Raw genomic sequence first — 1153433 nt, 5'->3', positions numbered from 1 at the left:
CTGCATGCTGTGCAGCGTGGCCAAAAAAAAAAAAAAAAAATTAATTTTGTCAATATATGTAAAAGAATTACATAGCATCAAAGACATATCTAAAAAACAAAATACATGCAAGTGAGTCTAGCTTCTGTCCCTGTCTCACCCACTCTGTACCTTCCTCTCTCCTATACAAAACCCTTAAAACTTTTTGTGGTTTATTCTTCCACTGAAAAATAGAATTAAATCTGTATATATTTATATCTGTATATCTCTTCCTTTATTATAGAAATAGTAGAATATGATACACATTTTTCTGCACTTAAAAAAATCACTTTAGGGCTTTCCTGGTGGCACAGTGGTTAAGAATCCGCCTGCCAATGCAGGGGACACTGGTTCGAGCCCTGGTCCGGGAAGATCCCACGTGCCGCCGAGCAACTAAGCCCGTGTGCCACAACTACTGAGCCTGCATGCCACAACTACTGAAGCCTGCGGGCCTAGAGCCCACGCACCGCAACAAGAGAAGCCACCGAAATGAGAAGCCCACGCACCGCAACAAAGAGTAGCCCCTGCCGGCCGCAACTAGAGAAAGCCCGCATGCAGCAACAAAGACCCAATGCAGCCAAAAATAAATAAATAAAAAAATAAATTAATTAAAAAAAATCACTTTAATGATGTATCTTGGAAATTACTCCATAGTAGAAGATGGAGATATTCCTCATTCCTTATCACAGTTATATATTACTCTATCATAAGGATGCACATAATTTATTCAACCAGTCCCAGATTGTGGCATTTCAGTTGTTTTCTGTCTTAGCTATTATAATTAGTGGCCTTGTGCATATATCTCTTTTGTAGTTTTGCCAGTATATATTTGAAATAGATTCCAAGAAGTATGATTATTGGATCAAAGGGTAAATGAATATGTAATTTTGCTAAATATCTCCAAATTCTCTTCCGTGGGGGTTATACCATTTTGCATTCCTTCTAGCAATATGTAAAGGCGCTGTTTTTCCCAAAGCTTCACCAACAGAGTGTATTGCTGAACTTTTTGATTTTTGCTAATCTTTTGGATAGGTGAGAAATTATATCTCAGTATAGTTTTAATTTGCATTTCTGTTATTATCGCCCAACTTTTCAAGGAAAATAAAATGTATTGATAACATTTAAAATAATACATTTCATAATAAACCTGAATCCCCTTCTCTCTTGAAAAATTAATTTAGCCACGCTAAATCAACAGTTCCACCTGGCGTGACTGGTTGGAACTGAGTACCAGCTGTCCACCTTAGATGGGTGTGTTTTTTTCCAGTTTAATACAGACTCGACTTTACCTCTTCACTGGATTATAGTACCTGCCTTTCCCTGTCAACATTTGAATTTGTCAGCCCATTCCTTGACTTGGAAAGTAGGTGTATCAGTTATCTATTGCCACAAAAATGCCACGTCACAAGCATGACAATCACAAAACTGCAGTGGCCTATGACACTGAGCATTTATTGCTCTTGCATCAGGGGTGGTTGGCTAGGTGGCTCTGCTGATGTTAGCTGGGCTCACTCATATATCTGAGGGTTTGGTTAGTTATCAACTGATCTAGATTATTTTTGGCTATGTGGTTATAGAGCCATACAGAGAGTGTGATCCCATAAGTGTAAAACAGTGTGTGTATTGGATGCTGTGCTCTTTGTCCAACTGCTGCTCATGCATGAGCCCTCACTGCTAGGTTTATGGTGGTGGGGGGCTGTGTCCCCCTTAGACCCATACGTCCTATTGTTTCTCTGGACCCCTCTCATCCCCTGATGACCCATTCCCAGCACTCCAGTCTCAGGGGTCTGCTCAATGTCAGTAAGGAGTTTTGCTTCTAGCTGGCTGGGTCCTTTGGTTCTGTCAAAGATGGGAATGTACTCTGGTTCTGCATGAACCGTGCGGTGGGGCAGAAAATGGAAGTAGTAGTGTTGACCTTAATAGAAGAAGGCTGAGCTCCCCAGGGGAAGGGGGAATCCTGCCAGCAGACCACATCTGGACCCAAACTGCAACTCTTCCCTGGGTCTCCAGCCTGTCGGTGCCCCCTGCAGATTCTGGACTTTCCAAGCTGCCACAATTGCGTGAGCTAATTTCTTAAAGTAAAATCTCTCTCTCTCTCTGTACAAACACACACACACACACACACACACACACACACTCACACACACCACACACCCTGTTGGTTCTGTTTCTCTGCAGAACCCTGACTAATACAGAATGTTAGTGGGGAAAGGGCTTCAAACTGGGTTGTTGCTTGTTTCCTTCTAAGGTAACTTAAGAACAAATACACTTCACCACGGTGAGAATTCATTTCCTTCAGTTTTACATGAAAATATGACTAATCCCCACATAAACAAAATGCTGCCTTTATTTCTTGTCCATTATAACTCTATTCTTAGGATTCCATCCCTTCTCATTCTGAGTTGCACTATGGAGATTTCTGGAATTAACTGACTAAGAAGTGTCTTGGCTCCAGATAAGTGTCCTGTAACCCCTAGGTTTTTCTCCTGGTGGGTTGAATGGGGTGGTGAAAGGGTAGGACTAGGGTAAAAGAAGTCGCTTCACCCTGCCACAGACTTTTAGAGGGTCTTTGTAGTTATGCCCCCAAAAGATTTAGACCTTCCCTAAGCACTATTTATTTTCCGAAACTGTCCTGGGCTCTGAGGCAGGTTTGATTCAGGCCAAACCCAGTAAGAGGGATGGTGTGGACATAAGAATATTTGGGGCCATTTCGTCTCATTGAAACTCCCAGAATTTACACTCAAGTCTTTGAGTCTCAGAAGTGGGAGGCTCTGTGTGTCCTGGAAATTCTCAGTTTTGTGCAAATGGCACCACTGACACGCAGATCTGACTCAGATCCCTGAGAGCACGTGAGAAAGATCTCAGTAGCCAGACTGGGAAAAGGAGAGGAAGCGCGAGGGCATGGCCGGCACCCTAGACTCTGTGTGTTCACAGCGGCTGAGGCTGGGATGCCCCTCTACCTTTCATATTATTTTGCAAATATTGCAGGTGTGTTCGTGCTAAATATCCCTGGATTTGGCAGAAGCACCTGGGCATCACGGGGAGTTGGCAGCGGAGACGCGCTGAAGGTGCTTCGCAGTGGGGGCTGACCCCTCCAATGCTCGTAAATTCTGCATGCTGTGGGCGTAACAAAACACGCCACAAACACACGCTCGGAAAATCCTCTTATGAATCCCTTCCCATCTGTGCCTCTGCGGAGAACACGGGCGCCATCTGAAAAGTAGACAATCACAAGGTCTCCCAAACCCACAGTGGGATGAATGAGGGACTGATGGGCTTGACCTCCCACCAAAGTTGGATCTCAACCCCCAATTCCAACATTAAAAGCCCACTAGTGGGGGAAAGGGTGGAGGGGTGAATGGAGGAAGGAGAGAGAAGGGAGAGAAAAGTGAGAAAGCCAGTCACCCAGTGGACCTGCGGCTCTTCTCTGGGGAAAGAAACTGATGTGAGGACGGTGGGAATAATAGTCAGCCACCGCGGCATAGAGGTTTTTGAGCCAAATATACCTGGGTTCAAATCCAAGTCCTTGTGACCAGAGGCAAGTTATCCAAAGCCCTGAGCTTTAGCTTCCTTATGTGTACAAAGAGGGTAATAACACCTCAGAAAGTTGTTCGCAGGCTAAGATCATGAATGCGAAGATTATGGCACATAGTAGGTCTTCATGAATGCCAGTTGCAGCTTTTATTTTTATCACACACCTTATTGTGGCCCTGTGAGGAAGGCCTCTGGGCACCATCTCTACCTTCTGGGAGGGCCGTGGGGAAGCGAGACAGAAGAGAAAAGAGGTCCTGTGGCTGGTGAGTCAGTGGAGGGTGGGGCTGAGAGTTGAATTCTTGGCTCCTGGTCGAGGCTCAATCCAATTAAAAGGCCTGATTCTTTTTTTTCTTTTATAAATTTATGTATTTATTTTTGGCTGCATTGGGTCTTTGTTGCTGTGCACAGGCTTTCTCTAGTTGCGGCGGGCCGGGGCTACTCTTCGTTGCGGTGCGCGGGCTTCTCATTGCGGTGGCTTCTCTTGTTGCGGAGCCCGGGCTCTAGGTGCACAGGCTTCAGTAGCTGTGGTGCGTGGGCTCAGTAGTTGTGGCTCACGGGCTCTAGAGCACAGGCTCAGTACTTGTGGCACACAGGCTTAGTTGCTCCACAGTGGGATCTTCCTGGACCAGGGCTCGAACCCCTGCATTGGCAGGCAGATTCTTAACCACTGCGCCACCATCCAGGCCTGATTCTTTTCTTTGTTTTTTTTTTTTTTTTTTTTAGATTTTGAAAGTCCATCTGTCACTGTACTTTTTTTTTTTAACATCTTTATTGGAGTATAATTGCTTTACAATGGTGTGTTAGTTTCTGCTGTATAACAAAGTGAATCAGCTATATGTGTACATATATCCCCATATCTCCTCCCTCTTGTGTCTCCCTCCCACCCTCCCTATCCCACCCCTCTAGGTGGTCACAAAGCACCGAGCTGATCTCCCTGTGCTATGCGGCTGCTTCCCACTAGCTATCTGTTTTACATTTGGTAGTGTATATATGTCCATGCCACTCTCTCACTTCGTCCCAGCTTACCCTTCCCCCTCCCTATGTCCTCAAGTCCATTCTCTATGTCTGAGTCTTTATTCCTGTCCTGCCCCTAGGTTCTTCAGAACCCTTTTTTTTTAGATTCCATATATATGTGTTAGCATACGGTATTTGTTTTTCTCTTTCTGACTTACTTCACTCTGTATGACAGACTCTAGGTCCATCCACCTCACTACAAATAACTCAATTTTGTTTCTTTTTATGGCTGAGTAATATTCCATTGTATATATGTGCTACATCTTCTTTATCCACTCATCAGTTGATGGACACTTAGGTTGTTTCCGTGTCCTGGCTATTGTAAATAGTGCTGCAGTGAACATTGTGGTACGTGACTCTTTTTGAATTATGGTTTTCTCAGGGTACATCCAGGCCTGATTCTTGATAAGCCATTGCCTGAATGATTGGAGGAACCGGATCAGCCCTGGGGACAGGTGTGGGTTTTGTTCTCTGACCCTTGGCCACCTTGCCTGGGAGAGGCAGCTGAGCATGGGGAAGCCTGATTTATCTGACCTCTGCTTATCTAGGCTGTGGGTTTATCTGGACAGAGTCCTCAGCTGGCTGCCTGTGTTTCTCCCACACGCCCCTCAGGATAGGCACTGACTGACCCCTGAGATGCTGAGGCTCTGTTTAGAGCGACTTCTCTGGCCTCCTTAGAACACATTTCTCTTAGATTATTCAGGGGTGTGTGTGTGTGTGTGTGTGTGTGTGTGTGTGTGTGTGTGTGTGTGTGTGTCCTAATTCAGATTAATAGGAAGTCTGAAAGGTGAAAAAACTCCAAAAGGAAAATGAATCAAAGACAAATAATCACTTCACGAAGAGACCTCTCCCCCCACCACCCCACCCCGCCATGTCACCCTTCTTTTGATAAACGTGATGCTAACCCCAGCTGCTGCATCATGGTGAAATCTTGGCCTTTCCATACTATCCATGAAGGTTATATCAGGGTCATTTTCCCTCACAAGATGAAGTTATATGGAAGAACTGAGCTACCCAAAGTGAGGAAGCAGCATGGTGTACCGGCAAAGTCAGAGGATTTGGGTACAGTTGGCCTGAGTTTGTGTCCTGACCTGTGACTCTGGGTCTGTGTGACCTGGAGTAAATTACTTACCTGCTCTGAGCCTCATATGTGTAAATGATCTTGGTTTGCTTACTTTAAAAAAAAAAATCTTTTTATTTTTAAACAGCTTTATTGAGATATAATTTACATACCATAAAGTTCATCTATTTAAATTGTATATTTCAATGGTTTTAAGCATATTTAAGAGTTGTGCAACCATCTCATAATATAATTTTAGAACATTTTCACCATCCTCCAAAGAAAAGACTCATTAACAGTCACTCTTTATCCTTTTGACTCCACCCTCCCCCATCCCCTGGCTCTAGGCAACCACTGATCTATTTTCTATCTTTTTGTCTATTCTGGACATGTCATATAAATGGAATCATAGAATATGTGGTCTTTTTATTTAACATTATTTTATAATGTTTTCAGGTTTCATCCATGTTGTAGCATGTATCAGTACTTTATTCCTTATTATTGCTGGGTAATATTCCATTGTATGGATATACCACATTTTATTTATTCATTCATGAGTCGGTAGATGTTTAGGTTGCTTTTACTTTTCTTTACTTTTTTTTGAATTGCAGTATAGTTGATTTACAATATCGTGTTAGTTTCAGGTGTACAGCACAGTGATTCAGATATATATATATATGTATATATATACATGTTTTCAGATTCTTTTCCATTATAGGTTATTACAAGACACTGAATATACTTCTAAGTATTACTGGGCTATACAGTAATCCTTGTTGTTTATTTTTATACAGTAGTGTGTATCATTGGTTTGCTTACTTTTTGTATGTGCCTCACTTTTTTGTAATATTTGTGATCTGTTCGAAACTGGAATTGTGATAAGTTTAGAAGGTAAATAAGAACTGAACATCAAAATTTTAGGTGATTATTTATAATCGTGCCTTGGATTATATCCACCTCTGGATCATGTCAGGGTGTCAGGAAAAAGGCCAAAAATTCCCTGAGGTTTTATTATATTGGGCAAGATTGAGAAGAACTGAAGATTTTGAATAAGGACAGATAAACGAATGTCCCTCATTTCTGATGTCAAGAATCAGAGAATTGAAGGAATAAAGATCCTTAAAAAACGAAAAATAGAGTTATCATGTAATCCAGCAATCCCACTCCTGGGCATATATCTGGAGAAAACTGTAATTCAAAAAGATACATGCACCCCTATGTTCATAGCAGCACTATTCACAATAGCCAAGACATAGAAGCAACCTAAATGTCCATTGACAGAGGAATAGATAAAGAAGATGTGGTGTATATAAACAATGGAATACTACTCAGCCATAAAAAAGAATGAAATAATGCCATTTGCAGCAACATGGATGGACCTAGAGATTATCATACTAAGTGAAGTAAGTCAGAAAAAGAAAGACAAATACCAAATGATATCACTTATATGTGGAATCTAAAATATGACACAAATAAACTTATCTACAAAACAGAAACAGACTCACAGACACAGAGAACAGACTTGTGGTTGCCAAGGAGGAGGGGGGATGGGGGAAGGATGGATTGGGAGTTTGGGATTAGTAGATGCAAACTATTATATACAGAATGGATAAACAACAAGGTCCTACTGTATAGCACAGGGAACTATATTCAATATCTTATAATAAACCATAACAGAAAAGAATATGAAAAAGAATATATATATAACCGAATCACTTTGCTGTACACCAGAAACTAACACCACATTATAAAATCAACTATACTTCAATTAAAACAAAAAAAATCTCATGCCATGTGGAGCGTGCAGCATGGCAATAGCTCATTCTCAACAATCTTGCAAATACTGATTCTACCCAAACCTGCTCAGAAAGAGCAATGGTGGAGCCCACTGATGACCAGGTGCCTCGGATCGCTCTGCTTAGAGCTAGAGTTTCATCCAACAAGGCCATTGTCCCTGCACCAGAGATGTCCCAGGCTGTGAAGAGCCTGCTGTTTGAAAGTCCTCCACTGGGTGGTAGGATCGTGGAGGGACTGGGGGAGGTTCACAGCATTCCCTGTTGGATGGTGTCTCCCTACAACCCACTTCTGCTTTAAGAGCCTGGGGGATGGGCTTTTACTGGGAATGGGAGGGTGCTGGACATGAACTCTGATGAACTTTGGTTGATGTACTGGATGGTCAGGACCATGGGAACTCTGAGGTTAGCAAATACCAGTGACCCTGAAAGAGTCCCAGTCTCCCCACAGAGCTCAGTTTATATGATGAAGCTAAACGCAGCCAAGGGAGAAAGCAGAGGTTCTTGAATTCCACGTGGCTTGTTAAAGCCTTCCTCAAAAACGCTTCATTGTACTGTTGTGGGTGCAGGGCTTCTGACCCCAGAGGAGGTGCCCTAGTGCTCCCACCTATAGCTCCTTAACCCAGGGGCCTTTTTGGAACATCCGTCAAAAGGGGCACAAAATAAGTATCATAGAAGTACTCTGTAAACAATGCCCTTTAGGAAACTTCAAGCCGTTGTAACAATTATTGCCATTATGCTCTTCAATGGAGCGTTTTTTTCATCTCCGATGGAGTATTTAGAGAAACCTCCCCCAACAGTTGAATGCAAGTTCTTGTCCCTGTTCCAAGAAGAAAATTCTCCCAGGAATGTAGTTTATGGAATCTTTTCCTGATGATGCTGTTTTCCTCCAAGTGTTTATTGGTGAAGCTCTCCAGAGCAATATTATCCCCAAGACACCTTAATGTGGATAATATCCAACCTCTTATTCCCTTTAAAGAGGCAAACAATCTTGGTAGTTTGCTTGCTGGGGGTGGGGGGTGTATGTGATACTTTATCATCTTTACTTAGCTCTGTGAGGAGTTCAGAAAAAGATGCGATTTCTGTTTCTGGCAAAATGGAAGATTAGAAATTCTAAAACCCTTCTATTATGAAACAACTGAAAATGCTAGATAAAAATGCTTAAGGAGCATAATTTTAAATGCGTGCACGACCTTGTAAGAAAATGAAGGAAGTCCTCAGAGACCGGGGATGGAGTGGGGGTGGGAAGAAGGGCAGGAATGTGAGTGAGAGCTGACATCAGAGGCCCCTGCAGCCATAGATATGAGGCAGACAAGACATCAGGCCTGGGGAGAGTTAGAGAGAGTCTTCTCTCCACTCCATACAAAGCTATGATCCACAAAGCGCTACACATTTAGTAAAAAAGTAAACCAGGAGAAACCCTCCTTGCCAAGGAAAAATGCAAGGAAACACACCTGTCTCAGCGTGGTCTTGATTCTGAGGAAGAGGGGAAAATTATCTTCCGTGAACCTGTGGACCTGGGCTGGCCCTTGTGTGGGGTTGGTGCCTGAGTGCCAGTATTTGCAAGATTTGAAATAAACAAGCTGACAATTTTAATTTAACATGGGCCTAGGATGGTCAAGCCCCCCAGTACTTTAAAGAAGCAAGTGGAGATCCTCTCTAGACTCAAAGAATTCCCCCGATAGAATTCCAATGATTATGGGCTCACACACACTCACGGATTAGAAAACTTACAAAGAAACAAGGCAGCTTGAGAAAGTCAGTAGAAACAACTGTACAGGAAAAACTTCTGTTTCTCTGTACTATTAGTGCTGTCAGTACTTCACTTCTGGTCATCAAATGTGAGTTTTTCCCTTATACTTAGCAATTCTCTGACACCAACTGGCTGTCCTACAATTCAACTCAATTCTAACCTTATCTACGTGGAGATAGCATCAGATCCCACACGTGAATGGCTCAGTCCCATAAGACTGGCCCTACTTCAGATGCCAATCACAAGTCCAGGCTGTCACCTGTGCTTCTGACAGACTGACTGTAAATTGGAGGGTCCCACAACCCCCTCCTAGGTTTCAATAATTTGTTAGAGTGGCTCACAGAACTCAGGAAAACAGTTTACTTACTAGATCACTGGTTTATTATCAAAGGACACAACTCAGCAACAGGTAGATGAAAGGGATGTATAGGGCCAGGTATGTGGAAAAGGCCGTGGAACTTCTATGCCCTCTCCAGGTGTGCCACCCTCCCAGCACCTCTACATGTTCACCAACCCAGAAGCTCTCCTACTCCTTTGGTGAGGGTTTTCTATTGAGGCTTCATTACATAGGCATGATTGATTAAATCATGGCCATTGGCGATTCAACTCCTCTTCCCTCCCTGGAGGTTGGAGGTAAGGAGGGGAGGGGAGGGGGTATATCTGAAAGGGTCAACCTTTTGGTCACATGGTTGGTTCCTCTAGCAACCAGTCCCTTCCTCAGGGCTTTCTAAAAGTCATTTCATTAACATAAACTCAGGTGTGGTTGAAAGGGGCTTGATAAGGAACAAGAAAAGACACCTATAAGCTAGTTCTTATCACTGAGGAAATTCCAAGGGTTTTAGGAACTCTGTGCCAGGAAGGGATAAAGGCCAAATATATTTCTTATAAATCACAATATCATAACAACATACTTTAGAAAAAGATGCAGTAAAGCCTCAGAGATCAGAATTATCAGATATGGAATATAAAATAAATATTCCCACTGTTTTTAAAGAAATAAAAGAAGGAATTGAAAACATAACAAAAAGGAAGAGAGTGAAAGAATTGAAAAAGAAACAACTCGTACTTCTGGAAATGAAAAGCATAACAATGGAAATTAAAAACCAGTGGAAATTAATAATGAAAATTTGAAACCCAATGGAAGTGTTCAGTAGCTGATTCAGTACAGTGGAGGCAAGAACTAGTAAACTAGAAAAAAACAGGAAGACATCACAGAGACTGTGGTACGAGGAGAAGATGTACAGAGTGTAAAGTTATGCATATTCTAGCTTGGGTTCTAATTTGATTGGGAGAATGGGGAGGGGCAACGGTCAAAGAAATAACTGATGAAAACTTTCCAGGATAGATGAAAGACACCTATTTTCAGATTCAAGGAATCCCCTCAAATTCCTTCCCTGTAAATGGGGTCGTGACTCTTTACCTTGCTGAATTCTGGGTGTTAAATAAGATGAGAGATATGAAAATAGTGATTATACCATCATCAGACTATAAACATTTCAGCTCAATTCTGTTCATAGAACAATTATTGGACACATACAGTTGTAGCTACCACATATAACACTTGCTAAGTGAAGCGGCCTTGTAAGCGCGAAGTGTGGTCTTTGGACAAGCACTAGTGGCGTAAGCCAGGAGTTTGTAGGAGAGGCAGTATCTCAGGCCCCACTCCAGACCTGATGAATCTGAATCTGCATCTTAAGGAGACCACCAGATAATTCGTATGCACATTACCACGAGAGGAGCACTGATCTAAGCACATGAATTAATTTATTTAACCCTTGAAACAACTCTTTGATTCAAATCCTGACTCCAGAGCCATCACCCAGTCTTGGAGCCCTAATACCCGTTACAAGGGCTGGCCTGAGGTGTTGGCCCCGAATAAATACACATTTGGCTCCTTTTCCCATCTGGAAGTGGGGAGAGGCCCACCGAGGGCAATATCATATCTAGGGAGGGTCCACAGGGTTTAAGGGAAGTTGAACCCCAGAGTCCTGGGGCTTTCTCAAATTCAAATGAACAGTGGAACGGAGCAAGAGTCTGGAGTTCCTTACCCCAAAGCCCTGCAGCCACTTCTCATCTTGGTCCATTTACTCAGTTCTTACAGGGGAAGAATTAAAAGTAGAATTAAAAAAATCACGAAGGCTTGGTGACCCAGTCTTTCCTTTTGATGAGCAGGTGTGTTTATGTTTGTAAAAGTAGTCACGGGAACCCTGGATGGGGTACAGCCCAGAGAGCCCACAGCCTGGGAGAAGCTGATGTTATTTGTAAATTGCAGGATGGATTGCTCTGCCTGTGTTTCAGAAAGCTCTTGCTCCACTTCTGGGTGCCTCAGCATTCGCCCAGAGGGAATCATTAATCAGCCAGATCACCTTAATTAAAGCTCTCCAATATTTCATTGGAGATTAATATCTATTTGCAAAGAGCTGAATTTTCAACCGTTAGGTACGATGACTGTTAGGTGCAATGAGCTCAAACTCTGAGTCACAGACACTCTAAATTCCATCAGCACCTCTAGGGCAGAGCCATGCATGGGACGACTTTGAAGGTCTTATGGGGCACTTTATGTACATGGAATAATTGTTCCTACTCTCCACCATCACGACCACTAACATTCTACTACTATTACCAAACGATAGCAACTATTGTTACTACGCACCAGACACTGTGCAAAGTTCTTTTTGTGCATTATCTCATTTAATCTTCACAACCATCCAATGAGGTAAGACTTATTATCCCTATTTTGCAGATGAAACCGTTGAAAAAGGTTAAGCAACGTGCCCAGCAGCAGAGCTGGTGAATATCATAGCTAGGATTTGAATACAGTTTGAGCCCATGTCTTTAACCAAAATGCCAAGGTTTCATCATGTTTTCCTCATGTTTGGGACCCCATGACATTCCCATAAGGGTCTTTCCCAATCCTTGAATTGGTAAAGGGATTGTATCTGTTAGAATGCTTTCTGCAGCAAATACCTTAGTCCATGTCTCTATCTGGCTTAAGCCGTCAGGAAATATGACACCTCACACTCTTGGACAACAGTCCAGAGGAGGTGGGTATTAGAGAGGAAGGTAGGTGTCATCATGGTGGCTCTGGCACTGTGTCTCTGAAATAACTCTGGCTAGATCTTCCTCTGTGTGGGCTTCATCCTCAGATGGGCTTCCCTCATGGTGCTAGTGTGGTTGCAGCTGCTCCAGGCTTTGCTTCTGTACTCCAGAGGAGGAGAAGGGACTGGCTCCTCTTTAGACTGAGGAAGACTGTGATGTGTCCAGTCTCTTGTGTCCTCTCACCTCCTCTTTATGGGCTCAGCTGACCTTGAAGATGATAGGATCTGTCATGACCGTCCTGTCTCCAAACTGGGCCTGTCCCTTCACCCCAGCAGCACTGCCGTGGCTCACTACCCCCATCCTGTGTCCTAGTCTCTTGGGGCCTACCAGGCTACCAACCAGAGCTAACTAAGAATTGATAGCTGCCCTGGTACGTGCTATGCTACTGTGGGGGAAATGGATCTGTGAGCTGCTGTTCTGTCTTAACGTGGAAATTCTATGGTTTTAACTTGAAATGGAACCATGGGTGGATACTTGACACTGTGGCAGTGGGTGAATTATATTCAGAAGAAGATCCTTATGATGTTCCTCATTCCAAAACTGTTTCTGGATGGCTGAAACAAACTCAGTAGTCTTGTAGTAAGAACATTGGACTAGGAATCAAGTTAGCTGCTTTGTGGAAAACGGATTGAAGAGGGAGAGGCTGGAGCTCCGAGACCAGGCAGGAAGCTGTGCAGTAATTCAAGAAGCATTGAAGAGGAAGGGGAAGAGAAATGGACATATTTGGGTTTGATTTAGGAAATCAAATCAACAGGGCTTGGTGACCAACTGGATAGAGGGGTGACAGAGAGGGACCTGAGCGGGTCACCAGGTCTCTGGTTTGGGTGAGTGGCTGGAGCCAGAGAGACAGGGAAGGCAGGAGGAAGAACCAACTAAAGGATGCTGACCACGTAACAGGGGTCTAATAGATCCAGATGCCACTCAGGAAAACCTCCCAAGGATGGCTTTCATGAAAATCTGGATGTGAGGCTGGAGTGTCACTGTGGCTCAGAATCTCTGTGCTCCTCTCTGTGTCCTTGGTGAAGATGGCTTGGCAAACAGGACAAAGCAGAGGCTCACACGTGTGCCAAGTGGACGAATCCACAGATGCTGATAATTGGTATTCTGTCAACCAAGACAGGCAGCAGGAGGGCTTTTGTCTGTGTTTTGTGGCATTTGCTTGGGGTGACTCAGAGCGATTTGAATGTCTCCGCTGCTTGTCGATGTGGCTGCATGGTAATGCATTCCTTTGTCTCGTCCAAATATTAATAAAAAATATTTTGCGAAGAGCTGTGGGAGCCTTTCTGGAAGGTCTAAGGGCTTTGAGCAGGCTCTTGCTGAGGAAGAATTGACCTCTGTAGGGGAGGGAGCTGTATCTCTGTGTTGCACACCAAGTCCCTCAGCTGAGGATTTCAGAGCTGCTGACTGTGAAGGGAGAGGCCTCTCGTGGCTTTTGCAGAGGCGAGAGCATCTACTGAGATGCTTAGCTGCTGTACCGCGACTGGGAGCCAGCACCTCTGATTCTCACCCGAGCTGAGCCTGGAAAGATCAAATTACTGATACAGCCAGCTGAGGTGGAGCCGGGCTTAATCACAGGGAGCTTGGTTTCCTCCCATCTTCCAGGCCACTCACTACTTCTGACTTTGGACAAAGAGGTCCTGGGTGGAGAAGCAGAAAGCAGTGAAGAGTGTGTGGTGGTACAGGTGCCAGGCTAGGTGTGAGCTTTTGCTCATCTTTAATGTTCAAAATAGCCCCGTGAGGGAGACATTCTCATTCCACTTAGAAACGAGGAGCTGGAAACCAAGAGATGCTAAGACCTTGCCTAAGACCAGGCAGTGAGTCCAGAGTTGTGATCTCCCCGCTGTCTGACTTTAAAGCCTATGCTCCTTTCTCAATCAGATGCAAAGAAGAGAGGACAGAAGATCCACAGGGAACTAGGGTGGCACTGAGGATTCCTTGTGTAAAATGGATACAGCGCCTCGAAGTTCCACCCAATCCCCAGGGAATAAGCAAGATTCAAACTGCGGAACTAATGGAAACCATGAAAACTAATGACAGAGTCGGTCCAAAATAGTCTCAAAGGACTAACAAAAGGCCAAATCTAACAAGATGATACAGCACAAGTGTTATATATTAGATTCTTGAAAGTACTGTGGACTAGAGCTGCCCATGCATTGTATAGGTGCTTTGCACATATAATCTCATTTAATGAGCACTGCTACCCAATGAAGTAGGCACTGTTATCCCATTTTACAGACAAGAAAACAGGCGTAGAGAGGTTAAGTAATTGGTTAAAGTCACCCTGCTAAGTAAACGGTGGATCCCATGTGACCCAGGACCCAGGTAGTCTGATCTGAAAGCCCATCCCCTTGACCACCACAAACTGTTACCTTCCGATAGCAGCCAGCTCAAAACCTGCTTGGGTGGAACATTAGATGGGCTCCCATTACCATCAGGGAGGAAACAAGGATGCTCACCATTGCTGCTGTTACTTAACAACTTACAAAATACAGTAAATAGAGCAAAGGAATAAGCAGAAGTAAGGCTGAGCTAATCATTACTCACGGATGGTATTATTATCACCTATTTAAAAACAACCCCAAGAGATTAGACTAAAAAAATCATTTACAGTAATATAAGATTACAGTATGAGGGTCATATTTAAAAATAGCATAATCAATTATTTTTCTATGTCAGCAATAATCACTTATAGATTTTACTTTAAAAGTCCCATTCAAAATAGGAATACAAATATAAAGATCTTAGGGATAAACTCAACATGAAATACACAGAAAAAATATAGAAACAGACGACAAAAATTTTACTCAGAGACGTAAAGGAAAACATGAATAATTTAAGAGACATACCTACTCAAGAGTGGAAAGACCCAGTCATTATGGGTGTCAGTAATTCCCATATTAATCGCTGAGTTGCAATTCTGTTAACTCTATGTATGTTTTTAAAAAATCGACATAATACTTATCCATGGGATGACAATAATTCCCAAATTAATGGTGTTGTACATTTCTTTTAACTGTATATTATATATTAGTTTTGGCTGTGCCGTGTACCTTTTGGGATCTTAGTTCCCTGACCAGGGATTGAACCCAGGCCCATGGCAGTCAGAGTACCGAGTCTTAACCACTGGGCCACCAGGGAATTCCTTATATTTTTAATATAGGTCTTTTAAGAGGCGTACTACATGTTCTTGGTTAAAAACTGAAGTTGTACAAAAAGGTTTATAAAGGTGTATAAACTGTTTCTTCCTTCACCTTTCCCCCCCGAGCCCCACTCTTCAGAGATGACCCTTATCAACACGTTTAGCTATATCTTCTGAAAATTACCTCCATATTTTAAAGTAGAGACTGATCAATTTTGGACATTCATTGTTGACCTCCTGCTATGACAGATGGGGACTTAGTTCCCTTCCACTACGTCTCCGTCTCTCTCCAATGGCCCAATATATTAATATCATTCTTTACAATTTCTGTGGGTTAAATTTATCACTTTTGGAGATTTGCTTACACTCTTGTTTTTTTTTTTGGCTGTGCCGCACAGCCTGTGGGATCTCAGTTCCCCGACCAGGGATTGAACCCAGGCCCTCGGCAGTGAAAGCACTAAATCCTAATCACTAGGCCACCAGGGAACTCCCAAAACTCTGTTTCTTGTAAGGTCAATAATAGTGTCTTCTGCCTCCTACTTTGGTAAGATGAAGGTGTTAACATCCCTACAGATCTCCTACCCCTTTCCACTCCAGTCTCTGTACTTAAATGTCTACACTGTCAAGGCAGAGGATGTTCATATGTTGTATCCTTTTGTCCTGAGTCTTCTTGCTTGACTCTAGGTAAATTTCTAAAGTGGAAAATCATTCAACAGTGACAGCATTGTTGTGACTATGTAAACACTGTTCCTTGCAGAGCCAGCTAGTGTGCTGTGATCACGGCACCTTCCTTGAACAGGCTGGTTTTTATTGTTCCTGGAGTTAAAAAAGATCTTTCCATTTGTTTTTAAATTATTTGCCTCAGTCCGAATTCTGGACAGTATAAGATCTCTCAAATCTCGCCCCCAGACTCCAGCCTTCCGGCCTCTGTTCCTGTTTGAGCTGATTGCCCGTCTCTCCGACTTCTTCTCACCGTTTCTGCTGACTCCACTGTTTCATGGGGGCCATGTCTGCTCCCTTATTTGGTGGGGGTGGGGCTCACATCTTGGTGAATTCCTGAGAAAGAACAGATGGGAAGTAGATTTTCTCACTTCCACATAACTAAAAATGACTTGATTCTACTCTAATTCCTAATGGCTTTAACTCTCATTGATAATCATTGTCTGAATCACTTCATTCAGGGCTGCAAACTGGGAGATTTTTAAATGTGTTCACTCCTTCTACATCTTTTAGCTGGCGTTCTTCTGTGCAAAGAAGATTTAAAAAAAAAAATCATCAACTACGTGTAAACTGCTACTCCTAAAAAGCAGAGGATTGCTTAATTCTTCTAACAATTTTCAGTGTAAGGAGTTGGTGAAAGCATCACAGGTCAGGTTTTTTGTTGTTGTTGTTTTGTTTTGTTTTTGTCTTTAAATGTCAGTTGAATGTATCTGTGAAACAGAAAGCAAAGAACACCTGGCTACCCTTCCGCGGGGTTGATGCATAAGCAATCCACTGTGATTTCCAGATTTCTTCTTGTGTGAGAATCAGGACAGGGAGAATCCTGCACCAATGGATTCAAATCCCAAGCCTTTGCTTCAGGACAGGTAGAGAAAGAGGACAGATCTCAACTCCTGGAAAAGCTTCCTGGCCTCTCCTGTGGCATCACACAAAGAATACCTTCGGCACCAGCCTGACCCACCGTCATTCTGGCATTTGAAAATTTCATGCTCCAGGTGTTTTTAGAATAATTGCTGTGCCCAGCGAAGCTGTGTCCGTCTTAGCAAAGGTGGCCTCCTCCCGGAACTCCACCCCTGCCCCAAGCCCTGTCCTCACACGGGGGCTTGAGTTAAAGGAAAAAAGATCTCTAATGACTCTCCAGTCCTATATGGTTAATCTGCTGTGTTGCAGTGAATACCCCTGGGTTTGGAGTTCATTGGAGCTTTGCAGTAAAAGGAGAAAAGGAGGACATTTAAAATGTTTTCTAATCCTCCTGTCTCTTCAAGCAAAGATTGTAATTTCTGGTTCAAAGGAACTCTAGCATAGACAATCTGCCTTATTTTGTTTGTCCCAGGGGAAAAAATACAACTAACACCCGAAGTGGCCTCCTTTCCTGGTGTGTGTGCGTATATGTATACATTCACCTACCTCTCCTTGGCTGTAGATTTAACTCCTTTCTCCACACAGATGTGGGCCCTCTGCTGCTGTTCTGGACCCTGGGCTGGACCCGAGAGCTGTGGAGACCGGACAAAGCACGGTCACAACCCGGGGTGGACAGTTATTTCCACACTCTCCCCCGAGAGAGTTTCTGTAGGGAAAGCAAAATTGCTCACAAAGGGTCTCCTTATCAGGAAAACGACAGGGTGCAACTTGGCAGAAGTCCTGTGTTGCAGTGTCCCGCACAGCGTGGGCACCAAATAGGCAGTCAGTAGACATCGCCTCCCCACTCAGCCTGCCCCCCACAATGGCAACCCGAAAATCTCTAGATCTGCAGTTCTGTGCCTCCATATGTAAAATGGTGGGGATCAAGTGGAATGCTTCCTGGGGAAGCAGATGGCAACGCTCTGGACCCACAGGCAGGGATTTCAGCAGTGCTGCTCATAAATGGGAAGAACTTTGGGGAAGACTCTTCACCCAGAAGCCTATCTTGGGGAATTAGGCCACCAGAAAGGCCGAGCTTATTACTCCCATGGTTCCCATTGGCTTTGTCATTTTTTCCTTTCAAAATGAAACTATATTTATGCACTTTTTCCTAATACTTGAATAGTATAAAAAAATTCAAGCACTACAGAGATAGTCCAAGTCTTCCTATCCCATGGAGGGAACTATTGTTAATAGCTGGATATACAGTCGTTCAGACCTAAAAAATCAATATTATAGAAATGTGAATAACTTAAATTTTATTACATAGATGTAATCTCTGATTCTATTCTCTCTTGAAACATATGTATTTATGTTCTCCCCCAGGTCTGTGTAACCCTGTATCACCAACATCTTGTATCACCAGCACCTGTATCTTCCCAGGTCTGGCTATATTTACACGGAATTCTATTGTCTGGAATTCTGGACCTCCTTCTTCCTCCTGGCTGGTCTACAGACCTGACATCACACACCTGTGGACTCCTTGGGGTATTCTTGCTGACTTCTCATCCTAACATGTTCCCCAGGAAGGAGGGTTGGGGATGACTCAGTGTTTTAGCATGTTTTCCTCTCCATGAGTACCAACCATGGTGATACTCTGAGAGAGAGTGTACCCCAAAGCAAGAGGGTCCCAACAGCACCACGACCCTGACTTGTGTTTCGGGCCCCCCACTATTCATGAAATATTTCCTCTGCTGTTCTCTCCCAGAGAAGGTAAGTCTGCAAAGCTTTAAACCAGATCTCTGCTCTTCTGCTCTGGCCTCATTTTTTTTTTTTTCTTCCTCGTTTCACTTTTGATTGGAGTATAACTGAGATACAGGAAAGTGCACACATCTGATATTTACAATATCAAATGATATTGGACCCATCCGCATATCCACCGCCCAGGTCGAGATGCTGGACGTGGTAGCGTCCCGGTGCTTTCTCCTCGTGGCCTCCTTTTCCACTGCCCGCGTCTTAGAAGCTCTTCTGGCTGCCTGTGGAGCCAACAGTACCAGGACGAGCAAAGCTGGGCCACTGCATTTCCTACCCCAGAGGTCACTTCCTCACCATCCCCTCCCCCCAGGACCTTTTCCAAAGAAGTCACCACTCTGGAAGAACCAACCAGTTTCTGGGTTCTTCCCATCTCCTTTTTCCTGCATCCCCACTCCGGCCTGGACCCAGATCCAGACCAGACCTCCCAGCAGCAACCCCCTGCAGCTCCAACACAGTTCAGAAAGGGTTAAACGCAGGCGAGCAGCAGCTTCACGCAGTTAATCCGGGATTCTCGGCACCGATCTCCGTGCCTGTCATTTGCATTTCTCTCCTTTGTGCCAGCTTTTCTTCCTCCCCGTCCGTGGCCCGGGCGCCCGCATTTGCATACGGAGCCCGGCGCGGGCTGCAGGGATCCCGCTGCGCGCCAGCCTGCGCCATCTGCAGGCGCCATCAATTTTTCAGCACTTTTCTCATTTCTCATTACAGTCAGGCCCATGCGGCTCTCCACTCAACACTCTCCTCGGCCGTCCTGACGGCGAGCTGGCGAGACAGGGGCTGTCACATCCCTCCCCGACCCTTCCTTGCACGCCCTCTCTTGTTGAGGCTCTCGCCGTAATTAATCATAGTATTAATCCTGGCCAAGCCTGTCTTCCTGAATAATTATGTCAGCGCGCTTGGGTGCCTGAGCCCAAAAGAAATCTGACCAACTTCGAGCACTGGTCGGTACCCCTGCAACCAAGACTGCCACGACTCCCTGGGCTCCGTACTTACCCCGACGGCACAGACGTGCACGCACGGGCGTGCACGCACGTCGGCGTGCACGCACGTCGGCTTGCACGCACTTAACAGGCACAGGCTGTGCGCAAAGCCGGAGGCGCTGTGAGGAGCCGAATGATGGAGACCACAGGAGACAGCGTTTCTTTTCCAACAAGGAAGTGCTGTAGGAAAAAGTGGGGCGAGAGGATGGGCATATCCCAGGTCTCTGTCAGTCTCTGGGACAGGCCGCCAAGCGAGGGTCCTTGGCTTCCCACCGGAAAGAGTTCAAGAGCCAGTGGTAGTAAAGTGAAAACAGGTTTATGTAGAGAGAGACTCCACAGACAGAGTGTGGGCCGTCTCAGAAGGCGAGAGCGGCCCAGCCCCCGGGAGATACACACTCCATAGACAGCATTTGGACCTGCTCAAAAGGTGAGAGCGGCATTGAGTTGTGGTGGTGGCTAGTTTTCGTGGGCTGGGAAATTTCATAGGCTGATGAGTGGGAGGAATGTTCTAGCTATCTTGGAGTAGCAGCAGGGATTTCCAGGAGTTGGGGTACCACCCACTTTTTGGCCTTTTACTGGTGGCCTCAGAACTGTCATGGTGCCTGTGGGTGTGTCGTTTAGCATATGCTAATGTATTACAATGAGCGCAGAATGAGGCTCAGGGTCTACCGGAAGTCAAATCTTCTGCCGTCTTGGGCTTCCTAGGTTCTAACCAGTTTTTGTCAAATCCTGTTCTTAATGGTTGTGTCATTCTTTTAATGGTTGTGCCCTGCCCCCTTCCTTCCGGTCTCAGAAGCATGGCCACACCATGAAGTTATCTTTAGGTACCAAAGTGAGTGGTTGTCATAGTGATGTGTGCATTATTAAGAGAGTGTTGTTCATCCCGGCAGCTAATCTTATAATGAAGCTGGCTCATTATCAGGTTGAGGCAACGTTGGCTTTTCTCTCCTTTTTACTGTGGGCCTGGGGTCCAGTGGGATCCCCAGGTCCAGCTCCAAGCTGGATCACAGACTCCCAGCATGTGTCTTTTGTTTGGTTACCCCACCCTCCTTCCCTGGTCTTCTAGGGCACACATGCAGGAGGATGGGGCTGGGCAGGGCTCCTGGAGCCTTTGCCTAGGATTCATCCCATCACCAGTGCCTGCTTTAGTTTGTGAAGCACTTAAGAGCACCTGAGAACTATGTTGGCCCAGGCAGCTGGAGCCTGTGTGAATTAAAATTCCAGATTGGCCTGCAAACAATCGGTTCCTCTGCTTTTCTTCTGCACCTGTTTCTCTTGCCTACACAATCCCAGGAAACCAACCTAAAGGACCAAATAGTGCTTTTTGCCTCACCACCACCATTTAATGGGGACTTCTTTATTTCCCAGTGGTCACTGCAATTTTGTGAGTCTTCAAGATTCATTAGGCGTCCACCATTGCCTCAAGTTTGGGTGCCTGGTGACTCTTTCCCTTTATGACCAGTTGTCAGTTAATTTTAAATCATTTTGGAGATTGTTTGCCATTGCTTTCTTTGTCTCTGCTTTTTTTTTTTTTTTTTTTTTTAAGATTGTTACAAAGGTTTGTTGGGCTCCAGTTTAGATTTCAAATTTAGATTCATGCTTGTGAGTCTCAGCTTCCCCTTTCTTTTAAAATTATGGTGCTTCTAATTTTGCTTACCATTCAGGTTAGGGGAGCATCCTCTACAAAGGGAAAGGAGCAAGCAAACAAAGTAAGCTGCTGCCAAGTACGCTATCCAGTGAGATTGTTGTCATGGATCTGAGAGGTGAAATGGCTTGTACCTTACTTTCTTATTCAGTGTCGTGTCAGGGTGAGCAGAGATGCTGCCCTCCTCGGGACAGCCCTCGGTGATGCCCAGATGCCCTCAGCACTGCCTGTCTCCATTCCACCAGTTCCTCCAGAGCCTGCAGCAGCCTGCCCTGCAGCCCTACGACGGGCTAGCGTTTTGTGGTAGGTTTTCTCAGAGCACAGTCCTCTCATGTGAGAATCACTTGGGGACTGATTAGAGATGCAGATCCTAGAGTCCCCTGACCGATTGGAGCTACCATTTTTAACAGGTTACTCGAGTAAATATAATACACATAGATTATTTTTCATGAGCCTCTTTGTTTAATTTAATAGTGCGTTTCCTTTTTCTTCCCCCCTTTTAAAAGTAATATAGGGATATGGTGAAGCTGGTTCAATGAAAAGGAAAAATAATCCTTAGTCCCCAGGCTCCCTCCTCAGGGACTCCTACATTTTAAAGTTTTTTAATGTATCTTTCGAGAGATATTCTTTACATATATATTTATTAAAAACCCCTTTAAAATCCACAAATGGTGGTATCCTAAATACATTGTTCTGTCACTTGCTTTCTTCCCCATGCAATATATCTTGGCTGTGGTTTCATATCAACATATTGAGATCTTCCTCATTTTTAAAAATGGCAGTACAGTACATTTTGTATGGGATATAGCATGTTTTGTGGGTTTTGGTGATATTTCTTCCCAAAACCAGAGTTAGGAATGGTTCTTAAAGAAAGAGAGTTTGAGGGACTTAGCTGGTAGTCCAGTGGGTATGACTCTGTGCCCCCAATGCAGGAGGCCCGGGTTCGATCCCTGGTCGGGGAACTAGATCCCACATGCATGCCACAACTAAGAAGTCTGCATGCCACAACTAAAGATGTCCACATGCCGCAACTAAGAAATCCGCGTGTGGCAACTAAAGATCCCACGTGCCACAATGAAGATCCTGTGTGCTGCAACTGAGACCCGGCGCAGCCAAAATAAATAAATAAATAAATAAATAGTAGGGGGAAAAGAAAGGATATATATTCTAAAAGAAAAAAAAAAGGAAAAGAGAGTTTGAGCTGGTATTTAAAAGCAGCAGCCACAAACCACCCAGCTGGGCAGCAAGGTCAGGGCACTTGTGGAAACAGTAGACGAATGTTTCCTTTTAACCAGGGGATTCTACTTTCTAAGATAGTCAAAGGCTTGGGCCTCACAGTGATTCTGTGAGTGTCAGAAACCATTTCCATCAGGAACTGTGCCTCAGTTTCTCCTGAGAGCTGATGGAATGGTTGTCTGCTGGGTCTGGACACAAGCCTGGGGCAGCCATGCACTTGCTGGACCTGGAGGAGGGGAGGGACTGGTGGGTGTGGGGACAGGTGCCACACAAGCAGAAAGTACCGTTCCCAGCACTACGCCGCCCTCGGGGGAGGGGGACAGAAAAACAGGAGCGGAGGGAGGAGTGATGGTTCTGGGGCAGCTGCCGGTCACAACAGTCATTTTACAGAAAAGCTGACAGGAAGGAAAACCAGCGTCTCCAGAATTGTAGTCAGGCCTGAACTCGGAGTGTGAGCAGAAGGGCTGGACAGCCCCTTCTCATAGTGCAGAAGCCCTGACATCAGGAAATGATGACACCGGTCCAGAATGGTGGGGGACACAGGAAAGATCTGGAGGAAATGAAGGGTTCTCTTCCAATTACTTGGTGAAGAAATACTGGAATTCCATACTAGGACTGCATTATAGCATAGATTATTTTTAATTTGTCTCCTAAAGGGGGAAGGATGATATTAAAACAATAGAAACTAATGTTTATATTTTCAGTTCCCTTATTTTTACCACAGTGGTCCCCCTCCCCCCAAATCTTTCAAGGATCTAGGGGACGAACCTGAGATAATTGTTTCAGGAGACAAAAGTGACAAGCAGAAAGCAGAATGCAGCCTGCCAGTTTCTTCCTGACTTTGGGCTTCACAAACAGGGGCCCTCAGGGGATGGAGGGAACTCGGGCATAGACAGAATGCTCAGGGGACATAGTATGAGGGAGGGAAGAATGTTTGAGGGGAGAGGGCTTCTCCCAGGGTGGGGATAAAGGGAGCCAGAAGGAAAGTGATGAAAGCACAAGCTCTGATGGTCCTAGAGAGAAGTTCGCCAGCTCTGGTTTCTCCATGGAGCATCAGGGAAGCAGCCAAAGCCAACACAGGCAGATGAGGCCTGAGAGTGGGCTTCTATGTTCTTCCCTTGGTAGAGCCCTGGGGGTCTGGGAACAGCTATATGGAATGTTTTGAGAGCCTGATCAAGGGATTCTGTCACCCCATGTGGCCTGGCATAGAAATAGGAAAGAGAGCTGTGGGGCCTGAGGGACCAGAGGACAGGAACAAGGGACAACTCAGCAGCAGCTGTGCAGGCTGGTGACTGTGATGATGGGATGGGGATGCCTTAGCTGATACTTAAGGCAGCAGGTGACTGGCCCATTGGTTGTTCCATCCCAGTCCGTCCTTGCTATGCCTTGACCCTGTAGAAATTCCCAGGAGCTTGGACTTAAACCACGTTAGTGTAAGTTTCCCTGAGAGCAGAGCCTGAGACAAGGATTAATGTGCACGTAGTTTATTTGGGAGGAGATCCCAGGAAGCAGAAGTGAGGGGGTGGGAGGAGTGAGTCAGGAAAGGAGGAGAAGCCAATAAAGGGGGCAGTAGTGAACAAGTTACCCCTGCAGGACCTGGGGCTCAGTTTCTCTGGAGACCCCGGGAAGATTGGGTCTCAAAATTGTCTTCTTTGATGACATGGAGGCTGGGACGCCTCCCCACTCAGGCAGCAAAGCAGAGAGGCATGGTGGCTTGTGCTTGACTTAGGCGCTGGCAGTGTATGTGGACCTGTCACCCGCAACCGGGCTAAAACCAGATGACCGAGGGGACGTGGTGTGGAGCTTCCGGAGGGCCTGCTGTGCAACCCAGGAAGGACAGGGGCAAGCAGTTGCCTGAGTTTAAGTTACCATGGCCCTGGTGGAATGAAGTTGAAAGAGAAATTAAGTTGGGTAATAGAAAACCAAAGAAAATTATATCTGTTAAACGTGTGTTTGTAGACTGAGATTTTATATGTGCTTTATATAAAATAATAAAGTTAATGTCAGTTTCGTATAATGGAAAGAAAATAAATTTTAGAGCCAGATCAGCATTGGATTCGAATTCAGGTCCTATCACTTAGTTGCTGGGTGACTGTGGGTTAATTGTGTTTGTTTTTTTTTTTTTTGGCCTAGCAGCATATTGGATCCTAGTTCCCCAGCCACCTGACCGGGGACCAGGGGTCGAACCCATGCCCCCTCCAGTGGAAGTGCAGAGTCTTAACCCCTGGACCGCCAGGGAAGTCCCAGTTGTATTACCTTTCTAACCTTCATTCCTGCATGTGTCAAACCAGGAATGATGACACTTACCTTGAAGGTTGTTGGGGGATTAACAGTGATTCATGTGAAAGCTCCGATGATGGGTTTTCAATACATATCATTTCACTAAAGCTCAGTTTTACATGAAAACAGTTTACAGTTTTATATTTTACTAAAGCTCTGTTACCTGCTGTTGGTCCACTTATTCTCAACAGAATCTTCTCCTTGTTATTCAAAAAGTTCTTAGCAAAGCTATTCCTTCTGGGTACTGTTGTAAACAGATCTAAATGGGGTGAACCCTGATGTCATTGTCCTCGTGGCCCCGGAGTCTGGCAGAATTGTACCTGGGACTCAGGCCACTTGGACAGTGGCCGTCTTGCCCTTCTTTCTGCCCAAATATGACACACATTACACGTGGGCTTGATTTCCCAGCTGACCTTTGGGGATTAAGCATTTGGCTTTGGTATTTGTTTTTGGGTTGGAAGCAGTATAGCAGAGGAATTTCCTTCCTTTCTCCTTTCCAGCATTTCTCCCTACAAGTCAGTAAAACCTGAATGTTCTGTAGCTCATTGCTACAAGTGGTGAGAAATGCATCTGTATTAGCAAAAGCCAAATCAACTGCAGCTGGATAGAGCTTCGATCAAGGTGGGAAAAAAGGCAGTGAGGTGGCTGCACTGCCTGGTGTACAGCACTCATTAAAAACTGGCTGACTCAGTGGAAAGACTCCTGCAGGCAAAGTGTCTGCCATCCTCAGAAGGGCTTCTCTTGGAGTGCGTTGCAGCTTTCGTGCTGAAAGCAAGGTGTTCTAGGCATCTTGTCCCCCCCCCTCCCCCGTGGTGCCTAGCATGGTGGCCTTTGCTCCTGTGGATGGCACTCACTTTGGGCCCACCTAGATTGACATCACAGTATCTGGACACACTCAGAACTCTCAGTAGCCCCTCCTCACCCACAGTGGAAGCCTCAGGCTTGCCATGTAAAGTCCTGGAAGCTCAGTTCCAGAACCTGGCAAGGCATCACTTCCAAGTCCGCTTTTGAATTCACTTACTTTTGCCTGGTGTCCTCAGTTTCCATTCCAGCTGGAGTCAGCCTCCCTGCTCATTCCTCGGGTAGAATATAGATTTGTTTTTTCTGTTTTCTTTCCACCCCTGGATGCTTTCTTTTAGCTGGACTACCCAGGCTTTTTGCTTTGAGGGAGTTTATTTCACTCCGTGAATCACCATGTATATTAGTCAGTTTTTATTGCAATAATGCAGCATAACAAACAGCATACGTTTATTATTTTTGCTTATTGGTCTGTGGGACATTGAAGGTGGTTCTGCTTCACACTGTGGGTCTCCATGGGGCTCCTTCATCTGGTGCCAGAGGCTCTTGGGAGCATCCCCTCCTCATGGCAGGTGGCAGAGGCTCAAGAGGCCAAGTTTGATGAAGCAAGTGCATTTAAAGCCTCTGCTCACCTCACCTCCACTGATATTGCACTGAGCAGAGCATGCTTATATGGCCAAGACCCTTGTGAATGCGATGGAGATGTACATCCCCCTTGTCTAGTGGGGGGCACTGCAGAGTCACGTGGCAAAGGACGTGGATGCATAATGCTATTGTGGGGGTACTGAAGAGTTGGAAAGAGTAATCCAGTTTGCCACATTGTGCCAGGCCCCGTGCTCTGGGTGGCCCCTGGGCAGTCTGGTAGAGCCAAACATCTCCCTTCCAAGGAGATTCATTCCCCTTTGGTGGTGAGTTGTCTTTCTGTGAATTACCAAAAGATGCCCCTTGTGGGCAGATCAGTGATCAAAGGTGCTTCTTCCTTTAGGATGATACACCCCTAGTCTGGGTGCTTGGCTTGGCAAGTGGAGGATGGGCTGGAATTCAGCCCCCACTTGCTCCCTGGGGAGGCACCCTAGTGCCAGGTCAACCGGCAGGTCTGTATGCTGTGACCCTGGGCACACCCAGGGGGTGGCTCACAGGGCCTGAGAAAGCACTTTTTTTATTTTTTAACATCTTTATTGGAGTACAATTGCCTTATGATGGTGTGTTAGTTTCTGCTTTATAACAAAGTGAATCAGCTATAAGTATACATATATCCCCATGTCTCCTCCCTCTTGCGTCTCCCTCCCACCCCTCTAGGTGGTCACAAAGCACCGAGCTGATCTCCCTGTGCTATGCGGCTGCTTCCCACTAGCTATCTATTTTACATTTGATAGTGTATATATGTCCATGCCACTCTCTCACTTCGTCCCAGCTTATCCTTCCCCCTCCCCGTGTCCTCAAGTCCATTCTCTACGTCTGCGTCTTTATTCCTGTCCTGCCCCTAGATTCTTCAGAACCATTTTTTTTTTTTTAGATTCCATATATATGTGTTAGCATACGGTATTTGTTTTTCTCTTTCTGACTTACTTCACTCTGTATGACAGACTCTAGGTCCATCCACCTCACTACAAATAACTCAATTTCGTTTCTTTTTATGGCTGAGTAATACTCCATTGTACATATGTGCCACATCTTCCTTATCCATTCATCTGTCGATGGACACGTAGGTTGCTTCCATATCCTGGCTGTTGTAAATAGAGCTGCAATGAACATTGTGGTACATGACTCTTTTTGAGTTATGGTTTCTGAGAAAGCACTTCTGTCACAACTGAGTCCAAGCTATGCTGCGTGGTCTGGGGGTAGTTTTCTATAGTTGTCAATCTAGGCCAAAAAGCTTGTTTTTTTTCTTTTTTTGACCCTACCTTCAGAAAAGAAGTGAAGCCTTTTCCTTCCCAGAAATAGGCTTGCCAGCCAACCACATAGTCTAATGCCAATATAAAAGGAACAAGATGGTTACAAAACATTCATAATTGTAGAGTAGCCCATCTGTCTTTGAAGAAAGGCCTTCTTCTTCTTTCCCTGGGAATGACCACATAACCCACAATTACCCTCACATTCCAAAGTCAGAGGAAACGCCACACCTCTCTGGACAACGGTAATAACCAATTCTGACAATACAGTCTCCTGAGCGCCGTGGTCTACACTGACCCGTCCTGCAGTGCAAATGAAGTGGGTAGTGTCCCCCACCACTGTCCTCCAGGATTTGTGGTTGGCAGGTGTGTGAGCGTGCCACGCTCACCTTCATGCTTCCTAATTAACGGAAATACAACAAATTGATCAGAACTCCAGTTTGGAGGCAAGACCCAGGCTTTGGCAGATGGGGTTATTGGCTCTGCATCCTTTACCTTCCCTACATCCTCATCCTTGCCGTGGCCTCATCGTGGGTGGGGTGTAGTCTCCACCCCTTGACTTCGGGCTCTGCCGTGTGACTTCCTTGGGCCGGTGGTGTATTGGCAGAAATGAGTGGGTATCAGTTCTAAGCCCAGGCCTTGAGAGGTCTCAGATGTGTCTGATTTTTCTCTTATGCTCAGAGAAGACCTTCTGGCTATCTGCATCCCTCTTAATCTGGGCCCTGGAATGAACACATGTGGAGTAGATATGAGCCATACCTCAGAGAGGGCCAAGACAGGCTGTATCCAAAGTTTGAGGCAGCACCACTCAGCCAAGCCCAGCCTGGATCTGCCAACCTCCAGCTGACCTGGGGACCCACAGACTCGCAGATACATAAGTAAAAATGAGTGATTACTAAGACTGGAGGTGGTTTGCTATATAGCATTATTGCAGCAACAGTTAACAGATTCACTTGTTTTCTAATCAAGTGGCACAGTATATTGACCTTGGACATCACACAGGGCTGGGACACAGGAAGCACCCCAGCAGAAAGGCCACTCTCTTTCTGACTTGAGGGCTGGGATCTGCCTGAAGGAGAAAGTGTGTGACTCAATTAAGATACAATTAAGATCCTCCTCCATGGCCTCCCTTTTATCTACTGTCCTCATTATCCTGCTTCCTTTTCTTCTCACCGTGGGAATGGTGCTGCTATTGCATGCTGATGAGTTTGTCTGTGGCCCAACTTCTGAGCTAGAGATGTCTGGGTAATTAATTTGGATTTAAGCTCCTCTAGCCAGCACTTGATAGACCCACGACTGAGTGCATTGGAAGGCCTTGATTTCTCCTGGGCATTTTTTGGGTACTTAGAGGTCAAGAGTCATTTGATACCTGTCTATCTACAGTCAGTCTCAAAGTGAGTTCTGAAAAATGTATGAAAATGTACAGTTGTTTCAAGTGACTTAGCTTACTCCTGGGAACCTCCCCCACTCCCCTCACATGCTCTGAAGTGTTTTGCATTTCATCTTTAAAATTTGGTTACAGAGCAATTCTCCCTCATGAATGTATGAAAGATGTGCTGGGCGTGAGGCTTGACACAAGGCCCCCTATTGAAGGAAGGTGATGAGCAGGTAGACATAATGCTGTAACTCCAAAAGACAAGTGGGAAATGAGCCCAAGAAGTAATAGCCCAGTTTCACACATCATTTCTGGATGCACAATGTGCTTTCTGACTTTTCTTATTTCTTTGCCTTCTCTCTGCCCGTTTTGAATCTTCTCTAAGGCCTAGTCTTTCAGGATTTCATCAGGGTTAAATGAAACCACTCATGCTCTGAAATCCTGTAGTGCTTACTAAAGTGGCTTTCAAAATGTTTGATGTGTCCCACAGTAAAAAATAAATTTTGCATTAGTTCTTAACACACACACGTACACTTTTATATGAGTCTAGTTTAAAGTTTCTCTCTTTGTCTCAACCTGGGTTCCCCCAGGAGTAGGCCTCAAGATAAGGATTCATGTGCAAGTGGTTTATTTGGGAGCTGATGCCAGGATAGACCAGTAGGGGAGTGGGCAGGTGACCAGGGAAAGGAAGGAAGACGTCCGAGAGTGTATTATCAACAGGTGCTTAATCTCACTGGGGTGCCCTGGCGACAGTTTTTGTGGGAGCCACGCTTCACGTTGGCCCCCAGTGATCCTGGCCTCCTGGGTTCATGTCCTTGTATAATTCCCTCCCACACTGAACTATGCATGTGGCCTGTGTGTCCAGTAGAACACGGAAGAAAGAAATGATGCTGTCCACGGCAGGCGGCGTCTGAGATGGCCCCAGTTATCTCCACCTCCTGGTGTTCATGCCTCGTGTAATCCCCTTTCCTAGAGTAGGGCCATTTATAACCAATGAGAAGTGACTCAGTTCTAACCAAGAGAAAATAACAAAGGTGATGCATCTCACTTCCAATATTAGGTCACAAAAAGAGTCTGGCTTTTGCCTTGCTTGTGTTCTCTTGCTCTTTCCTTCACTGGCTCTGAGGACAAACCAGCCCCCGTGTTGTGAGCTACCCAATGGAGAGGGCCCCATACTGTCTCCAGCCAACAGCCCCTGAGGCCCTAAGGTCTGCCAACAGCCTCATAAGTGAGCCCGGAACGGGATCCTTCCCCAGTCGAGCCTTGAGATGACTGCAGCCCTGGCTGTAGCCTTGAGAGAGAGACTGAGTCAGAGGCACCAAGAGGCCGCCCACTAAGCTGTGCCCAGATTCCTAACCCATAGAAACTGTGAGTTAATCCTTTTTTTTAAGCTGCTAAGTCTTGGGGTAATTTGCTATGCAGCCATAGATAATTAATGCAGCATCTGACTTTAGAAGTGAGGTCATAAAAGACTTTGCTGTTTATACTTTGGTCTCTCTTGGATTACAGCCCTGGGGGAAGCCAGTCACAGATTGTGAGGACGCTCAAGAAGCCATACAGGCAAGTGTGTGGTGATGAGCTGAGGCCTCCTGCCGATAGCCAGATGAGCCAACTTAGAAGCAGGTCATTCAGCCCCAGTCAAGCCTTGGACTAATTGCAGCCCCAGCCGACATCTTGACTACAGTCTCATGAGTAACCTGGAGCCAGACCACCCAATCAAGCATCTTCTGAATTCCTGATCAACAAACATCGTGAGGTAATAAATATTTATTGTTGTCTCAAGCTGCTGTGTTTTGGGAGGAAATTCTTATGTAGTAGCAGATAACTAATATAGTGTAGGACAAGTGACTCAGTTATTCTACTCAAATGAGAGATACCCATCTGCCAGTGGATGAGGGCTGCTTTGAGGGCGTGTTAATTCACCTGCATGGATTTGTGGGCAGAGAGGGCTTTAGTGGCCAGAGAAAGCCTGCAGGCGAAGAGATGCAGGATCTGGCAGTTGGAAGTCAGGCCTGTGTGTACTCAAAGGCAGAGGTGAGGAGATATGAGTAGGGGGGTTCCCAGGGCCTGCTAACTCTCAAAGTCAATTTAAATCTCATCTCTATTACTTCCCTCCCCTCAGGCAAACTTGGAGCCCCTACTTCCTTTTCAGAGCCTGGTTCCTCCAGGATGTCCCTGGTAGAAGGAAGAGAAGTCAAGCATCTCTTCCCATAATTGACCCCTCTTGGGTGTGCCCTTTGATGGATGTTGGTGTTTCTTTTGCCAATGACTGGTTGTCGATGGCTCTCTGTGACACGAATCCAAAGGCGAGGCTTGCTTGTGAGGTGCATGTTTAGGTCCTTGAAGGGCCCTGTGGTCATTCCCTGATGGAGATTGACCTCTCCCACTCCCCACTCGGCTTTCACCTTGGAGTCTATCCCGCAGCCTCCTGCTGCCTGCCTTCCTATGCCTGGTGGGCAGCCCTGTTGAGTGGAGTACAGGAGAGACAAGTCCAGTCCAGTCTGTGATGTCAGCTTGACCTTTGGGGGACTTGCAGCATCGGTCTCACTAATCGGGCTGTTCCAGGTGCTCCTCTTCTGCCAGGTGCCTCCTCTCTAGGTGTGTCCCTGCTTAGGTGGGCACAGCACATCCCTGGGGGGTGAGGGGCCAGACTCCCCATCTTGCAGGAATCCCAGATCCTTACTGCTGACTCTTGATGCCTTCTCGCTTGGCTTTGAGGTGGGGTCGGGGGAGGAATCACACTCTCATACCCAGCACGGCCTTCCAGTTTGTGGCTGCGCCGCGGGTCCTAGCTTCTGTTTCTGGAGGGAAAGTCTTCCCCAACACCCAGTAATACACATAAAAGCCCCTTCTCAGTGCTGAGCAGTGGGTACTCCACAGATATTCATTTTCCTCCTTCTCAGTGTCAAGGACGGAACATGCACCAGTGTGGTTGGCCTGAGGACCTGGGTTTAATACAAAAACGGGGCTCACAGAGGGAGGGAAAGGAAAGAACGCGTGCGTTCCTGCTCCTAGTGCAGAGTCTCACGTGGAGTGGGTATTCATGGAGCTGATTCAGGAGCCTTTTCAACAGAAAGCAAGCATATAGAGAAACAGAGGCCCGGTGCCAGTCTCTGGTGCTTGTGGGGGACATGGGGTGGTGGCCTTGCTTGGTCTTCAGTGGCTGCCCCCATGAACCAGGGGCTTCCCCTTCCTGGGCACCAGGCAGCTGCCACCCTGCTTGCCTCTTTTCTGTGAAATGTGGCCAGACACAAGGCCCTCACCACGCGCCCTCCCTTCCGGAGGCTGCCCGGGCCCCCTCCCCTTCTCTTTCTTCCTTCCTTTCTTCTTTCATCCGTATATTTCTGTATCTACTACAAAGGTCAGAAAAACAAATCAATGAAAAGAAGGACCCAATAATCCTGAGACCTGGCTCGGGGATGGGAGGTGGGGAGGGAAGCCGCGCAATAAAATGAAAGAGAATTTAAAAATTCCCTGAACAAGGCATAGCATGGGGTCCCGATCAAAGGGCCAGGCAGCTTCAGCTTCATGTGTGCAGCAGCTGGATGCTCTGAGGCTGGGGGAGAGACGGCCCCCAGGCCTTGGCCCCCCTCCCCACCTCCTGCCCGACACACACAAGCACACACGTGCACACATGCACACACGCACGCACACTTCTCGGACCATCACCTGACTGCTAAGGAAGATCTGAGGATGGATATCTGGAGTCTGGGAGGCATATTGGAGAAGGCATTGGGAGCCCGCTTAAATCTGCATAGTGGTCCCATTTTCCAAGGCTGTCTCAAGATCCCATCCACACGAGAGGGGTCAAATGCCCTTTGAGGACCAGACAAGAGTATTAATAGTGACTGAGGAATGGGATGTTACAAGTCCCTCCTGGCTTTTTCTGAACTGACCTTGGAAAAAGGTGAGAAAATAAAAACCCATCAGTCTGCAAAGAGCTGAATCACCTTTTTAAAGCCCCTTCCTGTGAATAGCAGCTCTTCCACGAGCTTCTTCCTGATACCTACCACTCCCCTACCCCCAGCCCCGGGGCTTCATTGAGCATTTTCCCCTTGAAGCACCCACTGTACCCCAGTATTCTTCCACCGGAGAGTGGAGGCACCTGGGGTGCTTTATCATTCTTCATCATTAGTCTGTTCCATTCTATTCTAAGGGGACCAGTGGTAAAGCAGATCAGGGGCAGACTTGAGCCATCACCCCTTATTGGCAAGTGACCTTGGACAAGTGATGTAACCTCGGTTTCCTCTTCTGTAAATTGGGGATAATAAATGTAGTTCTTCTTTCGAACAGTGGCTCTTCGAATATTTCAGGGCAGGTTTTCTCCTCTAGGCTCAACAGGCTCTGCTATTTTCACAGTTCTTCAGCTATGTTATGTAACTTCCAAAAATCCAAAAATGTTTTGAGCAAGAACGGCATCATCAGAATAAGAATAGAGGCTCTGCCCTTTGGGGAACCTCACTCAGATGTCTATGTTCTGGCATGTTTGCTATCAGGTGACTCATTGTTTGATATGATGTTTATTGTACATCAGTGTAGAAGATATGAAGACTTCCCTGTGTACATAGGTAGAGAAGGCAACGTGTGTGTGTCTGTATTTGAGTACATGTGTGTGTGCATCTGTGTGTCTGTATGAGTGCATGTGATTATTTTCCTGCTTCTTTCCAAAGAGTTTTGAGGTGGTTTGGTGATGAAAACAGAATAGGAAATGAATCATTTAATAGTAAAATGGAATAAAGATAATGGAAAGGATGCAGAAGTAGGTACTTCAAGATTTCTGAGTTGAACAGATTAAACATGTGCAGGAAATTTGGCTGTTTCTTGGAAGTTAAGGCTCTACAACAGAGCCTTATGGTTACCTTGTTTGTTTGTTTGTTTTTGGCAAAAATGGTTTTATTTCCTGACTACTACTTTCTGCTTGCAGTAGGTCAGAGATATGGCAGCTGGATCCAGGGAGATGAGAAATTTAAGTAGGCTTAGGAGTTGGCAGCCAACAGCACATTGATTTTTGTCTTTTTTCACCTACTCTTCTTTGTCTTTCTCTTATTTATGTAACAAAAAAACCAAAAACAGAAACAAAAATCCGATGTTTGTAAGCCACTTTCCACATCATTCCACTAACAATTCTGTGTATGGCATAAACGTTATTCTTCCCATAAACTGAAGCCCCAGAGACTTATGCCCATTTTATGGACATACTACAATTTATTTAGCCATTCTCTTATTGATGGACATTTCAGCTGTTTCCACTTGGGACTTTTATAAATAGAGCTACTATGAACATTCTTGTACAGGTCTTATTGTGAATTTATGTTTTCATTTCTCTTGAGTAAATATCTAGGGGTGGAATCGCCAGGTCATGGAAGAGGTGAATGTTTCAGTTTCAGTAGAAAGCTAAACAGTCTTCCACAGTGATTTTACCAGTTTACACTCCTATGAGAGGTGTCCAAGAGTTCCAGTTGCTACATATCCTCACCAACCCCTGGTGTTGTCAGCCTTTGCTTGTAGCTATTCCAGTGAGTGTGTAGAGGTCTTGCACTGTGGTTTTGATTTTCCTTTCCTCGATGATTAGTGACTTTGAACACCTTTCCATGTGTGATCTGGCCATTGGAATATCTTCCTCAGTGCCCAAAGGAATGAGCTACTGCTATTCACAATAACAGACTAACTTCAAACACACTATGTTGAGTTAAAGAAGCCAGACAAAAAGGAGAACATACTGTATGATTTTGCATCCTGTAACTTTACTGAATTCAATTATTAGTTCTAAGTTTTTTGGTCTGGTTGTTAAGGTTTTCTCTATGTAGCATTATATTATCTGCAAACAGTGACAGTTTTACTTCTTCTTTTCCAGTTTGGATGCCTTTTATTTCCTTTTCTTGCCTAATTGCTGTGGTTAGGACTTCCAGTACTATGTTGAATAAGAGTGGTGGGAGTGGGCATCCTTGTCTTGTTCCTGAAATTAGAGGAAAAGCTTTCAGCTTTTCAACATTCAGTATGATGTTAGTTGTTGGTTTGTCATATATGGCCTTTATTATGTTGATGTATGTTTCTTCTATACCACTCTATTGAGAGTTTTTAATCATAAATGAACGTTGAATTTTGTCAGGTGCCTTTTCTGCATCTGTTGAGATGATCATATGATTTTTATCTTTCCTTTTGTTAATGTGGTGTATCACACTGATTGATTTGCAGAATATGAGCCATCCTTGCATCTCTGGAATAAATCCCCTTGATCATGGTGTATGATAAGAGGGGATAATTTTTATAATTTTGTAGAAAGTTATCCTTTAAGCCTACAGAAGCATTGTGGTGAACATTGGGTCATGAAAAGCTGTTCATGAGCAAAGCCTGCCTTGGTACTTGTTGAAATAGCAGTTTATGATCATTTTGGTGTAGAGACATCTCTTCCTAAAGATAGAAGCCCAACTTGGGAACATTTTTTGCTTGTTCATTCATTCCTGTTCCCCCTCTTCTTTCCTTCCATCCATCCATCCATCCATCCACCATCCATCCATCCACCCATCCATCCATCCATCCATCCATCCATCCATCCTCCATCCATCCAATATTTTCTGTGTACTTAGGCTGATGAATACTATGTTCAGGGCACTGTGCTAGCTTCTGGAGATGAATTGGTATTTTTTTCCTTTTAAGCTGGGGATGCAATGGCATTTTATTTGTATGCTCCCATCTCTGATTTCCCAGGACTTTGAAACATTTCTGGCCAGGGTGTGAAAAATATCTTTGCTTTCCTAGCTGGAGAGCATAGCTCTGCCTTTGGATATACACATGAGCTGAGGAAAGTTCCATAAGGCAGTGTTTTCTCAGCTTTACACTATAAGCTCCTTTCTGTCTGTGGTTAAGGAGTTTTGCCTGCTTGGGCTCATTTGTGCTGCTGCTTTGTCTGCTTTGGCACCAGAGGACTCCTGGAGGACCTGATGTAAAACATAGCCTTCCTCCCACCCCCACTAATTTAGACTTAATTAGAGAATAATCTTGCATTCTGAAATAGAAAAAAAAAGAAGGTGGGGTATCATAATAATCATAGTAATAATCTCTTACATTTGTATAGCTCTTTACCTATTCCAACCATTTTCACATTAATTTTCCCTGTCACCCACCAGTAGAAAGGTAAGTGATAGGTATTATCATTATCATTTTTTATTGTGGTAAAAGCCATATAACATGAGATATACCCTCTTCACAGAGTTTTAAGTATACAGTATAATATTGCTAACTATAGGTACAGTGTTGTACAGAAGGTCTCTAGAACTTTTTCACTCTATACACATTGAACAGCAATCCACTCTGTCCCTCTCCCCACAACCTTGTCAACCACCATTCTACTTCGTGTTTCTATAAGTTTGACTACTTTAGATACCTCATATAATTGGATTCATACAGTATTTGTCCTTCTGTGACTGGATTAGTTTTATCTAGCATAATATCCTCAAGGTGCATTCATGTTGTATCATATGACAAGATTTTCGTCCTTTTTTATGGTTGAATAAAGTTCCACTGTATGTATATACCACATTTTCTTTATCCATTCATCCACTGATGGACATTTAGGTTGTTTCCACCTTTTGGCAGTTGTGAATAGGGCTACAATGAACATAGGAGCACAAATATCTTTTTGAGATCCTGATTTCAATTCTCTTGGATAAATACATGGAAGTGGGATTGCTGGATCATATATGGTAGTTCTATTTCTGATTGTTTTGAGGAACTTCTGTAATACGGGTGGGGTGGGTGCAGGGTCGTTAACGCCTGGCTGTTAACACACGGCCCTTAGCAGTTCTGCTCTACCAGTGGTCAGCATTGCTGTGGCCCATTTGCCTGGACTGAGGAGCCTGAGAGCTGGCTGGGTCCTGGGCACCTGGCTCCCTCAGTGATGACGGCTGGGCAGGGTCTGGGGACCTGGCCCTGAGGGTACTGCCAGCTGAGATCTGCCTCCTCAGCTGGGCCTGGGCACTGGCGGGAGGACCCAGATTGGATGTTGGATGAGTGCTCCCGGGCAGGGTGACTGGCCTGTGTAGAGACCCTCTCCTTTTAGCCAGAGCCTGGACCTTGGAGGGTGAAAGTTGAGCCTTGGGACCTTGAACAAGTTAAATGAGAGGTAGTGATGTCGCTTTGCTTATGCATTTGTTAAGTGTTAAAAGCCGAAAGGAGGCATGGAGAAAGAATTCAATGCCTCCCCTTCCATTTCTTGTATAATTCTCAAGGCCATGACTTTTAAGAGTATTACACCTTCAGATAAAAAGTTACAGGACTTCCCTGGTAGCACAGTGGTTAAGAATCCACCTGCCAGTGCAGGGGGCAGGGGACACAGGTTCGAGCCCTGGTCCGGGAAGATCCCACATGCACGGAGCAACTAAGCCTGTGTGCCACAACTACTGAGCCTGTGAGCCACAGCTACTGAGTCCATGTGCCACAACTACTGAAGCCCGTGTGCCTAGAGCCTGTGCTCCACAAAAAGAGAAGCCACCGCAATGAGAAGCCCGCGCACTGCAACGAAGAGTAGCCCCCAACTCGCCGCAACTAGAGAAAGCCCACATGCAGCAACGAAGACCCAACGTAGCCATAAATGAATGAATGAATAAATAAATAAATGTTGCAGAACAGAGAATAATCTTTGTTTTTTGTTTTTTTAAAAATTTTATTTATTTATTTATTTATTTATGGCTGTGCTGGGTCTTCGTTTCTGTGCGAGGGCTTTCTCTGGTTGCGGCAAGTAGGGGCCACTCTTCATCGTGGTGCGCGGGCCTCTCACTATCGCAGCCTCTCTGGCTGCGGAGCACAGGCTCCAGACGCGCAGGCTCAGCAATTGTGGCTCACGGGCCCAGTCGCTCCGCGGCATGTGGGATCTTCCCAGACCAGGGCTCGAACCCGTGTCCTCTGCATTGGCAGGCAGATTCTCAACCACTGCGCCACCAGGGAAGCCCATAACCTTTGTTTTGATGGAGGTTTATAGGAACATTGTGACCTGACTGTGACCTGACCTGCGCGAACAGCTGCAAGAACAAAGGGTCCCACACTAAGAAGTTTCCAACAACCAACCATGCCCCTCCCTCACTTTTTCTATAAAAGGGCTTTGCTGAAAGGCTTCGGGGAGTTCGGGGTTCTTAATTCGTGAGCCACCCATCTCCTTGCATGCAATAAACCTTTCTCTGCTCTAGACTCTGACTTTTCAGTATTGTTTGGTCTCACTGTGCGTCGGGCACACGAACTTGCATTTGGTAACACTCCTATACTGTTTTCTATAGTGGTTGCACCATTTAGGAGGTAAATATTATTAATGCACACAGGAAATCCCATTGCAATTACCAGCTAGACACACTACCCCACTAACTTCTGACATTTATGGAGCCTCAACAGATAGAATTAGCCAGGCAGTCACAGAATTCTCTTGGGATGGGGACATTCCCATTAACTCTTAGCATCCTTGTTCACCAGCACTTCCAAACAGCTGGTCTGGGAGCTGGATATTTAGGGAGATAGTAGGTCGTTGGTGGCCCTCTTACCAACAGGAGGGAGAGAAGGAGTAAAAGGCCCAAAGAGATAAAGTGACTCAATTAATGCTTCTGGCTGGGTCCAGAATAGATGGTAGAGCCAAGAATAGAATTCTAGACGATCAGATGGTACACATTTGTCTAATAGCAACTGACCTCATGTTGCAATGTGAGATTCTTATTTCAAAATAAAGATTTCAGTCATTTCCTGTTAATCTTTTTATTATTTATCATGTAGCAATGGAGTTTGCAGAAATGAGATGATGTCATATGAGGACCAGGCTTGAAGAGAAATGGAGAAATGATTCCTGGCTTGGTATATGATTTTAATACCAGATTGGCCTGGAGTAGGTGTTATCAAAGGAGAGCCATGGCTGTAGATGGAAAGTGGGAGTGTGGGGGGCTACTGAGGATCTCCTGCTACTCAGACTGAGAGAGCACTTGGAGACCTGGGTGGGCTAGAGCTGACTGAGACAGCATAAAACTGGGTGGCGGTTGGATTTAAAAAGCAGGTTGATGTTCACTATAGCAGGAAAGGACCCTTGAATGGGGCAGTGCGGAAGACTGGAAACGTGGCTTGGAATAAAGGCTTGACTTGGAAGGTGAATTGACAAGCATCTGTCTAGAATGAAGGCAGATGTAGAGAAAACATTTGAAAGACTCTCAAGTCTTATGGCAGAGAGAATGAGACTCTATATTGAAGGCTCTAACACAATGCTTTGTGTGTAGTAGGCCTTCAACATATATTGGCTCCTCAAAAGATGTTGGGTAGTAAAAATCGAATGAATCCAAATAACCACAGGGCAATTCTAGGTGAACATTTGTATAATGAGTAGAGGGATCTTTGCAGTAAGGTGGCTAATGGCTTCTTCATTATAAAAAATTCTGGACACCCTGGTAGAAGTAGGGGTGTGGAGACCCAGAGTTCCTCTGCATGGCTATTTGTTATTTGATTTTCCCCTCAGTGAATTCATGAATCACCTTCTTGGAACTCCCTTGGTTTCATGTCACACAGGTTTAAAAAACACTAGATTAAATGATCTCTAAAGCCAATTCTAACTCTGAGTCAATGATTTGTATTATTAGCAAATTTCTTCATAAATTATCCTGTGTTTTATCTCTCCTTGGTTTGCTTTAGCACCTATGATTTAGCTGTATAGATACCTGTATAGGTTTGGATGTCAGGGATTGTGTAACGGCCGTTCCACGGCCTTTTCTTGCAGAAGACTGTCCTTGGTCAGCAACTTCAGCAAGAACTGTTCCCGGCAAGGCCTTGGTATAGATGTGAACCAATTGTTTTTTTCTCAGAGGTCTTTGAGGAGAACTATGGTATATGGCAAACATGGCCATGGTTACTCCCCGCCCCATATTTACAATGTGACTTTGCAATTCCTCTCATCATGTTGTGGAGTTTATTTCCTTATGCTCTGAGTCTGAGATGGCTCTGTAATGTAATTTGACCAATGGAATGTGGTGGCAGTGACATGGTGCCTGTTTTGAGCATGATCAGCCATCATGTGACAACTCAGGTTAGCAAGCTAGAGAATGGAGATCATGTTGAATAGAGACAAGCCCGCTTAGCTGATGCCGTCCTTGGTCATCTAGTTCCCAGCTGACCTGGCACCTGTCTGCAGAGGCATGAGTGAGTTGAGACCAGAAGAACCATCCATCTGAGCCCAGTTCAAATGGTCAAAACAAAGCATCATGAGCTAAATAAATTGTTGTCATTTTAAGTCACTACATTTTGGATGATTCATTAACATAGCAAAAGTTAACAGATAAAACCCGTAGAATGTACAAAGCCAAGAGTAAACCCTAACGTAAAATACGCACTTCGGGTGATTATGATTTGTATTGTAGGTTCACCAGTTGTAACAAACTCATCACTTTGGTCTATGCATGTGTGGGGGCGGGGAGTATATGGGAAATTGCTGTACCTTCCTCTCAGTTTTGCTGTAAATCTATAACTGCTCTAAAAGAAAAAGTCTTTTTTTTTTTTTTTAAGTTAACAGCTATAAAGAGTTGATTAAGGAAGTGACCAACAGAATCTCCAGAATTTTAGTGCAGTTGCCAAGGAGGCTCAGTATGACCCTTTATGGCAGAGAGAATGCTTTGTGCTCTGTAAACCATTTCATTTTCTTCCTGGCCATATAGGAATACTAAATCTCCCAGCCGCCTTCCAAATGTCACGTGAGCAGAAGTAATGAGTGTCATTTCTGAGCTGGAGTGATTGAGTGTTCAGTATACCTTACTCAGACTCTTTCTTTACTTCATTTGCCAGCTGGATGAAACCAGAGTGACATCAGAGACCATGATGGTAGAGCTTCGAGATGGAATCAGGCTGCTTTGAACAGGGTACCTCACCTGTATCCATCTTTGAGGTAAGTTATTTATGGTATTTGAAGCTACTGAGATTTGGAGTTGTTTGTTACAGCAGCTGGCATTGATTACCCTGACTAATACCTAGTTAGAGACAAGGCACAATTAATGCTTTAGGGCTCTGAGGGAGTTTATTTTCAAGAGATTCAATTTATTTATTATTTATTGTAAATACATTTAAAAATTAGATAATTCACATGCTTCAAAATTAAAAGGATATAATAAGATTTGGAACAAAAAAAAATCTCCTCATCTATCCTCTAGCCATTGAATCTTTTCTTTCAAGGCAATGTTAGATATTTCCTTTGTTTCCTTCAGAGATATTTTGTGCATGTGCAAATAAGTGAATATATATATTCCAAATGTACAATACATATATATACACATATATATATGTATTTTGCAAATGGTAGCATATTTTACATACTGTTGTTTCCTTACTTAAACAAAAATTAACACTAATGGAGAACTTTCCTTATAGTACATAAACAGCTTCTTTTTTCCCCCAACTGTGTACTATTATGTTGATGGACATATAATTAATTTAACCACCTCCAAGTTGGTTACCATTTAGCTTGTTTCCAAGCTAAATGCTGCAATGACCCCATCCTTACATATATGCCATTGCTCACAAAAATGTGAGTTTACGTTAAAGAAAAATGACCAGAATTGGAATGAAATAGCATTATGCATTTGTATTATTGAGGGAGGTTTCCAAGTTTCCTTTATAGAGATTTTACAATTTATGCTTCTATCAGCAGTATATGAAAGTGCCTATTTTTCTACACCCTCTCCAATACAATATGATAATCAGTGTTTTGATCTTTCATGAGCTGATAACTCCTCTATTAGGAGCACACTGTGAATCTTTCCATATGTTTGAGTTGTTGGTTTTCTTTTGGTGAACTGTCTTTGTCATTTGCCCATTTTTATATGCTATTGGGTTGTTGGTCTTTTTCCATTACTTTGAGTTGTTGAAATAGATGTGGTTCATGTTGAGAGGTAGAGGGAATCTGCCCTCAACGGAGCACATAACTCAGAGAGCTCAGCCAGGAAAGTAACCATTGCCAATACATCTGGTCATGAGGAGAACAAAGGAAACTCTATCTTTGTTCAAGGTCACATCCATAGGACCTACCATGAGGCCTGGCGCACAAGAAGTGCTTAATAAATATTTACTGAATTTCTTATTAGCAAATGAATGATTGCCAAATGCTGGAGCTTGGAGCTTTGGGTTTTCTTTTCTTTTCTTTTTTTTTTTTTTGTGATGCTGAATTCCTTCCAGAACTTGGTTTCTTTCTCTGCAAATGGTTCCACAGCAGGGTCTTGGGTGTTGGTAGTGTAGGCATTAAGTATTCTTCTGCTACATCAGCTGGAGGAGAATGCCAAAGGATGCTTAAGGAAGATCCAAAGATCCTCCCCACAATCCCAGGGCTCTGGGATTCCATGTAGAGCTAAATGGTGACATGTATGGTGTCTGAGATGTAGTCTCTCAATTCCCACTTGGTCCTTCATGTTACTGTAGCAGAATGGAGTGAGACGGGAGGTACAGGCAAACTTTATCCCCTGAGCCTGTTCTCCTGTGAACTCCAGTGCCTTTTCTCTCTTCCCCAACATCAAAACCACTTCTAGGAAAGGTTTTGCTGTTGGTAACCTTGGTTTGGGTTTCTCCAGCAGCTGACTCTGAGACAAGGATTCCTGTATAAGCTATTCATTTGGAAAGTGAAATGGGCAGAAGGGAAAGTGAGTCAAAGAAGGGGAGGAAGCCAATGTAGAGTGCATGGCACTCTAGCTACTGCTTCGGGCAACTGGCTCTTAACCCCATGGGAGAGGCTTGGGAAGCCACAGTAGACCCATGTCTCAGAGCTATCCCACCCAAAGGGTGAGAAAGCAGAGGTGTTTATACCCTAACTCCAACCAGTCATCACTTTTGACCTGCTGTGGAGTTTGCAAAGTAGCGGCAAAACAGGGGCAAGGCAAGGCCCTCTGGCAAAGAGATGCCAGCGTTGGCAGCAGAGAGACAGGCCAGTGGGTGTTCCAGGGGGCTGGGGTGAGGGGTGTGAGCAGGGCACTGAAATCTTTTGCTCCAGCCATTTCTCCTGTAGCCTTGTGTCCAATCTGACCCACCCCATTCCTCCAACCCGTTTTCCTCCCAACAGCCAGAGTGACCTTTCTAAAATGAAAATCTGATCCATTCACTTTCCTATACTTAAGATGAAGCACCAACCCTTTAGCAAGGCTCACAAGGTCCTGGGTGATCCAGCTCTCTAGGCTGGTGGCTCACAGCTGTCCCCTAGCCCTGCAGGTTTCAAACCGGATGCATCTGTGGCCCCCATTCACCCCTTGCCCACCCGCCCGGCAGTGCTCCCTGCTGCACTGGACTGTCTGGCACTCACCTCGTCAACTTGTGATTGTCTGCCCACCTTGTCTGGTCTCTGGGCTGCTCCAGCTGCTGTGAGCACTTCCAGGGCCAGGTAGGCCCATGTGGCTTCTGTATGCACAGCCCCAGGTGCCTGGTGTGCTACAGGCCCTCAAGTGCTACTGTAGAATGGATACACGAATTTAATTGATGGAAAGGAAAACATCAGGAGCAGGTAAGAGAAGGCTTTGAGGGAAAGGGAACAAATAGGTATTTGCTAAGCATCTACTGTTACCAAACCAAAGTTGGGTTCTCTTGCCTGCATGCAGTAAAGCCAATCTACTGACACCGGGTTGTGGTGAAGGAAAGTGCAGTGTTTATTGCAGGGCACCAAGCAAGGAGTCCAGGTAGCTAGTGTTCCAAAGACCCAAACTCCCTGCAGGCTTTCAGGGAAAGGTTTTTAAAGACAGGGTGAGGGAGGGGGATTGCAGTGTGTGTGATCAGATCGTGGATGTTCTCCTGATTGGTTAGTGGTGAGGTAATCAGGAGTCAACATCATCAACCTCTGGTTCCAACCGGTCTGGGGTCTATGTGCTTGTGGTCAGCATACAGTTAACTTCTTCCACCTGATGGGGATTTCAGTATCTGCAAAACAGCTCAAAGGACATGGCTCAGAATATTACCTATAGTCCTTGAAGAGGAACTAAAGGTCCTTGACTTTGTTTAATGCCTAAACTATTATTATTTTGTCTTGCTTGACTGTTTTCCTTTCTTTCTGCATGTTCTCACTTCTGATTAAATTCACTCTTTGGAACTCAGGGAAGACCTGGGAGGCTAAAGTTTTTCTACAGACAAGAGGCGGAGGACATAGGGAGGGGGTCTGTACCTGGAAGGTCCCAAAGGGAACAAGTAGGTATCTGCTAAGCACCTAGAAGGAACAGGGAGCTTTGCTATCACTGTGATTGTTTAATCCTCATGACGATCATTGTTTAATCCTCATGACGATCCTCTTAGTATTCCCACTAGAAAAACAAGAAAACTTAGGCAAAGAGGAGTTAAATGACTCTTCTGGAGTCATACAGATGGTGAGTCCTGTAGCCAGCTGCAAATGTTAATCTCATTGGTGTGAAAGCCCATGCACTTTTTTGAGACACCAGTTTACTTGTAATTATCCACTCTCTCTGTACACTGTAAGGCCAGTCCTATAGATGGGAATCTTTACTCCTCTCGGTCAGGATGCCTATCCCCTCTCTGGGGCACTAAGGCCACACTGGGATAAGGGCAGTGGAGGCACAATGAAACTTCGGCCTGCCCCTCCTCCTCACCTTGCCGTCTTCCCTGGAGTTGCTGGCAATGCTTGGAGCCTCTCATAGTTCTGAACATCAGCATTTCTGTTATCACACGTTATCAGTGGCAGGTGTCCCTGGGACAGAGTGCTTATTGGAATCTTCCAGAAACCACTTATCAAGTATCCCACACCAGAGAGGTCCCGGGTCTCCGGAAACAAGCCCCTTCCCATCAGCCTGAGATGGAATTAACCTCCCATAGGACCCTGTGCAGCCTTGATGAACCAATCACAATTGGTTCCACTTTGAGTTTCCATGGGCTTTATTTTATTTTTCCTCCAAATCTTGCAGCTGTTGCATTAGGCACCAGCTCCACAAGTTGCTTAGAAACTGCTTTGTGTCAGCGGGCTCATCCAGGTTCCCATGTGCAGGCAGAGTGATAAGCACCACTATTTTTTTAAAAATACAGACATATAATTAAGAAAAATGTTCTGATGTCTGCGAAGTCTGGCTGGCAATGAACAGCCAGTGAGAAAGGCCTCAAGGTGGAACAGCTGGGGATTTCAATGAGAAAATGAACAAATACCTCCATTCACTCCTCTCTCTGTAAACTTAGTGTCAGTGCCAATTTTAGGTGACTCACTTTTTTTTTTTCCTCAACTCTGTTCTTCTCTGGCTCTGCCCAGTCCTTCAGAACTAAAGATGTTACTTAAGGGGTAGATACTTCAACTCCATGTCTTACTATTCTGAACATGACAAAAGAAGAGAAAAGAATATGCAGATGGCAGTGGACATCTGTTATGCTTGTCAGCCCAGCCTCCATGTACCCTTCTTCTGCTAACAGCACTTTGATTTTGCTTTGGGATACCACTGCTCCCTTACTCAAGGCCACAAGGTTTGTGAGGGTGACTCCACCCAGCTGCAGGGAGCAGACACAAGACTCAGGCCTGGCCTGGGGGCATGGTTCAGGGCTGGCACATGACCCTGGAAGCATCAGTCCTGGGACTTGGTTGAAACTCTGGGCAAGGTGGTATTTTCTTTCTGCTGGAGTCACAAGCCTGGGAGGGTAGATACCTGGTTCTGCTGGTGGTCATCGTTGTTACCACATGGGGAAGACCCACTGAGAATGCCGCCAAAATAGAGGATGAAGTTAAGAGGTGGAGACCACATTGTCGGAGCCATTGGATCCGGCCTTTTCAGTGAAGTGAGTCCATAAATTTCTTCTCTCCTCCTTTGTTTTTGCTTTAGCCAGTTTGAATTGGGCTTTTGTCATTGGCAGCCAAAATAGTCCTGGAAAGTAATTGTGCCAGTCCCTTACTCCTTCCACCAAAGATCTGCTTCCCACCTTCCAAATAGAACCAGGACAGAGGACTTTGCCTTGTGGGGGTCCCATTAAGGTCTTGATACCTATTGGTGCAGGTATTTCTCCTCCACAGCGACAGTGGGTGAAGGGGAGTCGGGCGTGTGCTCAACAACCCAGAGCAGGGGAAAGAAGGCTTGGAACTCTCTCTGAAGTCAGTAGAAATGTGTATTACAGTGCTGGGATGTGGTGGCTGAAGAGAAACGCCACACACGGGCTCTTGACTCCAGGAACTTTGGTTTTGAGAAAGGGTGATGGATGCATGTGTAGGTGAAGCTAAAGGCACAGGCCCACAGGGTAAACCCTGCAGGGAGACATAGACAGTCAGGGTTGCAGGAGTTCTTGAAGGGTAGAGCGGCTGGTGGAGAGGCAAGTTTCTTAAAGCTGTTGGGTCAGGGGGTGAGAGTGGTCCGTAGAGGGGAAGGCAGAGGGACAGGGTCAGCAAAACTCTGACAGCCTCCATTTCTGGGTGAGAGGGTCCTCTTATGGTCCTCCAGTTCCCCCCCGTTTCACACTCCTTCCCTTTCTCTGTCCCCCAGAACTCTCACAGAGCAGGGGAGAGGTGGGAGGGTGTGGCCATGGGGAATCATCCTGTCCACTCCTCCATCCCTGGGAGTCCAGCACAGGATGAGTGGGCTTTGAATTACATCAGGGCGGAAGTAGGTTAGACCGAAGGAAGAACCAAGCAGGAATCCTAGAATGGCCCGCATCGGTTGCCAAGGCAACATGCTGACTCTTTCCCTGGAGGAATTTTAAAATAGGTCACACGTTCCTTTTTATGGGAGGTTGGGAGTCCTGCCAGGAGTGATGATGGGACGCTGCAAAGGACTCAGCATGAGAGGTCAAATTCTGTCAAATTACAGAGTTCATTTATAGAACTCTGTACAAAAGGACAACTCTCTGTTAGCGGCAGGGCTGCTCTCATGGGCGACCCGTTTGCACAGCCTGGGAAGGAGATGTGGCGGTCCAAGGGGCCTGTGTGGTTATGGTTTCTTGACATGCCCCCTCTAGGGGTTTAAGCCCCTGAGTGTCACCTGGGTGGATCCACCCTTCTTCACAGCAGATGTGGGTGCCCCTTCATGTCTTGCCTTCCAGTACTGGAGTGGAGTCCCCTGAAGCATCCCTCCTTACTGCCTCCTTAGAGCTTTGGACCAGGTTGGACTCTCTGATCTGCCTCGTACTACCCAGGAGATGCAGTCAGGCTACTCAACCTTTCGGAGCCTTGGTTCTTAATCCGTAAAAATAAGGGAGCAGGTCACCCACCATGGATGCACTGGGCAGAGGAGGAGATGAAACAGTGCCAAGAAATGGCCCAGCCCTCTATCTGTCACAGAGCAGACATGTGGACAGTATCAGCTTCCTTTTAAAGTTGTGTTTTCATCTCTTTTAGAGGGAATTACTGAGTTTAGGGCAGTCACGCCTCTTGAGAATCTGGTCCCAGCTTGGGTGTCCCTTAGGCAGAGATGCCTTCCCTGAAGCTGTACCTCATGCAGAGCTCACCTCATGCTCTCTCCTGGCCTCCTTTATTCTCCTTTCTAACTTGTACTTACTTGTTTATGATCATTTGATGAACGTCTGCCCCGCAGTAAGAATCGGAAGGCAGGGACCTTGTCTGCTATATTCTCTACTGTATTCCTAGTGCCTGGCATGTGGTAAAGGTTCAGTAAATGTTTGTTGAATGAACAAATGAGTGATCACAAACCCCGCTTGGTAGTTGCATATGTCTTTGCTTAATAAGACACAGGGGAAATGAAGACATCACTCTCTAATAAATGTAGTTTCTCTGGGAGGAAGAGTCTTTGCAAACATGAGCCCATGTGATGTATAGAAATAATTAAATGGGCCCTTGGTGGTGAAAAAGTGAGTAACTCCTAGAGTTGCATGGTCTGGTTAAATTTTACTTTTGTTTGCTCTGGTTTAATGCAGCAGCCTTTGCAATCTGCATCTGTTGCTTCCACCTGGTGAATTCCATGGACTAGATCACATCTATGTCACTTTAGGTTCTTGGCAGAGGTATTTCAGCTAAAAATCCATCCCTAATTGTTGCCCCTCAGATACCTGTCAGTGTGTTCTCTCTTCCTTCCTACAGGCTGTGGGTAGGGTTGTCCCCTGTGCCATCTTGCTTATGCTTCCTTGGGGCCGGGCACAGTAATAGCTGCCTCACAGCCTCAGTGCATGTGTGTGTGTGCACACAATTGTAGGCATATGTGAAGGCACTGGGCAGACAGGGCTAGGAGGGGGATCTCCTGGGGAACAAAGAAACCACTCCAGTGGAAATGAGGGCTGGAACTGGAGTCAGGTGGATCAAGAAGAATACACAAAATAGGTCTCTGAAGGGTCCTCTTGCCATAAAGTAGATGATAAACTAAACAGAAAAAGTCAGAGGGGAGCAAGGAAACATTGGTGAGAGAGTCAGAGATGGGGGATGGGAAAGACAGTGACTGATTTCTATCCTGCAATACATGGAGGCTCAGGATAAGTGGGGTCTCTAACTAGTTCCTGTGGCTCTCTTCATCATTCCAACTGGAGATAAGCTTCTTCATCTCTACAAACCACAAACCACATCAAAGTCTCCTTTATATTGGCAGGACTGACACAGGGGTTCCTGGGAAAGGTTTGTTGGGTGAATGACACCTAGTAACCCTCCCAGAATTCCTTCAGTGATGGAGAAAGAGATGGCACTGGAGATGGGTAACTGTCCACTCCCCCCTTCCATAGGAGGTGTTGAGTGGGAAAGAGGTTGCCCAGGTAAAGAGTATTTCCTAACTTGCCTTGTACTTGAGTGTAGTCATGTGACTTGTTCTCACCAATAGAATATGAGAAGTGATGTTTGTTGCTAGTGGACCATGTGTGCCCTCTCCACACTTGTTCCCCTTCTGCCAGTTGGATATATGTGATACCAAGGCCTGAGGGAATGAGGCAGGTGGAAAAGTTCCTACTGTCTGAATGACCATGAGGAGGGGAGCAACCTGCAGACTCGAGTACCCTTCTGGGTACCTGAGCAAGACAAACCTTTACCCGTCAGAATATTACATGTGTAGATCTCTTTATCACAGCAGCTTGGTCTACTCTGAATAATACAGAATACTCCCTGTCTGAGCCAGTGGAGTGGCAGGGCAGAGAAGATGGTCCCCAAATCTGTGTACATATATTCTGGCACACACTTGTTCATGATCAGACTCTGCAGCTGAATCTCCAAAGTCATCCAGATAATCTTTAGCTGGGTTCAAGATGATTATCCTTTTTGAATAAGTAATCCAGTCGCATGGTTCAAAAAGCAGAATGTTATGAAAAGATATATAGTGGTCACTGTCAACCTTGCCCTATCTATCCTATACTCTGTGCCTCCCCTAACACACCAGTGGGTCACCATTTTTATTAGCTTCTTGTGTATTCTTCTAGAGTTTATATAAATGTAAATTTTATCTATGTTTACATAAATAAATATATTTAATAGGTAAGTGTAAGCATATATACACAGATGTGCCTCATTTTATATTCTTTGTTTAACAATAAATCTTAGACACCTTTCCATATCAGTACATAGCAGTACACGGCTTCTTCATTTTTTTTCACAGTTATGCAGTATTCCATTAAAGGGCTTTACCATAATTAATTTAACCTGTACCTTCTTGAAGGATGCTTGAGTTGTTTCCACTCTTGTTGTTGCAGACAGTGCAGCAAAGAATAATCTTTCCATGAGTGCAGGAATATCAGGACACATTTCTAAAAGTAGGATTATTTGGTCAAGAGGTAAATGTATTTATTGATACAGTTTTCATGGATATCTGCTCCTGCCCTTTGAATCTGGTTTCAGGAGGGTCCAGGGCACATTCAGACTAGTGCTTGGTATTTCATTTCTCTAGAGGCTGCTGCCACCAGTCAAAGCATTCAGTTGAACAGAGAGCATGTGACCAGAGCTCAGTCTTGGTTGCAGTATCTTAGAACATTGCAAAGTAGGAGCTATGGTCTTTCCAGATTCCTCGAGTCTCTGCCAGCCAGAGGTGGAGTATCTGTGCTCTGTTCTCTTGTAACACGGTGCCCATGAAAGCTGTGAGATCTGAGTTGTCATTCCCCATAGGAATAGAGGCTCTCTGACTGCCGTGGGTTGGTGGTGACACTCAAGGGAGGTTATGATTATGACAGAGCTGCAGAAACTGTGTGGTTCAGAACTGGGGCTCTGAATCAGACCATTTGGGTTTGGATTTCTAGCTTCATCTTTTCTTAACTTTGTGACCTTGGGCAGGTGTTTAACCCCCTGGAAAGACCTTAGTTTTCTCAGTTATAAAGTGAAAGGTAATGACAGAGTTGTGAAGATTATAGAAGATAATGTAGGTAAAACGTTTAGCACAGTGAATGACACAAAGTACTCAAGGTAAATAAAAGTGTTAAATGATCTGTATGAGTCAGCAAGCATTATTTGTTCTTCTTTTCTTTTTTTTTCTTGACCACGCCGCGTGGCATGTGGCATCTTAGCTCTCTGACCAGGGATCGAACCCATGCCCCTTGCAGTGGAAGCGCAGAGTCTTAACCATTAGACTGCCAGGGAATTCCATATTTGTTCTTCTAATTGGCATTACCCCTGGCCTTGTAGCTCTCTTCATGCAAACTGTGGTTAAATGACGTTTATAGTATACCTGAAAGTTCCCAGTTTTTGTCACATTTACTCCTCTGATCAACTCTTCTTAATGACAGACTGATCTGGGACAGTACTGGTATATTGCAAGTGAAGGCTTTTGGTTCGAGAGTCATCAGCTCAGGCATGAAATAAACTCATAACCCAAAAGAATGATGAATTCCTAAATGCTCCCTCCCTCTTTTAAGCTGTTTTTCAATTTGGGCAAACCAAGTGACATTTATGCTGTGTCAGTGCAGTGCAGAGGAAAATTGAGAGCAAAACAGTTTCTAGCACACCTGCTGCTTTAGACAGATGGGCTTTATGGATTGGTGTCCACAGTGGATGATCTGGCTGCCGTTACATTCTGAGGCCACGTCATTTTCACAGAGTAGCTATAATGATTTAATTGAAGATCATCTTTTTTTCCCCCAATGAATATTTTTTAAACCATTAAAAAATTGAAGTATAGTTAATTTACAATGTTTTGTTAGTTTCAGGTGTACAGCAGGGTGATTCAGTTATACATATACGTGTGTGTGTGTTGTGTGTTGTGTGTGTATCTACACACACACAACACACACACACATATATATTCTTTTTCAGATTCTTTTCCATTATAGGTTATTACAAGATATTGAATATAGTTCCCTGTGCTGTACAGTAGGTCCTTGTTGTTTACCTGTTTTATATATAGTAGTGTGTATCTGTTAATCCCAAACACCTAATTTATCCCCCGCCACCCCTGCTGCTATTATCCCCGTTGGTAACCGTAAGTTTGTTTTCTATTTCTGTGAGTCTCTTTCTGTTTTGCAAATAATTTCATTTGTATCATTTTTTTTAGATTCCACATGTAAGTGATAATCGTAGGATATTTGTCTTTCTCTGACTTACTTCACTTAGTGTGATAATCTCTAGGTCCATCCATGTTGCTGCAAATGGCATTATTTCATTCTTTTTTATGGCTGAGTAATATTCCATTGTATATATACACCACATCTTCTTTATCCATTCATCTGTTGGTGGACATTTAGGTTGCTTCCATGTCTTGGTTATTGTAAGTAGTGCTGCTGTGAACATTGGGGGTGCATGTAGAAGATCATCTTTTTTATCCTGAGGATTTAACGGTGTGCTTGAAGGATAGAGGGTGCTCAATAAACATTTATTGAATGAGTAAATGAATGAATGAATGAGTAAGCCAATGGGGAAAGACCTTTGGTGAGTAAGAAATAGAATACAAGAGTAAATTCATGCTTTTGGAGAGTTTCAGTTTTCATAGTACTGTTGGCTCTACTTCATTGGTCATTATTTCCTCTGGCCAAGAGTTTTATTCAGTAACCGGTATGGAGTGAGTGCTTACTGTGTGAAGACCTAGTGCTAGGGGCTGGTGGGCCTACAGGGGTCATCAGTTCTCTGTGTCACTTATTAAATTTTAAGTTAGAGAATGTTTTTGCCTGGCAGGAATTGAGATGTCCCCAATTGTTTGACTCTGTAACGACTTTGCACCAGAATCCTTATGGACTTTAGAAAATGCATCTTTGAATATTTTCTGCCTGTTATGATTCAGGTATGAAATCGTCACCAAATAGAAATGAGAATGAAACACAGAAAGTCTGACCAATAATCCAGGCCTGAATCTGACCTCAAGCGTCCCACTGCTATGAGACATCCCACGTCATGGGAGAGGAGGGGACAGGCGGGGAGTCTGTGAACAAGCCTGGTGCTCCAAGGACTCCCCCAGTTCCAGTGGCATCTGCCCTGACCCTAAGCCCTAGCCCCACTTCCTGCTGTTACGTTGTCAACAGCTAAATGCAGCCCAGCTCAGTCCTTTTGAAGGCAGTGACCCACTCACCTTTGCAGAGAAGACATGAGTATGTTCTCAGCTTCCAACTGCTTTCTGCCCTTGGCCACCCAGCAGGACGTGGTAAATTGGATCTGAGCACATGTGTTGTAGTGTAACCTTCTGCAGCCATGGCCTGACGTGACCACCCTGCCTTCATTGTCCAAAACTGTGATGTTTTCTGTTTAAATGCTACTCGTAAGGATAAAACCTTGTTTATTTTTATTATGTATGTGTATATTCTTATTGTCCTTAGGCCAGGAAACATGTAAAACCAAATTTTTTGATTTGTAAAAATCCTGATTTAGTGTAAAGATGATTAAAGACCACCCCACTCCACTGCCTTGAGCAGTGGCCACTTTTTCATAACAGTTGGGAAAGGAACAGGTGGAAGGCTGTGGAGAATTCTCCCAACACTCACATGCAGGTGTCTCCACAGTACAGGGAAGTGAGCAGCTGTCTCTCACTGAGAATTGCCTGAGCCAGCCACCGTGCTGTGTAGTTTATCTATATAAACCTAGTTCTTACAACAGCCTTTTTATAGATGACGAGACCAAGGCTCAGAGACACCGACTCATCACAGGCCACCCAGTGGTGAACGATGAGGGGTTGTCGATTCCTTCATGGGGTCTATCATCCAAAACAGATACAGCAGACTGTGGGCCAGATCTGGCTTTGCTTGGTGTACAGTGTTTAAAAAAAATCCAAGTTAATTTTCTTCATTTAAAAGCCAGGAGAGCAGAGGGCAGACAGCAGAAGCAAGAAGAACTACAATCCTGCAGCCTGTGGAACAAAAACCACATTCACAGAAAGATAGACAAGATGAAAAGGCAGAGGGCTATGTACCAGATGAAGGAACAAGATAAAACCCCAGAAAACAACTAAATGAAGTGGAGATAGGCAACCTTCCAGAAAAAGAATTCAGAATAATGATAGTGAAGATGATCCAGGACCTTGGAAAAGAATGGAGGCAAAGATCGAGAAGATGTAAGAAATGGTTAAGAAAGACCTAGAAGAATTAAAGAACAAACAAACAGAGATGAACAGTAAAATAACTGAAATGAAAACTACACTGGAAGGAATCAATAGCAGAATAACTGAGGCAGAGGAATGGATAAGTGGCCTGGAAGACAGAATGGTGGAATTCACTGCTGAGGAACAGAATAAAGATAAAAGAATGAAAAGAAATGAAGACAGCCTAAGAGACCTCTGGGACAACATTAAACGCAACAACATTCGCATTATAGGGGTCCCAGAAGGAGAAGAGAGAGAGAAAGGACCAGAGAAAATATTTGAAGAGATTATAGTTGAAAACTTCCCTAACATGGGAAAAGAAATAGCCACCCAAGTCCAGGAAGCGCAGAGAGTCCCATACAGGATAAACCCAAGGAGAAACACGCCGAGATACATAGCAATGAAATTGGCAAAAATTAAAGACAAAGAAAAATTATTGAAAGCAGCAAGGGAAAAATGACGAATAACATCCAAGGGAACTCCCATAAGCTTAACAGCTGATTTCTCAGCAGAAACTCTACAACCCAGAAGGGAGTGCCATGATATACTTAAAGTAATGAAAAGGAAGAACCTACAACCAAGATTACTCTACCCGGCAAGGATCTCATTCAGATTCAATGGAGAAATCAAAAGCTTTAGAGACAAGCAAAAGCTAAGAGAATTCAGCACCACCAAACCAGCTCTACAACAAATGCTAAAGGAACTTCTCTAAGCGGGAAACACAAGAGAAGAAAAGGACCTACAAAAGCAAACCCCAAACAATTAAGAAAATGGTCATAGGAACATACATATCAATAATTACCTTAAACGTGAATGGATTAAATGCTCCAATCAAAAGACACAGGCTTTGTGACCACCTAGAGGAGTGGGATAGGAAAGGTGGGAGGGAAGGAGATGCAAGAGGGAAGAGATATGGGAACATATGTATATGTATAACTGATTCACTTTGTTATAAAGCAGAAACTAACACACCATTGTAAAGCAATTATACTCCAATAAAGATGTTTAAAAAAACAAAAAACAACAACAACAAAAAACTACAATGAGATATCATCTCACACCAGTCAGAATGACCATCATCAAAAAATCTCCAAACAATAAATGCTGGAGAGGGTAAAAAAAGAAAGACACAAGCTTGCTGAATGGATACAAAAACAAGACCCATATATATGCTGTCTACAAGAGACCCACTTCAGACCTAGGGACACATAGAGACTGAAAGTGAGGGGATGGAAAAAGATAGTCCATGCAAATGGAAATCAAAAGAAAGCTGGAGTAGCAATTCTCATATAAGACAAAATAGACTTTAAAACAAAGACTATTACAGGAGACAAAGAAGGACACTACATAATGATCAAGGGATCAATCCAAGAAGAAGATATAACAATTATAAATATATATGCACCCAACATAGGAGCACCTCAATACATAAGGCAACTGCTAACAGCTATAAAAGAGGAAATCGACAGCAACACAATAATAGTGGGGGATTTTAACACCTCACTTACACCAAAAGACAGATCATCCAAAATGAAAATAAATAAGGAAACAGAAGCTTTAAATGACAAAATAGACTAGATAGATTTAATTGATATTTATAGGACATTCCATCCCAAAACAGAAGATTACACTTTCTTCTCAAGTGCGCACGGAACATTCTCCAAGATAGATCACCTCTTGGGTCACAAATCAAGCCTCAGTAAATTTAGGAAAATTGAAATCATATCAAGCATCTTTTCTGACCAGAATGCTATGATACTAGAAATGAATTACAGGGAAAAAAATGTAAAAACACAAACACATGGAGGCTAAACAATACGTTACTAAATAACCAAGAGGTCACTGAGGAAATCAAAAAGGAAATCAAGGGGCTTCCCTGGTGGCGCAGTGGTTGAGAGTCTGCCTGCCAATGCAGGGGACACGGGTTCGAGCCCTGGCCTGGGAAGATCCCACATGCCACGGAGCAACTGGGCCCGTGAGCCACAATTACTGAGCCTGCGCGTCTGGAGCCTGTGCTCCGCAGCGAGAGAGGCTGCGATGGTGAGAGGCCCGTGCACCACGATGAAGAGTGGTCCCCGCTTGCCGCAGCTGGAGAAAGCCCTCGCACAGAGACGAGGACTCAACACAGTCATGAATAAATAAATAAATAAATAAATAAAAGAACGTGAATTTCTAAAAAAAAAAAAAAAAAGTTCTTAAAAAAAAAAAAAAAAAAAAAGGAAATCAAAAAATACCTAGAGACAAATGAGAATGGAAACATGATGATCCAAAACCTAAGGGATGCAGCAAAAGCAGTTCTAAGAGGGAAGTATATAGCTATACAAGCCTACCTCAAGAAACAAGAAAAATCTCAAGTAAACAATCTAACCTTACACTTAAAGGAACTAGAGAAAGAAGAACAAACAAAACCCAAAGCTAGCAGAAGGAAAGAAATCATAAAGATCAGAGCAGAAATAAATGAAATAGAAACAAAGAAGACAGTAGCAAAGATCAATAAAACTAAAAGCTGGTTCTTTGAGAAGATAAACAAAATTGATAAACCATTAGCCAGACTCATCAAGAAAAAGAGGGAGAGGACTCAAATCAATAAAATTAGACATGAAAAAGGAGAAGTTACAACAGACACTGCAGAAATACAAAGCATCCTAAGAGACTACTACAAGCAACTCTGTGCCAACAAAATGGACAACCTGGAAGAAATAGACAAATTCTTAGAAAGGTATAACCTTCCAAGACTGAACCAGGAAGAAACAGAAAATATGAACAGACCAATCACAAGTAATGAAATTGAAACTGTGATTAAAAATCTTCCAACAAACAAAAGTCCAGGACCAGATGGCTTCACAGGTGAATTCTATCAAACATTTAGAGAAGAGCTGATACCCATCCTTCTCAAACTCTTCCAAAAAACTGCAGAGGAAGGAACACTCCCAAACTCATTCTATGAGGCCACCATCACCCTGATACCAAAACCAGACAAAGATACTACAAAAAAAGAAAATTACAGAGCAATATCACTGATGAATATAGATGCAAAAATCCTTAATAAAATACTAGCAAACAGAATCCAACAACACATTAAAAGGATCATACACCGTGATCAAGTGGGATTTATCCCAGGGATGCAAGGATTCTTCAATATACGCAAATCAATCAATGTGATACACCATATTAACAAATTGATGAAGAAAAACCATATGATCATCTCAATAGATGCAGAAAAAGCTTTTCACAAAATTCAACACCCATTTATGATAAAAATCCTCCAGAAAGTAGGCATAGAGGGAACTTACCTCAACATAATAAAGGCCATAGACGACAAACCCACAGCAAACATCATTCTCAATGGTGAAAAACTGAAAGCATTTCCTCTAAGATCAGGAACAAGACAAGGATGTCCACTCTCACCACTATTATTCAACATAGTTTTGGAAGTCCTAGCCACAGCAATCAGAGAAGAAAAAGAAATAAAAGGAATACAAATTGAAGAAGAAGAAGTAAAAGTGTCACTGTTTGCAGATGCCATGATACTATACATAGAGAATCCTAAAGATGCCGTCAGAAAACTACTAGAGCTAATCAATGAATTTGGTAAAGTTGCAGGATACAAAATTAATGCACAGAAATCTCTTGCATTCCTATACACTAATGATGAACAATCTGAAAGAGAAATTAAGGAAACACTCCCATTTACCATAGCAACAAAAAGCATAAAATACCTAGGAATAAACCTACCTAAGGAGACAAAAGACCTGTATGCAGAAAACTATAAGACACTGATGAAAGAAATTAAAGATGATACCAACAGATGGAGAGATATACCATGTTCTTGGATTGGAAGAATCAATATTGTGAAAATGACTATACTACCCAAAGCAATCTACAGATTCAATGCAATCCTTATCAAATTACCAGTGGCGTTTTTTTACGGAACTAGAACAAAAAATCTTAAAATTTGTATGGAGACACAAAAGACCCTGAATAGCCAAAGCAGTCTTGAGGGGAAAAAACGGAGCTGGCAGAGTCAGACTCCCTGACTTCAGACTATACTACAAAGCTACAGTAATGAAGACAATATGGGACTGGCACAAAAACAGAAACATATATCAATGGAACAAGATAGAAAGCCCAGAGATAAACCCACACACCTATGGTCAACTAATCTATGACAAAGGAGGCAAGGATATACAATGGAGAAAAGACAGTCTCTTCAATAAGTGGTGCTGGGAAAACTGGACAGCTACATGTAAAAGAATGAAATTAGAGCACTCCCTAACACCATACACAAAAATAAACTCAAAATGGATTCGAGACCTAAATGTAAGACCAGACACTATAAAACTCTTAGATTAAAACATAGGAAGAACACTCTTTGACATAAATCACAGCAAGATCTTTTTTGATCCACCTAGAGTAATGGAAATAAAAACAAAAATAAACAAATGGGACCTAATGAAACTTAAAAGCTTTTGTACAGCACAGGAAACCATAAACAAGATGAAAAGACAACCCTCACAATAGGAGAAAATATTTGCAAATGAATCAACGGACAAAGGATTAATCTCCAAAATATATAAACAGCTCATGCAGCTCAATATTAAAGAAACAAACAACCCAATCCAAAAATGGGCAGAAGACCTAAATAGACATTTCTCCAAAGAAGACATACAGATGGCCAAGAAGCACGTGAAAAACTGCTCAACGTCACTAATTATTAGAGAAATGCAAATCAAAGCTACAATGAGGTATCACCTCACACCGGTTAGAATGGGCATTATCAGAAAATCTACAAACAACAAATGCTGGAGAGGGTGTGGAGAAAAGGGAACCCTCTTTCACTGTTGGTGGGAATGTAAATTGATACAGCCACTGTGGAGAACAGTATGGAGGTTCCTTAAAAAACTAAAAATAGAATTACCATAGGATCCAGCAATCCCACTACTGGGCATATACCCAGAGAAAACCATAATTCAAAAAGACACACGCACCCCAATGTTCATTGCAGCACTATTTACAATAGCCAGGTCATGGAAGCAACCTAAATGCCTATTGACAGACGAATGGATAAAGAAGTTGTGGTACATATATACAATGGAATATTATTCAGCCATAAAAAGGAACGAAATTGAGTCGTTTGTTGAGACGTGGATGGATCTAGAGACTGTCATACAGTGTGAAGCAAGTCAGAAAGAGAAAAAGAAATATCGTATATTAACGCATGTGTGTGGAACCTAGAAAAATGGTACAGATGAACCGGTTTGCAGGGCAGATGTTGAGACACAGATGTAGAGAACAAATGTATGGACAGCAAGGGGGGAAAGCCATGGGGGGGTGGGGATGGTGGTGTGTTGAATTGGGCGATTGGGATTGACATGTATACACTGATGTGTATAAAATTGATGACTAATATGAACCTGCTGTATAAAAAAATTAAAAAAAAAATAGCCAGGAGATTTCACATAAAAAGCTAGGTTTTGGACTTCTCTTGAAGAACATCTGGCCATGGTGAACTGCACACCTGTGTAGTAGAATTGGCTAAGTGTTGGCTGTTCTCCCGTTTGGGGGGAACCTTCCCTAGATCACCACAGGCCCCATCTGGCTCACTTTACTCATGTATATCCTCTGCCTGGCCCCTCAGCCATTAGAATTTGACCCTTGTTCTAGGTTTCTCTGTGAGTAATGGTAAGGTATGTGGTAAGCATGGTGGAAGGGAAGGTAGGGGTGTGGGGGATGAAGGGTGATGAGGCAGGAGACATATTATAGAATGTTCTGGAGCCAGCTCAACAATTCTAAGCTATGTTAAGCATTTTGAGTTTGGATAGCTTGGGGTCAAATGAAGGGGCTACCCTAGTTCATCTCTGAATTTCCATCTAGTTCTGAGCTTCTCTTTAGGTTTTGCCTCTGCTGTAAAACCATATACTTTCCTTGTTGTGAGTGGGTTTGTCATAATTCTCTAATTTCAAGTGCAAAAGAGAACAAAGTCAAGGACTTTATGAAGAAAGAAAGAATTTCACTTTCATCCAGCTTATTCAGTATCTTGGGGCCCCGTTGACTTACTGGGTCACATTAGAAAATGAATATCCTGCTTAGAATTTGCTGCTGTGATGGGAGTTTTAGATGCTCAGACCCTGGGACACTTGTGCACGTTTAGTGAATAGATGCACCTTAGGATTCTGCCAGACGTGTTTCTCCTGCCACATGGTGGCAAGAACTTTGTACAACACACTCTCTATCCTCTTCCTTTCTCACATACTCCTGATTCTGCCATCTTCTGCTTGCTATAAAAGAATCAACCCCTCTCTTGAACCTTATACCAAGCCAAAAGAGTACAGTTGTTGAGCACTTTGCTGAAAAGGAGGCCTTCTATATTTATTAGATATTAGGAAGGCCTTAGTAAAATTTTGATGTATGGTTGTATAGCACTTAATACAGTAGGGGCATATAGTGGTTGCTGAATTCATGAGCTTGCACATATTGGACATGTTTTTCAACTAAATCCCCTCAGTTATTTCAATGTGTGTTACTCTTACATCAGTTCTCCACTTCTGCTACTCATCCTGAAATGTCTGCTTGATTATTTGTCTTTTCCGCAGTCCAAGCATGGGTCTTCACCTTCATCCATGTTGATCTTTTTCTTGTTAGATTTACCAGATTTCCAGTTATTTGGCTACTGATTCTTTCACTTTATTCTTGCTGATCCCCTTACCTTCACATTCTCCACAGTTTTCCTCAGGATATCACCTCTGCCCTCATCCAAGACATTGGTACAGTTCTTAACCAGGAGTGAAGTTAAGAATCTTGGCAGGCAATCATATGACCTGTGCTGCTACTTCCTTTTTTTATTTTTAATTTATTTTTTATTGGAGTATAATTGCTTTACAATGTGTTAGTTTCTGCAGTACAATGAAGTGAAACAGCTCTATGTATACATACATTGCCTCTCTCTTGGTCCTCCCTCCCCACCCCCATCCCACCCATCTAGGTCATCACAGAGCACCAAGCTGAGCTCCCTGTGCAGTACAGCAGGTTCCCACTAGCTATCTGTTTTACACATGGTAGTGTACTTATGTTAAACCTAATCTCCCAATTCATCCCACCCTCCCCTTCTGCCCTGTGTCCACACATCCGTCCTCTACATCTGTGTTTCTGTTCCTGCCCTGCAAATAGGTTCATCTGTACCATTTTTCTAGATTCCACATATATGCATTAATATACGATATTGTTTTTCTCTTTCTGACTTACTTCACTCTGTATGACAGACTGTAGGTCCATCCACCTCACTACAAATGACCCAATTTCGTTCCTTTTTATGGCTGAGTAAAATTCCATTATGTATACGTACCACATCTTCTTTATTCATCCATCTGTCGATGGACATTTAGGTTGTTTCCATGTCCTTGCTATTGTAAATAGTGCTGCAGTGAACATTGGAGTACATGTGACTTTTTGAATTACGGTCTTCTCAGGGTATATGCCCAGTAGTGGGAGTGCTGGGTAATATGGTAGTTCTGTTTCTAGTTTTTTAAGGAACCTCCATACAGTTCTCCACAGTGGCTGTATCAGTTTACATTTCCACCAACAGTGCAAGAGAGTTCCCTTTTCTCCACACCCTCTCCAGCATTTATTGTTTGTAGGTTTTTTGATGATGGCCGTTCTGACCAGTGTGAGGTGATACGTCATTGAGGTTTTGATTTGCATTTCTCTAAATGTTGAGCAGCTTCTCATGTGCCTCTTGGCCATCTGTATGTCTTCTTTGGTGAAATGTCTATTTAGGTCTTCTGCCCATTTTTTGATTGGGTGGTTTGTTTTTTTGATATTGAGCTGCATGAGCTGTTTGTATATTTTGGAGATTAATCCTTTGTCTGTTGCTTTATTTGCAAATATTTTCTCCCATTCTGAGGGTTGTCTTTTTGTCTTGTTTATGGTTTCCTTTGCTGTGCAAAAGCTTTTAAGTTTCATTAGGTCCCATTTGCTTATTTTTGTTTTTATTTTCATTGCTCTAGGAGGTCAGTCATAAAAGACCTCGCCGTCATTTATTTCAAAGAGTGATTTTCCTGTGTTTTCCTCTAAGAGTTTTATAGTGTCTGGTCTTACATTTAGGTCTTTAATCCATTTTGAGTTTGTTTTTATGTATGGTGTTAGGGAGTGTTCTAATTTCATTCTTTTACATGTAGCTGTCCAGTTTTCCCAGCCTCTTATTGAAGAGGCTGCAGTTTCTCCATTGTATGTTCCTGCCTCCTTTGTTGTAAATTAGGTGCCCATATGTGTGTGGGTTTATCTCTGGGCTTTCTGTCCTGTACCATTGATCTATATTTCTGTTTTTGTGCCAGTACCATACTGTCTTGATTACTGTAGCTTTGTAGTAGAGTCTGAAGTTAGGGAGCCTGATTCCTGCAGCTCCATTTTTCTTTCTCAAGATTGCTTTGGCTATTCGGGGTCTTTTGTGTTTCCATACAAATTGTAAAATTTTTTGTTCTAATTCTGTGAAAAATGCCATTGGTAATTTGATAGGGATTGCATTGAATCTGTAGATTGCTTTGGGTAGTATAGTCATTTTCACAGTATTGATTCTTCCAATCCAGAAACATGGTATATCTTTCCACCTGTTTGTGTCATCTTTGATTTCTTTCATCAGTGTTTTCTGAGTACAGCTCTTTTGCCTCCTTAGGTAGGTTTATTCCTAGGTTTTTTATTCTTTTTGTTGCAATGGTAAATGGGAGTGTTTCCTTAATTTCTGTGTCTGATTTTTCGTTGTTAGTGTATAGGAATGTGAGAGATTTCTGTGCATTAATTTTGTATCCTGCAACCTTATCAAATTCATTGATTAGTTCTAGTAGTTTTCCAGTGGCATCTTTAGGAGTCTTTATATATAGTATCATGTCATCTGCAGACAGTGACAGCTTTACTTCTTCTTTTCCAATTTGGATTCCTTTTATTTCTTTTTCTTCTCTGATTGCTGTGGCTAAAATTTCCAAAACTATGTTGAATAATAATGGTGAGAGTGGGCAACCTTGTCTTGTTCCTGATCTTAGTGGAAATGGTTTCAGTTTTTCACCATTGAGGATGATGATGGCTGTGGGTTTGTCATATATGGCCTTTATTATGTTGAGGTAAGTTCCCTCTATGCCTACTTTCTGGAGGGTTTTTATCATAAATGGGTGTTGAATTTTGTCAAAAGCTTTTTCTGCATCTATTGAGATGATCATATGGTTTTTCTTCTTCAATTTGTTAATATGGTGTATCCCATTGATTGATTTGCATATATTGAAGAATCCTTGCATTCCTGGGATAAACCCCACTTGATCATAATGTATGGTCCTTTCAATGTGCTGTTGGATTCTGTTTGCTAGTATTTTGTTGAGGATTTTTGCATCTATGTTCATCAGTGATATTGGCCTGTAGTTTTCTTTCTTTGTGACATCTTTGTCTGGTTTTGGTATCAGAGTGAAGGTGGCCTCATAGAATGAGTTTGGGAGTGTTCCTCCCTCTGCCATCCTGAGATCCTTGCTGAGTAGAGTAATCTTGGTTGTAGGTTTTTCTCCATCACTTTAAGTATGTTCTGCCACTCCCTTCTGGCTTGCAGAGTTTCTGCTGAAAGATCAGCTGTTACCCTTACGGGGATTCCCTTGTATGTTATTTGTTGTTTTTCCCTTGATGCTTTTAATATTTTTTTCTTTGTATTTAATTTTTGATAGTTTGATTAATATGTGTCTTCACGTGTTTCTCCTTGGATTTATGCTGTGTGGGACTCTCTGTGCTTCCTGGACTTGATTAACTATTTCCTTTCCCATATTAGGGACGTTTTCAACTATAATCTCTTCAAATATTTTCTCAGACCCTTTCTTTTTCTCTTCTTCTTCTGGGACCCCTATAATTCGAATGTTGGTGCATTTAATGTTGTCCCAGAGGCCTGTGAGACTGTCCTCAATTCTTTTCATTCTTTTTTCTTTATTCTGCTCTGCAGTAGTTATTTCCATTATTTTATCTTCCAGGTCATTTATCTATTCTTCTGCCTCAGTTATTCTCCTATTGATCCCTTCTAGAGAATTTTTAATTTCATTTATTGTGTTGTCCATCACTGTTTGTTTGCTCTTTAGTTCTTCTAGGTCCTTGTTAAACGTTTCTTGTATTTTCTCCATTCTATTTCCAAGATTTTGGATCATCTTTACTATCGTTATTCTGAATTCTTTTTCAGGTAGACTGCCTATTTCCTCCTCATTTGTTAGGTCTGCTGGGTTTTTGCCTTGCCCCTTCATCTGCTGTGTATTTCTGTCTTCTCATTTTGTTTAACTTACTGTGTTTGGGGTCTCCTTTTCACAGGCTGCAGGTTCGTAGTTCCCGTTGTTTTTCGTGTCTGTCCCCAGTGGCTAAGATTGGTTCAGTGGGTTGTGTAGGCTTCCTGGTGGAGGGGACTAGTGCCTGTGTTCTGGTGGATGAGGCTGGATCTTGTCTTTCTGGTGGGCAGGTCCACGTCTGGTGATGTGTTTTGGGGTGTCTGTGGCCTTATTATGATTTTAGGCAGCCTCTGTGCTAATGCATGGGGTTGTGTTCCTGGCTTGCTAGTTTTTTGGCATAGGGTGTCCAGCACTGTAGCTTGCTGGTCGTTGAGTGGAGCTGGGTCTTGGCGTTGAGATGGAGATATCTGGGAGATTTTCGCCAGTTGATATTACGTGGAGATGAGAGGTCTCTTGTGGATCAGTGTCCTGAACTTGGCTCTCCAACCTCAGAGGCACAGCCCTGATGCCTGGCTGGAGCATCAGGAGCCTGTCATCCACACGGCCAGTGGTCTTCTTTCTTACTTGGATCAGAGTAGCTGAGCCAGGGCAATAAGGAAGTCCAGAGATGGCATGAACAGACTTGGCATTTGGGGATTGGCTGGTGTTCTCTGCTAGTGTTGGAGGGTCTCCTGCAGAGGTGGGCGGTGGCTGTGGCTCACCATGGGGACAAGGACACTGGCCGTGTTGCTGGATTCTGGTTGGTAGTATTTTGTTGAGGATTTTTGCGTCTGTGTTAATCAATGATATTGGCCTGTAATTTTCTTTTTTTGTGGTATCTTTGTCTGGTTTTGGTATCAAGGTGCTGGTGGCCTCGTAGAACAAGTTTGGGGGTGTTCCTCTCTCTGCAATTGTTTGGAAGAGTTTGAGAAGGCTAGGTGTTAGCTCTTCCCTAAATGTTTGATAGAATTTACCTGTGAAGGCATCTGGTCCTGGACTTCTGTTTATTGGAAGATTTTTAATTATGGTTTCAATTTCATTACTTGTGATTCATCTGTTTATATTTTCTAATTCTTCCTGGTTTAGTCTTGGAAAGTTGTACCTTTCCAAGAATTTGTCCGTTTCTTCCAGGTTGTCCATTTTATTGGCATAGAGTTGCTTGTAGTAATCTCTTATGATGCTTTGTATTTCTGCAATGTCAGTGGTTACTTGTCCTTTTCCATTTCTAATTTTATTGATTTGAGTCCTCTCCCTTTTTTTTCGTGGTACGTCTGGCTAAATGTGTATCAATTTTGTTTATCTTCTCAAAGAACCAGCTTTTAGTTCTGTTGATCTTTGCTGTTGTTTTCTTTGTTTCTATTTCATTTATTTCTGCTCTGATCTTTATGATTTCTTTCCTTCTACTAACTTTGGGTTTTCTTTGTTCTTCTTTTTCTAGTTGCTTTAGGTGTAAGGTTAGATTGTTTATTTGAGATTTTTCTTGTTTCTTGAGGTGAGATTGAATTACTATAAATTTCCTCTTAGAACTGCTTTTGCTGAATCCCATAGGTTTTTTTGTCATCGTGTTTTTGTTGTCCTTTGTTTCTAGGTATTTTTAAATTTCCTTTCAGTGATCTCTTGGTTATTTAGCAGGGCACTGTTAGCCTCCATGTGTTTGTGCTTTTTACAGTTTTTTTCCTGTAATCAATTTCTAATCTCATAGTGTTGTGTTCGGAAAAGATGCTTGATATGATTTCAATTTTCTTAAATTGTATGAGGCTTGATTTGTGACCTAAGATGTGATCCATCCTGGAGAGTGTTCCGTGGGCACTGGAGAAGAAAGTGTATTCTTCCGCTTTCGGGTGGAATGTCCTATAAATATCAATTAAATCTATCTGGTTTCTTGTGTCATTTAAAGCTTGTGTTTCCTTATTAATTTTCAGTCTGGATGATCTGTTCATTGGTGTAAGTGAGGTGTTAAAGTCCCCAACTATTATTGTGTTACTGTCGATTTCCCCTTTTATGGCTGTTAGCATTTGCCTTATATATTGAGGTGTGCTTCTATGTTGGGTGCATACATATTTATAATTCTTATGTTTTCTTATTGGATTGATCCCTTGATCATTATGTAGTGTCCTTCCTTATCTCAGTCTTTATTTTAAAGTCTATTTTATCTGATATGAGTTTTGCTACTCTAGCTTTCTTGTGATTTCTGTTTGCATGGAATATCTTTTTCCATCCCCTCACTTTCAGTCTGTATGTGTCCCTAGGTCTGAAGTGGGTCTCTTGTAGACAGCAATATATATGGGTCTTGGTTTTGTATCCATTCAGCCAGTCTGTGTCTTTTGGTTGGAGCCTTTAATCCATTCACATTTAAGGTAATTACCAATATGTATGTTCCTATTACCATTTTCGTAATTGTTTTGGGTTTGTTTTTGTGGGTCTTTTTCTTCTCTTATGTTTCCCACCTAGAGAAGTTCCTTTAACATTTGTTGTAAGGCTGGTTTGGTGGTGCTGAATTCTCTTAGCTTTTGCTTGTTTATAAAGCTTTTTATTTCTCTGTCGAATCTGAATGAGAGCCTTGCTTGGTAGAGTATTGTTGGTTGTAGGTTTTTCCCTTTCATTACTTAAAATATATCCTGCCACTCCCTTCTGGCTTGCAGAGTTTCTGCTGAAAAATAAGCTGATAACCTCATGGCGATTCCCTTGTATATTATTTGTTGCTTTTCCCTTGCTGCTTTTAATTTTTTTTCTTTGAATTTTATTTTTGTTAGTTTGATTAATATGTATCTTGGTGTGTTTATCCTAGGGTTTAACCTGTACAGGCCTCTCTGCGCTTCCTGGACTTGGGTGGCTATTTCCTTTCCCATGTTAAGGACGTTTTCAACTATAATCTCTTCAAGTATTTTCTCAGACCCTTTCTCTTTCTCTTCTTCTTCCAGGACCCCTATAATTTGAATGTTGGGTGCATTTAATGTTGTCCCAGAGGTCTCTGAGAGTGTCCTCAATTCTTTTCATTCTTTTTTCTTTATTCTGTTCCTTAGCAGTTATTTCCACCATTCTATCTTCCAGCTCATTTTTTCACTCCTCTGCCTCCGTTATTCTGGTGTTGTTTCCTTCTAGTGTATTTTTGATTTCACTTATTGTGTTGTTCATTACTGTTTGTTTGTTCTTTAGTTCTTCTAGGTCTTTGTTGAACATTTCTTGTATTTTCTTGGTCTGTGCCTCCATTCTGTTTCCAAGATTTTGGGTCATCTTTACTGCCATTACTCTGAATACTTTTTCAGGTAGGTTGCCTGTTTCCTCTTCATTTATTTGGTCTTGTAGGTTTTTACCTTGCTCCTTCATCCATAACATATTTTTTTGTCATCTCTCTCTCTTTTTTTTTTGATGGGTGGGGCTGTGTTCCTGTCTTATGGATTGTTTGGCCTGAGGCATCCAGCACTGGAGTTTGCAGGCAGTTGGGTAGAGCTGGGTCTTGGTGCTGAGATGAGGACCTCGGGGAGACCACACTCCTGTTAATGTTCCCTGGGGTCTGAGGTTGTCTGTTAGTCCAGTGGTTTGGACTCAGTGCTCACACCACAGGAGCTCAGGCCCGACCCCTGGCCTGGGAACCAAGAATCCGCAAGCCTCACCATATGGCAAAAGAGAAAAAAAAAGGAGCAGTACAATAACAGTGAATAAAAAATAAAATAAAATTAGAAAAATAAAAAAATTATTAGAAAAAATAAAAATATAAGTGAAACAACAACAACAAGGTAAAATAGAACCACAACAGAGAAAAAAAAGTTGGGGAGAACAAGCCAAAAGGGGCAGAATAATAATAAAGAGTAAAATAATATTAGAAAAATAAAGAATAAAATAATGTTAGAAAAATAAAACATTTATTAGAAAAATACAAATGTAAATGAAACAACAAGGTAAAACAGAAGCACAACCTTAAAAAAAAGAGGGGGGCTGGAAAAGGCCTTACCTGTGGGGGATGGAGCTTAGGCAGGGTTGGGGCTTAGGTGGGGGCGGGGTTTAGGGTGGGGGCAGGGCCTAGGCTCAGGACCCCTGCAGCTGGAAAAGGCAGCATGGCCTGAGGGGGCCTTGAAGTGTGGAGTTCGGAGTTCAGAGGTAAGGCCCTGGGTGGGGGTGCGGGGGTGGGGCTTAGGCACAGCACAGCTGGAGGGATCCTCAGAGGGAGGAGGATTAGGCCCAGGACCTCAGCAGGTTCCCCGGGGCCCAAGTGGGCAGGGCAAATGCTAGCGCCATTCCCTTCCAATCCTCCAATCTCCCGAGGGTCTCTCCCCATCCCTGTTAAATTCCCTCACCATGGGTTGGCCCCTCTGGGTGTGGGAACCTGTCCCCTCCCCCAGCCACCCCTCATGGTCACCAGTCCCGTCCCGCCTCCACTTCTCCTCCCCCCCTCCCCCCCCACAAACGTCCTACCTCGTCACTCAGGGGTACTTCCTTAGGTGTCTGTGGTTCCCCCACCAGTGCCTGGTAGGTGCCCTAGTTGTAAGGAGACACAAATTCCGCATCCTCTTAGTCCACCCTATCTTGGAGTTGTTGGTTAGCAAGGAATAGAAAACTGCTCAAACTAGATTATGAAAAGGAGGGTTTATTTTAAGCACTCTGGGAGATTTTATGCACTCTGATTTCTCTCTGCCATTTGGATCCTCATGGTTTCCACTCTCTGCTATGTTGACTGCTACAGTTGCCAGCCCTGCAGACTTGGAGTTCTTCCCATTCACTGAGGTTCACAGTGAGCATCATGGCAGCCCTCAGTGGGTTCCCTCAGACCCCAAGACCACTTGTCCTTCTAGCTCAGCTCTCTATGTTTATGTACCCTTGGGATTGACCTGGTTTGGTACAAGTATCTACATTTGTTTCAGCCATCTGTGAGCAAAGGCACAATCATATAGTTGGCTGCCTGTTCAAGATTGTGAGTGGGAGAGTTTCTCCATGTTGGGGTATAATAGAGAAGAAAATTATTGATTGCACGTATCTAGGTTTCCTCCAAAGGCCAAAAATGCCTCTGCAGTCAAAAGGGCATTCATGGGGTAGATTTTGGAGACATCAGCATTTCAAGGCCTCATAACCTTCTAGGTAGGCCTGCTATCTTGTTCCACAGAAGACAGAGCCTTGTTCATTCAGATGTCTGTTGGAAACCCACTTTTATTGGGAAGGCATTTGTTCAATACTGGAGAAAACCAACAATTTTCTATTGTCCCATTCTGATCTTAATTAGAATATTAATCAGCTATGCTCTGCACAATTTTGGCTAAAAAATCACCATGCAATATACTAAAATTCCTAGGAACAGAGCCAATTTAATTTGTATTAGATTTTTGCCCCAGGTTAGCATTAGGGACTTATTATTGCACTTCTCGTCCAGCTATTATTAATATAAATGAGCATATTGTGCAAATTAAAGTCATATTTCATTCAGGGAAAAATCTATCTGCTCAAGTCCTAGTGACTGTGTCTCTGTTCCTGAGGGAATTCAGTGCTTATGACACCTTTTATGGTAGATCTAGCAAGGATCTGCCTCTGGGACACTCAGCCACTTACCACTTCTGGAAGAACATAGTTTACTCACTTCTTCAAGGGCTGCACTGAAGACTTAGAGGAGGAACAGATGATGGCCATCACTGTGTCTTTGTTCAAGGAGCTTTCTTCAGCCACAATAATGTATGAAAAATATTATGATGGGAAAGTGCAGGAAGTGCCAGGGCTATTGTGGGCTGTCCCTGAAGGTCAAGCCCACAGATCATCCCCTTTTGGACCCCAAATATACAGAGGCCTCTGCCCTGCTCACCCTGTGTTGCACACATCCTCTTACTGTCCTCTCTTCCACTTACAGCTTCTGCCTGAGTCTCTGGTGATCTCCTGTCACCAGCACAAGTGCAGCCAAGGTCCCAGGCTCTACCAGGGAGTCTGAAGGGTCAAGTGCCTCATCATCCAGTCCATACATGGACTCTAAGGCCACATTAACCCCATCCATGAGCAAAACCCTGTGCCGGGTTTACTGGAGGGAGGGGCAATGTAACTCAACCCCTCCTGGCCTCAGTTTCCCCCATGTAAAATGAGAGGACATTGACTTAGTCTGGGCTCAAACACTACTTTGCCCTTCCAGCTGTGGCCCTTGGGCTAGCCCCTTCCTGGCTCTGAGCCTCACACTCTCACCCTGGGTTCTGAGAGGCAAGTGGGAAGATATAAACAAAAGAACACATAGAAGTTACATACAAAGAACCATGTGGAGGTGATTCTTCCAGAACTTTGATTCAAACTCCTTCTCCAGTCTCCATATTTTTGGCAGCACAATTTAGTGGTTCTGGACTATGGCTCTGGAGCCAGACAGCTGTGTTGAATCTCAGCTCTGCTAATCACTAGCAGTAGGAATAAGTTGCTTCCTGACCTGGGTACTGGTTTCACAGGTGTATTTAGTGTGTGAAAGCTCATGGAGCTGTGTGCTGAAGATGTGTACACTTTCTCCCATCTGTGTCACACCCTCAGAATGATGTCTTCTTTTAATTAGTGCCTGGAAATTAGCAGAATTCATGGGAAAACTCCAGACTTTCAAAGACTATGGAATTGGCAGTGTCCAAGCCAGATCTCCAAGGGGTAAACGGCTTCCCAGCTTGTCTGTATTATAGGTAGAATAAATAGAAAATCACACTAAGGTACAGATGTGATATGATGAGAGGAGAGAGGACAGGGCTGGCAATAGGAAGTTCCAGAGAAGGAGGTGGCATTTGGCAGCCATGTCTAGATCCTTGATGCCTAGCTTTCTGCACTTCTACTGGGTAATCCTGATGTCAGAGAACAAAGACCAAGTTTAAAAGGAGGCAACTTGGGACTTCCCTGGTGGCGCAGTTGTTAAGAATCCGCCTGCCAGTGCAGGGGACACGGATTCGATCCCTGGTCTGGGAAGATCCCACATGCTGCAGAGCAACTAAGCCCCTGCGCCACAGCTACTGAGCCTGCACTCTAGAGCCCACAAGCCACAACTACTGAGCCCGTGTGCCACAACTACTGAAGCCCGTGCACCCTAGAGCCCGCATGCCACAACTATTGAGCCCATATGCCACAACTACTGAAGCCCACACACTCTAGGGCCCGTGTGCCACAACTACTGAGCCCACGTGCTGCAACTACTGAAACCCGCACGCCTAGAGCCCATGCTCCGCAACAAGAGAAGCCACGACAATGAGAAGCCTGTGCACCGCAATGCAGGGTAGCTCCCGCTTGCCACAACTAGAGAAAGCCCGTGCACAGCAGTGAAGACCCAATGCAGCCAAAAATAAATTTAAAAAAAAAGAAGGTTCTGAAAAATGTAGGGAAGAGGTGGATCAGCCAGAGACTTCAGAACTTGAGGAACCACACAGTTGTTAGTTCCCTGGGTTTTCTTTTTGCCTCCTTATATCCCAGACTGGCTGCAACCCAGTCCAGCTGTCCAGAAGCTGGCAATCCAGAAATATCAATGGGTAAAGGCAAAAATAGGGCAAGAAAAAATTTCTGTCTTTAGCTAAAGTACCACGAAAGGTACAGCCTGGAAGGATAGAATTTTTTTTTTCTTTTGGCCGCATGCATGGCGTATGGGATCCCAGTTCCCTGACCAGGGATTGAACTGCAGCCCCTGTAGTAGAAATGCGGAGTCTTAACCACTGGACTGCCAGGGAAGTCCCTAGAAAAATGTTTTGATAATTATTACAGATTATCATCTCATTCAATTAAACTAAACATGGCTTTTCCTTATCCCCATCAACAGAGGCTGAGTGGGGAGCCTAGACCTCCACCCTCACCTGGTACTCTCACCACTCTTATTCAGCATAGTACTTGAAGGTCCTAGTCAGTGTAGTAAGGCAAGAAAAGGAAATAAAAGGGATATAGATTGAAAAGAATAAAAGTATTTGCAGATGACATGATGGCCTATATAGAAAATCCCCATAAATCTACAAAAATACTTCTAGAATACATGAGCTTAGTAAAGTTGCAGGATAAAACATCAACATAAAAAACTGAATTGTATCGCTATACACTAGCAATGAATGCATGGAAACTGAAATAATAAACATACCATTTATGATCACTTAAAAAAAAGAAATTTTTAGGTATAAATCCAACAGAACTTATACAGGAGTTGTATGTTGAAAACTACAACATATTAATGAAAGAAATTGAAGATCTAAATAAATGGAGAGATATACCATGTTCATAGATTGAAAGACTAAACATAGAAAATGTAATTTCTCCCCAAATTGATCTGTAATTCAACACAATTCCTCTTAAAATCCCAGCAAGATTTTTTTGTAGAAATAGACAAGTTTATTCTAAAATTTATGTAGAAAGGTAAAAGAATAAGAATAGCTAAAACAGTCTTTAAAAAAAGTGAGAGAAATCAATCCACCTGATTTTAAGACTTACTATATGGGTAAACTATAACATTTTTAGAAGAAAATATAGGAGAAAATATTTGGGACCTGTAGCTTGGTGAAAAGTTCTTAGACAAAATACCTAACATATGATTCATAAAAGAAAGAAATTGATAAATTGAACTTCACCAAAATTTAAACTTTTGCTCTGCAGAAGATCCTGTTAAGAGGATGAAAAGACAAGCTGTATACTTGGAGAAAAGTTTTGCAAACAATATATATGACAAAGGACATGAATCAAGGATATATAAAGAAGTCTCAACACCCAATGGTAAAAAATCACAATCCAATTAGAAAACGGGCAAAGGGCATGAAGAGATATTTCACTAAAAGGTATATACAGATGGCAAATAAGCATATGAAAAGATATTCAATATCACTAGCCACTAGGGAAATGCAAATTAAGACTACAGAGAGATATCACTATCTTATTTTTGAATAGCTAAAGTAAAAAACAGTGACTATACCAAACACTGGCAAGGATGCAGAGAAACTGGTTCTCTCATAAATTGCTGGTGGGAATTTAAAATGGCACAACCACAATGAATAAATGGTTTGGCAGTTTCTTACAAATGAAACATACACTTATAGAACAACCCAGCAACCATACTCCTGACTATTTACTTCAGAGAACTGAATCTTATGTCTGTACAAAAACCATAATGTGAATGTTCATAGCAGCTTTATTTGTAATAGCCCAAAAGAGGAAACAAAATATTTTTCAGTGGGTGAATGCCTAAACAAACTGGGGTACATCCATACCATTGGAATACTACCCATCAATAAAAAGGAACAAAAAATGATACAACTTGGATGGATCTCAAAGGCATTATGCTGAATGAAAAAAGCCAATCTCAAAAGGTCACATACTGCATGATTCCATTTATATAACATTCTTGAAATTATAAAATTATACATATGGAAAACAGATTAGTGGTTGCCAGGGGTTAGGGATGATGAATGGGAGGAGGTAGGTATGATCATGAAGGATTAGCAGGAGGGAGATTTTTGTGGTGACAGAGTAATTCTGTACTTTGATTGCAGTGGTGGTTACAAAAATTCATACATGTGATAAAATGGCATAGAACTACATACACATTTTGTACCAATGTCAGTTTCCTGGTTTTGATATTGTACTATAGTTATAAATGGCAAGTAACCATTAGGGGAAACTGGAAGGGTTTACAGGACCTCTCTATTTTTGCAACTTCCTGTGAATCTATAATTATTTCAAAATTAAACGTTAAAAGAATGATAAAAACCGAAAGAAGTAAAAAAACCTAAGTTTGCATTGATACTGTCAATTCAAATTTAGGATTATAGAGCAAACCTCACTGATCCGACATTTGTGTCTCTTTTTCCTCACACTGAGCAGCCTTATTCTCAGTGGCACCATCACAAGTGCACATTAAAACAAAAAACAAAAAACACATCCAACAAACTCTTGGATAATAATACCAACACTCTCATCAACAATGTGATTACTGAAAACAACTTAAGAATTTTGCAGTTTTGTCTTTAAGGCATATCTTTCTAGGGATGTACAGATTATTTATTTTAGAATCTCTTAGAGTACTTTCCCTTGGGACTAGGCTACCAAAGGCTATATACATCTATGTTCACTTGTTTAAGTTTGCTTTTGATTTTAGAGATTGCATTTTAAAAATTTAATTTCATTTTGTAATTATGTAAATTATTTGCATGGTTTCAAGTAAAATCCTCAAAACTGGATATATTCAGAGAAGCCTGAATTTTATCTTCTCTATTCCCCTCTGTCTGTAGGTAACCATTTAAAAAGTTGTATGGTTCATTCTTCTGTTTTAAAATATGTGTTTGCATACATATGCATATCTTATTTTGACAGATGTATAACACTCCACTATGTGGATATACCATACTTTATTCAGTCATTTTTCTACTGATAGGCATTTAAATTTTTTTCTAGTTTTCTAGTATTATAGATACCATTGCAGCAAATAGTCATATGAACATGTCATTTCTTATTTTTGCCATTGTGTCTTTGGGATAGATTTGTAGAAGTGGGACTGCTGAACCAAACCATAATTTTATAGATACACATATTAAACGCTAAAGTGGAATGCAGTATTTCAAATCTGTGAGGATGACCATGAGTTTTGACCTCTAGTTTCTTCCTCAGTGTAGTGGGATGCTCCACCATGGGGATGATCACTTCTGCCTGCCCTACCAGCTCCTGGATGGCCTTTGGGCAATGAGCTGAGTTAGGAATGCAGGTGGAGGTGCCCAGCAGGGTATCAAGTTACTGCTGGGACCTGCTCTCCTCTCCAGCCACCCCCCTCCTCAGAAGTTCTAGCACTTTTTATGCCAGCCATATCCATCTCTTTCTCTCTCTCTTTCTCTCTCTCTCTCGTCTTTTTGGCTGTGCCGTGTGGTGTGCAGGATCTTAGTTCCCTGACCAGGGATCGAACCCGCGCCCCCTGAAGTGGAAGTGTGCAGTCTTAACCGCTGGACCTCCAGGGAGTTCCCCATTATCCATCTCTTGATATAACAGGACTCTTGTGTGTTCCAGGCATCGTTCTCATTCAATCCATACATCCTAGGAAGAGAAGATTGTTAGGAAAGCTGAGAAAACTGAGATTCAAAAAAAGATAAGTCTCTCACTCAAAATGACATAACTAATAAGTGACGGAGCCAGTTTCAAATCTTGGTCAGTAGAATATTCTGGAAGACGATGAAGTAAAGGTGTTTCCCAGAACCTTTCTCCAGATATTATCCAAAATCAACAGGGAGAACAAGAAATAGGGAATTATAAAGCATTTGGAACTCTGAATCACACACCAAGTCAGAGAGAGGAGGGAAAAATGGTTCATGGCTTCACTAAGAGGATGAAGCTCAAAACTGAGTGGTTGCAAGGTATGTGTGAGCGTGTGTGTGAGTGTGCCTGTGAGTGTGCGTGTGAGTTTGAACACAGGCTCTACTTCTTGCTTTTGTCATGCAGTATATAGGAAAGGCTCAGATATGGAGAGCACAGGAGCTTTAAAATGCTGGGTGAGGGGAATTCTCTGGCTGTCCAGTGGTTAGGACTCCGCGCTTCCACTGCTGGGGGCCCGCAAGCGACTGTGGTTTCACCAGTGATTGTGGTTATGCCAAAAAAAAAAAAAAAAAAAATGCTGGGTGAGGTGGGGCACTGGAGACAGTAGTTATTTGAAAGTCGACGTAAGAAGCAGTTAGGTATTAGATTCTCATCCCATTTCTGCAGGAGACCTAAAATTTAATCTTTGGAGAAATTGAATCAGAGAGAGTAAGATGGGAAATACAGCTATATCTTGATTTGCCTTAACAGGAAATCAGTAGGTGATATTTAAAATTGGTGATATCTAAATCTAGAGATAACAGCAAATACTGTTATATCATTTGGAGACATAGCAGTAAAAAATCAACCAAGGTGTTAAAAATGATTGCTTAAACAAAAATAAATAAATGGTAAAATGGGAAATAGATGAAACAAGAATGGCCAAATGTCAATAATCATTGAAACTGTATGACAGGTACATGGAGATTGATCATGCTGTTCTCTCTACTTTTGTGTATGTTTGAAAATTTCTATAATTAAAAATTATAAAATCCAGGGCCATTTATTATTATTATTATTATTATTATTATTATTATTATTATTATTAAAGCACCATTTGACTTTTGAAGCTGTTTACCAGGAACACCCTGATGGCAGGGCAACAACAAACCTGGTTTGTTCACTCCCGAGTCTATGGTCTCAAGCAATTGAAGACCACAGCTTGAGGTCCTGGAGGGAGCCCTGGTATATGGGGCAAAAACGAGAGTTTGGGAAAGTTGTCCAACCTTCCTGGGCTTCAGACTCCTTATATGTAAAATGAGGAGTTTGAACCAACTCGGAAGTCTGTAATATTAGGATTAGGGAACAGACTGTGGGGATGGAATGGGACAAGGTGGGTGAGAGGGGAGTGTATTAAAATTTCTATGAGAAAATGAGGGTTAAAAAAAAAGTGAAGATTTTGTGCCCGCTGTCAGAGAATCTTAAATTAAGGGTTGCTTCCACTTTTCCTTATTTTCTTCTCCAATGCTTTGTAATCCTCTTCAGCCAATTTCTAAAATGCCTCTGTGCTCTGGGAGGATTATATTTCAATAGAAGCAACATTTTATTATATGGAGGAGCTTAGCAGGGACCAGTGAACACCACTGGTGACAGTGACTAATGAAAGAGCAGGGCCGACGGCGTGTGAATGGGGACGAGTGTTGTGTGGCTGCTCTTCTAGCCTTAGTTAAAACTAAGGATCCAATTTGGTCTGCTGAACAAACATATTTATGGAGGTTTATTGAACACAAAATTAATTTCGGAGACATTAATCTAAAGAGAACTCGACTGACAGCAACAGTGGTGGTGTTTAATGGGAGACAGAGTGAACAAATGAGCCAGGTCTGCCACAGCCCTTCCTTTTGTTGAGAAAATATGAGTATCCCCAGGGCTTTCGTAGACTCTAATCCCTTCTTTTGAACAATACAGCCTCCTAATAGACCAAGTGAGCAAAATAGAATTCTGAAATGCACAATCTAAGAGATAAATGTCCTGAAGTCGCATTGGCTTCAGGATGAGATGCCGTCTGCTGTGGGCACATCTTCTCTTCCTGCTTTTGTTTTCTTTGTATATATGTTTAGGTTGGGGTTTATTTTACATTAGACTGTAACCTGCCTTATCACAGTGTGGTACACAGACCAACACTAGCAGCATTCCCTGGGAGCTTGTTAGAAATGCAGACTCTCAGGCCCTGCCCCACACCTGCTGAATTTGAATCTACATTTTAACCAGATTCCAGGTGATCTGAAGCACATTAGAGTTTGAGAAGCTCTGTTTCATCAACTTCCCTCCTTTATGAGGGAAAAGTATGAGCAATCTAACCTTGGATAGTCTAGAAAACCAAGGACTATCTGAATTCCCCCCCCCTCCAAATTATAAAACTAAAGATCGATGCAGAAAATTTGAAACAAAACAAAACAGAGAAGTACAAAGGAAAAAACAGTCATATGTAATCTTGTGAATGTAACTACAATGAACGTTGTAGAGTGTTTCCCTCCTGCCTTTGTTCTATACGTTATGTGTCTTTTTAAATACAAAAGGTAATTCCTCATTCAGTCATTTAGTCATTCAGCAATCACTTATTGAGCACTTAGGAGGCACTGGGTGCTGAGGATACAATGATGAATAAGACTGTTAAGTTTCATGGGGAAACCAGTGTGTAACCATATGAGACTTAACCAGTACCTTACCATGGATGGGACCCTCGGGTCTCCCCTTGCCCAGTCACTGACTTCTTGTTCCCCTATGTCTCTCTGGAGCTAAGTCTCTGGAGACAGTGATGGTCTCTTCCAGATCTGCCCCCACTGGCTTTCCCCTCATCTAGACACTTCCCCTCTAATCCACCCTTCCTCAGGGTCTTGTTAATTATTAGATTAGCTGACATTTACTGAGTGCTTACAATGTGCTAGGCACTGTATTAAGCGCTTTGCATGTATCATCTCCTATCCTGGCAACAACCCTATCAGGTAGATAAATCATTCCCATTTTATAGTTCAGGGAATTGCCCAAGGTCACCCAGGTAGTAACTGGCAATGGAACCCCAGGGATAGCATTGATCTGATATACTGGTTCATGCTAGAGTGTTAATGGGTAATAACTAACATGTGTCTAATCTGTGCATTTAATAGGGAACTGCCGGAGAGCAGACAAGACACCTTAACCCAGAAGAATGAATCTCTGATCGTAACATCTTAGGAAGAGAGGAAGGGCAAGTGGGGTGGAGGGAGGTTAGAAAAGGGTCTTCTGTGTGTACTGTATTTCACGTCATTCAATTTCTTAGCAATCTTGTTGCTTTGTTTTGGCCAAACAGGAAAACAAACCAAAAAGAAATTCCAGTTGCTAACTCTAAAAGCTCTTTTAGAAATTCGACCTCCTTCAACATTGTCTATTTTAAATTCCTAGCCAGACAGTTTTTGACCCAGAAGCCTCCTACTCATCCTTCTTTTATTTTTAAAATTGAAGTAGAGTTGATTTATAGTGTTGTGTTAATTTCAGGTGTACAGCAAATTGATTCATATATATATATATATTCTTTCTCCTACTCATTCTTCAAGGCTCAACCTGGGGACTTCTTGCTCCTTGAAGTCTTTTGTGCATTACCTAGGCTGAGCTGCCTCTTCTGTCTTCCCACTACCTAGTTATAGGACTCTTGAGTATGTGACTGGTCTCTCTAAGCCTCAGTCCCCTCATCTGTCAGATGGGAATAATCCCAGGGTCTACATCATAGGACTGTGGTGGAAGGCTGCAGGAGATATGTTTAGCTGCATGACCAGCATATTGTAAATACTCAGTAATGGTATTTATTGTTTCTTTTCATAGTGCAGCTTTTAATCCTTTTATTTGCATGTCCATTCTTCCCCTTTTGACTGTTTTCTGGAGCACAAGGAGTGTGTCTTACTCATTTTTACATCTCAAGAAGCAAGGATAGACCCAAAATTGTTCAGTGAAAGTAGTAGTAGAAAAAAAAAATGAGTCAGTGCTCGTATAAGGCAGGAAATACAAGACAAGGATTTCATTTATGGTGACGTCTCATGCTCTGGGGCATAGAGGTAGAAGAAGACACTTAGAGTTGGTGGTTGGTGTGAGTAAATATTGGGTTGGCCGGAAAGTTTGTTGGGTTTTAAGTAGACACATTTTTCATTTTCACCAAGAACTTTATTGAACAATGTATTCCTTAACCGAACGAACTTTTTGGCCAACCCAATATTTTCCACGTTTCTAAAGCATTGATTTTAAAAAAAAATCCTGATTCAGAAAATCTCCGGTTATCTTGCCTCTCCCTTTGTATTTGTGGTGGTAGTGGATGGTTTGGTATATTCTTCAGTGTCAGGTTTTGTAGTTACAGGTTTACGGGGAACTTGTCATTGGTTTAGGGGAGATTTATGCTTATCAATGAATTGGAAAATACCTATAAAGTTAAAGGATCCAGTAGTAGCTGAAGAAAAAAGAAAAAAGGTTTTTTTTAGAAGAAAAAAACCTTTAGAGCAAATTGACAATATTGCGGTGAAAGAAAAAGAGAGAGAGAGAGTGTGTGTGTTTATACACACAAAAAGAGCCTTATACATCTCAAGTCATGTTTACATTGATTTAGGCATAGACTTATCTCAATTTCTACTGCAGACAAAGTGAGAGGACTCTGGTAGTTTGGGGCTTGAACCTGCTCCAAAAGGCTTTCTATTTGATACAAGGGATTTAGATTAGTTATAAACTAGGATCTTTTGAGATTGTCTTAAGTTGTTATCTGCTTCCCAGGTTATAGAGAAAGATCTAGGGGTCGCCTTTACCTGAGTTTATTTTTTTAAATATGAGTTACTTTGCTATAATAAAAATCCTGGTTAATGAATTTCTTGGGGAATTTTATGCAGATAAAATGTGAACAGAATATAGTAATTCCACAAATGTCTTAGGTTATTATTAGCGAAGGAAGACTGTGTTTCTCAAAGGACTAATAATGGCGTAGGACAGTGCTAGACCTCTTAAGATTAAATAATAGTAATACTTACTGTAATTGTAATGCTGAATTTCTCCTGGAGGCTCAATAATAATTCTCTCCCAGCTTCTGGTTGAACTCTGTGGCCTCCTCTGACTGACAGCAGAGCTTGGAATGGAGAACTCTCCTTCCAGATGGCCACTCTGATATAGCATCTGCAGCCTCCGAAGGTTGGGGTCATGCTCATTGCTCCAGCTTCCTGTTTAAGAAGGAAGTATTCTTGGCTTGCAGCTAGGCTGCATGCTTAAGCTTTGTTTCCTTTTAATTTGTTTTTCCTCTCAGTACAACATTATTTCCTTTGTTGGCTGCAACCCTGAATGACCAATGGGATGGATGTAAATTATGTTCAGAGTATGTTACCTGGGCCAGATTCACCATGGCCACCCCACTTTCAGTCAGTCTAACCAAGATCCCCCAGACTCCGCTATGAACGAAAAGGTACGTCAGGCAAGTGGCTGTACCCACAGTCAGCCTACCAGTGTCCTCTCTGGGATTTGGCTTCTGTTCTGTTCTAGTCTGAAGAGTAACGCCTTTATCCATTTATGTATCATCATTCATTCACGCATTCATTCAACAAACATTAAATACCTACCAAATGCCAGGCACCTTCACAGGTTTTAGGAATATGAATTAGTTTCTGTTTTCAGAGAATCCATAAGTAAACAAGGAGAAAGACCCTTAGAAACTAGTGTGACTGGTGCACTGTTAGGGGTGTGTACCTACGAGAAGGCTTGGTATAAGCTTTAAAGACTTCTTGGACGGTAACTAATCTACTCTAACTATTGCGTGGAGTCAATAACTCCGGATTTGTCCCGTTTGCTCAATGGCGACTCACTGGATGAGTGTGGGTAGGCAAAGAGGACAATTAGAAATATTTTCAGTTGAATACACCTGACATTCTCAGGCATAGAATGTGTGGTCAGAGATAGAATTTCAAAAGTGGTGCTTTTTGAAAATGGTGTGATATGGTGGTAGGACGTTTTATAGTGAGCAGAATTTGCGAACGTTTCAGGTATTTTATCTGCAATTATCTTGTGACTCTCGGGGCAGTGGTTAGGCAAAGACCTGTCTTTGTCCATGACATGCCAGCCTTACAGATGTGACTCACTGGGGTAAACTTTCAGAAGAGCTGTCCCAGTCCTCGACCTTGTGGGACTAGTGAGAGACTCGGATGGGAACAGGTCTCTAAGGTGGCTGAAGAAATGAGCTTTGGAACCTCCCTGACCTGGCTTTTATTCCCAGGTCTTTTACTTAACTTGGGCACATTTCTTAACTTTCTAAATTTCAGTTTTCTTTATTTGTAAAATAGAATAAAACCTGCCTCATAGATTTGTATTTGAAAATTAAATAAGGTGATGCAGTTTCGATTGGTTTCTCCAGTAGCAGACTCTGAGTTGAGGATTCATGTGAAATGATTTATTAGGGAGCAGACTTAGGAAAAAGATTGTTTTTATGTAAGAAGAAAGGCAGATATATATATTTATTTTCCTTAGTGCCTCACTGATTTGAAATTCCATCCTTTAAATATACAACCCTCTATTTTGTTTCCATTATCATTGTTTAATAACTATAGATTTATAGCACATTTAATATGACAGAATGAATCCTCATTAACTACTGTCATTTTTTGAATATTCTGGCTATTCTTACACAGTTCTTTTCCCGGATGAACTTTAGAATCATTTTTATCAAGTTTCTAGAAAAGTTACTGAGGAATTTTGATTGACAGTTCAATTTATAGATTTACAGAAGTGACATTTTTACATTTTTAATCTTCCTATCCGAGAACATAGCATCTCTCTCCATAATTCCTATGTTCTCTTAGATCCTTTAGTACAGTTTTATAGTTTTAATCTTATAGGTCATGTACCAGTTTGTGGAATTTATTCATATGTACCTTATATTAATGTGAGTGAAATCTGTTTTTACATTGTATTTTTTATTGAATTTTATTTTATTTTTATACAGCAGGTTCTTTTTTTTTTTTTAAACATCTTTATTGGAGTATAATTGCTTTGCAATGGTGTGTTAGTTTCTGCTTTATAACAAAGTGAATCAGGTATACATATACATAGCACAGGGAGATCAGTTCGGTGCTTAGTGACCACATAGAGGGGTGGGATAGGGAAGGTGGGAGGGAGACGCAAGAGGGAGGAGATATGAGGATATACAGCAGGTTCTTATTAGTTATCTATTTTATTCATATTAGTGTATATATGTCAATCCCAGTCTCCCAATGCATCCCACCAACCCCTGCCCCCGCTTTCCCCCCTTGGTGTCCATACATTTGTTCTCTACATGTGTGTCTCTATTTCTGCCTTGAAACCTGTTCATCTGTACCATTTTTCTAGATTCCACATATATGAGTTAATATACGATATTTGTTTTTCTCTTTCTGACTTACTTCACTCTGTATGACAGACTCTAGGTCCATCCACGTCTCTACAAATGACCCAATTTTGTTTCTTTTTATGGCTGAGTAATACTCCATTGTATATATGTACCACATCTTCTTTATCCGTTTGTCTGTTGATGGGCATTTAGGTTGCTTCCATGACCTGGCTATTGTAAATAGTGCTGCAATGAACATTGGGGTGCATGTGCCTTTTTGAATTATGGTTTTCTCAGGGTGTATGCCCAGTAGTGGGATTGCTGGGTCATATGGTAATTTTTAGTTTTTTAAGGAACCTCCATACTCTTCTCCATAGTGGCTGTATCAATTTACATTCCCACCAACAGTGCAGGAGGGTTCCCTTTTCTCCACAGCCTCTCCAGCATTTATTGTTTGTAGATTTTTTGATGATGCCCATTCTAACCGGTGTGAGGTGATACCTCATTGTAGTTTTGATTTGCATTTCTCTAATAATTAGTGATGTTGAGCAGCTTTTCATATGCCTCTTGGCCATCTGTATGTCTTCCTTAGAGAAATGTCTATTTAGGTCTTCTGCCCATTTTTTGATTGGGCTGCTTGTTTTTTTAATATTGAGCTGCATGAGCTGTTTGTATATTTTGGAGATTAATCCTTTGTCCGTTGATTCATTTGCAAATATTTTCTCCCATTCTGAGGGTTGTCTTTTCATCTTGTTTATGGTTTCCTGTGCTGTGCAAAAGCTTTTAAGTTTCATTATGTCCCATTTATCTATTTTTGTTTTTATTTCCATTACTCTAGGAAGTGGGTCAAAAAAGATCTTGCTGTCATTTATGTCAAAGTGTTCTTCCTATGTTTTCCGCTAAGAGTTTTATAGTGTCCGGTCTTGCATTTAGGTCTTTAATCCATTTTGAGTTTATTTTTGTGTATGGTGTTAGGAAGTGTTCTAATTTCATTCTTTTACATGTAGCTGTCCAGTTTTCCCAGCACCACTTACTGAAGAGACTGTCTTTTCTCCATTGTATATCCTTGCCTCCTTTGTCATAGATTAGTTGACCATAGGTGTGTGGGTTTATCTCTGGGCTTTCTATCTTGCTCTGTTGATCTGTATTTCTGTTTTTGTGCCAGTACCATATTGTCTTGATTACTGTAGCTTTGTAGTATAGACCGAAGTCAGGGAGTCTGATTCCTCCAGCTCCCTTTTTTCCCCCTCAGGATTGCTTTGGCTATTCGGGGTCTTTTGTGTCTCCATACAAATTTTAAGATTTTTTTGTTCTAGTTCTGTAAAAAATGCCATTGGTAATTTGATAGGGATTGCATTGAATCTGTAGATTGCTTTGGGAAGTATAGTCATTTTCACACTATTGATTCTTCCAATCCAAGGACATGGTATATCTCTTCATCTGTTTGTGTCATCTTTGATTTCTTTTATCAGTGTCTTATAGTTTTCTGAGTACAGGTCTTTTACCTCCTTAGGTAGGTTTATTCCTAGATATTTTATTATTTTTGTTGCAATGGTGAATGGAATTGTTTCCTTAATTTCTCTTTCTGATCTTTTGTTGCTAGTGTATAGGAATGCAAGAGATTTCTGTGTATTAAATTTGAATCCTGCAACTTTACTAAATTCATTAATTAGCTCTAGTAGTTATCTGGTGGCATCTTTAGCATTATCTATGTATAGTATCATGTCATCTGAAAACAGTGACAGTTTTACTTCTTTTCCAATTTGTATTCCTTTAATTTTTTTTTCTTTTCTGATTGCCATGGCTAGGGCTTCCAAAACTCTGTTGAATAATAGTGGAGAGAGTGGACATTCTTGCCTTGTTGCTGATCTTAGAAGAAATGCTTTCAGTTTTTCACCACTGAGAATGATGTTGGCTGTGGGTTTGTTGTATATGGCCTTTATTATGTTGAGGTAGGTTCCCTCTGTGCCCACTCTCTGGAGAGTTTTGATCATAAATGGGTGTTGAATTTTGTGAAAAGCTTTTTCTGCATCTATTGAGATGATCATATGGTTTTTCTTCATCAATTTGTTAATATGGTGTATCACGTTGGTTGATTTTCATATATTGAAGAATCCTTGCATCCCTGGGATAAATCCCACATGATCATGGTGTATGATCCTTTTAATGTGTTGTTGGATTCTGTTTGCTAGTATTTTGTTGAGGATTTTGCATCTATATTCATCAGTGATATTGGTCTGTAATTTTCTTATTTTGTGGTATCTTTGTCTGGTTTTGGTATCAGGGTGATGGTGGTCTCATAGAATGAGTTTGGAGTGTTCCTTCCTCTGTAATTATTTGGAAGAGTTTGAGAAGGATGGGCGTTAGCTCGTCTCTAAATGTTTGGTAGAATTCACCTGTGAAGCCATCTGGTCCTGGACTTTTGTTTGTTGGAAGATTTTTAATCACAGTTTCAATTTCATTACTTGTGATTGGTCTGTTCATATTTTCTGTTTTTTTCTGGTTCAGTCTTGGAAGGTTATACCTTTCTAAGAATTTGTCCATTTTTTCCAGGTTGTCCATTTCTTTCAGGTTGTCCATTTTATTGGCATAGAGTTGCTTGTAGTAGTGTCTTCTGATGCTTTGTATTTCTGTGGTGTCTGTTGTAACTTCTCCTTTTTCATTTCTAATTTTATTGATTTGAGTCCTCTCCCTCTTTTTCTTTATTTTTTTCTTCTTTTTAATTTTAATTTTTTCTTTTTTTAAAAAATATATTTATTTTTGGCTGCATTGGGTCTTTGTAGCTGCGTGCAGGCTTTTTCTAGCTGCAGTGAGCAGGAGCTACTCTTCATTGTGGTGCATGGGCTTCTCATTGCAGTGGCTTCTCTTGTTGCAGAGCACTGGCTCTAGGCATGCGGGCTTCAGTAGTTGTAGCATGCGGGCTCAATAGTTGTGGCGCACGGGCTTAGTTGGTCCACGGCATGTGGGATCATCCTGGACCAGGGCTCGAACCTCTGTCCCCTGCATTGGCAAGCGGATTCTTAACCACTGTGCCACGAGGGAATCCCCTACCCTCTTTTTCTCGATGAGTCTGGTGAAAAGTTTATCAATTTTGTTTATCTTCTCAAAGAACCAGCTTTTAGTTTTATTGATCTTTGCTGTTGTTTTCTTTCTATTTCATTTATTTCTGCTCTGGTCTTTTTTTTTTTAAAGGAATATTTTATTATAATTATCAAAGTAGTGTATACTCCTTGAAGAAAAATTTGTGTAAAATTATTTAATTTTGTTAATGTTTTGATGTATTTCTTCCCTGAGTTTTTAAATCTTTTTCCATATAAGGAAACCTAATTTTACTTCAGGACAGAAAAAAGTCCACAGAACTATGAAATCTACTTGTATCATAAATGTTATGTAAACATGATCTCTTTTCCACAGTAAGAAAATAGGCTTTTGAATATGATAGAGTACTATGAAACAGAATTGACTTTTTTGCCTACAAAATTTAAAATGTAAAGGATAGAATTTTAGATCATTGAATCTCATAAACTTTGCTTGTACTTTCAGTTCTATGGATTAAGAATACTGTAGTGAATGCAACTATTAGACACATTAAATTAAATATTATCTCATTTTCAAGACAGAAAAATAAAACTCCTTGCTCTAAAGATGGACTGTGGGAGTTATGGTAATTTAGCAATGTAAATGATCCAGTCATTGACAAATGCTTCAGATGTTGGTCATATTTCTAAATGCTGTATAGATATGTTGCTTCCCCCCAACTATGGAGAATGTAGAAACAAAGGCATTATAAGAAGAGCTGAGGGGCTTCCCTGGTGGCACAGTGGTTAAGAATCCACCTGCCAATGCAGGGGACACGGGTTTGAGCCCTGGTCCGGGAAGATCCCACATGCCGCGGAGCAACTAAGCCCGTGCGCCACAACTACTGAAGCCTGCACTCTAGAGCCCTCGAGCCACAACTACTGAAGCCTGTGAGCCTAGAGCCCGTGCTCTGCAACAAGAGAAGCCACTGCAAAGAGAAGCCTGCGCACCGCAGCTAGGAAAAGCCTGCGCGCAGCAACAAAGACCCAACGCAGCCAAAAATAAATAAATTAAAAAAAAAAAGAGCTGAGAATGAGTCATTTGTGTCTCCAAGTACCTTTGCTTCTATATCTCGTTTGTTGTATTTGTCATCTAGATGTGTATATAACACAATATAAATATGGATGAGGGTGTCAAAGAGAGTCTGTGGCCTAGAATGGGCTGGGAGGAAATTGACTGTATCTTTAGCTGCTTTATCTGATCCTTTATTTTCTCAAGAGTTCTCAATCTTTTTCATCCGCAGATCATTTTAATTCTACAGGAAAAATGTCAACAGTCCACCTACTTCTTGTGTATCACTTTTAAAAAAACGTATATGAACATTTTATCACTTTCAACATAGAAAAATAAAACTTCCTAAAAAAAAAAAACTTCCCTCTGTAAAGACAGCCTATGGGAATTATGTAATTTGGTCATTTAAATGACCCAGTTATTGGCGACTGCAAATGGCTATTACTATGCATACATACAAAATAATGCTGTATAAGTTTAAACAACTTTACCAAAAAGTCTATTGAATATTAAGCTATTAATTATAACACCTCAAAGTTTCTTATTGTTATTACACATTTCTACATGTTAACATGCTTTGTAATCCATGCCCTATTTTTGGTGCTCTTCTTTTTATTTATTTATTTTCTTTGTTTATTTTTTCTACCTAATTTGGCTTATAATGAGGCCAAAAAATGATACAATGGAGAGTTGACAGGAGAGTGAGGAAATGGGCACTCTTGCTCACGTGCAAGGTCACAAAGCTGGGAAGAGGGCAAAACAAAATCAAAGCCAAAGTCTTATCGGAGTCCCAAACAAAAAGATGGGTTCTCTCTCTACCAGTACTCACTGCTTCCTGGGCTTGGAATCCTGTCTCTTGAGTAGAACCAAGGATGATGTCATTCACCTTCAGATTGTAGGGGAATTAGTGAATGTAACCTCCATTGAGTGTCAATCTATGTCCTTCCTGGTGAACACACTGCTGTAGCCTCTTCTTATCCTCTGAAACTTCACAAAGTAGCTTGAATAAAGTGTTTTCAATGGGTGATAACTGGATTAGACCAATGTCATGTGGATCGTGCAGGGTCTGGCTCTGTGATCCAGTTGTTTTTATTCTCACTCCAACTGCTTGTCCAGCAGAGCCTTCTCCCTGCTCGGCACTTTTGTGGTCGCGCTGACTTTCTGAGGCTCAACTGGCATCACATGCAGATTCCCCAGGTCATGTGCATCTCTGATATTAACCTAAGCTCCAAGCTTCTTCTCTTCTCTCTTCGGTGGAGGCTTCCAAAGTCTTCCGCTCTGGTCTCTGTGATTTCTTTCCTTCTACTAACTTTGGGTTTTGTTTGTTCTTCTTTCTCTAGTTCCTTTAGGTGTAAGATTAGATTGTTTATTTGAGATGATTCTTGCTTCTTGAGGTAGGATTTTATTGGTATAAACTTCCCTCTTAGAACTGCTTTTGCTGAATCCCATAGGTTTTGGATCGTCATATTTTCATTGTCATTTGTCTCTCGGTATTTTTAGATTTCATCTTTGATTTCTTCAGTGATCTCTTCGTTATTTAGTAACGTATTGTTTAGCCTCCATGTGTTTGTGTTTTTTTACGGATTTTTTTCCCCTGTAATTTATTTCTAATCTCATAGAGTTGTGGTCGGAAAAGATGCTTTATATGATTTCAATTTTCTTAGATTTACTGAGGCTTGATTTGTGACCCAAGATGTGATCTATCCTGGAGAATGTTCCATGCACACTTGAGAAGAAAGTGTAATCTGCTGTTTTTGGATGGAATGTCCTATAAATATCAATTAAGTCTATCTGGTCTATTGTGTCATTTAAAGCTTCTGTTTCCTTATTTATTTTCATTTTGGATGATCTGTCCATTGGTGTAAGTGAGGTGTTAAAGTCCCCCATTATTATTGTGTTACTGTCGATTTCCTCTTTTATAGCTGTTAGCATTTGCCTTATGTATTGAGGTGCTCCTATGTTGGGTGCATATATATTTATAATTGTTACATCTTCTTCTTGGGTTGATCCCTTGATCATTATGTAGTGTCCTTCCTTATCTCTTGTAACAGTCTTTATTTTAAAGTCTATTTTATCTGATATGAGTATTGCTACTCCAGGTTTCTTTTGATTTCCATTTGCATGGAATATCTTTTTCCATCCCCTCACTTTCAGTCTGTATGTGTCCCTAGGTCTGAAGTGGGTCTCTTGTAGACAGTATATATATGGGTCTTGTTTTTGTAACCATTCAGCGAGCCTGTGTCTTTTGGTTGGAGCCTTTAATCCATTCACATTTAAGATAATTATCGATATGTATGTTCCTATGACCATTTTCTTAATTGTTTTGGGTTTGTTTTTGTAGGTCCATTTTTCTCTTGTGTTTCCCACTTAGAGAAGTTCCTTTAGCATTCACTGTAGAGCTGGTTTGGTGGTGCTGAATTCTCTTAGCTTTTGCTTGTCTGTAAAGCTTTTGATTTCTCCGTCGAATCTAAATGAGATCCTTGCCGGTTAGAGTAATTTGAGTTGTAGGTTCTTCCCTTTCATCGCTTTAAGTACATTGTGCCACTCCCTTCTGGCTTGTAGAGTTTCTGTTGAGAAATCAGCTGTAAACCTTATGGGAGTTCCCTTGTATGTTATTTGTCATTTTTCCTTTGTTGCCTTTAATAATTTTTCTTTGTCTTTAATTTTTGTCAGTTTGATTACTGTGTGTCTCGGTGTGTTTCCCTTTGGGTTTATCCTGCCTGGGACTCTATTCACTTCCTGGACTTGGGTGGCTATTTCTTTTCCCATGTTAGGGAAGTTTTCAACTATAATCTCTTCAAATATTTTCTTGCGTCCATTCTCTCTCTCTTCTCCCTCTGGGACCTCTATAATGCGAATGTTTGTGTGTTTGTGCATTTAATGTTGTCCCAGAGGTCCCTTAGGCTGACTTCATTTCCTTTCATTCTTTTTTCTTTATTCTGTTCTGCAGCAGTGAATTCCACCATTCTGTCTTCCAGGTCACTTATCCGTTCTTCTGCCTCAGTTTTTCTGCTGTTGATTCCTTCTAGTGTATTTTTTATTTCAGTTATTGTATTGTTCATCTCTGTTTGTTCTTTAATTCTTCTAGGTCTTTGTTAAACATTTCTTGCATCTTCTCGATCTTTGCCTCCATTCTTTTTCTGAGGTCCTGGATCATCTTCACTATCATTATTCTGAATTCTTTTTCTGGAAGGTTGCCTATCTCCACTTCATTTAGTTGTTTTTCTGGGGGTTTTATCTTGTTCCTTCATCTGGTACATAGTCCTCTGCCTTTTCATTTTGTCTGTCTTTCTGTGAATGTGGTTTTTTTTCCACAGGCTGCAGGATTGTAGTTCTTCTTGCTTCTGCTGTCTGCTCTCTGGTGGATGAGGCTATCTAAGAGGCTTTTGCAAGCTTCCTGATGGAAGGGACTGGTGGTGGGTAGAGCTGGGTGTTGCTTTGGTGGGCAGAGCTCAGTAAAACTTTAATCTGCTTGTCTGCTGATGGGTGGGTCTGAGTTCCCTCCCTGTTGGTTGGTTGGCGTGAGGCGACCCAGCACTGGAGCCTGCAGGCTCTTTGGTGGGCCTAACCGTGGACTCCGGGAGGGCTCATGCCAAGGAGTATTTCCCAGAACTTCTGCTGCTAGTGTCCTTGTCCCCATGGTGAGACACAGCCGCCCCCCCGCCTCTGCAGGAGACCCTCCAACACTAGGAGGTAGGTCTGGTTCAGTGTCCTATGGGGTCACTGCTCCTTCCCCTGGGTTGTGACGCACACACTACTTTGTGTGTGCCCTCCAAGAGTGGAGTCTCTGTTTCCCCCAGTCCTGTCAAAGTCCTGCAATCAAATCCCGCTAGCATTCAAAGTCTGATTCTCTGGGAATTCCTCTTCCCGTTGCTGGACCCCCAGGTTGGGAAGCCTGACGTGGGGCTCAGAACCTTCACTCCAGTGGGTGGACTTCTGTGGTATAATTGTTCTCCAGTTTGTCACGCACCCAACGGTTATGGGATTTGATTTTATTGTGATTGTGCCCCTCCTACCTTCTCATTGTGGGTTTTCCTTTGTCTTTGGATGTGGGGTATCTTTTTTGTGAGATCCATTGTCTTCCTTTCGATGATTGTTTAGCAGTTAGTTGTGATTCCGGTACTCTCGCAAGAGGGAGTGAGCGCATGTCTTTCTACTCTGCCTGCCATCTTGAACCTATATTGTATTTTCTAAGTGAATTTTTTTTTCTTGGTGTATAAGAAACCTACAGATTTTCTGCACTTATTTTGCAGTTGATCACTTTATTGAATTTGCTTATTATTTCCAATAGGTTTTCAGTTGATTTTCTTGTGTTTTTGAGGAATGCAATGACAATATACACGAATAGTGGGAAACATGCTTTCTCATTTAGAATATTAATGACCTTTATTTTACTTTTTTTTAAAAAAATTAATTAATTAATTTATCTTTGGCTGTGTTGGGTCTTCATTTCTGTGCGAGGGCTTTCTCTAGTTGCGGCAAATGGGGGCCACTCTTCATAGTGGTGCACGCGCCTCTCATTATCGCGGCCTCTCTTTCTGCGGAGCACAGGCTCCAGACGTGCAGGCTCAGTAGTTGTGGCTCACGGGCCCAGTTGCTCCGTGGCATGTGGGATCTTCCCGGACCAGGGCTCGAACCCGTGTCCCCTGCATCGGCAGGCAGATTCTCAACCACTGCGCCACCAGGGAAGCCCTATTTTACTTTTTAGTTATTTTATATTTAACATGTTTATTCTGTTTGAGACTTTAATCAGAATACTTGTTTCACCATTAAGCAGGATATGTTATTGGTTTTGTGTATGTATATATTATTAATTTTACTGAATTTCTAAAAACTCAGGGTGTTATGCTTTTTGGAAACCTCTCATGATCATCACATGATTTCCTCCTTTGATTCATTAATATGAAGAAATACAGTATTAGATTTCCTAATTTTGTACTGTGCTTACCTTCCTGGAATAAATCCCACTTGAATTAATTTCTAAAATATCCTGAGATTCTACTGCTATTATATTCAGACTTTTCATGTGTATTTATAAGTATTGGGGTGGTTTTTTAAAAAAAATTATCATGGACAAATTCTGGTATCAGTACTATGTCAGTGTCTGTAAAAGAATGAAGATATTTTCTTCCTTTCCTTATACTCTGATACGTCCTAAAGATCATATGAGGTTTGATTTTGAAATAACTCACCCCTGAAACAGTTTAAAACTGTCACTTTTTTGTGGAGTATTTCTTTCTGACAATTTCCCCAGTTTTGATCTGTGGGGATAGAAGGAAGTGAATTATTTTCAGCTTCTCTTATCAAAGGGAGTTGTCAATTAACACTTTATCCATTAACTGAACCTAGAACTGGCTTTTCTGGGAAGCGATTTCCTTTTCTTATATGAGGACACCCAGGGGCATCTACAGCTGTGTTAGCTGCCTCCTAGGTTTAGGGGATGGGAACTTAGGGTACCGACTTCAGGGCTTGGTCATCCCCCCCCAACCCCCCACCCCGGGACAAAACTTCATTGAAAAGAGGAAGCAAAGCAGGGAGAGGGCTGAGTGCGTAAATCCCACCCCAACTTTGCTCTCCCTGTCCCCTCCCCTAGGGACCTTGTCATTGGTTATATAAAATCTATATTAGCCCAAATGTTTTCACATGCCTCTTAAACATCTCCTAATGAAAATCTCACAGGCCCAATTCTTCCTGTCTCCTTGCCCTTCAAAGTCCTTTCCTTCTGTGTTCTTCATTCAGTTAATGGCACCTCCACCCACTCAGTTTCTCAAAGCAAGAACTTGAGCTTTGCCCTAGATTATTCCTTCTCCCTTACCTATCCCATTTGATACATTGACAATATCTCTCAAATTCATCTCTTTCTCTCTCATCATTGCTGCCTTACTCCAGGTCCTTAAATCTGGTCACTTCATTATTGCATTAGCCTTGCCATCCGTCTCTTACTCTAGTCTTATCCCCTGGTGTGCTCCCATTCATCAAATCTCTTTCTATACTTCTGGCAGAGTGATCTTTTAAAAAATGATTTTTATTTTTATCAAAGTACTATATACAGTTACAAATATCAAATACAAGTCTACACTTACTGGTCTGCATTTTTTTTTAATCAAAAAGCTTTGAATCAAAACCACAGTGAGATATCCCCTCACACCTGTTAGAATGGCTATTATAAAAAAGATAACTAACAAGTGTTGGTGAGGATGTTTCCCTGTCCACCTCCAAGGAGATTTTACCTCTGACCTGAACAAATTGGTTGAAATGTGTGTCCTCTTTAATGGCTCTGTGTAGCTTTCAAAATAAAGTCCAGGCTTCTTTAATGATCAACCCTGCCTGTACCTTTTCCCTCAAGGTCTGCACCCTTCCTTTGCTTTTCCATGATGTCCTTTGAATGCCTCTCTCAGTGCTTATCACATTGTACTGGTTCTACTCAATTGTCTCTGCATTTTTAGTGAGCTTCCTGCAGGCTAGGATTGACTTCTGTTTAACTTTTCATCCTGAAACATTATAGGAACTCAGTGTTTGTTGAATAAATGTAAACAAAGCTATAGTAACCTTTCTTTCTTAGCCTGGTCATCCCAAAGTATGGTTTGTTAAAGAACTGCTCCCAGTAGAATTCACTAAGGGAGGGGAAAGCAGGACAGGGAAGGGAGAGAAGTGAGTCAAGAATATAATTTTAGGCAAAATTAGCAGCCTCAGCCTAATCTTGTAGGGGAACTCTGGAGTGTAAATGATCCCTCAGAGTTTGTCCAAACTTGATGCAAGAGAGTTGGGTTTTCATAATCCAATGGGCTAAGGTCTGTTCTGGGATAAGGCGACCAACCACCCTAGTTGGTCCAGGACTATCCTGGTTTTAGCATTAAAAATCTCATGTCCCAGGAAATGCTTCAGCTGGGGCAAGGATAGTTGGCAACACTAACAGACACTTCCAGCTCTTTATGCTGAAGGAAAAGTGACTTCAGTTGCCCAAGGGAAGTCCTTGGAAGAAACAGTCACAGCCATTAGAGGCTGTGGTAGGCAGAATAACAACCCCCAAAGATGTCCACATCCTAATCCCCAGAGCCTGTGACTATTTTATCTTTGATGGCAAAAGGGACCTTGCAGATGTGATTAAATTAAGGCTCTTGAGCTGGAGAGATTATCTTGGATTACCCAGTGGGCCCAGTATAATCCCCAGTATCCTTATAAGTGGAAGAGGGAGACAGGAGAGTCAGAGGAGATGTGATGACAGAAGCTGAGATCAGAATGATGGCATTGCTGGCTTTGCAGATGGAGCCACAAGCCAAGGAATGCAGGCAGCCTCTAGAAGCTGGAAAAGGCAAGAAATGGATTCTCCTCTAGAGTTTCCCAAAGGAGTATAACCATGTGACACATTGATTTTCACCCCATGAAACCTATTTTGTACTTCTGACTTCCAGAACTGTAAGATAATAAGTACTTGATGTTTTAAACCACTATGTTTGAGGCAATTTGTTACAGAAGCAATAGGAAACTAATATAAAGACAAAGGTTTATTGAATGGGGGAAGGGCGTGCCCCAACGATATCTACTCCCTTTAAATCAGAAAACTAAATCAAAGAGCTAACATTTTAAATCAGCAGTTGACGAATCAGTTGTCTATCAGACTAGGGAAGTATGGCATAATGATTAAGCTATGGGATCTGAGGTTTGCTACCCACTGGTTGAATCTTGGCTTTGGACGCTTTTTAGCCCTATGACCTTGGCACGTTAACATAAGTCTGTCTGAACTTCAGTGCCTCATCTGTAAAATGGGGATAATAACAAAACCTAAGAACTTTTCTAAGGATTAAATTAAATGACTATGTGAAGTGCCTGATGCACAGTAAAATCGCAATGCAGATATCACTGGTAGCACAGGGGGATCCCATCTCCATTCAGCTGTTAAAGTCTAAAGACAGCGCAAGGTAAAAATCAAGCTTGGTGAATATGAGGGATTAAAATCACTTAACTTACCCAGAGGGTATAGTACCAGGGTTTGTGTTTATAATCTTATAAAGAGCATGTGCCTATGAGAGTTTACTTGTCACTACAATGGAAATTATATAATGCTGAGTCCAAGAGCAAAACACGTTACAGTATTTTGAATGATAATACTTAAAAGAGGGAGGGGGTTGTTGAATACTGTACAGCAGCCTCCTCTGTACGTCTAGTATTTTAACACTTTTTCAATCCATGGTTTATTTAATTTTTTGCTTTTTATTGGAGTATAGTTGCTTTACAATGTTGTGTTAGTTTCTGCTGTACAGCAAAATGAATCAGCTATACGTATACATATATTCCCCTCCTTTTTGGATTTCCTTCCCATTTAGGTCACCACAGAGCATTGAGTAGAGTTCCTTGTGATATCCAGTTGGTTCTCATTAGTTATCTATTTTATTTTTTATTTTTTAAATTAATTTTTATTGGAGTATAGTTGCTTTACAATGTTGTGTTAGCTTCTACTGCACAGCAAAATGAATCAGCCATACATATACATATATCCCCTCCATTTAGGACACTAGAGTATATTAAGTAGAGTTGCGTGTGCTGTATAGTATGTTCCCGTCAGTTCTCTATTTTATACATAGTATCAAATAGTGTATATATGTCAATCCCAATCTCCCAGTTCATCCACACCCCTTTCCCCCCTTGGTGTCCGTATGTTTGTTCTCTACATCTGTGTCTCTGTTTCTGCTTTACAAATAGGTTCATCTGTACCATTTTTCTAGATTCCACATATATGCATTAACATATATTTGTTTTTCTCTTTCTGACTTACTTCACTCTGTATGACAGTTTCTGGGTCCATCCACATCTCTGCAAATGGCGCAATTTCATTCCTTTTTATGGCTGAGTAATATTCCATTGTACATATACACCACATCTTTATCCATTCCTCTGTTGATGGACATTTAGGTCGCTTCCTTGTCCTGGCTATTGTAAATAGTGCTGCAGTGAACATTGGGGTTCATGTATATTTTGCAGTTATGGTTTTCTCTGAGTATATGCCCAGGAGTGGGATTGCTGGGTCATATGGTAGTTCTATTTATAGTTTTTTAAGGGACCTCCATACTGTATAGTGGCTGTTACCAATCTACATTCCCACTAACAGTGTAAGAGGGTTCCCTTTTCTCCACACCCTCTCCAGCATTTATTGTTTGTAGATTTTTTGATGATAGCCATTCTGACTGGTGTGAGGTAATACCTCATGGTAGTTTTGATTTGCATTTCTCTAATAATTAGTGATGTTGAGGATCTTTTCATGTGCCTCTTGGCTGTATGTCTTCTTAGGTGAAATGTCTATTTAGGTCTTCTGCCCATATTTCGATTGGGTTGTTTCTTTTTTTGATATTGAGCTGCATGAGCTGTTTGTATATTTTGGAGATTAATCCCTTGTCAGTTGCCTCATTTGCAAATATTTTCTCCCATTCTGAGGGTGGTCTTTTGTCTTGTATATGGTTTCCTTTGCTGTTCAAAAGCTTTTAAGTTTAATTAGGTCCCATTTGTTTACTTTTGTTTTTATTTTCATTACTCTAGGAGGTGGGTCAAAAAAGATCTCACTGCAATTTATGTCAAAGAGTGTTCTGCCTATGTTTTCCTCTAAGAGTTTTATAGTGTCTGGCCTTACATTTAGGTCTTTAATCCATTTGGAGTTTATTTTTATGAATGGTGATAGGGAGTGTCCTAATTTCATTCTTTTGCATGTAGCTGTCCAGTGTTCTCAGCATCACTTATGGAATAGACTGTCTTTTCTCCATTGTATATTCATGCCTCCTTTGTCATAGATTAGGTGACCATAGGTGTGTGGGTTTATCTCTGGGCTTTCTATCCTGTTCCATTGATCTATATTTCTGTTTTTGTGCCAGTACCATAGTGTCTTGATTACTGTAGCTTTGTAGTATAGTCTAAAGTCAGGGAGCCTGATTCCTCCAGCTCCTTTTTTCTTTCCCAAGATTGCTTTGACTATTCAGGGTCTTTTGTGTTTTCATACAAATTGTAAAATTTTCTGTTCTAATACTGTGAAAAATGCCATTGGTAATTTGATAGGGATTGCATTGAATCTGTAGATTGCTTTGGGTAGTATAGTCATTTTCAAAATATTGATTCTTCCAATCCAAGAACATGATATATCTCTCCACCTGTTTGTGTCATCTTTGCTTTCTTTCACCAGTATCTTATAGTTTTCTGAGTACAGGTCTTTTGCCTCCTCAGGTAGATTTATTCCTAGGTATTTTATTCTTTTTGTTGCAGCGGTAAATGAGATTGTTTCCTTAATTTCTCTTTCTGATTTTTCATTGTTAGTATAGGAATAAAAGAGATTTCTGTGCATTAATTTTGTATCCTGCAACTTTACCAAATTCATTGATGAGCTCTAGTAGTTTTCTGGTGGCATCTTTGGGATTTTCTATGTATAGTATTATGTCACCTGCAAACAGTAACATGGTTTGTTTATTTAAAGGATGGCTTTCACCTTCTTTCTTGCTCTCTTCCTGAGGTCTCTGTTAAACCCCATTATACTTGGGCCCGTCTTGTCTTCCCAAGGTTATCTGGGGGGTGTTTTCTCAGCCCTTTGATATGATAAGCAGCCATAATTGGGGAGAGTTTAATAAACAGCCATTAAGTTGCTATTAGATGTGTCAGGACTGGTATAACTAGTATTTTGTAATAATGAGTGAAGTTCAAATGTAACTATAAAGTCACTTAGTGTCTCAGATCAGCTTCAGCTCAATCTAGAAATGTGCCCTACAGACTCTTTCTGTTATCAAGGTGCCTGATATCCAGGTGGGTGGTTGCCTAGGTTTTTTGTTTTAATTTGTCTCCATTAGAGAACAATGGCTAAAAGTCATATCAGCTAATGTGGAGACTTGTAAAGAGCTCTTCAAGGAGGTCAAAGCCGTTGATTATAGGATGGGGGTAGGAACCATCCAGAAGTGGTATACTTGTGGTCTGCCCTGTCCTCCCTTTCTGCCCAGGACACATAATGCAAGGCTGTTAGATGTCCTAGCAGGGCTTTCTTCTACATTCCAGGGATGCCACTGGTTTGGGCTGAATCTCTTTTAAACGTGGTGCATTTTCTACTGGGTGAAAAGGTGGCAGAGAAGGGGCTGAAGCTGGGTGGGGGAGAGGAGGTGTTTGGTGGAATCATAGCCCAGGGGGCTGGCCTGGTGCTTGTTGAGGAGGGGAGTGGGTGTGGGAGAGCTTGCTTTGCTCTGAAGCTGCGCCAGCTCCTGGAAAGGCTGAAAACCCTCTCTGAGGAGGACCAGTTAAAACAACAACCAAAGACATCAGTCAAATCTTGTGGGGTGATTTTAAGGCCAAAGGGAAAATATCTAGATGGAAAAAGGAGGTGGGCAGCAGTAGAAACTCGGCCTGCCGCTCCTCTCCCAGAGCCTCGGTGTGCAGCCCTCTAGCCACCCTCTCCCCCCTCCATCCGGCTGCCCTGGAGCCTGGTGTACCCCCCCCGCCCGCTCCCCCCCTGCAGTCGCCTTGTTTGCCAGATGAACTGCCCTGTCTGTGCCTTGCCTTTGCCTTAGGTGGGGCCTTTCAGGGATAGAGCTGTGTTTGTCTCCACTGTGTGTTGAACTTGGCAGGTGCAGACACATCTCTGTCCAAGTCAAACCAACACCTTGCAGAAGAGAGGGCTGGGCCTGGAATCCACGGCTTGGGGCGGGCCCTGTGTCCAACCGTTGATGGTTGGAAACAAACATTCTCCTTCTCCATCTCCCATGCCAGCCTGCTGCTAGTAATGACTGTGAAGGGAAGAAACAGGCACTCAGGGCTGGAAGTCACAGGAGGAAACTGGATGGCTGTGGGAAGTAGGAAAAAGGGCAGCTTCCCGGCCAGTGGTTCTAGCAGCCCCGAGACTCAACTGTTGCTTTGGATGAACAAGTAGTTATTGGCCACACGGATACCACCTGGGTGAACACCTGAGTGTGCAGAGCCAGCTGGAGAACGAGCTCCTATTTCTCAAGAACCAGCTATCCTACCAGAAAGCTCTGGAAAGATGATGAGTACCTTCAGGAAATGCTTATCCCTTTTTCCTCACTTCCCCCAGCCCTCGTGGAATCTGTTGCTCCCACAGAGAGAGATTGCCCGCCACGGACCAGGAAGGGCATCCTGCAGATGAGAGGGGCAGAGAGACCTCCAGCCCCAGGTTCTCATTTGAAAATTGTTGCCAGGTGGTAAGATCCCTCCTCCATTTCACCAGTGTCAGTGACTCCTGGACAGTTCAGAGAAGATGTCTAGACGCCAGCTTCATCATATACTAGCTACGTGACTTGGGCAAATGACAACCTCTCTGTAAAGCACAGGGAACTATACTTAATATTTTGTAATAACTTATAAAGGAAAAGAATCTGAAAAAAAATATATGTAAAAAAGAGTTAAAATCTAAGTGTCCATCAATTGATGAATGGATAAAGAAGATGTGAGATATATATATATATATATGTATATATATATATATATATATATATATATATATATATATACACACACACACACACATACACACACACAATGGAATATTACTTAGTCATAGAAGAGAATGAAATCTTGCCATTTACAACAACACAGATGGATCTTGAGGGCATTATGTTGTGTGAAATAAGTTAGACAGAGAAAGACAAATACTGTATGATATCACTTATATGTGAAATCTTAAAAACAAACAAACAGATACAGAGAACAGATTGTTGGCTGCTGGAAGTGGGAGTGGTAGGCAAAATGGGGGAAGGGAGTCAAAAGGTACAATCTTCCAGTTATAAAATAAATAAATCCTGGGCATGTAATGTACAGCATGGTGACAATAGTTAATAATACTGTATTGCGTATTTGAAAGTTGCTGAGAGAGTAGATCTTAAAAGTTCTCATCACAAGAAAAAAATTTCTTTGTAACTCTGTGTGGGATGGATGTTAACTAACTAGATTTATTGTGGTGGTCGTTTTGTGATATATACAAATATTGAATCATCATGTTGTACACCTGAAACTCATGTATTTTATGTCAGTTTTACCTCAGAAAACCCAAGGAAGATAGATGGAAAAAATCAGAACTTTGTTAAATCTTTTAACATGTATTATATTGTTTAATATTTTTGATTGAGATATGTAACATCATAATAGTTTTAGTGCTCAGGGCTTCTTAAAGGTCTTAAGCAAGTCTTGTTTGCAGCAAGGAGTTGGGTAGCACTGCAGTCTGGCTCTGTTGAATGGGGCTCCTGGGGTCTGTTGCTTGACACATTTAAGAGCAGAAGTGAGCCTGGGGGCTGAGTATGTGTGAGAGAGAAAGAGGGCTGGTCCGAGGCCTCCTGCCCCTATTGACCCAGCCCCCCAACAGGGGATATAGAGCATTCACCTACCCAGCTGAGATCTGCAGCACTCTTAAGGGATTGGATTGTCCTGGAGCTCAAAGAAAAGTGTGCTCTGCCTCTTGGTCGGGGGTGGGATGGGGAAATCTGACAGGGACTGGCACTAACACAGTAGCCAAGGTGGCAGCTAATTTCTAGGACATTCAGAATAGTAGTATTTTTATTTTAATTTTTTTTTTAACATCTTTATTGGAGTATAATTGCTTTACAATGGTGTGTTAGTTTCTGCTTTATAACAAAGTGAATCACTTATACATATACATATGTTCCCATACCTCTTCCCTCTTGCGTCTCCCTCCCTCCCACCCTCCCTATCCCACCCCTCTAGGTGGTCACAGAGCACCGAGCTGATCTCCCTGTGCTATGCGACTGCTTCCCACTAGCTATCTATTTTACATTTAGTAGTGTATATATGTCCGTGCCACTCTCTCACCCTGTCACATCTTACCCTTCCCCCTCCCCATATCCCCAAGTCCATTCTCTAGTAGGTCTGTGTCTTTATTCCCGTCTTGCCATTAGGTTCTTCATGACCTTTTTTTTTTTTTTTTAGATTCCATATATATGTGTTAGCATACTGTATTTGTTTTTCTCTTTCTGACTTACTTCACTCTGTATGACAGACTCTAGGTCCATCCACCTCACTACAGATACCTCCATTTCGTTTCTTTTTATGGCTGAGTAATATTCCATTGTATATATGTGCCACATCTTCTTTATCCATTCATCCGATGATGGACACTTAGGTTGCTTCCATGTCCTGGCTATTGTAAATAGAGCTGCAATGAACATTTTGGTACATGACTCTTTTTGAATTATGGTTTTCTCAGGGTATATGCCCAGTAGTGGGATTGCTGGGTCGTATGGTAGTTCTATTTTTAGTTTTTTAAGGAACCTCCATACTGTTCTCCATAGTGACTGTATCAATTTACATTCCCACCAACAGTGCAAGAGTGTTCCCTTTTCTCCACACCCTCTCCAGCATTTATTGTTTCTAGATATTTTGATGATGGCCATTCTGACTGGTGTGAGATAATACCTCATTGTAGTTTTGATTTGCATTTCTCTAATTATTAATGATGTTGAGCATTCTTTCATGTGTCTGTTGGCCATCTGTATATCTTCTTTGGAGAAATGTCTATTTAGGTCTTCTGCCCATTTTTGGATTGGGTTGTTTATTTTTTTGTTATTGAGCTGCATGAGCTGCTTGTAAATCTTGGAGATTAATCCTTTGTCAGTTGCTTCATTTGCAAATATTTTCTCCCAAGAATGGTAGTATTTTTAGATGCAGTTGAGGAGTGAAGTTGACCTTGAGATGGTGGAGGAAAGGTTAACATTATTGGGGATGAGCTTAACAGTGAGTCAGCCAGCCACCGCGGTTCAGTGATGGCCTAGAGGGGAATCATTGAGAGCGTTGCACCCATTTTGAATGTTTTCTCCCTGACATACCTACTTGTGTAGGTGTCTTAACAGAGAGAAAGAGAAAGAGAGAGAAGGGGAGATAAAGCAGGACAGGGAGAGGGAGACTCATTTTCTTTTTAAGAGAAGATCAATAATTAAGGATCAATACTTTGTGCAGTGAACCTTTTGGTTACTGGTTTCTGGTTTGCAGCAATAGCTGCTACTTACTGAGGCTGTTTCCCGTGAGGAATGCAAGAAGCTGTCATGCCATGCCAGCTTGACTGGGCCTCCTGAGTGCCCTTGCACTGGGTGGCATTCAATAACTCATCACTCACAAAAGAGCTGCCAGACAGATGTAGGCAGACCTTTTTTTTTTTTGATGCATACTGCATCACATTACCTTGGACAACTGAGCTTGTCCTTAATTCGATAGCATGCCCACCCCTATGCCAGTGCTTTAAGGACAGCGTCTTTGTTCTAGTTTTTACCTATAAGCACTGGAGGCATTGACATAGAAATGTAGGAAGTAAGGTCCTGGAAAACCTGTTTTTCTGGAGGGTCTCTACAGTGAAAGTCAGCTGTGTGGCAGTCCAACTCTAGAACAGCACTGAAAACCCACAGAAGCAGGGAGTTGCTTGTCACTCGTCAGGCCCCAACATCTCCCTCCCTGCAGCCTAGAATCCTCACTGCCCTATCTCTAAGGGCTGGTAGCCAGTTGCTCTTAAATCTCTTCAAGGGATGGGGAGCTTACCACTGCAAAACCAACCCTGCCCCTCTTTTTTTAAAAAAGAGAGCCTCTCTCAATAAAAGTTTGCCTGCTTTGTCATTCTAACACCCTGTCAACTTTATAATCAAAAAATTATACTTGCCAGTGTTTTATTTCCTACTTCTTTGATCTAGAGGTGTTGAGTGTCTTTTTTCATATGCTTACAATGGATATTCATTCTGTTGTGATTTAATTCTACCTTTTCTTTGCTCATTTTTTCTATTGGTGTGATATTGTTTTTATTTATTTATTTTTTTAAATTGAAATGTAGTTGATTTACAATGTTGTGTTAGTTTCAGGGGTACAGCAAAGTGATTCATTTATACATATATACACACACATATATATATTCTTTTTCAGATTCTTTTCCATTATAGGTTATTATAAGATATTGAATATAGTTCCCTGTACTACATAGTAGGTCCTTGTTGGTTATCTATTTTATATCTAGTAGTATCTGTTAATCCCAAACTCCTAATTTATCCCTCCCCCGCTTCCCTTTTGGTAACCATAAGTTTGTTTTCTATGTCTGTGAGTCTCTTTCTGTTTTGTAAATAAGTTCATTTGTATAATTTTTTTAGATTCCACATATAAGTGATGTCTTATGGTATTTGTCTTTCTCTGTCTGACTTGCTTCCCTTAGTATATTCTCTGGGTCCATCCATGTTGCTGCAGATGGCATTATTTCATTCTTTTTTATGGCTGAGTAATATTCCATTGTATATATATATACCACATCTTCTTTATCCATTCATCTACTGATGGACATTTAGGTTGTTTCCATGTCTTGGCTATTTTAAGTAGTGCTGCTATGAATATTGGGGTACATGTATTAATGTCTTTTTGAATTAGAGTTTTCATCTTTTCTGGATATAGGCCCAAGAGTGGGATTGCTGGATGATACTGTTTTTGAAATTAACTTAAAAGAACTTTTTATGACTTAAAACAATAACCTTTATATTTTTCATACTTATTTTAATATTTCTTTCCTAATTAATAATTTGCCTTTTTGTTTTTGTTGGTTTTGATGGAAAGATATTTTTAATTTTATGGAGTTGTAATTTTCTCTCTGACATCTTTTATTGTGGGACTTCCCTGGTGGTGCAGTAGTTAAGAATCCACCTGCCAATTCAGGGGACTGGGGTTCGATCCCTGGTCTGGGAAGATCCCACATGCTGCGGAGCAACTAAGCCTGTGTACCACAACTACGGAGCCTGTGCTCTAGAGCCCACAAGCCACAACTACTGAGCCCGCGTGCCACAACTACTGAGCCTGCGTGCCACAACTACTGAAGCCTGTGCACCTAGAGCCCATGCTCCTCAACAAGAGAAGCCACCACAATGAGAAGCCCACGCACCACAACGAATAGTAGCCCCTGCTTGCCAAAACTAGAGAAAGCCTGCACACAGCAACGAAGACCCAACGCAGCCAAAAATAAAATAAAATAAAAAAATAAATAAATGAAATTTTTTACTGCTTTTATCCATAGAAACACCTCCATTCTGAAAAAAACTTAAATATCACTTACATTTTAATCTATATTTTTACATTCTTTAAAAAGTATTTAGCACATATTTAACACAGATGAATTTTTGTTTATTGTGAAGTCTGAATGAAATCTAACTTTTCTCCCCTTCAGAAATGGTCATTCTCCCCAATACCATTTGTTCAATAATCCGTCTCTTCTTCTTAGTTTATGATCCTTATAATCTGTGCATAGCTGTGAGTATGCACAGTTCGCAAGCACTCTAGATCCAGTTTTCTTGGAACAACTTTCATTATTATAAATTTCTTCTTAGTATCGAACTGAAATCTGTCACTCTTTCACTTTTTGAACCTTCTGTCCCTGTAGCCCCCAAATATGAGGGCCCCTATGGTGTCATTCTGTCAAAAATGTGTCGAGTAGCTCTGTGGAAGGATGGCTCACCATCAGAGCACCTTGCAGGGGAATATACTTTACCCTTGTTGTCTTCTTAGTGAGAGGAAGTCATCCTCTGTGTCACACTATAGCTGGTGAGAAAGCTTTCTTGGTACCTCTGAGGACAGCTTTCTCAAAAGTCTGGGTGTAAGGAGGATGGCCTCAACTGTCAAGGGAGAATCATTTTTCAAAATGAGTTGCTTTTTAAAGGTTTGAAAGCAAATCAGGCTTACCCACGGGGAGATGGACAGGTAGGTGGGGAAGAAGAAACAGATATTGGTTCTGAGTCGTCAAGGGCATCAGGATATACCGCTCCGGCAAAAAAATTATTTTGAGTTCAAGGCATTTGATTACCTGAAATCTTGTATCTACCTAAAAGCAGAACCTCCCCCACAAACTCAGTGGTCATCAATACCCTCCCCGGGAACAACTCTAAACTTCTCTTCTCAGAGGTGAGAACTTGGCACCACACTCAGGTAGACCTTGTCACAAAATTATCATATTCTTATCTGTTATTTTAAGGGTCCATTTATCTTTTAAAAAAGTCATTTGTTTTTCCATTAGTGCCCTTCTGCCCTCCTCATCTCCTATTGAGATGTTATATAAGGTGCAATTCTAACCATGAGTCACATTTTTTCCCTGTGAACTCCTGTGTACAGGCATGAATAAAAATCTGTCTTTTCTCTTGCTAATCTGTCTTTTGTCAGTTTAATTTGCACACCCCCAAGGACTGAACATAAGAGGGTAGAGGAAAGGTTTTCTTTCTCCCTGATAGTCGGTAATGTGGCAGGTGCTAGAATGAGAAACTACCCGGGCACTCCTGAGGACAGCTTGCCCATTTCCACCCTGGGGAAGAGACTAAGGGTGCAAATATGGACTAGAAGAGCTGTCACCTTGGTGCCTGAGCTTGTGACCCGCGGTGCTTGCCCAGGGACTGTCCTTGGGCACGAACATGCAAGGAATGGTGTGGGTCTAAGCTCCAGCAGCCACAGTCTGGCAGTGAGAAACAGTGGTTGTCACAGGATGCCCAGATTCCAGTTCCCTCAAGCAGCATTGGAGTAGGCTGCTTCCTTTGTGACTAAGTAACTCCCTGGGGTTTTTGGACAATACAGTTTGGATGGATGGGAAGCCTCAAGAGGGATATACTCAACCAACTGTTGATGAGGCTTCTGTGTACTCAAGTAGGTAATTAGAAAAAGTAAAGAGATTTGATGCATTTGTGGAGTGGCTCAAACCGGTTAAACCGTCAAGACAGGTCATACTAGATCAAACCAGTTAAACTAGATAGTTGCTGGCTATCCCTTCCAAATCTTGTCTTCAGACTAGATATTCCCATTTTTATAAAACCATCCTTAAAATAACTTCCCAACACCCTCATCACTCTTATTTTGTTCATTGCTAGTTTGCCAATATTGCCAATCAACTGTGGCATTTAGAATTTACCAGATAATCCAATTAAGTTATCAGATTGGTAATCACTCTTGTTCTGAATACATTTTCTGTTTGTCTCTCCAAATCTATTCTCCAACTTCACCAACCCGGTTTGAGCCTGGGAGGCAGCTCTATGGCTGGCATGGGTTGCATTGATGGGCTTCCTTGCTCTCTGGCTAGTGGAGGGCACCAGTGAGAGAGGATAGGAGGAGAGAGAGAGATCCTGGTTTTATTCCCCTGGTTCCCTCCTGCTCTGCCCTCTACTCTATGCAGCAGTTCTTTCAGGCATGTCTCTCCAACAACTCTTCCTCCTGGTTTTCTTCAGCTGACCCTGGAGATCTAGGGATGGCACCAGGTCCCACTATTGTACCACCCTTGTCCGTTTCCCTTAATCTTTCCCCCATGTTTGTAAATAGTTCTTTTATTAAATACTCCTTGGGACTTCCCTGGTGGTCCAGTGGTAAAGAATCTGCCTTACAATGCAGGGGACGTGGGTTTGATCCCTGGTCAGGGAACTAAGATCCCACATGCCACAGGACAACTAAGCCCTCATGCCTCAACTAGAGCCCGCACGCCACAGCTACAGAGCCCACGCGCTCTGGAGCCTGCACGCTACAACTAGAGAAGAGAAAACCTGTACGCCACAACTAGAGAGAAGCCCGCACACCACAACAAAGAGCCCGTGCGCTGCAACAAAAGACCCCGCGTGCCTCAACGAAGATCCTGTGTGCTGCAACTAAGGCCTGGCACAGCCAAAAATAAAAATAAATAATAAATCTTAAAAAAAAAAAAACTCCTTAATTACTTCATTTGACTTTGCCGTCTATTTCCTAGGAATATGTATCTCATGAAACATCCTAGGTATTTCTTTTGCACGTTATATTTGAAAATCATTGAGGCGTGTTGACGTGGCTTAAAGGAATTCCCACCGGTGTTTTACAGGACAGGAGCAATTACACATGTGTTATGAGAGATCCTTCTCTTGCTCCCTCACGAGGGGGCAGAGCCTTACACGTTATTGTCCCAGGATCGTTGTCTGGCTGGATGTCTACACAGCTATCAGTGAAAAGCTTCTAGTAGGCAGGTCCCTCCTAGAAACCAGAGGCTGGGCAAAGAGGAGGCTGGGACTTTGGTAAATCAAGGCTCGTGGCTTATAGGCATTAAAAGTCAAGCAGTCATGATAAAAGTGGCTCATTCGCATTGCTCTCTGCTGGGGCCTGTGCTGGGCAGTATCCCAGAGAGGAGGCTGGTGCCAGGGTCCCAGAGGTGGCCACTGAGCATGGAGGAGATAACCCAGGACACCCTGCCTTTTCAAGACATGAACTAGGAAAAGTCATCCTTGAGGTTGGGGAAAGGTGACACTTACTCACAGTTGCTTTCCCATCACTTGTTTTGTTTGATGTAAAATTCTTTTCACAGTAAACTTGGAACAACCAATACATTTTAAAAATATTTTAAGTATTTTACAAAATGCAAACTGGACCCACTTCTCTGACCCTCAGCCAATCCCAAGTAAAGGTCAAGGCTGATTTCCTAGTGTGTTTAGAGGAGAGCACTCAGAGGCAATGTGCCCCAGAGTCTCGGTTCCTTTATATGCTCATCTGTTTATTTCCTTAAACTTCTGACTGGATGCCTTTGTTAGATAAGCGAATGGTAACAGCCGAGGTTGTGTGAACATGATCTGTGTGATGCACACAAAAGAATGACTTATCCCGATATGGACCATTTTCATTATCCCAGAAAGTGCACTCACGCCTCCTTCCAGAAAATGCACCCTGCAGGGGTAACAGCTATTCTCACCTCATCACTGTAGATTAGTCTTGCCTTTTCTTGAACTTCATAACAATGGAACGATGTGAGATGTATGCTTTTATTTCTGACTTCTGCTCTACATTATGTCTGTGAGATTCTTCCACGTTGTTGTGTGTATTGGTAGTTTATTCATTTGTATTGCTGAGTGGTATTTTACCCAAAGAAATACCTCAGTGTTTTCTTTTTTCATTCTCCTGTTGATGGGCATTTGGGTAATATCTAGTGTTTGTTATGACAAAAGCAGCTATGCCTTTTTGGGGACATAGGCAGTCATTTCCCCAGGGTACATACCTAGGAGTGGAATTGCTGGTCCTTAGGGTAGGTGTATGTTGAACTTGGTTAGAAACCATCAGTTTCCCAAAGTGGTGTATTGTACCTACAGTAGCATCTTACAAATGTTCTTGTTCCTGGCCTGACAGATGGCAGGCCCACCTGGCAACCAGATAATGGTAGCCTGCAGAGGCTGTTTGTGTTCTTCGAACTGGATGCAGGTCAACAGAACCCCAGCTTGAACCAGCTTAAATCAAGAGTGGAGTCACTGGCTGGTGCAGTCCAGTGTGTGTCGGGGGTGGTACCTGCAGCCAGGGACCCTCCACCTCCTTTCTATCCCTCAATTCTGCTGCTGTCTGCCTGTGGTTGACTGTCTCCCAAACTGGCCTTCTCTGCAGGGCTGAGGTGTGGAAACTGACAGCCTGGGTCCCCTCCTGAGAGCTTTGCATGCATTTGGTCTTCCAATCCAAAGATTTAAAAAAATGCTGAAAATTAAAACTACGGCAAGAGGCCATTTTGAAACTCTCCAGATTGGCAATAATCTAAAATTTTGATGGTTCTCTATTGGCATGGTTGTGGGGAAATGGGCATTTCTGTGCATTAAAGGTGAGAGTGGAAAATTGGTGTAATTCCTGTAGAGGAGGATTGGCCCACATATAGCAAGACAAGCAACTTCAGTTCTAAGAATTTGTCATACGTATATTCCCAGACATGTAAAATGATATATGTACAAGGTTAGTCATCGCTGTGTTGTTTGAAAGAGCTAAGATAGGAAATAACCTAAATGTCCATTGAGAGAGCACTGATTAAAGCATGCTGCATATATTCAATAGCATACTCTGTAGCACAAGGATTAAAAAAATACAGGTGAGGAAGTACTTCCTATAGTGATATGGAAAGATCTCCACCAAGATACAATGTTAAGGGAAAAAATCCAGGAGCAGAAAATGTGTACTTTACGCTGCCATTTAAGTAACAAAAAAGGAGGGTGAGATGATAAATTTGTATTTGTTTATATTTGCACCCAAATTGCCTAGTTGTGGAGGAAAACTCTCTGCCTTATACCTTTCTAGACTTTTTGATTGTTGAACTATATAACTGTATTGCCTAGTTAGGGTATTAAATACTGTGATTTTTTTTAAAAGTTGAAAATTCGAGCCCTTGTTTGTCTTGGCCTAGTAATGTGCCTGTCTCTGGACCAGTCATTATGTCTAGGGTGAGGTACTATTTTTGGCAACCTTCACTAGAATGAGGTTGGAGGAATATTTCCCAGAAAAGGAGGGCTGTTCTGAGCAGATGTGAATAAAATGTTCATTCTAGCCAGAGCACAGGATCAGGTGAATCCCAGAGGCAAGGGCTGAAGTTACTTCCAGGGACTTTCTGGGCACTGAGGAGGCAGGTCTCTGGAGCCCCAGGTGAGGTCCTGTCCCAGCGCTGCTCAGCTAGCCCTCCAGACTCCCCCTCCCTCACCTGCCCAGCCCTCTGGAACTAAAGGGTCACTGTCAGGAGCTCCCTTTTGCTTGGGTGGGGGAGCTCTAAAGGGATATTTGAAGGTATAAGGAGTCTCCTGCTGCCGCCGACATCCTTATCCCCAAGTCCTTCTGTTTTATTGGTGTAACTAATCCTACTACGCCCCAACTACACACACCTAGCAACTTCTCTCTAATCCGTCCAATACAGCTTGGTGGGTCCTTGGCTTTATCCTCTACTTTCACACTGGGGACAACCTCGCCCTCTTCTCCACACTAAGTCTGTCGTAAGCAGAACGTGAGATGGGGTTTTTTGGCACACGTCTGATTGGGAGAGAGCTCTCAGGACAAAGGGAGGGAAGGAAGTAGGATGAGGCAGGGGAAGGGGCTAAAAAGGATGCAGTCTGGGTGGGTGTCCACTTCAGCGTGATCCCGCGGGGATCTCTGGAGAGTAAATTGCACCACAGAGGCAAGGGTGCCTGCATTTTGGACCCTTGCGTGAGTCTTTGACTGATGGCTTGTGGGGCGGGGTCATGCCTAACCTCCTGGCAAGATGGCTGCAGTTCAGTTGGCCAAGGGCAGTTTTGCAGAGAAGGGCCCGTGGGTATCACAGCAGCAAGGGGATGGGTGGGGATCTGGGCAGGGCAGCCACAGTGTCCAGTACTGATTTGGTTAGGTATCTTTAGGAGAGCACTCCTTTCTGAGCACTTCAAGATGATGTTTACTTAATTGCTATTTCTTCTATCCTCCCCTTATTTACCTCCCACGCACAGCAATGCAGTATTTCAAAGGGGATCACAAACATCAGTCATTTTGTCCGTAAATATATATATTTGTAAACATATATATGTGTTAGCATATATATCTTTTTTTTTTTTAGTGGAACATTTTATTTTATTTTATTTAGTTATTTATTTTTTAATAGCTCTTTATTGGAGTATAATTGCTTCACAATACTGTGTTAGTTTCTGTTGTACAACAAAGTGAGTCAGTCATATGCATACATATATCCCCATATCCCCTCCCTCTTGAGCCTCCCTCCCACCCTCCCTATCCCACCCCCGTAGGTCATCGCAAAGCACCGAGCCAGTCTCCCTGTGCTATGCTGCTGCTTCCCACCAGCCAACTATTTTACATTCAGTAGTGTATATATGTTGATGCTACTCTCACTTCGCCCCAGCTTTGCCCTCCCATCCCATTTCCTCAAGTCCATTTTCTGTGTCTACCTCTTTATTCCTGCCCTGCAACTAGGTTCATCAGTACCTTTTTTTTTTTTTTAGATTCCATATATATAGCATATATATCGTGAATATTTGAAGGTACTTTTCATAACCATAATAACACCTAATAAAACAATATTTCCTTAATATTATTTTATACCTACTCTGTGTTTAGATTCCCTGGATTGTCTCAGATATATCTTTTTAGAGTTATTTTGTTTAAAGCAGGATTCAGACAAGGACTACACATTGTATTTGGTTGACCATTCATGTCTAGCACCCTTCCCTCCACTTTCTTATGCCATTTATCTGTTGGAGAAATCAGGGCTTTGGGCCTGGAGAATTTCCACGTTCTGGCCTCAGCGTTGCATCTCCACTGTGCTGGTTATCATGTTCCCCCATCCTCTGTACTTTCTGTAAACTGGTAGCTGGGGGGCATTAGGAGTGCTCACTGCCTCTGAGTTATTGTTACGTATAGGTTTTTCCAATGGACAGTGGTAAGAAACGGACATTTTTTAGAAAGAGAAATCATGTGTTCATAATGTTATTTCCCGTTTAAATTTAAGGTTATATGCTTTATGACTAAATTTAAAAATTTTATAGTTGTCTTTTTTCTCATGTTGAAAATGATTAGTCCTAACAAGAATTACATAATTTCTTATTCTCTCTCTCTGTCCTTATCTATCCATCTATCCATTGATCGATTGATTGATAATAGATGTGTTTCTTTATGAATAGCTTATCAATATTATTTCAGCCCTGGCTGGAGGCCCATGGATGCGTCCTCCAGCCTGGCCCAATGCCTGACACACAGTGGACATTTAGCCAACACATTATAGCATCCCGGCCCTCATCTACAGACTGAGAGGTCTGGGCACTGGATTTGGGATCCTGACGCTATCCCTGACCGCATACATGGCCTGGAACAATCACCTAATGTCCCCGAGCTTCTGTCTGCACATCTGTAAAGTGGATACAGAGTCCTGCAAGATCAGATGAGACAGTGATGCAAGAGCCTTTTGTATAGGTAGGAAAGCACCTTGTGAACAAAGGCAGTAAAACCTAGGGGCCTGTGAAAAAGTTCAAAGGGGTACTGAGCATGGGTTGTTTTAAGGGAATCATTGTCTAGATCCTTAATTTCCATACACACATTTTTCTCGTTTGATTTGAATGAGAATACCTTTGAATTTACAAAATTTTTCTACCATTTTATTATTAAAGTCATACCCCTCACTTACCCCCAATCTGACTAAGATACATTGCTACAAGGTATGTAAATACATTTTGTGTTTAGAGGAAAGATGGTCTAAGAAACAGTATTTTGACCATGTTAGGATGTTCTGAATGCATGGCCTCCGTGGGAGGAGTCAAGATAACTTTGCTTCTTGAAGGACAGTCCAATGACAGCAAAGCAAAAAGATCATCAGCCAGAATCACTGAATTCTAAAGAAGAAAGAGCTCAGATTTTTAAAATGTATTTACATGTAAGCAGTACTTTCCAACTACACTCAGTACTAAACCCAGGTCAGGTCTTCAGCTGAAAGTAATAACACCATAGCACAGCCCAAGCATGTAGCTTAGTGACACCGATTCATTTAAATATAGCTGAAAGGCTTGCCAAGACATTCAGGATACATCAAATAAACCCACAGATAAAAAGTTTAGGCGACTTGTTTTGGATGCAGTGTATGCTGTTCAGTAAGGTAATTTAAAATCCTTTTTATGAAATCATGTCATGAAATAATCCAAAGATAGCTAATGCTCATTTTATTTTACCATATAAAATATTTAATCTTTTCTACCTCCTATTAACAAGAATAATATTATTCTAGCTTCTGGACTGATTAATTTTCAGCAGAATGTACCTTTTCTTTCATTAAATGCATATGAAAAGCTAGATCATATTTCAACTCATTAGAAGATGCCTTTCCAATTATATTTAACTTTCTATGTTTAAAAATTATCAAAATTTGTAATATATATATTTTTTGAAGTTTTGGTCCGTTTTGTGATAATTCAATCCAGAAGCAATTTTTTGAAACACAGAGAGCCTTACATTCACAAGAATAAAATGCATTTTTAATGTATTAAAATATATATTTAATGTATTTTTAATGTATGATAGGGCGGATGATCAATAAAAGATTCTCAAATTTAGAAAGTATGTTAAATTATGTTAAAGGTTTATGAAAGAAGTAGCAAAGAAATATGAATTCAAGGAGAAAAATGAAAGATGTAAAATTTCTCAACAGTGAAGAAGAGATTATTCACATATTTTAAATTGGGTGGTAGTGAGCATGAAGTGATCATGAGCCCAGATTCCCTTCAGTATTTTCAAAGACTGATAGTTTTATGTTTAAATGTCAATATTTACAGCAAAGAGAAAATGACGTCTCTTGTAATCACTAAACTTAGGATGAAAACTTTTACATGTGAACTTAAAAATATGCAATGGGGTACATAGTTTTTCAAAATTCTTTTTGAGATGTGCATGTAAGCAAAAAAGTGACGACCATGGAACTATGGGAAGGTCACTGCTGCAAAGACAGGAGGTGCTTTCTTCCCCTTCCTGGTTCTGCCCACTGCACCTCCCCAGTCCACGGCCAACTTGACTATGGGACTCTGCCTGAGCAGCCTTCAGCCAGCCTGCCCAGAAAATTGCTCTTTTCTCTTCAGCCAACAGCCTGTTGAAAATAATAGTAATAATAAACAACACATCAGTTAGCTATAGCTATAATCATATTTATGAAAAAACAACCAGAAAAACCTCAGTGGCATACATCAGTAAATATTTATTTCAGGTCACGAATCTATAGATTGGCTGGGCAGGTCTGCGGATCTTGCTCAAGCTCTGTTTGTATCAGCTGGGCTCACTCAAGCATCTACAGTCACTAGGGTGGCTTGTCTCTCCTCCACGTGATCTCTCATCTTCCAGCAGGTTAGTGTGGGCTTATTTTCATGGTATGTAGGCAAGGTTCTAAGAGGAAGAGGAAAGCATTCACTCAGCACTGGCACGCCATCACTTTCCCAGAATCTTACTGACTAAAGTAAATCACAAGCTAGCCCAGAGTCTAGGGGTGAGGAAGTAGTCTCCACCTCTTGAAGGGAGGGGCTGCAAAGTCACATGGCAAAGGGGCAAAGATATGAGAAGAGGCAGACAGAGAACTGGGGCTGTGTTTGCAAGGAACTTATTACAAATGACAGTAGCTATTATCACTTAGGTCCTTGTAATGAGCAGGACACTTGATTGGATGCTTAAACAGGTGAATGCATTTGTTCCTCAATAGGGTGGAGAATCTATCTTTATGTATCCTGTTCTTTTTTTTTCCTACCCTCCTTTTTTCTCACAGGTACACCGAAAACCACTCTTTATTTCCCTAATGAGGCAGAAACAAAGACTTAAGGAAGCTGTAGGCTACAGTAGCCAACAGAAAAGTTAGGATGGGTGTTTTAAAGCAAGTTTTTCTGTTCTCCCAAACCAAGTACGACTGGGGCTGGTGGGCGGGGGAAGAGAAGGCAGACTGGGGAGGAAGGTACGGAGGAACCGGAAATACTTGGAGTAAAGGGGGTGAGGAAGGCCCGCCTGTCTTTAGGATGAGGAATGGGGTGGAAGGGAGATGTACTTATTTCTCCCTGATGAACTCCCACTGACCTATGGCTGGAAGACAATCCGCCAGGACCCCTTGAAACACCCTCCTGAACACTGAGTGGGAAATATTAACTGTTTGCACGGGATGGGCTATAAAGGTAAACCTTGCACCTTGACTAACATAGAAGGAATGGAACCATGTGGTAATTTCCTTATGAGCCAGGGGAGCTGTGGACAGACTGTTTTGTTATCTGAGCACTTATTATGGGCCAGGCACTGCGCTAAGTGCTTTACCTATGTTGCCTCTTTTAAGTTCACAACACATCAGGGCAAGAATAATTTAGGTTGTAGGATGGCTACCCAGGCAGCACTGTAGGCTTTCTTTCTCCTTCACGTTTGAAGAGAGAGAGGAAGAGGGAAAGGGAGGAAGAGGGGGTACTTCTTCCTTGCCAACAAATAAAAATCTTTCCTTAATTCTGATTGGACCAACCTAGATCACATGCCCATGCCTTATCCAAAAACTGTACCAAGGGAATATCAAAGGCTCATTAGCTGAGGCCTGAGCTGTGAATCAATCACTGGTAGGGGAAGTGGGGGAAATTATAATTGCCTGAGACTAATCAGGGTTCACCTCTGGAGTGAGGCTCCATTTTTCAAACCTCATTGCCACTACTCAGTGGCTCAGCAGGTGCAATGGAACCTGGGGAGTCATCCACTATGTCTGCTACCTATGTGCTATTATTGCCCTCACACTGCAGAAGAAGAAGCGGAATTTTAGGGACGAGAAGGGGAGGGAGCTGAGGGGTAGTATTAAGAACTTTCCATAGCCAGCAGACAACTGGGCTACAGACGCAGCCCTTCCAGTGGATCATGGGGAGCCTGGGAACCTCACTTCCCAACTCTGGTCTTTCATCCCTCCTCTGCTTTTAGGTAGTTTATCTCCATGCTGCTTTCTGGTATGTTCTGTGATTGAGACTCTATGGCTTATTCAAGCTCACAAGGCCAGTAAGCAGAAGTGTCCTAAACCAGAATTTGGTCAAATGGCCACACCTAGCTCAAGGGAGGCTGGGAAATATAGTCTCTAGGTGGCTAAAATTTGGGACGATTTTGTTCCAAAAGGTTGAACGAATGTTCAGAAATGGCACTCTGACCCAGAGGGCTTGTAAATCTACCAGCTTTACTTTGAATAACATACACATTACAGCCCATCTGAACAGTTAAAATATTAACACATTTTATTTACTGGTTCATATACTTCTCACAAATGCAATCAATAATTTTATTATTCCTAGATACAACATGTAGAGGAATAATATTTTCAAATTTTGCTTGAAGTGTCTTCATTCTTACTAATTCATTTTAATCTACAGTCCTTCCTCAGCTAAAATTAGACAGTGAGGCTGAGGCTTACCTCCTCAGGAAGGGACTGAACTGGGGAGATAGAAATGAGCCAGTGCTCAGCTTTGGGTTTTGAAACAGACTTTTGAAGCTCATGGCAGAGGCAGTAACTTTGAGAGATAAGACTTTTTAAACTCCAGGCTGCTTGAATACCAGAGGCCCAAAGTTTATGCTCTGAACAATAGTTTCTGAAGGAGAGCATGATGATGAACTTGTTTTCCTACCCGAAAGGAAGTAAGATCTGTAGGAGGTGAGAGTCAGAGAGCTGGAGAGGGAGCAATATAGAAAAGTGCTGGGGTGGGCTTTGAGCAGGGATCTCCATCCTTTCCCCCACCCTGGGGCAGGTCCCTAGTCTGGGAGGGCTCTGGGGAGGGTTATCAGAAGGGTCGTGGGGCCAGGTCACCCAGTTTGCATCCCAATGACGCCATTCACTGCCTTCTGACTTGGGCAACTCCTCTCTGTGTCTGCATTCCCTTTTCTGTAAGACAGAGATAATAATAATATCTACTTCGTGTTGTTTTTGTTAGGATTCAGTGAATAGGAACATATAAAATTCTTAGAGCAGAGCCTGGTACATGATAAGCACCCAGTAAATCTTTTGTTATTATTCATATCTGAGAGGAGAGGGAGCTGTATAGAGTTTCATTTTGTCTCTAATTTTTAAAATCTCCAGTTATAGCATTTCTTCCACTTTTTTTCAGTTACATGTGATTCAGATGTTTTACACTTGAGAGGTTAAAATATTTTATGAAATAAGTATTCGAAGTGTGTAAAACTCTTTAATTACATAAATAGGTACCGAGGATGCAGAATTTTTTACAGACATTGAGTGTACTACATGAAATTCAAAATCTGTAAATCATGTTTGATGATATACCTTGTAGAAATTCTAGACTTAATTTCAAAAAACTTAAGTAATTAACATTTAAAGATGCATCCGATTCTTATAAGCAGTCTTGACATACCTATCATCTGCCACTAACAACATTTGCAAGTTGATAGGCATGGCGTCCATCCACCTATGGATACTTGCAGGTCCCTTATCTTGGGAGATTATGAAGAAACTATATCTCAATAAAATTTGGTGGAAACACACTTTAAGGGGAAGATTTCCACAGCACAGAAAGAACTAATCTAACCAACTCGAAAAGAATTGGCTTCAGGCTATCTTGAAATTGCAATTGCAATTGAGTCCAGGGTCCATTCGACTAGGAACAAGTTCGTTTTCTTAGTCATCATTCCTTTCCTCCATGCTACACATGCTCATGTGCACACACAAACATACATCCCACACCCCAGCAGGAAGCACAGCTTTCCCCCTAATCATCTGCTCAGGTTGCCATAGCAAACCTTGTAGCCAAGTTCTCAGCTGAACAAGTTTCACAAGACACCAGAATATTTTCCTGCACTGCTGTCACTGGAAGAGCAGAGCCTGAATTGGGCTAAACTGGCTCAGAGTGGCCTGCAGTGAAGGCAGTGGGAAGAGGCCCTGAAAAGACACCAAACCATTCTAGGTAGAGACGTAGCAGAGGAACACTGCCTGTGTATTTGGAGTGATTTACCAGGGAAGGGTCAGATTACACGTGGATCCCCTCTCTGGACACTCTGCAGGACTCAGGGTCCCAGGAGGTGCGGACGACTCTGTGCAGAGGTTCATCTGCTGGTACCCGAGTGCCTGCCTGCAAACCTACGCTCTCTTTCTACCTTTTGGCCAGCAGGGTTTGAGCTGGACAGAAAATTCCATCTTCTCCTTCTCAAAAAATCAAAACAAAAAATCCCTAAAAAAATTCATGGTCAAATGTAAACCAGTGTTTCTTAGTGTCATTTCTTTTCAAGGCCTATTTGCTGCTGGTTGCCTGCTGTTGATTTAAACCAATAGTCAGACCCTCAGTTCCCACCACAGTCAAGCTGTGAACAAGACCCCAAGTGTTGGGACTGGGCATGGGGTCTAGAACAAGGTAGAGACAAAGGAGTTCACCTGGGAGAGCATGCCTATTATAGCATCCTGATGCCAGAAATCTGTTTTTTTTTTTTTTAATTTTCCGTCTCTTTATTGATATTCTCATTTTGTGCATACATCATTTTCCTGGTTTCCCTTAGTTTTTTTTTTTTCTTTTTTTCTTTTTTGGCTGTGTTGGGTCTTTGTTGCTGCACGCAGGCTTTCTCTAGTTGTGGCGAGTGTGGCCTACTCTTCGTTGTGGTGCACGACTTCTCACTGTGGTAGCTTCTCTTGTTGTGGAGCATGGCTCTAGGTGTGTGGGCTTCAGTAGTTGTGGTGCACAGGCTCAGTAGTTGTGGCACGCGGGCCCTAGAGTGCGCGGGCTTCAGTAGTTGTGGTGTGCAGGCTCTAGGGTGCGTGGGCTTCAGTAGTTGCGGCTCGCGGGCTCTAGAGCGCAGGCTCAGTAGTTGTGGCACGCGGCCTTAGTTGCTCTGCGGCATGTGGGATCTTCCCGGACCAGGGATCGAACCCGTGTCCCCCTGCATTGGCAGGCAGATTCTTAACCACTGCGCCACGAGGGAAGTCCCAGAAATCTGTTTAAGGCCTGTTTAGGGACAGATAGTCAGCATCCTCTAAGAAGGTACAAGGTCGCATCATAAGGAAAACCCTTTAAGCTTCACAAAGTCCTTTCCCTCAACAGTATCTCATTGGAAACTTGTAACAAATTTGCAAGGATAAGGAAGATCTTCTTGTATCTGTCTAATGGAGAAACGGTATAGACGTTGTGATAAAGCCTAACTGATATTACAGGAAAATTTATAGCTTTTATCAGAAAACTAAAAAAGATGAAAAATAAGTGAACTAAGATTTCTATTCAAGAGGCTTGAAAAAAATAGCAAGATAAACCCAAAGATCTTAAGAAATAGGATTTAAATCTTGGCTCTGCTATTTATACTGGCTAAGAGACTTTGGGGTGAGTTAATTCACCTCCTTAAACTTCAGTGTCTTCAATTGTAAAATGGACATTATAATAAAAATATTTATCTTCCCAAGTTATTGTAAGGATCAAATAAGATACTATATGTAGGAGTGCTTTGTTAATGGTATAAAATATTATTATGAAGGTTTTTTTATTGACATAGGCGTGGTATGTACACATAATCCCATTTTTGTAAAAAGAAAACATAGCATAGATAGAGAAATCTGTACAGATGGCTACCAATATGTTAAAATTGATACCTATGTCAGTATGCTCAACTTTAAAAAAAATTATCACACCCCCTCCAAGCCTTTTTCCCCCATATTTTGCCCCCCAATGAAATTTTAATACCACAGATATAGTCTGTGTCTAGCTGGTTATGTATTGTATGACTATCTCTACTTTATATATGTAGAGAATAAGTTTTTCTCCCAATGAGGACCAACTTTTGATCCCTTAGGAGCCATACCGTCCCCACTGAGAATGCACAGTCTGTGAGTAGTAGAAATAGAGCAGTTGTCTCTTTATGCTTCTTTTGTATTTTCCTTTACTCCCCTCCCCCCATTTCTTGTTTTCCTCCTCCTTCTTTTCTTCTTCTTCCAATTAACATGCATTCCTTCTGTAATTTAACATAGCATAGTGATTTCAAAAAATAAATATGGATGATAAATGTACTGGATACTTTGAGACCTCTTCTTTATGTAGTAAAAGTCAATACAGGTTAAAGGGTCAGAGTATCCTGAAATCAAACTGCCTGAATTTGAATCCTCACACCGTCTCACATTTGTGTGACCCGGAGCGTGTTGCTTACCTTCTCGGAGCATGTTGCTTACCTTCTCGAAGCTTCAGCTTACTCATTTTCAAAACAGTGATACCTACAGTGTATCTCCCTAAAGTGGCTGATATTCAATCCTTATGCCAAGTCAGTGGGTGCTAACATATTTCCAAGGCAAAAATTGCATGTAGCTGGGACCTCCTAGATAAAATGCCTTCACCTACAGAAGCTGCTCTAACGATGAGAATTTTAGACCCCATAGAAAAAAAGGAGACTCTGTTGTACCCCTTCTGCATCAAACCATGTGGGTGTTTATTTGCCTACTGCTCTTCCATCCTTCCTCAGCCTTAATTAAAAACCTAATTTCTCTATTACCATAACAGTGAGTGGAACAACAACTGATTTGTCTCGCCAAATTAATTCTCCTTTTGGGAACCTGGGAGAACATTATTTATCAGAGCAGCAGACAGAGATTTAAAAATGGAAACATCTTTCCAATACATATGCCAAGTTCATAAAAGGATGGGACTAATATTTCAACGTTTGAAGGCATCTTAAAGGTTCATTCACTGCCGTGTCCCCAGCACCCAGGACAGTGCTGGCACATAGAAGACACTCAGTAATGGTTAAATGGGTGACTGGAATTAATATCACCAAGATCTCACTCTTCCTGAGTTCTAGCTGTTGCTTACACAAAGTATTTACAAGCAGTTGCAAGAATTTAATTTGTTTTGATATCCCATTAGAAGTTTCATGTATTTTCTCCTGTTGGCAATTAAGAAAGAACAGGTTTATCTTTTTATGCACAGTCAAAATGAACAAACTCCTCTACCATCATTTTATTTGCCAGTGGTGAAATATTTCCAAAGAATGAAAACATAAGATATTTGCAACGTAGGCTTTGAAGTTGCTCTTTTTCTCAGGAAATATGACTGTGTCACGGGATATAACAGTACCTTAGGTATAAACATGTATGAGATGGTGAACTCACTAAATATCTTAAATTTTAATGTAAATATTTTGATAGTTCAGAGGACTCCCTCATATATTCTTTTTATAATTTATTTTTTTTAAGAATCAAGAAAATTTACCCAACCTCAAAGTTGTGCCCAGAGGGAGAAAGGGTTAGAAATATCTTTTCCAGGATATTTTTAACATCTCACAATTTCATCTTCATTGCTCATTTTGCATATCCTAAGGTTTATTCCAAAGAATTATTGAATAGAAATGAAATAAAATTATATATTATCATTGAAGAAAAATTTGCAACATGGGAACCAGCACCTACCCAATTTCTATCATTAGCCAAAACCTCCAGAGGGGAAGGAAAGAGGGACAGGGGTGAGGGTAGGGGAGAGCTCCAGTGCCTCCTTTTCTGTGTGTCATCTCTGATGGGTAGGATTCAGTAATTCTTATATTTTTGTGACTAGATTTTTCTGAGCTGAAAATTGCTGCTCCCAACTATGTTTGGGCCTTTGCTTCAGGCACTCTTAGGGTGTGATTTAGTAACTATTTCCAATCCTAATGGGATAATTTAACACCCAGTCTCTTAAACCACATGGGCTGCAGCTCTGTGTTGAAGAACTGTAGACTTTCAGAGCTGGGAGGTAAACAAAAGCCAAATAAAAAACTCTCAAGAGATCCTCTAGTCCCGGTTATTAAACCTCTTTTTAAGCAGCAGAACTTATTCTAATGGAAGTTTATCTGGAAGCTCTCATGGTGTATGATCCTTTAATGTGTTGTTCGATTCTGTTTGCTACTATTTTGTTCAGGATTTTTGCATCTATGTTCATCAGTGATATTGGTCTATACTTTTCTTTTTTGGTGATATCTTTTCCTGGTTTTAGTATCAGGGTGATCATGGCTTCATAGAATGAATTTGGGAGTGTTTCTCCCCCTCCAATTTTTTGGAAGAGTTTGAGAAGGATCGGTATTAGCTCTTCTCTAAATGTTTGATAGAATTTGCCTGTGAAGCCATTTGGTCCTGGACTTTTGTTTGTTGGAAGATTTTTAATTACGGTTTCAATTTCAATATTTGTGATAGGTCTGTTTATATTTTCTAATTCTTCTTGCTTCAGTCTTGAAAAATTGTACCTTTCCAAGAATTTTTCCATTTCTTTGTGGTTGTACATTTTACTGGCATATAGTTGTTTGTAGTAGTGTCTTATAGTCCTTTCTATTTCTGCAGTGTCAGTTTTGATTTCTCCTTTTTCATTTCTAATTTTATTGATATGCATCCTCTCCCTTTTTTTCTTGATGAGTTTGGCTAAGGGTTTATCAATTTTGTTTATCTTCTCAAAGAACCAGGTTTTAGTTTTATTGATTTTTGCTATTGTTTTCCTCATTTCTATTTCATTTATTTCTGCTCTGATCTTTATGATTTCTTCTACTGACTTTGGGTTTTCTTTGTTCTTCTTTCTCTAGTTGTTTTAAGTGTAGGATTAGATAGTTTATTTGAGGTTTTTCTTGTTTCTTCCTTCTTTTTTTAACATCTTTATTGGAGCATAATTGCTTTACAATGGTGTGTTAGTTTCTGCTCTATCACAGAGTGAGTCAGCTATACGTATACATATATCCCCATATCCCCTCCCTCTTGCATCTCCCCTCCCACCCTCCCTATCCCACCCCTCTAGGTGGTCATATAGCACCGAGCTGATCTCCCTGTGTTATGCAGCTGCTTCCCACTAGCTATCTGTTTTACATGTGATAGTGTATATATGTCCATGGCACTCTCTCACTTCGTCCCAGCTTACCCTTCCCCCTCCCCATGTCCTCAAGTCCATTCTCTATGTCTGCATCTTTATTCCTGTCCTGACCCTAGGTTCGTCAGAACCTTTTTTTTTTTTTTTTTTTTTAGATTCCATATATATGTGTTAGCATACAGTATTTGTTTTTCTCTTTCTGACTTACTTCACTCTGCATGACAGACTCTAGGTCCATCCACCTCACTGCAAATAACTCAATTTTGTTTCTTCTTATGGCTGAGTAACATTCCATTGTATATATGTGCCACATCTTCTTTATCCATTCATCTGTCGATGGACACTTAGGTTGCTTCCATGTCCTGGCTATTGTAAATAGAGGTGCAATGAACATTGTGGTACATGAATCTTTTTGAATTATGGTTTTCTCCGGGTATATGCCCAGTAGTGGGATTGCTGGGTCGTATGTTAGTTCTATTTTTAGTTTTTTAAGGAACCTGCATACTGTTCTCCATAGTGGCTGTATCAATTTACATTGTCACCAACAGTGCAAGAGGCTTCCCTTTTCTCCACACCCTGTCCAGCATTTATTGTTTGTAGACTTTTTGATGATGGCCATTCTGACTGGTGTGAGGTGATACCTCATTGTAGTTTTGATTTGCATTTCTCTAATGATTAGTGATGTTGAGCATCCTTTCATGTGTTTGTTGGCAATCTGCATATCTTCTTTGGAGAAATGTCTGTTTAGGTCTTCTGCCCAATTTTGATTTGGGTTGTTTGTTTTTTTGATATTGGGATGCATGTGCTGCCTGTATATTTTGGAGGTTAATCCTTTGTCAGTTGCTTCATTTGCAAATACATTCTCCCATTCTGAGGGTTGTCTTTTGGTCTTGTTTATGGTTTCCTTTGCTGTGCAAAAGCTTTTAAGTTTCATTAGGCCCCATTTGTTTATTTTTGTTTTTATTTCCCTTTCTCTAGGAGGTGGGTCAAAAAGGATCTTGCTGTGATTTATGTCATAGAGTGTTCTGCCTATGTTTTCCTCTAAGAGTTTTATAGTGTCTGGCCTTATATTTAGGTCTTTAATCCAATTTGAGTTTATTTGTATGCATGGTGTTAGGGAGTGTTCTAATTTCATTCTTTTACATGTAGCTGTCCAGTTTTCCAAGCACCACTTATTAAACAGACTGTCTTTTCTCCATTACATATTCTTGCCTCCTTTATCAAAGATAAGGTGACCGTATGTGCGTAGGTTTATCTCTTGGCTTTTGATACTGTTCCATTGATCTATATTTCTGTTTTTGTGCCAGTACCATACTGTCTTGATTACTGTAGCTTTGTAGTGTAGTCTGAAGTTCAGGAACCTGATTCCTCCAGCTCCATTTTTCTTTCTCAAGATTGCTTTGGCTATTCGGGGTCTTTTGTGTTTCCATATAGATTGTGAAATTTTTTGTCCTCGTTCTGTGAAAAATGCCATTGGTAGTTTGATAGGGATTGCACTGAATCTGTGGATTGCTTTGGGTAGTATAGTCATTTTCACAATGTTGATTCTTCCAATCCAAGAACATGGTATGTCTCTCCGTCTGCTTGTATCATCTTTAATTTCTTGCATCAGTGTCTTATAGTTTTCTGCATACAGGTCTTTTGCATCCTTAGGTAGGTTTATTCCTAGGTATTTTATTCTTTTTGTTGCTGTGGTAAATGGGAGTGTTTCCTTAATTTCTCTTTCAGATTTTTCATCATTAGTGTATAGGAATGCAAGAGATTTCTGTGCATTAATTTTGTATCCTGCAACTTTACCAAATTCATTGATTATCTCTAGTGGTTTTCTGGTAGCATCTTTAGGATTCTCTATGTATAGTATCATGTCATCTGCAAACAGTGACAGTTTTACTTCTTCTTTTCCAATTTGGATTCCTTTTATTTCTTTTTCTTCTCTGATTGCTGTGGCTAAAACTTCCAAAACTATGTTGAGTAATAGTGGTGAGAGTGGGTAACCTTGTCTTGTTCCTGATCTTAGTGGAAATGGTTTCAGTTTTTCACCATTGAGGACAATGTTGGCTGTGGGTTTGTCATATATGGGCTTTATTATGTTAAGGTAAGTTCCCTCTGTGCCTACTTTCTGGAGGGTTTTTATCATAAATGGGTGTTGAATTTTGTCGAAAGCTTTCTCTGCATCTCTTGAGATGATCATATGGTTTTTCTCCTTCAATTTGTTAATATGGTGTGTCACATTGATTAATTTGCATATATTGAAGAATCCTTGCATTCCTGGGATAAACCCCCCTTGATTATGATGTATGATCCTTTTAATGTGTTGTTGGATTCTGTTTGCTAGTATTTTGTTCAGGATTTTTGCCTCTGTGTTCTTCAGTGATATTGGACTGTAGTTTTCTTTTTTGGCGACATCTTTGTCTGCTTTTGGTATCAGGGTGATGGTGGCCTTGTAGAATGAGTTTGGGAGTGTTCCTGCCTGTGCTATATTTTGGAAGAGTTTGAGAAGGATAAGTGTTAGCTCTTTTCTAAATGTTTGATAGAATTTGCCTATGAAGCCATCTGGTCCTGGGCTTTTGTTTGTTGGAAGATTTTTAATCACAGTTTCGATTTCAGTGCTTGTGATTGGTCTATTCATATTTTCTGTTTCTTCCTGGTTCAGTCTTGAAAGATTGTGCATTTCTAAGAATTTGTCCATTTCTTCCAGGTTGTCCATTTTATTGGCATGTCATTGCTTATAGTTATCGCCTATGCTCCTTTGTATTTCTGCAGTGTCAGTTGTTACTTCTTCTTTTTCATTTCTAATTCTATTAATTTGAGACTTTTCCCGTTTTTTCTTGATGAGTCTGGCTAATGGTTTATCAATTTTGTTTATCTTCTCAAAGAACCAGCTTTTAGTTTTATTGATCTTTGCAGTCGTTTCCTTCAATTCTTTTTCATTTATTTCTGATCTGATCTTTATGATATCTTTCTTTCTGCTAACTTTGGGGTTTTTTTTTTTATTGTTGTTCTTCTTTCTGTATTTGCTTTAGGTGTAAGGTTAGGTTGTTTATTTGAGATTTTTCTTGTTTCTTCAGGTGAGATTGAATTGCTATAAACTTCCCTCTTAGAACTGCTTTTGCTGTGTCCCATAGGTTTTGGGTTGTCGTGTTTTTGTTGTCATTTTATTCCATGTATTTTTAAAAATTTCTTCTTTGATTTCTTCAGTGATCTCTTGGTTATTTAGTAGCGCACTGTTTAAACTCCAAGTATTTGTGTTTTTTACAGTTTTTTTTCCCTGTAATTGATTTCCAATCTCATAATGTTGTGGTCAGAAAAGATGCTTGATACGATTTCAATTTTCTTAAATTTTCTGAGGCTTGATTTGTGACCCAAGATGTGGTCTCTCCTGGAAAATGTTCCATGTGCGTTTGAGAAGAAAGTGTATTCTGCCACTTTTGGAGAGAATGTTCTATAAATATCAATGAAATCTCTCTGGTCTATTGTGTCATTTAAAGCTCGTGTTTCCTTATTTATTTTCTGTTTGGATGATCTGTCCATTGGTGTAAGTGGGGTGTTAAAGTGCCCTACTATTATTGTGTTACTGTCAATTTCTCCTTTCATGGTTGTTAGCATTTGCCTTATATGTTGAGGTGCTCCTATGTTGGGTGCATAGACATTTATAATTGTTATATCTTCTTCTTGGATAGATTCCCTTGATCATTATGTAGTGTCTCTCCTTATCTCTTGTAACAGTCTTTATTTTAAATTCTATTTTATCTGATATGAGTATTGCTACTCCAGCTTTCTTTTGATTTCCATTTGCATGGAATATCTTTTTCCATCCCTTCACTTTCAGTCCCTAGGTCTGAAGTGGGTCTCTTGTAGACAGCATATATATGGGTCTTGTTTTTGTATCCATTCAGCCAGTCTGTGTCTTTTGGTTGGGGCATTTAATCCATTTACATTCAAGGTTATTATCAATATGTATGTTCCTATTACCATTTTCTTAATTGTTTTGGGTTTGTTTTTGTGGGTCTTTTACTTCTCTTGTGTTTCCCCCCTGAGAAGTTTCTTTAGCAGTTGTTGTAAAACTGGTTTGGTGGTGCTGAATTTTCTTAGCTTTTGCTTGTCTGAAAAGCTTTGGTTTCTCTGTCAAACCTGAATGAGTTCCTTGTTGCGTAGAGTAATCTTGGTTGTAGGTTGTTGTCTTTCATCACTTTAAGTATATCTTGCCACCCCCTCTGGCCTGCAGAGTTTCTGCTGAAAAATCAGCTGATAACCTTTTGGGGATTCCTTTGTATGTTATTTTTTGTTTTTCCCTTGCTGCTTTTAATATTTTCTCTTTGAATTTAATTTTTGTTAGTTTGATTAATATGCGTCTTGGTGTGTTTTTCCTAATGTTTGTCCTGTACAGAACTCTGTTCTTCCTGGACTTGGGTGACTATTTCTTTTCCCATGTTAGGGAAGTTTTCAACTATAATCTCTTCAAATATTTTCTCAGACCCTTTCTTTTTCTCTTCTTCTTCTGGGACCCCTATAATTCGAATGTTGGTGCATTTAGTGTTATCCTAGAGGTCTCTGAGATTGTCTTCAATTCTTTTCATTCTTTTTTTCTTTATTCTGCTCCCCGGCAGTTATTTCCACCATTTTGTCTTCCAGCTCATTTATTCATTCTTCTGCCTCAGTTATTCTGTTATTGATTCCTTCTAGTATATTTTTCTTTTCAGTTATTGTGTTGTTTGTCCTTTAGTTCTTCTAGATCTTTGTTAAACATTTCTTGTATTTTCTCAGTCTGTGTCTCCATTCTGTTGCTGAGATTCTGATCATCTTTACAATAATTACACTGAATTCTTTTTCATGTAGATTGCCTACTTCCTCTTCATTTATTTTGTGTTGTAGGTTTTTACCTTGCCCCTTCATCTGTGACATATTCTGTTGCCATCTCTTTTTTTTTTTTTTTAATGAGTGGGATTGTGTTCCTGTCTTACTGGTTCTTTGGCCTGAGCCTTCCAGCACTGGAGTTTGTAGGCTGTTGGGTAGAGCTGGGTCTTGGTGCTGTGATGTGGACCTCCGTGAGACCTCACTCCGATGAATATTCCCTGGGGTCTGAGGTTCTCTGTTAGTCCAGTGGTTCGGACTCGGAGCTCCCACCACAGGAGCTTAGGCCCAACCCCTGGCTCCTGAACCAAGATCCTGCCAGCTGCGTAGGGTGGCAAAAAAAAAAAAAAAGAACAATAACAAAGTAAAAAATAAAATTAGACTAGGAAACTAACAGATATGTTAGAAAAAATATAAAAATTAAAATATATATGAATCAACAACTGGAAGGTACATCAGTACCACAATAGTAAAAAAGAGGAGGAGGGAAAAGGAAAAAAGAAAAAGAAAGAAAAAAAAAAAGGGGAGGGGGAAGGCCTTGGTTGTGGAGGACGGGGCCTAAGCAAGGCTGAGGTTAGGGCAGTGGGCGGGGCCAATGCTCAGGACCCACGGGGCTGGAAAAGGGCCTGGGGGCTGTGGGGGGTGGGGCTTAGGCTCAAGAGCCAGAAGGGGCCCAGGCGTGTCCCCCACCCCTGCTCTCAGAGGGCAGGGGACCTCACCTGGGAGCCCAGCAGGCTTCCTGGGTGGAGTGGGTGGGGCAAACACTCTCCTCTTCTCTCCCGTTCCTCCCAGAGGGCCCCTTCCGCCTGCCTCTCCTGATCTCCCTGGCCTCCTTCCTATGCCTCCAGGACCCACCTGGCCTGGGGGTGGGCTTTGGGGGTGGGTACCGGCCTGGGAGCTCAGCAGGCTCCCCGTCCCGAGTGGGGAGGTCCACTCCTCTCTTGCTCTTCCCGGAGGGTCCCTCCCGGCTGCCTCTCCTGATCTCGCTGGCCTCAGGGGCGCTGATCCTGTCTGGCCTCCACTTCTCCTCCCTCCTCATTCCCACCATGTCCTACTGGTACACGTGGGGGTTCCTCGGGTCTCTTTGGGCGTCAGGGTACCCCGTCAGCGGCCGGCAGGCACCCTAGTTGTGGGGAGATGCTAACTCGGCGTCCTCCCACACCGCCATCTCGACCTGTACCACTTCTATTACTCATTTAAAGCAATGGGATGATTTATATTTTTGGATCTCTTTTGAGAAGTGTAGAATCCTTTCGCATCTCTCCCCAGGTCCTCAAACCTTCCATGCAAGGGTTACAATCTGTGTTTCACAGATGGGAGAAAGAAAGGCACAGAGAAAGGGAAGGATCAGACCAAGGGCATTGAATGAGGGCTAGTCTGGACCTAGAACACAGACCCTGTACTCCTGCCTGAGTATCCATGGGCACTTCGTGGTGCCTTCACTAACCTAAGCCTTGGGGAGGAAAACACTTCATCTGAAAAAGTTCCTGGAGAGTCTGAACAGCCAGTGCGGAGCAGCTGCCTGGTCCTGTTAAACTCCCAGAAGAGTGATTTTTCTAGTGCCCAAAGGGCATTTGTTTCTTACCCATTTCCACACAGCCTTTCACCTACTTGCATTTCCATGGAGCCTTGATAAGAGGTGAGGATAAAGCATGCTCCTAGGCAGCCCATCAATATTTTCCATGCTGCCCTGCAGGAGAAAGCGAGCTTTTAGGGGCCAGTTGTGGATCAGCCAGGAATCTTAACATGTCCTCCTATGCCTGGAAAATCACAGGGCTCCAACTGGTGGAATTGGAATTCTCTTGAAGCTTTGAGAGCTCCTCCCCCTCAATGCTCGTGTGGTCATGGACCCCCTCCATGGGCCAGTTAACATCCTCACCTGCACCTGCACTCTGGGAAGCCATTGCTGGTGGGCAGATGGGCCCACAGAGCATGAGAAGCTCAGTGCAAATTCATCCCCTAACAAGTATGTACCTTATTCATGAGGGTTTGGTAGCGTCCTCACTGAATAAGAAAGTAGATTGGGGTAGGGACACCTTCCCTCCTGTGAGATGAATCTGCTCAAGCCCCAGCCCAGGCCATAGTGTGTGCCTTCATTATTCTAACGAAAGCTTCTTGATCAGCTGCAAATCAGGGGCACTTCCACTGATTGGTCGACCTTGACTTTCGTTAAGGCTGAATGTAACGAATGGCCATGTGTGGAATGTCTTGGTGTTTCATAGGATTACTCACAAACCCACAGTCCGCAGACTTTATGTGTTTTATTTTGTATATGTTTCTGTGTACCCAGCCTCATTCCACAGTGGAACTGAGTTGACATACAACAGAAACAGATAAAATAAAATGGTAAAATATAGCTTAGAATTAAAATGCAGGTCTGGAGAAGTACAAACAGTCACTTCCTTTGCTTATTCCTTTCTTTTCCTATTTCATGGATCTCTAAAAGAGGCTTGCTTTCTATATATATATATTTTTAACCATCAGCTAATCAATATCGAAATAAATAGACAAGTAAAAAGGTCAACAAGACCCAGTAGTAAATCAGGATATGCAGGCTATGAGTCTCGCCACGTATGTGCTGGGATCGCAGCTCAGTCCTGGCTCTGAACCTTATAACATCCAAAGCCAAAAAGGGAAAGGGGTCAGTTATATATTCCTTATCAGCAGAGAGAACACAACATATCTGTTTCTCAGGAGAAGTAAAGGTTTCAGTATTTGACTGTAAGAAATGTCTTGGGTACAAGATTCCAGAGGGATTGTGTATGGCTGGGTGGACCGTAGCTTGCCAGAGCAGTTCTTTGGAGGCAAACGGGAAGTGAGGGCAAGATCAGCCTTTGGTGGCCTGGCTTCATTCAAAGATGTCAGAAGCCCTGAAGAAATCCTGGCTTGCTTCCATAAACGTCTCTTGTTCTGAAGGGCCCTGATTTAGGCAGCGGCTGGCAGTTGGAGGCTGTGCTCTCTGAGAAGGGCCTGGTGGGCAGAGAATGGAGTCACAGAAATGGAAAGAGGTTTCTGAACAAGGTGGCCACCAGCATGGGCTGCTGCGTCGTCATTTCCAAATGTAGAAATGCCTCTGGCACAAGAGAGGTGATTGGATCTCCAGAACCAACACAGAAACTGGGAGAAAACCCTGGGACAGTGAAGGCGGTAGGGTTCCAGGGTGGAGTAACAATGGCAGGGCCAGGGCTTTCCAGCTGCACGTTTTCTCTCCCACATTGCCTTGGGTGGATGGTTGCCCTCTGTGTTGGTCTTCCACAGGTCAGGATGCAGTCTTGCCAGAGGGAAGTCCCACAGTGCCATCAGGGCAGAGGATGGCAACATGTGTAGGTGGGCTGGCGATCTTCCTCCCCAGTCCCACCCTGAGGGGCACGCTTGCCTGGGGCTGAGCCCAGAGTGCTACCTAGGTGCTCTACCCCGGAGGAGTGTAGTGGGAGCTCTCCATCTCCAGGCAAGTGGACATGTCTGGCTGTCAGCTGACAATCCCAAGGAGGGGCGGGTGAGTGCTCTCAGGAAAAATTCTAAGACATCCGAGGAGTGCGTGTGCTATTAAGAAACCCAGCAAATGGAGCAACTTGTGTAGGAGGAGCAGAACTGATGGAACAAATAGATCAAGAATTTTAAATAAGCATAAGAAATACCCTCAGGGAGATCAGGAAGTAGGAATAAACATTTATGAAGAAAACTAATTAGAGGTAATAGGTATGAAAAGTAGAATTAAAATCGAGCACCCAGTGTATGGGTTGAAGAAACACCGAGGATTCAGCTGGAGAGTGATTGTTGAGAGGGATATTTGGGTCTTCCCTCTTCCAGAAGGTATCAGAAAGGTAAAGAGACGGAAAACAATATGGAGGCTAGAATTAGACGTGTCACCATTTTTTTCCCTGAAACTCTCACAAAGAGGGGGATGAGTAAATGGAGGGGAGAAAATAAATATATGAAGAACTAAAGACTGAAGATTTTATGAAATAATTAAGCCCTCTGATTTGATGGGTGCATGGAATGCCAGGCAGGATAGATTCACACACACACACTACAATGAATTATAATTCATTATAATTATAATTATTCCATCTGAATAAGACGGAACGTGCACCATTGCAGACACACACTGCACAGAGTCCTTTTCAGAAGGAGTTTCCAGGAGTGGGAACGAGATGTGTGGGCAGTAAGGGTGAACACATAACTGAGTCCAGTTAATTATCACCTAAGTGGGTAGCAACTTAAAGTGCGTATCCATCAGTTGCAGAACCAAAATGTCAGCCCCCCCCCCCCAGCTTAGCAGGGCGTTGGTGTGGGTGCAGAGCAAGGAGAGATCAGAGGGGGTGAGAGAACATCAGATGGGAGACATACATGTGGGCATGGATGTTCTGTTTTTTAGAACGCAGGAGTTCAGCCTTGGTCAGTGGCCACTCCCCACTCCCCAGTCCCTCACAGAGGCACCTGGGGCAGAGAAGGTTTCCTTTTTTTTAAATTGAAGTGCAGTTGATTTACAAGTTTATGTTAGTTTCTGCTGTACAGCAAAGTGATTCAGTTATATATACAAACATATATACATTCTTTTTCATATTCTTTTCCATTATGGCTTCTTACAGGATACTGAATATAGTTCCCTGTGCTATACAGTAGGATCTTGTTGCTTATCCATCCTATATATATATAATAGTTTGCATCTGCCAATCCCAAACTCCCACTCCATCCTTCCCCCACCCCTCTCCCCCTTGGCAACCACAAGTCTGTTCTCTATGTCTGTGAGTCTGTTTCTGTTTCGTAGATAAGTTCATTTGTGTCATATTTTAGACTCCACATATAAGTGATATCATATGGTGTTTGTCTTTCTCTTTCTGACTTACTTGACTTAGTATGATAATCTCTAGTTGCAGCCATGTTGCTGCAAATGGCATTATTTTGTTCTTTTTTATGGCTGAGTAGTATTCCATTGTATATATGTACCACATCATCTTTATCCATTCATCTGTTGATGGACATTTAGGTTGTTTCCATATCTTGGCTATTCTGAATAGTGCTGCTGTGAACATAGGGGTGCATGTATCTTTTCAAATTAGAGTCTTCTCGGGATATATGCCCAGGAGTGGGATTGCTGGATCATATGGCAACTCTATTTTTAATTTTTTAAGGAACCTCTATACTGTTCTCCATAGAGAGAACCAACATTCCCACCAACAGTGTAGGAGGGGTTCCTTTCAGAGAAGTTTTTCTCAAAAAATACCAACCAAAAGGACAAGCGTCCTTATCCTCCTCCTCAACGATAATAATCTCTGAATTTTTTTCTTTAAGTAAGAAAAACTCTGGGACGGATCCATTTCAGGACTTAGGGCTGGGAAGGTCTCTTTTCTGACAAAGTGGATTGAGTTGTTCCAGGTGAGAGCATGCCACCCCCTTGTGTCCTTGGCCTTACTTCTCAGGATGCCTTGGGCTAAGTTGTCTGGCCTGGCGTCATCCCTCACCCTGGCTTCATTTTTCTTTGTGGTTATTTTCTCTCTCCTCCCTCTCCATCCTTGTTCCCTCTCTGCCCCAGTCCTTCTCTTCTATTTATTACTGGACTTCATTTGTACAAGTTGATTTTTGACACTGCTTTTGAAGACTTTTTGCATGAGGCCAAGCTCTACTGGAGTCTACATCTGTCTGCAGGTGGTGAGGAGCTGGGCCGGGAGTACCCCCTGCCCTGGCCGTGCGAGCTTGGATTAGTTGGTTCTCTGCTCTGCTCTAGATTCCTTACCTGCAAAAGGGAGCACTAATGATCCCCATACTGGGACTTGCTGTGGAGAACTGAGATCATGCAAGGAAAGGGCTTGCACAGGGCCTGACACGCATGAAGTGCTCAATGAATGTTAGCGTTTTGGTCTATCTTTTTTCTGTCACGTATTTTATTTGTCCCTGGAATGACACAGGAGTCCTACAATTATGGCCATGTGTTATAGACTAGTGGCCACCTAACTGGCTTGCTATTGGACCTTTCTCTGAAAGATAGAAAGTGGTCTGGTCCATATTTTAGAGAAATGTGTGTGAGTGTGTATATGTATATACACACAAATACATGCATATACACATACATATATATGATATATATGTGTGTACATAGATAGATAGATGCAGAAAGAGATAGAGAGACAGAGACAGAGGGAGAGACAGAACTGTGAGCCCCATGATGGTTGTCTCTGGTTGATAGTTTGGCTTGGAGCCATCAATAGATTCAGTTTGCAGTTTGCATTGTTGCCATGCATGAGTCCCCAGACACTGCCTGGTTTTCCCAGCGTGACAATGGGTGCTTTGTGAGGGACCTCTCTCCAGCACCCCAGGCCTGCCCACTTTCACTAGCACAGTGCTAGCTTTAGGCCCCTTTCTCCTACTCCTCAAACATCCCTCTTATAATTCCATGAACAAGAAGGAGTTTGAGCTTGAAGATGGAACATGGAACAACCTGTTGTAATTTCTCCCTGGCTTCACAGGCTGTGGTCCTGTCCCCCCCCATGGTGGCCCCTCCCTCACTGCCTGCCTGCTGTGGACCTCCAAGCAGGAGCCCAGATCTGGCCCTGCTTCTTAGGCTCACATTCCCCACCATACATCCTCCCCCCACCCACCCCGTGGATCTCTGGGGGTGTGACAGCTGCCCCTGGGCTGCCCAAGTGTGAGTGCCCAGGCCCTTGGGAAAGGATCCCACAGAAGTAGGGCTGTAGAGGTGAGCACAGATGCAAGTTAAAAGGTGAGAGAGAAGTACGTAAGGCTTTGAAGGGAAAGGACTGCCCAGCAAATGCTTGCTCTCCACCTGCCAAGTGGAATTTGCTCAAACATATGAAGGCTGCAGTCAGCTGCACAGCAAGCTTCCTGGCCAGAAACTCCTGGAGAGTGGGGCCAGACTTGCCTCCAAATTGGCCCAGCATGGCTGCCACAGCTCTGCTTGAATGCGCCACGTTAGGTGTTTCAAAACCTAACGTTTGCCATCCTACACCGCTCCTCCTCCCATTCTCCCCAGCCCAGAAGATGCCTGTCAGCAGCTGGTGATTAACTCTCCCCTGGGCAGGGTTGCCGTGGAGCAGGGATCCAGCCCTTCTTGAGAGGAGACTGTAACCAGAATATTTGTTATGATTTTTGGGAAACCAAGCCTCATATTCCAACACCCAGAATGGTGCCTGGCAGGTAGCAGGATCTCAGTCACATTGGTTGAATGAAAGGGGAGGGATTTACAGAACGCTGGATGTCTCTTCCATCCCCAGCAAGTTTCTTCTATGTAGAGGTCTGACAGAATTAATGTTTGCGTGTCCCAGGCGTTGGTGGCTGTGGTTCTCCACTCCCCTAGCTCTATGAGGGGCTGCCATGGCTCACAGCAGTCCCCCTTCTCTGGAGAATTGCCTTCGGAGCCCACCTCGCCCAGGAGGTATGAACACCACATCCAAGGCAGCCCATGAAGACTGACTGACAAAGGGGTGCACAGCCCTTAATTGCTTTAGGGGGAGACTACGTAGTAGAATTTCTGCTCCAGAGCACACCCTCCGCCCCCCTGCCCCCCGGCACTGGGCTCAGGATAAACTTACGTGAGAGTAGAAAAGTTCAACCCCTCCCCTTCCTTGTCCTGCTTCCCTCTCTCCTGTGCACTGAATCCCTGTCTCAGGCTCTGCTTCCAGGGAAACTCACCTAAGACTCCTCCCAGAGACTCCACTCTCACTCTGAGCTCAGAACTGTTGAGTTTGGAAGGGACTTTAGAGATAAAACTCCTCTGTTTGGAAGACAAGGAAACCCAGGCTTAGGTTTGAGGAAGGACATCTGGCCAGGCTAGAAGGACAACCCACTCTGGCTGTTTAATTTGGCAGCTGCCTTGAGAGTGCAGTCCTGGAGGGCTCTCTCTGGCCGGTAAACCCATACACTGTGGTGCTTGGGGGAATCCCCTCACCCCCTGATCCGACCTCATCCCCCTTGTCCCCCAGGGTCACTGGGTCAGGGAATACCTGATACCAGTACCAAGACAGCTCAAGGGACTCTGTTCACAGGAAGGGGACACCATCCTTGTCATGCCTCTGCCTGGAGAAAGGCTGCTGCCTTTTCCTTCATAACTGTGAGGAAGAGGTCAGGCTCCTCCATCCTAGGAAACTCAAAGCTCAATTACTGTGTTAAACTAACTCTCTTCCCTGGTAAATGAAACAATGACCTTCTTCTTTCTCCACAGTCTCTTTCTCATCTTTATTGCAGTTTTCCCAAACTACCAAGTGTGCTTTTATTGTAAGTTCTTTCAGGTCCATTGTAGCAAGTAGGCAGGACACAAATGATAAGTACTTGGGCATTTAGCTTCCTGCTGAAGATCTCCAAAGCAGTTGGAATGACTAACTGCAAAGTAGAGTGGATGGAGGGAGTATCTTTTGACTTTTTACCTGAGGAAGCAAAGACATTCACAGCTCTGGATCCCTCCTGTTCCCCTCCTTATCCTTGGGCTCCTCCTGAAATATCTCTAAAAATCAGAAGCAGTTATTGCCTTTAGAGGGATTCCAGACCCAGATATGGGTGACTTTTGGCTTGCATTATTAAATCCATCCATCCACTTGGGTCAGATTAACCAAATACTCGCTAGGTCTCTGGGTGGGTGAAGCTCAGAGATTAGGAAAGCCCTGGGCTTCTGTACTGGCTAAACCTCCCTTACTGACCCTGGCTGATGGACACTCCTCCCAGCCCCAAGGTAATTAGGCTAGAGCACTGTATAAGAGGGTATTTGATTACATTGGGCTGCTTCCATCATGGAAGGGGCAGCCTTTTGTCCTTACTGGAATAGACTCTTACTCGGGATATGGTTTTGCCTTCCTTGCACTCATGTTTCTGCCAAAACTACCATCCGTGGACTTACAAAATGACTTATCTACCATCATGTTTCCCAGGCTGTGACTGAGCATGGTAACTGGGATCTAGTTGTCAGGCTGCAGGGCTTTTCTGGGCAAGGAATCAGGGAATTTTCAAGATAGGAGGGGGTCTTGGAAATCTTCCAGCTGGGGGCCGGCCCAGAGAGGGTGAGAGATTTGTTTGAGGTCACACAGCTGTGAGTACAAGAGCAGCTGGGCGTGGACAATTTTTGATGGCTCTGTATTTTAGTGCTCTTTCCATGTAACTCACGAAACTGTAAGCAGACCCAGAATCTTGGTACTGGGATTTTCTGGCACTTGGAGCAGGAACTCCCTTAGTGGACTGGCGTCCTCACTGGCTATTGCTGGACTGATCCTCACTGCACCAATATTATGAAATATGCTGATGAGGCTCACCTGAGACCAGGTGGCTCTTATCATCCCAAACCATTGGGATTAAGAGTGTGGAAGTGTGGGCTTGTCCATAAAAAATTGGGGAACTGTTTCTGACAAAAGATCTGACTGTTTGAAAGACAAAACCCATAGATGCCCACTCTATCAGAATCTGAGTCCCATGTGTTTCTTTACACCGGCTGCAGGAGCCATGAGCTTCCCTGGCACTGGAAAGGCCAAACTGCCCTTTGTAGTGCCCTGGAGAACCCCAGGCTTGCCTTTTATACACAAGTGCCCAGAAAGCTCAACCATCTGGCAGTGGTCACTGCCAGTCTGCCCAGGGAAAGGGCGGGAGGTGGCGAAACAATCAAGTCTCCTGTAATACATCATTTTACCCCAAATGGAAAGATTAAGCAGCTTATTATTTTAACTGCATAACCCATTAAAAGAAAATCCAAAAAAAAAAAGAAAGAAAATGCATATAGTCTTATGTCCTCCTTGATCGAGACTGAGTGCCTCATTAACGCTTGATACACCTGTCAAGGACGTGAAGGGAAGGCAGTGAGCCTGGCGCCTGGGGACCAGGGCCTGAAGGACCCCCACATCCCCTGGATGCCCACCCCAGGGAGCCTGAGGGCTTTGCAGGGCACTGCTTGGCACTCTGGGGGCAGCACTTGTCTGGGCAAAGGTCACATCCTGGGGGAAGGACCGGGCGGGGGCAACAAATGTAAATGTCCGTGCTTTCTTGGAGCTCTGCTCAGTTGGACCTTTCCATAGGCTGTGGTTGAGCATGGTACCTTGGATCTATTTGGCAGAGAATCAGGGAATCTTTGAGACAATTGGGGCCTTGGAAATCTTCCAGCTGGGGGTCCAGAGAGGGTGAGAGATTTGTTTGAAATCTCACAGCTGTGAGTGGGAGAGCAGCTGGGGCACTAACCCTATTTGGTACCACTGTGTTTTAGTGCTCTTTCCATCTAACTCAGGAGATGGTGATTTTACTGAGAGATGCACTGTTCCTGAAAGTGGTGTGGCCGGCCTCTGAGAGCCCCAGAACTCTGCTCCCATTCAGCCCTGTGGCTCCTTACAGCAAGTGCTTGTTACTCTCAATCTAAGGACTTTCTTTGGCTGCAGGGCCGTGCAAGACTGGTACACAGGGCACTAGGGAGTTAACCACCCCAGGACAGCCTTCAGCCAATGAGAGATGGGAATCAGTATATAAATATCTCATCTTCTCCCCCTTTGAACCAGCCATTTCTTCACTGTTATTCTCAGAGTGGTCCCAGAACTAGCAGCCTGGGCATCACCTGGGAACTTGATAGAAATGCAAATTCTCAGCCCCACCCACTTCAGACCTACTGAATCAGAAACTCTGAGGGTGGGCCCAGCTATCTGTTCTCATACGCCTTCCATGTGATTCTGATACATGCTCAAGTTTGAGAATCTGTTCTACTGAGTCTCTTATTAGAGTCCTTCCCCAAAGCCTTGGTTGCTCCAGGGGTAACCTGCTTATTACTGTGCTCTGCTCAGTCTCTCTTTGCGTCTCTGTCCACTCCCTTACTCCTCTACTGGTGCTTTCTGAGATCATCTCCCAAATAAACTACTTGCACTCAAATCCCTGTTCCCCTGCTTCCAGAGGGATCCAGTTAAGACAAAGGGCTGCAAACACCTCTGTGGTTTCTTTTCTCTTTCTTACAATCACAGTTGGTTCTGGAGACAACATGGGGTGATGCAAAGCCCTTAATAAGTCCCCTCCCACCTACCAACATGGAACCTGGCTATTCCTACCCAGGCACCAACTAGCACCAACATGCAGCCCCAGCGCTCTGAAAAATGTGTATGTCACCAAACCTCAGAAATTACTTCCTTTATAAAACAGCAACAAAGAGCTGCTCTTTTAACTTTTCAATTCTAATCCAGTGGAGGAGTAGACTCAACCATCACAAAATACTAACTGTAAGCGCCACATTGGCAGCCCTGCAGGCACTGCCCTTTCTTAAAATACAGCCTTGCTGGAATTTTCCCCTCCTGGTCCTTTGTGGGCAAGAATTAGTGATGGAACACTCTCCCATGTACCTGACAGCACGGTGGGCAGGAATGGAGCCTCTAAAAGGCCAGGATTTGAACAGCCAGCCTGGGGACATGGGTGGGGTCTCCTGAGGAGGAGGGTTTCTGCCGCAGAGCTGAGGTCCCGGGGACTCAGTGGGCCCGGTGGAAATAAGATGTTTATTGCCTTGATTTATTAAGTGCCAGGAGGGGTGTAGGTGCTTTCCTGTGGTATTGCTAATTGTCACAACAGCCTTGCACAGTGCCGATGACTCGCCCTGTGACGGTGAAAAGCCCACCATTTGCCACCCTCCCCCCGACCCCTGCCAGCTGTTTATGTGTATTACCTCTAATGTTGACCAATCTCATGGTCACCAACCTATGGTCTCACAGTGAGAACAAGGTGAAGCAGATATTAACCACATTGCTAATGGTTACTATAGAGCCAAGTGGATCTTTCTGTTTTCTCAAATCAATAATGACAAGGAACATATTTTAAAGGAAATAAACTAATACTAATGCTTCCAAATATGATCAGTGAAACACAATTCTAAGAAACTACATATTTTATAATCTTGGCTTTTTGTTAACAGCTTTATTGAGGTATATTTTACATATCATAAAACTCACCCACTTCAAGCATGCAATTCAATGCTTTTTAGGAAATTTACAGACTTGTGCAACTGTCACCATAAATCAGTTTTACGACATTTACATCCCCCAATAAGATCTCTTGTGCCAATTTACAGTTAATCTCCATTCCCACCCCGGCCCCAGGCAACAAGTAGTCTATTTTCTTTCTCTATAAATTTGAATCTTGGCTGTTTTAAGATGTAATATTTCTCAGCCCCTGTGCTCTCATTGGTCCAACTGGAGATTCGACAAGAGACAGCATGATCATGGGGCGATGGAAAAAGCATGGACCAGGAGCCACGTGAAGATCAGCTCAGCTGGGACATTCACCTGTTATGTGGGACGGGGCGGGTGAGTCCTTTTGGGGCTTAGTTTCTTCATTGATAAAGTTAGCATCACAGTATGCTTCACAAAGTTGCTGAGAGATAACTGATGTGAAAATACACTGTGAACTAGGTAGGTGGCATCATCCTGATTCATAGGTGAGGAAACCGAAGCTTAGCTAGAAAGTGGTGGGGCTGGAATCTATGTGCAGTCTTTCTGGTCCTGAAGCTCAGGTGTTTCTCAGTTCTCTGAGCTGCACAGAATAACGTAATTTTCCACTGAGCTTATATATCATTGACCTTGATTGCGAACCAAGATTCTGCTGCCTTGGGCCACCCTAGCAGCTTTCCCCAGCAGACCCAAAGGAGATGCACATAGCCAGCCAGCAAGAACCAGGAGTCTCTTCTAGGCACTCAGCTTTGCTGTCTGTGGCTTCTCTGAATGACCAGGTGTGCAGCTGTGGACCAGGTGTCTAGGTCAGCTCTCCTCCAGCATGTACTTTCCTGTCACTCAGTCCTTCCATCTCAAACTTATTCGATACACCTACTCTTCATCAAGGAAGGACACTCTCCGGGTCTGTTAGCCAGTCGCTCTGGACTCGCCTTCCCACAAGTGCAGGACCACTCCCATCAGAGGCGGTCTCAATTTCTCCAGCTCTGACCTTGGTGATCAGATTCTAAAGTCATCCTGCCATTAGTCATCTGCCAGAGCCAACCGACAGGCTCTGTCCTGAGCGCAAAGGAGCCACAGCTCCAGTACTACTCAGCTCAGCATGTTTGCCGAAATGATTAGCTTCAAAAAAGCAAAAAGCCCCAGGCCCAGGGCCTCCCTGAAATTCTGTATTTGCCTTGTCAGGTAGGAGGCACTGAGTAGAGAGCTAGAGTCTGCCCTTGATTCTACGATGAAGGCAGCGCAAGGCCTCGCGTGGGTCCCCTCCCCCACTCTGCCAGGCAGTCTACTCCTTTGCAAAATGAGTTTGGTTATGTCTGTCTTCTAAGTTATTTTCTACAGACTTCTCCTTCCACCTCCCCATCCCACACATACCATGTTCTGTTTTTATTCCCTTCATATATCTGGGTTTTATGTAAGATTTTATTCCAAAAAGAATTCCACTGCTGAAAAGAATGGAAAAACTCTGGGTTGGTTGCCTCCAGCTCTAACAAATAATTTAAGACTTTGTAAAAGATTTCTTTAAAAACCGAGCACCATCCCTATGATTGATGCAAAATAGCGCTTGGTCGACGAGCATTCTACAGCTTTTTAAATTTTATTTGGAGCAGCAGATAAAGTAACAAATACCACGGACATCTGTGCAGCACTCCTCAGCCTTCATGTTGGTTATTCTGTTGTGGTCCCAGCTGTCTCCTACATGTAGATCATTGAGGGGCGCTCAATAAGCAGAGGGTCTCAAGAGAGCCAGTGGAACGGGCTTAGCACAAAAAAGCAGGAGGTGCCTCAGTAAAGCTGCACTAACCTTTCAGTCAGGGACCCAACTCTTCATACACTTTCAGTCAAAGGTGTGTGTAGTGCCTCCTTACTGACTCTCCTGGGTGTGTGTGTGTGTGTGTGTGTGTGTGTGTGTGAGACACAAAGACAGGGCTTGGGAAGGAGGCAGAGAGAGAGAGTTAGTTACAGATAAAGGCACAGAGAAAGAAAAATATTCATAGAGAGATAAAATTAGATAGAAACAGACAGCCAGAGACAGACAGAAACCAAAGTGGGGAACAGGAAGACAGATGTAGATACAGGGGAGATAGAAAAATAGAAAGTCACAGAGAAACAGAAAGAGATGTGATCAGTTGAAATATTTGTTGACTACAGCTTAAGAGGGACTTGGCAGACTTAGGACACTTATTAACGGAACACATTAGTGGATCGTATTTAGGTGATTTGAATTAAGAAACTGTAAAAAAAAAATCAGACAATTGGAGAAACTGGAACACTAACTTGATGTTTGATAATATTAACTTGATGTTTGATCATTTTTGAGTGTGTTAATGGGATCATAGTTATGGTTTTTACAGAGTCCTTATCATTTAGAGACATCTTCTGAAATGTTTATGAGTGAAGTAATTCAGTGTCTGAGCCTGCTTCCAGATAATGTGGGGGGAGCAGTGGGAGGGGACTTCCAAGATTGTTGAAGATGGGTGATGGGCACACAAAGGTTCCGGAAATTATTCTGCTACTTTTGTGTCTGTTTGACTTTTTCCATAATATGACGTTAAAAAAATATTTGTTGAATGCTTGTCATGGGTCAAGCGTTGTGTGGGGAATGGGAGAAGGGGTGAATAAGACAGAGACAGAGAGAGACAGACGTGGAGATGGAGGGAAGGAGGGAAGGCAGAGGCAGACAAAAACCCAGATAGGCAAAGAAAAGAGAGAGAGAGGAAAGGGGTGAGTGCTCAAGGCCATGTGCATAAAACAGGCTTCATCCCAATGATGTTGGTAAGTTGACAAATGTCCCAGCGTTCCTCGGGCCCTCCCAGGCTTGGGTGAAAACTCAGATGATGTGGACAGTAATCACCCACCACCAGCCAATACAGGACTTCGGTTCCTGGCGAAGCCTCCCGTACAGGGTTCCTGGGAGCCCTCTGGGAGCTCAAGCCCAAGCCCACTTGGCCACCACATGGTGTCCCCGGCTCCACCATCTCTTTTTAAAATATATATTTTAAAAATTTATTTATTTTATTTATATTTATTTTTGGCTGCATTTGGTCTTTGTTGCTGCATGCGGGCTTTCTCTAGTTGTGGTGAGTGGGGGCTACTCTTGGTTGCAGTGTGCGGGCTTCTCATTGCGGTGGCTTCTCTTGTTGCAGAGCACGGGCTCTAGGCGCGCGGGCTTCAGTAGTTGTGGCTCGTGGGCTCTAGAGCGCAGGCTCAGTAGTTGTGGCGCACGGGCTTAGTTACTCCACGGCATGTGGGATCTTCCTGGACCAGGGCTTGAACCCGTGTCCCCTGCATTGGCAGGTGGATTCTTAACCATTGCGCCACCAGGGAAGTCCTCCCCTGCCTCTTTTGCTGCCCCTTGGCCTAGAGCGTTGCCTGTTTTGGGCCAGAACCAGGAAATATTTGCAATAACTTATTGCCTTTTTACTTTACCTCCTCACCTCCCCATCTTTGTTCGATAAAAAAAAACTAGCACCCAAACCCAGGCAAGATGGTTCTTTGGGACACTAGTACACGATCTTCTTGGTCTGCTGGCTTTCTAAATAAGGTTGCTATTCCTTGCCCCCAAAACTCTCTCGATTGATTGGCCTGTCGTGTGGCAAGCAGTATGAGCTTGGACCTGGGAGCATGGGCACCTCCATCCTTCCCTCTCACTGGGCACTGCAGCCTGTCCTGGGCACTGCCATGCCTACCGGATGTCACTGCCTCTGGCAGTTTGTGGTTCCACTCCACACCAGGAGCTGCCAGCCCGGCCAAAGAAAATGCTAGAGCCCTCCGCATGACAAAGTGCTCTGTGGAGGAGAGGAAGGCGTCTCTCCACTCTAGCTCACAGGAGGCGGAGGAGAGGCAGAGCTGGGCTGCTCTCTCTCCCCAGAGCCTCACATTCTTCACACCGCAGGCCTTCCCGTGTCCCCTGTTAGTGGTCTCTCCTCCGGGACAGACCTGAGTCCCCGGGGCCGGGGGGACAAATCCACACTGTGCTCAGCATCAACCCCCTTCGAACAACCAAGGCCAAGTGGACCGCCTGTCAGAAGGCCTCCTTCCTCCCAGGTTCTGTGGGCTCCAGAAGGCCTGCTCTGCCACTTCCCACCCCAGAATGTCTTGAGCTAGATGGAGACCGAGGTTGGCAGAAAGCAGATCCTCCCGCACAGGGTTATCAGGACGCAGAATTCCACGAGGGAACATATGCTGTCACGTTCCAGGGCATGGCTCCTCCTTAGCCCCAGCCTCTCCCTCGGAGTCTTCGTCTATTTAAATTCAAGGGGACACTGTGAGCCTGCTGTAAGTCCGTCCAGACTTACTGCTCTGAGTCCTAAGAGTGAGAGAGATGTATTTTCCAACCGAGGCAGAAACTTCCAGTGGTGAAGAAATGCTTTTTAAAGCCATCCTCCTAGCATGTGGATGTGTGCAAAGGGTACCTGGTGCAAAGGCATGTATTTCATCTTAGGTGTGGATGACTCCTCCTCTTCAAGGGGGGAGGGATGCTGGCCATGACTGAGTAGCATCTGCACGGCACCGGGTCCTGAGCCTTTCCCAAGCCCTACCCTTTCCTCTTACTTCCCACCAGGAAGACCTCTTCTCAGGAAAGCAGGCAGGTCTTCTGGCTGCACTTATCCCAGGGGAATTTGCATTCTAAATCTTCTCTGTGCTGTTGGATGGGGATTCGGGAGCAGGTTTAGGGCTGAGGCCAAGAAACCTGACTGAGGGGTAGATGGAAACCAACTAAAGGCTGATGGATTACCCTAAAAAAGTGGGAGGCAGAGAAGAAAAACTTAACCTAGCTGTTGCTTAGCTTTAGTGTCTATTGCACATCTACTCTATGCTAAGCATTATGCTAGGTGTTTTCACATCCTATGAGATGAATATTATTATTTTAATAGTAATAGTAATAACTACTATTATTATAATAGCAACTAGCCTTTATTGAGCATTTACTATGTACCAGATGTTGTGCTATGTGCTCTACATATACTGCCTCATTTAATTTTCACAGTAATCCAGTGAGGTAGGTCCTTTTGTTCCCCCCATCTTACCAATGTTAAAGAGCTTTGGGGAGAGTAGTGTGTCCCAAATCCTGCCTGTGTCGATGCTTTTTGTTCCAGCCCTTCTGACTTAAGTGTTGAAGTAGGGAATGCTTGGCAGTTGTGGCTCAAAGGCTTTGGATGTTGTGCCTGTATAACTTTGAGGAACCTGTTATGATGAGATTCTGATGCTACTCTTATTCTCTAAGGCAATGACTGAAACAGAAAAAGTTATAGGCAGCAGAAAGGCTTTCCCTATTGTAGGCAGAGCATGTCAGCCCTATTTGAGATGCTGGGAACCCCCCGAGACAAGTAAACGCCTTATCCCTCTCATCGCTTAACCCACTGGGATCCCATCACCCTGTTCAGCCAGATGGTTTTTGACAACCCCAAATGGGGCTTTATGTCACTCAGTTGTGTCAGCGTTAAGACGGGTGTTGCCACCATTAGCCTCAGGTGTGGAGCTGGCTTGTCGGAGGTAACCCCTTACACTGCCATTTCTTGCATCCCAGCTTTGAAAGTTAAGGTTTACCTTTATATTTCACTCCACCCTGAATTCAGTGCTAGTTCCACTGTCAGACCTCTCCTCTGTTGAAGAGATTTTCCAGATGCATGGACACGGCTTCTAGCCTAGCAATCCCTTCCAGCCCTAGAAGTCTGACTCCCTCATCTTCTGTCCTCGTTGCTCCCGTCAGATTAGCCAGGGAGAAGTACAGGGTGTTATTAGAGACTCTTAAGGTCTCCTAAAGCTTGGCTACTCGAAGTGTGTGAAGTGTGTTCCATGGACCAGCAATGGCAGCATCGCTTGTTCAACCTCCAGAACTTCAGGCCCTGCTCTCATCTGCTGAACTGGGACTTAGATTTTTTTTTTTTTTTTTAATATCTTTATTGGAGTATAATTGCTTTACAATGGTGTGTTAGTTTCTGCTTTATAACAAAGTGAATCAGTTATACATATACATATGTTCCCATATTTCTTCCCTCTTGCGTCTCCCTCCCTCCCACCCTCCCTATCCCACCCCTCTAGGTGGTCACAGGGACATAGATTTTTAACAAGATCCCGGGTGGTTCATAGGTATTAGAGTTTGAGAAGGACTGTGAAATCGGCAGTTCTCAAACGAGGCTGCACAGTGGAAGCACCTGGGGAGTTTTAGAAAATACCAGCTCCTGGTCCCACCTCCCAGAGAGTCTCACTTCCTTGGTCAGGGGGCAGCTTGGGTAAGGGGTTATTAAGAGACCCCCAGGTGATCTCCATGTGCAGCTGGGGCTGAGAATGCCTGGCTTAGAGAATTGGGTGACACCCTCTCCTCATTATGTTAATGGGAGGGAGAGGAGTGGCCCCCTTGCCGGAATTCTAGCGCCCAGGGCGCTGAAGCTGAACCCCTCCCAGGACTCTGACTCAAGGCCAGCCCCTCCTCCTTGCTACCGGCCAGGGAGGAGCAGAGACCCCTCTCTTTTGCCACAAACAAAGGGGGCCTCTTTGGCATCATTTCCTGGGAAGGTGGGAGGTGGGGAGCAGCTAGAGTGCTTCCCTTTGCATGTGCCCAGCTAGCCACAGTCCCTGGAGAGAAAGGAGGAGTTCCTGGCCAGTTCATGTGAAGGTCAAACACACTTGAGTGCCTTTCCTGCAGGATGGGAAAGCAATGAAACGAGTTTGTCTTGGGCTGCTGCCTCGCCTTGCTCGTATGGGAAAAACAGAAGTTCCAGTGGGAGGAGCGAGGGGAGTGGGTGTTGACGGGCCTCCTGGCATCTCCCCAGCTGGTGAACTGCAGCCCTGACTAGTGAATTGCAGGAGTGACAGGCAGTCACTCCCCCTGCGCCCTCCACCCAGGCCCTGCCTATTCCCTGCATCCCTGCCGGTCCGAGAATTCACTCACTGCAGAGGCCCTGAGTCTTGGTGGTTTCCTCTGCGCAGCTATTTTGGGAACAGGAACTCAGATGTTTGGGTGGAAGAGGAGTAGCCAAGGGCCTGGAGGCAGGCAGGCCGAGGGGAGGGCCAGCAGCTCAGCTGAAATGACCCCAGTGCCCAGAGCAGAGGCAGCCTCCACTGGCCTCCTCGGGCACACAGCCCTGGTCACGTGGCCACTGGGGCTGCTACTTGAAAGAGCCCCCATTGTCCACGCCTCACGTTTCAAAGAACCAGACTCAAGGACAGACTTTATTTATTTGTTTTAAAGCAAGAAGAGGCTATGGCCAACTGCATTTTCAGCTCTGGAAGGGGGGTCTGTATAGGCACACAAGCCAGACAGACTTCTCCAAGTTTGTTTTTCTGACACGTTGGAAACCACACGGTTCAGAGAAAATTCATCTCACATGCTGGGGCCTGCTTTCCCAGGACATGTCCAGTGACTGCTGTGTCAACACTGCCACATTCAGCAAGTCTCCCTCCCAAGGGGCTGGTGTGATTTGCCAAGGGAAAGACACAACCCAGCCCCTCGGGGGGATTGTGCCTGGTTCAAAGGAAGGGTGGACTTTCAATTGGACAAGTCGCTGACCCCACCAGAGGCCGCCGCTGCATCCTCCTTGGGTTCCCTGTTCCCAGACAGGGCTGCATTAGTGTGCACAGCTGCTGACCATCCTACTCTTACAGCACCTGGGGAGGGGATATGAGGAGGGAAGGGTGAGGCCGGAGGTTGAGGATGGTTCTCAGCTTCTCTGATTAACTGTGCTGGGAGGCACCTGGAATAGGAGGAAAGGGCTTTGGCAACTCAGTGACCTGATGTAAGTGCCCATGCTGGTACATAGTAGCTGTTTTTCTAACAATTCCTCCTTGCGGAGACTTTCCAAGAAGGGTGCTGAGAATGGTGCAGGCACTGACAACAGGGCGGGGCATCATAGCTGCTCACTGGATGCTGATATCTTTCACCAGTTTGTCCTTGCAGGCCTAGTAGGTAGATCCAACTGTCTCATCAGCCACAGTTCGAGGCCAAATGCTCTCACTTTGCTTTCAGGAGAAAAAGGACAGCCATGCCTTCAACCGCGAATGTTTTGGATAGGGAATTTCATGGTCAAAACAGCCCTCCGGGAGCAAGAACTACAGTCCAGCCTGTGGAACAAAAACCACATTCACAGAAAGATAGACAAGATGAAAAGGCAGAGGGCTTGTACCAGATGAAGGAACAAGATAAAACCCCAGAAAAACAACTAAATGAAGTGGAGATAGGCAACCTTCCAGAAAAAGAATTCAGAATAATGATAGTGAAGATGATCCAGGACCTCAGAAAAAGAATGGAGGCAAAGATCGAGAAGATGCAAGAAATGTTTAACAAAGATGTAGAAGAATTAAAGAACAAACAAACAGAGATGAACAATACAATAACTGAAATGAAAACTACACTAGAAGGAATCAATAGCAGAATAACTGAGGCAGAAGAACTGATAAGTGACTTGGAAGACAGAATGGTGGAATTCACTGCTGCTGAGCAGAATAAAGAAAAAAGAATGAAAAGAAATGAAGACAGCCAAAGAGACCTCTGGGACAACATTAAACACAACAACATTCGCATTATAGGGATCCCAGAAGGAGAAGAGAGAGAGGAAGGACCCGAGAAAATATCTGAAAAGATTACAGTTGAAAACTTCCCTAACATGGGAAAGGAAATAGCCACCCAAGTCCAGGAAGCACAGAGAGTCCCATACAGGATAAACCCAAAGAGAAACATGCCGAGACACACTGTAATCAAATTGGCAAAAATTAAAGACAAAGAAAAATTATTGAAATCAGCAAGGGGAAAACGACAGATAACATAAAAGGGAACTCCCATAAGGTTAACAGCTGATTTCTCAGGAAAAACCCTACAAGCCAGAAGGGAGTGGCATGATATAGTTAAAGTGATGAAAGGGAAGAACCTACAACCAAAATTACTCTAACTGGCAAGGATCTCATTCAGATTTGATGGAGAAATCAAAAGCTTTAGAGACAAGCAAAAGCTAAGAGAATTCAGCACCACCAAACCAGGTCTACAGTAAATGCTAAAGGAACTTCTCTAAGTAGGAAATGCAAGAGAAGAAAGGGACCTACAAAAACAAACCCAAAACAATTAAGAAAATGGTCATAGGAACATACATATCGATAATTACCTTAAACGTGAATGGATTAAATGCTCCAACCAAAAGACACAGGCTTGCTGAATGGATACAAAAACAAGACCCATATATATGCTGTCTACAAGAGACCCACTACAGACCTAGAGACACATACAGACTGAAAGTAAGGGGATGGAAAAAGATATTACATGCAAATGGAAATCAAAAGAAAGCTGGAGTAGCAATACTCATATCAGATAAAATAGACTTTAAAATAAAGAATGTTACAAGAGACAAGGCAGGACACTACATAATGATCAAGGGATCAATCCAAGAAGAAGATATAACAATTATAAATATATATGCACCCAACATAGGAGCCCCTCAATACATAAGGCAACTGCTAACAGCTATAAAAGAGGAAATCGACAGCAACACAGTAATAGTGGGGGACTTTAACACCTCACTTACACCAATGGACAGATCATCCAAAATGAAAATAAGGAAACAGAAGCTTTAAATGACACAATAGACCAGGTAGATTTAATTGATATTTATAGGACATTCCATCCCAGAACAGCAGATTACACTTTCTTCTCAAGTGCGCACAGAACATTCTCCAAGATAGATCACCTCTTGGGTCACAAATCAAGCCTCAGTAAATTTAAGAAAATTGAAATCATATCAAGCATCTTTTCTGACCACAACGCTATGAGATTAGAAATGAATTACAGGGAAAAAAACGTAAAAAACACAAACATGTGGAGGCTAAACAATACGTTACTAAATAACCAAGAGGTCACTGAAGAAATCAAAGAGGAAATCAAAAAATACCTAGAGACAAATGACAATGAAAACACGACGATCCAAAACCTATGGGATGCAGCAAAAGCAGTTCTAAGAGGGAAGTTTATAACTATACAAGCCTACCTCAAGAAACAAGAAAAATCTCAAATAAACAATCTAACCTTACACCTAAAGGAACTAGAGAAAGAAGGACAAACAAAACCCAAAGTTAGCAGAAAGAAAGAAATCATAAAGATCAGAGCAGAAATAAATGAAATAGAAACAAAGAAAACAGTAGCAAAGATCAATAAAACTAAAAGCTGATTCTTTGAGAAGATAAACAAAATTGATAAACCATTAGCCAGACTCATCAAGAAAAAGAGGGAGAGAACTCAAATTGATAAAATTAGAAATGAAAAAGGAGAAGTTACAACAGACACCGCAGAAACACAAAGCATCCTGAGAGACTACTACAGGCAACTCTATGCCAATTAAATGGACAACCTGGAAGAAATGGACAAATTCTTAGAAAGGTATAACCTTCCAAGACTGAACCAGGAAGAAATAGAAAATATGAACAGACCAATCACAAGCACTGAAATTGAAACTGTGATTAAAAATCTTCCAACAAACAAAAGTCCAGGACCAGATGGCTTCACAGGTGAATTCTATCAAACATTTAGAGAAGAGCTAACACCCATCCTTCTCAAACTCTTCCAAAAAATTGCAGAGAAAGGGACACTCCCAAACTCAATCTATGAAGCCAACATCACCCTGATACCAAAACCAGGCAAAGATACTACAAAAAAAGAAAATTACAGACCAATATCACTGATGAATATAGTTGCAAAAATCCTCAACAAAATACTAGCAAACAGAATCCAACAACACACTAAAAGGATCATACACCATGATCAAGTGGGATTTATCCCAGGGATGCAAGGATTCTTCAATATATGCAAATCAATCAATGTGATACACCATATTAACAAATTGAAAATGAAAAACCATATGATCATCTCAATAGATGCAGAAAAAGCTTTTGACAAAATTCAACACCCATTTATGATAAAAACTCTCCAGAAAGTGGGCATAGAGGGAACCTACCTCAACATAATAAAGGCCATAGATGGCAAACCCACAGCAAACTTCATTCTCAATGGTGAAAAACTGAAAGCATTTCCTCTAAGATCAGGAACAAGACAAGGATGTCCACTCTCACCATTATTATTCAACATAGTTTTGGAAGTCCTAGCCACGGCAATCAGAGAAGAAAAAGAAATAAAAGGAATACACATTGGAGAAGAAGAAGTAAAATTGTCACTGTTTGCAGATGCCATGATACTATACATAGAGAATCCTAAAGATGCCGTCAGAAAACTAGTAGAGCTAATCAATGAATTTGGTAAAGTTGCAGGATACAAAATTAATGCACAGAAATCTCTTGCATTCCTATACACTAATGATGAACAATCTGAAAGAGAAATTAAGGAAACACTCCCATTTACCATAGCAACAAAAAGAATAAAATACCTAGGAATAAACCTACCTAAGGAGACAAAAGACCTGTATGCAGAAAACTATAAGACACTGATGAAAGAAATTAAAGCTGATACTAACAGGTGGAGAGATATACCATGTTCTTGGATTGGAAGAATCAATATTGTGAAAATGACTATACTACCCAAAGCAATCTACAGATTCAATGCAATCCCTATCAAATTACCAATGGCGTTTTTTACTGAACTAGAACAAAAAATCTTAAAATTTGTGTGGAGACACAAAAGGCCCAGAATAGCCAAAGCAGTCTTGAGGGAAAAAAACAGAGCTGGCGGAATCAGACTCCGTGACTTCAGACTATACTACAAAGCTACAGTAATGAAGACAATATGGGACTGGCACAAAAACAGAAACATAGATCAATGGAACAAGATAGAAAGCCCAGAGATAAACCCATGCACCTATGGTCAACTAATCTATGACAAAGGAGGCAAAGATATACAATGGAGAAAAGACAGTCTCTTCAATAAGTGGTGCTGGGAAAACTGGACAGCTACATGTAAAAGAATGAAATTAGAACACTCCCTAGCACCATACACAAAAATAAACTCAAAATGGATTCGAGACCTAAATGTAAGACCAGACACTATAAAACTCTTAGAGGAAAACATAGGAAGAACACTCTTTGACATAAATCACAGAAAGATCTTTTTTGATCCACCTCCTAGAGTAATGGAAATAAAAACAAAAATAAACAAATGGGACCTAATGAAACTTCAAAGCTTTTGCACAGCAAGGACACTATAAACAAGACGAAAAGACAACCCTCAGAATGGGAGAAAATATTTGCAAATGAATCAATGGACAAAGGTTTAATCTCCAATATATATAAATAGCTCATGCAGCTCAATATTAAAAACAAACAACCCAATCCAAAAATGGGCAGAAGACTTAAATAGACATTTCTCCAAAGAAGACATACAAATGGCCAAGAAACACATGAAAAGATGCTCAACATCACTAATTATTAGAGAAATGCAAATCAAAACTACAATGAGGTATCACCTCACACCAGTTAGAATGGGCATCATCAGAAAATCTACAAAGAACAAATGCTGGAGAGGGTGTGGAGAAAAGGGAACCCTCTTGCACTGTTGGTGGGAATGTAAATTGATACAGCCACTATGGAGAACAGTATGAAAGTTCCTTAAAAAACTAAAAATAGAATTACCATATGACCCAGCAATCTCACTACTGAGCATATACCCAGAGAAAACCATAATTCAAAAAGACACATGCACCCCAATGTTCATTGCAGCACTATTTACAACAGCCAGGTCATGGAAGCAAGCTAAATTTCCATTGACAGATGAATGGATAAAGAAGTTGTGGTACATATATACAATGGAATATTACTCAGCCATATAAAGGAACGAAACTGGGTCATTTATAGAGATGTGGTTGGATCTGGAGACTGTCATACAGAGTGAAGTAAGTCAGAAAGAGAAAAACAAATATCGCATATTAACGCGTATATGTGGAACCTAGAAAAATGGTACAGATGAACCCGTTTGCAGGGCAGAAATTGAGACACAGATGTAGAGAACAAATGTATGGACACCAAGGGGGGAAAGCGGCAGGGAGGTGGGGGTGGTGGTGTGATGAGTTGGGCGATTGGGATTGACCTGTATACACTGATGTGTATAAAACTGATGACTAATAAGAACCTGCTGTATAAAAAGATAAATTTAAAAAAATTCAAAAATCCAAAAAAAAAAAAAAAAAAGTGGGAAAAAAAACCCAACAAACAGCCCTCCAGACACCAAGTACAGCAAGGGAGTTCCTTTTCTTTCCCTCCCTGGAATAAGTTCCAGTTCCCCTGGGCAGCAGGAAACTTCATCCATTTCATTGTAATGATTTCAGTCATTTCTAGGGTCAACTCAGGATCTACAATTTACAATTTGGTCCCACAATGACACGGTGGTATTTTGTGCGTCTCCTGGTTCTACTAAACTGCTGGGCTTTAGGAGCAGGCAGTGAGTGATGATCTGTGGTGGCCTGCTGTGGTTAGGAGGTAGCAGCCACCTCCTTCTCCCCTGCTTTGGGTGCTGCGTGGAGAGTGGGGTGGCTTCCCCATACAGGTGGACAGGATACTGACAGCCTTGCTGAGGCATGTTGCTCATGTAATTCATACTCTGAGTGTGGCCTGTGGGTGATCTGGTCTCCAAAAACTCCCTTAGAACCAAATCAGTCATGCCTCCCTTTGACCCTCAACACATAAATTGTGCCCCCTTTTGGTGTGTATCTCCGTGAATTACCTCGTTTACCTGGCAGCTTCCAAGGCAGCATGCTGGCTCTTTCCACGGGGGGATTTGGGACCGTGGGAGCCTCCCCACCACACCACGGCTGACGAAAGGGCTGCCTGCCTCCCTGCTCTCCTCTGTACCAGCTCCCTTACACCCTGCTGGCTCCAGCGAGGTACCTGGGTGAGAGTGCCACCTTGGGAAACCTCCAGAAGAGAAGCAGAAGGCCTTCCTCTTCTCTCTCAGCTCTCCCTAAACCTCATGAAGAACCCTCTTCTATTTCTCCTCTCTCTGAGGATGATGATGATGGTGATGGTCATGATGATGGTCATGATGATGATGATGATGTGTGTGTGGGCAGTGAAACATGTGGCTTCTCATTCTTGATCTTTAAACTCTGCCCTCCTCCAGTCAGGCAGAAGGAAAACCTGGTTTTTGCCCCCTGACACCCCTTTGGGGTCTGTCCAGTCTCAGTCTCAGAGCTGTGTTCTTGTTTGGAGGTCCTAGCAGGGGAGCACTGTTGCTCATATACCCTTGATTGGAAAAGGATTCTCTTCTTTCTGGGAAGGTTGTCCTCTTTGACCGAGCACACGGCTTCAGGAGGGAGGCACATGGAGCAGTGAGGGAGGAGGGGGACAGCCACCAGATCACCCCCACATCCTCTTTAGGGTCAGGGGTTCTATTCCCAGTGCTGGAGGCATCTGTGCCTCAATGGATGATTTTGATTTTAGTTACCGGTTGGTGGAGAGTCCCAACAAGAAGCCACAGGGCATCGAAAAAGGGCACTTTTTTTTTTAAAATTTTATTTATTTATTTATTTTTGGCTGTGTTGGGTCTTCATTTCTGTGCGAGGGCTTTCTCTAGTTGCGGCAAGCGGGGGCCACTCTTCACCGCGGTGCGCGGGCCTCTCACTGTTGCGGCCTCTCTTGTTGCAGAGCACAGGCTCCAGATGCGCAGGCTCAGTAGTTGTGGCTCACGGGCCCAGTTGCTCCGTGGCATGTGGGGTCTTCCCAGACCAGGGCTCAAACCCGTGTCCCCTGCACTGGCAGGCAGACTCCCAACCACTGCGCCACCAGGGAAGCCCCCAAAAAGGGCACATTTAATTAATATGTCACGTATCAACCAGCCACAGATATGTAATTTTTGAGTTAACTGGTTTCAGTTCTCCTCTCATGTTGTCCACTAGCCACCGGCAGTCATCTTATGGTGTGACTTTGGACACTTCGCTTCAGATCTCAGAGCCTCAGTTTTTCCAAGGCTGGATCATATCTAAGGCCCCTTCCAGCTCTAAACTTTTAACATGCTGTGTTTGGGATTCTGTGTGCTGAGCCCTGACATCCATGTGAAGTACAGTGAGTCCTCATCAGACTCCAATTTCTTTAGGAATGGAGGGGAGGTCTGTTATAGATTCAGTATAATCCACTGATAATCCAAAACCCCACGTTAGCCTTTTGTTTTGATCTCATGCATTAGAACTGCAAACAAGCTGCAAAATTGACCAATTTGAATTCTACCTGTCCCTTCCCCTTCTATCTTCTCAAAGACATTCTAATTTGATCTGTAATGTGGCCAAAGGGCAGACAGTAGAAGGGAGGAGAAGCCAGAGGCATGAAAAATCCCCAAACTGGATCATCCACCCCCTGGATAATGGGCAGTTGCCTGAACAGAATACTCGATGAGCACTCATTTACCCCCCAAGCCAGCCCCTGTCCCCACGCTGCAGTGGCTATAATCTCCATGGCAAAATGCATAAAACTGTCAAGCTCCTTAGACAAATTCTACCATTCCTAACTCAGTTCACAGCAGGCTAGATTTTTGAAATTGAGAAACTGGTTAATTGTCATTTGGAAGTAGCAGAATTTAAAATACCTTACCAAGGGAATTCCCTGGCAGTCTAGTGGTTAGGACTTTGTGCTTCCACTGCCGTGGGCCCAGGTTCGATCCCTGGTGGGGGAACTAAGATCCCGCAAGCTGCATGGTGTGGCAAAAAAAATAAAAATTAAAAAAGTAAAACCTTACCAAAATGCCAGTCTTGGGTGGGTGGGGGGCAAGGACTGTGTTTTCTGCAGTATAGACAAGAAAAAGCAACAGAAACTTGCATGAATTTTCACGTTTGCCTCCATAATTGTCAATGTCCTTGTATGAAGATCTCTTAACCTATGAAAGTACCTGACTTGTAGATATTGTTGAAGTCCTACATGACCTCCACTGGCTTCTCTCTACACCGTGATCTTTTTTTAGGAGGTGGGGGTACTGATGCTTGCTAACCATGATCTCTGTGCATCTCATTTTGCATCTTTGAGGAAGAAAATCTGATTGGTTCTTGACCAGCCAGTGGATAGGCTGTCTTTGGCTCAGATGACTGTATGTTTATTGCCTGCTCTACCCAGAGTCCCTGCCTAGAAGAGACTGCCCTATGTACCTTAAGACTCTAACCAAAGGTACCTGGACTAGGAGTGGACATCTGAGCCGGTTGGTGCTTGTAAAACTTTTGGGCTCTGTGGTAAGAGACTAGACCAGTCACGTGGCAAGGTCCTTCCCCACCGCGGACCCTGTGCCCTGCATGTGGACTGCATGAGTCTCTGAAGGTCCTTCAGGCTCCAGTGCTCTATGTCTTTGCTAAACCTAAAGACCTCTATGGTCTCTCAGAGCAAATCCCAGCAGGGATGAGGACTCACCGAGACACAGTGCCCGCCTCAGGGTGGTCTGGTAGCCAAGAGGCCCTAAGCCAAGATTGAGATGGTGGAGAGGGCTGGGGGTTTACAGGAATGCAGAAGGATCAGGGGCCACGACTGTGTCAATTGTGACCCTAGGAAGGGAGGGAAAACCAAAGACTAGGGCTAAAACAGGTGTCACTTAGTGTCCTGGCAGGGTTGGATATCTGGATGCTTCTGGCATATGGAGTTGGGTGGCCCCTGTCTCTATCCTCTGATTTTGCTTGGGGCTGGGGAACTTCCAGGGAAGAACACTCAGATCCTGCCCACAGTTGGAGTTAGGCTCCCACCAGATGCCCTTTACCTGCTGGTGTACCCAGCTCCTGCCTGCTGTGAGTGTTGGCTGCTAATGGCTCATAATTTTTTTTCCTTCTCCAGAGGATTGCCCTTGGCTGAACCTGAGGTTACACATTTCACCTAGACAGGCAGACCATGACTGACTGATATGGGGGTACAAAAGGCCAGCTGCTGGCTTTAAAGTGGGACCAAAGTTATGCTGCAATTCATCTTCCAGAACAACCCAGGGGATCAGGCTGAGGCTTGTCTCCAGTGGGGACGACACCCAAGCTTAGCTTCTTCCTTGCCCCATCCTGCTCCCTCCATTCCCCTTCTCCCAAGATCTTCCTTCAATAAATTGTGTGCCTTTGAATTTCTGTTTCAGGGTCTGCTTCTAGGGATACCTGCCTAAGTGACATTTTGCTGATTAGCACTTGCATCTTAGAAATTCTGTGGGCCCCACCTTTTTATATCTATTTCTTTCATGACTTTGGGATCTTTCATTCCAACAAGGAGGATCCAATATGGTGAATTTATTAAGACTCTTAAGGAATAATGGAACCGCTGCTCTACAGGGTAAATTCATATAGAGCAGAAAGGTTTTCTGGTGTTAGGAAGGTTTTAGTTTATTATCCACTGATAAAAATATGTACTTTAACAATTGAGTTAGAAAAAAACTCAATTGTTCCTTTGTTGTTTTCCTTTTAGCCCATCTCCTTTTCCTCTTCCTCCTCCTCTTTTTCCTCTTTCTCTCCTTCACGTTCACTATTACTTTCTTGCTCTGATACTCATCTCAAAAATTTCAGCTCCTTGAGTCATTACAGTGTATATATCTTCTCAGAGGAGCTCTGTATTCACTTCTCGTCCTTCAAACAATGATCTCAATCTCAGTCGTCTTAAGAAAGAAGCCCCTCCTCTTCCTGCTTCACCCCACCATGCTGCTGAAAAGGCACTTGCAATAATACTTCATCAAACACTTTCTAGACCGGTGGCAAATTTTTCTTTGTGAAATACTGGAGCAAGTCTTGGAGTATCTCCCAGAACAATAAGAGCTTATAAGATATCCAGTGAAATTATAATCGCTGGAGGCTGAGAAAAATAATAACTTATTTGGTGATTACATCATGTTTCTTTTTTTTTCACTATAGATTACTAGAGCCACAACTTTTCCATTTTTTTCCAGCACACTTAATTTGAGCTATCAAAGCTCCTTATATTCACCTTCTTATTCTTTCTTTCTTTCTGTCTTTGTAAGAAAAATATAAGAAAAGGGGAATTAAATTGAATCTTTTTATCTCATCTTATTATCAAGAATCTGTCCTACAAATTGAACATGAAATAATATCCAAAGGTGGCTTAAAGTTAGTAAGACTAGCAGGGTTCCTAGAGTCCAATTTTATCCTTTGATATAAATCTCAGGAGATTTTTTTAAAAGACAAAGCAAACTTGGAGAGCCAAATTCATCAGAGTCAATCATAAAAGATATGTAAGAAAATCTGGATAATGCAGAGGAGGGCCAGAACTCTTATTGTGTATCCAGCAGTTTGATAAAGTCATAGAGAGTGGATTGGCCCAAGTTGTCATCACTGGATTTAAGTTCTTGAATAACCAGCCCCATCTTTCCTTTCCAGGCTTATATCCCATTAATTTCTCTTGCTCTCACCTTTCCTCACATTCTTCCTTTTTCTCTCTCAGTGTATATGCACACATTTACACACACACACACACACACACACACACACACACACACACACACGTATACAATTCAGAGAACAGTCCTGCAGGATGTCCCTGGTAGTCCAGTAGTTAAGACTCCACACTTCCACTTCAGGGGGTGTGGGTTCGATCCCTGGTCAGGGAACTAAGATCCCACATGCTGTGCAGCCAAAAAAAAAAAAAAAGAGAACAGTCCTGAAAATTAAGACCATATGTGCATCATGAGTATTAAGATTCTGAGTCTGTCATTAACCTTGTTTATTTCAGGGATCAGCTGAAGTTCACCAAAATCCCCAAGATATTTTCCTAGTTGATGGTGAGGGCTAGAGGTGCCAGTTAAAATGTTAAAATACAGGATGCCCAGTTAAATTTTAATTTTTCAGATAAACAATGAATATTGGCACCTGCTTATACTAAAAAAATTTTGTTATTTATCTGAAATTCAACTTCACCTGGGCATCCTGTATTTTTATTTTGTTAAATCTTTCAACCCTAATGGAGGTGATAGATCAGTCAGGGTCTTGTCAGAAAAGAGATCACACGTTTAAATTGGGTAATTTGAAGAGAGTTTCAAAAAGAGATTATTCACAGAGGTGTGGACAGTTTCAGCAGAACACATAGACTGATAGGAGTTTGAAACAGCAGGGTTCAATTAGTGCTTCTAAAGGATTGAGGAGAGGGAGAGGTTTCAGAACCTCTGGCCCACTGGGGAGGGATGCAGATGGGAGAAATGACCTTTGGAGGAGCGGCTGAATCCAACTGGAGGCCTGGAGGTAAGAGCCTGTTGATGTGGCTCACAAAATCAGCTTCCTGGGTTGGTATGGACAGGCAGACTGGATAGAAAGGGTCAAGTGGAAAATATTCAGCACAGGGCATCTTGGTGACTCTGGGCATCCAGGTGATGTGGGCCTAGTGTAAAATAGGCTCCAGCACTCTGGAGTGGAAACACTTCACTGTCAAATGCCTACTTGGGAGGCTTCCTCTGCCCTGGGAGAGCCTCAGTGTGTGAGCTTAGGCAGATCAGCTATCAGCCCTAGTGAGAGACAAACACCCCCTCTGTGGGTCAGTTTTTTTTGGGGGGGGTGGGGAGGTTTACCTTTCTTTTCTTCTTCACAGCTGTGGGCTGAGAGACAGTTCAAGGAACCCTCCTGGCCTGTGTATTAGTCAGGGTTCTCCAGAGAAACAGAACCAACAGGATCTATATCTATATATCTATATCTGTATCTGTATCTATATATGATTGTTATATTTATATATATAACAATGTTCAGTGGCATTCTGAGTTTTGCACATGCATGCACGCATGTGTGTGTGTACAGAATTTCTTCTTGCTCAGGGGAAGTCAGTCTTTTGTTCTATTCAGACCTTCAACTGATTGGACGAGGCCCACCACATTATGGAGGGGAATCTGCTTTACTCAGTCAACCAATAAAAATGTTAATCTCATCCAAAAACACCTTCATAGAAACTTGCAGAATAATGTTTGACCAACTATCTGGGCACCATGGCCCAGCCAAGTTGACGCATAAGACCATCACAGACTGTTTTTAGTGTAGTTGTTGGCCAGAGACACAAAGATTGTCTGTCACCCTTCTGTGGTCCAACTCAGCTGCCAAGCCTGGGCTCTTCCTGTGTAGTTCTGGGGCCAAAGCAAGAGCAACCTTGCATTTCCCTCACCCTAGCCTCTTTCTTGTCTCTTTCCTAGGAACCTGCCAAAGATGCAGGCACAGGCTGGTGGCCAAAGATTGAGGGATTTAGAATCTTGGTCCTCTGACCCTCAATCTTTAGTAGCTTGGAGGCATTTGGAAAAAGAATCTACCACAATCAAGAAGCCATTTACCTGAAATGATTGTTATGAGTTACTTGATCATGGAAGATATTAGAAGCCAGTGTCATAGTGTGCTGGTGTATGATTTTTTTGTACGTGTTGGCAATATTGGGATTAATAACTGGCCATCAAGCCTAGGAGTTTTTTAAACTTTCATGTAGATAATTCCTGGAGGACCGCTTGTATAATAGCTAAACTAATATGATGAATGTCTTTTGGAGAAACCATGCTGCTTCTCAGGCAGATATGAACTGGTCCTGATACTAAAGGGTGATTCAAATTCCTTTGTATTAGAAGTAATATTCAGTTTACATTATGAACCAATTTCAGGTTTCACACAATTAACTGATCACCATGACAATGTTCAGTGGTATTCCGATTTTCCTAATAGGTATTTCTCCTCGTATATTGCTACATCAAAGGATTTCAGCATTGCATAGGTGGGAGTGAACATAAAAATTATGGTCTCATCCTTAGATAAAAGCTAGTGGTTGGGGCTACGTGTAATGGTCCAGTTGTCCCAGGAGTTACAGACTTTTTAATTGCTGAGATGAAAGCAGATGTTTACATTGTGTTCCTAGGGAGCCTAGGGACATGATTCTCATGTCTTGTGGCAAGAACTTCCTCCAGTCTTTCCATGGCTAATGATTTGTTTACCTCATGATTAGGTAGGATCAATTAATACCATTTCCAAAAGGTGGTACCACCCCTGAGTCCTAGATGGCAGGGTGTCCGTAAAGTATTGGAAAATCCCAAGGTCAACAAAATTCCAAATGAAGAACTCTAAGTGTAGTTGCTTGAGTTTAATTGTGTTTTTGCTGTAATATCATTAATAATCAGCTGTTAATAAGCTTAGCAAAGTCACATTTTACAAAAGTTTTAATTCCCCAACAAGATCAACAAGACATTTATTGACTTTCAGTGGAGATAATGCTTTAAGTATCTTGGTTAAATTGTATTTTCAGTCTCCATAGAGTCTTACCTTACCCAGAGGTCTGAGTGCTGGAATAATGCACGTGTTAACTAGTTCAAGGACATCTTGTTTGATTAAATGTTCAATCAATCTCTTATTCAAAGCAAGAACTCCATTTATAGATTTCAAGGGAATTGGTAAAATCGTTATCGAAGGCTCTAATCAGAAGATTTACATGTTAGATATGTGTTTTAGAAAGGTCTTTCTGACTGTTGTGTAGAAAAAGGTTTAGGGGGATAAAGATTAGCAGCAGGAGGACCATTTGGGGGTCTGCTGCAATCCTCCAGAGAATGGAAGGGTCTAAACTGGGCCAGTGATGGTAGGATTGGTGAGGAGCCAGGAGTCTAGCCTCACATGGTGGTACCTATGAGCCCAGTCTCACAGATCTCCAGTGACAGGGAACATAATTGACCAAGGGCCCTGCTGTCGTGCTCTGCAATCCAACATCATGCTTGTTTTGAAGCCGTGTTTCCCATGGACTGCTCTCCGCCAATCATTGAGGGTGGCAGTAATACAAATGCAGGAATATTCCCAGGAGACCGTGGACTCCTCTCATGGCTGGTTTTGGCTCCAGAACTCCCCAGTGGCTTTGTGGAAACTTCCTTACACTACACAGCAGTATAGGACACCTCCACCCAACCTTGCTTCCCTCTCTCTCACCTGGGGTCACACTGCATCGTGGTTTGATGACTCTTCCCGCCTTCCTGGCTTCCTCCATGTTTTCTCTCATAGACATTTCCCTTAATCAGAATCCTTGCATGTTTACACACACTTGGCATCTGCTTCTTGGAGAACCTAGACTAACACAGGAGACAATTTCAAAATTAAAAAAATTTTAAATATTTAAAAAATAGACTTGACAGAGGAACGAGGGAGAAGGATGAGTTTACGATGCCTCGTGGTCTTCTGACCAGCAAGAGAATGGATGGTGGAAGTATCAATATTTGCAGAGCTAGAGAGCCCAAGATGAGGAGTGGGTTTAGAGTTGAGATTTGCTTTATTTTGAAAAAAATTTTATGGGAGTATAGTTGATTTACAAGGTTGTGTTAGTTTCAGGTGTATAGCAAAGTGATTCAGTTATACATATACATATATTCATTCTTTTTCAGATTCCTTTCTCGTATAGGTTATCACAGAATATTGAGAAGAGTTCCCTGTGCTCTACAGTAGGCCCTTGTTGGTTATCTATCTTACATACAGTAGTGTGCATATATTAATCCCAAGCTCCTGATTTATCCACCCCGCCATGTTCCCCCTTTGGTAACTATAAGTTTGTTTTTGATATAAGTCTGTTTCTGTTTTGCAAATAAGTTCATTTTTAAAAAATGAGATTCCACATATGAGTGGTATCATAGGTATTTTTCTTTGTCTGTCTGACTTACTTCACTTAGTATGATCATCTCTAGGTCCATCCATATTGCTGCAAATGGCATTTTTTCATTCTTTTTTATGGCTGAGTCATATTCCGTTGTATACATGACCACTTCTTATTTATCCATTCTTCTGTCAATGGACATTTAGGTTGCTTCCTAAATGTCTTGGCTATTGTGAACAGTGCTGCAGTGAACATTGGGGTGCCTGTATCTTTTCGAATTATGGTTTTCTCCAGATATATGGAGGTTTGCTTTAAATCCCTATCGTCTCTCTGCTGACTGGGGAGCCCTGATGCCCAAATGACAGCTCTTTTCCTCCCCTTATGTCTAAAGTGTATCGAATGTTGCTGTTCCTGGCTTCTTCTTTTCCTGATATTTGAGGTTTGTAATGGTGCAGGGACCTCAGCTGCTGTCTTTTATTGATTAATTTCATTCTGCCCTTCAGCTGTGAGAATCTGCACACTCTTCCGACAACACAGTACTTCAGATCTCCATGCTATTGCTCCTCCTCTGTCCTCAGCCTGGAAAGATCACCCAGAATTCCTCACCTTCTGAAACATTTCTCTTCCTCTGGGAAGCAGCTGTGTGAGAGAACAGGAAACCCTGGGGTTTTAAGTCATGAGTCGTGTGCTTAAGCTCTAGCTCTGCTGTTAAGAGAGGCAGCTGTGGTGGAGAGGACAACATGGGTCAAATCCATGCTCTCCCACCTGCAAGCTATGTGACCTTGGACAAGTCACTTCACCTCACCGTGCCTCAGTGTCTTCTTTTGTAAAATGGTGATGGCAAGAATTTCCATCTCATAGGGTTATTGTGAGATTTGAAAAGTCAGTCTTGACGATGACTGGCACACAGTCTGGGTTCACTATCTGAGTGATTGCTAAGCCTGGATTTTTTTTAATCTGCCTGGCCCCTTAACTGCAAAGTGAGGGTGTTGGACTAGAGGACCCTCTCAGATTCTAAGGCCTAATTCACCTGCAAGGATTCTTCCCCGACACATTCTCCACTTCCACCCTGAGAGTCCATGGCTTCTCCCTAGGCATCCCACAGTATGCTGGGGCATCTCTATTTGGTTCTTGTGCTTGTTTTGCTGTGTGTTTTACTTGGTTGTGTACAAATCTACTCCACTGGATTGGAAGCTATTGGAGGGCAGGGAATATGCCACATTCTTCCTTAAAACCCAACAGTGAACAGCACGGTGCTTGGCAGGAACACAAAAATGTTTGTAATTAGTTACATTAATTAAAATTGGCTTCCGGAGAAGGATGGTGGCAAAACTGGCAATTATTATAATAATAGATATATGGATTGAATTCTCACTTGTACCAGTCACCATGGTTAAGTACTTTTTATACATTATCTCACCTAACTCTCCTATCAGCCCTAAAGATAGGCATTATTATTCCCATTTTGCAGTTGAGGAAAGAGGCTCACAGAGGTTTAGTAGCCCAGTAGTGAGTGGCAGAACTGGGGTGGAAACCCAGTTTGGTTGGCTTCCAAAGATACTACATTGCCAGAGTCTTTGAAGCTCATCATTCCTCAGACTCCCACAGGCTAATGTGCGTTTCAGTCCACTTCCACCTTTAGCGGCCCAAAAGCCACCATGTTGTCCCCTGCCTGCCAGTTGTACCCCTCCCCATCCATCCCCTGCAGTTGTGGTTGTCATTCCAGGCTGGCCTTCCCCAGCCGAATCCCATGCACTAGACCTCTCCATCCCCATCAGCTCGTTCTGCTGCCCCGGGACCTTACCAACTGGATGCATTAGTACCTCTGAAGTTGTCAGATACTCCAAAGGTTGTTTCTCCAGGACAGTGTTCTTGCTCGGGCTGTTGATGCCTTAAACCCAGCATGTGAGAACTTTGAGTCCAAGGCAGGTTAGGCTGGAGGGGAGATATATGGGAAAGAGCAGGGACTTTTGGTCCTTCCTGCAGCAGATCTCAGACACTGTTACTTAGACAGTAGGATCCATTTCTTATTAGGGAGAGGGCTGGAGGGGAGATATATGGGAAAGAGCAGGGACTTTTGGTCCCTCCTGCAGCAGATCTCAGACACTGTTACTTAGACAGTAGGATCCATTTCTTATTAGGGAGAGAGCTGGAGGTGAGGCGTGAAACTGTTTGTGTTAAGCTTACTCCTGGGGGGATCTCTTAATAGAATCATAAATCTGCGCAGTCCTCAGAGCTTCTCATTTCAGTGATCAGGCAACTGAAACCCAGTGAGATTAGTCACAATGACACATCCAAAGTGGCCGAGCCAGGGCCAGAAGGAAAGCATCACAAAGGGAGTCACATCGTCATTAGAGCTGGGCTCGCTCCCTCCCCTTCTTTCTCCTCACACCCACTTCCTTGTCACGTTTGCTAAGCAGGAGGCTAAATCACAGCCGTGGTTCTGAGAGGTCAGTTTCCAGGGTAGACAGGTGCTGAGTTTACCCAACCGCATGGTGAATCACTCTGGATGGAAGGTCACCTTAAGCTCATTCTCCTGTGGTCAGCTGCATGGGGCACGGCCTTTGTCAACAGCTGTGGGGAAGCCTGAACAATCCTGTCTCAAGATAAAACCCCTCTTATGAGTTTTAATTGTTTTAACCTACCTTTGAGGATCTCTCCATGCTGCAGCCATGACAACCCCGTGGGCTGGCGCGGGAGATGCAGAAGCCCTTTACCAGGACCATTTAACCCCAAGTTTGGGGAAAATGGACTTATTGGAGAAAATCAATCTCCAGGAAAGGGGCCATTTTTAAGGAAATTATAAATGACCAAAATTGACTCAAAAAGTAGAAAATCTATACAAACTAATAATTATGGAAAACTCTAAAAGTTATCCAAGAATTACCTGAAAGAAGACCACCAGTTCCTAGCAGGAACATGATTGAATAATTTTTTTAACTTTTAAGAAATGCACAATTCTTTTGTTATATAAATTATTGCAGAACTTAAAAATGTGAAAAGCTCCTCTGATTCATTTCACAAGGCAAGCATAACACTGATTGCCATTCAAAAAGGGAAATTATAGACCAGTCTCATTTATGAGCATAGATGGAAAATTCTTAATAAAAGGTTACAGCAACTGAAAAGTATAATGAAGGGAATATGTCAGGGGTTCTAGGAATGCAAGGATGCTTTGAAATCATATAAACAATAAATAGAATTCATCACTGGACCACAGAGCATTAATGGAATTTATATCTATTTCTGATGTTTGAATAAGAGGAAAATGATATTTACTACTGAGCTATTCCCAGTTTTTGTTCCCAAACTTTTTTTCTCCTCCCTTTTCTACCCTGTTCTGTGTCGTTCTGAGGCTGACTTCCACAGACTGTATCTACCGGGTCCTCTGTGTTTGGCTGTTGGATGTGGGCAGAAGCCTGGAAGAGAACGAGGAGTTGGATAATTATTCTCTGCATTCCACTGCACCCCCTGGAGTCTCAGCAGTGGTGGTGTTCCTCTGTGGCTGCAGTAATATTTTTCCCTGCCCTTGTCTCTTCAGGCCTAGAGGTGGTAATGCATTCTCATTGTTGCTAGGTCCTGGGCACTTCACTATCTTTTGTCAGTTCCCTCAACCCAGCCTATGCGTCTATACTTAGTATCCTCATTCAATTCTGTTTAGTTAAATTCTTTTCAGTGTGCCATCTGCTTCCTGCCAGGGTCTTGACTAATTTAGCATGATGAATAATATTTTTTATAAACCAATAAGCAACATCATATTTATTAGTGTAATTACATTTATTCGATAATGCAATAACAGGGAGGGAAACCCTTAATTTTCCTCTTAGACAATTTTTGGGTCAATGAGAAAATTGAAGTTGAAATTGCAGATGTTAGAAATTTGCAATAATAAAATATAGAGTTTCAAAATTAATGGAAAATGGCCAAAGCTGGTTTCACAGGGAAATAAAGCCATAAATATATGTATTAGAAACTACAAGTGAAAAATTAATAAAAAATGCATTCAGGAGGTTAGGAAAAACCATCAGGGGTAATAAATTGAGAGCAGGAATTAATAAATTACAAAGCAGAAAAAGAGGAATCAATAAATTAAAAATTTGATTGCCATTTCTTTGACAAAACCACTTATATTAGAAATAAATAAAATTAAAAATTAGAAAGGAGAATTAACAAGAGGTACAGAAGATATTAAAAGAAGTTTCAAGGAATGATTGGCAAACCTAGGTGCAAATTAGATTGAAACATGGATGAAGTGATTGTTTAGAAAATATAGAAATCACCAAAATTTACTCTAGAAGAGATAAGAATTCTGAACAGGCCAATAATCAGAGAAGAAATTGAAAATGCATCATCCCCTAATCACCAGGCCCAGATGGTTTCTCAGGTAAATAATTTCAAACATTCAAGGAACGGAGAAATCTGACACTGAAAACTGTCTCCAAGCCCAACAGCGTAAGATAGGAAGCCAAAAATAACACCAGCATTCAAATCAGACAGAGCACAGAGAAGACCTCCAAGCTCATTCATGAATATTGATGTAAAAATTGTAATAAAAATTAGTAACTAGAACTGAGCATTGTATTAACAAAATTATGAACCATGGCTCAGTGAGATCCAGTTTCAATAAAGCCAGGGATGATTCAATATTATGAAATCATCAATACAATTCACCCCAATCAAAGGAGAAAAACTGTATGTTCATATCAAGGATTCAAAAAAGTCATTTGAAAAAAATTCAATATCCATTCTTCATAAAATCTTGAGATAAAATAGAAATATATAGATACTCCTTGAAATGCTAAAGTTGTCTCTGCCCAAAAGTCAGTTTAATAGTGAAATACTTAATAGCAGTATTGTCATTAAAGCAAGTGACAAGATGTGCCTTCTGAATTGACTGTTGGGGTTTTCTGGAAATTTTAGCCTTTACAGATAAAGTGGTTTATAAGTAAGGGATTAAAATAATGGATGGATGGGGGAAAGCAACATTATAATTATTTCCTAATGCCATGATTATAAACCTTGAATAACCCAGAAAAAAATAACTGAATACCTAGGAGACAATAAGAAAATTCAGTAAGGTAGTTAGAAAATTAGTATATAAAGTCAACAGCCTTTCTATACACAAACAGTAAATGGAATATAAAAGAAAATGTCTTATTCATAAGAGCAACAAAGAAGATGGAATACATTAGGAATAAAAATTCTGCAGGACACTGGGGTTCAAATAGTCCAGTCTGATGCCCTCACATAGAGCATGACACAGGGAAGGAAAGACCTTTTCCTTCTCTCTTGTCCATGAATAATGAACCATCCTGGTTTGCTTGAGACTCTTCTGGTTTAGCAGGAAACCCCTCCCTAAGACATGCAATGTCCTGATTTTGGCAATGGATGTAAAGGTTGGAGGAAAAAATACAAAACCTATATGGCAACCCCCCAAATAGGGACTGAAACCAACACTAATGAGTGTCAAATTGATGTATATTCCATATTTGCTGTTGGTATTTTTCCTCCTAAATGCTCATGTTGGCAGCCATGATTTGCTGTTCATAGTGATGGAAAATTTATAGTTGCATCCCTCCAAGTGATGGGACTTTGTGCAATTTATGGGCATTGTAATTGTGAGTGTTAACAGTTTGTCTTTAATTTGTGGATTAACTCTTGGGCCTTTTATGGAGATAGTGCTAGTTTTATTTTAAACAGCTTTTTAGAGATATAATTCGCATACCATAAAATTGACCTGTTTGTGTACAATTCAGTGCTTTTTGGTATATTCATAGACTTGTGCATCCATTATCACAATCTAATTTTGGAACATTATCATCACCGTGAAAGAAAACCCTTATTCATTAGCAGTCATTTCCCCACCCCCAACCCGCAACGAACTCAGGCACCCTAGGCAACCACTAATCCACTTTCTGTCTCTATTGATTTGTCTCTTGTAGACATTTCATATAAATTGAATCATATAATATGTGGCCTTTTGTGATTGCCTTCTTTCACTTAGCATAATATTTTCAAAGTTCATCCATTTTCTAGCATTTATCAATACTTCATTCCTTTTTATACTGAATAACATACCACTGTATGGATATATCACATTTTTTTTAGTCACTCATTAGTTGATGGACATTTGGGTTGTTTCCACTTTTCAACTACTATTAGTAGTGCTGCTACTTGTGTACAAAATTTTGTGTGGACATAGGTTTTCATTTCTTTTGGGTGTGTACCTGAGAGTGGAGATTTTAGGGTTTTCTATATATAGTATCATGTCACCTGCAAATAGTGTCAGTTTTACTTCCTCCCTTCCAATTTGGATGCCTTTATTTATTTATTTATTTCTCATCTGATTGCTGTGGCTAGGACTTCTAACACTATGTTAAATATAAATGGTGAGAGTGGGCATCCTTGTCTTGTTCCCGATTTTAGAGGAAAAGCTTTCATTTTTTCACCATTGAGTATGATGTTAGCTGTGGGTTTGTCATAAATGGCCTTTATTATGTTGAAATGTTGCCTATATACCAACTTTTCTGAAAGTTTTTATTACGAATGGATGTTGAATTTTGTCAAAAGCTTTTTCTGCATCTATTGAGATGATCATGTGATATTTATCCTTCATTTTGTTAATGTGGTTTATCACATTGATTGCTTTGTGGATATTGACCCATCATTTTTTCCCCTTGATTGTCTATGAAATTGAGTGAAGCTTCATTTCTTGATTCAGAGGCTGCAATGAAAATGTTCTATGGGTGAACCAAAGGGGAAATTTTGATAACAGATGTATTGGCCCCTTATAGTGTAATGTGGATTCTGTCAGATCCTATCGACAGTCATACTTTCTACAGTGTATCAAGTGATGTATCTTATTGCAAAAAAGAACAATGACAACAACTTATAGGAATTAGTTTCCAGCTCTTCAAAAATGTGTGGTACAACCTCTGCTCCAAAGTTCCCCATGGGATCAGGCTGAAGCTGACTCAGCAGAGACCACATTTTTTTTTTTTAGTTCCTCCCCCTTCCCCATGCTGCTTCCCTTTCTTCGGAGAGTGTTCCTCAATAAATTAATGGTCAAGAATACCCAATTTCAGGCTCTGTTTCTAGGTATCCTGACCTCAGATAGGCCCAGAGAGAGATTTCATCAGAAGAGTAGGTGACGACTTGACCAAGAGTTGGGGGCATGTGTTGGTTTCCAGATCTGTCTTACTTGTCCCAACACAGTCATCCTGGCTGGGTCATGCTCTCAAGAAGTGGCCATGTTAATGAACCCAAGATCTGAAAGTTGAAAGACCAGGCCACTTCCACCGTGGAGTGCCCTTATCTGAACAAGACACTGAGGAGGGAGCATCCTTCCCACCCTCCAGGACCACTGTAACTTGGGCAGAGACCCAGGAATGCAGGCTTAGCAGGATTGGGATCTCTGCAGATTCCCTGGCTTCAGTAAGCAGTGATAATAAGCCTCAGGATTTGGGGAGAACAGTGGAGTTTGGGTGCAGAGCTACCCAGAATCAGTAGCCAAGCTGGGATCTTGTCCTGGTCACTGTTTTTAACAAGCAGTGGATGGGGCCCTGGGGCATCATCAAGAGTCGAGGAGGCAGTAATGAGAAGAAGCTGCAATAGTGTTGATGGCTGCACAGGAATAGCTGACTTCTTCTCACTTCATGGGGCCTGATGGAGCTTCTGCTTCATTGCTGAAGAGTGAGAATCACCAGGAATGAAGGAGGGACCCCTAAAAAATTTTGCGTATATTCATTCGAGAAATATTATAAAGCCGACTATGTGTCAGGCTGTGTTCTATATTAACTTGGGTCGTGTTCCCTGGAAACAGGCTTTGTAGCAGAAGTTCACCTTCAGGAGGTTAACTGGGAGTAGTCTCAGAAATAGCATTGGTAGGGGAGTTATGGAAGCAAGACTGGGCAGAGGGAGGTGAACCTGATGCAGTCACATCATAGGTCTCAGCCAGTTCCACAGGGAGCTCTGGAATGAAATGGCCCTTTGGAGTTGTTCCAAGTTGGGGCAAGGGGGCTGGGCCTTTATACCCTCAAACCCACAGGTCATTGATGTGGGCTACTTCTGTGGAGGAGATGTAACCTTGGAAGAGGCATTCCCCTTGGCTGAAGGCTATTCCTAGAGAAGGGCTAACCTGTGAGCCAGCATTCTGAGCAGACTGGGTAATGAGCACCTTGGTCCTGAACTTGTGGTCTGGGCAGCAGACCGTGTCACCCATTACATAGATCCCAGGGATGCAAGAGTGATCAAAAGAGACAAACCCCCACTTCATGGAAATGATATTCTAATGAGGAGACAGATCATAAATAAACAGGATGAACGTGGAAATTCTGTCACAGTGATCATCTCTGGTTGGGCAAGTTCATAGTGATTTTAATTTTTATTATTCTTGCTTATGTGTACTTCCTAAGCATTCAATAATGAGTATGTATTACTTGGATAATTAAAACATAAAAATTATTTTAAAAATCTTTTGGGAGAATGTATGGGTAAGAATAGTCAAGATTAATTTTGATTATGTAGACTCATTGAGGTAGACTTGACCTATCAGCTGTTTGACTGATAAGATGCAAGACTGGACAGGCAGAGTAATGGAGCCAAACAAAAACTGCAGGAAGGGACCATGCCTGATGTAACACTTCAGTCTGTGATGCAAATGACATCACAGCAGAATGTTTAAGGGCTCTGTCCTTGCTCATCCTCTCTGAAGCTCAGTTCCCAGATCTGCATAGTGTTGTGAAGTTTAAAGCAAGTGATGTCTGCTAATGTATGTAAAAGGACTTAGTACAATTCAGAGCAGATAACAAGTGCTAACAAATGGTAGTGGGGATGATTACCATTAATAAAATTACTAATAGTAATTCTCAGTGGATAAATATTTTATTTATTTATTTATTTTTTAAATTAATTAATTAATTAATTTATGGCTGTGTTGGGTCTTCGTTTCTGCGTGAGGGCTCTCTCCAGTTGTGGCAAGTGGGGGCCACTCTTCATCGCGGTGCGCGGGCCTCTCACTATCGCGGCCTCTCTTGTTGCGGAGCACAGGCTCCAGACGCGCAGGCTCAGTAATTGTGGCTCACGGGCCCAGTTGCTCCGTGGCATGTGGGATCTTCCCAGACCAGGGCTCGAACCCGTGTCCCCTGCATTGGCAGGCAGATTCTCAACGACTGCGCCACCAGGGAAGCCCGATAAATATTTTATGTAAAAAAGAAATTACATGTATTCCAGGTGAATTAAAGAATTACACGTAGGTGAGAGATTACTACAAGCAACTATATGCGAATAAAATTGACAACCTGGAAGAAATGGACAAATTCTTAGAAAAGCACAACCTTCCGAGACTGAACCAGGAAGAAATAGAAAATATAAACAGACCAATCACAAGCACTGAAATTGAAACTGTGTTTAAAAATCTTCCAACAAACAAAAGCCCAGGACCAGATGGCTTCACAGGCGAATGCTATCAAACATTTAGAGAAGACCTAACACCTATTCTCAAACTCTTCCAAAAAACTGCAGACAGAGGAACACTTCCAAACTCATTCTACGAGGCTACCATCACCCTGATACCAAAACCAGACAAAGATGTCACAAAAAAAGAAAACTATAGGCCAATATCACTGATGAACATAGATGCAAAAATCCTCAACAAAATACTAGCAAACAGAATCCAACAGCACATTAAAAGGATCATACACCATGATCAAGTGGGGTTTATCCCAGGAATGCAAGGATTCCTCAATATACGCAAATCAATCAATGTCATACACCATACTAACAAATTGAAGATGAAAAACCATATGATCATCTCAATAGATGCAGAAAAAGCTTTTGACAAAATTCAACACCCATTTATGATAAAAACCCTCCAGCAAGTAGGCATAGAGGGAATTACCGCAACATAATAAAGGCCATACATGACAAACCCACAGCCAACATCGTTCTCAATGGTGAAAAACTGAAACCATTTCCACTAAGATCAGGAACAAGACAAGGTTGCTTACTCTCACCACTATTATTCAACATAGTTTTGGAAGTTTTAGCCACAGCAATCAGAGAAGGAAAAGAAATAAAAGGAATACAAATTGGAAAAGAAGAAGTAAAGCTGTCACTGTTTGCAGATGACATGATACTATACATAGAGAATCCTAAAGATGCTACCAGAAAACTTCTAGAACTAATCAGTGAATTTGGTAAAGTAGCAGGATACAAAATTAATGCACAGAAATCTCTTGCATTCCCATACACTAACAATGAAAAATCTGAAAGAGAAATTAAGGAAACACTCCCATTTACCATTGCAACAAAAAGAATAAAATATCTAGGAATAAACCTACCTGTGGAGGCAAAAGACTTGTATGCAGAACACTATAAGACATTGATGAAAGAAATTAAAGATGATACAAACAGATGGAGAGATATACAGTGTTCTTGGATTGGAAGAATTAACATTGTGAAAATGACTCTACTACCCAAAGCAATCTACAGATTCAGTGCAATCCCTATCAAACTACCAATGGCATTTTTCACAGAACTAGAACAAAAAATTTCACAATTCGTATGGAAACACAAAAGACCCCGAATAGCCAAAGCAATCTTGAGAACGAAAAATGGAGCTGGAGGAATCAGGCTCCTGGACTTCAGACTACACTACAAAGCTACAGTAATCAAGACAGTATGGAACTGGCACAAAAACACAAATATAGATCAATGGAACAGGATAGAAAGCCCAGAGATATACCCACGCACATATGGTCACCTTATTTTTGATAAAGGAGGGAAGAATATACAATGGAGAAAAGACAGTTTCTTCAATAAGTGGTACTGGGAAAACTGGACAGCTACATGTAAAAGAATGAAATTAGAACACTCCATAGCACCATACACAAAAATAAAGTCAAAATGGATTAAAGACCTAAATGTAAGGCCAGACAGACACTATAAAACTCTTAGAGGAAAACATAGGCAGAACACTCAATGACATAAATCACAGCAAGATCCTTTTTGACTCACCTTCTAGAGAAATGGAAATAAAAACAAAAATAAACAAATGGGACCTAATCAAACTTAAAAGCTTTTGCACAGCAAAGGGAACTATAAACAAGACGAAAAGACAACCCTCAGAATGGGAGAAAATATTTGCAAATGAAGAAACTGTCAAAGGATTAACCTCCAAAATTTACAAGCAGCTCATGCGGCTCAATATCAAAAAAACAAACAACCCAATCCAAAAATGAGCAGAAGACTTAAATAGACATTTCTCCAAAGAAGATATACAGATTGCCAACAAACACATGAAAGGATGCTCAACATCACTAATCATTAGAGAAAAGTAAATTAAAACTACAATGAGGTATCACCTCACACCGGTCAGAATGGCCATCATCAAAAAATCTAGAAACAGTAAATGCTGGAGAGGGTGTGGAGAAAAGGGAACCCTCTTGCAGTGTTAGTGGGAATGTAAATTGATACAACCACTATGTAGAACAGTATGGAGGTTCCTTAAAAAACTAAAAATAGAACTACCATATGACCTAGCAATCCCACCACTGGGCATATACCCTGAGAAAACCATAATTCAAAAAGAGTCATGTACCACAGTGTTCATTGCAGCTCTGTTTACAATAGCCAGGACACGGAAGCAACCTAAGTGTCCATCAACAGATGAATGCATAAAAAAGGTGTGGCACATATATACAATGGAATATTACTCAGCCATAAAACGAAATGAAATTGAGTTATATGTAGTGCGGTGGGTAGACCTAGAGACTCTCACACAAAATGAAGTAAGTCAGAAGGAGAAAAACAAAATACCATATGCTAACACACATATATGGAATCTAAAAAAAAAAAAAAAAAAACGGTTCTGAAGAACCTAGGAGCAGGACAGGAATAAAGACGCAGACGTAGAGAATGGGCTTGAGGACACGGGGAGGGGGAAGGGTAAGATGGGACGAAGTGAGAGAGTGGCACGGACATATATACACTACCAAACGTAAAATAGATAGCTAGTGGGAAGCAGCCGCATAGCACAGGGAGATCAGCTCGGTGCTTTGTGTCCACCTAGAGGTGTGGGATAGGGAGGGTGGGAGGGAGACGCAAGAGGGAGGAGATATGGGGATATATGTATATGTATAGCTGACTCACTTTGTTATACAACAGAAACTAACACACCACTGTAAAGCAATTATACTCCAATAAAGATGGTAAAGAAAAAAAAAAAAAAAAAGAATTACATGTACGGACTTCCCTGGTGGCGCGGTGGTTAAGAATCCCCCTGCCAATGCAGAGGGCATGGGTTCGAGCCCTGGTCCAGGAAGATCCCCATGCAGCGGAGCAACTAAGCCCTTGTGCCACAACTACTGAGCCTGCACTCTAGAGCCCGCAAGCCACAACTACTGAAGACTGTGTGCCACTACTGAAGCCCTTGCGCCTAGAGCCTGTGCTCCACAACAAAGAGAAGCCACTGCGATGAGAAGCCCGCACACGGCAACGGAGAGTAGCCCCCGCTCGCCGCAACTAGAGGAAGCCCACGTGCAGCAGTGAAGACCCAACGCAGCCAAAAACTAAAAAAAAAAAAAAAAAAAAAAAAAGAGTTACATTTAAAAAACTAAAAACTATCACTACAATCCAAATGAGTTTAATAATTTTAGAAAACCCATACATTGAAAGATCAATGTCCCCAAATCAAAAATGCTAAAATTATAGCTTTCAATGCAGCTTAACCAAAAAATAAATGTTAAGAAATGGAATTTGGACATCGTAAGATGTCTCCTCATTAAGGCCAGATTTTTCCCTTGCAGAATCAATTTGCTTCCCTCCACTCTGATAGAAACAGGGCCTGTGCCTCTTGTTTGGAAATTCCTTCTAAATGTCTGCTTAGAATTCTGCAGTTGGAGCCTGCCATTTCCCTCCACCCCTGGCTCATACTTTATATCACCCAAAGCTCCCCTAATAGGAGCCATCTCCAGAGATATTATCTGACCTCCTCTACCCGAGATCTAATAACTCGGAGAGTTTTCAGATGTTTAAAGTGTCAGACACACCATTATCCAAGGAAATATTTTACCTAGCAATTTACTAAGTTTCACAAAACCATTTTCCCAAACACTGACAGTACTTTGTGAAGGATAAGGAAGATAAGTATAGAAAATTGCGGGGACGAACCAAACGTCCAGTGATTTCACAGATGGATTATTACCAGAGCCTCGTGAAATCTTGTTTATCTTGTTAAAGATAAATGAGTTAGAAATGGGCAAAATGGTTTTGATAAAATAAGTATATTTGGCATATGTTTACTCTGACCTTCAAAAGCACTCCGAGTATCTCAGATGTTTTAGTTTCCTGATTTTCACTAGTTCCTCATGAGTAAGCTAACATTAACACATTTTTTGTATATTACTCTTATCTTATTAATTTATTGTCATTCACTTTCAATTATGATATTTGTATATTATAGAGAGTTATGAAAATAGAGAAAAGTAAAAAGAGGGGAACATGTTATTGGACTCATGGAACACACACTACCATTATTAATGTTTTAGGGTATTTCTTTCCTCTTGTTTTCCAGGCATAGACACAGAGATACTGAAAAATAGGGATTATACTGTATGTAAAGGAGGCAATTCTCTTTTTAAAATATTCTTTATCTTAAAAATAGTCAACTTATTTCCTTAAATCATAATCCACTTAATTCCTTAAATCATGTTCAGAAACTTGATTTTTAGAGATTATTGAGCATACTCTATATTGAATTATTGTAATTTATCCAAGTAATTTTTTATTTTTGCACAATGTAGGTTGTTTTCAATTTTTCACGATTATAAGTACCTTCCTTGTAGGTATCTGTCAATAAATCTCTTTATTGTTGGACTTCTTATAATTTTCCCAAGATAAATTCCTAGAAAAGGAATTACTAGTCAGAAGGCATGAACATTTTTAAGGTTTTTCATAGGTTAATTTAATCTCTTTGCATCTCAGTTTCCATACTGTAACTTGGATAATAAACCAACCTCACATGGCTGTTGAGAGGATTAAGTGAGATAATTTATTGCAAGTTTTTAGCAAACTATGAGTAGTACACAGAGTTTACGATTATTCATCATTCCGTTCCATCCCATTCCAATCCCTGCCAGTTGGTTCCCAGGCAGGCTAATTAGCTGCATCCTATTGCAAGCTTGCCGAATACAAAGGCAGAGCATTAATAAATTCTTGGGTAGCTGGCGGCTGCTGGGACTTAAAGTTAGCATTTCATTCCCCTGGGAGGTCGCCAATGATTTTGTTCCATTTCCCTACCTGAGGTATTTTGCTACAGTGATTTGTATGGGCTGGAACAGAGCAGTCTGGGGAGTGGTCAAAAACTTGCCTGTTTTCTGACATCCCAAGACCAGTGATTTAATCCAGCTCTGAGAAGTCTGATCCCAAGGCTTTACTGCTCTGTAGAATCAAGAAGAGTAACTAATAAAGATTGTCTTATTTTTAAGGGAAAACTTAACTTCCTGAATATATTCCTAGAATACATATTTACACCCATAGACACACACATGCATGCACCACGTGCATCACGACCAAGATAAACATCCAGTTTGGTTTCAGGGCCAAGGCCAGCACAGCTAAGTTCACTCCCGGTGGCTGCTAAGTCTACACGGGGGAGATGAGGAAACAAAGCCAGTGGCCACTCGCAGAATCCCTCTAAAGGTTATCTTTGGGATCAGCGCTCTCTGACCATAAACTGTGTAAGGGATAATGGGTTTCAAGTCACAAACTGAAGCAAAATGGGAGAAAATTCAGGCCAGTTAAATAAAGCTGAAGGACCGGTGTGCTAAGGCACAGCAATGGCTCACAAGGACAATCTCATTTCGTCTTTAATTTGCATATGGTAAAGATTGATTTTCTACGGCTAATCCAGATTTATGACACATCAGGTGATATTTAAAGCACTCAATGGAGCATTTAATAGCCAAACATTTTTCCTGATTGGTACCCACTTGACCTGGTGACCCAGAGATGAATGCTGATCACCCTGCCCCCTCCTTCCAACGGCTGTAAATGGAATGGCTGCCAAGCAGGCAGCAGATAAACATGCAGGCTGTAGTCGGTGTGTCCAGCCATTTAGAAGTCTGGTGTTCTGGAAGGGTGGGCAGGGCTGTGGTCAGCGGGTGGGGGCTGGTGGTTTGTCTTTTTCAAAATGACACTTGTCAGGGATGTTATGGCTTTCACACCCCTAGCCTCATTTATGCAGAATATACTATACAGCATTCATAATATGCTCTCTTTCTTATACATAATCTCAACAATCTTGATAGATAGGGATTCTTAATCTCAATTGACAGATGACAAAGCTGAGTCTCAGAAAAGCTAGATAATTTCCCCAATCACCTAACTAGCAAGTGGCAGGGCCAGGATTGAAGCTCAGTTTGGGTGACCCCAAAGCTTAGAGTCTTTCCAGTTCAGCACTGCTCACCAAAGACTCATAAGTCACTGCCTTGGCTGGTGTCTGGATTCGAGCAGAAACTATCAGGCATGGGGAAGAGAGCAGCCAGACAGGCCAGAGGTCTCTGCATAAATCTGGGAGCCAGATATCAGGAAATTGTGAGCATGGCTTGCTTTTACTTATTTATTTATTTGTTTATTTTACCATCTTTATTGGAGTATAACTGCTTTACAATGGTGTGTTAGTTTCTGCTTTATAACAAAGTGAATCAGCTATACGTATACATAGATCCCCATATCCCCTCCCTCTTGCGTCTCCCCTCCCACCCTCCCTATCCCACCCCTCTAGGTGGACACAAAGCACCGAGCTGATCTCCCTGTGCTATCTCCCACTAGCTATCTATTTTACATTTGATAGTGTATATATGTCCATGCCACTCTCTCACTTCGTCCCAGCTTACCCTTCCCCCTCCCTGTGTCCTCAAGTCCATTCTCTACGTCTGAGTCTTTATTCCTGTCCTGCCCCTAGGTTCTTCAGAACCATTTTTTTTTTTTTTTTTTTTTTTTAGATTCCATATATATGTGTTAGCATACGGTATTGGTTTTTCTCTTTCTGACTTACTTCACTCTGTGTGACAGACTCTAGGTCCATCCACCTCACTACAAATAACTCAATTTCGTTTCTTTTTATGGCTAAGTAATACTCCATTGTATATATGTGCCACATCTTCTTTATCCATTCATCTGTTGATGGACACTTAGGTTGCTTCCATGTCTTGGCTATTGTAAATAGAGCTGCAATGAACATTGTGGTACATGACTCTTTTTGAGTTATGGTTTTCTCAGGGTATATGCCCAGTAGTGGGATTGCTGGGTCGTATGGTAGTTCTATTTTTAGTTTTTTGAGGAACCTCCATACTGTTCTCCGTAGTGGCTGTATCAATTTACATTCCCACCAACAGTGCAAGAGGGTTCCCTTTTCTCCACACCCTCTCCAGCATTTATTGTTTGTAGATTTTTTGATGATGCTCATTCTGACCGGTGTGAGGTGATACCTCACTGTAGTTTTGATTTGCATTTCTCTAATGATTAGTGATGTTGAGCATCCTTTCAGATCATGGCTTTTATTTTATTTATTATTTCTTCATAGCATCCATCCAGGGAGCTGTGGAGAGGGTAACACTGGTTGTAGAGCTTGTGTTAATCACCCAGCATGAATAGCTCTGTCATTCCATCATTTGTGAACCTATCACCAAAGGGGCTTCCCCAGGAATAAACTTACCCAACCCTTAGTTTTACATCAGCAAAGGTGCTTTCTTCCACCAGGATGGAATTGGACTCATTTTTTCTTCTGCTCATCTTTCAGAGGACACTATCCAGGCTGCTACCATTTGGCAGCTCAGCCAGGGCTGGACGATCTAACATGACTCACTCACATGTCGGGTTAATGGTTATTTATGGCTCTTGGCTGGGCCTCACTCACCACATTTTTTTCATCTTCTACCCAGCTAGCTTGAGCTTCTTCATTTAGTGTTCTCAGCGTTTCAAGAGGGTGAAAGCAGAAGCTGCAAGGCCACTTGAGGCCCACACTTAGAACTCCAGCATCATCACTTTTACTTCAGTCTGTGGTTCAAAGCAAGACATAAAGTGCCCAGATTCAAAGAGGTAGAGAAAAATACTCCATATCTTGATGGGGGAGCAAAGGGGCATGCAAACAGAAGTGGGAGAAATCTGTGGCCAGTTTTTACAGTCTCTCCCAGTGAGAAAATAATCCCACCTGGATAAGGGAGATGCTCTACTCCAGTGCTCTTCAAACTTCAGCATGTACGTGAGTCACCTGGGGAGCCTTTTACAATACAAATTCTGACTCACTGGGTCTGATGTGGGGGCCTGAGTGTCCGTATTTCTAACAAGATCTTAGGGGATGCTGATGTCCCTGGTCCATAGAATATGCTTGGAGCGGCCAACTTCTAATCAGTGATGTGGGTAGTGTTCACTCCCCTTTTCCTGCAAAGCTGGGCTATCACTGGCCTAGCTGGTAGTGTACTGGGTCTTCCAAGGGTAGAGAGCCCCTACCCTGTGCCTTTAGTTTGGGATATGCAGTCAGTGAATATGTGCATGGCCATGTCTGTATATCCCATGCATGGTTTTATGATCATGTTAGGAAAGATCATCAAGTGGTCATATTAAAATTTTCACTTTGTGAAAAATGCCATCAATCTCTTTGATAGGATTAAAAAAAGATTTTAAATAGTTTTATATTTCAAGTATTTTTAGAACGTATTGCTTACCAGATAGATGGTTTTCTGAGTCCAGAATGGGTAAAGCTTGTCTGATTGTATTCAGTTCCAATTTTCTTGCATAATAACTTCTTTCACGATAGGGGCTGTGCATAACACTGCCCCTGGCAGGGCCCCCAAGCTCAGGGACAGATGCTTGGGTAACAAAAACCTGGGTAAAGCCTGGGACTCTGGGCACTAGAAGTCCACACAGAGTATATGTTCTCTTTCCAACATCAACTAATGATGCAGTTTGTAATACAGTAAAATGAATGTTCTGAATGTTCTGAGTTTGTGCCAGTTTTCTGGCTGATATGAGAGCAAACAGGCATTGACAAATAAGCGTGGCCAATCATTCTATTTGTTCCTTTGTTTGTTTTTAATGTCACCAAGCCATTTTATTTTTGTCCTCACAAATGCTGGTTACTTAGGGGAAACTGAGGCAATGCATATAGCTCTTCTTTGGATAGTGTGGTGCTCCAAAATGAAGAAAAAGAAAAGAAACACAGGCATAGATGATAGGCCACATGTGTGCTTATCTTAAAGAAAGTCTTTTCAAAACAGAGAGTAGAAAGCACAATACATCACAGGTTCTGGGGATTAGGATATGGGCAGATTTGGGAGGGCCATCGTTTTGCATAGCACAGTGTCTATTCATTGCCCATTTAAAAATTGTTATTTGTCTTTTTTTTTTTTAAAAAAAAAAAGAAAGCACAATACAGTTAGAGAAGGAGGAGAAATGTTCTGGCTGTAAATTAATAGAATGTCAGTGTTCACAGCGACCTCAGAGAGCAATTAATTCAAGCCTGTCATTTTACAGATGGGAACACTGAGGCCCACACCTTTCAAACTTCTCCAAAGCTTGCTCCCGGTCACCCTAATTCGCTCTACAGACTCAAACAGAAAGTGGAGGCAATTTGACATTCTGAGGTTGCTGTCATGCTATTTGCCCTGGGTCTAAGATTTCTTGTCCCCTCGTTGGAAACTTCTCATCCTATATTTGAGATTTTCCAAATCATTCGTTCAGAATCATGAATCTGATAACAGCCCTGTTTTTCCCTTATGGCCTGTTCCATTCTATCCTGGAAATTTCTTATTTCACACTATAACATTTTTATTAAAGTCACCCTGACAAATGAGGGAAATAAAACCCTTCTGTGGGTGGTTTTCCATCAACCTCTGTCTGTCCTGTGCTTTATTAAAGATAGAAAGGACAATAAGAATCCAGTATCATAGCCAAACCACCCGCAGGCTTTCCAGAATTATACACAGAATCGGCCTCCTCTATAAGGGTCCGTTAGGGATTGCTGAAGGAGGTGGGGGAAGAAGTTCCATGTATGATGCTGGACACTTTGCATACACCAGCCTATTTAGTCACCATAACAACTTTCCTCTCTTTTCCTGAGGATAAAATGGAAGCTCAGAGAAGCTTAACTTCACTTGCCCAAGATTACACAATTAGTAAGTAGAAGTACCTGGCTTGGAACTCAGATCTCCAAACCCTTTGATCTTTGCTTCATACCAGTGGTTCTCAAATGCTTGTCCAGGTTTTGTTAGAGTCACTGTGGAGATTTTTAAACAGAAATTCTCAGGATACACCCTCTAGTATGATCTCATATATCTAGGTTGGGATCCAGAAATCTAGAAATCTGGGTTGGGATCTAGAAATATATGATTTCTATTTTATTTCTATTTCTATCTTTGTATCTGCATCTATTAGTTAACATTTGACACATAATAACTTGCCCCAAATTTAAAAGTTTAATACAAACTTTCATTTATTTGTTTGTTTATAAAATATTTATTTATTTATTTGGCTGTGCTGGGTCTTACTGGGGCATGCGGGATCTTCATTGCCGTGTGCGGGATCTTTGATGCGGCATGCAGGATCATTTTTAGTTGCAGCATGAGGGACCTTTGGTTGGGGAATATGGGCTCTTAGTTGCAGCATGTGGGATCTAGTTCCCTGACCAGGGATTGAACCCAGGCCCCCTGCGTTGGGAGCATGGAGTCTTAACCACTGGACCACCAGGGAAGTCTCCAAACTTTTATTTAGATCATGGTTCTTTTTAAAAATTTTTATTTATTTATTTATTTTATTTTATTTTATTGGAGTATAATTGATTTAGTGTTGTGTTAGTTTCAAGTGTACAGCAAAGTCATTCAGTTATGCACATATGTATATTTATTCTTTTTCAGATTCTTTACCCATATAGGTTATTATAGAATATTGAGTAGAGTTCCCTGTGCTATACAGTAGGTCCTTGTTGGTTATCTATTTTATATATAGTAGTGTGTGTATGTTAATCCCAATCTCCTAATTTATCTCCCCCCAGCTCCCCCCCCCGCCCCCGCACATTTCCCCTTTGGTAACCATAAGTTTGTTTTTAAAACCTGTGAGTCTGTTTCTGTTTTGCAGATAAGTTCATTTGTATCATTTTAAAAATTAGATTCCACATGTGAGTGATATCATATGATATTTGTCTTTCTCGGTCTGACTTACTTCACTTAGTATGATAATCTGTAGGTCCATCCATATTGCTGCAAATGGCATTATTTCATTCTTTTTTATGGCTGGGTAATATTCTATTGTATATATGTACCACATTTTCTTTATCCATTAATCCGTTGATGGACATTTAAGTTGCATCCTTCTCTTGGCTATTGTGAATAGTGCTGCAATGAATATTGGGGTGCACGTATCTTTCTGAATTATGGTTTTCTCCAGGTATATGCCCAGGAGTGGGATTGCTGGGTCATATTGTAGTTCTATTTTTAGTTTTTTAAGGAACCTCCCTACTGTTCTCCATAATGGTTGTACCAATTTACATTCCCACCAACAGTGTAGGAGTGTTCTCTTTTCTGCACACCCTCTCCAGGATTTATTGTTTGTAGATTTTTTGATGATGGCCATTTTGACCAATGTGAGTTGGTACGTCATTGTAGTTTTGATTTGCATTTCTCTAATAATTAGTGATGTTGAGCATTTTTTCATGTGTCTACTGGCCATCTGTATTCTTCTTTGGAGAAATGTCTATTTAGATCTTCCACCCATTTTTTGATTGAGTTGTTTGTTTTTTTGATATTGAGCTGCGTGAGCTGTTTGTATATTTTGGAAATTAATCCCTTGTTGGTCACTTCATTTGCAAATATTTTCTCCCATTCTGTGGGTTGTCTTTTCATTTTATTTGTGGTTTCCTTTGCTGTGCAAAATCTTTAGGTTTAACTAGGTTCCATTTGTTTATTTTTGTTTTTTTGTTTTCATTACTCTAGGAGACTGATCAAAAAAGATATTGCTGTGTTTATGTCAAAGAGTGTTCTGCCTATGTTTTCCTTTAAGAGTTTTATAGTGTCTGGCCTTACATTTAGGTCTTTGATCCATTTTGAGTTTAATTTTGTGTATGGTGTTAAAGAATGTTCTAATTTCATTCTTATACATGTAACTGTTCAGTAGCTTGTGATTCTGTGAGTGGGGAATTTGGACTGGCCTCAGCTAGGTGGTTCTTCTGCAGGTCTTGCTGGGCCTCTGTGGTCAGCTGCCGGGTTGACCAGGGGCTAGCTGCTCTAAGAGAGCCTCAGCTGGAACAGTTGGTACCTGCTCCACATGTTCTCTTATCCTCCAGCAGGCTAGCCTGGGCTTTTTTATATGACCGCACTGTCAAGAGTCCCAAGAGCAGCAAGAGAGGGCAAACCCCAATGCACAAGCACTTTTCAAGCTTTTATCACATTTGTGTCCCATTGTCTACTGTTCCGTTGGCCATTGCAAGTCAAGTGGCCAAAGCCGGAGACCAACGCAGAAGGTACTACACAAGGGCATGGATGCAAGGAGGACAATTATCTTGACCATTTTTGTAATCAGTCTATTTATAGATAGATAGCTAGAAAGAAAGAAAGAGATATTTACTGAACACACATGGAGTTAAAAGCTCAAGCGTCATTTAAAGGTATGAAAATATTTCTATGCTTCATTCAGCCCCCTCCATCATAATCCTGCTCTCCAGAGGTGACCACTTTTAGCTATTTGTTTTCACCTGGTAGTGTATAACTTTTTATTGTTATTCAACAATTTAAAAAATTATTATGGTTATATAGGTACACAGCTTACAAATTGTCCAACAAAATTTGTTACAAACAACAGAAGCCCCCTTCTCATTTTGCTCTCCTCAGAGTTAACTGCTTTAAATTCTTTTAGTGGATTCTTTTGGTAGTTACCTCTGTATACTAAGTTTTATATATAGATAGATAGATAGATATAGATATAATGTATATACAAACACATACACACACACACACTTCTCAGCTTTTTAGTATTTATCATCCTCCCTCTTCAGAAGATGCAGGTCCAGTCCTCTTTTATCTCACCTCTACCTTATCAAACCGCACACACTCTGCACCCCAACTCTTACCAATGGACCTTTCACAACTTTCTCTCCTATAAGCCTGGAATTCAGGTGCCCCAGGTCAGTTAAGAAAGTTAGTCCTCATCCATCTACTCTCCAATTTCCAAACATTATGCGGATTTGAGACAGAGAAAAAGTATATCCACGTGTTCAATCTACCATTTTGACCTGGAAGTCCTATAATATTTTCTCGTGATTTCTCAACTTTAAGAAATACCTATTGACTCTGTACCTTGAAAGGCAAGAATTTTAGCTCATCCGTAGTATCCTTTTCACCCTCTTCTATTTTCCTTTGGGTTGGTTATATTTTTATTTTTCTTTCTTTGTGTCAGATTCTAGGTAGTAGGAATACAGCAAATGGAAAAAACAAAGTCTCTGCACTCATAGAACTTACATTCTAGTGGGACAAACTGAATTTAAATGATATGTACATACATATGCATGTAATTTTTACAAATATAAAATCAATATGTGTAAAATTATGTATTATATATATAATTTATGAACTCATTCTTTTACTGCTCCTTATTATAACTGCATGTTCTTGTTTAATGGATGAGGTAGCCACTTAACTTTCTCGGGAGAGAAATTAGATTTCTTTAAAGTTCTCTTCTTCAGAAATTATTTCTGCTTTTCTGGGGCCACTGTTCTGTCTGTTCATATTGGCCCATCTTAGTTGTTCTGTTTGTGTGCTGCAGTAGCTGGTGAATCTTGGTTGTTCCATCTTATACATGAAAGAATAACTGTGGCAATTAATATGGATAAGTGGTTGGAGTTTTCCCTACCTTTTTGAAGTTCCATTTCCTTCATAGGCTGCCTGTAAGCTCTGTATAAGTAGACCAGATGGATCAACCAGAAGGCTTCATTTTAGGGGGCCCAGGGAGACCAGGTGATCACTCAGTGACCCTCAATATCAAGACAGAAAGAGTCAAGCCCAAAGGTGCAGCCCCTTCATCAGACATCCAATCATATTGTTCATTTATTTTGAATTCCTCTCCTAGGGGCAAATTCTGATGCTACATGTCCTAGGGGTAGGAGTCATTTCAATTTGTGGCCCTTTGCCACTCCCACTGTTTTTACCCACCAACCCAGCAACCAGCACTTTTCTCAAGCTCTTCTCTCTGTATCCTCTGAACTGTGATGCCCCTTTCCAATTCCACTCTGCCCTGAGATTCATCAGCGTCTCTGATTTCCCTCACCATTTTCACTCCTTTATTAATAATAGATCATCTTCTGACCACTTATTTATTGCCGTTTAGTAGTAAATATGTGAGGTCACTCTTACCTCTTGAACCAGCCAAAAAAAAATCTATATTTTATTTTATTTATTTATTTATATTGATTTATTTATTTGGCTGCGCTGGGTCTTAGTTGCGGCACGTGGGATCTTTAGTTGCGGCATACGAACTCTTATTTGTGGCATGTGGGATCTACTTCCCTGACCAGGGATCAAACCCGGGCCCACTGTTTTGGGGCATGGAGTCTTAGCCACTGGACCACCAGGGAAGTCCCTCTGTATTTTAAAAAATTCTCCAGTGAATGAAAAATACAGTCAGATTGGAGAATCACAACCTGTGAAACTCGCTGGTTCTCTGGGCATCAGGGAAACTTCTTTTTTTTTTACTGTTCAGAGAGGAGGTTTAACAATTCCATTTCCAAAGACAGTATTTCCCATCAGTTTTTAAAAGCTATTTACAAGAAGCATTATTCTACTAAAACTACTTTTAAATACATCAAGCACTTCTAAACATCTAGAAAGAATAGATATTTCATATAAGAACTTACTTGTCCACTATGTACACAGCACTGTTAAATAAAATTGCACACATGTAACAATGGTTACAATCTGAGGTATCTTCTAAATATGACCATTTTGGCCTGAACCATTTCCTCCCTCACTTCCTTCTCTCCGCCGCCATTCCAGTGGACAAGTACATGCATGTGTAATGCTTAGAGGTGGTTGAACAAATTCATATCCAAAAGTCATTTACAGAAGACAAGCTTTCCTATGAATTTCAGTAAAGTGGACAAAATGTGCTAATTTTACTAACTACTTTGTCATACACTGGCAACCCCTTTAACATCTAGAGACTAGATGTTGCAGAATTAGGACTCAGTTTGTCCATTATATGCACTATATACACAGCAAAACAAAATGAACATACAAAAAATGGTTTTGTATGAAAACGTCCAGGTATGAACACACTAGCATATTACCTTTTGCAGTTCTTTCCCTCCCTCCTCCAAACCACTGAAGAAGTACAGGCAATAGTATACTGTTCAGAGAGGTGCTTTAACATTTAACATTCCCAAAGACAGTACTTCCTATGAATTTTAGCAAAAAGATATTTACAAAGTGATATTTTACTACCTCTACATTTAACATACGTTGGGCACTTCTAAACATCTAGATGGACTAGATGTTTCAAATAAGGACTTAATTTGTCCACTATATACAGAGCAGTATTGAACGAACTGCACACATGTAACAGTTATAATCTGAAAGTGTCTTCAAAATACCAGCATTCTAGCCATTCTAAGACCAACCCCCTTCTCTCCCCGCCCCCCACCAACCCAGAGGGCTATAATGCTCAAATTTTCAGAAGACAATCTTTCCTAGAAATTTTAACACAAAATGCACAAAATGTATTATTTACTAACTCTATTTTTGTCATACACTGGCAACCTCTTTAACATCTAGAAAGACTAGGTGTTGTAAATTAGGACTCATTTGTCCATTATATACACTATATACACAGCAAAGTGAAACGAAATGCAGGAACATAAAAAAAGACAATGGTTAATCTTGCCTCACTATAAACACACTGGCACAGAGCTCTTTGCACTTCCTTCTCCTCCCCCCGACCTTGAACCAGTGCACAAACAAACACAGTGCATACTGTGTACTGTTCAAAAAGGTGGTTTGGCCCCCCTCCCCCCCAAAACAACATTTCATACGAATTTTAACAAAAAGATATTAACAAAATGTCTTTTTACTACCTCTGCTTTGAACATATATCAGGCACTTCAGAACATCTAGAAAGACTAGATATTTCAAAAAAGTACTTCTTGTCAACTACATATACAGTAGTAAGGAGTAAAATGCACACACAAAACAATGGTTCTAATATGGAAATGTCTTCTAACTGTGACCTGTCTGGCATAGAACCTTCTTTTCTTCCTCCTCAACGTCTGCCATTCTATGTCCTCTAACCCACTGGACAAACGTGGACCTCTGTGGCTCCTGATGTCGCCTCTAGGGGTGGTCAAACAACTCCATTTCGAAAAGTCATTTCCAGAAGACATTTCTTTTCTACGGTTTTTTTAAAGAAACAAATGGGCATTTACAAGACATGTGACTTTAACTCTATCATACGTCGGCAACCTCTTCACATCTAGAAGGCCTATGTGTAGCGAAAAGTTTTCTTTCGAAAGGTTGGGGGGAAAGTTGAGAGCAGCTTTTTCATATTATATACACAGGCCTTCTATAAACGGCCAGTAACTCTTCCCAAAGGGTGGCGGGCACTTCCTATTGGCCGCATGTGGTACGTTATTCTACCATTTCTACCGTCCGACATCGAGGTCTTGGTAGAACGACGACCAACCGCCCGATGACCCGCTAACGGTCCACCCTTCGTCGATCGGGGCTCCGCTCACCTTCCGGGCCTGTTTAGGCCTTAGTCCGTCGTTGTCCGGACGAGGTGAGGTCTCGTCCAACTGGGACAGAGCGGTCACCTCAGGTCCCGGCTCCGCGCGGGCTCCAAGGCCTAAGGGTGGCTGAGCTGGCGTCCACGTAGACCCCCCTTCCCGGGCCTTCGAGGTTCTAGCGGCACTCCGCGGCGTTCCAGTGGCCGCCATTCTTCTCACCCTGCCACGCCCGACGCCCACAGGCGCCACGTCCTCGGTGGCCTGCGGGAGGCTTCGCCAAACCCCTGCAGCGCGGGGTCAAGAGAGCCGGCGGTGGGCGGGATCTGGGCTCCGAGGGGCCGCCGCCATTAGGTCGCGGAGGTGGGGGTGGGGGTGAAGCTCGTTGCTGCTTCCAGGCTCGGGCCCTGCCAGTGGGCGGTGCGGCGAGGGCTCTGGGGCTCAGCAAGACACAGCCTGAGCCTGTCCCAGGGGCCCCCCAGTTCACCTGCCGACCGGAGGCCGGAGGGCCTGGAGGGCCCCAGGCTAGAAGGCCGCGATCCGCTTCTCACCGCGCTCTCTGCCGGAACTGCCATCAGGGAAACTTCTGTTAACCTTTCTTTCAGCCCTTTTAAAAAACTTTATCTTGGTGATAAAGGAAGCCACAGACCCAGCCATGGAGTGAGGCAATCGTAGTGTAGCTTTCAAAAAGTCACTGAACACCAGCTAACAGCTAGGTGTTGTGAGGATGTGAAAGGTCCCAAGCTGTGGTTCCTGACCTACAATTTGTGTACAGTCTAGTAAGGGGCATTCATATAATATGAGAGGGAAGAACAAAAGGCTGTAGAGATGCATTGGAGGGAGGCATCCCTTCTATCTGGCTTAACCATGGAAGGCACAGAGAAGGTAGTGTCTCGGCCGGGTTTCCCTAGGCCAGGATGTATCAGTTAGGAAACTTATGTTATGTGGAACAAAAAGCATGACTCAAGATAGCTTAAACAACAAGGGTAATTTATTGATTCGACTAACGGGAGTCCTGAGTTAGGGCAGCCCTCAAGGATGATGGACCTGGTGGCTCAGCATCTCATTAAGGCATTTCCTCCACTCCTCACATTGCCTTCCTTGGTGCTGCCTTTGTTCTAAAGCTGGTTGGTTGGATGGCTGACAGCCCCAGGTGGTGCCTTTGCTTCCCCTTTTGTGTCCAGTGGGAGAGAGAGTGCTTCTGTTCCAGCTTTTGCCCAAGCAAGAGACCTCCACCTCCATCAAGTGTATGGCTGAGATCACATGTCCACTCCTGGACCAATGACTGTGGTCAAAGAATATAGTGTCCTGGCTGGTCTGAGTCATCCAGGATCCACCCCTGGTGCTGGGAGGGGTGGGGTCCATTCCTGGAGTGGAAGGAAAACCAAACAAAACTTTGGGTTCTGATAGAAATTTCAGGGTGGAGAATGGGTTCTCGGGAGGCAATATCCACTGCAGCAGAAAATGCCATTTTAGACAAGATGTCAGTAGGAACAGAGGCCTGAGACTGAGAAGTATAGTCTTAGTTTGGGGACTGGCAGGTATTCAGTACGACAGCATAAAGGGAGGAGTAGAACCCTGTACCTGCCTTTACCTGGAGTATGACTTACCTCTAGGTCTTTGATCTTCTCTTCCACAAGGTAAAGAGTCCTCTTCATCGAGGTCTGTGTACCCCCATAAGTCCCTGGACAGACTTCAGGGGATCTGTAAGCCTCATGCTATTATGTTCAAAGATGGATATGTGTACACAGTTTGCTGGGGCAAGACACCTTAAATTTACTCAGATTTTTTAAGTGGCACATGATTCTGAACAGGTTAAAGCCATAGACTCAACTAAGGTCACTCATGACTGGGAACAGTACAGAAGGCTGGTAGCCTGTCCTCTTCTTCCTCTTCTTCCACTCTGATTTACCTGATCCCTGCCCACCTATATCCTAGACCCAGGTATATGTCTTTTCCATCCTACTTCTGTGAAGTTACATGGACTTGACCTTGTATGGACTCAATCATTCCATGTTAGCTCACTTTTTAAACCAATGAAAAAAAGGACAGCTGGTTAATAAATGGAATTGGGATGTCTAGCTAAACATTTTGAAAAGATAAGCCTCATAATTTCTACACAAAAATAGATGCCATATGGTGTAAGGGAATAAATATAAAAAATTTCACCAAGAATATACTGGAAGACGTTATACTTGAATAACGACATCATTTTAAAGTATGAAAGGAATTCCTTAACATCAGCTCAAGGGCAGTTATCTTAAAAGAAAATTATGTGAGGACTAAAACCTCTGAACATCAAAAAATAACATAAAAGATTAAAAGGCAAATAAACTAAGAAAAATGTATGAAACATGTGTGACCAAGGATTAATATAATTAATCTATAAAAAAATCCTTGTAAGTCAATAACAAAAGAGGAATTCTCCAAAAGACAAATGGGCTGCAGACATGAAGTTAGTTTACAAAAGTTGAATCACAAAGTGCTAATAAAAATGGAGAACACTTTCATTTTACTTACAACAGAAGTAGTAAAATGAAGACAGTGAGATTTTTCTTTAAACCATAACACTCAGTAAAGGAAAGCTATAAGGAAATGAACCCGAGTATACCTGCTGATGAGTTTAAATTAGCACCACATTTTTAGAGAGTGACTTGATAGTTTTTAGTTAGTAACAGAAGTCCTAAAACTGTGTGTTTTTTGATTTAGCAATTTTACTTTTGGAAAATTAGTCCAATAAAATAGTCACTCACATAAGCAAAGATGTGGGCCCAAGGATATTTATTACAATGCTCTTTTAATAGTGGAAATGGAAACATTTCACTGTTTAATAATAAGATATTGGTTCAAGAAATTATGGTCTGATCTTACAATGGAACGTTGTGGCTATTACAAATAATCTTGAAGAACTATATTTATAGACATGGAAATATGCCAACAATATAATAATAAGTGAAGAATGTGGGTTATGAAATAGAAAGTACCATGATCTTGCTCTTAAAATACGTATATAGGTACAGAGACACACAGAAAATGATTATCCAAGCAGCACTGTCCATTAGAAATATAATGCAAGCCCTGTAATTCTACATTTTCTAGAAGCCACGTTAAAGAAGGTAAGAAGAAATGAATATAACTGATAATATATTTTATTTAACCAACATATCCACAACACTATAATTTCAACATGTAATCAATATAAAAATTACTGAGAGATTTTCCATCCTTGCGTGCGTGTGTGTGTGTGTGTGTGTGTGTGTGTGTGTGAAATCTTTAAAATCTGATGTGTGTTTTCGTCTTAAACACATCTCAATTCGGTCTAGCCACATTTCAAGTGCTCAGTTGCCACATGGGCCTAGTGGTTGCCAGTTTGGACAGCACAGATCTGAATCATATTCACCAGATTTTAATAGCAGTTGGAGCAGTTGTGTCCCGTGTGTTCTTTCTGTGATTGTGCTTTCTGGAATAATCATATATTACTTTTTTTCATAGAAAAATATAACCAAATAAACTTTTCTATTTACTGAGAGGAGGGAATAAAAAAAATAGTTTTAATATGAGATCAGGCAGAAGCAGGAGAGAGAATCAAGCACACTGACCACGTACGCCCAGAGAACAGAACAGAATTTCTGAGCTCTTCATAGATAAACTCCTGGGACACCAACCTAGGAGGGTGCTTAGTTATTTTAAGGAACATTGGAATTTTGTTCAAGTAAAAATACAGAGTGAAAAAAATAGCTATCACCTGGGTTTTGGAAATCAGATAATACCTTTGTAGAGATATTCCAAGTAATTCTATGAAGATATGATGAGAAAAACATTTAAAGCTTTTCTTCATGTGGATATTAATCTTAAATGAAGAATGTTTAGGAGAATCCTGCAATATACTCTTCAGTTAAGCCAGATCGGTGGGTGGAAATGTTCCATAAAAATAGAATCGTTATTCAATCACAATTTAAATTATTTAAATGCCTTCACATCAAGTAGAATTCAAATGAATAGATAGAAATAACTTATTCTAGTCATTAGGACACATAAGTAACAGAGGTAGTGATATCCAAGCAAGAGGAGCCACATGAAGGAAAGGGTCAGCTGCAGAACTAACAGCATTCTTGTAAGTAAGCTTGTTTTACCAAATTTGAACCCACCAATTAATTTTACCTAACTCTCCTACTAAGTGTAAATTCCACGTCTTATTCGCTGGTGCTTCCTCCAGCCTAGCACAGGGCCTGGTACATGGTCAGTGTTTGATACTAATTTTATTAATAACACTATTTAATGAATCTCTATTATATGCCAGACCCTGTTCTGCTTGGGATACATCAGGGAAGAAACAAGAAAAAAATCCCTACCCTAATGGAACTTCCATGCTAGTGAGGGGAAAAGACAGTAAACAATAAACATATTAAATAAGTCAATTGTATAATATGGTATAGTGGGGAATACAACAGAAACAATAGAGGAGGGTACACACCCATGTTCATATCAGCACTAGTCACAGTAATCAAGAGGTAGAAACAACCTAAGTGTCCACTATGGAGGACTGGATAAACAAAATATGTTATATACGTACAATGGAATATTATTCAGCCTCAAAAGGGAAGGACATTCTGACACATGCTACAACATGGATAAACCTTGAGGACATTATGTTAAGTGAAATAAGGCAGTCACAAAATGACAAATACTGTATGATTCCACTCATAGGAGGTATCTAAAGTAGCCAAATTTGTAGAAACAGAAACAAAATTGTGGTTACCAGGGACGGGGGCAGGGGAGGAGGGAATGAGGAGTTGTTTAATGGGTTAAAGAGGTTCAGTTTTGCAAAGAAAAAGTTCTGGAGGTTGGATGCATTGGATATACTTAACACTACTGAATTGTACACTTAGAAATTGTTATAGTGGTAAACTTTATGTTCTGCATTTCAATAAAATAAAAGGGCAAATTACCAGTTAGTCATGGCACTATTGTGCGATTGATGTAAAATGACAGTCTTCAAGGCTGGCCTCCACTTTGTCAAAATATATTCCATAAAAGGATTTTTTTTTGGTCCCCGTAACACACTTTGCCAATTTCAGGCTAAGCAGTGATGGTAATTTATATTAAATACTCTACAAACCTTGCCAATAGATAATAGATATTCAACTCTTAACAAATGCCAACTGGAGTCATTCTGTCCAAAGATTGGCTCAGATTCCATTCCAAATCTTACAGAAAGTGAAATGCCACCCTGCGATTTCTAAAAGGCCCAGAGGTCATGTCCGAGGGTACACCTCTCCCATTAGAGCTCCTGCCTCTGCTGAACTAGTTCTGCTTTCTGCTCTACTTCTGACCCATGGCTGCTGTCCCCAGCCTGACTCAGTGAACCATCTTCAACACTCATCCACTTTAGACACTCACACAAGGCCTTTTCAGGTGTATTAGAACTTGCTGAAAGTTGGGAGAGACAGCAGGACAACACGGCAGTCAACACCGGCAACTGAAAAGTGAATACTGTAGTACCATGCTTCCCAATACCGTATTACCAAGCACCCTTGGGGGCTGCAGCAAACTCACTGTGGTGCTGTAGGAGATTTTAAACTTTCAGAAGAAACAAAGTGGTATTCAAAATCTGTTGGGCACTGCACAAGCTACTAGCTCAAAGTAGTTCCCTGTTTCAACAGTAGATTGTGCTACATTCCTTTCAATGATATCTTATCTTTGTGAATCTTGGATGTTCAGGGTTGCTGAGATAAAAAGCAAGTAACTTGTGAAAAATAACATGGAACAGGAAACGCTGCTAAGTTGTTTGCATATATTAAACTGTTTGGGCTTACTACTTAATTAATAAAATAATGGTTACGTATTTCTTTTGGCCCTTGGTGGGGGTGGGGAGGGGCACCATGAAAAGAATTATAGAGAGACTAAGGCCGCTGTGAACGAAGAACGTCTGGGAACTGCTGTTGTAGTAGAACACTGTCAAGAAATGTTGCTGGGCCATTTCTGCCATCATAAGTGCCGGCTCCTGGCCATGCTCTCTTCTGTGCTATGTCCCTATTTCTAGCTCCTGCCTGTTTCCAGCATGGATCTCTTCAGCCTTCTCTTTTGTTTCCTTGCCTCCTCCCAGACCATGTCCTCAGGGTATTCCCTTCCATCCTTCAGCAACCTGTCAAGGTTCTGTATTACCTACACAAAGACAATTTCCTTCCTAAAAGAAATTCTTCTCCCAGCAGATTAAAAAAATTTTTTTCCTCTTCTAGTATAAATTGTTGTGACGTGGGAGAAGAGATCTTGCACCGTGAGAGCACCAGGCACTCGGGAATAGGGAGATAGAAAGGGCGACTCAGAAGCAAGACTGGCGAGTAAAAAGAGAAAAAAGAATCTAAGAAAAGTTTGCCTACTTCAGTTTCACCCTGACCACAGGCCATGTCACCAAACACATTTAAATCTGCCTAGGGTCCAAACACAGAACATGCAACACAGATATAATCTCTTCCCTGTCTCTACAAACTTTAAATTTTGCCTAACCTCTAAAGGCAGGATTTTATATTGTCTTGCTGCTTTATTTCCTCCTGCAGTTAAATATACTGGTATAAGCTGTGGGAGCAAAACCTGGTAATTTCATCTAGTGGTTACATCTGTTTTCTCAGTTTCTCCAAAATTAGAAAATTTTCTTGACATCGTCTTTGGGCTTGAACATAAACACTAGCCATTTCTTTCCCTGCTTTATCCTCTGTTCCATTCTTATTTAAGAAGAATATTATACAACTTTGCCAACTTGTGGCGGGGAGGAGGTGGGGGGTAAAGAAAACCTAATCTTTTTTTTTTTTTTTTAAGAAATTCACTTTCTTTTATTTATTTATTTATGACTGTGTTGAGTCTTCGTTTCTGTGTGAGGGCTTTCTCTAGTTGCGGCAAGTGGGGACCACTCTTCATCGCGGTGCGCGGGCCTCTCACCATCGCGGCCTCTCTTGTTGCAGAGCACAGGCTCCAGACGCGCAGGCTCAGTAATTGTGGCTTACGGGCCCAGTTGCTCCGTGGCATGTGGGATCTTCCCAGACCAGGGCTCGAACCCGTGTCCCCTGCATTGGCAGGCAGATTCTCAACCACTGCGCCACCAGGGAAGCCCAAGAAAACCTAATCTTTTAGGAGAGCAGACTGACCCGGCATTGTGAAGGCTCTGCCTGTCTCATTTGCTCTGAAGTCTGATTAATGAAAATATCCGTGTTCTTTCCACCTCCGACTTGCTGCAGCAGTATCCTTTTCCATATCCATCACTGTCTAATGGCTTACAGGATCACAGACGCACAAAATCATTCCTTATTGTAGTAGAAATCTCTCCACCAAATGGTTTTTTTGTAGTAACTATGAAACATCACACGTCTTTAAAATGGCTTTCACATTCTGCTCTGCGCTGTAAGAACCACCTTTTCCCAGGATTCTTTGCATGAATTTGCATTAATACCCATGGCAAATAGGACCTCTGCACTGCTTACAACACTCTGAGAAGGTTGTTTACGTAGGCACAAGACATGGATGTAATGAGTGAGGAGGAACCTGGCATTCTTGGGGCTTCGGTTGGGAATGCCTGCTTGGAATTATTTCTTGTTCATCCATCTAAAGAACCCAAGATCTCCTGAAATTTTAGGTGTGGAGTGTATGTTTCATTTTCTGATATGTGCAGAGATCTTGATCTCATCTCAAGTAAGCATTTTAAAAAATGAATTTTGTTCCAGGCACTGGACTGCAGGCTTATTGTAGCTGGTCTCCAAATATGGTGGCCATCAAGTCCTTCCCATCCTGCAGGTGCATGTTGCTCCTCACTGGATGAGATGGGGCTTATCTCCCCTCCATTGAATCTGGCTGGCCCTTTGAGTTGCTTTGACCAACACAATGTAGTAGAAATGACACTGTGCCAGTTCTAGACCAACTTTTAGTAGGTCTGGCAGTTTTTGCTTCTTTCTCTTGGGAGCCAGCTGCCAAATAGGAAGTCCAACAGCTCTGAGACTACCATGTAGAAAGACAGCCCAAGTTCCCAAATGGTGAGGTGAGAGAGAGAGAGCGCTAGCTAGCTAGCTGCTGGATATCCTCACCTGTTCCAGCCACCATGGGGTGTGAGACATGGGCTTGAAGAAGCCATCTTGTATGTTTCAGCCCAATGGACACCGCATGGAACAGAAGAGCCGCCCAGCTGAGCCCGGCTTAGATTGCAGAATCGTGAGAAATCATAAACCCTTCTTTTAAGTCACTAAGTTTTGGGAAGGTGTGTTGTGTAGTAGCAGATAATGGAAACAGTGCCCAATAAAGTATTATTTCATTTAATCAATATAACAACCAACCCTGTGAGGTACGATGTGCTTCCTTCATTTCACAAATGAGGAGACTGAGGTTGCGAGAATTACGTAACCTGCCCCATGTCACACAGCTAGTACGTGGCTGAGCTGGCACAAGATCTCAGGCTTGCTTGATCCCAGAGTCTCATACTGAACCAAAATGCCTCTCCACGGAGAATGGAAACTCCCATGTACGTGGTATATGATAGGGGTGTTCTCTGTTCAAAGGAAATCTATTAAAATGCTTGGATTAACAGATGCTCATAGCTCCTGACTACCCCTTCCCTTCCTGCTTCCCTAAAAGAACCCCCCATGTCAGGCTTTTGATGAAGATGGATAGCGGCCATGTGAACCATGTCTGGGGGTGACAGCTGCTGACAGGGGCACAGAGGACAAGAGGACAGCTGGGGAAGGAGGTAGCATTTGTTGAATAGCTACCATGTGCTGCTTGCTGTACGTGACTGACTGATTTAATCCTCAGGCAATCTAATAAGGATGGCATAATGATCTCTGCTCTACAGATGAGAAAACTGAGATACAGAGAGGTTAAGGAACTTGCCCAAAGGAACCTGGAAGTAAATATCAAACATAGGATTTGACTGCAAGTCTGTCCACCTCCAAAGTCTGCAGTCTTTCTGATCCAATCAAAACTAAAGACCTGGACTTACACCATATGTACAACTTCAAGATTTTTCATGTTGGAGGTGAGGGTGTTTCTGGTTTTTATGATTTATTTTTCAATGTCCTACTTTTGTCAAAGGCAAAAGCCAACCCTGGGGGTGGGGGGTAAAAACAGAGGAAAAGCAGAGGCACGTTTCAAAGAAAGACAAGTGAGAACTAACTGAAATACAAACCTATTCAGGAAAGCCAAAAAACAAACAAATAAACAAAATAAATAAAGTAAAATAAACTGCCACAAAAACCAAACAAAACAAAACAGAAGAACCTCTTGGTTCTGCCTCCTGCGATAACCAGGTGTAGCAGGAGTGCTGAGCAGGGGCTGACACTGGGCAGCAGACAGATCCAGCAGCAAGCTCCGAGGCCTCGGGCTCACACGTTTCTCTCTACAAAACATCTTCAGCAGAGACGCCCATTGCTGTAGCGGGTTTCTAAGGAACTTTAAAATGCTTTGAGAAGTCAAAACCATCTCTAAAATTTGCCCTGTACACGTTACGGCCCCTCCAAGGTGCAGCTGCAAAAATTCTGGGGTCCCCCAGAGCATCCATCCATGGCCCTGTGGAGTCACCTAGAGTTTCTGTCTACTTAAAGGAAGGTTGTCACTGCATCCTGGGACTTAGTCTGTCTGCCTTTGTGAAGGTGTACACACACACACACACACTCACACACACACACACTCTCACACACACACACACACTCAGACACACACACACACACACACACACACACACACACACACACCTGACAGGGCTCACAGCATGCTGCCCCTATCAGCAAGCCAAGCACTGTCCACTGTTCTAGTTTCCTTTGGGTTTCCTGGTTACTTAGGAGTCAGCCTGGATAGCGCTTCTCTCCCTCTCCCTCTCCCTCTCCCTCTCCCTCTCCCTCTCCCTCTCCCTCTCCCTCTCCCTCTCCCTCTCTCTCTCTCTCTCTCTCTCTCTCTCTCTCTCTCTCTCTCGCTCGCTCGCTCGCTCGCTCGCTCGCTCTCTTAGAATACAGGCTGTGGTGACCACCTGAGTATTGTTTGTGTTCTGTGCAGTCTACCCTGTGTGTTCCTGCATTCCATTTCCTCCTGCATGCGATCCCAACACACAAGGGACTCAGGCATCTTTGGAATGCTCCCCCTTACTCAGACGCACAGCAGGTGTGGAGGCTCTGGAGATCTGCGCTGCCTCGGTGGGCTTGCCTTGGGAGGAAAAGCAAGAGCAGCCACCCAAGGGCTGTGTCTGGCCCTGGTCCTCAGCGTGCCCCTCTCTGGTCTCTGGTTTCCTCTCGTTACGACCAGGAGGCTGCAGCAGGGCTCCTAAGGAGCCCTCTGTCCTCTGACATGCTAAGACCAGAAAGTCTTTTTCCCATTAGCAGATTGCCACATTGGGGAGGACCTCTTCCCCTACAGCTCCTAAAGGCTCAGCCCTGCCATGTTCCTTTGGAGAGCTGTCCTCAGGGTCCTCCTGGGAGGAGCAATGCATGGGTGTGTCTGTGAGCTTATGTGGACTTTGTTCCCCGTACACAGGACTCTCTGGCTATTTACACATCAGTAGGTAAGCAGGCACACATGTGAGGCTGGCTTAGTAATTAGACACATGGCTGGTCCTCTCTTTTTTTTTTCCAAGTAATTGCAGCATCTGGTTTTCCCCAAGAATAATTCTCCTGCTAAAAAGTAGAGGAGAGGAAAAGACCTTATCAACCCACCCGTACATGTGCTGGTCGAGCTGCTAGAGAAGAGGCAAATTAAAAGTCTCACTTTGTAATTTTGTTTAAAGCAAAGCAGCAATAAGCACCCTGTTGCCACCCCTCTCCCCACCTCATAAATGCTTCTGGAAGCTTTGGACAACTGGAGCTTATGAGAAACTGACTGAAAATATTTTTGGAGCTATGAAGTCATCTGTCATACCACCAGGAGGATTGGATCTAGGGCTTCTGGCTCCATGACCATGTATAATACCGTATCTTGCTTGCTTCTCTGCACACTGAGCTGTAAGATCGTGTTTATTGTCCTCTCCACAGCTGCCTGAAAATGATCTATGAAACTGTCTGAAGAGGTTCTTTGGTCGTCACTGCAAAGCAAGGCTCAGGTTACGGCTGAGCAGGCAGACACACATTCTCAGGTTAAAAAAGATAATGAAGGGAAGAGAGAGGGCATGGGATCAGTCATCAGGAGAGTGACTTGAACAAGTCACACAATCTTTCTGAGCCTCAGTTTTCGTGTATGGAAAATGGGAACAGGATTATATATATATATATACACACACATACACATACATATATGTATATATACACACACACGCACACACACTTATATATTTATATATTTATATATTTATATATATATATATATATATATATATATATATATATATATTTTTTTTTTTTTTGCCTTGCCTGTCTCACAAAGTTATTTTTAGGGCTCAAATAAGGTAGACAAAAGCAATATGTGAGGTTTGAATTACTATAGAAATATGAGATGCTGTTATTTGGCCCAGTCATATTACAAGGAGAATTCTCAGGATAAACATGGAGAAGAGCCTGTCTTGACTGGGTCGGCTCAGAGTTACTCTTTTAAAGACCCTGGTCTTAATGATCTTTCCCAAGGTATAGGGTGATTTATTTTCTTCCTCTGTAAGGAGAGAAAGTGCATACCTAGGAAGGCTCATAAAATTCCTAGCCCTGGGTCTGTGAGAGGCAGAGCAGGGGCAGGAACATCTGGAAGCTCTGGCTGCTTTGGGATGGTCCCCAGATGGCAGTTTTGGTGGTTTTATCTCCACTAAGGAGGAAGACACTCATGTGCAAGTGTCTTATCTCATTCTCAAAGTCATTCTTCCTTTATGCCAGTATACAATAGGTATTTGTTGAATTATTTGATGAGACTCTAAACAGAGCAACACAAAATAAAATGCTATTGGGAAAAGAAGATAGTGACCAAGTTTTAGATAAAGACCAAGTGTAGGATGTTAGCTTTCTCCACCCAAACTGATGAATCTCATAAGGAGCTCATGCATCTTTGTAAGCAGAACTGCCTCAGATGAAAATATACACGAATCAAGGCACTTCAGAGTTGGAAGAGTCTTCAGGGTCCCATTTCATAGATAAGGAAAATAAGAGGAAGAGATTTGGCCAGAATGACCCAGAAGATGAAAGGTGGAGCTAAGACAAAAACCCAGGTTCTCTATAACCATTATATTGCCAGTAAACCCAGGACTATAACTTTTTCAAAAAGTGGCAAAAGTTCCATGCCCATATTTACAGTTCTTGATCCAGAACACCAAGCTATAGCTGATTTGCTGAGGCTCAGTCATAGCCTTTTATCCAACCAGATCCCAGGGTCTGGCAGGGCAGACTACTGAGACATCATAGGCAATGGAAATATATCACAAGGCTGGCAGGGACCTAGAAAGGCCCCGAAGAATGCAACATAGAGCCTGGATGGGAGGTAAAAGGACAGAATATCCAGGAAGAGGATGAATGAGTAGCAAGCTGTCTTGGCAGGAGGCTGAATGGGAGAAATATGGGAAGACAGAAGAGTGTCACAAAGGTGGCACAGGATGGGTAAAAATAAGAAAATTTCCGAGAGGCTAAGGCAGAGTGGGGGGAGAAAGAAAGCCAAAACCAAACTAGAAGTGGAGTGTAAAATATCAGATTGGTTCAAAACAAAACAAAACAAAACAAACAACAAAAAAAAACCCAAACCCAAAGGGATGCTCCTGGGACAAAGAATGGAGTATAAGGCCAGCACAAGTCTCATGTGGGTAGAACAGAACACCTGGCCTAGAACCCCATTAAATATCTTAGGATCCGGAAAGGACTGGTCTCAGAGTCTGGAGGTGGTAGTAAGTAGCTCCAGTCATGGAGTCTAGAAGACTGCAGGAGGTGAGAAGGCAAATGGGTCCCGTTCTTCTGTGTGTTGTACCCCAAACCTATTTCATCCAGAGAGTAAGGAAGTGAGGCAAAAGGCAGATGAGTTCATGCATAAAAGTTTCTAAAACGTTTGTGTCCAAAATACATTCCTTTTTAAAACTGAGAAATAGTGGCAAAAGATCTAAGGGCTGGGGCCCTTTTTTATTGACATTGCACAGATAGTCCTACAGTGGACAGCAAGGAAGGGAAGGCAGAGCTCTAGACACAGCCCTGGATGGCACTGGAGGAAAACCAAGCCACTAGGTCTCCTACTTCCAGTCCTCAGCGTATTTTTGGAAATACATGGTGTAGTCAAATGACCCATTCTCATAAAGATTTGAGCCTTGAAATCTTTGACTTTATTCACAGCTGGACTTGGGCCTAGGGTGACCATCGCTTAAGTGATTCCATGCCTCGGGGAGCCTAAGTTGGGGCTTTCATGTTCAAAGGAAAGGCAAGTCCATTGAAGACTTGGAATATGGACTTACTCTGATCTTCATAGTCTTCAGTTCTCACAGCTGAAGCAAGGCTGACTTTAAAAAGGTGACTGTGATATCTTCCTCTCTTCCCCCACCACCCATATTATCAACTGTTCAAGGACAGAGGAAGATGCGACATAGGATGGAGGAGCTGTGGCCGCACTGGCAGAGTTTAACTCTTGGGCTTTCATAGCTTTTCTTCTTGACAGGCAAACATCTCCTAAGACATACTTTCGTCATGAAAAGCAAACCATGTCAGCCGAAGCTTTCAACTGGACTCTGATGGTTAGACTTGAGATAAAAGAAAAAAGCTTTTGAAATTTGTATTCAGCCAGCATAGTCTGAAATTCACAATGTGCACAAATTCAGAGGAGGGTGCAAATTCTTTCCTTTTATTGAGAGAATAATGGTGTTATTAACCATTGTCCCAGCTCAAGACATCAAGATGGGCTGGTTTAGTTCAGCCCAAGAATAAGTTCTAACATTTGGAGGAGTCACATTGGACAAGAAGTATGTTTGCACCACTGATGAATGACATAATACTGCAGGGTAGGGAGATGGTGCAGACACAAACACAGTTAAGAAATTAATTAACAGTGCTCCTTGTTATTTTGTGATAAGACTATGCATGTCGGGTGGGTGCTAAGAAAATATAGTTGGTGCGGGGGCAGCCCAGGAGGTCCTGGGGAGGTGTAACTAGTACAGACTCTTGAAGTTCACTCCCAGGGGAAGGGGAGCAGTGCTTCCTGTGGCAGAAGATGTGACAGAAATATGAGAAGATTAAAGTCTAATTGAGCACTCACTGTGTGCTAAATGTTGTGCTAGGCACTTAGACATCCCATCTATGAACTAAGCAATGTTATTCCCTAGTTTACAGAAATGGAAACTAGTAGCTTAGAGAGATAAAGGACTGTTAGAGCTTGTATCCCCCAGCCCCGAAGGCCTGAGCTCTGGGCTAGAGTTGCCAACCAGAAGTGTTCACAGGACCTTGCCTTGCTCTGGAAAACAGCATTCACCTGCCAGCCTTTACCTGCCCAGATCAAAAACGCTGCTTTAACTTGGACAGAGAGTGAGAAGCTTCCTGTCAGGACCAAGCACCATGCCCTGTGGGAACAGCTGGCAAAACTGACCCAACTGGATTGGACTGGCAGATGCCTGCTTCCAGGCCCTTGAGGTGAACTCACCGTGCTGCTTCTCTCCATGCCTGGCTTGGCTCTGCAATGTTGAAAAGCTTGGGATTCAGCTCCTCTGCCTCCAGCGTAGCAGGCTTCTGTGCTCAACTCCTAAAGACCACACCTTTCCATAACCTCAAGAGTAACCTAGGGTATTTGCCTTAAGGGCTGCTCCTTCCCTCTTCCTGTATTGTCTTACAATTAAATGCAACACCTCTGTCCCCTCCCAACAAATGGGGCCTCTCACCTGTGGGCAGCAGTATATCCTGGGCCTTCTTGACCTGCTTATGGGACACTCTGGCTTGCTGCTGGGCACAAGTTGGGCTGATGGTAAAAGACACCAGTGAGTGTGATCAGGAACCACTGAAGCAGAGGAGGAAGGGATGGGGTTCAAAGTGGTGGGAAACAGAGTGGTGAGGGCAGGTGGGGTCAAACCACAGACAGTGTGAAAGGCCAGATGGGGGATTTAGATATTCAGCAGGAGGACTTTATCAAAGGTGTGATGGTATCAGTATTACATGATCAGGCTGGAAGGGGGAGAGATTGGAGGTGCGAGAATGATGAAGCAACTGACATAGCAACCCAAGATTGAGACCATGTGGGTCAGAACTAAGGTTTTTTTTGTTTTGTTTTGTTTTAAATTAATCCAGTTACCCTCTACTCCACCCAGCTCACACCAGTTTGTGTATTCCAACTAATTTTATTTAAACAGTGTGTCACCACACCTCTTGCATCCACAGCCAACAACTCCCAGATGAGGAGTAGCCTCCTTCCTTTGTCTCTGGAGGTAATTTGGTGTGATAGAAAGAATCTTTCAAGTGTAATTCTTTGCACTGCCGGAATCTGACTGCTGGTTTTTTTTTTAATTTTTAATTTTTTAATTGAAGTATAGTTGATTTACAATATCATATTAGTTTCAGGTGTACAGCACAGTGATTCAGATATATATATATTATATATATATATTCTTCAGATTCTCTTCGCTTATAGGTTATTACAAAATACTGAGCTGTGCTATACAGTAGGTCCTTGTTGGTTATCTCTTTTATATATAGTAGTTTGTGTATGTTAATCCCAAGATTCTAATTTGTCCCTCCCCCGACCTTTCCCCTTTGGTAACCATAAATTTGTTTTCTAAGTCTGTGAGTCTGTTTCTCTTTTGGAAATAATTTCACTTGTATCTTTTTTTTTCTTTAGATTCCACATATAAGTGATATCATATATTTATCTTTCTCTGTCTGACTTATTTCACTTAGTATGATAATCTCTAGGTCCATCCATGTTGTGGCAAATGGCATTATTTCATTCTTTTTTTATGGCTGAGGAGTATTCCACTGTGTATATATACACCATATCTTTTTTATCCATTCATGTGTTGATGGACATTTAGGTTGCTTCGATGCCTTGGCTATTGTAAATAGTGCTGCAATGAACATGGGGGTGCATGTATCTTTTCAAATTATGGTTTTCTCCAGATATATGCCCAAGAGTGGGATTGTAGGATCATATGGTAGTTCTATTTTTAGTTTTTTAAGGAACCTCCATACTGTTCTCCAAAGTGGCTATACTAATTTACATTCCCACCAGTAGTGTAGGAGGGTTCCCTTTTCTCCATGCCCTCTCCAGCATTTATTATTTGTAGACTTTTTGATGATGGCCATTCTGACTGGTGTGAGGTGATACCTCATTGTAGTTTTGATTTGTATTTCTCTAATAATTTTTTATTTTATCATCTTTATTGGCGTATAATTGCTTTACAATGGTGTGTTAGTTTCTGCTTTATAACAAAGTGAATCAGTTATACATATACATATGTCCCCATATCTCTTCCCTCTTGCATCTCCCTCCCTCCCACCCACCCTATCCCGCCCCTCTAGGTGGTCACATAGCACCGAGCTGATCTCCCTGTGCTATGCGGCTGCTTCCCACTAGCTATCTATTTTACGTTTGGTAGTGTATATATGTCCGTGCCACTCTCTCACTTCGTCCCAGCTTACCTTTCCCCCTCCCCGTATCCTCAAGTCCATTCTCTAGTAGGTCTGCATCTTTATTCCCGTCTTGCCCCTAGGTTCTTCTGACCATTTTTTTCTTCTTTTTTTTTTTTTTTTTAGATTCCATATGTATGTGTTAGCATACGGTATTTGTTTTTCTCTTTCTGACTTACTTCACTCTGTATGACAGTCTCTAGGTCCATCCACCTCACTACAAATAACTCAGTTTCATTCCTTTTGATGGCTGAGTAATATTGCATTGTATATATGTACCACATCTTCTTTATCCATTCATCTGTCAGTGGACACTTAGGTGGCTTCCATGTCCTGGCTATTGTAAATAGAGCTGCAATGAACATTTTGGTACATGACTCTTTTTGAATTATGGTTTTCTCAGGGTATATGCCCAGTAGTGGGATTGCTGGGTCGTATGGTAGTTCTATTTTTAGTTTTTTAAGGAAGCTCCATACTGTTCTCCATAGTGGCTGTATCAATTTACATTCCCACCAACAGTGCAAGAGGGTTCCCTTTTCTCCACACCCTCTCCAGCATTTATTGTTTCTAGATATTTTGATGATGGCCATTCTGACCGGTGTGAGATGATATCTCATTGTAGTTTTGATTTGCATTTCTCTAATGTTTAATGATGTTGAGCATTCTTTCATGTGTTTGTTGGCAATCTGTATATCTTCTTTGGAGAAATGTCTATTTAGGTCTTCTGCCCAGTTTTGGATTGGGTTGTTTGTTTTTTGGATATTGAGCCGCATGAGTTGCTTGTATGTTTTGGAGATTAATCCTTTATCTGTTGCTTCATTTGCAAATATTTTCTCCCGTTCTGAGGGTTGTCTTTTCGTCTTGTTTATGGTTTCCTTTGGTGTGCAAACGCTTTTAAGTTTGATTAGGTCCCATTTGTTTATTTTTGGTTTTATTTCCATTTCTCTAGGAGGTGGGTCAAAAAGGATCTTGCTGTGATTTATGTCATACAGAGTTCTGCCTATGTTTTCCTCTAAGAGTTTGATGGTATCTGGCCTTACATTTAGGTCTTTAAAACATTCTGAGTTTATTTTTGTATATGGTGTTAGGGAATGTTCTAATTTCATTCTTTTACATGTAGCTGTCCAGTTTTCCCAGCACCACTTATTGAAGAGACTGTCTTTTCTCCATTGTATATTTATGCCTCCTTTATCAAAGACAGGGTGACCATATGTGCATGGGTTTATCTGTGGGCTTTCTATCCTGTTCCATTGATCTATATTTGTGATTTTGTGCCAGTACCATACTGTCTTGATTACTGTAGCTTTGTAGTATAGTCTGAAGTCAGGGAGCCTGATTCCTCCAGCTCCATTTTTCTTTCTCAAGATTGCTTTGGCTATTCGGGGTCTTTTGTGTTTCCATACAAATTGTGAAATTTTTTGTTCTAGTTCTGTGGAAAATGCCAGTGGTAGTTTGATAGGGATTGCATTGAATCTGTAGATTGCTTTGGGTAGTAGAGTCATTTTCACAATGTTGATTCTTCCAATCCAAGAACATGGTATATCTCTCCATCTATTTGTATCATCTTTAAATTCTTTCATCAGTGTCTTATAATTTTCTGCATACAGGTCTTTTTGTCTCCTTAGGTAGGTTTGTTCCTAGATACTTTATTCTTTTTGTTGCAGTGGTAAATGGGAGTGTTTTCTTAATTTCTGTTTCAGATTTTTCATCATTAGTATATAGGAATGCAAGAGATTTCTGTGCATAATTTTGTATCCTGCTACTTTACCAAATTCATTGATTAGCTCTAGTAGTTTTCTGGTAGCATCTTTAGGATTCTCTATGTATAGTATCATGTCATCTGCAAACAGTGACAGCTTTACTTCTTCTTTTCCGATTTGGATTCCTTTTATTTCCTTTTCTTCTCTGATTGCTGTGGCTAAAACTTCCAAAACTATGTTGAATAATAGTGGTGAGAGTGGGCAACCTTGTCTTATTCCTGATCTTAGTGGAAGTGGTTTCAGTTTTTCACCATTGAGGACGATGTTGGCTGTGGGTTTGTCATATATGGGCTTTATTATGTTGAGAAAAGTTCCCTCTATGCCTACTTGCTGGAGGGTTTTTGTCATAAATGGGTGTTGAATTTTGAGAAAACTTTCTCTGCATCTATTGAGATGATCATATGGGTTTTCTCCTTCAATTTGTTAATATGGTGTTTCACGTTGATTGATTTGTGTATATTGAAGAATCCTTGCATTCCTGGGATAAACCCCACTTGATCATAGTGTATGATCCTTTTAATGTGCTGTTGGATTCTGTTTGCTAGTATTTTGTTGAGGATTTTTGCATCTACGTTCATCAGTGATATTGGCCTGTAGTTTTCTTTCTTTGTGACATCTTTGTCTGGTTTTGGTATCAGAGTGATGGTGGCCTCATAGAATGAGTTTGGGAGTGTTCCTCCCTCTGCTATATTTTGGAAGAGTTTGAGAAGGATAGGTGTTAGCTCTTCTCTAAATGTTTGATAGAATTCGCCTGTGAAGCCATCTGGTCTTGGGCTTTTGTTTGTTGGAAAATTTTTAATCACAGTTTCAATTTCAGTGCTTCTGACTGGTCTGTTCATATTTTCTATTTCTTCCTGGTTCAGTCTCGGACGATTGTGCATTTCTAAGAATTTGTCCATTTCTTCCAGGTTGTCCATTTTATTGGCATAGAGTTGCTTGTAGTAATCTCTCATGATCGTTTGTATTTCTGCAGTGTCAGTGGTTACTTCTCCTTTTTCATTTCTAATTCTATTGATTTGAGTCTTCTCCCTTTTTTTTCTTGGTAAGTCTGGCTAATGGTTTATCAATTTTGTTTATCTTCTCAAAGAACCAGCTTTTAGTTTTATTGATCTTTGCTATTGTTTCCTTCATTTCTTTTTCATTTATTTCTGATCTGATTTTTATGATTTCTTTCCTTCTGCTAACTTTGGGGGTTTTTTTGTTCTTCTTTCTCTAATTGCTTTAGGTGTAAGTTTAGATTGTTTATTTGTGATGTTTCTTGTTTCTTGATGTAGGATTGTATTGCTATAAACTTCCCTCTTAGAACTGCTTTTGCTGCATCCCATAGGTTTTGGGTCATTGTGTTTTCATTGTCATTTGTTACTAGGTATTTTTTGATTTCCTCTTTGATTTCTTCAGTGATCTCTTGGTTATTAAGTAGTGCGTTGTTTAGCCTCCATGTGTTTGTATTTCTTACAGATTTTTTCCTGTAATTGATATCTAGTCATAGCGTTGTGGTCGGAAAAGATACTTGATACGATTTCAATTTTCTTACATTTACCAAGGCTTGATTTGTGATCCAAGATATGATCTATCCTGGAGAATGTTCCATGAGCACTTGAGAAAAATGTATATTCTGTTGTTTTTGGATGGAATGTCCTATAAATATCAATTAAGTCCATTTTGTTTAATGTATCATTTAAAGCTTGTGTTTCCTTATTTATTTTCATTTTGGATGATCTGTCCATTGGTGAAAGCAGGGTGTTAAAGTCCCCTACTATGACTGTTATACTGTCGATTTCCCCTTTTATGGCTGTTAGTATTTGCCTTATGTATTGAGGAGCTCCTATGTTGGGTGCATAAATATTTACAATTGTTATAGCTTCTTCTTGGATTGATCCCTTGATCATTATATAGTGTCCTTCTTTGTCTCTTGTAATAGTCTTTGTTTTAAAGTCTATTTTGTCTGATATGAGAATTGCTACTCCAGCTTTCTTTTGATTTCCATTTGCATGGAATATCTTCTTCCATCCCCTCACTTTCAGTCTGTATGTATCCCTAGGTCTGAAGTGGGTCTCTTGTAGACAGCATATATACGGGTCTTGTTTTTGTATCCATTCAGCCAGTCTGTGTCTTTTGGTTGGAGCATTTAATCCATTTACATTCAAGGTAATTATCGATATGTATGTTCCTATTCCCATTTTCTTAAATGTTTTGGGTTTGTTATTGTAGGTCTTTTCCTTCTCTTGTGTTTCCTACCTAGAGAAGTTCCTTTAGCATTTGTTGTAAAGCTGGTCTGGTGGTGCTGAATTCTCTTAGGTTTTGCTTGTCTGTAAAGCTTTTAATTTCTCCATCAAATCTGAATGAGATCCTTGCTGGGTAGAGTAATCTTGGTTGTAGTTTTTTCTCCTTCATCACTTTAAATATGTCCTGCCACTCCCTTCTAGCTTGCAGAGCTTCTGCTGAAAGATCAGCTTTCAACCTTATGGGGATTCCCTTATGTGTTATTTGTTGTTTTTCCCTTGCTGCTTTTAATATTTTTTCTTTGTATTTAATTTTTTGATAGTTTGATTAATATGTGTCTTGGTGTGTTTCTCCTTGGATTTATGCTGTATGGGACTCTCTGTGCTTCCTGGACTTGATTAACTATTTCCTTTCCCATATTAGGGAAGTTTTCAACTATAATCTCTTCAAATATTTTCTCAGTCCCTTTCTTTTTCTCTTCTTCTTCTGGGACCCCTGTAATTCGAATGTTGGTGCATTTAATGTTGTCCCAGAGGTCTCTGAGACTGTCCTCGGTTCTTTTCATTCTTTTTTCTTTATTCTTCTCTGCAGTAGTTATTTCCACCATTTTATCTTCCAGGTCACTTATCTGTTCTTCTGCCTCAGTTATTCTGCTATTGATCCCTTCCAGAGAATTTTTAATTTCATTTATTGTGTTGTTCATCATTGTTTGTTTGCTCTTTAGTTCTTCCAGGTCCTTGTTAAACGTTTCTTGCATTTTGTCTATTCTATTTCCAAGATTTTGGATCATCTTTACTATCATTATTCTGAATTCTTTTTCAGGTAGGCTGCCTATTTCCTCTTCATTTGTTAGGTCTGGTGGGTTTTTGCCTTGCTCCTTCATCTGCTGTGTGTTTCTCTGTCTTCTCATTTTGCTTAACTTAGTGTGTTTGGGGTCTCCTTTTCACAGGCTGCAGGTTCGTAGTTCCCGTTGTTTTTTGTGTCTGTCCCCAGTGGCTAAGATTGGTTCAGTGGGTTGTGTAGGCTTCCTGGTGGAGGGGACTAGTGCCTGTGTTCTGGTGGATGAGGCTGGATCTTGTCTTTCTGGTGGGCAGGTCCACGTCTGGTGGTGTGTTTTGGGGTGTCTGTGGCCTTATTATGATTTTAGGCAGCCTCTCTGCTAATGGATGGGGCTGTGTTCCTGTCTTGCTAGTTGTTTGGCATAGGGTGTCCTGCACTGTAGCTTGCTGGTCGTTGAGTGGAGCTGGGTCTTGGCGTTGAGATGGAGATCTCTGGGAGATTTTCGCCATTTGATATTATGTGGAGCTGGGAGGTCTCTTGTGGACCAGTGTCCTGAACTTGTCTCTCCAACCTCAGAGGTACAGCCCTGATGCCTGGGTGGAGCACCAAGAGCCTGTCTTCCACACAGCTCAGAATAAAAGGGAGAAAAAAAGAAAGAAAGAAAGAAGAAGATAAAGTAAAATAAAATGAAGTAAAATAAAATAAAATTATTAAAATAAAAAATAAAAAGTATTTATTAAGAAAAAAAATTTTAAGTAATAAAAAACAAAAACAACTGACAGACAGAACCCTAGGACAAATGGTAAAAGCAAAGCTATACAAACAAAATCACAAACAGAAGCATGCACATACACACTCACAAAAAGAGAAAAGGGACAAAAATATATCATTGCTCCCAAAGTCCACCTCCTCAATTTGGGATGATTCGTTGTCTATTCAGGTATTCCACAGCTGTAGGGTACATCAAGTTGATTGTGGAGATTTAATCTGCTGCTCCTGAGGCTGCTGGGAGAAATTTCCCTTTCTCTTCTTTGTTTGCACAGCTCCCGGGGTTCAGCTTTGCATTTGGACCCGCCTCTGCGTGTAGGTCGCCTGAGGGCGTCTGTTCTTTGCTCAGACTGGACGGGGTTAAAGGAGCAGCTGATTCGGGGGCTGTGGCTCACTCAGGCCTGGGGGAGGAAGGAGTATGGATGCGGGGCGAGCTTGCGCGGCAGAGGTTGGCATGACGCACCAGCCTGAGGCACGCCATGCATTCTCCCAGGGAAGTTGTCCCTGGATCACGGGACCCTGGCAGTGGCGGGCTGCACAGGCTCCCGGGAGGGGAGGTGTGGAGAGTGACCTGTGCTTGCACACAGGCTTCTTGGTGGCTGTAGCAGCAGCCTTAGCGTCTCATGCCCATCTCTGGGGTCCGCGCTGATAGCCGTGGCTCGCGCCCGTCTCTGGAGCTCCTTTAAGCGGCGCTCTTAATCCCCTCTCCTCGCGCACCAGGAAACAAAGAGGCAGGAAAAAGTCTCTTGCCTCTTCGGCAGTTCCAGACCTTTTCCTGGACTCCCTCCCGGCTAGCTGTGGTGCACTAACCCCTTCAGGCTGTGTTCACGCCGCCAACCCCAGTCCTCTCCCTGCAATCCGACCGAAGCTGGAGCCTCAGCTCCCAGCCCCCGCCCGCACCAGCAGATGAGCAGACAAGCCTCTCGGGCTGGTGAGTGCTGGTCGGCACCGCTCCTCTGTGAGGGAATCTCTCCACTTTGCCCTCCGCACCCCTGTTGCTGCGCTCTCCTCCACGGCTCCGAAGCTTCCCCCTCTGCCACACGCAGTCTCCGCCCGCAAAGGGGCTTCCTAGTGTGTGGAGACCTTTCCTCCTTCACAGCTCCCTCCCACTGGTGCAGGTCCCATCCCTATTCTTTTGTCTCTGTTTTTTCTTTTTCTTTTTTGCCCTACCCAGGTGTGTGGGGAGTTTCTTGCCTTTTGGGAGGTCTGAGGTCTTCTGCTCGCGTTCAGTAGGTGTTCTGTAGGAGTTGTTGCACATGTAGATGTATTTCTGATGTATTTATGGGAAGGAAGGTGATCTCCTCATCTTACTCTTCCACCATCTTGAAGCTCCTCCTCCGGAAATGCACTACGATCGTCTGTATACTTCAAAGAACTGGACTCAGCACACTGTAGTCACGTGGCTGTAGGTAGGAGGCCTCAGTTCCTTGCCACATGGATCTCTCCTCAGGGCTGCTTTAGTGTCCTCATGACATGGCAGGTGACTTACCCCAGGATAAGTGATCCGGCCCGCGGTCCCAAGGACTGTGGCGGCTTCGGCTGGTGGGGCCCCTCCAGAGCCAGCAGCCTCAATGAGGTCGCCCTCCCCTCGGGCTCTGGGGCAGTTCAGTGACAGCGGAGGGAAGAGACTCTGAGCCAGGAGTTCCAGCTCTGTGGAAACGTGGGCTCCATTCTGGGCGCAGGGGCTGGGACTGCCTGTATTTCTCTAATAATTAGCAGTGATGAGCATCTTTTCATGTGCCTATTGACCATCTGTATGTCTTCTTTGGAGAAATGTCTGTTTAGATCTTCTGCCTATTTTTTGATTGGATCATTTGTTTTTTTGATATTGAGCTATATGAGCTGTTTATATATTTTGAAGATTAATCCCTTGTCAGTTGCATCATTTGTAAATATTTTTTCCCATTGTGTGGGTTGTCTTTTCATTTTGTTTATGGTTCCCTTTGCTGTGCAAGAGCTTTTAAGCTTAATTAGATCTCATTTGTTTATTTTTATTTTTATTTCCATTACTCTAGGAGGTGGATCCAAAATGATATTGCTGCAATTTATGTTAAAGAATGTCCTGCCTATGTTTTCCTCTAGGAGTTTTATAGTATCAGGTCTTACATTTAGGTCTTTAATCCATTTTTAAAGATCCATTTTAACCATAGGTGTGTGAATTTATTTCTGGGCTTTCTATCCTGTTTCATTGCTCTATATTTCTGTTTTTGTGCCAGCACCATACTGTTTTGATGACTATAGCTTTGTAGTATAGTCTAGAGCCAGGGAGCTTGCTTCCTCCAGCTCCATTTTTCTTTCTCAAGATTGCTTTGACTGTTTGGGGTCTTTTGTGTTTCCATACAGATTTTTAAAATTTTTTGTTGTAGTTCTGTGAAAAATGCCGTTGGTAATTTGACAGGGATTGCATTGAATCTGTAGATTGCCTTGACTAGTATAGTCATTTTGACAGTAGTGATTCTTCCAATCCAAGAACACAGTGTATCTTCCCATGTATTTGTGTAATCTTTAATTTCTTTCATCACGTCTTATAGTTTTTGGAGTACAGGTCTTTTGCCTCCTTAGGTAGGCTTATTCCTAAGTATTTTATTCTTTTCAATGCCATATTAAATGGGATTGTTTTCTTAATTTCTGTTGCTGATCTTTTGTTGTTAGAGAACTAAGATTTTTATACAAGGAGTGGAGAGACAGAGATGTAAGCAAAAATCTCAGGAATAACACACAGCACTTGACTTTTGACTCTGTAATAAGGAAAAGGGTTTTCTCACAGTAATACACTTTATTAAAACTTTTCACATCTTCAAAAAGGGACCATGCAGTGTAAAGTCACCTCCACCTTCAGGCAAGGCTTCACTCAAGTCATCCCAGACACAACTTTTTATTGCTAATATTCTCCCAACTCTCTGGAGGGTTTCAATGTCTCCCAGCCACTGATAGCAGATGTTCTTATATTCTCCCTGCACAATGGAAGCATGTTAACTTTCTCTTGGCTACGATGTGTCTGCAGGAGGACTGCGCATCACTTAGATAGGGTTTTGCAGGCCCCCACCACCAATCTTGGGCGACTTGTAGCCACTGGCTGGCTGATACAGAGTTACAAAACCCCAGTCCCCTTGCCGCCTGGTGGGGCCAATTCTGTGGTTCAATTCACATTCCAGATCAGGGATATGGAGGGTCAGACTAAAGTGGACTCCAGCTGAGACCACATCTCTGATTAGTTGTGCCCCACCCCCTTCTTCTTCCTTCACTCTTCTTTTCCTGAGAGCTTTCCCCCAATAAGTCACTTGTGCAAAAATCCCCATCTCAGGCCCTGCTTCTAGGGAATTAGAATTAAGACAGCTGGGATTCAAAAAGGGTTAATTCATAAGAACTGAATCCACACTATAGGTTGAAGCATGTACAATTTACTAAACATAAAACGTAACCATAACAGAACCCATGCTTGTTGAAATTCACTGAGATTTTGGAATCGTTTGTTACACAGCAATATCGCAATATAAACCTAGCTATTAAGGCAACCTCTCCAAGGTTTGGTTGTTTTCCACCTGTAAAATGGTAACAACAAGTACCTATTTCTTGCAGACCCTGGCTCCTTGGAGCTCCTGGATCCGTGGGTTTCAAAGGAAATAACTTCTCTAAAAATGCTATGCACAGTGCCTAGCACAATGCCTAATAGTAAGGGATTCATAAATGGTGGCTTTATTAGCATCAGTAACATTAATACAAGATTTACTCACTGGGTCCTTTTCAATGACTATGGTATACACACTCTGCAGTGAGTTCTACTTAATCTATGGCCATGGTTTTATAAAGTCAGATCCACATGACACCAAAATCAACTGGGCTCAGATGATAATTGCTCTCTGAGCTGACAACATTTTAACTTGAATTTCCTTTAGTATAGCAAGTGAAGACTGTGAATTGCAGGTGCTAAAATCCATTATCAAATCACTCGGTCTGAGATCTGTGGGCCAAGGGAATACACTACCACAATCCCTACACGTCATTAAAGAGCTGGTTTTCTCAAGAACATCAAGTGAGAAGAGTAAGTTAATGAGAGCAATAATAGGCTTCCAAATGAAAATTCAAGTTTTGAGAATTAGGTCATCCTAAATGGAACTCAGAAACCTGGACCTAAAAATAGACTAATTCCATGCAGGGTAAGAGATGAAGTTTTGGGGCCTGCATGAGGCGGAAAGTTAGAAGTGAGACCCTTGCATAAAGCCGGGATCCTCAGATATCCCACACTCACACAAATGATTTGATGGTCATTTTATGTGTCAGCTTGGCTGAGTCACAGTGCCCAGATATGCAGTCAAATATGATTCTGGATGTTTCTGTGAAGGTGTTTTTTCGATGAGAGCAACATTTAAATCAGTGGACATTGAGTAAAGCATAATATGAGTGGGCCTCATCCAATCAGTTGAAGACCTTAATTTAAGAACAAAGGTTGACCTCTAAGCAAGAAGGAATTCTGCCAGCAAATCACCTTTGGATTTGAACTGCAACTCTTCCCTTGGTCCCAGCCTGCCAGCCTACACTGCAGGTTCTGGGCTTGCCAAGCTTCCACAATCATGTGAAGCAACTCCTTAAAATAAATCTCTCTCTACATATATACACATCCTGTTGGTTCTGTTTCTCTGGAGAGCCCTAATACAAACAGTGAACTAGAGAAAGTCTACTTACCGTCAAAGGAAAGTGACCAACAAACTTAAATCTCTCTCAGCTCTCCTCTGAATGGAAAATATTCTCCTTGGGGAATTTGCATCCCCAGAGTTTCTGCATATGGGGTCCAGGTTCAAATTTATCCCAGGAGACTCCAAACCAAGAAATTAATAATAAGTGATCCTTGGTAGGAAACATCTCTGAGACATCTGGAAAGAAGCAAAACTAAAACCCTTTGGGAGAGATTTCTCCTACCCCAACTTAAGCCACACAGGACACCCACAGATGTAGCCCACCCAACCTGAACTCACAATTTCAAATTATAAAACAAATGTTCAAACAAAACTCCATGAGCCATGATTCCATGAGGAGAATCAACCAACAGCAGATTTGGACCCTTAAGAATTTCAGATAATAAAAGCATCAAATTCAGAATATAAAATAAATATGTTTAAAAGAATTAAATAGAGACAGTATAATATACAGGTTAACTCACTGAAAAGTTTGGGGCAAATTGTATAAAATCTCTGTGCCTGAGTTTCATTGTCTGTCAGTGAATCCCTGAAATCTGCATTTTCACCAGATCCCTAAGAGTTCTAATGCATATTCTGTCTTGAGACCCACTACCCTATTCATACTGGATCGGGAGCTTCATAGGACGTCAGATATTCTCCTGCCTTCAGGAGCGAGGGTCATCCTTTCCATTGCCTGCCCCACCCTCCTCTCACCATGTACACAGATAGGAACACTTTCCCCTGAGTAGAAGAAGGAAGAGACTCTCTGTGGTGCTTTTACTACATGCTTAATGCCACCAGGAAAGATGCCATTAGGTTTGATAGGAAACCTTGGTTACCAACCATCTCTGCTTGAGGATAAGCAAAGGAGGTGAGCCACTGAATCAAGGGCACAGGTGGCCTTAGACCCAAGTTACAGGAAGAGTAGCAGTTAATCACCACTGCTGCTTAGTACAGCAGGGACCTGACTAAATTATGTTACCGTAGTAACATAACAAGGTGCCAGGAGCTGCAAGAAGGGGACCAATTGAGGTACAAATCTGAGGACAATATGGCAAGAACAAAATGGTCATTACTGAAAGCCGCCCATGTAAGTCCTGACCCTTCAACAAAATATGGGGAGGAAGTGGAAGAGGGAACACCAAGGTGGTTCAGATTAGAAATAACCTGGTTATTTTTCCTAAGGAAGATGATGGGAAAAGTGTCCCCATATGTACAAAGTTCAAGTGTAGGTGGGCTCATTTGGCTGGGGAGGGGATGAGGAGTGTTTTCTGAGAAGGCGGGTCTGATGATGGACTCCCCAGGGATTGTAGCAGGAAAGTCAAATATGAGTTGGAGGAAGACGCAGGCAGCCACAAGAGAGGGGAGGGTCGGGGAACCAGGGAGGCAAAGACTTTCCCATAGCTTCAGTTAACACCTGTGTGGTGATATTGGAGCCTCATATCACTTGCAGGATGACCCAGAGGTGAACAAGAGACAGAATAATGAGGAAATCACACCCTGGGAAACAAAGCACAAAGGGGGTGAGCAGTTCATCTAGGGGCCAGGCTAAGGCACACACCCAAGGAAGTCAGGGAGTCCCTCCCCAAGTAGTGGGTGGTGTGTCTACCTAATGAAAGGAATTCTGTCCTGGGGACACTGGGAACACAAACAGATCACAGGCAGAAGAAAAGGTAGCAGGAACTGATTATTCCACCTGGTTTTACATGTTGACAACTATTTCTCCTCCCTTTCCTTTGTCCCATTAGTGGGACACAATCCACTCTGGGAGTGGAGGACACTTCCCACCTCCAGGATGGAAAGCACATATCTCAACACATGCTGGCAGAGTTTGAAGAACAAGCCCTCCCTGCCCTGAAGGAAAGGGGAACCAGTTTTTTGGTTGCTAAATGTTTGAGCTCTAGGTTTTGACGAGCCAACTTTCATTGTGGGAGAAAAGAAAACAGGGCTTTTGTATGGAAGAAACAAGAGTGTAAGTCGGAACCCAAAGGAAGACCGTGGGAATAGGAGCCACAAGCGGTCCTGGATGGGGTCTGGAAGCTCAAGATACGCCCTCTGAATACCGAGAGGAGAGGTGGGAGGGAGCTTAAGACCCCCAGTTTATGATGGTGGTTAGTGATGCCCTCTTTACTTTGGAGACATTACAGAATTAGTCCAACAATCCCCAGACACTAGTTTTATACCAAAAGAAGACACCTCATTAGCCATTCCAGGATATGAATGACATGGCCACGATACCAGGGCAGACAATCTGTTCTTTCATAGTAGGTCACTGACAATATCTGCTCTCAACCCAGGCTTGTCTAGAGGAGTGAATCCAGACAAATGACAGACATGAAATCCACTTGTAACTTTACCTCTTTAAAGGAAACAGCACAGCAAAATAGCATCGAATCCCATGAAACAACAATCACCCCAGTAGAGCCCATCAATACGCAGACCACCTTAGGCCTCTTGCACTTGCTGTTCCCTTTGTGGAGGTTGTATGGTTCACGCTCTTATTTCATTCCACTCTCTGCTGAAATCTCAGCTCCTCAAAGAGGCCTTACAGGGCCACCCTATCTGAAATAGCACTACCCTCAATTCTTTGTTGTTCTGGATATTTGTTTATTTTCTGTTTCTCCTTCTAGATTAGCTTCAAGAGGGCAGAGAATTTGTCTATTTTGTTCACTGCTGCATCCTCATTATCTAGTACAGTGCCTGGCACGTGGTATAGTCAATATTCGGTGAATGACTGGTCCATCAGGATAGAAAAATTTAGCCCCTCTGTAAATAATTCAGTTAAAACATACATGTATTTCAAAGGGGTTTATTTCAAGTCAGTAAGATATCATCCCAGGCCAGTATGACCCTCCGCGAGCTAAAGAAAACCAGATTTCCCACTAAACCAGACTTCTTTTAGAAAAGAAAAGTGGTCTGGGAGCCTGAATTACCTGTTGGATTACTCCATCAATTGATCTATCAGCCATTAGTTTCTCTTTGTGTAGTTGTCAGAGCTCAAGAACATCAATCAGCTGATGCCTGTCACTGTTCCACAGCAAGGAAATAGGGTTTGTCTTGGCAATTCTGTTCTTCCCTCCATTGTTTTCCTTCTCTAATTCAAATGTACTTTTATTTCCTTCTTTTAACTTAAATACAGGTATAATGTAAAATATGCTTAATGCAAAAGGGTATACAATACAGAGTAAATTTCTTCTTAACCTGGAAGACACTTGGTTTCCCTCATCAGAGACATCCATTGGCATCTCACTGTGGTTGCAGTTTTCATTACAATGAAATTAATCACCTTTTCATGTATTTTTGACCATTTGGACATCCTCTTCTCTAAATGACTTGCTCAAGTCCCTTGCCTGTTTTTTCATTGGGTTGTATGCTTTTTTCTTATTGATTTATAGTACTTTATATTCCAGATACAACCTCTGTCAGTTATATGTGTTCCAAATGGGTTTTCTCCCACTCTTGCATTTCCAGGTCCTTAAAGGTAATTTCATGCTCTTAAAGGTGATTTTTATGAACAAGTTCTTAATTTTGAGTCCTGTTTAGTAATCTTTTCCTGTAGGTCAGTGTTTTCTATGCCTTGTTTAACCCAAGAAATGTGAAAAGTTCACAAGAAAGGGGTGAGTGGAAGAGCCAGGGAGGCAAAGACTTTCCCACAACTTGATTTTGAGTTTGGAAACTTGAGTTTGAAGATAAGTGTACATCTGTGAAAGCGTCACCATAATCAATGCCACAAATGTAACCATCACCTCTAAAAGTTTCCTACTACTTTTTTTGTGATAAGAACATTTAACATAAGATCTACCATCTTAACAAATTTCTATTTCATTAATTACTATGTGTTTCTCTATTATTTCCTTCCTCCAAGATAATGAATATATTTTCCTATATTCTAAAGAATTTGTTGTTTTGCCTTTCACATTTAGGTTTAAATCCATCTAGAATTGATTTTTGTGTAGAGTATGAAGTAGGGATCCACTTCATTTTTTTTTTTCATATAGGTATCTCATTGTCCCAGCACCATTTACTGAAAAGTCTTTTTTCTAATCCTCTGCAGTGTCATCTTTGTCATAAATCAAGTATCTATACATATATGGGTTTTTCTTGGTTCTCTGTTCAGTATCATTGGTGTATTTATCTAGATTTTTACCTTAGTTATCTGTACCTCAATAATTAAACCTTTATAATAATTCTTGTCATCTGGTAAAGCAAATCATCCTGATTTATGTTTTTTTCTTCAAAAGTGTCTTGGTTATCCTTTGCTCTTTGCATTTTAATAGAAATTCTAGAAAGAACTTACTAATTTTCATGGAAGGAAAAACCACTCATATTTTGTTTGGAATATCAAATCAACAAAAATTGATGGCTTTTATGGACTTGAGTCTTCTAATCTATGAACACGGTATGCCTCTCCGATACATATGTATATATGTAGGCATATATATATGCCTCTCATATACATTATCTATTTATCCTATACATTACAGAATGGAAGGAAGAGCTGAAGAATGAGATTTCAAAGAGGATGGGAGCTAGGGCACACCAGGGGTCTGGGGAGCAGGAAGTAATGTAGTTCTTACATTATTCTGTTCAGAAGTTGAATTCCAAGGAGCAAGTATCTCATTTATATCAAGTGCCTGCCTGTCTCTTGGCCAGGAGCGGGTAGGGCAGACTGGCTTCTCAAAAGCAAATTCAGAGGCTTTTATCAAAAGATTTGGGAGTAGATGCTGGGCAGACAAAAATAACAGATGTCTACTACAGATACACAAAGAAAAATACAGCAGGAGGGACACAGGAGCATGGAAGCAGAAGAGAAAGAAAGAAAAGAGGAAAGAAATGAAACAGGAGAGGTAGGTGGTTTGGACCAGTGTGAGCCATTTGAAACGGTAGAATATGCCAAAAATCAAGAAAAATAACTGAAGGTTTTCCTCTGCGCAAGGACAGTGTATGACTTCTGTGAGTCTCCATGGGCCCCTTCCTCCATTAAAAAATATTAAAAATTATATTTTATGACAGTGCTGGTATAAAGGCAAATACAAGCTGAATTTTTATTATATCTTTTTAATGATTATGTTCATTCTTTTTTCTGATCGTAAAAGAAATTCAAATTAAAACATTTTCATGGGCCCCAGACAGTGGCCTAATACATGAGTCAGCCCTGCCTCTGCGTTTTTCTCACATTCTTCCACTCCTCCTCAAGATGCAGCTTGCATCGCATTTACCATTTCCACGCATGTTGACTGTGGCACCTGTGGCGCTTTGCCTGAGGGCGCTTCTGGCTTGCTGGAGCTGGCTCTGTCTGCGGGAGGAAAGGCTGGAGTTGCTGGGGATTGGACATCCTTATCCAGCAGCTATTAACCTATAAGTAATGGTGGTGTGTAAATACCCCAGCTCCTTACCCATCAGGCTGGAAACTCAGAGACACTAAGGGCCCAAGCAGGATTAAGCTCTAGTGTCCCAAAGTGGCTACTTATTTGAATATGGACCTTTTATTGGTTGCTTTTCTTCCCTATTTTAATTCTCCACTCTCTTACCGGAGTTTCCTGGCATGCGCTCCCAAATAAGCCATTCACACTCAATTTCTTGTCTCAGGGTCTGCTGATGGGAGTACCTGAATTGAGACACTGCTCTTCAGGGTACCTTGGATTTGGGGACAAAACTCACTAACATGCCAGCCGTGCCACCAAATGGAAAGGGTTGGTGCTTTCACTCTGTAGAGAGGGAAGGAACAAAGGCCCACCAATTATTTTCTTACAGAGTTGCGACCTACTTGAGGGGGGGGCCTTGGATATTTTCGTGGTTGACTGTAGTGAGAATATTATTCCAGAGGTTTTCTTGGTCATCAGACTTTCTTAGCCCAGGAATTTTCTCTTGTTTCAATTTCATATAAAACCTTTAGCATTGGCCAAAGAATGGTAGACCATTTAATTCAATCAAAGCCTGGTGAAATCTTTCTTCCTGGTGTTTGGCTGACTGAATCACTTAGTTTATATAAACCAGAAGCAGCAGGGCAAAGCACTTTGACAATATGAAGGGTTATGGAAAGGCTAATTCATATTAACCATCTGAGTTATGTTTTCATTTGCTTTAATGTGGTGCATTTGGCCACAGGGACAGGAGGCCTCATGACTGCCCCTCAGAATGAAATTTTACAGGAATGTGTGTTTTTGGAAAATCACTTTTCTGTAACACATCCAGAGTTCTTTTAAAGATGCTTTACCTTGCAAAACTTCAGTTGTAGAGCCATTATTTACATTATGAGCCAAGGCAGAGTACTTGGGAAACTTTGGAAGAGACGAATCTAGAAGAATCATACACATTTTCATGGCATATTCACTGATGGAACTTTGGAACAAAGGTGCTTTATTCTTTCTTTAAAATAGCTCTTATGGTTTTCCCCACATTTGATACATCTACCGTTTTCCTCTCCAGTGTCCCTAAGAAGTCAGATGACACACAGCATAATGATTAATAACATAAGCTTCAAACTCAGAAAGACCCAGGTTTGAATCCTGTGTCTATCACTTATATGTGACCTTGGACTAGTTACTTAACCTCTCTGTACCCCAGCTTCCTGATTTGAAGAGTGGAAATAATTATACCTACCCCATAGACCAATGAGCTTAGTGTTAGGATAAAAAATAATGCATGAAAGTGCTTAGCAGGTACTAAATACATTATGTACTAAATATTATTATCTTTTGTTTATTGTTTTTACCCAGTGTTTCCTTAACTTGAGTTCCTCTGCCCTTTTGATAACTCCTCTAGATCATTTACAATGTCCTCGGTGAGTACAAAGCTGCTTCCACTCAAGGCCAGGGTAGTCCTCTGTAGATGACCATCTGATGTAAGATCTGAAGGTACAAGATCTTGCCCACATGTAAATTTCTCCCAGTAGCCTGATTCCTTGCCCACCATGTCAGACACTCTTTGGGATGGCATGACTAGTGTGGGACTTGACCAGGTCAGAAGCTATGGTCTCTGAAAGGCCACTGAAAGGATGAAAACGGGTAGCCTAGCTGGGATTTGAAGTTTTGCCTCAACCTTCTCACCTTTGTGAAGGCAAGGTAATTAGGTGAGATAATAAGCAGAGGCCTGAAGTACTGAGAGGCAGGAAAAGTAAACTTCACTTGTGGGCAGGGACCCCCAAATACACAAAACAGGGCACATGAGGTGAAGACAAGGGTAGACCGTGTTCAGAGTGGTCCAAAGTCCAGCAGTGGGATGACCATTCCAGGTGACTGTGAACTTTGGCATCCTAAATAGTCAACCCAGATGACCCAGAAGCTAAAAGTAATAACCACATAAATAGTATCACACTCCATTGGTCATTTGTTGTATGGTTTGCAAAGCATGTTCATACCCATTACTCCCATACCTCATAGAGTGCTGATGGGAAGCTGTTCTCATGGTCACCAACATCCACGTCTGTTTCCTGGGCAGAAATGCCAAGGTAGAATGGGCATTTGGGAGTAAGAAAACCTGGGAGGGGGTCTCCACCCCAGCCATCCTACTTATTAGGTAACTGACAAGGGTCAGCCACACAGCCAACTGAATCTCAAAATATTTACCTGTAAAGCGAGGACATAATAATGTCTATCACAGAGCTGTTGGGAGAATCAGTTGAGGTAGGGTATGTGAGATGCTTCATAAACTTCATAGGGCTTTGTAAACAGTCTGTTATTTAAGTGATGGTGCTTAGTCCAGGGCCTTGCATGTATCAAGATCTTAATATTGAAGTTTCCCCAGAGACAATGAGACACAATAGTGTGAAATTCCAAAGCCAGATCCCTCATGTAAAAATTACAAAGAGACACAATAGTGTGAAATTCCAAAGCCAGATCCCTCATGTAAAAATTACAAAGAAGGGAATTCCCTGGTGGTCCAGTGGTTAGGACTCTGCGCTTTCACTGCCGAAGGCACGGTTTCAGTCCCTGGTCGGGGAACTAAGATCCCACAAGCCGTGAGGCGCGGTGAAAAGAAAAAAATTATAAAGAAAATTGTCAACAGTAAATGCTGGAGAGGGTGTGGAGAAAAGGGAACCCTCCTGCACTATTGGTGGGAATGTAAATTGATACAGCCACTATGGAGAACAGTATGGAGGTTCCTTAAAAAACTAAAATAAAACTACCATACGACCCAGCAATCCCACTACTGGGCATATACCCTGAGAAAACCATAATTCAAAAGGAGTCATGTACCACAATGTTCATTGCAGCTCTGTTTACAATAGCCAAGACATGGAAGCAACCTAAGTGTCCATCGACAGATGAATGGATGAAGAAGATGTGGCACATATATACAATGGAATATTACTCAGCCATAAAAAGAAACAAAATTGAGTTATTTGTAGTGAGGTGGATGGACCTAGAGTCTGTCATACAGAGTGAAGTAAGTCAGAAAGAGAAAAACAAATACCGTATGCTAACACATATATATGGAATCTAAAAAAAAAAAAAAAAATGGTTCTGAAGAACCTAGGGGCAGGACAGGAATAAAGACGCAGACATAGAGAATGGACTTGAGGACACGGGAAGGGGAAGGGTAAGCTGCGACGAAGTGGGAGAATGGCATGGACATATATACACTACCAAATGTAAAACAGATAGCTAGTGGGAAGCAGCCGCATAGCACAGGGAGATCAGCTCGGTGCTTTGTGACCACCTAGAGGTGTGGGATAGGGAGGGTGAGAGGGAGATGCAAGAGGGAGGAGATATAGAGATATATGTATATGTATATGTATAGCTGATTCACTTTTTTTATAAAGCAGAAACTAACACACCATTGTAAAGCAATTATAGTCCAATAAAGATGTTTTTTTTAAAAAAAAAGAAAGAAAATTGTCAAGAACTGGTTTCAAAACTCCTGAGTCCTGTCTCACCCACCACTCTACTATATTTTGTATAGAAAATACACAAAAATAGTAGAGAGTGAGGAGAGAGAATTTTGAAGGGGTGTGTGTGTTTATTTTTGGAGAAAGCCATTGCCATGACATGAGATGTCTCACTCCACTTAGGGGGGAGTGGTAGGAAGTGCTACTTTTGCCTCAGATTTAGTGGCGGGGTTTCCATGGGGCCACTCAGAACGCTGTGACATGCGTGGCCTGCATTGGGAAGTGTGGAAGGAAAGGTCAGTGTGTCACTGCACAGCTGACAAAGTGGTCCATGGCTGCAAGACTGAGGAGACAGAGTTGGGTGGAGGAGGGCTCTGCAGAAGAGAGAGAGTGGGGTTTGCTTGGGCTCCTCTCAAGAGAAACCCCAGGAGCTGAGGGGGAATGCTGGATCTCTAAGGGCTGTGGAAAGAGCCTCAGCTGACTCTTGGAAGAGAGAAACATCTGTTTGGAGGGAGGCAACTCCCAGTGAAGGGCTAGCAGGAAGCCTCCAAGGAGCCCACAAGAGCTCCCTGAGAAAAATGACCAGCTCCAAGCAACTGTCAGAGCAAGAGAAGACAGATCTGGTCCTCTTGACAATCAAGCAGGATTTCCTCTGCCCCCACTCCTCTCTTCTCCCACCGCTGACCATTAAACCAAGAGCATTAAACCAAGCACGAGGCCCTTCTGAGGGGGGAACCTTGTGTAACTGCACAGGGCACACAAGATGATGCTGGTGCTGGCCCTAAGGGATCTCTTCCGTTCGCAGGCACTCACAGAGGATGCTGGGATCTGGCTGCCATTCACAGAGGTCTTCCCTAGGCTGCACCTCTCAGAGTGGCCTGAACAAGTGTCAGCCAACAGCTTTCCTCTACCTCCTCCAGGTGGGAAACTGAGACGACTGGTGCCCCTGGGGGCAGGAGAGCCCCATGAACACAGGAAGGTCTCAGCCCAGCAGTGTGGCCACGGGTCCCAGGGCAAAAAGAATTCGTTGGCAAGATACAGCCTCCATAGAAGAGCCCAGGGATGGCTGGAATGTTCTCCTTCAGTCATGGGAACTGCAGCATGAATCTCAGCTCACAGCATGGGCTGCTGGGCATAAACTGTTTAGGATTTTGTGGGCTGGTGGTTAAAATCCTGGCCAGATTGTTTGGGGAGGCAGCCATATCGCCTATGGGTAGACGATCCTCCTGAGAGGCTGAAAAGAGCCAGTCTTTCCAAAACGTAAAAGAATTAGAAAAAACAAGGAGTGAGCACCTCAAGGGGCCTCCTGCAGTGTCCTCTCCCCTTTAACCGCGCCTCCCTATGTGGGTTGACTGACAAGAGTCAGCTCAAGGGAGATGGTGAGACTAAATAATGTCATTTTGGCCCCTAATCCCAACTACATCCCAGCAGCTCCCGAAGCAGAAGAAAGGCTCAGGTGGCTGGTGGCTGTGCTTCTCTCACCCACCCCTCCATCATCCTGGAAATATGGCCTTGGAGGCAGACAATCCCATTACAGCAAGGAAGACCTGCCTGGCCACCCTGTACCCAGTGGATGCATTTACCTGTCTAATGTCTGCGTTTCCCCCGTTAGTACGCTCCATGAGGGCATGGGCTGTGCCCATTGGGTTTCTCATGGTCCTGAGTGTACGAAACATGTCTCAACTGTTTGTTGAATAAATGGATGAATTTAAAGGAGACAGGTGAATAAAAAATATCGCAGAGAGCCTAAGTCCAGGATCCTTAAAAGGTCTGGCTATATCTCCACTTGTCTTAGGTTACCTTCCTGAGAAACAGAGCCTGAAAAGGTGATCGAGGGCGTGTGTCTTGAGAGTGTGCTGTCAGGGGAAGGGGAGGGGGGAAGCCAGATGGAGCAGAGGACAGAGCAAGGAGGATGGGGGCTCAGCTGGAGACGCTTTGGTCTGATCCCGAGGGAGCTCTGGAGCATGAAGTGCACCACAGACTTGTCTCACCCGGTGGTAAGGAGCCGGCCTTTTGTACCCCCATGCCAGTGGGTCATGGGCTGCCCACTGCCCCCTGATGGGGAGGTGTAACCTCCCAAGGGAATTCTTTGGCAGAGGAAACAGCTGTGATCCTTTAGCAGCCAACACTGAGAGCAGCTGAGAGACGGATGCACCAGCCAGTCTCCATCCTACCACCCCACGCTCACCCCGTCCTCCAGCAGGCATGCCTGGGCAGGTGGGTTCCAAGGTTTAAATTCTCAGAATATGAGAAAACTATGCTTTGGTCCGCTAGCCTAAGCCACATTCACAGCCTTAGGGGTATTGGTGCTTTCCCAGTGATCACAAAAGGGGTGCTTTGTTTTCCGTGTGGCTGCGAGTCCTTTTGAACACAGAGGACTCTGTCCAAGACCCTGGAGGGGAGACGCGGGGAGCTGGAGGTTTACCAGAACCTTACCCTCATTCCCTGTTAGATACTGCCCATGTGGAAAGCCAGAGGCGTGTGATACAGAGAAGACTCAAAGTGACTTAAAGGCTCGGCTGAGTGATGCCAGTAATGGACGTCAGCTCCCAGAGCCCCTGCTGAAACCCTCCTCTGACCTTGAACGGCACTCAGATTAAAATCCAAACTTCACGCAGCAAACCCTGCCTCATCTGCTCCCTGCCCACCTCTCCCATCTCATCTCCTCCCATTTTCCCTCTGTCATACTCCAGCAGCCCAGCGTCTCTTCTATTCCACAAACGGGCAAATCTCCTTGCTGCCGTGGGGTCTTGGTGCTTGCTCTTCCCTCCACCTGAAATGCTTTTCTTCCCCATCCTCTCCCTAGAGAGCCCAGTTTCGATCGCTGTCCAAGGCAGTCCACACCCGTAGCCTATCATCACCTGACCCATCACTCCCTGGCATTCCTCATCTTCATTCATTCTTTGTTGATTGCGTTCTCCCCTCCCCACCCCCTCTCCAAAATGCAAGCTCCATGAGAACAAAGATCTTGACTAACTTACCCAGGGCTCGCTCTAACTCCAGCAACTACATATAGGAAAGTCAGGGAAGGGAACTGTTTGAGAGCAAAGGAGGAATAATCATACATTATATTTGGTGGAAGTTGAGAAGTTCCAGCGAAATATGTGGATGGAAATGCCCAGGAGACAGCTGGAGAGGCCTGGCTAGACCCAGGGGAGAGTTTGAGCCTGGGATATATATTTCAAAGTCCTTCCCATAAAGCTAATAGCTAAAGTCCTGGGCGTGGCTGAGAAGACAGCTAAGAGCAGAGCCTTAGGCGACACCTCCATTCTGGAGATTTGTTTTATCGCTGCCTAGAATGTTCCTCCACCTGCCCTTAAGTATCCCTCTCTCAAAACTAAAGTTGCAGCTAAGGATTCCTTCCCTCTTTCCCCATGTTTATAGACCATGCCCTGTTGCAAACGCTGAACAGCCACTGCAGGCCCTCTGGAAGCAGCCCTCTCCTTCCTGGCAGCCGACAGGAGGCTCTCAGGCCAGGCTGGCCCCTTGGTGCTCTGCATATGGAAGTTCAATTACCATCAATGGGAGGCCCATCTGTGGGGTAGGGGCAGAATACACAATGGAGATTGGTGTACCAGATAGGAGCCCGGATCAAAGAGGAACCCAGAGTTTCTGAAGTCCTTTCATCCTTCCTGATGAAAGGTGATACATGAAGGCAAAATTATCATGATTATTTCATTGGGTTCCAGTTGGAGATGGGCTGTAGCTCACCAGCATGGGCAATAGCCAGCAGCCCGCACGGGTGTCTCTGTAATACATACAGACAGGCTGCACACAATCTAATGTGTGTGTGTCTGTGTGTGTGTGTGTTCATCAGTAATACCACCTAAACACTTTTTATGGTCAAGGAAGTCCTAAAGAGAATCACAGACTTGAATTCCTCGAGTCCTACAGATACAGACATACCATGAAATATACATATTTTATAAATGTGTATCAAAAAAGCCATAAAGTAGAGGGGTAAAGGAAACAGTAAGGACACTTGGATTTGTCAGCATCTCTCCAGAGAGAGCCCTGAGGATATACCATTCTTAGAATAAAGCTTTCATTTCACAGTGTTATCAGTGAGAAAATTAACAAGCTCACTTCGTCCTGTTCCATAATTCATTCTCTTTGTTTTAGATATTGAGCTTGAGCTGGTGACTTAAAACCATGAGAAATAGCTTTTAAATACAGATCTGGGCCTGGCAGTTTTGCCTGGCCAGTGATGGAATACCAACTTGTCCCATCATTAGCTGAGATGGACATCATGTCACTTTGTCATTCAAATTCTTTTTCGATTTAGCTCCACGTCCTTCACTGGTGCCAGCTGTGGCACTGCGGAGGATGTGGTTTCTGGGCTGAACATTCTTCCTGCCATCGCAGTGTTACTATTGTGGCTGGATTTAGAGGTCCTTAGCTTGAAGCCAGGACAAGACACAGCAGCGTATGTGAGTTGGGGAGGGGAGAGCTTTTTCAGGCCCTGTGTTTACCTGACCTTCCACACAGCTTTCCCTTCCTCTGGGAGAAGCTGACTGCTGTTTTTGGCAGCTCTGCTTGCCTGGGGAAAGTGGAAGGCCACAGGAAGGTGACAGCTGAGGTAGGGCTATAACAGCAGGTCCCCAGGGTGGGTCATTCACTGGGCTGACAATCCAATTGATGCTTGCTTGGTTTGGGGCCTTGCATTAATTTGGGTGCTGACATCCTGGTGACAGCAGCAGAGGGAAAGTGAGCCAGAGAGCAGGGATGGGAAACCTTGAAATGACTCCCCTAAATGATGGTTGACTTGTTTTATGGCATCACACCCCCAAGGCACAGGGATGCTGAGGTATCAAGTGGGTGCGCTGGGTACCTTTCTGTTTAGTCTATGGCAGCAATAGTATTGCATGGAGATAGCCTGGTGGTTTCATCATCACAGGGCTTTGTCCTGCTGGGTCTGGATATCCATTATTCTAGATTCCATTTTCCCTCCTTATTTTTTTTATTCCAGTAGAAATAGAGGGCTTTCTCCCCGCAGTCATGCAGGAGAGATACAATGCAGAGACGTTGCCTCTCAAAGGACATATCAGACTCTTGAAGAGAGTATAACAGGTTTAAGTGGGTCAGATGCCATGCCTCAACAGCTTCTCCTTGATCCTCTAATCTCACTTCTGAAGCTCAAGACCTAGCCAGGTTACCTGGGGCAGCAGCCCCATGGTACCAACAGGGCTTGTCTTCTGGAAGGTTGAATAATCCACCTGCTGTGCCATTCCACACTCAGCTTGAGCATCTGACCATGATTTATAAGTGTGAGCTATTGTTTTAAGATCAACCAAAGTCAGGCCAGGGAAATTCTGTCCTCTGGGAAGAGAGCCACAATGACCAGGCCACCACAAAACCCCATGAACACCAAGAACCCTCAAGATGAAAGAGTCACATCTAAGTGAGTTGGAGGGAGCAAAGACAAAGAACACTACAGTTCTTGGGCTAAGAAGTGTAGGAGTGAGTTTTACCTCCATTTCTAGCAACTGCTACACACACACACACACACACACACACACACACACACACACAGTCCCTTCCAAAAATGCCATGGCTTCAAAGAAGAGACAGCTGCCTCCCTAGCCCTTCATTCGTCACCTGCTTGCTGTCCTCGGACTGATAAGACAAATCCAGATCAAATTACCTGGCAGCTGGGAGAGCTATGAGATAAGGAAATGCAAACTCAGTAGGAGTTCAGAAGAGTAGCAAAGATGAAACTGTGTATTAAATTTTCTGGGAACTAAAACCTTGTTCCCTCTGCAAACCTAGGGAAGTCATCTCAAATCCCTCAGCACCAAATAGGGTTCTTTGGAGAAAAACAATGCCTTCAGCTTCTACTAGAGAAATTAAGAAAACAGAGCACTGAGAGACCAGTCCATTCCCACTGGGCCAGATGATCAGAGAATGAGCACAAAATGTAGAGATGAACATTATGAAGGAGGTGAGTGGCCAATGGCTAAAGAAGCCTTGAACAGCAGAAAGAACACTGGACTGAGCAAGAGACTTGGGTTCTTGTTTTAGCTCTCTCACTCTCTCTCTCTTTCTTTCTCTCCCCTCCTCCTTGAAAATGCACTCAAACCCATCAGGGATTTAGTATTTTTTGTAAAATGGTGGGGTGGAGATCTCTTCCAGCTGAGATCCCTCTCACTCAAAGATTTTTAAATTTCTTGTTACCGTAGTCTTCATAGGGTGTTCCATTTGATGGCTTACCCTTTTGACTAGGGCATTTTCTCAGCTAAACCTCAAGTTTTGGCTACAGAACACTCCAGAGGTGCTGTCAAGGATTTAACTTTTTTCATTCAAAACCACCAGTTTTGAAATTGAGTTATTTGTAGTGAGGTGGATGGACCTAGGATCTGTCATACAGAGTGAAGTAAGTCAGAGAAAAACAAATACTGTATGCTAACACATATATATGGAATCTAAAAAAAAAAAAAAAGGTTCTGAAGAACCTAGAGGCAGGACGAGAATAAAGACGCAGATGTAGAGAATGGACTTGAGGACATGGGGAGGGGGAAGGGGAAGCTGGGACGAAGTGAGAGAGTGGCATGGACTTACATACACTACCAAATGTGAAATAGATAGCTAGTGGGAAGCAGCCGCATAGCACAGGGAGATCAGCTCGGTGCTTTGTGACCACCTAGAGGGGTGGGATAGGGAGGGTGGGAGGAAGACGCAAGAAGGAGGGGATATGGGGATATATATAGCTGATTCACTTTGTTATACAGCAGCAACTAACACAACAATGTAAAGCAATTATACTCGACTAAAGATGTTAAAAACAAACAAACAAAGAAACCCTACCTGTTTTCTTTGGGATGTAGCATCCAGACATGAGCTCTCAAAATAGCAGTGACCTAAGGAAATTTTGAAGGGTGATGAAGATAGTGCTGTATCTTATTTGTGGTAGTGGTTACACAAGTCTCTGCAAGTGTTAGAAATCATAGAAGTATACCAAAAAAATGGTGAATTTTTTGGTATGTAAATTAAAAATATATAAAGGAAAAATTGTCAGTGATCCTCCAACATTAAATCAGGCTAAATTCCTAATGAGATGAGCTCTCCTCCTTTACCAAGAAGCCAAAAAAGAAGAGTGCAGGTGTGGTAGAGCGATCACATCTATGGCTCCAATACCTCACTCCTTCCTTCAGTCATGCACTTTGCCATGACCTCTGATGACCTCCCACTCTCTCTGCATCCAGCCATGTGACTTGCTTTATCCAATGGGATGTTAGTAGAGGTGACACAAGCAGATGCTTGACAGAGCACTTACACGTTTCCATTTGCATTTCTGCTTCTGCCTTTTGTCACCACCATGACAACATACCCAGGCTAAGCCTGCTTCGGTTCTGTGATGCTTCCAGCTCCTTCCTGAGTCAGCGCCCTCACATATGCTCTTCCTTCTGCCTGCATGATCTCTCTCCCACTCCTGCTCTGCATTCAGGGCACAGCTGAAATGCCACTCCTCCAGGGAGGTCTTCATGGATTTCCCATTCTGAAGTAGGTAACCCCACTTTTTCTTCCTCGTAGCATCATATTTTTATCTTCAAAACCATGATCATAATTGGTAATAACTTGTAATTATTTTTATTTGCCTCCTTACTGTCTGAAATCCCCACCAGACTATAAGGAACCAGTTCTGTATAGCGTGGCACAAGGCACACCGTAATTGTTTAATAACTATTTATTGAATAAGTGAATGAGGTTTGGAAACAAGGCAGGGGAAGAGCAAGACAGACCCTGGTTAGGGGAGTAGCCCTCCGGCCCCACGTGGGCACCCGGGATGCAGGATGTGTACCAGTAGCTCAACTGCTGTCACATTACAGCCACTGCCTTTATCTGACTCAAGGATGGGCCTGGGCCAAGTAGTTACGGTACGGCTCCAGAAGACAGGGGCACATCCTCCTATAAAACCTCAAAGGGCTAAAAATGTTAGGCTTTGAATGTTAAATCATTCATAAAGCATTACCTGAAGCCCTTCTTGTGCCCAACTCTACCTACCAGAATCTGGTTGCTTTCATCCTTCCTTGAACCCAGCTCTCTCGTCCCAGCATCTTACCATCCACACTCTAGGCAGCTGATGACTGTTAAGGGGAAGTTTCCAGCTAGAATGTTCATTGCTGGGGTCCTTCTTGCCTGGTTTCCACTCCAGCTTCCAGGCTCCTAGCCCTTGTCTCTGTCTGTGATTTTGGCCTCTCTCCTGTCTCTGGGACTTGTGCCCACACTAAGAAGCCTCACCTTGAACTTGGTCACTCCCTGAGGTCACCGTTGGCCTGGTCTCAGGGGTGAAACTGGCTGGAGCTGCCAGTGCGGCTCACCGAGGCTCTGAAGGCTTGTGCTGCGTTCTGGCCAATGCAGGTGATGCCCAGCGCTGCTCCTGCCAGACCATCCGTACCAATGGTTCTGGCCTAAACTGGCACCACTCTCCCTTCTGTCCCTTTCCTCTCGTGCGCCTCACAGTTCTGCCTTCCTTACCCTTCTTCGTTAAAAACAAAAAGAAAGTGAAAATCAATGGGAAACCTTAAGCTTCCTAGTATATAGGTCTGTTTTATACTTTTTATGCATTTACTTAGAGGTGGGAATGGCTTAGAAGCCTGGACCTTCCTCCCTGCATTGATCCTAAGCCCTGGGTCTCAAATACCCTTCAGGTTGGGTTTGAAAGAACTAGAAGACAAGAAGACAATCTGAGTAACTTAGACTTAATGAAATTGAAATAATTAAACATCGAGCATTGGCAAAGCCACATTTTGTGGTCAGAGGAAAATTGTTAGAGCCAGAGGGGCATTCGATAGTGGGAGACCTGAAGTGACTGCAGGGGAAAGAGCCTGGAGTTATCAGAATCCTTTTGGCCACCAGCAGCCTGGATGATGTCCTCGTCCTGCCTATCAGGAGCTCTCACCCTCTCACCCTGCCCACCTCTGCAGGGCTGAACTCAGGCACTTTGTAGGAAGACTTCAAAGACATTTTTGCAAAAAGCGATATCATAGAGCCCTTATATTTCAGGAGAAAAGAGCTCCTCTGGAATTGTCAACATTTCACACATCTATGCAGTCACACTTAGGTACCAAAATAACAGAGCAACAGAAATAGAATTGCTGAATTGTAACCGGGACAGAAAGTATACATACTTTAAATACTGGACATTGGACAACTTCTGTGTTTAACTCCTCGGCTTAGACACTAGGAAATAGTCAATCCAGTGTGGGTGTGTTGAGACTGATGTGAAAGGAGGGTCTTCATGTTGAGGAAGTGAGAGGAACATAAAATCAGGGCAAAAGAAGAAGAGGTCCCAGAGGAGTAGCCACTAGACCCCCAGGGGAGTGAAGTCTACATATATTTTGTAATTTGCCTACATGAATTTATGTATTTTAATTAGAGCATAATAGTGAACTTAACATGTGCATCTGAAATAGAACTTTAAAAAAAATCGAAGTAGAGTTGATTTACAGTGTTGTGTTAGTTGCGAGTGTACAGCAAAGTGATTCAGTTATACATATATATATATGTCTATTCTTTTTCGTAGTCTTTTCCATTATAGGTTATTACAAGATAGTGAATATAGTTCCCTGTGCTATACAGTAGGACCTTGTTGCTTATCTATTTTATATATTGTAGTGTGTATATGTTAATCCCAACCTCCTCATTTATCCCACCCCACCCCTCCTTTCCCCTTTGGTAACCATAAGTTTGTTTTCTATGTCTGTGAGTCTCTGTTTTGTAAATAAGTTCATTTGTATCATTTTTTTAGATTCTACATATAAGTGATATCATATGATATTTGTCTTTGTCTGGCTTACTTTACTTAGTATGATAATCTCTAGGTCCATCCATGTTGCTGCAAAGGGCATTATTTCATTCTTTTTTTATGGCTGAGTAATATTCTATTGTTTGTATGTACCACATCTTCTTTATCCATTCATATGTTGATGGACATTTAGGTTGCTTCCATATCTTGGCTATTGTAAATAGTGCTGCAGTGAACATTGGGGTGCATGTATCTTTTCAAATTATGGTTTTCTCTGGATATATGCTCAGGAGTGGGATTGTAGGATCATACGGTAGCTCTATTTTTAGTTTTTTAAGGAACCTCCATACTGTTCTCCAAAGCGACTATACCAATTTATGTTCCCACAAACAGTGTAGGAGGGTTCCTTTTTCTCCACACCTTCTCCAGCATTTATTATTTATAGACTTTTTGAAGATGGCAATTCTGACCAGTGTGAGGTGATACCTCATTGTAATTTTGATTTGCATTTCTCTAAAAATTAGAAATGTTGAGCATCTTTTTATGTGCTTATTGGCCATCTGTAAGTCTTCTTTGGAGAAATGTTTATTTAGATCTTCTGCCCATTTTTTTGATTGGGTTGTTTGTTTTTTTGTTATTGAGTTGTATGAGCTGTTTCTATATTTTGGAAATTAAGCCCTTGTTGGTAGCATTGTTTGCAAATATTAAGCAGAATTTTTTGAAGATGATGCTTTAGTGACTCCCAATTAGTGGTTCCAAGTGTACGAAGTTCAAGCACAGTGGATGGGCAGTTCAGTGAGGTACTTTGGAAGTGGATAGTGTCTTACGCCATTCTTTTTTTGTTTTTTAAGTAATTGATTTTAAAAAGATATTTATTTATTTATTTGACTGCACCGCGTCTTAGTTGCAGCACGTGGGATCTTCGTTGCCCCATGCGGGATCTTTTTAGTTGTGGCATACGGGATCTTTTCAGTTGTGGCATATGGGATCTTTTCAGTTGTGACATGTGGGATCTAGTTCCCTGACCAGGGATCGAACCCGGGCCCCCTGCATTGGTAGCGCAGAGTCTTAACCAGTGGACCACCAGGGAAGTCCCTATACCATTCTTGATACCATCTCAGGGAAGCAGCAGCTTTCCAGACTGCTCCCGGATAGGGCCGACTGCTCAGAATGCTGAATATCGCAAGTGGGATTAGTTCACTGAAAATGCTAACCCCCTGTTCCAGGGAATCTGACTTTCAGTCACAAGGGGTGCTAAGATCAGGGCCCCGTGCCAGGGGGAGAATGGCCTGAGTGCCAGGCATTCACCTGAAGGGCAAGGTCTCTGGAGGCCATTCCGTGGGGCAGGGTCAGAGTCCTGGCTCGGGTAAGGGTCTCCTGAGCCATGGCCTTGGCTGGGACTTGGGTGCCCCTTCCCCCCATCCTGCTTGTGCCTTCCCTCCCCCCTCTCTTAGTCACCAGGCATCTAGAAAAGCTCTCTCCTTGTTTTATCTGGCAGAACCTTGGGACAATCATTGGACTGGGTTCAACTGGCCAGGAAACCAAAGCCCACAGAAAAATGCCTCATGACTCCTGCCAACCCCCTGCTCCCTCCAGGCCCAGTGCCGGACAAACAGCCCTGCCAGCCTTTGGATTTGTGAGGGGAAGGACATTATGTATGTGGAAGCCACAGAATGGAAGTTGTGTACTTTTCGGGGCCTGCATCAGCCAGTGCGCTGCTGCTCCCATTATGTAGCTCATGAAAGGGTTTTCACCTCCTGGGCTGGAAGGGAGTTGGTCTGTCTGCAACAAAGGCGTTTGCCTCTGTGGCTTTTGAAAAAGAATGTGTGTGCTTGTCAAAACAGAACTTTCCTGCATACTTGGAAGAGGGGGCCTGTCTGCCTGCCAGAAAGGAGCGAGGCTCAGTCTGGTTAAAAAGGGAGAAAAATTCCACTGCGCAGGCCCATTAGCCACTGCCCAGCACAGCCTTCCTCTCTCACAAAGACAGCTGTTCACTGTTGCACAGCTGGCTTCCCCAGCAGTTTCCCACTGACTCCGTTTGCCTCGGTCTGGAAGCTGGAGGGCTGATAAAGCCATGAAGAGTGAGTGTTTTCCTGACCACTGAAAGGGAATAAAACTTTTCTCCATGGTGGATGGGAGCCTCCAGGCTTAGGGAATTGTGAGCACGGTGTCGGTACTCACAGCGTACTCTTGCGTTGCTTTTCCAATCATTTTTGTCTCCAGTGTGGGCTGCTGTTATCCCTGTGATAGTGGAAAAACTGAGACACAAAAATGACTTGCCCCAGGAGCTGGAGAAGGGCCCTGGAAACCTGCTCGTGGATTAATCAGCGGATTGTGACAACGTGGCCCTGCTCCAGAAGTTTGCTGTGGATTCAGCCTCCCAGTTAGGCACCAGAGCCAAGTTCAGGGCCCAAATCAGGGATGTCTCTGGGAGCACCAATTTCAGTACCAATAAACACCACCGATTTCTTCTGTAAAGGTGATCTAACTTGGGTGTGATTGGCAAGTATTCCCTTCCAGTGTCTGATAGCCCATTCCCTTGGGGGCTCCAGATTCCCAAGGGAGTCTTCATAAAACTCAAAATACATCCAGAAGAAGGATCCCAACTCCTCTATGAATGGATCAGGTTTCCATAAGACAGGTCTGCACAATAGACTGTTTGTGACTCCATGTGGATTCTGAGCCCCTGATTGTGAGATTCGCATCCATTTAATTTGAGAGGTTGGGTTAATTTTCCCTAACAAGTGAAAATTATCTCCCCAGTTCCTGGGTAGAAAGAAAGCAGGCAAGCAGAACTTGGGCTAATCTCACAATCGCCTCGTTCTCTGCAATTGCAGAAGCATTAGGCATTGAGATACCAGGGCCCTCGAATATCTGCCTGAATTTCTGGAGATGCGAATAAAAGTCTTAGCCGGATGGAGGACGTTTTTAAATTTTTATTTATTTATTTATGGCTGTGTTGGATCTTCGTTTCTGTGCGAGGGCTTTCTCTAGTTGTGGCGAGCGGGGGCCATTCTTCATCGTGGTGCGCGGGCCTCTCACTATCGCGGCTTCTCTTGTTGCGGAGCACAGGCTCCAGACGCACAGGCTCAGTAGTTGTGGCTCACGGGCCTAGTTGCTCCTCAGCATGTGGGATCTTCCCGGACCAGGGCTCGAACCTGTGTCCCCTGTGTTGGCGGGCAGATTCTCAACCACTGCGCCACCAGGGAAGCCCTGGAGGATGTTTTTGGATCTAGTTCCCAAAACTATAGTTGTGAGTTCTGGGACAATAATTAAGTATTATTGCAGCTAGGAATTCTTGTTAATCAATTTATGCAAACTTGCTTAAATGTAGCTGGGAATTTTTAACCAAGCATGCAGGCTTACAAGTTATTTATTAGTATCAATAACTTACATCTGTGGATGTAGTTGCTTTGTTTATAAGAACATGGCTGACTCCCTATAGCTCTGAGGATAACTGTGTAACACAAGCACCTGGTTCGATGCCATGTACTATTTCATTCCAAGCAGAACTTTGTCGTGGCTCCAGAGGTTAAAAATCAACAGCATGGCATAAGGATAAATGTGGATAGTAAATGAAACTTAAGGGCTTCCCTGGTGGAGCAGTGGTTAAGAATCCACCTGCCAATGCAGGGGACAGAGGTTCGAGCCCTGGTCCAGGAAGATCCCACATGCCGCGGAGCAACTAAGCCCGTGCGCCACAACTACTGAGCCTGCGCTCTAGAGCCTGCAAGCCACAACTACTGAACCCGTGAGCCACAACTACTGATCCCACGTGCCACAATTTCTGAAGCCCACACACCTAGAGCCTGTGCTCCACAACAAGAGAAGCCACCGCAATGAGAAGCACGCACACTGCAACAAAGAGTAGCCCCTGCTCGCCACAACTAGAGGAAGCCCGCGCACAGCAATGAAGACCTAACGCAGCCAAAAATAAATAAATTTATAAAAAAAGAAAAAAAAGAAAAGAAACTTAAGGACAAGTCTCCTATGTTGTACCTGCTGATCTCTAGGTGGTTCAGCTGCTGGGAGTACCCAGTGGTTTATCATGGTTCTAGGGCTAAATCTTAAAGTTAATGGTAAGAACCTACAAGTGGGACCAGATTGTGATTCAAGAAGAGTATATAAAGTTTAAGAAACTTTATGTATTTAATAAGGATGTAAGCTAAGAAGTTGCCATGGGAATTATGTCTCCTCATATAATGCAGTTGGAAGTATACAAGAACATTCCCTAAGGAATATTCTTGCCAGAAAGAATTAAACCTGGATTTAATCAAGCATCTGGACATAACTACCAGTTTATAGGAAACTCAGGAGATAGAGGAACTTGCTAAACAACATTACTGAAGAGGAAAGAAGCCCAATTAAAAAAAAAAACAAACCGGGAAATTCTATGGGACAAAGGACTGGATTTCTCCAGTATATAAATGACATTGAGAACATGAGAGAGGAGAAACTGTAATAGCTTCAAAGAAACTTAACAAACATATTTATGATCCAGCAATCCAGAAGAAGATACATGCACCTCAATGTTCATAACAGCACTATTTACAATAGCCAAGACATGGAAGCAACCTATATGTCCATCGACAGATGAATGGATAAAGAAGATGTGGTCCATATATACAATAGAATATTACTCAGCCATAAAAAAGAATGAAATAGTGCCATTTGCAGCAACATGGATGGACCTAGAGATGATCATACTAAGTGAAGTAAATCAGACAGAGAAAGACAAATATCACATGATATCACTTATGTGTGGAATCTAAAATATTATACAAATGAACTTATTTATAAACAGAAAGAAAGTGCTGCAAGAATTGCAGCTTTCCAGCAAGTGAATCGTGAAAGCTTGCTGCTGCCTTACTTTGTGATAAGGGGAGTGGGTGTTCAAAGCAGCAGAGTGAACACAAAGATTAAGGCAGATGGGCGCTGCTGGCTCGTGAGGCACTGGGCAAGCTGCTACTGAGGGTGGCCTAAAAGGCTGATCACTGCTGAAAGACAATCACAAGTCCAGAATCACTGCTGTCTCCACCCACACTCCTGTCCTACTTCTCAGCCTCCCTTCCACTCACCCTCAAACATATACTGAGCACCCAACACGGTGTTTCCTGGGGAAATAGAAGGAATAAGGCATATTCCCTGCTCTTAAGGGGCAGACACCCTAATACACAGAGAATGGGAGAGTTAGTTAAATAATGCAGACCCCTAAGCATCCTTGCCCACTTAAAGCCACTGATCTTCCAGAGCATATTAGTGGTAAATCATGGTGGCCACATGGAGATGTGAGGATGGGAGGGTCAGCAGTGTTCAGAGGGTCTGGGGGACACTGACCACAGCAGCTGCTTGGGAATGCCGGTCAGGCTGTTCCTCTCAGTGGCCCTTGTGAGCCTTAAGCCAGGATCAGAGCAACCAGACCAGGGTCCCTGGTCTGTGCTGCCTGGCACTCCAGTTTGGGTGGCTGCTCCAAGCCTGGGTGTGCATGAGCCGTAGCTCCTTGGCCGGAGGCTCGACCTTGCTGGACTTCAGCCTGCAGCCCTGGGACCGTGTAGTCCGGAACGGCCTCCAGCAGGCACGTGGCACTCGTGCCGGCAGCAGCCATGCCTCGTGATATTGCTCCGCTCCTGGTTGGCCGAGCGCCTTTGAAAGTGCATTCGCATTGGCTCCTGGGAATAACCATTTCAAACCTCTCAGCTCCATGCCTGCTGCTGCTCCCTTCCTGCCTCCTTTCCTGACACGGGCACAGACCAGGTAACCTCTGTCCTTCCCTTTGCTGCTCTTCCAAGAACTTGCGATCACTGGCAGCTCAGCTTCGTATTGTCTCTCCCACCCCTTCTCTGTAATCGTTTTATTTGAAGGGCTCTAAACAATTGTTTGGGCTAATTGCAAAGGATATTTGAATGAGGATAAGTCTCTGGTGAAAGAAAAGCCGTGGTTAGAGAATGTTTTGTTCGGAAACAATCTTGTTCCTATAAAGCATGTGCAGTTCCTCTACCTTCTTATCAGATAGCTCCAAATATAGGTCACACCTGTCAGATTGGTGACTTTCAAACTGGCCTCCCTGGCATCCCAGGTCTCTGCAGAGGCGCTTGAGGGGCCAACACTGGCCGTGGAAGAGGGTCAGATGGTAAGAGGACATTTGAGCTTGCAGGGTCCCACAGCCCACCTTCACCTAAAAGAACTCCCTTTCCTTCCGTTACGACTAAGACCAAAAAAATATTTTTTCCCTGTGTAAAAAAACAAAGCTCAATAGGTAAATATTCTAACTCATTGTTGATTTACATACAGCCTTTGCTAAAGAGCTTAAAAAATGATTCCCTAAGGTGTCTGAACGTGCCGCCTGCATTTTTGTTTAATCTGTTGGTTTTGTTAGCAAACCTTTCCTTCATAGCACTTATGAAGACAAACCAGCCCAGTCCTGTGTGATTTTATACGCATTTACAGAACTGGGGGACTTAAAAGTAATTACATTTTCTGTAGTCAATCTTTTTTCCCAAGTGGATGTTCATTATCACCGATCAGGCTACATTCCGTTATGGCATGCCCCTGTGGCTCACCGTGCCTGCCCGGATCCAGGATAGACGTTAAGAAGCCACCTGAACACAGCAGGGACTGTGGGGGAAACAGTCTCTCATTGGCATGAAACCTGACCCATTTCCTACTGGAAATCCAGGTTGATAAATCCAGGTGGCCTTCGACATGCCCTTCCTCGCTCCTCGTACTCCAATAATTCCCACAGCAAAAGGCCAAGCAACCTTTGATAGTGACAGGAAAAGTGGCCACACCATCGATCATGAAGGAAATCCCAGGGAAGCATTGAGAGCTGATCACTGCCTTCTTGTCACCATTTCCAATAAAAACGATGGCAAATTTACTGCCTCATAACCACAAAGTAACTTCACATTTCAGAGCGGATAGACAAATTGTGGTCGCCGCCATCTCTTTCTGTGGATTCTTTAAGACTTGAGGGGAATGTATTAAATGGAGAAGAGGACACAATTTAGGGGTGCAGAAATGACATTCTGACAACTGTGGTATTCCCAGTGAAGAATCAGACAGCCTTATCCCCTGGCCAACAGCTGGGGACAGTGTACTCTGTTTTATGTCAACAAATATTTAGGGAGCACCTACTCCAAGCAAATTCCTGCGCTGTCACTAAAGGAGCCACAGTGATAATGAAAGACATGGTCCTGTCCTCACAGAGCTTGCAGTCTAGTCACAGAGCACAGTCTATTCAACAAGTTATAAAATATAAAGCATAAGGTGTTAATGCCATGAAGAAAAATGACACATGCACTAGGGAAGTGCTGGGGATGGCACCCAACCCTGACGTCTAGACTAGAGGGTGTGAACCAACCACCATACCCCTACATTTGACTTGGGCCACACTGCTGGGACGCTGGTAATACTACAGTCCCTTCCATGTAAATGACAGCTGTGTAGGATGGAAGATATGGCTCAGTGGACACTGGAGGGACCCATACAGACCACCTAGATGGCGGTTTACTGGTTCCAGGAAGTGCAGACAAGATGAATGCCACTTACACAAAGGAAGAAAGGATGGTGGTCTGCTTGGCCTGATTTTGAGACTGAATAAACTCTTGATTCCAAAATATCATTCTGATTTGTCTTTTTGAAATAAAAGATTTGTCCTGTAAAAAATAATACCTTTGTAAGGGTTAGCATATTGGATTGATTATGGGCCAATGGAACATTAACATGCACAGATGTATGGAGCTGGCAGGTTTGCTAGGGAAAATGTGTCACTCAGCCATCCCTGCTCCTCCCCTTCGCGACCTCATCGTGAACCTTAGGTCCCTGATTTCTCCATTTTCTTGCGTAAATCATTCTTTCTCTTCATATTCTCCATCCAGCTAAGGATCAGATGCTGTATCCAGGGAAGTTTACTAAAAGTTACAGAGAGGTCTTTTTTTTTTTTTAATTTGCTCCAAATTGTTTTATTAGAAGTTTTATATAAAAAACAGAAGATACATATGTGTCACATTGTAGAATGCATTGAAAATGTGTATGTTGTAAATCAACTATACGCCAATAAAAATTTTTTAAAAAAAGCATGTGTATGGTTGTAGTTTCTCTACAAAATTAACCAGCCATGATGGAGTTAAGAGTTAGAGTAAATATACTCATATTTTTTGAATACTTCAAAGTACAAAAAGCAGTGTTAATTTTTTTTTTTAATTTATTTTATATTGGAATATAGTTGATTAACAATGTTGTGTTAGTTTCAGGTGTACAGCACAGTGATTCAGTTATACGTATACATGTATCTATTCTTTTTCAAATTCTTTTCCCATTTAGGTTATTACAGAATATTGAGCAGAGTTCCCTGTGCTATACAGTAGGTCCTTGTTGGTTATCTTTTTGAAATATAGCAGTGTGTACATGTCAATCCCAAATTCCCAATCTATCCTTCCCCCACCTTTCCTTCCTGGTAACCATAAGTTCATTCTCTAAGTCTGTGAGTAAAGCAGCGTTAATTTTTAAGCACAAAGAAAGCTTATAATAAAATAGACTTTAAAAATTACAAATAAAAATCTGTACATCCAGGGTATTCCCGAAACAGGAAACTAAGTTAGGCCTGTGGGAAGTGAAGTCTTTAGGAGTCAGGGATATCTTTTTTTTTTTTTTAATTTATTTTATTGAAGTATAGTTGATTTACAATGTTGTGTTAATTTCTGCTGTACAGCAAAGTGATTCAGTTATACATATATACATATATATATATATTCTTTTTCATATTCTTTTCCATTATGGCTTATTACAGGATATTGAATATAGTTCCCTGTGCTATACAGTAGGACCTTGTTGTTTATCCATTCCAGGTATAATAGTTTGTGTCTGCTAACCCCAAACTCCCAGTCTACCCCTCCCTCACCGCCCCCCCATAGGAGTCAGGAATATCTTATATCTCGCCTCTCTCCATATCTTAGGGACTGTGTTTTTCACCTGTTTCCTTCTACCCATCTTCTCCCTTCTCTCTCTGCAGATCTGCTTCTTTTACCAATGGGTTAACTTTCTCATGGGTTAACTTGGGACTCTAGCCCCAAGTCTATTGGGACTCCGAGTGCTCAGCAAAGGCCAACAATGTCCACCTCTCCATGTCTTTTGACCCAAATCCCCAAAGTAGAGGTTTTGGTGACTCTCCATGGGTTGATGGTGAGCCTGTAGTCAGGCCTCAGTTGGGTCAGGTGCCCACCGTGGCCTCCCACCAAGCAGGGAGGTAAGATCACATGATCCAGGGACTTCCCTGGTGGCGCAGTGGTTAAGAATCGCATGCCAATGCAGGGGACACGGTCCGGGAAGATCCCACATGCCGCGAGCAACTGAGACCGCGTGCCACAACTGCTGAGCCCACATGCTGCAACTACTGAAGCCCACGTGTCTAGAGCCTGAGCTCTGCAACAAGAGAAGCCACCGCAATGAGAAGCCCACACACTGCAACGAAGAGTAGCCCCCGCTCGCCGCAATTAGAGAAAGCCCATGTGCAGCAATGAAGACCCAACGCAGCCAAAAATAAATTAAAATTAAAAAAATTTTAAAATCCTTTAAAAAAAAAAGATCACATGACCCAGTTCATACAACAGCATATACTGACTATGTATTAGTCAGCTCAGTAACACATAAAAAAGTAACACAGACTAGGTGGCTTAAACATCAGAAATTTATTTTCTCTCAGCTTTGGAGGCTGGAAGTCCAAGCTCAAGGTGTCAGCAGGTTTGTTTCTTCTGAAGCCTCTCTCCTTGGCTTGCACTTGGCTGCCTTCTCACTGTGTTCTCACGTGGTTGTCCCTCTGTCTGTGTTGTCTGTGTTCCAGTCTCCTCTTCTTGCAAGAACACCAGTTACATTGGATTAGGGCTCACCCTGACGACCCCGTTTTAATTTAATTACTTCTTTAAAGGCCCCATCTCCAAATACAGTCACATTCTCCTTGCACTGGCTGCTAGGAAGAACTAAGGGAAATTTTGTTCTGTTTTGGTTTTTTTTTCCCTTCATTGCACAATTTCTTCACATCTTTGATGTCCTGTACTGTAGGTGTTTGTGTACACCACTGCAAATCTGGGGTTGTTTTTTTTTCCCTTTCTTTCTCTTTTGAATGAGAAACGTTGCTGCAGATTCGTCTGTACTCTCCAGCTTCAGCTGGCGGCTGTGATGCACTGATCTTTGCAGGCAACAGCATCCCAACCTCCTGAGCTTCTCTTGGTTTTTCTACCTTGGAGTTTCTCCAAGGCCACCAGGGCTTACTCATTCCACACAAGCACAGCCCAGAGGGTTAGGGGGGCGGCGGGTTGACATCCCCAGGAGAAACCTTTATTTAAAGGAGGATGGGAATTGGTACGAAAGTGTCCCAACCTCCTGTTGGTCAAGTGGACAGTTCTGAGGTGCATTCTACACAATTCCATAGAGGGCCCCCTGAAAGACTACTCCAGGTACCCACAAAACAACCAGTTTATATTTGCTTCAATCCCTCATCTTTTATTGGCTTATCTTCTTCCTCTTTTCTCAGCCTCCCCATTTCTTTCTACTTCCTGGAATCACCTTTCAAAAAAACTGTTAGCATGTAAGGCTTTGTTTCAGGCTCTGTTTTGGGGAGAACCCAAACCAAGAGAGAAATAAATAAATTACCCAAAAAAACCCTTTTTTTTCTCATCCCATTTTAGAAAATGTTAAATGAAACAGCATTATGCAAAAAAGAATGTAAATTCAATGTGTTTGGCTGTGACAATGGCATCGAGATTGTCCCAGCGGGTCCCCATGCCAGGCACAGGGATCATACTCTCTCAGCAGTGACGGGTGTGATGAGATTCTGGAGTGAGGCCAAATAGTCACAAGGGACAGTGGGACACATCACTGCCTGCTGGGTGAAGAACCAGACAAAAACCGCTGAGGGTTGGATCTCCTTCTCAACTGCAGGCCTGCAGACACATGTATATATACATGCCACGCCATTATACTAAGGAGAATTACATTAGAATAAATGGAAAACAAACAAATACGAAACTTGAAAGAAAATAAATTAGCTAATTATTTCCACATCTAGTCATTTTGTACAAATGTCTCGTACGATGTAACATTCTCCCTTCCTTTTCTATGAAGAAAATTTCCACAGCGTTTGTTCCCAAGGGTGTGATGTACTTCCTGTTGTGATTTGTGAGCTATTCACACCAACCTGATGGTTTGCTTCCAATTAAAACTTCCCTCTGCACCAGGCAGCAGCAATTACGCCCTGTAGGATGGGATGGGATGTGACGGCTAGCGGTGGGTGCCTCCTTGCTCTGAGACCATCCCGAACCCCCGGTCTCTGGTTTAGTCCTATGGACCCTTGAGCCTCAGAGAATTCAGTCAACACCCCGAGGCCTACTCACCCCAGCACGTTTGGTGCCATGAGGGCAAAGGCCCTGCTCCTCGGGCAGAAGCGCAGAAAGTGGCTGCTACCAGGAGTGGGTCCTGAGAAGGACCAAGGCCAGACCTCTGCAGGATGCATAGCCAGGGCAGCTTTCCACATGAACAGAACACAAATTAAACGTAGCCGACGGAGTTTGGCTCCACATGATCTCTTTACAAAAAACGAAGGGAAGTTGAGACTGAGGGAAAGAGGAAGGAGATGGTCCAGGAAGAACCGTGGGCCTCTTGCAAGGGGCGCTGTGAAGCAGGAAGGAGAGCTCTGCCAGCAGAGGCCTGGACTCTGTCCAGGCTCAGTGTCCTCACCTGTCACGGCAGGGTTTGTACCAGTTCCTCAAAGTCCTGGCCCACATCACAGGGCCTGGCCCACGGGAGACGCTCCAGGCTCTGACGCGTAGATTTAGCCAAATGCGGCGTCACCGGAGGGTCAGTGTTTTTTGACTGTGGCCCTGGCAGGAGGCGCAGAGGAGGAGTGGGTGATGCAGGGTTCATTAGGAGGGGCCCCCGCTGGCGGCTCTGCCTGGCAAGCTGCCCCTGGATTTCCCTGGGGACTGTCTGACTCAGCAGTCTCCTAGGGAAGCCTTGCCTCGGAGAGATACGAGCAAGGGTTGTAAAAATAGAGCCAAGGCTGTTCGCTGCAGTGAGTACGGAGGAATTGTTTCACTCCACCAAAGACAGGGCTTTCCATGCCTCCTACTGAGGCTCAGGCTTGTGTGGAATGAGAGGAAACCCCGCCTTTTTCCCACCTGTGGCTGGAGCCAGGTCCCATGAGGGTCCCTCGAACTGACTCTGAGTCACAGCCATTTGCCCGGCTGACATGGCAACACACCCCAAGGTGAGGTTCCGGAGGGAGGGAGGGGTCTTAACTCCAGGAAGGTCAAGGGTGGCAGGCTAAGGGCTGGAGAACCCCCAGCAGAAACACCTAGAGCAGCTTGAGGGCAGGGCAGGAGAGCAAGGAGGCTATTTAGGGGATGGGGCTTGATTCTGGGTAAGGAGGCACCATGTGGCTTGGGGTGAGCGGTCTCCCAGGGAAGGAAGAGACCCAGAGCTCTTGGGTCACTGCAAACAGGAAAGGGAGGTGTTGAAATCCAGGCAGCTACCATCAGTGGTCATGCCCTGTGACCTTGAGAAAGCTGGTCACCATTCTGAGCCCCTGAGATTTCTCCCAAAGTAAAGGGAATGGCGATGGGTCACACAACTACCAGGACCCCACTTGTACTCAGGAGGGCAGGTGCCTAGGAGACGTGCTGACTCCAGACAGACAGACAGACAGACAGACAGACAGACACACACACACACACACACACAAACACACACACACACACACACACACTCCCCAGCCAGCAGAGATCAACCACACAGCTCAGAGAGACAGCAGCGTGGGCAGAGATGGGACAGGACCACGGCAGGGCTGCACAGCCCAGCATGGAAGACCAGATCCTTGAAGATGTGAACCAGCCACTCTCAAACGCCTGCTTTAGTGGAAGGGGGTTGAAGCTTGAGTAATCGAAAACCCAAGTGGATAATCTAAAAACACCCAGCTATTTATATTGGAATTGTAAATTCAAATGCATACAATGTCTTTCTCTGTTCCTCTATCCCCATAAATTCCTCATTCATCCCAGCCCCTCCCCCTTCTACTGTTGGAAGCCACCAAAACTGCGTCATAAAGTATTCACATAATAGGATGGTCCTCATCGAATTCCAGAAAATATGATCATCTAGAATTGAGTTTACCTCTGCTGCAGACATAAACTGTAAAACTCATCCTTGATCCCACTTCAGACATTTATACCTGCCATTCCCTCTACCTGGGAAATTCTCCCCTCAGAGAGCCTTGTTCCTTCTCATTACTCAGGTCACTGCCCAAAATGTCACTTCCTCAGAGAAGCCTTTCCTGACTAGCCAATCTAATACAATCCCTCACCAGCCCCCCAAATCTGGTCACTTTCTATCCCTTTACTTTTCTTTGTTTTTTTCATATGAATTCTTTTTGTTTTTTATCTGTTTACTTGAATATGTCTATCTCCCCCCACTTAGAATGCAAGCTACAGATATATCATTTTATTCTAGACTTTTTTCCTTCTAGCTCATTCATTAATACACCCACTCACTGAACAAATATATATTGTGTTCCAGACCCTGTTTTGTTTATCTGAACAGACAAGGTCACATCCACAGTCCTTATCAAGACAAGTCTCTCTCGGTAGACTTAATCACTGCCATTTTGAGTATGTGACCTGCTGTGGGACATCACCCTTAAAATTTCTGAAAGCCCTTCTGTCTGGCTGAGTGGACTTACCAGGAATACCTTAATTCTTTCAGCATTTCATAACCACATCCTTGATTTGATCTTACCTTGAGGTCATGTATTAATTTGATCATCTTTTCCTCACTCAAGAGGCTAGAGAGTTTTAATTTTTCAAATTAAGTCTTTCCATATTCCCTCTAAAATTGGCTTGCAAACTGACCAGTTCTCTTTTGAGTCCATTTCTTTCTTGTGGTAACTTACCATGTATAGCTAGTAAGAGCCAGCTGACACTTTCAACATTCTGCCTGGAGATCCTGTTGGACGTGCCTAAAACTTCATTTTCTATCTTCCAAGTTAGCACAGGCATTGATCTGTTATTCTCCCCATGACAGGCACCCTACTGAGCCTTTTGCAGAGCATATTAATTTCCTTCGGATGCCGTAACAAATTACCACAAAACTGGTGGCTTAATACAACAGAATTTTATTCTCTCACAATTCAGGAGGCCAGAAGTCCAAAATCAAGTTGTTGGTGGGGCCACGCTCCCTCTGAAGGCTGTAGGGGAGGATCCTCCCTTGATTCTTCCAGTTTCTGATGGCTCTTGACGTTCCTTTGCTTGTGGCAGTGTAATTCCAATCTCTGCCTCTGTCTTCACACGGTCTTCTCTGACTCTCTGTATCCTGTCCTCTTCTCGTAAGACTATCAGTCATTGGATTTAGGGTCCACCTTAATCCAATATGTTTCATCTGCAAAGATGCTATTTCCAGATAAGGTTACATTCTGAGGTTCCCAGTGGACATGAATTTGGGAGGGACAGCGTTCAACCCTCTACCCATGAGGATTATTACATATCATTATTTCCCTTTCGTCACTAGGAAAGCTGAGATCCGGGTGCGGGGGGAGATATTACCTGCCCTTAGCTTTCAACCGCCCAGTGGCAGTGCTAGGTTGTGGACTCAGCTCGGTCTGATGCCATTGCATGCATTTTCTACTATGCCATTCTCCTTCTAGAAAACCAGTCTGCAAGCTCAAGTCTAGAAAGTTATGGTATCAATAGTCATCTACCCATTAGCCCCAGACCTGAGGCAAAAGATCAGAATGGGGCTGTGAGTTTGTTTTTCATTTCAGATATGATATTAGTTCTAAGAGGATGATGAACTCCTCAGTGTTTTGTAAATGGAAGCAGTCATGCCATGTACCGTAGTTCTGTCCAACCAGGTCAAAGCCATCCAACCATCACACAAAGGTGGGATGCCAGGGACTGCTGTCCTCGGGGGTCCCAGTTCTAACTGACCAGGTGACCTTAAGCAGGCTACTTTTCTGGGCCTCTGTAACAGAAGGCCTGAGCATTGGGAAAATGCCTTCACTGCTGGCGTTTTTCAAATGTATACAACACACTCGTATAGTTACAGGAAACTGTCCTTGCCCGTATGTGTTAATATTTGCTGAAGTGTGGGCAGGGTAGTACCAAGAATGTGCTTACCATTGACTTTTCACCCCCAAGTTAATAGTTAACATCTCCTTGTTTGACTCTGTTGCTTTTTAGCTTTGGTCAGAAAGAAAAATTTTGAAATACCAAATGGAACAGCTATAACTTTCTTTACTTTTACTTGGTACGGTTTATTTCTGTCAAGTTAGTTCAGGAGAGCTTTTCCAAAATATGCTATTTCCAAAATACAATATACCACTATGCTATTTGCCATTTAAATCTTGGAACAGGTGTTATGTGTTCAAAATAGAAGACTTTTCTTTATATACTTGTGGTGTTTTTAAAAGTTAGAGACCTCTTTTGAAGCAATCAAGGGAATCATTCTTTGTAGGTAGCTCAGTAAAGGTCTGTGGCAGTGCTGTGTGCTGGGAACACCATGAACTTTGGTGTCACATACACCTTGGTTTGTATTCATGTTCTGTGACCCACTGGTCGTGTAACCTTGGGCAGGTCACATAACCTCTGAATCTCAGTCTCACCTGTGTGCACCTCAAAATAGTCACTTTGTGAACTTATTGGGACTTTTAAAGGAACATTTACAAAAACCTGGCACATAGCAGGAGCTCAGTAAATGTTACCCTCCTGCCTCCTTTGATCAACTTTTTTGTTGGGTCAGGGTCTGCCATTTTGTAGGAGTTTGGGATTAACAGATATACACCACTGTATATAAAATAGGTTAAACAGCAAGGACCTGCTGCATAGCACAGGGACCTATATTCAATATCTTACGATAACATATAATGGAAAAGAATATGAAAAAGAATATATAGATGTATGTGCAACTGAATCACTTTGCTGCACCCTTGAAACGAACACAACATTGTAAATTAACGATACTTCAGTAAAAAAATTAAAATTAAAAAAAAAAGGTACACCATTTTGAAAATCTGGTTAGGACTTTAGTCCCTAAAATTAAATTCCCTTCTTTTCCAAGTCTACTAGTGAAATGGAAAAGGCCCATCTATTTTTCTCATTCTTATTAGGCCTCAGGGCAACATTCTGGAGAAAACCCAAGCCACACAGGATGTTTCTTCCCCACTCAGGAAAGTGTCTGCGTCTGAACCTCTAAGTTTGATCCAGCATCTGCCTCACCAATGGAGTTTACCTACTGTGCTCCTGAAACAAAAGGAACACAGTGAAACTGGCAGCAGGCTCACTGGATAAATCCTTGTTGGAACTGGAGGGCATTCTGTCGTGGAGGTAGCAAACGACCACAGCCTGCACTGGTGCCCAGCCCAGATAAAGTGTTTCCTGTTCAGTGCTGTGGGCACATCTCCTCTTGGCCCTGCACAGAAGTGACAGATGCCCATGGTCGTGCACCAGGGCTTGGTCTGCCAGGGGAGCTTGTTGAGAGGGGATTAGACTGTGGAGGGAAAGCCGTCGGGGGTGAGGCGCTGGGGATAAGGTCGCTGTGTGCAGAATCCCAGATGCTGCTGCTAGGGAAGAAGAATGGTCCAGATCACCTTGGCAGGCCTTTCCAGTCCCAATAGCAGACATGAAACAAGCCTTAGTGGGCTCTCCCACGTGCCAGCTTCTGTGCCTCCAGCTGGAGGAGTGACGAGAAACTAGAAACAGCTCCACCCAGAAGGTTCCTATTTAGTGCAGGAGACGGCCTGGTGACCATTCAGTGCAACAAGGTAGAGCAGAGGCCGCTCTTGTCCATGGAAGGAGGAATGCATGGTCAAGAGCAGGGCCTCTGGAGCCTGACAGCCTGGATTCAAATCCCGCCATCACCACTTCCCAGTTGTGTGACCTTGGGCAAGTTATCTGACCTCACAGAGCCTCAGTGACCCCGTCTGTAAAATGGGATGATAAGAGTACTTACCTCATGGAGTTGTTAGAAGATTAAAAGAGTATTTTTAAAGTGTTTGGCACATCATGTAAGCACTTTGGTGTAAAATTGCATATAATCTTCAGGGAATCCACTGTCATTATGGGCTGAGACAGAGACCACTTTTTCCAGTCTGAAAATCAAGGCACTGAACATATAAGCAGAGCTTTCACGATTTATAAGCATATATTTGTGAAAAGTCTTACAGAAGGTGGAAACATTAAAGCATGTTTGTATTTAACAGATCGCCTTTCACAGACAGAATCCAAGTGTTTGATGTTAGCACAGTGTCTGTTTTGCCACTGATTCCTTCTAGCAAAGGCTGACGGGGCCTCTTCCATCTTGGGGAGAGCTAGAAGCATCCCCAAGTCTTCAGCATACCTCCCTAGTTATAAGTAAGGCTCGTGTAAGAAAGAACTGTGTGTGGTGAATCTTGGGAACGAAACTGGAAGACTCAGTGGTACAGAGAGAGCCGCATGGGCGGAAACCAGTGCTTTCCCAGGCTGGCTCTCCCAGCTTCCGGGTTAGTCGGCTTCCTGTTCCTAATGTTCCCCTGCTTCCACTCTACCCGTCTCGAACCCCACAGCAGCATGGAACACGCCCTGAGCACGTATGTGTGTATGTATGAGAGCATGCACATATGCTTGTGGGCATGCGCGCACACACACACACACACGCGTGCCAGGGTTATCTTTCTCTGAGGAAATGACATTGCTTCTGACTAGATTTAACCAGTCCCCCACTGTGGCCCTGAGGTCTAGAAACCAAGCCGTATCTCCTACACACCACTGGTCCACTGCTTGCACGTTCTGACCTTGTCAGCATGTCCTTTTTTCCAGCCCAATACCCTCCTCCCTGACCAGGAGACAGAATTTCCCCGGGCTCCACAGGACACAGCCTGCAGTCACCCTCTGCCTCCATACTGGGAACCTGACCAAACCAGTTCTAACCATTGGGACCTCACCCGGGGTAGATGGCCAGGCAGCCCTGAGCACCTGTCCAGGTGAAGGGACATCACTCTGCCCCTCTGCAGAATAGCCTCTCCTTAATCCCCACATTCAACCATTTTCCTCCAAACTCATTTATAAACAGCACTTACCCCTCCAGGGAAGCATCCCATGGTGTGCAGTGATGGAGGTATGGACCTTGAGTCAAAGACTGTTCTAGCTGTGGACACCTTGGGGAGGTCCCATAAGCATCTGGGTCTTGATTTTTCCCTGCACGTGTTAAGTAACCTATAAAGTTGTATAGGAGGAAACACGGTAAATTTTTAGGGGAAACAGTCCTTCTTTGCCCTTTCTGTTCCTAGACCTCCTCTTTTTCCACCCTTGCCCGTCACACCACTTACTCTCTCCATATCAGAAACAATATCTTCATAAATCGTCAGTTCCTCTGGCCACGTATTTCTGGCTACTGATTCCACTGTGATAAACTTATTTGAGCAGTGAAAGATGGAGAGTATGTGAAAGATGGAGAATATGAGGACTATGAACTTCTCAAGAGCGGGACTGTGTGCTGACCGCCCCCCGTCCCTAGCCCAGTACCTGGTTGAGTGAATGAATGAGCAAATGAATGAATGGATGATGGGTTTGCTACTTAGTATGGGAAAGACGTCCCACGCCAACCAGACCGAAGACTCTGTCTGGTAATGTGACTGCAGAATCCCACAAAGATGAGCTCCATTGCAAAGACCGACAGAGGTGGTGCGACGCAGAAATGCCCCTGCTTCTGCCCTGCACATTCTGACCCTTGCTGCCTTCTCCCCGAGCCAGGACTCTTCCAGGGTCCCCCATTGTGGCAGCCAGATGCTCCAGTCAGACATGAGGGTTATCTTCACCCACCTACCCACCATCGTTGAGTCCTAGTGATCCTGAACACCAGAACTTCTCTCTCTCAACCGCTACCACTGTTTTTAGCCATAATCATTTCTTTCCTTGTTTACTATACAGTTCTAGACCTCCCAACCCCTCTCTGCATTTGTTCAGCCAGAGTAATCATTTTACAGTGAAAGCAGGTCATGCCAGTTCCTTGCTGAAAATTCTTCAGTGACTTCCCACTACACTTAGAACTCAAGATAAAGTTTTTTTTTAATTTTATTTATTTATTTATTTTTAATTTTTGGCTGCATTGGGTCTTCGTTGCTGCGTGCGGGCTTTCTTCTAGACGTGGCGAGCGGGGCTACTCTTCGTTGCATTGCGTGGGCTTCTCATTGCAGTGGCTTCTCTTGTTGCAGAGCACGGGCTCTAGGCACATGGGCTTCAGTAGTTGTGACACAGGGGCTTCAGTAGTTATGGCTTGTGGGCTCTAGAGTACAGGATTAGTAGTTGTGGCGTGCAGGCTTAGTTCCTCCGCGGCACGTGGGATCTTCCTGGACCAGGGCTTGAACCAGTGTCACCTGCACTGGCAGGCGGATTTTTAACCACTGTGCCACCAGGGAAGTCCTGAGATAAAATTTTGAGAATAAAATCAAAACTCCTTTGTACAGTGTCTAAGTAAGAGGAATGCTTAAGTGCTGTAATAAATGGAATAAAAATTATGTAATGGTTGAAACACAAAAGAAGGTTACTTCACAGTACCATACCAGTCCATGGTGAATGGCCCTAGTAAGCCAGCAGCTATCCCCCAGGATTTAGGGACCAAAGTGCCTTCTGTCTTGCACTCCAGCATCTTTGTCTCAAAGACATCTGCTTCTAGCTGGAAAGATGGGAAAGAGGGCATATGGAGAAGGTGGACCTGCTTCTTCAAAGTCTTGATCAAGAAATGACATGCATCATTTTGATTTGTAGTCGGATGGCCACATCTAAATGCAAGGGGCTTGGAAATCTAGTGGTGTCCTGACTGGACAGCCTTTTCCCAGGAACAAGTCTATACTCTGGAAGCATGATCTTTGATGGGAGCTGGCCATCTCTACAACATGGGGCACGCGGGGCCACAAATCCTCTGGTCTGCTTTTCCTACTACATTTGAGGCCACCAACATACCTCTCCGCTCAGTGGCTACTCTTTTCCTTTGTCACTGGATCCTACTCTCTAGCTCCCTCAAAGCACACCCACCATGACACCCTCCCTTCAATTTCTTGAGCACACCAACCTCTTCCTGCCTCAGGGTCTTCACACATCTTGATCTACTGCAGAGTTCTCCTCTTCCTTCTACTCCCACCCTTCTGATTTTGCTGGGCAAACTCTAACAGTTCCTTTCATTTCAACTTCAATATGTCTTCTTCAGAGAGGCATTCCTGACCTCCTCCACATACAAACTCATATCTGCCTATTATGGTGTCTCCTGGGGCCATATTCTTTTTCTTCCTAACACACATGTAGCTAAAACTTTCTTCGTGTGGAGCTTTGTTAATGCTTATTTTCTCTTGCTAGGCTCCCTGAGAGCAAGAATCTGTTAGAATTGTTCATCACTTGGGTTATGCTTTGGTTATATACACAGGACCGAGGTCAGCACCATAATTATTTGTTGAATGAATGGATGTATGAATGAGTGAATAAATGCCTTGTTTTCAGGATTGTGGAATTAAATTAATTAAGGTCAGAAGACAGGGTAATCTTGTATTTATTTAGCATTTATCATATGCCATCACTTAGCTAAAACCCTTACATTATCTAATTTCATCCTCAGACCAACTTTTCAAGGAAGTAACTTTGGCCACTTTCTCTACAATGAATCTGAAGTCCATGGTTCCTAAGCATTTTGCTGCAGTTCAAACAGCCAGAAAGTGGTGAAGGCTGAGTTCATGCCCACAGTACCAGCTCCTAAAGCCCAGGGATCACTAGGGTTTTAGAGGGAGTGTCCTGAAAGAAAATTTGACCAGCAGGAAGTTCAGATCAAGCAAACTGCTTTAGGACCAGAGGTCTTAGCTCACTCCCTCCCCTCTCAGCTAAATTTTCTTTCTTTCTGTGTAGGCAGGTGCTGTAGAATGAGGTTTTATCTTTTTTCTTCTCTTTATATTTAAATATGTGCTGGTCAAATTTAAGTATTTCTATATTGCCACCCACTTCACCCACATAAACTCTCCCATCCATGTCTTTCATGTTCCAGGAAGTACACATTCTAACAGGACCTTTTGCTATGAAGTGTGTCCATTCAGAAAAGCAAGTAATAGACAAGCACAGGCTTAGCCATTGAGGCCTGAGCGCTGGGAGGCCAAGCAACTCTGACTCTCTATCAGGATTTCCCTGGGGCCCGAGGGTCCATACACAAAAGAGGCGCTGGCTGAGGGGCAGAAAAATATTACCAAACCCCAAAAGGAAGAAAGAAGGACCTGTGGCATAAAAGCAGTATTTTAGTGTGAGTCATCCTGTGGGCAACTGCTGGTCAATGTTCTCCAGCAGTGAGTTGGTAGAGGTAGCTGTAGAGATTTAGAGTCTTCTCCTCCTTTTTTCTTTTAGTCAATTAAGAAGCTAGAATTAGGGGCTTTCAATGAAATGCCAGCCTCAAGAAGGCAAGGTATATTCCCTTAGAAGAGACAACTTAAAATCAGAGACCCAGTTGGATGCTTCTGTTGGTACCTAGCAACGCTCATTCAATTGCCTTCTACAGAGAATGCCTGAACACGTAGGCATGGAGACATAGGGGCATGTTTTGCACTCAAGAAGTTATACTTCTATGACTCTACCCCATATGCCAACCATAGTGGGATGTGGTAGATCTCAGACTTCATTCATTAGTCCGTGAATAGGTATTGAGTGCCCTGGGATGTGCCTAACATTTTTCTAGTGCTGGAATTTGATGCTCAGTTTTCCAGAAATCACACTGAATCGTCTGGATACAGTAGTTCTCTTAAGAATCTGTGACCCATACAGAAGAGAGGTGTATGGGACTCATGAGCTTGGCAATGGTACCCAAGCATACTTGATGTTACAGTGGGACGGAATACTTTCGATTGCCATGATCCAGAAAATCTGTATGCATAGGCCATAAGTCACATGTCTGATCACCCTCCTTGGCCAAATTCCCCTTACTTCCTCTCCCATAACCTGCCTGATGAGAAGTTTGAAAGGATGAAACAGCAAAGACACAGGTGTGCCCAGACCACAACTGGGCAAAGAGCCTGTAACAGGCCCTGAGAGTGATTTTTTACTGTGAAATATAGTTTACTCAACTACTAGATTAGATAGAGTCCAGAAAAGAAAAGGAAGGCACGCTCAAATGGAGTAACTGAGGTGAGTGTAAGGAAGGATGGTTTTTGAGGGTGTAGACAGGGTCAGGAAGCCAGCATGGACCGGTGAGGCACCGGAGGCTAGCAGCCGTGGGAGCCTTTGCCTTCCCGGTCCCGAGGTGGCGCAGGGAGGGGTGATGACCCGCACAGGAGCCGTGGCCTATGGAAAAGGACTGCAGCCCCTCATCCTCCTGCGCCTCCTACAGCGACAGCAGACAGAAAGCAGGGGTGACGGAGAGCCTCCCGTCAGGGTTGGTCTGCTGGGAAAGGCAATGGAGACTGCCCAGTATACTTGCTAACAAACTCCACCACCACGGACGACATGTGTGTTGCTTGATTGCTCGCAGTGCGCCAGGCTCTGTGCTGGGCGCCAGGAAATGCCTTCTCTCGTTTTATCCTCAGGTCAGACGGTTGACTCCCATGGGCTTCTCCTCACAGCTTGTGGATAAGGATCAGATCTTAAAACTCTTGGAGCTCCAGAAGCAAAGACAGTGTTATGTCCATGGGAGGTAGGAGTAAATATTGTGGTCCAGCTATTTGAAAAACACAGGAGCCTCGGAAAAGAATATGGGACGTGGGGGGACACTGTTAACCAAATAGCTCTCCCTGTGTCACCGGCAGGCACAACCCCTGGCCTGGAGTCCTGGATTCTGGGCTCCAGTTCTGCCCCTAACAAATTAGACAACCTTGAGTAAATTATTTCCCTGACTCTGTGAGTTTATGAGACCCCCATCTCCTTGCCCACCTAAAGGCACGCAGCAATTCAGTTCCCAGCAGTTCAGTTCTGTTGACAAAGGGTGGGTGAAATGAATTCGTGTCACTTCCCAGTTTGGAGTTTCCAAACTCATCACACTGTCACAAGAGCTAAATTAGTCAAAGTCCAAGTGAGCCATTAAATTAACACCCCATGAGCTTATGCTCCTCACTTGATTCATTAGACAGTTTACAATTTTAAACACCATTCTTGGGGAGGAAAGCTAAAGCAAGACTTGTCTAGAACTTTCTACATTACTTTCTGGGGTCACCTGACTGATTCACATACTCTGATGTTTTTTTTTTAAATTTTATTTATTTATTTATTTATGGCTGTGTTGGGTCTTCGTTTCTGTGTGAGGGCTTTCTCCAGTTGCGGCAAGCAGGGGCCACTCTTCATCGCGGTGTGCGTGCCTCTCACTGTCGCGGCCTCTCTTGTTGCGGAGCACAGGCTCCAGACGCGCAGGCTCAGTAGTTGTGGCTCACGGGCCCAGTTGCTCCGCGGCATGTGGGATCCTCCCAGACCAGGGCTTGAACCCGTGTCCCCTACATTGGCAGGCAGATTCTCAACCACTGCGCCACCAGGGAAGCCCTTTACCCTGATGTTTTCAACACATTGCTCCGTTCACTGACCCTGTTGTCAGGCTTAGTAATTTGTGGTGGAAGTAAAGGTGACTTTCTATAACTGGAATTCCATGCCTACATGGTATTAGAATTTGGTTACCCAGTTAGAATTAGGTTGCCCCTGGCACTGGATCTTTGAAACAGTAAAAGGCTGGAACTCAAATTCAGGGAAAGAGAGCTCACATGCTCCCGGGGGGCTGCCAGCCTTGTGATTCTCACAACTTGTGTTAAGTGACCAGAATCATATTCCTTCACCCAAAGGCTTGTTCTCATGGACAGTGCATGCAGTGGATACCGGGCTCCCCAGGTGATGATTCATGAGCTGGACGGGGAGTTAGGAGTCCAGAGCTCTGCTACTGACCTGCTGTTTATCTAGCACGTGGGATGGGAAAGTCACTCCTGGCTTAAAAACCTGTTAAGTGTGCAAACATCATATGATATCACTTATATATGGAATCTAAAAAAAAAAAAATGATACAAATGAACTTATTTACAAAACAGAAATAGATTCACAGACATAGAAAACAAACTATGGTTACCAAAGGCGATAGTGCAGGGGGCTGGGGGGTTGGGTGGGGAGATAAATTAGGAGTTTGGGATTAACAAAACAAAAACAAAAACAAAAACAAAAAAACCCGAAAAGCCTGTTAAGCGTTTCCCATTGTGCTTCGGTGGGAGCCTAGCATCCTATCTAGCTTAGCTGACCTTGCTCAGTGCCACCTTCCACTGCTTTGCTGTGCACTGGGCATCTGATCTTGGCCCTCAGAGCCCTCCCCTGCCCTGCTCAATGCCACAAGTACCCACCATGCAAACTATGCATCTTAGGATTTGTCCCCTCCTTGCTCTGCTTTGAGTCGTGTCTCTGCATCAGCTGCATCTTCTTCGTGGGTCCAGCTCACATCTGGGCTCTGGCAACACCTCCTCTACCTTTGCTCCTCCGGCCCCTGAGGGTGATAGCAGCTTCCCTCTGTTGATGGTCTCTGGGTGGCCTCAGTGTCTCCTGGGTGCCCTTTCAGCTTTTCTCCTCCCTCTAGTCCCTGCACAAAATTCCTGGCATGGGATCTAGCTTCCTGTCTGGACCCTTCTGATACACTGGCCTTCTTTTTGTTACTTAAATGGCCGTGCTACTTGCTCCTTCTGTTGTCCCCTGCAAAGATCCAAGTGCCCCTACACTTCTCATCAAGACATCCCTCCTTTCTCGAGCCTGGCCAGCCCAGAGCTGCTTCAGATTCCTGGAGAGGGGTTTCTTTCCAAATCAGGCAAGGCCCTGGAGCTTGAGCCCAAGGTTACATGGAGCCAACTCGCTTCTACCTTCCTGAATTCTGAAAAAGCCCAGAGGTACCAGCACTTGCATGAAAGGTCACTGCTCATTTTTATCAAACCACATTGCTCTGCACGGCTGGACTGAGGCCTTCAGTCAGGATTTCCTGTGTGGCAGATTTTCTCTCCTCTTGGATAACAGTGATACTTGCTGCAAGCGTCTAATAGAGCCTGAAATTACCCTGGCAAGTTGTTTACCCTTTTCCAGAGTGGCACTAGGCTCTGTGTGCTGTTTATCTAGCACTGTCACTTTGTTTTTATTAAGTTAGCCCTTGCACTTCCAAAGCGTGTGATAGGCTCTGTAAATACTTTATTAGCCTTCGTAATTAGTTGTTACATCTCACGCCGCCGCTGGGAAGTGGGTCAATGTGACAGTCCCCGTTTTACCACAAAGGTGGAAGAGAGCCACCCGGAGATGGGAAAGAGGACTTAAGTCTGGGGGCAGAGGGTGAAGCTCCTCCTTCCAATGAAAGGCAGGAACTTTGCTGGCTGGAGTTGATAGGGGTCTGATAGTCCAAATTGTGGACAATGAGAGTAACCCTCTATCACCTGCAAAGTGGGTCGTGATGCCTCTACAGGGTGTTGGGAATCGGGTGAGAAAATATAAGAAAAGCAGATGGTACACAGACAAGTCAGCACACAGTAGGCACTGATAACACCAATTCCCTTTGCTCCATCCTTTACTCTCTGCCCCCTTTCATTACTACCCCCAAGGAGGCTTGATTTATTCACCAGCAGAGTGGACTGCAGGAGGGGGATGGAGAAATAGCTTCAGTCTGTGATGCATGTGTTCTGAAAATGAGACCTGAAACTCTCTTATTGAAGAGGATTTATTTTCTTTGTGGTCAAGTAAATGCTAAGTTTTAAACATGCTTTCCAGGGTAAAAAAAAAAAAAAATTATATAGGGCTATTAAATTAACTTGTTGGTTGTGATATTTAAATCCTTTCTACATTACTTATTTTTAGGTCCTTGATATACCAAATAATGACAGAGTTGTAATAAGATCTACTATCACTGTGATTTTGTCAAGTTCTCCCTGTATTTCTAGGCATTTTTGTTCTATGTATTTTCAGTTTTCTTTTTAAATACTTCGTTTTTCTGAGTTAATAAACGAAACTTTCCTGATGTAAATAATTTTTATGTTTAAAATATTCATCATTATGTTGAATTTAATGTTATCTTAAATGTTCTAATTCAACCTAAAATCACAAATTTAAAACAAATATTTAATACACATTTTATTTTATTTTTGAGTTCCAATAAAACTTTATTTACAAAGACAGGTAGTGGGCTACATAGATAGATAGACAGATTAATAGGGATAGAGATATATACATGGATATATATAAATAGAAAATGTTAATACACATTTTAAATTTGCATTAAATTTGAGTTAAATTAGCCAAATTCTCATATTATGCATACCTAAAATGCCAAATATAAAATGATTCCCTAGTGGGAAGCAGCCGCATAGCACAGGGAGATCAGCTCAGTGCTTTGTGACCACCTAGAGGGGTGAGATAGGGAGGGTGGGAGGGAGATGCAAGAGGGAGGAGATACAGGGATAGATGTTTATGTATAGCTGATTCACTTTGTTATAAAGCAGAAACTAACACACCATTGTAAAGCAATTATACTCTAATAAAGGTGTTAAAAATAAATAAATAAATAAATAAAACCTGGCTAAGCACGGAAAAAATAAAATAAAATAAAATGATTCCCTCTTAACAAAACAAAATCAGTAGAATGATTTTTATTCTCTTAAGCCATTATATCCTTAATTCTTACTCTAACTGTGGTTTAAAGATTCTAAATCCTACTGTGGTTTAAAGATGCCTACCTATTAAAGAAGTTAAATTCTGCTCCAGGTAACCAAGGTTATTTCTTATTAGAGATTTTTGCCAGAACATGATACCTGGAGCCACAAAACCCAGAACAGTCCCTCTCTCTACCTGTCATATCGAGCCCCTCTTTAGTGGGTTGAGCCATATGAAATTGGCATGGTGTCAAAGATGTTCAGATATTCGTTCAACTTAATGAAGAGATTTATATCATGGGCTTCAAAACACAAAGAAGCAGCATCCTTACAGCTCTCGTTGCCTAATTATGTAAGAACCGTGTGACCTGGAGAATTAGGTAACAAGAGTAACATTTGAGTGAACTTGCACTGTCTCTATGAAGTCACTTTCAGGAGGTCATTGGACATTCATTTTCCCCTGACCCAGGGTCAGACAGTACCTTCTAACTTTGGTATACCCACATTTCTGTATTCTTTACTGGTACAATTAATGAAACAATAATAACCAATATGATAGCAGTGTGAGTAATGGGATCCAATAGACAATACGTTCTATCCCACTTACCTTCATATCCAGTTTTCAGTCTGGAGATATTTATCCTCTCCAGAGATTATTGCTTCAGTCTTCCCTGGCTGTCCATGCTTGACCATCAGCCTTCTAGGGAGGGCTGGGAGAGGAAGACTGTGGAGAGGTCCCCCTGCTTAGCACACACGCTTTCCCTTAATTCCCCTACCAACCTTGACTGTGTCTCGTGTCCTCTGCATTGAGTCTTTCTAAGTCAGCCTACCTAGGAGGAGGCAGATTGCCTCTGAGGGGGCTGTTCCCTGACACTGGCACGGAGGAAAGTATAGCTAATATGCAGACATCTTTAACCGGCCCCCCTGGTTCCAGCTCCCAGGACCTCCCTGCCCTTTGCTGTCCTTGGTGTTTCTGAGTCCAGATTCTGTAGAGTGAATTGGCTCTACCGTGCTTCACCCACATTTTGATTTCCAAACGTCTGTTGAATGCTTTCATCTGTTGCTGTTTCCTCTCCTGTTTCTTTGACCTCTTGGTGGGGGGGGTTTCCTTTTTAAAGTTCATGTACAATCATTTCAGTGGGGTCACAGGAGAGAGAAGTAGTGTGGTCAACTTAAACCGGATGTCCATCCATTTTGATTTCACCCTGTGCATTAAAAGAGTTCTTGCTCTCTGTTCTTTCTAATTCTCTCTTCAGATCTTTGATCTCATATGACTTTCTTTTCGTGTAGTTCTTCCACCATGAATTCTTCTTAGATAGGATACTGAAAGAGCTTCCCATGCCACACCGTAAATAAGTGAAAAGAACCTCATACCAATATTCATGCTGTCAACTTATTTGAATTACCCGCATGATGGAAAACATCCAGCCAGCGCCTGGGCCAAAAATCCAGGCTGGTCAACACCCCCTTCATCCAGGTCTCCCCTGCGATACTCAACAGCTGGTTCACACTAAACTCGCAGCTCCAGCCACGACACCTGTGTACGTCTGAAAATTCAGCTGCCTCGGCTAAGGCCTCCTCCCCAGTCTTCTCCTTTAAGGAGAAGCTCTTCCAGTCTTCTCCTTTAAGGCCTGGCTCAGACTGTACCCTCAGCAGCGAGCCCCCTTTCCGTTCCCCTTATTGGGATGAGTCTCTCGCCGGCCCTGCTCCCCTCACTGCACCCCACTTTATGAGTAGAGCTGCCTCCGCCGCCTTGCTGGACTCAGGAAGCACTGCCCACCCGATACACACACCCGCTAGCTAGCTGGTACCTCACAAAGCAGGGCTTGCTTCATAGTCTCGCTTTATCTCCCTCTGTTTCCCGTGCAGGTTTCTAGTACAGGTCTTGGCCCTTCTCTCCAGAGAACAATGGACATTCAGTCATCTGTCCGTGAAAGCTTCTCAGGAACGCTGCCTGGGCAGCCAGAGGGAAGGGTTGCCCCACCCAGTGGGTGACTCCAGCCTCCCACAGAGCCAGGGGCCCCCGGGTCTGAGCCACCAGCCTTGGATGGTCTGGAGGCCCACAGACTCATCTCATGGGCCTGTAAAAACCAGACTGGCTGGGGATCCTTAACCTGCTGGGTGGGTCCACAGTGCAGAGCTCACCTCCTACCCACCATCCTGCAGAAAGCATGAGAAAAGCAATGGCTGAAATGACACAGCAGAAAGAGAAGGGCCACACCAACCTTTGATTAATAAAAAGCTCAGTAGATAATCAATTCCAAAAAAATTATATAAACTACCCTGCCCCCCCTCCCACCAGGCCTCTCCCAAGAATATTGCAATAAATCTTTACATAGTATCTAAGAAATTTTTCCCAGTCCCTGGAAAAATCCCTACGTATAATTTCTTCTAATGCCAGGAGGATGGTTTCTGCAAAGATTGTAGGACTTGTTTCTCTCGGGGAGGGACTCTCACAAGAACTTTGTTGAGTCTGAGGGCTTTGGGGATGCCTGAGCTCTTGCTTCACGATTTAGATCCAGTAACCAATCCTTGAGGCAGGTATTATTATCCCCACTTTACAAATAAAGAACCCGAGACTCAGAGAAGTGAAGTGTCCCACCCAGAGTCACTGAGGATTGACGCTCAGAACCTGGGTCTCCACATCCCGGGCTCTTTCTACCATCCCAGGCTGCTTCCACGATGGGTGAACAGAAGAGGAAGGAGAGGCCAGAGACTCTAGCTTTGCCCCCGCCTACACTTCTCTGTGGTGGTTCTGAATTTCCAAAACACATGGACCATGACGTGCACCTCTAGGGCACTTCACCACTGCACTGATTTCTCATGTGTAGAGCACTGGATTAGAGGCGTTGTCAGACCTTGGACTGTCCTACTCAGGGAAGAAAATTGAAAGCCACTGCCCAGTGTGTGACATGGCTCTGGAGAATTTGTTTCAATCCTCAGCTTCAAAAATTAAAATCTTCTAATCTGAGACTTAGCTTTTGACCTCTAACAAGGAGAGTAAATAAGCAAACCCAGACAACACAATCACTGCACAGAGTCACGGAAGCCCAGTCTAGCATTTTAGCAATTAGGGGTACTTGTCCATAAGGCACTTAAAAATCCATTTAGACCGTCCAAGTCGGTTCAAGCTCTTTAATCTTGGATAAAGTAAACAAGACTGTTTTTAAGTTGGTTGGGGTTTTTATTTCTATTTTAAAGCAAGGATACTGGGAGAGAAAAAAATAAGACATTCAAGGCCAGACCTTTGGACCCCAGTAATGTATAACAGCTGCAGAGGCTGGTCAGACCTTTTGGTGATATTTTCAGTCTGCCAACGCCAGCTCACCCTTTCGTAGATTGAAAACAACACATCTCCTTGAAGTACACTTCTCTTTTCATTTGTGGCTTGGAACTTCCTAAGGGCAGGGCCCAAACATTATTCTGCACCCCACAAAGTGTAGCTCAGCCCATAGGGTCTCAGCAAATGCTTGCTCACAGGCTGACCGTTGGAAGCAGCAGGCTACGCTGTCACCATTCATCATTAGCAATGAACAGATCTCACCATAGCCCGCAGGCACCCCGCTCTCCAGCCAACCAGCTCACTTCCAGTTTTGAAAAGCTTCAAGCTACTCCGTGCCCCTTGTTTTGCACGCTTTGGTTCTCCACCTGGAGCACGCTGTCCGCCTCCTGCCCCCGCCCCATCTCTCTCAGCTGAAGGGGCACCTCAGAGGAGCTTTTCCTGATCTCCTTGGGACTTCCCTGGTTTATCTTTCTGCTACCAGTCTCTTGGCAGTGAGTTCTGGAAGGGCTACTACGTATTTCTCAGTGTTGATCTGTTTAATGTCTGTTTTCCCCACCAAACTCCATGGAGGCAGGGACAGCAAGTGCTTTATTCCCTGCTGTATCCCCAGTGCCCAGCACAAGGCCAGCCAGCCTGGGGACTGAGTGGAGGAGAATAACTTAGACATCAACAGCACCAGGTAAACAAATCTCAGCCCTTCTCCCTTCCAGTCAAAGGTCTCAAAGTATAACGTGCCCTTTAACCAACATGGCTCAGCCAACTGATTACTCAGCCAAGGCCACAGAACTCCCAGTTTAGAGGGTGTGGCTCGCAAGGGCCTAAGGAGAAACGCTGTGCACTTGTGGTCGGAACAAGGTGCACCTACAAGGGAATTCCTGAGAAGAGGAGGTGGAATGTGGCCAGAGGGTGGAAAGCCATGCCTACTGCCACTTGGAGAAGTTGTTCAACAGACCTGCAGTCACACCTTCACTCCTTTGAATTCCTGTTGGACTGCAAACATACCTGAGGAACGTTCCACCCAAAGGATGAGAAGTTGGGTGTATCTCTACTGGCTTTCATCCTCCACAGGTTGATGGTGGCTCCGGGGGTTTTACCTCCTCACACTGGGAGGCTGTGCTTGTATGAGGGCTCCCTGCTTCAGAGATGGCGCTGTGGCAGGGACACGGGAAGATCGGTCTTGCATTTGAGCTGGACGTCGTCATGTGAGCCCACACTGAGTTTCCATCAGAGCTGCGGCCAAATCATAGGTGGGCTGAGGGAGCGTGGCACAGGGTACCAAAAGCATCGGCTACCACCACATTGTCCCTCTGCATCTCCTGCTCTCCGCTGTGGCTGCAGGTACACTGCTCACCAGTGGGTCATCCAGAAGACTGATTAGTGAGTCTAGCCCAAAGGACACTGGCATGGAAGGTAGCTGCCTTTCTTAGGGCTCCCTAAGAAAGGGACCGCCCTCCTCCATCTTCCTTCTGACCGCGACCTTTGTCGTGTCCCCCCTCCTGCAGGGCACTCCCATGTGATGGAGAGGAGAGTCAAGCTCAACTGGCCCCAACGGTAGAAGACAGCTGCTGTGTAAGAGAGCATTTCGGGTGACCACCAAAGAAGGTGGCAGAAAATTCTCTGACCTTGCCTAGGATGTCTCCCCTGCGCCCCCCCCCCCACCTCACCTGGTTTGCTCATACCCGGCCCTGGGTCAGGACAATCCCCAGGCTGAGCTCAGTGCCCCTGTGCTACCCCGACTGGTGAACTTGTCACATGTGTCCCTGTGCATTCACTGGTCTATCCCCTGTGTGCACCAGGAGCTCGTTGAGCATCACACTGTGTCTCACTTCTACACCCAAGACATAGTGTCATGCTTGGGACACGCGGGTTCTCTGCGAACCCTTGTGGAGGCAAAGGAGAGAAAGAGGGAGGGAGGAGGGAAGTCCGTTGCTAAGAGATAAAATGATTCACTAGTATCCTAGTTGCCAAAGATAAGTCATCTGACCCATGTGGGGAATTCCCAGAACTAACCATTTAAAGCAATACTTGGCTGAAATCTGTTGCAAAATACAGCCCTGACTTAGGCACTTACTTTGGCCTTTATTATTTTTTTAAGAAAGAGATGCTCCAAGAGGCAGTGACTCAGACCTCCAGGTGACTTGGCTGTGGTTTCTTATGAGTCAGGCTTACCAGACAGTTGAGGACAGAGGTGAACAGGAAAGAGGCCGAGAAAAGCCAGAGAAGCAGAAAGAGTCAACACAGACGTCGAGGAGGCTTCCGGCAGCTCCCTCAGGCCAAAGGGCACACAGAGTGGGAACTCCAGACACTCACAGACAAGGGGTACAGCTGATACCAGTTCACCTATAGTCTCCCTTATCTCACCTTTGTCTCCTGAGCAGAGGTGTTTATACCTGAATCCCAGCACGTCAGTGATGATAGCAGATAATATGAAACTTGGAGAAACACCTGCTGCAGCCAAAAAAGAGCCTGGTTCTGATAATTCTGTTTAACATCTAGAAGAAAGAGAGTGAACATTTTAGGTGGATGTATAAAAGAAGCTAGAAAGAACTTGGAGGTGGTTGGGTATTGCGTAAAGGTCACTGAACACACAATGCTAAAATTGGGAGAAGAAAGCTCAACAAGGGAGATGAGGGCTCTTCCGGAGCTGGGAAGAGATCAGGACCAAAGATACAAGGATCCAGAAGCAGGGGAACCAGAAGACATCGCACACAAAGCTCCACGTGCTGCACTGGGTACTCAGCCCCTTGCCTTCCATTCCTCCTGGAGAGTGCTGGGTACCATGGGGCCTTTAAGAGGAATGGGGTCATAGCTCAGGGCCCGGTTCCCCCATGTTGGGCTGCCCCTACTTACACAGGATTGTTGTGGAGAAGAGGAGGTCCGGTGTGCTCTAAGGCCACTACAGAGGCAGTGTGAAGGCATGCTGGGGTCAGCAGGGCAGCTGGGGCTCTACCAAGATGCTGGGCCAGTCAGCACAAGTAAGAGAGCATAAGGATGGTGTGTCTCTCGGAGGCTGGGACACCTAGTCGGCCGCTGGTTTTACACAGGCAAATGCCAACAACTCTCAAATGTCTGTTTCCAGCCCAGACCTCACTGCCTAGCTCTAGACTCATTAGGTGACGTCACACACTTAGATATGTCATCAAAATCTCAAACTTAATTTATTTAGAATGGAACTTGTAACCCATCTCTCTCAAATTGGTTGCTCAAGCCAGACTCTGGGCATTGTCCCCCGGTTTCTCTCTCCTCCTCCCTCCCACATTGAGTCCATGACCGTGTCCTATTGCGCTCCCAAATCCATCCATTTTTTTCACCTCCAGGGCCATCTCCCTAGTCCTAGCCCCACCACCTCCCAGTCAAATCATCTACTTCCCACACATATATACTCTGCTATCACAGAGCAGCCAGAACGACGCTGACTCCCTCCATCCCTGCATATTTTGCTGCCCCGCCCAAAGAGAAACAAGTAGGAACGACCAGGATTGGACAGGCACACACTCTGATCAGTGGGGTGTTGCCTTTGGGATAAACCACTCCCACAGAAGCCCTCGTTGCTCTACCACCTCAAGAGTGACCCTGGAAAGCCAGGGGACGGGGAGAGGACTTGGGCTTCTGAATGAGACAGGTGTCCTTTAATTCGCAGCTTTGCCCCTCGCTGTCTGGGTGGCCTTGTGCAACCTACCCAACTCTCTTGAGTCTCTGGTGCCACTAAGAAAGGGGTCCTGGTATCAACTTCATGGGGATTCTGTGGGCATTAAATACAAATCACAGAAAGAAAGCCCTTCATTCAGGGGTCAGCCCATGGTAGATCCCCGTTGGTAGGCTTGGTATTTCTAACTTCCTGCCCACTGGGTTCTCAGGCCTGAGAGAGGAGACACTATAATTAGGCTGTTCTGCTGTGGAATTCCTCAGAGCCTCGTGCCTCTCTTTTTTTCCTTCCATTGTCTCTCCCTTCCTTTCCCACCCACGGTTTGAAGCTGACGGTTCTGTCTGCAGGAAGTGTGTTAAACGAGACAATGTTTGTGTTCTCGCCTCATCCCAGGGCTTTGCTGGCATTTCTTCTCTTCTGGTCCTTGGGGAACGTCGGAAATGCGGTCCGATGCGCCTGCGGACCGTGTTACCAGGCACAACTCACACAGTTGTTAGAAGAGAAATTTCATTTGCAGAAAGTAATATGAGTGATGTATTCACGCGGACATGGATTTTAGAGATGCCGGTCTGGGTCCACTTCCCAGCACTGTTATTGGCTGTGAGCCCTGACCACGCTACGTACTATCTTCAAGGGTCAGTGTCCTCGTCCATAAGACTTTCAGGATTCTGATTAGAATAATGAGAGATAGTGTTTCGAAACATCTGGACCAGATCAGTCCCATTGCAAGTGCTTGATAAATGAGCATCTAACATAGCACTTGGCATTGGAAACACATAGTGCACAGACCCAATCTAGCCCACTACCTGTTTTTATAAATAAAGTTTTATTGGGACACAGCCACACCCATGCGTTTACATGTTCTCTATTGGCTGCTTTCATGCTACAACAGCATATTCGAGTGGCTGCAGCTTCCTGTCAGTTCCTTTGTTTTCATCTAGAAGCTAGAGGGCTGCTGTGGACCCAGGACATGATAGCTATGATGGTTATGGGGTACCTCCAGCAGCTGCTTATTTAATGTATCAGTTGGGATTAAATTCAACTACATTTTTAAAATATTATAGTGGCTTAAACATGGTAGAAGCTGACTTATCTCTCATATAAAAGCCTGAAGATGGGCAATCCAGGGCTGTTCTTCCCTACAAAAGACTCAGTGACCTGGGCTCTCTCACCTTGCCACTTGCCCTAGAATGAGACCTTCCTTTTCACAGTCCAAGACGGTGGTTGAAGTTCCAGCCATCACATTCTCTTTCCAAATAGCTGGATAAAGAACAGGATAAAGAAAAAGGAGCAAAGTGTATGCAACAATTCTTTTTAAAGACAGTTCCCTGCAGCTGCCACCTGACACAACTGCTCTCGTTGTTCACATGGGCACACTTAGTTATAAGGGAGGCTGGGAAATGGAGCGTTAATCCAAGTGACTATATGCCCAGATGAAAACTGAGGGGTTCTATTTACTAAGGAAGATGGAGAGAACAGATATTGGGGGAAAACCACGGGGTGTACATCCCTTCGGATTGCTTTAGCTATAGATAGCCAAAACCCAGCCTTCAATGGTTTAAGCTACTAGGACTTTTATTCTTTAATTATCAAGAAATCCAGAGGTAGAGTGTCTAAGGTTTGCCTCAGGAGTTCCCCATGTCATGAAGCACCCATGCTTCCATGCTGCCTCTTCAGTGTGCTGGCTTTACTTCCCCGGGTGTGGTCTTCTGGTGGCAAGACGGCTGCTGCAACTTCAGGCATCAGATCCCCATACCCTGCCCCAAAGGTAGGAGTGAAGAGGTGGTGGAGAGGGCTTCCTTCATGTGCTGGATTTCTTATATTTCCCCAAAAGTTCCTAGAAGCTTCCCCTTCCATCTCCTTTGCCAGCCCTTGTTCTCATGACTACCTCTATACCAATCACCAGCAAAAGGAAATGGGATTGCCATGATTGGCTTACACGACCTGCTGCCTGAACAGAATTAGGACTCTGTTAACAAGGAAGAAAAAGGAAACGAGGTGTGAGTAGAAATGCACCAGAACGATCCACTATTATCTGCGAGGGGAGTGAAATATTAATTGTTTCCCCCCTGCCTCTAGGAACCTGATAATTCGATTCTTCCCAGATGAAAGGCAAGGAGTAAATTGAATTTGGATCATATTCTCAAGCTTCTTAGAGCTGCTATTTATTATCAGCATGTTTTGTATCATTACAAAATCTGGAATTAGAGGTAAAATCTGCTCCATAAATCTTTAGCTTTCAGCTTTCAGTTCAGGATGCTGCAAGGTGCTGCCTCCACAGGGCTCAGAGCTATTTTCAGGTGGATGTTCTGGACAGAAAAGCAGCTTCCTAAAAATAATTTTGCAGTGGCAATCCTACATCTCCTGGAAATGATGCACCTTATCTTGTTGATAGGGTCTGCAGTCTTAAGGCAGGGCCATCCACCCTGACCGGACTGCAGGAGATCCTGAGATTAAATTCCGCTGCACTGAAAATACTGCTCATCCTTTCAGCAGAGCCCAAACAGCACTTTGCAATGTTACCCATCAAGCAGGATAATTGAGAAGAGCAATGGGCAGATCACCTCTGGATTTGCAATGGAGAGCTGGAAGCTTAACATAATAGGCAAGTTGGCTCACTCAGATTTTATCCAGATCCTTCCCCCAGAGGAAAGAAAAAGGAAAGTGATGTTCCTTTATTAAGGTATAATTGACATGCAGTAAACTGCATGTATCAAAAATGCAGTCTGATGCATTTTGGTACATAGATACAGCAGTGAAACCATCCCACAGTCAAGATAATGAACATGTCCACCACCCTTGAAAGCTCCCTGCTGCCCCTCGTAACCTTTTCTCTCTCATCTCTCTACGCTCCCTCCCTGAGCAAGCTCTGATCTCTGTCACTGTAGATAAGGTTGCATTTTCTAGAGTTTTATATGAATGGAATGATATATATTCTTTTTTGTCTGGCTTCTTTCACTTAGCATAATTATTCTAGAATTTCTTCTTGTTGTATAAATCAATAGTCCATTCCTTTTTATTGCTGAATAGTATTCCAGTGTGTGGATATGCCACAACTTGTTTATCCATTTATCAATTAATAGACATTTGAATTATTTCCCATATTTGACTATTACAAATAAAGTACACATTCATGTACACGTTTTTGTATGAACATACAGTTCTTTTCTCTTGGGTGAATACCTAGAAATGGAATAGCCAAAATGTTTTCAAAAGTGGTTGGACCAATTAACATCCCAACAACAGTGTCTGTGAGTCCCATTTCCTTCACATCCTCAGCAACACTTTGCAGGGTAGATTTTTAAAATTTGATACATTTTAATAGATGTATAGTTTTATGTCATTGTGGTTTTCATTCAAATTTCCATAACAACTAATGATGTTGAGAATCCTCTGGTGTGCTCATTTGACATCTATATATCTTTTTTTGGTGAAGTGCCTGTTCAAATCTATTACCTACTTCCGAATCTTTTGCCCACTTTAAAAAATTGTCTCATTATTAAATTATGAGACTTCTTTATATATATGACATATAAGTTATCTATTAGAAATATATCTTGCAAATACTTTATACCAGTCTTTGGCTTGTATTTTTTTTTTTAATATTTATTTATTTACTTGGTTGCGCCGGGTCTTAGTTGTGGCTTGCCGGCTCCTTAGTTGCGGCACATGGGCTCCTTAGTTGTGGCATGTGAACTCTGAGTTGTGGCATGCATGTAGGATCTATTTCCCTGACCAGGGATCAAACCCGGGCCCCCTGCATTGGGAGCACAGAGTCTTAACCACTGCGCCACCAGGGAAGTCCCTGGCTTGTATTTTTATTCTTCCAACAGTGTCCTTCTAAGAGCAGAAGTTTTTGGTTTTTGTTTTTTTTAAATTTTTATCTATTTATTTATATTTTGGCTGCATTGGGTCTTCACTGCTGCGCACAGGCTTTCTCTAGTTGCAGTGAGCGGGGGCTACTCTTCATTGCGGCACACGGGCTTCTCATTGCGGTGGCTTCTCTTGTTGCGGAGCATGGGCTCTAGGCATGCGAGCTCAGTAGTTGTGGCTCACAGGCTCTAGAGTGCAGACTCAGTAGTTGTGGCGCGTGGGCTTAGTTGCTCTGCAGCATGTGGGATCTTCCTGGACCAGGGCTCGAACATGTGTCCCCTGCATTGACAGGCAGATTCTTAACCACTGCACCACCAGGGAAGTCCCTGAGCAGAAGTTTTTAATTTACATGATGTTAATTTTATTAAATTTTAGTTTTTGGTGTCATATCTGAAACATCTTTGTCTAACTCAAGGTCAAAAAGATGTTCTATGTTTTTTCTCCAACTTTAATATTTTTAGGTTTTTCATTTAGATCTATCATCCATTTTGAGTTCATATTTGTATATGGTACAAGGTATGGACTCAAGTTCATCATTTGTATGTGTGTGTGTGTTTTCCAATTGTTAAATACCCTTTATTGAAAAGACTAATCTTTCTCTATACTACCTGCACCTTTATTTTAAAAAAATCAGTGGTCCACATATGTATGGGTCAGTTTCTGGGCTCTCTCTCTCTTCTGTTCCATTGATCTCTTTGTCTAATTTGAGACCAATACCACATTATCTTGATAACTGTAGCTTTATTAAGTCTTGAAGTCTGGTAGTGTTAACCATCTAGTTTTGTTCTTTTCCAAGTTGTTTTAACTATTCTAGGTTCACTGCATTTCCAGAAGAATTTTAGAATCAGGATGTCGTTTTCTACAAAAAGCCTACTAGAATTTTAATAGAGATTGTTAAATCTGTAGATCAATCAAGGAATAATATTCATCTTGACAATGCAGAGTCTTCCAACCCATGAATAAAGTTTAGCTCTCCATTTATTTGGGTATTCTTTCATTTCTTTAGCAATGTTTTATAGTTTTCAACACACAGACCTTTTCACATCTTTTGTCAGAGTTGTCCCTAAGTATTTTATAATTTTTGGTGCTGTTGTACATGGCATTTTCACTTCAATTTCCAATTGTTTGTTGCTAGTAGATCGACTTACCGTTGATTTTTTATATTGTTATTATACCATGCAAATTTGTTAAATCCCTTTATTAGTTCAAGTAGATTTTTTGTACATTGTTTTGGGTAACCTATGTAGACGATCATGTCATTGTGAGTAAAGAACATTTTATTTATTTTTTCATTCCAATTTACATCCCTTTTATTCCTCTTTTTTTTGCCTTTTTACTTTGAGTAAGACCTCCAGTACAGTGTTGAATAAAAGTTGTGAGAGCAGATTTTCTTGCCTGCTCTTTTGAATCTCTGGATGCTCACTTTAGCTCCCATCTTACCTATCTTAACCTCTCCTCCTTAGCCATTGTCGATCTCCTGGTATTTGATTTGACTCTACCCATGATCTGTTATATTCACCCTAATTTCTTTTCTAGACAGAACTTGACTCTCTACTTATGATACTGTTCCCATACAGACTACATTCCACATATCTTTTGTGTTTTGCCAGCATCCCAGACCAGATGTTCCACAGAGGAGAAACCTGGTATAGGCAACGAGGGACTCCAACAGCTAAAAGTTTCCACAACCACTTTGCAGGTTTTCAGAAAGCTGGAGGGGGATAGTCTTTAACAGGTCCTCCGAGAGTAAGGTGTAAAGTGAGAGCACGCCCTGATGCGGGTGTTTGCAGTTCAACTCATTCATTCCCTGTGAGAGGATCTACCTGGGAAACAAGTCATGAGGTTGCTTCTGGCGGGAAGCCAGAGCAGAGGGAGGAAATTAGACAGTAGAAATAGCCAGAACCGCAGGAAGCCGGCACACCTGGCGTAGTTGGATTCCCCACAGGCAGACCCTGAGATGAGGATCTGATGAGGGAGTACGGGGTGCAGGACCCAGAAGGGCAGGAAGCTGAGCCGGGAGTGAGCTCGAGCAAGGTCCCGACCAAGGCAGTCTCAGCCTGGCCCCGCCGGGAGTGAGCTCAAGCAAGGTCCCGGCCAAGGCAGTCTCAGCCTGGCCCCGCCGGGAGCGCTGGGACGTAAGTTTTGTTCTGGAGTGGAAGGGACACCTCAGAAAAGGGAATGGGCTTGAACCCACCCGCACCCATTAGTCACTGGCTAAGGGCCACGGTGGAGAAGCAAACTCCCAGGAGCTCCCAGCCTTTCCTTCGGGCAGGCCTGGTGGTTGCAGCAGCCTGAAGGAGCCCTCCAGAAAAACGCTGCACGCGCTGGCTGTTGGCAGTGAAAACACAGGGCAGGCAGGGAGCACACGAGAGTGGTAGAAAGGGGTCTGAGGGCACGTGGACAGAGCACTGACGTGGTCCACATGCACTTATTTCAGTAGAGGGTACAGGTCCAAACTTACAGACGGCCTCCCGTGACCAAGCATAGCTGCCAGGGCTACCAGCTCCTCACCTGTGGCCCTTTACTCCACCACTCCTGGTATGGATGTTGTAATGGGAGCTTAGCGCCTGCGTCTGTTACATTCCAGCCCTCAGCTTCTGCTCTGGTCTGGCTTGTGTGCAAATCTCCATCAGAGTGCATTTACTGGTGTGACCTCACTGTCAGTGCATCAGAGTCAGACCCCCAAACCCGCGCCCCCAGAAGAACTCGAAAGGCCTTCCCTGTGTTGCTGCCATTGCCTCCTTAGGATCCTCTCTGCACCCGGAATTTGCTTGAAATATTTCAGCCTTTATCACCTTGGATGGAAAGCCAAGCTCCTTTACCCATTTCCACAAAGAGCCCACTGATGCCCAGGGCTCAGCGGGGGTTCAGCTGACCTAGCTGACCTTGTGGGGAATACAGGGAAGGCGCCACAGTGCAGAGCATGGCATCCGGCCACTTCCTTTTCTTCTCTCTCCACTTCCCTCTGGGGATCATGGGTAAGTCCTCTTTTGGGCCCTGCATGGCATATTCTGAGGCTTAAGCTTGTCCCTGGGCTCTCCACGCCACCCCAGTGGCCCATCAATATATTTCTTCCACATAAATATAATGCTCGTGCTAGGAGGAATTATGGGGAATAACAAGCTTCCTTCCACAAGCCTGCTTCTTAAATAGATTCCTTTTTCTTATTTGTGTGTCTTACCCTGGTAGATTCTTGCCCCGTCATCATTATGTATGAATGTCTTTATTTCCTTACTAATTTATTTTCATTTCTCTGTCATTGTTCTAGATATGTCTCTTATAAATCACTTATGTTTGGATCAACCTGGGACTCTTTGCTTTTATTTATTATCGTATTTGATATGAAGATGGACATAGTTGCTCTTATTTCTTTCATCTTAGTTTATGCAATCTGTTTGGGATTTTTATGCCTCCTTGCTTTTTTTTTATTCCTATCTTTGGCCAAATGTTTTGTGTACTTGTTCTTTTTACCCAAGCGATTTGAAAGTTGTTAATTCTGTTTTTAATGGGTTAGTGGTTACCCTTATATTTCAAAAAATAGTCGCTCCTATGTCCTTTTATCAGTGTCAGGAATGCTACAGGCCCTGCTGACCTTCTCCATGGAAAGTGAGAGACCTAGTACACTGGCCTATCTTTCCCACCTATGTCCACCTCCAACTTCCCAAGATTTTTTTGGTATAACCTTGGCTTTCAAATCGAAGCTAATGATATTGTTTAATTATCAATCTTTTTCTTTTCACAATTATTTTTATATTTGCCTTGTTTCCTTACAAAATTAAATACTGAATTAATTATATTTAATATTGTATTTAAATATTTTATTAATTATTTAGACAATAATTCAACTTTTTTTCTATTAAGCAAGCTTCTTTTTTTCTTTGCCATTATATCAGTAGTTTACTACAGGGCTTCCCTGGTGGCTCAGTGGTTAAGAATCCACCTGCGAATGCAGGGGATGCGGGTTCGAGCCCTGGTCCGGGAAGATCCCACATGCCGCGGAGCGGCTAAGCCTGTAAGCCACAACTACTGAAGCCCATGGGTAGAGCCCGTGCTCTGCAACAAGAGAAGCCACCGCAGTGAGAAGCCTGCACACTGCAACGAGGGGTGGCCCCCGCTCGCTGCAACTAGAGAAAAGCCCACAGGCAGCAACAAAGACCCAACGCAGCCAAAAATAAATCAATAAAATAAATAATTTTTTCTTAAAAACCACAGGAAAAAGAAAGAAAGTGGAGAATCACACTGAATGATTAAAAAAAATAGTTTATTACAAGATATTGAATATAGTTCCCTGTGCTCTACAGTAGGACCTTGTTGTTTATCTATTTTATATATACTGGTGTGTATCTGCTAATCCCAAACTCCTAATTTTATCTCTCTCCACCTGTAGTAACCGGAAGTTTCTTTTCTATGTCTGTGAGTCTATTTTTGTTTTGTAAATAAATTCATTTGTATAATTTTTTTAGATTCCACATGTAAGTGATGTCATATCACATTTGTCTTTGTCTGACTTACTTCACTTAGTATGATAATCTCTAGGTCCATCCATGTTGCTGCAAATGGCATTATTTGATTCTTTTCTATGGCTGAGTAATATTGCATTGTATATATATATAGCACATGTTTTAACTCTATCATTGCTCACCCCATTTCTTTCATATTTTATTTTCCTCATGCTTGAGTTCTTTTTTTTTTTTAACATCTTTATTGGAGTATAATTGCTTTACAATGGTGTGTTAGTTTCTGCTTTATAACAAAGTGAATCAGTTATACATATACATATGTTCCCATATCTCTTCCCTCTTGCGTCTCCCTCCCTCCCACCCTCCCTATCCCACCCCTCTAGGTGGTCACAAAACACTGAGCTGATCTCCCTGTGCTATGCGGCTGCTTCCCACTAGCTATCTATTTTACAGTTGGTAGTGTATATATGTCCATGCCACTCTTTCACTTTGTCACAGCTTACCCTTCCCCCTCCCCATATCCTCAAGTCCATTCTCTAGAATGCTCAACATCATTAATCATTAGAGAAATGCAAATCAAAACTACAATGAGATATCATCTCACACTGGTCAGAATGGACATCATCAAAAAATCTAGAAACAATAAATGCTGGAGAGGGTGTGGAGAAAAGGGAACACTCTTGCACTGTTGGTGGGAATGTAAACTGATACAGCCACTATGGAGAACAGTATGGAGGTTCCTTATAAAACTAAAAATAGAACTACCATACGACCCAGCAATCCCACTACTGGGCATATACCCTGAGAAAACCATGATTCAAAAAGAGTCATGTACCACAATGTTCATTGCAGCTCTATTTACAATAGCCAGGACATGGAAGCAACCTAAATGTCCATCATCGGATGAATGGATAAAGAAGATGTGGCACATATATACAATGGAATATTACTCAGCCATAAAAAGAAACGAAATTGAGATATTTGTAGTGAGGTGGATGGACCTAGAGTCTGTCATACAGAGTGAAGTAAGTCAGAAAGAGAAAAACAAATACCGTATGCTAACACATATATATGGAATCTAAGGGGAAAAAAAAAAAAAGGTTATAAAGACATGCTTGAGTTCCGTATTGTGATTTGTTTCCAAGATCACTGGACTACTTTTTGAGGAAACAGGATGAAGGAAAAGAAGTGAGTTACATCCTTCCGGAGACCTTGTCTGTCTGGGAATTCCTCCCCCATTTGCCTGGCCCCAGAATCGTTCAGTTGCTATCTGTAACATTGCTTCATTTGCTTCTGATCAAAAAAATGAAAAGAAGTGAATTGTCAACGTGATCATTTTGTTTTATCTACATGGTTACTTGTAAGATTTTTTTCTTTATTCTTAAATTTTTAAAAAATGTTCCAGGATATTTCTAAGTGTGTGTTCTTTCTTTATATTAATTTCTCTGATACTTGGTAAGCCCTTTTAATCTAAAGATTCTAGTCTTTCCAGTTCAGGAAAATAGCTGAATCAATTTTGCTTGACTCTTTTTGCTCACGATCTCAATCTTTTTACACTTACAGGAAATCTTTTTACCTTTCTGAGTAATCAGATAATTTATCAAACCATCTTTCAGAATCAATGAGTCTCTTGTCTGCCTTATCCACTGTGCTATTCATGCTGTCTGGAATGGTTTTCTAAATGAAAGAACTCATGTTTTTCATCAGAAAGCAATCTACCCTGATTTCAGATTTCCCCTTTTTCCACAGTGCAGTGTCCTCTTGACTCTTACTGAGAATACAAATTAGAGGGTTTTGTGTCCTGGGGATGCAGTTCCCAGGTTGTTTTCAAGGTTGCAACCTGCTGGAAGCCTGCCCGTCTTCAGCCCCTGCGGAAGGTCTGGGGGTGCTTGTGTCAAACATGGCTGCCACTGTGCCCAGGAGATGGGGACAACCAGCTGGGGAGAGACCCATGCAGTGGGACGGTTCACTGTGAACTGAAAGCTTCTCTTCACAACACCCAGCAACCCCAAGTTTTCTGGAGTCCTCTAGTCTTCTCTTAGGACCACTGGCAACCTTAGGCAACCTCATTTAATTAACCGTACTGATCACACACACGAGGGCGGGTGGTGCACACCACAGCCACTCGCTCCATGTGATGGGCACTGGTAGTCTGCTCAACCATTCATTCATTCATTCATTCATTCAATATTTATTGAGCACCTCTTTGTACCAAGTCTGGTTCTACACACTGAAAATATGATGGCAAAATTGGTTCTACACCCCCTCCCATAGTGCTTTTATTAGAGTGGGGAGATAGACAGTGTACAATAAATAGATGATACAGTATCAAGGAATTATAAGTGCTATGAAAAATAAATCCAGGGTAAAAGCCTAGAGAAAGCAAAAGTGCTATTTTAGTAAGGATGGTCTGGAAAGACCTTTCTTAGGTTTATTTGAGCAGCAACTGGAATAAAGTGAGGAAGTGAGCCCGGAGGATGTCTGGGGGAGGAGCGGTCCAGGTGGAGGGGAGAGCAAGTGGAAAGGCCCTGAGGTGGGAGAGCAGTGGGTCTTCCTAAGGGAAAACAAAGAGACCAGTTTGGCTGAGACTGCACCAGGGAACACAGGGACAAGCTGTGAAGGGCAGCATGCTACATGGTACTTGCTTTATTAGTCCCACGTGCATCTGGGCCATTCTTGGGCTTCTTATGAGAAGGCTACATCCTTCAAGATGCCAGGCATATCCCTTGGCCAATCAGGGACATGCGTTATAGCAAATAGCATCTCAGCAGCTCAGCCCCAGCACGTGGGGTTGGAATTACTCCTGCTGAGCCACAAGCGTGGTATCTGCTGTGATGAATCCTCTGGCCACCAAAGGGCCCCCCACCCCGTGTCAGCCTTTCACTCATAGCATCGTGTCGGGCCAGCCACCCACCCTCTGTTGTCCACACGCCTGGTGTTAAGCTTCAGCCTTCTTGGTCTGAGCCCTGCAACTGCTGAGGATCCGCTACACCCTTGCTCTGGAGAGCAACCACACGGTGCTGTGCACTGTGGCTTCAGCAGGGGGTAGTTGGCTTGGTTAGTGGATTCATCTCCCCATGGGCTCAGCCCTCTCCAGCTTAGAGCACCGCCTACTGCCCCTGCTATTTTGGACTCTCCTAAGGTCTACCGAAGTCTAGGTCACCCTGGCAAGCCTCTGCCCTAGAGTCCTGTCCTTCACCCCAGCCCTCATTCTTGCCATTCTTTCCTAGCCTCCTCTGCCTCCTGCAAGCCTGTGTGTCCCACTGCAAGCCAGCCTGAATTTTTACAACTGGGCACCTACCACCCTCACCCTGCTCTGCATTCAGGCTGGGAGATATAAGGGGATGAAACCACATCCAGATCTTTTATAAGCAAAGAAACTTGTAATTAAGGGGAAACACAAGGTAATTTTTTCAAAGGAGAGTTACTAGGATTGAGCAATCATGTGCCTCCCTCTGTTCCAGCAGACCCAGCCACTGAATGACATTTCTTAAAGGTCTGGGCCTTTCTGAAAGTTTTGGTTTATGTCATACAGAGGTCATACACACCTTGAAATTTTATAACTCCAATATTTGCTTGAGACTACTTTGACAAGAACTTGCATCCTTTCTCAAACTAAATAGATGGATAAATATCTATTGATTTATATCAAGATAGATTTATGTCAAGAAATTCTGCCTTTGCACTCATTTTGCAGAAATCTATATGGATTTCTCGTCAAAATCTTTTGACCAGTCATGCTAAACGTTAGAATCTTTTCCAAACCACCTGGCATATTATCAAATGAGCAACACCTAGATGAGTTTTAGGGTCAACATAGCACAAAAATTGTCATCTGTAGTAGTACAGAGTTTTCTCTTCTGTGTCATTTTTAAGGAGAAAACAAGGTATCTCTACAGCTTACAAATAAACTGATTTGCTGAGACAAGTTTCATTACTTGCCACCCACCTGCACCTATATAGGCACCTGTCAATCAGCACAATCTACGCTGTAAAGCCACACAGTTAATAGTATTAATTGATCATCCTGTAGGCTGCGTCTCAAAGAAGCTAAGTCCAATGTAATGTGAAACCAGCATGCCAGGTGGCTCAGGCACATCTCATCCGGCATGAACTAGTTGATCTCTCCTATGCCTTACAATCTGATATTGCCAGTAGTAACAACATAACGCACTTGCAGAGACTCAGAAGTGCCTTCAAGGGCTGTCTTGACTTTGTATCACCTTCCAGAAAGGATGGTCTTCATAATAAGTCCATTTGGCTTGAACTGATTCAACGATTGCTGTGTGTGGAAGAAAAAGATCTGAATCAAAGGATCCCCAGGTAGGCTGGAGACTTGTGTCTTGTGTTTGGAGCCAGCCCACCGTGGATTATGAAAACTTAATCTTTGATGTTACAAACAGCAGCTGCTTTGACCAGTTAACTTTAGAAGATGAATTGACCCAGGATGTTCTAAAATTCACAACATAAGCAGTAATTTCTCAAAACTTTTTCTTGGTAGCAGAAGGGGCACAAATTATTAATATCCAACTTAAACAGCAGTAGTTCACAGGCTACAGATTCCATGTGTGAAATTTAAATCTCTGAGCAGTGACTGATGGTGCTGGGAAAAGTGCACCTTCAGTAATCCCACAACTCCAGCTGTCCTAGTCTTATTTAAAGCAGGGACCGTGAGAAACCCTAACATAGCATGTGTTTTTGTCCCACTGATGGCAGTGTAAGCAAAGTGGAGATCCCAACAACAGCAGTAATTTACATTTCAGTGGCACAAGCCTGCACCTCATGCAAAAAATCTGTCCACACCCTGCTCCTCCAAACTGCAAAGGTCACACATATGCTCTTGAATAGTTGTCCCTTCCTCCTCTCTGGTCCCTTCATTGATGCTTACCGATCAGGAAGCCACTTAAAGGCGGTGCCACCACTGCCTTCCTTCCAGGAGGACCCCGTTGTCTTCGTTTGGTTTCCCCCAGACAAGGATTCAAGCAAAATCCGAAGTGCCCATTCATATCTCTTGTCCACTTTTCTGTAACAGCAACTATTTCTTATTGATGTGAAAAACACAGACACGGACACATATACACACACATACGTACTCCGGCTAATAATCCCTTTTGTATTAAATGCATTGCAAATATTTCTTCTGCCTGTAACTTTTGCCATCTAACTTTGTTTATGGTATTATTTTTATTGTTGTTCAGAAATTTTTTATTTTTATAAGGTGAAATTTCTTAATTTCCCACTGCTATGACTTTTTGGAGTCTGTTTCTTGCTTATGAAGGCCTTCACCCAAACACTGTTGGTTTTTTTTTTTTTTAATGAACTGTCCTGTGCCTTATTCTAATACCATTACATTTTGTTAAGTTTAAATTCTTAATCCTCTTCAATTATATTTGTGTGCGTGGTGTGGTGTAGGAGTACAATATTGTTTCTTTCCAACACCTTTATTGAATGGTCCAATCTTTTCGCCATTTTTCAGCAAATCCTATTACAGAAAGATTCAAATATGAGTAAGATTCAAATATGAGTATACACCACACACAGTGATTCCCTGAATGTAGAATACTTGCAAATTATTCTGAACATACAGTCCATATGTAAAGGCTAAATATATGAGTATGTAACTAACATTGTGTAATTACTTCTTCATCTATTTCCCACCTTATTCCAGAAAGACTTGTGCATAGGGTTGTGCATTAGAAGTGGCCAGTGGAATATACTAGCTGGGCTTAGTTTGCATCATCTCCAACCCCTCGACTGAGCTCTTGTGTGTGAGGCATTCTCGGAGGTCCTGCCCTGGGGGGACTTGAACCGGGCAGGCTCTCATTGCAGGAACTTTCTGCTTGGCTTCCTAGTGTATTCAGTAAGTGCGTGGAGCAGTCACAGAAAAAGAGCCAAAAATGTGTCCTTGGCTGTCATTGGGTGAAGCAAGTAGGGGAAGGGGGGGGCAGCAATTTCCTTTTCATTTTGCCCCGTGGGGCTTTAAGGGTAGGAAAAAGGCTTGGAGCATGTCACGCTGATCCAGGAGGTAGAAAAGAGAGCACACTGTGAGGCAGAGCCCCTGCTGGCTGAGGGTAAAGAACAGCCCAGGAATGCTTTTCCTGCCCTGGGCCAGCTGCACCTGCTATATTTGGGGTCAGTCTTCTGGAGGCAATGCCTCTGCAGGATTCACCCAGGGAATTCCTGGGAATTTCCACCCACTTCCTCTCCTCCAAATGGCAGCAAGTGGCTTTTCACTCTAAGGGCATTTGTGTTTGCATTTGGGTTTAGGATACATTGTTAACTTACCCAGGCTTCTCAGAGAATCCACAGCCACAGCCGTCGGCGTCTTTTTAGGAATGCAAGTGAAATTTCCTTGAATGTTCTATTTTGTGTATGTGTGTGTGCACGCGCTATTTTTTGTTTACTGTCGTTTTTAAAAAAATACCATGTTGAATGTTTGAGGGCAATGACTTCGGTACTAATTGCAGGCATATAAGAAAAGGAGAAATAGTCATGCAGACAGATGCACCTAATAGATGAGATGGACAGCTGTTTGGTGAGAGTGTGCCCTGCGGGGCTCAAAGGGGGAGGGAGGGAACATCTTCAAATTCACATTGGGAGGAGTAGGGGGTAGGTCAGGAAGGGGGCTCTGAGGAGGTGATCTGGTCATGGCTCTCACTTCCGTTGTCCCTGCCAGGGAGGACGCTCACCCTCTATTTCCTGCCCTAGCAAAGCCTTTCCTGTTAAATACCACCCTTCGTTGCAAGACTTGCAGGCAGACCTTATCTGCACTCTGCCGTAGTCCTTGGGACATCTGAGCCCGCCTCCAGAGCGCCCCTGCTCTCCAAGCCTGCAAGACAAAGAGAGGTGCTCTATAACAGCTGTGATCATGAGATGAAGGGGAACATCCCTGACCCCTCGCTTCGAGGACCCCTTTGGCAACAGTGGAGGGAGCTTGAGCTCTGAGGCAGACACCAACCAGGAGCTCAGCAGGAGGGTCAGTAATAACGGTTGGAAGGGAGGGGCCTGGGAGACTGCTATTCCATCACCACACGGGGTAGGGGCTCTGCATTAAAGATCACTCAGAGGGTTGATTGCAAAATGAACAATGGTAAATAAGTGTGCAGTCCAAATGCTGTGCCAGAAACTCTGTAAATTCCCTCAGTTCCCCCATGCATTATCATTCCCATTTTACAGATGATGAAACTGGGATGCAGAGAAGCTCAGGGGCTAGTCAGTTTTGAATTCAAACCCATGCCTTCTCCCCACAAGTTCCTCCCACTCTACTGCACGTGGGGATACAGGTTTATATTTCAAACCAGCGGTTCTCAGCCTTCCCTGCCTGTGTCGCCACATCGTCTGCATTCCAAGGCTCGCACATCAGTAACTTTCCAGATTTCACACAGGGATTCCTCACCAGAAAGGCAGAGAGGAGGCCATGTCCCCACCTCCACCCCTCTGCAGGGAGGCCCATCAGATTCAGAGGGGGCCGTGTGCCTGCTTCACACTCCCCAGAATTTCTAAACTACCCTCCAGGCCACTTGAGAAGCACTGATTCAATTAAGCTAATAGATACAGGGCAGGTGACTTAATTTCTGCCCACATAACGGCCATTTCCATTCCCAGGGACAATTTTGGATTAACACTTGACACTCCCCTCTGCAAGCTTTTATTCCTTGTTTCCTTTTAATGTGGGAATTTATCAAAGGACTACCTTTTCCATCTAGAACATTGACATCCAGGGCCAATGGAGGTACAGATAGTGGGGTAAGAGGAGACAGGGACTCTGGGGCTACCTGGGAACAGAGAGTGAAGAACTTAAAGACTGAAAAAGGTGTGAGTTGGGTTGGGGGCAGGCTCTGCCGCAGTGACAAGAGAACAGGAGGGCCCCACAGTAGATGATGATGGTGTCCCAGCCACATCCCCTCCGTCCACCCTGGAGGATTCCTGCAGCCAGCTAATGGCCACTTGCTGATGGCGTCCTGTGCCTCTTGGCCTGAGGGCATCCTCTGTCCATAGGCACGTGCTGAGTCCACATTCAGATCAGGCAGGAAGGACTGGGGAGTAAAAACCACCTCAGAAAATCTCTCAGCCAAGGAGGGATGGGAGCTAGTGAACAGAAACTTCAGTTTCCTCTGCCTTGGTGAGAAATTCTGAGGTATGTTCTACACTGGTTCCCAGAGGTCCCCGCAGGATTGAGTCTCACTCGCCCACAGAGGTGACATGCCATTAACACCCCCTGAATTGTCCTCTTTTCCTTCCCTGTATCACTTCCCCCTCCCACATAAGCCACCTGCACCCAGGTTTTTGTCTTGGGGTCTGTTCTGGCGAGACCCAAATGAAGACAGGCACCTGCGTCAACACTTTCAGCCCAAGCCCTTTCTCAGGCTTCCATTCCACGTACCAGGTGCCTCCAGGACACCTCATCCCATCCCCACCAGACGCCTCATCTTGCAGTAGGAACTAACTTCTCCTTCCTCTGCTGGGTCAACTAATGGCGTGGAAGTTCTTTTCTATGATATCACCTCCCCCTGGCCTCAGAGATTAATTCCAGTGACCCAATTTGGACAACGTGAAAGCTAGAATCGGGTCTTTTGCTCGTGTACTGGGGGAGAAAAATCTTTCCAGCCCCAAGAAATGCTGGTTGCCATTTGTGAGGGTGAAGACAGGTCCCGCTAAGAATGGTTGATGCTGTTGGGGCCCCCTTACCCCTTCACGGGCACCAGCCACTCGCCACTGCATCTCTGCCTATGGGCTTTCTCAAAAATCTCAGAAGGCTGCATTCCCTGAGTGCCAGGGAATTAACACTCCCTATGAGCAGCCCTCCACCGAAGGCTGGTGGAGTTGTTACCTTGCCCCTCGAGCAGGGTAGCACTGAAGTGTGTGTTCTACATGGTTTCCAGAGCTTCTCAGTGGGATCAAGCTCCAGGCACCCACAGTGAGAGCTGGCTTGATGCCGCCCCTTTTTCTGGCTGTCTTCCCTTCTCTGTGTCACTTCCCCACATCCCCACTTGTACTTCCTGCATTTCCCAAATGACATTCAAATCCCTGCCTTGGGGTCTGCTTTGGGAGAACCCAAATTAAAAGGTGACAACTCGGAGGAAAGAGATAAAATAACAGAAGGGGGGAAAACCTAGTCTTTGTCATCCTTTGAACTCTAGATCAAGCAGTGCCTGAGGCAATATGTTGCTTTTTATTTTTTTGCTTAAACAAATCTGATTTTGTGTGTGTGTCAGTTGGAGCACTGAGTCTGATAGATATATCTAAAGTCCTGCAACTGCCACTGAATATTCCAGATCCTTCACAAGGCGGTCCCAGCCTTAGGTTCTCCAGTGTTCTCTCCTCACCCTCCCCCATCTCCAGTCACAGACCAGACTGGGCTCCTTGCCGGTTGCTGAAACCCTTCACATCCTTTGGGAAGCTGAAGCCATCCCAGCCCCCCTGGTGCACGATCCCCTTCCCTGTTGGACCAAACACCACTCATCTCGCAGGGCTCTGTTCTGAAGCCTCCTTTGCTCCCTCCTGCCAGACTAAAGCCTCCTCCATTTTCTGGTAGGATATTATTCCTCCTTCATGGCCCTTTCCATGTTCGTCTCATGTTTGTAATAGGAAGAAAAAGATCTGCTCATTCAATTACCAACTGTCTTAGACGGGGTTTCTGGGATGCTGCTTTTCTTCTGTTTCTTGGTCTGGATGCTGGTTATTCACCTGTGTTCACTTTGTGAAAACTTATCAAACAGTAGGCTTCTAATGTGTACATTCTCTGCCTGTATGCCGTATGTCAACAGAAGAGTTTATTTAAAGGTAAAATATCACAAGTCTAAAGTCCTCCTGGCAAAGAGAAAGTCCTTTTTCTCCTGAGGACTATGGTACATTTCGTTGTACAACTTTGGGGTTAGGAGATGGGTGAATGACTCACCCTAAAAGAGAAAGAAAAGCATTGGAGCTTCCCTGAATGGAGAAGGGCTGGTGAGAAGAGACGGAGTGGGAGGGGGACAGCCTTACTCCCATAGTGCCACTGCTACTCGGCAGATCTCAGCTGTCAATGCATATCTAAGCTCGAAAAATGCAGGAGTGGATATTTTTCTGGACTGTGGTAAAGTGGTTTAGTTCCAGGTGTCTACTGACACGGTGAAATGTGGTTAGCACACTTGGCTCAGTAGCTGGCAGTAAAGAGCCCGGAGAGAGAGTGCACTCTAGATTTAGAGTCACTGGGAGGACATCAGTTATATGGGGCCAAGAAATTGGTGGTGAAGCACGTTCAGTTCCTATCACAGGGGCATGGACATAATATAGTTATCTCAGTGTGTCTTTTCTCCTTTATTGTTCTGTCAATTTCTTGAGGTTGAAGGCAGCAATTGGATGTATAGATCAGTGGATGGATGGATGGATGGATAGATGGACAGATGTGTTATCTTTGTAGCTGCCCTCTTTCCTCAGCTCTAAGCATGAAGAAGATACTCAATAAATTTCTTTTTGCATAAATTAATGGAAAATTGAAAAAGATGAGGGACTTGGGATTTCTTGGATAACCCAGAATTCTCCTACTGTAGAAACAGCCTAACAGTTTATAAAGAACACACATTTTCTAGTTGAAGAGCTAGGTTAAAATCTCAGTTTTAACACTTACCGCTAGTTATGCAACTTTGGATAAGTCACAACCTCTCTGAACTTTAGTTTCTTCACCTACAAAATAGGTGCCTGAGGAAAGAAGTACTTTTATAAATTGGAAAGTGCTTTTTTCAGATTTCTATGTTGGGAGGGTCGTTTTCCGGACCTTCATTCTAAGATGACATAACTCACCTGAATGGTGTAAATTCTCTGTCCCCAGATGCCTCTCCCACCTGTTTGTTGGCTCTGGCATCATCAAGAGTGTCGAAATGCAAATTGTCACTGATTTAAATTCACACAGAGGTGTGATTTGGGACAGTTTCATTCATTCAGAAAGAGCAACTTTTCTTTGGTGGGAGGACACTGGGAATTTCATTGGGGGTGGGGAGAGGATGCAAGAGAAGGGCTTTATTTCAAACCCGTCAAGAAAGGGAACTCATGCCTCCTTTGTTCTTTGTCACTGCTGCGTGCTATTGTCATTTGTGTTCCTATTTTGTTGAAGTGGGCAGATGTTACATGATCTTCGGAAAGGAATAAGCCAGGTGTGTCTTCTCAGAAGTAACGCCTACAGGAGGAACACCTGGGCCCCCTCCTCCAAGCCCTGCACAGGGCAGGGGGTGGGGGGCATGATGTTTGCCAGATGCACCCCCTCAGCATCCCTGCAGGGCTCTACCCAGTAGTGGGCCATTACAGTTATCCTGTAGATCAGGCCTTCTGGCTTGGCAATGGCTAAGAATTCCCTGGCAGTTTTATCAAAAGGCAGATTCTGGGGCTTCCCTGGTGGCGCAGTGGTTGAGAATCTGCCTGCCAATGCAGGGGACACGGGTTCGAGCCCTGGTCTGGGAAGATCCCACATGCCGTGGAGCAACTAGGCCCGTGAGCCACAACTACTGAGCCTGCGCGTCTGGAGCCTGTGCTCCACAACAAGAGACGCCACGACAGTGAGAGGCCCGCGCACCGCGATGAAGAGTGGCCCCCGCTTGCCGCAACTAGAGAAAGCCCTCACAGAAACGAAGACCCAACACAGCCAAAAATAAATAAATTTAAAAAAAAAAAAAAAAAAAAAAGGCAGATTCTGGTTCAGAGGGTTGTGGTGGGGCCTGAGACTCAGCATTTCTGAAAAGCTCCCCAGATAATGCTGACACTGCTGGGCCATGGCCTCTACTTTGCTTATCAAGGCTATAGATCCTTGTTGAATTAACAAATGAATACATGAATGAATAATAATTTATCATATCTCTATTGTGTACATCATCAGCCCCCAGCTGTTTCATCTACTAGGAGACTCTTACCTGTCTACCCCTCCCAGGAAATTGCAGCCTGTTACTTAGAGACGGCTGTCTGACCGGAAGCCAGGATCCGTCTTCAGCCACATGGTCCCGTCTCTGCTTTTGAGCAGCAGCTGCCTACCCCTCACTCTTCCCACCCCCAGCCTGTGCCCTGTAACTCACCAGGTAGCATTTGATGTGAAGATGAAAGGACCAGCACACCTGGGTGTCTGCCCCACTCTTCCAGCTCCACTTCCTCAACATCAATCACTCCAACCCTCTCATTGATCCAAATTAAAAGCTGGGCTACCCAGCTCTCTCTGCAACAAATTCTGGTTCACAGCTGACCCCAAGGCCAGCTCTGCTGCCCCAAGAAAAGGTGGTGGGGCCAGTCAAGTGGTCACTTCCCTCTGGGGACCAACTCAATGTCCAGCTGACTGTCATTTTCTTCCTAAGACCCCTGGTGCTGCATGGGGAGTGTCTGGGAATGGGAGCGGGGGGACCCTGTGCATCTTCAGGGCGTGCTTTGCAGCACACTGCCTGCCAGGTGGTCGGCCTCAGAGCAGCCTGCTGGTACATGTTCTGTTCCCAATCCCTGGTGACAGGATACATTACGTGTTGCGTAGTATCAGACATGAACTAAAGGCTTAGCCTCTTGTTTTCAAAGCTTCTCACTGCACAAGAGCCTTCTTCAGAAGGAACTGCTGAGGCCAAGAATACCTCCTCATGTCCAACATCAGCCAGATTTTCACCTTTTGAGTTCCTTCTGCCGCATCCCTCTGGGCATGGGGAGCGCTCTCTTGCTGGAGGACTTTGGTTCCCTCTGAACACGACTGATGATTCTTGAGGACATTTGGAAGTCAGCAATTCAACCCATATTTATTGAGCACCTAATAAGTCCCAAGGACAGCCATACTGCTGAGGATACAGTGGTCAAAAAAACACAGACGCCCCTGCTCTCCTAGAGCACACATTCTACTGGGCAAGGAGAGAAAACAAACAAGTCAATAAATAAATAAGATATTTAAGCTGGGGGGAGACATGATGTGACTTATGTTTTAAAGAACACACTGGCTGTTACATGCAGAAAGAATAGAGGGGGAGGGGCACAAAGACCAATGGGAAGGTCATTCACCAGAGAGCTGATGGGGGCCTGGACTAAGGGAAGTGGCTGGATTTAGAAATTTGGACAAAGAACCTCACCGAAACCTCCACTTGGTGGCAGCTTTATCACCCTACCCTCTACAGACTCCTGCAAAGATGCCTTAGTGCAGGAAGTTACCGGCCCTAGACCCTCACTCCCTAGAAGCTGGTAGCTTTTCCCAGCATCTTGACACTATGAGACTATCCCCCACCATCTGAGTGTAAAAAATCCAACCTCCGGCCACAATCCACCTTTCTCCTGACTTCTGCTATTCAAACCAGGAACAACCAATAAATAAGCATCAAAATGCTTTATTAGCACTAAATATTTTGTCTCAATCTTAAACTGCCTTGAAGTTTGTAGCTGAATGGGAATCTGCTATTTCCTAAAATGTATTCAGTCCAGTTTTTCCAGGTCTGGACCCTCAAGGTGAAGTTTCCGAGTGGAGAGCTGCTTGACTTGCTCTATTCCTTTATTGCGTCATGTGACTGAAACCAGTGTTTCCTGACAACATGTCATTTCTGTCCCTGCCCTTCATGACCACTGGGCTCAGCAATGCCACTGCTATTTACAGAGACCAAACCCTATTCCAAGTTTCCCTGGTGAGGCAGTCATTGTGAATGGTAGGAAAATAGTAAGGGGCGTGGACCTGTGACCATTTGTATTACTACGTTCCCTGATAGCTTTTTTTCTTGCTACTTCAGGATAAGGTCTGAAGGGTCAGGGGGATAACAGAAACTCTAAAGCAGAATCGCCACCCCCTCACAACGGGGAATGGAAGTGTTTAAAACCGTGGAAGCCTTATCTGAACTGGAGTTAAATCACTTGAATGTTGATAAAGGAATTAATGAGGAAGATGGGATTTCCTGGAACTCTTGACAATTTTCCTCTTTTTTATAGACTCTTAGTTTTGGAAGGAATGAACAAGCCTGATTCTCTCATTTCAAGGAAGAGGAAAGAGAAGCCCAGGGAGAGAAAGGAACTTGCGCAAAGTAAAACAAATTGGTGTCTGTCTCAGCCAAGTTTACTCCCCAACGCAGAACCTGGGACCTGGGCTTGCATGCCAGCTGCACAGTTTGGGAAATGATCCTAAGGAATAGGAGTGGGGCGCTGGGAAAAGGGAAGAAGAGAACACCAGCTTCTGTCCCTGCTGGTCAAGGGTTTCCCCGTGGGTTGCTCACTCCCTGTACTCATGGCTGTGGGCATCAGAGCGGCTGAGCGGATATCCCGGCTGACCCAGAGCAGGCAGGAGCGCCGTTGAGGAGGTGGTGAGGTGCTCCAGTGTTTCTCTACAACCCCTGACCCTCACTGAGCGATGGGGAAGCTGTGGCCACTGGCCCTGTGCACAGGGTGAAAGGCAGCTTTGACTATGGAATTCAAATGCACAAGCATTAATGCTTGTTGTGAAATATTGCCTCTCAAATAGGACTGCCAGAATTCCAGACTATGGAAAGATAAAGTACATATTCAACAATACACAGGAACATCAAAATGGACGATTTCAGCCATGACTCACTCAGTATCTCAGATGTCTGTCTCCTCACTGTTGTTCACTTGTTTGGGCACACTTCCCAAGGTTAACACTTCAGATACCAGGACGGAGCAATCCTTTCTCATTCTTTTCATTGATCACTCAGAGTAGGGGGCTGATAGCCCAAGTAAGGTACAGCAGAGTCCAACAGTCCTCCAACTTTTCTCAGCTCATAGCCGTCTTCATTGGCATGAAGGATCCCCTCTCACCTGTCACCTCAGAAGATCCAAACAGAATAAATGAGGATGAAACTTCCTTTGAGAACTCACAAGCCCTTTCCTCAAACATCTACATCGTTATAATGATTTCGTGAAGTTCTTAAGCACTCAGAATTCATCATCTTCAATTAATGGATGTGTAATAGGAATATCTGTAACCTTTTTAGGAATGGGTAGTGTCTTTTTATTTCACAGCTAATGGAGACTTCATTTTTGCCAACCAGAGGACACAGCTGACCTCATCCACTATTCTCATTTTTCACTTGTCTCCAGACCTAAAATAACAACAAATAGCTTAAGCCATTCCATCTTTTGCCAGTTTTGACCATGAGAAAGTTCTTTCTGTTACTGAACTAAACACCTTGACCTGATTCTACCTCTTGGGGCTACACAGAAAAACTCCAGTGCTCGTCCCGCATTGGTAGCCATTTTCATGTCTGAAGGCAATTGCCATATTCTCTGTTATCCTAGACTTACCTTCTTCTGACACAACAACCTACCAGGGTACCAGCCTATCCTTGAAAATCAATGCTACAATTGTTTCGAAGAAATAAAAGCCTTTTTTTTTTTCTTTTAAATAAACTTATGTATTTATTTTTGGTTGCGTTGGGTCTTCGTTGCTGCGTGCGGGCTTCCTCTAGTTGCAGCGAGCGGGGGCAACTCTTCATTGAGGTGTGCGGGCTTCTCACTGCAGTGGCTTCTCTTGTTGCGGAGCACGGGCTCTAGGCGCGCGGGCTTGAGTAGTCATGGCTCGCGGGCTCAGTAGCTGTGGCTCGCGGGCTCTAGAGCGCAGGCTCAGTAGTTGTGGCGCACGGGCTTAGTTGCTCCGCGGCATGTGGGATCTTCCCAGACCAGGGGTCGAACTTGTGTCTCCTGCACTGGCAGCCGGATTCTTAACCACTGCACCACCAGGGAATCTGAAATAGAAGGTTTAGTGGGGATGATCTTAAATATATCATAAACATGAGGTCTGAGAGGACTTCCTGCATCCTTATTCCACCTCCCCACTCCAATGCAAATGGAGACTTGGGATGTCATTATGATGACATTGTGTGGTTAGGTGTTGAGCAGCTGGTTTATGGTTCATGATACTTTACGGTACAGTTTTGAATAATGCAGTTAATCCTGAAATGTTATTAAAACTTCAGATTAGCTTCTGGGACAGTACAAGGTGACCTGGTTAGTTGTTGTAGCACAGAATCCTGAATGCAAAAAAAGAGGGCTTACTGCTGCCACCATGCAAGGGCTCTATATCAAACTCTCCTCTTTCTTTTAGGAGGTGTCAAATTTACTTATTTATGTATTGACCTGAGCCTTGCCCAGTTATAAGAAAACATTTTGCAGCAGCTTACATAAATATATACATGATTTCAAATAATGTCAGTGAGAAGTGTGGACAAAGGGAAAAATCAGAAGTACCAGTGGGTGGGTCAGTGCAATGAGACTGACCCGAAGGTCAGTGAGACCTTTGAGAACCCAAAGGTCTTGTGCAGTTGATAGGCCCTATGCAAGTTGCACAAATTTGGATCCAGATGTCTTGAGGTCAGGGGAAAGGGAATCATAGCCATTAAGGAATGTCACAGGCATCCCTGAAAAAAAAAAAGCCAAGGGATGAAAAACAAAACTACATATTGCTTGTATATGCATATTGTTTAAATATATACTATTTATTTAAAGTGTAAAGACATAAATACATGTGTGGAAATAATAACTACAAAATGAAAGAGGACAGTATCCTCTAGAGGAGAGAGAGTGACAATCAGGGATTTTCTTGTGGAAACTTCAACTATGTTAAGAATATCTTATTTCTTATGTTGAATTATGGGTATAGATGTTTGTTATGCTATTCTTTGTATTTTCCTATGAGTCTGAAATATTCCACAGTGTGTATTTTATTCTGACTGTTATGGAAGAAAGAATGGAGATAGTAAGATCACTGAGGGTATTAAAGTTGTCCAGGGGAAAGATTAAGGGAAAATTGGACTAAACCAAAGACAGTGTTGTTATAAAGGAAGTGGACAGATTTGAGCTATGAATTTGAGGTAAAGCCAACAAGACCCACCAGTGAATTGCATGTGGGGTATGAGGAAAAAAGAAGAATTGAAATTAACCAAGTTCTTGGCATCATAAATGCCTGGAGGGTAGTGACATATGGTACTATGGGGATGACATTGAGGGGATGGTTGGGGCTAGGATGGGGGAGGGTGTGGTCACCACCAGTTGTCTTTGGACATGTGAAGTTTGAGATGTCTAATAGACAAGCGTGTGGAGATGTTGAGTAGATGGTTGAATATATGAGTCTAAAATTCAGAGGAAAGATCAGGTCTGCTCATTAAAATTTGAGAGTCATCAACGCATACATTTTATTTACATACATAAGACTGGAGGAGACCACCAATAGATTATGGACAGAGAAGGATCAAAGAAAGAGCCTTGGTCATTCCAACATTTAGAGATCTGGAAAGAAACAGCAGCCAACTAAGGAGACTGAGAAAGTGTGGGCAGTAGGATAGGAAGAAAATAAGAAGAGCGTGTTATCTCAGAATCAGAAGAAGTCATGTGTCAGAGAAGAAGGGAGCAGTGGGTTGGATCAAATACCACTGAGAGGTTGGGTGAGGACAGAAAATTGGCCTTCAGCTTTGGCAAGATGTAGGTCAAAGGCAACCTTAGTACAAGCCCTGTCAGTGTGGATTGATGAGACTGAAATGTGGCTGGAGTGACTGAAGAGAAAATGGGAAGGAAGGAATCTGAAAGTTTGGTTTATACTCAAATATTTCAGTGAGTTTAGCTGTGACTGGGAACAGAGAAATGGGAAAGCTGAAAGGACATGCCAGATCAAGAGGGTTTTATCTGAGGAGGGAGATACTGAGGTATGTATGTATATGTGAGATGACCTAATTGAACGGGAGAAAGTGTCAATGCAGGACAGAAAGGGGATAATAGCAGTATGCAAATCCTTGAGTTTAGAGGGGATGGGATGCAGGGTAAAATGCAGGGCTTAGATAGGAAGGGACCCAAGTTTTTCATTATAACAGTGAGGTGCAAATACAGACAACATGGCAGACCAACAGGTGGAAGACAAAGTCATTCACATCTAATTAAAGTTTTTCTCTATGAAGTTGGAATTGAGGTCCTAGTTGAGATTAAGGGGTGAGGGGCTTTTGGAGGCTTGAGGAAAGAAGAGAAGAAGTAAAGCGTCTGTTTTTGAGGGTGGAAAAGTACATTTATTGGGGAAGAGTAGTAGGAGTGTCTGGAAGGGTTGCGTGCCCATATGAGATCTAAGGTCATAAATTTAAAGTGATTTAATGTAATTTTCTCCAGTAATATTAAGCTTCTTGGGCACAAACATAGAGTAAGCATAAAATTGGGTTTAACCAGGTTATTTTTCCAGGAGTAATTATGAAGGGAGAGAAGGACAAAGAGAGTTTACAAGGGATGGTCATACTGTGCTGTCCATGTAACTTAAAGTGGGTAGGGAGGGAATTAGGCAGTGAAGGATGGTGAAAAAAGATAAAGTCAAAGATTTAGAAGTTTCAGTAAAGTCAGATATTTTCTGCCATGAGAGAACCAGAACAATGAGATAGAAAGAAAGTTGATGATGATCAGATAGTTGGATATTTAAAATGGAGAATTCGGTCATGATTCATTTGTTATGGATGACAAATTCTAGACTAGAAAATGACCATGTGAGTTGGATGGCTGAGGTTCAATGACAAAGAAATCAACGAAACTCACAGCTATCTAAAAAGGTATCGACTACTTGATAAAAAGAATAAAAATTAAAATTAAAGTGCTAAATGATTTCAGCATGGGAGATTACTGCAGTGGGGTGGGAGGGAGAGGGCAGAGAGACTAGGGAAATAAAAATATGCCAAAGTTATGTTCTTATTTGGAGAGAGGACATAAACATTTATGAACTTTAAATATGGATAGAAAAATATGTTTAAATATTTTTATTTAAAAAGTAAAGGTAACTACTAGAAGATGAGAAATAGTATATAATTTCTCAAGTCTTTAAGATGGAAGAGGATCAAATAAAATGCAATCACTCCACTCAAAACTAGAATCAGGGGAAGAGAGAACACATAAGATGTTAAATATAAAACTAAAATAAGATGGCAGGAAAAAGTTTGAAATTGTATATTTCAAATTTGTATCATCTACATTTTTTTCTTGATCAGATTTGCCAGAGGTTTATCTTTTTGTTGATGTTTTCAAAGAACAAGTTTAAGGTTTATTGATTATTGTTTTTTTAAATAATGAATGATATTATACTCTTTATTGTAAATTCCATATAGCCCATTGATACTCACAGAATGCTTTCATTGATTTAAAAAAAATTTTTTTTAATTTATTTACTTGGCTGCGTCGTGTCTTAGTTGCAGCACGCGGGATCTTTGTTGCAGCACATGGGATCTTTCATTGCAGTGCGTGGGCTTCTCTAGTTGCAGCGTGTGGGCTTCTCTCTAGTTGTGGTGTGTAAGCTCCAGAGCACGTGGGCCCAGTAGTTGCGGCACATGGGCTCTGTAGTTGTGGCACACAGGCTTAGTTGCCCTACGGCATGTGGGATCTTAGTTCCCCGACCAGGGATCAAACCCGCGTCCCCTGCATTGGAAGGCGGACTTTTAACCACTGGACTACCAGGGAAGTCCCTTTATTGATTATTCTTTCTTTTGTTTTCTAGCCTTTAACTTCTTCTTTTATCTTTATTAAATTCCCTGACTTCTTTGGAACTATTTTGTAGAGCTGTTGTATAGTTTTCCTGGCAGTGTGCTTTGTCATTCTCACTACTGCCTTCACATCAAGTCTAGTTCCCCATGTGGCTGCAAGATGGTGACTAATGGCCTTTGGGACAATATGCTTCATTGTTCATACTCACCAGGAGAAAGTTAAAATACCTCTTTCTTTTTTTTTTTTTTTTTGGCTTTAAAATTTATTTATTTATTTTTAAAACTTTTTAATTGAAGTATAGTTGATTTACACTATTGTGTTAATTTCAGGTATACAGCACAGTGATTCGTTTATATATGTTATCTATCTATCTATCTATCCACCTTTTCAGATTATTTTCCCTTATAGGTTATTACAAAATATTGAGTATAGTTCCCTGTGCTATACAGTAGGTCCTTATTTGTTATCTATTTTATATATAGTATTATGTATATGTTAATCCCAACCTCCTAATTTATTCCTCATCCCTCCCCACCTTTCCGCTTTGGTAACCATAAGTTTATTTTTTGTGTCTGTGAGTCTATTTCTATTCTGTAAATAAGTTCATTTGCATCATTTTTTTAGATTCCACATATAAGTGATATCATATGGTATTTGTCTTTCTCTGTCTGGCTTACTTCACTCAGTATGATAATCTCTAGGTCCATCCATGTTGCTGAAAATGGCATTATTTCATTCCTTTTATGGCTGGGTAATAGTCCATTGTGGTATATATATATATGCATACATACATACATACATACCACATCTTCTTTATCCATTCATCTGTCAATGGACATTTAAGTTGCTTCCATGTCTTGGCTATTGTAAATAGTGCTGCAGTGAACATTGGGGTGCATGTATCTTTTCCAAGTATGGTTTCCTCCAGTTATATGCCCAGGAATGGGATTGCTGGATCATATGGTAGCTCTATTTTTAGTTTTTTAAAGGAACCTCCATACTGTTCTCCATAGTGGCTATACCAATTTATGTTCCCACCAATAGTGTAGGAGGTTTCCTTTTTCTCCACACCATCTCCAGCATTTATTATTTGTAGACTTTTTGATGATGGCCATTCTGACTGGTGAGAGGTGATACCTCATTGTAGTTTTGATTTGCATTTCTCTAATAATTAGTGAAGTTGAGCATGTTTTCATGTGTCTTTTGGCCATCTGTATGTCTTCTTTGGAGAAATGCCTATTTAGGTCTTCTGTCCTTTTTTTTTTTTTTTAATTGGGTTGTTTGTTTTTTTGGTAATGAATTATATAAGCTGTTTGTATATTTTGGAGATTAATCCCTTGTCAGTTGCATGATTTGAAAATATTTTCTCCCTTTCTGTAGTCTGTTTTTTCATTTTGTTTATGGTTTCCTTTGCTGTGCAAAAGCTTTTAAGTTTAGTTAGGTGCCATTTCTTTATTTTTGTTCTTGTTTCCATTGCTCTAGGAGACAGATCCAAAAAGATGTTGCTGTGGTTTATGTCAGAGTGTCCTGCCTATGTTTTCCTCTAGGAGTTTTATAGTATCTGGTCTTACATTTAGGTCTTTAATCCATTTTGAGTTTATTTTTGTGCATGGCATTAAGGAATGTTCTAGTTTCATTCTTTTACATGTAGCTGTCCAGTTGTCCTAGCACCACTTATTGAAGAGATTGTCTTTTCTCCATTGTATAGTCTTGCCTCCTTTGTTGTAGATTAACTGACCACAGGTGCATGAGTTTATTTCTGGGCTTTCTATCCTGTTCCATTGGTCTATATGCATGTTTTTGTGCCAGTACCATACTGTTTTGATGACTGTAGCTTCGTAGTGTAGTCCAAAGACAGGGCGCTTGATTCCTCTAGCTGCATTTTTCTTTCTCAAGATTGCTTTGGCTATTCGGGGTCTTTTGTGTTTCCATACAGATTAAAAACTTTTTTTGTTCTAGTTCTGTGAAAAATGCCATTAGTAATTTGATAGGGATTGCACTGAATCTAGATTGCCTTGGGTAGTATAGTCATTTTGACAGTAAAATACCTCTGTTTTAAATCTGATTGGACCAACTGGGACCACATGCCCTTCCCTGGACTAATAATAGATGCCAGGGGCTGCATGTACTGCTTGGGATGAATCAAGATTCCTGTATGGAGTTAGGGGTTAGGAAAACTTGAACAAAACCAGGGTTCTGTTGGGAAGGAGCAGGAAGGGAACTGAATGATGAATAAATAACCAGCATTATCTGCTACAGTGATTGTAGCTATGGCCATTCACAGACAAAGAAACTGAGCCTCAAAGGGATTAAGTAAATTACCCAAGATCACAGAACAGTTACGTGATAGACAGGGTCTGTGCCATTGCCCACACACCACCCTGCCAAGCAACACTGGATACATTTTGTCATTCAGTAGCACAGTGCCACTCAAGTGGTTATCACCTCATTTCTGATTAATATTAACATGATGATTAGCTAGTAAGGCAAAGTAGCAATGAACTTGCTCTGATCATCTTTCTGTGTAAGCAACTTCTGGTTATCTGTTATACAGAACACATTATGCTACTTTTCTCTCCCAACTTTTCCTTTTATGTTAAATATATGATTTTTATCCTCAGAAGGGGGATTATCTCAGAGCAGAACTGGCAAGGTTAAACACTATCTATAAAACACATTCAGCTATGCCATGAAATGAATTACATAATATATCAGCCATCTACCTGGCTTTCAAAACCCTGCAAATGCATTTCTGTTCAGTATGGGTATTTTATATTTTGCTTCCCTTCCCATGAAGGTAAAAATGACCTTGGTTCTTAGGAAGTGAAGATATATTGAACGGGTTAAGATCAACACAGTTCCATTTCATTTAGTCTCCACTAAAATTGCAAGGAGTGAAAATAGAGATTGAATTTATTTTACTATATATTGCCTCATTTGAACTTTAGTAAGGCATTAGCTTCTAAAGAAAACCCTCCCCCTTCCATAATCTCTTATTGATGGCATGTTAAGGAAATTGCCTTGACTTTATTGATTCTGAGCTGTGAGGTACAATGTACTCGGCAGCGTGTTAAACTGAGACAAGTGTGCTGGGCTGGCTACAGCTGGAGGGATGGAACTTGCTGACAGTGCGGCACTTTGGCCTACCCAGCACCCACAGCCATTCCCCCCAGAAGGCGAACTGATGGAATGTTGGCCCCGTCACAGCCTTCCCTCCACAGCCTTGCTTTAAAAGAGGGAGCCCTGCAAGTACAGGAGACTCATGACATGAAGAGGAAACAGAAGGACAAGACCCCCCCACCCCACCAGCTGAGGCCCTCCAAGTGTCCAGCTTCCTGGGGGGCAGGAAGCCCCTTCACATGTCTCCCCAGGTGGCCCAGAAGATGTGTGTCCTAGCCACGCTGCTTAACTTCTTGGAGCCTCACAGAGTTCAGTTGTAAAGTGGTTGCAGCAGGGTGAAAAAAGTTATTTTGGCTGGCACCAGCATCCGTTTTACATATTTGTTCAGGAAGCGTCTGTGATGGGCCACGCTAGGTAAGGAGGGAGATACCACCAGAAAACGGTCTGCATGGCAACAGTGAGGCAAGGTGGCAGCTAACAAACCGTGCACCAAGAAGGTATCAGAGGTGTGTGGGGATGGAAGAGAATCACGTGAGCCGACGGAGACGGGACCTGGAGATGGAAAGAGAAATGTGGTGGCTGGGCTGGTGAAGGCCGAGTTTTTAGGATCAGGAATATCCAGTATCATCTGATGTTGTTTGTAAGACAAAGCCATCTGCTGCTCGCAGACTTGGATAAAGTCTACCACTCACACGAAAAGTGGTTCAAGGAGGGAGGCCAGGCATGGGGAAGAAGATGAGTACAGAGCACGGAGGAAGTGGCCCTGGAAGGCAAGTGGGGATGAACACGGGAGTTCAGAAGTGACATAAGCACCTAGGCCCGGGGCATCACAGACATCTCAGTAAGGGGAGTGGCCTGGCACAGGAGGAAAAGCATGTCTGTTTAGATGTCAAAGGATAAACAGGTCAGCGGATATCTGGGCTACGCGGGAACATAACTCCATACTTTGCAGGGTTGAAGTGAGGCTTACATTTAATGACTGAATTTCCTGATTCTAACTCCCCCTCCCTGCTCTCCCACCTCTCATTCTTTTTGAAGATGGGTCCTACTGGGGGTAAGCATTATTCAAGAGCTGCCCAGAGCCAAGAGAGGCAAGATTAAGCTCCAAGGACACCTCATGATCACAGGAGTGAGTCTTCGATCGCTCTGTCCTGTTCCCCAGTCCTCACTCCTGTTCGTCTCCCTTGTACAAACTTCTTATCCATCTATTACACACCCCCGCATCCCCCGTCCCTCCGCCACCTGGCTCTTACTTTAGCCTCCCACCTAAAAATCCTCACTGAGCCTCCTGGTAGCACTCTCCATCTGCGGCAGCTCAACCTGGCCCCCAGGACCCACCTCCCCTCTTTTGCCCCTGCATCCTCTAGCAAGCTGGCCCCAGGAATCAGTCAGCAGCAACATGTACCCATCAGAAAAGCCCTACATTGTTACTATTCTGACTGATTCCCACTCAGTGCCATTGGGTCCTAAGGCCCCGGTGGGTACACAGCTCACCAGCTGCCTTCAGGGATGTATATTCAGAAATGAGAAGGTTTATCTTCAATTGAGGATGCCTTGGGCTGTCAAGTCACAGCTGGTCTAGAAAAGCTAAGTGTAGAATTGTGAGCATGCCCTCCCCTCCCACACACATGTACTCTAATCCCCCTCACTTCTCCATTTTCATTTTCATTCCCTCCCCAGAACCTACCCCTCGCTTGATAACCAAATGACCTAATGGAAGAAAGCACCATGGTAGACCCTTTGTCTATCAAGAGGGATTGTTACTTTTGTAAAAAGGGACACAGAAAGGGACTGAAGGAATGACATAAAGGGTAGAGTATCTGCCACCTGCAAGGGAATGTTTAGGACTATGCGTTTGGCATTGACAATGCAGACTGACCTTTACATGCTGCCCCTGCCAACCGTCTCCAAAAGAAAGAGAAGGCTCTCCATCACCTTGTATGTTCTCACGGCCCAGCCCAGTGTCTGGCACAGAGGAGAGTGTCAACTGTCCCAGACCATCCCAGGCTAGGGGGCCACCAGCTGCTGAATGAGTGTGTCCACCTCTGAGGACCCCCAAACCACGGATAATGGCTGCCCAAGCCTGACAGAAGGGCAGTGTCCCTTCCTTCTGAACATGATAATGAACTCACTTTCTCAAGACTGCGATCAGAGCAGAGGGTAGGCAAAACAAACAAACCTCTTTCTGCTGGTATTGACTGACTTCCACGGCTGTACTCTGGGTATTGCGCTAAACAAGACGTTCCTTTTTTCCCCATCTTAGCAAGAAGTGGAGGGAGTTGAGGATGGGAATGATAAGGGTCAGGGAGAAAAGAAGATGATGAGGGCGGCAGAAAGCCCATCCTATCATGTAAGTGTTCAGCAAATGGGTGTTGAATAAACTTCAACTCGAGGTGACACTAGACATTATATAGGTTATGGGCCAATGGCTCAAAGGCCTCCAGTGGAAGTGAGTGCAGCCGGCCAGTGAGATAGGTAATGAGGGGCTGCTGCTTCCAGAAGGGCTCATGCCCTTTCTAAGAGCAGCAGCCTCTTCTCAGCACCAGGCAATTATTGCCAAGCAGTTATGAGAGTTCCCTGTGGCTAGATCTCCCTATTTTTTTCCCAGGAAATGCCACAGGAAAATTCAGAAATGTGAATTTTCGTATAAAAATACCCATTTTGAAACATTGGACATCAGTTCAGAAAATTTCAAACACTATACCAGTCAATACAAATACATCTTCTCACAGTCTAGTCCCATCGTTTGATGCAGAACAGTGGTTCTCAAACTTAAGTAAGCATCACAATCTGTCACAGCACTTAGTGAAACAGAGATTGCAGGGCTCCACCGCCGGACTCTCTGAGTCAGCAGTTCTGGGCTGAAGCCTGAAAGTTGATTTTCTAACAAGTTCCCACGAGATGCTGATGTGGCTGGTCCTGGGACCACACTACGAGATCCACTGCTGTTGTTGGTCACTAGGGTTGTCAGCCTTCCTTTCTGCCCCCGTGACGTCCCACTGGCTGGAGGGGAAGGGACCTGCTCTGTCCTTCAGGGCCACATCTGAGGCAAGTTCTGTGAGCGACCTCTCTCTACGAAAAGAGGGTGTTTCGGTAGAGAGAAACACCCTCTCTCATGCCTTCCGGTTGTGTTTCTATTTTATCTTTTAAATTTTATTGAAGTATAGTTGATTTACAATGTTGTGTTAATTTCCACTGTACCACAGTGACTCAATTATATATATATATATATATATATATATATATATATATATATATATATATATATATATATATATATATATTCTTTTCTATATTTTTTCCATTTGGTTTATCACAGGATATCGAATATAGTTCCCTGTGCTATACAGTAGGACCTTGTTGTTTATCCATCCTATATATCATAGTTTGCATCTGCTAATCCCAAACTCCCACTCCATCCCTCCCCCAACTCCCTCCCCCTTGGCAACCACAGGTCTGTTCTCTATGTCTGTGAGTCTGTTTCTGTTTCGTAGATAAGTTCATTTGTGTCGTATTTTAGATTCCACATATAAGTGAGATCATATGGTATTTGTCTTCCTATTTCTGACTTACTTTGCTTAGTATGATAATCTCTAGGCCCATCCATGTAGCTGCAAATTGCATTATTTCATTCTTTTTTATGGCTGAGCAATATTCCATTGTATACATATACCACATCTTCTTTATCCATTCATCTGTCGATGAACATTTAGGTTGTGCCCATGTCTTGGCTCTTGTAAATAGTGTTGCTGTGAACATAGGGGTGCATGTGCCTTTTTGAATTATAGTTTTGTCTGGGTATATGCCCAGGAGTGGGATTGCTGGATCAGATGGCAACTCTATTTTTCGTTTTTTGAGGAACCTCCATACTGTTTTCCATAGTGACTGCACCAATTTACATTCAGGGCATGTTTTTAAACTAGGAGCACAGGGCTCTAATCTGGAGGCTCTTTCATTTCCTGATTATATTTTCCTGACGAGGTCCGTGCCCCAAGCATCACACTGTCTTCTCTGAGTCTCAAACTAGAAGATGTTCTCCTGGAGAATCTTAAGAGCTGCGATGCCAACTGCATTTGATCATTATTAATATTAGATAAAGTCCAATATAGGTCCTCTTGGTGTCAGGGGTTTTGCAAGGTTTCTCCAATTGCCTGGAGCTTAAAACACATTTTTAACCTCTTCTGCCTTCAGAGAATCAGTTCCAGCTAGGCCACAGGAAATCTAGAAACCACTTGGGTTCTCACTGGGGCAGGAGAGCACATTTCTGCTAACTCAGGAGGCATGGAAGAAGCAGCACATGGTTATTGCTCCAAGATGATGTACTTACCCAGGATTTCCAGTGTGGCTTGAGTCTTTTCAAACCTGGAATCACAGAGCTGACCAGATCTTCTCCCCAACACAGGCCCTGAGTAGCAAGCAATAACCCCCTTCCTCCAATTTCTATGGAGAGGTGCTAGATTGCTAGACCAAGTTTATACGGTGGCCCAGAAAACTAGAGATGTGGGAATCTGCTGTCCTAAAAGACCTGATGCTAGGGCCCCAAGATGACAGCTCACATGCACCTCTCATCATGATGGATCTAAGAACTTAATCCCCCAAGCTCCTAAGGCCCTCTCTCTCATCCCCAGTGCCTGCGTGTCTTGTCCTGGAAATCTCCCAACACTTCTTCACTGATAAATCATAATGGAAGACTAGCAGGCAAGTCTTAGGGTAGCCATGCACATCAGTGGCATCTGGGAAAGGCTACCACCAAGGGCAGGATGTTACAGGGTAGGTGAGCATTAGCAACTCTAAATATGGTGGCCGCAAGGCTGGGCCTCTGAGTTTGGTGGGTTCCACTGGAGAAAGCTTAGACTCATTTCCTCTAACTGAAGAGGGAGGTTCCTTGCATGGACCTTTATGGGTGAAATCTAGACCAGGAAGCATGCATAGCCCTGCCAAGATCCTAATTTTGGCAGCTTGCCACTGGTTCCCAGGCTTCCCAAATCACTCACCTCTCACCCCTCCACCACTCTCTCTGGGCTTAGTTAGGTCTTTGCCCCCTTTCACTTGGGGTCTGGAGCTTCTGTTTCCGGCATTGTTTACTGCACTGAATCCTTCCTGCTACATCTCAAGCTCATTTCTTCTGCCTGAAATCAGGAATGCTAGATTCATTAGAACCATTAAGAGCCCTGAGCCCCATCTGTAAAATGTGTATAATGATAACTGAGGATTAAATTGGACAGTAGCCTCAAATTTCTTGGCAACCATGAGTAGCTACATATCAGAAGACAGGCAGAGGGGAGGGTTGCTTTGCTAGAAACAGTGATGGATTCACACTGACCAGCCACATCCTTGCCTTGTCACCATTCCACTCAAGTGGCTCTCCTCAAAGGGTCTGAGATCACGGGATAGAGCCTTGCTTCTCAAGGTGTGGCAGACAGAGCAGCGGCCTGGACATCACCTGGGAACTTCTTAGGAATGCAGACTGTGGAGCCCCTCCCCAGACCTCTGACTCAGAACCCCGGGTGTGAAAAGCCCCAGGTGATCCCTGTGCACACTGCAGCCTGAGACTCGCTGGGGAAGGCCCTTCCCTTTCCTGTCCTCCCCCAGCACATTCGCTCACCTCCATTGGAACGCTTAGCACATTTGCTGCAAGCTTTACACTTCATTTGTTTGCATCTAAGAAAAGAATGGTAGCCCGGAGCCGAGAAGGGATCTGGAGATGCACAGATCACAGATTGGGGCTTAAACCCAGCTGTGTCAATGACTAGTGAGGGGACCTTAGGCAAGTAGCTTCACCGCTCTTTTTTTTTCAATTTATTTTATTGAAGTTTAGTTGATTTACAACGTTGTGTTAATTTCTGCTGTACAACAAAGTAATTCAGTTACACACACACACACATATATATATATATATTCTTTTTCATATTCTTTCCATTATGGTTTATTATGGGGTATTGAATATAGTTCCCTGTGCTATACAGTAGGACCTTGTTGTTTATACATTCTATATATAATAGTTTGCACCTGCTAATCCCAAACTCCCACTCCATCCCTCCCCCAACTCCCTCCCCCTTGGTAACCACAGTTCTGTTCTCTATGTCTGAGCTGCACCACTGTTGAGTCTTTATTTCTCCACAATGAAGAAGATCATTTCTACCTCACAAGGTTGTTGTGAGACAAAGTAGTTAAAACATCTAACTCTGTGCCAAGCACACAGTAAGCATGCAAAAAAAAAAAAAAAAAAAAATCCCCAAAACCTAGCTTAGGGCTTGGTATGCAGTAATATTTAGGAAATTTAATTGAAATGAATTGAGCTGAAGTAGGTTGACTTTTGGCCTCCAACGAAACACAACGTCTGCATGAGGGGGAAGGAGTTGCAGAAACTTTGATCTCCCTGCTTGTTCTCGTTTCTCTTCCCCTTTGATGGTTTTCACATCATATCTTCAGCTGTCCACACGTAGAAGTATTTTTCCCTGCCTTGCAACAGTAAAGGGGATGGATGGAGACACGCAGGGACAGAGAGCAGAGCCAGAGGCCAGGTGGCCTTGGCATTTGGAGCTCACAGGCCGACCTCCAGACTTCAAAGCAAGTGTAGCAAACCAGTGAGGTGTGCCAGATTCAGCCCTTGCTTCTATTTTGTTTGGCCTATACAGGGTTTAACTTTTTAAAATTACTTGAAGACATTAAAAACTCTGCAGAATTTAGGGGAAAAAATCTGACTTTCTGGCTTTTCTTAAAAATACTGGCATCGGGCTTCCCTGGTGACGTATTGGTTAAGAATCTGCCTGCCAGTGTAGGGGACACAGGTTCGAGCCCTGCTCCGGGAAGATCCCACATGCCGCGGAGCAACTAAGCCCGTGCGCCACAACTACTGAGCCCATGTGCCACAACTACTGAACCTGCGCTCTAGAGCCCATGCTCCACAACAAGAGAAGCCACCGCAATGAGAAGCCCGCCCACCACAACGAAGAGGAGCCCCCGCTCTCCACAACTAGAGAAAGCCTGCGCACAGCAATGAAGACCCAATGCAGCCAAAAAAAAAAAAAAAATACTGGCATCCCTCAATTCCCACTGCCTGACAACACTTGGCTGGAGCTGAGATTGGCTGCTCTCCGGCAGGGCCTACCCTCTCCACTTCGTGACAGTCCACACCCTTCCCTCTGGTCACACTTCACCCACATGTGTCCCCTGTTTGGCCTCAACCATCTATCTTTCTGGGCTTTGAATAAACTGGGTCATCCTCTTAAAGGTCAGATCCAATATTTGATATCTCTCACTATTTGAGCACTTAGGGTATACCAAGAATTTTGCATAATTTTATCATTACAGTGGTTTTGTGAGGTGGGTCCCATCTTATGGATGAGAAAAGTGATGCTAAGAGAGGTATGTATGTGGCCCCAAACCACACAGAGGGCAGAGCCAGGACTTAAACGTGGATCTGGCAGACCCCATGGTTCCTAAGCCCTTGGCTATAGGCTTAGCTTCATATATGTGCACATAGAGGGTTGCAAGATGTTAAACCAAGTGAGTCAGCTCTGGGGAAGGTAAGAGAATTCTTGACGAAACCACAAAGTGACTGTGAACTATAGCTATCCACACCCCTTCGCGGATCCCAGGACTGCCCATGGTTGCCTCAACGGCACCAACCCCCGAGGCACTGTGATACAGGTGCTTCCAGACAGAAAGAAGCAGTGGTTTAAAGCATTGTAGTTAAAATACCTGGCCTTTGCAAATTTTACAAAAACATGGGAATGCTTTGTTAGGACCTCCTGTGGCATTGGAAGGGCTCATGTCAGTGGAGAGATCTAAAGCTTATGTTTATTTAGCTTCACAGGGAACAGCCCTGCTTCCAGCTGCAGGTGACAGAAAAGCCAGCTCAAAGTGGCTACAAAAACAAGAAACCTCACTGGCACACAGACTGGAAATCAGAAGCGGGTGGCTTCAGGGGTGGATCCAGCTGTACACTGGGGACCCCAGGGTCTTTCTGCCTTCCCTCTCTGCCCCCTAAAAATCAGCTTCATCCTATACCTGGATCCCGTCTGTTCTTGAGATGGCCGTCAGGAGCCATCTGGCTGTTCACCTCCTCTAAGAGTTTTCACAGAACCTGCAGCCACCTTCTCCTTATGGCTCACTGGTCCAAAATGGGTCACTCACTGGTCCTAAACAGATCACAGGCCAGGCCACTGGGATTCCTTCCAGCCCAATCAAGTGTGCCCCTGGAGTCGAGGTCAAGGCCCCAAACCTCGTTGCTCCTCCTCCATGAGGGTAGAGGCTTATCTTCAAGTGATTGCTGGAGTAAAGAGTAGGCAGTATCCACCTCACTTTAAGGATAACTATACAGGATGATGAGGCAATTGCCAAGCTTTTTTGGGGAAAACATGCAAATAGTTAGACCCAGATCAACCTTAGGTTAACAGTCAATCAGCAAGCATTATTGAACACTTACTATATGCTTAGATGAATACCATACCACCAATTCCTTTTTTTAAATTGTGGTTAAATATACATAACACAAATTTACCATTTTCACCGTGTTTAAGTGTACAGCTCTGTGGCATTAAGTACAATCATATTGTTGCACGACCATTGCCGCCATCCATCTTCAGAACCTGTTATCTTCCCCAGCTGAAACTCTGTACCCATAAAACACTAATTGCACTTCTGTGAGGCACCTAGGGTCATCAAATTCCCCAATTCCTTTTAAGCAGATGCCACTGTTTACATTTCACTACTCACACAAGAGGGAAATGAGCACAGAATTGACATTTTAATTCACTCATTCACTCATTCATTCATTCTAGCTAGCGTCCCTAAGCATGGACTACAGCAGGGGACCCCAACCCCTGGGCGGCGGACCGGTGTTGGTCCGAGGCCTGTTAGGCACCGGGCCGCACAGCAGGAGGTGAGCGGCGGGCCAGCGAGGGAACCCCACCGCTCGCATTACCCCCTGAACCATCCTCCCCTCCCCTCCCACCCTGTCTGTGGAAAAATTGTCTTCCACGAAACCGGTCCCTGGTGCCAAAAATGTTGGGGACCGCTGTGACTACAGAATAATTGCCTTCTGTTGCTTGATACGAACTATAGGGAGACAGGAAAAACATAAAAACGCCTCAGTAACTTCTGAGTTACATTTTTCACAGGGCTGTAGGAGAGCTGGCAACAAGGAGAAAGGATGTATTTTTGAAAGGATAAAGCCCCCTTATTATAGTATTACACAAAATTCCTGCTGCTACAGTTTCCTTCAGGAAAACTCCAGGCGCTCCCAGTACCGGTGTAGGTAAAACAATGAAGACATTCTGAAGCCCTGTTTTCAAAGCCAAGAACAAGCTTCAGGAGTGTGAGGAAATGTCACCATAAAAGTCTGGAGAGATGGAGGCGTCCTGGAGACCACACCGACTGAGCTTTTATCTGCACTGTTGTGTCATGCACACCCTGCCTAGCTCTCCTCAAAGATGGAACAGGGTGCCTTGCAAGGGAAAAGCCTTTTCCTACTCACTTCTTAAATGCCAATGGCTATTTGACTATTGGACTGAAAACACTCAAGGTCAGGAATTTATAATACATTTTTCCGTGTGTATGTGAAGCAGAGGCACCCATGTTGGTCCTTAAGTGTTCTCCCAAAAAGACGAAGTTACGTGGGTGCCCAGCTTAAGTGAGATCTAGGATGGGCTTTCTCAGTCTCTGCACTCCTCACACTTGGGTCCAGATAATTTCTTTTTTTTAAATAAATTTAAAAAAAATATCTATTTATTTGGTGACGCCGGGTCTTAGTTGCAGCAGGCGGGCTCCTTAGTTGTGGCTCGCCAGCTCCTTAGTTGTGGTACATGGGTTCCTTAGTTGTGGCACATGGGTTCCTTAGTTGTGGCTTGCCGGCTCCTTAGTTGTGGCATGTGAACTCTTAGTTGCAGCATGCATGTGGGATCTAGTTTCCCAACCAGGGCTCGAACCCCGGGTCCCCTGCATTGGGAGCGTGGAGTCTTACCCACTGTGCCACCAGGGAAGTCCCGGGGTCCAGATAATTTCTTGTTATGAGGGGCTGTTGCATGCATTCTAGGAAGTTTAGCGTCATCCTTTACTACTAGATGCTGATGGCACTGCCCCGCACCCCGCACGCACACAAGTTGCAGTTGTAGCAACCAGAAACCCCTCCAGTTGTTGCCAAATGTCCCTTGTGAGTAGGCTTGCCAGATTTAGGAAAGAGAAAGGGAGGAAGGGAGGAAGGCAAAAAGGACAGAGGAAGGAAAGAAAGAAAAAGGATGCCTAGTTATATTTGAATTTCAGGTAAGCAAGGAATCATTTTATTATAATATTTGGGACATACTTATACTGAAAAAGTATTCATTGTTTATCTGAAATCCAAATGTAACAGGGCATCCTGGATTCTATCCGGTAACCCTACCTGGAGGGCAAAATCACTTTCAGTTGAGAACCACTGCTTAGGGTAACCAGCAGCCCTGGTTTGACCAGGGCTGTCCTGGTTTTAGCACTACAAGTCCAGCATCCCAGGAAACCCGTCAGTCCCAGGCAAACTGGGACCATTGGCCACCCTGGAGGCTCCACACTCAATCTTTTATGCTGGTTTCAGCTTTCAGGCTCCCTCAAGTTCCCCACAGCCCTTGGGAGACGCCACTGCTTTCAGTGGGTGGAGAGGCTTCACTGCAAGCCTGACAGGGCTCTCCATGGGAACTACTAAATGGTCCTATTTCTGCTGAACTGTTGATTCGCAAACACATCCAAAACATCACCAATAATGGTTCGAGTCAGCCTTCAAAGTGGCCTATTGATTTTGATGACCTCAGAGTAGGTTATTCTTCCCAGAAAAAAAAATCCATATCCCAGACATTTCATCTTAAATAGCCCAATGCCCAGAGCTAATGGGACTTCCCCACCAGGTAGTGAGACTATAGCTGTGCTTTGGTTTTCCTTTAAACCCTCAAGATGGAGTTTTTGTGGGTTGTTGTTGACCTAATTCAGAGTTATATTGACTGGTCTCCCCCTGCATCCTGGGCCGTTACTAAGCAACACAGATTTTTTTTTCCTGTCATTTTATGTTGGGCAAGACAGCAAAGTGAGGTAGGGGGAGGGGTAGAGGGAACAAGGGTGTTCCAGAAGATTCTTCTGTACTAATGTATCTCTTGCCACCCATGGTGTTTCTCAGTCCACTGCAGATCCCATACCCCACTCTTTATAATTGTTTTTCACAGAACTCTGGCCTTTAGACAGTATGAAAAGAAAAATCCATTTTTGGTTTCTTGAGCCCATCAGGTTCCTAGTCACTATAATGGCCACCTGACAACTGTGTTAGTTGGTGGTGTATGGGGGTAAAAATAAAGTGTTCTTTAAGAACTTGGAAATGAGGGCTTCCCCCAAGAATTTAACTGAAAAAGTTTGTGTTCAATGGCTGTGACTAATTTGGTAAATGTGCTACTGAGAAGTCTGGGAACACCCCACACTCCCGTCAGGACATCTGGATATATAGTCTCGGAGAGGCAGGATGCAGCGTGATCACACTGGTGTCCTGGAAGCCACCCGTACCAGTCAGGAGGACCACTGTGCACAGCTCTGCCTACTGGTAGCTTCAAATCAGCCTTGGTTGGAATATTTATGCTGTGGAACTTGGCAAATTCTACAAATCAGGGCTTTTTTTCCTGGAGAGCCATGTGTTAAACATTTACTAGCTGCGCCATTGAATGGAAGGATAATGAATTCCTAGAGCCTGGCCCATTGAGTCTGACCATGTCTGGAGAAGCATATTATAAACAGCCTGGAATTGAACTAGGAACTTTGAACTAGGAGGCTGGGCCATTTTCTTATCAGTACCTAGCCGGGACCTCGCCCCTGAAGGCCCCATCCAGGTATCAGGGGTATCTGTTGATTTGCTTCAGGCTCCCTCAGGGACCTAGTGAATATAATTTGGCTTTCCAAATTTGGGGTTATAATACTGGCCAGTTGTACTTCTCATTTTATTTTAATTAACTAATTTTTAAAAACATCTTTATTGCGGTATAATTGCTTTACACTGTTGTGTTAGTTTCTGCTGTATAACTAAGTGAATCAGCTATACATATACATATATCCCCATATCTCCTCCCTCTTGCATCTCCCTCCCACCCTCCCTATCCCACCCCGCTAGGTGGTCACAAAGCACCGAGCTGATCTCCCTGTGCTTATGCGGCTGCTTCCCACTAGCTATCTGTTTTACATTTGGTAGTGTATATATGTCAGTGCTACTCTCTCACTTCGTCCTTCTCATTTTAAATTAATAAATCAGCATTCCAAGCCTGCGTATCCATCTTGAGAGCATGAATATTTCCCTGTGTAGTAGTCAGATGCCCAGGTGTTGGAAGGAGTCAGATATCCTGGATTTGAATCTCAGCTCTGTTACTTTCAGGCAGTGTCATCTGGGCACATTGTTCTCAATGTCCCCACCTCTGTCCTTCCCCCGATGAAGCCCCAGCTGTCCCATCTCCATGAAGTTTTTACCTACTGCAGCACACACTGATCACACCCTTCTCTAAACCATTTATTTTGTTTTATTTCTAGTCTTGTCTCCACCAACTAAAGTTTATGACGCTTGAAGACAAGGACGGTGCTTTGCGTGACTCTTTTATTCCCAGAAAGACCTGTCCCTGTGCTGTCCATGGGGTAGATGCCTGATAAAAGCTCATTAATAGTTATTTAATTAATATAGATGCTTGGGGATGTTCCAGGTAGAGTACAAGGTATGTTTCACACCATCTCACTGAAAATGCCAAGCTCCCCATTGCCCATGGCATGCCCTTCCCTTATTTCTCACCTTAGTGGATGCTCTTGTCTCAAGGACATGACGACCCCCAACTCTATCAGTCAGGATGCTTTGGGGTACAAAGAACAGGGAGCTCCAGCTCACCCGTGGCTTCAACAATAAGCGAGTCCAGAGGCAGAATAGTCTGAAGTGGAAACAGATCAACTGCCAGGTGATACTGTGGTTAGAGACTGAGGGACCCTCCGTCTTACCACTCAGCCATCCTCGATGCCAAACTCTCCTAGGGGTGAGGGCCAGATGACACATCAGTACCAAGCACTCCTGGCAAAGTCCACAAGGAGGAGGGCGCTATTTCTCTCACTGAGTCTCCTTCCTAGGAGATGGCAAACCTTCCCCAGACACTCCCCCCACCCCATCCTCCCCACTCTCCACCCCACCTCAACAGACACACACACACACACGCACACGCGCACACGCGCACACAGGCTCTCCCTCACGTCTCATTGGTCAGAAGTGGATAACATACCCTTTACTTAATCAGTCACTAGGCACCAATGACTCCCCTGCTGAGCACAATTACCGCTCTTCCAGACTCTGCTGGCTCTCCCACCAAACTGGGGGAAACAACTTTCCGTTCCCTCATCTGGAAATCTGATAAAGTAGTGCAGAAATTCCTTTGAATTTTCAGTGACAAGAACTGTACAGACGCTGTCAGTGCCCTGTCAGTATTTCTTGGACCTTATTATTGCAATAAATTGACAAGCAACTTCAAACCCCAGTTTAGCTCAGGCTGCAGCTGTTCCTGGTTCCCTGCATCCTAAGCTTTGGAGAGCAAAAGTCACTCATGGCCACCTCTCCCAGATCATAACCCTCCCTGGGGCCATCCTGACACCAGGCCTCAATCCTTCATCCCCAACTCTTGGGGTCAGGCGCGCTTCAGAATGTAGAACGTATTTTGGAAAGGTAATGTGGTACACATACCCCATCTTACACAGCACTCCCAGTGGGCTCTAGGACAAATCATCATCAGTGGCATTAATATTTTTGTAGCGGCATATATGCGTATTCACACCAAGTGAGATCCATAAAGTCTGTAAATAGCTTCCCCTGAGTGTAGGTCAGATATTTCTGGCAAATGAGATGCTAGGTCAGATTTTGCTGCTGTTTAGATTATAATTAACTTTTGGTTTTCAGAGCTGTTTTGGATCTTGAGATTTTGAATCAGAAACTACAGACCAATAGAAACAAGTTTTCATAGCAATATGTTAACATTTGGAAAGTCAGTGAATTCTGGCTCTCACTCGGGGTGAGACATCACCAGCTCCTATTTGTGAGAGCTAAGATGGAGCTAGAGCAGGCTGTACCCTGGGCTGCAACAGTCCTATGACCGGCTGTGTTATCACAGGGTTGAGGGGAAGGGGGTTCCCTGTGAAGCCAGAAACCACTGTAAACCAAGGAGTCAGCCAGCAAGAAGGTGACCAAGGCAGTCCTCACGGAGGCATATCAAGGGCTGCATCTTAGGGACGGGTATGGGGCCAGCATGGTCAAGGCTTAGGCTGGGAACAAGGCAGGAGTAGGAGGACTGAACATTCCTATCTGGGACTGGAGGCAGGTCATCTAGTTTGGATGGGTGAGCCACTGGCTAGACTGGACTTGCCTCCAGAAGGCTCATTGAAGAGGGGCATTTATCTCCTGGACACACAGGCTCTGGTCCTCTCCCATGTGAAAGGATTAGGTCATCAGATTAGCTAAAGGCAGGCCAGCCTCAGGGGATGGGAGAGTGGTTTCTTCTGCCTGAACCGCTCTTAGTGGCATATCCAGAAGGTATGTTTTTACACATACTGCAATCTCTTATCCATCAATTATTTAAAAGCTAAGTGACTTTAGTCTCCAGCTGTCTTCTCTTCCCATCAGGATATAATTCAGAAGGTAGACAACTTGGGTTTGATGGTTTTACATCCAGGACTCAAACCTTAGCTTTCAAATCCTTGTTTGAATCCTGAGCAGCAGGGCGCACAGGGAGGGCCTCCGTGATGGAGCGGAGATAGAACAGAGACACAAGGCAAACAGGCAGGTGGCGTCATGTCATCCGACCATCCTCAAGCGACCCATTTACCTGGGGGCTAAGAACCTCCTGGCAAAGGAACTTGAACAATGTCAGAGTTCTGATACATAAACAAGGCATGTTTTGTGACCTGAAGGTAAGTCCCATGGGGGCTTATGCACAGAGAAGCACCAGGCACATTGCAGTTGTCACACAAATAATAATAGCAAACACACACACCCAGCCTCACTGGGGCCAGGTATTGTTCTAGTCATCTTACATAAGCTAACTCACTTAACCGTTAACAGCTAACAGCGTCCCAGGGAAGTGCAGCATATGTTTTGGGTGTCGCATCGTGGCTCCTCATCTCACCCCGGATTTCAGTCCAGCTGTGGTGGGGGACTCCTCCTTGGACAGGACCGCTCAGGCGCATCTCCACACTTGACCCTCTCTACCTCCGCAACCCACTGAAGCTGCAGGAGCCAGCTCAGCCCTCTGAAGGGCAGGACGGGGGCAGGTAACCCAGAGCACCTGGCTCCCGATAGGGCAGCTCTCCACTGAGGGGGGCGGGGCTAGGAGCTGTGGATAAATGCTCTTGCCCCCCTCCTTCAGGAGGACAGTTCCGGGGGGCTCTGCACACTTCTCGGACCCCGATAACGCACCCTCGTGATGGGCCTTCCCTCCTTCCCAGCTCATCTTCCTGCCCCCTCCCTCCTGCTTCGTGGAATCACTTTCCAAACTAACATCCCACACCCAAGTCCCTGCTTTCAGGGAGATCTAAACCAAGACAAATAGATACCATTATTCCATAGGTATTATCATTTTACAGATAATCATTCCACTCTAAATATTTGTTGCTGACCGAATGAATGAACGAATGTGAGGTTGGGATGGGAGGAGAATGATTTGAAGTGGGTGTGGCTTGTAGGAGTAACTAAACTTGCCCTCCCACTAAAATTAGAGGATCTTAGAGGCGCAAGTAGCCTTGCTGCGCGTCCCCTGTCACAGAGCTGGCTGAGGGGAGCTAATCCTCTTCTCTCCTCACACAGTCAGTGGCCGTGAGGGCCGGAGTGAGCTGCGGACATCTGCTTCTGAAGGCCTCTCCTGGGGGAGGGCCACTGGCCCTGGAGGATCTTGGGCTTGAGAGGCAGTTGTGCTGGCCTTGGGGGACTGTGTAGCTGCAGGTCCCTCAGTCTGGCAGATGGGGTGCAGGTGTTAGAGGGGGGACTTCCAGTGCCACCAAGAGGGGCTGCCGGCGCCGCTCTGGAGAACAGTATGGAGGTTCCTTAAAAAACTAAAAATAGAGCTACCATATGATCTGGCAAGCCCACTCCTGGGCGTATAGCTTGAAAAGACAAAAACTCTAATTCAAAAAGATACATGCACCCCTATGTTCATAGCAGCGCTATTCACAATAGCCAAGACATGGAAACAACCTAAATGTCCATCGACAGATGAATGCATAAAGAAGATGTGGTGTATATATATATATGTATGTATATGTGTATATATATATATATATATATACATACACACACACACACACAGACACACACACACACAATGGAATGAAATAATGCCATTTGCAGCAACATGGATGGACCTAGAGATTATCATACTAAGTGAAGTAAATCAGACGAGTATTGCATGATGTCATATACGGAATCTAAAAAAATGATACAAATGAACTCTTTAAAAAACAGAAATAGACTCACAGACATAGAAAACAAACTTATGGTTACCAAAGGGCCAAGAGGGGGAGGGATGAATTGGGAGTTTGGGATTAACAGATACACACTACTATATATAAAATAGATAGATAAACAACAGGACCTACTGTATAGCGCAGGGAACTATACTCAATATCTTGTAATAGCCTATAATGTAAAAGAATCTGAAAAAGAATAGGTATACCTATATATGTATAACGAGTCACTTTGCTGTACCTCTGAAACTAACACAACACTGTAAATCAACTCTACTTCAATTAAAAAAAAAAAAAGAGGGGCTGCAGGAGAGTGTCCACCCATCAGAAGTCTGGATGGGAGCACTGGGGTTTCTCTGTGGCCAGCAGCACTGACAGCGGGCCTGGGCTTAGCAAAGGATGGTGACAACACAGTGACCAATAACCAATTACCTGGTCTGACTCTTAATCCCACTAAGCTGTTCGTGGAGACTCCCGGGAGAGCCCCGTGATGGGGCTTTGCAAAAGACTGGAATTCCTATTAACAGTTAACGTGGCATAATTTTTCCCCATGACCAGTGAGGCCTAGGGACGGTCGGTTACAATGCTCTAATGTAAAGAAATACACCTTGAGTCCCTCACACAGCCCTCATTGACGGAAGTGTTACCACTGTTTCGGAAGATGGGCTGCCTAGGCTAGAATTTCAGTTCAGCCACCTACTGGGTGTGTGTAGGGACATGTCTGTAATACATTTGCCTCTTTTGTAAAATTGGTATCATATTCCTAATTGCCAGGGGATTTGTCGTGAGGATTAACTGAGATTCTGCATTTAAGGCACTTAGCACACAGAGTAATCGCTCAATACCTGTTAGAGAATATTCTTACCATCAGCACCCAGTTTCTTAATTCTGCCCCCAGTTTCTCAGTTCTCAACTAAAGCTGTGTTAGTGGATTTTGATCATTTTATTTGGCCATCCAGTGTCTCAACTGCCTTTTTATTTGGAGAGTCTCCCACTTTATGAGTTCTCATTGTCTTGGGTGCCTGCCACCCACTGTAGACGATGACGGTGACAGAAATTGGAATCTCCAGCAGCCTTTGCAGTCAGGGCACAGGCCACCTGCAGGACCCACCAGCCCTGTCCCCACACTGGGCTTTGACTCAGGAGATAGAAGCAGGAATGATGGGGTTCTTTCCCTCTCTCTCTGCCACAGGTTCAAGTGTGTGGCACAGAGGTGGCAGCAATGCCACCCAGGGTTCAATGGTAGCGGCAGAAGCTTCCCCAGCCCCCTTCTGCCCCCACGTGGTTCTGGGTGTTGCTCCAGGCTGCTTATCCCCCAGATCAGGTGTCTCCCTTCCGACGGATTTTCTAGCTGCCCAGTGTCCTTTCCATGAAGCTCTCTTCTGCTTCACTCAGCAGAGGTTGACTTCTGATACCCATAACTCAGAACCACTGCAGTGGAACCCAGCCACAGCCTGGCGCTCACGGCGCTTCTCCCCGTCAGTGCCTCATCGGGTCGCCAGCAGTCTCATATTTCTAAATCGCAAGCCATTGCAAGCCACGACTCACGAGGCCCTGATGGCTTCTCGCCTGCATTACTGAGACAAGTCTGCCCTCAGCCCGGCCTCCACACTACAGTCAGAGCAATGCTTACAGGACACAGATCCGGACCCACCACCCCTCCTTCACCGGCTCCTCAGGGTCTTCAAAGCACTAAGAGCACCCAGTACGTCCACGGTCTGTTCTGACCACTTCTCCTTGCATCTCCTCCCCCCACCCAACCTCCACCCCCAGCACACAAACGCCCACCTGGACAGACACACCATGTCCCACCGCCTGTATCTCACAGAACCTGCCAAGCACTAAGTTCTACTCATCCTTTATCTGGCCGTGGATTAACTTTATCCTGAGATAACACAGGAAGAACACAGGACTTGGAATGAAAAGACTTGAGCCCAGATTCCAGCTCCACCCTTGACTTCTGTCTGCAGAGCCTTCTTCATTTACCTTCCAGAGATTTTGCAGTGATCAGCAAAACATCTGGCTCAGGGGAGCACAGCCAGATGTAACAGCGGGAGCTCAATCAATGCTAATTCCTTCTCTCCTCCTGGTGCAGAGTCAGCCCAAACCTCGCACCAGTTTCTTCTCCGGGGAAGAGGCCTCGTGGGCCCACCCAGGCTGGGCTGTGATGTGCAGCTCCTCATTAAGAGATGTAAAGAGCCTGGAAATAAAAAAGCTGCAGCAGAGGATACAGTGGGGCTGCCTCTTTTGTGTCCTTTGCAATCACACATGACCGTGGGGAACAGCACCGTGAACAGGGCGCATGTGACAGTAGCACAGGTCAAATGCAAATGCCCTTCCAGAAATGCCTTAAGGCGGCACAGCTTTTGGCAGTCCCTTCTTTTTTTTTTTAACTAATCATGGCAAAGATTTGTCCAAAAAAAAAAAAAAAATCACATAGCAAAGAAAGCCAAAGGAATGTTCATGCCTGTCCTTAGAAGCCACATATATCTATTTTTGGTTCCCAGTAAAGCCCAGTACACTGTAATTAGTATAATAACATGCTGTCTTCATAAAGACAGATGACACAGTTGACCCCTGGTCCCCATCTGGACACAGGACGTGTGCTGTGGGTTGTTTTGTCAGCTGTGGACTTGGATTACTTATCGGTACCCTCTCATCTAGTTTGGACTGGGCCCAGGCTTTTGCACGAAGATAGGGAAAGATGAGTGCGGGGTCAGCTAGACCTCTGAGGAAAGAATGGGTACATGCGGAGTCTGGGGGCATCATGGGTGAGATTCGTATGGAATTTGGCCAAGGAGTCACTTCTGTAAAGACCAAATGGCTCCTGACCCCTTTAGGAATCAAACCCTTCACCTTGGCTTTTCCACCTGGGACTGGTGGACTCAATTCAGGCTCCCTCCCCAACTACTTCCTAGTCTTGGGAGCTGACTTGCCCTTGGGGCCACCCTTCAGTACACTCTGAAGTCCAGCCTCCTGGTCAGATGTCAAATATGTACTCTCAGGCCAGCCTCACTGAACCCAGTAAAACGCAGTTACCCGTAGGTGGGCGGCCATAGAACACTGTTCACTGCTGCGGTTGCCCCTCCACAGAATACGAGTCTCCAGACTCTTCTCGTGCCTGGTTCTTTCTTATTGTTGCATCTTCAGGCATCATTTCCTTGGGGAGACTGTCCTGGCCACCTGGCCACCTGTCGCACTTTCTCCTCTCCCCTCTCCCCTGCTTGATTCTTCGTGACACCCACCACTGTATCAAGTTATTTATTTATTTATTTGATTGAAGTATAGTTGATTTACTATGTTTCAGGTATACAGCAAAGTAATTCAGCCATATATATATATATATATATATATATATATACACACACTCTTTTTCAGATTCTTTTCCATTAGAGGTTATAACAAGATATTGAATATAGTTCCCTGTGCTGTACAGTAGGTCCTGGTTTATCTGTTATATATAGTAGTGTGTCTTTGTTAAACCCAAATTCCCAATTTGGGAATGAACAGTGTGAGGACGCATAAAGAAGAAACAGTATCAGGTCACTCAGGTGTCAAGCTTTCTGAATACTCTCCCTTAAAAATAGATAACATTGTCCAGCCACCTGGAACCTTCCCTTCCTGCTCCCCCCAGCCCTCCTGATTGTCTCTCTGGTTCCAGTCTGCTCCCCTCCCAGTTTGGACTGGTTCTTACCACCAAGTGATCCAGGCTTTCCAATATTACATTTCAATGTTACAACTCTTTGGTCCCTGGCTACCCTTGAGTCATTTGTCTCTAAGCCTTAGTGTTATTTTGCCAGCCCTGGAGAAAGTACACAGAAATCTCTTACCAGACCTCATTGTCCTCACTTGTAAAGTACAGATCATCTCTTAGGCCCCTTCAAGGATAATCATTCCTAATCCCAAGAATGGTTTGTCCAACGGTGAGCAACCTGATATAAGCCTATCAACATTGGATACTCTTGTATGTGTGTCTATGTGTGTGTTATGTATAAACATGTAGAGACAGTTATGTATATACACGTAACAGCCATCTTCTATAAAAGCCATCACAACCTACAATTTTAAAGACCTTAGTCATGCACATTGTAGCATTCAGTCTTTATAATAAACTGAATGTAGGTGGGCAGGTGTTGCTACTCACATCCAGATCTCCTGACTTTGAGGCAGTGATGTCTTTGTGACCCCACATTGCATTCCTGGTAAGCGGAGGCGCTGGGAGTGTATGTGCCTCAGAGAGAACAGGTAAATGGGGCACTCTTCTCCCAAGTTCTCTGAGCCCATATATCCCTGTAGTTAAGAGCTCGGGCTCTGCATCAGATAGATCTGAATTTGAATCTTAGCTCTGCCATTCAGTGGCTGTGTACTCTTTTTTTTTTTTAATTGAACCATAGTTGATTTACAATGTTGTGTTAGTTTCAGGTGTACAGCAAAGTGATTCAGTTGTGTATATATATGTGTGCGTGTATATATATATATATATATATATATATATATATATATATACACACGCACACATATATATTCTTTTTCAGATTCTTTTCCATTATAGATTATTACAAGATATTGAATATAGTTCCCTGTGCTATACAGTAGGTCCTTGTTGTTTACCTATTTTATATATATTAGTGTGTATATGTTAATTCCAAACTCCTAATTTATCCCTCTGCCCCACCTTCCCTTTGGTAACCATCAGTTTGTTTTCTATGTCTGTGAGTCTGTTTCATAGACAAGTTCATTTGTGTCATATTTTAGATTCCACATGTAAGTGATATCATATGATATTTGTTTTTGTCTCTCTGACTTACTTAGCGTGATCACCTCTAGGTCCATCCATGTTGCTGCAAATGGCATTATTTCATTCCTTTTTATGGCTGAGTAATATTCCGTGGTATATATGGACTACATATTCTTTATCCATTCATCTGTTAATTGACATTTAAGTTGCTTCCATGTCTTGGCTATTGTAAATAGTGCTGTTATGAACATTGGGGTGCATGTATCTTTTCGAATTATGGTTTTCTCTGGATATATGCCCAGGATTGGTGTTGCTGGATCATATGGTAGCTCTATTTTTAGTTTTTTAAGGAAGCTCCCTACTATACTCCATAGTGACTGCACCAATTTACATTCCCACCAACACTGTGTGGAGGGTTCCTTTTCCTTCACACCCTCTCCAGCATTTATTATTTGTAGACTTTTTGATTATGGCCATTCTGACTGGTGAGATCAAGTTACTTTACTTCTCTGAGCCTCAGTTTTATCCTCTGTGACATGAGAGAATTGATTATGTATATATCACAATGTAGTTATGAGAATTAAATGAGTTAGTCCATGGAAGTGCTTAGCATAGACCTGGTACACAGAGCCCAATAAACAATATTATTATTTAAATTAATATTGATATTAACATGTACTGATTCCCAAAGTGTTTCTTGCCACATATGTTCAGAATAGTTTTAATTTTTAAAATCCAATAGCAATACATCATTCCTAGTGGAAAGTATGAATCTGAGGTGAGGTTAGATGAGCAAAATCAGAAAGGACATTTGAGAAACCTGATGGCAGGAAAGGCACCACCTCATGTAAAATTCTGTGGTCTTCCAGATTGTAGTAATGCCCATGATTCATGCATAACTAACACAGAGCAAATCGTGTGTCGATAAACAGAGCTGCCCACAGGAATAGTTGACACATCTCTTTAAAGGAGCACCAATCCATAAAAGGCCATAAATAAGAATGAACAATGGCAAGAACCTCAGCTTTCAACACAGGACACATTTCCTGCACGGGGCCTGCTCTAAACACTTAAGGATCCACCTGGAAATGGCATTAGGCAGAAGCGGGGCCTGCAGCCATGTCAGTCCAAGTTACCTTCAACCCAGCTCCTTTACAGTCAAAGGTTTGGGGTGAATCTTCTTCCGTGTCCCAGATAACCAGCTTCCCGGGCAAGGTTCCTGGGGGAAGAACTCTCCCAAGCCCTGAGTGAGTGAAGCATTTGTCCCCACGTGAAAGGGTTAACTAGAAGGTTCCCGAAGGAATTCACTTCTCCAACCAGGCCGCAGAGGAGTCTCAGTCCTTTGGCTTTGGTTTTTAAGTGACTGTTGAACTTGCATCTCCCACAGCCTCGAGGAGCCTTCTCTCTGAGACATCTGGTCCTTCCAAACCTACTGCATGTTTTAGATGTAAATGAGAGAGTGAAGGTTTAAGCATCTTAAGAGGAGATCCAAAGACAGACATAATGGACCCAAGTAAGAGCTCTGGCCCAAGACTGGGGAGCCCCGAGTCCTGATTTTGCCTCTTGCCTGAGTGATGTCTGTGACACACCATCCACCATCCAGTCAAGGTTAAGGTTAGGGCTAGGGTTTGCAAGCTAGGTTGACCCTCCACCTGTGGATATGCTCAGGGAGAATGCAAGCCTCCAGGGTAGGGAGGGTGAAAGGACCCTTGAAGCCCTTATACCCTAAGGTTCTGCTTCCCTTCCCTTCCCTTCGCTTCCCTTCCCTTCCCTTCCCTTCCCTTCCCTTCCCTTCCCTTCCCTTCCCTTCCCCTTTCCCTTCCCCTTCCCCTCCCCTCCCCTCCCCTTCCCTTCCACATCTATTAAACGTGGAGCCTGGGCAGACCTCTCTAGGCCATGCATTCTCAACGGGAGTGCTATCACCCACAAGCGGGCAAAAATTAGTTCTTAAAGGGGGGCTTGAAAAAATTCTTAATCCTTATATATAAAGCACAGATATACATGCACTATGGAAATAGATGTGCAGTCCACAGCATAAATATTAATACCACACTTGCAGCCTGTTTCATTGCTTGGGGTTCCACAGAGGGTGGATAAAAAAGGTTCTCCCTCTTTGTAAAGCCCCAGGTCTTCATCGATCTAAGGGGTCACCAGACACCCTGACTCTCCAACCAAGTACTGTCCTTAAGCCAATCCTCTGCTCACTTTTTTAAAAAAGTGTGCCTGGGTCACTGAATGCCCTGATGTTTAGCCCTGGACTTGGGAATGGGATCTGTCCATGGCACCACCCAGTGGAAGCCATCCACCATCAGACAGATAGGTTAACTCTGGGAAGACACACTTAGCACCTTTAGCATGCAGTCTTTCCCAGGCAGAACTCTGTCAACTCTAACCAGTTCTGAAGCAGGGCCTTAAACTTGGGGGTAGCTGTTTATCATCCAAGCAAGGATACTTCTAAGAGTGAAAGTGGGTGCTAGTAATAAATACATCTGGACCCCAGGAGCTCCTGGGACCATCCCAGGTGAACTAGGATATATGATCATCATATGAAACATGTCAATGAAGGAGAGTCTACAATGATCTCATCATTCACCCAGGACAAGAACAGATGGCCCAGGTTGGCCATACATGGGGTCAGTTTTGGTTGTCACATTGACTTGGGGGCATCCTGGCATTGAGTTAGTGGGGGCCAGAGATACTAAGTGCCCTGAAATGTACAAAATAGTCCCAGAAAACAAGGAATTGTCTGACCCCAAATGCCAGTTACTACTGAGAAATGTTGATTGATACGGTAGGATAATAATAATTTTAAATAATAATAGAAAACTCAGGATGACAATCTCAAATGCCTCCAGGGCCAGTCAGGGATTGAAGGCTTTATGTCCCTTCCTAAGACATTCAAATTAAAGTCTTTAAAAGACACTAACAAACAAGATCTTTTAGGCACTGAACTTGGCACTGAATTTTGCCTTCTCTAGACTGTGGCCTTTTAATAAAAGTTTACTGATCAGCAAAGATGTTTATGATACATTAAGTGAAAACAAAAGGCTGCTAATCAGTATGATCCCATTTTACACATACACATGTGTGTATTGTGCATACATGCATACATACATGTATTATCTCTTCATGTATACACACATACGTATATATGGAGAGAGGTACTTACACATATGTATGATGTATATCAGTGTGTATATATGTGTGCATATGCAAAAATACTGGAAGAGTATGGAATGAGATAGAGGGTTAGCAAAAAGAGTAGATGACTCAAAGCTTCAGTGTTTTCCTCTTTAAAGTTTTCTAGAGGTCTGGGGAAACATGGAGGTTTTTAGCAGAGATTGGCAACTGCTTAGGACAGAGGTCCCCTGGGAATAGTCTATGAAAAGAAACAGCAGCCACAAGTGTAGGGTCTGTGCCTGCAATTGTCATCACGTCCCAAATGATTTTTCCTAACCCTCAATCTGACTTGTGATGGACGTCGGTCCACACCCCTGGGCACAGCCTGCTGGCCCACAGGAATTGGAGCAATATTGCGGGTGTGGGTGTAGACCAGTGGGGAGCAGGGGGGACCTGGCTGCAAACGAGCAGACCATCCCCCACGCACGTGCTCTTCTGCTAGGAAAACACGTGCCCGGGCCACCAAGACAATCATTTCTAGGCTCCCAAACAGGAAGAAATTCACTAAACACTACATCGCCAGCACAAAGCACAGAGAAGGTTTGCCAAGAGCATGGCCCTGTCCTGACCAGGACAGCAGCAGAGTCGTTAAGGGCAGGACCCATGGTTTCTGGCCAGGGGCATGATTTCTGAGGCGGGGGTTGGGGGGGGCTCCGGGGGGGAAGCCCCACCTGCCTCAGGCCTCCTCTGATGGCTCTAAGATAATCTGAACCCATGCCTGTAGCTAGCAAGGAGCACTGGGACTATCTCCTCATTCATATAGGAAAAGACATCTTTTTCAAGCTCAGCTGTGCTAGGCCCCAAGCCTCCATGATTTCCCCCACCCTTCATAATGACCCTACAATGAGATAGGCCCGTCACAAGTACTACCTCGTTTAATCCTAATAGTGACCCTCTGAGGCAAGCATTATTGGCCCCATTTTACTGATGAAGAAACTGAGGCTCAAGGAGATTAAGTCCCGGGACTTCCCTGCTGGCGCAGTGGTTAAGAATCCGCCTGCCAATGCAGGGGACACGGGTTTGAGCCCTGGTCCGGGAAGATCCCACATGCCGCAGAGCAACTAAGCCCGTGAGCCACAACTACTGAGCCCGCGTGCTGCAACTACTGAAGCCCGCGCATTCTAGGGCCCATGTGCCGCAACTGCTGAGCCTGCGTGATGCAACTACTGAAGCCCGCGCTCCTAGAGCCCATGCTCCGCAACAAGAGAAGCCACCACAACAAGAAGCCCGTGCAGCAACGAAGGGCAACCCCCACTCGCCGAAACTAGGGAAAGCCTGCGTGCAGCAACAAAGACCCAACGCAGCCAAAAATAAAAAAAAAAAAAGGAGATCAAGTCCCACAGTGAGCCAGTGTTAGGTTTCAGGTCTAGACATGTCAGTGCCATGGTCCTTACCTTCCCATGCTCACCCATCATGGCACACACCTTCAAGGAGTGGCAGAAGGAGCTCCGGTGGTAGTGTTGTGGGTGGTGTAACCATTGCTGCTGGTTCTCCTTGGGGGTAATGTCCAAAGATGAGGGGGGCTCTGGAAGTGGGCATTTGGAGACAGGATATAAACTGATCACCCAGTTTATCAGCTGTGCCACTGACCTAGACATCAGCCAGAAATTTTCCCCGGTAATGCCCAGTAAAATTAAGTTTAAAGGACAATGGCATTTGTTTGCAGTGAGAGCCAAGTGTGGGGCAAGGGACCCACATCACTTTCTCTGACTCTCAGATCCCATCCAACTTCGTTAAATGATGTATTAGTGATCTATTCCTACGTAAGAAACATCCTCAAAGCTAAGTGGCTAAAACCATGCCATTTATCTAGCTCACAATAGCATGTCCTGGCATGTGGGACTGGGCTCAGTGGGTGGTCCTTCTGGCTCTGGCGAGGCTCCCTCGTACCCCTGCAGACGGATGCAGGTCAGCTGTAGGGTGGCTTTACCCCTGCAGTCGGATGCCGGTCAGCTGTAGGGTGGCTTTGCTGATGGTCACTGTGCTCTCATATTTCTGAGGCCTGTGCTGGACGACTGGGCTGACTCAGCTCTGGTCCACTTGATCTCTCATCATCCAGGAGGCTGGCCTGGGCTCGTTCACATGACTGGACAGGTTTCCAAGAGAGAAAAATCCACAAAGCCTCTTGAATCCTAGCTTCAGACCTGTCACAGTGTCACTTCTGCCGCTTTCTATTGGCTGAAGCAGGTCATGAGGCTGAAGCAGGTCATGAGATTCAAGAGGTAGGGAAAAAGGCGTCCCCTCCTGATGGGAAGAGCTGCAAAGTCATTGCAAAGAGGTATGGTTCTATAGAGAGGAGTAATTATTATGGGAGATAATGTAGCACAACTTGTTTAACATCAGCCCTGTTAGTATCCACGTCATGCTTCCCCAGGATGGTCCTCACTCCTGCCCGTCCCTATCCAGTTCAGGTTATCCTGAAGAGCCCTAACCAGATAGATGCTGGCCCCCAGTCCTCCCCCCGTTTTCTGCCTTGTATCTAATAGGCTTCTTCAATTCTTCCAGAAACTTTAGCCTAGGGACACTGTCTCTCTGCATGCACACCCAAGCTAATCAGGGTAGGACAGCCCATTGCCTCTCGTTAGAAGGACCTGACCTCACCTGGATCGCAGTCTATTTCTTCATGAGCTCATTCTCTTAAAAAAAACATTTATTGGGCCCCTATGATATGCCTATCAGTGTTCTAGCATCTAAGAATATAAGGAGGAAACTAGAGCCAGTTCCTGCCCTCATGGAGTTTACAGCCTAGTGGGATAAACAGATACAAATGAAGACCATTTTATTCTGTTGGTTTAAGTGGAGTGATAGAAATGAATGCAGGGCTGTAGTCCAGAGGGGCCAATAAGACTTGGAGGAAAGAGGAGGTAGGGCAGGCTGGCACCTGAAATGAATCCTAAAGGTGATGAGCTTTGGGAGGTGCTACATGGAGAGGGAACGTCACAGGCAGTGAATAAAAGTGGGACTGGAAACCAGGGCTCTTCATCTCACTGGAACACAAGGCACAAATGAAGCTGGAGCTGTGGGCTTTGTGGGCTGGGTTGAAGATTTTGGATTTACTGCTGAGGGCAAGAAGGCTGGAGGGATTTAAGCCTGAAATAATTGGAATAATCTGTATTTTATATCCTCCTGGTTGCTGTGTAGGAAATGTGTTGGCATAGGAAGCCGGGAGGGAGGGGGGTCACTTAGGAAGTGATGGTAGTAATTCTGTTGAGAGATGAAGTGACTTGGATTTGGGGAATGGCAGTGAGCTTGACGAGCTGATCTTTCTGATAAATACTTAAGAGGTAACAACGGGCAGAGCTTGTAGATTGATTGGCTAAAAAGGCTGGAGGAGGGGAAGTCAGGTTGACAATGTTTCCGGCTTAAGGGAGTGAGTGTAACTACTGACAGAAGCACAGAACATAAGAGAAAAAGCAGGCTGCAGGGGATGGTGGTCGGTGTGACCCAGGGTGAGTTTTGAGGTATCTATGGAACTTCTAGATGGAGGTGTTGAGGAAGCGATCGGATACCTTAGAATTGAGCTCAAGAGAGGACTGGAGTCATTGAGCTACAGAAGAGTATGAAACCAAGAAAGTAGATTAAATTAGGGAGAGGGTGCAGCATGGAAATAAAAGGAGTGTTTAGGAGGAACCTTAGGGAACATCAACATGTAAAAGGTTTTTGGAAAAGGAGGAAGTCATGAAAGAAAATAGAAGGAACAGCTCATGAAAGAAAAAGGAGAAACAGCTGGCAGAGTATGAGGAGAACCAGGAGACGTCAGTGTCAGTGGATACCCAAGGACAGCAAGTTCAAGATTAGAGGAGTGACCAACAGTTTCCAACGCACTCCAGTAAGATGAAGAAAATGCTCAATTGATTTGGCAGTTGGAGAGGTAATCAATGAATTTAATTAATAATAGCAAACAGTTATCCAGTGTTTCCATGTCCTAGACATCAATCTAAGCCTGGTATATGTATTTTTCAAGTAATCTTTACCACAACCCTTCAATTAATAATTGGTAACATTTATCAAGTGATTGCCATGTGTCATAGATCAGCTAACGTAATCCTTACAACAATCACATGAGGCAAGTTCTGTTGTCATCCTCGTTTTTAAGTAGAGTTAGGTAGGCTTGCCCAAGGTTACACAGCTGGTAAATGGTGGGGATGAGATTCAAACCCAGATAGTTCAGACAGCCCGCACTCTGAACCACGGTACTGTGATGCCTTTCATCAGAAATATCATCTGCATTTCACAAATGAGGACACTGGGCCCAACATCACAGAGTTCATACATCGCATGCCCAGGATTTGAACCCGAGCAGGCCCACTTCACAGCCCACATGTTTGTTACTGTCATACCGCACAGTGATTAGCAAGCCTCTGCGGAGTAGGGAAATAAACTCCAAACCACAGAAGACTTAGACGTTTTGGGAGGGTGAGGAATGGAACTATAAGAATATCCCCTTAGAACCCTCCTGCACTGTTGGTGGGAATGTAAATTAGTGCAGTCTCTATGGAAAAGTATGGAGGTTCCTTAAAAAGAATAGAGCTACCATATGATCCAGCAATCTCACTCCTGGGCATATATCCAGAAAAAATGAAAACTCTAATTTGAAAAGATACATGCACCCCAGGGTTCATAGCAGCACTGTTTACAATAGCCAAGATATGGAAATAACCCATCAACAGACGATTGGCTTAAGAACATGTGATATATATATATAGATATAGATATATATCTATATATATACACACACACACACACACACACACACACACACACACACACACACAATGGAATATTACTCAGCCATAAAAAAGAATAAAATATTGCCATTTGTAGCGACATGGATGGACCTAGAGAATACTATATTTAGTGAAGTAAGTCAGACAAAGACAAATACTAGATGATATCACTTATATGTGGAATCTAAAAGATAATACAAATGAATCTATATACAAAACAGAAGCAGACTCACAGACATAGAAAACAAACTTACGGTTACCAAAGTGGAAGGGGGGGGAGGGATAAGTTAGGAGTATGGGATTAACAGACAAAAATGTAGTGTATTTATTTACTATACATAAAATAGATAAGCAACGAGGATTTACTGTATAACACAGGGAACTATATTCAATATCTTATAATAACCTATAATGGAAAATAATCTGAAATACATATATATATATATATATATATATATATATATATATATATATATGTATATGTAGAGCTGAATCGCTTTGCTGTACACCAGAAACTAACACAATATTGTAACTCAACTATATTTCAATTAAAAAAAAGAATGTCCCCTTAGAGTGACAAAGTATTGCAGACACAGAGAGAAACGAAGCGGGCAGAGCTCTTCCAGCTGCAGACACCCAGAGGGCTATGGAAAAGATGGCAGTCCAGTCCCTCTGGCTGAAACATAGGCTCACACGTGTGCCTGACCAGGATGCCAGAGCATGAGGACACAGCTCCTTTCCTCCTGCCAAAGACATTGACCTAACCTCTGAAGTGGCCTTGATGGGAAACCTTGCTGCTTCCCTCAAGGGCCAGACAATGTCAGCTCCTTATAGAGAGTAAGAAGTATGTGTTGGCTCTCTGGAAGTGTTCACCCAGTGCACCAATTTATCTTCATTGCGATTTGGCAGTTATTTACTGCACTCCAGCGCTTGCAGCGCCAGCTGGAGCCGAATTTGGTCATCGTTTCCTGCCTTATCCTCAGCAATTGTGTGTTACATTCCAGCTGACAGTACGTACACCGATATAAATTGTTCACCAATAAACATGTCTCTTAAGAGCCTTATTTATCTTTGGGAAGCTTCATGATATAATCATACGGATTCATCATGTCATATTCTGCCCTTAGACTTTATAGAAGATTCCCCATTAACTTTAATGGGGAAGGTTGTTAGGTGTCTTTCTGCCCCTCCCTTAGCATAGATCAAGGTTAGTGCATGGATAATAGAAGACATATTTTTCAAAAGGCCTACTGGGTCCTTTCTTTCCACCTCTTCAATGACTGCAAGAGTGTCTTCTCCCAGGATCGTTTCTCGTGTTTTGCCTTTTTCACAGTGGAATGACACCCCCCCCCCAATAGACTTTTGACCTCAGTCCCCACTTCCCAGTACATACTGGTTTCATGCTAGGAAAATCTGTCTTAAAACTCCAGAATGCTTCCTCTCCTCCACCCAATGCCTTTCTACTCACTGTTACCAGTGCAAATTTGTTCCCACTGTGCCCACCTAAAATCACGGCTAGCCTTCTGTAGGTGTTCCCAGCTACTGGATGGCCCTTTGCCCTTGGTCTTCCTCCATTCTGTACTCGTCTAAGGGGTCTGATCCTTCAGGCTTCCTTCTTCAGTTGGAATATGTCACTTTCTGCCTTCTGATTTTCCACCGGTTCACTGGTTTGTTTTGGAACTGGCTCTTGCATTAGGGTAAAGTTTAAGCTGCTATACCAAAAAGACTCCCAAGAAACTATGGCTTGGAAAAGATTGTGTTTTCTCTCTCATGTAACAGTCCTGATAGAAGTGGCGGCGGGCAGCTCTGCCCCACCTGGTCATCTCAGAACCTCGGTTTCCTCCGGCTTATTCCTTCTCAGTTCCCGGCTCATGGTCACAGCCAAGTCATCGGCACATCTGACGTCAATGTTTGAGCTTATGTGGTAGGAGAAGAGGGAAAATGTCTTCTCTTTTGTGTGGCGCTCACCTCAAGGTGATACTTCCACTCACCTCCCCTTGGCCTACACTTGCTCCCAGAGATGCATCTAGCTGCCTTGTGCCCAGTGTGAATTCTGCTACTCTATGTGAGAACAGGGGACCGTGGATTTTTGTGGACCTCTGGCGCTCTCCCCAACAGCTGTGCATAGTTGGCTTGCTCAAAATCAAACAGAGTTAAATGGAAATCTTTCATCAGAATAAGATCTGTATTGAAGAAAGAAGTATAAACCAAAGAGCTGAGTGGTGTCTGCCATCATGCCTCAAATCTTCCTAAACTAAAACACTTTCTTTAAAGTTAATATAGGAAATGGCCTTAATAGAAAGAGATCATCCTTGGCTTCTTTCTCCCACACAGCATACCTGATCCATCAGCAAATACTGTGGGTTCTTCCTGGACTATGTATTCAGAATCTAACCCTTCCTTCACCTCCACTACCAATCCAAACAACCATCACCTCTCTCCTGGATGATTTCAAAAGCCTGCTAATGATTGGAATTCTGCCCTCCTACACTTATATACTCAACATAGCAGCCAGAGTGGTCCTTTTAAAACATAAATCAGAACATGTCATGTCTCAGCTCAAAATTGTCCAGTGACTTCCATCTCAAATCAAGATTAAAAGCCAAAATATTTACAGTGACCTGCAAGGCCAATATCTGATCTTATCTCCTACCAGTCTACCCTCTACCCATGCCATCTCATTAGTTACCACCCTTCTGCTCCCCAGCCCCTCCAGATCTGTTTCAGCTGCACTGGCCTCCTTGCTGTTTCTAAAACATGCCAACCACAACTTGCCTCAGGACTTTTCACTGGCTGTTCCCTCTGCCTGGAATGCCTTTCCCCCAGATACCGTAGGTCTCCTCCGTCACCTCCTCCAGGACCAATGTCACCTTCTCAGTGAGATTTTCCCTGACCAACCCACACAAAATGGCAACACCACATCCAGTTGTGTGCTGACAAAAGTTTAACAACAAGCTGTTCCTGAATTGTAGGATTTTATGCTTGTGATGTCAACACTTCCACCATGACCAATTTCAAGCTGCCACTGTGAGGTCATTGGACACGGGCTGGGGAGGGATGCACACAATTTTCAAGAGATGGTGTAAGCTAGCTCCAGAACACCATTGCCTACATTTCCCCAGCATTCTCTGTCCCTTTACCCTACTTTAGTTTTTGTTTCCTTAGCACTTATCACTGCCTGGTATATTACTTGTCTACCTGCTCACTTGTTGATATTGTGTGCCCCAGTAAACTGTGAGCTAGATGCGGGCAGAGATTATATTTTCACTGTCATATCTCTACCATCCAGAATTCCTTAAGCACTCAGTAATATTTGTTGGAATGAATGAATGAATGGATGAATGAAATGGTAAAGGACATAGACAACTCCCAAAAGAGAAAGCACGTTATAATCAAATGTATGGGAAAATGTTCTTTACCACTTGCGCTAATTGTCTGCATCAGTGCTTACTATCAGGAGAGGGAGGTATGCTGTCCACAGAGCATGGAACAGTAATTCCTTAATTGAAACAGTTGGAGGAGTTGACGAGACAGAAAATGTGCCACGCTAGAAGAATCCAGAAGAGAATCAAATCTGGCAGGTGCCAGGGGCAGGCAGGGAGATTCTCCCCAGCTTTAAGAATCAGTGAAAACAGATTCAGGATTAAGTTGGAGGCTGTAGGGAGGTACTAGAAAGTTAAGGCCTGCAGGGCATGGTGGATTGCTAGATCTTCTTGGACTAAAGGGTCAGATAGAGGGAAGACTAATCCAAGAAATGTAATTGAAACAGATATAGGGTACTATAAAAATTAATAATACAAATTTGTATTGCAAGTGCCAACGTGAGAGAAGTTGGGAAGGAAATGGTACCGTCATATCCAGCTGGTAACGTTGTAAATTAGTTCAGTCCTTTTGGAAGATGATACGTATTAAGAAGAAAAAAAATGTTCACACCTTTCAATCCTGTAAGCCCATCTCCTGTATTTTATCCTAAGAAAGAATTTAATAGAAGAAACTGACTGTAAATACAAAGACATTCATACTGCAGTCACCATCATAGCCAACGCTGAAAATGATCTAAATGTTCATTAATAGGGAATGACTAAATAAATGATAGTCTAGTAACTCAATGGAATATATGTCATAAAGCTCTAAAAAATAATTAGGAAATCATAGAGCGACACTAATGACACTTATGACATAATGTCGAGTGAAAACTAGACTACAAGTTGTAGACTACTGGTTGCAAATCTTTAAAACTATATGTATAACATGGCTAAGACTGAAGGAGAATATGCAAAAATAATTGTGTTGGTGGGAAGGGGATTTTTTTTCTTTCTCTAAAGCTGACTTTACTAAAATTTAGATGTTAATAAGCTTCTGATAAAGGAAAATTACTTTTACATAAAGATGGAGTGTTGAGGTGTGAGGAGAAGACACCTCTTTTGGTGGCGAGTCAACTACTCCTGCCCCGTGGAATCCACTAGAGCCAGGAATCGCTGAAGAACACTGGGATGCAGGCCTTCTGCCCACGGCACCATCCAGCCTGGCCACAGCGAGCACTCCATCTGTCCTACCTACCGGTCTAGGGCAGAAAACCACTGGGACGTTGGGTTTGGATGGCCGCTTGGGGTTCCCGTGCTCGTGCTGCATTTACTGCCTATGAACAAGGAGACCAGCTTGAGACAATGAACTTCATGAGGACACTACCTGCCTTCCAGGCTAAACACTGAGCAGCAACCCCAGGCTCCAAGGCCCGGGCAGGAAAGAACCAGCCTTCCTTAGTTAGCAGCTGAGGAACCTCCTGCTGCCAGAGGAGAGCTGGGGGCTTCTAGCAGTTATTTAATTAGTCTCCGAGGCTGCCTGCACCCTGCTTCCAGAAGAACCAGAGTGCAAGGGCCAGAGGGGTATAATGTCTTCCTTTTGCAACTTGTCTTTTTCAAGAGCTCACTTTTCCAAACTCCTCCACACCCCACGATGAGAGCCACATAATCTCACAGAGACAACACTTGTTCAGGTCAGATCATCTATGTCCCTCACTCTGGGCAAAGCTGCATTTAAAATCCCCCATGAAAATCATTGTCAGCTTTTGCTTGAATCTTATCCACAGAAAAATACTCTCCAACTCCCTGTGACCATGCTCATTTGAAAAGCAAAGCAGTGTCTCACAGCTCGATCCACCTGAAATTCCTACTAATTTAATGCTTTACTACACCACTGCAGTTATACCATCCACGTTCCCTTTCTTCCTGTTAACTGAAGCAGAAAGTAATCGCACGTCATCACCACTGCCTGAGCCCCTGTGCTATACGAGGCACTGCCCTAACTTCATCCACCCATTTACATCTTCACAGCAGTTCTATGTAGGAAATACTGTTATTATCCCCCATTTAATCGAGGAGAAAACTGAAACAGAGCAAACTAAGTAACTGGGCCAAGGTCACACCACAAGTGGCAGACCTGGGATTTGCACTACTTTAGTTCAATTCTGGGACCTGCCCATATCACCAATTCCCTGCCCTCCTCTACAGAATTATAGACACTACAGAGGAGAAGCACAGCATTCACGATGGAAAAGCCTCCAAAATTCAATTTGCCTTCTAAAATATTTCTGAGTTGCTGAGAATTCACTTAAACACAACCATAAATTCCCACTGATGATCTGCCTGCCTCAGGGGAGGCTGAAAAGCTTCCAGCGATGTCTCAACCCAGCAAAGAGACTCAAATCCAGCCCCGTGCTCTGGGGAGAAAGTGGGGGGTCCCAAAGCAAAACCGAAGTTTGGTTGTGAACCTTAAACTTCTTTAAAAAAAATTAAATTTTCAGGTTTTAATATTTTTATTGAAGTATAGTTGATTTACAATGTTGTGTTAATCTCTGCTGTACAGTAAAGTGATTCAGATACACACACACACACACATACACATGCATCCTTTTTTTATTTTCATTTCCATTATGGTTTATCATAGGATATTGAATACAGATGTCTGTGCTATACAGTAGGACCCTGTTGTTTATCCATTCTATATATAATAGCTTACACCTGCTGACCCCAACCTCCCACTCCATCCCTCCCCCAACCCCTCCCCCTTGGCAACCACCAGTCTGTTCTCTATGTCCGTGAGTCTGTTTCTGTTTCACAGATAGGTTCATTTGTGTCATATTTTAGATTCCACATATAAGTGATATCATATGGTATTTGTCTTTCTCTTTGTGGCTTACTTCACTAAGTGTGATAATCTCTAGTTGCATCCATGTTGCTGCAAATGGCATTATTTCATTCTTTTATATGGCCGAGTAGTATTCCATTGTATAAATGTACAACATCTTCTTTATCCATTTCTCTGTCGATGGACATTTAGGTTGTTTCCATGTCTCGGCTATTGTGAATAGTGCTGCTGTGAACGTAGGGGTGCGTGTATCTTTCTGAATTACAGTTTTGTCTGGATATATGCCCAGGAGTGGGCTTGCTGGATCATATGGTAATTCTATTCTTCGTTTTTTGAGGAACCTCCATACCGTTTTCCATAGTGACCGCACCAACTTACATTCCCACCAATGGTGTAGGAGGGTTCCCTTAAAAAAAAAAAAAAATCTAATTAAAAAAAGAAGAAGAGGAGGTTTGACAACCCAGTGATGCTTCTGGGCCCGAGTCACCCTGCCATGGGGCCCTCTAACAGGACTTAACACAGAGAAGACGTAATATCCTGACATGTGGCAGAGGGGAGCACAGGTGGTCTCTGTGGAGGCAGGAAGGCCACCTTCAGCCCTGGAGAGCTGTGTGCCGGCCTGGCAGCAGGAGGCCGTGGAATTACCAGCAGGAGCTTCTTCCTCAGGGTCCCCTGGGGATATCACAGGTGGGGTGGGGTCCTTCCCTTCAGCAGGTGGGAGGGGGATATGAAATTACAGGAGCAAAACACAGGTCGCGCTTTTCATTGTAACTTCACTTATACGCACGGGCTGGTAAGGAAGGAAGAATACCCAGTTCCAGTCCTAAAAAACAAAGCTAATCACAAAACTTCCTGTTCAAAGACCTCTGCTATTTCCCAGTAACCTACAGGATAAAACTCTGATTCCTCCACTTGGCACAGAGGGCCCTTTCTGGTCCGAATGCTCCCTCCCTCCCTCCCCTGCTTTGGCTCTTGGGTCTGCACACCTCCCCCCCAACCCTGCCCAGGCTACAGGGCTCTGTTCATCCACAAATACACTGATCTCTGCACCTGTGCCCTCTGCACCCTCTCTAGAAAGCCTGCCTTTCCTTTCTCTGTCCTACTACTTATTTTCTAAGGCCTGCTAAGCTGCTGTAACTCCCCAACTCACTTCTCTTAACTCACCTTCTGCTTTCTGCTCCCCAGTTAGTCATCCTTTCCTTTGAGCTCCAAGATACACAGCGCCCAGCTTTATTTAAACAATCACTGCATGGTGTTATAATCGTTGGTTGCCATCCCCATCTCCCTTACTCTAGCAGGAGCAACCAGAAGACAGCCCCGCCTCTCTCATCCTTATCTCTCACACCCCTTCCTACCTCCTTTCCTTGAGGCTCTTGAGTCAAACCTACGAACCTATGGGGAGGATTCTTAAGTCGGTAGGCAAGGTAATCCTGTGTCTAAATCAACAAGAGGAGTCTTTTAGAAATCTAGATAGCAATAGATAATTTTGGAAGGCGAGGCACAAAATGCTGTGTGCTAGGTGACTCAGGGACAGGTGACCCAGGAAATGACCCTGAGTGATGGTGCCTGGAGTGCAGTGGACACTCTCTGGAAGCTGGTTGAAACCAGACTTTCCATTGGCCCTGATTCTTGTGTTCCTACTTGCAATCCCTTCCTAAGGGGCCTGTAACTGTAACAATTTCCCTAAATCATCCACGGGAAAACTCCTTTTAGCATAAAGATTAGTTTTTCATTCAAGAAACTGGGAGAATTGGAAAATATTAACCAGCCAGGTTGTGTCCCCTCTCGGTGTCCCCGGCCTTGACTGGGTCTCTGCCACCCCTGTGCAGCCCTCAGTCCCTGGTTCCGGGAGCACTCCGCCCCTCCTTCTCTCCCTGTGCCTCCTCACTCTGCCAGGATCTGCCAGGATCACTTACTGGGCCGGCTAGTTCAACCTCCCTGGCCACATGATAAAGGACAGTGTTCACAGCACCAGCAGTTTCTACGATTCAGGTCACTTTACTGAGTCATCTGTCCCCGTGTTATCAAACACACCTCATTCTGGCGCACTTGTTTCCAAAAGTGTTGCGAGCTATTCAGATTTCTAGAAGGCTCCTCTTGTGGATTTATTTTAGGGTAGGCACAGGATTACCTGGCCTTCTGGCTTAAGGATCCTCTTCATATTTTAATAGGGTTTGACGCAGAAGCTTCAAGAAAAGAGATAGGAATTGGCTTTTTCAGTCTGCCCCAGGATATTTGCCTCTCTTAAAATAAATCATCCCTGGAAATCAGCCAGGAACATCAGTGGAAACTTGCCCATTTGGATTCCAAGGGGCCCAAATGCCTTCGTTTCCCATTTCACTTTGAGGCCGAGAAGATCACCAGCTTCACTTAAACAGAGATGACCATCGTGGTCCTCCCTGCAGGAATCCTTCGTCAACCTGGAAGGCAGGAATCACTTATGAGTGTTTGTGTCTTAGGCATGTCACCTCCAAGGAATGATCAGCAAATCCTTTAGGACGCCCGTGCTATGTTTCTTAGCTCCACTAGGATGTATATTCTAGCACTAACTCATTGTGGAGCATTCATGTGCGCTATTCATGGTTATTCGTGTACACTACCCATGTGTGCTGTGGTTAACATTTTCATAGCCTCCATAAGTCACAGCAAAAGGAGGCTACCCCAGTGCTCTTCAAACCAGTAGCCAGTTGCCACGTGTGGCTATCTAAACTTAAATGAACTAAAATTAAAAATGCAAGTTCTTGTCTGCACTCACCACACTTTAAGGGCTCAATAGCCACATGTGTCTACTGGCTGCTGTGTTGGACAGGATGTGTTACAGAAATCTCCTATAATGGCAGAAAGTTCTCTTGGACATTTCCTAAACTACTTCTCTTTGGACACAGTGAACCTTTGTGTCATGTTACCTTTCCACAAATCAATTCAGATTTGGAATGAAGTACATCCTGCAACTGTACAGAGCTATACAGATGGCGGAAGGGCTTGTCTGTGCCCTGAAATGCTTAATGCTGCCGGGAAGCAGCAAGGTGCGTCTGTCTTCGTAATTCTGTGTGCTGCAGAGTGGGAGCCCCAGTATTCCCTGACATATTGGGCTTTAAACCTGTCACAGTAAATAGTCAGGAATTAATACACCAACTCCCCGACTCTGGCAGTGCAGTTTGCCATCTAAATTGTTACCTTCCGCTGAGCGGTACGTAAACAAAACAAGCAGGTCACAGGGACTTTGCAGCGGACCTGGCGCTCACGGGGCACAGGTTCTTCCCCAAGAAGAGGGAGGGGAAGTCATAGGGCAGGGAGTTGGCATTTCACAGGTTCCTGCTGCGGGCCAAGCAGGGGGCCAAGTGCCTAGCAGGCTCTGCCTCTCTTATCTCTACAACTGCCCTGGGAGGGAGGAATTGCCATTCCCATCTTGCCAGGGAGGACAGTGAAGGTCAGAGTCATTTGCTCAAGGTCACAAAGCCGGTGAGTTAAGGAGTCACCCTCAGCCTCGGTGGTTCTGGCCCAAGTTTCACACTCCTCCACTGAATCAGGTCTTAGAACAGTTCTGGGGGGAAGAGTCAACATGAGCTGTGGGAGCTGTTCATTCGTGAAGTGGGACCCTGGACAGAGCCCTACACACCCCCAGAGGCATTCCTTTGATCCTTTCTGTGCACCTTCCCCCAGCAGTGGGTTCCTTTGGTTCCAGCAGCCATACCTGCCTCTCCTTTGGGAGGATTGTCTTTAGGCTGCCGCGGCACTCTGCTCACAAGAGCAAAATGCTCCAAGTGCCTGGAAATTTCTGACCTCCCAGGAGTCCCTTAGCCAAGGACTGACTGTTTGGGGACTAGGAAAGCCCACAAACTGTGAGTCGTGACCTTCCAGAGCTCTGCCTGGGCTCACAGCCCTGCTCCCCCATCCCTCCCTCTGGGAGCACCTCCTTAATAAATCAGTTTCCCACAGATCCCTGTCTCAGGGTCTGCTTCTGAGAAACCCACCCTAAGACAGAACATTTCTTCCCTGAAGGCAGCTGACTTGGATGTGGGACAGAGTTGATGGAACAGCTCAGGTCTCTCCTCCTTCATTAGTAAGTCACTGGAGGCTAATACCACTCTGTCCGTGTCTGCCAGAGTGCCTGCATAAGAATCTTTGCCCGGTTGATGAGTACAAACTGATAAAACGTGTGCATTTGGATGTATGACAAGTCAAAATTTGAACCAAAATCCAAAAGTGCAGATTTTTTCCTTTTTTTCTGTAGTGAAATATAGGTGACTTATAATGTTGTGTTAATTTCTGCTGCACAGCACAGTGATTCAGTTATACATATATAGACATTCTTTTTTAATATTCTTTTTCATTATGGTTTATCATAGGATACTGAAAATAATTCTCTGTGTTATACAGTAGGACCTTGTTATTTATCCATCCTATATATAATAGCTTACATCTGCTAATCCCAAACTCCCACTCCATCCCTCTCCCAACCCCCTCCCCCTTGGCAACCACCAGTCTGTTCTCTATGTCCGTGAGTCTGTTTCTGTTTCATAGATAGGTTCATATGTGTCATATTTTAGATTCCACATAAGTGATATCGTATGGTATTTGCCTTTCTCTTTCTGACTTACTTCACTTCGCATGATAATCTCTAGTTCCATCCATGTTGCTGCAAATGGCATTATTTCATTCTTTTTTATGGCTGAGTAATATTCCATTGTGTATATGTACCACATCTTCTTTATCCATTCATCTGTCAACGGACATTTAGGTTGTTTCCAAGTCTGGGCTGTTGTGAATAGTGCTGCTGTGAACATAGGGGTACATGCATCTTTCTGAATTATAGTTTTGTCTGAATATATGCCCAGGAGTGGGATTGCTGAATCATACAGTAATTCTATTTTAGTTTTTTGAGGAACCTCCATACTGTTTTCCATAGTGACTGCACCAACTTATATTCCATCCAAAGGTGTAGGAGGACTCCCTTTTCTCCACGCCCTCTCCAGCATTTGTTATTTGTAGACTTTTTAATGATGACCATTCTGACTGGTGAGAGGTGATACCTCATTGTAGTTTTGATTTGCATTTCTCTAATAATTAGTGATGTTGAGCATCTTTTCATGTGCCTGTTGGCCATCTGTATGTCTTCTTTGGAGAAATGTCTATTTAGGTCTTCTGCCCATTTTTTTTAATTGGGTTGTTTGTTTTGTTGTTGTTGAGTTGTATGAGCTGTTTGTATATTTTGGACATTAAGCCCTTGTCTGTCGCATCTTTGCAAATATTTTCTCCCATTCTGTAGGTTGTATTTTCGTTTTGTTTATGGTTTCCTTTGCTGTGCAAAAGCTTGTAAGTTTGCTTAGGTCCCATTTGTTTATTTTTGTTTTTATTTCTATTGCCTTGGGAGACTGACCTAAGAAAACATTGGTACAATTTAAGTCAGAGAATGTTTTGCCTATGATCTCTTCTAGGAGCTTAATGGTGTCAGAAATGCAGATTTTTAAAATCTCACCCAAAGAAGTTGTCCCCTCTTCCCAAAGGGATCTTAATACAACTGGTATGTTCCATTCAACCAACTTGGGGTACAAATCAGTCATATCTCTTGTATTCTTTAATCACCCTAACTCCCACCTTCCCACCTTATGTGGAAGAAAATTCCTCCTTGGCACCTTCTCTATCTCCATCTCCCAATATACTTGGGCCTTACAGACTTAAAGAGGTCAGCCTTGCCTTGAAACGCCTGGTGGAGAGAGAGTGAGAGTCTGCCCAGTCTTGTTCCTGGTATTGCCTCTGTGACTGCCACATGGTGTCACTGTTGAAAACTGGTCCTGCAGAGTTGGATGGACGCCCCGCCACTGGGGTCAGAACCACACTGCCCCGCCACGCAGGCCGCAGCCCAGCTCCAGGGGTGCCGTTCTCACACACAGCCATGTGGCCATAGGACACAAATATGCCATCTGCCGCTGGTACAGCCGCGCACAGCAGCCTTGCTCACGCAAGCCTCCGCACCGCCTGTGATGCCCCAATTTGGGCTCCAGGGTTGCAGTTCTTTGATTTGCATTCACATGCTCAGCCAGTTCCATCTGTAGAGTTGGAGCAGCATACAGCTGCAGCTCCCCTCCCCACCCTGGCTCTCCCCCCGACTCCTCACACCCACACACGCCAGCCTCTAGACCCTGCTGGTGAGCCTGGGTCAAGAGCCCAGGCCTCCCTTCCTCCGTGGTGAGCTCACCTTTGGACCCTTTGGTATCCTCTGGCCAAGGGGCCTCAGGATGGCCCAGTGTCCCATGGAGGTTCTAACCTATCTGAACATCAGCAGCTTGGGGCACAAGTAGTAATCTCCCCTCCACTCCCTAGTCATTCAACTCCCACCTTCCCAGCCCTCCTCCCAGGAAACCTGTTAGAGACTGGATTTTGTCCTCCTCAAAATTCATATGTTGAAATCCTAATCCCCAGTACCCCATACTGTGACCGTTTTTGGAGATAAGGCCTTTAAAGGTGTCATGAAGGTGAAAGGAGGTCATGTGGTGGACCCTACCTTAGTGTGACCGATGGTGTCCTTACAAGAAGAGATTAGACCATAGACCTGCACAGAGGAAAAACCATGTGAGGACACAGGGAGAGGGTAGACAACTACAGACAAGGAGAGAAGCCTCAGAAGAAAGCAACCCTGCTGACACCTATCTCTCGGACTTTTGGCCTCCAGAACTGTGAGAAAAAACGTTTCTGTTGTTCATGCCACCCAGTCTGTGGTACTTTGTTATGGCTGTCCTAGCAAATGAATAGAAAGCCCCTTGCAAACCTTCCCACCATCTTCCCTCCTGCCAGCTCTGCCCCTCAAGGGGTATTGGGAAGAGCCAGCTTTGTTCTGACACAGAAGGTGTCCACTCTCCCCTAGGACGACACTGACTCATCTTACATTTTTCATGATACAGAGGAACCATTCTCATGTTCAAGGTGGCTTCCCACATTCCCGAGCCAGAGAAGGGCTGGCAGCTTCTTCCTCCACAGTGTTTCATTACTCTAATCAAAGCTACGCAGCTACCCCTACCAGCAACCCACTCCCCAACTCGGGTCTAAGAGCTTTTGTCTTGTCTTGTGCTGTGAATGAGCCTTAGTGGTCCCAAAGCGATAGCATGGTAACGACACTACTTACTGCTCTATTTCACCTTCCAGAATTGGAGAGGGAATCTACAGAATGTTATTTTTCCCAAAAAAATTTAGCTGCCTGGAACGAAGTCACTGCTCTCACGGAAAAGAACATGCATATTTTCTCTCTCACATTTAGAGCTACCTTGAACGCCTAAGGGACTTCCCCCAGAGAGATCCAAAGCAACACTGGACCCTGGAGATGGGAGCCACTGCTAATTTGGTTCCCTGGGTCACATAGAAATGGAAGGAGGTGGCGTAAGGAGAGAGAGGCTGGCATTTCCTGTCCGCTCACAGGGCTGCGGTACACTTTACATATCCCAAAGGCCATAATTATCTCCTGGAGAAGAAATTCAAATGACCCAGATAGTTAATTCAGTGAGATTGGCCCAAAAAGTATTTACCTAAAAGGCAGTTTTGTTGAAAAGAACATCACAACACAGTCAGGGTTTGCTTTCATTGCCTGAAAAATACAGGTGCCAGATCCAAGGCTAAAGCCTAATGCAATTAGGGAGGGAGGAGGTGTGGGTGTCTGGGAGGCAGACAGAGAGAGAGAGAGAAGGAGGGAGGAAAGAAAGAAAGGAGGGAAAGCGGGGGTTTTCATGACCAGGGAGGGGCCGTCCACGAACCCATAGATCCTAGGAGTTCCCTCTGCATGCAACAAAGTGGAAGCACAGGAGAAGCTTATCTCTGGCCACCTCCATCTCCTTTTCTATGTCCATCTCTGGCCTCCTAGGACCCCCTTTCCCTGCCTCCAAGGCCCCAGGTTCTCCCCACCCCCATGACTGAGCCTCAGTCCCACAATGACCCCCTTCTATTTCCCTAATACAAATACTCGTTCCCTTAGTACATGGAGCTCCGCTCTGAGTCAAGAGCGAACTCGCTGGTGGAATTAATTCCCACAGCAGCTACTGTGTGCCCAGCACCATGCTCAGGGCCCCCGGATGAGGGAAGGCTAGACATGAGCCAAGCTGTCATTGGACAAATAAGAAAATGGAACCGAGGTGCTCTACAAAAGCACGATGCTATCGACATAAGGTATCCGGTTTGATACCTGAGGCTGAATAAGCCTTAGTTTCCTCCTTGGCAAAACGGAAATAGCAGGACCTCACTTGCAAGGTTGTTTGCATGGGCTAACTGACAAATGCAAACATCTTATGGATGTTTTCACGCTTAGATTGAAGGGATCAAACTTACGTGGGACCGAAGATACGGGGCAAAGGAATGAGAGTAAGGAAGGAGGCCAGAGACCACAAGGGGCCCATCTGAGAACTTAGTGCATTTAGTGCTACATGGAGGACAGTCGATGGGCCAAAGCAGAATCCTCCTACAGCCTCCTTGGGGTTCCGAGAGTAACCCGCGTCTCCGTGTGTGGTCTGCGCCTTCCCGCACATCGGAGTATTCTAAGCATAGATTGGGGTCAACAGGACCCCTGGTTTCCGCGTGTCAGTCTGGTCTTCTTCCCAGTTGGAACATAAGCCCCTTGTCTCGCACAGGGCATCTCTGTCAGACCTGGGCACAGAGCTGCTACCGAGCAGCCCCTCAGTAAATATTTGCAGACTGTCTGCCGGGGATGAGGCCTGACTTAGGCCAACCGCGTCACAGACCTTCTGCCACCTCTTGGCCTGTGGCTGCCTTTCCGACCTTGATGCCACAGACGGAATGTGACTTCTACCAACTGCGGATGAAAGAAGCTTCTTGGTACTCTGAGGGGAGGAAGAGCTAGGGCGGTGTCCTGGAGGGCTGCAGGGCCACATCGAGAGGCCCTGTGTAAACAGCACCGGTTCTGCCCTTCCGGGGACGTGGGGAAGGGTCAGGCGAAAGCTGACTTTCCTCGCTGGCCGGGGTATCGGCACCTGAGCTGTTCGCAGCAGGGCCCACGGGAGAAAGAGCGGAAGGGAGGGCAGGAAATCCCAGCAGAGCCCCACGCTCTGCGGTGACGTGGTGCCCTGTCCACACCCGGCTGCTCCGGCAGGGAAACAACTTCCTTTTGTGGTCTGACCCTGGCCGGCCGCCAGGGCTTCCACAAGAGCCTTGTGATGTGCGCTTCTGAAATGTGTCGGTGGCGCGGAATGGCATGTCTAACTCGTGTTTGATGCCCGTCTGCGTTTACATCTCTTTCCCACGCCCACGGATGCGGACGGGCTGTGTGTGGGAGCCATGGTGTCCGGCCGTCCCGATGCCTGACCGTGTGGCCGGACACACTTCCTTTTACCCTCAACCTGCCCTCTGTCAGGGGTGGCTCCCTTGGAGGAGGACAAAGAGAGGGCAAAGGGAGCTATACTTGATATCAGCCGTTGGACACGCATTAAGTCATTTTTAATCTTCATGACAATTTCATGAGGTGTTATGGCCCCCATTTTACAGGTGAGGAAACTGAGGCTCAGAGAGGTTACATCTTTGGCTCAGTAAAGTAACACAGCCAGAATGTGGTGGAGCAGCGACTCGACTCCAGCCTGTGTCCTCCAGTGACCAAACTCTGCTCAGACACTGGCCCGTCTCTTAGGAGGATCATTCTTCCCAGAATCTTTCTCTTTAAGGATGGAGGTGGCGGCAGCCACTGTCCACATTTCTACTGTCTGCACCCTCCTCACAGATCACCGTTGGCAGCCAGAGTTTGAGAAGGACCAAGATAGGCTGGGTCTGCTCACTCCAAGTTCAGGGGTTGCTTCAAGGGCGTTTGACTTAATTTGGGTTGTTAATTCTCAAAGTATGTCTGTCAAAGTGCAGAAATTACCGTGCTTATTCTTTTCCCATGATTTTCTTGTTCCTCTGCTGTTTCTTGATTAAGGCAGCTCCTGCCTGGCAGTCGTAGAGACACATTTTGACTCCAGCAAGTTCCCTGGGTGGTCTCTGGGCAACCCAGATGAGAATGAGGTGTGACGCTTTACACGCTGGTGACGGAGCCCAGCCCGTTCACAGGCACTGGGAGGAAAGAACTGTAACCACACAGACCCTGTCTTGGAGAGGGGGGTCCCGCCAAGGATTAGAATTGGAGGGCACCTGGGTCACTGGGAGGCCACCCCAGAAAGCTGCAGGCAGGCAGTAGGTGCAGTGGGACAGGGAAGGAAAGACAGACGATACAGGGGGTATTGATGGGCAGGTCACCTCTGTGGGCACCTGGGGTGCCCTGGGAAGCTGTGCTGACAGGCCTCAGAGTTGTGCCATCCAAGAGATGAGGCAGGTGGAGTACTTATCCACAGTCGTTGGCTTAGGTCTGTTCCCAAAGCCAAACGCACTCGTGGTCAGAGTCTTCAGGCAGCGAGAGACACACACATCTGGGACCAGAACCTGCAGCAGGGAGACTGGTGAGTGCTGAGGAGCCCCCATGGCGGTGCCGTGCCAGACACTAGGAACGCAGGACAGAGGTCTTGCCCTCTTTCCCCTCCTCCTCCTTATGGGTTTAGATTTGCAAGATGCTATAGGAGGTGCTCTTGGTCACCTGGTCTGTCTGCATGCTCACCTTCTCAGGCATCACGGGCCAGGGAAGAAGGAATCAGGGTTCACTTCCCTGTTTGGGGGAATCTGAGGGGGATATAGATGAGCCACTTGGCGTTGTCATCAGTCAAAGGGAGAAGAAAGAGGGCTGATCCAGGAATCCCTCAACGCACTGGGCACAGAAGCTAAGGCCTTGGCTGACCACCTGCCAAGGTGGAGGTCTGCAGTGAAAGCCTGCAGTAATCCTACGGTTTTCAGGCTCCTCCTGGGAGGTGTCTGTTAGAAGCGAAGATGACCACAGGACCAAATCAACCATGGCTCCTCTTGCAAGCACAGTGAGGGGCTGGGGCATAGGAAGAGGGCATCATTGCAGCCTGGGGGCCGGTGCTGTATCCCATTCCTTCTCATTACCCAGCAATAAATCCATTGCCGGTCTTCCTCCTTCCCTCTGTCTCTGGGTCTGTCTGGCTTCCCTCTGCTTCTCCCTGTGGGCTTCTGTTCCCATTTGCACTCTCTCTCTCCCTCTCTCTGTCTCTCTCTCTGTCTCTCTCTCATGCTCTCACTCTGTGTGTTTGCGTGTGTGTGTGTGTGCGCCACTGGATGTCTAAGATGTTCATCGTCATCTCCTGTCTCAGCCCTCTCTCCTCCTTCTCTTTCCACCTCGTCCCATCTTCTTAGGCTGCTTCCCCAGCCTCCTTTGGAGACCTGTGTACCCCACTGGGAAGGCTTGGAGTTTCAGCACTGAGAGCTGCATAAGTAACCAGCAGGAGGGCACAGGGCATAAGTATCCAGGTGGCACGCTGCCTGTGCAGGCAGTGGACCTGGGCCTGACAGCCTCATCCATTGCCAAAGGCTGCTCCCAGCGTCAGGCACCAGCAGCCTTCCCCTCCACCCACCTCCTTTTAGCCGTGGTCAACATTTCAAAAGCGAACGCTCAGGCCTACAGTAGGTTCCTATAATTCACCCAAGGGTTGCGCCTGCCTGCCACTGGGAGACAAGCCGCATTCTTCTCTCTGAGTGAGCTATTTTTAAGACTGCTTCCCCCCACCACCACCTCGTTTCCAGTTCCCATTTCAGTCCAAGCACTGAATTAGATTCTTTCTTCATTTTGTAGGCTCCCCCTCTCTGTTATTATATAAAACCATTTCAGCCCTTAAGGAGTTGGCATCTGACATCCACAGCTTCTGAATCCCCAGAACAGAGAAGGGAAGGAATAAACAGAAGGGAGGGAAAGAAATGTTCTGTTTCCGCTCCAGCAACATGAATCGTCAGAGTTAAATAGCAACAAAGTATTTGGTGTTAATCTTTAATATTCCCAGGAACTTGTCACCTCCTCCTTCAATCCCGGAGCTGCCGTTCTCCAAGTGATTCTGGCGCCTCTCACAAGATATCACACCTTCTATTATGCTCTAAAAAAAGTACCCACCAGAGGGGAGTTCATAGTGATTAGACTGCCAAAAAAAGGGGAAGGTGCTCATTGCTATTTACAAGGAAATGACTGAAAAGGATGAGCCACAGATTCCTTTGCCGTCAATCTTGCCTATTTTAAGCAGACCCTTCCTGAGCTCATCCTCTGATGTTATCTCTCCCTTCCTCAGGCTCCAGAGCCAGCGGGTGGTGTTTGACAAATACCTAGGGATGCAGGTGACATTTGGGGGGACAACTAGTAGTCTGCACAAGCTGGCAATTACAGAGTCATGAGTACACAGGTAGAACTAAAGCCAAGGGAGCAGATAAGATAAATAGTGTAAGATGATCGTGTAGATAACCAAGGAAACGGGGATGTGACCAAGTCCTCTGGCACGTCTACATTTAATGATGGATAGTGTGGGACTTCCCTGGTGGTGCAGTGGTTAAGAATCCGCCTGCCAATGCAGGGGACATGGGTTCAAGCCCTGGTCTGGGAAGATCCCACATGCCGCGGAGCAGCTGAGCCCGTGCGCCACAACTACTGAGCCTGCGCTCTAGAGCCCGTGAGCCACAACTGCTGAGCCCGCATGCCACAACTACTGAAGCCCGCGTGCCTAGAAGACCATGCTACACAACGAGAGAAGTCACCGCAATGGAGAAGCTCGCGCACGGCGATGAAGAGTAGCCCCCGCTCGCCGCAACTAGAGAAAGCCTGTGCATAGCAACAAAGACCCAGTGCAGCCAAATAAATAAATTTATATTAAAAAAAAATGATGGATAGAGTAAGAGAACCCCAAAAAGTAGACTGAAAACCGTTGGAGGTGTAGCAGAATATTGTGTCACAGAAGCCAAAAAACACCCTAGAGAGCAATCCTCCACCAGTGAAGGACCGGAGTTCATGAATAAATGCCCCAACTTCCTCCCTGGTGGACTGAGCTCCCCTTGCCTACAGAGGTGACCTGCTCATTTACTCACCCTGGATCAGCTTCCTTCCCTCCCCTGTCCTACTTCTCCAAACCCCTCCTACCTCGATCTGCTTTGGGGGCCCCCTACACTCTGAGAGTGTTATTATGATGCTGTTTCTATGACTCCACACTTTGTTTAGGGCAGGCTAAAGTTGGAGCCTCCCCTCAGGGCCCCAGCCGCAGACTGAGGGATTTATTACGAAACTCATAGGCCTGTATCTCCAGGTCACATCTTCCACGCTCCTGCCGGCTCTGGCTATGACTGATCAGACTACTCCCTAAATTTAAAGCCCCGTTGAGCTACGACAACCACCACCAAAAAAAAAAAAGGGAAAGGAATAAAGAAAGAAAGAAACCTCACCAAACACGCCTAAGAAAAAAATAAAATCTATGTCTCTGATGGCAAGGTCGGGAGATATTTTATTTTCACACATTTATGCTGTACCTTCACAGGCTGCACCCATGAATCCTCAGTCTTTATCTTGAAATATATATTAAATGGGCATTAAACTGAGCGATAGTGGTCCCTTCTCACAAGAGCCTCAGGCCTCATTGGGAGGAAGCAATTGGGAATGCTGGGCCCACGAGGCAGGAAGGCAGCTCTCCTGGGGATGCTAGGGGTGGTGCCTCCTGTCCTTGGTGCAAATCCCACTCAGCACCTGCTGCCTCAGTTGATTCCCCAGGAAAATCAAGCCACACAGGGAACCTGGCCTTTCACTCCCCAGTCTCCCCAGCATTTCAAGGAAGCACTGTTTATTGGAGTTGCCTTCCTGGGGACAGACAATGTTGAGGCAAGAAGTTGCTTTGAGGTTGAACTTTAGTGCTTCCAATATTACCTCAACCTAGATCTGAAAGTTTGGCTTGCCACGTTAAGTCTGTGGCTGTGTTCTAGAAAGATAAAGCAGGACAGAGAGAATGATGACGAGCTAAAGAATAAAGCCTACTTCATCTTGCTCCCCATTTGTGTCAAGAAAATTTACAGTGATTCTTAACCTTTTTTGGGTCAATGACACCTGAGGCAGTGATGAAAGCTCTGGACCTCGTCCGCAGAAACATACACATTTACCCAAACACGGGAAGTGCCGCCTACTGGCCCTCAGATGAAGGACCTCCACTAAATAAGGAGGAGGAAGAAGGGTGAAAGTAAGAAAGAACAGCAATAAGAAAGAAAAGGGGAAAAGAAGGGGAAAATGCTTGAATGTCACTTTATAGTTTAAAATCACCTTCATGTACGTTAACTGGTGCTCGCCACAGGAGAACTGTGGGCCAGGTCATTCGGCCACAGGAGGGGCTCCCAAGCCCAACTTGGGGGCAAAATGGCTCCAAGAGTCTTGGAAGAGGTGCCTCCGAGGTGAGATCCCCAAAGATGAGTAGGAATCCACCAACCAAGAGGGAAACAAAGAGGATACAAGCCTCAGAAACAAGCAGGTGGAAAGGTCTGGAGGTAAGAGAAATGGAAAGATAGGGGTAGGTTAGAGGCTATTTAGGCTTTGTTAATGATTAGTGACTGAATGGTTAAGGCTGGGTGAGGGAGAAAAGGAACACCAAGGCTCTGCTTAGTCAACTGAGTGGAGGATGGTCATGCTTGGGGGCAAGTGTGCTGCTTTGCGCCTACTGGAGGGCAGAAACCTGTAAAATTAATTAGAAAAATAGTTATGAATTTTATAAATATTTTCCAACCATAAAATCACGACCAGTAGGCCTAGAAGAGACTTCAGAGAGTGTCTCGGCCAATATCTTCACTGTCACCCGAGCGAGACTGTAAAAAAGGGGACCCGTTTTCCATCCACAGGCAATGAGGTTGCAGAGGTAGGGACCAGCCAGGTTGTGGAGGGAGTGAGCCGAATCAAGATTCTAGGACATTCATCCACCAGTGGAGTGCTGGATGGTCTGGTGGGAAAAGACTGAAGAAAGATTGCAGTAAGAATGATTTTCCTTTAAGCCTTGGGAGCCAGAAGAAACTCATTCCCAACTGTGGCCTTCAGTGGGTCACGTCACCACTGTGGGACCCCGTTGCTACCTGTAAAAGGGGAGATCTTGACATTTATCTCAGGAGTTGAATGAGACAGCATCTCAGTGCCTGGCACATAGTAGGTGCTTCATAAACGTTCACTTCTTTGTGACATCCCCAATCTGCCTCCCCACCCAATTCACCTCTGCCTTCCGAAGTTTCTCTTACTGGAACCGCAGCTCCATGCACAGTTTTCCCAGCTCTCTAAGCCCACCCTCTCCAGTCCCCAGTTCAGTCGCTCATAACCCTTCCTCACCCCTTTGCTTCCCTCCACGGGGCCGGTGCGTCCGAGAAGCATATAAATGTGCACAGCCGGGGATGACAATGCAATTCTCTGACTGGATGTTTCGGGTCAACATGTAGAAGCCTGTAAAGTCTGCCTCCCACCCCATTTTAAGAGGACACACTGGCTCGGATCTGTTAGGAAAACTCCTCTCATGTATTAATTACGGCCCCACTAATTACACAGGAGGGTTTCTGGCAGCATTATGAGAAGGGATGGGCACCGAGCAGCCAGGAAAAGGAATGATGAGTTCAGCTTTTGCCTCACACTTAAGTGCAGTCTGAATTTCAGAAAAGACTTTCCTTCATCCTCTGCATACAAGGGATGGGATTTTTCAGCCTCTGATAAAACAGGCTTCAGGAAGAGCCAGGGGAAGGTCACTCCCACATTCAATGTCCACTTCCTATTGCAGGTGCATTGCAATGCAAAAGAAAAATGGTTTTCTGAAAATTAAGGAAATGTGGCATCTGCTTTGCACTCACAAGAGGGAGAGAGGGCTTGGAAGCCCAGAACTTGGGCCCAGGACGAGGACCCATTCTGCCTGCCCTCACTACCCCAGGAACTCCCCTCTGGATCCAGGACCCCCGTGTACCTCCAGAAAACCCATCAGGCCCAAACTCCAGAGAAGCCAGCCCACCCCCAGGGAAACCATTATCCCCTGGGATCAGCAACTGAAGCCTTCCCAGGAGTGGTCAGCGACCACCAACTGCCAAGGGAAGGCCCCCGGGTCACCTGATTGTCTGTGAAAAGTGGACACCCAGGGGCTTCCCTGGTGGCGCAGTGGTTGAGAGTCTGCCTGCCAATGCAGGGGACACGGGTTCGAGCCCTGGTCTGGGAAGATCCCACATGCCGTGGAGCAACTGGGCCCGTGAGCCACAACTACTGAGCCTGCGCGTCTGGAGCCTATGCTCCGCAACAAGAGAGGCAGCGATAGTGAGAGGCCCGCGCACCGCGATGAAGAGTGGCCCCCGCTCGCCGCAACTAGAGAAAGCCCTCGCACAGAAACGAAGACCCAACACAGCCATAAATTAATTAATTAATTAATTAATTAATAATTTTTTTAAAAAAAGTGGACACCCAGAGCCATCCAAGGACAATCCACACGCACACCCCACCCCTCGAGGCTTTGGCAACTGCAACCAAGACTCCCGTCTGCTGCCCTGGACCAGATATTCCTCAGGGAGGATGAATCTGTAAAAAATACGTGTGGCTCAAAAACTTGTGGCATTTATTTATAAGGTGGTGCTAACAAATAGCTCATTTATCCTGAGAAAAAATGGGCCAACTGAGTGGCTTCAGGCTATTTGAAATCATCTAATGGAATCTTTTAATATGTTTAATAAGATTTTTTAATAATCTAAAGAACACATGTTCACGGTAGGAAAATGAAAAATAAGAACTCTTGCACATAAATGACGCACATGTCCACAAAGGCACATGCCCAAGAATGTTCTTTGCAACATTGTTTGAGATAGTAAATAAATAGAAGCTACTTAAATGTCCAACAAGGTGGAAAGGGTTGAGTAAACTAAGGTCCACCCTTGCAGCATGGAAACAGGTTATTGATAGAGTCAGATGTAGACCAATATACACAGTATGGAAAAATTACTTAACACTCCATGGGTGGAAAAATTACTTTAAAAGTTTTTATGCATTTAGCACTATTTACAATAGCCTGGACACGGAAGCAACCTAAGTGTCCACTGACAGATGAATGGATAAAGAAGATGTGGCACATATATACAATGGAATATTACTCAGCCATAAAAAGAAACAAAATTGAGTTATTTGTAGTAAGGTGGATGGACCTAGAGTCTGTCATACAGAGTGAAGTAAGTCAGAAAGAGAAAAACAAATACCGTATGCTAACACATATATATGGAATCTAAAAAAAAAAAATGGTTCTGATGACCCTAGGGGCAGGACAGGAATAAAGACACAGACGTAGAGAGTGGACTTGAGGACACGGGGTGGGGGAAGGGTAAGCTGGGACAAAGTGAGAGAGTAGCATTGACATATCTACACTACCAAATGTAAAATAGATAGCTAGTGGGAAGCAGCCGCATAGCACAGGGAGATCAGCTCTGTGCTTTGTGACCACCTAGAGGGGTGGGATAGGGAGGGTGGGAGGGAGACGCAAGAGGGAGGGGATATGGGGATATATGTATGCATATAGCTGATTCACTTTGTTATACAGCAGAAACTAAACACTGTAAAGCAATTATGCTCCAATAAAGATGTTTTAAAAAAAAGTTTTTATGCATTTACAAACAGAGATAAAGTGTCTGGAAAGAAACCCACCTAATGGGTATATGTTACCCCCAAGGAGGAGTTGGGGGGGGTGAGAAGAGTGGAAGCCTTTGTTTTAGCTTACATACATCTGAATTCTTTGAAAGTCTTACTTTTCTAACTCAAAGAAAATGAGAAAACCCACATTAGCAATAAATAAAGAAAAACTATGCATAATAAAAACCTAGAAATAACCCTGGTTAGTGCATATGTCCTCTTCTAAGTTTTACTACACAAATAAGATTGTCTTCATAGCTTAAATTTGCCTTAAAACAATATATCATGCACTTCTTTCCAAGTCACTAAGCAAACATATTTTTAGGGATCACCTCATAGTCCATTGCATATTTAAACAATTCCTCATTAGTAAACATTTAGGTTGTTCCTAATTTCTTTCTTTTTCAAACAAAAACAATGCAGTAATGAGCATCCTTATTGCTAGATTGTTGCACATAATCACAATTATGTCCTTAGAACTAATTCCTAGAAGTAAAAATTGTTGGGTGAAAAGGTATGTGTATTTTAAGATTTTTTTTTTAAATAAATTTATTTATTTATTTTTGGCTGCGTTGGGTCTTCGTTGCTGCGCGCGGGCTTTCTTCTGGTTGCGGTGACCGGGGGCTACTCTTCGTTGCAGTGCGCGGGCTTCTCATTGCGGTGGCTTCTCTTGCTGCGGAGCATAGGCGGGCGGGCTTCAGTAGTTGAGGCACACGGGCTCAGTCGTTGTGGCTCGCAGGCTCTAGAGCACAGGCTCAGTAGTTGTGGCACACGGGCTTAGTTGCTCCGCGGCATGTGGGATCTTCCCTGACCAGGGCTCTAACCTGTGTCCCCTGCATTGGCAGGCAGATTCTCAACCACTGCGCCACCAGGGAAGCCCCTATTTTAAGATTCTTAATGCATATGGTAAAATTGCCCTCCAGAAGGGTCACAAGGTCTATAATCCCACGAAAACGCTGAAAACTGAAAATGCTTTAATAAGTTTAACAACTAAACTCATTTGGTGGCAGACCCTGACCTGAATGGACACGAGGCTACTTATGGCTTTATTTATCCCACTTAGTATGAGTATTTGTACATTTCATGCAGACACATAAATGTATATATTGCCCTGGTTCCTACAGGGAGTGTTATATAATTTATACATCATGTTGCTTTTCAAAAATCTGAAAAATTCTAAATTCCAGCACACTTCTGTCCCCAAGGGTTTCAGGTAATGGATTATGGATCAGTGTTAATTTATGCTTCCCCCGGCAGTGTATGAGAGTGCTGTTTTCTTCATGTGCTCACCAATAAGTTGTTTTCATCTTTGCCAACCTGCTTTTTAACAAACATAAATGAGGTGGGGCACTTTTCCCGAGTTTTCGGACCATTTGAATGCCTCCTCGCTTAGCCTGTCAGCTGCTGTCAGTAGCTCTGAGCTCCTCGGCTCCAGTGCCCCTTGGGGAGACCTTGGGCTTCTGAACCTCTGCACATCCATGCTGCTGCTGACCACCTCTGCACACCCCCTCAGGGACCACTGGCCCAAGCTCCCCACATCACCTCTGCCTTTATGGAAAGCTTCTCACCCTCTGCCTCCTGATGTCTGGTTATCACATCCAGCAGGCTGGAAGGGTCACCATTCTCTTCTAACTCATCCAGTTATTGGGTGGAGGAGTGGTCCCACCGCAGAGAGACACGACCCCTGGTAACACCATTAGTATAGGAAGTTGTCTTGTTTCAAAGAGGCCTATGTCTCTGAAGGGGGTTGCTGGGTCGGTGTAGATTCTAGTGAAGCCTCACTCTGACCATAGCCCACACCTCTGTCACTGAGTCTGACCCACCTTACCAGAGTCATTCTGCACATGGGGTTATTTTTTCTATCATTGTCATTTACACCAGTCCAAATGACCATGAAATTATAGATAGAGCCGTTCAGGAAGACTGATCCCAGCTGTCTGGCCCCATCACCTGATGTCACTGGGGTCAAGAGGGCTGGAGGAAAGCCAGGAGGCTGGCTCAAAGGAGCACCTGGGGGGAGGTACTGGGGGCAAGATATACCAGCAGGAAGATGACACTGATGTCCAGGATCATGGACCATCGTAGCTGCCCCAGGTATCTAGAAGTTGATGGCTATGCCTGCGTCACTGATACACCTTTGAAGCAGAGGATCAGCCCCTGGCTGACGCATGCAGATTCCTGCCTTCGGCCCAAGCTCAGAGCCTGTCATGGAATCACCCGCAGGCTAGACCAATGTATCGGGAACACAATCGCAGGGGCTCCAATCAGGGATGCATCCCAGAGAGCACTGCTCGAGCCTGGGGAAGGTACATCTGAATCCCGATAAAGCACGTCCCTAAGAACCTACAGGAGCAGCTGCAGCCAGTGTAGACAGGAACAACCAAAAAAAAAAGAGTCTTGACGCAGAGCCTTCAAGAAGACATCTGCAGTCACCCATGTCCTCAGGACAAAGAGTATCTGATCGCCCAAGACCACGTAAGCAGTCTTTGGGAAGTGGACCAACGGGATATGCGGGTATTTCTAAAAACAGTGTATTCTCCTGGCTCAGATTAATCTGGGATACTAACTGGATTCATACATTGGTTCTAGCACTTCGGTAAGCTATGTAAATTTTCTGTGCCTAACTTTTCTCATCTGTAGAGTGGGGATAGTTTTTAGGGTCAAAAGAGATCATATGGGTAAGATACGTGAAACAGTGCCTGGTGCGTAGTAAGCCCTCAATAAATGTAAGCTGTTGTTGTTGTTATTGTTGTTTTATTGTTACTTTGAGTGGTTATTAATATTATACTAGATGAAGAGTAAAAATGTCTTTGATCGGGAGCCTGAAAGCTCGCTATGGAAAGCAGTAGAGAAAAGAGCAAGAAACAAAGAAGGTGTCATTATCAAGGCTGGAGTTCTGATTGCCAGACCACAGGAAATCTCTAATTTCTTCTGGTTAATAAAATTAATATGAGATGATAATATGAGAAGAAGGGGTTGAGTCCCAAGACAACAGAAAGGGAATAAACAGCAACTGAGGGGACTGCAAGGAAACCCACTAGGACCCTGGTGGCTGGGCAGCCGAGCCCTTAACCTACAGATGCAACTGCTGCCTGCAATCCTGGGGACATGCAGGGGGAGGGTTGCTGGTGGCATAGGACAAGCCATTAAGAGGGGATGAGCATATGCAAAAAAGGGTAAGTTTAGAATGAGAATTCTTCTCTAAAACTGCAAAAGTTAAAGGCACTTAGAAAAAGTTGGAAGACTGAAAGTTATTAAAAGAGGGCAGAGATCTGAGGCATCTCCATCTTGCACGGGAATGGTCTTAGTAGGTGAAGTCTTTCCCCAAGAGGAATACGGAAACAAAATGGATTCAGTGCTCAGTGCATCAGTGAAATGTCACAAGTCTCCATAATTTTTGCCTCTCCATGGCCAACCCTGAGCCCCACCCAGAATGTGCCTGGGTTGGGAGGGCTGGGGCCTGTGAGCTGAAGCTTCCTCCGTCATGGAGAAGCAGTCAGGCTGGAACCCTGGGGAGGGGGCTCAGGGAAGTGGGGGGCAGTGGTGGGTCTGGACCAGGATGGGTGCAGGGCTTGTCTAATGAACAAGCAGCCACTTGATCAGCTTCAGGTGTTCACTCTCCACTCTGGGCAGCAGGTCTGGGCTCTGTGTGGACAGCCTTGCCACCCACCCACACTCCGTGGAAGCCAGCCCCAGAGGCAGAGAAGTGTTTGTGGCCCGCTTACCAACTTTATAAGCGGCAGAACTTGACTTGTTGTTCTATAAATGTCAATTATGCCCACCCTTGGTAAAACTGGTAAGAAACATAACACCACAAAAAGGAGGAGACTCTGATTCTGAAGAGATACCAACAGTGGATCCAACCCACCGATTTTAGGATATAAAAGACCTTCTTAGAGTTAAGGGCATATCATCAAAGAGTTGCAAAGGATTATTTCAGGTTAACAAAATCCCTTTAGGAATGTCCAAGCTAGAGTTCTAAAATAAAATGGTGGGACTTCCCTGGTGGCTCAGTGGTTGAGAATCCGCTTGCAAATGCAGGGGACACGGATTCGAGCCCTGGTCCGAGAAGATCCCACATGCCACGGAGCAACTAAGTCTGTGCTCCACAACTACTGAGCCTGCGCTCTAGAGCCCGTGAGGCACAACTACTGAGCCCGTGTGCCACAACTACTGAAGCCCGTGCGCCTAGAACCCAAGCTCTGCCACAAGAGAAGCCACCGCAATGATAAGCCCACGCTCCACAACGAAGAGTAGCCCCCGCTCATCGCAACTAGAGGAAGCCCGCGTGCAGCAACGAAGACCCAACAACAAAGACCCAATGCAGCCAAAAATAAATAAATAAATTAATTAATTAAAAAAAGAAAAGATGACTACTATCTTTTTCCTTTTCACTCTTGTTATAATATGAATTTTTAAAATAATAACATATATTGGTTATAGAGCCATATGAAAAAAATAGTTTTATTTTAGGGGGGAGGAAAAAAGTAAAACCTCATTGCCTCTCCATGCCCTCAGGAGAAAAATTCAATATCTTGACACAGCTCTTAAGGCCCCACGTGATCTTGTCCCTGATTATTCAGTTGACGTTTTAAGTATTTGGTTGAACCATGTGACGTTGCAGTTTTTCTTAGTCAAAAGTGGTCAGTTATTGGCAACTTTATTTGCTTGAGCTCACCCAAGGCCCTTATCCTCAACCCAATGCTGCTTCCTCGCCTGCAAAACCCAACCCCTGCCCACCCCCATCTTTCCATACCTCCCCTCACCACTTCTGCCTTGCTAACTCCTGCCTTTTCTTCAAGTCTTCTGGTCTCTCTGTCATTTCTTCCAAGAAGCTTTGGATTCTGGATTAGGCACCCCTCCTATGGGCTTCCCAAGCATCTGTCCTCATTCACTCAACAAATCATTATTAAGCACCGATTACATGCCCACCGAATTCCAGGCAGTAGGGACACTGTAATGACAAAGTCAGTGACCCCTAGTCATACTGTACTGTAGTCCTGTCTGGTTCTTATTTCTAATTTCCACTAAACCCTGAACTCTTCTAGGTCAAACTGCATGTCTTGTACACCATGAAACAGCCATAGCTCCATGTACCTGACACATAATCACATACTCATTGAATGAGAAATAAATGAATTACTCAAATTTATCAAAGTAGTATTTAACTGATGTTATTTCTCTTCTGTTCCAGTTTTTTTTTTTTTTTTTTAAGGTTATTGCTCTCACGATTTATCTTCTGACAAAAGGAAACAGCTGATAAAAGAAGCCCTCCTTTGTTCTGGATTTCCTGGCCGGGGTCGCGCAAGTCCTGTTTGTTTTGACCGCCTCTGGAGTGCTTGCTGGGTGAGGTCAGGGAAGGGAAGGAGAACGCCGCCCGCCTGTTGTTGGAGCCACAGGAAACCAGCTGCAAGCTCCGCTGCGTGGAGAGGGGGGCGGGGGTTTGGGAGAACAAACCCCAGCCTGAGGAGAAGTGTGTCCTTAACGCCTATGCCAGCCTCAGGACCTGCCCAGCAAAAGCAGGCCATACATATTCGGGTCCCAGAATTGGAGGGCAGAGTCAGCACTCGCAAAGATCACAGAGCCAGGCAACAGCAAAGCTGAGGGTCCAGCCCTAACTTGCGACCCCAAAGTCCTTGCATGTTCCTGGAACAGAGCTGGGGGCAGGGCGGGGAGTGGTATCTAAAACTCATAGCTCCTGGCCGCCACTCAAACTACATGACTTTGGGTGATCAACCCACCCACCATTATTCACTGAATGCCTATTATGTTCCAACACCTGTCCAGGTAGGCTGTAGTGGGAGAGGCAAATTCCCACCCTTGGAAATCCCCACAGTGGGAGTGATATGATTTGTGGCGTCCATAAAGTTATGCAACTCACCTGGGTGAATCAGAGTCTGAGGCTCTGGAAGCCTTTGAAGGGGGAGCATAGGCTCCCAGAAGCATGGGCTCTGCTCCCTGAGTCCCACCTCCTCATGGTGGAACGTTTTACTTGTCTGAAGCATGCAGGAGTCCTGAGAACCCAGACAGCAGCGCAGAGGGGAAGGGAATACCCCAGTTGGCCATCTACAGTGGGCCAGGCCCTGGGTCAAGGCCTAAACACGCTATGTCCTTTCGTCCTCGATACAGTTCTTTACAGATTAAGAGACTGAAGCTTTAAAGAGGGTGGAGAGGACTGAGTTCTGGCGTGTCTGCTGCGAGGCCCCCAGGACTGTATTGCTTCCTTACATTCATTATACACTAGCACAGGGATCCCAACCACACCTTCTATAGCAAGTGGTCCAAGGCATTTCAGTTTGTCCATACTGGACAGCACGGATTTTAGAGAACATTTCCATCATCTCAGACAGTTCTATTAAACAGCAGTGAACTAAGCCATGAGATCAGGCAGCTCATAAAAGCACTTTTCCACCCCCTACATCTTCTACTCTCATCCCTTCCAAAAATGGTCATGGAGAAGGGGATGTTGCAGGTGCTCAATAAATATTTTCAGATTAAATGGGGGAAGATCTGGTCTGAAAAGCAAGAAGGAAGTGGCTGCAGAGGTGAGAGTACACCCGATTTAATTGAGAAATGCTCACTACATGGTGGAGAGCTTGGGCAGACCGAAATGTCCTTCCTTCATCACCCATCCTCACCCATGAAAACACAGTAATGAATGGTGATATAATTTATTGGAGCAATAAAGTCCATACCTACCCATCACTTCTTCAGATGACTCATGTCTGACTGTGTGCACTTGCAGTAAAGCATTTCACCCGGACCGAACGGTGGTTAGCTCTGATGCGGGCAAGAGCCCCTGGTTAAAGTGAGAGCTAGGATCCTGGAGTTCCTGGAACCCAGTTCCTTTATGCTACTGATGGGGAAACTGAGGCCTCATCTATGGTCACACAGCTAGATGGAGGCAGAGCTGTTCTCTTGCCCACTTGCCACCTGGAATTCAGGCCAGCGTGAGAGCAGACGCTCCTTGTCAGGACAAAGGAGAAGGAAACTCAGGTGGCCAGAGAGCCAAGACTGAGATCAAGTTGATGAAGAAACCAGGAACAAAATAAGACAGTGGGTTGGGAACAACCCCAGAGCGGTAGGGTCGACCAGATGCACACTAAGAAGGGGACGGCAATTGGAAGGAAGATCCAAGTCTGGCAGCATCCAGTGTTGGTGAGGATGATGGAAATGGTCACTCTTGTACACTGCTGGTGAGACTGCATGTTGGTGGGGGCCCTTCAGAGGACAATTTAACATTGTCTAGTAGAATTTAAAATGTGCATCCCTGTGACTCAGAAATCTCACTACTACTCTAGGGAAATATTTGCACATGTGCACAGAAACAGACATAAAACTTCATGGCAGCATTTCCTACGATCATGAGAAACTAGAAAAAACTTAGATGTCCAGCCACGGGGATGGATCCATCAAAAGCAGTGTATCCACACTAAGGGAATACTACGAAGCAATTAAATAGAGCATAGAGGATCCATCCAGGACCACCACATCACACACCATATCTTTGAATGAATTAGAATAGTCAGAGAAAGACAGCCTTCCCTTTGGGCTAAGCTAGCAGAGATGGGATGAGTTTCAGCCTCCCTCATGCCCTCCAGGCTGTGTTACCAGAGAGATAGCTCTGAGTTCAGTCCTTCCAACCTGAAGGACCGTGTCAAATGGAAAAACAAGTTGTACAATAGTGTGCAAAACACAATGCCTTTAATAAATTTAAACACACATTCTTTATATTTTCTATGGGGACATAAATACATAGCATGCATGTTGATGAGTAGAAAAAGAACTAGGGGGTACACATCTTCCTGCAATAGCTATGACTTCTTTGGTGGGAGGGTGGCACTGTTTGTCAAAGTGGTCTGTAATCTTATCCAAAGTGTTTTGCATTAATGTTTCACAAGGAAAATGCATTTCTTTATAATTTGTATAATTTAAATTAAAAACTAAAAAATGGAAAGTTGGGAAGTTGGGTTTTTGAGACAGAAGAAGAAATGTATGTCATCCTAGGTGACACTCACACCATCATCAGCACTAGATTTAAAGGCATCTTGCTCCATGGGCCAAAAACCCACACAAGTCCCTTCTGGACCTCAATTTGGAACTCGGTTTCTAGGGTAGAGCGTGACAGAGTGCTCACGTTGGATGAAAGAAGTTTTTAAAAATCAGAGAAAAGTAAACCTAGTGAGACTCTCTCTTTTAGGTATGCTTGCGGGCAACCTTGGTGACTTCAGCCTCAGAAATCCAAGCTTTGTCCTCAAGGCTGGAAAATAACTGGAGAAAATGGGGGAAGGAAGTGGAGTCTCCCCTTTCCCCATCTTCTCCCAGAGGCAGCATTTCCCCCAAAGCAAGGAGTACCTCTGTGCCCCGATGGAAAATGGTGAGACAGTCAACACAGTCAACTTGAGCAAGATCAAAAGAACCATCCGATGACTCTGGGGGGCTTCATCACAGTGAAAAGAAGGTGAGGGAAATTGACTGGTCTTGAAATTGTTTTTTAATGGTTTGATTTCACGGTCTTCTTGTTACTTAAGTACCATTCATCTTCCTTCAAATCTCTAGTGGGAGCTTCATATGGCTTGGCAGCTCAGTTTCCTCTCAGCCTACCAGATGAGACAAAAGGTCTACTGGTCACTTATCTAGGCAAAGCATATTGGGAGCCATTAGAACCTGCATCACCTGGCAGACTGTACTGAACCAGAGAGAAATCAAGGCCCCCTTACCACATGAGAGTTGTGTAAGTTGACCCCTTCTTCCCATCCCTCCCCCACTGCCCAGTGTAGACCAGCTAGAAACATGAGAGATGGGAAATAAGGGAAAGGAAGACCATGTTTTCTCTCCCTACAAGTCCTTTGAGCCACAGGTCTAGGCAGCAATGGCAGAGGAGAAATCACAGCACTGGATAGAAGATTGGTGTTTTTATTAGGACCTGGCTGTATTTAATCACTGAAAGTGGCCAGAAAGTTGTGGACTGTGCCAAGATAAATTAAAGATCAAGAAAAGCAGATATCACAGAGCACAGCAATGAGGAGGAAAAACATGTCTCATGTTTCTATCTCTACCACACTGAGTGTTCCCAATGAACCACTTACATTTGGATTCTCTTAGTTGACCTATTTTTCCTAATCCTTTTGAGCCATTCAAAGCTCATTTTTATGTATCTTTTTAGGGATAAGAAACAAAACCAGAGCTCTCTGTCTCTCCCTTTGCTTTGCTTATATCTGCTTGGCTCATTCTCTCCCACAGCAGACAGGCTTTCTCTGAGTGGTAGAGAATAAGGCCACCTTCTTCTTCAACTCCTTTCTGATCCATAACCCCTGGGACAGGGCCCTTCTCCAGCTCCAACCGAAAAGTCTCAGAGGCGGACCCTGATTGGTCTTGCTTGGGTCACATGATCCCCCAGCAAGGGGTCAGAGTCTTGTAACTGTCACACCCCCTCCCAGGTCATGTGTTTGGAGTTGGGGATGTGCAGTTCCCCAGAGCAGGGATGGGGCGTGCTGGAACAAAGTACTGAGCAGGGCCCACGTGATTCTAATGCACATCTTCAGTAAGCACAGCCTCCGTTCTTCTGACATCTTGGAATTCTTGTCTCTCTACTTACTTTTAAAAGATAGTTTAAATCATGTGAGAGTTTAAAAAAAAAAAACTCCTTTTAACAGAATCAGGTGATTATGAAACATAATAAAAATGAGTGATAGAAATTTCCATATTTTAGCTTCCTCCTCCCTAAAAGTTATAAAGGCCCATTTGTAACAAAAGAACCTCCCTTTTGCAGTCCTTTTTCTTTCTTTTGACAATAACCAGGGCTCTTAGAAAAGACTCATTCTCTTACTCAGTGAAATTTTATCCACTTATTCATATTTCAAAATATTTGGAAAAGTTAAATTTAAGCAATTTTCTAATATCTAGGCAGGACCTTAAAAAGAATCAATTGCTCTTCAGTCCATTCCATACCCCCAGAGACCTCTAGTTTGGTCTTTAGTTCAAGGTAGCAAAGATTAACTACTAGAACTTCGGGAACTTTAGAGATGTACGGAATAGCATATTGCTAAACATCCCTCTTGCTTTTTGCAAGACTGATCTCAAAAGCTATGTCCTCTCTGGCCAGCCACCCATTCCAACCTAAGTGGAACTGATCACGCCCACTTCTGTGTCCCTACCATTGTTCTGAAGTCTACCAATCATAACAGGAAGAATATCATGGTGGAGATAATGGGGGCTATGTTTATTTATCCCTCTCTTCCTTCCAGGCTGTGCATTTCTTAGGTTTGTGTCTGATTCACCTCTGTGCTCTCTACATGCATTTGAGGGTGTGGCACAGTGGCAGTCTCTGGGATGGATGGATGGATGGATGGATGGATGGATGGATGGATGATGAAGTTCCTCTTGATGCCGAGAGTGTAGGTGATTCATGAGTCTGCGAGCCTAAGGATGTGCTAGTGATTCAGGCCATTTTGACGTGGCATTTCCACAAGACCTACAATGAGTGAATAAATGACTTCCCTGACTACAGAGGACCCCATCATCAATCTTGTGCCTCAAGCAGGCTCTCAAGGAGACAGAGTCGTTTTGTCCATCTTTGCTTTACTTGGTTGTACAGGGCACAGCTTGGAGTGTTTCTCTGTTTCCTCGGCGGCTGTGGACCGTACCCCCAGTGTTCACCTGTGAACTCTCTGCCAGAGCAGAGGCTCCTGGAACCAGCGTGCTGCCGCCCCAATAGTGCCAAGCCTCAGAGAATGCTGCCCTCCTGTCTCCCGCCGACAGCCAAGGCTCTGCAGAGCCTCAGAGGCGAGAAAGCAAAGCTCCCCAGAGGCCCAGTGCTCCCTGGCAGGCATCCCCAGGGATTCAGGGCAGGCAGAGGATTGCCTCAGGGGCGGGCTTCCCTCCCACTTGACTGTGACTCTGTGCAGGGCATGGAGAGGGAGTGGGGCACTGTGTGCAAGGCCGGGGAACCAGAGGAGGGCTGACACTCCTGTGAGACTGCTCAGCTCCCCAGCTTCCAGCCCTGCACAGAATCTCCACATTGCTTCTCCTCCAAGTTCTCCAGAAGCAGCGGTCTCAGGAGGTACAGCCTGGACGCCCCCCACCCCGCAAAGACCTCAGGGTGGGCAGTGCCCAGCCATGCTGAGGCCACGCTGATTTGTAACTCAGCTGAGTTGACATCAAAGCCATCACTGTGCTCATCTAAGCTTTCTCTCCCTGGAAAGCTCATCCACAGCTGGAACTAACCACCCCAGTGCAGACCGTACCCACTCTGAGCCTGCATCTTCAGGGAGGAGCTGCCACTGGGGCCTCCCACAAGCACCCCAAACTCAGCCTGTGCCAAAGCTCATCTTCCCCCAAACCTGCTCTTCATCCTGCCTTGGTCAGCGTTATGTTCCAGCCAGAACTGTGAGAGCTGCTCCCCCCACCGTCCCGCTCCTGCACCCAACCATTCACAAAGCACAGCTGATTCTACCTCTCGACTCACTCATACCCGTTCTCTCCTCATTCTCCCTCTCCATTCCTGTTGCCCTGTTTGGTCTAGGTGGGTCACCTCTTCCCTGAGCAACTGGGGGGTCCACTGCAGGTCTCCCTCACCCCCTGCCTCCTGCCTGACTCTATGGCCCTCTGCAGACACCTGTGGGTGTACAATGTCTTCCCTCGTGATTTTCCAGAAACGTAATTCTGATCCTGCCACCCTCCTGCTGAAAATCTTTGGAAGGCTTGCCCTAGCTTCCAGAAAACTCCAATTCCTCTGTGCTGGGCAGAACGTCCTATTGATATTTGACCCCTCCTTTTCTCTTGAGCTCACCTCTGGTCAGTCAAATCCCAGGGAGAATGATAATTAGACACATCGGTCGCAGGGAGAGCAAAACCTTCTGGGCCCATGGCTTTGCCCATTTTAAAGGTCATCCAGGCAGAGGCAGCCATCCATGTGGGGGAGGCTGGTCAGAGTTGAAGGCTCCTAGCTGCCACTTTAAAGGGCAATAGCATTTGCCCCAATACCCTGTTCATGCTCCTGCACCCCTCAGGAGAGCATCTTTTAGGATTCCAGGCTCCCAGGAAGCTTATGTCTCTCTCCTCCACCCACATCTGAGTAACAGGGTAATGATTGATGTTCACTAAGCTCCTACTGAATGTTCCAGGTACCAGGCTATGCCCTGTCTCATTTAATCTTCACAGCACCCCTGTGAGGCAGTACAATCATTATCTTCATTTTACAGATGACCAGCTTGAGTCCCAGAGGTCAAGTTGCTTGCCCAAGGTCACGTAGATGAGAGTGGCAGAGCTGGGGTTTGTAATCATGGGTATGCCCTACACTACTAGGCCATGATGTTTCTTAGGTTCAGGAAGCCAAAGTTCTTCCAAGTGCAGAACGGGGAGGGCACTCTACAGCATGGTGTTTTATTCTTTTGTGTATACTTCTAGCACGGGTAATCAGCAGCTGATTTGGCATCTCTTCTGAAAAGATGCTTTTGCCCCCCTTGAGGATTTAGGCATCCTGTTGAACAGAAAAAATTTGGAAGCATCTTGGTGGTGAGTTGCAGCTTGGCCTATTGGAAGAACTTGTCTTGGCCAAATTTGGGGAGAAAAAGAGGAAGCTCCACTTGGTCACTCTGATCTCAGAGGCTGCAGGCAGGGAACCTCAGTTCAGAAAGTGACCTCCCACATGCCCAGAAATGAGTTCAATTGTGGATTTAAATCCACTGCAGTGGTTCCACCAGGGACAGGAGGAAGTGTGCTCTGCATCTCAGAGATGGGAGCTGAGACGTGTGTGTCCTGTGTCTCCCCTTCAATGCGAAGAAAGCCTCGTCACCTCCTACAGACGATAGGAGACCAGAGCCCAAAGGATGCCACAGGGAAGGTCGCGAGAAGCGCTGTATTAGGCGTGAAGACCGGCGCTTGGGAGCCGAGATGAGATTTCACAGATGTGGCTGATCCCTTAAAAAGTGAATCTCTCAAGCTTCCTGTCTCGTCCTTAGGGCTCATCTTCATCTGTTTGGCTTTGGATTTAAGGTCAGTGAAAACATACAGCACAGGTTATTCAGAAACTGCCTCTAAGGATGTAGCTGCTTCCTTCACAGTGGAAACATGGAATCTGACCTGTGTTCTTCTCCCGTCCTGGGCAACACAGAGGAGCCGGGCTTGAGGATTGGGAATGTGCAGGAGTGGACCCCAACTGCGGGGCGGTCCACACAGGGTGGATATGTATTCCTGGCATTCAGGAGAATACCTCTCCCTCAAGATTTATGACTTCATTTTATGTTTTAATGCTTTCTGTCAAAATTCCAAGAAGCCATAGTGACTGATGGGCAGCACAGAAAGGGGAAGAATGCTGTAGTGGAAACAGCCCGGATGAAGGTTTAAAGTGAACAAGCAGTTGTTCAGCGAATGTCTTCTGAGCACCTACCATAGTCTCCTCGCTGATTCCCAGGGAAGCAGAGTTCAGAGCCGCACCCCCTTGAAGGACACCGAAGGCTCTAGCAATGCCTGACCTCTCTGGCAGAATGAAGGTTGACAATCCTTCTAACCAGGGTCGGGGGAGAGAATAGCGTCTTAGAGGAGCCCTGGTTCATGCCAACCCCACCCCAACCAGCAGTGAAGCTTCAGAAAAACTGAGCCGATGAGCTCACCCAGGGCAGAGAGAGACAAGACACAGCTCTTTGCTCTTTCCCGGTTCCAGATCCTGCACAGCCCCAAGCACACACCAGTTAGACGCGATCCTGGCCCCGCTGATGTCTGCCTGACCTCATCCCTCTGACACCAAGGTGTTCTCCCCACAGGCCACCCAGAGCCTCCTGCAAAACAGCCGAAAAGCCCCGCCTCGAGGAGCTTGGTGTCCATGGCGGGCCCTCCGCCCATTTCCACTTTCTACTCCAGCCTCTCCTTTGAAATAAATGTATTCAGTACAAACGGTACAAAATGGATGAAACAGTTGTTTTTAAATGCTGATTTCATGCCCCTCCCAACGGCACTCTTTTGTTCTTCTGTTTAATTTTTACATCACATTGGCAATAACAAACTCTAGGGCGGATTCATCAAAGGAAACTGATAATTGCTAACTGTACATTTTATTTGGTTCATTATTTTGTTAACACCTGATTCCGAAAAATACTCCTTCTGAACAGGCTGGAAGCGGCATAAAAATTATTAGCAACAAAGAGATCCTTTTTTGCATAGAAATAGGTTCATTACCTGCCAGCTGCAGTAAGTGTGTGGGAATTGCTTTGTGGCAGCCAACAACATCTAGAAAGCACCTTTCCACCTGCCTCCAGGTGAACAAACACCTTATAACCTAAGGGCTTGGTTCTGTTTTGCTTTGCAGAAACGTACCCGTATTGTCCTGGTTGGGATTCCAGATGCGTGGAAAATAGTACAGTACCAGGGACATGGGGTCGAAAAGTGGTCCTGGGGCAGCCCCAAAAGGGCAACAAGGTGTAGGATGTCCTAAGGGTTGGTTGGGGGGAGCATACTGGGAGACCCCTGAATCACTGAGAACAGTAGAAAGTGTGTGTGATTCATTCCACGTTTATGAAGTACTTCCTGTGTGCAGTCAGCAGCAGAATTCAAATGTATGTAAGTAGTGGGTAGTGGATACCCGTGGATGCCTCCCAACATTTTTCAATCCCCTTACTGTGTTTGGGGAAATTCCCTGGTTCATGACTGCCCCCCTCCCGCCCCCACCCAATGCAAGAGAGAAGCTATTTAGAATGCCTCTTGCCCAGCTGCTTTTGCTTCTCAGGTGCAGGCAAGGAGATAGCCTTCACCAACCTGACACCCACAGGAGACTTCGATTGGGAAGCTAATGCCATGAAGAATTTGGTGGCGCATGGAACCCATTCTGCTGAGCATAGCGGCAGAGTATCCAGTTCCCTGTGACGAAGGTTCCAAGGACCATCCGAGCCCCAGACTCGGGTACGTGAACGTGATATTTGTGTCCAGGGATGTATTCTATTTGTGATAGAATCTGGCCACTATTTTTTGCCGCTGGGCATTCAGGTTTGTTCCTCTGGACCTCTCATTCTCTGAGTTATCTGATAATGCTTGAACAAATTCCTTTTCTGCTGAAACCGGCTAGAATGAGTTTCTGACATTTGCAGTTGGGAACCCACTGTGCTCATAGCTCTATATGCTGCAAATGACAGAAGCCCAAAGGACGTTTGCTGGGTTGTGAAACCAAAAACATCCAGGAGTATGTAGCTTCAGATATGGTTAGATACATGGGCTAGGTCCAACTACATAATGTGCAAGGCCCAGCACAAAATGAAAGTGCAGGGCCCTTTTTCAAAAAGTATTACGAATTTCAAGTTGACAATGTAAGAGCATTAAACCAAGGGTCCTTCTAAGTGCAGAGCCCTATGTGACCGCACAGATCGCATGCCCGTCAAGCTGGCCCTGCTCCAGGACGCCTGTGTTTCTCTCTCTACATCTTGGTTCTGTCAAGTCCCGCCTGACCCCTTGCCTGCCCACGCACTCCAATTTTCCAGAGGGAAAGGCTGGATTCACACGGTTAAGACTCGGAGACCAGTTGTACCCACAGTGTGCCTAGGCACGCTAACCACCAGCACACTGATTAGCCTGGTATGTGGACTCTGGTCTTAGGTGAGGTCCCTGAAAGCAGCCTCTGCTGTGAGGATCCCTGTGCAGGGGATTTCTAGAGGAAGTGCTCCCAGGGGAGACCTGTAGGGAAGCAGGGAAGGGGAGGGAACTAAGCAAAGGTGCGATCCCCCGCAGAGACCCTCGAAGGGGCCTTGCCTGATCCCATAAGGCAGGGGTCCCCAACCCCCCGGCCGCGGACCAGTCTGTTAGGAACCGGGCTGCACAGCAGGAGGTGAGTGGTGGGCGAGCAGGTGAAGCTTCGTCAGCCGCTCCCCATTGCTCCCCATCACTCACGTTACCGCCTGAACCATCCCTCCCCCCGTCTTCCGTGGAGAAATTGTCTTCCAGGAAACCGATCTCTGGTGCCAGAAGGGTTGGGGACCGCTGCCGTAAGGGGCTCTAGAGTGTGAGTGATACCTCCGAGTTGTCTCCACCTGGCATTTCCGTGCTCCCCTTGCGCACCCATCAGTCATCGATTAAGGGCCACGCCCCGTGTGGGTGGGCACATCTCTTCCTAGGCACTGCTGGCTCTCTGTGCATATGGTCCCTATAGACTGAGGACCAGCTTCTAAAAATGAAACACCGGTGCTAGCTCTTGGAGGTCAACACCGAAGTGAGGGGAGGGGTCACAGGCATTCTAAAGCCCTGGATTCAATGACTTCCCAACATCCTGACCCTACCTGCAGCTGCCCTGAGAAAATGCTGAGGTACACGACCCCAGAATTCCACTGGGAATGTTTGTGGATGATCCCTCCTGCCAGTGAATCAGGAAGTACCATGTGACGGGCAAGTGGTGACCAGAAGATGATGCGTATTTCTGAGCTTTTATTTACCCTAGCATGTTAAAAATTAATCTTAGGCTACGTAGGTAATACAAAACTCAGATTCCCTATTTTGAAATGAATGAATTGCATAACAGTGTTTTGTAAGAACTATGTGAGCTTCTGAGTCTGTCACAGGAACAAATTTTGCACAAACTCTGCTCATCTATTTTGACACCTGCACTTAGTCCCAGGTGATTCCTATTGGTCTTGAGAGATGCATATCATTAGATTCATTAAGGATGGGATCCTCTAAGAATAGGATTAATTATTACCAATCAAATATATGAATACAGTTTTATAACAGCTTTGTTGAAGTATAATCACATACCATACAACTTCCCTATTTAAAGTGTACAATCCAGTCATTTTTAGTATATTGATAAAATTGGGAAACGATCACCACAATCAGTTTTAGAAAGTTTTCATCACTCCAAAAAGAAACCCCATACCCATTAGCATTCTTTATTCCCACTAAGGATTTGGAAATCCTTAGTCCTAAGCAAAAAATATTTGGGGCTGGTGGACCATCCGTCTCGTTCCTAATTTCAGGAACCATCCAGAAAGCCCTCTGGGAACAAATAGCTCTGGAAAATCCTCTATTAACTACATGCGCTTGGGAGAGTCATGACTTTGATTGCCTTTCTGATTGCCAGACTCAGTGACTGAGAAACAGAAGAAAGGGAAAGCCTATATCAACTCAGTCAAGCCATGCCAATAGGTCCGGCCCGGGTCCAGTCCAAGAGAAACGTGAATGTTTGCATCCCCAGCTACCGTGAGAGCAGCAGTCCCCTCCAGCACACGAGGCAGAGGTATGGCCTGTTTCTTTCCTGAACACCAAGGGGACCTCAAGTCACTTCCTAAAGAGGTCCTGCATCTCCAAATTCCAGCTTGGAGAAAACAGGGCGTTCCTTACACAGGAAGCTGGCCGTGATGGCTGACCCAGTTTATACACTTTTGTTAAAAAAAAAAAGCCACCTCTTAGGAGAAGAAAAGGGCAAGGGAGTACCCAGCTACGCATGTTAGAAAATCTTTAAGAAATAAATTGACAACATTATTAAGGGACTTATGTCTGACGAAACATTTTTTTAAATTCTTGTAACCGAGACAAAGTGTTTAGAAAAAATTATCTCTGAGCCCTAAGGTTATTAAGTCAATTAAACATATACCTGCATGTAACTTTGGTGTAATAAAAGTCCTGCCCAGAGTGTGGTGTTACCGAGGGAGGTACACTGAGTAAACACTCATTTGAAGACCTTTCCACTGGAACATAAGAGTAAGGCAGTGAAAAGAATATATGTTCTGAACATCACATCGGCCCCATTAGGAGGGCTCTGTGATCGCATTATTATGTGCTTTGTCTTCAGAGACTTCCCTGTCTTTTTCACCCATAAGCAGGAGAAGTCCTCTCCATCTCATTATCAGGCTCCCGGAGCCCTCTCTCTGATGTGCCTCCCTCCCTCACTTTGGAGCTCGACTTCCTTGAGATCTGTCATCGTCACCTTTATTATAATGGAGTCTTACAATCCCACAGCTAGTGACACTCAGGGAAGGAGTATACTGATGAGGAGGGTGGGGATGCCTGGAGGAGACGTCTGTGATGGAAGTTTCCACAGAGGCGACACTGCAAACAGGCAGGAAGAATGAAGGTCTGGTAGGGAGATGGGCACTTCACCACCCAATTTTCCTCCCATGGTCTCGTGCAAGAAAAAGGGAGAAAAGGCCGTGGAGGGTATCCATGAAAGTGGACCCTGTGTTACTTTAGTTGCAGCAGGCAGGAATATTCTCTTCTCAGGTAGAACAAGCAGCATCTGGTACACCCAGAGGCAGATGAGTAAACAGAGGTGATGCATTTTCTTTGTGGCATATGTGGGCAAAAGGAGCTTAAAAGGCCCGTGGGAGGAAGGAATGATAGCTGGTTTCCTTTTCTCTCATTGAATAGAGCCTCTGATTCAATGGTAGGACAGTTAACCAGGCCAATAGAACATGATGGGCTTCTTTCATTCCAAGAAGAGACTAGCCCTCCATGGGTGTTACTTAACTAAAAGAAGGTCAAAGATCACTGAGTATGATTCACCCACATTTAGGGGGCAGAATTGACCTAGAATGTCATAAAAAAGCACCAAAAGTGCAAGAGCAATATTTTTAGAAGCACACCTAAGGGATGGCCAAACAGAAAGGCAGCAACAAATCAAAAAAAAGGTTTAATCCTTCTAATTTGTCCACTTTGGCCAAAACAACAGAATTTAATCAAGTTCATATGCAGATGTGATTTGTGTGACTTATTTAGCACTCTATAGATGAATACAGATCAGGTCTATCTATCTATCTATCTATCTATCTGTCTGTCTGTCTGTCTATTTTTGGTATTTTTCTCCCTAAGAGTGAATAATTATCAAGACAAAAATAAACTTAAAATGTACACCGCAACGTCCCGAGTTGCAAAAGGACCCCACAGATTTATAAAATTGTTTGTGGCACTCTCAATCTTTTTCATTACTTTTTGAGGCTGCAAGGAAAAACACACTGCAATCTTGAGGAAAGATCCGGTCCAATACCATATGAAAATGGCACACAAGTTGCTCTGCCATTTTGAACAGAACAAAAGGAAAAAAATGAAGAGTTGTGGGAAAGGAAGAAAATGTACACTATCAGATGAGATAAACTATGGGCTCAGTAAGAAAAAGATACAGGGGGGCTATTGCAGGTAGAAAAATGCTGCAGCAGGAAACTCTTCTGCTACTAAGGGTGGTAAAGGCCATCTTAAGAGGAAAGCCAAGAGATCCATAATCATCTACAAGAGGAAATAGGTTGGGCCAGTGAAATAGGACACCTCGCTCAAAGTAACCCAAGGGCAGTTTCAAGGTGATTGTGATTCTAGGAGAGATCACAGTGCAGGAAAAGCATGATGAAGGTAATAGTTGATGAATATCCACTAGGATAAATTCCAGTGGGTTAAAGATGGAAACTAAAGAATTTTTTAAAGATTTATTGGAAAACATGGAATTCTTCTATAACTTGGAACGGAGGAAAGCATTTCTTACTATGACTCAAAATACAGAAGAGACAAGAGAAGATCGATTAATTTGTCTACATAAAAATTAAAGCTTCTGAATGGCAAAAAAAAAAAAAAAAGAGGAGAAGGAAGAGAAGGAGAGAAGAAAGCAGAAAAACAGAAAAAGAAAAAGACAACAAAGTGGAAAAAATATTCATAGTGCAGACAAAGAGCTAATCTTCCTATTACGGAGTGATTTTTATAGAAATTGAAGAGACTAATAGACAAAAGATTTGACTATCAGTTCACAGAAATAGAAATAAAAATAGCTCAAATGTATGAATATATGCTCAACTTCATTCACAAGAGAAATGCAAATCCAAATGACATTGCGATGTCATTCATACAATTCCAAAATTTTGATGACAGGCTGTTCAATTGGGTTCTCCCAGAAGCAGACCCTGAGATGAATATTTTAGTGTAGGTAGTTTATTTGGGAGGGGAGGGCAGGAAACACCAGTAGGGAAGTGAGGAGGAAAGGGAAAGGTGTTATGAAGGGTGTGTTCTGAAGCCCAGCCTGGAGCTCAGTCGGAGAACCGTGGGGGACAGTGCAGAACACACTCCAGAGTTATCCCCTCTGAGAGCGGGAAGCTGAGGTATTTATCCACCAACTCCCTGAACATCACTGGTTGATGGTTGCTTGTGGGGAATGAACTCTCAGGCGCTTCTGCCCTGTCCATCCCCCAGGCTCACACACAGGTCAAGCCTGCTTCCTGGAGCCAGAGAGAAGCCCTGGGGCAGAGTGGCAGCTGGTCTAGAGAAGACCTTCTAGCGGGTGTGGGTCGGGCACAGCAGCATCTTTCCCCACACTCTCCATCAGTGAAGCTGCCAGGGAACAGGCGCTCTCTCATTGCCGGTGAGAACAGACACTGTTACAACACCTATCTATGGCAATTGGGAGTGCCAACTAGTTATTGGGAATCTAACAATACCTAGCACTGATTCCGCTCTCCCGGTACATATACCCTTTGACTCAGCGGTCCCACTTCCAGGAATTTATCCTACAGTTAAGATTTGCACCTGTCGTAAATGACACACGTGTGAGATGACTTATGCAGTGCTATTTGTAATGACAAACTCTTGGAAACAATCTAACATCCATTGATGGGAAGGGGAGGGTTAAAATGCAGCTTTTTAAAAAAGTATAGTTGCCGTACAATATTATATAAGTTACAGGTGTACAGTATAGTGATTCACAATTTTTAACAGTTATACTCCATTTATAGTTATTATAAAATATTGGCTATATTCCCCATGTTGTACAATATATCCTTGTAACTTATTTCTTACATAATAGTTGAACCTCTTCCTCCCCTATTCCTATGTTGTCCCTCCCTGCTTCCCTTTCCCCACTGGTAACCACTAGTTTGTTCTCTATATCTGTGAGCCTGCTTCTTTTTTGTTATATTCACTAGTTTGTTGTATTTTTTTAGATTCCACATATAAGTGATATCATACAGTATTTGTCCTTCTTCAGCTTTAAAAACAATTGAGGCAGTTCTCTGGGTAGTGGATGTGGTGAGATTTCCAAGATACGCTGTAAGTGACAAAAGTAAAGTGCAAGAAGATTATACTATCTTTTGCGTAAAAACGGGGGAGGGTAAAAGGAAAATAACACAAGGTCATGTTTGTTTATATATGCATAGAGAAACTGGCAGGATACGGAAGAAATTAATAAGAGAGTTAAGGTGAGGGTTGTGGTGATGGTAACTTGTGGATAGGGTGAAATATATTTAAAATATGTGAATCTATTATTTACTTCCAAAAAACATTTGGAAATGCTGATGAACATGGAGATCTGAGGGGCATGGAATTATGTAGCACTTTTTCATTCCATGTTACATATTTCGGATTTGTTTGACTGTTTTACATGGTGCCTGCGTTGCTTTGCAATGTGAAAGGATATTAGAGATACAGTGACTAGATGCAAACTAGGGAGATAGATAGACAACAGTCAAAAATACATTATGGGGCTTCCCTGGTGGTGCAGTGGTTAAGAATCCACCTGCCAATGCAGGGGACACGGGTTCGAGCCCTGCTCCAGGAAGATCCCACACGCCACGGAGCAACTAAGCCCGTGCGCCACAACTACTGAGCCTGCGCTCTAGAGCCTGCGCGCCACAACTACTGAAGCCCGCGCGCCTAGAGCCCGTGCTCCGCAACAAGAGAAGCCACCGGAATGTGAAGCCCGCGCTCCGCAACGAAGAGCGCCCCCCCCACCCCCGCTCTCTGCAACTAGAGAAAGCCCGCGTGCAGCAACGAAGACCCAACGCAGCCAAAAATAAACAAATAAATTTATTTAAAAAAACACATTACAATGGAAATGCTTATCAGAGCAGGTGTTGAACTTAAGGAATAGAAAATGACTGGCTGGCTAAAGCAGACAAAGAACGTATTGAAAGGCTATTGGATAGTTCACAGAATCACCAGGAAGGTAGAAGCAACAGGCTCAAAATAAAGGCTGAAACCCAAGGAGGTGAGGAAACAATACCCACAGAACCAGCGGATGAGATCCCCGTTGCCATCGCCCCCACTGCTGTCCCTAGGGGAGCAGGAAGTCAGGCCAGAAGGTTCAAGTGAGCCACAAAGGTATGACAATTTTTCGATGTCAGAGTAAGGTATGGGGCAGCTCACCAGGCAGAAATGTCAAAGCAGATGACCCAGAACTGAGCATAGTGAGGACGTGAAAGGGATGAGAGCTCGAGGTTGGAGGCAGATCCTTGAAGAGAACGTCAGAGGGGCTGCCGTGGAGTCACTCCATACCCAAGGGAGTGGCAGAGTGTTCTGGCAGGGGAGCTGCCCGAGAACCCACAGAAATGTCCACAACAGGGCCACCTTTAATCACTGGCCGGACCCAGAGGGCAAAAGCCAGTTGACAACAGGAACCAGTCTGTTGAGAAGTACTACGTTCCTCTTACCTTTCCTCATGGCCGCAACCCCAGAAGGGTCAAAAACAGCAGCTGGGCGGCGGGGAGGACATAATGGTGAGAGGAAGGAGTCAAGCCGCCCTCCTCGCAGCCCTAGCTGGGACGGGGTGGGGGGGAATTTTTACCTTCAACTGAAGATAGAAGTGTTAAATTGAGACCGTGTTTTGCAACTTAGTGACCAGAAAACTTTGTTAGCTGACAAAGACCAGGAAAGTCATGGGCATTCATTACACGTGGCATCCAGTGGTGATGGTGGGACCACCCCTAAGAAGGAGGCTTAAGGGGGTGTCAGGTTGGGGTGGACAAAATAAAGTTGCTTTTAAGATTAACCGTCGCAGATCCAGTAAAGTGACAGTTGCGTAGAAAGTGGACATTACTGCTGCAGTCACTGAAATAATTAAACCTGCTTCTTCACGTCATGTGCTCTAGTTTCAAAGTCCCAAGCAGAGAATCTGATTGGCTGAGCTGAGGCATCATGCCCGTGATCCAGCTCCACGGCCCATACGCTACCTGATGAATTCCGCTAATTTAGGAAAAGGGTTCAGAAAAGTGGATGGATACAAACTGACACATATGCACTATAATGGGAGGCTATGCATTCACATCTGATGGGTACGTGCTGGAGGTGGGGTGGGGGAGGGAGGAGAGGATTCCAAGAAGAGTAACATAGACCCTGCCCTCAATGAAGCGGAGTCCTACTATTATAGCAACTACAACCTACAAGTATCTCACGTTCATCTAAAACTTGGTAGCTTAAAAAGCTCTTTTATGTCTATACATTTGCCCTTGACAACAACACAGTGAGATAACTCCCCAGTGTTCAACATGGTGCCTGGCATGTAGTAGGTATTCAGTAAATGTTTGCTAAGTGGATGGAAGAGTAAAGGAATGTATGAGTAAGGAAGATTTAAATCCAGTGGCAAAAGTACAGCCTTTGCGGTTGGACAGTCTTGTTCAGCAGTGCCCAGTGGAACCGATGATGGCTCTCTAGGCATGCTGTGCAATATGGTAGCCAAATGTGGCTACCGAGTGCTTGAAATGTGCTAATGAGACTGAGGAATTAAAATTTAATTTATTTTATTTTAACTTTAATTCATTTAAATTGAAATAGCCACCCACAGCTAATGGACAGTACAGAGTTCAAATTCCAGCTCTGTGTATCTAGCTTATAACCTGAGCAAATGGACGTCACCATTTGGATTACTGTGACTCCCACCACCACTGCTGTTTCTGCCACTACAGAGGGGATGCCAGGACTCAGAGAGGTTAAAGAGTCTGTCCAGGTCAACGGAGTAGTGCACCACAGGGTGGGATTTGTGTTTCCTGTTTTCATTCCTGCAGTGGCTTTCTCATTACCAAGTTAAGCAAGGGCCCGAATACCCCAGAAGGGCATGAAGAATCGTCTGTGCACTGAAAAATGAGTCTCCCACGTATGTTTGTGATTAGTATTCACATTCATGTAGATTCCACAGTGATTAATAAAACATAAATTTGTTTAAAAGCCTTACTGATTTTATAGTAGCTTTTTGTCACCATGCAGATTCTTAATCACCAGATACTAAAAGTACAGCTACTATCATGTGAGGTATCTCAGAATCTTTTGACATTGGAAAGGCATCCTCATCCTCTTTGTTGAAAATGTCATTAACACCCCCTTCTTTTATTTATTTATTTTTGGCTGTGTCGGGTCTTGGTTGTGGCACGCGGGATCTTTCATTGTGGCGGGCGGGCTTCTCTCTAGTTGTGGTATGCGGGTTTTCTCTTCTCTAGTTGTGGTGCAGAGGCTGCAGAGCACGTGGGCTCTGTAGTTTGCGGCACACAGGCTCTCTCGTTGAGGCATGTGAGTTCAGTAGTTGTGGCGCTTGGGCTTAGTTGCCCCACAGCATGTGGGATCTTAGTTCCCTGACCAGGGATGGAACCCGCGTCCCCTGCATTGCAAGGTGGATTCTTTACCACTGGACCAGCAGGGAAGTCCCCAACACCCCCTTCTTAAAACATAGTTAAAGAAAGAAATGGGATACATATCCACATACACAAAAGAGTTAAATACGAAGAGAAAATGGTGATGCAAGAGACCCCACAAACCAGTATATATTCTAGGTACATTTGCTAGAAACACAAATGGTGGTTTTTTTTTTTTTTTTACCAAAGGGGGTTTATTTAAACTCAGTTAATAGAAAAGATCAATGTGTAATTTCCAAAAGGGTTCTGCAACAATCAGCAAGTATCGTAAATAAAGCTGAGTTTAGTTTTAAAAAACAAATTGCACACATTCAGAATAGATGAACAATGCTTTAAGGCAGATTTTGTGAAAGATTTCAGAGTTTTAGAAGAGTGGTCCTGAATAGTGTGAATATAACCCAAAAGGTGCCCAGGAGGATCTATTGGCATGAGGAAATAAAATACTGCAACTCCTATACTGACTTTTTATCTTAAAAAAAAGAAGCCAAGCTTCATTGATATTTAATATATGTATTGACAGTAGTACCTGTATATGATTTAAATAAATAGACATCTAGAGAGCATATACTCGAAATTTTTTTACTAACCAGACTGCATAATTTAAAATCTTCAGACATTTTTGTTTTAGAAGACAACAAGCTCAGGATAAACCTGCGGTATGATGTGATTATTAAAAACAAGGCAAAAGTTGCATCATCTTAGCTATATTAGTTAGCTTTTCCTGTGTAACAAACCACCCCAAAGCAAGCTGGTTTACAACAATCATTTTTTACTATTTAGAACTTGCACAATGTCCCTTGTTCTGATAATGTAAGAATAAGGGTTCTGAAAACTAAGTCTTATGAGGAAAGGTTGAGAGATTTGGGATCATGGTGCTATGAAAAGAGAACATTCACAGGAAAGAGGAATATGCATGTTAGACGCTTACAGTCTTGATTTCTTATAGCTTAGATTCTAATACAGTTTATAGGGAAAGGAAAATATTTTGAATGGATGATCCCTTAAAGCAACAGAAATTAAAGCATTTTTTCTTTCTCTAATTGATTTCATATTCATAGAACTATATGATTTCACAGAGTTCCATTTGTGTGGAACAACACAGTCGACTAACATCAGAATTACTGGAAAATCCCAGAGGAGATGGATATATTCCATACTTATCAAGTTTTCTCATTTTTATCAAAGAATTGGCTGTTTCTCCTCTTTTTATGAGAAAAACAATACAGTCTTTGTTTCTATTTCTTTCCCCCCCTAATTCAGAGTCTATAATCATAAATTCAAATTATGGGCAGATTTGAAAGTGGATTATGAAGAAAACGCTTTAGCATAAACAAAAGAAAGATGGAGTAAAATGCATGTCCGTCCCTGCATGAGAAATGGTGTGACAAATACACGGTAATTTCGTCTAGAGAATGGTGGTAACTCAGAGCATTTCTGTCCACTGAAAGAATATGTGAAGTAAAATATATTTAAACGAAAACCCGTGCAAATGCAGTGTCCCTTCTGGATGTAGCCGGAACAGTGTTCTGTTTGAATAATTTTATATCCTCTCCTAGAAATAAAATTTCTGCGAAGTTAAATCAAAATGCTATTTTAAAAAATCTATGCATTGTTTAAGAAACTAGAGATCTAATTTATTGTAAGATTTAGAATTAAAATTTAAGATCATCCAATAAAGTAAATCTGAATAACCAATAACCTTGAAAATTTAGATCAATGATAAAATTTATATTTTTTGACTTCTAAACAAACAACAAACTAAGGCTGCAATGAAAACAGAAATGTCATTTCCTTCGGTAGCATTGTTGGGAGAAAACTCAGAAATGACTATATCCCTACTCTAAAAGAATTTTTTTTTTTTGGTCAAGTAGTTAAAAAAAATCAATCTATATGTTCTTCCACTTTTCTAGGCTCAAAGCTATTTTTTGCTGAGTGGTGCAAAACGGAAAATGGACATTTGCTTCTGACACTGTGACCTTCCCCAGGCCCTGTCCATACTGCCCTGTCTGATGCGGTGTATTTCTGGAACACACTTGTGATATAACCAGCAATCATTCTCCATAAACACTCAACTTGACAGCAAGTGAGAGTAAAGAAAAAGTCTCTCTTTCACATCAATGAAGAGTGCCACACTACAAACACATTTCCTTTTTTTGTAAGAGAGGTGATTTTTTAAAAGATTAATTATCTTTAAAAGATGGGCTACAGCTCAACACTGTTATTTTCCTTCTGGCTGTACACATGAATACACTAATTTTTGTTTTAAAACCAATAGAGCTGATTTTTAAAAAGAAATCTATAGCTGTTCCATACGTTTTCCAGCTAAGATCCAGCATCAAACTTCCATATGTTTAAGAAAGCTATACCCTCCACCTGTGTACATACACACTCATACACATAAACACCCGATCCAACTCCACTGTTATCTACTGATGACTAAACCATTTGAGATAGGTTGGTGGGGGACAGGGGGGAAGGGGCTGGGGAGGATTTTTTTTTTTTTTTTTACAATAGGCACGCATAATATTTACTGAACAAGACATTTTGCTCCGTATTCTTTTAGCATGTGGGGGGACTCATCATTTTATTTAGACTTTATATGGCATGGGTTACTCAGTTCACAGCAGAGGCACCTGCAGCAAATTAATTTGTTGTAGCACATTAATTATCTCATAGCTTCTATTTAGGCTGCAGCTGTTGCTATTATGTTAATAATATTTTTTATCACCACTGTATACAACAGGTTATGGCAATAATAGAAATATCTCTTTTTTTGCCCCCCCCCTCCCTGTTGTTTCCATGTTTCTGTGTCAGAAGGGAAGGCTGGAAGAAATTTAGGCAAATTAAGCCCCAAAGCACACTATAATTTTCTATTTCTGAACCGATTTGTGAGAGAATGGGTAACTGAAATTAGCAAAGAATCACCCCACACAAAGATGGCGCGTGCAGAATTTGTGAAAGCGAAAAAGAAGACGAAGGAGAAGCAACAGAGGGACGGAATACTGCAGTGCTGGGGTGGTGAGTGTTTGGATGGGGGCGGGGAAAATGCTGCAGTTTTCATGAAATAATAAGGTGGGGGAAAAAAGGCATACAAAGAGTAGGTTTTTCATTGTTTGTAAAATATAAACACAGATGAATTCTGTCTTTGGTTTGTTCATGCTTTTCACTCTGCACAGCAGGGATGTTCTTAAGAAGTTGCCCTCTGCGAAATTTCACTAAATGGGAACCGTGGACCCTGCATGATGGGATTATAATCACACCAGCCACTCCTTTTACATAATTTTTTGTTTAAGATCCAGTAAGACTCCCTGTTTTTAATATATATAAAGCAATAGACCTGGATATGTCGATAAACTGAGGGTTTGTGTCCCTATAGCCTAGTGCAAGCTAAAACAAAAAACCGGTGGTATCACATCTACAAATCTCAATGGATTCAAAAACAATATGAAAATTTTTAGCTGACAAGAACATGTCTGCTGCCTGCAATCCCTGCAATAGCTCACCATGTTGCCTACTAACCGAAAGATCAAAAATTATCGATTTCATGGCGCTGCGTGCTCTGGAAAGAAAAAGCTACTTTAAAATTTGCATTGTTTAAGAAAGGAGTTAAAAGAAAAGAATCATTTTTTTTTTTTTCCTGAACACTTTGGAATGTGAAAATGGCTTGTTTTAATCTTATCCATGATTTACTATAATTCTATTATTTTTAGCAGCTGGAGTCCAGAAATGATTTTTTTCGATGAATTTAGGATTTTGTCGCAGTATACATCTGCAGTCCCAGAATCCTCCGGTAAGTTAATCCTTCTTTCGATGGGAAACGCCTTTAACCTTCTTGTGAATGAAGTATCTGCAACCATTTTGAAATTTTTAATAGAGAGGTGTGTGTGTGTGTGTGTGTGTGTGTGTGTGTGTGTTTGTGTGTGTGTGTGTATGTTTGGGGGAGGTATGTCTCCAAAGCATGATTTCTTAGCAATGCAGCGGTATTTGTCTTAGTTCTTAGAAACATTGAGAAACATATACCTTTGTGCTCTTTGAATATGATGGACGATGTCTCCATTGCTTCTCCTTACACTTTCTATGGTAGCCATTAAAATGTACTTCCTTAGTATGGCAGAGACTCTTGTGTCAAGCCAATGAAGGCCTGGAGAACACATAACTCCAAGCACGAAAAGTGTTCCTGGCATAGCTGAAGCGGCCATGAACATAACGACCACTGCTGCTGCCGCCGCCACCACCATGGACATCGCCTCCCACCACCTTCACTGCCCCCACTCGTGCCGCAGTGCACACCAGATGCAAGCTTTCCATAGTGGCTCTCCGCCGAATTTGCCCAGTGGGTTCCTAGATGACTTCTGTGTGTAAGAATAGCCAACCATGTAGTCTGACAAGAGGTATTTACAACTACTTAGTCTGTTCAGCTGGAAAGAAATCAAAAGATAACACTGAACCCTGACATGATGGATTGCAAATCAAAAGCCCCAATCCATAAACAGCCCACTTGATGAACTGCTAAATGAAAAGCTGATGCTGATTTTTGTCCAGTGTTTGCAGGTTGTTGAAAAGAAATATTTTTGAACGAGCCTTCTTAGACAGTCGGGAGTTATTGTTTATAAATGCATGGAATATTATTTAGTCTTACCTTTCTGCTGGGGGAGGATTCTTCCCAAGGAGATTCAGATTGCCCAGAAGAGACCACACCCTCGTTTCACTGTTTTCTACTGTTTCTGTTTCTTTTCAAGGAGGGCTTCTTTACAATTACAATTACACATTCATTTAAGGGTCCTGATCAAAAGGAGCCCAGGCATCCATTTCTCTCTAAAGGAAGCTCATTGTCTTAGCGTTCAATAAATGTTTAATTAGTGGATTTGATAGAGTTAACTGTCCCAAAAGGGAACGAACGGGCCTTCTTTGCAATGCTGCCTTGATTAATGTCTCTGTCGGAAGTGCAAAAACAATCTGGGCATTTATTTCTTTGCCTAAAGGTGATTCAAAAGTATGTGTTTTAGTGAAGTGACGCTGTACCTTCAGGCTCCATGAAACCACTGCTGGATGTGCCAGTGGTCTGAAATCATGACAGGTAATACTTCCTCGGTTAAACCAGCTGGAGACACTTTTGGTTTCCAGGAACACAGCCTGAAATTTAGAACCATTTGTCCTCTGCAGTTTCACAAAATGGATTAATTCACGTCAAACCCAAGTGGCTGGCTCTAGAAGGAAAAGGTGTAAAAAAGATAACCAAGTGTTTTTTATGAAATGTATTGCCCAAGGTCAACTTTTAAAAATCATTTTTACAAAATCACTTATTTCACCAACTCATCAGGTATTTTGATGCTTGTATTTCTTGTTGGTTTAATGTTAATATTTGTCTTCATTTCAGAGAAGTTATTCATCTCATATTTTTGGTGAGGCAGTTGGAACAATTTCTATCTTGGGGATAAGCAAATAAAAATTCTGAGCAATTTGTTAAATTCAACTAATTCGTCTTAGTGCTAGTCACCCAGTAATTCTTCAGTACACTTAGATGTGATGGGAAAAATAGCTTGCTGCATTGTTGCAAATTTTACATTTCCTTTACTAACGTGTGTTTGCTTAAAGTATTACTAGGGATTTTAAATATTAATTATAAATTTAGATTAAGATATCTAAATTATAGAAAAATGCTTCAATTATTTTGGCATCTAAATAGAGAAATACAAATATAGAAGAGTTTTTATCCTTTAGATGTTCTAATGGTGCAGATATTTCTTAACCAGTTTTAATAGTGTGCCTTATTCAGCAAAACAAAACCAAAACTGAACATAGAAAAAGGAAATGTCTGTTAAAAAATTACTCTGATATTTATTAGTCATCTTATTTTAAATATATGACTTTAATCAAATCAACTGCATATTCTTTAACTCTGTATATAAACATTAAAATTGGGGATCAGTACCTGAAAAAATGCCATTTACACTTTTGAGTTTATATTAGAAACACTGCTTTGATGAAGTATCTTTTTCCTTTCGATCTGTTCAAATTATGACCAGATGGTTAACTGCAACCATCCTCTACTCCTAATTCTACAGAACTGCTAGCAAAGACACAAATGAGAAAGTCATTGTAGACAATGGATCTCACTGAACATCATCTTAGTCTGCGGACTTTTCCCACTGCAGGGCCCCACGTATGCTAGGGTGATAGACAGCAGTTAACATTACCACGGTATATAATAAAATATCTTTAAGATAGGGGGAAAAATTGAATTATTTAAAGAACATGTTGCCCCTGAAGCATAGCTATGCCTAAAACTACATAACCTACTCCACGAGTGAATGAGTAAGAAGGTTTCCTGCCTGTACCTATGTATAAAGACCTATTGTTTGCATGCATTAATTACAGAGATAAAAGCCTCAAGATAACTTTGTTGCTTTTTGTACTCTCTCCATTGTTTTGGAGGAAAAATAAGCATACAACAACAGACTAGAGAAAGTGAATCGATCATAATTCTTTCAGCTTTGACAAATGCCAATCCTGCTGGATTACAATGGAGACATTTCCAAGGTGAATGAAGAACCAACTTCAACCTATTAAGACGAATTCGAAAATGTTTTTGAAGAATAGAAAATGCGTTTTTAAAAATTAGAAGCTGCCTAATCAATAGCTCTTTCCATAAACAACATACTTGGATTTCTCAAATAAGTGATACCCTATAAATGCACCTCCTCCAAAGAAAAATCCTCGCCACCACCACAAAACTCTATTGATACTTAGTAACAAAGTGGAACCAGATGAAAATGGAATCTGTAAGAATTAACCTAGTTGGCAGGGCTCTAGAGCTAGTCCATTTCTATCAGTCATTTGTTCACAGTAGGGACTCATCAGGACTTGTTGAATTGCGGGCTAGGCGCCTATCCTAACGCGAGTTCACAGCCTTCGGGAGTGGGGAGAACTGGCGGCTCGGCCGGGTACTTCATTTCCAGATTCGGGGTGAACAGCCGGTAGGGATGCGGGATCCACGATCCGGACCGTGGGGGGCTCTGGGGCTCTTGGCTCGGCTGCGAGCCAAGTCCTGCAAACTGCCTGGGGCCCAGACCGCAACTACGGCGGAAGCACGAACGCGCCGGGGTCCCCTGACAGGGAGCCGGGCGGCAGCGGCGCCCAGCAGCGCCCGGAGCGGGCGGGCCCCGACCTCATTCCCCGCGCCGCCGGCGCGGCCCCGGCCCCGAACTTCCGCCCTCCCGGGACCTGTGCCGCCTGGCCCGCTCGGCCCCGGAGGGCCTGGGTCCCGATGCCGCCTCCCGCCAGCAGCGGGCAGCGCGCGGCCAGCCCCGCGTCCGCTCTCACGGCCCGGGGCACGCGCGAGGCGGGGACGTCGGGCTCGGGACAGAGGAGAGTACCAGCGTCGTCCTCCCCCCAGCCTACCCCGGCTCGCGGGGGACCCCGGCCTCCCCGACTCGGACCACGGCGCCCTAGCGGGCCGCCCTCCGGTCCCGCACGGCGGGGCAGCAGCCGGCCTCTACCCCGGACAGCGTCCGGAGAGGACGCGTGCGCCCCGCCCCTGCCCCGGGCGGGCGGACGGCGGCGGGCTGCTCAGCAGCACGGGGACTACTTTCCACCGCCCCCCCGCGCCCCGCCCCTTGTCCTCGCGCGGCGGAACGCTCCGCGCTGCGCCGCTGGCGGCAGGATACAGAGGCTCCTGCGCGACTTATAAGAGCTCCTTGTGCGGCGCCATTTTAAGCCTCTCGGTCTGTGGCAGCCGCGTTAGCCCGGCCCCGGGAGCGGAGAGCGAGGGGAGGCGGAGACCGAGGAAGGTCCGAGGAGCAGCTCCGGTCCGCGTCGAGCCGCCACTGCAGGCCGAGGACGGTCGGACTCCCGCGGCGGGAGGAGCCTGTTCCCCTGAGGTGCTTGGGCGCTCCTTTCCTTACCCTTCTGGGGCTGCTCCCGCTCCCGCTTCGGAGCCAAACTTCGTCGCGGGCGCGCGGTCCCGGCGGCGGCTGGAAACCGGGCCCAGCGCAGCCCGGAGGCCCCGGGTGGGGAGCGGGGGTTGCGGACTGGGGACGCCGGGGAGGCGGCGGAGGCGGGCCGCGCTCGGGGGACGGAGGGCGGCGGCCTGGCCCGGTTCCGGTCGCGCCGCTCCTCGGGGGCCCGGGGGGCACCGCTTTCGGGGAGGGGGCGCCGCGAGGGCGCGTCCTGGAGCTCGGATGGCCGGCGGGGTGGGGGGGTGCTGTGGTTTCTGTCCGGGGCTCCGGCCGCGGCTGAGTTTGGGGGAGGGACCCTGCGCCTCGGGATGCGCCGGGGTGGGGGGCGGGGTGGGGACGGGGGACTCCGCCTTCCCGGCCTCCGCGGGGACTTGGGGTGCGGGCACTGGGCCTGGGACGCCACCCGAGGTCCCATCTCCAGGTTCCCCCTTTCGTGCTTAAGGACGTATTGTTAAGAGGATCGTTAGTATTTTTTTTTTTAATGCCCTGCCGGCGTGAGTGCGCTTGTTTAAATCGAAGCAACTTTAAACCTTAGAGGATCCAAACTATTATTGCAGACGGTGCGATGCGCCAGGAGGGTTTGCACAGATAAAAATCCATATCTTGCACCTATATTTTCTTGTACGGTGCAGGTGGGTGAAAGCGGCGTGCAAGGGAGGTCCTGGGAAAAATAAGGGCGAGGGCGACTGGCTTACTGTCTCTTATCAAGCGACCCATGGGATTCAGCCTCTGACTGCTTCGAGAATTTTGTTCGTGTAAATTCTTTATTCAGATAGTTTCATGGCAGCTAAACTTGATTTTGAGAACACTTTCCAGCGGGGTGAATGTTTCCCTCGCTACGAAATTGCCCGAAGGAAATTCAAGCGTTGCAACTTCGTTCCGTGTTTTGTCTGGGGAGAGGACTTGGAACAGAGACTTTCGAAGTTCAGTTCTCACAGCCCGCTTCTGAATCCGCTAAACTTGAAAGCTTTGGCAGTCGGATGTAGTTGTTTCCTTCGTTTTCTGTTCCCTGTTGGAGGGAGCATTGTCTCCTACTTTGTATCTTCCAGACATCTGTGGTCTCCCCTCCCCCCCGAGTTTGTGAGTGGTGAATGAAGGGAGACTGGCCTGCTGGTATGCAGAGGTCGGCAGAAGGAAATCGAGGAGTGGTTTTAGTGAAACGAGAGCTTTGTGTCGTGAATAGTGGTGGCTTAGACTAGACAGCAACTTGAAGAGACGGCTAGCCTTTGATAAAGTCTGGGCTGCTGTTTTTCAGATCGCTAAGTTATAACGTATTTTGTCTGGAACTTGGGAAGCCATTTCATTATTGTCCCTTGGTGTACATTCAGTACCTTCAGCTATCTTCCTGTTAACTTGTCTTCGTCCTAAGAAATATTAGACATAGCTTGAAATGTTATTTATATAATGCTACTGTTTAGTATCTGCTTAAATAAGTGACATAAACTTCTACTTGGGAGGCTCCCCTTCCCCACCCCCCCCCCACCCCCCGCCCCGGTCTGAACTAAGGCGGCTGCTACATTTATTTTACTTTTACATTTAAACCCACAAATCTCTGGGTTAAAAAAAAAAAGTGCTATTAAGGTTTGAGAATATCCTTTCACAAAATTTGATTAAGTTGCGCCCAGTATTCATTACTTTGACCTAGTCTTTGTTCTGAAGGCCATGTACAAGGCCCTAAAGTGATTGCAACAGTAACTTGAAAAACTTCCAGAAGACTAGTCTATAGGATTAAAGGAATGCTGAGACTATTCAAGTCTGAAGTCCTTGAGGGGGAAATTAAAAAACTGCACTAGAAAGTTTAGTATAGTATGTAACTTAGAGTCCTTGTGGAGTTCGAGGCCTGAGATTCTCCCAGAGGCTAGAGCAGTCATTTAAAATCGCTTTCAGGAAAAACCAATTAGAAAAAAAAAAAGGTGGCTTAAAAAAAAAAAACATTTAGCAGTGTTCAAGTGTCAGTAAGTGTTCAAGAGTTTTCTTTCTTTTGAAATGTTGTCTTATTTCCTTTACCAAGGTAATTATGTAGAAAAATGTAGATTTCTATATTAAAACTGAAACTGAATTGAGCTTCCTACTGTTACTAGTGATGAAGAGAATAAAAATTATACATATAAATGAAGTGTATTTTTGTCTTCATAGACACTTCCCTCCTCCACCTCCCCAAATGGGAAAGGGAAAACATGAAGTAGGCAAATTTCTCTAAGGGTGTTTTGAGATTTGGCCCTTAGGAAAACTATCTGCAAATATCCTTTTTTATTGTTGGGAGGGGTGGAAAGAGGAGTGTAAGTATTGTTGAAACTAGGAACATGGAGAATTCAAAAGTTTGAATCTCAGTCTTTTATAGTTATAAGTAGCAGTGAACTTAAAACCACAGAAATGGAGTATATGTAGTATCTTCAGCTAAATGAAACTTTTGTGTTATTGAAATGAAACAATATACATAGGTCCAGTTATAATAAGCTTTTATTTCTCTTTTATGGTTTACTAGTTGCTGATAATAATTGTAGAGGAGGAGCTGGTAAATTTTAAGTTTGTACTTTGAGCTTGGTTGGAAGCGTGCTTGATTGCCAACCCAGGGCAGAAGGGATGAATGCATTTAGAGCAGGGCAAACTTCTAATAAAAAGTATTGGCAACTCTTTCGTGCTGCATGTTGACTTGTGACATTGATTGTGAAAACAGTTGTGTTAACTTAGTTGTATTCTTGTAGCCCTCTTTTTGTTGGGAATAGGTATCTTTAGTTGAAACACCTTGACTAAAAACATTTTTATACCATAAAAGTAAATAGTAAAACATAGACTAGGAGCTACTGCTTGCTGATTAGTCCAGAGCACGTAGCTGTTGCCTCTTGTACCCTCATTGAGAGGATACTGAGTTGCAGAATCAGTTCTCATTCTTTAACAGACTATTGTTTATGTAATACCTTTCTAATTGTGGTGTGATAGAGTAACAGGCTAAAATAAGTACTTAAGTTTCACGAAAGGAAAATATATTATTTGTATTGCTTGAAAATGAGTAGGAGTTAACTTGTGTAGTTTTTCATCACTTAAACTCTGGAGAAAGTTCTTTATTTCCTCTGTTTACTTAAGAATGCTGCTTTTGTGTTTTACGCAAGTCTGAGCTTGACCAGGTTTGAAATCTAGATACTTCTGTTGAGGCCTGAACCCTGTATCCTTGAAGTATGTATTTAATCTGCTTTCTCCCTAAGGAAAAAGAAGCTCTTAATAGAGAAAGTCAATCACATTAGGAACCCTTTTTAGAGTTTAACTATCTTTGTAAGTTTGTTAGTTGTGGGCATCTCTTCTTTTAAGAGAGATTCCCCATCCCCAAAGTCTCCCTCAAACTTGATGCAGTTGAGTGAGAATAGAGTTAGGGCATGTTATTGCATGCTTCGGTCACATTGAGTGCCCTCCAGTGGATATAATATAATGCTAGTGATATTTTTTTCCCCATCAAGTTTGCATGGAACATACTTACAAACAGTTTTTATGGGAAAGCATCAGTCAGGGAACCTTTTGAATTCTAGAATAGCTTATTTATCTTATTACTGCTAGTTAAAAGATCGGCTTGAGAACATGTCATCTCAACCATTATTTGCAGGAGAAAGGTCAAAGTTAAATTAAGGGTTAAATTTTATTTGTTACTTAAAATAGGAAGTTCTGCTTAAATATATCATAATTATAAACCAAAAACTCAGTATAATTTTGGGGTAAAGGATCCTCATGTCTAGCCATATTAATGAATTATAGAAACTAAAATTCTCAGAAGAAGTTAACAAAGAAGTGAATTGTCAATTTGTCTAAAATCTCTTATACAGTAAAACATGAGTAAGTCTTCAACTTGGTTATATTTTCAAGGAATATTATGTCTGTGTTAAGAACTGGATATCAACAAAGCTAGTTGAGTCAACTTAACGTGAACTCTAGAGCACAATGCCTAGTGACTATAGGCATTTGTATAGCGTATACATTTGTATAATGCTGTGATGCACAATACCAGTATTTTGACCTTTAAAATTTTCAGTAAACACCTTTCTCCACACTCCTATGTTAAAAGTTCTTGCTGTTTCTATTAGTAGCATTATTTTATGAAAATACTTGTTTTAAATCAGATTCTGATCGGTAACAGGAAGAAAGCCCATTTAAAAATAGCTTTTAGGGACTTCCCTGGTGACACAGTGGTTAAGAATCCGCCTGCCAATGCAGGGGACGCGGGTTCGAGCCCTGGTCCAGGAAGATCCCACATGCCGCAGAATAATTAAGCCCGTGTGCCACAACTAGTGAGCCTGCGCTCTAGAGCCCGCGAGCCACAACTACTGAGCCCGCATGCCCTAGAGCCCGTGCTCCGTAACAAGAGAAGCCACCGCATTGAGAAACCCGTGCACTGCAATGAAGAGTAGCCCCTGCTCGCCGCAAATAGAGAAAGCCCGCGGGCAGCAACGAAGACGCAGTGCAGCCAAAAATAAATAAAAGCAATCATTAAAAAAAAAATAGCTTTTAGAAGTCAAATGGTCATTTTATGGAAAATTCTCAGTTTAGAAAAAAAATTTTAACTTTGTATGTTTTCCATAAATAGGTGCTTGAAATGAAATTTAAAAGTTGATTGAGTAGGGAGGGAAAATGACCGTATCACTGCTCCAATTTTGCTCTTGGAATTTAGTATATTTTTGTGGAAAAATTGATAATGATTTTTGACTATTTAAGAAATGTATTATTGTTATACCTTTTTTTAAAATAGATTTTTAAAAAATTAATTTATTTAACTTATTTATTTTTGGCTGTGTTGGGTCTTCATTTCTGCGTGTGGGCTTTCTCTAGTTGTGGCAAGCAGGGGCTACTCTTCATTGGGTGCGAGGGCTTCTCACTGTGGTGGCTTCTCTTGTTTCAGAGCACGGGCTCTAGGCGTGCGGGCTCAGTAGTTGTGGCTCGTGGGCTCAGTAGTTGTGGCTCGCGGGCTCTAGAGCACAGGCTCAGTAGTTGTGGCTCACAGGCTGAGTTGCTCCGCGGCATGTGGGATCTTCCTGGAAAAGGGCTTGAACCCGTGTCCCCTGCATTAGCAGGAGCATTCCTAACCACTGCGCCACCAGGGAAGTCCCTGTTATACCTTTTTAAAAACATGAGGCAAGAGTGCCTCAGCTGTTTGATATAAATGGTTATTTCAGAATGGGTTGTGATCCCTCAAAAAGCATCATATATGGAATAAGTAATGTTTAAGTCCGTAACTAGTATTTGCATCATTTACTGTCTGTAGGTCAAATAGCTTCTATTCCAGTTTTCCAAGATTTTTATCAGATGAGAGTAGATTTGAAAGTTCTTCTGAAAACTATGTACATCTTACTTAAAAAAAAAAAAAAAAAAAATTCTGCCATCACAGTGGGAATAACTATTCAGTGTCTCCAGGGCCAGGCAGGTATGGGCTAACTGGGACCCTGTGAACTATGACAAATTGGGGAACACATGTCCTATCTAAGCCAGTCTTCAGCTCCAGCTATTGTGTGGGAAAGTAGTTCATGTGTCCACATCATCTGAATTTTTTTTCCCCTAAGAGAAGCAGGAAATCTGGATTAATGTGCATCCCATGATTTGCACACATTGGTGAATGAAATTCATGTTTTGAGACACTGTTTAACACAAATTAAATACACCTATTGGCAGGATCTGCCAGTTTGTGACATCTGCAGTAGTCCATTTAGAGTACAGTTTTTTTGTAATGATGATTCTACTAAATGATTGAAGGTAATACGATTCTGGGAGTGGGTATGCATCTGTGTCTCTCTATGTATACATATGTATATATATGTATAACTTAGGAAGTAAGATTTGTTAAACTATTAGGTTCATATTTGGCACTTGAAAAATGCCTTGTATCAATTGATTATAGATTAGGAACTTAAAACAGGTTCATATTACTAACTTTGTGAAATCTGGGAAACGTACACTTATAAGTTTAGGAATTAAGATGGGTTGGGTCAAGGAAAAGGAGGAGAAATAACTTGTTTATTACTTGATCATCTTAAGTATAGTTTTTTAAAGTGTTTTCTTAAATGAGGTCTCAAAACTTAATCTTTGAAGGTACCTAAAATGCTGGACAAATTCTGGCTGTGTGTACACAATCATGTCAGCCTGAAATTTTATTGATGGCGTTAACTCATGTCCTGGTTTTCAGCCAAAGTCTGCATTTCTGTGATAAACTATTATCAGACTAGATTTAAAACTGAAAAGCAAAGTTTAGATAATGAAAAATTAATTGAATATTAGTTTTATTTAAATTAATGGCTTACTGCTATTTGGTCAGAATAAATTTATGCAGGCAATTAAGTAGATATTGGTTAAATCTTTTGCTGCTAGGGCAAGGTTGTTCATTTCCAGAGTTTGAAAAGTTGGGTATTTAGTTTTCTGACTACATGTTTAAATGGCAAACTGTCTGGACTGAAAACGCAAACCATAGGCCAACATTGGTTTTAAAAATAATCTGAAAATAGTGCTGTAGACTGCAATTGTTTTTATATGATATGGTATAGAATGCAAGCCAAACTGATCAGTGGACTTTTCACAAAACATTCATCCCAAGGTGTTCACCCCTTGGCCTGTTCCACAATCTCCATATAACTTTACAGAGCTACTGTAAAGTTTCTCTTGTAATAGTCCAGAGATTTCCTGCCTCTGATTTCTTTTGAACTTGTTGAAAAGGCCTCCTCCGCAACCCCCCCAAAAAGAAACAGATTGAAAAGTATGAATAGCTGGATGATGCTGGTTTGAAACTGCTTCATGCAGTGCCATTTTGCTCCCCTGTTTCTTTCCATCTGTTAATTTCTTCACTAATATTCCCATGGTTTTACTTGTGATTTCATAACTTACATGTTGCTGGAGTGATATTTTCCTTTTAACTGATGTAACAGGTGTGTTAAACAATTAGTTAAAAAATTGGGGGTGGGGGAGATATTTTTAACCTGTTTCAGTTCTTTGAAGTTCATCAGTCCTCATGGCATACAAATGATAGCTGTGATAAATCTTATCTTAAATGCTGGTAGCTGATCTGACTTGGAAGGAAAAGATGTGCACATGTTAAAGGGTTAGTTAATAAGTTTCTTTTATTAACAGGGTTTTATGATAGCTGAAATAATTGTGATATTTATGTACACACACTCTATTGTACATTATCCATATAAAATTGTGAGAAGTTAGATTTACTGCAGACTTTCTCGGGAATGCATTTTGAAGATGATCTTAATGATTGTAATTTGCTTCTCAGGGGGGTGGGGGTTGTAAAAGCTGCCCCCCCACTTTAAAGTATAATTAAGTGGTTTGGGGGTAAGGGTGTAGGGAGTGAGTCTGTCTTTGAAGTCTTCTATATACCAGATGAATGACCCATGTGTAAGGGAGGAACAAGGGTTTCTTGGAAATATTTTTCAATCCAACTAACTATGGAGGTTTCTAAGTGGAGTTCCATTCTATTGTGTAGAAAGTGCTGAGGTAGACACTTCAAATCTTTCCTGAGCAACTGAAAGAATGTAGCAATGTCAAACATTACTTTATACCCAACAGTTCATTTAGATACAAAAGTAGACACTACATAAATGTTACATAGGAAACATAGTATGCTGACATGGTACTCTTTAGATAGATTCTTATTAGTCTTTCTGGTACTTTGCTTAAAGTTGATTTACTTAAAGTTTGTTTAGTTTTTTAATTATTTTATTATTTTTTTAATTTGATATCTGCTCTTGGAAAAGCCACATGAGATATGAGTGAGGTTTATATCGTTGTAACTTTTAGATATGAATGTCCTCTGTGATCCATTTACAAGGTGAAACTCATATCTGATAGTTGTCCTCTATAGGTCACTGTTTCCTGCCTTAATTCTGCTGTCATTTTTCCTAGGTCCTGAGTCAGAGTGCCAGCCTGTCTATTCCCCATAGAATGAAAAGAGGCTAGAAAGTTTAAGATATTAGAAATCTGGGAGTCACTCATGAGGCAATGTAATGATAGTTAAAATACTAAAACTGGATCTTTTTTGAAAGAATACTTACATCCTTGAATCATGCTTGAAGAATGCCCTGACTATATGCCAAAGAGCCTTAGGTTTCTCCTTATTGCCGTTACACCCCAGATCATATTACATTTCTCTAGAAAGTGCTAAGATAGGAAGACTGTTTAACTGTCTCTTTGCTCGTCAGACTAGTCCCCTTTTCCCCATCAGAAGCTAAACAAGCAGGAGCTCCGTCACCTTCGTATCGTCACTCTGCATGGATGGAGGGTCCATCTTTATAAAGGAGTAAGCATTATATTCTGGTCAGAGGCCAGTCCTAACACATGCCTTTTGTAGGACTTTGTTTCTTTAGTTATGCCTCACTCTTCTGTATGTATTACCCGTATCCCTCCGGATTTGAATCCCATTGCTGTTTTTGGTCTCCATCTCCCACATTTTATCATCTCCTGAAGTCCATTCATTGTGCCTTTGGAACTCATAGTCCTTAGCAAATCCTTTTTATTGTCTATCTGTTCTGGGAATGTTTCCTTCTCTTTCTTGCTCCAGCTGTACCTAGCTTCTCCGCTGATAATGCTACTGACCTTGAAACTCTCTGAAGTGGTAGATGTTTCCTCTTCTTGCACACCTTTTATTGGTGAACCAAGAGGTAGAGTAGATGTCTTCTTTGTTCCTCATTATCACTTCTTGACCATTCTTTTCCAAAACTTTAAGCTTTGACTCTCATGCCATCAAATTATACCACCCACTACCCCTCCTTATTTCAGTCATCTACCAACTTTCCTGGGTCATTCCCCTACTTCCTTGAATACCATTATCTCCTGGCTCACTGTCGTCTTTATTTCTGTCATAATTCTTGGTTCTTGGTGATATCAATATCCATGTGGAGCAGTGCTACTCAAAATGTCACCTGGTCTGTGAACTGTTTGTCACCAGTATGAATTGCAGTAAGGAGTTTGTGCCAGAATGTAACTCACCTGTGTCGCTAAGTTCAGTGTTTAGTTCAGCTGACTTTTTTTGGTACCAAAACTTTTTTGATGAAGGAAGCAGTGTGTTGGTTTATATAATCTGGCACAAGCTCCTTAGGGTGTCGTGGTCTGGTACTTTGAGTAACACTGATGTAGAGGATGCTTCTGCTGTTCTGACCTCTTAGTTCCTTGATGTCTTCTCCAATGATCTTATTTTTCCATCTGATTCAACCACCCCAATACTTCAATTCCAACAGCTTTTCAGCCCCCACTGAAACTTACACTGTCTTTCTAAGCTTTTCAGTATCCCTCACCCTCACTTCTACCCAACTGAAATTTCATGTTGAATCATAATCACTTCCTTATATACACTCTCAACAACCTTGTCCCTCTCTGATTTCATGTCCAGTGGTCCTTGGTCTCTTAGTTCACCCCTCTTTATCACTGTATCTTTTTCCTCTTTTCTCAAACCTCCCCAAACCCCCTCCCCCATCCTTGCTTTCATCTGTTTCCCTTGCTTTCTATTTCACAAAGCATATTGAATAATTGGAAGAATTCCTGTATGCTCCCACATCTGTGACTGTGCCCTTTACTTTCTCCTGTGTCATCATGGACAAACTGTAGTGTTCAGAGATAAGGACAACCAGCTCATTTCTATACTAGATCCCATTCCCTCTTGCTCTCAAGAATATGACCCTGTCATTCTCCCTTCTCTTGCATCATTGGTTTTTCCTTCTATGAGCATACAGACATGATATTATTTGTCCCATTTAAAACAAAAAAATCTTTTCTTCCTGTTTCCCCTTTTATCCACCCAGTCTGCTTCTCTTTCGAACAAGACATCTTGAAACAGTTGCTTGGATACACTCTCTCCCCTTTTCTTTTCAACCCCTACCAGTGACCACCATGTTATAAATTCCTAGTCCTCATCTCACTTAACCTCTCAGTAGCATTTGGTACAGTTGCTTGAGACACAAGTTTCCCTTGGCTTCTAGGCCACCACATCTGCTAGCAGGTTTTCTTTCTACCTCACTGGTGGTTCCTCCTTAGTCTTCCTTGCTTTTTCTATCATCTCTGACCTCTATGTTGTAGTGGCTGAAAATTTAGTCCTTGGACCTCTCCTTTTTCATTGTCTAAATACACTCCAGTCTCATAGCTTTAAACATGGTATTTAATCTATTTGCTCATGGCTTCCAGATTTATATCCCTGGCCTGAATTTCTCCCCTGAACTATAGATCCTGATAGCCAACTTTTTCCCCAACATTTTGGATGTCTCAGAAGCATTCTCAAATGTAATATCTAAAACTGAGCTCCCAATTTCTCTTAAAGCTGCTTCTCTTAGTCTGTCCTAAATGGAACTCTGTCTTTCCAGTTACTCACACTTAAAACCTTACTGTTCTTGACTGTCTTTATCGCACCCCATATCCAAACCCTGTCTGAGAATTGTGTCTGCTCTCCTTCTAAAATATATCCAAAATCTAGCCATTTCTTACCATGCCATTTCATAGCCTTGCTCTCCTAATCTTTTGCCTGGATTACTACAGAGGTCTTCTAACTGGTCTTCCTGCTTACACCTTTGTTCCCCTTAAACGTATTCTCAACACAGTGGCCAGAATAATCCTTTTAAAGCAATAGATCATGTAACTTCTCTGTTTGAAAACCTCCAGGGGCTTAACCATCTCATTCTGTAAAAGCACAAACTCCTATGTGTTTGGACTACTCTCTTTATCACCTACTACTTTCCTCCTCTCACTCTTCATAGAAGTAAAACTGAAAGGAGATAAGAAAGAAAGAGGGGATACCAGTAAAATAACTACAGCAATCATCCAGGTGACAGATGGTGGTGGCTTAGGTTAGGGTAGTAGCACTAGGCACAGAGTCGCTAGATTGGAGGAATGCTTTGGAGTTAGAAACAATAGGCTCTGCAAGCTCATTAAAAGTGCAGTTCTTCCCCAACTTCCTATCTCCTATCTCGCTTTATGTTTTTCCTTAGGCCTCATCACTGTCTAACATAATAGATATTTTACCTTTTCCCCCCCTTTTTCTTAGCCTCCTAGAACATAAGCTCTAGGAAGACAGGGATTATTGTCTATTTCCTTACTGTTTTCTTCCCAGTACCTAGAATCATAGTACATAACTAGTTGATCAGTGAATATGTGTGAGTGAATGACTTTTAAATCTTTTCACCTCATTTTGGATCTTTCCCAATAGCATACAAATACATTCCATCTTTGCAGAGGTGGTTCCTTCCTGTCATTTATGGCTCATGTCAGATTGAGCTCTTCCCTCTTCACTCATTTTCACTTTATTATATTCTTTTATTTAGTTTGTGGCACTTAATCATACTCTGAAGTAACATTTGTTTACTTGCTTGTTCTTTCCCCCTGTCACTGTCTTTTTCTGATTTGTATGCCTGGTACTCAGAACAGCATCTGGAAGTTGTAGGTGCTAATAAATACTTGTTGAATGGGTGAATATTCTGGAATTGGATGACCTTTGTTTCTTTCCAGCTAATGCCCCTTTAATTTCTCTGCTCCCTTTCATAGTCTGAAAGAGATATCCTATGGATATGGTCTTCACTTTTCATCTCCTATTCCAGTATGTGTTCTGCTTTCATTATTTCAGTGAATGTGCTCTTGCTGAACTCACTATTGGACCTCCATGCTGACCAGTCAGATACTTTTTACCTTTAGTCTTGCTGGATCACTCAGCATTTGGTGCATTTTTTTTTTTTTTTAAACTTCCCTCTGGAACCGCAGTGTCCAGTAGAACTTTCTGTGATGGTGGAAGTGTTCTACATCTGTGTGGTCTGATATGGTAGCCATGAGCTACATATGGCTCTTGAGCACTTGGAGTGTGGTAATGTGACTGATGAGCTAAATTTTAATAAAATTTAAATGTAAATAGTCATGTGTGACTAATGGCTACTGTATTGGACAGCGCAGTTCTAGAAACGTTCTCCTTTCTTACATTGCACCAAACTCAGTAAGTATCACAACCTAATTGCTCAAGCCAAACACCTAGTAGTCATCTTTAATTCCTCTCATCTACTTTAATTTCTCTCGTCTACTGCAATCAGTCCATCAACCAGAGACTCTTTTCTATCTCCAGAGTATTTCTCTAATCTAGCTACTTTTCGTGCCTAGTGCTGTTACCCTAGCCTAAGCCACCACCATCTGTTACCTGGACATTGCTATAGTTGCTTTACTGGTTTCCCTTTTTTCTGTTCCCCTTTCAGTTATTTTTCATTATAGCCAAAGCCAGTTTTGAAAAACTCAAATACGATCTTGTTATTCACCTGCTTATAACCTTTTATGGACTTCCAGTGGCACTTAGAGTAAAAAATACATTTTTTAACAAAGGCTGTAGAGCCCTACATGATCTGGCTATTTTCAGCCTCATCTCATTTTAATCACACTTTCCCACTTCAACCGAACCACCGTGGTCTTAAAAGATGACGGGGTCCTAATGATTGTGGGCTTCTGCACATGTTTTCTTGTTTCTGGAATGTTCCTGCTCTGCTCCTTACATGCTGGCTCTTTTGCATCTTTCTTCAGGTTTCAGCTTGAAGGTTATCTTCACAGCTTAAAGGTACCCTTGAAGGTTACCACAGAAGCCTGTGGCCACTCTGAGTAGGGCCTTCCACTTGTCCTAGTGTCATTTCCACTCCATTCTCCCACTTGTTACTTAGTTATACACTTATCACTCTTTGTAATTGTTTATTCAGTTGTTGTCTGTCTCTCTATCAAGAATGCAAGGACCACGTCTATTTTATATCACCACTGTATCCCCAGAATCTATTACTCTTCTTGGTATGTAGCAGTTGCATAACAAAATTTGAATATATGAAATCTTTACATTGCATTTATGCTACTGGTATTGCTATATCCTGGAACTATGGAGTAAATGAAAGAATTGTGGGAAAGATTTCTTGTGGAACAGAAAATCTCTTGATTAAATAACAATTTGGTAAATTGAGAAGATAATATACCAATTGGGCATTCGTATATAGCTCCAGGTTATGACTTATTTATTGGTGTATATTTGGACTCACAATAAAACAGAGGTTTAGAGTTCCTTGAAGTTCTTTGTATTGAGGTAATGGAGTAACATTTTGAAAATAAAAGTTTCCTAGCTTACTCTACTCTTCCTTAATGTAAGAGAGACTCATAATTAGGAGACCTACTGCTATGGTAAGACTGTCAAATGCAGCAAGATGTCCTTCTGCTTGGGAGAGTGCCATAAACTTGATATGCGTCGTGGGGGGCAGAAGGTTGCTAAAGATTAAGTTAGAATATGTGCTGTCTTAATGAATAGATGCTTTGCAAGGAGCTGATGCTAGGGTTACTCTCTGGAGTCAGGTTTATGTTTTGGGTTTTTTAGCTTGGGTTACTGACTAATGTTATACATAGAGTTGAGTCATATAGTTTGTCTACAGCTGTAGCCCTTTGCTCTGAGGGTAGCAGCATCAGCAACATGTATGGCACTTAAAAAAATAATACAGTGCCAAGGTTCTATCCCAGCCCTACTGACAGAAAACCGTGGGGATGGAGCCTGGTAATCTGTGTTTTTTAAAGTTCCAGGTTAGAGCCTTTGGAAGGATCTGGTTGCCAGTTTAAAGGGTTCTACAAGCAAGCTTGGAGATCTTTTTAGTAAAACACAATCTTAAAGGGGGAAATTGGATGAAGGCAGTCAAAAGGTACAGACTTCCAGTTATAAGATAGATAAGTACTAGGGATGTAATGTACAACATGGTAATTAACATTGCTTTATGTTATATATGGAAGCTGTTAAGAGAGTAAATCCTAAGTTCTCATCACCAGAAAAAAATTTTTTTCTATTAATTTTGTATCTATATATGAGATGATGGATGTTTCCTAAATATACTGATAATCCCTTCATGATGTATGTAAATCAAATCATGCTGTATATCTTATACAGTATGTATGTCCATTATATCTCAATAAAACTGGAAGAAAAAATTATAAACTCTGGAAAAAAATATAAAAATAACCGTTGGAAGGTACCAAGAGAGCTGCAAAAGAAGAAGTTTGAGGAAATGTGACCCATGAAAGAAGGGAAATACACTCACTGGGTGACATCCATATTTCTAAGGCTTCTCCAGTGAGAACAGTCACCAGTGTTTCTGGTGCAGGACGACTAGAACTCACGAAGTGTCAGACGATGGAGCTCAGGGTTGCCAGGATGGCTGGAAATTGAGTTGGGGGGTAGGTAGACTCACAGTGGAGGGAGTCCTAGAGGGGAGCTTCAGAATCTGTACATAAACTCCCTTCAGATCCTCGGCCTACCCCAGAATTGTGTGTGTGTGTGTGTGTGTGTGTGTGTGTGTGTGTGTGTGTCGGGGTGGGGGGGGGTGGGTGGCAATTCCAAGGAACTCATTTTAAAGCAATACATGGAACACTGAGAAACATGAGCAGAGATTTCAGCTTCCACCCTCACAGTGAAGAAGAGTTTGGAGCTTGGTCCTTCCAAGTTAGGGGGTCTTGGTAAACACCTCATGCTTTTCATTTGAAACCAGAGAAGGGTCACACCTTAGGAGTAAAGACGTTTCCCAGGATTAAGGTAATTTACCCTAAATCTAAGGGTAAAATCTGAAATAGATTCCTCCTAAGAAAGTGTAAAACCAAGCTACGTAAAATTAAGGTGGTTTAACTGCCTTAAAGAAGAAAACTCAACAGTCTTTAGAAGACTCCAGAAACCAGAGTCTCCACAATATATCTAATACACAATCTATAATGTATGCAATATACAATCAATAATTACTAGACATGTGATAAAATAAGAAAAAGTCACCCAAAGCCAAGAGAAAAAAAATGCTGAAATAACCCAGATGTTAGGATTTGCAGACAAAAATAAGACAAGAGGAACAAGACCAACATATAATTTATAACAGCTATAAATGAAATAAAACATGTTTAAAAAAAAGACTCTCCAACTGGGTTAAAAAAGATAACATCCAACATCATATTCAATGTATGAGGCACATTTAAAACAATTAAAACAGATTCAAAAGGTAAAAGAGAATTAGCAAAAATATATCAAATAATATATAAAAAGCAGAAGTAACAGTATTTGTATCAAAGTCAGTTTGCTATAAGGAATTTAAATTCTTTGATAATCTGTACACTTTTACAGAATTTGGTATTATATCTACATCCATTGATATCTCTGTGATACATTGTTTAGTTAAAATGCTTTAGAAAACACATTTGGTATGAAGATACATAGTACAGTTGACTGTTGAAGAACACAGGTTTGAACTGCATACATCAACTTAAACACTTTTTTCCACCAATAAATATAGTGCCTGTATTTTGATTTTACAGATCTGTAAGTGTGAGGAAAAGTTTCTGTTGGATTAGAGATCGCAGTATGTGGAAGAAAAAAACCAGGGTTTGAGTTTTGATTCTTTCCCATCCTTGGGCGAGTCATTTATCAGTTCCTTTGTTTCTGAGGCAGAGATAGCAGTATTCAGATTTTCTACCATGTGGGGGCTGGTGCCCCTAAACCCCCGTCATGTTGTTCAAGGGTCAGCCGTGTATATATCTTCAAAAATGTTCGTTGAGCACTTTCTGAAAGTACCAGGTGCATAACTGTTGAAAAATTAGACTAAAATGCATAGAGAGAAAGTTGGAATTATTAAGACAGTAATATTCTTCATATTCCTCTGTAAAAAGGTATTTATTAACTTATAATCAGAAAAAATATATATATACACTATTGGTGGAAAAGTAAATGAAAAATCATTCTCTCTATGCCAATAACACTAGAAATTGTTTCTAGAGAGTTAAAAAATAATTCTAGGTAACTCATAATTTCTGTGTCATCATCACATCCTCTGTAGACACTCCTTCGGCCAAACATGCGGGTCTAAGTGATATTAGTAATGATCATTAATTAATAACAACAACAGTGGCTAACATTTTTTATGGGGGGAAGAAAAAGGCATATTGAAGCCATGTTCTAGTTTAGCATATACCTGATCTTAATGGCCTGATATGTTTTTCCCAAACAAATGGACTTGATGTGGCTTTCATATGTCATTTGGTCCAGTTTCATTTTTTTCACACAGCCTGCTTTTGAAGATACTCCTGGGAAAAAGGTGAGTGACTTCTCTTAGTAACCTAGTAGCCCACTTAAAAACCCTTTCTGTTGTTGGTCTTCACATTTAGGTTTAATGTACTTAATTAAAATGTAAATTCACTTGCCTTTCATTTGTACTTAGTGAAAGTAAGTAATAAATAGATGAAGGGTTGGCCAACTGCTGCCTACCACCTGTTTTTGTATGGCCTGAGAACTAAGAATGATTTTTACACTTTTTAATGGCTGATAAAAATCAAAAGACAGATAATATCTCATGACACATGAAATTTACGAAATTCAAATTTGCACTTTCCATGAATAAAGTTTTATTGGAACCTAGCCACGCTCATTAGTGTGCATATTGTCTGTGGTTGCTTTCTCACTACAATAGCAGAGTTGAATAGTTGCTACATAAGGCCTGCAAAACCCTGAAATATTTACTGTCTGGCCTTTAACAGAAAAAGTTTGCTGACTTCTGTTCTAGATGATATACATTGTTCACAAACGAATCCTTCGTGTTCGTAAAGGCATTTAAGAAGTCTCTTAGGTATATATAATTGTTGGCTTTCTAAACTTCTGTATTACATTTTAGTTGTTCTGCCTACTTTTAGAACATTTTTCTTGTTTTTAGCACATTCAGTCCATCAAGTATTTAAGAGCTTAACCTGTGCTAAGCACTTTGGAAACAGTGAGGAGCTAAAGGTACAGCCCCCAAGCCCTCTCAGAGTTCACATATTGAGCTTGCCTTTTTTTTTTTTTTTTTTTTTAAGTTCAGTGTGCTTGTATGGTGGGGAAGGGGAACTCTTACAACAGTTGGAGAAGAGGAAGGTTATTGTTATGGGATAAAAAGCAATGCATTTAAATTACTTCTGGAAGTCTTTGATTCCCTTCCATTAATTCTGCCTGTAGCCTGAATTTAAAGAGTAACATCTAGAAACTTTCTTGAAGTAAAGTCTTCCATTTCATTGGCATATTATACTCATGTTTGAAAATCCTGCATTTTCTTGTCAGCATTTGTGCTAGGCACAGAGTCAAAGTATGGAGTATGTACTGATTCAAATCTTAGAAATATTTTTAAATTATTTTTTTTTTGCTGTGGTTACTGTTCAAAGAATGTAGTTCTTTAGTATTACTTATGATACTTTTATCTAAAAGTTGCTAACCCTTCTCTTGCACTTAACTGCAACAGTGATTGTTAAATACTAATAGTGTGTAACTTTGGGGTGGGGATGGGATAAATGATTTGATTGAAAGGGCATGTGACTGAGCTAAACAGACCTGGATATGAGTTTTAACAGAGCAGTTTACTACCTATACTCATATTAACTGCTGCTAGTCATTTTTTTCATCTGATGATTTGGGGGAGTGTTACCTACTTCATGAGGTTGCTTGGGAAGATTCCATTACTTTGTGATGCAGTTGATTTTTAGAATATCGCCACTTTAGTAGAATAAGAACTGAATGAAAAATCTCTGTTACATTAAATTACTAAAAATAGAAATTTATTGATATAATAAAATGACATTTACCTAAATATTTTAAAAACCTACAGTAAGTTTGATTTCCTTGCTTTTAGAAAACATTGGTTATTTTTCCTAAGAATGTCTTTTTTTTAAGCAATTTCTTTGTGCCTTGAGGTGCTAATGGTTGGCTGAGTAGTTTCCACATTTCTTTTGCAGAAAGTCCATTTTATAGGCCACTTAGCTTTTATGTTGAGAAACATTTACTTAATGCTGTATATCACTGTTTGGCTAACATAGAGTGGGCTAAATGATAGATATATTCTTGGGCAAGTATCATTTCTAATACCAGTATATTATTTCTATACATTTTCTTTGCAACTGTGTGCAAAAATGTCTATTAAAAAGTATGCAATGCCTTGCATATTAGATATATGTTGAATTTTTTTCTATGTATTCTTTTTAACTTTTAACGGCTTCATAGTAATTCTCTATCCCTCTCAACCTGGATGATTTACAGTAGTCTCCTAACTCTTCTCCCTGCTTTGCTTTTGACCCTCGTGGTCTTTTTTTTTTCCATATAGACACTAGAGTGAACTTTAAAAATCCTAAATCACAGGTGTTAGTTACTCCAGTGGCTTCCCAGTATGTACCCTTATCCATCTGGTCCCTACCTCTTTTCATGGTTCCCTGATTTCTAGTTATACTGGTGACTTTTCAGTACTGCTTCCCTACAGGTCTTTCCTTCCTTTGCATTGGTTTTCTGTATGGAGTGTTCTGCCCCATCTTCACTTGGCTAGCTCCTCCTTCTGTGCTCCTGTCGCTTCCACCCTCATCACTCACTCTTACATATTGTAGCCCTCCTCCCCAACTAAGTCACTCTATTCTTACCTTGTTTATTTTCTTCACAGCAGTTCTCACTCTTCAAATTGTCTTGTTTTTATTACTTAACTCTCTAATAGTAGAATACAGGCTTTCCTAGACGTATGACCTTGACTCTCTGACTGTTATTCACTGTTCCTGCAATGCTGGTAACATAAAAGATACTTAAATATTTGTTGAGTAGATGAATATACATTCCATTCAATGGATACATTATTTTTTATTCACTCCCTTGTTGATGAGCATTTGGGTAATTTCCAGCTTTTTCTCTATGAATGCGTCACTGTGCAGCCCTCTTGGCATGCTTCTGTGAATATTCTGCAGAATACATTTCTATTATAAAAATGGAATTTTTATGTGAAAGTGTTTACACTTGTATTTAATGGATAGTGCCAACTTACCATCCAAGAAGTTTCTGCCAGTTTAACTATATCCATCTCAGCAGTGGATATTATCTTTTCACTCTTACCAGTCTGATAAGCAGAAATAAATGAGTTTAAACTCTTTTGCATATGTTTATTGCTTACTTTCTATTTTTCCTTCAGTGATGGTTCCTGCCCTTTCTCTGCTGTATTTATTGATTTCTCCTCAGTTCTTTGTGTACTATGGATATTAGCCTTTAATCATATTTCACTTCTGGTGTCCAATATGTCATTTAAAAAATCACTTTATATATGGTGGTTTTTTGCTTGGGATTTTAAGGTTTTATACACACACACACACAAATTATCCTATCTTTTTGATTTCAGAGTTCCAAGTCATACTTATGTTGGGCTTCTTACCATGGTTTTATTTCCATATATACTACCCTTGTATAGACCATATTTTATCCCATTGGTATTTTTGTTTTTAACCTGTAAATATTTGGCATATGTAGGTTTAATTTTAATACAGTAAGGATGAAAAAATGGTATTTTTACAAGGAAAAGTCCCTTTCTCCTAATACTATTAATCAAGTAATCCAGCTATCTCCCACCAGTTGAAATATCACCTTTTACATTTATTAAATTACCACATTATGTCTGGGTGCTTTCTGATTACTATAGTCTCTTAACCATTCTTACCCCCAATAATATAATTGTTAATTGCTTTGGCTGTTGATTTATAATGAATTTTAGTATCTGATAGAATTGGTCCCTTATTGTTATTTCAGTCTTTTTTTAATTATCTTCACACTTCCGTTCCAAATGAATTTAAGAATCATTTTCACTCCTAAAGAAATCTAACTGAGCATTTTGTTGGGAATACATTGAATTTATAAACTAAGAGAAAACTGGCATCTTTATATAGTACAAAAAAATTCTAGTCAAGAATAAGACAGCTCTCTTCAATTTTGTATGTACCTTTTTTTGTTGTTTTTATTGTTGCAGTTATGAGTGAACTCTTTGTGATTATGTTTTTCTGACTGTCCTAAATGTATATAGGAAACTAGTTTGTATATAATTTAATAACTTTCATTAAAAATTTGGTTGAACTGTGTTTTCTGTGCAGCTTTATCAGACTGTAAAATCCACTTAAAATGGGTGTAAAAGTGTCTTTAGAATGTTAAAAAGAGTGTCCTCAGTTTAAAAGTATTTAGCCAGTCATCATTTTGTGAAGTTTGAGAAACAGAATTTTCAGTTTCAAGATGTAATGGAAACAGATCCTCCCACATAACTACAACCACTAGCCTTTTAAAATAGACTTGTAGCCTGTTTAGCTTTTGTGACTGCTACCTTTTCAAGGAGATGGACATGTCTTATTCTCATATTCAAGACTTGAGTGTGTAAGGTTTAGCTGATTTAACAAAAGTTTCTATAATATATTCATGGTTTTTTTTTGGTAACTCCATTTTAATGAACTTTAAGAGATTAACATACAAAAGTATTTTAAAATCATATTTGGAGTTTAAATTATTTTATCTGGAATGTTGATGTATAGCTGTTTTCTTATTTTTATTTAGTTATTTTTGCTGTGCAGAGTGTAGAGATTAATGTAATAAACACCCATGTACTCACCACCCAGATTAACAGATGTAGTTTTGCTATTTGTTTGATTAAACACACACACACAGAGCTAAAGAGTTGAAGCCATCTTTAATATCCTTTTGCATACTATGCCTTTTGCCCCTGAGTATGAAGAAGCTGGTGTGTATTCTTTGTACTTTTACTACATAAACAATATGAAGTGTTGGGTTTTCTTTTCAACTTGCATAAAATTATATTTGCAGATTATAAAAATGTGCCTGTATCGATAAAGGCTATTCTGTATGTATTTTGAAATAGCTGTATTTTAAACTATCAATCTTACATGCACACCAGTGTTCATAGCAGCACTATTCACAATAGCCAAGACATGGAAGCAGCCTAAGTGTCCATCAGCAGATGAATGGGTAAAGAAGATGTGGTGTGTGTGTATATATATATATATATATATATATATATATATATATATACACACACACACTATATATATACACAGTGTGTGTGTGTGTGTGTATATATTCATGCAATGGAATACTACTCAACCATAAAAAAGAATGAAATAATGTCATTTGCCGCAACATGGATGGACCTAGAGTTATCATACTAAGTGAAGTAAGTTAGAGAAAGACAGATATCATATGATATAACTTATATGTGGAATCTAAAAAAATGATACAAATCAACTTATTTACAAAACAGAAACAGACTCACAGACATTATTACCAAAGGGGAAAAGGGTTACCAAAGGGGAAAGGGGAGGGGGAGGGATCAGTTAGGAGTATGGGATTAACAGATACACACCACTGTATATAAAATAGATAAAAACAACAAGGGTTTACTGTATAGCACAGGGAACTATATTCAATATCTTGTAATAACCTATAATGGAAAAGAATCTGAAGCTGTACACCTGAAATTAACACAATATTTTAAGTCAACTATAGTTAAAAAAAAACTTAAAAATTAAAAGAAAGAAATAAAATTGAAAAAGATCTGTCTTTTTGGTAGCTTATATTAGTATAAGCTGGAGAAAAACAGTTTCTACTTTTTGTAGTAATTTGTTCTTAGAGTGGAAAAAGTGAAAATTTGTCTTAAAACTTTTTTTTTTCCTGATGGATCAGAACTATTTTAGGATTGTGTTTATTGACCAAAGATTCTGTGTGCAGTTACTCATCAGTGAGACTAATGATACATCGTACATGTAAAGGATATTGCCATAATTGAATTATTTTAAGTAGTAAAATCATATTCTCAGACACACATAGTTGGCTTAAATGTGCTATATCAGCGATTATTCAAGTGACTTCTTATGCATGACATATACATGTACTGCATAAAAATGTTAAAAGGACGACATAAAAATCTGGCAAGACAAATGGCTACAAGTAGGGGGAAAAAATTAAGCATTCAGTCTTCTCAGAATTTAGAAGAACTTGTAGGGTGGGGTGGTGGTACATACATTAGGTGGCTGGGCATAGCTATTAATAGTTGTCCGAGGGCTTCCCTGGTGGCACAGTGGTTGGGAGTCCACCTGCCAATGCAGGGGACACAGGTTCAAGCCCTGGTCCGGGAAGATCCCACATCCCGTGGAGCAACTAAGCCCGTGCGCCACAACTACTGAGCCTGCACTCTGGAGCCCGCGAGTCACAATTACTGAGCCCGTGTGCTACAGCTACTGAAGCCCGCACACCAGAGCCCATGCTCTGCAGCAAGAGAAGCCACCGCAAGGAGAAGCCTGCACTCTGCAACGACTAGTAGCCCCCGCTCCTCACAACTAGAGAAAAGCCCGCACACAGCAACGAAGATCCAGCATAGCCAAAAAAAAAAAAGTTGTCCGAGATAACAGTTGATGCTTGATCGGCCCTTGGTAAGGTGGTCACTAGTACAATGCCTTCTTTGAAAACTGTATCAATTTATGCTCCATCAGTGTTTTGGAGCTATGTATCAAAAGCCTTAAAACTTAAAGTTCTTATTCTTTAACCCAGTAATTGAAGTAGTCCTTTGGTGGAAGGGAGGTGGAAGAAATTAAGAGAACTATTTATATGCAAAGATGTTTTTTCAGCATTGTTTGAATAGCAAACTAAATAGGAAAGACAAACTAAATATTCAAGAATGTGAGGTGTGGTTAAATTATAGTATAGACCTATGATACAGTACAGATAATATTTGGTAAGGGTCTACAACACAAGGAATTGGCTTTTATATTTTTATATTAAAAAAAAAACCTAACAGTAAATTTAACAGAATACCAAATATAACAATGTCATTATTATGGGAATGCCAAAGGAAAATACCATTTTATACTAAGCATATATTATTTTATGGATGAGGTAGAGGAGACACTAAAATTAAAGAAGGAAAATGATCAGGAACATCCTAATTTTCCCTAGCCACAGACAGTTCAGATTTCTAATACAAAAATTTCCATTTTTGTACCTACATATTTAAAGATAATACCAGGAGTATCAATCTAGGTGTTTCAGAGGAGTGAAAGTGTCATTAAATGTTTGTTTTTTATTGCCCAGTTTGGGGAAGACCCCTCCCAGGACATGGACGTGCACGCGCCCACACACACACACACACACACACACACACACACACACACAGCTGAGGAGTAAAAGCAGAAAGGAAACTAGAGTAAGTTGTGACTTAGAAGTGTTAGTGTTGAATAAAAAGTGCTGAGACAGGAAGATTTGAGACTATAAATTTTTAAATGGCAAGGTATTAGTAGTGACAGTTAATAAAAATGCATGTGTATGTGCTTTTAGATTTACAAAATAGACTTTAGTAAGAACTTTTTTTCTGATTCCTGAGAGTATATCAAAAGTTTTTCGTGCACTTTCTTACTAGATTCTTGGAAAAGTTAATTGTTAGCATGAACAGCCAGTAATCTATATTATAAACTGGTTTTATAATCTATTTTATAGCAAAGTTACTTCTAGTTAGTAGTACTCAAACTTTTTGAAATCCAAGGTAATTAAGATAATTTTGTGTTGATGGGTGATATCTATATTATGTCAAGATTTCTCATGTAGATTTTGACCGAAGGCCACTTAAAGTACAAAAGGTGAAGTAGAGCCCCCAACAATCATTTTGAAGTTAGCTCTAAGGCTAATCTTTTATAATAATGTTGTGGTATGTAAGAAAATATCGTTACTTTTTATAGCCACATAATGTACTAATGTATGTAATTTACTTTAAAATCATTCTGTAGGAAGGCACCAATATGGCACGATAATAATAATTGTTAAGTATAGGCGATGTGTGCATTAAAAAGTTGCGTCCACTTTTCTGCATATTTGAAAAATTTCATAATAAGAAAAAAGAAAAACCTAGCATGCTTAAGTAGTCTTGTTAGAAAAGCTGAAGGAAAAATTACTCATAGTAATACTTTGAATAAGGTATGGTGTAGGATGAACTTTCTCCTTAGATTGAAATTATTATATGTAATGGATATATATTTTTCTAAACCTTATAGAGTTTAAATCAGAAATAGATGAATTTTGAGGTCTTCTTTACAAAATATATAATTGGAAAAGAGTATATGTTAAGCAAAAAGAGAAAAATAAAAGGAAGTGTGCATGTATCCATTACCTCATTAGACTGGATAAGTTGGTGATCCCCCAGCACCCTCTTTCTTTGTCAGAGCACCACTTGGTGGTGATAAAGCTGTCAGGACACGCAGCATTCTAAATGTAGTCTATAGTTGTGGTCACTTGCATCTGGGAACATTTAGTACTTCATTTTTTTTTAAAAAAGCATTATACTCCCTTTATCTTGATTGATACATAGTGGGCTTTTCCCCATTTTTGTTTCTCATAATTCTTTTTGAAGTTGGAGCTTTGATCCCCTGAGTTGATCCTGTTGTTTCTTCTCTTGTATTCTGTGTGTCTTTCTCTTTTATGCTCTAGGAGTTTTTCTCAATTTCAGTTATCTATTGAACTTTTTATTTTTATTTATTCTCTCCAGTTTTTATGAGGGTAATAAAGTGAAACGTTCTGTTTCCCTCCCCACCTTACCCCGATTTTAAAGTTTTGTTTCTCTGGAGTCTGGTTTTCCTGAAGTCTTTGGTAAGCCTTAGTTGATTAGGAGCTCTAGGCCCTTAATGTATGGCAGGGTGTAGTAGAGGGGAGCCAGCCCTTGGGCTGAAAGCTCTGCCCAGAGGAAGAATAAGGAAAGCTTTACTTTGGGGCAAGATTCTGCTGTAGTTCTCTGGATAGGATATTCAATTTCTTCAGTAAATATTTCTCAAATTTTAGGTAAATTTGGATTTGTCTGCAGATCAGTGTAGGGGTGAGTTGGTATATACTGCTGCTTATGTAGATCCCCATTTTCATTCCTACTTTTTACTTCTTTACTTGCTGATTGACACTTGGCCTCCCTCACTTCAGAGGGTTGCCATGAAGAGCAAGAATAATTTTTATGTATGTTGCATAAGTTTGAAAATGCTATAAAAAAAATAATAGTACTAAGACGTCCCCAACATGCAAATAGATATTGTAAGTTTGGAACATGAACTTGCTTTTTTCCATAAAATCATTATAATCATGGTCAAGTTACTAGGTCAGCCCACATAAGTAGATTTTACCCAGTAATATGGCTAATATGTTTTGCCTTTGTCTCAACAAGGAAAAAAACACTGTAAATATTTTTTTTTCTTGATGCCAGATACATCAAAGCACTTCTTAAACAGCTGCACCTGTAGATGTGACTAGTTGGTTTCTGAACCCTGTGGCATTGGCCAGAGGAGAAGCTCAGTGTAAAACATGTTTTAAGTCCCCTTCCCTGGAAATATATTGGGAGCTGGAGAGGGGAACCCATTTTTCAGAGGGGTGGAGAAATAGTTAAATAGCCAGTCTCAAAGATAGGCAAAAGATACGAACTAAAATACAGCCATCAGTGGACAGAGAACCTGGGTTTCTTCCATCATAGTATTTCTCAACATATGGTCTGCAGATCACTTTCTTCATCCTTAGAATGTTCATTAAAAGTGCAGGTTTCTACACACCCCCTCCCATCCTATTGAATCAAAACAATAAACACATAATCCTACTTAGTACATGATTTTAAAATACAAGTTTCTTGTTGACAGGAATCACCTGTGTTATTTTCTGTCCTTCACTTTGCCTTGTAAGTAAATCGTCAGTTGTTCCTACTGTGGACGATAAAACAATTGTGTCCACAACTCTTGTCAGCTTTAGGTGTCAAGTGATCTTTGTGGTTATAAAAATCTAGTTTTGGAAGAGCAAATCCAGGAATAATCAACACATGCTTCCTTTACATAGAGAAGATAGGACTTTAGAGTACAGTTTCCAACTGCATTGTGTTAAACACATTTAAACTTTTTTGGACACTGATAGAAAACACAGTTCACACTTAAATATCTTAGTCCACATTGGTAATTTACATCTAATTTTTAATTTGTAGTGCAAGAGGAACTTGTTTGGGGCAGACTATGTAATAAAGGAAGTTTTGTTATTAGGGATATCTAGAGACCATAAGCCCTTAAACTGGTCTCATTTGCAAATAGCTCCCTGTGTAATTCAGTGTTTTCCTGAGTATTACACAAAAATGCCAAAATGCAGACATAAATTAGATGCTAAGAGTTTTTAATATATATGTGAGTGATTTTTACATTGATCAAAGCATTCACTTGTATTTATAATAAATCATTGCTATAAAATTGAACTTAGAAAAGTTTGACTAAAAAAGGTGCTTTTAATTTGTGTTGCAAACTTTGAGAAGTAATTTTACTTCTTAGTAAAAAATCTGAAATCTACTGTTCTGATCCAGTCACCACACATAAAATACCTTATGAAGGTATTTTAGATGGCATTGTATTATATCAGAAAAGAGAACAGTAACAATTGACCCGTTAAATGAACATTTGGTGTTTGTTTGTTTTTTTTTAATTTGGTGTTTTTAAAATCCCACTGGACCTCTATTGCCCAAAGAAGACCTATGAATTTTGCAGTGAAAGAAATTAAAAAGGGAGAGGAGAGGACTTTTGGAACTCAAGGAGGAGTTGATTTTGAATAGCTTTTTGCCCTCCCTGGCTTTCATTAGTAGAGTGCTTATGCTTTGTCATCTTCAGTAATTTTGCTTTTTTGACATCCTGTGTATCTGTAATTTATATTTCTCCTGAAAAGAGGTGCTTGTTAAAGAGAAGTTTTCAGTTAGAAGTTTGGCAGCGATAGAGCTGTGGTTGAAGTGTTTGGAGGAGACCATGAGGTCTGTGTTTCACTGTATCACACGGTGAAAGACGACTTGGGGCTTTTTGTGGAGGTCGTGCATGATGTTTGACAGGCCATCCTAGTGACTTATGAGTATTAAAATCAAACAATTTTAAATCCTAATGACTTTGATTAACTCTTTTAGGGTCTCTGAAGTACACCATACTGTTTTGAAAATCTTGCGTGGACAATGGCTACCCAAGGTTTGTATCATAAGTCTTTAGTTACTGAATTGGGGCTCTGCTTCATTGCCATTAACCCAGTCTGGCTCAGATTCCCCTGCTTTCCTCTCTCCCTGCTTACTTGTCAGGCTACCTTTTGCTCCATTTTCTGCTCACTCCTCCTAATGGCTTGGTGAAATAGCAAACAAGCCACCAGCAGGAATCTAGTCTGGATGACTGCTTCTGGAGCCTGGATGCAGTACCATTCTTCACTGATTCAGTGAGTAACTGTTAGGTGGTCTCCTAAGAGTACAGATTTTTCATCACTGAGCTGATCCTGGCCATCATTCTGTTATCCTTGGCTGTCTTTCAGACTTGACTATTTCTAAAAAGATTTCAGTGAGTCATATCATAGATTTTTATTTTCAAATTAAGGTAACATTTCTCTGGTAGTAATACTAATGCTGTTTGATTTTTATAGCTGACTTGATGGAGCTGGACATGGCCATGGAGCCAGACAGAAAAGCAGCTGTTAGTCACTGGCAGCAACAATCTTACCTGGACTCTGGAATCCATTCTGGTGCCACTACCACAGCTCCTTCTCTGAGTGGTAAAGGCAATCCTGAGGAAGAGGATGTGGATACCACCCAAGTCCTGTATGAGTGGGAGCAGGGATTTTCTCAGTCCTTCACTCAAGAACAAGTAGCTGGTAAGAGTATTATTGCCTTGCTGAAAGTCAGAATGCAGTTTTGAGAATTAAATAGTTATTCTAATAAAAGTTAGTGTATAATAGCTTAAATAAAATGGTGTGGTAAAGAGAAGGGAGTGATTGCAATATCACCTTGACTGTTTAGGATAGCAAATACTCGGTGAATGCTGAGCTATGGATAGTGAGTGTTGAATTTACCTTTTGCAGATATCGATGGACAGTATGCAATGACTCGAGCTCAGAGGGTACGAGCTGCTATGTTCCCTGAGACATTAGATGAGGGCATGCAGATCCCATCTACACAGTTTGATGCCGCTCATCCCACTAATGTCCAGCGTCTGGCTGAACCATCACAGATGCTGAAACATGCAGTTGTAAATTTGATTAACTATCAAGATGATGCAGAACTTGCCACACGTGCAATCCCTGAATTGACAAAACTGCTAAATGATGAAGACCAGGTAAGTAGTGACATGGCTAGCTTTTTAATCTGCTTTGAAGGAAACTCCCAAGGAAGTAGTCTTATAATGTCTACCCAGTATCAGTATTTGAAAACTGGAAAATGACGTCTCTTAATTCCTGTACATTATAGGTGGTGGTTAATAAGGCTGCAGTTATGGTCCATCAGCTTTCTAAAAAGGAAGCTTCCAGACACGCCATCATGCGTTCTCCTCAGATGGTGTCTGCTATTGTACGCACCATGCAGAATACAAATGATGTGGAAACGGCTCGCTGTACTGCTGGGACCTTGCACAATCTTTCCCATCATCGTGAGGGCTTGCTGGCCATCTTTAAGTCTGGGGGCATTCCTGCCCTGGTGAAGATGCTTGGGTAAGAAAACATGGTCAGAATGCTCCAAGCTCAGAAGGAGAAGAGTGCAATCACAACATTTCTGATGAGACTTTTTTCTTCTTCCCAGTTCACCAGTGGATTCTGTATTGTTTTATGCCATTACAACTCTCCACAACCTTTTATTGCATCAGGAAGGAGCTAAAATGGCAGTGCGTTTAGCTGGCGGGCTGCAGAAAATGGTTGCCTTGCTCAACAAAACAAATGTTAAATTCTTGGCTATTACAACAGACTGCCTTCAGATTTTAGCTTATGGCAATCAAGAAAGCAAGGTAAAAGAATTGTATTGAACGTGGTTGTCATGGAGCATGGGAGACCCCCAATGTCATGTCCTTCTATGGATTTTGGCAAATTCATTGTATGCCTCACCCTTTGTATGTATCCTAGAAAAGTTGGACATCTCTGTTTCTTTAAATATTTGAGTTGTCAGCGTGTAATGCACTATGCTAGGTGATAGGGATATAGCACGCAAGCTTCTCTTAAAGCTTTCATTCTTGGGTGGAAGAGAGACACTGAAATAATACCCTAATTACTATTTAATTCATGTGTTAGGAGGAAGTAAAGGGGCTATGAGAGCATGTAAATGAACCAGACCCTCTTTTGAGGGTTCAAGCAGATTTCTTGGAGAAAGTGATAGTTGAGTTTAGCTCTTAAGGATAAGAAGGGATTGATTAAAGGTGAATGAAGGTTAGGGAGAGGAAATGGCATCTTTGACAGTTCTGCTGAGGGAGGAGCAGGGCAAGATTTGGAAATTCAAGAAATGCAAAGAGTAAGGAAGAGGAAGTGTGTGAGGTGAGACTGTTGAGATAGGGCAGATCCTGCAGGGCTTAGGGGAACATGTTAAAAGGATAATGGGAAACAGTTTTTAGCAGAGGCGTGAAGTGATGAGATGTGTTTTCAGAAGATCGGGGTAGAGTCAGGAGGTGGGGGTGTGCGGGGGAGTAAAGGGCAAGAATGACTATTTTATGCTGTCTTTTTTTGAGGTGGATTTAAGATATGATTAGGAAAAGCAAAGAGGTAGATCATTAAGAGTTTTTAAGTGCCCATTCTGGTTCACATTTTCACTCAACACTTCGGCTTTGATGTAACTTGTGTATCTGGGCATTACTGTTTCATACCAACACGGTTTTTGGTTGTTTTTGTTTTTCCTTTTACTATGATCAGTGTGGGAAGAAGAAAATTGGGCCAGAGTTTATATATTTTTGGGAGGACTGGGGTGCATGAATTTGAGTGAAATGTTGTAGAAGGAGGGGTTAAATAGGGCCCCAGTATGGGGGTCTAGCTAATGACGACCAGGAATATATTTAAGTCATTAAGCTGGCTGAAATTCTTGTGTAATAAAATAGGTTGGTAATAGTAGCTTTTCTCAGGCATTTGATCAAGATTCCATGACTAACAGTACATACACATCTTTCCAGCTGATCATTTTGGCTAGTGGTGGGCCTCAGGCTTTAGTGAATATAATGAGGACCTACACCTATGAGAAACTACTGTGGACCACAAGCAGAGTACTGAAGGTGCTGTCTGTCTGCTCTAGTAATAAGCCGGCTATTGTCGAAGCTGGTAAGTATACTTGTCTATTCTGGGTTCTCATGTCTGCAGCACGTGTAGTTCTAATTAGATTACCTTTCTTAGGAAAAGGGTGATAGAACTGACCTTAACAGACTGAAAGTAGATGGTCCTATTCCATTTGAAGCCAAAGTTGCATTCAGACAAAGCATATGTTCTGCTTGACACCTTCTTTGGTGCTATTCAAGCCTAGTTTAGGCAGTGTTCATATTACCCATCAAAAATGATGGCTGATACTTGGCTTGATAACAGCTATTCCAGAAATACCTGGAATGCGTGCAAAAAATACAGATTTTTAGACTTATTTAATCAGAATCCCTGGAGTGTTGAAGTGACAAGAGAGAGTCAGTAGGTAGCTGGAAATGTATGGGACTGGAGGCCTAGGAATCTTGATTTTTACAAGTTCCCTAGGTTATTCTGATGCTCATTTGTTTATTCTGAAAATATTCAGCCCCTGTGTTTCAAGCACTGTAATAAGCACATGGTATACAATGGATAACAAAATAGGTATGGTCCCTGTATTTATTCTTACAGGTGGTGAGGGTGACAAAAATATGCAGAAAGATGGAGTGATCACATATTGGAATGAATGTTACAAGAGAAATGAACAGCAAGCAAATAGTGATACAGAATTAATGGGGAGGGAAGGGGCTTCCCTGAGAGGGGGATGTTAAATGAAATTGCAGAATGAGAAGGTGTTATCTGTATGAGAAGGATTAAGTGCCTTCCAGATGGTCCTGAAGGTAGGAAAGAAATTGTTGAGTTCTAGGTGCTGAAGAGAAAGTCTGTGTAACTAGAACCTAGTGAGTGATGGGATGAATAGCTCAGGATGAGGGTAATGAGCTAGAGCCAGGCAGGGCTATATTGTGCAGGAGTTTCTAGGTCCCTGGAAGATGTTTATTCATGCTTTATTCCAGCTTTGGAAACACAGGTGTAGAATGCTTAGGTCAATTTGAAATATTAGGTGGGATCCAAATCCTAAAGGGCTCCTGAAGGTTATGCTAAAGCATTTGGTCTTTATCTTTCTTTTTTTTAATTAATTAATTAATTAATTAATTTTTGGCTGTGTTGGGTCTTTGTTGCTGTGCGCGGGCTTTCTCTAGTTGCGGCGAGCGGGGGCTACTCGTCCTTGCGGTGCGCGGACTTCTCATCGTGGTAGCTTCTCTTGTTGCGGAGCACGGGCTTTAGGCGCGTGGGCTTCAGCAGTTGTGGTGCAAGGGCTCAGCAGTTGTAGCTCACGGGCTCTAGAGCACAGGCTAAGTAGTTGTGGCGCACAGGCTTAGTTGCTCTACGGCATGTGGGATCTTCCTGGACCAGGGCTTGAACCCGTGTCCCCTGCATTGGCAGGCAGATTCTTAACCACTGCGCCACCAGGGAAGTCCCTGGTCTTTATCTTACAATGAGAAGCTATTGATGGCTGTTGAGCAGTGGCACAGCATCACAGTGAGGTGTTGGGAATATTAATACTAGCATCGTATGACAGTTCGAATGACCAAAGGCAAGCAGACCAGGCCACTGGGATGTGTTATAGGCTTCTAGGAATGACGTCATTAGACATTAAAAATACATAGCAAAGGATGAATGTTATTTGAGTTGACATATTCAGAGTGACTAAAAGTAGCTGGCAACGTCTGCTACTGGAATGCAGGGGAAGACTGGGCTGGGATAGAGATCTGGGAGTTGCCCTCTTAGTGTATGTGGGTAAGGGCTACAGGGAAGAGGCAGGGGTGCCTCTAAGCCATCTGCACCGGACTTTTACCCTGGGCATGCTGAGTCAGTATGTGTGTGTGTTTAAGTCTCTCGGGCTATTCTGAGAGGCATCTGGAACGAAGATCCACTCTCTTAGAGTTAATAATTACAGTGGAGGGAGGGAATGAGATCTAGAGGGGAATCAAGTCTTTTTTTTTTTTAATATATATAATTTTACTTTTTTAAAAAAAAATTTATTTATTTATTTGGCTGCGCCAGGTCTTAGTTGCGGCACGTGGGATCTTCGTTGCTGTGTCAGGGATCTTTTAGTTGCGGCATGCGGGGTCTTTAGTTGTGGCATGTGAACTCTTAGTTGTGGCATGTGGGATCTAGTTCCCTGACCAGGGATCAAACCTGGGCCCCCTGCATAGGGAGCACGTAGTCTTAGCCACTGGACCACCAGGGAAGTAGCATCAGCCTTGTGCACTCTGTTAGCAGCTGGAGCTGCTATGAGGAACGAACCAGATAGGGATGATCTTGTCTTACTGTAGGGGTGGTAGGCTAAATTATAGTTGTGATAAATGCTGTGAAGGGAGAAGTACAGGGTGCCGTGAGAATTACAGCAAGTAGACCTAACCTAATTGAGGAAATAAAGCAGACCTGAAAAGATAAACAAGGAGACAAGGGAAAGTACATCCCACTGCATTTAGAAGTGATGTCAGTAGGAGAGAGATGGTGAAGTTAAGCCAGTGTGTGGGGAATTGAGCTTCCATTTAGACTCCTCTGCCAGTGTAAACGTCCTTCATTAGGGTTCTAAATGATGGAAGCTTGTGAATCTTTGAAGCACACCTTTTGAAGTCAGTGTCTTTTATACAGTCCCAGCCATGAAGCGTTCTGGTGCCTTCTTTTTGGATTGTCCTCACCCCATGAGTTTACATAACTCCTTCAGGTCTTTGCTCAGATGTCACCTTCACACTTAGGTGACCTAATTACCCTACTTAAAAATGTAGCCCCCTCCTTTGTCTTGTGTTATGTTTTTTGTAGCACTTAACACCATTTGACACACTGTATAGTTTTAGTTTACTAATTGTGTATTTGTCTCTTGTCTGCCTCCAAGTAGACCATGAGCTCTGTGAAGGTAGGAATTTTAGACTGTTCTGCTCACTGGTATAGCTCCAACTCAAAACAGGGCCTGGTATTAAATATTTTTGAAATAATTGGATGAAAGGAAATAAGTAATAGGAATATTACATACAGGGGGACTGTGGAGAGAATGAAGGCTTTTTCCACACAGGGAAGGAACAATAGATATTTGACAGAAGTTGTCACTAGGTGAGATGAACTGGAAAAGAAAGGGAAACTGAGCAGCATTGTAGAAAATGAAAGGAAATAAAGGACTTAGATGGAGGGGATAAGCTTTGGCAATAAAGAGGGACACGTTCTAAGACTAGAGAAGACACTTTGTACTGATACGACTTGTGAGCTAGTAGCCATCGCCTTAGATATTTTTTAATCTTTTTAGGTGGAATGCAAGCTTTAGGACTTCACCTGACAGATCCAAGTCAACGTCTTGTTCAGAATTGTCTTTGGACTCTGAGGAATCTTTCAGATGCTGCAACTAAACAGGTAAATTCCGAGTAAACCGGTGCCTTAATGAAAAGAGTCAAGCTGAATATGTCCTGAGCGTCTGTTTTCATCTCCATAGGAAGGGATGGAAGGTCTTCTTGGGACCCTTGTTCAGCTTCTGGGCTCAGATGATATAAATGTGGTCACCTGCGCAGCTGGAATTCTTTCTAATCTCACTTGCAATAATTACAAGAACAAGATGATGGTGTGCCAAGTGGGTGGTATAGAGGCTCTTGTGCGTACTGTCCTTCGTGCTGGTGACAGGGAGGATATCACTGAGCCTGCCATCTGTGCTCTTCGTCATCTGACCAGCCGACACCAGGAAGCTGAGATGGCCCAGAATGCTGTTCGCCTTCACTATGGACTGCCAGTTGTGGTTAAACTCCTACATCCACCATCCCATTGGCCTCTGATCAAGGTAAATTGTCAGTGAAAGTAGAAGGTTGCAGAATTGAAAATGAACTACCTCTGACTATTATTAGATGGCTGTCTAGGCACCAGGGATTGATAAGTAGGAGTTGTATTCTTTAGTAAATAGGAAATATGTCTGGGATGGAGGTGAGGTTTTGAAGTGTTTCTGTAGTCAGTTTTACTTTCAAGTGATTGTGATAGATGTAGTGTGTTAGGAATTTTAGGCTAAGAAAATGGTTTTGTTGAGTTGTTTGCCAGTTCTTTACTCTTCCTTCTTTTCTGCAGGCTACCGTTGGATTGATCCGAAATCTTGCCCTTTGTCCCGCAAATCACGCACCTTTGCGTGAGCAGGGTGCCATTCCACGACTAGTTCAGTTGCTGGTTCGTGCACATCAGGATACCCAGCGCCGTACATCTATGGGTGGGACACAGCAGCAGTTTGTGGTAGGTAAATCTTAATAGTGACACCTGGCTGTTTAAAAGGAATGCAAAAATCCATAAGATCCTGAACTCCTGAGGTCATTGGCTCCCTCCATTCTCCTGCCTGCCTGAAGGGCTGCTTACTATTGACTAAAAAAACTGACATGTCTCCGTGGCTGCATAGAAGATAAGGCGTAATGTGGCCCCTAGTGGTATGTCCTTTGACATGTCCTTCACATCGTTGCCTCCTCAATCGTACGAAGGGGGTGTGGAGTGTGATTTACTGCTTTGGGGTCTCATTTAATCCATACAAAAGGTTCACATCCTTAGGAAGTAGCAGAGCCATAATTTGAATCCAAGTCTGGCTGATTTCAGAGTCTCTTATCCCCCACTGCAGTTCTACCTATAAATGTTTAACGTACCTTTTACTAGCTCTTCCAAGAGTGGTTTAAACTATTTCCCTGGACTTAACGAATGCCAACAAATTACAAGACTAAGTAGTAGCATTTCTGGGATCTTTACCTATAATCTTAGCCTGAAACTTTGATGTCAAGTTTGCAGTCTTAAAACTAGCTTCATTACAAGTATCTAAAGACACTTCTGATTCCTCAGAATGTGTTTTAAGACTCAGACCTTCAAAGATTCTCTCTTATTTAATCAGGTTACTTTAGAGAACAAGACTTTACCAGAACAGATCTTGAGACTCTGATTGCTAGTTGTGATATGGATGCACTCATTAGGAGGCTTTGCCTTTCTCTATTCATTACTTTTGGTGTTGGCCTGTCTCCATGAGGTGGCTTAATAGAATGCAAAGGGTACCTTTTAAAATCTCCTCTCTAGGAAGAAAGGAGCTTTTGTGTCCTTATAAAAATGAAGTTGAATATAAAAGCTGCTGCAAGTAGCAGAATTATGACCTTTTTAAAAACTCAGATAGAGGGAAAGCAGATTGTAGTTATATTTTGCAAAAGCTAACTTCCTTCTCCCATATAGGCTATCAGTTGAATAGTCTTGGAGGAGGTGAGTGGATTTTCTACCGGCAGCTCAGTAGAATTTTAGCAGTTGGTGATAAAACTTTGCTAAGTTTTCACCAAATACACATAGATGTACAAAGATAGAGGGAGCATCTGAAAGAAAACACTGACATAGTCTGCACGTTACTTTCCCATCTTTGTGTATCTTTTCTTTATGTATCCCTTTACCCAGAGTGATTGGTGCCCTGACTGTAAGAAAGTTATCTTTGGGATGCAGAGGTATACTGAAGCTGTGCTTTGCTGTGCGCAGTACCGTGATGGGGGAGGGGTGCTGCTTGGAATTAGTGCTGACAAGAGGCCACTTTCAGAAAGTGACATTCAACTGAATGGAGTCCACCTTCATTCCTGAACTAATTAATTGCAAATTCTGGGGAACTTTGGGTTTATAGTGTGAATAACTAATCTAGTAATTGCTACTCAGAACAGAAAGCCTTTCAAGTATATAAACTTTAGAGAGGACAATGCCCTATTTATTAACCATATTTCTTTTGGTAGGAGGGGGTCCGCATGGAAGAAATAGTTGAAGGTTGTACTGGAGCCCTTCACATCCTAGCTCGGGATGTTCACAACCGAATTGTTATCAGAGGCCTAAATACCATTCCGTTGTTTGTGCAGGTATGTTGCTTTTAAGTGAGGTGTTCTAGATTCTGTGTGTCAGTAAAATTTCAGGATTTTAAAGATAAGCAAAGTATCGGGAAATTAGAGACCAAAATAGGGGCAGCAGCATTTAATTTTTCATCTACTATCACCATTTCTAAATGGCAGTACTGCCCGTGCTTCCTGTTCAGAGTATAAAAAATAGAATCTCATTGTGTCGTGTCCTTTCAGGTGAATACATTTATGAGAATTCCCTTCGGTTTTCTTGGGCAGTAGAAGGAGAAACATTGGGACTAGAACCTCAAGAAAGGAAAGAGACTTCCTACTCCACTTTTAGGGTTGCTCAGTTGTGAAGGGACGAAAGCTGGTCTGGGCTGCCAGAGCACAGGCCTCCAGCCACCTCTGGGTCTTCCAAGTTTTAGCTTGAGTAAAACTCTGACGAAAAGGTTCGTAGCTAAAACTGCTCTAGAAAACCATTGCTCCTGAGCATCACTCAAGCACATAAATGTAGAGTATGTGATCTAATACAAGCAGTACAGATACCGCTTACACTCGGAATTGGGAATTGGGAATGTTTACACTGCAGTGGGGTGCTTGCCATGTTTTAACTTTAGATTTAATTAGGTTTTGGGTGTATGTTTTCTCCTTAGCTGCTTTATTCTCCCATTGAAAATATCCAAAGAGTAGCTGCAGGGGTCCTCTGTGAACTTGCTCAGGACAAGGAGGCTGCAGAAGCTATTGAAGCTGAGGGAGCCACAGCTCCTCTGACAGAATTACTTCATTCTAGGAATGAAGGTGTGGGTAAGTAGGAAAGGAACCAGAGCCTTTAGCTTGTGTACAGTGACGCCTCAGCTTCTCCTCAAGGACCTTTATTCCATCCTTCTCCCAGCAACATATGCAGCTGCTGTTTTGTTCCGAATGTCTGAGGACAAGCCACAGGATTATAAGAAGCGGCTTTCGGTTGAGCTGACCAGTTCTCTCTTCAGAACAGAGCCAATGGCTTGGAATGAGGTAGGCAGCGTGAGCACGTTTATTTGGCTGTTTGCTAGAGCAGGTATAAGGAGGTTTGTGGTTTCCTCTCAAACCACTCAGTACGTGTTCATTTGCACTGACTTTGTCCTTGGCTTGCATATTCATTCTTTACACTCTTTTAGCAACAGCTGTGAGGAAAAACTACAGCTTTAAACAGCCTGTTCAGAACAAACAAGTTAGAATTTCTAAGGGAGACAGATGAAAAAGGTAGCAGATTAAAGAACATTTTTCAAAAGGTTGTTAGGAAAGAGGCAGTCTATTAACCACTGTTGGAGGTCAGTTTATCAGTACTTCTTAAAAAATGCTCAATTTTTCACCTACTTTTCTACTTGAATTTCTATTAATTTGTTCAGTATTTGTCCTCAGTACAGTTGTTCATTGAAACAGTAGAACCACCCTGAAAGTTTTTTCAATTATGGTACATAGTCATAAAGTCAGTTGTTTTTGTTGAATGACTGGAGAGAGATCCTATATATCGTTAGGTGGAAAAAAAATAAAGCAAACTGCCAAACAGTGAGTAGTATGTTAGTTGGCTGTTTAATAGGCAATCTTAACACGTTCCGGCTTGAGCTCTGACCTTCCTCACCCACTCCCTTTCTCCAGACCTGTCCTCTCACAGTTAGTGGCAACTTCGTTCTTCTAATGCGCAGGCTCTAAAAGTCTTTTCATATAACATATCCTGTCAGCAACTCCTTTTGGGGGTAGACACTTTGCCTGTTTTGTTTCCTGTTACATTTCTAGCACCAGGAACAGTGCCTGGCACGTAGTAAGTACTTAATAATATATCCTTGTGGAAAGAATAAATCAGTATTGTTAATACTGTGTGCAATGGGAAAACATGTTTCTCTAGGTATCTCTAGGTATCTTTGAAGGGTAGAGTTTGAAGTATTTCTGTATTGTATGCCATCTGTATTTCAAAGTAATTCTGCATTTTCTAAGTATTTCTATAATGTTTGAGTTCTTTATTCTTTTCATAATCTGAAAATAAGTGTGTTTTCAAAATATTAGACAGTATGCTTTGAGCTGAGAATTTTCATTTTGCTTCTTTGCCTTGTACCTGTTTATCTAGACTGCTGATCTTGGACTTGATATCGGTGCCCAGGGAGAACCCCTTGGATATCGCCAGGATGGTATGTGTCTCACATTTCTTGATTATCTCCAGATCAAGCTAAAGGTCCAAAGCTTTATCAAAAGAGCTGGTTTGCTCATCTGGGAAACCAGTGTTGGCAGGAAAGTAGTGGTAGCAATTAAAGGCAGTTCTTAAATTCTAGAGTCAGCAATAGTATCTTTATTGGAGCACAGGGAATTCTGAGCCACACAACTGAGCAAGCAGTAGGATCACACCAATAAATGTGTGTCACTACTGCTAGGCCTCTGCAGGACAGGGCAGGATGTTACAAGTCGCCTGGCTTTTTATTCAGTTTTTTTTGTTCAGAGAACCCATAATACCTGTGTCTGCAGCCCACCCAGGAAGTGAGAGTATGGAAACTTCTAGTCCCCAAGCTCAGATCTGGGATGGGTATTTACATAGTTAGCTTTTCAGAAAACTCTAAAAATACAATTCAAATCTGGGTAGTGGCGAATGGAGCATAATTAGGGGTAGACCACTAACAGCTGTAACTATTCATCTTAAATTTATAATCTTACCTGGTTTTTCCTAGTTAATAAACCACTAGAGCTTATAAGCTTCTTACCTTGACAGGTACATATAAATGTTAACCCTTAATATAAAACATATACAGGTTTCATTGGAAACTGGCACATTTTCTTTGTACTTTTGTGGGTGTCGCCTGGACTTTCTAACAAATAGATTACAATTGCCAGACCTCCTTGTTATCGCCTTCACCTCCTGCCATGACTGCTTGATGCCTAGGTGTCACACACAGTAGATTGCTTGCTGCTGCTCCCCGCTCAGGAGCCTGTCCCTGCCTGGGTAAATGCCACATGTCCACGACTAGAACCTGCTGGTCTGCCTTTGGTGGAAACAGACTTTGTGTAGCCTCATGGGTGGCCTGGCACTGGCACTTAGCTGAAGAAAGCTAGAAGTTGAAGAGGTTAGAAAGCAGCGCTTTCTGACAAGCTTGCTGCCCTTGGATGTCCCTAACCTTTAGTGTTCACTTTTATGTCTTCTCTCTCTCTCCCTTACCCATTCCGTTGCTACCCCTGACTCTCCTAGATCCCAGCTATCGTTCGTTTCACTCTGGTGGATACGGCCAGGATGCCTTGGGTATGGACCCCATGATGGAGCATGAGATGGGCGGCCACCACCCTGGTGCTGACTATCCAGTTGATGGGCTGCCAGATCTGGGGCATGCCCAGGACCTCATGGATGGGCTGCCTCCAGGTGACAGCAATCAGCTGGCCTGGTTTGATACTGACCTGTAAACCATCCTTTAGGTAAGAAGTTAAAAAAGCCAGTTTGGGTAAAATACTTTTACTCTGCCTACAAAACTTCAGAAAGACTTGGTTGGTAGGGTGGGAGTGGTTTAGGCCTATTTGTAAATCTGCCACAAAAAAAGATACATTGAAAGGAGATGTCTTGGAACATGTGAATGTTCTCAGATTTCTGGTTTGTTACGTGGTCATGTGTGGAAGTTATTAACTTTAATGTTTTTTGCCACAGCTTTTGCAACTTAATACTCAAATGAGTAACATTTGCTGTTTTAAACATTAATAGCAGCCTTTCTCTCTTTATACAGCTGTATTGTCTGAACTTGCATTGTGATTGGCCTGTAGAGTTGCTGAGAGGGCTCGAGGGGTGGGCTGGTATCTCAGAAAGTGCCTGACACACTAACCAAGCTGAGTTTCCTATGGGAACAATTGAAGTAAACTTTTTGTTCTGGTCCTTTTTGGTCGAGGAGTAACAATACAAATGGATTTTGGGAGTGACTCAAGAAGTGAAGAATGCACAAGAATGGATCACAAGATGGAATTTATCAAACTCTAGCCTTGCTTGTTAAAATTTTTTTTTAAATATCTGTAATGGTACTGACTTTGCTTGCTTTGAAGTAGCTCTTTTTTTTTCTTTTTTTCTTTTTTTTGCAGTAACTGTTAGTTTTTTAAGTCTCTCGTAGTGTTAAGTTATAGTGAATACTGCTACAGCAATTTCTAATTTTTAAGAATTGAGTAATGGTGTAGAACACTAATTCATAATCACTCTAATTGTAATCTGAATAAAGTGTAACATTGTGTAGCCTTTTTGTATAAAATAGACAAATAGAAATGGTCCAATTAGTTTCCTTTTTAATATGCTTAAAATAAGCAGGTGGATCTATTTCATGTTTTTGATCAAAAACTTTATTTGGGATATGTATGGGTAGGGTAAATCAGTAAGAGGTATTATTTGGAACCTTGTTTTGGACAGTTTACCAGTTGCCTTTTATCCCAAAGTTGTTGTAACCTGCTGTGATACAATGCTTCAAGAGAAAATGCGGTTATAAAAATGGTTCAGAATTAAACTTTTAATTCATTCGATTGTGTCACTTTTTTTTCCTTGTCACTTAGTGGTTTGCGAGGGTAATAAATTATTTCACTATGTGTCTTCCTCAGGGTGAAGCTGAATAAACTTAAGTTGTAATGATGGAAAGAGCCTTACTGCTAGTAGACGGAATTGTTTGTTTGCCAAGTTTCTTTAGCACTTGGCCCTGGGTTAAATTGCACCAAAAGTGTTTCAGCCTTGAACGTTGATTCTGAGCTTGTGTAAGAAGAGGTGAGTCCACCGTCTCCAACTGAAGGACTCTGGGCTTAGAGCCTGTGGCCAAGACTCCTTCATCCTGGCTGCAGCCATATGTATAATCCTGCCCACGTGACCAAAGGCATCTAGTCCTTTGCCTTTCAGTTTTGTTCTGTGTAGCCCAATAGGCATCCCCCACCCCAGACTCCATCACATGGTTTCATTCCTTTAAGGTAATAATGGAGAATTACTCACCTGGATTTGGACTTCAAGCACCTTCACAGAAGTGTGACTCATTTGGAGCAGGGAATTCCTTCAACTCCACTTTGAACTGATAGTTGAGATGGTTTACCTGCCGATGTTTATCTGAACATAATCAGAGAGAACTAGAATGGGCCTTCTTCCATGCTCTCTGCCAGGTGAGCCTGTCATCCTGGTGGTAGGTCTGACAAGCTTATTAGTTCATCCCTGAGGGCAGAGTCAGTAGACCTGTTTGTTAGAACTTGTGTTTGGGGCTTTAAAAAGCATGGAAGTGTCTTGTGCTTAGGGAGGGCTGTTTGTGATTTGCTGTGTATTTAAAAGCATGTATTCAGTACCTTTTTGTTGGATGAGGACCCTTTGAGAAAGCTTTATAAATTCTTCCCTGTGGTCTAAGATGTAATTGGGATTGGAGAGGAAACATCTGTGTACCTGGTGAGGGGCGGTTGTGCCGCCAGTGCATGACACAAAGAAGCAAGGCAGCGTTGCATGAACTATTAGTAAGTTACAGCTATTGGTCAGAGTGAAGATCTTTAGTGAGTTCAGCTTTTAACATACAGAACCACAGCGGGGTGTTTTTTTTAAAACCAGAAAACATTTCAGAGCTTTGCCTAAAATCATTATAGTTTTGAAGTTCCATGTAAAAACTTTATATGAAGGTTAATCTGATTCAGCAAGGTAGTTCTGCAATGTACTTAGAAGGACAAAGAGCCAAGAACGGCAAAGACACTGGTGAAGAATAAGATGATAGGAGGACTTGTTCTATCAGCTGTCAAGGCCTAACTGTAAAGCTAGAGGTAGTTAAATTAACACTTACTGGCACGTGTGTCGAAGTATACACTAAGTGAACAGAATAAGATGAAGACAATAGACACTTTAAAGGTAGCATTGGAGGTCAGTGTGAAAAAGAGGGACTTTTTAGTAAAAGTGTAGAACAGTTAGGTAGCCATTTGGATAAAACTGAAATTAATGCAGGAAAAAAATCCATGATCAACAAAATATCAAAAGCCCTCACTGGAAGCCCATGTGTCCAATAATTTGCAAGAGAATGGCCACAATGCAGTAAAAGACTACAGCTTCAACACAATAGTATGGGTATATCTCAAATATGATACTGAACAAAAGCAAGTCACAAATGCATGCCGTAGGACTGCAAAAAGAAAGGCAAACTGTTTTAAGGAAATCATCCAGAGATAGTAAAACTAAAAAGCAAGAAAATTATTAGATTACCACAAAAAACAGAAGAGTGGTTACCTGGGGATGGAGGTGCATAGGACATTTGATCCCATTGCGGTGACCACCAATGAGCTGAAAAATGAAGCTTTTCCATGTTGGATGAGGTGTTCTAGACATGAGGCTTTGACCTGGTTATTGGAATCCTTGGCAGTGAAAGATCTTGAGATAAATATGTTGTCTTGATTAGTGTAATAAAAACAGAAGATCCGAATCGTGCCGTATGGTTTATAAACCAGCAGAGAGCCGAGTTGCTCCACTGCAGTTGTTTTGTTCTAGTAGGTGAGACTCTAACTGCCTTGCCTTGCTTGAGTGAACACCCATCAAATACAATCAGAAAATAATGGGGGCGGGGGCTGAAAAGGTAGTGCTTCCTTTTCTTATTCATCAACGTCCTGTGTGGCGTCCACTCCACCTCCCCACCTCACGAGTAATCTACAGGGAGGTGACCAGCCTCCCCTGCCACCCCAGCATCGAGCCTCTGAGAGGCCAGAGGCCAGGTGTAAAAGGCCAGCCTTCTTCCAGGTCACATCAAGACTCCACACCGCCCTGGTCCTTATTCTGGGCCAAGGCTCCTGCTTGTTGCCACTTCCCTCCCTCGGCCTCCTGGAAGCTTGAGGCTGTTGGGGCCAAAGCCTCCTGAAACTCAGTGAGTCTTGTCCCCACCCCACTCCAGACAGGTCTCCCCAGCGACCAAGGCTCTTTGGGCTTTTGTAGCTTCTTGCCTCCCCCTTCCCTACCAGTTCCCTCCTGAGGCTCCTACCTCAGCCCCTGCCTAAGTCCATTTATCAGAGAGATTTATTTCTACATATTTTTCTGTTGTTGGAGGAGGGAGAATAAAGGGCATTTTGCTTCAAGTGGAGGCAGGAGAGACCCAGGTCCTCTCACTATCACTCACTATGGACAAAAGCCTTAGCCACCAGAGCCTCCACTTCTGAGCTGTCCCACAGGGCTAAGAGCTGCCCTGCATTCATAGAATTGACCTTAGAACCTCATGAGGTAATAGGGGAAACCTCATGATAATACGGGAAACATGAAGAGCTAGACAAGCCCAAAGAACCGTCAGTCAGTAAATTCTGTTGCTGCGTCCTACAGAGCCACTTGCTTAGCTGCCAGGTGACTGTCAGTTCCTCTCAGGGTACCCTCCAGGCCAGTCACCCCAGATAGATTTTCACAGAGGGACAGCTCACTGGGCACCTGCTCTCAGGCTGTAAGTCGAGGCAAGGTCTCAAAGCTTTGGGCCTGTTGTTAGGGAAAGAAGGCAGCCTGGTGCAGCCACTCGCCAGTCTGCTCCGCTCCGTGCAAGGCATGCTCCTGCTGCCTCCTTTGCCCCCTTACTCTGCAACTTCAGTGATGCCATTCATCCCTGGGGGGCTCAGCCGATGGACTGTAGCCAGTTAGCAAACAGCTAAAGCTTGGAGGTGGTGGGAAGGGGAGGGCCGGTAGTTACCTGGGTCTGGGCCTCTGGTCACTGCGAGAATCCTGAGAGCTCTGATGGGTGGCTGGGGCCCAGGCCTTCTCAGAACTGGAGCTGGGGAAGCCACAAAAGGGTATGGGCCTCTCATGTGGGGCAGGGAAGGGTACTGCCCTCGGCCTCCCCCTTGTCTGCTCAGCCAGACTGCTCATGTCCCCTACCTCAGCTCATTCAGATCGGGGCTGCTGCTTTCCGTAAGGCACCTTTGTGCGAAGGACAGAAAGGACCCCGTAACTCCAGGAGGACACAGCCTCGCACCAGGGTGTAAAACTCGGCGTGGGCCAGCTTTAGCGCCTGTCACGCGGGGCTGAGCACCCTAGGTGGGCACTAGCCCTGCTTGGACCATCGCTTCCTGCCCCTCGCCCCTTCAAGTACACCTTTCCCCTGAGAGGCAAGGCTGCGGGCCTCAGGGCCAGGCGTGGTCCGCTTAACGTGGTTCTGGGACGTTAACGCTTTCCTCCTGTTTCACCTTAAGCAGCAAAGACTCCTCCCTGCTCGGCTCAAAAGGGTAGAGAAAGAAGAATTCGATTGCTCTGAAATACCTTCTGGGGGACTCTAGGTCCAGAACTCCAGGGTGGTTCCCCTAAGAGCTGAATGAAAGGAGAGAGAACAGATTTCCTGGGAGAACAGGGAGAACTGTGCCTGTTCCCTGGACCAAAGAGGCAAAGCAACAGGAGCTGAAGGCCAGGCCTCCAGCTGCTCCATCAGCTTCCCCCACCCCAGGAGCACAGGCAAACCCAGCCAGGCCAGGGCCACCTGGGCGCACAGCCTGGTGATGGGCACGTTGCCCAGCAGGACTTCCTGTGGGCAGTAAGGAGGCTATGAGAGCAAATGACACTGCCTCCTCCTGGATGGGGTTCCCCCTTACACCCCTGCTACTCAGCTCGACTCTGGACATCCCACTGGCAGACACACAGGCTGCGGAGTCCGAGTCCCGGGTTCAGCCCAGGAGTGGGGCCTTGGGCAAGTGGACTGGCTCCTCTGAGCCTCAGTTTTCTCATCTATGAAATGGAGATAAGAAAGTCTGCTTGGCAGGTGGTGAGGTTTAAACAAGGTAAGTGACATCCACGCCTTTGATGGAGGGGGGCACGGAGCTGCTGTGTTCGTTACAAAGCCAAATGGAAGCTGGCACACTACCCAGATCACCACGGCAAAGTGGGCCTGTTGGCGACAGTGTGCCCAGCTTCCCGCGATGCAGTAGGTGTGGGGCCGCCTGTGTGCCCCTGTGCCTCCCGCTTCTGCGTCCCCCGCCCATTCCCCCTGCATAGGGGCTGCTGCCTGGGACAGAAGGCCATCTGGGCTCAGGCAGTGTGTGTCAAGGGGCAGATCCCCTCTCTAAGCAGCCCAGAGCACTGCAGCTACTGATCTAGTCGAGCCCTTTCATTCTGCAGGTGGGGAAACAGAGGACCCAGAGAGGAGGCCAAGGAATGTTCTCAACTTGCTCACCTGGTTCAAGCTGCCCAGGATGCACCCCTCCCTCCCTCAGTACGACAGTCCCAGCCCCCTTCCGCAGTGTCCACCCACTATTTTCACAGGCTTGACTCTTACATAGGGGACACTAAGGGCATATGTGTGAGAAAGAAGCTGGAAAGGCTTCGAGGATAAGGGGGATCACCGGTAGAAGTGGGGGGTGTGATTCTACCTTGATGCCATCATCCCATCTAGATGAGCAGATCTTCAAGGAAGCCAGCGTTCCTTGAGCGTTTTGCATTCGTTTGGGCAAAGTTTTAACCACCTGTTCCTGTTAGTGCAGTCTTGCCCAGTTCTCCCCAAGATTCTTGGAATCACTTCATCCCTGAAATGAAGAAAAGCCAAGCAGGTAAAAGTGGGAGGAAGACAAGAGACTATAACTTCCAAAGGCTTGCTCGGGAGCTGTAGCTGGGAGAGCGTTCCTGCCTAGTCCTGCCTGTTAAATCTTCTCCGGAGAAGAAAGATGCTAATAGACGCTGGCAGGCCTAGACTAGCACAGGCAGTGCAGGCTTCAGCAGAGGCCCACCTGGCCCACACAGAGGGAAAGAGCATTCTGAGAACAGCTAGCAAACCTGGGGTTCCCAGACGCATCCCACATGCACCGAGGACGTCCATTCTGAGTGGGTTTTCTAGGGTCTGGAGTTAGATCATCTCAGCCAGAGGTTCTGGGTTCAGCTGACTTTATTAGATCCAAACAGAGCTGTAGGTGCCATGTGGTGAATGTGTGTAGCTGAGGGTGGGTGCTGCAGAGTGGGCTTGTGCTAAGTGCCTTCTTGCCTAGTGTCCAGCAGCTTGGAGGATCTCCAGGGCCAAGGAAGCCACTGCACTGTTGGCCGACGAACTGTGAGAAAAACCAAAGTAGAGACATTTAGGCATCCCCAGGGTAAAATGCTCTGTCTTCCAAAGGGGCGGGCCTCTTCTGCACCCGAGTACCTGATGGACCAGCTGCTTCCCAGAGCTGCCCCTAGCACCAGCTTAAGAAGCAGAAACAGCGTTCGCAGGCTCCAGTGCCATGAGGTGAGGACCCCGAAGCCCACAGTCCCACAGGGGCTCAGCACCGGCCCTGCCACCCCTCGACGTCTGACCCCACTTTGGCCAGGTGCACCGATGCTGAGCTGTGAGGGCAAGTCAGGCGGACGGCAGCCAGAGCCTGCCGGCCCGAGGCCCACAGTGAGCCTGCCCGGCGCCTGCCTGCAGCTGACTCGCGCCATCCAGCAAAGATCCCAGCTGCTGACACTCCCTGCTCCATGCTGCCCCTTCCTGGCCAATCAGCCAGGAGCTTTGGGTTTCTTATTCTCATAGGTGTGGATGTGCAATTAAGAGTTTCAAACGGAAACTTCGTTATTGGAGCAAGTTGTTTGAGACACCTTTAAACCTGTGCCTTAACAAATGTTACCAAAGAAAAGAATGGCGCATAGCAGTGTGCCTGGAAGTATAAAATTAGCTGATAGCACACCCTTCACTACACAGAAATACAGCTGTTGCCAAATGCCAGGGGGCTGCATAAAAGAGGTGGGTCGCAGGGGGACAGGACTGTGGTCGGAGGTGGTGCCATGCATTCCTGCTCTGTGTGTCAAAGGCCCCTTTGAGGACTGAGGGAATGCACTTGAACTTGGCCTGCTCCCGGCTGAGACCAGGCTACTCTGCTGGAGCTGTGCTGCCCACTCCGCCTGCCAGAGCAGCCCTTGGGGGCCAGTGACCGGCAAGGAGGACACACCCACCTGGCAGGGCCCCATCAGAACTGAGAACGCTGCCATCCGGTCACTCTTGGTCAGCATGAGAAAACCTTTTTCTGCTGGGGCCATCCGAACAAAGACCAAGCGGGACAATTTCACAGCAGCAGCCTGTCGACTAGTACGAGATCTGCCTGGTGTAGACGTGTTAGTTGCTGGAGTGATACGTGTGGGTACGGAAGTGGCCACCAGCCTCAGGGAGTCTCATTTTCACATGTTGGGTCCAAATTTGGGTCCAGCGCTCCCAAACTGGTACAGCATGAAGATGTGCCAGCCTCGGACCCAGCTGGGGGGCGGGGGAGTCCCACAGAGGCAGGCCGTGGAGAGGAAGGGCTCTCAGCAGCTCCCCACTCAAGTCCGTGCCTCCCGGTGGCTCTCCCACCCTCTGCAGGCACACATCTGCTCACAGGGGCCTCATCTCAGCTGTCTGCACAAGGCCAGGGTCCCCAGGTATGGTCATCACCTGCTCCTCACAGACCAGTCTAGCGGAAGGCCTGTGGCCCAGCCTGGGGACCCAGTGTCCGTGCCTTACGCCACAGGGGCCACCGGGGTGAGCAGGGGCCCCTCCCATCAAAGCCAGCCCGTCCTTCCCCTCAGCTCACAGTAACCACGGGTAAGAACTGACAACTTCGGCTTAAGCTACAGAGGAAGGGGGGTGGGGTAGGCCAGGAGGCGCTGTCCCCTCCCCGCCCAATCCAGGATTAATACAGCAGGGCTGGCTGGAGCTGGGCCTTCTCCGCAGACTCACCTTCCCAGCAATACCTCGACCGCGTGTTCTTCTCCAACTAATACAAAACCCCAAACACCAGGAGGCAGATTCCACAGAACCCTGTGGTTCTGAAAACAAACCACCAGGGATGCCGTGCAGCACCCCGCGTCCCGCACACCCAGCGAAGGCCAGGTACCCCTCAGCAGGGGGGCCTCCTCCCCAGGGCAGGGAGAGCAGCTGCAGCTCAGGGGCCACCACGTCCTCCGGCCGCCTCCCTCAGCTCTGGGGACAGGGCACTCACCGAGTCATTTAATCAAGCCCCCTGAACCACCCCCAGAGCCCACCTGCCAGGCCCTGGCACTGTCCCATGCAGTGAGCCATTACACAGCACACCGGCTGACTAAAGGGTGGATACCTGGGGGCAGTTCTCTCTTTATTCCCATGCCATTTTTCTCTGGTCACGTGGCACTAACATTTTAAATGACTCGTCAGCCCTACCCGAATCCACCCCCTCCCCGGAACCGCCTCTCCAGGGAGTGCAGGGGTGTGTGCGGCAAGAACCCGCCCAGCGCCCTCTCTACACCGGCATGGGCGTCACCGGGGGGCTGGCAGAGAGGCCGGTTCCTCCCTCCACAGGGTGCAGCGTGTTCCGGGTGACAGGGCTGTCCTGGTCTCGGCACCTCACTTCTAGGATGGTCTAGACGTACTGACTGTGAAGCTGAGGACTGGGAGGCTGACCTAACCTCAGCTTCTCAGTGTCAAACAGTCTGTTCTGTGGGTTCAAGTTTTCCCCCTGAAGGCAGCCGGGGCTGTACAGTGGGCCTCCAGACCCGCTGCAAGGTGGTGGTAATGGTGCCTCTGGCCAGGCTGCTGCGGGGGGCACGTGTGCACAAACGGGTACTGCTTTTCTCATGAGGTTCATCAGGTCTCCCACCTGGTCATAATCCGCTCCCGTCCCCATCTCTACTCCCTGTAGATGGGAATACGGCCTCCCCGCGCTGCAGGGCTAGGATGCTCTTCTTTTCTCCCTCCCGTTACCTCCCCCCACCTCCATAGTGGGGACTCCCAGGGGGTGGAGGGGCAGAGTGGCCCATCCCACACTGGGAGGGAGGGATCTCAGTGGGCAGTGTCAGGCGGGAAGGTGACGGTCCCTGGTGTGTAGGGGAAACGGGGGGTGGGTGAGGGAAGAAGAGAGGAGAAAAGGAACGCCAGGCTATTTGCTGAGCCCAGGTACGCTCTGTACTGCTCCCCCCAGCCCTCCTGGGCCTACTTACCCGCCGGCTGGGGCCAGCCACTCCAGAGCCCGCACGAGGCTGCCCGAATTCTTGAGGCTCTCCAGGTGCTTCTCATTGGAGGTGATCTGCAAGGGAGGGAGAGGAAAGCGGTCGGCTGGCCCATCCCTGACCCATGATCCGTTGGACGGGCACCCTGAGTCTCAGGCCACCTGTGCTATTGGGCAGTGAGCCCTGAGCCCCAGTGTGCTGCTGACCATGGAGGCAACCCTTGGGGTGAGCAGGAAGGAGTCCGCTGCAGCTGGAGATGTGCCAGGGCAGGATGGGGTACCTCCCGCTGGTCCCTCAGGAGGGTCTGTGTTCTGGAAGCCTGAACATTTCAGTTAAAGCAAATCAAAGTTTGTACTTTCCAGCTGTCGGTTCCGGGACCCAGTGGGCCCTTGCGTCCCAAGCCCGACACAACCTCTTTCATATGGACAGAAGGATGATGCCGGGCTCCCGGCGATCTCAGGAGCCTGGGAAAAGAAAGAGGCACTAGGAATCAAACCGGTCACAGCCCCACCCGCGTACCCTGGGAAGTGTGCCCCTGCCAACGGCCACCGTCCCGGGAGACACAGAGGAGGGACACTTGGGCACCAGAGGCAGAATCATCAACTCTCAGGGCTGGATGGGACTCAGATAGGTGCTGACCCAGCCCAGGCCCCTGGAGACCTCCTAAGTCAGCCCTTCCGTAAAACGAGTCCATGCCCTACGAGGCAGAGAAGACTTCAGGAATGAACCTTGATTTCTGCTATTAGAATGTTTCTCTTAATTCACCATTCATGTCCCATTTTTATCTTTGATATTTAATAAATATTTTCTAATAAACACTGGTATGGAACTTCACATTTCAGAAGGCTCTGCAGTTTCCTGTACATTTTCTCACTTATCCCTTTCAGTAGCCTCACCTTGCAAGGTAAGCATGTAGTGTGTTTTATAGATGAGGTGACTGAGGCTTAGTGAGATTAAGGGACCACTACGGCAGTACACAGGGAGCTTGACCCTAACCCCACATGAGGCTGGAACCAGGCTGGCCTCGGTTGTCCCCGCCATTTTCTGTCTTTCCACTTGATCATAGCAACCAGGGCTGGATTATCATCTCTGTAGTTCTCAGGGAGAGGCTGACTATTTCTTAATCAATCACTCATGGTGATAGGAAGGTCACAGGGGTGGTTAGACCTTAATGTGGCCTCTGAATTGCATGTGAATGAATCTTCACCTCCACTGAGACCCTTTCTCGCTTCCTGAGTGTGCCAGACCCCAGCTGCCAGCTCAACTGCATCAGGTGTAATTTCTGCAAAGATTTGCATCTTAAAAGAGCTGTGTGTAAATTTGTTCTGAAATTACACCCCATTTGATGAGTTCAGAAGGCTGCTGTAGTTCAATTATGTCTGAAGCAAGCACAAACTTACCCTGAAAGCGTCTTCGGCGAGAATTCCCATCTAATTTTTCTCAAAACTGTGCCTCATACAGCTCAGTTGAGCTACATCCAGACTCACTGCCCTGACCAGCCCTACCGTGGGATCATGTGTAAGAGGCTGTGCTCCAAGTTGCAAAGAGATAACAAGACTATATTCACTCACGAGGCTAGTTGGAAGGTGCAAACAGAAGAATACGGTGAAAACTATGTGATCAAAGGCGGAGACGAGAATAGCACCGTGTGCAGCTGACATAAATGCAAGCATAAACAAAGCCAAGAGAATTAATGGAAAACTATGTGATTTGGCCACTTACCTGAACTCTTACTAGCAACATCAACTGTTGTTCTATCAGTATGAGTTAATTAGAAAATAAAAATTTTAAATAATATCAATCAGAGGTTCTAGTTCTGGGAAAGACAGAGAAAACACATGCCACCCTTTCCATGTAAAACCTGAACAGAATGCACAGCACAGCTATTTCAGAACACTGAAAAGTAAACAACACTGGCAGATTGGGGAAGGTCACTGAAACCAAAGCGCCATCACCTCTTTCCCTCCAGTACAGACCACCTTGAACTCAACACACCCAAACCCCAGAAGTGGGGTACACGAGACAGCCCCAGGAGAAGCCAGGCTTGAGGAATGGGAAACGAAACTTCCAAAAGCTCAGAGAGAGTAGATGAACCCCCCCCCCCTTTCCTTTTCCTCAGTTCTCTTTTGCCCCAGGCCCCAGGCAATTCTGTGGTGGCAGTGGTGGCAGCAACAGGAGCCATCAGCCAAAACTCTTCTCTCTCTCTCTCTCTCTGTTCTCACAGCATTTGGCCCCGACATGACAATTGTGGAAGTTAAGCAGTTTGTGGCCAGACAGAAAATGGGAGACCCAGGGAGCCAGAAAGTACTGGGGAGATAACGGGGAAGAGCTCAAGAAAGCAACCCCATAAAATTATTTATGAACTTCTAGGCTCACCTTCAACCTGTGTTGGTTAAAATAAAAGGTTAAAAAAGATATACCATACAAACAGGAATCAACAGAAAGCTAGAGTGGCTGTATTAATATCAGGCAAAGAAGACTTTAGAACAAAGAAAATTATCAGGGATAAATAAAGACATAACATCTTGATAAAAGGGTTCTCTCACTAAGAAGATAAAACAATAAATGTGTATGCATCTAACGATAGAAATTTAAAATACATAAAGAAAAACTGATACAACTGAAAGGAAAAACAGACAAATAATCCACAACTGTAGTTGGAGACTTCAAATAACTCTTATAGTAATAGATAGGATGAGTAGACCAGAAATCAGCAAGGATATGGAAGAGTTGAACAACACCATCATCCAACTGGATCTCACTGATATTCGTAGAGCACTAAGCCCATCAACAGCAGAATTTACATTTTTCCCCAAGAATCCAGGAACATTCACCAATGTATACAATATTCTGGGTAATAAAACAAATATTTACTAATTTAAGAGAACTGAAGTCATATAAATTATATTCTCTGATCATAATGGAATTAAACTAGAAATAAATAACAAAGATAACAAAAATATCTCCAATCACTTGCAAATTAAACAACACACTCAAATAATCCAAGGATCAAAGAGGACATCCCAAGGAAAATTAGAAATTATTCTGAGCTGAATGAAAATGTCAATACAATATATCAAAGTCTGCGGGGTGCAGCTAAAGTAGTGCTTAAAGAGAAATTTATAGTACAATACTTACATTAAAAAAGAAACGTCTCAAATCCATAATCCAAGCTTTCATGTTAAGAAACTAGAAAAAGAGCAAAACAAACCCAAACCCAAAGAGGGAAGGAAAAACAGAGCAGAAATCAAGAGTAATGTGGTAAATGTAGGCCCCAATATATCAATATCTACATTAAATGTAAATTTACCAAGTACTACAAATAAAAGACCAACTAACATTTTTAGATTAGATATAACCAAAATAAAACACAACTACATGATGCTTACAAACATACCTTAAATATAAGGGCACGGAGCAACTGAAGTTTAAAGAACGAAGAAAGAGATGCCACACAAATTGTAACCAAAGGAAGCTGGTATAGCTAATATCAGACAAGGTCGACTTTAAGCCAATAATTATAACTAGGAATAAAGAGAGACATATCATATTTATAAAACGATCAACTGACCAGGAAGATATATCAAGTCTTAATTCTAAACGTACCTAATAACAACCTCAAAATCTGTAAAACAAAAAATGACAGAACCAAAGTGAGAGTTACACAAATCCATAATTATGGTGGGATATTTTTCAATCTCTCCCAGTAACATGCATACGAAAATCAGAAGGGGTATGGACGTTTTATACAGTAAGATGAACAAACCTGACCTAATTGACATATATAGAAAAATTCATCTAACAACTGCAGAATATATGTTCTTTTCAAATGTACATGGAAACTTTTCAACATATACCACATACTGGGTCATAAAGCAAGTTGTGACAAATTTCAAAGATATAAATCTAACAAAATATGTCAGGATCTATATGTTAAAAATTACAAAACGCTGATAAACTTTTTAAAAAACTAAATAAATGGATACAATGTGTTCATGAATTAGATGACTCAATATAGTAAAAATATTAATTTTCCCAAAATATAGGTTTAATGCAGTTCCTATCAAAATCCCAGCAGGATTTTTTGCAGACCCACACAAACAATATCAAAGTTTTCACAAGCATGCAAAGGTAACTGAATGGGGGAACATTTTTGAACAAATGATGCTAGAACAAATGGACATCCACATGCAAAAACATGACCCTAGGAACATATCTTAATACCTCAAATAAAACATCATTCAAGGGAATTCCCGGGCGGTCCAGTGGTTAGGAGTCCACGCTCTCACTGCCGAGGGCCTGGGTTCGATCCCTGGTCTGGGAACTAAAATCCCATAAGCCGTGAGGCATGGCCAAAAAAAAAAAAAAAAAAAATCATTCAAAATGGATCATGGATCTGAATGCAAAATGTGAAACTATACAACTTCTGGAAGAAAATATAGGAGAAAAGATATGAGACCCTGGGTTTGTTCATGAGTTTTTAGATACAACACAGAAGCACAATCTCTGAAAGAAAAAAATGGACAAATTGGACTTTATCAATGTTAAAAACTTTGCTCTTTATATATGTACGATGGACTATTACTCAGCCATAAAAAGAATGAAATTTTGCCATTTGCAGCATGGATGGACCTAGAGATTAGCATACTAAGTGAAGTAAGTCAGAGAAAGACAAATATACGCTATCACTTATATGTGGAGTCTAAAAAATAGTACAAATGAACTTATTTAAAAAACAGAAACAGACTCACAGACATAGAAAACAAACTTATGGCTACCAAAGGGAAAGCGGGGGGGATAAATTGGGAATTTGGGATTCACAGATACACACCACTATATATAAAATAGATAAACAACAAGGATATACTGTATAGCACAGGGAACTGTAGTCAATATCATGCAATAAACTATAATGGAAAAGAATAAAAAATATAGATATATACATATATATGTATAACTGAATCACTTTGCTGTACATCTGAAACCAACATTATTGTAAATCAACTATACTTCAATTAAAAAAATAAAAAATAAAAAAATAAAAATTTTAGAAAAGTCTTTGCTCTTTGTAGAAGATTGATAAGAGAATAAGACAAAGCACACACTAGGAGAAAACATTTGCAAATCACATATCTGATAAAGGACTTTTCTCCAGAACATATAAAGAACTCTTAAAATTCAGCAAGAGAACAAATAAGCCAATTTTTTAAATGGGCAGAAAATCTGAATAGACACTTCATCAAAGAAGGTATTATAGACGGCAAGCAAGGACATGAAATGATACTCAATATCATTTGTGACTAGGGAAAGGCAAATTGAAACTACAATGTAATACCACTACATACCTATTAGAATGCCTAAAATTCATAAAACTGACAATAACAAATGCCAGCCAGGATGCAGAGTAACAGAAACTCTCATTCATTGCTGTGGGAATGCAAAATGGTACGGCCACGGTGGCAGACAGTTTGGCAATTCCTTACAGAATTGAATGTAGTTTCACTATACGGCCCAGCAATTGTACTCTTAGGTATCTGCCCAAGAGAAATGAAAACTTATGTCCACACAAAAACCTGTGTACAAAAGTCTGTAGTAGCTTTATTCAAAAATCACTAAAAAGACAAAGGAACCGAGACGTCCTTCAACAGGGAAATGGAAAAACAGCTAGGAAAGCCTTCACGCCTTACTTGGTATATAGGTCTGACTGGATTTTTAGAATGAGATATCAGTAAAGATAAGTCTGGATAATTTTTGAAAAGATAAGACTTTTAATATGCCTTGCTAAACTATTTTGCCCTCTGACACCAATTTCCTATCATTAGCCAAGCTTGTAATGTTAGGATTTTAAATGGCTTTGAAATAATCCTTTGGAATGAGTTACTCCTTTCTCCCAGAGTCTGGTCTCCTCTTTGGCCACCAAAGGTTATAAATTATGATGGGTACCAACCTTCTTTTAGAAACACCCCCACTGTATTTATCAGACAGTGTGGCCTTTACCTTTCTATTTTCTCAGTACTTAAACTTTGTTAAACAGCAAATTGTGGGTCTGCTCGAAAGTCATCCCACCTCCTCCTCTTCTGAGCTACCTAAGCAGAGAACGTTCTGGGCACACTGAGACCCGTCCTTCATGAGGCAGGAGGGAAAGTGACACTTGTCCACTGAGATAGTGAATTCACGGCTGAGCAACTGTTGGAGAATTTCTCATGGCTCTGATGACTGTCAAGAGCAAGCACTGCAGTGACTCTCTAAGAAAATAAATAATGCAAGAAGACACTCGTGAAGAGTGTCAACACGATACCTTCCTCCTGTAGTTAATATTTTCATTAGAAGTCAGTTCCATTAGCCAAGACAAGGAAACGATTTTATTTTGCAATAATGTTCTATAGCAGAGGTTCCTGGACCTCTAAGAGTCCATGAGTAGATTTTATTATTTCAAAACATCAAATGGCAGGTGTCCATTTCCTGAAAACTAAGCCATGCCTGCCTCACATTTTTCCTGCTCCTAAGACATCTGACTGGTAGCTGGATGGCTAAAGTCAATCAAAATGGAAACGTGAATTATACTAAATACATGCAGTTCACCTGGTAGACAGGCATCCGTTCAAAACATTGGGATCTTTAAGGGAAACATCATAAAAAGGTTGGGAATTTGAGCTTAGAATTAAGATCAACTTGGAAAGACAATTCCTCCATCTCTGTTTAATTGAGGGAATATGAAAAAGCAGATGATGGACTTTGGGTAAATATGCTACTTTATTCAACCTTCTGCTACAGTCCCCTTGAACGTGGCTTGTGTCAATGAGCATTCAGGAATCACTGTGTAACCAAAACACTGAAAGGAGAGGCTGGTGTCCTGCAGAATCATCCCTCACGTTCCCACCAGGCTCACGAATTGTAAGGTAGTGGCTTTTTTTCTTTTTTAAACACACCCACCCTCCAGGACAGAGTTTGGGTTGGCTCCTTTCTGGATTTCAGCTTCCCAGATGCAAACTACCAAAAGAAGCCATCTGAGGCCCTCGGTAACGGCAGGAGCCTGAAGTTGGCAGCCTCTGCAGTGTGCCCGGGGGAGCTGAGGGGAGACTAGGTCTCCCGGGGCACAGTGGCCACCGGGGGACAAAGCCAGGCCTGGTGCCAACATTCCTCAGCAAAGGCCTTACAAACGCGTTAAGTCAGAATGTACTTGACTTTGTATCATCGTGACACATTGTGAGTTTACGCTCATGAATCTGACTCACAGCATCGTCCTCTTGGAGCTCGTAAAAGCTCCGCTGCCAGCGTCTCTGGTTGGCAGTGGTTTCAGGTGTGGAGCTCCGCAGCCGCGAGTGAGGCAGGCACAGGCAGGCCGCCAGCCTCTGTTACGAGTGTGTAATAATACGTGTCTGTCTCTTCCCTGATCCTGAATGTGTGTGGCACAACGACGCCAAGTTAACCTTAGTTTTCTAATCGTGAGTTCCTCTAGGCAGGCCCGGGCAACACGGACAGACCAGAAAAAACCCAGCAGACGGAGCTGACGAGAGCAAGCGTGGCCCAGGTGCTCCCCGGCGCTTGTTGTTACAGACACACGCTTCACACACGGGAGGATTATTTTAATTCCGTGGCCTTCAGATCTCCTAAATACGAGTAAAAACAAGCAGATAACTATGACAACTCTACTTCAGAGAGTTTCAATTTCAAAAATAAACCTATCCATCGAGCCCCTTTATTTTGTTCTCTTAACATATACTTTGTCTTCTCTTCAGTTAAGGTTTTTATGTTACTTCAAAGCCATTTCTACCCCTTGCATATCGAGACACGCTATCCCCTTGCCTTCTGATGCCAGGCTGGAATCTGGGAAGAACCTCTGGGCGGCGTGATGGAATCTGGCAGTCCCTCCCCGCTGTCCACTTGGTGCTCACTCTGGGTGTCTCCAGAAATTTCTTGAGCTGCCTTTCACATCCACATTTAAAGCAAGACTGTATGAATACAAGCTGCTCTGCATCCAGGCCCGTGTGCGTCTTCCATGAGTTGCTGAATGCATCTGGGGTGGAAGGGAGTAATTCTCATGCACGGCCTTTGGCTGCCTCATGGCATCTGTGCCTTCCCGGGAGTCCATTTAGAAATGTTATATTCCTCAACAAAAGCAAGTGAGGCCCCTTCTGACCCAGGCTAGTAATCAGGTGGATGATCTGAAGGAAATCTAGAGGCATCCCTAAGAATGTCTGTCAGCAGATCTGCTGATCACCAAGGAGTGAGGGGGGCCAGTTGGAGCCTACACTGGGGCATCTCGAGGGCAGAGGTGTGGGCTTGTGGATGAGGCAGGCCCAGTTCCAAAGCCTTGGTCACCCGGATTTGGCCCAGATCCTGTGAACTCAGGTTCTCTGCAGGGAGATCGAGACATTACACTGAAGCTGGGTGGTATCGGGCCAGAAGCAGCACCATCTCTGCATCCGGGTGGACTGCTGTGGAGGCATTCTTCCACGCGCTGCACGGAGCACAGTGTAGCTTTAACTCACAGGGAGACCCTGGCAGCACAGAGGCCCGGGGAGATGGTGGCGTCCGGATACAGTGATTCCTCAAGTTGAAGAAGGCTGAAGAAGAAGAAAACAGCTGAGCTCCTCGTGTTCAAGAGCACCCATGAGTTTCCACGCTGAGCATTCAAGGAGAACGGGGAGGGGGGAGGGTGGGAGGAGGCACAGGGCGTTCACCAACATGCGTAGGCAGAGCTAAGAAAACCTAGGTTTCAGGTAAAAACTGTCGTGATTCACCTTTGTCTATAAAACGAATTGAGTCAGCAGGCCTTAGAGCAAAAAGAGCTTGGCATTTGGTTCAAGAAAGGAAACCAACATTTCTGAGCACCTATTATGTGCAAGAACAGAGTTAAGTGCTTTCAAATACGTTATCTTCTTTCTGACACCCATGAAAAGGAAGTATTCCTATGCTCACTTTACAAAAGAGGAAACGGAAGCCAGCAGGGCTAATGGGACTTGCCCAAGGTCACCTGGCCAGCAGGCAGTGGAACTGAGCTAAGACCCGGTCTCCCCACCTTCAAGATCCACGTGCCCTTCCAGAGAGTCCGTTCCATCCTCACGTCCGCTAAGCACACTGCTCAGCTGTTGGCCGACTGGCTGATTATTGACAATCAATGACCGAGTGACCGATGACACGGTGTTTCACTTCAGGCTCCACTGCCTACTGCCGGTGATTCAGTGTAAAGGCTTACCAACCGTGCTGCTCGGTGCCCCCTGCCACCCCGGTAAACCGTCTGCACCCCTTGCTCCCCTCACTGTTGCTGTTGTTGATCCCCATCATTTCCAGTGGGAGCAGGGGCCACAGAATCTCTCTCCTAGACAGCATCAGGGGTTCCAGGTCTTGACCGAAGGAGTCCATGGATCATATGTACTTCCAGTAAACACACCCTGATGTGCAGACCACCACGCGCTTGTCAGTTTCTCTTAGCGCCTGGCGACCAGAAGGCTTTTCTGCATCTCTCCTCACACCCTCAGGTGGAGGGCTGTCCCTGCTGGTGATGGGTCGTGAGCTTCCAGTTTGTGGACCATTATCTCCTGTTCTCTTCACAATAACCCTATGAGGAAGGTCTTCTATGACTTCACATTAGAGATGGGGTGAGGCTGGCATGGAGACCCAGATCTGGCCGACTCGCTCTACCACCCTCCCTGCCCCAGTCGCCGTGCTGCCCTTTGCCGCCCCCATAAGGGTCTGGCTGCAGAAGCAGCGGCACAGAGACAGCCAGTGGCCGCTGGGGAAGGCGGGAGCTGACACCTTCCGTGAGTAGGGAGGAGGCTGCCATTCTGGCCCCGGGGGAGCCAGCCCCAGCTTCCAGGAGCCCAGGTTCCCGAAGGAATGGCTTGGCCTGCCGTGTTTAAGACCGCAGCCTCTAGAGCCGGGGTCAAATTGGGCAGTACTCTCTTCTCATCTGATATTTCCAGATTTGGAAAAGCAGCAAGCAAAGGAGGACAGATGGTGGGCAAATAGTTACCAAATGGCACGGGCGAGCTGACCTTAGTGAGAACACGCCAGCGTGGAAGGATTTTCTTCTTTCTGTTGACCTTTCCTGCCTCTCCTCCTGGGGTCTGTACACTCCCCAACCTGGCCCGACACCTCAGTTCTCCTCTCCAAACTCCCGTCTGTACCTGTGGGCACCTGCTAAATCCAGAGCCCATGGAAATGACATGCTGAGGATTTGAATGTTTTTCTTTTTCACCCCATAAGACACGGTTGCTTTCTAGAAGAAAATTATCCATATCTACCCTCTTCATCTTAGGCCAGCTAAATGAAGCTCTCTTCAGCTCCCTTCGGGGCAGTAAAAATGCCCTTAATGCTTAGAAACTGTTCATAATTACATCCGTTTCTGGCCATTCAATCCAGTAAGTTTAAAATGTTGAATATAAATATAGCTGGTTTGGGAAATCTTTTAGACCTGATCCAACTAACTACAACAGCCAGGTCCAAAATAAGTGAGGAAAAAGCAGTTTTAATTGGCAAAGAAATAGGACTGTGGACCGCTTGTGGATATAAGAGTAACCTGTAAGTTGGCCCAAAGACAGTTCTGGGGAAACACACGAGCAGGCCGCACCATTTTCCCCAGAGGACCTGATCCAAGTGCTTAGACAGGCGAACACGAGAGAACAGGTTTCCCAGTCAGTGGCGCTAGGATGTCAACCACGGAATGTGGCTGGAATCAGTTCCTCACAAGAGAAAACACCCAAGACAGTAACTGTCCTGTGATTTGCTAAGTGTGAGAGCTAGGGTCGTAACAAGTGAGGAACTGTGTGAGGAGATACTATGTGACCTTGACCCAAACAAATCTCAGCTGATCCTTAGGAATGCTCTATGGGGTCATAGTGAGGGGTCTATTTGACAATGCAGTCCTTGAATTTGTGGTGTGGGTAGCGTGTGTGTGTTAATGGTGGGGCTTTGAGGTGGAGAAGCAGACAGCAGAAGTGGTTTATTCAGTGCCTGCTTCCAGGCCTTTCTCTGAACTTTCTATTGGATGGTGGGGAAAGGGGCGGGGGCAAGTGGGTGATATCAGGTCAACAAGGCTTAGTAGGTCCCCCCAGTTTCCTTCTTTCCCCAGTTCCTCACTCGACCTAGTGAGGATACTGTCGGCCACTAAACCACGCTGCTGTGATGCAGCATCATAAATAAGAACAATCAGGAAAATGCACACCCTGTAATGTTAGGTAAAGAGCAGAAAATATAAAAGCAATGTGTGGAATGTGGCTGTGATTATGTGAAATGACGATGCGGACATGCTCAGTCTGAGGTCTCCAGTGTTACCATCCTCGCTCCCAAGGCCCTCAGGCTAGCGAGAGGCGGGCAGAGAAGAAATCACAGTCCGACACGAGCTGAATACACATGAAGGCTCTTTCTGCAGCAGTAAAGGGTCTGACAAATCTTAGTTAGCATGATTCTGTGGTCAGGAAGACAGGGTGTTGGGAATGCCCTGGCGATCCAGTGGTTAGGACTCTGCGCTTTCACGGCCAAGGGCGCAGTTTCGATCCCTGGTCGGGGAACTAAGATCCCGCAAACAGCATGGCGTGGCCAAAACAAAAAAAAAAAAAGAAGAAGAAGAAGACAGGGTATCTTGATCACCTGCTATATGCCAAGCCCTCTTTAGTTAGATTCTGGGGATATAGTGTAGGATGGGTGTCAAGGCAGAGCTTCCACTGTGAGAAACACAGTTAAAATGTAAACAGAATATCCTTAAAAAACTAAAAACAGAGTCACCATATGATCCAGCAATTCCACTCCTGGGCATATATCCAGAAAAGATGAAAACTCTAATTCAAAAAGATACACGCACCCCAATGTTCTTAGCGGCACTATTCACAATAGCCAAGACATGGAAACAATCTAAATGTCCATCGACTGATGAATGGATAAAGAAGATGTAGTCTATGTATATACAATGGAATATTACTCAGCCATAAAAAAGAATGAAATAATGCCTTTTGTAGCAACATGGATGGAACCGGAGATGACCATACTAAGGGAAGGAAGTCAGGCAGAGAACGACAAATAGCATATGATATCACTTACAGGTGGAATCTAAAAATTGATACAATGAACTCATTTACAAAACGGAAATAGATTCACAGACAACAACAAACTTGGTTACCAAAGGGGAAATGGCAGGGAGGGATAAGTTGGGAATTCGGGTTTAACAGAGAGAGAACCACTATTATATATAACAGATAAACAACAAGGACCTACTGTATAGCACAGGGAACTATATTCAAGATCTTGTAATAACCTATAATGGAAAAGAATCTGAAAAAGAATATACGTATGCGTGTATGTATAACTGAATCACTCTGCTGTACACCTGAAACACTGTAAGTCAACCACACTTCAATTAAAAAAAGAGTAAACAGGATAATTTGAGACAGCGGTGGGCGTCAGGAAGAATCAAGCAGGGGAGAGGGGGGAGGAGAAAGTGCGGCGGGCGGCCGCGTGGCCAGGACAGTCTCCCCGAGGAGACGACGCATGAGGATGCGACGGTGAGAAAGAACGAGCCACGAGAAGAGACTGGGGACCCGTATTCTGCGGAGGGGCAAGAGCAGCTGCCACGCGGGTCCTAAGGGGGGAAGGACCCTGGTGGGGACCTGGAGGCGGCAGAAGCAGGGACCCGCTGGCAGCAGGGAGCCAGTGAGGAGGGGCTGCAGAACCGGCCCGGGGGAGGCGGCAGGGCCCAGCGAACCACACCCAACCAAGGACTCACCGGCCAGCACCCTCCCTTCCGCTGAGCCTTCGACTAAGCAAAGACAAGACGCTGCTGGGCCCTTCATCCTGGACGGCAGAGACTGCACGTCAGCAGAGGTGAGGCGTGGGTGACCGCCGGGGTCAGCAGAGGTGAGGCGTGGGTGACCGCCGGGGTGAGGGTACTGACGAGCCAAGCACGGACCTTTCCTCACAGGCAAAGCACCTAAACAGACCCTTCTGGGGGGAACGAGAGGAGAGTCTGCATCCTAGCCTCTACTCTATGGAAACAGAGCCCCGGGGATTTCTATCAGAAATAAAGCAATTCGAGGACTTTTCCGAGAAGAGGAGGAAAAGGCAGGCGTGGAGAGCTTAGATCTGAAAACGGGTAACACGGATTACATATTAATTCTCGGGGTGGGGGGGGATAAATTACTGACCATTATCAGCAAGCTTGTAAACAGACTTAGTAAACGAGTGTTTTATTTTGTGGTAAGTGACCACTTTTGAAACACACGGTGAAACTGTCACCTAGATGAGCGAAGTCTTCCACCTCCTCCTGAAACACACGTCACCGATCGGGGGAAAGGCTGTGATTTCTGCTTACAGTCACACGCTGCGCTGAGCAGGAGCCCCTCGGCTGCCGTGAATCCACTGAATTCACAAGTATAAAAGGAGCCTCGGGGTTGGGTCTAGTACCTTGTCGCCACAGGCCCTCAGGGCCGCCATGACAAAGGACTCCAGAGGCATCGAGCTGGGATTTGTAAGTTCGGACAGAGGGTCTCGGGGACTGAAGTTCAAGGCAGCCGGGCCTGGAGACTGGACCAGAAGGCTCAGCCTGGCCTCCGGCCAGGAAGGCAAGTGAGGGGCCGCTCAGGGCTGACGGAGACACTTGAGCTAAGGGTCTACTTACTTCCTCTGCTGGCTCGCACTGTCCTCCAAACGTTACCTTATCCTCTGGCACTCTCTAAGGAAACATTAGCGGCTGCTGAAATTTCCTGGGACTGATAACACTGGGAGGGAAATGCAATGGGAAGGAAAATTAAAGCACATTTGGTTGATATAATTAAAACCATCAGGCATCAATTCGTCCACATTTAGGCCAGACACTGCTGAAAATTCCCCTGGTGGCTGTTACGTTTGTTGAGGGACTTGATCAAATACTCCATTTGGAAATATTTTACTCATGACCATTTTTAGAAAATGAGCAGCTCCTTTGAGATCTCGGCCTCCCCTCCCACAGGCCAGACCACCGCTGGAGGGAAATCTTTGTGAGGCCCTTTGAGAAAGGCTGGTCCCACAGGGGCGAAGGGGCCTGGTGAAGTTCCTGGATTTTCACCTCAGAGAGAGAGGTCAGCCGTCGGCTGACCCCCAAAGCATCCGTTCTGCACAGCTGGGCGATGACAGAGAGCTGTGTGTGTGTATGTGCGCGATGGGGGGTGGAAAGCTCCCAGGAGAAGTCTGCTGACCCAAACATTCCCCGCTCCGGGCGAACCTGACGGGCCGCACAGAGCCAAGCAGAGCTGGTATGTGCAGGAAGCAACTTCCCGGACAAGTGTCCAACTGGCCTCGGTTAAAATTAACTGAAGCGAGGTCTTGGAGGCTTCCGGAGCAACATCAAAGAGCCTGGGTATTCCTCTACGAAAGGCTCTGGCAGGCTGAGGTGGCCGAGCTCTGCAGGCTCCGCCCTCATCCTTGGGCGGTGGGGCCCCGGTGGAGGTGGGGGATGGGGACCAGGAGCCGGTGCTGGTGACAGGACCGGGTGAGGGTCCTGGACTCAGGGGAGCAGTGACCACTCGTGCGGCTTCCTTCCGGGTCACCCTGAGCACTTTGATAGGGACGCCAGAGCTGTGGTCCAAGTGAGGCTCTAGTGGGTGGAGGTCTAGAAAAGCCTCAGGCTCTGCCTGCGCTTCTTTCTAGAGCAGACGGGACACAGAAGGGGCCTCGCAGAGCCGGGCCCAGAGCTCTGAGACCAAGAGGGCCTCCCTCTCAACCCAGGCGAGTGACCGTGTGGGGATTCTCAGAAGTAGGTGGTCTGCCCACAGACAGGCTGGACCGTGGTTTCTCCACATTCTCCTTAATGGCTCCGAGTACAAGGTCAAGCTTCTTAGAAGCCAAAGAGCGTTACCCAAGAGGAAACCTTTCGGTACTTTCAGATGAGGTTGAGTATTCATGACTTAAAGTGCTTCAAGAACCCTAGTTCAGAGGCAGAAGTATTCTAAGGGGGTTTTCACTGAGCAGAGGCAGGAAAATAAACTGAGATGGAGAAAAGGGTTTCTTTCACTAGAGGGGAGGAGGGGGAACCTTGCTCAAGTGTCAACAGCGCTGAGGGAAAGACCCTGGGTTTTGGATCCTGGCTGAGGCAGATTATGCTGCCTTCTCATGTTATGCTAGGATGTCTGAGGAAATTCAGGAGGTTACCTCTCCCTTTTTTTTTTTTTACATATGAAGCTAGGTCTTGGACCAGCCTTTGTTGTGATACACAATGGACTTCCTTCTGTGGTACCTGGGTCTGTGACCATCACTGGGATGTATCCCACCCGGAATGCACGTGTGCTGCAGGGCCGTCCCAGGCTTCCTAAGGCAGAGCGCCCCCGGTGAAGCATCCTTGAAACCCCACGCTCCGCCATCCCTGAATGTGGCTCCAGAAAGTAAAGATTTTGCATATAGCTGCTGCCGGCCCAGCAGCAGTACCTCAGATGCAGCTCACAGAGGCCAGCCCCTGAGCTGCTCTCTGGACCAAAGTGCTCACCAGTTACACTGACTGACTCAACCAATCCAGGGGAGATGTTTTATATCCAGACCAAACTGGCACTCAGCTATCACTAGGTATTTCTTTTTTTTCCCATATGACCAACATGAGTGAGAGTTTACGTTAAGCAAGCTTTACTATATTCCTCTGAAATTAGTTTTGTATGAGTTTTGGAATGGATCAGGATTCTGGAAAAAATGTGACGGGCACGACGTTCTTATTTTGTATTTAGAGGATAATCACTCGATCACCATTCCAAGGTATCCCTTGGAAATGGATAATCCTCCTCAATTCTCTTCACTAATAATTTCAGTGCAAATCCATGAAAAGAATAAAGGCCACAGGCTGTAGGAATTTTACATGCCACTCAACATGTCCTTTTACAGAAGACACTAGGAACAGTTACTGGGCCTAGGATAGATAAATGAGCTCCAGGAATTGATGGTCCTCTGCTAATGCACAGTCTTCCATATCCGGATGAGATGGCTTCAGGAGAACATAGGCTCCCTTCATTTAGGGCTATTATGAGGCTACAGTCCATTTCACCTCATGACAAAATGGCACCATGAGCCATTGTTACCTTGATGAGATGCTTTGGTTCATGATAATGAAACGTGAGTTAAGACCATAGGGATTCTGGGACTGTTTTAAGGAAATGCAACTTGATGCAGATTATCTACATACTGGACCTTCATAGGATTCCATTAAATAGTACAATCTCTATGCCTCTTAAAGTTATTCAAATGGTAAACATTTGATTTTGCACTTTCGTATAACGTTAAATTACTTAATAAATAGAAGTATAGAGTAAAGCACTTGAACATAACTGTAGCTGAAAGGGTGCTGGGGAAAATCCTTCAATCTCCGGGGGCTCATCTTTTTTCCACCCTCAATACTTTGTGATGACACTACGTCTAGTTTGAAGGTGCAATGAAAATACTATTTATCAGTATGAACGGTTATATGTGAAAATTATAGACTTTTCTGTACTAGTTGGAATATACATGTACATTAGAATAAACACACATACACACATCACTGTAGGCAGCCCAGGATAATGACAGACCAGGCTGTTAGCTAACGTGGAGGCCAAGAGGTCACGCAGAGAAAAAAAGGATCTATACACAATGCATAATAAAAACTACCTCTTCAAATAGGGGGCCCAAAGTCCAGAAAAAGAGGTGAGGATGAGACAGTCAGATGGGGGAGGGTCTGAGGGCCAGGACTGGACATTCAGGTAAGGTACTCACTCCACCCATCATACTGCACCCAGCTGAGGGCCCATGACCTTGGCTGAGGGCTCCACCTCCTCACCTGTCCACTCCTCTCCCTACAGCACCCAAAGAATCGCTCTGCACTTTTGTGAGGTCTCAAGTCCTCAGAGTGAGAAAGTATAAACAAAGATCTTGAGCCCTTTCCCTTCCCTCCCTATCTCTTTTCTAACTTCTGTTATTTATCTCTGAGTACACAGAGATGGGGGGGAATCAGTGCTCTAAAGCTCAATCTTCTGCTGGTCCTTCCAGGATCCAAGGTAGCCTGGTGGCAATGCTCTGTTAGTAGCTGGTCATGGCAGGAGCGAACACATACTGAGCACTTCCTGTATGCCAGGTACTGCTGTTCTAAGAACTTAGAAATGAATTAGCTCATTTAAGCTTCTAAGAGTTAAGTGCTGTTAAAGTTCCCATTTTATACATGAAGAGATTTTGGCACAGAAAGTTTATATTTCTAAGGAAGCTATTAAAAACCTTAAATAGAGAAACAGAAATTCAAATCCATAAAAATGACAAAATCTGAGAATAGAGTGTATTTTTGTCTTCTATTTATTCATTTTTGTATTGTTAAAACAACTGGCAAAATTTATTGTAATAACTCTTTTTTTCCTAAAATAACCATCTTTCTAGGTTTCTTTTTAACCACCTGTATCACGTGCAGTTTTTACCTAATTGATATAGGACTTATAAAACTGTTTTTTTTTTACATTTTCTACTTCCTTTTTCTATATTTTATCACTTTCATTCTGTCTGCACATATTAATTTTTAACAGCTTTACTGAGGCTTGATTGATGTGATAAACTATACAAACAGAAGCTTTACAATTTGCTAAACTGTACATATGTCTATAGCTGTATATATATGAGTATATAGTACATTTGTATACATATGTGTATATGTACACGTGCTGTATACCTGTGTGACGCAAACACCACAATCAAGATGGTGAACATACACATCACCCCCAAAAGTTTCCTCCTGCCTATTTATAATCCCTCCCTTCTCCTCCCCACTCCCCCCTCCACATCCAGGTCACCACTCATCTGCTTTCTGTCACTATATGCTACTTTGCACTTCATAAAATTTTATATAAGTGGAGTCAACTAGTACATATTCCTTTTTGTCTAGCTTCTTTTACGCAACATAATTATGTTGAGATTCATCCATGTTGTAGCCTGTATCACTAATCCATTCCTTTTTATTACTTAGTACTTCATTGTATGGATATACCAGTTTGTTTATCCGATCGCTTATTATAAAGAAGTTTTAACTGAGTTTTTCTTTGTCACTTGGGAACCAAAATAATCATACGTGATACAATCTACAATAACCAGTTAGAAAATAAAGAAAAGATGACAAATGCTATGAAATACCTAGAGAGGAAAAGTAAACTAGCAAGAAATGTGCAAGACTTATTAAGAAAACTGAAAACTTCTAAAGAAGATTCAAATACGGGAAGAGAAATCACATGCTCAAGGATGAGAAGAAGATACGTAAAGATGTCTGCTCTCTCAGGGTTCACCTAGAAACCCAATGCAACCCGTATCAAATCCCAATGAGAGTTTTTTGGATGGAATTTGATAAGATGATTCGAGGTTCGTCTGGAAGAGAAAATATACAAAATACCAAGGAACCACCCCAATAAGCTCCTCCTCTCAAGTGTCCAGGGCAGCCCCCTCTCCTGACAGCCAGCAGCACACCCAGGCCACGGCCCCAGCCATATCCCTTCCAAAGTCCCCCTCAGAGAGCCACTTCCCAGCGCACCCCAGCATCATGGTCCTGGCAGGGCAAAGGCGTTAGGACCTGGGGTCCAGCCTGTTGGGATGGGAGCAGTACCTTAATTGTCCAGAGCTCTTTCTCTCTTCTGGACTTTTCTCTGGGTGTGGTTTGGATGAGGTTGATACCCACCCTTTCCTTCAGGCGTGAGCACATGAGCAAAGCCTGTCTAAGAAGTCCCAATGGAACATCACCCAAGCCAGGCCAATGAGACTCAATTCTAGGATACTGGCTGTTGGGTAGGACTGTTGTGTCCTGTCTTTCAGGGATCACTATCTTTCACTGCCTGATGCCCAGTGTCTTAAAAACCACTGTTTTATTGCTTATTATATACTGTTTATATATATCGTGTTGTTGTTTCAGGCAAGAGGGTATATCTTGTCCTATTCTTCCATCTTGCCCTAAAGTGGAAGTCCTCATGTATTACTTTGTAATGCTTACACATCCAAAATTTATCTAAACATTTCTCTATCGTTGGATACCTAGAACGTGCCCCGTTTTTCCTTTTTTGTGTGCACATGCATTACTTTGCAGTATATTTTAAGGTTGTACAGCAACACAGATGGCCAATAATAAATGATGTTCAGTTACAGTGGTAATAGTTTTCTTCAGAAAGTGCAGATTAATTACCTTTTTTTTAAAAAAAAAAAAAAAAAGCTCTAAGGACTGACTCACGGATTTAAAGATGCGTAGCAAACACAGAATCTTAAATTCTTATTTGCAAGAATCTTTTGGCACAGATATAGCCAAATTAATTACAGGCCTTGGCCTAGAATACATGACTATACCTATATTGAACCAGAATAAAAATCCTGGTGGGCTTGATTCACTGCAGTTTGTTTAGATTTCTGACACTTCAGCAAGCAGTGCAGCCACTTACATCCCCATGGAGCTGTGCTCCAGGTTGTTGGAATTCCTCTGCGTCCTGTATCTCATGGCTTCATGTGCCTAGGACTCCTACCTACCTGGTAGCAGGGAAGATGAAGGGTGATGGGAAAAGAATGCCTCTATCATAGCTCTGCAACTCTGATAACCTAGATGCGGTGCCCTGTCTACTAACGGTTCTGTGTGGGAACGCCTGAGACAGCTGTGCCCTGCCCTGCCCACTAAACTGCCTCAGAGGCCCATAGTCCAGTGGGGTTGAAGTAGGGTGAACCAGGTCAACTCAAAGCCCTCACAAGAAAGACGTGGGCCCACTACACAGCCTGTGGCGCTCAGTGAACATCCTGCAAGAAGAACTTATATATTACTTCCTATGAAGAATATTAGGACAGTGATGTGACAAAGCAGAGTGACTGCCGTGTCATTTGCTATCTGGGCTTTGGGTTGGTGCAGCTCTTCTCTTCACCTCCTGCCAGGGTAGAAACAATTTGCTGGTTGCAAAGGACAATTTAATAGCACTTTGTTAGGGGTTACAATAAAGCATGGGAATGGGTTCTGCTTTTGAAAAGTATTTGTCTTCTTTGACTTGATATTTAGGTGATTTTGAAGCAAACCATTAAGTACATAGAAACAAAACATTAGATCAAAAGATCAAACTTAAAAAGAATGCCTACAAGATCAAAGCCTCCTGCTCATCTTCTCTTGCACGAGTATCTAGCAGAGGGAGAAAACATTTCTTTTGAGAAATACTCTATTCAAAGAAAGATTAGAATCCGGCTTTAAGAGAATGGCCAAAGGGCGGAGAGAGAAAGGGTGGGGAAGAAGCAGTAATGGCATTCAGAGCAAACCTTCCGGCTACTAGTTCAGACAAGTTGGTGTATCCGTCAGATGTTGGAAAGCTGAAGAGAGAATAACTCAGCTGCTGGTGAACCCGCTCAGAATCTTTCCCAACACTGGTGGGGTCCACGGTGATGCCATTTGCCCAGGAAACGTGAGGCTCTGCTGTGCCCACCGACCAAGACTGACTCAGCTGCTGCTGCCACCAGCCTGCAGGCAGAGCAAGTGGGTAGCAAGCTGTCCTTGCTGGGCATGGGCCTTGCCACAGCTGTATTTAGGAAGGGACCTCAATGCAGAAAGGACTGAGAACCAGCCCCCGATTCCAGGATTCCACAATGACAGAATATGTAACAGGTGAGACTATTGTTGATCCACAAGAGCCTAGTTTAGTGTCTGGGGGGAGCAAATGAGCTAGGGAAGGTATCTGTGAATGGCAGACACCTGCCCCACTGGCTGACCACACACTGTGGATTTCAACTCACTGACTAGGTGAATTCTCTCATTCTCCTACAGTTGTCTGATGATGGTAAGTGTGGAGCGGGTTTGGAACCTTTAACCAACCCCAAGTGAGCAAAAGACGCCCTTCCCAGAGCTCTGGGGAAGCCCTATGCTCCAGTTACCTGACCTTCAAGACAGCCCTTCACTTCAGGTGTCATCTGTGTTCTCCATCTGGTGCAAGGCTCAAAGTTTTAGACTTTCCCTTGCTTCTTTGGACCATCCCAGGTCAAAGCCCTAGCCCTTGCCACCTTCCCTTGGCTGACAGGGGAGATCAGAGGATCACAACAGGGGTTAGAAAAAGAATAAAGCCTCGAGACAGACTCCCTGGAAGCTCAGAGCTGAACGGCACTTTGTCCTCCTTCTTTTCTTTGCAAAGAATTTTGACAGAAACTTGACTACATCAAATCAAATTCTGCTCGGAAACCACCGGTACATACAGAATCAAAAGGTAAACGAGGGACTTCCCTGGTGGTCCAGTGGTTAAGATTCCACGCTCCCAATCAGGGGGCCTGGGTTCGATCCCTGGTCAGGGAACTAGATCCCACATGCCACAACTAAGACCCGGCGCAGCCAAATAAATAAATAAAATTTTTTTAAAAAGGTAAATGAAAAACTGGGAAAATAGTTGCAACATAGTTCACAAACAGCTCCTTTCGCTAGTAAAGAGCTCCTAGAAATCAATAATAGGGTCAACTTTTTAAAACATGGGCAAAACATACAAAAACACAGTTCACAAGAAAGGAAACTCACATGGCTTTTAGACAGGAAACCATGCTTAGTCTCACTTACAGTAAGTAAAATACAAATGAAAACTACAGCAAAATACCATTCCCACCTCTCTGATTGGCAAAGATAAAACAAGTGGCGGGTGGGTGGGAAAGAGAGGTGCAGTGTAGAGAGTCAGCTGCCGTTTGTGTAAAAGGGGAGGATGATGGACAGTCAACATTTCCCTCCATAAAGCATCTCTGGAGTGATGTCCAGAATAATGATCACTCTGGCTGCCTCCAGAGAGGAGAGTCTAGTGACTGGAAAACAGGACTGGATGAGAGATTGTTCACTCTACATTCTTTTCATCAATTGAAATTTGAACCTGAGATTGCCTTAAAGCTGAACTCATTTTGTCAAGAACTAGGGAAAGAAGGTCTTTTCTGGGACCTCGTTTTGATGGACAACCTTACGTGCCACGCTGAACGAGAGAGACTGTATCTTCAGAGATCGATATGGAACAGTTTCCTTTAAAAAGATATCATCTCACACCGGTCAGAATGGCCATCATCAAAAAATCTACAAACAATAAATGCTGGAGAGGGTGTGGAGAAAAGGGAACCCTCTTGCACTGTTGGTGGGAATGTAAATTGATACAGCCACTATGGAGAACAGTATGGAGGTTCCTTAAAAAACTAAAAATAGAACTATCATACGACCCAGCAATCCCACTACTGGACATATACCCTGAGAAAACCATAATTCAAAAAGAGTCATGTACCAAAATGTTCATTGTAGCTCTATTTACAACAGCCAGGACATGGAAGCAACCTAAGTGTCCAACAACAGATGAATGGATAAAGAAGATGCGGCACATATATACAATGGAATATTACTCAGCCATAAAAAGAAACAAAATTGAGTTATTTGTAGTGAGGTGGATGGACCTAGAGTCTGTTATACAGAGTGAAGTAAGTCAGAAAGAGAAAAACAAATACCGTATGCTAACACATATATATGGAATCTAAGGGAAAAAAAAAAAAAGGTCATGAAGAACCTAGGGGCAAGACAGGAATAAAGACACAGACCTGCTAGAGAATGGACTTGAGGATACGGGGAGGGGGAAGGGTAAGCTGGGACGAAGTGAGAGAGTGGCATGGACATATACACACTACCAAACGTAAAATAGATAGCTGGTGGGAAGCAGCCGAATAGCACAGGGAGATCAGCTCGGTGCTTTGTGACCACCTAGAGGGGTGGGATAGGGAGGGTGGGAGGGAGACGCAAAAGGGAATTGACATGGGGATATATGTATATGTATAGCTGATTCACTTTGTTATAAAGCAGAAACTAACACACCATTGTAAAGCGATTATACTCCAATAAAGATGTAAAAAAAAAAAAGATAATAGATCGGTGCATTACGGTTTGTAAAGGTCTTTCATATGTTATCTTCTTGAATCCTTGAAGTAACCCTCTGAGGTGGGCATTATTTTTATCTCAGCTTTTCAGAGGGGGCGAGTGCGGCTCAGAGTGGCTTTCTTGGGCCCAAGAGGGAAGTTGCAGAGCCTGGATTTGGCCCTAAATTAACCTGGAGTGTGGCTCAGAGCAGCTTTCTTGGGCCCGAGAGGGAAGTCCCTGAGCCTGGATTTGGCCCTAAATGTAGCCTCACGAGGCTGCGTTTTTAGATCTGCCCAACCCAGTACCTCAGAGGCCACGAACCTGCCCTAAGCCGAGGCAGAAGCGGGAGGGGAGTGAGCGAGGGCAGCTGGCTGGCTGAGGCTGTGACGAGCCGCAGAGGGTCCCGCCTGGGTGTAGCCCCAAGGCCCGTCCAGGCCTTCAGGAGAGGAGGCAGGGCCCAGGCAACACCTCAGGCCGCGGCCACAGCCGTGGCTAGGGAGGCAGGGAGGCTGGCGCTAGGTGAGGAAAGGTGGCCCCGAACACACACTCAGAGCGGGGCAGGAGCACAGGTTTGGGGCAAGGCTTCCTGCCCAAACTGCAGGGCATCTTCCTTCTACCCCAAGCTCAGGCGCTCGCACGCTCGGGGCTGCCTTCTGTCTCCACACCAGCCCCCGCTGCCTCGTGCCTTCAGCCCCTCTGAAGACCTCAACCCTAGGAGTGATAGTTAATCCAGGAGGCTCTCCACGGATGTCCATCATCTTTACCCAACCGCGATTCTCCAGGGACCCGAGACAGCAAGGCCTGGACTATCTGTCTCAGGGTCAGCCTGCTGCAATTTCACCTTGTAATGCACTGTTCACTGTTTGTGCAAACCGCTCACAGAAGATGGCAGAGGCCGATGCACAAGGCCCTCCCTGCACATCGAGGGCCTGGCGGTAACTCCAGGAGCTCATGGCAGAGCCTGGTCAAAATCTTGACAGGACACAGCAAGGTCAGGGTTGGGGCTGAATCTGGGGGGAATGAGAAGGGGCGCAGAAGAGCAGAGGTGAGGAAGCTCACCGAGCAGGCAACGCTGGGGGCTGAGAAAGGTGAAGGAAAGGGGTTAGGGACCAGCAAGCAGGAAGAAACGGTTCCCGTTTAACTTGGTGGAAGGGAAGGAAGGAGGACCGAGTGACGGAGAGAGAGGGATACAATTTCCCGCTGGCTCAAGAACTGAAATGATGTGAAGAGAAAAAACAACGCAGTTTCCTCTGTTTTCTGCCCCTGGGATATGATTTCAGCTGTGAATATGATGCTTATCTTTATATTGATTTTTCTCCATCCAAAATTCAGAAACAAATAAGACCAAATGGGGTCCCCGTGGGGGTGAGAGCTGGCTGCGTGATTTCACTCTGCTGAGAACAGGACACAGAGCTGTGACTGACGGGGGACACGTTTTAGACTCTCCTTTCACCCCTCTGACACCACAGCTCTCTGGGGGTTTGAGCATCTTCAGATAGAGAGCTGGTCTTCTGGCTACAGGTTTGGGTCTCGTGGAAGCAGAGTTTTCCTCTCAACCAAATCCTCCCAGTAAGAGCCTCAAACCTCCCTAGGATGATATTCACATCCGCCAGAGTCCAAATATATGAACGAGAGCCATATATGAACGGGAAGTTATTGCACTGAAGCCAAAGTCACGTTTATTCATAACGTTTAGTCCAGTGAATTTTATTATTTACCAGGGCTACACGTGGGGACATTTGGGGGCAGAGTGTGCAAGCCTTGTTTTCTTAAACTAGGTTGGACCTCCAGTTGGCTCTTGAGCCCATGAGTCTGTGTAACGTAATGTGAGTGGGTTAAGTGTCTTCAGAGTTACCTTCAGGGTGCTTGGAAAGACCTAAAGGGAACACAGTGATTTTTTGGACAAAGATAAGAATTATACTAAAATTCAGTTTGAGTCTGGTTATTCTTTGTATGTAGTTTTGTGGGAAAACTCAACTTCAAGTGATTTCACAAACAGAAAAAAAAAAGTTGAAATACGGCATGTGTGATCATAAAAAACCCAGCTTCCACTTTTCCCTTCCTAACCGAGCCTCCGGGGGACAGGAGGTCATTTCTGACTGTCTGAGTGAATCCTGGGAGCTGATCGCCAGCCAGGACCTGAATCTAGTCACTGAGACTTGAGGGCAAGTCTGCTGGGAGCTTCTTGGAAAGGGCCCCTTCTCTAAGACCTGGGCAGGAGGCGGTGAAACTCTGGAGGGTTGGTCTTGGTACGATCTAAAGCTGCGGCGAATGTCCTGCTACAGCCCAAGAAAGCAGCTCGTAGGAGGAGGGCAGCTGCACGACGAAGAGCAAGCAGAGCCTCAGCACCTCGTGCAGCTCTGGGCCCCCTTCCATGAGACGTAACACACCCACTCCCTGCTTGCACCGCTTGACTCGGGGTTTTTGTGACTTGCTGATAACATAACTACTAGTACCTAATACGTGACCCCGAGAACGCTTTGAGGGGCCTTAACTTATCGTACCCCAAGGTAACGGCAGCCAAAGACCGGCCAGCCCCACTCACGCACCTGCCCGATGGCTGTGTTTACTCGGAGAAGAACCCTCCTCAAAGTAATCCTCTGAGTGGCCGTCATTTCCAACCTAGTCTTGAAACGTTGTGATGGTCAAACCTTTGGATTCCCCTTTGTTCTGGTTCACAAGAGAGCAGCGCCTCCCAAGCCGGGCCTCCCCACCTGACTGCCGGGGACCCACAGCACCAAACGCACCGGGCGTGGAGGAGGCACCGTGGGGGGGGAGCATCTGACACAGCCAGGCCACTCCTGAGGCTTTCGACCTTCTGCTAGGATAGCTGCATCTCCCACACATTTACACATTTTTAGTTAACTTGTTTAAATTGCTTTGTTTCGTTACAGCGGTTGTTATGGCAATTATAAACCACATACTTAAAATGTTCTTGACTCTGGAATAATACACCATCAGCTGAGTGCAAGGACCACTGAAAAATCATGGCTATTGCTTACCGAGTTTACTGTTTCAGGTATTTGAGGGAGAAGACACAGTGCACTAAAATGACTGGAATAAATGATTAAATCCCCAAGGGCGACTCAATACTCTGGATTTTTAATTAGATTTTATAATCATCTGTACCCAAAACCCATAACAATAATCATAAATACTTCCACAAAATTCCCTCAGAAATTTAGCATTACTGAAAATATCCACAAAATACAAAGTGACTTTAATATGACTTGGTGACTCAACACAAACATATTCTACTGACGAAAGGCTAAGGCTGAGGTGAATGTTCGCCAGGATGAAAGCCTGAGTGGTAACCCCTGGCATCTTTCCGAGCCTCAGGCTGAAGGTGGCAGCAGAATCCAGGGGTGACAGAGCAGGAGGAATCTGGGGGCATATTCATCCAAACTCTCCTCATTGTACAGAGGGAACAGAGCTCAGACTGGAGGGCAGAAGCCCAAGGAGGAGAGTGAGTCGGTCTAACACCTGGCACTGGACCCCGATGCTCACCTTCTCCACTAGCGCAACCTTATTTTGGTACAAGACCTGGTAAGGTCTCTGCCGTATGTTATTATAGGTATGATGCTGATTATGGTGGTGGTGGTGACAATGACCGCTAAGCTTACTGAAGATCTACTATGTACCAGGCACTTTATATGTATGAACTCATTTAATCAGACAACAGTTGGATGCAGAGGCATGATTATTACCTCCATTTAACAGATGGGGAAAATGAGACAGGGGTCAAGTAACTTCCACCCAGCTGGGAAGTGGAGGAGTTGGGATTCGAACCCTCACAGTCTGGCTTCTAAGCCTCTGCTCTTACTCTCTAGGTGATATTGCCTTTTGCCTAGGCTTCTGCCATCCTCCCTGGCTTCCACTCCTCAATGAGCCCTTTCTGGCTGCGTGGTGGTATTAGTGACCGGTGGGCTTGCACTGGGAACAGTTCGGGGAAGCCCAAGGAACTGGACTGAGTTCTACTGCTGAGATACCGAGTGGCTGGGAGGCAATGTCATAAAGCACGTACCGGGTGCTGCCCAGGATTACTCGGGCTCCTCCAGGTCATGAGTTTCCTGTGGGGAAGGACTGTGGCACATGTATGCCATTTCCTGATACTCTGGACCATCGGTACCCTTCTAAGCTCTTGCCGGTCACAGCAGGGAACCCCAGAAACTACAATCCCCAGGCTCCCTTTCCAGCTGGTGGCGGATTCGATTTTGGGGGTGAGATCAGTCAGGCCGAGAGAAGCCATGATTCACTGGGAGCAGTACGGGTGGACGCCAGGGGATTAGCAGAGGGCAGGTGTGAGATGGGTGGAGAAGGCTTCACGGTAGAGGCGGCACTTGATCTGCATCTTGAAGGGTTAGATGCAGTCTGTGAGATGGAGAGGAAGCAAAGCGACTCCCTGTGGAGAGGACAGCGGGAACCAAGGCGTGGCAGTGTGAAGGGTGTGGTGAGTCCAGGACCGTGGGGCCAGCTGTGCCAGGCTTCGTGTGCCATGTGGAGGAGCCTGTACCCGTCTCTGTTAGTAGGAGAGAATCACGAGAGTTTCGGGAAAGGAAGTGATCAGATTTGGTCTATAATAATGTGACTCCAGGTCAATATGGCCAGCAGCAGTGATGGGGGGAAAGGCCCTCCTTTTGTCGAAACGCACTGAAACGCAGGGCAGCACACCACCAAAACGACAAGGAGACACAAAACTCAGTCTGAAAGAGAGGGAAAGGATTCCTAAAGGGAAGTGGAGAGCGGGGCGGGAAGCCGCACCCTGCAGGGATCTTGACCAGGATGCCCACCACAAGGGCGGCTGTAGCGCCATCCTGGTGGGTGCTCGAGGTCACGGGCCCCAGACTTGCTAAACCAGAGCTGAGCTCCTTGGCTGAGGCTGGGAGTCAGGAAGGTCTGTCCTGCCTGTAGAGCAAGCACAGAAATCTCTGCCCAGCAGCTGGGGACCACGGCGGGGAGGCGGCCAGCTCAGTGCCAATGGTGCAAAAAGAAAGACGCTTGAGACATGAGAGGCCTTTGCTGGGGGCTGACATTTACGCTGGGGCCTGAAGGAGAACGGGAGGCGGCCACACGAGGAGCGAGAGGAAAAGCAGAGCATCGGAGTGTCGTGAACAGAGGGAACGCCACGCCCAACGGCTCTGAGACCACAAAGGGCCTGAGCAAAAGGCCGGGGTCTCCACGGCCAGAAGCTGATCACTGCGGGGAGACAGGGCCCAGGCTGCAAAGGGCCTCGGGGTGACATCCAGATCGCCGCAGAACAAGCAGAATGGGGGTCACAGAAGGAAGGAGGGGAGAAGGAGGAGGAAGTATCAGGTTGGGGAAACAGACAGAGAACACAGTGGTAAGACCTAATCCCCCAACTTTTCCCATGCAGAGGCCTGTCACGCTTCAGACCTCTGCAAATGGGGCCTGAGACAGCGAGGGGGCCATGCCCCAGGTGCTACCATGTTCCAGCTCCCTGCCGGGAAGGTGCTCTCTCCTGGCCTCACTAAAGCCCATCCATCCTTCAGGGACCCCATGTCTCCAGAAACTCCTCTCCCTCTTACAGCCTCCACGTGTCCCTACTGTGCTCTGGCCTGCACTTTTTTGCTGCTTAGCTTTCCCGTGCGTGCTCTGTGATCCTCGATTCCTTGTGGACCCCTAGCTCCTGACTCTCTGCAGTCACTGATGCCTGGCACCTGCAGGGGGTGGCTGCTTCCTGCTACAGACACTCGGAAAGCAGCACAGAGGGTGTGCCTCAGCTTTTTGATTCTGAGACTGATGCCACACCACAGGAGGGTCCCACAGAGTTTTCCAGCATCTTGCACTGGAAAGGAGGCGACCAAAGGCTGCCGATGTTGAGCCCTCTTTAAAGGATTGCCAGACCTTTCTTCCTCAGAACACAGGTCTAATCCAGGGGGTCTCAACCCTTGTTACACGCCAGAATCACCTCCACAGCTTTGAAACACACAGATCTCTTCAGGCCCCTCCAGACCCAGCACGTCAGAATCTTCGGGGACTAGGGGCCAACACTTTCTTAAAGTTCCATAGGTTAAGAGCCATTGAAATCAACTGAAGGCAAAGAAAAATTCACACTATTCACTGATTTGTTCTCTCCAACACTTGAGGTGCTTTCTGATGGACCACTGCTGCTTTCCAAAGCAAAGTGCCTTGCCAAGCACAGCCTCTCTCGCCGTATGAGGCTGAGGATGGTCAGGCCATCCAAAGTTCTTGGATGGGCTAATGCATTATCATACTGCAGAAAAGCATGAACTTCAGATCGTTATCCCAGATGCAAAGGACATGAACGATGCTCTCTTGGCAATGTAACATCCACACCGGTAGCACCTATAGGTCAAAGGCCTAACACAAATCAATACATCCCCAGTCAACAATTGACTAGGCAGCACTTCACCTTATGGGTTTACAGCAGGCAAAAAATTGCCCATCTCTACTGAGGATATTGCATCTATCACTGGATTCTGCTAATGAGTGGAAGAATCAGACCCCAAAACAGTATCATACACCATACACAGCAAGCGATATTCAGCTTAAAATGCAATGGATGAAAAATAATATTTGGCTTACGAGGCTAATACATCAACTCAGACCAGAAAGCTGCTGAGATACTTTTTAAAATTGAGCTTTTGTGTTTTCTGATGGATGAACTATTTAAGTTTTCCTATCAATAAGGAGAGAGAACATTGGGACTCAAAAACCAAAAGTAGTGGCTTTTGCTAAGAATTTAAAGATAAAAAAGTGAAGGGTTTAAAGCTTTCTATTCAACCCCATATTGGTCAGTCCCCCAAAGTGAGAGAGAACTTCAACACTATGCCCTGTCCACTCATGTTTTCCTGTCTTTAACATAAATAAATTCACCAGAATTAGTGCCATTTGGAAATACTTAGATCTTCCTATTCTCACTTCTCCCTCTTAAATCAAAAAGAAAATAAGATTTTGATCTAGAAATAAGAAATAAGGGTCCCAGCTTCCACGGTTATGCCCTCTGTCATTGAAGATTAAATCAGTCAACAATTAGGTTCTCCTTCTCCAGACTGTATGTTAGAGGAGTGAAAACACTGGGAAGGTTGTAAACTTTCATGCATATTAGGAGTCCTCCAGTCAGAGAGGGTCAAATGGAAGAAATATTCAAAATACGTAAGAAATGGCATGGCGGGCTTCCCTGGTGGCGCAGTGGTTGAGAATCTGCCTGCTAATGCAGGGGACACGGGTTCGAGCCCTGGTCTGGGAAGATCCCACATGGCACAGAGCAGCTAGGGCCGTGAGCCACAACTACTGAGCCTGCACGTCTGGAGCCTGTGCTCCGCAACAAGAGAGGCCGCGATAGTGAGAGGCCCGTGCACCGCGATGAAGAGTGGCCCCCACTTGCCTCAACTAGAGAAAGCCCTCGGACAGAAACGAAGACCCAACACAGCAATAAATTAAAAAAAAAAATTCACCAATTAAAAAAAAAAAAAAAAAGAAAGAAACGGCATGGCAAGGGACCGAGCAGCGAGAATGCTGACCATGGCCCATCCCAAGTGGTGCTTGTCTGGGTGTTTGGGTGGGATCTCAGCCTGGAGTAAAACATCAGGTTTGGAATAGCTGAACTCTTTAGAGAATCAATGAGGGTTAGGAACCTCAACAATTCAATGAGTTGGTGGCACAGAACATTTACAAAAATGGCTGCAATGATTTTCCCCTCTGTATGTACACCCCCGACTACGTGACTCTGCAGCTCCTCCCATCAAGAGGTAGCGTCTATTTCCCACTCTTGAATCCAGGTTGGCCTTCTGATTTGCTTTGGCCAATAGGATTTGATGGAAGCCATATGGTACCAGTTCCAAGCCTAGGGTTCAAGAGATTTTGCACACTTCCATTCTCCCTCTTGGACCTCTTAGAGAACAAGCCCGGATTAGCCTGCCGGAGAAGAGGTCACATGGGGCAGAACTGGCCCAGCTGTCCCAGCCAAGGCTCCAGATATGTGAGACAGACCAGCAGTCCTGCAAAGCCACCTACCTGACCTGCAGCTGAGCAGGGATGCATGAGACGCCCCAGAAAGGCCAGCTAAGGAATCACAGCACCTCCCAGCCTAAATGGCTGACTTGCAGAATCATGAGCTATGACTATGACTCTTGTTTTAAGTCAAGTTTCGGGGTAATTGGTTAATGCAACAATATTTAACTGATGCAACTGGGGGGCGGTCTCCCAGAAATTTGGACGGGGAGATTTTTATGTTCTGTGATTCTCTGCTCAAGAGGAGTAGTTTGTAACTCTAGTGAACATACTATTTTTGTGCTGCTTTACTTTCAACCATTATAGCCCATATCTTTTTCCACAATGCTAATCTGTATTTATTATAATAATTTCTGACTATAAAATATTCCACTGAAGGAGTATAATATCATTTATCTAATCATGCCCATATTGACGGGCTTTTAGATTGTTTGTAACTTCCAAGAATTATCAATAATTTTTTACATAAAACGTTTCCCATGTTTTGGATGATTTCTTTAGGATAGATCCTTAGGGACAGAATTACTGAGTGAAGGTTATTAACAATAATACAGCCCTTGAAACATGTCATCAGATCATTTCCACAGGGGCTGAACCAATTTCCATGGACATAAGCAGGGTTTGAGCTCCAGTGTCATCACACACTTGCCAAAATTGGATTTATTTTTAGGAGGTACAAATTTAGCAGATGAAACATTGAAAAATGGGAGCTTTGGGTACATTTCTCTGACTGGATGAAAGCCTGGGGCAACCATAGAGCTGTCTGATTTATATACCACTGGATAAATGAGGTTGGCATAAGATTTTGAAAATGCAGAGAATTAAGGAAGAGGTAAATGTTACTTAGATATTCACTTCTGGGACATTTACAGCAGCTCTAAATTGTGAAAACTGGTGGGTATTGGCGTTTCAAAAAACGAGTTTTTAGAGGAGGAAGCTTCATCACTACAGATACAGTATTTGACTATGTATGTATGTGTAACTTTGCTCTACATGTATGTTTTTAATGGGCATTATTTAACATAATCATAACAATACAGAATCTTGCAATAAGTTTTCACTGATTTTTGTATTAAAATTATTCTGTGATTGCAGAATACTTCCCAAATAATATGAGCACAGCTGGGAGAAGCTTTGTCTTAATTTAAGGATGTCCACACACAGCCACCAGACAGCCTGGTGAGGCCACCGGACACTTCCTCAGTGCACCCAGATGGTGACAAGAAAGTACCACATAGGTCTCAGCTAGGAGAATGCTATGCTGACATCCTCCCAGGCATGATACAAGTGACTTGTGGCTAACAGCAGTTAGAGCACTGACACTTATAAAAGAATTAATTTTCTCTTCTTAGAAAACAAATTAGAAACCCAAGGTTACCACCTAGAAATATCACGTTCACCTTCTTGCATTCTGGCAGGCTCTTTTGCATGGCAAATTAAGGGGTGGGTTACAGCTAATGCTCTAGGAACTCAGCCTAACCTTCAGCTTATCACATCCATGCAACAGCAAGGAAATCCCGGAAGATTCTGAGCCTATGCACATGCCTCGCCAAGACCAAGTCAATACCAAGACTGGAAGGAAAAGTCAAATACGCCGGTGGACGTGAGTTTGTGTATCTAATAGGCATCTCAAGTTTAACATATTGAACAAGTGAACACCCCATCTTGCTCTCCAAATCTACTCTACCTGCAGTCATTTTGGACTCCCTTCTCTCTCTCACACCCCAAACCAATCTGTTAGGAAATCCAGTTCTGCCTCCAAAACATTTCAAAAATCTGACCACTTCGCACCACCCCTGCTACCACCACCCTGGGCCGAGCCACGGTTGTCTTTGTTCTTAAAACTGTAATAAGTGACCTGACGTCACCTTCCACTGTTCTCCTCCTCCCTCTCTCTACTCTATCCACCCTGGCCTCCCCTGATGTTCCTTGAGCCTGCCAGGTTTCTTGCTGTTCCTTGAACCTCCTGGTTTTTTAGTAAGTCAAGTACGCTCCCGTCTCAGGGTTTTTGCAACTGCCGTTTCCTCTCCCCGGGATTCTCTTCCAGACACCTACATGGCTCACTCCCTCACCTCCTTCAAGTCTTTACACAAATGTCACCTTCCCAATTGCAGCCAAACCCCTTCATACCTTATACTCCCATTGCTTTGTTAATTGCCCCCAGCACTTAGTATTTCCTGCTACATTGTACAATTCATAATACACTGTATAATATAATGTCCTGTGCTTGTTGTTGCCTGTCAGCTTCCCCCCACTAGAATGTAAAGTCTACAAGAGCAGGGATTTATGTCTGTTCTGTTTCACTGATGCATGCCCAGATCTTGGAACAAAGTCTGGTACATGGTAGATAAGTATTTGTTGAATTGACTTTTTTTCCTCCCCTTAATTTTAGACCCTGGGATCAGGGATAAGAAAGAGAGAAATTGTGAAACCTTCAACTCCAAAAAAGGTCATGTTAATTTGGAGCCTTGAAACAATAAAAGATGGTATTACCAGTGTGACAATCCAGTGCTGGGCATGGCGTAGCACTTCTGCCCTCCGATGGACTATAGAAAAGCCGGAAGCTCCAGGACTCGTTAACTGAACATCAGTCCCAGAACGGTTCTTGAGCTCAGATCTCACAATACCGACTGAACACTTTCTGGACTGAATATAATCAAATTTTGACCATCTCACGGATTTTGGGGGCTTCTTCTGACCTAGAAGCGCTGGGATCTAAAGTCACAATAAGGAAGTAGCTGAACCCAGACTGAGGAGGAGGGTCTTGGAAGTATTTGGTGTGACTGGCTCAGGGACTTGCCCAAGGTCACGTCCGTACTGATGGAACAGGAGCCAGAAAGGGTCCGAGGGGGCTGCTGTATTTCACTCCAAAATGAAAAGGCGTGATTTCTGAATCATTGATTGCCCAGGGATCATCGGTACTGCCGGCTTCCTTCATTAGTCAAGACTGTGCTGAGTGAAGTCGGGAGAAATCAATACCCGCAGGGATGGTGCCGCTGATACGAAGAATATTATACTAAGTAGATTTTTTCTCTCTTAACCAGTTGGCATTTTTTTTTTCACTTTAAGTGAAATGCTATTCAGTCTTTAAAAGTGAGAGGAAATGTGCATGTCAATATAATGACAGAATACAGTGGACTGAATCTTGCTGAGACCCAGGATACCTACTAATTAGCTCCGAGTTACTGGAGTTATCAGGAACTGATATAACACATGATCACTAACTTATTTAATGGTACAGAGACAGCTGAAAAGATTTTACGCCAATCCTAATTTATTTAACTTATAGCCAGACAACAGCTTAAGCACTGGGTAGAATGGTTGATCATGATTTTCTGCAGAAACAGGGGTGCTATGTTTACAGTACTGCAAAGGAATGCATCTGGGTAAACTCATTTTTAAGTATCTATTAATACAAATGAAGAAATGTGAAAAACATAAACAAAATCAAGAGACTGGTTGCCACTTAATAAACATTGTCAGATATCACTAAAAGATCTCATCATCAAAATACTTACAAGGACAAAACATGTCTGTGAAAACTAAGTTTGAATCCATGATGAATGTAACACCTGTTGGCAAGGGGTACTCTATTTCTAAGAGCTATTTGATGTTGGTTACCTATAGTAAAACTCAGTTCAAGGTTCTAAAACAATCTTGGCCTCTTGATTAATAAATATTTTTATAATATTAATTCATTAAAATTTCTGTTTAAGATTGACACTGAAGCCCAGGCTTAACCGATAACAAATGGCCAGGCTGAAGATGTCAGAGTCAGAGCAAGAACAGGGGGAAATTAGAATCATTCAAAGCTCTTGGATGAAGAACGTGGGCATTTTGTGTGTTCTCACAGGAAACTTTTTTTTTAACATCTTTACTGGAGTATAATTGCTTTACAATGTTGTGTTAGTTTCTGCTGTACAACAAAGTGAATCAGCTATATGTATACACATATCCCCATATCCCCTCCCTCTTGCATCTCTCTCCCACCCTCCCTATCCCACCTCTCTAGGTGGTCACAAAGCACCGAGCTGATCTCCCTGTGCTATGCGGCTGCTTCCCACTAGCTATCTATTTTACATTTGGTAGTGTATATGTCCATGCCACTCTCTCACTTCGTCCCAGCTTCCCCTTCCCCCCGCCGTGTCCTCAAGTCCGTTCTCTACGTCTGCATCTTTATTCCTGCCCCGCCACTAGGTTCATCAGTACCATATTTTTAGAGTCCATATATATGCATTAGCATATTGTTTTTCTCCTTCTGACTTACTTCACTCTGTATGACAGTCTCTAGGTCCATCCACCTCATTACAAATAACTCAATTTCATTCCTTTTTATGGCTGAGTAATATTCCATTGTATATATGTGCCACACCTTCTTTATCCATTCATCTGTTGATGGACACTTAGGTTGCTTCCATGTCCTGGCTATTGTAAATAGTGCTGCAATGAACATTGTGGTACACGACTCTTTTTGAATTATGGTTTTCTCAGGGGATATGCCCAGCAGTGGGACTGCTAGGTCATAGGATAGTTCTATTTTTAGTTTTTTAAGGAACCTCTATACTGTTCTCCATAGTGGCTGTATCCATTTACATTCCCACCAACAGTGCAAGAGGGTTCCCTTTTCTCCACACCCTCTCCAGCATTTACTGTTTCTAGATTTTTTGATGATGGCCATTCTGACTGGTGTGCGGTGATACCTCACTGTAGTTTTGATTTGCTTTTCTCTAATGATTAGTGACGTTGAGCATCTTTTCATGTGTTTGTTGGCGATCTGTATGTCTTCTTTGGAGAAATGTCTATTTAGGTCTTCTGCCCATTTTTGGATTGGGTTGTTTGTTTTTCTGATATTGAGCTGCATGAGCTGCTTGAATATTTTAGAGAATAATCCTTTGTCAGTTGCTTCATTTGCAAATATTTTCTCTCATTCTGAGGGCTGTCTTTTCATCTTGTTTATGGTTTCCTTTGCTATGCAAAAGCTTTTAAGTTTCATTAGGTCCCTTCTGTTTATTTTTGGTTTTGCTTCCATTACTCCAGGAGGTGGGTCAAAAAGGATCTTGCTGTGATTTATGTCATAGAGTGTTCTTCCTATGCTTTCCTCTAAGAGTTTTACAGTGTCTGGCCTTACATTTAGGTCTTTAATCCATTTTGAGTTTATTTTTGTGTATGGTGTTAGGAAATGTTCTAATTTCATTCTTTTACAAGTAGCTGTCCAGTTTTCCCAGCTTCCCACTTATTGAAGAGGCTGTCTTTTCTCCATTGTATATTCTTGCCTCCTTTGTCAAAGATAAGGTAACCATATGTGCGTGGGTTTATCTCTTGGCTTTCTATCCTGTTCCATTGATCTGTATTTCTGTTTTTGTGCCAGTACCATACTGTCTTAATTACTGTAGCTTTGTAGTATCGTCTGAAGTCAGGGAGCCTGATTCCTCCAGCTCCATTTTTCTTTCTCAAGATTGCTTTGGCAATTCGGGGTCCTTTGTGTTTCCATACAGATTGTAAAATTTCTTGTTCTAGTTCTGTGAAAAATGTCTTTGATAATTTGATAGGGATTGCATTGAATCTGTAGATTGCTTTGGGTAGTATAGTCATTTTCTTTTTCTTTTTTTAAAATTTTTATTTATTTATTTATATTTTTGGCTGTGTTGGGTCTTCATTGCTGTGCACGGGCTTTCTCTAGCTGCAGCCAGCAGGGGCTACTCTTCGTTGTGGTGCGCAGGCTTCTCATTGTAGTGGCTTGTCTTGTTGTGTACCACAGGCTCTAGGAATGCGGGCTTCACTAGTTGTGGCACGCGGGCTCAGTAGCTGTGGCTCGCGGGCTTAGTTGTTCTGCAGCATGTGGGTTCTTCCCAGACCAGGGATCGAACCTGTGTCCCCTGCATTAGCAGGCAGATTCTTAACCACTGTGCCACCAGGGAAGTCCCAATATAGTCATTTTCACAATGTTGATTCTTCCAATCTAAGAACATGGTATATCTCTCCAGCTGTTTGTATCGTCTTTGATTTCTTTCATCAGTGTCTTAGAGTTTTCTGCATACAGGTCTTTTGCCTCCTTAGGTTTATTCCTAGGTATTTTATTCTTTTTGTTGCAATGGTAAATGGGAGTGTTTCCTTAATTTCTCTTTCTGATTTTTCATCATTAGTGTATAGGAATGCAAGAGATTTCTGTGCATTAATTTTGTATCCTGCTACTTTACAAAATTCGTTGATTTGCTCTAGTAGTTTTCTGGTGGCATCTTTAGGATTTTCTATGTATAGTATCATGTCATCTGCAAACAGTGACAGTTTTACTTCTTCTTTTCCAATTTGGATTCCTTTTATTTCTTTTTCTTCTTGATTGCTGTGGCTAAAACTTCCAAAACTATGTTGAATAAGAGTGGCAAGAGTTTACATCCTTGTCTTGTTCCTGATCTTAGAGGGAATCCTTTCATTTTTTCACCATTGAGAATGATGTTGGTTGTTGGTCTGTCATATATGGCTTTTATTATGTTGAGATAGGTTCCCTCTATGCCCACTTTCTGGAGAGTTTTTATCAGAAATGGGTGTTGAATTTTGTCAAAAGCTTTTCTGCATCTATTGAGATTATCATATGGTTTTAATCCTTCAGTTTGTTAATATGGTGTATCACAGTGGTTGATTTGCATATATTGAAGAATCCTTCAATTCCTAGGATAAACCCCACTTGATCATGTTGTATGATCCTTTTAATGGGCTGTTGGATTCTATTTGCTAGTATTTTGCTGAGGATTTTTGCATCTATGTTCATCAGAGATACTGGCCTGCAGTTTTCTTTTTTTGTGACATCTTTGTCTGGTTTTGGTATCAGGGTGATGGTGGTCTCGTAGAATGAGTTTGGGAGTGTTCCTGCCTCTCCTATACTTTGGAAGAGTTTGAGAAGAATAAGTGTTATCTCTTCTCTAAATGTTTGATAGAATTCCCCTGTGAAGCCATCTGGCCCTGGGCTTTGGTTTCTTGGAAGATTTTTAACCACAGTTTCAATTTCAGTGCTTGTGATTGGTCTGTCCACATTTTCTATTTCTTCCTGATTCAGTCTTGGAAGGTTGTACCTTTCTAAGAATTTGTCCAGGGGCTTCCCTGGTGATGCAGTGGTTAAGAATCCACCTGCCAATGCAGGGGACACGGGTTCAAGCCCTGGTCCGGGAAGATCCCACATGCTGTGGAGCAACTGAGCTCGTGTGCCACAACTACTGAGCGTGTGTTCTAGAGCTTGTGCTCCGTAACGAAAGAAGCCACCACAATGAGAAGCCCACGCACGGCAACGAACAGTAGCCCCCACTCATCACAACTAGAGAAAGCCCGTGCGCAGCAATGAAGACCCAACACAGACAAAAATAAATAAATTTATAATAAAAAAAAGAATTTGTCCATTTCTTTCAGGTTGTCCATTTTATTGGCATATAGTTGTTTGCAGTAGTCTCTCATGATCCTTTGTATTTCTGTGGTGTCAGTTGTTACTTCCCTTTTTCCTTTCTAATTCTGTTCATTTGGGTCTTCTCCCTTTTTTTCCTGATGAGTCTGGTTTATCAATTTTGTTTATCTTCTCAAAGAACCAGCTCTTAGTTTTATTAATCTTTGCTACTGTTTCTTTCATTTCTTTTTTCATTTCTTTTTGACATGATCTTTATGATTTCTTTCCTTCTGCTAACTTTGGGGGTTTTTTGTTCTTCTTTCTCTAATTACTTTAGATGTAAGGTTAGGTTGTTTGAGATTTTTCTTGTTTCTTGAGGTAGGATTGTACTGCTAGAAATTTCCCTCTTAGAACTGCTTTTGCTGTATCCCATAGGTTTTGGGTTGTCACATTTTCATTGTCATTTGTTTCTAGGTATCTCTTGGTTGTTTAGTAGCGTATTGTTTAGCCTCCATGTGTTTGTATTTTTTACAGTTTTTTTTTTCCTATAATTGATATCTAGTCTCACAGCATTGTGGTTGGAAAAGATGCTTGATATGATTTCAATTTTCTTAAATTTACCGAGGCTTGATTTGTGACCCAAGATGTGATCTATCCTGGAGAATGTTCTGTGCACACTTGAGAAGAAAGTGTATTCTGTTGTTTTTGGATGGAATGTCCTATAAACATCAATTAAGTCCGTGTGGTCTAATGTGTCATTTAAAGCTTGTGTTTCCTTATTTATTTTCTGTCTGGATGATCTGTCCATTGGTGTAAGTGTTAAAGTCCCCTACTATTATTGTGTTACTGTCAATTTCCCCTTTTATGGCTGTTAGTATTTACCTTATGTATTGAGGTGCTCCTATGTTGGGTGCATAGACATTTACAGTTGTTATATCTTCTTGGATTGATCCCTTGATCATTATGTAGTGTCCTTCCCTGTCTCTTGTAATAGTCTTTATTTTAAAGTCTATTTTGTCTGATATGAGTGTTGCTACTCAAGCTTTCTTTCAATTTCATTTGCACGGAATATCTTTTTCCATCCCCTCACTTTCAGTCTGTATGTGTCCCTAGGTCTGAAGTGGGTGTCTTGTAGACAGAATATATATGGGTCTTGTTTTTGTATCCATTCAGCCAGTCTGTGTCTTTTGGCTGGAGCATTTAATTTATTTACATTTAAGGTAAATATTGATAGGTATGTTCTTATTACCATTTTCTTAATTGTTTTGGGTTTGTTTTTGTAGGTCTTTTCCTTCTCTTGTGTAGGAAACAACTTTTATCAATAGAAGTGCTATGAAGAATGCTTGGCTAATGGAGAATTGAATAGACATATTTAAAGAGTTTGAGTATCAGTTTAAAGTATGTTCAGCTTTCCTCTCTGAGATAAACGGAGTTTTCTCCAGCTCATGACTGAGTGGACACAAAATGATATTTGAATCAAGACTCAGTTGTTTAAGCAAGCTAGTACACAGGTATTTTCGTATGTCTTGAATCCAGAATAAGAGAGGGAACAGGGATGATGGTGGAGGCCAGCCTACCATTGTGGCTTTTAAATGTCTAGTGGCCTTTTTTTTTTTTTTTTTTTTGCTGCACGTGGGATCTTAGCTCCCCTACCAGGGATCGAACCCATGCCTCCTGCAATGGAAGCGTGGAGTCTTAACCACTGGGCCACCAGGGAAGTTCCTCTGGTGGCCTTCTGAAGAAAGAATATGAAAGAATAGACAGCTGACAGGAACGATGCAGTGAGATTATTCTCTGAATAACCAAGTTTGTGATCAAAAGAGGTAGTTTTATGAAAACTCAGCATGTTGTGATGAGCCATTTATTTTAACTATTTTCAAAGTACTTGAAATATTTATAATACTGCTCTGTTATAGCACAGGTTTATTTACTTCCCAATTATTCTGCCAAAAGTTCAGATTCCAAGTTGCAAAACAGTCCTTATTTAAAGTGAACAGAGAATTTTAAAATGAAGAAAAATAATAAAAAGCTATGATTCTAAATTAAAAAATCATGATGAATGTCTGTTGGGGAATATGGATAATTTCAAACATTTCAGTGATTTATGTTAGCAAAGCAGCTATCTTTGGCTCTCTATATGTCAAACTTTAGATAAACAAGTTTATTTAAATATTTGAAAATCTAAATAATTTATCCCTAATTCAATGCAGACATCATAAGAGAATTTCATAATATTAAAGAATAAGTGAACTTTTTCTTAAAATGAAGTGTACTAAAACAGTCCATAGCAAAAGATTAGAAGACAGAATTATACATTTATGTCAGAAGGACCGAAATCAATATCTTATTCAAAATTCATAAAACATCAAACATTCAAATACAACTGAGCAAATGTTATCATTATTCTTAAGTCATTACAATTTTTAAAAATGATAGCATTGGCTCTGATAATGATAATTTGGCTCATAATTGATTTTGACACTGTCTTCTTCTCAGGGTTCAGGAGAAAAGAGTTGCCTATTCTTGAAGAACATTTAAAGAACTTCCAGTTCAGGAGCTTACACTGTGATATTTTATTCTGCCTAAATCAAGATTAAATCATTGAAGATGTCATAGCAAGAAGTAAAACTCTAGGGAGGCTATTAACAATTTAGCATTTCTAGTTCATGCTGGAGTGTTAATTCCACTTCCCAAAGAAAACAGGAGAAGTGGTAATCATTCAAATTAAGATCCTGTGACTGCAGAATTGTGCCACCACATTTATATTAGAGCACATTTGGAGTAACGTGCAAATGTCTCCATGGAGGCAGTGAAGTTAGTGAGGTGTCAGCTTGATTTCTCCCTAAGTTATTTCTTCACACTAAAATACAGAAGTGATTCACAAACAGAAGTGAGTTTCTGCATATGTGTCTAGCAGTGTCTTCTGAGATAAGGGGTTCTCTGGGCCAGGGACTAGTGATGGTCTTTAAGACCTCAGCTGTAAATGTGTCTTTTCTGCACTGTAGTTTCCTTCTGACATGCTCAAGTCTGTAACTCAGGGTCACCTTGGGTAGCAAGCTCTGTAGCTACACCTGTGCTCTGAGGTATGCCAAGCTGGGGAGGGCAGCGGCCTGCAGAAGTGCCTGGGACTGAAATTGGGAGCTGCATGGCAGAGAATAAGGTGAGAGGTGACAGCCAAGAGGTGTTCAAAATCCCCAAGAATACTCAGAAATACCTGTGAAGGGGCCGGACATCCAGTAGTCATGTCCAATGGATGCTCTGCTTGTATTTGTCACTAAAGAGAGGGACACATTTGAAGGCCTGCAAAATGTGAGTAGGGGGTACTCAGTATCACGTGTAAAATGGTGAAACATCTGCCTGGGGTTTCCTTCTTCAAGAGAACATGGTCTTGTTGGCTCAGTAGAAACAGGAACTTTGAACATGGATAAATGTAACACTTGGATTCTTAGTTTTTAGTAGCAAGGTGCCGAGATCAACCCTGGCTGACTTCAGCAGGGAAAGACATTAGGGGCTCACGATTTGGCGGGGGGAGCTGGAAGCCTTGAGGCTAAGCTTTCAGGGACAAAGCTCACGCCAATTACCACCACTGCCACAAGGGACCCCAGCCTACACCATGGTGTCTGCTCATTATCCTACAGTCATGACTAGCAACAGCCTAGCTTCTTCTTGGCAATGCCATTTGTGCAATGAGGGAGTCTGAGAGGTAGAGCTGAAATCCCCACCTGTAGCCCAGCTGCAAGGGAGGCTGGAATAGGAGTACAAAGTATTATCATTTGAGGCAGTCTTGGCAGCCTCCTGCCAAGAGTTACAAGGCGGGGAACATTGCCCTAATATGGAGAGGGGTGCACATGCTGGGCCATCAAAATGACAGGGCCAGGCCCAGAGGAGGAAGATTTCTACCCTGGAGAGGGGAACTCCAGCCCTCTGTAAAGGTGGGTCCCTTTGTTTCATTTAAATTAATTAATATTTTTCCTGATGATAAAGATGCCTTGTGAGAGACTTCCATTCCCAACGTTAAGGCCTAGACCAAAAATTCTCAAACTACAATAGCCTAGATGTGCTGATAAAATATAACCCACATTCCCTTAAATAAACAGCTGAACTAGCAAGGAAGTAAGGGAAATCCCCAGTGGGAAAACACAAGGAAGAAATTAAAACCTGGAGCAGTGGTGGCTGCCTGAGAACATGCTCACTTTGGTACGCAAAAGCTTGAGTTTCCACTTCCCTTCTTATATTTATCCAAGGTCTCACTTTCCATCCTCATGTGCTGAGCAAACTCAATCTCTTTATTAATCTCATTGTGAACTAAATCTCATTGTACAGAAAAGTTCTTGGATTGGCACCAATCTATGGTTCACGCTTTGAGTAGCACTGCATTTAGACTTTGTTGAATTAACTATACCTGTTAACTGTTTAAAGATATTACTAAATAAAAGATACAAAATGTATCTATCTTTCAGACCAGTAGAAGAAGAAAAAAGGTATATATTTAGTTACTTCCCAATCAGTTTACTAGAAGCCAGGAAAAAAAAAAAAGGGAAGGGGAAAGAATCAGAAAAGTACAATAAAGTGGTAGAAAAAATTAACTCCAAATATGATCACAATAAATGTGAACAGAATAAATGGACTAGTTACGAGACAGAGATTGTCAGATCAGATAAAAACAGCAACAAAATCTAACTTTATGTTATTCAAATGAATAACAAATGAAACCTACCTAAAAGCACAAAAGCAGAGCAAAGCTGAGAGTAAAACTAAAAATGAAATAACAAGTTTGATGGTAATTTATGTTTCAACTTGGTTAGGCCACAGTACCCAGACATTTTGTCAAACACTATTCCAGATGTTTCTGTGATGGCATTTTTTTAGATGAGATTAACATTTAAATCAGCAGACTTTGAGTAAAGCAGATTACCCTCCATAATGTAGGTGGGACACATCCAATCAGTTGAAGGCCTTAGTAGAAAAAGACTGACCTCCCCAGAAGAAGAGGGAATTCTGCCAGCAGATTACCTTTGGACTCCACCTGCAACTTCCATGCATGGGTCTCCAGCCTCCTGGCTTACCCTGCAGATTTTGAACTCACCAAGCCTCCAAAGTTGTGTGAGCCAATTACTTAAAATAAACCTCTCTATATACACATCTTATTGGTTCTGTTACTCTGGAGAACCCTGACCAACACAACAAGCAAACAAAGGGTAAAACAAACCTTAAGGTAAAAAGCATTAGGGGGGACACAGGAATAGAGGACTAAGAGGTACAAACCATTAGGTATAAAATAAGCTGCAAGAATATATTGTATAACATGGGGAATATACCCAATATTTTATAATAACTATAAATGGAGTATATAGTGAATCACTATAAAATTGTGAATCATTATACTGTACACCTATAACTTATATAATATTGTACAGCAAAGATACTTCAAATTAAAAAAAAAGGATGAAGATGAGGAAGGCCTGAACACACTGATAAAAGAACAGTTCTCTAGGAAGTTTGCCAGGAAGCTAACTGTGATGTGCGTGCACATAAACACCACAACCCTAAACATACGCGTAGAAATGAACAAATTATAAGGAGATACTGAAATCTATAATCACACTGAGAGATGTCTATCATGCAGACAAAAACACTGGGAAGATGATAAAGACAGGAATGGAACAGAACTAACAAGATAAATATACCGGACACACATACAATTCTGTACCCTTATAGCAAAAGCGTAGAGTTTTTTTCAAACACGTGAAAAAATGACAAAAATTGACCACAAAGGATAGGCTCAATGAATAGCTAACAACTATTATCAGCAAGATGGTATCTTCTGACCTATGATACAATCAAAATAGACAAAAATAATTAAAAGATACTTTAAAAGATCTTAAATTTTGAATATTTAAAACATACTGCTAAATGACCAAGGGTGAACTCATGGAACACAGAATGTATTTAATGGAACACAGAACATATCTAGAACTAAAAAAGAATAGAAGGACTACATTTGAAATTTGCAGTTTTTAACTAAAGGGCTACTGAAAGGATAATTTAAAGTCTTAAGTGTTTTTATTAGAAATTAAAAGAAATTTTAAAATTAGTGGGAAAGATGATGAAATTATAAAGAAAAGCAACGGAATGATTATCACAAAGCGAGGAGAGTGGTTACACTGAGGAAGAGAGCAGAATGTAGCGGGGGAGGGTGCACAATGGATTTTGAGGGGCTGACAATGTTCTTCTCCTGAGCTGCATCACGGTTACCCATTTGTTTGCATTATAATTATTCTTTAAATTATGCAAATATGTTTACATGCCCTCTGTCTGAAAGATATTTTACAATAAAAGACTTAAACTAAGAAAACAATTAAGTTAAAAGTGTAACGGAGAGTTATCCAAAGAATAGCAAACAAACCAAAATCCGGCTCCATGCTCTTTGTAGGAGATACTTCTAAAACAAAGGTATGGAAAGGTTGTAGGAAAAATGTGGAAAAAGACCAACCTGGAAAGTAATAATCAAAGAAATCTAGTGTAACTATATTAATTTTAAAAATAGACCTTAAGATAAAAACCATTATTAGGGGTAGAAGAAGTTACTACAGAATAATAAGGTTTGAAATCACCAATAAAATAAAACAATTCTAAACTCGAATGCATCAGTAAAATAGTGTCAAAATATAGGGAGCAAAAACTGATAGAACTAAAGGGAGAAAGGTACAAATTTACAACCTGGCTGATAATCAGGCAGATACAAAATTTAAGTAGATATAGAATATTTCATCAAAATAATTAATAAGCTCAATTTAGTGAGTAAATATAGAGCTTTACACCCAACAACTGAAGCATGCATATTCTCCTAATGCACGTATAAAACATTAGTGATAACACACTAGGCTATAAAGCAAGTCTCAAAAATTTTCAAGAATTAGGATCCATACAGATAAGGTCCTCTGACCACAGTACAATTCAATTAGAAGTCAGTAACAACAAAACAACCCAGAGGTTTGGAACCCCAAAACCTCACTTAAAAATAATTCATGATCCAAAGAAGGGATTATAATAAAATTGTTAAAAAATTTAGATCTGAGTGATAATAAAAATGCTATATATCAAAACTTGTAGAATTGGGCAAATGGCCCTATGAGGGATATTTATAGCCCTAAATGATTATATTAGAAAAGAAAAAAGGCTGAAAAGTAATGAGCTTATCATGGAAATTATTCAATAATAAATTAGAAGAAGAAAAGAATAAATCTAAAGAAAACAGAACTGTAGGAGCAAAGATGTATGAAACAGAAACAAACACACAAATCAACAAAGTCAAGAGATGGTTCTTAAAGACCAATAGAGTAGACAAACCTCAGGAGAAAATGAGAGAAGACAAAAAATACCATCAGGAATCAAAAGAGGTGCATAATTACAGATACAGCAAAGATAAATAATAGTAAGGCACTCAGTGGCTATGTGTCCCATGGCCACATGTAAATTATTCAACCTCTATAATACTTTGGTTTCATCATCTGTAAATTAGAGTTACCTAAAGAACCAATCTCACATGACTGTTGTGAAAATTAAACTAGTTAATGTATGTAATATGCTTAGACCCATCCTTGGCAATAAAAGTGATAACAACTATTATATCTAGTGCTCACTAAATGTTAGGGGTTGCTCCCATTGTTGGTACTTATTTGTTATTTTCCCTTAGCCAGTTGGACTATTTTATTAGTATTTTCTAAGAACATCTTTTGATTTTGTTGATTTTCTCACTTATTGCATCATTTTCTATTTCATTAATTTCCACTCATATCTAGCATTTCCTTCCTTCTGCTTTCTTTGGGTTTAATCTGTTATTCTTTTACAAGCTTCTTTAATTGAACATTCAACACATTTATTTTCAATGTTTCTTGTTCTCAAAATTTGTTTTTAATGTTAAAACGTCCTTCTAGCTAGCTAAGGTACTAAAGTACTGTCTAGGTTAAGCTATATAATGTTATTACTTCAATTCTATAGTAGTTTTAAAACATGCCCAGGAGTTCTTTGATAATCCTTCTATCAAAAGATGGAGTCTAATTTCCTGCTTCCTTCAGCCTGACTGACTGAGCTCAAGTGGAGAGAAGTGATGGTGAGTGACTTCTGAAGCTAGGTCATAGCAGGAGATACAGCTACTGCAAGGCTCTACTGAGACGGTCATCCTTAGAACAAGCCAGCATGTTCTGGGGAAGCCCAGGCTATGTGAAGAGGCCGTGTATAGGTGTTCCAGCTGACAGCTACCGTCCACTGCCAGACACAAGAGTAAGCCTTCAGATGATTCCAACCCCCAGCCTTTGAGATGTGCCAGCTGATGCCCCGTGGAACAGAGGGGCAGAGACATACCGACTTTACTAAGTCTAAGCCAAACTATAGACCGGTCAACAAAATAAATGTTATATTTTTAGGCCACTAAGTTTCAGTATGCTTTGTTTTGTGGCAATAGACAACCATAACTGTTCTAAATAGTTTTAATTTTAACATTATGAAATTCTTTTAAAGACATGAATTATTTAAGAATATGTATATTCCATAGTTTCCAAACAAACAAATAATGGTAGTGGTGGTAGTGGTGAAGGGATGGTTTATTTTATTATTCATTTCTAATTTAATTTGACTGTGGTTAGAAATGTGGTCTGAGTATATTTATTTATTTTAAATTTGTTAAAAAATTTTGTAATAAGCTGTAAGTGTAATTGTTCCATACGTCCTTGTAAAGAATACATCTTTGTTCGGTGCAGGCTTTCATACATATATGTATTTGTGTGTATATAGATATATACACACACACATATGTACAAATATACACACATACACTCACACACACACATATATATATGAAAACACTGATCTAATGAAAATTATATATAGGTCTACATTAGATGAGTGGTTTTCAGAGTTTTTGTACATTTTTAAAACTGGAGGACCTCGAAGACCTTTTGTTTATGTGGGGTATATTTATCAATATTTACTGTACTAGAAATTAAAGCTGAGACATTTAAAAAATATTTATAAATTCATTTAAAAATTATAATAATAAAACGATGCATATTAGCAAATGTTTTACTTAAAAAATGCATTTTTTTAAAATAAGAAAATTTAGGAACAAGAGTGGCATTATTTTACACTTGAAAATTCTTTAATGTGTGGTGTATTAAAAGACAGTTGTATTCGTATATCTGCTTCTGCATTCAGTCTGCTGAGATATATTGTTTTGGTCGAAGTACATGAAGAAAGTTCAGCCTCAGACAGATACAAAATTGGAAAATAGAGAAGTATCATAATTGTCTTTCCAGGGAACTGTGAATATTCTTCTTTGATACTACTCCAAAATACAGCAAGTGTCAGTTTCTTAAGGATAACTGTGACATGAAATGGAAACCATATCAGTAAACTTTTCATACTCTAGTATGTTGAAATTGATCGGTTTATCATGCACTTAAAATCGGTCTTTTACCACATAAAATTTTGTAATATCTTGTGTTTGTCATCTTGAAAATATTGTTCTACTGAGTTGTAAAGATCTGCCCAAATGTTGACACATTTCATTATTTAATATTAAAAAAGTCATACTCATTAATCAATATCACCACTGATCTCATCAGAAAAGTCTTTATGTATTGGGAGGCTGCCAAACTCTCAGTGGTGATTACACATTTCTAAACTTCTAATTTTTGCTTGAAAACTCAATTTTTTGGCAATAAATGTGTTAGTTGTCTTTTCCAAAGTGACAGACTTCGTTCATTTTTGAGAAAATGACTGCCAAATGTTTGAGTCTAATCAGTTTGTCAGTAGTTGTTCTTTTGAGTAAATATGGTGTTCCTGACTTCCAGAATGGCAGTGTGAGGAGCTCTGTGGACCCAGTCCCAGCAAAACAAGCATAATTGGTAGAAATTATTTTTTAAAAGTGTCTAAAATTGTCTTAAGGGCATACAACAAATGAAGAAACAGTTATTAAAGAAAACCCACTAATACTCAGTATGAACAGTGAAAGTCTGTGGCATTTCAACCATGATCCACTTAATCTCTCACCCTTTCCACCTCAGTATGATGGAAACTCCACTCCAGGCTGGTGCACCAAGAATACAGGGCTCCCTTTCCTGCCAGTTCCCACTTAAGGGCTATGATACACCCACCAGGAGGAGCAAGCCACCTGTGTTTCTCATCCTGCCCAACTATGTGTTGCAGAGGCTAAACTCTAGACAAATACAGCTGAGAGGCTGGAGGCTCCCTTCCTCCACCCAGCTCCCACTCAGAGAGCAGATGCTGTGTCAGGTGTGGCACACTGAGAATACTGGTGCCCTGATGGCCCTCACCCCTGTTTCTTCATAGGGCAGAGGATCAACCCTGGAATACATAAGCTGAGAAGGCCAGAGGCTTCAGCCCCCACCTGACGCTGCTCACAAAACAAGGGTGTCACTCTAAGAGAAACTGGTCACTGTCCCCTCCCCCAGCTCCAGATCTGTGGCTCAGAAGTTTTGCCCAGGGGAAGAGGCAGGATTTAAGAACCAAGAACTCCAAAGCTCTTCCCACAGGAACTGACATTATTTGGAACAGAGTGTGAGGAAGGTCAAGGCAAAGGATGCTCTCAAAAACAAATAAGCTTTTGGTAGTAAGCAAGCAAGGGGAGGTTAGTAGCTTCATCATAGCAACAACCTGAACTGCAGGCCAACTTCTTTACCAGAGAAAACCAAGGAAAGAGATGGCTTAGAGGAGCCCTCCTGGGGTCAGAACAGATCTCAAGACTAGCCTCAAAAATTCCCCTGCAAAGGGGCCCAAATTTAATTGGATCAGACTGTGAGCAATTTTTTTCCCAGAGCATTTTGAAAACAAAGATAGTACTCAGAAATTAATAAAGGATAACAGTTTGATATGATACCAAAAATGCAGACAGCTTATTGGAGAGATCAGGGAAAGAGACAGAGAGCCTACTGAAACCATGATCATCTCAGGGTGACTGTGCAATATATCCAAGGCTGCACTCCTGAGAAAGTTTCATGAGAGGCTCCATGCTGTTGAGGGGGTGAGGAGAAACAGACTCCACTACAATAGCTTGCCAATCACTCAACAAATAAACAAGCAAATAGCAACAACAAGCTCTGAGGGAAGGTGGACCAGTAACCAGAGCTGCTACAATATATTACCTTAAATACCTAGTTACCAACAATAAATTATGAACATGCAAAGAAACAGAAAAATATGACCCAAACAGGAAAAAAAAGGCAACAGAAACCATGACAGGGCCCAGATACTAGGTTTAACAGACATAAACTTCAAAGCAGCATTATAAATATGCTCAAAGATGTAACAGAAACCATGATTAAAGAAGTAAAGCAAAGTATGATGACAATATCTCATCAAATAGAGAATATCAATACAGATAATTTTTTTTTAAAAATTAAATTCTGGTGTTGAAAAGTACAAAAATGAAACAGAAAGTTCACTAGAGATCCTCAACAGTAGATTTCAAAGGGCAGAAAAAAGAATCTGTAAACTTGAAGTTATATCAACAGAGAGACTATGCAATCCAAAGAACAAAGAGAAAACAAGAATGAAGAAAAATGAACAGAGGACTTGACTGCCAAGAAGGGAGAGTAGAAAGAGCCTGAGCTCACCTCGTTTCATGGGCACAGCAAAATTACAAATATTTACAGAACAACTATCAGTGAAAAAGACTGGAACCTATGAGAAAAGATCTTCTACAACCAAAGATATAAAGAAGGAATCACAACAAGATGGGTAGGAGGGGTGGAGTCACAGTATAGTCAAGACCCATAACCCCAGGTGGACAATCCACAAATGGGAGAATAATTATAATTGCACAGGTTCTCCCCAAGGAGCAAAGGGTCTGACCCCCACATAAGGCTCCCCAGCCTGGGGGTCCTGCAAGACAAGCCCCCAGAACATCTGGCTCTGAAGGCCAGTAGGACTTACTTTCAGGAGACCCACAGGGCTGTGAGAAATAGAGACTCCACTTTTAAAGAATGCACACAAAAGTCTCACACACTCTGGGACCCAGGGAAGAAGCAGTCATTTGAAAGGAGCTTGTGTCAGAACTACTTGCTGATCTTGGAGAGTCTCCTGGAGAAGCAAGGGGCAACTGGAGCTCACCCTGGGGACATAGACACTGGTGGCAGTGAATTTGGGGAGCTCATTCTACCACATGGACATTGGTGCTGACAAATGGCATCTTGGAATCCTCCCTCTAGTTTATTAGCCTCAGGATCCAGCACCACTCCCACCCACCAGTATGTAGGCACCAGTACTGGGATGCCTCAGACCAAGCAACTAACTGGGTGAAGACAGAGCACCAGCCACCAGCAAATAGGCTGCCTTAAGAACCCCCCTGAGCCCTTAGCCACTCCTGGACATGGCCCCGCCCATGAGAGGGTCCAGAACCAGGAGCCCCAGGACCCAGCTACACAGAACTAGAATATTTTCCACAAAACTAGAACAAATAATTTTAAATTTTTTATGGAAACTCAGAAGACCCCGAACAGCCAAAATGATATTAAGACAGAAGAACAGAGCTGTAGGTATCAGACTCCCTGACTTCAGACTATACTACAAAGCTACAGTAATCAAAACAGTATGGTGCTGCCACAAAAATAGACACATAAATCAATGGAACAATATAGAGAGCTCAGAAATAAATCCATGCACTTATGGTAAATTAATCTATGACAAAGGAGGCAAAAATATACAATGGAGAAAAGACAGTCTCTTCAATAAGTGGTACTGGGAAAAATGGACAGCTATATATATATATATATATATATAATAAAATTATAACATTTTCTAACACTATATACAAAAATAAACTCAAAATGGATTAAAGACCTAAATGTAAGTCCAGAAACCATAAAATTCCCAGAAGAAAACATAGGCAGAACACTCTGACATAAATCACAGCAACATTTTTTTGGATCTGTCTCCTAAGGCAACAGAAACAAAAGCAAAAATAAATAAATGGGACCTAATTAAGCTTAAAAGCTTTTGCACAGCAAAGGATACCATCGACAAAGCAAAAAGATAATCTACTACATGGGAGAAAATATTTGCAAATGATATGACCTATAAGAGATTACTATCCAAAATATATAAACAGCTCATATAACTCAACATATTAAAAAAAAAGCCAATTAAAAATGGGCAGAAGACTTGAAAAGACATTTTTCCAAAAAAGACATACAGATGGCCCACAGGCACATGAGAAGATGCTCAACATCACTAATAATCAGAGAAACGCACATCAAAACCACCATGAGATATCACCTCATACCTGTCAGAATGACCACCATCAAAAAGGCCACAAATAACAAATACTGGTGAGGATGTGGAGATAAGGCAACCCTTGTACACTGTTGGTGGGAATGTAAACTGGTATAGCCACTGTGGAAAATAGTATGGAGGTTTCTCAAATAATTAAAAATAGAAATACCATATGGTCCAGCAATTTTACTCCTGTATATATATCTGAAGAAAACGAAAACTAATTTAAAAGGCTACATGGACCCCAATGTCCATAGCAGCACTATTTACAATAGTCAAGATACAGAAGAAACCTAAGTGTCCACCAACAGGTGAATGGATAAAGAAGATGTGTTACACACACACACACACCCAAACACACACAAAAATGGAATACTATTCAGCCACAAAAAGAATGAAATCTTGCCAGTTGCAGCAACGTGAATGGACTTGGAGGCTACTATGCTAAGTGAAATAAGTCAGACAAAAACAAATACTGTATGATATCACTTACATGTGGAATCTAAAAAATAAAACAAACTAGTGAATATAACAAAAAAGAAACAGACTCAGAGATACAGAGAACAAAGTAGTGGATATCAGTGGAGAGAGGGAAGGAGGGAGGGGCAAGATAGGGTAGGGCTGGGGTCCCCAAAGCCCTGTTAGGAACCGGGCCACACAGCAGGTGAGCAGTGGGCGAGTGAGCGAAGCTTCATCTGCCGCTCCCCATCGCTCGCACTGCTGCCTCAACCATCCTCCACACCCACCCCCCACCACCGTCGGTGGAAAAATTGTCTTACACGAAACCGGTCCCTGGTGCCAAAAAAGGTTGGGGACTGCTGGGGTAGGGGATTAAGAGGTACAAACTACTACATATAGGGACTTCCCTCCCTGGTGGTCCAGTGGGTAGGACTCCAAGCTCCCAATGCAGGGGGCCCGGGTTCTATCCCTGGTCGAGGAACTAGATGCTGCATGTATGCCACAACTAAGAGTTCGCATGTCGCAACTAAGAAGGCTGCATGCCGCAACGAAGATCCTGTGTGCCACAACTAAGACCCGGCGCAGCCAAAATAAATAAATAAATAAATATTTTTAAAAAACACTACCATGTATAAAATAAATATGCTACAAGGATATACTATATAGCACAGGGAATACAGGCAATATTTTCACAATAACTATAAATAGAGTATAACCTTTAAAAATTGTGAATCATTATTTATGCCTGAAACATAATATTGTATATCAACTATACCTCAATCAAAAAAAGATAGAAATCAAACTTCTGGTTACCAAAGGGGAGAGGGAAAGGGGGAGGGACAAAATTAGGAGTGTGAGATTAAGAGATACAGACTACTATGTATAAAATAGATAAGCAACAAGGATACATTGTACAGCACAGGGAATTATAGCCATTATCTTCTAATAACTTATAATGGAGTATAATCTGCAAAAATACTGAATCACTGTGTTATACACCTAAAACTAACATAATATTGTAAACCGGCTATACTTCAATTAAAAAAAAAAAAAACTAGTATGCTGTGCCCCCTCCCCACAGCTGGTGTGTCAGCTCCATGAAGGCAGGAACTTGTCTTTTTTTGGGTTCGTCACCATATGCCAGCATCTACAGCAACCTCTTGTACATAACAGGCACTCAAATCTTCGTTAAGTGAATGAGTTAACATCTTGGAATATTTTCCTCTTCTTTTGCTCTTCGCCCATATATTTTTCTATGAAATTTTAAAAACATATCATTTTCTAAAAACATTAATACTCTCCTTAAACATTCAAAGGTTTGTATGATTGAATATTTTAATGTAAAATTGGCAACTACATCTACTCTCTCAGCAATTCAAACTCACTTCTGATTTTGAAACACTATCATTTCACTTTTTAGCTGTCCCTGTACAGCTGATTATTTATAAAGGTAAAAAATCTAACACAAGGGTTTGTTAAAACTTCTGTGATGGAAGAGGAGGTGACATAGCCCAGTTCCAGCCTGATGTCCCCCTCCCTCCCCACACACTGACCAAGACACAACCACCATTTTTTTTCTTGGTCAAATATACATCCTTCTAAACAAAAATTTACTGAGTTTATCATAGTAGGAACCTCAGGATAAACAGCTGATGCTGAACAGAATTGCAATTCTGATGGAGAAATTTATCGAAATACTCCAGAAGGTGTTTTGGTTTATCCTGCAATGCTATCTAAACCACAGACTGGGGCTCTGCCACTCACTAAAATAACTTCCCATGATTACAGACAAGAAAGACTTAGTTTCTGGTCCTGAGGTTGGGAAAGTTGCTGCCAGCTCCTCTCTTTTGATTGCTGTTTACTGTTAAATCACACATGCTGCAGGGAATCGTCACTTGACCTCCCTTCTCCTGTGGATGCAGTTTTATTGACCTTTTAACTAATGGGTATATCCTATGCTATTGTCCCAGGGATTAAGGTAAATTATTAATGTTTTAAGGCAAAAATTGCTTACAACTCTTTATCTTGCCTCTTGAGCAAATCCTAATGAAGGAAAATATAGGTGAAAAAAGTAAGACGGACAAAAAAACCCTTGTTTTTGTTCTTCCATTCCATGAGTGATAAATGGTAAATGGTAATAGATGAGATTTTGTTTGTCTGGCATAGAGAGTTGAGAAGATATTTTTAAAATGTGGGTCTCAAAACATAATTTCAGTCTGTAGATTAAGTCTGAGGTTGTAAATTAAGAAGTCTACATCTGTTTGAACTGTGTTGTTAGGTTAGTTTGTTTTTTTTTTTACATTTTTATTTTTTAACATCTTTATTAGAGTATAATTGCTGTACAATGGTGTGTCAGTTTCTGCTTTATAACAAAGTGAATCAGTTATACATATACATATGTCCCCATATCTCTTCCCTCTTGCATCTCCCTCCCTCCCACCCTCCCTATCCCACCCCTCTAGGTGGCCACAAAGCACCGAGCTGATCTCCCTGTGCTATGCGGTTGCTTCCCACTAGCTATCTATTTTACATTTGGTAGTGTATATATGTCCATGCCACTCTCTCACTTTGTCCCAGCTTACCCTTCCCCCTCCCCGTATCCTCAAGTCCATTCTCAAGTAGGTCTGCATCTTTATTCCCGTCTTGCCCCTAGGTTCTTCTGACCATTTTCTTTTTCTTTTTTTTTTAGATTCCATATATATGTGTTAGTTTTAAAAAAATGGTTGTTTGCATATTTTCATAAAAATGAATACTTGGGTTTGGTCTTGAATTCAGTAAGTAGCACAGTTATATCTAGTTTTTACTTCAAAACTGTAGTATTTTAATTATAAATATAATAGTACTGGGAGAAATACCACAAATGAAGATTTGTTTATAGCTACCTAATCCTAAAACACTTTAATGAGAATCTTCTCTATAGTTAGGGTACTATGCACGATGCTGGTAGAAAGAAAAGTCCAGGGTTTGTGACGTGCCCTGAGGCAAATCCTGATGAACAGGGCCAGCCATCCACCTGAGTCATCTCGGAGTGACAGCTGCAGGCAGTCGGCCGTGTGGTCTGCGAGGTCAGAGCAAATCTAGAAAAACTACTTGGACACTGTTGTTGACTTTGTGTGTCCAACTGTGGCTTACAAAGAAAATGGGCAGCATTTGGAATGAGGAGGTCTTAATCAGTGACGTCCCCATAACTGGTAGAAGGTGACTGATTCATTTAGTAAACTTAATTCCAGTATGTGTTAATTTTGTTCTAAAAAGAACTGTGGAGGACTCAGTACCACTGATTCTATTATGATGGATTCTGAGGAATAAAGGATCGTGTCTGAAAAGGTATGATTAACTGTAACAGGTCTATGAAAACGAGTTTAGATATTTCTTGTGGATTTCTAGAAACAGGTCCCTTTCTTTTTTTTTTACTTAAATGCAATATTAAAACTAATACAAGATGGTCCCAGAGACATTTAAGTGGCCATGTGGAGACTGAGGCAGCCTTGGGAACGGACCTGCAGACTGTGTTTCTTTCTCAGGTGTCTGTGGGCATCTCCTCTAGGGTGGGGTGTCTGTGGGCATTTCCTCTAGGCTGGGGTGTCTGTGGGCATCTCCTCTAGGGTGGGGTGTCTGTGGACTAGTACAAGGGGTTGCTTGTGACGGCAATTTATACTGCAAACCAGGGGATTTCCATCGTAAGAGCTATTAGGACACCTCGTTTCCACTGAGCTCTCAATGGCTCAAAAGATTTAAAGGCGCTTTTCATGTCATATGTGCATGGTTTTCATAACTCATCAAGAATGAGCTAGCTATTTACAATAGCCAGGACATGAAAGCAACCTAAGTGTCCATCGACAGATGAATGGATAAAGAAGATGTGGCACATATATACAATGGAATATTACTCAGCCATAAAAAGGAACAAAATTGAGTTATTTGTAGTGAGGTGGATGGACCTAGAGACTGTCATGCAGAGTGAAGTAAGTCAGAAAGAGGAAAACAAATACCGTATGCTAACACATGTATATGGAATCTAAAAAAAAAAAAAAGGTTCTGAAGAACCTAGGGGCAGGAGAGGAATAAAGACAAAGACGTAGAGAATGGACTTGAGGACACAGGGAGGAGGAAGGGTAAGCTGGGACTAAGTGAGAGAGTGGCATGGGCTTATATATACTACCAAATGTAAAATAGATAGCTAGTGGGAAGCAGCCGCATAGCACAGGGAGATCAGCTCGGTGCTTTGTGACCACCTAGAGGGGTGGGATAGGGAGGGTGGGAGGGAGATGCAAGAGGGAGGAGATATGGGGATATATGTATATGCATAGCTGATTCACTTTGTTATAAAGCAGAAACTAACACACCACTGTAAAGCAATTATACTCCAATAAAGATGTTAAAAAAAATAAATAAAGCTTTACTGCCCCCCCCCCAAAAAAAGAATGAGCTAGATGTTTAAGTGCTATAAATTTGGGGAGAGCCCAGATCAAAAGGGAGAACATGCAGGTCTGTGGCTCTTTCAAAATCTAGGTTCTATTAAACAAGGAGAAACCTTTGCAAACATTGTTTTACTAGCCTAAATATATTCTGGTATGTGATCAAAGCAAGTACATCTCCAGTCTGCAAAGGAAATGCCATCATATCACCATATTCAATTTTTAAACACCTAACATTTATTGTTTACCATGCACCTGATACTTTTCTCAACACTTTTATGTATTAGGTCACGCAAGCCTCCTAAAAGCTATATGAAATAGGTATTGCTATTGTACCCAATTAACAGATCTGGAAACTGAGGTCAGAGAGGTTAAATAAGTCTCCTTAAAACACTGAATTAATAAGAGGTGGAGCCGGAGTCACTGAATTAATAAATGGAGAGCCCAAGCTTTTATCTACCGATTCCATAATGGTTTCTTCATGCATATAGATACAAAACTTTCCCATAACTTAGTAAAACTCAGTAATGATATAAATACGCTATATTTCAAATGCTTAAGGGTTTAAACGAAAATAAACTTGAATTTTCTTTAAATTACGAAAGAGGCCATATATGATTAGAATATCTGCTCTTTGAATTCTGATTCCAGCTCTGCTGCTTACTGGTTACGAGACTTAAAGGAAATTCTCCTAGTGGTTTTGAGCCTGTTTCCCCAACTATAAAAGTACAGATTTCTTGGGAGAATTAAGGGTCATATACATAAAGCCTCCATCTCATCGTGGGCACTCAACAAAAGGCAGCCATTATTATTATGAGATAATCTAGTGCAAAGTCCTACGTAAACCGTGCTATGTGAATCCAGAGGGTATCACTATCATTACCTTGAAAACGACGATGAATGTGATAATACAAGTCAACTGTTGGAATTACAGCCGAATTTTCAGTAACAGGGAGAGTTGTTGGGTCCCCAGGAGCCTCATGCACCTAACATAAATTCCTCCAGTGTCTGTGGGACAAAGAGGACACCCGCTAACCTTGCCCAGCTCCACAACCCAGGCTGGGCACTGAGAACAGCTTTCGCCGGCCACGGTCCCAGACAAAAATGCTTCTCAGTTTTGAACAGGCTCCTGAATTGATCCTGAGGCTCATCCTTCAAATAAGGCATCTAGGCTGCTTTAGAACAAGTTTGAAGATTCAGTAGTTTCATGCAATTGTATCTTACTGCCATTTTTTTAAAGCCTGGAAACAGTCCATGGATCTTAACTGCCAGGTCTTTCTGGTTCTTACTTTTTCCCTTTATAATGCAGAAAATTTGGACCCTGGGAAGGTTTTTCCTCCCAAGATTTCACGATTCCATTACTACTTCAGGGGGCTCCTTTAAAATAAGATGAGAGGTAATAATTAGGGTCGTAACAGCCTCGGAAAACCCTTTTCTCGTCTCCAGTGTCCTTTAGAAACTCGGCATTAGTGTGCAAAGAGCTGGGGTATAAAATATTCAACAACTCTTGCATATGTAGAAGCCTTGCTTCCTCACACCCAGCGAGACTCCCACTCTAAAGGATGGGTTGGTGTTGCAGGTAAATTTTCCATGACGCTCCCTTTGCTCTAAGTCCCTTATGTGAATTTTTGTGGACAGTGTTTCTTAAAGTGATGTACCTGCTACAATTGGACCCACTGTAAGGTAGTAGCTCTCAAGGTAATAGCCACAGACCACCTGCATCAGAACCACCTAGAACTGGATAAAAAGCAGAGCCTGACCCCAGACCTAATGAACCAGAATCTTTGGTAGAGATCAAGAATCTGCATTTGTTCAAAGCTCCCAAGTGATTCCCATGAACACTAAAGTTTGGGAACCACCGGTTAAAGAAATGATGGATGCTTCCTTCTGGCCAAATCAGCCAATGCTCAGCATACTTGCTAGACTACATCACACACATATTAAAACTAGAGTCAAAATTTTTGCTTCACTCAAAAAGAAACAGAAATAAATGTATACCAAAGGTTTACAGGATGACATTTTAAAAATTCAGGTGAAAAGGACACATTGTAGGTAGTTATCTGTATGATCTGGATAAGGGAAAGAATTCTTAAGCAAGGCTCCAAAGGTACAAACCAAAGGCAAACAGCTGATATTTTTTCTGGTTAACGAAGCACATCATAGGCAAAGTTAACAAGCATGACAGGTATGGAGATAATATTTGCCATCTTTAGATCTAAATATCCAGAACATATAAGCAATACTTGCAAATCAACCAGAAAAGGCCAAAGATACCAACAGAACGATGAGCAAAGGATAGAAATAGAAAATTCACGGAAGCACTTGTTTGCAGAGAAACACAAATTAAATTTACGATGAGATATTACTTGACACCCATCAAAATGGATATCAGTGCCCAGCAAACAGAAAGTTGGGTAATACCAAATCCTGCAAGGATGTGCAGAAGCCAAGAACCCTCAAGAGCCACTGTGGACGGGTTTAACCTGGTGCAGGTCAAACCTCTGTCAAATCAAGTCAAACAATCTTTGAGTACTTTTTGAAAGACAGTCTGCCCATGCCCTACGTTTGGCCCTGTAAGTCCATCCTGGATCTGTACTCCAGATGCAAAGAACTACATGTATATATAGTAACATGAATGGAGTTTTAAAGTATAGCATTGCGGAAAAAAAGTTTTTTAAAACAACATTATCAATAGTACTGTGTCATTTGTGTAAGTTAAAAATGCACACACATACATACATAAAAGAGCTCTCTGTGCGTGAGTGGAGACTGGAGAAGGAGAAGAAACAACTAAATCCTGGCTCCTAGCTGAGTAACAGCAACAAACAAAAAAGAGTGGGGAAAGTAAGTCTCTCTAGACGGAGAAACTTTAAATTCAGCTCTAAGACAAAGAAATGAACATTTTTGTTAACCAGGATTTACAGTATTGACTAAATACTCCAGTGGTCTCAGCACTCCTGTGCTATAGAAAGTTAATTCTCCATTGGCTGGCTAGAAGCTGACTAACATTCAGGGATCCTGCAGCCATGCATATGGCCCTGCCTACTCACTGCCCACAAGGCAGGGCTGGCTGCACCTGCAGGTTTGCTGAAAGTCCTCTTCCCCCCAGCACCCCCTCCCCAATCTCACTCCCACGAGCGCTTGCAGGTGGTGTAAAAGGCAGATAAGGTGATGGAGAGGCATTTTTACTGTCAACAAAAAGTAACAAGCAAAATAACCGCAATTCAAGAGGGAACAGACGGACTTCAGAATTTAAAAAAATAGAAAAAAAAAAAAAAAAAGATTGGAAATGTTTCCCCTTTCTTGTGGGTGGTACAGGTTAGTTACTTCCCTGGGTTCCTAAAGGGGGGAAGGCAGCAAAGCCTACACCTGGTTATCTTGAGTTGTTTCATGATCCAGCAGCATTTCAGTTCTTTGGCTTTGAGGAATGATGACTGTCACTGCAGGTTTGGCTCAGCAGGAAGGCAGGCAAGCCAGAGATCGGGGTTCAGAGGCTGCAGCTATTTCATCTGGGGCCGAAGCATCAAGAAGGCAGCCCTTTCTCTTTCTTTCAATTCAGCAAGCAGGTTCTGAGAATCTCTGGTGTGCCTGGCCTGTGCTGGGGACACAAGGGGACACAAAGAAGATGGGAGCCTGGCTGCTGGGGAGGGGATACCTAGTTAGTGTCACTGTATCTCTTACTATTCAACAGTCATCAATCCTCTGCAGAATAAGAAGGCTAAGCTGAGTGAGGGGGGAACCACTGAACATCTTATGAGATCCTTTACCAAATTCAGTGCATTTACTGAGTATCTACTCTGTGTGCAGAGCTACACAGAGGCATGTGACATAGCAGAGCAAACATGAAAATAAGTTCTTTAATAAGAACTCAATAATCAGAGACAACAGGGCACAGAGAACTACCATCAGGTACAGAGGATTAAGTGTCAGGGGAGCAACCACTCAGTGTGCAGATAGCAGAGGAGGGGGCTGACAGCTACTGAGAGAGCAGAAATGGCAACGGGTCTTGAAGGATGGACGGGATTTGGGCAAGCGGAAAGAACAATGGGGGAACAGTATGAGCAAAAGCAAAGGCTTGAGGTGAAAGGTACCCTCTCTCTCTGGGCCTCTACTCGCCAGCATTTTTCTCTTCACTTCATCAAAAGCAACATAAGGACATCTTCCTCCTTTACCCTGTGCACCGTGATCTTAGAAGAGCTTCCTTTGGTTTTCTTGTTTTCCAACCAGCATGTCACGATAAACTGTGCACGTTTCCCTCTTGCGTGAAGGAAATCTTCACTATAGTTTAGTGTACTAAAACTATAGATTGGGAAAACGTTAGCACCGTGAGAATAAAAACAAATCATCATCCTTCCAAAGGAGGTAATTACCCAGCCAAATGAGATTATCTACACTAGCCGGGAGAAGGGAAGGACCAGCAGGGTTTGTTACAGTGGTAAGAATGTCCCTCATTTCTTCACAGCATAAACTATAATCTTCTGATGCCTTAAATGATATGCTTTTCATTAAAGAACCGCTTGAACTGTACGCTCAGCCCCTGGTGACTATAAGATGTGTATATCGTGGCAATATTCGCCCAAGAATCCCCAAGGCAAAGCTCTCTTTCCAAAAAGTGACAATATCAGTTTGGTCACTCAGAAAAATGACATCTAAAAGAAGCCCAGGAGGTGGGAGTGTCCTGGGCAGCTGGAAGAATTAAGACGGACTACATGTGGATTAGAGACAGAAACAACTTTTCAAACAATATTTATATTTAAATATAAATTATTCACTGGTTTCTTAGAAGAAAGATAAGCGTTAAACTCCAATTAAATATAAAAAAGAAATCAGATTTTATGTTATGTTATCTAAAGCAGATACTTTCAATACAAATACTTATCCATTCAGTAAATTCAAGAATTTATGTCATTGTCTTGGTTGAAAATGATTTTCAGAGACACTGAAATTGCACGTGAGGAGCCAAGTTCCTGGAACTGAGAAGGTGTTTTTAATGAAACAATGGATTTTATTTTACATACTGTACACACACACACACACCTAACTGTATGTGTGTACATGCACGTGTGTATGTCTGTACACATCTATATAGATAAATGTATATATTTATATAGACATATAAAATAATGCTTTTATATATGTAATAAAGTAAAGCCAGGTCTTTATCATACTCCAGTAAAAGTCACTGTACACAATGACTAGACTCCTGGACCACCCACTAACTGGGACTGTTTGCTTCAGCACAGCTGGGGCTCCCCAACAACAGACTGCTCTGATCCGCTCTCTCATTCTTTCTGCAGGTAGCAAATTCACAGCATTCTGGTCACGAGAGGTACCATTATACCTCACAAATCAATACGGACAACTCCTCAAATTCGATTCTTGAATACAAGTTTGCAGCTAATTCCTGCAAGCATTTCATTATTAACTGAAGTGCAATTTAGAATCTGTGATTGAAACGCCTGCTGGCTACAATTCCCAATTCTCCTCTTCAACTAGATTACCCTACCTTCGCTGGAAAATGTATTAACCTTAAGTTAAAGAAAGTTCCATTTGCCTGCTTGTATATACACAAGAACACGCATATAGTGGATTACATTATATCCTCCCTCCTATGTTGGAAAAAAGTAAAAAGAAAAATATTAGGTCATGGCAGACTTAAGGCAAAAGAAGCTTACAGTCGATAGGGTACATGTTTGGGGATTCTGGAATAAAAGAAAAGCTCACATGCAGTCTGTTGGTGGTCATGTGCGAAGTCCATTTGACAGAAGTTGTAAGCTGTTTTTAATAAAGTGTCTTCTTCTCTTTCTCCCTAAGTCACTTCACCCTGATGGGTAGGATGGACAGTTTAACTATTTCAAGGTCATCTAGAAATGGTCCTCTTTGACAGTGCCTGATGCTTTGGAGGGACACAGTAAAGGCCACAGAGGACAGGGGCACCATGAGCCAGACTAGCCACCAGAGGGACCACTGCCAGAAGCCACGTAACCCCTCTCCCCCGGCGCATCCCATCAAGAGCAGGGCCTTTAGAACACAGTGGCAGATGCTTTAGGTAAGGGCTCCGAATTGAATGCAGTCTCTTGACCAACTAGTTTAGCAATAACTATATAAAACAGCTCAGTGTTTGATAACATTGCATTTATGTTAGGCTCTCTGACTTGGCGTGTCCAAGCTTTTGATAAGGTGGACCAGCACAGAAGTTTTGCTTTTGGGGCGGTTTATTTATTTTTGGTGAACTGAGAAAAAAACGATTTTTGGAATTAAACCCCTGGCTTCTAGAAGGGGAAGAAAAAGGACAATCTAGCACCTTCTACCTTTATCCTCACATCCTGAGCAACCTGCTGGAAGAAGATGTCTTGCTGGACAAAGTCCATAGGGGACTTTGTTCAGAAGGAAATTGCACCAAATCCCTGGCCTATTTAATTTACCTCATTATAACAAGGGCACTTTTTAATCATGCCAACAAAGTGCTTCGATGACTATTTATTTATTTATTTATTTATTTATTTACATCTTTATTGGAGTATAATTGCTTTACGATGTTGTATTAGTTTCTGCTGTATAACAAAGTGAATCAGCTATATGTATACATATATCCCCATATCCCCTCTCTCTTGTGTCTCCCTCCCACCCTCCCTATCCCACCCCTCTAGGTGGTCACAAAGCACCGAGCTGATCTCCCTGTGCTATGCGGCTGCTTCCCACTAGCTATCTGTTTTACATTTGATAGTGTATATATGTCCATGCCACTCTCTCACTTCGTCCCAGCTTACCCTTCCCCCTCCCCATGTCCTCAAGTCGATGACCATTTATAACTTGCTTTTCCTTGAGATATTTTTCTTACTTTTCTCTATGGAATCTCTACTTCCGTTCATAGCCATTTGCCCTCGCACTGGCACCGGGGCCCCGGCCACTTGCCTTCTCTGTCATCTCCAGCACACTCCCCTCCAGGACCCACTAAGAGAAGCTGCTTCAGAATTCCCGATTATGAACATAATTAACACCTTTTCATTCTGGAAGAGACCAGTAGTCACCTTTCAAGTGCAGCAATTATGGAAATAAGACACGCAGATGTGTAGTAATTTCATAATAACTACACACCTATGAAGTACCAGAGGAGGCCGTGAGGTCTCCAACCTGCTTAAGTATGCAGTGATGCTAATTAGGATGATAACTTGTATTTATGCGGCGCCATCCTGCCCCAGCCGCCTAAACTGGCATCAAGGCGTACAATTAACAGTCACCGATAAAGAGTGACAACATTCAGAACACAAGAGGGATCTTTTTGGAAAGGAACACAGGCAGAGGAAACCTTAGGGCATGTTGGCATTTCTTTTCCTGTGGAAAAGGCTCTCCCACTGAGTCAGAGGCAATGGGGCAGAAATGAAGTTCAGACTTCTCCCTTCTTCAAGTCTTTTAGAGGATGAAGATAATGGAGATGAAGACTTGGCATGTCTGAGCCTGAGGGTGGGGAGGAAGGTAGATATGCCAGACGCCAGAACACTGCAGGATGCAAAGTGATCTGGATAGTTCAGGATGGTCACCCTAGGAAGACGTAACTGAACAGGATAAATGCGGAATTCTGCAGTGAACGACAAAGAACCTGCTCCTACTGAACAGGATGGGAGTTGAGGCTTCACAGCGGCATGTGTAAAAAGGCAGTGTTTGCACACTTCCAGTCTGCAGAGCGATACAGTTTCTACAGATGGAGAAGCAACCATCACTGTCACTAAATTAAAAACTGTTAGAATCAGCGAGAGAGTGGGCCAGCTCTGTTCTCTATTGTCAGACCACAGACGGAGAAGCACATTCACTCTGGCCCCTGTATTTTCAGAGGGATGCTGACAAACGAGGCAGCAGACAAAAGAGACCAGAGGGGTGGAGGGTCTGGAAACCAGCATGTAGCAGGATGAGCAAAGAAACAGTTCCGAGGAGGAGAGGCGGGATGCTGAGAGAGCAGAGATATGACTGCAATATACAGAAGTTTCTGGAGTTTTAAGAGAGGTTGGACTTAGTTTTATTTTATTACCAGTGAGCAAAATTAGATTCCATTGGTGGAAGTTACAGAGAGGAAGTTACACAGAAGGCATATATGTAAATCCAACATAAAGCCTTGAAAGATGCTGAGCTTCCTGATATGGGATTTACTCAAATAGAAACTAAACAATCCCTTATAGGTGGAGGAACTGATCCTGGGCAGAGGTGAGGGTAAGGCTGCCCCTGGGACTCAGCCAAGGAGAGTGAGGCCTGCAGAGTAGGTGGATATATGGTGCTGAACAAACCAGAAGACCACAGCCAAGTTCTTATGCGGGACAGACACACAATCTTCCTTGGTTCCCCTTTATTTTACTGCTTTACATTTTTTTTTAAATTAACATACAGTAAAATATACGTTTCTGTCACTAGTTCTATGAATTTGGGCACGTAAATTGCATGTTTACCATCACCACAATCAAGATATGGTACAATTCCATCACCAAAACTAATTCCCTTCTGCTGCCCCTTTTCCCAAACCCTGGTAACCACTGATCTCTTCCCCATAGTTTTGTCATTTTGAGAGTGTCAGATAAATGGAATCCTACTGTATGGAACTTTTTGACACTGGCTTCTTTCACTCAGCACAATGCCTCTGAGATGCATCCAAGTTGCTGTGTGTATCAACAGTTCAAATTCTTAAACAGAGGGTGTTGGGGAACATCCATTGCCTATTTTGGCTACTTTGAAATCTCTGGTTTTTCAGGTTTTCCAAACTTCTTGGCTTAATCTGGGGAGCAGTGAATCCAGTTCAAGAAAATTATAATATCTAGTGCCTCTAGTGATCTTTTTCTTTCTACTGTTGTTTAATTTTGAAGGAACCTGAATTCTAAAAAAAAAAAAAAAAAAAAGGTACATGCTCACTGTAAGAAACCCACATACTACAGATCAATTCATATATACATGGATAAGTAAAGGAAAATTTCCCTCTACAACTTTCACCTTTAGAGGAATACGCTTGAATAGTGTAATGCCTATTCCTTATAAACTCTTTTCTAAACTTATTTAGTTACATAGATTCAGTATTTATAAAAATGGAGTCTTACTACAAATACAGTTTTATAACCCAATACCACAAACATCTTTTCCTATCAATATATATAGTTTTACCTCATTATTTTTGTGTACTGCATGGTATTCTATTATATAGATGGACCAACATTTACATAATAGGTCCCCATATTGATGAATATTTAGATTATTTCCAAGTTTTCACTAATGCAATGTAACAATAAACACCTTTGTTTATATATCTTAGGGTTTAAAACCATTTCAATGAAAAAATAAAGCTCTTCATAAGAAAGGGTATTTATTGGAAGAGCATATTAGATTTGAAAAATGGTACTGCATTAAGGAATAAAAATACAGAAACATACAGGATTATTAAAACATAAGCACCAGGATTAGAAGTTCCCAACTTGTACAAGCATGAAGATGTTTCAGATTAGTATCACATTAATTGGCCTCACCTCCACAGACCCAGTGGTTTCTCTTTAGACAGTTAAATGTGCTTCTCCCCTGAAGCTAAGAGCTGTTTCCTGCCACTGATTTTACAATCCTGCCGTCACTGAGCTTTCTGGACTCAAGTGTACTAGAATCAATGCCAGAGAGATTAGAATTTGCCAGCACAAGGATGCTCTGCCTCTCTCGAATCCCTGCATGCCTATTTCTTCCTTGTTTCATTCAATCGACTTCTCTCTCCTCCCCACAAGCCTCTTGGGACTGATTTTGCTTTCCCAAGGAAATCGATGCTATAGTGACTTCTATTTTTATGAGTTTCATGAATTATCTGACAATCTGAGCACATTTGGACCTTTCCCGAGGCTGGCCCCTGCTCACGCATTGTCCCAATTCCTCAGGCAATGCTTACCTAGGCAGTTTTTATAGGCAAAACCAGTGAAGTGAGGTCTAACTATTCTCCTACTGTGCTACAAACCCATCTGGGAGTGAGGGTTCAGGGACCACGGCTGGGCATGGACAAGCCATGATGCTGTAAGAAGCTTGTGGATCATCAAGGTGAGGGGTGACTGGAGAGTTAGAGGCCCAGAGCCAAGTCACAGGCTAAGAGACCCATTTACCCCCAAGGCATCTAAAAACTCCAAAGAACCCTTTGGCCCCAGCACTCTGTGGCTTAGAAGGACTTTCATGCCCATAATTTCACTTGGGCTCCATAACAGTTCCAGGCAGCAGAGCTAAGCCTATGAAAGCAGTCCAGCCACAGCCAGGGAAGCAGTCTGGAGATCAGGGTTTTTACTAAGCCATGCTGTTACGCTCACAGGGGCTAAAAAAGTCATAGAGAAACGAGGTGAGGAGGCCAGAGGGAGGCCAGAAGGAGTGGTCCATCTGCCAGCCTCTGTAGGGAGTCACATGAGATCTGCAGCTTAGCACTTGGCATTGCAGTTTCCCAAAGACCAAGGAGTCTGCTCATGTAGCGTGCACGCGCACGCGCGCGCACGCACACGCACACACACACACACACACACACACACGGGCTATTAGTAAACTCCATAATGAACTCTTTCAGGCACAGCGGCCGTTTGGGTGAAAGAAGGGAGTTGCCCCCAGACCGACTTAGGTAGCTGTTAGTTCTGTAGGTCGGGCCTGCAACCATTCACTAGGGTAAGAGATCCAGTTAGTCTGGACTGTGTCAGGCAAGACTGTCTACCGGGGGGCAGGGAGCTCCTCTGGGCCAACAGTTGAGGAAACGGTACAGCAGTGATGCATGTAAGGGACTCATCAAGCGAGCAGAAACATTTGGGCGAGTCACTTCAAACTGGGCATCTACTCCAGGGTTCTTGACAGCTAATCTACTCCAATTACCCGAAGAAAATGGAGGGTTCTTGGGATAATAACGTGCGCAATTACAGAATAAAACCTGACTGTTTAATATTAATTCCTTGCCTTTAGATCCTTGGGAAAAAAGGAAAAACATGAGGAAAAATGTCTACCTGAGGTTATTCCTATGCTCTTCTTTTCTCTCCGCATCCCCAACCCCAGGATAACAAAAGTGTCACAACGTCATTTAGGATTCCTCAGTTTCTCCTTTTTCTATATTTACTTACACACTTTCCTAAGTATTTTATAGATTCAAGGTGAAAATGAACTTCTTCTCTGCAATCCGCTTCCCTCATCATTAACACCTTTGCCAAGCCCACAGAATCTCTAAGGCTGTCTAAGGCAAATTTCTTAGCACTTTGTTTTATCCATTTGTATTTAATGAGAGATAACTAATAATGCAATTGGTCTCTGTTTGGTTGACTGTCAATAACTTCAGAGTCTTCCTTAGTGCCTGATAAAGAGCAAGTGATCAGGGAATATCTTTTAATATGGAATGAGTAGATATATGATTAGAAGGAAATACATCAAAATTATAACCAATAATTTATCTGGGACTATGGTATAATTTTTCTTTCCTCTTAAGTGTCTCTCCAAGTTTTCTATAAGCTAAAATAAATAGCTTTTAAAGAGAAAGTAAGATGTAAGAAATATATGGTATAGCAGTACAAGATAATAATTAAAAGAAGTAAGATCTTGGGATGTTGAATCTTAAAAGCTCACGAGTCTTTCTTCTGCACCCACCGGAAATCTGAGCGTGACCACTCTATGGCCTAGAGGACAAGGCTGATTCCTCCAGTAAGAAGAGATTCTCCAGCCAAGAGGGAAAAAATAAAACACCAATCAACAAGCCTACATTTCCATTTCAAAGCCGATCAACTCCAGAAGCACCAATGACAAAGCGGATCTGAGGGCCACATCAACATCTGTGAATTCCAGTCAAATATTCAAGTGATTTTAGGAAAAATTCTGGAAAACAGTCAAGTCCAAGCAAGAATCCACTTGATTTCATCATGATTAATGACACTTAGTGCTACAGAACGACAGTATTTAGAGCTACCCATCTTCCCAATGTCAGTCTTGGTCAGAAGCCAGAAGTCTCAGCTGCTCAATGGACTAAGCCTATACTGTGCTGCTTCGGAAGGCCAGATGGTATACAGCAAGCAAGATAATAGTTTAAGAAGGTTGGTACTAACCTTTAAACCAACTTTAATCAATCTTCAAAAATATTTTCTAGTCATCTCAGCTGAAATTTCTGAAACAAATCCTTTTTTTTTTTTTCTTTCTTCAAGCAAAGCATTGTGCATTGAGACCCAGAGGGCAGGAAAATAACACACTTCTGGATGACTTATGCATGGCCATGATAAATCCAGACAACATGAGAGAGAATCTTTCCTGAAGGTCCCATTTCAGACTATATCAGAGTCAGAATAAACTGTGAAGACATCATCCAGAAATGTTTCAGATCAAGTCACTAAATTGAATCATGCAGACAAGTGTGACCTGGATAATTTCAAACTGCAGACTGATTGCCAGTGGCATCTATGGAAATTAATGTTATAATAGTAAAACCCGATGGTGTACACAACCTCAACAGACCTGCATTCACAGAGGGGAACTGGTGATTCAGTCACCACTCATTTCTATTCGTGACTGTGACGCCTTTTACTTCCCTTTAAATGGAAATACACTATAAATCATGGAAAAATTAGCATTGAGAAGTTGGATAGACAATCAGAATTGGGGGATCTGTACTGGGCCTCTGCCTGGGGAAAGAGTTGAAATCAGTAAATGTTTCATATCCACCTTGGCCTGCGGTACTGTTTCTTTGCCTCAGTGTCTGGTATTTTTAAAATTCTGAAATCTTTCATATCTTACCTAAGGGTAACTAAGGGTAGTGTCATCTTGTGATAATTTTCTTTTTCTTTCTTTTTTTTGTGGGGAGAAGTTGTCTAAAACAGATCCTGTAGTTTCCTTTTATCATTCAGGCAGTTTGAACTGAGCTGTTTTATTTTTCGTCTATTTGCTGTAAAGGACATATAAACAGTTGGGATGCTGGCTATTCAGGACAGGTATAATATAAGATAAATCATGATTGGCAAACCTGATAGCACCTCAGTGGAGAACATTAAGAATTCAGATTCCTGGGCTGACCAGAGATTGTGATTCAGCTGGTCTGGACTAGGGTCTAATTGACTCCAAAGCAGCTGGGCCATGGATTGGCACTTGAGAACCATTGATCTAAGTGAAATACATAGTGCCAAGTTATTAAAGCTTCCAGGCCTGGCTTTCCCATTTTAATGGCCAGGTGCTATTTATTATAAAATGGTAAGATCTTGAGAGAGAATAAAAGTTCACAGGATAGGAAAACTGAGGAAAACACACACACACAATGGCAAAACTGAGGGTAGAAGACGGTCACATTTGCAAAATCGCTTCTTCCCTTCTAGTTGTTTATTAGAAGAGTGTTGCTATGGTGATAGGAAGAGTTCGGAATTGGAGGTTTGTGAAAGGGGTTGCAAATTGGAGAGAGCTTACCCTATAGAAATCTTTGTTAAAATTATTTCTCTGAATTAGGCTGACAGGCTGCCTCATCTACTCTCATTTGGAGGTCTGTCAAGTCTCTTTCAGTTCTATTAGCCACTGTGTTCTTTGTTTTCCTCCGTTACACTGGAGGGACCCAAAGCCTTGGCTACAAAGAAAGGGTGTCTCATCTGATATCCTAGGTCCCTTTCAGCTCTAAATTCTTGGACCTCCATCATGACTTTGGGGGATTTTTTTTATGGGCTATTTTTCTGCTTAGACCATATATTTATATAAATATGAATAAATACAGATAGACACTTTAAAATTGGTAAACCTGCTTTAAGCATTTTTGGAGGCTTTATGCTTGTCCATAAATATATATATAACCATGAGCTGTGGAGGGTGACACTAATGTGGGCTCTGCAGGTGCTTCTGTCTGCTACTCTTCCCCCACTCAACTTCCACATACTCTCCAAACAGGGTGGCAGGAAGTCCCCTTGTGTGGCTACATACCATTTAAACAAAGAAAGAGTTCTGGGTCTTTGAAGATTACTGCCTAAGAAAGATATCTGAGATGTGTATATTAGTATCAGAATGGATTTGAATTTTGTGGAAAAGAATTAACTACAAAAAAGTTTCACTTTTTTTATTTTTTAAACTTATTTATTTTACTTTTTTATTTTTGCCTGTGTTGGGTCTTCGTTGCTGTGTGCAGGCTTTCTCTAGTTGCAGCAAGCAGGGGCTACTCTTCGTTGCAGTGCGGGGGTTTCTCTTCGTTGTGGTGCGTGGGCTTCTCATTGCGGTGGCTTCTTTTGATGTGGAGCATGGGCTCTAGGCGTGCAGGTTTCAGTAGTTGTGGCTCACGGGCTCTAGAGCACAGGCTCAGTAGTTGTGGCACACGGGCTTAGTTGCTCTGGGGCATGTGGGATCTTCCCAGACCAGGGCTCGAACCTGGGTTCCCTACATTGGGAGGTGGATTCTTAACCACTGTGCCACCAGGCAAGCCCAAAAGTTTCATGTTTAATTAACTTATGTCTTAATCCACCCTTTGAAGGAGTAGAGATCAAGATTCAGATAAAGGGGGAAGGAAAAACTGAACAGGGCTCTGGAATGTCACAGCTGGAGGGGAAAGGGACAGTCAAAATGATGACACTTTTCCTGGGGACAGAGAATTTAAAGTAGGATGAAAATTTATAAAGTTGAGAGTGAAAGAGAGAAAGGTCAACAAAGGTAAATTGTTATTTACACGAAACTGATGGTTATACAAGTGACAGAAACAAAACTTTGACAATTCTAAATTGATTTTTTAAAAGGTACTTTTAACAATGGCACAAGATTCTTTCTTTATAATTGTGTTCTTTAGAATGAGTAATTAAGTTACAAAAAAAAAAAATAGTAGTTAGCATACTTATTAAGAGTGGAGTTTTACTCCCAGCTAACAAACGTCCAGGACCAGATGGCTTCACAGGTGAATTCTAACAAACATTCAGAGAAGAGCTAACACCTATCCTCCTCAAACTATTGCAAAATGGTGGGGAGGAAGGAATGCTTCTTCACTCATTCTATGAGGCCACTATCACCCTGATATCAAAACCAAACAAAGATATCACAAAAAGTAAAATAAAATTACAGGCCAAGATCACTGATGAACATAGGTGCAAAAATTCTCAAACAAATGTTAGCAAACCAAACTCAGCAATATATTAAAAGGATCACACACCACAACCAAGTGGGATTTATCCCAGGGATGCAACGATAGTTCAAAATTTGCAAACTGATCAATGTGATACACCACATTCACAAACTGAAGAATAATAACAGATGCAGAAAAAGCATTTGACACAATTCAACATCCATTTATGATAAAAACTCTCTACAAGGGCTTCCCTGGTGGCGCAGTGGTTAAGAATCCGCCTGCCAATGCAGGGAACACAGGTTCGAGCCCTGGTCCGGGAAGATCCCACATGCCGCGGAGCAACTAATCCGTGCGCCACAACTACCGAGCCTGCGTTCTAGAGCCCGTGAGCCACAACTACTGAGCCCGTGCTCCACAACAAGAGAAGCCACTGCTCTCTGCAACTAGAGAAAGCCCACGCACAGCAATGAAGACCCAATGCAGCCAAAGATAAATAAATAAATAAATATTAGAAAAAAAAAAAAAACTCTCCACAAAGTGGGTATAGAGGGAACATACCTCAACATAATAAAGGCCATACATGAAAGCCCACAGCTAACATCATACTCAACAGTGAAAAGCTGAAAGCATTACCTCTAAGATCAAGAACAAGACAATGATGCCCAATCTCGCCACTTTTATTCAACACAGAATTGGAAGCCCTAGCCTCAGCAATCAGACAAGAAAAAGAAATAAAAGGAATTCAAATTAGAAAGTAAGAAGTAAAATTGTCACTGTTTGTAGATGATATGAGGTATACACAGACAATCCTAAAGATGTTACCAGAAAACTACTAGAACTCATCAGTGAATTCAGTAAAGTTGCAGGATACAAAATTAATATATAGAAACATGTTGCATTTCTATACACTAATGAGGAGCCATCAGAAAGAGAAATTAAGAAAAAAAAACTCATTTACAATCATATCAAAAAGAATAAAATACCTAGGAATAAATCTAATTAAGGAGGCTAAAGATCTATACTCTGAAAACAGACACTGGCGAAAGAAACTGAAGAAGACACAAACAGATGGAAAGATATACCACGATCACTGATTGGAAGAATTAATATTGTTAAAATGACAGTACTGGGGTTTCCCTGGTGGCGCAGTGGTTGAGCATCTGCCTGCCAATGCAGGGGACACGAGTTCGAGCCCTGGTCTGGGAAGATCCCACATGCCGCGGAGCGACTGGGCCCGTGAGCCACAACTGCTGAGCCTGCGCATCTGGAGCCTGTGCTCCGCAACAAGAGAGGGCGCGACAGTGACAGGCCCGTGCACCGCGATGAAGAGTGGCCCCCGCTTGCCGCAACTAGAGAAAGCCCGCGCACAGAAACGAAGACCCAACACAGCCAAAAATAAATAAATAAAAATTAAAATGAAATACTTTTTCCCTTTTGCAAAGAAGTCACAACCACTAGTGACACAAGATGTAAGAAAATTATAGCCTTATAAATTATTATAAGGTGTATAAGCAAAGAACTATTTTGTTAAGGAATACTGTGCATAATGCTGACTTACACCACAGAAATTGGCAATTACAAAACAGGTGTGTCTTGGAGGCATGAGGCATTTAAGAGAGTTGAATGTCACATGCATGAGGACAGAAAGAAAGGATGTATTTGGTCTTTCAATAGCACCAATGTTCTTGTCTCAAATGATTTCTTAGTTCAGATATTTTTAAAATGTCCATTCCGAGCCTCTATGCAAAAAATGAAAAGAACCCAAATAAAAAATGCTCTACATTCTTATAAAGAAATGCTTAACCAGAAAATAGAAAAAAAAAACCCAAAAGCCTTGTAAACCTTTTCTAGAACAAGGCTGAGAGAAAGAGAGAGAGATAAAGAGGGAAAGAGAGGTGCTCCATGGAGGACAGAGGGAACCAGTTATGCCAGCTGAGTGCAGAGTATTTGCCGCAAAGAAGGTGAGCTTGTCCTCCATCCAGACTCACTCAGCTCCCACCTGGAGACCAGGCAGGGAAGGCGAGTGGGAGAATCAGGGCTCAGCTCACTGCCTCTGCAACACGCGGCGTCCCAGCCTCAGGCACTCCCAGCGGGACCCCCGTACTGTTACCAGGAAAACCCCCACTATAATGAAACTGCCTCCGGAGGATGACACTTGCTGTACAAAAGAAACTACCGACAAGAGCTCTAGGAAAATAACATGCAGTAAAGGGTCCTCCACACCAAGTTTAAAGCTTGTAAGAAAACGTTAACAGAAAATGAAGGTGGGAGAACTTCAAGCCCCACCTGAAGTCCAGGGGTCTTGCTGGGGTCCAGCTTGGGAAAGACAAAGTGGTCAGAGGAGTGTCCTATGGATGTCTGTCCCATGTTGCTTCTGCACAAGCACAGAAGCCACTTCTCTTCACCAGCTCTCAAGGAGGAGTCAATGCACTGAAGGTTTAAGAAGCGAACTTGCTGGTACAGGCAGGCATGGGGCTGGAGGAGAAACTGCTATTTCATCCCAAAGTCCACCCACACTCCCCTTTACAAATGCCCGTGGGCTGCCCCTTCTTTGGCCAGGCCACTAACTGCCCCAGGTAGGCGTCCAGCGTTTGCACTTACAGAGCCCAGCACTGGGTGGGACCAGGTAGGATGGGGTCTCCGGGCAGCCTGGGAGACGGGGAGTCAGGACGTCCCTGCCGTCTGCCTGCAGCCTGAGGGATGCCCGGCACAGGAAGCCACGGGGCTACAGCCCCGCTGTCAGTAACCTGCTGGGAACCACGGGGGAGAATGAAGCTCTGCTTGGACTTGAGGACACGGGAGGGAAGGGGAAGCTGGGACGAAGTGAGAGAGTGGCATGGACATATATACACTACCAAATGTAAAATCGCTAGCGGGAAGCAGCTGCACAGCACAGGGAGATCAGCTCGGTGCTTTGTGACTACCTAGAGGGGTGGGATAGGGAGGGTGGGAGGGGATATGGGGATGTACGTGTGTATGTGGCTGATTCACTTTGTTGTGTGACAGAGGCTAGCGCAGTATTGTGAAGCAGTTATACTCCAATAAAGATCTATTAAAAAAAAAACAACTGGGGAGGGGCTTCACCGCAGCTCCAAACACTTTATTAAAGACGCTGATGACATTAGCTCTGTGTGAGAAGTCCTCTCCAGGTCACTACACTCTGCAAATGTCATCCTACTGGACTGTCACACAGTCTTTCTACTTGGGCCTTAGCCCCACTTTCTAGATGGGGAAAGGGAAGCTCCGAGACACTGCAGGCCACATAATGAGCCAACGGTAAATGCAGGTCTCAAATCCACGTCTTATTACTCCAAATCCTGACGATGATTTAATTTTTATTTTGAATATTACATTTCTGGGCTCTAAAATTCTACTATACAGTATATATTTACTGTGTTTATTTAAAAATACGAAACTAGGCAATTTGGGGAAAATAAAATTGACATTGTTTTGACAGAGTCCTTGTATGGGCTGGGGGAGGGGGAGGGGGAGGGGTTCGGGAATAAGAGTAGCTGTCACCCCTCTCTGTCACTGGGGCTGTCTGGAAGGGCCTGGGTGAAGAAGGGGGCTCCTACGTTCCCTGTTCTGGGGGGTGGGGTGCGGGAAGGGCTGGTATCTGAGGGCACATCAACACCAGCCACACTTGCCAGGATAGGAAAAACGATATACACACACACACACACACACACACACATGCACACACACGTGTGTGCACAGATGCAAACACAGCCGTGCATTCATATAGAATTGTGAAGTCTTGAGGCCCAGAATTCACCATTATCACCCACAAGAGCTAAAATTTACAGTCTACAATTCCCCCTTCATACAATGTCCTCATTTCATAAGGTGGAATTATCAAAGCCACTTAGTCTGTCTCAACCCAGACAGTAAATCCAAATCTGGTTCCTCTCCCGCAGTATGGGCTCCGGCCCAGCCCCCTGGGTTTGCCATCCTAATAGAAATTCCAGGATCTCCGGCAGCTCTGGATATGGCGGCCCTTGAAGTTCGGCGACTAGGGGACACAGAGAGCCACGGGGAGAACGTGTGAGCCTTTCTGCCTAGCCTCGTCTCTGAAAACCAGAGGGAAAGTTGATGAGGGCTAATCAAGTTCTCACAGCCCCACATCCTCTCTTCTGTCAAAGGCAGAGAGGATTCTCAAATGGAACAAAGCAATTTCTTTGCCAAGAGAGCTTTTACGTTCACCTTCAAAATAGCATTTCTGCTTTGCAGAAAGAGCCCATCAGAGAAGCACCTTCTTTAAGAGGGAGGAAGTAAATAAGAAGAGAGAGAGTGTCTGGGCTCTAATTTTTCTCCAATAGGATCTGAGTGCCTCGACACAAGGGTACCCGCACCTGGAATTCCAGTTTCCTTCCCCTGACTGTGCCCAGGCCTGTGGAGGCGGCTGCAGAAGTGGCAGGATGACCCGCTGGACACTCTACCGCTCAGAGATCAAGCTCGGAATGTTCTGGCCACGGCAAGGCAGGAATCACCACAGCATTCCTAAGATGTATAAGGAAATTCCCAGATGCTGGAGGAAAAACACCAAATCTTAATTTCTGGATGATGTGGGCTCCTCATTAGCTGGCCTTGCCCGTGAGGCGCTCTCTTGATCCAAGCATCTTCCATCACTGGCCTGGCTACAAATTCCCTCCACGGCTCACCCCTCTGTTTAAAACTTGAAGACTGCTGTTAAAATACCACTGGGATCTGATGGCATAATAACCCTTATGAAAGAAATCCCAGTTGCCTGGACAGGAAGCCCTCAAGGGCCCCAAGGGGACTCCAGGGACTAGAGACCACGTGCTTCGGAGGAAGAGCAGCAAGCTGGGGGTGCCAGCTGTGGGCAGGGGCCTGGAGCAAGGTTCCAGTAGACACAGCCGGTGCTCTGCCCAATCCCCTCGGGTCTCTTTTCCCAAGTCTGCAGAACCCGCCCAAGGGCCTGCACTCCCAGTGGGCTGCAGTACCTGGGGAGTCACATCCCACAGGATACCTCCTGCCAGCGACTGACTGGAGGGCCACGGACAAAAGCCCGGTCCCCTGGTCTCAAGTGGGGACCACTTCTGATGCACCACTTACATTCAGTGTCCCCTGTGGAATCAGGATGAGACCACCCGCCTCAGAACTCCGCCTGAGATCCCACCGTTGTTTGGCTTTCTCCCCTTCCATGTCCTGGGTCTCCCAACCCCTCATAGGTTTCACCAGGGAGCACTTCCTCGGTCAACTCCTTGTACCCGAATCCTCATCTCAAGGTCTGCTTCTGAAGGACCCACCCTAAGACAGGGCTCCTGACTGCAAAGGACCAGTGGAATGGGGCTCCTCGGGTGAAGTGGGGGCAACGCAATCTACATCCACTCTTCCATTTTCAGTTGGGGGCCCCTCTTAGAGCAAAGGTGGGAATTATACTTTGAATGTAGAATTCTCCAAGCAGCTAAAGGAAAACAGCCCTTTCTGAACACAGCAGCTTTGCTTAACCAGTGTACTTAATCACATTCAGAGCTCAAGACCCACCTAGTGTTGTTGCCTAACACTTGTGGGCAGCGGGGCTGGGAAAGGCTGCTGGTTTCTCAACAGTGATTAATATTATTTGCATAAATTTGTAGAGGCGCTTATCACAAAGAAAGTCTCCACCTAAGCAGTGCATGAAAATCAGCATAATATTAACCAAAAGAGGAAATTAAAAAGGAAAATGTCACCGGAAATTTCAGCTTATCAATCTTCATTCTTCCCCTTTAACACGGTTTCACTGCTGCTTATATCACATTTGCATAATTAAATTGCTGGGAGCGTGGGTTTTAATTTGGATGGAAAGTATATGTTATTTCTACTGTGTAAAAATTATTTGATGTCTGAGTTTTTAATGCTCACTCTTCAAATTACTAAAGGCAGAAAAATAGTTTTGTTTTTCTGTTTTTTTTTTTTTTCACAACCTATTTGACCATGAGGTATTCAGATGTTGCTAGAAGGCTACAAGTACAGAAGTTAAGATGAAAGTAATGCAAACAGGCCTTGAGGAGGTGACATGGCGTCAGGGGAGTGCCCAGGTCAGCGTGTCCATGCCCCAGCCTCTTATTTTGGTTTTGCCACGAGTTTGCTGTGTGACACTGTGGTGGGGGCCATTTCTCTCCTTCTCATTCATCCATCCATCCATCCATCCATCCATCCATTCAAGAAATATCTACTGATGTCCACTCTGGGCCAACAAGGGGTTAACTAGACCTACACTGTAATATAGAAGTGACTAGCCACATGTGGCTATTTAAGTATACATCTACATTAATTAAAATTAAATACAATTAAAACTCAGTTCCTCAGTTCCCCTAGACACATCTGAAGTACTCAAGAGCTACCTATGACTAGTGGCTGCTGTATTGGACAGCATGATATAGAACATTTCCAACTGCAGGAGATTCCACCGGACACTGCTGAACTACATGATTGCTCAAAGTCTTTTCATCTCGAATGTTCTATGATTAAAATGATGCGAAAATAAGCCCAAGTTCATACTGGTAACCACTTGCAGTGCAAGGCTGAAGTTTCTGCCATTTTCTAGGCATTCCCTGGGAGTCTTTTATAGAACTGGATGGGGTTGAGGTGGGAACCCAGGGGACAAAGGGACAAGTTTCTTCTCTTGAAGGACATCAGAGCCCAGTAGAGGAGACAGACACATGTACAAACGATACGCTGGGGCTGGGGGTAAGAGAATGGTTCCTAAGCTGAGTATAGGACCAGCCTCCTCAAATTTCCAAGTGCAAGCCTGGCTGGTGTGTCATCCCACCTGGGAACGTCCCAGGCTGGTGCCATACTGGTGCTCCCGCTGGATTAAGAGCCTATAATTGTTCTCCAACGTGTGAGTTCTTAATTCTCCCGCAAGTACTGTGGTTATACCATGAAGGTGTTAAGAGTCTTCAGCATAAGCAGTAAGAGAGGAACAAGGAGACTGATATGGGATTTACCTTCTGTGGCCAGGCCTTGTGATGCTGTGATAGTTTATATTACTTTCAGCAACTATTCACTTGGCCTTGGCCGTGTGACTTGATTTGGCTTCACAGTGGGTAGAGATATTTGTATCTCCTTGATTTGGGGCTTGACAATGTGACTTGATTTGGCCCATGGGATGCTGGTGGACATGACACAAGCAGAGGCCGGGAATGTACTTGCATGGTTGGGTTTGGTCTTTTTTTTTTTTTTTTTTTTTTTTTTTTTTAATTTTATTTATTTATTTATTTATGGCTGTGTTGGGTCTTCGTTTCTGTGCGAGGGCTTTCTCCAGTTGTGGCAAGCGGGGGCCACTCTTCATCGCAGTGCGCGGGCCTCTCACTATCGCGGCCTCTCTTGCCGCGGAGCACAGGCTCCAGACGCGCAGGCTCAGTAATTGTGGCTCACGGGCCCAGCTGCTCTGCGGCATGTGGGATCTTCCCAGACCAGGGCTCGAACCCGTGTCCCCTGCATTGGCAGGCGGACTCCCAACCACTGCACCACCAGGGAAGCCCTGGGTTTGGTCTTTTGTGCTTCTGCCACTGCCAGGAGAAGGCCTTGTTCTGACTGGTCCACTGGCCCTGAGGAATGGAGCGGGGCTGAATCCAACCTGTGGGCTGGGCCAGGCCTGGCTGAGCCTAGTCTAGATCAGAGAAACCCAGATGACCTGCCATCATGTGATCAAGAAATAAATGCTTATTGATGCAATGCTACAGAGTTCTGGGGTAGTGTGTTATATCACTGTGCTGTGCATTACTGTCATAATAGCTGATCATTACAGATGGTGACAAAAGGCAGGCCTAGGCCCGGTTCAGAAAAAGTACAGAGAAAGTACTGTGATTTTGTTTGGTAATTGAGCTCTTTGGAGGAGCTGGCCTGGTGGCACCACATTAAGCATGATAAAGACAGACCAGGGAAGCTTGGACAACCACAGCCCCACACATGAAAGTTTACCTACACCATGGGAACCTGCCCAAACCAGAACAGCAACCTAAATAAAGAGAGAAAGCCTGATGTTGGAACCATCACTATCACTATATCGTAACTTTGATTTCACAAAAGACAGCGGTGCCTAAGCCATCCTCACAGAGCACACTATATGCCTCTACTGCAAATTCTTTATAACTGAGAGGGGGAAAGGGGAAACTTTGAAAATAACCTCATCCCTCAAATCTCTTTTCTCTCCTACCAACGTTATCATCAGGGATCCCTAGGGATAACATCACTAGCAAGTAGCCATGTCTGGCCCAGGAGAACAGGTGAACAGACAGGTATGAATGGCATCATGAGCCACTCTCTGCACCCATCCCACACTCTTGGTCCGCTCCCAGTGGGGCAGGCACCCCTCTCATCTCTGTCCCTTGGGCTCAGGACTACTCTTCCTGAGAATCGCTGGAGGAAGTTGGCTATATCTCCTGGTGGAGGCTACAAGGGAGAAGCACAAGACCTAAAGCATCTGTAAAATCATCTCAAATATCAGAAGAACACTTCCTGAAACATTTATAAACAAATTGCACTATATTAAAAGCTAAGAGCGCACAAACATTTAGCAGATGTGTTAAATTACGCAATTTTTTGGAGAAAAAAAATTCAAACATGGTTTGTGGTAAGATGTGGATGAAATGGAAGAAACTGCCATGATGGTTTAATAAGTTTCTCTGCCTCCTTTTAAGTTTTTGGTCGATGCTGAGTAGAGAAGCGTATGGGGAGAGGACGTTCATGAGGTGAGGGTTCAGAATCAAGCTTCTCCATCTGCGTTTTCGTGCGTGGGGACAGGCCAGCGCACCCAGTCATACCAGACGTGCACGGCCACGGGCCACTTCACATCCAGGGGAAAGGGATGGGCGTGGAGAGGAAAAGGGCTGCCTGAGGGGCTAAGGGACTTGCACCACAATCTAATGCTTCCATCTCGACTTTCTACTGAGCTGAGGCTTCTAACAGATTTTCCTCGTCTGTGTTGCAATCAAAGCTGATTTAGAGGCCCCTAATAATTAGGATGTTGTTACTGTTATTAGAGCTAAAGTCATATAAGAAATACGCAAGCGGCTACTGTCTAATAAAGAGTCAGAGGAACAAAAAAGCAAACCACTGACAAGCTGTGGTCTTCTTTTAATTTGCATCCTTACGAGCTCCTGTCGCACGTGATTGTCCATAACAATGAATAAGCCTCTGTCACTGTGGAAGCTTCTCCCACAGCCTAACGCTAATTATCTTTTTCTTTCCCACCCGGAGCCTCGTGAGATTACTGACGAGACATAAACGGGAAACAAGGAGCCGCAGCAGGGCTGACGTGCCCCTCTCTTTGGTTTTACACAGTTTACATGAAAAACAGTGACTCACTTAGACTGTACTTTGGGCATCTTTACATTAGCTTTATATTTTTTTTAAACACTTTAACCAAGATAATAGTGGTTAATGCCCAAGTTTGATAAGCTTGTATATACTTTCCCACCCGTGTTCTTTATTATAACAGCATTGCAGCAACTGTTGAAGTTGGGCTAGCTCTGGGTAGAGGGTAAACCTTACTTCAAGCGGCTCCTCAGAACAATACTAATGCTGAAAGTCCTCCCTCCCTCCCTCCCTCCCTCTTCATGTGAAAGAGAGAGAGAGACAGAGAGAGAGAGCAAGCGCACCTGCAGGAATCAGAGGAGGGCAGCCCTGGGTGCTCTTCTGTGATTTGGGGCACGTAAGCCCAGAGACCCTCAGTGTCCCTACACAAAGCACAGGCTTGATCCAACCATCCCAAGAGGAAGCAAGGTGGGTCCCGTGGGCACCTGTGTCTGCAGATGGCAACCTCCCCAGCCAGCATTCCACCCAGGGCGGCCTCCTCACCCGACCACCTGCCCTCACCTGTTGGGGGCCCCCTGCTCCCCGCTGACCCTGAGGTCTGTAGCAAGGCCTCATTCTCGTGCTCAGGAGCTGCCCTGAGGGGGTTCGGCACACTTGGTTGCATATGACTTGCACCCCTGTCGTATGCTTTCTTGTGCTGTATTTTTCATAATTTAGTATGAATCTCTCTTCCCCACCAAGCTGTGAGCTCCTTGTGGGCGAGGGAATTTCTTTTTTTTAACTGATGCTTTATTCCCAGTGCCTGGCTCAATGGCCTTGCAGGCATTCAATTCTCTTTCTTTCTTCTTCCTCCCTTCTTTCTCTCCTCCATTCTTCTGTCCTCCCTCCCTCTCAATGTCAGGGTGTCTTCTACATATGGTCCACACACTCTGTTAACTGCTAGTGGATGTGAACAAGACAGTTCCTCAAAGACCATCCAGTCTACGTGCAGAAACGAAACACAATAATGCCATGAAATGCTACACTGGGGGAAGCCCAAGATGTTACCCAACTCGGGTTAGAAAAGGCTGTAAACTGAGCCTGCAGAGACAGCAGGGGTTTGCCAGGGGAAACAGGTGAGCACAGGAGGTGGGGCTGGGAGGGAACAGAGCTCCAGGGACAGGGAACAACTCAAAGGTGAGCAAGAGTCCGGTCAACGAGGGAACTGTCAGTGGCCAGAGTAGCTGCAGTGAAGGTACAAGAAGGGAGGAGGGCGAGGCAACACTGGGGAGATGAGCAGAAGTCAGCAGCGACTTCAAAAGCCGAGTTCAAGACTCCAGGGTTTATCCTGAGCACACTGGGGACCCGCTGATAGGCTTTCAGCAGGGCAGTGAGGTGCTTTCACAAGGCGCTCTACCAATATTTTCCGAGCGGATTGCCCCATGCACTGAGGACATGCTTGCACTGGGACGGTCCTTCTTGTCACCTTCAACGTGACACGCTGCTCACGTCTGGACACATCATGACATCAGTACTTAATTTTACCAGCTTCTTGAAAGTTCGTATTGTCTCTTTCTTGTACGTGTCTCACAACTAACACTAGATTTCCTCTTCCACAGCATTGTTCCCAACTTTTTTGGCTACTGAAGTCCTTAGCTCTCCTTCTCTGCAGAAGGTGAGTTCCGCAAGCACCCACTCAGAGCTCATTTTAGTGCCTGGAAAATGGGGCCCAGGAGGGCAGGCGGCGCATCTACAGCAGACGTGGGGAGGGAGCAGGGGAGGCTGAAAGGGGCAGAAGAATCCTGCCATTGAATGGTTTCAGGCTTAGTTTAATATGTTCAAGCTTTTGGATGATGTTCATTTGCATTGTGAATGACTTTTCGTAATAACCGCAAAATGAATAAGGAAGAAGTACATTTTCATGTATGCCGTGGAAAATAAATCTTAGGTAAAATAATTGAAAAAGATGACAGCAAGCAGAGATGCTATATCCTTGAGTTCTCTTCTCCTAAAATAATTCACTTAGAAAACCATTTTCCAAGTATTTTTGAGTATACGGCATTGAACGTGACAAGGGTGTGAGTCAGTCATGTGGATTTGGGGGCTCTGTCATGTATAGACTCATTGCTTTTTCTGATGAGCTTCCAACTTTTCTAATGGCTTAAAAATAACCTGTAATACATGAGTCATTACTCAGGATTATCTTCAAAGAACTCCAATTACAGAATTTAGTCACTGGAATCCCCCCTTTTTAGACACAGGGACAAGTATTTAGGTAAAAAAAAAACCAACAACATAGGATTCACAAGTAAAGATTTATACTTTTTTCTGAATAGAACTAAATAAAAGTGCCATCCCTGCAGCTCTAGCTGAGTTCAAAGGCACACAGTATCAGCTTTAAAGTCTATCCCAATAGTAGACTCAGTCCAAAGTTACACATGTTCTAACTAGACTTGTTGTGTGTCTACTGCTTTCAAGTCTTTAGCATGCAAAATGCTTCTTTATTTTTGGAGAAATCATAAAACAGAGAATTCTACTTTGCATATTTCTAGTTTAGAGTTCACAGTCTAAAAAAAAGGGAGAACTGACAGCCTATAACGTTGCAGGAGACAAGACAGATATTTCTCCCAGCTCTCAAAAATCAGGCGGTAGACAAATCCCTTCCAGATCAGGCTCTGATTCATCTTGGCAACTTCATTTCTTCCTCTTCTCTTTCATGCATTTAACACTCCATCTAGAAAAGGGAACCCTCCTACACTGCTGGTGGGAACGTAAATGGGCGCAGCTACTATGGAGAACAGTATGGAGGCTCCTTAAAAAACTAAAAATAGAGCTACCATATGATCCTGTAATCCCACTCTGGGGCATATATCCGGAAAAGACAAAAACTCTAATTCAAAAAGATACATGCATCTCAATGTCCATAGCAGCAGTATTCACAATAGCCAAGTCATGGGAGCAACCTAAATGTCCATCGACAAATGAATGGATAAAGAAAATGTGGTATATATATGCATGGGTGTGTGTGTGTACACATACACACAATGGAATACTACTCAGCCATAAAAAAGAATGAAATAATGCCATTTGCAGCAATGTGGATGGACCTAGATATTATCACATTAAATGAAGTCAGTCAGACGGAAAGACAAGTATCATATGATATCACTTATATGTGGAATCTAAACAGAATGATACAAATGAACTTATTTACAAAACAGAAACAGACTCGCAGACACAGAAAACAAACTTATGGTTACCGAAGGGGAAAAGAGAGGGCGGGAGGGATAAATTAGGAATTTGGGATTAACATATACACACTACTATATATAAAACAGATAAACAAGGACCTACTGTATAGCACAGGGAAGCATATTCAATATCTTTTAATAACCTATAATGGAAAAGAATCTGAAAAAGAATATATATATGTATGTGTGTATATATATATATGTATAACTGAATCACTTTGCCCTACACTTGAAGCATTGTAAATCAACTATACTTCAATAAAAAAAATTAAATTTAAAAAACCTCCATCTAAAACTTCCTTTCCTTCCCCCTGTATGGATCTCCCTTTTCTACCTCCATACTCTTGCTCATGCTGTTCCCTGTATCTGGAATGCTCCTCCCTCCATATCAGCATGTCTACATCATACGTGAATGTTTCCAACTCATCTCGGATACCACCTAGTGTCTCCAGGAAAAAAAGGAGGCCCTCCTCCCAATGGAATCATGCAGTACATGGACCATATGTTGCCTTGCTGTGCCACATGCTGTGGGCTCATTGAGGGCAGTGTAAACCCACAGTAACCCCTAGTGCAGAGCCTGATTTACCACGGGCATCAGTACCTGTTCCCTATATGAAAAATAAGGTATTAGAAAGTTATGAACAGGCAAATTTGCTGATTTAATACATTAAAAAACTAAATAGGGATTGAGAGGAGGCAAAAAGAAAGACAAGGTCTCAAATGCAAAAGGACGAAGTCCTGGCACAGGTGTAGCACTGACCACCAGCAAACACAGTGCGGCATTTCTGGGTCCCTACACAAGATGTCCTGAAGAACAAGGTAATGGCTACCACTGAGTGTGTCTGTGACAGGCTGGGGTTTCTGCAAGTGTTTTCCTTACACTGTTTTATTTATTTCTCAAAAACAATTCTAGAATGTACGTTTTATTATCTCTGCTTTGCAGAGGAGAAATGGGGGTCAGAGAGGCTATGTGAGCTCAGGGAGGTCCAAACAGCTGAAATTTCTTCTCCTCCAAAGCCTACGTCTCTCTCCTTACGCTGCCACAAGATCATCATATTCTAAGAGAGAGATGTGTAACTGAACACACACACCAAGCTCCAGGAAAACAAGGGTAAATGTACACATCAAACTCTTCAGAGCATTGTTAGTTTTACAGCAGGAAAATTCACAAGAGGTCAACAGAAGTTCCTCACATTGGCATAATACATCACACTTCCCGGAGAGCTTCGTTCCACGTCCATGAATCTACTCATCTATTACATTCAGCATAATCTGAATTAGAAGGTATGAACATGGCTTGGCTGTGCCTTGCCAGAGAAGCCCAGAGTCTTTGGTGCTCATCTTACGCAAGACTCAGAAAGCTTGGCGACTCCAGAGAAGAGAACATCTTCCGTAAGCTGACTCCGAACCAAGAGACCCAAGGAACCAAAGTGCCCTCCTAAAGCTGTGACCTGAGTGGTTCACTCTTCCCTAAGTCAGTCTCTAAGATACAGGTGCCAAGAGAGACGGGGCACATCTGGAAGAGCAGAGGATCTCCAGGGGTCAGGCCATACCAAAGGCCATACGAGATGGAAGGCTGAACTCCTACTGAATTTACCACATACCCGCCCCCCTAGTGTTATCATTTACAGAGCCTAGTTTTCTGACAATAACAAAACATCCCTCCATCTCTCCATCCATATCTAATATAGCTCCTAGAAGGCAGTCACAGCCTCTTGCGACTTGACCGGGGCAAAAGAAGCACCTGCAGAATAATGCACGCTCAGAAACTGCAGGTTGGTTCCTGAGAGCTGGCCTCTAAGTCCATTCAGCTTGGGATGACTTAAGCCAAACTCCTCTCCTCCCAGCCCCTATGCCTGAGTCTTCCTCAGGGGCCAGCATGGAACTTCCCCATTCGCCAACACCCAACATTTCTTGAGCAGACAGATGAGAGGGACCTGTAGTGGTAGTACTGGTAGTAGTATTACTAGTAGAAGTATTACTAGTCGTGGTAATAAGAAGCAGCTTCAAAGTCCTGTCCCTCATGTAGAACTGAACTCTAGGAAAGGCAAAGGCAGGCTTTAGAATGGCAAAACAGGAATAGGGTCTTTTCTACCCTCACCCCATTTATCAAATATAAACATAAAGCCAATTTCCCCTTGGAGCTCTGGGCACACATACAAGGCATATAAGTTTCTCCTTGGAGGAGTCTTGCTATGGAATATAGGGCCCAAGGTACTTCATCTCTACTTTCAATGAAACAGAATAATTTTCCTTTATGTCGGTTTTTCCTCCATAAAGTAAAGGAAATATCACCATGGCACCACTGTCAAGGTCACACATATCCTTCTGAAAAATAAGACCCAGATTACTTTGACCATCTTGCCATTATTAATATGGACATAAATTCTCTGTGCTATTTCACGGATATTTTCCAGGCACATGGTATACATTTTATAATTTAATATTACATTATGATAAATGTGATTTGAGAGAGTCATTCCTTCATAAACACAGATCTTGTCCATATTTTATGCAAACGTACTATTCATCATATTTAGCACCCTCATATTTAACCTAAGAAGGTAATGAAAGTGTAAGCTGAGGGAATCATTTTATAAAATTCTAACGTGGCTGTTTCTCTCTCCCCTATAGAGGGACAGCCTGTCCTTGACCATTTGTTTTTTATTTTATTTTTCTTGTTTTTTGTTTTAAGTCACGGGCCTTTTTAAGACTAAAATAAAAGTTATGGGTCCATTCTCCAGAAAAATGTACATGAACAGAAACGCAAGAGTTTTCATATAACTAGTTATATTTCATTGCAAGTTTATTTCTTCAAGATGAATACAATGTAGAAATAATCTGTATAAAGTATTATATATCTTTCATTATCCTTTTTATATGCCTATTGTGCATATAAACCAAAAAGTAATCCTGCTTCAGAATAAACTTCAGTTTGAAGGTTTGCTGTTATATTTAGCTTCAGTAAGAAAGTGAGATCATGGCAGAGTGTTTGATAGCTGTGTGTGTGTGTGTGTGTGTGTGTGTGTGTGTGTGTGTGTGTGTGTGTGTGTGTGTGTGTGTGTGTGTGTGTGTGTGTGTGTGTGTGTGTCTTGCATCAAGCAACTCCGGAAACATGTAGTATTCATGGTTCACTCTTTACTACGTCTTTCAAGAAGTGTCTTTGTGTTTGGCAAGGTCTGCCTCACTGGAGCTGCCCCTGTCATCACAGAAAAGATCCAGAAGTTTGAATTTCCATTTTAAAGTCTCAAAGGAGTTGGGTACTGTCACCAGACGTCTGCAGATTTCTTTCTGCAGAGGAATTAACGAGACTTGGTCCTTTTGGAGGGTGAGCGGCAGGGCCTCTTCCTCCCCCACAGGGAGGTTCACAAGATATCTGCCTCCACTCGGCTCTTCCAGAATGAAAGCTCAGTCAAAAGAACTCAGGGTTTCTCAGGAGCATCAGTGATGGCAACCGTAGGACCTTGTAATGAAAGAGTCCCCTCATTCATTTGGCAAAAGTCAAAACAAAACTTCTAAGTGTGTCACATGATCAATTTCTCCCTTCCAGACGGCTCTCGGAGTGACCGGCCACCTTTCTCACTCCCAACAGGAGTGTTCTGGACGGAAGGTGGGCCAAGCCACCCAAGAGCTGTCCTCTGGACAGCCAGCAAGCCTCGGGGCCGGAGAGGGCAACTTCACACCCTGTGTCACCACTTGACAAACCCCTTCAGAAGCTGGTGAGTCAAGGCCTTGACTCTCCTAAACGACAACTTAGCCTGGCAGGAAATACTTCTTCGGGTTTGTTGGTGGAAGGCCGGATACCAGAGCCCGTGGAGGCAGAGATTAACGGTCCTTCCTTCTTCACAAAAGGAGTCAAACCAGAAGCTCTTTGGTTGAAACCACACGCATCCAGTTGCAGCTGATAAAAAGTGGCATAATCGCCAATTTTTCCAGGATGTGTTTTGAAATAATTAGAAATTTCAGGCATTCCAGAGTGGATGGTATTTGACAGGGCATTGCTTCATTCTTTCTCTTCTTATTCCAGCTACAAGCTGTAGACACTTCCCCACCTGCCACCCACCCCCCAGGATTGCTACAGGAGCCTTACGGACTGCTTAAAGATAAACCTGGGACAAATCCAAGTTTCTGCCTTTTCAAAGGTAGCCACCTTCCGTACCACCTAGTGAATCTCCAGGCCAGAGGGACAGGTGTTCCTCTGTGTCTAGCGTCAGTCACCCAAGTGACTGCTGGGGTCACCCTATCCAGAGGGTAGAGGACCTGACCTTCCCTCCTCTATCCAGGTCACCTTCTAGGACATGCATTTTTACCAGGGCGATATTGCTCCCATAGGGGTAGAAATTGGCTTTCGGCAGGGGAGGACTACATCTTAGTTATTACAATGATTCGTGTCCCTCCAAAGGACCACTATATATATATATGTGTGTATATATATATATATATATATATATATATATATATATATATATATACACACATATATATATATACATATATATATATACATACGTATATTCGTATATATGTATGTATGTATATATATAAAATATCTGTGGTATTTAAATTTTATAGGGAGAAGCGAATAGGAAAAATGTCTTAAGTTTCCTTGGGTACAAAATGGCAAAAGAAAAAAAGACAGACAAACACTGCTCCAGTGTATTTGAGGGGGTTGGGATGTCTCCAGACTGTTCCCATGTGTAGCTATGTCCTCACACTCTTACTCGGCTGCAGGCATCCTCTGACTCAGCTCCTACTTACCACCTGGATTCGGAGGCCACTGATTCCCTCCCCAACAAGTGCTCCAACTGTCACTGTAGCCACAGAGGAAAGGTGAGGTCACACCCCACGCTGCCCCTGCCAGGGTGCACACTGCTCCCACTTCCTTTATCCCTCCAGGCACAGCTTTCTTGAATAATATTTACAACAGTATTTACTGAGAGTATGAGAAGGGATTTGCCATTCAAAACAGAAGAGTTAGGGCTTCCCTGGTGGTGCAGTGGTTAAGAATCCGCCTGCTAATGCTAAGGGAAACGGGTTCGAGCCCTGGTCCGGGAAGATCCCACATGCCGTGGAGCAACTAAGCCCGTGCGCCACAACTACTGAGCCTGCGCTCTACAGCCCGCGAGCCACAACTACTGAAGCCCCCGTGCCACAACTACTGAAGCCTACGCGCCTAGGGCCTGTGCTCCACAACAAGAGAAGCCACCGCAGTGAGAAGCCCGCGCACCGCAACGAAGAGTAGCCTGCGCTCGCCACAACTAGAGAAAGCCCGCGCGCAGCAACGAAGACCCAAGGCCACCAAAAAAAAAAAGAACACTTAGAAGTCTGTATCAAGTTTTGGTGTCCCTCTAGGGGTTTTAGCTCGTTGCCTGTTAACCAGTGCTTTCCCTGCCCCCTTCATATTGCTGGGACCCCTCTCTTTCGGGTATAAGCTCATTCTCCCCATGCTCTGATTCCAGGCTCAGGACTCTCCGGCCACCAAGAAGAAGCCAAAAGTACTTAACACCATAGTAACCTCCCCTCCCAGAAAAGTGCCCTTTTGACTGGCCCAGCAGAGCAACTTAGCAGCTCCTCTTTGCTTAACCTCCTCCTTTAGACCAGGTTCCCAGCCCCTGCAGAGCCCAAAACCCAAACAGGAAGCTGTGTGGCACGGAGGAAGGCAGATGACTCAGGGGATCTTACCTAAGGTGCTGGTTAACAGGGGATGAGAAAGCTCTTGAGGTCAGACAAGGCCAACTCACAAGAGAACGGGGTACGTGCATTTTCCAATCCCAAGCAAAACAGATCAGTAGCATCTTCCACCCACTGGGTCAGAATGGTGCCCACGGGCCTAGACATCTGCCTCCTACTCTTTCCTTCCCGTGCTTTTCCTCAACTGGACTTGCCTTCAAGGCCAGCAGTATCTGGTGGCCTTCCTCATTGGGCTTAAAGAATCTAAGAAACCATCTGACTTTGGCCTCTCCCAGGGACACTGTTTCCTGCTTACTCTATGAAGTTCTAAGCTTAACACCCATTTCTGCTGAGTCTCCCCATCTTAGAAGCCTCTCTGGACATCAGGTTCCCACGGGCTAGAACCAGCAGGGCCTGGCTCCACTAAGTAGTGACCTACTTCACTGAATACAAACCAGATAAGGCTCTCAGAAGGCCAGTGAAATAGGCACACATCTATATTGATGTATTTGGTTAACAATCTGGAGTAGTGGAGTGTTAATAAGAAGTCAATCACTATGTGCCTCAAGTAAGTTGGAATCATACACTATTTGTCCTTTTGTGTCTGGCTTATTTCACTTAGCATAATTTTCTCTAGGTTCATCCATGTTGTAGCATGTGGCAGAATTTCGTTTCTTTTTAAGGCTGAATAATATTCATTGTATGGATATACAGAAAAAAAAAAAAAAGAAGTCAATCACAACTAAAGCAAAACAACTTTCCATCTTACTTCCATAGAAGTAACTAACGTAACACCTACTACATTGGTTAAAATAATGCTAGATGAAGTAGGAGATAGTCCCTACCACTCTTTCACCTAAACCTCAGGGGCTTAACACCCTAGAAGTTTATTACTGTCTCCTTTAACAGTTCAGTGCAAGCTTCAAAGGTGACCTGATGCCTCCGAGGCACATGTTCCTTCCATCTTGTGGCCCCACTGTCCCACGGGGGCCTCACAGCCCTGTGTATCCAACTGGCGAAGGGGCAGAGAGATGATGGAAAAGGCACCTTTGCCTCCTAAGGAACCTCAGCTCAGAGGCCACACCTGTGCTCACACCCCATTGGCTAGAACCCGAATGCAAGGGGTGCTGGGATATGTAGTCCAGTTGTGAGTCACATGAGAGGATGACTATGGCTGGCGCATCACTGGCTCCCGTCACCTTCCTTCTCCCATCAGTCCACAGTGGCTGAGCAGAGGCAGTGCTGGGGTCGTGACCTCATGGGGAGGGGCCTTATGAGACCATGAGGACCAATCCCCTTTTACTGAAGGCTTGAGTGACTTGGCAGAGGCTGCATCCATTACAAACCAGCCTCCTTGGCTGTTTCAGGGATGTTCATGCTGAATGGTTTTCAACAAGCTACCTTTAGACCACATTTGCAGGTAATTCTCATTTTTGTTTAACTTTTTCTTGACTTCACCTTCTAATTACAAACAATGTGTGGTAACAGGCCTCTTGCCTGTTAAGACTGGGAGCTCTTTGAGGTCAAGACACAATAGAGTGTTCTTTTATTGTACTTTATCTGCTTTTAAGTGAGGGAACCAAAGAGAAGCTTAACCGAGGCCAACTTATAAAAGGGTCCTGGAAGCTCAGGAAACGAGGGCCCCACTGTGAGACAGAGCAATCAAACTCTGAGAGGTTCAGGCCAGCCCACCAAAGAACCTGTGTTTACTACAGTATAACTTGTTTTCCAAATCTGTATTCATGCAATTGCAGAGAAGAGCTACCGTGCAGTGTTGTCTAGGTAAACACTTGCTTCTGTTATATTGTGGAAATCCAGAATGGCTTGCTGACCCCACTCCTACCTTGTGGATTCCCTTACCCAGTGACCTGGATCATCTTCTTTCCTTTTCCCCAACACATGCATCAAAGCACTGCCCTCTTCCTATTAGGTTCATCATTCTTGAAGGAGTTGCTCTCAGCTCCCTACCACGTTGGAAAGCCGCTAGAAAACTCTTATTTGCCAAGGAACTAACTGTGCTAAGGGCAAACACAACACTTTTTCCAAGAGTGCCTGCCTATTAATGAGAGCTTGTTCCCCAAAGAAAGATCTCTAGTGGTGGAATTTTAGGAACTGATGATGGTTTCAGGGAGGACCTGAAAGGCAGAGATACTCTGAGGTGAAAAGGCATTCCTAATACTCTTCAATCACCCCCAAAACATGGTAGCTTTTGGTCCACCCACATGTAAACTTGCCCTGGAAGAGAGATCCAGTCCTGGGTTGAATCCCCACCTCCAAACCCAAGAATGCCCTTGGGCGTAGCTAAAGCCCTGCAGAACCTGCCATCTGTTTACAGCCCAATTATTGCACCCATCTTGAAGACTTGGTGATGTTTTTTGGTGTCACCATCGCTACGGATACATTCTTAATAATAGAGATTTGGGGGTAGGAAGTCTTCAGGGAAATATTCACAATCAATCAGCACTTCCTTATTGTAAGAGGGCTGATTGTCAAGACTGTTGTTTGGGAAAAATATTTTAGAAGGTCTCAAATCAAACTGTATAATCAGCAATCATGTTTTAGGCAAATTAGAAGATATATTCTTACACTGCATCATAGGAACTAATCTGAGCACCATAGCTCAGAGAAAGCATTTGCCACCCGAAATTTAGAACAATTATTCACAGTCAGTGGAACAGCGCATCCCCACAGATTAGACTTGTTATAAATTTATAATGATTTCATATAAAAACATTATATTTTAATAGTTTCAAGAAATGACAGGGTAGGGCTGGTATAAATGTTTAACTAGCAGTGTCTCACACTTCACACTTTGTTTATTTCATTACTGGGTATGCTAAAATGAAACCGCTAGCTTGAAAAGTGTCATCAAATTCAAAACAGAAAACTTATGAACAAAAACTCTTGGTAAACCCGATTTCTAGCCCTGAGGATACCCCACAGCCTCTTTCAGGTAAACACCTGGATATTTCACTTAACTCTAGTAATTTTTCCATACAGGTAATTTTAAAAATCATTCTTACTTGGGTAAGATGAATAATAGGCCATGGCCCTCGTAATTAAATTTATGTCCATATTGAAGGCTACCATGCAGGGGTCTTGTCCCCTCGTGTTCTCTGTGCTGAACTGTTCATTGGCTCTACTGTGACCTTGCATGTATTTCTATAAAGGAAAGAGGATTGCTCAAAAAAACATCAGGTCTTGTTAATAGGAGATTGAGCTGTGACAGTCACTGGGATGTGTCAGACACACAGACGAGACCTGAAGCTGCCTGGCAGGAACGCATCTGATTTGTTATTGTCGGGTCTGCCCTCTTATCAGCTAGTGCCCTTTCTCTTGATACCCCCTTTTGAATTCTTAGTGATTCTGACCTTTCTTTTCTGATACAATCACTCATAGAAGTCCGAGAATGCGGTGGTATTCCAAATCACAGCATGGTAAACTATATGCTTCCTATTTATTAATCGTAGACGAACCAGATTTAAAACTCCACACCATACCAGCCAGTGCAAAAGGGCAGCTGTGGGACAGTATGTTTAGTTGGACTCCCTTTTCTGGGATTTTTAACTTTCTTAGTCATTACTGCAACATTTGAATGATTATGACTAAAGGTCTGATGTTACCTGTACAATCAGAAAATAAAATAAAATAAAGATTTAATTTTGCTAGCTAAGAAAAATAACAATGTTCCTCTGGTCTAGGTGGTCCACAAGGAAGACAGGGTCAGTGTGGAAGGTAAGGTGAAACCAGGCAAAGCCCATGAGAGCCCGGAGCCTGAGGAGTAGCTTCAAGTGGCAAGGGCAAGTCCCAGGTAGGGGACAAGTCAGGCGGAGCAGGAGCTAAAAAGAAAGGGGCAGCGTGGGACGTGGGATGCAAAGTAGAACATGGCCTAATGATTCAGGCAGCAGGTTGAAAACACCCCATTCTCCGCCTTTGGGAAGGTGGAACTTTGAAGGTTGAAAGAAGGTGGCTCGGGTCCAAGCTCCGGGCAAGGCAGGGAGAGAAAGGCCAGCAGCAAAAGCTCTGATGGTGAGCAGCAGGCAGGAATCGGGGGTGTAAGTAACCTATAAAATCTAAGCCCCCTCCACTTTCCAGGCATCCTCTGCAACCCTGGGGGAGTGCTGGACCCTATGGCATATGAATCGCTTTCCTTGGAGATTAAGGGAAATGGTGACCCTAAAAGCTTGGGATATGTGATGACATTTGGGTAAACATTTGATCCTCATAGTAGCCTATAGGCAGATGCTTCAATCTGTAGTTCATTGATAAAGCAAAGAACGTTTACGGAAGTTAGGTAACTTATCCAGGGTTTCCCAATGGCATAAGCAGGGACTTATGCCTAGACTGGAAATTAAAACCTTGTCTCCTCATGAGCCGTATCTTGGAGGGAAGGAGGAGCAGCCCCAGTCAGCAGCTCTGAGCCGACTCTGAGAACGTCAGTGGTGTGTGGGCAGAACGTTCCTCTGAGTGTGGTGCACGGAGCTGGCAGGCAGGCCACAACCGCCTTGGGGTGGGTGGGAGCCAGTGAGATGAAACCACAGACTGCATTTGGGCTACTTCCCTCATTGTCAGCTTCTTGGAGTGGGACGGCTCAATAGGGCAGGGCTGAGAGCTCCCTGGGACCGGAGACTGATCTGGGTTTGCCCATCACGCTTTGCCCGATGCCCAGCACAGAGCATGGTGCAGAGGAGGGCTCAGCGCGTTTGCTGAACACCTTTACAAAATGGGGGTGGCTTGGGTATCAGTCTGCAGCCCAACAATCCAACATGCCACCCACCCTCCCTTAGGTCGTCTCCCCAACAGGAGACATGTCAATTTGATGAATGCTCACTTAATTCAGGCTGCTGTGGCAGGTGTCACGGCAGATCCAAAGATAAATAAAAACAACAGAGCTGACACTTAGATAGTACCTCGCATGTGCTAGGTAGGCACTGTTCTAACTGCTTTTGCAGAAGTAACTCATCTGATCTTCACAATAGCGCTACACAAGGAGAGTATTATTAGAATCCCATGCCACAGATGAAGGCACTGGGCCACTGCAGGTTAAGTAACCTGAGGTCACAGGGCTAGTAAGCGGAGCTACGTTTCAAATGAGCTATTTTGGCTCTGGAGTCCAGGCTGCTTATCATTATGCCACGCTGCCTCTTACACGATCTCTTGCCACAGGGCATTTGGGGGCAAACACACCACGAAGTAGCGGGCTCTGCGGGACAGCCTGTGGCTTGAGTCCATCCAAGGAGGAACAGGTGCAAAGTTTACAAAAACCATTCATTTATCCAAACAAACCACAGGCCCAGTATAATTCTGTGTGCGAGGGACACAGAAAAGATGCGAAAAACAGACCTCACAGTGCTTATATCATAGTGACGGAGATAAACAATAGAAAATAAACAAGCAGACAGACAAGACACCAGCAAACGATGAGTGTAACGGAGAAGAAGCAAGCTGGGTCAGGAGGCAGAGGGCACGGAGGCAGGGAAAGGGGCGCCTCGTTCACTGAGGCTGTCCAGGGGAGGCCTCTCGGTCCAGGTGACACCTGAGTCAAGACCTGAAAGGAGGTGGGAAGCCATGTGGGATTGGGAAAGAATCTTCCAGAGAGAGAGGCCTTGAGGTACCAGCGTGGCTGGTGTGTTTGAGGAGCAGCAAGTATGTCTGGATTGGAGGCAGCAAGAAGAAAAGTGGCAGGAGGGATGCTGAGATGTGCCGGGACTGGAGGCCAAATTGTGAGAGCCTCGCAGGTGAGGGAAGGGCCGTGACTTTCCTCTGAGACGGGGAGCCGTACTTCACTAGGGCTTTAAAAGGATCGCCCTGGCGGCTGTGTTGAGAACAGCCTGTGGGGCGGGGACGGGGATGGGGACGCTGGTAAAGCAGGAAGACTCGCTCAGGCAGTCATCATAATTGACATGAGAGGTGATGGATCAGCATAGGGGAGGTGGTGGTAGTGAAAAGGTCAGGTTCTTGATCTGTGTGGACAACGGGGGTGGAGCGAGAGGGGGAGAAGTTAAAGATGACGTGACTTGTTCTCCTGCTTCCTTTGGGCCCCGCTCAAAGGCCGCCCTGCTGGAGAAGCACTCGTATCGCCTGTGCAAGGTCTGACCTGACACACCTGAAGCTGCCATGGCTGAGATGGGGAGGGTGACGGGGCAGCAGGCTTGGGGAAGGAAGGCCACAGGACATCCGAGATACCCGTGGTCAGCTGAGCAAAGATGGGGAGCAGGCTGCTGACGCCATCAGATTCAAGTTCAGGGGCCCCAGGGGCTGAAGGTGCAAACTGGGAGATGATAGGAAAGGCAAGGCACGGGCTGAGCTCCCTGAGAAGCAGACGCAGATGGAGAGGAGTGGGCTTAGGGTGGAGTTTTCAGTGCCGCAGTGTTTAGAGAAACCAGCAAGGGAAACTGAGAGGAATGGCCAGCATGTCAGGAGGAGAAGCAAGAGAGTGTGGTGCCCCAGAATCCAAGGGAGGAGTTTCCTCAAGGAGCCACCAGCTGTGCCAAGGCCGAGTGAAAGGAAGGCTGAGAACTGTTGCTCACAAGCCACCATGCTCAGGGCTGTTTTGATGGAGGGGTGGGTACGGAAGCCTGACTAACTGGATCCCAAGGAGCTCTGCTGGGACGGGGAGAGAAATGGGGCAGCTAGGCAGAGATATGGGTACAGAAAGTGTTTTCTCCTTTTTAAAGATGGCTGATGTGACAGCGTATCAGTACACTGATGCGACTGACCCCGCTGAGGGGAACATTGTGATGCAGGAGATAGAAAGGGCACAGATGCTGGAGGCACATCCTTGAGCAAGAGGGAGGGGACGGAGGCCTTGGCCTCCCCCCGCAGAAGAGGAGGGAGGTGGCGATGTCGGGGTGGGAGCCTGTGGCAGTTCTCTCCTGATGTAATTTCTCAGCGAAGTGTGAAGAAAAATCATTAGCCGAGACAGAAGATGGAAAAACAAATGATGGGTTTGGACATCTTTTAAAAGGTTTGAAAGAGAAAACAGTAAACTTAGAGTCGACTGAGAGAAAACTCTCATTTGATGAGATAAAACTCAGGAAAAATAGACAAAATTATCAAAAGTACCAATTCCTTCTCCTGTTGTTTGAAAAGTGCTCTGGGACACAAATTCATATTTTCCTGGGATCAGGGCTGACACGGGCCATCCCCTGAGGATGCGGGCAACTGAATCCATCAGAACTTGTTGCATATACTCCAGAAAACTGCTTAGAAGCTGGAAAGCTGTACTGTTGAACATACATCATTATAAGGGATTATTTTATATTACAGCATTACCATCAGTTTTCATATCCTAGTGTGATTAAACCTTTTTTCAAAGCAGCATCTTATTGGGTGGTGGTTACATGAGTCTTTAGTATTTTGTTCTCCACACGTTTCTGTGTGAGTGTGTAATATCAATAATGATAATAAAATGCAGCACCTTACTCAAATTTTGATATAATAGATGTGTATTACATGCAAGTTTCTGCCACAATATCTTTAAAGATAGATTCTAATAATGCTTTGGAGTTGCTTCTAGGGAAGGTGGTTATATTTTGGATTTATATCATTATAAAGTAAGAGCTTCGGCCTTCTTGTAAAAAAACAACAAAATAATCGAGTAAGCCTATACTTGGCGTTTTGCTGTTTGAAACATTACACAGGTCACTGTCTACTCAGAAAGGAGCTCAAAATAGTCAAGCAAAGATTAATCTGTGTTTAGAAGAGTTTTGCTGATAAACATTCTCTTACTGCAGTCTGGTTTCCTGAGACACCAACAGTTGAATGCCTCAATGAACCAGAACAGCTCACTTCTTGGGCCAGATCAGACAGCAGAGGGTTAATTATAGTAAGATGATTCATTTCAGGTGTGAGGTCCTACAGGCATAGACCTGTGGATTAAAGAGCGTGAAAAATGCAGCCCCTCCAAGTACTGCTGCCTGAAATACACAGAAAGTTCCTAGGTATGAATGACAGTGCTAAATTATTTGGGGATTTTTTTTTTTTTTTTGAGAAAAGACAATTTTAAGAGACAAGACAGAGTTAGAATTTGGGATTGAATTAGAGACTGACATATTCAGGCTACTGATAAAGCAGAGATCAGTTAGGAACATTCACACCAGCAACACATTTATAAAAATAGGTCCCTGGAGGATTTTGCCCACTCTTCCTTTCCTTTTTTCAATTTTTAAAAACTGTGGTAAAATACATGTAACATAAAATTTACCGTCTTAATCGTTTAAGGTGTACAATTTCTTCCTCATTTGCAGTAAGTATGATAACAATATACACTACTTATGATGGTTAAAGATATTAAATTAAAATATCTGGATTCAAATCCTAGATTCCCCACATACTCATGGGGGCCTCCTGTGCCTCAGTTTCCCCAACTGGGGAAATGGGGTATTCCTATCTCCCCTCATAGGGTGCTTCTAATGTTATCCAGGTCAGTGACTCAGCTTAGTGGCCAGCCGAGAAAACACCCAATACACGTTGGCTTTTGTATCATTATTAAGAGGGTGGTCAAGACAGTAACTTTGAAGAAAACCGTTTCCTAGTATTTACAGTCATCTGATTAACAGTGAGAATAACTGGAGGGTCCCTGCACTTAGCAGCAGAGAACATTCCAGATTTACGATGGCTCAGAAGCCCCCGAGGACAGAGCCCCACTCTGGCTGCACTGTCCCTGAGAGGTTTCTGTGCAGTGACACAGCCTCCGCCAGCCTGCCAGCCTGCAGCCTTTGTAGTGGTAACGGAGGCTGCCAGCCCGTGCACCACCGCGCAGTGGACTCTCCCAGCACTGCTGCCCTTCCTCAGAATGCCCCGGGGCCACTGATGAGACCCACACCGGAGGCTCCAGCTCCCAGTGGCCATGCAATTAAGCCTAACAAGGCACAAGGAGCTCCTTGGGGGGCACACGGAGATGCCCACAGTAATTGGTCACGGGCCTCTGGTTCCCCAGGGGTTAAGGATTATGTGCTGGCAGCAGGGAAGGGCCAAGGAAGGGTCAAGACCTTGAGGGAGGCCAGATGGGACCACCTCACTTCATGCATAAGTCATGAGCAGCCCTGGTGACTGCTCTGCGCTTTGCTGGGCGAGACAGATCTCTAGTTCAGCGAAGCAGACAGCAGAGGCCTCCCCTGTGCTGGGAGACTGTTGGGGCCCAGGCTTGCTTCCCCACATCTGACTGTGGCTGCAAGAAAGCTGACTTCCGAGCTCTGGGTTCTTGCAGAGGCAAGCAATAAAAACACGCGCATCACGCGGTATGTGTTCTCATTCGGCTGCCGCTGAACCCCTCAGCAGGAGGTGTGTATCCCTGACAGGAAGGATGTGCATTCTCCCAGAAAAAGCCTTTACTGAGCAAATAAGAAGGATGTAAGTGTACAATCTGGTAGCCATGTATGCCTGGATCCCGGATATTTATGAAGACAGTTGGCATTTCCAAAATATGTATCTGTGTGTGTGCGCATGTACATATGTCTTTTATCAGTGGCTTTCTCTCTGTGCTGTGACAAGGGATGCACTGCACTATGATAAACCCTTTGCGTAACTATCTCCTGTAATCCTCTATTAAGGGCCCTACCAGGTAAATTAGCACTCAGCTCTGAGATGTTAAGTGACCTGCCCAAGGACACACTGCAGACAAGGGACAGAGTGAGGTCTGAACCTGCCTGTTCGTGTCCAAGTGTCTTCCCTTAATCCAGTCACTGGTGCTTGACTGTCTAAAAGGGCTCACTCAGTACTTCCCCATCCCCATGTCCCAGCCTCTGCACCTGAACTGATGGATCAGCAACAATGTTGGCCCACCTGCTCTCCGCCAGCCCCCAAGCTGGGCGCTATGCCCTTGCTACTGCATTATTAATGCATTAGCAGGAGGATATTACCATTTTAACAGATTTAAAAAAAAACTCTCCTACCTTCTGCTAGCCTGTTTCACAGCTTTATTTAATCAGTATTCTCTTCCTGATAATTCTCTCCTGGTGTTGCTCAAAGTCTCTCCCTTTGTGAATTCTTTACTAGATAAAATAGCCTTTAGAGACAGAAACCCTGAACAGTTACATCAAATTTGAATGTCATCATCATTTTCAAATAAGAGAAAAATTAAAATAAGAAATAAAAAAGATTTTTAGAAGTTGATGTCAGTAGGTCTTCCAGAAATAAATGGACAGACACAAATTAAGAGTTCCAGTCTCAGAAAAAAAAAGAGTTTCAGTCGCCTTCCCAGCAAACATAACTGAAAGTATCTGGAATTGGCTAAAGACACACTGGATTCTGAAAAGGGCATCTCTCAGGCTCAAATCTTGTTTACGGCTCTGCTAACCACCCATCCTGGATTTTTAGAAGCCACCTCTAGACCATGTTAGAACCACCTCTAGAACCACCTGGGGACCACGTTAAAGCACAAATTCTGGGCCTTCCCTGGTGGCGCAGTGGTTACGAATCCGCCTGCCAACGCAGGGGACACGGGTTCGAGCCCTGGTCCAGGAAGATCCCACATGCCGCGGAGCAACTAAGCCCGTGCGCCACAACTACTGAGCCTGCGCTCTAGAGCCCGCGAGCCACAACTACTGAGCCCGCGTGCCACAACTACTGAAGCCCGCGCACCCTAGAGCCCGTGCTCCACAATAAGAGAAGCCAGAGCAATGAGAAGCCTGCGCACCGCAACAAAGAGTAGCCCCCGCTCACCGCAACTAGAGAAAGCCCGCGCGCAGCAATGAAGACCCAACACAGCCAAAAATAAAATAAAATAAAAAATAAAATAAAAATAAATTAAAAAAAAAAAGCACAAATTCTGACTCAACAGGCATAGGGTGGGGCCTGAGATTCTGCATTTCAAATAAGCTTCCAAGTAATGACGCTGCTGAAGGTCTGGGATCACGTTTGGAGTAGCAAGGGCCTGTAGGTCCTGTTAACTCCATCACACCAGGAAACTATGCCCAAGGTGGCACTTTTCAGTATTTTCACTAGACTCAATTCTGAATCCAAAAGTGCTTTTTCAAAAATAAACAAATGGGACCTAATGAAACTTAAAAGCTTTTGCACAGCAAAGGAAACCATCGACAAAATGAAAAGGCAACCTACTGCATGGGAGAAAATATTTGCAAATAATATGACCTATAAGGGGTTAATATCCAAAAATATATAAACAGCTCATACAACTCAACATCCAAAAAACAAACAACCTGATTAAAAATTGGGCAGAAGACCTGAATAGACATTTTTCCAAAGAGGACATGCAGATGGCCAACAGGCACACGAAAAGATGCTCAACATCGCTAATTATCAGGGAAATGCAAACCAAAACCACAAGATATCACCTCACACCTGTCAGAATGGCTATCATCAAAAAGACCACAAACAACAAATGTTGGCGAGGATGCAGAGAAAAGGGAACCCTCATACACTGTTGGTGGGAATGTAACTTGGTTCAGCCACTGTGGAGAACAGTATGGAGGTTTCTCAGAAAACTAAAAATAGAACTACCAGATGGGGCTTCCCTGATGGCGCAGTGGTTGAGAATCTGCCTGCCGGTGCAGGGGACACGGGTTCGAGCCCTGGTCTGGGAGGATCCCACATGCCGCGGAGCAACTGGGCCCGTGAGCCACAGCTACTGAGCCTGCGCGTCTGGAGCCTGTGCTCTGCAACAAGAGAGGCCGCGATAGTGAGAGGCCTACGCACCGCGATGAAGAGTGGCCCCGCTTGCCACAACTAGAGAAAGCCCTCGCACAGAAACGAAGACCCGGCACAGCCATAAATAAATAAATGAATAAATAAATAAATAATTTAAAAAAATGCGAATCACAAAGACCTTGAAAATTATTTAAAAAAAGAACTACCAGATGACCCAGAAATTCCGCTCCTGGGTATATATCCAAGAAAACCCCAAAACACTAACTGGTAAAGATACATGCACCCCAATGTTCATAGCAGCATTATTTACAATAGCCAAGACATGGAAGCAATCTAAGTGTTCATCAACAGATGAATGGATAAAGAAGATGTGGTGCGTGTGTGTGTGTATGTGTGTGTGTGTATATATATATGTATGTATATGTATATATACACATACATACATGTATATGTATGTATGTGTATATATATAATGGAATATCACTCAGCCATAAAAAAAGAATGAAATTTTGCCATTTGCAACAACATGGATGGACTTGGAGGGTATTATTCTATGTGAAATAAGTCAGACGGAGGAAGACAAATGCTGTATGACATCACTTATATGTGAAATATTAAAAATAGAACAAACCACTGAATATAACAAAAAAGAAATAGACTCACAGACATAGAGGACAAACTAGTGGTTACCAGTGGGCAGGGGAAAGAGCGGAGAGACAATCCAAGGGCAGGGGAGTAAAGGGTACAAACCATTATCACAAAACACGTTATAAGGATATATTATACAACACAGGGAATATACCCAATATTTAAAAATAACTATAAGTGGAGTATAACCTTTAAAAATTATGAATCACTATACTGTACACCTGTAACTTACATAACATCGTACATCAATTATACTTCAATTTTTTAAAAGTGCCTTTTGCTGAATCATCTCAGTATCTGGTCTGGAAAATCTAGCTGTCCTATCAGGGCCTGCTGTGAGTGAAAACTTCTTCACATCACAGTAAACGTTAACACTTGCCTCATTTAAGACAAAAAAAGAAGGGAAAATAGATATCCACTTAGGCACATACCCTATAAGCAAAGTGCTCTCCTGTGGAGGGTGTGGGGAAACTGTCCACATACCACAGCTGAGGGTTCCATCACCTTCTCTGTGCCAGGAGGGTGTTGAATGTGTGTGGATCACCAGACCTGCTAAGATACTGTTCCCACGAAGAGCTGTGCGGTCTCCTGGACCCATCTGCCACAATTCTTAACATTTCTCTCACTCTGCGCTCAAGAAAGAATTCTTCAGGTTGGTTTCATAAATAATTCACTTGGCTTTTGTCCGTTTATTCCATTATTCAATCCCTCTACTGGGTTTTAAAATTGGAACGTCACGTTTTGTTTTACGGATGCGATCATCTTTGAAGTCTCTGTGAGAATACTAATTAGAATTTGTTTTTAAGTCTTCTTTCTTATATTTTCTTTCCTGTGGCCACTGGCTTTTCTGGTTCACCTGTGGCCACTCTTTGGCCACAGGCTTCCCTCAGATGTCCAGCAATTCTTCTTTGTCTGCCCATCTTCCATAAAATGAAGCTCTAATGAGCGAGGACTGGTACCTCAGGAATGTGTAAGATCCCGCTTTGATTTCCTTGGGGAAGTTGCTCCTGAAGGACGCGGCTGAGAGCTATGGGCAGCCTTGCCCTGGGGTGAGTGAGAGAAATGTAAGAAAAATGAATGAAGACTTAACTTCAGAGAAGGAACAGGATGGAAGGTTGAGCACCCACTTTGGCGGAGGGCAGTGGCTCTGGAGGACCAGGGCAGCCCAGCCCGGAATTCAGTTATTCTTGTGCCCACCGCAGGGCACCCTAGGGAAGGCCCTGTGCACACACAGTGAGCGGCTCCAAGGTGTGGGCTGGGCCTGGGCTCTGCCCTTCCTCTGAGCCTCTGCTGCTCCTGAGCCTGGGATTCTTCCAGAGCGTCTCAGCATTTCTGCTTCTTTCCCTATGGTGGTCTGTGGTTTCCTAAATTCTGAAGAGTCTTTCTGTTAAACTAATTGTGTCTTGTAGAAACTTCCCAAATTAGGCATCTATCGCTGATACCTTTCCTTGTTTCCAGTGAGGTTGTGCATTTTCACTTATTTTTATACTTATTTTGATCATTTCAATGATTTGGGGAGGCAATCAAGGTAAACACATGAACTTTTTCACCATCATAATTTAAAATCTTAACTTGTTTAGAAATGTATGTCAATATATGTGTATGTGTTTATGTGCATATGTATATACACATACATACATATATGTCGTGTGTGTGTCTAGAAAGAAATAAAACATTAACTATGGTAATGTATGGATTGTAAATTTAAGGATGACATTATTTTCTTTTTACTCTTATATATTTCCCAAGTCATATTCCTTTTTTTTGGATGCTATAATTTTTTATAACAAAGTCACATATCATAAAATTCACCATTTTAAAGTGTACAATTCCGTGGTTTTTAGAATATTCACAAAGGTGTATAACCATCACCACAATAGGTTTTAGGACACTCTCATCATTTGCCCAAAACCCCGTATCCATTAACAGTCATTCTCCATTCCCTTTTCTCTCCAGCCCCTGGCAACCACTAATCTTTCTGTCTCTGTAGATTTGTCAATTCTAGTACATATTTCATAAAAATGGAAACACACGGTGTGTGGCATTTTGCATCTAAGTTCTTTCACTTAGCAAAACGCTCTCAAGGTTCATCTATGTGATAGCATGTACCAGTATTTCATTCCTTGTTATGGCTGAATAATATTACATTGCATGGATATACCACATTTTATTTATCCATTCATCAGCTGACAGACATTTGGATTGTTTCCACTTTTTATGAACAATGCTACTATGTATGAACTTCATGTGCAAATTGTGTATTACTTTTATAATTAAAAAATACTGCTTTAGAAAAATTACAAAAATATTTTTTCAAAAGCAGTCAATAAGTCAAACTTTTCACTAATGTAGACTGGCTTTGTTCCTATTACTCAAAAGCATTTGGTTTTACTGTACTCTTAAGACCTGTCTAATACCGGCAAATACTTGGATTTAATAAATTATCTAGGAGTAAGCAGACATTCTTGCATTAACTGGTGGTCAACTAATAAGTTTACCCTTTTTTCAACATGGTGAAAGTACACTTATGTATGTTGACAACTTCTATGGTATTTCTAATCATTATATCAGAAGAGTAGGTCTTCCTTTTAAGAATATCATCTTAGAATATATTTCATTCTGTCACGTACAACATTCAGAAGACAATGCTTGTGCACTGAATTAAAAACCTGCCCAGACGGTGAAAAAAGAGGGAAAAAAAATCTATGTTGCTACCCACTCATGGAGTGCAACCTTTAGAAAGGGATTATTTCCATTACATTTTCATCAGGGACTGGCAAAGAAAAGTATATCATGTTATTACAGAGCCTGGAAATGAAATGACTTCCACGTTGCTAAGCAACACAGTAATGTTAAAGGCCCCAGGATCTGTGATCTCTAGAGACACTCTCAAATTTCATTAAAACCTTCTCATAACTATCACACAAAAAGTCCATGTGGAGTTTATAAACAGACTTTGTTTCTTGACATAATAATGAAGGAATTTAAAAGGAAGCAAATGGCATCAAAACTTTTGTGGTACTTAAAACCAAATATCTTTGTGACCCAATTAATGAAACCTACAATGTTTCTTGGGGTTTAAAGAAAGAAAGTACTATCAGTTTATAGTAAATAAAGGTATTTAATATCCTGAAAAAAATTATACTGCGTAGAACTTAACAACTTTCTTTGAAGAAAGGATAAATCTGTTCTGTGTATAAATCAAGAAGGGAGGCGAGGATAATTGGAAATGAGAGTCCCAACCATTATTTGCTTCCAGGAGGGTCATGACAGTGGCATATTTGCAACTGAAATAGGAAAGCAAGATGCTACGGGAAATAATTCTCAGGAACACTTTCAATACATTTCCTTTAGAAAACGTGGTGTTAGAAAAAGCTAATCCCTGAAACAGAAAAAGTTATGACAGGTCTCAGTAACAACCCCTGAGATACTGGTCTAGGATTTTTGGCTCAACTCCCTAAGATGCCAATGAGAATTGGTCTCTGTACCCCACATGTCGGCCACCTAACCTCCTCATCCGTCTCCTGAAGTCCTAAGGAGAAATACTAGAAAGAGATCGTGTGGTTTTGCTCAGGCTTACTCATCCACCCCACAAATCAAAACACTGAAAGATCAAAGTAAATGTCTATTGACATAGATCAGAAGGGTCATTTATTGTGATGGTTAATTTTAAAGGCAAATTCTTAAGCAGAAACTATGCCTGAATGTGGGATCATCAGATTTGCTAAGCTAAAAGGGTGATTACAGAGTGGCAAAGGGTTCTTATTACCCAAATTTTTATTTTCAAAAACCCAGCCCCCAGGAACTTGGGGCATGAATATGTTTACTGATAAATTGATGGGTGGTTCTCGCTCATGTACACACACACACACACACACACACACACACACACAGTGTTCGGCCAGGCCTAGGCACAATGTTTTTTTGTTTTTTTTACATTAGCATATCTGTGATATAGAAATTACTTGCAAAGGGAAAATTCAAATCTTACAAAAGATATGGGATTTCATTAAATCATTGCCAGTAATGGTGGAAGAATTACATAAAGTCTTTTTTTAACATCTTTTTTGGAGTATAATTGCTTTACGATGGTGTGTTAGTTTCTGCTGTATAACAAAGTGAATCAGCTATATGTACACATATATCCCCATATCCCCTCTCTCTTGCGCCTCCCTCCCACCCTCCCTATCCCACCCCTCTAGGTGGTCACAGAGCACCGAGCTGATCTCCCTGTGTTATGCGGCTGCTTCCCATTAGCTATCTATTTTACATTTGGTAGTGTATATATGTGTCCATGCCACTCTCTCACTTCATCCCAGCTTACCATTCCCCCTCCCTGTGTCCTCAAGTCCATTCTCTATGTAAGTCGGAAAGAGAAAAACAAATACCGTATGCTAACACATATATATAGAATCTAAAAAAAATAAAATAAAATAAATGGTTCTGATGAACCTAGGGGCAGGACAGGAATAAAGACACAGACATACAAAGTCTTTGAAGACGGAAGGTCTGACAGACAGACAACACCAGATGGTCACCAGCTAAAGAAGAGGAAAATCTCTTCAAGTGTGAAGAAAGGGTAGGAACTTCAAAGGGGAATACTAATTTGAATAGCAATGGAAAATTAATGAAGACCTTAAACAGTTTTCCAAAAAAAAGACCACATTTTATGATGATGCTGAGAAGGTTAGAGATGAAGGCTGTTATAATGTGCCATCGTGCACTTTGGATAATGTGAAAGATGACACACAAAAATGTCTAGAATTGCTGGTAGAGCCCAATGTGATGGAGGGAAAGGGCCCAGCTACAGGGCGCCCTGGCAGGGTTCAGGTGGGTTCTGCACACTCAGAGTAAGACCAGCCCTCTGTTGATTCTCGTGGGCAGAGAGACGTGGGCTCACCTCTGTCCTGGCTAGAGTCAGAAGAAGGCCCAGAACTCTGCAGGCACCAGCAAGGTCCCTGCCTCTTGCTCACAGCCTCACGCATCCTGTCTGTGCAATCTCAGTCGGGACCAGTCTCCAGCACCCACACTTCATCCCAGTTTACGTTGATCACAACGCAGAGCCCAGGTCTCCCAGGTCACCCCTCTTCCCCTGGGCTCACACCCACAGTGCTCTGTACAGCCCTTTCTCGGGTTCCTTATTCACGGAGATGGCTCCGTGGCTCTCCCTGCTGCTTCCTGACCATTCCCCACCTCTCCTCCATAACCCCCCAGCTTTAAACCTAATGTCGCCAGAGAATAGCACCTGCTACTCTTCCTGCTGCAGCTGTGGGTCACTGGGTTCCCAGCTCACTGTCCTTGTCCCCAGTGCCACTCTTGTCACAGCGCTTGGTAATACTGCCGTCCATAGAGAGGGTCCTTCCAGCACCACTCAGGTCTCTGGCTTTCCCTCCCATGACCCTGTCTTCCTCCACACCTCAGACACTCACTCCTGTGGTTTTACTCTAGACCTGGTTTTTGCCATTAACTGGCGGCCTTCCAGAATCCACATTCGAACAGCCCATGTTCTGATCACCACCTCTCACCGTTTCTCCCTCCAGTCCAGACTTCTCTTACTTGGAATTCCAGACCTGTAGATCCAACGGCCAACTAGACATTCCCACTTGGATGGCTGACAGGCATCTACCCATAACGTGTCCCAAACTCTGCTCCCGATTTCCCCTCTTCCCCCAGACCAGCTCCTCCTGAGTTCTGGCCATCTAGGTTTTCGGTTGGGCCCAAACTGGAATCATCTTTGACTATTGTTTGCCTCACAGCCCATATCCAATCTACTGGCGAATTCTACTGGTTGTACTGTCAAGATTTATCCAAAATATAACCACTCCAAGCCATGACCAGGACTCCCCAGGACTGCAATAACCTGCTGGCATCTCTCACCCCTCGCCCGCCTCAATGACCGCTCTCAGCGTGGCAGCCAGATCGCCTCGCACTTCCGCTCCAAACCCTCCACAGGCTCTCGTCTCACTCAGGATGAAGGCCAGTCTTTGCAAGGATAACTTCCTCCCTCCAGCAAACCCTTCTCTGTCATCTCTCTCACGTCTTACATATCTATTCCTTGCTCACTTTGCTTTGGACACACTGGCTTCCTTGGGGTTCCTAGCACACCCTGGGTAGGCACCTGCCTTGCAGACTTAGCAAATGCTGTCCCCTGTCTAGTGTGTCCTGCTCCAAATCTCCCCCTGGCTTCCTTCAGGTCTTTACTCAGATGTCATCTCGGTGAGACCTTCCCTGGTCACATCATCCAGAGCTGCACATGTCCCACTGTGCGTCCTATCTTTCTTTCCTTCTATATTTTTCTTCTTAGTGCTTTTACTATCTAAAATATCAATAGTTTATTTAATAAATGCAGTTGTCATCTCACTCTCCCTGGTAAGCTCCAGTAGAGCAGGGATCTTAGTCTGTGTTGTTCACGGCTCTATCCCCAGCACTGAGCAGGCATTGCATAACTACTTGCTGAGTGAGTGGTCACTCTTAGCGAAGACTTTTTCTGCACAGGCTTACAAAATGCAAAGTAACCCATTATAAGAATGGCTTCATAATGTTGTTAAAAGACAAAATCAATGTATTTAAATAAATTTCAGTTTTCTTTCTTGAGATCAAGCCCCAGCCACACATTTTGTCATTACTTACCACAGTTGTTAGGCGGCCAGTTTAAGTGGATTTACATGAAGTGGTTAGTTTTCCAGTATTACTTATTCCAGAACAAAAAGGAACCCCTGTGTTGCAAAATCATATACCTAAACTTGGTCAAGTATTTCTGTTGATCAATTTCAAAAGACTTGCTTATACAAAACAACAATAAGAGGTCATAATTCACCTTTAAATTAAACTTTTCTAATGGCTTGAATTTAAAATACTCTCTCAGATAAATATCTAAAATATCAACTGAAATTGTTTTATCTTTAGCTTTTTCCATGATTATTTAAAAACTGAAAACCCAAAACCCAACTCTGGTTCTTTGTCATATACAGTAATAACAACTTGAAAACAATCCTTTTGAGGAAAGGAAGATATTCCTATGAATATAATGTAGACATTAACTATTCTTTTAGTGGACAGAATTCATTTATTAAAATTGTTATAGATTATACAAAGGAAAATTGCATTTAAAATATTCTTTTAAATACAAAAATTAGAAACATTTAGTACAGGTCTTCCTAAGGAAAGGTCCTCCAGAGCAATTTTCATTGCTGTCTGTATCCAAAAGGAAGTATTTCTCAAATATGTTCATCCTAATTCTTAACATGCTTTGAATGTTCACTATTTTAAGAATGGTTTTGTTAAAAGCATGTCATTAAAGAAATCCCACATTACCAAGAGAGTCTAGAGCATTCTGCACAGCAACAGCTGCACAGTGGGCTTGAAGATGGTCAGAATGACCACGAAGAATCAGGAAAATTCCACAGTTACTTGTAATCACTATCATTTGAACCAGATAATAAGTACCTATAAATGGGAATATTCAAAGTTTGAATAAATAAATGATCCCTCACAGCTTCTTCCGCTCCTTGGTCATGAGGAGGATACAGAACATAAAACAAATTCCAAGGACCCTTAGCTGTTTACTTATAATTTACAATGGGTAGATTCTCAACAAATTAATATTATGCAAGAAAGCAGTAGGTCTTCTCTCTTTTTGAGGGATACCTGTTCCCAAGGATAGCAGATTGGTCCTTTCCACAGTTTAAAAATTAATGCTTAGGGCTTCCCTGGTGGCGCAGTGGTTGAGAATCTGCCTGCCAGTGCAGGGGACATGGGTTCGAGCCCTGGTCTGGGAAGATCCCACATGCCGCGGAGCAACTGGGCCCGTGAGCCACAATTACTGAGCCTGCGCGTCTGGAGCCTGTGCTCCGCAACAAGAGAGGCCGCGACAGTGAGAGGCCCGCGCACCGCGATGAAGAGTGGCCCCCGCTTGCCACAACTAGAGAAAGCCCTCGCACAGAAACGAAGACCCAACACAGCCATAAATAAATAAATAAATAAATTTAAAAAAAAAAAAAAATTAATGCTTAAAAATTAACTATTTCTTTTGCTCCATCACCACTGGCCCATTTTTTATAGTCTTTACCCTTCTCTTTAAGAAGTTGTGGGGAATACAGATATTCACACAGTGCCAAAGCATCTCTGTGAGGATTACTTAGTAATCGCAAAGGGAAACATGTATCTACCTGATGGAGAGAAGCAGAAGATAACCCCTTAGCCAAGCAATCAAACTTAGCATCACTGAAAGTGGGGCAGCCTAGCACCATATGCTTCCTGATGGGATACAAGATTAGGGGCCATTACCGATGAGATCCTGTGACCAAAAATGCTGTGAGGAAATATTCATACTATTTCAGACTGTTGGGCATTCTACCAGACAACTGACTCAGACTCTCCAAAAAGTCAATTTCATAGGGGAAAAAAAAGGCAGGAAGACTCTTCTAGATTAAAGGAGACTAAGAAAACAACAAATTCAGTATGTGAGCCTTGACCGGAACATGGCTTTTTTTTTAAAAAAAAAAAGCTATTAAGTCGTTTTTTAACTAGGAAAATTAAACATGAATTGGGTATTAATGATATTATGAATCGTTATTAATTTTCTTGGGTGTGATAATGTTATTGGGCCAAGTGTCAGGATTCCTTTGCTTTCACGTGATTTAAAACACACACGTAGAAATAAAAAGTATCAGGGTGACAACATTTTGTGTGAATAAAGTACATACGGAGACTTGAAAAATATGGTGAAATGATAACAATTCTGATAATAATTCTTGATTACACAGGTTCTCAATCATATTACTCTTTCAACTTTTGTGTGGTTTTGAAACCTTTCATAATAGAAAGGTGGGTAAAGATACCATCCATGGCAATGGGAACGGAAAGAGGAAAGGGCTCATTAGAGAACGAATTTTATCTGACAGAAGAATTTCAGGAGGCAGGGAGGGAGCTGAATCTCTTGAAATAAGAAGTCAAAACAGAAGGGAAATTATGCTGCCCAGGGCCCACAAACATCAGACTGAGAAGGAGGACAGGAAGGTGCCCAGCCTGACCATGAGGCGCCTCCATGTGGGAACGGGCAGGGGAGAGGTCAGATGCACCTAGGAAATGTGAGGGAGAAAGAGACATGTCCAAAGGGATGAGACATATTGCACATCCTCAGGAAACCCACGGCCAAGATCCACATATTTCCTCTCTGAGGTGGATGTGGCTTCACTCACAGAAACACAGAAGTTTCGGTCTTGAGAGTGACTGGCTGTAAATGACCCTATTCCACTGGCCATAAGCTTCCTGATTTTGTCTTGCTCAAAATCTCAGGAATGGGGCTTCCCTGGTGGCGCAGTGGTTGAGAATCTGCCTGCTAATGCAGGGGACACGGGTTTGAGCCCTGGTCTGGGAAGATCCCACATGCCGCGGAGCAACTAGGCCCGTGAGCCACAATTACTGAGCCTGCGCGTCTGGAGCCTGTGCTCCGCAACAAGAGAGGCCGCGATAGTGAGAGGCCCGCGCACCGCGATGAAGAGTGACCCCCGCTTGCCACAACTAGAGAAAGCCCTCACAGAAACGAAAACCCAACACAGCCAAATATAAATTAATTAATTAAAAAAAAATCTCAGGAATGTTTTCTCAGGGAACTAAGGAAAAATTTTTCAGCAAGATGTTTCTTTTCTTTGTTGGAAAGATACAACTAAATTAATCAAAGTGTTCCCAATTAACTTGTGAGTCCTATGGCAATCACGGGCATAGATGTTCATCCAGTGTAACAATAAACGGTGTGTATGGATTCAGGGAAAGAGCCCTCTTGGAAACTCCTAAGAGCATCCTCTCAGAGTCTCAGGAAAACGTTCTAAGGGACGAGATTTCACAAAAATTGATTACACTTGCTTTTTACTCCTTTGGGTACATAGTGTTTCTCTAAAAAATTTCACTGGCTTCACAACAATCTCCCCACTTTTTTCCCTTTAGGAAAACAAGTCAAGAAAAGAAGGCCTTACTATGAGAAAAATAAGCTAGAAGGGAGAGGTATCATTTTGCCTTCTTGTTACACCTCAAGGAATAGTTCTTTACTTTTCTAATAGAAATTAGGTCCCTTCTGACTCTACATCTACAACTCATCCTGCTCCTAAAATAGAAAAAGAATGGCTGCAGAATTCCCAGTTTCCTCATTTGGTCTCTTCAGAGCTTTAAAAACTCTGTATGTGAAGAAATGCTATTACACTGATTTTCAGCAACACAACATCTCTGCTCTCATGGTGAAAATGGAAAGGACCAGGGGACCTACATGAGAATTTGGAAGAAAAATGGTGGCGAGCATAGCAAGATTTTCTGAAAGTGGCAGGGTCAAGGGTCCCCAAGGGATGGATATTTGTAATAATCTTTAATACTAATCACCCTCAGAGAGCGAGCCCAAGTCCCACTGCTGCCACCTCTGCTGTACCAGGTAGATGGGTGAGCAGGCAGGTGAAAGGAGTTAGCAACCTCAGCGTGTTATGACCATGCTCCGGTTTCAGAGAGCAGTCAGTTTTACAGAACAAGTTTGTGATGGCTTGTGTGTAGTCAATATTTTGAGTGTTGGAGTAAAGCTAGCTTTAATTAAGAGACAAGCAGCTGATCCACGATCATTACCCTGAGAAAACTCCCACTGATATCAAGTTTAAGGGACAGGTAAACCTGGCAGCAACCGGAAGGATCTCCATCACATTTTTAAAGCCAGAGTACAAAGTCTAATTATAAAACCACCACACATCCTGGTAAATTACAGTACATAATTAAATTCTCAGGTTTCCCCAATGTTTTCTCAATGTTCTAAATACAGACTAAATAAGGAAGAGTACCCTAGGGGCAAAACATATCCCAACCCCATCAGCACAAATTAAACATCTTATTTCTTTCATCTGTTAGTGAAAATTCTGCTTTTAGAAAGTTACAGTCACAAGATTGGGAGCTGAAACAGATATTTCAAGAAAGGGCCTTTTGTGTAACTCATAGGGAGGAATCTGCCACATTATTCCTAAGACGGCTCTCTAACAACCACAGTTTACCGGTCACAGACAGGCTCACTACATGGCCTTAGAAACTGTAGGGCCAAGGGTATTTTGGGGTTGCCCTCTCTGAAATCATCCTGGCTTGCTCAGTTCTGGGGAAAGAGGCACTCCTCAATCAGGGCTTAAAAAGAGACAGTCTCACAGAGTAGAACCCTCTTGTTTTTAGAAATGCTCCAAAAGTGATTTACAGATTCAGTGCAATCTCTATCAAAATTCCAATGGCATTTTTCAAAGAAATAGAACAAACAATCCTAAAATTTGTATGAAACCACAAAAGACCCCAAGTAGCCAAAGCAATTTTGAAAAAGAAGAACAAAGCTGGAGGCGTCACACTCCCTGATTTCAAACTATATTACAAAGATATAGTAATTGAAACAGTATGGTACTGGCATTGAAAACAGACAAATATATCAATGGAACAGGATAGAGAGCCCAGAAATAAACCCATGTATATATGTTCAATTAATTTTTGACATAAGAGCCAAGAATATTCAATAGAGAAAGGTCAGTCTCTTCAATAAATGGTGTTGGGAAAACTGAACACATGCAAAAGAATGAAAATGAACCATTATCTTACACCACACACAAAAATTAACTCCAAATGTATTAAAGACTTGCACATAAGACCTAAAACCATACAACTCCTAGGAGAAAACATAAGGAGTAAGCTCCTTGACTCTGGTCTTAGAAATGATTTTTTTGGATCTGACACCAAAAGCAAAGGCAACAAAAGCAATAAACAAGTGGGACTACATCAAACTAAAAAGCTTCTGCACAGTGAAGGAAACTGTCCAGAAAATGAAAGGCAACCTACCTAATGAGAGAAAATATCTGCAAATCATATATCTTATAAGGGAATAGTATCCAAAATATATTAATAGAAAGAGCTCATACAACTTAATTTTAAAAAGGCAATCTGAATCAAAAATGGGCAGAAGACCTGAATAGACATTTTTCCAAAGAAGATATATAGATAGCTAGCAGGTACATGAAAAAATGCTCAACATCACTAAACATCAGGGAAATGCAAATCAAAACCACAAGAAGATGTTACCTCACACCAGTCAGAATGGTTATTATCAAAAAGACAACCAATAACAAATGTTGGCAAGGATGTGGAGAAAAGGGAATCCTTGTGTACTGTCGGTAGGAATGTAAACTGGTGCAAACACCATGGAAAACAGTGTGGAAGTTCCTCAAAAAATTAAAAATAGAACTACCATAAGGCCCAGCAATTCCACTTCTGGGTATTTATCCAGAGAAAACAAAAACACTAATTCAAAAAGAAATATACACCACAATGTTCACCGCAGCATTATTTACAATAGCCAAGATACGGAAACAATCTAAATGTCCAATGATAGAAGAATGGATAAAGAAAATTTGATACACAACACACACACACACACACACACACACACACACACACACACACACACACACACACACTGGAATATTATTTGGCCATAAAAAAGAATGAAATCTTAGGACTTCTCTGGTGGTGCAATGGATAAGACTGCATGCTCCCAATACAGGGGGCTCGGGTTCGATCCCTGGTCAGGGAACTAGATCCCACATGCATGCCACAACTAAGAGTTCGCATGCCACAACTAAGGAACCCATGAGCTGCAACTAAGGAGCCCACCTGCCGCAACTAAGACCCGGTGCAAGCAAAAAAAAAAAAAGAAATCTTGCCATTTGTGACAACATGGATGGACCTTGAGGGAATTATGCTAAGTGAAATAAGTCAGACAGAGAAAGATAAATTCCACATAGTCTCACTTTTATGTAGAATCTTAAAAGAAAAAAAAACGGACAGAAAACGCCAAGCTCATAGATACAGACAATAGATTGGTGGTGAGGGGCTGGAAGTGGGTACAATGGGTGAAGGGATTAAAAGGTACAAATTTCCAGTTATAAAATAAATAAGTCATTGGGATGTGATGTACAGCATGGTGACTATAGTTAATAATACTGCATCGTATATTTGAAAGTTGCTAAGAAAGTAAATCTTAGAAAAAAATGTATAACTATGTATGGCAATGGATGTTAGCTAGACTTACTGTGGTGATCATTTTGCAATATATAGAAATATCTTGTACACCTAAAACTAATATAATGCTATATGCCAGTTTTGCCTCAATTAAGAAAAAAAGAATTGCTCCCAGAAGGAGTGTGCACTTAATAAATGTCCTTTGAGGTAGGTCCTTAAAGAGCTTGTCTTTCCCTCCTTAACTTCTTATAATCAGAAGGCTGCACTTAACAAGCCTCCTTAATCCAATTACTGATTCAGGTAACAAAACCAAATTGCTCCCTGCCTCTCTATCAAGTCTGGCTCCCCCAGGCCATCGAGGAGAGCCTGAGACGCCAGCCCCCTTAAAATCACGGGAAATCTTTGCTCACATTCTTTCTATCTCCCAGGTTCCCATCCTCTATGCATCTACCTATCCAATCTCACCCCCTTCTAAGAAACTTGGCAGGGATAGTGTGGAGGGGACTGAAGCATCAGACTGGGGAACAACTAAATGCCTTTTAAGGTCCCTCTCATTCTGGCCTGTGCATCTACAAAGCACTCAAATGAGCTCACAATATACACTGAAGAGCAAAAATGAACAATTGCCAATAACAAAAAGAGATTTTATAGATATTTCTTACTCAGCTCAGTGGATACTTAATAAACACCAATTACATGCCGGGCACTGTGAGAAAGCTTTATTTCACTGTAAACATAACTTGAATTCAATTGAGATGCTACCACTGTCCTTTGGTTTCAGAGACCAGAACTTCCTAATTCTAACAACGGTGTCCAAACTCCAAATGTTTGGTACCCTCTGGCCTTTCCTGGTCCATTTCTTATGTCTGTCAGTCTAGCCCGGTGGATTTTGGGGCCATTATTCAGGATGTGCTTCTTCCTGGTCCATGCATGGATGACCAACACATCCTTCTACACTCTGCTCAAACACCACGTCCCGGCCAATCTCCTCCCCAAAGGGAATGTTTCTGTGGAACTTTGCTGGCTCTTCTAGCGTGGCACTGATTGCATTCTGCTTTATAATGAAGCTGGCGTTTCTCTCTCGCTCCAGTTAGGGATCCCTGAGAACAGGCAGCAGGAAGAGCATATCTTACTGTCTTAGTTCCCCCAGTGTAGAGGATGCACATAGTAATAACTCTATTATTTTCCCATGAATGAAAGAATGAATCTCTTAGGTGCCTTCTGGATCGAAATTCAGTCAAGTTCAGCTTAGTGAATGCCCTCGGAGTCCAGATCAGTACTGGACAGAGCAGCAGCGAGGTGCCTAGCTACTTGGCAAGAGCACAAGCTAGGGTCAGTTCAGCTTGGCTGGTCCCAGCTCTGCCGAGTCCTAGTTGGTGGCCTTGGGAGTGTTACGTAAGCTCCTTGAGCCTTAGCTTTTAACCTATAAATGGAAGCAATCACTGGAGCTGACCGCTAAGGTAGCTGTGAAGATTCAATGAGATAATTCACCAGAAGTCCTTAACACAGTTAGAAACATCATCTGCTGACAACCTTTCATGGGCTAGACACTATAACACGCTGAAAAAGACCACATCGCTACCCTGAACAAGGGTAATGTGAAGGTGAGAACAGACGGTAAGCTGACAGTTACAAAACAGTGGCAACCACGGAGGTGAGGACAGGACGCAGCGAGAGAGAGGGGAAGGACCACATCAGTCCGGGAGTGGGCGCTGGCATCATACAACTCTTTGGGTCATCTGCTGTTGTTTTCTCCAAACGTACTGAACTCAGTACTAAGTTTAAGCAGAACCGAGCCTCAGGGTAGGCAAGTTCAAGGCCCAGAATCCCTGACTGTGTGTTTTGCACCACTTGAACCCAACACTGACCCATCCATGGGTAATTTAGAAAGTTTTCAAAAGATTATAAAGCACTTATCACAGATGGCTGGTAAACTTTATATTATGTTTACTTTACTACAATTTAAAAAAAAACAGATGAGCAGCACCAGAAACTACTTCTATTTTCACATACACAGATAAAGTCACTTGGATTCAACTTTTCTTCCACAAACAAAACCTACCTGGCCTTATATGTGGCAGGTCAGAAACTATACGGAAATCATTTCAGACAGTAAAATTAACTAAAAGATGGTGTAGTCTGGTTACTTTGACCAAGTTGGGGTCTAATTGTTTCCTGCATGATTAAATTAACCTGGTTTTTAAAAATGATGTAATTTATTCCAAAGATAGGTCCATAATCTCTCTGCAATTCTAAAATCTAGAAAGCTCTGAAAATCAAAACTTTTTTTCTTAAGTTTGGTTCAAAAACATATTTGGTGGCAAAACCGGACCTAACCCACATGGGGTCACATATAGTTTTTATTTACCCACTTGGTGTGAATGTTCATACACTTTGCAGCAGAAATATCACCACGCTTGACGACGGTACCACCCCAGGTGACTGCTATGGAGTCATATCATATATAGTATAAGCACCATACCAAAAAGATCTGAAAATTATAAATTCCAAACTAAATCTGGCCCTAAGATTTTCAAATACGAGATGGTGAATCTCTATAAAATTAATTGTGTCAGATGTGAGGTCAATATCCCCAAGCTTCTGTCATTCTGTACCAAACACACGATTCTGCCACATGTACATATCACTCATATTACCGTATTTTCTAGTACTTGACTTCACATTGACTCACCATTTTTAAATGAATAAAACTATTTTTTGAAAGAAATATCTTATCTCTACCGAAAAAGCTAGTCACCTGAGAGGCTTCCTCTCTGTTAAAAAGGGACATTCTGAAGGATTCGAGAGGTGTTAAAGACACAGTAGTAGCAAATTGAGACTTTCACCTTAAATCATCAGAAAGATCAAAATAAAATGGAAGAGGAAATATTTGCCCTACTATGTGATTCAGTGTCATCTAGTGCTAGGTTGGAGTACCATGCGCAAGATCTACTGTCCCCAGAAGTATTTATCCTACACTTTGGGAGGCTCGCTTAGATTGTGTCATCATCCGGTTACTCAGGGAATGACTCCACTAGACAGGAAGCATTGCTGCGGTTGGGAGGTCTGGCTGTACAAAAGCGTAATGTAGCAGCGAGGGGGGTAACTCTCTATCTCTGTTCTAGTTCTGTCACCCATAACCTGCTGTGCAGATTTAGCTGGGTCACGTACTGCAGCTGTCTATCAAACTAGCATAAAAATTGTTTTGAAGTCAACTCTCTGAAGCATCCATAGCCTCCACTGCCAAAGGACCCCTCAGTATAATTGGATCTAGAAGTGAACACAGATTGACAAGCCAGAACATGACACAGACTAACGGGACCTCCACTCCTCTACTAACTTCAACAACAGCTGCTGTAAATAACGGCCTTCGAAAGCAGCAGAACAAGATCGACTGTAAAAAGAAAATAAGTCAGTCTTCAAAAGTACTTTCAAGTAAACATCAGCTATATATATTTTTAAAAATAAAATAAATGGGGCGATGGACTTCCCCGGTGGCTCAGTAGTTAAGAATCTGCCTGCCAATGCAGGGGACACGGGTTCGAGCCCTGGTCCGGGAAGATCCCACATGCCGCGGAGCAGCTAAACCCGTGCGCCACAACTACTGAGCCTGCGCTCTAGAGCCCGTGAGCCACAGCTACTGAAGCCCGCGCACCTACAGCCCTGTGCTCTGCAATAAGAAAAGCCACCACAATGAGAAGCCCGTGCACCGCAATGAAGAGTAGTCCCCGCTCGCTGCAACTAGAGAAAGCCCTTGTGCAGCAACGAAGACCCAACGCCACCAAAAAATAAAATAAAATAGAATAAATAAAAAATAAATGGGGCGAAAGGGAAAATTTTTCCTACAGTACCATCCTGGGGGTTAGAAACGTTGCAAGTTTGAAAATCTCCCTTTTGCAACCATTAAAAAATTTAAAAATAACAACAACACATTGATTTAATGAAGTGATCAAAATTAACATCACCAGTAAAGGGCAAACAGACATCATAAGCCTCTGGATCTGATGGACTGAGAAGAACACAGTATTTCTTCTGGGGCTTACCTGAATCCAATTGTCCAGAAAACATCAGAGAGACCTACATTGAGGGAGAGTCTACAAAACATCTGGCCCATTCTTCAGAAATGTCATGAAAGACCAAGAAAGGCTGCAGAACTATTCCAGATTAAGGGCACACGTCTACTAAAATACATGATCCTGGACTGGTTTCGACACCAGAAAACAAGCTATAAAGGACATTATGGGGACAGCTGACAAAACTGGAATACAGATGGCAGATGAGTAAAAGATTTGTATCAATGTTAAATTTCCTGGTTTTGATAACTGTAGTTAAGTAACAGAACATCCATTTCATCAGGAAATACACACTCACATACTAAGGGGTGAGCAGACAATGTGTCTAACTTACTCTCTCACAGTTCAGGAAAAATACTTGTATATGCAGGTAGATATGCAGACTATGATAAATGTTAACAGTAGGTGACTACGGGGAAAGGTAACTGCGAGTTCTTTAATGAAACTAGGTCGAAGAAAATGACTACTCCCCGTCCACTGGCCGCCACTGAGGCCGCCCACCCAAGCCCCAGGATCTGTGTGGACTCACCATTCTTCTGAGAATCCTCAACAGAAGCTTTAGCTCCTTCGGGTCCTCTTTGGATGTCAGTAAATCAGCAAAATTCTCTGCATTTTCGGGAGACAGGCTGTCTGGGTTTTCCCCTCCATACAACTGAACCAGGATAGACAGACACTTGGATGAAACTTCAAAAATTTCAGGATCCTCGTTAGGAAGCTGAAAATTAATAAATTGGACGACTTAAGCTTAACTGAAGATGGTGTTGGTATTCCTCAAGAACCACGGTAAAATTTGGCGTAACGGATAGAACGTCAGTCTGAGTACAAAGTTGAATTAAAGGAGTATTTTTTTGAATGGATCTTTTTCAAAATGCATACAGTAACTCAAACAAGGCTAACAGCACAAAATCAGAAGGAAATCCTGCAGTCCTTTCTTTAATCCCTAGTGATGAATGACCTGTGGCAAGCAAAAGACCAACATATATTTTATATGCATATGTATATATGCATATATTCATACAGGTGTATGTGCATCTATAGATGTGGAAACAGTTTGATTTTTCCGAGGCACAACCCTTACATTCTTGTTTACTTAACTTGTTTAGGAAAATCCACTTTCTAGAAGATATTAAGAAACAGTTTGAACTTGTCTGTTTCCAAATCATTATTGACTAAACAGGCAGAGAGAAAGCATTGTTTCTGTATTAAAAGGTATATTATGAAATAATAATCATACCATAAGCATTTTAACCTTTTAATGTTTAAAGTTTTATTTTATTTTTAATAGCTTTGTTGAGCTATAATTCCTGTGACATACAATTCAGTCATTTAACGTATATCTGCCATTCAATGGTTTTTAGTATTTTTCAGAGTTGTGCAACCACCAACAGAACCAATTTTAGAATTTTTTCATTACCTGAAAAAGAAACCCTGTACCCTGTAACCGTTACCTTCACGTCATCTCTTCCTCTCTACCCCCAGTCCCTGCCCAGTGCTAACGTGCTTTCTGTCTCTCTGGCTTTGCCTATTCTGGACATTTCAGATACTTGAAATCATACAAAATATGACCCTATCTGACTGGCTTCTTTCACTTGGCATGTTCTCAAGATTCATCCATGCTGTAGCATGTATTAGTATTTCATTTCTTTTTATTATGGAGTAATATTCCATTGTATGGATATACCATATTTTGTTTATCCATTCATCGGTTGATGGACATTTGAGTTGTTTTCACCTTTTGACTAGTATGAATAACACTGCTGTGAACATGTGTGCAAATGTTTTCGTGCAGACAAGTATTTGTTTCTCTTGGGTATACACTTAGAAGTGGAGGTGCTGAGTCATGTGATAACACTATGTGTAACTTTTTGAGGAGCTGCCAGACTGTTTTCCAAAGCTGCCATTAGCACCAGCAATGCGTGAGGTTTCCAGTGTTCCCACATCCTCACCAACACTTGTTATTACCTATATTTTTTTAAAATTTTTATTTATTTATTTATTTATTTATGGCTGTGTCGGGTCTTCATTTCTGTGCGAGGGCTTTCTCTAGTTGCGGCAAGTGGGGGCCACTCTTCATCGCGGTGCGCGGGCCTCTCATTATCGCGGCCTCTCTTGTTGCGGAGCACAGGCTCCAGATGCGCAGGCTCAGTAGTTGTGGCTCATGGGCCCAGTTGCTCCGCGGCATGTGGGATCTTCCCAGACCAGGGATCGAACCCGTGTCCCCTGCATTGGCAGGCAGATTCTCAACTACTGCGCCACCAGGGAAGCCCTACCTATATTTTTAATTACAGTCATCCTAGTGCGTGTGGAGTGGTAACTCATGGTGGTCTTTCATTTGTACCTCCCTGATGGCTAATGATGTTGAAAATCTTTTCATGTGCTTATTGTCCATTTGCATATTGTCTTTGGAGAAATGTCTATTCAGATACTTTGCCCACTTTTTAAGATAGGTCATATGCCTTTTTAGAATTGAGTCTAAGTGTTCTTTATATATTTTAAATACAAATCCCTTAGCTGATACATGATTTTCAAAAATGTTTTCCCATTCTGTGGGTTGCCTTTTCACTTTCTTGATAGTGTCCTTTTTTAAAAAAAATATTTATTTACTTATTTGGCTGCGCCAGGTCTAGTTGCGGCATGTGGGATCTAGTTCCCTGACCAGGGATCGAACCTGGGCCCCCTGCGTTGGGGGCGCATAAGAGAGTCTCAGCCACTGGACCACCAGGGAAGTCCCTTGATAGTGTCCTTTGAAGCACAAAATATTTTTTATTTTGATGAAGTCAAATTTATCCATTTTTTAAAAGATTTTTTTGATGTGGACCATTTTTAAAGTCTTGATTGAATCTGTTATAATATTGCTTCTATTTTATGTTTTTTTGGGTTTTTGGCCACAAGGCATGTGGGATCTTAGCTCCCCGACCAGGGAATGAACCCACACCCCCTGCATGGGAAGGCAAAGTCTTAACCACTGGACCACCAGGGAAGTCCCTATCTGTTCCTTTTATTCCTTGTGATTTTGGTGTCAAACCTAAGAAACCATTGCCTATTTCAAGGTCCTGAGATTTAAGCTTCTTCTGAGAATTTTTATAGTTTTAGCTCTTACATTTTATTTTTAAGAACTTTATAGTTTCAGCTTTTACATTTAGGTCTTGATCCATTTTGAGGTAATTTTTGTATATGGTATGAGTAGGCGACCACCTTCATTCTTTTGCATGTGAATAAATCTTATTTTGAGATATTTGCAGGTTCATATACCATTGTAAGAAACAATACAAAGAGATACCACACATACTTCACCCAACTTCCCCAATGGAAACATCTTGCATAACTATAGTACAAGATCACAATCAGGAAATTAACATGTATATTAGGACAGCCACTCCTGCTTTTTAAAAATTAATATTTGCATGGTATATACTTTTCAGCCTTTTACTTTCAACCTGCCTGTATCATTATATTTGAAGGGAGATTTCTGTAGACAACATACTGTTGGACCATGTTTTGTTATCCATTCTAGTCATCTCTGTCTTTTAATTGGTGCATTTAGACCATTTACATTTTTATGATAAATATTAAGATGCTAGGGTTTAAGTCTAACATGCAATTTTATTGTCTTCTGTTTATTTTCCCTGCTTCTTATTTTTCTGATTCCCTTTCTCTTTCTTTAACCTTCCTGTGGGTTACTTGAACATTTGTTTTATGTTTTCATTAAGAATTATTAAATTCTCTTTTACTCCCAATATTATTTTCTTAGGGTTGCCATAACAAAGTACCACAAACTGGGTGGCATAAACAACAGAAATGTATTACCTCGCGGTTCTGGAAGCTAGAAGTTCAAAATCAAACAGCAGGACCCTGCTCCCTCTGAAACTCATAGTAGAATCTTCCCTTGCTTCTTCCTTGTTTCTGATGACTTGCTGGAAACCTCTGGCATTTCTTAGCTTGCGGCTGCATAATTCCCATCTCTGCCTCCGCCATCACATGGCTTCCTCCCTGTGTGTGTCTGAATTTACACGGTTGTCTTCTTACAAAGACACCAGTCATATTGGATTAGGGGCCCACCCTACTTGAGTATGACCTCATCTTAACTAACTACATCTAGACCGTCAGTATTTTCAAATGAGGTTTAATATTCTGAAGTGCTGGGAGTCAGGACTTCAACATATCATTTTTGTGGCGGACACAATTCAACCCATTACACTTCCTATCAACTTTCTTTTGTGCTCAGCTGTTTATTCACCTTGCTTTCTCTCCTTCTGGCTGTTATGCTTCCCCAAATGTCTGGTGGTCCTTGGCTTTCTATTCTATGAATGAAAGATTGGGCAGATTATTATAGGCAGCTGACTTCAATTTCCTTTGCATTTGTATATGTCTGTTTCTTCAAGTTGCCTCCTCTGTCTGTGTTCTATGATTTCCTCAAACTCCACAATGCTTCTTTCTAGGGCATAACCCCATACTAGAAATCACACCAGATAGACAGTTCATTCTCTTTACAGTGCAGTTCTTGACCTATTATGTTGCAATAAAGCAGAGCAAAATGAATAAGGGAAGGGGACTGACAGGCCTGCCTGTTCTAAATGTGCATCTTCAATTAGCCTGGTAAGTGCCTAGGGCCTCCATCAGTTTTCCACTCTGAGTTTATAGATCATCTGCATCGGTTCCTACCTTCTGGTTAGTTTTTTCCTATGTATGTTCTGGGTGATAGGTTTCTTCACTCTATTTCGGTTCAGTTCCATCTGCTTTCTATCATCTAGTAACTGCACAAAATTTCTTTTCCACTAACAGCTTCTCCTTCCATTCTCCCATGATTGTAAGATATTTAATCCTTTCTCTATTTTCATAGCTTTTGGGTAGTTAGTGAGATAGGCACAGGCATTCATGCTTCTATTTCAGTCTACTTTAACATTTCTTCATTTCTGAGTTGGTTTTGCTTCATTGTTGAAATGATGGGAGGATGCTTATCGTAAGTAATAATTTCAAAGATGGTTTATTTCTTGGATCCTTGTAAACTTGACAATGTTTGTGTTTTGTTTTGTTTTTTGTGCCCTGCCCCACCACTACCAAAAAGATTGTGATGGTATACAAATCTTTCCATCTTCCCTGGACTAACAGGATAAGAATATACCCAAGTGCTTGCAAAAACAAACTAGCAGAAAAATACACGAAACAATGGTTTTTAAGACACTAGACATCAGGTAATGTAGGACAGTGATGCCCAAGGGACGGAGAACAATTGAGGTGAGCTCTACTCTTGTCCCAGGTCAGAGGCTTACGAGGCCACCAGGCCTAAGCACAGGGACGGCAACTGAGGTGGATGCCAGCAGATTTTTTAAGTTGAGGAGACAGAGTGAAAAGTCTCAGAAAACCAAAGCAGCTAGAGTTCATAGGACAAAGTACCAGAGAGAAGAGAGCAGGCCAAAGCTCACTCTGAAGACACAAGTAACCTGGATAGCACTTTATCCATTAGAGAAAATGAATTTACGGTTAAAAACCTTCCTACAAAGGAAACTACAGGCCCAGATGGCTTTATTGGTGAATTCAACCAAAGATTCAAGGAAGAAGTAATACCAAGTCTATATAAATTCTTCCAGAAAGCTAAAGGAAATGGAAACTTCCAAACTCATTCTATGTGGCCAGTACTACCCTGATCCCAAAACTAGACAAACACATTCCAAGAAAAGACAACTTCAGTCCAATAGCCCTTATGAATATAGATGAAAAAATCTTCAGCAAAGTGTTAGCAAACCAAATTCAGCAACATACTAAAAGGATTGTACACTACGGCCAAGTGGGATTTATCCTAGGAATGTAAGGCTAGTTTAGCATCTAAAAATCAATGTTATGTGCAATATTAATAGAATAAAAGACAAAAATTGTAAGAGCCTTTCAACAGTCATAGAATAAGCATTTGACAAAATTAAAACCCCTTTTAGGATAAAAAAAACTCAACAAATTATAAATTGAACAGAACTTTCTCAAATTGATAAAGGATATCTAGGGAAAAATCTACAGCTGACACCATACTTAACAGGTAAAGAGTGGATTCCTTCCCTCTAAGATCATGAACAAGATAGATGTCCATTCTTGCCAGGTCTATTCACCACTACATTGGAAGTTCTAGCTAGGGCAAAATGGCAAGGAAAAGAAAGAAAAATCATCTAGAAAGGCAAACCCTATTTGCAGATTACATGATCTTACATACAGAAAATCCTAGAGAATCCACTTTTTTACTATAAAAATAAACAAGTTCTGCAAGGTGGTAGAATATGAGATCAACATACACTAATATGTATAAAATAGGTAACTAATGAGAACCTGCTGTATAGCACAGAGAACTCTACTTAATGCTCTGTGGTGACCTAAATGGGAAGGAAATCCAAAAAAGAGGGGATATATGTATACACATAGTTGATTCACTTCGCTGTACAGCAGAAACTAACATAACACTGTAAAGCAACTATACCCCAATAAAAAAATCAATTGTATCTCCATACACTAGCAATGAAGAATCTGAAAACTAAATTAAGAAAACAATTTCACTTACAATAGCATCAAAAATAATAGAATATTTAGAACTAATGTTGAAAGAAGTACATAACTTGTACACTGAAAACAAACATTCTTGGAAAAAATTAAACAAGGTACATAAATGGTAAAACATTCCATGTTCAAGGATTGGAAGAGTTAACATTATTAAGTTGGCAACATGCCCCAAACTGATCTACAGATTAAAAGCATTCAGAGTTGCAGCTGGATTTTTTTTTTTTTTCAGAAATTGATGATCCTAAAATTCATATGGAAATGCAAGGGACTAAGAATAGCCAAAACAAACTTACAAAAGAAGAATAAATTTGGAGGGATCACATTTCCCAATTTCAAATTTTGCTACAAAGCTACAGTAATCCGGTCAATGTAGTACTGGAATAAGGACATGCATAATGATCAATGGAATAGAATTTAGAGCCCAAAATTAAACCCTTACATTTATGGTAAATTGATTTTCAACAAGAGTGCCAAGACAATTTAATGGGGCGGGGGGAGAAAAATGGTCTTTTCAACAAATGGTGCTGAGACAACTAGATAGCCATACGCAAAAGAACGAAGTTGGACCCGTACACCACACCACATCCAAAAATTATCTCCAAATGGATCAAATATCTAAATACAAGAGCTAAACATATAAAACTTTTAGAAGAAAACATAGGAGTAATTACACCTTTGTGTCCTTGGGTTAGGCAATGGTTTCTTGGGTATGACACCAAAAGCACAAGCAACAACCAAAACAAATTTGATAAACTGGACTTCATCAAAATTAAAACATTTTGTGCTGTAAATGATACCATGAAGAGAGTAAAAAGACCACCCACAGAATAAGAGAAAATTGCTATAAATCTAATACCTAATAAGGGACTTGCATACACACACAATATAAAAACTCTTACAACTCAGTAATAAAAAGACAAATAACATAATTTTTAAAGGGCAAAGAAAATAGACGTTTCTTCCAAAAAGGTATATAAATGGTCAATAACCACAGGAAAAGATATTCAACATCATCAGCCATCAGGGAAATGCAAATCAAAACCACTATGAGATACCACTTCACACCCACTAGGATGGCTATAATTAAGAATACAGATAATGACAAGTGTTGGTGAGTGTGTGGGGAAACTAGAACCTTCATACATTGCTGGTGCTGATGGCAGCTTTGTAAAACACTCTGTATTTCCTCAAAAGGTTAAACAGACTGATCATAGGACTGAGCAATTCCACTCTTAGATACCTACTCAAGAGAAAGAAAGCACATTTATACAAAAACTTGTACACAATTGTTCACAGCAGCCTTATTCAAAATAGCCAAAAAGTGTTAACAACCCAAATGTCCATAATAAATGGATAAGCAACTATGGTGTATCTATACAAGAGAATATTATTTGCCAAAACAAAGAATGAAGTACTGATACATGCTACAGACATGAATGAACCTTGGAAAAAACATCATGCTAAGAGAAAGGCCACATATTATATAGTTCCATATATAAGAAATATCCAGAATAGGCCAATCTATAGAAACAGAAAGTAAATTAGGGATTGACAAGGGTCTGGAGGGGAGAGAATGGGGAGTGACTCTTAATGAATATGAAATTCCTTTCTGAACATTCAGACAAAGATGTTCTGGAATTGGATCATGGTGATGGTGCACAACTCTGAGAAAATACTAAACAGCAGTGAACTGTGCACTTTACAGGGGTTAAAGGTACAAATTACTTCCTGATAAATCTTTTTTAAAAAAACAATAGCAACTCTGCACAGAGTCTTCAAGAAAAACGAAGAGGAGAGAATACTTCCCAACTCATTTGCTGAGACCAACAGTACCCTGATACCAAAACCAGACAAAAACAGTATAAAAAAGTAAACTACAAAACATGAACACAGATGCACAAATTCTAAACAAAATTACAGCAAATCAAAGGATAATAATATTAAATAAAGGAACAATAAAATATTAAAAGGATATTATATTATCAAACAAAATATTAAAAGGATAATAATAAGACAATACATCCTGACTAGAGTGTATCCTGGAAATGTAGGTCTGTTTAATGTTCAAAAAAATCAGTCAGTGTAATAAATCATATGTATTAATTTCCCAGGGCTACCATCATAATAAAGGATCACGAACTAGGTGGGTTAAAACAACAAAAATTTATCTTCTCACAGTTCTGGAGGCTAGAAGTCTGAAATCAAGGCAGAGCCATGCCCCTTCTGAAGCCTCCAGGGGGGAATCCCTCCTTGCTTCCTCCAGCCTCCAATAGCCCCAGACGTTCCTTGGCTTGTGGCAGCAGAACTCCAATCTCTGCCTGCATCGTCACATTGCATTCTCCCTTGTGTCTCTGGCTTCATATGGCCATCTTCTTATAAGGACAGCAGTCATAACGGATTAGGGAGCCCTCACTATTCCAGTATGACTTCATCTTAACAAATTACATACACATGCAATGAGCCTATTTCCAAATAAGGTCCCATTCTGAGGTACTGGGGGGTTAGGATTTTAACACATATTTTTTGAGGGATACAGTCAACCCATAACACCATAATAACTAAAAAAGAAAAACCATATGATCATCTCAATAGAAAAAGTATTTAACAATATTCAACACCTATTTCTAACAAAAACTCAGCAAACAAGGAGTGGAAGGAAACTTCTTTAGCCTGATAAAAAATATGTCAGAGACTGAATGCCTCACCCTGAGATCAGAAAGACAGATAGGAACATCTGCTCTCACCACTGCCGCTCAACATGGGAGGTTCTGGTCAGCACAGTCAGGCCAAAATAAATGAATAAATAAAAGGCATCCAGATTGGAAAGGAAGACTTAACTGCTTATTTGCAGAAGACATGATTCTCGATGTAGAAAATCCAATGGAATTCACAAACAATCCACTAGACCCCATAAATTAGTTTAACACAGTTAACAAAAACACTAAATGGAAGAGATACATGCACTCCAATGTTCATAGCAGCATTATTTACAGTTGTCAAGATATGGAAGCAACCTACATGTCCATCAACAGATGAATGGATAAAGAAGAGGCAGTAAATAAGTAAATAAATAAATAAATGTACACACACACACACACACACACACACACACACACACACACACACACACACACACCCCCAGTGGAATACTATTTGGCCAGAAAAAGAATGAAATTTGCAGCAATATGGATGGACTTGTAGGGAATTATGCTCAGTGAAATAAGTGGGATGGAGAAAGACAAATACTGTATGATACCACTTACATGTGGAATCTTAAAAATACAACAAACTAGTGAGTATAACAAAGAAGAAGCAGACTCACAGATACAGAGAACAAACTAGTGGTTACCAATGGGGAGAGGGAGGGAAGAGGGGTAATATATCAATAGGAGTAGGGGATTAAGAGGTACAAACTATTTGGTATAAAATAAGCTACAAGGGGGACTTCCCTGGTGGTCCAGTGGGTAGGACTCCGTGCTCCTAGTGCAGGGGGCCTGGGTTCGAACCCTGGTCAGGGAACTAGATCCCGCATGCATGCCGCAACTAAGAGTTCACATGCTGCAACTAGGAGTATGCAAGCCGTAACTGAGAAGTCCGCATGCCGCAACTAAGAGCCTGCATGCTGGAACTAAGAAGCCCACAGGCTGCAACTAAGAGCCCACATGCTGCAACTGGGACCTGGCGCAGCCAAAATAAATAAATAAATAGATAAATAAATAAATACTAAAAAATAAAAAAATCATTTTTAAAAAGTAAAATAAGCTACAAGGATATACTGTACAACATGGGGAATACAGCCAACATTTTACAATAACTATAAATGGAGTATAACCTTTAAAAATTATGAATCACTATATTTTACCCCCATAACATTATATAATATTGCATAGCAACTACACTTCAATAAAATATAATTTTAAAAAATTTTAAAGGGAAATAATCACATGTGAGTATATCTGCATGTACAAAGTTATTCATTGCAATGCTATAAGTGAAAAAATTATAAACAATTTAAATGTCCAACAGCAAATAATTATAATATGTACTCATAAAAAAAATCATGTACAATAACATTTAAAAAATTCAAAGATTTAGGGATAAATCTGACAAAAGATGAAAGACCTGTACACTAAAACCCAGAAAATACTGCCAAGAGAAATTAAAGAGGATCCATGTAACTGGAGGGATATATCTTGTTCATGAGTGAGAAGACTCAATTTTGTTAAAATGCCAATTCTCCCCAAATTAGGACTAAATGCAATCCCAATCGAAACCCCAATAGGTTTTTTTTTTTTGGTAGAAATCAACAAACTGATTCTAAGTTTTTATATTATACATGTATATATTAGTTGAAAGGATAATACTACCTGATTTCAAGACATTATTATAAAGCTGAAATAATTAAAACAGTATGGCACTGGCATAAAGTTAGACACAGATCAGAGCCCAGGAACTAGACCCTCACAAATACAACTGAGTTTTGACAAAGGTGCAATGGCAATACAGTTGAGAATATAGTTTCAACAAATGTGCTCAAACAATATGCAGAAACATAAACTTCAATCTAGACCTTTTACCACGTACCAGAATTAACTCAAAATAGTTGATAGCATGCGTCAATTCTAGGGTTAGCTAAGGTAGCTCAGAACCACCAAAGAACATCCACACTAAATGAAAGAAGTCAGAATCCTCAGGAATCCCTGAAACTCATATGGTTCTTTAAAAAATATATATTGATAGACCTAAATATAAAACCTACCACTGTAAAATTTCTAAGAGAAAACAGAGGCAAAAAATTTGTTGACCTTGGACGTGGGAAAGATTTCTTAGATATGATGCAAAAAGTGCAATTCACAAAAGGAAAAAAAAAAGGTAAAATGGACTTCATATAATCAAAAACTTCTCTTTGAAAAACACTGTCTAGTTCATAAATGCTCAATAAGGGGTAGATAGTACCACCATCACCCCCATCGCAAAGGATCCCTTTAATGGAGACCCATAAAAAAAGTGTTCTTTCAGATCTAAAAACTAGAATATGTTTTTTGCCCCAAAGAACTCTCACCCCACTACTCATCCCACTTACTGGGCAAGGTACATCTTGTAAATGATTATATTCTCAATTTTGTCTGGCAACCAGGACTCTTAAGGCCAAAACCATGGCCCAACTTTAGCAATTATGTTAGACTTCATATTTGTACAGAAACTTCAACCTATCTTACCTTCATTGTTTTTTTCATGTTTTCTATTTAGGATTGCCAGACCTTTTTTTTTTTTTTTTTTTTTTTTTTTTAAAGGACACCCAAATTAAGTTTGAATTTCAGATAAACAATTTATCTTTTTTAGTGTAAGTATATCCATTTGGTATCTTGTAATTTACCGGACAACCCTAACTTGATAGCAAACATTCTCACTAGCAAACTCAAATGCTCTGTGGGAGAGATGAGATAACAAATATAAACACACACACAAATTGGATATATCTCAAAGTAAACTTATACTTCAACTTTAAAAACTGTTTTAAAACAATTGAAAATCACAGTTGTACTGTTTACTTCCCTTTATTCAACCCGCATAATACAATGCAGCATTTCAAAACCTTTCTCATTTTATATTCTATTTTAAAAATATTGCCTAGTACAGTGTTTTGCCAAAATTATAAGGGAATATTTATTTTCAGAGAAGAGAATATATTAACCAAGAAAGAAAAAAAGAAAACCACTTAGTAATACAAGGTTTTCTACCCTTTTGATATTATTTAAACACCTGGAGAAAAGATTCCCTCTGTTTTACCAGGACATCTTTAACAAGATTTCACATTAGGCCATGAATCCCTGTTCCTCTTCATTTTAATACATCCCTCCTGCCCAAACTCAGTTGAAGAGGCAGCAGAAAATAGCATTAAGCTGATGAATGGTGGTTAATTCCTTATGACAGCGCCACAGAAACACTGCTGACCACAGCCTTGACACTGCCCCCTCCCCCTGAGAAGTTATCCTTACTTCTTGGATCCCCAGGCACATTATATTCCTAAATGTGGAAATTTTGAGGGAAGAAAACCTGCCATTACCATTACTGATTCAGTTGTAAGTCTATATATCATAGACTAGAGTACCAGGGTTTTAAAAAAAATCCAAAAATAAGTTGAAAGTCACTGGTAGGTCAAATCAGCATTGACTTCTGGGCCTCCTGCACTGCCCTGGCTAGTTTCATAATAAACTTCACTTTCCTCATCAATAACTAAAGAATGGGAAAACATAGCTCATTTAAAAAATTATAACCAGTCAACATAGAAGGAGATTTAAATAATTCTACTGAAGCACCAAAGTTGCAGAAACCATAGAGGGTAAATATGTCAACACCGACTGTTAAGATGTTAGGTTTTGTGTAAAAGCTTTGGCCTGATCATATGTCCCTTTCTGCTCTTTTTCTCTCTCTCCACTGTAGACATTCAGGTGGATTCTGCTTTTGTCATTGGATGACAGAAAGATGTTCGAGACAGATACCCAAGAAGTAACCAAATGTTCCACTATGCTTCCACTTGTGTTCCCTACAATTTATTTTCCACACAGAAGCCACAGTGATTTTTAAAAAAACTTTAATCAGGTCATATCGCCCTCCTGCTCAAAACCTCCAGAAACTTCTCAGCGCATTTACATATAGTCCAAACGCCTTGCTGTGGCTGACAAGACGCTGTCTGAGCAACGAGGCAGCATGACTGGAGTGAATGTGGTAGAAGAGTCTAGACAATGAGGCCAGAGAGGGCAAGATGGCGCAGAGCCGGCACAAACTTGAGTCAGATCATCATTCACTGCTTGAACCACCAGGGGCTTAGATATTCTTATGGTGATATTATAGGTAGCATTATAGGATATGTGAGTGGAGTTCCAGGGACGGTCATGGCTAAAGATACAAACTTGGAAATCCTCCTTGTATAGCCATCACTGAAATCAAGGAGTTGAGCGAGATCACCCGGGGAGAGGGTGGTAGCCCAGCCCTACACTGCAGGTGTGGAGCTTGGAAAGCTTCTCTTCAGGGAAGACTCACATCACTTCTACCACCACCCTCCTCAGAAAATTCAGGCAGGTGTTACTCTGGGGTACTGTCTGATTTCTTCTCAGCTTCGACTTCTTTAGGAAAAGTCCCGGCATCATGTTGGAGTACATGTACTAAGGCTACTTGGTCTTCTGTATGTGGAAATTGGAGAAAAGCATAAGAGGGATCAAATGCAGAGCTTTCCTCATACAGACTTTTGAAAACATCCCTATTTTCATCTCCTTCCCAGAGGCCAGAGGTGCTGTGGGGTTTCAGTGGGAAGGCCAACTCCCACCACCATGCTGGCAACCACACAGGGTGTTTTGGGGCCAGGCTTCCTCTGCCTGTTTAATCCTTCTACAGGCTTCCTTCTGTCTCCTAGAAATATGTTCAAATCTTAATCTGCTACTGACTCCCGTGTTCCCTTTCTCTTCATTGTTCTAACTTTATTCTTTCTTGAGTTCCTGCACTTTTCCTTTAAAGGCGTCTTGTGAGAGACAGGAGATGGACGTGTGAAAAGTGAGAACAGTGAAAAGAGACCTTCCTGTTCAAGATTTTCTTGGTAAATCTCACATTTATTCCACAGGACCATTTTAATGAACTAAAGAGTGTGGATGAAATTATGATTTAAAATTACTTAAAATTTGTAGATGAGCTTGGGAAGAATCTCTATTTTTAAATCTTACCACCAGGTACCTGCGTGTCTCTCCATTCATTCAGGTCCTATCTTATGTCTTTGAAAATGTTACACAGTTACCGTCATATAACTTGCATTTTCTTGTTACATTTAGTTTTGGCCTTTTTGCAGGGCGGCGGGGTGGGGGGGGGGGGGGGGCGGGTGGAGTTCTTTTCACAGAAAAACTTCTAACAGATTAATGCCAGTATAAAGAAAAGCTCTTGGTTTGGGGGTATTATATTTTAAGCCACCAACTTAATGAAATTTGCTTTTAGTCCAACAATTTTTTTTATTTCAATCTTTTTTCCCCTAGGTATAAAAACCTTAGCAACTGCAAGTAATGATCATTTTTAGACTTAATATTTCTCTTATCTTACAGCATTACCAACAACACATCTCCCTCCCCCCGCCACTGTTGACTACTTCGTGACAGTAGAAGACATTCCTCTTTATTCAATTTTAATGAAAATGCTTTCAATGTTTATTTTAAATGCTTACAATTAATTTCTAGAAAATAACTTTCAACATGTTTGGAAGACTCACTCTATCTTAAATGGAGTTTTTAAAAATGAAGACTGGTTTAGCTGAACTAATTTTTAGCATTGATTATTATGATCATGTTTTTATTCTCCTTCAATTTCTTAAAATATTAAATTATGCTTTTCGAGTGTTTGAACTATTCTTGAATTCCTGGATCAAAACCTGTTTGGTTACATTAGTCCTTTAATATACTGCTAGATCTGATTTACTTTTTTGAAATTTTCTCACCTCTGTTAATCAGTAAAAGTGATCTTCATTTGTTCTGTATTATTTTAAAGTAGGTTATGGCACTAGCTTTATTACAGCTTTATGAAAATAAACTAGGAAGCTTTCCATCTTTTTCTGTACTCTAAATTATTTAAATAGTATAGAAGTTGTCTATTTCTTGAAAATTTAGAACTCACTTGTAAAACCACCCAGGCCTGCAATGTTTTAATGATAGATCTTGTAGATGCAAAATATCACATTATTAGAATCCAGTTGTCTGGGTTTTTTTTTTTTTTTTTCTTCCATATTTTAAGTTTTTTCTTCTGGTAGTAACTAATGCAATTCTAGTATCTACCCTTCAAACTGGCAGCCCTTCTAACTGTTTGTGAAAGAAATCTTAGCAGAATAATAAAGAGGAAAATGTTCCTTCTTTCCCTGCAGCTGCAGAAAAGGAGAATCTATTGTATATCATAAAGTAGTCCTTGAAAATATCATTTCTAATAACGGAGTCTCATAAGACATCTAGAAGGCAAAGAGGGTGATCATGTCCTCTGTAATCAACGTGTAACTTTTAAAACATAAATAATTCTGATTTTTACCTTACCTAACAACATTTGCTTTCGTGATAATACCTATATTGACATCTTTGAATTTCTACATGGTATACATACTCATAAGGTCTCTGTTGGATTGCCATATCCTTCTTTTCCACCTGCTTGTGGTGAAAACAAATTTAGACCCTGTGGATTCCTATTTAAACAGTTTGAGAGACATATTATTAGATGATCAAATTTACATCTTTTGAAGTTTGATATTTTTATCTATTCTGATGCCAATTTTGGTAATTTTTAATTTTCTAAAAAATCATCTACTTCTCTATACAAAGTTAATGCCTTAATGTTACACATAGTTTGCATTTGTGCGGCTATATTTCCTTTCTCTTTCCCAATGCTACAGCCATGGCATCCAAATTAATATAGTTAGTGAGACATCATTTTTACCTGTCAAACGGACAAAATTTTAGAAAAACTCAGAAGCTGTAGTGCTGAAGATGTAGGAAAACGAGTATATTTACACACTTTTAATTAGAATATAAACTGTTAAAACCTTTTGGGAAGTCATATGGCAATTAATATTTATTAAAATTGAAAAGTACCTTTTAACCTAGCCATCTCACTTCTGGGTGCTTATCTAACCAAAGGAAATACAGAAGTACCTAAACCTAAACAAAGATGTGTACTGTATTATGCTCCTAATAGCAAATAAGTGGAAACAACCTGACTGGCCATGCATCAGGAGATGTTTCAACTGAATAAACAATAGTACATTCACACTATGAAATACTGTGCCGCTATTAAAAAGAATGAGCTCATTTTTTTAAAACATCTTTATTGGCGCATAATTGCTTTACAATGGTGTGTTAGTTTCTGCTTTATAACAAAGTGAATCAGCTATACGTATACATATATCCCCATATCTCTTCCCTCTTGCGTCTCCCTCCCACCCTCCCTCTCCCACCCCTCTAGGTGGTCACAAAGCACCGAGCTGATCTCCCTGTACTATGCAGATGCTTCCCACTAGCTATTTTACATTTGGTAGTGTATATATGTCCATGCCACTCTCTCACTTCGTCCCAGCTTACCCTTCCCCCTCCCCATAGCCTCAAGTCCATTCTCTAGTATAAATACTGACTTGGAAAGATGTCCATACTATTAGGATAAGTAAAAAGAAAAGCAAGTTACAAAATATCTATCCTCTGGTACTATTTCTAGAAATGGAAGCTAAAACAAGACAAGAGAAAAACAATGATACAAACGCATGTGATTGTATGCAAAGTAAAGAGAACGCCAGGACACACATCAAATGTAAGCCATAGTTACACTGGAGGTAGTGCGTGGTTCAGGGAGGGGAGACTTTAGTTTTACTTCTATCATTTCTATATTGCTTGGTGTTGTTTTAATGGGCTGATGGCACAGTTTTTAATTCAAATATTTGAAGTAAATCTGTCTTCCCTACCCCAAAAATTTTTAAAGGGGGAAATTTCCTGGGTACCCTCTGTAATGACCCTCACAAACTGTCAAGAGGTAAACGCAAGACTCACTATAACGAACGATAATGGCTGGAGAAGATGTGAAGGGCTAAGGCTGCATTTAACAGTTCCTGCAACAGACCATCATGATTTCTTATGACTGTCAAATAACGAACAAAGAAACTCGAATTTTTTACTTTTTGGTTATAAGATTCAAAAATGTGGACTTCCCTGGTGGCGCAGTGGTTAAGAATCCGCCTGCCAATGCAGGGGGACACGGGTTTGAGCCCTGGTCTGGGAAGATCCCACATGCCGCGGAGCAACTAAGCCCAAGAGCCACAACTACTGAAGCCCACGTGCCTAGAGCCCATGCTCCGCAACAAGAGAAGCCACCGCAATGAGAAGCCCGCACACCACACAAGGAAGAGTAGCCCCCGCTCGCCGCAAATAGAGAAAGCCCACATGCAGCAACGAAGACCCAACTCAGCCAAAAATAAAATAAAATAAATAATTTTTAAAAAAAGATTCAAAAATGTATTACAGAATTGCATGGTTTAGAATTCTGCAAAAATTACTGTTTACTGAATCCAGGATATCAAAAAACACCTGGAGTTCTCTTTATGCTAAAATAATCCCTTTCTGAAAAGCTCATATCTAAACAACACAGGTTTGAGGTAGAGAATATACCCCAAAGGAAAATGTATAGGAGAGAATACATTTATCCCTAAAAAGGGGTTTTATTTCCATTAAACGAATGGATATTTTATAGTAAAATTACCAGGCTAATAAAATTTAAAAAATACTTCCTAACAGTAAAAACTTACCAGACCAGGCAATTTTTTACAATTGGAAGAAGAAAATTCTCTGCATAAAATTGGTTAATTATAGTTACGGCTTTATTATCTAGACATTAAGCATAAACTCCATAAGGTAAAGTCTCAGCTTTACAAACTAATGGCTCACTTATTCAAAGAAACTGATCCAGAATTAAAGTAAAAGTGAGATTGTTTGTCTGAAGTTTTATACTGTAGGACTTTGTTGCCCCCAAAGCAGCTTTACTGGGAGGCTCTGCCCCTTGTACCTTCCCTTCATGATCTGTGAGACACTGCAGGGCACACTCACTGGAGATGAAGTGGCAGTTAGGGCAGCTTATTTTAGAGCTACAATGAAATGTTGGAAATACCCCTGGGTACATTATTTCAGCACATTAATGAGGCTATTCACAAAGAGAGTTTATTACAATGAGAGATGTTTATTAGATCCATAATATGATTACAGAACATGCTGTATGGGAAGGACCTCTGGGAGCTGTAGGCAGGATAATTTTGCAGGCATTAAACAAAACAAAAAAGCCAAACATCATTATCAAAACTGCTAACTTCACTGTATCACAGTTATGGGTAAAGATCCACATTATTTTTCTGCTTCAAAAATGATGTACCGGCATGCTTTCTGAATTTACATGAAATCAAAGGGCTTTTTTCAGAGTGGCAAAAATAAAACAAATTCAGGGTGTTTACTGCTCATCTTAAATATGGTCTGAAGGCACCTGGGAATTGCATTTTGAGGTTGTAGCCGTAATGGGTTTTGCATCGCATGTTATTGTACTACTGAGTAATAAAGATAATGCTGCCACCAGTACGGATACAACAGAGAGAGAAAAGCACACACTGGTGGTGGGGGGGTTACTATGTGCCAAGTGCCGTGCCAACAGTTCTTCACACACTGTTCATTCAGTCTTCCCAACAACCGTGTGTGGTGTTAAAATTTTCTCCTTTTTTTGACATGGAAATGGAGACTTACTAACTTGCCCAAGGTCTTTCATCTGGGCAACCAATGAAGCCAACACTACCATAATTAAATTAATGGGTGTTCAGAGGTGACCCAACTGCATCATGGAAATGTCACTGTGTCTTGCCAAACAGCCTCACATGGACTGTCAAATCAATCATTGTTTGATATCATTGTTTTGTTTCCCCTTTTTAAAGATGTAACCATTTCTCTTTTTGTTGCTGTTACCTATAAATGCAGAGCTCCGCGTTATTAGGCTATTAGCCCTGTTGAAGACAAGCAACAGCAGTTTCCACAGTTTAAAAATCTAGCATACACTATAGGAGGCCGGGATATTAAAGACCAGCATTGACAAAGTAAAACGCAATCAGTATGACCTTAAAGTAGACATAAAATACATATATACAATATACACACACACACACACACACACACACACACACACATATAAATATATATCTCAAGTTATCTGTTATCCATCAACACCTCTCAACTTTAAATGGAATTTTCTTCATCACCCTGCATGTCTTGAGAGTGACTGTTTCTCTCTGATTAACTAATGGAGAAAAGGTGTCTTTCCACAGGGGAAACCAGCCGAAAATGTTACTTTCTCTGGAGGATCACATAATGTAAAAGCAAGGCTCTTCTGTGTAACCCCTGGCAGGATATATCAGAATAGCTCTCCTACTTGGAGGCTACTACTCACTTCCTTTTCTATGCTATAAAAGAATCACTATGGTTTCATCCCCTTTAGTTTTATTAGAAAGACATCCAATTAGGCCAAAGAGATGCTATTTTCATAGGACATGTTTTCCTATTATCTCTTAGGACACAAACTACTCCCAATTATTTAATGATTGTGGTGCAAAGAATAAATATAATCAATTGTATTCAAAGAAATGGTATTTTCATAAGATACACAGGTGCTACTCCCACTTATCTAATAATTATATGGCAAAGGATACAAAACAAAATCTTAATAGTACTTGATGTTTGAAATCTCTTACAAATACACCACCATGTAGATGTCCACCCTTCTCCTTACAACAAAATAATCCTGACTAAATCAAATATCTAAAAGTAGAAAACAAACAAACATGAAAGAACTAAAAGAAAATACAGGTGAATATAGTTATAGTCCTGGAATGAGAAGGCCTTTTAAAAGATGACATTAAATTCAAAAGTCATAAAGAAAAACACTGATAAAGTTGACTACTGAATGAAAACTACCTTTATAGCTAAAGTACTAATAAAAATTAGAAATACAAAGAGAAAATAAAAAAGTGTATTTGTTATGACAAAATTATAAACTTCTTAATATACAAAGAATTTTTTAAAATCAATAGAAAAAAAGTAAACTAAATAGAAAATAAATGAGCAAAGATTACACTAAAGCAATTTATAGGAAAAGACACACAAACGGCTAACAAACCTACAAAAGATGCTAAATTACATTTAAAATTAAATAAATATAAAACACCAAAGACACAAAATTTCATCTATAAGAAAAGCAAAATGATGTAATTTCATAAAACTCAGTATCAGCAAGGCTGTGGGGAAACAGGCAGTCTCTCTTTTAGTGAGAATGAAAACTGGTTCTCTACCTTTTAGGGACAGCAATTTGGTAATATATATCAAAATTTAAAATTTACAACCCTTTCACCTAGTATATTAGACAGGATTCTCCAGAGAAAGAGCCAACAGGAGATATATAATTATGCAGAAAGAGATTTATTATGAAGGATTGGCTCCCATGGTTATGGAGGCTGAGAAGTTCCATGATTTCCCATCCATGAGCTCGAAGTTCAGGAAAGCTGATGGTATAGTTCTTCTCCAAACCTAAAGGTCCTGAAAACCAAGGGAGCCAATGGTGTAAATCCTAGTCTGAGTCTAAAGACCCAAGATCCAAGAGTTCTAACATATGATGGCAGCAGATGTACGTCCCAGCTCAAGCGCAGAGCAAATTCACCTTCCTCTGCCTGCTTTACTGAATCTACTGTTCAAATGCTAATCTCTTTCAGAAACACCTTCACAGGCACACCCAGAAACTACGTGTCACTATAAACATTAAAAACAAACAAACAAATGAAAACTCAGAAGAGAGCTGTTCTACCCATACATCAGGATTACCGTCTCATGTTTCATTTTTCATTTGCACTTTCTGGCATCAGGTATGTGAGGTTCCAGCATAAAAACATAATACCTTATTCTATTATTATTTTATATTTTGGTACTTTATATTTTCCCAGTGTTAATGCTCAAAATGTTTTGAACTGATTTTTAAACAATAACTAGTACAGGAAAGAAGAGGTTAGTTATTAAATATTCAATTTATTTTTCTCTCAGTGATAAATTAAGAGAAACTGATCACTAAGTTACACATTGAATTTTCTGTACTTGCAGTGTTTCTGCATGATGGATTTTGTAATTATCTTGGCCTCCACATTCCAAACAGCTTTGAGGTTTCATTTATGTGAAATGTGAGTTTCCTATTTTTGCCTCAAGTGTATCTTTAATTATGTGCTAAACCACACTTATAAAAAAAGTTGTGAGTTGAAAATTTAACCCTTCCATTCACACTGACAAAAAGAAAGCCAGGAGAAGCTTAACCAAACAGTTTATACGCAAACCTACTTCTCTGTAAAATGAGTGTTGTTCTACTGCCTTTGAGTGTATAGTCCAAAAGGCATGCTCTTGATGGTAGAATGATGACAGGAAATGAATTCTGCATGACAAGTCTTTAGTGATGTCATACTGTTGTTCCCGAAGATGGCTCAATTCCAAGGACAGAAACTATGGAAACCTGACTACTAATGACCCTAGGGAATCGAATCAAAATAAAAATAAAAATACCTATTAGAAGGTACACACATAGGCTTACAATCCACACAGCGATACACCAATTTCTAAGAAGTATGCTAATGAGTTCAACTAAGTCAAGGTTGATGATTCTCAATTTGTTTTACCAGATCATGCAGACATGGCCCAAAATAAGTCTAAAATTGCTAAGATTCTATGTGAGAATAAGTCATAACTTTGAACTAAATTTGAATACAATTATCTTTTGGCCCAAGTGATACTTAAAAGTAGGAACATGGAACTGCATGTAACCAAGATTCCTTGAGAATTTTTTTGGAAAAATACTATACCTTTTCTGATACTGATACTAGGTAGTTTTCATTATCTCTTGAGTGAATTTTAAAATGACAGAGCTTGAAGGGGCCAGCAGAGCTCTTCCGGTCCAACTACTGACTTGTAGGCAAGACATGGTCATTTTAACTCCCTGGTGAACCTTTCAGACAAACTGGGTGAAAGAGGTGCTTTTACACACTGTGTCAATTGGCTGTGCTGGGTCACTGGATAAGGACATGTTAGGGTCCATCTGCCCAAAATGGCCTGCTTGGGAAGGGGGACCAGGTAGTCGTGCTCTTTGACAGTAATTAGAAAGGAGACCCAGGGGCTGCTGCCAGTGACATGTCTACTCAGGAAGGGCATCAAGAATGGAATATTACTCTGCCATAAAAAGGAATGAAATAGGGCTTCCCTGGTGGCACAGTGGTTAAGAATCCACCTGCCAATACAGGGGACATGGGTTCGAGCCCTGGTCCGGGAAGATCCCACATGCTGTGGAGCAACTAAGCCCGTGCACCACAACTACTGAGCCTGCCCTCTAGAGCCCACAAGCCACAACTACTGAACCCGCATGCCACAACTACTGAAGCCTGCGTGCCTAGAGCCCCTGCTCTGCAACAAGAGAAGCCACCGCAGTGAGAAACCTGCGCACCTCAATGAAGAGTAGCCCCCGCTCACCACAACTAGAGAAAGCCCACGCACAGCAACGAAGACCCAACACAGTCAAAAATAAATAAATAAAATAAATAAATTTTTTTAAAAAAAGGAATGAAATAATGCCATTTGCAGCAACATGGATGGACCTAGAGATTGTCATACTAAGTGAAATAAGCCAGACAGAGGAAGACTAACATCATATGCTATCGCTTAAATGTGGAATCTTAAAAAAAATGATACAAATGAACTTATTTACGAAACAGAAATAGACCCACAGACATAGAAAGCAAACTTACAGTTACCAAAGGGGAAAGGGGGTGGTGGGGGGGTATAAATTAGGAGTTTGGGATTAACATACGCACAGTAGCATATATAAAATAGGTAAACAACAAGGACTTACTGTATAGCACAGGGAACTATACTCAATATTTTGTAACAACCCATAAAAGAAAAGAATCTGATAAAAGAAAATATATATCTGAATCACTGTGCTGTACACCTGAAGCTAACACAACATTGTAAATCAACTACGCTTCACTTTTTAAAAAACAGGAAAAAAAAATAATCATATTTTTAAAAAAAGAATTACGATTAGCAAATCATCACAATCAATGTAGATCAAAAAAATTTCATTTGCTTTTTTCTAAAAGAAATCACTATTCTTATCATTTCATGGATGTAGCACAGGTGCCCAGACATGGAACTTCCTGAGCCTAAAAGTAGAAGAACAACATTTTAAAATTCAACATAAACTTTTATGCTCTACTGAGACATACCTAGCTGCTTATTTTGGAGAACCAAAATATAGTTTAGTATAGCATCACAGAGCGAATTTATTGCGACAGGAAATCCAACCAAATTGTTCTTCGTCTCCATTGAACAGAACAGTATGTTGACCCTTACCGGCAGAATTAAAGAGTGAATTCTGTTGTAGCAGCTACTGTGAGAAACTTAAGAGTTGCAGAGCTGGCGAATATTTATGAAGTTTTCCTCCTCTGCTGGCCACTGGCAGAGATAGTGGGAGAGATACATGCTTCTGAATCATTCAAGAAGCATGGAGTTACCTGTCAGATCTGACTCTGAGAATTCAAATCCTAAATTTAGGAAAAAAAAAAAAACCTCACTGTTTACTAAAAATAAGGTGTATTAGGAAAAACGTTCAAGATTCTGAAGCTAAAATTACAGTCCAGATACAACTCTCCATCTGATGGAGAGAATGTCAGATATCTCTAGAGTGGAAAGAGCTGGCACTAAGCTGCTTCCTTGCTTTGCTTCCATGACTTACATACTATACTCCGGGAAAAGCAAGAAGACCCCTTGGTCCCCACTGATGCAGGGTGAGAGCTGCCTCTGAGGCCAGCTTCTGGCCACTCTTGAGTGAAGAATGTTTCCAAGGCTGAGGCTGAATGTCACCTGTCCTGTGCCCTCTCAGGAGGATCCCCCCACCTCATTACACTAAACCTTTCTGCCTTATGACTCATACCCTAAATCAAAATTTTAATAAAAAATTGTCGAGAAATATCCTGTTAAGTCCTTGGTATAAATCACTCTACCCTCACTTCTTTTTGTGTCCTTTATACACACATACATACAGCATGATATAAATCAGCTCGTATTACAATTTTGTTTTGTAACTAGGTTTTGGCCCTTGTTATATCTCATTCATGCACCCCACAATTATTTACTGAGAGCTTGTGATGGCCAACCACTTTGAAAGGGCGGGTAGTAAGGCTGGGAACTAAACAGACAAGTGACTTTCAGTCAAGATAGTGTGTGACTTCAAATTTTGCACTACCACCTCCATAATAACTACAAGAAGAAAAAAATTTATAAGATACAAATATCTTTGTGGACCAGAAATGAAACAAACACACAGAAGCTTGAGGTTCAAAAGCTGTTAGAAGTATCTATAGCAACTAAGATCTCCAATACAATTGGGGCCACACCCCATGTGGAGCTACGACAAAAGTCAGGCACAGAGTGTGAAATGGAGGTTGGGGTTCCTGTCCACAAAAGGAAGCTGAAGAAGCTGTTCCAGCCTTGGGGCTTCAGATAATAAATGAAACTGCTCTACTGTTGAAAAGAGCAGCAACAGAACCTGTGCCAAATCCCCTGCAGGCTTGATGTCTGGATTTGTAATAAATCCAGTATCATCATGATATCGGAATTTGGGGGCCCAGAGCAGAGTCAAGGTAACCATAATATCACTAGATAGCAAGGGGCTGGTGCAGAGGAAAGAAACAGCAGCGTCAGAAAATACAAATAACTTCCACTCTTAATGAGCCTGACTAGGAAGGAAGCCTAAAACAGAGAAAGAGAACCACCAAACACAATGACTACCAGGCAAATTCATTCAGGAAGAAATGAAAATAATAGAGCAGCCTCAAAAGGACTTATTTTTAACAGTTTCCTTGAAGCATAACTGACATGCCAAAAAACTACACATATTTATAACATACAGCAATCAAGGTAACAAACATATCCACAAACCTCAAAGGTATCTTTCCACCAATACCTCACTATTTTGATTATAGTAACTTCATAGTACAACTTGACATCAAGTAGTGTCAACCCTTCAAATTTGTTTTCTTCCAAAGTTGTCTTGGCTATACTAAAGTTCTTTGTATTTCGTGAACATTTTAGAACAAATTAAACAATTCCTACAAAAAAAAATATCATGCTGAAAAAATTCCCAGAAACACAAAAGCTACCAAGACTGAATCATGAAGAAGTAGAAAATGTGAATAGAACTATAACTAGTAAGGAGATTGAATTAGTAATCAAAAATCTTCTGCAAGTACCTCTGCAGACCACAACAACATAGAGCCGAGGTGCTACCTCCTGGCGTGCACGTGGGGCTGGCTCCTCAGCTACACGTCAAACACCAATTCTGCTGCCCGTGCTGGATGCCAAGTGAGATAATGTGATTTTTAAAAAAATAGTCTCCTATTTTCCTTTCTTTCATTTATTTATTTACTTATTAACATTTTTATTTATTTATTTATTTATTTATTTGGCTGCTTAGGGTCTTAGTTGCAGCACACGGGATCTTTATTGCGGCATTCGGGATCTTTCCTTGCAGCGTGCGGTATATTTGTTGCAGCGCATGGGCTTCTCTCTAGTTGTGGCACACGGGCTCAGTATTTGCAGCATGTGGGCTCCAGAGTGCACGGGCTCAGCAGTTGTGGTGTGAGGGCTCTCTAGTTGTGCCATGAAGGCTCCAGAGCGTGCAGGCTCAGTAGTTGTAGCACATGGGCTCTCTAGTTGTGGCATGCTCTCTAGAGTGCACAGGCTTAGTTGCACCACGGCATGTGGGATCTTAGTTTCCCAACTAGGGATGGAACCCACATCCCCTGGCGGATTCTTAACCACTGGACCACCAGGGAAGTCCCTATTTATGTATTAATTTTTTGGGCCACACCGTGCAGTTTGTGGGATATTAGTTTCCCAACCAGAATTGGAGGGCTTCATTGATGAATTCTGTTAAGCATTTTAAGAAGAACTAATACTAATCCTTCTCAAAATTTTCCCAAAAATTGAAAAGAAGGGAACACCTAACATGTTCTGTGAGTCCAGCATCACCCTGATTCCAAACCCAGACAAAGACAGTATAAAAAATAAAACTACAGATCGATATCCCTAATGACCACTGACGTAAAAACCTTAAACAAAATTCTGGACAACCAAATTCAGCAGCATATTAAAAGTATTAAACACCATGAACAAGTGGGCTTTATTCCTGGAATGCAAGGATGGTTCAATATATGAAAATCAATCAATATAATACACAACAATAGTACCCAAAGCAATCTACAGATTCAATGCAATCCCTCTCAAAATCCCAATAAAGTTTTCTGCAGAAATAGAAAACCCCATCCAAAAATCCTTATGTAATTTCAAGTCACCCCAAATAACCAAAACCATCTTGAAAAAGGACAATAAAGCTGGACTTCTTGATTTTAAAACTTACTCTACAATGATCAAACCAGAAGAATGACATACAGACTAACTGAAGAGAACAGAGATTCCAGAAATAAACCCACACATATATAGTCAAATGATTTTTGACAAGGGTGCCAAGACCGTTCAATGGGAAAGGATAGTCTTTTCAACAAACGGTTCTGAGAAAACTGGATATCCACATTCAAAAGAATGAAGTTAGACCCTTACCTAACACCACATGTGAAAATAAACTCAAAGTGAATGAAAGATCTAAATGTAAGACCTAAAACTATAAAATTCTTGGAAGAAACAAAGGGCAAAATCTTCATGACACTGCATTTGGCAACGATTTCCTGGATATGACACAAAAGGCACAGGCAACAAATGAGAAATTAGGCAAACTGGACTTTATGAAAATTTTCAAAAAGTGTGCATCAAAACACAATATCAACAAAGTAAAAAGGCAATCCACAGAAAGACATATTTTAATATCATATATTTGATAATGGGTTAATTTTCAGATTACACAGTTTCTAATACTCGACAACAAGAAACCAAACAACCTAATTCAAAAATGGGCAAAGGACGTGAATAGACATTTCTTCAAAGAAGATATCCAAATGATCAATAAGCACATGAAAAGATGCCCAATATCACTAATAGTTAGAGAAAAACACATTAAAACTGCAATGAAATACCACTTCTATGCTAAAAGAAATAAACCAGTCACAAAATGACAAATAATATATGACTCCACATACATGAGGCACTTAGAATAGTCAAAATCACAGAGACAGAAAATATTGGGTTGGCCAAAAGTTTTGTTCATTTTCTTCCATAAGATGGCTCTAGTAGCATTTAGTTGTCTTTAACTTCATTGGAAACAATTTTGTTAGACTGTATGTGACAGCTGTCATATCAGCGTGCATTTAAAAAAAGACTTATCAAAATTGGTGGATTTTTGTGTAGCCATTTTAATATTGAAGATGGAAGAAAAAAAGCAACATTTTCGGTATATTATGCTTTATTATTTCAAGAAAGGTAAAAACACAACTGAAACGCAAAAAGGTTTTGTGCAGTGTATGGAGAAGGTGCTGTGGCTGATCGAACACATCAAAAGTGGTTTATGAAGTTTCGTAGCAGAGATTTCTCACTGGCCGATGCTCCACGGTCAGGTACAGAAGTTGAAGTTGATAGCAATCAAATCGGGACATTAATTGAGAACAATCAACGTTATACCACACGGCAGATAGCCGACATACCCAAAATATCCAAATCAAGTGCTGAAAATCATTTGCACCAACCTGGTTATGTTCATCGCTTTGATGTTTGGGTTCCACATAAGTTAAGGGGAAAAAACCTTCCTGACCGTATTTCCACATGCGATTCTCCATTGAAATGTAATGAAAACGTTTTGTTTCTAAAACAAATTGTGATGGGTGATAAAAAGTGGATACTGCCCAATAACGTGGAATGGAAGAGACTGTGGGGCAAGTGAAATGAACCACCACCAACCACACCAAAGGCTGCTCTTCATCCAAAGAAGGTGATGTGTATATGGTGGGATCAGAAGGGAGTCCTCTCTTATGAGCTCCTTCCAGAAAACCAAATGATTAATTCCAGCAACTACTGCTCCCAGTTAGACCAGCTGAAAGCAGCACTCAATGAAAAGTGTCCAGAATTAGTCAACAGAAAACACATAAGCTTCCATCAGGGTAACGCAACACCGCATGTTTCTATGATGACCAGGCAAAAACTGTTACAGCTTGGCTGGGAAGTTCTGATTCATCCGCTGTATATACCAGACACTGCACTTCGGATTTCCATTTATTTAGATCTTTACAAAATTCTCTTAATGGAAAAAATTTCCATTCCCTGGAAGACTGTAAAAGAACTGGAACAGTTATTTGCTCAAAAAGATAAAAAGTTTTGGGAAAATGGAATTATGAAGTTGCCTGAAAAATGGCAGAAGGTAGTGGAACGAAAGGGTGAATACGTTGTTCAATAAAGTTCTTGGTGCAAATGAAAAATGTGTCTTTTATTTTTACTTAAAAACCGAAGGCACTTTTTGGCCAACCCAATAGAATGGTAGCTGACGGGCTGTGGGTGGGGGGAAGGGATAGTTACTGTTTAATGGGTATAGAGTTTCAGTTTTACAAGATGAAAAGAATTACAGAGGTGGATGGTGGTGATGACTACACAACATCATGAATATATTCAATACTACTGAACTGCGCACTTAAAAATGATTAATGGGGTAAATTTTACGTTATGTTTATTTCATCACAACAAAAAAAGAAAACAAATTCAAACAGCCCTTCTTCCTTGGCCCAAATCATGTAGTTAGTTATTCCCTCCACAGGGCCCCAGGGAACCTAGAAGCATAACAAAAGAATTTCTATACTGTATTGTGTGATAAACTGGCATGTTTGCGTACCCAATGGCTGTTCTTTGATCTTATGCACGATGCTTGTGAAGGTATACTGAGGACCCTGTATATTATTATCTGCAGAGTATATGCTGGATCTCTGTAATTCAATAATTTTTTGTCAGGAGGCTACAAGTTTACAGCCAAGAAGAACTGCCAGACACTTCACTAAAAAAAAAGTTATCCAGAGGATATTACAGGAGATCAACATAGGAGATGCCAAGTGAGGACTGCAATCCTACCCAGACTGCGGAGGGACACCTTTCCAGTGGCCGAGAAAGGCATGGTATGAAAAGTGTAAGCCAGGCTGAAGCCTGGCATCTTTGGCATATAATAAGGAAAACCTTAAAAACAATTATCTCTTATAAATTTGAAAATACTTATTTTAATAGGGGGAAAAGGAAGCTGTAGCGTAAGTTTTATAGCAATTAATTATCTAGTTACAAAATTCATCTGGGATACATATCCTGGCTTTGTATTTTCTTAAAAAAGAAAACATTTAGGGGCTTCCCTGGTGGCACAGTGGTGAAGAATCTGCCTGCCAATGCAGGGGACACAGTTTCGAGCCCCGCGGAACAACTAAGCCCGTGCGCCACAATTACTGAACCTGCGCTCTAGAGCCCGCGAGCCACAACTACTGAGCCCACGCTCCTAGAGCCTGTGCTCCCCAACAAGAGAAGCCACTGCAATGAAAAGCCCGCACACCGCAATGAAGAGTAGCCCCTGCTCACTGCAACGAGAGAAAGCCCGCGTGCAGCAATGCAGACCCAATGCAGCCATAAATAAATAAATAAATAAATAAATTTATTTAAAAAAAAAAAAGGCAGACTGAGAATCAGTCTTATACCCACAGTTCACTATGATTTTATAGTGTATAATATAAACATGGGTCATAAATTATGGGTTGACAGGTTTCATATTCCCTGAAGGATAAGTATGCTTACTTTCACAGGACCCTATCTGGAAAGAACCTCAAAAGCTAACAAGTTCATTCTCCTTCCTTTAGGTAAAATACCTCTACAATTACCCAAGTCCAGTGAAAACTAAAAGTCCGCTTATTTTTCCCTGTGGGAAAGCAATTCCAGCATCTCATTCTGTAACTTATCACATTTTTAACAACCACTGTAAAAATTTATCTTTGGTCTGTATGTGCTCTAGTTGAGGCCCTCAATAGCCTTATTACTAATTTTCTTCACCGTATACACAGCTATAAATGTGTATTAATCTTTTCCGGAGAAGACATATTGAATGTTCATCGCGGGCCATTTTTAAACCCAATGACTCCAGTGGTGAATGGGTATGTACACAACACAGTTCACACACGTTAGGCAGACATTCGGCCAATGTACTAGAAACTAAGTGTGATCAAGTTACTAGTAACAGGAGTTCAGAGTCCCAAAGGCTGGGGAAAATATCTCAGAGGACACACTGCAGCAAGAAGGGGCTCTCCAGCTATTTCTGGCAGCTGTAGTGTAGGCCAGAAGTACGGGTGTGGTGGCATCTGGTGGAGGCCTGACCTCACCGGGGGCCCACAATACTGGGCCCCTCTGCAGCCCTCATCCTAGCCTGGCCTGTGAACACAGTTCCACTGCTCTCCCTAGTGGAGACCGGGCATTCCAGGCTTTCCCGAGCACTGGCACCCCGACTCCCCCTACTTGCCTGCCTCTCTGGGTTCGTCTCCTGTGGTCCTCCCTACACAGACATCGGACCCTCCAGGCCTCCCACCACCAGCAGCGGCACCCTGCCACCCTCTGTGCGTCTGCCCACTAGCTACGATTCACCGGCACTCTCAAGGGTTGCTTCCTGCTTCCCCAAGGATTGTGGACCAGCTCTGGCCTGGGCAACCCAGCAAATTGGCCCACTGTCCAGTGGGCTGCAGTCACACCTTCTCCAATGAGGTCTGACCCACAGCCTTGGGGAAGAGGTATCCCCTTTCAAGTTTGTCCTTCCTGAGGTACTCTCCCTCTCCCTCAGCTTTCGGATACCCTACAGAGTTCTTTTTAAATCTCACGTTTACTCTTCAATGAGAGCTTAATAATTCTTGATATTGAAATTCTCCTGTTTAAATCACTATGTGGTTTGCTCACTCCCTCTTGCGAGAGCACCAGAATCAAAACTGGCTGCTGGACAATCATTGACAGGAAGACCCTGGACTTCACCAAGGAGGATACCCCACGTCCAAGGACAGAGGAGAAGCCACAGTGAGACGGTAGGAGGGGCGCAATCAGAGTAAAATCAAATCCCATAACTGTTGGGTGGGTGACTCACAGACTGGCGAACACTTATACCACAGAAGTCCACCCACTGGAGTGAAGGTTCTGAGCCACACGTCAGGCTTCCCAACCTGGGGGTCTGGCTACGGGAGGAGGAATTCCTAGAGAATCAGACTTTGAAGCCTAGTGGGAATTGATTGCAGGACTTTGACAGGACTGGGGAAAACAGAGACCCCACTCTTGGAGGGCACACACAAAGTAATGTGTGCATCAGGACCCAGGGAAAGGAGCAGTGACCCTGGGGGAGACTGAACCAGACCTACCTGCTGGTGTTGGGGGGTCTCCTGCAGAGGCGAGTGGTGGCTCTGTTTCACCGTGGGGATAAGGACACTGGCAGCCGAGATTCTGGGAAGTTCTCCTTGGCGTGAGCCCTCCCAGAGTCTGCCATTAACCCCACCAAAGAGCACGGGTAGGCTCCAGTGTTGGGTTGCCTCAGGCAAAACAACCAACAGGGAGGGAACCCAGCCCCACCCATCAACAGTCAAGTGGATTAAGGTTTTACTGAGCTCTGATGCCACAGCAACAGGGAGGGAACCCAGCCCCACCCATCAACAGTCAAGTGGATTAAGGTTTTACTGAGCTCTGACCACCACAGCAACAGTCAGCTCTACCCATCACCAGAGCCTCCCATCAAGCCTCTTAGATAGCCTCAACCACCAGAGGGCAGACAACAGAAGCAAGAAAAACTACAATCCTGCAGCCTGTGGACCAAAAACCACAGTTACAGAAAGATAGAGAAGATGAAAAGGCAGAGGGCTATATACCAGATGAAGGAACAAGAAAAAACACCAGAAAAACAACTAAATGAAGTGGAGATAGGCAACCTTCCAGAAAAAGAATTCAGAATAATGATAGTGAAGATGATCCAGGACCTCGGAATAAGAATGGAGGCAAAGATTGAGAAGATGCAAGAAATGATTAACAAAGACCTAGAAGAATTAAAGAACAAACAAACAGAGATGACCAATACAATAACTGAAATGAAAACTACACTAGAAGGAATCAATAGCAGAATAACTGAGGCAGAAGAACGGATAAGTGACCTGGAAGACAGAATGGTGGAATTCACTGCTGCGGAACAGACTAAAGAAAAAAGAATGAAAAGAAATGAAGAAAGCCTAAGAGACCTCTGGGACAACATTAAACGCAACAACATTCGCATTATAGGGGTCCCAGAAGGAGAAGAGAGAGAGAAAGGACCAGAGAAAATATTTGAAGAGATTATAGTCGAAAACTTCCCTAACATGAGAAAGGAAATAGCCACCCAAGTCCAGGAAGCGCAGAGAGTCCCATACAGAATAAACCCAAGGAGAAACGCGCCGAGACACATAGTAATCAAAGTGGCAAAAATTAAAGACAAAGAAAAATTATTGAAAGCAGCAAGGGAAAAACGACAAATAACATACAAGGGAACTCCCATAAGGTTAACAGCTGATTTCTCAGCAGAAACTCTGCAAGCCAGAAGGGAGTGGCATGATATACTTAATGTGATGAAAGGGAAGAACCTACAACCAAGATTACTCTACCCGGCAAGGATCACATTTAGATTTGATGGAGAAATCAAAAGCTTTACAGACAAGCAAAAGCTAAGAGAATTCAGCACCACCAAACCAGCTCTACAACAAATGCTAAAGGAACTTCTCTAAGTGGGAAACACAAGAGAAGAAAAGGACCTACAAAAACAAACCCAAAACAATTAAGAAAATGGTCATAGGAACATACATATCGATAATCACCTTAAACGTGAATGGATTAAACGCCCCAACCAAAAGACATAGACTGGCTGAATGGATACAAAAACAAGACCCATATATATGCTGTCTACAAGAGACCCACTTTAGACCTAGGGACACATACAGACTGAAAGTGAGGTGATGGAAAAAGATATTCCATGCAAATGGAAATCAAAAGAAAGCTGGAGTAGCTATACTCATATCAGATAAAATAGACTTTAAAATAAAGAATGTTACAAGAGACAAGGAAGGACACTACATAATGATCCAGGGATCAATCCAAGAAGAAGATATAACAATTATAAATATATATGCACCCAACATAGGAGCACCTCAATACATAAGGCAACTGCTAACAGCTATAAAAGAGGAAATCGACAGTAACACAATAATAGTGGGGGACTTTAACACTTCACTTACACCAATGGACAGATCATCCAAAATGAAAATAAATAAGGAAACAGAAGCTTTAAATGACTCAATAGACCAGATAGATTTAATTGATATATATAGGACATTCCATCCAAAAACAGCAGATTACACGTTCTTCTCAAGTGCGCACGGAACATTCTCCAGGATAGATCACATCTTGGGTCACAAATCAAGCCTCAGTAAATTTAAGAAAATTGAAATCATACCAAGCATCTTTTCTGACCACAACGCTATGAGATTAGAAATGAATTACAGGGAAAAAAACGTAAAAAAGACAAACACATGGAGGCTAAACAATACGTTACTAAATAACCAAGAGATCACTGAAGAAATCAAAGAGGAAATAAAAAAATACCTAGAGACAAATGACAATGAAAACACGACGACCCAAAACCTATGGGATGCAGCAAAAGCGGTTCTAAGAGGGAAGTTTATAGCTATACAAGCCTACCTAAAGAAACAAGAAAAATCTCACGTAAACAATCTAACCTTACACCTAAAGAAACTAGAGAAAGAAGAACAAACAAAACCCAAAGTTAGTAGAAGGAAAGAAATCATAAAGATCAGAGCAGAAATAAATGAAATAGAAACAAAGAAAACAATAGCAAAGATCAATAAAACTAAAAGTTGGTTCTTTGAGAAGATAAACAAAATTGATAAGCCATTAGCCAGACTCATCAAGAAAAAGAGGGAGAGGACTCAAATCAATAAAATCAGAAATGAAAAAGGAGAAGTTACAACAGACACCGCAGAAATACAAAACATCCTAAGAGACTACTATAAGCAACTTTATGCCAATAAAATGGACAACCTGGAAGAAATGGACAAATTCTTAGAAAGGTATAACCTTCCAAGACTGAATCAGGAAGAAACAGAAAATATGAACAGACCAATCACAAGTAATGAAATTGAAACTGTGATTAAAAATCTTCCAACAAACAAAAGTCCAGGACCAGATGGCTTCACAGGTGAATTCTATCAAACATTTAGAGAAGAGCTAACACCCATCCTTCTCAAACTCTTCCAAAAAATTGCAGAGGAAGGAACACTCCCAAACTCATTCTATGAGGCCACCATCACCCTGATACCAAAACCAGACAAAGACACTACAAAAAAAGAAAATTACAGACCAATATCACTGATGAATATAGATGCAAAAATCCTCAACAAAATACTAGCAAACAGAATCCAACAACACATTAAAAGGATCATACACCACGATCAAGTGGGATTTATCCCAGGGATGCAAGGATTCTTCAATATATGCAAATCAATCAATGTGATACACCATATTAACAAATTGAAGAATAAAAACCATATGATCATCTCAATAGATGCAGAAAAAGCTTTTGACAAAATTCAACACGCATTTCTGATAAAAACTCTCCAGAAAGTGGGCATAGAGGGAACCTACCTCAACATAATAAAGGCCATAGATGGCAAACCCACAGCAAACATCATTCTCAATGGTGAAAAACTGAAAGCATTTCCTCTAAGATCAGGAACAAGACAAGGATGTCCACTCTCACCACTATTATTCAACATAGTTCTGGAAGTCCTAGCCACGGCAATCAGAGAAGAAAAAGAAATAAAAGGAATACAAATTGGAAAAGAGGAAGTAAAACTGTCACTGTTTGCGGATGACATGATACTATACATAGAGAATCCTAAAACTGCCACCAGAAAACTGCTAGAGCTAATTAATGAATATGGTAAAGTTGCAGGATACAAAATTAATGCACAGAAATCTCTTGCATTCCTATACACTAATGATGAAAAATCTGAAGGAGAAATTATGGAAGCACTCCCATTTACCACTGCAACAAAAAGAATAAAATACCTAGGAATAAACCTACCTAGGGAGACAAAAGACCTGTATGCAGAAAACTATAAGACACTGATGAAAGAAATTAAAGATGATACCAACAGATGGAGAGATATACCATGTTCTTGGATTGGAAGAATCAACATTGTGAAAATGAGTATACTACCCAAAGCAATCTACAGATTCAATGCAATCCCTATCAAATTACCAATGGCATTTTTTACGGAGCTAGAACAAATCATCTTAAAATTTGTATGGAGACACAAAAGACCCCGAATAGCCAAAGCAGTCTTGAGGCAAAAAAATGGAGCTGGAGGAATCAGACTCCCTGACTTCAGACTATACTACAAAGCTACAGTAATCAAGACAATATGGTACTGGCACAAAAACAGGAACATAGATCAATGGAACAAGATAGAAAGCCCAGAGATTAACCCACGCACCTATGGTCAACTAATCTATGACAAAGGAGGCAAAGATATACAATGGAGAAAAGACAGTCTCTTCAATAAGTGGTGCTGGGAAAACTGGACAGCTACATGTAAAAGAATGAAATTAGAATACTCCCTAACACCATACACAAAAATAAACTCAAAATGGATTAGAGACCTAAATATAAGACTGGACACTATAAAACTCTTAGAGGAAAACATAGGAAGAACACTCTTTGACATAAATCACAGCAAGATCTTTTTTGATCCACCTCCTAGAGTAATGGAAATAAAAACAAAAATAAACAAATGGGACCTAATGAAACTTCAAAGCTTTTGCACAGCAAAGGAAACCATAAACAAGATGAAAAGACAACCTTCAGAATGGGAGAAAATATTTGCAAATGAATCAACAGACAAAGGATTAATCTCCAAAATATATAAACAGCTCATTCAGCTCAATATCAAAGAAACAAACACCCCAATCCAAAAATGGGCAGAAGACCTAAATAGACATTTCTCCAAAGAAGACATACAGACGGCCACGAAGCACATGAAAAGATGCTCAACATCACTAATTATTAGAGAAATGCAAATCAAAACTACAATGAGGTATCACCTCACTCCTGTTAGAATGGGCATCATCAGAAAATCTACAAACAACAAATGCTGGAGAGGGTGTGGAGAAAAGGGAACCCTCTTGCACTGTTGGTGGGAATGTAAATTGATACAGCCACTATGGAGAACAATATGGAGGTTCCTTAAAAAACTAAAAATAGAATTACCATATGACCCAGCAATCCCACTACTGGGCATATACCCAAAGAAAACCGTAATTCAAAAAGACACATGCACCCGAATGTTCATTGCAGCACTATTTACAATAGCCAGGTCATGGAAGCAACCTAAATGCCCATCAACAGACGAATGGATAAAGAAGATGTGGTACATATATACAATGGAATATTACTCAGCCATAAAAAGGAACGAAATTGAGTCATTTGTTGAGACGTGGATGGATCTAGAGACTGTCATACAGAGTGAAGTAAGTCAGAAAGAGAAAAACAAATATCATATATTAATGCATGTATGTGGAACCTAGAAAAATGGTACAGATGAGCCAGTTTGCAGGGCGGAAGTTGAGACACAGATGTAGAGAATGGACACATGGACACCAAGGGGGGAAAACTGCGGTGGGGTGGGGATGGTGGTGTGCTGAATTGGGCGATTGGGATTGACATGTATACACTGATGTGTATAAAATTGATGCCTAATAAGAACCTGCAGTATAAAAAAGCAAACAAAACAACTAATACTAAACTTTCATTGGGTTATTTGTATGGAAATATGTTAATATAAATGTTTCAGACATTACATGAAATTTCTAAAAATCTTATATTTGTATTTGTATGGAAATATGTATGGAAATATGTTAATATAAATGTTTCAGACATTACATGAAAAAAAAAATAAAAATAAAAATAAAAAAATAAATCACTATGTGGTTTGTCTTCTGATGGGACCCAGACTGAGACAATCACAATGTCTTTGACTGTGCTCATCGATAATATTTGCTAACAGTGTATTGTTATTTTTATTTTTCCTTCTAGTTTAAGTGTATTACGGTTAAACAATGTGGTCTATACCGTTCCTACTTATTGGAATTTACTGATATTCTTTTAACCTAACGCATGGTAAACTTTTTAAAGTATTTCCAGAAAACTGAAAAGAAGGTACAGTCTCTATTTTCAGGGTAGAGAGACGGATATACTTCTATTAGATTAATCTAACTAAAGTTTTCATATCCTCTATACCAGGGGTCAACAAACTTTTTCTGTAAAGAGCCAGAGAGTAAACAACACAGGCTTGTGGGCTACAGAGTCTCTGTTTTAACTCCTCAACTCTACCGTCAAGATGCAAAAGCAGCCATAGACAACTGTTTGTGTGGCTGTATTCAATAAAACTTCACTTACAAAAAGAGGCAGTGAGCCAGAGTTAGTCCACACGCCTTAGTTTGTCAACCCCTGCTCTACATCACCATTTTCATCCACTTGAGTCGTCAAGCAATGAGAAAGACAGGTTAAATCTCTTGATACTACTGTACTTTTTTTTCCCTATATGTTTTGGTCCTTCCCTGTATGTTTTGGTCCTTCTCTGTTTTTATAGTTCTATGCTCTGATATTTGACACAAAATGGTTCATAGTTATTGTATCTTCCTGCGGATTTTATTCCTTACCATTGTAGAGTCCTTCTCTTTGTCCTGATAAAGGTTTTTTGTTTTGCATTAAACCTTACGTCTAATAGAGGAAAACATTTAGAAAGAAAATATACAATAAGACAGTAAAATTAAGACCAAAGATAAGTTTAAGAATAAATCTAATTGGAATAAATTCAACTATTAAAGCAAATCTCAGAATGTGGCAAACACCAAAACCCTGTCTATAAGATACATATGTGAAATAGAGTGTCCTAGAAATTTACCTGAAATAGATTCTTCAACTGCCTTTAAGCTTTTTTTATTGTTTAAATCTTATATGTTATTAATATAAGTATTATCCTACATACCATATATTGCATCAGTTATATTTAATGGGGATGTTTTGAGTCTTTTATATGTCCTTAAAGAGGGCATGATTTGGTTAGTCTTCCCTCTGTTCACTGGAGCCCCATCTATGTCCTGAATATTTCCAAAATATACAAACAGCTCATACAACTCAATAACAAAAAAAACAAACAACCCAATCAAAAAATGGGCGGCAGACCTAAAAAGACATTTCTCCAAAGAAGACATACAGATAGCCAATAGGCACATGAAAAGATGCTCAACATTGCTAATTATCAGGGAAATGCAAGTCAAAACTACAATGAGGTTCAGTTGGTCCAAACTCCAAGTCTCCATTGGGTTCTTTTCACATACTCAGTAGTCTTGTGCAGTCTCATCTGTTTTTGTGTAATTTCACTTATTTCATTCTATTTCTGTGGAGACTGTGGTGGATATGCTCTAGCTCTGTCTGCGCTTCTGCATTTCAGGGTAGTCCTGCATGCCAAGTAAAACCCTAAAATATCTTTTTGAAAGAGAATTGACGCCTACAATGGATTTCTTCTTCCTTCTTGGAATTCACTTCTTGATTTTCCTTTTTTTTTTTTTTTTTTTTTTACCTCACATCCATTTAGAAGAATTTGAGGCTCTGCCTTACTTAAATGTCCACTTAAATGAATGATTAGCCACCCGCCGATTAAAGTAGAAATTTAGTATTTCCAGGCTAAATAATCTTCTGAAATTTCTTTTGGTTCTAGTTTTGAAAGGAATCAAAATAGCATAGCAACTCAAGACATCATGAAATTCAAATAAAATCACTTCACCCTCTGCAACGACCTGAGAGACACACAAGCAGGTGCGTGAGCTCTTACCAGCGGGACGAGCAGGCTGATAAGGTCTGTCAGAGGCTTGCCGAGCAGCAGCAGGTCTTCTGCGGCCTGAGTGCTCCCTCCAGAGCCGGACTTCTGTGCCTGAACAGGGGGAGGAGAGGGGGAGGGTGTCTTGGAGATTAGTCAGTTTGGCCACAGGAGACAGATGACGGCGCAGAGGAAGCATGTGACCTCAGGCCCCTGAAGAGAAGTTATGCTCGGTTATCATGTGACAGAGAGTACACACACTGCCACCAGCTCAGGCCACAGAGGCGGACCACAGATAAAGCAATAACCCGGGCTGCCGTTGGAGGGATGATATTAATGTTCACACACTGCGGGTGGTAAAGCACTTTATCTTCCCAACCATCCTGAGACGAGGTACGGTTATCCCCATTTTTCAGGGGAGAAGACTAAAGTTCAGAGAGGTTGAGTAGTTTGTCTAAAGTCCCACAGACAACGGGTGACAAAGCTGGAGGATGAATCCAGGCTAAATGACTCCAGATCACACGAACTCACCTCTTCTGGGCACTGTTATACATGTTATATGATGCAGACCAAATGCATTCTGCTGTGCTTTCCTTCTCTATATGCACACACCTGCCCAGATAACATCTAGAATATTTATCGAATGAACAGGCTTTGGACCACTGCATGAAGAAGCTTCAGATACAGGTCTACATTGCTTAGGAAGTATGCAATGGAAGTAAGAATTGAGAAATGAGTGGCTTTAACTTTAAGTGTGTCTTTCCCAGGAGTTTTATAGAACTGCCTCATTTCAGAGAAGATTTCTATCATAGAGATGAATAATTTTATACTGAGAAAAGGCACTGATTATTTATTGTATTTGCTATAGTACATACACATTTCATTCACATACACCCTCTCTGTTTTTAATTTCACTCAGAACAAAACTACTTTTAGGTAATGACCTTTGCCAGAGCCTTTTTAGAACAGGCTGCCCTGCCTTAGGTCACTAACCTGGACTCTGGGGCCCCTCTCATAAATGCCAAGATTGCTTCTGCCTTCGGGCCTATGGATAGAATTTAAGTGGCCCACTTTCCTTGGTTCAAAAGGATGTTGTGGAAAATCAGACACCTGCCTTTTAATAGCTTGCACCTCTCTGCAGCCAAGGGGGACAACAATAATTGGTAGCTAGGAGTTTCCTCTCACCTCTCTCCTCCCCTATCCCTACCTCAACCCCTGGCCTCTATTAGAGAGGTGAAATTTCCTCCCAGAAAACAAACGCGTAGCACTACCCTAGGTCTGAACCTTTCTGAAGTTCGGCTGTTGATCCTGCCTTCTGAAGCACCATGTGAGGTGGAATATCGGTCTTTGCACATTAACATGTTATCCTTTAGAGTAGACCGACTGTCTCTTGGGAAATATAAGGCAGTCTTGCAAACCAGCACCTAGGCAGGGAGGGGCATGGGGCCACTGCTTCCTTTCCAAACACACATAAGCAAGGAGACACGGCTACAAGCACAAGCACACACTGTGGGACTCTTCCCACCAGGATATCCAGTGGGCCTCCAGACCCTCCAAGGTCTACAGTCATTTGTTATTGTCACCAAGAAGCATCCTGACCTTGCCCGCCAGTATTCAAGTACCACCTCCTTATAAAGATGCCAAGGGTTCCAGAAAGGGAATGCTATAGCTTGCACAAGAGGAAGGTGCACATCAGGAATGCATATGAAATTCAACTCTCCTCACAAAAATCCAGGTCCACGGCAGAGACTCTGTGCGCCAAGGGGATCACGTGTGGGTAGCCGAGCAACGAATACAGGGGCCTGGCCAGCCTCTCTCAAGGTCTCTCCAGCTCCCCAATGGCACACTCTCCAGAGTCAGCCTCTCGATTCCCAGGTGCCTTATGTGTGCATTCTGCAAGGGGCTCTTTCCACAGCAAGAAGACCCACCTCTGCCGTGATGTTGCTACGGTCCTCCCTGTCCAGTCCTCTGCCTTTGCCTCGGTCCCACTGATCCCTTTCCACGACTCACTGCCCCAGTCCTTGCTGGTTGGTAACCGACCCCACTCCTGGCCATCCAGGGTTCTTGGCTCACCCAGCTGTTACAGCCTGGGCAAGAGGAGAGGGCAGCCTGAGCTGGGTGCTAGCAGTAGTGCTTGAGGCAAAATCTAAATTACTTGGTGACAAATTAGATGAGGAATATGAAAAAGGGAAATTTTAAGAATGACCCCCAGGTTTCTAGTTTGCACAGCAGGATGAGAGGGGCAGGGCTTGCTGGCAGGAGAATGGTTTGGGAGGTGAATCCTGAGCTCCGCTTTAGACATGTTGAATTTGAGGAGACTGTGGGGTATTCTAGTGGTCACGTTTAGGAAGCTACTGAATATATTAAGTACGGATCTCAGACAAGAACTCTAGGTAGAAATATAAATTTAATAGCTGTAAACATATAAAACATGGGTATGTCAACTTATGAGCCATATGTAATATTAAATGGCATTACAGCATTACCCAAAATGAGATAAAGGGATACAGCTAACTTCCTGGCACAAGAAGAAAGGCCAGGAAGAATATAACTCTATTACATCTACCATTGCTACATGAATCTAGTGCACAGGGGGCAGGTCCTCAACAGAGGTTTGTTACATAAACACAGAGGTACGGCACCTGTAGTGAACAAGAGTCAATTCCTCAGGCAGCTGCTGCCAACGTCCTAAGTAGGTTTAAGCACAACAGAGCACAACCTGCAATGGTGTGGCCTAGACAATTCAATTCAACACTCGGTGTGCTCCCCAAACACCATCACCCACACGCTTGCCATGCACAGATGATACGACTCAGTCCCCACTCTGTAGAACCTCACGGCTTCATTAAAAGAATGGCATGCTTTACTATGGAAAACAGTATGGAGGTTCCTCGAAAAACTAAAAACAGAGTTGCCATATGACCCAGCAATATCACTCCTGGGCACATATCCAGACAAAACTATAATTCCAAAAGATACATGCACCCCTATGCTCATAGCAGCACTACTTACAGTAGCTAAGACATGGAAACAGCCTAAATGTCCATCGACAGATGAATGGATAAAGAAGACATGGTACCTATATACAATGAAATACTACTCAGCCATTAAAAAGAATGAAATAATGCCATTTCCAGAAACATGGATGGATCTAGAGATGATCATACTACGCAAAGTAAGTCAGAAAGAGAAAGACAAATACCATATGATAGCACTTATATGTGGAATCTAAAACACAACACAAATGAACTTATCTATAAAACAGACTTACAAACATAGAAAACAGACTTGTGGTTGCCAAGGGGGGAGGAGTGGGGTGGGGGAGGGAGGATGGATTGGGAGTTTGGGATTAGCAGATGCAAACTATTATACATAGAAGGGATAAACAACAAGGTCTTACTGTATAGCATAGGGAACTATGTTCGATATCTTGTGACAAACCATAATGGAAAAGAATACGGAAAAGAGTGTACATATGCATAACTGAGTCACTTTGCTGTACAGCAGAAATTAACACAACACTGTAAATCAACTATACTTCAATAAAATTTAAAAATAGAAGAAGAAGAACGGCAAGCTTTCAAATAACTGCCCTAAAGGCAGAGTGTGAAAACTGCCACAGTGGAGGAGGGAATAGAGGAGCTGGGGCGGGAGTAGGAAAAGGTGACACAACTTCACCGTTTGGATAGTGGGGACGAGGTCTGCAGGGAATGACGTGGACAGCCGGTGTTTCAGGTGCTGGAATCACGTGAGGAAAGGCCGGGAGTGATAAGGCACAGGATCGATGTGGAAAATGCCAAGGTGACTGTTTGGCGTGAGCACGGGCTGCACGAGGGCTGGCGGACGAGGCTGGAAAACCACCCTGGGGCTGATCATACGAGGCCTTGACCGTCTTGCCAAGGAGTTAGGAAATGATATGTAGATAATGAGATGTCATCAAAGTTTTCAAGGGCAGGAGAGAAACGATGAGGACCACGGACTACAGCAGACAAACCTCACTTGCACTCAGCTACCAGACAGGGTAGCTCATGGGGGACAACAATAAGGGGAAAGCCCGGAGGAGTCGAACTGGTAACTCCAAGAGATACCGGAATAGAGACTGTAGCCCCTACGCTGACAGCCTTCACGTGAGCGTGAGATCAAAGAAGACTCAGTGGCCACGTTTCAGTCTTTCAGGCAATGCCGACAAACCTGCCGACCAACAGCAATTAAACCGTCCTACTACCAGCGTAATGTATCAAGCTGCCCCCATCACTCCAGAAGTGAGAGACAAGGCCCAGATTGGGAAGTCAGGTGACCTGGATTTTAATATTGAATATTTTCTTTCCCTAGCCCCCAAACTTGCTAACATCCCCCGCCCCTGTTCACTCTGCAGGACCCTGTACCTTCCAGTGGTGAGGCATCTCAGTGTACTAAGATGATGATTTGCTCCACTATTTGGGTATTGACGGTCTTACCAAAATGAAGCTCCCTGACACTTAACACCCTTCTTCTCTTGATTCCTGCCAAAATCACAGGTGCCAAGCCCTGGGGCTAGGCTCACAGATGCAAAATAAAACCATAAATTTATATCTCGTAAGCCTGCTAGGAGTTAGTTCACTCCGTAAATACGAACTGAGTGCCCTCCCATGTGCCAGGACACGGAAATGAAGAAATCATGGCCCCCAGGAACCCTCTGTAAACCGGAAGGGGAGGTGAGCACCTTTCTTCTTGTTGCTATTAACAATACAGCAACCATTTATCGCTTCCCTTCCCTGGGCCAGGTATACTTAAGGCACATCATATTTACATCTCTCGGATTCTCTCATTTAAGTCCCCTGATGAGTAGTTAGCATGTCTACTTTACAGACGAGGAAACTGATACTCAGACAGATCAAGTAACGTGCCCAGCGCCTCACAGGTAAAAGTGACGTGGCTGGGATTCAAATCCAAGGTGTTCCAGTCTGCAAGGCCCAGGGGCTCCCACCACACCAGTGAGTCCTGAGCATCTATTTGTCTCTGCTTCCACATCTTTCACACACAAACTCACAAGGTAGGTTGGGGATAGGGACTGGACTCCTAGCAGAGAATCTGACACCTCCCTCCCCTACTCCTCACCTTCCCAGTACACATTCCTGCATCATATCCCTCTCCTCCTTGAGAAAGAAAAGTGCTTCATAAATCTAAGCACTATTATCATTTTTAACACTGGCAACACTCAGCTCTTCTACTTTCGAGAGGTTCCTGTTAAAAGCAGACATGGGCTTTGAATGCAGAAGAATCCCAGGTGTGCAGCATGTTTACAAATGGAAGAGGTGACTTACGCTTTGGAAAGAACTTACAGCTCAGTGTTCTAGAAGGATGTGTCTTTGATGCCCACTCCATTTCTTTCCCCAACCTTTTCCCTAATTCAGTCTCAAGGACTCTACCTCTTTCAGACTGACACCAGGTATCACGTAGATCAAAGTCGGTCATCAAGGTCAAAAGCAATACTTGGCAGATATTATAGGGAAAGATTTAGAAAGATGACAGCAGTAAAATACAAAGTGGTGCTGAAAAAAATGAAAGAATAAAAAACAGTGATCTATTGGTACACTAACAAGTTGAAAAAAAGAATTAGAAAATATTTTGTACTAAGGAGTTTCCTTTTAAACACCCTACCTGATCACTTGAAATAAAAGAGGATTTCTACGTTCTGGAATTTAAAGAATTTTTAGACTTCTGATCCTTTTCATCCACAACCTACACAATCTTTTACAGACTGATATCATCAAAGCATCTTGTGAGAGTAACTATCAACTACACCTTGAAGAATTACATAAAGCTACCACTGTGGAAACTGAAATAAGAAACAATGCTCTCGATAACTTAAAAGGACCAACTGTATAGCACAGGGAACTCTACTCAATACTCTGTAATGACCTACATGGGAAAAGAATCTAAAAACCAGTGGACCTATGTGTATGTGTAACGGATTCACTTTGCTGTATAGCAGAAACCAACACAACAATGTAAATCAACTATACTCCAATAAAAATTTTAAGAAAAAGAAACAATGCTCTCTGAAAAGACACTTATTAGAAAAGAGAGGGAAAACTAAGAGAAATCTATAATTCAGGATTCCATAAGTACTTAGCCAAGCTTCACTGTTCATTTAGAATATGAGCAAATAAAAACAGCAAGGTAGTCCAAAGGCCATTTTCATCTACTGGCTTTACAAGTTTGGGTTAAAACTTATTGACTAACTATCACCTTGGTTGAGGGGATCTTGGAATTATTTATTAAAACACACGAGACAAGCTACATACTTCACCACCTTAACTGCGGGTAAAAGATAATTATGAATAACAGAGACTAAACTGGGGTCTAGGGATTCATTCTTGGCTCTGCTACTGTGACTCTTGGCAAGGTATCAGAACAGTCTGCTTTCAACATCAACTTCTGCATCTATCCAAGCCAGGATGCTACCACTGATACACATCTCCTGCAATTTTACTGGGATTCTAAATATAACAGTGAATTCATATTGGCTGTGTGCTATCCCATGATCTAAGTATCAGCTGATTCAATTCTTTAGAGAAAACATGAAAGGAGACAAGCATGTGGTAGTACCTAACACCTAACACAGAAAGTACTACTCAGTGAACTCACATGCCCTTCCTTCCTCAGAGCACGATGCCAGGTTACAGTCTGGGGCTACCTGACTTTTCTATAGCCACTAAATATTGGGGTGGCCAAAAGATTCATTCAGTTTTCCCGTAAGATGGCCCTAGTAGCACTCAGTTGTCTTTAACTTCATTTGAAACAATTTTGTTAGTGACAGCTGTCATATCAGCGTGCATTTAAAAAAAGACTTATCAAAATTGGTGGATTTTTGTGTAGCCATTTTAATAATGAAGATGGAAGAAAAAAAGCAACATTTTCAGCATATGATGCTTTATTATTTCAAGAAAGGTAAAAACACAACTGAAACGCCAAAAAAGATTTGTGCAGTGTATGGAGCAGATGCTGTGACTGATCGAACGTGTCAAAAGTGGTTTTCGAAGTTTCATGCTGGAGATTTCTCACTGGCCGATGCTCCACGGTCGGGCAGACGAGTTGAAGTTGATAGCGATCAAATCAGGACATTAATTGAGAACAATCAACGTTATACCACACGGGAGATAGCCGACATACTCAAAATATCCAAATCAAGTGCTGAAAATCATTTGCACCAACCTGGTTATGTTCATCGCTTTGATGTTTGGGTTCCACATAAGTTAAGGGGAAAAAACCTTCCTGACCGTATTTCCGCATGTGATTCTCCATTGAAATGTAATGAAAACGTTTTGTTTTTAAAACAAATTGTGATGGGTGATAAAAAGTGGATACTGCCCAATAACATGGAATGGAAGAGACTGTGGGGTAAGTGAAATGAACCGGCACCAACCACACCAAAGGCTGGTCTTCTTCCAAAGAAGGTGATGTGTATATGGTGGGATCAGAAGGGAGTCCTCTCTTATGAGCTCCTTCCAGAAAACCAAATGATTAATTCCAACAAGTACTGTTCCCAATTAGACCAACTGAAAGCAGCACTCAATGAAAAGTGCCCAGAATTAGTCAACAGAAAACACATAATCTTCCACAGGATAATGCAAAACCGCATGTTTCTATGATGACCAGGCAAAAACTGTTACAGTTTGGCTGGGAAGTTCTGATTCATCCGCCATATTTACCAGACATTGCACCTTCGGATTTCCATTTATTTAGGTCTTTACAAAATTCTCTTAATGGAAAAAAATTTCCATTCCCTGGAAGACTGTAAAAGGTACCTGGAACAGTTATTTGCTCAAAAAGATAAAAAGTTTTGGGAAGATGGAATTATGAAGTTGCCTAAAAATGGCAGAAGGCAGTGGAACAAAAAAGGGTGAATACGTTGTTCAATAAAGTTCTTGGTGCAAATGAAAAATGTGTCTTTTATTTTTACTTAAAAACCAAAGGAACTTTTTGGCCAACCCAATACATCTCTAGCCCTCAGAACCATCTTGCAGGGGGCCTGATTCCTCCAGCTCAAAGCTACAGTAATCAAGACAGCATGGTAGTGGCACAAAAACAGAAATATAGATCAATGGAACAAGGTAGAAAGCCCAGAGATAAACCCATGTACATATGGTCACCTTATCTTTGATAAAGGAGACAAGGGTATACAATGGAGAAAAGATAGCCTCTTCAATAAGGGGTGCTGGGAAAACTGGACAGCTACATGTAAAAGAATGAAATTAGAAAACTTCCTAACACCATACACAAAAAAAAACTCAAAATGGATTAAAGACCTAAATGTAAGGCCAGACTCTATAAAACTCTCAGAGGAAAACATAGGCAGAACACTCTATGACATAAATCACAGCAAGATCCTTTTTGACCCACCTCCTAGAGAAATGGAAATAAAAACAAAAATAAACAAATGGGACCTAATGAAACTTCAAAGCTTTTGCACAGCAAAGGAAACCATAAACAAGACCAAAAGACAACCCTCAGAATGGGAGAAAATATTTGAAAATGAATCAATGGACAAAGGATTAATCTCCAAAATATACAAGCAGCTCATGCAGCTCAATATCAAAAAAACGAACAACTTAATCCAAAAATGGGCAGAAGACCTAAATAGATATTTCTCCAAAGAAGATATACAGATTGCCAACAAACACATGAAAGGATGCTCAACATCACTATCATTAGAGAAAAGCAAATCAAAACTACAATGGGGTATCACCTCACACTGGTCAGAATGGCCATCATCAAAAAATCTACAAACATTAAACGCTGGCTGGAGAGGGTGTGGAGAAAAGGGAACACTATTGCACTGTTGGTGGGAATGTAAATTGATACAGCCACTATGGAGAACAGTATGGAGGTTCCTTAAAAAACTAAAAACAGAACTATCATACGACCCAGCAATCCCACTACTGGGCATATACCCTGAGGAAACCATAATTGCAAAAGGGTTATGTGCCACAATATTCATTGCAGCTCTATTTACAATAGCCAGGATGTGGAAGCAACCTAAGTGTCCATCGACAGATGAATGGATAAAGAAGATGTCGCACATATATGCAATGGAATATTACAGCCATAAAAAGAAACGAAATTGAGTTAGTTGTAGTGAAGTGGATGGAGCTAGAGACTGTCACACAGAGTGAAGTAAGTCAGAAAGAGAAAAACAAATACCATATGCTAACACATATATATGGAATCTTTAAAAAAAAAAAAGATTCTGAAGAACCTAGGGGCAGGACAGGAATAAAGATGCAGACGTAGAGAATGGACTTGAGGATATGGGGAGGGAGAAGGGTAAACTGTGACGAAGTGAGAGAGTGGCAGGGACATATATACACTACCAAATGTAAAATAAATAAAATAGATAGCTAGTGGGAAGCAGCCGCATAGCACAGGGAGATCAGCTCGGTGCTTTGTGTCCACCTAGAGGGGTGGGATAGGGAGGGTGGGAGGGAGACACAAGAGGGAAGAGATATGGGGATATATGTATATGTACAGCTGATTCACTTTGTTATACAACAGAAACTAACACACCATTGTAAAGCAATTATACTCCAATAAAGATATTAAAAAACAAAAAAGCAAAAAACCATCTTGCAATTCCACATTATCAGTCTTAAGGGAAAGCAAGTGTGAGGGTTTATGTGTTGCATATGCATGTATACGTATGTGTGTGTATCTATGCACATACAAACACATTATGTGTGCGTGTGTATGCGCACCTAAAATCTCAATCCGCTGCTGCTCGCTAGCTAATCCATCCTGTTGGGGGTGGGCTGGAGTGCTATCTCTAGACAGGAAAAACTACACACTGCTTGGCCAACCCCACAGTCCAAATGATCTCTGGGTCACCAGCAGTTCCCTAATGAGTACTTACCAATTCTTTGGTTGGGCCTCTCCTGCTTTCCTTTCAGATTTTGTGTTCAAATTACCTGTCCTTGACACTGGTCACCCAAAGATGGCTAATAAATATGGTATTCTCTCCCTATTGTTAGAATCATATGTTCTTTTCCAAAAATAAAGACACATCCAAGGAAGATGAGAGAAAAGAGAAGGAAAGGGAAGTGGGACGTGGCACAGGGTTGTTCAAGATGTGGAGAAAGAGGTCCTCTACCTGCAGAGCCAGTCGCACGACCCCGGAGGTATAGGTCAGCATGCTGTGCAAAATATCAAGCAGGGAAAATAGCAGGGCGGCTGCCATCTCGTTGTTGTTTTTATTGTCCACATCCAAGCACAGTGTGGCAGTTTCAGTGAACAGATTACAGACGTGCTGGACCAGTCCTGGGGGTAAAATAAGAGAAGGGTAAAACATTCATCATAAAATATAAAAATAACGTGTCACGTAAACCCAGCAGAGCAGGCATACATAGTCTACGTTGCATAAACTCTAAACAGTCCTTCAACTGTATTTGCACCAGGTACACTTGGGAAAGGTTTCTAAAATGCAGCTTCCCAGGCCACACGCCCAGAGAGTCTGCTCAGGAGCCTGGAATGAGGCCTAGGAATACACTTGTTAAAAAGCTCTCCCGCTGATTTTGACGGAAGGGTTCCCCAAATTACACTTTGAGAAACACTATCCTACATGGACAGGCTTCACAGGGATGGAAGACTCCCTGACACTGCACAGTGCTGTATGCAAACATCCTGTCCCCAGGTTCTGTTTAAAGGTACAGTTCTTCATGGGGTGGCTCAGGGACCGCAAGTGAACTGGGGATCTATCAAGGATGGACAAGTAATTGGGTCACCTCAAGAGGCTAAAGAAATGAAGTGATTTTTTTCACATGCATTCCAAAATGTAAGATAATGATTTTAAGCAATGTGAAATTGAGAAATTGCCAGGTCTGTCTCTGCAAACCTCATATTCACAGTGTGGCTGGTCTTCATCAGCTTTCACTTTGATGTAGTTTGTTATGACCAATACATTTAAGTTGGCATTTTTATTATTATTGTAACGCAGCATTACATTTTGAATTCCCAAAATGATTCAGATGTAAACGTGGTGAAAAGACAACGTGAAATGTTATAAACCGAAACGGTAAGGGGGTCCTTTAGTATCAATAGATCTCAATGTTCTAGAAAAAAGTGAATCTTCGAATATAAATATTTTACACTAGCAGATGGGGAAAAAAACATGGTAAGGAGGTAGGACATGTGTTGTAAGCTGAACCTGCAATCCACTTATTTATTGGATCTGCAATCCATTGGCCCCTAGTTCTCAGGACAACTGGATGGAAACTCTGCCAGGCACAGCCATCCAAGCTTTGGTACCTTTCCCAGACATTACACACTGTCATTTCCAGTAAGCCAATCTAGTGTTCCTAGACAAGTGCAAAGTAATTAGACTACAAAAGCAAGTAATTTTGTCACTAAAGGCAGAGAGAAACCAAAATTACAGAGCATCATTCAAAGTTGTAATCCTTGCGGCAAAAACTAGTATAAGCCACAAAGCTGAAAATAAATATACTTGAAGGGAAAGTAGAATGAATTATTAGCAGAATTTCTCTATCAAGTGACAAGGTTTGATAGCACAAATCATCAATGACACATAGTAAAGAAAAGCAATTATTAGGACACATGCATTACACCGACAGGCATTCTCCTTTGAGTTAGCATGCATCACTCAAGTGCCCGCTATGAATCAGCACTTGGCGTTTGTGAGCTGCAGGTAGGGTAGAAGGGCTTTAAAACGTAGTATGTGGTAAACACATGCTGCAGGAGAAGATGTTCTCTTTTGAGGAGTTCATGATTACTTTGTGACACATCGTGCTGATGGTCAGAGGTGCAAGGGACCCAGCTATGTGAACAGCAGAGAAGGACATGGCCCTTCAGAAGGAGGAGGGAGACCCCTGGATACCCATCTACATGCTGCTTGATTCAGACGAAACAGCTGATGAACAACTGTGCTCTTCCTGATCTTTATTCAGTCTTCAAGCAAGGAGCACAAACAATGAATGCAATCGAATCCATGCTGGGCTGGCAAGCCTTTCCAGCCTGTGAAAACACAGGCAACAAACACCAAGCTCTGACATTACACTCAGAAGTCACCTGCTGTCAGGGAAGGTGCTCATATGAGATTAGAAATGAAGTATGACCTAAATATTTCTTCATAACAGTGAAAATGCCAGCAAAGCCCATTAATATGATGTTAAATGGCCTAGCTCAGCGATATAGTCAGTGCTCTTCATAGACAGAACTTTCACTTCAGATGAAAATACAAGTTTTTCTTGTTTAAACATTTTATTATGAAAACAAAGAAAGTCATGAGAAATTTCAGTAAAATGAATCCCTATCACCCTCTTTCATAATTATCAATAGTTTGCCAATATTGTTTAATTATCCCCATCTACTTTTTTTTTTTTAGTATTTAAAGCAAATTCTAGATATCATCTTATTTCTCCTGTAACTGCTTCTGTAAGTCTCACAAATACCTTTTTTTTTTAAAACATAACCACAACGCCATTACCACCTAATACAATTAACCCACTTCTTAACATACTCAATGTACCATCTGCGTTCAAAACTCAATTGTCACAAAACTGTCATTTTTTACAGTTCATTTGTTTGACTCAAGATACAAAGCAGGTCCACACATTCCATTTGGCCGCAGATCTTAAGTCTCCTTCAACCTCTAACAGTCCTCTTCCCCACCTGCAATTTTTCAGCCCATTTATTTGTTGGAGAAATGAGAATATTTTTCCTGTAGATGTTCTTGTTGGGTTGTTCTTATATCCCTGCATTTCCTGTAAACTGGTAATTAGACCTAGAGACTCAATTTAATTCCGGTTTGATTATTTTGGCAATAATACTTGGAGCTGGGTACTCCGTATATCCTCTTGCATTATATCTGGAAGGATATACTGTCTGCTTGTTCTACTCTTAATGATGTTGAAATTGACCCATGGGTTCACGGGTTGTTAGCCTAACTCATCCAGTATAAACTTCCCCATCTAACGTTATCTACTAATGACCAATGTCCAGTTGTATTATTTCACTAGTTTCATTAGTTGTAATATTTCATTATTTCAATATGGAATTTTCAAATTCTGTCATTCCTTCTATATTTTTACATCTGCATTTCTTCTATAAAGAACCTTCCTTTATCAACTTATTTTGTTATCATAAAATATGGTTTGTAAAGGAAAGGCAAGGTAGATGCTTCATAAATGTTTCTTTGTTATCATTTACCAGTTTTCACAACAATGATTTTGGAGTCTTTGCAAGTCCCAAATGGGACCGAGGTAGGGGGGTGGGGGAAGCGAGAAATTACCAAGGTTACTAATCAGTTCACTTTGGAGCATCAATGTGAATATAATAGATTTTTAAATAATATATTTTATGGATTTTAGTTGATTTCAATCACTATTATTTTTATGCTAAACTTGTTCCATCTTTGGCCACTGAGAGCCCCTTGAAAGTGACCTACTTTCTACTAAGATAATATGTCTCAAGCTCATCTTATGAATTCCTGCCTAAGACTGTGCATTAGCTACCTCTCGAAGGAGTCCTGGTTTCTTTTAATGAGACTGGTATTTAGAGACCATGGTCTCAACACTAGAAACACTCATTGCTAATGGGTCACTGATTCAGTGGACAGATATAAGAAGTATACATCTTGGCTTCCCTGGTGGCACAGTGGTTGAGAATCCGCCTGCCAATGCAGGGGACACGGGTTTGAGCCCTGGTCTGGGAAGATCCCACATGTCGCGGAGCAACTAGGCACGTGAGCCACAACTACTGAGCCTGCGCATCTGGAGCCTGTGCTCCGCAACAAGAGAGGCCGCGATAGTGAGAGGCCCACGCACCGTGATGAAGAGTGGCCCCCGCTTGCCACAACTAGAGAAAGCCCTGGCACAGAAATGAAGACCCAACACAGCCATAAATAAATAAATAAATAAATAAACTTCAAAAAAAAAGTATACATCTTTTAGACAGCATAAAAATAATGAGTTCATGCAGATATTTCCAATTCCACATTCCAGAAATGGACCCTCATCTCTAAGCAGCAAGGGAAAAAAGACAAATAACATACAAGGGAACTCCCATAAGCTTAACAGCTGATTTCTCAGCAGAAACTCTACAAGCAAGAAGGGAGTGACATGACATATTTAAAGTGATGAAAGGGAAGAACCTACAACCAAGATTACTCTACTCGGCAAGGATCTCATTCAGATTCAATGGAGAAATCAAAAGCTTTACAGACAAGCAAAAGTTAAGAGAATTCAGCACCACCAAACCAGCTTTACAACAAATGCTAAAGGAACTTCTTTAAGCGGGAAACACAAAAGAAGAAAAAGACCTACAAAAACAAAGCCATAACAATTAAGAAAATGGTAATATGAACATACATATCGATAATTACCTTAAACGTCAATGGATTAAATGCTCCAACCAAAAGACACAGACTCACTGAATGGATACAAAAACAAGACCCATATATATGCTGTCTACAAGAGACCCACTTCAGACTGAGGGACACACACAGACTGAAAGTGAGGGGATGGAAAAAGATATTCCATGCAAATGGAAATCAAAAGAAAGCTGGAGTACCAATACTCATATCACACAAAATAGACTTTAAAATAAAGACTACTGCAAGAGACAGAGAAGGACACTACATAATGATCAAGGGATCAACCCAAGAAGAAGATATAACAATTATAAATATATATGCTCCCAACATAGGAGCACCTCAATACATAAGGCAACTGCTAACAGCTATAAAAGAGGAAATCAACAGTAACACAATAATAGTTGGGGACTTTAACACCTCACTTACACCCACGGACAGATCATCCAAACAGAAAATTACTAAGGAAACACACCTTTAAATGACACAACAGACCAGATAGATTTAATTGATATTTATAGGACATTCCATCCCAAAACAGCAGATTACACTTTCTTCTCAAGTGCACACGGAACATTCTCCAGGATAGATCACATCTTGGGTCACAAATCAAGCCTCGGTAAATTTAAGAAAATTAAAATCATATCAAGCATCTTTTCTGACCACAATACTATGAGATTAGAAATCAATTACACGGAGAAAAACGTAAAAAACACAAACATATGGAGGCTAAACAATACGTTACTAAATAACCAAGAGATCACTGAAGAAATCAAAGAGGAAATCAAAAAATACCTAGAGACAAATGACAATGAAAACACAATGATCCAAAACCTATGCGATGCAGCAAAAGCAGTTCTAAGAGGGAAGTTTATAGCTATAGAAGCCTACCTCAAGAAACAAGAAAAATCTCAAATAAACAATCTAATCTTACACCTAAAGGAACTAGAGAAAGAAGAACAAACAAAACCCAAAGTTAGCAGAAGGAAAGAAATCATAAAGATCAGAGCAGAAATACATGAAATAGAAACAAAGAAAACAACAGAAAAGATCAATAAAACTAAAAGCTGGTTCTTTGAGAAGATAAACAAAATTGATAAAACATTAGCCAGATTCATCAAGAAAAAGAGGGAGAGGACTCAAACCAATAAAATTAGAAACGAAAAAGGAGAAGTTACAACAGACACCGCAGAAATACAAAGCATCCTAAGAGACAAGCAACTCTATGCCAATAAAACGGACAACCTGGAAGAAATGGACAAATGCGTAGAAATGTATAACCTTCCAAGAATGAACCAGAAGAAATAGAAAATATGAACAGACCAATCACAAGTAATGAAATTGAAACTGTGATTAAAAATCTTTCAAAAAACAAAAGTCCAGGACCAGATGGCTTCACAGGTGAATTCTATCAAACATTTAGAGAAGAGCTAACACGTATCCTTCTCAAAGTCTTACAAAAAATTGCAGAGGAAGGAACACTCCCAAACTCATTCTATGAGGCCACCATCACCCTGATACCAAAACCAAAGTTACTACAAAAAAAGAAAATTACACACCAATATCACTGATGATTATGGATGCAAAAATCCTGAATAAAATACTAGCAAACAGAATCCAACAACACATTCAAAGGATCATACACCATGATCAAGTGGGATTTATCCCAGGGATGCAAGGATTCTTCAATATACACAAATCAATCAATGTGATACACTATATTAACAAATTGAAGAAGAAAAACCATATGATCATCTCAATAGATGCAGAAAAAGCTTTTGACAAAATTCAACACCCATTTATGATAAAAACTCTCCAGAAAGTGGGCATAGAGGGAACTTACCTCAATATAATAAAGGCCATATACAGCAAACATCATTCTCAATGGTGAAAAACTGAAAGCATTTCCTCTAAGATCAGGAATGAGACAAGGATGTCCAGTCTCGCCACTATTATTCAACATAGTTTTGGAAGTCCTAGCCATAGCAGCCAGAGAAGAAAAAGAAATAAAAGGAATACAAATTGGAAAAGAAGAAGTAATACTGTCACTGTTGGCAAATGACATGATACTATACATAGAGAATCCCAAAGATGCCACCAGAAAACTACTAGAGCTAATCAATGAATGTGGTAAAGTTGCAGGATACAAAATTAATGCACAGAAATCTCTTGCATTCCTATACACTAATGATGAACAATCTGAAAGAGAAATTAAGGAAACACTCCCATTTACCATTGCAACAGAAAGAATAAAATACCTAGGAATAAACCTACCTAGGGAGACAAAAGACTTGTATGCAGAAAACTACAAGACACTGATGAAAGAAATTAAAGATGATACAAAGAGATGGAGAGATATACCATATTCTTGGATTGGAAGAATCAATATTGTGAAAATGACTATACTATCCAAAGCAATCTACAGGTTCAATGCAATCCCTATCAAATTACCAATGGCATTTTTTACAGAACTAGAACAAAAAAACCTTAAAATTTGTATTGAGACACAAAAGATCCCGAATAGCCAAAGCAGTCTTGAGGGAAAATAATGGAGCTGGAGGAATCAGACTCCCTGACTTCAGACCATACTACAAAGCTACAGTAATCAAGACAGTATGGTACTGGCACAAAAACAGAAATATAGATCAATGGAACAAGACAGAAAGCCCAGAGATAAACCCACGCACCTATGGTCAACTAATCTATGACAAAGGAGGTAAGGATATACAATGGGGAAAAGACAGTCTCTTCAATAAGTGGTGCTGGGAAAACTGGACAGCTACATGTAAAAGAATGAAATTAGGATACTCCCTAACACCATATACAAAAATAAACTCAAAATGGATTGGAGACCTAAGTATAAGCCCTGACACTATAAAACTCTTAGAGGAAAACATAGGAAGAACACTCTGTGACATAAATCACAGCAAGATCTTTTTTGATCCACCTCCTAGAGTAATGGAAATAAAACCAAAAATAAACAAATGGGACCTAATGAAACTTAAAAGCTTTTGCAAAGCAAAGAAACTACAAACAAGATGAAAAGACAACCCTCAGAATGGGAGAAAATATCTGCAAACGAATCAATGGACAAAGGATTAATCTCCAAAATATACAAACAGCTCATGCAGCTCAATATTAAAAAAACAAACAACCCAATCCAAAAATGGGCAGAAGACCTAAATAGACATTTCTCCAAAGAAGACATACAGACGGCCACGAAGCACATGAAAAGCATCACTAATTATTAGAGAAATGCAAATCAAAACTACAATGTGGTATCACCTCACACCAGTTAGAATGGGCATCATCAGAAAATCTACAAACAACAAATGCTGGAGAGGGTGTGGAGAAAAGGGAACCTTCTTGCACTGTTGGTGGGAATGTAAATTGATACAGCCACTATGGAGAACAGTGTGGCGGTTCCTTAAAAAACTAAAAATAGAATTACCATATGACCCAGCAATCCCACTACTGGGCATATACCCAGAGAAAACCATAATTCAAAAAGAGACATGCACCCCAATGTTCATTGCAGCACTATTTACAATAGCCAGGACATGGAAGCAACCTAAATGCCCATCGACAGATGAATGGATAAAGAAGATGTGGTACATATATACAATGGAATTACTCAGCCATAAAAAGGAACAAAACTGGCTCATTTGTAGAGACGTGGATGGATCTAAAGACTGTCATACAGAGTGAAGTAAGTCAGAAAGAGAAAAAGAAATATCGTATATTAACACATATATGTGGAACCTAGAAAATGGCACAGATGAACCGGTTTGTAGGGCAGAAATTGAGACACAGATGCAGAGAACAAACGTATGGACACCAAGGTGGGGAAGTGATGGGGGGCAGTGGTGGGATGAATTGGGAGATTGGGATTGACATGTATACACTAATATGTATAAAATGGATGACTAATAAGAACCTGCTGTATAAAAAAATAAATAAAATTCAAAAACAAAACAAAACCTTCAAAAAGGAACACAATTTAGATCTTTATTAAAAAGGAAATGTATTTTCCATGTTTTACTTAAATTATATTGCATTAGTCATTTGCAATCACAGTCTATATGGAATTTTCCTTTGGGGGTTTTCATGTTTGGGTTTTAGGAAAGGACCCCCAATATATGGCTAATCTCTGAATAAATATTTTAAGGTTCCTAAATAAATAAATTAAATTAAAATAAAAAAATAATTCAGATTTTGGCCACCAAAGTGATACTTGGCAACTGACAGTTTCTCTTAGCGAATGATCATAGGATAAATGGAATAAATGCGACATGGATGGTGTCAACTGGCAGATGATGTGGGTTTTAAAACTCTCTTTCATGTATGTTGAATTGACCTTAACTAAGCAATAATTGGAATAATTAAAGTCCAAATATCATGTGTATCACAAGTACCCATATTTAGCCACTTGCGCTGTCATGACAATGACAATCAGAGAGAGTGGTGGCATTATAAAGTTCCAGGGACACCAGTAATAAAAAAAAAAAAAAAAGAAGAACTTATATCCAGAATATGTAAATGATTCCTACACTCAATAATAAAAAACCAAAATACCCAATGTTTAAAATGGATAATAGACTTGAACACTTAGTTTACAAAAGATATGTCAGTAAGCACATGAAAAGTGTTCAACATCATTAGTCATCAGGAAACTCCAAATTTACAATGAGATACCACCACACACAAACAGGAATAATTATAATGAAAAATCTGACAACACCAAATGTTGGTGAGGATGTAGAATGACCAGAACTTACATATACTGCTGATGGGAAACAGATGGCAGTTTTTTATAAATTTAAATACATATTTACTATATTTCCTAGCAGTTCCACTCTTAGGGATTTATCCAAGTAAAATGAAAACATATGTCCACAAAAAGACTCATTAGACCTGTGTTCAAAATAGCCCCAAATCGAAAGAGCCCAGGTGTCCATCAACAGGAGAACAGATAAACAAACTGAGATATATTCATACAATGGAGTACCACTCAGCAATAAAAGGGAATGAACCACTAAATCCTATAACAACATGGCTGAATCTCAAAAACAGGGCTGAAAGAAAGACACCGGGAACAAAAAGAGGGTATATAAACTCAGCTGTATGAATATGTTTAAAGAAAACTCGTCTATGTTGATTGAAACAGAACAGTAGTTGCTTCTGAGGGAGGGGCAGAACAGAACTTTCTAGGGTAACAGAAATGTTCTATACTTTAACAAGGTGTTGGTTACAGGAATGTATGCATTTTTCAAAAATGACTGAACTGTATATATAAGATTTGTCCGTTTCACTGTATATAAACCATACCTAAATTTTAAAAGAGCTAAAGAAAATCAGTTGGGATAGACTGAGAGAAGTCAGAGGAAGTTAAGTGAAGCAGGAAGTGCGGTCTCTGCTGGGATGAGAGCAGCATTTACTGAGCACCTGCTTTGTGCCTGGCACTGGACCTTTACTTGGCTTTTTCCATTTAATATCTCATCTGAATTCTCTAACAGCTCCAGGGGACAGATGCTAATATCTCCACTTTCTAGATGTGAAAACAAAAACTCAGGGTATTTAAGTAACCAGTTCAAGGTCACAGAGTTAGCAGGAGTCACAAAGTGATCTGAACCTGCATGTAACTCCAAGGTTCAGTGATCTGAACCTGCATATAACTCCAAGGTCCATTTCTGTCAATACCACGGAGCCTCTGGGAGCAACCAGTGGGGAACTGAGACCAGAAGGTCAATGATGAAACCTCTGCAGTTATGCCACGACCAAGTGCTGGTGAGGTGGGAAGCAAAGAGGGGGCAGAAACATCCCTCAGCAAGTGTGATTTGTGACTTCCTGGCAACAGTGAGGTGTGGCCAAAAAGCCTCAGTAAGAGACGGGAGAACTAGACCCTCACTGGAGGAAATGGGCAAGTGAGTTTTCCAGGAACTATAATGTACGTTAGTTTTCAAGACACACTGAGTTTGAGATAACATCCAAAAGCCAAGGCCCAAAGGCTGTTGGAGATGAAGGCCTAGAAACCAGCTAAGAGTCAGATCGGAAAAAGGTGGGAGATGACTGGAGAAAGTGGGAAAGTTCCCGAGGACGGGCAAGACAGAGGCCCAGAGTTAAAGACTGAGAGATGAGTAGATCCCAGACAGGGGAGGAATTTACAGGGGAAATGGAGGCAAAGGTGCCAACATAACAGAGAAAGAGCCATAATAACATAATGCCACAGACATCAACAAATGACCAGAATCAAACAGAAAAAGGGTGTCAAGGGTATCTAGTTGACACGGTTCAAAGCCTGAGAAAAGTTCACCGATTGGGTCACTTCCAGGTTACTGATGACTGTCGTTGGTAAAATTTGTTAGGTCCTGTGCCCTGAAGTCAGACTTCAAGTTGCCAGACCTTCCTTGTTACATTTCCCCACATACCATGTAGGTTTTGACATATTTGCTTCCATGCTGTCCAGAATTTCCCCATAGAGGGAGTTAGGAAATAGAGTTTCCTGGAAGGCAGGAGAGCTTGGACTGGCATTTGCATAAAGCTGACCACACCAGTTGTCCACATCCTCTGTGGGAGCAAAGGAGGCAGCCTGTTCGTCCCCTCACCTCACCCTACGGGACCTGAGGATTAGACTGTTACAATAGGCAAAGCTCTGTGAATGAGCTAACACATGATGCATTTCACTAAAGTGAAGGCATACATCTTAGGAGGTGGCAAAGGGAAGGAAAGGAAGTTAACATTCCCTGTTTCTGTACTTTCATTCTCCCCAGTCAAGAGAAAGATACGCCACCTCCAAAGAGACTGAATGAAGTTCCAGGATACTGCCAGGCTGTGTTCTCCAGAGTGAAAACTTTCCAAGGGATTCACCTGTCCGCAGGCACGTGTGTATGGCTCTTTTCTACCTTCCTCTGGCCCTAAGAAGGCTAATGACGATACGGCAGAGGCAGAGGCCTGAGCCCCTGGGAAGGGCCCAGCCATTTCTTTTGTTGCTGTCTTGGGAGGGGGGTTTCTGCTCCTCTTCTCTCAACCAGACCCAGTCTGAGATACACTAGCCACCTGAGGCTAAGGTCAGCTCTGCTCCAGACCCTCAGGGCAAACGCACAGCCCCTTGCTGTGTCCCCTGGCCCTCCCCTCGGGCTAGCTGGCTTGCATCTGTGTGCAAGGAAGAGAAGGCTCTCCTGCATGAGGGTGTTAAGATCCAAGAGTGAAGTGCCAACGCCGAGGCAAATACACAGGGATAGCAACAGCCAACTCTGTTTCTAGGCCAGCAGATGGACCTAGTATAGGAAGTGGGGCTAAGAGCAGTCCTCTATGGGGACCAGTATAATTAAAAGGGTTTCTGCGCATTCCTTGCCTGTCATCTCCCTTAGAGATGCTGTACAAAGACATCTGGGATAGCGTCCTAGTACTTCCCAGTCCTCTGGCCAAATGCCATCTTAATACTCCAAACCAGCACCTCTAAAAGAAAGCAAAATTCATTAAGTCATAGAATGCAAGAACTATTTTACATGAATCATAACCAACTCTTCAAAAAAAATCCAAGAATTATTCTGTGTTAATTATAAGCACATCTCTAAAGGGGTCATCCCCATAAGTTATTTTCAAGCGTTTAATATTCCAGAAATATTAATGTGCCTGAGCTGTTCCCAGCTTTGGTCACTGTGTCCTTATTATAACATTGCTTTCTCAAAATCTGTTGGAGCAGAGAACTAATATAAGTGTACACTTTGAAATTCCAAGCTTTTGAAAGTACTTTCCATTTCTATCATTAATGATTTGAAAACAACACTCTAAATCCAAGCATAAGCTCCCCAGAGAGAGGCTTCCTTGCAGATAATTCTACATTTACATCATACTAACATGTGGTCATTTCCACTAGGGTTCATTAGAGTCAACCTAAACAGACAACCCGGAAGAGGAGTATAAAAGCATCTGTGCAACTCGATGTGGGGAAATGGTTTTGTTTTTTCCCAAAATGGTCAACGCTTAACCACCAAAACCACCGAAGTCGCATCACATCAGCTGAGTTAAACGTCTTCTTTTAAACAGAACAACATGGAGGGTGAAAGGGGCAGTGCTGTCCTGGATACACTGAAGGGTAAACGCAGGCATCTGTGAACTGAACGGCGTGGGTCCTGAGCTGGAGCAGCCCAGCAACCATTCCTGGCCAAAATTAAGGAGCTGACACACACACACACACACTCACACACACTCACACACACACACACACACACACACAGAAATGACCCCAAACGAAAACACGTCCAAACGTCTCTGAGGTTAAGAATTACTGAACCATCTTAGTGTCAGTCTCTGCCTCTGTTTTTCCAGCCCGTTTATCTGTGTCCAACCTACCTGCACAGGCTGGCATAGGCGCTTCCTAAGAGGCCCTGGGTGTCCACAGAGTGCCCGGTGCCAGCCCAACCCCTCACCCCAGCCTTCATGCTCCTCCCGCATCTGCCCTCCCAATTCTTTTTTTTTTCTCTGGCTGCGCCGTGTGGCATGCAGGATCTTAGTTCTCCGACCAGGGGTCAAACACGCGCGCCCTGCAGTGGAAGCGCGGAGTCTTAACCACTGGACCAGCAGGGAAGTCCCTGCCCTTCCAATTCTGCATGCCTCTGCCCTCACCCTCACACCCGTCCCTCCCAAACACCGAGGGCCCGTGAGAGTTTGGCTTTCCCCAGTCAGGAGAGGAACACTGAATAAGTCTTGCTAGATGAGGACGACTAGCCAATTCATAATTCTGTGCTCGGAAATTACTAACTCATTGAACCTCAAACGGAAAGTATGTCATAGGCTGGGACCTCTCAAATAGGACAGACGCTAATGTTTAAATGACATTTTTCTTCCGAAAGCCTGAACGGACTCTGTATTCAGGGCATTCATTCTGAACTACTTTCCTACGAAAACTTTGTCTATCAGAGTATCTTAAAAACAAACTCACTCCAGCTCCCCTGAGTCCACAATTGTCCCTGGATTCTCCTGTGATTAGCACAGAATCACTTAGTTCCACAGATAAAGAACACTGGACTGAATTATTCCGGGTGTATGATTTATCCTGGCCACCTGTCTCGGGGCTGCAATGCCCTTTTGTGGTTTAAACAGAGATCCTGAATTTTAGCAACACATAAACCTATTTCTGTGTGGCCAAAATGAGGCTCTAGTTGCATACTTGAGAGGTAAAAGTTTTGGACAGAATGAACTCAATTATAAAAACCATTGAAAGGAGCAGTTTAACACGTAAAGGATTTATGCACTGAAGATAACGTGAATTTTAATTACTCAGAGACAGCTAAAAGAGCATAGGATTAATTTAAACAAATATACCTGGAAAAATTTTGGAAAGTGAGACTATAAAAAGTAGAAGTGGATGCTAATTTCATACCTGAAACTTATAATACAATGTTGTTTATGACTAAGTAAATTTTATTAACTCAAAGGTACAGAAACTTTCCAGTTTTTATCAGGAAACTAATGGGTAAAGAACAATGAATCATACACGTGCAATGCCCAGGAAAGCGCTAGAAGAGAGTGGCGTGGAGGAGCAGGGAAGGAAGCCCTCCTGTGAGGGAGGGAGACTCCTCGGCAGCAACGCAGCCCAAAGTCCACTCCCCAAAGCCTGGAAGCTTTGTCTAATTCCGTTCCGACTACAACGCAGCACTTGCTGAATTATGAAGGGGCTTTTATGAGCTGGGCCCTGAGCTAAAGATGTGCTCTTTAGGCCCCAGAAGACCTTCAGTCCTTCCTTTTCCTTCCCCTGCCATCTATCTCCCAGCTGGTGGGTAAACGTTCAGGAGAAAACATGCATCAGTCACTTAACCAGTTGTTCATTTGCAATATGCAGAGCTCTTATGATGTAAGTTTCATAGTGCCAGACAATGAGGGAAAAAACTCAAAAAGTGGCTCCTTCTTTTCAAGGCCCATTAAAAAGATATCCACATGTGAAACACATCACAGAATAAAAGATCAGCTTGGTGCTATCTGTCAGAGAGCAAGGATCAATGGGAGGACAGGGGAAGGAGGGACTAAAAGTGGCCTTGGTAGGACATGAGAATTTGGATAGGCAGGAGGGAGGAGGAGGAGCTCACTAGTTTTGGTCAAGAAACACGAGAAAGATTTCCAGTTGGGATTTGAACATGCCGTAGTCAAGCAATTGTTGTGAAGGCTAGAATATAGGGCCTGTGAGAGGGCGGCTGTAGTCAGATTCCCAAGGCAGAAGACCCTAGGTTTCATCCTATAGGCAATGCAAAGTGGCAAAGATTTCTCCCATTGGTTTCTTATTATAAAAGCGATATATACTCATTATGGACTAATTCACATTTTGCATTTTTTTCTTATACTCTGTAAATATTCGAATAATACAGATATATGTATTTGTATATAAAATGTGTGACATAGAGAATTAAAACTTCCCAGACATTCCATTTCCTCAAAAATCACGATACATAAGAGCTTGCCATGGATTCTTTCGAGGCATGTGAAATATACATAAACACACGCACACATACATGCATGGAACAGATTCTATGGCTTGCTTTTTTTCACTGAAGAATCTGTCAGAGACATCTTCCCACACTATATAAAGTGCTTACTTGTTCTTTTAAATAACTAGACAGTATCCCATTTTTAAAATAAAATTCCATGATAAAGTTAATCCCAAGAAGGAGAAGCCGGGAAGTTTAGATATTGCCTGGCCGCTGTATGCTCTGCTCAAGGTGACTGTGTCCCCAGCCCTGTTTTCTTCCCCTGGAGTTCCAGAAGCAGGGCAGGGAAGGAGAGAGCCACATCTCTCTGGGGAACACATTTTAACATTTGAAACAGGGGAGTGGCAGTGGTGATCAAACAGCAAGGATGCAGGGCTACAGCAAGAATGAAAAGGAAAGTGATGGACAGAAAAGAGAAACTGGGGGGAGAAGGGCTTCGGGTGTCACATTTGGGCCCCTGGTTCTAGCTGTTTCTGGGGCCCAGGAATGATTCTGCCTCGAGTTCCATCAGACACCCTTGGACTCACAGACCTTCCACTTTTCATGTGGCTAGTTTGAGACAAGTTTCTGATACATGCAGGTAAAAAGTTCTAACCAATACAGGAGACTGGGAATTCTTGTTTTTAAGTCCTCTTTTAACTGGACAGATTAGCAGTTCCCCAACTGTCAATTTTCAGGTTACTCAGTCATCTTCAAAAAATCCTTTCTTGACTCCATGCGTTATTCCCGTCCTACTTTCCTTTCTTTCAATCTGTATTTATTTATTTATTTTTGTCAGTCTATTGCAGCCCCAGGTCATCCTCCTCTCCCCAGAGGCAACTAGTTTTACTTTTACTTGATTATTTTATTATTTATCTCTGTATCACTAAATAACACACTTGCAGTTTTTTAGTTTTAGACATTATCTGATGACTTCCTACCATGCGATAATGAAGATGCAGCTCTCTTTCCCCACCCCTACCTCACATGCACACAGTTCCCAACCCTCATCCCCCACTATGATTATCTCTTACTTTTAATCAGATTGATGTTCAGTGATTACATTGTTATGACTGTAAACACTATTCCTAAATAAATCATATAGAAAACTATGATTATTTTTCCTTTCCTGGGCAATTTCTTGTTTTCCCTGGAGTTAATAATTTAAAAGCCTTGACTCTTATTTTAATGGCATTTTTAGACTGTGGTAGGATAAATAATGCCCCCTCTCCCTAAAGATATCCACATCCTAATCCCTGCAAACTGTGAATATTACCTTATAATGGCAAAAGGGACTATATAAATGTGATTAAGTTAAGGATCTTGAGATGGCGAGATTATCCTGGATTATCCAAGTGGGTCAAATGTAATCACAAGGGTTCTTAGAAGAGGGAGGCAGGAGATCGAGATAGTAGTAGGAAATGTGATGACAGAAGCAAGAGGTTGGAGTGATGCAAGGGAGGGGCCACAAGCCTAGGAATGCAGCAGCTTCCAGCAGCTCTTCAACTTGGGTTTTCAAGGCAGGGAGACAGAAACCTCCAGAAGGAATGAAGCCCTGCCAACAGATGGCTTTAGACTTCAGACCTCCAGAACTGTAAGAGAATACATTTTTTGTGTTGTTTTAGGATGCTAAACCTGTCGCTTTGTTAGAAACTAATACAAGGAGGAAACAAAAGTAATTCTTTTGGCTTAGTCTGTCGTCTTTACCAAGAAGTCCTCAGCCACTGTTCCTACTGATGAGACACACTTCTGAGTTTGCATCAGATGATAGACCAAAACCTTAGAGAACCCAACCTGATAATGTTAGAGATGTTCTATAGTCATTACATTGTTCTGTAGGAAAAGCTTATGAATTGGCTCATTTCTGGTTGGCCAAAAATGGAGAGGGAGACTATATCATTCAAATTATAGCAGAGAAAGCACAATGGACTGAGAGCCTGGAGACACATATCCTGGTCTCAGCCCTGCAGAACCTAACACAGTGACTGTGGTCAACTCTCTCCTTCTTACTGAGCCATAATTTCCTCATTAGAAAATGACGATGAAGGAGCTCTATGTGACACCTGAGGTTTCCTTTAGCTCTGATACTTTGTAATTATAAGTCAGAATGTGGCAAATGAATACTGTATTCCTCTAAACCTACTAAAACGCTACATGGAAAATTATTTGCAGACACTTCAATAAAGATTCACGATAACAAACTGTGACTATTAGTAAAATAAATAAATAAATAATAAAATAACATCAATCCTCTAAACTAAAAGCTAGATATTAGAACTAGCCAGAGAAACAGTAATAATAGCAAAAACCTAGATGGCTCTTATCATGTACCAGGTACTATTCTACGTGCTTTAACAGATATCTAACCAAAAAAAAAAAAAAAAAAATCTCCTTAACAGCTCCATTTCACAGATGATGAAACTGAGGCTGAGAAAGGTTAGATGCCTTTGCCAAGGCCATCTGGCTCCACAGCCTGTGCTATTACACACTATGCAAGATTGCTTTTCTGTAACTGAAATGACTGAAAAAGGAAAAAGAGGAAAATACAACTATTCAGTCTAATAAGTGAATGCAAAAAAACCCCCAGATTTATTTTAAAAGACGTAATTAGGAAGAGATAAGGATAAGAAAGGTAATGGGGAGGGCTTTACATACCAAGTTGAATCTCTCCCACTACTAGAGAAATAGAAAGGGCTAAAGAAGAAGTGTAAACAAAAAGAAGGGATAGAAAACTGCCATGGCACCAGGACACTCTGCCTTGAAAATCAGTCTGCTTCATTAAAATCTTATTTTGCAAAAGTTATTTTAGCATGTGTACACAGCAGGTCTATTATCCCACAACAGTCTTCCACGTCAGTGACATCTTTCCACATTAGTTAATTAACAGATGCCACTCACAGAATGAGCCTATTCTAGCTGATGGTGCAGGAGACACAAAACAATATTAGGTATTCAACACCAGTGCTGTCAAGTAAATGACAACAATCAGCAGGGAATGTACTTCATTTTCCATTTTCTGGTGGAGAAAATAAACATTAGGAAGAATTTTATATGTAGCTTTTATATATCGAATTTCTGAAAAATCTGAAGTCACATTGGAAATCAATTCAAGCTATAAAGGAACTTGCAAAAACTCACTTAAATATTAATGTAAACAATGAAGCTGGCAGAAACAACCATAGAAGAAAATATATGAGGAATACTGGTTAAAAACAGAAGAACGTAATACTCATTCTTTACCTCCTTGCACTTGACCTCTTCATGGCTCTTGACACATTTGACCTTCTGGAAATGCTGCCGCCTTCTTGGCTTATAGGACACCCCACACTTCTGGGTTTCCTCGCCGTTCACTCCTCAGTTTCCTGAAGCTCTTTTGTCCTTCAAGCCACAATCAAAGTGTGTACTTATCTGATGAGCTGTCTGTCTTCCCTACTAGACCATAAATTCTACAAGAGCAGGAAACACATCTATTGGGGCTATTCCCATCTCTCCTAAGCCTAGCACAGCCTCTGGCTCATACTGGGTACTCAACCAACATGTGTTGAGTAACTGACATTACAACAAGATCAAAGAAGGGCTCATTCTAGAAATTCATAGCTGATTAATCATTAGAAAAACCATTAATAAAAGACACACTTAGTGTGTGGGAATAAACAAATATTACCCAAATGAGAACAAGCAGAGGCTATTCGGAGCTTGCTGTAGCAAAGGAGTCAGCCAGCATCACTTGTGTTTGGCAGAGACTCAAAGGCAGGCAGGCAGGAGAGAGACAGCTTTATAGTGAAAAGACAGGAAGGCTTCGCAAACACACTGACTGGAGGCTGTTGGCATGGGGGAGCTGGAGGTGGGTTAACTAAAAGCAAGGTACCTTGTCATTGTTTGGGGGAGCATATTTGACTTTCTGTGGCTGGTCCTGAGTTGGAAGCAGGGGAAAAAATTAAGGAAGCCGGCAGTTACTGACCAAGTCCTGACCGATTTGGGCCAAATGCTACAGAGGTGATGGTCTGGCGTCCTGGAATGGTTGCTGCAGAGGTTGTAAGTCAGACGTATATTTTCATACAGGCTCTGACCACTGTCCATTTATATAACTGGCCAATCAACGGTAGAGGCATATGCATTCAGGGCAGGAACAAGGAGAGGATGCCCACTCTCACAATTTTCATTAAAAATTCTGTTGGAGGGGCTTCCCTGGTGGCGCAGTGGTTGAGAATCTGCCTGCCAATGCAGGGGACACAGGTTCGAGCCCTGGTCTGGGAAGATTCCACGTGCCGCGGCGCAACTGGGCCTGTGAGCCACAACTACTGAGCCTGCGCGTCTGGAGCCTGTGCTCCACAACAAGAGAGGCCGCCTTAGTGAGAGACCCACGCACCACGATGAAGAGTGGCCCCCGCTCGCCGCAACTAGAGAAAGTCCTCGCACAGAAACGAAGACCCAACACAGCCAAAAATAAATAAATAAATTTATAATAAAAAAAAATTCTGTTGGAAAACAACAAGGATCCACTGTATATACAGCACAGGGAACTATATTCAATATCTTGTAACAACCTATAATGGAAAAGAATGTAAGAATATATATGTATATATATGATTCAGTTTATAAACACACACACACACACATATAACTGAATCATTTTGCTCTTCACCTGAAACTAACACAATGTTGCAAATCAACTATACTTCAGTTAAAAAAATAAAAATTCTGTTGCATAATCTAGCCAAGGCAATAATAATAGTTAACTACTTTCATAGTTAACAGGCTTCTTTAAAAGCCTATGTGGGGAGGGGACTAATGAGATTTGAAACCATTAAAAAAGATGAAGTAGAGCTACATGTACTGATACAGAAACATGTCTACAGCATAGAATATGGAAAACCAAGTTAATAAATAATACATATAGTATAATAGCATATATACTACAGGCATTTAAGTGTAATTTTTTTTATTAAACGCTTCCTAGTTTTTCAGCACAGTGCTGTTTTACACACTTTATCTTTACACACATCTCATCTAATCCTCCATGGCCACCCAGTTATTATTCCCATTAGTTTGCAGATGAGAAAGTGGGGACCTCCCAGAGAATTGTAAGTAAGGCGTAAACCCAGGCAAGCTAACTCCAGACCTGGATTCTTCCTCACTGTCTACTTCTGCTTGGAAAGCTCTACGTACATGGATAACCCAGGTCACCTGGGTTTGCTTTTAACTTCATACACTTCCTCATTATATAAATTTTCATAATGAGTATGTGTTGCTTTTATGATTGGAAAAGATAGAGATATTTTACATCTTATAAAAAATTAAATTGTAAATTGACAGCACTTTATTTTTTTTAATCATGATCTGAAACTTACACATTTGTTAGCAGTGAGTAAGGCTTCTGGTTCAGAGTTCAGTTTGAACTTTTGTAACACCAAGTAAACTTGTATTCCATTCTGACACTTTCGTGAGGTTTGTTCCACCTTGAAGAAAGTTTCAAGTGTCTCAGCTGTGAGGAAGCTTGATACCAAGAAAACAAATACTACTTGGAAGCTTGTGAGACATTTAAGTGCTGGCTTTGCTTATCTAATTGGGATGGCTTTGGTACAGGAGCATAATGTGAAAATCAAGGAGACAGAAAATGGAGCTGAGAAAATGACATACTCTGGTCATCCTTCCCGGAGGTCTCAGAGCAAAAGCAGTCTCATTCCTACTAACACAACATTGTAAATCAACTACACTCCAATAAATTTTTTTAAAAAAGAGAGAGAGGGGGCTTCCCTGGTGGCGCAGTGGTTGAGAATCTGCCTGCCAATGCAGGGGACACGGGTTCGAGCCCTGGTCTGGGAAGATCCCACATGCCGCGGAGCAACTGGGCCCGTGAGCCACAATTACTGAGCCTGCGCGTCTGGAGCCTGTGCTCCACAACAAGAGAGGCCGCGACAGTGAGAGGCCCGCGCACCGCGATGAAGAGTGGCCCCTGCTCTCCGCAACTGGAGAAAGCCCTCGCACAGAAACGAAGACCCAACACAGCCAAAAATAAATAATAAATAAATAATAAAAATTTAAAAAAAAAAAAAAAAGAGAGAGGGGAGAAACCGAATGTTATGGGGGGAAAAAAAAAAGCAGGACTGCTATCCCATACCCTTCTGCTTTCTCCAAACCTTCCACCCACTCCCCCCCCCACCACTTCTGAGTTATTCAATTTCACTTAAGTTTCCTTCCTCTCTCCCTTTCATCTGTTGTTTTCAACTAAGCCAATTTCTCAATCCAAAGGAAACCTTCCACTGGCCTTGGTGGTCCCTCAAAATTACCATCCTATCTCTCCTTTTATTGACAGTGTAGATAAGTCTGTTTCCTTCCTATTTTTTCTACTGTTAAAGTCATCAATAGAATTTTCAAAAAGTACTTCACTACAAGCACTTTAGCATTTGATCATCTATTTTCAACAACGGCTTCTTTCTCACTGCCCTGCTGGGTTCTCTGTCACTCGTCACCAGTTGGTTGGTAAGAGAATATTTCACTGGGCACAAGGGGACAGTAACAGGATCTTTCTGAAGACTGGGAGTATCTAGATGGTAGGGTGTGTTAAGCTTTCATTCTCTTGCTTGGCCCAGTGTTTCACAATTAATAGGTGGGTCTCCTCTGGTAGTGGAGCCAAATCCTACTAATAACGTGATGACCCAAAAGCCAGCACCATCACCCTTCTGGGCACAATCTTTTCTCCCCCGAAACCCCCAATACATGCTTTGCCCCTAAGCTTCATCTCCGTTGGCACTATGTGCAAAGTTCTTGTTTCTAGTATAAGAAATGCATCTACTTTGCTGCTAAGTTTCCAAAGCAATCAGCACTAACACTCTGACATCCAGTAAACACAAGTTCTACTATGGAGGAGTTATTCAACTGATATCTCTCAAAGGAGACTGTCCTTCAGATGTCACCTCCCACCTACCTTAGCTAGCAAAATTCTAATCATTGTATTCTAACTATAAAGACTAAAACATATAGTATTAATATCAATACACAAAGGGTATGACTAGGATTATTCTGACATATGAATACTTTCACTTCCCCAACTTGACATGTTAATTCGATTCAGAGGATAGGACTCCCTGACTGACATCTTCAGGAAAAGGTCAAAGGCATGATGAATTTTCCTGAGATTTGAAACCTTGGTAGCAAGGCTATCTCTTCCCTCTCAGCCCAAATGCCTGTGCCCTTTTGCCGTGTCTCTTGAATGACTCTGTATGCTACAGCAGTTCCTTTCCTGTTCCAGTTTTGGCTTGTATCACCACATATCTGCAGTTACTGTTTCAGCCTCCTGTCAGTTCTCTCTGCCTCCAATCTCCATCCCACAAGTGGGGCAGCCTAATCTTGGCTCAGTATCACTGATGTAATGTCCCTTCACTGCCAAGAGAGAGCCCGAGCACTGTGCCATCACCTACCTGACCAAGTCAGAGTCCAACCCAGCATTCAAGGTCCTCCACACCCTGCCTGCCAACACAGACCCACTTGTCAAGCCAGGATGCAAATTCTCGGCACCCTGCACCTCCTCCTTCACTCCTACCTCTGACCTCTGTTCCTGCTGTTCTTTCAAACCAAGGTGGTCTTTCCTCCTCATCTTCCCAACAGCCTCCACTTCACTCAAAGTGCACACTTCCACTCACTTCTTTCTCCTTTGAGAGCTTCCATTTATGCCTTCCATTTTTGAAATATCATCTTGTAGTACTACTTATCTTTTCACGCAAAATGTTTCTCCCCAACTAGACAGCAAGTTCCTCAAAGAAAGAAATTATAATGGAATGAAAAGTACATTTAAAAAATATTGGAATATATATAGTTGAATTGAACAGGGTGCTTTTTTTTGTGGGTCCTTTAATGCTTATCACGGCGTCTGAAATACGTTCAGTACTTTCTGAACGAATAAATGAATATGTAAATTAATTTAGATGAGAGGGACAATAAAATTACTGGTGCTTGAGGGTATGGACTACATCTTCTGCATCATATACCCGGAGTCCATCTCAGTGGCTGACATCTACCAGTGCTCAATAGATGTCTGTGTGAATGACAGTGAGAAAAGTAGACAGAGACAGGGAACAGCATTTAGGTGAAGGTTATGAATATCACAGATTAAAATTTGTTGCAAAAAGAAAAACATTCCGTGCAAGAGAGTAATAGCCACTTAGAAGACAGAATTGAAGAGACAATCCCATTTACAATAGCAACAAAAGAAGATGAGATACTTAGGAATAAATATAACGAGAACTCTGAAAGGTCTATGTGAAGACACGCTTAAAACACTATCAAGGGACGCTGAATCAGACAGATAGACAAATGGACAGTCATAACATGTTTTTAGATAGAAAAGCTCAAAATCATAAAATGTTGATTCTTCCTAAATTAATCTATAAATTCAAAGTAATTGAGATAAGAATAAGGACTCAGTGTGTTTTCTGAAACTAGACAACCTAATTACAAAGTTATCATGGAAAGAAATCAAAATAGCACGGAACCTTTTGAAAAAGTAACTAGAAGCGAGAATTATCCCAATCAAACATTTAAATACATAACTAACAATACTACAAAAATTAAGAGTTTGGCACTGGCATGCGAGTAAATAAACTTGAAGGGAAAAATGAAGAGGCCTGAAATCCACACAGAAATGTAATATGATTGCATTTCAGATCAATGGAGAAAAGACGGAACATTCACTTAACAGTACTGGCACTACTGAGTATTCATAAAATAATAAATCCTACTCTCACAATTTAAAATCAAATAAATTCCAGGTGAATCAATGATTTAATAATCAAAACTGAATCCGTAAAAGTAACAGAAAAAAATAAAAGAGAACTTTTAAGTTTAGAGTTGAGAAAGCATTCCTAATATAACACAAAACCCAAAAGCCATAAAAGGTTTATAAGTAATATTTATAAAAATCTCATATTTCCGTACTAAAATGCAACATTAACAAACAACATTAAAAGTCAATCAACAAAGTAGCAAATACCTGCATAACATATGGTGGGGTCAATGTTCATTTATTTGTAAAGAACACTGACAAGCCAAAAAGAAAACACTAAAAACACAGAAGTGGTCAAAGGAAACAAATAGATATACTTTTCAAAGAGAAGGAAACACAAATGACTCGAATAAAGGATGAGATACTGATAATAAGTAAACTTCTAATTTAAAACAGACTAAGGACTCTGACATCCAGTCATGATGGTGTAACTGGTATCAAACTAGTCCTTCTACCATAAATAATGTTAAACCTAGACAAAATGAAAGACACAACTGTTTTTCAGATGTGAGACAAGTAGTACAGGATTCTGATTCCTGGAGAGGGAAAATGCATGAAATGAGCTCTATAATCACACTGGCATTCTGCCCAAAGGAACTTTCTAGACTAAGCACAGTGTGATGGGGCCCAAGCAGAGCATCGCAGACTCACTTTGCTGAGGAGAAGGAGACTGAAGCTAGGGTTTGCTGAAGCAGCTAGAATTTGCCACACAGACTAATGAAGAGGGTGGAGCTATCCAGAAAAAAAGTTTCAGAGACCTGCTTAGTGGTACCCTAAAGTCTTCGGCCAAATACTAAAATGTTCACTGGATGAGATTCCAGGAGATGTGATAGAGAACAGTACTTTGGAAGCTGTAGGTTGAATGGAGAGTGTGAAAACTGCACGGAGCTGGGAGACAAGGAGTTCTGACAATCCAGAGAAAGGAGACCTTGTTTAACACACTGAGTATTCAACTGAGACCTTAGAAAAACCACATCTTACTAATAACCTGTGGTAACAAAAATTTAAAACAAGCCTTGAAAGAATCAAGCAGAACCACCAGTAAATAAAATGACAGCCAGTACAGAAGTCAACATTCTCTAAAGGAAGACAACAAAATTCAGATTCACAATACAGCCTCCAGAACTGCCACCAGGCAATGAAAAATGATCATATATGCAAAAAATCATGGAAATGTAATCCATAACCAAGAAAAGATACATCAGAGACACCAAGATGACACAGGGTTTAGAGCAGCAAATAAAAACATGTTGAAAGACATAAAAGAAAATATGATCATAATGAATTAACAGTAAGAATTCTTTAAGAAATAAAAACTAGGACTTCCCTGGTGGCGCAGTGGTTAAGAATCCACCTGCCAATGCAGGGGACATGGGTTTGAGTCCTGGTCCGGGAAGATCCCACATGCCGCAGAGCAACTAACCCTGTGCACCACAACTACTGAGCCTGCGCTCAAGAGCCCGCGAGCCACAACTACTGAAGCCTGCATGCCTAGAGCCCGTGCTCCACAACAAGAGAAGCCACCACAATAAGAAGCCCCTGCACCGCAACGAAGAGTAGCCCCCGCTCGCCGCAACTAGAGAAAGCCCACACGCAGCAACAAAGACCGAACGCAGCCAAAAATAAATAAATTTATAAAAAAATAAAAACACAGTGGTATAACACAGGGAACTCTGCTCAATATTATGTAACAACCTAAATGGGAAAAGAATTTGAAAAAGAATAGATACATGTATATGTATAACTGAATCACTTTGCTGTACACCAGTTACTGTCACAACATTGTTAACCAACTATACTCCAATACAAAATAAAAAGTTAAAAAAATAAACACAATGGAACACTATTCTTTAATGAGAAGTAACAAAATACTGATACGCAATACAACACTGATAAACCTCAAAAGTGTTATGTAAGTTTTTAAAAAGTCAGATGCAAAAGACTATACTATATTGTATGATTCCATTTATGTGAAATGACCTGAAAAGACAAATCTCTAGAAACCAAAAGCTCAGATGGGAAATCGGGCCCAGCAAAAAACCTGCCCTAAATCTCATGCCTCTGTATTATACTGTGCTATCAAATTTAATGACAATTTAAATATCAAGATGAATTAAAATTGACTCCGTTACATGTTCTTACCATGGGACCACTTTATTCATCCATTCTCTCATTCTCTTGCTAATACTTTTATTGAGCAAGGAACTCAATTCTTATAGGTAAAGTGTAATTGAACACTGGTTTTCAAAATTTTTTTAACTGATGAAAACTCTTTTGCTAGGAAATATCATGAAGAACCCCAATATACAAAACAGATGAGAGTAGAGGTGCTCTGCTGAAATGAAGAGAAAGATGTCTTGCTTGTGATCTATCCTTAAATGCCCCCTTCCAACCATGCACTTTCCCCTTCTAGTGGCCTGGGCAATTATGAGACGACTACATTAAAGTCTGAAGTAAATAAATATTTGCAAAACCTCTGAAGCATCACAGTGGAATACTAATGTTTCTAGGCAAGTGGCAACTTTTTTTCTGTGTGTAGGACAATCCACTGCAAAATGCAAGGGGTAGGAGTTTAAAGATTTTTTCAGTTGTCCAATTTCACTTTTGGCTTTAGATATCTGGCAATAAACAATTAATGTATTGAAATTTTAATTAATGGACTAATTCCACAAAAACTTGCTAGCTTTATGTTGATGAAAATAGCACATTCGTGGGGGACAATAAGATAACATCAGCACGGCACAGTAGGGTAAAGAACAAGGTTGTTTTTGACCAGAGACTCCCTGCCTATGAACCCACCACCCCGGTCCTACCCACCTGCGGCCAGAATGAAGGACCAAGTTCTCCAGTCCCTGTAACCCACAGTGTGCCACGTGCTATGGCCCAGAGTCTCCTGAGAGGTTTCACCCATCTCTCTGCATAGAAGTTTCCTACATGGGGATTCAGCTCCCCACAGGAGCACCTCCAGACAAAGGTCCACTGGACGTTTTGTAGTTGCCTGACCTTGTTGCATAGCCCTATCTGCCTCTGCAGAAACGTTTAAGCTCTGATATTTGTTCTGCTAACTTTATTTTTAGCTTTCAACTATTTGCCTAACGCTTATTAATTAATTCTTCCATTCTATTGCTGCTTTCATTCGAACTCCCTGAGTTGAATACATGGTCCATTTATCTTCATTCCTCTTATTTATCAACAAAAGAATTCAAACCCATTAACTTCAGTCTGAGAAGAGCTTAACTGAAAAAACAAAGTGTGAACATATAGTTTTTCCTGAGCCATTATTTTCTAAATAATCTGTCATTGTAGTTCCAACATTTTATTAAATTATTATTTTGATGTAATCAAAACAATATTGGCATATAAATTATGAAGCATAATAGTAAAATGCACATAAATGTTACACTGAACCTAAAAATTCACCAACTCCATTTAACCTTCCTCGATAATCCTCCATAGATATATCCACTATTCTGGATTTTGAATGTTTTATTCCCTTGCTTTTGCTTTCACAATCCTATTATTTATACGTATCCCTAAATGTATTGTTTAATTTTGTTTTTGAATTTTATAAAGTTGGTTATTATACTACACATAGAATTGTACAGCCTACTTTTTTTTCTCACTTAATATTTGTGGGTGCATATAGCTATGAGACATTCATTTCATTGCTGGAAAATATTCCAGTATATGGTTTTATCACACTGATAAATCCATTTACCTATTGATGTTCATTTGGGTTGTTTCCATGCTGCTATAAATATTTTTGTACATTTCTCTGGGTTCACATATGCAAGAACTTCTCCAAGATATATCGGTAGGAGAGAAATTGCTCAAAGGACATACAAATATTCGATTTTACAAGATAGCGTAACTATTGTCCACAGTCGAGTCAGGACTGTAGACACCATACACAGTGCTCACTTTGACCCATAACTTTAGCAGTAATCTAGAGCCAATCTAATAGTATAAAAATAACTCGCTGAGAATTTAATTTGTATTTCCCGATTATTAAAAACACTGTTATTTTCATATTTATTTGCAATTTCATATTTATTAGCCATTTATCTGTTCGGTAAGCACCTATTCATTTCTTTTGCTTAATTTTCTAGTGGGCTGTTTGTCTTTTTCAATTCTCACTGAATTGTGGGAGTTCTTCATATACATGGGAAACTAATCCTATGTCAATTATGTATGTCAGAAACAGCTTCTCTCTGTTTATGCTTTGTCTTTTCACTTTGCATGTGGTGTCTTACGATGAACAAATTTTTAAAACCTTAAGGCACTCAACATTTCTTCTAAAAGTTTTAAAGTTTACTCTTTTGTATTCAAATATATAAAACATCTGGACTTGATTCTTGTGAATGGTATGAAGCAGAGGCCCCATTTCTTTATTTCTTTATCCTAAGAAACTATTATTATAGGACCATTTATTGAATATTACATCATTTCTCCAGAGATCTGGAATGCTACTTCTGTCACAGAACAAGTAGGGCTCTATTTCTAAGCAATCTTTCTGTTCCATGGGTTTATTTGACCACATCTGAACCAAAACTCTGCTGTCTTAATTAGTAGAATTTGACTATACATGGCCTTTCTTCTTTGATATAAAGCTTGGAATCAGATAACCAACTTTCAAAAATCAAAACCAAAACCCTGATAGTACACTTATTTTAACTGTACTGAGTTCATTAACCAATTTGGGAGACTATTAGTATCTCTGCTATAATCAGGTCTTCTAATCCATGAATAAGACAGATCTCTCCAATTGTCTTGGCTAATGTCATTTAATAAAGTTTTATAATTTTCCACATAAAGGCCTTGCACATAGTTTTTTAGATTAATGTATTGGGACTTCACTTTTTACTGCTATTTAAATATTATATTTTTATATATAGAAATAATTTTTATATATTAATCTTAAATTGAGCCAACTTGCTAATTCCCTTTATTTCTAATAATTTTCTTGTCGTGGCTTTCCATGTAGAAAATTATATCATCTATAAATAGCAACAATTTGTTTCTTTAAAATTGTTATACTTTTTATATTCTTTAAACATCATTCTGTGCTGGATAGGGGCTTACTGTGTCTATGGGCAATAATGTTCCTAATTTTCAGAAGTAATGCCTCTTAGGAATTATCTTACAATTTAGGTTTTCTGGATATTTTTGGTAAATACTCTATATCAAGTTAAAGTCTCCTTCTGTTTTTATTTGGCTAAGAGTTTTTTTTGGGGGGGGTCCTTTTAATCTTAAAGGGGTGTTGAATTTTATCAAATGGCTTTCTGTATCAATTGTATTTTTTTCGTCTTTAGTCTGTAAATGTGGTTAGTGACATTTTATAGATTTTTCTAATGCTAAACCATTCTTAGATTACTGGATTAAAACCTATGTTTATACAGTATTTTCTCTTTCATGTTTCACTGAACTCTGTTTGCCATTTATGTTCATACATGAGACTGATTTGTAATTTTTTGTTAATGTATTGCCCTAGGCTAGTTTCAGTATGAGATTAAACTGACCTCACAGAATGAGTTGGGGATATTAACTGTTATTCTATTCAATGGAAGAGTGTAAAATTGAAATTATCTGGCCTTTGAACTTTTGGTAGAACTCCCATGTAAAACCATCTGAGCCTGATTTATTCTTTCTAGGAAGGTTTTAAAATTTCTTTAACAGTTATAGACAGGGTGACTACATATTCTACTCGGTCTGGAACACTACTGATTTACACATATTAAGCAAATTTTTTGAAAGTACTAGATTTGGATGATAAATTATATACTCAGTCTAGTTATAGTTATAATACAATTCAGACTTTCTACATCTTGAATCAAGTTTGGTAAGTTATCTTTTTCTAAGAGTTTTTCTATTTTTCTATGTTTCCAAATTTATTGGCATAATATTTCCATAATATTCTTTTATTATTTCTTCAGTCACTGCTCTTTTTTATTCTTATCACTATTTCTCTGTACCCTCTCTCCTTTTTCTGTTGAGGCTTTCTTGAGTTTGATCAATTTTATCAATCATTTCAAAGACCTATGAGTTGCCTTTGCTGATCTTCCCTACTGTATTAATGAACTTTTCTGCTTCATTAATTGCTGCTCTCGTCTTTATTATCACCTTCCTTTGGGTTTTTTCCCTTTCTTTTCTTTTTCTAACTTCTTAGGTTGAATCCTAGTTCATTCGTTTTCATCTTATCTTTTTTTTCTACCGAAACCATTTAAGGCAGTGGTTCTCAATCCCGGCTGACACCCTGATATTTAGAAAACAGCAATGCCAGGGTCCCAATGTACAATAACCCTAATTTCATTGGTCTAAGGTTGGGCCAGGGTATCAGCTTCCTTATTTTAGTCTTTTTATCTCTGGTGGTGGGAGGGAGGAGGGATGGTGTAGAGGGCAAGGAGAGGCCAAGCTGAGCAAAGGTAGGAAACGTTTCTTCAGGAATCATGGAGATGGAGTGAGGGCCCTCACGTTCCCTGTAGCCAATCTCTAGGATCAGGTCAACTCGGAAATTCCCAGAAGTGCTGGTGATGTCCCTGAACTCTCAGTCCAGCACATTTTTTAAAAGACAAAACTATAGACACACAATAAATTAGCAGCTGCCTGGGCCTGAGAGTGGGTGAGAAAATTCACTGCAAAGGGGCACAAGGAAACTGGGGTAATGAATATGTTCCATATCTTGATTATGGTGGTGGTTTCACAACTGTACACTCATCACATTGCATACCTAATTAGTGTATTTTATTGCATGTAAATTATATCTTAATAAATCTGGTTAAACACACACACCAAATCTACGCATCGACTGCCTTAAAAATGCAATGCTTACTTTGCTGCACAGCAGAAACTGACACAGCAGTGTAAAGCAACTATACTCCAATTAAAAAAAAAAATGCGATGCCTTTTGACATAGAAATACACCAGACTGATAAACTAGCCTAAGAAGAAAATACCTGCATTTTTAATGGACTTTTCAATACTTGCAGAAGTTCAGAGAAGGTATGGGCATGGTAACCAATCAGCTGATTAACGAAGAGAACAGAAAACACTTAGCCCCATATGACTGTGAAAAGGAATCCTACATACCGAAGACTAAGTTAGAATTATGAATACATGTCAGGTGCCCAGAGCCTCAGTCTTCTAGAAGCAAGGAAGGCTTTTCTCAGCAAGTCACCATTTAATTTTGTAACTCTCACAAGAAACCAGGTTAGTGCAACAAAATTTCAGGGAGCTGGACATCACTTAAGATGTAATTGATGACCCGAAGGACCATCAGTGGCTCTGCCACAGGGAGCACAAAGGCAAATAACAAAGCCAACAGAGATCAAAATTTAGTTGCTAACAAACTAAATATTTGTAAAACGTTTCAGAGATTATTTACACAAATAATCATGACATCAGCTCTTCTTTACACTGTGGGGGACACCAGAAGTGCTGGTGATGTCCCAGAACTCTCAGTCCAGCACATTTTTTAAAAGACAAAACTATAACTGGTCTGGGGAAGAGGAAGAGGCATTGGTTTTAGAGCCTGCAGATCACAGCTGTCTCATCTAGGTTTGCAGGCACCCTACCTTCCTCCGGACCTCCTCACCGACACTAAGGAATCAGACTAGAAGAGCTCCAAAGGTCCTGTCTGCCCTAAAAATCTCAGAAAAATTCCTGCTAATGTCATAGGATAACTAATTTTTGTTTGTTTGTTTAGAAATCATTTATTTAGGTTAGAATGTTGAAAAAGATTAAAGACACTGAGTTCTGAACTGGCTAAAAAATTAACCTAAATAATGAGTTTTTCACATTTTATCTATCTATCTATATGGCTGTGCCGCATCTTAGTTTCAGCATGCGGGATCTAGTTCCCTGACCAGGGATCAAACCCGGACCCCCTGCACTGCGAGTGCAGAGCCTTAGCCACTGGACCACCAGGGAAGTCCCTTTCTCACATTATATTTAACTTAAAAATATAACATATATGTAATTAGTACACATGCTTTATGAATCATTTGGTTTTCTTTTTCTTTTTTGGTTTGTTAAGAAAAGAAGAAACCTGATGATTAATAGTTGACATCTGAATGTTCTAAAACGACATAAAACAATACCGTGTTCTTCTGAAAAAAAAATCTGAATTTTACTCATGATATAAATACATTTTATTTATTTATTTACTTACTTATATTTTTGGCTGCATTGGGTCTTCGTTGCTGTGTGCAGGCTTTCTCTTGTTGCAGAGCACGGGCTCCAGGCGTGTGGGCTTCAGTAGTTGTGGCTCGCGGGCTTCCAGAGCAGAGGCTCACTAGATGTGGCACACAGGCTTACTTGTTCTGTGACATGTGGGACCCTCCTGGACCAGGGATCGAACCCATGTCCCCTGCATTGGCAGGCGGATTCTCAACTACTGCGCCACCAGGGAAGTCTCTCATCATATAAATACACTTTGAAAGCAAGGATTCTGAAAAGAGGAGCTAGAGCTAGAAATACTGAATTACAGAGCCTCAACACTCAGAACTAGTCATTTGAATCACTGCTTTGATTTCAGCAATAGGAAAGGCCATTTTGGTTGAGTCGAAATAGACAAAAACAAACAAAAGAAAAACACCTCACTGAAGTAGAGATATGTTTTTTAAATTCTTATTTTGGGTCATTTGATTTTGAATTAAGACCGAGGTATTCAGTTGGTCAGCTAGAGAATGCTCATCTCCTTCACAATGATATGATTTTCTCTTCCTTCCCTAACGTCTCTGCTCAAATGTCATCTTAAAAGAGAAGCCTTCCCCAATCTTCCTGTACACAACCCCCATCTCGCACGTCCTACCCGCTTATTCATGTCATGATCTGACATATATTTGACACACAAATTATCACCGTCTCTCTCCTCTAGAATATAATCACCGTTAAGACAGGGGCCCTTGTTTTATCCATTGCTATGACTGGTGCCTAAAAAAGTAGTTGGAATTAGTCATTCTCAACAAATATCCAAATAAATAAACGTTTGAATGACTACGTGAATGGAAATAAAAGCTATTTCTGTTATTTTGGACTATAAAATGGCTCAGGTCTTCAGAGTGACGTATGCAAATATGGAAGTGTAGAGCATAACTCTGAATTTCATTTTCCATCAATGTCTCATTACCTACTGATTAAATCTGACAAGCTGCAAAGGGAGACAAATCATTATTAGATCCCAACCTATCATCTATAACAACCTAAATGTAACTAATGATACGTTTTATTATACATAATAGCTTTTAGCGGAAAAAAAAAAATATGGCCACAATCTCACTGTAAAAAATTTTTGAATGAACTCTGCTCTGTATTTGAACATAGCTAAATATATGGCTATACGTTCGTCTCAAAATGTAGACTCTAAACATACATTTAGACATACGGTTTCATTTGTAGAAAGATCATCTAATCACGAGTTGTAATATAAAATTTCACTGAGTTGTTGCTTTCTATCATAGATATGTGTGTATGTGTATATACACACATATTTTTATATACACACACATATACATATAATTTTTTACACACATTCACACACACACAGTCCCTTAAAGGGAAATGATCATTTTCTCAGTGACATTTATGTGCCATATTAATTCTCAATATGACTAAACAATGATGATATTATCCCCATATTACAGATGAGGAAGCAATTCACACATGTGCCCTAGCTGAGTGCAAAAGGTCACACAGCTATTATGTGGTACTATCAAATGACAAACCAATCTGACTTACTGAATCTAAGGTAGGCATATACTCAGTGTTAACCTACCATCTGTGAGTAATAGATTTTTTTAGAAAAACTTTTTATTGCTATAAACAAAAAAATGTGTAAATATCATAAGTGCACAGCTAGATGAATTTTCCCCAACTGAAAACAACCATGTAAAGAGCCTGCAGCTTGAGAAAGAGAAAATCACCATTATCCAGAATCCTCTTATTCTTCCGCCAGACATTATTCTCCTCCCCAAAAGTCATTACTGCACTGACTTTCAATTTCAAGGATTAACTGCCTGGTTTTATTCTAAAGTTGATGAGTGTTTGAGTAGTTTCCATTTTTCTGTAATTATAAATATTGTACTATGAACATCCTATGTACATGCCTCTCAATAACGTCTTATAGTTTTCAGTGTAGACATTCTGTCCATTAGATTTACTCCTAGTTACTTGAATTTTGGATGCTACTTATACACAGCAAGTCTTAAATTTTTGGTTTAAACTTGGTGGAAACATGATTGATTTTTTAATATTTATATCAATCGATTTTCATATTGACCTTGTAACTGGTAACCTTGATAAATTTCCTTATTAATGTCAATAGCTCATAGATTCTTTTGAATTTTCTAGGTTCACATTCATGTCATCTGAAAATACTAGTAGTTTTATTTCTTTCTTTCCAATTCTTACACATCTATTTCTTTTTCTTACCTTCTTGCACTGGCTAGGACATCCAATACAATGTTTACTGAAAGTGATGATGATGAATATCTTTGATTTGTTTGAACCCCAGGGTGAAATTCTCAATGTTCTAATATTGAATATGACATTTTGCTTTAGTTTAGTTTTTTTTTTTTTTGAGATATTCTTTATCAAACTAAGGTAATTCCCTTCTAATCTTAGTAAGCTAATGGTTTTTAAATTACAAATAGGTGTTATATTTTGTCAAATGCATTTCTGTAGTGTTATTCTTTTAACTGTCCACATAGTAAGAAAAACTAAACTAGAAATGCCTGTCTCCCATAAATAGTTTATTTTTCCTCTCAGATTAATTTTCTTGCCTTCCAACACTGAGTCCTTCATTATTGAATCATTTCCGTGTCCTCTGTTACTTAAGCTAGTGTTTTTGTTATTTTAGACCACAGGCCAAAGTGATCAACTGGAGTGTGATAAGAAAATATAAGAACTTAACTTATAATTATTTTTACCAAAAAAAATAACAAAACTGGTATTTCCACTGGATCTATGCATCACTTTGCTTCACAAAGAGAGTGGCACTTGGTTATCCAGAGGGAAAAGAGTGAGCTGCAAGACTCAGGAAGGGAGAGTGGGCAATCCCATGGGTTTTGTAAAATTCCAGGGACTGGGACATAATAGCAGTTCATGTGCATCTGGTTCAATGGATGCACCAACTATATTATTTAGTATTAACTAAATTATAATCAAAAGGTAAAGTACTGGACTTCCCTGGTGGCACAGCGGTTAAGAATCCTCCTGCCAATGCAGGGGACACGGGTTCAAGCCCTGGTCCAGGAAGATCCCACATGCCGCAGAGCAACTAAGCCCGTGCACCACAACTATTGAGCCTGCGCTCTAGAGCCCACGAGCCACAACTACTGAGCCCACAAGCCACAACTACTGAGCCCGCATGCCACAACTACTGAAGCCCATGCGCCTAGAGCCTGTTTCCGCAACAAGAGAAGCCACGGCAATGAGAAGCCCGCGCACCGCAACGAAGACCCAAAGCAGCCAAAAAAATTTTTTTAAAAAGGTAACGTATCTTACTCCTGGTAAAAAGTGAACTTGAAGTTAATACTAATAATACAAACAAACAAAAATTCAGAACAATTCTGCTTCCTACACTTTTCCTCAGCTACAGTATGATGCTAAAAGCAATGACAACCTAATCAGATCTGAAAAGAAGTCAGTTTAAAAAACTAAAATTATGAAAGCTACTACTATTGCAACAAATCCTGCAATGTATTTTATCTTGATATTTTAGCTAGAAATTATATGATTAGGTTAGTTATATTAATTCCCACCATCATTGGAAAGAATTTTATACTAAGCACCTACAATAGAAAAATAAAACTGTTTCATGTGATTTTCAGTCTAGTATTTCTCAACATGTTAGGAAACAATGAAAGATATACAGAAGCCTCTTTGAGGTTTCATACTTGACAGTATTTGAATGTATACTATTTATGGAGCATGAACTTTGTACAAGACAACATCCTGACCTCTTTACACTCATTCATGTACTATTTGCAACAACCCCTATACTGGACACTGTAATTAAACCTATTGTTACAGGTGAGGCCACTGAGGCACAGAGAAGTTAAGACTTGCCCAAGGTCATTGTGGATATAAGTTTCAGAACCAGGACTTAAACCCAGGCAACCTGGATCAAGAGGGCCCACTCTCAAACACTAAGCCAGTGATGGGGTTAGTTTTTTAAAAACAACAACAACAACCAAAAAATACAAGATCTTTAAAATAGGAAGGTCTTTATAATTATTTTGTAATGAGATGTAGAGTGATCATTGCTAATCTCATGACCAAGATCTTAAAAGAGCTGCTAAACCTGAAAATGACTTACTCAGTTTTTTCTTTATAAAAAGATACTTGCTAAGATTTTGGGTCGTAACAAATAAGTTGTCAGTATGCTATCTAGCAGATGATTACACACACACGCACACACACACACACACACACACACACACACACACATCCTTTCTTAACACGCTCTTCACCTGTCCCTTCAAGGTGAAAGAGAAGTTTTAACACTGAGTGAAAAAGTTAACTACTATAAAGAGAGCATTTTGAAAAAGGATGTTTGAAAAAGTATACACAGCATCATCTGATGCAGTTTTTCTACAGCGTAATTTGTTCTAATATCTGCTGAGAATCCTCAGATATATACCGTAAGAAAAATTAGACAAAGAGAAAAGGTCTTTAAACGAATAATGCAGAAGATAAAAAAAGAACCATGACCATTTTATCACACCATACACAAATATTAATTTGAGATGTTTCATAGACCTACATATAAAAGGAAAATAATAAAGCTTAGAAGAAAGCATAGGAAAACATCTTCATGACTATGGCACAGGCAAAAGTTTTTCAACAAGGCACAAAAAGCATTAACCATAAAAATATAAATTACAGTAAGTCCCCTACAAACGGACCTTCAAGTTGAGAACTTTCAAAGATGCAAACATGCATCTGGTTCCAGCAAGGAACCAGAACCATCAACGTCAGGCATGAGTGAAATTGCAGCTTGCCCTCTGTCTCCTATTGCTGATGGCCCTTCAGCTCTACCATCTCCCACCTCCTCTCCCTCCTCCAGTCAGTAACTCTTCTTGCCTGTTCACTAGATGCCAGCCCCTGTATGCCAGCTGTTGTACTGTACTGTAAGATTAAAAATGTTTTCTTTATTTTTTGTTTGTTTTTTATGTAGTATTTGTGTGAAAAGTATTATAAATCTATAACAGTACAGTACTATATAGGTGATTGTGTTAGTTGGGTACCTACGCTAATTCTGTTGGACTTACGAACAAATTAGACTTACGAACGCACTCTCGGAATGGAATTCGTTCATATGTAGGGGACTTACTGTATAATTCATTAAATTAAGAACATTTGCTCCTTAAGTTTATCACTGAGGGGTATAAAGGCACACTATAAAATTGAAGAAATTATTTGCAATACACATATCCAACCAAGGACTCCTGCTTACAATATATAAAGAAACCTATAACTCAGTAAGGAAAACACAAGTCAACGTTAGAAATGAGTGAAAGACATGCAAGGCACAAAAGAGGATATCCAAATGGCCAATCAATATATAAAAATGTTACAAATTTAAAACACAAGATATTACTACACACCGACATAAAGACTAAAATTAAAAAGACAAAGACCAAATACGTAGAGCAACTGGAATTCTCTTACATTGCCAGTTTACGTACAAATTATGGCATAATCTGTTCAAGACTAACATGTCTTCCCTATGACTCAGCAATTCCAGTAGTAGATGTATGTATGTAGGTATGTGTGTCTGTGTGTGTGTGGGTGCGCATGCATGGTTCTGTATGTATCCAAAATAAATGAGGGGATATGTGCACAATAAGATATGTACAAGAATGTTCAGGGACTTTCTGGTGGCACAGTGGTTAAGAATCTGCCTGCCAACGCAGGGGACACGGGTTTGAGCCCTGGTCCGGGAAGATCCCACATGCCGCAGAGCAACTAAGCCTGTGAGCCACAACTACTGAGCCTGCGCTCTAGAGCCCGTGAGCCACACCTACTGAGCCCACGTGCCTAGAGCCCTGTGCTCTGCAACAAGAGAAGCCACCGCAATGAGAAGCCCATGCAGCGCAACAAACAGTAGCCCCCGCTCGCCACAACTAGAGAAAGCCCGCGCGCAGCAACGAAGACCCAACGCAGTCAAAAATAAAATAAATTTATATAAAAAAAAAAGAATGTTCACAGCAGCTTTATTCGTAACAGACATAAACTGAAAGCAAGCCAAATGTTTAGCAGTAGGAAAAGAAAGAATCTGTAATGCATTAGTACAATGGGATACTAAACAGAAATTTTTTAAGTTAAAAAAAAAACTTATAAAAGAACCAGTGTGGATGAGTCTCACAGAAATTATGCCATGAAAGTAGCCAGACACAAAAGTGGATATATTTATATTTCTTCTATAAGAAGTTCATGAACAGACTAAACTAATCAATGGTGATAGAAATAAGAATACTGATTGGCCCTGGATATGAGCATGGGCTGGGAAGGGACTTGAAGGAACTTACTGGTGTAGTAAAAATGTTCTTAATCTGGATCTATGTGTTGGTTTTATAAGTTTATACATATGTAATAACTCATTAAGCTGTATGCTTAAAAATTATGTAGGTTATTACTACATGTTAAAACTCAGTAAAAAGTAAATGAGATAGGACCAAAAAATGGAGGCTATTTTCACACCCACTTAAATGTTTTCCAAGCAATTCTTATAAAAGAATGTGATGTGTTCCAATTAGTTTGTAAGAATAGGCAATGTTCTGGGAAAATGAAATTTTACTAGACGAATTATTTTTTAAAATATTTGCATAACTGGCATACAGTTTTGAAAATAAGTATAATTTAGGAAGCAGAGTCAATGGTGCATTTTCTCCACAAAGATCTATGCACTGCGATGAGGTTTACTTTTCAGCTGTAACAGCCATTAAAACCAAGTATCAAAACTAATCAAACCAGAAGAAAATAAAAAGATAAACCACAGACTGGGAGAAAATATTTGCAAAACACATATCTGAGAAAGGACTTGTATCCAAAATCTGGGAAGATTCCTTAGAGCTCAACAATAAGACAACAAACAACCCAATTAAAAAACAGGCAAAAGATCTGAACACATATTTCATCAAAGAAAATACACACAGATGCCAAATAAGCATATGAAAAGATGCTCCATATCGTACCTCATTAGGGAATTGCAAATTAAAACAAGACACCACCACAAACTTATTAGAATAGTGAAAATCCAAAACACTGACACCAAATGCTGGTGAGGATGCGGAGTAAAAATAACTCTCACTCATTGCTCACTCACTGTGGAAGACAGTCTGGGCCTTTCTTACAAAATTATACATGGGTTTACCAGACAATCCAGCCAATTCTGCTCCTTAGTGTTTACTAGAACGAGCTGGAAACTTAAGTCCACACAAAAACCTGCACACAGATACTTATAGCAGCTTCATTCATAATTACCAAAACTTAGAAGCAACAAAGGTATTTTCAATAGGTAACTGGATAAACAAATTGTGGTAATCCAATGGAATACTGATAGACTATATATGGTAGGGACTTCCCTGGTGGTCCAGTGGGTGAGACTCCGCACTCCCAATGCAGGGGGCCCGGGTTCGATCCCTGGTCAGGGAACTAGATCCCACATGCATGCCGCAACTAAGAAGTCCTCAGGCCACAACTAAAGAGCCCGCATGCCACACCAAAGATCCCACGTGCCACAATAAAGACCCGGCGCAGCCTAAATAAATAAGGTAAATACAATGGAATGTTATTCAGCAATAAACAGAAATGATCTATCAAGCCACAAAAAGACACAGAGGAACTTTAAAATGCATATTGTTTGGTAAAAGAAGCCAGTATGAAAAGGTTGCATTTGGATGCTTCCAAACAGATGACATTCTGGAAACGGTATAACTAGAAAGATATTACAAAGATCAGGGGCTTGTGGTGGGAAGGAGGGAGAGATGAACAAGGGAGCAGAGGATTTTTAGGGCAGTGAAACTATTCTGTACGATAATGTAATGGTGGATACATGACATCATATACCTGGCAAAACCCACAGAATTGTATAATACAAAGAGTGAACCCTAAAGAAAACTATGGATTTTATATAATAATAATGTATCAATTGGTTCAATTATAATAATTGGTTCAGTTATAATAAATATAACACACTAATGAAAGATGTTAATAAGAAGGGAACCCGTACACGGGAGATAGGGGAGGACGACATACAGGGGCCCCTCTGTCCTTTCTGTTCAGCTTTTCTATAAACTTCAAACTGCTCTAAAAAATAAAGTCTACTAATTAAGAAAAAGATAAACTAAACCAAATCACCAACTGCTCTATCATAAAATGCTAAATCACATTTTCAAAAATAATGAAGCATATTTGATTAAAATCTAAGAGGCATTTCATACCATTAAAATGAAGGAAATGAGCTTAAAATAATGTTTTTCACTTGTATCTCATTGTAAGGGGATCCAAAGAGCCTCTCCCTTCCCCCAGCCCCACCAGGACACACAAGCACCCCTGTAGGTCCAGACTGCCTTGGGGAGGAGGGGAGAGGAGAAACTGATCTCAAGGGGAGCTGGATTTTGAACAGACTGCAGATTGATTTACGATCGGGCCATTTTAAACCAGAAAAGAATTAGACACATTTAATTGGAAAGTCCACATTTGATGACTAAAGCTTCAGGGTTTTTCCATGTGTGTGTGTGTGTGTGTGTGTGTGTGTGTGTGTGTGTGTGTGTGTGTGTGTGTGTGTGTGTGTGTGTGTGTGTGTGTGTGTGTGTGTGTCTTTGGTTTTGCTACACAGTTGTAATGGGGGCCTGTGAAAATGTTTACATTGGTATATATTTGTACATTTTTGCCCCTTCAACAATATATGAGTCTACAGCATCATTGGCTACATACCTTTTACCTTCAGACACTTCAACTTTAAAGTAAAATAGCCCCTCAGGCCAAAACCAGGTTCCACTTTCATGTTGCCATTCTGAAAGCTCCCTCTATAGGCTCTCAGGATGTGGATGACTGGCTTTCCTCAAGGGACATTCACCTTGCCAGGTACAGACCCTGATTCAGAGTTGTTCAAGGATAGATACCTTGGTCTTTAGAAAATATGCCATCTTGGGTCCTACATCTTATTATTGTAATTACTGTCATTATTTTTATTACTGGACCTATTCTCTCTCCTATCACCTGATCCTCTCACAAGCACACACCATATGCAATTATCTTTAATTTTCAAGTGCATTTGCTCATTCATTCTTTTACTGATTCATTTAATAAATATTTGTTGAGCAACAACGACATGTTGTGCTAGAAAAATCTGAATGAGTATCCCTTTACCCAATAACAAATGACTGATCAAGTTGTCTGAGTCAAAACCCTTTGGATTGGCCATCCTGTCAAGACATGATTAGGAGGACTGAGAATTCCACCAACCCGCTTACTACTTCAATTTCATAAAATGGACCTGTCCCCAAACAATTACTCTTTCTTCTTTATTTCAAATATAACAACTCCTCACTTTTTTGATTATTTGAAACTTATCTTTAAAGTACGTATCAAGTTTTCCATACCAGTTACATATCAGAGAACTAGGGTGAATGCCATCCCCAGATAGAGAGCTCAGCTGGTGGAAGCCCAGGATTAAAGAATGCATGGCTTTATTCTCTGGGCAGAGATGTCTTTTCTCAACACTGGCCAGATATCTCAAAAAAGAAAAAAAAAAAAAAAATATATATATATATATAGCATGCCACTGGTCACCAAGGACATCAAGCGAGAAGATACTGACCCATGTCTTTAAAGGAGGACCACGAGTCGTCAGTAATATTACCCTCAAAGAAAGAAGGCAGTGTTCCAGTCAATTTCATCAACAGCAAACAAAACTAAAGCAAAAGCTTGGTTCCAAATGAGAGGCAGAAGAAAACACCCAACGGTGCTTTGACCAAACACTTGCAGTTCTGAAGATGGAGGTGAGCCAGCCCTTGGTGAAGGCATAGGGAGCAAAGGGGCTCGAGTTACAACCTCTACATCTCAGGGTCATCCCAGCTGCTTTCCAGCTCGGGGAGCCCAGGGCAAGTTTCTGCACCCTGTTGGCCTTGCTTTCATCATCTGTACAAAGAGCGGTTTTTGAATAAATGATTTTTAGGAATACTCTAACTCTAAACCCTCTGTGATTCAAAAAAGGGTTACTGAATGAAATTGAAGGAAACAAAACCCAAATCAGAAGAATTGTTTCCAACAGGAAAGGAAGTCTCCTGGGCATGGTGCAGTGGAAGAGCTCTTAGGAGGGGGGAGGACAAACTATAATGCCCAGACTCAATTACGGTGGCAACTGTTAACAGAATGAGAAATAAAAGCCCTATGATTTATTCAGCTATTTATACCTAATATCCAAGAGATGCCTAAAGAAAAAAACTGGATTAAATCCAAAATTTGGTGCTTATATAGACAGAAGATCATACTGTCTGCCAATCACTCATTTATGTATCCGTAAATGGAAAGAGCTGATAGCTTACATTTTACTGAAAATGTTAACACTAAATCATTGCTCTTTGGGGACTCATTTTCTAATTGTGCAAAATTCTACAGGCTTTAACAATAAGATGCACATAAAGACATTTGAAATCTAAGTGATCTCTTGACATTTGACTGAAAGTCAAAGCAGTGGACCACAGGACAAAGAGAACACTTCACCCATGAAGGTTGACTATTAGCTTTGTTTCATGGTCTGTAAACGAGTTATTAAACTCCTCTATAAAGTTTTATTACTGTTCTAATCCCATTAATAACTTTCGTCACTTTAAATGGCCTACTGTTTGCTGAATATGTCAACAATGTCCTGCAATAATGGCCACCTGGCATTTGATTTTTTTCTCTAAAACTAAGGATATAAAAGAGAAGGCATTAGACACACTATGCAACACTGATTATATCATTTAAAGGAAAAAAGAAAGAGCCAGATGTTAGCTGTCTCTCTTTGTACAGGTATAACCTGCTTCATTCCACGTTCCCATCTTTAGTTCCTGAGTGTCAGCAGCCTAGACAGGAGGGAATAAAAGTAAATGTGTGTTTCAGCACATTGGGAAAGCGCTTACCAGAGAAAACCATTTACATCTTAATAGTTTTCTTTCATTACATTAACTCCTCCTCTGCTTTTCATCTTAGAGGTTGTCAGAATATTTGCAAACTATTGGCAAGTATAAGAAAGAATCACAGAATCTCTAGAGCTGTCAAGGGGCTCTAGAGGCCCTCAGCCAAGCTCCCATCCACACTGGAATTGCTTCTCTGTTTGGTCTCCCTTGGAGACTTGTGGCACTCACTTTGTCCAGAAGCCGACATCTCTCTACTTAAGGTTTTCAGACCCTTGGAAAGAACTGTCTTATGCTGAACAGGAAGTGGCTGCCCTGGAACTTTCCCTAGGACCCAAAGTCCTGCCTATTGGAGCAACTCACAACATGAACCTCCTTCCATTTCCCAGGAGAGGCAGACACATTTGCAGACCGTGCTGGAAGCTCTGATTAATCATCTGGCTTACAAGCCAAACATCCCAGCATTCTCTGCACTCCTTAGAAGGAATGGTTTCCATTAGCCTCTCCACCATGGATGCCTAAAGCTAAGGAGCCTCTAGTTTTACCTGCAACGTTTCTTTAATGTTTAACCCAGAAGTAAACTCAACATCCTTCCTTACACAGAGGAGCCATTTGATGCCCCACAGTTGGGCCATCAGACAGTAGTCCCCCTGCTGAAAGCAACATGGTCGAGAATTTGAAGTTGAAGCACGTGTGAACGTATGGGGAAAACAGGGACAGGAAAATCAAAGTACATTCATGGAAACCTTAATAATAAGACATGGAACAACACAAACAATATAAGGAACACTTTACTCATTTTAAACATTTCATACATTATAATTAGTAAAATGGGAACTTTAATATTAATTTCTTTTACGTGGCTCATGTTTGATGAGAATTTTTCAGGATCTTCTGATCCTACAGTTTCAAGGAAGTTACTTCCAAAGTGGATTTACTATCTTGCAAAATACATACATACTAAAAAAAATTTTTTTTTAATTTAGTCTTTGATGTCATAATAGTTGCTATCTGCAAAATATTTGTGCTCTTCTTTCCAAACTGTGGAATCTTTGCTGGAAAGTGGCTGCTCAGCCAGGCTCTCCATTGCCCAAACTCCTTGCGTCCTCACATAGCCCAGACACCAGTTCTCACCCATGGGATGTGAGCAAGAGGGACATGTGTCATTTCCAGCTGGGTTTGTTTGTTGACTGTGGTAAAAATACATATATAACATAAACTTTGCCACTTTAACCATACAATTCTGTGACATTTAATACATTAATAATGCTGTGCAACCTTTGCCACTATTTCCAGACCATTTTCACCATCCCAAACAGAATCTCTGTACCCATTAAATAAAACTCCCCATTTCCCCCTTCTCCCAGCCCATGGTAACCACTATTCTACTTTCTGTAGAATATAAGTAAAATCATACATTATTTGTCCTTTTGTGTCTGGCTTCTAATATTTAGCATAACGTGTTCGAGGTTCATCCATGTTGTAGCATGGATCAGAATTTTATTCCTTTTTATGGCTGAATAATATTCCACTGTACATATATACCACATTTGTTACCCATTCATCTGCTGATGGACATGTGGATTATCTCTACCTTTTGGCTACTGTGAATAACGCTGCAATGAACATTCACGCCAAAGTATTTGTTTGAGGCCCTGTTTCACTTCTTTTGGGCATATACCTAGGAGGGGAATTGCTAGATCACATGGTAACTCTATGTTTAACTTTTGAGGAATCACCATACTGTCTTCCACAGCAGTCGTATCATTTTACATTGCCACCAGTAATGCATGAGGGTTCCAGTTTCTCCGTATCTCACCAACACTTGTTATTTTCCTTTTTAAAAAAAAATAGTTGTGATTCTAATAAGTTCAAAGAAATATCTCATTATAGTTTTGATTTGCATTTCCATAATGACAAATAATGTTGTACATCTTTTCATGTGCTTATTGGCTATTAGTATTTTTTTTTTTTTTTGAGAAATATCTATACAAGTTCTTTGCCCCTTTTTCAATTAGGTGGTTTGATTTTTGTTGTTGTTGAGTTGTAGGAGTTCTTTATATATTCTGGAAATTAATTCCTTATCAGATAGATGATTTGTAAGTATTTTCATCTCTAGCTGGGGTTCTTGAGAACCAGGTTGCCTTCTCCACTATATTACTCTTCTGCCTGTTGGATGCAGAGGATTCAAAGACCCAGGAGAATGACAGGTCCATGAAATGGAATGAGATGAAAGAAAGCAGCCCACTGACCAGGAAGGTCACAAATTCTACTATTATACAACTGATAAACTTCTTTTGTGTTAATCTACTGAAATTTTGGTTCTTTTTTCCCACAAGCTAGCATTACCCAACTTAACAGTTGTCTGTACAAATGTTTACAGCCTAATAATATCATCTAAGAGTTAATGATCTCCATCTCCAAGATGTCCTATTAGTGCCTCTTAAATATGGTCTCAGGCCTTCCCTGATTAGCCTCTCCTTTTTCCAATTATCACAGACTAACATCATCATCATTTTATGGAGCCAGATTTATCTATAGTTCTGAAATTCCTCCATTCCTCTTTCTGTAAATGAGATATTTTCCATCCTAAGCTCTTAGGCACCCTATTTCTTTGTAACTTAAGAACTATAGCTCTGAGTATAAGGTTCCAGTTATAAGATGAATAAGTTCTAGGGATCTAATGTACAGCATGGTAATTATAGTTAATAATGCAGTATTATATACTTGAAAGCTGCTAAGACAGTAGTACTTAAATGTTCTCACCACAAAAAAGAAATGGTAATTATGTGGCATAATATAATTTTGCAATATATGTGTATCAAATCAACACAGTGTATACCTTAAACATACAACATATGTAAATTATATTTCAATAGAAAAGGAAGGAAGCAAGGGAGGGAAGGAGGAAGGAAGGAAGGAAGGAAGGAAGGAGGGAGGGAGGGAGGGAGGGAGGAAGGGAGGAGGGAAGGAAGGATCCCACAAATAAATATTTAATTATAAAAAAAGAACAATGGCCAGTCAGAATGGCCATCATTAAAAAGTCTACAAATAATAAATGCTAGAGAGTGTGTTGTGAAAAGGGAACCCTCCTACACTGTTGGTGGGAATGTAAACTGGTGCAGCCATTACGGAAAGCAATATGGAGATTCCTTAAAAAACTAAAAATAGAGTTACCATATAATCCAACAATCCCACTCCTGGGCATATATCCAGAGAAAACTCTAATTTGAAAAGATGCACCCCAATGTTCACAGCAGCACTATTTACAATAGCCAAGACATGGAAGCAACCTAAATGTCCATTCACATATAAAATGGATAAAGAAGAAGTGAGATACACACACACACACACACACACACACACACACACACACACACAAAATAGAATACTACTCAGCCATAAAAAAGAATGAAATAATGCCATTTGCAGCAACATGGATGGACCTAGAGATTATCATACTAAGTGAAGTAAGTCAGGCGAAAAAAGATAAATATACAATACCACTTATCTGTGGAATCTAAAATATGATACAAATGAACTAAATAAGTTCAAAACAGAAACAGACTCACAGATAAAGAAAACAAACTTATAGTTACCAAGGGGGAAAGGGGTGGGGGGATAAGTTAGGAGTTGGGATTGAAAGATGCAAGCTACTGTGTATAAAATAGATAAACAACAAGGTCCTACTGTATAACACAGGGAACTATATTCAGTATCTTGTGAAAAAAAAACTATAATGGAAAAGAATATGAAAAAGTATATATATGTGTATATATATATACATCTGTATAACAATCACTTTGCTGTACACCTGAAATTAACACAACATTTTAAATTAACTATACTTCAATTTTTTTAAAAAAAAAAGGGCTCTGAGATCATATTTGTGAATTTTTCAATACACTGCATTGTAACCTACTTGGAGCAGTAAAGTTTAACTCATTTAAAATGCCTGATACTGTCTTAGAATCTAATATCTTATCTTGGGCTTCACTTTTCTCACTCTAATGATCTGCTTATATGGTCTCATGTGAGGACCACTCAGTTATCTTTAATACTTATTTTTAAATACTTATGCTAAATGTATTAGTTATACATGACAAATCTATATACATGATCATTTAATCCTCAAAACAAACATACGAAATAGGTGCCATTACCCTAAAGCGATTAAGACCCAAAATATCTCACCAAGTAAATTGTAGACTCAGGATTTAAACCCAGCTATTTCAATGACCATATCATATTACTTTCTTCCACTCACATGCTAACTTCTCAAATTCTTCCTTAAATAATGGACTTACATCTTTCCTTTTTCTGGGAAGATAGCTTCAAACCTCTTTGAGTAGCTCTTTGAGATATATTTATAAGAGATACAACTCATTATATGCTATTTCCCGACACTATTATAGATTTGCACCTCCTATTATATGTCCCTCCTTCCTATTTTTAACATGTTTTTAATCTGACCTAGCCAAAGAGCTTGTTAAATGTCTTTTCTTTTATTAAAAAACTTTTTTGATAAGTTATAATATGGCTTTGATATCTCAGAGTATTTCAGATTAAGAAGCGTTAAGTGAGCACTGGTGACAAGACTCTTGGGAAGGGGAATAAAGACATTCCATCTCAACGAAACATTAAAGAAGGAAAAGTGGACAGTTCAATCTATTTAACACATAGTTCTCCATATTTCAAGATTAAGGTCAGACAAAATGAAGGAAGCAAAAGCAGAATCACTGCTTGTAAGTCTGTAGCTCCCAAAAATTGCTTTGCAAAATCCAAGATTATGTTCTCAGTTTCTACCAGTGGTTTTCGTTGTGCTCCAAAGCAACAGGATCTGCCCCTTGGAGACTAGTCAGCTGGATTCCAAAAGTGAGGAACTGGATAAGACCTGGGTAAGCAGCTCAAATTTTAACCATTTTGGTGACCTTAAAAGAACTCAGCTTCTACTGTCTTATGTATATCAGGTTCTGAATAAACATACGTCGAGGGAATAAAGATATGAAACACATCACTGCAGATGAGGTCTGAAGTCAGACAACACATACGGCATAGGGCATACTGCGGCTGAGACTGAGTAGGTGCAGAGACTCAAAGCACTTATTCCAGAAATGGAACGTGAGCCCTACTCTTATCCACTATCACTCGCTCACTCGCTCACTCAGTGCATATCTATTGAGCAACGACCACGCACCAGGAACTGTGCAGGGGATGCAACTGTGAATGGGACAGGCAGCTTCCTGTCTCCGTGACGCTTTCATTCTAGCAGATGGCATGGCCATTAACCAATTAACTACATAATTCATATTTTAATTAAAATTGTAATATGTGCAACAAAGGAGAACATGGGATATCAAAGAAGGCTTCCTGGAGAAAATGGTGTTTGAACTGAGCACTGAAGGAAGTAATAAGGTAAAAAGGATGGGGAATGGTACGTGGGATGGCATGGGGTGGAAAGCAGCACAGTACCTGACAGAACCAGAGACAAGGTGACTGTGGCTACAGCACAGACAAAAGAGGGAAAAGTGGCTTGAGATGAAGTTCGTGAAATAAGAGCTATTGGTTATGTTAATGATTCCAGTCTTGCTCCTAAGAGCAGCAGAAAGCTAGCAGAGGGAGTAATACGATAAAATTTGCCCCCTAAAATGATCATTCTGGCTGTCGCTACATGAAAAATACATCAGAGAGTTCTCATCTCCTTCTCCAAGATTCTTCTGTTCCAAGGTCAGTCCTCCACAAATCATGAAAAAAAAGTCAACATCCTTATTAACCTCTGGGAAAACACAAATCAAAACCACGTGCGATACCACTTCACACCATTAGGATAGCCATAATAAAAAAGGACACATAATAACAAGGGTTGGAAAGGGTGTGGAGAAATTGGAACCCCCCCATAACACTGCTGGTAGAAATTTTAAATGGTGTAGCCACTTTGGAAAACAGTGTGGCAATTCCTCAAAAGATTAATAATAAAGTTACTACATGACCCTGAAATTCAAGTCCTAGATATATCCCAAGAGAAATGAAAACATATGTCCCCACAAAAACTTGTTCATGAATATTCACAGCATTCACAATAACTGAATGATGGAAAATCCAGATGTCCATCAACTGATGAATGGATAAACGAAACGTGGTATATCTATACAATGGAATATTATTCTGCAAGAAATGAATGAAGTCCTGAGATATGCTACAATATGGATAAAACTTGAAAACATGATGCTAAGTGAAAGAAGCCAGTCACAAAAGACCACATATTATATAATTCCATGTATATGAAATTTCTAAATCAATAAAATCAATAAATCAATATAATCAATATTCTAAATCAATAAATCAATAAAAACAGAATAGATAAATGGTTTCCTAGACAGAGGGGATTGGGGGCATGTGATGAATGACTGCTGACCAGCATGGGGTTTCTTTCTAGGATGAAAAAAATGTTCTAAAACTGATTGCACAACTTTATGAATACAAAAAAAAACCCTCACTGAACTGTACCATTTAAATGGGTGAGTTGTAAGGTATGTCAATTAAATCTCAATAAAGCTGTTTTTCAAACAGTGACTAAAAGGTAGAGGGAGTCCAGGAACAAGCGATTATCATTCACCCAAATGCATCCTCCCCTTCCCCATTCTTATTCTTCCTTCTCTCACCTCTTCATCCTTTGAATGGACTTTCAAAGGGATGCCCAGTAGTGACCCTGGAAACAAATCAATGGCCAACCAGGAGTCCAGGAGAAAGTACAGGGAAAAACCGTCAATACCACAGTCCTAAAATTGGCCCTCAATGCTCTCCTCCAGTCTTTCCTGATCTCCAAAATACTCAGGATTAGAGCTGAAAAGAAAACTGGGACCAAGTACGGAGTCTGCTGGCCTGAAATAGGCCAGAGAGAGGAAAACACCTGAGAGAGGAAGAGGGGCAAAGGCTGAAATAAAGAAGGCAAGGCAAACCCAGGTGAAAGGTGGGACTGAGAACATCACCGGCAAATATAACAGGGTCCAAATAAACATTTTAGGATTCTGAAACACTGTTTCTGTTCTCTGCTGTGATTTATTCCATACAACTGTCCAACTGGGGCATCGGCACCAACTGAGCAAGTGAAACATTCTTGAGAGACCCCCTCTGCCCCCCATCTCTTGTAGGTCTCATACAGGGCCTCAGTGAGACCCAAGTCCTACAGCATGGTTGGAGGGGAATTAAGACAGCATTGCCTATTCCTATAAACAAAATAGAATCCAAAACAAATTTTAGCTTCTTGATTAACTAACAAGAAAAAGTGATCTTGATTTTTTTTCCCAATCCACTCTCTACCCTTCCCCACCCAGCCCTGGGTGCCACGCAGGGCCCAGGAAGCTGTCTTTCAGGACTGTGGCGCTTAGGTGGGGAAAATATATACCTTGTTCAGCCTAATGAGGTATATATTGTTCACCTTTGTATAAAATTCATAATATTTGGCAGATATATTTCAAAGGTTTTGGCTTAAGTGTTTTGCATTTTTTAAAAATTTCATTAAAAATGGAGTTGTACTTTTGCTCTATGTGGGTCTGGGAATGTGGATGTAAAATAAAAGTCACTTTTTTCCTACTACCAGAAACATTCAAAAGGGCCTTTAAAAATCAAATCTTTAATTCATCTAGCAAGTCGTTATTATTTCCCAAGGATGGTACCAACTAGTGGTAATAATAGAGCTGCTATTTATTGGGAGTCCTTTATTTATTAAGCACTTTACATATTGATACATTATCTCATTTAAATCTTACCAACCCTGCAAAGAAGATTTAAGCTCTATTTTATTGATGAGGAAACCAATTTCATGGTGCTACTGTAAGGACAGAATAGAATGATGGAATTTCAGATCTCCGTAACTTTTCACTTTATGAAAGGAAAATTAAAATAATGTACTCCCTCAGAGAGCAGGACGTATAAATAACGATCAGACAGGAGACTGACCACAGCCCATAGACAGACATGCCCTTGAGAAGCACAGACTGGCAGACAGTCCAGGCTGGAGGTCACTTAATACTACTATACCCTGAAACCACTCTTCAAATTACTGCCTTCGCAGGTCAATGTTTTTTATGATTTTCTGTTAGAGCTTAGGTCTAACTGTATACGTGAATTTATCAATGGAAAATTATAGACACAGACATTTACGTATAAAGAATTCATCTTACAGCCCACTTGTTAGGGAGGGTTTTTTTAACTACAGCATCTTTCCTGACAGGTTTCAGAAGTCTTTAAGACTTCATTTACCTGCGTAGTACCTGAATGAGTCAAGTAATATTACAGCCACTTTACAAGTAGGAAGCCAAGTAAATGGGGAAAAGGGAAAAGTATTTGCTTTTTCTTTGATTCATTCAGTACAGTAAACTGTTGGTTCATATGAGTGGCAAGACAAGAAATGAAAAGATACACTTCGTAGCAATAGAAACTGAAAGAGAACCTTGTATCTTACCTCGTGATTCCATTAAAGGAAAATACTATCATGTAAATACCTAGTTCAATGAAGGCTTTTTCAGATACCTAGTTTTATATCGTCCCCACATGCAGCATTGAAAACTAATGCTGCAGTGTGTTCTTGTCCGAGAAGGAAGATATAACCTGAGATTTAAGTTGGGATCCTTGTTTTCCCCAAGTTTTATCACAAGCCTATCTTTATCCAAGTATTAGCTTAACAGAGAAGAGTTCTCAAAGCATCTTTAAGAGAAAAGAAAAGCCAACTTGGCATCCACCTTATACTATTCTTAAATGAAGTCTGGTAATATTACCTTACTAAATAATGTCATGTCAAATTCAAGAAATGCCCACTCTATGTTCAGCTGAAGTTCAATATTTTTGAGAGCATTCATATCTTATACTCATACATTTCCCCTATATTCATTTAAAATGAGAACAATCTCTAAAACTAAGAGCTGGATTATTATACCTACTCATCGCATAAGAATTTACTTCAGATTCAAAACTTCATGTAGACATGTTTAAACACTCTTTGAAGCTAATAGGGGCAGTTTGTTAATGCAAAGTTTTAGTGATATCAAGGTAGTAAGAAATCAGAAAAGTTCAAGTACATGATGAAAATATCTGTTATTTAAACATATAAAAGTTTCTCAGGTGACAAGATTTTAAATTAGATTATTTGGGACTTCCCTGGCAGTCCAGTGGTTAAGACTTCGCTTTCCAATGCAGGGGGTGCAGGTTCCATCCCTGGTTGAGAAGTTAAGATCCCACATGCCGCGCGGCCAAAACACCAAGACATAAAACAGGAGGAATATTATAACAAATTAAATAAAGACTTTAAAAAAATAAATTAGATTATTTGTGCCTTTTCTTTTAACATTAAAATGTAACCATTTTGCTAAGTGAAAGATGCCAAACACAAAGGCTTCATATTATATGATTCCATTTATATGAAATGTCCAGAATAAGCAAATCCATAGAGATGGAAAGGAGATTAGTGGTTTCTGCGGGAACGAACGAATGGGAATGACTGCTAAGGAGTACATGGGATTGTCTGAAGTCATGACAGTGTTCTAGAATTAGATAATGGAGATAGTCCCACAACCTTGTGACTACACTAAAAAGCAGTGAATTGTGCACTTTAAAATGGTGAATTTTGTGGCATGTGAATTACACCTCAATGTTTAAACCTACACATTAAACAAGTGAAATTTCACTAAATACAGAAGAGTAAAGTATTTTCTAGAACTATCTTGGAGATAACATTAAAAAAAAAAATCAATCCTTGGGACTTCTCTGGTGGTCTAGTGGATAAGAATCCACCTTCCAAGGCAGAGGACGCAGGTTCGATCCCTGGTCAGGGAACTAAGATCCCACGTGCCGCGGGGCAACTAAGCCTGTGCGCCACAACTACTGAGCCGGCGTGCTCTAGAGCCCGTGCACCACAACTAGAGAGCCCGCATGCCCCAACTACTGAGCCTGTGTGCTCTGGAGCCCGAGCACCACAACTAGAGAGCCTGCGCACCTCAATGAAGAGCCCACATGCTGCAACGAAGATCCTGCGTGCCGCAACTAAGACCCGATGCAGCCAAATAAATAAATTTTTTTTTTAAATCAATCCTTAAAATCAGTCCTAGCTCCCCCATCACAGAATCTTTAGGCATGGAGAGCACAGGAACTGCTGATAGGTAGAACAGGGCATTCAGAAAGATGAGGGTGCAGGAAACTCACGTGAAATGCTTGAGACCATTAAGGAAATTAAGCCACAGCAGTCAGGGAGTCACAGTCAGGGGCCCTTGTTTGGTGAAAGACTACCATGCTTATTTTGGTGACGTTGACCATGGCCACTGAATGCATTTAAGGATTGGGAAGACAACCTAGAACCAAGCAGAACTTTAGAAGAACCCAACTTCACTGGGGTCCACTGGAGTTACCCCAACTTAGGCAATTTGCTAATGTAAGAGTTTTCACAGCCTACCCTAGAGCTTAGCCCACAGACACGAGAGTCAAAATAACAGATTTTTGTTTTAATTCACTGAGTTATGGGGTGGTTTGTAATCCAACAACAGCCAAATGAACTTGAAATAAACTCCATCTAGAATGAATAGGTATAATTGAATAAATCCCCTCAATAAAGGACGAAGTAAAGTGAACACTGAAATCAAGGAACACCAAACATTGACAGATATGTTAACAAAGGATGCTATAAAAAGTTACACAGGGTAGTAAAGAAATACACATGCCTCTTATCAATAGTTAGCTGAAAAAACTCAATAAAATATTTCTGGCATCTTAAATGTAAAATATCATAAGATACCAACTGTGATATTACTACAGTCTAAACTTTACTTGCATACTGGAAGGTATTTAATTCCTCCTATAAGTAACTGAAATAACAAATGTTATCTAAGGGACTTCCCTCCTGGTCCAGTGGTAAAGAATCTGTCTTCCAACGCAGGGGACATGGGTTCGATCCCTGGTCGGGGAACTAAGATCCCACATGCTGCGGGGCAACTAATCCCATGTGCCACAACTACTGAGCCTGCGCACCTCAACTTGAGAGCCTGTGTGCCGCAAACTACAGAGCCCACGTGCCCTGGAGCCCATGCGCCACAGCCAGAGAAGAGAAAAAACAACTAGAGAGAAGCTGTGTGCCGCAACGAAAGATCCCACATGCCTCAATGAAGATCCAGTGTGCTGCAGCTAAGACCCTATGCAGTGAGAGGGAGGGGGAGGAGAAGGGAGGGGGAGGGGAAGGGAGGGGGAGGGGAGGGGGAGGTGGGAGGTGGGAGGGGGAGGGGAGGGAGGAGAGGGAGAGGGAGGGGGAGGGGAGGGGAGGGGAGGGGAGGGGGAGGGGAGGGGAGGGGAGGGGAGGGGAGGGGAGGGGGAGGGAGGGGAGGGGGAGGGGGGAGGGAGGGGAGGGGAGGGGAGGGGAGGGGAGGGGAGGGGGAGGGAGGGGAGGGGAGGGGAGGGGGAGGGAGGGGAGGGGAGGGGAGGGGGAGGGAGGGGAAGGGAGGGGAGGGGGAGGGAGGGGAGGGGAGGGAAGGGGAGGGGAGGGGAGGGGGAGGGGGAGGGGGAGGGGAGGGGGAGGGGGAGGGGAGGGAGGGGGAGGGGGAGGGGGAGGGAGGGGAGGGGAGGGGGAGGGAGGGGAGGGGAGGGGGAGGGGAGGGGGAGGGGAGGGGAGGGGAGGGGGAGGGAGGGGGAGGGGGAGGGGGAGGGAGGGGAGGGGAGGGGAGGGGAGGGGAGGGGAGGGGAGGGGAGGGGAGGGGAGGGGGAGGGGAGGGGGAGGGGAGGGGGAGGGGAGGGGAGGGGGAGGGGAGGGGAGGGGAGGGGAGGGGGAGGGGGAGGGGGAGGGGGGAGGGGGAGGGGGAGGGGGAGGGGGGAGGGGGAGGGAGAAGGAAGGAAACAAACGTTGTCTAAGTAGTCCCAACAGGGAAAACTAGAATCAACTAAGGTAAAAATCACAGATAAGCCAGTTTTAGTTCAAGGTAAAGAAACACTTTCTAACAATTAGAATTCTTCAAAGGATGGAGTGTGCTGCTCCTGTGGAAAAAGGGCTTTCTAATTTCAGACCCATTCCCACAGCAATCCCTCAGGGTGACAGCAAACAAGAGTCCGGCTCTGTGCGGGAGCTGAGTCTACACAGCAAAGATTTTCCAACCTGGGTTATCATTAGCCTCACCTGGGACGGTCCTCAGTCCCACTGATTCCCAAGCCACTGGTCTAATCTTCACAAGTCAACCAAGATAGAGGGGTAAGTAGATAGTCAGTAATCAGCAACCAATTTCCTAATCCTCAGTTCAAACTGAACTGCAGTCTAGCCATAAGTTTCCAAACAGCTTTTGACAAAAATGACTCTGTACTCCCCGAAGGCACCAGCCAGTTCTGCTGGCTTTTCCTCCTGTCTTGCCCAGTGTTTCCTCTGCTGCGGCCACACTGGCCTCCCCACTGTTCCTCTGACCTGCCAGGCAGGCTCCCACCTAGGATTCACACCTACTGTTCTCTCCGCCCACCTTCCCTCAGGTTTATCTGTATAGCTGCTTCTTCACTTCCTTCCAGCTTTTACTTAACAACCATATTCACAGTGAGGCTTTCCTTGGCTCCCCAAGGTAGGATGTCGACCCCACTCCCATCCAGACACCTCATACCCCCTTTTTCCTTTTTTACTCCTTCAGTATTTATCATCGTGTAACATCTAACTTTATCTAATGTAAACTTCTTGTTCATTTTTTTGGTTTGCTGTCTATTTTTTTCCACCAGAATGTCTGCTCCATGAAGGCAGAGATCTTGCCAGTTTTGTTCATTGCCATATTCCTTACACCGAGAACAATGCTTGGCACACAAATACTTGTTGAAAGACTGGATGATCTAGATCAGGGTGGAAAATCATCTGTTTTGTAAATAAATTTTTACTGAAACACAGTCATGTTCATCCCTTTATGTATTTATTGTCTACGGCTGTTTTTCTGCTACAAGAGCAGAACTGAGTAGTTGCAACAGATTATGGCCGACAAAGGCTAAAATATGTGAAATCTGGCTCTTTACAGGGTAGTCTGCCAACCCCAAGTGTGCCAGTCATGGTGTCATGTAAAGCTCTGGTTCTAAAGGTCTAGGTAACTATACTAGACTAAAGATGGTCATGGATTCATTGCAGCTCTTGTCATCAAAGACGGAGCCTCTTTCCCTATCCCTTGACCCAGGCTGGCTTAGTGATTTCCTTCAGTCAATAGCATGTGATGGAAGTGACAGAAGATTCCCGAGCCCAGGCCACAAGGGCCCTTGCAGCTTCCACCCAGACTCTTCTTGAATGCTGCCACCACGGGAAAAAGCCTGAGGGTGCCTCCTTGAGGGTGAGTATCCCCCCAGCCACAGAAGGCTACACACACACACACACACACACACACACACGTCCAGCTGACACCAGCAGAGCCCAGCCTGTGCTGCCAATCCACGGAACAGTAAGCAAATAAACGACTATTATTTTAAGTCACTTAGCTTTAAGGGGTGGTTTATTATCTAACAAAGGCTAACTGACTCAGTTAAGATGTATTTATTATGATTTTTAGATTAAGCCCTTAGGGCAAATATTCCACGTCTTCTTCACAAATCCTCACACTACTGTGAAGGCAGTGGCCTCTTTCTGAATATATTCATTTAAATGTAATTTTCGGTTACTTCTTAAGTTGAATCATAGTTTAATAACTAAATTTTACCAGTATGTTGATGTGAAAATTTCAGAGTAGTTTTGGGAGAGTTTGAGTTAGTTACTGTACAAGAGGGGTTGGCAAACCACGGCCAGTGGGCTGGCCACCTAATTTTTTAAAGAAAATTTATGGACACAAGGTCATAACCACTCGTGTATGCATTCTCTGTGGCTGCTTTCCCGCTATACTGGCAGTATTGAGCAGTAGCGACAAAGATCATATGGTCCTACAAACCTAAAATACTTACTATCTCGTCCTTTACAGGAAAGTTTGCCAACTCCTGCTCTGCGACCTCATTTTGAATGTTATTCTTAAATGTAAAGGAATCTAAGAGAGCTATCAAGTACACCTTCAAAGCCCAAACAGCTCTCAATAGTGATTTTCTGGTCTCTTGAGGAAACACCGATTTAGGCAGTTTTATAATAAACCTAGCAAGAAATGAGTGTTTTGATTTCTGACACACCATAAACCAACGGGGACAAACAAATTCCTTAAATGCTCCTTTGGAGGTGCTACAGTTTTTTGGCTACTGCAGTGTGTCATGTACATCCATTATGCTGACAGCTCGGCTGGTAAAACTGAAGCTGGAATTAATATCCATTATCAAAAGGTCATTGCACAGGGATGAGCCAGCAGCCAGTTTTAAAATGTTAATAACTCTAACACTTTTTTCAAATATAAACAAAAGGTCTTACTTTGTTTTTTAATTCTTTCCCTAAACGTTTCATTTAAAAATGAAAATGTTTAAGCAAAAATCCTGAATTATACAATGCAGCTGCATACTGGTGATGTGTTAATGACTCTGCTTCTCACAGTCTGCATACTTTGTGGGATGCCTACCAGGTAGCAGACGCTGTACGGAGGTCCTCACATGTACTACCTACCACACCTCAATGAGTCTAAGATGCCAGTGATGGAAGGAACAGTATTATTTTATGTACCACTAAGAAGGAAAAAACGCTACCAATTACATGGCACACGCTTTATCACTTAGAACTTCGTCTTACACTCAATGCAAGCGCTCTGAGACTCAGTTTGATATGGATTTTCTCATATATTGCCTTTATAATACACAAAAAAGGAAATCTAAGTAAAATTAATTGGTTGAGTTTTTCCAAAAACTTCTTCCCATTTGGAGGCTGACTCTTCTCATTTGTCAACTCGGAATCATCAATGTCCGTGTTGCTCCGTAAGCTTTGCTCCACGAGAACACGGATGCAGGAGAGCCTTACGAAGCGTGTCTCCTGAGGTCTCTGGGTTCACTTCCAGGGCACTCACACCCAGTCCACAAGGTTCAACACACACATGTCAGCGGCAAAAACTACATCAGGACTGCCATGTGGATAGCAATGGTTGATGTACTTATTTCAGAGATATTAAAATGTGAGGGGGAAAAAAATGTATGCCTTAGAATTCATCCTACCACTAGGTGTTAGTGTGTGGTCTGAGGATGAAACTCAGTTTGACGCTGGCCTAACACAGCACCGCAATGAAGCACTTCAAGGCAGGAATAATCATTTCTACTTCATCTGCAGTACAGCTCACTTATATTGGGGTGATTTTTTAAGGTATTAATGTTACAAGTTAACTATGTTTGGAATAGGGAATTTAATTCTGTATGACATGTAATGAACATATAAACCAATGATTGAGCCAGAATTGATCCAAAATAAAAATTAACAAGAAGACTTCATTCAAGCCAACCACATACATTCAAGCCCATACAGTGGCAGATCATTAGTAACTCTTCATGTGGCCATGCTCCACTGAATCTTAATACACTCTGGGTTGGCAAACACCCAACAGATCTTTTACCCAACTTTGGAAAACTCAGCCCACACATTTAGTAGCCAAAGAGTCTGGAAAGCAGCAGAGTATAACGGAAAGTCAGACCTGGTGTTATCTCTGGAGAATGAAATCAGACTTGCTGCAGCCACAAGGGCCTCACCTCTCCTCCCCTCTAACCTCCCCTAGCAAGGGCCAGGAAGGAGATCCCAACCTCGGTGTACTCCTGGAATCCCACTACCCTTCCTCACCCTACCACACTTGCAGCCTGACCACCCTTCTCAGCCTTAAGACCACCTGGACTCATCATGCCCTCTGTCCCTACTCATGCTGTCACAAGAAGCTCAGGACTCCCGGTCACCCACAAATAGTATAAACAGCAAGAGGATTTGTGCATCTCCTTTCAGAGGCCACATCTCGTCCCTGCCCAACCTCTGAACCCCTTCCACTGTGATATTTGGAGCTCAGAGTCAGTTATCAGCTAAATCCCTCAAATCATCCACTTCTTGTCTATATGTACCTTTTATCTTCCTACTCTACCTGAAACCTGCCCCTTTCAGAGCCTTGTCTCCTCAGCAGGACCTTCAAGTGATGGATACTTCTTTGTCCACTCTGTCCGCATTTAACACTGGGCCTTAGTGGTGTCGCCTTGTACCCCATTGCTGCTTCTAGACCAGATGTTGGCAAACCTTTTCTTAAAAGGCCCTACAGAAAATATTTTAGTCTTTGTCTCAACTACTCAACGCTGCTATTATACGACAAAGCCAGCCATAGACAACATGCAAATGAATGGACATATCTATATTTCAACAAAAATTTATTTGTAAAAGTAAGCAGCCAGCTGGCAGGCTATAATGTACTGAATCTCAGATCAAAAGTCTGTCCCACCTACTTCCCCTCCTCCAACTGCCATCATCCTCAGACCACTAGATCACCCCCGCCGCCTTATTCTCTGAGCTCAACGTTACACTAACACTACTCTTGCCATAATTATTTTTGTGATGTCCACTCCACTCCACAAAACACGGAAAGGGGCTAGATATTATGAGAACTGAAGCTTATCCAGTTGGGGAGTGGGGATAGGCTGTAAGAAGAAAAAAACTACGAATGTAAACTGTCCCTGCGTAAATGAGGGCCCTTGACACTTAAGCTTCATGTTAAATCCGCCTGTGCTTCTTCCGGTGTGCCAAATCTAACAGGCCTCTGAACACAAAATTTCAGTAGATGCCTTCCATCATCATAGACAATCCTTCCATGCCTGACTTCTCAATTCCCTAAGATTATGTCTTCTAGGATTTTTTCCTTTATCCTGCCTCAGCCCTGCAATCCCATGCTTTCATGGGCTAGTAGCTGCAACCTCTGGAATCTCAGTTTCAGGCATCTGACTCCTCATTCACTCTCTCAGCTGGCCAATAGGGCTACTAAGAATCTTGCAGGCATTATTCCACAGTATCCTGATTCTCAGCCCAACTCAGAGAGGAAAATGTTTTGAAGGATTCATGGGTAGGCTTTTTGTTTAATGGAATAAACTTCAATAAGATTTACAGGAAACTGACAAAGTTTTTGCTAGAATTATAATGTCAGAAGAACCACCAGCTTGGATTAAAAAGGATGGGGATAATTCATTTTCAGAACGAAAAGAGGTATTAGGGCCCCCTAACTTCCATGCACAGGAATCAGGCTGAAAAACCTACCAAGCTATAAATACGGGTCATTCTTAGGGAAAAGGAACAATGATTCAGATGTTTTAAGAGTTTAAACAATTTTAATAGTTTGCCTTTCTAGAAATTTCATCTAAGTTATCTAATTTATTGGGATATAGTTAGTTTATAGTATTCCCTTATAATCCTTCTTATTTCTATAAGGTCAGTAGTAATGACCTACCTATCTGCAAACTAGCTGATTCTTTCTTCTGCCAATTCATATCTACTGTTGAGAACCTCTAGTGAATTATTCATCTCAATTATTATACTTCTCAACTTCAGAATTTCCATTTGGTTCTTTTTTATAATGTTATCTCTTTATTGATATTCTCAACTTGCGCAGACATCGTTTTCACGCTCTCCCTTTAAATCTTTAGACGTGGTTTCCTATAGTTCTTTGCATGTATTGATAATAGCTGATTTAAAATCTTTGTCTAGTTAATCCAACATATGGATCGCCTCTGAAATAGTTTTATTGACTGCATTTTTCCTGTATATGGGCCATACCTTGCTATTTTTTTTTTTTGGCATGCTTTGTAATTGTTGATTAAAACTGGATATCTTAGATCATATAACGTGTAAACTTTGGAAATCAGACCCCCTCCACACACACACACACACACACACACCCCAATGGTTTTCAGTTATTGCTGTTTTGTTGTAGTTAGTTCAGTGACTTTCCTGTGCTAATTCTTTAAGTCTGTATTACCTGTAGTGTCAAGGCACAGAAGCCTGTGTCATTTAGCTCAGCATCCAACTAAAGACTGGCCAGAGAGTTCCTTAAATGCCCTGAATCAGTAAGTCTTCCACCTTTGCCAAGGGGCTCTGTGTGTGTGTTGGAGAATGCCTTCAACATTTAGGCACTTTACAGCTCTGTGCGGGACCTCAACATGAGCCAGAGAGCTCAAAATGGTTCTCTTCTTATAGAGACTCATCAGTTTTTCTTGAATAAACATTCCTTACATTGTTGCAAGCCTTTAGTAATTTGGTAATTTCCAGAGTTCACAAAGTTTACTAGGAAACTTTTTTTTCCAGTGTTTTTGTTACTTTTATGGCACGATAGGTTTATGGGGGTCATCAACGTACCCATTCTGGAAGGCTGCCTAGTAAGTTTTCTTTTAAAGAATTTCAGAGAAGAGGAAAAAAAAGATAGTCTTTTCTAGGTAAGCCCTGCCTTGTATATTTTATTTCTTTCTGCAGATCTGAGTTTCAGTTTTCATCTGGTATCACTTCCCTTTATCTTGAAAAGTTAATTTAACATTTACCATTAGGCAGAAAATTCTGAAATTTTCATTTATCTGAAATGTCCATATTTCACCTTCATTTTTAAAGGATATTTTCACTGAATATAAAAATCTAGGTTGGCAGCTTTTATTATGTCAACACTCAAGGTATTTTTCTGCTCTTCTGGCCTCTACTGTTTCTGACAAGAGATCAGCCATCATTTGTATTGCTGACCTCCTTTATGTGTCATTTTTCTCTGAACGCTTTCAAAATTTTTATCTTCAGTTTTCAGAAGCTTAGATATTATGTGCTTAGGTAGTTTCTGTTTTGCAATCTTGCTAAGGGTTTTCGTAGCTTCTTGGATCTATAAGCAAATATTTTCACCGTATGTGGGAATATTTTGGCCATTATTTATTTAAATTCTTTTTCTGCCCCATTATCCCTCTTCTGTTTCTGGGATTCCAATTACACATATATTAGAATGCTTGATTATTGTCCCAAAGGTCACTGACGTTCTTTCATTTTTTAAAAATCTTTCTCTTTGTTCTTCAAATGGGAAAACTTTACTAATCTTACAAGTTTAGTTACTGTTTCTTCTGCAGTTTTTAATCTGCTAAACTCCAGGGAAGTTTTCATTTCAGATATTATACTTTTTGGTTCTAGACTTCTACTTGGCTCTATTTTTTCATAGATTCCATTTCTCTGATGAAATTCCCTACCTCTTTTCTCTTTGGCCTTGGATATATTTATAATAGTTGTTTAAAAGCCTCATCTACCATTTCACAATATATACACCTACCAAATCATCACATTGTATACCCTAAACTTACACATTGTTGTAGTTCGGCTGCATCTTTAAAAAGCTGGAAAAAACTCTATCCAAAAAAAAAACAAAGTGCAACACATGAAAACTGGTACAGATTCCTGGTTTTGAGTTTCTCAGAATTTGGGATGATTTTAGGAAGTACAAGAATGCCAAGACCATATGAAATCACCTTGAACAACACAGTGAGAGCATTACTCTCCTTTCAAATCTCCTGACTGTCAAGAAAGCATCAGTTGGGTGCCAGGGTTATCTTACCTCTCTATTATTTGCTAATAAACATTTTTAACAGATAGGAAAAAAGTGCCTGATCTGGTAATTCCAACATCTGGGTGATCTTGGGCTTTGTTTGAACTGACATTTTATTAATATTATTATTATTATTATTATCATCATCATCATTATATCATCATCATGGGTCACATTTTCTAACTTCTTTTTCATGTATATTAAGTTTTGGCTGTATGCTTGTCACTGTGGATAATATGTTGTAGAGAGTGTGGGTTATATTGTCATCTTTTAATTGGAATTTTGTTCTAGCAGGCAGTTAAATTCCTTGTCAATCTTTTGACCCTGAGGGATTAGTTTTATTCTTTGTTAGGAAAGGTCTACAGTGGTTTAATCCTTAGTCCTAGGACACAGTCGAAACTCTATGGCAGGTCTAGAGTAGCCTTCAGTTTCAGGCTGGTGTAACTTTACTTAGGTGCATAGCAAGGTTTCTCCACTGGCTAGGATGGAATTCCTACATCTCCTATCACTGCATAATTCCTGCTATCTCAATTCAGCTCAAAAGAAGAGAGAAAAGAAGAGAGAAAACTTCCTTTAAAAAAAAAAAGAAGAAGAATATAGCAATGACACCAAAATCTAGCAAAAAACTGTATTTTTAAAAAAGAAAGAAACAGGAAACAAAACTACAGACCAATCCCACTTATGAGTAGCAATGGAAAATCCTGAATAAAAGATTAACAAAGAATTTAAGTAGCACAATTAAAGAATATTATATCACAATTAAGTATGGTTACTGACTCAAATGCTAGGATGATTTAATATTAGGTAATCTATTAAATATAATCTGTTACATGAATAGATCCAAGGAAAAATCATTTGCTCATTTCCAGAGATGCCAAGAAAGCATTTGACAAAAGTCATTATTTATTCTTGATTACAAAAGATAAAATTTAAATAGATAGGTACTTCCTTAAACAGAAAAAAAGATTCTGAGGTAATACCAAGGTATCCTCTATCTCATTCTCTTTGAATCTTGCAATTGGACAAGAGAGAAAAAGTAGAACTATAAAAGTTGAAAAGAAAGATGGTTACTAATGGTTATTGTTATATAACCAGAAAGTAAACAGAATCATTTAGAAACCATTACTATGGAAAGTAATAAGAGAATTAACCTAGGAACAAAGTTAATAAATAGAAATCAAAAACTTTCAAACACATACTAAAAAAAAAATAATTGAAAACTACATTGGCAGAAAATTCCTTATTTCTAATAGCAAGCAAAAAAGGATGGGAAGAAACCTGGGAAGAGATAAACAACAAGAAATGCATATGGCCTATATAAGGAAAACTATAAAGAAACAAAATCAAACAAATGGGAAAACATAACATACTCATAGGTCCGAAGACAACCAATCTCATGTGACGTGATGGAAGTACAAATTGGCATGTTCCTTACAACACCTTGTCAATATCTATGGAAATTACAGATGCATATACCCCTTGATCCAGCTATTCTAACCCCAGGAATTTACCCTATAGATAGTCCTGCTCCCGTGTGAAGGTATGCATGCATAAGGTTATTCATTGCAGAATATCTGGAATAGCAAAAGATTGGAGATTACCCATATCCATTAGAGTACTGGTCTATTCTGACATACCCATAAAACAGAATAGGATGCTGCTCTTTAATAAAAGAATAAATATTTCTATGCACTAAAATCCCTCAACTGTTGGCAATATTTATTACTGCTGGGAATGCACATTTTTCTTAGGGGAGGAAAAAAATACTGCCAACATTTAAATATAATGACCACATAGAAACAAAACTCTAAATTCTTAGGGGAAAAAATCAGAACAGGGACTTAATGATCTTATCCACTGATTGATCTCATTCAAGTCTTATTTTTACGAACATTCAAATGAAAGATTTTATTAATATAAAAGTAGTAAACGTTATGTTTAAAACGCAACAATATTCCCAACTTGATCTATAGAATCAATGCAATCCCAATCAAAGTCCTAGCAAGTTATTTTATTAGTATCAACAAACTGATTCTAAAGATTATATGAAAAGGCAAAGACCCAGAACAGCCAACACAGTATTGAGGAGAAGAACAAAGTTGAAGGACTGATGCTACCCGACTTCAAGACTTACTATAAAGCTACAGACATCAAAGACAGTGTGGTACTGGTGAAAGAATAAGCAAATAGATTAATGGAACAGAACAGACAGCCCAGAAACAGACTCACATAATATATAGTTAAAAGATCTTCGGCAAAAGAGTAAAGGCAATACAATGGAGCAAAGACAGTCCCTTCAACAAATGGTGCTAGAACTAGACAGCAACATACACATACACACACACACACACACACACAAAACCTACCTTATACCTTTCACAAAAATTAACTCAAAATGGATCAGACCTAATTGTAAAAAATTCAAAACTACAAAACTCCTAGAGGATAACATAACAAGATGACGTTGGGTATAGCGATGACTTTTGAGATACAACACCACAGACAAAATCCATAAAAGAAATAACTGATAAGCTGGAATTAATTAAAATTGAAAACTTCTGCTCTGCAGAAGACAATACCAAGAGAATCAGAAGACAAGCCACAAAATTGGGTGAAAATATTTGCAAAAGACAGATCTGATAAAGGACACTTGTTCAAAATATACAAAGAATTCCTGAAACCCAACAGTAAGAAAACAAATAACCCAATTAAAAATTAGGTTAAAGATCTTAGCAGAGATCACCAGAGAAGATATACAGATGGAAAACAAGAATATGAGAAAATGCTCCACATCATATACCACCAGGGAAAGGCAAATTAAAACAACGAGCTACCGCTACACACCTAACAGAATGTCCGAAATCCAGAATACTGACAACACAAACTGCTGGCAAGGATGCTGAGGAAAAGGAACTCTCATTCACTGTGGGAATGCAAAACGGTACAGCCACTTTGGAAGACAATTTAGCAGTTCCTTACAAAATTAAACAGTTAGTGTATGATTAGCAATTGCACTTCTTGGTATTTACCTAAAGGAGTTCAAAACTTAAGTCCACACAAAAAGCTGCACACAGATATTTACAGCAGCTTTATTCAGAACTGCCAAAACCTGGAAGCAACCAAGATGTCCTTCGTTAGGTGAATGGATTAATAAACTGTGGTGCATCCAGACAATGGAGAATTATTCAGCGCTAAAAAGAAATGAGCTGTCAAACCATGAAAAGACATGGAGAAACCTTAAATAAACATTACTAAGTGAAAGAAGCCAATCTGAAAAGACTACCTACTGTGTGGTTCTAACTTTATGACATTCTGGAAAAGGCAACACTAGGGAGACAATAAAAAGATCAGAGGCTGCGGAAGGCAGGGGTGTGAATAGGCAGCGCACAGAGGATTTTTAGGGCGAAGAAAGAAAAGACACCGTATAATATTGTGATGATGGATATATGTCATACATTTGTCCAAACACATAGAATGTACAACACCAAGAGTGAACCCTACTGTAAACTAAGGACTTTGGGTGACTAGGATATCAATGTTGGTCTATCTTTAGTAAAGAACATACCACTTTGGTGAGTGATGTTGACAATGGCGTAGGCTATGCATGTGTGGGGGGGCAGGGGTTTTATGGGAAATCTCTGTACCTCCCTCTCAATTTGGTTTTAAACCAAAAACTACTCTAAAAAAATGAAGTGGGGCTTCCCTGGTGGCGCAGTGGTTGAGAATCTGCCTGCCAATGCAGGGGACACGGGTTCGAGCCCTGCTCTGGGAAGATCCCACATGCCGCAGAGCGGCTGGGCCCGTGAGCCACAACTACTGAGCCTTCGCATCTGCAGCCTGTGCTCCGCAACAGGAGAGCCTGCAATAGTGAGAGGCCCGCGCACCGCGATGAAGAGTGGCCCCCACTTGCCACAACTAGAGAAAGCCCTTGCACAGAAACCAAGACCCAACACAGCCAAAAATAAATAAATAAATAAATAAATAAATAAATAAATAAATAAATAAATAATAAAAAAAAAAGAAAACACGTTGAAAACATTTAAAAAAAAAAATGAAGTCATTAAAAAGTTTTTCATTTTAGGGCTTCCCTGGTGGCGCATTGGTTGAGAGTCTGCCTGCCAATGCAGGGGACACGGGTTCGAGCCCCGGTCTCGGAGGATCCCACATGCCGCGGAGCAGCTGGGCCCGTGAGCCACAACTACTGAGCCTGCGCGTCTGCAGCCTGTGCTCCGCAACAAGAGAGGCCGCAATGGTGAGAGGCCCGCGCACGGCGATGAGGAGTGGCCCCCGCTTGCCGCGGCTGGAGAAAGCCCTCGCACGGAAGTGAAGACCCAACACAGCCATAAGTTAATTAATTAATTAATTAATTAAAATTAATTAATTAATTAATTAATTTTTAAAAAGTTTTTCATTTTATTACAGATATGCATAAAGTGTAAAGTGTAACTCATCCAGTCTCATTTTCCAAGGTGCTTTTGACCATATAGGCTTTCATTTTGATAGGCAGAATTAAGTCTAAATACTCTGCTTACACTCTACTTCTCGGTTTCTCGTCTGTAAGGAGTCTGTATTGATTTTGTGCCATGAAGGAGCATGAATTAACTCAGAGAATCTATCACAATCTAACGACACTTTCCATTTCTGCTGGTGATGTTATCATTATTTGTACACCTTTCAACATCTATTTTGATTGATCAACTTTAAATAGTACTTCTTGACTCTCTAAGATGAGGAAACTTACAAATAGGCAAAGTTCAGCATAATCAAAGATGAAGTCTAAGAAGCATTTACCTTGTTCATAAAGTAGCTTCATATTCAAATCTTTGCAGGTGACCAGATTGTTGAGCAATGCAACCACACTTTGCATGGTGTTACCCAGAATGTTCGCCTGATGTTCCTGCAACAGATCACCATTCCATCATAACAGTACAGAAATAGCATTACATCGTAATAAAGACAAATGATCTAACGACCTCCTTCCCTTCATTCTTTTACAAGGTTGAATGATTATCTTTTTGCACTTGGGTGAAGCAGACCCCTGTGTGGTAAGGCCCCATCAGTGAGTTAGGTGAGCGGGAGGCAGTCTGAATCGCTCAGCACCAGCACTGCTGCATGCAGTCCCCTGCCCATGCACTGAGGGACAACCACATAGCCCTCTGTGCTTTCAAAGGGCACCAAAGGAGTCAGAGAGATCAGAAATCAAGTACGTGGAACTTAGGAAACCACCCCTGAAAGTGATTTTGAGATCACAGAAGAAAAACTTCTTAAAGAAATATTTCTGCAGTTTGGAGAGTAAACTGCTATTCTCCTTCTTTAGTCTTACACATTGCTGGTTATGTTGGATATGACTTACTGCATCACTGCTTCAGTGTAATAAACTACACTTGGGACCTGAAAAAGTGAATTTTGCTTTCCCTAACACTTTGCATCATACAGCAGGGAGTAACTTTGGCCCTCATTTCTCATTGTAAAGACAGAAAAGATAACTTCTTTGTAACTTTTAAGGGATCTTAAAAATAACTTGGGGCTTCCCTGGTGGCGCAGTGGTTGAGAATCCACCTGCCAGTGCAGGGGACATGGGTTCGAGCCCTGGTCCGGGAAGATCCCACATGCTGTGGAGCAACTAAGTCCGTGCGCCACAACTAATGAGCCTGCACTCTAGAGTCCACGAGCCACAACTACAGAGCCTGCATCCCGCAACTACTGAAGCCCACATGCCTAGAGCCTGTGCTCCGCAACAAGAGAAGCCACCGCAATGAGAAGCCGGCACACGGCAATGAAGAGCAGCCCCCACTCGCCGCAACTAGAGAAAGCCTGCGCACAGCAACAAAGACCCAATGCAGTCAAAAATAAATAAATAAAATAAATTTTAAAAAATAACTTGCTTTAGTTTTGTTTCCTTTTCACTCTTCTGAATTTTTAAAAAATTAAACAACTAGCACTGACTGTGATTGAAACTATAAAATTTCAAATTGTATAAAAATAAAGTCTTTAAGCTCCAGGACTAGGTGAGGCAAGCCAGTTGCATAGAGTATAGAAAGAATGGAGGCACTCGCTCTCAGGACTGTGCCAATGCAAGCACTTGCTGGAAGTGAGTGCTTCTAGGGGGCTAGCTTGTCCCACGCTAGCCCTGGCCCTGCCCCTTGGTCACTCTGTTAATAACGAGTCCTGTCCTAAAGAGTTATGGGTGTATCAATTTAGTAGACTCCATCCAGACCCTTTCCTATTCATTTTCTCCCTTTCTCTCTCTCTCTCTCTCTCTCTCTCTCTCTCACACACACATACACACACACAGAAATACATGGTTTGCTCTGTTATCTAAACATAAGTTATATCATATTTATTAATTCACTCAACAAATAACTAATGAAGAGCTATTATGTACCAGGCACTGTTCTAGGCACCTGAGGGAACAAAACAAGGTTCCCTGTCCTCACGGAAACAGACAACAAACAACAGGCATAGGGACTTCCCTGGTGGTCAAGTGGTTAAGACTCCACGCTCCCAAGGCAGGGGGCCCGGGTTCGATCTCTGGTCAGGGAACTAGATCCCGCATGCCCCAACTAGAGATTCCACATGCTGCAAATAAGACCCGGAGCAGCCAAATAAGTAAATAAATACTAAAAACAAAACAAAACAAACAGGCACAGCAAGTAAGTAAACTGGACTATGTGTCAGAAGATAACAAGTGTTATGGTAGAAAAAGAAAAGAGCAGAGCAGGAAAGGAGGGTTGGGAGTTCAGCAGTGAGGCTGTCTATCATTTTACATGGTGTGGTCAGGGTGGGACTCATTGAGAAGGTGTCACTTGAGTGGAAATTTTATTTTACTTTTTAAATGCTGAAGCATCTTAGAATTCTTTGGATTAATTTAGCTTTAATAAAATTTTCTTTTGAAATAATTTTAGATTTACAGAAGAGTTGCAAAGACAGTGTAGAGAGTTTCCATATACCCTTCACCCAGATGTTCCCTATGTTAACAGCATACCCAACCAAGGTACACTAATTAAAACCCGGGGCTGGGACTTCCCTGGTGGTCCAGTGGTAGAGAATCCACCTTCCATTTTTCACAGAACTAGAACAAAAAATTTCACAATTTGTATGGAAACATGAAAGACTCCGAATAGCCAAAGCAATCTTGAGAAAGAAAAACGGAGCTGGAGGAATCAGGCTCCCGGACTTCAGACTATACTACAAAGCTACAGTAATCAAGACAGTATGGTACTAGCACAAAAACAAAATATAGATCAATGGAACAGGATAGAAAGCCCAGAGATAAACCCACGCACATATGGCCGGTCACCTTATCTTGATAAAGGAGGCAAGAATAGACAATGGAGAAAAGACAGCCTCTTCAATAAGTGGTGCTGGGAAAATTGGACAGCTACATGTAAAAGAATGAAATTAGAACACTCCCTAACACCATACACAAAAATAAACTCAAAATGGATTAAAGACCTAAATGTAAGGCCAGACACTATCAAACTCTTAGAGGAAAACATAGGCAGAACACTCTATGACATAAATCACAGCAAGATCCTTTTTGACCCACCTCCTAGAGAAATGGAAATAAAAACAAAAATAAACAAATGGGACCTAATGAAACATAAAAGCTTTTGCACAGCAAAGGAAACCATAAACAAGATGAAAAGACAACCCTCAGAATGGGAGAAAATACTTGCAAATGAAGCAACTGACAAAGGATTAATCTCCAAAATATACAAGCAGCTCATGCAGCTCAATATCAAAAAAACAAACAACCCAATCCAAAAATGGGCAGAAGACCTAAATAGACATTTCTCCAAAGAAGATATACAGATTGCCAACAAACACATGACAGGCTGCTCAACATCATTAATAATTAGAGAAATGCAAATCAAAACTACAATGAGATATCATCTCACACTAGTCAGAATGGCCATCATCAAAAAATCTACAGACATAAATGCTGGAGAGGGTGTGGAGAAAAGGGAACCCTCATACACTGTTGGTGGGAATGTAAATTGATATAGCCACTATGGAGAACAGTATAGAGGTTCCTTAAAAAAACTAAAAATAGAACTACCATACGACCCAGCAATCCCACTATTGGGCATATACCCTGAGAAAACCATAATTCAAAAAGAGTCATGTACCACAATGTTCATTGCAACACTATTTACAATAGCCAGGACATGGAAGCAACCTAAGTGTCCATCAACAGATGAATGGATAAAGAAGATATGGCACATATATACAATGGAATATTACTCAGCCATAAAAAGAAATGAAATTGAGTTATTTGTAGTGAGGTGGATGGACCTAGAGTCTGTCATACAGAGTGAATTAAGTCAGAAAGAGAAAAACAAATACCGTATGCTAACACATATATATGGAATCTAAAAAAAAAGGTCATGAAGAACCTAGGGGCAAGATGGGAATAAAGACGCAGACCTACTAGAGAATGGACTTGAGGACATGGGGAGGGGGAAGGGTAAGCTGGGACAAAGTGAGAGAGTGTCACGGACATATATACACTACCAAATGTGAAATAGATAGCTAGTGGGAAGCAGTCACATAGCACAAGGAAATCAGCTTGGTGCTTTGTGACCAGCTAGAAGGGTGGGATAGGGAGGATGGGAGGGAGGGAGACGCAAGAGGGAAGAGATATGGGGATATACGTATATGTATAACTGATTCACTTTGTTAAAAAGCAGAAACTAACACACCATTGTAAAGCAATTATACTCCAATAAAAACGTTAAAAAAAAAAAAAGAATCCGCCTTCCAATGCAGGGGACGTAGGTTCAATCCCTGGTCAGGAAACTAAGATCCCACATGCCGCAGGGCAACTAAGCCCATGCTCCACAACTACTGATCTCACGCGCCTCAACTAGAGACCCTGCGTGCCACAAAACTACAGAGCCCGCATGCTCTGGAACCTGCATGCCACAACTAGGGAGAGAAAACCCACACACCACAACTAGAGAGAAGCCCGCGCACCACAACAAAAGAGCCCGCATGCCTCAACGAAGATCCCGTGTGTCGCAGCTAAGACTTGACGCAGCCAAAAATAAATAAAATAAATAAATAATAAATAAATAAATCTTTAAAATAAAAAACAAAACTAGGGACTTAACACTGATACAAAACTAATAGTGAAACTACAGACTTTATTCAAATTTCACATTTTCCACTAACATCCTTTTCTGTTCTGGGATCCAATCCAGGATCCCATATTGCACTTAGAATTAACTCATTTTTGCAATACATATTTACTAAGTGCCCACTCTTCTAGGTACTCGGCTCATGTCAGTGAATAAAAGAGACCAAAAAAAATTTTTTTGATTAATTTTTTTAAGAAACAGCCCTGCCCTTGCGGATGCCCTGTGGAGTTTACCTTGAAGCAGAGAGGGAAGACAACATAGTAAATAATTCCACGGTATGTTAAAGACAATACACACTACAGGAGAACAGAACAGGGTAAAGTGGTTTGGGAGTGCTGCAGGGGAAGGCTGCAGTTTTAAACAAGGCACGTAAGGCAAACCTCCTTCGGAAGGCAGCGTCTGAGCAGGTTTGGATTTACTCTTTATGCTGCCAGGTTCTGTTAGCTAGTTTGTTTTAGGGTAGTTGCATCAATGTTCTTCAATGTTATTGGCCTATGAGTGACATCCTCATCTGATTTTAGTATCAGTTTCATGCTAGCCTTGTCCATCCATTTTATTCCACAAATATTTATTGTGCATCTATTTCTGGGTGATGTGGTAGAACTCACTAATAAAAGCAACTGGGCTCAGTGTATTTTTACCGGTAGATCTTTAAGTATTTTTTTGAAAAACATCTTATACTCAGGAATGTACACACTGACCCAATTTTATTTCCATTTTCCAAGAAGATCACCTATAATGTCCACGTTTCCAAACGTATTGTAACAGAATCGTACACAGCAGTCACCTGTCTTCTCTGAACCGACTGACATCACTTTTACCTGTCTCCTCCCTCTTTCTTATTGGTCAGACTCACCAAAGCCTTGCCTATTTTATTGGTCTTTTCAAGGAACCAGCTTTCCGTCTTAATCAAGAATCTACATTTGTGACTTCGAGTTAGTCATTACAAATGTACACGATTTCCCACTTCCCTCTCCTAGATATGCAGGAGGATGGCACTTCCCTGCCCCCTCATAATTCAAGATGCCCATAACTGGACTTGCTTTGGCCAATCACACTCATCTGGGCAGAAGCTTTAAGGGTCAGAGAGGGCTTCGCCGTCCTGTCTTTCCTCTGCCCTTAAGACCAGCGATGGTCTAGACGGTAGAGGCTCCAGCAGCCCAGGTCTCAGAGTGGGGATGTGCAGCAGAGACAGCGGGACTCGCTTGATGAACACGTGGCTCCCAAAGCTCATCAAAACACCAACGCGGCATCAGGCTCTGAAACTGCAGTTAACAGACGTGTACATCCCACCAACAGGAGCCGCTTGATTTCATGAGTCTTACCATCTATATCTTCAATACAAGACAAAAGGTCTGCTTTCCAAATACCACTGGCTGAAAATTGATATTCTTTAGAAACACAGGCTTAAGAGTGGATGTTAATATTTGATGCTATTAGGCTGTGAGTTTCTCTGTTTTACCTTTACAGATAGATACACAAAAGGTCACTGAAAGTATAAGTGCGGGAAAGACATCAGACGAGTCTAACAGAAGACTTACTAGCTGTGGGGCTGGCAGCCGGGCCCGGGGGACAGCCGAGCCCGTCCAGCGCCACGCCTGCCATTCCCCGACATGCTGACGGTGCCTTGCACTGTGGTCACCGTAAAATAACTCTCACTGGCATCCAAGCTTAATAAAAACACCTTCATTCTGCTCAAAAAGGGCAATCGATAGATACGGAGAAGGCAAACTGAACAGCCTCAACCATATAAAATTCACTGACACCAGCTTAAGAATATTAATGTGGAAGCAATGGGCTGCCACCAATTTCATCTAATTATTCTTACAGTTGGTTGGAAGGAAAGGGTGATTAATAAGCACCAAGATGACATGACATGTTACTCATGATAAAGTAACTAACGATACACAGGAAACCTATTCTTATGAAGAAGAAAGACACTAACAAATCTACTCTTTTGGTCCCATTTGGTAAAATAACACATACCACTCCTGGTTCAAAGGCCAGTCTGTCGGCAAATATAGGTCAGTTTTACTGGAGATAAATCCATTGTTCCTTCCATATACATGTTTTTATGATTAAATGCACCTTTTCTGTGCGCTTGGCAGTATTTTTGGCTCGTTGCAAAGCCAATACTTTGGTTTTTCCTTCTGCTCACAGAGTGACAGCCACCTGTTGATGCGGGCGGTTCCCTTAAGTACAAAAGCCAAGTTTCCAAACCTCCGTTACCCCTGAACACTAAGAACCCAGGACCGTACCCCAGCCAACCAGGTCCTGAGACTCCTGGCCTGGGGTTTCCAGAATCACTGCAGAAGGAAGGGCTCTGCCAGCCCCACTACTCAATCTGCAGAGGGGTATAAAGGTACACTCTATCAAAAGCCCCCACTAACCTTATCACTGGAAACACTCAGGGCACCATATCTGATGCAGAGAATAGAGACCAATAATCCTACAACCAGACTGAGAGGCATGGTTCCTTTTCTCTTCCAGCCATTATTCAAAACACTGTTGTGTTTTACTTTCTTTATTGTTGATTTTCAGACCATTCATAGACTGAACTTTGTTCTAAATAAAGTAGGGGCATTATTAAAATTATATTATAAAATTGTACTCACTTCCTCTTCCTTCTTGTAGGTATAAATGCTTCTTACCTAGTATGAGGGAGGGAGACCATGGAACAGAGTCATTGTTCCTGCTCAAGATGACAACATGGTTCTCTAGGGGAACCTAGACAGTTATTGCTGTGGCCTAGATCATAACTTCCCCCAGAAAGAATGCTTAAGACAGGCGAAGAGTAGTTGAGAAGGTATAAATATGAATTAAGCATACTTCTATTATTTTCTATCAAATTGAGTTATTTCATTTCTCTTAGCAACTTTATTAAGATTTGTTCTTGCTGTTCACAGCCATATTCATAGCCCACAGGGGATAAATTACGCTTTGAAAAACATCACATTTACTTTCAAAGTCAGAGTAGAGAATTATATAAAGGGAGAAACCACCAGGGTAAACATGTGGGACAAGAGTTCTTCTTGGGCCCCTGTAAGACTGATGTAAAGAGGAAAGGGAACCACAAGTTTGATTCAAAGACCTTGGGTCAGAGCTGGAGGGAAGGGGTGATGCTGATTAAAGGCTGTGTCTTCATTAGATGTTCCTCTAAGACAACCTCTCTCCCTAAAAAGGTCTACCTGAGCCCCAGGGCGAAAGGACTGTAACAGAAGCCTAGGGAAAATCCTGGTGTCTTTTTTTTTTAATCCCCATGGCTCACTAAAAAAGAAAGGGGTCCACACCACTGGCACCCCAACACATGGAAGAAAAGTGGTGTGAGGAGAGAAGGAAGCTTTTAATGACCTGCAACAGGGTCTCTGGCACAGGGTCTGGGGCCCAGGCACCAGCAGCTTCTGTGCTGATTGAGGCAGAGCAGCCACGTGGGCCCGAGCCGGGACAAGGCAGAGCTGACAATATATTGATAAGGTACTATGTGCCATGGCCTCTACCCCAAGCATTCTATCTCATTTAATCCTCACCAAAATCCTGAAGTGACTACAGTTCTCCTCTCTTTACAGATAAGGACATTGAGGTTAGCGAGATGAAGTGTCACTTGCCAAGGATCACCCAGCTCCTCGATTGTGAAGCTGGGATTCAGTCTGTAGGATGGCAGGGGCCCCTAATCACCAAGCGACGTTGCCTGGTGACCACATTAATGGAGCAGGAGAGCGGAGGGTGGGGCGTCAGGGTCACCAGTCAGCACACCCCAGGTTAGCCAACATGACCTGAGGACCCACGGACTTAAAGGAATCCAGAGGCAGGGGTGGAAAGAGGCACAGACATATTGATTTGGGGCCGCTACTGTAATGCTGCCCTCCGTCTTCGGCTACAATGTGACCAGCCCTGAGTCACCACCACTGGGAACTCCTGGCTTCACAAGAGCCCTTAATACAGATCATTTGCTGTAAGACATGCAACCCGGGAAGCAAGATGTGGGTATTAGGCAACTAAGGAAAGGGAAGAATGGGCATACTACCCCCAAGGATGAAATTACATACTAGCGCCACAGTCAACAGCCACATGATTGAGACACTCAGTGTTAGCGTAGGCTGACGGGTGAGAAAGGAAGCTGAGCTCACAGGAGAAGCCATCACTGCTATCCTACAAAGACACCCAAGGCGATCCTACTGCACTTTAAGATTATGACGAAAATCTTTAACTCCTTCATCCATAGCCCAATAAGCAAGGCTGACCTAATTTGTGTGCCCAACGCCACAGTGTGCGGACATTTAACAAACAGGGCACTTGAGAGTTCTAATAAAACATAGCATTTGCCAGTAGAGATAATTAGAATTGAAGCCACAAAATTCTAGTGTTTGGCAACACAGATGAAACAACTTCATTAAAATGTACAGCTTCAGCAAAGGAAAGGCAGGAGAGCACTGGACCCTGAAAAATCAGCCTTCTCAAAACTAACTGCTTCAGTGCTTAAAGAGGACAGCTCTGCAACGCCAAGGGCACAGCAAGGAAACACTGCTAAAAAACGATCAGCCTTCCCCAAGTGCTTTCACTGTCAACAGAGCGTTATACTTGATGCTAATATCTCAAGATGGAAACGGCACTACAAGACTCCAGATGTCCAGATGAAAAAGTTGGGCTGGGGTCTGAACAGTCCAGGTAGGAGATAACCTTTAACGATCGAAGGTAACAATGAACTGTGGCAACTCTCTTCCGCCCTTGGTGTGGGTCGGGAGTCAAAAGACAACACATTAGAAGACAAGAGCCGATCCTACAAGGTTAGAGAGCACGGAGAGAACGAGAAGCAGAAGCACACACAAGCGATGCACACGTGACATCCACGATCTCTTAGAAACAAACACACAGCGCATCCCATTCAACACACATTCACATTACCTTTCAGGGGGGAAAAACTTAACGTTGCTCTGCAAGCTGCCCCTGTACTGCGCATGTACTTGCACTCGGTACAGAGGTGCTGCCCCAGGACGTGGTGGGGTGTCCACCCACTCTCCTTTTCTTATGTTCTCCTGCATGGCCAGAATGCTAGAGATCTGGAGCCTGCAGAAACGAGCCTTCAAAGCACCCAAACCACGTTAGCACCTGCGTGCAGAAGAGGACACTTTCATATTATTGACTTTTCACAAGGCTCTCCCACAGGCAGCTCAAACTCAGTGGAATCTAAACTGAACTCAGCTCCTTTCCCCTCACACTTTCTCCTTTTCCATTTTCCAATTCAGTGAACCACCCTCCAATCTGCCCAGCTACCCAGTCATAAATCTTGGAATCACCCGGGACTACCGTCTCTATTCTCATCTCCCACATCCAATCAGCCATGACAGTCCCCTGGTTCTCCCCGAGCCCCTCCTGAATCTGTTGTCTGCTCTCCATCCCCACTGCCACTGCCCTCTCTGGCCGGGGCCACCACCATCTCCTAAAGGTATCTCTACCTCCGGCCTCACCGTTCTGACTGCTAACCAGCTTCCTCTTTCTAAAGTGCCAGAGATTAGGCTCCACTCCCAGGGCTGACATCGGGGGCCACGGGGCTGGGGAGTGAGCGTGTCGGAGTCTACAGTAGATCCAGGACGGAGGGAGGCCACTGCGTCCCACAGTCCAGTTTGTGCCCAAAGTCCCACTGGGATTCCAAGGCCTGAAAGGGGGAGAAGCCACAAGAACCAGGAGATGACAGAGGAAAGGCACTGGAGCTCCAAGGCTTTCAATCCCAGAGGAGCACTGCATCATGATTTCGAAATAGTCTCAAGACTTATCGAGACAAATACTGACCCCTGGGGGAACAGGGAAGGAAACAAACTGGATTAAACGGCAAGGGCACAGAGTGATTTAAAATGAATTCACTCATTTAGCTCATAAATATATATATGGGATTTCCTGGGAAGAGAGGCCAGGATGTAGGGGTCCAAAGTGGGACTGTTTGGGGTATGAGGAAGTTGGTGCTGGAGTATCTGCTACTGGGCCTCTGCTCTACCAGCTGTGAAGCAGTTAACCAGATCCTCTGCCCTGTGGTCGGGGTTTTGTGGGGCTGAGCAGACTCGAAGGGCCGGGAAATGTTCTTCTCCCATCTGTAGCCAAAAACATATGATGCTCTCACCTTAAGGGCCTAGAGGTATAAAATTAAGTCCCTTCTTTTATTTAGATCTCCCTCCATCCTTCTGGTTGAACACACAAGAGAAAAGAGTTTCAAATTGTTTTTAAATTTGACTGACAAACATGTTAGAGGCCCTCTAGCAGCAAATACAAGTTATTATCAGCAATACATTCCAGCTGGCACGGAAGGGAGTCTGGCTCAACTGGTACCATCTGTCAGTCAGTGTGCCAGCTCGGCTCTAGAATCCCAGTCCTGTGCAACACCCGCGGCAGTGCACTGTGGGTGCCCTTCCGGCAGGTTAATTGTGTCACTTGGCTTCCCCAGCTGTGCCCTTTCACATTATTTAGGCTTCTAGCAGGAAACTTCCGTCCTCTGGGCTCCCAGCAGGGCCCTAGGCCTCAAGGCAGGCGCAGTGGGCCCGAGCCAACACTATTCAGGAGGGAGAACCCTGGCTGTGGAGCTGAAGGGAAGCTGCCAGGACCAGTGTCCCCAGGGATGGATCGTACCCTTTTCATGTGTCTGCCTGGAGTGTTGAAAGACAGGCCACTCTGGCCCACAACACGCTCTCTGAGCTAAATACAGGCGTGAAATAGCAGGGACAGTTGAGAAAGAGAAAATACAAGTGTGCATCCAGACACAAAACCCCTCCTGCCTTCTCTTAGCAACCCTGCCAACGTGCAAAGTAAGAACAACAACAACAAAAGGAACGAAACTGGGTCATTTGTAGAGACGTGGATGGACCTAGAGACGGTCATACAGAGTGAAGTATGTCAGAAAGAGAGAAACAAATATTGTATGTTAACATATCTGTGGAATCTAGAAAAATGGTACAGATGAACCAGTTTGCAAGGCAGAAATAGAGACACAGATGTAGAGAACAAACGTATGGACACCAAGGAGGAGGGGGGGATGAATCAGGAGATTGGGATTAACATATATACACTAATATGTATAAAACAGATAACTAATGAGAACCTACTGTATAGCACAGGGAACTCTACTTCACTGTACAGTAGAAACTAACACAACATTGTAAAACAGCTATACCCGAATAAAAAAAAAAAAAGAAAAGGAAAAGAACAACAATAATAAAAAAACAACATTAAAGGCTTGGCAAACTCATGTTCCTTCTTAAAAATTCAGGCCAGATGTTGTTTGCTGAAGCTGGGGTGCGGGCGGGCACGAAGGCTGCCCTTCTCATGTTGCACGGCGTTTCCATCACCTTCCCGTGCTTGCCTTCATCACAGCGCCTACCACATCCCTTAACTGTTGTTCATCCATTCCTCGACCAATGCCGAGCCCCTTGAGGGAAGAATTAGGACATTTAGCCTGGTCTCCAGAGCCTAGGTGCAGTGCCCAGTATGCAGTGGCCTCTGGTAAAATAAGGAAATGCTCAACGTCGCTTATACGACCACAGCTCGGGAAGGGATATACAGCTTGTGGGCTGCTCCTTCGAGAAATGAACTTGTCAGCAACTAGAAACTGCCTTCAATCAAGCAATCAGTAAATATTTGTGGAGCACCTAAAGTCTGCTATTTAAGGGCGTGAAACAGAACTACAGAAGCATTAAAAAATGACCTTTCTCGAAACATTTTCAATCACTATCTATTTACATCTGAATACTGTTTGCAGTAAGTGATACATTCAGATATTTTGACTTCAAATGAAATACATAAAATCTCTCACCTGCTACATATTTGTCAAGTACTCATCAAGCACTTGAATCACCATGGAAAATGTACACTCTCAAATTCTGAAAGACGTTGACAGTTTTAATGGGACCCTCCGTTAAAGATAACTGCTCACAAATATAAAGAAGTGTCCTATTCTAAAGAAAGAAAATATTACAGAAGGCAAAAGTGAATGAAAAGATCAATACACAGAATTATCACAAGACAGTTTTCAATTACAGATATCCTGACTGTGGGAGTTTGCAGTTTTTGCAGTGGGAGTTTCCCAGGTGTTGGTACTCACGGTTCCTGTCCCAAAGGAGAACTAGTAAATCCTGCAGGAAAAAGATACTAGCGGGAAACGACTGGAAGTTTACTTAAACCTAGGGTTTCAAGGAACATAAAGAAATGGTGCAGTAAGTGAAAAGAAAACTGGGCTGAAAAAAATATAAGAGCTCCTTGGCCTGCCCCAAACCAGCTGGCAAACCTGGAGCAAAGCAAGAATCATACCACCAGACTTTGGAAGAACTGAAGAGAACTTTCTAAGTCAATCATTTGATTTTAAAAATAAAGAAATCGAAGCCCTGAGAAGGGAACATACGGAGTAGGGCCAGGACTTAAACTCAGAAGTGCATCTTCCTTTTCCATTACTTCACTTTGCCCTCACAATTCTAAAATTCACATCAGGGAATGGACAAAGAAGATGTGGTACATATATACAATGAAATACTACTCAGCCATAAAAAAGAATGAAATAATGCCATTTGCAGCAACATGGATGCAACTAGAGATTATCATATTAAGTGAAGTAAGTCAGACAGAGAAAGACAAATACCATATGATGTCACTTATATGCAGAATCTAATATATGACACAAATGAACCTACTTACGAAACAAACAGAATCACAGATATAGAGACAGACTTGTGGTTGCCAAGGTGGAGTAGGGGGGTGGGGGAGGGATGGATTGGGAGTTTGGGATTAGCAGACGCAAACTATTATATATGGAATGGATAAACTAGGTCCTACTGTATAGCACAGGGAACTATATTCAATATCCTGTGATAAACCATAATGGAGAAGAATGTATATACATGTATAACTGAATCACTTTGCTGTACAGCAGAAATTAACAAAACATTGTAAATCAGCTATACTTCAAAAAAAAATAAATAAATAACGATCACATCGAGGTATGCAGAGTCAGGGAGGTAACTTTAAAGATGGATACAAATTTTGTGCACACTGGAATAATGCTTTAAGTACTGCTCCCCAGGGCTGCAGACTCATTTGTCCTTAGCATCTTCTTTGATAGGTCAGCTCTTATCCCTGAACAGGTAGGTGGGATACCACTGGGGAAATGGGAAAACCTCAACATAATGCCTACTGACCCCCATGCCCGGGAAGCACATACTTTCTGGGGCTGACAGGATTTTTTTCAACCAGTTTTTGTTGCAGAGGGTTATCTCTAAAGAGGTGACAGGAGAGCCTGGCCATCTCACAGAAATCTTAAACAAGGAGCACCTTTTCCCAATAAATTATTCTGAGCAGGTAACAAATCAGACATCAGGGGAACTGCAAACATATATGTGATGTTTAAAACTCAGCAGCATCTAAGGCAGCCCAGATCTCTGTCACTCTCCCTAAAATATGCTGCACTTGGTATTTTATGCATGATCACACTTTTGTTCTCAATCTCCATAATGCAGGGCAGTTTTCCTTTTCTTAGACTCTACTTAGATAATAACAGTTATATTTGTTGGAACATTCGATAAGCTCATTTTTGTCCACACGATGATAAAAACTATAACATCTTGGAAAACAAACTGACTGCAATGGGATAAAATCATCTCAGGAATTTTTCATTTCCTAGATATTTTGTGTTCTTACTAGCAGTTAAAAAAATTAAATGGAATTGGAAGATTCCCTAGATATAAGCATAAACTGGTCAATGCTAACATGGTTCATGCTGGACAACCATGGGGGGCACATCAAGGGGTCTTTTGCTGGGAAAAGGTTTGAGAGAAAGGATCAATAAACCTGCAGGACATGGGCTGGGCAAACAAGAAGAGTCAGGAGACTGACCAACTTGACCACGGGAGAAAGTGACCATATACTTGGCAGTGTCCATTTCTGAAGTTGAAAAGGGAACTGACAGTTTAAATTAATTTCTTATGCCAAACCAGGCAGTATGTCTAAGAGCCTTGAGACATCAGCTGACCCTCCCCTTTAATATCTATTCTGGGACAAACACCCTTGACAGCCTTGGCTATAGGCTAGGCATCCAAGACTCATCTATGGAGCGCCCATTTGGTCACGGCATTGTTTCTGCATGAAAGCAACAGTCCCACCAGTCCGTGAAAAGTCCCTTGAGCTCAGGAATGAGCAAGTGAGGAGGAGGGAAAAGGGAAAGCTATGGTGTTTTCATATTTTTAACTCCTGTATTTCAATAAATGAACTTCAGCTTGAAGAGCTTAGATGTCAAGTTGGCATCATTAAATTTTCCTCATGCAGGTCTGAGAGAAAGCCAGAAATCAGAATGATTGCTAAGAATAAGGGGAGGGAGGAAGGATGAGAGGGAGGAAGGATGGAAGGGAGACAGACTACGGAGGGAGAAAGGATGGGAAGGAAGAAAAGAGGGTCAGAAGGATTTTCCCCAAGAGGAAAAGTGAGCCCAGTAGGGCTGAGCTCAGGGAATAAGTCCTCGTCTGCAGGTGCTAAATCAAGAGGTCTCTGCATGCAAGGCAGCTGTTCACCTCCATCTGGAACGAAAAGTGAGGCACAGACCTAGCACACGTCCAGCCACTGGGTGCCTCCAAATAAATGCTGACCAGTGTTTCAGAGGGAGGTGCACAGAGACAGAGCTCTTGTTCCTGCATGTCACCACTGTCTACTGTCGGCCCCCAGGGGACCCCTGCCATTCTCAACAGACAGGGAGCAGAAGAGCAAGAGGAAGTGCTTTTTAACTCTGGGCACTTTAACTGTTCTCTTTAACTCTGGGCACTTCCAGCTGTTTCTGGATTCGTGGAGCCCTGCTTTTGGGTTGCCTTCTTGCTACCACACTCTCACCTGTGAGTAGAGTGATGGTGTCACAGCCCCTCCTGCATGTGGAATTTTTTTTTTTTTTTTACTTTACATTTTTTTTTGGCTGCCTTGGGTCTTCCTTGCTGTGCGCGGGCTTTCTCTAGTTGCAGTGAGCGGGGGCCTGCATGTGAATTTTGATGAGCTGCAAATGACTAGATGCCTGGTCCCCTCGGGCTGATTGGCTGGCCGGGAATCCTTCCTCCTGTTGGGGTGCATGATAATGAATGGTGACGGCTGTCATGAGCTTGTGTTGGTGTGGGGTGAACAGAGAAGGGGTGTTGATCCTTAGGCGATGCCCCTGAGCTTCACAGACATAAACAGCCCACTCCCGGAGGACTGGATTTTATTATTCGCCAGTCTTACTGGCTAAACTTAGAATCTCATCTCTCAGGGCACAAGTAGCAGGTTAAGCAAACCAATCAACCAACCAAACTCTGTTTAGGAAGCAGAGGAAATAATTCAATTCACGTAGCTCCAATTCTGAAACGTTGCACGTCTCTATGCTCTGAAGTTCAACAAAACGTGTGGGTTCTGCTCTCCACCAGAGAGAGAGGCCGAGAGCAATGACTCTGAGCCACGTCGTCCAACTCACTGTCACCAGATCCAACAAGGGCAGAGAAAGAGGCAAAACCTCAGGCAGCTGGAAACACGTTGTCTAAAGCCATACAGATGACAGGGAGACTTTCCCCTACAGCAACTCAGAGGGGCAGAGTGCCCAGATGCTTCATTTTGCCTCAGCTGTCTTATCCAGGTGCAGGGCTGCAAGCTCCACTGGAAGCAAGCAGCAGGGGAAAAGCACTGCCTTTTATGGCTGCAGAAATGGATGCCCGGAGAGAAATGATCTACTTGGAGACTCAAGCTAAGGTCCTTTCTTCCCTAACATCCTTTGATGCTATACCCGATGCTGTGTCTTTCCCAAATGAATCTTTGAATGAGAGGTTAAACAATGTCAAGTTATATAACAATTTCTAAGCTTTGTGACTATAGTTAAACAAAACTGTTCTGTACAGTCTCAAATATTTATCTGTGGATTGTGGCAAAGATCACTTAAATATAAGTTTTAGCACTAGATTGGCATCCCCCCATCTACACTTCCACAGAATGCTCAGTAATCAAACCCAAGAACAATATAAAGTTGTGATATAATGTGGGGAAAAAAATCCTCAGAATCCTGCCTTTCTTCAGCCCCCTAGAAGAATCCCAAATAGCAGAATCCAACTGAGCTACCACCAATGCCAACTTCACCACATAAATTTTGGAAGGGAGGGAGAAAAAGAATATGTTTATGAATTACTGTCTGCTTAATCACAGGGTTTTATAACATAGAAAACAAAACTGACTTGGACAGAATAAATGGATGGTAGTTAAGATCCCACACTAAAAAAGAAAAAAGGTTTTAGTGTGAAATTGCATAAAGTTAAAAACATACAAACACATACACTTGCACAGACATACACAAAACTCTTTACAAAGTACTATGTGAACAATTTGTAGGTTATTCATCATTTTGAGTAGTCTGCCCACCTGATATACTTCTGTATTACAGAAAACAGAAGAAGGTAAAAAATGAAAAATCTCCTCTGCACACAAATGAATGTCACTCCAACAATCTGTACTGAAGACCAGCATATGCCAGGCCTGCCCTAGATCCTGATGAAGCGCCCCAAACCTGCCCCGGGATACCTGCCATTGGGGAGCTTACCATCCAGTGGGTGGGCAGGGCAGACAGTCAGAACAGGCTAAGGGGCAGCACGGCGTGCCAATCAAGGCAAGCCCTACTCTAAGTATCCCAGGGAATGAGACCTTGGAGAACTGAGATGATGAAAGAAGATTTTAGGACGGAGATGGGAATGGACCTGGGCAGGAACCTGGGGAAGTCTAGAACCTGAGGAAGAGCAGAGACCCTGCAACTCAGGAACATGCAGTTGAGAGACATAAGATGTTACAAGGGCACACGGAGCCCAATTACTCTCAACACTTGGCTAAGACTTTTGGAATCCACACTAAATCCTGGTTTATAGGAAATGCCCAGGATATTAATTTCTTGGGGATTCAGTGGCGTTGAAAGCAAACTAGACATCCACTGTCACTATGACTCGCGGATATGAGTTACATCATCTCCACACAGAGTGGGCAGGAGTGACACCATGTCACCCTCGTGGTCAACTCCCCAGGGGTCACTCCCTCCCAACCTCGCTCAGCTCACCTCTGAGCAGCCTTCATCACCTGGCCTCCACACCTCCCTTCCTGCTTTCACTTGGCCCTGTGGGCCTCTGGGCATTGACTTCAGACTGAGCCTAAATTCACTAGGCTCTACCTCTCTGGCTGGAAAGGCCAGCTCTCACTCCTTAGTTACAGCAAACAGAGGGGGGCAAAAACTTCTGGAGGTTTTTAAGGCATATGGATTCTTATCTATCCTTCTACCATGAGTAGAAGGCTTACACTATTACTGATTCTGTTATTATCTACAAATATGATTTAGCTGTGGATAGCCTTGAAGGCAAAGGGATAACCAGAAGGATTCTTATGAATTCTCAGAGCCTCTGCACTTTAGGGACAGTCATCAGTAAGTCTTAGTTTTCTTTTCAACTATAAAACCAAACTTCTTTTGTATGAAAGCTCTCAGATAACGATATATATGGCTTTCAAGAGATGAGGTCAGAGGGCTTTCCTGGTGTCACAGTGGTTAAGAATCCGCCTGTCAATGCGGGGGACACGGATTCAAGCCCTGGTCCGGGAAGATCCCACATGCCGCGGAGCAACTAAGCCCGTGCGCCACAACTACTGAGCCTGCGCTCTAGAGCCTGTGAGCCACAAGTACTGAAGCCCGCATGCTCCAGGGTCCATGTGCCGCACCTACTGAGCCCACGTGCTGCAACTACTGAAGCCCGCACACCTAGAGCCCGTGCTCTACAACAAGAAAAGCCACCGCAATGAGAAGCCCGCACACCACAACCAAGAGTAGCCCCCACTCGCTGCAACTACAGAAAGCCCAGACGCAGCAACGAAGACCCAATGCAGCCAAAAAAAACCAAAAATCAAAAACAAAAACATAACCACACATGGTGATTATGCCTAAAAAAATTAAAAAAAAAAAAAAAAAGAGTGAGATGAGGCTAGAAGGAGGATATATGATACTCTGGATGTGAGATGCTGATATCAAATAGCAAAAATGAAAGAACAGCATATTACTGGCTATTTTTGTTTTTTAATGGAACTCACAGGCTTCTATGTGCTCCCCAGAAATGCCTCAGAGTTGTGATGTGGCTGGAAGCCTAAATGAGGTTTCAGAAAAGATAATGGAGCTTTAATGATGGAAACAGTAAGAAAATTAAATCTAATCATGTTCCATTAAGCATACTCTTAGCTCCCATTTTTACTAAATTATTTTATTATGATTTTGCCTCTGTCTGTTGAAACAACCTTTTACAGCAATTTGATTTGCAAGCGTAAATAAGTCTCATTTAATAAACCCAGTGGGATTAATAAGAGGAGATGGATCATCTAAAATTTTACTCATTCTGCAATCAGGAAGTAACCATTCAGAGAGATGAATACTTTGTTTTATGTTTATTTCAGAGGAAAACATTACACTCTAATTAGAATCCTATTCAACAGTAATGTATTACCTGCTAGAGAGACTATCTCCAACCAGGCAGCTCCTTCTAGACCAGGCTTGAAAGGGAGTCACAGTCATCCCCACCTCAGGCGCTGGTGGGTCCCACACTACCAGTCACCTCACCTCCTCAGGCCTCAGCCCCCATGCTTGTTCTCCTCCCCCTACTCTTTGATGGACTGGTACCACGTTCTGAGTGTCTTGTTACTACGTTCTGAGTGTATGCTGCTGGACTGTTCGCCTCCAGCAAGACACTCCTGCGTAGCCATCTAGATGTGAATCCTTGAGTACGTGAGTTGTGAACAATCACACAATCTGTCAAGGGGCAGGCAAACAACTGTCAACGATCATGCGATCTCTCATGGAATGCCATAGGGGAAGATGGGAGAGGATGTTCATTCTGGTCTCTGCAGAGAACGGAAGCACCTGTCAGAATAGGTAAGTGGGGTTTTAGATATTCTTTCCAAAGCATGCAAAACGTGTCACAATGATAAAGCTATGAAGCTTAACTAGAATCACCATTCGCTAATTAAATGAGTCTCTGGGCCAAATCCTAAGGGAGGCTATTAAGAAATAAAGGACTTAGTAGAAAAACGCACATTTAGAAAGAATGGTACCGATGGGAAAAGAGGTTGGGAGGGTGTTATATGATGAACAGACATAAATCCATACCAATTTTCCATTCTAACTTTGTATTAAGGTCTGAAGAGAAAGAAAAAAAATTATTATTAAGGATACACTTACGAAACAATTTTAACTAGAGATCATAAAATGTAATAAGTTCATAATGATTACTAATATGTAAACGCCCAATAACACAGCAACAACTCTCAGAAATCAGAAGAAGTGAAGAGAAATACATGGAACCATACTAATAATCTGGTACTGTATACCACCTCCTTCCATCTAAGATAGCTTATTAGTACGGTTATGCATGATAACTGCTCCATAAGCTATATCTTAGAGATATATGTCAAATTCTGACATATGTACAGAGTGTACACAAGCATACACAGAGAATTCATGAAAATTCACCAGAGCAGACACAAAGAAAACGTCAATAAATTTCCCCCCAAATAAAAATTCTTCAGTGCAATTATCCAATACTATTAAGTAATTAAAAAACCAAACAAGCTTTTCTGAAATGCTGTTTTAAAACTCTTGAGGGAAATACAGATCCAAATTGCAAAGTTCTGTGAAAATAAGGATAATGAAAACAACGCATTAGTATCTATGGAATACTGCTAAAGTTATCAGAGGAAAACATACAGCATTAGATACTACAACAATAAAAATAGACAAATACACACTCAGTTTTTAAAAAGCTAAGGAAGGGCTTCCCTGGTGGCGCAGTGGTTGAGAGTCTGCCTACCAATGCAGGGGACACGGGTTCGAGCCCTGGTCTGGGAGGATCCCACGTGCCGCGGAGCAACTGGGCCCGTGAACCACAATTGCTGAGCCTGCGCGTCTGGAGCCTGTGCTCCGCAACAAAGAGAGGCCGCGATAGTGAGAGGCCCACTCGCCGCGATGAAGAGTGGCCCCCACTTGCCGCAACTAGAGAAAGCCCTCGCACAGAAAAAACGAAGACCCAACACAGCCATAAAAAATAAATAAATAAAAATAAATTAATTAATTAATTTTTTTAAAAAAAGCTAAGGAAAAAATGAAGTTACCAAAAGAAAGCAAAAGGATGAAATTCAAAAAGATAAAAGCAGAATATAATGAATTAGGACACTTCTGCCTCTAGTAGGATAGAATGGGTCACACAGGCCAATAATATCACCTTACAACAGCTAGAAAACTCCAGAAAAATTACAAAATCATATCTGTAGAGATAACAGAGAGCTCAAGAGCACCAAGAAGTAACTGAACTAAAATCCAGAAAGTAGAGAACTTTTCCAGGGTGAACTGACTCTTCCAAACACTTCCCCCACTAGGGAGGGGGGCATCTGCTGGTTCTGGACGCTGGCTGAAAGTTAGGCTTGGTACCTAGAGAGGGCCTCCACTGAGGGCATGAGAAACTAGCAATGGTTTTAAAGGTTGTAAGAGGCTGGAAAGACAAATAGGAAACTTCAGGGGCCTCAAATGCAAAAGTAGTATCCCCAGAAGACATTTCATGGATTCTGAAGCTGCACAAGGCTAGTAAGCTGAACAGAAGGTCTGTAAAGGCTGAGTAAAATCTCCCACAGTCAGTAGTACAGGCGTAACTCAGAGATATTGCAAGTTCAGTTTCATCACAAACACACATATATCATAATAAGGCGGGTCACACAAATTTTTTGGTTTCCCAGGGCACGTGGAAGTCATTTACACTCTACTATAGTCTATTGTGCAAAAGCGTCATGTCTAAAAGAAACAACGTACATACCAAAATTTAAGAATAATTTATTGCTAAAAGATGCTGGCCACTACCTGAACCCTCAGCAAGTCACAATCTTTTTGCTGGTGGAGGGCCTGGCCTTGATGCTGATGGCTGCTGCCTGGTCATTTTTGTGGCTGCTGAAGGTTGGGACGGCTGCGACAATTTCTTAATCTAAGACAACGATGAAGTCTGCCACATCCGTGGACTCGTCCCTTCATGAACAATTCCTCTGTAGCTTGCAATTCTGTTTGAGAGCATTGTGCCCACAGAACGTCTTCCAGAATGGCAGTCAATCCTCTCAAATGCTGCCACTGCTTTATCAACTAAGTGCATGCACTATTCTAAATCCTTTGTATCATTTCAACGATCTTCACGGCATCTTCACCAGGAGTAGATTCCATCTCAAGAAACCACTTCTTCTGCTCATCCACAAGAAGTAACTCCTCATCCGTGAAAGTTTTATCACAGGGTTGCAGCAATTCCGTCACATCTTCAGGCTCCACTTCTAATTCTAGTTCTCTTGCTATGTCCACTACGTGTGCAGTTGCTTCTCCCACTGAAGTCTTGAACCCCTCAAAGTAATCCATGAGGGTGGGAACCAATTTCTTTGAAACTCCTGTTCATATTGAGAGTCTGACTTCTTCCCATGAATCATGAATGATGTTAATGGCATCTAGAATAGTAAATCTTTCCCAGAAGGTTTTCAATTGACTTTGCCCAGATCCATCAGAGGAATCACTATCTATTGCAACTACATCGTTATGAAATGTCTTTCATAAAGAGTAAGACTTAAAAGTTGAAATGACTTCTTGATTCATGGGCTGCAGAATGAATGTTGTGTTAGCAGGCATGAAAACAACATTAATCTGGTTGTACATCTCCATCAGAGCTCTTGGATAACTAGATGCATTGTCAATGAGCAGTGCTATTTTTTTTTCAATGCTTTTGGGTATATATACATATTTTTAACATCTTTGTTGGAGTATAATTGCTTTACAATGCTGTGTTAGTTTCTGCTGTATAACAAACTGAATCAGCTATGTGTATGCATATATCCCCATATCCCCTCCCTCTTGCACCTCCTTCCCACCCTCCCTCCCTATCCCATCCCTCTAGGTGGTCACAAAACACCGAGCTGGTCTCCCTGTGCTATGCAGCTGCTTCCCACCAGCTATCTATTTTACATTTGGTACTGTATATATATCAATGATACTTTTTCACTTCATCTCAGCTTACCCTTCCCTGTCCCAGTGCCCTCAAGTCCATTCTCTACCTCTGTGTCTTTATTCCTGTCCTGCCCCTAGGTTCATCAGAACTTTTTTTTTTTAGATTCCATATATATGTGTTAGCATACAGTATTTGTTTTTCTCTTTCTGACTTACTTCACTCTGTATGACGGATGCTAGATCCATCTACCTCACTACAAATAACTCAATTCCATTACTTTTTACGGCTGAGTAATATTCCATTGTGTATATATACCACATCTTCTTTATCCACTCATCTGTTGATGGACACTTAGGTTGCTTCCATGTCCTGGCTATTGTAAATAGTGCTGCAATGAACATTGTGGTACATGCCTCTTTTTGAATTATGGTTTTCTCAGGGTATATGCCCAGTAGTGGGATTGGTAGGTCATATGGAAGTTCTATTTTTAGTTTTTTAAGGAACCTCCATACTGTTCTCCATAGTGGCTGTTTCAATTTACATTCCCACCAATACTGCAGGAGGGTTCCCTTTTCTCCACAATTGCTCCAGCATTTACTGTTTGTAGATTTTTTGATGAGGGTCATTCTGACCAGTGTGAGGTGATACCTCATTGTGGTTTTGATTTGCATTTCTCTAATTAGTGATGTTGAGCATCCTTTCATGTGTTTGTTGGCAATCTGTATATCTTCTTTGGAGAAATGTCTGTTTAGGTCTTCTGCCCACTTCTGGATTGGGTTTTTTTTTTGATATTGAGCTGCATGAGCTGCTTGTATATTTTGGGGATTAATCCTTTGTCCATTGCTTCGTTTGCAAATATTTTCTCCCATTCTGAGGGTTGTCTTTTTGTCTTGTTTATGGTTTCCTTTGCTGTGCAAAAGCTTTGAAGTTTCATTAGGTCCCATTTGTTTATTTTTGTTTTTATTTCCATTTCTCTAGGAGCTGGGTCAAAAAGGATCTTGCTGTGATTTATGTCATACAGTGTTCTGCCTATGTTTTCCTCTAAGAGTTTGATAGTGTCTGGCCTTACACTTAGGTCTTTAATCCATTTTGAGTTTATTTTTGTGTATGGTACTAGAAAGTGTTCTAATTTCATTCTTCTACATGTAGCTGTTCAGTTTTCCCTGCACCACTTATTGAAGAGGATGTCTTTACTCCACTGTATATCCTTGCCTCCTTTGTCATAGATTAGTTTACCATAGGTGCGTGGGTTTATCTCTGGGCTTTCTATCCTTTTCCATTGATCTGTATTTCTGTTTTTGTGCCAGTACCATATTGTCTTGATTACTGTCACTTTGTAGTATAGTCTGAAGTCAGGGAGCCTGATTCCTCCAGCTCCATTTTTCTTTCTCAAGATTGCTCTGGCTATTCGGGGTCTTTTGTGTTTCCATACCAACTGTAAAAATTTTTTGTTTGAGTTCTGTGAAAAATGTCATTGGTAGCTTGATAGGGATTGCATTGAATCTGTACACTGCTTTGGGTAGTATAGTCATTTTCACAATGTTGATTCTTCCAGTCCAAGAACATGGTATATCTCTCCATCTGTTTGTATCTTAATTTCTTTCATTAGTGTCTTATAGTTTTCCACATACAGGTCTTTTGTCTCCTTAGGAAGGTTTATTCCTAGGTATTTTATTCTCTTCGTTGCAGTAGTAAATGGGATTGTTTCCTTAATTTCCCTTTCAGATTTTTCATCGTTAGTGTATAGGAATGCAAGAGATTTCTGTGCATTAATTTTGTATCCTGCTACTTTACCAAATTCACTGATTACCTCTAGTAGTTTTCTGGTATCATCTTTAGGATTCTCTATGTGTAGTATCATGTCATCTGTAAACAGTGACAGTTTTACTGCTTCTTTTCTGATTTGGATTCATTTTATTTCGTTTTCTTCTCTGATAGCCATGGCAAGGACTTCCAAAACTATGTTGTATAATAGCAGTGAGAGTGGGCAACCTTGTCTTGTTCCTGATCTTACAGGAAATGGTTTCAGTTTTTCACCATTGAGAATGATGTTGGCTGTGTGTTTGTCATATATGGCCTTTATTATGTTGAGGTAGGTTCCTTCTATGCTCACTTTCTGGAGAGTTTTAATCATAAACGGGTGTTGAATTTTGTCAAAAGCTTTTTCTACATCTATTGAGATGATCATATGGTTTTTATTCTTCAATTTGTTAATATGGTGTATCACACTGATTGATTTGTGTATATTGAAGAATCCTTGCATTCCTGGGATAAAACCCACTTGATCATGGTGTATGATCCTTTTAATGTGTTGTTGGATTCTGTTTGCTAGTATTTTCTTGAGGATTTTGCAGCTATGTTCATCAGTGATATTGGTCTATAGTTTTCTTTTTTTGTGACATCTTTGTCTGGTTTTGGTTTCAGGGTGATGGTGGCCTCGTACAGTGAGTTTGGGAGTGTTCCTCCCTCTGCTATATTTGGGAAGAGTTTGAGAAGGATAGGTGTTAACTCTTCTCTAAATGTTTGATAGATTTCACCTGTGAAGCCATCTGGTCCTGGGCTCTGTTTGTTGGAAAATTTTTAATCACAGTTTCAATTTCAGTGTTTGTAATTGGTGTGTTTATATTTTCTGTCCTTTCCTGGTTCAGTCTTGGAAGTTTGTACTTTTCTAAGAATTTGTCCATTTCTTCCAAGTTTTCCATTTTATTGGCATATAGTTGCTTGTAGTAATCTCTCATGATCCTTTGTATTTCTGCAGTGTCAGTTGTTACTTCTCCTTTTTCACTTCTAATCCTGTTGATTTGCATCTTCTCCCTTTTTTCTTGATGAGTCTGGCTAATGGTTTATCAATTTTGTTTATCTTCTCAAAGAATCAGCTTTTAGTTTTACTGATCTTTGCTATTGTTTCCTTCATTTCTTTTTCATTTATTTTTGATCTGATCTTTATGATTTCTTTCCTTCTGCTAACTTTGGGTTTTTTGTTTTCTTCTTTCTCCAATTGCTTTCGGTGTAAGGTTAGGTTGTTTATTTGAGATATTTCTTGTTTCTTGAGGTAGGATTGTATTGTTATAAACTTCCCTCTTAGAACTGCTTTTGCTGCATCCCATAGGTTTGGGGTTGTTGTGTTTTCACTGTCATTTGTTTCTAGGTATTTTTTGATTTCCTCTTTGATTTCTTCAGTGATCTCTTGGTTATTTAGTAGTGTATTTTTTAGCCTTCATGTGTTTGTATTTTTCACAGTTGTTTTCCTGTAATTGATATCTGGTCTCATAGGGCTGTGGTCAGAAAAGATACTTGATATGATTTCAATATTCTTAAATTTACCGAGGCTTGATTTGTGACCCAAGATATGATCTATCCTGGAGAATGTTCCATGAGCAGTTGAGAAGAAAGTGTATTCTGTTGTTTTGGGATGGAATGTCCTATAAATATCAATTAAGTTTATTGGTCTAATGTGTCTTTTAAAGCTTGTGTTTCCGTATTTATTTTCATTTTGGATAATCTGTCCATTGGTGAAAGTGGGGTGTTAAAGTCCCCTACTATATTATTGTGTTACCGTCGGTTTCCCCTTTTATGGCTGTTAGCATTTGCCGTATGTATTGAGGTGCTCCTATGTTGGGTCCATAAATATTTACAATTGTTATATATTTTTCTTGGATTGATCCCTTGATCATTATGTAGTGTCCTTCTTTGTCTCTTGTAATAGTCTTTAAAGTCTATTTTGTCTGATATGAGTGTTGCTACTCTAGCTTTCTTTTGATTTCCATTTGCATGGAATACCTTTTTCCATCCCCTCACTTTCAGTCTGTATGTGTCCCTAGGTCTGAAGTGGGTCTCTTGTAGACAGCACATATATGGGTCTTGTTTTTGTATCCATTCAGCAAGTCTGTGTCTTTTGGTTGGAGCATTTAATCCATTTACATTTAAGGTAATTATCGATATGTATGTTCCTATGACCATTTTCTTAATTGTTTTGGGTTTGTTTTTGTAGGTCCTTTTCTTCTCTTGTATTTCCTGCCTAGAGAAGTTCCTTTAGCATTTGTTGTAAAGCTGGTTTGGTGGTGCTGAATTCTCTTAACTTTTGCTTGTCTGTAAAGGTTTTAATTTCTCCATCAAATCTGAATGAGATCCTTGCTGGGTACAGTAATCTTGGTTGTAGGTTTTTCCCTTTCTTCACTTTAAATATGTCCTGCCACTCCCTTCTGGCTTGCAGAGTTTCTGCTGAAAGATCAGCTGTTAACCTTATAGTGTTTCCCTTGTATGTTATTTGTTGCTTTTCCCTGCTGCTTTTAATATTTTTTCTTTGAATTTAATTTTTGATAGTTTGATTAATATGTGTCTTGGCATGTTTATCCTTGGATTTATCCTGTGTGGGACTCTCTGTGCTTCCTGGACTTGATTGACTATTTCTTTCCCATGTTAGGGAAGTTTTCAATTATAATCTCTTCAAATGTTTTCTCAGACCCTTTCTTTTTTTCTCTTCTTCTTCTGGAACCCCTATAATTCGAATTTACTTGCATTTAATGTTGTCCCAGAGGTCTCTGAGGCTGTCCTCAATTCTTTTCTTTCTTTTTTCTTTATCCTGCTCTGTGGCAGAGAGGGATAAATTGGGAGATTGGGACTGAAATATACATACTACTACTATATATAAATATATATATATTATATATATATAATAGATAACTAATAAGAACCTACTGCATAGCACAGGGAACTCGAGTTACTCAATACTCTGTAATGGCCTGTATGGGAAAAGAATCTAAAAAAAGAGGGGATATATGTATATGTACAACTGATTCACTTTGCTGTACACCTGAAACTAACACAACATTGTAAATCAACTATACTCCAATAACAAAAAAAAAAAAAAAAGAAAGAAAGAAGAAAAGAAAAAAACAACAACCAGTCAGGAAAAGCAATCCATTTCAAGCATTCAGATGGTCTCTCCCTTAAGATATTTGCCTTAATATGTTTGAATGTACGTGAGGCATTAGATATGAGAATAAGGCTGGGACATTCTGAAGGATAGAGTTGAATCTTCCAGTCTTACAGAGCTGAGGGGACAAAGAACTAAGAGGTCTCAGTCAAACATCCAGGAAAGCCTCACGTAAAGAACAGACTGTACCAAAGTTAGAACGGAGTCTTAATAAGACAGCCCTGACACAGCTTGCTTTCTGACTGGATTAAGTTGATCCACCCCTTACCCTAAATGCCTAAGAAAAAAAGGATCTCTCTTTGATGGAAAATATACTATTTGTAACCTCTACAGTTATTACAGAAACTACTGCTACAATGACTGTGCAAGTTAAAATCACACAAAGTGACCTTAATAATTAATGGGAAAAAAATATAATTGTTGCATGACCTTTAAAATTTGTTGTCAAAACATTCAAAACTCTTATTATCAGCTATGCATGTATAGGGGAATTTTTAAACCCTGATATTTACTACACTGTAATCTGAAACATTAGAAACATTGAGAATTAACGTGTTTTATTTCATCACTGTAAAACACCAACAGACAACAGTTTGAACAGTACTTGTGTTTTCCTCATCATGTAACTTATAAACTGAGCATCTCTTCTATGCTTTGGGGAATTGTCATACTCATTTTCTAATATTTTATCATTTGTCTTTCAATGTTGTGAAATATCTCTGAGAGTTCCCTTCATGCTATTGTTTAACTGATGTCACTTCCTCTGGGAGATCTTCACTCTTTTCAGCACAACCACCTTCCTCACTAGTGTCAATACATGTACCTTTGCTGAGTTCCTCTGGCTGCATATCTAGACTTCCTGGAATGGCAGCAGTGGTCAACATTCTCACAGACTTTTATTCTCTAATTCCATTTACATTTGATTAAAATTTTATTTCCAGCATTATCACATTTCCTTTCTCTGCCGAACTTTTGTCTTTCAATCTCTTTTTCAATTATCCACGTTTGTGAAATGTCCTGTGGCTTTATCACTGGAAGATGAGAAGGAAACACAAGAACAGATTTTGCTGTCTAAGCCTGAACAGAAACACCATGACAAATCACCAATAGACTTTGAAAGAAGCGATGTGATAGGCCATTCATCGTGATGTGCATCTGTTATTCACTTAGTGACTTGATTTAAAAAGCTAGCAGTGAACTGTATACTTAATGCAATTACTCACAGTTTATATACCATGGTAAGTGAAATCTGAGCCATGTTTCTAGGAAACTGGAGTTACTTAACTAAACCACAGTAGTTGAAATTCATGCATACTGGAACCACACAAAGAAATTTATTAGCTCATATCTAAAACAGAAACGATGTATAGAGAGAGACACATAGATACAAACACAGAAATACACTAAATATTAACTATGATTATCTCTGGGTATGGGGTTATAGCTAATTTCTATTTTCTTCTTTGGGCTTTTCTGTATATTTTAGTTTTCATACTATGAAGATCTAAATGTAACACTTGTACAAAAAGGAAAAGCAATCATTATATTTAAAGGACAATACTAAGTTTTTTAAACTGATGATCTAGGGTGTTACCATTTCCTGATGTAGAACATATATAATTTTAAACTCATACAAACCACCAGAAATCAGAAAATGCGTATTTTTTTTCACAATTTTCCTTAGGTAAATACTGATCAAATGTCACAGGGACTATTTCATCTAAGTGCCAGCAAATATTTTCTAGTTTGTTTTGTTTTTCCTTTTCCAATGAACAGACTATCACATTTTCTTCCTTTCCCAAGTTCTTTGACTCCTAAAGCAGTGATGGGTTCTGTAAATATATTTTAACATTTAACCAGGGGGAAAAGTCATTGCTCATTTCCCTAAATATTTACCTTATTAAAATTATTTGGCATAAATTATTTCTCCCCAATAATGTAAGTGCAACAAGTTTGCCTGAGAAAATGTCAAAGGAAAAATGTTGATGTGTACATGTCAATAATTATGCAGATGTGTATAGAGTTTGTACACACATAGTGAAAGCACAAAACAACACAGTAAGTGAAACAAAAACTTGCACTACCTTTAGCTTGGCCTAGGAGTTTATCAAACTCTATCCATATATTATGGGGAGTGTTTTACCCTTGAATGGCCCCTTAACTTGAAACATAAAAGAGGAAATATTAATACATGCAGAAATGTGTATAAAATAATATTACCATTAAGTTGATTACTTACACAATTGCTTTCTGGTAGGCACATTAACATTCCCACCCTAGTTTTTTGGTGAGTGTATTTTTCTTAAGCAACTAATATCACAAACTTCATTAATGACAGACAAACTAACCACACACAGAAAAAATATATTCAGTTGACACTGAGTAATATAGAACCATACATCTGCACTGCAAAATGTGAATGTTGCCACAGGCCACTAAAGTCCAGTTTTGTTTTCACTTTTCAACTGAACCCAAGCCATATATAATACATGCATAATATAAGCCAAATTACATGACTCAGTTGACATTATTTATTTATTTATTTATTTATTTTGGTTTTCAAGGATTAACCATTAGGACCAACAATTACTCTATTTAAGTGGGAGGTTAATGTCTTATCTATTAGAAAACAATGTGGGGACTTCCCTGGTGGCGCAGTGGTTAAGAATCCGCCTGCCAATGCAGGGGACACGGGTTCGATCTCTGGTCCGTGAAGATCCCACATGCCGCTGAGCAACTAAGCCCGTGCACCACAACTACTGAGCCTGCACTCTAGAGCCCATGAGCCACAACTACTGAGCCCACGTGCCCTATAGCCCATGCTCCGCAACAAGAGAAGCCACTGCAATGAGAAGCCCACGCACCGCAACGAAGAGCAGCCCCCGCTCGTGACAACTAGAGAAAGCCCGCACACCGCAACGAAGATCCAATGCAGCCAAAAATAAATTTTAAAATTAATTAATTAAAAAAAAAAAGAAAACAATGTGGTCCTTAAAGTAGCACATCAATTCCAAAGGCTCATCATAAGAAATCCATTACAAATATTGATATATGGAACATTCTATGAAAATACTCAATGGAAAACATTCTTCCTGGAACGACATCATTCATCCCTAGGATATAAACCATTTTGTGGCTAGGCTGACCTAAAGAAAAGCATGCAGCATAATAAAAGAAGGTATGGAATTTTATTTATAGATCGGTTTTGGAAAGATGCCATACATAATGCCAATCTCAATAGAACAAAAGGTTACCCAATGATATTCTTTCTATCTCCCTGCTCATCTTGGTTTCCAGTGACTAGTATTTCATATAATGGATGCTTCCATTTCTCTCAGAAACAATGGGTTACATAACAATTCCTTATAAGAAACAATGGGTTTGTGTTACTAAACTTCTTCTTGTGGACCCAAATTGCCTAGGCTCTAATGAGGAAAGTTTTCTGAAAATAAAATCTCTGAAAGTCCCTGCAGAGAAACCAGACATCTTGGTACCTCTCCGGACCCATTCCAGTAGGTATGATAATAGCAGTGGAGGAGGAAAGGGTAACCCTGGAAACTCAGCATTTTTCTCTCCCCAACAGGAATTGGCAAGAGAGGATAGATTTCAACGCCTCATCTCATTTGAGTAAAATCATTATTACTCATTAAATACGTAAGGCTGACAGAAAGGATACAAATGAAAATTAGAAAAAGAATGTGGAGACTGACACATTATTCTCATTTCTGCATTTATAGCATAATTATTGAGCATCTAGTCTGTCACCAGCCTTGTGCTAATCACATTCACACTACAATCTCATGTCCAATGAAGACTCGACCTGCAGTGGCCGTAGAGTTGAGTTATCACAGTGTGAAAAAGTAATTCCTCATATCCCACTAAGAGTCTGTTCATGGTTCCTTATAATAAAGCCAGAATTTATGGAACTGAAACAACCTTAATAGAGATGGTCCAGGTTTTTATTTTTCTATAAAGTTGGGTTTTAGTAAAAATGTATAACAATACTAAAACACCTGAAGAAGAAGAATGAGGAAAAGATTAAATGAAAGTCTAAATTTTTAAGTGTGGTACTTTCACTACAATAGAGATAAAAACAATTAAGCAGGTGAGAAAGTTTGTGAAGAGACCTGAGTATGTATATACCTTCACATCATGTTAAAAGTGGCTTTTTCCAAACAGTAGAGATGGATGGGCTACTTACAAAACAGTGCAGAAATGAATACTTAACAGTAAAGAGGTAGCAGACTGTAATGGTTAACAGTACAAAACTCCAGAGCAAGACAGAACTGACTCTTACTATCCTGTGACCTTGGGCAAGTACTTAGCCTCTCCGTGCCTCTGCATTCTTCATTGTAACAATGAGGCAAACTACTTCATAAGGTTGTTATGAGGATTAGAAGTTAATATGTATAAAGCACCTTGTATATACTAAACACCCTAAATATGTGTTAAATCATTAAACTTTGGAGAAAGACAATTTTAGATCTTTATTTCAAATCATACTCCAAAGCAAATTTTAAGTAGATTCAAAAGTTCAATGTTAGAAAATAAAATCACAGCCATAAAAGAGAAATGTTGTTCTAATTAGGAGCAGGGAAATTATTTTAAAGTCTAATATCAAAACCAAAATCTTAAAGTATATAGATGTGACTCCAAAAGTATCTGAACTGTCTAAGATCAACAAATACAACTAAAAATCAAATGACAAACTAAGAAAATATTTAGGTCACATGTGATAAATTTAATGTAATTAACATATAAAGAGCACTTATAAATCACTGAGAAAATGATAACTATGTATATTGAAAAATGGGCAAGGCCATGAATAGGTAATCGATAGAAAAACAAATAAAATTTCTAGTAATGTCACTCACTCTTCCAGGTGCTGGGGTTTCAGTGCTGAATGTGACAAAGAAGATCCCTGCCCTCACGGAGCTTAAATCTTACTGAGTGAAGACACAAAACTGACAAATAAGCAACAAAAATATGAAAAAGTATTAAGGGCCACATTAAGAATTAAAATTGTGTGATCTGATAGATAGTGACTAAGTAAATACTGGGTCAGTTTGGGGAAGCACCTCCCAGATGAGGTAAGATTTAGACAAACTTGAATGATAAGTGGATACCAGCCATACCAAGGTGAGGGGAGAGCATTCTAGGCAAATGGAACTTTACATAACGGTTCCAAGTGGATATCAGGTTGACAAGTTGGAGAAACAGGACAGCCACTGTGGCTGAAGCAGGTGATGGGGCAAGTGGTGAGAGGTGCAAGGAAGAGATGATGTGGACTTTGTGAGTATGAGTAAAGAGGTTTGGTTTTATTTTCAGTTGGATGCCAAGCCCTGGCAGGTTTTAAACTGGAGAGGGATATATAATTTTCATTTTAAGAAGGTAAAATCCGGCTGCTATTTGGAGAACGGATAGTAAGAAAAAGAAACGATGAAGCAGAGAGATGAGTCAGGCAGGACACATCGCAGCAATCCAGGTGGGATATGACGGTGAGTTGGACACGGTGGTGGTAACAGAGATGGAAAAAGTAGGCAAATGGAGGTATGTTTAGAAGAAGAAGAGAACATAATCTGGGATCATCCTACATGGATGGAGAGAGGTATATTTTACGGAGATGGAGAAAACTATAGAAGCAACAGTTTGGGTATGGGTGAGGAAGGGCAGTGGGCACAGAATCAGAAAACCTCTTTGCCTAGGTGAAGTTTGAGATACTTTTAAGACACCTATGTGGAGATTTCAAATGGGCGGCTCAACACAAGACCCTGGGCTCCAAATGAAAGATCAAGGTTGAACATAAGATTTGGAAGTCTGCAGCAGATACAGATAGTGTTATCAGATTACAGGTGGTGCACTGACCAGATCAGATGACACATGGCACACTCAAAAGGACTTAGCTGAAAACGCAGAGTGAAGGGACTCTTCACAGATGCCTAGGCAAGCTGGAGAGAGCCAGCAGGGGCGGTGAAGCACCCAGGGACCAGCAGTGACTACTCTTAGGCCCGAAGTGACAAGGGAAAGGGATCGTGTTGCCACAGCCCCGGAGGAGCTGGAGCCACAGAGGAGGGGACCCCGGACAGGAATTGCAGTTATAAAGGAATGCAGCCACTGCCAGGACTGTCACCAGGCGGGGAGGCAATGAGGAAAATAAGTATCCTGACCTCTTTCTCCTCCTGCCCTCAATCACGCCAGCACCTCCTACTGGCGGAACCCCAAAGAAGCCAGAGGCTAAGGAAACCAGGTGATGTAGCTGGTTGGGTCGGCCTCCTGGGGCACTGAGCAGGCTAACAAAGGCAGTTTAGTCATGCTAAAAAGGGCAGTCAATGGAGAATTACTAATGCAATAGTATTTGAAGCTATGGACATGGATAGATTTACTTACGGCGAAGTATGCCGATAAAAAAGAGAAGGGGGTCCCAAGACAGGCTCTGAAGCGCCCTGAATCTTCGAGGTCAGATACAGCTTGAGGAGTCTGCAAAGGAGCCTGAGAAGCAGGAGCTAGGGCGGTGGGAGGGAAACTGGAGAGGGTGGGGCCACAGAAGCCAAGGCCGAAGATGGTCTCACCAAGGGAGGGCAGGCGATTTTATCAAGAGCTGTTTTCAGGTCAAGGAAGTAACAACAGAGACCATGGGATGTGCAAGTGTGAAAGTCATTGCTGCCATTGACAAGCACAATCTCAGTAAAGAAGTGAAACGAAAACCTACAGAGTAGCTGAGGAAACCGCCTAAGGTAAAAAAAAAGAGAGCATCAAAGACAACTCTTTCAAGAAATTTAGCTACGAGGGTGCTAAGAGAAATTAAGTAATAGCTTGCAGAGGAGTGTGGGAAGAAGAGCATGCCTACTATTTCCTAACAAGAGAGCCAGAGAAGGCAACTGCTGAGAGAAAAACCTTACAAAGGCCAGAGGGGGTGGGCCCAGAACACAAGTCGATGACTTGGTTTGCCGTTGATAAAAGCAGGGTTATTCTAGTCATTGCAGCAAGGGGGCGGTGTGGGAGAAAGAGAAGGAGACGGGTACACGTGTCTAGAGGTCGGCAGCTTTGGTGCTGGATGAGCAAACGTCTCAATGAAGCTAAAGGCCGCTCGGTAGTGGGAGCTGTCGTTTGAGAGTGGGGACAGACAGAGCACCACGGATTCCCAATTGAGATTCAGTCATTTAAAGAGAAACCAGTATAGTCAGTATAGTTGTGTTTTTCTCCAGCAGATTTTAATTTATCAGGTTAGGGTTGATGGAAAACAGGAGAAGAGTTGGGCTTAATAAAAGTTGCGGCTGTGACAGGTAAGGAATAGGGAAGGGGGGGCGGTGGTAAGGAACTGGGGTTCAAGGGCATGAGACGGATAGATCACGGAGCAGAGAAAGGCAAGTGAGGACATAAGGGACGGGCAGATAGTGAGACTGGTGGCATCAAGGGTCTGGACACCCCCGTGAGGCGGAAGGACTCCTGAGAGAACCACAGTAGGTGAGCTGGAAGGACAGAGGGACGGTCAAAGTGGGCTGCTTGGAGTGAGACTGTGAAGGGAGTTCACTGATGAGTGAGGACAAGGTTAGAAATGCGTCCCCAGGCTGGGCACACGAGGTACGTGCAGGGGATGGAACAGAACATTAGAAGGGAGACGGCTGAGGTACTGACGGCCATCCACACGAAAGCTGAAGTCACCAAGGATGATGACAGCAGTAGTCGTGGGAAGGAAGAAAGTGAGCCAGATTCCAGGGAAGCTCTCTCAACGTGAGCACTACTGACATTTGGGGCCAGGGAGGTCTTTGCTGGGGCCTGCCCTGTGTACTGTACGCTACCGTAGCATCCCTGACCTTCGCCCTCGAGACAGAGGTACCATCCCAGCCGAGGGTCTCTCTGCAGCTCCCTGGGTGGGTGGCCAGGCCTGAGAACAGGCCACACCTGCAGAGTCCTCAGTTAAGAGTCAGGGGTAAAATCCACTGAGCGCCCCTGTTCGCAGGCAGCATGGAGGTGACTGAGAAGGGAAGTCCCACCCAGAGTGGATCCCCAGATGTTCTGGTATCTCCCCACCCTATGGTGGGGCACCGTGGAAAAGCCTTAAGGAACATATGTTCCCATGTGCCATCCAAAGCCAACCCAAGAGCTAACTCTTCTTCTGTAGCTGGGCCTTCCTTAAGGATTCTTGAGGCAACTCAACAGGGTCCAAGAATTCTTTTCTCTGTGTGGACCAAGGGAGATACATTGGCAAAACATACCACATGGCAAAAAGTGAAAACCAAAACATGCCTCTTGACATGTATTTCCCTAAATTAAAAAAATAATGACCACTTCCTAAAAAAAAAAAACAAAAACAAAACTCTTTTCTAAGCATGCCTTTCATTACTGGCAGTCCCTGACTTCCCAAAGGACCCAAGCTAATAAACCTTAAGAGTTCTAAGGCGCCTGAGGGCTGAGTGGACCCACCAAACATTACAAGTATCCCCAATATGCAAAACCAATCAAAGTAGATTCGCCCTGGTCCCAGCTGACCTCACCACCCCATGGCTGAACGGCCTCCATCGCAGGGAGAAAGGACTGGCCTGGCTTCAGCTGCAACCCCCGGCACCTATCTAAACAGTTTACAGCACTGCATACTTTCTAAACTAAACCCTCTAAAACATTAATTGTTAAAAAGTAGCTCAACTGGAGCTATGGAAAACTATAAAACATTTTATAGTGAAGTAAAATAAAATTCCAATGATTCAACAGATACAGAGCATCTCAGGAGACCAGACAAGGGGAGAGAGACGTATGTGAGCAATCTCCCAGAGCACATGAGTAATATATTTCAAACAAAAGCCTGTCATGGAGAGCAAAATGAATCATTTTTACAACGAAACCTAGAAATTGCCATAGTTATATGGTGCGGCAGGAAGTATTCACGTGTGAATCATGCGGGGCAGCATCAGAATAAAAAAAGAACATTTTTTCTGCCTCGACCAATTTAGATCAAGAATCATAATGTGAGTTTTAATCTAAGAAAACATCAAATATATGTGGATATTTTTATCACCCACCAAATACACAAACATAAAAAGACCCAAGCAGATTTCCAAGTCAGTCTCAGTTGCTGCTTCTACAAAGACTGCTCTGTGATGTTCCTCACGATTGTTTACATGATAGGCTTATCATAAAATACAGTAAGCGGTATTCCCTTAGTATTCCATTATTGCTGTAACAAATTAACCACAAACTTAGCAGATTAACACAAAAGTATTATTTTACAGTTCTGGAGGTCAGAAGTCCAAGGCGGGTCTCACGGAACTGAAAATCAAGATGTTGGCAGGGCTGCGTTCCTTCCTGGAAGCTGTCTCCTTCCCTTTTCCAGGTTCTGCAGGCCGCCGCATCCCTTGGGCCCCACCTTCCGCCTTCAAAGCCACCAGTGACCGTGGAGTCCTGCTCACATCTCTGAGAACTCCTCCTTGCACAGTTAAGGACCCTGTGATTACACTGGGCCCACGGGGATAAAATCCAGATCATTTCCTTAGCAGAAAGTCAGCTAATTAACAACCTTATTTCCACCTGCAACCTTAAATTCCCGTTGCCCAGCAACCTAGCATGTGCATAGGTTTCAGGGATTAGGACGTGGACATCTTGGTGGGTGGAGACAATATTCATAGGTAAAAACTCTCAACATCACTCCTACCCACAGCACAGGAGAGAATCTACATTAACATATAAAAAGACTGCTCAGAAAAGGCATTTTCAAAATGGGAAGGTTAGTGAATAATAACTACTGGTTAATATCTACAGAAATAAAAATTATCTACTTAACACTGCTTGTTTTACTCATGTGTTCTAAAATGTGCTTTCCACACAAATGGTTCCCAGGTAGATCCTTCTAAATTAAATTGAACCATGTCAAATCCTTGGTTAATATTCTTCTGAGGCTCACAGAGGACAAGAAGCAGAGTCTGAGCCCCTTGGCAGGGGTGTGGACCCCAAGCACCTTCCTTCCATCCACCACCACTCCCCCTTACACACTCACTCGACCGTGTAGGTATTCACTGAGCACCTACTACGTGCCAGTCAGTGATCTGAGTGCAGGGATACGATGGCGACCAAATATGACATAGTTCCTGCTTCACGAAGTCAGTAATCATGCAGTAGACTTTTAATCAACTCATCACACAAAACAAGCATCAAACTGCAAAATGACAAGTGCTATGAAGGACAGGGTTTTGTGAGCACCTGTGACAAAGGCATCTCACCTGGTCAACAGAGACCAGGTGATCCTCAGAAGAGACAGCTGGGAAAAGAGACGAGGACTCACTGGCAGTTTACCTTGGCAGGAGAACAGAGTCATCCAAGCAAGGGAAGGACAGGCACGCCCGCCCTTTGGGGAAGGGAGCAGACAGAGCAAATACACACTTCTGCTGGTGAATATGGTCCGATGTGCAAACTGCAACACTACCTGCTCAGCCCAAGTGTGCTTCCCTCCTGGAAGGGGCGCTGATCACCCCACAGCAGGGAGTTGGCCCACTGTGTCTCCGTTACAATTTACACCGTTCTCTGTTACAGCTATCGAGGTATGTCTGCCTCCACAGTAAACTGTGAGCTCACTGAGGCCAAGACCTGTGTTTCATTCTCCTCTCTAATCCCAGCAGTGCCTGATGACCAACTGACTGAACAACAATGATGGCCACAGGTCCCACCCCAAAACGCCACATAATACCACTTTCCACTTCTCTCCCTGACACACACTCAGGAAACAGAGGTAGCTCAGGTTGAGGCCTGTTATTTCTCAGAAGGAAAATCGATAAGTGGATAAAAGCACTTAAATCAAGAGACCAGGACAAGAACAAAATAATTCTAATGAAAAGAGAAAAAGGAATGATTAATGATTTTTTTTAAATTAATGTAATAGAATACAATCAGTTGAAATGGTAAACATCCAAGACCTAGTGATTTGGGGGAAAAAAAAGCATTAAATACTATCTTAATGCAGACAAAATGAGAGAAGTCACAAATATACCAAATTAGGAAGAAGGGTAAGTGTCCAATATGAAAATAAATATTTATACAATGTACTTTAATAAATAATGGATTGTATACTCTAGAAAAATTCAAATTTCCAAAGTAAATTAAAGAAGAAAAAAAAAACCTGAAGAGCCAATAACTAGGGGAGAAATTTTAAAGTTGTCATAAAGTAATTAAATGAGAAGAGATAAATCTCCTGTATAGAAAATTCCAAATAATTTACTTAGATACTCTATCCTCAAGAAGGTAGAACTTAATCCCCAACCTCTGAGTGCCTAATGACTTGCTTCCAAAAAGTAAAGTATGGAAATGGGGGGAAAAGTAACTTTAGAGTACAGAAACCTGACAAATCCCAGCCACATAATCAAGGTTAACACACTCAGTGACAGGTCTTGTTGATTGCATGTACCCTTGATATGACGTGATGAAAACAGCACTTTACTTCTGTGGTATTCCTCCCCCAAGCCCATAACTATCTCATCATGAAAAAAAATTGGACATACTCGAATTATGGGATGTTCTTCAAAACACCAGTAATACTCAAAACTGACAAGGTCATCAAAAACAAGTAAAGTCTGAGGAAATGCCACAGCCTAGAGAAGATTAAGGAGACATGATTAAAAAAAAAAAAAAGGAAGACATGATAACTAAATATTCAAGTAATCCACAGGAAGGCAGGAGAAAGAAAACGGAGAAAGAACCAAAAAAAAAAAAAGGAAAAACAGAAAAATAAAATGGCAAACTTAATATCGAACATCAATACTTACATTAAATATAAAAGGTCTATATAAATCACTGAAAAGACAGATTTGAAGAGTGGATTAAGAAATAAAAATGACCCAACTATATGCTGCCTACAAGAAACTCATTTAAACTATAATGATAAAGGGAGGCTGAATATTAAAAGGATGGAAAGAGACATACCTTGCAAACATTTATCAAGACAAAGCAGGTGTGGCTATATTGATATGAGAAAACACAGACTTTAGAGAAAAGAAAATTAAAAGGAACACAGATATTACATAATGACAAAATTATAATGATAAAATGACATGGTGATTCAAATCACCAAGAAGACTTAACAATCCTAAATATGTATGAACCAAGCAAGAGAGATGCAAACACATGGAAATACAAACTGGGAGACAAGAAAAGAGAAAGAAACAAATCCATAATTATAATTAAAGACTTCAACACCCTTCTCTCCTCAACTGATAAAATAACTAGAAAGAAAATCAGCAAGGATATAGAAGTCAACACCACCATCAACCAAAACGGTCTAATCAACATGTATACAACACTTCAACCAGTAACAGCAGAATACACGTTCCTTTGAAGCATCCACAGAACATAAACCAAAAGACCATATCCTAGGCCATGTAACAACCCTCAAAAAATGTACACACACACAAAAAAAAAATGTACACAAATTGAATGATGCAGAACATGGTGTACCAATGTAGGTTTTCTGCTTTTGATATTGTACTATAGTTAAGTGTGCTACAACCACTGGGGGAAACTGAGCACAGTACACAGGACCTCTCTGTGCCACCTTTCCAGTTTCTTGTGAAACTACAGCTATATCCCAATATAAAGTTAAGAACAGTAGTAGGCCTGACATGAAAACTACAGACCAATTTCATACATTTACAAATACTTAAGTAAAAACCCTTCTACAAGTCTGTGTATTAAATCTAGCACGACATTAGAAATAATAATGCATTATACCTTAACTATAATATGGCCACGTAACACCTAAGGCTACCCTGTGCCAGATGACAGGCGAGGCTACAGAGACAGGTGTGGCCACTTATTCTCATAGTGCGGACGAGGTAGAGAGGTATCTGAAATTCAAAGGATGAGATGCACTCAGCCATGCAAGGAGACGGGAGGAGAACATTCTGGGGAGAGGGACTAATAGAAGCAAAGGTCCTGAGGAGGAGAAAAGGAGGCCTGTGCGTAGCCTGTTCAGTAAACTGAGCTGTCAACATGGTGACAGCGCAGTCAGGAAGGGAAAGTGAGGATGACATGAGGCGGGACAGGAAACCACAGTCAGATCATGCAGGGTTCGGAAGGAATTGGATTTCATGATGTAGGTGACAAGAAGCCACTACAAATAGAAATATGCTGCTGAAAGGTTCTCACGTAAGACACGGAGCGGTGTGAAGTACACTTCCGTATTACATGGAGGATTTAATTCTGAGATGGAAGAAAAAATGGAATGTCTGATGCCCATACGATGTGACATATAAAGATAGAGCATAAGTGTGCTAGACATGAATAAAAATGGATGAAAGGACCAGAAGATACCTAGTATTCACGAGTCATTAAACATACATAAGACATCTGGGCCCTAACTATTCATGATACACTAAATATTAAACTAAATACTAAAACAGCAGATACCAATACATGAAGTTTTAATTAAGCCACACATTGGTGACATCTACTCAGGTCCTGTGTGTTCTTTGCTTAAGAAACACAAATAAAACCCATGGATGGTCAGCAAGTTCACTGGCAAGTACGGCCAGGGCCAACTATACATGTCACACCAAGTGTGTGCTGTTGGCCTGAGATACTTTCCATTGGTGGGCCCTGTTCCTCAGAGGCAACTCTGAGGAAGGCTGATGCAGCCTGGGGGTGCGGGGGGAGAGCACACGAACACACTGTTCCGCAGGATTCAGGTGGAGTGTATTTCACTCTGCTTGCACCCTACTTAAAAGGCATTAATTTACCCTACGCCTTACTTCTCACTATACATACTTAATTGGGTCAATAAATCACGTGATGTGAGTTTTTTTTATTTGATCTGTGATCCCTTATGTCCAATGACCCTTGGTTACTTTGTCTGGTAGTATATCGGGAGGTAATCATTACATCAGGGTAATTACCTACATGATAGTAGGCAAACTGAGGTAAATTAAAGATGCATATTGTAAACCCTACGCCAACCATTAAAAGGGAAAATACTCAACTGATATAAAAGGTGGCTGGAAAAGACAGAAATAAACGAGAAAGAAGAACAGAAGGTGCAACATGAAACTAGTAGTAAGATGGTAGATTTAAATATTTTTAATGAGAATGTTCTAAACACCTCAAATAGAAGACTAATATTGTAAGATTGGATAAAGAGGTAAAATCAAACTACATCTATCTCCAGGAAAAACACCTTTAAATACAAAGGTGTAGACAGGTTAAAAGTTAAGGGATGGGAAAAGATATGCCTACTAACACTAATCAAAGAAAGCTGCAGTGGTGATACTAACATCAGACAAAGTGGGTTTTAGGACAAAGAATACTACCAAGGAGAAAGAGGAGCATCTCATAATGATAAAGAGTTCCATTCCTCAAAATGACACATAACCCCAAATTTAATTTTTACATGGAATAACAGAGCTTCAAAGCAGAAAACAAAAGTGATATAACTGAAGGGGAAATAGCCAAAGACACAATTATAGCCAGAGACACTATTACCCCTCTCTCAGTGAGTGACAGACAAGTAGACAGAAAACCAGTAAAGACACAGAAGACTTGAGCAACACTAACAACCAACTTGACTTAATTGACATTCACGGGACATTCCAACCAACAACAGCAGTTACACGTTCTCCACAAGTATACAGGAAACATTTACCATAGACTGGGCCATGAAACAAGTCTGAAGAAATTGTACAGGATGCAAATCGTACAAAGTATGTCCTCTAACCACAATGTAATTAAATTGTAATCAATAAAAAATACATTTGGGCCCCAAATATGGGAAAACTAAATAACAGCCTTCTAAATAATCCATGAATCGAAGAAGAAATCACAAAGGAAATTAGAAATTATGTTGAACTAAATGAAAATGACATAAAACATATCAAAACTGAAACTAGGACAGTGCTTAGAGGGATATTTATAGTACTAAATGATTATAGTAGTAAAACAGAGAAGTCACAAACTGATGACCTCAGCATCTCTTAAAAAATCAGAATAAGAGCAAAAAATGAAACCCAAAGGAAATAGCAGAAAAGGTGTAATAAAGAACAGAAATTAATGAAAAAACAAATAGGGAAAACAATCAATAAAACCAAAAGCTAGTTCTTTCAGAGGGCAAATAAAGGCAGTAAACCTCTAGCTAACTAAATCAGAGGGGAAAAAAAAAAAAGGAACACTCAATTTTTCATCACTGTTCAAAAAAGCAGTATCAGAAATGAGAGGGAGGCATCACTATAGATTCTCAGACACTAAAAGGATAATAAGGCAACACCGTAACAACTTCATGCCAATAAATCTCACAGCGTAAATGAAATATACAAATTCCTTGAAAGATACCAAAAGAAATAAACTGAATAACCCTCTATCTACTAGTGAAAATGAATTTATACTTTAAAAGCTTCCCACAAAGATAACTTCAAGCCCAAGTGGCTTCACCGGTTATTTTTACTAAACATTTAAGGAGAAAATAAATACCAATTCTAAAAGAAAATTTTTCCCAAAAAATTGCAGAAGAGGGAACATGTTCCAACTCATTCCCTGGGGCCAACATTACCCTGATACAAAAATAAGAAAAAGATTATAAGGAAAGAAAACTATAGAACAATATCCTTCATGGACATAGTCACAAAAATACTTAAAATTTTTACTAAATCAAATCCAGCATTATATATTAAAAAAATACAGCATGATCACATGGGTTTTAACTCCAGGCGGCAAGACTGTTTTAACATACAAAAATCAATCAATAAATTCACCATATTAAAAAATGTTTTAAAGAATTACATGATGATTTTAATAGATGAAGAAAAAAAGTCCATCAGTGAAATCTCTCAGCAAACTAGGAATGAAAGGGAACTTCTCAACCTACTAAAGTATTCTAACAAAACCCAATGGTTCACGTCAGACATAATGCTTTCTCCCTAGGAAAAAGTAAGTACGCTCAACAAAAGAAGCCAGGGATTCATTAAAAAAGAAAAGAGTCCATCCCTTATTACTAGTTTATATAAAATTCTAGGAAATGTAACCTAATCTACAGAGACAAAGTAAATTAATAGTTGCTTGGGACAGGAATGGGGGTAGGGAGGGATGGGTTAAAAATAGGCACAAGGAAATGCTGGTAATGATGGATATGTTCATTCATTATCTTGATTATTTATGTAAAAACTCATCAAGTTTTGATACATTTAATATATGCAGCTTACTGTATGTCAATACAGACAATAAACAAAATATAGTGAATGAATGATAAATATGGCATTTCAAGTCACCATCATGATGAATTACATCAACGAACACCACTGGAAGAATTTGGTGATGGTGAGAGGGAGGTATGGGGAAGAGAAAAGCTGGACTTGTAGTCGTTCCTCACAACAAAGTTATTTTGGAGCAAAGATTTAGGATTTAATGATAAAACCATAAATGTATAGAATAAAAGATGGATTAATACTTTATAACCTTGTCGAAGAGAAGTTCTTTCCTAACAGAAGCTATAAGCAAAAAAAACTGATAAATTTGACTCTGATATTAAAAAACACACAGGTCAAAATACAAACAACTGACAATTTAAAACAGCTGTCCCCAACCTTTTTGGCACCAGGGACTGGTTTCGTGGAAGACAATTTTTCCACAGACCGGAGTGGGGGGATGGTTTTGGGATAATTCAAGTGCATTACATTTATTGTGCACTTTATTTCTATTATTATTACGTTGAAATATATAATGAAATAATTATACAACTCACCATAATGCTGACAGGAGGTGGAGCTAAGGCGGTAATGTGAGCAATGGGGAGCAGCTGTAAACACAGATAAAGCTTCACTCACTGGCCCACCGCTCACCTCCTGCTGTGCGGCCAGGTTCCTAACAGGCCAAGGACCACCGGTACCTGTCCCTGGCCCAGGGGTTGGGGACCCCTGCTTTAAAAGACTAGTAATACTCAGTTGTGAGTATGGCAAGGCAGGTGTTGTTTTATACTACTGCTGTGTGGGGAATTTTATATTACCACTTCAGAGAGTAATATTAAAATACAAAAGATGCATATACTTTGGTGTAATATGCAACTTTTAAGAACTTATCCTATAGAAACTCACACAGATGTACAAAGATATTCTCTGTCCAGTGCTGCTCATATTAGCAGAAAGTTGGGGGGGAAACCTGAAATGTCCATCAGTGGGGATTGGCTAAATAAATTATGCTAATACAAAAAATATTATATGGCCATCAAATAGAACAAATAATACATATGGGTGTACATACACACACACACACACACACACACACACACACACACACACCCTGCTGCCATGGACATTGTAAAGTAAGACAGATATAAAATATATTATTTAGTAGGGTCCCTTTTTTAAAAAAAAAAAGAAGAGAGAGATAATACATATGTGGGGGACTTCCCTGGCGGTCCAGTGACTAAGACTCCACACTCCCAATGCAGGGGCCCAGTTCGATCCCTGGTCAGGAAACTTGATCCCACATCCTGCAACTAAGAGTTCACATGCCGCAACTAGAGATCCCACATGCTGCAACTAAAGATCCCATGTGTCGCAACAGAGATCCCGCATGCTGCAACTAAGAACTAGTGCAGCCAAATAAATAAATATTTTTTAAAAAAATACATACATGAAAAATAATGAGGAAAATATGCATCAAGCTGTAGGCTGTGATATTATGGAAGACTTTCCCATTCTATCTTAGACATTTCTGTACGATTTGAACTTTTTACAAGCACGTAGTTTTTGTTGTCAGAAAAAAATAAACCAAAAAATCCTGTGTAATAACTTGCGCTTACTGGCATCTCCTCATAGTGTTTCTCCAATTTGGTACCTCTAATAAATCCAAAATGCAATTCACTTGCTAGAGCTATTTAAAAAGCTCTCCTTTCCCCATAAATCTGTAAACTGCTTTAGTGCATCAGATTTCCTGGCTCAGCTTGAAAATCCTTTGCAGCGAGGGGGTAAGCACATAAATTCTGCTTTTTCTTGCTCATCCAAGAAAACAAATGCAAAGAGCATCAAAAGCAAATGCTAGTAGATGTTTGCTGCTTTAATCAAAACTAGTAATTTTTTACTGATATTTCCTCATTCTCAAAAAAGTGGGTATCTCAATAGTTTTGTTCATGAATAAACTTATGGGGTCCTACATTACCGAGGAACTTTGAGATAACATAACATTCACTGGTCACATATTGAGAATGAATGATCACTGCTTTTAAACTTGGCTCTTCCAGTACCTCTTTGTATTTACAAGTTATCTTACTTTGTTCCATCTATCAAAGGTCCCCAAACACATAGGGCTTTGGAGTAGTGAGAATGGGCAAGGCCTGATGACCACAGTGGGCATTTTAACACGAGCCTGAACCCAAAGTTGACCAATGGCCAATCACTGGGCATCCTCAGATACTGCAGAGTTAAGAAAGAAGTAGAATTGAGTGGTGTCACTAGTCACGGCCAAAATTCAGGGGAGCTACAACCACACTGCCTTTTGTGAGTACATTATACTGAAGAACACCGGCCCTTCCTACCGTTTCATCTTCCAATCTACCACCAAGGGGAGAAAGGTCAGCTGTGATTGCAATCTTGAAGAAAGGGTCTAAATATAACAGCCATGCCTCACTTCCCTCATTTGTTCACTAATAAATCAAAACGTACTGAAAAACAAAAAGCAGGGAGGGCAATGTGCTGGGGACGAATGCGGTTTGGTTGTACATAGAGCAGTTTCCCCCTGAAGCGAAAGTCACAATGTGACTGAGGATACAAGACAGGAAATCACCTACTGCAGCACTATGCAACAGAAATATAGTGCAAGCCACGTATTTTTAATATTCTGAAAGCTGCAGTAAAAAAAAGAAACAGATAAAATTAATTTTAATAATATTCCATTTAGCCCAACACACCCAAAATACTGCCATTTAAACATGTAATCAATACAGGAAAATTAATCAGCTACGTTACGCTCTTTTTTCCCTTGGAAATTTGGTATCTGTTTGACACTTAGAGCACATCTCAATTCAGACAGCCATGTTTCAAGTGCTCGTTGTGCTTTATGTGGCTACTGGCTACCATATTGAAAAGAGCAGGTCTGCAGGAGAAATTTAATCAACAGCACAGGTAGTGAGATGAGTGCAGGGGGACAAGCTCACATAAGTACCTAAGATTCACAGACCCTCAGACAAGAGCACCGCCTCTTCTTCCAGTACTATACTAATTCTTTTGTTTGTTCAAAATTTAATCCAGTGTTTGTTTTCTCTTGATTCTCCCTTATAACACCTTATTGGACCATGCATCTCTTTTCACTGGTGTGTAACTCATTCTTGTTGAGGTTTCATTTATTTGCTATGCCCTAATTTTACCCTTACTTCTTCACAAGTCTAATCCCACGATCAATTAAGAATAAAACCAAAAAACACAAAAGCTTAACACTCTTAGGAAGTACATTATTTGACGTCCTATCACTTTCTACTTCTATGGTTTGTAACTAGACCACCTCCTTACAGAGAAGGAAGAGGGAATAGTACCTGTTTCCTCAAAGTGAAGCCCAGGAACTAGAGCAGAACTAGAAACAAGAATGATGATGATAACACACAAGATTCCACTGACTTGGGAGAAGCCCTATGTAACACATTCCCAATATATGCCCTGTGATTGGCCAAAGATATCCTAAGCCCTATTCTAGCATTTTTTTCACTGGATATAACATGTGGTTTTTATCTTAATACGGTCCATCTTCTTTCAAACCATTTGGGCTGATTATGCAGTAACTAGTCATGCTTTAGCCCAAGTGTACTGATAGAAGTTTATTTTACTTAGCTTCAACCCATTTATTCAGCTAACCAGATAACACGGTATTGATCAGATCAAAGCCATTAGTTCAGCTGCTGTATGGGCAACTTCACTTCATTCAATCCAGTATCAATACATTGCACACTAGCCCCAGAGAGTTATTCTGTAAATATAAGTTTACAGAATAGATCTGCGCAAATCCATCTCCTTTCCCACCCCCATTGAACAAAACACTTCGAAGTACATACTTTAATGGCAGTATGTTAGCAGTATATAAAATCATCTTCGTATACACCAGGAATTGGTTAATAGAGCTCCATCTTACAATCCACAGAATCCCTGATAGGTATCCATGTAGGTTGAAGATTCAGATTTATCCCCTGCATCCAGTACGTACTCTTTGTGTAACTTTTAAAGTACCTTCCTAAGTCAAGCATTTTGAAATTTTAATCAAATCATGTTTTCTATTTTAGAAACTCATGCTCAAGTGCAGAGCAGCAGCTTATTAATGGCATATTGGACACAAGCATGCAGATGCTTAAACTTCTAAGTAACTTGTCATTTTAACCCTAAGAACCAATTCACATTAGATGGGCTGCAACTAGAATGGAGCAAAGTAATTTTAGAAGCCTGATGAACCCTCAGGATTGGAAACATTCCTTAAATGTGATGCGGCTACCAGTCTGTACTACTTTGGTATTTCAGGGACTAAATCCTTTAGGCTCCAAAGGTCCGTAAAGAGATTCTTTTCTAAAGATACAGTTGACTTGAAAGATTTACTCAAGCTTGCTTCAACTGCTATCCTCGAGAACTGTTAAAACAACATAATTGTCAAACTCGTGTGCTGCTAATCCCATTTTTATTGTTAACATTTGCCAATGAAATTGCTCTTTAATTGTCTGCTCTGGAATAGACACATAAAATATCATGACAGTGATATTTTGGAACATATTGGAAAATCTGCTATGAATACAGATTTTTTTTCCAGTAAAATACAGGTTGCCCATATTACTTGGCATTAAAATGATTTACGGAAGTAGGTCAAAACATAAACCACTGCGGCTTCCCTGGTGGCACAGTGGTTGAGAGTCTGCCTGCCGATGCAGGGGACGCGGGTTCGAGCCCTGGTCTGGGAAGATCCCACATGCCACGGAGCAACTAGGCCCGTGAGCCACAATTGCTGAGCCTGTGCGTCTGGAGCCTGTGCTCTGCAACGGGAGAGGCTGCGATGGTGAGAGGCCTGCGCACTGCGATGAAGAGTGGCCCCCACTCGCCGCAACTAGAGAAAGCCCTCGCACAGAAACGAAGACCCAACACAGCCATAAATAAATAAATAAAATTTAAAAAAAAAAACAACAACATAAACCACTGAAATAAAATGAAGAGAGATTAGACTTATAGCAAACTCCAAAGGCTGATCCATCCAAATTCATACTTAAGACACATTTAAAAGCAACGTCTACTCTGGAAAGTGGCAAAGGAGAAAGAAGAATGCTTTCCATCCTGCTTGGCCAGTAACTCTGCACTCAAAAACCAAGCCACCAGGTCCTCCTATGATTGACTTTCCCCAGGAGCCCGCATTTATTAAGCAGATCCAGACTGCCTTAGAGTCGTAGACCCTGAAGGCTGTATGTGGGAATCTAGTCAGCTTAATTCAATGCAGGCTGCCTGAGCCTCCACACCCCCCAACACAGCTGCCTTGTGCTGCCAGTGAAAGTGCAGTGTCTGCCAGGGAAGCAGCACCGAGCTGCTGTGACAGCTCCCTTTTGTAAGCTATCAGCTACCTGGTTCTTCCCACCGCTTGGCCTGCCAAGCGTGGGGACACTTGCAGCTGGAACACAGGATTAAAAACATCCTGCCTGTTCTCTGGCCTGAATGTGGTGTTAGAACTCCTGGACCCTTAGATCAGACCTCTGAGACCGGCTCTATCTTTTAAGCTCCCTTCCCACAGTCCCTTTGGCTGATCTCAAAAGCCTCATTGATGGAGTCTTGCAGGTGACTCCCAGAATCCAGCTTTCAACCTGTTTCAAGTTTCCAGTATAAGCCCAAGACCCTCATCCTGATCCTCTCCCAGACCCAACCCCAATGGCCAGGCAGCACACCTCCTCACTGCACATAGCCCCAGCAGCAGAGGGGCTCAAAAAGTTTTCTTTTAAAGAGAGGATCCTGACGTTTTTTAATTTTTAAATTGAAGTAAAGTTTATGTTCATTATTATATAAGCTACAAGTGTACAAGATATTGATTCGCATCTTTTCAAGGTTATACTCCATTTACAGTTATTATAAAATATTGGCTATATTCCCCATGTACAATACAGCCTTGTAGCTTATTTTATTCATAATAGCTTGTACCTCTTAATCCTCTACCCCTATATCGCCCCTCCTCCCTCCCCTCTCCCCACTGGTAACCACTAGTTTGTTTAGAGGTCCGTGATTTTGAAGAGCATAAATTATTTGCAAAGCCAACAAATAAGAAAGAACCACAGTATAAAGCCCTGCGGGAATCTGGTCCCAAAGTACTCACTCCCTACCATCTCTCCACGGCCCTGGTGCAGGCACATTTAAGTACTCACCATCCCCAAAGCTGGAATGCCCCCCCTCCTCATGACAAGCCGCTCAAGGCCCTGTTCAAACCTTACTTCTTCTGTGAAACTCCTCTCCCTACATGGAGCAGAGCCAATCACTCCCTCCCCTGGAGTTCACAGTATTCTCTTTCCCCTTTGAGAAACCTCCTACCAAACAGGACGACAAATTTAGAATTCTGCTGCCTTCATCTTCACCTTCCTCCAAGCCTGCAGGAAAGACATAGAAGCTGACTGCAATTCCTGCCCACCAGAAGAAACAGTTTTGCTTTCTAATGAAAAACATCTAGGAGAGGATGTCTTACACTGTGGGTAAGAGCATATCATATGAGGAACTCTAGAAAAGAACGATGTTATAAAGCCCATTATCAGGCTCTAAGTACATCAAACAGAAGATGGAAGACAGTTATGTGCTAAGAGTAAAGAAAAAAATCATCAAGAGGTCACAGTGGACCACCAGCTAAACGAGTCAAATGCTGTTTTGTTTTTTAATGAGTGGCTAAAAGACACAAGCAGTAGCCAAAGGGTCTCGTACTATCTTTTCATTATGTCTCGTTCTGATCAAACCATTGCTAGAAGCTGCTATATATATTCCAGACACCACCTAGGCCCTTGAACTTAGAAAGCAAACCCAACTGAAGTATACACTGTGTTTTCTTGAATCCAGGAATCCATCAGTTCTAAGATACACCATTATTTTATCAAGCACTACAGAAGAAAAATGCTGCCAATTAAACTATGGCATGGTTTCTTATTACTTAGAATTTTCATTTTTATTGAAAGAGCTCTTTTAAACTTAGACATATATTTTTCTAATATATCGTTCTTGGGCACTAATAAAAAGAAAAATAAAACTGAAATGAATTGGTTAAGGCAATGACAACCAGGTCACCTGGCTGAAAGCAACTGTAAAATGTCATTGGTTTGGGAAGTATAGCCTGGATTCAGAAATGTTAAAATATGGGAGAAAAAAAAAAAAAGTACAGCATAGAATCAAAATATTATGTCTAGCTCGGTGACAAAAATTTAGAAAGGACAAGGTAATAGTTCATAGGATAACTGCTACAAAGATACTTCATTGATTAAAAATGTATTTATACAGAGAAAAAAGTAGAGATTATTCAACTCAAGAAAGACAAAAATAGAACAGGGATTCAATAATGTTCTTCAAATACATCAAAAGTCCTGTCCCAAAAAGCAGTGATTTCCAACGGGTTTTTTTCTTTACTTTTTCTTAGCAGCAGGACCTCTTTTCAAAATAAGGGCCTACAAAACACTTGAGTATGGAGCTGTTCCGGCAGGAGGAAAAGCCTCATCCCAGAAATGCCTCCGAGGTCACAGGGCTCAGGACAAGTTGAAATCCTGACCTGGAAAGTATATGTCACCTCTACGCACTCCCAACGACAGCTACAACGCAATGACAGGGGTTTCAATGGTGTCATTAATCAGTTAAGCATTTGCGCAACATGAAGCCTTGCTAGGTGCTCATTATACAAAGATTCATCAGGTAGGGAGGGGTTTTGGTAACCTACAAGGAAGAATTTTCCATGTGTGGGATTTTAGACCTTGAGATGATTGCCAAAGGCTGGGTAGAGAACTTTCTATCAGTCACAAAAGGAGCTGTATTGACCTCAGCAGGTCAGAAGCCCTCCTGGCACAGCAAGGGGATGAGTCACATCCATGAGTTCAAGGTCCAGTGTAGCTCCAGCTCTCTCTGTCTGCAGCACCAAGTCTCTTTTCAAGTGCAAGCCAGAGGTGGCTGAACGTGGACAGCTTTGGCTCCTGCCCCCTGCCCAACCGTGCAGCTGAACCCAACATTAACGGCACCCGTGGCCCTCCAAAAACAAATCCAACTCCACAACAAATTAGCAAGTGATGTACGTCCTACTGAAGGTGGGAGATGCACATACCACTGGGCAAAGCTTAAAAATCCCCACTAGACAGCTGACGATCTCCATGGTTCTTCATCTCCTTTTTCTCCCTTTCTTCTCCTGAGACTGCCCCTAAAACCCCCTTTGACTATTTGAAGCAACTCAATCCTCTTAGCACGGCAGCTCTGGGTCACCATGTTGTCACTTGAGCGTGCTTTGGGAATATTACCCATGCCCACCCCTACTCCCCGCCTAACTCAAGTAGCTCAGCAAACCCAACACCTCTCCACCAAAAAAAAGGGCGATCTGCAGCTAAGAAAAATAATGTTTGCACCATACAGCCCTATCAGCACACAAACAACTTGTAGATTAATATTTTAGGATGATTAAAGAGGGCTAATTTTCCATTTGTAGGGTTATCAGACAGTAACAGCTATTGCTCTATTGATGACCAAGGCAGGTTCGGCTGATCTGACTGCAGACATTTCCCCTCCTTTGTCCCTTGCACTGTCAGTTAGCTATGGAGGGAAACTTTTTGGTAAAGGGGGACAACCCACTCAGGTACAAGAGAACACATCTTTGGCTAAGGGCACTCCCTTGCTATAAGTACCAACTGAGTTTTCAGCCTAATTCTCAGATTTGTATTTAGTATAAATAGGGATTTATCAGAAGTGAGAAAAGCTAACCCTACATCCCATTTTATTCTCTACACATAGGAACCAGAGAGGAAAGGTTTTCTTTAACCGATGGTTTTCAATCAAGTGGTGTTCTATGAATGGAAAAAATGGTGTACAGAAGCTAAGCTATTCTACGTTCTGAAGAAGACAACTTCTGCCCATAGCCATAAAATTGTTGATCTGACCCAGTGATGACAAAGTCAGAGAGCTCCATGGTGAAAATCAGAAAATTCATATTGAAGCACAGTGATCGTCATTCTGCCCTTCCTCCACAAACCAACCTCAGATACAGTATTCTTTCTATATTAGATAACATATTTTTTAACTTTATAGAAATAAAATGCAAAGGATTTTCAGAAAGAGGGCAGGTCATTAAACAGCGTCCCTGTACAATCTCAGAGCTGGACAAAAGCTCAGACAAGGAAACTGAGGCCTAATAAGGTTAAGTGAGATGATGGACACACAATCCTTCTGGGCAGAGTTAGGGTTAGAACCCAACCAAACAACGTGGTCAAAACTTTAAAAATTTTTAAATTTCACTTGAATTTCAGACGCACATTTCTTCTCTTACCAGAATTACATCAAAAATGCGTGGGATCAGTTTGCTTTCTTCCACAAGTCTGTGAAAAAATGAAAAGATAATTTATTAATTATTTTTAAATTATTTAAACTGCTACCCTGATATGGAGCATTGCAGCCCCATGTTTCATTGCTTAAATTCTGTGACCGAAAAATATTATGACTAAATACTCATTTTAATACACTGAACTACATCGAAACACAAGAAATATGAGGCTTCTTTGCAAATGACTATTAGCTTAGCCTCACTGATCTGTAGCAAGTAAAATCTCAAACAGACTGATATTTATAAATGTAAAATTTTATTAAAATTCACAATTATTATAAAGACTGTCAAAATAGGCAATGCCAGCTGAAATAATGTAACCAATCCTCCCTGTAGTTAAATTATTAGCATGCCACACGGTAATCTTTCATATATGCCTCATTAGTTATCTTCTCAGCATTAATGATTTAACGTACAATGATTTTTAATGATCTTTAAAAAAAAGGTAGACACCAATCACTCAATAGTTTCTAGGCACTTTCTCTCATCAAACCTAGTTATAAATTGTCATCTGCTTGTAACAGAAGAATTTTTTCATGCTACTAAAGGGAAAATAGCCTTGATTCAAAAGTGACAGCTTTTTAAGAATAATACTTCTATCTCTAAATACCCCTTTATTCCAGGGGTCAGTAAACTTTTTTCTATAAAGGGCCAAATAGTAAATATTAGGCTTTGCAGGCCACACAGTCTCTATAGCACCTACTTACCTCTGTCTCTATAATGTAAAAGCAGGCATAAATAATACATAAGTGAATAGGCATGGCTGTGTTCCAATAAAATTTTATTTACAAAAACAGACAGTGTCCCATATTTGGCCCACAAGCTATAATTTGCTGATACTGCTCTAGTTTAAAAAAAAAATCAGATTCCTTAACTTGATTAGAATTTACTTTGTAGGATAAACTACAGCACTTAAGACAAGCATGTTGTTTTCATTGTAGGTATGTGCTGTTGGTCTATTTCACAGAAAATGCCAGGAGGATAAAAAGGGAATTTATCATCTGGCCTCCCTAGAGCTTGTTTGTCTATGATAATACATTGATGAAAGAAAAGCCTATGAGATTAGCCAAAAAAAAGATCACAGGGTTTTACAAATATCTGTTAAGGAAAAGTGAGATACAGAGAGAATTCTCAGAGACTGAAGCACTTAGAAAGCCCTAGCTCAGTATCTAGCAAAAATAAACGTGACGATTTCTGTAGTCTCGATATATTAGAGGGAAAAGGTTTTGACTACAAATATTAAATTCATTTACATTCTCTCACTTTCCTGGGCAACTAAAGGCTCAGATGTGAGGATGGAGCTCCTTATACCATGCCTGGGCAGGACAGGAAATGCACAGACTCAGGACCAAGCACAACTTTACGTCAGCACATTCTTAATCCTCTTCCTCAGCTTCCCAGATGTTAACCATATCATTTGCTAAATAGGTCTCTTTCAATTTTTATGATATATACTTTTATTAGGCCCAGGCTGAAAGAGCCAAGCACATACATCTCCAAGTGGCCCTAGCAACCAAAGCCAGGAAAGTCACAGGGACACAGGCACCACTGCCTCCACAATGGTACCTAGAAGTGACAGCTCCCTGTATCACAGTCTACCCCAACATTCAGATCCAGAAGCAGCCACTCACAACACCAGCCTTTCTGTGATGGTATTTTAAAATACATTCTATTACTAACATATGATTACATAAACGACCTTAATTCTTTCTTAAAAATTGCAACTAGTTCGTCTCCGGGTCTCTGCATGACGAGCAGGCCGGCCTGGACTACCTCTTAAGTCTCCTTCAAGTTCTAACACTTTTATCCTCACATTCTTCTGAACACAATCAACCAGAAAAATTTTGTTCTTTGACTTGACTAACACATAATTTAGAGCCACATCTGGTAAATAAAAAGGGAACTCAAGCTAAATAAAATCACTTTTAGTGAAAAAAAATTTTTTTTCTATGACATTTTCTGTGACTCATGAACTAACCTCACATGTAATCCCAAAAGCACTCTAAAGCAGGTATGGGACAACAGTGGCTGCATACACTTACAACTATCTGAGGCAGCATTTTTCCAGACTATGGGAAGTGACCGATAAGTGGGCAATGAGTTTACTGGCTATTGACTAGCATTTTCTTAATTTAAAACAATAAAATAGAAAATATCCTAGGGTGTCACACACAGTATTGTTCCGTGGCATTTTTATTTCACTTGTAGGTCTGAATACGTGTACTGGGTAGTGACATAAAATGCATTTTGTTTTATTGTGAGTTGTATATAAAATATCTGAAATCCACAGATTTTAGACTGCTTTAGAGACCATAGTTTTCAATATGTTCTTAAATTTTGATTTTAAAAAATACGTCTCCTTACTTTAAGCATCTCCTTTCCTATCATCATAAGTCCAATTAGTAGCTCGGTTCTCAAATGATCAACCCTTGATGTGCTCTGAGTAATGGAGCTCTCTTGCTCTGACCTGGTCCTCTGGGGAGCAGCTCCGGTGCTCAGGCCTCTGTAGAGCAGGGAGGAGGAGGCTTACCTCTAAACAAAGTGGATGTGGCTGGTTCTCAGGGATTTATTCAGGCAGCAGGTCTTAAGTCATCACAGAGACTTTGGAAAATCATGACTCAAAAGGCTATCTTATCCGGGGGCTCTGTTGTGGTTGGCCCCCATGATTTAAATGACCAGTATCATCTTACTACATGAGTCTGTTATTTCCTAAATTTGAAAAGAATGAAATTTCTATGGTTTATAGACAGCCTGAAGGACAGGAAGGGAAAAGATTTATCTGAATTTTTTAAACCAAAAACAAAGTAGAGATCTTTTTGAAATTATCCCAAATCTTCAAAGGATTGTGAAGATCGTAACTGTAGCACAGTAAACTTTTCTTCCTTTACGTTAGCCATCTAAGCACACTGTATTTAAGTAATTCCAGATGATTAAATTGAAATATACTGCCCTTTCCAAATTCCATTCTTGGGACTACTTTACTTTGGGTTTTTTGTTGGGGAGGGGCGGTTCTTCTTCCCCTTAACAGTGTAATTTAATGATAAGACTGCACATGGTGAAAGAGTTTTCCTTACAAGGTTTTATTACAGGAGATTGACTGGGACTTTGTATATCTGTGGTTTATGTTATTAACAAAAGAGGTGCTGTTTGAATTAGAAAATTTTGAATGAATTTATGAAAATCTTTAGGATACATTATTTGGCATTCTAACTCCTTCCTGTTCTTAAAGTAAATGTTGCCATTGGTATTGGGAAATTTTTAAAAATCTATTTATTGATAAATCATTTATTGATAATATTTTCATGTATTTATGAATGCTTGATAACTCATTTAAAATACCATGTATTTAAATTCTGATAAATACTTAGTTGAGATTTATCTCTGGAAGCTATGAGCACAAATTTTAAGAAGATTTTATCACAAAATGTGCTAAATGATTACCAAAAAGATTAAAATGTATACTTTAAATAATAGGTCAACACTTTTGATGTAAGAAAGAACAATTGCTTTCGAGGTAAAGTTATTAGCGGTGACCTATGGAATCATGGCGGCCTTGCTTTTCTCTATTTTCTGGCACAATTACATTTCATATACTTTGAAAATAGGGCTAAATATAAAGTAAGCCTAGCAATATTTAGATATAAAAGACTAGTTGCAACACAGGAAAAATTGGTACAGGGAGATCACTCCCGTTCTGTTCAGAGAGCTATAACACTAGGTTCGGTTGAATTTCAAACCATTATTAGCTTTCTTTAAAATTTTCCTTTAAAACTTAGAAGGAGGTGCAGGGAGAGGAAGGCAGAGGATCTCCACCTGCTCTTTGCTCAGTTTTGCAGGACAAAGAAAGTGGTCCCCAAAAGCAATAAAACAGGCCTATGGAGACACAGGGGTCCACCCATGGAGCTGCACTATCTTGAGTTTGCTTCCTTGCTTGAAGTTTTTATCTACCTCTGGGGTAGAGACCACACACATGAAGAAGGGCCACAAGTCTAGAGCCACAGGCCCCATCAGTCAACCCTATCCATCAGGGGCAGTGTCCTCCCCAAAGGGCTTCTCCACACACCATCTCTGCATTTCTGGAATCCATCTGGTCATACAGATCTTACTTAGTACTGGAGACATTTCTTCCTGGATACTATCTCAAGTTATGATTAACACTCTTGAACCCTTGTCATGGGCTAATCTTACAACTCAAAATCGATGCCTTTAAGCTCAGTCAAGTCAAATGGCTTGACAGACAAATATCATGATATAGCTAATATATGAATGAATCACTTTGCTGTACACCTGAAACTAACACAACATTGTAAATCAATTATACTTCAATAAATTTTTTTTAAAAAATGGCTTGACATATACATAACCAAACATAAAAACAAAATTCAACTTCTATCAGAGATATATGCACAGGATACAGGGGACTAGACATGGGAAAAACCTAGTGAGCCCAGACTACTGAAAAGAGATGCTCATCAGCCTTGAAAGACAGGGGATTGGCCAGCTACAGTGTGTGGAGGAGCCAGGTGTGCCTACATGGATACAATGGTGAGGATAATCGGAGAAGTCTAACTAGTAAAGGGACAATGTGAAAGATGGAGCAGAATGATGTAGCCTTGACCGTCAGGCTTAGAAGTCTGGATTGCACCCTAAAAGGATGGGAAGCCTCTGACGAATTTTAAGCTGAAGAATGACACCATTGGATTTGCTATTCAAACTCCGATCTGACAGTAAGGAATAAAGGAACTGGTGAAGCAGTGCAGCCTAGAACATTGCTCCTCAAAGTGTGGTCTGCAGACCAGAGCCAGTCTGAAAACAGCCCACATCTATGACACTATAATGACAGAAACTGGAAAGAATAAGTTTTAATCTGTTGGATCTAATGATAAAAAATTTGAACTTTGTGGCAGTTTTATAACATGGCCCCAGCAACATATGATGACAAACAGAATATCTGCAGAGTCTCAAAGGACCTATCCACAAGGTATTTACAGTGGGGAACCCTGGCAGGGAGCACCTTCCCCAAGGAGCACGTTTCACATCACCAGGAATAAGACATACTGACGTCATGTACACCCCGATATCACACACTAAGGAGGGCACATCATCACTTCTGGGGTACTCTTGTGAAAAATGCATAACCCTAATCTAACCATGAAAAAATTCAAGCAAATTTGAGGGGCATCTTGCAAAATAACTACCTGTACACTTCAAAAGCGTTAGTCATGAAAGACAGGGAAGGGTGAGAACTGTCCCGTATTGGAGCAGACTAAGGAGACCTGAAAACTAAATGCACTGTGGGGTCCTAGATTAGACCCGGGACCAGAGAAAGGACATTATTGGGAAAACTGGCAAAACTGGAATAAAATCTGCAGATCAGTTACCAATATTACATCAATGATAATTTCCTGGTTTTGACAACGGTACTATGGCTCCATAAGATGTTACCAGTAGTGGAAGCTGGGTGAAGGGCATATGGAAATTCTCTGTAATATTTTTACAACTTTTCGATAAGGCTAAATTTATTTCAAAATTAAAATTTTTTTTTTTTAATGGCTCCCAAATTCTCCAAGTCTCCTCTCTTTGAGAAGTGGGGTCTGTATCCTCTCCTCTTGAATCTTGGCAGGTTTGTAACTACTTTGACCAACAGAGTAGCATAGCAGTGGCACTATGTGTTTTCTGCTTATATTCTGTCTTTTTATAATTTCGCTTTCATAGCATTTTATAAAAATGTTTATTCTGGTTATCTGCTGCTGCATAACAAACCAGTCCCAAATGTAGTGCCAGAAAGCAGGAAGTACTTTATGACACTCACTGATTCTGTGGGTCGTGAGTTTGGACAGGGCACAGTGGGGATGACCTGTCTTTGTCCCCGATGTCTGAGGCCTCGGCTGGGAAGACACAAGGCTGGGGTTGACTAGACCAGCTTAGGGGCTGTAATCATCTGAAGGCTTCTCATTCACATGTCTGGCATCTGGGCTGGGATGACTCAAGGAAGGCTGTTAATTCTGTTGACTGGATCACCCAGTACTGCCCTCTCCACGTGGCGTGGCCTCTCAAGGCATGGCAGCTGAGTGCCAAGGAGGAGCCTTCCTAGAGAACCAGGCAGAAGCTGCAGGGCCTTTTCTAACAGCCTTGCAACACAGAGCATCATTTGAAAATGGTAAGAGGTTATAAGCCTGTCGTTAAGGCCAGCCCGGACGCAGGTGGAGGAAACGAGAGCCTCCTGAGAGAGGGTGTGGCATGGTCACGTGACAGAAGAGCACAGGGACGGGGAATGTTGCAGCCATCTTCGTAAACCACAATCTGCCACAGTGTTGGTCTGCAACACACTGGAATTTCAAAAACTGTTTCTTCACCAGTTTGACCAACTCTGGTCTAGAAGCAGAGAGACCAGTTAATAGGCTACTACAGTGATGCAAAGGAGACATGACAGAGGCCTCATATTAGTCTTCTACTGCTGCATAACAAATGACCACAAACTTCATGGCTTAAAGCACACCTGCTGATTAGCTCAAAGGTCTGTAGGTCAGAAGTCTAGCTCAGCATGGCTGAGTTATCTGCTCAGAGTACCAAAATTCTGGAATCAAGATGCCAGCTGGGTTAAATTCTCATCTGGAGGGTGGAAGGGATCCATTTTCAACCATTGTTGACAGAACTCAGTTCCTTGCAGTTGTAGGACTGAGGCCCCTATTTCCTTGCTGGCTGTCAGCTAGGGGTCCCTCTCAGGTTCTAGAGGCCACTCACATTCCTTGCCACGCGGCCCCCTCCATCTCTAAAACCAGCAACAGAGAATCTCCTCCATGTAGAATCCTTCTCAAGCTGCAAATCTCTTTGACTTACCTGTCTCTGACCTCTAGACCAGATTTAAATGGATCATATGATTAGTCAGGGCCACCCAAATGATCTCCGTATTTTAAGGTCAACTAGTTTGGGATGTTAATGACATCTGCAATATCCCCTCACAACAGGACTAAGTTAGTGTTTAACTGAATAACTGGGAGAAGATGGGCTTGGAGTCTTGAAGGTCATCTTAGAATTCTGCCCACTACAGACTTGACCTTTCCCCCCACCCCAATTCCATCTTACCCCCGCCTCCTTTTTTTTAATAATTCAGATTTCATTCTCTGAATAGGCTGCTTCTGGCCAACTTGTGTACAAACCCAAAATAGATGCTGGACGTTTGTTAGCTATCCAACAACGTTGGTTAGGAGTTTTAGATTTCATATTTGTTAATAACTGAGTGCTAGACTACAAACAAAGCTTTTTTGTTTCTTATGGCATACCTAATTTACCAGTCTAGTGGACCAACAACAGTCATTTAAAATAAAAGGTCTCTAACATCAAGCTGAATTTCAAATTATTGGTTCAGTGAATCAACTTCAAAAGGAGATGGTTTCATAATGTTTACTTATGGCATGATATTATGTCTATCTTGAAAGCAAGAATATTTGTAAGGTTTTTCCTTGAAGTGTTTGCCTTTGCTTGCAATGCTTGCTAATCCTCTTGCAGAGAACTGCAGAAGTCTTACCAATAAAGGTACACATATAAAGACTTATTTTTCCCCAAAAGAAGGGGCAGGGTTAAGATTTTAGCAGCTTTAGCACAGAGAATTTCAGATCTAGTCATTTTACCAACATCTACAGAATCCTCCTTAGGACAGGCATTCTACTTATTCCCTGAGGAAATTTGCACCCCAGTGGTCACAAAACATAAAGAATATAAAAATAACTTAATCCAAGTTATAAAGTTGACTGCTTCATTTGCTGAGAAAGTGTCAGAATTAAGCTAGCACACGAGCCATACCAGAATGTACCTCTGATGTACAAAAATCTCCCACTGCCTAAAACAGCATGAAAAAGATATGAATTTCAGTAAGAGACACTTTGCTTATGTATAAAGCAAACGTTTTCCAATAGAAAGGAGGTTTTAGGTGGAAATAGAAGAACTTTACATTAGCAACTTTCAAAAATGCTTTTCTACCTATTACCTCAATAGATGCCCAATACAGCCCTGTGATAATCCACATCTGTTGAATGAATCCAGGCAAGAGAATGTTTCTATCACAGAAAGTACAGAAGGTGGGAAGGAAGAGAAGTAGCCAAGAGGCTCTCCACGCAGTGTATGGAGCTCACTGACAAGACATCTCTGACTCCTTCTAATTCTAGATGCTGTGATATGCCTGAAAGTCCCGTTCTGTCCACGGCTTTACACAAACCGTCCCTGCACAGGCAACAACGCTCCTGTTAACCAGCCAAGGGCTTTGGCCCCACCTCCCCACATCCAGCCCAGTGCTTTCTGCTCTGCCTGGGTCCTGAGCCCTCACCTTCTGTCTTTCTGAACCCCGTGGCTCTGCAGCTGGCCTCCTTACTCTAATAATTAACTGAATCCTTGGCACTTCCTCCAAGACATGGTTCTGTACTGGTCCCACAGCTCCACATGTTGAAACCACAGGGAAGAAGCGTGCTCATCCTTGCAGGAGTGGGGAGGGGAATGAACAGAAAGAAATGCAAATCAGTAAGAGAAAGGATTGGCAGGGACACAGGTTCCTAAGAGGACCACTAGACTGACCACGTGGCATTTCTTTCCTCCTATGGACATGAGCCCGATACTAAAAGCACAGTAATTGTATATAAGATATTTTAAAATTTATTTTCAATTTAATGAACCTGCTTATTCTCTATGGCTCCTTTTTGTCCTGTTACTTAGTAACATGCAAGAGATTTTTGTTTTGGAATCCACTTAAAGTCGAGCTAAGATTTCTCCCTTTTCTCTCTCATTCACCCAATAAACATTTACTGAGTACCTATTATTACTGATGCAATGCACTGGGCCGAGAGCTATATCAAGTATTATAAGTGCTATGACAGATGTCTATAAAGGGTACAGAAGGGACAGCAGAAATAGTCTCTTCTATCTGAGGTGCAGAGTAAACGTGGATTGCACAATAACTATGTGAAAACCATGATTCCCAGTGCTGTCCGTGTGCTAGCTCAGTGAATTCTAACAAAGGGAAACCAGAGGGATGATGATGATGATTAACTCCTTTTTTTTTCAGACGAGAAACTGAGAGACAAAGAAATGATCGAGAGACAAGAAGTGGGGCTGAGATATAAACCCAGGGCAGCTGACATGAGTGTCCTTACTGCACAGAATAAGTACCGCTCGAGCTGAACCTTGAAAGAGAAGTAGGTTATCTACAAGTAGTGGATGGAAGACAGGGTAGAAGGGGAGGGAGGACAGCTAAGAATGAGTTGTGCCCTGGGCAAAGGGAACAGCATGAGAGAAAGCAAAAACATGATGACTCATTAAGGACAGAGAAAAGGTGAGTTTATTGAATAAGTGGAAGAAGTAAAGAGAAGGTAGCAAAACATCAGGCTGCGGACCTCCCTGGTGGTCCAGTGGTTAAGAATCCATCTTGCAATGCAGAGGACGCTGGTTCAATCCCTGGTCGGGGAACTAAGATCCCACATACCGCGGGGCAACTAAGCCCGCGTGCCGCAAACTACAGAGCCCACGTGCTCTGGAACCCGCGCACCACCACTAGAGAGAAGCCCGTGCACCACAACAAAGAGCCCACACGCCGCAACGAAAGGTCCCATGTGCCGCAACGAAAGATCCCATGTGCCGCAACTAAGACCCAATGCAGCCAAAAATAATAAGTAAATAAAGAAAGTCTGCATTTAAAAATAATAATAAATTTTTTAAAAGATCAGGCTGGAGGAATAAACCAGGGCAGATCACAAAAGATCTTGTTATCCATGCTGAGGAACTTCAACTTATTTGGTAAACGCCAGCCTACAGGCCAAACCCTGCCACCTGCCAGTATCTGTGTGGCCCACAAGCTAAGAATAGTTGTTAGGTTTCTAAATGGTTGGAAAAAATCAAAAGAAGAATATTTCATGACATATGACAACTGCATGAAATTCAAATTTCAGCTTCCATAAATAAAGTTTTATTGGAACACAGCCATGCTCATTCATTTACATATTGTCCATGGCTGCTTTTACACCACAATGACAGAGTAGCTGCAACAGAGACCATATGGCCAGCAATGCCCAAAGTATTTACTATCTGGCCTTTTGCAGAAAAAGTTTGCTGAGTTAGCACATGTCCCTGCTCTAGGTGACTGGGTACCACTAAGAGAAGGATTAGGCAAAATGATGCCATCACCAGCTTTACCTTTTTTACAATGATTATTCAGGCTACAGGGAGAGGATGGACTGAATACAAAAAGCACTGGGAACAGGAAGATCAGGTAGCTGCCAATGACAACTTTCAAGGTAAGAGGTGATAAGAAACAAAGCAGGAGTAAATAGGAAAAGACCAACGAGGTTGTATCAACAGGACTTGAAAATCTATTGGATGCAGGAGAGAGAGAGGAGGAAAGAAATTCAGAATGACTCCAGGTGCTTGACTTGTCCTACCTGGAGGCCACCGCCATGACCGCCACCAGAACAACAGACATCACAGCAAGGGATCTCATCTATGGAAGCTCCTATGCAGTAATGCACTGGGCTTAGGGCTTCAGCTCTTACTTAATCTTTACCTTGCGGTAGGAATGAGTAACCTATTCCATAGAGGAGGACACTAGCATGGAACCCTATCCAAGGTACACAGCTAATCAGTTTCAGAGTTCATGATTTTTAACTGCTCTAAGATACAATATTAAGCTAACGTATGGGGGAAAGGCTAGTTTGGAGAAGAAGTGAGTTAAGTTTGGAAAGAGGAGTAAGAAGTGAGCTGAGGACAGAAACCCATGGAACACCAATATTTAAAGAGTTGGCAGGAAAAAGAAAACCTGGAAGTCTCAGAAGTTCACAGGAGGTAGGAAGTAAGGACGTCAACGGGAGTGGAATGGAAAAGGGTCAAAAAGAACAGCTTAACACTCGGCTCAACCTCCTTGATGTTCAGACCTTCGCTTCAGTCCCAATTCCTATAAACTGTACTTTCATTACGCTGAGTAATTTTAGTATCCCCAAGCTCATTTCAGGGGCTACTTCTAAGATCAATCCATGATACTATGGTACTAACAGACAAAAATAGAGAGCGATGATCAACTTGAAACTACTGAACCAAAGGCTACCTTGCTGACCAGGAAAACTGTAAGATGGATTAGAGACTGTCATTCATATTTTAACTTTTGATAAGAACCACCAGCCTGTGTCTCTGGGTGGATGTGTTTAACAAATGTATTTTTTCTTGATTATAGAAAATTATTAAAAACCATAATAATTGTATGTAGCTATTTATATAAAATTTTTTCTATACAATATATAAATACAGAGGCATAAAATATAATACATTGAATGTTACGTTTGGGAGAAGAGCAAAGCATTACAAATGAAATATTATAATGCCAGCACTCTAAGAAAATCATGAATAAGTTTTAATGTGTTCTTTCCTTGTTTTTTGATTCATATAAGACATGGAACCAACCTCAACATTAAAATAATAGCTACCATTTCTTGTACATGTACTCTGTGTTGCTTGGACAGCCATGCCTTGTTTAATGTCTAATAACCATAGCTGAGTCCATTTTACAGAGGAAAACATTGGCACTTAGGCTAGTGAAGCAATCTGCTCACAGTCACTCCAAAGCCAACAATAGATCTGGGGTTAGAACCGGAATCTGCCGATTTTAATAGACCGTTAGGTGTATTATATCACAGTAGAGGGTGAGAGAAAAACTCAAATCATCCTACATATATTGGGATTTTTTTAATGTATTTAAAACATTTCCCATGTTATCACATAGTCAATTAAAGTATAAGTTCTCATACCTACATACTTTTGTTGTTGTTGTTGTTGTTATTAGGGTCAACTTTTTCTTTTTTTTTTTTTTACTGACGTATAGTTGATTCACAATGTTGTGTTAGTTTCAGGTGTACAGATAAGTGACTCAGTTATACATATATATACACATATATTATATATATATATATATACACATATATATATATAACCCTTTTTAGATTCTTTTCCCTTATAGGTTATTACAAAATATTGAGTATAGTTCCCTGTGCTATACAGTAGATCCTTGTTGGTTGTCTATTTTATATATAGTTGTGTTTACCTGTTAATCCCAAACTCCCCTCCTTTCCCCTTTGATAACCATAAGTTCGTTTTCTATGTCTGTGGGTCTATTTCTGTTTTGTAAATAAGTTCATTTGAGTCATTTTTTTAGATTCCACATATAAGCAATATCATACAATATTTGTCTTTCTCTGTCTGGTTTACTTCACTTACTATGATAATCTCTAGGTCCATCCATGTTGCTGCAGATAGCATTATTTCATTCTTCTTTATGGCTGAGTAATATTCCATTGTATACTTTTCTAACCTACATTGTATTTAACTAGTCCTCTATTGATGGACCCCTGTTTTCCACTTTCTACTAGTATTCATTAGGGGAAAAAAAAATGTAATGGTTAAGGAATCGTGTCAAATGAGTTCAACTTCTCATTCAATCTTCCTAGCTCTGCGCACATAACTCCAAGCGTTACTTTCCTCCCGTGTGATACCACTGCCTACTTCCCTTACTGATGGTAAGGAGCAAATAAGGTTGTGCCTGTGAAGCACCCAGCCCTGTCTAGTACACACAAAGCTCTCTGTAAAGACAGATGCCAGCTGTCTTTACTAATATTGTTGTTGCTGTTTTAAATCATGTTTTAATGGGCATTCTTGTATATAAGTATTTGTGTATATCTTTTACTATTTTCTTAGGATGAATTCCTAGAAGTGGAATCAAAGGCTACATTTAAGGTTTAATACATACTGTCAGTTTGCCTGTCATAAAAGATGTACCAATTTATGACAGTGTATGTTTCACTAGCCTCTGAACGAGTGCTATTTTTTTTAAAAACTCTACCAGTTTGATGTTTTTTTATCATCATAGTGGAACTTTCTTTGATTACTAATGAGGGGGACTCTTTTTTTCATGTTTATTTCAAGTTCTTTGTCCATTTGCCCTTTGGGCCTACCCTTCTTTAGAATTTCAAGATAACTAATGAAGTCTGTCCGTAAAAGCTGACCATTATGTTGACTTCGTAAACAGTTGGTTTAAGCAGGATTTATGAGTACAAGCAGAGAGATGCACACACAAATATGGTGCATTCTGAGGGTACAAGGTATCTCGGAGGCATTTATCTCCTTGAAGAACCAGGGTTAGTCTCCTTCACTGCCTGGGGTTTTTTTCCTCTGTAATCTAGCTATGGCAAAGAATACTAAGTAATAACACATGTTCGAGATGGTGATAAAAACGTGCCAAGGAAGTCACAGAACATTATTTGAAACTCAGACCACTGTTTAGTCTGGCAGCTCTCGTACTCTTTAATTACATGACAAAGGCCCCGTCTGTACAGCAAACACTGTAATATATTCTGACCAATAACTGTCATCATATAAAATCAGAAGACCTGACATGGAAGAGGGTTTGATGTTGAGACAAGGGAACTGAATTGGTAATCTGTGCTTTGTGCCTCATGTTACATGCCACTCGGTTGGATTTCACTTTGTTCTACAAAGATGACTGACAGTGACAGGTGTATGTGATGGATTCAGACGACGCCTGGCTTCATCCACAGTAGATTAACAACAACAACGAGTCTGCAGCGTAAGTACATTGCTAATTCTAAAATGGTCCATTACCTTGGTAAATCACCAAAAGAAAGTGCAAACATGACAACAGAAATATGAGGCTAAAACTTGCCAAAAATTATCAGGGGACTGATTCTTTCAGACTTCAGAAGGTACACCGATCATATCGAAAGACTTTGTTTAGCTGTTATATCTACAGTTAGGATGCCATGATGGTTTGCTGGCTGTAATAACCAAGTAAACAAAGGTTTCTAAATTAACTACGATTCATAAAGAGACCTAATAACTGTATAAGTATGAAATATAGAAATGTTTCATTGCCAATGTTATCTTTTCCCTTTTGCCACCGTTTTCAGTGTGGCACATTTTTTTTTTTAATTTTTTTAAATGAAGGCTCTTTTAGTGACCTGCCGGACCTCTTCAGCCAAGTCATTTAATTAATTTATTTATTTATTAATATTTATTTATTTGATTGCACTGGGTATTAGTTGTGGCAGGCAGGCTCTTAGTTGTGGCACGTGGGCTCCTTAGTTGGGGCCTGCAAACTCTTCGTTGCGGCATGCATGTGGGATCTAGTTCCCTGACCAGGGATCGAACCCGGGCCCACTGCATTGGGAGCGTGGAGTCTTATCCACTGCGCCACCAGGGAAGTCCCCAGTGCTGCACATTTTAACACCATCAGAAGTAAAACAAATTTGTTTTACAAGTACAAAATAACCAAAAGGCATTAGCTGATGAGTCAAAAAAATCAAAGACGCCAATAAGAAAAGTTGGAAACTCCCACCAAGCAAAGATAAATAAACGCATCAGTCAAAATAAACATATCATACATTAATATTCTGGTCTGAGGCAATTGGTTCAACTGTCATCTTGACATATTCCTTAACGAACCCATTAAATGAAGATGTTAATCTGATGTTAAATAAACAAATAATTTAAAGAATACTTTTAAATCCTGAAGATAAAGATGCCTATGGTGGCTGGATAAAGAAATGGAAAACTGTTTATTATGGTAAAGAATAAAGTAGATTGCTTTGATGGTATATCCTATATGTAAATGAGAAATCAAGTGTTCCACTGAAGGATATCAATATTTAGATGGCAATGGCTTATGAAAGCTACTGAAGGTTTCGGTTTTACCAATGCCCATGACTGCCATCTAGCCATGGGCACTGACACTCTCACCCTAGAACTGTCCAAGGGGAAGGTCTCATTTCCACTGGCACACAGGCCACTTATAGCTTTCACTTCCTCATAGAACTGGCAGGAAAAGCTCACTGCGGACTCACACCTATAAAACTGTTGGCACAAAACCCAGAGAAAGGTTTCTCTACGCGACTGACTCATTCCCTAATAATGACTGGTGAATTGAGGAGCCTGCCGCTGAACTAAGCCCAATGTTTAACTACTTGGGAAGCTTGGAATGCAGTCCTAGAATTCGCATTACGCTCTGACAGCCCAGGCTAGACTCTTGCGCTAAAAGAACTGTGGTATGTGAGCAGTACTATCTTCCCAGTGCCTTTCATGTCATCTCTACAATGGCCACAGAGTCTGCAGAACAGTCTCTGGCTCTGTCTAGGGGCGCACGAAGCCTAGGGCTCTTGACAGTGAAAAGCTGAGGAGGAGACGACCAGGGACCTACGGGCTGCACACACTGCCCCCCACTCCAAGGTTCCATCGAGCTGCACCAGGGAAGACATGGAGAATCACAGGCCCCAACTGTGTCTCAAACGCTTAAGTCTGAGCAAGTAATGAGCAGGTGATAAAATATGGCCAAGGGCATAGTACATCTGAGATTTAACCAACATTCTATGGTTAGATATGTTTCTAGGCAGAAGACATCTACTCTAGATAGAAGACCCAGGCTAAAAAACACCTCTAAGCAAGGTTCCAGAGAGGACTGAGCTCTGTCCTACCTGAAAGAGCTAAGAATAAATAGTAATTCTGGACATGCTTAAACAGTTTAATAAGGGAAATGTAACGCATTTTCCATAGGGAAAATAATGTCTTAATTTTTTTAAAGGCAAGTATAAAAAGAGGAACTCATAAAAAATAATGACCACAATAATGACAGTAATAGTTACCATTTTACTCTCTATCTGAAAGTAGGAAACGAAGGATAGTAACAAATGGCAACAGCCCCAAACAGAAATATGTAAACAACATTGAGGCTTTAGTACAGTTACTATCGTTTTTATAAATAGTCTAAAAATAGGAATACAGAACATAGTTTCCAGTTATCCAAATAAGAATTCAATACCTTGACCACTCAATTCAATGACCTCATCACTTCCAAACTCTTTTCTAATCCCCCCTCGGGCACCCAGTTTCTAGACAGTTTTATGACTACTAATTGCACCACTTCAAAAGTCTCACTTTCAAGCATCCCAGAGGCAGAGATCACTTCCTAACTTCCCGGCTCAATTACCCCCCGTGCCCGTGCACTGGATTCTAACACCTCTCCCTCAGGGAGCATTGCAGGGGCTACCCCCCTAGGAGGCAAGGATATCGGCCTAGCAAGGCACTGCTCACCCTGTTGCTTCATCAGTTTTACCCTTCCTATGAGATCAAGGGTTGGGAAATTGTTCCAGTTAAGGGTCAGAAGTAAATACTCTTGGCTTTGCAGGTCATGCGGTCTCTTTCAAAACTACCCAGCTCTGCCGCTGTAGCACAAAAGCAGCCACAAACAGTAAATAAATGAATCAGTGTGGCTGTGTTCTGATAACATTTTATTTACAAAAGCAGGTGCGCTGGACTTGGCCCCTAAGCTGTAGTTTACCAACCTCTGCACTAGATCATCCTCATCAACATAGAAACATCACTACAATATTCAGAACAAATGAAGAAATTTGCTTTGATCCCGTATCCCCCTCCAGCTCCCCATTTTCCAGCTCTGCTTTATAGCAAAACTCTCTTTAGAATTACTGATGTTCCCTGTCTCCACCTCATCATTCCCTTCTCAGGGAACTCCACCAGGCTTTTGCCCCTGAATGCCACTAAAAATAACCCCTAAGAAATCACTCCTCTTGCCAACTCTAATGGTTAATTCTCCATCCTCATCTTACCGACACCCGCAGCAGCATCTGACACTGTTGTTACTCCCCTCATCTGAAAGTTGCAGGAAATCAGAGGCTTGCTTCTTTAATAATGAAGCTAGCATTAATGCAGCTCGCCACCTCGATCTTTTATGTTGTCACCTTCCCAAAGAAGCTCTTAACCACCCTCTTGAAAACAGCTGACCCCAGCCCATCACTCTCCATTCTCTAACGCCGCTTTACTATTCTGTACACCACTTACATCACTAGCTGAAATCATGGGGGTTTTTTTATTGATTTCCTTGTTTATTGTCTATTACCCCCATGCATTCATAAGCTCCATGAAAATCAGGACCGTGTATGTTTTGTCCAACTCAGAGAACACAACTATTTGTGAGGTGACTCAGTGAATGAATTAATAATACTAACTTTTCCTGTAGGTAGAAAAATATCAAAGCTGATTCTGCCCTGAAGTTCCATAATTCTACAACGGAAATGAACTGTAAAACTTCAAGAGACTTTGTGAAGAAGAGAAAAGAAACAAATGAACTTTCTGGTGGGCAAGTAAGGAACTACTTCAAGAGAAAATGTTAGGTGGCATTCTGTTAAAAATCCCTTAACATCTATTTAAATAAAGAAGGAAGGAACTGTGAATTATTGTTGATTGTAGCCCCCAGAACGCCAGGGACTGCTCTGACCAAAGACTTCAACTAAATGCTGGCTTCCAACACGACAAGTGAGTGGCTCAAGCCCAGGCACCATGTGACCAAAGACACATCAGCATGTTGGGCTCTTGGCCGGGCCCTGGTTGCCACTCCATAAGGAAAGTTGTCACTGGTCCCATGCGAGTCAGAGGAGGATAAGTGGTGAGTAAGCCTCCAGCATACAGGGTTGCTATGGGAATACAGATTCGAGAGATTAAGTTGTTTCTAAGGACCGAGATAAACAGTCTCAATGGACCCAACTGATCCCCATACAGTAAGGTTAGGCAATAAAGTGTGTACCAAGTCACCAGGAACTTAGGGGAAATCTCTGTGTTGATGAACAAGATAAAAGAAGAAAATAAGCAGAAGTAGTACTACCACTTGCACCAGGAAAAACTCACATAAGAGTTTTTTATTTCCTAAAAAGATTTTTAAAAAGTCAAAACAGATTTGGATCAATTACTGTTGATCTTCCTCACAAATCACTAAGGAAAACAGAATGCCTTGGATTAAACTCCTAAGGCTTTAGATTGGTGTCCTTCCATAATTCTATCAGAATACTGGGATGGATGGAGAGAATTAATTTAATACCTACTCCATGAGCGCTTACGTAAAGACTTACGTTAGTTCCTGTAGGAGACAGGATGCTGCGTTATATCATAATTAACATAATAAGGAAGGATTTCAACCCTGTAAGTGTGGTTTAAGTCATGAGCAGAGGAGGGTTCAAAATCCAGGAGAGTGAGGGAAGGCACAGGTCAGCAACCAGGATATTACTAACCAGAATTGTGCCAAGAGCTGCCTCAATGATAAAAATAAACAGAGAGGAGCACCAGAACCTAATGATGATGGCAGAGGGAAACAAAGGAGAATCATGCATGTGCTATTATCAGATCCACACGACACTGAAGACAAGCATGTTGAGGAACTGGACCACTCTTACAAGTAAATGTGACACAAAGAAACGTAAAACAATCCTATTTCAAAATCCACTGTGATATTCACTTGGGTGTCTTTTCAAATGTGGCTCTGCTGGATGGTACAAACAACAGTGGACTAGGGGGTCTAGATCCGAAACCTGACCTTCTTCGACTTGTCTATGGCGTCTGGGGCACACAAACTCCCTCTGGGGCCTCACTTTCCTCATGTGTAAAATGAAGACATCGGCCCAGGAAACTAATCATGTCTTTTTATTCTGTACTTTTGATTCTTTGACATCTTAAGATCTTACTAACTCTGGGGGAAAGGCCCCTCCCAGGGCCAGACAGTTCCCAGAGATAGCAAACTACTCTCCTTTGAGCTTGCCTTTCCTATGCAAGCCAACCAAACCCCCAACAGCCTCCTTTATATGGAGCTCTTAAACTCCAGGCCACTGTTTCCCTGCCCTAATCATCCCAGGGCCAGGTACCAGGTAAGTAGAGATAAACCCCACACCTCAGAGCCCACTGAAATTATTCAAGCAGCCAATCCTAAGCCTGCTCACCCACTCCTACCCTTGGAAACTACAACAAAGGCTCTGGCCCACGTTTTCCTCTTCCTTCCTCTGCCTCCTGACTGCCTCTCTTGCTTCCCCACGTGGCTGCCCCTCTCGGAATCTGTGAGTGTAACACACCCTCTCTTTGAGGGCAGTCATCTCCTGGTGTGTTGATCTCAGCGATCAAGAGTAATTTTTTGTTAACATACATTTTAATGATCTCCCCAAAGTCCCATATAGTGCTAACGTTCTAATATTTCTCTATTCTCATGAATAAAGACAAAAAAGTTGTACTCCTTCAGTTCAGCAGTCAGGAAACATGCTCTGAAAAGCGCTAGAAAGTATATTTTTAGGCTTTGCCAGACACAAGGTCTCTGTGCCTCAAATTCGTCTGTGTCTGTAGGCTGCACAACTCTTTAACAGCATAACCACCACTCTTACCTCGCAGGTCCTGGCCCTGTGGGCCAGAGCTTGTGAATCTGTTTTAGACAACCAGGGAAAGCCTACAGATAAGGATGCCTTGTGAAACACAAAAAGCTTTACTGAACCCCTACTTGGATTTACCAACACTCTATTGTACACAACTGGGGAACCACTATTTTTAAAGGTGTACAATAAACTCTAAGTGGTTGCCTTGTAAATGTCACACCAAAAAATTAATCTGAAACCATCCACTTTTGACCCCGAAATAGCTGCTAAGTATTCATGTAACCATGAATTCACATCTGTGTTGAAAGAAAACAATGAGAAAAGATTCCTTTGTTGAAATAAGCATCCTGTCTAAAGTCCAGGGGTCACAAACTCAACAGGGTCACAAATCAAAAAATCGTTTACAAGGAAAGCAAACAGACATCCTAATACATGTGTATACACTCCGGATTTCCCTACAACCAGACAGTATAACATAAACACATCCATCTATAAAATCTTCCATAAGAATGTAAGGTATATTTTACTTTCAAAAAATAGTTAACAACAGTGGGAGATCTATCAAGATGGCGGAGGAGGAAGATGTGGACCTCAACTTCCCCCACAAACACATCAAAAATACACCCACATGAGGAACAATTCTCACTGAAAACTAACTGGAAACTGGCAAAAAAGACTTCTGTACAACTAAGGCTGGAATAAAGATCCACAAGTAATTGGGTAGGAAGGGAAGAAAAGCGATCAGGCTGGGACCTGGGCCACTGGGAGGGAACTCAGAGGAAAGGGGAAGATACACGGGTGGGGACCCACCCTGGGGAGGGAGTGCTGTGAGCCACAGATTGGGCCCCAACCCTGGGGTCCTACACAGGGGAGATGAGCCCCCTTGGCTGGCTGGAGGACCACTGGGACCAACAGGAGGGCTGTGGGAAGTCTGGACTCCACGCCTGCACAAGTGCACGCTGGCTTGTCCCCGAGGCAGGATGGAGAGCGAAAACTGAGGACTGCTCTAGGGGAGTGAGCGGCTGTGCGGGACAAAGGGGACTTGGGCTCACTGTGTCTGAGCAGAGCAAGGGAAACAACTGCTGGTGCCTCTGCAGGAGGTGCACTGCGGACAGCTCTGTCTGCAGCTGACATGGGCCAAAAGCCCCCACGGGACCCCTTGCTTCAGCACTGCCCCCCTCTGGGGCAAGGGGCAAGGGGCAAGGGTCCCAGGGCAAGGAGAAGGGAAGGCACACGCTTAAAGGCAAAGAGCCAGCTCGGGCCCGACCGTCAGGGCCTCTGCTCTACAACCTGGGATCAGACCCTGCCCCTGTTAGGTGGTGACGGCCACTGAGCACAGGGGTGGTCCCGCCTCACACCTGGCGCCAGGTCTAGCCCCTCCATCTCCAGCTCCACCCCTACCTAGGAGAGAGCTGCCAGCACACACTGAGGAATGACGTGACTTGGTCCACGTCAAATCCAGATCTTCCACGAAAGGCACTGGGCAAACACAGTCTACACAGGGACGCTCCCATATAAGGACAACACTTCAAGACAGCAACCTGTAAGTGTTTCACCTAAATTTACAGAGGCAGAGTAAGTTAAGCAAAATGAAAAGGCAGAGAAACAGGTCTCAATTGAAAGAGCAAAAGAAAACCCTCCTGTTTGCATGCTGTAATCACCTGGTGAGCTTCAAAAATTACTGATGTCTATGTCCAGCCTTAGAGATTGTGATTTAATTGGCCTGGGATATGGCCTGGGTTTTAGACTTTTTATAAGATCCCCAGATGATATTATGTACCCTGTGATGAAGCAATTCCACTTCTCATTATTTAACTTATCCATATATACACACACATGTGATGAATAATTAATTATTAATTGTAGCCTTGTTTTATAATACCAACAGATTAGAAAAACATAAATGTTCAACAAAAGGTGACTTGCTAAATAAATATGGAATATTCATAAAATGTAATATTATGTATCTGTTTTTTTAAAAAAGTACAGATGGTATGTGAATTATATCTCAATAAAGCTGTTATACACATTTTTGAAAAGAAGTACAGAATGGTGCAGTTGACATACTACCATATATGTGAAAGATAATATACATACACACACAAACTGCTCAAAGGGTGGCTATCTCCAGGGGTGAAAATATGCTTTTCTATGTAAACTCTTTCAAATACTGAAATTTGAAATGTTGTTATGTATTAACTCTTAAAAAATAAATTTTAAAAATTAAAATGAAACTTACGGGCTTCCCTGGTGGCGCAGTGGTTGAGAATCTGCCTGCTAATGCAGGGGACACGGGTTCGAGCCCTGGTCTGGGAAGATCCCACATGCCGCAGAGCAGCTGGGCCCGTGAGCCACAATTACTGAGCCTGCGCGTCTGGAGCCTGTGCTCCGCAGCAAGAGAGGCCGCGATAGTGAGAGGCCCGCGCACCACGATGAAGAGTGGCCCCCGCTTGCCACAACTAGAGAAAGCCCTCGCACAGAAACGAAGACCCAAACACAGCCATAAATAAATAAATTTAAAAAAAAAAAAAAAAAAAAGTCAATGGTTACAGGGACTTTCCAGGAAAAAAAAAAAAAAAATGAAACTTAAAATCAGTCTGGTCATATCATTCTCCAGGCAAACAGAATTTTTATAAGCTAACATTCAAAGGGGCATGAGGGAACATTTTGGAATGATGGAAATACTCTATCTTGATAGTGGTGATGGTTGCACAATTGTGTACATTTCTCAAAACTCAGAGAACTGCATACCTAAAATGAGTGAATTTTACTCTATGTAAGCTTATACTTCAGTAAACCTGACTTTAAAAAAATTTTTTTCAAAGCTTACATGACAACCAGACCTTGTGAACAATGCTAGTAGGAACGTAAATTGGTACAACCAATTTGGAAAACTGCTTGGCAGTATCTACTGGATCTAGGCAAGCACAAGCTCTGTAAGCCAGTATTTCCATTCTAGAATGGATACACAATGGAGAAACATACATGGATTCACCACTTGTAGCATACAAAGTAACACCCATGGTCATGCTACTCACGACAGCAAAAAAAATAGGAATAGTGCAGACACTGTTAGAAGTAAAAGGGATTAGTGGCCTGTAATGTATTTGTGCAATGGAAAGCCAGGCAGGAGGTGTTTCAGTTTGAAGGGTGGCATTGCCAAGACCAAGGACTGATGGCAAACAACATGAGCAAAAAGCAAAATGCAAATGGCCCTTAACCATAAAAAGAAATATTCAACTTCACTCATGAAAAGGAAAATGCAAATTAAAATTACAGTGAAATAACCTCTCATCACCCTGGCAAAGTTCCAAAGTTTAACAAATTCTGATAGCAAGGTTGTAGGGGGCCAGGCATCCTCAAACATGTCCTTTGGAGATGCAAAATGGTAAAGTCCCCACCATAGGGCAATATGGCTGAACCTGAAAACAAATTTTAAGTGCATTTATCCTTTGATACACAAATACCATATCTAGGGATTTATCCTGTAAGACATAGATGCATACATACAAAATGAAGTATGAATATAAGATTATTCATTCTTTGCTCTATCACTAAATTAGAAAGAACTCAAGTCTATCCATTAGACATTAATGAGACAAAGTATGGTATATCTATACAGTGGAAGAGTTTATAACTGTAAAACACAACATGGAAGCTCTCTATGTATCAACATAGAAACAAAATTGGGGAAAAAAGTCGTAGGGTAGAAAAACATACATTAATATGCTATTTGTGTGTGAAAGGGAGAAATGAGAAAATACACAGTCACATTAGTTTGCCTTTGGACATAAAAGGAATAAAGCAGTCAGCCGTAAGGGATATAATGGGAAGATGAGGAAAGATCACAGTGGACAGAGGAAGGAACAGGTCTTCTCGGTATTATCTTTTTATATTGTTTTTTTCCCCCAAATAGAAATGTACTACCCATTTCGAAATGTTGGACTTAAAATTCATTTTTGAATAAAAAGAAAATCCAGTTAGGGAAATAAAAAACTTCCTTTCCCCCACCCCCCCTTCAAGGTATATGAATGGATTTTGCAAAATGTACACAGGTTGCTAGGGCCTGTGGGATCTAGAACCTCCCTTTAGAAGGGGTGGGGGGAAGAGAGCAGGTGGGTGGTAATAGGTCTTTAATGCTTTGCTCTTGACCTCTGGAGCCTCAGCCAAAATCGACATGGGACAACTCTCATTTTAATATCCTGTTTCAAGAGAAAAGGCAAACAGAAGAGAACAGTGAATACAGAAAGAGACTCTACAAAAGGCAAAGTGGTATTTAAATGGGGTTTGGGGGTGATAAACAATTTCAGTTTACAAAATTATTAGGATATCTTTGTAGAGCAGTATTCAAAATGTACCCTGCCCTTTCAAACCCTTGCACAGTTGTGTTTATTATAGCTATAATGTAATTTAATTTTAAAACCATTTTTCTCATTTTAAAACTTATTTGCCTAGGCAGAAATCTTTGTGTATATATGAGTTTTTCTCTTGAACAGATACGTAGCAGTAGAACTGATGGTTGAAGGCTATGGACCTTTTACAATTGAATTTAGTGAATAAATATTAAGAGGTTCGAGTTTATCAATAGATAAGTGAATGCAAAATGAAATGAAATCCCATTTTCATCCGTAAGTTTGGCAAAGATATTGCCAAGAGTGTGAATAAATACTGATACGAAAAGATCTTCAAATAATTTTGATAAATGAAAAGGTAAATTTCAGAAAAACACACACCCAATGATACTATCTATGATTTTTTTAAAAACTGACCACCACACAGCGAAGCTATTTAAATTCAGTATATACATACTGAATTTAAATAGCTCCCAAAAAAGTTCAGGAAGGACACCCACCAAAATAATAACAAGTATTAGCCCTGGGGGAGAGACCTGTGCAGCAGTGGTGGGGAATGAGGAAGCCCAGGGGACCTCGTGATTACAGTGCTGGAATTTAATACAAAGACAATATATTCAAGTATTAATTATGCAAGGAAAACAAAGAAAAAAGTTTATAAAAATTAATCCATTGAATTCTGCTTGTAAACTAAAAAAATATAAACTGACTTCTAAACCTAGTCTCTAACCATTTTAAAATAAAAAGGTTATAGGTCATCAGTTATCTGTTTCCACCTCACTAGGTTTTTTTCCCTCAATATGAGGAAATTCAGATGAATTTAATAAAGAGTTGGCAAGAAGAGAAAGTAGCCTGGAAAACATGCCACATGAATGAGCAAGAGTCAACATAAAAAAAAGGAAATGCAATCTGTTCAATCTAATGAGAGGACAAAATCAGTATACAATATTCCCACTTGGTATCAAAGGTCCAGAAAAGAAACAACTATCTGAATTTGGCTTTAACTCCTAACACAGATTCACTCTTTAGACATAAATTTCTTCTGAAGGAATAGAGGATGGTGCCTTCTGAGTGAGAAATTTGGAAGGCTCATTGGACAGACTTTTAAAAGACTACAGAAACACAGGATTCAGAATTGCCAACAATATAAAGGGTTAAGTGCTCCCCAAATTCTTTTACAACGTGGCACAGGGAGTACAGGGTAATATTTATATGTCACTCTCTGGAAACAAATGAGGCTGCTCACAGCAGAGAGGCCTGAGAGCTGTGACAGGCCCCACACTGTGGCTGACCTGAAGACCCAGAGCACCGGGGCAGCCCTGCGACTGGGTCATGGCATACCCCGGGCCCTGGCACACCCCTTGCAAAGGTTGTCTTAGGTCAGCCTTTCACTCAATACAGATACTCTACAAATAGCATTTCTTGTTCAGCACTAACAATATGATGCTGGCTCATCACTATGCAGGACTTGTAAACAGAAGACCAGGTGAAATCCAGGTGGTTGGGACTGTATGATTTAGTTCTCTGAGAAAGATCAAAGGGAAACTCTACAGGTGCACTGCACCTACAGGTACAGGCTCCAAACCCAAAACGTCCTCACACATCACCCATACAACCAAAACCAGGCTTCTTGTTTGAAAGCAACAACTCTTCTCTTGCCTTTCTGCAGAGCTGGGTGGTCTCCGACAAACCCTTCTTTGCAAGAGTGAAGCAGCTGCCGCTACCCTACTAGCACTAAAAAATTTGGTATCATCACAGGTAGTGTCTTCAATAAAGACAAAAAGCTCTCCACTACTCAATGAACGTATGTCAACTAATAAAAAAAAAAAAAAAAATTAAGGACTTAACTGGTGGCACACTGGTTAAGAATCCGCCTGCCAATGCAGGGGATGCGGGTTCGAGCCCTAGTCAGGGAAGATCCCACATACCACGGAGCAACGAAGCCCATGCACCACAACTACTGAGCCTGCACTCTAGAGCCCATGAGCCACAACTACTGAGCCCATGTGCCACAACTACTGAATCCCACATGCCTAGAGCTCATGCTCCACAACAAGAGAAGCCACCACAATGAGAAGCCCGCACACCGCAACAAAGAGTAGCCCCCGTTCGCCACGAATAGAGAAAGCCCACACGCAACAACAAAGACCCAATGCAGCCAAAAATAAATAAATAAATTTATTTTTAAAAAAACATTAATTCTTAAAAAAAAAGCAGAAAAATTATAGTCTATAAATACTACAGAGATTTAATAAACAATTGTTCAGTACAATGAGGCGAGAACTGACTTTTTAAAAGTATATGTGTTTATTTTTGTGTGTGGTGTTAGGGAGTGTTCTAATTTCATTCTTTTACATGTAGCTCTCCAGTTTTCCCAGCACCACTTATTGAAGAGGCTGTCTTTTCTCCATTGTATATTCTTACCTCCTTTGTCACAGATTAGGTGACCATATGTGCATGAGTTTATCTCTGGGCTTTCTATCCTGTTCCATTGATCTATATTTCTGTTGTGCCAGTACCATACTATCTTGATTACTGTAGCTTTGTAGTATAGTCTGAAGTCAGGGAGCCTGATTCCCCCAGATCCATTTTTCTTTCTCAAGATTGCTTTGGCTACTCAGGGTCTTTTGTGTTTCCACACAAATTGTGAAACTTTTTGTTCTACTTCTGTGAAAAATGACATTGGTAGTTTGATAGGGATTGCACTGAATCTGTAGATTGCTTTGGGCAGTAGAGTCATTTACACAAAAATAAACTCAAAATGGATTAAAGTCTAAATGTAAGGTCAGACACTATAAAACTCTTAGAGGAAAGCATAGGAAGAACACTCTTTGCCATAAATCACAGTAAGATCCTTTTTGACCCATCTCCCAGAGAAACAGAAATAAAAACAAAAATAAACAAATGGGACCTAATGAAACTTAAAAGCTTTTGCACAGCAAAGGAAACCATAAACAGGACGAAAAGACAACCCTCAGAATGGGAGAAAATATTTGCAAATGAAGCAACAGACAAAGGACTAATCTCCAAAATATACAAGCAGCTCATGCAGCTCAGTATCAAAAAAACAAACAACCCAATCCAAAAATGGGCAGAAGACCTAAATAGACATTTCTCCAAAGAAGACATACAGATTGCCAACAAGCACATGAAATGATGCTCAACATCACTAATTGTTAGAGAAATGCAAATCAAAACTACAATGAGGTATCACCACACACCGGTCAGAATGGCCATCATCAAAAAATCTACAAACAATAAATGCTGGAGAGGGTGTGGAGAAAAGGGGACCCTCTTGCACTGTTGGTGGCAATGTAAATTGATACAGCCACTACGGAGAACAGTATGGAGGTTCCTTAAAAAACTAAAAATAGAACTACCATACGACCCAGAAATCCCACTACTGGGCATATACCCTGAAAAAACCATAATCCAAAAAGAACCATGTACCACAATATTCATTGCAGCTCTATTTACAATAGCCAGGACATGGAAGCAACCTAAGTGTCCATCGAGAGATGAATGGATAAAGAAGATGTGGCACATATATACAATGGAATATTACTCAGCCATAAAAGGAAACGAAATCGAGTTATTTGTAGTGAGGTGGATGGACCTAGAGACTGTCATACAGAGTGAAGTAAGTCAGAAAGAGAAAAACAAATACCGTATGCTAACACATATATATGGAATCTAAAAAAAAAACAAATGGTTCTGACGAACCTAGGGGTAGGACAGGAATAAAGACGCAGATGTAGAGAATGGACTTGAGGACATGGGGGGGGGAGGGGTAAGCTGGGACGAAGTGAGAGAGTGGCATTGACATATCTACACTACCAAATGTAAAATAGATAGCTAGTGGGAAGCAGCCGCATAGCACAGGGAGACCAGCTCGGTGCTTTGTGACCACCTAGAGGGGTGGGATAGGGAGGGTGGGAGGGAGACGCAAGAGGGAGGGGATATATGTATACATATAGCTGATTCACTTTGTTATACAGCAGAAACTAACACAACATTGTAAAGCAATTATACTCCAATAAAGACGTTAAAAAGAATAAAAGTATATGTTAGTATTTTCTCTTTAAAGAATTTATAATTTTAAAGCATTATGAATTCCACAGTATGCAAACTCTAATAAAGAATAAAAATATGAGAACATGACCCAAAACACCATAGATGACAGATACTACAAACCATAAAACATGAAAATTTACCACTGTGGTAACTCCAACATTAGCCTTGTAGAATCTCATCATCTTTAACAACATTTTCAGAACACAGAAAATTCACTTCCTAGATGAGAAACAAAGAAAAGAAAATTTGAAGTGACAGTACCTGGTAAAAGTTGGGTTGTGTTCAGTCATGGCAACTAGCAGCTTCAGAGCATACGCTGGTACGGGGTCAGGCTCCGTGAGGATGTGCTCGTACCTGAAATGACAACGTGATTAAAAAACACTCAGTGCTTTTGTCACTTAAAGTTTCCTCTGAACAACAGAAACAATATTCTATGTTTCAAACATGTGGAAGAAAATAGATACTGAAATAAATGTATGAGATATAGGACCGGCACTTGCCAATGGTGGCGATGATACTGACCTACCTCACAGAGCAGGGATGTTGGGAAGATTCAATGAGACAATCCAGGTAAAATGATTAGTATCGAGCTGCGCACATAGTAAGAGACCCAGAAACATTAGGCATTTGTGTCGGGTGTCGCAAGACCACCCTCACAGTCAGGGATTCTAGAGGACTCACGAGACTCACGTACAGTTGTATTTATAGTACAGACTTAGTACAGCAGCACAGCAAGGGCACACAGCTGAGTCATAAGGGAGACAGACACAGGTGGAGGCTGGAAGATTCCACGTGCAAACTTCCTTATCCTCTCTCCCTCCCACGAGGGGTCACACAGAGCACACTCTCCCCCCAGCCACAAAAACGCAGCATGTGTGCGTGATGTTACTGCCCAAGGAAGCCCATTAGACGCTCAAGTGACCAAGGTATTTATCGCGTGGGGCTGGTTGCATAGGCAACCTAACATGTACCCAAAATCCCAGACTCCCAGGATGAAAGCAGGCATCGGCATAAACCATACTGTCTGCACAAACAGTCTGGGCACAGAGAACCACCCTCATCAGGTAAACACCGACTGGCAGCTCTCTGAGAGCCAAGTCCCAAGATGGCAGCCAAGGCCAGCCTTGCAAGCAGGGCTTTCTCAGGAGAGCAGTCTCAGATCCGCTATGTCAACTCTTTGCTGAATGGCATTCTTATTAATACTTTAGAACCTGAAATGAAAAGCATTACCAGAGAGGATAAAACTCAAAATGTCTTCATCAAAAGTTTCCACTGTGCTCCCATGTTATTTGCTAGATATAGAGCTGGCCTGTATACTGTGTGTGACCTACTTAGGTTCAGCGATCCAGTAAACAACACCATGTAGATGCTCAGTCAATAAGCACCAAATGGATGAATGAATGAATAAATGGACAAACTCACCAATCAACTTTACGATTTAACTCTGCAGAACAACCAACTAACGAGGGAGCAAAACATCTCCAAAAATCCAAAATGTGTATTTAAAACTCCATGACATGAAGCAGATGTTTTATCCTCTAGAGAAGAGGGCCCCGGGCTCTTACTCAGAGCCTAGTTACTCTCATTTTGGAAATCATTACATAACAGGCTTAATTATGCAGCCTCTAAGCCCACAGTCTTTAAAAAAGGAGCCGAGTAAAGGGAGGAGAGGGACTATTACAGAAAGACAACCCAAGAATTACAAGAAGTGGGGCTTGAAAGCATAGGAAAAACAAAAGAAAGCAAACCCAAGAACTCCTAGCAGAAAGCAGTCCAGGGAGCATTTAACACAGAGGAAGCAGCCACTCACCCCCCAATGGGACCTGAGGGCCCATTACACACCATAATGTTCAAAACGGGGTAGTGAGTCAAGGAAATGTTAAACTGGGCAGAGCACTCTGTTTAAGGAGCCAGGAAGTACCATATTTTAGTCATTTTTCTTATGAAATACTTTTAAATTATAGCAATCAAAGATTCACCAGTGTATGACAAAGATAAAAGACAAAGTACCAATCGTTCATAAATAAAATATTAACAAGTAAAAATCAAATTGAGGAAAACCAGACATTTTATCATACGAATAAAACAAAAATCAAGGAACATCTTTAGAGGTGAATAAAAATGTATTTGTAAAATTAACATACAATTCGAAATTTTTTTAAAAAGGAACAACTCAGCATTTTCCTTTGCTTAATAGTCTTAGAAAATAAAAAGCTCTTATCATCCTCAATTGGGGGCACCCAAGACTACCTTTAGGTTCAGTGATTTGCTAGACGGACTCACAGAACTCAGAAAAGCTGTTATGTTCCCGATTGCGGTTTATTACAGAGAAAGGATACTGGTTAAAAATCAGCAAAGATGAAAGGCACATAGTACAGAGTCCAGAAGGGACCACGCACAAGCTTCTAGCTGTCCTCTCCCAGTGGAGTTGTGTGGACAGGGCTTAGTCTTCCCAGCAACACTGTGTGACAACACGTGTGAAGTACCGCCAGCCAGGGAAGCACTGGCGTCCAGGGTTTTATTAGGGGTCAGTCACTTAGGTGTGGAGTGCCTGTGTGGCTAACCTCTGTCTCCAGCCCCTCCGAGGGTCAAGCTGATATGGTGTGGCCCAATGCCCCGCCATAATTCACGTTGTTAGCGTGAATTATCTGGCACGGCTCAAGGCCCCAGGGATACAGACTCTCTTATCAGGAAGGATATTCCAAAGGCTCAGAAGTACTCTTCCAGAAGGGAGTCAAGAGCCAGTTTCTTCATAATGTGCAGGGTTTGAACCACCCCACACCTGCTGAGCTAAGCCTTTGCAGCACACATCCTTAACAGGGAAACTGAGGCACTGCTGAGTTTATAGTGAGGCATTAAAGTCAGAGATAAGAGAAGAATGCACTCTTCCACTGATTACTGGTATTTGCAAATTGTCAGCCAGAGAATTTCAACAGAAGTAGGGGTAAGAAGCTTCTTACAAGTCACTCACATACCCCAGATGACCAGCTCCCCTCGCTCCCACTCCCAGACTTACTGGAATCACTGAGGAAAGGACCACAAAACTATGAATTTTAAAAAGCTGCCCATGGGATGTCCTTACTCACATGCTTGTACAGAAAGCAGAGGAGAACACATGGACAACTAGTTAGAAATATAATAGTGAAAACAATCTCAAGAGGACTGAAAAATATGAAATATTTTTAAAGGGACTTAACAAGAATATGTAGAACCTACATTTAAAACCGAAACACTGATGAAACTTTTACTGTCTGAAATACAAATGTGTTGAGGTTGTTTGAAGGTTATCTAACCTTGAAACAGGAGGGAAGGATGAAGCTTGTACCAGCCTAACGCATAACAATTTTCCCAAAGAATATTGCTGTGTTTTTTTCCCCTTGGAAAAAGAAGGGTAAATTTTATAATGGATATGTTTAGCATAGAAATATTGATACACTGAACATACTTTAGATAGGTTTCTAATGGTCAGCAAGAACTAGCCAAAAGAATGCTGTGATTTATTAAGCTTGTCTTTCTCAAGAGAGAGAATGCAACTGAGCTGATAGTAATTGGATTTTGCACTCCTCTGAATGAGACTTGGCAGGAAAACAAAACAGAAAAAAAGATAACCCCAGACTCCTGAAATGGCTATAAAGGAGAGTGACCAGTGTGGAGCTGGCCCACGTGGATGGACGTGGGCTGGAGAGGAGCATTCCAAGTGCCCTGAGCCCGGCCAGAGACTGTGATCGCTGCTGTTGACATGAAAGCATGCTGTCCAGTCCCAACACCCCTCTCTTCCACTTCTAGGATCCTCCCCAAATAAGGGATCTTTGCTAGGTTCCAAACAGCTGAAAACCAGGCAAGAAAAGCCATTCATACTAAATTCTCTATCCAAGAGGAGAGAAAAGTGCTAAAAATCACATATTCAGGGATCCGAGGGCTAGACTCTTCCCTACCTTGTCAAGTGCCTGGAGTAACCAGTGTCAAGCAGGTAGGCTGGCAGAACATTGAAACAGGCTACCTAAATAACTCTGATTATTGTGAGGAGTTATTCTGGGGGTGTGACCAAAGAATGGGCCACATGGAAAGAAGTACCTATTTCATTGAGGGAAAGGGGAGGCACCATATCGTAAAAATGGAATTAAACCCCAAACTCACATTTCACATGTCAATGGAGTGTACTCTGAGAATTTGGGAGGAAAGAGTGATTCCAGGATATCCAAGGAATTTTAAGGAGAAATACAATGAGGAAGAACCTGCTAAAAGAAAAGTTATACTCAGCCATAAAAAGAAACGAAATGGAGTTATTTTTAGTGAGGTGGATGGAGTTAGAGTCTGTCATATAGAGTGAAGTAAGTCAGAAAGAGAAAAACAAATACAGTATGCTAACACATATATATGCAATCTAAGGGAAAAAAAAAAAAAAGAAAAGCTAAAGTACTTTACAAAACCACTAGAATTGTTAAGTGTAGCGTGGGATCAAGAATAGACACACAAATTAAAAGGAAAGAAAGGTGACCCAGCATTGGACAAGAAAAGAGTCATCACAGAAAGGGAGACAGAATGGTCAGGCCACATCTTATGAAAATGTATCATCAATAAATTAAAAATTCAAGTACAAATTTTTAACTTTGTTGAAATACTACAATGAGTAAATATTCACATACTCTTAGGTGAGAAGGCCTCTATAGCATGACAACAAAGAGATATGAATCCAAAAAACATTCACAGTTTTAAAGTTTTTAAGTAGTAAATGTTTCTCAGTGGCAAAACCACCATAAACAAATCAAATGTGGGAAAATTTATTTGCAGAATATTGGTAGATTTTATACATTCTTAATATATAGAGAGCTATTTGCAAACCAACCACCATCCCACCAAAAAAAAAGTACAAAATCCACCTAAGAAGAATATAAATGGCCAACAAATATGGGGAGAAAATTGTCAGCATCATGATTATCTGAAGGAATGCAAGCTGCAGCTAATAAGAGTACAGAAAAACAGGCAGTTTCATAAACAGAAGCTGGTAGCATACACCGTTTGTCATCTTCAAAAACAAATTGTCAAAACATGTCAAATGCCCTGAACATGTATTTAATTTTCAACACAGTGGTTCCACATCTAGAGATTCAACAAAAGGAAATCAGTATGCACCCAGAGATGTAGCTCTAAAAATAGTCTTTGTAGCAGTACATATAATAGTGAAATACCGGGAAAATCCTAGATATTTACTAACCAGGAATTGTTTAATGATTTTTAAAACATTTATAAATGTAGGTATAGGTAAGTAGATTACAAGACAGTCAATAAAAGAGTGTTATATAAGTATAGATACAGATATTCACAGTATGATGTCTGGGGGTAGGAGGAAGACACAGGTTCCAAGGAGGAAATTTCAGAAAGTACTAAGTAAATCTCACCAGGAATGGAGAAACCATAGAGTGGAGAAGGCAGATGTTAACATAAAATGGTAGGCAAGAGGCAAAACACTGAGAGTCTTGAATGGCTGGGTAAGAACTATTAATGTTATTTTCTGCCACCTAAAGATTTCAAGGTTTCTGAGCAAAGGAAGCTATGAGGAAGGCATTATGTTAAAATGCATTTGTAACAGTGCAGGGTGGATTCCAGGCTTAAAGAGTTTAAAGGAAGGAGATGTGTGGGGTTAGATAAAGAGAAGGCTGCCAAACAGCAAAAGCATGGAGGTGAAAGCTACCTTTGGAGAAGGTTGAGGACTTTCCCTGGACTGCTATGAGAAAGGGGGAGATAACCTACTCTTTTGGGCATTTTCTGTACAGGTTCTTCCAAAATTTGTACTAGGTGGTATCTTGAGTCAACTCCAAAATTTTATGAACTGAGAGAGGGCATAAATCAAATAAATAGTTGATATCTTGAGACTTTCCAATCTTGTGTTTTCATGTGGCCTAAGTTCTACGCGACACTCTATTGCCTTGCATGGATGCATAGATACTTAAGCATATCAGTAGGCACATGGATACATAAGTGGATGGAGAAATAAACAAATGGTGGGAAGATACATACATACATACATATGTGTGTGTATATATATATATATATATATATATATATATATATATATATTACATTTTTTAAGTGAGAAAGATAGGTAAGACTTCAAAATAAGTATTAAATATAATTTCAGATAGTAAGCCCTAATGTCTGGGCTTCTCTGATAAAATCAACAGCAAATTTTCATTATGAAGGCCTGAAAGGCTAAAAAAAACAACCAAACAATGACTTCACTAAAGCAACACTCAAGGTTTACAAAATATTATCCAAAGAACTGGAGTACTAGAATTACTCTGATTCAGAAGGATGAAAGAGCCTTTACCTTTACTCTAACTCCCAAATTATCCCAATTCAGATTCCCATAGGTTGTACCCCCAAAAGAGGAAAAATCACTCTACCTAAATGCACTGATTTAGGTACACACTCAAAACATAAAAGGATTAAGTAAAAAGAACAAAGTGGAACTTTCTTTTGGTGCAAAAATATTTAATTAAATATTATGTGCAAAAAACAACTTATCTAAGGAATGGCCAAAAATGAAATACTCCTATATATTCTGATTCCCATCAAAGATGGTCAAGTTCATGCCTATTTTAACATAGAATACTTGTAGTTAAGGGAGACAAAGATGCAATACAGAAACATCTGGATGTCCTCTGAGCCACCAACACAGAAATCAGGTAGTGAAACTCATGACTTTTGCTGGATATTATTTCAGAGACATCAACTCTACAGTGTGTTGCCACTAACAAAATCCATTTATAAATTCAAATTTCTAAAAGGAAATACAATTCTAAGTTGTCAAGGGTACAGTCCTTTCTGAGATTTTAAAAAACAAAGCCTTAATAATTTATGAAGTCATTATGGCCCTGATGATTGTACAGGTCACAAGAGAATTGTTAAAAAAAAAAAAGACAGTACTCACTTTCCCCAGGAGAGAAATGCTGAATGTCCTACTGTCATAAAAACACTGTAAACACATTTATATCAGCATGATCTCTTTTCAATACAAAACATTCAAAGCTAAAGAAAAATATGAAAATAGAACAAAACATGTTGGCAAAGTGGTTCCAGTCTACCAAAGGCAAATTGCTTAGCGCATTTTTTCCCCACGGCTTGCTGCCTGGCATAAAGCCTTCCCTGACTATGCTATTGAAATAAAATAAAATAGGCCCTCCCTCCATTTCCCCTTGTTGATTAAAAAAAAAAAAAAAAAAAAAGCGTAACCTAAAAGTTGAGAATTATATTTGGCAGACTTGTTGAGGACTTAAGCCCGAGAGGCAGCCTCTCAGATCGCTCTGAGGAACCACTCCAGAGAAGTAAGGGAGGGGCCAGGAGATACAGGAGTTTTTGCAGCAAAAACCCGGCAGGTAGTCGGAACATCAAAAGACTACTGTCAATTAAAGAAAAACCAGACACCTCAAGTGAACGAATCTAGCACTTTTCTCTGTATGGGAAGATGCAAGAGTCTGGGCTGATTGAAATCATTCCTTTGATATGCACCTTAGCTATCTGGGGCCAGTGTCCTGCTTTTCTCCATCCTGAATCCCCCCAGGGTGCACAGTCTGGGGTGGTGGCAGTGGCTGAGGGCTTGAAGGCCACAACATCCTTTGTTTACTGATATGGCAGGTGTCATTCTCTACCTACTTACACCATTTTCTGTATTTTCTTCAGAGCACTCACAATTAACTGAAATCACCTTAGATATTTATTTATTTACTGCTTTGTCTCACCCACTATACGGTATGAACACCGAGGGGCAAGGATTCAATCTTTCTCACCACTGTATCTTGAGTTCCTGGCACAGAGAAGTCACTTGACATATCATTTATATGAGAAATGGGAGAAAGGAGGGAGAGAAGAAGAGAGAAAGGGTTTTAAACCTCCTGTGAACAATCACACAAGGTAGTTCAAATTACATTATTTACATTTGTAGGAATATTAGAATTTCCTCTTCCCCAAGAGTAGTGATGTGTTTCCTGAGTGGAGGATCTAGTCCTGCTTATAGCTAAATACTGAAAGAGCAATGCTCTCCCCTTATGTAACAAGTGTCAGAAAAAAAAGTTCAAACAGTCAGCAGAGGACTACTTTCAATGTTAAGAGTTCACTGATAATGACTTTGATATAAAACTTCTGAGAGGTGCTGATTTTAATTAATAAGGTCACTCTGGGCTTAAGTTCCATTAAATATTGCCTCTCCTCTTCTGCATGAACCTTTAAAATTAAATCTTGTCTCTTTGCCGGAAAAAATCATGGTAATTTTCTGAGTATATGTGGTTTATCTTTCTTCCCAGAAAAAAAACTTTTCCTCATTAACCATACAGATAGCAGTTACGTTCCTGGCATTTCAACTATCTTGAAGAAAGGAGGAGAAATGGAAAGCAGGGAGGGGAAGGAGGAAGTGAGGGCTCACACACCAAGTCAATGGCAGGGCCAAGATGCGAATACAAGTATATTCTAATCACAAGATCCACATTACCAACGAACACTACTACCAACTTCAATAAGCAGACGGTTTTCTCAAGCTGGTGGCCAAAGAGGAAGTCAGAGTAATGGCAAGCATGAAGGGGATTTGGCAAACCAGTGCTGACTTGAAGATGGAGGGTCCACGTGAAAAGAATTTCGGGCACCTAAAAGAACGTGAGGCAGCACAGAAACAGTGACTTTGGTCCTGCATCTGTATACTGGGATGAATAATGGCCCCCAAAAGATATGTGCAAGTGCTGACCCCCTGTGAATGTGACCTTATTTGGGAAAAGGGTCTTTACAGAAGTAGGTAAGGATCTCGAGGTAAGATCACCCTGAATTTAAGGGCAGGCCCTAAAGATAATGACAGACGTCCTTACAAGAGAGAGGCAGAGGCGAATGTGAGGCAGACGCACAGGGGAGAAGGCCATGTGAAGACAGACACAGACTGGAGAGATGCTGCCATAAACCCAGGATGCCCGGCAGCCACCAGAAGCTGGGAGAGATGCGTGGATTCACCCTCAGGGTCTCAAGAAAGAACTAACCCTGCTGACACCTTGATGTCAGACTTCCGGCCTCCTAAACTGTGAGAGAATACATTTCTGTTGTTTTAAGCGGGTCGGTGTGTGGTAATTTGTTACAGCAGCCTTGAGAAGCTAATACCACAAGAAACAGTTCTGCTAACAGCTTGAGTGTGCTGGGAAGCAGATTCCTCCCGGAGTCTTCACTCAAGGGCTCAGCCCAGCAGCCGTGCGATTTCAGCAGCTCGAGATCCTGAGCTAGGAGCCCAGTCGCACGAAGTCAGACTCCTGACCTACAGAGCGTGACCTAATCAACAGATGTCGATGTAAGCTTCTAACTCTGTGTTAACTTGTTATGCACCAATAGAAAAACGAATAGAATATTTAGAGTTTAATTTTCTTGTATTATTAGTTAACACTGATAATCCAAAGTTAAAGTTTTGATGATAAGCATCCCCTTTCTTGTTCCTGACGTGGAAATGCCCATAATGGAACAGTATTTAAAGACTGTGACCAAAGGAATCTAGAGTTCTGGGTGATGTTAACAGATAAGCCTTAGTAAGTAGTGTCCTAATGTCATGTAATGTTGAGAAACATTGAGCTTAAAAAAGTTAAATGGGTAAAACTCAAAAGCACACAGAATATTTCAGAAAGAACGTGTGTTCCTCAGCACGTTTATAAACATGGTGTAGGCCCACATTTTAAGAACGGCAGCTTTGATATTTATTTAATTTATACTTAAACATTTATGACTTACATGACTTACAAACTTCTACGGTTAAAAAAATTATTAATTTATGAAATATCTGGCTCTACCAGACAATACATCCCACAAAGGCAGAGGCTGTACCTATCTTAGTCATTATTAGAAATATGCCTATGAAATAAGATGTATACAATTGGTATCAGTGAATGAATGGGCTGATGAAGAGAGAAAACATTTTCTCCCAAACTTATTTCACAGAACTCTCACATGCAGATTTCTGCTAGAAATAAGCTGGTCTGCTCACTGCCCACTACTCTGCCTCTTCCACACCTTTGCTTACCCCATTCCTGCCTGGGGTAGCCACTCCTCTTCCATCCAATCATACCCAGGTTTCAAACTCTAACTCAAATACCATCTCTCTATATGTGGTTATTACATAATCCTCCACATACAAAAGGCACTAAACAAATGCTTGTAACTAAACTTCACCTCTTTAGAAAGCAAAGCATGCACAGTGAGAAGGGGTAACAGTTCTTTGATATTCACAATTTATATAGTAAGCCGTTCACTCATGTTATCTATGATAGATGGGGTGACGCGTCAACTTGACTGGGCCACAGGCCACCAACGTTTGATTACTGGTGTGTCACCAAACATTCTGGGTGTGCCAGTGAGAGTATTTCTGGATGAGACTAACGTTTGAGTCAGTAGACTGAGTAAAGCAGATTGCCCTCCCTACTGTGGGTGGGCCTCATCTAATCCACTGAAGACCAAAATAGAACAAAAAGACTGAGTAAGAAGGAACTCCTCCTGCCCCACTTCCTTGAGCTGGGACATGGGTCTTTTGCTGCCTTTGGTCTTGAATGGAAACATCAACTCTTCTTGGGTCTCCAGCCTGTCAGCTTTCAGACTGGTACTGGTAAGTATACCCTCAGCTCTCCTAGTTCTCAGGCCTTCAGACTCAAACTGGAACTATACCATTGGCTCTCCTGGGTCCCAGCCTGCACACTGCTGATCTTAAGACTTCTTGGCCTCCATAATCATGTGAGCCAATTCCTTACAATAAATCTCAATCTCTCTCTCCCTCTCCCTCTTCCTCTCTCTCTCTACATATATATATCTCCTATTTGTTCTGTTTCTCTGAGAACGATAACTAATACTTATTTTAATATGATATTTATTCTTACAACTGAATTTTCATTCATATCACACCGCAGTTCTGAAAAGCACCTGGAAGAGAGGTATTACATGGTATTTAACGAGATTAAATTATTGTGCTCCCTGAAAATTTTGTAACAGCCATTAGAAAAGACATCCACTCTTTCCCTAGAGTCATAAACCAGGAGCCACTTAACCACCAAGTAGAAAGAGCCTCTTTGAGAACAAAGCCACAAAGATGTAGGCAGAGAAGAGATGGTAAGAAAGAGACATACACACAGTACTGTAGACATAATTCAAACCCCTGAATCCAGCTATATTTGACACCAGCACAAGTCCCTGACTTCTTAGTTATGTGAGCAAATAACACTTAGTTATGTGAGCAAATAATTACTTTGTAAGTTAGCCTGAGTTAAGTTTGCAAATAAAATCGTCTTAACTGTTTGCAAATTGTCTTAACTGTTTGCAAATAAAATCGTCTTAACTGGGGCTTCCCTGGTAGTGCAGTGGTTGAGAATCCGCCTGCCAATGCAGGGGACACGGATTCGAGCCCTGGTCCAGGAAGATCCCGCATGCCACAGAGCAACTAAGCCCGTGCGCCACAACTACTGAGCCTGCACTCTAGAGCCCGTGAGCCACAACTACTGAGCCTGCGTGCTGCAACCATTGAAGCCCGTGCACCTAGAGCCCATGCTCCGCGAGAAGCCACCGCAATGAGAAGCCTGCGCACCGCAACAAAGAGTAGCCCCCGCTCACCGCAACTATAGAAAGCCACGTGCAGCAACAAAGACCCAACTCAGCCAAAAATAAAAAAAATAAAATAAATAAATTTATTAAAAAAAAAAGAAATCGTCTTAACTAATATAACACTTTCAGGTGAAAAGATTGAAAAGATTGTCACCTTGGCTTTACCCAAAGTATTTTTTAAGGTCAAAGAAGAATTAAAACTTTAACAAAATTAAAAGGATCAACATTAAAATGTCTATTTGCACATTGAAGCAGGTTTTATATAGCTCCTATAAACTCTAGAAACTTCATTATTCTTAAGCCATTATATGCACATACTCATTGAAGAACATGAATTTTCCATTATGAGCATTTCTAAACTTACAATTGCCAAGAGCTATCTGCAAAGACCAAATTCCTTGTCAAGGTTTCTAGTTTTCCAGTATCAAAGTTAAATGAATTCATCATTTGTAGTTCATTTTTTTAAATTTTTTACATATTTATTGAGCCCTTACTATATATGCCAGGTGGGCACAATCACCAGCATCTATTTAATGGCCACGTCTATGAAGTATGTAGTATTACTATTATTGTACCATTACAATCTTCATTTTAAAGTTTAATAGGAGGGATTATAATGTTCCTAATAATAATAGTAGTGGTGCTACATATTTGTCAAGAACGTACTATGGGGGATTTCCCTGGTGGTCTAGTGGTAAAGAATCTGCCTTACAATGCAGGGCATGTGGGTTCGATCCCTGGTCAGGGAACTAAGATCCCACATGCTGCAGGGCAACTAAGCCCGCGTGCCACAACTACTGAGCTTGCGCTCCTCAACTAGAGAGCCCATGAGCCCTGGAGCCCGCACACCACAACTAGAGAAGAGAAAAAACAACCCGCACTCCACAACTACAGAGAAGCTTGCACACCACAACGAAAGATTCCTGCACGCCTCAACGAAGATCTCGCATGCTGCAACTAAGACCCAATGCAGCCAAAAATAAATTAAATAAATAAATAAACAATAAAAAAAAAGAACGTACTATGTCCCACACACTGTACTAAGTGCTTTACAAGAAGTATCCCATTTAATCTTCATTTTTGAATCTTTTAAATTAGGTACAATTATCCTCATTTTATAGATGAGGAAACTGAGGCTTAAAGAATTAAATGCAGAGCCAAGACCTGCACTTCACATCAGAATCAGTACACAAGGTTTGAAAACATTCCACACCACATCCCAATAAATCCCATAACATTATCCAAAGTGCATTTCAAATTGCTTAATCAAAACCTGAGCTCATCTACATTACATGTGTTCTTGAGTTGCCATGTGGTTTACATTTGTGTTTTCCTCTTTAATTCCTCATCTTTGGAAAAGGTAAAGATGCCCATTAAAGGAAATACATATTATTTATTATAGCTCAAATGAATAAAATATGAGCACTAAAATTATAGATTCAATACTTTTTATACTACGGACTGTTCCAAAAGTGGGCAGACTTTAGAAACAATGAGATTTTATTTCAAATGTGCATCAGTGTTAACAAACTATTGTTAAACTGAGAAGTCTTTTGGAAGAAATCCTGTCCCTCTTGGGGGACATCTCAGGTCCTGAAAAATGCTTCAGTACAAGTCGTCGGGTAGCAGATAAGATGGCACTGATAGCATTAATTAATCCCATGAAACAAGATTGGAATCTTATATTTACCCACATTAAGTACAAACCACACATGCACACACGCATATATAACAAATGCAACCAGAAATATATTCATTGATAGTTTATCACTGAGAAAGCTCCACATGACAAAGTTTAATTTTTTTTCATATAGATAGTCATTTTCTTACTTTGAGTATCAAAAGTATTCTTACTGTATGTATTACCAGGAGTCTCCCTGAAGCCAACTGCAGAAGCACGGGAAGCAGAAAGGACCAAGGGGCTAGCTTGTAAATCAAGCCGGCACAGGTCAAGCCCCCGTCAGTCAAGACAGGCTCCCTCAGCTGGGAGAAGGGTTGTCACACACTGGCTACACACTTCGTAAAATATACCTGCCTAAGCCAACAAGGAGTGGTTGAGCTCTTCGGAATATGATTAGATCTGGTTTCTATATTGTGCGGAAAAAAAAAAAAAAAAAAAAAAAGGTTTTTTAATAAGAACAGATCTTGAGAAGTTTAACAAATATCGGGCAGCATCTGGTGGAGCTGCCATCCTTGAAAACTTGCTGAACTGACTCAGGCTGCAGGCCAGGCCCTGAGGAGGCAGGATTAGGCATGCGCTTCAATGCCTGACACGCTTTCCAGCATTTGTTTAATTTTATAAAAAATTTATTTAATAGTGAGATGTGGCATGCACCTTTTTTAAACTTCAATTTTTTTGACTTCAATTTTTTTGTTTGGTAAAATTTACAGCGTTGTCTGAATTACAAGGTGCCATTTTAGAGCTTAACGTGTTTGCATTGCGTGCTCTCGGCAGTCCTCCGCCTGTGTGTTTGCTATGTGAGCCATGGAGTAAAAGGAAAGAAATAATGCCCTTCGGTTAATTAATACTCACTAACTGTTCTGCCACCATCCCTCCCCCGCAAAAACATATCCTGTTTTTAACTAAACTTAATTTCCATTCCAAGAGTTTGGAGGGGAGGGAAGGAAGATTGCTTTCCATCCCTATTATTTCTGAGAAGGTCCAGGAAAAGTCCCAGTTCTATGTCCAGGAGTCTTGTCATGTTGACCTTGAATAATAAACCTTATCCCTCTGGCCACAAACATTTTTAAATCGGCAGAACCCCAGTCATGTGCCTTGCAGAAAACAGATAAAGTTCGAAATGGATGTTTCTGAAGATGGACTGAGATTCTCCTGCGTCCTATGCAGCACACTAGTTACTGCCTCTCTTTCTAGACCTCCTTTACAGTGAGTGCATAAGCCCCCGGACAAAAATATAAGGTCCCTGCGACCCCGAGCCCATCACTGGACCTCGTTTGCCAGAAGCATCCTGGGCACCCTACACTTCTCTGCCTGAGTGCAGTGCAGGGGACTTACTGGGGAAGTAAGACATCTCTAATGAGAGCCAGAAGATTGCTGTCAGAATCGACATTCGCCTCCTTCTTGCCATCACCAATCTCCTGGTTCACGAGCAGAGATGTGGTTTCTGAGAGCAGCCGCAAGCTGAAGAGTCTCCACTCCACTTGAAAGAAAAAAAAATGCCAAGAACGTGACCACATGAAGATAGAATGAAAACAGAATGTGTAACTGATGGAATTCTCACTGATGTGGTCACACTTACCATTCCCGCTTTGAACCAAGGAGACCAAGGGTGGCAGGATATAATCAACCACCTAAAAGGAAAGACGTAAAAGACTTGGTTCAAATCCCTACAAACAAAAAATTGATATTGTTACCGAACTCAAGTCCGTGTGCCTGATGCACAGTGAGGCTAAACAACACTGAAACGTCGGAGTTCGGAGCAGACAAAGGTTTACTGCAGGGCCCTGCAAGGAGCCGGGTGGCTCATGCCTTAAAAACCCCGAACTCCCTGAAAGCTTTCAGCAAAGCCGTTTTACAGGAAAGGTGAGGGAGGGGCGGGGTTAGTTGTTGGAAGCTTCTTGGTGTCAGATCCTTTGTTCTTGAGGTCAGGTCATGGTCAGGTCACGATGTTCCTGTAAACGTCCACCAAACAAAGTTAGTCTCTGTTCTGACAAGAAGGGGCAGGTCCCAAGGCTCAACTTTCGCCCTCCGAGGTCCAGGCCTCGTTAACAGGAGGGGGTCCCTGCGCGGGCTGGTCACCCAGCCTGGGTCCTCCCACCAGTGCCCAGCCCGGCTGAGGAGGCAGATCTCAGCTGGCGGCGCCCCTCAGGGCCAGGTCCCCAGACCCCGCCCAGCCGTCATCGCTGAGGGAGCCAGGCGCCCAGGACCCAGCTGGCCCTCAGGCTGCCCAAATCAGGGGCCGGGTCCCACGCACTGCGACCCACGGAGACCACCGCTGCCGCCATTAGGTCGTAGGGGCAGGGATGGGGGAGAGGTTCGCTGCTGCCTCAAGGCCGGGCCCGGACTGTGGGTGGCCTGGCCAGGGCTCTGGAGCCCTGCAGGACACAGCCCGCAGCTTGCCCCCAAGGCTCCCAGCTCACCCGCTGGCCCAAGGCCAGAGGGCCTGGAGGGCCCCAAGGAGAAGGCCAGCCACAATCTGTCTCTCACCGCACTCTCTGCTACGCGCGGACCACCGTGAGGCTGACTGTTGGGGGAGCAGGACATCTAACCGCCCCACTAAGGGTCACACGCTGTCACTCACGCCCGCCCCACCCCTATTACAGTATCAGTCACTACCCATGCCTTTTCCACTGACAGAATCATTAGTCAAAGGAGTGAAAAAAAAGCAACAGCTAAATTTACCCAGGATTTAAACTCTGCATGACATTTAATAAACCACCAAGCTCATTTAAATCTGAAAAAGTCCTCAGGTCAAAACGACATTATGGTCATCAAGACAGTAGTTTATCAAAACCTTCAGAGTTTATGAAAGGAACTTTGGTATATAATACAAACTCTGGTTGGCATGAGTTGACATTAAACCATCAAATAAAGATATGTAAGCTGGTGATCATTAGTCAAGTTTAAACTAAACAACAATTAAAATGTTGGAGGAAAAGGAGATACATAATCCTCATGTTTGTGCAAATACATCAAAGCGCTATGACAAGTTAATCTTGGTGATTTTTAGAAATAGATTCCAAAGATCTAAACCCATTACACAAACCACCTCTATGATTTTCTAGTTACATCAGACAGAGCACAATCAAATATGGTTTGAAACCTACTCCAAAATAACAATTTACCCCCCAAATGAAAATGGATGATGAAGAAAGGACAAATCATTTCCACAGTGTAATTCTGAAAACTACTCTCTCATTTGGTGAACTCTTTTGGTGACAATAAACAAAATTCCTGTTGTTTATAGCTGAATTGATTCCTGATCCTAAGATGTGCTCTCCTCACACTGACAAAAAGGCAGGAAAAGTGGTCCATGGCCCAACACCACCCTCTTGCTGTCCAAACCAATGAAAGGATACCCTACACAGGTAAGGATCTCTACACGTGGGTAGTGGTCCGTCAGTGTTACCCTGTTCTAGCTCCACTCCACAAAATAAGTTTATATGTAACATTATATCTAGATATTTGTACCACAACCCTAAGAACTAGGGATGTTTTGTTTACCCTCTTCCATTAAGTGACATCACATCACTCAAAGCATAGACATCAAGCTTCACTAAGGAATTTTTAGAACTCTAAACTCCCAGGTACATCAAAAGAAAAACTATGCAAAGAAGAGAAATATATCCCACTAATCAACCCCTATCAACACGCTCAACATCTATCCTGAAGGTTTAAGAGAGCATATTAAGAGAGGAGTGGGACTGAAATTATCTACATGTCCAACTCAATAAGTTTGAAAACCAACAATTAGGCATGGTCCAAAAAGCAAGGCTGTCAGAAGATGGAGACAAAAATCAATAGTTTTCCAATATGCCAACAACAACCAATCAAATAACATAATTAGAAAAAGACACCAGGGGCTGTGGGAAGATGGCGGAAGAGTAAGATGCGGAGATCACCTTCCTTCCCACAGACACATTAGAAATACATCTACACGGGGAACTGCTCCTACAGAACAGCAACTGAAGGCTGGCAGAAGACGTCAGACTGCCCAAAAAGCAAGAAACTCCCCACGTACTTGGGTAGGGTAAAAGAAAAAAGAAATAACAGAGGCAAAAGAATAGGGATGGGACCTGCACCAGTTGGAGGGAGCTGTGAAGGAGGAAAGGTTTCCACACACTAGGAAGCCCCTGTGCGGGCAGAGACTGCGGGTGGCAGAGGGGGGAAGCTTCAGAGCCACGGAGGAGAGCGCAGCCACAGGGGTGCGGAGGGCAAAGCGGAGAGATTCCCGCACGGAGGATCGGTGCCGAGTAGCACTCACCAGCCCGAGAGGCTGGTCTGCTCAGCCGCCGGGGCGGGCGGGGGCTGGGAGCTGAGGCTCGGGCTTGGGTCGGATCGCAGGGAGAGGACTGGGGTTGGCGGCGTGAACACAACCTGAAGGGGTTAGCACACCACAGCTAGCTGGGAGAGAGTCCGGGATTCAGAGCGCCGCCTAAACGAGCTCCAGAGACGGGCGCGGGCCGCGGCTATCAGCACGGACCCCACAGCAACAGGGGCGCAGAGGGAAAAGTGGAGACATTCCCACACAGAGGCTCGGCGCCGAGCAGCACTCACCAGCCCGAGAGGCTTGTCTGCTCACCCGCCAGGGCGGGCGGGGGCTGGGAGCTGAGGCTCAGGCTTCGGTCAGATCGCAGGGAGAGGACTGGGGCTGGCGGCGTGAACACAGACTGAAGGCGCACCACAGCTACCTGGGAAGGAAGTCCGGGAAAAAGTCTGCAGCTGCTGAAGAGGCAAAAGACTTTTTCTTGCCTCTTTGTTTCGCGGCGCGCAAGGAAAGGGGATTCAGAGCGCCGCTTAAACGAGCTCCAGAGACGGGCGCGAGCCGCGGCTATCAGCGTGGACCCCAGAGACGGGCAGGAGACGCTAAGGCTGCTGCTGCCGCCACCAAGAAGCCTATGTGCGAGCACAGGTCACTCTCCACACCGCCCCTCCCGGGAGCCAGTGCAGCCCGCCACTGCCAGGCTTCCGTGATCCGGGGACAACTTCCCCAGGAGAACGCACGGCACGCCTCAGGCTGGTGCAACGTCACACCGGCCTCTGCCGCCGCAGGCTGGCCCCGCATCCGTATCCTTCCCTCCCCCCCCCGCCAGAGTGAGCCAGAGCCCCCGAAGCAGCTGCTCCTTTAACCCCGTTCTCTCTGGGCGGGGAACAGACGCCCTCAGGCGACCTACATGCAGAGGCGGGTCTCAATCCAAAGCTGAACACCGGGAGCTGTGCAAACAAAGAAGAGAAAGGGAAATCTCTCCCAGCAGCCTCAGAAGCAGCGGATTAAAACTCCACAAACAACTTGATGTGCCTGCATCTGTTGAATACCTGAATAGACAACGAATCATCCCAAATTCAGGAGGTGGACTTTGGGAGCGGGATATATTAATTTTTCCCCTTTTCCTTTCTTTGTGAGTGTATATGTGTATGCTTCTGGGTGAGATTTTGTCTGTATAGCTTTGCTTTATAATAGCTTTATTTTATTTCATTTTATTTTATCCTCTTTCTTTCTTTCTACTTTTTCTCCCTTTTACTCTGAGCCGTGTGGATGAAAGGCTCTTGGTGCTCCAGCCAGGCATCAGGGCTGTGCCTCTGAGGTGGGAGAGCCAACTTCAGGACACTGGTCCACAAGAGACCTCCCAGCTCCACGTAATACCAAACGGCGAAAATCTCTCAGAGATCTCCATCTCAACATCAAGACCCAGCTTCACTCAACGACCAGCAAGCTACAGTGCTGGACACTCTATGCCAAACAACTAGCAAGACAGGAATACAGCCCCATCCATAAGCAGAGAGGCTACCTAAAATCATAATAAGGCCACAGACACCCCAAAACACACCACCAGACGTGGACGTGCCCACCAGAAAGACAAGATCCAGCCTCATCCACCAGAACACAGGCACTAGTTCCCTCCACCAGGAAGCCTTCACAACCCACTGAACCAACCTTAGCCACTGGGGACAGATACCAAAAACAACGGGAACTACGAACCTGCAGCCTGTGAAAAGAAGACCCCAAACACAGTAAGATAAGCAAAATGAGAAGACAGAAAAACACACAGCACATGAAGGAGCAGGGTCAAAACACACCAGACCCAACAAATGAAGAGGAAATAGGTAGTCTACCTGAAAAAGAATTCAGAATAATGATAGTAAGGATGATCCAAAATCTTGGAAATAGAATAGACAAAATGCAAGAAACATTTAACAAGGACGTAGAAGAACTAAAGAGGAACCAAGCAACGATGAAAAACACAATAAATGAAATTTAAAATACTCTAGATGGGATCAATAGCAGAATAACTGAGTCAGAAGAACGGATAAGTGACCTGGAAGATAAAATGGTGGAAATAACTACTGCAGAGCAGGATAAAGAAAAAAGAATGAAAAGAACTGAGGACAGTCTCAGAGACCTCTGGGACAACATTAAACGCGCCAACATTCGAATTATAGGGGTCCCAGAAGAAGAAGAGAAAAAGAAAGGGACTGAGAAGATATTTGAAGAGATTATAGTTGAAAACTTCCCTAATATGGGAAAGGAAATAGTTAATCAAGTCCTGGAAGCACAGAGAGTCCCATACAGGATAAACCCAAGGAGAAACACACCAAGACACATATTAATCAAACTATCAAAAATTAAATATAAGGAAAACATATTAAAGGCAGCAAGGGAAAAAAAACAAATAACACACAAGGAAATCCCCATAAGGTTAACATCTGATCTTTCAGCAGAAACTCTGCAAGCCAGAAGGGAGTGGCAGGATATACTTAAAGTGATGAAGGAGAAAAACCTGCAACCAAGATTACACTACCCAGCAAGGATCTCATTCAGATTCGATGGAGAAATTAAAACCTTTACAGACAAGCAAAAGCTGAGAGAGTTCAGCACCACCAAACCAGCTTTACAACAAATGCTAAAGGAACTTCTCTAGGCAAGAAACACAAGAGAAGGAAAACACCTACAATAACAAACCCAAAACAGTTAAGAAAATGGGAATAGGAACATACATATCGATAATTACCTTGAATGTAAATGGATTAAATGCTCCCACCAAAAGACACAGGCTGGCTGAATGGATACAAAAACAAGACCCATATATATGCTGTCTACAAGAGACCCACTTCAGACCTAGAGACACATATAGACTGAAAGTGAGGGGATGGAAAAAGATATTCCATGCAAATGGAAATCAAAAGAAAGCTGGAGTAGCAATTCTCATATCAGACAAAATAGACTTTAAAATAAAGACTATTACAAGAGACAAAGAAGGACACTATATAATGATCAAGGGATCGATACAAGAGGAAGGTATAACAATTGTAAATATTTATGCACCCAACATAGGAGCACCTCAATACATAAGGCAAATACTAACAGCCATAAAAGGGGAAATCGACAGCAACACAATCATAGTAGGGGACTTTAACACCCCACTCTCACCAATGGACAGATCATCCAAAATGAAAATAAATAAGGAAACACAAGCTTTAAATGATACATTAAACAAGATGGACTTAATTGATATTTATAGGACATTCCATCCAAAAACAACAGAATACACATTTTTCTCAAGTGCTCATGGAACATTCTCCAGGATAGATCATATCTTGGGTCACAAATCAAGCCTTGGTAAATTTAAGAAAATTGAAATCGTATCAAGTATCTTTTCCGACCACAACGCTATGAGACTAGATATCAATTACAGGAAAAGATCTGTAAAAAATACAAACACATGGAGGCTACACAATACATTACTTAATAACGAAGTGATCACTGAAGAAATCAAAGGGGAAATCAAAAAATACCTAGAAACAAATGACAATGGAGATACGACGACCCAAAACCTATGGGACGCAGCAAAAGCAGTGCTAAGAGGGAAGTTTATAGCAATACAAGCCTACCTCAAGAAACAGGAAACATCTCGAATAAACAACCTAACCTTGCACCTAAAGCAATTAGAGAAAGAAGAACAAAAAAACCCCAAAGCCAGCAGAAGGAAAGAAATTATAAAGATCAGGTCAGAAATAAATGAAAAAGAAATGAAGGAAACAATAGCAAAAATCAATGAAACTAAAAGCTGGTTCTTTGAGAAGATAAACAAAATTGATAAACCATTAGCCAGACTCATCAAGAGAAAAAGGGAGAAGACTCAGATCAATAGAATTAGAAATGAAAAAGGAGAAGTAACCACTGACACTGCAGAAATACAAAAGATCATGAGAGATTACTACAAGCAACTCTATGCCAATAAAATGGACAACCTGGAAGAAATGGACAGATTCTTAGAAAGGCACAAACTGCCGAGACTGAACCAGGAAGAAATAGAAAATATGAACAGACCAATCACAAGCACTGAAATTGAAACTGTGATTAAAAACCTTCCAACAAACAAAAGCCCAGGACCAGATGGCTTCACAGGTGAATTCTATCAAACATTTAGAGAAGAGCTAACACCTATCCTTCTCAAACTCTTCCAAAATATTGCAGAGGGAGGAACACTCCCAAACTCATTCTACGAGGCCACCATCACCCTGATACCAAAACCAGACAAAGCTGTCACAAAGAAAGAAAACTACAGGCCAATATCACTGATGAACATAGATGCAAAAATCCTCAACAAAATACTAGCAAACAGAATCCAACAGCACATTAAAAGGATCATACACCATGATCAAGTGGGGTTTATCCCAGGAATGCAAGGATTCTTCAATATACGCAAATCAATCAATGTGATACATCATATTAACAAACTGAAGGAGAAAAACCATATGATCATCTCAATAGATGCAGAGAAAGCTTTCGACAAAATTCAACACCCATTTATGATAAAAGCCCTGCAGAAAGTAGGCATAGAGGGAACTTTCCTCAACATACTAAAGGCCATATATGACAAACCCACAGCCAACATTGTCCTCAATGGTGAAAAACTGAAACCATTTCCACTAAGATCAGGAACAAGACAAGGTTGCCCACTCTCATCACTATTATTCAACATAGTTTTGGAAGTGTTAGCCACAGCAATCAGAGAAGACAAAGAAATAAAAGGAATCCAAATCGGAAAAGAAGAAGTAAAGCTGTCACTATTTGCAGATGACATGATACTATACATAGAGAATGCTAAAGATGCTACCAGAAAACTCCTAGAGCTAATCAATGAATTTGGTAAAGTAGCAGGATACAAAATTAATGCACAGAAATCTCTTGCATTTCTATACACTAATGACGAAAAATCTGAAAGTGAAATTAAGAAAACACTCCCATTTACCATTGCAACAAAAAGAATAAAATATCTAGGAATAAACCTACCTAAGGAGACAAAAGACCTGTATGCAGAAAATTATAAGACACTGATGAAAGAAATTAAAGATGATACAAATAGATGGAGAGATATACCATGTTCCTGGATTGGAAGAATCAACATTGTGAAAATGACTCTACTACCCAAAGCAATCTACAGATTCAATGCAATCCCTATCAAACTACCACTGGCATTTTTCACAGAACTAGAACAAAAAATTTCACAATTTGTATGGAAACACAAAAGACCCCGAATAGCCAAAGCAATCTTGAGAACTAAAAATGGAGCTGGGGGAATCAGGCTCCCTGACTTCAGACTATATTACAAAGCTTCAGTAATCAAGACAGTTTGGTACTGGCACAAAAACAGAAATATAGATCAATGGAACAGGAGAGAAAGCCCAGAGATAAACCCACACACATATGGGCACCTTATTTTTGATAAAGGAGGCAAGCATATACAGTGGAGAAAAGACAGCCTCTTCAATAAGTGGTGCTGGGAAAATTGGACAGGTACATGTAAAAGTATGAAAATAGAACACTCCCTGACACCATGCACAAAAATAAACTCAAAATGGATTAAAGACCTAAGTGTAAGGGCAGACACTATCAAACTCTTAGAGGAAAACATAGGCAGAACACTCTATGACATAAATCACAGCAAGATTCTTTTTGACCCAGCTCCCAGAGAAATGGAAATAAGAACACAAATAAACAAATGGGACCTAATGAAACTTAAAAGCTTTTGCACAGCAAAGGAAACCATAAACAAGACCAAAAGACAACCATTAGAATGGGAGAAAATATTTGCAAATGAAGCAACTGACAAAGGATTAATCTCCAAGATTTACAAGCAGCTCATGCAGCTCAATAACAAAAAAACGAACAACCCAATCCAAAAATGGGCGGAAGACCTAAATAGACATTTCTCCAAAGAAGATATACAGATGGCCTACAGACACATGAAAGAATGCTCAACATCATTAATCATTAGAGAAATGCAAATCAAAACTACAATGAGATATCATCTCACACCGGTCAGAATGGCCATCATCAAAAAATCTAGAAACAATAAATGCTGGAGAGGGTGTGGAGGAAAGGGAACACTCTTGCACTGTTGGTGGGAATGTAAATTGATACAGCCACTATGGAGAACAGTATGGAGGTTCCTTAAAAAACTACAAATAGAACTACCATACGACCCAGCAATCCCACTACTGGGCATATACCCTGAGAAAACCATAGGTCAAAAAGAGTCATGTACCAAAATGTTCATTGCAGCTCTATTTACAATAGCCAGGACATGGAAGCAATCTAAATGTCCATCGACAGATGAATGGATAAAGAAGATGTGGCACATATATACAATGGAATATTACTCAGCCATAAAAAGAAATGAAATGGAGGTATTTGTAATGAGGTGGATGGAGTTAGAGTCTGTCATACAGAGTGAAGTAAGTCAGAAAGAGAAAAACAAATACAGTATGCTAACACATATATACGGAATCTAAGGGGAAAAAAAAAAAAAAAAAAGGCCATGAAGAACCTAGTGGCAAGACGGGAATAAAGACACAGACCTACTAGAGAATGGACTTGAGGATATGGGGAGGGGGTGGGGTGAGATGTGACAGGGTAAGAGAGTGTCATGGACATATATACACTACCAAATGTAAAATAGATAACTAGTGGGAAGCAGCCGCATAGCACAGGGAGATCAGCTCGGTGCTTTGTGACCACCTAGAGGGATGGGATGGGGAGGGTGGGAGGGAGGGAGATGCAAGAGGGAAGAGAAATGGGAACATATTGTATATGTATAACTGATTCACTTTGTTATAAAGCAGAAGCTAACACACCATTGTAAGGCAATTATACTTCAATAAAGATGTTAAAAAAAAAAAAATTAAATACAAAGAAAACATATTAAAAGCAGCAAGGGAAAAACAACAAATAACACACAAGGGAATCCCCATAAGGTTAACAGCTGATCTTTCAGCAGAAACTCTGCAAGCCAGAAGGGAGTGGCAGAACATATTTAAAGTGATGAAGGAGAAAAACCTACAACCAAGATTACTCTACCCAGCAAGGATCTCATTCAGATTTGATGGAGAAATTAAAACCTTTACAGACAAGCAAAAGCTGAGAGAGTTCAGCACCACCAAACCAGCTTTACAACAAATGCTAAAGGAACTTCTCTAGGCAAGAAACACAAGAGAAGGAAAACACCTACAATAACAAACCCAAAACAGTTAAGAAAATGGGAATAGGAACATACATATCGATAATTACCTTAAATGTAAATGGATTAAATGCTCCCACCAAAAGACACAGGCTGGCTGAATGGATACAAAAACAAGACCCATATATATGCTGTCTACAAGAGACCACTTCAGACCTAGAGACACATACAGACTGAAAGTGAGGGGATGGAAAAAGATATTCCATGCAAATGGAAATCAAAAGAAAGCTGGAGTAGCAATTCTCATATCAGACAAAATAGACTTTAAAATAAAGACTATTACAAGAGACAAAGAAGGACACTATATACTGATCAAGGGATTGATCCAAGAGGAAGGTATAACAATTGTAAATATTTATGCACCCAACATAGGAGCACCTCAATACATAAGGCAAATACTAACAGCCATAAAAGGGGAAATCGACAGCAACACAATCATAGTAGGGGACTTTAACACCCCACTTTCACCAATGGACAGATCATCTAAAATGAAAATAAATAAGGAAACACAAGCTTTAAATGATACATTAGACAAGATGGACTTAATTGATATTTATAGGACATTCCACCCCAAAACAACAGAATACACATTTTTCTCAAGTGCTCATGGAACATTCTCCAGGATAGATCATATCTTGGGTCACAAATCAAGCCTTGGTAAATTTAAGAAAATTGAAATCGTATCAAGTATCTTTTCCGACCACAACGCTATGAGACTAGATATCAATTACAGGAAAAGATCTGTAAAAAATACAAACACATGGAGGCTACACAATACACTACTTAATAACAAAGTGATCACTGAAGAAATCAAAGGGGAAATCAAAAAATACCTAGAAACAAATGACAATGGAGACACGACGACGCAAAACCTATGGGATGCAGCAAAAGCAGTGCTAAGAGGGAAGTTTATAGCAATACAAGCCTACCTCAAGAAACAGGAAACATCTTGAACAAACAACCTAACCTTGTACCTAAAGCAATTAGAGAAAGAAGAACAAAAAAGCCCCAAAGCTAGCAGAAGGAAAGAAATCATAAAGATCAGATCAGAAATAAATGAAAAAGAAATGAAGGAAACAATAGCAAAAATCAATGAAACTAAAAGCTGGTTCTTTGAGAAGATAAACAAAATTGATAAACCATTAGCCAGACTCATCAAGAGAAAAAGGGAGAAGACTCAAATCAATAGAATTAGAAATGAAAAAGGAGAAGTAACCACTGACACTGCAGAAATACAAACGATCATGAGAGATTACTACAAGCAACTCTATGCCAATAAAATGGACAACCTGGAAGAAATGGACAGATTCTTAGAAATGCACAACCTGCCGAGACTGAACCAGGAAGAAATAGAAAATTTGAACAGACCAATCACAAGCACTGAAATTGAAACTGTGATTAAAAACCTTCCAACAAACAAAAGCCCAGGACCAGATGGCTTCACAGGCGAATTCTATCAAACATTTAGAGAAGAGCTAACACCTATCCTTCTCAAACTCTTCCAAAATATTGCAGAGGGAGGAACACTCCCCAACTCATTCTACGAGGCCACCATCACCCTGATACCAAAACCAGACAAAGCTGTCACAAAGAAAGAAAACTACAGGCCAGTATCACTGATGAACGTAGATGCAAAAATCCTCAACAAAATACTAGCAAACAGAATCCAACAGCACATTAAAAGGATTATACACCACGATCAAGTGGGGTTTATTCCAGGAATGCAAGGATTCTTCAATATACGCAAATCAATCATCGTGATACATCATATTAACAAAGTGAAGGAGAAAAACCATATGATCATCTCAATAGATGCAGAGAAAGCTTTCGACAAAATTCAACACCCACTTATGATAAAAGCCCTGCGGAAAACAGGCATAGAGGGAACTTTCCTCAACATAATAAAGGCCATGTATGACAAACCCACAGCCAACATTGTCCTCAATGGTGAAAAACTGAAACCATTTCCACTAAGATCAGAAACAAGACAAGGTTGCCCACTCTCACCACTATTATTCAACATAGTTTTGGAAGTGTTAGCCACAGCAATCAGAGAAGAAAAAGAAATAAAAGGAATCCAAATCAGAAAAGAAGAAGTAAAGCTGTCACTGTTTGCAGATGACATGATACTATACATAGAGAATCCTAAAGATGCTACCAGAAACTACTAGAGCTAACCAATGAATTTGGTAAAGTAGTAGGATACAAAATCAATGCACAGAAATCTCTTGCATTCCTATACACTAATGATGAAGAATCTGACAGAGAAATTAAGGAAACACTCCCATTTACCACTGCAACAAAAAGAATAAAATACCTAGGAATAAACCTACCTAAGGAGACAAAAGACCTGTATGCAGAAAACTATAAGACACTGATGAAAGAAATTAAAGATGATACAAATAGATGGAGAGATATACCATGTTCTTGGATTGGAAGAATCAACATTGTGAAAATGACTCTACTACCCAAAGCAATCTACAGATTCAATGCAATCCCTATCAAACTACCACTGGCATTTTTCACAGAACTAGAACAAAAAATTTCACAATTTGTATGGAAACACAAAAGACCCCAAATAGCTAAAGCAATCTTGAGAACGAAAAATGGAGCTGGAGGAATCAGGCTCCCTGACTTCAGACTATATTACAAAGCTACAGTAATCAAGACAGTTTGGTACTGGCACAAAAACAAAAATATAGATCAAGGGAACAGGAGAGAAAGCCCAGAGATAAACCCACGCACATATGGTCACCTTATCTTTGATAAAGGAGGCAAGCATATACAGTGGAGAAAAGACAGCCTCTTCAATAAGTGGTGCTGGGAAAATTGGACAGGTACATGTAAAAGTATGAAATTAGAACACTCCCTGACACCATACACAAAAATAAGCTCAAAATGGATTAAAGACCTAAGTGTAAGGCCAGACACTATCAAAGTCTTAGAGGGAAACATAGGCAGAACACTCTATGACATAAATCACAGCAAGATCCTTTTTGACCCAGCTCCTAGAGAAATGGAAATAAAAACACAAATAAACAAATGGGACCTAATGAAACTTAAAACCTTTTGCACAGCAAAGGAAACCATAAACAAGACCAAAAGACAACCCTCAGAATGGGAGAAAATATTTGCAAATGAAGCAACTGACAAAGGATTAATCTCCAAGATTTACAAGCAGCTCATGCAGCTCAATAACAAAAAAACAAACAACCCAATCCAAAAATGGGCAGAAGACTTAAATAGACATTTCTCCAAAGAAGATATACAGATGGCCAACAGACACATGAAAGAATGCTCAACATCATTAATCATTAGAGAAATGCAAATCAAAACTACAATGAGGTATCATCTCACACTGGTCAGAATGGCCATCATCAAAAAATCTAGAAACAATAAATGCTGGAGAGAGTGTGGAGAAAAGGGAACACTCTTGCACTGTTGGTGGGAATGTAAATTGATACAGCCACTATGGAGAACAGTATGGAGGTTCCTTAAAAAACTAAAAATAGAACTACCATACGACCCAGCAATCCCACTCCTGGGCATATACCCTGAGAAAACCATAATTCAAAAAGAGTCATGTACCAAAATGTTCATTGCAGCTCTATTTACAATAGCCAGGACATGGAAGCAACCTAAGTGTCCATCATCAGATGAATGGATAAAGAAGATGTGGCACATATATACAATGGAATATTACTCAGCCATAAAAAGAAATGAAATGGAGTTATTTGTAATGAGGTGGATGGAGTTAGAGTCTGTCATACAGAGTGAAGTAAGTCAGAAGGAGAAAAACAAATACAGTATGCTAACACACATATATGGAATCTAAGAAAAAAAAGGTCATGAAGAACCTAGTGGCAAGACAGGAATAAAGACACAGACCTACTAGAGAATGGACTTGAGGATATGGGGAGGGGGAGGGGTGAGATGTGACAGGGTGAGAGAGTGTCATGGACATATATACACTACCAAATGTAAAATAGATAGCAAGTGGGAAGCAGCCGCATAGCACAGGGAGATCAGCTCGGTGCGCTGTGACCACCTAGAGGGGTGGGATAGGGAGGGTGGGAGGGAGCGAGATGCAAGAGGGAAGAGATATGGGAACATATGTATATGTATAACTGATTCACTTTGTTATAAAGCAGAAACTAACACACCACTGTAAAGCAATTATACTTCAATAAAGATGTTTTAAAAAAAAAAAAGAAAAAGATACCATTTACAACAGTAATAAAATTCTAAGGTATCTACGACTTCATGACTTTCATAGAAAGATATATATATATATATATATATATATAAAAAATATGTACAAGTATGACAGCCATCGATGGACTTCTGAAAAAAAGCTTGAAGGCTGTCACAACCATGCTCACAACAAGAAAAAAGACAAACTGAAAATCAGCAACTCCTCTCAGACATACCAGAGACTTCAAGTCACAGGGCAAACTAGCTGTCCCCCAGAAGTGAAGAGACAGGCAAAGACAGAGAAGCATAGCTTAACAGGAGCAGAAACCACCAGTGGAGCCAGCAGCTGGGGCAAAAACGTAAAGGGTGACTGACTAATTGCTGGAGTCTGAGCGGAAAAGAGAAAACCTCCTTCAGGCCCTGTGTGCACCTGTGGGGGTGGGGGGGGTGAGGTGAGAAGCACGTGTGAGGTTCACAGCCCAGGCGCACAGGCTCAGAAGAGGAATGAGACCAAATCAGAGGGGCTATGGAACCCTCCTCCCCCCACCTCACCACAACATCAATAGGGCTCCTGTGTAATAACACAGGATTACAACAGAGAGCTGCTTTATTATAAAGACACAGGCTTTATTTCAGAAGGAGTTATTAGGGAAACCCAAAACAAAAGGAGAGACAAAATAAGGACATTATGGGGAATTTTAGCCTCTGAAACCCACAGCTACAGCAAACAGTAAACACAGGCTGGCTCTTAGCCAGATAAACAGAAAACTTCACACTAAGGGCTCACTGATCTCAGTTCATTTTACCTGATACATCATGCTGGAGTGAAATATCTGAAGTGCTGAGAGGGAAAAAAACACCAACCTAGAATTCTGACTGAAATTATCCCTCAAGAGTAAAAGGAAAAATAAAGACTTTCTCACACACACAACAATTGAAGAAATGTTTTGCCAGTAGACTTGCCTTGCAAGAAATGTTGTTTCTCAGAAAGAAGGAAAATGACATGGGTCAGACACTCAGATCTATATGCTAGAGAAAAAGATAAATGAAGGTAAAATATAGTAATTGATGAGAAGCCTCAGAGAGGTCAACTCTGTGCAAATTAATCTGTAATTCCAATAAAAATAAATATTCCAACGAGGTTTGCATGAACTCCTCATACTGATTCTATAATGTATTTGGAAAGGAGAGGGTCAGAAATAATGGAAAATTTTCCAAAAAGCATGAGGCATATTTGGCTCACCTTCTCAAGTTTCCAAGTTTACTGTGATGGAAATAAACATGATGGCACAAGCAAAGCGGTAGACAAAGAGATTCATGGAACAGAACAGAGAGCCTAGAAACAGATACATATGGGAACGCAGTAAGTAGAAGATGGAGTACTACCAACAGTGGAAAAACATATAGACTATTCACCGAAGGGATAGGTACAACTTAGTTGTCTATTTGGTAAAAAAATATCATAATGCTAAAAAAAAAAAATTACTGGAGGCTTAAAGATCTAACAGTTAAAACAAAAGCTCTTAAAGGAAAATATGAGAGAATAGCCTTTGTGTTATTAGAGTAGGAAAAGGCTTTTTAAATGATACCTAAAAAGTACAAACTAAAAGAAAATACTAACAGGGACTTCCCTGGTGGCGCAGTGGTTGGGAATCCACCTGCCAATGCAGGGGACACAGGTTCGAGCCCTGGTCCGGGAAGATCCCACATGCCGCTGAGCAACTAAGCCCGTGCGCCACAGCTACTGAGCCTGTGCTCTAGAGCCCGTGAGCCACAACTACTGAAGCCTGCTCGCCTAGAGCCCGTGCTCTGCAACAAGAGAAGCCACTGCAATGAGAAGCCCACGCACCGCAGTGAAGAGTAGCCCCCACTCACCACAACGAGAGAAAGCCCACGTGCAGTAACGAAGACCCAATGCAGCCAAAAATAAATAAATTTATTTTTTTTAAATGCTAATAAACTTGACATTAAAATGAAAAATACTTGTATAAGATGAGTCCTCATAAACAAAATGAGAAGAAAAGCCATTGGCTAGGAGAAAGTTCTGCAATCCCTATACCTGACAATGGATGAATATGCAGAATACATGAACAGGCCCCCCGAAGGAGAATACCTAAATAGCCAGTAACCATATCAAAACTACTCAACTCCACTAACAATCAGAGAAATGAAAGGTAGAACAAAACAGATACCAATTTACACAAATCCGGTTAGAAAATCACATAATACCAAGACTGGGGGAAATGGGTACTCACATACCACAAAAAAAAATCAGTAAATCAGTATTTAACTTGGAAGAACAATTTCACAATACCAACCAAAGCTGAAGATGAACACAGCATACAATTCAGCAATTCAGCTTCTATGTGACATATTTAAAAACACTCATTGCAGATCTGATTTCTGGAGTGAAAAGAGAGTGAATAAATCATTACATTTATATTTCATTATTTAATGAAAACATCAACTTGCAAAATGATACAGGCAGTATGACACTATGTATCCTGAAACAATACCTATAATCTTAAATACATACTAAATGTAAATTTCTGTATTAAAAATGTATTTCGTAAGTCTTAAAAGAAGAAATCTATTTAATTATAATATTATTTAATTTTTTAATTAACATAGTTTTCCTCTGAATAACTCAAGCCAATTATAATAGTATTCCAAGATGATACAAATTTAATCCTTCCAACTGAGAATGATCCTTGAGAAGAAGTAACAGGAGGGTGGTAATGGAAAAATAAAATGCTTTTTATAATACGTAAATGAAGACTACAAGAAAGTTTAGAACATTATTTGTCTATTCACCTTTAATTCATATTTTTGGTGAGCAATGACAGTTGACTACTTTATCAAATGAAAGCTACCCATTAAGACATGAACTGAAAAATGAAATTACACTGAAAATGTCTGCATGCTTAGCAAGTCAAACCAGGCAAAGGATATAAAAACTGAAGAACAATTTCATTAGTTTTATTTATACTCTATTCAATAGCTACATAGACTGAAATAATAAATGGTGTTCAGGAAAAGATTATTGTTTTTAAAATCCTAACAAGAAAAGGGAGACCACATATCTTTTGGCAACATGTTCACTTAAAGTTAAATATACAATGATTCCAGCAAAAAAGACAACATGAAAATAAAACATTTAAAATGTTAGTTACTTCGCAGATGAGAGCAAAGAAACATCTTTAGTTCCTGGAGTAGCGTTTAAGGCAGAAAATGTAAAGAAAATGTAACAGAGGAAGTTAAAGAAAATAAACCATTTCAATAAATTCCCATACAAATCAGAAGGGTATCTACTCTCAACAAAATGCAGGGGAAAAAAGTCTGTATAACTGACACATCCCAACATTTACAAACATTAATTGTGTGTGTATATAATACATACACATACACACACAAACATAAAATAGATGATTTAGATGAGCTCACAATATGTAGGTAAGGGGATTTTATCACCACCACTCTCAGAACTTAACAGCTACTAAGGGCCAGAAGGGAAAGGAGCCCATTTACAAATATGTATACACATATGTATAAAGTAACTAACATTATATAAATTGGGATGTGGAGATAAGCCAGCGTTTCCTGGAAGAGGCTGGGGTGTATTTTATTGTTGTTGCTGCCATTGCCTTTAAACTAAATAGCTGCCAGAAGTTAGATTTAAAGGCCTAGAGATCCATGCGACGACTTAGGCTTTTTTTTTTTTTTTTTTTGAGATATTTAGAGTAATTTACTCTGAATTTAATTTGAAAACATTCAGATGAGAATTAAAACAATCATCTACACATACAATTTTCAAGATTCCAGTCAGAGATGAGAAAGGAACTCTAAATTGAGAGATTTGTCTCAAGATGACAAATGAAGCAAAGTTCTAGCCTCAGCCTCCGGCCCCAGATCTCTGGAGGTCACACGTACTCGCTCACAGAAGGGGACTGCTGCAAAATAAAAGAGCAGCTCCAAGGGTACTCGAAGTGATCTGGGGGCACAGGGGAGAACAAACACAGGAAAAGGCTCTTGGAACCACAGTAACGATGGTTACTTGGGCCCAGGAGCAGGGCAAAATTTTTTTAAAAAATATTCTGACAACTATATTTCAGTATAAATGGTTTCCTATATAACCCTGTGCATTTTATTTAATATGCTTTATGCATTTAAAAACACCATTCTTAGAAGGAGTCCGCAAACCTCGGCAGACTGCCCAAGGCTTCCAGCATACAAAACACAGGAACAAATGAGTCCAATGCCAAGAACACCACTCGGCTGGGCTCAGTGGATTCTTGAACCCTTCCAAGGGTGGGCCACCTGTACAATATTTCTAGCTAATCCACATCTCTTGCAAAAAGGACTAATTTCACCAAAGGAAAAAATCTTTCTAACAAAAGTATCATCAAGATAAAGACACCTCACAAGTGTGAACTTCTGATCAGGCTCTTTCAAATGCTAACTAATCACCCCTGGAGGAGTTATTCCCGAAAGTGTACTTCACATATAAACCGACCTCTCCTAGGACAGAGATTAAAACAAACTCATGCAAACAGCCACACAGACACAGAAAACAAACGTAAGGTTACCAAAGGGGAAAGGGTGGGGAGGGATAAATTAGGAGTTTGGGATTAGCAGATACAAACTCCTATATATAAAACAGATAAACAACAAGGACCTACTATATAGCACAGGGAACTATATTCAATATCTTGTAATAAACTATAAAAGGATCTGAAAAAGTATATATGTGTATGTGTATATATATATCTGAATCACTTCCCCCTACACTAGAAACTAACACAAAATTGTAAATCAACTATACTTCAGTTAAAAAAAAAAAAAAAAACTAACTCATGCATATAATTTCACACCTCTTGTGAAAGGTTAAGTACTTTCAAGTAAATTACGCTAGGTTTCTCAAAATAATACTGGGAGAAACCATAAAATGCTTATGAAATCATTTCACACTCCTCTCCCTTTGTATACATGATTTATTTCTGCCTGTAACACCCACTCCTCCCACAGGAGCCCATCAGGAGTTGATTCCTACGTGCCTTTAAAATTTAGCTCAAGGATTGCCTCCTCTAAAAAACCATCTCCAGACCCTGTTAGACTGAGTAGGGCTCTCGGCATGCCCCATGCGTACCACCAACACAGCCCAATCAACTACGGCGGTCCAATCTTTGCTTTCCATATGGGTCCCTTCCTCTCAACCAACACTGAACCGATTCAGAGCAGGGCCTGATTCTAGCATCCTAGTGTATTCTCAGTGCTTCATTTAAACAGGTGGTTCGCAAAAGGCACTTATTATGAATATATGAGTAAACAAAATACTTAAGTGTTTTCTGTGTCTTTTTATATCACTGCTATACCTCTATTCATACTAATTTATCCTATTAATATGAATAGGATGTAAAAAAAAAAACTTTGAAACGTAAAAGATACTTGTCCTATAGAATGCTAATTTCTCAAAAAAAAAAAAAAAAACTCATTTGATTTTGTATCCTAGTTGTCAGCTGCCATCACCCCAAACTTTGAGCTTTAAAAGGAAAACCCTTAGCCCTGCACACTATAAGAAATCTAGTGTCCTCTCCAAGATTTATAGGAATGTGCAAGGGCTTATTTACTTTCCATGGTTCATTGCCAATGCTTGAGTTTTTACCCACTGACTCTAGTATTTTATCTGCTTTTCACCTTCTCCTAATGTTTGCTTCCGAGAGTCTGAATATACAAATGAACAGTGGTCAGACTATTTATGACAAAAGGACTCCAGCCACAACCTTTGCAGGAAACAGCATGGAAGCCACATTGTAACAGCTGCAGCCATAAGCTCAGAATGGTTAGGACTTGGTCGATAACTGCCAGCCTCACTCTTTTTTGTACTGTGTCCCCTTTGACTCAAGACCAACCAAAGAAACCTAAATATGCTCTCCTATCCAAACCACATAGGATGCTCTGTTTCTCATTAGCTTGACTCCAGTCCCCCCATGGCAATCAGGGCACACCTTAAGCCCTCCCTCGTTTTCACCCTAAAGTTTTTACACTCCCTGCGAGCCTTGGAGTCTCTGCCAAAGGCAAGTGATGGTGCTGACTCCCGTGCTCTAGAAGCTCTGAGTAACAGCCTCTGCTGGTTCTCATTGGGGTGGCCTTCATCAATGTCCACCTTTCTCACTGTACCATGCCAACATGGAGACGGAACACACAGTCCCCTCGTAAGGATTAAAAGTCTCGTAAGTTCTCAGTATGTAGCAGGCTTTACTGAGGGTGCGAAGTGAAGCAGATTTTATAACAGCAACACCAACAATTTAAAATTGAATATGAAACATCCTGCTTTTAGTCATCTTTTATCACCTGCAACTTTGACTTTTTCCCTAACCCTCTCCCTCCACAAGCTCTGGGCTCCTGCCCTGTCGCCAGCCTCTTCCAGGCCCCCTCTTGGCTCCTCCCTCCTTCCCTCTTATCTCACACACCACAAAATGCCTGTTCATTATTCATGCAAATTTTAGTTACCCTGCCACCCCCAGCCCCTTTGTTTGTCCAGGCTTCTAGGCCACTCCTAGATCCCTACCTACAAAAACACCATCCCGGCTTCCCTGGTGGCGCAGTGGTTGAGAATCTGCCTGCCAATGCAGGCGACACAGGTTTGAGCCCTGGTCTGGGAAGATCCCACATGCCACGGAGCAACTAGGCCCGTGAGCCACAATTACTGAGCCTGCGCGTCTGGAGCTTGTGCTCCGCAACAAGAGAGGCCACGACAGTGACAGGCCCGCGCACCGTGATGAAGAGTGGCCCCCGCTTGCCGCAGCTAGAGAAAGCCCTCGCACAGAAACGAAGACCCAACACAGCCAAAAATAAATATAAAAATAAATTAATTAATTAACTTTCAAAAAAACCACCATCCCACACAGATCCTGATGGTTATAAAAAGGCCAGGAAGATGTTTCATGGCGACAGCTTTTCTGTGTCTTCCACCAGACCGTATTTCCTGGAGAGGAGCGTCGACCTGCAAAGGAGGAGGTTTCCCTCCACATAATGAGACCCACGCATCCGTGCAGAGATGGAGGATTCTCTCTTCCAAACACACTTTTTAAATGTATTCATTTTTATTCTCTTCCTTTAACACCCACTGATTTTTATCTAAAATTGTAGCTATTGATAAGTTCCCTTAGGACTTGAGAAATTTTGCATCCTAAATCACACAGAAACAGGAGGAAGGGGGCAGGGCACAAATTTAAAAGAATGACAGAGCCATTGAGGATACAACAAAAACTGGTTAGAACCGACTAGGTCCAAGAGGGTGGAAGATTCGACTTCCGGTAGACCCTGAGCTTCGTTATGCACTCATTGTAATACATTAGCATACATTAAATGACACGCCCACAGGTGCCATGACAGTTCCGAGGCCACCCATAAAAAGCCCAAAAGTGGGCGGTAGCCCAATTCCTGGAAATCCCTGCCCCTCCCCCAAAATAGCTGGAATAATCCTCCTACTTATTAGCCTATGAAATTACTGTGCCCATAAAAACTAACCACCCTGTATTTTGGGGCTGCTCTCGCCTTTTGAGACTGACTGCTTTCTGTCTGTGGAGTGTGTATCTCTCAATAAATCTACTTCTTACCTATCACTTCACCTCTCACTGAATTCCTTCTGCACTGAGACATAAGGAACCTGAGCTTCAGGTGTGCGACTTCAATTAAAAGACAGTGGGTCCGAGTTCCAGTCTGAGTTTTGGCTGTGTTTGAAATTCACCTGAGGTCGTGCGGTTTCAATACCAATACAAAGAATGATTATCGATTAATCATGTTGCGGAATGTGTGATTCAAAAATATCACTTGGGGGCTTCCCTGGTGGCGCAGTGGTTGAGAGTCTGCCTGCCAATGCAGGGGACGCGGGTTCGAGCCCTGGTCTGGGAAGATCCCACATGCCGCGGAGCAACTAAGCCCGTGAGCCACAACTACTGAGCCTGCGCGTCTGGAGCTTGTGCTCCGCAACAAGAGAGGCCGCGATAGTGAGAGGTCCGTGCACCGCGATGAAGAGTGGCCCCTGCTCGCCGCAACTAGAGAGCCCTCGCACAGAAACAAAGACCCAACACAGCCAAAAATAAATAAATTAATAAATTAATTTAAAAAAATATATATCACTTGGGGAGTGAGGTCTGACCCATGATGAAGCTCAATGTGCATTTTGAGAAGTCACATGAAAATGGTATGCTTTTTTTTTTTTTGCGTGTATCTTTTTTTTTTTTTACATCTTTATTGGAGTATAATTGCTTTACAATGTTGTGTTAGTTTCTGCTGTATAACAAAGTGTATCAGCTATATGTATACATATATCCCCATTTCCCCTCCCTCTTGCGTCTCCCTCCCACCTTCCCTATCCCACCCCTCTAGGTGGTCACAAAGCACCGAGCTGATCTCCCTGTGCTATTTTACATTTGGTAGTGTATATATGTCCATGCCACTCTCTCACTTCGTCCCAGCTTACCCTTCACCACCACCCCCACTGTGTCCTCAAGGAAAACGGTATGCTTTAATGACAACCCAATGCCAAATGGCAATAAAATAGATAACAATGAAGAAGAAAAAAGGACAAAAACCTAAAAACTCTCTTTACCAAATCACTTCCAAGTCACAGTGAGGAATCTAGGATGACAAAAATCTGATACAGCTTATGACAGAGAAACTGTTCTAACCCTTCAAATTGGCATGGTTTGCTCATTGGTACTAGGTCTCCTTGTTAAAAAGAAGAGACTGGAACATCTGAGACAACAGACTGAGAGCCCTTTGGCTGCTGTGCAGTTAGATGATTTGTTCATCAGTGCCTTCCCCGTCTAGAATCTTCCACAGAACTTATAAACAACATGTACACCATTTAAATAAATACCACTGCAACTCTATGCAATGTCCCTGCATTAATGACTTTTCTTTATCATAAAATTCCACCATTCATTACTATTTTTGGTTGCAGAGGTAACACACCTATATGGAGCAATCCAAGGAATTTTAATATTTAATGCTAGTGGTATTGCTTTCTTAAATAAAGATATTCATATGTGCTAAAGGTCATTTCAGAACATGTCATAAAAACAGAGTCGTTTTGAACTCTTTTTGCAAATGCAGATTCCCAAGTCTAGGGACTTTTTTCTGTGCTCAAAAACTGGGTCCCAAAAAAAAAAACAAAAACTGGGTCCCTCATTCAAAAATCATGTGTCTGCATATGCACATTAATTACTACTAATGGTCCTCAACAACATGGCCCAGAAGAAATGAATGTCTGTGAGTTGGGGATGCTAAAGACAGATCTAAGACATTCAAGCTAAACAATCACAAATGCACTGAAACATGTAAATTACACTCACGCTAAACCGTATTTCATTTGTTCTTAAGCAAAGCCATTGATGCCCAAGATGATGATTTGTTTATAATTTTAAAAACTTATTTTCCATTTTAAGAAATGTTGAACATGAGATACTGAAGTTCAGCAGCTTTAAACTGTAAGTAACCACGTACCCACATTCAAATTTTCTTATTTCACAAAGAATAAAGCAACAATCTTATAACCTACGGAAAGTGTATTTCTAAACCTTAATCATTTATAATGAAAGTATGCTTTATACTCTTGTTATTTTTGTAGAGGGTGTTTTTTTCTTAATTTAAAAAAAATTTTACTGATGGAAGTAAATAATTTGAAAATGGAAGTTTACTATTCTAAGCACTCAACTAAAATTCTTATTCTACCTTTGAAAATTAATCATCAGTTCCTTCATTTCAGTAGACCTTACAAAAATCTGGTACATCTGACAGCACAACAATTAACATGTTCACACCAACTGCCAGTCTCCTTACCCCACACAAGGTACTGTCAGGTGTACAGGAAAAACATGCCTAGGACATGACCTCTACCACTGCTAATGGCAGAGCAGATGATCCAGAATGCCCCTTTTGAGGAGAACAACTAACTCTAAAAACTAGACACAACACTGTTTAAATCTTCTTTACAATATTCAGTGCCTAAAAAGATGTTAAGGAATTCCCGAGGCCACATCAGGCTGCCAAAATTTCAAAAGTTTGACAATACACTACTGGCAAGACTGTGGAGAAACAGGTACTCTGATCACTGCTGGTGGGAAAGCAAAATAGTAAACCCATGTGGAAGGCACTCGGGCAGGATCTAGCAAAACTACATATGCATTTACCCTTTGATCCCACAGTCCAGGAATTTGCACTGAAGAGACACCTCCAACAGAAGGAAATTGCACATGCACAAGGTTATTTGTTTGTGATTGAAAAGATTAGAAACTACCCAAATGTCCACACATCAGAGATGGGTTGAACAACCTGTGATATACACACACACGATGGAGTGCTACACTGCTCTTATGAAGAAAGAGATGGAATAATTTCCAGTATCCATACTAAATGAAAAAGCAAAGTGCAAAAGAGAAAATATAGTATGTTACTTCTTGCATAAGAAAGAAAGGGGAAATAAGAAAACGTTATCTCTACAAAAAGGAACACTGAAAGGACAAGCCAGAAAACGAGACTGGTTACCTATAAGAGTAGGGAGGGTATGATGGAATGGTGATGAAGTGGACGGGACATATACCCCGGGGGAGAGGGGAAGGGAGTGATGCTGCTCTGAATATGTCTGTTTTTACAGATTTTACTTTTGGAAGCACGCTAACCTTCTACATATTCAAAAACTAAAATCAAAAAGCATAAGAAGGGAAGAAAAGAAAACCTAAAATTGAAAGCAAACTGAAAATAAATCAACTATATTTCAAATGAATATTATTCAATATGACCACACTAAAAGGGAAGATGGGCGACTAATCCAAGTATTGACTGTACACCCCGGCCTTGCTGGGGTGACATCTGGGAGGTGGGGGGAGGAGGGAATTCTGCAAACAAATCCTGATTTCATGAGGTTTGTTTTCGTACTGGTTTGGGTAAAGCAATTCTGCAACAATTTCAGACATATTATAACATTAAGCAAATGAGAAAATGTGCTGATGTTACTGGAAGCCAGAATTTTTACAAAGGAAGAAAGGACACAAAAATATGGAATGGGGCAAGGCAAGAAAGAACCATGTGGGGATGAACTGGATTTGAAGACACTGGTGTGAACTCATGATTTCAAAATATGTTTACGTGTGTGTACATGTATACGTAAGTATGCATACAAGTGTGTCCTGTGTGTGTTCATACATGTACTTACATGTATATATTTCCTAGCTCTGTTTCTTGGAAGGGTCTAGAAGCTAAGACATCCCAGGAGAGAGGAGACACTTACCGCCCTGATTGTGGTCTCTAAGGCCATTTCCCACGAAAGGGAACCAGGGTTCCTCAAAGAAATGACTGATTCCAGAGCCAGGTCAGGTTAGTTACAAGCTGAGGCAAGAATATCTTGCTGTGACACGAAGTAAAAACTCACTCAAAAAATGAGAGGGTATGTCACAAGGACAGAGGAGCCAACTTGAAAGGCCAAATCTGATATAATTAGAGCATCAAAATAATTATAGTAATGAAGCCATCGATAAAAAATAGGAATTTGTGGTAGACAGAATGATGGTAGACAGAAAGATGTCCACACCCTTATCCCTGGAACCTGTTCATTTGTCACCTTACACAGCAAAAGGGATTTTGTAGATGTGATTAAGTTAAGGAACTTGAGGTGTTTATCCTGGATTATACAGGTGGGCCCAATGTAAAATCAAACGTCCTTGACAAGAGGGCCAGAGTCAGAGAAGAAGATGTGACAACAAAAGCAGAGGTGAGAGAGAGAGAGGGGAGAGAGAGATTTGAAGATACTACACTGCCAGCTTCGAAGATGGAGGAAGGGGTCACAAGCCAAGGAATGCAGGCAGCTCTTAGAAGCTGGAAAAGCCAAAAAAACAAACAAACAAACAAACAGATTTTCTCCTTAGATCCTCTAAAAGAAACACAGGTAGGCTGACATCTTGCTTGTAGCCCCAAAGACCCATTCTGTACTTCTGACCTACAGAATTCTAAAATAATAAATCTGTGTTTTTCTAAGCCACTAAATTTGTGGTAATTTGTTATAGCAGCTACAGGAAACTAATACAGAATACAAGTCCATGTCAATGATAGATAGATACATACATAGATATGCTAATTCATATCAGTTAACTTCATTTAAAAAACAGGCTTACATTAAGCTCTAAACACTTTTTTATTAGAAAAAATTTTTCATATCTATGTAAACTTTTTAATATAACACAAAGATGTACTAATCCTAAGTATATAACTTAGTTAACTTTCACAATATGAACACACTCATATTACTAGCACCCAGATTAAAAAAAAAAAAAAGGCACTTCCAGGACATTTTGGACAAAGCCCCCTTGTAAACACTTAACTGCCCCAAGGGTATCCACTAACCTGACTTGTAACTGATTAGTTTTCTCTGTTTTTAAACTTAATGCAAATGGATCATGTTATTTCGTATTTGTTATCTTTGTCACAGATTAACTTTGTAAGATTTATCCAAGTTCTTGGGCTTCCCTGGTGGCGCAGTGGTTGAGAGTCTGCCTGCCAATGCAGGGGACACGGGTTCGAGCCCTGGTCTGGGAGGATCCCACATGCGGCGGAGCAACGGGGCCCGTGAGCCACAACTACTGAGCCTGCGCGTCTGGAGCCTGTGCTCCGCAACAAGAGAGGCCGCGATAATGAGAGGCCCGCGCACCGCGATGAAGAGTGGTCCCCACTTGCCGCAGCTAGAGAAGGCCCTCGCACAGAAGCGAAGACCCAACACAGCCATAAATAAATAAATAAATAAATAAAATTTAAAAAAAAAAAAAAGATTTATCCATGTTCTTAAGTGTAACTACAGATCATTCATTTTCATTGCTGTATAGTATTCTATTGTATGACCAAACCATAGTTTATTTATCCATTAGATTGTTGATTGGCATTTGGATAGTTTCCCATTTGGGGCTATGAGCATCCTCTATATGTATATGGGTGAACATATGCTTGCATTTCTACTGAATGTATATTTACAGGTGAAATTGCTGAGTCATAATATATTTATGTTTACTTTCAGTAGCTACTACCAAACAGGTTTCCAAAGGAATTGTATCAACTTATATTCCCACTAGAAGTTTCTGAGAGTTCCATTTGCTCTACATCCTCACCAACTCTTGGTACTAACTCAAAAATTTAGTTTCATTCAAGTTAAACTACTCAATGTTTATTAGCCTCCAGCTTTCAGTTTAAAAACTTACAAAAGGACAGGCTTTTCATTAAAAAAGGTATTATGGCTTAGCTTAAAGCCATGGCTTAAGCTTTTACGGCTTTTTTTTAAGTTTAAACAGATTATATTTTAGGCAACTTATGTATATTACTGTTAGAAATTTCTAATAAAGAATCATCTTTATTTTCCCCTTTGCTATGAATAACATTTTTTTTTGAAACCACCATGAATGGGAACAAATTCTCCGTACAAACCAAATCATTATGGTATTTCTAACTGCTCTGCAAGCCACACTGATAATTTCCAACTCTGAGGCACTAAATGATCTAAGCTATGGGAAAAAATGTGAGTTAAGTATTTGTGCTCAGCAAGAATTAAATGCATGTAACCACTTCCATATAACAAAGTACTGACCAGTACCCTTGAATATAGTTTGTGCTAACATTTCCAACAATGTGATACCCTTTGCGGTGCTGCATCTTCAATTTCATGTATTCCAGTCATGCTCAAGAATAGGTAATTAGAGGATTTCCCATGAGTTACAGCATTAAAAAAATATTTTTTAGGAAGTCCATGAGTTACAATGATAGCTTTCCTATCATAACACAGGCTGTCCTTTCAATGATTATTATGGTAGCACTTCATGATTAGAAAGTAAACTAATTAAATGTCTAATTAAATATAAGTATAGACATTTGTAAATACTGGATCTTAACAAATTATCCATGGGGTCACTGCTCATTAAGGAAAAGAATCAATAAGCAACACTCAAGCAAGTAGTATCTCAAAGGAAGACTGAGAAATCATTGCTAAGAAAGTGACCATAAGAAACAGGCTTTCTGGCAATAGTGGGTATGGTTATTTGGATTAATTCTCTCACTGAAAATTCACAATGAAAAATTGCCAGATAAAATATAAACAAACAAAACCTTAAAATATTTAAGACCTGCAAAGGCAGTGGGGGAGCTTTCCTACCAATTCCTGAATGAAAGCCTTAACTAGAGAGTTGAGAAGAACATATGAGCATGGAACTGATAGTGCTCTGGAGGCATTTACCAATACCACAAACACAAGGCTCCAATGGAGGCCAGTGGGACCAGAGAGACAGGGGTCTGAGTTCACGTCTGCCCAGCGTGTGGAGTTTTGGGAGTGTTCTACACGGAGCTAGGCACTTTGGGGCGGGTGTGGGGATGATACCCTCAGAGTTAGGAAAACCAGATCTAGTCACCAACCTCTCCACATAAATTCACACTCCTGGGAACTGCTGAGAAGGCTGCCCTGAGAAGTTATGCTCTCAGACCTACAGTCTCAGGAATTTTCACACCGGGTACAAATGACCGTGGTCTGAGGTAGCCCTGACTGGCAGGGCCCCAACAAACATGAAGCCTCTTGGAGGGGGCAACATCCACACTAGGCTTGAGGGAATGCCCACAGATTTCAAGTCCCATGACCAACGCGCAGTAAACGTTAACAAGGTGTGCAAGAAAACAAGACAAAGTGGGTATGAGCAAGATATAACAGACACCACACCACAGTCTTCTGACACTGAAATTATGAGACAGTGTAAAATAACTACATCTAACAAATGTGAATAAACAAAGCACAAACTGAGAAATAACTATAAGGAACAGGAAATTATAAAAAGCAATACAGTAGATTGAATAAAACAGACAAGCAGAATTTCTAGTGACAACGTAACTCCTACACATGAAAAACAACCAAACTTTAAAACATTGTGGATGTATTTGGCACCAGACTGAACACAGAAGACAGAAACAGAGCAAACAAAATTAACCAGAATATAAACTGAGAGAGAAAAAGGTGAAATATACAGAAAGACAGTACGAAGTATAGAAAATACAGTGAGAAAGTTTAATGTACACGGGATCCGAGCTGCTAAAAGGAGACAAAGCAGGGGAGAGAGAAGATAAGCAGAGATGAGGGTTGAGAATTTTGCAGAGTTGAAGAAAAAGGGACAATCCACAGATTCAAAAAGTACACAGAATCCTCAGCAGAATAAACAAAAAGAAGTTCATATTCAGTTATGACACAGTGAGTCTATAGAAACCAAAGGCCCTCCCCCCTCCACCCCAAAAAAAGTCTTAAAAGGAAACAAGGAACAGAGAGACAGATTATCTTCACAGGAAAACAACTATCAGTGAACTTCTCAATAGCAACAATCCAGAACATAAGATAATGAAATAGTATCTTCACAGTACTAAACAACAACAAAAATAACTGCCAACCTAGAATTCAACACTCAGAAAAAAAAATCTCCCTCAAGAAACAATGACTTTGGGACTTCCCCGGTGGTCCAGTGGTTAAGACCCCGTGCTCCCAATACAGGGGGCCCGGGTTCAATCCAGGGTCAGGGAACTAGGTCCCGCATGCTGCAACTAAAAGGTCCTGTATACCTCAACTAAGACCCGATGCAGCCAAATAAAATAAATAAATATTTGGGGGGGAAAAAAAAAAGAAACAATGACTTTATCAGACAAAGAGTTTGCCACCAGCTCACCCAAAGCTAAGGAAAACTGTGAAGGATGAATGTCAGTCAGAAACAAGTGAACCCAGATAGAAGGAGTGAGAAGAAAGAAAGAAAGAAAAGCAAAAAAAGTAGTAAATATGGGGGCAAAGGCAAATGAACATCATATTATAGTAGTAATAATGAATATTCTTTTATCCTTTCATAACAAAAGGGAGTTAAAAAGAGAGAGAAACAAGACAGACTTTAAAATATCAGGCAAAAGTTACATAAATATCATGAGAGGACTAAATGGAGTTTGAGTAGGCTATGGCCTGTATTTTACTTAAAGAAAAGATCATTTCTTTTTAAGTTCAGCTTTTGCTACCAACCTTACATAGAGGAAAAAAAAATGCAGAAAAAAGTTAGCCAATAGAAAAGAAAGATAAAAAAGGAGAAGTGGGAAAAGAGAAAATATGTATGACAAAGCTTGAAAGAAGATGGTGGAATGAATCTAAATATACTAACAATTACAGTAAATGTAAATGGAGTATATGATCCAGGGAAAAGTCAAATTAGATTTTTTTAAATACTATATGATATTTACTCGACACAGATCTAAACATAAGGACAGAGAGATGTTGAAAGGAAAAGAATGAGAGAAGATGTATCAGGAAGCAAGCAGGTATGATTATATTAAGCTGGGATGAGACAGACCTTAAGACAAAAACATTACTAGAAAATAAAGGTCACTTTACAATGAGAAAAAGGTCAATTTCATAAAATGACATAATAATTTTAAATTTGCATGCACCTAATAATATGGCTTCAAAATATATAAAACAAAAACTACAGAACTACACAAGAATAAACAAATTCATAATAGCCTTAAAGGAGATTCAGAAGCACTTCTCTTAGTAATTTCTAGGACAAACAGACAAAAATTAATAAAGATAGAAAAGATTTGAACAAGATAACTAATAAATTTAACCTAACGGACATATAACTGAATACTGCACCTAAGAATTGCAAAATACCTATTCTTTCCAAACACATACAGAACATCTACCAAAAAATTTTGTAATGGACTATGAAGCAAGTCTTAATAAATTTCAATAGACTGAAATTAGAGTATTTCTCTAACTTCAACGCAATTAAGTCAGAAATCAATTTTAAAAAACTATAAAGTGCCCATATGTTTGAAAATTTATTTATCTTAATAACCCATGAATAAAAGCAAATATTTTAACTGAAAGATACCAAAAATGCTACATACCAACACTTGTGGAATGCAGCTAAAGCAGTATTTAGGAGGCACGATCTTCAATGCATATGTTAGAAAGGAAGAAATATTTTAAAAAATCAACTATTTATCTCAAAAAGTTAGAAAAAGAATGCAGAATAAATCCAAAGAAAGGAGAAAGGAAGGAAACAGAACAGAAATTAACAAAATTAGAACAAAATTAAGCAAACAGAACAGAAATTAATAAAATAGAAAAGAAACATATAGTATGTAGGAGATAAGCAAAACTGAACACTGGCTGGCTCTTTGATAAAGTTAGTAAAACTAAGAAACCTCGAGTTAGATTGTTCAAGAAAAGAAAAAGAAGGAATAACAGTAAATAGCAAATATTTTTAAAGGCTATATTATTAGATTACACAAACGCTCAGAAAAATTGGCAACAAAATACTATGAACTTCTTTATGCCAATAAATTTGAAAAACTACAGAAGAAAACCAAAATCTTAGAAAGACGTGGACAAGCATGTCATAAAAGATTATTCCCAAGTGGCCAGTAAACATTTGAAAAACCACTCAGCCTCATAAGTAGTCTTGACTATACAATTTAAAACTATGGTGAAACATCACTATACACCCATTCACTTAAAAGGCTGAAATAACAAGAATTGGGAAGAATGAGGACATGAGGTCCTGCAGTGCTGGTGTGAAAGTAAACTGGCACCACCACTCTGGAAAACACAATGTCACTTTCTAGACAAACTGAGTTTGCGTATTTCGTATAACCACTAATTCCATTCCTATGTATGTACCCCAGAAATAATGCATGCTTATGTGGAGCAAAATACATAAACAAGAATATCTATAGCAGTATTGTTTGTAAATGCCAAATACTAGACATAGCCTAACGTCTATCAACGATAAATAAGTAAAATGTGATATATTCATATACTCAGATTTCTACAATGGGACACTACACACTCATGAAGAATAAAAGCACAGAGATACTTAACAACATGGATGTTACAAACACTGAGCAAAAAAAACCAAGTCACAAATGAATATACACTGTATTGAAACAAAGAGCAAAAGCAGGCAAAACCAGCCTATATTGTTTAAGAATGCAGGCACAGGCCCACAAAGGAATGCACAGGTGTGATTACTATGAAAGTCAGGATAGTGGTCCCCTCTCCAGGGAGGAAAGGATTTGTGATTGAGGGGACTTCCGGGCTCAGAATGGTAACATTCTGTTTTCTTTTTCTTTTTTAACTGGGTGATGATTTCTTGAGCACTTGCTTTCCAACTAGTCATCAAACTACACACACTTTAATACACTTTTCTGTGTTTTATATTTTATAATAAATATATTGAAAACAACCATAAAGAGCTGGTAGACATTTCCTACCCTCAAAAAATAATTATCCCCTCTCTCTTGAGAATGTATCATTAAAGTCCTAAGCTGCCATGTAAGAAGTCGGGCCACCCTGAAGTCTCCCTGCTGGAGAGACCCACAGAGATGGAGAGAGATGCCTGCAGAGTCCCAGCTGGAGGCAGACATGTGAGGGAGTGACCTTCAGATGATTCCAGCCCCAGGCACCACTGACTGGTACCTCCTCAAAGACCCTGAGTGATAACTGCCTTGCTGACCTACGTCAACCCCTAGAACCAGGAGAGAGAATACGAAAATGATTGCTGTGGTCCTCGTCTTACCTGGCTCCTTTTCTTGAGGGCTTTCTGCTGATGAGAACGTAGTCACAAAACTTTCCTCCCTCCTCTAAAGTCATCACTCAGCTCACCTAAGGATCACCCTAAGGCACAGGTTCTCAAATGGGGGCAATTTCGCTGCCCAGAAGACATCTGGCAATGTGTAGAGACCTTTTTGGTTGTTGCAACCGAGGGGGGCTGGACTGGGTGCTACCCTCATCTACTACGTATAGGCCAGGGAGGCTGCTGAACATCCTACAATGCCCGGGACGTCCCCCGCAGCAAGGAACTGTCCATCGCCAAATGCCCACAGTCCAAGGTTGAGAAACTCTGTTCTGAGAGTCTTCGCTGTTGGTTACAACCAATAATCAGGCAAGGAGTAAGAAGGAGCACGCTGCGGGTAAGGTGTGGACCAGAAGGGAAAGAGAATAATGAGCAAAGAACCACCAAAAACAAGTCAACAAGGAAGGAAGGGATTTCTACTGACCGTAGAGCAATAGTCTTTCAATAAAACAGGATACTGTATCACTGCTTCAAAAGTCGACAGGGTGATCTTGATAAATTCTTCTGATGCCATCAGTCCTAGAAATACAGTTAATTATTATAGATGTTTATTTACATGTCCAAAATCATAATATCAAAATACCGCAAGCAAAGATGTAAAATGTCCCATGGTCTACTCACCTATGGCTCCATCTATGTTAGTTTCTCCTGAGTCTACTGATTTAATATGACTCTGTAAAAAATAAAAATGTTAATAAACAGAGATTTTAAAATAGCTCTCATATAAGAACCATGCACAGAAAAAACTGAATATATGATCCTATAGATGTTCACCATGATTAACTCCAGGCAGTAGGAATCAAGTGATTTTTATCTTCTCATTATATTTTTCTACTCTTTCTAAATTTCATGTGATAAGTAGGCATTAATTTCTTTATCCAGAAGCGGAAAGATAATATTTTTAGAAAGTCTCCTGATTGAGTTAATGCACAAAAGTCATTAGAAATTTTTTTTAATACTTCGATAATTCTACACTACACATGAATGGTAACTGCAAATAAATAATATTTATATGACAGTCCTTAAAAAAATAGTAACATTTTGCCCAAACCTCTACCTATCGTTCTTAATGAAATAACTCATGGAAGGCATTAAGTACTAAATACATATTATGAACACTATAATCATAGTTTTTAAACATGATCATATGAATAGTATATATACACTATAAACTATAATCATTTTTAAATATACAAATCACTACCAGTGAGACTAAATGTTAGAATAAAATCAATAGCAATATAAGCACAGAAAGGTCAACCTGCTAAAGTGAGGATAATCCACTTGACACATAAACCATTTCCAATGTGCCACACTTACTCACTCAGTACATTGGGACATTAGTGAGGATGGCACTAAATCAGGACAAACAGTCATCTCAAAGGGAGGTCAAGCTTTAGCTACCCTGAGCATCAGTACTGCATCAAGATGCAGCAGTCAAAGGCCTGTCTTCAAAATTCACCACTGTTCTGAGACCCTCCTACATACTTTGTACCCCAACCCCAACTCCCTTAACTGTGCCCCACACACCATGCCCATGCCTCCCTGTGGGATGACCCCCAACAATGTTTCAGAGGCAGGCCTGAGCAGCTCAGCTGTGAACAACCTGGGGTGAACCTCCCAGACCCCAAGTGAGTGCTCCGAACAGAAGGGGTGCTCCGTGAACATGATGTGAATGAAACCATCACTGCCCTGGCTAATAACAGGCAGAGCACCTGTGCTGGTGATACACGGAGACACTGCAACTGAGTGCCTGCCCCTAGCTCACAAAATAATACATATATCGTATTTTAGATATGATAACAAATAGCAAATAAAATATAAGATAGCCTTGGAATAAAAAATAATTAAGTCAGCAATTAGCCTGGAGTGGAAAATATCAATAGATCTTACTATAATCCAATGATTTTCTTAAAATTTTTGGTAAATATAAAAGCCTATAGAGTGTCCTTGTCCCCACGGTGAGCCACAACCACCCCCCACATCTGCAGGAGACCCTCCAACACTAGCAGCATGTGGGATCTTAGTTCCCAGACCAGGGATCAAACCTGCAGCCCCTGTATTGGAAGCGTGGAGTCTTAACCACTGGACTGTCAAGAACATGAGATTTTTTCCCAATCTTTAATGTGAGAATTGGGTGGAGCTTCTGGAGGTAAACCCCACAAACTGTGCCCTACCTTAGACTGAGCCCCCAGGAGTTTTTAACTCTCAAGCTAGTTCATGCTGACTCTCCAATAATTCACCATAATTACTAAAGTGTTCCTACCAGTTTATTATGAAACATAGAATCAGTTAGGAAACATATGAGTTTGTTTCCTTTAAAAAGTGAGCTAGAGATAGCCTCGTCCACCAGAGGGCAGACAGCAGAAACAAGAAGAACTACAATCCTGCAGCCTGTGGAATGAAAACCACATTCACAGAAAGACAGACAGGACGAAAAGGCAGAGGGCTATGTACCAGATGAAGGAACAAGAAAAAACCCCAGAAAAACAACTAAATGAAGTGGAGATAGGCAACCTTCCAGAAAAAGAATTCAGAATAATAATAGTGAAGATGATCCAGGACCTCGGAATAAGAATGGAGTCAAAGATTGAGAAGATGCAAGAAATGTTTAACAAAGACCTAGAAGAATTAAAGAACAAACAAACAGAGATGACCAATACAATAACTGAAATGAAAACTACACTAGAAGGAATCAATAGCAGAATACCTGAGGCAGAAGAATGGATAAGTGACCTGGAAGACAGAATGGTGGAATTCACTGCTGCAGAACAGACTAAAGAAAAAAGAAAGAAAAGAAATGAAGACAGCCTAAGAGACCTCTGGGACAACATTAAACACAAAAACATTCGCATTATAGGGGTCTCAGAAGGAGAAGAGAGAGAGAAAGGACCCAAGAAAATATCTGAAGAGATTACAGTCGAAAACTTCCCTAACATGGGAAAGGAAATAGCCATCAAAGTGCAGGGAGCACACAGAGTCCCATACAGGATAAACCCAAGGAGAAACACGCCAAGACACATAGTAATCACACTGGCAAAAATTAAAGACAAAGAAAAATTACTGAAAGCAGCAAGGGAAAAACGACAAATAACATACAAGGGAACTCCCATAAGGTTAACAGCTGATTTCTCAGCAGAAACTCTACAAGCCAGAAGGGAGTGGCATGACATATTTAAAGTGATGAAAGGGAAGAACCTACAACCGAGATTACTCGACCCAGCAAGGATCTCATTCAGATTTGATGGAGAAATCAAAAGCTTTACAGACAAGCAAAAGCTAAGAGAATTCAGCACCACCAAACCAGCTCTACAACAAATGCTAAAGGAACTTCTCTAAGTGGGAAACACAAGAGAAGAAAACAAACCCAAAACAATTAAGAAAAGGTCATAGGAACATACATATTGATAATTACCTTAAACGTCAATGGATTAAATGCTCCAACCAAAAGACACAGACTCACTGAATGGATATAAAAACAAGACCCATATATATGCTGGCTACAAGAGACCCACTTCAGACCTAGGGACACATACAGACTGAAAGTGAGGGGATGGAAAAAGATATTCCATGCAAATGGAAATCAAAAGAAAGCTGGAGTAGCAATACTCACATCAGATAAAATAGACCTTAAAATAAAGAATGTTACAAGAGACAAGGAAGGACACTACATAATGATCAAGGGATCAATCCAAGAAAAAGATATAAAAATTATAAATATATATGCACCCAACATAGGAGCACCTCAATACATAAGGCAACTGCTAACAGCTATAAAAGAGGAAATCGACAGTAACACAATCATAGTGGGGGACTTTAATACCTCACTTACACCAATGGACAGATCATCCAAAATGAAAATAAACAAGGAAACAGAAGCTTTAAATGACACAATAGACCAGATAGATTTAATTGATATTTATAGGACATTCCATCCAAAAACAGCAGATTACACTTTCTTCACAAGTGCGCATGGAACATTCTCCAGGATAGATCACTTCTTGGGTCACAAGTCAAGCCTCAGTAAATTTACGAAAATTGAAATCATATCAAGCATCTTGTCTGATCAAAACACTATGAGATTAGAAATGAATTACAGGGAAAAAAAGGTAAAAAACACAAACACATGGAGGCTAAACAATACGTTACTAAATAACCAAGAGATCACTGAAGAAATCAAAGAGGAAATAAAAAAATACCTAGAGACAAATGACAATGAAAACACGACGATCCAAAACCTATGGGATGCAGCAAAAGCAGTTCTAACAGGGAAGTTTATAGCTATGCAAGCCTACCTCAAGAAACAAGAAAAATCTCAAATAAACAATCTAATCTTACACCTAAAGGAACTAGAGAAAGAAGAACAAACAAAACCCAAAGTTAGCAGAAGGAAAGAAATCATAAAGATCAGAGCAGAAATACATGAAATAGAAACAAAGAAAACAACAGAAAAGATCAATAAAACTAAAAGCTGGTTCTTTGAGAAGATAAACAAAACTGATCAACCATTAGCCAGACTCATCAAGAAAAAGAGGGAGAGGACTCAAATCAATAAAATTAGAAACGAAAAAGGAGAAGTTACAACAGACACAGCAGAAATACAAAGCATCCTAAGAGACTACTACAAGCAACTCTATGCCAATAAAATGGACAACCTGGAAGAAATGGACAAATGTGTAGAAAGGTATAACCTTGCAAGACTGAACCAGGAAGAAATAGAAACTATGAACAGACCAGTCACAAGCAATGAAATTGAAACTGTGATTTAAAATCTTCCAACAAACAAAAGCCCAGGACCAGATGGCTTCACAGGTGAATTCTATCAAACATTTAGAGAAGAGCTAACACCCATCCTTCTCAAACTCTTCCAAAAAATTGCAGAGGAAGGAACACTCCCAAACTCATCCTATGAGGCCACCATCACCCTGATACCAAAACCAGACAAAGATACTACAAAAAAAAGAAAATTACAGACCAATATCACTGATGAACATAGATGCAAAAATCCTCAACAAAATACTAGCAAACAGAATCCAACAACACATTAAAAGGATCATACACCATGATCAAGTGGGATTTATCCCAGGGATGCAAGGATTCTTCAATATACGCAAATCAATCAATGTGACACACCATATTAACAAATTGAAGAATAAAATCCATATGATCATCTCAACAGATGCAGAAAAAGTTTTTGACAAAATTCAACACCCACTTATGATAAAAACTCTCCAGGAAGTGGGCATAGAGGAAACCTACCTCAACATAATAAAGTCTATATATGACAAACCCACAGCAAACATCATTCTCAATGGTGAAAAACTGAAAGCATTTCCTCTAAGAGCAGGAACAAGATAAGGATGTCCACTCTCACCACTATTATTCAACAGAGTTTTGGAAGTCCTAGCCATGGCAATCAGAGAAGAAAAAGAAATAAAAGGAATACAAATTGGAAAAGAAGAAGTAAAACTGTCACTGTTTGCAGATGACATGATACTATACATAGAGAATCCTAAAGATGCCACCAGAAAACTACTAGAGCTAATCAATGAATTTGGTAAAGTTGCAGGATACAAAATTAATGCATAGAAATCTCTTGCATTCCTATACACTAATGATGAAAAATCTGAAAGAGAAATTAAGGAAACACTCCCATTTACCACTGCAACAAAAAGAATAAAATACCTAGGAATAAACCTACCTAGGGAGACAAAAGACCTGTATGCAGAAAACTATAAGACACTGATGAAAGAAATTAAAGATGATACAGACAGATGGAGAGATATACCACGTTCTTAGATTGGAAGAATCAATATTGTGAAAATGACTATACTACCAAAAGCAATGTACAGATTCAATGCAATCCCTATCAAACTACCACTGGCATTTTTCACAGAACTAGAACAAAAAATTTGAGTCCTCTCCCTCTTTTTCTTGATGAGTCTGGCTAATGGTTGATCAGTTTTGTTTATCTTCTCAAAGAACCAGCTTTTAGTTTTATTGATCTTTTCTGTTGTTTTCTTTGTTTCTATTTCATGTATTTGTATGGAAACACAAAAGACCCCAAATAGCCAAAGCAATCTTGAGAACGAAAAATGGAGCTGGGGGAATCAGGCTCCCTGACTTCAGACTATACTACAAAGCTACAGTAATCAAGACAGTATGGTACTGGCACAAAAACAGAAACATAGATCAATGGAACAGGATAGAAAGCCCAGAGATAAACCCATGTACATATGGTCACCTTATCTTTATAAAGGAGGCAAGCATATACAGTGGAGAAAAGACAGCCTCTTCAATAAGTGGTGCTGGGAAAACTGGACAGGTACATGTTAAAGTATGAAATTAGAACACTCCCTAACACCATACACAAAAATAAACTCAAAATGGATTAAAGACCTAAATGTAAGGCCAGACAGTATCAAACTCTTAGAGGAAAACATAGGCAGAACACTGTATGACATAAATCACAGCAAGATCCTTTTTGACCCAGCTCCTAGAGAAATGGAAATAAAAACCAAAATAAACAAATGGGACCTAATGAAACTTAAAGGCTTTTGCACAGCAAAGGAAACCATAAACAAGACAAAAAGACAACCCTCAGAATGGGAGAAAATATTTGCAAACAAATCAGTGGACAAAGGATTAATGTCCAAAATATATAAACAGCTCGTGCAGCTCAATATTAAAAAAACAAACAACCCAATCCAAAAATGGGCAGAAGACCTAAATAGACATTTCTCCAAAGAAGACATACAGATGGCCAAGAAGCACATGAAAAGCTGCTCAACATCACTAATTATTAGAGAAATGCAAATCAAAACTACAATGAGGTATCACCTCACACCAGTTAGAATGGGCATCATCAGAAAATCTACAAACAACAAATGCTGGAGAGGGTGTGGAGAAAAGAGAACTCTCTTGCACTGGTGTTTGGAATGTAAATTGATACAGCCACTATGGAGAACAGTATGGAGGTTCCTTAAAAAACTAAACATAGAATTACCATGTGATCCAGCAATCCCACTTCTGGGCATATACCCAGAGAAAACCATAATTCAAAAAGACACATGCACCCCAATGTTCATTGCAGCACAATTTACAATAGTCAGGACATGGAAGCAACCTAAATGCCCATCGACAGACGAATGGATAAAGAAGATGTGGTACATATATACAATGGAATATTACTCAGCCATAAAAAGGAATGAAATTGGGTCATTTGTTGAGATGTCAATGGATCTATAGACTATCATATGGAGTGAAGTCAGTCAGAAAGAGAAAAACAAATATTGTATATTAACCCATATATGTGGAACCTAGAAAAATGGTACAGATGAACCGGTTTGCAGGGCAGAAATTGAGATACAGATGTAGAGAACAAATGTATGGACACCAAGGGGGCAAAGCGGCGGCGGGGGGGGGGGGGTCGGGGGTGTGTGATGAACTGGGCATTTGGGATTGACATGTATACACTGATGTGTATAAAAGTTATGACTAATAAGAACCTGCTGTATAAAAAAATAAAATAAAATTTAAAAAAAAGACTATATATAACATACACAAAAGCAGATATATAGATAGATTTTATGTTATAAAGAATAAAGACTCTTAAACCCACCATTCAAGTTAAGAACTAAGATATTCCCAATTCTTTGCATGAGCTTCCCACATCCCACCTGCCTGTTATTCCTCCAGAGATAACCAGTGTCATGAATTTATCATTTCTTCAGCATTTCTTAATAGTTTTACCACATATACATGTGTCTCTAAATACTATATTCTTTGTTTTAGTATTTTTAAACTTTACTGAAATGATATCAAACTGTATACAGTTCATACAGATGGGACAGCATGTAGCCATTAAAATGTGAAAAAAAAATGTAAGATACATGAAAATAGTTATGATACAACGTTAAATGGAAAAAAGAATACAAATCTATATATACACAACATAGTTTCCACCACATGTGTTGGTATAAGTCATATACATATCTTATACATACATACATAGATTTCTACACACAAATGCATATACATGAATTGAAAACACTAAGTAAACAACAATATGTTAACAATGGTTGTTAAACACTGATAGTTATAGGTGATTTTTTTCTTCCAATATCACTATAATTTTCTACATTTTCTTTAATAAGCATATATTTTATACATGCTTGAATTCTTCAGTCTATCACTAAAACAAAAAAGACTAACAACGAAATAACATAATAAATAATAAAAAGAGGCACTGTAAGCTTTTCATAATAATTTGGCTGAAATAATTTCATAAAATTTCAACATGGGCACATAACTTTTGCTGAATAAATATGGATTTGATGTTGAAAAGAGTTCATAAAAAGATGTCTTTTGACTTCAATAAATCTACTTAAATGTCTATAGCTTACTTAAGTAAAGAAAGAAGAGGGAGAACAGTGTTTATAGTATGATCTTTCTATATAATTTTTTTAAGAATATATAGATAATATACAAACATAGATGTGAACAAAAATTTTCGAGGAAGAAATCACAGGAACCACTCGCAGAGGCTCCCTTTGGGGAGGACTACTGGCCCAGGAGGTACGCTTTCACTATTCATTTTCTGCTTTTCTGCACTGTTGGAATTTTCTAGCTATGCACATGCATTAATTTGTTTTCTGTTTTAACAGCGACAAGGGTTTTCTAGATGGTGAAACTATAGGGTTCTTTCAATTTATGTTCTTCCTTATACTTCCCCAGTTTAATTTTTAAAAAAATCCCTACTGAATGTTTCATTGATTTACCAATTTAAATCTCTTTGGATCTATTACTTCTTCTTCATTCTCAGTGTAATAGGAATTAATCAGGTGAGAGTGAGGACAGGGCAGGAGGCATTGCAGATTCAAGGAGAGGAGGGAACGTATGAACAGTCATCTAGGTGAGCGCGAAGGTGTATAAATTAGGAAAAGGCACTAGATGTCCCAGTCTGCAGAGAGGGCTTGTTTGAGATGAGCAGTCATGAATTTAAAGTGAGTCCAGCTATTTTCGTCGTGTTTTCCTCTAGCCATATTTAGTCACTCAAAGCAAGGGAGGGGTAGGTAGAGAATTAAACTGAACAAGGACTTGGGTTTGCCAGAGGAGGACAACGGAGGAAGAGACAAGAAAGGGATTACGGGTGTGTGTGGCAGGGATAGGGGTTGAACCAGGGCCTCTAAGCGGAGTAAAGTGAAAAGTCACTGGGCCCCGGGAGGGCAGGATGGTGAGTGCAAAGTAGTAAAAGGCCAATTTAAGTCTCAGAGGAATTAAAAGGCTGCTGGAGATGGGGAGCAGGGCTAGAGAGCTGAAAATTAGGTGTGGGAGCCAGAGAGCAGTGCCGCTGAATATAAGGCCATGGGCGGAGGGAGCTGAGAGAGGGAAAGACAAGCTCATGGGGAGAGAGGTGGTCGAGGAGCTGAGAGGCTGAGGTGTTGGAAGGATCCTCCCCAGGGATACCCGATTCTCTAAGAATGACAGTGAGCCCAGTGCCAGAAGACTCTGAGCGAGAAGCAATGACCCAGAAAAATCTGTAGATGACCACAGTACATGGGGCATCTTCTAAGGGTGTGAGCTTCAAAGCTGGGAGTTTAGCAGGGGAACAAATAGGATGGGCACTTACTGTGGGGCAGAAAAATGGCCCTATCTAGAGAGAAAAAGGGAAAGCTGTGCCTCCAGGGCAGACCAGTGCCCTGCATTACTATTCAGTACTTCAGAGAAGCTGAGAAGAAGCTCTCAAAGCAAGGTGGGTATATCAATTCAGGGTCTGTATAAAAAAAAAAAGAAAAGAAAAAAGGAAAAGAAAGGAAAAAACCTTACAACAAGAACATTCGTGTGGCAATGAATAAGTATACAGTCAGCAGAAACTAACACACCATTGTAAAGCAATTATACTCCAATAAAGATGTTTAAAAAAAATAATTATAGAGTATATTTTTAAAAATACAAGAGTACACTCACTCCCTCTGCTTTATCTGCTACATGTGAAGTCACAATCTATCAACAAAACAACATTCACTTAAAATAAAAATCTGCAGGGAATTCCCTGGCAGTCCAGTGGTTAGGACCCGGAGCTTCCACTGCAGGGGGCACGGGTTCAATCCCTGGTCAGGGAACTAAGATCCCGCAAGCTGCACAGTGCAGCCAAAAAAATAAAGTTAAATAAATAAAAATCTGCAGAGGGCAGGAGTATGTCTTTTAATAATCATCCCAACGCCCAGGATGAGTGAAGATTTATCAATGACAGAGATTGTAATCATATTCTTATGTGAAAAATCACAATAATTTTATCATTTCTTTCATTTGAAAATTTGAATTTTGATGTCTTTTTGTAGAAAACTATAACCACCACACAACCACTGTACTTTTATAAACTGATGAGGCCAGAAGTTAAGAAACAAAGTCCTCTTCCTCAGCTCATTAATCAAGAGTATTTTCAGAAGGACACAAGAAACACAGTGAACATCAGGATAATACACATCATGAGTTCTCAAACAGATTTCCTTCATGTCATTGCTTCTTGTTTCTCAGCCCAATTCAACGGAGGCTCGAAAGAACTATGGTGAAATTAACCGCGGAACTTCCTCATAGCACTTCCCTAGATGCTTCACTGCTAAAAGTATCCCTAGGTACTTTTTTTTTTTTTTTTTTTTTTTACTGGAGAGGGAGGCAGATACAATGGCACATTGCTTCTGCCAATAAGAAGTGAAAATAGAAATTATCAGCTATGTAGTCCTCTTTGGCCTGGACCCTTTGAAAGCTTAATAATGGTTTAAAAGTGCCCTGTTATAAATTGCTTCCAAACACTTGCCTCTTGAAAACATAAAGAGACCAAAACTTTATTTTACTTGGGGAAGAAGAAGTGTTTACAAAAAGTTAATTCCTCTACTCATGCCTCCATATAAGAAGTATCCTGGGGACTTCCCTGGTGGTGCAGTGGTTAAGAATCCGCCTGCCAATGCAGGGGACACGGGTTCAAGCCCTGGTCCGGGAAGATCCCACATGCTGCGGAGCAACTAAGCCCATGCGCCACAACTACTGAGCCTGTGCTCTACAGCCCGCGAGCCACAACTACTGAAGCCCGCGCACCTAGAGCCCGTGCTCCGCAACAAGAGAAGCCACCGCAGTGAGAAGCCCGTGCACTGCAGCAAAGAGTAGCCCCCGCTCGCCGCAACTAGAGAAAGCCCACGCGTAGCAACGAAGACCCAACACAGCCAAAAATAAATAAATAAAACAAATTTACTTAAAAAAAAAAAAAAAAAGAAGTATCCTGAATTTTTCTACCAAAAAGATAAAAGATGTCTATAGGTTAACAGGCAAACCATACCTGGTGCCAGTAGGAAAACTGAAGCCAATGGGAAGCACAATTCCAATGCCCCCTCCAGCCTGTGCCTTCAGGAAACTTCTAACGAGGGGAGATCATACCAACCCTGACTGCTGTCCCCACACCACCTGAGGCAGGCCAGCAGTTCCTGGAGAGCTCCTTTAGCAGAAGTCCAAGTATACAGCTACTAAAGGTGGACCAAGTTTGAATACCTCAAATTAAGGTGTATTTTTTAAATATAAAAGGACAACGGGCCTGCCATAATACAGTAGCTACTCAACCAGACATATTTTGAGAAACACTAAAACTAATATTTACCTGCAGGTAGAACAATAGGGCTTTCACAACACAGTGCTAAGGGTATACACATGAATGGTCTGGTTCCTCAGGCCACCAGGACAGCAGAAGCACTGTGCCCTGGCCAGTTCCACAAAGCCATTCTGCACACTGGCCTACAAACATTTATAATTGTGCAGCCTTCCCACCACCCCCCCCAAAACAAACAAACAAACAAACCCAAAACCTCTCAAACAACTTCAGGAAAGCCTTGCCTATGCAAAATGTAAAGTAATTCTTTTAAAGCAGAAAACTCAAGAGGCTTTACTGTGCAAATCTGCACCATGAACTTCTAAGGGGCTGCCGGCTGCCGGGGAGTTGCCTATGCCTCCGGCACCAGAGGCGCACTGTGACTTCAACAATATTTGTGGCATCTTCTGAGTAGACTGTGAATCAACTCAAAGAAGCAACATCTAACTCTCAACGGTTCATCATAACGTACACTAGAGCTGGGTGGGTAACTAAATCCAGGTCCTTGATTTTAGCCAATACTATTGTCCCTGGACTAGTGTCTCATCAGTGCCATCAACACCGAGTAAAGAAAGATGAACACACAGCTAAGGCCAAATAACAGATGAGGTAAGAAAAACAACAAAAGATTTCTGGGACTGGCCATGACTCAAACCAGGAAAATGGTCCAAAGAGAGCCAAAAGACCTTTTTCATTATGTATATAAACTCCCAGTACTTGAGCGACATTATCAGGGAAAAGACTGCTAAAGAATTTTCAGTAGCACAATTACCTTTGAACTAGGCAAGTTATTTTGCATCCCCTGAAAGTGCTTTTGTTAAGAAAACCCATACAGAGCCCTACAGAACACCCCCAACCTTCAAAGGGTACACCCACTCCTGGGAGAAGAAGATGAGGAGGCCCTTTCTCAATGGAAGCCGATGAATTACATGGAGCAGATGAGGTCTCCCTAAGAGACATATCTGTAATTCCTGAAAAGTCCACAAAGACTTTTTTATGTTGGAGACACTTGGTAGTTCCTTGAAAACCTAAACTGTACTCAGTTAATGTAGGCAGAGAAAAGTACTACACACGAGAAAAAATAGGAGAATGAACACAATTATATCTGTCCCAAACAATCACTGTGCCAAAATATTCCAAGGTGGGCTACAAGGGCAAAATTACTATTTTCAGGCATCAATATGTTAGTGCAATGGAGTTACAAATATAGAATTATAGTTCTGCCAAAAATGATGCCCACATTGTCCTTTAAAATGATTAATAAACAAATTAAAGGAGGTGGCAGACAAAATTCTAATAATTTTCAAATTCATGAATGTGCTACGAAAATTATGTGCCTTGTAGAATTCAGGACTCAAGGATGATAACACTTTGAAAATGAGTACAAAAGGACCCGCACTGCACTGACTAAACACACTGCTTACAAAAACCAGTGACCTCTCTACTCAACATTCATACTTCAAAACATCATACTTCACCGTATGATGACTCTTCTAGGAAACTATATTCTCACTTGTGGGTGGCAATCATTTTTTTTTTTTATTCCAAACAAGCAGTAAAATTGAGATGTTTACTTCATTTTAACTAGATACCTATATGACATGGCATTTTGAAAATCTCCGTTCACTGTTTATTATTAATATCAAAGTAAGACCAAAGATGCTGTGTGACCAATGTCTTAGTTTTCCCTTTGTACAGCTCCCCATTTTATCAACAGTACATACTGTAACTATTCCAGGCAAGGGGAAAAGATAACATAATTCACGAGCCACAGCTTGAACAAAGAGACTATTTTTTGTGAGCAAAAATCAAAGTGAAAGATAATATGATTTGTTTTTCATTGTTACTCATCTCATCAAAATTAAAGGCAAGGTTAGATTGAGCTCAAAAAAAAAAAAAATTGAGCTCAAGTTAGAGAAATACCATCACAAAAAGAGACACTGCACAAAACTCAACAATGTTAGCCAAAGTAAATGATACTATATTCCCAGAATTCCATTTTTTATATATGTATAAATCTGTTCTCTTTCAGATTCTTTTCCATTATAGGTTATTATAAGATACTAAATACAGTTCCCTGTGCTATACAGTAGGCCCTTTCTGGTTATCTATTTTCTAAATATTAGTGTGTATATGTTAATCCCAAACTCCTGATTTATCCCTCCTCTACCTTCCCCTTTGGTAACTATAAATTTGTTTTCTATGTCTGTGATTCTGTTTCTGTTTTGTAAATAAGTTCATTTGTATCATTTTTTTTAGATTCCACATATATGCAATATCATATGATATTTGTCTGTCTGACTGACTTTGCTTATTAATATGATAATCTCTCTAGGTCCATCCCTGTTGCTGCAAATGGCATTATTTCATTCTTTTTTATGGCTGAGTAATATTCCATTGTATATATGTACCACATCTTCTTTATCCGTTCTTCTGTCCATGGACATTTAGGTTGTTTCTATGTCCTGGTTGTTGTAAACAGTGGTGCTATAAACGTAGGGGTGCACATACCAAAGTGTATCAAAGTGCACACTTTAAATATAAATATATAAAAATTTTTTAATTTATTATTTTAAATTTTTTCATGATGTTTAATATCAAAATCTATGAAATTGTTTTCTATGGACTTATTTACGCTACTTGGGTCTGTCTCTGAACAAAGTGCATTATCAGGAGAGAATGTATTTTTCCTCCAAATGTCAAATTTTCTTACAGTCAACAGATAAAAATATAAAAAGGTCACTTCCCTAGAGACAAATAAATACCACTAAGATTTTTAAATTACCTCATTCTGACACCAAATCCCACAAACAGTAGAGACAGCCACATTTTTATTAGGAACGTGAAGAATTCAGCATTACTCACAAGAATAGTTCCGTAACTGAAAAGGAACTCTTCTGTTACAACTTGAGGTCGAAATACCTGTGTGATGAAAGTTTCCACAGATTAAATCCCGAAAGCCACGTACAAAAGAAAAATGAAAATGTTTTGTCTGAGTTGATGTTTCTCAGCTCCAGTTTACAAAGAAGGGAGTGACATTTATATACATTTTTTCCAAACAGGATGATACCTGAGACGTTACGAGGTGAAGCACTATAGGCATGAGGGGGAGACACATCTTCAGCTGCTTCGCTTGAACTGTGGATGGGTGTTTACGACCAGAAACGTTCGCCAAGGCGTTCAGAATGTCACCTGCGAAGCACACCCCAGAGGACACGTGAGGTTAGAGACCACAGATACGTAGGGACCACTGGTTGTGGGCTGAACACTAATGGGATTGCTGAGTGAAGCAATTAATCTCCAAATAAAAGAAGTGGGTAGAAGCTGCATTGTTTTATTCACAACTCTTGACATTACAACAGAAAGTTGTGGCCTCTGGGGTCAGGATGGATATAAAATTGATCTCTCACCTAGAAATTTAAAATAGAAATGATTTTTTTTTTTTGCACTTTCCGAATTTCAACCATGAGCACTCATTACTTTTGTAAACAGAAAAAAGTTATTAAAAAATTACAAGTGAACAGATTATAGATCAGAATTTTTTAATAATAGAACAGGATGGTAGTAATAAGATATCAATTCCTAATACTGCTCATTGGATGGCAAGTCCAATAATAAATAAAACTTGTTTGTTGGATACCTGAATACCTCATCTCCTGAGATAGGACGAGTCAGGTAATAAGAAACTCAACTACCAATTGACCAGCTCATGGCCTTTGGTTTGCAGATTTTAAAAAGGTTACAATCCAAACAAATTTTGAAATGCTCTATTTTCAGTCATTAACAGGCAAAAATTTCCCACAGTATTAGTAAGGAGCAAAAAGTTACTGTCAAATCAGCCATGAAGATATTTTCATTACTTTGATTTAATATTCTGAATTTCTGCATCTAAATAGCTTTTACCATAACGGGTTGGGTCAAATTTAACATTTTAAACATTTCTGGTTTATAGCTACATCTTCTGGAAAAGCATGGAATGAGATTTAAACTAAACGTACGCATTCCTTAGATTATTTTCATGTCTGTAAATAACAGTGGCATAACCAATTTTGTTAGCTGTAATAGACATCCTTTGCAAATCATTATTACTTTCATCTTTTTTTCAGACCAAAGAAATTTTCAAACTTTGAACTTTAATATCAAAATTCTTTAATATTAACTTTAAAATTTTTTTAACAAAAAATAAATTTGTGGCTATAACCTGAAGGAAAAAGCTTTTCTTCAGGATTATGCAGAGAGAAATCTTGAGAAAAGTTACCTAAAATGATAGCCTAAGTCCAATTTTAACCAATTAAAATGCTTTCCTTCTATTTTCCAAAACTGCTAGATGACACTCAATGTAACCGTTAGCCTGCTCATTGCCTCATTCATGTCACTGATACAAAATAATTATGAGAACAGATAAGGCACATTCAAATTTTGAAACTACACATTCAAGAAAAAGTGTCATTGCACTCGCCTGCAAAACACAGACTGGCAAGAACAAAAAAAGAAATGATGCCGAAATGCCAAGTCGCAGAAAGGTAAGCAGCAAGGGGCCTGAGGACGAGACTCCAATTTACCCAGGATTCGTGGCAGTTCCTGCACGATGTGACAGATGAGCAGGTCCAGGCATTTGGACAGGTACTCATTGCCGCTTTGCTGTTCCTTGCCTGGAGTGGTCTTTCTGCTGTCTCTCTCGATGTACATCACCAGTCTACACACAGCAAAACGCAAAAGATTACCTCTCATGATAAAACAGTTGATAGCACCTGCCCAAACATGCCACCAAGGCAAGTGTTTCCAGGGGGCACAGTCCCCATCTTGTTGACATTTAGATTTGGAGCAACTTGTCAAGCACAGTCTATTTTTGCCTTAGAAAAATCGAAACATTTATGCAGAGAGAAAATAAGGCAACTTTGAATCTCTCTGCCAATGTATTACAAAACAATGCCCTGACTTCCTTTGCCTCTGGCCCATGAAAGGAAACCACATTCTTCAGATGACAGATGAAAGGCAAACAAAAGTGTCTGGAGAGAAGAGGGCTTTGGTGTTTTGAAGATTCAGAGTAGAACCACAAGTTGTCTGCACTTGTGTTGGTCATCAGTCTTAAACTTGCTCTGAACCCCAGGCAAGTCACATAAATTCCAGTTCTTTCACTAAACTGTGTATATAAATCCAAAGAAAAAGTTTCATTTCAGCACTGGGTGATATAGATAGCAGACACTATCTGAACACCTGGATTTCACATGCCCATTTGTCCACTGGTTTTATGAAATCTGTCTCAATAAACTTATTTCTTCTTCAAACAATTGGCATTTATTAAATATCAATCTCTGAACCAACTGCCTCCAATCCAGAACTAGGGGACATACTGAATCATCAGTCTGGTTACTTAGGGTATTGTTGAAAAGTTTTAGGCCCACGTTTCCTTCCCTTTGCTGGACCCACTCCCCAAGTTCCTAGTCCCCGAAACTCTCTAAAAGGCAATGAGTCCCCTGACTTCAAAGGCCCCTTTACAGCAATCTCCCTTGCTGGACTCCCTTGCCATTATCCATCTCTCCAGCTCTGTTGCAATCACTCATCCCATCCAACTTCTACTTCTCAGAACTTCCAAAAATTTCCACTATAAACCGGAAAGGGGTGGTTCTGGACACAATACACATACGTAACGTACACTGAAATCTTAACACTTAGCATTTACATGGTTCTCTTAGTAGATTTATGCATCCTCTTGCCTTCCTGCTTATTATTATTTGGAGCCCTATTAGTAAACACCTGGGAATGAAACCAAATCAGAAGTTTGGTTAGTTGACACCTGTTCCATCAGCCCAGCTAAGGAGCGGGACCAGAAAATACCATCTTCCTTTTTGGTTCCCCAAGATGGGTCGCGATATCTCCCTGCCCAGTCTCGCCATCTGCTGAACAGCTTTTCCAACATTAAAGATTCCGGCATTTAACTGCATCCCCTCCAAGCTAAGTATTACAAACATGCCCTCTGACCATAATCTGCTCTTATTCCTACTTGCACGATCTTCCACTGTGACAGTTCTTCAGCCTGCTGGGAACTTCCACTAATTGAAACCATGACATCTTCTCCCAATCCATCAGCACTTCTTCACTTACACTCTTGCCCTCTTTCTTTTCTTTGCACCCATGTAGCCAAATGATTTGGATGAATCCAATGATCTATATACTTTCTGTACATCTGCAGAGAGGCGGCTCAAGTTAAACATGGGGCAGATTCACTCCACTGTAAATGCATGTCACCAATACTCAGTGGCACTGAATAGCACCAGCGACCCAACTACATTTCACTGGTCGACTTATTCCCAGTCTATCTTCAAATTTTTCTTCTCTTTAAACCCTGAAATTTCCATCTTCTCATGAGACTCTCAGTGAGTGCTTTTGCCTCCTACTGTACAGAGAAAATAGAGAGCATCACGAAAAAAACTCTTCTTCCTAATTCTCAGTTGACTGTACGTCCTATCCTAGGCTCCTTTCCTCCCATCACAACTGCAGACCTCTCTCTCCCTCCAACTGTGCTTTGGATCACATTCCCTTCCACTTTCTCAGAACCTTAAAACTGCCAATTACTCGTTTTCTACTTTTATATATTCACTCTCTCCCATTTAACAAAACGCTTTTCACATCCTTCTACCAACTGCCCCATTGCCTCTCTCCTCCCTTTCTCGGTAAAACCTCTTAAAAGAGAAATCTACACCTTGTATCTCCATTGTTCCTCCTAACTTCCTCAACCCACCACAATCTGCTCTCACTCCCATCACTTGCTCTGAGGTCACCAACAACCTCCATGACATCAAAGCCAACGGACATCTGTCTGCCTTCACCTGTCTGAACAATTCAGCAGCGTTCAATACAGTTGCCACTCCTGCTCCTCTATACATCATGACAGCATACAGTTCTAGTTTCCTTCTCTGGTTTCTTTAGTTGTTCCTTCTCTGTGTCTTTTGTTGGTTCATGCTCCTAAATGCTCAAATCTATCAAAACTCAGTTCTGGGTCCACTACTCTTTTCTTTCTACCCATCTCACGCAGGTCATCTCATCCCCACCCATGATTTAATTTACCACCTATCTACACAGACGTTTTCCAATCACCTATGTACAGCCCAAACCTGGTGTCTCAAGCTACAGACCTGTACATTCAACTGCTGACTTGACTTGACATCTGCTTTTGCTTGTCTCAAAGGCATTCCTAATACTACATATCCCAAAAAACCACCATTATCATCCCAACAAAACTGGTTGTCTTTCAGAATGTAATATTCCACCATACAGCATCACTCTCTACCAGCTAGACACCCAGGAGTCATCCTTCTCACCTCCCTTTCTCTCACTTCCCACACCAAGTCAATCATTAAATACTCCTTAAACCATTACACTTTTCCACTCCTCACCAAATGCAAGCTTCCAAACTCCCTTCTCCTTCTTCTACGACCAGAGCCTCCCAGCTGGCCTACCTGCTTCTACTCTGTCTAATCCTTACACACCTTACATCTAAACTGATCTTGTCCACCACCTTGCTCCTGTGTTTAAAACCCTTCAGTGGAACCCCACTCTTCTTAACATGGGAGTTCTTAACACTCCTTATCATAACTTACAACGCCCTCAACTATCTCTCCAGCTTCCACTTGCTTTCTCTCCCCCGCAGTCATACTGTTCTTCTTGCAGTCCCTCAAACTCAATATCTCCCCCAGCAACAAGGTACTGCCTCTCTGCCTGCATGGCTTTTCTCTCCGCTCCTTGCCAGTGAACTCTTATACATATTTCATAATTCACTGTTTTCACTGACTTCTTAAATTAAATCTATGACATTGTCTCATAGCATTAAGGCCCTTACCCAACTGCAATTTCTTAATATATTTTTTATTATCTGATAATGTTTGTCATTCCAGTAAATTTAAAAATAGCCAAGGGCAAGGACTGTATCTGATTTTTCTCACCACAACATCACTGCACTTACGGGCATAGTTCCTGACACAAAATAAGGGCTCAATAAACATCAGCTGAATAGATACATATGGCTGTTGAGATTGCAGTAAGACTTTACCTAGTCCTCTACATCAATTCCTTGGTCCTTATTTTCCCCAAGGCCTTTTTCTTAATTCTACTGTTTGATTATACTGCTGGATCACATAAGAAGTAAAAAATCTTCTGCTTAGGAAAAGATACCATGAGCAAAACCAAGACACAAATAAATTGGGGAAAAATACTTCCCCCATTTGGTCATCAATAGATAAATGGATAAAAAAAGATGTGGTGTATACATGCAATGGAATTATCACTGCTTTGCAGCACAAGGATGGAACTTAAGGACATTATGCTAAGTTAAAATAAGCCAGACAGAGAAAGATAAACACTGCATGGTATTACTTATATGTGGAATCTTAAAAAAAATGTCAAACTCATAGAAAACTAAGAATAGAAAAGTGGTTGCCAGGGGTTGGGGTCAATAGCGAGAAGCTGGTATAAGGGTACAAAACTTTAAGCACAAGATGAATAAGTTCTGAGGGTCTAACGTAAAACCTGGTGACTATAATTGAGAACACTGTATTATACAGTTCAAATTTTCTAAGAGTAAAACTTAAATGTTCTCACCAAACACAAAAACAGAAAATATGTGAAGTGACGGATGTGTTACCTAGATAGGAGGATCCTTTCACAATGTATGTATATATCAAAGCACCACGATGTACACTTTAAATATCTTATAATTCTATATGTCAAATATATCTCAATAAAGCTAAAAAATTTTTAAGACAAATTGGGAAAAAACATTTCCAATTCCTATTAAAATACTTGTATACATATGACACACAGCAACAATTTGAGGTGGAAACTGTCCAGCAAAAGGGGACTGGTTAAATAAAATACAGTCCACCATTACAATGTAGCGACCAAAAAAAATGAGCAAGCTCTACATATATTTTGGAAAAAAACGCAAGATATGTTAAGTAAAACAAGCAAAGTTCAAAATAGTATGCTTTTGTGTAACAAGAGAGGGATATAATCTATATTCACTTTTGCTTGGATTTAAAAAAAAATTCTGGACGGATGAATAAGCAAGTAATAATAATGCTTTATTTTGTATGATGGTGATCTGGGGCTGTGGAGCATGAGGTGTAATTTCTTACTTTTTGAATTTTTTTGGATTATGAGCCATGAGTAGGAGTTATATATTCAAAACTTAAGTTAAAATGTTTTGAAAACATGAAGTAATATCCTTGTTCTACACAGCCAATTTTTTCAAAGAAATTTTTAGGTGATGTAATGCTCAATTACACAGGATACGCTACCAGATGATAAATGCTGAGTGCCCTGCAACAAGACTACCACTTTCTGTAAGAGCTGTAGACCTCCATCTTCTCACTGTGTCAAGAGTCAGGATGACTTTAAAAAAGAGGTAAATCAACAGCAATACCACACCAGTACCCCAAAACTTTATTATGGCCTGTGCCCCATTATGATTTCTAGATTATTTTTCTCCTTTCCTTCAGTAGGGTCATTCTTTTAACTTGATAATATTGACAGAGATTTCAACAAATCTGGCTATAATTTCCAGCCCTAGCACTTTCTAACAGCGTGATCTTGAACAAGTTTCTTAAGCTCTTTAAAGCTTCAGTTTTCTCATTATAAATGGAATGAACTTATTTACAAAACAGAAACACACTCACAGACATAGAGAACAAACTTACGGCTACCAAAGGGGGAAGGGGAGAGAGGGATAAATTGAGAGTATGGGATTAACAGATATACAGTACTATATATAAAACAGATAAACAACAAGGACTTACTGTGTAGCAGAGGGAACTATATTCAGTATCTTGTAATAAACTACAGTGGAAAAGAATTGAAAAAATATAGATATATATACATATATATGTATAACTCACTTTGCTGTACACCTGAAACTAACACAATACTGTAAATCAACTATACTTCAATTAAAAAAAAAGAAATGTCCCACTTCACAACACTGCCAAACCGTTTCCCAAAATGGTTGTCCCAATTACTCCCACCAGCAGTGTACAAGTTCCCCTGAGCAACTACCTCACCAATATCTAGTAGTATCCAATTTTTACTCATTTATATCTTGTGGTGTTAATGTGAACTTTAGTAATTATTAATATGGTAAGCATATTCTGATATTTCTTTGTTGTTCATATTTTCTCTTTTGTGCAATACCTGTTCCGGTCTTTTGCTCATTCTCCCATGGGTTATTGATCTTTTGTTATTGACTTGGAGGCATTATTTATATGATCCAGAACTGTCCTTCTCCCCCTTCCTTTTTTTTTTTTTCCTTCTTTCTCTTTCTTCTCCTTTGAGTGTCTTTCACACAGAAGTCTTCAATCCACTGGAAACTGATTTATCATATGGATTTCGGAAGAAGTCTAATTCCACTGGTTTTCCAAGTAGATAACCACTTGCCCTGGTACCATGCATTGAAAAGATACTTCTAAAAACTAAGGGTAAAGGAAAAGGAGCAAAAGTACAAGTATTTGGCAAAATCTGATTAAAAAGTGTTTGATCTGTAGATTACCTCCTCTACCCAATGAATCTAGGTGACTACTGCCAGACTTGCACACAGGTGGAAGTCTGGAGATTTATTCTCTAAAGAAAGTCAAACAGAAAGTTTCTGGACTAGGAGAAAGCAAACCAAGCCAAAGAGGGAGCCACTAGGGGAATTCCCCGGCAGTCCAGTGGTTAAGACTCTGCGTTTTCATTGCCGAGGGCACAGGTTCAATCCCTGGTAGAGGAACTAATTCCACAAGCCACATGGTGCAGCCAAAAAAAAAAAGAGGGGGCCACCAAACAAAACCGGGAGACTAGGTGAATTTCTACACAATGAATACTAGAACTTCCAGCTGCCTTCCCCACGGTGGCTCCCCAGACCCAGGCAGCCAAGTCCCTGCCCTCCAGGCTGACACCTGGAACGCACTTCGGTGAAACTAACTAGCCCAAGAGAAACACCCTAGAGATATTGATGCTAAAGTTCATGTCAAAATGCCCATACAGATGATCTTGGTGTGAAGCTCAAAGTCAACAAAATCTGCCCATGCGCTGAGAACTTCTAGAACAGGTTGGCATTCCCTCAACTCTTCAACCACCTAACTAAATATTACCAGTTATCTGAGAGCATGCCTTCTTTGTTTGACATTATATTTGCAGATCTTCATCTACATTCTTTTTCATTGCTGTGTGGTATTCCAGTGTGTGAATATACCGCAATTTATTCATTTTACTGTTGATGGACATTGGGGCTATTTGAATTAATGAATACGGCCAAGCACCTCTTACGCTGAATGCATGGAAGCATTTCTGTTGGATATATATTTGGAAGTGAAATTGCTGGATCATAACGTATGCCTAGCTTCAGATTAATAGGCATTGCTGATGATCAGTTTTCCAAAGTGATTAAGTCAACTTACACTGCAACAGGCAGGTATAAGAATTCCAGTTGCTCCACATCCTTGCCACAATTCTGCATTATCAGGCTTTTTTTTTAATTAATTAATTAATTAATTAATTAATTAATTAATTAATTAATTTTTGACTGTGTTGGGTCTTCGTTTCTGTGCGAGGGCTTTCTCTAGTTGCGGCGAGCAGGGGCCACTCTTCATCGCGGTGCGCGGGCCTCTCACTGTCGCGGCCTCTCTTGTTGTGGAGCACAGGCTCCAGACGCGCAGGCTCAGTCGTTGTGGCTCACGGGCCTAGTTGCTCCGCGGCATGTGGGATCTTCCCAGACCAGGGCCCGAACCCGTGTCCCCTGCATTGGCAGGCAGATTCTCAACCACTGCGCCACTAGGGAAGCCCCCATTATCAGGCTTTTTAATTATAGCCATGCTGTGGGACATCCATTGGTATTTCATTGTGACCAAAGTGCATTTTCCTGATGATATTAACATATCTTTTCATCAGGTGTTAATTGGCCATTCAAAGATAACCAATTCTGTAAAGTTCCTGTTCAAGTCTGTGCTCATTTTTCTATTGCGTTATCTGCCCTTCAGTTGTTTATATATTTTAGTGAAGAGCCCATGTCGATTTTGTGTATAGCAGATACTTTCCCCTACTCTATGGCTTGTCTTGTTACTTTCTTAGTGATGCATTCTGATGAACAGAAGCTCTTAATTTTAAGGTAATCCAATTTATCAATACTTTCCTTTATGACAGTGCTCGTGTCCTGCTAAAAACTTTTGGTCTACTCCAAGGTAATGAAGAAATTTTCATGTGTCTTATCTACTGGAAATTTTATTGTTTTATCTTTTTACATTTCAATGTGCAATCTACACGAATTAACTTCTTTATAATTTAGAGATAAAGGGTTTTTTTTTTATATTGATGCCAAAATGATCCAGCACCATTTATTGTAAAAAAAAAAAAAACCCATCATTTCCCCACTGTTTTCTTCTATGTCTCTTCTGCTCTTCTCCATATTTTCCATCCTTTTGTCTCTCTCCATTGATCCCAGATGATTTGAGTATGGTATACTAATTCTCTATTCAGCTGTGTCTAATCTGCAGTTAACCCAATCCACTGAGTTCTTCCTTTCAGTTACTGAACATCCACTTTGTTTGTTTTTATAGTTCTAATTCTCTACCGAAATTCTCCATCTTCCAAATTCTTTGAATATACTGATCATAGTATTTTAAGGTCTATATCTGATTAACTCCATTGTAAGCCCTGGGGATACTGTAGTTTATCCCATTTGTTTTTGTATCATATCATCTTATCTTCTCATACGCCTGATTACTTTCTGATGAGTGTTAGACTCTATCCACACAGTCTGTGAACAGTGGAAGGATATTTTGAGGCCTAGGGTTAGACTTCCCAAGACAGGATTTACATATAATCCTGGATCACCTTAACCCAACCAGAGATTGAGATGATTCAAAAGTGGTTCTTTCCCTATTCCTGGAAATCCTCCGTATAAATAACAGGGATGCCAGAAACAGAGGGCAGAGAAAATGGAAATGTTTATCTTTTGGAAATCAGAGAATACAAAAGAAATCCCATCAAAATTTACAGAGTATAAAAAGTAAATTCACACTTGTCTCTAAGGAATCAATTTTTTCTAAAATCTATATTATCTATTACAAAATTTAATAATGTGCTACTTAATTACGATAGTATGAAATACCTTTTCTTTAAGGCAAAAACTACTCACTTTTCAACCACTAGCACAGACTGTTAACACATAAGAAAATATCCATTACCTGTGCTGGGAGAAATAAAAGACTGAAGGGATCCGTAATAATATAAAACTCACTCTAGAATGATGCTTCATTTCTTCATGCCCTCCCTGACACCTTCACATTACACGTGTGTTTACACAGGCTATAGTAGAATAAATTGACTTTACTGACAGCGGAACATTAGTTAGTAAAAGAATTCACATTCTATGAAGGAAGTAAAATGTGGAAACATTTGAGGGTAGTGTCCATAAACACTTCAAAATTGTTCTACGACGGAACTGCAAATGTTATTTCTTAGCGGTCTACAAGGGTATCAAGTTAAAAGGATAAACAATCTGAACAGTAATCCAAGTATTATTGAGATGCGGGGAGTCTGGCAGTGGAGGTGGACTTCGGGAACAGATTTGGTTCGTTTATGGCAACTTGAAGATTCCTCTTGGGCATGCCACTGAATATGTTAAGATAATATAAGGCTGGAGTGTAGAGAGGTCATACAGGTGCATATCAATAAATAGATGGTTTGTGAAGCCACTGGATTAGGTGAAATCACGTTAGGATAGCAATGTAATAGAAACAGAGGGCCCAGGAAGATGCAGAAGAGGGAGAACCAGCAAAGAAAAGACTGAGGTGGGAAAAAAGCAAAGAATGTATGCTAACTTCCTACCATGAGCCCTGTAACTACAGAGGTAAATTCTGGTTCGAGTTGGCCAGCTGAACCCAAATATTTTACTTCCCCTTTTTTTTTTTTTTTTTCACATTCCCACAGAAGATTCACGTTATCCCGAAAAACAGGAAATTGTACCATTCAAAGCCAGAATCTTCAAAGAATTTCCTAAAGATGATGGTGCAGATATAAGTGGATTAAGGGAAGGCCCAAGCTCACATGAAGGAAAAATGTGCCTGGGAAGCAGGGAGAACCCCAGCAGAACCCTAAGCTCTGAATGGCAGGGGAACAAGTTTACACTTCGAAGCTGATACGAAGAGGTGAGTTTCTCAACCCTATGAACCATTTTTAAAGGAACTAGTAACAGCAAACCTGGGACAAAGGCCATGGTAACTAAAAGGAGAGGGATCACAGGGAGACTGAAGGAAGGACTTTTTTAAAGCAAAGGAATGACTTGATGAAAGTGGCATTTGAGGAATATGAATCTGGTAAAGGCACAGATAAACGATGAGAGAGGAAGTAAGCCAGGCAGGCAATTAGGAGTTACGAGTATGCAGGTGAAGAGGAGAAACAGAAGGGAGCTCAAGAGAAGAGAAGAGCAGGCTGCCTGGAAATGGTGTGAACCGCAGACAAGATTCCACTAGTCTCTTATTGAGAGAATGGCACATTCACATTGTGAGAAATTATACAGGGTTTAAAAATGAAGAAGCCACACTCCCTGCTTTAGCTTAATCCAGTTCCTCCAGGATGCCATCACCCCTGCCCCACCCCCATTCCTACCCCCCTGAGACATCCTCCCTCCCCTTCTGGTCCTACTGGGCTCAGTGCCCATCAATGGACTACTCCATTGTCTATTTCTACTGCAGATCTTTCCATGTGCAGTATGATGCTGACATAACATGCAAACTGTGGCTAATCTATCCCATTTGGATTCACCCTGGACCACCTCCCAAATAGTTCCTTGTTGAGACCATATACTATGCCAGAAAATCAAGACACCATGCTTTTCTTTGCTTCACTTCAATCTAAACCCATTTTTACCTATCTACTTCACATCCTTTAACTTATAAGTGTATTTCCCCCCTTAAGGACAAATTTGTAGTTTAAATATGGGATCTTGGGAGGGAGGGATAAACTTGGAATTACCAGATACAGACTACTATGTGTAAAATAGATAAACAACAAGGACCTAATGCATAGTACAGGGAACTATATTCAATATCTTGTAATAAACTATAATGAAAAAGAATCTGAAAAAATATATATATGTATATATAAATGAATTACTTTGCTGTATACCTGCAACTTTGTAAATCAGCTATACTTCAATAAATAAATAATAAAATATTAATAAAAAAATAAATATGGGATCTTCAGCAAGCTCATCATCCTTCTGTTTGTAATGAAAGCTACCATCTCTTGGGTTACGATAGTCAGGTTATAGTCAGTTTTGACCCAAATTCAAATTACACTGACACACCACATGTATGGACCTACTCCATGCTTATTTCTTCAGTTCCTCAATTTATAACTGGAATAGACATACTTGGCAACTAGCAGAATCCACACATTGGCCATCTGATCTGTGCAGTGAGGGCTATTATGGTAAAAAGGGACAAACAGAAGCCCCTGGCATGTCCCCTCTCTAAAAAAGATAGTAACCCATATCCACAGAAAACCAAATCATAGGAATTGATACCAACATCAAAAAAATTGAAAGGTACGGGGATGATAAAATCTATCATATCCCCATTCGCCTGTCTGGTCTGTGAAGAATCTTAGAAAATGACTGTGTGGATTATCCAAAATATAAACAGGTTGTGTGACTCCAACTGCAGCTGCAGTTTCAGGTTTGGTACCTCTACTGGAGCAAATTGACATCGCCCTGACGTGGTACTTGCTACTGACCTGGCAAAGGCTTTGCTCTATGTATGAATCTGGAAGAACCGCCAGCACGTGTTTGCTTCTTACTCGGGGCAAACAGTAAAGCTCACTGCCTTGCCTTTGAGCTGTGCTAACGATCCTGCTCTTGGCCATCAAAACAGTCTGCAAAGATCTACATCATCTTGATGTCCCACCAACATCACACCTGTACTTGCACACTAGCACTTTGATGACATGAGGCTGACTGGATCTGAGAAACAGGTAGCAGCAAGCACTTTAGTTGGCTTAGTAAAACATGTGAGAGACAGATAAACCCCATAAAAATCCATGACCTACTGGTCCTCAATGAAGTTTCTAGGGCTCAATGGTCTACAGCAAGTTGGGCTATCCCTCCAGGTCAAAGACAAGTTATTGCATCTTCTACTGATTATGACCCAAAAAGTGGGCTTTGTGAACTTAGGAGGCAATACATATATACCACCTTTGAATGTGTCCCTCTGACTCATTATCTGAGAGACTCATAAATTTAATAGTTTTTTAATGGAATTGGAGTGAATAAAGGCTCTGCTGCAACTCCAACTTGCAGTGTAAGCTGCTCTGCCATATGCTGGGCCTTATGACCTAGCATGTCTAGTGATATTCTCGGTGCCTGGAAAATAGGGGTGACGCATGGAGCCCCAGGGAAGCATCAATAAGTGAATCACAACCCTGATCTTTGGGTCACGATATTCTGAAGATTTGTGTCCACTCCAAAATTTACATTAGAATCCTAACACCCAACGTAAGGAATGCTCCTCATCAACGATGGTCTAGATACTGCCACTCCAGCCAACACGAGAAACCAGTGCTGAGCCCTCAGCCTGGCCCCATATCCTGGGGGGACCAGCCAGTCATCTAGCAACAGGTTGGTATACAAAAGGGGCAGTAAACTCTCCTCACTGGAATAGTTATACCTTGAATATGGACTTGCTTTCCCTGACACATGCTTCTGCCAGTGCCACTAAGTATAGACTTAAGAAATGCCTTATTTATCATCATGATAATCAATGTAACACTATATCTGATCAAGGAACTTATTAATAGCAAAGGAAGTGTGGTAACATGCTCAAGCCCACTAAATCTGCTCATCAGCAAGTACGCCATCACCCAGAGGCACCTGGCTTGACTGAAAGGAGGACTGGCCGACTGCAAACTCAGTCGTGCTGCCAGCTAGGAAACAATACGACGAAAAACTGGGTCCTATCTTACAACAACAAAGTGCATGCTTTGAATCAGTAAACAAAATATATGCTTTTGCCTTCCCCACAGTCAAAACACACAGGTCTGGTAATCAAGGGGTAGAAGTGGGAGTGACTGCTTCTCAGTGTTATACCTAATAGCCCACTCACAAGATTTTTACTTCCAGTCTCCATGACCCTGAGCTCTGCTGGAATGGGTCCAAGGAAGAAAGGTTTCCACCAGAGGACATAGCAAAAATTCCATTTGGGGGGATGAAGAGGATTACTCTACTGATTAAGAGTGAGTGATTCATGATCACCAAAGGAATATTACGTTGCTGTCAAACAGTGCAGACTGGGGCTACTAGAACCCAGGAGATTCTCTGAAGAGCCTCACGGTACTTCCATATCTAAAAGCTAAAGTTAACAAAAATCTAAGCAACCAAGAAAAGTCTCGTTCAGATCCTTCAGGTACTTGACATACCCAGAAAAGTACGAATCTGTGATTCAAGTTTATTTATAACAGTGGAACTTCTGAATCATAAGGATTCATGATACACATTTTTAAATGCCCTCAAAAAGGTAACCTCACCTACTGGTTAAAAGTTGCCCCTGTAACTGTACTTTGGATATAAGATAGTGCAAGGTTTTTTCCCTTAATTTGACATTATGATGGATAGAAAAAGTATTTGGTTATCATTTTAATTTGCATTTCTCTGATTAGACTTGAAGCTGAATATCTTTATGAATCTTTTTTTACAGTACACAGATTAACTCTGTGTTATATACGATGCAAAAATTTACAGATTTTCTTAGCATGGAATTTTATTTATGATTTGCGGGAGATATGAAAGTTTCTAAACTATATATAGCTAAACTATCAGTATCTCCTTTCATGGTTTCTTTCATTCCTTTTCTGCTCAGGAAAAAGCTCTCCTTGCCCATATTTAAACATATTTTCTTCCAGCTGTTTACAGTTTCTTTCTCATATATAATTCTTTAATCCATCTGGAATTGACTTTTGTATGGTATAAGCTGAGAAAATATTTTCCCACACAGTTAACCAATTATACAAAGTAAATGTTTCTTTTTAAAAAAAAAAATCTTTCTTTTAAGATCAAAGCAGATTTTTTCCCCACTGATTACCATATTAATAGCAATGCTATGGGGAAAGAAAAAAAAAACCTCTAGGAAAACCTGATCCATCAGGAGGCATTGACATTGCAGGCTCACAGCAAACCTATACAATGAACTTACAAGACCATTCATCCCTCAAAGGGTTATCATTTCTAGAGATACACAAGACCCTATTTTATCTCCTGTCATTTTCAATATGAGTATGAAACCATTTGGAGAAATAAGTGAACATTTGGGGGCTATCATATCATTTTTATCTAATCCTGACAGCTCAATTTCACTGCCTGTTGTACTAGATAGATTTGAGAGCTGACATCATAGAAACCGTGCTGAAATTTAGTCCATAAAAGGCTGATGGTGATGACGGTAAGCAGGAAAAAATATCTACATAATGTAGCAAAGGTTCTCGTGGGCTCTTGATATGAGGCTTCAGTTCTCCGGCAGACAGGCAGCGTCACGGTTAGCTTGGAAATCCAGCTGCTAGCAGAGGTTCAAGGCACAGGTGTGGAAGGGAGAAGAGTTTTTTATACAAACTCATCACAGAGAATTTTAACATCTCGCTAACCTGAAGTCTGCCTCCCTTTCACATACCTTTATATTCAACATTGCATTTTATATGCACACTAATGTAACGCCTGGGCTGCAAAGCAAAAAGGAACAAATACCAACCATTCTTCCATAGTCTGGACTGGCTACCTATGTGATTTTGAGAGTAATTTATATTATTAATTTTAATCTACAAATCCTAAACAAATTTGAGTTTTGACTACCTTAAAGATTCCCTTAATCCTTCAAAATCAGCTGGTGCCTACTGCTAACATTTATTTTAATTAGTTTTTTCCTTTGGCTTCATTGTATTTTTTTCTTAATTACAGGTGAAACATGTAATTATAATAAGTGAAACATGATTATTATATAATAAGGCTAAAAATAAGAATGAATAAAGATAACACATAATCTCCTACTTCCACCTTCCTCAGATAACAAATTTGGTATCATCCTTCCATACATGTTTTTCTTTTTAATAAATTTTGATACAAATAGATACAAATAGGAGAGTTTTGCCATTTTTGCATGTTGTTTTATAGAAATAACTTCATAATTAATATATACTTCTGCCCTTTCATTTTTCACTTATCTATATATAATGAACATACTTCCAAGTTAATCAAATGATTCATTTTATATATATCATATTATATATATATATTATAGCTATACCATCATTTATTGAAGCATTTCAATACCAATAGATATTAACTCTATTTCTGGGTACTGACCACTAGAAACAATGCTACAATGGACATGCTCATGCATATATTGTGAATAACTCATATTTCTATTTCTTTTTGTTGTTGTTCATGAGTTTTTTCTTTTTAATTTTTTTTTAACATCTTTACTGGAGTATAATTGCTTTACAATGGTGTTTTAGTTTCTGCCATATAACAAAGTGAATCAGCTATACGTATACATATATCACCAAATCCCCTCCCTCTTGAGCCTCCCTCCCACCCTCCCTATCCCATCCCTCTAGGTGGTCACAAAGCACCGAGCTGATCTCCCTGTGCTATGTGGCTGCTTCCCACTAGCAATCTATTTTACATTTGGTAGGGTATATATGTCCATGCCACTCTCTCACTTCCCCTTCCCCCTCTCTGTGTCCTCAAGTCCATTCTCTACGTCGGCATCTTTATTCCGGTCCTGCCCCCATATTTCTATTTCTAACAGCTAAATGCCAAATGAAGGTTTCTTAGAACCAAAGTTATATTATTAATAATCATAGATGTTGCTGAATTACTCTCCAAAAAATTACAACAATTTCTATTTCCACAAGCAATGTTTAAAAGTGACTTTGGATTTCCAGTTATGCCAAGATGGAGCAGCCCCATTCCTCACAGGTCCTCCCTCTTATAACCAGAAGTCCCTGGATATAACATAAAAACAAGCATAGGAAGACTTGGAAAGGTGGAAAGAAGAAGATGGACTGCCTAGAAAATGGAGGACTTGGGCAACAACGTGACAGTGCATCTCCTCAGTTTCCTTACTGCCTCTCATCTATTTGGGAAAGGATGTTACAGAAGCCTCTAACCCAGAACTGACCCCCAAAGGGAAAAGCCTGTTTCCTCCTAGCTAAAGAACGAGTAAAACGATGGCCTAACTGAAAACTTTTCTGAAAATACCTGCCCTAAGCTGGCAAAACACCGATGGAACACTGCATACACCCCCTCCCTCCTCTGTGGTTTCAGCAGAGCCAATCAGGGAGTAGATCTCCCACCTCAATCCCCACCCCAGGCAGACAGCCTACTCCAAAATTCCCCACCTGGGAGGTGTGGGCAAGGCCAAACAGGGAGCTAATCTTCCGTCCTCCACCTGGTGGAAGCAGGCAACAGAGACTTGATTCCCCTGTAAGTGTAGTATCTTTAAGACTGAGGAGGCAGCTGATCCACCATTCCCTGCCCAGCCAAGCAAGACACTCTCCAGTTTCCCTGCAGGGATAGCAACACTGTGTCTGAGCGGGAAGCTGATCTTCCATTCTCCAACCAGGAGAAGCAAACAGCAATATGATTCCCCCACCAGGTTAATTATTGATGGGGTCCAGTGATGAGCTGGACCTCTACACCTTGCCTAGCAACAGCAAGGCTTAACGACAATGAGTGAGATGAAGACATGGTCCAAGATAACAGACAAAATGTCCAGGATATCATTTTAAAAATCATGAATCATAGCAAGAACCAGGAAAATCACAACATTAATCAAAAAAGACAATCAACAGACGCTATCACCAATATGAAACAGATGCTAGAAGGATCTAATAAGAATTTTTAAGCAGCCATCATAAAAATGTTTCAGGGACTTCCCTTCCAGTGGTTAAGACGTCCCGCTTCCACTGCAGGGGGCACAGGCTCGATCCCTGGTTGGGGAACTAAGATCTCACAGGCCATGCGGCATGGCCAAAAAAAAAAAAAAAAGTTTCTAATTGTCTGAAAACCAATGAAAGAGCTGAAAATTTCAGATGAAAAAAAGTTTTTAAAATAACCAATGTAAACTACAGAAGTTTGAAAACTACAATAACCAAAATTAAAAAGGCAATGGGGACTTCCCTGGTAGTCCAGCAGCTAAGACTCCACACACCCAATGCAGGGAGCTTGGGTTTGATCCCTGGTCAGGGAACCAGATCCCACATGCCGCAACTAAAGACCTCGCATGCCGCAACTAAAGACCCTGCGTGCTGCAACTAAAGACTGCACGTGCCGCAACGAAGATCGCACATGCTGCAACTAAGACCCAGTACAGCCAAATAAATAATTTTTTTTTAAAGGCAATGGATGGGCTCAATAACATAGTGCAGGTGACAGAAAACATGATCAGTGAACTTAAGGACAGATTAACTGAATTTACAATATCTGAAAAGCAGGTAAACATAGGCTAAAAAAAGGAAGAGTCTCAGGGACCTATCAGACAATAACAAAATGCCTTGTATTTGTATCATCAGGATCCCAAGAAGGGGAGGAGAGAAAGAATGGGACTGAAAAAGTATTTGAAGAAATAATGCCTGAAAAAATACCTAAATTTAGCAGAAGACTGAAATCTACAAATTCAAGGAGCTGAACAAACTCAAGATAGGAGAAACCTAAAGAAATCCACAACAAAGATATATTACAATTAAACTTCTAAATCCTAAAAACAAAGAAAATATCATTTAAGACAGCCAGAGAGAAATGACCCACCACTAACAAAGGAACACCAACTGAAATAAAAGATGTCTCATATGAAACTATAGGGGCCAGAAGAAAGTGGAATATCTTTCAGGACTAAAAAAAACAAAAACAAAAAACAACAACAACAAAAACTTTCAACCACAAGTTTTAAATTAACTGCAGTGAATGAACTTCAGGAATGAAGGGGAAATAAAGATTTCTCAGAAAAAGGAAAAGTAACAATTCCTTTACAGGAAACCCATCCTTAAAGAACAGCAAATGAAAGTTCTCTAAACATAAAGAAAATGTTAACATAAAGCTAGGAATATCAAAAAAGTAAAGAAGAACATCAGAATGGGTAAACTGAGGGGAATATGTAATACTCTAACATACTTTCATGAGTTTTTCAAATTATATTTGATACTTGAAGCAAAAATTATAACCCATCTGATAAAGTGCTCAATATATGTAGGGAACATTCATAAAACAAGTATTTTTTAAGTGAGGGAATAAATGGAAATAAGGTCTTTATCTTCACTCAAAGCAGTAAAGCACAGAAACCAATAAACTATTATAAGTCACATATGTATATTTCAATAATAAAAGCAACCATCAAGGAGATTATGCAAAGTGACATACTCAAAAGTACTATAAATAAATCAAAGAATCCTACATGTGTTCAAATAACCCACAAGAAAGTAAGATAAGAAAAGCAGAGAAAACAAACAAAAAATGTCAGATTTAAGCCCTAACATATCAATAATCACCTTAAATGTAAATGGTCCAAATACACCAATTAAATCAGATTGGCAGAGTAGATACAAAATTATGATTCAGCTATATGCTATCTACAATAAACTTACTTCATATGTATGCAATGACATAGGTAGGTTTAAAGTGAAAGGATGGAAACAAGTATAAAATACAAAAATTAATTTAAAATAAAGGCAGAGTGGCTATATCAACACTAGATGAAAGCGACTTCAGAGGAAAGAAAATTATTAGAAACAGAGGAACTTACATAATGACAAAAGCATCTATCCACCAGGAAGGACACAATAACGCTAAATAAGTATGCACCAAATAATGGAGCTTCCAAAGACATTTAAAAAAAACTGTTATAGCTGAAAAGAAAAACAGACAAATCCACAATTATAAATGCAGACTTCAATATCCTACTTTCAGCAATTGATAGAAATATTAGAAATAAAAACTGGTAAGAACAGAGAATATCTAAACAACACAATGAAACAAGAGGATCTAATTGACTTCCATAAAGAACACTTCACCCAACACGTAGCAGAATCCTTTTAAAGTACCCATAGAACATTCACCAAGATAAACCATATACTAAACCATAAAACAAACCTCAACAAATTTTTAAAAACTGGACTCATACAGAATATGTTTTCTGACCATAATAAAATCAAACCAGAAAAAACACAGTGACAATAGACAATCTCTAAACATCTGAAAATTAAACAACACATTTCTAAATAATTGATGAATCAACAACAAAGTTTCAAAGGAAATTTTAAAAGATAAATAGAACTAAACTTAAAAGGTTTAACAATGTAACAAAATATGTACAAAAGCAGCAAAAGTGTTGCTGCAAAGGAGACTTATAACACTAAATCTACAGGAGACCTTTTATAAAGAGAAAAGATTTCAAATCAATACTCTCAGTTTCTACTTTGAGAATCTAAAAACAAAAGAAAGAAAGAAAAAATAAGAGCAAAACAAGCCTAAAGCAAGGAGAAGGAAAAAAATGATAAAAATTAGAGAAGAAATTAAAGACACTGAAAACAGAAAAACAGTAAAGAAAATTAATGAAACAAAAAGATAGTTACTTTTTTAAAAAGAACATTGATAATAAATCTCTTAAAGACTCAAAAAAAAAGGAAAAAAGAGGAGGCACAAATCACCAATATAGGAATGAAAAGGAATATCACTACAGATCCTTCAGCACTTAAAAAATAAGAGAAGACTAGAAAAACTATTCTTATAAACTCAACAACATAGAAGAAATGGACAGATTCCTCAAAACCCATAAACTACCAAAACTCAACCAGGACGAAATTAATAATCTGAATGGCCCTGTAATCACTAAAGAAATTGGGTTTGTAGTTAAAATCCTGCCCCACAAAACATCTCCAGGCCCAGACGGATTCACTGAAGCAATCTACCAAACATTTAAAGAAAAACCAACACCAATTTTACACAATCCCTCCCAGAAAATAGAAGAGAAAGGGACATATCCAAACTCATTTTCTGAGGCTAGTGTTATACTTAAACCAGAGAAAGAGGAAGGAAAGAAGTGAATAAAGGTGGCAGGGAGAGGAAGGGAAGGAAGGGAAGGAAGGAAGGAAGGAAGATGGAAGGGAAGAAAGAGAAAGGAGGAGGGAGGGAAAGAGCAAAGTATGGACCAATATCTCTTAAGAACTTAGATGCAAAACTTTTTGACAAAATATTAGCAAATCAAATCCAGTCGTGCATGAAAGAATTATACACGATGGCCAAGTGGGATTTATTCTAGGTGTTCAAGGCTGGTTTAGCATTTGAAAACCAATTAATGTAAGGCACCATATCAACAGGCTACAAAAAAAATCATTTTGTCATATTAATAGGTGCAGAAAACGCATTTGACAAAATCCAACACCCATCTGTGATTAAAGGGGAAAAAAAGCACTCAGCAAACTGTGAACAGAGGATGGTAATAATGGGGACTCTCCTCCAAATGATAAAGAGCATCTACAAAACATCTAGAGTTAACATTATACTTAAACAGCAGAAGACGAATGCTTTCCTGTGACATCAGAAACAAAGTGAGGACATCTGCTCTCATCACTCTTAGTGCAGCAATGGAAATTCTAGCCACTTCAATAAGCCAAAAATGAAAAAGAAATAAAGGGCATACAGATTGGAAGGGAAAGAAATAGTCCATATTTACAGACAACATAACTGTCGATATAGAAGATCTCCCCAATCTACAAAAACAAAACAAAAAAAACACCTAGAACAGATAAGTGAATTCAGCAAGGTTGTAGGAAATTCACACACACACACACATATTTTATATACAAATTAACTCAAAATGAATGACAAACTTAAATATAAAGCATATAAACATAAAAATTTTACAAAAAACATTAGAGAAAATCTTTGGGATCTACAAAGAGTTCTTAGACTTGAAATTGAAAGAATGAAAGAAAAAAAACTAATAAAATGGACCTCAACAAAAATAAAACCCTTCACTCTGAGAAAAACTCTATTAAGAGGAATAAAAGCCAAGCTACACACTGGGAGAAAATATTTGCAAATCATATATCTGATGGTGGATACATGTCTCAAAAATATAAAGAATGCTCAAAAACTCAAGAGCAAAAACAATCTATTTGAAAACAAGCAAAAGACATAAACAGACATTTAACAGAACAGGATATACAGTAAGAAAATAAGCACATAAAAATATTCAATATCATTAGCAGTTATGAAAATGCAAATTAAAACCACAATGTGATATCACTAAACACCTATTAGAATGCCTAAATAAAAAACAGTAACAACATTAAACACTGGCAAGAATGTAGAGAAACTGGATCACTCATACACTGCTGGTGGGGATGTAAAACGGTTCAGCTGACTCTGGTAAACTGTTCACCAGTTTCTTAAAACAGTAAGCCAAGGGCTTCCCTGGTAGCACAGTGGTTAAGAATCCGCCTGCCAATGCAGGGGACACGGGGTTGAGCCCTGGTCCAGGAAGATCCCACATGCCGTGGAGCAGCTAAGCCCGTGCGCCACAACTACTGAGCCTGCGCTCTAGAGCCCGCGAGCCACAACTACTGAGTCTGCGAGCCACAACTACTGAAGCACGCACACCTAGAGCCCGTGCTCTGCAACGAGAGAAGCCACTGCAGTGAGAAGCCCGCGCACCGCAAGGAAGAGTAGCCCCCGCTTGCCGCAACTAGAGAAAGCCCGTGCGCAGCAACGAAGACCCAACGCAGCCAAAAAAAAATGAATAAACTAAAAAAAATATTAAAAAAAAAAAAGTCATCCTCATTCCTTTTTCCATGAACTGTCTATCACTTTAGTCTGTTTCTGTTGCGTTCCTTTTATCTGCTGGTGAGTTTTGGCTTCTGAGTTCCACGTTAGAGTTCCATGTTTCCTTAAATATCTGGTGATACTTGGTTGCTCATTTATATCTTAAGAGGATGCACTGAAGTGTTGTTGGAATGTCTGTGTGCAGGAGCGGGGCTTATGACTGATGGGCTCCGATACAGGAATATCAGGCAAGGTTTCCCGAGCTACAGCAGGGGACACCCAAACGTCAGCCCCTGTGGGGCTTTTACTGGGGATGGATCAGCTTCCCTGAGAGGGATCTCCAAACTCTGGTCAAGAGCATGCAAGCTAGGCTGCCAAGAGCCTGCAAGCCAAGGAGGGGTAGAGGGCAGAAGTCCTCACCTTTGAGAGTAAGCAGGCTTTTCTACGATCCTCATTAGAGGATCTCACAGAGCACCTCATCTCCCTCTGATCTGTCTCAAACCCCACATCTGCGGCCTTTCCGGTTCAAACCACCCAGAACACATCGCAAGTCTCCTGCTGCCGTGGAAGAGGCAGAGTGTCCTGGATGTTCAGGGCTGGGAATCAAATCTCCAGGCAAATTTCCATCAATCCTCCTATCTTGAGTCTCACCTCCCTCTCACCACTGCCTTCGAAGGCACCTTTACACCTCCCCTTCCCAACCTTTCAAGAGTTCTGCCAGGCAGTGATCATGTCTCCTCCCAGCCTTTCCCTTTACAGACATTAAAGGATCTCAGTTATCTCCATTCGGCTAAATCAGTGAACGTTCATCTGTCAGCTTTCCAGCTTACCAAAGACAAAGACAGGTGACAACGCTCGTCTGCCTTAGCCATCTTTCCCTTTCTGTTTGTGGTTTTGTGACTTTTTAACTCCTTTACTCGCAGTTTAATACAGCATCAGAAGGAGGCATGTTCAAGGAGAAGATGACTTCTGAGGTTTCTTCAATTAGAAACCCTCCTCCATCTGTTCCTTTCCTCCTCCTGGAGTTCCTGGAACTCTGCATGTGAGGTCTCTTGGACCCACACTCCATCTTTCTTATTGTTTCCACGTGAATTCCCCGTGTCTTTATAAACAGCTCTGTGTGGGTCAATGTGTCCTTTCAAAGCATTAATGCCGTCCCCAGAAGAGGCCATTTTCTTTCAGTTCTGCTGAATTTCAGAAAACTGCCTCTCCATAGAGTTTTCACTCCTTGTTTGTTAAAATTCTGTCGATTCCATTAGTTCTGCTTCAGTAAGAGCTGCCTGTTCTTGTCCTTCCTCCTTCAAGTACTTGCAGAGTCTCCTTCAGGGGCCTGTGACCAATCCTTGCTTGCCCAAGACGTCCTCCCCACTGACTCGGACCTGATCAGGCTGGGTTGTAGCAAAGAAGCAGGCGAGGAGGGGGACCTGTTCTCTCCAAGTGCTGGCGAATGAGGTCATCTCCCTGCAGCCTCGCAGACTGGGGCACACTGACCCCCAATTCGGTCCCGCTCCAGATCCCCTGGGGATGGGAGTGCTGGTCCCAACGACCACACACAGACAGCACCTGCATTCTGGACCCCACAGGAGCCCCAAGATCTGCTATTTCCCCAGGCTTAGAGCACAGGGAGTCATCCCTGCCCCACAGCGCAGGAAGAACGGGGCCCACTCTTACCTCTCTTGCAAGGCTAAGCCTTGCCTTCCAGGCACCCCACCCCTACACTCTCCAGAGAGAGCACAGCGGAGGTCAGGGTCAGGCTGTGCATTCAGGTCACCATCTTCCCACCTCGGTCAAAGTTTCTAAATATTCACTCAGGGACAGAGAAATCACAGCAATTTCCTGGGAGGACCAAGCCTGTCCCGCTCAGGCCCTCATGGTCTAAGTGGTTTAGTTCTGTTCAGTTAGACAGTTTCCGAGCTGGTGTTAGGAGGGGGAGTTGAGACAGGATGATCAGAGTGGCTCTCAAAAGTAGTAACCATTAGATTGAACAGAAACCTGAACGAGCTGAGGAAGCCAGCCACGCACATACCTCGGGGAAGTGCACTGTGGGTACAGGGAACCCCCGAGGGGAGTGTAATAGGTTAGCGTGTGCAGAAAGCAACAAGAAGAACTTTGAGCTGGCGTGGAGAGGGTGCAAGGAGGAGCTACAGAAGACAAGGGGTGAGAGGAGGGCAGGGATGAGATGAAGTCGGGCAGAGCAGCCCACGGTCAGAGCCTGGGGTATTATTTCAGCAAAACAGGAGAGGAGAGACTGAGCAGGGAAGAAACAAAAGCTGATTCACACTGGGGGTAAGAGACACTCCAGCTGCTACACGGAGACCAGATGGTGAGTCCAAGAAATGATGGAAGAACATCTGTTGAGAAACTCTATTTTTTGCCCTGGAGAAAAATGATAGTCAACACAAGGAGAGATGAGAGGCAGCAAAGCCAGCGATGAGGCCTTTACCGACAGACAAGAGCAACTTCTGCTTGCAGCCCTGATGGACTAACAGGACCAGGGCACACCCTCCCACCTAAAACAAGTAACAAATAGACAAAAACATGTGAGATGTCAGAATCAGGACACTGGACGTCAAACAACAAAGGACAGGGATCCCTGAGAGATGGGAACCGAAGGAGGCTTGTCAGGAGCTTCCACATGACCTTCACCTAGAAGGGATTCACCTGCAATGCAATGACACGCTACAGGCAGGTATCAAGGAAGAATCTAACAGAAAACTACAAATGCCTTCCAAGTGATGAATGTGCTCAATTAAAGTCATGTGCCCATGGACTGATACTGATATGTGGCAGAACCTGTGTGAAAGGACATTTTCAAAGATAAGATACATAAAACTGCATGAGGGATCAGCACCAAGAAGAACATCTGCAATCAGATTTGATCATGAGACTCCCACTTTGACCCCTAATTACGTAAAATGTTCTCTCTCCCCCCACAGAAGGATTCTACTCTTCTCATTAGACCTATATTTCAAAAACTTATACTCAATTATTAGTAGTATGTATTTTTTCTTTTTTTAATTTTATTGAAGTATAGTTAATTTACAATGTTGTTAATTTCTGCTGTACAGCAAAGTGACTCAGTTATACATATATATATTCTTTTTCATATTCTTTTTCATTATGGTTTATCACAGGATATTGTATATAGTTCTCTGTCCTATACAGTAGGACCGAGTTGTTTATCAGTTCTATATATAATAGTTTGCATCTGCTAATCCATCCCAGGGATGGATTGAGAGTAGTATACTTTTTATTATGTCAATAAAAAAATTTCTGGAAATTTGTTTTCTCTCTTGTAATAGAAGTACATACATAATATCCATAATTTTGCTTCTTTTGTTTTTTTAACATCTTTATTGGAGTATAATTGCTTTACAATGGTGTGTTAGTTTCTGCTTTATAACAAAGTGAATCAGCTATACATATACATATATCCCCATATCCCCTCACTCTTGCATCTCCCCTCCCACCCTCCCTATCCCACCCCTCTAGGTGGTCATATAGCACCGAGCTGATCTCCCTGTGTTATGCAGCTGCTTCCCACTAGCTATCTGTTTTACATTTGGTAGTGTATATATGTCCATGCCACTCTCTCACTTCATCCCAGCTTCCCCTTCCCCCTCCCCGTGTCCTCAAGTCCATTCTCTACGTCTGCGTCTTTATTCCTGTCCTGCTCTTAGGTTCTTCAGAACGATTTTTTTTTTTTTTTAGATTCCATATATATGTGTTAGCAGTTTTGCTTCTTGACCCGTGAATCCTAAAACATTTACTCTCTGTTTGCAGGAGTAAGTTTTCTAGTTCCTAACCTAGAGCCATCTCAGCAATTCTAGGATCTCCCCAGTATCCTACAATATGTAAAGAGCCAGATCGAGAAATAGGCGATAAACCATATGTTCAAGAGCATGGACCAGACAGTTTCAAAAACGTTAATCGAGAAGCATCAAAGGATGAAGGGAACCTGAGGTGCATCAGGACGGCTTCTCCCTTCAGAGGAAGGAGGTGAGACCCAGAGACAGTGAGAGATCTGCCAGTCCTTGTACTCCTGATCCTCGCCCTGCCTCCTCCTCTGCTTTTCTAGGCTGCTCCTCTGGGCTTCCAGCTACTCATTCCAGAAGCTCACACAAATGACAACTATGACCAAACCACCAGTCAAGAACGCCTTGCAAAAATGTAAACCAGGGCTTCCCTGTTGGCGCAGTGGTTGAGAATCTGCCTGCCAATGAAGGGGACACGGGTTTGAGCCCTGGTCTGGGAAGATCCCACATGCCGCGGAGCAACTGGGCCCGTGAGGCACAACTACTGAGCCTGCGCGTCTGGAGCCTGTGCTCCGCAACAAGAGAGGCCGCGATAGTGAGAGGCCCGCGCACCGCGATGAAGAGTGGCTCCCGCTCGCCGCAACTAGAGAAAACCCTCGCACAGAAACGAAGACCCAACACAGCCATAAATAAATAATAAAATAAATAATAAATAAATAAATTTAAAACATTTCCCTTTAAAAAAAAAAAATGTAAACCAGAACCAACTTTAACACCCTGCCTTGGACTGTACTCAGATCTAGGAAACTCCAAGCACTTCCCAACACCCTGCTTCAGTGTTTCCAAGCAGAGGTGACAAGTGAAACATTTAAACCCTTGGAAAAATCTAGGAAAAAAATTTTGAATACCAGGTACATAGGGGCCAAGAAATACTACTAATGAAACTAATAAACAGGGGCCAAATTGAAGCCATTGGTGAGACTGTCAGAGAAAACCTTACCGTGCTTGGCAGCCGAGCAGCAGCATCTCGTGGTTGTGAATCAAAATGTACAGAAGAACCAGGAAGGATTTTGCTCTGATGGATGTCGAGGGGCTGTCCAGTAAACGGATAACTGTAGAGACAAAATCCTGTGGGAGACATTAGAATATTTTTTTGAGAAAACATGAAATAAATAGAGCAGTCAACTCTGAGGGTCAATAGACTGTAATAAGCAAACAGATGGCAGAAAATAAAATAATATCAGCTATTGCTTTTGCATTTTTAATTTGTGCGGCTCCCTACGTCAAGTTATTAATATGTATGATCTCATTTAAACCTGAAAAGAAGCTATGAAGAGTTGATAATATTATCCCTATTTTAAAGAGGAAAAGGAATCTTGAAAATTTAAGCACTTTGCTCCAATTCACAAAATTGAATTCAAATCCAGGCCAGGCAGATGACAAAGCCTGCTTCTTAACCCCTCCATCACACGACTAGAAGCGTAGCAATAAATAACTAGAACTGAAAGTCACAACTGCATGGAGGCATGAACTTCTGAGCAAACCTGCACACACAGAGATCAGGTCTCTAGTCTACACAGCTGAGGTCCTACAGACATAAAATAAAAACAATAGCCAGTATGGAACACAAAAGAAAAACCTATATTTCTATAACATTCTTTAATTAAAGGTTTAATACAACACAGAGGAATAAGTGTTGGCAAGTATTAGTGTCATTTTCTCTTCTAACAGATTTGTACATCACTTCAGGTGCCTATTGATATGCAAAAAACTGGAATACACACACACAGCGTTAATGAATGTAAGTAGGCAGAAATATGGAATCGTACTGTTAGCAAGATGGCTACAGAGAGCAGGAACGTAAGTTCCCTAAAGTCTTTGACAGAGGTAAGCACCTAGCAGTGACAATGTGTGTCCAACGTAGATGTAAACGGCTCAATTTTTTGCCGAAGTTCTTTTATATTGAGTGCTATATTGTCAGGCAGGAAGAGTTTACACAGCCAGGTATATGCTTCTATTTAAGGATGGAGATATATCTATACATCTATATAACTATTTATCTGTACCTCTGCATCAGGCTCACCTAGATCCTGAACGAAATAAACTAATTCATCAATTGGAGTAAAAAACAGAATCAACACCAAGGTGCCTTTGAGTAATAGATCTGTTTCCACCTTTCCAGTCGACAATAGAAAGCCCATTTCCCCACAGTCAACTCCCAGTTTTAATTTATACACTGTGGTCCAAGGACCAACACCACAAATCTGTTTCCCACACTAACATTGCTCCCACACATCCACGTGCCTAATTCCAAAACCATTCAAATACCCACTAGCCATGGACTTAAAAACTGTTCCAGATTATAGAAGACTAGAGAGTCATGATAACTGACTGCAATTCGAGATCTGGAAGTTTTGTTTCACGTCAAAGAACATTACTGGGACAACTGCAAAATCTGAAAACGGTCCAGATTAGCAATTTATGTTAAATAAATGTTAGCTTCTTGATTTTTAAATCGATGGCTTATTTTTTAGGGAATATTCAGTGAAGTAATTAGAGGTAAAGGAGCATCAGGTCTGTGACCTCATCTCAAATGGGTAGGAACACACACACATACACACACACACACACACACACTCTCACTCACTCACTCACATGGTAAAAGATAGAAACTATAAAGCAAATAAGGTAAAACGTTAACACCTGGTGAATGTGGGTGCAGGATATAGTGCAATTCTTTGTATTGCACATCCAACACTAAACTCGGCACCTACCCTAAGCGTGATAATCCTACTATGAGGGTCATCAATTCAGTAGCCAAACTTAGAAATCTGAGCACCCTCCTTGACTCTTCCTTCCTCTCTCAGGTGTCCAACTGATACCCAATTTCTATGAGAACAACACTCACACTGTCATTGCCCTATTTCAATGCATCCTTATATCTTTCTTGAATTACTGTAGCAGGCTTTGTCTAACTTTGCTTTCCTCCATCTATTCTACAAGTTGCAGCCACACTGATCTTCCATAAGAGCAAATACATTATTCGCCTATAAAATATCCTCAGCAGTTGCTAAAACCCTTGAGAGAAGCTAAAATCCCTTATCACGGCATACAACGCCCTTCATGATCTGGCTTTTTATTACCTTTCCAAAATCACTTATCGCACTACCACTCCTCTCATATACTCCCAACAGTCACCATGAGGAAATAAACCAAGGAAGAGGAGAACACAGGAAAGAGGCAAAGGGAATCCCAGGATGATTCCAGGGTGATAGCTACGATAACCAGGTACAGAGGCTGCCTATTCATAACAGAGTTGGTCAGAAGGCTCCAGGAGAGATCTCTTTAAGGAGAAAAAAATTGACAGAATACCTGATGCATCTGAATGCAATCTGAAAACAAAAAGTGATGTAATAAAAGTCTGCTAAATGTTGATCTAACCAAAATTAATACACTGAGTCGTGTGTGGTGGTTCTGTCCTACTTGAAAATAAGCCCTAGACAAATCTAAGATTTAAAAAATAAACACCAAATGATTAAAAGATCTAGAAGATGCCATGGAAGATACAGATACATATTTATACATATTTAAAATCTCAGATTTGAGAAAATGTTCATAAATAATGTATTAGAAAGGAAGAAAAAAAGCATGAGAAATGTGAATACCCAAAAATGTTAAATTCTATATGGAAATAAAACACTATAAATGAACAAAAAAGAACTGCATAAACCAGGTAAGATAACTGTAGCACATTTTATGGATAAATTGCTAAATTTCTTGATATATAAATATCACTAACAACAACACAAAAAGAACTAAGGGAAATAAAAAAAAACTAAGAGCCCTAGAAACAACTGAAACCTCTGATCTCTTCTACATGGAACATTATCCCAGAATAATTTAAGACATTTCAAAATGTACAGAACACAGGACACAAGTTTCATATAAAGCTATTCTAAGAAGGCAACAAAAAGTGAGAATTAAAGTACTTCAGCCAATGAAGAGTCTCCAACTCCACCCAAGCAAAACAAAAAAATGAAGCAGAGGTAATCTGTAATATAACAGCTCAATCAGAAGGAAGTATCATTAAACAAGCATTTATAGACATAAAAAAGGTCCAAAACAGTTAGTTATACAAGAAAAGAAAGTATAGACACTATGCCTTAGGAACACAGATGCAAAAAATCCTCCACAAAATATAAGTTGAATCCAGCAATATATTAAAAGTATAATACATTACACTCAAGTGGGATTTATCCCAGAAATTCAAGACTGGTTCGATATGTGAAAATCAATCAGTGTAATTCACCATATTAATAGATTAAAAAAGGAAAACCACACAATCACATCAGTTGATAACAAAAAAGCATCTGACAAAATTCAATATCCACTCATGATAAAATCTCTCACCAAACGAGGAATAGAAGGGAACTTCTCCCATCTCAAAAACATCTAGAAAAAAACCTACAACTAACTACTAAATGTTCAAAGACGTGATGCTTCCTCCCACCCTGAAATTGGGAATTAAGCAAGGCTATCCCATCATTCATAATTCAATATTTTGCTGAAAGTCATAGGCAGTGTACAATAAGGACAGAAAAGTAAAAGGTATTCAGATTGGAATGGAAGAAATAGCCTCAGATATCAAGACAATATTGAAAAGCCCAAATAATCTACAAAAAAAAAAAACTTCTGAACTAATAAGTGAGTTTTAGCAAGATCTGATATATTTGTATACACTGGAATTTGTACATTCCAGTCGTAATGAACAACTGGAAAACAAATTTTTTTAAAAATAGCTACAACAACAAAAACAAAAGAAATATAGGTATAAACCTAAAAAAAAATGCCAAGAATCTGTACACGGTAAACTACAAAACAGTAAGAAAAACATTTTTAAGACATAAATAAAAGACATTTTCTGTTCATGTATTAAAAGACTCAAGATAGTTAATATATATATCAATTCTCCCCAAACTGACTCATAGATTTAATGCAATTCCAATCAAAATCCCAGCAGGATTTTTAGTAGATACAGACAAGCTAATTGTAAAATTTATATGTAAAGGCAAAGCAACTAGCATAAGCACAACGATTTGGGGGGAAAAAAGATGGGAGAATCACACAATGGTTTTAAGACATCTTAAAAACTACAGTAATCAAAACACTGTGGTATTGACAAAATGACAGACACACAGACTAAGGGAAACATTAGAGAGTTCAGAAATATTATAGTCAATTGGTTTATGACAAAAGTACAAAGGCAATTTTGGAAAAAAGTTTTTGCTATAAACAACTGGACATCCACATGCAAAAAACTAAACTTCAACTCATACCTTGCACCATATACAAAAACTAACCCAAAATGGATCATAGAACTGAATATAAAATGTAAAACCACAATATCTTAAAAAGAAACAGAGGAGAAAATCTTCATGACCTTAGGTTAGGAAGAATTCTTAGATATAAACCAAAATCGCAATCCATAAAAGAAATAATTGATGAACCCAACTTCATCAAACTTAGAATGTTTCCTCTGGAGAGGTGACTGTAAGAAAAGATAAGCCACATACTAGGAGAAAATATTTGTTACCAGAATATATAAAGAACTCTCAAAACTCAACATTAAGAAAAGTATTTTTCAAGGACAAAATATTTAAACAGACGTTTCACCAAAGAATGTACACAGATGTCAAATAAACACATGAAAGGATGTTCAATATCATAATCATTACAGTAACACAAATTAAGACACCACAGCACATTTATTAGAATGACTAAAATTAAAAATGACAAGTATGTGGAGCAACTACAATTCTACATACATTGCTTGTGGGAACGCGAAATGGCACAATCATTCTGGAAAATAGTTTGGCAGTTTCATAAAAATGCTAAACACAGGGACTTCCCTGGTGGCACAGTGGTTAAGAATCCACCTGACAATGCAGGGGACATGGGTTCGAGTCCTGGTCCGGGAAGATCCCACATGCTGCAGAGCAACTAAGCCCGTGCACCACAACTACTGAGCCCTAGAGCCCACGAGCCACAACTACTGAGCCCAACTACTGAAGCCCGCGTGCCTAGAGCCCATGCTCTGTGACGAGAAGCCACTGCAATGAGAAGCCCATGCACTGCAATGAAGAGTAGCCCCCGCTCACCGCAACTAGAGAAAGCTGCGTGCAGCAACGAAGACCCAACGCAGCCAAAAAAAAAAAGTTAAACACATATCTATCATATATGCCCCAGACACTGCATATCATTTCACTTAATGAAAACTTATGTTCACAGAAAAATCTACATGTAAAAGTTGATAGCAACATTACTCATAAGAGTCAAAAATTGGAAACAATCCTTAAGTCCCTGAACAGGTACATGGATAAATAAACTGTGGTATATCCACATAAAGGAATAGTACTCAGCAATCAAAAGGAATGAACTAATGGTACACACAACAACACGCAGGAATCTCAACTGCATGATGTTAAGTAAAAGAAACCAGTCTCAAAGATTACATACTATAGGATCCCACTTATAATATAACATTCTGGAAAAGGTAAAACCATATGGGCATCACTGAATGCCAGGGACTGGGATGGGACATGGTTTACCTAAAAAAGGGAGCAGCACAAGGTCATTCTTTGGGATGTTGGAATTGTTCTGTATCCTTCTTGTGGTGGTAACAAGAGTCTATGCATGTGTTAATCCTCGTACAACTACACTCCAAAAAAATATGAATTGCATTGTGTATAAATTTTATATATAAATCAATACATATACACACACAATCAGGCAAATTCAAGCAAAAACGAAAGCAGAAAGTTTGTTCCTGATATACAAAGAATTACATAATGATTTTTCCTGACATATAGGATAGAATTTAGGCCAAAAAGAAGTAAACAACAAACAACACTTTTTAATGCCAAAGGCCACCATTCACAACACATACACAACAGTATTGAATACACTAATGAAGGTTATGCCTTACATAGTATAGTGAACACCTTTAAAAAGTGAAGACTACAGGACGTGGAAGAAGGAATAGAAGACTTAACCACACTACTCTCAGTCCAAGACTGTCAAGAGAACAAAAATAAGTAAGGATATAGAAGACCTAAATGACATAAGTAAAAGATTAGATATCATGGATATGTATTAAAATTTAGACTCAAATAATAGAAAACGTACCTTTTTCTTAAATATGAAATGTTCCTTTAAGGTAACTACATAATAGGTGATAAAGAAAACCTTAATAGAATCCATAAAGTAAAAATAACTGTAATGATCACAGTGCTGTAAAAGTAGAAAGTAATAAAAAAAAATCAATAATCCAAAAGGCCCTTCTACCTGGAAATTTTTAAAACACTCTATTAAACACTCCTTGAGTAAAGGAAAAATGCAAACCAAAATTGCAGAATTTTAAAAAATAATAGTAAAAACACTATATATAAGAATCTATAGGATACAATTAAAGCAGTCATCAGAAGAAAACGTGACCTGCAAATACATTTGTAAATTAAAATGAAAGAAGTGTGTGAACTAAATTCCCAACACAAAAGGCTGAAAAAAGAACAAGGTAAAGCAAAATGAAGCAAAGGGAGAAAATAAAGATGCAAGCAGAAACTAACAAGGTAAAAGGAAAAAAAGGGAAATGATAAATCAAAATGCTGCCTTTGAAAAATATCAACAAAATAGATAAAGCACTCACTAAATTAATCAAGAAAAAGGGGAGACAGCAAAGATACACAAAAAGAAAAATTACCATTGCCTAACCTCAATTTAATGGTGTAAAAGTCAGCTATGTTATGTATAGAAGTAGTTCATATTTCATTGCTGTATAATATTCCATGGTGCGAACACAGAAAATGTATATACCCATTTTACTCTTGGACATTTGGGTTGTTTGGAGTTTGGAACCACAAAGAGTAAAGCTGTTATGGACATTCTTATATGTGTCTTTTTGTAAACACATAAATATGTGTTCTGATTAAGAATGACAAAAATACAGAACAATTTAAGAAAGAACTTAAAAGAGAAATGTATGCTTTACACAAAGAAAACTATAGATTGTTATGGAGCGATAAGAAAACGCTGGAAAAAAATGAAGCAGCAGCTTAATATAGTGGTAAAGAACTTGTAATCTGGAGCCAAGAAACCTGAGTGCGAGTGCCACAGTGCTTGACAGAATAGCATGTCGGAGATGATCACACACACACATTTCATAGGCTTGATATAATGACTGAAGGAGTTTGTCCAACTAGATACTAGAAAATATCATAAAGCATAAAGCTGCAAGAATTCCATTTTTGAAATTTGTATGGAAATACAAATAAAACAAAAGAAAGAGCAAAACATTCACAAGTATATTTAAGACTTCAACAAATAAAAAAGATAAAGGGCAGACTATTCATCTAATGATATCCTTACTTTACTACCTTTACTAGAAAGACTCTCAACAGGTTGTGAAAATTTTAAATAACGGGGGAAAACAAACTTATAATACTATATATCTGTCAAAATAAATACGCAACCTTGGAAAGAGTATTTGAAATATTTGAAACTTTTTACAAAGAATCGATATCTTTAGGTATAAATAACTTTTACCAATATAAATTTTATGAACACTCTAGTGTAAAAAATTACAGAAATAAGCAAACGACTAATCAAAGGATTCTAAACTGCCTACAAGCAAATAAATCATGTACCCTCACTGTTAGGCAAAGAAATGCAAATTTAGGAAGAATAAGAATCTGTTTTAAAATAAAGCAGACTAGCAAAGATGAGCTGGCATGCTCATGGGTAAATGGATAAATCTCAAATATAGTTCATATGAGAGTAAGTGTTCAACATTTCCTCTAGCTGGTAGCAAAGTGAGTTGTTACTTCTCCAAAGCCTTAAAAATGTTATTTTCTTCTGACACAGTTGTTCTATCTCAAGAATTTTAGCCTAACCAAGTGATGAACAAAAGAGCTCTGAGAAGAAGAATGCTCATGGTAGTACTGTTTATAAGACAAACAAAAATAGAAACCACCTTAACATCCCAAAATAGGGAATTTGTTAAATCATAATTGTAGCAAAGATTGCATCTACCCATATCTCGTTTTACCTTCTTTCATTACAAACACTAATGATGCACGTGGGGAGGGCAGGTGGAGTAGGAAAGGGAAGTCACAGAAGTGACACTACATGATTTCCAAAGCCAGCTTTGAAAGGCCATGCGGCTTCTGCCTGGTTCTCTTAGGACACTCTCTCTTGGAACCCAGCCACTATGCTGTGAGGAAGCCCAAGCAGCCTTTAGGGGCCCATGTGGAAAGCAACTGAGGCTCCCAGCCCACAGCCCAGTAGGGTTCCCAGGGAACAGCGAGCACCAACTTTCCAGTCATCTGAGTGAGCCTTCTGGAAAGTTTATTCTCCAGCTCCCACTCAATCCTTCCCAACCTTGCCCAAATTACAGATTGGTGAGCAAAATAAATTACTGCTCTTGTTTAAGCCACTACATTTTGAAGTAGTTACACAGCAGGAGATAAGTGAAATATAGCTTAAGCATACAACGAAAGAGGAAATTTTTCCAGGCACAACAAAAGTTTCATACAGCAACGGGCATAATTTTAAAAACACAGACATGTCACTAAGAAGTGATGATAAGGTCTACTGTATTTCTTATTGATGGAGTGTTACGCAGCCATTACTAACAATCTGGCAAAACTAAAATAATGCCTATTATTTTGAGTGAAACAAACTAGACAAACTGCAGCAAATACCTGAAGATAAAAGAAACTGCATACAAGATTTGTTTCTAACATAGTAATTCCAAGTCCCTTAGAAGATACAATATATTACAGACTCTAATTTTGGATCTAAACCTACAAGCATCTTGTGCCCTAAATAAATTCTCATTTAGTCATTTCAGAAAAACCAAATGAACAGTACTGACTGACTCCCTAAAACTAACTGCCCAGGGCACCATATTTAATCTTAAGCAACATGCACCAGACCTCTAGAACAGTATTAATCTTACAACACTGAGGAGGGAAGATTACAGGCTGCAGGCAAAGACTAGTGCCAAGGATGAATAATCAAAGCTACTTTAGAGAACCAAAAATGACCTCGGGTCACTTCAGTTTGCAATCCACTATGTATTCAGCTTTGATTTAAATTCATCTTGCCATTTGGCTCAACATAACTAAATTTTACACGTGGAGAAGAAAAAAAAAAAGCAGAAGCTGTTTAGGTCTATAGCCCAAATCACAGAACAATGAGTTCATGTCCAACATTCAAATGGTTCTTGGCAGTGATTTCAGAATGGACATACATACGTAATGTAAAGATGGTGTGATGAAACGTTCACAATGTGAGGAACTGGTCGAAATATATGAAGCTTCCATCATAAAGAAAATGATATCTTGATCAAAAGTAAGCAAAAGGATAAAAACCCCTCCAGCACATATCATAAGGGCAAAATTATGAGATAAATAAAAAATAATGACGATGTAGAGAATGTCCAAGTTATTTATTTCTCAAGAGGTAAAAGTGATCTGTTTCAATCAACTGTCACAGGTGAAAATCAATGAGCACAGCCTGGCCATCAAATGATAATAGCCTCAAAAAAAAAAAAAAAAGAGAAATCATGTGGATAATACACTGACACGATTTTCCCATTTAATGTTGATGGAAGTGAAAAATGTACTGATTAAATCTAAAATTGTTTTTGGTTTACACTTTCCTTAAAGAAGTTTAGCCAAGTAGCTTAGTAAAATGTTTGGTTTTTTTTTCACACACACACACTGTATTTTATTTTTACAAGAGATAAATAGACTGACACCAAGCACTGTACATGGATGACCACAACAAAAGCAACAATGATTGCAATTACCAAACCTGAAACACACTCATACTATGTCATAATATTGACATTCAGTCCAGTAATCCTCCACTGTAACAGCTCCTTTACTTTGCAGTGAAAATTGATTTGTATATTCTTTGCCTCTGAGTCCTTGTGGGACTTTTTTTTTTAATTCAAACAGAAAAGTCACAAAAATTATACTCATCTTCATCAGTTCACTCAGTCCCATGTAATTAATTTTTTTTCATCTTGATCTTTTGTTAGCACTTTTATGAGTTCATCAGTTTTTCATCAGAGTTCTGAAAATGCTTATTCATTCAGTTCAGCAGTATAGTCAGTTACCAGAAACCTGTACTTGTCAGAGTCTTTTCCATGAATTTCTTGAAGATGAAACCCTTTTATAGGAACATATTTGCAAAAGCATCAGAGTACAGTAAAATGTTTCTTATAGAACACATTTATTAACGTAGACAAAAAAATGTCAATACAAAGTCATGTTATTAATATGCATAAACTAATTACCATATTTTAAATTAGCAACCATTGAGTCAGGATGCCTAGTGACTTTGTGAGGAAAAAAAAACCTGAGCTGACTTAGCTTTCAAATTTTTCAAAGTTTTATATGCATGAAATTTCATAGTGATCTTCCATAGTACTTCCAAACAACATAAGCAATCTGCACCTTCTGGCTTATTATTAATCACTGTTGTGCTACTTGGTCAAAACATGAAACCTGAAGCAACAGCTTCAGTCAAACTAGACTGCTAAAATAAAAATGGACAGCAGCTCCTGTCAAAAATAGCATGGAAGACAAAAATTAGAAAGGCAGTATCCGTAGTCAGTAACACCCAGAAGGAAATCATCTTACCAACGAGCATGAACAAACCCACCTGTGAAACACGGTATGACTTTAAAAAGTAATGTTTAAATTGTTAAGTGACCCCAAAGCATATGAAATGCAATGTATGCATCACTGATTATGCAGTTACAAAGTACATTCAAGGTCACATACCTCAAAAAAAAAAAATAACTGAGGGAGATGTTTGAATCCATGTAACTTGTAAACAAGTTGATGTGAGTATACTACGCTCAATTAATTGAAATATAGCACAGAGTAGGGTTCCCGGGGTTTTATATATTTTCAATTTTCTAACATCAAGAATTGGGCACTGGGTTGTTTTGTTTGTTTATAATTTTTATTTTAATTTTATTTTTATTTATTTATTTATTTTTGGTTGCATTGGGTCTTCGTTGCTGCACGGCTTTCTCTAGTTGCAGAGATCGGGGGCTACTCTTCATTGCGGTGCGTGGGCTTCTCATTGTAGTGGCTTCTCTTGTTCCAGAGCTCGGGCTCTAGGTGTACAGGCTTCAGTAGTTGCGGCTCGCGGGCTCAGTAGTTGTGGCTCGCGGGCTCTAGAGCACAGGCTCAGTAGCTGTGGCACATGGGCTTAGTTGCTCTGCGGCATGTGGGATCTTCCCAGACCAGGGATCGAACCCATGTCCCCTGCATTGGCAGGTGGATTCTTAATCACTGCGCCACCAGGGAAGTCCCACATTACTTGGTCTTCTTAACTTATTCAAACATTTCTTGGTTGTCTAAAGCTCATTCTCTGACAGATTCCTCAGGAAGAGCTCATGGGAACTGATCTCTTCCATGTTCATACATCTACCTGTGGTCTCTGTAACAGAACACCCAAGATATTGAATATAAAATCCTTGACGAGAGACTCTGGGAGGAGCAGCTAAGATAGTGCTTAATTTTACTTAAAATTTTATCCTAAAGGAATAACTACAGATGTCCATGTGAAAGGATTTAGCCATAAGAATGTTCTCCCTGGCAAAAAAAAAGGAAATTTTAAAATGTGCAGTAGTGAACTGCTGGAATGCATTGGGATACCTTCACATGATGGAACGTCATAACACTTTAAAAACAATATTGAAGAGTTATACTGAGTTAGACACACATTCCCAACATCACTGAATAGCAAAAATATGAACAAATAGTATACAACTGATCCAATTACCGTAAAAAGATTCTAATAGCATGTATATGTGGCAGCAGGGAGAAGGAAATTCGTGAATGTCTGTGTATGTGTACACATATATGCACAATAAATATGAATTTGAAAGATATATATCAAAATTTTTGAAGAGATTATTCTGGGATGGTTAAGCAGTTTATTTTAGTCTTCTGTATTCTATATCTCAAATATTCTGGATTTTCAATACTAAACTAAAATTCATAAAAGTTATAAACATAATCTGATAAAAATAAATTAAAATGGCATTAGCTACTTTAAGTTTCTAGATATTATAATTAAGGGAAATTGCAATGACCTCATCCAATACCTGTCTTCCTAGTAAAACAGCAGCAAACACCTTTATGCACTCCCAAACTCCTCCAGCCCCAGATCTTCAAGATCGAATATTTGTAGGACACATTAAGAGCTTGGAAGAAACAGAAAAATAAAACTACAAAGTAAACCAGGAATTTTTTTTTTAAATCAGTTTACAGGGCAAAGATTAGTAAATAAACTCACACCTAACTTACAAGGTTTTCTCTTATGCCTGGTCAGGCCTTCCAGAAGCTTCTTGCTGAGAGTCATTCAAGTATCTGAATTGTGAAAAGGTTATCAATTCCCTACATCTAGTGATGATGCAAGAATTACTTACAAAGCACCATCTACCACGGGTTCAGAAAGTATCCTATTAAGAGTTTCATTTGTTTTTTCTTTTTTGAAAACAGGGTGGAAAAACAGTTTGTCACTTTTTGTTTTGCCCAATTTTCCTATTTACTTGAATATGCGGAACACATGATTTGTAACTCAAGAGAGTTCCCTTGTCACCATGGCTGTGAACACTTTTCACACCATCACAAGTAAATGGTACTCTCATCATCTACCTTTCTAGAGAACAATTTAGCATTGTTTATGCACAGCCTTCTAAGTGTGCATAACACCTGTGGTAATCTGCAAGCAGCAGACACAAAGTTGTATGTAAACAGGATGCTCACTGCATCAGAGTGAGTGCAAACCAAAAAGTCAGAGGCAAACAGGTCAACAGTGGGAGAAGGGTTAAATTACCATAGTGGCACAAAATGAAAAATTATATAGCAATTTTTTAAATGTTCTTACGGTATATTTAATGACATATTCATGAAAATGATAAATCGACACATTTTTATCATAATTTTATAAATGTATGCATAAAATTCATAGACATATGGACCAAAGACTAAAAAGAGATAAACCCACACGGCAACGGTAATTAGCTCTAGGTAGTGAGACTACAGTCTATTTTGTTTTCTTCTTTAGGTTCTTCTAAATTTTCTGCAGTAAATAGTAATTTCTCTTATTTAAAAGGAATGGCATGGGCCTCTTTCGGGGACTGAATTCCAACAACAAAAAAATATCACCATATGGAGGCATCAATCCCCCAAAAAGAACAGGTGCAGTTCTTTCTCCCTGTCCAGCGGGAAGCAGTAAGCCTGGTATTTGTTCCTGGGTTCCTTCCTCTTCCACTCATTCCAGCCCATTAACAAGCAAGCACTTGAAAAAAACACAATTAGCAATACTAAGATTGGTAAATCTGCCCCTAAAACACACACCTATATACAAATATTTGTACTTTTCTTTAAGTAAAGATAAAACAATGGCCGTTGTGTCAAAACCCCTAAGGAAGGCCAGTATCACAGCTGTACATGAGCCGGCTCTTCTTCCTACTGCCCAGCCTCTTTCTATGTCCCCTCCTCGCTGCTCACTGCGTTCAGCACTGCTGGCCTTCCTTCTCCTCCTGGGTCTCCCCATGACCCCTCACACCTCAGGGAAGCTGAACTACAAAGTTCTTCCTGCAGAGGTTCACACAGCACACTCCTTCTTCTCACTGAGGGCTCAGCTGGAACAACACCTCCTCAGAGAGGCCCTCCCTGACTTCCCTCCCAGCAAATGGTGTCTGGCTCCACCCGTGCACACTTCCCCTTGCAAGACACTCTATCAACATCATCCTGTGTAATGCTCTTCAGGGCACTAACACTATCCGAAATTATTCTGTTTCCTTGTTTATTGCCTGGCCTGAGCATCAGCTTTAGCATTTATAAACTCCATGAACTTGACAAAATCACTCAACACACTGTCTCATTTGAGAATAACCCAGGGTTATAAGTCACTAAGTGTCTGGCCTATAATAAATGTTCGCTATAATGGTAAATTGTTTTAATTAAAAACAACAGAACCTTACCTTTTAAATGACAATTCACTGTATATTACTGAGTGGCCATAGATACATTTTAAAGATTATAGGAGAAGACAGAAAAGATGCAGAATGGCTAGAGGCCTCAGCACCTGAGGATCAATATATCAATGAGTTTGCTGGGTTTTCTCTCGGCCTCATACATCCCAGATTGGGTGCCTGATAATCCAGGAGCCAAACAGCACACACACACAAATACACAGGAAAAATCAGCTCTCTCAAGCCAAAGGATCAGGAAAGGGGCAGCGTGGAAAGACCAAAAACATTAAGACAACAGCTACTCTACTCTAGCCAAACACCATGGAAAGACAATGGCCCCTTCAGCAAAGGGCAAGAGGAGAGACTAGCCTCCTACCCTCACATGGCCGTAACAAGGCACCCCAACACTCTTCCCTGCCAGGGAAATAGAAAGGATCAAGAGAGAGCTGGCACTTTCATCCCAACCTAGCAATAACAAGGCCCCCTGGCCCCAACCACGGTATCAGTAGAGATACTGATGGGGCACCTGGACCTCCACCCATTTATAGCAGTAATGATGTCCCCCTCCTTCTTTCTGCTGGGATGGCATCAGAGGAGGCACGTGGGAAGGCTTCACCTTTACCACCTTCCACCAGGAATGGGGCGCCCACCCCTACCCAACCAGTGCCAGGGGAGGAATAATGAGGAGCCCTTCCTCCTACCAGCCAGGGGGGCATCAGAAGAAGCCTAGTGGAAAGCCTGGGTTCCCACCCTTGCCCAGCAGTAAGGAGGGGCTCTACCACACCCCTGGGGTGTCAACAGAAGTCCACAGGGGAACCTGGACTTTCACCCCAACCTGGAAGGAACAAAGCATCACCATCCTTCCTCGGCCAGTTCGGTGTCAGAGGAGGCCTACTAAAACAGAAGACTTAAATAAAATCCAGAGTCTTAAAACATAACACCCAAAATATACAATGGATATAGAGCTTCTGTTTAACAAGTTGACAGAGTTCTGGAGCTCTGTTTCACAACAATGTGAATCTACTTAACACTCCTAACTGTACACTTAAGAATGGCTAACGGTAAATTTTATGTTTTTTGCCACAACTTAAAAAAAATGTTTAAGTGCCAGTATCAGTTAAAATCAAAAGATTATTTCTCATTTAATACATGTAATTATTCAATCATTTATTTAAGATACATGGAATATTAAACATTATAAAACAATTACAAAATCATGTTAATTAGTGCATATTATTTTACTACCTTTGTGAAATATCTTAAACTCAATAAATCCAAGAAAAATAAAACTCTCAGCCTCTCTTACCACAATTTACACAGCCAAACTACTCAAGTGGTACTTTTTCTAATACAATGACTTGGAAAATTTAATAGCAAAAAATTAGATACACAAACTATACTTTCTCTGAGGCTCAAATTTCTTCACAGAATTAAATCAGATTAATTAAAGGCAAAAAGTGGATTGCTTTCTGTTTTGACTTTCAAGATCAAGTTTACTATGTAAGCCTGACAATTACTAATTACTGAAATTTTTAGTTTTATAAAAAAACAAATTTAACGTGTTGCATTTCATGCAGGAGAAACATGGCAAACACAATATTTAAGTGGCCCCATTCCACACTTCCTAGCAGTGTTACCTTCACCATGTTGTACAAAACTCCAATTTGACAGTTATCTCCCCTCAGAAAAAGGGTAATTGGCCCAATAAGTATAAAGAATACTGCATACTACATTACCCTCATGAAGATTCATAATACACATGAGCACACGAAAAACTGGAAAAGGTTGTACAGTTGGAAATATGTCTGACTCATTGCTTTCCAAATGTGTATATAACCATGGTCCACTTTTTTCACCTGTTAACACCTCACTGAACACTAATGTTCAAGGGCAGGGCTTCTCCAACCATCAAGTTCCAACAAATCCTCGAGAGACCTCATTAAAATGTCAATTCTGATTCAGCAGGTGTGGGTGGGGCCTGAGGGTCTGCGTATCCAACATGCTCCCAGGTGATGCAATGTTTCTGGTCCAGGGATCACTCCTTAGCAGGCGCTAGAGAAGACACTTTGAGGAAAGCTACTACAGAGACTTCTTTGTAACTATGCAGTTTTCTGATACGAACTGAATACTTACAAACTCTATACTCAATAAAATAAAGGAATATCAAAGAATTGGCAGGAGACTAAGTTAAAAACAAGAGAAAGGGAGCTCTGAAGGTTATGTGTACTGGCAGGGTATTAGGACAAGGAAAGGAATGAAAATGAGTCAGGGTAAGCAGAGAATATAAAGGGACCCCTCCTTAAGGCAGGCAAGGGATATGGGAAAAGAGATAAGGGCTGAGGACAAGGAGGCATAAGAAATATTAGCATGTAGGAAGGACTCATAAATTTTCTAACTTTTCATTACTAAAATGGGACAAGCGGGCAGAGCCATTTACCAGATTTCTCTTTTAATCACTAAAAGACTCTTATAACATCTTCAGATGAATGGCCTGTGGTACAGAGGTTTGGCAAAGTTCAAAAGGCCCCTTGAGATGAAAAATAAATTCTACAGAGATACATTGCTTATTGAGCCACTAAAACTGTAGGAGAACACAACAATTTTTAAAGTAGAATAATAGGTCAAACCTTTTCTTGGATTAGCCTCTGAAGATGAATCCCACAGGACAGCATAGCACTGAATAAGGTCAACAAGTACTGCTGGACTCTGCAGATGGCAGAGGCCAGGGAGTTTATTACTGAGGTCAGTCCCACCTTCTCAATAACATTCTGGAAGGCAGTAGGAGAATGGCGAGTGATTCTACACAAGGCCTGCAGGGACAGGAGAACAGATCCATCAGACTACTCCAAGCCCATGAACCAGTCCCCTGAAAGAGAACAAATACTTCTGTGGAAAGGAGTAGAAGGTGTTTCCCTTGCTCCTTCATTACTTACCTTGGCATAAGAAATTTGGACAATTTCAACACATGTAAAATTAAAACAATAATCCAGCTACCAATAAATACTTAAGTTGCTGTAAAACATTAGAAACTCTTACAATGATCATATGCATTATGAGTTAACTAAAATGATAAAATAATTCATGAGTCTACACAGAAAAACTTTAATAAAAAACATTAAGATAAGCCTTCTTTGTGCAGAAACTAAGCTCAGGGTTGAAAAAATAGTCATAAAAGTAAGTATTTGTTTATTGTTTAGTATGCGAAAAACATGATCTGAGAATATCTGAAGACTACCTCATTTAATCCTTCCAAATAACATATATGAAAGGTATTATTATTAACCCCATTTTATAGGTGATAAAACTAAGGCACAGAATATTTAAGTAACTTGCTCAAAGGCATATAGCTAGTAAATGGCAAAGCTAGAATTCAAACCAAGGTAATCAGACCCCTGAGCTACTCCTCAATTGCTCACAGACTATCAAAAATGAAACTTCAAATTAATAAACTAATAGAATTTAATGTGTTGGAATAGAAATGGGCTCAATTATGCTTGGAAAGGCAGGAAAAGCAAGTCAACAAAAGCTACATAAGGAAAATGATAATTGAGTCGGCTTTTGAAGGTGAGTGGGAAAGTAAGGTGAAAACGTAAGTAAAGAAAATTCTAGCCAGAGAGAGAGGACAAGTATTCACGTGGAGACACGAAGAGCAGAGCAGGTTCTCGGAAGGGAAATTTGTCTGATGCATCTCTCAGGTGAAGGACAGACAGAGAGAGTAGTAAAGAAGGGAAAATGATGACCCATCTACTGAAGAGACTGTCTTTTCCCCATTGTATATTCTTACCTCCTTTGTTGAAGATTGATTGACCATAGGTGCATAGGTTTATTTCCAGGCTCTCTATTCTGTTCCATTGATCTATGTGTCTGTTTTTTGTGCCAGTACCATACTGTTTTGATTACTGTAGCTTTGTAGTATAGTCTGAAGCCTGGGAGGGTGGTACCACCAGCTTCATTCCTTTTTCTCAAGATTGCTTTGGCAATTAGGGATCTTTTGTCGTTCCACACGAATTTTAGGATTATTTGTTCTAATTCTGTGAAAAATGTTGTATTTTGACAGGATTTGCATTAGATCTAATAGATTGCTTTAGACAGTATGGCCATTTTGATAATATTAATTCTTCCAATCCAAGAGCATGGGATACCTTTCCATTTCTTTGAATCATCTTCAATTTCCTTCATCAGTGTTTATAGTTTTCAGAGTATAGGTCTTTCACCTCCGTGGTTAAGTTTATTCCTAGGTATTTTAGTATTTTTGATGTGATTTTATTTTATTTTTTAATTTTAATTTTTTGGCCATATGACATGCAGGATCTTAGTTCCCCGACCAGGGATCAAACCTGCATCCGCTGCAGTGGAAGCTTGGAGTCTCAACCACTAGACCACCAAGGAAGTCCCTTGATGTGATTTTAAAAGGGATTTTTTTTTAAATTTCTCTTTCTGATAGTTCATTATTAGTGTATAGAAAAGCAACAAATTTCTGTATATTAATTTTGTATCCTGAATCTTTACTGAATTCACTTATTACTTCTAATAGTTTTCTGGTGAAGACTTTATGTTTTTCTATGTAAAGTATCATGTCATCTGCAAATAGTGACAATTTACTTCTTCCCTTCCAATTTAGATGATGCCTTTTATTTATTTTTCTTACCTGATTGCTATGGCTAGGACCTCCAATACAGTGTTAAATAGGGGTGGTGAGAGTGAACATCCTTGTCTTATTTCTGAATTTAGAGGAAAAGCTTCCAGCTTTTCACCACTGGGTATAATGGTAGTGTGGATTTGTCATAAGTGGCCTTTATAATGTTGAGATATGTTCCCTCTATACCCACTTTAATGAAAGTTTTTAGCATGAAGGGATGTTGAATTTTGTTGAATGCTTTTTCTGCATCTATTGAGATTATCATGTGATTTTTATTCTTCCTTTTGTTAATGTGGTGCACCTTACTGATTGATTTGCAAATGTTGAACCATCCTTGCATCCCTAGAATAAATCCAACTTGATTACGGTGTATGATCCTTTTTATATACTGTTGGATTTGTTCTGCAAATATTTTGTTGAGAATTTCTGCATCTATATTCATCAAAGGTATTGGCCTGTTATTTTTTGTAGTGTCTTTGTCTGACTTAGGTATCAGGCTAATGTTGGCCTCACACCTGTCAGAATGTCTATCATTAAAATGTCTACGGGACTTCCCTGGTGGCGCAGTGATTAAGAATCCACCTGCCAATGCAGGAGACACAAGTTCGAGCCCTGGTCCGGGAAGATCCCACATGCCATGGAGCAACTAAGCCCATGCGCCACAACTGCTGAGCCTGCGCTCTAGGGCCCTCAGGCCACAACTACTGAGCCCGTGTGCCACAATTACTGAAGCCCGCGCACCCTAGAGCCCGTGCTCCGCAACAAGAGAAGCCACCGCAATGAGAAGTCCGCACACCGCCATGAAGAGTAGGCCCCACTCGCCACAACTAGAGAAAGCCTGTGCGCAGCAACGAAGACCCAACGCAGCCAAAGAAATAATTTTAAAAAAAGGTCTACAAATAACAAATGTTGGAGAAGATGCGGAGAAAAGGGAACCCTTGTACACTATTGGTGGAAATGTAAATTGGTGCATCTGCTATGGATGTTCCTCAAAACTCTAAAAACAGAACTACCACATGACTCAGCAACTCCACTCCTGGGTATATATCTAGAAAAAAGTGAGAACACTAATTCGAAAACATAGATGCACCCCAATGTTCACAACAGCACTATTTACAATACCCAAGATATGAAAGAAACCCAAACAACAGATGAGTGGATAAAGAATATGTAGTACATATATACACAATGGAATATTACTCAGTCATAAAAAAGAAGAAAATTCTGCCATTTGCAGCAATGTGGATGGACCTAGAGAATATTATGCTTAGTGAAATAAATCAGACAAAGACAAATACTGTATGATATGACTTACATGTGGAATTTTTAAAAGTAATACAAACAAATGTGTATAGGAAAACAGAAACAGATTCACAGATACTGAAAACAAACTAGTGGTTACCAGAGGGGAGAGAAAAAGGGGAAGGGGCAAGTCATGGGTATGGGATTAAGAGATACAAACTTATGTATAAAATAGATAAGCAATAAGGATACTGGGTATAGCACAGGAAATTATAGCGTTATCTTGTAATAGCATTTAATGGAGTATAATCTGTAAAAATACTGAATCACTATGCTGTACACCTAAAACTAATATAATATTGTAAATCAATCATATTTCAATTAAGAAAACAGATTTATTTCATTATTTCAGTCAGTATTATTTCAAAGATTATTCAATCCCTGGATTAAAAGAAATAAGAGCAGTCTAAATGGAGCCCCTAAAGATCATGCTACAATTAGAATTTTTCAAGGATATTTAGGGGTCGCCCTTAAACTGGCTTCAAGACAGTGAACAGTAAGTCTCATTAGCACTGTAACAATTCTTAGAGAGGCTTTCACAGCAAAACTGACTTCCTATTGATATAAAATCCCTACGCAATCATAATGGGGATGTTTCTTGGTACAAGATTTGTCCAGACTGCTTCTAAGTGTATTCAAAGCAATATGAGGGCAACTGGAAGTTCTCCTCTTCAGAAAGCTGCTCAAAAGCCTAACCTATCTTCCATTTTGAAAAGCTCATGCAGGAAATAACTTTTAACCCATCACTTCTGGATATCAAACACAATTGAAAGCTCACAGAAGCTTAAGAGCACATGAGGGCTTGTGTTCTCCAAATCAAAAAAAAAAATCAAGGGCTTCCCTGGTGGCGCAGTGGTTGAGAATCTGCCTGCCAATGCAGGGGACACGGGTTCGAGCCCTGGTCTGGGAAGATCCCACATGCCGCGAAGCAACTGGGCCCGTGAGCCACAATTACTGAGCCTGCGCGTCTGGAGCCTGTGCTCCGCAACAAGAGAGGCCGCGATAGTGAGAGGCCCGCGCACTGCGATGAAGAGTGGCCCCCCACTCGCCGCAACTGGAGAAAGCCCTCACACAGAAACGAAGACCCAACACAGCCAAAAATAAACATAATAAATAAATAATAAATAAAAATAAAAAAAAAAAAATCAAATCTCAAGATAGATCTTCAGTGATTAGGTTTTGAAATACTTACTTAATAAAATAGAGCTTGAGACTACATTTTAAAACTGGAAAGAACACTTCCAGTTCAAAATTCACTTCAAAATTTGCCTCCAAAAGGACATTGTGTTACCTCCAGAATTTCTGACCACCTATTTATTAAAAGCAATGTCTAAGAAAGAGACTAATTCAAAACTGAAGGCTGCATATCTATTAGAAACATGAACACAATCACCACGGAATAAGTTTACGAACCATTTCTTTTCTGTCTTGTGAATGAGTTTTTCATGTCATATGAAAATTACCTTGGGAACTTTTTCAAACCAGACACACTCTCATCTGACCTCTGAGATCTTAAGACACATCAGGACAGGGGCAGGGGGTGGAGAGAGAGGAGGAAGCAGTCAGTGTTGTTGAAAAGCTCCCCTCCAACCCCAGTGAGAACCACTGCCCCGAAAAACTCTTCACTTTGTCACCCTTCCTCTCAGCACTTCAGTAATTATAATTAGCCCAGTAACCTCCCTCCTAGGAGCCATTCTACTCAGTCTAACTCTAAAGGTTTCTCTGGTTCCCACTGTGGCTCATACAGAGATTCCCTGTAATCCTAATAATTCTAGGAATCCTTTTATGCATTCAATACATTTCCCAAGTCAGGTCCGCTCCCTTCAACAACTAATCCCTAAGCAACAGACGCCACCACGCCTGAGCGGGAAGGATTAATTACCCATCTTTCACTCCAAGCCAGGCCAGTGCTTTTCAAGAGCTCCAAGGTCTAGGGCAGTGGTTCTCGAACTTCAGCAGGCATTAGAAGCGCCTGGAGGCTTGTCAGAATGCACATTACTGGGCCTCTCCCCGCAGAGATTCTGAGTCAGCAGGTCTGGGTCAGGGTCCAGAAACCTGTGTTTCTAACAAGTTCCCAGGTGATATTAATGCTGCTCATCTGCATCACACTGGTACAGGGGGACTCTATGGCGCCAAGAGATGACTAGGAGAAACGGGTCAGAAAATCAGTGACACAGGCAGTAGGCACAGACTGTTACAAGCGGAACAAGGAGCAAGTTGCTGACTCAGCACTGATGACACCATCCTCCAGCCTTGCTCTTGCATCCATCAAGTCAACGGATATCCACCGGGCACCTACCACACGTGCTCAGGAGGGAACAACGGCCAACAGGGTCCCTACCTTCCTAGAACTGACCTCCTAACAGGATGTATGATGACGTGCATACATCGGGTGCATAAATACAGCTGTGTTCACTGCTATGACGGAAAATACAAAGAGACACGAGGGGCAGGGAACATCCTAATGAAAGAGGTAACATTTAAGGTGAGAAGTGAAAGATGAAGAATCGGCCACGTGAAAAGCCAGAGGAAGGCATCCTGGGCACAGGGAATAGCAAGGGGAAAAGTCTTGAGGCCGAAAAGCGCTTGGAAATTCTTGAAAATATCAGAACATGTGTGTCACTGAAGCACAGTAAGTGAGGGAATGAGTGTTAGGAGATGTGACAAAAGAGGTAGGCAGGAGCAAAAATCACCCAACATCTTGAAAGTCATGTGAAGAATTTTAATCTTTATCACTAAATGGGTACGTTAACCTCCAGAGCACATTCCTGAGAGGTCGTTATCGGAAAAGAAACCAAAAAAGAAGTTCAGCTCTGTAAGGCGTGCTGGGGAAAATGCAACTGTCATCCCTCTAGGAATCTGTGTAAAGTGTCTTCAGGATGCGTATTTTCAGTTTCTATATCCTCAATCTTTAAGGAATCTTCTTAAGGCAGGTGAAATTTTCTTAAGATTATGATGTTAGAATAACTTTGTTTTAGGATCCCCAAACAATGATCTCATACTGTATTCCCCATTCTATTATTAGCAGGACCTTTGTGGCCTATTTCCCCTTGTATCCCAAGTAAAGAAGAACGTTTAACGTTATCAACCTCCTGCCCTCCACTCGTGACGTGAGACAAGAGGCTCCATCTCAACCTTTGCAGGAAAAGCCCAAACCTGCAACCAAAGACTTGGCTTCAAACTGATAGAAAGATGAACAAAACACAGTCCTGGCTTTCCAGTTTACAATCTATAAGGGATTATAGTAAAATAAGCTAGCATAACTAATTTACTCCACAAAATGTGCTAATTGCTTTAAACATTAAATTTTATCCTAAAACTCAAAGCACTTGCCAATTCTTAACTTCTACCTGGTACCCTGTAGTATTTATCTAGCATTATCAACCTTTAAAAAAAATTGTTAAGATGTTGAAAAGTTTTAGCAGAGCAGTAAGAAGAGGAGATGTGATTTTATAAAGTTCACCCTGTATGGAAAATGGAATTAGTGGAGCAGCAAACTGGCCGTGGGAGACCAGTTAAGGCCACTCCACCGGTCTCGGTGAGAGACGGTGGTGGCCTGGATTATGGAGGCAGCAGCAGGGCTGCAGAGAGAGGCAGACAGATCTGAGCAGTATCTATGAATTAGAATCAGAGGACAGGTCAACTGGCTGGATGTAAACAGCGAAGGGGAAGGAATTAGGGAAGATAAAGCATCAAGAATGATACCTAACCCTTTGTTTTCCTTAGTCTATCTTCCCTTACCTTCCCCTCCCAAGGGCAATACAGCAGGTTCTGAGGAAAGAGGTCAGAGGGGAACGGGAGCACTGAGCACCAGTGGCTCAGGACACAGAGTGGCAGTGACACGGGAGAAAGAGAATGACATAGAGGCAGCGGCCAGAGAGGATGGAGTCTGTTACGCTGAATAAATAAATTAACTGAATGAACAGATCAGTAAATATACTGAGAATAACTGAAACCAGGTTTCTGTATGAGATTAGATTTACAAACACAGAAAATGGGAAGGCTAAAAAGAATCCTAAGTATGGGATTAAAATTGGAAGTATCAATATGAATGCATGAGTTTTGTTCCAAATACCCACAATGATAGATATAAGAACAATTCTATATGCATGTGTATGTATGAGTACATATATTTTTTTCTAGCTCTGAATACTAAGAAGGCCTGAAAACAATAACACCCCGTAGCAATAAGCACAGCACCCAGATCGTGGTTTCTAAAAACCAAAGGTCCCTTGGAGAAATGATTGGTTCCAGGCCTGGCAGAGCAAGTACAAAAGTCGCCCAGAAACTGCATGGTGTCAGAAAGTAAGGAAGTGATCAATGATAGAAATAGGTCAATGGGGGCTTCCCTGGTGGCACAGTGGTTAAAAATCCACCTGCCAATGAAGAGAACATGGGTTCGAGCCCTGGTCCAGGAAGATCCCACATGCCATGGAGCAACTAAGCCCATGTGCCACAACTACTGAGCCTGTATGCCACACTACTGAAGCCTGTGTGCCCAGAGCCCGTGCTCCACAACAAGAGAAGCCACCTCAATAAGAAGCCTGCGCACCGCAATGAAGAGTAGCCCGTGCTGGCCGCAACTAGAGAAACCCCGCACGCAGCAACGAAGACCCAATGCAGCGAAAATAAAATAAATAAATAAATTTATAAAAACAAAAAGAAATAGGTCAATGGGACACAAAAGCCAGCTTGTAGGGCTTCTAGGATGATCTGAGCATCCAAACAATAAATAATAATAGTGGTAATAGTAGTATCACATGACAATTCATTGAATAAAATACGTATCCATGATCCTAAGGATATAAATACACACATACATGTGGGAGAAGGGAAAGAGCTTCTTTAAAATAGAATTCCAACCAATATCAAAGGACTGTTTTTGTACAGCTCATGAGAACAATGTACAATGGTTTTTACATTTTTAAAGTGTTAAAGAAAACAAACAAAACAAAGAGAACATGGAACACACACCATATGTGGCCATCAAAGCCCAAGATACGTATCATCTGGCCCTTTATAGAAAGTATTTGCCAGTCTCTGATATAAAAGGAATGGAACAGATGGTCATCATATGGCAACCATCACAGAGGCATATGATACAGGTAAGGGTCCTCAATGATGTTAAGGAGGTTTAATGGCAAAACACTAGATAGACCCAGGTTGAGCTTTGCCCTACAAAATACAAGCCCTGCATCCTTTAAACTTGTAAATGACATGAACTTCCCAGAAATACTGGGGAATTGTTTCAAACTGAAGGAGACTAAAGAAATATGAAAACAATATATGACATATGATACGGAACATGATCCTGGAGCAGAAGAGGAGAGACATTTTGGAGGAAATCGGAAAAATTACAATGAAAAATTAATAAATTAGATGAACACTAAGAACAAAATATAAGAAGCCCAAGATGAAAGAGTGAAGCTTAATGTGTCAAATGAAGAAAGAGCTAGAAGGTATGAGACTTTGGTGGGAACAACTAGAAGAAAACTCTACCAAGAAAAGAAACCATGCTGAGCATAAAAATGAAAATGATAATATAAACCCAATTAAAGCAAGACAGGTTATTTTTTAAAGGCCCAGGATTAAAACGAATGCCTTAAGATGTGACTCAGAGATGCCTTGAGAAAGTTCACTGGTGTTTTTAGGACAGATACCAGAGAGGGTTGAAGAGAAAACAGGCCAGAAAGGAGCAAGCTTGTGGCAATAACCCTTTAAAGAAGTATGGCTGGGGTGGGGGGCTGAGGAGGGATGGAGGTACATCCTAAAAAACTTTGGATATGTTTTTATGTGTGTCTTTTTATTTTTAATGGGGTAAAGAATACCTGAATACTGATTAGAAAGATCTAGTAGACAAGGAGAGGGTAAAGATTTAGGAAAGAGCAGAAATAACCATTTGAGTGAGATTCTCAAAAAAAGAAGAGATGGAAGAATCATGGACACATTTGTCTCTGACAGGAGAAGGGACAGTTCATTAGCTGTAACAGGAGAGAAAGAACTGAGGCAGGATAGGTGTGGATGCAAATAGGTCCAAAGATGCGTAAGACAGACACTGGGATAATTCCCGCTGGATGTCTCCATTTTTCTCTGGGAAGTATCTACTGAGGGGGAAGCCATTTACTGAGGATGCAGGAGGGAAAACGTGGGATTGGAGGGTTAAGGAAAGAGGATAAGGTCTGAAATTGGCACAGTGAGAAGCACAAGAATGAGCAGACTAGAGAAATACAGGGAGGGTACCAGATAACGTTGAGAGTCCAGATAAGACTGGTGATCAAAAAGAGTATATAAATAAATCATATGAGAAAGGGCTGTATCTGTTCAACCGACTATTAAATTGATACAACCAGGTTAACACATCTTCATACATAATTATCCTTTACATCAAGTCATTATAACCATGGAAGCAAAGTAGTAGCCAACCAATCAAAATACAGAAACTGCAAAATCACAGGTGCTTGAACATTAATATGAATTCATTTGAACCGCATGAAAAACCCACTTAACATAAAGTCTGAAAGAGGGAGCTAACAGGAAAAGTCAAGGGACACTAGAAATATACCAAACCAAATCCTGCACCCTAACCACTGCCATGGTTTTCCACTATCACCTCCAAATAGTTTTTGAAACTGTAATTCATGGTCACACTAGATCCTATTGGAATTTCCTGACAGTCCTCCTGCTTCAGAAGAAAATCAAATTATCGTTCTTACCAACTGTTACTCTGAGATTTCTACCTATCCAATGAAATTTACTCTGTATCTAGCACAGTTCTTCAAGCTTGGTATCTAAATACATGCAAATATATCCCCAAAAGATGCTCCATCTTACCGATATTGCAGTTATCCTAAGAGAATCAATGGTGGAATGTTTGAATAGGTACCATAAAACAGGCCCAGTTTCTCCTGTAATAAAGCCCTGGGCCTGAGCAGAAAAGGTAGTGCAGACATTTTCAATAATCTTTGCTGCCATGTGATTCACAACACGTTCTTCCTAGAGAGAGAGGAGTAGAAAACAATGAGAAAATTAAATAGGTATTATTTAGGATGAGAACTATATACACATCATTTCTTCATAATCACTGCTTTATAAATAAAGCCCTGATACCAAGAGTGCCCCTGGATGTGTTAGGTGTTTTAGGAGGTGTGGTCATTTTTTCAGGCTATTATAAAACTGTTACATTTGGTTAATCACTAAACCTAGCATAACATAATTCTCCACATATTTCAACAAAAAGGCTGAAATAATCTGGAAAATACACAATTATAACTTACAGGATAACATAAAAACTGGAAGATAATTTTAAAATCATAAGGAGTATGCAGAACAATCTTCAGAAATTACTCAGGGCTGGAAATAATTAGTGTACCAATAAGCTAAAAACCACCTAAATACAGGGCATCAAGGAAAGTCCGAAGAAAGAGATTGCACCAGTGGTGTGACCAAATTAACCCTTAGACTAAAGGCTGCTGTGGATTGTTCTAACAATGCTTAAAAGTCTCAGAAAGGATCAAACTGTTTCCAGGTAACTTAAATGAGCCCAAGAAAAAGCACAAAAGTACTTAAAAGACTATAAAGAAACAAAAGTGCCCAACATAAAAATCACGATGTCTGACATCCAATTAAATTCACACACACTAAAAAGCAGGAAAATATGACTCATAAAAAGAAAATTTAATTAAGGGAAATGACACAGGTGACAGAATAAGAAAAAAGTATTTAAATGGCTATTATAAATACAGTCCATACACTCAAGAAGAAAGAAGACGCAAGCATAAGGAAAGAAAAAGAAACTTAAAAAATGACCCAAATCAAAGGGCTAGAGATTATAATGTCTTATATGAAAAATACACTGAAATGGATTAACATATTAGACTCTGCAGACTCAATGATTAGTGAAGATTAGTGAAGACAAAACACTTAGCAAAAAAAAAAGAAAAAAGAAAAAGAAACAACTATCCAAAATAAACACAGAAAGAAATAAGACTGGGTAAGAAAGAAAAAAGCATTAGAACATCAGTGAACTGTGGGACAACTTCAAACAACCTAATGTATGTGCAATGAGAATCCCAAAAGGGGGCAGAGGGAGGCAGAAAAAATATTTGTTTGAAGAACTACTGGCTAAAGTTTTTTCAAATTTATGAAAATTAATAATTCACACTCTAAGAAACTCAATGAACCTCAAGTAGAAAAAAGAAAAGTCACACCAAGGTACATCATAATCAAACTGCTAAAAACCAGTAATAAAGAGAAACCTGTAAAAGCAGCTAGAGTAAAAAGACACATTATGTAGAGATTATCTAACACATAACCTAACAAAAATAAGGATGACAGGAGACTTCTCATCAGAAACAATGCAAACCAGAAGACAGTGGAACAATATCTTTAAAGTACCAAAAGAAAAAGAAAAAAAGATAACTGTCAACCTATAAGTCTATACCCAACAATAACACCTTTCAAAAGCAAAGGTAAGGGATTTCCCTGGTGGCGCAGTGGTTAAGAATCCACCTGCCAAGGCAGGGGACACGGGTTCGAGCCCTGGTCTCAGAAGATCCCACACGCCACGGAGCAACTAAGCCCATGCGCCATAACTACTGAACCTGCGCTCTAGAGCCTACGAGACACAACTACTGAAGCCCACGCGCCTACAGCCCGTGCTCCACAACAAGAGGAGCCACGGCAATGAGAAGCCCGAGCACCACAACAAACAGTAACCCCCACTCACTGCAACTAGAGAAAGCCCATGCGCAGCAACGAAGACCCAATGCAGCCAAAGGTAAAAATAAATAAATAAATAAAATTTTTAAAAATAAATGTAAAAAAGAAAGAAAAAAAAGGAACATTCTTAAAAAAACAAACAAACAAAAAAAAAAGGTAAAAGTGAGGAAAATAGGAACAGGTTGGTAAAAGGTACAAATTTTCACCTGTAAGATGAATAAGGTCTGGGGATCTAATGTAAAACAATGTGACTCTAGTTGTTAACGCCATATAGTATAATTGAAATTTGCTAAAAGAGGAGAATTTAAATGTTCTCACCCCAACCCCAAAAAAAGGTAACGGGATAAAATATGAGATGACTGATGTGTTAGCTCAGTGGGGGAATCCTTTCACAATGTATGCATATATCAAATCATCACTTTGTACACTTTAAATATCTTATAATTTTATGTCAGTCATACCTCAATAAAGCTGAAAAACAATTTAAATACCTATCTCTGATAAAGCAGACAAAAAACAATCAGCATGAACATAGATCTATATCTATATCTATCTATCAGATTAACAAGCTTGACCTACTGCAAGAAGAAAAGCACATCACCCAACAATGGCAGAATTCACCTTTTTTTCCCCCTAAGTGCATACACATACTGAGTCCTGAGAGAAGTCTCGGCAAATTCCAAAGATTTAAAATCATACATACACCACTCCCTCTAACCACAATACCATTAAGTTAAAAATAATAATAAAAAGATAAATAGAAAAAACATAAAGACAGGTATTAAATGAGAAAGAAACAAAAGAGGTATAGAATTTGTTAAGTTTACAAAGCATGTAATGGGGTAAAACAGTTAAAGGAACATGAAAATTTACAGAGAAACCCAACCAATATAAATCGTAGAACCCTGTGGAGCTTCCCCCTTAAGATTATCTGCCACAGGAGAAGAGGAGGTACAAACCTCACCCTAGCAGTGGACCTACCATACTTTGTGCCTCTCACCCCACCAAGTCTCTGGAAGCTGGTCTACTGCCTACTCAGTGCAAACTCAGGATCGCTTCTTTGTGCCATTCTCAAAGGTTTGCTTCAAGACACATTAGGTAACTCCATACTTAGTATTGCATCCTACTAATAATAGCCTTCCAAATATTATGAATAGTGATATTAAAAGGAAAAACACAAGAAACCCTGCATCATTCCTATTCCACATACATGTTGCTCACTTTCACTACATAAAGGCGAGGAGAACTGTGCGTACCCGCAGAGAACCCAGTGTTGATGGCACACACATTCTTTATTAGGAAGATTAAACTTAAACTGTGACAGTTACAAAAACAGAAAATACAGCTGCACATTTTCACTTTTACCCAGTATCAAGAATTTTAACTTCTCTCTCATTTTCATTAACTAGTGTCTAAAAACACTTCAAAGATAATACATATAATGGCTAACGCCTCTATACATTCTAATTCAAGCCCCATCTTTTTCTAATTAAATACAAGCAATTTACCAATAGTTTTCTTTTTTAAAAAGCACTAAAACTGAAAATTATATACAGACTATTATGCAAGCTATAAAAAAAAAGAGGTGGTTGATTAGATACAAATGCATAAATTAATCTTCTCCTCTAAACATGTGGAAACACTCTAGGTACTATTTCCAGCTTCTGTGTGCACTGTACAGTAGGTTGCTACCTACCCAGATAAAAATAACTACCTTCAAGAAAAGCCAGCTTTCTCAGCCTCCCTATTCCATGCACATACAGAACATATGCCATGTAAGTTCAATGCCAAATATTCCTGAGATCAATACAGCAATGATACCAAGGGGAGAATTGCTCTTTGCTATTGTCTACAAACATGAAGGTCAAAGCAATGGAATGGAAAGCTGTCAAAGAGGGCCCAAGTCAGAAGCATGTGGCAGATCAACCAACACAGGTACCTTTCCTTATACAAAACATCAGATGGGGCCCCAGGGCTTGGCCAATATCAAACTACTCAAGAGTGGCACACCTGGGACTGAAATCCACATCCTCTGACTCCCAGCTCAAGGTCTCCGAAATGCCAGCCCCAACTCTGAAACGATGACTCAGCGTCATCATGGGTACCTTTTCTTCTATACTGCCACACTCTTTTTAGAACAGTTATACCATATCTTCCTTTTTTTTTTTTTTTTGCGTGTTCCACCTTAAATGTCTCACTCTAAATACTTCCCCTCTTTCCACCTGAGCATTTACATCTGTAACAAGATCAAAGGCATTTGACTCACATCTCTATTACCATTGTTAAAATTATAGAAATCATAACAGGTTGACCTGTTTGGAAAACAAGGTCATAATCTCTTAGGTAACCTTTTGAAAAACAGAAAACCTACTGAAAACTATTTAAACAAACTCATGACAGTCCCAGTGTAAGACTATCTTCCTCTCCCTAAGTGGATCTCACAGCATGCCACAGGATAAGGTAGGTCTGTGGGCAAATAACTTTGAAAACATCACATACGATATGCGTCCATGGAGATTCATAATTAAAAGCTCTGAAAAGTACTAAATACAAACAAACGAAACTATTCAACCTTGTTTAACCCAGTGTGTCCCAAGGTATTTGACCGGAAAACCCTTATAACGCGTGTGAATTTCCCATGGCAAAGCTAGTTATCTATGCAAAATGAACAAAAACAATATGCATAATTTAAAACTAAAATTGTCTTCTAAGAAGTCTACATATCAATTAAAACGAAAAAGTAAAATTTCCATTCCGCTTTTCTCTCAATGCACAGATTAAAGGGAGGAGAAAAGGGAGTACAAACCAGAATCAACGGCCCATGTTCAACAAGGTACATTACTAAGTTTTGAAAGTGGAAAAAAGAAGTCAATTAAGTTAGGCAAAAAACATCTCAATATATTTAAGAACAACAGAAATAGCACAACAATGTGAGTTACCTAACTATATACTTAAAGGTTAAGATGGTAAATTTTATATTAAATATATATGTTTTACCACAATTTAAAAAAATACAAGAGAAATAGAACAGACCACAATCTTGATCTATACAGTAATGCAACTTTCTTATTGCAACAAAAGAAAAAAGAGGCAATAAAATCCCACCCACCTGAAAAAGCTTAAACCATCTCATAAACAACCCTGGACCAAGATAAAATTTTAAACTAGGGATTATCTATAAAATAACAATAATGGAAACACTACATGTCAAAACAATGGGATACAGCTAACACTAGGTTGAAAGTTAATAGCCTTAAATGTCTTAGTAACTACACAAGAAAGAAAAAGGAAAAAAAAAAAAAGCAAATGTAGTTACAAAACAACAATAAATGGCATACTAAACCAGGGATTAAAAAAAAAAATTTTCTTTCCGAATAAATGAAGATAGGGCAGTGTCTTAATCATTTTCGCCTTTCCTGTGTCCAGCCAGTACATAATATGTTTCATAAATGCTACCTGTAAAGGACGGGAGCTGTATATGAGAGAGTTAACTTAAGCAATGAATTAAATACATTAGCTGAATGTCATCAAGAATTCAAAGGAACTTCAATCATCTTATTCCAGTGTTTTTTAAACCAAATGTGTCATTCTCTTTTTAGTTTTCTCATTGAATATGCCTTCCATTTTCACTAATATCAACCAATTCTCCTCAAATTTATTCATAGATATATACTCTCAATCAACATCCCAACAGGTGAACTTGCATATAATTTTTAGAATCAACTTTTTAAGTAAAAAGGAACCAAAAAAAGCTAAGAAATTCATGAAAAAGATTAAAATGGTAAGAAAAAACGTCCCTCTATATTTTTAAATTATTAAAAATAAATACTATTAACTTAGACAGCATGGCACAGATAATAGGCCAACAGAACTAAACAGAGACCAGGAAGAGACATGCACATTGACATGCCAGAGGTACACTGCAGAGCCGTGGGGGGAAGACGGACTTTTAATTAAGTGATGCTGGGATAACAGATTATTTTTAAAAATAAAACTGGATCCACACATAGCACCACACATACAAAACAATTACAAATAGACTAAACTTCTAAAGGGAAAAAGGAAAAATAAAACTTTTAGAAGAAATATGTAATAGACTATCTTAATGAAGTTGGAGTAGAGAAGCTTTTCTTAAGATATAAAAAACACAAATAATAAAGGAATGGATTGATAAATTTCTATTAAAATTAGGAACTTCTGCTTATCAATAGACACTGTAAAGAAAATGAAAAGACCAAACACAAATTAGAAAGTATCTGGGATACACATAAACAACAAAAAATTAATACCCAGAATACATTTTTTTAAAATTCCTATGGGTGGGGTACCATGACATCTGAAATTTTTTCAAACAGTTCAGAAAATAAATGAATGAATAGATAATAAATACACATATATGGATACATATACACACACATATTACAACAAAGCAAAGAGGGCAAAACGTTAACAGTTGAACCTAGGTGATGTAAATAGAGGTGATCATTATAGTTTTCTTTCCTTTTCTAATACTTGAAACATTTTATAACAATAGGCTGGGTGGGTGGGAGGGTGGGAATGAAGGTGTGCAGAATTCCTACAAAGCAACAGGAAAAATTAAGACAATCATTTTCAAAACAGGAAAAACTACAGAAACCAAAATAAACAGAAAAAGATGGTCATTCTCATTAGTAATCAGGAAAATGCATATTAAAATTACTTTGAGAAACAATTTAATGCCCACGAGACTGACAAAAACTTAAAGTCTGACTATATCAAATGTTCAAGAAGATGTGAGTTAATGGATATTCCTATACACTGCTGGTGGGAGTATAAACTGATACACACGTGTGTCTCTGAGGCACACATCAACAACATACTATTCAGTGGTACAAACACTTTACACAATCAGCATGTACCAATCTCAACCTAACTTTAAGCAAAAAACTTAAGTCTCAAAAGAACACAGCGCCAGTCCATTTATAGAGTTCAACATTTAGACTCAATCAACGTAATATTTAGCAATACATTCAAAAAGGGAAACACTATAAAGAAAAACTTGGGAAAGTAAAAAGAAAAGAGAAAAAAATTTTAAGAAAACCTTGGGAAAGTTTATCACCGAACTCAGAACAGTGTTTACTCTTTAAAAGAAAGTACATATTGCAATCCTAGAGGGAGAGAGAAAAATTCTCTAAGCAACCAGCAACCCCCCCTCGGCATTTTTTTTTTTGGCTGCATTGGGTCTTCGTTGCTGCGTGCGGGCTTTCTCTAGTTGAAGCTAGTGGGGGCTACTCTTCGTGGCAGTGCATGGACTTCTCATTGCAGTGGCTTCTCTTGTTGTGGAGCACGGGCCCTAGGCTTCAGTAATTGTGACACACGGGCTTCAGTAGTTGTGACACACGGGCTTCAGTAGTTGTGGCACGCAGGCTTCAGTAGTTGCGGCACGCAGGCTTCAGTAGTTGCGGCACGCAGGCTCTAGGGCATGAGGGCTTCAGTAGTTGTGGCCCACAGGCTCTAGAGTGCAGGCTCAGTAGTTGTGGCCCATGGGCTTAGTTGCCCTGCGGCATGTGCGATCTTCCTGGACAAGGGCTCAAACCCATGTCTCCTGCATTGGCAGGCGGATTCTTAACCACTGCGCCACCAGGGAAGTCCCCCCCCAACTTTTTTTTAAATAGAGTAAGTGGGTCAGAGTGTGTGCTTTTAACCATACTCCTACATTTCATATACTCTTCTGTATATGAGGTACATTTCACTAGAAAAGAACCTACATTCAGAAATACCAGTAGGGGCTGGGAAAACAGTTTTCTACATTAAAAAAAATTTGTTTTTAATCACTGAAGTGGCTTAAAACTTTTTTACCTCAACTATGTCCTGAATACATTAGACGAATATGCTAAAGAATTGCTACAATTGAATTATTTTTGTAAGGATAGAAATCCTTTTTTGGGGGGGATGATCACCTCTAAATTTATTTATTAGGGACAATATTAGTGTACACGCTGTCAAAGCATACATTTAAGTGCTTTTCAAACATATAAAATTTTCATAAATTAGAGGGTTCTGGACTTTTCTCCCTCTTAATGAAAAGTATACAAGACTTGTCATACATACCAAGACAATAAAAGGCAAGTGTGTATATTCATTAACTATATCATTAGCTACATCACTATTTTACAGTTATTATTTGTTAACAATACACATGTATATCAAACACTATTCTTTACAGTATGTACTCAATGAAAACACAGGAGGGGGTGGGGAGGATATATTTAATAAAGGATACCACCTCATGGATTAGAATTGATCATCTTTTACCAGGCATTAATCTAAGTTTTATAAATTAAAGACACAAAGTTTTAAAAATTTCTTTACATCATTTAAAAAATTCCTAGAAGACTCCTTTCTCCTTTGAGCTCCTATATTTTGTTCTTTTGCATGAATGTACTTGACAGATTCCACTTAATATTTTTTATCTTATCTCCCACAACAGGTAGGATCTGTGCATGAATAGAAATTCCACCTTCTTCATCCGTGTGCCCCCAGGTGTGCCTAGCTTGAGGCCTTGAGTGATAAATCCAAACATGTCTTTTGACTATAGATAAAAATAACTTAATTCTCATATTGTTGATAAAGTACAGATTACTGGCTTCATTCACATCCCACAGTGACAACTGACTACACAGTTAACCCTACAGGCGGGTAAGTGTTCACACCTCCTTTCTGGATCACTAGGGGAAAACCTTGCAGAGATTTTTCTACACTTGGGACATCATTCCATTACCATATAACGCATGAAGTAATGAACTCAAAAGAAAGATGTTTATTCTGACATGTGTTTTTTTCATTCCTTAAGGAATGCTTTTAGCTTATGGCTCTGCCTTGGGTGAAACAATGTCAAGGTTTAAAGCAAACAGAAAAATGCCAACCTTTTAGGTCAGTTACTAAAACCTCTACACAATTACACACAGGAGCTACATATTCAGGTTGGTTGGTTGGCCAGCTGGCTGGTTTTCAGCCATGAACAATAGCATGAGAAGGGATGTGAATAAATTGGAAAAAAAAAAAAAAAAAACCACATCACATAATAACTACTACTTAATATTAAAATCAACAGATACTAGTGGCAGCTTCCCCGTTTCTGAACCACAAAATGGCAACCTGACAAGATAATCACGGGGATGTTGAAGGTTCGCAGAAAATTCTCTGCATATACCTTGCTTGTTAAACTGTTGCATCGATAACTTTAAAAGAGGGGGGAGGATTAAGTATATGTTATTGAGAACTAGTTAGGTTGTTTATATTTGCTATCACCTCTTAAGAAGCAAGACATTTAAACAAGTGAATGAGAGTTGGTTCGTTTTTACACTTGTTCCACTGTAGGTCACTGGCTCACAGTGGCTTGTCGGGATTACTTAAATTCAGGAGCAATACAGTGCTTGGTTGACAGGCTCCTGCACTGCTGCAGGCTACAATCCTCACACAGTGCCTGAAGGGTTATCACAATTGCAAGCGTCTACAGAGGACAACAAAGGAGCCTTACCCCTTCCCGAAGGCACCTCATTAGCACCGTGTATGCAGCCGAGGGAACAGACCAGCATTCTGGGGGCTTCTTTTTTTTTTCTTCCTAAAATGAAGTGGAAGGAAAGGCAGTGAAGCTAATAGCACAAAAGATATTAACCCTTTCAAGAAAAAGGCTTGGTTTCATATATACAAACTACCTAAAACTTCTTAACATTCTATTGAAAGTACAGCCTGACAATTACCACCTGATGAGGGGTCTTTTACTGCACTGTACATACAAGGTATTTCTTCTATTTCTCATTATGTTGTATATGATGTTGGTAAGATCCCCTCAGCAGTAGCTAGATGGAAAGAACTAAGAAATGACAGTATGACCTGGTCGATAGAGAAACCACTCCACTGATAACTGTAGGTGATGATACAGTGACTCCTACCTAAAAAGTGTGACATTATCTGTAACGATTTGAAAGCACAGAACACACAGCTTTGAGTAATATCTCCAGATAATCCATAGGAACAAGTAAAACTCAGTATGCTACCTAGCAAGACAAAGCTCAATAAAAGTCAGCAATTATGATTAGCGGGTACACTGATTTTAATTACATCAGGAAAAATTCTTCCACAGAAGAACCAAATTAGAGAGAGAACTGCAAGAACACTCCTGGAACCTATCAAATAAAATCACAAACTAAACCAGGGGCCACAGAGAAAGGTGAAAAACAATAATCTCTTTATAGTAGAAGAAATTCAGCTCTGCTTAGAATATTTATTGAAGATTGTCCAAATGTTAGAATTGGTACCTTATCGAAAAGTATTTAATACCCATGATGAGACTTGTGACCCATTAAAACTGTACTCTTAATCATGGAATTCCACATAGGGTCATAATCTAGACATTACCATCCAGAGCTGCTCCAGCTCAAAAATCGCGAATTCAGCACCGAATTCAACTTCCAAACACAACGTTCCTCCCTTCCAGCTCATTTATTCAGAAGGCCCACCACAACCTTTCCTTAACATCACTGGACTCGGCTCCCCGTCTCTCCTCCCCCACCCCTTCTCTTTCCCCGTCTATCCCCTACCCTCCCTGGCAGCCACTTAGATTCCTGGTCTATCATTTAATCACTCTTGCCAAAGGCCTGATTGACCTCACCCTCTGGAGTGCCCTTGTCCTGGGCCCGGGGAAACTCAACCTTAGAGGGAGCCAGTGGCTTGTCTTCTCCAGGCCTGCGCTCAGACAGCTGGGCTCTTGGACGGGTGACACCAAGAACACAGAGTCCACAAAGGACCTAGGAGCAGCAAGCCCAGGGACCTTCCACATCACTCTCCAGGCCTGTCTCTCTCTCTGACCAACTCCCTCTCTTAAAGGACCACAGTATTTCAACCCCGCGGCCCTCCCATCACTTCACCTACTTTTCCTCCTTCGCAGAGACCATGGAAGTGATGAGAAAGGAACTACTAACTCACCTCCACCTGCAGCCAGCTGCTGCTCACACCCAGTGGTTACAGCAGGACAGGGTCCTCCGCCCCTTCCACATGGGCTCACAAGCCCGTTCCCACCCTGCTTTCTTCAGGGTCATTAGGATCTGGACCATCCCTTGTTGCTCCTAAGTGCTCGATGTCCTATCACCACGGGATCCCTTCCATTTCCACTAGAACAGACTCACTGTCATCTCCCATTTTAAGGTGTGCTGTGAGAACTACATGTAGATGTTTTTCTTTTCTTTTTTTTTTTGGCTGGGCCGTGTGGCATGTGGGAATCTTAGTTCCCCGACCAGGGATCGAACCTGTGCCCCCGGCAGTGGAAGTCTCCTGTAGGTGTATTTTTGATGTCTCTATGGGAGGAGGTGAGCTCCACGTCCTTCCATTCCGCCAGCTTGATCTGGCCCCCCGTTGTCTCCCATTTTCAAAACAGCCCCTCGCCCCTCCGCTCTTTCCCACAACCATCCTAAGCTTTACGTTCACTTCCTCAAGTGTCCTCACCTCCCCCTAAATCCTCAACACGCTGCAGTCTGACTTCTTCGGCCTCACTCACTCCACGTTAAATAAATAAATACACGAAACAGCTCTTGTTGGGTTACCAGTGACTTTTGTGTCACTCAAGCCAGGGGACTCTGTGGTCCTCTTTCTTGGTCATTCAGCCCTATCGACCTTCTCTTTTCTGAAATGCCCACTCCTCTCCTAAGTTTGCTCCTGCTTCACTTACTCTCCGTTAGGATCCAGAAGCCTCTCTTACCATCCTCCAATCTATTCTCCACATTTAAACCAGAGTCATCTTTGTGGCACTTAAATCAGATGACACCCTTACCCTTCTTAAAACTTTATCGGCTTCCCCTTGCTCTCAGGATCAAGACCCAGGCCTCCGACTTGGCCGAGGAGCCCTCCATGGTCACGTCCCTGCCAGTCTCTGCAGCCCTACTTCCTGCTCATTTCCCTCCAGTCTCAGTGGCCTTGGTGCAGTTCATGAGTGGAAAAAAGCACCTACTGTGTGCCAGGAACTCTTCTAAACAATAGCCACACAGCTGTGAGCAAGAAAGATAAACGTTCTGTCTTAATGGTATTTAGTGGGGGCAAAGTTTTTTTTTTTTAATTAAACAAAATAAACAAGTCAAGATAGTGATGAGCGCTATAAAGAAAAGCATAGCAATGGATAAACAAGGTCCTACTGTATAGCACAGGGAACTGTATTCAATATCCTGTTATAAACCATAATGGAAAAGAATATTAAAAAGTGTATATATATATATATATATATATATATATATATATATATAAAACTGAGTCACTTTGCTGTACAGCAGAAATTAAACACAACATTGTACATCAACTATACCTCAATAAAAACACTTTTTTAATTAAAAAAAAAAAAAAAAGGAAGAAAAGCACAGCAGGCTAAGGGGTTAGAGGAAGACTGTAGTCAGAGAGGCTCCATCTCACATTGCTCAGGGCCAGGAGAAGGCTCTCTGCAGGGACCCATGTGAGCAGAGAGAAAGTGTAAACATCTGGAGGGAAAACAATGCAAGCAGGAGGAACAGCGAATGCAAAGGTGTGGAGGCAGGATGGGGGCTTTCAGGGAACTGTGGGGAGGGCAGTGCGCCTGGGAGGAGGAAACAAGTAAGAGGGTCGAGAGGGCAGAGGTCATACGGGGACTGGGGAGGCAGCTCACAAGAGCCCAGAAGGCAACTGGAGATTTAGCTGTGACAACGAGGAAGACAGGAAGCATGGGAGGGCTCTGAGGAGTGACAACTGCAGAGTCTCATGGGTTTAACAGGCTCACACTGGCTGATGTTTGGGGAAGACTTCAATGGACACAAGGGTGAAGCAAGGAGATCATCTGGAAATGATTATGGGCTGGACAAAAAGAGACAAAAATATAAGAATACCTGGCCTCAATGTGGTATGTATCCTTGACAAAAGTCAGAAAAAAAGTACGTAAACTATAAATGTGTTGCCTCATAACATCCTCGTCAGAATCACAGTCTGGTCTTCTGTTCTCATGCTTATAACCGTAGGGTGTTACCAGAGAATCAAAAGGACAGGACTTAGGTGTCTACATTATATACGATATGCATGTATGTATGTATGTATGTGTGTGTGTGTGTATACATATATCACTCACTTCAGGTCAGTCTCACTACGTCAGCAGTGACCTGAGATGTTAAGGTTGACCTATATTCTCAGTGACAATGCCACTAACAGCCTCATCTCGTGAAACATTAGTGGTTTGTGTGGATCCAGGGACATAACTTCCTTTTCTGGTTTGCTATCATAAGATGTGGTCAGATGTCATGGCCACAGAATCATCCCTTTATTAAAACAGCCTAGCTTACATCCAATTAAAGTGAGAACCAAGGGAAATGATTCTCTAGATCTACTTTTAGAAACAAATAGAAATATGATTCTGCATTATTCCATTTATATAAGACTCTACAAAATGCAAACTAGTCTATATGACAGAAGGCAAATCAGCGGTTGCCTGGGGGTGGGGAGAGGGACAGGAGGGAGGGGTAACAAACGGTGCTGAGAAAACTTTTGGAGGCGATATTTTCATTATCTTGACTGTGGTGATGGTTTCACAGATGTATACATATATTAGCATTGATGAAATTTTAATCTTTAAACGTGTGCAGTTTATGCTATGCCAATTATACCTCAATTAAGCTGGGGGGAAAGGTAAAAAAAAAAAAATGGGACACACGCCCCCCAAAAAATTGGACTAGACTCCCACCCATGATAAGATGGCAGACCACACTTCCTGTGGTCTGAGATACCTGACCTTTCTTCTAAGGAAAGCAGTTTTATTCTGTATCCTTAAAATGCCTCAGAGAGCTGACAAGAAAACAAAGAATAATCAAGCCAAAAATTAGCTGCAAGCATGAAGGGATAAACAGAGCACTGAAGTTTGCTTTTATTCTGAGGGCCTGCAGAACTTGGTAAATTTGAGCTTTGATGTCAAGGCCTCCAGGGCCCAAGGTAAGAGTAAAGCCAATATAAACTCTCCAGCCCCACCCCCCAAGAACTTCAAGGAAAACCGTCTTTCACAAAACTTAGCACACAAGAGAATGTTCCAGTGCAAGAGGAGGAGGGAGGGAGCTCTAAGTACTAATTGAGAAAGACATCCATATTAATTATTAAGAAATAGCTCCAGTGTATATATCTCCATACAGTGTTTTTAATACTGTGTAACTATTAAGTGAAAAAAGTTGCTCTACTTGCTATATAAAATGAGACAAAGTAAGAATCTACATTTCTACTCGCTCATTTGTGCAAACCTAATGCTGTAAATATAAGTAAGAAAGTAATCGTAATGGTTATTTGTTGGGGAACTACACAGATGGGGGACACAAATAGAAAAGAGACCCTTCCCTGTATACCTTTCTATACTTCCAAGTTTTCTAGTTTCATGAATGTGTTATCTCTTCAAAATATAAAATTACCTGGGAATAAACTCAACCAAGCTAAATGTACAAAAGCTTTATGAGTGAAATATATTGCGTTGGCCAAAACGTTCATTTGGGTTTTTCTGTTAAGATGACGAACTTTTTGGCCAACCCAATAATTTAAATAACTTCAATGAAAAATCTTTTAATATAAATATATGAAAACACCATTTTTTTGTGCATTAAAGGACAACATACCATAAATGTACTAATACTTTCCTCATAGATGCAGTACAATCCCGCACATGCATTAGAAGACTCAAAATCACAAAGACAGCAGTATTTCTGTAGAGTCAACGCAGGGTTCAAAAGATGATTTCAGAATCGGACAATCTGATTCTAAAATTTATTCTGACATGTAAAGGGCCAGGAATAGCCAAGACATTTATGAAAAGGAAGACTAAGGAGGTGAGATTTGCCATACAGGCTATCAATACTGAATATGGAACTAAATGATTTCAAATACTGATGTTTTATAGTAATTAAGTTAATTGCCTTAAAATGATGATCATCCAGAAAGTCAATTTAGATACTAAGGATACTCAGGTTATATAACATTTAGGCAAGTTCTAGAAGCAAAACATAAGTACAAGGAGAGAACTTTTCATTAACTTATAACTTAACTGGTACTCATTAAAACACTCAGAGCATCACATGAAATGAATAACTCGTAATTTATCTACATCTATTCAATATATTCCCAAATATAAGAAGTCAAATTCTGCAGTCACAGATTCTCATGCCATGTTAAGAGCTATATTTACACACAGTGTTTTAAATAATAATGGCGCTTTTACACTGGGAGAACCCACAGGATCATCTCGCATGAAGGAGTCAAAGATGGCAGCAACCTAGGGAGTACTTTGGGGACTCTGGTCCACTGGTTTCAAAATACAGCCTGAGAATCTCCTACACTTTAAAGAAAAAGAGGCACTGGGGGAGAGGGAAGACAGACAAGGAGAGATAGAAGAAGAGTCAGAAAGACACTGAGAGCCTCTCTCCTCCAGAGGTAAAAATTTGCCTAAATTCCTTAGGTGTGCTCAAAGGGGCAAAATCAAAAAACTTTGGTATTAACACTTATCAGCCATGATACGTCAGAACACATCAAAGAACAACAGAGTTAAACAGACAGTCTTACCTGGGTGGCTATAAGATAGATCAGCTCCCCCAGGGTTGGTAAAAGGCACTGTTTTAATTTGCTGTTCCTGAAGTTTTCTCTAATTAATTCGGTTAAGAGAGTAACTGCCTGAAAAGAGAGGGAAAAAGTATATTATTTCATGTGTATCTCTTGGTTCTTTAGCCTATATGTAACAGGCAAGACACTCTACAAAATTCGTCTTCCATTTTTAAGAACTGGTTTCCAAATTATTTTCAACATACGGGCCTTATTCCTGAAGGAAAAAAATAGTAACTCTCCCAAACGAAGATACAAATACACCCAGTGAAATAAACTTACCAACCTACAGCACTTATCAGTTACCAAGCATTTTCACTATATCGCCAATCTTCTGTGAGGCAACCGTTGCTCTATCTTTAAAGCCAGAAAACCTAGGCTGAGAGAGTTGCAGCCACTTGCCCACATGCCATCCAGCCCACTGGGAAGCCAGAATGTGAACACAGATTTTCCCATGCCAGATCCCTAGGATGCTCCAGCGCACCCCAGTTTGAAAAATTCTTAACACTGCATGAAACTTTTAAATGATTCCTTCAAAAATATAAGTGGGGCGACATTATACCAACATTCCAGTATAATCCACTTTGAAATCCAGCAGCATGTTTTATCAGATCTAGTTAATTTCCTAGGACTCATGCTGAGAAAATCCCATGTGCTCCATGCCAGAATGTATACCCCAGAACACAGGCTAATCAAATGATACTGTGACAATGAAGTAGGGTATAATGATTTCAGAATGATACATATAGAATGAGATGGGAAAAAATTGTATATAAATAGTGTGGAAGCACTGCTCCGAAACAGTGCATGCAACTGAAAACATGGTGCACAAACAAGATGATTTCTTACTGTGACAAGATATGTTTTTAAATTGAACATATATCAAAACATTAGGTCGTACAACTAAAACTAATACAATGTGATATGTCAATTATATCTCACTTTAAAAATTAATTAAGGCTTCCCTGGTGGCGCAGTGGTTGAGAATCTGCCTGCCAATGCAGGGGACACGGGTTCGAGCACTGGTCTGGGAAGATCCCACATGCCACGGAGCAACTAAGCCTGTGAGCCACAACTACTGAGCCTGCGAGCCACAACTACTGAGCCTGCGAGCCACAACTACTGAGCCCACGTGCCACAACTACTGAAGCCCACGCACCTAGAGCCCGTGCTCTGCAACAAGAGAAGCCACAGCAATGAGAAGCCCACACACCGCAACGAACAGTAGCCCCCGCTCACCACAACTAGAGAAAAAAACCCGTGCGCAGCAATGAAGACCCAACACAGCCAAAAATAAATAAACAAAAAATAAAATAAATTTTTTTAAAAATTAAAAAGTTTAAAAACTGAAACTGAGCACTTAAAAACTTTCAGAGCAATTTGACAATGCTACAACATCCCAGCATGTAATCACTGGTCCCGTACTGTAAAACAAGAGTGTGGACAAGTTGGAGTTGCACATCAGGAAGCTGCACAACAGTCATGCACGGGAGGAACACTTGTTGATGTGGGTTTTTCTGAACAGCTTTATTGAGTTACAACTGACCTACAATGTGCTGCATTGTTTTTTTTTTTTTTTTGGCCATCCGTGAGGCTTGCAGGATCTTAGTTCCCTGACCAGGGATTGAACCCAGGAGCACGGCAGTGAAAGTGCCGACTCCTAACCACTGGACCGCCAGGGAATTTCCAGATCTGCGTATATTTAAAGTGTACAATTAGATATGTTTGATATACGCACGTCCCAGTGAAATCACCACCACAATCAAGATAGCAACACCCCCAAGTGTTTCCTCAAGTTCCCTTGGTAATCCCTCCATTTCACTACCTTTCCCTCCTCCCACTGATTTACTTTCTGTCATTAGTTGGCATTTTCTAGAGTTTACGTTAATGGAATCATATACTATGTATTCTTATTTGTCTGGCTTCTTTCACTTAGCATGATGCATTTGAGATTCTTCCATGTTGTTATGTTTATACATAGTTCATTCTTTTTCGTTGCTGAGTAGTATTCCCCTGTACACGGATACCACCTTGTGTAACTCCCACCACCCACTGCCTTACACACAGTGAATCCCCCATATAAAGTGGTTGAGGAGGAAAAAGGAATCATATACATCACATTAGCCCTTGCAGGTCACTTCTACACACAGTCTTCCTTTTCTTTCAACCCGTACTGATCATCCACTAGTATTACCTTGAACCCATCTGAAATTAACAACGTTCAGCCTTTTCTTTTTACCTACAAAAACAGCTATCTGTCACCAGCATACCTATCATAAAAGAACGGATACAGGAAGTATTCTAAAGAGAAAGGAAATGATTTTTTAAAAAAACAAAAAGAACCTTGGAAAATCAGGAAGGAAGCAAAAACATGGTAGGCAAAAATACAGGTAAATACAATAGGCTTTCCGCCTCCTATTAAGTTTTCTAAATTATGTTGGATGGTTGAAGCAAATGTTAGGAAAATGCTTGATTTGGTTCTAAATGGATTTAGAGGATATATTTAAGACAACTATATAAAAATGAGGGAGGTTAAATGTTGAAAAGGGAGGTAAGTTTTCTATACTTCACTTGAATGGGTAAAATGATGACACTACTAGACTGATAAGTTATGTATAATATAAATATAAACAATGTTGTTTTTAAAAATATCAAAGGCAAGCTAAATAAATGAAGAGATGTATTTGTGTGTGTGTGTGTGTGTGTGTGTGTGTGTGTATTTTATTTTCTGTACAATATGATGTCTTGACATCTTAAAAAAACCTTTCTCGCTGGGGAGAGAATGACCCTACCCTCCCAGGGCCAGCCAATTCTTAGAGGTAGCAAAGGCCCAGGAGAGCATGTCTTTAATATGCAAACTCGCCGATCCAGAGCCATACCTCCTCTATCTGGCCCTTATACCTCAGGAGGCAATATTCTTCTGCCTTCATCATCCCAGGGCCAGGTACCACGCAACGAGAGACTCTTCCTATAGCCCAAAGCCTGCTGAAATTATTCAGACTAGCCAATTCTAAGGTGTTTATCCTGCCTCGCCTTTCCCGTGGAAACCCCAATAAAGGCTATGGCTTAAGCACTCCCCTTTTCTGCCTCCTGACCACCTTGGTGTTTTTCCATATGGCCCTGTATGCCATGCCTGTCTCTGGGACCTGTAAACATAATAAACTTTATTTTCCTGAGCCTCTCCTCTCTCTCCTCTTGTGGCCGCTCCTGACTGATCATCTCATAAATGAATACAAAAAGGAGATATACTATGTTCATATATAGTAAGACTCACGGTAAAGATCTCAATTTCCCCCAAACTGATAGCTTGGTTTATTGAAATTCCTATCAAAATCCTAGCAAGATTTTTTTTGGAGATATCAATAAGATTATCCTACAATTCATGTGGAAAGCAGAAGTATCAGAAGAGCCAAAACAATTTTGAAAAAGGAGAATAAGGTGGTTGAAATTGTTCCACCTGATTTCAAGACTTATTATACAGCTACAGTAATCAAGACTGTGTGGCATCGTCAGAGAAACAGGCACTCAGATCAATGGACCAGAACAGAGAATCCAGAACTAGCTCCATACAAGTATGGCCCACTGATTTTTGGCAAAGGTGCAAAGGCAATACAACAGAGGGAAGTCAATCTTTTCAAGAAATGTTGCTGGAGCAACTGGCTCTCCACAGGAAAAACAAAAAGGAAACCTCAACCTAAGTCATCTGACACTTTATACAAAATATCAACTCAAAATGGATCATGGATTTAAATGTAAAACAGAAAACTAGAAGTAAAAAAATAAGATAAAGTCTTCAGAATCTAGGTAAAGGGTAGATTTGATACCAAAAGCACAGAGACATTGTACCAAAGAAGCTATACAACTGGCAGATAAGCACATGAAAAGATGTTCAACATCATCGACTATTAGGGAAATGCAGATTAAAACCACAATGAGATATCACCACACACCTATCAGAATCGCAAAAATAAAAGAGTGACAACACCACCTGCTGCTGAGGATGGAGAGAAACTGGATCACTCATACCATTGCTGGCGGGGATGTAAAATGGTACAGGCAGGCTGGAAAACAGTTTGGCAGTTTCTCTAAAAAACAAATGAACCACTAAACATGCAGCTACCAGAGAACCCAGAAAGTCATCAGCATTTATCCCAGAGAAATGAAGACTTTCATCCACACAAAAATCTGTACATCAATTTTACAACAGCTTTATTTGTAACTAACCAAACTGGAAATGATCCAGGTATCTTTCATCAGGTAAATGGTTAAATAAACCGTGGTACAGCCATACTAAGGAATACTATTAAGCAATAAATAGTAACAAACTGTTGGGACCTCCCTGGCGGTCTAGTGGTTGCGACTTCGCCTACCAATGCAGGGGGTGTGGGTTCGATCCCTGGTCGGGGAGCTGGGGTCCCACATGCCTCGCAGCCAGAGGGCCATGACATAAAACAGAAGCAATGTTGTAACAGGTTCAGTAAAGACTTTAAAAATGGTCCACATCAAAAAAGATCATAAAAAAAAAAAGTAACAAACTGGTAACACGTGCAACAACCAGGATGAATAGCCAGAGAAATATGTTAAGTGAAAAAAAGCCAACTCTGAAAGGTTACAGACCATACAGTTCCATTCATACATCCTCAAAATGACAGAAGTACAGAAATGGAGAATAGATTAGTGGTCGCCAGGGGTTGGAAGGAGGGGCATGAGACCGAGGGAAGAGGGTGTGGTTATAAAGGGCAATAAGGGTGACCCTTGTGGGGATGAAACTGTTCTCTTCATTAACTATCTCAGCGTCAATATTCTGGTTGTGATATTGCACAATAGTTCTCCAAGATGTCGCCGTCGGGGAAAACTGGATGAAGTATACCCGGTGTCTCTCTGTACTATTTCTTACAGCTGCAAGTGAACCTACAATTATCTCAAACTAAAAGGTTTAATTCTTTTCAAGTCAACCTCATACTAAATTCAAAATCCAGATCCAACTTTCTGCTTCACAAAATTCACAGCAGGGACGTATAGCCTTTCTCCATTTTATCATCCGCTGGCATTTTGTATCAGTAAGCATCACAGGAAATCAAAAACATTTTAAGGCTGCAGACCCTTAAAGAGATAAAACTGAACTGCCTCCGGCATAAAAGAAATTGCTTTGGAGCTCGGTGTCTTGTAAATTGACAAACATCATATAATCTATGCCAGTAATGCCACAGCAACATGACATCTCACTTGCAAAAATTAACTTTGGATACCACTAAACAATACACAACAAATAACGTTTCCCTGCAATGTTATTTGTAAAGATTTTCCACTTGTTCTATAAAAATTTAAAGAAATATTAACATTAAAAAGGAAAACTGTAAGACTAATTAATGAACAAACCACATAAATGACAAATACCAAGCAGAAAATTAAGTTTTTATTGACCTAAGTATGACATTCAAATATGCCAATACTAAACAGAAAAAGGTAAATGAGATTGTCTAATTCTTCTTCCAACTCAGAAATCCAAGTAATACGTGGATATTGTTCTTATGCATGTTTGTCCTATAGTCTGTAAAGATCTGCCTGGCCTTGGGACTTCCCTGGTGGCACAGTGGTTAAAAATCCACCTGCCAATGCAGGGGATATGGGTTTGAGCCCTGTTCCGGGAAGATCCCACATGCTGAGGAGCAACTAAGCCTGTGCGCCACAACTACTGAGCCCGCGTGCCACAACTACTGAGCCCGCGTGCCACAACTACTGAAGCCTGTGCTCCACAACAAGAGAAGCCACCGCAACGAGAAGCCCACGCACCGCAACGAAGAGTAGCCCCCGCTCTCTGCAACTAGAGAAAGCCCTTGCACAGCAACAAAGACCCAGTGCAACCAAAAATAAATTTGTAAAAAAAAAATCTGCCTGGCCTTCTAACATTGAAACTAAAAGAGATAAAAAATGGGATATTCAAGTATTATTCTACTATTGTGTGCGTTTTGGAAAACCTAAGGAAAATGAGGGGATTGGTGGGGGGACTCATTTCGAGTATCATTATGCTTTGAGGCATACCTACACCATCACTGGTTCTATTACCCTAATAGAAACTATCCTTCTGTAACCACGGGCATGATGGGTTGCTTGATTATTTCTAATAATAATTTAAGATTGTAATGCTATTTCCTAAACTATTTTGAAATCAAAACCCATTTTACAACAACTTTGACAAAGTGAAGCCAGGCCTCTTTTGGCTTTATCTGAAATCATCAGATTGACATTAAACGGTCAAATGTGCTTCAATCTCACATACCCTGGACTGAGCCTCTTGGGCAGAGAGACAGGAAGATGATGAAGTAAGAAGTTCTGCAGTTATAAAACTGATATTCTGAACTTGCAGAAAGAGTTTGCTTGCTCTTGACTCTCAAATTATAGTTTTTAAATGTCCACGTTAATGGGTATACAATTAACAGCTACAAATAGAAACTGAATTAAACTCCAGACCCAGTGTTTTATTAGGCCAAAGGGACATTTTTGAAACCCTATACAACTATTCCCAAAGGGAGATACAGCAGCAGCCATCACAACAACATAGTCTTTTAAATTAGATACTGTTCAGTATTCCTCCCTAATTCCTGAAGTAAGAGGCATTCCACAATCTCAAATGAACAGAGAATTCCAATTGATATCACTTTGCCCAGCCCTTTTCGTTCTTAGAACACCATTTTCAATGTCCCAAACACAGCTTGGGCACATAAAAGAAGAGCCCCATAATTCTTTCTTCAATTTTATTTTATTACATCTTAGATTTCTTTGGGTATTGCATTTCAGATCTGTAGACTTGAAACTTCAAGTTCTCATTTTCACAACTGTTGGTTTAAAAAGTGAGAGAGAGAGAAAACACACTAGACAGATTAAGAGAAGGCTGAAGAGGCAGGAACAGAAAGATGGTAAACCTGTTTGAAGAGAAAAAAAGTTCTGTATCTAATAACTAAAAATGTTGTTGCAATGTGGCAACACTGTAAGAAGTTCTCCTTGGTGATGTCTGGATATCAAAGTTTTAACATTAGCGTCTATACGAAAAGACAACCCTCAGAATGGGAGAAAATATTTGCAAACAAAGCAGCTGACAAAGGATTAATCTCCAAAATATACAAGCAGCTCATGCAGCTCAATATCAAAAAAAAAAAACAACCCAATCCAAAAATGGGCAGAAGACCTAAATAGACATTTCTCCAAAGAAGACATACAGATTGCCAACAAACACATGAAAAGATGCTCAACATCACTAATCTTATAGAAATGCAAATCAAAACTACAATGAGGTATCACCTCACACCAGTCAGAATGGCCATCATCAAAAAATCTACAAACAATAAATGCTGGAGAGGGTGTGGAGAAAAGGGAACCCTCTTGCACTGTTGGTGGCAATGTAAATGGATACAGCCACTATGGAGAACAGTATGGAGGTTCCTTAAAAAACTAAAAATAGGACTACCATATGACCCAGCAGTCCCACTACTGGGCATATACCCTGAGAAAACCATAATTCAAAAAGAGTCATGTACCACAATGTTCATTGCAGCACTATGTACAATAGTCAGGACATGGAAGCAACCTTAGTGTCCACTGACAGATGAATGGATAAAGAAGATGTGGCACATATATAGAACGGAATATTACTCAGCCATAAAAAGAAACGAAATTGAATTATTTGTAGTGAGGTGGATGGATCTAGAGTCTGTCATACAGAGTGAAGTAAGTCAGAAAGAGAAAAACAAATACCATATGCTAACACATATATACGGAATCTTAAAAAAAAATGGTTCTGCCGAACCCAGGGGCAGGACAGGAATAAAGATGCAGACATAGAGAATGGACTTGAGGACACGGGGAGGGAGAAGGGTAAGCTGTGACAAAGTGAGAGAGTAGCATTGGCATATCTACACTACCAAACGTAAAATAGATAGCTAGTGGGAAGCAGCTGCATAGCACAGGGAGATCAGCTCGGTGCTTTGCAACCACCTAGAGGGGTGGGATAGGGAGGGTGGCAGGGAGATGCAAGAGGGAGGGGATATGGGGATATATGTATACATATAGCTGATTCTCTTTGTTATACAGCAGAAACTAACACAACATTGTAAAGCAATTATACTCCAATAAAGATGTTTAAAAAAAAATAGCGTCTATGGATGCAACCTTTAATCCCTAATTCTCTGCATATTAATTGGGTAACTACGTTCAAATTGGCATCGAACTCCTAAAAGTAAATAATCAGGGAGAAGAAGTAAGGACTGCTATCTTGTCACTTCCCTGTCAAGGCCTAAATGTAAACAAACAACCTGTAACTGGTGGATTTTTTTCTCTTAAAGATTATGAACTGTCAGGAAAAGCAAATAAAATGCATAGTAGATTTCTCAGTCTTTTACAGCCGTAGAAAAAGTTTGGAAGCAGTAGGTACACAAATTTTATCAAGTTCCTGGATTTATTTTTTTTTAATTAGATGTCAACAAATTTCAACTGCAAAAGAATGTGTCATTTTTTTGGTCAACAGTCACCCAATCCCTCTTCCTAACATCACCCAACTTCCTTTTGAAGAAATACCTCTCCTGTACTGTGCTTGGTCTGTGGGATGACAAAGCAGGCACTGTGAGGGAAGCCCTCCAAACATGGAACCTGCAAGGGCTCCTGGCTCCCTTCAGAAACATCTTTCCTCCCACATCCAAGGCTCTTGCTCAGAAATCTGAACCTTGAGTAGAGTGACAGAGAATAAAGGAACAGCTGAAGTTCACTCATTCCTTCTAGCAATGGTCCCAAGCAAGACTCCAACAGGGTCCTGCTCCAAAGGCCCTCTGGAGCTCCCAGGTCCTGACTGTTCCAGACCTCCTCTTGGAGTCTCTGACCTTGCTCATTTCCCCTAATAAATACCCTTTATGCTTAAGTTAGGCAGAGTCAACCTGCAAAAGCGGTGAACAGTACTTGCGCTGTCCAGTTCCCCTCCCTTCCTGGACACACAAAAATACTTCCCAGCTCCGCTGGAGTTGGGTGGGGCCATGTGAGTAGTTCTGACCAATTGGCTGGGTAGAAATGATGTATGTACACCTACGTGCAATTTTCCCTACTCTATTCCCCTGCCCCAGGAAACATGAAAGCATCCTGCTGAATGGAGATGCCACAGGAGCTGGAAGCAGCCTGGAATACTGAGGTCAGCTGCCCTCAGAGCCACCTATGCCTGCAGCAAGAGAATTTTAAGCCTCTGAGATTTTGATGGACTCCATTACCATATCATTAGCTAGTCATATCCTGACTGAGACAGAACGTTAATCATCCAATTCACAGAGACCACTCTAATTATACATAGGAATGATGAAGTTTTCCCATTTTAAAATAATCACTGACAAAACAAGTCAGTAAACTACTGCACCCATATCTTAGGGTAGAAGAAGATCATTTGTGTGGCAGCTAAGATCTGCCATCAACATTTATATCATGGAACTGACACCAGTGTCGCAAAGCACCAATCACCAGAAAAGCTGTGAATGGGAAGTATACTGATAAATCTTGCCATACAGGTTAAGAAATTCAATGTCAAACTGCAATAAATCTGTAATAAATCTGTAGTTCAAAACCTGATTAATCATTAAAATTCTTTTGTCCATTTCTGGCAGATGGCAGACAAAATATCCTAAAGATTCCTCCCATGGAAAGTAATTGTAAAATGCCAGATAAAATATTTTTAAATACCTTTATAAAATGCATAGCTGAACTGGCAAGAAATTAAGGAAATCTCAAAGACAGAAACTTAAAAAATATTCAAACAGAGAGAAAACAAGAAAAAAAAGAAATAGGTAAGCATTCAAGACACTTTAACCCTGCAGGCATGTGGGTGAATCTTTGTGACCTTGAAATGACCTTTTGAAATGGAACAAGACACAAACTCTAGGGCTTACCCATGGTGTGCTATCACATACGAAACCATTCACATTAAGTTGGTACCCCAAGGATGTACGAATAAGAAGTGAACCAGCCTGCAAGAGAGGGCAGTAAGGAACCTCAAGACCTTGGTACTGAATGAAGCGGTGGGGAAAAAAAAAAAAATCTTCCCTGAGAATCAAAACAAAGCAGGTCTGCAGGGCTTCCCTGGTGGCACAGTGGTTAAGGATCCACCTGCTAATGCAGGGGACAGGGGTTAGAGCCCTGGTCCGGAAAGATCCCACATGCCGAGGGGCAACTAAGCCCGTGCGCCGCAACTACCGAGGCTGCGCTCTAGAGCCTGTGCGCCACAACTACTGAGCCCATGTGCCACAACTACTGAAGCCCGCGTGCCTAGAGCCCATGCTCCACAACAAGAGAAGCCACCGCAGTGAGAAGCCCGCGCACCACAACGAAGAGTAGCCCCCTCTCAGTGCAACTAGAGAAAACTCGTGCTCAGCAACAAAGACCCAACGCAGCCAAAAATAAACAAAATAAATTAATTTAAAAAGAAAAAGCAGGTCTGCAGCTCACAGTCACAATGCCTCTCACCTTGGAGGCCAGAGGTTCAAACACCTGGGAGTTTCCTAGTTTGACCAACTGAAATGTGGCCTTAATGATGGCCTTTAATTAATGAGGTCAAAACAACACTAGGATTTCACCAGCATACTGCAGAGCACTGGTTCTCAAATTTTAGTATGCAACGGAATCACTGAAGAATCTGTAAAGACACAGAATGCTGGGCCCTGCCCTCAGAGCTTCTCATGCAGTGGGCCTGGGGCGGGCACTAAGAATGTGCAACTCTAATGAGCTGCCAAGAGATGCTAATGCTGATGGCCTCAACCACACTGAGAATCACTACTGCGGGACTCCAGTGTCTGCACATCCGAATCACCTGTGAAGCTTTAAAAACTACAGCTATCTGCATCCACCCCCAGAGATTCTGGTTTAACTGGTCTGGGTATAGCCTGGACATGAGAATTTGTAAAGCCCCCCGGGAATTCTTATGAGCCACTAAAGTTGAGAACCACTGCTACAGAGGACAGAGTCTGAAAGCTCAGGGAACTGGAAACATTGGAATGGTTCTGCAAAGTGCAATCTGCCCAGCCATCCCCCTAAACCACCCCTCCCAGGAGGGCCTAAGAAACATGCCTTGGTGAGGGCGGCGGGGGGTGGGGGGTGGGGGGCACCAGCATCTCTGAGCAGCTCTGCAGCGGGATCCTTTATAGGTCAGAAATGACAGTGGGAAGACACACTGACGATGGAATTGGGTTCTCTGATCACAGAGGGAGCAAAGGAACATAGGGATAGCAGAGACCAATGGCAGCACTTAACTGCACAAGTGCCACAGTGAGTCACAGGGCAATTTGGTGATCAGAGTATTCTGACCCATTAGAATCTGAGACAGTGGTAAACTGACCATCAAATCAGCCCACAAAGGTGATACTTGACATATAGTAAGAAAATGTCTGGGTCTATTTGGGCAGAGACCTAACAAAAAGCCCTGTAACAAGGACTCACAGCCTCTTATCCAGATCCCACGCCCAAGCTGGTTCACAGACCCAGAGCTCCTGGACTAAGCTGAAGTCCCCTGGAAAGAGACGCCTACCAACTGGCCACAGGTAAGTGCTGTGCATCTGTCCCAGCACTCTGCTTCCCCAGAGGGTCCTCAGCCATTTACCATGACTGAGCCCTGGGGAACGGGAAATGCTCAGACTCTCTGAACTTATTAGACACTGCCTCTGAACGAGGGTTGATCTCTGAAGCCCTAAGGTGCCACTATACTCCAGGAGTCAGAGGAGGAGCTTATTAAGGCCAGGGGCTGGGTGGAGTCTTAACCAAATCCATCTCACATCTGTCCAGTGGGCCCACACACCTAGCCCTGGTTATTTTCCTAGCCCTAGAACATACAGTGAAAAAAGATACTCATTAGCAGGATTCCCACAACAGATCCCTATTTAGAGTAGGAAGGACCAAAGTGGCAGCAACTAGAACTACAACACCTACCCTGCCTGCCCACCTGATGACAGTAAACCAAAAGCAAATCATATCCATGGAGATCAACGATTAGGGATCAGTGCCATTAAAGTCTTGAGAGGTGTCGGGGCAGTGATTTCTACCACATGGCCATTTAACTTCCTGTTAGGCCAGTGCAGAAGCCACTTGGGTCATGGAGAATGACTACAGCTTTTGCAAATCTAATCAGATGACGATGCTGATTGTAGCTGCAATTTCAGATATGGCATCTTTACAGAAGCAAATCAATACAGCCCCTGGCACTTGGTATGCTTTCTTTTCTATTCCAATCATTAAAAAAAAAAAAACAAAATCAGAAGTTGTTTCTACTTGCTGAATTGCCCCTATATCAAGTCTCCCACTCTGTCATAATACAGTCCAGAGGGACCCTGATCACCTTGATACTCTGCGGGACAACATGCTATTCCATTACACCGATGATATTCTGCTAACTGGACCTGGTGAGCAGCGTCCTAACTTGCATGCCAGAGGGCAAGAGATAAATCCTGCCAAAAGTTCACGGTCTATTAACATTGGTGAAGTTCCTAGGAATCCAGTGGTCTTGGAGCATGTGATTACATTCCTTCTAAAGTGAGACAGAATTTGCTACACCTGGCACTACCCACCAAGATTAGGAGGTCCAATGATTAGTGAGCCCATCTGGATTTTAAAGGCTCCAACCATTTAGTGATCATTGATAAGGCTGCCAGTTTTGAGAGGGGCCCAAGAAGGAGTTCTGCAGCAGGTCCAAGTTTGTCTGCCAGACCCAGCAGACGTATCGCTGTCAGAACTGACTGTGGCAGAAAGGGATGCTATTGGGATGCCCCTGTAGCAGAATCATAGCACAGATGCCCCAGATTTTGGAATAAGTCTTGCCCTCCCCTCTGCCAACCACCACTCTCCATTTGAAAACCCACTCCTGGCTTGTTGCCGGGCCCTGGCTGAGACTGAATGCCTGCCTCCGGATACTTCGGGACCTGATCTGCCCATCATGAACTGGATGTTACCATAAAACTGGTTATGCACAGTAGCATTTTATTTTAAAATTGAAATGGTCCATATGAGCCCAAGCCAAGCAGACTCACTCATTCACATTCCATATGCAGGCAGCTCAGACTCTCATGGTATCTGCTGCCTGCCACTGCTCAGCTGCCTCTCCCTTCCTCAGCCCATCCCCGTGACTTTCTAGCGAGTTCTACATTTCCTCCCTGCCAGGACGAAAAAGCACAAATAGACCTGGTGCACACGTGGATGTGCATGGTACGTCGGCACCAGTACAAAGTGGATGGCCACTTCCGTGCAATCCCACCCAAAGGTGGCCCAGAAGGACAACGGTGAAAGGAAATCCTCTGAGTGGGCAGAACTTTGTTTATGGTAAATGTACATGCACCGCCCAGAGAGAGATGGACTTAGGGATGCATCTATACCATACCAACTCAGAAAGCAGTAGTTAACAGGCTTGCCAGGGGGTCAATACTTAGAAAGAAAACAACTGTACTAAAAAAAAAAAAAAAAAAAGTCTGGGGGAGAGAGGTATAGATGGGCTCTTGGAATGGGAACAGAGTGTAAAGACATTCACAGCCCAGCCATATAAATGCCCACAAGAGGGCATCACCAGTCAGCTGGAAGAGCAGAACTATCCCGCGGATGCCAGGCAGCATCTTTCACCAGCTACCCTGGTGCTCGCTCAACGAGGCCACGTACAAAGAACATGGGGGCGAGGACGGAGGCAATGCATAGGCTCCACGACATGGGCTTCTGCTCCCCAAGGCTGACCTGGCTACTGCCACTGCCGGGTGCCCAGCCTGCCACCAACAGAGGCCAGTACTGAGCCATGATACAGCTCCATTCCCCGGAGGGCCCGGCCGGCCAGCCAGCAGCTGGCTGACTACACTGGAACCCTCTGATCACAGAGGGGACAGCACTGTGCCCTCACAGGAAGAGATGCCCATTCCAGGTATGCATCAGCCATCCTTGCCCCTGCACTTGTGCCAGCTCCACCATCTATGGTCCTGCCCCTTTCAATCAGCCTCCCAAACGCAGCTCCTTCTGGGCTCCAGGAACCACATTCATCCCAACCCACTTTTTCTTTTTCTTTTTTTTTTGTTTGTTTGGTCACACCACAACACAGCATTCGGGATCCTAGTTCCCTGGCCAGGGATTGAACCCAGGCCACAGCAGTGAAAGTGCCAAGTCCTAACTGCTGGGCCGCCAGGGAATTCCCCAACCCACTTATTCTTTTGGGACCGAAAGGTGAGAACAATTCTACTATTACCAACCCTGGAAAATGGCACCACCATCCCTTGTACTCAATCACCCCTTTGTAAATAAACCATCATTGAATTATCCCAATTTGAGTGTGCCACAGGTTAGGGAGGGTGAATGATAGTCCCCTTTGAAAAGCCTCACTTTCCAGTTTTTCCTTATCACCTTGTGAAATCAATTAATACTGAAAATGACAGGTTCACCCCAATAGCTGGATTCCTCCTTTCCTCCTTGGAAAAGTGTAGTGGAACCCCATATCGTACACTTAGACTGACCAATGAATAAGTTGTCAGGTTTCATTTTGAGCAACAGCCTTTTAAGCCTTCACAAACTACTGGTTTTATAGTTTTGAGTTAGTTTTACTCAAATTTTTTAAAAAGGGAAAGAAACTGCTGGAATCACCAGGGACACAGAATTCATATGTCATCTCAGTATCAGAGAATCAGCCTCTGAATCCCACTTCTTGACTACTCATCAAGCATCGATGTACACGGATGGCAACTGGGTGGCAGAGGCAAAGGAGAGGGGTGCAAAGTAGACACTGGCAGCCTGCAGAGGCCTCCAGCGAGAATCTACCTACGGTGACAAGAACAGGAATGCTGTTGTAACACGTGTCTTTTTACCAACATAGGGTACTATAGTCACAACTCTTGGCAGCCATACCAGAAAGAGATGCACATACCCTCTTTCCACTCTTCTCTGCTTCCTTCTGGCGACCACAAACTAAACCTGACACAGACGGAGGAAGAGGCCATTCCAGGCAGAAGAAACCAAGCCAGAACATATATTCCAGGTATGGCCACACAGTGGCAGGTCCCCTCTTCTGTATCTAATGTAAGCATCTCCCGGGGGACAAAGGATAGATAGATAGATAGATAGATAGATAGATAGATAGATAGATAGATAGATAGATACACACACATATTTATTTATTGAGGGTTAAATGACATTTTACTTGGGAAGAGCAGAATACAATCATGCTCACAACATAAATGTTTTCTTAAGAGGTCAAGTTACCATCGTCCTTTATTAAAATTCTTTTCGATGTATAATAATTTAAAAGTTATGGCACAAAGACATAGCTCCAATACTGTAGTTCTGAGCTTGCTATATACAACTAGTATTATTTACTTGTCACTATATTCTTAATGTCATCTTTTCAACACTCCTCAAATAGAAATATAAGGGAAGCTCATTTTTAAATTGCATTTTTCTGCTTCAGGAATCAGCTCTGATTGTGTGTTCTCTCCAATTCTTTCCATCACCAGTTCTCTTCCCATGTTTCTTTCATCTAACAGAAAATTAAATGTGATGCTTTGCTAGGTTCCCAAGGATTACTAAATTATATCACATTCAAATATGTAAGCCTCACAACTGCTGTTCTAAAAATATTATAACAAAGGTATGTTCATAGCCCAGGTAAAATGAGCATAAAAATTAGTCAGAGCAGAAAACACAGAGGCTGAAAATTGTTCTACAAGATGTCAGGTAAGAAATTAAATGAATTCTATCATTATAAGAAATTAGGAAGCGTGCCTTTTAAATATTCTTTGATGTGAGATGTTTAATTTGTATGCAAAAGTGATTCAAATACGGCAATTCCCCAAACGATACGCACTTCAGCATCATGGCTTAATATAACAAACCCAGAACGTTTCACTTCGTTCTACACAAATGTATGAATATCATTCAACCCTTGCTTTATTATTTAACAAATTTGTCTCTCATGCTGTCCAAAAAGTAACAGAAAAAGAAGTTTGTTTAGCAGAAAGGTACAAGGGCAAATTCACTGAAACTAACAATGAGGAAGAATTATAAATGAGAATCAGTCCCAGCTCAGGCCCTCAAACAAGCCAGAAACGGTCACGCAGTGCCTGGTGTGAAAGACGGCATCTTACAGCCTCTCAGCACAGAAACTACTGAAGATGCCACACTGAGGCAGTAGTGGGGTACAAAGCACCCTGCGGGGCCACTTGATACCTGTGAAAACGGGGGCAATATAAGCCCAACAAGGTAGAGGTAGTTTTTTCAGGAAAGCACCTAGCATCATTTTCACAAATGGCCATCAACAAGAAAATCCTGCTCAAATGCAGGTTTTAGAAAGAAAAGTATTCACAAAAACATGAAGAGCTCTTCCCACCAGCAACATTTTGACTAGCGTTCTGTGTTTGGCTGTAACACAAACCCTCACACAGGCGGCACTGTTGTTAAGCGAGCCCTTATGGTGGGCCAAATTTATCAATAGCACTTTATCCAGAGAAGAGAGAGATCGTTTTCCCTGAGATTTCGGTGGAAAACCTACATCTCTCTATGCTTCCTGTTGCTCCCCCAGGCAGCAAACATCCTGAGCCGAACTCAAAGTGTATTCTAAGGCTAGGTGAGGCTGCACTCCTCCTCACTCCTGCTGACACTCTCCAACCCTCTGTCCTGACCAAGGACCTGTGATCCTGAGTCTCGCATCATCTTCTCACACTGTCCTCTCCTCAGTGCCCTTGGCTACTGACCTCCCTGCTCATGCTTCTTGTGCACTGAGGACACGGGCTCCTTCCTGGCTCACCTCCTTCCTCCCCACCTATACTCCTGTCCTCACTTTCAGCCAAGTGGATGTCCCTATGGGAGACACACTGGAACCCTGACCACACAACCGTCCCTTGAGCTCATCACTTGGTCCCTTGACCTGTTCCTCTACCCCGACTCATCCACAGTCCCACCCGGAACCCTCACAGTATCCCCAATACTTCTCCAATTCAGACACCCTCTCACCTTCACTCACACCTCTCTCACGCTTCCTTATTCAAAGCCCTTCAGCAATATTCCTTTAAACATCCAAGCCAATGATCCCACCACCTTCTCACAGTCTTTCTTTACATGCTTTCCTACACAGACTGGGGTCTGAACAGAAAAGACCTAAAACTGTAAGGCCTTAGGCAAGAGGGTTTGGAAATGACCACTCTCTCCCCTCAACAGACTCAAGTCTTCCCTTGATTAAAAACCCAACTATCTTCTGGAGAACATCACACAACTAGGCAGATTGTGATAAAAAATTTAAGGTGAAACAAACCGAACTTGGTTTCTGTGCAGCTTTATTCTCTTTCCCATTCTCTGAAATGACAACTTCATATCTTCTCCTCCACCTCTTTCTGGTGGTGACCTTGAGGTTACTCCATTGTCAGAAGCCATTAGATACAAGATACCTCATTCTCCCACCACCAAATCATACCCCCCACTCCACCTCCATTTATTAATCCTTTCTTCCTGTGACAGTGAATTGTGTCCCTTCTGATTTAAGGCCAATTACCCTGTTATCATTCATGCTATGTTGCCTGTCTCGTACCTTCTCATAAAGCTAAGTAAATGTGATGTTGAGTAAATATAAACATATATCAATGTATATACTGTTACATATGTGTATATACACACACACACTAATATATGGGCGGGTTGGGGGTTGAATTCACCAGTGAACTCATAGAAGCCCAGAGCTGTTTGGGGCGGAAGGTTTTTTATTAATGTATTCACAGACGTAGGGTTCTCCAAATTTTTCTGTCTTCTATCAGTTCCAGAAAGTTGTGTTATTCGGACAACTTGTCCATTTAAGTTGTCAAGTAAGTAGGCATAAAGCTATTCAGATTACCCCCTTAGTACCCTGAGTGTTGGATCTACTCCCTTGCTGTCTCCCTTTTAGTCCTGACGTGGCTTATTTGTATTTTCTCTTTATTTTCTTTTGATCAATTTGGCTACAAGTTTAATAAGTTTAAGTTATCAACATATGAACTACCGGTTTTACTGGTTTTTATATACTGTTACTTTTCCAGTTCATTGATTTCAGCTCTTTTTTAGTATTTCCTTTATTTTAATTGCACTGGGTTGAATTTGCTTTCCTTTTCCTAAACTTTTTTTTTTAATAAATTTATTTATTTTATTTATTTTTGGCTGCATTGGGTCTTTGTTGCTGCACGCGGACTTTCTCTAGTTGCGGTGAGCTGGGGCTACTCTTCATTGTGGTGCACGGTCTTCTCATTGCAGTGGCTTCTCTTTTTGCAGAGCATGGGCTCTAGGTGCATGGGCTTCGGTAGTTGTGGCACACAGGCTCAGTAGTTGTGGCGCATGGGCTTAGTTGCTCTGCGGCATGTGGGATCTTCCCAGACCAGGGCTCGAACCCATGTCCCCTGCATTGGCAGGTGGATTCTTAACCACTGCGCCACCAGGGAAGCCCTAAACTTCTTAAACTGGAACTTAGAACATTCTTGATTTCTCATGTAGTGGTTCTCAAAGTACAGTCCTGGAACCAGCAGCAGTACAAAGTCATCTAGGAATTTATCTTGTTTTTGTTTTTTATAAATTTATTTATTTATTTATTTATTTATTTATGGCTGTGTTGGGTCTTCGTTTCCGTGCAAGGGCTTTCTCTAGTTGCGGCAAGTGGGGGCCACTCTTCATCGCGGTGCGCGGGCCTCTCACTATCGCGGCCTCTCTTGTTGCGGAGCACAGGCTCCAGACGCGCAGGCTCAGCAATTGTGGCTCACGGGCCTAGTTGCTCCGCAGCATGTGGGACCCTCCCAGACCAGGACTCGAACCCGTGTCCCCTGCATTGGCAGGCAGACTCTCAACCACTGCGCCACCAGGGAAGCCCTAGGAATTTATTAAGATACAAATTATTGTGCCCCACTCCAGACCTACTGAATGAGAAACTCTGTAGGTGAGGTCCAACAATCTGCATTCTAACAAACCTTCCAGGCAACTGGGATATGCGTTAGGCTTTTCATAGCTAGTGCCCTACTCTGAGCATTTAAAGCTGTGGACTATTTCCCTCTCACTCCCACTTTAACAGCATCACAAAATTCTTGACGTGTTAGGCGTCCATTATCATCCAGTTTAAAATTTACCTAAATCCTCTTGAGAGTTTTTCATTAACACATGAGTTACTGTTGGTGGGAATGTAAACTGGTGCAGCCACTATGGAGGAGAGTATGGAGGGTCCTTGAAAAACTAAAATTAGAGTTACCAATATGATCCAGAAATCCCACTCCTGGGCGTGTATCTGGAGAAAACTAATTTGAAAAGACACATGCAGCACTATTACAATTCACTGCAGCACTGCTTACAATAGCCAAGACATGGAAACTACCTAAATGTCCATCAACAGAAGAATGGATAAAGAAGATGTGGAATGTGTATACAATGGAATATTACTCAGCCATAAAAAAAAAGAATGAAATAATGCCATTTGCAGCAACAGAGATGGACCTAGAGATGATCATACTAAGTGAAAGACAGATATATCGCTCATACATGGAACTAAAAAAAAAAAGATACAAATGAACTTATTTGCAAACAGAAATAGACCCACAGACATAGAAAACAAACTTATGGTTACCAAAGGGGAAAGCGGCGGGGGATAATTTAGGAGTCTGGGACTAGCATATATACACTCCTACATATAAAATAGATAACCAACAAGGACCAATACAGCACAGGGAATTGTACTCAATATTTTGTAATAACCTATAAGAGAAGAGAATCTGACAAAGAATAGATATATATTATGTATAACTGAATCACTGTGCTGTACACCTGAAACACAAGTGTCAATCAACTATACTTCAATAAAAATAAATAAATCGGGACTTCCCTGGTGGCGCAGTGGTTAAGAATCTGCCTGCCAATGCAGGGGACACGGGTTCGAGCCCTGGTCCAGAAAGATCCCACATGCCACGGAGCCACTAAGCCCATGCGCCGCAACTACTGAGTCTGCGTTCTAGAGCCCGTGAGCCACAACTCCTGAGCCTACGTGCCACAACTCCTGAAGCCCGCACGCCTAGAGCCCGTGCTCCACAACAAGAGAAGCCACCGCAATGAGAAGCCCACGCACTGCAACAAAGTATAGCCCCCGCTCACCGCAACTAGAGAAAGCCACACGCAGCAACAAAGACCCAACACAGCCAAAAATAAATAAATAAATAAATAAATTATTTAAAAAAAATAAATAAATAAATCATGAAACTGATGAAAAAAGAGACAAAAAAAAAAAACGAGTTACTTAAAAGTATTTTGCTTAATTTCTAAATATTTGAGGGATTTTCTAGATTTCCTCTTATTAACTTCTAAATTCCATCGTCATCAGAGAATGTACTCTAAACGATTTTAATCCTTTGTTGTTAAGATATGTTTTATGGCTGACAATATGGTCTTAGTGAATATTCAGTGTGTATTTTAAATGAATGTAAATATTTTACAGTTGTTCAAATTAGTATTCTATAAACGTCAATTATTTCAATTTCATTCCTATCATTCAAATCTTCTGTGTTCTGACTTTGTCTTGCTTGTTTAAAAATTACCCAACAGTAATAACAGATTTGTCTGTTATTTTAGTTCTGTCAATTTTCCCTTCATTTACTTCAAAGTGCTCTTAGTTGGTGCCTACAAATTCAGGATTGTTAATGTTTTCTAATAAATTGAAACTCTCATTATGAAACACCCATCTTTATCTCTAGTGTTACTCCCTTAGTATATACTTTGTTATTAACATAGCCATGCGGCTTTCTTGTTATCAGTGTTTCCATGGTATATCTTTTTCCATGTTGTTAGTCTATCTTCATGTTTAAAGTATGGCTTATGTAACTGCATATAGCTAGGCTTCTCTTTCTAATTCAGTATAACAATCTGTGCCTTTTGACTCAATCATCTAGGCCACTGAACTTTAATGTAATTATTAATGTGGTATGGTTTAAGTCTATCATCTTGCTATTTGCTTTCTATTTGTCCCATTTGATCTTTCTCCCTTTAATCCTCTTTTCCCGACTTATTTTTGATTGAGTATTAATTTAGAATTGCATTTCATTTCTTCTACTGACCAAATTAGCCATAGCTCTTTGTTTACTTTTTTACTGGATACTCTTCAGGTTACGATAGCATCCGTTAAGTAATCACATTTCACCTTAAATCAACATTACCTATTTCACATACAATGCAAAGACACAATGTGTACATTCAACATAATATACACATAAAATATAGAATGAGATAGAAAAAAATTTTGATGGGATAATTGTTGAAAATTTTCCAGAAGTTTCTGAGGTCCTTGGCTAACTTGGAGGCTGTGTGCGTGCGTTGAGTGAAACTCCCTGGTCCCCAGCAGAAAGCAGTGGGTGAGAGGTCAAAGAGGAGCAGAAATTTCAACAGTTGCTCAGTGCCGGCGAGATAGAGTTTGGAGGTCAAGTCCCACCAAGTTAAGTGGTGGGACTCAGTTCCTTGATCCAGGAAGACTATTGGGTTCTACTTGAACTCTGCTCCCCTGTGTGAACTCAGAGCACCTGCCTGAAGATAAGCCAGTTAAAAACACAGCTCACACAGCTTCCTTTCTTTCAAGTTGTGTGTCCCCTCTAGCTTCTACCTACTTCCGTTTTTATATTCTGTCCAGATTCATTATCATTATTGGCAGAAGCTTCTCGACCATTACCAGAGCTCCAACCCAGGTCTGATTTTTATGTTAATTCCTCAGTTGGGAAGAAGTATAAATGCATACTCCAAACATTAATGAAACTCGAAAAACTGTGGTTACAAACTTATATGAAAACTTTTTTTAACCTTTCTAGAGCTGAAGATAAAATCAACAAACTTGCTTGTTATCTCCCGGTGTAGATAAATGGATTGCTCCTTTTTTTATTCTCCCTGCAAAATTCCCCTTTTACTACAGGGATAGCTCTTCAAGAGTCTTAGTTCCAACTAACTGCCACTGGGGAACCTAAGGCCTCATCTACTATTCTTAGATTCTACCAGATCTCAAAATTAACAGCAATAACCACCACCCTACCCTGCCTCAGACAGCCTCAAAGTCTTACCATTTCAGATTTCAGCTCCCCACTTCTGACTTTTGAGAATTTCCCTTTCTTGTGCATCTAATCATTTTACAAATCTTTTTGTTACATTTTATCCTGCAGTTCTAGATATTTGGGAGGATTCCCAGGTAATCTAAGTAGCTAAGTTGTCATAATTAGAAAACCAAAGATTTCCCTTGTGGTCCAGTGGCTAAGACTCCGTGCTCCCAATGCAGGGGGCCAGGGTTTGATCCCTGGTCAGGGAACTAGATCATGCCGCACCTAAAGACCCCGTGTGCCACAACTAAGACCCGGCTCAGCCAAATAAATAAATAAATGAAATATTTTTTAAAAAAGAAAACCATACGTTATTTTATAATTAGAAAAAAGCATAATAAACGCTACATGGGGAAAACTCTACATAAAAACAATTTCATTTATGTACATAAAATATGTACATTCCCCAAAACAATTTCATTTATGTACATAAAATATGTACATTCCCCAAAGTGCAACAAGTATCATTTGTTCTTCAAAAAAGCTATAAGTTGGAAATGAGGACTGTGGAAAATAAGGACCATGACTGAGCTTGCCATGTGCAGTTGTTCCAGTAATGAAAAGCTACAGCATGCAAGGCACCAGGACAGCGGAGGAAGTGGTGCAATTGTGCAGCTTAATAGAGAACAAGAGCCCAAAGTGGAGCACGCTACACCACAACCTCTAAAACAGATGCCAGAACAGCCAACTGTCCCTAAATACAGTTCATCATGTCCTGTGTTTAGAGTTCCACAAGTACACAACGTTCAGAGAAAACTAAGTTGAATAATGCTTCAAATCACCATATATCTACTGCTTAACATAAAGTTCAAGTCTAAAACCAATTCAGTAGAAGGCTGAATAACAGAGTGTCAATATTCTTAAATCAAGAATTCAGAGAAGATTTCATCTTTTGAGCAACTAAGTCACAAGATGTGATTATCCTACCAAAAAACAAAATTAGGACATAAAAAGCAAAATAAATTTGAAAATTAGATGAATTTCAAAACAGCAATGGCAATAATAATGTTGCATAGCACAATGAACTTAGTAAATTAATCTATTGAAAATGAAATGAGAAAATCGCAATGGCAATTAACGACAGCTAATACATTGATTAATATGTCATGAACTAACTAAAATTATGCATTTCAATTTAGAAAAAGGTTAAAACAAGCAAGTTACAATCCATATAACTTTTCAAATTATCTTCTTATTGTATACTTAACTCGGCACTAAAAGTGACAATGCAAAGAAAAAAGATGTAACTTCACAATGGAGATATATGGCATCACCTCTTTAATCAAGTGATCCAAGTAAGTACAATTAATCGGGTACAAACACCATATGCTTCCTGATATGATGAAATATGAAGCATCCAACATCACCTATGATATAGTCTTACAAAAAAAAAAAAACTTTAACCTGAATCTAATCAAGCCTCTAGACCTAACATACAGTTTATAGGAAACGTAGGGACTAGAAAATCAAGTTTCATGATACCAAGAAAAAGCAAGTAGACAAATGTGGAACATTCTACAAGACAACTGGCTTGGGCTTTTCAAGAACTCAATGTCATGGGGGGGGCGGGGAAATGGGGAGACAAATCCAGAAGAAACATTAGCAAAAAGAATCCAACAGTGCATTCATTATAAAGATGTTAATACATCATGACCCAAGTAGAGTTACTTTGAAAAATGCTAGGGTGGTTTAATTTTAGGATTGCCATTGATATAATCCACCTATTAACAGAGGTAGGAATAAAACCTGTACAATCACCTCTATAGATATCATATAACCAATTCAATACTCATTCATGTTAAAAATATGTTAAAAATAAAGAACTTGGTAGATACTAATTTAACGTGATTTTATACCAAAACCAAGTATTAATGAGAATACAAATCACTGAAAATTCTCCTTCATTGGTGAAGGATTTTAAGTTTATACAACTGTTTTGGAAAACAGTTTAGATTACCCTCTAAAGTTGAACATACACATACCCTATGACCTAGCAATTCTAACTCCTAGGTTTATCTAACAGAAAGTTCACATAAGTGCATCAAAATGTTTTTACAAGATTTATTTATAATAGCCAAATATGGCAAACAACCCAAATGTCCATCACTAGTGGTGTGATACTGTAATGAAAAGGAACTACAGACACCTAAAACAAGGATGAATTTCACACACATGACATGTAACAAAATAAGCCAGATACCAAAGAAAACATCATATGATTCAATTTAAATAAAATTCAAAAACAGGCAAAATAATCACAATACCAGAAGGTATGGTAGTGGATACCTTTAGAGCAAAGGGAGAGACTAGTGATCGAGACAGGGCACAAGGGGTGTGCTGGTGAGCTGGCAATATTCTATGTCTTGAACCAGTGGCAGCTCCCTGGGTTTTCACATTGTGACAATTCAGTGAGCATGAAATTTATGTTTTGTACACATTTCTGTATACCTGTAACTCTTCAGTAAAAAAAAAAGCATTACCATCTTTGATCCAAAAAGAAAGCACAAAGCAATCCCTAAATCTCTAATGCCAAAATATGTAATACAAATTGAAAAATATATATAATTATATATCATACTGGTGACAGAAGTACAAAGTGAAGAATTATTTGAACTGACCACAAAACTCAGTATTCTGACTGAGTATATATCACCTAGTGGATTGCATCCCAAGGACCAAAACAAAACAAAACAAAAATACCTTTAACAGCACTTTGTAGTTTTACTGTTAGTAATAACATGGTTATTATTTTTAAACTATTTATTCTAAACTATAGGTTAAAGAAAATAGGCATGTTAATGTCATTAGCAGCTAAGACTTTCAGTTTATGAGAAATTAAAATTTTAAATAAAAAGGTAAAAACCATAATTTTAAATGTGAACTGGAAGTATAGGTATGAATGAACTTGTGATTTTTCTCTTTAAGAAACATTTCCTAGCTCTCACCAGTGAAAAGTTCTAAAAGAAATGACAATCCCAGCAGCAGTGAGCACCTCTACCCAGACTGCATTCTCAAAGCACCCTTTTCAGCTAAAATTAAACAAGGTTCCTTATAGAATTGACTTCAGAACTAGGGCTGACTCTTCCCAAGAATAGTGAAATCTTGTTGACAGAAAGCAAATAAGTTATCAGACACAGTAGTAGGCTCATGTAGAAAGTACAGAGGAGCAAACTCGAATGGGCTCCCATTGGCCTGAGATGGAACAACTTAAGCATCCAAAAGACTAATGACTGCAACAGACTGAAATAAACATACATATGTAAATCCATAATTTCTTAATATAAAGAAGATCTCATTGGACAGATTAAGACCACTAAGGCACCAACTTATTATTCTGAATATTGGTCTATAAAGGGCAACAATCATTTATCCTGCCTTTGCTAAACAAACTATATTTTAGGATAACCAATTAGCTGATATGGGAAAGCTCTTATGTAAGGAAAACTCCCAGCTGTAAATGAGAAAGGAATTACAGAATGAGAAAATTATCATTTTTGCAACCCTAAAGGACTAATGCAGCTAAGCAATGATCATCAATGGATGCTAAAACTACTACGTATGAGAGTGATGGGAAAGTTCATAATCATAGGGCTGACCACATCTGAAGCCAGTGAGCAATCACAACATCAGTAATAAGGAGGCAACCAGACATTATTATACACATCTCCCTATGAGGCAACAGGAAACACACAGCACCAGGTAGGAAGAATTCCTACCCTTCCTCCATAAAGCAACTTGAATCTAATCAAGGCTCAACATCTAACTAGCAGTTCACAGGAAATACAGGTGAGAGAGAACCATGGCACCAAAAGGACAGAAGAAAGTTTCCAACATTCCAGCTTTGGCCAAAACAAATGACAATTTGTCTTTGATAAATCAATGGCACTAAAAAATAATAGGAAAATGTTTGAAATTAAGGGACTTAAAGAGTCAACGTTATCTAAATGCAATATAGGACCTTGTTTCAATCCTGGTTCAATGATAAAATACAAAATGACATGTATGAGGGACTTCCCTGGTGGTCCAGTGGTTAAGAATCTGCCTTCCAATGCAGGGGATGCAAATTCAATCCCTGGTCAGGGAACTAAGATCCCACATGCCGTGGGGAAACTAAGCCTGTGTGCTGCAACTACTGAGCCCGTGCGCTCTGGAGTCCACGAGCCACAACTAGAGAGAAATCCACGCGCCGCAACAAAGAGCCCGCGTGCCACAACTAAGACGCGACGCAAAAAAAAAAAAAAATGACATGTATAAGACCATCAGAAAAACACGAACACTGGGTATTAGATGATATTAAGAAACCACCGTCGATTTTGTTGGGTGTGATAATGGTACTGTGATTGTATTTTTTAAAAATCTTTTCTGTTAGATATAGGTACTAGAGTATTTAAGAGTATAATATGATGTCTGGAATTTTTTTAAAAAATACTATAGCAAGGTGGTGGTGGAATTCCCTGCCAGCCCAGTGGTTAGGACTCCACAATTCCACTGCAGGGGGCACAGGTTCAATCCCTGGTTGGGGAAATAAGATCCCGCACACCACGTGGCACAGCCAAAAAAAAAAAAAAAAAATTATAGCAAGGGGAAGGGAAAGGAGGAGGGGGAAGACAGAGGGAAGAGAACAGAGAGAAGGAATAGGATAGGGAGGGTGAGTGAGAGAGAGATAAGACAACAGACGAACAATATTGGTAAAATTCTAATAATTGTTGGAAGTGATAGCTCATTATTTCAGTCTACTTTTATGTATGTTGACATTTTCCATAATAAAAATGTTTAATGAAGGGATCAAACTAGAGTGTCTATTAATATTCCTTCCAGTTCTAAATTTTAAGGCTCTATATTCAATTTCGTAAAATATATCCACTGCATGCTTAAGACTACATACATGTAGGATAATATCATATTTATTTTAAATTATTACACATAAGAACCACAACAAATACAGGGTGGTAAATGTGATATCTAGGAAGAAAAGTTTAAGAAGCTGGCAATATTTTTCTGTAGAAAAGACAAAGAAGAATTGAATAAATGCTTCTAAATATTCAACATATACAAGCGATCATGACCAACTCTTTTCTGTAGCCATTGATGATAGAATAGGATGGAAGGGACTTAAATTGTATCATAAGGATAGTAAAATATATTTTTCTCCATCTCTTCTGCCTCTTTGTAACAAATTATACTGCCACACTTTCCCACCATTCTTGTAATCATTTATTAAATCCTTTAACACTGACTGAATACCAGAAATACACGTTACTTGGCTGGCTCGGCACTGTGGATTACAGTGATGAATAATAAAATGAGGTCCTAGGGCTTCCCTGGCGGTGCAGTGGTTAAGAATCCGCCTGCCAATGCAGGGGACACAGGTTCGAGCCCTGGTCCGGGAAGATCCCACATGCCACGAAGCAACTAAGCCCGTGTGCCACAACTACTGAGCCTGCGCTCTAGAGCCCGTGAGCCACAACTACTGAGCCCGCATGCCACAACTACTGAAGCCTGCGTGCCTAGAGCCCATGCTCCGCAACAAGAGAAGCCACTGCAGTAAGAAGCACGCGCACCACAACAAAGAGTAGCCCCCGCTCGCCGCAACTAGAGAAAGCCCGCGCACAGCAACGAAGACCTAACACAGCCAAAAATAAATAAAATAAAATGAATAAAATCTATCTTCAAAATAAGGTTCTATAAAAAAGAATGAAATCATGCCATTTGCAGCAACATGGAAAGACCTAGAGATTATCATACTAAGTGAAGTAAGCCAAAGACAAATGTCATATGGTATCGCTTATATGTGGAATCTAAAAAATAAAGAAAAATGATACAAATCAACTTATATACAAAACAGAAATAAACCCACAGACATAGAAAACAAACTTATGGTTACCAAAGGGAAAAGAGAGGGAGGATAAATTAGGAGTTTGGGATTAATATATATACACTACCATATATAAAACAGATAACCAACAAGGACCTACTGTATAGCACAGGAAACCATTAATATTTTGTAATAACCTATAAGGGGAAAGAATCTGAAAAAGAATATATATGTATGCATAACTGAATCACTTTACTGTACACCTGAAACTGACACAACACTGTATATCAACTATACTCCAATAAAAAAATAAAATAAAATTTAAAAAATAAATTACTTAAATAAAATAAAATGAGACTCTATGCCTTTAAAATACCTACAGGATCTTCAACCATGATTTTTATTGTCTGCTGGTAGTAAACCTGGAAAAATCAGAACGCGTCTCACACTTGAAATTTTATTAATGATTTACTGAAAAACTATGTATGAAGACACAAATGTGTTACAGAAAGCTGGTCTCAAGAGTTCTGAACCTAAGGTTCATCATAGGGCCTCACAGAGGAGTCCAAATCTCCTGAAATGACTGCATCGTTCTGGAGAGGCTGTCATGGCTTTCGTTAATCTCAAATGGTAATAATTGCCAATGGACTGGAACCACATTTCATGCAGCAGAAATTCCAAAAAACAGGGAAAAGATGAACACAGTACCAAATACCTGCCAAGCCTACTCCTTCCCGAAGTTGTAAAATAAATTCTTAACTTGTAAAACTTTGTTTTCAGTGTTTGAGCGCCCTCTAGTGGCTGTTTTAATTGTTACAGCCAATTGGTCATAGGAATTAATAAAGAACTAAAAAATGTTAAGTAGTTTAACAGAATTAAAAAAAAAACATGGCATCACAAAGGACCACCTGACACAATTTCAAGTTATTCTGTAAACTCATTATCCAACAGAAAATAACTCACAATATAGTATATGTTAATTCATAATTCAAAAGTTTCCTAGGTAGTTAAATATACACTTGCTTTTTTAAATTAAGTACGATTTTTCCCAAGTTCCATTTCAAATTAATAAAACATCAGCAAACACCCAGAAAGGGAAAAGTGAAGGAACAGAGCATACAAGGACCTCAGGAATTAACACGCACCTCCCCCTCTCAATGGAGCATCAGGAATGCAATGTTTAATAAGGGACAGCAACAGGAGCTGGGGAAATACTTTGGGAACACAGAGTACTGAAGAGAGGGAAGCACTGGCCACAGAACTCAACCCGAGTGAGCACGGGGACAGGTGCAGCTCAAGAACTGCTGGGCCAAATGCTCCCAGTAGCCACAGCCGCAGCAGCAGCAATTTCCAGGGGGACCAGGCCACAGGCATGGAGCCGGGGGTGAGCTGGGCACATCACCCGAGGTGACTGATGCCTTCTGCCCAGACCTGCCCTGTTCCTGTGGCAGAATATACTATCCCATCAGAGCCACAGCAGTCCCAAGCACGAGGACTTGGGCAGCCTCTCAGCTCCAGCCCTGCCCTCTGTTCTGTCTTCCCCAGACTCTGTGCCTCAAGGCAGCCCTCATCTCCAGACCTTCCATGACTCTTACCTACGTACCCCTCTCCCTCATCACCTCTGGCACCGAGGGGGAGCTGACCCTCTAAACAAGAGCCATCACAGCCCCGGGACATTCCTGAAAATATAGATCAGTCTTGCCCAGGGAATGTCCTACTGATGTCTAGTAAAACTACCTATGACTGTGAGATTCATCCCAGCGTATTTCCCAGTGCTGAAGGATGAACTCATTTGCAATGCTATTTAGCGTTCCACTGTGTGAATGTGACATACTTTGTCGATTCTGCTGTTGATAGACACGTGGGTTGTTTCAAATCTCGGGCTGTTACAAATCATGTTGGCAACATATATTCCTGTACATGTCACTTGGTACCCTGGGTTACAGGGTAGTGATGTGCTCAGCTTTCAGAGATAAAGCACTTTTCCAGATCATGTACTTTTCCTGTACATGTCACTTGGTACCCTGGGTTACAGGGTAGTGATGTGCTCAGCTTTCAGAGATCAAGCACTTTTCCAGAGCGGCTCTGCCCATTTACATTCCTCAGCAGCATGTGAGCACTCCTGCTTAGTAATTTCACCAACACTGAGGATTGTTAAGGCTTTTTAATTTTTGCCAGTCTGGTGCCTGTCTTGAAATTTCATTTTGGATTTGCTTTTCTGATGCCTCAGCACTTTTCATATTGAATACTAGAATTTATATTGGCCAGACTTGGTTATTAAAGTCTGCCTTCAAATATCAGAGCAATCAGCAGATCTATCAACACTCTTCAAAATCTGTGAAAAAAAAAAAAAAAACACGTATCCAGAATAAAATCATTTTTTTACTCTTTCCACCACTACAAACCTGGTCCAACTCACCACCATCCCTCATCTGAACTGCCACAGCCCCCTAAAGTGGTCTGATTCCACCTTGTCCCGTCCTTGTAACAAAGTGATCCTTTCCAAACATGGGCCACACCAAGGCTCTCCTCTGCTCCAAATCCTCCAATGGCTTCCCATCTCATTCAGGCTAAAACCCCAACTTCTGACCATGGTTTACAACAAGGTTCTGGATGGCCTGGCCTCTGGCTACCTCACTAACCTCATCTCCCATCGCTGTGTCGGGCTCAGTTCCAGCTACACTCGCCTCCTTGTTGCTTCTCGAAACGTGCCAATCACTTATCTATCCCCAGTCCTTTTTTTTTTCTTTTTACTTATTTTTATTGGAGTATAGTTGCTTTACAATACTGCGGTATACTGTACCGCAAAGTGAATCAGCTATACGTATACATATATCCCCTCTTTTTTGGATTTCCTTCTCATTTAGGTCACCACAGAGCACTGAGTAGAGTTCCCTGTGCTATACAGTAGGTTCTCATTAGTTATCTATTTTATACATAGTATCAATAGTGTATATACATCAATCCCAATCTCCCAATTCATCCCACCACCATCCTTTCCTCCTTGGTATCCATACGTTTGTTCTCTACATCTGCGTCTCTATTTCCACTTTGTAAATAAGATCGTCTATACCAATCTTTTCACATTCCACACATATGAGTTAATATTCGACATTTGTTTTTCCCTTTCTGACTTACTTCACTCTGTATGACAGTCTCCAGGTCCATCCATGTCTCTACAAATGACCCAATTTCATTCCTTTTAATGGCTGAGTAATATTCCATTGTATATATGTACCAAGTCTTCTTTATCCATTCCTCTGTTCATGGACATTTAGGTTGCTTCCATATCCTGGCTATTGTGAATAGTGCTGCAATGAACATTGGGGTGCATGTGTCTTCCCTGTCTGGAATGCTCTTGCCCAGCTGAGGGAACTATTCCCTCAGGTCTCTGCTCAGCCTTCCCCAACCAGCCAATCTCTAAACCACCGCTGCTGCCACCTCATCATTTCCAAACCCCGCTACATCTTTCCCACTGAATTTATCACCACCGAATTTTATATATTTATTTGTTTATTATCTCTCTCCTTACACTGGAACACAAGCTCCACAAGAACAGAGATTACCATCTATTTTTATAAAATAAGCACCTAGATAGCACCCTGTACATATGCAGATACTGACAAATATTTGTTAAGAATAAGAGTATCAATGCCAAGAATGAAATGGATTATCAGTGCCAAGAATAAAACAGCATCTATGAACTCCTTCTAGAACAAGACAAGAACTTGCCTGGAACGATGGTCTTACTGAAAGTAACACAGGCCATACCCACAAGAGGCACTCTGTAAATGTTCAATTCGTAAAAGAACAAGAAAGAACTTGCCGTTTCCTTCTCCATTCCCTTCTCCCCTACCTTTTCAGACCCTCTAAAATAATGCAGAATTTACTTCCATGCTAGTAATTTTTAAAGTATATTTATAATCTTTTTCAAGAATCCATTCTTTCCAGATTATATTTCACAACAACAGTAGCAGCTATTATTTAGACTTAAATTTAAATAGATTCATTGTTTTTATTTGTTTCTCCTTTACATTATCTTAAAACTTGGGTGGGAAAGGGGGTGTTGAAGCTGGCAGCTCCTCAAGTAGCTTGCTCAAGTAAATTTTTTTTTTAGAAATGTTGGTGAAATTCAGATTGAGTTTCTGAAAACTTCTTCTGTCCCCACAAGCAGGCAGTACAATGGACGTAACAGAGAAATTTAACATCACATGACCTCCTAAGTGTCGATCCATTTCCACCATTTTCTTTATCTTCTAGCCTTTAGTGTTACAGAAAAATTAAACCTAAGTCTAATTTGCTTTTATTTGCTTATAACCTGGGTTTTAGGTTTTATTTTTATCTTTGAAATTACAAATTTCACCAGGATAGGTCTACGTGTGCATTCTTTTTATTCAATGTTTTGCCTGACATTTGGTGAAAAACCTTTCATCTAAAGATGTGAGTCTTTCTTCAGCTCAGGGTGAAATTTTCTCCTATTATTTTTCATTTCTGCTTGCTTGGATCTCTCCTCCTGGAAATCCCATTGTGTTTATCTTAGACAAGTGCTATCCCATAGAAATAGAATTCAAGCCACATGGGCAATTTAAAATTTTCTAGTAGCCACATTAAAAAATGAAAGTAAAAATTTTAATATTTATCCTAATATATCTAAAATATTGTTTTAGAATATAATCTAAAAAAGAGTGGATATATGTATTTGTATAACCGATTCACTTTGCTGTACACCTGAAACTAACACAATATGGTAAATCAACTATACTCCAATAAAAATTTAAAATAAAAATGTAATCTATAAAGAAAATTACAGGTGAGATACTTTACATTATTATTTTTTTTTCATATTGAGTCTTCAAAATCTGGTGTGTGTTCTCTACTTGCAGCTCATCTCAATTCAGACTTGCTGCTTTTCAAGGGCCTAGTGGCCACTTTTGGCTGATGGCTACCATACTGGACAGTGTAAGAGATGTTCTGCAACTGTCTTCCGTGCCTTTATAGTTCATAATTTTTCTCTTTTTTTTTTTTCTTCTGAATCCTAAGAGAATTCACATCCTACTTATCTTCAAATTCACTAACTCAGCTTCTAAGGTACCCAGTATCTCCTACTTACTACTGCATCTACTGAATATTTTAATTCAACAGTCATATTTTACACCTTCAGGGGCTCTTTCTTCATGGCACACTGTTCCCTCCTACTCTGATTATCCAGGAATGTCCTCTAGAATGTCAGAACTTCGTCTTAGAATTTTCATCACGTTCTCTCCCATCTCCTCCAGCAAATCTGTTTCACTGGAGACCCTTTGCTCTGAGTCATCAGAAGGAGGCTCCACTTTTGAGCTCCTAAGCCTTCTCCTCGTCTGCCGAAGTGTCACTGCCCTATCTGCTTGGTCTTTTAGATAAAAATCTAGTTTATAGATCTCTGATAGCCAAGCTGGGTACCATCAGTGATCATATAGGTCACAATTCATTTTTCTTGGTCACAAAAAGAAGGAAAAGTTTAGACTTACTAACATTTTCTTTAGTAGCTCAGAGGTCTAATAATTGCAGGGAATGGGGACGGAATCATAAGCAGAGGAAATGCACTGAGCACAAATTAATCTCCCATTTGCTTCCACCTAGACAGCCCAGGACTAACTGGAATACCATCCCAGCAACTGGCTACGGTACTGGACAGCACAGATACAGGACAGCTTCCTTCACTGCAGATAGTTCTATTAGACAGTACTTGGCTAAACAATTCCTCTCAAAGCCCCAAATACCACACTACCAGGTCTGGCTCTACAAAAATCCCTTCTTTTTATCATTTTCTCCTTCCTTCAGTAGTTCTGCCCTTCCCCCTTAAGAGCCTTGGTTTTTCTCACCTATTCTGACTCGACACTCTCCTAGTCCAAGGGATAAAAATCTACTGCCAGTTAAGTGCAGTACACATTAACAGGATAGATAGAAAGTAGTTTTTAGTGTTCAGGAACGTTCAAAAAGGCAATACAATGGTAGCATCCACTTCATGGGACTTGGAATTACTGGTTAATTAATAAGGGCTTTCCAATATTGGTATTTGAAAGAAATGACTGATTCAGTTGTCCCTCAGCATCTGTGGAGAACTGGTTTCAGGAACCCCACAAATACCAAAATCCACAGATACTCTTATATAAAATGGCCTAGTATTTGCATATAACCTATGCATATCCTCCCACATACTTTAAATCATCTCTAGATTATTTATACTACCTAGTACAATGTAAATTTTATATAAATACTTGCCAGCGTGCAGCAAATTCAAGTTTTGCTTTGTGAAACTTTCTAGAACTTTTTTCCCCCTGAATATCTTCAATCCATGGCTGACTGAATCCACAGACTCAGAACCCGTGAATACACAGGGCCGACCGCATTTGAAAGTATCTTTAGTGTATGCCTGGCAGTTAAATACTGTGACTATTGTCAGAAATAATTGACAACTGGTAGGGATAAAAACACTAAATTCAATGTGAAAAACCCAAAAAAATTTTAATTTGAAGTTGAGCTGGGCTTCCAGTAGAAAATACTTTAGTTATAATAAAATGTTGAATAGACCACAAGAAAACTAGTAATGAAATAAACCTTATCCAAAAATTATTGAAATGCAGTAATGACGACTAGAGTCCACAAGCCTTGTAATTCCACCACACCACCTTTGACAACAGACTATGTTGTAAATGAGCGGCTGTGCTGAAGTGTACAGGTCTACTGAGGTTATTTTATAACAACTGCCACAATTCCACACTTAACACCAATGAAAGCTGCATATTCTAAAGTCAAGAACAATCTTTGCCATTCATAACATTTCAGTAATAAAAGAAATTACCTCAATAACAGGTGTATTTTCCTGGAGCTCCGTTGTGTGCGAGGCCAGTAAACCAATCAACCGCGCTACCTTGGCCCTTCTGTAAACAGAGAGAAAATGGGCTCTGAAGTGGAGAGTTAGGACCAGGGAAACCAAACCCCGTTAGTCACATTACACAACTGTAAGCATTAACATGGGACAGAAGTGGAATGAGACAGGGTGAGCATACATTCCTGTACATATATGGTCCAGAGAAACGTTCCCTTGTGTACACAGGGAGACCTGAACGCAATGCCCTCTGTAGCACCATCTGTAACGGTGACAAAAACTGAACAAGTTGTGCTTTAATAGTGAAATGGAAAATAAAAAATTTTAAAAGTCTCTGCTCTTTTAGTTTTTAACATCTTTATTGGAGTATAATTGCTTTACAATGTTGTGTTAGTTTCTGCTGTATAACAAAGAGAATCAGCTATATACATAAGTATATCCCCATATCCCCTCACTCTTGCATCTCCCTCCCACCCTCCTTGTGCTATGCAGCTGCTTCCCACTAGCTATCTATTTTACATTTGGTAGTGTATATATGTCAATGTTACTCTCTCACTTCATCCCAGCTCACCCTTCCCCCTCCCCATATCCTCAAGTCCACTCTCTACATCTGTCTTTATTCCTGTCCTGTCCCTAGGTTCATCAGAACCATTTTTTTTTAGATTCCATATAAATGTGTTAGCATACAGTATTTGTTTTTCTCTTTCTGACTTACTTCACTCTGTATGACAGACTCTGGGTCCATCCACCTCATTACAAATAACTCAATTTCGTTTCTTTTCATGGCTGAGTAATATTCCATTGTATATATGTGCAACATCTTCTTTATCCATTCATCTGTCGATGGACACTTAGGTTGCTTCCATGTCCTGGCTATTGTAAATAGTGCTGCAATGAACATTGTGGTACATGACTCTTTTTGAATTATGGTTTTCTCAGGGTATATGCCCAGTAGTGGGATTGCTGGGTCATATGGTAGTTCTATTTTTAGTTTAAGGAACCTCTATACTGTTCTCCATAGTGGCTGTATCAATTTACATTCCCACCAACAATGCAAGAAGTTTCCCTTTTCTCCACACCCTCTCTAGCATTTATTGTTTGTAGATTTTTTGATGATGGCCATTCTGACTGGTGTGCGGTGATACCTCACTGTAGTTTTGATTTGCATTTCTCTAATGATTAGTGATGTTGAGCATCTTTTCATGTGTTTATTGGCAATCTGTATATCTTCTCTGGAGAAGTGTCTAATTAGGACTTCTGCCCATTTTGGGGTTGGGTTGTTTGTTTTTTTGACATTGAGCTGCATGAACTGCTTGTATATTCTGGAGATTAATCCTTTGTCAGTTGTTTTATTTGCAAATATTTTCTCCCATTCTGAGGGTTGTCTTTTCACCTTGATATGGTTTCCTTTGCCGTGCAAGAGCTTTTAAGTTTCATTAGGTCCTATTTGTTTATTTTTGTTTTTATTTCCATTTCTCTAAGGGTGGGTCAAAAAGGATCTTGTTGTGATTTATGTCATAGCGTGTTCTGCCTATGTTTTCCTCTAAGTTTTATAGTGTCTGGCCTTACATTTAGGTCTTTAATCCATTTTGAGTTCATTTTTGTGAATGGTATTAGGAAGTGCTCTAATTCCACTCTTTTACATGTAGCTGTCCAGTTTTCCCCACACCATTTATTGAAGAGGCTGTCTTTTCTCCACTCTATACTCTTGCCTCCTTTATCAAAGATAAGGTGACCATATGTGCATGGGTTTATCTCTGGGCTTTCTATCCTGTTCCATTGATCTATATTTCTGTTTTTGTGCCAGTACTATACTGTCTCGATTACCGTAGCTCTGTAGTATAGTCTGAAATCTGGAAGCCTGATTCCTCCAGCTCCATTTTTCTTTCTCAAGACTTCTGCTCTACTTATTAGTAGACCAATGATTTTATACACAAGTAGTCAGTAATTAATATCAGGATAGTGAAGCATATGTGTATATATTCACTTTAAAAGAAATTTTTACAAGTCTAACAAATATTGTAAAAATACTTTCAGTGAAGTGTTTGTTTCATTACCCAGCAGAAAATGAAGTGTTAAATTATAAAAGTAGTTTTATAATGAAATATAAATTATTAAATATCACTTCAGGTGATTTGGAAAAGTTCATTTCATGGAGAAAATTAGTTTTGATAAGACTTTTTTAATTGGAAAAAAATGGTTGAGTTGATTAGAACTGTACTCTTATTTAGTAATGCTTGCATTGCAAGTTCCTCATCCAGAGAGCCTCTACTTTTCATATTCGTAAAATAAACTGTGCAGGACCCGTGAAGGGAAACAAATCACACTCAGAGAAGTACCACAGGTAAGTGTTCGTGTTGTCAGAACTCTATCATACAGAGATAATTGTTATGGATTTCAATGCTTCTTGGATTAGCCATTTAAATCTCTAAGCATAAACAGATTAAAGAAGTCCTAGGCATTTCTATGATTAGCATTCTGCCACTGAGTAAGAAGATTATGTTTTAAAAGTAATGGTTTTGAAAAAGATTTGGTAGGACACTGGCCCAAAAGTTACAAGGAAAAGCTTCCAGTCACAGCTCTGTCACTGACCAGATATGGGACCACGGTCAAGTCAATTACACTTCAATTTTGAATTGCTTAAATGTGTGCAGTTTAGAAGGTCAGATGGATTAACTTCTAAGTTTTCTCACAATGTAAAACAAATGCTATTATCAAAAACTCACTAATGAATTAAAGGATGCAAGGCAAAAACTTATGTATCTCAGTCCAAAGACAAGCTCAAAATACTTCAGAAACCTTGAAGCACTTTTTCAATCTACAAAATTAGATAATGGCAACCAGATTTATCCAACTAAAAGAAAAATGTATCAGGACATGCTAATTAAATATTTTTCCCATTCTCACCAGAAACAATTCCTATCAGAACAAGAGAAAACACCCTCCTTGAAACTCCTACAGTTTTAAGTTGTAAACTATTTAAACTAATAGTGACAGTATTTTTCAATTTATACCAAATACTTACATACAACTATATCTATATGTAATGCCCTCACAAAACTGGCTCCATCTCATAATTCAGGATTTTTCTTAAAGGTCACCATTTCGGGTGCCCCCAATGACCCATTGCACTGTAGCCCAGAACATCCCACATCCATAACAGCACGCAAAGCTGCAATGGCCAATCAACCTTCGTGTGATAACAGAAACATTCCATGTCTACGTTGTTCAACACAGTACCCACCACATGCATGTGACTATCCAGCACTTGAAGTATGGCTGGTGCAACTGAAGAAATAAATATATATATGTATAGGTATACACACAAAATTTACTTTAAGGAACTAGTTTTATTTTTTATTGAAGTATAATTGAGCTACAATATTATATAAGTTATAAGTGTACAATATAGTGATTCACCATTTTTAAAGGTTATACTCCACATATAGTTATTATAAAACATTGGCTATATTCCCTGTGTTGTACAGTATATCCTTGTAGCTTATTTTATACAAATTAGTTTGTACCTCTTAATCCCTTACCCTTATCTTGCCTCTCCTCCATCCCTCTTACCGCTGATAACCACTAGTTTCTTCTCTATATCTGTGAGTCTGCTTCTTTTTTGTTATATTCACTAGTTTATTTTTCAGATGCCACATGTAAGTGATATCATACAGTATCTGTCTATCTCTATTTCACTTCACATAATGCCCTCCAAGTCCATCTACGTTGCTGCAAAGGCAAAATCTGGTTCTTTTTTATGGCTGAGTAGTATTCCATTGTATATATGTACCACACCTTCTTTATCCATTCATCTGTTGATGGACATTTAGGTTGTTTCCATGTCTTGGCTATTGTGAAGATTGCTGCTATGAACATTGAGGTGCATTATCTTTTCAAATTAGTGTTTTTGTTTCTTTCAAATATATACACAGGAATGAAATTGCTGGGTCATAGGGTAGTTCTATTTTTAGTTTTTTGAGAAATATGGAACTAGTTTTAAATTTAAATTTAAATAACCACATGCAGCTAGTGGCTACTGTATTAGAGCAGATCTAAAATGTTATAGTTACTCCTTTGTGTGTTTAATAAAACAGACTATTTATTATCCATCTCCCCCACTAGCCCACAAGGTCCATGAAGGCAGGGCTGCGAGCACTAAGACAGTACCTGGCATGGTCCCTCAATAAATGTTTGCTGAATGAATATAATATCAACATCAAAACAAAGTAACTGGGCTTCCCTGGTGGCGCAGTGGTTGAGAATCTGCCTGCCAATGCAGGGGACACGGGTTCGAGCCCTGGTCTGGGAAGATCCCACATGCCACGGAGCAACTGGGCCCGTGAGCCACAATTACTGAGCCTGCGCGTCTGGAGCCTGTGCTCTGCAACAAGAGAGGCCGCGATGGTGAGAGGCCCGCGCACCGCGATGAGGAGTGGTCCCCACTTGCCACAACTAGAGAAAGCCCTCGCACAGAAACGAAGACTCAACACAGTCATAAATAAATAAATAAATAAATAAAAGATCATGAATATCTTTTAAAAAAAAAAAAAAAAAAGTAACTAAACACATTAGTAGAAAACGGGTGGGTAAAAATATGACTGAACAAAGGTAAACAAAATTGGAGCAGGATTTTCAACGTAAATATCAAAGCAGAATTTAAGGCTAAAATCATTAAATGAGGAAAAGATTGTTTGAGAATTAAAAACGGCATGACCTACAAAGGATATAAGTTGTGAGTCATTACAAACCATATTAATAAAGAATAAAAAGTAAACCCAACAGTAGTGGGAAACTCCAATCTACCTCTCTCCCAAGCACAGCAAGAAGGCCACAGTGAATACAAACATACAAGCATCATAGTAACAGATGTATATATCAAGCTCTACGATCTAAACCCTGACCACACTTACTCAGTGGGAGGCTGTATAGGATGGTGTTTAGGACTCTGGAATGAAATGTCCTGAGGCCAGTCTTAGCCCCATGGTCGGGGGCGGGGGAGGAACCCCGGGTTAGTTACTCCTCCTTCACATGCCTGATTACTTCAAGTTAACTAGGACTAACAACAATATGTACCTCACCAAGTTACTCAAAGAGTCAAAGGAAATAATCCGTGTGAAGAAATTACCATGGTGTCTAACATTTAATATGTGCTGAATGGGCTAGCTATGATTACCACATTATCTACTACATTCATGATTTTTTTTATGATTTTTTATTAGAGCACAAAGATAAATTCATAGAATTCCCAACAGCAGAAATTATACAGGACATATGATGATATAATAAAAGTGAAATAACAAACATAAACTAAAAGCCTAAACATTTGTAAATTTAGAAGCACTTCTGTATAACTTAGACAGCAAATGAAAAATAAAAATGCCCATTAATCACAATCATGTACATAACACAAATCAAGAGACTGTCATACAGAGTGAAGTCAGAAAGAGAAAAACAAATATCATATATTAACGCATGTATGTGGAATTTAGAAAAATGGTACAGATGAACCGGTTTGCAAGGCAGAAATAAAGACACAGATGTAGAGAACAAACGTATGGCACCAAGGGGGGAAAGTGGGGGTGGGGGGATGAACTGGGAGATTGGGATTGACATATATACACTAATATGTATAAAATAGATAACTAATAAGAACCTGCTGTATTTAAAAAAAATAAAATTAAAAAAAAAACTTTACGATAGCAGAAGGGACACTGACACCCACTTTTCTGTTCCCTCAAGAGTCTGCTAAAAGAAAAAAAATTTATAATTAAATAACTGGAGACAGAAAGAAGGGCTGAAAGTAGACCAGAATGTTTGAGGAAATCCTAGATGACACACTTAGATGTAATTAGACAGAAAATGAAGAGAAGAAACTCCTGTCTAAGAACCACAGGTAAAGACAGGTCTTCCCAACAAGCCTCAGAGGCTTGGAATAAAGTAAAACAGAAAGCAAGGATTAGTTATAGACAATCATCAGATTAGAGAACTTCACAATGAACAGGTGAGCCAATTAGATCCTGCCTCCTTCCCATCTCCTTCCCTGATACACAGAATAAACCCTCAGTCCTGGCCTCCAGGGTAAAAATGTAAAATTATTCCTACAATGAGCAATCTACTCTGGGGTGGGATACAAGTATGGATGTGGAGAACAGAGAGTGGTCCTCCACACCAGATACTAAAGCAAGGAAAGAGGTTAATGGAAGAAAGCCAGTCCCACCCCAAAGAAAAACCCAACCTGGAAACTGAAGAGGCCTCCAGCCTGCCTACTTGCTCTTCAGCCAGGTGGGCTCCCAACATACAAGTCAACTAGTCAACAGGCATCATCCACTCACAGGCCAGCCCTTTCCTTTAAAGAAGACGTTGTTGGAGCACCAGACTAAGAGAACCATAGGGGAAATGTGTACTGCCAGCTTCTATGCTGATCAATTTAACCATTTATTCATAATATAAACTAAGTACCAAAGATCACCAAGCATTTGAGGAACCAACAGCATTAAAAAGCAGGACCATGATGAAAACGAAGTGACCCACAGGTTAAAAAGAATAAAAATTTCATAATCCTAATGTTTAACCTTAAATATTAGTCACAATATTTAACCCTAAATTCTTTTCCAAAACAGAATTTTTATAATCCCATAATTTACCCTCAAATTCAAAAGTACATTTTAAATCAAATATAGGCAGCTAGGAAAAAGGACCAATCAGAGAACAAATGAACAAAAACTTGAAAATATGATTGTTGAAATAAAATAGTGATCCTCAGTAAAATGAGCAAGGATAAGTATCAAGCTTGAAAGCTCAAAGGTAAAATCAGGGAAGAGCAGTAAAAGAGAGTTTGGCAGTTCTTCAAAAGGTTGAACACAGAATTACCATATGGCCCAACAATTCCACTACTAGGTATGTACCCAAGAGAAATTAAAACATATGTTCACATAAAACCTTTATACACATGATCAGAGCAGTGTTATTCATAACAGCCAAATGTGGAAGCAACCCAAGTGTCCATTAAGAATGGATACATGAAATATGGTTTATCCATACAATGGAATATTATTCAGTCATAAAAAAGAATGAAGTGGGAATTTCCCAGTGGTCCAGTGTTTAGGACTCCCTGCTTTCACTGAAGGGGCCCAAGTTCGATCCCTGGTCAGGGAACTAATATCCCACAAGCCATGTGGCACGGCCAAAAAAAAAATGAAGTACTAATACATGCTACAACATGGATGAACCCTGAAAACATTATGCTAAGTGAAAAGATGCCAGTCACAAAAGATCACATTTTGTATATTTATATGAAATATTCAGAATAGGCAAATCTATAGACAGAAAGTAGGTTAGTGGTTTCCAGGGACTGAGGGGAAGACGGTAACAGGTACAAGGTCTCAATGGGTGATGAAAAAGTTCTGGAATTCGATAGTGGTGATACATGCACAACTCTGTGATTACACTAAAAACCGCTAAATTGTACAGTTTTAAAAAGTGAATTTCCATCATATCAGGAAACTAAAAAAGAAAAATCACATGATCATATCAATATATGCAAAAAAAGCATTTGACAAATTCCAACACCCATTCATGACAAAAACTCAGTAAACTAGGAATAGAGGGAACTTCTTTAACTTGATAAAGACTACCTACAAAAAAATACAGCTAACATCATATTTAATGGTGATAAACTCAAAATTTTCCCACTAAGATCAGGTACAGGGACTTCCCTGGTGGTCCAGTGGTAAGACTCCATGCTCCCAATGCAGGGGGCCCGGGTTTGATCCCTGGTTGGACAACTAGATCCCACGTGCATGCCACAATTAAGAGTTCTCGTGCCACAACTAAGAAGCCCACATGCCGCAACTAAGAAGCCCACGTGCTGCAACTAAGAAGCCCACGTGCCGCAACTAAGACCTGGCGCCGCCAAAATAAATAAATAATTAAATATTTAAGGGAAAAAAAGATCAGGTACAAGACAAGGACATCACCTCTCACCACTATTCCTTTTGAATATCACACTGAAAGCTCCAGGTAATGCAATAAGACAAGAAAAGGAAACAAAAGGTATACAGATTGGGAAGGAAGAAATAAAACTGTTTGCAAATGATATGACTGTCTATACAGAAAATCCTGAAGAATTAACAACAACAAAAAACCTCCTGGAACTATTAAGTGATTACAGCAAGGTGCAGGATACAAGGTTAATATATAAAAGTCTTACCAGCAATAAGCTTGTAGAATTTGAAATTAAAAACACAATACCATTTACATTAGCACCCAATAAGTGAAATATGTAGGAACAAATCTAATAAAATATGTATAATATCTATATGAGGAAAACTACAAAGCTCTATGGAACAAAATCGAAGAAGTAAAGAAATGGAGAGGTATTCCATGTTCATGAATAAGACTCAATATTGTCCTGATGTCAATTCTTCCCAAATTGATCTGTAGATCTGATGTGATTCCAACCAAAATCCCAGCAAGTTATTTTGTGGATACTGACAAACTGATTCTAAGGTTTATATGGAGAGGCAAAAGATCCAGAATAGCCAACAATACTGGAGAAGAGCAACAAAGTGGGAGCACTGATGCTACCTGACTTCAAGACTTACTACAAAGCTACAGTTATCAAGACAGTGTGGTATTGGCAAAAGAACAAATAGATCAGTGGAACAGAAGAGAGCCCAGAAATAGACTCACATAATCAAATGATCTTTGACAAAGGAGCAAAGGCAATACAATGGAGCAAAGATAGTCTTTTCAATGAATGATGTTGGAATAACTAGACATCTACAAGAAAAAAAATGAATTTAGACACAGACCTTACACCCGCTCACAAAACTTCAACTCAAAACAGATCACAGACTTAAGTGTAAAATGCAAAACTATAAAACTCCTAGAAGATAACATAGAAAACTTAGATGACCTTGGGTGTAGCAATGACTTTTTATATACAACATCAAAGGCATGATCCATGAAAGAAATAATTGATAAGCTGGACTTCATTAAAATAAATAACTTCTGTTGTGCAAAAGGAATGTTGAGAATGAGAAGATATGCCACAGACTGGAAAAGAATATTTGCAAAAGACCCATCTGATAAAAAACTGTTTTCCAAAATATACAAAGGCCTCTTGAAACTCAACAATAAGAAAACAACCTGATGAAAAAATAGGCCATAGACTTGAACAGACACCTCACCAAAGAGGACATACAGATGGCAAATAAGCATATGAGAAAATGCTCCACACCATATGTCATCAGGGAAATGCAAGTTAAAACAACAAGATACCACTACACACCTATAAAAATAGCCAAAATCCAGAACACTGAAAATACCAAATGCTGGCAAGGATGTGAAGCAACAGAACTCTCATTCATTGTTGATGAGAATACAAAATGGTACAGTCACTTTATAAGACAGTTTGGTGATTTCTTACAAAACTAAATATACTCTTACCACAAAATCCAGCAATCAGGCTCCTCAGTATTTATCCAAAGGAGTTGAAAACATATGTCCACATGGATGTTAACAGCAGCTTTACTCATAATTGTCAAAACTTGGAAGCAATCAAGATGTGCTTCAGTATGTGAATGGTCAAATAAACTGTGGTACCTGCAGACAATGGGATACTTGGCACTAAAAAGAATGAGCTATCAAGCCATGAAAAGACATGGAGGAACCTTAAATGAATGTTACGAAGTAAAAGAAGCCAATCTGAGAAAACTACATACTTTATGATTTCAACTACATGACATTCTGGAAAAGGAGAAACTATGAAGGTAATAAAAAGTTCAGTGGTTGTCAGAGGGATGAACAGGCAGAACACAGTAGATTTTGGGGGCAGTGGAAATATTCTGTATGATACCATAGTGATGGATACACATCATTATACACTTGTCCAAACCCACGGAATGTACAACACTAAGAAGGAATTGTAATGTAAAGTACAGACTTTGGATGATTTTGATGTGTCAATTTAGGATGTACCACTCTGGCGGGGGATACTGATAATTGGAGAGGCGATGCATATGTGGGGGCAGAGGTATGTGGGAAATCTCTGTTCCTTCCCCTTAATTTGCAGTGAACCTAAAACTGCTCTAAAAAATAAACTCAACAAAAACCAAGAAAAGGTGAATTTTTTGATATGTGAATTGTATCTCAATAAAAGAGAAAGCAAAAGAAAATTAAGTCAAGAGACACTAAATTTGGGCTTCCCTGGTGGCGCAATGGTTAAGAATCCACCTGCCAATGCAGGGGACACGGGTTCCAGCCCTGGTCCGGGAAGATCCCACATGCCGTGGAGCAACTAAGCCCGTGTGCCACAACTACTGAGCCTGCACTTTAGAGCTCATGTGCCACAACTACGTGCCACAACTACTGAAGCCCACATGCCTAGAGCCCATGCTCTGCAACAAGAGAAGCCACTGCAATGAGAAGCCCGCGCACCACAATGAAGAGTAGCCCCCGCTCGCCGCAACTAGAGGAAGCCCGCACACAGCAACAAAGACCCAACACAGCCAAAAATAAAAATAAATAAATAATAAACAAATAAGCAAGCAAAAAAAAAAAAAAGAGAGAGACACGAAATCCCACACCCATCCTACAGGAGTTTCAGGAGCAGAAAAAGGATGAAATAGAGATGAGGAAATCATAAGGAAATAGGAAAGCAAAAGAAAGGCTGCAGCATTTAACAGACCGACTGGCAAAGCAAATTAGTAAAAAGGGATACCTAGATACATTCTAGTAAAATTTTGCAAGCCTGGAATATAAAGAAAAATTCTTTTTTCACTGAAAAACAAAATCAAACTGGTCACATATAAGAGGAAGAAAAAGTCAGGTTGGCCCGAGTCTTCCAGAGCTGCAGCCAGCACATGAATGAGCAACAAAGCAGCATGGCACAGAGGTGAGTGTGGCCTGAAGGTGCAAGAAGGTCTCATTCAGCCTGCTATGCCTGAGCCCCAAAACCACAGGCAGAAAGCTTCAAGGAAGGAGGAACTCCAGAAGCAGAGCCTCTGAGAGATATTCTACTTAAGAAACAAAAAACAAAACAAAACAAAAAACTACCAAATAATGAAATCCCATCAACCAAGAAGTGAAGTAATTCACAAATGGAGAAACTGTATTTTAAAAATTGACAATAAGCATTTACTTTATTAAAGTATCAAACTATACTAAAAATTAGAAAATCCTTCCTAGAATATAAATATCAAAGGACCCTAAAATAAACCTGAGAAAGAACAAAGTTGAAATCACATATTCTGATTTCAAAACTTACTACAAAGCTATGGTAATCGAGACACTGTGATACTCACATAAAGACAGATTTATAAACCAAGGGAATAGAATAGAGAGCCCAGAAACAAACCCTCAGCATATATAGTCAAATGATTATCAACAAGAGTGCCAATACCGTTTAATGGGGAGAGGACAGCCTTTTCAACAAATGGTGCTGGGAAAACTGGATATAAACATAACAAAAGAATGAAACTGGACTCTTACCTAACACTGTATAAAAAAAAAAACTAACTCAAAATGGATCAAAAACCTAAATGTAAGAGCTAAAACTATAAAACCCTTAGAAAAAAACAAATGAAAAGATTTATGACATTGGTTTTGCAGTGATTTCTTAGATAGAACACTAAGAGCACAGGCAACAAAAGAAAAAATGAAAAATTAGGTTTCATCACAACTTAAAACTTTATGCAAAGGGCCCTATCAGGGTAAAAAGGCAACCCACAGAATGGGAGAAAGTATTTGTAAGTCATATACCTAATATGTGGTTAATATCTAGATATAGAACTCCCATAAATAAACAACACAAAACAACCCAATTAGAAAATGGGCAAAGGACCTGAACAGACATTTCTCCAAAGAAGGTAAATAATGGTGCTCAACATTAGTAATTAGTGAAATGCAAATCAAAACCGCAATGACATATAACTTCATACCCATTAGGAGAGCTACTATTAAAAAAAATTGAAAAAAATAAGGGTTGAAGAGGATGTGGCAAAATTGGAACCCTCATGCATTGCTGGTGAAAATGTAAAATGGTGCAGCCACTGTGCAAAACAGTTATGATGGTATCTCAAGAAGCTGAACATAACATTATCAAATAATCCAGCAATTCCACTCCTAGGTATATACACAAAAGAACTGAAAGCAGGGACTCAAACAGGATTTTTGCACCAATGCTCATAGCAGCACTACTTGCAACAGCCAAAGGTAGAAGCAACCCAAGTGTCCATCAACAAATGAAAAGATAAACTGTGGCATATACATATATGGAATATTATTCAGCCTTAAAAAGAACGACAGTCTGATACATGCTACAACACAGAAGAACTCTGAAAACATTAAGGTAAGTGAAATAAGCCAGACACAAAAGGACAAATGTATGATCCCACTTATATTAGGCACCTACAACAGGGAAATTCATAGAAACAAAAAGTAAAACAAAGGTTATCCGGGACTGGGAGGAGGAGGGATGGGAGTTACTGGTTAATGGGTAACAGCTTCTGTTCGGAATAATGAAAAAGTTCTGGAAATTGATAGTGACCGTGGTTGCACAACATACGTATCGCAATATACGTAATGCCACTGAACTATACACTTAAAATGGCTAAAATGGTAAATTCTGTTATGTATATTTTATAATTAATAAAATTTTTTAAATTAAAATATTATGCATTACCTGTGAATTATACTTCAATAAAGTTGATTGGCAAATGCTATAAAATTTGATAAGTATTCATTGTTAAAAGTTCTAACAAAACAGCACTTTTACACACATTGACTGGGAATGCATGTTGATATCATGTTTCTACAGAGCATTTCAGCAATTTATCAGAAGTCACAAAAATATCTATTGCCCTCTACCCATTCGTTCTAACTCTACAAATCTGCCCTTAGGGGAAAAAGCAAAAATAGGCATGAAGATTTAAGTGCAAAATGTTCATCAATATATTATTTACAATATTATAATACTATCCAAAAATAGGGAAGGGTAAATAAAATGATCAAATATTCATAGCATATAAAAAGAGGCATACCATAAAAAAATCTTAGACAAATAATTAGTGACATTAAAAGAATACATGTTATAAAGTGAAGAGAAACATACAAAACTATATGTTATTTTATTTTGTTTTTCTATATGCTGAACAAAGCCAAGGAATAAACATACATACTTCAACAGTGATTGTCCCCCAGCTAAGTTAAAGACCCTTATCATATGCTATCAAGGTGATATGACCCAGGACAGAGAAGGCCTCGCTGGAAGAAGAAGTATTTGAATGGAGAAAGAGAGTAAAAGAAGGCTCCAAGCATAGGGTTTATCTATCCATATTTTCCTCAAATTAAAACTGTTTTACAATTAAACTTAAATCTAAAAAATGGAAAAAAATAGTAGTACCTGGAAAGGATTACGAATGTCTGTTTTTTAAAAATCAGCAGAGGGCACCCTATTCAAGGATATAATTTGTTTTAGCTGAAGTGCTAAGATTTTTTTGTTGGTTTCTTTTACAGTGAGCATACCACAATCCTCCTCAAAGTTTAACATGCCCAAAAATGATCTAAAAATCCTATTTTGTAACGCCAGATTTTACCTTGGGAGAGTAACATTAGAAGATGTGTAGGAATAATTATCCAAAAAAGCATTTTGTGAACACCTACTGTTTCCCCTATGTTTTGGCAGCATGGAAGAATAATTACTAACCTACCACTGGCACATTTTACAAAACCCCTTCACATTCAAGTTTTCACAAGCTTCTCAACAATAATACAAGATAAGTAGGATTGATAACACTAACTTCCAAACCCCCAAAATACACTAAGCACCCACTAAGAACCAAGCACTGTGCAAGGTATTTCATACACCTACTTCATTCAAAATTTAATTGTAAAGAATATATATAACTGAATCACTTTGCTGTACACCTGAAACTAACAACATTGTAAATCAACTATACTTCAATTAAAACAAATTTGATTGTTACCAAAAATCTATGAAGTTGATACACTTTCCCCATCTTACAGATGAGTAAACTGACACTCAGCAGTTATAATAATTTGCCTGGGGGCAGATTTGTGAGCTACACCCACATCTGTCTGAATCCAAAGCACTTTCATCATCCCACAAACAGTCCCCCAGAAGCTGAGACTCGGAAAGAGGTAATCAATCATCTGACCAAGTCTCACTGGCAACCAGAGCACAGAGCCTTCTTACACTTTAATGAGCTTTTCACCAAGTATGCTGCCCCCATATAAGCAAGTACACATCCTTCCATCAGGAGTTTACAGATCACAATCTCATTAGATTTTGTAAACCACCTTAAGGAAAGATAAAGTGGCAAGGGAAAACGCTTTAGAAGCGTAACTAAATTAAAACACAGGGATAATTGTAAAGTATTTGATAAAGAATATTCAAAAGAGTAACCATTAATAAAGCTTCCAGATGTAGTTTACATAACCTTGGAATTATATTTATAATATCAGGATAAGGACTATTTTGAGATCTTTTTAAATGGACAACTGGGATGCCTACAGCAAGTGCTATGATTCAGAGTCATCATTACTTTAGACTATTTCGTGATAAGAATTTAGGACTATGTGCTTTTGATAAATATGTATGTTTTAACTACTTAATAAAATAATAATTTATTAAGATATAAATATTACTTACCTATCCCAGTTTGGAGCTATTCGCAAATGCTGGGTTAGCAACTGGAACTAGAATAAAAAATTAAGATGTATTTCATTCATGAAATGACACAGAAAGTGACCACTAAGTTAACAAATCAAACCTGTATACATATGAAAGGCAAATCCTGCACCAAGGAAATTAATTATATTCAGTGCTTTTGCATCTTTGTAAATATAAGATAAAAATAAAAACTAAGAACAAGAACGTTCAGTTTCTCCAACTCAATTATATTCCCTAAATATGCCTCTGCCCCTCACCCCACAAACACACACCAAGTACCAAATAAGGAACTGTAATACTATCCTGGAAGAATATGAACTTAAATTTTTTCAAGCCAGTTCCCAAACAAAGGCCCACAAGGGAAAATGCCCCAGACCACTGTAACTCCTTTCTGAGGATGACTTCAAAAGCTCTGCCAAATTCCCACGGTTTCATCGATGAATCAAGACGGTCCAAGAAATATCTCCAGGGGAAGAAGGAAAAAGAAAAGTCTTAGAGACTCAGTTCCCCGTTCAGTGTCACATCGGAAACCTTGGAATTTACCAGGAAGACCCAGTAAAAAGAGCCCGTATTCCACGTGGGCAGTTCACTCCAGCAGCTGATGAAAAGACCGCTGTCTTATGATTTCACAGATGAAAAATACCTTACAAGTTAACGTAAAATGCAAGCTGAGCGTTACCAAAGGAGTTGTTCAAAATCACTGTCGATTCAACTGCTTTTAGATCTAAGCATTAAACAGAGGACAATTCTGGCAAATCTATCATCTTGATGAGTCACTTTTTTTTCACTGTAATTAAATCGTATTAGTATTTTAGCCCTTGTTTTAATCTCTACAGAAATAAGAGTTACGTGCAGAAGGAAAGCTGCAAGTCCGTGATAGGAGTCTTTACTTCCCGACTTAACTACGTACCAGGGGTGAGTGGAGGAGCCTGGTGGCCACCTCCCTGTGCCCGGCCGCCACGCACAAGTAGCAAAGGAGATTCAGCTTGGCTCGGGAGGCCGCTGTGCTCTTCTCGGGGGAGTCGATCTGTGAGCACACTTGTTGCAGAAAGTCATTCCAATCTTGGTCTTTTAGAAATACTAATTTATCCACTGCAGAGGAAAGAAAATATTAAAAGTGGGGATCATGTGAAAAAGGACTGCTGAGAACATTACAAGAGGAATAAAATGGAACACAGAATGTCAATACCTAAGGTGAGGGCACACAGAAAATTATAACTTTACACTGTCAAAACCAAAAATACTCTAAAGATGTCATTACTTTTATTTGCTCTTCTATGTGCATCTCTTTTTCTCCCCATGGAGACGTTTTGAACTATGTCAATGAAACCTATGCTTAAAAAAAGAAGGTATGGGCTTCCCTGGTGGCGCAGTGGTTAAGAATCTGCCTGCCAATGCAGGGGACACGGGTTCGAGCCCTGGTCCGAGAAGATCCCACATGCCACGGAGCAACTAAGCCCGTGCGCCACAACTACTGAGCCTGTGCTCTACAGCCCGCGAGCCACAACTACTGAAGCCCGTGTGCCACAACTACTGAAGCCCGTGCGCCTAGAGCCTGTGCTCTGCAACAAGAGAAGCCACCACAATGAGAAGCCTGTGCCCCGCAACAAAGAGTAGCCCCCACTCACTGCAACTAGAGAAAGCCCGCGTGCAGCGGCGAAGACCCAATGCAGCCAAAAATTAAATAAATGAATAAATAAATAAATTAAAAAAAAAAAAGAAGGTAGATGCCTAAATTTAGGACAATGTTCTTGCAACCAAGGACATAACAAAATGCAAACTTAAATAAAACTACTATGGAAAAAACAAGATACCCTTTGCATAAATAAAGCAACCTAGCCTTAAAGTACTGGAAAAGCCAAAATTTCTACAGATGTTATAAGGTCCCAGTGAAATTACTAGTAAACATAACTAGGTTAATACAAAGCTGAAATCATCTGGGAGTCCCACCTCCAAACCCCTATACAAACAAAAGACAAAAACTGGGAAATGAAATGCCAACTAAAATTAACATAGTTTCACCTAATCTCTATATTTAAACAAAATAAGCTATAACAATAATTTCCTAAAATAATTCAAAGTAAAGGGGGAAAGGGACAGAATATTACTTTGAGATAATTTTCCTCTAAGTTTTCATAAATAGTGCTTCTACTTGGAATAGTTTATTTAAATTTGAACATATGCTGTTTATTTTGAATTTACTTTGATTTGATTTCAAATCATAGATTCTACTCTAGCTATGATGAAGAATTTTTCCAGATCTAGTTTAACAGCTTAAAATATAACTTATCAAACAAAATACATCAAAATTTAAAGTATAAGAAAAACTCTTATACTCACCCTAAGTAAGACTTTCTGTTAGGGGAAAGGAAATGTAATAATCAACCTTTAAGTATCTCCAGTCCTACATCAACCCCACAAAAGCGAACCATCTGACCCTGATCTCAACTGCCCTACTCCCTCAAGTAGAATCTCGATTCTTCACTGTGGTTTCCAACCCTCTGTACCCATAAGAGCACCATTAATGTTGGAAGTTCAACTGGCTTTACAAGGGAAAGGACAGGTGAAGGGCTCACCCATTCAACAGGAAAACTCGCCCAGTTTCATAGGAACTTTCCCACTCACAAGAGTACTGAGCAGCCTAGACCCAGCTGAGTAAGGTCAAACGCTGGCTCAAATGGATTACAGGTTGTTTATAATTTATACAGTGTCTCAAGAATATAGCCAGTTGGCAAGAAAATAAAAATTTAGCTATTCATAAATAAAATATTCCATTTGCTATTAAATTTCATATTTGTATTTGTCTGCCATGAATCTATGTGCTTGATAAGCCCTTTATGATCTTACCTGAATGTGCTGGTAGATGCAATATTTTCGGATCATATTTAATTGGTGGTTGTTTCATTATCTGTGGTTAAAAAAACAAAACAAAACCTTTTAAGATGGGTATCTATCTCCTGATATGTCTCCTATATCAGATTATAAATCAATGCGGACAGAAAAGAACACTGTAAAATTTATCACCAAAAAGAATAAGCACTCAACAAAGCCCTTTCAGATTAAAATATACAAATATAGGTAATAATGTATAAAATAAAATCATTTCAATTGATATCTTCAATAAAATAAAGCTTCATGGAAAAGGGTCACCCTATCCTGGCTTACTCTTAGGCTAATTTACCTCTAGCTTAGAAATTTACTCACTCAACAAATATTTATTGGATACCTGCCAGGGTGAGGCACTATGCTAAGTGCTAAGGGGGATACAAAGACATAAAAGACATGATCCTACTGCCAGAGAGCTGACACACTGGTTAGAAAGATAAGACAAACATCTGTGAAACAACAGAAAAACATGAAATATTTAAATTAGAATGCAAAACAGGCGGGACATAATTACAGACAAAATACTTCGGAGAAATGTTTCTAAAAAGATAGAGAATCAGAAAGGACTTTAGGTTGATGTGGTCAGGGCAGGGTTTATGGAAGACCTGGAAAGTGGCATGAGGTCTTGAAGAGCGGTTAGGACTTGATGATTGAATTGGCGAAGAAACAATTTCATGAATAGGAAAGCACACGATTTCCTTGAGCAAAGTGAGGAAAACGTATAGCAGCTGGATCCATGAGTTTGGAATAGCTGGGGTACTTCAACATGACACTTTTAATTAAAAAATTCAACCATCGAACTTCCCTGGTGGCGCAGTGGTTAAGAATCCTCCTGCCAGTGCAAGGGACATGGGTTCAAGCCCTGGTCTGGGAAGATCCCACATGCTGAGGAGCAACTAAGCCCGCAAGCCACAACTACTGAGCCCGAGTGCCACAACTACTGAAGCCCGTGCGCCTAGAGCCCACACTCCGCAACAAAGAGAAGCCACCACAATGAGAAACCCGCACTCCGCAATGAGGAGTGCCCCCGCTCGCCGCAACTACAGAAAGCCGGCATGCAGCAACGAAGACCCAATGCAGCCAAAAATAATTAATTAAAAAAAAAAAATTCAATCATCATTTCTATGTCTAACTTCTCCAAAACCTCTCTACAGAGCATCTTTTAAACTTCTGCTGGTAGTATTCTCACCAAAAATGCATATCCTCATTCTAATCATGAGAAACACTTAGGCAAACCCAAATTGAGGGACATTCTACAAAATATTAATACCTGCCCAGTACTCTTCAAAGTGTCAAGGTCATGAGAGACAAGGAAAGAATAAGAAATTACCACATGACTGTAAAGGACAAGGACAGATTGGATCAAACTAAGGAGGCATAAAAACCAACTGTAACATGGGATCCTGGAACATAAGAAGAAGAGCACTGGTGGCACAACTGATGAAATTCAAATCAGTTCATCAGTTAATAGCACTGTACCAATGTCAGTCCCCTGGTTTTGCTAACAGTACTGTGTTCCTGTACAATATTAACACTAAGAGAAGCTGGGTAAAAGGTATACAGTAGGGCTTCCCTGGTGGCGCAGTGGTTGAGAATCTGCCTGCCAATGCAGGGGACACGGGTTCGAGCCCTGGTCTGGGAAGATCCCACATGCCGCGGAGCAACTAGGCCCGTGAGCCACAACTACTGAGCCTGCGCGTCTGGAGCCTGTGCTCCGCAACAAGAGAGGCCACGATAGTGAGAGGCCCGCGCACCGCGATGAAGAGTGGCCCCCGCTTGCCGCAACTAGAGAAAGCCCTAGCACAGAAACGAAGACCCAAAATAGCAATCAATCAATCAATCAATAAATCAATAAATAAATCTTAAAAAAAAAAAAAAAAAAAAAAAAAAAAAAAAGGTATACAGTAAGTCTACTATTTTTGAACCTTTAAGTCTAAAATTAGTTCAAAATTAAAAGTTAAAAAAAAAACTTCTAAGTTTTCCCAGAAACAACTAAGTGTTGTTATAAAAAGAAAGAAATACAGAATATGGTCAAAAGATCGCACAAATTGTTCTAGAAGTTCCACTGGGAAAATGCCCTGTTACACATTAACTTTGGTATAATATACAGTTACTCTGCCAGATACCTGAATGCATAAAAAGAGATAGCGCCATTATGAAAAATAGCTGAGTAATCTATATTAAATGTTGTCTGTCTAGTAAATAAACATTCATCTAAGAAGCCTTTTGTTCCAAACTATAGAAACTTCCCCAGTGAGATGAAACAGTCATAAATTAATAAAGAAAAAGACATTTTAAAAAAAGGAAGAAAATAAAAATGCATAATAGGTGGTGAAATGTGTGTTGGAGCTGGAAATCAACAGAAAACAGAGGAACTGAGAAACTAATTTTCTTTTCCAAGGAGAGTACTCATCATTCCCTACTAATACAGTATTATATTCCACAGATGTGAAGCAATGAAAATCCCACTGGGTTAGAAGTGCATTGTAACCATGACTCCCAAGCTCCCCATGTCTCCCCATCATCTGCCCTGCAATCCTGACAACCTATGAGAGGTGTGGTCTCTCCATGATCTGCCCACCACCCCAGTCTGGTGAGTGCTGCTCTCTGACATCTGCCTTCACAACACATCAGCGAGGAGAATGTCTGGAGTAATTCACCTAAGTGAGTATGGAGAAATGAAGGGACTGAGGCTAAGGTCTGAGGTCTAGAAGTCAGCAGCCACTCTCCAGCTCATGTACTGACAGGCAGAGCTGCTGCAAAGGGGGAAGAAAACTTACCCTTCCAGTGAAGGAGAGGGTGATGCAGGAAGAGGAGAGGGTTACAGAAAGGGTGAGGGTTAGGAATGTAGACACACAGCAGGAAAGAAAGAAAAGCAGACGACAACAAGAACAGGAGAGAAAATAAGGCAAAGAAGGGACTTCCCTAGTGGTCCAGCGGTTAAGACTCTGCGCTTCCACTGAAAGGGGGCGTGGATTCAATCCCTGGTCGGGGAACTAAGATCCCGCATGCAGCATGGCCAAAAAATAAATAAATATTTTTTTTTTAAAAAGGAAAATAAGGCAAAGAATACTGGGAATGAAAACATCACCCAGATTTCAGCCCTCGGTTGTTAGGGTGCCTTCCCGCACCTTCGGATTGTCAATAATTGGGGTGATGACAAGATCTGAGTCTGTGTAGATAAGCTCTCTCATCCGGGACTCCAGTTCCTGCTGACTCAGGTGTCCACTTGTAATCTGAAACAAGAACAAAAATTAGACCCGGTTTCTGTGACTAGCGAAAAGCTTTAAGAGACGGAGCTAGTAAGACGCTGAGTAGACTCCAAGGAAAAAGGTCACCTGTATCAACGGACCTCCACTGCTATTCAAAACACTTCCACAGACAGTCTCATCTGATCTTCACAAAAATCCTAAATCTGGTGTATCATTATTCCCATTTTTACAGATGAAAAAAACAAGGCTCAGAGAAAGTAACTGACTTGCTTGTGTTTACCAGGACGGCTGGTTAGAACTAGAAAACAGATCTTCTATAGTTTGATGTTCTAAACTATGATGAGACAAATTGGTCTTTCAATTACCAGCATGGTTGTTATCTTTCATCTACCAAAACTTAATCAGCTTATTTCTGCTTTACAGAATATTGAATATGAAGTTTAAATTACAGCATAAAAAAATTTCAAGCTGAAGTACTGACCTGTTATATAAGTATTAAACACCCATATCTTTACAAATCCTAGTTAAAGTGGAATTGACACATAATGAAAATGAATAACTAGATGTTCCCCATCAGTTATTCAAGATGTTTCTTTGTGCTCTCCTTAAACTTAACTTTTATTCCTAGTGCTATGCCTTAGTATTTCACATCAGAAAAAAAAAAAAAAAGAGGATTTATGCATTAAGAACTTCCACTGAAACTTTGACCGAAAAAATGCTAACCAGAAAATCAAATCAGTGAAGTGAAAGATAAGTAGAAAAAGAAATGATCCAAAACTAAGGTAAGGGACAGAATAATTAGCTAACAAAGTTCCTGGAAACCACAACAACCCTTCTTCAACTTAGAAGACAGACATATTAAAAACACATGAAGAATAAGTGAGGAACTTTGGTAAAAAATGTGTTAAAAAAAATTTAAGACCATGGACTTTCAAAACAGATAAACTTGAAAGAAAAGCCGAAATGAAGTCAACTGAAAAACCTTTACAATAATCTAAAAATGAGCAAAGTAGACCAATTAGAAAATTATATGTAAAAATTAATTTCATATACATAAAGTAAATATATGCACAAAAACAGGTTATAAAAATACAATATCCCATTCACAATGGCAAAAAATAAGCTGTTAAATAAAATGCTCAGGACTAAACTAAGTAATCAAAAATTGCAAGGAGGTCTTACATATTAAATGAAAAAATTAAGTGATAAAATTATGTTCCCTTGTTTAAAAATGAACAAACAGGGGCTTCCCTGGTGGCGCAGTGGTTAAGACTCCGCCTGCCAATGCAGGGGACACGGGTTCGAGCCCTGGTCCGGGAAGATCCCACATGCTGCGGGGCAACTGAGCCCGTGCGCCACAACTACTGAGCCTGTGCTCTAGAGCCCATGCTCCGCAACAAGAGAAGCCCCTGCTCGCCACAACTAGAGAAAGCCCATGCGCAGCAACGAAGACCCAACGCAGCTAGTAAACAAACTTAGAAATTTATTTTAAAAAATTATAAAACATAAGCTCCCTTACTTATATAATTAGTGCTTAAATATTCTCAATAAAATGATTACATACAATAAACATCTGGCAGAAGAAATTCAACATCTATCGCATTTCAGAATGCATTTTTTACTTTTACACTGATTTTCTCACATATAACCAAACAATTATTAGCGCAGTGAGATTTTATTACAACCTATTTACATTTCATTTCAATACAAAATTAAGTTTCACATGGTTCGAATGCATTTCACATTACATAAAAAATACAGCAACAACTGCAATAAGTACAATAAAAGATAACTTGGTAAATTTTTTACTTCAAAATATTTCTGCATTCAAAAAAACTATGATTGAAGGAAATTAAAGAATACCTAAATACATAGAAAGACATCCCATGTTTGTGGAAGAAAACTTTATATTGTTAGCATGGCGATACTCCTCAAATTGACCTAGAGATTCAACACAATTGCTGTCACAATCCCACCTGGCTTCTTTGCAGAAACTGACGAACTGATCCTAAAATTCATATGGAAATGCAAAAGACCCAGAATAGCCAAAAACAAAAAACTTTGAAAAAGAACAAAGTCAGGAATCATACTTCCTAATTTCAAAACTTACTAAAAAGCCACAGCAATTAAGACACTGTGCTAGTAGCATGACAAAAGACATATCGATCAATGGAATAGAACTGAGAGTCCAGAAGTAAACCTTCACATTTATAGTTAATTAATATTCAACAAGAATTCCAAGACATTATTTAATGTCTTGGGGAAAGAAGAGCCTTCTCAACAAACGGTGCTGAGGCAACTGGATATCCACATGCAAAACAAAGAAGCTGGACCCCCTACCTCATGCCATATGCAAAAATTAACTCAAAATGGATTACAGACCTAAATGTAAGAGCTAAGCATAGAAATAAACCTTCATGACCTTAGAGTAGGCAACTGTTTCTTAGTTATGTCACCAAGAGTACACAGGCAACAACAAACACACGAAAAAGATAATTTGGTCTACATCAGAATTTAAAACTTCTGTGCTCCAAAGGACACCATCAAGAAAGTGAAAGGACAATTCACAGAACGGGAGAAAATGTTTATAAATCATATATCTATAATATATAAAGAATTCCCACAACTCAATAATGGGCAAAAGGTTTGAATAGACATTCTTCCAAAGAAAATATACAAATGGCCAATAAGCACATGAAAAGATGCTCAACATCATTAGCCAACAGGGAAATGAAAATTAAAACTCCAGTGAGATATAATTTCACACCTACTAGGATGGCTGTAACCAAAAAGAGACAATGCAGCACTATTCACAATAACCAAAAGGTTGAAGCATCCCAAGTGTGCATCGAAAGATGAATTAATAAATTGGTACATACACACAATGGAATATTATTCAGACTTAAAAAGGAATGAAATTCCTGATACACGCTACAACATGGATGGATCATGAAGACATTATGCTAAGTGAAATAAGCCAGATACAAAAGGACAAATATTGTATGATTCCACTTATATAAGGCTACTAGGCAAATTCATAGAAGCAGAAAGTAGAACAGTGGTTGCCAGGGGTTGGGGTTGAGGGGAGGGGTGGGGAGGGGGGAATGGATAGTGGTGATGGTTACATAACAGTGTGAATGTACTTAATGCCACCAAACTGTACACTTAAAAATGGTTAAAAAGGTAAATTTTATGTAATGTGTATTTTACCACACTTTCTTAAAAGACATAATAACAAGTTTTGGTGAGGATGTGCAAAAATTGGAACCCTCATACACTGGTGCTGAGAATGTAAAATGGTACAGCTGCTTTGGAAAACAATTTGGCAGTTCTTCAAAAGGTTAAACAGTTACCATATGATGCAGCATAGTACACACATCCACACAAAGATGTACACAAATGCTCATTGCAGCATTACTCAGAATAGCCAAAAGGGGAAACCCATCCAAATGTCCACAAATGGATGAATGGAAAAATAAAATGTGGTATATACAACAGAATATTATTGGGCAGTAAAAAGGAATATAGTATTGATACATGGTACAATTTGGATGAATCTTAAAAACATTACGCTAAGTGAAAAAAGCCAGTCACAAAAGATCACATATTGTATGATCCCATTTATATGAAATGTCTGGGATAGGCATATTTATAAAGACAGAAAGTAGATGAGTGGTTGCCTCAGGCAAGAGGGTAGAGAAACTGGAAGAAAATAGGAGTGACTGCTAATGAGTATAGGGCTTCTTTGCGGGATGACGAGCATTCTAAAACTGACTGTGCTGATGACTGCATAACTCTGTGACTACGCTAAAAGCCCCTGAATTATACACTTTAAATGGGTGAATTATATGGTGTGTCAATTATATCTCAACAAAGCTGTTATCAAAAAAACACCTATGAAGCACCTCTCTCTTAAGAGTACTTACTAGAAAAACCAGTGATAATCAAGGAAGATGACGTAGTTGTAAATTTTGCAATTAGAAACATAGTTCAGAGATTAACTTGCAATTATTCTTCTGAGTCTCTGTACCCTACGTAAAAAGAAAGAAGAAAATTCCATCCCTGCTTACCTTAGTCAAGGGAGAAGTCTTCTGTGGTGAATTTTGAGTCATAGCCTCACCAGGATTTAATGCCACTGCAGTGCTGGTTCTTGGAGTAGGACGAGAACTGAAAAATGCACACCAGTTAACATTACTCACATTTCAGAAACTTTATCCTGTTTACTATTTTCTGGGTTAAAAAACACGTCTCATGAAAAACGGTAGAATATGATGATTCTATGTGATCTTGTTAGATTTTAAAAACTTTAAACTCTAATTTGTGTTTATGACACTACTTTTTTTAATGTCAATATTATGACATAGAAAAAAATATATATATATGTGTCATCTTGGGCATGTTACTTAACTTCTTGTCTCATATGTAAAATGGGATAGTAGTAGTATTGTTGGGAAATTATGTGAGATAGTATATGTAATGTAGAGCACTTAGAATGGTATATGGTTCAACCAAAGACTATATATGTGTTTGCTTTCTTCATGGTATTTTATTGTGTATATGCAATATAATTAACTTAGCTAGTTTCCCATTGATCAATGTATAGCATTTTCAATTCCTCTGCTATTCCAATGTTGTTGTCAATATCCTTATATATCCATTACCATTGGGAAAAAAAAAAGATAGTCTCCTTATTTTTCTCCTAAAAGATTAGCTTTTCATATTTAGATGTTCATTATTCTTATGGTTGTTTGATTTTTGTATTTGGTTTGTATTAGAAATCTATGACTATTCCCACTGCCACCCTTAAGTAAAATAAATCACCTTTAAATAAAATAAAATAAATCCCAAAAGTAAGTTAGCTATGGTGTTAGAAGTTAGGACAGTGGTCACCTTTAAGGAAGAAAGAAAGGTATAATTATATTTACTGATCAGGGTGGTAGGTGTGTTCACTTTGCTGATATACAATGAGCTACAAACTAATGATCTGTACATTTTTCTGTATACATGTTTTAGTGGTGTGCTAAAGCTGGTTCACCCTAGTTCATGAGGGCCAATTGTTAAACAGGAATTTGTGAGTCAAGTGTCAAACTGTTGGTAGCTTAAAATTAACCATTAAGAGAGTACTTACATCATTAATTTAACAAAAATTACAAATGAGGGCTTCCCTGGTGGCGCAGTGGTTGAGAGTCTGCCTGCCAATACAGGGGACACGGGTTCGAGCCCTGGTCTGGGAAGATCCCACATGCCGCGGAGCAACTAAGCCCGTGAGCCACAACTGCTGAGCCTGCGCCTCTGGAGCCCGTGCTCCACAACAGGAGAGGCCGCGACAGTGAGAGGCCCGCGCACCGCGATGAAGAGTGGCCCCCGCTTGCCGCAACTAGAGAAAGCCCTTGCACAGAAACGAAGACCCAACACAACCAAAAATTAATTAATTAAAAAAAAAATTACAAATGAGCAATTTTTCTTTTCCCAAACTACATGTATTTCTGTTATACTGCAATAAAAAAAGTTTAAAAAAAAAAAAAAACTGTTTTCAAAGTAATTTCCTGGGTAATTGTTTTTTTTTATTTGGAGCTTCTATGCTATATACAGTATTTTCTGTTTTAACCAGAAACCTAAAAAAAAAAAAGATTTTATTTTTTTAATGTCTGCTGATCTAGGCAGGATTAACATAATAAAATAGAACAGATATTCTACAAAGCATAGACAATGTTTACAATTTTATTTCATAAAATGTTTGAAATGGAAAATTACCTTGGTACCTACTTAAGCAACAAGTTATATTCTGCATCTATTTTTAATGATTCCTCCTACACTTATCAATGGCTGCCATACTCTGTGGACCACTCCATTACACCCAGGTCTCTGATTTTGAGTCTTTTGCATTTTAATAAATTCTTCCATTCACATCATTTTGGTCTCTTTTGATGAATTCCTTCAAATTTCCAAATATCACCCCTCCTTCATTTACTTGCCTTTTTATTCATTCATTAAACAAGGACTTACTTAGGTCATAAAATATACCAGAGATTGTACAAAATTTTTTTTAAAAAACTGAATTTAAAATGCCTAAGATATATATAAATAAATTTAACATGCTTTATATTTAAATATGGGTAAAACAAATCAGGAATATATAAATAAATTTAACATGCTTTATATTTAAATATGGGTAAAACAAATCAGGAAATTTTAGTTTATCATTATAACCCCTATGTCATGAAATTAAACTATTTCTCTATGAGAGTAAAACTATAAATAAAATATAACACAATATTTACACATTAATAAAATTTTAAATACACTGGTCTTAATCACTTTAAATACCATTCTGATTTTATTATTTCAATGATTGCAAATATTATTTAAGCCTCCCAGATAAAACGACATTTAAATAAAAACACAGCCTGTTCTTTTTCTATAAGTCTTTATCTAAATAAAGCTGGAGTTCTGCAATTTTAAATTTAATTTTATTTGAAGTAGAAGTACAAAATGAAAAAGTTTTAATTAACCCTTATAAATAGGAAAAATAAGGTGGTTTGGTTAAAATTTTTTAAAAATACATAGCAAAGTCTACATTCCATTGGCCAGCACTTAACAGTAACTTTGAAAGTAGAGTGAGACTGGAATTTGCATTTATCCCTGTCCTTTATTTCTGTGTAACATGGTTTACCAGCCAGACAACAGACACTTTAAGAAGATTTCACTTTCATCTCCCATGGATCCCTTACTGCTCTGTCATTTTACATACCTGAGAAGAAACATGGACTCATTCAACTGACCCCCAAGAGTGCTCTTAGGCTGCAACTCAGATGGATTTTCTGTGGCAGGAAGGTAAAACAATATCCATCAATGAACAAAAATATGAGCAGGGCACGACGTACACAGAGATTTAAAGAGAAAGGTAACACAAATTAGGAACTCTCAGAAATAGCATTCTGAGTTCAGTAGTGCCAAATGAAAGCTCACCTAGTCTGAAGGCGTGACTGAGTTGCTGACCACTCTTCTCCCCTTTTGCTTGTCCACAATGAGGGCTCTTCAGAAGCTCCTTGGCATCTTGTGACCCAGAATACTCCAGGTTTCTGCTGTTCAACAATAGAAACCCAACACAATCAAGCTTACTACTGAGCTTTCTGTAGAGTTTTCTCTGTCAAACAAGAGGTTGGAAAAGATACCTAAACTGCACAGGACATTTGGCAAAACTATTGAGTTAGAGGGAGTTCCCTGGCGGTCCAGTGGTTAGGACTCCACTCTTTCACTGCCAGGGCCCGGGTTCAACCCCTGGTCGGGGAACTAAGATCCTGCAAGCTGTGTGCGTGGCCAGAAAAAAAAAACAACTAGCGAGTTAGAAAAGTAATATTTTTCATTGAGGAGCTAAAATGAGCACTTACTACATGCTAGGTATTGTGCTAAGAAGCCTATAAACCTTATCCCTGAAAAATAAGTAACAGCAGGCAGATCGGAGAAGTAAACCAGAACTCAAGATATCAGTGAACCAGTAGTGAGTTTCCTTTTTATTTTTTCCCTTCCAGTATTGTTCGACCTGGACCCAAAAGCAGTGAGTACACACAGGAGCCCCAAGAGAAGCCCTCTATTTCTGTTCCAAGGAACAGGAAAGCGGACCCCTAAGGGTCAGAGGAGGGTGGAAACTAGGGTGGAAACTAGGGTGGAAACACCCTAGTTTTTTGTTTGTTCTTTTGCTTTTGCTTTTTCCATTTTGTCCTTCCCCAGCCTGCAGGTAATCCTGCAGCAGCTACAGGGGACAGTAGCCGCTTCTGGCCAGTGCCTAAAACCCTGAAGGAGGAACATTCTCTTCTCTAGCCAGAGAGTTATGACCCCAAGAATGTGAGGCAAATCCCTGTTGCTCTGTTCTCTTTTTTCTCCTCTCTCCTTGTCCTACTGCTACTTGGTCCCAAACACATCCATCAAGACATAAAAACTATAATACACCATGACTAAGTGGGGTTTATTGTGGGAAGGCAAGGCTGCCTCAATATATGAAAACCAATTTATGTAAGAGTCCATAATGAGAGTCTAAAGAAGAAAAACCACATGATCGTATCAACTGATACAGAAAGAATGACAAAATTCAACATTCATTCAAACTGAAAAGGGGAAGCTACCAAAACCTCCAGCTCATCGTATTTAACAAGTAAAGGCTGAATGCTTTCATTCTAAAATCAGAAACCAGGCAATGTGTTCATTTTCATCACTCTTCATTCATTACCTTACCGAAAAAGTCCCAGCAAGGGAAGTACGGCAAGAAAAAGAAATAAAAGGCATACAGATTAAAAGGAAGATGACAAACTAAGGTGAAAGGTGTCCTGGGATTTGCTGACACTGATGGACCAGGTCCTAAGCCCAGCTGTCTGTACTTTTCAGAGAGTCTAATACAATGTGAAAACACAGTTGAAGCTCAATGGATCACAGAAACCGAAGTTTGGGAGAGACCTTAAATAGAATTCAGACTTCTCTATCCAATACACTGAATTTACAAGATTAAAATTAAGAATCAGACAACCACTTACCAACGAATGAATGGAGGAGAGGGGGAGTCAATTATCTGGACTTTGCCTCTATTCATCTACTTCTCACCTTGTTCTTTTCAAAATACCATCACTTTGGGACTTCCCTGGTGGTCCAGTGGTTAAGAACCCGCCTTCCAACGCAGGGGACACAGGTTCAATCCCTGATCAGGGAACTAAGATCCCATATGCCACGGGACAACTAAGCCCAGGCACCACAACTGCTGAGTCCGTGCACCACAACTAGAGAGAAGCCTGCGTGCCACAACGAAAGATTCCACATGCCACAACTAAGACCCGACACAGCCAAAAATAAATTAGTTAATTAATTTTTTGAAAATACCATCACTTTTATAACTGTCTTGGGCTAAAAAGATTTTATAATAAAAGTGAAGTGGATTAGTCAGGATGAACTAGGTTGTGCTGTGGTAACACGTAATGCACAAATCCTAGAACTCAGAATCTCCTAGCTTTGTGTCTCATGCGTGCACACAGCCACTGAAGGCTGGCAGGAAAGCTATGCTCATCATGGTCACTAAAGACCAAGCCTGACAGCAACTCCACTTGGACATTTTCTTCCCAATTACCTCATCAAGAGAAAGAAATGTGGCACATCACACAGTGGCTCTTTGAGTTTCTATCCAGAAATAACACAGGTCACTTCTGCTCACATTTTATTAGCCAAAGCAAGTCACATGACTGCACCTAACTTGAAAGGGGAAATGAGATCCTACCATGTGCTGACAAGGTGGGAAGCCAGCTGAACACAAGTAATGACGACCGTACTAAATCCCTGCCTGGATAAACAATTGACCAGAAAATGAGCAAAATCAAGAATACAAAATGTCATGACTAAACTCTTTAAGCAACCCTTAATTAAACACATGCTTGATTTTCACCTATCATGAAGGCATAGAAATTCATGTAATTGATGCTGCAAAAATAGAATAGCAAGGGTACAAGTGTTTAATAACCATGCCCCACACACAAAAATAAGCTTATACTACCTGACGCTGGAATCCTCGGTGCTTGAGTCCTGATCTTTTCTAGTGAAAGCATCCTTCCAAAATGAATGCTGCAGTAGTCCTGCCCACGTTAATCTTTATAAAACACAAATATTAAAAATCTATTTTAACATGATTTACCATGGAGAATTCCCAGGACATGCCCCAGTTACATATATCAAATTTGTTTCACACATTCTTTTTGGAACTTCACTTTTAGAACTTCATTCAGAAATAAACAAGATTATCAACCTCATGACTACCCAGAGTCACGCTTCTCTTTAGAAGTCAAAACGTTATCTAACTAGTTCACCCACTTTAAAATGACTTCAGGCCATATTTAAAACCCAGACTCACTATCAAAGCATCAAATTTTACTACTAGTAGATTATACCTGAGGGGACTTCCCTGGCAGTCCAGGGGTTAGGACTCCATGCTTCCACTGCAGGGGGCACGGGTTTGATCCCTGGTTGGGGAACTAAGATCCCGCATGCCGCAGAGGCGGCCAAAAAATAAATAAATAAATAAAATAGATTATACCTGAGGTATACTCAAACTCAGAATGATTAAGCTCGACTAAAATTTTAAAACAAAAAAGTAATTTGTATCTGATTCATTTAATCGTTCAAAATTTCCATACTGAAATAAAAACTACCTTGATCAAAATTAAAACACAAATGTTAAAGAGAGAATTTGCAACCACATATAATATTCCTTTTATACAAAGGGCTCCTAATATTCACTAACAATTAAAATTACCAATAAAATGGAATTTTTTTCATCCATTAGATTAGCAAAAATTTATAAGATCAACAAAACCCATTGTAGGTAACAATGGGGGGGAAGGAAATTTCTAATGCTGGAGGTATAAACCCACTCGTGTTCCCAGGATGCAGCAAATGTGTCAAACTTTTTAATGTTCTTAGCTTTTGACCAGCAACCCCACCTTAAGAAAATTATCCAAAGGTGATAACTGCCTAAGCGAACAACAACAAAAAAAATAGAAGGATATTTACTGTAGCAGTCAGTGTATATGATACCCTAAATCAAGAAAGCTCTCAATGTTGTTATTACAGGTTATTACATGTACATTCAGCAGCCATTTAAAATAACCAAGCAAATACAGAGAGAGAAAAAGACTAGATTATGGGGTGGTCTCAGGTATGCAAAAAAAGTATTTAATATGGGATATAAATACGTGGAAATGTGTCCTAAACAAATCCTAAATAAAGTAAGTTAAATTAAGTATATTTATATCTTATCCAAATATGTCTGGGAAGGTATCCACTAAAATAACATTGATCCTAAAAGCATTCTATTGTAAGCATAGGAGTGTCTTACAACTTATACGAGAATCAACATTTTCTTCTGCAGTTTTTCAGTTATATTTAATGAAGATACATTACATGCTACACTAAATTTATTCTTCATTTTATACCCTAAAGCAGAGACCCTAAATGCTTGCCTAAAACCCCTGGATACCTAGTGGCAGAACCAGAACCTAGCTTCTCTTGTCTCCCAGGCCAGGGAGACCCCCCACCCCGACCCCGTTCACTCCCCACTCCCTCCTGCCCTCCCCCACTCCACACCATAAGGATTTCTAACTTCCTGCCATCCCTGCAACACAGAAAATTCACACTGTGCCTATTATCCTGTCACTTGATATTCCCAGTATGACAGGATTATCATAAATCACATCGCATTGAAATACTGCTCAGTCGTTATTACATTAAGTATTTGACAGTATCATCCCTAGTTGAGTAGGCTAAGACAGTTTTAGCCTGAAATCCACAACGGCGGGTGGGGGGGGGGGGGCCGGGGGCGCGGGGAATGTACCTCTTGGATTTGGGAGTTACAAGAAAATCTGTCAACCTATGAGGCAACTATTTGCTACATTAAAAGAGTTAAAATTCCTCATGATTAAAAACACCTGTAAACCGAGAGCAGCCACTCAATGTAAACTCAGATTTCTTTTTTTTTCAAAAAAGATAATTTGAACAGCTCTTTCTATATTAAGACCAGTACAGTGTTAGAAGTACACTAAAGGAAAAAAGGATTCCAGTCTCCATTCACGTTAAAGTACTACCCATACATACCTCTTCTGAGGATCTTTTTGAAGTAAACCATCAAGCAAATTAATAAAATCTGAAGAAGCTTTAGGATGAGAAGAATCTATACACAAAGGAATACCCAAAAAAGAAAAAAAGTGATAAGTAGCTGAAAACACACCCTGAATCAACATTATAATAACAGTATTTTAAGCACATAAATTATTTTTAAGAGAACACTGAATACACAGTAACAATTACAGCCTTCATTTAATGCCAGGAGAGGGCTAGGCGGGGCAGGACACAAAAATTAAAAACTTTTCCCTGGACCACAAAAAACACGAATCTCAAAAACTAAGTTCTGACTAAGCTCGAAACTTTCTCCTTACTGAACAACCCCAGTAAGGACCACCAGCTTGACAAACTCATACCCTTGGTCTTCAACTATTAATTATGCCTCATTTTCTGACCATTTTCTCTTAACTTGACCAGCTTTGCTTTATAATATACTATGATGAGAGTACTTGCAATCTCTCTTTATTTTAAAGATTTTTAACAGGAAAATAACCATCACAATATTATGACAATCTCCAATTCCGTTAATCTCCAAGTGTTTTGTCTTTTTATATTAGAAAGATACATACCATGGTCAAATTATCAGTCTATCATTAAAAGAAGTGGCCATGAAGATAATGGCCAAAGCCATCAGAACAGATGGTGCTGTCAGGCACTGTGGCCACAGCCTGATCAAGGTCCCTGTGAAATAATTACGCTTAGGCCAAGTGGTATCTTGACCAGACCTTTGATATCTTCATTCTCAGATTTCTCTTCCCTACATAAAAATCTTTAACTTATAGGAGAAAACAATACTCAGTACTATGAGTACTTAAAACAACAACAACAAAAAATCAGAAGTCATCATTATAGGAGATAGGAATGACTGATTTCTACAAAAACTAAAATAAAGTTAATAAAAAAGAAATGCTTTTTGTTTTAAGAAATACAGACCATTTTCAAAATATCGAGAGTTTTGTTTTTTTTCACCTAGGATGATTCTTAAAATATTGAAAATATTCTGTATTTCTATTCTTTCAATTACTGAGGATTTTTTTTCTTTAAAAACTCACAACCTTATTTTTCATAAAGTCCTGTTTTCATCTTTGTGACTTAAGATTCACATCTTTTGAGGTGTGTAGCAAAGTGTTTTATTATGTTTGTACCTTCTTTTTCTTTTCTTAAAATTGTTAATGGTAGACTTACATTAATCACAATTTGTATGATTAAATTGCCAACACTTTAAAAATACAACCATATCTAGCTTAAAAGACTTTAAAAGCTTATCTGGGTAGCATTCTGATTCATCAAGATAAGGACTGAGAAATGCCTGATTTGTTCCTATTCAAGCACTAAATAGAAATAACTACATGGGACATGACTACATATTAAGTAAATGGTACATACACATGAACACACCAAAAAAAGACATAAAAGTTTGAGTTTCTTAAATCTTTGAACCAGACTTCTTTTGATACAGTAGCACAAGATAATTTGTATTTTTAAATGAGGGAAAGTCTTAGTAGTACTTTGCTTTCCATTTCAGTATCTTTTTAAAAATGGCAAAAGGAATGCTAGAATTTCTAAAAATATCAATTTGTGACTATTTAGAAAATATAAATTTGAGGGGTTATGAATCAATAAAAACACACTTTGGGGATAAAAGTGCAACTTTAGTCCACGTAAGAAGTAAATTAACTGCATTTATAATAAAAACATCCTACCTTTTGGAATAGGTGGCAAAGGATCTTCATAAAAAATCTTTTCAACTAATTCTGAGAAACTTTCTGAGAAGAACGGAGGTTTTCCTGAAATCATATGAAAACTTGCAAAATTAAACAAGAGTTTGCTGTTACCAATAATTCTTAATAAATCTCAACTACAGATAGTTCAGGATTGCATAATTTACAGGAAAAAATATGTATATAGCAATAACTAATTATTGAATGCCTAGTACATACCAGGCACACTGTCTATATATTTTTATAGTTACTGCCCACTGTAACATGGGCCACTGGATACATGGGCCACTGGATACATCTGATAATTCACAGTCACAGGTACCTTTACAAGATTTTCTACTAATAATCAGTTAGACAGATTAGTTAGGCATATTTCAACATTCCAAATGATTATCATGAAAAATACTTCCATGTCAAAAGTTCCTACAAATCTGCATATGCCTAGACACCAAGCAAGTCAGCCAAAATCAGTACATAGAAAATTTTAGGAAAACTAGCTTTTTCACATCTTATAGGTAAACTCTTTGAAAACTCCAGATGTAACCTTTGTGTGTGTGTGTCCAGCTCTGATTTTAAACTGAAACAGAAAGTAATCACCTGAAAACATTTCATAGAGCAGGCAGCCCAAGGACCATAGGTCACTGGTAATGGAGAAGTCAGTACCCCTCACAATTTCTGGAGCTGTATAGATCAGAGATCCTAAGAACAAGGGAGAAACGACAGCTTTGTTAGGCATTTGTCCTGTTCCCAACACAAATCTACCTAGGAGAGACCAGGTGAGGTGAAAAAAGATGGGAGAACATGCACATAAATATAATTTCATGCATATTTCACATTTTTTTAATGTTTCCTAATATTAATGTCCCACTTCCCAAGAATATTTGAGAATATATAAAAATACAAAGATTTTGAATATTCACCTGAGTAAGAGGTGTGGCACACTGAGGTGCATTTTTTTTTTAAATTAACAATTCAAATAGTTGAAAGAAAAGAACCTTTGATTGTAGTATTTTGAATAGGATAGGTTAAGTTATGCAGCAGTAAGCACCCCAAATTCCCACTGACTTAACCACACAGGTTTCTTTATAACTGAAACTACACGTCCCTCACAGGTCAGCCAAGGGGCCTCGACCCTCACAGTCAGTCCATCCAAGACCCAGGCTTCATTTCAACCACGCTTCCTCAATCACTAAGGCAGGGGCAAAGAACGTAGCAAATTAAACACTGGCTCTTAAAATTCCCAGAGAGACTCGCATCACTTCTGCGCACACTTGGTGAGCTTTGGCAGGGAAGATGCAATCCTACCATGTAAACAGAAGAGGAACAGAACAGGACCTATTTGGTGAACAGCACTAGTGTGTATCATGTACACTTGATACAGAGTTTAGTATTACATAGAAATACCAAATCCTAGAGATAGAAAGCTCCCTTGCTTACTTATGAGAGCAGCTAAAGCCTGGAAGGTACTCTAACATCCTCTAAGTCACAGAGCTGGGCAGTAACAGAGCACTTGCCAAAACCCACAGTCTCCCATCTTCCAATGAGAATGTTCTTACCATGAGGTGAGAAATCACCAATCCCTTGGAAAAGAGGTTAATGTGCGCCCATCATGGGAACTGTTCTTAGATTAAGCGCAGAAGTAATCGAGTGTCACTGCTAGAAACTCTTGATATTTCTCCACAACACAGCCCTCTTCCCCTTACGAAAGAGGAAAATTTCAAATACACGTTCCTGAAACATATTGCCCTCCTTGTTTTCTACATAAAAGCATAGTCCATAGTACTCATTTTCATAGGATGCCAGTCATCCCATGGAATGATACTTGGGGATTTAGAAAGCCTTCTTCCTGGGCGTGAAATCTTACTTCAAGACTGGCCCTGCAAGTTCAGTTTCCTTGCTCGTATTTATGGGACCTCTGTTAACCTGCTGCTCCCCGTCCCTTTCCCTCATTCCTCTCATCCACGGCCATATGACTACCAAGCCCAAGGATGCCACTCTCTCTCTCAGTGCCCTTTGCTTCCTGGTGAGTATACCAGAGTTTCAGTGGTCCAAAGTCTCAAGTACATACACCAGGAACTTAAGGAAAAAAGATCTTTATCACTTCTATCAAAAGTTCTGCTATAAGAAATATGACTTCACACTCTCCCCTCAAGCACAGCAGTCTAACAGCCCAGGCCCCATCTCACTGACAAAACCACCTCCCAAGGATGCACCCTTAAAACTCTTCCTGACTTGCAGAATATCAGCTGCTCAACAATGTTGAGTATCTACTGAGCCACCAGTGTATGCCAGACACTGTTCTAAGTGCTGAGGATACAGCAGGAAGGGAGACAAAACCCCCCTACTTATGTTCTAATGAGTGGTCAGTGATAAAGCTAAGGATAAGGCTTTGTCGGAGGTTCCCTGCGTCTTACACGGCATTAGAGGCACACGGAAAATTTACGCCCTGGACAAAACCATCCATAAATCCAGACTTCTCCTGATCATTTTTAATACATTTTTTGACTGGCAACATAAAAGGTGGACATTATCTCCTAAACACGTGACTTGGGCGGCCCACAACTGGAGTTCTGACCTGGAAGCTCTCCACGTACCTTTGACTCTACTTTTCATGTTTTTCTTCAGTACATTTTCCCCACTGTCACCTCCTCCTTCTTCTGCTGCCACCAATGCAAAGAATTCTTCCAAATTTTCACCTTCCACTTTGGCCAAGCAAAAATTACTAAACTTCAGTGTGCCAGGCCCTTCCAAGAGTATCTATAAAGGTTAAAAAACAAATGTGTTTACAAACAAATTCTATTCAATTTGCATTTCCATCCGTACCTCTTATAATCTCACTAGAGAACTCTGAGTATTGGTTTTCTTGCTTCATCACAACTCAGAAAATTAAATGCTTACAATTTTTTAAAAAAAGAAGCCAAAGAAACATAAATCCAACATTTGACTAGTAATAGAATCAAATATTAAATTGTCCCTTCTCAGATGTAGATGAAAAACACATCATTTAACCACAGAGAGAAACCTCAGTCTTTTGGGAAAGATAAAGAGGAAAGTATATGAAACAATCTATACTCACCTATTCTCAGTGACAGTTGAAAGAGGATTTGGAAGCCCACCTGTCCTAGGGGTTGTTCATTCAAATGAGGACGTATGATTTAGGGTTAAGACTAGGGTGTTGAAGTTAGAGATCTAGATTTGAGCCCTAGGTCCACCACTTACTGGCAGTCTGACTTGCAGACTTTACTTATTAATCTTTGTAACTCTGTCTCTTCACCTATACAATGGAAAAAATGATACTTAACTCTTCGGACTGTTGTAAGGACTGAGGTGACACATGATGCAAAGGGCGACAGTGACTGGCATGTGTTAAGTGTGCAAGTCTGCTAATATAATTTGCAATTAGAAGTCATCTGTTAATTGTTGAAATCATACCTTTATCTTTTCCTCCCTGGCAATGGATCAGGGGGCTTTCTGGTCCTTAAAAGCAATTTAAAGTTCACCCTCAACTTCTAGTCACAAATACTGAGGATGTCAGTTAGTCTGCAACAGTGACTTTTAAACTTTTTTTTTGAGCGCCTGGAGGCCTTGTTAAGAAAAACTACTAGTCCCTACCCCGAGAGCTCCTGATTCAACAGGTCTGGGGTGGGACCTAAGAACCTGCATTTCTAACAAGTTCCAGGTAACGCTGACACTGCTGGTCCAGGGAACACACTTTGAGAACCACCGGCAGGGGGCAGATAAAAATTTTAAGTTAGTAAATATTTTAGACTTTGCAAGCCGTAAGGCTTCTGTCCTGACTATTCAAGTCTGCAGCCACTGACAATACAGAAATGAAAGGATGTGGGTGGTTCCAGTAAAACTCCATATAGAGAAACAGTCACCTGCCGGAACTCTGCCAACCCCAGTTCTAGAATAAAAGTTACCTTATCAGCCTGAAGCTCCTAGATTATAAAGAGATGATACTAGACCTCATTAAAGAGCTCCCACACAGAGGTTGGCACGTTATAGTCTCTAAGCTTGTACAAGCATGAGCTAAGAGTGGTTTTTATGTTTCTGAACGGTTGGAGAAAAATGAAAATAAGCTAATATTTCTTGACATGTGAAAAGTACATGAAACTGACATTCCAGTGTCAATAAAGTTTTATTGAAACAAAGGCACACCCATGCATTTACATATAGTCTATAGCTGCTTTCAGGGCTGTAATGCAGTTAAGTGGTTATAGTCTTGACACAAGTATATGAATATTTCAAACAAGAACTTCTATTTGTTATACAGAATTTTTACGGAGCTTTTTGTAGGTTTAATTAGGTTCTTATATAGATGGCCTAGAAAAATGTTTAACACGGAAATATTCAACTTTTCATTTCATTGTGTTCACATTAACAAAGGAAAAGAACTAGGAGCTAAGACCAGTAACACATACAATCCCTAAGAAAATGTCCTAAAAGTTTAACCTAAATATAATACATAATCCTCACAATCTCCCTGAAATATCTACTTCCATATCACAGGCAAGAAAACTAAGGTACAGAGAGAAAGGGTAACTTGTCCAGGGCACACAGCTTCTAAATATCAGTGTTAACGTGACTCAGACTCTAAGCAGGTTCTGTGACTCTACTACACTGAAGCACGTTTAGTTATGGATAATTAGTTTTATGAGAAAAGAAAAATATTTGATCCATAATATCAGGAATCATACATACATAGCCAAGAATGTCATTATCAAACTAAAATAATGGCTCATAACTGTGTACTATAATTTAAGAGCAAAGAGTCTTATTTTACCGATCTGTTGAGCTCATCATTCACCATATACCTCAAGAGCAATAATAATTACTCAAAGAACCCTGAAAGGAGGGGAGACTTCACTTTCTAAAAGCTACTTCAATATGTAGCTAAATAGGAACCTAAAGTATAGTACTATGTACTTCCTTTTGTTTAAAAAAAATGTTAACTTAAAATTTCAAGATGTTCTATATCAAAATTGTATCTAAAAATAAAAACATCTTTGAGGAAGTCCTATAAATTGAAACACAAACAGGAAATCAAAACTTTCATGAATTACCTTCCCAGGAGAAATGTCACAAAAGAGAATGCCAAGTTGATGAAGATGATGTAATCCAGTAATCAGGTCAATCCCAAATTCTCTTACAACATCTTCTGGGAGGTTTTCGTCTTGAGCAATAACCATTTCTAAGGAACCACCTGCAAGTTGATTAAAATCACCCACTTTAACCCACCAATATTACACAGTGCCTCTGGGAGGTTCCATGCTGGGACATGAGCATTAAAACATGATCAAATCAGTATACCTGGACAGTCTGGCAGGGGAAACATACATGTTAACAAACAGTGGTCCAAGCACCGTAACGGAAACCTCCACGCTCCAGAGCCAGCTCAGGGAGAACGACTGCTCAGACTGTAAGAAGAGTCAATAAATAAGCCAGTGGGATGAAGGGAGAATCACTCTGGTGCTGTGATTTCTCACTCCAGATCCCTCAGGAAAGAAACAGCTACAAAAATTAGTGTTAAACACTAACCTAAGCTGTGCACTTTAATCACATTGTGCAAAATACAGTTATGTTTACTCCTGTGCAAAGTTAGGTCACATTCTACAAGAGCTGCATGGCAAAAAAAGGTGCTCTTCCTTAACAGTTAGAAAATCACAAACTCTGACGTACACCACTGATGAAATAAAAGGCCAATGGCAGACACACTGCAAATTCCATTTCTATACCCTACCAGGGTCCCACTCACATCTCCTACCATCTAAGTGCCAGAAACAAACCTTTTTTTTTTTTTTTTTTTTTTTAGGGTCAAGATTATAACAGGAGTCAAGTTCAGAGAAAGTGAAGTCTTAGCTGGCATCTGAAAGTTCAATCAGAATTAGTGCAATGAAGGTAGGAGGTATTTTGGGGTTTGTTCATTTTGTTTGGTGGGTGAGGAATCATTCCAAACACAGGCATAAATTAGAGTTAGGCTATTACAATGGCCAGGGGTCACAAATAACAGCTGAAGCAAAAAGTAAAACGGGTTGAGTGCCCAGATCACCTCAAAAGTGTGTACATCTCATGAAAGTAATTAAACCACAGACTCCTCCTATTCATTCAGAAAAATAAAATGCAAATAAGTTATTATTCCAAATAACCTCTTTAATGATTGTTTTAAATTCTAAGTGCCAGTACATAAGATTCATAAAGCTACAAATAATTACATTTCATCTTAATATTTAATGATTATTTATTATTACTTAGTGTATAAATAGAAGTACACTAACCATGGTACTTGTTACATTTTTTCCTAAAGACACTGAAACTAAAAGCCCAGATAATACAGTATCTATGTATTTAGTCACCTTTCTTCCTGTATATAGTCCTAGAAAGTTATATCAAGCAAGAGTTATAACATGTTATCTCTAATTATTGCTAAGTGGTGGTATTTGTTGATTCATCTTTGTATTTTTCCATATTGCTTAAGTTTTTAAGAGCCAAGTATCCTTTGCATAAAAATAAAAAGATAAGCACTTTATAAACTAATTAGCTAATAGCTAGTTGACCTAAAATACTTCGTTTTTACTGAATGGGAAAGCTTTTTTGATCAATAATCACTAAAAAATGTTTCTAAGTGTTATGTAGGTGATTTAGCATTATTTTATACCAAAGTAAAGTTAACCCCAAATTGAATTGTACATGTCTTCCTCTTACCAAACACCTTTGCCCTTTTCCAGTCCCTAATATCTATCAAGCAATAGGTGTTCAAGTTAACGTACTCAATAGCCAACACTGCTTATATTTGTAATAGAAGAAAAATGGAAAATAGCAAAAACTACATCAGGGCTTCCCTGGTGGCACAGTGGTTAAGAATCCACCTGTCAAAACAGGGGGCATGGGTTCAAGCCTTGGTCCGGGATGATCCCACATGCCGCAGAGCAACTAAGCCTGTGCACAACTACTGAGCCTGCGCTCTAGAGCCCGTGAGTCACAACTACTGAACCCACATGCCACAACTACTGAAGCTCGTGCATCTAGAGCCTGTGCTCTGCAACAAGAGAAGCCACCGCAACGAGAAGCCCACTCACTGCAACGAAGAGTAGCCCCTGCTCGCCACAACTAGAGAAAGCCCGTGCACAGCAACAAAGACCCAACACAGCCAAAAATAAATAAAATTAATTTATAAAAAAAAAAAAAACTACATCATATGTTTTTTCAAAACTGTATATTGTGGCTACAATCGTAGCACTTCTTACATGATCTTACCTGTGCAGAGTTCCACGACTAGCCAGAGATGATTACTGGTTTCATACCATTCATGAAAAGTTACAATATTCTTGTGTTTAATTTCATGGGTGAGACGAACCTATAAAAACACACAGCATTCACACTAAAATAAAAAAGTTCTTAAACCTTTTCATCTATTAAGAAACACCTAAATACACAACTGGGAAATAAATAAGAAAACACTGGAATTTATTCAGTGGAATTCTATACAGACATTAAGAATGATGGTTATGAAGGCTGGTGACATGGAAAAATGCTAATTCAATGTACAGTCTTTAAAAACAAACAAAACCTTGTACAAAAGTTTTGTGTATTTGTGTAAGTTAACATCTCAAAAGAATATTCATAGGAAAAATGACCAGAAGGTATACATCAAAATAGCTGCTGTTATGAGTAGAATTACTCGTGTTTTTAAATTCTTTCTACTTCTAATTTTCTATCTCCTATATTAAGTACCCAGTCCTTTCATAATCAGGAAAAAAGAAATAATTTTAAAGGAAACAAAAAAAACCTTTAAGTAAGAATAACCTAAAGGCTCAATAATACAATAATAGTTAAATAAGTTGTATATTAATAATTATTATTAGGCCAACATTATTTGTTGAATTTTATAACATGGAAAAGTGACAATGTTATAATGTTAAGTGAAAAAAGCAAGAAATAAAATTATGTAATACTATGATTAGAAAATTTTTTAAAAGCCCATAGAAAAAAAGACTAGAAGAAACAAACCAAAAAGCACAGTGATTGCCTTCGGGTGATACAACAATGCTGCTTTTTCCTTCTATTCAGTTTTCTATATTCTCAAATTTTCTATGATGACAGTGTATTACTTTTATAATATTTAAAAGAACTCTCAAAGCCTTCTATTTTCTTTTTAAGCATATTCTTAGTGAATTCTAATATCAATTCACCTAGATTATTAAAAGAGGAATGATTACAATGAACATACTGATCTTAAAATGTACATTTCCATTAGATTATAAGAATACTTACGCACCAAAAACAAGAGTGAATTCAAAACTCAACAATAAAGATGCAAAAGGCTGTCCATTTAAAAACGCTAAGTTGCTTCTGGGATTTTTGCTTTCTCCCTTTAAAAACCCCATTAAATATAGGAACTAAAACCACAAAAATGTGTGTGATACATGAAGACACAGAATTCCTGATGACTAACTTACCAAAGTGCTTTGCACCCTTGCTTTCTGATTTTCTTTAAAAAAAAAAAAAAAAAATTACAAATTCTACTGTCACTCAACACAGGTTAATGGGCCCATAATTAGTAGAAATACAGAGCTCCCTGTTTTAGAAATGGAATTTGGGGACTTCCCGGGTGGTCCAGCAGTTAAGACTCCACGCTCCCAATGCAGGAGGCCTGGGTTCGATCCCTGGTCAGGAAACTAGATCCTGCATGCCTCAGCTAAAAAAAAAAAAAAAAAAGATCCCATGTGCCGCAACTAAGACCCGGCGCAGTCAAATAAATAAATAAATATTTTAAAAAAAAGAAGAAATGGAATTTGGCACACTCTAGGAACAATTAGGTGGGCTCATATTGTAACAAAAATAAAGGAAAATGAATCTACATGACTTAGAAGACAGATGAGTAGAAAACCAAGCATCCGAGTAACCAAGAAAGAATTTGAAGAGCACCTTGTGATAGATCCCTAATATAAGGCCAAGAGAAAATGGGGAGAACCCTCAGTGAGCAAGTTTAAAGGGATCTCCGCTGATTCTGGCACAGAAAAGGGAAGGTCCTAGTGAAAAAATAAAAGAGGTACAGAAATCCCGACAGAATTCCGGCCACAGCACACCCTCCGGACCCTCCCGTACACTCAATACATGCCAAGTACCCACTCTTCCAGACGCTGGGCTGCCAATCTCACCCTCCACCCTCACCGCAACCACCCATCTGCAGCCTGCGCTGGCCAATGCAGGAGATACTGTGGCCAATACTCACCACAGAGGGCTACTGTGCTCTTTTGAGAAGCAGCTGGTCTGAGCTGGGATGAGCCCCAAGTGTAAAACACACACCAGATGCTCAACACTTAACATCAAAATTAGAAAACTATCTCGATAATTTTATACTGGTTGCACGCTGAAATAATAATACTTTGTATATACCGGATTAAGTAATATATATTAATAAAATGAATTCCACTTACTTTTCCTTTTTCAACATAGATACTATGAACTTTAAAATTAGATTTGTAACCCCCAGGACTTCCCTGGTGGCGCAGCGGTTAAGAATCCACCAGCCAATGCAGGAGTCACGGGTTTGATCCTTCGTCCGGGAAGATCCCACATGCTGCAGAGCAACTAAGCCCATGGGCCACAACTACTGAGCCTGTGCTCTAGAGCCCGCAAGCCACAACTACTGAAGCCCGTGCGCCTAGAGCCCGTGCTCTGCAACAAGAAAAGCCACCACAATGAGAAGTCCGCACACCACAACAAAGAGTAGCCCCCGCTCAGCGCCTAGAGAAAGCCCTCACACAGCAACGAAGACCCAACGCAGCCAAAAATAATAAATAAAAATATTTGTAACCCCCATTATATTCCTACTGGACAGCATTGCTCGATTTTTTCTTTTTACTGATAACTGTATTCTCTCCAAAATCTCTTCCACACATCCTAGTCCATGACCACCACTCACTCACTTTCCAGCTCACTCGCTCTAGTACTGCTATTCCAGTTCAATTCAACCCTGCACACACTCTGCATACACCCAAGGCACTTAAGCAGACACAAACCACGCTGACTGAGCTACCTTCCACTGATGATTCCCAATCTCAAATGGCCCCAGCTGGTCTGTCCTCCAGGTGACTAATTCACACCTTTTCTTTCCTCTTTTCTAGAACGATGCCTTCCCCTTCCCCCATCTCCTAACTGAAGACTTAGATTGTCACCTCAGAGAAATCCTAATAGACTTAGATTCTCACCTCAGAGAAATCCTAATCAGAAGAGAAATTCCTCATGTTCCCAGCTCTGAATCTACCAACTACTGCGCACCTTGCCCCGTATACCTGTCTTCCCTTTACTGTTCACACGCCTTTCGAAAGCCAACACCTCCTCATGCACATGAGGATGGCTGTTTTAACAAACAAAAACCAAACCAAACCAAACCAAAAAAAAAAGCACACAGAAAATAACAAGTGTCTGCAAGGATGTAGAGAAATGGGATTCCTTGCACACTGTTGGTGGGAATATTAAATGGTATCGCCTCTGTGGAAAACAGAGTGTATATTTCATGGGTTTGGACAAATATGTAATGACATGTATCATACAGAAGAGAGTCACTGCCCTAAAATCCTCTGTACTCCACCTATTCATCCTTCCCACTCCCCCCCGCCCCCCAAACTCTGGTAACTACTGATCTTTTTACTGTCTCCATACTTTTGCCTTTTCCAGAATGTCATATGGTTGGAATCATACAGTATGTAGCCTTTTCAGATCAGCTTCTCTTACCTGACAATGTGCATTCAAGGTTCCTGTGTCTCCTTGTGGCTTGATAGCCCATTTCTTTTTATTAATGAACAGTATTTCAGTGCATATATGTAGCAGTTTCTTTATTCATTCACTTATTGAAGGGCATCTTGATTGCTTCAATTATGAATAAAGCTACTATAAACATGTGTGTGCAGGTTTTTGTGTGGACATAAGTTTTCAACTCTTTTGGGCAAATACCAAGAGTTTGACTGTTGAATTGTCCAGAACTCTTTCCGTCTTGCAAAACTGAAACTTTATACACGTTAAACAATAATTCCCCATTTCCCATTTCCCTGGTCTCCGGCAATCACCTTTGTACTTTGTTTCTGAAACGTACCTCATAAAAAATGGTGATGGCTGCACAGCAATATGCATGTGCTTAATATCAAACTGTACACTTAAAAATAGTTAAGATGGGCTTCCCTGGTGGTGCAGTGGTTGGGCGTCTGCCTGCTAGTGCAGGGGACACGGGTTCGAGCCCTGGTCTGGGGGGATCCCACGTGCCGCGGAGCGACCGGGCCGTGAGCCACAACTGCTGAGCCTGCACGTCTGGAGCCTGTGCCCCGCAGCGGGGGAGGCCGAGATAGTGGGAGGCCCGCGCACGGCGATGAAGAGTGGCCCCCACTTGCCACAACTGGAGAAAGCCCTCGCACGAAACAAAGATCCAACACAGCTAAAATAAATAAATAAATAAATAAATAAATAAAGTAGCTATTAATTAAAAAAAAAAAGTGGTAACTCTTGGGAAGAAACAGAGAAAGATCGCTTTAAAAAAAAAATCCACTCCCACTGTGATGGGTTTTAAAAAAAAAAAAATGGTTAAGATAATAAATTTTATGTTATGTGTATTTTACCGCAGTAAAAAAAAAAAGTTGGAAAAAAAAAAGCTAGGTTTGGTCCAAGGAGCCTGGGCTATAAAGTTGGTACAGCTATTGCAAACCCAAGTCACTCTCACCCAGGAGAGTGACCTGTCCTTCCTTTGGAAAGCTTCATAATCATATACTAAATTTAAATGTAAGTGATCTAATATAGACTATATTTTCCCTGACTCTTACAAAAACAAAGAACAAAAACCTAAGTTGCTAATTATTTGGGTATGTTTATTAGTCATTATTCAGGATTGGTGGCACTACAGAGAGAAGGCTGCCCATTCCAGATTGAAAATGTGCCATTTGCTACAGTGAGTTCAATGGCTTCTGTTTACATACTACTTATTCTATCTGATCATAACTCTGTCTTTTCCCAAAGGGAGGGAAACATACTTGACTTACCCAATTGGTTATTTCAGGTCTCTTGCACTTATCAGTACAGAGAATAGCTACAAAATTGATTGTTCCCTTCCGTCGCCCTTTGTAGACAACCGTCTTGCTTCCTCTGCCAATCTCTTCATACAGAATGAAGTTTTCCATCTCTGGGCTGACTTCTCACGTTTGATAAAATGGCAGCCTAATAGCATCTCTAGTTCCTAAAAAGTAAACAAAAATGACACTTAAAAATGCAAGCTTGGGGGCTTCCCTGGTGGAAGGGAAGGACCCAGGAGAAAGCCCTCGCACAGAAACGGGGACCCAACACAGCCATAAATAAATAAATAAATAAAAATTTAAAAAAAAAAAATGCAAGCTTGGGACTTCCCGGGTGGCGCAGTGGTTAAGAATCCACCTGCCAATGCAGGGAACACGGGTTCAAGCCCTGGTCCGGGAAGATCCCACATGCCACAAAGCAAATAAGCCCGTGCACCACAACTACTGAACCTGCGCCCTAGAGCCTGCGAGCCACAACTACTGAGCCCGTGAGCCACAACTACTGAAGCCCGCGCACCTAGAGCCCATGCTGTGCAACAAAAGAAGCCACCACAATGAGAAGCCCGCGCAAAGAAGAGTAGCCCTCACTCACTGCAACTAGAGAAAGCCCGCACACAGCAATGAAGACCAAATAACATCCAAATAAATAAATAAATTTATTTTTTAAAAATGCAAGTTAGTTGCATGATTAATTAGCCTAAGCTATTTAATATGTAAATAAATCTAATAATTCTATAAATTCAAAATATTCACCTACAAATGTTGAATACAAGCCTTTGTTTTCATAGAATGAAAAAAGGGGAAAAAATAAAAGAAACAATCCACAAACTAATATTCAACTCCCTAGTAACAAGACCTTAATAAAAATAATGAAAATGACAGCTATTTCCAACACATGCAACAAAATCAGGGAATGAATAAGATTTCAGCCAGTGTATCTTGATACCTCTCTTACTTTCTCTGTTACACTGGAAAGCACTTTGTGTCAATATCTGTATAATGAATGGGGTAATATGCCTCACCTAAACCCAAATTATGAGAAATGAGACAATGTATGTGAATACACTCTATAAACAAATATGGAATGATAGTACATCTATCTAATCCATAGGGATTGGAGTCAATCCAAATATTATTCGAAGTCAGTGGTGAGCAAACTACTGGTTCCTGGGCCAAATCCAGCCTGATGCCTATTTTGTAAATAAAACCTAATTGGAACATAGCCATGCTCAATCATTTATATATTGTCTAAGGATGTTTTCAGGCTACAATGGCAGTGTTGAGTAGTTGTAACAGAGACCCTATGGCCTGAACACCCTCTAAAATATTTACTATCTGGCCCTTTACAGAAAAAGTTTGCCAACTCCTGTTTTAAATCAAGAATTTTTTTTTAAACCATCCACATCATTATCAAGGATAATGAGTTCATTTTCTTGGCCAAGAAAAATCCCCTAACATTCCTGAGTGAATAACAATTTGAGGTAGTCTTTTACTAGTCCAGATTTTTAATTAAAACTGAAATAAAATAATGGATTTGATATATTAAACATATTTCCAACAACATAAAGTTATTTACTCAACCAAAAACATCTTTTAAACTGGCATCTCTTTGAGAGGATTATACATGCTAGACTACATAAAACTTCCCAGAAATTATCCAAACAGTAAGATATCCTCTTTAAAAACAGCTTATGTTTCTGTATGATACCCAGGAAGTCAGAACATAGCAAAATCCCTATGAAACAGAACGTAAAAGAGCAATAAATTAATGGGTATGGGGTTTCTTTGTGCGCAGATGAAAATGTTCTACAATTAGATAATGTGGATGGTTGTATAACTTTGTAAATACACTAAAATTCCCTGAATTGTACAATTTTAAAGGGGTGAATTTTATAGTATGTGAATTTTATCTCAATATTTTTACTGAGGTATAACTGACATATAACAATGTGTAAGTTTAAAGGGTACAACGTGTTGATACATTTATATATTGTAACAGTGTCAAGTAATGCTATGATGGTAACCCATATCTCATCACATAATTATTTCTTTTTTCTGGCAAGAACATTTAAGATCTACTCTCGGGCTTCCCTGGTGGCGCAGTGGTTAAGAACCCGCCTGCCAATGCAGCGGACACACGTTCGAGCCCTGGTCCGGGAAGAACCCACATTCCGCGGAGCAACTAAGCCCCTGCACCACAACTACTGAGCCCGCGCTCTAGAGCCCACGAGCCACAACTACTGAAGCCAGCACGCCTAGAGCCCGTGCCCCGCAACAAGAGAAGCCACAGCAATGAGAAGCCAGTGCACCGGGACAAAGAGTAGCCCCCGCTCACCGTAACTAGAGAAAGCCTGTACACAGCAACGAAGACCCAACACAGCCAAAAAATTAATTAATTAATTTTTTTAAAAAAAGATCTAGTCTCTTAGCAACTTCGAAGTACATAGTATATTTTTGCTGACTATGATCACGATGATGTACATTATATCTCCAGAACTTATTCATCTTTGGGTATAAGCCATACAGCAACAGACAGAGGAGCAAGATTTAGCCGGTAGGCAATAGTTTATTGACCCCTATCTTGGTATAGGAAACCATTAATCTAAGAATCTAGGAGTAACTCTATGATTCCAACTTCCAATGAAATTAAAACTTACTGCAAAATGGGAAAAATTCTACTATAAAAACTTACAGGCTCATGGACTTCCCTGGTGGGGCAGTGGTTAAGAATCTGCCTGCCAATGCAGGGGACATGGGTTCGAGCCCTGGTCCAGGAGGATCCAACATGCTGCGGAGCAACTAAGTCCATGCGTCACAACTACTGAGCCTGCGCTCTAGAGCCCACGAGCCACAACTACTGAGCCCGCATGCCACAACTACTAAAGCCCGTGCGCCTTAGAGCCCGTGCACCGCGACTACTGAAGCCCACGCACTCTAAGGCCCATGTGCCACAACTACTGAGCCCACGTGCTGCAACTACTGAAGCCCATGTGCCTAGAGCCCGTGCTCCGCAACAAGAGAAGCCACCGCAATGAGAAGCCCACACACAGCAACGAAGACCCAATGCAGCCAAAATAAATAAATAAATAAAATAAAAATTAAAAAAACTTATAGGCTAGTAATTACATTTAGTCATTTGGATTATAAACCTGGTATCTAGATCAACTAAGAAATCAAACTATTAACAGAGAAATTTCTAAATTCTAAGTAGAAAAAATGTGGGAGGGCTTCCCTGGTGGCGCAGCAGTTGGGAATCTGCCTGCCAATGCAGGGGACACGGGTTCGAGCCCTGGTCTGGGAAGATCCCACACGCCGCAGAGCAGCTGCACCCGTGAGCCACAATTACTGAGCCTGCGCGTCTGGAGCCTGTGCTCCCAACAAGAGAGGCCGCGATAGTGAGAGGCCCGCGCACCGCGAGGAAGAGTGGCCCTCGCTCGCCACAACTAGAGAAAGCCCTCGCAGAGGAACGAAGACCCAACACAGCCAAAAATAAAATAAATTTATAAAAATTGTTAAAAAAAAAATTAATAAACATGTATAACTGAATTACTCTGCTGTACATCTGAAATTAACACAACATTGTAAATCAACTATATTTCAACAAAAAAATTTTTTTAAATTAATAAACAGAAACACAGGAAGATAGCATCCACTTCCTAAAGCTTTTGGCCTTAAAGGGACATAAGGTCACCAAAGAAAAACTGCAATTTGCCCAAACCCAGGTTTGATATTTAGGGCATCTAATATCAGAAAAAGGGCTACACCTAGATCCAGACAGACTTCATGGCAGCCTACGTTTCCCAAAACCAAAACTAAGCACCAGCTGTGAGGTTTTCTCAGGCTAGTTGGTTACTGCAGAAATTGGATTCCAAATTTCTCTTACAGCCGTATCTCTACATGTTTTACTCAACAATAACAACCTCAACCCAATTTTTTGAGAAGGACCACAAGACACAGCCTTCAAGGCCTTACAAGAGAGTTTGATGAACCTACCTGCCCTTGGGCATCCCCATTATCATATTCCCTTTTTCTTTTTTGTGTATGAAAAGGAAGAGCATGCCCTTGGGGTAGTCACCCAAAACCATGGAGACCACCATCAGCCCAAAGGGTATTATGAACAGCAACTGGACCCTGTGGCACAGGGATACCCCCTTTGCCTTAGAGCCATTACAGCCACTGCCCTTTGGTTAAGGCCACTGGAAAAATCATGTGGGATCCCCTTTAACCATCTGTACCTCATGCAATAGAAGCTCTCCTAAATTCTCATTACACTCAACGTTTATCAGCTGGCCTCCTCACTGCCTATGAAATCCTTTTGTTAACTGCCCCTCACATAACTCTTTTATTGTTGTAATAACTTAACCTGGCTACTCTTCTCCCCTTCTTCACCAGCGAAGTACCTCTCCCCACGAACCACCTCATGGTTCTATAGGAAATTCCACGGGGTAAACGTGACTTCTCACGGTTCACTGATGGTTATTTTAAAGGTGACAATGGCAAACACTTTGCTGGGTATGCTATTGCAACTCCTTTTGATGTTGTTGAGGCAGCATCTTTACCTATGGCTACTTCAGCCCAACATACTGAATTACACACCCTTACAGGGGCTTGTAGTTTAGCCAAGGACAAAAGTGTCAATACTTACACTGACAGTAGATATGCTTTTAGAGTAGCTCATGATTTTGGAATGTTGGGGAAGCAATGTGGCTTCTTTACTTCCAGTGGAAATAAAGTTTTAAGTGGCCCCTATGTTCAGGAATTATTGAATGCAATACTTTTACCTGCCGCTTTAGCTATTATTAAGATTCCAGGGCATTCTAAGCTTGACTCTCTGGAAGCAAAAGGAAATCACCTTGCTGCTATTTCTGCAAGGAATGCTGCCCTTAAAGGGACCAACGGCAGCCAAACCTCTGTCATGGTCCAAAGAGATATTTCTCCAAATGATAATTTAGAAAAACTGGCTAGAAAGGCCCAACAGTTGGCCTCAGAAAAGGAAAAACAAGATTAGAAATTCAGGGGGTTCCCTGGTGGCGCAGTGGTTAAGAATTCACCTGCCAATGCAGGGGACATGGGTTCGAGCCCTGGTCCGGGAAGATTCCACATGCAGCAGAGCAACTAAGCCCATGTGCCACAACTACTGAGCCTGCACTCTAGAGCCTGCGCGCCACAACTACTGAGCCCATGCGCCACAATTACTGAAGCCTGCGCGCCTAGAGCCCGTGCTCCACAACAAGAGAAGCCACCGCAGTGAGAAGCCCGCGCACCGCAACGAAGAGTAGCCCCCACTCGCCGCAACTAAAGACCGCACGCAGCAACGAAGACCCAATGCAGCCAAAAATAAATAAATAAATAAAAATAAATAAAAGAAAGCTGCCTGCTGACTTAAAAAAGAAAAAAGATTAGAAATTCAGCAACTGTTGGTTTGATAGAAGAGAAAGCTCTGGTTTGGACTAACAACAGTCCTATGGGAGACTAAGATCCCCACTCCTCACCACTGTACATGCATTAAAGCATCAGTCTACTGACAAAATGATAGCCTTCATGAATCAATATTGCTGGGGAAACATTAAGAAGGCCACAAAAGGTGCCTACCTCACTTGTCAAAATACAACCCAGGTAGGCCTGTGCATACTGCCCTGGGACGTTTTCATCTGCATGATGGACCATTTGAGGTCTGGCAAATGGATTTCATATAACTTCATCTAGTGAATAAAGTATGCCTTAGTCACGGTCTGTACGTTTTCACTGAACTTCCCTTGCAGACAGCCTACTGCCTCTTAACGTGGCTAAAGTCCTTTTGGAAAAGAGTATCGCTACTTGGGAAACTCCTCTCAAACTTCATAGTAGTCAAGTAACCCATTTCACAGGCCAGGTGCTTCAACAAGCGTGCACCGTTCAGCTGGTTTTACAACACTTACACTTTACTTACCATCTTCAATCCTCTGGTTTAGTTGAACGTACTAACGGCATTATGAAGACTCAATTGGCAAAACGTGTAGAGACCCTCCAAACACCTTAGCCAAAAGCATTGCTGTTGGTCCTTCTAAATTTCAGATCCACCCCTTCTGGAATTCAGAAACTCTCAACCTTTGAGATCATCAGAGGACACCCAAAGCACTTGGCTCTTGCTTCTTACGATCCACATTTAATAAAAGGAGAGATACTCCAACATTGAAACGTCTAATTGCCTCTATTAAAAATAACCATGTTTTGGTAGGGTGGTCTTTTTTAATTTATTTATTTTATTTATTTTTGGCCACGCTGGGTCTTCGTTGCTGTGCGCAGGCTATCTCTAGCTGCAGTGAGCGGGGGCTACTCTTCGTTGCAGTGCACCGGCTTCTCGTTGCGGTGGTTTCTCTTATTGCGGAGCACGGGCTCTAGGCACACGGGCTTCAGTAGTTGTGGCGCACAGGCTTAGTTGCACTGTGGCATGTGGGATCTTCCCAGACCAGGGCTGGAACCCGTGTCCCCTGCGTTGGCAGGCAGATTCTTAACCACTGCGCCACCAGGGAAGCCCGGTAGGGTGGTCTTTTTACCATGCACCCTCAGGAGACAAAGACCTTAAGCACCACACCTTGCAACCTGGAGATTTCATTTACTGGAAAAGACACTTCCAGAAGAACTGTCTTCAGCATCACTGGAAAGGCCCCCATCAAGTACTACTAGCCAACCCTTGTGCCACCAAACTCCAAGGAATACAACTCTTGGATTCACAACACATCTAAAGGAAGCACCGCACTCTGACTGGACCTGCACATCCTCTGGCGACCTGAAAGTAAAGATTTCCCGGACTTGAAGCAGACAATATCTGATGAGACAGCTTTCCCAAGATATCCAGATCAGACCTGCTGGAAGTTTGTCACTGTTAGGCTGCACCCCTCAGGCCTGCAAGCCTTGTAGCTGTCAAGCCTCGAAGAGCCCAGACTCAGTGACAGAGACATAAATGGCTTATTGGACAGAGGATCTTACATGCCTTAAGCAAGGTCCTGGAGTGACACCCCACCGTGTATGGCAGACAGCAGGCAGGACAGGACACGGCAGCACTCTTCACTACTCAAGGGAGGAGGAGGCTACTATTTATGGGGGGGGGGAATTGACATCAGATGGGCTCATCAGTTACCAGGGACTAATTAACCTCTGTAATTGAGATGATTGGATAGTCATGTGAATGAAGCAAGGAATGGTCAAGCAAGGCGTGTACAGAGAGCAGAGAACAGCCATTTTGAATGGCCTAACCATACAGTAGCCAAACCTTTGATGATGGCCTAAGACTTCAGAGGATCGCCAATGTCTATCATCTTGATAACATATGGATTTTAGATTAAAAGTGCCTGAGAGTTCTCCCTCCTACCTTTCCTTGTTACTTGTGACCTTAATAGGTTTCCCATCTGTGCACTTTCCCTCCGACTTGAGACACTACACCCAGGAAAGATACTTCCCGACATTGAGGGACAAAAAGCCCCTGAAACTAGAAAACCTGACTCTTGATCAGCAACGCTTTCAGAGAAAAATCTTGATCAAAAGGGAGAAGTGTAAAAAACTAATAAACAGAAACCTCAATTAGAGTTAGGAGACCAGAAGCGGGGAGCTCTCATGCCCTGCAAAGATAGCAGAGCCCAACAAGAAGAAGAAAGATTCCTCTTCTTTGCTGGCAAGGACTCAACTCAATGAAAAGCCATGGATTCTTTGTTTATTACAGCCCTCCCAACTTTCTTTTCCTCTCTAAGAAAGCTTTCGCCTTCCCTGCCATGCTGGGGAATTGCACGGTGACTTCTCATGGTTACACACCCCGAATTGGGATTCCCTGCTGATGCCAAATAAACCCCTCTTTCCTGGAGAAATATGTGCCAGTCTTTTGGTTCAGGTAAACAGAACCAGTGCTGAGTCCTGACCCACTAAAATGCAGCCTTAACAGGAGTAATTATGTGGCAAAAAAAATAACCAGAGACCTTAATTAAATGTTCACAAATTGGTACATTAGGATACATCAGAATAAGACGCTGAAATAATAAGTTTTTATGTAAGATGAGTAAGTGATTCCTTGAAAACAAGGTTTTAGGCCACAAGAAAAAAAATAAAATCTTAAAATTCTGAATTTGAGTCAGGCCAAATTCATGTCCTCAATCTTTCACTGAATAGAGGCATCTGAGCAGAGCAGGCAGCCAGAAATTAACAAAACACATCAATTACAAACTGGGCTTAGAGGAGCGTTTATTACCTGCAGCACTTCCCGATTCTGAGGGCTCAACTTCCTTAGACTAAAATAAGAATTGGATCAGATGGTCTTCTAAGTTTATTTTCCAAATCTGAAAGCCCATGACTTTAAGATTCTTTTTGACTCACCCCAGGGATGTTCCTCACCTTAGACTTCCTAATATGCATTTTTTTTAACATTTGTAACCTCAACGTGTAAAATAAAACACAAATACAGAAAAACCCACAAAATAAATGTATACTTTAATGAATTATTATAAGAGAGACATCCTCGTAATCATCACCCAGGTCAGGAATAGCACTTTGCCAGCGACCCCAGAATCCCTTCCCTGAGCCTAGGACAATAACAACTCCTACTCCCCAAAAGTAATCACTCTCCTGACTTTCATGCGTTTCTTTATAGTTTTCTCACTGTAGTGTGCATTCCCAGACACCACAGTTTAGTCTTCCACATTTTCTAAAAGCATGGTGCATTTTTAAGTCTCTTTTAATCTACAAGTTCACCTAGGTATCATCTGAGAAACCAGAAGTCAGAGGAATTCACACATACGAGCAACTGAAGCACTTCAGATTCAGCGGACAGAGCCTACATTCAACAAACTCTGAAACGGTTCAGGTGGTAACGGCACGCTGGTAAAGACATGAGTGAACCCTCCTCTTAATCATCCCCACCTGCAAATCATTAACTCCCTCTCTAGCCGCAATCAGCAACACCAGGGAACTCGATAGAAATGCAAATTCTCGCCCTGGGCCCAGATCTACTGAATCAGAAACTCTGGAAACGGGGTCCAGCAATTTTGCGTTTTAACTCGCTGTCCGGATGCGCGCTACCTTTGAAAACTGCAGGCGAAATCAACCTTTCCCGAGGGCACAAAAGGCGGCGGGCACTATGCTAAGCACTAAACAGGTGCTCCTCCTCGCAACACTTTTCGGACCAAATCAACTGCAAGCTTTGAGCCTAGTCTGACGTCGAAAGTGTAGGCTCTGAGTCGCTACGTAAACACCCTCTCCTCCCCATCCCAAGTAGATCGCGGCCAGCGAACTGGCAGCTTTCACTGCCTCCCCACGTGCACCGACATCAGTCAGCGAGGCCGGCTTAGAACCCGGAAAACTAAGTCAGAGTCTTAAGGGATAAAACTCCGAATACGGGGCGTCTATAAAGCGCATCTCCCGAACCCAGGTCTAGAAGAGGTGTCCCGCGTACCCTGAACCAAAAGTTGTGTAGGATTTAACACAAACACAAAGCAGAACCCGAAGAGAGAGGGGGCGCTGAGGGCACAGGGTCCACGGAGGGAGGGAGGGTGGTGGGCGGCTCCCCTACAGGCCTACAGTCTCTCCAACAAACGCTGAAAGAGACAGGAACCCACATTAGTGGCCTCTAAAACCGCCACTACCGCTCACCTACTAGCTCGGTGGGGAGAAGCCGCAGGTCCACTGGATGCCGGCCGCGAGTGCGCGCGTCTCGGCCCCGACCCCTTAGGACGAGTCCACTGGCCAAAAGCCAGGGGCGAAGCAATGGAACAAGGTGGACAGCGTGAGGCCGTGCAGGTCCAGCACCCCTCTGTGTTTGCATTCGGCCTGCCCGTCTCCAGGGCAGCACGCAGAACGCCGGAAGGAGCTCAGGGCGCTGATTGGCTGAGCAGTTTCGGTTCCCATTGGCTGGGGCCTGGAAGTGAAGCCGTTAGGCACCTCCCTCAACTCCACCGGCCTCGCGCCCAGCTTTAGGACGAGTCCACCGATCTACCCTAGATAGGGGTAGAAAGTGCAGGGCTCAGAGCGTCGGCGACCGGCCTTGCGAGTTCCTCACCCCTCCGCGTTTGGATTGGCCCATCCCGTTTCCAGGGCAGCACGCAGAACGCCGGAAGGAACGCAGGGGCGCTGACTGGCTGAGCACTTTGAGTAGCTGTTGGCAGGGGCCCGGAAGTGGGCGGCAGTGCTGGAGAGTCTGTTCATCCTAACTGTGTGGGGACTGGGGGCTTGGGCGGGTGGAGGGGAACTGCCTGGGCAGTAGTTGCATAGCTGGTGGCAGTGGAGTCCTGGGCCCTCGTCATTTCTTCCTGCACCCACTGTCCTCCGTTTCTTTCCATCCTTTTTCTTTCTGACGCCCTCCAGAGTTCAGGTGGACGTGACGACATAATCCGGGTAACGAATGGCTCCTCGAATGGCTTCCTGACCCTTTAGAAAAAAGAAGGCTATGAATTACCTTCTTTCTTGTACATGAGAAAACAGACCAGATCCCAGATCTCCAGTTGGTTGCTTATGACTTTCAAAGCTCCACGTTCTCAAATTCCAACCACCAGAAACGTTAACACCAGCTCCTCTCTTCCATGCGCGTTAGCGCAGAGATTATCAACTTTGGCATCAGAATCATCTGGAGCGCTGGTTAAAACAAGCCCACCCACCCACAGAACTTCTGATTCTGTAAATCAGGACGAGGCCCCTAATTTCGCATTTCTATCAAGGTTCCAGGTGATATGGATGTTGCCGATAAGGGACCACGCTTTGCAAACATTTACGTGTAGGAACCGTGCCTCTCTCTGATCTCAAGTTAAGCACATCTCCTGTTCTTTGACTTCTAACCCTTCTTGCCTTCTCAGGAGTCTTACATTAGCCTTTATTGTCAGTTTTTTGTATTTAAAAGATTTGATGTGGAAAAAAAATTCCTCATCTATCACTTCCTAATTAATCAAGACATACAATGAAATATCAACTAGTTTCTTCCGAGTTTTGACAGCCTAAGCGTTCATGTCAGAAACAATACCAAATCCTGGTGCTTCTTAGCCTAAGTTCTTTGGATGCCTCCAGGGGATACATGAACCTGCCAAGGCAGTTAAAATGTTGTGTGCATGTGCATTTTTCTGGGTGGAGAGTCCATGGTTTGATCAGATTCTCAAAGGTACCAATGACCCAGAAAAGTTTAAGAACTGCTATAGATAATTTTAAGACAATATCACAAACACAAGCTAGAGAGTACATGAACCCCGCTCAGTGACCACCACTGGACCAAAGGTAGGACCTCAACAGGCATTAGTTCAATTTCAAAAAATAAAAAACAGCTGAGTGCTGTTTAGGTTCTTGAACAAGGCAGAGCTGAAACACCATGTTCTTAATTGCTTCAATTCCTGGGCACTTTCAGGGTGACCTTTGCTTTCACCTCAATTTTAGATTTTCCTTCTCATTATAGTTGGTAAGAATGCATCTGACATGAAGGATACCAAATGCTGAATTACATGCAACCTCTTCCTCTCAGAAATACCTTCTGCTTCCTCTTCCTACTGTCTAGATTATCATAAAGAATCTCTTCATTCAGTCACATACAAAGTTCCTTTGAACAAAGCACTGTTAGACATTGCAGAGGAGAAAAAAAAATCACTTATTGGTTATCTTTCTTCATTCGAAGAAGCATGCAAAATAATAATACATGTAAAGTTAGGCAAAAAAAAAAAAAATTAGGAAAAGGGCAAACAAATTAAGAAAATTCACCTGGATCCTGGAGAGAAGATACAAAAAAAAAAAATACATTTTAAAGGCTCTGAATGACGGTAAGTGTGCAGAATGGGCCCTGAAATGGGCTTTGTGTATTCTAGCTGCTATTAGAGAGAAAATCTTAAATCTTCACTGGCTACAGAGTAAAAGCAAACCGTTTAGTCAGGAAAAATTTATTCCTGAAATAAATGCATCCCTGAGGTCTATAACACGTGCTGTGAAAAGCTGCACTGTTGTAAACACTGAGTTCATAGGCGGATTCCTCTTCATGTTCCCTCCACATAAGCAGATAGCTTTACCCCATTCAATGCCGCTGGCCTCTGCAGGAATGGGTATGCTTCAGGGCACTCAGCCCTCTTGGTCTTAGTCTGGGGAAGCTTTCAGAGTAGAGGCTCAGCAGAGAAGCTTCCAATGACACTGCTACACTTAGGTCACAACTTTTAAAGATAGAAGAGCTTTAAATCCAGGTTTATCTACCATGAAAAATACCTGGAGTGTAGTTTTTCCTTCAAGCCAGTTAAATATGCAGCACCTGTGTTGAAGAAGTTCACATATTCTTATGACAACTGGGGAACCTGAGAAAGATGCTCCACTTCTACTCAGAAGGAAGCCAAACCGGGACACTTGTAAAAGGCTATAACTGTCGTCACAAAATAATTTGGACTCATGATTCAAGGAACTGAACACATGAATTTACCATGCAGCCTCCCAAATCCTCACTAAAATGACTGAATCAGGACTTAAACCATAACGGCACTTAAGAACAAGGAAAGAAATCATCATCAGCTGGAAAATCTGAGGCTTTTCCATCTGGAACACAGAAAGCACTTGGCTTTAGATAAGCAGAGGATCTATAGCAGAAGTAACCCCAACTCAGCCTCTAACATGTGAGTCTCTGGGCATTTAATCCTCATCTTGGTAGTGGATGAAAGGAATTCCACCTCTGCTACCAACTGACTCGACACTCTGGGCAGTGTCTCTCTGCCCTTCTGCTTTCAAGATAAAAACTTGGAAGTACTTTGTTAATGACATGAATAAAGGACTTAGAGCATTAGAGGATAGAAAATGCCTTCTGAACCTTGTGGCCCTTCCTGACCAGAATGATGGCAGTAGCTAGTGTTCTCATCTTTGGTGCAAAGATTGGAAGGTTCCTTGCTGGGAAAAGAGATTTGCCCCAGAGAAAATACTGACATCTGGCTTAGGCAAGTTCTCCCAATAAAAGAGCTATTTCAGTGCCTTGACACAAAATGAAGTTCATTAATCAATAAACCCTCAAAATGTGCAATAAACACTGAATGAGCCTTTTAGTGCCTTACCCTTGCATGTGAACACATAGCCAGAAATATCATGATATACAAGAAAAGACTAACATTAAAGACAAAGATTAAAATAAGCAAACGAATAAAGTAACTCAGAGGAAACAAAAACAATGCAGAGAGCAGACTAAAACTTCAAAATTATAATTAATAGCCTTATAGATCTGCAAAGGTATAGCATCCATAGTTTGCATTATCTTTTTTCTTTAAGAGATATTTAGGAGTTAGGGTTTTGTTTGGTTTTAATTAACAAATTTTGCTGTTGTTGCGGTTGGCCTGTATGTTATTTGGCTTTGGGGGATTTTTTGAAATTTCCTTTGTGGTCTAATCAGTGGTCAATATTTTTAAATGTTCCACAGGAGTTTGAAAAGAAGATTTTTTTTTTATTTGTTGGGTTCAAAATTTCAGATGCATATCTTCAAGCTTATTAACTGGCATGTTCAAATCTTCCAAATCCTCTTTTTTTTTTAATTTATTTATTTATTTTTGTCTGTGTTGGGTCTTAGTTTCTGTGCGAGGGCTTTCTCTAGTTGCGGAGAGCGGGGGCCACTCTCCATCGCGGTGCGCAGGCCTCTCACTATCGCGGCCTCTCCCGTTGCGGAGCACAGGCTCCAGACGCGCAGGCTCAGTAGTTGTGGCTCACGGGCCCAGCCGCTCCGCGGCATGTGGGATCTTCCCAGACCAGGGCTCGAACCCGTGTCCCCTGCATTGGCAGGCGGATTCCTAACCACTGCGCCACCAGGAAAGCCCCCAAATCCTCCTTTTACATTGCTTTGTCCTGCTTGCTCTGCCAGTTCCTGAGAACCATTTTTAGAAGTTACTCGTTATGGTTGTGGATTTGCCAATTCTTTGTTGTTAGGTTTAGCTCAAGGACAGTGAGCTTAGGAAAATAACAACAAAATGATCCCCATGGAAATAGAAGGAAAGCATTAGTAAAGATAAAAACAGAAATGAATGAAACAGGGGCTTCCCTGGTGGCGCAGTGGTTGAGAATCTGCCTGCCAATGCAGGGGACACGGGTTCGAGCCCTGGTCTAGGAGGATCCCACATGTCGCGGAGCAGCTGGGCCCGTGAGCCACAATTGCTGAGCCTGCGCGTCTGGAGCCTGTGCTCCGCAACAAGAGAGGCCGCGATAGTGAGAGGCCCGCGCACCGCAATGAAGAGTGGCCCCCACTTGCCGCAACTGGAGAAAGCCCTCGCACAGAAACGAAGACCCAACACAGCCATTAATAAATAAATAAATAAATAAATAAATTTTAATTAAAAAAATAAAAAAGAAATGAATGAAACAGAATGGAGGGTGGGGAGGAATCCACTAAGCAGGGGTATAAACCGAGAGGGCAGGAGATGGTTTCTATGATGTTCTTCCAGGTTGTCATTTCCCCAGAGAACTGGACACAGAGGCTGGCCAAGGTGTCATGGGGTTTCCAGCCCTCCCTTCAGGGAACACATTCTCCTGGAGACAGAAGCTGGAGTCCTGGAGCCTCAGGACTGCTGCACCCCATCACTCTGGAAGGCCTGGGAGGGAGCGTGATCATCCTTCCAGCACCAACTTATTCATGAAAAGCCAAACACCACCTCCCTCTTGGATGGGGGATTTTCAACCTCATAATACTAACCCATTGCCCGTAAAATGTCTGGCCCCCTAGGATGTCTCTTTCCTTTAATAACAAAATTAATCAGTCTAACATCCACCACTCATACTGTGGCAACTCCTGGATGAACTAGATTTCCAGTGAAAATGTATTTTTTGGTCACTTCTTGCAACAAATTTCTTAATGGTTGGTCCCTTCCGACCGTCTTATCTCCAGCACATCCTATCCACCTCTGGCCCTGACTCCCCTCATGTACCTGGCAGTGCTTTCTTCTTCTTCCTTCCCCAAAGCCCATGTTACAGTGTGAAACAGGTTTTACTGAAGTTGTGGCAATAACAGAGGGAGATTACAACCCAGAAAGGAAACAACTGAATAGTGTTAGAAACAGACTCACAGACATAGAAAACAAACTTCTGGTTACCAAAGGGTGAAGTGGGGGAGGGGTAAATTAGGAGTTTGGGGTTAAAATATACACACTACTATATATAAAATAGATAACCAACAAGGACCTAGTGCATAGCACAGGGAAACTATACTCGGTATCTTGTAATAACCTATAATGGAAAAGAACCTAAAAAAGAATATATGTGTGCGTATGTATGTATAACTAAATCACTTTGCTGTGCACCTGAAACACAACATTGTAAATCAACTATATTTCAATAAAAATTTTAAGTGAATGTTAGACATGATGCTTATAAGGGTGTTAGAAAGCAGGCACCTTCACATTGCCGATGGGAGAGCGATCTGTCAATATCTATCAAAATATAAATGCACATCCCCATTGACCCAGAAATTCTGCTTCTAAAAATTTATCCAGTGGATATATTCTTACATTTGCAAAATGACGTATGCACAGAAGTATTCATTACAGCCTTGTTTGTAATTTTTAAAAATTGGTAACAGCTCAAATGTCCATCAACATGAGACTGATTAAATGAGAAATGAATTTACTCTTTGTGCATTGATATGAAAATATCTCCAAGACTAATGATTAAGGGGAAAAAGCAAGGTGCACAACACTGAGTGTAGTAGACTACCATCTGTGGAGAGAAAAAAAGAGGGGCAAGAATATATGCCGCTCATATATAAAAGAGTAGATCCACCATATCCTGAAAGATGGACGAGAAACTAATAACTACTGACTCGGTGGAGGGGAAGTGGGTGGATGGGTGCAGGACTGGGTATAAGAGATGCAGTTTGAACAGTTCTAATTTGGAAGCACATAACTGTACTACCTATTCTATCTGTACACCACGTAATTTAAATGAATATATGTTTAAATTATATTTTATATATGTGTGTACTTTATTTATACACTTATAATTTAAATGGACAAAATGGAGTGTGGCCCATCTACAGCCTGCAAGTCGTCCTACAGGTAACCATGCACCACCCTCCTCCCTAGGACTCTGCCTATAGCTCTTTCTGTTTTCTCACCTCTTCTACTCATCCAGGACTTTACCTCCCTCTCTTCCTTGTCCTCAGGGGAAAATTGTAAGTCTTAGCATGTTATCTGGTGGAGCATCTGAACTCTCTATCCATTACTCACCTCCCTCTAGACAGAACTAACCTAATCTAACCTTTCATCATCAGCGAAGTCATTGAGGAGTTTGCCTAAACAAATGTCTCCCACTCCTGACTTTTACCTTTAGCAGTGCAAAGAATCTGCAGATTATTTGAGTTCAGATTTTTCTCTTACAAATTACTAGGTCAACCTCCCTAACAGTCTCTGATAGGGGAGAGGAGAGGCACACTCTCCTTGTCCAGAGTAAACGCCAGTTTCTTTTCCTCTTTCCTGATACATAGTTAACACTGAAATGAACATTTTTATACCTCCATCTTGGCAAGTATCTCTGATTTTTTGCCTGACGATAAATTCATATGTGATGGGGTGGTGCCAAAGGTTTAACACTTCCTTTATGATTTTTAAAAAATTATTTTTAACCTTAGAAAGGCATTTCCCACATGGAGATTACTTATTCACCTGTTTTTCTACTTGTTTCAGTTTTTGGTATCCGATTACTTAGTCCATCTGTAATTTGTTTTGATGAACATTGGTAAATTAGGTTATAACTTTATTACCCCTCAGAATAATTAACCAATTATCCTAGCACTAAAATTCTTCCTTTCCTTGGGAATTTGTGGTGCCTCCTTCATTACAGACCCATTTTTTAATAAGCACATTGAGGTTTGTCGCTAGCTTATTAAAGTTGCTCCATTGAGTTCTCCATTTTTGAACCAGTTGGAGATGGTTCTTAATCACCTGGGTATTAAATTTTAATAATACAGAAGAAAGAAAAATTATCACGGAGAATGAAGGGGCAAGGATGACAAAAGATAAAGAGAAGGAAAATGGTTAAGACAAGGCAGCGCGGTGTGTGTGACCAGGAGTCATTTCGAGTCAAGGCCCTGAGCTCTCTCACGGCCTGGCTGTAGCTAACGAACCTCAAATTATGAGAGAAAAGTCTGGCATCGTGACTGCCTGGAGTCGGCAGCATCTAGGTGCAAGATCAGAGGAATCATATGTATCAACTGTCCATTCATTCAACAGATATATATTGAGGGCCCACTATGTGTCAGGTACTACATTAGCTCCTGAGGCTAAAGCAGTGAACAAAAAAATAGGATTCTGCCTCCTTGAGCTTATTGGAAGGAGAGAGAGAAAAATATTGTCCCTGGAGTAGGATATGTAGTCACTGGGGGCTATGCATCTTGTTTCCTTTTCTTATTGAGATAAGCATTGCAGGTGATTGTCAGTTTTTGACAGCTCAGAATATTAATCTCCTTCTTATATTTGGGTTGTTGATCACTATCTTAGGTTGAGTTGCCTAGAAGTGGAACCTGAGAAGGGGATTCTTGTGCATGTGATTTACTGGGAAAGTGCTTGTAGGGGGAAGGGCAGTGAGGGAAACAAGACAGGGCATGAGAAGAGCTAAGCAATGGAGACTACAATAGGCCTGAACCCACGGGGAGCCTGGAACCAAAATTTGCACCCCAGAGCTGGTCCCCCCTTGAGGCAAGGGTGTCACTTTAGAATGCCTGTAGCAGTCAAACTGTGACTGCAGGCTACTAGGGATGGGCAACCTAATTTCCAGGGTTGAGGTTGTTACAGTTAAGATAAGAGTAAATTTCAGAAGAAGGAAGTGAATGGAGGATGTGCACACTAGCCAGGCAAAGAAAACCTGGGTGTGAAATCAAGAACATGTACTACATTCACCATATGAGCATTCCACTGGCTTTAACCCTAATCCTAATTATAACGCTGGACTTAGCCCTACCTCCGCCCTATGGCTCTCTTTGTCCTAAGGTTAACAAATGCCCGAAGCCAAGCCCAAGCCATAACCCTAAAACTCACTCTGTTGCAACCCTAGACCTAACCTTAACCCTAAGTCTAATCTTTGCCCCAGTTGTAACACTGATGTTTATGAGTGAAATTATATGATGTCTGGGACTGGGATTTGCTTCAAAATAACTCAAGGGATGAGGGGATTGGGTGAGGATAGAGATAGATCGGCTCTGCACTGATAATTCTTGAAGCTGGTGGTGAATACATGGAGCTCACTATATGATTCTATTTTATAAAAATATTTATTTATTTATTTATTTATTTATTTATTTAGCTGCACTGGGTCTTAGTCACGGCATGCGGGATCTTCGTTGCGGCATGCGGGATCTTCGTTGCGGCATGTGGGATCTTTAGTTGCGGCATGTGGGATCTTTAGTTGTGGCATGTGGGATCTAGTTCCTTGACCAGGAATCGAGCCCGGGCCCCTTGCATTGGCAGCTCGGAGTCTTAGCCACTGGACCACCAGGGAAGTCCCTATGATTCTATTTTTATATTTGAAATTTTTTATAATATAACTTTTTAAAAAAATGGCTGATTTTATTGGTGGTGACTGTTAATCTTGGAATCTCTAAGGATGAAGTGAGGCCCCTAGGGATATATTATCAGGATCATCTCTTTAAAAAGAGGAAGAAGAACTAAGAAGAAATTAGAGAAGACTGGAACACTTAGAGAAAAGTGGTTTTTTTGAAAAGTGTTTTCTCTGATTTGTCCCAGGATTTTGCCTAAAACCCATGTCACAGTGGGCACCATAGGATTAATGAAACTTAATACAGTTTTCTTCCAGTAAAACAGTTTCTATTTGATTATCCAGGACCCTTAAGAATCTAGATTACTATAATGAGGGGAAAATAGTGTCTTGTTATCCATAAAACTAAAATCTCACAGATACATTATTCTGCTTTTCTACTCTCAGTTCTGTGCAATTCGTCTATTCTTATGACAGAAATAACCCCTTAATTACTGTCACTTTATGTCATATTTTGCTTTCTGGTCAAAATTAGTACCCCTTGATTGTTTTTTTAATTGTCATGTATATTCTTAGGTATTTTTTCTTCCATATGAACTTTAGGATATATTGTCATTTCCTTAAAATAAGATTTCTTTGGCATTTGATTGGAATTACATAAAATTCACGGATTAATTTGGGGATAAATGACATATCACAACATCGAGTCTTTCCATCTGGTTAACTGGGCTAACGTGTAATTACACTCCGCAGGTCTTAGTCAACTCTAATTAAACGTGACAGCCTTTTATATTAGCTGTGCTCAGGCAGACAGCTGGGGGGCCTCAAAGTGGCATTGGCTAGTGAGATCTGCAGAGGCAAGGGGCCTGCAATGGGTCATTTAGAGGCCCAGCACAAGAAGTCACGAGAATAATGGCATGGATTTTTGGAAAATGTGAAGTTTTCAGGATCCTCAGGTTTACTGGGGGGAAGGGCACAAATCCTTGCACTCAGGCCGGATGTGGACTCAGGCTGAATGTGAGCTGACTGAGAAAGGCAGGTGTACAGAATCTGAGGACACTGCTGCCATATTAATAGTCACCTGTGCTTTCTCTTTATTTTTTCTTTTCTTAACTTATTGTGCATTCTTTTGTTGTATATTTGCCCTTCCCATCACTTTCAACTTTTTAAAAATCGTGTTCTCTTGGGTGTGTCTTTCATAAACACCAGAAAGTTGGACTTTGTTTTTCCACCCTGTCTGAGAGTCTTCTCTTTCTAAAGGACGATTTACCTTTTAATGTTTCCTCTGACCATTGGTTACTCATTGGCCTTATTCTTGTTATATTTTGTTTTGACTTTATCACTGTTCCCCTCTATTGATTTGGATGTTCTACAGCTATACCTCAGTTTCTCTAGCAATAACCCCTAATATCTAAAAAAAACTTACCTTTCTCCATCAAAATCATACCTTACACAGGATGAAACCTTTAGACTGATCTCCTTTCTCCATCTTCTTCCTTCTCCCATAACAGTCCAGACTTTGCAGAAATTATATCTTAATTTCAAGTCATTCATTTTGATGACATTTAAATAATACTGTTAATGGAAATGGCTGTTTAAAAACCAATGCATTAAACATTCTCAACACATTATTAAAAATTATTTAGACCTTAAATTATACCAATTTCAATGTTTACCCCTATTTTTGAAGTAAACTTTTTAGTTTAGGATAGTTTTAGATTCATAGAAAAATTGCAAAGATAGTAAAAGTGTTCCCATGTGACCAACACTCAGTTTCCACTGTTATTCACATCTCATATTAGTGTGGGGCATTTTTCACAAATACTGATAATGAAAAAATATTGATACCTTATTAACTAAAGTCCATATTTTATACAGATATCCTGAGTTTTTACTGAATGTTCTTGTTTTTTTTGTTCCAGGATCTTATCCAGGACACCACATTACACTCAGCTGTTGTGTCTCCTTAGGCTCCTCTTGGCTGTGATAGTTTCTCAGATTTTCCTTGTTTTTGATGAATTTGACAGTTTTGAAGAGTACTGGTCAGATATTTTTAGAATGTCCCTCAACTGAGATTTTTCTAATATATTTCTCATGATTAGACTGGAGTTGTGGGTTTGGGAGAGGATGACCACTGAGGCAAAGTGCCATTCTCATCACATCATATCAAAATTACATACTATCAACCTGACTCATCACTGTTGAAAACCTTGATTGCCTAGCTGAGCTGGTGGTTGTCAGGTTTTTCCACCACACAGTGATTTCTTCCAGAATTCTTCTGCGTGAGAGATTTATCTCTGCTTCCCCATGTATTTATTTATTCAATCATTTATCTATATCAGTGTGGATTCATGGCTATTTATTTTGTACTTTGGGTTATAATCCAATACTACTTTATTTTGTGGTTCAAATTATTTCAGCTTTGGCCATTGGAAGCTCTTTCAGTGAACTCCTGTGCCCTTTGACATACCCTATCACTGTGGGTTGGGTTTGGTTTTGTGTTTTGAGCACTTCTTACTTGCTGGCACTCCCAGATGCTCCAGGCACATATTGTATTTTATCATCATGTTTTGCGTGTGAACGATTACGTTCTTTATTTGTGTTCATTCTTGTTTGTTTTCCTAGAGTACATCCTCAAGTAAGATTACATCTTGCTTTAAAGAAATATAAATTTGTTAAAATTTTAAGGGTAAATATTAAAGAAATAGAAATAGTTTGCAAAACTTTCAAACCAATTGAGAGGGGGAGGAAAAGAATCAATAAAATGTGTTCTATCCAACAAGCTTTTGAAATAGAGGGGAAAAAGGGAAACAATGACTTAATCAAGTTTCTTCGAATAGTGTGTCATTTTTTCCTGCTTGGCACTGGGACGTATGACCTTGAAGGCTGCTTCAAACAAGGTTTCTGAATGGAAGCCGACTCAAGTTTGACTTTTCAGGAAAAAGATTCACGCTTTCTTCAGAATGTCCAAGATGCTCAGACGTAGGCACTCCTGCACTTTGCCCTGGGCTTTGTGCTTTTGTTGGCAATAATGTCATCCCATGTGATGAGGTGGCTTTTGTGTCCTGTCCCATGGGGTGATTCAAGTAAAATGAAAGGAATGAACACCTCGCTCCATTCCTGAAAGTCCTTCTTTGTCTACTCAGCTAACAGATAGGCCTGGCATCTTCCTTTAAGAGAATGCAGCTGCTGAGTCCTCCATTTAATTGGTCCATGCGGGGTGGGCTTGGGAGGAATAAGTTAAACTGTGTCTCGCCACCTTATTCCATCATTTAACTCAGCTGTGTCTTTGCCAAGTTAGTATACCCTACATGGAGTTTGTTTCTTATTGGTTCTTTATTCCTAGGGCCCAGTCAAAAAAACAGGAATCTATTCATATTGGGTCAATGGCTTTATTTTGCTAAATGCAATAAATTTAGTAACACCAGGAGGAAAATATTCTACTTGATGGTGCTGAACAGTGCAAGATTGTTACTTTAGTTTTCTTCTCAGAGACCTTGCAGTGCGGAAACAGCTGACCCTGCCTCTCCTCACCTCTCTTCTATTGTGACATAATCACAGAGTGGCTAAAGAATTTTCTTTGAGGCTCTTTTCTTTGCTTTGACGGCTTCCAATATAATCTGTTCTGAGGGCAAACACTGACTAATATGCGTAACACTCACGGCAGGACAGGTGTCTTAGTTTGGGTTCCTCCAGAAGAAGACCCAGAGCTATGCAAGCAATTTATTTGGTGACCCCAGGAAACATAGGCAGGAGAGAAGAGAAGTGAGACAGGGGAAGGAGGATAGCCAATGAAAGATGTTTAATCAAGCAAAAATAACTGGCACTTAATCACATGGAGGGATTCTGGCAGCCAGCATAAAACATACATTGCCCTAAGGGACAGAGGAGCTTCTGGTGCAAGGTCATCGATTCCCCAGAACTTCCAGGCCACTGTACTGAGCAGAGCAGCCTTCAGTGGCCAGGGGAGGCAGACAGTGAAAGAGATGCGGGGGCTGGCACCTGGTACTGGCAGCACGAAACTGTAGGGCCACAAGGGATGTGGATGGAGCCCCAAGAGTGTCCCTCACAGCAGGTTTTGCTCCATTCTTACTAACAAGAAATTATTTCAGATGTCATAACACGGTATGATGGTATGATGATGCTTGTACCTTGCCGGACCATATGTACTGGCCTCTTTCATGAGTAACAGACGGCAACCCTAAGTCCTTACAGTCATGTGACCGAGCTGGGCCAGTCATATAACTTCGTGCTTCCTGGTGAAGCATAAAGTATAGCAAAACCATAAGCTTATAATTTTAACTGATGAAGCAAATTTTCTTGATAATTTTCAAAATAGCACAAAACAAATGGAATAAAAAAATATTTTGTGCATGTGCCCGTTTCTCAGACCCCCTTTTGGCAGAAAATGCTAGCTCTTATTTATTGAGAGCCAAAATCTATTTTCCCCTTCTTCTTTGTTGTTCAGCTAGACTATATTTCCCAGCCTCCCTTGCAGTTAAGTGTGGCTATGTCACTAGGACCGCTGGCCAGTGAAATTTGAGCGGAAGTGGTATGTGTGCCCCTGCCAGGCCTGACTCATAAAACTTCCTCCATGCTCTTTACCCCGGCCCCTAACTGAGATGGCCAGGCCCAAGGTGACCTAAGACGGCAGAGCCAAAATTAGCCCAAGTCCTTTAATAAGTGTGTGAAACAATCTGGAATTACTCTAGGCTGTTACTTGAGCAAAAAATTGGCATTGTGTTCAGCCATTATATTTTAGTGTTACCTATTATATCACTTTAGTCCACGCTAATATTAATTAACCCCAACACCTACCCTGGGACCCCCATGGACCCTGGATGAAGAATCCTTGCTCAGGGGAAAATAAAACAAAACACATACCCACAACACTAGGAACAAGCATCTAGGATAATATTAGCCACACTTAAAATATACACCAGAAACTCAGAAAGGCATATACATTTGAAAAGATTTAGATAGGAGCAACTAGAGAATTAAAATAGCAGAGGTAGTTTTCTATCAGGCTAAACTGAGATTAGGACTCTTTAGCTTAGAAAGAGGATTAGATGAGCTCAAAGTCCATGAAAGCCGGAGGTTTAGCCAGTGTCAACAGAGTCCTAGAACTTGGAGATAAGAAGTCCTTTTCTACCATAATCAGAAAGTAATGTGGGGGCTTCCCTGGTGGCATAGTGGCTGAGAATCTGCCTGCCAATGCAGGGGACACGGGTTCGAGCCCTGGTCTGGGAAGACCCCACATGCCGCGGAGCAACTAGGCCCGTGAGGCACAACTACTGAGCCTGCGCGTCTGGAGCTCGTGCTCCGCAACAAGAGAGGCCACGACAGTGAGAGCCCCGCGCACCGCGATGAAGAGTGGCCCCCATTTGCGGCAACTAGAGAAAGCCCTCGCACAGAAACGAAGACCCAACATAGCCAAAAATAAAATAAATTAATTAAAAAAAAAAAAACAAAAACAAAAGAAAGTAATGTGGGACTTTCATTACCCCAAGGATAATAATGTAGCTCTTGAAAACAAATAGGATCTAGCAGGTTTTTGATAGATGGTCACTTCACAATGGGCTGTGAAAAGCCAGCTGAGAATGTTCGGGACATATCCTCAAGATCTTTTAAGTTTGATATGGAAAACAAAAATTACTACATTCTCCACCCCCTAAACAATAAAATGTTGATCTTTGGTTAGATTCTGAAGGTTTGATCATTCAACAAATATTTATTGAGCAATTACTATGTTCTAGATATTGTGCTGAGGATGCATCCGGGAATAAGTCTACCTCGTGAATCAAGAAAGAGGAGATGGAAAATAAACAATAATAAATTTTATAATATTTTTAAATGTGCTAAATAAGAAAAAAATAGAGCAGGGCAAGGGAAGTGGGATGCCAGGGGAATAGAAGTGGTATTGTTAAATGAGATGGTTCAAGGAGGGGAAGGGTATTCCAGGCAAAGGGAACAGAGCAAAAGTGCTGAGGTGAGAGTGTCCCTGGCACATTCAAGGAACAGCAAGGAGACCACTGGAATGAGTGAGTGAGTTGGAGAAAAGAGGAAAATGAGGTCGAGGGCAGACCATGTAGGTCTTATGGGCCATTGGGAAGACTCTTGCTTATACTGAGAGCACTGGGGAGACTTTAGAGTCTTAAAAGAGGAAGGCTGGGACTTCCCTGGTGGCACAGTGGTTAAGAATCCGCCTGCCAATGCAGGGGACATGGGTTCGAGCCCTGGTCCGGTAAGATCCCACATGCTGCAGAGCACCTAAGCCCGTGCGCCAGAACTACTGAGCCTGCGCTCTAGAGCCCGCAAGCCACAACCACTGAGCCCGCGTGCCACAACTACTGAAGCCTGCGCTCCTAGGGCCTGTGCTCCACACGAGAAGCCACCACAATGAGAAGCCCGTGCACCGCAATGAAGAGTAGACCACCCCGCTCTCCACAACTAGAGAAAACCCGTGGGCAGCAACAAAGACACAGCGCAGCCAAAAATAAATAAATAAATAAATAAATAAAATAAAAATAAAAAATAAAAGAGGAAGGCCATGATATGACTCACATTTTCCAGAACATTGGTTCCTGTGTTGACAATGGACTGTGGGGGAGATGGGGGCCGGGGAGCAAGCAGGGATTTAGGAGGCTCTTACAGGAATCTGGGGGAGGTGATGGTGGTTTGGCATAAGACGGAAACAGTGACAGTGGTGAGAAGTAGATTCTGGCTTATATTTTGAAGGTAGAACCTACAGACTTGAGGACAGATTGGATGTGGGGTGGAAAAAAGAGAGAAGTTAAAAATGATTACAAGGTTTCTGGCCTGAGCAACTGAAACCCAGGAGCCTGGAAGAGTAGAAATTGGGGAAAGACCAGCAGTTCAGATTAGGGCATAGAAGGCTGAAATGCCTTTTAGACATCCAAATGGCAGCGTCAAGTAGGAAGTTTGTTTATAAACTTCTGGAGTTTATAAACTTCTGGAGTCTGGTGTTCAGGAGGGAAATTCAGGGCTAGAAGTATAAATTTGGAAGTTATCCATGCATAGATGGTGTTTAAAGTCTCAAGATAAACACCAGATGCAATAAAGAAGCTATTGGTATTAATCCATTTTTTTCTCCTTCTAAGGAATCTGTGAGCAATGCATCAACATTAATGTCTTAATTATAGGATTCCTTTCCCACCCCAATCCTTACCTCTCCATTCTTCCCATCTTCTGAGACTGAGGTTGATTCTCCTTTATATGCAGGGAACAAAAGCAATGTGTTTAATTAGTCATAAGAGGCTAGAAACCTAGAGTGGATTCTGACCTTGTCAATAGTATGTGACTTTAGGTAAGTTAATTAACTTCTCTGAGGTTCAGTTTCCTTATCTATAAACTGCAGATGATAACAGCTACCCCATAGAGTTACTGTGAGGATTCAATGTGCTGTTATTATTAAAGCATTTAGTACTGTGCTTGGTACATATATGTGCTCAATAAATGTTAGATTAAAACCCCAAGATAAGACATTCAATGATAACGTGAATGTGGATATAATGTAGTTGGACCTTTGCTCTCATTCTGGAATGGTGGCAGGTTCAAGTTCTTTTCTTGGAAGATGTACGTGTGGGAGGTGGTTATAAGTGAGTACCCCACAATCATTTAGGGAGCTCCCTGTCAGTTTAAGCTGATACTTTATTTGTAACAATTGGTCTATTTCCTACATACTTATGAAATGAATAGAAAATATTTTTTTCCTTTTTTTTCACATAGTAACTGTAAGATTGAGAAATATTGATTTTAATGAAACTTCAGTTATGCAACCCTACACTCTACCAGCTGAACTTGGGGGGCCCACTTATGTTACAGTGGGGTGTTAGCACATCACTGAAGTATCACTGGTGGGCAGTAGAGGTGGTGGAGGTGGATACCATGGAAGCCATGCCTCCCTGGCTGGCCCTGAGATGGTCTGGTCCTCTTTATACCCTCCACAGCCATGGGCTATTCTTGGTTGCCCACTTGAGTCCATCCTCCACACAGCAGCTGGAGGGGACTGTTAAAAATCTGCATTTGGGGGCTTCCCTGGTGGCTCAGGGGTTAAGAATCCGCCTGCCAATGCTGGGGACATGGGTTCGAGCCCTGGTCTGGGAAGATCCCACATGTCACGGAGCAACTAAGCCCTTGCTCCACAACTACTGAGCCTCCGCTCTAGAGCCCGTGAGCCACAACTACTGAGCCTACGTGCCACAACTACTGAAGCCTGTGTGCCTAGAGCCCGTGCTCCACAATAGGAGAAGACATCGCAATGAGAAGCCCACGCACCACAACGAAGTGTAGCCCCCGCTCGCCGCAACTAGAGAAAGCCCACATGCAGCAACGAAGACCCAATGCAGCCCAAAATAAATAAATTTATTTTTAAAAAATGAACAATCTATTGACACACCAGTACATGGTGTTGTAAAACTGTTCATTAAAAAAAAAAAAAAAAAAGAAAAATCTGCATTTGACCAAATCACTCCCTTACCTAAAACTCTTCTCTCCTTACCAAACACCATCACAGGCCCGGTCTGGCTCTTCCCCAGAGCTCCAGCTATTGAGAGTCTTTGTTGCCGCTGGGTCTCTGTCTCATGCTGCCCCCTCCCCTTTGCATGGTTGGCTCCTATTCCTCTGGGTCTCAACTTAAGCGTCACCTCCTTAGACAGGTTCTCCCAGACCAACTAATCTATCATGAATCTGCCTATTACCTACTTCGAGTGCCTGCATCCTTTTCTTCATAGCACTTGTCACAAGCTAACTCAATATGTGTGCATGTATCATGTTACCTGACTCCTAGACTGAAAGGTCCAATAAGGCCAGGACTGTACCTGTTTTCACTATACTGTCACCCTAGCCTATCCACCACCTGGCACAAATAGACACATACATACACAAATTGTTAAAAAATGACTTATGCTCCTATTTTTTTTTTTACAATTTCTTCTATTATCAACCTGAGTTAGTATTTCAACCAGTCCGTATGTATTGATTGGGCATCCGTTATGAATCAGGCACTGGTCTTGGTGCTGGGAAAACAGCAATGAATAAAGCAGACAAAAATCCCTGCCCTCGGGCTGCTTTCTTGCCGGTGAGTCAGCCATCATTTTATGCATGTATGTCCTGTGTCATACTTGCTTGGTTTACTTTTTTGCTCAGCATCCACTTGACCAATGAGAGATAGGAGCTGGTGGATAGATGTATCCTCCTTTTGTCTTGCATTCTATGCATTTCCTCAGAGGGCCCCCCCCAGTGGGACTGAGCTCAGTTGATCACAGAGGTGACCACCTAGATTAAGCACCCTTGGATGGGCTTTCTCTCCTTCTGTTTTGTGTGGTCCTGGTTCCTTTTCTCACCCCTGTTCCATGGGATCACTTCCCAAAAGTAATCACTGCCCTCAAGCCCTTCTCCAACACTGCTTTTGAGGAGAACCCGAGCCTACAGAGCTAGCATTTTAATTCTTCTGTCAGATCATTTTCTACATTTCTATCTTGGGTCCTTTGCTGTATTTTGTGTTCCTAAAGGTCAGGGATCAGATATGGGTTTTTTTGCTGTTTGTTTTGTTTGTTTGTATTTTCCCCCAGTTACTAATTCAGAGCCTGGCAAATATCAACAAACGTGTTGATTTTGATTTGATTTGACAAAAGGAAGGAATAGTGTGGCTTTCTGTGGCTCAAGGGAGGCCAGAGTGACTTCTTTTTTTAAATTTTATTTATTTATTTATTTATTGGCTGCACTGGGTCTTCGTTGCTGCGCACGGGCTTTCTCTAGTTGCGGTAAACGGGGGCTACTCTTCGTTGTGGTGCCCCGGCTTCTCATTGCGGTGGCTTCTCTTGCTGCAGAGCACAGGCTCTGGGCGCGCGGGCTTCAGTAGTTGTGGCTCGTGGGCTCAGTAGTTGTGGCTCACGGGCTCTAGAATGCAGGCTTAGTAGTTGTGGCACACGGGCTTAGTTGCTCCGAGGCATGTGGGATCCTCCTGGACCAGGGTTCGAACCCGTGTCCCCTGCACTGGCAGGCGGATTCTTAACCACTGAGCCACCAGGGAAGCCCAGAGTCACTTCTGGTGCAGAGACCTCTGCTAACACTGGATGAGGCTGGGACCTGCCAGGGCAATGACTGTTTTTTGTTCTGTGTGCCCATCCTGCCTCCCTCCCAGGGCCCTGCACCCTTGACTTGCAGCAGCAGCAGATTATCAGCAGCTCCAAGTAGCTCAGGGCCCATAGCTGGGGGTGGGGGGGTTCACTCACTCCAGGCGTTCCGCTTGCCACCTGTTTCCTCCAAGCTGGGAGTACAAGAGGGAGATTGGCCCCTCCTCCTCCTGAGCGGGATCCACATGTCTGCCATCTGGTGCTGGAAACCAAATGTCAGGACCCTGCTCTCCCACAAGGCCACTGTCACACTCCAAACGGCTGAATGAATCACTTCAAAATTCTGTACCAACCTTGACTAAATCTCATGGATATAGAGAGTGACAGGCAGCTGGTAAAGGTGCAAAGACAATTGGACATATTCAGCAGACAAGAGTTGTAGTTATGGGTCTACCACTAATTTGATGCTCCTCTGGTCATGTACCACTTTTCTGCCCACAGTTTCCTGAAAATGAGAAGGTTGGACTAGATGATCTCAAAGATCCCCCAGCTCTAGGATTCTTAAATTACAGAACTGGTAGGAACCTGATCTGTCAGTTATGCTTCACATAGTCTTTTTTTTTTTTTCCTTAAAAACCCTTGCTGTTGGTAACAGCTCCATGTCTGCTCTAAACCCACTAGGAGTCAGCTCCAGCACATTTGTTCTTTGAACTCCCAGGCAGCCATGCTCATTTATGTACACCTGGAATATGCTTGATCTTTCTTTGTAATTGAATTTTTTTTTTCTTTTTTTTGGCCTCGCCATGTGGCTTGCAGGGATCTCAGTTCCCCGACCAGGTATCGAACCCTGGCCAAATCAGTGAAAGCCCGGAATCCTAGCCACCAGGGAACTCCCTGTAATTGAAATTTTCAATGGGATAATTGTAGATTCACATTCAGTCATAAGAAATAATACACTTTGCCCAATTTCCCCAATGATAACATTTTGCAAAACCTTAATATGGTATCACAACTAGATACTGACATTCATACAATCCGCCTTATGTGTGTCTGTGTAAGTTCTATATAAATTTTATCACCTGTTCTAAAGTCACAAGCTCTAAAACCACAAGGATCCCTTGTGTTGTCTTTTTATGACCACTTCTTACCTTCTTCCCACCTCATCTCTTCTGCCACTTGATGGTTTTTCAAAATCTTTTTAAAAAATATTTATTTACTTATTTATTTGGTTGCACCGGGTCCTAGTTGCGGCAGGCAGGCTCCTTAGTTGCGGCTCCAGGGCTCGTTAGTTGTGGCATGTGAACTCTTAGTTGCAGCATGCATGTGGGATCTATCTCCTCACCAGGGATCGAACCCAGGCCCCCTGCATGGGGAGCACGGAGTCTTATCCACTGCGCCACCAGGGAAGTCCCTCAAAATCTTTTTATTTGGAAATAATTTCAAACTTACAGAAACGTTCCAATACGCCCTGTACCCAAATTCACTGATTGTTAGTATTCTGCCCATTTACTTTATCATTTTTCTATCAACATTTTTTTCCTTAATGATTTGAGGGTAAGTTGCATACAGAATGCCCCCTTACCCCTACACAATACTGCAGTGTGTATTTCCAAGGATAGGGATATTCTTACACATGAACATAGTACAAATTATCAACATCAGCGAATTTAACATTGATCCAATACTTTACTATCAGGATTCCAATTTTGTCCACTGGAATGTCCTTTACAGCGTCCCCTCCCCCCAAAAGAATCCAGTCTAGGACCAGGTATCACATTTAGTTGTCACGACTTTATAGCACTCTTTAATCTGGAACATTTCCCAAGCCTTCTTTTGTGACATTGACATGTTTGAAGAATACAACTTCTGCCCCCTTTTAAGAGATAGTCCTCATTTTGGTTTGTCTGGGGTTTCATTATCATTAGATTCAGGTTATGCATTCTTCCTGGAAATACTGCATAGGTGATGTGTTCTGAGGACATGATATCCATCTGCTTTCATTAAGGATGTCAGTTTTGATCCTGGTCAAGGTGCTGTCTCCCTGTGCCTTTGTATATTGAATATTTCTCTCTTGCTACTAATAAGCCTAAACCACCTATGGGAAAACACATTAATCCAGGCAAATATCTGCTCCCCAGTAAAGTCTCCCCTAGGGTGAGTATCCATTGATGATTCTTGCCTGACCCAGTCTCTTCTATACACTGACTCTTCCAGTACTGGAAACCAGGTTTTCTATGGTTTAGTTTCCTTGGGTCTTCGGTTCTGGTCTGAGTCTTCTCCATGTCCTCCCAATGTCCTCTATGACCTTTGGCCAGGGACTAGGCCAACGCTGTAGACTCAGCAGCCTCAAGTGGAAATGAGGTCATGCGTGTTGTTCCCCGTTAAACCTTCCACCGGTCATTTGCATAATAGAGTAGCCTGTGAGGACTTACTTCCTGGATCGTTTCCTGATCCGCCACACACCTGTCCTCCTTCCTTACCCTTTTGGTGGCACTTTGTTCATCCATATTCCCCCCACCTCCCGGCTCTGTCCCACCCTTATTTAAGACTAAGGATTGCTTTCCTAAGGGACGGCCCGGCCTGCAGGAACGAAACATCTGGACTTCTACGGCGTTCGCGGCAAACAGTCTCCGCGTGAGTTCCACCCTCCCCTTAGACTGGCTGGACGGACACGGAGAAGTGCTAGAAGTAAATAAGCGCTCGCGGCGGGGGTGGTGGTAGGGGTGGTGGTGGTGTGTGATACCTTTTCCCGACCCAGGTATTTCGCCGGGGACTTCTCCAGGCCCCGCGCGGGTAAAGGCGCAGGAGCGGGTCACCTGCCGGCGAGGTAGGAGGGGCGCGGCTCTGGGCCGCTGGGCCGCGCTCCGCCCGGCGGGCGTCCTGGAGGTGGCGGTGCGGGCCGGCAGGCGGGGCCGGGGGAAGGGGAGGGCTCGGCGAGCGTCGGGCGGTGACGGCAGCGCGGAGGGGAGGTGCGAAGCGCCCGCCCGCCGAGAGCCATGGCGAGAGGCCGCGCCGCGGCGCCCGCGTCAGTGCCCCGGTCCACAGCAGCGCCCCCGCCCGCCGCCCCGGGGCCCACCCGGCCGCCGCCCCCGCTCACCCAGAGCCCCTGACGGCCGCGCGCTACGAGCGAGACGCCGCCGGGGAGCGGCCGCGCGCGGGAGGGCGGCGCGGGAGGGAGCGCTGGGGTGCCCGAGCGCCCCGACGAACCTCGCGTCTGGAACCTCGGACCCCGAGCCCGGGAGCGCAGAGTCGGCGGGCGGGCAGCAGAAGGAGGAGGAGGCGCCCCAGGCGAGCCAGTCGCGTGCGCCCCGGTGCCGCCCGGCCGGCTGCTGCGGAGGGAACCGGAGCCGCCGGGCGGCCGGGACTCGGCCGAGGACAACGAAGAGGAGGCGGCCAGGAGAGCCGAGCGCCCGGGTAGCCCCGCGCCGGAGGCCGCCGGGATCGCGCCTGCTACGGGGCCGCGCTTCGTGCGCCTCTCGAGGGTAAGCCCGTGGACCGCTGACCCGTGCCTCGGGCGCATCGGGCCCGGGGGTGGGTGGGGAAGGACACGGGTGTCCCGGGAGTGTGGATGCGTGGTGTGGTAGCGGCGAGAGGCCGGGACCCTGCGGGGGTGGCCCCCCTCCGGCATCGGCCGCACCTGCGGGAGGCCCTGGGGGGCACAGGAAGGTGCCAATAGTGCATCGCATCGGTCACGCCGCGTGGCCTGGATTCCGGGCTCCGGCACTCCGAAGTGACAGTGAGGCGACCTTCAAAGAGTCCCGAGCTGAGCCAGGCTAGGGCGAGAGCGGAACCCCGATTGCCACTCACCCGCAAAACGAATGTAAACTACGTTTTCTGAGAGTGTTCCGGTCGAGACAAATGGCTTTTAGGACCCCTTCTTTCCATCCTGAGAGTTAACAAGTTTACTTTGTCACTTTTTTGTCCTGAGTTTTTCAATTCTTTTCGAATCTCCAAGGTCAGCCTCCTGCAGGTAACAAGAAACTTAATGAAGTTTATTGCTGCTTCTTTTGTAAAGTTGTGTTTAGGGAAGTACAGGTCAAAAGCCCGGCCCCGCTGCTCTTGGGGCTGGCACTGGATGGCCCCTACCCGTTCAGTCTACGTGCTTTAGAACCCTTCGCTGCACTTGTTCAGAAACTGAAATCAGCGTCCACTTTGAGCGCCTCCTAAGTATGTCTAGGCCTCTGATTAAAAAATATTTTTTCCGATAAGCTTCCCTAGAACTTTGTTTGCTTCAAACAAATGTGTGGATGTTGTCAGTGTCTGCGAGTGTGTAGGCCGGCTGGGTACCCTTTCCGTGGAGCATCTTTTGGTTATGGGGTGGGGGGAGACAAACCCCAGGGAAACTAGGAACAGGGTCCTTTCTGGTTTCCAACTACAAGAGCAGCAGAGAGGGAGGTGGCCGACTGAGCAGTGTGGGCTCTGGGCAGGCTGCATTGGGAAGCGTGTCCCAAGTTCCAGTGGGGTATGACAGGTTGGCTGGCAGGTTCAGAGTTGGACCTGGAGTGACAGATGGCACCTTCCTCTTTCTCTTGGTTTGGAAAGATCACGCTCGTCTGCCCTTCGATCTCTGGCCCCAGCTTTATCACAGAGGTGCCCAGAGAGTCATGGGCTGAGCCACCTGGAGCGCTGAGCCGGGCTCGGGGATGATGCTGAGCTGGGTAGAGAGCCCATGTCTGTGTGCAGCAGGTTTGGCAAGAGTTGGGTTTCAGCTTGGCCTGAGCACAAGCCGTTTCCTGTTTGATGCCCCAGGGACCTGTGGGATTTGGTTTCCCATCCCCAGCTCTCCGTGAAGGGTGTCTCCACTCTGGCTGTGTTGTTCACACTCCTCTCTGGTGTGTTAAAAAAGGACATTGGCCTTGGAGTGGGGAACCTGAATTCAGATTCCAGCTCTTCTCTCTCTTTGCTGGCTGGGTGACCTTGGGCCCTTATTTAACCTCTTTGACTTGGCTTTCCCCTCTCTGGGATTGTCCCTCTAAAACAAACAAACAAGCAAAACACAAACAAACCTCACTGGACTGTTGTAAGGATTAAAGAGTGTTTTGAATGAAAGTGTCTGTAAAGGTTTGAATGACCTGGGAGGATTTTCAGGTCTTATTCCAACATGACTAGATTTGTGACTTGGTAACATTTTTGAGCCCTAACGGGGATAAGATAGCAGATATAATAGCGGTTATTTTCCTTCTTATAGATTTATTGTGAGGGTTGAATCAGATCCTGTAAAAGGACTTTGAAAATAAAATAGCATTATTCACATTCCGAGGAGTTCCTGAAGTTTCAGTTTCCAAACTAGCAGCATTTTCCTGTTTGCCATCTGATGTGGACTTTCTTCTGAGCCCCTACCCCTGACCTTGCACATAGTAGGTCTCTGTAATTGTTAGATGAGTCTGGAATTAACCCTCTGGGCTTCCCATCTTGACTGCCTGCTCCCAAGATGGGCAGCAGACCTTGGGCTTTCTCTGCCCCCTCAGCTGTTGGTGTTTTCGTACACTTGATTATTCTTTTGCACCATACAGCCTGGAAGACAGCCGAGGAAGGCAAGCAGGTTGGTGGCCGCTTTTCCTGAAGGGGCAGTTCTTTATTTCTCCTATAGGGCTCCAATGAGAAAGGCATTGGAGGGTGAAGAGTTCATTTAAACTCATTGAGGGTTGCAGATATTAAATCAAGCCTTTCACCTGTCTTGCAGTTTAATAAACTTGAGGATAATGTTACAGTGGCCAGCCTGTTCAAATATATGATTACATGACCCTTGGTTTTGAAAATGAACCCTGACCTGTTTAACTCATCTGTATTTGGTATGCACCATGATTTTTGTGGGAGGACAAAGGGATGGTTCTTTTAGGAGATTCAGATGTTAGGGAGAGAACTCTCTCCACCAAGCCCAAGGCTCATGTGTGTTCTTAGATTTTATCTTGGGTGAGTGTCAGTTGTATGGAGATACACTGTGAATGGGTCTTCTGCTTCCTCCCCCACTCTTTTTTCTTCTTTTTGAATAAATGTTCCCTATTTTGACTTGCCTTCTTATTAGGTGTATCCAAATGGAGGCCACCTGCACTGTTGAAAAATTCAAAGTTTTAGCAAAGAGACAGTAAATAATAGCATATGTGTCAATCTAGGTGCCTCTGAGCTACATATAATACCAAATGATGTGTAGCTGGTTAAAGAAAGGGTTTGACATGTGTTTATGAAGGGCTGTGTGGCTTCATTATTCATTGAGAAGCCTGTTTAATTATGTGTTTGTTAATACTGCACCTGAGGTCGAAGAGGGTGGACCTGGGTGGGAGGTGAGCTCTTAAAATCCTTGTTTGTGCTTCTAGTCTGGCATTCTAGGAAAGACTGCTCCCAGACTCACCTGGGTGGTGGTGAGAAGCGCTGTAAATCTCTCTGAAGACTGTCTAGGGGCAGTGACCTTTCAGACGGCCAGTCACAGTCTTGGGAAAGTCTTTTGGCTTCCGTGTCTCAAGCTGGGAAATGGATTCTCTTCATGCTTCTGAAACTTGGCCTCATAACCTTCAGGGCAAAGGAACCCTGGAAAGGGGGATTGGGGAGCTCAGCCTGAGATTTCCACAACTTTTCAGTGTTACTTCAGCGATTCCTTTTATTTTTGAAATTAATTAATTAATTAAATTTATTTATTTATTTATTTTGGCTGTGTTGGGTCTTTGTTGCGGTGCGCGGGCTTCTCATTGCCGTGGCTTCTCTTGTTGCGGAGCACGGGCTCTAGGCGCACGGGCTTCAGTAGTTGTGGTGCACAGGCTCAGTAGTTGTGGCACACAGGCTCAGTAGTTGTGGCACACAGGCTCAGTAGTTGTGGCTTGCGGGCTCTAGAGCACAGGCTCAGTAGTTGTTGTGCACGGGCTTAGTTGCTCCACGGCATGTGAGATCTTCCTGGACCAGGGCTTGAACCCGTGTCCCCTGCATTGGCAGGCTGATTCTTTTTTTTTTTTTTTAATTGCTTTACAGTGGTGTGTTAGTTTCTGCTTTATAACAAAGTGAATCAGCTATACATATACATATATCCCCATATCTCCTCCCTCTTGCGTCTCCCTCCCACCCTCCCTATCCCACCCCTCTAGGTTGTCACAAAGCACTGAGCTGATCTCCCTGTGCTATGCGGCTGGCAGGCAGATTCTTAACCACTGTGCCACCAGGGAAGCCCTCAGCGATTCCTTTGATGTAGAATGGAATGCAGGATTCATCTTACGTATTTTAGTATAAAAATGCTTTAAATTGCTGCCTTGAGTCAAAAAGCACTCAGGGAAGATGCACCTTATTTTCCCTGGGGCTCTGGGGGCTCCCCACAGCGTAAGCATCTGTACCCCAGTTTGACAGTCTTGGAGCTGGATTATTTATAGGATCTCTTCTAGTTCCAGATTTTATGTTACGCCAGGACATTTCACAGCAGAAGGTAATCTTCCCAGAGGAAATGGATTTTGTACTGACATCTGAAAAGGATGATACATTTTTTGGGGGAGATAGGTATATGAGTAAATTAAAGAACCACCAGAATATAAATTATCTGGATTTGAATGTTAAGGAAGACCCTGCTTGGGGTATTCAGGGGGCTTTGAAGTCTTTTTTTTTTAAAGAATTAGTTGAGGGACTTCCCTGGTAGTATAGTGGTTAAGAATCCGCCTGCCAATGCAGGGGACACGGGTTCGATCCCTGGTCCAGGGAGATCCCACATGCCACAGAGCAACTAAGCCCATGCGCCACAACTACTTAGCCTGTGCTCTAGAGCCCACGAGCCACAACTACTGAGTCCGTGTGCCGCAACTACTGAAGCCCGCGTGCCTAGAGCCCATGCTGCACAACAAGAGAAGCCACTGCAATGAGAAGCCCGTGCACTGCAACGAAGAGTAGCCCTTACTCGCCACAACTAGAGAAAGCCTGCGGGCAGCAACGAAGACCCAATGCAACCAAAAATAAAAGAATTGAAAAAGAAAAAAAAAGAATTAGTTGAAAATAACTGCGAACATGTGGAGTAAGTGGTTTGACTTTTCCTGACGAGTATCCTTTAGCATACCATTCAGAGCCCTTCCCTCTTTATTGTACTTCTCCTAATGCCTAGGCTTAGTTAGTAGATAGTGTGATTATGTTGACTAAAAAAATGCCACTGTTGTGCTTTTGCCTTCTGAGATGGCCCACACTCTGTCTTTGGAGTTTGTTTCTCTCTAAATAAATGCGCTTCTAACCTATCACTGTGTCTCTCACTGAATTCTTTCTGCGATGAGACATCAAGAACCTGAACTTCATTAAGTCCTGAAGCCAGGTGTGTGATCTCAGTTAGAAGACTGTGGAGGGCTTCCTGGTAGTGCAGTGGTTAAGAATCCGCCTGCCAATGCAGGGGACACGGGTTTCTAGCCCTGGTCTGGGAAGATCCCACATGCCATGGAGCAACTAAGCCTGTGTGCCACAACTACTGAGCCTGCGCTCTAGAGCCCGTGAGCCACGACTACTGAGCCCGTGTGCTACAACTACTGAAGCCCGCGCGCCTAGAGCCTGAGCTCTGCGACAAGAGAAGCCAGCTCAATGAGAAGCCCGTGCACTGCAATGAAGAGTAGCCCCCGCTCGCCTCAGCTAGAGAAAGCCCGTGCACAGCAACGAAGACCCAACACAGCCAAAAATAAATAAGTAAATAAATAAATTTATTAAAAAAAAAAAGAAGACCGTAAAAAAAAAAAATGCCACTGTCTCCTGACTTGTGTTTACACAGATTAGCTATTGGCAAATTCTACATATGATAACATAGATGCAGGTGTATTTGCAGCTCTTAAAATAGATACTAATTAGAATAGGAATATGAGATTTTATTTTTTCTTCTCTCTCCGGGTTTGGAGAGAAGAAGCATCCATGCACATGGAGAACCAGAGGATTTTCGAGGTTCTCCATCAGTTCCTCTGATGTTTTGGTAAACTCAAAAAAGTCCTTCCAGGCAGTTCTTTAATATCAACAGCATATACTGTGGGTGGGCCTGGATTTTTTTTTTTTTTTTTTTTAATGGTAGCATTCTGCAAGCTCTCCATTTTTCAGTTTTGCAAAAAGTAGAGGAGGCATGATCCAGCGTATGCTCGCCTCCTTTTATTATGGTCCTTCACGAAAAATTTCCAGTTTGAGATGTGGCCAAAGCTAAACTGTCTCCCTGGAGTGTTGAAAATAGTTTGGCTTCACTTGTATTATTGAATCATGCGTTTTAGCCAAGAGGAGCAGGTAAGCAATGAGTGCAGAAGCCATCCTCGAGTTTCTGTTTGAAACTTTTCTTGGGGAGTGGGGAGCAAACATTTCTTTGACCTCCAGGAGCATCAGTTGTCTTCAGTATGATGAGAAAAGCTGGGAGTGAGTGACTGCAGACGGCTTGGCTAATTATCCCCAAGTGACAAAACGTCCAGATTCATGGTGGAACCAAGTGGCTGTGGCCTGGGTGGAGCATGGCAGTGGGAGGAGGGTGATACTCATTAGAGGGAGATCCTGACTGTTGCTGTTTCTGCCTGATTTTGGTCCTTGCTGTCATGGTTGCAGCTGCTTGCAGGAGTGTCAGGCCTTATTATTCAATGTGTGGTGGGTCGGCCTGCAGCCTCAGCATCACCTGGAGGCTTGTTAGACCTGCAAAATGGCAGACCCCGCCCCGGACCTGCTGAATCTGAATCTGCATTTTAAACACGTCCCCAGGTGGTGTTAATTGTTAGACATTCCTTCGTGGTTACACAGAATGTTCTTTTCAGAAGCACAAGGCCAGACTTCTCGTGTGTTGGGAAGAGTAAGTAGCCAGGACACACTCGCTCCCTGCGTTGCTGGGGAGAATTGGTGCTCAAAGCTGGAGTCAACCCCTTGCCCTCCACCGAAAAGAAAGGGGCTGGGGTTTTCAGAAAAGATTGCTGAATCTACTCTCTTCCCAACACCCGCCTCTTCCCTTCCTTCACTTGTATGCAATGAACTGTATAATCGGAGGACCCAAGAGGGAAGGGACAAACTGTCATTCTAAATAAGTAGTGAGAAAAGCAGCCCAAAATTTAGCCAGTGGTTTACCCTCCCTACCCCAACATTGGGAGGTGTTTTGAGTTCTTAAAAATATGCCAGAGCGGTCCTAGGCAGTTCTCCCGAAATTCTAGCCAAGTAGTTGAAATGTCCATCCATGTATCCATCCATCTATCCACCTACCTATCCACCTACCTACCCTTTGAAGAGTAAATCTTAAGTGCTGGGTCATGTGCACTGTGAATATGGGAGACCACAAGAATGACAGAATGGGAGCCAGATGGAAGGTGAGTGGATCTGACCCCAGTATATGTAACTTTCTCTTCACCCTACCATCTTCCCTCCTGCTTCCTTAGCAGGTGCAGCGCCACAGGGCTGCCGTGCCCCTTCCATAACCTCCTGTGGTGTGTGGGAACAGATAACCTATCTTTGCCAAATTCTGTTTTTCCCTTAGAGGTGCCCAAGTCCTCCAGTCTGAGAGATGAAGGGAAATCCCTAATGCAGTGACCATTTTTGTTTCTTTAAAAAAATTGTGGTAAAGTAAATATAACATAAAATTTACCATTTTAGCCATTTTAAAGTGCACAGTCTTGTGGCATTAAGTACACTCACACTGTTGTACAAATATCACCACCATCTACTTCCAGAACTTTTTCATATTACCCCAGTGAAACTCTGTACTGAATAAACACTAACTCCCCATTCTCCCCCTCTCCTCAGCCCATGGCAAACACCATTCTACTTTCTGTCTCGTATGAGTTTGAATATCTAGCAACCTCATATAAGAGGCATCGTACAGTATTTGTCTTTTTGTATCTGGCTTATTTCACTTAGCATAATATCTTCAAGGTTTATCATGTTGTATCACGTACCAGAATTTCATTCCTTTTTAAAACTGAATGTTATTCCATTGTTATGTGTGTACCACATTTTGTTTATCCATTCATCCGTCTTTGGGCACTTGGGTTGCTTCCATCTTTTGGCTGTTGTGAATAATGCCGCTATGAACATGGGTGTACAAACAACTGATAGAGCCCCTGCTTTCACTTCTTTTGGGTATGTATCCAGAAGTGGAATTGCTGGATCCTATGGTAAGTCTGTGTTTAATTTTTGAGGAATCACCATACCGTTATTCTCAGTGAGTGCACCATTTTGTATTCCCACCAGCAGTGCACAAGGGTTCCAATTTCTCAACATCCTCACTGACACTTGTGATTTTCTGTTTTTTAAAATTTTACTTTATGTATATTTAATTAATTAATTAATTAATTATTTTGGCCACACGGCATGTGGGATCTTAGTTCCCCGACCAGGGATCAAACCCATGAGCCCTGAGTTGAAAGCATGGAGTCTTAACCACTGGACCACCAGGGAAGTCCGATTTTCTGGTTTTTTTTTTTTTTATAATTGCCATCCTAATGGTTGTGACATGGTTATTTCAAGTCACTTTTCTCCCTTCATTCTGTTATCCTCCCAGCACTAACCATGGTCTTTGCCTTGCTTTGAGCTGTGGGGAATTCCTGAAAAGTGGTTGGTAATAGGAGTTCTTGCTTCAGCCCTTGCTTCTGATTGCTGTTTAACTCTGGGGGCATCACATTTAATTTATTTAGTAAGTGTAGTGGGATTCAGGTTAATAAGGTTTCTAGAAGCTACTAGTGTTTTAGGGTCTGTGTGTTTATGGTCTTTGCCTCCATTTTTCCCTCACCTTTTTTATTTTGAATGGAAATTGGAGTGTGTGAGTTGGAAGACCAAAGAGGATAAAACAGAAGGGCAACTCAGGGAGACAAGCCATTACATTTTGTGATTCTGAATACAGGGTTCTAACAGTGAATTTGGTTTTCCTCTTGGACCTTGACTTTGAGTGGGGGTGGGGTGTTGGTGGTCTGACACTGGCAGAAATCTGACAGCACAGTTAGAATGGCAAGGGCCTTTTTTTTTTTTTTTTCTCAATTAAAAGAGGGGTCCAAAGATGTGGGCCTTGCTTTCATTGGAGAATTTCAAACCTGGGAAGAAAATTGGAGGTTTACTTAAACTAAAGGGACAGGCAGATTCTTGTTGAGTTACAAAATTGGAACAAAGTTGGAATTGGTAAGCTTTTGTGATGGGGGATTAAAAACACCAAACAAACAAAAAACCAAACCTATGATTCTGGAATAGCAGCATAATGATTTAGAGGAAAGGTGGGGAGCAGGAAAATGAGCAATTTGTTACATGTGTGACTCACTGGTGCTCTGTCTGTGAGTGCTACATTTGGGTGCAGAATTTGTGAGACAACTGGCTTACTGGCTTTCATTGCAGAGAAGAAAAGATTGTTATCTGGACCGTGGGTGTTTCATTCCAACCTTTGTATCTAGAATGTTTTCAATAAAAGGCTGAGTACTATGGGAGTTGTAAAATTTTGCTTTATGGACCTGAGTAGTGTATAGCCTTGTTTTTTTCATTTGTTAAAAAATAAAAACGTCCATATTTAACAATGTGTCTGGATAAACTACCATACTGTTGATGTGTTTGAAGCCGTGTTCCTTTTTTATTCCCTACTTTAAGATTGGTGCTTTGTCAAGGCCAGATATGTTAAACCCAGCAAAGAACTCCTGTTTATGATGGCGAGTTCCTGAATCATTACCTTATATGATAACCTCATATAGTTATTAAGAGGATCACATGAATTAGTATGTATGCTTGACTCAGTAAGCATTTTGTGTTAGCCATTATTATCGCTGCTGTTATTGAACTCCTTATGATCCATTCATCCACAAATAATTTTGGAGCACATATCTGTGCCACGCCCTAGGGGTATGTGCTGGCCTTCATCTTTGTGATACTAACAGGAATAGCCCCCATGACCAAAGGCAGTGATGTAGGCTGTGGTTTTTGTTCATCTGACAACTATCTTCCCTCCTTCGGCTCTGAGGAGAAAGGGTTAACTTTGCAAGAATCCCAAGGTATTAGAGAAATCCCTTTGACTTGATATTTGGACACAAATATCAAGACATTTGAAAGGTCTCTTATAGGGAGAAGTGTCGTTTGGTGTTAAAATTTTGAGAAAATACCTTTCTATTTGAGAAAATAAGCAGAATATTCTTATTACTACAACAATAGATAAGGAATGACAAGCAGATCATTGGGAAAATAGACTAAAGTGCTGGCTAATGCAGTGGATGTATTTATACTATACTTACAAGGTAGGAAAATAGTTTGTATTATTAAACGAGGAACTACTTTACAAGTACAAGAGGAATGTCATAGCAACTATTGAATGTTAACATGAAAAACTTTTTATTTTTTTTAAATTTGTATTGGAGTATAGTTGATTTACAATGTTGTGTTAGTTTCAGGTGTACAGCAAAGTGAATCAGCTATATATATGCATATATACACTATTTTTTAGATTCTTTTCCCCTATAGGCCATTACAGAGTATTGAGTAGAGTTCCCTGCGCTATACAGTAGGTGCTTATTAGTTATCTATTTTACATATAGTCGTGTGTATATGTCAGTCTCCCAGTTTATCCCTCCCTCCTTTTCCCCCGGTAACCGTAAGTTTGTTTTCTACATCTGTGACTCTATTTCTGTTTTGTAAAAAAGTTAATTTGTACCATTTTTTTAGATTCCACATATAAGTGATATCATATGATATTTGTCTTTCTCTGACTTCACTCAATATGACAATCTCTAGGTCCATCCATAACATGAAAAACTTTTAGCTGGGTAAGTCTCTTGATACTAGAAGAGAAATAATACTCTTATGGAAGGGGAAAAAAATAAATATTCCTGGGAGTTTGGTTATCTTATAGTCAGACCTTTATCGTTTATGATATACTGAATTCTCTATTTGGCAAGAGGCAGCATGACAGAGAATGGCGAGGATAATCAGGTCTCAGAATTTCCCTTGTAAACTCTGAAGCTGCAGCTACATTTGCTCACAAGGGCGGAAAAGGGATGCAGTTTGTAGACTTTCCTAAGAGAAAGCCGTGGCAGGGCAGGGGTGTCGTTTAGGGGAGGTGGCTGGCTTTCCCTTGGTGAACGTGCCCAGGCCTCATCCACCTCCTGGTTGACTGAGACCTGCAGTGAAAGCCCTGGCTTTACCCAGGGAGAGAGAGCGTGGTGACTTCACCTGGGGTCGTAAGTGATACTGTGGGTGGAAAGAAGTGGATTCCTTTGATTGGTGTTGAGGGGATGAGCCCTGCTCTTCGGGGAGATGGTGGTAGGGTTCGGGGAGGGGGGCAGAGTCAAGCATGGGGCCAAGATTTCCACATTGGATTAACATCAATCGGTTGTGCAGGGGTGAAGGCCTGGAGGATCCTATTGTGAACGTGCTGAGTTTGATATGCTCGTGAGATTTCCAAGGGGAGGTATTTAGGGCAGTGGGACATCTGGGGCTGATGCTCAGTAGAAAGATCTGAGTGTGAGGTCAGGGCCTGGGGGCTATGCCCCTGTGGACAGTGGTGATACCACATGTAGAAGCACTCACGGAGATTGACCAGGAGGAGACCAGAAATGCTGGGAGAGAGTGTTCTTGTGGCGATAGGTGGGGTTCATAGGGTCCCTCTGCTGTGAGAGGCCAAAGAGGATAAGGGCGAAAATGTTCTTTGGGTTTGTTCATACATAATAGGTATGCATTTATTTGTAGAGTTGTATCACTCGGTTCTCCATGGTTCAGAAGAGATGCCGGCTTAGCCTTGTAAACATCTTACAGTAACACGTTGACTGTAAGAATTCCTGTGGTATTCATGAATGTTTTCAGGTTTCCTTGCCAAGCATCATGTGTGTTTGTCTCACATATTGCTTGTGTCCATATTTTTATGAATTCCTGAAATAATGAGCTCTGAATTAGAGATTTTTCTGCACTTTGTGATTCACGTACATCTTACTTGAGGTTTTACAGTTTGTACTGTTGGAGCTATAGAATCGTGGTAAAATTGGAATTAGAAATCGCTTGTTTTAGCAAAGATGCTTCTGCAGCCCCATCAGAATGGACAAAATAAGAAATTTGACAATATCAACCCCTGGTGAGAATATGGAACAGCTGGAATCCTCATGCACCGCATGCAAAGAAGAACAAACACTGGGAACATTGGCAATATTTACTAAAGCTGAGCATATATATTATGACCCAGTGATTCACTTCTGGGCATATACTCAGCAGAAACCAGTGTTCTTTACTTAGTTCATAGCAGCTTTACTAGCAATAGCTCCAAACTAGAAGAAGCCCAAATGTCCATTAATTACTGTTGACTGTATACACAAATTGGTATATCCATACAACGGAGTACTACTCAGAATACAAAGGAATGAAATACTAATCCATGCAACAGATGGATGAAAGTTCCACGCAAAATGTTGAGCAAAAGAGACCAGACACAAAATTATGCACTGTAGGATTCCATTTTCAAAAGCAGGCAGGGAATTCCCTGGCAGTCCAGCGGTTAAGACTCTGCACTTCCACTGCAAGGGGCGCAGGTTTGATCCCTGGTTGGGGAACTAAGATCCCACATGACGCATGGTGCAGCCAAAAATAAATAAATAAATAAAACAAAAAATAAAACAAAAAAAACCAGGCAAAACTATCCTGTAATAAGGATCAGAATAGTGGTGGTTACCTCCGAGGAAGTATTGACTGTATAAGGTGTATATGTAAGTAAAAATGAATGAAGCTGAATGTGTAAGATAAAGATTCTAGTTAATTTGGCCACTATTAGATTTTTTTTTTTTTAATATTTATTTATTTATTTTATTTTTGGCTGTGTTGGGTCTTCGTCTCTGTGCGAGGGCTTTCTCTAGTTGTGGCGAGTGGGGGCCACTCTTCATCACGGTGCACAGGCCTCTCACTGTCGCGGCCTCTCTTGTTGCGGAGCACAGGCTCCAGACGCGCAGGCTCAGTAATTGTGGCTCACGGGCCTAGTTGCTCCGTGGCATGTGGGATCTTCCCAGACCAGGGCTCGAACCCGTGTCCCCTGCATTGGCAGGCAGATTCTCAACCACTGCGCCACCAGGGAAGCCCCCACTATTAGATTTTAATGCAACATGATGTAAAATATTTGTTCCACAGAATTTAACTGTGCTCGAACTTGTGGTTTTCATACCATTCCCCCTTCCCCTTGGAGTCATTTAGAACACACACACGTACACACCTCTAGTAGATGGTCCGTAAGGCAGCTGTTTTCCAGTCTCTGACAGGGAGCATGGGTGTTTATTCTGCTTCATTGGTTCACACAGGGTGTATTGTTATTATTGTGGGCTAGGACCTGGGCTAAGTTAAAGTGACTGAGGCACTTGCCTACAGTACAAAATTTAAGGGCGGGGGAGTTGCCAAAAAATTTAAATAATATCAATAGTATTTTAGTGCAATATTTCAAAAAAAATCTAAATTAATGTAAAGAAATCTGCGATGAAAAAAATCAAAATTTTAAATAAAGACAGAATTGGTATTACTGAATTTTCTTTTTGCCCAATGCCCAAATACAGCTTGGCCAGGTGTACTGTTGTGGGCCCGAAGATGGAGCCAGGAGGAGTCCCTAAGACTTGAGAGCCATAGACTTGACCTTGGATGTATAACCTAAAAAGAGTGAAAGTGGAAGGACAAGGTTGATAAAGACTAAACTGATTCTGTTAATGCTTTTGGTGTTTTGCGAACGGAAACAACTCTTATTTTTGGAAAGGATTCTCAGTTTATTAAACATTTCAACAAAAGGGAATAATGTATAAAAGTGTTTATAGTCCCTAAAATACCATAATTGTTCTTTAAATTTTTGTGAATTTTGCCATGTTAACTTATGGCAGGAGAGGCATTGGTGTTATAAATCAAAACAGGAAGTTGTCAAGGCTTAGATAACTTATTCATGGCATTAACAAGGTATAAAAACACTGTCTTTTGGTGTGTAACAGTGCTTAACAGTAGGAAAAGTTAATGATTGCCCACCTTTCAGCTAATCATGTGATTGCTGTTGATATAATTACCTGGTAGGCAGGGATAGAATCATGTAATTTGCTAGCCTCAGTACTGCGTGCTTACAGACATCTACGGTATTGTGTGTCACCAAGCGCGGTTTCTGAAACGTGGCCTTCTTTGTCTTTTTCTGGTGAATAAGCCCCGTGTATCATGTCCATTTGGCTCTTCACTGTGGTTGGGATGTGTTGCTCGGACTGAGAGAGAGATTGCAGCAGATTTTTCAGCTTCTACCAATTACTGTGGATACTGTGTCAGTGCCAACTGGAGTCTCCTCTCTGTCAATTTCCAATAGGTTTCCCCTTAGAAGTTGAAATCCTTGCCCATCCTGATGCTAAGGTGCCATTGTTCAAGTGCCAGAGGGCTTTTAAAAGTGCACTGTGATGGGAATTGGTTTCAAAAAATTATACCAGCGAGGGTTAAAACTTCCCAAACTTGTAAAGCCTCACTTCTTTGTTCCCATGCCCCAGCACCCTCCTTTCCAACTTTGTGCGCATGGTTTCCTCCTAGTTACAGGCAGTGATCAGTGGGAAAGTCAAGCTGGCTGAGAGCCTCCCTGTCAGAGACAGTGAATCGCCAGAGCTCCTGGAGGGTCCTGTACCCTGGCAGAAAGGCCCACGTGGTGGCATCCTGGCCTTTCCTTGAATGTGGAAAGGTTTTTCATTAGGAGTTCCATTTCTTTAATAGATATTGGGCTTTTCAGACCTTTTCTTCCCTCTGGTGTTAGTTTTGGCAAGTTGCCTATTTCAAGGCGTGTGTCCATTTCATTTAAGCTCTTGAATTATTTATTGGCATAACTATTGTGCTTTTAATGTCCAGAAGATCTGTAGTGATGTCCACCTCTTTTATTTCTGATATTTGCCTTTCGTGTTAAGAACCTCTCTGTTCGGAGGAACTGGGGGAATCAGAGCAAGTTAGCTCAGGAAAACGGGTGGGGGTGATTTCAGGAAAGGGAGGACGAAGGCAGTGGAGGAAGGAGAGCCTGGACGTGGGGGAGGGCAGGAGGCGGGCCTGGGCCAGCCCGCGGCCCCTCGTTTCCCTGGAGGAGCCTCTGAGGAAGGGTGGTCACGTGGGTGGTGAGCTCATTAGGCTGGGGACACCAGCTGTGCTATTATTAAGGCTTTTAAGGTCCCTGGCAGATGTTCTTAGGCGGAGTTCCAGCCTCCCTCACTTCCCACATATGGCATAATACAGTACATGGAAAAAAGAGCGACTCGGAAACAAATAGCTTTTCCATGAAACACATTATTCCTTTTTTCCCATGAACTTTTTCCTTTTTTTTTTCCTCTCTCTGTCACTCTCTCCGTGTCATTTTCTCTCTCTCTGCTGTTCCTTCTGTCTCTCTCTCTGTTTTCTCTATGTATTTCTTCTCTGTGTCTTTTCTCCTCCCTCTGTCTCTCTCTCTCTCTCTCTCTTTTTATTTCTGTGTTGTTTTCACTCCCCTGGTGCTCCCTCTGTCCCTCCCTTCCATACTTCCTTATTTTCTCCTTTTAGGCCCTTTTATTTAACCCTGTGTGGAACTAGAAAAAGACACAGTAGGACAGGAAGAAAGTTTGCCCGTTTTAGGGTAAAAGTGAACCTCGGCATTTCTAGAAAGTATAAGGAGTGCAGGTAAGTCCGAGGGTGGTGCTACACTGGAGGTTGTTTGGCCAAGTGTCTGTTTTAAATGCCCTCTTCGTTCCTGTGGCACAGCGGTGGCTGCAGGGCCACTCTAAGCCCGAACAGATCGGTGAGCTGGCCTGGAGCACTGGTGATTTTTGTTTAGTTTGGCGCACGATTTGTGCCTTGTTGGTTCTGCTGATGACCCCTCCTGCATCTCACTGACCAGCTTTTCTCACTCAGCTTCCACATGGCCCTTCCCCCTCTCCCTTTCTTTTTAGAGTAACCCACATCTCAGCTTGGGATCAGAAGATAGAATCAATATCAAACTGACTTAAATTATTGTTCTAGGAGCCTGAATTTCTGCAGGAAATGTGCTGTTATATGATATGACCTCAAGGTATATTCTTTTTTTTTTTTTTTTTTAGCATAACTTTTTTTTTTTTGTTGGCTGTGTTGGGTCTTCGTTTCTGTGCGAGGGCTTTCTCTAGTTGTGGCAAGCGGGGGCCACTCTTCATCGCGGTGCACGGGCCTCTCACTATCGCGGCCTCTCTTGTTGCGGAGCACAGGCTCCAGACGCGCAGGCTCAGTAGTTGTGGCTCACGGGCCTAGTTGCTCCGCGGCATGTGGGATCCTCCCAGACCAGGGCTCGAACCCGCGTCCCCTGCATTGGCAGGCAGATTCTCAACCACTGTGCCACCAGGGAAGCCCAAGGTATATTCTTTAAAGCTCAGAGTGATGCAAGCTTCATTATAGAAGTTTCCTCGTGTTTATTTCAAAGTGCTGCTATTCTGAAATAGTTATATTAATTTTGTAGGTGTGACACAACATTATATTCTTATTTCAAAAATAACGAAACAATATGTTCATACATGAGCATCTTTTCTTACTCTAATGATGGCTATAACTGTCAGAAGTAGATCTTAAGAAAAGTTTCTGTAACCTAGGCATTTTTCTTCAAGAGAGAGTAAATATAACGATTGTAGAAAAATACTTTTTTGTATTTAAAAATGTATTTAGTTGCAAAAAAGGTAAAAAAAAAAACACACAAACACACACCCCAAACTCAAACTGTAGAGTGAGATCAGCATGAGAAAAGTGATACTGAACTGGGCAACTAATTATTCACATTGATATCTCTGCCAATTGAGAGAATGGGAAAGAAAAACAGGAACAGTCTTTTTTCATTTTCCTAACTTTATCTGGAGAAGAGGAATCTTACAGACTGGTGGGTGCAGGTGCTGGAGCTCCGGGCTGTGGGCAGAGATGTGTACATGCCACATCCGATGTATTTGCTGAATGGTTTATGGCTTGCTCCAGAAAGGTGGTTGGTTCTTATTTCATCGGCCTTCCGCAGGTAAGAGTCACCTTTGGTTGGAGTGAGGGTGTCTTGGCAGGGTAGGAGCTGGAGGTCTCCTTAGACGAATGATTGCTAAGTGTGTGTTGAGTGGTTTCTTTGGGCCAGGCCTTGAGATTTGACAGTAAATAGACAGTCCAGGTCTGGGGGCAGGCGAGAGAGACACAAAGGAGTAGGGAGGTTGTGGGTGAGAAGAGACCCAGTACTGGTGAGGGGGAGGGGAATGAGCCATGGGAAAATATGGAGGCACAGAGTGCCAGGTAGGGCAGACAGCAAGCGCCCAGGTCTCTGCAAGAAGGCCAGTGTGGCCGGAGGGCAGCACCCCCCTGGGTAAGTGGACACGGATGGGGGATGGTCAGCGCAGGCCTGCATCTCACTGGCCTTCCGGGCCCTGGTCGGGAGTTGAAATGTTAATCCAAGTGTGATTGGAAGGAAGCTGCTGGAGGATTCTGAACAGGCGAGTGACATGAATTGATTGACTTTTTTCACGGATTCCCCCAGCTGCTGTGGGGAGAGCCAGGGTATGGGGGCAGGAGTGGAAGCAGGGAGAGAGGAGAGGTTGGTACAGGCCCAGGGAGAGTGGTAGCAGCTCAAGGCCAGTGGAAGGATGTGTTGTGGCCCGGTGGCTGGCAGTTCAGGACACCTGGCCCTGGTTGAGGGGAGCCACGAGCAAAGAAGATCTAGTGTGATGCCTTCAATCTTACATGTATTCTAAGTGGAATTTTTAACATCACAAAGCATTTACACAATTTAAGAATCCTGGTGTTAAAAATCGTTATATGCAATTTGTTGGTCAAGTGGTTGGTAGGGACACTGGGGTTTAAGTTTTCCCAACACCAAAGAAATGAGTGGAGGCATCCACGTCTCAAGCTGGAGCTAAACAGTGAGAAGGATGAGAATGTTATTTTCTTTTATGGCTGAGAAAAGATGCTTCGTGGCAGAAGTCAGAAGGTACATCTCAAATCAATGAGCATGAAGTAACCACTGAACAGATGACGAAGAGAAAGAGGAGCAATGTGCCTCAGAGCACAGTATCAATAACAATTGCTGATTGTTAACCTTAGGAATATGGATTTTCAAAATTGAAAAATTTCCGGGATTCTTAAAGGTTTCGATAATAGTGTCTCAGTGAAAGTACGCATATTTGCTTATTAACCTGTGTCTGGAGACAGTGCCCTATTGGAAATTGACCGTTTTATTTTTTGTGTTTTTTTAATTGAAATATAGTTGATCTACAATGTTGTTAGTTTCTGATGTACAGCAAAGTGACTCAGTTTTTTATATGTATGTATATACTTTTTCAGATTCTTTTCCATTATAGTTTATTACAAGATATTGAATATAGTTCCCTCTGCTATAGGGTAGGACCTTGTTTATATATTTTATATATAGTAATGTGTATCTGCTAATCCCAAACTAATTTATCCCTCCCCCCACCCTTTCCTCTTTGGTAACTGTAAATTTGTTTTCCATGTCTGAGAGTCTGTTTCTGTTTTGTAAATAAGTTCATTTGTATCATTTTTTAGATTCTGCATATAAGTGATATCATGTGTTATTTGTTTTTCTCTGTCTGACTTACTTCACTTAGTATGATAATCTCTAGGTCCATCCATGTTGCTGCAAATGGCATTGGGAAATTGACTATTTTAAAAATGCTTCTCTCATAAATTAGACTGGGGCTATCTGAAGGTACGTTTCCGGCTTCCTTATGATGCATGTGGATGATAGCATTTTCCCCCCAGGGAGGATCAGAATTTCAGGGACCAGGGAGATTAAAAAGATTAAACAGCTGATCCAAGGTTTATCATCATCACTGTTGCTCACATCAGCAATCTGAGATTATTTCCCTCCCTGCAAGGCTGGCCTCGAGGCATGGCACAGGGGAGAAACCAAACACAGCCACAGCTCCTGAGAAGTGAGGGGACTCAGCTGGTCCACGTGCAGCCTTGGAACGACTGAGCTAAGAATACTTAGCAGGTTCCCTTGTAAAGCAGGTGCTGATGCTTCAGGTGGGTCAGAGGCTGAGGTTATGGGTAAAGAATTTGGAGGGTGCATTCTCTTGGAATCTGAAGTATTTGAGGACAGAAAATCATGCTGCCTTCTGGCAGAGTTTTTTTGTTTTTTTTGTTTTTTAAATCACCCTGAGACGGTGGCACCAATATTTTTTACCTCCCTAAAAAAGTGTGGTAGGCCGCTGTCCTCCTAAAAATGAAAATCCATTGTCATTGGAATTAAAACACTGGCTGCTTTGTTTGGAAGTGTGGGAAGGAAGGGATTTTTCCTGTTGAGTAGGATCAGGTTAGCTCTTTTAGAAATATAAATTCCAGACTAGTGTTTCCTTAAAAACTGATATTTTGATGAGTTTATTCTGGAACTATTAGCACATCACGTTCTGGGCTCTTTTTAATGTGCTCTGGGTAATTACTGTGGCCTCCCATCTCAGCGAGTACAGTAAGCCATTCAGGAGGGCAGGTGGTCGCTTATTAGCCACCAGCGGGTGGCCGCTGACCCCTCCTCCTCAGAGATGGTGTGAGGCGCAATTAGAGAACCCTTGCACGGGCATAAGTGATTGCTGGGGCATAAATAACGCAATCTACCCTGTCTCTCTGTAAATGTGGTGGGCACAAGCTGATTTGATGTTCGGAAGCCGGAACCTCATATTCTGGGTCCAGCATGTTCAGGCTCTGTGACCCTGGGTGAGTTCTTAGCCAATGAGCCTCGATTTTTCCATCTATAGAATAAGACTGTGTAGTGTGATTGCAGGGATTAAAGAAGGGGATATATAGGAAGGTTTGCCTTGTTCTTGCTGGTTGGCAGCATGTAGCAGGCATTCAGTGAAGGAGCTCTGAGCCCGTTCCTTTGGGGCTGGTGAGTTTCAGTGTATTATCCCCTCCTTCCTCCTTCCGCTCCCAGCCTCACTGCCTCCATCAGGGAAGACTTAAGCATTTGACTTCAGGTCATCTTCTCCTGACCTACTTCTGAATCATTCTGGATTCTGATGACTCACCTAGCACCTTACCTGTCTCCCCTCCAGCAGTGGCTTCTCCACCCTGCTTCACTGCCCGGTCACAGCTGGACTGTGTCATCTCCTGGAGTTATCTGTTCCACCTCAGATCCTAAGCGTAACCTCCCGGCTCTCTGAACTCCAGTCCTTCCAGCCTTTTGCACGCATTCCTTGCCCCCTCCAGGTTCCTGGCTTCTCCCCTTCCACCCTATCTTGTCCTCACTGAGTACCTCCTGTCCTTCCTTGGTGCCACCTGGCAGAACTCAGCCCCTGCCTTTTGGGGATGGCTGGAGAAATTATATAATCACCTGTCACCCAGCATGATGACCGCGTAAAGCAGCTTCAGCCGGGCCGTGGGCTCTGCCCAGCGGTTCCCTTGTGGTTCCTTGGGCTTCTCTCTCTGCGTTTTGCCGCAGTGACTGATCTAGACTTCCCATGTCTCTTTCAAATACGTAAGCGCTTTTTTTTTTTAAATTTTTTTACACTTTATTTATTTATTTTTGGCTGTGTTGGGTCTTCGTTTCTGTGCGAGGGCTTTCTCTAGTCGCGGCGAGTGGGGGCCACTTCATCGTGGTGCGCGGGCCTCTCACTGTCGCGGCCTCTCCTGTTGCGGAGCACAGGCTCCAGACGCGCAGGCTCAGTAGTTGTGGCTCACGGGCCTAGTTGCTCCGCGGCATGTGGGATCTTCCCAGACCAGGGCTCGAACCCGTGTCCCCTGCATTGGCAGGCAGACTCTCAACCACAACGCCACCAGGGAAGCCCAGCGCTTGCTTTTAATAGATACTTTTTAACAGAGTGAGCAGGAGCCAGCAGCCTAGCTGCCCTGCAGCCTTCATGCCCGGCCGGCCGTGGGAGTGCCTTTCTCTTGTCCTCCCTCCTGTCACGTGAGGGAAGGACCCTCTTCCTGCCTGAGGCTGATCTGTGCCATCTTGTTGGATCCTATCCTCTCCCACCTACTCAGGGCTGGTGCTTGTTGATCGCCCCTCCTTTCTGTCTCTTAGGAGAACATCATCTATCCATGGACCCCACCCACTATCCTATAACATACTCAGCTCTCTGCCATCTTCCTAGACCCCATGTCTTCACCCCCATTCATAGCTTTTCTCTTCTTCGCTGCCAGTCTCACTGAAACGTCCTCTCCTCTTCTTTCTGGCCCTATTGCCATTGGGCACCCGAGCCCATGATTCCACCACCACCACCAGCACAGTGAATTTGGTGCTAAGCCCGGAGCACACCTTCCAGTCCTGACGTTCTTGACCTTTGACAGCACAGACTGCATTACTTGCATCGTTTCCATCCCAAAACACTCTTTTCCCTTGGCTTCTGGAAAGCTACACCCCACGGCCTCCCTCCTCCTCCTTCCGCCACCCCGCCTTGGCAGGCTGCAGTCTCCTCTGCCCCCGTGTAGCCTGTGAGTGGTGGTGTCCTCAGGGTGTGTCACCTCAGGTGAGCACCTTGCCTTGCACTCTGCCCCTGGAGGCCACCACGCCTGTGGTCTCGGTTCCCATCACAACCCAAATCTTTCCTCCTGAGCTCTGGACCCATTTACCTACCGGCTTGTGCACTGCACACCTCCGTTTTAAGATGCACAAACACTGCCCAGCTCATTACCACCACCAGTGCCACCACGTACTCCCCCTCGTCCCCGCCTCCTCCCCGCCATAAAAAGGGTCTGCCTAGTCACATGGAGGGCACCACTGTTCTCAGCTGCTCAGGCAGGAACCTGGACCTTTTCCTGACTCTCCATTTCTGTTATTCCCTCCCTTCCGGGCAGTCGCCTCCCAGATCTCCCTTAATGCCCTGCTAGGCTTGGCTGCTCCAATATTTTCTCTACTCTGCTGCTAAAGTGACCTTGCTAAAGTGCAGATAGAATCCCATCACTCCCCTGCTTCAAACCCATTCAGGAACTCCCCATGGGGCCAAAGAGGCTGCTGCCCCTCCTTCTTTTGCTGAAGCCATTCAGAGCTTTTTCAGTTCCCTAACTGAGCCATGCTTTCTTCCTCCTCCGGGACTTTGCCTCTGCTGTTACCTCTCCTGTAGAGGACCCCCCCCTCCCCCCCCACAAATCTCTGCACAGCCTGTTCTGGCAGCCTGGCTAATTCCCACTCACCTTTTAGTTCTGACCTGAGATTGGCCTCGGAAGCCTTTCCTGACACCAGGTTACCCATCTGTATCAGCAGTTTTAGTTTTCCAGTGGCCTATCACTGCTGATATTTTTGTCTGTGGCTCCTTGAGGGTAAAGAGCATTGTGCAAGGCTTCAGTTGGACAGTGGAAGGCATGCAGACGTCTGACTCGGCATTCAGCTCTTGACCCAAAGGGCCATTCTTGTCTGTGTAGTATAGGGGGCAAAACTTGTTGAGATAATTACTCCCCACAGATTGCAAGTTCCACGAGGGCAGGGGTTTTTGTTGTATTCATTTTCCGCTATATTCCCAGTACTAGGGGGGCACATAATGGTGCCTGGCACATAATAGTTGCTCAATAAATATTTCTCGAATGACTGAAGGGCAAAAGTGAGCTTTCCAATCTTAACTCAGTCGGTTTTCATGGTACTGATTTAAGTTGCTCCATCCCTCTGCCAGGGTGATAGAAGGGCGTGGATTTGGAAATAGCAGCCAGCCTCACAGGAGCCGACTTTCTCTGCAGCCTCCCTGTGCTCTCTTCTATCACACATTCATGAACCTTTTAAAATCAGAAGTTGTAGTCACAAGAGCCGTGTAACAGAATTCCTGGGTCATGAGATAGCCGTGGCTGCTCTGACTCATGTCGCAACTGGGGAAAATTGATGTGTTTCTGGTCCTGAGAATTAGAGGCAGTGTCTCCTCACTTTCAGGCCAGATCTGTCTCTGGCTATTGAAGTGCCTTTTAACCTTCTGGGGAGTTTATGCTCCTTTGAAGTTAACCTGGCAGAGCGCAGTAGATAGCGCTGTGGAACCATGGAGGAGCGCCGTGCTATTGTGGTCTGATACAAACGAAAGCTACTTTGATAGTTTTAGGAGTTAAGTAACTAATTAGAGAAGGGTCTTTGTCATTCTTTTATTGGACAAATACTTATGGTGCGCCCATTTTTTGCCCACTTTCTTTCTTTCTTTTTTTTTTTTTTTTTTGTGGCAGCACCGCATGTGGGATCTTAGTTCCCTGAACAGGGATCGAACCTGCTCCCTCTGCATTGGAAGCACAGAGTCTTAACCACTGGACCACCCTTGCCCATTTTCTTTTACGATCTTACTCACTGGTTTATGGGTTTTGTTTCCAGCCTTCCCCCTAAATAGAATGGAAGCTGCTGTAAGTCAGGGACGTCATATGTCATGTGAACTGGGGATGCTCAGGACCTAGCAGAGTGCCTGGCACAGCGTTTTGTTTTTTTCAGATAGAGACAGTTTTATTTTTCCTTTCCTATCCATGTGCCTTTCATTTCCATTTCTTGCCTTATTGCACTGGCTTGAACTTCCATCACTGTGCTGAGTAAGAGTGGTAAAAGGTGACATACTTGCCTTGTTCCTGATCTTAGGGGGTGTGGTGGTCAGTTCAGTGTGTCCACTTGGCTAGGCTGTAGTCCTCAGTTATGCAATCAAACACTCATCTAGCTGTTATTGTGAGGGTATTTTGTAAATGTGATTAAAGTCCATAATCAGTTGGTTTTAAGTAGAGATTATTCTAGATAACTGGCACAGTGATTTCGTTGAATCAATGGCAGGCACGATGCTGGGGATGGTGAACAGACACACAGCCCTGCCCCCCGGAGTTTACAGTATGGTTGTGTAGATGGACATAATGCAATTTCACAAACAAACGTAAAGTTGTAACTGTGACCATGAGGCCGCTGTGCTTGGAGGGCTATCATAGGAGCTTGTGGCTTAGGGAGTTTGGGAAGGCTGCCCTGAGGAGCCGAGAGCTAAAGGAAAAGTACCCAGTCAAACGGAGGGCGCAGTGCCATTCAGGTGGAGGGAATAGCATGTTCTGTGTTGGGAGAGTGTGTTAGAGGAACCAATCCGAGCAAGATCTAGATAATCTCTTTCAGCCTCTAAAATTGGGCTCTAACACTTGCCTCTTCTTTCTTTTTTTTTTTTTTTGATGTTGGGCAAAGTATTTCATTTTATTTATTTATTTTTTTAAATAAATCTTTATTGGAGTATAATTGCTTCACAATACCGTGTTAGTTTCTATTGTACAACAAAGCGAATCAGCCATATGCATACTTATGTCCCCATATCCCCTCCCTCTTGAGGCCTCCCTTCCACCCTCCCTATCCCACCCCTCTAGGTGGTCACAAAGCACAAAGCAGATCTCCCTGTGCTATGCTGCTGCTTCCCACTAGCTAGCTAACTGTTTTACATTCAGTAGTGTATACATGTCGATATTACTCTCAATTCGCCGCAGCTTCCCCCTCCCACCCTATGACCCAGCAATCCCACTACTGGACATATACCCTGAGAAAACCATAATTCAAAAAGAGACATGTACCACAATGTTCATTGCAGCACTATTTACCATAGCCAGCACATGGAACCACCCTAAATGTCCATCGACAGATGAATGGATAAAGAAGATGTGGCACGTATATACAATGGAATATTACTCAGCCATAAAAAAGAAATTGAGTTATTTGTAGTAAGGTGGATGGACCTAGAGTCTGTCATACAGAGTGAAGTAAGTCAGAAAGAGAAAAACAAATACTGTATGCTAATGCATAAATATGGAATCAAAAAAAATTGTACTGATGAACCTAGTTGCAGGGCAGGAATAAAGATGTAGACGTAGAGAATGGACTTGTCTCTTCTTTCTTAACGATAACAGCGGATAACATTTATTGAGCATTTACATGGATTATAGCATTTTATCCTCCCAGCCGACCCCCCAAGAGGTGGGTTCATAGAAACCAATTAGAGGTTGCCCAGCCAGCAAGTAGTTTTCTGCTTACTTTCTCTGGCTAGAACTTCCAGGACAATGTTAAATGGAGGTGGCAAGAGTGGACGTCCTTGTCTTGTTCCTGATCATAGGGGAAAACATTGTCTTTCACTATAAAGTCTGATGTTATCTGTAAGTTTTTCATAGATGCTCTTTATCAGGTTGAGGAAGTTTCTTTTTATTCCCAATTTGTTGAATGTTTTGTCATGAAAGATTGTTGAAATTTTGTGAAATGCATTTTCTGCATCTCTTGAGCTGGTCATATGGTCTTTGTCCTCTATTTTATCAATATGGTATATTACAATAAATGATTTTCAGAAATAGCCTCACTACTTTTTTATATTATTTTTCAGAACTGCCATTAAGTGAAAATACCTTTTCTTTTCAATGAAATAGACACTTCTCAATAGAAATTGCTTGTGCTTGCAAAATTCGTTTTCATTGAACTAAAGTTCTTTGTCCTTTTTCTTTTGGAAAAAGAACCCATAAAAGTGATTGCTTCACAGTATATGTCCCAGACAAGGAATACAATTCTTAATTTGGATGGCAAAAGGGCTGTTCTACTCTCTAGGGCTGATTATGTTATCATTGCCACTGCTGTGATTACTGTCTTTTAATATTGAAGTAGACCCTGACCTGTCATGGTCTGGAAGTGCTGCTAATTATACTTATCTCTTTGTCTCATCTTTTAAAAAGAATGATGATCCTGGGTTCTTATTACCAGAGGATGTTGGTCTCCTTTGTAAAGAATTCATTAGGAAGTATGCTTATGTGGAATTCGATCCTGGGAACTCTGCTTTATGGTTCTTGCTGACCTTTCCTCCCCTTTTGGGGTAAGGATTAGTGTATCTGTGGTTGTTACTGTGGGTTTATGGGCGGCAGCCTAGCAACGGTTTCATGGCGCTCAGCTGTCTCATTTTGTCTTTGCTTTTAGTTCTCCTCCTGCCTGTCCTCTTCTCTCTCCCCTCCATCTCGCCCCTCTCCTCCTGTCTTTTCCCCATTTCTCTTCCTCCTGTCTCCTCCCCATGGCCTCTCCTGCTGGTCCCTCCTTCATCCCTCCTCCTCTCCCCCTTTTCTCTTCCTAGTCCCCTCCTCCTGACCCCTGCCCTCTCCCTTCCCCTTTGTCTTGGGAATCCTTTGTCCTTGCTCTGACCCCAGCGCCCCTCTAACTGCTCCAAACCCCCGGCCCTGTGGGCGAATCTCTCCAGCTTTAGATGGATATTGTCTTTGGCTTTTTGCCTGTGGGTTTTTCCAACACGACCCCCAGTGTCCTGTTTTCTCCATGGAGGTGGGGAGTAAAGGGGATCCCAGTGTCCATGGTCTCAGACAGGCTGTGTCTGCAAGGTCTGGCCGTTTCTGAGCCAGTCCCTGGCTTTGCTCCCTGTGTCTCCGGTTCTCACACAGTGGCCTGCTGAGGGAGCAGGGGCCCCTCCCCGCTCCTTCCCCAGGGGACTGGGATTTGGAAGAGGACAATGCTTTGGCCTCTTAGAGCTCTTGATAACTTGATGGAGAGCCTTCTTCCTGGCCCTTTAAAATGCCTTTGGTTAGCGGGAGGCTGTACAGTTTAAATAAAACAAAATGATGACTATGATCATAGTTTAGTATTTTGAAAATGGAAACGCGAGTGTTCCTTGCCGTCTGGTTGTGATTCTTTGTGCTGATCTCCGGAAGTGGATGGGTATGGGATGAAGAGTGTGGCCCGTGGCCAGCTAGTTCTCTTGACTTGCTGGAGTCCAGGTGTCCCCGTCCCCTGGCTTGGGTACCAACCCACCTTTCAGGTGGCCCCAGGCCCTGAGTTGTTGTAGATTGTGGACCATATCACTGATGCTGGAATTTTAAAATACTGTTTTTTCATTACTACAGTGTCTTCCTCCCTCACCCCCATCTACTTTTAAGGCTTTTTTTTTTTTAAAAAAAAAAAAACCTTTTTATTTTATGTTAGAGTATAGCTGATTAACAATGTTGTGATAGTTTCAGGTGCAGAGCAAAGTGACTCAGCCATACATAGGCATGCGGCTGAGAATGTATCCATTCTCCCTCAGACTCCCCTCCCATCCAGGCTCAGGCTTTTTTTTTTTTTTTTAAAGGTCGTTTGGATCTCATTTGTGCTATGTGGAAGGAGTTTTCTCTGTGTAAGAGGGCAACTTTCCTAGAAAGTGGAGTCGATAAATTGGATCTGCCAGTACAAGTTTCATCTTGCGGTGCCAAGAGCTTGGGCTCTGGAGCCAGACCGCCCAGGTTCTAGCCCCCTCTACCCCTTGCCAGCTGTGTGATCATTTCCTAAGCTTCTAAAGTTGCGGTCTCCTCCTCAGTAGGACAGAGATGGGGTGCTTTGTTCATCAGGTGGTGAGGGTGAGGGGAGGTGCTACAGGTTAAGTGCTTATTAATAAATGCTATCTATTAGTTATTACAAATATTTAGTAGCAAAGGTCAGCCGGTCAGCCACTGAAACAGCCATGAGCCTGCTGCCAGTTTTCTTTCTGGGCTCTGTTTTTTCACTTGAATTACATGATTTCTCTGGATTTTTAAGTTAGCTCAGTTTAAGAAACTCAAGCCATAAAACCAGTTTCCTTCAAGAAAATAAAATCTTTACCAGCTGATGCCTGTGTGTTTCTTTAAAAAGATTTCCTGTAAGATGTGGCAATTTTGAAATGTGATGATTAAAATTTCTCAAAGCAGAAACCTATTGCTACCATAAACTTCTGCTCATGAGAACACATTTTATAGTATATTTTATCTCTATAAAGGTATACCTTTTCATTTTATAACCTTATTTAGAAGCTGGACTCATCTTCACTTACAGGAAACCCACTGCGGAAACTGTTCCAGGGTAGAAGTTTTAAAGGTGGAATCACATTGTTATTTAATTCATTTAAACAAAAGCTGAAGTTTCTCTGTGAGGTTGGGTAGTCCTGGGTCTAATCTGGGATAAGGGAGATCAGATACCCTTTGCCTAATGCTAACGCTTAAAGTGAAGATGGGGCCTCTGAGGCCCCTGGACTCTCCATTTGCTGCTGTGGTTGGGCCCCAGACTGGGACCCAGATCTCAGCCCAGCCTGCGGTGTTCTGTGATCCTGAGGGCTTGGCATGTGTTTTCCACTTAGCCAAGACTCCTTCACCTGGAAGGGCTGGAAATCAGGCCGTTGTGCTTAATAAATTGAAATGCTGCACAGCGTACTCTTTATTTAGACGTTCTTCAGAATTGTCATAATCGCCCGTTACATATAAAGGTAATTTAAAAACTCTGTTTATTGGAGCTTTTTGGTTATGTGAACTTCAGGTAATTGAACAATTTACTATATCCTATAAGCAGAGCACTTGTGCCTGCACATCTCTGAGCCTGCAGAGATTGGCCCTCTTTTCGTACCGCCCTCCCTCCTGTACCAGGCTGGTATCTAAGCCAGTAATGTGTGTTCTGGGGCAGTGGTCTCCAAACTGAGTGGCAAACAGATAAAAACTGGGGACTCACTTGGGTAGCATTGTGTCACTGGAAGTGTTGGGTTTTGGCTGAGCAACTGTTACAGTTTTTTTGTTTTTTTAAAAAAATTTATTTTATTATTTTATTTTTGGCTGCGTTGGGTCTTCGTTGCTGCGTGCGGGCTTTCTCTAGTTACAGCGAGCGGGGGCTACTCTTTGTTGCGGTGTGCGAGCTTCTCATTGCGGTGGCTTCTCTTGTTGTGGAGCATGCGCTCTAGGTGTGCGGCTTCAGTAGTTGTGGCACGCGGGCTCAGTAGTTGTGGCACACGGGCTTAGTTGCTCCGCGGCATGTGGGATCTTCCCGGACCAAGGCTCGAACCCATGTCGCCTGCATTGGCAGGCGGATTCTTAACCACTGCGCCACCAGGGAAGTCCAACTGTTACAGTTTTATTTCTTTTTATTGATTCAGATCTGCCGTAGAGCACATCCGGAAAAAAAAAATCACACATAATTTTTGCACCATTCCGGAACTCCTAAGGGCCCCTCAGAAAGCCATAGCTTAGGAAGACAGGGTGGAGTTAGGTGGTTCCACCGGCAGATGTGGGTTCTGGTTGGTTGCCTCTGTGCTGCCTTGCCCGGCTGCTTGTACAAGACCTTCCTGCTCTGGCGGAGTTTGTGGCTCATCTGACCGGCCAGGAGGATAAACCAGCTCTTGCTGGAGTTCCCACTCCTGGGAAGGTGGAATTCAGAGGATGTCTACTGCATGCTTGGAGCCCGTCTAACGGGGAAGATGGATTAGTGTGTTCACAGTTGTTATGTTTGGATTTAGGCTAGAAGGTGCAGTGTCTGCTGCAATTTATAGTACATGTTTGGGGAGGAAGAAATATAAATGTTTTCCCTTAAGACTAACTGCCAATCATAAATCCATAATGCACCGATGGGTCATATTTCTGGTGCTAATTGAGTAGTCTTCTCCTCCTTCCCAGTAAATGTATGCTTTTTGATTGTCAGTTCTGAACACTGTGAGTTGTGGTATTTTCTGAGGGTCTTAAAATAACTTTATTTCTTGTTCATCAGGATCGCCTTTTCCGCCTTCTAATCCTGTGTTCTCTACTGCCTGGAGACACCCCAGAGACTCATTTGGAGACCTTTTGTGATTTGCAGCTGCCCTATGGCCTCGTGATACGATCTTACTTAGCATGTGCCCAGTTTTTGAATGATTAGATCTGCAGGTTCCGTCACAAGCAGGGAGTCATCAGTGAAGTCCAAACTCACGAGAATTTAAAGGAGGTTACAAAGCAAAAACGCCCCATCCCAGGTAGGGCTCTGAGGGGCATGGCACCGGCCCTGTGCTGGAGTTCAGTGTGTTGGTGTCTTAGGGATGCGTTTGGCTTGAAATTACCTGTTGGTTTAGGACAGTGGCCCTCCTGCTGGTCCCCAACCAGCAGCATCAGCTAACCTGGGAGCTTGTCTGAAATGCAAATTCTCAGGCCTCGCTCCAGACCACAGGAACTCAGGCTTGGAGCCCAGCAATCTGTGTTTTCGCAAGCCCTCCAGAAGGGTCTAGTGCACACTAACTCGTTCAGATGATCCTGTAGACACACACAGAAAAGTCAGTTGTTGTGGGTTCGGGGTTTAGTCCCAGAAAACTTGGGACGCTATCCCCCTAGGGAGCCGTAATCTCACCTGAGGCTTCCTGAGGGAACTATCCCTGGAGAATCACTGCTTAAGGCTGCTTATGCCATTGTTGAGCAGTTTCAGCCTCTGATTTGGGAAAGTAGCCAACGGGACCCAAAGCATGATTAAATCTGGAAGGAAAAAATAACTTGTCTTATTGTACACTATGTGAAGAACTAACAAGGTCTGTGCGTGTGGATGCTAGTGATAACAGCAGTCGGCATTCTGGGGGTTCCTTCCAGTCTGTTCTGTGTGCATATGGTTATGAGATGTGTGTCTAACCTAGTTGAGCTCACACTGTGTGCATTGTTCTCCCTTGTCTCCCTCTGACCCTCCCCCACCCCCCCCGCCCCGTCGTGAAAGAGCCGCAGACACCAGTGTGCTAAGGACTGGGGTGGTGAGGGGGCCTCAGGGTTTCAGTTACAGTTGTCGGAGTTCCCTGCATCCTGAGCAAATCGGAGGCCAGGTGCACAGGCCCTCGAGAAGTCATTTTCCCATGGCATTTGGTGTTGTTGGTGTGCCTGGCTCCTCTCAAGCCTTCTGTTAAGGGGGGAAAGGCAGGGGGAGCCGGCTGACCGGCCACTCCACTGCCGTTTAGATTCCCTGACTCGGCAAGCTGGCTGAATGTTGCTTTTTCATGTGCTGCCTGGAATAAAGCCGCCGGATTCTTTCCTCCCGAACAATGTCTGTTTTTATGAGTTCTTGCTTCTCCCAGGCAATGCCCCGTACAATGAAATCTTTTCTTTTCCATTTGTTTAAGCCGGTGGACCTTATGGACCCCGTCGGATTGACTTTTAGTGGACGTTTACGGTTTGTATAGTGTGATAGCTGAGCTCATCCTTTGCACGTAGAGAAAGAAAAGTTGGATGATGACCACCCCCCAACCGCCCATCCCTGGAAAAAAAAACAAAACCCGAACACTCTGCGAGAGAGAAAAGACCACAGTCCCATTCAGAATTAGGGATCTCGTTGGTGGCGAAGGAAGAGGGTAAAAGAGGACCCTTGGGGCAAGTGGCTGCTTTCGAGGGGCCTGCTAAGCCTCTCCTCTCCGTGAGGGAGCTGGGTGCACTCTGCTTGGCCCCCTTCTGTGGTGTGGTCTCCTTTCCTCCTGGACCCGGGTGAAGACTGGAGAAATCCTGTCAGAAGAGCCACTGCCTCCCCACCGCCGCCCGCAGGATCCAGGCCCACAGGAGCCCTGGCGAGGGCCTGCTCTGAGCCACGTTCACACGGACCCTGCTTGACCTGGCTGGGCAGGTAGAGCAGGCCTCAACTGGCCCGAGCAAAGAGGTGTTCCAAATCCAGGGACACTGCCTTCCCTCCCTCCTTGATTTGTCTTCCCTGAGTGAAATGAGACCCAGCCCCTGTCTGCTGAGGGTCCCCGGTGCCTTTTCCGTGACCAGTGATGGATTTACTGCTCATCTCACACAGGTGGGAACCAAAATCTCTCTCCCTGAAGACAGCCTACTGTACCCTGACACTTAGGTAAGCTGTGACAGAGATATTGGGAAAGGTCTGCTTTCAATTTTTGTAGAATTTTCTCTAAACACTTGGGCTCTTCCTGAATCTTATTACCTCTGTTCTCTAAGACTGGTTTTGTGGGTGTTGAGGATACGGGGGAGGCAGACACCTGTCCTTAGGAAGCTGACGTTGATGTGTGTGTGTCTGTGTATGTGTGTGGAACTTGTGTGTCTATAATAGTAACAGTAGCTGCTGTTTATTGAGGGCTCATATGTGCCGGTTACCGCGCTGAGCACGGAGTCAGCGTGATCAATGAATCAATCCCGTGGAGTGAATGACCTCCTTCAGTCTTCCCTTTGGCTGCAGGGTCAGGCCCGGCTGGCTTCATGGCCCACGCTGCTGTCCTGCCTTGTCCTGGCCCCCAGCCTGGTATAGCCAGATACCTGCTGCACAGTGAGAGCCTCGCAGACCGGAATCAGGAGCTTGGGTTTTATTTAAGCAATGATGGGAAGCTGTGGGTAGGTTTAAGCAGGAGGATCTGAAATAACTCACCCCAGGTCACCTGCTCACCAGTTGTAGAGCCAGTCCCACTCCTCACCTAGTGGCTGGAAGAAGCAGCATTATATCGGAAGACTCCATTATTTCCTATCAAAATGGCCTTCTGCTGTTTTATCACCGTCATACCTGTTCCCAGCATGGTTGAACTGTTTGGAAGGGAATGTTACAGTTTATGCATGGTGCTAAGTGGAGGTGACTTGGTTATTTTATTCACTGAAGCAGATACAGCCAAGTCAGCAAGAGGTCAGTCATTCCCTGTCTTACAGACTAATCATTGACGTGATTATCTTTGAGCATTTGTTCGTAATACGTCAGCTGTGCGTGCCCAAAGCCATAGACTCATGGAAAAATGTTTATTTTTCACATTGTCATATAGCGAAATAGACTTTTTTCTTTTGGCATCCACTTCTGTGAGTTTTAATACATGTATAGAGTTGTGTGACCACCACCAGGATATGGAATAGTTGCATCACTCCAAATTGTGCCTATCCCTTTATTGTCACCCCTTCCCAGAGACTTTAACAGCTTTAAAAAAATGGTTCTATTGAGATAGAACTCACATACCATACAATTCACCCCTTTAAAGTGTAGAATTCACTGGTTTTTAGTGTATTCACAGGGTTGTGCAACCATCACCATAATCAATTTTAAACACTTGCATCACCCCAAAAAGAAACCCCATACTCATCACCACTTCCTCCATATTTCCCCCAATCCTCCAGCCCCAGGCAACCACTAATCTGCTTTGTTTCCTTGGATTTGCCTATTCTGAACATTTCACATAAATAGAATCATATAATATGTGGTCTTTTATGTCTGGCTCCTTTCACTTAGCATGATGTTTTCGAGGTTCATCCATGTTCTAGCATGGATCAGTACTTCATTCCTTTTTTTCTTTTTTTAATTTTTATTTATTTATGGCTGTGTTGGGTCTTCGTTTCTGTGCGAGGGCTTTCTCTAGTTGTGGCAAGCGGGAGCCACTCTTCATCGCGGTGCGTGGGCCTCTCACTATCGCGGCCTTTCTTGTTGCGGAGCACAGGCTCCAGACGTGCAGGCTCAGTAATTGTGGCTCACAGGCCCAGCTGCTCCACGGCATGTGGGATCTTCCCAGACCAGGGCTCGAACCCGTGTCCCCTGCATTGGCAGGCAGATTCTTAACCACTGCGCCACCAGGGAAGCCCTTCATTCCTTTTTATTGCCATATAATATTCCCTGTGTGGATATATACCACATTTTGTTTATCCATTTATCAGTTAATGAACTTTTGGATTGTTTCCACTTTTTGGCTCCTATGAATAATGTTGCTACGAACATTCATAAGCAAGATTTTGTGTGGACATATATTTTCATTTCTCTTGGGTAGATGGGAAGGAGTGGAATTGCTAGATCATATGGTGACTTTTTGAGGAACTGCCAGACTGCTTTCCAGAGTGGTTGCACCCTTTTACGTTTTCCCACAAGCAGTGTATGAGGGTTCCAGCACTTGTTAGTATCTTTTTTTATTTTAAAAACAATTTGTTTTTATTTTATTTTTTTGATTAATTAATTAATTTATTTATTGGCTGTGTTGGGTCTTCGTTGCTGCACACAGGCTTTCTCTAGTTGCGGCAAGCGGGGGCTACTCTTCGTTGCCGCGTGCGGGCTTCTCATTGTGATGGCTTCTCTTGTTGTGGAGCACGGGCTCTAGAGCACAGGCTCAGTAGTTGTGGCGCATGGACTTAGTTGCTCCGCGGCATGTGGGATCTTCGCGGACCAGGGCTCGAACCTGTGTCCCCTGCATTGGCAGGCAGATTCTTAACCACTGTGCCACCAGGGAAGTACCTTATTATTATTTTCAGATTTTATTTATCCCAGAGGGTATGAATTGGTGTCTCACTGTGGTTTTGATTTACGTTTCCCTGATGTCTGTTGATGTTGGACGCCTTTTCATGTGCCTATTGGCCATTTGTGTCATGCAAACTTTTGAAATGATTTTGTTTAATTGAAATATATCTGAGGTTAAGTATCCTGCAATAAATGCTTACAATATTTCAACATAAATAGAAATATACCCTTTTCTCTTGTATCATTGATTTTTAAAATTATAGATAGTATATCTATTAACTGACATTAAATAGGTTGTTTAACCCAGGTGAATATTAGAAATTGTAAAATCAAAAGCATTCTTTTTTGTTCCATTCACTCAGAAATCTTGTAGAAACAAGGTAAGAAATCCTGCTTTTTAATGTCCCAAACGCAACATAATAGTATGTGTTTTTCGTATCTTAAGCTTTAAATGTGTGCCACGTGAGGATACGACATTGAGTACCTGGGATTTTTTTTTTTTGAAAATCACAGTGCTTACTTTTTTCTGGCCTTAATTGTAATAATAGACTGCTCTATATCCTTTCTAATACACTTCAACATCAACTTTTCTGTTTCCAGTACTTGGGTTTTAAAAATAAGAATCTCATGTGAGAGACGAAGTTAAGTACCAAAATTGCCTCAGTTGGAGGAGCCAGTTTGATACAGATTTGAGCCAACTTGTAACCTGAGTCACGCACAGCTGCTATTAATAGGACGGGGCCTGGTGAAGGGCACCTTCTGCTGCCTCAACCGATTCAGATTAAGCAGCTTCCCAGCCAGCAGTGACCATGGAGATGGGAAGTGGGGCACTGGTGCATTTTACGATGCAGTAATTAAAATCACTCTGAAACCAGTAAATTACTCTTTGGTATTTAGACTGCCTTGGATATCCAGTGCTACTTTGAATATCAGGGAAATGGAATATTCTTATGCAAATGTGGCTGTACCGTAAGCTCCTGGAGGGCTAGAATCCAGTTCTGGGCAAGAGTTTTCAAGACACAGACTGTCAGCAGATTCACAGTGGTGCTGCTTGAATGAATGAATGAACAAATGAATGATGGGAGTAGCAGAAACTGATTGCCAATTCACATATCCGTCTTCTACCACCCTTTCCTCTTTCCTAACAGAATCCAGATTTTGTTCCACTCTTTAGCCTCCTCCTTTGCAACACCTGGGGCTGGGGGAGGGGGAGGCATGAGCAGGCATTGACTGGTCCAGGCCCATCACCGTGGTCCCATCCGTTCCCACCTCTTCACCCCCCCCTTCCCCTATCCCCCCACCTCTTCACCCCCATTCCCCCCACCGTCCACCCCCACTGACCATCACCCCCATACCCTCCATCCCCCCACCCTCTCCCCACCACCCCCGCCATGGTTTTGACACGGGCCGTTGCAATTAGGACCAGTCTGCTTCGGTCTCCTGAGGAAGGTTCTTGTGGGTAAGAAGGAGACATGTGAATACTGCCCCTCTGCTTCCCCTGCACATTGTCACGTCTTGGTGTTTGCTGTCCCTTTGCGTTTGGGAGAGTGGAGGCAGGGAGGCACTGACAGTGTGGGAAGGCTTAGGAACATAATAAGCAGTTGACTGCCTGTCCTGCAGGTGGGGCTCCGCTTAGCAATCTCACTAGTGTATAGTTGCAGCCTGCCATCGGGGAGGGGGGAAACGTCTTCATGTCAACATTAAACAGTCACAGAATGTCAGGTGTGTTTTGCAGTCCTTTGGGGACCTGATCAGCTTCATCTCCTTATGCAGAAGGAGCCTTCGGAAACTGGAATGATATGCTTCAAGCCTTCAAGTTGACCTAAAGTTTATTTATTTATTAAAAAAAAACTATTATGGTATAATTTTAGATTTACAAAAAGTTTGCAAAGAGAGTGCAGAGAGTTCCCACACACCCTTGATCCATCTTCCCCTGATGTTGACATGTTACATAACCATCGACCTTCAGTGGTGGGTTTATGTGTACATATGCAGGCAGTTAGAGACACGTGCGCGTGCACGCACACATACACACACACACACACACATACACACACACACATACACAGAGAGCGTGAGAGAGGCAGCTCTGTTATCCGTCAGTCCTTTGATAGCTCGTCACACTCACACCTCCTGGGTACAGCATGGACTCTGGCCATGGCAAGAGCAGGCAAGGAGCTACTTTGAAGCTGAAGTTCCAAAGCGGGAGATATGGGGAGAACAAGCAGCTGTCTGGAGAGCTCTGGGTATCATGTGAACTCAACGCCACTGGAACTTTATTTAGTAGAAGATTGGCCTGAGATCCTTAATATAGACATCCCAGCTATCATGTGAGAATTCCATTCTGCTCAAGTACAAATACAAGGGAATTTGGGAATGTTCGCTTTTGCTTGTCTCATGCTAAGTCATCTCGCTTCTTTTCCATCTCATTTTTGACTCAGAAGACCAACAATATGTATCCATTTATTAATTTATGGATCAGGAGCAACAAGTCCGGTCATCCATCCTTCCATCCATCCGTTTGCCTAGATTTTAACTTTATTCAGTAGTATTTTGCTCTGGAAGTCATCCAGATTGCTTTGGAAGGGGACATTCAATCCAAATGATGACAGCCATTGGCACTCACTCTGGGGCTTAGGAGGGGACGCACGCCCTTCTAACGCTGTCCCTCCAGAACGCAGCTGTCTCTCCTGGGGACTGGGACAGCTGCTCTGGCCAGGGCCACACCACTGTGGCAGAAGGGGACGATGAAATTGCAAGAGGGGCCATGGCTGAGATTCTGCTCGAGTGGGTGCTGCAGGAAAATCCTACAGCGGACAAGGTTTTGACAGTGGACAAATCACTCAACTTCTAATCTGTCTACTTTCCTGTGGATGAATGGAATCTTCTGAAAGCTGGAGTAGAACGCTGCCAGCTAAATAGAAATCTCTTATTTTCTTAGAGGACTGTTGGTATTACAAAGCACTGCCCTGTTAGGGGAGATGCAAACAAAGTACTTTAATGCTTTAAATTCCTTTTGGCTAAGGATAGATTTTTAAAAAATTTTTTGAATACTTTTTTTTTCCCTATCAGGGCCAGTTTTAGAAAAGTAAAGCTTACACTCCCATATTAAAAAAATTCCAGTTACGCCTTTAGCATTAAACTATATATATATATACTTGTCTCAGAGACTGTTTTTTGTTTAACCTTTCAGAAGCTACAAAACCAGCTTAAATACAGTATGATTATACTGCTGTGCCACTGAACAAACTTTCTATTTGAGTAATCACACTTCTGAGGCTTGCTTACTTTGGTATTTTTTTTTCTTTTCACTGACCATGTATGCTTACTTGTTTGTGAAAAACCGTCTGTGTCCATACTGTCTATATGCCTTAAAACAAGATATTTTGCTATTGAGAAAGAGCAAAACAGGGCCAGGTCTCTAACAAAGACTGTTCAGTCTGCTGAAAAATATAATTTTCATCGGTGAAGGTTCCATTTCATTGGGAAACAGTGGTGGACAGTCCTTCTGTCCTGCCAGCTAGATTTCCCTGGGACCCCCTTCCGGAGGAGTTATTCTCCAGGCCCTGCAGGCTAGAACTAAGGCATGTTTGTCTTACTGAGGGAAGGGGCTGTGCACTTTCACGCGTATCCCTTCCTACAACCGCCTCAGAAGATGAATGGCATTATCTCTACGTTTTAGATGAAGAAGGTAACCTCAGAAAGTTGAAGAAACTCAGGTCACATGGATAGTGAGTAAAGTCAGAATTCCAGGCCTGATTTTCCACTCCCAAATCCAGCACTCATTCTCCTAGCCCAGGGCTCAACAAATTAAGTCCTATAGGCCAACTCCATCCCCCTCCAACCTGTTGTTGTATATAAACTTTTATTGGAACACAGCCATACCCATTTGTTTACATATTATCTATGGCTGCTTTCCTGCTGCTGCGGCAGAGTTGAATAGTTGTGACAGAGACCATATTGCTTTCAAAGCCTGAGATATTCACTCTCTTTCCTTTTATAGAAAAAGTTTGTCAACCCTTGTCCTTGACCATAGCTGAAGAAGCATTCAGGTTCTTTGTGTTATCAGGCTTTTCTTCCAGGAAAGACTTTGTGAGTTCTTACTCTTTTGATGTGGACCATTTTTGAAGTCTTTATTGAATATGTTACAATTTTGCTTCTGTTTTATGTTTTGGTTTTTTGGCTGCGAGGCTTGTGGGAATCTTAGCTCCCCCTGCATTGGAAGGCGAAGTCTTAACCACTGGCCCACCAGGGAAGTCCCAAGTTCTTACTCTCTTGTGAACCATATGGTGAACAAAGAGAAAGCAGGCAGCGGCAGCACAGCTGTGCCTTGTTGTCTGAGGGGAATGATGCTGTCTTGCCCTGGGCTGGGCTACAGATTCTTGCCACACTCCTGTGGAGAGCTGGAGTCTGCATCTCTTCCCCTTGAATCTGGGCTGGCCTTGGGACTTACTGTTACCAATAGACTGTGGCAGAAGTGACACTGTGTAACTCTCAAGACCGAGTTTAAAGAGATCTTCGATTTCTGCCTCATACTTTGAACGCTCCTGCCACCACTGGAGAAGCGCAATGGTGGAAACGTCGTGTTTCCACAGGAGAGAGAGGTCCCAGTCTTGCAGGCATTGCTGCCAAGGTGCTAGACATGTGAGGGAACTCATTTTAAATGCCCTAGCCCTTGTTGTCATCTGATGCAACTTTGTGAGAGATCCCAAGTGAGACCAGAAGAACAACCATCCAGCTGAGCCTCTGCCGCACCCACAGAAATGTGAGAGATAGTCAGTCGTTGTTGTTGTTGTTGTTTTTTTTTAGTAATTTTATTTTTTTTATTTATTTATGTATTTGGCTGCATTGGGTCTTCGTTGCTGGGCGCGGGCTTTCTCTAGCTGCGGTGAGCAGGGGCTACTTTTTGCTGCAGTGCGTGGGCTTCTCGTTGCAATGGCTTCTCTTGTTGCAGAGCACGGGCTCTAGGCACGTGGGCTTTAGTAGTTGTGGCACGCAGGCTCAGTAGTTGTGGCGTACGGGCTTAGTTGCTCCGCGGCATGTGGGATCTTCCCAGACCAGGGGTCGAACCTGTGTCCCCTGCATTGGCAGGCGGATTCTTAACCACTGCACCACGAGGGAAGTACCGTCGTTGTTGTTTTTAGCAATTACGTTTTGGGGTGGTTTGCTGTATAACAGTAGATAACTGAAACACCCCAAGACCAAGGTGAGATAGGCCCTGGGGGACATGCCACAGAAGGCTTCTGGATTGGGTGATGGTGACGCGTCACAAACATGTGAATTCTGTCACAGACAGTCCCAAGTCAGTGCAGGAGGACTTTTGAGTTGTGAAACAGTTTTCTGAACTTGCTGAGTTACCTGAATGTAATTCCTAAGAACTCTTAGGATGTTGTCAACTGGAATCTGGGAAGCTACCATGTGATTCTAGACTAATAAGAACAGGATGAATCTTGCTTTATTATGAACTTATCATGGAAAAGCAAGTGAAAAGTAAAGATTTTAAGCAGCTTACAGAATGTTTCCTAAAATACCGAAGTTAAAATATTTGTGCTAGATTTCTTCTGGGAAATGAAAACGCTTTTCTGAAAATGATCTATGAATTGACTTTACCTTAGAATATTAAGGGTATGCCTGCCAATGCAAGGGACACGGGTTCGAGCCCTGGTCTGGGAAGATCCCACATGCCGCGGAGCAACTAAGCCCGTGAGCCACAACTACTGAGCCTGCGCGTCTGGAGCCTGTGCTCCGCAACAAGAGAGGCCGCGATAGTGAGAGGCCCGCGCACCGCGATGAAGAGTGGCCCCCGCTTGCCACAACTAGAGAAAGCCCTCGCACAGAAACGAAGACCCAACACAGCCAAAAATATAAATTAATTAATACATTTAAAAAAAAAACTGGAATATTAAGGATATATTTTCAATGGGTTAAATAGCCACATTTTTTTTCAGTAGTTACATTGGGTAAAGGCCGTTCGCTTTGATATTGTTTTGAGTCTAATCAGAGGTCTCAAAATTGTGGAAATTCTAGAATAGGTTTTAAAATACATGTCTTTCTGCAGATCTGAATCGGTAGTGCTGGTTTATACTGAGTATTCCTGACCTCCAGGCCATGAAGCTCTCATGTCAAAGCGCATGGTTTCCTTTAACTCATTGAGCATGTCAGGGTGAACTTGCAGCCGAGAGGATGTCTGCCATGGTGGATTATGTGCCTCTGGACAAAGGCCAAGCTCTTTTTAGCATGGGGTACAAGACCAGGGCCACCTTAGTGTACAATTACATAGATTACAGTGTGAGTAGTAGCCCCCGGAGCTGTGTGCTGAAGCGGCCTGCATCTGCCCTCGCCTCTCCACCTTTACCCCCCAAATCTTAAATTCCTCCCATGTTGAACTTTTCTACGGTTTTCTTGTGCCTTCTGCCAAAAATGCCTTCCCGGCCCTTCCAACTAAACTGACAAACAACTCCCAAACCTTGTTATAAACAACACCAATATATTTACACACTGCACCCCAAATAATTTAAAAATTGGCTACAGTCATACCACTACCATCAACAAACCTACTATATAAAATTCAAGATTTACTTTTTGCAGTTCTTTTTGACCCTTAGAGAATGTATCTCACTGAGTACATGCAAGAGTATTGTATGCACTAGTGACATTGATTGATGCTTTCTTTTTTTTTCTTTTTTGATTGATGCTTTCTTTTCTTCTGAGTGCTAAGGTTGCTAAGGGTGTTATTGTTCGCTCTCTGGTTATGTTCATTTCTTTCTGTTTACATTCAGTGTTAGAGTCTCCATCTTCATTGGCTTAACTAAATTCTTAGATTATGTAAAACATTAACATGATCCAAAGTCCCAAGTGTAGGAAAAGCTCTACCCAAAGGTGGCTCATTACCTTCTTAATCTTTCACCCTTTTCCTACCCACCCCCAAAGGTAATCCATTTTCCATTGTTAGTTTATTCCTTATTTCTTTTTGTAAAAATAAATAGCTACTTATGTGTGAATATTTTATTTCCCTTTTTCCTTGTAGAGAAAGTAGCAACCTTTTCTTTTTCACTTAGCAGTATATTCCAGAGACTGTTCTAGAATCAGTTTACGGAGATCTTCCTGATATATTCTTTTGTTTACTGCGGTGTAGTATTCCATTGTTTGGTATAAACTCCTATATGTAAACATTGAGGTTGCTTCCAGTATTTTACTCTTACAATTAATTTGTGTCATAATGAATAACTTTGTTTTATTTTTAAAAATATTTTCCTGTGTTTTACATATATATTGTTCAGTTTACTTCTGAGTATTATATTTTGTTGTCGTATTTGGCGTTTCATCTTCCATTGCATCTTCTAACTGGTTATTGATGAAGGCTGTTGATTATTGTGCACATTGTTACATAGTCGCGGAGGTATTAGAGTAGTATAGATATAACTTTGTTGCCAACCTTATTGAGAATGCTGCTGGCGTTTCCTTGTGGAGTAAGGTGTTGCTATTCATGAGTGAGGTTAGTCTCTAGTTTACATTTTTTTGTGCTGTATTTATCTGGTTTAGGTGTCAGTGGTTTTTTTAAGATTTATTATTTATTTATTTTTTTAAATTTTATTTTTGTTCATTTATTTTTGGCTGCGTTGGGTCTTCATTGCTGTGTGCGGCCTTTCTCTAGATGCAGCGAGCTGGGGCTACTCTTTGTTGCAGTGCGCGGGCTTCTCATTGTGGGGGCTTCTCATTGCGGTGGCTTCTCTTGCTGTGGAATACGGGCTCTAGGCGTGCAGGCTTCAGTAGTTGTGGTACGCGGGCTCAGTCGTTGTGGCTCGTGGGCTCTAGAGCGCAGGCTCAGTAGTTGTGGCGCACGGGCTTAGTTGCTCCGCGGCATGTGGGATCTTCCTGGACCAGGGCCCGAACCTGTGTCCCCTGCATTAGCAGGTGGATTCTTAACCACTGCGCCACCAGGGAAGTCCCTATTTATTTATTTTTATTTTATTTATTTTTGGCTCAGGTCTTAGTTGCGGCACACAGGCTCTTCATTGTGGCACGTGGGATCTTTCATTGCAGCACGCTGGCTCTTTGTTGTGGTGCACGGGCTTCTCTCTAGTTGTGGTGTGTGGGTTTTCTCTTCTCTAGTTGTGGCGCACAGGCTCCAGGGCCTGTGGGGTCTGTAGTTTGTGGCACGCGGGCTCTAGTTGAGGCGCGCGAGCTCAGTAGTTGTGGCGTGCAGTCTTAGTTGCCCCGCGGCATGTGGGGTCTTAGTTCCCTAACCAGGGATCGAACCCAACCTGCATTGGAAAGCGGATTCTTTATCACTGTACCACCAGGGAAGTCCCTAGGTGTCGGTGTTATATGTGCTTCATAAAAAGAAATGGATTTCTTTTTCATTTCCTTTGCTCTGGAACAATTTAAGTATAATTGGGATTATCTAGTCTTTGAAGGTCTAACAGATCTCCTGAGATTCTGATTGTAAATTGAACAGTAGAATTTGTTGGAGAAAATTCTCATGATGTGAAGTTTAAGGATTTCTTAAAAAATTTTTATGTTGGGTTATATGTCACAATTGTAAGTATAAACAATAAGCTAATCAGAACTCTATCTATAACCAATCCCCTTTCCAGAGATTCTTTTTAACTGGAATTTTGCAAATGACATTGACATATAAAAGAAGATCTGCCAAGATTGGAATCATTCTGTATTAGTGGAAGCAAAGCTATTCCAGAACGTTGCCCCCTTTTTTTCCTATAGAACAAGCTAATAGAGGCCAGGTGGATAACACAAAGGGATGAGATCAACTGGGTACCAGGTACTAGGGAGTGGTGGGGACTTTGGCACATTGGAGGGCAGCTGCTTTCTAGGTCCTGACCAAGTGTTACTTGTCAGCAAAATCTCACGAATGTGAGCCTCAAGTTGCCAGATCTCCACATTTATCAAGAGGGGCTGAGAAATCCAGACTTTTGTGTGTGAAAACTTATGATTTTTAAGACTTGGCAGTTAGTCCAAAAATTAAAAACACAGTGTAGGCAAAGCATAACACAGTTGTAAAAATGTGACCCCATCAGTTCCCCTGAGGCCACGTGGGTGGTGTTGTTTTAAAGCTATGAGCAAGCTGTCTCAGCTGGGTCTGCTGTTCAACTTTAAGTTGTGAGGAGGAGCTGTGAGGTGTGTTAGACCCACCAAGGCTGTGCAGAGATGCTGCTTGCTCTGTTCTGGAAATAGATGGAGAGAGAAAGAGATCGCTTGGCTTGCTAAATAAAGCTGCATGTGGGGATTGGTCCCTCTGAGCAAGTTCATCAGCGGTCAGATGTGGTGCCTCTGTGGGGCCTCCCGCAGTTGGCACCCTCGGGAGTGGTGTCGGGTGGGGACTGGTGAGGCGCCAGCCCTCTTTTGCTTGGGGATGACTCAGTCCTCCCTGCCCCCTTCCCCCCGGGCCCCCCGCCATCCAGTTCCTAGCTGGTGTGTTTCCTCCTTTCACTTCCTGTCTTGCTATTGCCTTATTGCATTGTGCTTAACCATAGTCCCTCACCCTAGTGAGATCCTGCCATCCCACGAAGCTCTGTGACTGAAGGCCCAGCTGTCAGCGTTCACTCAACGTTTGCGTGGCTGTTTTGACGAGTTTCCTAGTAACGGCCCTGTTAATTTCAGTCAGAAAGACTAATGGAGTGCCTTTTTCTGGGGGGAAAATGTGCTTCCTTCAGCCCATTGGTGGCTCTGATCTCTGACCTCACTGCTTCCTGGGATATTCTTATATAGAGACTTCTGGCTTCTGCTGTCAGTACCACGCATTCCTAATTATTTGTGCTACTTCATGAGTAATTCCAAGGTCTGCTTTGGATTACTTACTGAAAGTGGATGATAAAAATTGAGCTAAGATTTCCCATTCCTTTCTTGTAATTTCCAGACGCCTGCATTAGTGCTTTGTAGAGAATTTGTTCTTTGCCATCAAGCTGGTTTAAGTCTAGAATCTAACTTTGAATGTGGACCAAGTGGAACCCACTTGCTTCTCGGGGGATTATTTAGAATTAATAAAATCAGGAACGGGACACTTTTTTTACTACGCATGTGCCTGAAGTATGAATTGTTAGCTCAAGGAACTTTTATGTGCTACAGTTTGTCTAGAGAATTAGGAATTTAAGGGCTTTATTGATTACGGTTAAGCACTTTTAGTGAAAAGAACAATATTTGTAGCTAAGTAGCTGTGTCCAAGCTGAGATGTTTCTTCTCACTTGATCCTACAGTGAAGTCAGTATACAGTGACAACTTCTGTTTCCATAGCTGCGGAATCTGTTTTCAAAAACACAAGGCTATGATTTCACTGTAGGTTCAGTGCACATTGAGAAGCTCATATGGAAATGGAAATGAAGCTTTCTTCAAAACACAATTTAAGGACTTCCCTGGTGGCGCAGTGGTTAAGAATCCGCCTGCCAATGCAGGGGACACGGGTTCGAGTCCTGGTCCGGGAAGATCCCACATGCCGCAGAGCAACTAAGCCCGTGCGCCACAACTACTGAGGCTGCGCTCTAGAGCCTGCGAGCCACAACTACTGAGCCTACGTGCTACAACTGCTAAAGCCAGCGCGCCTAGAGCCTGTGCTCTGCAACAAGAGAAGTCACCGCAATGAGAAGCCCGCACGCTGCAACAAAGAGTAGCCCCCGTTCGCCACAACTAGAGAAAAGCCCGCGCGCAGGAACAAAGACCCAACGCAGCCAAAAATAAAATTAATTAATTAAAAAAACAACACAATTTAAAACAAAAACTTCCTGTCTTCCTTTGATGCTTAAATGACATCCCCCCCTTTTCAAGTTTTGCGGGTTAATTTCAGAAGTTGACCATGAAATGATCCTGGTTGATGGTACTTCTGTCACTCTGGAAGCCCCTCAATCATTTCCTTCTCATTTCCTAATATGACAGATGACTCAGTGGAAATCCATTGTACTTTATGTCACCACAGTTATCGTGGTGACTAGCCTATCGTGTAGTTGTGGTTAAGACAGAACAGTTGGGTTGGTTGTGTTCAGTAGGTTTGAGCATAAAGGGTGAATCATTTAATTCATTCTACACTCGACTTTTACTATGTTCCAGGCACTGGGGACACAACAGTGGACAAAACAGACAGGAGTAAGTCTTTATTTTACTCAGTTTCTGCCAGTACTATAGGAGGCATGGAATTTAAATTATGTGTGCTTGAACTTTTTTTTTTTTTGACTTTTATTTATTTATTTATTTATGGCTGTGTTGGGTCTTCGTTTCTGTGCGAGGGCTTTCTCTAGTTGCGGCAAGTGGGGGCCACTCTTCATCGCGGTGCGTGGGCCTCTCATTATCGCGGCCTCTCTTGTTGTGGAGCACAGGCTCCAGACGCGCAGGCTCAGTAATTGTGGCTCACGGGCCTAGTTGCTCCGCGGCATGTGGGATCTTCCCAGACCAGGGCTCGAACCCATGTCCCCTGCATTGGCAGGCAGATTCTTAACCACTGCGCCACCAGGGAAGCCCCTGCTTGAACTTTTTATAAAGCCTGATTGTAGGAAAGTGCCTGTTGAAATAGGGCCCCCATTTCCCCAGAAGGTTAACCCCCGCTTCTGGGGAGTTTTCTCAGAGGTCTGAGCAGAGGTGTGATTTATTGAGCATTTACTAAGGGCTTAGAGGACATTTGACTTTATTATCTCCTTTAATCCCCATGAGAGCCCTACATCATTAGGTACTATTGTTATTTCCCATCTTATAGACGAGAAAACTGAGGCTTGTAGAAGTTAAACTGACCTGCCCAACATCTCATAGTGACTAATAGTGACTGTGTCTTTCTGTCCCCAGAGGGGTTAAACTTGTAGTGGACGTGCTTTTAGGAAATGCATTTGTACCTCTGTGGCCGTGGTGAGGAAATGTGCTCATATCCAGGCTGTTTAAACGTGTGGGCTGGTAGGACGGTGCAGCGGTGCTGAAGCATGGAGAGGGGAGGGCTCGATTGTCGTGCTGGAGGACAGCCAAGGACCTAATAAGGAGGGGTAACAGGACTGTTGGGTGTAGTTCTGTGGATGGGAAAAGGATGCCTGCGGAGATGAAATTCTACTGGAAATACTCTTCAATTATATTTGTATGTGTCTCATTTTTACTAAAACAGAGGCACTATATTCTATACCCTGTTTTGTGACCTGCCTTTTTCCGACTCAGCCTATCCCGAGTACCTTTTCTTGGCGTCCATGGGTTTCTCTGCAGCATCATTAGAAATGGGACGTGTACAGACCTGTTATATGGATGGACCGTGTTTTATTTCATTGAAATCCGTATTATTAGACATTTTTTATTTTCCCGTGTTTCACTGTGATGCAGTGCTGGAAGAGGAAAGTTCAATCTCTGTGCACCGTTATGATTTTTCCTTAGGAAATAATTGTAGAAGTGGAACTGCTATTTTTTTCTTTTCTTTTCTTTTTTTTTTTTTAAATAAATTTATTTATTTATTTATTTATGGCTGCGTTGGGTCTTGGTTGCTGGACGCTGGCTTTTCTCTAGTTGCAGGGAGCAGGGCCTACTCTTCCTTGTGGTGCACGGGCTTCTCATTGCGGTGGCTTCTCTTGTTGCGGAGCACAGGGTCTAGGCGTGTGGGCTTCAGTAGTTGTGGCTTGCCGGCTCTAGAGCACAGGCTCAGTAGCTGTGGTACATGGGCCTAGTTGCTTCGTGGCATGTGGGATCTTCCCGGACCAGGGCTCGAACCCGTGTCGCCTGCATTGGCAGGTGGATTCTTAACCACTGAGCCACCAGGAAGCCCCAAGTGGAACTGCTTTTGATGCATACTCCTGGGTGTGAGCGACCTCCTTACCCACACGGTCAGAGGCACAGGTTATAACTAGGGGGAAAAGGTGTGCATGTGGGATAGATAACAAGAGAGTATCTCATACTTGTTTTCATTTTCATTTCTCTGATTACTTGTGATTTTTCTCCTGAAAACTATTAATTGAATTTTCTCTCATAATGATTCCTACATGAGTATTTTTATTGGGGAGGTTAACATTTTTCAGTGTAAAATGTTCTTCATGGTTTCTTTGAAAGCATTTGTCTTGAAATTGACATTCTCTTATCATCTTAAAGTTTTCTTTTTCATGTAGGATTGCTCTTTTTTATGTCCCAACTGGTTTTGAAAAATTTTAGATCTACATAAATGGTAAGAGTAGAATACCGTGAACTAAGTTGATGTTGTCATTATGCATTTATTGGCGCGTTTGCCATGTGCTGAGGCATTAAACACATTTGGGTTCAACACCGGCCCCACCTCTAGGTTCTTGGGACCGTGGGGAGTTGCCTCCAGCCCCAGTTTCCCCATCGGCAACTGGAGGAGGGCCATGACGCAGGCCTGCAGGCTGCTCTGAGTTTTAGGTCAGCGTTCCCTGGGGTAATGCACCCGGGCCTGGCCCAGCTCATGGTCACTGCAGTAATCCAGAAGCATTCGTGTTCTTTTCCTTGTTGGAGTCATTATGCTTTTTTAAAAGCAAGACTCCACCCGGGGAGTAAGTGCAGTAAAAGCCGGGACCCAAGAAGGGATCCCGTACAGAGAACTGTTCTCTTCCCCTCTCTTCCTCTCTCACCCTTGCCCCGCATTCCTGGGCCTCTGCTTATTATATTACCTTTATCCTTGAGCGTGACAGCTCCACAGCCACTGTTCTGGCTGGGTGAGGTTTATCACTAACAGGCCTCATGTACTTGCCTTCCCCGTGGATCCCGACTCTCTCTCTCCCCCCATTTCTTGCTCCCCAGAGACCCCACCCCCCTTCGAAGTGACAGCACATGCAGTGTGGGCTGCAGGGCTTCCTCATTTAAGACATCTGAGTCTTCTCAGGGAAAGTTTTCCTCTTCAGAGCAACCGCTTTCCAGCCTGGAGTGGCAGAGATTTCCAACAAGCCACCCCACAGGGATTTGGGATGAGCTTTCCACTCCTGCTACCCTGCCCGGCTTTGGCCAGCCTCTGGGGTTCCTCCCTGGACCTGGGAATGTGGAGAGGAGGCTGGTGCAGATCCGGGTTTTCTGATGGGGGTTCGAATTGGGGCGGGGAGCATACGGGCCAGGATGCTCCACCAAGAGCCCCCTCCAGCCTGCCTGCCACCTGCCAGGCTGGCCTTACACTCTCTGGCTGGCAGAATGAAATGTCCAGAGGCCGCTATTTGTCCCGACTTGGTTTGGGAGCGCAGAGCGGCTCTGTCGGCCTGGTGTGCTGGGGAGGCTTGTCTGCAGAGGACCGTGCTGTAGTTACGGGTCCTACACTGGCTTGTGCTACACAATGCTCCCTGAATGTCTTGTTCAGCTTTTAGGGTCTCTGAGGTCTGCGCTGGGCTTGGGCCAGCTGCTCTCACTGAACTCGCTTCGTGCTGCAAGACACGTGAAGGTTCCATTGGGGATGGAAGAGGAGAGGCAGGCTGTCAGTGAGGCTCTGCAGCTCAGCCTCACAGCGTGGTCTCCTTTCCCTGGAGAGGGAGCTATTTATGGCACGTTATAAATCTGCTGCTGCCAGCCGGAGAGACAGGGACTGTTACGTAAGGCTGTCAGAGCGCGCTGCCTTTTTATTCTCCTTTCTTCCTTGTTCTGGGAGAGGGCGCTGGGCTTACAGAAGGCAGCGTGGCTGGGCACTTCTGTGCTCTGGGTTGTAACAGAATTATCTTTGGAAACCGGGGAATTTGGTCACATGACAGTTTTCATTCAGTGAGACCTGATCAATGAAATGGATTTGTCCTTACTTCGTAGGCATCTGCAGGGGGCAGTGCCTTGTATTGGTGGGTTTGCTTCTGTCCTCAGCACAGTTTAGAAAGAGAAGGCTGAGTTATGGGACTAAGCTGGGTCAGAGACATTTTTCTCCACTTGACTTGAGTGATGGAAATTTTCTTTGAGTGATTCTTGATTTAAAAAAAAAAAATCGGAGGGATTCACCTTCAGAGCTAGAGAACAGTATGGCCTGAAGAATGGCATTTATTTCACACGTGTGTGTTGGTGTACGTGGGTGCTTGTGTGTGCCTGGGCATGAGAGCGTGGGAGAGAGAGAGAGAGCGAGGGAGGAAAGACGCATGTGAGGGCACCGCACACGTCTCGGGCGCACATGATGGGAGCACTGACGCACCTGTCCGGTGTCCGGTCAGGGGCACGTGATGGGTGCACGTGATGGGGGCCGTGCACGTGATGGGCGCCACGCACGTGATGGGCACATCTATCAGGTGTCCAGGTCAGGCAGACGTGACAGACACAAGTGAGAGGCGCAGGTGTTGGGCATATGTGCTGGGCACACCCGCGCAACCCCCATTCTGTGCTCAAGTTCTTCCCTTCAATCATGCCTAGTGGAAACCTTGACAGTATCTGCCTTAGTCTCCAGCTGTCCTGTCCTCTCCTTTTTTAGGGACCCTCAGGCGTGCTCATAGGACTTCACAGAGGGCCCCGATAGCCGTCCTGGAGACCATATGGCATCTCCTTTCCTGTGCCTTTGGTTACCGCATGTGGCTCCGACTTTCTGGCTGTAGTTGCTGATATCAGCTCCTCCAAGTATTCTTCCTCATTCTGTGGGTGGTCACACATGCCCCCTCCCAAGATGCTCCTTCCTTTTGCAGCATGGTATAGCAGTAGTTGAAATTTTTTTTTTTTTTTTTTTTTTTAATGAAAGCTTCTTTCTTTCTTTCTTTCTTTTTGGCTGTGTTGGGCCTTCGTTTCTGTGCGAGGACTTTCTCTAGTTGCGGCGGGCGGGGACCACTCTACATCGCGGTGCGCGGGCCTCTCACTGTCGCGGCCTCTCTTGTTGCAGAGCACAGGCTCCAGACGCGCAGGCTTAGTAGTTGTGGCTCACGGGCCCAGCTGCTCCGCGGCATGTGGGATCTTCCCAGACCAGGGCTCGAACTCATGTCCCCTGCATTGGCAGGCAGATTCTCAACCACTGCGCCACCAGGGAAGCCCTGAAATTTTTGAGTAAATAAGAAATGCTTCCAGTCCTGCTTCTGCCATTATCTGAGAGAAAACTTTGAGCAAGTCGCTTAACCTTTCCCCACCTCGCAGAATGAGAACGGTTCTACCAAGCTATGGCATAGGTTTGTTTTACGGGACAAATGGCGTTACGCGTGTGAAAGCCCACAGAGAGCAGCATCGTCCTGTAGGGCCAGTGGCTGCTTCTTGGCGGCCCTGCGCTTTCTCCCACCTGACACCGTTGCTGCAAAACTGCAGCTCATCTCCTTCTCCTCCAGCTGTTCAACTCTTACATGATGTTTTCTACTCCTTAGCCCCTTGTCCCGTTGGCCAGAAAAGTCAGATGAAGTGGGGAGTGATATGATGGAGAAGTAGGGGAGGAGCAGACCCGCACAGTCGCCCGTCAGCTGTCCGCCAGCCCAACATGGCCCTGGGGGTCAGACCCCCATCTTTGGGCTGTTTGGGGTGTGCGTATTTCTTATACAGGCTTGAGTGGTCTCAGTGGGGTCTTCGCTTTGAGTTCTTTGCCTCTGTTATGGCAAGAGCATTGTTTTGAGAGACAGTGGCTAGATGCAGGAGAATGATCGTTGGTCAAGGACCCCATGAAATATCTGATTCTCCACTGGACTTCGAACAACTTTAAGCACATAAGCACAATACACTCAGAACTGTAATACAGCAACATCTTTGGAGCCATTCAAGTCTAGGTTCACATCCTGGGCGAGTAATTTAATCTCTCTGAGCCTGTTTTCTCTCCTGTAAAAAGCAGATACGGATATTACTTTATAGGTTGTGATCCTTAAACGAGATCATGCATGTAAATAAGCAAGCCCAGTGCCAGACCTGTAGCTCATTTTGCAAGGAGTGCTGGGGCTCTCTGCACTTTCAAAAAGCACATGTTCGCCTTATCACCATGTAAGCAGGCAGCCGTTTGCTCGGAGAAGTAGTTGTAAGATAGCATCAAAGCAAATAGCCCTGGCCAGAGAGGGGGAAACCCTGGTGCCAGTCATGCCTTAAGTCAAGATCCTTTGCGAGCGAGTCGGCCTCAAGCAGGTACCAAGGTTCCGGGGTGTTCATCGTGATTTCAAATGGCTCTTTTCCTTTAGGACTATCCACAGCCTGCAAGTTCCTTGGCCTCATGTGACTATTCCTAAGATGGAAACAATGTGGTGAAAAAGTGCCTCCATTGCATGTCCAGGTGCTAAATGCTTGTGACCCCTAAGGCAGGTCTCCAGACTTTTGATTCGGTCTCAGGCCTGCCGTCCTAGGCCTGGCAGGCCATTTCCTTTCATTGTGTCTGCTTCTTCCGGCAGCTTGTCAGCCGTTGGTGGTACCCACATTTTATAGATGAGACGTCTTGGAACCTGACCCGGGACTGCAGTCAGTAGGGGGTGGCTGGGCTGGGACTAAACCCAGTCCTGTGTGGTACCCATCGTTGGGTCTAAGTCATCTTGCTCTGGGGCTGAAAGGGCCTGGGAGGCTGTGGGCTGACTGTGGTCTGCCTTCTCACTAGGCTTGGGGCTAGTGGGGGCTTCTAACGCATACTGTGCCTTTAGAACCGAAGACCCTTGTGGGCGGCAAGATTCTGAAGTTGTTCTCTCAAGACTCCTGTACCCTGGTTAGTCAGTCAAGTAATGATCTAGGTACTGCTATGAGGGGACTTTGCAGATTGAATTAAGGCTGTTGGTCACATGACTTTAAGATAGGGAGATTGTCCTGGCTTATCTGAAGTGTAATCACACGAGCCCTTAAAAACAGAAAAGGAGAGAAGAGGAGACTAGAAAGATGCAGCAGAAGGAGAAGATAGAGTGTGTGAAGGATTCGACATGTCTTTGCTGGCTCTGAGATGTAGGGGTCGCATGCAGGGACTGGAGAGAGGCCTCTAGGAGCCCATGGAAAGCAGGAGAAGGAACACGGGCAGCCTCTAGGAACAAAGACCAGCCCCTGGCTGACAGCCAGCATGGAAGTATGGTCTTCAGTCCTGCAACCACAAGTAACTGATTTCTGCCAACAACCTGGATAAACCTGGATACGGGATTTTCCCCGGAGCTCCAGGAAGGAGCGCAGCCCTGCTGACGCCTCGGCTGGAGCCCGGCGAGGCTCGTGTCAGACTGCTAACCTATAGGACTGTGACTTGAAAAATGACTATTTCAAGCCACTAAATTTGTGGCAGTTTGTCACAATAGCAATAGAGGGCTGATACGATCCTGGAGAACAGTTTGTCCCTTTTTGAAAACTTTTGCTGCACTGGGACCTGTTTGTTCAGTATTGCTGAACTGTGACAGTAAGTCAGTCCCCCAGACACATTGGCTGCCTCTGCCCCCAGACATAAACCTTGAAAGCTCAGGCACCTGGCTGACCACGGAGGGGGTCACCCAACACGGGCTTCTCCTTGTCACCTGTTGGGCCGCCAACCCCGAAGCTCTGTTCTGGTTTTCTCCTGACAACCTCTGAGTTTGTCCTGGAGGAAGCTCCTCCTTTAGCCCTTGGGAAACAGGTGATCTGTGTTCACAAAGGGCAGCTCTGTCTGCACAGTATCACTTGGCTCTCCTGCCAGAAGTTGCCTACATGTGGGTGGCAGAGGGTTCATGCTAATAGCACTGGGGCAGTGGGGGAAGGGCTGAGTAGGACACAGAAGCCCTCCTGCAGCTCCACCTGCCTGCACTTGGGGTTCCTGGCATGGCTTATCTGCAAGGCCACTGGCTTTTCGATGCTTATTCGGTCTCTTCTTTGTTCAGATGAGGTGGCTGAGGCCCAGAGGAGCGACACCATCCCCTCAGTGTCACACAGCTCCACGGAGTTTTTGCTCAGGTTCTGAGCCACAAAAATCCCATGCTGGAGAGGAAGGAAATCGTGCACACATGTATTCTGTCAGCAGCAAACTGGGTTAGGCTTGAGCAGCTTGGTCAGTACTCTTTGACAGCCTAGGGGCTGGAATCTTTTTTTTTTTTTTTTTTTTTAGAAGTAAGGGCTTTATTTATTAATTAATTAATTTATTTTTGGCTGTGTTGGGTCTTCGTTTCTGTGCGAGGGATTTCTCTAGTTGCGGCAGGCGGGGGCCACTCTTCATCGCGGTGCGTGGGCCTCTCACTATCACGGCCTCTCTTGTTGCGGAGCACAGGCTCCAGTTGCGCAGGCTCAGTAGTTGTGGCTCACGGGCCTAGTTGCTCCATGGCATGTGGGATCTTCCCAGACCAGGGCTCGAACCCGTGTCCCCTGCATTGGCAGGCAGATTCTCAACCACTGCACCACCAGGGAAGCCCAGGGACTGGAATCTTGATCACCAGTCGAGGAGAAGAGTGAGGCACTGGACCTGGGCCAAGGGCCCCAGGCGAGAGGCAGGAGATCCCTCTCAGCTCAAATGCAAAACAGGCTGCCTCCTTGTGTACTTTTTCCTGCTTCTTTTCCTGGCACCTCTTTTGCTGAAAATTTGACCAGGTTGCAGAATTTCTCACTCCTCTGCAAAGAAAAATCTCTCCTTCCCAAAGGCTCCCCAAGCAGAATCGAGTAAGACAGAGGCGCTTTCATCTCTCAGGGCCGTGCACTCTCACTTTGCTTAAGCCTCGTTTGTTCCCTCTGCCTGAAAGAAGCCTTTTGCTTGGTGTGCCAGGGTTGGCCAGAGCCAGAGAGCATCCAGGGCTGTGGCTGCTTTGTTCCTGAACCCCGTGTGAAGCCTCGCAAATGCCTGTGTGCATTAGAGTGAGGGGCAGTAACCAGGTGCCGAGGAGTTCCCATCACTTAGTTCAGACCTGGATTCCCCCTCTTGCTGGCTCTGTGACCTTTGGAAAGTTACTGAACCTCTCTGAGCATTCTTGTCCTCAGCTGTAAAATGGAACTGGTAACAGTACTCAGCTAAGAGGGAGGTGACCCAGCGGCAGGCAGTAGAAGTTAGGGGTTCCAAAGCACTTGACATAGTATCTGGAGCACACCGTAAGTCTCAGCAAAAGTTGATATTGTTAAGATTTTACAGTTGTGCACTGCCTTATAGAATACTGGTGTGGGAAATTGTGAAAATTTAGGAACATGCAAGGGTCACATCTCTTAGACAGTAAATGAATCATTTTGAGGGGGAGGTGACCACTTTGAGAGTGTGTGAACTTGGAGGGTTGCTGTGTGCTTAGCGCTCTGCTGGGTACTTTATTTGCATCTGTGTCCGTAATCAGTTTAACAGTCCGAGAGGTGTGGGTATTATTACCTCAGAGAGGAGGAAACTGAGGCTGGAGACCTACAGGGACTCATCTCTCTCCTCTTCACCCCAAATGATGTTTTGGGGTCGCTGGGGCCATGTGCCAGGTGGCCTCTCCTGCAGTGGATGCTTGCCTCCTCTGTGAGTCTGATCAGATGCCTGGCTCTGTTTATTTCTGATCCTTGAGCTGTTGGAGATCCTGAGTTAGCAGCAGAAAAAAATGCATTATGAATAAAAACACTGATAAACAGTTGTCCTAGGAAATTGAGTCCTTACGGTGTCCTTCTCAGCACCACTCAGCACTCCACGGTCCCTGGGTCTCCTCAGAGGGTACCTGCTGTGACTCTTTCTTCTAGAAACTGGGCGAGGGACTTGCAACCCAGATTTTGAGTGGTCTATAAATGAGGCTTCCTGATTCCTGAATTATTGTATGCGGATGATCTTACACGTTTAATCGTGACATCACATTTGGTACATGTTGATCTGTATTGGAAAGGATGAAGTGAGGTTCATTTGAAGCCATTCTGAAGGGCCCATGGGAGGTGGTCTGCATCCCTGGAACACCTCAGGAGTGTTTCAGAAAGTTTCCCCATTGATTTCTGTGAATCTTCAGGGTTAGCTATGTGTAATTTGGGAGTTTTGACCCTTTGGTTCCTGTATGGATCATAGAACTACAGCTTCGTAGCTTCAGGAAATCCTCAAAGTCATTTGGACCAAACCCCTTGTTTCATTCATTATTATTTATTCTGCAGATATTTACTCAGTAACTAACAGGTGCCAGGGCCAGCCCATGCTTTCAAGGAGCTCACAGCCTGTGGGAGAGATGAGTCCTGGACAGGGGGTGATGAAGGTATGGAGGTTTGCCAAATACAGAGAAGCTTTCCCCAAAGTCTATTCCATGAAATAAATGCCATGGGACCAGGTATCCTGTGGCAAAAGGTTTCATGATATAATAGGTTTGGAAATGTTGGCATATGAATATTGGCGGAGAGTCCAGAAAGGTGCCTGATTCCGAGAATCTGGAAATTATACTTTCAATGGTAATGATTATTTTGAGAATGTGACATGTACCTGGCATGGATGTAAGTGCCTTATGTGGATAATCTTATTTTATAAAATCCAGTGATTTGGGCGGGCCATAATTTATAAACTGTTTTTGTATTGATAGAAATTTAGATTATTTCCCACTAGATTTTCATGGGCTAAAGATTGATCTTTTTACTTCAAGAAGGGTTTCTCAGTACAGTGGAATATTATCCAGCCTTTAAAAAGGAATGAAATTCTGACTCGCTGCAGCATGGATGAACCTTGAGGACATTATGCTAAGTGAAATAAGCCAGTCACTAAAAGACAAATACAGTAGGATCCCTCTTATAGGAGGCACTTAGAGTAGTGAGTTCATAGAGATACAGATAGACAGCATACTGATGGCTGCCCCGGGCTGGCAGGAGAGGAAATGGGGAATTATTGGTTAACGGATACAGTTTCATTTCTGCAAGATGCAAAGTGTTCTGGAGATGGGTTGTACAACAATGTGAATGTACTTAACACTCCTGAGCTTAAAGATGGTTAAGATGGTACATTTTATGTTATGTGTTTGTTTTTAACCACAATAAAACAAAAATACTGTTTTGACAAAAAAGTCATACGGTGAGAATTAAAATTCACAAATCATGGGATATGATGGACCTCAAGTTGGTATGCATGTGAATGCTGAATATACACATCTGTGTGCTGAATTATTTTTTATTTTTTTATTTTTTCATGTTCATTGGCCTTTTGTTTCTCTTCTTTTGTGAATTCCTATTCATGTCTAGTCCATTTTCCAATTAGGGTATCTATTGTTTTTCTTATTGATTTGTGAGAGCACTTCATAGAATTTTTTTTTTTTAAAGATTGATTGATTGATTGATTGATTGATTGCTATGTTGGGTCTTCGTTTCTGTGCTAGGGCTCTCCCTAGTTGCGGCGAGCGGGGTCCACTCTTCATCGCGGTGCGCGGGCCTCTCACTATCGCGGTCTCTCCGGTTGCGGAGCACAGGCTCCAGACGCGCAGGCTCAGTAGTTGTGGCTCACGGGCCTAGTTGCTCCGCGGCATGTGGGATCTTCCCAGACCAGGGCTCGAACCCGTGTCCCCTGCATTAGCAGGCAGATTCTCAACTACTGCGCCACCAGGGAAGCCCCTGTGTGCTGAATTATTTTAAGTGGGGTTTGAGATGAAAAAAAATCAACTGGAGTAGTTCTGTTCTACTTTAAAAAAAAAAAAAGAGGGCTTCTCAAGCTTTTGAAGGCTTTGCCAGTTGCTGCCCATAAAAAGTGGACTTTGGACTTGAATGTGGTTGCTTGAGTTCCCTTTGAGGCTTGAGTGAGCACGGGCTGGTGTCTCCAAAATTTGTTTTTTTGAGAAAATGTTTGCACTTACTTGAACTATTTGGCTATAACAACATGTTTCTGAGTTAGTGTGTGACAGCTGTAAGTTGAAGCAAAGGTACTAGGAGGAGGGACAGTAGTGATTTGGGGCTGATTTAGGCCAACTCCCTCATTTTATAGAAGATGAAAGCAAAAGTTGTAAAATCCATGATTGAAGTTCTCTTTAAGAAATCTTTATGTTTTTGACCCTTTGTTTTAAAAACCAGATTGATTGGTGGGGACAGATGGTTACTAGACTTATGGTGATCATTTCATAATGTATGCAAATGTCAAATCACTATGTAGTACACCTGAAACTAACAGAATATGTCAACTATATTTCAATTAAAAAAAAAACCTATTGATTTCAGGGGGGCAATGGCATTTTGCGAAGGGAGAAACTATTTCATACTTCTGTGTAAGGATCATATAGACTGCGTCGAAGTACAGATTAAAGAAAATTTGAATGAGGGTTCAATCCATTAATGAGTTTTCAAAACCTTTTAGAGCCCATGTTCATTACCTACCATTTCTCTGTGCAGAGCATCCTTCCACGCTGATGAATTCATACCTGCTCTGAGACTTCCTTTTTGCAGCTGCAGAGTTCACGTCTCTGTGGCTGCACCGTAATTGGCTCCATCCTCTCTGTTACGTGCTAGCTTGTTCTTAGCCTTTCACTGTGATAAGCACCCTTGGTCTGTGCATCCCCGGGCCAAAAAGCCACATGCATTTAGCCAAGCTGTCCTTCTGAATTTATTACCCCTCTCTCAACTATAAGTTTCTTAAAAGTCTTATCAAATTGAGCATTGTTATAGTTTTTAAATCTTTGTCAGTCTGATAAAGAGATTTTTTTGGATCACAATTAAGGGTCCTGAAAATGTTTGGTGTGTGTGTTTGTATACTTCTTTTTTTGGGGGGGAGGGGAGAGAATCTTCATATCCTTTGCCCATTTTTCTTCTTCTAGGCTTCAGGTTTGTGAATAACATGTATTAATTTTAAGTGTCCCTGGTTTAATTTCACTGCTGTGCCTACTTCAGCTTGTCTTTCCCACCTCTGAGTTCTTTTTGTCCATCTACTTATTAGTGATAGCTCACAAGGTGTGGTCCGAGTACTTGCAGCTCCTTGGGAAGAGTGGGATCGTTATGTCTTTAAATATCTCAGAGTGCCCTATAACAATAGATTAATTGGTTCCCTTCTGGAAGGTCTTCTAGTCTACCCCCTCAGGCCTCTGCTGCCCAGAATATCTTAGGAGTTCTTCTGGAGAATTCCAGGCTTTTTCTTACTAGGCAGCTTCTCCGTTTGTCTGTACTTGAATCACTGAGGAGATGTTGTCAATACAATCCTGTTTTTCTCTCTGGTTCCCTGTCACTTTTCACCAGGGATGTACAGGCTCCCATACCTCTTCCCACTTTATATCTGTGTGTTCATTTTAGTGACGGCAGGGAGTTTATCACCATTTACAATAGGAACTCTTGGTGTATTTTGGTAAATAACTTCGTATTGAGGGCTGTAGTTTCCCTTCATCACTGACTACACCATGTCGAGTAAATCTGTTAACTTTCCTCTTTTCTCTCTTTTTTTCTTATTAAAAAAAAAAAATGAACTGTAAATATATCATTACTAGAACAATAATTCTCAAACTTTCTTGGTCCCAGGAAAATGATTGAGGATCCCAAAGAGGTTTTGTTCATGTGTGTCACCTTGATTTACATATATTGTATTAGAAATCAAAGCAGAAAAATTTAAACCACAGGGACTCAGAAGTACACATGGCCTTCGTTAACCTTCAGAGCAAAGGCATCATCACACATCATGGAAGTCTCTGGAGAGCTCCATCGTACCATCTATGAGAGAATGAGAGTGAAAGTACCTTAGAAAATCATTTTGACCTTGCAGACCGGTTAAACTTGTCTCAGGGAACCCCAGGGGTTCTCAGGCCACACTTTGAGAACTGTCGTGCTAAAGAATGTTTCTCAGGCTTTCTGTCTTGTTCATGATGGTCATGTTTGGCATTTTTTCTGGGTATATGTGTGCATACCCACAGTATGTGGTATGTGGAGGTGGGCTGGGAGGAAAGAGGCTGTGGCTGAATTGAAAGTTAATGTCTAAGGCAGTAGCGCTCTCCTGAAATGTGTGGAGACATCTCTTGCATGTAGGTTCACTGTTACTGGAACCAAGTGGGGTTCTCAGTAGCCTTTGCCATGCACCATCCCTTTTCTAGCAGGTATTTTTTTAGGCCCATCCAGATTTTACGTGGGGGTGTGGACCCTGGGTCAGGCTGATGTTGCTGCAATGGCCTCTAGAGAGAGTGACCTGCTAATCCCCAGAGCCTTAACCTGCTGCCCTTGGATCCCCGAGAGCCTATGAATGGGCTGATTTTCCTGAACCTGCGTGTGTTTTTTTGGCATAAGGTCTGCAGTTTGCATCATATTCTTAAAGGAGTCTTCTAGTTTCATGCCGTAGCTTAAGGTTGGGGCATGCCTTAAAGTTCTTGGAGAGTTGAGAATGTACGGTGGTTGGAAAGGGTTTAAGAGAGATATCACATCTTACATAATTCAGTATACAAAAAAAAGATGCCTTCTTTTTAGAGGGATGCATGTCTTCCCCAGGATGCTCGTGCATATCTTCCCACACTCCACGTGGCTGCCAGGTGACCTGGGTATGCTCGTTTCAGGGTAGGTGTCATCATTTTAGCTGTGGTCCAGTCTGTTGATTTGCTTAGAGCTGCTTCAAGACAGGTTTCAGTTAGTAAATGAAGCCACACACTCTGTATTTTGTTCTATACCGGTACCTGATTGGTTGAATGGAACTTCACTTGCAATTCTTTTATCGAAACTGAAGAATTCAATTGGAAGTACCTTGGCTTGAAGGAAACAGAATTTACAGTCTGATCCCACATCATCTCGGGGTCCTTATTTTCTGAAGATTCTGTTCTTTTTTTTTCAGAGACTCTTAAGTCACTGAGCTCCTCTCTCTGGATTGTCCCGTAGATTCCCCGTGAGGAGCCGCTGCTGGTGTGCCAGACCTCCTGGGGGCCGTCTGCCCGACTGCCCCTGACTCCGGCAGCGGGGTCCCCGATGGCAGTGGGCGCCTCCCCGTGAAACCTGCCAAGCTGGACGCCACAGCTCTGAACGACGACACTTTGGCCAACTCCGTGCCCCCTTCGGAGGCGTCCAACCATGCAGTCCTAGCCTGCAGCCGGGGCATCCCTGAGGAACACTATGTAAGCGAGGCTGTGGAAGATGCTCCCGGCTGCAGAGGGTACCGGGATGCCTGCACCATCACTGGTAAGGGCGCCTCTCCCCGCCAGGGACGGTGGGGGAGTCAGTGAGGACCAGGGAAGGGTGGGGTGGGGGAGTCAGTGAGGACCGGGGAAGGGTGGGGCCGTAGAAGTGGGTCCCGGGGGAGGGATTTGGAGAGTGGGGAGAGACTACCAAAGTGCAAAGAGTCTGAGCTTTGGGATCATGAGACTGGCCATCCGGAACTGACCTGTCTGAGATGAAGACAGCACCTCATAGAACTGTCGTGAAGGTTAAAGACGGGATCACTGAACCTTGAGCAGCGTCCCTGGCCCGGAGCGGGGCTCAGTGTGGTTTGGCCCCTTGCCCCTCTCTCTGAGGCTCAGTTTCTTCGGACATAAGATAGGTGTAATGGAAATAACATGCCGTGATGCTGTGGGCTGCAGCAGTGGGGAGCTCCCTGCAGCGCCCTTCGTACACTGTCAAGTTTTGCACAGACAAAAACTTTGTCAAGTTTTGTCAGTCATGCCTTCCCAGTGTCTTGAGAACAGGGCACTCACCCCCCCACCCCCCCCCACCCCGCCCTGCGCACTGGCAACATCTGCTATTCAGGCACATTGTAGCGGAGCTCTCGCTTGTGTCCTTCCTCAAGGGATCATTGAGACAACTGCCTGGAGCCAGCACAGGAGGGGGCTCTGAGTGGGAATGGTGCGGGATGGTGTGTGGAACAGCAGTGAGGGGCATAATGATAAATCCAGTTGCGTTCGTATCGAAGTTTTTGCCCAGTTCTCGTCTTGTCTGCATTGTTTGCTTTCATACTGCTGTTTGAAATAACGCCCAATGACAGTTTAAAAGGTGCAGATTTGCTTCCAGTAGCTTTTCCCTGTTCTCTCTCCAGTTAGGCATTGAGGGCCCCCAGCCCCACCCCATGTCAAGAGCTTCCTGGGTGTGAGGGCCGTGGAGGTGCCGGGATCCCAGCCGAATGCCTGGGAGCTGAACCCCTGAGCTCCCGGTTGCACCAGGGGCCTCCCCTCCACTTGTGCACTAAATCCTACCGCTGCTTGCCTGTCCCCTGAAGGACACGCTTCCGGCCCCCGCCCTCTCTCTACTACACCATCCGTTTCTCCTTGCTCCTGGATCTTTCCTGTTAGCACAAAAGCATGCTATCATCTCTCCCTTCTTAAAAAGAATCCTTCTTTGCTCTGCTTTCCCTGCAGCTAGCGTCTGTGTCTCTGCTCTTCGGTTTGCTCTGTTTTTTCTCCTGTTTTTCTCCTGTGTCCACCGCGAGCAGGCTTGTGACCCCACCGTGCCCCCAGTGCTGATGGCCTCGTTCGGTTCAGGGGTCCATCCTTAGCCTTTTCAGCAGGAGTTGACACTGCCGACCACCCCCTTCTCCTGGAAATACAGTCCTCCCTTGGCTTTGGGTCCCGACCTTGCTAGCTGCTCCCCTCTGGGAACCTTGGGGGCCCCGGGGCTCAGCCCTTCACTGTCTCGAGTGCCCCTCGCCCTAAGTGATCTCACGCGGGCTCCGGGATTTAGAATCTGCTTCTACACTAAGCACTCTCCAGTTCCTGTCCTCAGACTGGACCTTTGCCCCGAAGGCCAGATGTGTCGGTCTGACTCCACATAACAACACTTTCACTTGGACGCCTGATGGGCATCTCTGACTAACTTGGCCAGAAATGAACTCCTGATTTCCCCCTCCACCTGCTTTCTTTGCGGCCTTTCTAAATGGTACTTACATCCTTCCAGTTGCCCAGGCCAGAAGCCTTGGAAGCATTCATGACCTCTGTATTTCTTTCAGACCCTGGTTTGCTGGGAGGTCTGTTGACTCTTTGTTCCCAGTGTGTCCAGAGTTTGACTGGTTCTCACCAGCCCCACAGTGACTACCCTGGTCTAAGCCGCCCTCATCTCACGCCCGGATCATTGCAGTGGGCTCCTCACTGGGCCTCGTTTCCCTCCTTGCCTCTGTGCATCCAATCTCTGCCCAGCCAAAGGAGTGGCTTTTTAAATACAACGTCAGGTGGTTTAACTCTTGTGCTCCAAACCTCCAGCGGGCTCCCTTCTGACCGTGGCCTCAGTGACAGGGCTCCCGGTGCCCCTTTGACCTATCTCCTCTTCACTCACTCCATTCCAGACACACCGGCCTCCTCACTAATTCTTGGGTACACCCGGAACATCCCACCTCAGGGCCTTTGTTCTTGCTGCTGCTCAGCACCTGGATCGCCTTAACCCCAGATGTCCTCCTGATTCCTTCTTTACTTTCTCCAAATGGCATTTCCTTAGAGGCCTTTTGTGACTCCCCTGCATAGAGGGTGGTCCACACCCACCTTCCCCATCTCCCTTACCTGCTTTAGCTGTCTCCCCATACTTAGCCGTGAGTACTACATGTTTGTGTTTCGTTGACCAAACTTGCAGTAGAATAGAAACTCGCTGGGCTTCCCTGGTGGCGCAGTGGTTGAGAGTCTGCCTGCCAATGCAGGGGACACGGGTTCGAGCCCTGGTCTGGGAAGATCCCACATGCCGCGGAGCAACTGGGCCCGTGAGCCACAACTACTGAGCCTGCGCGTCTGGAGCCTGTGCTCCGCTACAAGGGAGGCCGCGACAGTGAGAGGCCTGCGCACCGCGATGAAGAGTGGCCCCCGCTCACCGCAACTAGAGAAAGCCCTCGTACAGAAACGAAGACCCAACACAGCCAAAAATAAATAAATAAATAAAATTAAAAAAAAAAAAAAAAGAATAGAAACTCGCTAAGGGCAAGGACTTTGTGCACCACTGAGTCCCAGTGTCTGAAAGAGCGCCTGCCTGTGGCCAGTGCTCAGTAAACATTTGCTGAATGAATGAGTTGTGTCATTTAATTAGTACTGCATCCCCATTAAGTGGAGACTGTTTAGGTAAAGAGACTAAATCAGGAAACGTTCAGACTGTTTAGGTAAAGAGACTAAATCAGGAAAGGTTCAGCATCCGGCCTAAGATCCTGAGCTCTAAGGGGCAGGGCTTGCATGTAGGTCATGACCCCCCGGGATATGTGTTCCCTGCCACCTGCCCCCCCCCCACAAGGAATACTGTCCAGTTGGTGGGGACATAGATGAGCAAGTAGAAATAGGCTGTGCAGAATGGTTACACCAGTGATAAGCACAGTACATGGGAGAGCATCAGGGAGGGTGCCTGGGTGAGCCTTGGAGGGGAGAGGATCCGGGAGACTAGGAGGGCTTCTCGGAGGAGGCAGTGTCCCAACTGCATCTTCATTTGTCTAAACACACAAGCTAATCACTGGGATTCTAGTGGCATCTGTGCCAGTGAAATCCGGGAAACATTTAGCTTGTTAAAGTAGTTTCGATTTGAACATGACAACCGAGGGCAAAGTAATGGCAGAATTGCAGTGCTGAAACTTCAGACGCTATGGGGCACGGTAACTGGGGGTTCTTTGCTGGAACCTGTGTAGCAAGCACCTTAGGACAGCTGAGAAACAGCTCAGTGCTGTCACGTTTGGCAGTGGCTTGGTAAACGGGAGTGTAAACACAGACACTGTTACGTGTTTAAGGTGCAGCCAGACAACGCAGAACACGCTCAGGTTCAAGTCTTATTTGTCGGTCACTGAGAGGAAGACACAAAACAGAAAACATTTTCCAGAGATCTGGAGTTTCTCCGAGAATGCGTATGTGGACTCCAAGGGCTTTGCCAAGTGCAGTCCTGGGAGACGGTTTGGCACCTGGCCTCTAATAAATCCACGCCACCCACAGTTCCTGGGGAGCGCTGAGACGAACAGCAGGCTTTTTGTTCCTCTTTAATTTTTAGGCAAAGCCCAAATGCCCATCACAAAGCCCTGCTCCCCCTCTCCCTCCCCTTATCCTCAACCTAGGGATATCACATTTTGGGGTGCGTCATTTTCTGCTTGGGGCAGTTTAACAAGATGAGCCGATAGGGTGCCCACACGCTGCCTCTAGTTACGTAACCCATTGTGCTTCCAGGGCAGCGAGTAGTCTTAGAATTTGCCCCAACAAGCAGGCTCAGAGAACTGCTGAGTAGGTGCAGGAGCTGGCTGTGCCGAGGCGCTGCCTGGGTTGGGTGCTAATGGGGGATCGCTGTTCGCTCTGAATTGCTGTTGGAGTTTCTTTCTGCACATGGCATTGGTATTTCAGTTTGGGCAGCCCGTGAGGGCCCAGCCTCTGCCAAGACTCTGCCCAGGCAGGCTCCTTCGGACAAGCTCATGCGGTAAGTGTGTTTGCCCGGCATGTCCACTGTTGCTTTTCTTTGTGAAAGTTGTGGCCGGAAGGGTGAAAAGGCCACAGGGAAAGTTGTTTCTCTCCTTTTCTGTTCGGCTTGGCAGGTTGTCCTTGGACCTGGGGTGGGGAATTGCAGTATCGAGTTATTGACAGGCAGAGCGGAGGGACCTTGGAGGCTGCTCACCCCTCAGCCCCTCATCCAGGCGCAGGGGAGGCAGGTGGCCCCTGCAGGGCCATGAGCAGCGGGTCTGAGTTGGGATCAGGCTTCTGGACTCCACCACCTTGCTCTTTGAAATTCTCTGCAGCGGCTGACCACAATCTCTGAGGCCCCTTCTGGCCTCTCCTACTGATTTTCCTGATCCTGTGTCTTATCCTGGTTTCTTAAAGCTTCACCTGGTGTCTGGGTCAGCAAGGAATTTTTCAGGAGGTGAAGAACAGAGTCAGGCAGGGTCTCCCCCCCGACCCCCTCTTCCCTCTTTTCTGCCCCACTTTTCTTTTTTTCTGTACGAAATGTGCTTGGCCCTGTACCTCCATCCACACCCCGGTGACGGAGAGCTTGCTAATCAGTTCTGCTCTGGCTTGTCTCTTGATGTGGGGCTGAAGTTTCTCCTCACTTCCTCCAGGCTGATCAGAGTCTGATGATTGATGACCTGTCTGCTTTCGGTCCTGTCTATATGCTGTTACTCACAATCTGCTGGGCCACGAGCCAGTGAGTTCCTCAGAGGCATGAGCTCCTCTTGCCCCGTTCCATTCAGTTTTAGGTTTCAAGACAGATGAGACTCTGGGTGGGAGATTATGGAGATGCTGTGGGGTGTGTGTGTGTGTGTGTGTGTGTCTGTCTGTGTATTTAAAGTATTTTGAGGCTTGTTCGATAACTCTGTTCAACTAGCATCTGTTCGAGGCCAACTTTTTGCTGGTGTCCGTAGATGAGCTCTGGTCTCTCCCTCAGAGCCCTGGAGGTGGGCAGAGGTGGAAATGACTCGCTGTGACCCCGGACAGGATTGCTGCCACTATGCTTATGGGAACTGTCCTGTCTGGTGTCCTTGTCATCACAGGGCCACCATTTCAGATTTGTTCCTTTTCTATCACTGATTTAAAGCCATCAGAGTTGATGATTTGTCCTCTGAAAACATGCTCAAGTTAAAGTATTATGGACTCCTTTTATGAATTGAATGTAAAATCTTGCTTGTCAATTCCTGTCTAGTGTAAAATTTTTACTGTGTTTTCCACTGAAAATGTATGATGTAAATGGTACTTACTTGGCTAAGTGAAACAGAAAAGAATGGACAGTGAAACATCCCTTCTTTCACAGAGGACGAAAACGTCAATTAGAATCTAGGGAATTACAAGTTTTTTTCAAATTTATAATTTAGAAATGTTCTTTGCTTCTTCTCTCAGTGGAATGGCCCCTGTTTAGCAGTTGGTTTGTTTTTGCAAATGCAGTGCAGGAGGAGGGCCTTGTTATGCTGATTTTAGAGCTAACACTTAATCTTCAGCAAAACACAAAACATTCACATTTGCCTTTTAAACATGCTGTAAATGGTTTTGGGAGTTACCAGCTGACCTTGCTTCTCCTCCGTTCCTCATCCTTAGGTGAGTGGGTAGAATATTTATCACACAAGGTTTTGACATATACTGTAAAATTTAGTTAAAATGTATTAGTAAGATTCTTGACACGTGATTGGGAGGCTACAGTTGCAGGTGCCTGCTATATTTTTATCCTCCTAATTGGTTTCGTTCTGAATTTGAAGCAGGTTTTTAATGCGCCTAATGTATTGGTGTTAGTCTCTGCCTACTTTAAACCATTTTGGGAAGCTGGCCAATAATAAATTACAATAAAAATAAAGAGTAATCTTATTAAAGAATTGATCAGGGGTGCTTTGCAGGGGCTTCAGAACATTGATCCCAGCCACAAATAGTATTCCTCAGGGTGTTTTTTTAGATGCCAAGTTTTCGTAATGGATTTACATTAATTTGTTTTGCAAGTATTAGAGCAAGTGTCACTTCACACACACCTTGTTCAAGATGCTCTTTAGTGGGACTGGAGCGGCCAGATGTGGGCCTCTGCCCTCAGCACCCCGTGTGTCCCACTCTGCGGAGGTTTGCTGTAGGGGCTTGCCAGGGATTCAGCAAGAGAGGGTGCTGGGTGTGCCTTGCAGCTGGGTTTGGATGTTCCCCCAGCCACACAGTTCACTGGTGACTCTGGGACTCACGGCCCAGAGAAACTTGACTTTCTTCTCTGACGTCTGATCTTGTGTGAACACTGACAAACTCGAGCAAATCAAGTGCAACTATTACGAACAGAAACTTTGCAACTGTAATTAGACCTGGAACAAATCAAGTTTCATAAATCTTGTATTAGTCAGGGCTTCCCTGAGAAAACCAATAGGAGATATATATATATATATATATATATATATATATATATATATATATATATATATATCATATAGTAAGGAATTGGCTTACACAATTATGGAGGCTAACAGTCCCAAGATCTGTAGTTGGCAAGTTGGAGACCCAGGGGAACCGGTGGTGTAATTCCAGTCCAAAGATTAGCAGCCTCGACATCCTAGGGAGAGACGCTATTTCAGTTTGAGTCCAAAGGTAGGAAAAAGCTGATGTCAGCTGGAGGGCAGTCAGGCAGGAGGAATTCTGTCTTACTCGAGGGAGAGTCAGCCTTTTTGTTCTATTCAGACCTTCAGTGGATCGGATGAGGCCTGCCCACGTCATGGAGGGGAATCTGCTCTACTCAGTCTACCGATTTAAATCTTAATCTCATCCAAAAACACCCACACAGAAACACCCAGAATAACGTTTGGCCAGATATCTGGGTACCCCATGGCCAGTCAAGTTGACAGCCATCACAGATCCTAGCAATGGCTGACACTTATTGAGTAGTTGCTCTGTGCCCGGCAGGCTTCCAGGCACTGCTCTGGAAACTCACTTTTTTCTCAGCACAATCCTGCCAGGCAGGTACTGTTACCACCCTCACCTTTAAGGAGGTGCAGAGTGGGGTGGCCTGTCCTCTCATGTAAACCAGGCATCCTTGGGTTTACAATCCAGTAGTGTTGTTTTCTGACCCTATTTAACTTCCTTCACTGTGGATTTTTCTCTTCTAATAATTTCATTTAACTAGGGTTTAAAATGATAAAAGTAACACATGCAAATGGTAAAACTTGGAATTGTACCAAAGCATAGTCAACGTAGGGTAACAGTCACTCGTCCATCTGTACAGTTTAACCATTAAAAAAAATCATTCCAGGAAGCTTTTATGCACATAATTCCTTTTCTAAAAATACACGAATGGGACCATACCATATACCCTAATCTGCATTAAAAAAAATTAACTATTACTTATGATTGTTTCATTACAGTACATAGAATATTGCCTTATGCTTTGCAATGGCTCCACAGTCACTCGTTTGGCTGTATCGTTATCATCTCCAGTTATTTAAACCAGCTGTTCTCAGACATGTTTTTTTTTTTTTATAACATTGTGTAGTTACTCCTTTATTAATCAGAAATTAATAGGTAACGAATCCCTCTAAACACATCATCTTAGAAGAACCAGTGTAATGCCTTACTGTAATGTAAAGGAGAAACTAAATTAATAAATGATGGAGCCTGGATTCTGATTGTGGCTGTGTGGACCTGGCCTCATTAGGGTACGTAGTGAGCAGGGAGGCACTGCCCCTGCAGGCAGGGTTGCTGTGCAAGTAGCAGCTATAAGGGCAAGGAGTTAATCATACTCGCCACTCAGCGGCCAAAAAAGAGCCTCTGTTTTTTTTTTTTTTTTTTTAATTTTATTTATTTATTTTATTTATGGCTGTGTTGGGTCTTCGTTTCTGTGCCAGGGCTTTCTCCAGCTGTGGCAAGCGGGGGCCACTCTTCATTGCGGTGCGCAGGCCTCTCACTGTCGCGGCCTCTCTCGTTGCGGAGCACGGGCTCCAGATGCGCAGGCTCAGTAGTTGTGGCTCACGGGCCCAGTTGCTCCGCGGCATGTGGGATCTTCCCAGACCAGGGCTCGAACCCGTGTCCCCCGCATTGGCAGGCAGATTCTCAACCACTGCGCCACCAGGGAAGCCCAGAGCCTCTGTTTTTGTCAGTCCCCTCTTGACGGATGCTTTAAGTTGTTTCCAGTGTTTGCTTTTTAACAGTGCTCCAAGGAACAGCGTTCTTGCATGCACATCTTTTGGGTCACTTACCCTGCGTGTCTGTGGGCTAACAGGAAACGTGCATTTAGGATTTTGTGCGCATCACAGCACGGCCGTCCAGAGAGCCTGCACCCATTAAGTGCCCAGCATCCACGTGGGGAAGCGGCAGTCTCTGAGTTTGATCAACTGTTTTCATCACGGTTAATCAGATAGTCATAAAAAATGGTATTTCATCTTATTTTGTTTCTTTTTAATTATGAATGAGTCTCTGCCTCCTTTCTGTTCTATCTCATTATCTGCAAACAGCCTGTTTTTTGTCTTTGCTCATTTTTCTAGTGGGTTGTTGGCCTTTAAGAGGTATTCTTGAGATTTCGTTGTGTGTACAGAGGGTAGGGCGGTGTGCCAGGTTGAGATTCTTTTATATTTCGGAAGAGGAAAAAATGTCTTGAAAATAGTTACACAGATTACGATTTAACTATGACTATGTTTGATATTCACAGAAGTACAGGGTGCTAAGAGATTGTGTAAAGGGGATTTCTGAAGTGGCATTTCTTCCTCTTTTTTTTTTGGCCACGCCACGTGGCTTGTGGGATCTTAGTTCCCTGACCAGGGATCCAACCCAGGCCCTTGGCAGTGAAAGTGCAGAGTCCTAACCACTGGACCACCAGGGAATTCCCTGAAGTGGCATTTCTAAGAAAGTTTCTGTGGGGAAGTAGTCTTGGCAGAAATCTGAAGGATAAGTAGGAGTTAGCAGGGAGGGAGGGAGGGAAAGAGCATTCCAAGCAGTGAAAATAGCATGAGCAAAGGCCCTGTGGTGGGAAGATACTGTGATAATAGTAGCTAACATTGATAGAGCACTTATTATGTGCTAGACACTGTCCTAAACACCTTTTGTGTCTAACTTCGTTTAATTCTCATCTGTTACTTATCTCTTGTGTATCATCTGTGTAACCGACTTCCGCAAACCTTGGCAGCTTGAAACAACAAACATTTATAGTTTCACCTATTTCTGTGGGTCAGGAATTGAGGAGTAGCTTAGCTAGGTGGCTCTGGCTCAGGGTCCCTCGTGATGTTGCAGTCAAGGTGAAAGCTTGCACAGTGGAAAACAGTCTGGTAGTTCCTCAAAAGGTTCAACATACTAGTTACTGTTTGACTTACCAATTCTACTCCTAGTTATGTCCCCAAGAGAAATGAAAACATAATTCCACACACAAAACTTTATGTGAGTGTTCCAAGCAGCATTATTCACAGTAGCCAAAAAGTAGAAGCAACCCAAATGTCTATCAACGGATGAATGGGTAAACAAAGTGTGGTATATTCATACCATGGAGTATAGATAGTTCAGGAATAAAAAGGAATGAAGTACTGATGCATGCTATGGCATGGATGACCCTTGAAAACAGTATGCTTGGTGAAAGAAGCCAGACACAAAAGGTCACATGTGAAATGTCCAGAATAGGGAAATCGATAGAGACAGGGGCCAGCAGGCTTTCTGGTTCCAGAGGGCGCTCTTGGAGAACTCTTACTTAAAGTTTTCCTTACTTCTCTCCTTTTCTTCTTTCTCCCTCTCGCCACTGCGTCCCCCTTCTTCTCTCCACCTCTTTCTTTTTCCTCCCACTCCTTTTCTCTCCTCCGTGCTACCTGTTTCCCCATCTCCCTACTCCTTCCCTTCTCTCCTTCCTTTCCCTGCTCTTCCCCTCCCCCACTGCATAAAAAGAAACAGTTACAGTTTTTTCTTTTTTGCCCTGTAAAAAAATTTTACAAGGGAGGTGGATCTCGGTTGGTGAAGACTTGGTAAGCCTCGCCGTCCCATTCAATCAGAACCTCTTAGGTAAAGACAGCAGGTTACAGGCAGTGCTGCGTTAATGTTCTTTAGTGTTTTCCAGCATGTGGAAGAGGTGAGGTTGGCCTGTTGTAAAGCTGGCCCTTTCCGCTGTAGTGTCTTAGGTAACAGGCTTCCTGTGATAATGAAGGGCTTTGTAATGCTCATTGGGAAACACGGGGGGGTTTGCTAGAAGCAAAACCGTGAAGGTGTCCTGGTGTCCTGGAGGTGTGAGCTTGCAGGTGAGGGGATGGAGGGAGGAGGGCCTGTCTCACTCTGCCTGCAGTCCCTGTGCAGGACATCTCCTGAATTCTTAGATGGAGGTAAACGGGCAGGGAGAGGAATGGAGTGAAGAGGAGGCCTGAAGGCTGGGAGTTCTGCGAGTCTTCGGGAGGGACGTGACCTCTGGGAGAGGAGGGAAGGAGAGAGGACCAGCCCGCTCCCGCTCTGGGCGCCTGGAAGCTGCGCAGAGGCTGTGTTACCCTAGTTTACCGCCCAGGGAGAGGCTGTTTCAGACCCCATCCAGCCCATCGGACTTCCTTCCCTGGCACCCCTGGGCACCGTGCTGGAGGAGGAGATGGGGTGCCGAGCGCGCTGAGCCTGGGAGCCCACGGCATTCTAGGGCTCTCCGTCTGCCCATCATGCTTTGTGATTGCCCCTCACCCCCTGGAGCCCAGCTGCAGGGCAGAGTAAGGTGGACTGTTGGTTTTGTGCAGAATTGGGTTTTGTCCTGTGGGTGCCACGAAAGTACCACAGAGGGAGGGCTGTGGGATTGAAGCTGGATGGGAAGAGGCGATGGAGGCAATAGGGGGGATCAAGGGGAGGGGGTATTGAGAACTGGGAGGACTGGGGGTTGTGGGCAGGGAGGGAGATGTGTGGATTTCAGATTTCAGAGGTGGCTGGCAGAGGGGGAGCATGGGGTCCAGGAGCTGAGCGGTGGGGAGCTGGACGGTGTTTGGCTCGGAGGTGATGTGCCCATCACGTCACGGGGATGGTGCCTGCAAGCCTGATGCCGCAAGGGGATGGACTGGGCAGTGGGCAGGTGAGCACAAGCCAGGGGCAGCGTGAGTCTTGTCCACTTAAAAAATATTCACAGCCTAACAGTTGAGAGTTATGTTTTATTTGGTGGGAATTTTTAGGACTTCAAGCCCAGAGGCAGCATCTCAAGTAACCCTGAGAGAACTGCTCCGAGGAGGCAAGGGGGGAGCCAGGTTATATAGAAGTTTTGCAACAAAGGGCAGGTAGTCTGAATGTCAAAAGATTATCATTAAGGGACTTCCCTGATGGTTCAGTGGGTGAGACTCCGCGCTCCCAATGCAGGGGGCCTGGGTTCGACCCCTAGTCGGGGAACTAGAGCCCGCGTGCATTCGGCAACTAAGAGTCCGCATGCCGAAAGGAAGATCTGCGTGCTGCAAGGAAGACCCTGTGCAGCCAAAATAAATAAATAAATAATTTTAAAAAAGATAATTGTTAATTAAAAACAAACAGATATCCCAAGTTAAGGAATTTAACACTTCTCTATGTATGGGAAGATGCAAGAGTCTGGGCTCACTGAAATCATTCCTATGATATGCACCTCAGCTATCTGAGGCCAGTATCCTGTGTTTTCACATCCTGAGTTTCCTCAGGGCTCACGGTAGGGAGTGGCTGCAGTCTGAGGGCTGCTAGATGGCAGGTATTCTCTTCCTTCCTGAGTTCCCTCAGGGCTCACCAGCTCACTGTCTGGTGGTGGCTGCAATCGCGGATGACTGTGACCTTTGTTCACTGATATGGCAGGCAGTATTCCATTTTTCAGTCTCAAGCTAACAAGGACTTTTGAAGGCAGGTGGAAGAAAATGAACTGGTATGGCCAGAGGAGCCAGAGATTGCCAACACGAAGCCCAGACCCCCAAGAGAGTCAGCTTAGGGCAAGACTCGAATCGTCCTCTCCCAGGAGGTTTTCAGCCCTAAACTGGATTTTGATCTACATGATGGACCAATGCATGTGGGTCATGTTCTTGGTGGGAGAGAAGGAAGGTCTTGCTTCTTAATGGTTAGAAACATGATAATGAGGCAGAGCCGATGGGCATGGGAACCCTGACCTCCCTTCTCTTCTTTTGGTAGGAATTCAGTTCTCACGCCCAACCCAACACATTAGATTTCAGTGTATCTGATAAATGTAACTGTACTTTTTTTTTCGGTGTTGAAAAAAACCTCACAACAGACAACTCAGGTTGTTGTAACTGTAGGTTTGAACTCCATTGCTCAGTGCTATTTCAGTTCTATTTAAGGAGGGGTTTGTGGTGAGGAGAAATGGCAGGGGCAAGTCTGAGTCTGAGGCAGGCCTGGAAGTACTGTATTCTGGTGTCCTCTCCTCCCTTTGTCTGGGACCTGAGGGAGGGTGTGGGCCTGCCCAGGTGCGGATGCAGCGCCACCTAGTGGGCCAGGGGAGCACTAGCAACTGGAGTGGCAGCCTTAACCTTGAGACCAGACACCTGCAGTGCCCTGGGGTTGCAACTTTTGAAAGGGACTGGAGGAGAGAGGAGTTACTTGTCTAGAGAGTATGGCAGGTAGGGCCGGCAACTTTAGATGTGTAGAACAAAAGAAATCTGCTCCCATCTCTTCTCCTGCCTTGGTCCATCTCACCTTTATTTTATTTTATTCCCATCTGCTATTTTCTGGAGTTAATTCCAGGAGTTGTTTTTTTTTTTTTAAACCGGAACATTTATTGCGTGACTAATAATTGAAATCCTTAAGATGAACTGGATGCTGCAACAGCTGCCCTCTTGGGTTTAGGTGTTGTTCCTTCACAGAATCCATGCCTGAATCTGCGGTATACAATTTTTAGGTGCCTCATTCGACCAGTCCCGGTGGTATTTCGTCTTTTAGCTTTAGCACTCCAGTTATACTTCCTCTTCCGCTTGGCAGGGTAGCCACATTTACCACAGGTCGACTTCTGCAGGTGGTAGGCCTTAGAGCCACAGCGGCGGCACAACGTGTGCGTCTTATTCCGACGCTTTCCAAACGAGGACGTTCCCTTCGTCATCTCGCTTCTGCCGCCGAGACCAAAGAGCAGGAGTTGTTTTTTTAAGGGAGGGCATTATGAAAGCCAAGTGTGGCCACGTCTTTCTTACTTAGACTACTTGTTAGGAGATCCTGATGGTGACGGAATGTCAGTCCTGTGCAGTGAACTTTATCCTCCTAGTTATCGGCGGACGTACTTTACATGCTTTTAAATTGGGTGTGTGTATTAGTTAGGTTTTGCTGTAGAAATGCTGGGTAACAAACAACTCTCAATTTCACAGTGGCTACTGCAACATTTACTCCTTGCTCTTTCTCATAAGTTTCCATGCCTGAGCTTCAGTTCAGGTCTGCTTCACTTGTCTCATTTGAAGATTTGGAATGACGGGCAGCAGCTGTGTAGGGTCATGTTCTTCTCCTGGCAGAGGACAGGAGCTCAAGGGGACAAATGTAACCACACAGGCACATTCAGAGCCTGTGATTGGACATGCAGTAAGTGACACATTCCATTGGCCAAGGGAAGTTCCATGGCCTGGCTCAAGGTCACTGAGTTGCGAAATGATACTTCATTCACAGTGAACCATAGCAAGGGTGGGGAGTGAGGGAAGATCAGCCTGGATTTTAGAAGACCCTCAGGTAGCGGTAGTGGTCTTGAATGGCACAGGCATGTAGGTGGTCTTCAGGAAAGCTCCTGAAGTGGTGTCAGTGACCTTTAAGCCCTTTGCCTAGACTCTTAGCTCTGCTGGGCTAGGGAACTCAGTGGGGGTGCGTAGGGGAAGGACGTGGGCTCCGATGGCCTAGAGTAAGGGCTAGCAGAATTATCCCTAAAGGGCCGGAGAGTAAATATTTTAGCTTTGTCAGTTCTGTGTTCTCTGCTGTTGTAGCTGACAGCGGCCACAGACAATACCTAAAGGAATGGGCGTAGCTCTTTTCCAATGCAATTTTTATTTATAAAAACAGGGAGGGGGCCGAATTTTACTGTGGGCTGTAGTTGGTGGACTCCTGGTCTAGACCTTCAAGCCCTGATCTGTATCAGGACTTCAACTTAACAATAAGAGAGAAATATCCCTTTTTAGCTGAGAAGCCAAAAATAAAAATTCAAAGGGCTCCTGTTGGGTCCAGTAATAGCCCATCCCCTCAGCATTGTTAAGCCGTGAACAGTTGTTCTGCATCGTTGGATTCTCCAGGCAGCCAGAGTTTATTGTTTCTAAGCATGAAATCTCATTTTGCTTGCCCCATTTTCAGTAGAAATGGCAGTGAAGGGTATTAGAAATTCCTTGGGCTTTCCTAGGATGATAGGGAAGGTGATTTAACCTTTTGGATGGATTCAGAGGCGTCTTTCATGAACAGTGTTTGGCAGGAGATTTGGAGATGTGCCCAAGGGTGGTAGGTGTGCCCAGAGACCTTTTTTCACATTCCTTGTGGTTACATTTTTTGCGTGTGAGTAACCGCTTCATTGAGATAGAATTCACATACCATGTAATTCACCCATTTACAGTGTATAATTTGATGGTTTTTAGTATGTTCACAGGGTTGTGCAATCATCACCACAGTCCATTTAGGAATATTTTCATCACCCCAAAAAGACACCCCAGGCCCTTTAGCTGTCCCCCGCCAATACACTCACATGTCTCCCAGTGTGGCTGCATTTTTAATAAGCTTTCAGAAAGTTGCTTTTTGGTTTCTGCTGTCCTTGTTTTTCTTGGCTCATCCCTGGCGTTGGGGAGCTGAGCAAGGGATCTTGAGTGGTCATCCGTGCTATTCAAGTGCACACCTCATAGGAACTTTAACTGCTTCTGATCACACTTGTGTATCATACATACGTCACCTGATGAGATAACTTTAAATTTTTTTCCTTTATTTATTTATATTTAACAAAGGCTTATATTTCTTCATTTGTATTCTTCTTTGTAGGAGGTTATCCTCTGTAATTGTCTACATTTTGAATTTACGTTTGTGTTGGTTTGAAACCTGGTTCAAGTAACGTGGAATTGTTTCACGCCCAGGTTTTATTGTTTCATCTGTTTTAACTGTTTATTATCGGGCTGTAGTGATCTGTTTTTGGATGAGTTTGAAATCTTTTAATACCCAGATGATCTCATGTGATGTTTTGAAAAAGTAACCATTGTTCATTTATAAACAGAATTTCCTGTTCTGGAAGTTAATTTAGATTAACAATAAGACAGTTGACTGCATTGAATGGTAGAGGCACAGTAGGAATTTCGGGTTCACAAAATTTTGTTCTATTAATAAAATAAAGTTTCTTTGATTTGGCACATAAGTCTTTATCTCAAAGTTTATCCCTTATGCTAACTGACTTTCATTGTTCCTTGGTAAGGGCTGACTTTGGGGAGGAGAGGATAGACAGAGGATTGGGCCCTGAACTCTGGCAGCTGCTCAGGCTGCCTTGAAGGTCTTTTAGAGTCTAACTATAAATATTGGGTGTAAATGTTTTTGGAAACCAGAAAGCAAAGGTAAGTGTAAAGAGTTAATAATTTGAAAACAGGAAATTGGATCTGAACCCCCAGATTACAGCAACAAAACCCAAGAGGTGGGAGGAAGATTAGTGAGATAAATTATAAGCAAGTTATCCTGTTTTTGCTACAGATAGTGAGAGAAATACAGATTTAACTCCTAGTAATTTAAAGGTAACTACCTGTATCAGTAAGGCTTAAGCTTAGCTGCATAGAACAGTGCCTTCACCTGATAGGATTTATTTTTCTTTCACGTAAAAGAAGTTCAGAGGGAGGCTCTGCAGTGCTGGTGTGGCCCTCCTGTCCTCAAAGGCCTGAGCTCTTCCTGTCCTTCATTTCCACCATACTCGTGGTTTCTATCCTTAAGGTCACCTCATGGTCTTAGAAGGCTGCTGAAGCTCCAGCTATCATGTCCAAGTTCCAGGCTGTAGGAAGGCAGCCTTTGGGAAAGCCTCACCATACCATTGCTTAAATCTCAATGGCCAGAACTTAACGCTCTTGGTCATACCTTGCTACCAGGGAGGCTGAGAAATGTAGACTTCCCAGGTCTTTGCTACTAAGGAAAGTGGGAGAGTATGGGTGGTTGGGAAGCCACTAGCAGTGTCTACCATGCCTCTTTGATGTGATATCATAAGATGTCATATCTTAAAGATAGAATGTGAACCTTCCAAATCAGTGTTTCCTCGTCTTTCACAACATGACCCCCATAAGAAAATGATGACGTTTGCATAGCTCAAAGGGTAAATGGTGATGGTAACTCATAGCTGGAAGCCACCCTGCATAGTGCCTGCCACCCTCCATTCCCAGCACTTGGAGGAAACTCTGCCCTAAATCACTAGGGAAAAAAGAAAAGAATCTGGTGACACATATTCTATGACAAAAGACAGGTAACTAACGAAACCTCAAGAGAGCAGAACCACCAGGAGGCAGGACAAAAGTCAGATCAGTCACGTCTGACATTTGACGACAAAGTCTCTGAATGGGTCAAAAGTAAAGCTTTAGCGATGTGCTATGTTTTAGGAAGTCTCAAAGCAAAGTACTCAAGAGAGTGGAAGTTGGGAGGAGGAGGACAATTTAGAGAAAAGAGAGTTACACGGAGGAATTATTTAATCAGTGAGACCAGAGGGCCAGAGGCAGCATGGGTGATGGCTATGGCTGTGACCAATGGGTCCAGATGCTGTGTGAGAAAGCCAGGTCTAATACTTACTGTGTGATGTGGGCCCAGTTACTTAACCTCTGTGCCTCAGTTTCCCCTTCTGTAAAGTGGGGATGATAATAGTCTCCACTCTTAGGGCTGTTGGGATGTTTAAATGAGTCAGTGGAGATAAATGCTTGGAGATGGTAGCATCCATAAATATTTGCCATTATTATTGCTGTTTGTTATCATTATAAAAGGTACAGCTGGATCCCTATATAGCTCCTTCAAACCCAATAAAATCCAGGTGATTCAAAGATAGAATGTTAAGAATGAAGCCATAGAAGTGCTAGAAGTAAATATTGCTGGATATTTTAGTAATCTTGAGATGGGGAAGGCCATCCAAAGGCTAAGATTACAAAGAAAATGATCAAGTGGAGATTAAGAGGTACAAACTTGTAGTTGCAAAACAAATGAGTTACGGTATGAAATGTACAGTGTGGGGAGTATAGTCAGCAGTTATGTAATATCTTTGGTTGGTGACAGACTGTGACTAGACTTATCCTAGTGATCATTTTGAAATATATAGAAATATTGAATTACTATGTTGTGTAACAGGAACTAACATAGTGTTGTAGGTCGATTGTACTTCAAAAACAAACAAACAAAAGCTCATAGAAACAGAGATCAGATTTGTGGTTACCAAAGGGGGGGGTGGGGGCTTCGGGGGAGAGAAAGCTGGATGAAGGCAGTCAAAAGGTACAAACTTCCAGTTATAAGATAAATAAGTACTAGGGATGTAGTGTACAACATGATAAATATAATTAACACTGTTGTTTGTTATATATGGAAGTTGTTGAGAGTAAATCCTAAGAGTTTTCATCACATGGAAACAATTTTTTCTCTCTCTTTAATTTTGTATCTATATGAGGTGATGAATATTCCCTGAACTTATTGTGATGATCATTTCAATGATGTATGTAAGTCAAATCAGTACGCTGTACACCTTAAACTTAATACAGTGCTGTAAGTCAATTATATCTCAGTAAAACTGGTAGAAAAAAATTTGACTGCACAAAAATTAAACTTTATACAGGCATTCTTGCTGTAACACGATATATTTGCTTTTGAAAAACTTTGTGTTCTACAAAATGGGACACTAAAAATAACAGGAGTTATGTGACTTTGTAACCAGAACCAACAAAAACCGTACATTGGGAGATAACATGAGTAGAGTGGTCATCTTTTATTTATTTTTAAAAAATAATGGTAAAACATGCATAACATAAAGTTTACCATTTTAGCCTTTTTTTTGGGGCTGCATTGGGTCTTTTGCTGCGCGCAGGCTTTCTCTAGTTGAGGCAAGCTGGTTCTACTCTTCATTGTGGTGCGTGGGCTTCTCAGTGCGGTGGCTTCTCTTGTTGTGGAGCACGGGCCCTTGGCGCGCAGGCTTCAGTAGTTGTGGCACGTGGGCTCAGTAGTTGTGGCTCGCAGGTTCTAGAGTGCAGGCTCAGTAGTTGTGGCTCGTGGGCTTAGCTGCTCCGAGGCATGTGGGATCTTCCCGGACCAGGGATTGAACCCATGTCCCTTGCATTGGCAGGTGGATTCTTAACCACTGCACCACCAGGGAAGCCCGATTTTAGCCATTTTTAAGTGTACACTTCACCTTGTTGTGCACACATCACCTCTGTAAATCTCCAGAACTTCATCATCTTCCCCAGATGCAACTGCACCCATTAAACACAGATTCCTCTTCCCCTCTCCTCCAGCCCCTGGCAGCCGCCTTTCTGTGTTCCGTCTCTGAATTTGACTCCTCTAGCAGCCCCCATAGGAGGATTCAGAGTGTCTGTCCTTTTGTGACTGGCTTGTTTCACTTGGTGTAACGTCCTCAAGGTCCATCCATATTGTAGCTTATGTCAGAATTTCCTTCCTTTGTAAGGCTGAATAATATTCCATTGTACATATCTACCACATTTTGTTATCTGTTCATCCATTGATGGACCCTTGGGTTGCTTCTACCTTCTGGCTATTGTGATAATGCTACTATGAACATGGTGTACAAATATCTGGTCAAGTCCCTGCTTTTACTTCTTTTGGGTATATACCTGGAAGTGGAATTGCTGGATCATATGGTAATTCTGTTTAACTTTTCAAGGAACCTGGTCATGCATGTTTTTAACTTTATCAGATATGTACTATAAACACGCTTATGTATTTTGCACTTCAGATTTTTTGGATTCCCCTCTTATTTTTAATCCCACATGGGAGATTACTTGTTTGAGGGTCATGACAGAATTTTGGTTCTCCAAACATGCTGTCAAACTGTTTACTGCAAGTGTCGTTCCAATTTCCACCAGCTCCATCTGTCTAAACACTAATTCAGCTGTGAGCACATAAATTACAATCACACTGACACTGGCTATTTTCATGTAAAAATATTTGCCTGGTAATTGAATAATTATAAGATATATAATATATACGCTTTTAAGAGAAATTATCAAGAAAATTGGAAAGCCAAAGTATTTTTTTCTATTTATTTCCTAGTAGATCAAATTCAAACGAATATTAATCCACCCCACCCCACCCCAGCCCATTTTTTGAGCATTTTCCTGCAGGTTTAACTCTTAAAATTAACACGTTAATTTTTCCTTTTAAAATAAAATTTCTGTGCAGTTCTAACTTTATGTCTTAGTGTTAGAATCAATCTATCTTGTAGTGTGGTATCGTCTGCTTTTGTAGATTTCTGTGCAAAGCCCATTGGAGTCACTATTTCTGCAAAACACTGCAATCAGTTTTGACATCCGGGGGCCTCCATAGCAGGGTCCTTCTGACTTTGCTTTGCCCCGCCTCTTCCTGCCCTCTTGTTGCACAACACGCTGGCGTGTCTGAGTGGACGGGGCCACATTCAGTTGCACAAGGTGGCACTTTAGCCTCGTGTTGGAGACCCTGCTTGTGAAGGCGGCCGCTGGGCGGCTTGGCCGTCTCCGTTTGTGCTGCTGTCACAGGGGGCTGGTGTCGTGTGTGATCAAGCCACAGCTCAGAACCTGACACCCCATCTGTGTGGAACTGAACCGGGGTCATTGTTTATCCTTTTTCTTAGAAAGAGTCACTTCTGGTGGCAGGTAAGGCCACGGCCCTTCCAGTGTCAGGTTTTGTTTCTGTCTCTGAATCCTGATTTCCTTGGCCTTTCTGCTTCCATGCGAGTGTCTCTGGAGACACTGGTTACTGCTCACAGCAAGGCAGCAAGGAAGAGAAGAGAAATCTTGTCCTTGTGGGGCTGGAATGTGAGCAGGAGGTAGTGTGTCGGGAGGTGAACTCAGGATGGTGGGGACATGAAGGCATCGGAGTCCTGGCGTCCAGTCCCAACACTGCTCAGCTACGAGACCTCGCCCAGGTCCCCGCACCTCTGGCGGGGCCTCAGTGTCCCCTTCCGTAAGTGGCAGGGCTGGGAGAGGCTGGCTTGGGTGTGAGCTCACGCCGGCCCTGGGGAGGGGTCTGAGAAGTCTCGGGTGGAAGTGGGGAGAGGGCAGGTGCGTGGGAGGGACGGGCGAGGGGACCACGTTGCCCTTTTAGACCGTTTGAACGTTGAGCCACCGGCCTTATTCATCAATTTTTTTTAAAGAAAGCAAATTTAGTTAATGAAAATCACAAGGGGCTGTCAACTCTCAAATGTTAATGGGCAAGATCCCCCTGGAGAACTTGGTGTAAAAGCCAGCTCCTGGATCCCACCCTCATAGATCCTGGCACAGAAGGTCTGCGGTAGAACCGAAGGAGCATATAAAGAGCCCATTACAGAAGTGCTGTCTGCCCCGGGGCGCCATCACCCCAGGCTCAGTTCTCGGGAGGGTCCCCCAGTTCTGCTGAAATGCCCACAAATGAGGGGAGGGAGGAGAAATGCTTGCTTGCACGTTCCTTCCCTAGGTGATCCTCCCAAGGGGCCGCAGAGAGTAGCAGCGGGTCGTGTGTGGATTAGAGTTGGGGGGACGGTGTCGGGGGGCGGGGTGTGTGTGTGTGTGCAGTGGGCTCAGCCACTTCCTAGTGGAATGACTTGGGCTCCTCGTGTAACCTTTGGGACCTTGGTTTCCTGGTTTGTAAATGTGTTCCTGCACTTCACCCTGCACTGCCTGCTGGTTTGTGAGAGTAAGTGAATTGCAGGAATAGACACAAGTGGTTTGTATCGTTCAGCAAAATGTGTATTGAGCATTTACTGGTTACCGGGCAGGGTGCTGGGTAAACAGTGGAGAATGTCAGCCTGCGGGGTGGTCCTGCCACTTCCTGAGGCTCCTGGTGCGGGGGCCGTGCAGCGGACCGTGCCTCGGTCTCACGTCTGCTACTGGCTGCTCTGTGACGTTCAGCCACCTCCTCAGCCTCTCTGAGTGCAGCCCTCTTCTATTAAATGACGTGGTTGAGCCAGTAGTTTCTAGTTCTAAAGGTCCCTTTGTAGTTGGTGAAATCACAACTTCTATGGTATTCTAGAGAATAATTCTAACAGAGTTCCCCGATGAAGCTTAGGTGAGGCTCTTAACTATGTGACCCTATGATAGAGAAGAAGTTTCCAGAAGGACGTCTGGCAGATACCAGTTGCAACGTATCACGTGTGTCCCTGGCACCAGTATGGCCTGTGTGTGAGTCTCTGAGCCCGTGCCCTTTAATCCTAATAACTCAAGAAAAAGGCGTCGTTTCCAAGTCTGTACAGAATGATTTGCAGGCGGCTGAGTACGTGAGCTGTCTTGTCTTGTGAAGACTTTAAGACATGGGTATGGCTTTGCAGTCACTGCCAAGGTTAATGGGTAATGACAGGGGCTTACGGACCCTAGCCAGAACTTCTTCAAGCACAGGCTGGGGTCACGTTCTTTGCTTGTCACCTTTAGTGTAGTCTGGAACCTTCTCCCAAGGCCCAGAGTTAAGACACCAGGATGGGAAACCCCAGTGTGCAAACCGGAGACACATGTGTTTAATTTGACCTCAGGTATTTACAGGATTCTCAACTAGCGTCCAACGTTTAAAAATCAGGGAATCTTATGTAAAAATACAGATCCCCGGCCTCTCAGAAGAAGTCTGGCATATCCAGGTGCTATGGGGCCCCCTCGGTGGAGGCAGGATGTGCCGGGAGTGGCGGCCACCTCCAGACACAGCCCTTGGTCCGGTGGCTCAGAGACATTTTGGGTGGAAAAAGAGCTTTTCTGCAACCTGATGCCTTTGTTCTGCAGATGGAGAGACAAAGTCCCAGATAAACCAAGACGTGACTTGCGGGTGACATGGCGAGGTTGGGGGCAGGGCCAGGGCTGGGAGCCCATTCTCCAAACTTCTGGAGCAGCTCTTGCTGCATCCAGGGCCTCAGGCGCTCGCCAGCAGGTGGCAGTCGTGGTGCTGGCTGGCCTGCCTCAGGGTCTGGCTTTCCTCCTTCCTCCTTTCCTGTGCCCTTCTGTTGCTCTCTTACTTTGATTTTGCCAGATTTTCTCTGGCCAGGCTTCTCCTCTTTGTCCAGCACTGCACTCTCTCCCTCCTTTTATCCTCGCCTCTCCCCCCGCTGTTTTTCCTGGGATCTCCGGAGCCTGGGGGAGTGTTCAGGATACTGTCCTCCTCTCCCTTGCAGCTCTCTGTTCTCCTGGGCCCAGCGCCCTCAGCTCCGGTGTACAGGCAGAAGGCCCAGAAACCCCAGTGGAGCTACCCCCCGCCCATCTGGAGGTGGCCGCCACTCAGAGCCTATAACTGTGTGGTCCTAGATATGCTGGCTTTTTCCAACAGGCTAGGGATCTGTATTTTTGCATGAGATTCTCTGATTTTTAAACATTGGACACTAATTTAGAGCTGCAGTCTCCGCTGTAAAATGTATGCCTCATCTGGGGCGCCTGGCAGGTTTCATGAACCTGGCGTGTCACCTTTGCATCAGTGCAAATGCTTAGATGGAGGGGCCTCCTTCGAGCCCCCTCTGGGGGTTATGGATCTAGCCCAAGTCAGGTGGAGAGTGGACATAGCTGGACCTACAGCCCCAGACCCTCAGGGCCCTCTCCCACCTCCCACAGCCCTCGGTGAAGCCCCCATCCTCGGATAGGAGGACCCGCTTCAAACCTTATGCCTTGGAGAAAGCTAGGAAGGGTTATAGCTCTGAAGAGGTGAAGAGAGGTCTTACGTTCTGCTCCCAGGGTGGTGCTATAAGAATACTGGACACTGGATTGGATTTGCGTTTGCTGAGTGGTTGAGGTGACATTCACTTCCCCGTGGGACTTTCCTCCATGCTGGATGAAGATACTGAGTGAGACTTGAAAAGACCTGGACACTAGATGGCTCCACCTTCCACATGCTAAAGGCTGGGTGTTTGGCCGACTAGGCTTGCCACCCGTTGCCGATTCTTCCTCCCTTTTTTCCATCATTCATCCAACGCTTACTGAGCACTTCCTGTTGCCCAGCGTGATGCTGAGGGCTGGGTTAGATGTTAAGGGGTAATTCAGAGCTCCTCCCGAGGGACTCTCTGTTAGAAAACGCATGTAACAGTGTAGTGAAATAATCTCTGTACTAAATACATAGCCAGAGGGGAGAGGTCAAGGGAAGCTTGAAATATGGGGTGAATTTGAGTGATATTTTGCGATGGGGTTTGCTGGCAGGGAAGGGCATTCCAGACAATTAGAACAGGTGGTGTCCAAACCAAGGTTTGTGCCAAAATGTGTTTGGAGGATGGCAAAAAGTTGGTGTGGCTTCACTGAAGGGATACTCGAGAAGTGGCTTTAATAAGGTAGATGTGTATTTCTTTCTCTCTTAAAAGTCCAAGTGGTAGATGGCCCAGGAGTGCTGCCGCTATCCGCTTGTCCCAAGCACCCAGGGTTGCTCTGGTAACCCCCTAGGTGCTGCCTTTACTTATACAGTTGAAGGCGGCTCCAGCACCACCCCATCTCTGCATTTCGACAGTTGGATAGGGTCTGACTTGGAAGTTCTGTTTACATCCTGTTAACCAGGCATATGGACAGACCTTACTGCAAGGAAAGATGGAAAATGTAGTTTTTACCTGCGTGGCCGTGTGCCCAGCCACACCTTCGGGGTGACTTTACCGAAAGAAAGAAGCAGAAATTGGATATCGGGAAGCAGTCAGTAGACTGTGTCTTAGGAAAGTGCGGGCTGAATCATGAAGCAGTTTATAGGGAGCTGGGAGGTTTTTAAAGCAGGACAATACTGTGATTTTAAAAGTGTCTTTCACAGATGGAGCCGGCATCCATGGGGCTGTTGTAATTGGCGAAGGGGGGGATGCTGAGTGTAAGTCCACCCGACTTGCCTGGGTGAGCCTGGCCTTTGATGGTTTGACAGGCTGGGGGTCGGTGGGTTCCGGGCTGCTGTTGCTGTCGATCTGCCAGAAGCCGTGGACCTTTCGGGGCCTGGGTTCAGTCAGGAGGGGGATGCCCTTCATTTGAGACTTAGCCGAGACTACATAGTATAGCTTGTTAATAGTGTGAGTTGGAGCACTGGAGAAATGAGCACTGTAGAGAGCATTCAAAGGTTCCTTTCCTCCAGGTGAGGCCAGCAATGCCCTTTCACGCACTGAGCTTGAGTAGGCGCCAAGGGAGGGGGTGGGTCCGCAGACAAGCTACTTCAGTTCTTGGCTCTACTTCCCACGCTCTGGAAGGGAAAATTATCCAGACACCTCCCTGATTTGTCAGCGTGTTTAGCTGGACACCTCTACCATACTTACGAAATCTGTACCTGTTTAGAACGAAAACTTCCCGTTGAGAATAGCCTGGGAATCCCCCAGCATTTCTAATGCTCCCGCCTGGGAGATGGGCAGCAGATGGCAGAGGGAAGGGCACAGCTTACAGTCAGACGGCTGAGGCTTCTCATACACAATCTGCCACTTATTTAGCCAGGTGACCTTGCCCTACAGGATATTCCACAGCTCCTGTGAATCTCAGCTTCCTCGCCTATAAGTCAGAGCAAATATTATCTACGTCTCTGGTTGCCGGGAGGGTCAGAGAATGCACTGAATGCTCCTGGCTTGGTGCTTGGCACGGTGAAAGCATTCCGGGGGAATTCTCAAAGGCTCTCATATTATGTTTACCCAACCTCAGGCCTCAGATGTGTCTTCTCCATGTGGCAGAGGTGGTGTCCCCCTCCACAGGGGGACCTTGAGGCCCCTAGCCCTGCAGCCAGGATCAAGGAGAGCTCCCTGGGCAGTCTTTATAATCGTCTCCTAACTCTCTGGGCCTGCCAGGCAGCTGAAAACTTGCTGATGTTTACATGGTGGGTCACATTACGGAAAAATCAAATATTCAGAGTTTTTTAAAAAGGCTTTTTGACGCAGCCTCACCTTTGGATACTTGATCTCGCTGGTCATCATACGCTTTAAGGAAAACGATACCTCTTGGGCACAAGGACCCACACTGTAAATACGTTGACCTTCAGCCCTAGGAACCTGGAAGGACAGGGGAGTCTTAGCGTTTGAGCAGCTGCCAGTGTGCTCACAAGTGACACAGCGTTCTTAGAAGGGATTTTATTTTTATTTTTTGGAGTCCGTTGCCTTTCCTACCACCAAATGGCAGTGACACCAGAAGATTCTAGCCTGTCGTGTGGGTGCATCGTGCAGGGATGTGTTGGTACCCTGCCCGTTCTCCTAGGGATAGGCTGGCGTTGCCTTTTGTGGAGCAGATCTGTGCTTAGCCAAGAGATGCCATCGTTTGGGTGTCATCTCTCCTTGACCCTGTATCCCCTCAGCCAGATGCTGGTCATTTTATGGTTGTGAGGCCTCACCTCGATATGAGCTTTGTGGGAACTTACTCCCCACTCGACTGTGAGACGAGGAAATATTTCCTTAGTTAGGAGCTCAGCTGGAGCCTTTTGGAGGGTGTTTTGTCGCTCGTGGGAGATGATAAAGAGATACGAGACATCTTCTGCCTTGAGGTTGGGCTGCTGGCTCTGGCCGAGGGGAGGGCATCACTCTGTTCTCCGCAGACCTTTGCAGAGTGGCCGAGCAGCTCCGGCCTGGTGGGGGCTGGCTGAAATGCCAAGTGCGCTGGCTGTGACATTTCCCACATGAGGCAGAGAGTCCTGAGCGTTCACATGTCCCCCTCCAGTCCCCAGAGCTCCAAGTAAAATTGGAGATGTCTTTACTTTCCACTTATAACTCTTTCCGCAAGCACTTGAAAAGCCACGTGGACTTCCTGAGTCGAAATGTCGTGCAGTGAAGCTTTATATGTTGAATTAAGTAAGAAGGGGTAGCGTGGGGTGGTAGGAGGTTTGCGGGGGGCGGCTAGCAGGTGCTTCCCCTGGGCTCCTGCCCAAGAAGGGGGGAAGTTGGCCACTGAACGCTCTCTTTACCTGTGATTCCATAATATTTTTGCCTGCCGTGCAGCCTTCTTATTAAATACGAAGGAGATGGGGATTTTGGTAAGTCTCTGGCATAGCCCTTCTTCTGGGCAAAGGTGTCCACATTCTTCCTGAGGAAGACAGGTTAATTCTGCCTGGTATGCTCAAAGCACCATCCTGTCGGGGGAGAGGTGGTATTCAAGCTGTGCCTTGACGGAGGGGCACTTGTTGGTTTAATGGCTGGAAGCCCCATGAGGATACAAGCATTGCAAAGGCAGGACCACGACTGTTGCGTTTACCATCGTGTCTCCTGTGACTGTGGGACTCAGGATATAGTTGGATGATGATGGATGGATGGATGAGTGGATGGAAGGAAATGCAGGAGGATGAACAGGTGAGTGAATGAATTAAACGAAGGCAAAATCTTATCTATGTGGAGACATGGTTTGAATGGTAAAATAGTGGCAGGAAGAAGTTTGACATATTGGTGGAATTATAACTGGTTTGGCTTAATTGTAGAGTCATTGCGAGAATGGCCAGAGAAAGGGTTGGAAAGAAAGACTTAGCCCAAATGGTGAAAGCACAAGAATTTTGGCTTTACTTCACAGAAAGTGGGCAGCTAAACAAGCAGGAACTATTTCAGGGAGGTCTGGCAGTAAGCATGCATAACTCCTAGTTTCAAGAGTAGAATTTAAATTGGGAAAGGATCTCTGATGTGGCCTCATCTGGCCTCTGTGCTGCGGGTAAGTAGCCAAGACACTGGCTATAGGCCCCAGGGTTAGGTCACTAGCAGCGGCGGGGCCACCACCAGGTCGGGCTTTCATCTCTCCATCTTCTCCCCTCCAGACGTGTGCAACAGCACTGACCTTCCGGAAGTTGAGATCATCAGCCTGCTGGAGGAGCAGCTGCCCCATTACAAGCTAAGAGCTGACACCATCTACGGTTATGACCACGACGACTGGCTCCATACCCCCCTCATTTCTCCAGATGCCAACATTGACCTCACGACCGAGCAGATTGAGGAGACGCTGAAGTACTTCCGTGAGTGATTCCCCTTTCTCGTGATGCTCTGTCCTCCTTAGCCGTGGCCGCACGTGAGCGCTTGTACTGGCTGCTGCATCTTGCAGCCTGCCATCTGTAGAAAGTACTTGAAGAAATGCGGTTGTGGGATTTAGCCCCATAAAAGGCCTTGACTTTGAGTCTTCTGGATAGAAATGTCAGAGTAGTGGGGACAAGTATGAGTTTTCATTTGAACCAGCTTTCTCTTAACCATATTGAAGAATAGAAAATGCTCCCACGTTTGCAGGGCAGAAGTGGAGTCACAGATATGGGGAACAAACATATGGACACCAAGGGGGGAAAGTGGGGCAGGGGTGGTGGTGGTGTGATGAATTGGGAGATTGGGATTGACATATATACACTAATATGTCTAAGATAGATAACTAATAAGAACCTGCTGTATAAAAAAATAAATAAAATTCCAAAAACTAAATAAATAAAAGTTTACTAACAACAACAACAAAAAAACAGATTAAAAAAAAAAAAAGAAAATGCTCCCAGGAACTTCCCTAGCCAGGGCCAAAAAAAAAAAGCTCCCATTTCCTTCCATGTGAGTCCTTAGAAACTTGTGTTGGGGAGGAGCTTGTCTGCATTTAGAACCCAAGGTATTGGGAATCTCTAGGCTGCTCAGTATTTATAGGACACAGCCTGACATATCAAGGCTGCTGATTTCTGTGTGAAAGCCCACTAAGCTGGTTATTCGGGAGAGGCAAGATATTGCTGCAGCAGCAAAGTGGTCCTGCCGTGGGCTGCAGAGCTGACACCTGGTAAGGTGAGCAGTACACTAGGTGGGGCTTCTTTCAGTGTGTTTGTGATGACAAGGATGTGAAACTTGATTTTACAGGTTAGAAAAATATACGATAATTAAAAAAATTCATACCAGTGATATTGCTTTTTTTTTTTTTTAAATTGAGGTATAGTTGATTTACAACATACCAATGATATTTCTGATGTTCACTCAAGATGTAATTTTGATGTAATTTTTCTCTTTAGAAATTCATGGCAGCCCCGTGAGATTGGTAAGACCAGTTCTCTTTTGTTTTGACCCTCCTGACTTAAAATTCAAGTTAATTTGAACCTAGTCTAAATTAGTGATGTCACTTTGGAAGTGACATCATTTACATATCCATGTATCATTGCGTCACCTTTAAAAAAAATAAAAGAGTACAACGATCCTTCTTCTACTTAGAGATAACTTGGTTCAAAACCAACTTATTCAAATAAATAAATAAATAGATAAATTTTAAAAAGTGAGAAAAAAAAAGAAAAAAGAACCCCAGCTTATTGTGCATCTGTAAAGTTTTCTGTAATTATTTTTGCCACTACAAACCAATCTCCAATATTCTTGAATTTGTGAAATCATTAATAATAAACAAGTCAAACTTGTAAGTTTCTTCTTTAGCTTGTATCTGGGCTATTTTCACATTTTCTCTATTAGATATTAGTAAGGAAGGAATTTTGTTTAAATTGGCCTGTGTTTTTATACTTCATGCAAACCCTACAGTCTCTTTGTGAGCACTGCAGACGATCAGTTTTGATAGGAGTAAAAATAGAATAATCTACACCAGGGCAGATATGAAGCACATTAGACTTGAACTAATGGTCAGGTTGACACTTCAGAACTTCCAGTGTATCTTGTAGCCTAGAGGAGGCTCATTACAAGTCACTTTTGTTTACTCACGGTATCTGTATGCCCAGGGAGATGTGGTATTGTGTGGAAAACCGCGTCCTGGGTGACCTCCCTGGTAGGTTTCGTATTTGGTTTCTCCAGACTGCTTCACAGTAGAATTCACAGCAGAGTTGTTTTTCCAGAAATCCCTGTGTGTTACCTACTCTTCCTTAACAGACCCTCCTATGATTCTGCAGGACTCCGCTTGGCCATTTCTACTGAGGGAGGCTCCCGGGTCCCTCACACACACACTGATTAATCACTTACATTCACAGTATGATTGGAACACCACCCAAGGATAATACTTCACTGTTGTCAGAGACCTTTCATATGAATTGGCTTATCTCATCCCTGTAAAATGTCTACAGTTTGGGCCAGGCTGATTTTATTATCAAGGAAATTGAGGTGTGGAGGGCTCATAGTATTTATTCCATAGCACTGATCTATAGCTTCTAAAATCCTTTTAACAGTATACTTGAACAGACATTGTGGCTTGTTATTATTTGTTTGTTTTGCTTCTAGTGATATACTTAAAGGAGAGAGAGAGAAAAAATCCTGGTGGATTTGGCAGTGCATAACACAAATTATAATAAAATTAGAAAACCAAAATAAACATTGAGCAGAGATTCCGAAAGTTCTTAGAGCATGGTTGCCTTCAAGTCTAACCTTAATTCTGTGTTTTCTTCTGTGGTACCTGCGCTTAGAGCAAAGTGGGTATTTGCTGAATATCAATTAAATGAATGATCAAGCATTAACTCTTAACTTAAATACAGCGCCCTCTAGAGCAGGGCTTTCAAACTGAGGTCCTGGGACCCCCAAAGGGTCTGTAGAGAGAAATTGGAGTTCTGTTAACTTGTAAAGGAAAAAAAAATACATCCTTAACTTCATAAACTTCTAACTGAAATGCAGCATTTACTTTCATTATGAACATAGAAAAAACAAAGCACAGTGGTATTACCAGGGCCTGTGACTTTGTCACCAGTAGAAATCACAGATATTTTCATGTCATGCTACAGAAGAGGCAGATACAGAAGAAATAAGATCTGTACTCATCACTGCTTTGAAATTACATTCATTATTAGATGTGCTGATCTTGTTATTTAATGTGCATTGATAAAGAGGCACTTATATCGCAGACTTCTTTTTGAAGTTTTAATAACTGCATTGTAATACAATTGGTTTCCTTTGTAGTCCTTTGTATTTTATTTTACGTCTCTAAATCTTTCTTCTGAGGAGGGGTCTGTGAGCCTTGCCAGACTGGCCCAGGGGTCGGTGGAAGCATAGGTTAGGAGCCCTGCTCTTTACCTGGTGTCCTTTTTGGATTTCATTTGTTTGTTTACACGTGTAACCCAGGACATGCCATGGTTCACACCACTGTGACTCACCAGCGTATTAGATCAGTTGTGAGGTGTGTGGGAAGACAACGTAAACCTTCCTTTCACTTTAGATTTATTTTCTGCATCAATCAGGGCAGTGGTTCTCTTTGGGAATCAGGGTAAGTGATTCCCCAGGGGGTTCTGATACGCTCCCCCAGGTGAGAACCATTGGACAAGAGGGTCACCTACACCAGTGCTACACAGATCAGAGTGGACACCTTGGGTGTCAGGAGGTGGGATAAAACTCATCTCCCTTTCCTACATGTCATCCCCCAGAGGAGAGAAACGATGCTTTGCCTTTTAAATCTGGCCCTCACCTGGCTTGTTAAGAAGAGGCAAGAAAGCTTTGGGTTTCCACCTTTACCAGGTGGTAGAATGACCTTTTCAGGCAAATTTCAACAGTCAAGTGGATTTTCACTCCCGTTGAGTCTGAGAAACACAGAAAATGAAAATGACCCACACAGGAAATGTACCCATAAATATGGAGCATTTAGGATTCGATGGTGCAACAGGAAGAAAGGATAGTCTTACTGTGTGCCAGGCACCGTTTTATTTTATTTATTATTTTTGGCTGTGTTGGTCTTTGTTGCTGCACGCGGGCTTTCTCTCGTTGCAGCGCGTGGGCTTCTCCTTGTGGTGTCTTCTCCTGTTGCGGAGCACGGGCTGTCGGCGCGCGGGCTTCAGTAGTTGTGGTGCATGGGCTCAGTAGTTGTGTCTCGCGGGCTCTAGAGCTCAGGCTCAGTAGTTGTGGCTCACGGGCTTAGTTGCTCCACGGCATGTGGGATCTTCCCGGACCAGGGCTTGAACCCGTGTCCCCTGCATTGGCAGGAGGATTCATAACCACTGCGCCACCAAGGAAGCCCCCAGGCACTGTTTTTAACGCTTTACAAGTATGTCATTTAATTCTCACAGTGACCTCTGAATAAAATAGTCTTGCTATCCCTGTTCTACAGATGAGGATATTGAGGCTCAGGGAAGTTAAGGCGCTTGCCCCAAATCACACAGCTAGTAAGGTGGGGTGCTGAGTTTCAAACCTAGGTCGTCTGGTCTCACTTTATGTCTTAATTAGCCATTCTCTCAGAGAAGCGAAATAAGAAAAAAATTCTAGTTTAGGAATAAAACACATTTAGTAAATGTGAAAAAAGCAAACCCTCAGCTTTAGAATATGTCAGTAGCTTATTTATTTATAAAAATGTGTCCGACATATTCAAAATTCATTTTCTTTCACTCAAGGTCACTGTCCTAAGTGAAACTTAGCCCGATGTAGCTTAATTTCAGGATGAAGTTTCCTTCTTCCCTGTGATTTTTGCCCCTGCGTCCTGTGGTGTATAGGTTATGCTTCCCTGAACTCAAGTGGAGATGACTCTGTGTGCTGTAGATTTTTCTAATCTCATAACGTTCAGTGGACACCAGCCATGAGGGTTGCTGTGCTGGTGTGTAGGTAGTTACGGCTCCTTCTGGTGCCTTTTCTAAGGGCAGTGCTTTTTGTTAACTTTTCGGTTAAGGAGCATTGGACAAGAGAAGAAATCTCTCTCTGTCTCAAGTGCAAATGATCTGCTGACAACTTCACCTCTGAGTTTATCTGGAACAATCCTTTTCCTAAGAAGAGAAGGTTATGAAGCAAATAAGAGTTTCAGGATATCATCTCATTGTTTGCTTTTGCTGTAAAGTATTATTAATGAATCAGTCAACAGGTATTTATTGAGTGCCTGGTATGTACCTGTAATCTTTCATGAGCTTGACTTGTTTGAGTTCCAGCTGAGGTTTTCTGGCTAAGGAAGCAAAGACATCTGATTATTGATTTTCTTTCATTACCTAACCAGGGACTTTGCACCAGGTTGGGCCAACACAAGGTGCCCTTGAGGCCCTCCATTGGCATCCTGTACTGAGTTGTCTACCTTGCTTGTGTGGGAGGAGTGAATGGGGTCTGGGAACCTGCATGTTAAACCAGCTCCCCGTCCCATTTTAATTTTGTAAAATTTAATTTAAACAACGGCAAGAAAATCAAAGACCGTTGATCTAGTCCAACCATTATTGTGCAGCCCATGTCCACTTCATGTTCGAATAGGCCAGAGTCCTCAGCCCACTGCCTTATATTAAATAGGTGCTTAATAAGTGCTTCTTAAGTAAGAGAAAATGGAAAAGCATCTTCTTCAAATTAAAAAACAAGTTTTTCTCCTTTCTTATCTTTTTTTTTTGTAAAAACAAAGCAAAATTAAAAACAGCGTATAGAATAGAAAGATCATTTTGTTTGTTGCCCCCTTCCAAAGATTGCCTTCATCTAACTAAAATCGTAAGTGAAACAAAAATAAAGGCACCACAATATGCACTGAGCCTGTGCAAATTAAAGGGATAAATAACACACAATGCTGACCTTCTAAAGGGAGGGGTCAAAAGTTATATGAGATGGGGACCTAAGAGAAAACAGGGTGTGTTTGTGTGTATTTGCGGGAGGGGTGCCATGTGGAGCACTGACAAACATTGTGGTAGGTGGGGTTGAAAGAAGGAAGGAAAGATAAATGATGGGAGTCAGGGGAGGTTGTACAGGGGATGGAGAAGGGATCTAATAGCCAGAGAAAACTTTTCATTATCATTTGCTAACAAAAATAATACGAAAATGTATACATAATATATTTATAAATAGTTGCCATGAGTTCCTCTCATGTAAATGCCCACGTACTGGTTGGGTCCTTTCTGCCGCTCTCAAGACCTCGGGCAGTTTTGTTTCCAGGTGAGGACCTGAGTGAGCCCTGGAATTGTGCCTTCTCCCCTCTCTTGCTCCCTCCTCATGTGAGCGGTCTCTTCCTTGGGCCCATTTTCATTGCTTTTAGCTACACAGAGGACTGCAGGGTCAAAGGTGGAAGCAGAGAAGCTCTGGCTGCACCATCGCTCCCCACGTGTCGGCGACACGCGGTCAAGGTGCCGCCTCCCCGCCATTCCCCTCCAAGCGTGGGCCTGGGTGCCAGGTGTCCGGGAGAATTGAAGGAGCTTATCTCTGAAGGTCCAAAGCAGCCACATCCATGCAGGGTGCTGACCGGGACCAGGAGCCCTGGGCACAGTGTCTGGTGAGCAGGGCAGCCAGCTACTTATCCCAGTGAGCAGATTACCCTGTGACCCTTAGGCCTACTTTGTCACCTGCCACCTGCCAGCTTTCACTCTTGCTCATCATTCCAGATTCCAATGCTGATTTATCTTTGCTTTTTCTTTTAAGAACAAAAATGCTTGGCAAGCAGTTCTGTACAGATTGACCGTTTTCCTTTTCATGTGAATCCAGCATGTCTAAGACAAAGTTGGAACGGACTCAGGTGGGAAATTGACATGACAGCTCAGCTTGTAGCCCATCCGCCCCTCCTGGGTGATGGGCTCAGGCCGTAGTGGTTCTGAGGTACGGTTTGTGTTCTGAGTTTCTGGTTTGTGTTTTGAACCCTGTGACATCTGCTGCATGACCTGCTGGTTCCAGGCGTGAGATGCCCTGTGCAGCCCTCCCAGGCTGCAGGAAGTAAACTTGGAACCATTTAACACGTCCGAACTCTGTTTCTTCTCTGTATCCTTCTCAGACGTATGAGTGATTTTTAATGAGGACTGCATCCAGGCTGCGGTGCACTTGAGTCTGTAGGTCTCTTTTGGGTGCCGTCTCCTGCCTTTGTTCTGTCCCCACGTTCTCCCTGGAGGTGGGATGGGTGCCTGCTTTTCCTGTGCTTGAAATGAGGTGGAGATGGTTTGGGAGGGGGTAGTTGACAGCAAGCTGTTCGTTAGCAGCCTGCCTTCTGCCACAGGAGCTCAGTGACTGGTAGTGGCAGTGTTTTAAAAAATTAACATCAGAAACTCATCTTAATTTGCAGTTATCTGCAAACTCATAACTGCATCAGTAGTAATTTAATCCAAAATTGTTAGCATTTAGTCATTTTTAAAATGTATTGAATAACTTTAAAATTCTTATATGTATATATATATATATATATGCATATGAGTATATTAAATTGTGTATGTGTATATGAATATTTATGTGTTCACACAACTAATAATTAGAAACTTAGAAATTTTATTAAATTCTTTTACACATTTAACTTTGATTACAAGTTGATTTAACTAGAGCCTTCTTAACTTTGCAGACCAAATCTATTAGAGTCTCTTAAATGCTTGCAAAAGACAATACATAACTAACTTTGCAGCCCAGGATCTGATCCGCCTCCTACCTGGGGGTAGTTGTGGCCACAACATCAGGTTTTTCTATTCTTTTACCTACCTCCTCATTCCATATGCGGTTGGCTTATTCATAGACACCCTACTTAGAGAAATGTTCATACAGTGCTTTATAAAAGATATTAGTGCCAGAAGCAGAACAGTCATACACACCCGCCCTCCCCTACTTCTTAAGATGGATTAAAAATGTCTCCCTGTTATTGTCCCCTTTCCCTAAGGCAATATATCAGTTGCCTTGTTCACTTGGTTGCCCTTTTTATTTTCATATTCATTGACATTCATGGCCTTTACAGACTCAACCCGTTTCCTGTAACTGTTATTAACTCTCTTTTCTTTTTGATGTTCGAATTATCACAAGCTGGCTGGTGATGTCCTTTTAAGCAGGCTCCTACGCCTTATCACTTCTACCCCAGACCTTTTGGAGTGGTCTTTTGCTTTTGTGCAACATGCTATACTGCAGGCCTGTCTTGAATTTTCCTGCCCCAAGATATGGAATCAGCAACTCTCCAAGGATCCCTGTTAAGATTTAACCCAAATCTGGGCACCAGAATGTTGATGTGCTGGGGATGGGTGGAATAGTGTCCTAGTTGGGCCGCTTTCTTGACAGAGCTGGCAATACAGGCCTACCTCGTTTTATTGTGCTTTGCAGATAACTGCATTTTTTACAAATTGAAGGTTTTTTAACGAACAAATCTGTCAGCACCATTTTTCCAACAGCATTTGCTCACTTTGGGTGTCTGTGTCCCATTTTGATAAATCTCTCAATATTTCAAAAGTTTAAATTATTATTATATTTGTTATAGTGATGTGATGAGTGATCTTTGATGTTACAGTTGCCAAAAGATTACCACTTGCTGAAGGCTCAGATAATGGTTAGCATTTTTTTTAGCAATAAGTTATTTTTAAATTAAGGTATGTACATATTTTTAAGACATAATGCTATTGCACACTTAATAGACTACAATATAGTATAAACATAACTTTTATGTGCACTTTGAAACCAAACATTTCATGTGACTTGCTTTATTGTGATATTTGGTTTATGAAAGCGGTGGTCTGGAACCAAAAATGCAGGATCTCTGAGGTATGCCTATAGAATTTTTTTTAACATCACAAAAGACACATTGGTAATTTTAACTTACCTCTTATTCTCCTGATCATTTTTAATATCGTTCTTAAAAAAAAATCTTTTCAGTTTGTTTTCTCTGTGCGATGCCAACTTGAGTTATCTCCTTTAATTCTACCCCTTCTTTTTTTTTTTCTTTCAAATTTTATTTGTAAATACTCCTTGAATGTTTTCTCAATTATTTTTCTTCTTTTAAAGAGAGAGCCTTTATTTTAAGGATTTTTACATTGAAGACTTCAAAAAGTGGTAGGTTTTTAGAACTTATTGACCTGTATTTAAAAGGAACTGTTGACAAAGATTCGCCAGAAATAATCTGAACAAACGGGAAAATACAGTTAATACTACTGAAACCTACTAAAATAATTCCAGGACATATGGTTTATCCGACATAACGATACCTCTAAATGCTGTCACTGATATGAAACTGACTGCTTCTTTTCTAAACGCACAGTGGTATAATTAACAATATTCAATCACTTCTGTTCTTTCCTGAATATATAAAAATTAAAATACCAATTAAAAAACTAATATATTCTTCTCTTTAAATGTTTCTTACAGATACAATTTCAATATTTTCATTCAATAGTGGTGTGGTTTAAGAGGTTTTTCATTCACAAGTCAAACAACAATCCACCCAAAGGGAACTGATAGTCTGTAGGCTCATAGTGCAAATAAAGAGTTCGGGGATGCAGCAACTGACCTTTCTAAAATACAAAACGGATAAAATTCTTAGAGGATACATTCAGTAAGCTCTACTAAGCAGCTGGCCACAGAACTAGAACATTTGATCATTTTCCTGGTGATTTCAGTGGGACTCCAGATGTTTCCAGACTCAACTTGAACTCTCATCTTAGGCTTTGTATTTTGCTTTTCCAGTTTTGCTAATGACACAAACATGATTCAAATCCCTGAAGTATTCATTATAGTCGAGGGCATATCCTACAACAAACTTGTCTGGAATTTCAAATCCAGCACATCTGGTCTATATCCAACACTTCGAGGGGTCCTTTTCACCAGCAAGCTTGCAACCTTGACCATCTTTGGATTATGCTGCTTGACCAAGGAAAGCAAGGTTTGCATTGTTTTGCCAGTGTCAATTATATCGTCAACAATCAAGACATTCTTCCCAGTTAAAGTTGAGAGATCATCTCCACCAATTACTTTTATGTTACCTGTTGACTGGTCATTACAGTAGCTCTTCAGTCTGATGAAATCTACAGTCATAGGTCTAGATCTATCACTATTTCTGTTCATTTGATGTAATCCAGCAGGTCAGCAAAGAATTTATAGCCCCCCTTGAGCACACAGAGGGCCACGATGTGATGGCCTCCCATCTCCCTCATCACATCTCGAGCCAGCCGTTCCGTCCCGTCCATAATTAATCCATGGGGAATAAACACCTTTTCCAAATCCTCAGCATACGGATTAGGTCTACAGAATAAAACTAGGTCATAACCTGGTGCATCATCACTAATCACGACGCTGGGACTGCGTGTCGCCCTAACGGAGCCGGCTGGCGCACGGGCCGAGGGCCGCCTGGGGAGGAGAAGCCGGTGGCGGGCCGACCAGGAGGCGGAGGCGCGGCGGGAGGTGGTGGGAAAGCAGAGCGGCCCGCCCCAGCGCTCCGGCCGCCGCTGCTCAGAGCCCAGGCCTGTTTTCTCAGTTATTGACAGAAAAGGCTTTGGAGGTGGTTGGTGCCCGGTTTGGATTCAGTTGCTCTTGGTTTTTGCTGAGTGATCCTGGTCTAGTGACTTCACCTTTCTGAGCCCCCTTTCCTTGTCTGCCCAGTGAGGGGGTATTAGGTAGCAGGGCTCTGAGGGCTGAGTGAGCTGTAAAGGGCTGTTGTCTGATGTGCAGTCGGCACTTATTAAATACTGTTGTGTGAACATGAGGGTGAGTGAGGGGGTCTTCTCTGAGGCTGCTCCTGGGACCAGTCCCGATTCCTGATCCTCCTGGGGTGGGGCAGTGATGGGGGGAGCCCAGGAACATTGGAGGAGAAGGTGCTTTTTCAGCTGCAGCAAGCCTGGGCCAAGGAAGGGCTGTAACTCTCTGGAGTCGTGGGAATGTTGGAGGAAAGTGTGGATTTGAAGGCAGAGAAACCTGGATTTTCACCTTGGAACCATCTCTAAAGAGTTGTGGGTGGATTACTGCATCCTTCTGAGCCTATCACATGGCAGTTTTGGTACGGACGTTCAATTTAAAACTTGCTCAAGGCCCATAAAATTCACCCATAAATGATGCTGTTTCCTTATTCATACACATTCTGCTTTCTTTTGCATTTTCTAAGAAAGTAAATTGGGAGACTTCCCTGGTGGCGCAGTGGTTAAGAATCTGCCTGCCAATGCAGGGGACACATGCTCCATCCCTGGACTGGGAAGATCCCACATGCTGCGGAGCAGCTAAGCCCGTGCGCCACAACTACTGAGCCTGCGCTCTAGAGCCCGCGAGCCACAACTACTGAAGCCTGTGCGCCTAGAGCCCGTGCTCCGCAACAAGAGAAGCCACCGCAATGTGAAGCCCACGCACCGCAATGAATAGTAGCCCCCACTCGCTGCAACTAGAGAAAGCCCGCGCACAGCAGCAAAGACCCAACGCAGCCAAAAAATAAATAAATAAATAAATAAATAAATAAATAAATAAAGTCAATTGGGTATATGCAGTCTTCAGATTTGATGTAAGTTGTGTTCAGTAATTTGTAAATGGCCTCACCCCACCCCCAGATTGCCACTCCTGCTCATTACTGCGAACTCAATGCCTTCTAATGAATTATGCTGGGAAAAGCTGATACATGACATTTCTACCTCATTTCCCTCATTACAGCTTAGAAAATTGTACTCTCTTTTTAATTGCTCGTACTGGCTTGTTTCCTTTTTTAAGGAATTAGAGTGATGAAGATGATCCCAACTAACATTTATTGCAAACTCACTTTGTCCCAGGCACTGTGCTAAGTGCTCTGCCATGCGTTAATTAATTAACGCCTCGCCCCATCTGTGCGGCAGGTATTATAGTCACCCCATTGAGCAGATAAGACTCAGGTGTCTAAGAAGGTCACAGAGATGGGAAATGAGGATCCTGGACCAAACTTCAGGCCGCCTAACTCCAAAAGCCCTTGGTCTTAGCTATGAAGCTAAACTGCCTGCCATTACTTGACCATCCATCCATCCATCCATTGATTTTTGCTTTTATGGTGATGTGGGATGAATAAAATATTTTTGAAATTCGTAGCACTGTGAGGTAAATGTGCCAAGCCTTTGTTTAAGGGGTTTCTAACTGCACCTAACTTTTCTGTGATGCTTTATGGAGTTTGCATTTCCTGTTCCTTTATTACATCTTCATCTTGAAAATTAATATTGGACTCTTCCCCGCCCCGAATATTGGATTGAACTTGTTGAACATGCTGATTTTGAGGAACCTGTTAACTGTTGATCGGTTTATTTATGAGGCCTATAATCATCTTTTTAGAAACACCTTAGGGAACTTTAAAAAAATAAAGTCTCGGAAAACCTTAGGACGCCAGCCTCAGCTCCCCTGTCATGAGGAATGACATCTGAGAGGTCGCCTGGTGGTTTGCTGTGGGGCTCTTGAGAGGTGCCATCATTGCCAGGGAGAGACATGACAAGGACCAAAGGGAGAGATGAGATATGTTCAGATAATGGGGGCAGTTACAGCAGGAATTAAAATCATTGGCTGCTGACTTTAATTAGGTGAATGTCCTAGAAAATTTTAAATGTGTATCCAAGTTGGGGTCTGAGGAGGGCACACACACACACACACACACACACACACACACACACACACACACTCTTACATAGTTTTCCTCTAAATTTTCTACCAGACACACACACAGACAGGCAGATACACACACACACACACACACACACACACACACACACACACACACACACTGTAAAATCTATCCCCCACCCCAATCCGTCTATTCTATTGAAGAGCCTTGCCATCCAGTGTAGTCTGGGGACCAGCGGCATTGCTATTATGTGGGAGCTGGTTAGAAATGAAGAATCTTGGGCCCAACTGCAGACCTGCTGCATCAGAATCTGCACTTTAGCAAGAGCTCCAGGTAATTCACATGCTCATTACAGCCTGGGAAGGCCTGCCCTAGAGGGATGCCTTTTCCTCCAAGTTCATTCACTGAGGTATCATATGCCATTGGAAGGATAAAGGGAAATTGTCCCCGTTTGGTCACTGTGGAAGGAAAGAAGCTTGCCCTCCCAATAGTGGTTGAAGAGTCCTTTTACTATTACTCATTCGCAAATTATACAGTCTTGAGTAGAAGGTTAAGAGGAAAACTGAATCAAGGCCACACTTGTTGCTGTTGACACCAACAGATGGTTACAGTACCTGGCTAACAGGCTGGTGAGGTTCTGTAGGTAGTTTTGCTTTAGGGCAGTGGTTTTCCAAGGGAGATTTTGCGCCCATGGGTCATTTGGCAGCATCTGGAGACATTTTTGGATGTCACATCTACAGAGAGAGAGGGTGGTGCTTCTGGCACCTAAATGGGTAGAGGCCAGGAATGCTGCTAAACGCCCTGCCATGCCCAGGACAGCCCCGCAATGAAGAATTATCTGACCCTAAATGTCAATAGTGCTGTGGTTGAGAAACCCTGCTTTAGGGAGTGAGTTTAACTTATAGTAAGTCTAAAATCTGTTTAATTATCCCATTACTCATTTAAAAGAAATATTTCTAACATGCTAAACACTTAGGACTAATAAATGTTAACTTCACTTTTTTTTAATAAATAAAACGTTACCGATGCATTTATAAGTACAGTTTCAAAGTCCCATTCCTTCACCCTTTCCCCAGAGGGAACCACCTTCCTGAGGGTGGGCTGTTTCCTTCTGGTGTGTATTTTTGTACCTTGATTACACATATAAATGTCCATGAAAACAGTCTATTATATTGCACGGGCCCCTTTGTAATGGCGTTCTCCTCTATTTGTATGTTGCAGGCTCTTTTTCCAGGAGTTAGAGCAAAGGCACGAGCAGAGAACAGGACTGTATCTAAATGAAAACGTTTCCATTTTCTAAGTATTTTACATTTCCGTTAGGTGGTGGTTAAAATTTTTAAGGAAAAATGCTTAATGTTTAAAATCAGGTTGAGGAAAGAAGTAATGGTTGCAGATTGTTAAAGGTGGCATTTTTCAAATGCAGATTCTGTAGTGACCCAGAATTAAGCAAATAAACTTGTGCTGACATTTGTTGGAGGGTACGATGGTGGTAAGGTCCCTGGTGCTGCCCCCCTTTTCCACCTGCACCCTCCTTTCTGCCAACGTGGCACCTCTCAGCCCCCGCTCCCAGCATCCTTGGAAGACATTTCCTCCATCTCTGCATCATTTTTCAGAGCCGGCCTGTTTCTATGGCAACTGTGAGATTGAAAGATGAGCGGGAGCGGGAGGCGAGGCTGGAGTGAGACCTCAGGGTGGTGGTGTGTGTCCCTGACGTCACCTTCTGTGCTTCCGGATAGGACGATTCTGGCTACTCCCATTCAGGGCTGCTGGCTGGTGCCGCTTTATTAGCGGGGCTGCCAGGGTCTCTGATAGCTCTACAAATTGCCTTTCTTTCTGCTCCTCCTCCTCCCCTCCACAATTTTTCTTTTCACTGCGCCTTTTCTGTTCTGGCTCCAGACTGTCATTAAGAATGCACAGCTTAATTCTGGTGTGTTTTGGGACGCTCTTCTGCCCAGTGTTTTGGAAGGGCGGGGAGGCATGGCAGCGTTTCACTTGACGTCGATGGCGCCGTGAAGTGCATTCTTTCCTCTGCAAGAATACTGACTATGCAGAAATTTATCGAAGCGGATTATTATGAACTAGACTGGTATTATGAAGAATGCTCGGACGGTAATTATGACCCCTGCAGAACAGAGCGGGGATGTGTAGGGCCATTGTCTCCTTCGGGGGAGGGGGTGTCCTGGAATCTTCCTGGGGAGACGGGCGGAAGGAGGGCCACGGGACCAGCACCGCGTGGCTCTGACCCTTGCGAAGGCGTGGTGGAGGAGACAGCAGGTGGGCAGGGCTCGTGATTGTGGGAGGCTCCTTGGCAGTTTGGAGGTGGTGTTGGTGTGTGCTGGGCTTGTGAGCATCACACGTCAGTGGGATTGAATTCTCGCTGGGGTGATGCGTGTGTGTGTGTGTGTGTGTGTGTGTGTACGCGCGCGCGAGCGCGCAAGTGGAGATGTGGTCCTCATTAGGGTTCAGGGATTAGTGTTTTCAGGAAGTGGTCCTCTGCCCTGGGAGAATCCACCCTTTTCTGAGCCCAGACCTGGGGGCACAGGGGAGGCTGGAGAAAAGGCAGAAAGAAGCAGCCTCCCACCTGGCAGACAAGTCAAATGAATTTTCCTTGTGGGCTCCCAGAGATGGGGGTGGGAGATGTTGGGAGGGGCTGGAAGAGCCTGTATCCTCCGCTGTGTGTGCATGGAGGGTGTGGCACATTCCAGAGGAGACTGGGTGGAGTTTATGTGGCTGGAGCGGCCTCAGGAGGTTCCAGGCATCAGGAAATGGCACTGAGGTGCATTCTCAGGCCACAGGGGAGGGGCCTCGGGCTCCTGTGGTTTTGGCATCAAATTGTATATGACACAGTTAACCTGTCGTCTTTAATTTCTTCTTTAAAGTGACCCTCAATCTGTGCCTTTACATAGACACACACAAAAAGGACACAATTAATATATATACTTAGAGGGTCCATTCCCCCAGTGATGATACGTTCCCAGCCTCACACGAGCCAGTAATAGGTAAGGTAACTGCTTTTTAATTGAATCCGGAGTTTCAGTCTCTCTAACATGACTACATTTGATTAACCTGAATGATGTAACAGGCTGGGACCTGGCCTCATTAGTAAGCTAAGAACTACATAATTATCTCTGTATCTGCTGGTTTCTGCCTTGACTATGGGCTGCAGGAAAAGGGCCAAGAGCCTTTCTTAGCGGGGGTGGATGGATATTTAAATGTGCTGAGAAACCTCCCTAGCTGAGCCCCACCATCCCCAAGCATTAGATGAAGACATTGCCATGTTGAGTCCCTGTGCATCTTTAAACATCCTGAGTAATGATGATGGTGGGCAACTCCCAGGGTTGTGAGGGGAAAAGATGACTCAGTTTTTTTTCTTTTGGGTATATTATTCTTGAAGCAAGTTCCCATCCTATTACCCAACTCCAGGAGGCAATTATAGGGGTACTTCTTTTCAGAATCCGTCATTGACCTCTTGAAGTTTTCTTGGTGATTTGTGACTCGCTGAACCCTCCATAACTTTTTAAAGTATGGACCACAGGATCACGGAGCATTGGTTACAGCAGAGGGCTTGTCTCCCAGCCCAGGGATGCACTGGGTGTGGCCATGGCTCCCACGGAGCCATCCTGGAAGTGAGGGAGGAAGGTTTCTTACTGTCTTGACCCAACTGCGACACCGTCCAGCTCTATTTACACCCTTGTCTGAGGAAATGAAGCCAGTCACTCTCGGTGGTTAATCTGAAGGGTGAGAGGAGGCCTGCTCTTATCTGGATGTCTGTCTATCAGAAGGATTTTCTTACCCGGCCATTTCTCAGTTGAGTCTTTTGGCCCCGAGGCAGCCAGATCTCTCTTCTTCCAGCAGAAAAGGAAAATGGAAGAAGAGGCAGCTCATCTGTCCAAGGGTAAATAAATGTTGATTGCAATTACTGTCGGAATTATGTTGAGCAAAATACTTGCCTTTATCCTTCATCCCAATTTGGATGAAGCAGAGAAGGCCACTGGGACAGAATTTACTGTGGCAACTGACATTTTCGTAATCCCGTTTTAAAGATAGTTAAGTAAAGCAGGGAATTAAAGGAATGGAAGCTCAGAACTAATCTGGTTTAGGAAACCCCACAAAAGGGGGTGGAATTCAAGAATATGCTAATGTTGTCGTTACTTGTTTATACATGTCTAACTAGGGTTCTTTCCTGACCTGGCAGGTTAGTCTGGAAACGAAGGCAATTTGCCTTTGTGTTTATGCATCTTTAAAATTGCAAATCAGTCTTTGAATAGCCCTTTCATCTCCTGGTCCTGAACTTCCTGGTGAGGAGGCCAGGTAGGAGTTAGACACACAGCGTTGCTTTGTCTCTCTTATTATTTGCCATTCGAATCTTTAATGAGGGAAACTTCTAGGGAACTTTGCATACTAATAGCAAAAGATGAGTCATATGTTTTGAAAAAGATGCAAAATCATCATTTATGTCAGAGTTACCGACTCGCACTTAAATTGCAGGGTGAGCGCCAAGAAAGTAATATATATGGGTGGGAATATAGATTGCAGGACGATTAGGAACCCCTCTTTTAAAGGTGGAATTAAGAAATGGCTGCTTTTCTCTTTTCTCTTTGAGGTTTAGGAGAGCTTTATTCAGTCCACTGATTGTATCCTTCCCCCTTAATCAGTTTTAGTTGTGGAGTCTAATAATCTGTGTCCCCCACTACCACCCAAACAAGGGGTATGGGGCAGGGGCTTAGAATAGTAGGAAATTGGAGGGGTTGATTGCGCAATACCTTAAGGTAATTTTTAGAGGTTTGAAATAGCTAGCGATCAACAGAGTACAGCAGTGGTCTTTGCAGAATTTTCACACATGTACTCAGTGTTTACAGTTTAAACTCTAGCATCAGAAAGAGTGGATATATGTATATGTATAACTGAGTCACTTTGCTGTACACCTGAAACTAACACAACACTGTAAATCAACTCTACTCCCATAAAAATTAAAAAAACAACAACAACAACTCTAGAGTCAAACAGGGTCCTGGTTACCTACGTTGGCTGTGTCCCACCTCTAATTGCAGGAACCTCTAAAACCTGGCAAATAATGGCAATCACTCGCTTATTAAAAAAGCAGATTCCCAGACTAACTCCAGACCAGGAGAGGCCCTGAGAAATCTGAATCTTTAGTGCACGCTTTCGGTGATTCTTTACATCAGGTGTGCTTGGGAAACTATGCCAGTGTGAGTGGGGACCATCCCTGGGCACAGGGGTCTGGAAGATAATTCTTTATGTCTGTCACGAAATCCTATGTTGTTTCTTGGCTACACTGGTCACTTAAAAAAAAGTATGCTTATAAAGAGTGTGAGGCTTTTTTAATTTTCAGAAAGGCTTGGGTTCAAGTATATGTCCCTAAGTTAAAGAAACGGAGTGCACGTTTGTAATTATTCTAGAAATAGGTAGAATGCCAGAAAAGAGTGCTGGCTTGGAGTCTGCCTTTGGGGCCTGTTTTGCATTCTGCATGGCTGTGTGATGTTAAAAAGCAAAATTCAACGGATAAATATAAAGATCAAATTGGCTTTCTTCAGCGATTCATGAATCGAGCAGCATCCCGTCTAGCAAGTAGAAAGGAGCTCTGAGGAGGTGTATAAAATGGAAGGCTTTTATAGACAAGACGGGAGCAGGGACAGGGAAAAAGCAGATTCTCTCTCTTTCTTTGGGGGATGGATGGGGTCTGTCAGGCAGATTACCTCATTACTGCTGACCGGGAAATTCCAGACCGACTGGTTAAGACTCCATTCCTGGGAGAGGCTGAAGCTGCAATTAGGTCAGGTATTAAGTCTTGGTTGGCTGCCCTGGGGCTTAGCACAAGCGACTCCATTTGGGGCCTGTTGTTTCTTTTTACCAGTGGTTTGGTACATCCTGGGACCCCAGTGAGCCTCTGTCAGCCCAGCTTTCTCATCTGGCAAATGGGGATAACCACGTTGGCCAGAACCATTGCGAAGGAGGGTAAAGCGTGTAAATAAAGTAAAAGCTCTTTGTGATCGGCAAAGTGCCAGGCCAGTGCTTAATTTTATTTTTTCAGAAATAGTACTAGTTATTAAGTTCTTTTTAAAAATCCCTTTCAAAAGGTAACTGGTATTTTGAACAAGGTATAGTATCTTGGGAATTCCCTGGCGGTCCAGTGGTTAGGACTCCACGCTTTCATGCTGAGGACGCAGGTCCAGTCCCTGGTCGGGGAACCAAGATCCCACAAGCTGTGCAGCGCAGCCAGAAAGAAAAAAAAAGGTATAGTATCTGGACCACCTGTTTCTCGCTGCGGTCTCTTTTGTAATCATCCACCCTCGTGTCCCCTTTTACAACATTATAGGTTTGAATGTCACAGCGGGAGGTGGTCTAGTTCATACTGATTTTATAAATGGGGACACCCAGGCAGATTGTGCAGTGGTTGTTTTTAGGACTTCTTATTCCATAATGAAAATCCACGGCATTACACACAGGTCGCACGTGTGCTGTTCCCTGACTGCAGTGACCTCTAAAATGTCACCCAGGGTCAGGGTGGCTGGTTTGCGAGTGAAGTTTTATCAGAGGTATTTTAAGCATTAATTGAAAAACTGTTACTAGACTTTTGAGATGATTTTCTAACTTTCCTGCACTTGTGTTCAGACATGTAAACAGGCCCCATTTTTCATGTGTGTTTATTGTGGGAGGCACCATTGGAGGTAGAGGCTGACTTTCCCTTTCCAGACTCAGCAGTCTTCTGAATGGCTGTTAAGATGATTAAAAAAAAAAAAAAAAAAAAGAATTAAATGTAAATGTATGACGTAGCTGTACATTTTTATCAGCAACTTTGGTAAAGCAGAGATAATGTCCTCCCTCAGATGTAGAAGCGGAGGACTAGAGAACTGACGAGAGGGCCGGAGGGAGCTTAGAGCCCAAGTTTTCAGAGCTTTGTGTTTCTCATTTATTTTTTAAAAATAGCATAAGTAAGGGCCTTGGGGAAGTGACCCTCAGTGACGGGCCACCCTGCTCTGTGTAGGCAGAGGAGTAAAAGTACAGGGAGGCTTGTGGCGAGGAGTAGGATGCACGGGATACAGAGGGGAAGGAGACTCTTGCAGAGGGTGAGGGGGGTCCGCAGGAACAGGTTGCAGGGGAAAAGCAGGCCAAGGAGGCCGGGGAGCATCAAGCTCATGTCTGAAGACGAGGGGCAGGCATCCTTGGGCGTGCCTGTCCAGTGGGACTTTTTGCAATGATGGAAACGTTCTGTGCTGCCCAGTTTGGTAGCCACTAGCCCCATGTGGCTATGGAGCGTCTGAAATTTGGCTACTGCCACTGAATTTTGGATTTTATTTAATTTTAATCAATAGAGATTTCAACGTAAATAGCCCTAGTGGCTCGTGACCACTCTTTGGACAGCGGAGGGTGGAGCTTCGGGAAGATGACTTCTGTGGGGTGTGTAGAATAAATCTGGAGAGGACACTCACAGGAAGAGCTCCCTCTGACTGGCGGGAGGCGAGTGACACTTGCCTTCTGTGGCCTTGAACGTTCCCGGACATGGGTCAGAACCCACGCCCTGCCCCCCTGCGTTGGGCCACGGTCCTAGTCCTTACCTCTGGGACAGCACACACTGCGGCTGCTTGACTGTCCGGGGTGAGCTGGGCCACCCTCAGCTCCACCTCCCATGTCCATGTCCCATAGTCCATCCGTCACCTGGCACAGGGATTCCTGGGCTTTCTTGCTGGTCTTTAGGGGTCTGTTCTGCTTTGACTTTTGGAAAACTGTTCTCTCAGAGAAGGTGCACTTTGTCCCATCTCTGCCTTTAACCTTGAAGTGAATGCAGATGTGGATGAGGTTGGAGAATTCCCTCACACCCTTGCAGAGGGAGGGAGGGAAGGAGGAAGGGTTTGGGGTGGGGAGAACCCTGAAGAATGAGAGAACTGAGAGAAATGGGGTGACATGGGAAGGCTAGGATGGTCTTGTGTTCACAATGCCATGTCCTAAATTTATCTTTTAATTTACATGTATATATATTTTAATTATATAATATATAGAGACTTGAACATCATTTGCTAAAGGTAGCCTAGAATTGAATTAAAAGATGAGTATAACCATCTGGTTATGAGTAAAATCACTTAAAAGTATTTTCAAATATATGAAATCAGCTTTTTTTTTCATTTATATATACTACAGCCCCTCCCACTAGCCTGCACATCTTATAGTCAATCTGATACTCGCCGAATGAATAATGCACAAGGTGGAGTTTTCTCCCTCCCTCCCCTCCCAGAGCTTCAGACTCACTGTCATTTGCATTGAATTAACAAGCCCCAATTTGATAATGTTTACTGAGCTTAAAGAACATGGTTTTCCCCTGAGTGTCTGCCTTTATAAACATTGTATTTAAAGCTTATGAAGATTTTCAAAATGTGATTTTGAACTCCCTGCTACTGAATTTCTACTGACCCTACTTTATTTTTATTTTTATTTATTTATTTATTTATGGCTGTGCTGGGTCTTCGTTTCTGTGCGAGGGCTTTCTCTAGTTGCGGCAAGTGGGGGCCACTCTTCATCGTGGTGCGCGGGCCTCTCACTATTGCAGCCTCTCTTGTTGCGGAGCACAGGCTTCAGACGCGTAGGCTCAGTAATTGTGGCTCACGGGCCTAGTTGCCCCGCGGCATGTGGGATCTTCCCAGACCAGGGCTCGAACCCATGTCCCCTGCATTGGCAGGCAGATTCTCAACCACTGTGCCACCAGGGAAGCCTGACCCTACTTTTTACAAAGAACACATTTTTAACATCCTAAAATGTAGCAATCATTTTCAGGGTCCAGAAAAGTAACCTGGCAATGAGTATGTCTGTAGGTGCTAATTTCTTAATAAAATCTTTATTCTATTCTGGTTTTCTATTTATAGGCACTGGTCTATGGTCTTCTATTCATTTTTATGGAGGTAGCGATTCAGTTTAGCAGACATTTTTAGCCGCCTTAGCAGGATCTGCAGCCCTAAGGATTTAAAGACGGATGAGACCTAGTTCCTGAACTTGTGCAGAGAATTCTTGCTGACAATCTGGCCTCTGCTAAAGGCCCCCTTGGTTACCTGAGGGAAGTGACTGGGCAGAGAGGTGGTTTAGGCCTCCTGGTATAGCTTTTAGGAGCAGGGAGACCTGCCACAGTGTAGCGGGGAGGTAGCTGAAGCACAGGAATTGTACAATGTGCCATGATTCTCTGAGACACCAGTGCTTCAGACCACCTTTCAGTGGGTTTGATGGAAGGACCTGCCATTTCACGGTTACAGGCAAAATCAAACAGTGTAGAGGAATTGGTAGTGAGATGTGCAATAAAACTTGATTCTTTTTTCAGGCAACTTTGCAAACTATTAGGCTGTAGATTTTTTTCCCCTTATCCTGCAATTAGAAAAGATCTTTATAAATTTGGCTGTGAATACACAGATGTAGGGTGAGAGTGGGATTTACAAAATGCAGTTTAAAAAAGAGCAAATGCAATATATTATTACCAAAGAAAAACTGGGATGAAGTAAGCTTAATACAAGTAGTGCTTACTGCAGTTTTTTCTTTTTCTCTTGCTAGAAACCAGAATGATCTTTTCCTTCCCTGTTCAGCCCTGTGTCATGCTGTTGTCACAGTCAGATTTGTGTCAACTTTTGAGGCACACCCACAGGAACTCTCTCACCTGAGGGAACTGGGCAATCAGTCACCAGGGCACCTCCTCTGCCAGAGCTCCACCTTTAGACAGGTGTGCCTGCTTGAGGCATGGATGGTATTGCCCTGTGCAGTTGCTGCGAAACTTCCAGGAAGCTACCATTCCTCATTGCTTCTGGGGGAGCAAAAGCGGAAGAAGAATCTGGATGCAGAGAAGCCGTGCACCTGCCTGCTCGCCTCCCGTCTGACTCCAGAGCACCCGTTAGGACCACCCCAGGGCTGGGCAGGGCTTTCCCATTCCCATAGGTGCTTCTCCCCCCTCCGCCCCCCCTCCTTCTGTGGGAGCCACCCACTTCCGGGTCTCCTGGGTGCCGATGGGCCAGTGGCCCTGTGCACACCCTCCACTTCAGCTGAGCCAGGGCATGTCCGTGGCCCCAGCCAAGGCCCAGCGTGCGCCCCGGGGGCCCCGGCCCCAATGCCTCCTCCGGGAGGGCAGCCAGGAGCTTCTTCAAGGATCGCTCCTTAGGGTGATGTTTTGGCTTTGGGGTGACTTCAGCAATGTCCCTAAGAGATGTGGGAGGAGAAGAAGAATATCTTGAGTATGACTGCCAGAGTGAAGAGAGGAAGCCCATCCACAAGCAGCCTGAAGCCCTGGACCTCTTGGAGGAGGGTAAATTCTGTTCTTTGCGCCAGTCTGATCCTTTCCCTCTTAAGTGTCTGTGTAGACCTGGCTGTTTCACTGATCTCACAGCAGTCTTTTATTTTTCGTAGCGGGGTATAAGGTCGAGTACACACGTCTTACGTGGCGAATGTAAAGCCGCCAGGAGAGAAGCTGCGTTTCCAGCATCCTGGGAAGTCCCCTTGCCCCCCTTTCTTTCTAGTTTACACCTCCTTCCTGGGAGACCACTGTCCTGACTTGTATCACCTTAGATTTGTTTTGCCTGTTCTCGATCTATGTAAATGGAATCAAACAGTGTGTATTATTTTGCCTAGCTTCTGTTGCTTAACTGAGGTCTTTGAAATTCATACTTTTTGCAAACGTCAGTAGTCCCCCCACATGCACACACTTTATGGCATTCCAGCACTCTGTTTTAAGAGTTTTCATTGTTTTCTTCTGACTGAATGGCTTTTGGTGGGTTAATGGACAAGAAACTGAGTCATTATTAAATAATATGTTTTTGTTTACTTTAGGAAGTTGTTTATTTTAAAAAATTATTAATCACCAATTTGAAATAAGGATTTTTAAAAAGTTTAGAAATATTTCAAATAGAAAAGTACAAGGGCTGACATTGAAATTACCTGGGAACTCACCACCAGGCTGTATCAGAGGGGTGCTGCTTTTGGAGAAGAGGGGGGAGGGTTTTAAATAAAGATGCACCCAAATGCTGAGTTTGAGTTTCCTAATTGGGCTTTTGGGGCTTTTACTCACAGCCCAGAAAAAGGGATTTTTTTGGGGGGGTGTTGTGAAACAGAATGTTTAAAGAGTGACTGCAGGAAGTTCTTTAGGTCTTGAGTAAAAGCAATCAAAAAACTTTTTCAAAATTCTGCTCTGTGACGGCCTGTTTTCATGTCTCAGAATAACTTTTTATTTTTTAAATGGTTTATAATTGGCTGTATACTGAAAGTGTTCTTCTTTTGAGGTTACTGCCCTGAGAATATTAACACTTCACCTATAGGACAGTTAAAAGTGTTTAATTGGAGAAAGGGGGAGAGCAGTGCTGAAACCTGGCACCCCCTGTCTGGTCCTTTCATGAAAGAGATGGTGGAGGTGAAAGGAGAGAGGAGTGAAAGACCAACTGGGACTGTGCATTTGTTGGGTTCCTGGAAGTGATCAAGAGAAAGGCCTCCATCTGCTCTTACAGAACTAGGACCAGCCCGGATTTCACTGGATCAGCTTGTGTCCCTTGAAGCTGGGCCGCTCAGCGTGCATCCTGGGTACCCATATCACCTGGGAGCTTGTTAGAAATGCAGACTCCCAGGCCCCACCCCAGACCTACTGGGTCAGAATCTGCATTTTAACAAGACCGTCAGGGGATTCCTATGCACATTAAAGTATGAGATGAGCTGCTGCCTAAAAGCATCGTAAGATCATTTTTAAAATCAATTATGGAACCATATGAGTCTAAAATGAAAGGTTTTACTAGGATCTAAAGCAGTATCATATATCCTCGTCAAGAGAAGAAAAATCATATTGCACGTATTTTATGTACATATTTCATATATCTATATATTTTGAACTTTTTTTTTTAAACTGATAACCAGATGATAATGATGATGATAGCCAATGTTTAGTATGTACTTGCTATGTGCCAGGCACCATTCCAAGTACTTTAAGTGGATTCATGCATTTAATCCTTAAAATAACCATAGGAGGTTAAGTACTGTTACAATTTTCCATTTCATAGACTTATAAGAGGAAACTTCAGCAACTCGTCTAAAGTTACACAGCTCATAGGTGATTTCAACCCACACAGACTGGCTCTAGGGCCCTACATAGACTGCTCTTAGATACTGTGCTAGCAGTTCTCAAGGTAGGGTCCCTACACAGCAGCAGCAGCACCGCCTGGGAACGGGTTAGAAATGCACATTCTCGGGCCCCGCCCTAGACCTGCTGAGTCAGACGTGCTGGGGTGGGACCCAGCAGTCTGGGTTTTAACACACCTTCTGGGTGATTCCAGTGCACCTTGTTCTGTGCTGGTCCACATCTCACAGATGACAGGTTCTCTACTTTGTGATCACATTCGATGGTAGGGGTCAGGGGGTGGGGGAGAACCAGTTCTGTATTTGCCGTCCTAAGATAGACTGTTACATTTGTCTTCCTTGTCTCTTCTTTGTTCCCATCCAATTTCCCTCCTTTCTGTAATAAAAATTTTTTTAGCTGTCCTGCAGGTGAAAATAATATTTTCAGGACAGTAACTGCAAAAGAAAGATACAATTGACCCTCGGTATCTTCAGGGGATTGTTTCCAGGACCCCCTTGGATACCAAAACCCATGGATGCTCAAGTCCCTTATATAAAATGGCATAGTATCTGCATATAACCTACACACATCCTCCCGTATATGTTAAATCATCTCTAGATTACACATGATACCTAATACAATGTAAACGCTATGTAAATAGTTGCCAGTGCGGCAAATTCAAGTTTTGCTTTTTGGAATTTTCTGGAATTTTCTCTTTTCTGAATATTTTCAGTCGGGGGTTAGTTGAATCTGCATATGTAGAACCCATGGATATGGAAGGCCAACTAGACTTCATTGTCAACATGCTTAGTTTTCTTTGTCAATTGAAATTCACTAGACTTGTTCCCGGCCTGAAGGAAGTCTGTGGCGTAGATCAGGAAGACAGAGGTTTGGTTTGGAAGGCTTGGTTTCTGTGTCCAGTTTTGCTGGAAGCCTGATCTGTATCCCAGAGCAAGGTGTTCACTGGGCGGGACCCTGTTTTCTTCTGACCCTGTGAATAGTGAGAATATGTGCAAGACGTGGAGGTAACCATGTTCCCTGGATTCTGAGGTGATTTAGGTGGTTTTCTACACCGTTAACGGTTCTAAAAGAGATACTTCTGATTGAAAACTGAAGGACAAGATCAGTTTGGGGTAACACTCATATTGGTAGCCACGGATACAGGAGACATTTGTTGTTCCCTCCCAGGTCACCTTGTGGGGGTGATGGGCACTTCCCAGTGTCACTCGTTTAATCTTCAAAACAGCCTTTGAAATAAGCCTTGCTCCCATTTTGCACCCAAAGAGACTGAGGTTCAGATATGTTGTCCAGTGTCCCAGGGCCACAAGCACAGAGCAGGGCCCTCGCCCCGCCTTGGGGTCTGCCCTCCGCCACACCCAGGCTCTCAGCTAGGAGAGCCTTGGGCCCTTGCCTCCCGTTACCTCATGTCATCCTCATAACCCACAAGGCACCCGGAGAAGCAGCTTGCTTGGCTCACACAGCTGTCAGAGGTAGCATGGCTCTTTCTGTCGTCAGGAGAGAAAATACCTGGGCTCTGTGTCTTCTGGTCACTGGAGGCTTGCGTTGTGCAGAAACTGAGTTGATCTCAAGTGATTTCTTACTGAGTGGTGTTCTTGAAGACGGGCTTTGCTTGTTTTCCCCCATCCCGTCTGCTCAGGATGAGCTGGAGCAGGGGGGGAATCACAGTGCTGCTGAGTGACATGGTGGTCACACCCCCTCTGTGCCCGAGTGGCGGCACCTGCACCAGGAAAACACTGGTGAAGAGTGGAGTTTTGTCATCACTCCCTTGTGGTTTGTTGCATGGCAGTTTCCCTCCGCTTTCTCAAGGAGAGGCCTAAAGAAGCCCGACTATGTAATGTTTTTTCACCTGGACGCTTCTGAGGCTGTTACCCAATTGCAAGCTTGGTCACTCAGTTCCTGGCAGGCGTCATTCAGGATTGCCTTCGGGTGGCAGGATTTGAAAGGAGCATGTGGCACGGTCTGGGGTTTACTGAGCCCTGAGACTGCGGGACAGCGCACGTCCCCTCCTCAGAGGCGGCTGCTGTCAGTCTTTTGCACAAAGGGCAGTTTTCAGGTGCTGAGCACTAACCAGTAATTATCACCTGCAAAAGCTGAGATGAAAACGATGGCCAACGTCACATGTCCAAATTCTCCAGCTGGTTCCAAGGTGAAGCCCAAGGAGCAGCGCAAATGGAGCTCTTTCCTCCAGTTGGAGAGGGACATCCTGGGCCGCAGGGGGGAAGGCTGGGCCGTGTGCGGAACGGTGCCGAGTCCCGCTGGTGGTTGTGATGTCTTGTGGGGTGGGAATGTCCACCCCAGGAAGAGAGCCGTCAGGCCTGGGCCCTGAGGTCTGTATTGATGCAGCGTGACCAGCAGCACTACTTCGCAGGACTCTCCCCTCTAGGGTCACGTCAGAGGAAGGAGCTGGCCTAGCTTATCGGCACTGACCTCAGCACTGTTACAAAGGTCTCTCTGCCCTTGGTTTTCATCACCTTGGTTTCAGCCTGGGGTTTGTTTGTTCGTATCCATGGCTACTCCCCGCAGGCCTCTGGTGATGTGCCTTGTTCAGGGCGGTTCTCTTTCTGGGGTGGGGGTACCAGCATCACCCCAGGGCTGGCCATGGGCAAAGCTGACCCACAGTCTGTGCATTTTGGGGTCCCCTTACTGCTCTGCCCACTTGGGGCACCTGTCCCCCAGTCCCCAGCCATCTTGTGTCTGAACTCCCCAAGAGCATTTCTCACCTGGCACTTCCTGCTTGTTCCATACTAATTTTTACATGTGTCTGACCTTCCCAATTAGGCCTCGAAGTCCTCGAGGGTAGGATTCATGTGTTTACTCAGCTGTGGTTAAGAGCCCCAACTTGGGGATCAAATAGAATCAGACCCTCTCATTATAGCTCTGTGACCTTGTTGCAGTTTCATGTCTAAACTGTGGGTAATAGTAGTACTTTCTTCCTAGGATGAGCATAGACCCTGAAGGAGGGGTCTACATCCAGCACTTAGACATATAGCACTTAGCAGAGCGCTGGGCACACAGTGAGCAGTTCTTAAGTGAGCCACTTGATTATCACCAAGGAGGCCTTCATTAAATACTCTAGTGATGAATGGCCACCATAGGTCAACTCTGAGTGTTCAAGGCTAGGGAAGGGTGGATGGTTATAGCACCCAACAGACCAGGTTCAAGTACATGGTTATGTCCTGTCTGGCTTTGGACGAGTCACTTGGCCCCTCTCTCTGTCTCATAGTGTTTCATGGGGGTCATATTTGTGTCATCGGGTTGTTCTGGGTTTTAAGTGAAATAATATTTGTAAAATGCCCATGGTAGCAGTTAGCATGTTGTAAATACTTAATAGTTATTTCCTTTCTTCTTCCCGGCCTCTTCAGTAACTTGCTTTGGTGCCCTGCTCTCAGACTACCCTGGCAAGGGAAAGTGAGCCTGTACAATACAGGTGGGAAGGGACATGGGACATTCCTAAGAATTAGGTTCGTTAGGCTTCTGGCCATTTTTGATGTGAAGCCATTTAAACAAGAATACAGAGCATTTGTTGTGCCTTTTTTCGTTTTGTTCTAATTAGTGACAAATGAGCATTGTTTTTTATTACCAGGTACTGTGGGCCTCACCCTATTCCTGTACACACTTCAAGGGCTGCATGAAAATAGTTAGGTTTTGTTTTTTAAGCCAAATCATGTGTGTCTTATGGGTCTTAGTAGTTAATACACTTGGGCTTTGGGGCCAAGTCTAAATTATTTTGAAGATAGATATTGAAGGGCAACAGGCAAAGGAAGGGCATGGCTGAATCTCCAAGAAGTGGCTGTAACTTGGGAGAAGGGTGGAAGAGTAAAACTGGAGAGAGCTGGCTCTCGGTTTTCTTATGGACGTATCATGAAAGTCTTCTGCCCTCTGAGCAAATATTTATGACAACTATCTCTGTGTAAAATAGATAGCTAGTGGGAACCTGCTATAAAGCACAGGAAGCTCACCTCGGTGCTCTATGATGACTTAGATGGGTGGTATGGGGGAGGGTGGGAGGGAGGTCCACGAGGGAGAGGATATATGTATACATAGAGCTGATTCACTTCATTGTACAGCAGAAACTAACCCAACATTGTAAAGCAGTTATACTCCAATAAAAAATAAATACATAATAAATAAATAAAAGAAAAAAGAAAAATAGTCTAGTCTGTGTGGGATAGATTAGTACATTTCTGTGCCATTCATCAGTGCTGATTTTTCGAATGGATGATTTGCTATTCCTAAACAGTTTTGCTGTCTGAGAACATTCTTGTGGCCGGAGGAAGGCTCCATCATGAGATCATGGAAGAATGTGTTTACCTTGTCATGTTATGGGGACGTGGCTGGAATATGGCATAGGTAGTTCAGGGATGCTTGTTTGCATGTTATTTGGTGGTAACTTAAAATATCGTGGTATAATTTACATACTGTAAAATTCGCCCATTTTAAGTGAACAATTTAGTGTTTTTTAGTAAATTTACTGAGTTGGCAACCATCACCATAATTCAGTTTTTTTTTTGTTTTTAATTTTTATTTATTTATTTTATTTATGGCTGTGTTGGGTCTTTGTTTCTGTGCGAGGGCTTTCTCTAGTTGTGGCAAGTGGGGGCCACTCTTCATTGCGGTGCGCGGGCCTTTCACTATTGGCCTCTCTTGTTGCGGAGCACAGGCTCCAGACGCGCAGGCTCAGCAATTGTGACTCACGGGCCTAGTCGCTCCGCGGCATGTGGGATCTTCCCAGACCAGGGCTCGAACCCGTGTCCCCTGCATTGGCAGGCAGACTCTCAACCACTGCGCCACCAGGGAAGCCCCATAATTCAGTTTTGGAACATACATCTCCCTCCCATAAGATCCTTCATGCCTGTTTACAGTTAATCCCCATTCCTACTCCTAAGTTCAGGGAACCACTGATCTGCTTTCTGTCTCTATAAGTTGCCTATGCTGGATACTTAATATGAATGGAGTCATATAATAGATGGTCTTTTATGTCTAGCTTTTACTGAGCATAACATTTTTGTTTGTTTTGGACACCTTTTGCGGGGAAGTGGATTTATTTGGTAGAGTTCCCTTGGTCAGAAGTGGAACTTCTATTTGAAATACTGTTCTCCTGGAGAGAGAAACTTGAGACGGTTTATTTTAGATTGAGAATATAGAAAACTGGTGCTTAAAAAGTGCAGCTTGTGCTTGTCTTACTGTTTAAAGAGTCATTTGTTATTCCTCATTTCTCGGAAGAGAAACCCAAGACACACAATTACAGGAGTTTGCCCAGGGCCTCATGACCTTGGTAGAGTCTCCTATGAAAACCTGAGCCTCAGGGCCCCAGAGTCAGGGATCTGACCTACACCACAGATGCTTTTTGATTTCTTTGTGCTTCTTAAATTTTGTTGACTTGTGCTGACCTCAGCCTTGCCCTTGCGTTCTTTGTGGCTCCCTAGTTTAGTTCAGGAGCCAGACTGGCCTCGGTTCAGTCCCCGCCATATGCAACCTCATTTGCTGTGACCTTGGTCGGGTCCTTAACTTCTCTGAGCTTCAGTTTCCTCATCCGTGGAGTAGTCATCATAACAGCGCCTATCCTGCAAGATTGTTCTGAGGAGTAAACGAAAGAAGCACATTAAATCCCCGGACATAGCGGGGCCTCCATAAATGTTAGCTGCTGCCCCTGCTAGGAGTCTCCTCTTATTTTGAAATTCGCCATTTGCTAGCTGTGTGACGTTGGATGAGTTAGTTAACCTCTCTGGGCCTCAGTTTCTCATTTGTAAAATGAGGTTAATGTGAGTGCCTACCCTGTAGTATTTATTGCTCTGAGGAATAAATGATATAATCCATCTAGAGGGCTAAGAACAAGGCCAGGCTGTAGTCAGCGTGCTTGGTAAAAGTAGGCTGCTGCTGCTACTAATTTCTCTTAAAAGTTACCTCAGGGAGGACCTTCTATTGTAGTCAACTGCATTTTTTTTTTAATTAATTAATTAATTTATTTATTTTTGGCTGTGTTGGGTCTTCGTTTCTGTGCGAGGGCTTTCTCCAGTTGCGGTGAGCGGGGGCCACTCTTCATCGCGGTGCGCGGGCCTCTCGCTATCGCGGCCTCTCTTGTTGCGGAGCACAGGCTCCAGACACGCAGGCTCAGTACTTGTGGCTCACGGGCCCAGTTGCTCCGCGGCATGTGGGATCTTCCCAGACCAGGGCTCGAACCCGTGTCCCCTGCATTGGCAGGCAGATTCTCAACCACTGCGCCACCAGGGAAGCCCCAACTGCATATTTTTTGAAAAATATTTTAAGTAATGTTTTCCCCATCAGTGCATGGTTACTACAAAAAAAACTTTTTAAGCACAAAAAAGAATATTAAAATTGGTAATTCTATCCAAATTTCAGTGTTTTTAATGGCTTTGCTCTTTTCTTCTGTGTATTATAAATCTGTACACCCCCCCACTGGTGAGATTATATGTATTTTGAAAACATAACTGGAATAATAGTGCACATGCTACCATAGGAGTTTTTCATTTCTGCCTCTGACTTCTGTAGGTGGGCTCTGTCAAAGACCTCAGAACCTCCCGGAGGTTCTGCCTGCATCTTCTGCACCCCAAGCCTCCACCACAAGTGTACGTGGTGACACTGTGTGCCTGACTGGTTAATGCTGGAAAAAACCCTGGCCCAGGTGTACGTTTTATTGGGTTCAATTGTTAAAGCATGTTAAATATTTCTACAATTAGCTTTATAAAAGGGGTCCTTGTGCTGGGGGATACGAGACACTACACAGGCGATAACATCATTAGAGCTTAATATTCACACGCACACGCACACACACGCTTAAGTGCGCATTCAAGTAAAATGGGGAAATCCGAGTAAGATTCCTGGATTGTAGCAATGTCAGTACCCTGGTTGTGAATATAATGTTACAAAATGTTACTATTGGGTGAAACTTACAGGGTATATGGGATCTCTGAGTTATTTCTGACATCTGCATCTGATTATCTACACATGATTAACTACAGTGATCTCAATTCAAAAAAAAAAGCTTTAAAAATATAAGGGTAATTTCCGTTTAATACAGTTCCAGAGCAAAAAGCTGCTCCGAATCTTGTTCTCTTATGTTAGGGTGACATAGAACCAAGATTAGTTTAAAATGTAGCCTGGTTGTCTTTTTTTCCAGGAAAGCAGAGGACTTGGTCCTTTGAGGAGAGCAAGGGGGACATTAGCTGGCCCTAGAGTCGCAGCACAAGCTTCAACACAGAGGCCTTTGTACCTGCCGGTAGATGACGGGGGACGCCATGCTCTCCTGGAGGGAGCTGGCTAGAGGGCTCCCGGGTCTTGTCTGTACCGTTGCAGAGCATCACAGCTGTGCAGCATGAAAACCAACTCCTGTCCGAGGCACAGGAATCTCCGCTTAAGGATTTCTTGTGACCTCGAGCTGATGATCTATTTTGAGCAATTTGAGCTGGACTCCATCTCCATCAAATTAAATTCTGGTTCAGACCAACCCTGTACATCTCCCTTGCTTTTCCTTGTGGGAAGGGAAGGAAAATGCCTGAGGCAATGCTCTCTCCAGTGGCTGGAGGGTTCCTGCCGTAAAGCACTGGTTGGAGGAGAGGCCAGCAAAGGAACCCCTCCTCATCCCCCCAGCCCCCAGCTCTGAGGGCCCTGTGTTGGGAGGGTTTCAGATTTGGAACCAGATTTCAGGTCTCCTCCTTAAGCTAGAAAATCATTCCAACAGATCAGGTTTCTCTGCGCTCACTCACTAGGATGATCTCTACTTGGATTTATAAAATATTTAGAGGCCTATTGCTCTCCAGTTGCAGTTAGCCATTAGTAACGCTACTGAGTTTGGCTTAGCAATACACTTCAGTTCCCAAAGGCCTTGCATGCGCTGTGACTGCAAGTGGGTTGTTGCGAAAGCTGACTAAGTCCTCTACGCTTAAAAGAGTGATCTTCTAGAGTCTTAGTTATGAGGAGTTACTAACAAGTTATTATTTAGCCCCTAAGTGGCTGGTTTCAAAAAATTTTACACTTTGGCCCCAAATCCATTTGCTTTCGCTCCTTCCTCCTCAGAATAAAACCCATGCTACCTTCATGGTATTTGGACTACAAATCGATTCCTTGCCATTGATTTAAAATAAAACAACCCTGAGATTTTTCTGGAGACTAAAGCCTCCTTTCAGTGCACACCCTTTTTCTCCAGTGGCAGAACACAGTCCTAAAGTGGCCTGCAGACAGCCTCTTAAGGCCTCTTAAGCAAATGGCATATGTCATGAAATACCGTATGTGAGGGTATGGGGTGGGAGTGTGGATTAAAAAAAAAAAAATCTGTCACCCTGGTTTTCATGGTTTGGAAACCGGTTGCAAAGCCTTCGAATTTAGGCCATTTGGGGAAGAGGGGGCTGTGTGCCATTATGCAATCATCAGCTTAGGCTGTTTAATAATTATACCAAGAGCTGCTTTGGGAAGGACCCAGTCTATCCACGTAGTTGGGTCTGCACAGTGAGTGGGTTCAAGATCCTCTGGATCTTTCTGACGGTTCATACCTCAGTCGCTGTGCTGCTGACCCACTTTGGTTTGCTGACCGTATATGAGGCCAGACCCCTTTCCACTCCAGCGCCCTGCCCTCAGCGCCACCCCCGAGTGTGCACGTGCGTATGTGCACGCACACACACACACGCGCGCGCACACACACACACACACACACACACACACACACACACACACACGCAGCATCAAGGCTTTGCAGTGAATAGTAGACCCCTGCCCCCTCACCCCACAGCTCGAATCTTTTCTCTGGAACCGGGGAACGAAACCCGGTGGGGCTGAACCCAGCAAAACCAATCACCCTTTGTGCCCAGTACAACTTTAGAGCCACTTTTTTAGGTGGGTTGTTTGTTTGGCAGCCTTGTAGCATCAGTAGTTTCACTGTCGTTTTTATTTCTTGCAGTTTTATGTGCTGAAAGAGTTGGCCAGATGACTAAGACATATAATGACATAGATTCTGTAACTCGGCTTCTTGAGGAGGTAAGTGATTCGGGTCAAGGCAAAGAGTCATTTGTAATTGACTGATTATAATTTATATCAATTAAAGCATACATTACTATCTTTCTCGGTGAAGAATCTCAGAAACTGAGGCCTCTCAGTATAATTCAGGTGCTTTATTTTATTTATCTTTTGAACTGAGAGCTGTGTTGGCTTTTGTCACTGTAACTTTGTACAAGGTATTTTGGATTTTAAAAGGAATGTATTAATGACACAGAATAGGGTGGTATTTAAATACTTGCTATAGAATACTCTGTTTAAGATTTATAAACCCTTAAAATATATACTAATGATATATGTTAATCGTATACAAAAAATGTCAGAAAAATACATCATTATCCATATCTTTGTAATGTTTTAGTTCCATTTTGTTATGTTTTTATTTACATCAGGTTAAGGGAATATTATTATGCAGTGTCAGCATGGAAATAACCAAAACAAGCGTGGCAAGAAAAATTTAGGAAATGTGCTTGGGGTTAGATGAGCTGCAGTTAGTCTAGAGACTATGCTTTTCTCAATTTCTTCTCAGCATTCGGTTGACAGTTGAGAATTAAGGTGCTGTGGTGGCCTCTGGAAGCAGATGAGTGTAATATGTGTATCCCAATGCCTTCAACAGGCCAGAACATGGTAGGTTCTCAGTATTTATTGAATAAGTGCCCATCTTAAAGCACTACCTCCCACTCTCCCTACAAAATCAGACCTCAAATGCAGAGGTGCTAACCTTTTTTTTAAAGATTTTTTTTTTTGATGTGGACCATTTTTAAAGTCTTTATAGAACTTGTTACAATATTGCTTCTGTTTTATGTTTTGGTTTTTTGGACCTGAGGCGTGTGGGATCTTAGCTCCCTGACCAGGGATTGAACCCCGCACCCGCTGCATTGGAAGGCGAAGTCTTAACCACTGGACCGCCAGGGAAGTCCCAGAGGTGCTAACTTTTAGACACTGGTTTCTGCTCTAGAATCTAGAATGATTTGGGGTCATGTGACTATTCATTAGCCCTTCTTGAGGAAGAGCGTAGAAAGATATGAGAGACACAGAAATCATCATTTTCAGCCAGTGGCAGGACAAAGTTGAAACACAGGACCAAGCAGGAGTGTGGGACCTGAGGTTTTTTTGGTGGGGGGCATCTTTTCACCCCATTTTTATGTCTCTCTCTTTCCCTGTGCTTTTCCCTTCTGCACATCCAGTGTTCTCCTACCCGCTCTGAGGGCTGGACCCTTCCAATACTCCCCCACCCCTACCCCAAGTTCCTCAGGGTTCACCTGCCCTGCTACCCACTCCCCTCCCATTCTCCTGAAGGCCACCCACGGGTAGACCCAGTGTAGCTGAGACAGGGCAGGAGCCGAGACCCGCTTGACCACCTGCATGTCAGGGAAGTTACAAACTCCTCAGCCCCAAATAAGTGAGTTTAGGTTTTTTGGCCATGTGACAGGGCCATTGGTGAGGCATTTTAGGGCACTGGCCTTCTGGTGGCTCTCCAGTTGCAGCTATCTTGGCGGCTGGCATTAGCTACCTCGTAGGCTAGCTTGGTTGGCACCACCAACTTTTGAAAATAGTTTTTACCATGTTCCCCTTTCCTGCTGTGTCAATTTTCCCCAACAGTGTCCTGTTTCTAAATCCACCCCTCACCCCATACCCAGTGAGTCCTCAAGTCTTCTGAGGGAGGTCCTACATCTGTACCTTTATTATTTTTTTTCCAAGGCCACCACTCCAGCTCCTGGAGCCCTGGCAGTAAGATTTGAGTTTTCTCTCTGCTGTCATCTTCCCTGCACCTGCCACCCTCCCAAGCCCCCTTTAATGACCTCGGCTACCCCCGACACTCAGAACTCCTTGGTATGGCATTCAAGGCTACACACTTGATCACATTCCTGAATCCTCCTCTCCATACTCATCACCGGGACCTGCCTCCTGCTCTCCCACCTGTGACCTTTTGCACCGTTTGGCCCCTCTGTCTTTTCTTGCCTTTGAGTGTCATACTGCAGGGCTCACTGGGGATCTCTGAAGCTGTCACACTCCCCCAGCCCCAGGTAGTCCGTGCCCCGGCCAGCCCTGAGCTCGGGAGCCACACTGTCATTCTGTTGGCTTTGTTCATCCAGCTCGATTGGTTAGAAGTTTTTCCAAGGCGAGGACCCTGTTGGGTCCTGATTTCTTTCTCCCTTTTAATCTCGGAAATGATGGGCCTTTGATAAGTGTCTGCCTCTGTGGTCACGCTTATTACTAAGGGTAAACTTTGAGAGCTGGGTGTCGTCTGTGCATCATCTCATTAATTCTATGATAGTTCTTAGAAGTAGATGCCAATATTTCCCCCATCCTTCTGTGAGGGGACCTACATTTGAGAGGACAGAAGACGCCCGATGGCTGAGCTGCCTTCCAGCCCGGGCCCTTAACCACTATGCACGTGGCCCTGTTGATTTTGGCTGTAGTTGTTTACTGCCCTGTTTATTTAGTTTTGGGGAGTACGGTTAGTTGATTGTCAATGAGACATTTTTACTTTAAAAACATGAACTGGATAACTTTTTTTTTAATGGGGTGCTGCTTCAGTGAGTATCCATGGCCCACGGTTCCTGGCTCCTGCCGAGTGTGAGCTGGCAGGGCTGGGTGAGGACCCTGCAGGGCCAGACCCGTCTCTGCTGGAATGCTTGAGGACCACTTCAGAGGAAGCTGGGACTCCAGCCCTGTATGCAGATCCTGGTCATCAACACTTCACAGCTCATTTCTTAAATGAGTGTCACTGTATAAAAAAGTATGCCGTCGTCTTTAAAAAAAGAAACTGAGTTGCTCAAAAGAATATTTGTGGGGCAGTTTCTTCAGGTGGCTCTTTGCTGTGCTTCTTTGTTTTATTTTTAGCAGCTCACCATGGCCGTGGTCTGTGTGCATCTGCGTGTTTTATATACAACGCTGTGCCTCTCCTTTTCCTGATAAGAATCACATCTGAGTTGCTGCCTTTCTTTGGAACTAGGCGGGTTTCCTGGTTAAAGTCTAATTGACCCAGTCGCGTGAAGGTTGTGCCATGCTGTGCTTTTCTTGGCTTTGGTTCCGTTTCCTCTGGTCGTCTGCTTTGGTTTTGCATGCCTGCCACATGCAGGCGGGGTGCTGGCGGGATTTGCACGCGATGCCGGAGCACAGCCCTTGGCCAACGTGAAGAGTTTGCTTTCAGGTTAAAGGGGAAGAGGATTCTGCAGCTTGCCCTGGCTTTTGCTGCTGTTCGGAATTTACCTTTGGGCAAAGCTGTCTCCTCCCCAGTTACAGAGAGGGTTATTCCGGGAGCCCCTTAGTCATGCTTTTTTATCCCAAAATGGGTGAATGAGATGAGTCAGCTGCTCAGCATGGGAGGCAGGCAAGCTCTGCATCTGTGGGGCCGTGCCAGGCGGCTCGAGTGTTCATGGTCATTGCTAAAAGGGGCTGAGACACAAGTCACGGTCTTTTTTTTTTTTTAATTTTTATTGGAGTATAGTTGCTTTACAAGGTGGTGTTAACTTCTACTGCCCGGCAAAATGAATCAGCTATACATGTACATATATCCTACAGTGCATTAAGTTTTCAGCGAAACATAGCTGTGGAGAGAGGGAGCTAGGAGAGCCAGAATAAGCCCCACCTGGCCGCCATCTCCTGGGGAATAAAAGAACCAGTTCTTCCAGTAGCTGATTTCCAAATTGAGATTTGTTTATGGTCTCGTTTTCTCACTGGAGTTTGATCCAGTGGTCATTTCCTAGCTGTTTTCCTGGTTTTCGAAGTAAATATTTATCACATGTTGGCTGGTTGTAAGAAATGAGACCCTTTTCATTACTGAAATTCTTAAAGAGAAACCCAACTGGCCTTTTGCCTTAGAAAAACCAGAGACCTTCTGATGACTTTTTTGTTTAAGAATTTCATTTCATCTCTGAATATTTTTACTCTAACTTCCTTTTTTTTTTTTTTTCCAGCAGAGCATTTCCTTTATGTTACTATACAGATTAGATTTTGGGTGTAGACAAAGTGAGAGTTGCCCCCTCCGGAGGGCAAGGAGGCCCTCAAGTCTGAGGTTTGACGTGTATTGGGGTGTAGTGGGGAGGGGCGAGGGGCTTCGTTGTTGAGCCCCTCAGCATTTGTTTCCTTCCCCTGCCTGCGTCCCATTCCTCTTGGGTTCTGGCCCCTGTGTGCCGTGGGAAGCCTTCAGCATCCTTCACGTGCTCATCAGTGCCTTTGCCCAGCCTGTCTTCATCATTATGATTTTGGCTTGATTTGTTTGCACTGAAATCTGCATACAAAATGTCTGTGTGTGCTGGAACTTAGCAGCTCGATTGCATGACGGCAAGCAACACGGAACAGTAGGCAGTGAGTCAACGAGCATGAAGCACCTGCTGGGTATTCAGTCTGAGGGCTTGCTCTAGTAGAGAGATTTAACAGACTGGAGTGAGATTTATGGAGACCACACTTCCAAAGGGGAATGGACAGTGGTACTACAGTTTTCACTGAGAGTTAGCCAGCTGAAACCACCTGCACTAGTTGCTAATTTTGAGGCGGCCCCTGTAGAAGTGGGTTCCCTCACACAATCCCTGTGGGTCATTTCCTCCCAGTACCAAATACGCACAACCGTTGGCGTCTGAAAAGTAATAAAGGGCCACTGAGATAAGGACCCTCCTTGGTAGACACAGTAGCCGGCACGGATGAATGCACAGAGAGGGGCGTCTCGGTTGGTTGGGCAGACTCACTGGTCCCCTTTGTTCCCTGGGAGGGCATGAGGGGGAGGCACAGATTGGGAAGGAGTTGGAGGAATTTATGGCTCACTCGACATGACACCCAGCTGGCTTCTGGGACAGCAGTTACAGGTTTCAGGACCATGGAAGACCTAGGGGAGAGAGACCATCATTCATGCAAGAGCTCCAGAGAGCCAAATCGCTGTTGGATCCAGTCCCCCCAAACTATGCTCTGACCTCCAGTACTCTGCTCGTAATTCAGCGAAACTCCCGTGATGAGCAAAGGAAGGTGTGCTACTATTGCATGGTATAATTTGGTGGATATGTAAGAAGCTAGAAATAAAAGATGCTTTTTGAAATATCTTAACAACTCAATGAATCATAGAGCTAGAAGATTCTTTCAAGGGTCCGTCAGCAAGTCTGCCCATCCACCCTACCTCATCTCACAGACGAGGGAACTGGGCCCCAGGGATGTTGAATCAGAACCCAGACTCTCAAATTTTAGGGTAGAACGGTTCACCTGGAGCAGTTAAACTTTTGACGGGTACCTGCTATAAGAAATGCCTCTTAGGTTGTCGGTAAATGTGTGACAAGCAAAATTTAAGCATGAAGTGATAACCTTACTATGTGGAATGCACTTTGGTATTTCAGTTCTATGCTGTTGAATGTCATTTAAAACAAAATGGCAGTTGCCGTGACTAAAATGATTCTCAACCTACTGATGGTTTATAATCTGTGTTTGGAAAAGATGGATCTAGAGGGTACCCGATCCTTGTTAAGTGGAAGCCGTAAGACTACATGGTTATCAGAAGCGAGGATTCCTGAATCCCCAGCTTTTTTCTGCTCAAAACCCCATGTCCCTCTTCTTCTGCTTTTTACACCAGATGAACAGAATAATTAGCATAGGCTTCTAAAAGGATTTCATTTTCCGGAGCTCTCCTCCCCATGCCAATCCCCACCTAAAAGTGAGCAAGTGAATCTGCTCGTGGTGGCCAGCAGTTTCACCAGCAAGGATCAGTGAGTCTGCCTTTGGTGACGGCGTCCGCCCCGCTGTCTCCACTGTCAGGCAACAGCTTTCCTCCCATAAAGGCAGCTGTATCTTTGAATGCCAGTAAAGATTTTCCTCTGTGTACTGCTGTGCTTCTAAATGTCAGCAACTGAGCTAACAGAAAATTCTGTCTGCAACAGTCTTTGTTTCTGAAGTAGGGCAATTTTATGCATTGTTTCTCCATTTTTAAAGCTATTTTTTAAAAAATAAAGCCTAAGTAGCCTACCTCCCATAAGTAGAAGAAACACATAACTGTATTCTATTTTAGAGTAACTTTAAACATTTTTGTTTCATACGCGGTAAATCTAAGGAACTCGGTAAATTCCAGCTTAACGGGTGCCAAAGAGGCTGCCTTAGCTATTTTAAGCGCACTTTGGAATTTCTGGATTCGCTTATTCATGGAGCAAATAGTTACCGAGTGTCTCCCTGTGCTGGGTGCTGGCGATACAATAGCCCAGCCCTTCAGGTAGAGAGACGGGTTATCAAATGATTACACAAGGACCAAAAGCAGTTGCGTAGAAAGGTTTCTGGAAGCATGTCTTTCCTGTAGGAAGAGGCCTGTTTTCATTAGATCGGAAGGTTCCCTTTCATTGCTTGGGGCCCGGGTAGCCGAGTGAGCTCCCCTCTGAACAGGTATCAGACGCTGGCGCGTGGCTGGTGAATTAGTTAATTCCCTTGTCCTTGCTGAACGCCCTTGTTTTCCTCAGTTGACACTGACTTCTGTGGGCTCCTGCTGGAAGCACGGGTTCTCTCAACCTCTGCTCTCGCTTCTGGCCTTTCACAGAAAGAGCGGGATCTAGAGTTGGCTGCTCGGATCGGCCAGTCGTTGTTGAAGAAGAACAAGACGCTAACCGAGAGGAATGAGCTGCTGGAGGAGCAGGTGGAGCATATCAGGGAGGAGGTGAGGACCGGGCAGCAGGGGCGTCTGCAGGGGCTTGGGTGCCGCAAAAGGCGCGCCCGAGGAAGGTGATGATCTAACGGGACCCCGTTGGGAAAGGCCCTCCCTGGACGTGGAGAGCTGCCTTTCTGCTGCCCCTCCTGTTCATTTGCGTCTCCTTCCGACAGTGTGGACGGGTCGCCCAGGCTGGGACCAGCCCTCACGTGGTCAGTAGGCCCCCAGTGTGGACCAGCTACAGCCCGTGTCCTCCAAGAGTCTAGATCATCACGTCAGCTGAGAAAGACACTCAGAGCTTGGCTAAAGGGCATGCAGGCTATTCCAGCAATGAGCAGGGATTCCGGAGCTGGGGTGGGCGTTGGCAGGTGGAGAAGGAACTGCAGCCGGAGGCCAGCCGTGCTGCAGAGTGAGGCAGTGACCGCCCCTTCATCAGCACAATATAATTTTGTGTTTCTGAAACAAAACCAAAAATAGCCTATTGTTTTCATGAGAGAAGCCCTACTATGTTAATGATACAAATCTTGGCCTATGTCTTCAGCCTCCATCATTTTGCGGGGTAGGGGGGCAGGGGAAGAACATTTTAGGCTTAACTTAGGGGCTGAGGTCTCAGAGGAGCAGCGCTGGTTTTCTGGGAGGGATACGGTGTGGACGGGAGGAGGAAGGCTGCAGAGTCGGGCGGGGTTGCTACAGCCGGAATTAGGAGCTTACAGCCAGGCCCCCCTTGCTAGTGTCTTCGCCATCATCCTCACTGGCCTTTGAACAGTGAATCTGAGCTGTGAGGACTTTGATTGGCTTTCCTTCTTCTCATTTCTTCTCCCTTATTTTCTATCAGAAACTTTCTTAGTGGGGAGGGGCGGCGAGGATGCCCTTATTCATGTCCCTAAGACGTATTCAGACTTTTTCCTCGTTGAAGATATTCCCAGCTATTGTTGTCTGGGTTTACCAATCATTTAATGTGATGAAACAGAGTAGCCACTCGATAAGAAAAAGTTTTTTTAAGGGTTTATTGTAATTTTTATTGATTTTTTTTTTTTCCCCCTTCTGGTGTTACTGAGATATAATTGATGTACAGCACTGTATAAAGACAAGTTTTAATCCTGGGCTTTCTTTAAAAGGTGATGAGGTAGGATACGGTCGTGTTCAAGGAGAAATAAAGTTGACCCCTGCTCTCCCGGCCTCCAGCATCATGACCTGAATCTCTCTTCTCCCAAGTATGGGAGAAGGTCAGCCTGGCCCCCTACTTGGCCCCTTCTGAGCAGAGGGACATGCCGTCAGGAACCAGTAAATGGTCACCCGTCGCCCCTCACGCGCTGCTTCTCCAAGGTGCTGCCCTTGCTTGGGGCTTCCTCTCCTCACACAAAGTGCATCCTGCACTTGGGGGTGGAAGTGACTTTTTGTCCCCTTGGGAAACCTTGGAGTTTGAAAACTGTTTCCCTTTGGCACATCATTAAATGATCAGTCTAGGTGTTGAAGCTGAAGCCTTTACGCACGTAAAACTGGTTTCTCCATGGAAGATAAAATATACTCACGGTGTTGTGTAGGAAAGTTGGGATAAACTATAGACCCCAAATCAAATTAGAAGCAAGAAAGAATTAGAACAATTATAATTCTTGCTCACAATGCTGGTCGCCTATTCATCGGTGCTGAATGGTGAAAGGGCAGGTGAAAATTTTTATGGCTCAGGTCTGTTTATTTTAAACCTGAAGTATAAATAAGTGTGACTTGCAGAACCATCCTTGCAGTAGTCGGTACGGCCAGTTCCTGATGGCTGCCTCTTTTCTTCCTGTATCTGGAATGCCTGTCTTGTAATCATCGAGTACAAAGCAAGGTCTGGCCAAGCTTGGCCAGAGTTCCTGTGAGGGTGTAGCCGTCACAAGGTGGGGCTATGAGATTTTCCAAGCGGGAGAACAAGGGTTGACGGGCTCGCTGCTTGTAGCTGCCCACCCGGAACTGACATCACCAGGGTCCTGGTCCGAGATGGGATTTGGTTTTGGCAGAAGTGGATGACCTCTTCCTCCATGTGGTAACATGGTCCGCTTCTCTGAGTGTTTTCCCAGCTGGTCATCTTATTTACTTGCAAAGCCCCTATGCTGTCTTGCCGCCCCCCGCCCCAGCCATCATTCTAGCACCTTCTAGTCCCCTCTCACCTCTTCTTTGTACCAAAGTAAAAACTACAAATTTAAACAGAGGGATTTTTTGCCAAAAAGTAATTGATTGTATTTTTCTTAAAATGGGATCAAACTCAGCCCTTTGTTTTCCTTGAATAGCACAAAATCGGTGACAAGCCTTCACTTTGAATGAGGAATTTAAAAGATGTTGTCACTGAGCAATAAGTGTTTCAGCGCGAGCGGGGATGCTGTCACATGTAGAGAGCGCCTGACGGGCTGTGTTTGTGCAGGTGTCACAGCTCCGGCATGAACTGTCCATGAAGGATGAACTGCTTCAGTTCTACTCCAGCGCCGCAGAGGAGAGCGAGCCGGAGTCTGTGTGCTCCACCCCGTAAGTCACCCAAGGGCCTGTCTCTAGGGGCCGGAGCGCTGGCCTCCTGTGGTCCGTGTCCTTGGAGTTGCCTAGACAGCGTCACCTTCACTGGCAGCACAGGTCGGCTGCTCTCAGCCTCCTGTAGGCCAAGCATCTCTGAGTGCCTCCAACAGATGGATTTTCCTATTCTGATGGGACTTTAGTTTTCCTCTTCCTGGGTCTTGCTGCTTATTTGTCAGTTTAGATTGGTTTGGCCTGGCTGTTAAGGAGTAACAGGCTGGACTCTGCCTTTGGAGGAAATACAGGGTTCTGGAGCCAGCAGTGCTGTGGTGGGTCCTTGGCGGGGGGAGGCTTTTCTGAGTCAGCAGAGTCTCCTATTAGGAACATGAACTCTAGAGCCCGATGGCCTGAGTTCAGATCTTGGCTCTGTGGCTCGTGGCCAAGTTACTTAACCTCTGTGTGCTTGTTTGCTCATTTGTAAAGTGGGCATAAGAATAGTACTCAGTTCTTAGGGCTGTGAGCACTGAATGGGTTCATACATGTAGAGTGCTTAAAATAGTTCTTGGCACATAGAAGGCATCCCAGACTGTGTAGACTTCAAATAGAGTTGGTTCCCCCGAAATCTGAGGCAAAGTGGCAGCAAAGGGCTGGGATGTGGCTCTGAAGTGCCGTAAGCCCGTGCTGTTTTCCTGGTGGTGACGGAGCAGCCTGATGGGTCACTGTCACCCCTGCACCTTTCCTGAGCGTCTCCTTGAAACGGCCCTTCTTTGTGCTTCTCCATGGTTTGCCAGGTGGTGGGAGGAAACGCCTCCCTCCCTAGAAAGTGAACTTTCTCCCCCAGGTTGAAGAGGAGTGAGTCATCCTCCTCCGTCCAGAATTACTTCCATCTGGATTCTCTCCAGAAGAAGCTGAAGGACCTTGAAGAGGAGAACGTCGTACTTCGATCAGAGGTGAAGTGCACTCCCTGCCCTCGTCCCCTCTGCAAGGGTGGTGGCCCCATTTGCATGTCTGGTGAGAATAGCCGTGATTACAGCCCCGCCGTCCTCCAGGGTGATGGTCTGTGGAAGAGCCACGTGGGCCTGGGGTCACAGCCACACCAAGTGCCCAGAGGGCGTGCCTCATTTATGAGCCGGGCATTGCCTTCAAAGGGCAGCACATACTGTCCGGGCTGCAGCAGACAGACTGGTGAATTATGCAGCGTGAGGATGGGTAAGAGTGGCAAACCCTTCTCCTTCTCGGTCAGGGCCAAAGCTCCTGGAAAGCGGGGCCTTGCCATGGTGGTCTCCAGCTCGGACGTAGAAATGACTTGGAGGCCTGCTGTGAAAGCCTCGTTTTCACGTTACTGCAGGTCAGATGTGCCCTAATAGTACACGAGAACTTGGAGACATATTTCTTAGACAGTTAACTTAAAAAGGTTGAACTGAGTGAGGCAGCTCGGAAACCCGTGCTTTTGAGTATTTCTGATTGGCTAGTCACTGTGGTGGGTACTGTGCCTGCATTCTTTTTTAAAAAATCTTCACAACAAGGCTGGAAGCTGGTTACTTTGATTCTCATTTACAGTAGGGGAAACCGGGACCCAGGCTGCTAAGTGTTTGGATTGCCCAAGATCTTGCAAATTAGTGAGCAACGGAGCCAGGGTTTGTAAGTCTCTGTGGCTCCAAACCCCACATTATTTCCCTTCACCCACTGCCCCTATCCAGAAATACAGATGCGTGCAAATTTAGTACTTTTTGTTTAATTATCAGTGAGTTTATGCTCTCTAGCCAGAGGTATGGTACAGCCCTATTGATCAGGCCCTTGTCTGTCAAGTTTGGGCTGCATGTTCAGCTAAGCTGGCCCAGGGCTCCCCAAAGTCCCTCCAATAGGGCAGACCACCTGTCACCTCGAACTTGCCTCACACGTTGGAAAGAGCCTCATGTCTGGGCTTAACAGGATGGTCTTTTGCCTGAGGAAAGGGTCATTCATGTCTCTGAGCCATCACCGCTTCCAGCCTCTCATTTACTGATGGGAGACGTCAGCCCAGTGCGACCAAGCTTTCTCTGCCAGCCAGTGGCTGAGCCAAGACTACAGTCCAGTTTTCCCCATTCGGAGTTCCAGCACCTGCCCCAAGTAAATGCTCTAGCCCCAGGCACACAGCAATTTGTCCCTCTGTCGGAGTCTTCCCCTAAAGCAAGCGGAGGGAATCTGATCCCAGCCACAGATTCCGGCTCCTGAATCTGGCTTTCAGGACTGTGGCATCTCTGGGGCCAGGACCTGACGGCTCAGAGATACCTCTCTAACTGGGGCATTTTCCTGGGGCCTTCAGATCTCTTATCTTCCCACCTTTTCAGCCAGGAGCAAAGCCACCCAGAGTCCGAGGGTAGCTCTTGGGTCTCTGAACTTTAATGCTTTCATATTGTACCCTGTTTTTACTCAGCTGAATAGAGCAGGTCTAACTCCCACTCAGAACCTCATAGGATGGTGCCCGGCACAGAGTAGGTGTGATAAGTGTTAGCCATTCTTGTGGTGGTGGTTATCCTTAGAATGCCCACAGTAGGCAGGGCTGTGTCATAGGCACTGTTTGGGTCACAAGGGGATCCACGACTATGAGCCAGGACAGACACACGTGAATAGACAGGCCGACTGGTAGAGGGGGGCGCTCACAAGAGTTTTAGCAACTGCTTTGTGCGGTGCCCTCTAGTGGTCGGGATTGACTTTCTGTATCTGAGGGCTCTGTGGGTCACAGCTGGGGAGATGCTGAAGGGCAGCTTTCCAGACCCAGGTTAGCCCTTGCTGCATCCCCTGGGCTGTCCGGGTGTGACTCTGGGATCTCTGACCTGAGCCTCGTCCACAGGCCTGCCAGCTGAAGACGGAGACCATTACCTATGAAGAGAAGGAACAGCAGCTGGTCAACGACTGTGTGAAGGAGCTGAGTATGGCCTGCCTCACCCCCACCCCTGTCCCCCGCTTTTACTTCCCCCATCTGCCATCATTAAGACCAGACGGATTTGCATCACCTGATAGAGTGTGGTCTTCCTGCCAGCCTGGGCTCAGTCGCATTTTTTTCTGAAAACTAGAGGCCTCCCCTGGTCTCGTGTGGCACCCCTCACCCTCGTTTATGAGACACTGGGTGCGGTGTTGTCAGCCGTACGTTCCGCAATCTCTCGCAATTAATTAAAATTAATTTTAATTTTGGCTTCCTGCTGGAATATCGGTTATTTAACGTCTGAGTTAGGTCCAGCTTCGGAGTCCTGAGCTGAAGATGTGGAAGAACAGCCTTATAGTATCAGTAATTTGATGTGTAAACGTTGAGGCCAGAGAGTTCTCAGCTCTGCAAATATGATGTGCTTCCACCCCACCCTCTCCATTATAAGTTTACACGTTAAGACAAACGGGCAACACAGTATTCTGAGTGTCAGCAAAACACTTAAGTCAATGAAACACACCCTATGTTTAAATCTAGTAAAATGAGTTATGGCCCTGAATATGGGTTGAAAACGCCCAGGGGAATTGTGTTGTGCGTGGCAACAGTTCCTTTCTAGAACAGAGTGCAGCAGGGGTTCCGGTTACTGATAGGGGTGTGTTCCTGTGTGGAACGTGCAGAATTGGCCAGAGGCGCCTTCTGTTTGGTATGGCACCTCCGGGCTGCCTGCCAAAGCCTGCCCGATTTTCTCTGGGGAGGTGGCTCTGGGCCGTGGGGTGAGGACGCACACAGAGCCTGCGAGCCGCAGCCGGTGGGTTGGTTCCTCCTCAAGACAGACCGAGCCCACATAGGAAGCTGGGGACTGTCCCTCCAAGCCATCTTCACGTGCCCTCTCCACTCCTCCCCCCTGTCTTGTAATAAAGATGTGTTTTTTTTTTGGACAAACCACAAAGAAACCATTCTCTCTGGCTCTTGCGACTGTCGTTTCTTGGTCAAAGGGGATGCCAACGTGCAGATTGCCAGTATCTCGGAGGAACTGGCCAAGAAGACGGAAGACGCTGCCCGCCAGCAGGAGGAGATCACACACCTGCTCTCCCAAATAGTTGATTTGCAGAAGAAGGCAAAAGCTGTAAGGCTTCTGTTTCTCTGGCTGATACAAAACTAGCTGTTCTGAGATCGAGAAGGGGCATTTACCCCCAAAGACAGTGCCCTTTAGATTCATATTTTAGGAGTTTGTGCTGTCCCTTTAGAGCTTTTGCTAAAGCTTAGCGGATTCAATAGCATAAAATTTGTTGCCCTGAATTGGCAAGGGGATCACATTTATCACCACTTAACCTCCTAAGAAAAATCTGCAAATGAATAGAACTCATTAAGAAAGGTAAAGGGGCTGTAAACAGAGAGTTTGGGAATTCAGAGTCTGAATGATCTAGTTTGGTGTTTGTCCTCACACAGGGCACCTGTATATTCTGCAGTAGAACCATGTCCCCTTTAGATTTAAGATGAAGCAGCAGAAAAAACAATTAAGTTTCCCACGTCGGGCCTTTGCTAGAAGCCTGAGGTGAAATGCTTCCAGAGAGCAGCTGTGACTATGGAGGGTAGGGGTAAGCGATAGGGAATGAACACGGACACGGGAAATACGCTGCCTTCCAAACTATATAAAAGACAAAATTTTACCCCAGTATAAGATAAAATCTCCCTGTGGACATGTGATAGGATGATAATGGATCAGGGAATAAGAGGGGGAAAGTTAGACTTTTCTACGTGTCTTAAAAGAGAAGCTGATTTCCCTTTGCCACGTTCTAGTGTGCAGTGGAAAATGAAGAGCTTGTCCAACACCTGGGGGCCGCCAAGGATGCCCAGCGGCAGCTCACGGCCGAGGTGAGTGGCTCTCCCTCACTTCATCGGGGCCCCGGTCCCAGCTGGGGTACATCAGCCTCCCTCCAACAGTCTGTGTGGGTCCCGCCCATCTTAACAACCATTTTGATATTGAATTGAATGTCATTCTTACTCCTAAGGCGGCTCCCAGTTCCACTGACGCTGGTCGTGAGCACCTGGGAGGCTGGGCTGTACACCAGCCTGGAGCCCGGCGCTCACGGGCTCCCGACAAACGTTCCAATAAGGGAAGGGACACGGAGCACGCCATGTCAGAGGAGCCCCGTTCAAAGATGTGGCAGGAAACGAGGGAGTGATGACTTGCCCTCTCGTTTGTTTTCTCTCAGTTGCTCGTTGTTAGTGTTTTAGGAGATTTCCGAGTCTGCAAGTAAAAGAAAAACTGTGCCTTGAGGACTCTTTGGCCTCAGGACACAGGGCAGCTGGTCCTGTGGAGGGCGGGAGCCTCTGGTAGTGATCCTGGTTCTTCCTGGCTCCTGAGTGGGTGGGTGGGTGGTACCAGGTCTCACATCCCAGCCCTCTGCCCTTTCCTGGTGTCCTGCAGCTGCGCGAGCTGGAGGACAAGTACGCCGAGTGCATGGAGATGCTCCACGAGGCTCAAGAAGAGCTCAAGAACCTGCGGAACAAGACCATGCCCAACACCACGTCCAGGCGCTACCACTCGCTGGGCCTGTTTCCCATGGTGAGTGCCCGCCTGCTGCCTGACCCCCACTTCCCACGCTCAGGCCAGCGCGTGCTCCTGGGAGGAGGGCGGGTCTGGAGCTGAGCCTTTGTAGGTGGCTTCCCCTTTTGCAGTTTGGATCTGGATCCGAGATGAGGGCTCGCGAGCCCAGCCCGTGGCTTCTTAACCACGTGAGACAAATTGGTTCTTTATTTTCCGTCCCCCTGAATCTGTCTTTTCTACTCCTGCCCTTGGAAGATAAATTTAGTAGGAACTAGATTTAGTAGGCACCTCAGGTATTTGGAAGGCACTCTACATTATTTTTCCCCGACCTTTTTAGAGTATGTGCTATTTTGGCCTCACGAGTACATTTGAGAATTCTTAAATTGCATTATGGTTCCGCTGGTTCTTTGTATGCTTATTAACCGTTCTGGTGGCTTTCGGCATCTGTGATCTGAAAAAAGATTTCACTCTGTGCTGGGTGTGACATTTTTATATTTTTCATATTATTTCCCCACAATCTTATTTCTTTAACCCTGGCCTGATGTGTTTCATGTTTAAGCTTTAGGGGAATGTGGTTGAGAAGGGGGCTTTCCAGGAGGCTGACCTCTCCCTATGGGGCTTGGGCAGCACAGGGTGATGCCCCTCTGCTGGTCATTTCCCAGTAATATTTGGGGAACTTTCTCATTTTATCTTCTTCTGTCAGACTAGGGCCCCTTGAAGGTGGGGACCATGTCTTATTTGCTATTTCCTCCTTCCCTCCTTCCCTCTCTTTAATACTCTGTGCCTAGCACAGTGCTTGGTATATTGTAGAGTTGTAGGTGCTTACTAGCTATTAGATCTGGATGGCTGGATCAACAGACTGAAAAGCAAACCACCAAGAACTTTTCAGGCTCTATTTCCATGCTTTGATGAGATACCAGTTCTCTCTGAGGGGAGAAGAACTTTTGAGAGAAATTCCCCTAAATGAAATAGGAGTGGAGGGCTGTATAAATGTTTGTGAAAGTTGGTCCCTTCCAAATTGACCTTTACTCAGGGCTCTTTTTTTCTTCACAGATCCCCCCTCCCCATGGCAGACACTGTCACCCAACCCCTTGCTGTCTGAACCACTTTTTCTAAATCATGATCTCCTTTTCTTCTTTGATTTCACATATAAAGTCAGGCGCTCTCTCTCCACCCGATTGAAATCTAAGGGAAACCAAAAAGAAAGACACAACATAAATAGTCAGCCTTCCAAGAAGCAGATTGGTGATCCAGTGATTCCAAGAATCCCAATGAAGGCAGCAAAGGACAATACATCCCCTGAATCCCGATCTAGAACTGACTATGGTCGGCTCACAGACGGGCCCGTGTAGCTTTGTACACTCCCTGCCTCACTTTCCCTCCTTCCCGGTTTCACATCTCCTTGGGGCTGTCTTGTTTCCTGCATACCTGGGATTCACTCTCCTGTGTTCCCGCTGTCAAGGACAGGCCTGTACTTTAAAGCTAAACCAGGACATAAGAAAAGTTGAATTGAAAGTCTGCATTTGGGTTTCTTCTGGAGAGATTGATTCTCAGCATTTATTATTTGCTGAGGTGGAGCTTTTGTTTGCCCTTTTTCTGCTGTTGGCAGAGCTCAGTTTTTGAAGACGGCTATTTTTAAAGTGCATTATGCATGAAAGATATTTAAGGCAATCTAAAGCTCACATCATGCCTGTGTCTCTGGAGCAAAACACCCAGATCTGCCTCTCTTGCTCCCAGCCCTTCTAACTGCTGAATAAAACAGTGAGTAGCAGGTTTTGCTCAAGTTATGTTCCCAATTCTCTTGCCTTATGGCCAAGAGTTCTTAATCTGGGATCTACAGACAGGATTCAGTGGGCCCTTGAACTTCGAGGGAGGATTATATCTTATATGTTTATTAATCCCTAACAGTACTTGGTGTTTCCTTCCTTCATGAAGGTAGGTAACAAACCACAGCGATATTAGCATCCCCGTGACTTTGTCATCCATCGAAATCACAGCTCTTTTCATAGCACGTGTCAGTGGCCACAGACGTCCCAAGACACCACCTGTGCTAATCTCCGCTTCAAAGTGACGGTCATTACCAGTCCTGAAACCCGATCCTGTGTGTTACTCTATCATACTTGCAGTTGTTAATATTTTAGTAATTAACTCGGTATATCTGGTTTCCTCTTTAATCCTAATTATTTTATTCATTTAAAAACATTATTCTGAGAAGGGATCCATGCTCATCTCCAGATGGCCCAGGGGGGATCGTGGCCCCAAATGTCACAGACCTTGCTTGTTATTTTCCTCCAGAACAGCAGTCTCATTAGTAGTTTGGTATCTTGTTTCTCTTAAGTGGTATGAAGGTCCTTCCCTTGTGCAGAACTTGGAATGTAAACAGTATTAAGAAAAATAAACTAGCTTAAAAATTACAAATTCCAGACGGGAGTATCCCCAGTGGACTGTGGGGCGGCCCTGGAGGCGGACACCCTGGAGGAGGCCCCATGCGCTGTCAGCTGGGAAGCCACTGGCCACAAGTGACTATGTAAATTTAAATCACTTAAAATTAGTGCAGTTAAGAATTCAGTTCCTCAGTCACACTGGTCACATTTCAAGCGCTCAGTAGCCACCTGTGGCCAGCGTCTGCCATACTGGATGGTGCAGAAAGAGAACATTCCCGTCGTCGCAGGAAGTTCTGTTGTTTGGCACGAATTTAGCCCTTCTCTTCAGGTTCTCCTAGGTGGTGTCCTCCTCTGAGGCCTCAGCAGGTGCTTTTCTGCACACCCTGGTCCTGTCGGCATCCACCTGCGTGAGCATGAGGGATTGTCTGTCAGGCTCCGCTTCACCCAGTGAGGCCTGGTGGGCGGTTCAGGGCGAGGGGTACTCAGCAGGCCCCTCCATTGCTGAGTCTCAGCTTGGGGCTTGGCCCATCCAGGAGGTGAGAAGTCCTCAATGACTGGTCTTCCCCAGACCCCCAGATTCACAACCTGGCTAGAGAAAGACGCAAGTGGACTGTTCAGAGAACTGGCACGGTCTTAATGTGTTTGCTGTCTCCTTGGGGAGGGGATGAAGGATTCCTGGCGGAAATGAGATGTGAGCCGGTTTTTAAAGGTTGGGGGGGGGGGGCACAGATGGTTGGTGGGCATAGGAGCTTTCCCTGCCGGAGGCCAGGGATCACAAGAGCAGAGCCCAAACGACAGCACCCATCACTCAGGTCCTCCGCCGCAAGCTCTCTGCCTCTCCTTGTGGTCACCGCCACAGCTCCATGGTTTGGCCCAGGGAACATAGGGTTTGCTTTCAGACCCTCAGTTCATAGGAGCAAAGGGGCTTTACCCTCAGCTCCATGGGGATCGCTCAGCCCGGCGTTCTGCCTGTGGCAGATGCTGTCACCCTGTGTTCCGAGGCCTCGGTTTATGCTCTGTGGCCAGGCTGTCTTCGCGCCTTTTCTAGAGACAGAGCACTTGAATTGCTGCTCCCTCACTGTGTGTCTCCCGGCTTTTCCCAGGACTCCTTGGCGGCGGAGATCGAGGGAACCATGCGCAAGGAGCTGCAGCTGGAAGAGCCCGAGTCGCCAGACATCGCGTACGGCCTTGGTTCTCAGCTCCCAGGGACTGTGGGGCGGGCCTCAGATGCCAGCAGTGATCGCTGTGATCCTTCCACAGACAGTCTAGATTAAGGGAAATTAGAGAACGCAGCTGACAACCCCCCTCCTCCTCTGGTTGGGTTTTAAATATATATTATGAACTTGCAGAAAGTTAGGGAAGGACAGATGTATTTCCCATCTCTCTTCACACAAGCTCCATCTTGACACCACCGCTCATTTTTATCTTTCTTTTCAGTGGAAAATGTTACTTTAAAAAAATTTTGACGTCTGTTAGGAAAAGAAAAATAAGATGCAATCTGAGATACAGAGGGCTCTTCGGTGGGTGGGGTGTGAGCAAGGCTTCCGTTTCCTTTCTGCATACATACGGACCGGCCTGTGCCATCTCTCTTCCTAACTTGAGACCTTGCACTTGGCCTGCTCGGAGGTGTAAGGAACCTGTGGATCTGATTTCATCAAGTTTTCTCTGTACCCAAATCCCATAGACAGAACTTAAACGGGATCCTGGAAGTGACCAGTCCCTAAGCCTCGGTGCATGTGTGAAGCCCTTTGCAGCCCAGAAAGAAGCAGCCATTATAGAAACATACCTACCTTTTTCTCCTTAAAAGAGAACAAATGAGCATCAAAGTGTGGTTCTGCTCTTAGAATTGGCAGTTTCCAGGAAAAAAAAAAAAAAAAGACTCATTTGGTGTTTATCATCTCATTATAGAAGTTTTTAAGACTAACTTTGTCTTACTTTTTTTTTTTTAATATGAATGGTCAACAAAGACTCATTCTGCAAAAATTTATTGAGCCCTGTTACGTGCTGAGCAGTGAACACAGCCCTCCTGGAGTTTGCTTTCTAGAGACTATCATGAGAGAAGAAAACTAGGTGGGAGACAAAAGTTACCATTAAATATATTTGTAGGTCAAGCTTAAGGGAAGTAGGAAGCAGTATCAACTTTAGGACACAACCGCGTAGTGGAGCCCTGAATTCTGTGGGTATTGAGTCTCTTGAATTCCAACCAACACCCTAAGAAACACGTGGACGGCACAGGGTGTCGGGTTGCTTGGGGGTCACAGTGGGTCAGCTGCCTATTGGCTTCTCAGTGGACAGGGTTTGGAGGGTTGAACTCCAGGGTCATTCCTGCGTTTGCTTAGTCATGGACGATGTTGTGCATTCTCCCCAGTCACCAGAAGCGAGTCTTTGAGACCGTAAGAAACATCAACCAGGTGGTCAAGCAGAGGTCTCTGACCCCGTCCCCCATGAACATCCCTGGCTCCAACCAGTCCTCGGCCATGAACTCGCTCCTGTCCAGCTGTGTCAGCACCCCCCGGTCCAGCTTCTACGGCAGTGATGTCGGCAACGTCGTCCTTGACAACAAGACCAACAGCATCATCCTGGAAGCAGAGTCAGCAGACCTGGGGTGAGCCAGCCGGGGTCTCTTATCTTTCTGCTTTGGGGACAGGTAGGGGGGATTGAACACAGGTTCAGTAACCAGAAGAAGGGGGGCTGATAAGAGTCGCCTGAAAAGTGTCGACCTTTCAGTTCTCAAATCTGTTGTACCAGCCGGCTGAGCTTATGCTTATCTTGATGCTGCTATGTTAACCAGTTTAAAGAGTTATAACAGGATGCACCAGAAGTCAGCTTTTCTGTAAAATGTTGGAGGAGAGGATAAATGACAGTTTTTTTCTGTTAATCTTTATCTGTTAGGCTACAGACCAGACATTTGTTTCATGAACCCCTTTGTAGCTTGGATTCTGAAAGGCTGAGGAGGACTCAGGCTCTGTCTTGTGACCAGAATCTGGTTCACTTCAGAAGGTGGGGTGCAGGGTGTCTGGCAAGTGCCCACCACACTATGCATTCCTGGGGTGGGTCCTCTTCAGCGGTGGTCTGTCCCTCTCGTCCTGCAGCCCTGCGGGAACACCCCCCACCTCCATTCCATTGTCCATCCCTTTCCTATGACTTCACAAAGTTGGCTTTTCGGACTGATGGGTCAGACAGTTGGAAACTGCTCTATCAGAACTTTGGGTTTTTCTGGACTTTATTATTTTTCTGATCGAAGTATAGTTGCTGTACAATATTATGTCAGTTACAGGTAGGTGTGCAACATAGTGATTCAAAATTTTTAAAGGTTTCAGTCTACTTAGAGTTATTATAAAATATTGGTTATCAGCCTGAAGAAGGTTTCTTCAAGAAGGTTTCTTCCTAAGGCGTCATGAGGGAGATGTTTTGTAGGGGTTGGATTTTACATGGTGTGTGTAAATTTGCAATGCACCTTAGTGCTCCCTCCTCACCTCCCTGAGGAAAAAGAGAACCAACAGAGGGAATTGTTCTTCTGGACAGGCATTTGTTTCCCCATTTTAGCCTAAATTTCAGCTGCCTTGGTTTCCTTAGAAGATCCAGCTGCCACCTGGAAACTAGCAGTAAGGCCGTCGTTGTCTAGCGCCCCCTGCTGGGTGCTCCGCGCTCACCCCCCGTTTCCCCTCCTTCCAGAAACGAGGAGCGGAGTAAGAAGCCGGGCACGCCGGGCACCCCGGGCTCCCACGACCTGGAGACGGTGCTGCGGCGGCTGTCCCTCCGCCGGGAGAACTACCTCTCGGAGAGGAGGTTCTTCGAGGAGGAGCAGGAGCGGAAGCTCAGGGAGCTGGCGGAGAAGGGCGAGCTGCTCAGCGGCTCCCTGACGCCCACCGAGAGCATCATGTCCCTGGGCACGCACTCGCGCTTCTCGGAGTTCACCGGCTTCTCTGGCATGTCGTTCAGCAGCCGCTCCTACCTGCCCGAGAAGCTGCAGATCGTCAAGCCGCTGGAAGGTGATCACAAGGGGCCTCGGCCCCTCTCTGCCCTCCTCAGCGACTCCCTGTGGTCCCTGATCCACCACCGGAAATCTGGCAACCTCTGTAACGCCTACTCCTTTTTCTTCCGAGATAGCCACCCGCGCTGCTGGTTTGAGTTCCTCTGAGTGCCCAGGCCTCCACCTCTCCCGGTGCAGGTTTGGAAATGCACACACAGGCAGCCCAGACTAACCTCCAACTCAGCCAAAGAAAAGAAAACGTGTTGGCGCTGGTTTCCTAGTTCTCTTTCTCTTGCATTTAGAACCTTAGAAGTACAGATCTTTTGGGGAGGCAGAGGCGCTCCTAACATCCTCAGAAGTTAACTAGGACATGCCTGGGGGTGTGAGAAGTGTAGCCAATTGATGCTTTGACTTCTCAGAAAATTTGGTGTCAGGGAGGGGGTGTGCAAAGCAAACGCTGTAAGTTGTTTTTTTCAATAACCAGGTGAAAGCGGTTTGCTGTTTGTTGACTCACATGTTCTGCTTTGGTCTTCAAATAAAGAGGGTGTGGCTTTCCTCAGATGCAGTGTGTTCTGAGCGAGGCTTCTAGACCTCCGCGGTTTGGGGGCCGGGAAGGGGGTGACTGTGGAGGCGAGTGAGTCCTGTCCCTCCTTAAGCCTACCTTTTCCAGGGGCAATTCAGTTTCTAGTGTCAGGGACACCCTAGATGATTAACCTCATGGAAAAACTCTCCTTTTTTCCTTCTTTTTGCTTTAGGCATTATAACATGTGTTCCCCTTACCTACCACTACCCTGCTGAGAGCCACTAAGTGCTTGTAATTTTCTTTTTTTTTTTTCCTCCTTTAGTTTGGAAACCCATGAGAGTTTGAGAAGGTATTTCAGAATTCTACTTCGTATCTAATGCAAAGCCAAATCAGAATTTCTGTAAGGCAGTACTTCTCAACTTTTTTTTTATTACCCTCTTTAAGAAGCCATTTTAGACATTAATTCCCAATCCCTACCCCCCCAGAAAAGTTAATGTCATAGATATATGTATTATATGTGTATCTGTGCCTAAAGAGAGTACCGTTATTCACCCCAGAAGAACCAGTTTTCAACCCTGGGGGGCAGTATCACCCCTGTTAGGATGCATGCTGTAAAATGAGGTTTTACTTGTTAAAGACCCAAGAAATGCTGGGTGCCATAATTCTCCAAAGGAAGGAAGAGGGTGGGCAAACATTCTTTTTTCATAATTACTTTTTAATTGTATAATTTAGGTCCTTCTTAGATTTCAGTAGAGGGATGGCTCATCCTTTTTTTAACTGTTTATTCAGTTGTAAGCTTGGTGATTGTTTTCTGATCCATAATTATGTCTGTTTTTCTTTCAATAAAATCTTCCATTTCTGCAATTTTACTTTTTGCCTTTCTTTTCTTTTTTCTCCTTTGTCTCTCAAAGGTCATTGGAATTTATCATCTCTATCTTGTCTGCTTTCTATATTTTACTTTGTGTTTCATTAGATCATCTTAAGGATGTGTTTTTGGATTCATTTTCCAAGCATATGGTAGGAAGAGATTTTTTTTTAAAGTTATTTTGACCAATTCATCTTTTTCTCTTTTAATCTTGTGACATAGATAGCAGTAGTTTTGTGATAAATTAATAGAATAAGAGGAAATCCCATTAGATTTGCAAGATAAATTTCAACTATAGTACCCTGCTCACCAGGAACCCATATCACTACCATTAAAAAGTCATGTCTTATCACTATGGGCTGTAAGGTATCCTCATGATAGAGATCTATCCCTCTGGCTCCATTTTGTAGTCCTCTGACTTCTTAGCTGTTTAAAATACAACCAATATGTTTTTTCTTCCTCTCCTCTACAATTACTTCTGTGTTACCATGTTGAATTTGATATGGTGAACTGCTGACATGGAAGTCTGCCTGATGCTGGGTTCATTACAGCTCTAACTGTGGTGTTGGATAAGTTACTTTCCCTTTTGGAGCCCTGTTTCCCTTATTGTGAAATAGGGCTCACATCTGCCGCACAAGATTGTGGAAAGGAATAAATGTGATGTGTTTTTATCGTGCCCAGCATCTGATAGGTGCTTATTAACTTGTAGGCTCCTTGAACTTGCCCCTATTCCAGTAACTCAGGTATAAAGGCTAGCCTTACCAGTGTTGAGACCTGGACCAGCATTGTGCTGGGGCCAATGTTCATACATCCTTTTCCACTGCCACCAAGAAGCTGATAGGATTCCCATGCTCTCCAGTGGCCCAGGTAAATGTACCTGTGGTGAGGCCCCTGGAGAATGTTGGCTGGGATCATAGCAGATAGCAAATCTGTGTCGTCCATCTGTGTCTCCCTTACCTATTTAATTAATCTTGCTATCTGCTCATTGGTGTCAGCCAAAATAACTGGGCTAGGTGTTTAAGAATGCTAGCACTCTTGTCTCTTCACCTTATCTTACATGTTTTAAGCAGGTAAAGGACAAACAAAATATTCAAACTAGAAAGAGATATATCGACATTAAAAAGATGAATCAGGCAGTATTTTTCCCCCTCTATTTTGCTCTTCCTTTCTGATTGATTATAACCAGATAGTATTTCCAAATATAAACAAGTTAATATGTAATTAGGGAAAAGCATACACTTCCAAGCTGTACATTATCCAGCAGGTTTAGTTCTAACTTTTAAGCCCTAGGTGCTCTGCTGACATAAATGGATTTAGTTTTCTTCTCCTTTGGTGACATGAAAACCTTTTAGTTAGAACAGTGGGGTGTGGAAAGAAAGCAAACAGAAGGAAAGGGGCAGTGACCGTAGTTACGTTTCTGCGCTGTCCACGCCCTGCTCCATAGACCATCTTGGTGCCGACTAGGAACATGAAGGTTCCCCTCTTTGCCTGCCTGACCCCAGCTTCATTCACATGTGGGTGGGAGAAGGTGATGGTAATGGGAGGAAGCTAATAGTACAGTGAACCTCCTGCTTTGTGCTTGACAAATAAAGGAGGCCAGGAGGGGTGGGCACGGCAGGTGTGGGGGGAGCTGGGGAAACGGGATAGGAAAGAGACAACAAAGGCTCTGAATAAGGCAGAACCCCTCACACTCCACCTCCCATCCACTGCCACGCCTGGACCACCACGTTTGCTCGGGCCTCAGAACCAGTCAGGAGTGGAGATGGTCCGTGAGCCCCCTGCATGGCGTAACTCACATGACAGTCAAGTTTGCAGAGGGTTTCACCAATAGTCACTTTTGTAGAATAGAAAACACCTGTTTGAGAATTAGAACACCATTCACGTGTGTTATTGACCTGATTTCTGAGGTTCACATTATGTGAGGCCTCCTCAGTGCCGTCTGAGAGGTGGTGTTTATGGTCAAGAGGCTGGGCACTGGAGCCAGCCTGGGTTTAAAGCCTGGCTGTGCAGCCTCTGGCAAGTCACTTTACCTCCCTGCGCTCGGTTTCCTCATCTGTAACATGAGGATGGCAGGGTTATCCTGATGACTGAGTCAGTAATGTAGGCTTCTTAGAAGAGAGCCTGGCCCTTAGTGCTCAGTAAAGGCTGGCTATTCCATGAGTAAAGGAGGCCTGAGGTGTGGGGTAAAAAGGCACGTATTATGCATCTTTCAGCATAACCTTTCCATTGTAATCTCACTAGATTTCCTTGCTCTGCATTTTCAGGGAATGCAAAATACTCCATGTACTTCTGTAGCCTCTTTAACTCCAAATAGCAACTCTCTGTAGCCTCATTTCTCTCTCGGACTCATGCATGGGGTGGGGAGAGATGGGGCAGCCTGTTAAACAGATGGAGAATGGAGGCCCACGGGACTCTTTTCCGGGCCCAGACCTCCAGCCTCAATGAGTTCTTTCCCGGTGCATTGTAAACGTCTAGAACCCCCTTCAGAAGGATGAGGAGATCTGCCACTTCCTTGACATGGTTCTTCACTTTCCAGTGTGTTGACTTTCCCTTTAGTCCCCTTCCCAATGTGGCCATGGCCACATTGCATCTGGGGATTTCTCATCTTCCTTCTAAGACCTGGATGTGCCGCCCCAAGCTGGGTGTCGTAATGCCTTGTTTAAAATTTCTCCCCAGTGCAGTTTTGTTGCCAGGAATGTGGACATGTGAACAGTGAACACACAAACCGGGGGCCCATTTTTGACTATTATGCGTGGAGGTCCCCAGGAGTGGCAGGAGAAACCCCATTGGTGGGAGAGTGTCCATCTCCTGGCAGGCCCTGGACGCCCACGGGGAAGCTGCACTGCCCGCCATTTATTCCTCCATATTCCCACTGAGCCCAGGTTCCTGGCTAGTTTTCAGACCTGTGGTTTGAGGAGGGAGGCAGGAGGAGTTTACAGAAAGAACTGGGCCTTTCAGCACTGAACCCTGGCTATGCTACCGCTAACTCAGTGACTCTGGAAGTTACGTAACTTCAGTGAACCTCTGTCTGTGAGGTGTGGGTAATAATACTTAACCTTGCAGGGCGATTTTGAGGAGTGAGTCTAGGTGATACATGTAAAGCAAGCTGCCCTGCTGGCACGCCTCCATACAGGGTAGCTTTTTAAAAAATGGTGCCGTGGCACCTGGGACTCAGGATCCCATGCACAGGTTTGTTTCATTATATGCACCTTTCATCTCTTTTCTTTTTTGCATTTAGAATATTTTCTAGTTATATTCAATAGGTTCGGGTTATGTAGATTGCTATCGTACTTGTAACACTTAAAACCGGGAGAGACCCCTAAGTGTGTACAATTTTTTCTCTTTTAAGTGGATTTGAAATTGCCCATTTGCAAAATCCTTTCAAGACTCCTCGGCCGAGACTGTCCCATAAGGAGTTATTTCCCAGCAGTGTTTTGGAGGCAGTGCACTCACTGGGCACAGCGGAGGGTCAGGGAGTTCAGTTACATTCCTGGACCACTTCCTGGCCACACTGCCTGCCTGCCTGCCTTTCACTTCTCTTTTATCTTGACTCCTGAGCTGCTGGCCCCTGGCATCCCTGGTTCCCCTTTCTGACGTTCCCCAGGGCATCCTGGTAGTCTGGAGGGATTCTTGCCCTCCCAACAGAGGATGCCCTCGGGAAACCAGCAGTAAGTGTCTGGGAGTTCATTGAGAACTGTTCCGAAAGTCTCTCTGTTGAGCGTGGAATGTTATTGGTGTGGCTAGCTTCTTCATCTGCGGAATGGGGATAGAATGCCCACGGGCGGGGCACCCACAGTACCAGGGCCGTGTGAGGGGTATTAAGTGTCCTAAGGGGGAGAAGGTTTGCTCTAGCAGATGGGTTGGGCAGAGTCTCGGCACAGAGTAACATGCTAAAGGTTCTGAGATGTAGTTCCTCAGTAAATAACACTTCTTAACCCAAGTTTCCTAAGCAGACTTGGTCTTGGAACACCTCTCTTTGGTAGCACGGGGTTTACCTTCCAGGTCCTCAAGGACGCACTCCGGTGTTATTACAGACCTTGCTTGGTGTCATCTGAGTCCCAGGCTCTGGTGTCAGCCAGGAGATGGGCTCCTCTGCTTCAGACCTCTGTGTGGACTTATGTGTTCTTAAATCACGTCTCTTTAAGCCAGTTCCCACTCCCCAAACCTGCAGCCTGTCAGGCTTGCTGGCGGAATACAGAAAACCTAGGTAAAGGAGGTGACGGCCGTGCCTACCGCTTCTCTGTGTGCTACTTTAATTTCTTTTTGCTTTTCTCTTCTTGTGGGTCCTAGAGTTGGTTGGACATCGTCTTACTCTGCCTCTGCTCTGTCTTCCCTGTTCCCAGCTGTGTGTACTTGGTATAGTATCCACACACATTCCCCCCTCCCACCCCGCTTCTGTGCTTGCCTCGCTTATTTTTTCCGCTTCTAGTTCTAAAGTGATTCTGTGTTGGATTGGGCGGTTGACATCAGTTGATTAAAATAAAGAGTTTGTCACCAAACATCCTTGGCACACAGTATGGCGTTAATTTTACTTTGTAAAAAAATTGATTTTCGTCCTTAAATTGGTGCCCCTTCCGGGCGTGGAAGGGGATTAGCACCTGCTGCACAGCAGGAGGGGCAAGGGCAGCTCAATGGGTGTCCGTACCTGCGTCCACCTGTGGCACCCAGGGCCCCCTGGGGCTCACGCTCCGCACTGGAGGGTGGTGAACAGCCATCCGCTTAGACCCCCGTCCTAACCCTCTCTTCTCCCTGTCGCCCCCTCTGCCCTTTCTCCTGCAAGGTTCTGCCACCCTTCACCACTGGCAGCAGTTGGCCCAGCCTCACCTCGGGGGCATCCTGGACCCCCGGCCTGGTGTGGTCACCAAGGGCTTCCGGACGCTGGACGTTGACCTGGACGAAGTGTACTGCCTTAACGACTTCGAAGAAGATGACACAGGTGACCACATTTCCCTCCCGGGCCTAGCTACCTCCACGCCAGTTCAGCACCCAGAGACCTCAGGTGAGAGGTCCCGAGCACGCGTGACTGTCTCAGGCAGCAGAAGTTACCCGAGCCGGCCTCAGGCTTTCCCAGAGGAGATGCAGGAGCCGCCAGCGGCCGAGGAGGAGGAGGAGGGGTCTGGTGAGGGCATCGCGATCACTCCTGTAAACCTGGCATCTCTACCGGAGGCAGAGTTCCGGGCCATTCTCACTTCTGTCCCGAGCACCATCCGTAGTGGCTCTCTGTCTGTAGCTTCTGCTCGTCTGTGTGGGTGATGATGAAAGCATTCCCACTGTGCAGTTCCGTTTTTTAATAGAGTCTGATGCCTCCTTTTGTAACCAATGGGTGCGGCTCCCTGCCCATCTTGGAGGTGCATGGCCCGGCGGGCTCTTGAAGGGGAGCAGGAAAGGCTGCTAAAAAGAAGTAGATTATTGCCCCCTATCAGCTCCCACTTCCCTCTCTGGCTCTCTCCCCGTGTCTAAAAGGCAGCTTCTTGGGTCCCCTGGTGACTTCCAAACTGAGCTAAGCTGAGTTGGGCAGTTTTAGGGGGCAATTATGAGTGCTGGATCGTTCAGAAGGTGAATGAGAGAATCTGTTACCTACACGATGCATTACAATTGGAAGAAGCCCAGAAAGTGTTCAGGATTTCAGAGATCGCTTCATAGACCAGCCTGTTCCCTTTCCTAACTGCAGTGAAGGCGTGTGTGTTTTCTTTCCAGCTTATACATTTGTTCAAAGTAGATTTTTTTTTAAAGTGTTTTAGCAATACTCCTTAATCCAGCAAACCCTGAGAGGATGTCAGTAAGCTTTCTTAGAGAGAGAACTCTAGATGAATCTGGAAAAGAGCACTGGCTGATCTCTGTGCCCACCTCCCTCCACCCCAGTATTAAAGATATGACCATGAGGTTGCAGAATTACACATCCTAGGCGTCACTGGGATGAAAGGCTTTGTGCCCAGGGCCCTGGCATCACAGGGTCACGTGGTTTACTATTTACCTCAGACTTCCTGGACCCCCCCCCGGCTGCTTGGGCTGAGGGGAGAGACCCAGAAAAAGATGAATTAACCCGATGTCGTCATCCTCATGACATTCCCAAGTCACCAGATTTGAGGAGAGGACATTCATCTTTGTGACTGATAATTTTCGTTCATGAGAGGTACAGCACTCCCCATCGAGTACAGGGCAGGAGAGAGCTGAGGTTCATGGTGGTGTCTCCCATCCCCTGGCTAAGTTCACACACCTCTGGCCAAGGAACTTTTCTTTTTTCTTTGACATAAACTTTAGAGGCATCATCAAGTAAAAAGGATTATTTAGCACCTGGGTTTATTTATGTCTTATTTTATTTCTTAGCCATTGAGTTGCCAGGTTAAGCTTGCAAGGGAATGAAAATGCATGTTATTTAGGATCTTCTCACTTAAGAAAAGGAACCCTTTTTCCTTCGGTACTGTTACCTCCCTGTGTCATCGGCACTGGCGCCCCTCTGGAAGGCAGACAGTGGTACAGGAGACACTGTGTCTGCTGATTTTGTGGCTGAAGGGGCAGGCATCGTGTTGAGTGTGGTGACCCCTCCCTGCAGTCTTGCAGGTGGATTAGAAGGTGAATCCTGTAAATTTAAAGAAGCACCATTTGGTTTCTCTTGGAGAAGTCGTAGAGAAGGAATAAAGCTTATCAATTCAGCTAAGAATATCTCTCTGAGGACAGAGGGACCGAGGGGACCAGTTATGAGGAGCTAAGTCCTAACCACTTTCCTTACCACACACAAAGGCGTATCCATTGCTTCTTCCCACCTTCCTCAAACCTGCAGCAAATCCATCCCAGCAACTTTGAGGAGAGGCACACTAACGTACAGTGGAAACTCTAGAGGAGTCACATTGGTAGTGTGCATCCAGAAAGAATTATATAGATTGCTGAAGGTAATTTAGGGAAGGTCTGATCATCTAGGCAAAGGTTCTTTCGAGCTTGTTTTCTGGGTAAGAGTTGGTAAAAGCTCATTGCAGGAGGGAAAGGCACGAACAATGATTTGTCTCTTTCTTCTCTGTGGGGAATGACAGAACCACTTTGATTCTAGGAATGTAAGAAGCACGTCACTCTACATAAATCATCCCAGGGGCCCTGAGTGGCATTATGCACACAATCTTGGAGTCACAGGTAGACAGATAAGTTTCAGTGGGAAAGCCTGGGGCATCCTCTGTCTTGGAATTTGTACCCCCGCTGGCCTGGTCCCTGCCTTGATCTGCCCTTTCCTGTTGCCAAACAGCACAGTGCCAGGAGCTGCCATCTTCCTGGGAAGACTTAGTAGGGAGAACCTTTGAAGACAGAAGGTGATTAACCTTTCTTTTTTAACAGCTGGTATTATGGGAGGCAATTGGGAAAACTTGTATATTAGGCACTTTTGTCTAGAGCCTGCTCTCTCATAGAGAAAACATTTTGAGTACTGAAAAATATTTATTAACATATTTTAATGTATTATGGTGTCATTATTTGATTTTTATAATCCCATGTCTTTAAAAAGGATAAATCCTTGTTATATTTGTAAATAATTTAGATGATTAAAATGGATTATGTAAAAATTTTTAGATTACAGTTTTACTTTATTTCAGTAATATATTTTATGTTTTAATTCATATAGAAAGTACACGTTTATCAGAAATAGACATAATCTCGTACTGCCAGTGTTCTGAATTTTAGGTGTTTATGTGTAGAGGAGAGCCTGCATGTGGTAAAGGATTAAGATCCGAGTTTAAAGTCACACAGTTAGGTCAGCAGATGGTTGGATGGACAGTCCAGGTGAATTATCTTGGATGCCTTGATTCTTAAAGGAGAGACAGAGGCAGGATTAAAGCAATGTAGAAGAAAGCAAAGGTCAGTTTACTTAATGCTCATACACATGGAGACCATTTCCAGTGGGAGAAATATCCTAAAACAGGCTCCTATAAAACATGGCAGCCTATCTGGCAGTGGTACTGCAGTGGAGCTCTGTGTCATTTTGGGGGCTGAGTGTTGAAGGCAAAAATCACATTTGGTCAAAAGTGCCCTTGAAAATCCCTGAAGCTGCAGCACTTGGGCCCCCAGAAGCAAAAGCCAAGAACTAGCTTCCTTTGTAGCTTTCTTATTTGATACGTAGGTCCAGGTTCTGTTCAGGAGAGGTTACGTGAAGAGAAGGGAACAGCTGGTGGATGAAAGGAGGCAGACAGAAAGCTCGAGGACCTGAGTATCACTCCAGCCTCCTCTGGGGCAGGGGCTGGTGTGAGCAAAGCCCCGGGTGGGCATCCTGTTGCACTGTCAGTCCCACTGCAGAAGCAGGACCCAAAGGGGCTTGTGAGGCAACATTGGCCGTGAGGACCTGATGAATCTAGAAGGGAAAGTCTGGTACGTTCGATTCACAGACCCTCTGGGAAGTTTCCTTCTTATCTCCACCGAGGGAGTTGACAAAGAGATCCCACTCTAATGAGAAGACTTTTCAACCCCACCCTGGTGTGTAGCAGTTACAGGAGTTCGGTCATTACGGACAAAGCTGGGGTCTGCTCTCACCCCCCTGTATTAGGAGATGCTAAGGAAGCCCTGTGCGCTTGCATCAAAATGTATAGTAAACCAGAACCAGGCCAGTGCAGCCCAAAGTGAAAAATGAATGAAGAATCACATAATTGACTCATCCCGAACAGCACGGAGTCAACCCTGCTTAAAATTTCCAGAACAAGCCCGCTCGCTGGAACCGCTTTTTCTATGGAACCTCACCTCTGAAAACCATAGGAGGGCACTGCCGTGCTTCGAGGGGCACCCACTTGGATTGTTGAGTGGGCGTTTGTTTGCACAATGCCTCTTCTAAAGTGGAGGGCCCTTGAGGTAGCACGTGGGTGCGCGTTGAGGTTCCGGTGAGTTGTCCAGTTGCGCCGCCTAGTGACGCACGGGAGAAGTGCGCTCTTGAACAGGCTCCGGTAGCACCAGCTGGATGATGGACTTGAGGCAGCTTAGCCAGGCCCGCTCCCCGCACCTGTTGGTGTTTGCCACAGGACAGACATGAAGGCACAGGGCGCAGGGTCCAGCTTTGTTGGCATCCGAAGAATCCAAAGAGACTCTTGCGTTTGCCCTTTTGATATTTTAGCAGCATTCTAAAAAGTGATTTGGGGACTTCCCTGGTGGTCCAGTGGTAAAGAATCCACCTTGCAATGCAGGGGACATGGGTTCGATACCTGGTCAGGGAACTAAGATCCCACATGCCGCGAGACAACTAAGCCGGCGTGCCACAACTACTGAGTTCGCACGCCTCAACTAGCGCCTCCGTGCCGCAAACTACAGAGCCCACGTGCTCTGGAACTGGCGGGCCACAGCTACAGAGCCCATGCACCCTGGAGCCTGCACGCCACAACTAAAGAAGAGAAAACCCACACGCCACAACTAGAGAGAAGCCCGGGCACCACAATGAAGATGCTGCATGCCTCAACAATGATCCCGCGTGCTGCAACTAAGACCTGCCGCAGGCAAAAATAAATAAATATATCTTTTTTCTTTTTTTAAGTCATTTTATCTCCTGAAGATACCCCAAGGGCCACCTGAGGGAATTTCTGGTCCTCTCTGTGCCATTCCGTGAGATTGTTCCTCTGTTAAGTCAGTTTTTAGATGAAACAGAGTAGACAGCTTGGTGTAGGGGGACAAGTAGACTTTTTATTTTTAAAAATTTTGCAGGAAACAAAAGTTGTACAGAAACCAGGAAGAGATCTTGTGATGTGGTTCACAATCTCTGTGCTAGAAACCTCCCCGGTGCCTGTGGGCTGGATGTCTGCATTGGGGACTCAGGGGTCCCTAGAGCTACAGGACCAGACAGGGGCTGTGTAAAAGAAATGCTTAAGAAGCAGAGAAAAAGAGTCACAGGCCCATGTTAAGCCTGGAACTAAGGGCTTAAAAATGTCATCTTGTAACACTGTGTAGTTTAATATCACTTTTATTTTTTAAAGAGAAAAGAAGCTGTACTGCTGTATCTGAAACTGCCCTTGATTCCCTACCCCCCCAGAGAAAAACACTTGTTAAAGCCACATTAATCCCAAACAGCATTGATGTTAATGATGAAGCACAGGGCAAACAAAGGTTTTATGGAGTTTTTCCCACATGGACTCATCATAGAACTTTTTTTTCCAGAAAAATTCACATACAGAGTTATATAAAGAAGTGATAGAAAAAGTATTTAGAGCATTTTTCTATGCCCTGAGAGTTTAGTTTTTTAGGAAGAATTCTAAAACATTGCTTTTTTTAAAAAAAAAGAAAGGGCATGTAGCTGACAGGCAAAGATATGCACCCCACCTCCACTGTGGTTACTCCTTGAGCAAAAAACAACAAAGTCATTAGGTCATTAGAAGCTGGTAAAAAGATGAAAAAAAAAAAAGTACCGATGTTCGCAGGGCTTTCAAAGCCATACCTTTAAGCTGGATGGACAATGCTTTTACTTTCAGTAGGTTTGTTTTTGCTTGGACAGAAAAGGTCGGCCGGTGGATGCCACTGTTGATGTGGTGACAGCTACTAGAATTAAAGGAGGTGGGGGAGGGAGTGTGTGTGTGTGTGTGTGTGTGTGTGTGTGTGTGTGTGTGTGTGTCTTGGTGAATGAGTTTATAGAAATGGCAGAGCAGATCCAAGTCGTGTGACGGTAGCTTCACACGACATGTTCAAGTCAAGAAAAGGGGGAAAAGGTCAAGGCATTTTGTGTATTTTACACAAGTTGGCCACTTCCCATGAAGAGTGGGAAAAGAATCTGGAAGGCTCTCAGTATGTCACAAAGATTAAACCCCTTTTTCCAAGATTTTGAGATGGGTTTGTAATTTTAAAGAAAATATTTTAATAAGTTACTTCTGTAAGCCAAAAAATAGCTTGGATGTGTAACATGGCCAGCATTCCTCTGTCCTCAGAGATCCCCTTGGAAGCCGTGTGTGTGTAGGTCCCAGCTCCCCATAGAGTTCAGTAGGTGCAGCTGCACCCTGACAGCTGTGTGGGCTCCCGGGAGGGTTCTTTTAAGGACGATGCTACGATGGCCTTTAGAGAGAGAAGTTTCTGGTCTCCCCGGCACATTCCCAGCCTGGCCTTCCCTGTGGGTGGGGGAAGAAGGAAAGCATCGTTCCAATTGACCGACATGCATGAGCTCGTGTGAACAGATCTCATCCCGCGGACGGCCAGGCTGCAAAGCCCAGTCACCCTGCAGGTCCCCGCCACTATACCCAGCCTTATCCGTGTTTCTTTCCTCTTCTCACCATTGGATCCCTGGGCTGCGAGGAGAGCACTGGGCTTTCCTGCCCATCTTCCCTGGAGACCCGAGCCTTCCACCAAGCAGCAGTCACCCTGGTCTGGGTAGCACACTTGCAGATACTCCCCAGTGTGGTCTGCAGGGCATCCAAGAAGGAAGCCCCAACTCACTGGAGACTCAGGGCTGGGCCAGGGCTCCCTCACGGCTGGCTGCGGCCGCAAGATCCCAAACACCCAGTTTTCCAGTCAGTACCAGGCACCATGTGCCCCCAGAGGAGCACAGCCAGTCAGAGCCATTTACCAAGTGCACCTGCTCTGGGTGGAAAGCACACCTGGGTCGGTCAGAGTGCAAGTGAGCAGGGGAACTGTCCCCCTTATACAGCCCTCTGAGACCCCACCTCGGCTGAAGGGTGTGTGCTAGCAGGTGGCACATTTTAAAGAACAAAAAATCTGCACGGTAGCTATCTGTATGTAGTTCACCAACGTAGACGATCTTGAATAATCAAGGATTAATGAAGTTTAAAGGTTCTCTTTGACAGATGAGGATTTTGTACCAGTTTCAGAACCTGCGGGAGGAGGAACAAATAAAAATAATAAAGGTTAGGGTCTTTTGAGGCAGGGAAATGCAAGTTCATTCCTAAATAAAATACTTGATGAAAGTACTTGTCAGTGTTAATACTTTTGGCTCAGAACACTGCAGTCCTCCAGTCAGACCGAGAAAAGGAGTGAGGATTTAAGTAGGAAGTCAGAACATTTAATCCAAAACCCCTGTCCTTGGAGGCCCCAAGCAAGCAGCACGAGGTTAACCCCCAGCACCTAAGGCAGGGCTTCGGGGTGCAGTGGTGACTGCAGTAGTGAGCGCTCCCACTGAGCCCCTGCTCCCTGCCTAGAAGACTCTTGTCAGTCAGTGCCTCTTGCTTTGGGAATTTGCTCTCTCCTGTTCACAGAACTGTAGGAATCAGCCCCCAGCAGCTCAAGGAGCCTCGGGTGACTCACTCTTTCTGTGTTGTGTCCCAAGGAAGGGAGATGCTGCAGCGGCCCGGTGGGCAGTGGTGACTCGGAGAGCTGGCCGGTCCAGGCGTCCCAGTGGTATTGCGGAGGGGCCGAACCTCTGCCTTTGGCACTTTTGATCTTTGTTGTTGATTTTCCTTGGTCTTCTAAAGCTGTCCATCGCTTCTGGGGAATGATGACCTCTGAATTTTAGCAGCCTTTTCCTATTCCCAAAACCCATTTGCAGTAAGATGGGTTTTGCTTTTGCTGATGCAACTGTCTCTCTAAAATGTCCGTCTCACACTAGCTGTTGCGATTGAAGATCCGATATGCAGTGGGGTGGAGAAAGTGAACATGTGTGACCTTTTGATTTGATATTCTGGCCATGTATTTAAATGGGGTACACTTCTAAGTTTAAATCAAGCCTTGCTTTTGTTTGATATTTTTAAAAAATGTTCTCTGTCTTTCAACTGTTCTGTCTTAATTACTTCTACTTACTGCATTTTTCTTTCCTCCCTCCCAAATAACCCCTCACGCCTGTTATTTGGGATGCTTTTCTCAGGTTTTTTGTTGCTTTTGTTTCTAGACCTTATTGCAATCAGAGAATCGTGATTGGTTGGTTGCCTTTTCTTCATAGCTTCTTCCATTTTTCTTTTGCTTGCAGTAGTTTCTCAATTATCTGAGTTCCTAAACCATTACGTTTTTGGTTGAGAAACAAAGATGCATAAAGGCTATTCTTACGTGTGTTTTCCACCCCCCTCCTGCTTTGCCTGGAGCTCCCTGTGGCTGGGAGTTTGCTCTTGTGGCCATGGTGCTGGCTGCCATGCCAGGGGCCACGGGAGCCTTCCTTGACACAAAGACATGGATTGGACCACAGTAACCAGGGGAAACCAGTCTTGCATAGCTCCTGAGTCACCGCCACCATTTTTGTGCTTTGGCTTTGTCCTGCCTGCCTTCAATTTGCGTGTCTCCAATATTTTTTTGTTTGTTGGTTTCATCTGGTTTCTAGTTTTTTCTTTTCTTTTTTAAGATGCGATCACCTGTGTGTGGATCTGTAGGTTTGGGGCACCGATCTCTTCTGGTTTGTTTTCCTTTTCCTTTTTGTCAAATGCAAGAGAAAACTTGCCATAAAGAGCTAGAAGATTCTAGTTCCAGCCTTTTGAATCTTCAGCGTGCTCATGGCCTCCAATATCCTAATCCGTTGTCTCCCAGGAGGTCTCTGGGGGCTGAGAGGCTGCAGGGGTGGAGTGAGTGGGGAGGGGGGATGACCCAGACCTCACCTTGCATGCTATTGGGAGCAGCAGCATTTTTCCTTTTTTTTTTTTTTCTTTTTTTACATTTGAGTTATGAATGAGGATGGCCTCTACAATCATGATGTCTCCTGTAGACTCTATTCCTACTTATCACCTGCCAGCTTTCTGATGCATGGTCCTAACGCTTCTGTGATTTACTTTGCTCCAGATCGTAGACTTCAGCTGCCTTAACAACCCTTTGGAGCTTTCAAAGGAAATAAGTTGAGGACAACTTGTTCTGTCTCATTTTCGTCAGAAACCAGACATCCTAGAGATGGCAAGAAAGCAGCCCGGGGGGACTGGTGCTGCTTGCACCGTTGTGTGTCAGCCCAGCCCAGGTCCTGGAGCTTCAGCCCCACAGAGAACCCAGGCCCTGGGACTCCTGCCACGTTGTTGCTGAGGCAGCTGAGGCCCCGTCTCCCTCCCTGTCGACCACAGTTAGACAGTAGTGGAGCCAGCTTCCTCAAGCCCCTTTTTGTGTAAACAGAAAAGGGAGCCCGTGAGCCTTGCCCTGTTCCCAGGTGCAAGTGCCTCTCCCTGCCCTGCACCTCTCCCCTCCCCTTGGCAGAGTTTGGCACCTATTTGCCAATGAAAAGAAAAGTAAAGCAACAAAAGAAGGAAGCCGATTTGGACCTCTGAGGAGGGAACCCAAATTTACCCCCAAGGGCCCATTAGCCCTTCAAACTGGATCCACTACTGGCCAAAGAACGCTGATGGGAAACCCTGTCTGGACTGGGTTGGAAGCTGGAATTCGATGCTCTGCACACCAGTGCTCAAAAGTGTGGTTAGTTTTGAGGGACCACCTTCGATCCAGAACATTTGCGTTTCACCTTCCTCGCCCAGATCCAGTTCACAAGGTAGCCCATCGTTTCTTGCATCTGTCCAGGGCCATGCAGGAGTTTGACTTTTCTCATGGGTGTACTTGGATGCAAGGACTATATTTTGTTCCTCCCTTCCCCCTCCCCCTGATTTAGCCCACCACCCTGGGAAGTGCATGTCACAGACAAACTCCACCTTCACCTTCACCACCTGTCGCATCCTGCATCCTTCAGACGAGCTCACGCGGGTCACGCCAAGGTAAGGGACCCGGCCGTGGGGTGGGCAGGGTGGGGTGAGGTTGAGACACTCCCTGTGAGACTTAACGTTGAGGAAAGCCGAAGTAGAGAGGCTCATTCAAATCCAACCCTAGCAAGTGAAAGCATCTCCCAAGCACTACAGTCACCTGTTCTGAGTCCCATCTTTTTTTCTTTCTTTTTTTTTGAATCAAGGCCCCTATTGATTCAGATCCAGCACAGATAGAGAGACCTGGACCCACTTTTAGTTGCTCTTTTATTGGCCATGGAAGATTCTTACATCCCTCCTCAACCAGCTGAAGTTTAGGGCACTACCACAGCCCCTAAGCCCAAGTCTGTTGGCTTTTTGCCCCAAAGTTTGTCAGTAGAACGTGTTCTTTCACAGAATGGAGTTACTGAGCCCTGTGGTAGCACATATGCCTCTGGCAATGGCCCCAGGGGCCATGCATCCCAGCCACCCTGTAATGACCGAAATGATAAAACTTGAATGGAACCACATGCCCAGCGTGGTCCATTTCCCTTGGGCACCTCCAAGAAGTGATAAGAGTTGGTACCATAGGACGAGAGGACTTGTATGGCCTGGTGGGGGGTGGGGGGTCTGCTTGGCTGGATTTCAGGCCTCCCAGAGCTTCCAGTGAAAGGGAAAATGGTCTCCCCCAACGCGGTGGCGTGACCCCATCAGCTGTTTTCTCTGTGGTACGAGGTTGGCAGGGTGAGTGGAAGGTAACTTACGGGAGAGAGGCGAGCAGGGCCAGCTCGGAGGGAGCAGCTGCCCCAAGGAACACCTTCAACGATGAATAATTCTCCGCAGGTCATGTGAGGAGGACGACGAAGCAGCCCCAGGCCCCGTTGAGCTGAGAGCAGATGTAGGGCAGAGAGTGAGCCCACGGGCGAGGCAGGGGGTGAGAACACCACCAGCAGGGCCTGCCTGGCAGGGCCCCATGAAGGAGCTGTGTGTGCACGCGTGGCCGCCACTAACCCGCGACGTAGGCGTGGACGTGTCCCTCTGGTTGTGCCTGGCTAACTCGGCCTTGACAATGGATACCCCCTAACCTGTCTAAATGCCCCAGTCGCGCCGAGTGCCAGCACTAATACAGGTCTAACCGAGGTTCTCACCGGAAGGGGACCTCTCAATTTTAGCTTGTCTCTCCGTCCCCCTTCCTGCCTCTGGAGAACCCGGCTTCCCTATCCCTCAGCTTTATGTTTGAAGAGATCGTGTTTAAAACCGCTGGACAGAGCTTCCCCCTGGGAGAGGCTGGCATCCTGGTGTTCTGCTGACTGTAGCCGTGGGACTCAACACCACACCCCTGCCTTCTTCTCTAAGTCCTTCTGGCCTCGTCAGGGATGAAAAAGCCTGAGAAGTCAGTAGTAGGAAAAGGCTTTTTGCCTGAGTTTGAAAGAATGGCAGCTTGAAACAAAATAGAGAATCTCCCTAGGAATGGCTCTGTGAACAAGATTTGAAGTCCAGATTTTTTTTTGGCCCTCTATTGCTTGTAGATCAGTTTTGTAGAATTCCACCTGTGCCTTTTGAAGAATCCACCTTTTAACCTTAGGAATCTGCTGTGGTTTCTAATCCCATGTTCCTCTGAGTGCTCCGGACCCACCAGCATCCCCGGTCCCGAGCTTGTGTGAGACGGGCCTGTTCTGTGTTCCTCACCCTGTGCAGACTGGCCAGTGGTGAGGTCACCTGAGTGTGCAGCCAAGTGACGCCTCAGCTTGTACTTGCCTTTGACCTGTCCCTCCTGCAGGAGGGGGCCCTGCTCCACTCATTCCAAGGACCTGCTCCAGAGCCCATCCCCTTCCTCCCCTTTCCCTAAGTTGGTGCTTTGTCCAAGGTATGTGGCCTGTCCCCTGTCAGGCTGGGGAGAGAGGGCTCTATCCCCCGGTTCCCGGGGACCACCCAGCTGCCTGTTCCCAGGGGCACCTGCAGCCCCTGCTGCGTCCTTGGGCAGGTGCCGGGACAGGTCTCATGAGACCCTCAGGAGGGATGTTTTCTGTGCCGCTCAGTTGCTCATCCAGCAACAGCTCAGGGCCTCCGTGCCTGGGTGGCCTCACTCCATCCCCGAAGCAGTTGTTAAAAGTGGGTCTCTCCTGGTTTTCAGGCAGACAGCAGTGCATTCCCCGCTGCTGCCCCTCTGTTATACCTTCTGCCCTAACTCCCTCACTGCTGGATACCAGCTTTTGGAACATAGTGGGTCCTCAGTCAGCATGACATGAGTAGACGAAGGAATCTTTCCACTTTTCCTTTAGTAACCAGGTTTCACACACCCAATGGGCCTTTTTCTAGGTGGTTCCCTAGATGAAGATCTGATAATACGTGACGTGGCTCCCTCTGTCCCAATAACTCCACTCATCAAGGTGGACTTGGGCACCCACGGGAGAAGGGCTAAAGGGCAGCAGGGTGCAGAGGAAAGAACACTGGTGGGAGTCAGGAGGCCCGGGTCTGCCGCTGACTTGATGGGCGCCTTCAGCCTCAGTCTCCCCATCACCCAAGGGTCCTCCACCGAGATGTCCCACCTGCTTCGGCCATTCCCAGGATAAACTCTCATATCCCGTAATCCTGGTTAACATCTTGCCTCAGGGAAGCGGCTACTGGGAAGGAAGGCAGGAATCTGAGTAAATTTGGTAGGGACAGAAAGCCTCTCTGCTGAAGGCCTTCCTCCCCTATCTTTGGGGTCCCTCAGACTTGTGTTTAAATCCAGGGTCTTCCCCTGAGTAGCTGAGTGTGACGTTGAGTAAGTCACGTAACCTGAGCCTCAGTTCCCTCACCTGCAAAGGGGACAGTTGTACCCACCCTCTAGGGCTGAAAGAGGGAAATCACATGCAGCTTCCTGTTAACTTAAACCATGTCCCCACTTCGGGGAATCCACGGCCCCTGTGGTGAGAGGGAAGAGCAGACATGGAAAGAGGCACCCGGGGAGCCTGGGCTGGGGGAGTCCCCTTAGCATGTCCTAGGCCTGCGCTGCGACCCTGCGGGCGGCTGGCCACGGACTGCTTCCTCGGTGCTCGTGGGCATTTTCTGATCAATGACCTGTTGTCTTTTCTGATCAGCCTTAACTCGGCCCCGACTCCAGCTTGTGGCAGCACCAGCCACTTGAAGTCCACGCCGGTGGCCACGCCGTGCACTCCGCGGAGACTGAGCCTGGCCGAATCCTTCACTAACGTCCGTGAGTCCACGACCACCATGAGCACATCCCTGGGGCTGGTGTGGCTGCTGAAGGAGCGGGGCATTTCCGCGGCTGTGTACGACCCCCAGAGCTGGGACAGGGCTGGCCGGGGCTCTCTCCTGCACTCCTACACCCCCAGGATGACCGTGATCCCCTCTACCCCGCCCAACTCGCCTATGCAGTCGCCCACGTCTTCCCCGCCCTCCTTCGAGTTCAAGTGCACGAGCCCTCCCTACGACACCTTCCTGGCCTCCAAGCCAGCCAGCTCCATCCTGAGGGAGGTGAGGGAGAAGAAGGCGGTCCGGAGCAGCGAGAGCCAGACCGACGTGTCTGTCTCCAACCTGAACCTCGTGGACAAAGTCAGGAGGTTTAGTGTGGCCAAAGTGGTGAACTCGGGGCGAGCCCACGTCCCCACCTTGACTGAGGACCAGGGACCTCTCCTCTGTGGGCCCCCGGGCCCCACGCAGGCCCTTGTCCCCGGAGGCCTGGTACCCGAGGGCCTGCCCCTTGGATGCCCGACTGTCACCAGTGCCATCGGCGGGCTCCAGCTCAACAGTGGCATCCGACGGAACCGCAGCTTCCCCACCATGGTGGGGTCCAGCATGCAGATGAAAGCCCCCGTGACGCTCACCTCGGGCATCTTGATGGGTGCTAAACTCCCCAAACAAACTAGCTTACGGTGAGGCTGGGAGAAGGCCCTTCCGCTAGAGGAAACCCGTCTTGCTCCCGCCTCCCTCTCCTCCCCCCGCACTGCGCACGCTCCCTCTGCTTTCCTCTGTACGTCCCCTCCTGAGCTGGACAAATCAACCTCGTGCCTCATGGGGGCAGAGTGGAGACTCTGTAAAATGTGTACATAGGACCTGGAGACCTGTATCCGCCCTGCTCTTCCTTCGAATCCCACGGGAAGCACCCCAGCACCGACATCGCTCTCTTGAGGACTTGGCCCGTGCTGGCCGGGGGCAGGGGCAGCCCGGTGTCTTTCCTTCTTCTTTCCTTTGAGAAGCACTGAACCCCCCACCCCGCCCCATGTGTGTTCTTATCCCATGGATAGGAAACCAGTGAATCTGTGGCTGGCTGCCGGAGCCACACATCCTGAGCTGTCACGTAGCACAGTGGCTGTGCCGCCTGGTGTCACTGGGCACCTGGCCTCACCCTCCCTGTAAGAGCGTAAGGGGCCTCCGTCCGCTGCCACGTGCAGCGGCCCCAACGGACGGTCGCTTCTTTTCTTGAGCTGTGACTTTCTCTTCTCATGCCTTCAACCTGAATTCATCCCTCCATGTTTTGTAATCCACTGTCGGACCAGACATCTGACCTGAAAGAGAATGTATTTACACTCCTGCTGCACCGTTTGGCAGCCCCTGTGTGTTCTGTGTGATCTGTTTTATTTTTCTGCGTTCTGTTTTGTTTTTTTAATATATGCAGGGAAGTAATGGTACTAGATGGGAAGTCGCAGTGAATGTTCTCTCTGTGGTTCTGTGACACCAAAATACAAGTTTCAGACACACCAAGCCGCTCCTGAGATAGCAGCTTATTTCTGGGACCCAGTGTCACAACCAAATTAAGACCAGACCCAAGGCGATTTTAACAATAGGAACATAAGGAAAGGGGGTTGGGGAAAGGTGGTGGATGAAATTTGTCAACAGTATAAGTCAAAGAGAAGAACCACGGCCAAAGGTAACACCAAACTGGTTCACAGAGAAATGAGGCTTTGGCGGTCCTCTTGTTCTGGTCCTTGTTCTGGACCGGAGACCAGTGAGCATGCTTTCACGTCTGTGGTCTTCTTCTGCAGCCATTCGATGCCCTCAAAACATGTTTTGCCCTCTTGTTTCAGAACAGAGTGGTCCCCAAAAGCCCTTTGTGTCCTTGTGCCACTTTTTATCCTTAGGAAAAGGTAGAGGTGTTGTGAGAAGAACCGTGAACAAACAGGGAGTCTGGTCCCATCGCTGTCACTGACTAAGTTTCAAACTTTTATTTATTATTTGTGTGTGCTGTATTTTAAACAAACATCTTCTGTCCTCTCCAGCTCGGTCACAGCGCGCCTGTGGCTTTCCAATCCAAGCAGGTCATTTATTTATTCTGATCTGAGGACTGCACTGCACATCACGGTGCTCTGTGGCCATTTGTTCCAGACATTTATGGAAGGATAACATCATATGCAAATGAAATTGTCCTTTTGCACCCCCCCATCACCCTCCTCCCACCACCCTTGGCAAAAGATGTATCCTTCAATTGAGTGAGTGTGACCTTATGTCCACTGAAGATACTTTGAGAAAGTCCCCAGGAGCAAGCTTCGGTCCCATGATTTCATACTATTTATTCTCTGAACACGAGGGTGTTGGTTAATTGTGTTTTCAACTCTCCTCGCTGTGGTATGTGTGCACTCACTGCAAGGAACTTGTATCTTTTTATTTGAATGTATTTTAAAGCAGTAGGTAGAATAACAAGGGGATATGAAAACCATGGATGGAACGGACCATTTTTTGTATTCAGAGAGAGGAGCCACCCATCATCACAAAGGAGATGCCCGTGTAAAAATCAACAATTCGGAGGTTGCAGTATTTAGTATAGTTAATAAATGATCAACATTGTGCAACCACTACCAAAAAGTGTGTTGTAATGCATCCAAAATCAACAATAAAATTTTATTTGCTAATGAATACCAATAAAATAAGTTCAAATGATGGAAACCACACTGCTATTCTGATTTGTATTTTGTTCTTTTCACTGAGGAGACGATCTCTATGAAAGACTTGAAGGTATTCAGCTCTTGGGGGAACTTAAATGAAAGTCATATACTTCTGTTGTAACCCACCTTTCTTTTAATGTAATACGTTCCCTTAGATAACCTTCCAAGTCACTTTGCAGTGGGCAGGGCACAGGACTAGCTCTGGCCAGTGAGCTGTGAGCAGAGAAAAGTCCACGCATGATTTTCTGTGCTCCTCTCTTGCTCTGAAGCCACATGTTGAAATGATGGCGTCACAAGTTGGTGGAGCCACCATTATCCTGGGTCTCTGTGTGGACCAGACTCCCTGCGGTCTAGCATTTGACATATGCTCTGAAGGAGAAACCAACTTTTGTTGTTAAGCCAGTGAGGTTTTGGGGTGGTGCATCAGAATCCCAGGGGGTAGGGTCCAGGTATGTGTTTCACCAAGCCCGGCAAGGGGTCCTGGGGCTCACTAGGCTCTGAGAACCACTGTGCTAGATCAGGCAGAGTTCGGGTGGGAGTCCTGCCGTGGGAGGAGTGGGTTCCCTCCCCAGTGTCTGCCTGTCTCGGGCTCAGGGAGGCCAGACAGCTGTAGCTGTAGCCACCTTGCTTGAAGTGGAGAGAGAGCGTGGGTGGGTTAATCTACCGGCTGGGGCGGGGAAGGCTTTTATTTTATTTTATTTTTTATTTATTTATTTTATTTTATTTTTTATTTATTTATTTTTTTAACATCTTTATTGGAGTATAATTGCTTTACAATGGTGTGTTAGTTTCTGCTTTATAACAAAGTGAATCAGTTATACATATACATATGTTCCCATATCTCTTCCCTCTTGCATCTCCCTCCCACCCTCCCTATCCCACCCCTCTAGGTGGTCACAAAGCACCGAGCTGATCTCCCTGTGCTATGCGGTTGCTTCCCACTAGCTATCTATTTTACGTTTAGTAGTGTATATATGTCCATGCCACTCTCTCACTTTGTCACATCTTACCCTTCCCCCTCCCCATGTCCTCAAGTCCATTCTCTAGTAGGTCTGTGTCTTTATTCCCGTCTTGCCACTAGGTTCTTCATGACCTTTTTTTTTTCCCCTTAGATTCCATATATATGTGTTAGCATACTGTATTTGTTTTTCTCTTTCTGACTTACATCGGATGAATGGATAAAGAAGATGTGGCACATATATACAATGGAATATTACTCAGCCATAAAAAGGAAACGAAATTAAGTTATTTGTAGTGAGGTGGATGGAGTTAGAGTCTGTCATACAGAGTGAAGTAAGTCAGAAAGAGAAAAGCGGGGAAGGCTTTGAGACAAGGTGACCCTGGATCTGGGTTTCCAGGATGGGCAGGATTTGCCAAGTGGGGAGGGCGTTCCAAGGGG

General features: G+C 42.4%; 4 protein-coding genes, 4 long non-coding RNA genes and 2 pseudogenes across 20 annotated transcripts; 5 read left to right on the top strand and 5 right to left on the bottom strand.

Moving 5' to 3' along the window:
• Positions 1–380500: 380500 nt before the first annotated feature.
• On the top strand, positions 380501–422840 carry CTNNB1 (catenin beta 1). 4 transcript variants are annotated; one of them, XM_082412814.1, is made up of 16 exons: positions 380501–380697; positions 407514–407571; positions 408011–408238; positions 408446–408699; positions 408831–409069; positions 409158–409359; positions 410506–410650; positions 413868–413971; positions 414051–414389; positions 414668–414826; positions 416329–416448; positions 417081–417231; positions 417320–417441; positions 418532–418592; positions 419639–419859; positions 421012–422840. In XM_082412814.1, the coding sequence occupies exons 2-15, from the start codon at positions 407559–407561 to the stop codon at positions 419845–419847; spliced, it is 2346 nt and encodes a 781-aa protein (XP_082268940.1). In that variant the 5' UTR covers positions 380501–380697; positions 407514–407558; the 3' UTR covers positions 419848–419859; positions 421012–422840. The 4 variants fall into 4 exon arrangements, with proteins under 4 accessions (XP_082268940.1, XP_082268939.1, XP_082268938.1 ...); XM_082412813.1 differs by lacking the exon at positions 421012–422840 and adding an exon at positions 420321–420934 and having other exon boundaries at positions 380502–380697; XM_082412812.1 differs by lacking the exon at positions 421012–422840 and adding an exon at positions 420162–420934 and having other exon boundaries at positions 380502–380697.
• A 3393-nt stretch (positions 422841–426233) lies between these two features.
• ULK4 (unc-51 like kinase 4) lies at positions 426234–971897 on the bottom strand. Of its 2 annotated transcripts, XM_082412745.1 has the most exons (38): positions 968133–971897; positions 967575–968055; positions 957930–958123; positions 953155–953254; positions 950964–951103; positions 948492–948654; positions 946495–946596; positions 945880–945963; positions 944150–944225; positions 942057–942149; positions 939494–939609; positions 939276–939345; positions 936595–936691; positions 932444–932548; positions 929274–929334; positions 927337–927518; positions 926406–926452; positions 911702–911780; positions 876916–877023; positions 870857–870940; positions 861451–861612; positions 851306–851488; positions 834612–834739; positions 808585–808718; positions 807093–807214; positions 806888–806944; positions 793006–793057; positions 792809–792903; positions 759562–759613; positions 759318–759462; positions 744959–745051; positions 716980–717028; positions 664232–664337; positions 597382–597548; positions 587268–587366; positions 548718–548903; positions 429287–429372; positions 426234–426411 (listed from the first exon to the last, which is right to left on the bottom strand). In XM_082412745.1, the coding sequence occupies exons 3-38, from the start codon at positions 958065–958067 to the stop codon at positions 426348–426350; spliced, it is 3825 nt and encodes a 1274-aa protein (XP_082268871.1). In that variant the 5' UTR covers positions 958068–958123; positions 967575–968055; positions 968133–971897; the 3' UTR covers positions 426234–426347. The 2 variants fall into 2 exon arrangements, with proteins under 2 accessions (XP_082268871.1, XP_082268872.1); XM_082412746.1 differs by lacking the exons at positions 957930–958123; positions 967575–968055; positions 968133–971897 and adding an exon at positions 951211–951317 and having other exon boundaries at positions 953155–953241.
• On the top strand, positions 771844–975774 carry LOC309637811. Its single transcript, XR_014250828.1, has 2 exons — positions 771844–781714; positions 972116–975774. It is a non-coding gene; the product is annotated as an uncharacterized lncRNA (long non-coding RNA).
• On the bottom strand, positions 895494–901900 carry LOC309637818. Its single transcript, XR_014250834.1, has 2 exons — positions 897176–901900; positions 895494–896803 (listed from the first exon to the last, which is right to left on the bottom strand). It is a non-coding gene; the product is annotated as an uncharacterized lncRNA (long non-coding RNA).
• Positions 929341–932349, top strand: LOC309637812. The gene is made up of 2 exons (XR_014250829.1): positions 929341–930867; positions 931210–932349. It is a non-coding gene; the product is annotated as an uncharacterized lncRNA (long non-coding RNA).
• Positions 975775–986849: 11075 nt separating the features above from the next.
• LOC309638718 (uncharacterized protein) lies at positions 986850–1048878 on the top strand (the record flags this gene model as incomplete). The annotated part of the gene is made up of 5 exons (XM_082415016.1): positions 986850–986876; positions 986984–987059; positions 989051–989170; positions 989241–989964; positions 1048686–1048878. 5 exons carry the CDS (start codon positions 986850–986852, stop codon positions 1048750–1048752), a joined length of 1014 nt encoding a protein of 337 aa, XP_082271142.1. The 3' UTR covers positions 1048753–1048878.
• Positions 1048879–1052827: 3949 nt separating this feature from the next.
• On the top strand, positions 1052828–1152040 carry TRAK1 (trafficking kinesin protein 1). Of its 7 annotated transcripts, XM_082412785.1 has the most exons (17): positions 1052932–1053149; positions 1075883–1076077; positions 1109229–1109305; positions 1115832–1115948; positions 1118341–1118441; positions 1119265–1119373; positions 1121257–1121335; positions 1122324–1122454; positions 1123129–1123203; positions 1123760–1123897; positions 1127367–1127443; positions 1128632–1128868; positions 1129939–1130255; positions 1136405–1136623; positions 1146083–1146185; positions 1146993–1147083; positions 1149233–1149368. In XM_082412785.1, exons 1-17 carry the CDS (start codon positions 1053059–1053061, stop codon positions 1149236–1149238), a joined length of 2163 nt encoding a protein of 720 aa, XP_082268911.1. In that variant the 5' UTR covers positions 1052932–1053058; the 3' UTR covers positions 1149239–1149368. The 7 variants fall into 7 exon arrangements, with proteins under 7 accessions (XP_082268906.1, XP_082268912.1, XP_082268907.1 ...); XM_082412780.1 differs by lacking the exon at positions 1146993–1147083 and having other exon boundaries at positions 1052828–1053149; positions 1122279–1122454; positions 1149233–1152040; XM_082412786.1 differs by lacking the exon at positions 1146993–1147083 and having other exon boundaries at positions 1052830–1053149; positions 1136405–1136743; positions 1149233–1152040.
• LOC309637813 lies at positions 1054320–1059342 on the bottom strand. Its single transcript, XR_014250830.1, has 2 exons — positions 1057255–1059342; positions 1054320–1056938 (listed from the first exon to the last, which is right to left on the bottom strand). It is a non-coding gene; the product is annotated as an uncharacterized lncRNA (long non-coding RNA).
• On the bottom strand, positions 1061816–1062195 carry LOC309637790 (large ribosomal subunit protein eL37 pseudogene; annotated as a pseudogene). The gene has a single exon. The product of its transcript is annotated as a large ribosomal subunit protein eL37 pseudogene (transcript).
• LOC309638144 (hypoxanthine-guanine phosphoribosyltransferase pseudogene) lies at positions 1077122–1087207 on the bottom strand (annotated as a pseudogene). The gene is made up of 2 exons: positions 1087184–1087207; positions 1077122–1086148 (listed from the first exon to the last, which is right to left on the bottom strand). The product of its transcript is annotated as a hypoxanthine-guanine phosphoribosyltransferase pseudogene (transcript).
• Positions 1152041–1153433: the final 1393 nt, after the last annotated feature.

Source organism: Balaenoptera physalus (genome assembly GCF_965194825.1).
Source record: "Balaenoptera physalus genome assembly, chromosome: 11".
Taxonomy (NCBI): domain Eukaryota; kingdom Metazoa; phylum Chordata; class Mammalia; order Artiodactyla; family Balaenopteridae; genus Balaenoptera; species Balaenoptera physalus.
This window is presented reverse-complemented; position numbering and strand designations above follow the sequence as displayed.

What these genes read in the sequence shown, in the direction of transcription:
- CTNNB1 (XM_082412814.1), top strand. An exon ending in TTCTAGGAATGAAGGTGTGG is followed by an intron (nt 417,232 to 417,319) that starts GTAAGTAGGAAA and finishes TCCTTCTCCCAG; the next exon opens with CAACATATGCAGCTGCTGTT. An exon ending in AGCCAATGGCTTGGAATGAG is followed by an intron (nt 417,442 to 418,531) that starts GTAGGCAGCGTG and finishes CTGTTTATCTAG; the next exon opens with ACTGCTGATCTTGGACTTGA.
- ULK4 (XM_082412745.1), bottom strand. Translation starts at nt 958,067, where the DNA reads ATGGAAAACTTCATTCTGTATGAAGAGATTGGCAGAGGAAGCAAGACG. An exon ending in CAAAAAGATCCTCAGAAGAG is followed by an intron (nt 942,150 to 944,149) that starts GTATGTATGGGT and finishes TGTTTTATAAAG; the next exon opens with ATTAACGTGGGCAGGACTAC. An exon ending in GAAGCTACTTTATGAACAAG is followed by an intron (nt 597,549 to 664,231) that starts GTAAATGCTTCT and finishes TTTTACCCCCAG; the next exon opens with GACTGGTCCAGCACGTCTGT.
- TRAK1 (XM_082412786.1), top strand. Translation starts at nt 1,053,059, where the DNA reads ATGGCATTGGTATTTCAGTTTGGGCAGCCCGTGAGGGCCCAGCCTCTG. An exon ending in TGCAGAAGAAGGCAAAAGCT is followed by an intron (nt 1,122,455 to 1,123,128) that starts GTAAGGCTTCTG and finishes GCCACGTTCTAG; the next exon opens with TGTGCAGTGGAAAATGAAGA. An exon ending in CCCGAGTCGCCAGACATCGC is followed by an intron (nt 1,127,444 to 1,128,631) that starts GTACGGCCTTGG and finishes CATTCTCCCCAG; the next exon opens with TCACCAGAAGCGAGTCTTTG.